Below are 1,142,675 nucleotides of genomic sequence, written 5' to 3' on the forward strand. Positions count from 1 at the left end.
AGTCTTCTCAAATGTCTCCTTGTCAGTGAGGTCTTCACTGACCACTCACACAAAAAAGCCCTGAGGCTACCACCACCCTCCACAGAGGGTAAACAAGTAAAGCTGAATGCCCCTGCCATCACAATCCCCCTAAAGCAGGTCTGCTTCTTTAGCCTAAGGGAAGGTGAGGCATTTCACAAAGATCCAAGTTTATTTTTCTAAATGACCACTTGTTTTGAGCCATTAAAGACAGCCCCTGGCTGTCACTGTTCCCCAAACTGCACCCCGCTCCAGACACTCGGGATTTTCTTCATCTTCATCACTGAGGCTGATGTTTCCCTTGATTCCAGAGGACTTCATCATGTGGTTCCCTAAATTATGTATTCACTCAACAAACAATTACTGAGAGCCTGTCATAAAATAAAATAAAGTAAAATAAAATGTGTCTTTGTACTAAAAAAAAAATTTACTTGTTTATTTGTTTATTTTCACTCTCCCCAATTAGACTGTGAGCTCTGTGTGGGCAAAGATTTCATCTTTTTTGTTATGTCTAGGAGAGTGTCTGGCATCTAGTAAATGCTCAATAAATAATTGCTGAATAAATGAATGAAATTCCTAACTCTTGGACCCATCTCTTTCACTACAATAACTGGTGGCAATTTGTGGGTAACGGTAACTGATCTGTACCAGCTTGAGAAGATTGTACCAGAAGTTGATACTTCAAGGACAAACACCCTCAAAGTAATCATAGGTTCTCTGAATTCACAAGATGCCTCAAGGATGAGCCAAACTAACTCTCTCATTTTAGAAAGGAGGAAGCAGCCCAGAGAGGTAAAACGATGAGCCCAAAGTCACACAGCTTGTCCACCCAGGTCTTCTTATGCCCAATCAGATTCTCTCTCTCAGATTCACCAAGCAAGCTGCCATTGGGGTTAGGACCCTAATCTCTGATGGCATCTGAGACGTTTTCAGAGATCTGCACATCCTCCAGTCTTTGTGGGAAGCCTGGGTCAGTTCTCCAGTTGAGATAGGTTGTCAGGTTAGGAGGGGTGAGGGGCTGAGACCCTTGCTGAACCAGGCAAAAATATCCAGGCACTGAGGCTGTATGCCTGCTCTTCATATCTGCTTGCTAACCCTACCTTACAGCTCACACACCTGGCTGGCTGTGACCACAGGTACCTAGGAAGCTGTCTTCTTGGTATGATTTCTAAGGCTCTTGGAAAGACCCCTTACTCCATAACTGCTTTTCCATAGAGGCTGAAGATCATTTAACAGAATACAAATTCTTCTACAACCATGATGAGAGCAAGGCACCTTCCTTCCTCTGGGAGAAGGAGGAACACACTGACTTGAAGTCACTCAAGGTGATTAGAAGATCACATAGTGATCCTCTAGGACGGGACAGGTAAGCGTGTTACACTGTATAGGGATGGGAAGACGCTTCTCTCCCACTACAAACCTGCTGCTCGCCCCGGGTCCCCAGCGCTCCCTCTCCTGCCTCTCCAGACAGTCTGCTGCTCTGTCTCCCCTCCCCACCTTGGGTACCCAAGACAGGGTGGTGACCCAGGTGACACCTGGCTGTCTCAGAGGAGCCACTTCCCTGGGAAGAGATATCTGGATTTGCAATTAACTATCAGGAAGAAACACATTTATTAAACATTTACATGTGTCCAACATTATGTTGGCTGATTCCACATAGTTTTTCAACCACAGAAGGCAAATGAGATTATTCAAATTAAAAGATGAGAAATCCTAGGCTCAGAACAGTACATAAACTTGAGCTGGTGGACTCAGACCTGGCCAGTCCAGGCAGCTCTGATCCTTAAGCAGAGGGACTGCCTCTTTACCCAACTGACCACAGCGACTGGGTGGTGTCGTGGCCCAGCAGAGCCACTCTATCCTGGACAGTCTCCCAGGCAGTCACCCCAGTGAGCATCCTTCAAGGAGCCGATCTGCAGGCCACAGGGAGGAGCATTGCCAAGAAAATTCTCTGAAGCAAAAGCAATGACCACCCCCAGCTTGTTGCTGTCAGGGTGATGCGTGAGGCCAGCTCAGGGCACTGCAAAACCACCCTCTGATCTGTGGAAGATGCATACTAATGGGTCAGATTACCGGGCCTAAGTTAATTGCTGTTTTAAATCTTCATTATTAAGGAGAAAGCAGTGGGTAGACACTCAGAGATTCTTTTCCCCACGCCAGGAGATGGACATCAGACTCAGTGGGGCTAAGTCCAGCACTAGTGGCCTTGTCCTCTTGCTTCAGCACCACCCGGGCTTCTCTCCCAGGGTAAGGCAAGAAGCTTACTCCTCACTTTTCATGAAAAGAATCTTTTCTATTTCTCTTGATGGCCCTCCCCCTCCCGCTACCTCTTGTATTTTTCAGCTTGGCTCACACTTTATTTTCAGAAATCACTTTTTGTTTCCCAAGGCAACTTGCTGAACACAAATTTGTTGATAAAATAACCCACAAGCACATGATGTTGGTGGTAATTGGGTGCGGAAAACAGCCTCTGCTAATAGTCAGCACTGGGACCTGTGCTGGCCCGCTGGGAAAGGCAGCCTGTTAGAATGTCGGGCCTCTCAGCTCAGGAGTCTAGCCTTGTGAGTTCAATTGCTCCACCAAAGGAAGAAAATCATAAATTTGGAAAAATACAACTTATAGTAGAGACAACCAGGGAAGGATGACTGGAGGACATTGTATGGCAATGAGTAAGGAAGGTCTGGGGTGTAGTAGGAAGTAGTTATGAGAGGATGAGGGACTTAATGAGATCAAAAAGAAAGTCCTTGATGAACTCAACTCAGATTGAAAAGTAATAATAGAATACCCAGGTCAGGTGAATCTATCTGTAAGTCAGCTTGTCTATTTTTCGGGCTCTGTGTAATATTACCTCTAATTCAGCACAATCAGCCAGGATTCCTCTCTATCCTGAGACAGTATTGAGGAGGGGGATCTCCTGGAATCACAAGAAACTATCTGGTCTAATGGTCTAGTTCCTCTTGAGAGAAAATGAAGGCCCATGGAGACGAAGTGATTTGTATGTCATAGAACTATCCTGTGGCAAAGATGGAGCTGGAGACTGGGTTTCTGAACTTTAAGTTTGGATACGTTTAATAAATGCATCCACCTATTCACATACTCATCCATCCATCCTCCATCCACCCACCCATCCACCCATCCACCTACCCATCCAACCATTCTTCTATCCATCCTTCCATCCATCCATCCATCCATTCATCTATCCATCCATCCAACAACCCAAGAATCCTTTCCTAAACTTAAAGAGCTAGAGTTCTAACGTACTCTGAATCAAGATTTATGATTGGATTGTTGTTATTTTATATTTGGCACTAAATTATGTTTATAATCTCCTGACCACTTATTCAATGTGAGCCCAGGGCACCTCCCAAAAGGAACTTCTACCCATAAAAAGATGAATGGATAAATAAAATGTGGTCTATCCATACAATGAAACATTACTTAGGCGTAAAAAGGAATGAAGTTCTGATCCATGTTATAATGTGGGTGAACCTTGAAAACATTATGCTAAGTGAAAGAAGTCAGATATGAAAGATTATATATTGTATGATTCCACTTATATGAAATATTCAGAGTAGGTAAATCCATAGAGATAGAATACACATTGGTCATTGCCAGGGGATAGGGGGAGGAGAGAATGAGGAGGGATTGCTTAATGGGTACAAGATTTTCTTTTGGGGTGATAAAACACATTCTGGAACTTACTGTAGCAGGTGGTTGCACAACATTGTGAATGTACTGAATGCCACTGAAATGTACACTTTAAAATGGTTAATCTTATGTTATGTGAATTTCACCTCTAATTTTTAAAAAAGGACTTTTTATTCCTAGGTTCTGGGCTGGGGTGGGGAGCGGGCACGAGAAGGCAGTACGTCCCCCAGGCTACAAGGAGGAAGCGCTATGTGACCACTTCTGTACCTCACAAACAGGGTCACTGATTTTCCTACAGAAAGGGCACCCTAAAACCAAAAGGGCCTGCCTCTACAGGATCCTGACATCTGTGGGCCCTGTGGCCCAGACCCCAGCAGAGGGATTTGGTGGGCTCTTCCCAGCATGTGCCCAGAGCTCCCATCATAGCCTCACCAGAGGGAAGGCTGCAGTAAGCAGAGCAAGGAGGGGGCCACAGACCCTGAATTTAAAACAGAAATCTGAAATTTAAGACTCTCAACAGCTTTAGTTGCTGTCACTATTTTTAATAGATTTTTATCTCTTATGCATTCAGTTATTATCATTGTCACCAGCACATGGGGGAAATTTCAACGTGCCTGTTAAAAATGTCAAGTTTATTAGACACTCACTCAAAGCTCAGTTAATTTTGTTGTTTTGTTCTCTACTCCCCCCTACTTTTATTTAATTAATTTATTTCTTGGTGCATGTGCATGGCTAATCTAAACATATGGCCAAATTTTCTCCACTGGTTTTAAAATACTTTAATGAATTCTGCAGTGATTTGTAACAGGAATGAGCGCTGATGGGGGGGAGGGGATACCGGTTAACTGCCCAGGATGACACCTGCTGGGCCTGCCCCTGGTGAGAACAATTCTCTCCTCTCCAGTCCATATAAACTGCAAGGCTCTTGGCTTTGAGATTTTGGTTTCCATTTTCTTTTTGTTTGGGGGAATTACTTCCTCTTCCTGACAAATTGTCTCTTCAGAGAGTTCAAATGAGTCATCATTGACCTTGGGCCTCCAGAGAGGCTCTCTGTTTAATATACACACTCATGCTCCTTGGATGGTGACTTCTTCCTCATTGTTTTTCCTGGTACAGGGTTTAAAAAAAATAAAAGCAAAAAAAACACTGAGAGTGAAGAGACTCAAGAACTGCTGTTTTCCTGCTTTGGCTCAGCTGCCAAAGGATGCATTAAATACTTCTGGGTGCCAAAGGATCAGCCAGCTTGTGCAGGCAAGGAAAAAGGTCCAGTGGTCAGCTGTCACACCTGTCACTCCTTCACCAGCCAGGGTCAGAGAGGGCTGGGGGTGCACCAGGCACCTTTCTCAAGAAGCTTTCTAAGCACTTAAGTCCGCCCACTGTAAGGTTGATAGCTCTGATATCTGCCCTGCATCCTGCAAAGGCCATGCAATCCTTAGTGCATTGGTGTGGAATAGTGAACTCCCAAGACAAGCTCCAGGAGGGAGGAAGTCGGTGACTTTAAGATGATTCATCAGATGCCAATTCTCTATTATAGGGTCTCCATGGAAATCACGGTAAATACACTTATTTTATTTTATTTTTAAAGCTTTTTATTTTATATTGTAGTATAGCCAATTAACAATGTTGTGATAGTTTCAGGTGCACAGCAAAGGGACTCAGCCATGCATATACATGTATCCATTCAAACACACTTGTTTTATATTCCATGTCAGGTAATGCTAATGTCTGAAATATTTCAAGTTCTGACTCTGCTATCTATTGTTTATGCTGGATTTCACTCACAGTGCTCTGTTTCCTTGTGTGTTTTATAATTTTTGATGAAAATTTCATGTTCCTTGAAACTTCATCTGGGGAAGTTCTGAAGCCTCAAGTGAAATTACAGTCTTCCAGAGAAAATTTGTGTTGGTATCTGCCAGGCACTTGTGAGCTATACCAAGCCAATGACATTTGAAATTTAAATTTCTGCCTAAAGGTTTGGACCACAGACTCAAATGAATAGTTACGAATCTCAGGGGAGAATTTTTTCCCTCTTATCAACATTAAGTTAAGACTTACAAGTCTCCTTACTTTTCTCTTCTGTATAGTGGGTTTATTTTATTTTTAAATAATTTTTATTTTAAAATAGTTTTATATTTACAGAATAGTTTCAAAAACAATACAGAGAGTTCTCATATACCCTGTACCCATTTTCCCTTTTTGTTAACATATTTGTATGGTAGGGCCATTTGTCAAAATTAATGAACCAATATTGATAGATTATTATTAACTAAAGTTCATGTTTTATTTATATTATCTTAGTTTTTACCTATCGTCCTTTTTCTGTTCTAGGATCTCATCCAGGATACCATATTACATTTAGTCATCAATGTCTCTTTAGCCTCCTTCGTCTGTGATGGTTTCTCAGATTTTCCTTGTTTTCGATGATCTTAACCTTTTTGAAGAGTACTGGTCAGGTATTTTGTAGAATGTTCCTCTATTGGGATTTGTCTGATGTTTTTTTGTTTTTCATGTTCAACCTGGAGTTTGGGGTTTGGGAGAGGAAGACCATGGAATGGTCTTATTTTTCATTCATTCATTCACTTAGGCTATAGCCCTTTGTGGTCTCACTTTTATGCAGTCTTTCTAGGTAGATTGCTCACGGTGGGAGAGCCCTAGGCTGTATCTCCTGATTGCTGAGTCCTCAGCAGCCACCAAGACAGAAGCTTGGAGTCCCCAGGGGGTGGCAGATCTTCTGGCTTAGGCTCTTGCTGCCCTCCCAGGATGGTGACTCTCACTTTGGTTTTGGCCAAAGTGACCCGCAGAATCCTCACTTTTTTAAAACTAGTTCAGCAATTCGCATAGTAAAGTGCTCTTATATAATTTATCCAGGTTTTGATGTTGTTTTCACTGGGAGAGTTATTCAGGAGCTCATACTGCTGGAAGTGGAAGTTGAGAGAAGTCTGATCCTACATGAAGCTTCAGCCTCATCTCTCAGCAATCTCACTTTCCATTTACTCAATGAACTTCTACTGAGCATGTATTAGGGGCCAGCATTTTGTTAGGCACCAGAGAACAATTGATTTACAGCCTCTGTCTTTATGCAGCTGACAGTCTAGCAGGCATGCCGCATGTGCTGGAACAGCACAGTGGAGAAGCCATGGGGACAGCGTGGGTGGAGCACAGAGAGCAAGGCAGAGAATGCCGAGAGAGAAAGAACGCCAGAGCAGTAGGGAGGGATCAGGCCAGGAAAGCCTTGTAGGCCATGCTAGAAATGTGAGATTTGGTCCTAAGAGCACTGGGAAGCCACTGAGGATGTTTGGATCCCAAAGTGTGACAATGACCCAAGGGGCTTTTAAAAAGATCTCTCTGGGTTCTGGAGAGGGTATATTGGACCTCTGGAGAGGGTATATTGGACTTGCCACCTAAATCACCCTTCACTTTCAGACCTGGACATCAGTGGGGGACAAGGGACTCTGGGCTCTCGGAAAAGAAAGAAAACAGCCAGCCATTACATCACCTCTCCTTCTCCCTCCAGGAGGCCTGCCAGGGTGGTCACGTGAGGTGTGTCAGGGTAGGATCTACCTGGGGTGAAATGGTCAAGTGGGGAACACTGAGCCCTACCTCTCCGCTCTGGGGCCCAGGCCCAGGTTTGTTTGTTCTGCTCTTCCTTGGAATCAGGAAGAGATCTAGATGGTTATTTAACCTTGAGGATTAGCTGATTGGAGGGTTTAATCTGCTACCCCTCCCAAGATCACTTCCGTTCAATAGAGCAAACCATCCTAAGGTGAAGTAAACACCAGTGTGGATTCTGAAGGCCTTCTTGTGGAAGAGCATTTGGGATCAGGAGGGCACAGAGGACTGTCTGGGTCTCCTGAGAGTCCCTGGGGTTGAGGACTTCCTACACCTGGAAAGGGGGCTGCCAAGGGTCCTGCCCTCTGACTTCCAGCCCCATCTCCTCCAGACCTACTTCCTGCCTCGAGGACCTCCCAGACTTCCCACCACAGGGAAGTAGCTGCCAGGGGCCCAGCAGCTGCGCTCTGAAATCTACAGCCAACTTTGCATCCAGGCACGTTGCCCACAGGCCGCTCCTGCCCAGGGGCCAAGCCCAGAAGAGATACTGAGGCAGACCCATTGCCAGGAGACAGGTGACACCTTTATCAGTGGCTTCGGCTCAAGGACTCCCCAGTAGCTTTGACAAACCATCCTTAGACTGTTTGGCAGTCCACCTGACCAGGTGGACTCTCTCTCTCTCTCATTCTCTTGAGGTCAGAGTACATCACCATCTGACAGCTCTCCCCAGCTCACTCCACTATCACCATGGCTTTCTTTCATATAGGCATTTTCCCTAACAAAATCCTTCCACCTTTAATCTCAGGAGACCCAGCCTAACACAACACCCCATTCCTTCTCTAGCAATGTCCTGTTAATGCTGTATATCTAAACCCAACCATCTTTAAACACACCTGGGCCACATTCTCCAGTAGCTGGGCCTGATTGAAAGGCTCTGACCAGGTATAACTAGGAGGTAACATCTTCTCTAGTATTTGCAAGGGTCTCAGCCAAAAAACAGATACAGTAGAAGAATGTTTATCCAGCATGTCCAGACCTCAGCTACCTTTGATAAAGAACATTTCAGCAGTTTAGAAATGTTAATTTCTACAGCACACAATGCTCTAAAATCCCAAAGAAAAATAAAACCAAACAAACATATTTTGGCCTATGTTATCTCATTTAAGATGTGATATAAAGTATGATGGGAAATAAAATAATTCGATGGGTGTATGTGCTTTGTCAAACCTATTACGTAATATACACATATGGTATAAGTGGCTGAAACATCATTTGAGAAGAATACCATGCTCCCAGTTGTGAGCCCCCAAGAGGCCTCCTGCTATATGGTTTCTTCCAAGGGAACCAGAGGTTGAATCTAGAAGCAGTTGGAAGGTCGACATGGGTGAGGGGCAGGCTTCTAGGATGGAAGCCAGAGATGGTCTTGGGGAGGGCAGGGCAGTAGGGGGGGTGTAACTGAGCCCAGAGCAGCCCCTAGACACGGAGCTGCAGCCCCAGCCCCTGTTTCTCTGGCCCCCATGCTCTGTGGAGCAGCCTACAGGTGAATAGATGCATCCAGAGGCCAGACAGTAAAGACCGGGGCCAAAGGCCGTCTCTTCCTCAGAGCGCCCGATCTTCCAGCTACAAGTGCTCCAAGCTGCCCCCAGTTCTACCTGGGCCTTGCATGTCAGGGGCCACTCTCTCTTGTTCCGTGGCTCTTTAGATCTGGCTCTTCTCTGATGCTCAACACCTCCTCAAGAGCCAGAACTATGACTGGGCCGTCACTCGGGGCTCAGCACCATGACTCCTGGGGAGCGGCACACAGCACACAGGCGAGCCCAAACCCACACACAATGCAAAATCTCCCTGACAGCTCTCTCTGGGTTTGCACCTGCTGCCATTGGCCCTTGTTCTGCATTTTGGAAACCCAGAGAAAACTTTAATATCATGAATAGAATGTTATTTGGTATTATAAGTTGTATTTCTTTTTTCTTCCAGCTTTGTGTTGTAATATATTGTCTGGTGAATCCTTGGATGTAGATGACATTCAGACCCATTTAGACTAATGAATTGTTGTCTGCAAAGGATACAGTTGCATCTGGTTTAGTGAGTGGGTCCTATCCTAATAGACTCTTAAGATGGACATTTGATTCTTCAGCAGGGAGAATGGTACTGATAGCCTTCCCTTTCTGTTTTTTGCTTTTGCTCCTGGAGGCTTCTTGGCCCTGTACCAAAGCTCAGGAAACTCAGTGATGAAGTCTGGCTTTGGGTAATTGTTGGAAAAGTCTGCCCTCCAGTTAGCACCCCAGCACTTGGGAGGGAATCCTAAGAAAATGTACTCCCTCTCTCTCTCCTGCAACAACCTGGAGATGCAGATGGGTGACGAGCTGCCTATGCTTCTAAATGTTGAGATTCCATCAAGAACTTAAGCACAAGAACCTATTACTTTATGAAACAGGACTTCTCTAAAAAGTTACATATAAATCTGATTGTGCTCAGGAGGAGAGATGGGCAGATTTGGTCAAATTGGATTTTAAATGTATTAGAGGCTCTGAGTATTTGAGAGAACCCTAGGGTGGTGCTTAGAAGAGAGAGGAATCTTATGGAGAGAAAATAACCAACACTGAAAATTCTACTTGGTTCGTTTGCTCATTCATTTAACCACAAAATGAACCTCTGTAGGACACCAACTATGTGCTCAACATTATTCCAGTGACTAGTGAGACAAAGACAAATGAGCCACCTGCTGTATTTTTTAAGGCAGGGAATGTGCTCAAGACACAGTGGAGCCTGAGTCCCAGGACGCCTATATTTATGCCAGGCATGAGCACCCATTTAGAACAGACCAAGGCCCTGCCCTCAAGCTCGATCAGCTTGTCCCCCTGCTAGGTGACAGCCCACCGATAAGTGTCTGAACTGGCAATTCCTGCTCCTGAGGTCTGACGGAGCCGTGTCCCTCTCCTTCTGTTGACTTCACCTTGCCTTTATGATAACAATGACATAAAAAACACATGGAGAAGAAGTACTAGGGAGGCCTTGATGCAAGAGAGACCACCGTGGCATCATTAAGTGGAAAGTTATCTCAAGCACAAGGGGACAGGAAGAGCTCACCTTCTTTTCAAAAGCACAGTCTTTTCTTTCATCCTCTGAAGAGGTTTGTCTCCCTCTTCCTTACCTGCCCCGTCTCCCTATCACCTCTCCACTACTTCTTCCTGCCGCCTCCAACCTGTGGCTCCAGGAAAATCAGGTGTCTCTGAGGTCAACTGTCCAGGGCCATGGAGAAAGCCTATGAAAGTGCTCCTACTGGGAATTACAGCTGGAGGCTGCTTGACATATGTCGGCCTCACAGCTCACGGGAGATAGCTGTGTTAAGCTGTGACAACAGCGCTCCCCGCCACCAGGCAGCAAATGGATTTCGGTTCCCCTTTAATTTCCAACGAACGGCCATGCCTATGCCACATGCATCAGCAGGAGACGATCCTGCCGCATTAACAGCCTTGCTTAATGGCTGCCTTCCTGCTTATCACACCTCGTCCTGATTAAATTGTTATATAAGGAGAAATGTTTTTGCAAGAAATATCTGTCGGGAATTTCAATCAGGTTCCAAGGCCACCATTGCTGAGTCATGGTTCTTTTCTTTTTAGTTAATGAGGTTTTCATAGGCCCTGGCAGGGGTGGCCTTTGGGGAAAAGAACTGATCGGTTTCAGGAGCACAGAGAGAAGGGAAGAATAGAAATGTAAACACCAGTGATCAGGTGGGAGGTTTCCAGGCTTAGCTGGGAGTCTGGGAACAAGTCAGAGGTCCCTCGAACTCTCCTGGCCTTATTCCTGGGTCTGTGAATGAAGTCCCCTTCTCTGTGCTGGGAAGGGGGAGAAATATGTGAGCCATGGGGGGGCCCTGCTCTGCTCACTCTGTGTCCCCTCCAGACTCTTCCCTTCACTGGCCAAGCCAGATGTGGGACGTTCAGAAGGAAGGCAGAGGCCCAGGGTCGGGGAGCCGGGTGCTGTGTGCTTGCAGGCTTTCCAGATCTCCGTAAGCATGTATTCAGCGTTACTAGGCATCGGGTCCTCTTCCAGTTCTTTATGAGTTGTAACCCGTGTAATCCTCACAAGGACCCAATGAGGTCGGCAGCGTCATCTCCACTTTACAGACATGCAGAGGGAGGCAACCAAGGGGTGAAATGAGTTGACCGATTCACATAGCTGAGCAGGGACAGAGCTGGCATTTGCCCCCAGCGGCCTGCTCTGGAGCCACGCCCTGGACCTGCACTGCCGAGTGTCGTGGGCTGGCGAGCGCTTTTGAACACCCACCTACTCAACTGTGTGCTGAGTATGTTACGGGGTATTGGGAGCTGAAGGTGAATAGACGTGGTTCTTGCCTGAAAAGAATTGATGATACAGTTGGCGAAGGAAAACACACCTGCCACGTGGCTCAAAAACAATTAAAAAGGATAACCTTAATAGTCAAGCAAACAAACCAAAAAAAAAAAAAAAAAAAAAGAAACAAACTATACACATATCTGAGTACCTCTGATCTCAGAAAGCAAAAAGCCATGCTCCTCTCCAGGCCGGACTTACAGGGTTTCAAAAGTCTGTTGTTGGACTGTGGCCAGGGAAGGGGTTTGCACCAGCTTTGTGATGAGAAGGGATGCGCAGCTAATCCAGGGTGGCTTCCTGGGTGTGCTGAGTGCCTTGTCAAGCCCTGAAGACACTGATAGATGTGGATGGGCGTAGGAAAGGGAAGCGTTAGCTCGTTGTCATCTCCTTCCAACCTCTCCCAGGAGCCAGGGGAAGCAGCTATAGACCAGGCTCACTGAAGGGAGATCGGCCACGCCTGGTGGAGGCTCCACTGAGAGTGTCAGTGAGAAGGCTGCAGAAGGAGGGGACCCCACCTAACTGCTCACTGGCTGTGATGGGTTATCAAGTTGATGATGTTATATTCTGGCCACATGGAATAGAAGCTGAGCGTTTTGACTCAGTATGAAATGTCCTATGCCTTCAGAAGGGGAAGGGGAGAAAAGAATAAACTTTCTAAGAAACGAATTAACCCACGGACAGTTCATACTGTTATTCTAATCCAGGTATTGGACTTACCCGATATTGGACACCCAGTTTAGAGACAGCCCATCAGGACACAAAGTAGACCAGTTTAATCATCTTTCTTTGGCAGATAATGAAGGTGTTTCATTTTATTTTGGTTTATATCATGTTGGGCTCTCCAGGCCCAGTGAGCAAAGGGCTGGCATCTTGCCAGACAGAAGGGGTGTGTGGGAAATTCGTCTCTGGAAGCAAGGAGGCGTCTCACCACACCTTGGTCATCACGGTATCAAAACTCCGTGGTAAAAAATGTGTTGTAGGAGAGGGGGTGGGAGTGGGTTTACACAATCTTCAAAAGGCAAAGAGAACCTTGGGCTGAAGGGCAGCTCATGGCCTTGGTACCAGTCAGTAAGAAAGGAGATGACTTGCTGTGTCACTGGGTCACAATCTCACTGGGCACAGTGTTTCCTCAGATAGCCTGACTCAACCGTTGAAGCCATTGTAGACTCTGGGAGGTTGCAGCCTCCCGCTGGGGAGGGCAAGTGGCTCTGTCTGTCCTCCAAAAGGGTCCCGAGGTCCAGAGCTCAGGACTGGCCCCGCCATTCTCTCACTCTCCTGGCCCTTGAGCTGGACAGTCCCAGCACCCCACCTCTGCAATGTCTCTTACATACCTCACCACGGAGCCCTGCCAGGTATCTCTGGCCCTCCCGACCTGCTGTCACTTCATAGTACCTCTGCAACCCCAGAGATTGAAGCCTCAGTTTTCTTATCCAACAAATGGGGACAGTAAAACCTATCTCATAGGTTGCTGGGAGGATTCCGTGAGATAGTGCCCAAACTGCTTTGTAGGGAACCCACCACAAGTGCTCAGGATCGGCTGGGCTTTTAAGTAGTGACCGTGGTCATGCCCAATGACATCTGCCTCCCAACTAGATCCCCTTCCTGCAAACTCCCTCATGTCAATGCCTGACTAACCTTCTCAAACCCTCACTTTTGTCATTTGTGCTTAAGTAGCTACAACCCCTACTGAATGCCCATGAGATCAAGTCCAAATTCCCCCGCCTGGCGTCCAATGCTCCCATCCATTGTCCCCACCTCACCTTGCCAGCCTCTTCTCTCACAACCGCACAATTTGGGGCTGTTGCACTTATCAGCCTGGCCTGTTTACTGTTTTCCCCTCACACCAACATATTCTTGAAATTTCAGAGGAAAGCAATTAATGCAGTAGGCTCTGGATTTTTACTGAATACATTGATAATGGTAACGGAAAAAATAGATAACATTTGTATTTGACTTTACATTTAGTAGAATATCTACATACACATATATGTATGTAGATATCTGTATACATACGTATAACTATATACAATTTCACAACTAGGTGAAACGGTGGGTTCAAGTTAACGTTTACCGAGCATCTACCAGGTGCCAGTTACTGTACCAGGCAGAATATGAATCTGAAATAGAAGGACATCAGGTTCCGTGGCAGGTCCAGATGTTTTGGGGGTCAGCACTTCCTCCTGGTACCTGACATCATTTCCCACGCATGAAACCATCTACTGGTCCCGTGGGTTTGGCCAGCCCTGCCTGCTCACACAAAACACAGATGCCAAGACACACACCGTTGCTCACGGAAGCCCAAGTGCACGGAGTTAATGTGGCATAAATTACTCCACCGAGGTGTGTAGCTTCCATGTGTCCTGTGCTATCCAGCCGGATTACAGCTCCTTGAAGCTTTGCATCTATTACCCTTCACAGGCTGCCGGGCAGCTTGTAATGAAACACACGGTTGCTTTCCATTTGCCCTGATTCCTTGGCCCTCGTCCCCTCCGTGGCCATTGGGCTGTGCTCCTTTCAACTCAGGCCCCTCCCTTTGCCCTCCTTTTTAACCACCCCCAGGACTCTGGCTCTTTCATCCTGGCATCACCTGCAGTCATGGTTAGGAGGGAGCTTGGCTTGGTGTCCACAGCATCTGTTTCCACTTGGCAGCACTAGTTCAGAATGGGTAGCTGTCAGGTTCAAGGGGAATTTGCCCAGTAGTCCACGGAGCGGTTCAACCTTTGGCAAGTTGGAGAGAGAGAAAAGACTGAACTACAGTGAACTGGCCTTAATGCAACAGTTCTCTACTCCTAGGTGACTCGCCAGCGTGGGCAGTGGGAGAGTGAAGGCCGCAGCTCCAGCAATTGTGCAGGTGGTTCCCTGGGAGTGCCATGGTGGGAACCACCTGCACAGTACACAGAGGGTCACGACTGCTATGTCAGAGCAAGCTAGAGAACAGAGATGCCCGGCATGGCGCTGGACGGACTCGAGGGTGACCTTGGACCTGTCACCTAACCTCTCTGAGCTTCTGTTGCATCTTCTGTAAAGTTAAAATGACTTCACAAGACTGTTGTGAGGAAATGCATGTGAAAGAGCAGAGCTCAGCACTGAGTACCCAACCATTGCTCAAAAATTTTATTTGTACCTTTGACAATCCTTGCCCTGCCCATATCATGGGATTGTTGGGAGGATTTAAAAAGTGCTTTGTAAATTGCAAAGTGTATACAAACGGGAGATACTGCTGTGTCAGGATGGGGTCTGCAAACTTATTCTGTGAAGGACCAGACAATAAATATTTTAGACTTTGTGGGCCCTGTTGTCTCTGTCACAACTACTCAGCTCTGCCAGTGTAGCGAGAAAGCAGCCACAGACAATAGGTAAAAGTACCAATAAAACTTTATTTATAAAACAGGTAGCAAGTCTGTGTTAGCCTGGGGGCCATAGCTCAGCAGCCCTGTGTTAGAAGATGGGGTGGGGACCAGGCTCCCTTGGGTTATGTGATTGAGGGCTGCTCCTTAACCTCTTTCCTTTGCTGTTCGATGTGGAGCATATGATGTGGATCCACGGAGAATCCCAATCCTCAGGAGTCCCATCTCCCAGCAGGAAACTTGGATCTAGGAAAAGAGCACAAGAGTTACCTTCCACCCACCTCCCCTTGTCTTGTGAGTCTGGGGGAGGGACTCCAGCGTCAAATGGTCCAGTCACTTGTCCCGGCAGGAGTCCATCTGGAGCAGGGCTTGCACGGTCAAATGCCCACAAGCAAAGTGGGTAATAAAAATGAGTGAAGGCTCTGAGTGCCACTCAGTCTATCTTCTGCTTCCCCACTTCTGGTTGAGGTGTGGGATGGAAGTGTTTCTCTGCTATAAGAGAAAACAGCAGAGCAAGCATGATAATAAGTGGCCACTGGCACTCAAGGTCAGAGACCATGGGGAGTGTTGAAAACTCAGGTGAACTGACCAAGTAATGGCCCATGTGAAGGGCTATGGGAACTGCTGCTCAGCTCCCACTAAATGTCGCCATTGAGGAATTGGGGGCCAGTGTTAATGCATCTTCCAGTTTTCAGGACAAGCTGTAAATCCAAATTTTTCTTGCAAAATCTCCCGATTTTGAATATTGAATGCATTAAAACAAACTATAGGCCAAAGAAAACAGATCTGGAACATCTAAGGAGATCATTTTGCACTTCTAAGTTTCTAGATCTGGAGAAATGAAAGCTTTAAGGTCTGCTCTAGAGAATGCAGGGCTGTGCAAGGAAAGGTTTCTGGAGGAGAAGCCTAGACATGTTCTATATCCAGGGTTTCTTAGCCTCAGCATTTGGATATTTTGGGCCAGATAATTCTTTTTTCTTGGGGACTGTCCTGTGTATTTTAGGATGTCTAGCAGCATCCCTGGCCTCTACACACTAATGCCAGTTGCACTTCCCTTCCCAAGTAATAACAACCAAAACTGCACCCAGACTTTTGTCCCCTGAGGGGCAAAATCACCTGGGTTGAAAACCACTCCAGAGATGGAGAGGGGACGGCACTAAGAGGCAGGCCTGCCAAGGGATAGCGCTTCAGCAGGGATTAGTGGGCAAATGTTTCTAAATTAGCAAATTTTAATTTAGACCTAAACCTCCATTATTGCCTGAGGCTCGAGGAAAACTGGTGACCATTTAAAATTAATTGGAACCCGCTGTGAATCAGTGGAGGGTGAAAAGCAGAAAAGGTCCGAATAATGAACTGGGCTGGAGTGATGGGGCAGAGGGGCAGGGAAGGTGGGGCAAGAGCCGGTGACAGAGGGGCGAGGAGCCACGGCCGGCTGGGAACAGGGAGTCCTGCCAGGGAACCCCACGGCCACGCTATGGGGGCAGCAGCAGCCGTGGGCTCAACGCAGGACCCTGAAGGGAGACCAGTGTTCAGGCTTCGAAGGCCTGGGGCCGAAGCCCAACCAAGTGCCATGGGGAACATGACCTGGCAGGGACAGACACAGGTAGAACAAACCCCTGAAAATAGGAAGGGATGGTTCTTGAGGTCGATGGCACTTTCCTAAAGTATTCAAACACCCTGGTGCTGTGCTTTACGGAAACCACTGGAGTGGGTGAATAAATTCTCTCTCCTTAGACTCAGAAAACCATAATAAATGCAGGGGATGCCTCGGACCAAAGACTAAAGGACAAAGTGTCATCAGGGTTAAGCTCTGGCTATAGGCGATGGGGGCCTAAACAACATGGGGGAAGAAGTGCAAGCATTTGAGGGAGAGACCATGCTCTGATGGAGGTGGGAAGGGGTTGAGGGGGCAGGCCTGGAGGCGGAGGCAGGAGTGTCTTTGAGAAGGAGGAAGGGGCTGAGGAGGGTCCCCTGGAGAAAAAGGCGAGGGCGGAGGGAAGTCTTTAGGCAGAGGAGCAGGCGTGGGGAGTCTGAAAGGAAGGGCGGGGCTGGAGGAGGGCATCTCTGTTAGCATGAGCTGTCATCTCAAGACGCCTCTGAATTTTGATCTTAAGTGAGGCCCTAGTAAATCAGGGTTTCCTTGTTTGAGTTTTTTTCGTGGGCACTTGAGGTCAAAAGAATACAGCCTAGTTTGCCAAACTAGAAACGTCCCTGAGATCCTGACTGCGGGCCACCAAGGGCCTCCCAGGGAGAGGGGAGCCGTCTGAGCCCTGGCCGTGTTTCTGGGACCTCAGCAGCCAAAGCTGCCCTCAGAAGCGGGAGATGAAAACCCACATTCCAGCCCTCTAACCAGGCAGGCAATGGTCAGCAGTCCCATTTTATGGATTAAAAAAAATTGAGGTGCTGAGAAGTACTGAGTCACTCAAAGCCACCCAACCAGGAAGTTGCGGGTCTGGAGAGGAGCCCCAGGGTCCCGACTCCTGCTCTAGGCTCCTTTGCACATTTCATGTTGGTTGTTTCAAGAGAATAGTGCCTGTGGATGCAGAGTTAGATGAGAGGAGAGGATCCCAGTTCAGGATTCTCTGTGCGGAGTAGCTTGGACGGTATGGGGGCCCGTGGTCTGCCTGGGACACTTCAGCAGGAGAACACGAGCACAGCTCTGAATCTCAAGACAAGCCCGCACCCCCTGCCACCTGCCCCAGCCTCCAATACTCACTTTCTGGCCTTGTTTGCTTCTGATGAGGTGGGCATGGTCTTCAATAATGCCACGGTGTGGCCGCCACCTAACACAGAGGAGGCCTGTCACCCAAAAATAACCAGAAAAGCAGACAGAGGGAAGCAGATAAGCATTCAAAATAATTTATTTATAGCACAGAGCACGAAGCTGTCAAAGAGACTAGAGGCAAGCGACAGCCACGTCACCCTTTGAGGGGCAACTGGGGGCCTCTCCCATCCCACGGGGCTGCCTCAGAACATGTCTCTAGATCTGGCCTAGTCTGGTGGGTCTGCAGAGAAGTGGAAGACAGGGAGAGGTACCAGGGTGAGGAGGGGAGGGAAGGAGCAGACCCCGTGACCTCAGTGGAGTGTTAGATTTAGAGGGCTTCAGCCGGAGCTTTTAGGGAGGTGCCAAGACCCCTATCACTGGAGGGGTTCGTGCAGAGGCTGGGACCCCATTCTGGTTGTGCTGGTAGAATCCCTGCATGGGCCTGGGAGATTTGAGAGGATCAGTGCTTTCTAACTCCTGGCTATAGTTGAGAAAGACAAATTTTTGCTGCCTTGTGCCCCACTCCTTCTGGGCGGGAGAGGTACCTGTGGCTTGAGTCCTCTTTCTGCCCAATCTTTTCTCCTTAGCTGCACCCCTTGCGTCTCACGGTGTAGAAGTCAGTCTAAAGTCTGGATTAGATACTGTGCACTAGACAACCTCCAAGTCCCCCTCCAACTCTGTCTGAGATTTCAGAATGTTCCAACCTAACACTACAGTCTTTAGAAAAGAAACACCCAAAAATTGCGTTGCATAAACAATTATTTCAAAGAGACAAAGGGATGAGAAGCCAGAGAATTTCAGACTTGTATAACAGAATTATTTCTGCAGGAATTTCAATAAGAAAGGTGCTTTTATAGCTCTAAGTGTGTATTTTCTTAACTGAAAACCAAAAATAATACACTGGCTGATCAAAACTGACAGCACCAAACTTAAACGTCACCGAATCCTGAACAACATGCACAATCTGACCCAAATCAGCAAGATTCTATCTAGACCACCCAAGTGAATGGCAGCCTGGTTGTCAACCACAGAAAGTCAGCAAACGTCTCCAAGGCCGGCAGACTAGCTAGCCGCTGAGACAGAACAGTTCTGCGATTCTGCACTGCTCACCACCGATTCCTTCCCTCACTCAGGATGATTGCTCCCGATGGCAATCAAGGTAAAACCGATAGTGGTTTGTGAAGGCAATTGCAATCCCTCATTCATCAGTCATGTTGCATCCGATTCATTCCATGAAAACTTGTAAAGTGGGAGAGCGCGAACCCTGCAAAGGCTGTGTGTTTATGCCACGGCCTGCCTGCCCACAGGTCGATGTCACGGACTCCCTGTGTGCCTGGAGCCGTGCCAAGGGAAACAACAGACTTTGAAGACAGAGACTTCTCGAGGAGCTGAAATTGCTTTGGGGAGGAAGGATGATTAGGTAACTCTTTTCCCCTGCATTAAAAAATGATTTGTTAGAACCTAGGGGCAGCACAGGAATAAAGATGCAGACGTAGAGAATGGACTTGAGGACATGGGGAGGGGGAAGGGTAAGCTGGGACGAAGTGAGAGAGTGGTAGGGACATATATACACTCTTAAATGTAAAATAGATAGCTAGTGGGAAGCAGCTGCATGGCACAGGGAGATCAGCTCGGTGCCTTGTGACCACCTAGAGGGGTGGGATAGGGAGGGTGGGAGGGAGACGCAAGAGGGAGGAAATATGGGGATATATGTATATATATAGCTGATTCACTTTGTTATACAGCAGAAACTAACACAGCATTGTAAAGCAATTATACTCCAATAAAGATGTTAAAAAAAACCAAAAAACTAGCCCTTCATACAAAAGTGATGTCATTGGTATATTTGAATTCACTTCTTCATATATTAAATAAGAACAAGTAAAAAAAAAAAAAAAGATTTGTCTTGAAATAATTTCAAACTTACTGCAAAGCTGTAAGTACAGTAGAATGAATTCCTGTATCATACACCTTCACCCAGATTCCATCGTTAACGCTTCACTGCATTTGTTCCTGCCCCACTCCCTGATTTATGGTATGCTGATTTATTTGGGTTTATCTATACCCATTCTCACTAGTGTTTTTCCAAATCACTTGAAACTGAGCTGGAGACAGGATGTCCTATTGCTCTTAAATACCTCCTGGGTCCCAAAACCCAGGACATTCTCCACATGACCACCATACAGCCTTGCAAATCAGAAAATCAGCATTGATACAACATCACCACACAGTTCCCAGACTCAATTCCGATTTCCCCGACTGTCCCGACAACGACGGTCCAGGTTGCCATCAAGGAGCAGGCAGTGCATTTGGTTGTCATTTCTCTTCAGTCTCCCCTATCTGGGACAGTTCCTCAGGCTTCCTGGCTTTCATGTCCTTGATGATTTTAAAGTACAGGCTTTACATTCTCTAGGATATCCCACCTAAGTGATTTGATGTTTCTTTCTGGCAGAGTCAGGTCAGGATTTCCCGGCAGGAATATTGCGGAAATGACACCATGCTCTTTTCAGTGCATCACATAGGGGGGCACACGATGTCCATCTGTCTCAAAACTGGTTGACTCTCTGGTCGTGTTGCCAAGTTCTCCACCTTAAAGTCACCATTTTTCCCTTTGCAATTCAATAGTATTACGTATGATGTCAATATTCTGTTCCTCGTTTGACCTCTGCCCACCAGCTATAGCCTCCATTGATGACTCCCGTCTGAATCAAACATTATGGAGGTTGCCAAATGGTGATTTTCTATGTCCGTGATCCCATCCTCACTTATTTGGCATTATACTTCAAAGAGCTTTTCCTTCTCTCTTGTGTGTTTGTTTGTTTGTTTATTATTCATTTATATCTGTGTGGGCTTACAGACTCCTATTTTGCTCAATGGGTTGTATCTCTTACTATTATTAATTGTTTTGATGCTGGAATTGTCCCAGAATTAGCCAGTGGGCTGATTCCTGTGTCCTTTTTATGTGTTCCAATCACTCTTTGAGCATCTCTTCACTCTCTGGCACAAAATATGCTGCAGGATCATCTTGTACTTCTCCTGTCCCAGCCTAGAATCAATAGTTTCTCTAAAGAGTTCTGATTCCTCTTAGTGGTGGACGGTATTTAGACACCACTAAAGATTTGACTATGTGACGTGCTCATTGCTGCTATACACACACACACATACACACACGTCCATAACTATTTGTATATTTGTATATAAAAAAACATGAGTTCATACTCATTCTTCTAATTCCAATCGAAAGCGACAGTTTATTCTAGCCTCCTCCCTTTACATGTTTTTAGTGCCATCTCCAAAAGTGAGAAACCTGGTTCTCATTATTCTTAATATATGCACTTATGCACTCAATCAATTTACTTATTTGCTAAATGGATCCCATCTCCCAAATATGCTGACCATCTCTTGTGCCTGCTACTCACACCCAGCCTACATTATTACTTCACATCCTTGCATACTGAGGGGACACTGCCCAAGGTGCCTCTTCATGGCTGCCCTATCTCTCTGCTTCCACCCTAACCACCATGTGGCAGGCCCACCTCTGACTGTTCTGTGCTGTGAAGGGAAGGGACAAGGATAAAGGAAGGGAAAATGGGAAGGGCTGACTGTGCCTTTAAACTTGTCTAGTACCTGAGCTTGCAGAGCTTTGAAAACTTTACTGTTTACAAAGTCCTTTTATATACATTATGTCACCTAAACCTATTTCATAGATAAGGAGACAAAAAATTGTCTCAAAGGTTAACGACTATGTTGCACAATCTGTAAATGGCTGAACCAAACTAAAACCAGGATCTCTGATTCATTCCACCCCATAACAGAAGAGACCATGACACCAGCATGCTAACCATCAAGTCCTAGAGTGTGTGGCGTTAGTTTGTGTTTGTCACCTCTTCCACTGTATAGATCGTCTGCTTCACTTGTTTTGGTTTTGTTTTTTCATCACACAATCTTGGCATCCATGAGTTGTGCAGAATACTGAATGCAGGTAATGGATGTTAGCATGAAAATCATGAAAGGGAGCCAAGAAAGCTAACTGTAGCAGTAATACCCTAAGGGGATCCCCAGGGAGTTACGCACTTGCACAGTCCCCTCCCCTTGAGTGCGAGCAAGATGTGTGACCTGCTTCTAGCCACTTTAATATGGCAAAGGTGCTGGATGTCACTCCTGAGATTACATCACTACATGTATAAAACTTCATCTTAACAGACTGCAGTGAAGTACTCCTCTGCTGCCCTTGAGGAAGGGAGCCACCATTGTGAGAGGCTGTGAGAGGGCCATATGGCAAGGAACCGTGGGCAGCATCTAGGAGCTGAGAGCCGGCCTCAGATGACAGCCAGAAAGAAAACAGCGACTTCCGTATTACATCTGCAACGCCCTGAAATCTGTCTGTCTCATGAGCTTGGAAGAGGCTCCCAGCTTCAGAAAGGAACACAGCCCAGCTGACACCTTGACTGCATAACAAATTATCACAAACTGAGTGATATATATACACTATCATATGTTACATATATTTGTATACATCACTCAGTTTGTGGTAATTTGTCATGCAGCAATAGAAAACAAATACGCTAACCACTTCTCACTGAATATTAATGACAAGATACAATTAGATACTTTATAGTTTCAGTGGTGAGGTTACGTGGGTTTAGGCATACATTGGTGTATAAACTTGTTCCAAATGTATCTGGTAGATAAGAATAGTTATTTGACCAGATGTGTGTCAAGGTTATCCTGGGGGGAAATCCCCTAGACTTTAGCGTGTAACCACTTAATGGGTGCTTATTATATGTATCCCATTCATTAGGGGGGTAGTATAGTATAGTGGTTAAGAGCATAGATTGTGGAAACAGCCTGGATTTAAATCCCAGCTCAGCTACTTCCTGGTTGTGTTCTGGTTACCTATTGCTACAGAGAAAAGTACCCTAAAATTAATGGCTTCAAATAGCTGCTATTTTATTTGCTTATAATTCTATGGATAAGAATTTGGGAAGGGTTCAGCTTGGTGGTTATTTTCTTCTGGGAAGTAGTGGCTGAGGTTATATACCAAGTAGCTTAGCCAGTAGCTAAGCTGAGTCAGAAGTTCCTAGAAAAATTTACTCGTATGTCTGGCAACTCAGTGCTCCTCCAGGGGTATCTCTTTCTACAGGTGGTGAGCTTGGGTTTCCTCACAGCCTGGTGATCTCAGGGTGGTTGGAATTCTACCAAGGCAGTTGGCTTCCATGAGGGAATGCTCCAAGAGGTCAAAAGTGAGAGCCCCAGATCTCTTAAAGCCTGGCCTCAGAGATTACCATTGCAGCTCATTCTATTGGTCAAAGCCATTCACAGACTTTGGGTAGGGTGGTGGTGGGGAATAGACTCTACCTTTCCATAGGGTGACTGGTAACGAATTTGTAGCCATCTTTAACCCAATACAATTTGGTTAAGCAAATTATTTTTCTCTTTTCCAGAAATAATGAGTATTTACCTCATAAAGTTGTGATAATTAAATGATTTAATATATACAAGTTGCTTATTACAGTGCCTGGACATAATAACTGCTAAATAAGTGATTGTTATTATTACTAGGTTTATACCAAAAGCATAGGCAACAGTAGGAGAAATAGACAAATGGGATGACATCAAACTAAAAAGTCTCTGTGTAACCAAGGAAACAATCAACAGGATGAAAAGACAACCTACAGAATGAGAGAAAGTATTTGCAAACCATATATCTGATAAGGGGTTAGCCTCCCAATTATACAAGGAACTCCTACAACTCGATAGCAAACACAAATAATATGATTAAAAAACGGGCAAAGGACTTTAACAGACATTTCTCTAAAGAAGACATATAAATGCCAACAAATATATGAAAAGATACTCAATGCCATGAATTAGCAGGGAAACGCAAATCAAAACTACAATGTGATATCATCTCACACCTGTTAGGATGGCTATTATTTAAAAAATAAAAGATAACAAGTGTTGGAGGTTGTAGGGAGATTGGAACTCTTGTATACCGTTGATGGCAGTGTAAAATGGTGGAGCAGCTATGAAAAACAGTATGGAGATCCCTCAAAAAATTAAAAATAGAACTACCAGAAGATCCAGCAATCCCACTTCAGTATATATCCAAAAGAACTGAAATCAGGATCTTGAAGAGGTGGCTGCACTCCCCCCGTATCCATTGCAGCGCTATTCACTATAGCAAGACAAGGAAACAACGCAAGTATCCATTGACAAATGGATAGATAAAGAAAATGCGGTGTATACATATGAGGGACTATCATTCAGCCTTAAAAAAAGAAGAAAATCCTGCCTTTTATAACAGCATGGATGAACCTGGAGGACATTATGCTAAGTGAATAAGCTAGTCACAGAGGAACAAATACTGCATGATTTCACTTAGGTAGAGGTATCTAAAATAGTCAGTCATAGAGGAAGAGAATATGATAGTGGTTGCCAGAGGTGGGGGTGGGGATGGAAATGGGGAGTTGTCCAAGGAGTATAAAGTTCCAGTTTTGCTAGCTGAACAAGTTCCAGAGATCTGCTGTGCAACATAGTGCCTGTAATTAACAGTACGGTAACGTGCACTTCAAAATGTGTTAAGAGGATAGATCTCATGTTGAGTGTCCTTACAACAAACAAAAAAAAACAACCAAAGGGACACAGGGAAACTTTGGGAGGTGTTGCTTATGTCTATTACCTTGATTGTGGTGATGGTATCATGGGTGTTTGCATATGTCCAGATTTGTAAAATCATACACATTAAATATGTGCAGGTCTTTGCAAATCAATTATACCTCAACGAAACTGTTAAAAATTGATTTACGTAAAAATGCTATTTCCCAATACATCTTTATCCTTCACAGCCCTCGCTTGGCATGGCACTTTGGATAGCTTGAACTATATGAAGTTGGCTGATATTGGATCACCTCGACATACAAAGATGGTATTTCATATGGCTCAACCTAATAGTATGTGCTCAATAAATGTTTATTGAATGAATGATAAGGACTTGTGTTTTACATTTTTACTTAATCAGTTGAATTGACCAGCCTAGATCTCTCTTTGAAAACCAGACTTAAATATCCAATTCCCTTCTCAACATTTCCTCTTGGGTGTCTAATAGACTTCTCAAAGTTGATGTGCCCAAAATGAAACTCTTACCCCAGTGCCCATCTTGAACTCCTTCCTATTTCATCTCTTCGTCCTCATCTCATTAAATGATATCACTGTTCTGGTAAAAAAAAATATAGAGGTATTCTTTAATTTCTCTCTTTTCCTCACAGCCAGTTCACAAGCAAGTCTTGTTGGGCTTCTTCCAAAGGATTCCTCAGATCTGCCATTGCCAGTTCCACCCTGGTACAAAGCTCCATCATTTCTTACCTGTCTCCCTATTGATTCTTTCGATTCCATTCTTGGTCCTCCAGCTCCTATAGTCTCTTCTACACTCAGAACCCCAGGTGATGTTTAAAAATGAAAACCAGGTCATGACACTGCTCTCCCACGACCTGGTCCTGACCACATCTCCAGCCCCATCTTCTACAGGCTCCCTCTTACCTCCTCAAGTCTTGTCACACTGGCTTCCTGCTGTTCTTTAAACATGCCAGCTCCTTCCCTCTGCAGGACTCTCCTGCCTGGGACACTCTTTCCCCATACAGTGCCATGGCTAATCACTCACTTCATCCATGTCTCTGCTCAGCTCTCAGCTCCCAGAGAGACCCCTCTGACCCTCAATAACCTCCCTGACTACAGTGGGAGGAGACTTGCCTCTGACTTGCTTATCACTCTCCCCTTGGTGTCCAGTACAGTGCCTGGCACGTGGTAGACACTCAATAAAAGATTAATGAATTAATTAATAAATTGCAAATGAATGAGAGACATGGGAAGCTGGGGATGGAGGAAACATTTCAAAAGCTATCAATACATGATTTCCAAATGTGACACATTTTTAACAAGGAAAAAATAGAACCAGCAAGTCCCGTGGCAGTACAGAGGAAGGTGCTCTTGGAAAGCTTCCTGGAAGAGGTGGCATTTAAGATGGTCCCTAAAGGGCCAGGCAGGATTTCTGTAGCCATAAAAGGGCAGGTGAGAAATCGGTAGGTGTGGAGGAATCCCAGAGCTTTGCTGTATGGCCTGAATGCAGTGTGCCCAGTGGAAACCGGGCCAGCAGAGCATCCTGGGGCACCGGCTAAGAAGTGGGGCACTTTGCTCTTTGATCAGTGGAGACCCTCTGAAGAACTATAAATTTAAAAAGGAAACCAGCATTCATTGAGTACTTCCTAAGCAGCTGGCACCAAGCTAGGCAATTTCACGTTTGATAGTCATCTCCTTGCATTATATTAAACAAATGACCCAGAATCACATAAAATAGTGTCTGTGAGAGGTAACTGTAGCAGCAGTGTGCAGCATTGGTTGGTAGGGAGAGGCTTGTAGAAAAGTAGACCAGTCAGGAAGCAAAAAATGATGGGGACTCTACCAGGGAACATTATAAAGGAGGTAGTTAATATACACAATTGATTATATAAATACATTGTGTGTGTCTACACACTTATTTTGATTATCTTTTTCATGTCCACTGACATCCAAGATGAGTAGTTTAGCGAAAGTTTAGAAAATCAAACAGTATAGAAGGCTCTGAGATAAAAGTATTTTTCTCCCTCGGCCCCTCTTACCAGTTCCTCTTCCCAAGCTAAGCACAGTTATCTCTTTCCCATGACTCTGTGATGAGAAGGAAGTGATGATATGGCTGGGACGTGGTGACAGAGAATGGGGCAGGGTGAAGCAGAGTGAAAGATGCCTCTGAGGTTTCCATCTTGAGCGACTTTGGGATGGCGTGCCTTCGTCTGAGCTAGGGAACCCATGGGCAGAGCTGCTCCCCTTGTGTGAGAGTCAGTGAAGGAATGCATTCTGCGCTGCTCATTCTTCTTTCCCTCGGCCTATGGACTCTCACCCTGTAAAGCTGGCATGATCAGAAAAAGGGCCAGTCCTTTCTCCTCACTGTGCCCTGCCGCCACACTCTGTGTCTCGTGAATCAAGATGGCTTGGAATCTAGAGAAGGGACCAAGACCTCCAGGGAGCACGTGCGACCCTGGAGCCCACTCCCAACTCTCCTGCTTCCTGCATTCCTGTCCTATGACAGCAGGAAAGCTGCTGGTAGACAAAAGGACCTCAAAAAAGTGAATGACTATGCCTTATTTCACTTCTTCTGTCTAAAGAAAGGCTCTTACATTAAGAAAGTCATAACTTCTGCCTACCCACAAATACCCCCCCAGCTATCAGCCATAGCCCCACAAATATATACAACTGACCCTTGAACAAAACGGGTTTGAACTGTGCGGGTCCACTTATATGCTAATTTTGTTCAATAAATATTAAAAATAGATGTGTAGAACATCATGTACAAGACTTGTATTGAAGTGGATAGCCTCAGCTTACATAAACATAAGTGAATGATATTTAATATAAATTAACAATGCTAGTTTTCTTACAGTTTTATAACTTTGCTTTCAAAGAATTACATTACCATGCAGTATCTCTCTCTCATGATTGGAGAGACTGAACATCAGCTTATCACAGGTAAGTGGTTTTTTAAAAAAATGATGTAACAATGTTTTCAATACTGTTTTATGAATATGACTGTAATACTGTATGCCATGAAAATTTTATATCTATTCATTCATTAGTGTAGATGCTAGGCTACCATGAAGCAATTTTATCGATCACACTAAAGCAATTATATCTCAGCTTCTTTATTATCAATGCATGAATTGTCTTACCTGTAAATAAATAAGAATTTCTTTTTCACATTCTCTTTTCATTTTTAATGTCTAGTATTAGTAATATGTATAACATCTACAGCATTTTGTGTCATGTGAGATAATATTAATGAGGTACAGATAATTCAGCTTTTTAAACAGATGACGTAAAATTATTGTATCAATAAATACAGTACAGTACTGTAAATGTATTTTCTATTCCTTTCTTTTTTTTAAAAAAAATATTTATTTATTTATTTATGGCTGTGTTGGGTCTTCGTTTCTGTGTGAGGGCTTTCTCTAGTTGTGGCATGTGGGGACCACTCTTCATCGCAGTGCGCGGGCCTCTCACTATTGTGGCCTCTCTTGTTGTGGAGCACAGGCTCCAGACGCGCAGGCTCAGTAATTGTGGCTCACGGGCCCAGCTGCTCCGCGGCATGTGGGATCTTCCCAGACCAGGGCTCAAACCCATGTCCCCTGCATTGGCAGGCAGATTCTCAACCACTGCGTCACCAGGGAAGCCCCCCTTTCTTTTTTTTTAACATCTTTATTGGAGTATAATTGCTTCACAATGTCGTGTCAGTTTCTGCTGTATAACAAAGTGAATCAGCTATACGTATACATATATATCCCCATATCCCCTCCCTCTTGCGTCTCCCTCCCATCCTCCCTATCCAACCCCTCTAGGTGGACACAAAGTGCCAAGGTGATCTCCCTGTGCTATGCGGCTGCTTCCCACCAGCTATTTATTTTACATTTGGTAGTGTACATATGTCCATGCCACTCTCTCACTTCGTGCCATCTTACCCCTCCCTCTCTCCGTGTCCTCAAGTCCATTCTCTACGTCTGCGTCTTTATTCGTGTCCTGCCCCTAGGTTCTTCAGAACCTTTTTTTTTTTTGTAGATTCCATATATATGTGTTAGCATATGGTATTTGTTTTTCTCTTTCTGACTTACTTCACTCTGTATGACAGACTCTAGGTCCATCCACCTCACTACAAATAACTCAGTTTCATTTCCTTTTATGGCTGAGTAATATTCCATTGTATATATGTGCCACATCTTTATGCATTCATCTGTCGTTGAACACTTAGGTTGCTTCCATGTCCTGGCTATTGTAAATAGTGCTGCAATGAACATTGGGGTGCATGTGTCTTTTTGAATTATGGTTTTCTCAGCATATATGCCCAGTAGTGGGATTGCTGGGTCATATGATAGTTCTATTTTTAGTTTTTTAAGGAATCTCCATACTGTTCTCCATAATGGCTGTATCAATTTACATTCCCAACAACAGTGCAAGAGGTTTCCCTTTTCTTCACACCCTCTTCAGCATTTATTGTTTGTAGATTTTTTGACGATGGCCATTCTGACTGGTGTGAGGTGATACCTCACTTTGCTTTTGACTTGCATTTCTCTAATGATTAGTGATGTTGAGCATCCTTTCATGTGTTTGCTGGCAATCTGTATATCTTCTTTGGAGAAATGTCTGTTTAGGTCTTCTGCCCATTTTTGGATTGAGTTGGTTTTTTTTTTTTTTTTGATATTGAGCTGAATGAGCTGCTTGTAAAATTTGGAGATTAATCCTTTGTCAGTTGCTTCATTTGTAAATATTTTCTCCTATTCTGAGGGTTGTCTTTTCATCTTATTTATGATTTCTTTGCTGTGCAAAAGCTTTGAAGTTTCATTAGGTCCCATTTGTTTATTTGTGTTTTTATTTCCATTACTCTAGGAGGTGGGTCAAAAGGATCTTGCTGTGATTTATGTCATAGAGTGTTCTGCCTATGTTTTCCTCTAACACTTTTACAGTGTCTGGCCTTACATTCAGGTCTTTAATCCATTATCAGTTTATTTTTGTGTATGGTGTTAGGAAGTGTTCTAATTTCATTCTTTTACATGTAGCTGTCCAGTTTCCCCAGCCCCACTTAGTGAAGAGGCTGTCTTTTCTCCATTGTATATTCTTGCCTCCTTTATCAAAGATAAGGTGACCATAGGTGCGTGGGTTTATCTCTGGGCTTTCTATCCTGTTCCATTGATCTATATTTCTATTTTTGTGCCAGTACCATACTGTCTTGATTACTGTAGCTTTGTAGTATAGTCTGAAGTCAAGGAGCCAGATTCCTCCAGCTCTGTTTTTCTTTCTCAAGATTGCTTTACCTATTTGGGGTCTTTTGTGTTTCCATACAAATTGTGAAATTTTTTGTTCTAGTTCTGTGAAAAATGCCATTGGTAGTTTGATAGGGATTGCACTGAATTTGTAGATTGCTTTGGGTAGTATAGTCATTTTCACTTTCATTTCAATGTTGATTCTTCCAATCCAAGAACATGATATATCTCTCCATCTGTTGTATCATATTTAATTTCTTTCATCATTGTCTTATAGTTTTCTGCATACAGGTCTTTTGTCTCCTTAGGTAGGTTTATTCCTAGGTATTTTATTCTTTTTGTTGCAATGGTAAATGGGAGTGTTTCCTTAATTTCTCTCTCAGTTTTTTCATCATTAGTGTATAGGAATACAAGACATTTCTGGGCATTGACTTTGTATCCTGCTACTTTACCAAATTCATTGATTAGCTCTACTAGTTTTCTGGTAGCATCTTTAGGATTCTCTATGTATAGTATCATGTCATCTGCAAGCAGTGACAGTTTTACTTCTTCTTTTCCAATTTGCATTCCTTTTATTTCTTTTTCGTCTCTGATTGCTGTGGCTAAAACTACCAAAACTATGTTGAATAATAGTGGTGAGAGTGGACACCTTGTCTTGTTCCTGATCTTAGTGGAAATGCTTTCAGTTTTTCATCATTGAGAATGATGCTGGCTGTAGGTTTGTCATATAAGGCCTTTATTATGTTGAGGTAAGTTCCCTCTAGGCCTGCTTGCTGGAGAGTTTTTATCATAAATGGGTGTTGAATTTTTTCAAAAGCTTTTTCTGCATCTATTGAGATGATCATATGGTTTTTATTCTTCAGTTCATTAATATGGTGTATCACATTGATTGATTTGCATACATTGAAGAATCCTTGCAGTCCTGGGATAAATCCCACTTGATCATGGTGTATGATCCGTTTAATGTGCTGTTGGATTCTGTTTGCTAGTATTTTGTTGAGGAGTTTTGCATCTATGTTCATCAGTGATATTGGTTTGTAATTTTCCTTTTTTTGTGAGATCTTTGTCTGGTTTTGGTATCAGGGTGATGGTGGCCTTGTAGGATGGGTTTGGGAGTGTTCCTCCCTCTGCTATATTTTGGAAGAGTTTGAGAAGGATAGTTGTTAGCTCTTCTCTAAATGTTTGATAGAATTTGCCTCTGAAACCATCTGGTCCTGGGCTTTTGTTTGTTGGAAGATTTTTAATCACAGTTTCAATTTCAGTGCTTGTGATTGGTCTGTTTATATATTCTATTTCTCCCTGATTCAGTCTCGGAAGGTTGTGCTTTTCTAAGAATTTGTCCATTTCTTCCAGGTTGTCCATTTTATTGGCATGTAGTTGCTTGTAGTAATCTCCCATGATCCTTTGTATTTCTGCAGTGTCAGTTGTTACTTCTCCTTTTTCATTTCTAATTCTGTTGATCTGAGTCTTCTCCCTCTTTTTCTTGATGACTCTGGCTAATGGTTTATCAATTTTGTTTATCTCCTCAAAGAACCAGCTTTTAGTTTTATTGATCTGTGCTATTGTTTCCTTCATTTCTTTTTCATTTATTTCTGATTTGATCTTTATAATATCTTTCCTTCTGCTAACTTTGGGGTTTTTTTGTTCTTCTTTCTCTAATTGCTTTAGGTATAAGGTTAGGTTGTTTATTTGAGATGTTTCTTGTTTCTTAAGGTAGGATTGTATTGCTGTAAACTTCCCTCTTAGAATGGCTTTTGCTGCATCCCATAAGTTTTGGGTCAACGTGTTCTCATTGTCATTTGTTTCTAGGTATTTTTTGATTTCTTCTTTGATTTCTTCAGTGATCTCTTGGTTATTTAGTAGCATATTGTTTAGCCTCCATGTGTTTGTATTTTTACATTTTTTTCCCTGTAATTGATATCTAGTCTCATAGTGTTGTGATCAGAAAAGATACTTGATGTGATTTCAATTTTCTTAAATTTACCAAGGCTTGATTTGTGACCCAAGATATGATCTATCCTGGAGAATGTTCCATGAGCATTTGAGATGAAAGTGTATTCTATTTTTTTTTTGGATGGAATGTCCTATAAATATCAATTAAGTCCATCTTGTTTAATGTGTCATTTTTTTTTTGTAATCTTTTTTTTTTAACATCTTTATTGGAGTATAATTGCTTTACAATGGTGTGTTAGTTTCTGCTTTATAACAAAGTGAATCAGCTATACATATACATATGTTCCCATATCTCTTCCCTCTTGCATCTCCCTCCCTCCCACCCTCCCTATCCCACCCCTCTAGGTGGTCAAAAAGCACCGAGCTGATCTCCCTGCTAGTGGGAAGCAGCTGCATAATGTGTCATTTAAAGCTTGTGTTTCCTTATTTATTTTCATTTTGGATGATCTGTCCGTTGGTAAAAGTGGGGTGTTAAAGTCCCCTAGTATTATTGTGTTACTGTTGATTTCCCCTTTTATGGCTGTTAGCATTTGCCTTATGTATTGTATATATCTTGGGTGCAGAAATATTTACAATTGTTATATCTTCCTCTTGGATTGATCCCTTGATCATTATGTAGTGTCCTTCTTTGTCTCTTGTAATAGTCTTTACTTTAAAGTCTATTTTTTCTGATATGAGAATTGCTCTGCCAGGTTTCTTTTGATTTCCATTTCCATGGAATATCTTTTTCCATCCCCTCACTTTCAGTCTGAATGTGTCCCTAGGTCTGGAGTGGGTCTCTTGTAGACAGCATATATACAGGTCTTTTTTTTGTATCCATTCAGCCAGTCTATGTCTTTTTGTTGGAGCATTTAATCCATTTACATTTAAGGTAGTTATCGATATGTATGTTCCTATTATCATTTTCTTAATTGTTTTGGGTTTGTTATTGTAGGTCTTTTCCTATTCTTGTGTTTCCTGCCTAGAGAAGTTCCTTTAGCATTTGTTGTAAAGCTGGTTTGGTGGTGCTGAATTCTCTTAACTTTTGCTTGTCTGTAAAGGTTTTAATTTCTCTGTTGAGTCTGAATGAGATCCTTGCCAGGTAGAGTAATCTTGGTTGTAGGTTTTTCCCTTTCATCACTTTATTTTTTTTTAAATTAATTAATTAATTAATTAATTTTTGGCTGTTTTCGGTCTTCATTGCTGTGCGCGGGCTTTCTCTAGGTGCTGCGAGCAGGGGCTACTCTTTTTTGTGGTGTGCAGGCTTGTCATTGTGGTGGCTTCTTTGTTGCGGAGCACGGGCTCTAGGTGTGCGGGCTTCAGTAGTTGCAGCACGCTGGCTCAGTAGTTGTGGCTTGTGGGCTCTGGAGTGCAGGCTCAGTAGTTGTGGCACACGGACTTAGTTGCTCTGCGGCATGGGGGATCTTCCTGGACCTGGGCTCAAACCCATGTCCCCTGCATTGGCAGGCAGATTCTTAACCACTGCGCCACGAGGGAAGCCCCCTTTCATCACTTTAAATATGTCCTGCCACTCTCTTCTAGCTTGCAGAGCTTCTGCTGAAAGATCAGCTGTTAACCTTATGGAGATTCCCTTGTATGTTACTTGTTGCTTTTCCCTTGTTGCTTTTAATATTTTTTCTTTGTATTTAATTTTTGATAGTTTGATTAATATGTGTCTTGGCATGTTTCTCCTTGGATTTATCGTGTAGGGACTCTCTGTGCTTCCTGGACTTGATTGACTCTTTTGTTCCCATATTAGGGAAGTTTTCAAGTATAATCTCTTCAAATATTTTCTCAGTCCCTTTCTTTTTCTCTTCTTTTTCTGGGACCCCTATAATTCGAATGTTGGTGCATTTAATGTTGTCCCAGAGGTCTCTAAGAGTGTCCTCAATTCTTTTCATTCTTTTTTCTTTTTTCTGCTCTGTGGTAGTTATTTCCACTATTTTATCTTCCAGGCCACTTATCCGTTCTTCTGTCTCAGTTATTCTGCTATTGATTCCTTCTAGAGAATTTTTAATTTCATTTATTGTGTTGTTCATCGTTGTTTGCTGTTTAATTCCTCTAGGTCCTTGGTAAACATTTCTTTTATTTTCTCCATTCTATTTCCAAGATTATGGATCATCTTTACTATCATTACCCTGGATTCTTTTTCAGGTAGACTGCCTCTTCATTTGTTTGGTCTGGTGGGTTTTTATCTTGCTCCTTCATCTGCTGTGTATTTCTGTCTTCTCATTTTGCTTAACTTGCTGTGTTTGGAGTCTCCTTTTTGCAGGCTGCAGGTTCGTAGTTCCCATTGTTTTTGGTGTCTGCCCCCAGTGGGTAAGGTTGGTTCAGTGACTTGTGTTGGCTTCCTGGTGGAGGGGACTGGTGCCTGTGTTCTGGTGGATGAGCCTAGATCTTGTTTTTCTGATGGGCAGGACCGAGTCTGGTGATGTGTTTTGGGGTGTCTGTGAACTTATTGTGATTCTAAGCAGCCTCTCTGCTAATGGGTGGGGTTGTGTTCCTGTCGTGCTAGTTGTTTGGCATGGGGTGTCCAGCACTGAATTTTGCTGGTCGTTGAGTGGAGTTGGGTCTTAGTGTTGAGATGGAGATCTCTGGGAGAGTGCTTGCCAATTGATATTACATGGGGCCGGGAGGTCTCTGGTGGTCCAATGTCTTGAACTTGGCTCTCCCACCTCAGAGGCTCAGGCCTGACACTTAGCCAGAGCACCAAGACCCTGTCAGCCACATGGCTCAGAAGAAAAGGGAGAAAAAAAAGAAAGAAAGAAAACAATAAAATAAAATAAAGTTATTAAAATAAAAAATTAAAAAGGTATTTTAAAAAAAAAGAAGAGAGCAACCAAACCAATAAACAAATCCACCAATGATAACAAGTGCTGAAAACTAAGATAAACATAAAAATCAGAAACTAGTCAGTTGCATACAGCAAACCCCAAGTCTACAGTTGCTCCCACAGTCCACTGCCTCAATTTTGGGATGGTTTGTTGTCTCTTCAGGTATTCCACAGATGCAGGGTACATCAAGTTGACTGTGGAGATTTAATCCGCTGCTCCTGAGCCTACACGGAGAAATTTCCCTTTCTCTTCTTTGTTCGCACAGCTCCTGGGGTTCAGCTTTGGATTTGGCCCTGCCTCCGCCTGTAGGTCACTTGAGGGCATCTGTTCTTTGCTCAAACAGGACAGAGTTAAAGGAGCAGCTGCCTCGGGGGCTCTGGCTCACTCAGGCCAGGGGGAGGGAGGGGTACGGATGCAGGGTGAGCCTGTGGCAGCAGAGGCCAGCGTGACGTTGTAACAGCCTGAGGCACGCCATGTGTTCTCCCGGGGAAGTTGTCCCTGGATCACGGGACCCTGGCAGTAGCGGGCTGCACAGGCTCCCGGGAGGGGTGGTGTGGATAGTGACTTGTGCTTGCACACAGGCTTCTTGGTGGCTCCATCAGCAGCCTTAGCATTTCATGCCCGTCTCTGGGGTCTGCGCTGATAGCCGCGGCTTGCTCCCGTCTCTGGAGCTCGTTTACATGATGCTCTGAATCTCCTCTCCTCGTGCACCCCGAAATAATGGTCTCCTGATTCTTCTGCAGGTCCAGACTTTTTCCCAGACTCCCTCCCAGCTAGCCGTGGCGCACTAGCCCCCGTCAGGCTGTGTTCACGCAGCCAACCCCAGTCCTCTCCCTGCGATCCGACCTCCAAAGCCCGAGTCTCAGCTCCCAGGCCCCGCCAGTCCCGGCGGGTGAGCAGACAAGCCTCTCGGGCTGGTGAGTGCTGGTCGGCACCGATCCTCTGTGCGGGAATCTCTCCATTTTGCCCTCTGCACCCCTGTTGCTGCGCTCTCCTCTGTGGCTCCGAAGCTTCCCCCCGGCCCAACCACCGTCTCCACCAGTGAAGGGCCTACCTAGTGCGTGGAAACCTTTCCTCCTTCACAGCTCCTCCCACTGGTGCGGGTCCCGTCCCTATTCTTTTGTGTCTGTTTTTTCTTTTTTCTTTTGCCCTACCCAGGTACGTGGGGATATTCTTGCCTTTGGGAAGTCTGAGGTCTTCTGCCAGCATTAAGTAGGTGTTCTGTAGGAGTTGTTCCACATGTAGGTGTATTTTTGATGTATTTGTGGGGAGGCAGGTGATTTCCATGTCTTACTCCTCCACCATTTTGAAGGTCCACTCTCTATACCTTTCTTAGTAACATTTTCTTTTCTCTAGCTTACTTTATTGTAAGAATGCAGTATATAGTATATAAAACACACAAAATATGTGTTAATCAATTGTTTATATTATCAGTAGGGCTTCCAGTCAACAGTAGGTTATTAGTAAAGTTTTTGGAGAGTCAAAAGTTATGTGTGGGTTTTCGACTGCACATTGTTGAAGGGTCAGCTGTATTTATAAAATACACACACACACACATTATATTAGTCAGGGTTCTCCAGAGAAACAGAACAAATAGGATGTGTGTGCTTATTTATTTATTTAACATGAGGAATTGGCTCACTCAGTCATGGAGGCTGACAAGTCCCCAGATCTGCAGTCAGCAAGCTGGGACCTAGGGAGTCAATGGTGTAGTTCCAGTTTAAAGGCTGGCAGACTTGAGACCCAAGGAAAGCCAATGCTTCAGTTGGAGTCTGAAGGCAGGAAAAGACTGATGTCCCAGCTTAAACATTCAGGCAGGAAAAGTTTCAACTTACTTGAGGGAGAGTCAGCCTTCTTGGTCTATTCAGGCCTTCAACTGCTTGGATGAGACCTCCCCACATTAGGAGAGCAATCTGCTTTACTCAGTCTACCAATAACATGTTAATCTCATCCAAAAGCACCCTCACAGTCACACCCAGAATTATGTTTAAGTAAATATCTTGGCACCCCATGGCCCAGTCAAACTGACACATAAAATTAACCATCACACATATTCACACACACACACACACACACACACACACGTATGTATGCATTCATATTTGTACTTTCTTTTCACATGGCCCATAGCAGTGGAATGTAAAAACCTTTGGTTTCTTATAGTTCAGCCTGAAATTCTAGTTTGTCTTATGAAAACACTCTCTCATAAACACTGGTAGAATATCTTGTGTTCAGACTGGTTTCAAACTTATACTTTAAATTTTTGTTTTATCAAGGGTTTCATTCTCATCAGGGATCTTAGCATGTTGAGTGGTATTTGCTCAGCTAAGTGTCCTTTTTCCTGATAGCAGTGAGATGCTTAGGGAATTGGAGGACCAAGGGGGACCATCTGTCCAGTAGTGGCGGTTGCTCCACCTTGCCGTCATGATCCCTTTGCCCAGGGATTGAGGATGTGGGCAGCATAATTCATCCAACATGTATTTATTGAGCACCTACTATGTGCCAGACATTGTTCTAGGCACTAAGGGTGCATAAGTGAACAAGACTAGGTCTCTGTCCTTGTGAAGCATGTATTCTAGCTGGGGTGGTGGTGAGGAGGTAACAATAGCAACTTAGACAAATAAATATGTAATGTTTCTAGTGGTGATTGATAGACATAGTCAAAAATGGAGTATAAGGGGGATGGAGAGTAATGGCAGACTGAGGGGAAGCTGATTTTCACAGGTAATCATGCTGATCTTTCTCTGATAGAGAGAGAACTGAAGAAAATGAGCAAGAAAACCATGAGCTCATCCAGGATAAGAGCTTACTAGGCAGAAGGAACAGCAAGTGCAAATGCCCTGAGGCAGAGTAATGCTGGGCATGTCTGAGGATCATCAAACAGATCTATATGGCTGGTATGAAGTGAGAGAGTGGTAGATGTGAGATCAGAGAGATGGTGGAGGATCAGATACATAGAGCCTTGTAAGCCTCGGTTAAAACACAGGGTTCCACGTTGAGTGAGATGGGAAACCATTGGAGAGTTTCAAGCACAGCCTAGACATAACATGATTTGGAGTTTAAAAGGATTACTGTTTGAGGGTACACTGAAGGGCAGCAAGAGTGAGAGCAGGAAGACCAGGTAGGAGGCTATCTCAATGACACAGATGAGAGATGATGGAGGCTTGGAACATGGGGGAGTAGTAACCGGGTGAGAAGTCAGTGAACTGTTGGAAACCAGCTCTCCAGAAAAAGTAAAAAATAAAAGCTCTGATTTTTAGAATTGGCCGATTTCCATGGTGTAACTCTTCCCACCATGGCTGACTTCAGATTACTTATGACTTAACAGCCAGTTAAAAAATTGCATGAATATTTAACAATCAGCTCTCGGCACATCACTATGGGAAGTGGTTGGGTATTTTGAGGGTGGATGTAACAGGGTGGATGATAGATTCAATGTGCGTTGTGAAAAAAAGGGAGAGGTCCAGAATGGCTTCAGGATTTGGGGCCTGAACAACTGGAGGGGTAGAGCTGTTCTTTACGGAGCTGGAGAGGAATACAGGAGATCAGGTTAAAGTAGGAATATCAGGAGATCTGTTTTGGATATGCTATGCTTAGATGCCGTCCAAATAGAGACGTGTAGCAGGCAGAGTCTAGGGGAGAAGTCTGGGCAGCATAGGAAGGGAAATATACTCCCTTTCTTGAAAGGGCTCCCCGTGCCCAGTTTCTGCACAGTGGATTCCTGTCTACAGTGTATGCCTGCACTGGGAACCACCAGGAGCTTTGGTTTGGAGTTTCCAGCTGTGGCTGGGAGTTCTATCAATGGACCACCTGAGAGAGAAGACAGCAAAAGCAGCAAATGCCTCAGTTCAGGGAGTGCCCTGCATGGGGCTAGATACCATGTAAATCAGGGGTCCTCAACCCCTGGGCCACGGACTGGTACCGGTCCTCGGCCTGCTAGGAACCAGGCCACACAGCAGGAGGTGAGCAGTGGGCAAAGCTTCATCTGCCGCTCCCCATCGCTCCCCGTCGCTCCCCATCGCTCCCCGTCACTTGCATTACCACCTGAACCAACCCCCTACATCCGGGGAAAAATTGTCTTCCACGAAACCGGTCCCTGGTGCCAAAAATGTTGGGGACCGCTGATGTAAATGACACTCAGGCCCTGCCCTCACGAAGTTTAGTGTGTATTCGGGGAGATAAAAAAAGAGCAGGATATAAGACATTCTATAAAAGGTCTAGGTTGTGCTGAACCTACTCTTAATTTTTTACACTATTAGAGGGTGAGGAGAGGGAGAGAGAGAGAGACTGTGTAGTCATCTGGACTCAAACTGAGCCCCAAGGGATGGGAAGCATTTTCCCAGGGAGGTGAGGAAAGAGACCCCAGGCTGTGGGTCTATAGGAGCAAAGAAGGCCAGGCCAGTGGAGAATATGCATGCTCAGGGATAATGGTAATAATCATAACAACAACATTAATTGAGCATTAAGAACATCCCGGGCATGTGTTTGTCTAATTACATTACATATATTAAACCATTTAATCCTCAGAATAACTTTAAGAGGTAGATACAATTATCATCCCCATTTTACAGATGAGAAAACTGAAGTATTAAGGTCCTAGTAAGTAATGGAGAGGGAATTCTAATCCAGGCAGACTGACTCCACAGCCCTCGTTCTTAGCCAGTGGGTAAAATGGAAAATGGAGGGGGCCTGGCTGGAGCCCCAAGTTTGGCTGTGCTCGGGGGCCAGATGGGGAGGGAGAGCAGAGGATGCTGTCCAGGGTCCCCAGGGATTCCCCTCAAGGAGATTCATCTTCTCAAATCCATTCTATGACTTTGAGCTCTGAATCATCATTTTTTAAAAACCGCCCATTTTTCAAAAGAAGAAATGAATTTGCTCAGTTTTATTCCTCATTCTTGGATAACATACAGAAGCCACTTAGAGCTTAATATTAACACTGTACATCAATGTCGGCCCTGCTCTAAGTGGCGCACGTCACGGTTCAGCCGTCTGCAAACTCTAAATGTTAGATGAGCTTGATTCTTCCCAGGAGTGGAAGCCAGAAAAGTCAATGAGAAGCCCTTCCCTCTTCAGCTCAGAATTTCTACAAGAGCGTGAGTTTCAGGATTGTCTAGTTGTAGGGATGGCAAAGGACCTATCCCCACCCCTGTCACCCTGTGTGGCCACAAACATTAGTCCTGCAGCCTGGCAAAACCTGTTGCACGACTCGTGTCTCGGCTCATCCTCCAGATGTGCCAGTGCACCCTAGAACTCTCAGTCCGTAAAAGGACGAAGGGGTGGTTTCAAGGATCTTGAGGTCAACTGACATCTCTAGCCAAGCTGCCACTCCCTCCCCGCCCCCCGGCCATGCCACCAATGTTGGCTGCTATACTCCCTCTTCTATCTTGCCCTCCTTTCCTGCTCTTTCCCTGTTGCTCTCTTTCTGACCTTCCAGTGCCTGCTACCTCTGGTCCGTCCCTCTTATCGGTCCAGCTCTTCTTTGTGGCTACTCATTTCCCACTCTGCCCCTACTTTTCTCTGTTTCTGGCACTGCTCTCCCTGGCCTGGAACTGCTTCTTCTCTCTTCTGTTATAGATTTTTTTTTTTAATTGAGGTATAATTTACATACAGTAAAGTACACAGATCTTAATGAACAGCTTGATGCATTTTGATATATGTATACACTTGTGTAACCACCACCCAGATCAAGATATAGAATATCTCCAGCAGCATAGCAGACTTCTCAGGACCTCTTCCATCATTGAATGGGTGACCACTGTTCTGATTCTTGTCACCTTTCTTCAATTTCCTCTAAAAGGAATTGTATAAGATGACGTTTCCAGCTCCTTAACCATGGCACTGCTGAAAGGAGGAAACGTACAAGAGCAGAGCCGGGTGGGAATCCGACTCACGCTGCCTCGTCCTTCTTCTTGGAAGCCCTCAAGAGGGACTTGTGTGTGGAGTTGCCCTGGCCCACACTGGCCTGGCTCATGCTGAGCCAGGAAGGGTGAGTTGGGTTCCTGAGCCTCTAGATACCCACCCCTGGTCCTCTGTGGGCTGGGTACTGCTCCAGGAAAGGTTCTGTTACATCCCTGACAAAGCCCCACGGATCCCTGCCCATCCCAGATGGCCTCAGCTTCCCTTCTATGCCGCCATAGAGTGTTAGGTATGGAAAGCAATCTAAAAGGTCTTCCTTTTTTTTTTTTTCTGTTTTTAAAAATGAGAAATTCAGACCCACAGAGAGGCTCAGCTGGGACTAGAAATCAGGTTTAAACCCGTCCTATGCTCCTTCTCCTACAACATTTACCTCCAAGCTTTGTCACCTAGATTTTTAAGCAGTCTGTTAAGCCCCCTCTTCCTCGACTGGCACTTTCTGCTGATCTCCAGAGTGTATTTCCCACCATGGCCAGCTTAGCTGCTGTAGGTATATAGGTATATAGCTATACCTATTCTCGGGTAGGGCACAGGAATGATAGCTACCCCTAACGAAAAATTTACTTTGCCTTTGTAGGGGAGCAATATTTACCACCCCAAAATGTGTCTCTTTGGCATGCAGATTATTTTGAGCTGTAAACAATCAAGGCTGAAAAGGCTCAAGAAGAACCTTTGATCTTCCTCTTAACTGCCTAAAAGAATTTAGAAAGAGGACAGGTTCCAGAAAGGGAGCTATCACCATAGATAACTATACAATTGACCCTTGAACAACACAGGTTTGAACTGTGTGGGCTCACTTGTATGCAGACTTTTTTCAGTAGTAAACACTACAGTATGACATAATTCATGGTTGGTTGAATTCAAGGATGCGGAACCACTGACACGGAGGAAGCACAGATTGGGGGGGCTGGCTCTAAGTTATATGAGGACTTTCTACCACAAGGAGGATCAGCACCCCTAGCCCCCCTCATTGTTCAAGGGTCTACAGTAGCATGAACTAGGTGTGTAGACAGGGAGGAACGTAGCAAAGTCTGTTGGTTAGAATTCCTCTCTGTGTTCCATTGTCTCTGCAGGGCCCAACAAACATTTATTTACTGAACATTTGGTGTTCCATCCCCACTTGCCTTCCCCATCCTGAAGTCCCAAACCACTAACCCCAGCATCCTTTTTGTCTTTAGCTGAAGATGGTATTTAAGGTGAGGATTTCAGCCATTTTGATTAGTTACTCAGTTTTCCTGGGTCTCTCCCTTGTGTACATGTCATTAAACTTTTGTTTGGTTTTCTCCTGTTAATCCAACTCATATCAATTCAATTCTTAGACCAGCCAGAAGGACCTAGAAGGGCAGAGGAGACTTTCTTCCTCCCAACACCTTCCTATCATTGAAACCTGGAATTCCTTTCCTTAGGACCACATCCTTTGCCCACAGGGAAAGAGCAGGCCCAGAGGCAAACATCCCTGGGAGGGGAAACACAGCCACTTCACACTATTTGTTAGTGATGGCCTTTCATTCACTTCCCACCCCCCCCCCAAAAAAGATGTATAAGGCTTACTATTTGTTGACACAGAATCTTTACTTGGAGTGAGTTTGAAGAGGAGGGGGGGGACAAGCCAGATGGCCCTGGGGTAACATCATGAAAGGGGACAGAGGCACAGGCAGCATCCAAGGAGAGTTGCTCCCAGCTCCCAGAATAGGCCCTTTCCTACAGCCTCCTTCAGACCCGGATGAACAGAATTATTGTCCTAGAGACCTGTAGACCCAGTGATGCACCGTGAGGGCTGAGGTCCGGGGTCTGGGAACAGGCACCCCGCACAGAGCTGCCCTCCACCCAGCACTCCCTCCTCCCATCTGTCCTCTGGGATCTCCTGGTCTGATGGGGAAGATGATCTTGCCACCAAGGAGTGTCCATGTGGGAGTGAGAACTCTCATGCAAGAGTGAGCAACCTTGGGCCATGTCGAGCAGGTGCACACAGCACAAATCAGCAGAGCCCCAAGCGCTCGGGTGTATTAGCTCAAAGGTGCCCAGGCGTGCGCTGGGGCCACAGGGGAGGAAAAGCCTGAAGGAGAGTTTTCTTCCACCCTCATTTGTATTCGAGTCAGGGGCTGGGCTGACAAGCCCGAGGCTAATCCAGCTATCTCCCTCTCGCAGAGAAAGCCTCCAGGGAAAAGCCCTGCCATGGTCCCTGTACGGCTGCTGAGATGAGATCAGGCGTGACCCGCTCCCCCATCTCTCCAGTGGCCTCCCCATTCCTGTCCCACCCCACCTTCACCATCTGGTTCTTCCTGCACAGCATAATCCTAGGCAGAAGTTTTGTCTACCCCGTCATGCCTACTCTGGCGGCCCCCAGCTCCTGCAGGCATCTGCAGGATCATCATTTGTCCCTCGCTGGCTCCTGAGACTAACTCAGTGGGAATAAAAGGTGAAACACCCCCAGTACCTTTGGCTACCCCAGATCCCACGGTGAGGAAGAAGTGGAGCTGAGGCTCAAATCTCCATCTCTGATTCTAAGTCTCAGGATCTTTCCTGGTTGAAGAAGCTGGAGCCCTGGTGAGCAGTCAGGAGTGGGCGGAGGCACTCTGATCTAGGGCTTAGGGGGCCCTGCAAATGCCAGGACACTGCCCTCTGCGGGCCTCAAGGTCATGTACCTGGCTCTGGGTATCATCTTCTCTTTGGCTCCCTTTGGCCTCGCTGTGTTGGGCAGCCAAGCTGATTTAGGGAGGTTAGTGTGTGAAAGGGACTGGAGGTCTGTGGGGGCTGAAGGGAGCTGTGAGAAGAGAGGTTCAAATGTAGATAAAAGTGAGCAAGGGAGAGATGAAGGAGCTCCGCAGGGAGAGGAAATCTGGGGAAGGAGCAGAGGGAGGGGAAAGGAGGATGCCTGGGAAGTTTTGGCATATCACACGCCATGTAATCCCCTCTGTCCCCCATCAAATCTTTGGGGAAAAACTACACTTCTCATCAATGTTTTTGGAGGTGCTTCTGTGGTGTGCATGTGTGTGTGTGTCTGTGTGTGTATAGGACTCATGTAGGGGCCACAGATGAGCAGGGTGGTCAGAGCAGGTCAGCCCAGGGCCATGCAAGTTTCCACGTGAGGCTGTCAGCTTATCCTGTCCCCTGCCATAGTCCTGCCCCACACTCAGCCTCTACCCTCCTCCTGCCCAGGACTTGAGAAGACACCTGCCTGTGATCTTGTCCCTTGGGACAGCATCTGACACACTCCTCTGGAGGTTTCAGGGTGAGATGAGGCCTGGGAAGAAACCACAAAGACGTTGCGAGGCACTTACAAGTACAGATTTTTTTTTTTTTTAACTTTTTTTTTTTTTTTTTAACTTTGGGTTTATTTATTTATTTATTTATGGCTGTGTTGGGTCTTCGTTTCTGTGCGAGGGCTTTCTCTAGTTGCAGCGAGCGGGGGACACTCTTCATCGCAGTGCGCGGGCCTCTCATTATCGCGGCCTCTCTTGTTGCAGAGCACAGGCTCCAGACGCGCAGGCTCAGTAATTGTGGCTCATGGCCCTAGTTGCTCTGCGGCATGTGGGATCTTCCCAGACCAGGGCTCGAACCCATGTCCCCTGCATTGGCAGGCATATTCTCAACCACTGCGCCACCAGGGAAGCCCACAAGTACAGATTTTAAAGGAGAGGCAGGGCGTGCCACAGAGATGTGAAGGGAGGAAGATGGTTGAACGCTCCTGGACTTGGCTTTGCTGATTTCTCATCAGCTTTGAAAGTGGGGTGGAAGAAAAGAGGATTTTCTCCACCCTCCTTTTTCCAATAAGCACTGGAACCACTCAGAGTTTAATCCTTATTGACTCCATCTGCCAGCAGTGGGGGGAGAAAAGGGAGCATTCCATGGGGCCAGGGCTTTAGCTCTCCATCCTCTCGGAGGCTCTGGCCTGCGTCCTCTCCCTCTGCTGCTCTCCTCTTAAACCTGGACTCCAACTGCCCGAGTTAGAGAAAGGAGCGGGAATCAGGCTCCAGGGCCAGGCCCGAGGGGCAGTAAGCTGGAGGGACTCCCAGGTCCTTTTTGTCTTCTCTCCGCCTTGGCCGGAGGCCAGAGAGGAAGCCAGTGGGGATCGACCAACTTGAAAGAAAGCCCTGGAGCTGAGAGCGTCAAACAATGGCGGAAAAAGGAAACCACAGTTTTAATTATTCCCCAAATTAGGGGGTTCCTTTGTACTTTTATGTCTATTCTTAGCTCCAAAAGTTTTTTAAAGTTTTGGACAAAATGCAGAAGTGAGTCAAGGCTCTGTAGAAACTGGGAGACCCGTTTCTACGTGCAGAGAGCTGCCTTGCCGGGGTCATCCTCTTCTGAGAGTGGCCCCAGCCAATGACTGATGGAGTTGGGCAGAAAAGCCCAGCCATTTCAGCCCAGCTGCAGGAGGTCTTATCTTCATGGCTTCCTGTGGGGTCAGCCAAGGAGATCATCAGTATGGTGTGAAGATCGACCTCTCCCTCCGCTGCCTCCTGCTTGCCTCCTCCAACCCCTGGCCCCTTCCACTGCTGTTGATCCCAAGGGCCCTTTTCATTACACATCCCACACACTGAACTCCATCTCCGAGTGTGCTTCCCAGAGAGCCTAACCAGCCACATAAGATCGTCAGGATTTATAATAAGTGCAAGAAAAGAAATAAACAAGGCTGTGTGATAGAGAGTGACCACAGGGGGAACTGAGTGGGGCTGGGGATCTACTGTGAGTAGGACGGCTGGGACGTGTGGATTGACACCAGAGAAGGAACTGCCCTAGTGAAGAGCAGGGGCAAAAGCTTCCAGGTAGAGGAGACAGAGACTCCAGGGTACCAGGTGCGCACCCAGTGTTCCCCTACGTGAGACTGTAGATGGAGGGGTTGTAGAGGGCTCCCCAGTACAGGGGACCTGTTAGTAGAGGCTTGAAGGTGAATCGGTTATTTCTGGACGTAAAAGACGGGGGAAAACATGCTAGTCCAAGAAACAACATAGACAAAGCTGCGGAGGTGAGAAAAGACTCCGTTGTGGCTGGCAGGTGAGATGCATCAGCGGGACTGCAGGAAAATGGGGCTGGAAAAATAGGTTGGATCCAGAGTTCCTGACAGCTACTTCAGTGTGTACGTGTGTGTGTGTGTGTGTGTGTGTGTGCATGTGAACGCGTGCGTGTGTGTATTGAAGGACGTGTTCTGAGACAAAAACAGAGAGCCCTGTTGAGCTGGGATTGAGTGAAGAGAGACTGGAGCCTGGGAGACCTGCTGGAGGGCCCAGCAGGAGTTTTGGTAAAATCCAATGACAGCTCGACTAGACAATGGCATGGGCCATGGAAAAGGAAATAGATTTGAAAAATATTTTGCAGGACTCGGATAGAAGGTGGCTGACTGGGGCTGAGGGGAGAAGTAGAAAATGAACACTGTTTTTTCTGGTTTGAGTGGTGGCTTACCTGATGACTGCCGAGGCCGGAGGCGTGGAAAAGGAAGCAGCTTTGGGTGGCAGAGGGGAGAAAGGGATGGTTAGAGGGGAACTCTGAGCGGTTAGAGGGGAACTCTGAGCAGGAGGGAGGGCTAGAGATAAGACCAGTGCTCCTTCATCTTAGTGACACGTGAGGCAGTGAAGGGAGGTGGGGTCCCTGGAAGAGCTGAGAAGAGAGACGATCATGCAGACCTAGGGCGGGGAGAAGAGGAACCAGCTAAGAAAGTCTGATCCACGGTGGTCAGTAGTGCCACGGGGGAAGCCAGGGGAGGAAAGCCGGGAGAAGGAGGCAGGGACAGTAAAACGCAGCTGCTGCAGAGGGGCAAGTAGCATCGAACAGGAAAGAAAGTGCACTGGAGACAGCAAATAAGAGGTCACTGGTGACCTCAATGACAGTAGTGACAAAACAATAGGCCGGGGACGGGGGAGACAGATTGTAAATAACTGAAGGTTGGATGGAAGGTAAAAAGTAGACATAATAAGATAAATTACTCTTCCGATTGAACATTAATTGAGCAGCTACAAAGTGCTGGAGAATGTGTTAGGTACTTTTTACCCACATAAATTAACCCATCCTCACAATAAGCCTTCAGAGTGAGTAAGATTTTCATCCTCACCATTTTTCTGCTGGAAGAGACAAGCTCAGAGGGGTTAAGAAACTTGTTAAATGTCACTCAGCTCTAACACCTGGTGAAAACTCATTTCTTGACTCTCAGTCTTGTGCTCTTTTCACTGTACCAGGCTACCTTTCCTTTAAGACAAAAGGAAAGGAAGGCCATGAGTTGGTGGCTTGGGAGAAAAGCAGGGTCAAAGAATGGTGTTTTGATTTTTAGGGTGGAAGATATTTAACATGTGAACAGGTTTTTGGGGAGGAGCGAGAGGTGTAGTGACAAAAGAGCAGGAAACTGTTATTATTACTATTACTATTAATATAGCTCTAACTATTACTATTACAGAGGCAGGAGGGAATGGAATCCAGTGCGTGGGGATAAGCCTGGAAAAGAGTCAGGCCCATCCTCCTCCGAACTGGAGGGCAGCGGGAATGTGTGTGGGATAGACAGATGTGCTTTGAGGCCCAAGGGTTGAAATCAGGGGAAGTTTGCTTTTGACGGTCTCGGCCTCCTTAGAGAGGTAGGAGGTGAGGTCTCTTGCTGAGTCCTGGTCAGCAAATGCACTTGTTCAGGACAGGTAACTAACTATTCAGAGTAGCTTAAGCATAAGTGGGGATTTAGTGGGAGGTAAACAGTCCAGGAAAGACAGCTGGGCCTCTTGGGGAGGCTCTCACCATCTCCCCAGGGCCACATGGGGTCCTGTCTCTACTTCTCTCTGTGCACCTGCCTCTCTCTGGCTCTCTCTGCTGCTCCGCAATTGTTTAGCCCTGGAGTCCACCATGGACTAATCAGAGCCTCTGTGTCCTGGCTCCTAATTTTCAGGAGGTGGAATCTAATTGGTTCTCAACTTTGGACAGGTATCCTTGGTCCAATCAGAGGTGGACAGGGCTTGGGATCTCCTGAACCCAGGAAAGTTGCTGGACTCAAAGTGGTAGAGGACGAATGTAGCCATAAAGGGCCCCAGGCTAGAAAGAAGGATTGTCAAAGAAGAAAAGGGTGTTGAAGGTCTAAAGCTGCCAACATGCTCCTTGCCAAAGTACTGCCAAGTAGCCATCCAAGCCAGCTGAAGGTGGAAAACCCTGACTCACAACAGAGCTTGTCAGCATAGACGCGAGGTTTTTCTCTAGCAACTTTCAGAAGATTGGGAGCAGAAGTGGGAAAATCTTGATGCTCCATTGTCTCACAGTTGGAGGGGACTAGGGAGGGGATGGGCAGGAAAGGTAAGATGGCAAGAGAATTGGGGCTGGTGACAGAGTAGCAGGAATGGCCTTACCAGGGCTGGCTAGGGAGATGCTATGGTGGGAGACGGGTGGGCTGGGGAAATAGGGGACAGTCTATGGCCAACATCAGAGAGATGGTGAAGAACAGGTCTGAGGACCACAGGACGTGGGAGAGAGCTCAGCTGGGTTCTACTTATCATCAGGACCCCCGGGGACCTTTCTCCCAGTCTTCACTCTCCATTCTTACTCTCCACTCTGGACAAGAGGCTGATTTACTGGGCTCCCCTCCCTTGCTTTGAGAAGCATTGTTGATACACAACTTGGACCCAATAAAGGATTCCTCCGGGCGCTGAGAGCTATGTAACACAGGGAGGGAGGGACAAGATCATTATCACTTTGGAATATCCTCAGCGGCACAGAGACAATCCATCACCCAGAGAAGCAGTCTCTTCCCTGCCCTCCTCCCATCAAGGGGAGTTGACACGGTTTCCTGTTTGATGTCCTTACCCGCCTTCAGAAGAACAGCTCCAGGCTCCTGACTTTCTCCAACTGGCTGACACCGACCATCCGATCATGTCGCTCAGAGCGTGAGAGGCTGATGAATAGAAAGTTCCCCGGTTGAGGGAAAGTCAGAAGCATGGAGGCTGTAGAGCATGGAGCAGGAGAAGCTGAGAGCAGCTCATGGAGGGAGAGGCCTGCTCTGGGCTCCCGCCTCAGCCTCCAGGCTCCCATGGGAAGCAGCCTGATCCGCAGCAAGAGGAGGGCATTAGGACTGACTGGAAGGGCAAGCACAACCAGCTCGGAAGCCCATTCTCCAGAGATTTTGGAGGCGGGGAAAGGTCTAGACTCTCCTCTAGTAGATTCTAAGTTCCCTGAGGGCAGGGTTTGTGTCTGACACGTGCACCTCTATACCCCTGGCAGGGGAGCAGCGCCTGCCTGACTGGTGCTTAATGTTCACATGGAGCAAATGAATGAAGCATGGTCTCTTGGGCTGTGATGCTCTCAGAGGCAGATCTGCCTCAAAGGCAGGATAATAGACTAAAGGACCTCTGAATCCTCTCCCCATCCTCTGCTTTTGGGCTGAGGACTCTCATCCTGTGCTAGAGACGTGCTTCGGAGGGAAAGGGTCTGTGCTATAGGCTAGGGCCACGGGCTTAGGGCTCCCAAGGTAAAACTCCCTGTCACTGGTCCAGAGTGCTCAACCCAAAGGATACCCTCTTGGGAGGAGTATCTATGGTGAAATTGCCCTTTCTTAGGGTTAAATGAGGAGCAGTAGCCTAAGTCCAACTGGGACAAATTGGGCCTACTTTGGGAAGATGGTCCCTGACTAGGTCAAGGTTCTAGTGTTTTCCATTCATTGACTCATCATACATTCATTCATTTCAAAAATATTACTGAGGAGGTTTCTATGTGCCAAGCACTGTTCAGGGTATCAGAAAAACAATGATGAATACGATACAAAGGGCTCCTTTCCTCAAGGAGCTTTCAGTAAGGTCTTGAGACTTGTTTGGATGCAAAACTAGACACTCGCTCAAAACTACATAAAATGATAAAAGGGAATTTGTTGGAATGATGCAGGTGTAACTTATGCCAGCTAAAGTTAAGTACAACTGAGATCCAGGAAAGGAACTAGGACCTGCAGAATCAGCCCCTAGGGTTGCTCTGGAGGCTCTCAGGATGAATGCGGTCTCTTCTCTCTGTAGCACTGCACACTCTGCTTCAGTACCGCCATGGCAGAAAGTGGTTGCCCCAGCCTTGCCCTTGCAGGATACTCCATTTCCAGAACCCAAAACCAGCCCCTTCAGTCTCAGTCCTAATATTTGGTCCCTTAGGTTCAGTTATCCACCTCTAGTCCAATCAACTATGGCTGGGGAGGCAAAAGACTGGTGGTTCCAAAGGGTAGATGGATTGGGTGTGGATAAAGGGTGTGGGGGGACCCATCTCCCCACTAGATCTCTAATTCAATCTATGTAAGTGGTGGGAGCGACATTGCAGAGACTTGCTCACTCCCCCTGCTCCATCAGAGTGGAAGCCTGGAACCACCTAAACCAGATAAAGACACTGAGAAGGAAGCCCCACCAAAGCAAAATGAGGCCTCTTTCTCCTGCCTGTCAGCCTGGGGAATTGTTCCATAATTAAGGGGAAAAAATGATAAGGGTGTCCTCATACTTCATCCTTATTGCAATTGAATTAACAGCATAACACATCATGTTTTATTATAACTTTATAATAATTACAGTTATTACTGAATTCATGTATGTAGAAAAGGCAGAAATATCATCACTGTATTAATTCATGAGGCCCTTCAGAGGGATTTATTGAGCAATAAGTGAATTCCAACCACTTGGCATGAAGCAGAAGCTTTTCCAAACACAGGACTCTATTAGCTATTGTAAAACTCAAACAGCTCACTTCACATGGGACCAGGCATTCTGCCCCAATTATTGTCTCCTCCTCCAGGCAGTCTGCCCTGATTCAGAGGTTGTATTTAGAACTTCTTTTTCTGAGTTGAACTAACAACCACACTCCCTTAGCATGTCTCAAAGGCTGCAAATGTCAGCCTGAAGGTTGAGATAAACCTTTTCCATTTGCACAGGGCTTTATAGTTTTCCAAATATGATCACAGATATGACCTTTCTGCTTGAAAGGTCAAACAGAAAACTCTTTTGAAAACAGATATATATGGGCATCAGGGTCATCAGTAGACTTTGTCCTTGGTGGCTTTTTTTGCAGTAGGGAGGGTACAGATTGATGTAATGCCAAAGCCCAAGCTATTTTTAAGAAATGAGTAAACCCTTGGCAATGACCACATGCAGTCAAGAGAAGCCTGTGGGCACTTGCTGGTTAAAGCTATAGAAATAAGTGGCAAAGGAGAGGTAGAGCTGGGGTGGTGGAAGGGGATGGTGGTGAGGAGCCTAAAATTTGCTCAGAGGAAAGAAGATTTGGGAGAATTCAGATAACCATCAACCATCAGAAAGTCTCTTTTGTGTCGGTAGAAATGGACTAGTTCTCTGGGCTCAGGAAGAAGGATCAGAGGGGCCAGAGCAGGGATCTAAAAGGAGGAGACTCAGGGCAGATTCTTTTTGCCCCAAGACACAACTTTCTGGTGGGGAGACCAGTCCAGCAGCCAACAGGGCAGCCTCAGTAGTGATGGGCTTCCTGAATTCTGGGAGGCTGGTTCATGAGTCTACTCAACTCATACTTATGTAGTACTTATTATGTAAAGTCAGTGAGGACAACGCAGCCCTCTGGGAGCTCACGGTCAAGGGGGGATGTTGGATGATAAACAAGTAAGCAACAACCCAAAGTGCAGTGACAAGTTGTGAAACAGGCTACAAAAGGAGGGGAAAGGGGGACCATGGAAAGGAAGGGAAGAAAGAAGGAGGGACCTTGATACTGAGTGTCCACCAAGTGCCAGATGGGTTCAGACATCTCACTCTAGCCTGAGGATCCTGAAGGTAGATGCTATTTCCCTCCATTTTTATAGATGAAGAAACCGAGGTTCAGTGAGGTTCAGTGGGTTATCCAAAGTCATTGGGTCAGCACACACTTTTGAATGCTTGCTTTGTAAGTGATCCCACAGGGAATGGAGCCCAGTCTGGCAGATGGAAGCGGATGGAGATGGTGCAGGGCTGTGGAGGACGTTCCCCTGATGGATGGTGTTAGGCTCACGTGGCCACTGAGGTTCCATCAGCCCTGAGATCCCACGCGTGTGTGTGCCTGGGTCAGTTCGATCGCTCATGGACTCAGGATCCCAGTGGTGAGAGAATTTTAAGGTACAGAAGATCAATCACTTATCCAAAGCTGGATTCCCTCTTCAACACCTTTGTGGAGCTGTCATGCAGCCTGCCCGTGAGCACCTTCAGCGATGGGGTCACCTTCCCTGGGCAACCCTCACAGGAGGAAGCCCTTTCTTACATCAGACCCAACTCTCTCTCACCTCTGAACACACGCACCATGCTGGGGCTCTCTCCCACATGGCCCCCTTTCCACAGGCCTTCAAAACCAAAAAGCTCTCTGAATCCAAAAGAATGACTGGACTTTGTTGGTGTAATTTCGGGCCTAAGAAGTCCCTTTCTGGTTTACTCTTCTGAAATTCAAAGATAGAGAAACAGGGAACCCCTCACCTCACCCCACCATTCTGCTGAATGGGATCAGAAGCTGTCCCGTGTCTTCAGAGCCCAACGGACCAGCCAGTCGGAGCAGGAACCATCGGCCCCAGGGTTGTCTGTGTTCCCACAGAGGCTCTTCCCGTTGCCATCATGTCTGCTGGCTACTGGGTTTCATGGTTCTGCCTGGAAGACCCTTCTGACCACAGCCCATTCATCACTAGGCTCTGGGTAATGAGCAGGTGACTGATGGAAGGGGCCCCTTTCACTGTGTGTGGTGCTAGAGAGTGATACCCGCCTCTGACTCCTAAACCCGCTGCACGGCTAAATCTGCTCCTGCTGTAAATCCCTCTGTCAGAACAAGGGAAATGGACCCCACACCAGCTTGGGGCATCAAACTGCAGGTCTGCTAACTCTTTCATGTGACCCCCTCCAAGGCCCTATGATCAGAGTGAAGTGGGAAGAGCCCGAGTACAGGGTCCAGAGATCTGGCTTCTGTTGTCTTCTCTATCATTATCCGCTGTGTGATTTGGGGCAAGTCTCTGCCCTCTCTGAGTCTCAGGTCTTTCATCTTTCAAATGAGGGTCTGGGGCTGTAAATAACCCTTGAAGTGCTTTCCAAGTTCTAACGTGTGATGATTCTAGGGGTATCCCAGGATTATGCACAGATCAGGCTGAAGCTCCAGGCCTGTGTTGCAAAACCAGGGTATCACTCACGCACCAGGAAGAGCTCAGACGTGATGACCTCCAGGCTTCTTCCAGTTCCAGAAGTCTGTAAAGCACTCCCCCAGAGCACTGAGAGACTACCAGAATGCCTGGTCTCTGGGCAGAGACCTGGGTTTCACTCCCCTTGTCTGCAGCACTCAATCCAACAGCGCCAACTTTGCTGGAGGGGCAGGTCAATATAATGGCAGTAGATGGTACCACTGGGGTGCTGGGGTGTTTGCGGATGGGGGTTGTGGTGGTGGTGGTAGAATCAGGGTGATTGGAAATGAGGGAGGGATAATAATAGCAACAATGGCAATAATCGCTAAGTATCTATGACATGTGTGATAATATTTTCCAAACACCCTTCACAGAAGTTTCTTTACTTACAGAGAGCCCAAGCAATTTCTTCCAGATGCTTTGTTTCTTACTCTGGATGCTATTTGCGGAAGTGTGCTCAATGTATGAAAATTCATTCAACTGAATACTTAGGACAGTAGAATTTTCTCTCTCTCTATATATATATTCAACTATATATATATATATATATATATATATATATATATATATTTCTTGGAAAACATTACTTTATTTAATCCTCACAGTTACGTATAATACAGACGCTGTTATCCTCACTTTACAAAGGACGACCTTGAGGCAGGCACAGAACAGTTAAGGAACTTGTCCAAAGCCACACCGTAGGAACTGGCAATGCTGGGCCTATGGTTGAGATCCACTGGCTTCAAAGCTGGTGCTCTCTCCACCATCCCGCCCTGCTCCCCACTGAAGCATGTTCAGGAAGGTGATTCCCCCTCACTCTCAACTGCCCCAAGCCACACTTGCACATGCGCCTGTGCACAAAACCAATCCTAAACCTGAGCTGGAGGGCAGGGGTGGGAGGAGGGTAGAGGGGGAGAGCTGGACGGTTCTAAAGATCAATAAGCACAACCCCGTCCTCAAAGGAGCTTCCGCGTCCCTGAGGAAGGCAGATAGGGCACAATAACAGGAAGCAGAGCGTGCAGGGGACGGGGTCAGGGTCAAGCGCCAGCCTGGCACGGAAGCCACCAGCCTCCGAGTTTTGGATGCTCTGAAGGGAAGCTGCTTCCACAGCCCCCTGGTGGAGGGAGGCCAGATCTGGGGCTTGGTCTCTTTTAACCTCTTTCTGCTCAGGGCTGCTGCCGAAGTGGCCGATGGGCTCTGCCTTCCTGCTCGCATGGCAGGGTGGCGTGACCGGATTAATTCGGCTTTATTAATAGGCGAGCACCTCATGAATTGTAATTAAGCAGATGCGCATCTGGTGGCAGTGCTGGCTGAGGGTGAGAAGAAGTGATTCCAAGAGGCTCTGAGGCACCGTTAAATACGAATTCCCCGGCACGGGATCATCAGGACCCCGTTCGAGAGCCTTTGTTACACAGCCTGCCCTGTTAAACCGGTGCTCCGGTGCCTGAAATCCTGATTTACTCAATAACCACGTCTTGAGCCTACTAGGTGCTCTCCTCTCTGAGTGAGACACATCTGTGGGTGAGAGCGCAGAGGGTAGGACAGCCCATTGTCCAGCTCTCCCAAGAAGCCAGGAGGCAAAAAGGTGCTGTAGGGGAAGGGACCGAAGTCTGGGGGACAATCACATAGAAAGGCTGCTTCTTGAAACAGTGAATGTTGTGCTGCAAACACACACACACAAGCGCACACACTAACCACACCCTCTCTGTCTCTGTCCCTCCCTCTGCCGCCCTCCTCAGCTGAGCAAGGCAAGAGGTCTTTTTGTACCAAGGGGCTACAGGGGCCATGCTGGCAGACAGCCGATGAGGCAGAACAGACACAGTCAAGAGCTGGGCCAAAACCCCACGCAGGGGAGATGGAGAAGACAGGTCACTCAGCAGAGAGAGAGGGCTCTGGAACCAAGTGTTTAGACAGGGGAAGGCATATTTAGCTTATGGGAAAACAGAGTGTGGAATGAAAAAGTGGATGGTGGAAAAAGAGCTGAACAATGAAACCCTGCCCTGTTGCCTGCAGCACTGAGAGCGTGACAGAGGTGGAGATAAACTCTCCTCTGGTCTTTTCTAAACCTATCCTGATTTTCCGTTTGGCCTCAAAGAAATATCCCAGAATCACTCTTTTGCCTTTTGAAATTTTAGGATGTTTTAAATTTACCTCCATTCTGCCCTATTGCGTTTCTCTGTGTACCTGCCACACAGCCTGCCAGATGCGGCCGAGCATGCACTATTCTGTGCACCTCCCATCTGGGCCTTGTTAATGCCATACCTTCATCCTGAAATGCCCTTTCCTCTCTTCCACCAATTCAACCCACTCGTCTACTAAAGCGCAATTCAACTGTAACTCCCTTGGAGAGGCTTTCTCTGAAACCACCAGTCAGAATTAGCTACCCCCAGCTTCTTCTGCTTTCCTGGGCTGTAAAGGGAGAGAATCTGGAGTCAAAGGCATGAATTCAAGTCCCAGCCCTGCTCTCCTTGGCATCAAACCATATAATGGCTCGCAACCTTGTTTTTCTTACCTGCAAAATGGGCAAGATGGTGGCACCTTCCTCCTTGGGGTTTGAAGGTTAAAAGAGATGAGCTTTGTGAAGATGCTTTATGAACTGTTAAATACACGTAAGAGTCTACTCAGTAGTTTGTGTCTGTTGCTTCCTTGTCTGTCTCTTTGATTTGATGGAAAGTCCCAGGTCCTGTTTCTGTGTCCCCAGCGTCTAGTGCACTTAGGTGCTCACTGCTCGTTTGCTGAATGAATTAGTGAATGAAAGAGGTGGAAGATGAAAGCTTCAGGTTAGGTGGCTGGGCCTGTGGTTTCTTTCCACAGGATGTCAGGGGCCTATGTAGCCAAGAAGTCACCCCAGGCAGAGAAAGAGTGAAATGAAACGTTGGGGGTGGCATGAAAGTGTGTGCCAACCTCAAAGGCCAGTGTGTTTTAATTAGTATAATTAATGATGGCACCAACTGGCTCATTACCTGATGGAATTAATGGGGATCATTTGTCTCCCTAAAGCAGCCTTTCCGTGTGGTGGATGTTCTCGGGGAGCTGGGGAGGTAGCGCACATTCTCCACCCTGGGGAAGGATTCCTGAGCCTCCACTGGGCCCTGGCTGTTCTCTGGGAGTCTTCCCCCTGCCTCTCCCTCCTGCCCAGGGGTTTTACCACCATTCCGGAGCCTAGTTTCCCTTCACTTCAGACTAAACAATTGATATCTAAGCACAGATACGTTCGGAGATTTAAAACATAACAGCTGTGGGACCTCTCTCTGCCCTAAGTCTCCCGTTTCTCCCTCATTGTCACATGGCCAAAGGTCACACTGGCCCCAGCTTCAGACTGGGTTGGTCACATCCAAAGGGCCCTCCAGTAGCTCTCTGGGACCCCTTTTAAGAGTCTGTTGCTGCTAAGGCCAACTCAGGATTAAGCTAGAGGCAAAGCAATTAGGCTCAGTGATGTCAGATCCCACTTGGAGACACACAGCTGTCTCTTCCCCTCCAACCTTGATGCCTCAGTTCCAAGCACATCTCCCTTTCCGCTGTAAAGCATTACCTTCTACAGCCAGAATCTGAACTCTACCTTCCTTATCTGGGAACAGAATCAGAGTGCCTGGGCCCAGCTCCTTTCTGAGAAATCCAGAAAATACTATACTGCCTGGAATCCCTCACCTCTGGAGCTCACAGCTGTGTGCAGCCGTTCACAGGGAGATACTGAAACTCTTGACCTCTTCCAGGGAATGTGATGGGCAGATAGGAACAGGGGCCCTGTGGGGAGGCAGGCAAAGTCTGTAAATCACCTACCAAAGCATTCAACTGGCCCTGCATATTTCAAGCCGTAAAAGGGTGGGCCACCCAGGAAGGAATGCCTACCACAGAGCTTGGCCCCAAGGCTGTGGTCCTGAAATTATTCTGGCACATTGCAGGTCACATTTACAGCACAAAACATTGTCCATTCGGATGGGTCTGTGGAGCTACCTTTTAGACTTTTGGATTGTACATGTTGATTTCCATATGAATGTGTTTTGTGTGACATAGTGTGTGCTTTCTGGTACTACACGAGTCTGTGCCATGGGTTCATCTGTGCACAGGGGCCGACAGTCGTTGGGAATGTGTGTGCACCTATGGCTACTGCATGGCTTTCTGTGTTGATGGCTATTTTTGTCTTATTTTGAGCCTATGCGTGTGGCTTTCTGTCTGAGTCTCTGTGTGTGAGTGACTAATGCAAATAGCAAGGGCAAGACATCTGATGAGTCAAGAATAAATCCCCATTTTCCTTTCACTGCATTTTAGAGTTCAGGAGATTGAACACCGATTCAATTCATCCACTAAAGGGATATCACCCCCTATGGAGTACAGTAACATACTATAGTAACATAGTAATATCCACTAATATAACAAAGTAATGTCCACTGGGTACTGTGGAGTATCCACTAATATTCTCTAGTGCCATCATTCTGGAATCCTGGTATATCCCAGCAGCGGTACTGTGATGGCAGAAGTAACCAGGGAGTACACCATGTATGTGCTTACGTTGGGGTTGGGAAGGTTATGTTGTGGTGCTTATTAGAGCAGAAGCTGTCTCTGTGGACCATTTCAGGCATGAACTGCTGAGAGCCTGGGCCCGTAAGGTCCAGAGCAGCTCCAGGAGAAAGCAGAGGCACAGGGCCTATGTATGTGTGTGTTTGTGTGTATGTGTGGGTGTGTGTATGTGTGTTACGATAATCAGGGCCACCGCATTGCCCAACTCCAGGGGCACAATTTGCTGTATCTTCTATGGACTTCTGGGAGGCACCATTCACGCCACATGCAGTGCAAAAGATACCCCCTGGATCTGTGCAACCCAGAGGCCCTGGGAAGGATGGTAGATGCAAGGTTCCTTCCCATCACACCCCTTTCCCAGTCCTGGCATCTCAACTGGCTCAGCTCCCTCCCTGAGCTAATATTGCTGCCCCCCCCACCCCCAGCCCCTTCCTTGTTAGAACTCTTTGAGCAGAAGCTAGGGCAGGAGAGGCCCAGACACATTCCCAATGGCTGGGCTCCCCGTGGTATGGGAGCACAGCCAGAAACCAAGTCTTCTTCCCTTGGAAAGTTGCAGTGACTTGTAAGAAAAAGTCTCTTGTTGCTCAATAGGGAAAGAAATCAGATGGAAAGGAGAGGGAAGAAGTCACCAAAAAAAAAAATTTAAAAACGGATTTTTGCTTTGAAAAGGTCAGCGGTGAAAACCTGCTTCCTTGCCAACACAAAGTGGGTGCTGGTGTTCAGCAGCCTTCTCTCAATCGATACGACACGGATCACCTCATAAAATGGTGTCAAGGCAACAGGGACCGGGGTGAAGGCCACTGGAGGGAGGAGTGCCTGCCACCAGCTCAGCTCCCTCAGAGCAACGTGTAGGCTGAGCCTCTGCTTCCCCAACCTGCCCCCATCCAAGCTCTTCCACTGCCCCTTCAGAGCCAAAGGCCCCCCACTTCTCACTTTCAGGGGCACAGCTCCATGGATAGCCGTCCTTGCTTAATGCTTTGAGTTTGGGAGCATCCTTTCTTGAGCAGCCTGGACCCCTGTAGTCAGGCCACCCACCTCAGTCTCCCAAGACGCAGGCCACTGCTGAGTAGAGTGTAAGTGACACAGTTGGCCCCCAAGAAGAACTGGAACTCCGGGGGAGGGGGGGAATGGGACATTTCACTATTGGTCAATGGAACCACTGGCATGTTGCCTTCTTTCCATAAGACATAGAGGTGGAGCTGAGGGAGGGAGAAGTTGGGGGTGGGGGTAGCCGTGACCTTCATCCCAGCATCCTCTGTGCATATGCTGGGCCTGCACACGGGCCATCTGGTAAACCCTGTGCACCCTCAGAAGATATACAGCTTAGACATCTTCAGCCAGCCTTAGCCATAGGGCACAGGGCAGATGGTCCATGGGCTAGGTGGGTGTGAGGGACAGGAAAGGGAAACAGTGACACTTTCAAAGAATGGAGGATGCTGTTAACATGTCAGTCCAATTATGGTAATGTGCTGGGGTAATTGGCCCTCCAAGGGTGCAGGGGATGCACACGAGTACAGTAATTGCAGGTTCACTTTGCTCTGCATTCTTCATCCTGCTTTGGTGACTAATTATTAGTATTTAGCAAGTGGATATTGTCATCTTCAAAGCAGGTGCAGCTGTGGCTGAGGCACTGGAGCTGGGGCCAGCTAAAGGTCAGCTTCTGCTTGGGGATAATTAATTTGTCTTTTATGGATCTGAAATGTGCTCCAAGCTTGTCTCTTCTATTTTTGCTTCCAAACAAACAAACAAATGAACAAAGGGAAGGGGAATATACTTTGTGGTTATTTCAAGTGCCCTTTCCGTTAAAAGGCCAGAATTGACAAATAGGGGTGAACAAATGGAGGGAGTCAAGTACCTCTTTCCTCTCTAGAGAAAGAGCCAGAAATTGATCCCCTAGGCAAAATCCACATGAATAAGGGAGCCAACTGGTCTGGGGTGACCATCAAGAGGTATGTACTGTCTATAAGCTCTGATATCCTATTTGTTTGTTTGTTTATTATGGCTTATATATAACACTAGGACACTCTGCTCCTAAAAGGATTAATGTTTTGGAAACCCAGAAGGAAAAGGAATAAAAATAGTGAATAGCTATTGAGCACCTTCTGTATGTCAGATGCTCATTTTCCTCATGCATGTAAAATACTTTGTTTCATCTTCACAACAGCCCTAGGAAATGTGTGCTATTATTATCACCATTTTACAGTTGAGAAAGTGAGATTCAGAGAACTTAAGTATGTTACTCCAAGCTAAGTATCATCTGACACCTAATCTCTGGGCTGTCAGATGCCCAACAGAGCCCCTTTACCCAGTGTGGTGTTAGGTTTAGTTCTCTGGCCTCTGCAAGAGTGGCCCTCACTGACTTTGCTTTATGGAGGACCAAGAGCCTAGGCATTTTAATCTGCATCAGCAGAGCTTCTGGTATACCTCAGGAAGCCCAAAGTTCGATTGTGTTATTCCATTGATGTGATACATGGTAGAATTTCATCAGAGACAAAACAGAGATCAGTGTAGTTGGAGATGGAAAGGAAATGATCCATCCCTAAGTCCTTCCTCTTCATTGAGTCTCCTCAACAACCCTGGCCTCAGAGCCCTTTCCCTATTTCAGCTGCCTCATGTCCCACTGAGGCACTGGTTCAGTTAGATTCCCACTCATTTTCATGAGCAATCTTGCATTGCTCTCAAATCGTGTCATATCTATTTGTCTCTCCAACAAGTATCCAAATGTATTTAGGTCAGAGAACTGGTCAAATGTGCTTTTGTGCCTCCTGGGTCACTCGGCTCTGCCCTAGGCACAGGGTAGGTACTCAATAACTCCTGATTGAATCAAATTGAGAGGCAGGGGTGGACAAGGCTCCTCTGATAGTTTGGTTGGCAAAGGAAGATCCCTCTTTTTATCACATTGGTTGGACAAATCGAAGATAATTTAGGAAAGGAAGGTGTGACCCTCTCAGATGCATATATTCTGAATTCGGAAAAGTGTATTAGATACTTTGGGAAATTTCTTTTCTTTTTTTTTGTTAACATCTTTATTGGAGTATAATTGCTTTACACTGTGGTGTTAGTTTCTGCTGTATAACAAAGTGAATTAGCTATACATATACTTATATCCCCATATTCCTTCCCTCTTGCTTTTCTCTCCCACCCTCCTTATCCCACCCCTCTAAGTGGTCACAGTGCACCGAGCTGATCTCCCTGTGCTGTGAGGCTGCTTCCCACTAGCTATCTATTTTACATTTGGCAGTGCATATATGTCCATGCCACTCTCTCACTTCATCCCAGCTTACCCTCCCAACTCTCTGTGTCCTTAAGTCCACTCTCTACATCTGTGTCTTTATTCCTGTCCTGTCCCTAGGTTCAGCAGAACAATTTATTTTCTTTTAGATTCCATATATATATGTTAACATATGGTATTTGTTTTTCTCTTTCTGACTTACTTCACTCTGTATGACAGACTCTAGGTCCATCCACCTTACTACAAATAACTCAATTTTGTTTCTTTTTATGGCTGAGTAATATTCCACTGTATATATGTGCCACATCTTCTTTATCCATTCATCTTTCGATGGACACTTAGGTTGCTTCCATGTCCTGGCTATTGTAAATAGTGCTGCAATGAACATTGTGGTACATGACTCTTTTTGAGTTATGGTTTTCTCAGGGTATATGCCCAGTAGTGGGATTGCTGGGTCGTATGGTAGTTCTATTTTTAGTTTTTTAAGGAACCTCCCTACTGTTCTCCATAGTGGCTGTATCAATTTACATTCTCACCAACAGTGCAAGAGGGTTCCCTTTTCTCCACACCCTCTCCAGCATTTATTGTTTGTAGATTTTTTGATGATGGCCATTCTGACCTGTGTGAGGTGATACCTCACTGTAGTTTTGATTTGCATCTCTCTAATGGTTAATGATGTTGAGCATCCTCTCATGTGTTTGTTGGCAATCTGTATATCTTCTTTGGAGAAATGTGTATTTAGGGCTTCTGCCCATTTGGGGATTGGTTGTTTTGTTTTTTTGATATTGAACTGCATGAGCTAGGAAGGTTCTTATGATTCATTTGCCTTGCAAAATGGAATTCCAATCATATTCTAGGAAGAGGCTGGCAAGATGAAAGAAGCATATAGGAGGACTTGCAGGACATGGGAGTAGGTACTTTAGGAGTTCAGGTTTGTGTCCAGGGTTTGCAGCTATGGCAGGGCAACACAATTTTGTTCTGTGGTTTTGCTGCAGCCTACATATTGATGCAGCCAAATGAATTTCCCTCTTTGCAACCTGACCTCCTTCTTACTGTGAAATGATCTCATTTCAAGGCTAACCACAAGAGGTTTGGCTGGGCACCCGGCATGCCGTGTGCCTGGCATTTGCAAATCTTCATGCAAAGTGCAAAGTTTTTTTTTTTTTTTAAGACAGTAAATAAATCCTGTCCAGAGAAATCTTGGAAAGGTCTGCTCCCCGCCACAAAGTGAAAAGAAAAGCAATCTCTCTCCCCACCCTCACAACCATTATCTGCCAATCTTCTCGAATGTTAAGGCTTAAGTCACTTTTAATTTTAGATCAGGTACAATCTGATTTGGGGCCAAGGTCTTTTTTCACTGTCCTTCAAACTGTATTCAGCTGTGGTGTTTTTCCACCTCTGGCTGCTCTGTTTCAGTTTCTTGAGTGCCAAACACTGAAACCCCACCAAGAATTAGCCCTACTGTCATAATGCAGTGGGACTATACCCTGTAAAGAACATCTCCCTCTTGCCTGTAGCAGGAAGCCCAGCAATTATGAGAGAGAGAGAGAGAGGTGGTTCATCATCTGCCCAGGCTTGGGGGATGCTCATTGCCTCCTTGGCAAAATGTGGCAATGTCCACACCACCGCCCAGGAAAATGACCAACCAGGAGACAGAGTGCCCAGACATTCACGTCACTACTTCCCACTTCTTCTCAGCCTAATCTTTCCGTGCCTCCTTCCCCAATTCCTACTATCACCACAGAAAAGAGCAGCCCCCCTCACAGACTAAGCTGTTCCCTGGTCAGTGCCATCTTGCTCCCAGTCACTAGTCCCATCAGTGGACCATGAGGCATGAAGTGGACACATTCCTTCCAAGCACTGCAAAGGGACTCGGCATGGGGCAGGGGTAGATGCTGATCCCTGGACTTTAGGTTCCACTGGCAGAAACCAAGTGTCCCACTCAGCCTGGTTTGTGAAAACTTAGCTCTGTCTCCCAGGGTGTTATGCTTCCAGCCTGAAACTCCATCCAGGATGAGATGTGCAGACATGGTAGGAGGTGAGACACATAAGACCCAGTTTTCCTAAGCTGACTCTACCTTCCTGTAGACATCAACATTCAACCTACTTGACAGGAGCTCGAGCCTCTGATTTTGTTCCTTCCAGGTCTTCCCCACCTCAGTGGGCGGATCTGATTCTAGACTTTGACCCATTCCACTCTCCTCCATCTGCAGTTATGAGACCAGAACCCAAAATACGTTGATGGAAGGCTCCTGTTCAACAGCATGACCTGGGCACTGTCTTGGCCTCTCACACTGGATGGAGTCTTCTTGACAATAGAATTCTCTCTGGAGAAAAATGCCTAAAAGTTGGGTAAAAACTGCTGAAATGGTTGTAGGAAATCTGATACTCACCAACAATGTGTTCTCTCTGCAAGCCTCTGACGAGGGGAATGTGTCAGGGTGGGAGGAGGAGGGTGAGGAGTTAACAGGGAGAGGATGGAAATGGGAAGAGCTTAATTTGAAGCCATTGGTGGGCCCCTTGGGATCCCAGGCTCTGCAAAGCCTAGCAAAGTGACAAAATATTTATGTTTTTCACTCCCCTTAGCCACAGCCTTTCCTGGGAACATCTGACAAGGTTGCTGGTGAACAGGCATATCCAGTGTGCAGCCAGACAGGCTGCCAAGGTGCTAAGGAGAGCAGCGGAGCAGCTGATGGAAGAAACTTCTCTTACAGATGAAGCACGTTCCTCCCTGCATCCCTGCCTGGCACGACACTGCCTGCAGAAGGGAGGATCTGCCTCTGTAAAGAGAGGAATGTCTCTGGGCTACATTAATGAAATGCCCTGAACCCAGCCTGCATGCTGTTTGGGAGCTGGGGTGGTGTGGGCAGAATGGGATTATAGAGGCAGAACACTTGCTTTCCTAAAAATCTGACCATATTTGGGTTTCGAATCAATGCAATGGAGTCTTTGGAGGAACCTCAGTAACTTGTCTTGTTTCAAAGAGGTGATTTAGGATTCAAGCCACAGGGGACCCTTGCTCCAGTCCTTATTGCAGGCCCACAGCCCTCTCCTCTGGAGACATTGTTGGGAGTGAAACAAGGTGATCGTCCTCAATCCTGACCTTCATTTGAACTGACATGTTATCCCACACAGGCCCCTTTTCCTCTTTTCCCTCATCAAACTTCATTAGATTCAACATAAAGTAGTGGAAAGGGCACCAGAGCAAAAAAAGATGTGGAAAGTTGTGTCTGTTCTAGCCCCTCACAGCTGACTGTAGGCAAGTTGCCCTTCTCTGCTGGATTAGATCTCCATCTCTGTTTCATAGTTCTGTGCTTTCCAAGACTCCATGCCTAAATCTTGATTCCGGGCTCAGCTGTAGTCAATATTCTACCTTCCAAAATATCTTCCAAAAATATCTTCTCTGGCTAGAACTTTGGTTAGGACACCTTACTTGCTAGTGTGGCTCCAAAGTTCTTCCATGGGCCACAAAGTTTTATCCTGAGATTTGCCCCAATGAATCTTTGGGTTCTTCTTTCCTCCTATGCCTTAGTCCACCCCTTCCTTTCTTCTTGGATATGAGTTTCCAAGGTCCCTAAGATACTCTTTACATTCTCTACCTTTTGATTTTTTAAAGGAAAATGTTTCTTCCATGCATTTAACAAGTATTTATTATGTGCGTTTTATACAGTAGGTCATGCAATAGTCAGCTATTATTGCAATAATGCTATGTAAGAAAGTACCCCAAAATATCAGTGGCTCTCAACAAGAAGCATTTGTTTCTCTTGCTCAAAGAGCTAAAGGTTGGCTGGGAAAGCTTTTCTTCAGGGTTCAGGGCTGTGTTCAGGTCTGCTTCAGAGGTCCTTATTCCAGGTCTCGGGAAGAAAAACAACAGCTACATAGGGAAGCTCTCCTCACGACAGGGAAAAGTAGCCCCAAGAAATCAAGCCAAACCACGCAAGCACATTTAAAGCCCCTGGTGAGACATAGTGTACTTTATTTCCACTGACACACCATTAGCCAAAGTGAGTCAGGGCCAAGTTGAAAATTAGTGAGGTATGGAAACATACCCTATTCACAGTTTAGCCATGGCAAGTGCAGGAAAAGAAGGAATAATTGTAAGCAAACAATACAATATAATACAGAACAGTTTCTACTTCCATAAATCTCCCAGTCTAATGTGGGAGACAGATATTAAACATGAAAACAAGTAAATGAGTATATAATAAACTGGGATAAAGGCTCTAAAGAATATGAATAACATGAGGGGTCTACTTTTAGAGTGGGTGGTCTGAGAAGGCCTCTGTGAGGTGGTGGCCTTGAAACTGAGGTGTGAAGGATGAAAAGGAGTCTGTATGCAGAGAGGGCAGAGAGCTCTCCAGCCAGTGGGAGTGGCCTGTGCAAAGGCCCCGAGGAAGCAACCACCTGATGTGGTTGAAAAACTGGAGTTAGATCCAGTGTGGCCGGAGTGGAGGGAAGGAGGAGAAAATAGTGTGAGCTAAGAGTGAAGATGCCTGCAGGGGCCAGACCCCTTGGGGCCCTGACTTGTTACTCCTCTCCCTCAAATCTACCAACTATTGCCTCACCATTTCTTTAAGTTGATCCATGTGGTGAAGTCATTTTATGTTTCACTGAACAAAACCAAAAACAACACAAGACAAAAACCCTTCAGTCTGCATGTTGCAGGGGCTTGTGCTGGGCCTAGATTTGAGTCTGGGGAACTGCTGAAATCTCCTGCCCTGAACAAATGAGGATGGGATGAGTCTCTTGGGAAAATCCTCCCCCTAGGAAGAGAGAGTGGGGCCTGACAGGTGATACCTGACAATGTTATAAGAAGGTACATTTCTGGGGCTTCCCTGGTGGTGCAGTGGTTGAGAATCTGACTGCCAATGCAGGGGACGTGGGTTCAAGCCCTGGTCTGGGAAGATCCCACATGCCGCGGAGCGACTAGGCCCGTGAGCCACAATTGCTGAGCCTGCGCGTCTGGAGCTTATGCTCCGCAACAAGAGAGGCCGCGACAATGAGAGGCCCGCGCACCGCAATGAAGAGTACCCCCGCTTGCCGCAACTAGAGAAAGCCCTTGCACAGAAACGAAGACCCAACACAGCCAAAAATAAATAAATAAATAAATAAAATTTTTTTAAAAAGAAGGTACGTTTCCGAATCCAGCTTTTTAGCTAGCCCTCTAATCTGCCCCTGGCACAAGGGAACTTTTTGGAGTGAAGGAGAAATTCTATATCATAATTAGGGTGGTATCACATAGGTTTGTCATTTGTCAAGACCCTTTGAACTATATACTTAAAATGGTTACATTTTATTGTATGTAAATTATACCTCAGTAAGCAGATTTCAAAGGTTAAAAAAACAAAACAAAAAGGAAATAATATATAGAAAACAAAACAAAGTAAAAATCTGATCCTGGCGCACCTCCATGTTTTCCTGCAGAAATGGCAGAAATAAAAAGAGAAAAAGCTTTCAATGCACTCTTTGATACTAGAGCACAAACAGCTTTGGGGTCTTTTAATAGGAACACCAAAGGGGAGGGGAGACACCCTCCCACCTTGTTACAGGGCACTGGGCCACTTTAAGACCTTGAGGACTCAAGGTGGGGGCCGCCGCAGGGTGGAGGTTGGGGGCACTGCAGAAGGTTGGTGGTCCCATCTGGTAGACGTTACAGGACCTACCGGAGGAGTAGAGATCCCGCCCAGCAGCAGTGACAGCGACATTCAGCAGTATGGCGAGGGGCACGGTGGCAAATGTGGGCCCTGACCCAGAGGCGCCCAGGAGAAACGGCCACACCCATGGCGGTGCTGTCCAGTAGCAGTACAACACCAGACACAAGTGTGAACCAGAGAGATAATGTTAAGTTTTCTAGTAACTACAGTTAAAAAACTAAAACAAACAACAAAAAAAGGTGAAATTAATTTATAGTTAGTTTACAATTTAGTTGTAATTAATTTAACTCTGTATCTCCAAAATATGATAATTTCAACATGTAATCAGTGTGAAAAAGATATTACTGAGATACTTTACACTTTATGTACTAAGTCTTTGAAATGCAGTGTGTATGTTGCGATCAGTGCACCTCAGTTGGAATTGGCTGCGTTTCAAGTGCCCAACAGCCACCTCTGGAAGGCGCTGGTCTATGTGAACAGCAGAGCCTGGGTGACCGCATTAATCGTGAGTGTGTGAGGGCTCTCCCCACCCCACTCCATTCAAGAAGAAAGCCAGCAACTCTGAGAGACTCCAGCAATACCGGGCAGTAGGAAGCCACAGGGGCTGAGGTCCCCCAGTGAGCCTGAGAGAGCCGAGCTGTTTCTTGAAGGAGAGAGCACTTGGACCCACGGGCTTGAGACGCTCTGGGAGCTCAGATTACAAATGTATCTTTAAAAGTCATATTCTGGTATAAGCTTACATTTGTTTTTAACTCTGAGCATCACAAAAAAATCAGTTGCATCTTGCCAATCCTCTTGACCTTTGGGCTTCTGTTTACCTGTAGTATGAATGCTGCACCTGGGGACCTCTTTTTCATTCAAGCCGCCTGTCATTCTTTCTCATTCTGTTTGCTTTTCCCTCCCATCCTAGCCCAACTAGCAGAGTAGACTATTTCAAAGCTTATTTCTGTAATTTGTATTATTAAAAAAATTTGTGTACTCAATCAGTTTCCAACTGTACGTACCCTCCCGTCTCCCTTTAGCCCCTCTCCCTTCACCTTGTCCAGGACCAAGTTTCACCCGGTTGAGAATCACTTGCAAAACCAGAAAGTAGCATTTCACAGCTTAGAGGGGATCCAAACAGTCACTTACTGTCTATTAAATGAGTTACATCTACAAAGCTTTAGAACAATGCCTAGCACAGAATAAGTTCTCAAAAAGTGTTGGCTACTAAGTACTAGTAGTATCTTAGCAAATGAGCAGTTCTGTTCCACAGGTATTTCTTGGGTGCCTGTTCTCTTCCAGGCACTGTTCTAGGGTGCCTGGGAACAAAAGGGAACAAAATAGATCCCTACCCTCAGAGAACTGACATCCTAGCTGGGAAGATAGACAATGAACAATAAACATCACAAATATGTAGATTGCATAGAACATAAGAGGGTGGTGAGTGTTGTGAATAAACAAACCAAGTAGGGCAGGTTAAGGGGGTGGGAAGTACAGGGCAGGGGCAGATGGTGTATCACAAGGAGTCCATTCAAGTCAGTCCCCATAGAGAAAACATGACCTGAGCCAAGGCTTATCGTGTGGAACAGCCAATAGAAAGGCTTTAAAGCTGGGGTGTCTGATGTATTTGAGGGAGAGCAAGTAGGCTGGTGTGGGTGGAGCACAGAGGGTGAGGGCAGAAGTAAAGAGCAATAGAAAAAAATCAGAATTAACAAAGGGAGAAGGGGGTCCATCAGGCTGAGGGATGGGAGCCATTCCAGAGCTTGGGCTGAGGAGTGACAGGACTACATTTCCATCTAAATAGATCACCTTGGCTGCCTTTTTGAGAACAGATTGTAGGGGATGGAGGCAAGGGTAGGAGGAGGGTTACCAGTAAGGACGCTACTGCAGTAATCCAGGCAAGAGATGGTGGTGGCTTGGACCGAGGGCTAGTAGTGGAGCAGCCAGAAGTGGTATCACATACAGACCTGGTCATCAACTCACCAAGTCTGTGTTTCCCAACTCTGACTGTCACTGCCCAACAGGCCCACAGGATGTTTCCCATTGTTTGTACTCTCCTGAGCAATAACTATTAGCCATTGGCATCTAAACCAAGTTGGAGGTGCAGCTTCAAGGAAGTCATCAAGAAAACTTATCGGTTATATTCAAATTACCAGCAAATTTCAAGCAAAGGTATCTGTAATGGAAGTGTTAATGGAGCAAGTAGAAATTTTGGAGGAAAGGGAATCACAGGTTCTCAGCAGAACAATAGCATTAGGCGAGGGAGGAGAGAAGGAGGGGAAGAGGGAGAGGAGAACAGGGGGAGGGGAGGCAGAGAGAGAAAGGCAGGGAGGGGAGAGGGGACGCGAAGAGAGATGGAGAAGGAGGAAGGAGGAAGAGACAGACTAGAGAACAAGAGTCATGTAAGTGCTGCATCAGCCCAGTAGAGGAGTAATCTGCTCACGCCTGAGAAATGTCTTAAGTCAGAAACTTGAATGGACATGGCAATCTTGGACCCAGTCTGGAATTGTGACTGAGAAATAATGAGTCAGGGTGAGCAGAAAGAAAGCTTTTACTCAAGCTTGAGGGAAAGAAATCAGGTTAGATGAAAATACATAGTTAAGCATTAATAAAGGTAATACATTGTACTTAGTTTACTAGTATGTTTTTGAAGTACTAGTTTAAAGTTTAAAAGTTTACTTTTTGGGGCTTCCCTGGTGGTGCAGTGGTTAAGATTCCACCTGCCAATGCAGGGGACACGGGTTCGATCCCTGGTCCAAGGAGATCCCACATGCTGCGGAGCGACTAAGCCCGTGCGCCACAACTATTGAGCCTGCACTCTAGAGCCCGCGAGCCACAACTACTGAGCCCGCGTGCTGCAACTACTGAAGCCCGCACCCCTAGAGCCTTGTGCTCCACATCAAGAGAAGCCACCACAATGAAAGGCCCCCGCTCACCGCAACTAGAGAAAGCCTGCATGCAGCAACGGAGACCCAATGCAGTGAAAAAAAAACAGTTTACTTTTTTTTTTTTTGCTTTTTTTTTTCCTTGTGATGAGAGCTTTTTTTTTTTTTTTTTTTTTTAATTAATTTATTTATTTTTATATTTATGGCTGTGTTGGGTCTTCGTTTCTGTGCCAGGGCTTTCTCCATTTGCGGCAAGTGGGGGCCACTCTTCATCGCGGTGCGCGGGCCTCTCACTATCGCGGCCTCTCTTGTTGCGGAGCACAGGCTCCAGACGCGCGCAGGCTCAGCAATTGTGGCTCACGGGCCTAGTCGCTCCGCGGCATGTGGGATCTTCCCAGACCAGGGCTCGAACCCGTGTGCCCTGCATTGGCAGGCAGATTCTCAACCACTACGTCCACCTGGGAAGCCCAACAGTTTACTTTTTAAGACACTCTCATTTCTTAATGTTATTGTTAAGCTTTTTTAAAAAAGAAGTTTTATTTCAGGGGAGGAAGAAAGAAGCATAATTGTGGCATAGTAGAAGAGCACTTGACGTCACATTTCTGGGTTTTTAGCTACTTTCTGTCATTAATTATTTGTGAGACCTCAGACAAGTCGTTTCTACTCTCCAAGCCTCAGTTTTCTCTTCTGTGAAATGAGACCACAGGATTAAACAGTCTCCTCTGGCTCTAAAATTGTGTGTATTTTTAATTGAGTGGAAAATGCATTCATTTCCCCCTCAGTTAACACCCCTAATGGGCTGCCTGACAGCATGAAGGCTGAGGTCAAGGTCTTAAGCAAAGCATTCCTCCTCATACTGACTGTGGGCAAACAGTCAGAGGGGCTCTTGAGTGCTGGGTTTGCAAACCAAACCCAAAATATGACAATGAGTGGCCCAATCAGAGGCACAAGGAGTCAAACACACACGCTGGCTACCTTTCACAACTCAGGTGAGCCTGGCCGTGGCCCCTCCCTGGAAAGGTGTCCATCTCTCACTTAAATATTCATATAACTATTTGTGAGATCCTACCCTGTGACACCATGAGGAGGCCTCACTGTGTCTTCAAGCTTTAATTGCACATTTTAAATCCCATATCTCTCAATTGTCGACTGTCACTAACAGAGCACACACGTGTGCCAAGCCATGTGCTGCGTGCCAGGACCCAGCTGGGAGCAAAGACTAGTGCAATCCCCGCCTGGTGATACTCACAGTCTCATGGGGAAAGCAGACATTAAACAACAGCTATGAATAATTTATGACAAGATTCTGAGCATGCAAAGTGCTGCAAAAAGAAATACTGGAAATATAGAAGCATTTAGCGAGGAGCCTAATTTAGTCCCCTAGGCTGAAGAAGTGATATTTAAGTTGACCCCTCAAGGATGAGTTGGAGTTAGGTGACAAGAGAGAGGAGTATTCTGGACTGAGGGGCCAGCTGTGACAGAAGGGAACACGTCCCCTGTCTCGGACTATCCCCCCATCCCACCACAGCGTTTACCTGAGGTTCCAGCTGGGATTCAGAGGGATAATAACACTCATTCATTTGCATATTCATTCATTCTTAGCTGTTATGATTCTGTTATATGCTGGGAGGTAGCAATGAACAAGCAGACCCCCTCCAAAAAAAAAAAAAACAACTGCTCTAATGGAACTTATATTATTTAGTGGAGCAGACAGACAAATGTATAAGTAAAATATAATGGTGATAAACATGGAAAAGAAGATATATGGAGTGTCAGTTCTGGGGGTAGAGGTACAATGCTGTATAGGAGGTGGTCAGAGAAGGCTTTAGTGAAAAGGCCTAAAAGAGTAGAGGGGGTGAACCTTATACCAGGGGAAAAGCATTCCTGGCGGAGGGAATAGCAATTGCAAAGGCCTTAAGGTAAGACTGTGTCTAGCAGACCTGAGGAAAAGCAAGGAGGCCAGAACAGCCAGAACAAGGTACCCAAGCAAGGGGATGAGGCCAGAGAGGACATGGGGCCAGGCTTTGCAGGGCCTTGGAGGTCACTGTGAGGATTTGGGCTTTTCCCTGTGTGAGGACTTTAGCAGGGGAGTGACACGATCTGACACACATTTTAGAAGGATCGCTCTGACTGCTGTTGAGAAAAGACTTTAGGGGCTGGTACAATGGGGACCCACTAAGAGACTGGTGGCAGGGACCAGGATAGAGGGACTGAGGTCCTGAGAAGTGTTGGGTTCTGGTTATAGGCTGGAACCAATAAGGTAGAGCCAATAATATTTGATGATGGATTGGATGTGGGGTATAAAAGAAAGAGGGAGCAAAGAGGACACCAAGGTTTTTGATCAGGGTATGTGGCAGAATGGAGCTGCCACTTACCAAGATGGAGAAAAGGTAGAAGCAGCAGTCTTAGCGGGAGAAACCAGGAGTTTGGGGACAGGTGAAGTGTGCGATCTCCGTTAGACATCACTGAGAGTTCAGGGAAGAGGTCTGGAAGGAAAGGAAAACAAGGTAAGAGTTGTCAGATGTTTAGAGCCAGAAGACTAGAGGAGATCACCTACAGAGTGAGGGTAGATTGGAGAAGAGAGGGGTCCCTGGAACCTTCCAACACAGAGGAAGACCCTGCAAAGGAAAACTGTAAAAGAAGCCATGACAAAGTTACCTTGAGTAGGTCAATCGTCGTCCTCTACCCAGCTCTTTCCCCAATCCCGCCCCCCACAACCAGCCTCCTCTACAGTCAGTGCCTGACATGTGGACACACACACATTCACATACACTAAACACAATTTCCTGTCTCATTGCATTCCGTGCCTTTGAGAAGAGCTGGAAGAGTGTGGACCGCCTTTCCCAGCTGTGTGGCATGAGGGTCAGGTTTGGACACAGGCGGGAAAGCTATCTCTCAGGAGGTCAGCACTGTGCACTGCTATTTTCACATCCCTTTCCTATTGTTGATTCTACTGATCACTGATAACACTGCTATGTCCGTGGGAAAATTTCAAAGAGAAGACTTTTCCTATGTAAACTCATAGCAATATGAACTTGAAATATAGTGTTTGATTTCGAAAACCAGAAAAACTATGGAACCCTCACATCAAAAGGACGAGTCATCTTATCCACGCTCCCACCTCTGGGGACACCTGAGCCTAGCCCAGGTGAGCAGGTTGTCGTCTACTCTGTTCTTGGGATCTCAAGGAGGGGTCAAGCAGGAAATCCCTGGTGGCCTTGACCACGTGCCACATCCCGGCCATTGGCCATAGTCATAGCCATCTTCAATTTCATGCAATTCTTCCTTATCTTTCAGCTAAGGTTCTTTTGCTGTGGGTTAAGGACAATTTCGCTTGCCTTGTCCTCTAATAAGAAGAACCTGTTGAATGGTGACTGGCCATTCAGTCATCTTCCCGCTTGGCAGGCTGGCCGTCCACGGTGGGACATTATATAGGACATCACCTGCTCTCTTGTGTCCCGAGGTCCTCAGGGTCCCAGCAACACACATAGTGGGCAGGTTAAAGGGCTACTGGCAGTTTTGTCCTCAGTGGTCTGATTTGCTGATATGGTGACGATTGCCCAAGGCAATAGGCAGTGGGGCCGTTCCTTGAGAAGCTGGGGAGGACTGGGAGGGGGGGTGCCTACCCCACTGTGGAGAAGCCACAGACACACGTGCCCCAGATGAACCCCAGAGGGTGGAGAAGCCAAATAAATACAGTTTATTATTAGATGAAAGTCAGACACAGCAAAAAAGAGCAGCCAGTTTGCTAACAAGGACTCCTCATTCTGAGGTTCTATTAGAGCCCCCATTTTGTATAACCACCATATGTCTATATAAAGCAGGGGATATGGGAAGAAGCGAACAGCCTGCCGGAAGTGTCAATAACCCAATTTGTGGTGTGTTAGAATGTTACACTTGTTTATCGGCATTTAACGAGACAAGACATTGATGTTAACACAGTGGGAGGGGAGTTGCCTGGACCAATAGTATCCCTTGCTGAAAATTAATTTAAACCTTCTTTTCTTTATGCCAGAAATGGTAGAGGTAATTCATTTCCAAAGTGTTGAAATGCCACTGAAAATGAGCTAGGGTAATAGGGAAGAGTCATCAGCAGCTGAACAAAATCCCAATTTAGCTTTCTTTTGGTAACCTCTTATAAATGAGACGCCATGAAATAATATGCTTTATGGCAGGGAAGAAAACAACAGGGGCTATTTAATTTGGGGGACGGGGAGGGTTGCAGGGCTGGAAAGGGAAAGTTTCATAGACAGATTTTTGGAAAGCCATGAGAGCTGCTGTCGCCATCGCCAAGTCCATAGCCACTCTGTGCTGGTGGAAAATTAACAGTTTGTGTTTTGGACCTGTTGGCTTGAAGAGTCCAGGGTCTTGGCAAAACCAACTCTTTTATCAAGGTTCAGTGAAATCAGTGTTCAGATCATTTACGAGATTTCTGCTCCCTGCGCTGGTATCTGGTTGAGGGTGGGCCCGGCATTATTCACCTCTCTGGTTCCCGCTTCCCATTTAGTAGTCACGTGGAACATATGACCTGAAATCATAGTGCTTTCCATTTCCTACCCCTTGCTGTGTATTCCTTCGGCCTCTTTATTTTCCCAGGAAAAATTATCAGATGTGAAAACTACAACTCATGAGGACATAACCTCATGAAATTAATCATTTGGTTCAGTGCAGACTTTGTCTTTCCAATCGTTATGTGCCCACATTCCACCCAGGGGAAGACGGAGAGGGAGTCAGGGGCTTAAGTTACTCTGGGCTGACTAGGTCCTCCTTCAGAGGGTCCCGTATCATCTCATCCATGCCCCAAATCCCAGGCAGAAGGCTCTGAACCCACGCTGAGATAGGGAGAAGGAGACATCTGCAAGAGCTCCAAGGGCCAGAGCAAAATTCTGGCATCTGGCTGGGTTTATGCAGGCCGGGTCACTAGATCCTCTCTATTCAGGTGCTTCGTGACTTCGCAGTTCTTCCCATGAAGAAGTGAAGTATGTTTCCCCACTACTTAACCTTGTCTTTGGCCATGTGGCAATGTGCCAGTTCTGAGCCTAGGTTTTCAGAGGCATTGCATGGTTCTACTGACCTTCAGGCGCTGCTGCCATCTCCACTGGTCCAAGAAGGAGAATGAGAGATACATGTTGCAGAGCTGAATCCCAACTGCCCAGCCAAGTCTGGTCAAGATCAGCTGACTTCAGGCGTCCCACACATCTATGAGCTATACAATCGCTTACTATTGTACACCGCTGAGTTTTGGAATAGTCTTTTATACAGCAATAGCAAATAATACTGTCCCATTAAACCAGAAAAGAGATTCTTATATACAAGTAGACTAATTCCCTGGAGGGAAAGACTGATCTTTACTTGAGGAATTATAACATTGAGAGCATCAGGGTATGTTTCCCAGGCTGATGACCTTCTCGGAGTGGAGGGCCACTGCACAATCACCAAGGCCTCTCTCGGTCTCCCGACCACTAGTCAAAAGCCTCAGCTTCAATGGAGAAGCCCTGGATGTTCCCCATCCCCTTCTAGGGTCCTAGTACCATTTGTCCCATCCTCCCACTATCTCAAAAGAGAGAAACAACCTTCTATCTATTAGGGACCCATTCCAAGCAATAGTTTCAGAACCTCCCTTAGACTCCTAACGACATTCATGATAGGGACAGGCTTCCAGATTAAAACTTCCAGGACCCAAGGGCCAGAGGTATGGGAGATTCCTTGTTTAGGGACAGCAAGCTGCCCAGAGAGCCTCCTTCCATGCCATCCAACCCACTGACCAAGCTGAGAGCTCAAGCCAGCATCCCCACTGGTCCTGGAGAGGTGATATATCTCTGTCAAAGCCTTCACAATGTAAGCACAGGTGCCAGCAGCTCGGATGTGAGCTGTCTGGGGATGAAGTACCTGGATTGTTTATTTTTCTGCTCACGAAAGGCCAGTGATTCTTACGTTTCCACTAAGCAAGGTTGGCATAGAGCACAGAGCCTCATTTTTCCTGCTGTTTATATAAATGGACTTACCCTGCCCAGGCTCCCTGCTGCAAATGTGTGATTAAAGGATTATAAAGGTGATGGAAATAGTAATCACGTCTGTTTTCAGACAGAGCCTTCCCCCAGGGGGTCCTAAATGGCTGTGTTCTTATTCATACCTACAAGGAAAGGGAACCCGGGGGCACTTTCATAGATGGGGCAATAGGCCCCCAGAAAGGGTCAGATAGCAAGTTGCCTCGGGGTTACCCAGCTCATCAGCTTCCAGCTTTGATGCGGGGTGGGGGGCAGGGGGAGGTCTGTCAAAACAGAGTTCAGAGCCTGTGGACAACCACATTACCGGATCACTCAGACTGGGCTTGAAATTGGGACATAGCCATTGTGGGTGAGCAGCTTAGGGGCAAACCTAGCTGTCGGCTACGGGAGGGGGCAGCCCAGCAGGCAGAGGATTATTTGGAAAAGATGCCGTAGGAGCGAGACAGCCATCCTAACTGGTGCTTGGCATCAGAGAGGTCCAGCGGATGGTTTCTAGTTGAACAGAGCACAGCAGAGAGGGCCTAGAAACAGGCGACGTGTGATGGTTCAGGCTGGAAGTGCTGGGATCTCAGCCTTAGGCAGGGCTCTAGGACAGGGCTGGACTCCCAGAGAGGAAGGACCCGGAAGAGCAAGGCAGGGCCCAGGCCCAGAAGACCTAGGGGCGGGGCAGGGTATCATGAGAGGCGAGCCTGGAGCTCAAACTGGGCAGAAGTCCCACCACAGCTGAGTCAAAGGCCGAGCAGCCAGCTCAGTTGGCGCCGAGTCACCAAAACCACTCGTTAAGCTCATTCTGTGGAAATAAAGGTCTGGTTCCAGTGACCAGGGAAAGAGCGTGGATGCTGGGAGGGTGGTGAGGGAGGTGGGACAGCACCTTGAAAGGCCATTCAAGTTCAGGGTCCTGGGGGTCATGCAGACTTTGGACCAATTCCAACCAGAATTTTACCTTCCATATGGAATCACAGCATAGAACCAGTTAGGTGTCAGGACAGAAGACTGAGCAAGTTCTAGCCCAGGCTGCACCACTGCCCCACCCTGGGACGTGAGCTGAGGAGCCTCCCTTGCCTGGCCTCAGTTTCCCCTCCTCCAGCAGAGACTCGCACCTCCCCGACTCCTTCCCTCACAACATTGTGCTGAAGAGCGCATGAAATAGCATATAAAGTCACCGTGGAAAAATAGAATAGTAAGGGGTCGTCAGTATTATTATTAATCTGACATGTGTAGTATCTTCTCTCAAAATCAGATTTCCCAAGGCTGATTAGCCAATTTGAGAACTCGCCAGTCCTTTCACCCCTTTGCCCTAGTCCCGCACTCCCGGATACTTCCTCATCCATCATTCCCCAGCAGAGGTTTTATCAATCTTAGAGCCATAGCACTTCAGAACGGTGGGGAGCTAGGGATCATTTGATGAACCATTATATTTTAGAGATGTGGGCACTAATGCACACCTGGGAGATGTCACCTGCCCCAGGGCCTGTGGTTAGTTAATGGCTGAGCCAGAAAGCACAGTGTCTGGCACACAGTGCGAACTCAGTTTACAGTAGCCTTTATTGTTATCCCAACTATATCATGCTTTCAGTAAGCAATTCATTTGCTACTCATAAATCACTTTGACGAAAAGTTTGGGACGGGAAATAGTGACGGTTGAAGAAGAAGGATGTCATAATTAATATTACTGAGGACGTTTTTAGATTATTTAAGCTCACCTTGAATGCCTCCTCTTCCAGGAAGCCAAAGCTGATCAGGGGCTCTTCCCATGTTCTCATGGTATCTCCTTACATCTTGTCCTTATTTCATATGCCTAAACCAAAAGAGCTTCTTTACTTGTTTCTATCTCCTTCTAGACTGCTGGTTCCTTGAAGGTAGGAACTGTGGCTTTCTCGAAGCTGAATCCACAATGTTTAATGTACAATATGTGAAGTTGTGGATTTTATTATAGTTCAGGAATCTGATGTTTCTTAGATGTTCCTGATTTCTCTGGGCTCATGGGCCCAGAGAGTCTTGGACCAAGAACCAAAAAACCATTGTTCTCATCTCAGTTGTCTTATTTACAATCTATATGACTTTAGTTAAGTCACGTATTCTCTTTAAGCTCCAGTTTTGTCACCTCTAAAAAAAAACGGGCTATCTATGAAAAGCAATTTGTCAATAACTATCAAATTTACAAATGGATAAAGCCTTTGACCAAACAATTCATCTTCTAGAAACTTATCTTAAGATATACTCACATATATCTTACAGATATACTTTCCCACAGGTTATTCATTCCAGCATTATTTTTAAAATTGAAGATTGGAAAGACTTAAATGGGCTTGTAAAATAAATTAATTTATAGAATAGAATACTATGCAGCCACAAAAAGAATGATGTAAGTCTAATATAGACTGATATTAAGTAATCTCCAAAATATATTATTAAATGAAAAAAAATGCTAGGGGCTTAACAGTGTGTAAAGCAAGCTTTCCATTTGTGTAAAGGAGGGAGATTATACATGTGCATTTGCTTGTCTGTGTGTAAAATACCTCTGGTTTTTCAGAGAACCTTTTCTCTGAAGGTTCTTCAGAGAACTGGTGACCATTGGTTGTACCAGGGGAGGAATGTGGATGACTATGGACGGAGGGGAGGGGCTTTCCACTGTATAGACTTTAGGACCTTTTGAATTTTGAACCATGTGAAAATAAATAATAAAATATATTTTTAAAGAATATCAAAAGAATGAAAAATGAATAAAGGTCCCAACCAACTCACGCAACTGTTGTGAGAAGCATATGGTGGTACTCTTGCTCCCAAGCCTGGTTGACCCCTCGCCTCTGAATTTGAAATGGATCTGTTTTCCAACCAAGATCTTGTGCTGATCACGCAAGGCAGATTCACAGCACAGCCTTCCAGTAACATTTAGGTAAAATATTTCTACTCTCCGTTACCAGAACTCTGGTGAGTTATAGAAGGGGCAAGGCTCTCCCAGGAGGGTCTAGGACCAGAGTCTAGGAGCCCCAGCATACCAGGGTCTGAGGTCAGCTGGGCTGCAACTCTCTCCTTCCTATCTCATAGTGAACAAACCCATATGGGCTTTATAGCCTCAACACATACACAGGTTATGGCAACCTGGAGCTCAGGAAGGACCCAGGACATATTGTTTCTGTGGCTAGAAGGGTGTCCTTTGTCTCCTTTATCTTCTTGTTGGCTCTCTTTCTAAGGTTTTATTGCTTTTAGAGTTAGGAGGGAGATTCCACCTGAGGCAAGATAACTGTGAGCTACTGACCAGAACCAGCTGTATTCTGGTAACTGACTCTCTGACTATGATCAGACATATGAAGGACAGTGAAAAGAACCATTGACTCTAAATCCCTTCCCCAGGGACGCCTGGAATAGCACCAATAGCCATTTACATGTTAATCGTGGTCATCAATGCGCAGATCCTCTCTTTAAACTGAAATTTTCCTGGCAAGGGTAATATCTTTGGAAGAATTCACTTAAAAGAACATTCATTCATTGATCCAATGATTCTTGAATGTTTATTCATGCCAGACCTTCTGTCAAGTACCTGGACATATAGGCAAGTAAGATAATCATTGATCTTAATAATAAATATCGCAGCAATGATGATGACGATAATGATAACTGTCTGAGTGCTTATTACATGGCAGGCACTCTTCTAAGCTCTTTGTATGTATTTGCATTGAATTCTTGTAACAAATTTGAGGAAGGTAATGTTGTTATCTCCATTTGTTGGATGAGGAAATGGAAGAGTTAAGTAACTTGTCTGAGATCCCAGAGCAGGTGAGTGAGCTGGCATACAAACTTTCTATCTAATAGACATGTTTCTAAGGAGAGTCAAAAGCTAGGAGTTGAGCTGTCTCCCTGTGGGGTGGAGGGTGGGGAGAGATGATACAGATGAGATACCTGACAATCTTCAGGCTAATTCCTTCCTGGTGATGTTGGGAAGAGCTTAAGGAGAGACTAATCAAAAGATCAGTAAATTCCATGGACACCAGCCAGGGTGACTGGTGACCCCAGTAAACAGAAGAGGCCAGCCTAGGGCAAGGGCCTGGGCTGAATCAAGATCCTCCGGGCTGCACCTCTGCAGAAGTTTTACCTCAAACCAACGTGAGGCCTAGGGCCCAAGCATCCCAGGGACTAAGGGAAATGAGAGATATAAATCTATCTCTGGCAGCAGTGTGGAAGTTGAGAGAGCTAGCGAGGAATGACACCTGATCCAAGGGATCCAGCTACACAAGAAGTCAGCCAGCGTGGGCTGCAAAGTCACAGCAAGATTGGCCTGCAAAATCCTGAACCGTATTCCAAAGTTGAGCTCAGCCATGTGGAGCGACATGGGGAACAGGAGGCCTTGGGGCCTAGCTGAGTGTCCCCGGTCTCTTCCTAAGTGGCTCTGAGGTGGGTTGACTTCCAGGCCAGAGACTCACCCAGCACATTGAATTCAGGCTGGTCTCGGGGCAGGTCTCCGGACTTGCTCCCTTCTCATGCAGATTCAGGATGTGCTACCGGAAGCAGCAGTGGAGAGGGTCCCTGCGTGAAGTGCTCCCTGGCACACAGAACTGAACCCTGAATAATAACTTCATTCACTTTCCAAATTCTCTGCCCGCCCCCCGCCCCCCAAAGGGGAAGCCATGTGCTTACAAGGAAAGCCAGTCTCCCTCCCTCTGGACAGGATCTTCTAGGAGCTGGGAGTCCGGAACCATGGAAGTGGGAAGAGGGTGGACTGCGGCTAAAACAGATTCACCTGTCACCAAGTCTCACCATCAGCACCCGGCCACTCATCTGGGATCTGGGAGCGGAGGGGGAAGACGAGCTGTAGTCTCTTCTTGAGGAAAATGAAGCCTGTTTTTTTCCTCCCTGATTAGCATATTTATTGCGTCCCTCCTATTTGCTCTGCCTGCTCATAATTAAATACTGCCTATGGTGTCTCGTCTATCTTGGTAATATTCTCCTGGACACCGTTGAATGGGATTTTCTTTATGGACTTGCTCCACTGATAGAAAATAAGACTTCAGTTCTGTATGTCCCTTGGCAGGATGGGTCAGCCCCGGGGGGGTGCCTAGCATTGAGGTCAGGAGCCTCCTTGTAGTATCTCAGGGTCTTGGTCTGAGATCTTGGAAGGAAAATGAAAAAAAGCACCAGGTCCTCTTGTCCTCAGAGCAGCCCTCATGGGAGATGACTCTGGGCATAAGGCAGCTGCTGCTGTTCTGCTTAGGAAAGCCTGGGGTCCGGAGGCTGGCAATGACTCTGGAAGGTTAGAAGGGAGGGATGGGGGAGAGGGATGAGGCTTTCTAGGAGGGAGACTAGACTTTGGCCAGGACTCCAAACAAATCCCTGACGCTTGTTCTAATCTCCATACTCCTCTCTGCCTAATTTGTCCCCTTCGTGTGACCCATAGTCTTGGCTACAGTTGTGGTCCCTCAGGCCACCCTCCTCTGTGTCATCATACCCCGAGCCTTCCTTGGCCTGCCCTTCTTTTATCAGCCCTCTAGTTTCCCTCCTCTTCCCCATCCCTGTGTCCTCAGTGACGTCCATCCCGTTTCCAAGGAGTTTCCTGACATTCTCCACTTTTTCCTCCACCTCTGTTCTTTAACCAAAGCTCTGTTTCTCCTCCTGTCCAACTGGGGCCATGATCAAGAGTGGATGCATTTGCATTTGAACCTCCTCAAGCGTAGGTTTATCAATGTAGACCAGAGATTCCATGGTTCTCAAAGTGTGGTCCCCAGACCAGCAGCAGCAATTTGCTTTTCGGGTCCTGTTAGAAATGCAAATTCCCTGGGGCTCAGACCTCAGACCTAGTGAATTAGAAACCCTGTGGGTGGAGCCCAGCGATCCCTGTTTTAACCAGCCCTCCGCCCCACACTCAGGTTTGAGAGCCACAGCTTTCTCTCAGCAGCGTGTTCTCTGAAACCCACGTCATCTGTGTACTTGCCTTCCACCAGCCGTGGACTCCAGGTCACTCCCCCGCCGTCCCGAAGGATACCGCTGCCCTGCCTCTGACCGCGCTCCTGCGAGCTGTGTTGACCTGCTCTCACGTCCCCGCTGCTCTGCGCCTTCTCCCTGAGCAATGTCATCTTCCCTTGCAACTTCAGCTGTCACCTCCGAGCTGATGATTCCCACATGCACATTTCTAATGAGTAGCTCTCTCCCAAGTGCTAGAAATATACTTCCTTTTGCCTATCAGGCATTGACCTTCACTCTACCAAACACCTTACCCACTCATCCCAGACAGAGCTCCTCCAGACTGATGTCTTGGGTTCCTTATTTCAGTCTATTCCCTACCCGACTCTACACACAGAGACGTCTCTGACTCTTCCATTTCCTTTAGCACTTGCCCCTCCCTCCGACACACACCCCCCAACCAATCAGTCACTGGGGCCTACAGGCTCTGCTGCTCCCCCTTCTTGGCTGGGTCTGTCTCCATGGCTAGTTCAACAGCCCAGTTCAGGCTCCACCCCCCACCAGCTCCCACTTCTACCCTCCCTTCTCACTGCTGCCAGAGCTGTTTTGCTAGAACACAAGTCTCACCATGATGGTCCCTCCTGGCCTACAGGATGCAACCTGACTGGGCTTTCCATCATCCGGCTCCTCCTGCTGGGCTCCCTGCTGCTCTCCCAGCTCAGCCTGCACTCCCACCACTAGACGCTGCTCATTTTCACACCTCTGTGCATTTGCTCACGCTCTCGTCTTTGCACGGAATGATTTTCCGTCTCCAGAGCTTCTTCTCACCCTTAAACTTGCAACTCAACGCACCCACCTTGTGTGCACTCTTCCCAGACACCCCTTCCCTCTTCCCCCTGCTCTGGACTCCAGAGCACATTACTCTTGAACTTCTGATAGCTGCACCCTTTGCATTGCTCATTTGTCATCCTCCTTGGACTGTGATCCTTCCCTCAAAAGTCTCTGCTGTGCCTCAGTCAGCATCGTCTTTCCAGTCCAGAGCATGATTCCCGGCACATAGTTGGAGCTACATAAATATTTGTTTTGCTTGCTTGATCCAGCTATTACTTAAAAGACTGAGACCTACAAACACACGATCACACATCATCCACTGTAACCTTTTTGCCCCACTCCCCTATCATCCAAGCAGAGTGGAGGGGTCACAGGCAGGGTCCGTCATTTCCACACACTCCCCAGGCAGCTCTGTGACATTGGTTTCTGCCCTTGTCATTTATCTTCTATGTCAAAATTTCTCCTGCATGAGAATGGTGGAGAAAATGAGCACCATTTACCCCTCAGGTTCCACCTAGGGATGGTCCCATTCTGCTTTCAGCTCAGTCTGATGAACTCCCTCCAGCAGAGAAAGGAGGAAATGAGTATTTCCCACAATCCTGACCTGGCTGGCCATTCTTCTGAAATCTCAGAGTGGTAGCCACATGGAAATGTGCTGTCAGGGGGCATTTCCCGTGACTCTGGATTTTGAGCTACACCCAGAAAGACCCCCATGCCCAGAGACAAGCAGCAGTGCCTAGAATACAGTCAGCGCTCAGGAAGTGTTTGTTGAATGAGTAATAAAAAGCGGAGGAACAGAAGATGCTCTCAGAGTCCTTCCTCCCCCCACCCCCAGGGTTGCCAGCTCCTGCCTTTGCAGCCTGTCTAATTCCAGAGTATTTATGCAGAAATGAGTGAGGTAGCAAAGAGGAAGATGGAGAGAGACTTGAAAAGAACATTTTCCCAAGATTCTCTCCTCCGTTCACCTCTGAGGAGGACCTCTGGATCAGGAAAAACACACAGGTTCCCAGGCCACCAAGCCCTCCTCATTCTTGGCCTCAGCCCTGGGCTCGTGCCCTTCCAGGCTACAGGCAGAAAGAGGTAGACAGACTAGCTTGGAGACAACTTTAAGTGAATTCAATTACCATAGCAACCAAAACCACCAGAATGGAGATTAGGTTCCAGACAGCAGTGATCCAAGCATCCAAGACAGGCAGCAATCCAAAGGCCAGTGCTTGCGAGACCAGGGGCCAGGGTTGGGGGGAAGCGGCACCCCAGCTCATCTACCCAACACCCCCCATTCACCTGCACTTTCTGGGACTCCTCAGAGCTCTAACCTGCCAAGGAGCAGGCATTCATCCCTGCTGGGAGCTGGAGAGACCTGGAAGGGGTGTGTGGTTATAGGAGTGAGCAGGTGCTGGCCTTCTGCAGGCCTCTCACTTCCTACTGTGTCCTTCCACGGTTGGGCAGGGTGCCAGCCGGACGTCTGTACTTCTCCGCAGAGTAAGATTTAAGAGTAGGAGCTCTGGAGTCAGACTATTTGGGTTTAAGTCCCAGCTCAGCTAATGATCTTGAGCAAATTGCTGAACTTTTCTGTGCCTTGTTCTTTTCATCTGATAAATGGGGACGACAGCAGCTGCTCACAGGAATGCTATAAGGACTAAAAAACAAGAATGCTTATGAAGTGTTAGCACAGTGTGTAGCACATATTAAACACCAGGTAAGAGTTTGTTGTCACTGTGTCTTTGCCATTGTTATCAATTTCATGATGATGGTGATGGTGACAACTCCAGTCCCTCCCGGCCCTTGTCTATTTTCTTGCTACGAGCACTTTGCCAGTTCGAGGCACCAGCCTGAGGCAGGGAGAGAAGATTTCCAGGAGGCTGACAAGCTGGGTCATAGTGGTTAGTTCCCTCTTGCTCCAAAAGCCATCAGAAACCCAGAGGGATTGTACGGGCTGCCTGGCAAATGACCAAAGGCCTTGCTCTCTGGGGAATTTATCTGGGCCCATTAGCTGTGGTCAGCCAGTTGCGGTCAGCCTGGAGAATCTCGGTAAGGACAGAACCACAGACGGTCTCATTCACCTACTCATTTTGCCCCAAAGATGTTAAACAAGTCTGTGATCTTTAGCCCAAAAGAAGTGTTGCCTTGCCTGAAGGTGGAACCCTCATCTATAAAGCAGGAATAAAAATAAAGGCCGATTTCAGAGAAATAACAGACCTGTTCACAAATAGCTGAGGGCAGATGTAGGCACTGCCTTTATGCCCCTCACCGCATGTGTGCATGGACTTCATTTCCCATGTGTCCAGAGGGCAGAGATGATCCTCTTCAGTGATGCAAAGAATCTGGGACCCGGCTGGGGAAGGCGTGTCTAGTTCACCTCCAGGGATGTGCCCATTCATTCCACAAGCATTTTTGAGCACTAGTGACGGTCAGACCTCGGGAAGCCAAGATGAATAAGACTCAGGAGTTCAGCTTGGTGGTGAAGAAAGACCTCCAAGAAACATATCAGGAGGTGCTGCTGGACAGGGGAAGTGTGGTGAGGTTGCTCAGGGCAGAGAGGCTGAGCATCAGAGAGGACTGGCATCTGGATTGGGCTGGAAGGAGGAATACATTTCGCCCAGTGGAGAAGGAGGAAGGACTCCGCAGGCAGAGAGAACAGCAGGTGCAAAGAGGGAGTGTGAAAGGGCCTGGTGTGTCTGGGGGAGGTGAGAAGTTGAGGGATGATAAAGCGTACGTGTGTGTGTGTGTGTGTGTGTGTGTGTGTGTGTGTTTTGCGTGCATGCGTGTTAGGAAACCATAAGGGGGTGGAAAGAAGTATGCCAGGAGATGAGACCCAAGAGTTCATCTCTCCTCTTATCTCTCAAGAGATCAGCAGTTCTATCAACCCCTAGATACTGTGGCCTGCTGTGCTGGGCTTCGTTCAGCCTTATTCTGAAAATTAATTCCCCTACAACCAAAGGAGTTGTTGAGCTTCTTTTGGGGAAACCCCAGCCTGTTTCTTAGGGTCTGTATTGCTCGAAGGTCTTCAATGGCCCCAGTTGTCAGCTTCCTCCAGCCCGGCACAAACAGCTCTGTCTGGAAAGGACCCTGAGAGAGAACTCTGACCTCCCTCTCCCTCCAGGAAGGGCTGCACCTACACCCTCAGCCGGTTCTGCTTTGCATTCCCCTGCCCCAGACTGGCACAGTAATCCGGCCAGGCAGCACAGCCTGTTCTGGGACCCTCTTTTGCTGCTCCACATCCAACCAATCAGAGTCCTGATAATTTTTACCTCCAGCATATTTCTCTCATGCCCCCTCTTCTCCATCCATCCACTGCTGCCCTAGCCGAGGCCCTCATCATCTCTCTCCTAGAATACTGTAATTGCCAGCTAATTGGTCCCCCTGCTTCCCACCTGGTCTTCCTTAAATCCATCCTCCACACTGCTAGGCCAGGGTAGATTTTTCTAACATAGATCTGACTGCACCATGCCTCTGCCTGGAGCCCTTCGCTGGCTCCCTGCAGCCTGCCGGATAGAGTCCAGCTTGTTGGCTTGGCTTCCCAGCCTCAGGCTCTGCTTTGTCCTGCCTCTGTCCTCACATTCTAGGCATAACTGAGCTTGTTCACATCCTGGTGTCTTTGCTGCCTGGTGTTTGCTTCTTTCTTTCGGTCATTTGGCTGATTCCTTGTCCTCTTTCCAGACTCAGCTCAGATGTCATCTCCTCCAAAGCATCTTCTCTGACCCCTCAGGCTGGACCAACTGCTTCCCTAGCTCTCCGTGCACATCCCTGTCACACCACGTACTAGCTCTCTCACTAGGCAAGTTTGTGATGCTCATCTCCAGTTCTTCATCTGAGAAATGGGAATAATAATAGACCTATCGCATGAGATTGTTTTGAGAGTTTGTAAATCTAGCTTCTCTTCACCCCTCAGGCTTCAGTGATCCCCACATGAGGTTTAGTAAGCCTAAATGTGAGTGCAGAGCTCACACCCACTGTTCATCTTTCTCTTTAAACCTTGAGCTCTGAGAAGATGGAGAATGTGCCTATTTTGCTCACCACCATATGCCCAGACAGTAATTAGTACGTGTTAGATGAAGTGATCGTGGAGCCTGATTCCTCCAGCTCCGTTTTTCTTTCTCAAGATTGCTTTGGCTATTCGGGGTCTTTTGTGTTTCCACACAAATTGTAAAATCTCTTGTTTTAATTCTGTGAAGAATGCCATTGGTAATTCGATAGGTATTGCATTGAATCCGTAGATGGCTTTGAGTAGTATAGTCATTTTCCAATATTGATTCTTCCAATCCAAGAACATGGTATATCTCTCCATCTCTTTGTGTCATCTTTGATTTCTTTCATCAGTGTCTTATAGTTTTCTGAGTACAGGTCTTTTGCCTCCTTAGGTAGGTTTATTCTTAGGTATTTTATTCTTTTTGTTGCGATGGTAAATGGAATTGTTTCATTAATTTCTCTTTCTGATCTTTTGTTGTTAATGTATAGGAATGTAAGAGATTTCTGTGCATTAATTAATTTTGTATCCTTCAACTTTACCAAATTCATTGATTAGCTCTAGTAGTTTTCTGGTGGCATCTTTAGGATTTTCTATGTATAGTATCATGTCATCTGCAAACAGTGACAGTTTTATTTCTTCTTTTCCAATTTGTATTCCTTTTATTTATTTTTCTTCTGATTGCTGTGGCTAATACTTCCAAAACTATGTTGAATGAGTGGTGAGAGTGGATATGCTTGTCTTGTTCCTGATCTTAGAGGAAATGCATTCAGTTTTTCACCATTGAGAATGATGGTTGCTGTGGGTTTGTTGTATATGGTCTTTATTATGTTGAGGTTGGTTCCCTCTATGCTCATTTTCTGGAGAGTTTTTATCATAAATGGGTGTTGAATTTTGTCAAAAGCTTTTTCTGCATCTATTGAGATGATCATATGGTTTTTATTCTTTAATTTGTTGATATGGTGTATCACATTGATTTCTGTTTATTGAAGAACCCTTGCATTCCTGGGATAAATCCCACTTGATCATGTTGTATGATCCTTTTAATGTGCTGTTGGATTCTGTTTGCTAGTATTTTGTTGAGGATCTTTGCATCTATGTTCATCATTGATATTGGTCTGTCTTTTTTTTTTTTTGTGATATCTTGGTCTGGTTTTGGTATCAGGGTGATGGTGGCCTTGTAGAACGAATTTGTGAGTGTTCCTCCCTTTGCAATTTTTTGGAAGAGTTTGAGAAGGATGGGTGTTAGCTCTTCTCTATATGTTTGATAGAATTTGCCTGTGAAGCCATCTGGTCTTGGACTTTTGTTTGTTGGAAGATTTTTAATTACAGTTTCAAATTCATTACTTGTGATTGGTCTGTTTATATTTTCTAATTCTTCCTGGTTCAGTCTTGGAAAATTGTACCTTTCCAAGAATTTGTCCATTTCTTCCAGGTTGTCCATTTTATTGGCATATAGTTGCTTGTAGTAATCTTTTCTGCTGTGTCAGTTGTCCTTGACTTCAAACTATCTACAAAGCTAGAGTAATCAAGACAGTATGGTACTGGCACAGAAACAGAAATCTAGATCAATTTTAAAGGACAGAAAGCCCAGAGATAAACCCATGCACCTATGGTCACCTAATCTATGACAAAGGAGGCAAGAATATACAATGGAGAAAAGACAACCTCTTCAATAAGTGGTGCTGGAAAACTTGACAGCTGCATGTGAAAGAATGAAATTAGAATGCTTCCTAACACCATACACAAAAATAAACTCAAAATGGATTAAAGACCTAAATGTAAGACCGGACACTATAAAACCCATAGAGGAAAACATAGGAAAAACACTCTTTGACGTAAACCACAGCAAGATCTTTTTTGACCCACCTCCTAGAGTAATGAAAATAAAACCAAAAATAAACAAATAGGACCTAATGAAACTTAAAAGCTTTTGCACAGCAAAGGAAATCATAAATAAGATGAAAAGACAACCCTCAGAATGGGAGAAAATATTTGCAAATGAAGCAAGTGACAAAGGATTAATCTCCAAAATATGCAAGCAGCACATGCAACTCAATATCAAAAAACCAAACAACCCAATCAAAAAATGGGCAGAAGACCTAAATAGACATCTCTCCAAAGAAGATATACAGATGGCCAAGAGGCACATGAAAAGATGTTCAACATCACTAATTATTAGAGAAATGCAAATCAAAACTATAGTGAGGTATCACCTCACACCAGTCACAATGGCCATCATCAAAAAATCTATAAACAATAAATGCTGGAGAGGGTGTGGAGAAAAGAGAACTCTCTTGCACTGTTGGTGGGAATGTAAATTGATACAGCTACTGTAGAGAACAGTATGGAGGTTCCTTAAAAAACTAAAAATGGAACTACCATATGACCCACCAATCCCACTACTGGGATATACCTTAAGAAAACCATAATTCAAAAGGACCCACGTACCCCAATGTTCATTGCAGCACTATTTACAATAGCCAGGACATGGAAACAACCTAAATGTCCAAAGACAGATGAATGGATAAAGAAGATATGGTATATATATACAGTGGAATATTACTCAGCCATAAAAAGGAACGAAATTGGGTCATTTGTAGAGTTGTTGATGGACCTAGAGTCTGTCATAAAGAGTGAAGTAAGTCAGAAAGAGAAAAATAAATATCGTATATTAACGTATCTTTGTGGAATCTAGAAAAATGGTACAGATAAACCTATTTCCAGGGCAAGAATAGAGATGCAGATGTAGAGAATGAACATGTGGACACCGAGGGGAAGGGGAGATGGGACAAACTGGGAGATTAGGATTGACATATATACACTGCCATGTGTAAAATAGATAGCTAGTGGGAACCTGCTATAAAGCACAGGAAGCTCAGCTCGGTGCTCTGTGATGACCCAGATGGGTGGGATGGCGGGGGGAGGAGGGAGGTCCAAGAGGGAGGGGATATATGTATAAATATAGCTGATTCACTTCATTTGTACAGCAGAAACTAACACAACATTGTAAAGCAATTATATTCCAATTAAAAAAAATTGAAGTGATTGTTGAACTCATGTTAGTGGATGAAGACCTATCAGTTCAATTAAAATGTCTGTTGAATGCCAAGCTCTGGGCTAGGGCTCCCCTCTTAATACTTAGGTGGGATGGGGGTGCAGATAAGCACACTCACCCCATGTGTCCTGGGCAAGATTGCACCTTGAGTTGGGAGTTCAACTCAACTCATTAACATTTGACCTGGGTGGAAGGGGAAGTAAAAGGAATTTCCTAGGGAAAACCAGTCCGTAACTCGCATCTCCTCACTTTCCTCAACACCATCCCACCGCTGAAATCAGCACTGTAACCCACTAAGAAGGCTATCCTGTGTTTCCTATTTTGCCCATTTCAAGAATTTGTAGCAAAGAGAGAACCGGCTAATACTGAACCTGGATGGCAAAACTGAGGCAGGCATGCAATGTTGACAGCTTACCACTCTGGGGATTCCAGTCGGTCTGGATGGGAGAAGTGTCCCAGGAAGAAAGGGTATTCACTCTTTGGTCAACAAAGGACAAGGAATTTTGTAATTTTTTAAAGCGTGTGTGTGTGTGTGTGTTTGTTTGTTTTGTTTTGTTTTTTGTTTTTTTTTCACCCTGAGCCCGCCCGTCTCCATTCTTTATGACTCTGGGCAGGATTTAACACATACACTTAAAAAATGGAAGAATAACTTCTTAAATTTGCAGTAAATGTATTGTTCAATAAATTTGATTTACTAGTTACGAGCCATAGAAGAGCCGCTATGGCGATTTATCGTGACGTCTCAGGAGTTGGAGTCCACTGCTTCTATCTGTTCTAATCCCCATAAAAATAATCCAGTGAAGGGAAGACCCACAGTGCATCTTGGCACCAGCTTGGATTGTAACTGCCACACCTTAGTCAGTATATCAGGGTCCCCTTCCAGACGATGAGACCATGACAGGTGGGGGAGGGGTGGGGCATGTCCCATGGATTTAGTGTCATTTGTTCTGAGTCGTTAGTTGGGGTCAAGGAGCAGAGGTTTCCGGGCATTGCAGCTTGTGAGAGATTTATAGGGCTCCCCTTGCCTCCCTGGCGACTCTGCAGAGGAATTAAATGGAGGGAAAACCTGTGCGTGCGTGCGCGCGCTGAGGGAAGGGAAGGACCAAGACATAATTCAGAGGGATTCAGAAGGGTCAGTCTCTCGGGGAAAACCTCTGCAAGACAGTCTCTGCTTTTGATTCCTAAAGCATCACCTTCCTGTTCCCCAGGGAAGACTTGGAAAGGTGGGAGGTTCTATAGCTGGTCGGGGGCGGGGGGGGGGGGGGTGAGGGTGGGGGGAGGGGAGGGTTGGCCAAGGGAGAGAGACGGGGAAGACTGTTCCAGGCTGAGGGGCAGGTAAGGCCTCCAGGGAGAAGTGTTTCCAAGCTTAGCCCTCCACGTAGGCTCAGCTAAGCATAGGTGGGGAAGCAGGATAGAGTTCCCGCGGAAGGAATAGTCTGAGCAAACCCTCTGGGGTTTAGAGAGTTGTCGCACTTCCAAAACAGCGGGAATACAAGTGCAAGGGGTCCAGGAGCAGAAAGTGGAAAAGCAGAAGACACGAGGACTCGACAACAACATCAGACAGATGAAGGTATGTCTGCTTAATTCAGAGGGCAGTGGGGATTCCTAGAAGGATTTCAACCAAAGGGCAACATGTTTGGACTTGTGTTTCGAAAAAAATCACTCTGACGGCTGTGCAGAAAATGGATCGAAGAACTAGCCTCCTTGGTTGGGCTTCCATTTCTGGAAAACTCCCTGCCTATCCTTAGCCTAGGCCAAGAAGCACATCCCTGGGTCGCTTCCTAGTCTCCTGATGTCCGACGCTCAGCAGCGGCACGGGTGTTGGGGTGAGAATGAGATGCTTCCCCAGCTCTCAGAAGACAAGACACAGTCCAATGAGACAGGCAGGGCTCATCCTGTTTGAGGAAGTCAAAGCATGTTACCAGTGAGTACAGGAGGGTCACAGATTTAGCTGGTGGGTTAACTGGGGGAGGCAGGAGCAAACGCCCAAGGTCTGGGTGAGGGGAGAGGCCTGTCATTCCTGAGAAAACCTGATTTCTGGCTAGACCACACTCTGTCCTCTCATGAGCAGCACCCCTAGCTTTTCTGTGGGGGTCTGGGGAGAGATGCATTGTGAAAGCTGGGTCTATCTAAGACCAGAACTTTCTGTGACGATGGAAATCTTCTCTATCTGTACTGTCCAGTGTGGTAGCCATTAGTTACATGTGGCCGTGGAGCACTTGAAATGGGACCAATACAATGAAAAAACAGATTTCTAAATTTTAATTAATTTTAGTTTTAATTTGAATAGCCCCACATGGTTAATGGCTACCATATTAGCACAGATCTACGATGTGAGATCCTTGTAGACACTTCTACCAGACGCTGAGCACGTGAGAGAATTCTTGTAAGCGAGTCTTGTTTCTTGTGTCCGGGGGCAGTGTGGTAGAACTCAGGGCCTTGAATGCTGGCATAGTCAGACTTAGGGTTTAAATCCTATCTGAGCCACTGTATCGGTCAGGGTAGGCTTACTACTTTAACATACAAACCCAAGGTTCAGTGGCTTAACATAATACAAGTTTTTTTTTTTTTCACTCATTTCATAGACAAATTAAGGCTAGGAAGGCTCTCTACTCCACACAGTCATCCAGAGACCCAAGATCCTTCCCTCTTGTGGCTCCACCCTCCTCTAGGTCCTTAACATTCTCTGCATTCAGCCAGTGGGTGGAGAAAGAAAGAGCGCATGTAGGATTGCTCTGGATGTTTTTTATGGGTCTGACTTATACTACCTTGGCCAGAACTTAGTTACACAGCCAAACCTAACTTCAAGGGATCCTGGGAAATGTAAGGTAGCTATGCCTATGAAAAAGAGGAACTGAATTTGATTAGCATTTAGTCAGTCTCTGCCACAGGTACCTACTAGCTGTGTGACCTTAGGCCTTAGTTTTCTTATCTGTAAGATGAGAGTAAAGTAAGAATTGGTGAAGGCAAAATGAAATAATGCATGTGAAAAATGTTAAATCCAGTTGGGATTCATGGCTATAATTCTTGCCTCTCAGTTTGGGTCTCATTTTAGTTATTGGGCAGCAGCTCTGCTGACACCAAAAAGCTTGCACATGGAAGCATCACTGCAAGGCATTTTATGCATGCTCCTTTCTCCCCAAGGAGCAGGTCAGACTTTGGAGAGAATTCAGTAAGCCCTTGTGCTTGTCAAACCCAAGGACTACCCCTCAGACACAGATGCAAGTACTGGCCAAACGATCTTAGCATCATGGGGGTAGGAGGAAGAGATCTTATCCCCTGGAGAGATGGATTTTGATGGCCATAGGAGGGTGCAATTACTGAAATATTTACAGATGGAACTACATGACATCTGGAATTTGCTCCAAAATTATTAAGGAGTGGTGATGAGTAGGGGTATAGATAAAAAGTGATTAGCCTTGAGTTGGTAATTATCAAAGCTAAGTGGTGGGTTCATGGGGGGTATATTATACAATTCTCTCTTCTTTTGTGTATGTCTGAAATTTGTCATAATGAAGAACATTTTAAGGGCCATGAAGATCCTTCTTTAACAGGCTTTGCAGAGAAATCCAGAAACCTCTTATGACCTTGCAGTATGGGGACAGTAGCTGGACTGTGTTTATTTACTTGTTGACTCATCAAAGCAATTAACAGTTTTGCACCTGGGTCTCCCACAAACCCAATGAGGCAGAAACACCCAGCCCCAGCCTTGAGCTCTGAAGAAGAAATGAACTTGAGCCTGAGTATCATAGATATGCAGAGCTGCAAGGGCTTTGGCACTCATGAACTGTGTCTGTTTACCAAGAAGAGGTTGGTATAAAAAACTGGTATACAGATCCCCTCATCAGAACACTTGCAAAGGCTACAGATTTTATTTTCTAGCTGCAAAATTCAGAAACAGCCCACCTGGTTGCTTAGCAACGGCCAGTTTTATGAATGGTCAGTGATTCTGTGGAGTTGGGAAGCCTCCTGTCCCCCCAAAACATACCCCGTTACTTGGATGGAGCCTCAAATCCCACTCACTCTATTTCATGACCTTGGCTTTCATTATCCTGTTAAAATGTGAATACTGTATCTTGGGACAGGATAGTCACTTACACATTAGTTTAAATGATTTATCAGTTCTTGCTGGTGAGGAGGGAATGGAGAGAAATAGACACTTGAAACTCAAGGCTGAAGAAATGGGGGGCCACAGAATGGAAGGAGGAACCAATAGAAAAAAGTGTCTAGAGACAAATTTCTCTGATTTCACACATTTCCTGGGGTCTTGGTATGAAGAATAACCACATGGAAAGAACTTGAGTGACCTGTCTGAACGTCTTCACAAACAAGCACTGGAGAGAGCTGTGCCTTAGACTTAAAAGCTCTAGTTTCAAACATGTGTAAAGTCAATTACAAGATTATGATAACAGCCAATACTTTACTTATAAATGCATATGAAACATGTTATATGAATTATCGAACTCAATCCTCATGAATGCTGTGAGTCAAGATGATCACTATAATCCATTTTACAGGTGAGGTAACTGAGGATCAGAGAAGTAAAGTAGCTTGCCCAAGGTCACACAGCTTGTAAATTAGAGCCAAGATTTGAAGCCAGATCTATCCTGAGCCCATGTTCTCACCTCCACTGTTGTAGGTTTCCTGATGTGGTTTACACACAATTTTATACTTAAAGTTCAGCAAGCTTTGGTCTTGGCATCTCTTTGAGCCAAGCCTAGGTTTTGGCTATCGGGTTTTTTTTTTAACTTATTTATTTATTTATTGGCTGCGTTGGGTCTTCGCTGCTGTGCACAGAGGCTTTCTCTAGTTGCGGCAAGTGGGGGCTACTCTTCGTTGCAGTGCGCGGGCTTCTCATTGCGGTGGCTTCTCTTGTTGCGGAGCATGGGCTCTAGGCACGCGGGCTTCAGTAGCTGTGGTGCATGGGCTTAGTTGCTCTGCGGCATGCGGTATCTTCCCGGACCAGGGATTGAACCTGTGTCCCCTGCACTGGCAGGCGGATTCTTAACCACTGCACCATCAGGGAAGCCCTGGCTAACGGGTTTTTGACAAACCTTCTCGCCGAGTTTTATGGTGAGCACAGTCACAGCTACAGGCAACCCAGGTACATTTCCAACTGATGGTATCTTGGCTGTTCCCAAGGTGGTGATATTCTAGGGATGTGATTGACATTCTTCCAGAAAGGAAAGAAAAGACTTCCCTAAAAACCAGTCTGGTTCAAGAGCAGAACACTGGCCTGGTCTCTGCGGGCAGCATCGACTGAGGTTCTCTTTGTAGATCCGAAAAGGCCTGAGGAGGGGGGCTTTGGGGCTCTTTTCATCCAGGACCAGTCAAAAATCGAACACCCTCATGCTTTCTCTCTGTCCTCATGACAGTGCTTCAGCTCAATCAGATAGAATCTGGAGACTGAGCAGTTGACAAATTTATCTCATCTTCTCAGTTACACACAATCAAGGGAGCCATGGGAATGAAAGTTAAAATAAATTCCTAATGCAAAGTTCTTGAGCATCTGCAATGTGCCAAGCACTGAGCTAGCACATTCAGAGATGGCTAAGATGTGTTCCTTCCTTAAACAGCTTAAAGTCAGAGAGGGAGGCCACCGTGCAAACAACCAAGGTAATAAGATAATAAGAACTATATTTGAAGTATGCAGGAAGGACTGTGGGAGCCCAAATGGGGAATGCTTAGTTCCTCCTGAGGTGTGGAGCTGAAATTTACCAATACGTCTTATGTGAACTTTGGGCTGGGTATTGAAGGTCTGGGGCTGAGTGGACGTTTGCTAGGAAGACAGTAGGAAATAGGAAGTGGTGGAGGGCATTTATGGAAAACAGTACAGCATGTACAAAGGCACGAGAGCATGAAAAGATGTGATTTGGTCAAGTAGCAGAGAAAAGAGCTGCGTGCTGGAAAGCAAAATGAGTGTGAGCAGAAGAAGGTAAGACCAGAAAGGAAGAGCAAGAGATGACAGGATCAGAACAGGGTTTTTTTAGAGGAAACGATCTTTTGCAGAAGGTTGTAGGGGAGTGGTGAAATGAAGCAGAGGGGTGCCTGTGTACAAGGATGGAGATGCACAGTAGATAGTTAGGGGTCAGGGAGAGCTCAGGAAGCAACGGTCAGCACCTGAATGAGCTTGAAACCATGGGCTCCTGCCAACTCTCCAGGGAAATGGGCAGATGGAGATGCAGAGAAGACGAAGGACAGAACTGTGGGAAACATCAGCACACAAGCAAAAGGAGCCACCAGGGAAGAAGAGAACAGTCCCTGCACCTATGATCTGCACCCTCAGCCTCTACCAAACCTCCTCCAAAATGTCATCAGCAAGAAACTGAACAGATGAGTAGTATTTTTTTCCTTCCAGTGCCTGTGTCCCCTTCTCATATTTGCTTTTCTTCTCCCCTCCCTTCCTCTTCCTTCGCCTAGCATCTCCCTCTGAGGGAGGTCCTGATGAGCAGAAGCCCTCCCCGCCGGGCTATGCCCCACCACGATCTGCCTGGGTTGGAGCTGGTCCCCTGGAAGGAATGACTTGTTGAGCCAACTTTGACGACTTCTCATTTGCCATCACTGGTCTAAGCATCTTGGCTAATGCGATGGCCACCCAGGCAACTGCTGGCCTCCCAAATGGGGTTAGTGCCGCAGGGAGTGAGGCTTCCTCCACTCCCTCAGGAAGGACCAGAAGCATCGATGGTTGTAGGAGTTCAGCCATCAGGCCCACCAGTGTTGACAGTACATCCTGGCCTGGCCAAGCTGTGCAATCTGGGCTGATACCCACAGGTGAAGCCCTGGCATTCTGAGACTGGGCGAAACTCCTCAGCATTTATGCCACCACCACCCACCTCACCTTGGAAAACGAGAGAAAGCCAAGGCATCACCAGCCTTTGGCATTCCTCAGGAAGATTTCACCCTGAAGAAAACTCAGAGGGTACAACCCTAGCCTGGACACACTGAGCCCCTACCCCATACCCAACCTACACAGGACACGATGGAAGAGGCCAACAGAGCCAGGTCAAGGGCGTCCTCTTAGGGCAGACCCTCTATCTGACTGAGGGGGCCACTCTGCTCTCAGAAGAGCAAAAATGCAGCAGTCTGGGGAGTGGCAAGAGGGAGGGTTCAGAGCTTCACGCTAGGTGTGCAGCCTGAGATGCATCAAGCACCTTCAGTTTTCCCATCTATAAAATGGCGATAATATCTACGGTACTGGATTACTGGAGAACTAGCAAGGAGTCCAGAATATGGCGGCTCCTCAACTTAAGGCTGATATGTTAAGCCTGATACAATCCAAGGACTTGCAATGCTGCTTTGGATCCCTTGGACAGACTTCCTATGCTTGGTCCTTTAGAACTCCCCCTCCTGTTAGTGGCTTCCTGAATCCCCAGCTGTGGGACCTTGAGGAAGCCACTTAACCTCTCTGTACCTTGATTAGCTGCTCAGGGACTGAGGCAAAATAAACTCTGATGGCCACTGAGTAAATGCTCATATGCCCAGCTGTGGGAATAAGGGGTAGGAGGCAATGGCAGAATCAAAGCCAGAGGACCCTAAGCCCAAGGGAGACTCAGAATGAAGGGCCGCCCCTACTAAGTCCCTCACTGCAGCTCTGCTTTCATAAAGCCTTGCTTTATATAGTTAGGTAAATAAGGGAGGCTGCATCCTTATGAGTATCTAGGGTACTTACTTACTTCTCCAGCATAAAATTTCCCCCCGGGAAATGCCCCATGGGCTTCTGACATGATCCAGCCCCTTCTTTATTCCCATTCCTGTGGTTCTTCCTCTATTCCTCATCAGAGGTCTCCCTGTTTGGGGCTGGGAGTCAACTACCTCAACCAGGTGAACTTGACCCATCCTGGGCTGTGGCCTGGCATCATTATTATTATATGCACAGAGGTGTGTGTCTTCCTGTGTCTGTGTGTCCGGTCCAGCAGTTCTACCTTCCTCTCCAGGCAGATTTCTTGACACTTCCCGTTGGCACCACTCCTGCCTTAAACAGCAACAACAACCAACAGTTATATTGTACTTCCTACGTTCCGGGCACCGTTCTAAGTGCTTTACCCGTGATAATTATTTATCTTCACCTGACCCTATAATGTAGATAGTACTATTTATTGCTATTTTAGAGATGAGGAAATCAAGGCACAGAGAGGTTAAGTAGCTTCCCCAAGATCACACAGCTAGTAAATAACAGAGGCAGGTTCAAACCCAGGCAGTCTGACTTCAAAGTCTGTGTTTTACCTCCAAGATCCACAGCACCCTGAATATAGAAAGCCGGCAACCCTCAGAGGTGCAGTCCCACCCTCCAAATTCCTGCCTCATCATGGGGCAAATTGGTGAAGTAGTCTAGCCACAAGCAGTGAGGGTAGGAGCAACCCTTATGGACACTCTGAGGCACAGCTTCTAAGACCGAGCCTGAGCGGAGCAGCCCTGGGAAATCCCCGAACAGACACACCAGCCCCGGCAAGTCAGCAAACTTGGAGGCTGCGGACTTGGCATTGGGCTACCTCTTACCCCCACGGTGCACACGGTGACAAGCTCTGCAAATAGCGTCCAGAGCCACGGGACTAAAGAAGAATCCTCATGTGTGCACAGCTTGGAAAGGACACACGCAGAGCACAGTCATCCATAGGAGCACCATCTTTAAATAGAAAAGATAGCCTGAAATACACCCTGAGCTCACGTGCGCGCACTCTCTCTCCCTCTCTCTCCCTCTCTCTCCCTCTCTCTCTCTCTCTCTCTCTCTCTCTCCAACACACACACGGCCAGGGCCAGCAGGTTGACTAAACAAATGCCTTAGCTGTACTGGTGGCAAGGGAAGGAATTCTAGTGCCCTGGCAGCTCCTAACTTTCAGTTCCTATTTAAAATATCTGAATTGGGAGCATCGACAAGCTCCCAAATTAGCTTTTTAAATAGAAGCTGAGAGTTAAAGGAAAAGCGGCCGTGTCATGGGGGAAAAGCAATTGAGAATCCTGGCCAGGCCAGGCCAGAGGCAGAGAGGGGAAAGGCGAGGCCAGGCAGTGCTGGAAAGATGCAATGGAGGGCAGGGAGCCCATGGGAGGGCAGTATCTCCAGGCAGTGGTTCCTTCAGCCGCCAGAGTCAAGGGGCCTCCCTTCTGCCCATCACTTGCTCTCTCTCTTATTTTCCAGGTCACCTGGTTGTGAGAAGAGATGGTAAATAAAAACCACACTGGTCTAGACTAGAAATTTAAGTCTTTCATATTTTCCTTCTAGATCTTCTCAACAGAAAGGAGAGTACAGTCTATAGCTACTTTACTTAAATAATGAGATGTGAGCCTGGGAGGAATGGGGCCAGGTGTGTGTGTTGGGGGAGGGGGAGGGGGGGATTCGGAATCAATGCCCTGTCTTCAAACAGGGCTGACCAGGCACAGGAGAGAGCACAATTGTCCCGTAAGTATACCTCTCTGGAGGAGGACGATGCCCCCAATCTAACTGTTCCTGGAAACCTCCAAGCTTTGGGGCAGACTCAGCCCTTGAGCTACCGGCAAGATGCAAAACAAAGATGGGAATGCACAAGAGTTCAAACCTGGGCAGAAATAAAGTACCGGGTTTTAACTCTCCCAATTTGGACATGGGGGTGGAGGGCTGAAGGAAACTGCCCTTCCGTGGACCTGCCCACCCAGAGTCTGGGGAACTCCCAGGGGTCAGAGCAGTAGTGAGAAAATTAGCTCTTCCCCGAGGGATGGGAGGAGGGAGGTGGGAGCAGTGCCAAGGCCTTCCCTGAATTCTTCCCCTGTCTGCCAGGGAGCGGCACTGTTGTTAATCATTATTACTGTATGCAAATCAGTATGCAAATCCCACACCTCTCCGGGACTCCTGGCAAATGCTAATAGAGCCCACGCCCAGCTCTTGAAGGGCCAGTGTACACCTTTTAGAACGACAAGCTGAAGGGGGTTTTGGGGAGAGTGGGTGAATGAGGGGCTCCGAGTCGCCAGGGGCCCACTGGGGATCAGGCCACAGTGACTCACCCCCACCCCTTAATCTAGAAAAGGGCCAAGGGTTCTCACAAGCCAGAAGCCCCGTTTGGACTCGGAGATGTTCTTTCCCAGCCCCCTTCAAGAACACCCTCCCCTTCACCGCACACTTTGCTTTTCCCTCGGTCTCTGTCTTACACCCAGAACTGTGGTCGCTCAAGCCCTGCGTTCCGGTCCCTGCTGAGGCACAGAGCCGCCTCGCCTCCGGAGCGCCAGGCGATTCCGGGTACCCAGGCCGAGATCTCTGGATTCCGGGCACAGGGAAAGCTGGAGCCACGTGGATTGGCAAGGTTCGCGGGGACTGAACCCTCTGCGCACATTGGCAGAGAGTGTAGGAGTCTGGGCCGTATACCACTCTCTCCGGATGCTCCAGGGCTCCATCCGCCCGGCCCTCTGGGCACGTGCCGACTGCCGGCTCCCCATCCTGGGCCAAGGCATCGGGCAGTGGGAATCCATGGGTTTCGGAGAGGGACCGAGGGACTGGGCGGACTTGGGTTGAGAGTTCACGCTCCCAAGACCAGACTTTTGGGTCTGGGTACTGAGTACACGTGGAAGGATAAGAGGGCAAATCCCTACCTTCGGGTCGTGCCCCTAGCGCTCTGGAAGGAAAGCGGCTCTTACATGGGGCAAGGGCATTGTGTGTCCCCCCGAGACCTCTCCAGCCCCGGCCACGGAGCTCAGAGCCGCGGCGAGCCACGAAGCTGGCGCGGTGTCGGGCTCCACCTCCCCAGGTGGCTGGGCTCGGCCGCAAGCAAGTGCTGGTGTCTCGTGGACAGTCGGTGAGAGACACCCAGCTGGGTCCACACACACCCCACGCGCGCACACACTGGAGCTCCCTTCCACCTCTCCCCGGGTCCCCAGCACACACGCCCCCGAGCTCACACTCACGCCTACTCCCCGCTCCGCCCCCACCCCCAGGCCGCGCTCACCTTGCCACGCTCACCCCCGGCCCACCCTCGCGGGCACACGCGCTCACACCCGCGTCGGCACACTCCACCACCTCCAGGCACACCCTAGGATTCCTCCACTGGCCTGGGGAGACGCACCAGGCTCTGCCTCGTCTCCCTGCCCCCCACCCTCGCTCACGCGCGCGCCCCTCTACACACACACACACACACACACACACACACACACACACACCCTCTCACGGGGAGTCACTCCCCCTAGCACGCCCTCGCCCTGGGCACCCTCCCGCGGCGAGCCTCCGGGTCCTCATCTCTCCCTTCGCTGCCTGGCAACCCCGAGCTCTCGAGCCCGGCCTGGAGCCGCTCGGCCGCCGGGAATCGGTAGGGAGACGAGGGCGCAGCCTCACCGCCTCCCCCGGACTCTCCTCTCCGCCCCGCCCGCGCCGCGCCCCCACCACCTCCCCCTTCGGGAGAGGGACCTCGCCAGGCAGCCGGTGGCCCGCCGGGCTCCTCTCCGCGCGGCGCCAGCAGCGGCGGGGGCAGGGCGCGAGCGAGGGAGCCCGCGAGCCCGCGAGCCCGAGAGCGGAGCGGCGAGGCGGGGAGGGAACGCGCTGCCGAGCCGGGGCTGGAGCGGCGGCGGCGGCGGAGGGAGGGCCCCACGGACAGACAGACGCACGAACGGACCGAGCCAGGGAGGGAGCGAGAGAGACTTCGCCGGCGAGGAGGAGCGGCGCGAGCCGCGGCTGCTGGGCGCTTCCCCGCGCTGCTGGGTGCTCGGCGCCTCCGCGGCCCCCGGCTCCCGGCCTCAGCTTCCTCGCGCGCGCGAGGCGCGGGGTGCGGGGCCCGGGGCTCGCTTCGCCGAAGGTAAGAGGGACGCGACCGAGCCTTCAGGAGCCAGGAAGTGCGAGGAGCGCTGCTCCCACGCCTGTTGCTCCGGCTGCCCACGCGGCACCCTCCCACTCCTGCACCCGGGTGGGTGGGCGCTGGGGCGCCGGAAGGATTGGGGGTGGGGCTGGCGCCGTGGGGGAGCAGGCAGCCGGCCCGGGGGCGTCGGTTCCCTTGGGCTGCGGAGCCACCTCAGGGGCAGCTAGGCGCTGTGAGGTTTGGAGGTGGGGTTGTGAACCTCTGCCCTCCTTCCATTGGCCTGCCTTCCCTCGGGGGTGCCAGAGGCAGCGCCACTGGATCCGGCGGCAGGTGGCGACGGATCGCTCTGTCCCCCGCTCCTTGTGAGGGGAGAAGGAGAGAAATGGCTGAGGGTGGAAGCAGGGAGCAGTTTGGGGCGCTTCAGAAAGTTCTCCAGCCGGGCGATCCGGCGGTGTGCCTACCAGAGGCTGGGGGCTCGCACATCTGGTCCTGTCCGACACCGCTTCCACCCTGCGAGCTCGGGGAAGATCTTTGAGTGACACCGTGGGCCAACGCGGCCCGGGGGAGGCCGTTCCGAAAGACTCACTTTGCGAGATGTTTACACTGGGGATGAGGCGCTGAAGGGACTGGGCAGAGAAGTTACCTGGAATCAACTAAATTCCTGCACTTGCTTAGTGTTGACATTTGAATCGAGTCCAAGGTGTTCTGCTTTTATCCTGGGCAGCCGTGATATGTCAGCAACAGGCTGAGGTTCCGGACCTGGAATCTGATAGCCAAGAGAAGGCTCGGTTGTATTTCTTAGGAGAGGGTGCCTGAACTTTCTCGCGATCCTAGGTACAATGCGATCTATTTAAGACCTGGTTGCTATGTGGTGCATGGTGTATTTTGCATGAATGTACAGTGATGGTTAGGTTTGCGCTTTTTTGTACCATTCCTTCAAGGGAACCTGGATATTTAATGTCTGTAGAAAGGGAGCCTGGGCCAGCACGAATTCAGTGCAAAACATGTGTATCTTTCCCCATGTGGACATGTTGGCACAGGGGTGGGAATAGATGTGTTTATTTTTCCTTGTCTCTACTTGAATGCAATAAAATGCAAGTACACAAGGGACCCCCAGAGGAAGAAAGATTAGTGGCTTGTTCCCTTTCGCTGTTGAAGAGGCTGGAGGAAAAATCAAGAGTTCAGGAAAGTGCCCTGGCCAGCCTAGGAGCAGCAGTGCCAGAGAAGAGGAGCTCTGTGTGTGTCCCAGGCCTGTACCCCAAGATCCCCAGCTTGGAACCCTGTCAGTTTCATGCCTGCTTATGCAAACCCTGTGGGCACAGGAGAATGCCCCCTGAGTTGTCAGGACCTTCTCCTCCCCCAGACTGGCCCTATTCTGGGCTGAGCGATGTGTCGTAAAATTGTGGAAAGTAAAAGTTTCCAGAGCCTCTCTACACCCAGCTCTCTGCCGAGGTCACTGAAGGGCAGACCTTGGTGACATGACATTTTTGTTGCCTTGTGCCTGTGCTCAGGTTAGGTGTCGATCCCCAGGACAGGCTGCCTGGTCACTTTGCCCACGTTTGGCCCTCTACCTCCTCCAGAGAAGTTGGTTAACAGGGCTGCCTTTTTACAGCAGACGAATATGTTTCCCTTTTCCAGGATTTTTTTTTTTTTTTTGCCTGTGTCATTTCAGCACTCACCTGTTTTAAATGTCTCTTCCCCATCCTCCCCCCACCCCGATCTTTCCCACTGTCAAACTCTTCTGCCAAAAACAAAAATAGCTTCAGATTTTTCATTTGTAAGGCGTCCACGTCCTAGTAAAACCTTGGCATTTGAGGCCTGTGCAGTGCCATTGGCTGGAAATGGGGCCGCACTGTTGTGCCTGTTGCAGGAATTCATACCCAGGTCGGCTCCAGGAAGTGTTGGTGCCCATCAGGGGGTGAGCGCTGTGGTGATGGCCTTGGAGAAGCCCTGCTTGAGCCGGGTCATGCCGACAGGGTTTGTGTGGAGGGTATGGCTGGTATGGCCGTAGGCATGGTATCTGGTGGGGACACTTTTCCTCCCGTTCAAAACTCACACACACACACACACACACACATACACACTCACACAGAAAGTAGCAATGGGGTAATTCCTCCCTTTTCGGTACCTTTTACCAGGGGAACAGGGCTCGAAGCTCTGGAGACAGCCTAGCTCTTGCCTGGCCTTCTTTTGGAAGATTGTCCTGGATTAATGCATGGCGTCAAAGTTTGGCCTTGGGACCAGAGGCTTTTATGATAGATAGAGAGGGACTGTTCTTCCTACCCCAGCTCTCAATTATTCATCTGAGAGCAGTTGGTAAAATACCCAGGGCCCTTGGAGAAGAGGAGATTGGCACGGGGTGGAGAGCGTAAGGTGATGGGGCTCAGCTTGGTAGAGGAAGGTGGCAGGCAGTGAGATTTGGGAGTCAGGGTGAAACAGCACTGGGCACCACCCTCTCAGGGTGTACAGCTGAATATCTGGCCCAAGCAGGGTGCTGCAGGGTACCTCTTGGCTCAGTGGTCTCTTACTCTTTGCCACTGGAACCCCTCAAGTTCCTGCCTTTCTGAGCTCCATTCTGGGATAAAGCAGGAATGTTAATAGTCAGAGGTCCAGGGCCCAGGGTCTGGAGCCTGGCCTTCTTTACCCTCCAGAGGGGTGGCCAGGGGTTCTGTGGATGAACTGGGCCTTTGATTGCCTTGAGTTCTAAGCAATGCAGGTTGTGTGCCCTTTTCTGGGCACTAGCCTCATCAGGCATTCCCAGAACTGCCCTCTAAAAGGAGGCTCAGACTAACTCTGTCCCCACAGCAACAAACCCAGATGCTCTACTCCCTGCTTTGCAGGGGCGACTGCTATGGAGAGGTCTCAGCGAGACCTGAGCTACAGGCTTGATGTCCTGGATCCAGTAGAATCAAGGATTATTTGAGCTAAAGATCTCCTTGTCACTTTCTTGTCCAGTTATCACATTTGACAGATGAGGGTTGTGAGGCCCGGAGGGTAATGGTGGCTTGCTTCCACAAGTTCAGGAGAGAATTGGAACTGGAGTGCAGGGCATCCAGACCCCATGCTTTCTGCTGCCTGAGGGTGAGGGGAGTATACACCCTGCTCTCTTCCATGGGGACATCAGTATCTGACTAGGTCAAGAAAGCCATGTGGCAGTGAGCTGATCGGTGGCCTATTGGAAAATCGTCAACTCCCATATACATGGAGCACAGTCACCTTGAAGGAGTCTCAGCTCCTTTTCTGAAACTTGTCAGCATAAATGCCCCTGTCATAGGATTTTTGTGGGATTAATTAACTGTTGCTGTAAAAGTGCTTAAACCAGTGCCCACTGCACGGTCAGTGATCAGTAAATGTTGGCTAAATCTGAATTGGAATTATCTTGTCACCAATGTTTAAATTGTAGGCTTGCTTCCCAAACTTCCCTTGCTCCTTAGGAAAGCTAGCTAAGTGTGTGCTTGGGGACTACAAATTCTCCTAGTAACCTAAAGGAAGTACAGGGAGCTATAAGGGTAAATTTCTTGAAGAAAGATATAAAATGCACAGGATGTGTTCCCGAGTCTTCTATCAGCAGCATCAGTGGCATGCGGATTACTCACTGCCGTGGATGAATGATCCCCCTGTTCTTTCCTCAGTTCCCGTAATCAAGAACTCATCAGGCCTGCGCTGTTTTACTCTTCTCTGAGTGGTGACATTTAGAGGAATGTCATTGTCATTCCTGATGCCTACTGTGACACCTGAATCAACCTCCCTTTATGAGGAAACAGAGGGACCTGTGAATATGCTCCTTAGCACGAAGAGGGGGAAACTGAGGCAGAGATTGGCTCCTTGGGAAAACTCCACTGAGAGCCACAGGAAGTCAGAGGCACTTAAATTGGGTTCATTTTATTCAGATCTATCTTCAGAGTTTACTGAGTGTTTGCAGAGAGAATGCCCACCCTTGAAAACCCCTGATAGGCACGGCATGGAGTAAAATCGATGGACTGCAAATGACATCTATATAATCTGGGTTCCCACCTACCATCAGTAGGTTGAGCACTGACTACACTACCTCCTGAGTTGTCATGTAAATGTTGAGGTATCATGGGCTTTACCCTTAAGGAGCTTAGTGTGGGATGGGGAAAGCAGAGAAGAGACATGGCTATACCCTCAAACTCCACGTTGAAACTGCCTGGGTTTAAATCTCTCTGCCTAATTATTACATCCTTTAGCCAGTTATACCTCCTCATACTTCATCTTCCTCACCTGCAAAATGGGGACAACAGTGGTGTCTGCCCCCTAGGGGTGTTGGTGGGGTGGATTGAGGTGGTCCATGTAAGCATGCAGTACTGTGCTGGCTGGCAGTCAGCCCTCAGTAAACATCAGCTACTGTTCTTCTTACAGGAAGACCTTGAGAAGCAGTGTAGCACAGCACCTCAGGGCATGTGGCGTGGGGTCAGACTGCCTGGGGTGGGATCCCCATTCTGCCCCTTTCCAGCTGGCAGACTGCTGAATTTCAGGCTTCTTCCTGGGGTTGCGGTGAGGATTACATGAGATGATCCACAGGAGACAGTGCAGTGCCTGGCATAGAGTCAGTGCTCAATTATTGTTGGCCATGATGATTAATAAGACACTCAGAGAGTGTCTGTAATCCAGGCGAGAGGGTGATAGGTGCTAGGGAAGAGGGGCAAACAAAGTGCCGAGAGCCCAAAGGAGGAGAGAATTTCAGAGTGGGGAGAGGAAGGCGCATCACAGAGAGAGTGAGGCACACGTGGTATTCTAACAGGAGAGCTGGGTGAAGGGGAAGGATATTCCCAACGGAAAGGAAGAGTGCCCACAGACAGAACGCACAAGGGCTGCACATGAGCCCGTCTGTGGTCTAGGATGGGTGCGTGGGACACGGGGCTGGAATGATAAACCAGGATCCGTTTATGGAAATGCCAGAATGCCGCCAAAGAGTTCGGACTTGATTTTGTAGGCTGTGGGGAAATCTTGCTTAACGAGATTACCCTGAGCAGAATGGATTTACTGGGAACAGGAGAAACAGGGTCGGGGAGGGGGGGAGATGAGAGACAAGCAGGCCAGTGGGAAGGAGGCCTGAAGGAAGTGAGGCCTTAATGAGGGCAGTAGAGCTCCTGTCTCATTATGTGGCACCTCTTTGGGTGGAGCGGTGAAGAAGATGGCCAAGGCGACAGGCCCGGGGTTAGGGATGCTGTGAACAAAAGGTGGAGAGCAGCTTTTTTGCAGGGAGGGAGACTCAGCTGACACCTGTCCAGTTTCAGAGGCATCCAGGTGGGAAAGTCCGTGGTGGCTCAGGAATGAGAGGGGGTAGAGATCTGGAAAACCTAGAAGAGTTGGGAGTCAGGAGAAGCAAGCAGAGTTACAAGGAAAGATGAAGATCAAATCCCATTACAAGACTCACCCTCTGCCTCATTTCTTTAAACCAGCTGAATTCCAGAGGGTCCAAATAATTCTGAGTCTGGATTGGTTCTGTGTGATCAGTTTAGGATTTGAGAAAATGAGTGTCAACCCCGAACAATTTCCTGTTGCTGTTACGCGTGTTTCTGTGTCACCACATGTCTCCCCACAGATGGTATACATTTGGGATTGCAGAGTCATTTCACTATCATCTTTAAAAAGCCAGATTTGGGAAGGTAAATCTGTTTCCCAAAGCCAAATATAATTCTCCGCGCCACTGTTCCCTCCATCCACGCAGGTGATGGGGAAGTGTGTACTCAGCGTGGCTCAGAGAGCAGTGAGTGAAGGGCCGAGGTGGCCCAGCCCTGGGGGAATCTCTGAGGGTGGAGAGAGGCCAGGTGAAAGAGGCTGGCTTGGGAAAGAGTATTGTTATATAACCCGAGGGAGTTATGGATGGTGGGCAGATGGAGACGGGAGGCGAGGAGTCTGGAGATGGCAATAAGCGTGGATCAGCTTCCTCTGGGAGGGAGAGGGACAATGCATGGAAGGCAGGTGAACCAAGAATCCAAGAGTCCTTTGCAAGGTGGGGGAGGAACCCCGGCTTCACAGCTTCTGCCACATCTTTCTATTATGGCTCTGAGGGCGTGATTAGACACGAGGTTGCTGGATGTCCCAGAGTAGCCCTCCACCAGAGTCAGCCTTCTCCATGGGACTCGGGGACAGAACTCCACCAAATCCTGGGTCTACTGTGGTCACCTGCCATCTCAGAGAATTGTCCAGACCTGGGCAGCCCCAGCCTCCTCACCCATGAAGAGTGGAAAGAATGTGTTTACCTGATCTCCCTCATCCACATGCCATTCCTGATTACCCTAGTGGGTGAAGAGAGAAATAAAAATTAGCATGTTTATCCCACTTTTAAATTCATTTAATGAGAACTCATTTACCCTCTCCCAATTTAAATTCGTAATAATGCCATAACCTTTCGGAGCTGATTATTACCCACGTCTTCCCAGATCTTTCTGCTAAAGACGCTTTCCCTCCAAATGCTCCTGAGCCCTCTTGGAACTTGACAGTTTGTCAGGCAGTCAACAAATTCTGGTGATCCCACACTGCTGCACGGCCCGGTGGGTGCTAAGTGCTCTCCCGGCGAAGGGAGGGGAAAGAATCAAGTCCCCTCTCTTTGGTGGTGACTTCAGTTCCATTAATTTGCCTTCCAGACTTTTGCTCTTTCACTTACCGATGACCCTTCCCTGTGTCTCATTTCCCACCGGGGGGCCAATCAGGGACTCACTGGTTCTCCGCTCTCTCTTCCTGTCTCCAGGGGTCGCTGAACTAACTCTCAAGCTGGTGTGCGGGGTGGCGGAGCAGTGGCCGCCCAAGAGCTGGAGTCACCATGGCGGCCGGAGTCGCAGCCTGGCTGCCTTTCGCGCGGGCTGCGGCCATTGGGTGGATGCCGGTGGCCAACTGCCCCATGCCCCTCGCCCCCGCAGACAAGAACAAGCGGCAGGATGAACTGATCGTCCTCAACGTGAGCGGGCGGAGGTTCCAGACGTGGCGGACCACGCTGGAGCGCTACCCGGACACACTGCTGGGCAGCACGGAGAAGGAGTTCTTCTTCAACGAGGACACCAAGGAGTACTTCTTCGACCGGGACCCAGAAGTGTTCCGCTGCGTCCTCAACTTCTACCGCACAGGCAAGCTGCACTACCCGCGCTACGAGTGCATCTCCGCCTACGACGACGAGCTGGCTTTCTATGGCATCCTGCCCGAGATCATTGGCGACTGCTGTTACGAGGAGTACAAGGACCGCAAGAGGGAGAACGCCGAGCGGCTCATGGACGACAACGACTCGGAGAACAACCAGGAGTCCATGCCCTCCCTCAGCTTCCGCCAGACCATGTGGCGGGCCTTCGAGAACCCGCACACCAGCACGCTGGCCTTGGTCTTCTACTACGTGACTGGCTTCTTCATTGCCGTGTCGGTCATCACCAACGTGGTGGAGACGGTGCCGTGTGGCACGGTGCCGGGGAGCAAGGAGCTGCCGTGTGGCGAGCGCTACTCGGTGGCTTTCTTTTGTCTGGACACCGCCTGCGTCATGATCTTCACGGTGGAGTACCTCCTCCGGCTGTTCGCGGCGCCCAGCCGCTACCGCTTCATCCGCAGCGTGATGAGTATCATCGACGTGGTGGCCATCATGCCCTACTACATCGGCCTGGTAATGACCAACAATGAGGACGTGTCGGGCGCCTTCGTCACGCTTCGGGTCTTCCGCGTCTTCAGGATCTTCAAGTTCTCCCGCCACTCCCAGGGCTTGCGGATCCTGGGCTACACCCTGAAGAGCTGTGCCTCTGAGCTCGGCTTCCTCCTCTTCTCCCTCACCATGGCCATCATCATCTTTGCCACTGTGATGTTTTATGCTGAGAAGGGCTCCTCCGCCAGCAAGTTCACGAGCATCCCGGCCTCTTTTTGGTACACCATCGTCACCATGACCACACTGGGGTAAGTCCTGCTCTGTTGGACTGGAGAAGGGCGGAGGTTGGATTGACGATGACGCTTTGGATGGTATCAGGATTGGGCAGAGGAGGATGGAGTCGCTTCTCCAAGTTGTAGGAGCAAGGGAAGCCCCTCATCAGAAAAGGAAGGCACATGAATGATTTGCTTGGGGAGGACAGAAGTCTCGGAATTGAGTTTTCTTTTGGGGGGGGGGCATGTATTTTACAAAACACGGAAAATTAAATCACCATTTATTTTTTTCAGCCATGCCTTCTGTGTATGTGTGTGTGGTGAGGGAGAGGTGAGTGGTGATTGCTGCATGCTTATATGCATCTGTGCTTGAAAGGGCTGCCTTGAGGAGAAAAACAGCGTAGCAGGAAGGAAGAAGACAGTGAGAAGTTCAGCGAGTGTTGTCAGGAGGGTACAGATTTCCATTAGCAGAAGACACCTAGAACACTCTTTTTGGATCCTTCCTGCATTTCTCCTTTGTCGTGTATTTGCAGGCTGTTTTCTCTTTTGCCTTACTTTTCTTCTCTGCTGCCACAGATGCTCAAGGGTTCAGTAGCTCTGAACAGACTTTCTCTAAGGGACTCTGAACTTGGGTTTTCTGCAAAGTGGGGCACCTGATTTGTTTTTTCTCACTGAAGGAACAGCAGTCTTGCTTTTTCAGCCTGACTTTGTGATGGAATGATGCGGCCTTCCTGGGCGATTGTGAGATGTTCTGAATGGATCATGTGGTCAGACACAGTGGCAGCAATATCATCAGAGAGAGGGAGAGGCGCTCAGCGAGGTCACAGGTGACTCTGTCTCTTCCATCTCCCCGAGGTCCCCTCTGCAGCTGAGGTCACCAAAATGTATTTGCGGTACTGGGATGTGAAGATTTCCATCAGAGGATGGGGGGTGAGGAAGCAGATTACAATCTTCACCCTAACAGGATTAGGGCCAATGAAGGCAGCTTTACGGAGACGTGTATTTCTTAGGGGTTGCTGCTTCAGCCATTGCAACTCGTTGAGGCTAATGCAGAATCCCTTCACGATTCATATGCTGGGTCTATATTTGCTTAGGCCAGGAAGCGTTATATTGCTGATGGAGAATTCATGAAGCTTTTTATTTGGTGTTTGACAGTTCGGTTCGTGGCGTTCTGGTGATTCAATTTTTTTTTTTCCTGGCTGAAACCCTGTGACACTGGTATCGGTTTTTCCATAGCGCCGCACGTGCTTATTGGGAATGACTGAGCAGGTGATGGGACCTTTTAAAATGATTACATTTGTCATTCTGCCACATGGGAGGGAGTAGCAAGGGGGAGGGCGAGGGGTGTCACTGTCCACGATGGGGGCATTCCATTCACCTCTGTCCATCTGACAGAGTCCACCCTGCCCCTTCCTCCCTTTCCAACACACACGCAGCCTCCAAAGAGCTGCTCCCACCCAGATGGGCAAGAAAGTCTGGTCCTTTGACCTTGCCTCTCTTGGCTCAGCGGGTGGATGTGGCTTCCTGGCACAGTGGAATATTTAGGGATTAAAATGGGCTGGAGAGCTGGCCACGTGTCATGGAGAAGGAAGCACATTTGGTGCTTCTGTGCTAACCTGACCATCCCTTCGCTTTCCTGAAAGGGACCGCTCCCACGGCCAGGACCTCCATGGCTGCGCTCTGACATGGCTCTGACTGTCCAGTGCCCTCAAGTGCCCCTTGGTGGGACTCATGACACCAGAGTGATGCCTCAGGACCACCATGGGGAGAAAACAGGACAGACGGATGGGTGTCAGAGTTCCAGTGGGACCGTTTCAGAGGAGATCAGTGGAAACTTCAGGGACCACCTGCCCGTTACTTTTTATTAGTGTAACAGCCTATGTGTGTCTACTATGTGTCAGCAGTGTCCTGAGCACTTTGCACATGTTATCTCTTCAAGTCTTCGCAATAGCCTTGCAGGGTAGGAAAAATTCTATACAACTCTGAAGATGCAGCAGCCGAGGCTCAGAGAGGTTAAGTGAATACCTGTAGTCACATAGCTGCTAAGGGGCAGTGCTGCTTTGCAAATACCAGTCTGGCTGTCTCCAGGACCCTTTCTCTTCTCATTCCCCCCTCTACTTGTTTCCGTACCATCAGGACCCGTAGGTGGAAATCAGCCCTTCAGAGTTATTTTTTTTATTATGGCCTCAGGGTGTCATAGTCTATTCTAGTCGTATCACTATTGAAGAAAGAAAACATCAGTGCAGTGAGTACTACAGACACCTCACTAGGCACACAGGGAATTTATAAATAAAACATTTCCTTCTGGCCAGTTTAAGTTCTGCCTTGGAAGTTAATGGCTGCTTTCATGGCAAAATCCAGTGTTTTACTGTCATTGGGGAGACCAGTGATTTCCTTTAGCCTTCACTCTGTAGAATCAAGGTCGAGTCCAGTGTCAGGGGGTGGACAGTCATGGCTTCACATTTATTTTTGGGAATGCGGGAGCGGCAAAGCAAGAAGACTCTGCCAGAGAGTGAGACAAAGAGGAAGGGCAGGATACCTGCGTGGGAAGAAGCATGCTCCCCCTGACTGTGGGCACTGTGGACTCCTCACCCTTCCCTTCCCCGTGCATCAAGACGTCTAGCCTCGGCGAGGAAAGACTCACGGGCAAGAACAAGAAAAGAAGCCTTTTAGTTATATCTTCCTTAACCTCAGTTAAGTAACGGGAAAGCAGGCTTTTTCTTCCCCTCCACCCTGGCTGGTGTCGCCCAATGCTGGATTGGGCTGCTTTGACTTTGACCTGAGTTGGCAGTGGGAACCATCACCAGGCTCACTGCTCGGCTATACACAGCCAGTGTTTGGCAAAAAACACTTTTAAATGGATGGGGCAATGCGAATGGGGCTCCTTTTCCATTTGCTTGGTCTGATACGGTTCTCAGTCCCTTCCAGACCCGCCTGTCCTCTCTCTAGGGTGGACCGAAAATTTGTGTCTGCCCCAGCCCTGGCCCCAGCCCTGGCCCCAGGGAGAGAGGACGGCAACCTTCACCCGGTGTGTGGTGCCCCCTGACTGGCGTGCTCTGCTGCATTGTGTGGGTCTTCTTGCCCTTATTGGAGGTCTTACCCACCAGACCCTGGAAACCTTTCCTCTCCTCGGCTGGTTTCTGTCCTGAGCTCATTCACTGGCTAGTTGTAAGCTTGTTCGACCATTCCAGAAAGCCTGTCTTTTGCTTTCTCTTCACTGGCATTTGAGCCCCAAGTGACTGTGCGATACCAAGGGCCAGTGTTCTGCCACGTTCCATGTTCTGTCCGGTTGCTTCCAACAATTCCCAGCAATTCTTCCAGTCTCCAGACCTTCCCCGCCCAAGCCTTCCCTTGCTTCCTATTTCCAGTCTGGAGAGACTGTCTTGAGTTGCTTCGCAGAGCAGGGCTGACTGACTGGCCGAGCGCTGATGTGCCGAGTGAAGGAGTTCGCTCTTCCTGGCTCTGGTTGCCATCTCTGCCTGCTTTCCCAGGATCCGCTGATGAGTTTCAGGTGTCCTCCAGGGAGGGATCTCCTGGGGCCAATTATTCCCATTTATTTAATTTCTCAAAATACCTGAAGCACACAGGACAATAACAGCCCAGCTGCCACCAACGCTTGAGGATGGCTTTCCTTTGCCACCTCCTTTGCTGGTGGGAAAGACACCTGTGCCCAGCCCAGGGTTCCCTTGTGCCCCCTTGACAGCTGAGCTCCCACATTCACCATTAAAGGATTAATTTCTGTGCTCATAATGGATGCTGTAAATAAAATAAATCCTCAATTATCTCAGTTAACAGAGGGAAGGGATAATACAGAACTCCCAATATTAAATAAGACCAGCACATCGAGTTTGGGAATGTATTATATGACACAGACTTTTTCAAAGCAGATTTTCCCTCTTCATTTTATTTGACTTTGCTTGACATCGTCATTGGGCGGACTGCCTGGGCCAGTCCGTGGGTGAAGCTCACGTGGGGCGTGGGGAAGAGGGGAGGAAAGCTTTGTGAGCAAGCATCCGCAGGGCCACGGAGGACCAGCTCCAGGCCTGGATGGGGTGGGGCTGCTCTTGGATATCTTAGGGAGGGGGAGTTCGACCCGGGAAGGGCAGGGAGCAGCGGAGCAGCATCGCTCCTGATGAGGTGGCCCGCTGCTGCCCGGTTGGCTTGGCTATGTAATTGAGACCGGCAGCCTGTCTTCACGCCGTGTCCTGAGATGAGAGAGCTTTTGACAGTGTCCAAAAATCACTTTAACGAAAACAGAATCGATTTTTACTTCTTCCAAGCAAAAGCAGCCTCCAGATGATTTGCATTTCCCTTTAAAGCATAATCCCGGAAGGGTCCTGCCTGAGGTTTCCGGAGACTGGGAGCCGGGCCTTGGAGAGCAGCACAGGCACTCCACAGAATGGGGTACTTGATCAGGCTCCCCCAGTGGAGACAACCAGAGGTGTGGTTTTGTTAACCCTTCAATTCCTGAAATTCTGGCTGCACCATCATTCGCTGCCTCTGGGGGGCCCACCAACCCTCCTCCCACCTTCCAAATGCCTTGGTGTGGGACACTGGCCAAACGGTGGCCACCTTTGACGGTGGTGGGTCCCTGCCCAGGGAGATTTGATCAGAGTGCACTTACTGGGAATAAATGACCTCAGGGTCTTTTCTTGGTTTGACTTTTTTTTTTTTAATTAATTAATTAATTTATTTATTTTTGGCTGTGTTGGGTCTTCGTTTCTGTGCAAGGGCTTTCTCCAGTTGCAGAGAGCGGGGGCCACTCTTCATCGCGGTGCGCGGGCCTCTCACTGTCGCGGCCCCTCCCACTGCGGAGCACAGGCTCCAGACGCGCAGGCTCAGTAGCTGTGGCTCACGGGCCCGACCGCTCCACGGCATGTGGGATCTTCCCAGACCAGGGCACGAACCCATGTCCCCTGCATTGGCAGGCAGATTCCTAACCACTGCGCCACCAGGGAAGCCCGGTTTGACATTTCTTAACCAACAGTTTTCTGGTGCTGAAATTCCTAAGAGTAGAAACCTGCATCCCAACAAGGAATCATTCATTCATTCAACATTTACTGAGTGCCTCCTGTGTACCGGGCAGCATGGTAGGCTCTGAGAATACACAGGCACTATGATGGCATGTCAGCCCTACATAAGGTACAGACAAAATGAATTGAATGAGACTCAGTTCTCTTCCTTTGAACCAAAACAAGAGAGGGTGGGAAGAGCAGTAGACCAAGGTCAGAAAAGAGGCTTTTACTCACACTCCTCCCGTCACCCATAGACTACCCTTCACTCTGCTCTGTGTCTGGCTAACCCCCGTCACCCTTCGAGACAGCCCACATCGTCTCCTCTAGGAGACCTTCCCAGCCCTCCAGGAGCTCCGTGCCCCTCCTCCCGCCTCCCACTGCAGCCCCTGCATACCTCTGTCTTGCCAGTTGCCACATTTTATTAACTTTATTTGTTTATGTGTCTTTCCCCCAGGATATGAGCTCCTCAAGGGCAGGTCTCTATTCCAAAGATCGTGGTATGATCCATGCCTAGCACAGGGTCTGGTATGTATTAGGCCTCCATATATATTTGTTCAGCCAAACAGGTTTGTACCCCAGCTTACCCATCTTCAGTCTTCTCACTTGTTAACCATCTCCTGCCCATTGTGAGAAGCAATGAAAGTGCTATCTGAATGTTGGTTATATGGTCATGTCCGACAGGATATTTGTGGGTGAGTGGAGATGGGGAGACCAAGCAGGGCATTCTCTGGTTCTGACGTCAGCCTAACAGAGTTGGGGCTTTCTTGCAAGGGAAGTTGAAGCCTTTGTCTTTCACTATTGGCTACTTGGCCAGGCTTCCCACTGCAGACTCTGGGGCAAGGAGGAGCACAAAGAGAGCCATAAGTAAGCCCCCCTACCCATGAAGTATCCCTCCATTCGATTATTTATTCAACAGATATTTGAGTAGCTACTAGGCTCTGGGGATACAGCATCAAAGAAAACAACCCCTGATCCAGTAGAGCTTACATTCTAGTGGAGGAAAACAGACAGTAAATAGAAAAATACATACATACATACATACATGTGTCCTATCAGACAGCAATTCATGCTGCAGAGAAAAATAAAGCATGATGTGAGAAATTGGGGGTGCTGAGTGTGAGATGGGGTAGAGCAAGGGAGAGTTGCTATTTTAGATGAGAAGGTTAAGACAGGCCTCTCAGATAAGGTTACATTTGAGCAGAGACCTGAAGGAATGTGGGTTTCTTGGGGAAGAGCATTCCAGGCAGACGGAACAGCAAATGCAAAGGCCATTAGGCAGGAGGGGCCTTGGTGCACTATTCTTGGAAGGGCAAGAAGGCGCTTATGGTCCAGCCCCAAGAGCAGGTAGCGGGAAGCAGCTCATGCAGGGCCCTTATGATCACCTCAAGGACTTGGCCCTTTGCCTTTCACTAATCTGCTTAGAATGGGAAGCCACTGGAGAGTTTTGAGTAGACCTGACTCATGTCTTAAAAGGATCCCTCTGGGTACTGGGTAGTGAATATATTGTATGGGAGAAGCTACCACAATAATCCGGGCAGGAGATGATGGTGGCTGGGATCTAGGGTGGTGGTGACAGTGGAGAGGGGAGAAGGGAGAGATTCCGCATTTATTTGAAGGTAGAGGTCACACGACACACATGCTGGTCCTGCTGTCAGCCTGCCAGCTGAAAGCTTCACCAGCTCCCATGGCAGAGAACTGGCCTGAAGACACATTCCTAAAGACCTCCACCGCTGGGAGAAACATTTCACAAGAAGAGACCTCAAGGGCCTGCAGGATAGCTCCCAGACTCTGGCACAGAACGGACAAGCCCCATAGGCCGAGCTGGATGGCCAGCTGAGAGCAGGGCTGGGCTGAACTGGCAGTCAATGGCAGCATCTGCACCTGATTGAGGTTGTCTTCAACCCAGGCAGCATTTCACTAGCACCTGCCAAGGGCTGGGCACCACCATGCGGGGACGATCTTGGCTCAGAAACTGAAAGGGAGAGGCCAGTCTCAGAGTCAGCAGCTGTGGTAGCTGCCGGCACAGAGGGGCAAGTGGAGGGCTTCAGGGCTACGGAGGAGGGAGAGGTGAATTCCCACGGGTGGGATGTGAGCTTTGACATTCTTCGCACCAGAGTCACCACATTAGATTGCTCTTCTGATCCAACAGTTCAAATTGCTGCGATTTTCGGAAAGGGATTTCCACGCTGATGCCCATTTCACAGCTCTCTTCCGGAATCTCTCAAAATCAATCTCTCTCTCTCTCTGTTTGGTTTTGTTTGGGTTTCCCTCTTTAAACGTACCCATAAACACAAACATGATTCTTCCTGAGGAGCAGCAATTATTCTGCCTGAAAATAGTGTAAATAAAAGGCATCCTGGCCCTCCGTCTCCCCAGGGGAGGGGCAGAACCCCTTGGTAACTACATGGGGATTTTTGTCTCTCTCACCCAGGTGGGAGCACCTGTCCCAGGTCACTCAGGGCTCTTGGCCACATGCCATCATGGCCGGGAGCTACTCCCGGGCAAGGAGAGGAGCAGAGACTTCTCTGTGAGTTCCCCCATGCCCTGTCCTCAGACAGGTGGTCCCCTCCAGGAAGCTGACACTCTAGTCACATCTTAAGTGTTCATCCTTTGTGATGACCAAGTCAGTTTTTCTTTCCTGGGAAGTGGGGACCAGGCCCTTAGCAATCTCTTTTGGAAGGAGTGCATAGTAGTGAATTCAAACCAACTTTGAATGGGGACTTGTTTGTGACGAGGAGGAAGGAGTTACCACAACGCCTTCAAGAACCCATAGTTCTCGGCCAAAAGCCTCATGTACTGTGGCCTCCAGGTCAAGGCCAGTGTTCCTGCCTCTGTCTAGACTGCTTTTCTCAGACCAGAACGTAGGCCTCTTCTCCCCAGCCCCAGCTCTCTCCACCCAGCTCGATGCAAATGATGGGTTGGTGGGAAGGGGCTTGCTGGGGAGGGAAGCTAACTCAGCCTTTGCTGACCATGGCTGGATAGAGGGAGATTGCATCTAGCTCATGTAATCATATTCCGGGTGTCAGGACTCGAATGAGTGTCATTAAACTGAATCAGAAAAATCGTTTTAATATAAGTGCCACCTCACACACAAGCTAGTTGATGGAGAAATGCATGGGGCTGGGGACGCCTCCTTTGTAATGCGATGCCGTAAAATCCCATCACCTTCATTATTTCCCACTGAGCCAACACATCATAATGCCCATGAGCGGCAGAACAGCTTGAATTTAATATACAGAAAGTCCAATCAAACAATAAATGGATGGAACTATATAAAGAAACCATTTTCTGGGAGGCTGGCTCCATTCTCTGGGATTCAGCTCCCTGACACATGAAATGTGCATCAATTTTCCCCAACTAATGCAGCTTCTGAATCACCACATTTGATATTTGTTTGCTTCAGAAAGAGAAGAGGGGAACTTTCCCCCCTACATTATCTAGCTATCAATGCAAAATTGCAAATCTCATTTTCTTTGATTTGCATCCAGTGGTTCCCCGTGGCACAGCAAGGCACCCTCCTATTACCAGCAAGACTGGAAACACAGCCCTCCCTCCATCCCAGAACCTTACTCAGTCCTGGGGGCACTTTTTCATCATCTTTAAACAAAATCCAACTCTGGACCCAAAGTGGGCTGTTAGGGAACTGGGACGTCCCTACCCTTGCAATCATCTGAAAGAAACTGGCCAAACCCCGGGCCATGCTGACAAACCCCAAGTTCCTGTGATGCCCTAATCGTCCAGTCTTGCCTTCAAGGTTGTATAGAGCAGATGTTTCCTTCTGGACCAGATTCCTCCCACTAGCACAGTCCTCTATCTCCCCTTCCATCCCTGTTACCCAGCCAGTTATTGAGAGGCTGTAAACGCAAACAGCAACCTGATCAGCCAAACAATATTAAAAAGGCAAATCAGTTCCTTAAAAATCATACAGTACATGTCAAAGACTGATGGAAATCATGTTTTTATGCTTCTGGTGTGGGATTCTCTCCAACGCTGTTTTTCCAAAGGGATGGATAACTGAGAGTTAACCATAATTACAGGCTTATAGCTGCTGAGAAGTATCATTAGTTTATTTTTACTTCTTCCTGGTCACAAATATTTAAACAGGAGAAAAAAAAAAAAAACCTTAGGAGGATTCAGGTAAACTGAATGATATCAAAACCATGGACAGCATAAATCTCGATTCAGTTCAACAAACATTACTGAGCACCTAGTATCTGTGAAGCACCCTATTAGGCAGTGTTGAGGATACCAAAATAAATGAGACCGAGGGGCACTGTTCCCAAGAAGTTTACAGTATAGCAGGGGATTGGAGTATGTTTCTGAGTGTACAGGAGAGAATGAGGCATGCGTTGAAATGATCAAGAAGTGTTCGGCACAGAAGAAAAGCTTAATGAGTATTTGTTGATGAACAAATGATTGGCTTCATGGAGAGGTGAAGTTTCAGCTGGACTGACAGCAGTGGGCAGAATTTTGTTATGTGGAAATGGGAATTCCAAGTAAATTGCAAAAGGACATGGTGCTTAGGGAGCTTAACTAATGTGCTGGTTTGCTAGTGTTTAGGGTATGTGAGGAGCATGGCTAGAGATAAGCAGGAATAAAAGGTTTGCTGAAGGCACAGAGGATCTAAAATATTAGGCTAAAGGATTTATTTGGTAGGCATTAGGGAACCACTAAAGGCGTCACATTGATTAGGAAGGTTTATCCAGCAGCTGTCTTCTTGATGAATGTTAGAAAGGAGCCCTGGGACAGGGTGCTGTCAGCCAGGAGACGGATCCAGGGAAGAGGTAAAAAAGGCCTGACCTAGGACAATCATGGTGGAAAAGGAGAGAAAGACACCCAGGAGAAGGTGAAGTCCAAAGTAACTCTGGAACCGTAAGACTGGACAAGTAGAAATAAGGAGTTGGCAAACATTTAGGAGGAACAGGTGGGCAGGAGGTCAAGGGCAAGTCAGAGACAATGAGCTTGCCTGTGGGTCTGTGGTGTTTGCAGGTAACCCTGAGTGTCCTTGAAGTGGCCGGCAGGCAGGTGGAAATGTGGGTCTGAGGCTGAGCAGGAAGAAGGGGGCTAAAGCAGCAGGTTTCGAAATCATCAGCTGAAGCAGGAAAAATAGATGAGATTGCCCAGGAAAACATGAAAGGAAGGAAGAGGAGAGGGCCTGGGGAACACTTCCTGCCCCAGGCCCTGCTTCTCTGGCACCTGCCCCCTTTAGGAGTGGTGGTGCCACCTGTGAGCAGCCTTGCCGGTGCCTCCATTCAGCCTCTCTCTTTGGCCCTTTCACAGGGCCAAAGAAGTGAAAGGAAGTTCCCTTTCACACCGGGTTTCTGCTGGAGCTAAAAGGTCATATTGGTTTCCTGAGTAAAACAAGGTTTTCTTTTTAGTCTCCTACCATGATAATTAAATAAACAGCACCGACCCAGGAAATCAAAATTGGTTTACGGGCTTTGCTAAAAAATAATAAGAACAGGATCCTTAACATTGGCACGTGGGTGGGAGATGGGGTCTAAATGGTCACAGACCAACAAACATCCCTTGCCTGGCCAAGGGGGATGCTGACTCCGAGTGGTGCAGCCTCCGTGGGTGACAATGTCTGGCCTTGCAGTGCCAGGCCCCCGGGCGGAGTCTACAGGCACTGCAGACACTGCTTGTCCCACCCATTCCCTCCTTCTTCTTAGAGAGAAACATCAGACGCCCTCCTGGCGTCCCTGGGGGTGCCCTCTGGCCTGCCGCCTCTTGGAGACATCTCTCTTGGGCCCTCGGTAAGCACCCGGGGAAAGCAATGGTTCAGTAATTCAGCAAATTTGCATTGGGCTGTCTTTGTGAGCACGGCATAGTCCTGGTTGCCAGGAGGGGCTACAAAGAAAGAAAGGGGACGAGGACTAAATCCTAGGAGGCGGGCGTTAGGTTCCCTTCCTATATATGAGAAGACTGAGACGTTGAGAGTGTAGGCCACTGGCCCGAGCTCCCACGGTATAGTAGCATTACTAGATTCAAACCAAGGTCTTCTGACTCCTTCGGAGTCCGCTGCTTCATAAGAAGCTTCAGTCTAGTAACAGGGGTGCCTTGTGCGCACACAGAGCTATATTTCTGGGTTCAACAAGGTGAGAGGTATGAGTAAAGGGCAGAAAAGTGTGAGGGAAAGGTGGAGGAGGCAGGAACCAGGGAAGGCTTCTTGGAGGAGGTGGCATTTCAGCTGGTCCTTGGAAGCTTGTAGTGGAAAAGTTCAATGTGTTCCTTCATTTGATCATTTATTGAACAAATATTGTGAGTCTCCACGTGCCAGGCAGTGTGCTGGGGCTGAGGATGTATTCACGAACAAAACAGGCAAATTCTCAGAGGCTGGCATTCTAGTAGGAGCAGCAAACAATAGTCAAATGAATGTATAAAGTGAGAATGAAACGTTGAAGTAAAAACCAGGAAAAAAAGAGATGAGCCTGGTAAGGGGAGAGAGAATGAGGCCATCAGCCTGACCCCAGGGAGAGATGAGGGGTCCCAACACGAGGGTAGAGGAGCAGTGACTCTAGCCTCTCCTGAAGTGAAAGCTCCGTCCACAGTTGATTAGGAGTCGGTGAGAGGCTGGCCCCAGGACAGAAATGATGATTCAAGAGCTGTGTTTGAGTCTCTTTAGGGTTGTTATCCAGAAGGTGAGGAGACGGAAATGAGTAGCAACAGATTCACCTTGACACGTGAGAGACCACTGTCCCTCATCATCAACAACAACAACAATAATCATAGCTAATATTATCAAGCTTTTATGATGTTCCAGGTATGGTGCTAACTGTAAGTCATTTACATGGGCTTCCTCATTTAACCCTCCTGATAACCTCCCCTTAACCACAGGAGAGCGAGATTACTGTTATCTGTGTTCTGTCCCTGAGAAAATCGAAGCCTGCTCTCTGGTGAACGGAGAGGCTGGGTTTCAGACCTGAGCTGCTCTGACCAGCGTCTGCTCTTAACCTATCACTAACCACCCAGATTCCCATCGGAGAGGCGTTCGAGACCTCTCCCTCCCCAGGCTGTGTCTTGGGCAGCGGGAGGAAGACACAGCGTCCCCAACCTCCTAATGTGCCAGCACCAAAGACGCTCGGGCCTGTTGGCAAAGGTCATAAGGGTGAAGAGTGGACACAGGATGGTGACGAAGGAGAGATGAGAGTCGCAGAGATGGGGCCAGCGGGATCGAGGGGATCCAGGCTGGTCTGAACCAACAGAGACAGGAAGAGCGCATGCACGGGCAGGGGGTGAGTTCATCAACAGGCAAGGAGCATACTGGTGGAAAGGAGGGAAGACAAAAAAAGAAGGAGGTGGGAAATTTTAGTGTTGCAGCAGAGTCTGTGCAAAAGAAGAAATATGTAAGGGAGAGGGAAAGTTGTAAATATGCATACTGTGTAAATTTCCTATGTAAATATCTCAGAATAAAAGTCTAAAAGTCTCATGCCACCTCCCTCTCTGTGGAGATTCTGGTCCCTGGTGCCTTTGTTGCCCACGTCCTACGTCTGGAAGTTGGCAGCATTCCCTCTCTCCCACCGCAGACCTTGGGGCATAACTCAGCCTTTCAGCTGGCCGCCTCCGCAGCCCACTAGAGAGATCACAGCTCAGCACAGCAGGGAGCTGGAGTCCAGTCCTCACAGTTTTGGAGTGGAGGGAAGCAGCGCTGTTAGGGGAGCCTGTCAGAACCCGGTGACAGAGCGCAGGCTGCCCTGTCCTCCAGGCCCCTCGCAGTGATCTGTGGCCGGGAGCTGGGGCAGGTGGGGGATCGGGTGAGGAGCCTCCAGGGGCCCATCATCCCTGGGGGGTCATGGGCGCTCCCTCGCCCCCGCCGACCCTGAGGAGTCACAGTACCAGGTGTGACTCTTCCTCTGTCATCTCTGACCCTCCCTCCCCCCTCTGCTGGCTCGTCTGATGTTGTGGTGTTGCACTCCTTCAGCCTTTTTCATGCCTTCTCTGCACCAGAGATGGAGAAGAGCAGTTTGCCATATGTGACCCTACATTTGTTTTTTTTTCTTTTTTCCCCTTCCTCCCCGGCCTGTTTCTCTTCTGCCTCCAGAAGCTGCTAGACGTTTTCCTGAGATTTCTGTACCTGAGGGCTTGCGTCTCTGTCTTCTGAGCCAAAGCCCCCTCCCCTCTCCAGAAGAAGCGTCTCTCCAGGCTGGCAAAAGGCCATTGTGTTGGTTAATAAAACATTTTCCTGCAGCCTGACGGGCAGGCTCTGAGTCTGGGCAGGGCTTAGAGAGAGATGATGAAGAGTTATACCCACCACCAACTCCACATACTGTGTTTGACTTTCTTAATATTTCCATATAAGGTCAGCTTCTCATCTGAGGAGCAGAGGCTGCCGTGTCCAGGCTCTGATTTAGGTGTTTATGCTGGTTCACGTGGGTTAACCGGACCCTTCTGCTGGGATTGGGCTCTATAGAACAATGGGACGACCACTGAGCTAGGAGTCAGGAGATGTGGGTTTTGGGGCCAGCTTCAGCAGGCTGTGTGATCTTGGGCAAGTCACTTCCTCCCTCTGGTCCTCAGCATCCTCTTCTCAATGATGAAGGGTTGGATTTAGTGAGTTCTCACCTCCTAACCAGTTTCACAAGCTGTCAGTCTCTCCCAGATCAAAGGAAAACTGATCGTTAGCCCAGTGGCCTGGGTGATCCACAGCCCGGAGAACCAGCCCCTAGATGCTAGGGCGCTGGGGACCTTCCCATTTCCATTTCTTCATCTCCAAAGAGGGCGAAGTGAAAAGAGTCCTTGGCCAGAGTGACCACCAGAAATGCAAGTCTGCAGAGGGACCTGGGAGCTTCTGCTTGGAGACTCCCCCAGAGGGCTCCAGGGTTCCTGATGAGAAGCACAGGTCCAGGTCAGCAGCCCTCGGCCACACAGCATTGTGTTTAGAGAGAGCAGGGAATCGTGAATTCAGATCCCTGGATAGGCTCGGTAAGCTGAATGAGGGGAAGGTATAAGACATTAACCCTGGGACGTCAGAGAGCTACGTAAGCCCCACGAATCCCAGTTTGCTGTCCCTCTTCAGAGCTGGATTCCCTTCAACAGCCTCCCCAGCAGATGGCAACGAATCTGTCTGAACATTCAGGGATGGGAGTTTACCCTTTTGACTGGTGCGCATTCCGTTTTGGTGAGGGTCAGTGATCGTAACCCTCCTCTGTGTATTAAACCCAAGACTACTTCCTCTATGCCCCAAAATGATGAGGACTTTTGAGAACCCAGAAGATTCTGTTAGGAAATCATTTTGGAAGGCAAGTATAATTATGATCTGGGAAGCCACTAGGGGACTTGGTGGCAAGAAGACCCTGGGCCATCTGTCCTGGCACAGACTTAGGATGGCTCAGGCACAGCCCTGGCAGATCCGAGCCCTTGGGGAGGGCTGGAGGCTTCCTGGATGAGCCAGCTTCTCACCAGCCCCTGGGAGAGCCTGGCAGCATGCGTGGGCAGGTTCTGGGGCAGATAACGTCCCCATCCCTTCTCTGGTCTCCCACCACCCCATCCCTACTGACACTCCACCAGGGGCTGGTTTCCTACGTGCCCCACCCCCATCCCCAACTTCTTTCTTCCCCGTTATCCCGTTGGCCTGTAAATGGTCCTTCCCTTCTCCACTCCCATTATTTTATAATATGAGTTCCCCAGAGGAATGCAGGGGAATCTCAGTATTGCTATTAGCATCCGTGTGGGCAGCATGGCTTACATTACTTTGAGTTATTTGAATGAAACCAACCATTAAATGATCACAGAGGGCTGGGGAGAGGGTGAGCCTGTGGGCTTTCTCCAGCTGTGGGCATCTCACTGGCTGGCTTTCCGACGTGCAGAGAGGATGAGGATGGAAGGGCCGACCGGCGGCAGGGTGCTGGCCCTGAAGGGAAGTTGGGTGGAAATGGACCAGGTTAGTGGGTCTTCTCCTAGGGAGGCTTCCTCACTTCCGTCACCACCATCTGAAAGCATAGGCAGCCCTTGCTCCTTGGAGTTAAGTGCCGTGGTCCCGGTCCCAGCTCCCAGCAGAGTGCCAGGGACACAGAAGGGGCTCAGCTGTCAGGTTCTGGCCCATCGCTGTCCCTTCACGTCCTGCCCGTTCTCTCAGACAGAGTGAGAAGCACCCACACACGTGTGGCTCAAGCAACCTGAAGGACTGGACAGCGAGTCAGATGCAGGGGTTGTGTGTGTCACGGCATGTAGTGAGAGAGGATGTGCTCAAACTTGGGGTGGGGTCTGTAGCTCTGGGACAGTTCCTATCCGGATAGGGCAGAGCCGAGGGGATCATCAGATCTGTTTGACCTGGAGATATCACGGAAGAGATAGAACTTCCAGGAGTGTGTAAATCACGTGAGAAAGTTGGCTTGGAGGGCTGGAAAGGGAAAGCATTCCAGGCAAACAGTGAAAGTTGGAGGAGAGACTCAGAAACAGGCTCTATGCTCATGCTGTGTGTGTGTGTGTGTGTGTGTGTGTGTGTGTGTGTGTATGTGTGTGTGTGAGCGCACTCTTGTGTGCCTGAAAGCCTGCTGGCAGTGAGGGGTGGGGAGGGAGGAGGGCGTTCTCAGTGTAACCCTGGGCCATTGTAGACATGGGGGAACCTCCAGGTCCTCGTTCTCTGTTTGCGTTTGCCATCCAGAATCCCTCCATTTTTACAAAGTTTGCCTGATGAAAGGTGACCCTTTCCCACACATCAGAAGCGTCATCCTGGACCAGGACTGGGGCTTCTGGTCCTTAGATGAGGCCCTCACCCACCCACAGCTTTTCCCCAAAAAGCAACTCTGTACCTGGAGAAATCCAGAGACAATTGATGGAGTTCTTGTCTCAGTGAATTTGACTACCCTGGGGACCTCATATAATAGTGAAGACGTTTGATCATTAACTTTAAAAAATTGTGAAATACATCAAACATGCAAAGAAAAAAAATCTTGTCATCTTTCAAGCAGCATCTATAAAACTTCCTTATGCCCATTGATGTGAGTGCCTCTCATTGGTATGGCAGCATTATTTAATGAAGCTTAAGTTATAAGGGTAACTTTATTTTAAAGGGGGAGGGTTGTGTCTTCACATAGGTATATATATTTTCATTGTAAAAAAAAAGAGTTTAAAATCTTTTTTCTTCATGCTAATTATTTAAAATTAAACCAGAGACCAGAGACCCGTTTGTTTAAAATTAAACCTGAACCAGAGCGAGTCAGCAGTCCTTGGATTTATAGTTCTGTTGACACAGAAATGTGTTGGGGGCAGCGGGGAGCACAAGCCTCCAACTGCAGATGCCAGTTTGAATCCGCTATTGCCCATTTCCTTTATTCATTCAACAAATGTTCCTGTTGTGCTGACCGTGTGTGCCTGTTCTCGGGGTGATGAAAAGCTCACCAGGCATGGTCACCAGGCACAGAAAATGAATCAGACGGACTGCAATGGCACCTATAATTATGCTCCTCGGCAGAGTTAAGGCCCATGCACTTTGGCCGATGGGCGGAAATGTGAAGGAAGCAGCCGTCTTCAGGACTTGGCACGGGGGGTTCCTCTCTCAGTAGTGGCAGTCCCACCCCATCCCAGAGAATCAAGGATGGGGTGGGACTTTTCCCAACTTTGCAAGAGCAAGAGTCCGTCCTGTTCTCAATCCTAGCCTTGTGTCCACCTCCTAATGACAGCTAGAATTTTTTTTAATTTAATTTAATTTATTTTTTTATACATCAGGTTCTCATTAGTTATCCATTTTATACATATTAGTGTACATATGTCAATCCCAATCTCCCAGTTCATCACACCACCATCACCACCCCCCTGCCACTTTCCCCCCTTGGTGTCCATACGTTTGCTCTCTACATCTCTGTGTCAATTTCTGCCCTGAAAACTGGTTCATCTGTACCATTTTTCTAGGTTCCACATATATGTGTTAATATACGATATTTGTTTTTCTCTTTCTGACTTACTTCACTCTGTATGATAGTCTCTAGATCCATCCACGTCTCTACAAATGACCCAATTTCATTCCTTTATGGCTGAGTAATATTTCATTGTATATATGTACCACATCTTCTTTATCTATTTGTCTCTCGATGGGCATTTAGGTTGCTTCCATGTCCTGGCTATTGTAAATAGTGCTACAATTAATATCAGGGTGCATGTTTCTTTTTGAATTATGGTTTTCTCTGGGTACATGCCCAGTAGTGGGATTGCTGGGTCATATGGTAATTCTATTTTTAGTTTTTTAAGGAACCTCCATACTGTTCTCCATAGTGGCTGTATCAATTTACATTCCCACCTACAGTACAAGAGGGTTCCCTTTTCTCCACACCCTCTCCAGCATTTCTTGTTTGTAGATTTTCTGATGATGCCCATTCTAACTGGTGTGAGGTGATAGCTCATTGTAGTTTTGATTTGCATTTCTCTAATAATTAGTGATGTTGAGCAGCTTTTCATGTGCTTCTTGGCCATCTGTATATCTTCTTTGGAGAAATGCCTATTTAGGTCTTCTGCCCATTTTTGGATTGGGTTGTTTGTTTTTTTAATATTGCGCTGCATGAGCTGTTTATATATTTTGGAGATTAATCCTTTGTCCGTTGATTCATTGGCAAATATTTTCTCCCATTCTGAGGGTTGTCTTTTCGTCTTGTTTGTAGTTTCCTTTGCTGTGCAAAAGCTTTTAAGTTTCATTAGGTGCCATTTGTTTATTTTTGTTTTTATTTCCATTTCTCTAGGAGGTAGATCAAAAAAGATCTTGCTGTGATTTATGTCAAAGAGTGTTCTTCCTATGTTTTCATCTAAGAGTTTGATAGTGTCTGGTGTACATTTAGATCTTTAATCCATTTTGAGTTTATTTTTGTGTATGGTGTTAGGGAGTGTTCTAATTTCATTCTTTTACATGTAGCTGTCCCATTTTCCCAGCACCACTTATTGAAGAGACTGTCATTTCTCCATTGTATATCCTTACCTCCTTTGTCATAGATGAGTTGACCATATGTATGTGGGTTTATCTCTGGGCTTTCTATCCAGTTCCATTGATCTCTATTTCTGTTTTTGTGCCAGTACCATATTGTCTTGATTACTGTAGCTTTGTAGTATAGTCTGAAGTCAGGGAGTCTGATTCCTCCAGCTCCGTTTTTATCCCTCAAGACTGCTTTGGCTGTTCAGGGTCTTTTGTGTTTCCATACAAATTTTAAGATTTTTTGTTCTAGTTCCGTAAAAAATGCCATTGGTAATTTGATAGGGATTGCATTGAATCTGTAGATTGCTTTGGGTAGTATAGTCATTTTCACAATATTGTTTCTTCCAATCCAGGAGCATGGTATATCTCTCCATCTGTTTGTATCATCTTTAATTTCTTTCATCAGTGTCTTATAGTTTTCTGCATACAGGTCTTTGGTCTCCCTAGGTAGGCTTATTCCTAGGTATTTTATTCTTTTTGTTGCAGTGGTAAATGGGAGTGTTTCCTTAATTTCTCTTTCAGGTTTTTCATCATTAGTGTATAGGAATGCAAAAGACTTCTGTACATTAATCTTGTATCCTGCAACTTTACCAAATTCATGGATTAGCTCTAGTAGTTTTCTGGTGGCATCTTTAGGATTCTCTATGTATAGTGTCATGTCATCTGCAAACAGTGACAGTTTTACTTCTTCTTTTCCAAGTTGTATTCCTTTTATTTCTTTTTCTTCTCTGATTGCCGTGGCTAGAACTTCCAAAATTATGTTGAATAATAGTAGTGAGAGTGGACATCCTTGTCTTGTTCCTGATCTTAGAGGAAGTGCATTCAGTTCTTCACCATTGAGAATGATATTTGCTGTGGGTTTGTCGTATATGGCCTTTATTTTGTTGAGGTAGTTTCCCTCTCTGCCCACTTTCTGGAAGTTTTTATCATAAATGGGTGTTGAATTTTGTCAAAAGCTTTTTCTGCATCTATTGAGATGATCATATGGTTTTTCTTCTTCAGTTTGTTAATATGGTGTATCACATTGATTGATTTGCATATATTGAAGAATCCTTGCATCCCTGGGATAAATTCCACTTGATCCTGGTGTATGATCCTTTTAATGTGTTGTTGGATTCTGTTTGCTAGTATTTTGTTGAGGACTTTTGCATCTATATTCATGAGGGATATTGGTCTGTAAATTTCTTTTTTTGTAGTATCTTTGTCTGGTTTTGGTATCAGGGTGATGGTGGCCTCATAGAATGAGTTTGGGAGTGTTCCTTCCTCTGCAATTTTTTGGAAGAGTTTGAGAAGGATGGGTGTTAGCTCTTCTCTAAATGTTTGATAGAATTCACCTGTGAAGCCATCTGATCCTGGACTTTTGTTTGTTGGAAGATTTTTAATCACAATTTCAATTTTATTACTTGTGACTGCTCTGTTTATATTTTCTATTTCTTCCTGGTTCAGTCTTGGAAGGTTACACCTTTCTAAGAATTTGTCCATTTCTTCCAGGTTGTCCATTTTAGTTGCATAGAGCTGCTTGTAGTAGTCTCTTAGAATACTTTGTATTTCTGTGGTGTCTGTTGTAACTTCTCCTTTTTCATTTCTAATTTTATTGATTTGAGTTCTCTCCCTCTTTTTCTTGATGAGTCTGGCTAAAGGTTTATCAATTTTGTTTATCTTCTCAAAGAACCAGATTTTAGTTTTATTGATCTTTGCTATTGTTTTCTTTGTTTCTATTTCATTTATTTCTGCTCTGATCTTTATATCTTTCCTTCTACTAACTTTGGGTTTTGTTTGTTCTTCTTTCTCTAGTTCCTTTAGGTGTAAGGTTAGATTGTTTATTTCAGATGTTTGTTGTTTCTTGAGGTAGGATTGTATTGCTATAAACTTCCCTCTTAGAACTGCTTTTGCTGCATCCCATAGGTTTTGGATTGTCGTGTTTTCATTGTCATTTGTCTCTAGGTATTTTTTGATTTCCTCTTTGATTTCTTCAGTGATCTCTTGGTTATTTAGTAATGTATTGCTTAGCCTCCATGTGTTTGTGTTTTTTACGTTTTTTTCCCTGTAATTGATTTCTAATCTCATAGCATTGTGGTCAGAAAAGATGCTTGAGGTGATTTCAATTTTCCTAAATTTACTGAGCCTTGATTTGTGACCCAAGATGTGATCTATCCTGGAGAATGTTCCATGTGCACTTGAGAAGAAAGTGTAATCTGCTGTTTTTGGATGGAATGTCCTATAAATATCAATTAAATCTATCTGGTCTATTGTGTCATTTAAAGCTGGTGTTAATTTTCTGTCTGGATGATCTGTCCATTGGTGTAAGTGAGGTGTCAAAGTCTCCCCTATTATTGTGTTACTGTCGATTTCCTCTTTTATAGCTATTAGCCGTTGCCTTATGTATTGGGGTGCTCCTATGTTGGGTGCATATATATTTATAATTGTTATATCATCTTCCTGGATTGACCCCTTGATCATTATGCAGTGTCCTTCCTTGTCTCTTGTAACATTATTTATTTTAAAGTCTATTTTATCTGATATGAGTATTGCTACTCCAGCTTTCTTTTGATTTCCATTTGCATGGAATATCTTTTTCCATCCCCTCACTTTCAGTCTGTATGTGTCCCTAGGTCTGAAGTGGGTCTGTTGTAGACAGCATATATATGGGTCTTGTTTTTGTATCCATTTAGTGAGCCTGTGTCTTTTGGTTGGAACATTTAGTTCATTCACGTTTAAGGTAATTATCGATATGTATGTTCCTATGACCATTTTCTTAATTGTTTTGGGTTTGTTTTTGTAGGTCCTTTTCTTCTCTTGTGTTTCCCACTTAGAGAAGTTCCTTTAGCATTTGTTGTAGACCTGGTTTGGTGGTGCTGAATTCTCTTAGTTTTTGCTTGTCTGTAAAGCTTTGATTTCTCCATCAAATCTGAATGAGATCCTTGCCTGGTAGAGTAATCTTGGTTGTAGGTTTTTCCCTTTCATCGCTTTCAATATGTCATGCCACTCCCTTCTGACTTGTAGAGTTTCTGCCAAGAAATCAGCTGTTAACCTTATGGGAGTTCCCTTGTATGTTATTTGTCATTTTTCCCTTGCTGCTTTCAATAATTTTTCTTTGTGTTTAATTTTTGCCAATTTGATTACTATGTGTCTCGGCGTGTTTCTCCTTGGATTTATCCTGTATGGGACTCTCTGTGCTTCCTAGACTTAGGTGGCTATTTCCTTTCCCATGTTAGGGAAATTTTCGACTATAATCTCTTCAAATATTTTCTCGAGTCCTTTCTCTCTCTCTTCTCCTTTTGGGACCCCTATAAAGCGAATGTTGTTGCATTTAATGTTGTCCCAGAGGTCTCTTAGGCTGTCTTCATTTCTTTTCATTTTTTTTTTCTTTATTCCGTTTCGCAGCAGTGGATTCCACCATTCTGTCTTCCAGGTCACTTATCCGTTCTTCTGCCTCAGTTATTCTGCTATTGATTCCTTCTAGTGTAGTTTTCATTTCAGTTATTGTATTGTTCATCTCTGTTTGTTTGTTCTTTATTCTTCTAGGTCTTTGTTAATCATTTCTTGCATCTTCTCGATCTTTGCCTCCATTCTTTTTCTGAGGTCCTGGATCATCTTCACTATCATTATTCTGAATTCTTTTTCTGGAAGGTTACCTATCTCCACTTCATTTAGTTGTTTTTCTGGGGTTTTATCTTGTTCCCTCATTTGGTACATAGCCTTCTGCCTTTTCATCTCGTCTATCTTTCTGTGAATGTGGTTTTAGTTCCACAGGCTGCAGGATTGTAGTTCTTCTTGCTTCTGCTGTCTGTCCTCTGGTGGATGAGGCTATCTAAGAGGCTTGTGCAAGTTTCCTGATGGGAGCGACTTGTGGTGGGTAGAGCTGGCTGTTGCTCTGGTGGGCAGAGCTCAGTAAAACTTTAATCCACTTGTCTTTTGATGGTGGTGGCTGGGTTCCCTTCCTGTTGGTTGTTTGGCCTGCGGCAACCCAACATTGGAGCCTACCTGGGCTCTTTGGTGGGGCTAATGGCAGACTCTGGGATGGCTCACACCAAGAAGTACTTCCCAGAACTTCTGCTGCCAGTGTCCTTGCCCTCACAGTGAGACACAGCCAGCCTCCCGAGCCTGCTCTGCAGGAGACCCTCTGACATTAGCAGGTAGGTCTGGTTCAGTCTCCTATGGGGTCACTGCTCCTTCCCCTGGGTCCCGATGCTCACACTACTTTGTGTGTGCCCTCCAAGAGTGTAGTCTCTGTTTCTCCCAGTCCTGTCGAAGTCCTGCAATCAAATCCTGTTAGCCTTCAACGTCTGATTCTCTAGGAATTCCTCCTCCCATTGCCAACGCCCAGGTTGGGAAGCCTGACGTGGGGCTCAGAACCTTCACTCCAGTGGGTGGACTTCTGTGGTATAAGTGTTCTCCAGTTTGTGAGTTACCCACCCAGCAGTTATGGGATTTGATTTTATTGTGATTGCGCCCCTCCTACCATCTCCTTTTGGCTTCTGCTTTGTCTTTGGATGTGGGGTATCTTTTTTGGTGAGTTCCAGTGTCTTCCTGTCGATGATTGTTCAGCAGTTAGCTGTGATCAACAGCTAGAATTTTGACAATATAATCTTCAATTCTGTCTCAGAAAAGACCCTCTCAATTTGTGCCTCCTTCCTTGCTCCAGGTTTTAGATTCTTTTCCTTTAGATCTGTTCTTCCCAGTGTGGTCACCTGGCCATGACTTTGACCTTGCTCCACTGGGGCTGGCCAGGCTGCTTCAGAAAGGAGGTTACTCACCAGGGGCTCTGCTCCCCACAACGTCCCCTGACCACCCTGGGGGCTGAGGACATCTGCACCTGCCTGCGTGCAGGTAACCCATTCTTTCCCACCTGTGTACCGTGGCCCCCAGGCTGGGAAACTCTACTTTAGCGTCCTTAGTTTCACCTCTCTCCACCTGGGGCTGTCGGGGTCCCAGCTGGGCCCGACACCAGCGAGGCCTTTGTGCTCTCAGCATCCCTGTCACCCCCATCAGGCTCAGCTGGCATGATGTTTCCTGGTCTTTGTTGAATGTGTCCCCAGCTCGGCCACTTTCTTAGGGCATGACCAAACAGAAATATGCCTGTGAACCTCAATGTCTTGTTTTGGCAAATGAGGATTGCTGTGAGGTTGAAAATCAATGACATTTATGCAGTACCTAAGTCAGTGCCTGGCATGTGTAAGGGCCCAGTGTTAACCATCACCAGGGCTTGGAGGGGCTCTTCTGCACTTGCTCCTGGGCAGGGATGACCAGATGAACAGAGCTGTCACTGGTAAACAGCGCTTGGCTCGCTCAAGAATACCAGATGGTACGCCAGCAACTCTAGCCAGGGAAACTCAGGGCAGAAGCTGCAGGGAGAATAGAAGTGGGACTGTAGCTGCCCAAGGGTTCGGCTCTGTGGGCACCACTCACACAGGCAAGGAGGGCTCTGTGGACCCCAATGTCTTAGAAACAAGGAAGCTGAGATCACAGCCCCAGTATCGGCCAAGCAGCAGCCAAAGGGGGCCTGGAACCCGGATCACTTTCTTTCCTGGCCGATGCCCTTCCCTTCATGCCATGAGGTCTTTAGTGTCTCCCTCTGACTTCCCTTCAAATACCCATTTCCCTAGATCAGCACCCTAGCAGATTCTTGTCTGGTCTCCATGCCGAGATGCAGAGTTTCAGCATAAGGGAGGGGGAGAGAAGATGCAGAGGAGGTGCCCAAGGCGGCAGCAAGGAGGGAGCTCGGCGACTGCTGGCCGTTGCTGAGGATGCGACAGGCCTTTGCAGAGCAGCCCGTGCCCCCTGCTCTAAGCAGAGTTCAACCCTGACTCTCAGACACCAACGAAACAAAAGAAAGAGCCTCCCCATCAAGGCAGCCTCTGCCCTTCCCTCGCTTGGAGCTGCCTGGAGTGAACGAGGAAATGATTATTTATCAGGGAGTTGGTCAGGAAATTGGACATATTCAACAAAGACCAGGAAACATTGTGCCAGCTGAGTCTGATGGGGGTGACGGGGCGTCTCGGAGTACAATGGCCTCGCTGGCGTCAGTGTTTGCTTTTGGAGGGGCAGCTGAGGACGCCCACTGTGTGTGTGATGAGTGCAGGTGGACAGGCCCTCTGTGGCCAGCCGAGATCCTGGCTGCCGGCCCCTGGCAGGTAGGCCAGGAAGCAGCACAGTAGGCCGGGCTGTAGCCCAGGTCCCCGGGTAGAGCGAGCACCGCCCTCCAAAGCACCTCCCTCCTCCCCAGGACAAGGCACAGAGTCCAGGCTGCCTTATCTGTGCCCCCTCCCCAGGCTCCCAGGCTAACGCCGCATTACTCTGGCAGGAAGGGGGAGGCAAGGCATGACCTGGGGGGCTTCCCTAGAGTGGGAAGCAGGAGTTTGGATGGGGTTCCCCCAATCACTCACTAACCTGCTCCACCGCTGAGGCCCCAGGCTCCCCTCGGGCTCCTCATTAAGAAATAGAGAGATGAGTGCTGATGGGAAAGTGCTCTGGAAACAGTCTGTTCTGTTCTCTCCCCGTCCGTCCCCAGGGATGTAAGCTCGTTCCCATCTTCATATGAGAAGGGGTTTGAGAGCCCGTGTCTCCCCTAGAGTTGAGACAGTTTTGCATACATGACTGTAGCATTGATGCTTCAAGCTTCTCCCCCTGTCTCAGCCTGGGGGGATCAACATAGGATTTCTCCCCCACCCCACCTCTGGCCCCAGGTTTCCCCAAGGATCTTCCAGTGTTTCTACCTGGCAACTTTCTGGGCTAGGGGAGGGAGCCACAGAGGTCCATGTTCTGACCAGTCCTCTGGGGAGGGGAGGAAGCAGTGCGTAGCCTTGGCTGGTCTTTGCCTCCTGTAGTGTCCCCGCGCCATGGAGGATCACCTTTCTCTGTTTGGAAGGTAACTGAGGGCCATGAACTATCCCCTTCAAGGTTGCTAAGTGGGGCTTTTTCAAGCACTCTGAAGATCAGCATCCTTAGCAAGAAAGGATCTTTGGCTTTGGGATATTTTCTTTATTTTCTCTGGGCCCAGATTTTAAGCCCTAAATAGCTATGGACTGCAGGGTACTGGAGGATTTGTTTGGGGTCTGCTGAGAAGCCAGCTCGGGAAGAGAATGCAGGTCCCAGCAGTGGGGCATGGAGGGGTTTGGCCCAAGGTGGGTAAGGGAGACGTTGCTAGGACTGTGAGACCCTTTGACCGCGGGGACCTCACACCCAACCATTTCTACCCCTCAGGGCTCTCAGTGTTCTACTTCGTACCTGCCGCAGAGCACCTGCTAGGGACAGTGTTGGCACAGAAGATGCTCTGGTTCGTTTGTCACAGCTGCTGGTCTCTTGGGTTTACCCACCTTCCCAGCAGTGGGCAGGGAGAGAATACAGATATTCCCACCCCCACTGGCCCCAGGAAGCAGGAGTCAGTAAGTGAAGTTAGCATGTCTGCAGCTCAGTTTTCGGAGGCCCCCTGGGAGCTTCCCACCCTTGTGACCTTTAAGAATGACGGAGGCCCCACCTGCTGAGGGTGGGAAGTGGTGGATGGGGTGAGCCTCCTGGAGCAATGGGAGTCACAGGAAGACCCAGGGTGGCAGGAACGGAGGGCTGTTCACTTTAGGGTGCTCGAGGTGGAGTGTTTAAATACAGAGGGATAACTATCTCTCCCTCTCTGTTTATAGTTGCCTTTTGCTCCTGGAAAGAAATCTTCATCCCTTGGGTAATTATAGCCGAGAAGGTAGAGGGTTTTGTGGAAAGTTTAGAGGGAGCCGGGTGAGCATAGGAAGGTGCTTCTAGAAGCATGGGCCAAGCAGTCCACCACTGGCTGCCTCACCTCGCTTTGATACACGAAAGCAATCACAGCGAATGCAACACATTCTCTATTTAGGCAAGAGGACAGAGTCTAGCTCTTGGAATTTCAGAGCAATCACTCTGCCTCACCGTTATGCAGTCTGGCTTCATCTATGAGTGTGTGTGTGTGTGTGTGTGTGTGTGTGTGTGTGTGAGTGCGTTTCCCTTCCCCTCTATGGATCTGTCATTGGGTGATAAAATAGAACCTGATGAGTGTCATTCTAAAGCAATTACAAGCAAGATGCATAATGGCAGAGCTGGAGAACGCAGCATATTGCCTCGGGCGGCCGCGTGTGAGAACTAATCGGGAGATTTTGTTTCCCTGCCATCACCCTGAAAAACCAGATCAGCTTCATGTTGAGGAAGAGAAGACCATCAAAGTCCCCCACAGCCTGCCAGATGGATGCTGGAGGCTCTGGGGTGGAGATCAAGGGCTGCTGTGAAATGCTGGCCGCCAGGACAGGGCTAGACAGAGGGGGCCTGCCAGCTCCAGAGGGTAGAGAAGAATGGGGAGCATGTTTCTGAGCAACTGAGCAGCCCAAGCCTGGACTGTTTTGGGGAGCACAGAGAGTGCAGGCTAACCGGCAGTGTGTTTTTATTTCATCAGTGCTGATTCTACTCAATGTCTCTGTGCCCTCCCTCCAGCCTCTTCCTGCTCCCCAGTTCCCTGGCAGCTCGCTGCTCTGTTCATACGTCATATTGCTAAGTGAAGCTCGCAGGGCCTCCAGTCTGCTCTGTTTGTTGGTGACCAACTTTTCCCGCTCTTCCCAGGGAACGGCTCTGCTCCTGGGCACTGCCGATTAGGCCCCAGGCTCTCTCCTACTCCAGCCTCAGCTCGGGGCTCTGCAGGGGATTGGAGAGGTTTCTGGAGCAGATTAGCCATGGGACGCTGGCAGGGATGAGCACAGCCTGGTCAGGTTGGATGCCAGTATACAAGATGGATTAGGACCCTCTCTCTGTCACACGCTCAGGATGAAAGTATCTCTCTGCCCCAACCTAGCTACCCCAGCCACGTGTGTGTGTGTGTGCAGGTGCGTACGCATGCGCACGCACCTGCACAACTGGGTATCTCTGTGTGCATGTGTGTTGGGTGGTTTGGGGACAGCCTATCTCCAGGCTGCCAGGTCACTGGGCAGAGCCCCCAGGGACTCAAGGGTCCTTATCCATGTCCCCTGCTAAAACTTGATTCGCAGGACAGTGGGGAGTAGGCAGCCTGCACTGCCCAGGATCTCCCCAGGTTTGTATTCCTGACCTCCACTGAGCGAGTCCTTTTCTTCCTCCTCCCCACTCACTGACATGCCCTAGCAGAAATGGACAAACTTATTTTGTAAAGAGCCAGAAAATAAATATTTTAGGCTTTGTGGGCCATACTTTCTCTGTTCCAGCTGCTCAGCTCTGCTGTTGTAGCACAAAAGCAGCCATAGACAATAGGTAAATGAATGAGCGTGGGTGTGTTCCAATTTTATTTATAAAAACAGGAGATGGAACAGATTTGGTCCAAGAGCTGTGGTTTGCCGTAAAGAGTGGAGGACAGGAGCCTGACACCAGCACTGGCCCTCTGCAGATGCTCTCTTTGGGGGCCTAAGCAACATCTTGCTTTAAAATGAAAACTTAGCATCAGCTCTTCCACGCTCCTTTCCTGGTGCATGTGTGTACATACCCTTTTTGTACTTAGAATTATACTTTATAGAACTGACATGTACACACTGCAATATTTAAAATGGATAACCAACAAGGACCTACTGTATAGCACAGGGAACTCTGCTCAATATTATGTAACAACATAAATGAGAAAAGAATTTGAAAAAGAATAGATACATGTACGTGTATAACTGAATCACTTTGCTGTACACCTGAAACTATCACAACATTGTTAATCAACTGTACTCCAATGTAAAATAAAAAGTAAGAAGAAAAAGAACTGGGAGTTGAAAGGTCATTTCATTCTACCCACTTATTTTATAGATGACCATAGCACTAGTTGGTGGCAGAGGTGGGATCATGCAAATCCTGGCAATTTCAGCCAGACCTTTCCTCTCTACCGTACTGTCTCATCCCCAGACCATTATGTCCGTAGAGTGGGGCAGAGCAAAACAGGGCTAGGCAGCAGCACTGTGTGTGTGTTTAGCAAACCTTGTTGCTTTCTGGGAAGTGACTCTGGTGGGCATCTAGTTGGGGAGAAGGAGAGAGTTCCACTGGCACTTTTTAAAAAAAATTTATTTATTTTATTTATTTTTATTTTTGGTTGTGTTGGGTCTTTGTTGCTGTGCGCAGCCTTTCTCTAGTTGTGGCGAGCAGGGGCTACTCTTCGTTGTGGTGTGCAGGTTTCTCATTGCAGTGGCTTCTCTTGTTGCGGAGCATGGGCTCTAGGCACACGGGCTTCAGTAGTTGCGGCATGCGGGCTCAGTAGTTGTGGCTCGTGGGCTCTAGAGCACAGGCTCAGTAGTTGTGGTGCACGGGCTTAGTTGCTCCGTGGCATGTGGGATCTTCCCGGACCAGGGCTCGAACCCGTGTCCCCTGCATTGGCAGGCAGATTCTTAACCACTGCGCCACCAGGGAAGCCCCACTGGCACTTTTTTCACCACTATATGTTGGTCGGCATCGTAATCAGTTTGCTTTGTTCTGGATGCCTCCCTCCCTCACTATTGTGACCCTTGGATTTGAAGGCCCTAAGCCCCTCTTCTCATCTCCTCTTAGACATTGCATTGAGTACAGAAAAACAAGATTGGTTTTATTTTAAGAAGAGAAGGAGGAAGAGACAACCTAGTTGTGAGTTTATTTTTCCTCTATAGACTTTGAGTGGGACCTTCACTTGTGTGGGCCTCAGTTTCCCTGTTGGTATAATAGGGAGGTGTCCAGGCAGGGCAGAGAGGGCCAGGGATATTGTCCCCATTGCTGAGAGAGGGGAAAGCCCAGGTTCTGAGGGGCCAGGAGGAGACGCCATGTGTCCTGCTCACTGAGTTCTCTGTCTAGGAAGCCAAGTAACCCAGTGAGTCAACCCTGGCTTCAGCTGGAATGGCAGTGGAGGGTGGAGGAGGGTTGAAAAAATGAGCCGAACCCAAGCCTGGTGTCTGGCTGCACCTGCCCTTGAATTTAGGAATGCTGCGTGTCAGGAAGAGAAAAGTGGGACTCGAGAGCCCAGGCCAAGCCTGGAAAGGCTCCCGGAGGATGCTGAGCTCACAGCCCAGACCCTCCAATCAATAGGGCATGGCTATTTATAGCATCAGCTGGAGAGAAACTTAATTATGATCAAAAGGAGCTATTTAATACCGTGCTTGCCGAAGACGCAACCTCTTGTCAGTGGAAATTAATCAGCAGCTGCTGTGGGTTCCTGCCCCCTCGGGCTCCAGAACCGGGGAGGCGCCTGGCAGGAGCTGGGGCACCGGCCGCCCCAGGAGTGCTAATGATATCAGTGCCCTCACAAAGTCATCTAACGTTCAGTGGTCTGCCCCAGGGCTCCAGATGCATGGGGATGAGGGTCCTGGACCCCGGCAGGGTGGGAGAAAAGGTTTGGGGGATGGGGATTCATGACTCAGCTCAGATCCTGCGTCTTGAGGGAGACGTTCCCTGACTAGTCCTGCCCACAAGCATCTCCCTCTTCCCTTTATTCCTGCAACCTTTGCAGTCTGTCCTACACGTGTGGAACTCAGTATGGCCCCTCCTAGCTGGTGGAGGGGAGGGGGCTATAAGCTATAGTTTCCTCATCCGTAAATTAGAGATAATAACAGCACCTTCTTCATAGGGTGATTATGAGGGTTAAGATGAGTTACCACCTGGTGACTCACTTAGAAGAGCCTGGCACAGGGCAAGCACTCCGTAAGTGCTAGTTGCTGTTACTACCACGCTACTACTACGTGTGTGTTAATTACCTTTGTCTCCCTGGCCAGATTGTTTCTCAAGGGCAGAAATGGTTCCTTTATCCTTGAGGTGACCTCCCCCAGTGCCTAGCACAGTGATGGCCATGTAGAGGGTGTTTAATAAACATTGGCTGTTTAGTTCATTTGATTCAAAAGGTAAAGGAATTCATTCTCTCACTGATTCATTCATTCATTTATTCTCAAAACCTTTATTGAGCCTTCACATGTCAGACCTCATACTGGACACTGAAGATGTGAAACCTGTGAAATACAGATGAACTTTCTGTTGAGCCGCTCACTGCCTAGTGAGGGAGACGAGTGTGTAGACGGACCATTGCGACACAGTGTGAGAGTGGTAATAGAAGTATGGCTGAGATCCTGCAGAGGAGATCACAGAGGAGGGGGTGAGTTACGCTTCCACGGATACCGTGGAGGATTCCTGGAGTGGATGGTATTTAGGGAAGGCCCTGGAGGGTCACAACAGGACATGAAGGGAATATAGAGAGTCTAGGTAGAGGGAAGAAAGGCCTGGAGTTGTTGGAAAGCTGGCATTCCAATCATTCAGGAGCATCTTGACCAAGCTGAGGATAACCCCAGGGCCACCGCCAGACACCGCTCTCCAGCTTGACATCAAAGGCAGAACTGCTGGTGTTAAGCTGTGGGAGAGGAGGAGGGTCCATCTCACAAACACTCTATACAAGAACTTTGGCTCAAAGCCTTTGGCTCAAAGGTCAGTTTCCTCCCTAGAGAAACCAAAGGAAATGCCCCCAAAAGATGGGTTTAGATTAGAAATCCAGAAGCGAGGGATGGAATTCTGAAAGAAGGAGCTGGAGATGTCTAGATGTCTAGGTCTCCTGCGTGGGACAATCATTGAAAATTAAAGAAATTCTCACATCTACGAGGACCAGCCCTGCAGGGAACTGTACAGGAGTTAGGACACAGGCTCTGGAGACGGACCGCCTGGGCTGGAATTCCCAGCTCCAGCGCTTGTGAGAATAGCTGGGCCTTGACCAAGTGCGACCCCCGGTGTGATGAGAAAGCAGCTTTACTTTGTCTCCACTGTCCCTGTGAATTTATTCAGTGGAGCTGATTCTTCTGCTGCCCTGGATGAAATCTGGGCCAGATCCCATGACTTTCCAGGTCATGTTTAGGTAACACAAACCGCCTCAGTTCCATCATTACTGTGTCCAGCCCAGTCCGATCATCAACTTTAAAGCCCACCCAGTGACGTCACCTCCCGTCCCCGATCTGAGTTCCGCTGGTAGAAACAGGGTGGTGGATGTGACTGGCTTTTTTCTCTTTCCCTTCTGTAAGTCCAGGTCTGACAGGCTCTCAAAAGCAGGAAAGTTGAGGGGAGTTTCATAAAGGGACTATTTCCAAAGGTGTCGGCAGGGCCTGCAGGTGCCAGGGGAAGGAGAAGTTACCGGAACCAAGAGAAGGAGCCATATGGATAGGGCCACCCGAGGGGAGGGGCACCGGTGAGCAGAGGCAGAGGCACTGGCAACCTCCAGGCTTGTTAGCCCACAGTGCCTCCTGCTGGAAGGCACGGAGCCTGCTGATTCAGTCCACAGACGGCGGCCTCCAGCTGGAGCCAGGAAAGGGTAGACAGTGGGTCTGGGGGGCAGAGGAAACCCCCTCCTGGGTCCTCTCCTTCTCTCTTCCCAGGCTAGGGCAGTTGGAAAGGGAGGTCCAGAGGGCTGGGCATGGAAGTTCTTATGAGTTCTTTGGGTCCAGTAGGTGTGTAAAGCTGACTTTTCTCGCCTGGGGAGCACTTTCAAGATTCTTTGGAGACCCTTGCCCCACCCAGTCACTAGGAAGCACCCTCAGTTCCCCTCTTGTACGTGATGCCCTCTCCCTGATGGGCGCTCAACTCCTTTCTCAACACCGAGTGTTGGGGGCCCCACCACGTCCCTGCGGGGCCCACCGCCCTCTAGGCAGGCTCTCTCCCTGCTGGTGTCCACCCCCGACCACAGGACGTGCTCCTTTGCCTGGAAACCTGGGATACCTGTGAGGCCACTTTCCTTTGCTCCACCGTCCACGCTACCAGTGAGCACGTCCATCACCTTCCCTGTAGATTATTCAGGCATGAATTAGATGCCAGTGTTCCGTGTCTCCCAAGTTCAGAGGACCCACGTAAAACTCCCTGAGAGGTTCCCTTCAAGCCCCTCACTCTTGGCTTGACCTGAACGGGGAGCAGGCAGAGTACACCACCTCCGCTCTTCAGCGCCCCTCTTCCATCTTCAACAGCCCCATTGTTCTTACTCTCCCTGACTCACTGAGGGCCGGGGTGGGTGGACCGCTTGGATCCTGCATGCTCGTCTTGCACTTCACTGGAGATGTGGAGTTTCATCTGAAGCCGAGATTAAAGAAGTCCACCATACTGTTACACCAGATTTGAGTAAGTTAATTAGCCTCTCTGTGCCTCGGTTCCCTCTTGTGTACAGTGGGGATAGGGTACCTTATCAGGTTTCCTAAGGATTTAATGAGCTTGTTCCTATAAAGCATTTCGAATAATGCCTGGAATGTAGTAAGTGCTCAATAAAGTGCTCTTGTTGCTATTGTTATTATTATTTTCTTTTTCATTGGAACATGGCTTAAGGGGAGGATCTCCTTCTAAAAGAAGAAGAGCTGAGGGGAGGGAACCAGACTTCTCTCTCTGTCTCTCTGTCTCTGTGTCCCTGTCTGTCTGTCTGTCTCTCTCCCTCTGGCCTTTCAACCCTCCTGAGGGTGGTTAGGAGGCACTGGTTGCCAAGAGAAGGAGGCAAGCGTGGAAGTTTCTGGGTTCTCTCTTAGCATTAAGCATGGCCTCGGGCAGGCTTCGATCCTGCATTCAGCATCTCCCTCTGGGAAGGAGGGACGTGTGAGTGGGAGAAGCCAAGTGGGATGTTCCCTCCTTTTCCAGCCACCTTGGCTGTGAGGGGAGAAGGAAGGCAAGGAAATGGTAGCCAAGCTCCAGAAACGTCTTACCCTTATCGGGATGCCAGGAGCTGCAAACTCTGATGCGAGATGGTGAAGCATGGGCTCGGGTAGGATGAGCCACCCTGTCGGCCAGCCCCAGGGTTTCCTTCTCCTCTTCTTAGACCCTACACGGGAGAGTGAGAGGCAGAGGAAGGGGGAGAGGACACCCAGGTTTGTGGAAGAGGCTTCAAAGTCAGCCCTGCCCTTGCAAGGGTGGGGTGGGACCCTTTTGAAAGCAGAGATTCCCAGACACACCACAAGCAGCTCCTCCTAAGAGGCTTCAAGAGGGCAGTGATGCCACAGTTCAGGCGGAGAACAGCTCTCTCCTCCTCGCCGTGACTCCTCACCCCTGTGCCCGACTCCCAGAGGCTGGAGACAGTGGCTGTGCCCTGCGGATGGACCAGGCATGCTCCTGGAAGATGCCACGATTCCCAGGGCCGGGGCTGTGGGCCCGGATGCAGGTGTGCCCTGGCCGATTGCAGCACTGGCTTGGCAGAGTTTTGTCAATAATCTCAGTATTTCACTGAGGTCTCTCATGTCTTCCCTGCTGTTCCTGGCTCCTGAAACCTTCTCTCCTCTCTACCAAACCCCCTGCTGTCTTTCTGGAGGCTCTCCTGCTCTTTCATGGGTTTTCTTCGACTCTCCTTGCTGTTGCTTCTTCATCTTCCCTCCCTGCAACTGTGGATGTTCCTGTGGATCTTTTCCCTGGGTCTCTGTTCAAATGTCACCTCCTCAAGAGACCTCCCCAGACTGCCCTGTTGGCAGTGGCCTAATTCCAACCCTGCTTCACCTGTCTCTCAGCACCCATTGTCTCCTGGCACAATTTTCTATATCTATTTGATAATCATCTGGCTCCCCACTTCTCTAGAATGTGTACTCCACAAGGGCAGGAACTTCATTCTCCATTGTACCTTTAGCACCTTGGCCAGTGCCTGGCACATAGTAGGCACTCAATAAATGTTTGTTGAAAGAGTGAAAGAATGAATGTATGAATGCCCTGCTCTCATCCCTTGGACGTTCCCACACACTTAAGGTGGTCAACACAGAGACCGTCTCCACCACACCTCACCCATCCAACCCTCCGCCATACACCTATCTACTCCCCTCCTGATTACACGTGATTCCCAATTTTAAAGAAATCAAGGGCTCCTAGACTGTGTCAGCCATAGAAACTGATGAACAGGAGGCAGAGGTGAGAACTGGGGTGTGGACGAGGTGGTGCACGGGAAAGCGTATGCACCATGGACTCGGACTGATCCCACTTGAGTCCTGGCTGGGCCACTCACCAGCTGTGTGACCTTGGGCGGGTTACTCGGGTTTGTGGTTGTAAACAGCGGGTGTACGCAAAGCATCTGGTACAGTGCCTGCGCATGGTAGGTGGTCAAGAAACATAAGCTGTGACTGTGGGTCTTTACTAAGCTGTAGTGATCGGGCAGGACAGCTATCGCAGGGCATCTTGCCTCCAGGCTAGAGACTTGGGGTCCTCTTTGCCACTTCTTCTCTGCCACCCCTAGAGCTCTCTGTCTTAAAGCCTTGTCACCTCTCCCTTCAAATGGCTGCAAGGATGGGCCCTTCCTCGTGGCCCCTGCAGCCAGCGCCCTCCTCCTCTCCAGCCTGGGACTGCTGCCCTGCTGCCCTCACATGTTCTCTTAAAACTCACCTTCATCTGCCCACTTTTCAAGGCCCTCATTCTGTTCCACTCTTATTTTATTCTCTTCTGCTCCAGCCAGATATCCCTCCATTCAATAACTAATCCATTCAGTGTTTTTAAAGCACCTCCTGGGCATCAGGCATGGAGCTGCGGCTGGGTCCAGGAGAGAGCATGAGGAAATGCCTGTCCTCGGCGGGGGGTTTGCAGTCAGGCGGGGGCTGCAGATGTGCGTGGTGATCCAGGGCATGGATGCGGTCCGGGAGAGAAGGAGGAAGGCAGTGTTGTCAAACAGCGGGCGACCAGCCCATTAGTGGGTCATGAAATTAACTTAGTGGGTCACAACCAGCATTTTTAAAAAAATTAAATAGAGCAGAAGGAAAATATGACAGAATGATATTATGGGATCACAGCCATAATGAGGGGAAAATGTTTCTTTAAAACTTTGTTTCCATTTTATATATTGATACGTGTGCGTGTCTGGTAATGTAAAATATATTTCTTATTTTGGGTCATAGTAAAAATGTTTAGAACTAAACACTAACTTAAGGTATACTGGAGCACCCCTCCTTGGGAATCAGGAAGACCTTTTTGGGGAATGACATCTTAAAAAAACCTGAAATATTAGGAAAAGTTCATCAGAAAAGAAGGGTAGGAGGATAGGAGCCTATTCAAGGCAGAAGGAGTCACGTAAAATTGCCAGGGTGGGAGAAGGAGGGCAGAGAGAGCAAGCAAAAGAACCAAACAGAGAACTAGTCGTTAACTGCCCCACAAATACAAGTATATTCCCACCTCGTGCCTTTCATCTGCTGTCCTCTCCCCTGCCTTCACCAGCCTCCCTTGTCTCCTCTAAAACTGCTTGTTTCTCCTTCCCAGCCCAGCCCAGTGCTCTGGCCCCCAGGACTCTGACCACCCTCTGAGTGGCCTCAGTGCCTCAGTATCCAGCCCTTGATTGCTCTGTGTTTCCTGCATTTCAGTCCAGCTTTAGAATTTACTTTAGAATTTATTTTCACCCACAGGGTCTCCTTTGAGGGGCCCCATGGCCATGTAAGGGCATCAAGACATGTATCGTCTCCACTCTACAGAAGGGAAACTGAGGCACAGGGAGGTCCACTGCTGGTCCAGACTCACCCCGCTGTGCAGGCCCAGACTCACCCCACTGTGAGCGATGGTGACTCCAGTTCTGACTGTCACCAGATTTTCCAGCTTCCCGATGAAAACGTTTTTATTTGTATCAAGTTGGACCTTGAACATGCGATGCTCAGACCGACCCTTCCGCCTGAACATAAACCCCTCTGGGGTGTAGGCTGTGTTTCACACTTGTGCATCTCCCGCAGTGCTAGATGCCCAGAATGAGGCTCAGAAATGCTTGTTGTGATTTTCTGCCTACATTGCAATATGACATTAAGGCCCCAAGGCACAGATCACCGGAATAGCACAAACCCTTCTCCTTTTTGTTTTCTTCTCCACGTGTACTTGCCTTTCTTCTCTGTTTGCTCCTCTCCTCCTCCTCTTGCCTTCCAGAAGCCCTTTCCCTCATCTCTTCCCCCTTTCCCTTCCTCACACCCCACGCTTCCCGTCTCCTGCATGCACAGTAAACCTGGACCGGCCGTAGGGAGGCCCATTCCCAGAGGGGAGAAGTCTGCTTGCTGAGAAAGGAGAGTAAAAAAGACCCTGGTTACAGACTTCCAGCTAATTGGTCTGAGGTTCTTTAAGCCTCTCTGGGGAAATGCCCTGCACAGCTGGGATGGAAACTCTCTCCAACCCTGGGGAAAAAAAATAAAATAAGTAGAAGAACTAGCAGAATAGCCCGACAGGCTATGCAGAGGAGAAGAAATAAATTCTGTCCTTAAGTGTGGGCCAGAGTTCCGTGCCCCTCCCTGGCACCTCCCAGGGCTGCTGCCTCCCTGCCCCTGGGAGGCTGGCTCTCTGCCCTGGTGAATCACAGGCTCGGTGGGGAGTGATCTGTTTGCTGCTAAGCTCTCGTCTGTGCCTGCTTTTCCAGAAGCTGGAGCCATTTACAGATGGGAACAGCACTCATCTCCGGCGTGGGAGCCCCATGCCCAGCACCAGGCCAGTGCCTTGAACTAGATCTTTCTGTAGAGGCTGAGCAGGTGCCCTCAGCCTCTGCCCTCACCTCCCCTCACCTCAGCAGGTGTCTGAGGGCACCTGCTCAGGCACCAGACACGTGGCAGGGGCACAGGCAAGCCCATGGGTACAGCGGGCCTGGTGGGCCGCCTCCGCAGAGCAGGTGGACAAGCCTTGCCTCGTGCTTTCTCGACACCAGGGCACACTGGGCACTTGCTCGATGTGAGTGGAAGGAGTGAGTGGTGGCTGAACAAGGTTCCTTGGAGGTCAGGCCATTACCCTCTGTCTTTCCTCACTTCTCTCTGTCTGCTTACCTGCCTCTCCCATACATACATACACAGTCTCCACTGGAGAAATGTCATCGTATACAAAACAAGAATTGTCATAACAAAATAATACAAGCAAATAAACAAAAAACTAATCAAACAACAAGTATTATTCCAGCCCAGGATTTCACAGGGCCCTGTGATTTCTTAGACATCTGGTCTACCATAGGTCATTTGTCAGCCATTATGAGAATAAGCAGAGTTTTTCCAAACCTAAGTATCCTCCTTGGAAGTCCCAGATAGACAAAGGAAAGCCCCCACTATAAATACCCCTTCTCCCTTTAGCTCTTCTGGTAACACCATTGTCCTGCCAGAGTATTGCCTAAAGAACACATGATCTCATGTGTCTGAAAACTGGGGTTTGAGTCCTGGTCTCACTGATTATTAGCTGTGTGATTTAGGGTGAGCCACTTAACCTCTCTGAGTCTTCATTTCTTCATCTATTAAATGAGAATAACAAAAATACAGTTATCACAGGACTGAAGCAAGAACTGGGATGATGTTGGAGAAAGTGTGTTATAAACTTTAAAGTGTTAGACAGATGTTTTGTTTATGCATTGCTTGTCTCCCCTGCTGGAATGTAAGCTCCATGAGGGCAGGAACCTTGTTTTTTTCACTGCTGAATCCCCAACACCTAGAACAGCTCATGACACATGGCAATCACTCACATGTTGAATGAATTAACAAATGATTCAATGGTTATCCAGAACACAGAAATTGGGCAAGTCATGTCACTTATCTGCAATACAGCCTCAGTGCCTCTAGGAGAAAGGGACTTGTCCTCAATTTCATTGTATCCACAGAGCCTAACAGAGTTCCTGACTCATACAGTCCTATCTTACGTATTTGTTATCGATTGGTTAAGTAAATTATGCATCTGCCAGTAAACAGCTGTCTCCTCGGCCTTGCCTGTCCACTGGGGACCCCGTGATTTGTTTCCCGTGCAGGGTGGGGTGCAGGGACAAAGAACAGCTCTGCCAGGGTGTGGATAAGCCCTTTACAAATACGAAGAGCAGCATAACCTTCTGAATTCTCACTTCTTGTATTTAATAATGATCTACCAGTCTATGGAGGAGTATTACAAGGAAGCTAGATAAGGAGGAAACAGGCACGCGCTAAACCAGAGGGTCCTGGAGACTGGAGGGTGAGTCCCAGCAGGCCTGGACTGGGGACCTCTACCGGTCGTCAAGAAGAGTCTGGCTGCCTTCTTCCATTGAAGGCGAGAAGGATGCAGACAGCATCTCTCCCATCTTGTTTACATGGCAAGTACCACGGAGAGCACCAACCTGCTCCCAGCCCTGGGCTCAGTGCCATGGGATATATGGAATGGTGGCTCTCTGCCCTGTTCAGTTTCTGTCTGGAACACCTTCCCCCTGTCCACCACCTGAACACCACCTCACACCAGGGGTTTGGGAGCCCTTCTGGACCCTCCCCAAGACTCCCCACCGTTTCTCTCTCACACATATACATTACCATTCCCTTCGTCCTTGGTGTCCCCACTGCACTGGGCATGGGTCCACCATCGCCCCCCATAACACTTTGCTGCTATTTGTGTCTGTTCTTTCACTGCTGTGCCTAGAACAGTGCCTGCCACATAGTAGACAATAAATATGTGTTTGAATGAATGAGCAGATTAAAAAGAATAATGCACATAACATTCTTAGCCTAGGATCCAACTTGTGGTAAGCATCCAATCAACATTCATTGTTTACATGATCAAGTTAAGTGAGCCTGGCTTTTGCCCTCTGTGGTCCAGGTGGGCAGAGGGCAGAGGCATTTTTCTCTCACACTTCTGAGCCCCCAGGGCAGATGAGCCGACAGATGCAGGGGCTTGTGAAGAGCATCAGGCCGATGCCAGGCAAGGTGAGCTGATGATTCCTGGTAGTAGGTCGAGGCTCTGGTCAGGACGACCCCCCATCCACATGACCCCTGATGGGCTGACTGATGGAGCTTTTGGGTCCCACCCCGGGGAGCACTTGTCATTGCTAATTGTGTGTCTGAGGAAATCTGCTACCTATGTCAAAGGCAGTTTCTGTTCTGCTGTCAGAACTCAAAGACCATATTCCACTTGCAGGCAGGAAGAGGGTTGCCTAGAGGTCCCCGTTTCCGGAGCTGGGGTTGGGGTCTCCCAGGTTGGCTCCCTCCGGCTCGGGCTGTCAGAGACGGTCTGCCCCTGGCTGCCTGTCATCTGCTGGGGATTATGATGCCATTTGTTCTAATTCTTGTTGACATTTCATTTCACACGCTATTACATGAACCTCTCCAGAAGGGATGGAGAGAAGTTTGCTTTAGCAGGAGAGGAAAAGCGATGTGTACTCTGGTGTTAAACAAGGTCCTGATTTGTTTCCATGCAGAAACCTGAGTGAATCTGGAGCCAGGATCCCAGCCCTTGGGAGCTGGGTTGAGGGTTTGGGCCCAGGTGCATCTCAAGTCATCTTACGTAGAGGTCCTGTGTCACACCACTGTGTGCAGGAGTGGTTGGGACAGAAGGGGCCTTGAAGGGAACCCCACAGACAGCAGGCACCAGGCCTCCTCTCCCCTTCTCCACGCTGACAGTCTTCATCCTTAACCGCTCCCTCTGGTGAGAGGCAGAGCCGACACTCAGCCGAGCTATTTGCTTTCCTGGGCGCCTGTAGTGAGTGAGAAGGGGCGACACATGGTCGGGTGTTATGAGTGAAGTTGGTCAGCATCTGGGCAGCGACTCTGCTCTTCCTTTATCCCAGAAATAGCGGCAGCTGCTGCTCTTCCGAGATAAGTTTGTCAGATGAGGATACCCTTCCCTCCTCCTCCCCCTCCTCCTTCCTGCTTTCTTTGAGAAGTTTTCATTGAGCACATCCTTTGTGCCAGGTACTGTTCTAGAAGCTGAGAACAGCAGTAAACGGGGCAGATGTAATCCCTGCTCTCCTGGGACTTTTCTCAAAGGAGAGAGACATGAAGTATTTGGTTACATCAAGGGTTCAAAGACTTGATCGTAGGATGGAAACACTGAGGCATTGGGGGTGAGGGGACATTAAAAAACCTAATACCTCAGTTCTGATCTCATTGTCCAGGGGGGCAGCTGACCCTCTGAGTATTTCACTCTCCCCAGATAGTTACGATGTACAGCAACTTTGAGAACAATTGAATGACAATGTGGTCAGTGCTATGAAGGAGGATTTGAAGCTGCTTTGAGAGAATAAAATTGTAGGTTGAGATCTTGTGGGGTGGGGGACCATCAGAGCAGGATTTCTTGAAATCATGTTTGGCCTGAGACCAGAGCAGGGCTTCACAAATTTTAATGGGTCTTACAAGAAATCTCCTGAGGATCTTGCTGAAATGCGGACTCTGAATCAGGAGGTCTGGGCAAGGGCCTGAGGTTCTGCTTTTCTGGTAAGCTCCCTGGTGATGCCAATTCTGCATGTCTGGGGGCCACACTTTAAGTAGTCAAGATCTAAAGGCAATTGGGTTGTAGGTGCAGCTGGGAGCCCCTTCAGGCTCTAAGCCCCCTGGGGCTGAGATGTGACCTCATCCACTCACACACAGCACATCTGACCCTGCCCTGGCCTGGGCTTCCTTAACTCTAGGATGCTGTTCAAAGGCAGGGAAAGTGCCAGAGGCCTCCTTGCTCCAGATGCCTGACCAGCACCCCCCCACACCACTCGCCTTACCCCTCTCATTTCCACCTGGAACACTTTCTACTCTGTGACATCATGTGGTGGTTAGAAATGCAGGCTCTATAGCCAGACTGCCTGGGTTTATGTGCCACTCGATCATTACTAGTAGCATGGGCTGGAACAAATTCATCTCTCTTTGCCTCCATTTTGTCATCTGTAAAATGGGGGAATGGAATATTAGATGAATTAATACTCAACACAATTCCTGGCATATACTGAGTCCTTAATAAATCTTGGGTATTATTTTTCGCTACTATTCTCTTCTCCTATCCTTCTCCCCTACTAAACATACACACACACACACACACACACACACACACACACACACACACACACACACACACACTTCTCTTGCCTAAACACCTGACCATCCTGCGTTGGGAAGCTAGTTGGGGAAACGTCCCTGAGCCTGTCCCAGTGCTGCTGTGCTCTTGTCGCTCTGCACGTGTCTGTCTGACTCTTCCCTCCTTCACGCAAGTCCGCTCACATCCCTCCACTGCTCAGAGCCTCATCTCACTTAGAGTAAGCGCCGAAGTCCTTACCTTGGCTGGAGTACTCCACTCTTCTTCTCTGCGGTCGCTGGCGGCGGTATTCTCCATTTCCCGCCTACCTCCCAATTCACCGAGCTTCTGCTGCCTCAGGGCCTTTGTGATTGCTGCTCCCTCTCCCTGAACCGCTCTTCCTCCAGGGGAGCCTCACTTCTTTCAGGTTTCTGCTCAGACACCCACTTTTGTTAGCATCCACAATGAAATGTGCCTCTCTGCCATCGCTTTCTGTCCCCTTCCCTTCGGTGTTCTTTTTCACAGCACTCATCACCGCCTGTCATATAGCTTTATTGATTGTGTAGCTCCCCAACTCTCCAAGGATGCAGGACTTCTCCGCTTTGTTTGCTGTTGCATCTAGCGCCCGGCCTGGCACATAGAAGGTGCCTAATAAACATTTGCTAAATCAATGACTGAAGGTGGGTTCCACGTTCTTACATGAACCAGAATAGCGTCTGGCAGGGAATGGGCATTTAGTACACGTTGAATAAATGAATGAACGAGCATCCTTAGACTCGGCTCTGACCCTGGCCTGAGGCAAATCACTTACCTTCTCTGGGCCTTGCCCTAACTGTCCACGATTCTGTCTTTCTCTGAGACCCCAAGTCAGTGAGGAGACCGTCTGGGCTGCCGCGAAGTGCCCTCATGCGGGGAGGGAGAGAGTGAGTAGAAATGTTGGGAAGGTGGGTTGAGGTCAATCTAAAGGGGTCTTTGAACCCTGGGCTTTGGACTTCAGCTTCATCCCAAAGGCAACGAGGAGCCACTGAAGGTTGCTGAGTAGGAGAGTGGCATGGTCAACTGTGGAACTTCAGAAAGACTGACTCGGCGGGACGAGCAGGCTGGGTGGGGTCAGGGCGGTTACTCTAGACCCCATCCAGCCGTCCAGCCCTCCATTGCAGCTCCTCTGCTGCGCGCACGCACGTGTGTGTCTGTGTGTGTGTGTGTGTGTGTGTGTGTGTGTGTGTGTGTTCAGGCCAGCCCAGGGCATGGAAGACGAGTCTGACTGACCCATTTCCAGGCTGGGAGCCGCACCCCAGGTTTTTGAAGCCAATCCCCTCCTCCTTGACTATTCCTGGGAATAAAGCTGGATCCCTGCCCTGCTGTTGCCTCTTGCCGTGTCCCTCAGATGGTTGCACTGTCACTCCCGTCTCCTGCCTCTAGGCACAGACTGGTTATAATGAAGGAGAAAGTTCCTAAAAGGGATGAGCCCCAGTGTGGAACAGCCAGCCGGCCTGTCCAGGGAGTCCGCTTGAATTCCATTTATACAGCCGACATCCTTTTCAGCCTCCTGTTAAGACCAGCAGTCTCTGTCGGCCAGGCCTGCACCCACCTTCCCCCGGGGAGTCTGGTGACCCCGCGTGGGGCTGGTGGAATAGAAAAGCACAGGGGCTGGTCTGGCTTCAGCAGAGTCAGCGTGGATGCTAATGCTGCCGGAGTAGGGGGCGCCAGAGGTGGCCAGAGGGGTCAGAGGGTCTGCTTCCAGGAAAGGGATGCCCTGAACGTCTGGAAACTCAAGCTCACCGTGGCGGTGATGTACTCGTCCCACCCCTTCTCTCCCCCACACCTGCTCCTTCTCCCTTCTTCCTCACCTCGGCAGATGGCCCAGCACCTGTCCTATCCAGGAAGTAAGCCCAACCTGGGACTTATCCAGACAACTTCTCCCTCCCCCCACACCTAGATCCAGCAACGCCGGCCTGCTCTTCTGCCTTCCCACCAGGTTGACGTGCTTCAGACCCTTATCATCTTTCAGGCAAAGTTATTCCACTAGCCTTCCAGCTGGTCTCCAGTTTCGCCCCCTCCCAGCCATCCCACGATGAGTTAATGAGAACCATTCATTAGCCATTCATTCATTTAGTAAGCATTTATTGAGTGACTCATATGTACCAGGAACAGTGCAAGGCACTGGGTGAAGAGAAAACCCACAGTGTCTAGTCGGGGAGACAGTGACCCCAAATCACAGGATAATTCTATAATTCCAGTTGGAGCTAGAAGCACCATGATGGAAAGGGAAGGAGGGCCGAGAGTGCTGGCGAGGGCTCTAATCTAGTCGAGGCAGGGAGTAGGGAAGGTCTCCTTGAGCAGGTGACACTTGAGCAGACCTTAGGCAGTGGCCAAGTGGTAATGTCACTTGGCAAGGTGGCCGGGGCCTTCCCTTCCTTTCTGGCTGCCTCTTAGCGCTCCAGCCCCAGCTCTTGCCTGCCCTACTGTGTGCCTTGGTGATGCCAAACTAAACGGTCCACCCTCCATTTCCTGGTGCCCAGGGCCTTTGCTCTGGCTGTTCCCTCTACCAAGAATGCCACCCTCACTCTCCTACCCTGGCCACCATGCTCATCCTTCAAGACTCAGACCCCTCCTCCAGGGAGCCCACCTGATCCACCAGTTCAGCATCACGATCACACCTACCTGGTCCTGTTTTTATCTGTTCAGGGGTCTGCTTCCTCCATGGGACTCTTACGCCTCTCTGTGACCCCTTTGCTCCCCAGATATGGGCATGTAACAGCGACTTGCTAAAGACTATGGAGCTGAACAGTCTGAACCGGAAGACAAGCCCAGGCTGCCAGAAAGTGGTCTCCAGTCGAGCCACTCAGGTTCCCAGTCCTCAGCTGACAGCTCCCCCAGGGCACAGCTAGTCTTCAGACTTGGACTCTCCTCATCTCCTTATCAAAATACAAGCCATACAGAGGCAGTCTGTGCATGCGTGCGAGCATGCATGTGTGTGTGTGTGTGTGTATAATCAGCAAATTCACAGAAAGCACAATTTTATTAGGATAAGTTGTTTCCATGTTTCCTGCATGAATTATACAGAGAAGGCCTTTGCTGTGCATTTTGCTATTTTTATAAGACAGTCTTGCAGCGTTTATTTTCCTTTAGCACATTTGTTGGGATAATTAGATAGGGGGCATGTGTGTGTCTGGATGATTGAAAAGTGGACTGGGGGTGTTCCATGCCAAGGACAGGCTCACCGTTCTCCCCGTGGATTGGAATGAGGCTGGGATTCCAGGAGGATATGCTCTCTGGATCTGCAGCCAGGGCTTCTGGACACACCTCTTGCACACATCTGAACGGGCAGTTTGCCCGTTTGCAAAGTTTGCTCAGTTTGCAGCAAAGAGGCAGTTCTGCTCCTGTGCCCAAATTAGATGAGCTAATGCCAGTGAAGGATGGAGCCTAGTGCCTGGCATATGTAAGTGTCCAGCAAAAGACACAGGCTGTCCCAGCCTCGTCATTATCATCATTAGTATTGTTGCCGATGTAATTATTATTTAGTATTTCATTATTATTATCACCAACTGTATCACCAAAATCCTCTGCTCATTGTACCCATCATACTAAAGATTTGCATCTCCCAGGAGGAAAAGGACATGTTTTTCTCTCTCTGAGCAATTACAACCAAATAAGAAGAAGGTATTAAAATGATTTCATTTATGTAGATATCTCTCTACATAAATGAGTGAAAACAGGCAATTCAATTATCTGGGAGTGAGGGAAACAGGTGGTTGCACAAATAATCCAAAAGCCAAAGCTGTGGGCTCTACAATCGACTCAACCATCTATCTGCAGTCAAGCCGTGGAGAGCATGAGATGGGTCGGTTGGACCAGTTTTAAAGGTTTTGGCTGATGATGTATCTGAAGGACCTTGTTATAAGGTGGTTGAATGTATAAAAGGGTCCCATTGACATGGACTCTAGGGATGGCATTTCAATGAAGGTCCTTCTTGTGCACTTGAGAACTGACCTAAAGGCACAGGTCTTGTGTACATGCTCTGTATTAAATACATACTGAACGTATGGATGGATTTGGGTTAAGTCTGGTGACCTTCAGGGCTTCCTGCTTACCTCGATTTGAAGTCAAGAAGAGGTGACCTTTTTCAGCCAGCTGACCTGGATAAATAAACAAAAATAAGAAGAGTAGCTTACAGTTATTGAGTGAAACTCATATACCAAGCATTATGTGTTCTCTACATATTAACTCATTTAATAAACAGTTGCATGAGTTATATACTATTAGAATCTGCATCTTATGGATGAGGAAGCTAAGGTATAGCAGGTTGAGGCACTTGCCCAAGTTCATCAACGTTGATGAACCAAGTTCATCAAAGGTGACCAAACAAGGACACAGACTCTGAGTCCAGAGCCCATGCATCCATCTGCATCCTTGCCTGCAGTGTTCACACACAGGCCCAGGGCAGGCACACACACACACACACACACACACACACACACACACACGTTCATGCACACATGCATGCATACACACACACACACGTGCTCACTTTTTGGCAGATTTACATTCCTTTTTCTTTCTTTCTAAGAATGATATTGGCATTTCCAGATCACACACAAGTCTGGTAGGGTAGCAGGCTGGGATTAATTTACAGACTCCCTGTGGTTTAGACAATTGCGTTCACCAGGTCTGTCCAGGCCTCCCATGCCCGAGGCTGAAGTTCCTTGCTGTGGGCAGGGTCTCCCAGCTCTGGTTTCCCTGATATTGTTGGTCATCAGCTGTCCTGATCCCTTGGCAGCCCATGGCTTTTAAGGAACATAAAATGTGCTTGGGCCAAGCCTTTGACTCAGATGCCCCTCACCAGGCCAGAGATGGATGGAATGGGCTTGGGGACTGGGGAGTCATGCGGGATCAGTGGGAGTCAGCCTTGCAACGCCGGGAAAATAGCCCTCCCTCTTGTGTTCCTCGAGTCACTTCCAAATTGTCCTCTCTCCCCAGCAGTGGCCCAATTACAGGGCTGGAAAGCACTGGTTACTTGGGAAGATAGCTGTGATTATAGCATGTTCTCACCAGGACAAAAGATGATTCCACCTGGGGAAAGTGGTCCAGGGCACCACCACACTGTTCTCACAGCTCCCCAGCCTTGTCGGTCTCTCTGAGTGGCAGGGAGGGGTGTGACCAGAGACGGAGGAACTTTCCACCTACTCTCATCCCACCCAGGGCCACCTGGCCAGTCCGCACCAGCCAGCTTCCAGGACCAGCCAGGGCAGCGTTGACCTCAGAACCTGTTCTCCCTCCTCCCTTTGACGCTGGTGTTGCCAACTCTCCACTGCCGTGGGAGGATATTCTGTAGCCTATTTGGTCCTGACCAGCTCCCCACATGCCCAGGGGAGCATGGTCCAGAATAAAAATTCATCTTAGTAGCTGCCTTCAGAAGTGTATAATCAAAAGGGTAAATCTGCCTGTAAAAATCATACATGCATCATAAACATCAGAGCCAAACAGAAAGAGATTTGGGTGATCCACACCTCTCCAATGACATGATAACTGTCATTGTTGACTGTGTTTTTTGGAACTGGGGCTCCTTAGTCTTGGGTGGTCAGGGCAGCTGCCTCTTGCTATATGGAGGGGAAGTCTAGTAAAAGTTACTAGAGTTCTGTGGGTTTAATCCTGGAAGGCTTCCTGGAGGAGGAGATTTTAAAAAACAAACCAGGATTGGGAAAGCCCATCAGCTTTAAAAGGTGAAACTTGGCCTCCCTGCCTCCTTTCCCACATGCATGTCACTCTTGACTTGATCCTGCTTCCTGGCCTGCCTTTAAAGGTTCATCCCCAGAGCAGCCTCTCCTGACGTCTTAGGAAACACTACTGTAATTTTGTGTATGCTCTTCTGCCAGGATTCAGAGCTCCTGAAAAACAGCTCCCTGAGGCTCCTAACGGAAAGCTCATGTGGAACCCTAGGGGTTCTCCACTCGACTCTGCCCCTACCTCAACCCCCTTTTTGAACTAGCATTTACTGAGCACTTACTATGTGGTTGGTACTGTGCTGGGCAGCGTCTGTGCCCCATATGTCTCCACGATGACTGGCACATCATAGGTGCTCCATGAGTGCTGGCTGGTGATTGGAAGTCATGTAGCCAACGAATAGCTGGGCATGGATTGGAGCCCAGTGCCCGGTGACCCCAGAGCAGCGCTGTGATCTACATCAACACCATCACACCACACTGCACTGTGTTCTTTTTAAATCTCTAGGACACCTGTTTGCAAACTTTTAGCCTGAAATGCCACTCCTGATGGGGACCTCCTGCCGGGCCAACTTTGCGGTGGATGAGTGGAACCAGGAGCATGGCATTGTCACAAAACCAAGAGACCAACATGCGACAACATAGATGAACTTTGAGGATGTGCGCTAAATGAAATAAGTCAGTACCTAAAGTTGTCAGATTCATAGAGACGAAAAGTAGAATGGTGGGCAGTTATTGTTTAATGGATACAGAGTTTCAGTTTTGCAAGAAGAAAAATGTTCTGGAGAATGGATGGTGGTGATGGTTGTACAACCATGTGGATGTACTTAATGCCACTGAGCTGTACACTTAAAAATGGTTAAAATGGTGAAAAAACAAAAACAAACCCGAGACCAAGCCCTGAGCACAAGTGAAGAGGGTGAAGCAGATCAGGAGTTGGTCCTTGCCGTAGACAAAATAATGGCCCAATGATGTCCATGTCCTAATCCCCAGAACCTGTGACTATGTTGCAAAGCGAATTAAGGCAACAGATGGGATTTACAGCAGTTGTTAATCAGCTGACCTTAAGAAAGGGAGAGTGTCCAGGGTTATCCAGGTAGGTCCAAGGTAATAGCAAGGGTCCTTAAAAATGGAAGAGGGAGGCAGAAGAAGAGGCTGGAGGGATGCCATATGAGGACTTACCCTCTGTTGCTGCCTTTGAAGAGGAGGAAGGGACTGTAAGCCAAGGATTTTAGCCCAGCGAGACCCATTTCAGACCTCTTTCCTCCAGAACTGGAAGGTGATACAGTTGTGTTGTTGAATCCAGTGAGTCTCTGCTAATTAGTTACAACAGCAACAGGAAAGGACTGTAGTCTCAGAGCAGCGATTCAGAGCTCAGTGGTCCTGCCACCGCAGTAAGCCTGCCACCGGAAGATCCGTGTCAGGCTGGCCCATTCACAATGCCTGAGAGATGTTCTAGGGGAAGAAGGGAGCCCTTATCCCATGAGGCAGAAGATGGGTCACTGTGACTGCCCCTAACCGTCAAGCCCCGAAACTGTGATAATCATAATAGCAAGCAATTACACAGCCCTGTACCAAGCATTGTCCTCAGCCCTTGTCTCGTACTAACGCGTACACTCCTCATAACTATTACGCGAGGTAGTTACCATTTTACCCCATTTTACAGATGAGGAAACTGAAGTCCAGAGAGGTTAAGTGACTTGTTCAAAGTCACACTGCCTATGAGTGGTATAGCTGGAATTTGAAACTAACCTCTGGAATCTTTGCTTTCAGCTGCTACACTGTGAAAATAATAGGCTCTCCTTTCTGTGAGACCCATTCCTTGAGGAAGAGAGTCTGTATTTAGGAGGAACTCTGTGGGTTTTGGCCGGTGGGGAGGGTCCCTCCACATCCTGTTGGGCTGCTTGTGTATTTGGGGGTGTGTGAAGGCTCTGTGAAGCATTACTAAAGCTCCAGGAGTCAGAGCCAAATGGAAAGTTATCCTCAGAGAAGTGCCCCTCCCTCCTCACCTCTGCTCCCCGTTCCCATCCCCTTTCTTCCCCCCCTTTCTCATCCACCTCTGATAGGTAACCAGCCTAAGTGTCTGTATTCCTTCTGCACCAATGGACAAGATACCTGTGTACCTTCTTCCATCCCTTTCTTCCTTACGTGAGGGGTGGCACACTGTAGATAGTCTTGTGCTTTGCCTTTTTTTTTTTTTTTAAACATCTTTACTGGAGTATAATTGCTTTACAATGGTGTGTTAGTTTCTGCTTTATAACAAAGTGAATCAGCTATACGTACACATATATCCCCATATCTCTTCTCTCTTGCGTCTCCCTCCTACCTTCCCTATCCCACCCCTCTAGGTGGTCACAAAGCACCGAGCTGATCTCCGTGTGCTATGTGGCTGCTTCCCACTAGCTATCTATTTTACATTTGTGCTATTTTACATATATGTCCACACCACTCTCTCACTTCGTCCCAGACTTTTAACTTGGCAGTATGTTCAGGAGGAAGCTGGAAAACTCAGTAACAATATGCTGGGCTCAGCCTCCTTCATCACAAAGACAGGGGTGGGGGTGGGCCCTGGATAAAGAGGCCACTCCCCCCAACACACTCACACTTTGGTTAAAACAAAACAAACCCATAGTGTCACGACCTTTCTTGCCTGGGTGTGTGCCCTGCCGTGGCCCTCTCCCTGACATGTCCAGCATGGCAGGTTTTGCCGGACCTTTGTCATCCTAATAAATGAAGGAAGAGACCTGAATCCTCATGTTGCTGGTGGAGAAATTGAGGTTCAGAGGAGTTTTTGCATCATTTACTCGATCGCATGATGATTCAGCATGGAGTCAAGCCAAGACTCTTAGTTCTTTGTTACACTTGGGCACAGTCAGTGATGCTTTGTAGAGTTCAGTTTACTGGGGGAGGGTGGAGCCTCAGCCGACACCCGAGAACCAGAGGAGGTAGGCCAGGGCCCCAGGGACAGTGTGGGCAGGAGCCTGAAGCCCCTTGCCCAGGTCTGGGGCTGGCAGGTTTCAAGGTTCATCTGCTTGGTCACTGATTCAGTTATCCATGCCACCAGCACTCACCGAGCTGCTGGCACCATGTGCCTTCCTGCAGAGAGACCTGAGTGAACACTTCCCGTCCAAGGATGGAGAATGCCAGTTTAGGTGCCCTGTTAAACAGTGAAGGCCCTCGCCCCTGGTGGGTTTGGGTCCAGCAGTCAGTGGAGTTAGAAAGTGGACAAGACCTTCTTTCAGGGTCCCCTCCAGCCCCAGGAATCATCAACTACTAACACGGGGAGATTTTCTGTTCGTTGTCACCTCGGTTTTCAGGCCTATTTGCTGTGAATCCAAAACCCAAGCCCAACACAACTTACTGTTTAAAAAAAAAAAAAAACACATCAAATCGCATCAAATCACCTCTCTTTGTCCCGCATTCCGGCAGCCTTTCTAAATCTGCCTACCTAATTAGCTTCTTCTCCTAACCCAAAATATGATTAAATCTGTATTAAAAATATCTGTGCAGAGTAGGATCAGACACACCTGAGCATTTTCTAAATTTAGCAAAGGACAATAGGCTCTGGGTTACTTTAATTGGGTGCCGGATTGCTGCAGGAATACATTTTAATTTGGATTTCCAGAGCATTCCTCTCTGTCTCCTGCCTTTAAATTGCGTAGCAGAGGAAGGGGGAGCATAATGGGGCCCGTTCATAACTGCCCTCCTTCCCGACTTATCTCGGAGCTGAATGAACAATGCGTGGCTGGTGGAGGAGGGGACAGGCGGGAAAGGGGTATTCCTGTCTGCTTAGCATGGCTTTGACAGGTAGCCAGGCATAAGCAGGATGGGCCCAGCTCTGCAGAGAGAGGCAGCTGTGGGATGCTAGCAGCATCTTCCTTGTCACCCCGCTTTCCCTGGGAGCCCCCAGTAGTTCCCTCTGCTTTCTGGTGCTGGTGGGAGGAGACGCTTGCTCAGAGCCAAGTGGCCATGCAGTTGGGACAAGCACTAGACATGAACGATTTCAACCAGGACGTGCATCTCCAAGGCACCTGCCAGGTCCTTTGCTGAAAGATGAAATAATGCCACTATGGTGTCATATGATGGCAGCCCGCCTCCCCTCCCCCAGGAGATGCCAAGGCAGGCTTCTTACAGTGGGCTTGAATGACTTCCCTGATTGTACCTATCACCCTCCATTGTTGACGAAAGAAAGAAGCCTGGGAGTCCCAGCATCTGGAAACCACTGGGGTGCAGTCAGTCTTGCTTCGTGAGAGCCCTTTACTGAGGAGATGGGGGGTGGAACCCAGCACGGTGGAGGAGGCCTGGCTGCCCAGGAACCAGAGGTGGGCAAGGTTGGGGGCCGGCTGGCTTCCTCTCAGCGTTCTCTACTCCCTGCTGGAATTCTTACACCAGGTGCTTGCAACTGATTTTCAATTTGCAAAGCAAAACAAATTTGCATTAATCGGAAAAATCCACAGGAAAGACTTTAGATTTTAATGCAGCTGCCGGGAGCCTGTTGGATTCCAAGTTTGCAGGAGGCTCTGTTAACCCTGATGCCATCACAGGCTTGTTATCTCTCCTCTGAAACAGTCCCATCCGCAAGCGGAGCTTTCCTCCCCTGGCCCCAGGCTGTGTGGCCTTTTCCCACACACTGGAAGCCAGGGAGGGAAAGCTGCCACGCCCCACATCCCATAGCCCACTGTGACATTGCTCCCAGGCAGAGTTGTGAAGGGAGCATTATGAGGTCTATGTGGGACTGCCCTGAGCCCTGGGGCCAGGACACTTGGTGGGGGGGGGGGGGCTGTGAGTTAGACTCAGCCCCTCTTCTGAGATGTCATTCCTGGCTGGCCCCTGCCTGCTGCCCGCTCCGCCTGGGGGCTTCCTGCTCCATGTCTGCAGATGGTATCCAGACAGTGAGAACTCATCTTAACCTCAACTTCCACAGGTGCAGTCAGGGTGGTGAATTTGTCCCCAAACCAATTGTGCGATGCCTTCTCTAGCCATACAGGAGTGGACCCCACAGCGCGGTGCCCTGCTTGCGTGCCGCTTCACCACGGCTCCTCTCTGCGGAGGCTGAGCGTTAGGCACTGACGATTCCGTGTGTCTGTGCAAAGGAGAGAAGGCACTTAGCGTGGAGCTGTCCTGGAGACCTTTAAGGGCAGGGAGATCCCAGCCCGCTGAGCCTCAGGGGCAGGAGGTGAGCCTCATTCCGGGGCCCCTTCTCCTTCCAGGGCATCATAGGCCCCTCCCTCTGGGCCATTCATTCAGTTAACAGATATTTTTTAAGCTCCTATGTGACAGGCGCTATTCTAATCATGAACAAAGTACAATAAAGTTCTTACCTTCATGGAGCTTATATTCTAGTGGGGGTTGATAACCTAGAGATACATAAACCAAAAAAAAAAAAAAAAGAATCCATTGTCAGGTGGTTGTCAGAGCTGGATGAAGGAAAGTTAAGTAGAGTTAGAGGGCAGAGCCTGGTAGGCGTCTGGTAGTTTTCCCATGTGGCAGGCAGGAAAGACCCCTTGAGAGGAAGCAGTAATTAGTAGGTAGTGAGGGAGTGAGCCATGCAGGTGTCTGGGAGGAGGAAGCTTCCAGGAGCGGAAGTGCAAGCAGGGCCTCTCTTTGGGCTCCAAATATTTGGCTGTTTGCTTTGGCTTCCTAGCAAAGAAAAATGCAATGCCAGCCTGGCAGCCAGCAGGTTGATGTTAAGAAAGATTATGCTGTGCGTTGACCTAAGAGGGGAGGCTTTGGAATCGGATACACCTAGCCCTGGATCTGTGCACTGACATTGCCAGCTGTGTGACTCTGAGCAGCCCTGGATCTGTGCACTGACATTGCCAGCTGTGTGACTCTGAGCACATCACTTAACCTCTCTGGGCCTCAGAGTCCTTAGCTGGAAAATAGGGAGATCATGATAGTTTCTATCCCAGAGAGGTACTGTGACAATTAAATAGGAAAAGAGATGTAGAGCACTTAGTGTAATAACCAGCCCATTCAGTAACTCGCTAAACGCTATTTGTTGCCTTTGAGGAAAGATAAATGGAGTGAAGGGAGATGCACGTTTAGAAAAGAAAGGATGGAAGGGGAAGAGACCAGGCATCTTCCGAAGGGAACACTTCCTAAAACAGGTCAGCTCTTAAGAATCAGAGCAAACGAACGCTGTTCCTGACCGTGGTGATGACCCAGCGGTGGGGCGTGCATCGCTGCCTGCGTCAGCCCCAAGTGATGAGAGGAATTCAGGGATGCCGGTTCTGTTCCCAGGGCAGCTTCCCCCTAGAGCAGCAGAGGGAAAGCCAAGCGCCGGGAGAACTCTTGTCCAGGTCTAGCCTGGCTGGCCAAGCCACTGACCCACTCTGGCCTCAGTTTTCTCTTTGGGAGAACAAGGGGAGTGGGTTGGCCTCCCAGGTCTCCCCAGGGCTCTCCCTGGACCTTTCCAGGGGACAGGCACCTGTGAGGTGGTAAAAGGGTCAGGCTCTGGACCACGCACGTCTGGTTTTGAACCCAGACCTGCCAGTTCCCAGATATGTGACCTTGAATGTATTACTTGCCTCATCTTTAGAAATAGGAAGACCACCAAGGGGGGAAAACCGCGGTGGGGTGGGGATGGTGGTGTGCTGAATTGGGCGATTGGGATTGACATGTATACACTGATGTGTATAAAATTGATGACGGATAAGAACCTGCAGTACAAACAAACAAACAAACAACAAAAAAAACTAATACTAAACTTTCTTTGGGTAATTTGTATGGAAATATGTTAATATAAATGTTTCAGACATTAAAAAAAAGAATTAAAAAAAAATTCTAATAAATAGAGAAACAAAAGGATCCAATGACTTGAAAAGGAGCTAAAAATCTTATAATTCACTGGTTTTTCGTAGAGAAGGTCACCTCCTACAAAATTGGTAGGTTACAAATTAGCATTTTTTGTATTTTTTATATTAGCATATATGTTTTACAATAAAATATAAGTTGAATAAAAACATATAGAAAGAGGAAAAAAAAAATAGGAAGGCCTTGAAGTTTAAATGATACAATGTGTATCAGGTGCTAACAGTCTGGTGTCTGGCACATAATGGCTCAATAAATTGTAACTGTTACAAGTACTCCTCCTGCTACCCTTGTTATTGTTCTTATGCACCATCACAGAGCAGTGGGACCCACCCTAATGTTTTCCCCGCCCCAACTCACTTTAGGGAACTTTCTGCTATGGGAACCACAAACTGTGGAGATTAGTTGCACGTGAACCATTCGGTACTGACATTAAATAAAATTCAGTGCAAAGTTACCCTGATACATTGTTAATGGTATGTATAATTGTTTCAGAGCTGCACAATAATTAGGCATAAATGGTAAGCTAGGCATGTAAATGAAAATAATTAGTATATGTAACAATTAGGCAAAGAAGGCATTTTTTGTGATGAGCTGGGAGGAGGGAAGATACTAGGGCTGGGGAAGAGGATAGGATGGGGGAAGGATGACCAGGCCCCATCCTTTTATCCCAAATGGGAGGGCTGGTTCCTTTTCAGGTCATATCTGGGCCAAACCCCATCAGCCACCCCTACCTGCCCCAGGTTCCAATATTAGGCTCTGACAAACCACTTAGCCAAGCACTCTTCAAACCCTGGGCTTGTGACAAGCGAAGAAAGAGCACAACTCATTACCCCTGGGAGTTTCTGGGTGCCCAGATGGGAAGGGACTCCTTTCTCTATTAGGAGAGTCAGTGCCTAAAACAATACCTGGCGCTTCCAACACATCTGTTGAATGAATGAATGCGTGCTTAGACATGCCTTTGGGTGAGATGTTTGCAACTGAGAAGTAATGGGAAGAAAGGGAAATTGGGGCTGGGGGAGAAGAGAGGAGGCTAGCAGTGAAACTTTGGGAGGCCCAAGGGCAAAGCGGTTAGGAATGTGGGTTATGAAGCTAAACCTGGTGGGCTTCATGCCCTGTGCAATTAGCTGTCCTGTGCCTTGCTTTTCTGCCCTGTAAACTGGAGACAGACTGTGATACAGATTAAATGAGTTAAAGTAGTTAATACATGTAAAGTGCTCAGCCCAGGGCAGGGTGCACCGTCAGAGCTAAATAAAGCCATTTATTAGCGATTTTTATGTACTTTTCTGTAAATATGGGTGTCTTCCCTGCAACTTAGTGGCAGAGAGGTGGGCAGTTCTGACACATGGGGCCCTTGGAGGAGAGAGGACAGGGAGTTGCACGCCTCGCATTCATCCTTCCCTTCACTGAGCACACATTTATATTACCAAGCACCGCGTGCCAGGCCCTATCCCAGGAGCTAGCAATCCAGCAGGGAACAAGACAGGCAAGGTCCCTGCCCTCTTGGAGCTTACAGTATAGGAGTGGGGGGAGTGGGGGTGGTTCATAAACATGAATAAAATACACAGTGTGTCACTTAGTGCTAAGTGCTATGGAGAGAAATGAGCAGGGCGAGGGATTAAAAAGAGCCGAGTGTGGGCGTTGGAACCAAATTGGCTAAAAGCAGTGGAAAGGCCACGATCTTTATGCATCTGCATAAGTGTGTGTGTGTATGTTTACTATGTGGATTTTCCGTGAGGATGCTTTAAATCCCAGGCCAGCCGGAAGCCTCTTTCTCCCCACCGCCCAGCCTGGGTTTGCTGGGGAATGCGTTATACTGTTCCAGTGTCTTACAGACGGAAAACCAGTGCCAAGTGACCTGCCCAAGGTCGCATAGCTTGTAATTAAGTATTGGGCAGGTCACCTTTGTCAATCTAAGAAAACACATTTGTAAAATGATAATTGTTGACTTTTGGGGAGTGTTTACTGGTGAAAGGCCCTGTGCTAAGTGCGTTATTACATTTTTACTTCCTTTAAGGCAGGTGTTCCTATCCCTTTTGCAGATGGAGAAACTGAGGCCCAGAGAGGTTTCGTCACCTTCCAAAGTTCACACAATTAGAACCCAGGTCTGCTTGCGTCTGACTCCAGAGCCAGACCCTGTCCACCACTAAAACTGCTAGTAAAAAAACCCACTGTGGTCCCCCCAGTGTTAAATGCGGAATTTGAGTGAGTACTATAGTGGGTAAGAACACAGGGTCTAAATTCATACTCCTGGGATTTAAATCCTGGCCCATCCGCTTACTGGCTGTGTGACCTTGAGCAAGCCTTAGAGCCTCTCGGTGCCTCGCCTGTGCAGTAGGGGTAGTAATAGTAACCTGTCATACTGCTGTGTGAGCATTGAATGAGTTAACCCCTGTAAAAGCACTTAGCACTGTGCCCCGCACAGTAAACATGGCATGTGCCAGCTGTTATTATCAAGAAATGTATTCACAACTTCCTGGTGCCCAGCCCCTCCTGCTGGTGGCATAGCCAGCTGACCTGATGGCTGATGACCTCCAGCTGATGGAGTGTGGGGTGAGCCCAGGGGAGGTGTGGCTTAGCTGGGGTTTTCTCTGATGGGGGCCCCTTACACAGGCAGGACCCGGGGCTGCGATCCTGTCTCTGTACTGCGGCTGACAGCACCCCCTCTGGATCTTCTGGGTCCTCTTGCCTCTCCCTCTCAGCACCAGAACATCACTCAGACCCCCGGTTCGAAGCCTGCCACTGTGAAGGGAGAGACAACTTCATCCCCCAGAGAAACCGATCAGCACTGCCAGGGCAGAGACCCTGTTTGCAACTGCTCTTGTTCCGCGTGTCTCAGTATCGGGCATGATGTGGGCACACATTCTGGAGGTGCTGAATGCCAGCCTATGCCAGTGGCAAGGGGCGTGGGCAGCCCTGGAAGGGAGGAGTGAGGCTGGCCAGTGACTTCCTTGCTCCACCCAATTCCCCCACCAGTCGGCCAACTACAGAATCAAGGGGGCATTTGATGTGAGGTCTGAAACATCACCTGAACCTTTCATGCTGGCCCCTGGACATGTGGGGTAGCCCAGGATGTGGAGACAAGATCAGTGAAGGCCTCAGTTTCAAGAGGCTCCACTCATCTCTGTCTCAGACGTGTTCAGGTACCAAGTGCATCTGCGTGTCAGGTCTGGCTCCTCTGCCAGTAGGAGGCAGCGGTCAGGAAGGAGCATGCTGCGGTCCCTCTCCGGGTCATAGCCAGAAGCAATACGTTTTTTTCTCGAGGGAAATTAAAGAGTCAGGTGCAAGGGAGCCTGTGTCTGGAGAGAAGACAGGTCAGCCTGTTATTTCTCAAGTACATCGTGTCCCGAAATAGCCCAGAGCTGTGGCAGCCCCAACTTTTCCTCCTAAACTAAGACGGTCCAAGGGCACCCTTGCCCTGGCCCTCCAGGTTGGCAAAGTCCTCACGGGGAGGCATTTTCTAAGCACAAGGGCCATCGGCTGCTCTGCTGGGATGGCTGGGCCACTGGGCAGCAGCCCCAGAGCTGAGCTTCCAGCCAGAGGCTTGGTTTCCTATGCACATGTTAACAGGCAGAAAAGAAAAACTCTGGTGCTGAAGTGTGAACTGGAAATGCTTTTGAACAATCTGTTCAGGCCTGATTGAACCCTGGTCTCTGCCTCTCTTAAGTGAGTGATCTGCAGAGTCTAACGTTCCCCGAAATCTTCCATGCTCCCTGAGCACCACGTTTATTGCTTTATTATAGCACTTAGCACGCGTTATTGTAATTATTTGTTTATATGTCCATAATCATCTCTTCTAGGCTGTCAGCTCTGCAGAGGGACAGCTTGCATTATTCACCTCTGTTTCTGCAGCCCCACGGTCACTGCCTGGCACTTGGGGCTCGGTGACTATTTGTGGAATGGGAAGGAGGAAGAGAGGGAGGGCGATGGGATGCACAGCCCTCCGTGGTCGGGAGCCACTTCCTGTGACCACTCACCTGCCAAGGGAAGCCTGCTTAGGGCTGTGCTGGTGGTCCTTGCCTACGGGAACGTCCCTTGCCCAAGCGACAGCTCATGAATCCCTCCATGGTTTGAAATCCCAAACCCTGGGCATCTGCCTGGCAGCCTCCCACACCTCTGACCAGCTGCCTCTGGCCAGTGGTGCTCATAGCAGCACTTCTGCCCCCCACTGCCTTCAGGAGGAGCAAAGTAAGAAGGGGGCAGGTACCCACCTGTGCAACAAGCCCTGCATCTCTACTGAGGGGCTTGGCGCTTCCGAGGAGGTATTAAGGCCCCCCACTGGTTTTTCATTGACACAGAAACACATGCCGCCTCCTTCGCTGGAGATACAGAAATATATTTCCAAGATGTTGACCCAGGTGTTATAACGCCGGAGATTAGAATCCTGGAGATGAAAGTGGGAAGGTCACACACACACATACACCACACACACACACACTCGGTCCTCTGAGGCTGGCGCTCACTCCCCTCCCTCCCGCCAGCCCGGGTTGGATCCCAGCTGAGGGCCGACTCTACATCCAGGTCCTGGCCTGGAAGCCTCAGTGGGACGGCCACCTGGAGCTTGTCGGAGGACCAGAGGAAGGCGGTTTGGGTAAGCGGGGCACAGAAAGGAGGAGGAATATGGAACGATCTGGGGGCTCATCCTAGCTTTAAAGGACTCAGCCCTTTATTGTGGAATCAGACGGTGATGCCTGTGCTGGGCCAGGAAGCAGACAGGAAACCACCTTGGAACGCACGCTGGGCGTTTGACGCCGGGCTAGACTTTCATGCACCCTCGTCTACCCCCATGAGCCCACCCTCTCCACTCTACCATGTTGATTCTCGAGACTGGGCCTGGGCCAGAGGTCTAAGGGAGTCCTGGAGAAGATGCCTTGACTCTTGGGATAGTTGAGCTGTAAGGGGCCCTAGAGGCCATACATTCCAACCCCTTATCCTGCTGGTGGGAAACTGAGGTTGAGAGGTCAGGCAATTTGAACGTGGTCACTCAGCTAGTGTGGGCAGAGCCAGGACAGAACCAGGCCTGTTGACTTTTGGTCCAGGGTCCGTTTGGAGTTTGTAGGGATGATCAGATCTGAGTGTGTGTGCCTGGCTTATCCCCAGACATAGGCCTTAAAGGCCAGGCCCATTATTTCTGTTTCTATTTCTTGCAGAGGAGACACTCGATAAACATTGATTGGATACTTTACATCACTATCTCATTGAATCTTCACAACTTCCATATAAAACAGGGATTGTGCTTCTCTATAGATGAGAAATTTGTAGCTCAGAGAGGTCAGGTAACTTGCCTGCAGTCACATAGCTACTAACAGCTAAAAACAGAACTTACAGCCAGATCTGACTTCAGAGCCAAAATATATCTAGCAAATCCTTCCTATATGCCAGATACTGTTCTGAGCCCTTGTATGTTCCAACTTAACTAATGCTCCTAACGACTTATGAGATAAATGCTGTTACGATCCCCCTTTAAAGGCACAGAGAGGTTAAGTGTCTTTGCCAAAGTCACATAGCCAGTAATCTTTCTGACTCAGAAGAACTCACTATTAGTTGTGTTCTACATATACTCAGTAAACATTTGTTGGATGAATGAATAGAAGTACAGGAGTAACTGCCGGGGGATCTTCAGCTATGCTCTTAGCACATGGGGGGCTGGTTCATCAGAAGAATCTCTCCTCTCCCAACCATGACCAGCACCATATCACCTCTCCTCAAAACACAAACTGAAAACCACTTAGCTGTGCTGCAACTGGCTGGAATCTCAATTTTACCTGACCTCAAGGCAGAGACTCAAGGCAGTTCTTCCTTTCCTCCTGCCAATGCCACCCTGCTCATGAATTAAAGATGCTGCCTGTGGCCATGGCTTCATAATGTCATCACCTCCTCTGTGTTCATCTCCAACAAATTAGGGCTGCCTAGACGCCCTCTTGGGCTTCAGGGCAACAAATAGTTGGAGACAGAAATGTCTACAGAGTGAGTTTTTCAGCTGCCTTGTGAACAGAACACCCATGACTGTTGCAGTAACTTAGAATTGTTTTAAATCATTGTTTACCCACAGCACTTTCCTGCTATCATTACCACCCTAAAGCCTTATAGGCATCTATGTTATCTCCCCGGGAGCTCAGAGCACTGGTTTTTCCTATTGATCTTCCTAACAGCTCTGGGAGAGGAGAGGCCAGTATGCTCTTTCAGCTCTTATGTGAGAAGGAAAAGTCAGCTCTGAAAATAAGCAGTAACTCCTCCTATCCAAGGCCTCAGACACATTAGGGGGTTGATGGTGCTGTAGAGGGAAAACATCACTGGGAACAGTTGGGAGACATGTACTCCTCTCAACCTTCGCTCTGCCGTTAACTAGCTGTGTTACCTTGGGCAAGTCACTCACTCTCTCTGGACTTCAGTGTAGTGAGAAGTTAGGACTAAAGTGAGTTCTGAATTAAGATGTGGCAGATGTGGGTGGTTAGGAGCACTTTATTCAGAAACTGGGGCTTGAATTGTAACTGTGCCATCTCCTACCTGTGTGGCCTTGGGCAGCGTTCTACACCTGGCTTATCAAAGCCCAAGTTCAAACCAGGGAAACAGTGGGGGAATTTAATGCAGGGAATTGGTGACCAGGTGATGAAGCGTGAAGAGCCAGACTGGGGGTGGGGAGGTAACCAGAGATTAGCAGGAAGCCACCCCTCTTAGGGGGAGGCTGTGTCACAGGGGGTCCTCCCTCGGCATCACTGAGCAGAAGGTGAAATTATGGTGCCCTGTCTGGAGGGAGACGTCACACACAGCAGAGAAAGAAGAGAGAAATACCCTGACTCTGGCTTCCTCTCACCCTCCAGTTTTCTGCCAGGGCCTCCCTTTGGCTGAATCCAGCTGGAAACCAGTTGGTACAGGAACCCAAGAAATGTAGCTTATGAGGGAATGCAAGGCATGGATCTGAGGACCAAAAGGCGCAGGACCCGCACACTCTCCTTGCCTGAGTTTCTTCACCTGTAAAGTGGCCCATCTCACTGTGCTGTTGGGAGGACTACATGAGATAATGCGTGTAAAGTCCTGGGTGATTTACGTTAACAGTCAGTTGATGAGAACTCTGAATTATCAAGAGTTCATTCCTTTGTAATTGACTAGGTTTGTATGCGTGCGTTGAGTGCTGCACTTCCCATGGGTAGAGGTTGTATTTTCAGAACCAAAGGACAAGGGGATACATGGGGAAAGATCTTTCACTCATTCAACAAACTAAATAACAGAGACTGTGCTAGGCCCAAGGGATACAGAGATGCATAAATAAATAAATAAATAATAAATAAATAAGATCCAGGCATAAACTGTGGGTTAAATGGTAGTTTTTGCAGTCAAATGATTTCTAAAATAATTTTTAAGTCATTTGCAAAATGAAGGGTTTTGTCCAAAGAGCCCCGGACAAGAGCTCATGTTTCCCAGCTCTCCTGTTTATCCTTCTCTTCATTCGTCTCCTTTTAGTCCACACAGCCCCTAACTTCCCTGCCTTATCTGCGCTCTGGCTTAATGAGCCCTGAGCATCAAGGATAAGTTTGTTCTTTCATGAACAGGTCATTCTGTTTGTTCCCTGCAGATCCATTTGTATGCTTTGCGGCCTGCCCCGTGCCCTGGGCTGCATCCCCAGTGCTCCCTTGACATGTGGCATCCAGGTGAGTTACTGCAGGTGGGAGGACAGAGAGGCTGGGGTAGTTCCTCCGCTTCCTCGCTTCTCTGGGCACCACTCCACAATGAGTGCACGTGCCCGGCAGCCCCTCCTCCCTGGCTCAGCTCTCCATGCTTGTCCTCTGTCCCTTGGGCCTGGCAATAGTGACAGCCTCTGGCCATTGCTAGTCCCCCGGTACCTCAGCAGCCCATTTCGGTCCCAGTAATCCTGCCCTCACCCCTGTAAATGGTTTTTTTGTCAGAGCCTCTGGAACCAGGTGAGATGGGGTCTGTTAACTGCCCGGCCCTCACTGAGCTCCTTTGAGCTGCCTGAAGATATGCTGCGGTTTAATGGCAGGTATGAAGGTCTTTATGCCATAGGGCTGGAATACAAAATAGGTCTTAAAAACATTTAAACAATAAAAAATAAAAGCAAATTCCAGGGAAACTTTTTTTAGCTGTAGCCTTGGGCAAGTTACTCAACCCATCTGAGCTTCTTTCTTCAATTGGTTCACAGAGTTAAGAATAAGAATAGTGGGCTTCCCTGGTGGCGTAGTGGTTGAGAAGCTGCCTGCTAATGCAGGGGACACGGGTTCAAGCCCTGGTCTGGGAAGATCCCACATGCCACAGAGCAGTTGGGCCAGTGAGCCACAACTACTGAGCCTGCGCGTCTGGAGCCTGTTCTCTGCAACGAGAGGCCGCGACAGTGTAAGGCCCGCGCACCGCGATGAAGAGTGGCCCCCGCTTGCCGCAACTAGAGAAAGCCCTCGCACAGAAATGAAGACCCAACACAGACAAAAATAAATAAATAAAATTAAAAAAAAAAAAGATAGCATCATGTAATGGCAATTCTATAAATCTGGGTTTAAAGAAAAAAAAAAGAATAAGAATAGTGATAAAAAGATGATAAGAGATAAGACTCCTTACATTGTGGGGTCATTATAGAGGCTGAATGAGAAATAAATGAGACAACTTGTGAACAGCACTTAAGCAGAGTGGCACAGAGCAGGAGCTTAGTCGTGTTCGTTCTCCTTGCTCCTGGGGGCACGGATCCTGTCTTTTCCCTCCTGGAATCCCCACTGCTGGGTATGCCAACACAGAACCTGGCACCAAGTCAGCATCACCAACATGCAGGGTTTGAGGAATGAAGGAGCTTAGATAGGAAGATGCTTTACAGTCTCCTTCCTGGGGCCAGAAGAGAGATGGGGTCAAAGTGAGAAGTGTCTGGACTGTGACCTTTCCCCCAGGGAGGAGCCCCAGGGCAGGAATGCCAGGGCAGCTGCATGTGGTCACAAAGAAGGAAGCGGTCTGCTGCCCGGGAAGGGGTCAGGGCACACACACAGCTGCGGGTGGCAACGGGGTGGACCTTCCGTGTGAGTGCGGCGTGGTAGAGGGCGCAGGTGTACGTGACTGAAGTAGGAGGAGTCCAGCAGAACGCACGAGCCCTGAGCAGGACCCACTCTAGGGGCTCCAGTGGCCCCTCCAGCTCACACTTGGGCTGGGGTGTTCAGCAACCAGAGACTGTTTCAGAAACAGGAGAGGGAAGAGGAGGGAGCGCCCAGCACGGGTAGGCTCAAGTGCTGCCAAGCAAGCTGGTACTGGAATTATTTGCCGTCCATATGCCAATTTGCTTTGTCATTGCCTGGCTATTTTTAGAAGCCACTGGCGTATCTAGGAAACCAGAATCTGTTGACTGTGTTTCTTCGGTGTGGAGAGTGTGATTATTTCCCAGAGATGCTGAAGGAATGTGTGAGGTCGGGCGGTGGGAAGACGACCTCTCCTTGCCCCGCACCCGCCCCCCTGCCCACCCACCCCACCCCAGTCAGGACGCACGTGAGGATCGTGCCCACGCGGCTGCACACACTGCCCTTTCACAGGGTTGTTTTTTGCCCACGGTTGTGAGTCCAGGGTCCAGGTGACCTTTCCCAGATGGCACATCAGCAGGGAGTGGAGGCCTCCGTTTTGGCTCCCAGCTGTCAGGGGCGGTGGGGTCCTCTGCTCCCTCATCCTCCCCAGGGCATCAGCTAGGCACTGGTCCAGTGGCCTGGGGGCAAAGCTGTCCTTGGCTCCCTATTCCCCAGGAGGAGTAGGAAGCAGAGAGGGGGGATGATGGTACAGCACCAACTTGAGCTCCTAACTGGAACCTTGGAATATTCTCCATCGCCCTCCCTCTAGGCTGGCTCCTTCAAGGACAGTGTCATTCATTCAGACACTGCCTAAGGTCCAGAGAAAAGAGTGGCACTTGTTTCAAATCAAGTCCTAACAGTCCAAAGATGCCATCTCAGGAGGGAGAGGGCACCAGCTTGGCTGGGTTAATCCTTTCATAAGACTGTGGTTGAGGGGACTCCAGCGTAGGTTTGACTAGAAGAACTTTAAACTGTGGGACTTTGTATTTGATAATGTGTAAATTTGCCCAGCCTGCTGCAGGGACATCGTCTAATCAGGATTAGGACCACTTTGGTGAGTGACAAAATGAGGCGATTAGAATAAAATCCAAACCTTTACAGTGGCTTTCCAGACCTTATCTGATGAGACCCCTGTCTTCTCTCCTAACCCATCCCCTACCACGCCCCCTTGTCCTCAAGGCTTTAGCCTCTCTGGCCTCTTTCCTGTCCTTGCACATGCCAATCTCATTCTTGCCTCAGGACCTTTGCACTGGTCATTGCTTCTGTTTCCCTCAGATCTTCACAGGACTGCCTCTTCTCATCATTCAGGTCTTGTCCATCATTCAGGCAAATATCATGTCCTTGGAGAGGCCTTCCCTGAACACCACCCAGCTGTGAGCCCACCATCAGCCTCTATTTGGTCCCATTACCCTCTTTTACTTCATTCATAGCACCTATCATTACCTACATTTATCTTATTCATTATTCATATACTCATGTACTGTCTGTCTCCCCCGTCTAGAATGTAAGCATATTGAGGGCAAGGAATCTGTTTTGTTTACTTCTCCCTCCCCTGTGTCTGGAACAGTGCCTGGCACTTAGTGGGGGCTCAAGAGATTTTTGCTGAATGAATTAATGAATGAATGGGGCCTTATGGTCCAATGATACCCTGAGCTCAGGCTCTGAGGCTAGTACTGCTCAACACTAGGTGCTCCCATTTGATTTATCATCTCTGCTACCTTGCACAACTTCCCTTTTCACCCCGCAGCTGCCTCTCCCCTGCAGTGCCTTCTACACACACAGCCACTTAAAATGCAGAAACCATTTTAACATTAGGTGGCAAAATCTTGAGGGTGTAACCCATACACAGAAGAATACTCTCAGGGCTCTGATAAACCTGTTCCCCCCTCGCTAGTTGTGTTTCCCGGTTTGTCATTCACTGCCTGCCGCCTGCAAAAGTACCTCCCATTAGTTCCTTTTGGCAGCAAGGGAGCTTAAGTTTGTTTCTGTTTCGTTTTTGCCTGGGCCCCATTCAGCCCCTCAGTTTCCTAGTAAAATGACTCTTTCTGTCTCCACTCTTCCCTGATCTCAGGAGCAGCTTCCCTCGGCCCCTCCCAGAGTTCCTGTGCTCCCCGCACCCCGCTCTCCAGCACCGTGCAGGCCCCAGCACTTACTGTCATGTATGCAAAGTGTTGCATGTCTGTCCCCCTACCCCGTAAGGCCACGCGCTCTTCAGTGGTGAGGGCTGTGTCTCTTATCTCAGTCTGCCCAACACTGAGTACAGTGTCTGTAAGACCCCAAGAGATGCCAAGGAAACTTCTTCTCTCCCCAAGCCCCATTCCCATCATTCCTTTTACAGCACGCTCTTTGAACCCTATATTTCTCAATTGTTCCAAATCTCTTCCCAGCTCTACTCCCACACTCACCCAAATGACAGTTTACTCAGGTCTTCGTTTTTGTTCTCATCGTCTTCTCAGTTGCTAGCATCGACATCAGCATTTGCACAGCACTTTACAGTTTACAAAGTGGTTTCCTGGTGCATGATAATTTTGTCATATCCAAGCCACTTGTATCGCGTCTGGGCTCCTGTCCGGTCAGAGTCTCTAAGTAAACATTTACTGAGCGCTGATTACATGTCATGATTGGATTGGGGTATTTTTTGAGCCTCCTTGTGAGAACCTGCCAACTGTTCAGAGTAGGACAACCTCACAAAAGCAGGGAAAACTATCCTCAAGGCCCCTCATTCCTGGGGCCTCAGCCCACCATACCGTATTAAGGCCCACTTGCTTCCCGGGCCAGCCTTCTTATAAATGTGCCCACCCAAGTTTGTCAGCATTCAGACCCCCTCTGCAGCCGCAGAAAGCACCCTGTGTGGTGACCTGTCAGGCAGGAAGGAAGGATGGTACTGTGGGAGGTCCAGTGGTCTGGGTCTGTGCTTTCTCCACCTTAGCTCCCTCATCTTTCAGATGAAGAGAATTCACCTGCCCTGTCCCTTCCCAAGGTCATTAAAGGATATATAAGACTTTGTATCCCAGAGGCCTTTATGAAGAGAAATACCAGTAGGAGGGCTCCTTTTTTCCCTCTCCTGCAGGGACCTCCCCAGCCCTCCAGCTGTGTGAGCGTCTGCTGCCTCAGAGGCAAGCAGGCATTTTCTCACAACCCCTCCTCCAACCAGGCTAGACCCGATCACATGGCCTCAGTTCTGCTCTGTCATCGTTTGAATTAACAATAACAGTGAACATTTACTGAGCATTTCTTAGGTGCCAGGAGCTATTCTAAGCACTCTGCATGAATTAACTCAATCATGACAACTTCCCTAGGAAGTGGGTACTTTTATGTAGATGAGCGTGCAGTCTGTGAATAAAGACAGTGTTGCTTCTTCATTTCCAGTCTAGATGCTTTTATGTTTCTTGTTCTTGCCTTATTGTACCAGCTCGGACTTTCAGTACAACGTTGAATGAAATGTTGAATAGAAATGGTGAAAGCAGACATCCTTGCCTTGTTACCAGTCTAAGGACATCCAGTCTTCCACATTAAGACCAGGATCTGGTCTTTTCACCGATAGATATGAGGTTACTATAGGTTTCTTATAGATGCCTTTTTTCCAGTTGAGGACATCTGCTGAGAGTTTTTTAAAAATCGTAAGTTGGTATTATATTATGTTAAAAGTTCTTTATGTATCTATTGAGATGATCATATAGGCTTCCTTTTTGTATATTGATATGGTGAATTATACACTGAAGAGTTTGTGTAGAATTGATATTATTTCTTTCCTAAATGTTTGGTAGAATTTATCAGTGAAGCCATCTGTACCTGAAATTTTATTTGTGGAAATATTTTAAACTAAGAATTCAATTTATTTAATAGACATAAGGCTATTCAGGTTATCTGTTTCTTTTTGAGCAAATTTTGGGAGTTTGATAGTTGATGTCTTTCAAGGAATTTCTCCATTTCATCTAAATTTTTTAATTTTTTGGCATGAAGTCATTTATAATATTATCTTTTTGAAGTGTATACAATCTGTAGTAAAGTTCAATCTTTTGTGCCTGATATTGGTGATTTCTTTTTTTTTTCTTGATCAGAATGATAGTTTTTCAATTATATTCATCTTTGTAAAGAAAGAGCTTTTGGTTTCATTGAATCTATTTTTGTTTTGTTTTGTATTTTGATTTATGTTCTTTTCTTTTTTGTTTCTTTCCTTCTGTTTACTGTAGTTTTAATTGTCTTTTGTTCCCTAGTTTCTTACGTGGAAACTTAGATTACTGATTTGAGACTTTTCTCTTTTTTTTTTAGTATAAACATTTAATGCTATAAATTTTCCTTTAAGCACTGCTTTAGCTACTACATACCACTAGGTTTGGTATGTTGTGTTCATTTTTATTCAGTTTAAAATTTTCTAATTTCCCTTGTGATTTTTTTTCTTTGGCCTATGGGTTATTTAGAAGTGCACTGTTTAATCTCCTAATATTTGAAGATATTTCAGATATCTTTTTTAAAGTTTCTAGTTTAATTCTATTATGGCCAAAGAAAAGACTTTATATGATTTCAATCCATTACAATATACTGAGACTTGTTTTGTGGCCCAGAATATGGTCTATCTTGGTAAGTTATTTATATGCACCTGAAGGCAGTGTATATTGTGCTGTTGTTGGGTGGAGTGTTCTAATTATGCCAGGTCAAGAAGGTTGATGAGATTGAGTGTTTTATATCCCTACTGATTGTGTCTATTTTTTCTATCAATGGCTGAGAAAAGAATGTTTGAACTTCCAATTATAGTTGTGGATTTGTCTATTTCTCCTTTTACATATCAAGGTTTGCTTATATCATATATTTTGAAGCTCTATTAATAGGTGCATATACATTTAGGGTTGTTATATCCTTTTGATGAGTTTACTCCTTTATCATTATAAAGTATCCCTCTTTATCTCTGGTAAGAGTCCTTGTTCTAAAGTCTACTTTGGGTGATGTCATCACCCCAGTTTGTTTTGATCAGTGTTTGCTTGGTATATCTTTTTCTATCCTTTTACCTTTAACCTACCTGTGTCTTTGTATTTAAAGTTTGTTTCTTATAGATAGCATACAATTATGTCTCACTTTTTTATATCCAATATGACAATCTCTGCTTTTTAATCAAAGTTTGTAGATCCTTTTTATTTAATTTAATTATTGATTTGGTTGAATTTAAATCTACTATCTTGCTATTTATTTTCTAATTGTCCCATCAGTACTTGGTTTCTGTTTTCTTCTTTCTCTGCTTTATTATGTATTAATTGAGTATTTTTATGATTCCATTTCATCTCCATTGTTGGCTTACTAGCCATATCTCTGTTTTATTTTTAGTGATTGCTCTATGATTTACAATGTATTTTATTGTAAATATAAATATGTTTTATTGATTTTAACGTATCAAAGTCTATCTTCAAATAATATACCACTTCACGTATAGTGTAAAGAATTTTATGGCTATGTATTCTATTTTCTGATTCTTGTCCTTTGTGATATCATTGCCATACGTTTTATTTCTACATTATATAAACCCCATAATACAGTGAAAAATGTTTGGTCTAAACAGTCAATATTTTTAAAGAGATTTCAAAATGAGTAAAAATGTATTTCAATTTACTCACATATCTACTATTCTCAGTGCTTTTCATTCCCTTGGGCAGATCCAGATTTCCGTCTAGTATCATTTTCTTTTATCCTGGGGAGCTTCCTTTAACATTTCTTATAGGCAGGACTGCTGGCAATGAATTATCTCAGCTTTAATCTGAAAAAGTATTCTGCTTTCATTTTTGAAAGATATTTTTGCTGAATATAGAATTCTAGGTTGACAGTTTTTCCTTTCAGTGCTTACAGCTGTCACTGTCTTCTGGTTTGCATCTTTATGACAAGAGGTCTGCCACTTTGCCTTTGTTCTTCTGTGTATAATGTCCTTTTTCCATTGGCTGCTTTTAGGGTTTTCTCTTTATCACTGGTTTTTAGCAATTTGCTTATGCTGTGCCTTGGTGTAGTATTTTTGTTTGTTTATTGGTTTTTTACATTTACTCTGCTTTGAGTTCAGTGAGCCTCTTGGATCTGTGGGTTTATAGGTTTCATGAGATTTTGAAAATTTTTAACCATTTCTTCAAATATTTTTTCTGTGCTCCCTTTCTTTTTGGAGGGATTCCATTTACACATATGTTAGGTCACTTGATGCTGTCCTATAGGTCACTGATGCTATGTTCATTTTTTTTTCAGTCCTTTTTCTCTCTTTGCTTTATTTTGGATATTTTCTGTTGCTATATCTTCAAATTCACTGACTTTCTGATGTGTCTGGTTGGCTGTTAATCTCATTAATTATATTTTTCATTTCAGTATTGTATGTTTTCATTTCTAGAGCTTTCATTTGGGTCATTTTTATATCTTCCAATTCTATCCTCAACACATTCATATTTTCTTATACATTCCTAAGCATATGTAGTATATTTGTTAGAATAGTTTTAATATTCTTCTATACTATTTCATCCTCTCTGTCATTTCTGAGTCATTTTCTACTGATCAGTTTTTCTCCTGGTTATTGGTCATTTTTTCTGCCTTTTTGGTTGCCTTGGGTTTTTTTGTTTGTTTGTTTAATTCGATGCCAAACATTGTGAACTTTACTTTGTTGGGTGATGATTTTTTTTTCTGTTTGCATTCCTTTAAATAGTGTTGGACTTTGTTCTGGCATAAAGTTTAGTTACTTGGGATCAGTTTGACCCTTCCAAGGCTTGTTTTCTAAGCTCTCTTAGGATGAGTCTGGAGCTCACTACTTTCTGTCAGGATACTAACTGACACCTTGTGCATTTATTATAAGGTCTGTTTACTCTGGCTTATGGGAACATGAACACTACCCAGCCCCATTTAGCTCTGGAAATTGTTTGGCCTGTTTCTTCATGATGGTTCTTTCCCCAGCCTTATGGAGTTTCATTCCTTGCATGTGCAAATTAGTATTTAGCCAAAGATTTAAGAGGATCCTTTTCAGCTCTCCAGAACTCTTTCTGATATTCTGCTCTGAACATTCTAGCTGCCTCAGTCTCCTCGGAGTCTAAGAGGCTGACCTCTGTTTGGGTTCCCATTCCCTGTGCTGCAGCCTAGGAACTGAGTTCAGGCAGTAAGGTGGGGAAATTGTAGCCCTCTCCCCGCCCCCATTTGGTTCCTTTCTCTCAGGGAATCCTGTACTGCTTGTTGTCCAATGTCTGGAATTATTTGCTTCATACATTTTATATGATTTTCTAGTTGTTTAAAACAGGAAGGTAAATCCAGTCGCTGTTACTGTATCATGGCTGGAAGCACAAGTGGCAGTATGTAACTTCATTATGCTTATTTTAAAGATAAGGACTATGGTTACCAAAGGGGAAAGGTGGAGGGAAGGGATAAATTAGGAGTTCGGGATTAACATATACACACTACTATACATAAAATAGATAATCACAGCAAGGACCTACTGTATAGCACAGGAAACTCTACTCAGTGCTCTGTAATAACCAATACGGGAAAAGAATGGATATATGTATATGTATAACCAAATCACTTTGCTGCATACCTGAAACTAACACAACGTTGTAAGTCAGCTATACTCCAATATAAAATAAAAATTAAATTTAAAAAAAGATAAGGAAACTGAGGCACAGAGATATTTAACAACTTGCCCAAGATAACATTATTCTTAGGTGGCAGAGTCCAGATTTGAGTCCTGGTCAGCAGTCTCCACTAAACTATCAGCTCCTTGGGGGTCAAGGACCTTGCCTGTCTTGTTCACTGGTGTGTACTAAGCACCTAGCACAGCACCTGGCACACAGTGTTGGTAACTCAGTAGATGCTGTTAAATAAAATGAATAATTGATTGACCAATCTGGGACTGAATGAAGCATTTCCCAGGAAGGAGAGAGAAGTTACTTTCTCTTATAATATACCCAGGTTGTGTTTATGTAATACCACCTGAATGGGCCATGCTGATGATCATGTCCTGAGGTCTCCAAGCCTCAGTAAATGCTTCTTCACCTACCCTTGCATGCACCTTGCATATACTCCTGTGTGTAAGCAGCAGCTGCTGCTCAAATCTTCTGTCTGCTTTCTGCATTGAAACATATCATTGTAATCATGCACTTTCAAGCCAGAAAGCCAATCTGCATTTTAAAAAAATCAAGTTCCTTTCCCCAGTGGTGGCCATGCACAAGAGTTGGCCTCTTTTTCACTGTTGTGCAGCGTGGAAATCCTGGACAAGTAGGAGTCCATCTTGGTCTGAGTTAGGCCACATAAAGAGAAAAGAAGTTCAGCTGGCATAGCATACCTTCCTCCAAATACCCTATTCCTTACCCTACATTTTTTGGGAAAGTGGAAGAAAGAGAGCCAGAATTCTCTCTCAGTGGTCCCCTTACCCAGACTGTAGGTCTGTTTCGGATGACGGCAGAGCAATCGATTGAAAATTATATGCCCATTTCTACATCCGCATAATTTTGCATATTTATTTTATGGCCAAATAAACTCATTTGGATTATCTCTCTCCCTCTCTCTCCCTCCTGCTTTTGCTTTTGTTGTGTCATAAAAGTCCGGCTCAGCCTGGAAAAATGACCAGTTCTTCTGGTCTTTGTTTCTACAGGGGAAATGGGTTCTTCTCAGAAGACCTCTAGGCTGGCCCTGATCCAACCTCCTAGAATTCACTCTTTTGCTCCATAACCCCAGCACTGGGGCCTGGGTGATGTCCTGGTCAGCTGAGGTCTGTGCCCAGCTGGGGCATATGGAGGAAGCGGAAGGGGCGGGAGATTGTTCGTCAGGAAGTTTTCAAGTGGGCAGGTTGTCGGTCTGCCCTGCAGACGAGTGTCTCCCCGGGGACCGAGCTGCTGTCACTGTGGGTAATTGGATTCCTGCTCCCCGGCAGGACAGGCTCCAGTAACCTTTAGGATTAATTGCTCCAGTCGACCGCAGCTGCCTCCTCCGGCTGGCTGTCTTTGCCAGTCTTGATGAGAAAGCCCCAGGGGCTCAGTGTTGGGCACTGGGCATTGGGACAGGAGTATGAGCTGGAGACTTCTTGATCTGAGGCTTGAGAGGTTTCCTACGAGCCCTAGCAGCGGCACCCTAGCTGTGCTTCACCCTTAAGGCAAGGTCCGTTCCTTGTCATAGACCTTCCCAAGGTGGGGTTAAAGGAACTCTTCAGTTGATGGTGTGAAGTCGACAATCATTCTAAAGAGGAACGCCAAGCTGTCAGCCTCCTCTCTTCCCAGGAGAAAATGACAATGGCTCTCTCCCCCCTAGGGGGCTAAAGCTTCTTTGAAAGGCTCGCCTAGTGAAAAGCTATGGCTGTGGTTCGTGGGTCACTGAAAATTCATCCTGCTGTGCTTATTCACCAGAACCTAGAACCTAAGGTAGAGAGACGGAGACGCTTGCAGTGGCCGCATTTTTGACGGCACTGAGCATCTGTGAGTACTCATAAAAACAATGGCTAACATGTATTGGGTACTTAGCCCTGCATTCCCGCATTTAATCCTCACAACGACTCTGTTTCTCCCCATCTGGTAAAGGAGAAAACAAGGCTGAGAGATGTTAACAGCAGAGAGGCCACACAGCTAGCTGCTCACTGGCAGATCCTTCAAAGCGGTGTGTCTGTTACCGGAGCCAGCGCTTCACCCACTCTCATCTTTGGAGGTCTTGACAATAGGACTTTTCCTTTTCTTTCTGGGGCTGGTGGTGGTGGTTGGCAGTGACCATGGTGTCACTAAGGTTCTGTAATCTTCCACGCACCTTGGCGCAGAAAAGATTTTGCCTCCATGTATTTTTCATACAAACACGGGACAGTTACATTGAAGGGCCTTTTGCTTTTCTCAGTACTGTTCGCTAGTTCTATCTCCCTTCTCACACTGATCAATAATCCATCAATCGGCAAATACACATTAACATGGACGCAACGTGCCTCAGTCGATAGGGAGGGGGTCCAGCACTGTGCCCCATCAATAGGGTCCTCGTACACTAACCTTTTCCCCGCGAGGCTCCCGCGGTTGGCAATGACAGTGTGTCATTATGAGACTTTCCTGGAAAGCCTGATTGGCCAGTCATTTGTTTCCACTGCCACCTCCCCACCCCCAGATGGCAATGGATGTTGCCATGACAACATAATGGGAAGCAATCACGCCTATTGTGGGGCAGGAATGTTGACTTGCATGAAAGAGCATGTGTGGGGCTGGGGAGAAGATAAGAGAAACGTAGACCTGCTTGTGCCCAGGAAAAAAGAAGTTAACTCAGAATTGAGGAGCCTGCCTTCTGAATGTTCAGTCCCCACCTGATGCCTGCGGAAACTTTATTACTTGCCAGGTCACATTATTTGCCTACTGACAGAGTCTTACCCCAAAAAGGCATAGGACCAGTGCTTTAGATTCATTTTGAACCAAAACTTCACCTCAGGGATGAGAAACTCCTTGTTGCTCTAGTTTTTTAAAAAATTCCTTTCTTGTCTTCCCTGCTTCCTTTCCTTTTCTGCACACACAACAGCACAACCTCCAAAAAGCTGGGAAAGCAATGGGTGGCATTTCCATCACATAGGAGAAGAGCTCTGATTTCTTTATTTTTGAGGCAAAAAAAAAAAAAAAAAGTGTTGAATTAAGTTAAAGACTCAAGCGAAACCACTGTCATATCAGAGAGTCACTGGAAGAAGGGAGCAAGCTGAAGTTGGGTGGGCACTGGGGAGCCTGGGCAGGAGGCAGGAAAGAGCAAATGGGGGAGGGGACAGAGGGGACGACGGGAGCTGGACTCAGAGACAGAAGACCTAACTTGGAGTTTCAGTTCTGCTGTGACCATTAGTGTGGTTAAGAGTAAGTGTTCTAGAGTCTAACTCCCAGGTTCCATCCCTGGCTCTGACACTTACCAGCTTACAAGTGTAAACTTGGGCAAGTTAACCTAATACTTCCTTGTGTCAGTCTGGGCTGAAAGAGGATAGATGAGCTAACTAGGGACACGCCATGAGTGGTAGCTGTTAATTTTACTGTGCAATGTGAACAAGTTATCTTACCTCTCTGAGCCTTGATTTACTCATTAGTAAAATGGGAATTATATTTGCCTCACAGGCAAATATTTGTGAGGATTAAATAAGCTAATACGTCAGAGAGTGCCTAGCCGCTGCTTTCCACACATGCAATAGGTGCTAAATAAATGTCAGTCAAACCTTGATCTATTATTCTAAAGGAACAAGACCTTAAAACTCTCAACCATCCATTCTTCTGTCCCATCTCACACAAACATATACCTTTCAAATGCCTGTGGCAGGCAATTCTTCATTTTCTCCTCCTGAATCACCAAATATTTGCAGAGTGCTGAACTGGGCTGGGTGCTGTGGAGAGTTTGAAAGTGCAGAGAGAGCGTCCTGCCTCAAGGTGCTTTACCCTTGAGGGAGGAGATTGTCAAAGGCCGAGGGAAAAGAAACAGTGCAGGTAAGCAAGCCAGTGCCGCGTGCTCTGTGAGCTGCAGCATCCCCTGCACCATGCGCAGTGCACAGCCCATGGTAGGTATTCTATGTGCGGAATAAATGAATGAGCGAATTTTAAGTAGAATGACCATGAAATCCTAAGACAGGCAGTGTGTGCTGGAGACATTACAGAGGGGCAGAATCCAGTGAGTGCTAGAATGGTTAGTGAGGTGGGTAGAGGAGCTAGCATGTGAGCAGGGTGGACAGAACACCTCCGCTTGCTTGTCTTCATCAGGGCCCGGCGTCTGAGCTTTGGGGCCCCAGAGGGCAGGGATCCGAAGCTCTCCCGCCTGCCACTGCCCCCCGGTCCACTGGCCTGCCCTGAGCCCCGCTGGGTGTCGCTTACCCTTGCCGTGCCCATGCATATGTGCACATTGGAGGAATACATGTACTGGTTATCTACTGTGGCAGATCAAAGGACCCCAAAACCTAGCTACTTAGAACAACAAACAGTTATTATCTCACACGCTCTGTGGGCTGAGGATCCAGGTGTGGCTTAGTTGGGTGCCGCTGGCTCCAGGACTCACGGGGTGACAGTCTAGATGTCAGCCAGAGCTGCGGGCATCTGAAGTCTGACTCCGGCGGTTACTGGCCCATCTCAGTCCCTCGCCATGTGGCCTGCCTCTGGACATGGCTGCTGATCTCCCCCAGGACAAATGATCTACGAGATGGAGAGAGCGCAAGATGGACACCACAGTCTTTCTATAATCTTGGAAGTGAGATCCCATCACTTCTGCCACATTCTCTTAGGTAGAAGCAAGTCATGAAGTCTAGCCCATGCACAAAGGAGGTACACAAGGTGTGAATACCAGGAGGCAGGGATCACTGGGGGCCATCTTAAAGGCTGCCAACCATAGGACATAGGATGCTTTTTCTTCTAAGCCCAACAACCAGAAAGGAGAACCCCAGCATGCTGAACCAAAGGGCCTTTTCACATGTGTTTTGTTTGTTACTTTGCACATGCAGAAAGGAGATGCCGTCTTCTAGGTCTTCTGGGTCTGAGAACGACATCTGGGACTTCCCCAGCACACCCCAGTGACAAGTCTCTTCCCTTGTGGAGAAAAGTTTAGTTCATCAGTCTTTACTGACCACTTGTGCCCTATGTGGTGGGTACCATGACAGATGGCTGAACACTAGGGAACAGGAGCCAGTGTGGGGTGGGGGGGTGGAGAGCAGAGAGGGAACGAGGTCAGGGAGGTCACTCCATAGATGAGCCTAATCTGCCCTGAAGGACAGGGAGGTGTTAGCCAGGAGTGGGGAGTGGGGTGTTTCAGTCGGTGGGCCAGTGGAAGCAGGAGTTCAGAGGGAAGAAAGACGTCATGGGTGGGGGGTGGGGCGACAAGCTTTGGGGCTGTTAGAGAGTATGGCAGAGTTGGGGGCACATGGGAAGCTTTGGAAGCACAGCTTCCAACGGCCCAGCAGTTAAGTAGGCAGCTGATTCTCTAGTTCCCTTTGGATCCATCTTGATAGCCTTGGTCAGACCGGGTTAAGGAGTGGATGCCCTGAGCACAGGCAGATCTGGAATAAGGAAGGAAGGAATGATAGCAGGATCCAATGCCCCAAGCCCAACAGCTCGGATTGAGGGGCTGTCCCTGAGCCCGGGGCAGAGCAGAGAAGCAAGGTGCAGGAAGCAGCATCCTGAGAGAGAACCAGGTCAAGGCTGGGGCCACATTCACAAACCAAGTTTGATTCGCTAAGACAGGAAAAGAGTTATGTTTGTTCAGGTTTTTATTTATTTATTTATTTATTTATTTATTTATTTATTTAATTTTTTTTTTTGGCTGTGTTGGGTCTTCGTTTCTGTGCCAGGGCTTTGTCTAGTTGTGGCGAGCGAAGGCCACTCTTCATCGCGGTGCGCGGGCCTTTCACTATCGCAGCCTCTCTTGTTGCAGAGCACAGGCTTCAGACGCGCAGGCTCAGTAATTGTGGCTCACGGGCCTAGTTGCTCCGCAGCATGTGGGATCTTCCCATACCAGGGCTCGAACCCGTGTCCCCTGCATTAGCAGGCAGATTCTCAACCACTGCGCCACCAGGGAAGCCCCTGTTTGGGTTTAAAAAAAAAAAAATACAGTGATATGCCAGGTGTCACAAGCCACAAGCAAATGACCAACCGCCAAATAAGGGATGCCGACACTAAGTCGGGTAAGGTGAGAGAGGCTGAAGCTCCCTCTTCCAGAGCGGTGCTGTGCGCGGGCCTTACTGCACGGCGGGATGCCTGCTGGGTGAGATGCTGTGCCGGGTCCCAGGCAGGGCGAGCAAGACAGGTATTTAGGTGTGCCCACCATCACAGGTGCTGGGCCAGAGGAACTGCGAGGGTGGGCTCCTGAGCCCCACGGGCACTTCAGAGCAGGGACTTCGTGTCTGTCACCACCTGGTTGTCTAGCTTGATAGCTCTTTCTTCAAACTGATGAGTCTAGGAAAGGAAAAGTAGCATCCTCCCCAGGCACGGCCACTTGAGTACGGGACTCCCACGGCCACTTCTGGGCTCACAGCCCCAAGAACACAGAGCTTGGAATGCAGAGACACCGGTTTCTCCTGGTTCTCTACCCATCTAGTAACGACTGCCGACAACTCACACCAGGGCTGTGGGGTCCTCATCTGTAAAACCAAGGGGCCTCAAAAACAGTTCTCTGCTGTTCATTAGCACCGGCCAGGGAGCTTTCTGAAGTGGGTGACGCCCCGGCCTCGCCATGAGTGATTCGAATTGAAGGGCCTGGGCCGAGGCCAGGGCACTACTGTTCCTTTCAACAGACCTGGAATCTGACTCGAGGCTGGGGCTCTTGAAGCTGTGCCAGTTTCCCGTGTGACTCCCAGCGGGCTGTACTCCACAGTCATCTGGGGACTGATTCACGCTCCCTGTGCCTCCTGACGCAGGATCTCTAGGTCAGGGGGAGGCCCAGGAGTCTGCGTTGAAGGATGTCCCCTCGTGTCTCTCATGCTGCGGGCTCACAGGTACCACAGGGTGTCTTTACCTAGCACTGGAGCACGAAAACTCCAGTGTGTCCGTTCTGTCGCTACTGGGAGTCCTTCTGAAAGGCACCCATCCCCTCCGTCCTCGCGTCAAATAGACTTATAGCAATACTTCACAGGGTTGTGATGATCAGTGGAGATGATGGTACGAATGCTACTGCTGTTTTTAGGATTTTCCTGCTGCCTGAGTGTCCTGGGTATGGGTTTCAACGTTGGTGCGTCCTGCTCCGTGTCTCTTTGGGTATAGCCCCCAGCCCCCAGCGCCATGCGGCCACAGATGCTTAATCCGAGGGCATGGATGGGGAGAAGGAAGGCCCGGGCCTGCTCTGGAGCGCACCTGCCTCAGAACTCCACTGAAAGCATGAGACCATGCAGCTTCTAAATCAGTCATTTGGGCTAGTTTAGTATGAAAGGCCCCAACGAGCCGGGACTGATTCATCCATTCTCGGCGTTCTGGGGAGGCATGCGGCAGGGGTCCCTGAGAAGCCGTGGGCTTCCGCCTGGACAATGCTGTCTGCTTCCCCTCCGTCGCCAGCAGGGCAGCCCTCTCCGCAGGTGGCCCGGACAGAAAACCGCCAGCCTATGTGGCCAGGGCAGAGGGACAAGGCCACGAGGTCGGGCCGAGCGTGGGTCCCGAGTCTGCCTTCCACAGCCAAGCCCCGCCCCCCGCCCAGGCTGTGCGAGGTCGCCATGGTGACTTCCTGTCCCCAGTGTGTCCAGGCTCTATCAGAGCCACTGCGCGGCGGCGGCAGGTGCAGATAAGGGTCTCTAAGCAGCGGCGGCTGTCACGCAGCCTGCAGCGGCCAAGCACAGCATCGATTCTCGCCTGTGCCGCTGCCCACAGAGGATGAGGGAGGCTGGGGGAGGAGGGAGCCCTTTCTATATTTAGCTCCCACAGTGGTACCTCCCGGCGGACAGCTTCGAAAGAGGCTGACTTCCAATCCAGCACGGGAAGGTTTAACCTTCCTCAGTTAGGCACACTCTGTGGGGGGCTGTGTTTTGCCCATTGAGAGGGTTTTTAAAAAATAAGTAAAAAGGAAATCAAGAGGGAAGAGAACAACAAAGCTAAGCTGATTTAGAGCAATGAGGGAAACTGCCCCGAAACATCTCCTCTGCCCAGCCATCCACAGCTCCGTCCCCGGACCTACTGGACGTGGAGGGGGGCTGGCCGGGGCAGGCGTTGGAACAGGAGCTTTGGAGAACAGGATTCTTTGGATTGCTGAGCAGTTTGGCCCCTGAGATACTGCCCAGAGCAGAGGCATAGCAATTGAGTATTTGCCCAGGGCCTTAGATCATGACCCTTTGGAGGGGCTCTTGTTTGGGAGGGGGCACAGGAGAGACTTGGGTCATTGGAAATTCCAGTTAATGGCCTGATAACCTGGGGATTTGCTCTAAGCTCCCCCTCTCTCCTCCAAAGCCCTCCAAGATGCATGAAAGGGAGGCAGCACACCGGGGGAGCCAGAGCGCTGACAAATTTTTATTTGCCTGAATTCACCAGGTAATTGCATGTCCCTCACTTTGCTTCGGCTGCTCAGGCCGTGGCCCATTCAGTGGCCTGGATTGAGCTCCCTCAGCCCGGGGCCTTGTAGGGAGATAAGCACAAGAAAGATTGAGGCTCTCTCTGGTCTCCTGAGGTCCCTGAGCCCCCAGGAACACAGGAATGAAAAGGAGACTGGAGAACAGACCCAGAGGACAGAGGCTAGTGCAAATGAGCATAATGTGAACAGGTGCAGGGCCTGTGGGAGGAGCAGTCGGGGGGTCTGGGGAACGGGGACTAAAGGCAGGAGACCCACCTGGCTTGGGCCTTGTGCCTTTCCCAGCCAGTCTTGTGTGGGGAGTATCTCGCCAACCTGGCATCTTCAGGGACGTTAGTGATGCGAGGTGAAGAGTTCCATGCCAAGTTCATTATCATTGTTCAAGTTATTTACAAATGACCCTGCTGCTTAATGAGCAAGTTAAAAGACAGATCAGAAATCGATGGCTTCTTCACTTGGCAGAAGTGAATCTTCACTCTGGAATCTTGGAATCTTCACTCTGTCACTCTGAGCCTTGGAGAGAAGGGCCTTCAGAGGCCTGAACCACAGTTGGCCAGGGATGCACTGAATGGGTGCCGTCTCCAGGCAGCTGGGCTTTAAGTGAGCTGGGATGTTTGGAATATCTTTCCTCCCCCACTACATTCATGTTGAATGTTGCATGGCCCTTCCCTTCCCATCTACTACCTACTCAGCTTTTCCTGCCCTAACTCTTACCTGGTGGTAATAAGTAGGCACCAAGGAAGGCCACAGAAACTAGCACTTCCCTTCTGCTCACCCTGATCTGATGGCCAGCAGACTCCCAGGGACAGTGAACCAGGCTGAGTGTATGTCACAATCCGAAGTCAAAGAGAAAGGGTCCCACCTTCCTCTCCGGACAGCCCAGCCGAGCCCCAAAGCATACTGCGTGGAAGAATTCCTTCTGACCTTCAGGGTCTGTTTCTGAGCTTCTGTAGCCTGTACTTATGTATGTGTATAAGCATTTATACATATATGTGAATATATTTATTATGAATCCTTATTTCTGTATACAAGTAAATATGTATCCTTAACAAATTTATTGAGCACTATGGGGAAGCACTATGCTACTCTCTGAAGTGCGTTGAAAATGAGCAGGGGAATATGTGAAGATTATATGAAAATAATTATATTATCTGCTGAGAGCTAGTATAGTCCAGGCACTGTATTAGGTGCTTGACACCAGTGCCTTTCATTTATGCCTCACGACATCCTTGAAGTGTTAACCCCATCTTGCAGATGAGAAAACTAAGGATCAGAGAGGTTAAACTCACCCAGGGGCACAACACAGGAAAGCAGCTGGCAAACCTCAGGCTTGAGTCCAGAGGATCTGCTGGCCCCCGAGCTCTGAACCACTAGCCATGAATTACACATGGCCCTGCCTTCGGGAGCCATCACCCTGGTGCTCGGTGAGCACAGGCAGGCACATCCACAAACTGCTGTAATTACAAAGCAGGGGAGAGGCGGAGAGGAGTGCAGTCAGCTTGTGTCTGAACAGGAGTGCAATGCTAGGTCCAGGGTCCTGCCCAGGAGCTGTGAAGTTTAGCCACACTTTATTGTCTCCTGTCCATACTTAACCTTTGTCCCGTGGTGCCTTTTCTCCCACCAAATTGTCCTCAGTTGCTGCAGGGCCCCGTCGAAGCGCAGGGCAGGTGCTGTTGGAAACAGGTGTTTTATTAAGTCACTCGCCCCTCATCTGCTCTTTCCTCCACCCCTTTATTCCCTTCACCCTAGATTCATTGACTTGCAGTACAAGGTGCCCACGTATTAGATACCCAGAGGCCCGGGCCCGCTCTGGGACCGGCCTCCACCTCACTGCTAATGTGTGCCCCATGCCTGCCTCAGGGGCACTGGCGAGGCACCGGGAGCAGCGCCACTCCTCCGTCACCTGCTGCACCTGACAGGTGCCACGGGACACCTTAGGCTCCTGAGTAAGGCTAGGCGGGGACTCTGGGAGATTCTGAATCCTCAAGCATCTTTGTGCTTTAGAAACTCAAGCACTGGCCAGGGCATCAGGACACGTGGAATCTTACTCAGCTTTGTCACTGCCTAATGGAGTGGTTTGGGGCCCTTATCTTCTGTGGGGCTCCACCTTCATTTGGATGGTCTCTAAGTTCCCTTACGGTGCTGACACTCTGGGGTTCTCGAAGGGCACAGAACCCCTGGGAACCCGAGGGGTAAGGGCCATAGTGGGAGATGCTGCTCTCAGGGTCCAAATGGGGTGCCTGGATGGAGAGCCTGGTTCTCCAGCCTCCAATCAAGATGAGCTCAGGCTGGGGCTTTGGGGCCCCAGGCAGGAGGTTTGGCCTGGGTCTGCATAAGCATGTCTCCCAAGAAAAAGAAAGCATTCTTCTTAAACCCTTTCCCTGGAAGTATTGGGAATGAGCATCTTCCCCCGTCTCCCCCCACTACACACACACACACACACACACACACACACACACACACACACACACAGAAGTTCTGTGCTCTGGTTTAGCATTTATTGTCCTGACCTATTTCTATTAGATCTCGTTCCCTAGTCTGGGAGCTGCTCCTCTAATTCAGTGTATTTATTTCAGTGTCCCCAGTGCCTAGCTAGGGGCCTGCCGCTGCATAGCAAGTGAGCTATGAATATTTGTGGTAGAAATAAGGTTTGGCCCTGGCCTTTAGAATGCAGTCTGAGTCTTTGGCTCAAGCTGGAATGCAGTTATGCTAATTAGTGTTGATCTTGCCTCTCCAACCAGAAAGTAACTCCTGGATGAGGGGAGCTTGACTTAATTCTGTATCTTGCAAAGGATCTCACCCATTCTGGGCTCAGTATAAACTTGTTAAAATAAATGGGTTGGAATACAACATATCACCCTTTGGACTCCAGGGGCAACTGCTTAGATTCTTTGGGGCATGTCACTGTTTAGCTTTAATTACCTGATTTTATATTAGCTCTGGGAACCAGTCTGACTGAATGATAAGATTTGGCTCCTGGATAATAGCTAACAATAGTAACTACCTTATATCGCATGCTTAATAGGTGACATCGCTGTGATAAATGCTTTACTTCCCTCATCTCATTTAATCCCAATAACAATCCTTCTATATTCATTTATTCATCTATTCGGCCAGTACTTTTTGAACGTTCACTGTTTGCAAGGCACTGGGCATCCAGTGGTGTACAAGATAAACATGGTTTTATTTTCCCCGTTTTACAGATGAGGATATGGATTCAGAGACTCTCAGTGACTTGCCTGCTATCACCAGGCTCATAAGTGGCAAAACGGCGTCTAAATCACCTTTTTCCTTCACTGCGTCAGGGTAATGATGCCCCTGGTGGAAACTCAAGTTTGTAGCCCTTTGCAGGATGGAGGTTGCTGTCTGGTTCCTCTGGGAACTGACATCGCCTTATGCAAATGGACGTTTAGCTGGTAAAAGCACTTGCCAGGAGTCCCTGAAATGCTCTCTGGGGCGGGGAGGGGTGAAGGTGTTGGGGAGATGTCCCGGCACCCTCCTCGGGACACAACATCATCGGGCTTTCAAGGGGACATAAAGAGTTTCTCTTTCCTGCCAGAGGTGACCCAGACAAATGGGAGAAGGCCTGGGGGAGGGAAGTGAAGGCTTGGGTGGGGGGGTCTCTGGGGAGAGACTCAGAGGAGGCATGGGTGAGGTGACCAGAAGCACTGCTGGTGGCCCTCATCATCCCCTGCTCCAGGCCACGCTGGACAGTGTCCCTGGGAGGCATTGCATGGATGTGGTGGTTCCCCCTGGGACTCCTATGGAGGTTGTGAAGGAGTCCCAGCCTCTCTTTCATAAGCACTCCTTCTTCTCCTCATCCTCAGGGCATGCCCACACCTAAGTGCCCACTCACACATACACCCACGTGGGCAGGTGGCTCCCATGGGAGTGTCCAGCTCTTCCAGTTTCTCTGTTCCCTTTTGCCACCACCCTACACTCACACGTGCACATGTGTGCCCACACCCTTCCCAGGTCGGTACAGCTAATGGAGTTCAGTCTCCTGCCATGGTGGACCCACTGTGCCACCCGGTCCTCCCCGACCCCAGTCCCAGCCTCAGGCCAAGAAACAGAACATAAAGGCCTTTTCAAATGGATGTTGGTCAGAAAGTAAGGAAGGGAGGCAAAGGATGGAAGGGAAAGGGGCTAACATTTGCAGAGGGCTTCCTGCAGACTAGACCTTGGCCTTTATCCTCATGCTTTATTTCATCCTCACAAGAAGGGGTACCCCTCTTCTACAGATGGGGCAGGCAGGGCTCAGTGGCATAGTTGTTGGAGCAGTGATAAGCTGGAGATTGGGCCAAGAGCAGGGGAGAGACTGAACAAAGGTTTGATGCTGACCTCTGTGGGGCAAGTCAGCAGCTAGATGCCCTTTGGGATGAGAATGGAGCACTCAGCCCCCAGTGCTGGGAGGCTCGGAGAGGGGAAAAGAGAGCATCCCTGCCACAGCTACCAGGAGGGAGACACTGATTGTGCCACTCCTTCTGGCACCGGTGTGACCACAGAGAAGGGAGAGGCGGAGACGGTGTGGAGCCCCAGGCAAGTCCTGGTGCTCATCCGAGGAGCCAGGGCATCGCTATATCCGGCTGGCGATGGTCCCGCAGCCCCGAGGGTTGGAGGCTGCTGTGGTGGCACGAGGGGGGCTGTGTCTCCTGGGAGGCCTGGAGCACGTCCCTACCCCAGCCTGTGCTTCCTGCTCTCCGCTCCTGTGGCCTCAGCTTGGACCTGCTTCCTCTGCAAAGCTGTCCCCAGCCCCACACTGTGTGACTTCTGCTCTTTCCCTGTCTGTCCCCTTTTGGCCCCTCCCCTGGGACTCTGAGCTCCTGGAGGGCAAGGCCTGTGCTTTGTTTACGGTTAAAGCCCCACACTCAGTAAATAACTAAGTACACAACACATGTACTGTTCACAGTGCCACTCAGTTCTCTTACTGAAAGTCACCTTGTGGCTGTCTCCAGAGGCCCAGTCCTGGCCCTCAGGAAGCTCACAGTCTCCCAGGGTAGCGGGCCACACACTCCGCAACTGCGATCCTGTGTAGCCAATGTCAGACAGCAATCATAATAATAGCCACACTTTTCACGTACTTCCTATGTGCCAGGCACGTGGAGGGGCTGGCCTTGAGCTGTGAGAAAGCCACTGAAGGAGCAATTAACCCTGCTGGTGGATTCAAGGAAGGCTTCTCGGAGCAGGTGGCTGGGCTTTTTAAAATTCATTTTTATTTCCCACCCCAGGGGTATAATCAAGGTAAAGACCAAGAAAATAAGAGTTAAAACAACTAGGGTCCTTCACTGTCTAAGCACTCCACATGGATTAATTTATTCATCCTCACAAACCCCTGAGGAGTGCTATTGTGGATCCTATTTAACAGATGAGGAAACAGAGCCAGGGAGGGTAAAAAAGACGCCTAGGGCCACACGGGGCTGGGATACAAACCCAGGCGGTCCTGTTTCTCGGCTGATCTCCTAAGGATGCCCGAGGACTGATGAGGCTGGGTCCGGAGAGAGATTATGTTTCATGGAAGGAGGGCTGCATCTGGAGATGGGAGACCTCTGATGTCCCAAAGTATTTGGCAGTCTAAGGCATATTTGGAAACAAAAAGTGTTTTCTCCTTTACAGCTCACCTGTATTTATCCATCCTTCATATTCCTTATGGAAATAAAATACTAGGTGCATTTCTCTGTCTTGAGACCTGGTTCTGGGGACCAGGACCCAACGCCCTTTTCACTCCTGTCCCCTCCTCTCCGTATATATACCTAAACCCACAAGCATGCACCTACATCTGACCTCCCTCACCTACATATAGATGACGGACCCAGACACCTACACATGGGCCCATCTGCCTTTGTCCCATCCCAGTGCACACCTCCCAGACCTGCGTGCCCAGCCCCACATGATTCCACATCTGCGGGCCCACCTGTACCTGGCCGCACCCTCTCCCACCCCTCTGCTCCCAGATAGGCCCTCACATTCACATAGGCACGTACACAAGCCACACACCACACACCCACCCGCCTGTACACACATACGTGAGGTCTGTGTGCCCGACTGCCCCACGTGTAGCACCAAGGGACTCCCACCACTACAGAGGAGGAAGCCTCAGAAGCAGGGGCAAAGTCCAAAAGGACATTTGGGACTGACGTCCAGGCACCCTGCCAGGGACTCCGGGTCAGCAGTGTTCTGGGGTGAGGAGAATAAGGAGAGAGCAAATCACCTGTCTAGGCTGTGAGGACCACAAGGGAACAGGCAGCCAGGCCCTAGTGCTGGGGGCTTTGGTGCAGTGGAGCTGTTTGATCGTCACAGCTGAGAAGGTGGAGGTCCAAGGAAACCCCACAAATACCAGATGCTGGCAAGGACTTAATAAAGTCTCCCAGAGTTGGAGGGCTGGTCAAAGAACGAAGAAGGGCCGATGCTGTGCGCATGCCTTCACGCTTTCACTTAACCGGTGTGCATGGAGCCCCTGCTGTGGGCCTGCCAGCGTGCTCGGCTTTGGGGATGAAACAGTAGATGAGACAGACCTGCCCCTCCTCGTGGAGCGTAGTCTGGTCGTAGTAGCAGTGTGGTGATGAGGGTAATAAGAGTAGTTACCAGACCTCACTGTGTGTCAGAATCCTCTTACCACTCACACGTGTTAATGCATCGACGTCCTATAACAACCCATAAGGAAGCTGCTGACAGCATGCCCGCTTTACAGATGGTGAGACTGAGGCACAGAGGGGTTAAGTAACTTGTCCAAGATTTCACAGCTTATAAATGAAAGAGCCAGTACTGGAACCCAGGCAGTCTGAGAGCCCATGCCGGGAGCCAGGGTTTGATGATGATCTCCAGGAGGGAGAAGGGTGCTGCCTCCCATCTGGTGTGACACTTAGAGTTTACAAAGCCGTTTACACATACTTTATTTAGCCCATTGAACCTCTCAGCCGGCCTCTGAGGTGGATCTCCTTACTCCCACTGTACAGATGAGGGAAATGGAGGTCAAATATTTCAGTAATGAGATATTTTCCAGACAGCTAGTAGGTAAGAGGTAGGACTCCAGCCCAGCTGCGTCGGGTCCAGGTGGCACTGTACAGTTTCTGTCAGAATCAGGCCCACTCACCTCCTCATTCCGGTCCTCAGTTTCCCCAAGTGTAAAACAAGGAAGAACGAACACCTGCTGCCCCCTGACGTCCAGGGAATATGTTCGTGTGGTATTAAGTGAACGGAATTAAAAATAAAATAGTAGCTAGAGAGAGTGGAGATCTTCTGGGAACAGGTCCCCTTCTGGTGTCCCTGTCATGGACTTTCCCCACATCCCACTCAGAGGAGGAGTGAGCTCTCGACCACCCCACTGTGCAGGCAAAGCCGCTGGACTCCGGAGTCCCGCAGATCTGGGTTCAAGCTCTGCCCTGACAAGGAGCAGCTACGCTCTTGGAGAAGTCCCTCTGCCTCCTGTCTCCCCCGGGTCCTGGGGGTGGAAGCATCTGTCTCCAGGGCTTTGGTGAGGAGGACCGAGACACGGGAGGCATGTTGCCTGCAGTCAGCACTCACAGCTCGGTGGCAGTCACTTAAAATTATCCTTATTTTTATCTATCGTCCTGGAAGTGCTCAAGCCTGAGGGGATGGCAGCTCTGTTTCCTGAACTCCTTCCTCCTGGCACTTAACCAAGCTGCCTTCGAAGAAATCCTTTTTCAGCCTTGCTGTGACCCCAGGTGGGGGACCAGTCACATCCTCACCCCTGGGGGTTCTCAGCAGGTGCGGGGGCGGGGGAAGGGGGGAGCTGGCAGGTTCTCCTCCCAAGCTTCCTGCCCACCCACCGGCCTGGCCTGCTCCCCATTCAGCCGCCCCCCAAGGAGGACAGCTAGCACATCCTGAGCATATGGAAAAGGGGTTACGCCGCAGCCCCCTGACTCATCGAGCTGCTGAATAATCCAGGAGGGGAGGTGACTGATTTAGGGAACATGCCAATTTGATATCAGGGCCTGATCGCTGGAACGCCGCTCCCCGGGGAAGAGAAAATGAAAAATATGACTAAACTGTCCTCCCACACGGGCTGTCATTAAAACAGTGCTTGGTGTGTCACAGATATTTTTTGCTTCATCTCCAAATAATTTGTTCTTCCAACTTTAAAAAACTTAAAAAATTTTTATTACCCCTTCTCCCACCTCCCCATTTGGTGTGGACTTTGCTCTGTGAGGCCAAGGGAAGGTCAAAGGTGTGTCCTCCCAGCTGCCGTGACCCTCAAAGGAAAGGCAGAGAAGCCCACAGCCAGCCTGGTCCACAGCCCGTCTCACAGCTGAGGCAGAATCCTCCCTCATGCTCCTCTCCCTTTCTCGCCGTCCTCCCATCCCCCCCTTTTTCTTCCTTCTCCTTCTCCCCCCTCCTCCCCCTCCTTCCCTCCTTCCTCCGCCTCTCCCTCCCCCCTTCTTCCTCCTCTCCCTCCCCCCTTTTCCTCCTCTCCCTCCCCCCTTTTCCTCCTCTCCCTCCCCCCTTCTTCTCCCACCTTTCCTTCCTCTCCGCCCCCCCACCAGCTGCTGTGCCTCTTTGTCAAGGAACACATCATGAACTGAGGTCTCCAAGGCCCCCCATGGCCTGTGCAGGCTCAGCTGCTCTGCTGTGTTTTGGAGGAGGAGCTTCTGGGAATTGTTTAGGAGAAAGAAACCCTCAGGAAGTTCGGGCCAGACCAGGCCCAGAGCCCTGCCCTGCAGGCTCAGTCTCAGCCAGAGAGAGTTTCCCTCCCCACACTCTCAGGCCAGGTGGCTCCTGGCCTGGTGACCCCGGGCCAGCCCTTTGCCAGGACCTCCACCAAACCCAGCTGGGAGCTTCCCACGTGGCCACCGTGCCGCCCAGTCTGGTAACATTCATTCCTGCCATCTTTAGCCCCCGGGGAGAGAGTCAGTCAGTGTTTACTACGTGCCAGCTACTGTGCTGGCGTCTGGGGGCAGAGCCATAAATGAGGCCTATTTCCTGCCCCTGCATTCTGGTGATGGGTAGGTAGGTAGAGGGAGGGGAACATACAAAAACGTGTAAACAGGTAAACACACAAATGACTAAGACGACCTCAAACAGAGTGTGGTGGAGGAGATGGAACAGGGTAGGGTGAGGGAGACAGCTTTAGTATCCAGCTGCCCCAGCTGAGGACTGGGGCCCTGAGGCACAGGACGTCGCTCTGCAAAGATCCAGGGAAGAAGCTTCCAGGTGGAAAGCGAACATACAGCCCAGCAAAGGCCAGTATCAGAACAGTCTTGGCATATCTGAGAGGCGGGGGGCAGGCGTATGGCTGGTGGGGGGCAGGCAGTGAACAAGCTGGGCCGTTGGGAGGCAGCCAGCCACCGAGCACGGGCCCTCACTCACCCTAGGCCAAGGGAAGATTTGGAACACATTTTGGGTGTTATGGAAAGCCTTTGGAGGGTTTGAAGCAGTAGGTGATATGATCTGGTTTACGCTTGAAAAGCTAACTCTGACGGGTGTGTGAAGGATGGACTGTGGGCAGCAAGAGGGACCCGGGTGCCGAGTGAGAAGGCTGATGGCAGAGGCCAGTGATGGGGGCTTAGACCTAGCTGGTCTGCCCCGCCCCCTCGCCTGAGCCGCAGGCTCCAAACACCTCACATGTCCAGGTCCTCCCTGTACTTGCCTGCCTGTCACAGCCCTCATCACACTGCACAGTAATTATTTATTTGTCTGCCTGTCTTTGAGCAGGACTGTGAGCCCCCAGAGGGCTGGGGCTGCCTTCTTTCGCCATCTTCCTGTCCTCAGCCAGCTCGGCTACTCACCAAGCATCTGTTGACACAGAACCCCCTCCTTTTCGGCCATCATTTCGGCCAAAAGTCAAGCTGTCCCATCACGTTTGCCGATCTAATGCTCACCACTCACGCTAAGTCCTGAGTAAAACTCACCTCCTCCAGGAAGTCTTCTTTGATTTTAGAGGATACTTTGCCATATCCTCTCAACCTGTGGGCTCCCTGATTCAAATCCATACCTCCCTAGAATGTGGTTTTCAGAAGGCCCTACTGCCTGTTCTGCTTCTCTTCAGTAGTTGGTTCAGTAGATAATTATCATTCAGTCTTGGCTTAAATGTCAGAGACACCTTTCCTGATGACAGTGTAGAGGATCCCCCGCCCACTACCCACTGTTATTCTCTCTGTGGTACTCTATTATCTTTCACTTACATGCTTGTTTATTTATTTATTGTGTAATCTTCCCAAATACAATGTAAGTTCCAGGAAGCAGGACCTGGTCTATCCCGCTCACAGCTGCATCCCAAGTGCCCAGAACAGTGCCTGGCATGTGGTAGGCCCTCGGGAATTCTTTTGTGAGCAAATGACTCCAGAGCTCTTCCTATGTATAAACTGTTGCTATAGGCACCATGGCCCTTCCCTCCAAAGGCAAACCATCTGCCTGAGGTCCTGAGACTCACACCTTGGATGGTAGACTCACAGGTCGGAGCAATGCCCAAGAAATGATACAACAGGTGCTGTCAGGGTGGGAGCAGAGGGGAGTCAGGGGGCCAGGTGAGCTTCATGAAGGCATGAGGGCTGAGACGAGCTTTGGACACTCATTCCCACTGCCAGACCCTTGCTGGTGGGTGTTTCTCCTCCACCTGAAACACTGGACCCCACCCCCTTTGTCCCACTTTGCTGACTCTGGTTCATACTTCCAGTTTGAAGCCCCTTCTCCAGGAAGCTTTTCCTGTCTCACATGCCCAAAGCGGTGGGAGCGTGGACATCCCTCTCTCATAAGGCTTCTCACACAGCTTTGGAATGGCCTTTTATTTCTTAGGCTCCCCCAACATACACCCACACACACCCATGCACATGCACAAGAAAGCTGACTCAGTGTGGGCAAGGCGGGCGTTTGATTCACTTCTGATTCCCTAGAACTTAATACAATTCCCAGAATGTAGTAGATGTTCAGAAAGTATGTGTAAAATAAATGAAGAAGGGAGTTTATTCTCTTCCCTGATGGGTAAGGAGCTCCCGAAATACCGGTACCAATTCATCTGTTTCTTCAGCAAATATTTATGGAGCACTTACTCTGTACCAGGCACTGTTCTAGGCTCTGGAGGTACAACTGTCAACAAGACAGACAAGACTGCCTGCATTCAGGGAGCTTACACACTAGCTGAGGGACAGGCAAAACAGGAGAAGTAACCGAACTAATAAGTTAGGTGGTGACCAATGCGATGGGGAACAGTAAAGCAGAGAAGGGGGCAGGGAGTGTTGGGGATGCGGTACTGAGCAGATTAGTCAGGAATGGTCCCTGAGGAAGTGTCGGTGGGGGTGCCTCCAGGGAGGTGAGGGGTGCCACGTGGAGTTGATGCATTTGGACACTCAGTCCCATCCCTCCTGCAGAACATCCCTCCAGCAAGTCTCCCCTCTTTCTTCTGAATCACTGAATTCTCCTCCCTAATGGACCATTCTCATCGGCATTGACATCCTGTTATTTCTTCCTTCTTAAAAATACCTTCCTTTCCTCCCCCCACCTCCCTGCTAGCAAACCCTCTCCATTTCTTCGCTTCTCTTTGCAGCAAAACTCCCTGAAGGAATGTTCTGATTCATCTCTTCCCATTCTCTTTTTTCTTTTCCTTTTAACTTGATAAACATTCATTGTGCTGCCCCTGTGCCTGGCACTGTACAAACACTAACTGATTTAACCCTCCTAACAGCCCTTTGAAGTAGGTGGTCTCAGGTTAGGAAATGGAGGCAAAGAGAGGTTAAATAATTTGCCTAAAGTCACACAGCCAAAAAGAGGCAGAGCTGGGACTTGAACCCTGGGAGGCTGGGGCCCAGATCTGTGCTCTTAATCACTCTGCTACACACCCCCTGTGTCACATCCCCTGAAACCCACCTCACTCGGGATTTTCAAGCCCCACTCTCTTGAAACTCTTCCTGTCTGGGTCACCCGTGTTGCTAGGTCAACCTCCATGTTGCTAGATCCCATGGTCATTTCTCACCCTTCATCTTTCCTGACGTCTCGAGACAACAGTATTTAGCACAGTTGGTCACTCTTCTCCTTCTCACAGTTTCTTCTCCAGGCTTCTTGGACCCCACCGTCGCCTGGTTCTCCCACCTTGCTTCACTCCCTATCAGTCTCCTTTGCCTGCTTCTCTTCTTCTCCCTAACCTGTGGATTTGGGGGAGCCCACAGCTGGGTCCTTCATCCTTTTCTCCATCTATATTCACTCTCTGGTCGTCTCGTCTAATCTCCTGGCTTTAAAAACTACATGCTAAGGCTCCCGTATTTATAATTCCAGTGCATACCTTTTCCCTAGCTCCAGGCTTATTTATCCACCTGGGTTCTTCACATCTCCACTCAGGTGTATAATAGATAATTCAAATTCAACCTGTCCAACTGAACTGATTTCTTCCCCCCTCCCTCCCCAAACCTGCTCCACCCATGTATCTTTGTTGATGGAAATCTCCATCCTTGCAGGTGCTCAAGCCAAAAGCCTTAGCATCCTCCTTGACTCCTCTGTTTATCTCACACCCCACATTCCATCTGTCAAGAAATCTTGCCGACTCTTCTTCCTTCGAGCCCACACGGGACCTGACCACTTCTCACCATCTCCCCTCCCGCCGTGCCGGCGCATGCCACCATCATCTCTGGATTACGTAATGTCTTCCTAGCTGGTCCCCCACTTGCATCCCTGACCCCTTATCTACTCTCATCCCAGTGGCCAATGCAACCCTTTTAAGACTTAAGTCAGAGCATGTTTTCCTCTGCTCACAATCCTCTGATGGCTTCCCATTTCAACCAGAGGCAAAGCCTTTATGGTATCCTCCAAAAGACCTTCTACGATCCAGTGCCCATAGCCTCTCGGAGTCCATATTGCTCCCCTTCTGGGACCCTCCATACCTGCCATTCTGTTTGCTGTCCCTCAACTTCTCAGGAACACTCCCACCTTAGGACTTTGCCCTTGGCTGTTTCCATCGCCTGAAATGCTCACCCCCCAGGTGCCCTCACAGCCAACTGCCTCAGAGTCCCCTTTTGGATGGAACCTGCCCTGACTCTCCCAGGCTCCCCACTTCCTCTTCCTCTGCTCTGTTTCTTCCTCCATAGAACTTTTCACCTTCTAACATATGCTAAGCTTTACTTATGCAGGTAAACCTCCCCTCACTGCAATGTGAGCTCCAGGGCAGCAGGAATCTTTGCCTTGTTCAGGGATATTCAAAGCCACTAGGACAGAACCTGACAGAACCATGCTCTGTAGACACCTATTCAGTGATGATCTGGATGAAGGCCTTCCAGGCTGGGGACCGATGGTTGCCAGGGGCCTGCTGTGTCCTCCCTCCTGCTAGACCGTCAGTCTGTCCACAGGGCAGACCCACTGGCAAGGCTGCGGCATCTGCCCCACACTTCCGAGCAGACCCCCGTTCCTGTGTGGGGTGACGCTTGTGGCCCTGGTGGAGGAGCAGGGCGCTAAGCACGGCCCAGCAAACTCCAGCACAGTAGACACATTGCCTCCGTTTACCCAGACAGACCTGTTACATGGAGATAAACACACAGCCCTGGTCTAAAGAGTGATAAACTGACCTCTGCACGCCTCCCGCTTCCCTCGCAGACACAACCAGAGAACAGGCCCTTGCCAGCAAGGCTGCTGCCAACCAGTGATGGGAAATGGGGTGCGATGGGACCTGAGACAGCGGATGGGCTTGGGTCCTGCCGCCTGCAGCCCCCAGGGTTCTTCGGTCTGTCTGCTGGTTGCTTCTCTTCTTTCTCTAAATGTGTGTTTGCCCTCTTTCTCTTCTGCTTCTCCCTTGTCCCTTCTCTCTGTAGCCCCTGCACAGGTTTCTGTCTGTGGCTTTGAGTTTCTCTCTATCTGGGTCTCTGCCTCATCGTCTGTGTTTTTCTCTCTGTGTGTCCGTTGCCTCTGTCTCTCTCTAATCTTTGCCCTCCTGCATTCCATCTTTCTTTTGCACAACCTCTCTTTCTGTTTTCCTCTCCATCCGAATCCTCCCCTTCCTCTCCCATCATCATCACCCTCCCCCCATTCTGCTTCTTCTCTTGGCCTCTGGCCTTTGGGGGGCAGTGCTCTGCCTCCTCTCAGCAGGTCCACTGGGAATTCCTGCATCCCTTCCCTCCTAACCCTACACTTAGGATTTCTGTCCATGACCTTGGTATATAATCTGAGCAGAGCCTACGGTCAGTCCCTGACCTCCCAGCTCCTCTGCTTTCTTTGCCAAAGCTCTGGTCTACCTACCAGGGGTGACCTTATCTCAGCTGCACTGCGTTGGCTTGTCTGGTAGCCCACGGCCTTTGCCAGGACCTGAGATTTTTCCCCTTTCACCAGACTTACCCTGCAGTTGGGTATAAGGCACGAGGTTGGTTCTCTGGGAAAGCTCCCTCCAAATTACAAATCCTTCTCTGCAGCTCCTTCCCACTGACCGTGAATTCTCCATCCCTGGCACTCCAAAGTGATTCCTTGTCAGATTTAAGTCCTACCCATCTTTCTCTTTTACAGCCAGCATGTCAGATAACTTTATAAAACTTAGCACCAGCCTCTGGTTTATTTGCTTTGATTCGGCCGATTTTAAATCTGGCTTCCTTGCTGGCTGTTCCTTTTCCCAGCCAGTGAATGTTCACCCCCGCTACTCCATGATAGAGAAATCACAGAGCACTTGAGCGGTCCTTTGTCTTTGGGGGTTTTGTTTCAGTTGGAAATATCAAGTACTTGAAGGCAGCAAGCAGGTCTGGCTGCGCCCCAGATGAGGTTGGGAAGATGTATATTTTTTTCTCTCCTCTCTCCCCTTCCTCTCTAATTCCTTCTCTAGCATGACCACCACTATATTGTGTTCTCTATTTTTGTCATTCTCCCCTTCTGTCTCTGGAGACAGCCTTCCCAACCCTCCTCACACCCACCTTCCAGAGGGTATTTTCATAGAAAGTTGTGGAATACTGCAATGGCCTCATGTCCATAAAGGGGCCTTGTAAAACGGAAAGCGTAATAACTCATGTTTGATAAGTGCTTCCCGGCCTCCTTGCACAGAAGAACCAGCTCTTTTAGTGCCCAGGGAATGTTTCTCCTTGGCTCTTACCTCTGGCTCCTAACTGACATCACCCCCACTAAAAACTCCAATTGCCCCCCCAGACAGATGTGAACAGGAGCCTGCTGGCCTCTCTCCCCGCATGCCTCCCCATCCCTGGCTTTCTCACACGTGCAGAACTTTCTTCTTAGTGGACTGTAGTGCATTAGGCATGGAACAGGGCTCTGCTAAACGCCGCAGGAATCCTCACAGCACCATGCCCCGGCAGTGTTTACATCTCTTTTGAATGCTGGTCGTGATGGACAGCTCACTACCCGTAGGTAGTAGGCTTAGTGGTCAATAATACGTGTGTTGGGGGTCACAGTGATCCACCATCTACTGGTTGTGTCACATGAGGCACATTTACTTAACCTGTCAGTTTTCTCCTTTGTTAAAGTGACAACAAAAAAAATCTTTGTCCGGGTGTTGTGTAATGCAGGGAAAGTGCTTATCACAGGGTGATGCTTTGTACATGCTCAGTAAGCGTTAGCTATTTTATTATTAACTCACAAGGCCCCCTTTGCACGTTCTGAACTGAAATGGCCTCCCAATAAATTGAAGAAGGCCTGGTTCTGCGGTCTGGAGCTACACAAAAGGCACCTAATCCCTCTTGCATGGGATAACCCTTCAAATGTTTGAAGACAGCTTTCATGTTCCTTCTGAATCTTTTCTCCAATTTAGGTATCCTTAGTTTCGTCACCTATTCCTCATATTTATTCATGCTTTCCAGGCCCCTTGCCATTTGGGTCACTGTCCTTTGTACACACTTGTCAATGCTCTTCCAAAAATACACCGTATAGAAGTGAAGGTATGACTACAAATTTGTCCTGACCTGCCAAGGGTGCAAATGGGACTGTATTGCCCTTGACCTGGATGCAGTAAACAGTCAAAACCTTATTAGTGTATGTTGGTGTGTCTCTTTGCTGATTGGTTGACTTGGCGACCTGTGACCAACTAAAAACTCATGATTTTCACATGAACCTCTCAAGCCCGCACTCATCATACTTGCCACATTAACTATTTTTTCTGAATTTTAGAATTTTATTTATTTTTTTATACAGCAGGTTCTTATTAGTTATCCATTTTATACATATTAGTGTATATATGTCAATCCCAATCTCCCAGTTCATCACACCACACCAACCCCCCGCCCTGCCACTGTCCCCCTTTGGTGTCCGTACGTTTGTTCTCTACATATGTGTCTCTATTTCTGCCCTGCAAACCGGTTCACCTGTACCATTTTTCTAGGTTCCACAGATATGCGTTAATATACGATATTTGTTTTTCTCCTTCTGACTTACTTCACTCTGTATGACAGTCTCTAGATCCATCCACGTCTCTACAAATGACCCAATTTCGTTCCTTTTTATAGCTGAGTAATATTCCATTGTATATATGTACCACATCTTCTTTATCCATTCATCTGCCGATGGGCATTTAGGTTGCCCAAATACTAGCAAACAGAATCCAACAACACATTAAAAGGATCATATACCATGATCAAGTGGGATTTATCCCAGGGATGCAAGGATTCTTCAATATATGCAAATCAATGTGATACACCATATTAACAAATTGAAGGAGAAAAACCATATGATCATCTCAATAGATGCAGAAAAAGCTTTTGAAAAAATTCAACACCCATTTATGATAAAAACTCTCCAGAAAGTGGGCATAGAGGGAACCTACCTCAACATAGTAAAGGCCATATAGGACAAACCCACAGCAAACATCATTCTCAATGGTGAAAAACTGAAAGCATTTCCTCTAAGATCAGGAACAAGACAAGGATGTCCACTCTTGCCACTATTACTCAACATAGTTTTGAAAGTCCTAGCCACGGCAATCAGAGAAGAAAAAGAAATATAAGGAATACAAATTGGAAAAGAAGAAGTAAAACTGTCACTGTTTGCAGATGACATGATACTATACATAGAGAATCCTAAAGATGTCACCAGAAAACTACTAGAGCTAATCAATGAATTTGGTAAAGTTGCAGGATACAAAATTAATGCACAGAAATCTCTTGCATTCCTATACGCTAATGATGAAAAACCTGAAAGAGAAATTAAGGAAACACTCCCATTTACCACTGCAACAAAAAGAATAAAATACCTAGGAATAAACCTACCTAGGGAGACCAAAGACCTGTATGCAGAAAACTATAAGACACTGATGAAAGAAATTAAAGATGATACAAACAGATGGAGAGATATACCATGTTCTTGAATTGGAAGAATCAATACTGTGAAAATGACTATACTAGCCACATTAATTTTTGAACTAATGCAGGATGGACATTGTGTCTGTTCACTTGCATTGTATTTATTTTGACCCCTACTGTAGGTTGAAGTTCTATTTTTAATTTCATTATTTGAATAGATAATACACTTCCATATTTAAAAATCAAAAAATATAACAGGGTAAACTGTGAAAAGTTCTTAGGCCACCCCATCTGCCCAAACTTCTTTCTCCCCACATAGATAGTGAGCACATTCTTAGTTTCTTATGTTTCCTTCTGGGGTTTCTTTATGCAGCTACAAGCCAGTACCAATATTGGTTCTTATATTTCACCTGCTTTTTACACAAACAGAAGCATATGGAACACACTGCTCTAAAGCTTGGTTTTTTCACCTGACAATGTCTGGGATCCTTTTGAATCTTCAGTCCTTCATCTGACATAATGTCATATCTACCAGACTTGGGACATCTGTACACAAAGTAAGCATGTCTTTATCCGAGCTGTTGATAGAAATGTGTGGAGCCTGGAAACCTGTCATCATGGACGTGCCCGAAGCTGATGCCCATTCATAAATCAACACTGCCGTGCACAGTCTTCCAGTGGTACAACTAACTAGGCTGATTCTCAACCCATTTTCTTCCTCCTTCTTCTCAAGGAATGTGCACAAATATATCCAATGCCTCACTAAAGAACTGGGTATATAGAAGCTTCCTGATTTATCAGTCTAGAAGAGTGGTTCTTAACTAGGGAAGATTTTTCCCTAGGGGACATGTGGCAATGTCTGGAGACATTCTTGGTTGGCACGACCAAATGTGTGAACTGGGGGAGAAGGGCCTTCTACTGTCATCCAGTGGGTAGAGGCCAGGATGCAGCTAAACATCCTAAAATGGACAGGGCAATCCCCTTCCCCCTACCCACACACACAGCAAAGAATTGTCAGGTCTATATGTCAAAGTTGAGAAACCCTAATCTAGAACGTTACCAAAATTTAAAAAAAAAAAATTTGAAGATTGATTTGACATCTCTTGGTTTTGATAAATCCCTGTTGGTTCTTAATAATCACCACTTTCCAAAAGTTACATTAACATAAATTTATTTTTGGCAAGAGAGAATCCTCTGATTGAACGAAAAGTCGCCTAGACTCTCCAGTCTCATGTAGAGAGTTCCCAGATTTGGGGGACTGCTCCTCTCATGGGCAGGAAGTTCCTCCAGGGATGCCCTGCTCCATGGAGATATCCCAGTGTAGGAGTTTCCTCTCTAGTGATTTCTGTCTGGTTTCCCAGGACTGCTCACGTTCCTAGTGATGACTTCAGTTCTGCCTTCTCACCCTCCATGCCTCTTGCCCCAGCCAGGAATGGTACAGAATCTATGGAAAGTTAGGAAGTCATATGGAAATGTCTTTCCCTCTTTAAATGTGCCCATTTCCCCCTTAGGGAGGTATCAGTGTCCCCAAAAGAACAACTCAAAAACCTTGACAAATGGAAAAATAAATAAATAAAACAATTTCCCACACCTCCTTAGAGGACTAAGTCTAACAAGGATTGAGCTGAGGCATTAACGGTGTTGTTGGTGTCCAGCAGGGCTGCCAGCCAGGAATGATTCATCTCCATATTCACTGAGCTCCTACTGTATCCAAAATGCTGTTAGGGCCCTATCCATTCAGGGATAAAGAAATCATGGACCCAGCTCCTGAAGAACTGATGCCTGTGTAGTGCAAAACAAGAACTTGGAACAGGTCTGCATCCGAATCCCACAGAGATAGTGAGATTGTGTTAATTAGACATAGTCCTTAATGCCTTGAAGTGTCAGTTTCTCCTCTGTAAGAATGGAGATAGCAATAGCTGTCTCATGGTCATGAAAACAAAATGAGAATAAGCATCTGAAATGCCTTGTGCACCTAGTAAGAAGCCAGTATTGTAGTTACTATTAAATACTCTAATATCCTAGTACAGATATGCGACATGCAGAATCTGATAAGCACTAAAAAATGGCAAAAAGGACTGGACACATAAAGGAAGAACCATTGATATCACTGAAAGTGTTGTGAAGAACACTGAACTAGGGACCACTGGAAGACCTGGCTTTGAATCCCTCCTCTGTCACTCAGTAGCTGTGTAAACATGGATGCTTTGCTTCATTTCTCTAAGCTTCTGTTTTTTACTCTAAAAAAATGGATATAATAGGACCTACCTAAACCACTCAGATGCTCGTTGAATCCATGGTTGAGTTTTAACCTAGGAGACTTCTTGAAATAGATGGCATTTCAGCCAAGCCCTGAGGAACGAGGAGGACGTTTGTAAGGGCAAAAAGGACCAAGAGGACCTCTCAGGGTGAGATAAGAGCTGAGCTAAGAAGGGAATCATGAATATTTGTGAAACTCTCCAGGAAGTTAAGAACATAAGCTTGGGGTATCAGACAGACCTTGATCAAGTCATGTAAGCTCTCTAAGCCTCAGTTTCTTCATCTGTAAAAAATAACCTGCAAGGTCGATGTGAGTGCTCAGTGAGTAACATACGAAAACATTTAGCTCAGTGCCAGGCACGTGGTAAGTGTTTAATGGACCATCATTGTTGGACCTGTGACTCGGGGCTTGATCTTGGGGCTGGAATGTCTGGATGGGCCAGTCCTCAAGGGCCTTGTATACCAGGTCAAGGAGGAGGCCAGTTGTTTGGACACCAGGAAGCCATTCCCAGCTTTGGAGAGTGACAGGACAGAGTTTTAGGCTAACTCTGGGCAACGATGTGGAAGGTAGGCTGGCGAGGAGGGTGCGTAGAGGCAGGGAGACCAGTTGGCCCAGAAAGCTGGGCTGCAGTTTACTTTTTCCCATGTCTTTACTTTGGACTCTGGAGCAAGCCCCTGAGATTCAGCAAAGCCCCAGGCTTACAGCTGGGCTGGGCCGAGGTCCTGGGGGGAGTGCAGAGTTCTGGCCCCTCCCCACCGGACACTCTTCCACCGCCCTCACCATTCTCCCTGTGACAGCTGCCGCTCCCACCCCCAGTCCCTGTTTGGAGCAGTGATTAATACAGGTTTAAAATAATCTTTGTCTTCTCCCTTTGTCCGCCCCCAGCACAGCCGCTGCTCTCCTCCCATCCCCCCACCCCTCGCTGGCCACACCTCAGAAACCAGCCTCAGGGCAGCTTCGGCCTGGGGCCCGGCCTGGGCTCCTTCCCACATTGTCATCCCCATGCACACTTCAGACCCAGAGCGGACAACATACCTTCGCTTCCAGGCTCCTCCTTGGCCCTGGACCCCGCAGTGCTCTGCCCCAGCGTTCCGGGATGGGGTACGGAGAGGCCCAGTGAGCTGCAAACCGGATGCAGGAGGCCCTGCCTCACTCCGGTGTGGAATGCTGGTCACTTCTTCCAGGCATGTGTGGAGCTCCCCATGCCTCGATTTCGCCATTGGTCCTCTGGCTTCTTTTCCTTCCCAAAGAACTTCTTTTCTTTCATTTCCTCATTGATGCTTCTAAATTGGGGGCATGGATAATACCATCCCATTAAACCGATGTGGAAAACCAAAGCTCAGAGAGGCTAAGTGGCTTCCCCAAAGGTCAGAGCGGGCTCCAAAGCACACCTCGTCTGTCCTGAAGAGGCCATCCACCTGCCTCGCTCCGAAGCTACCGGGTCTCCATTCCTAGTCCTTCAGTCCGCCAGGGCACCAGTGGCGGTCCTCAGGCTCCTCCTCTCCCTGGAATAAACCTGTAATTAACAGACACTTGCCCCTCGAAGCCAGGCAACTCGAGGCTAGCACAGCGCTTCTGTCTGGCTCCAGCCGTGGAAGTTGAGGCTCAGGGGAAGACATGTGGGCATGGATAAGGCAAAACAGCAGAGAGTGGATTGAAATGGATAAGACTGAAATGTCAAATCGTGGGGTATTATAGTTCAAAGGGATGCAAAGATATCTAGTCTACCTCTCTTATTTTCCAGAGAGGGAAACTGAGGCCCAGAAAGGGGAAGGGGGCACTCGGAGCCACACAGCTGCAGGACGATGGGCTGACCTCTGAGGCCCTGCCCTCTGCCCTGCCGTGGAGGCCACTCTGGACTGCCACTGTATCACCTGAAGTGTAGAGCCTGCCCGCACCGTTTCTCCCCTCTGTGACGTCGGAGGTGATGGCATAAAGAGAATTTGTTTTCCCAGCACAAGTAGCCAGAGTCAGAGGGGGTTAGGAAAGAAAGAAACATGTCAGATGACAGGGAAGCCGACCTGGAGTTAAAACTGAGAAAGCGGAGGAGAGAAGCCACGTGGGGGCAGCTGGTGGGGACTTGAGCCGCCGCAGCCTTGGGCAGGTGCTCACTTGGCTGCCCGGCTGAACTGTGCATCTGAGAACACAAAAGGCACTTTCTCTGCTCTGTCTGGTGGGAGAGCCGATGAGCTCATGCCTGTGCTCAGACAGAGCTGACAAATGCCGGAGTTAATCCCAGATCACTTGCTTAGTATTAAAAAAAAGACAGGATGGAGATGGGGAAATGTGTCACTTTGGGTAGGAAAGGACTATGTTTGATGGTCTGGATGGAGTCAGGCTAAATATTTAATGTTCTTGACAGAGACCTGGAGGGGGCCGTTTCTTTCTCTAAACAGTGACGCGCAGGGCTCTCGGACTGGGAGACAGAGGAGCCGGCAGCTGGAGAGCTGCTTCCAGCTGCCTCTTAGGGGAAAGGCAAGAGAGAGAGGAGGCCAAGTGAAGGATGCAACAGAGGATGTGGGAGTAAAGGACCAGTACAGCCGGAGGCTGAGACCAACCAAGAGCTCCCTTTATTAAAAAAATAACAGTTCTTTACGTTTGGAATACAAACCTGTTGTAATTACCTAGCAGTGGGAAAGCAATTTCCAAGCAGCTTTATTTTCCTGCTCCCCAACCAAATGTGCAACGAAACATCCACCCGGGAATAGCAGGAGCGAAGACACACGGCAGTAACTATGATATTTAAATGTTTACGCAGTAGAAATTTCAATAAGGTTTAAATGAACCATAAGCTGATTTCTCTCTGGATTATTTTTTTTCTCCTCCTCCTTTATTACTTAAGACATTGTGCTCCTACACCGTATTTCTTTGGCACTAGCAAAGAAGTCCCAGCAGGAAACTTCAAAACTTTGTCACCATTCTGAGCACCTCTCTCCCAAACCATTCCCCAGAGGAGATAGGCACCCCTCCATCCACCCAAGACATTAGCTGGGTGAGCCTGAGGCCACAGGGTCTCACCTCAGACCCCAAAGCTGCCCTGGCTAGATTCCACCCAGGCTGGCAAACGCTCTTCGGCCCCCACGTCCTTAGTTGTACCTTCTGCAGTAGTGGTTGCCAATATTTAACCTGGTGAGAAGAGATAAACTTGATCAAGGCCTTGTCTCAAGTATCCCTCTGCTGAGTCTAGGCTGAGCTGGGGTCCTGGCAATGGATAATGTCTAAAATCAGAAAGTTTAGCATCTTCCTATATTACTGTCATATGTATGATTCTTTGAATACTGGGCAAGTTCTAGGCTTAGAGGGGGATACAATGAAGGGTAAATTATTGCACCAACCTATAAACGTCTAATAATAGCTAAAATGTATACAGTGCTACTACAGGCAGCTAATTTACTAAAAGTTACATATACACACCTACATATATATATATATGTATATATTAGTTCATTTAATCCTCACAACAGCCTTGAGTGGTTGCCACTATCATCATCCCAGGTTTCAGATGAGGAAACTGAGGTACAAGGAGCTTAAATAACTCGCCCAGGGTCTCATAGGCGGTAACGTCAGAGCTATGATTGACCCAGAGAATTTAGCTCCAGCATAAGTGGTGACCCTTCACTATACCCTGCCTCGCCAGCATGCCCCCAGATTCACCTGCTTGGGTCTGCATTGCAGAAACATTGACCACTCTTGGAATTAAAGTATTTGAAATCTTCTGGATGAATCAACACTGGAATGAGTGGTGAAGCTTATGGTGGTACCGTCCTCGGAGACCTTGAAGAACTGCAGAGACCACACATCTAGATGAGAGCCCTTCCTTTCGGAGGCAGGAAACTGGAAAAGACAACCCCCTTGAATTCAATCATTGTCTTCCCAAGACAATACTTGCATCTGGACACACAAGGAAGCTTCTCTTTGCAAGGCTGAGATAAAGCATGTTCAAACTCTCACACCACATGGTTCTTTTCAGCCCTGTAGCACATACAGAGCTGGGGAAGAATGAAAAGCTCCGCATATGGACTTTAATTTCAAGCTATGAAAAACAGGCCATATGTAAGAATATTTGGCCAGGGAAGTGCCTTCATGCTAAGTTTCCTATTCAAGGCGGCATTTCAGGGGCCATTAGAGTATCCCCTGGAAGCTGAGAGGCCAGCATGCAAATGCATTGACTCAGAACCCTCCCTCACAGGCAGAAACCCAGCCCACCCCATTCCAAGCCAGGTCCCCACCAATGAATATTTATGGTGCTGGTATAGTCAGGGTTCTCCAGAGAAACAGAACCAATAGGAGATACATATTCCGTATAAGGAACTGGCTTACACAATTATAGAGGCTGAGAAGTCCCAAGACTGCAGCTGATGAGCTGGAGACACAGGAGAGCCGATGTGTAGTTCCAGTATGAGTCCGGAGGCCCAAGGACCAGGGGAGCCAATGGTACAAGTTCAAGTAGTAGAGCTGATGTTTCAGTTGGAGTCCAAAAGCTGAAAAAGACCCATGTGCCAGCTCAAGCCATCAGGCAGGAGTTTCCCCATAATTTGTGGAAGGGTCGACTTTTGCTTCTATTCAGGTCTTCAGCTGATTGGATGAGGGCCACCCAAATCAGGGAGGGCAATGTGCTTTTCTCAGTCTACCAACCACATATTAATCTCAACCAAGGACACCCCACAGACTTACCCAGAAGAGCGTTTGACCAAATATCTGGGCACCCCACGGCCCAGTCAAATCGACACACAAAAGTAGCCATCACAGCACCTCTGCATTCTCTACCCCTTGCCCTCCAACTATTGTTCTAGGAGGCGGGAATGTGGGGAGAGTGCTTAGAACACCCTAGTAGCTCCACTATTGGGGCTGCCCTTTCTTCTGGCCTCCTACATCCGTGGCCTTTGGCAACCAGCTGTGTGGGTTAAAGTACCAATACCTGACAATGAGAGTGGCTCTCTTCACTCCTTACCCCCTTCGTTTCCTCCCAGGACCCCATACGACCAGAGAAATGGAGCAGAGAAGCCAGGGATGGGGAGAGAGGTCCACACATGGGTCCTGTCTTGTCTGTGACCTTGGGCCTCAGACCCAGGCACCCTGGATGGGCAGATGGTAGAGTGGAAGCAGAGTCCCTGTATCTTCCCTTTGCTCAGCATCTGAGCTCATGCCGACTAGCAAGCCTCGTATCTTATTAGGAATAATAAGGCCATATTGTGGCTGGCAGGAGGGAAGCTCATTTCATACTCTTGGAAGTGGGATTCGGCAGAGAGGCATGAAGAGGTTTCACGTACATGCTTCTCTGCCTGCTAGTCTGAAAGCCGGCAGTGGCAACAGGCCAGTGGAGATGAGTACAGACTTCCCTTTCCAGTAACCCAGAGGCGAGGTAGCACTGAGGTTCATGTGGGGGCTTTGGTCCCCGGTATACCTCATCCTCCATCTACCAGCTGGGTGACCTTGGGCAAGTCACTTAACCTTCCCATGCCTCAGCTTCCTCACTTGAAACAAAAAAAAAGAGAATAATAACACCCACTCCATAAGATTGTTTTTGTGAGGATTAGATGAATTCATCTATTTATAGATGAATATATATATGGCTTTAAAAATGCCTGGCTTTTTTGCAGCAACGTGGCTGGCCCTAGAGATTATCATACTAAGTGAAGTAAGTCAGACAGAGAAAGGTAAATATCGTTTGATATCACTTATATGTGGAATCTAAAAAAAAAAAAAATGAAACAAATGAACTTACATACAAAACAAAAACAGACTGACAGATACAGTAAACAAACTTATGGTTACCAAAGATGAAAGGGGGGGAGGGATAAATTAGGAGTTTGGGATTAGCAGATACAAACTACTATATACAAAAGAGGTAAACAAGGACCTACTGTAGAGCACAGGAAACTATATTCAATATCTTGTAATAAACTGTAATGGAAAAGAAGCTGAAAAAGAATGTATGTGTGTGTCTGTGTGTGTGTGTATATATATATATATATATATATATATATATATATATATATGTAATTGAATCACTTTGCTGTACACCAGAAACTAACACAACACTGTCAATCAGCTATACTTCAATTAAAAATAAAGCCTGGCTCTAGGTAGGGCCCCAGTACATGTTAGCTATTATTAATACCCATCAGCCTCCTTTTGCTTCCTGAGATTTGGGGAATCAGTTTTCTCCTAGTGGAATATCCACAGCAAATTTAAAGTTCTAGGCTGGCTCCCTGCACAGCTAAATGTGTGCCCTGGGGGAATGAACTTACTCTAATTCTTAAAGGTCAAGAACTCTTTCCCACTGCTCCACTACACGTCATGAGGCTGAGGGCTTAGTGAGTTAGGCGATAATCCATAAGATCCTCCGTTATCACGCTTCTCTCCTGGTGTGGATAATTGAAGAATGGCTGTGGATCTCTGATACACAAGATAGAACTACATCTGTGTCTTCCTCATGGTTCCCCACTTCCTCCATGCCCCTCCCAGCCCTGAAGCCCTGCATAGTCTTCTTGGCCCTTCCTCAATGGTTATGATCATGTCAGAAGCAAATGATCTAACCCCCTCCTGCAGGCAACTCAGAGTCTTCTCCCTGCTTCCCCATCCCCAGGCTCCACCCCCACTTCTCCAGTGTGTGCACGTAGGTGTACAAGAGCTGAAAGTGTTAGGGACACTGGTTTGATGCAGTTTCAAGCATTTTTTTGGATATAGGCAAAGCTGAGATTTAGGGAAACCTCTTCTCTAGATCTCCACTAGAGATTGGTAATACTCTAAACAAAGACAACTTGTCAGCCGAGCACACTGCCTGGCACATAGTAGGTACTTTTCTAAACGCATTTGAATGAGACAGGATCCCAATCAGTCCATGTAGATGTGGAGCCATCCTACCTGGAGACAGAAAGATGGCAAGGAGCCTTGGGAGCCAGGCTTGCTGGGGGAGTCAGGACCAGGGAATGGCTCTCCTCATCTTTATCTCCTCCCCGACTTCCAGGCAGGACACACAGCTGCAGATCCTCTTCCCTCTTCCTCCCCTTTTCTTGCCTCTTCTGCTTTGGGAAGAGCATGGTCGGAAGAGGGAGAACAAACTCTATCTCTTTCTCTACCCCTAGGTTGTCTGAAAATAGTAACAATTCCAAAAATCACCTCCTTTGACCTCAGAATAAGTCCAGTGGGTGTTCTGGAGCAGATTGAACTCGCTTGGTTTTGTTTTGCTAGAGCTGGTATTAAAATCCACTCAGAGTTCCTGGGGCTCTTCCAGGTAAAATCAGGGCAGGTAGCCTGGAGGCAGAGGTGCCAGATAGGGTGGGGTTGCATCGTGGGATTAAAATTTATCTAAAGAGGGCCTAGGAGATGGATTAGCCACACACTGGGCCAGGGCCAGAGAAGCAGTGTGGAATACTCCATAGGCACTCAGCAAATACACGGTGTGATTGCTTTGGACCTCTGCCCACTCAAGCAGCTTGCCTTGAATCAATTCCATGTAGTGGCTCCTGGAATTATGGAATGTCCTAGCTGAAAATGACCATTTTACAGGTATGGAAACTGAGGCCCAGACTGGTGAAGGGACTTGTCCAAGGGCACAGAACAAGTCAGGGGAAGGACAACTGGTGCACTTGGAAATGTCAGCTTAGTGGATTTAGCTCATGGGCTATCAATTTGACCTAAGGAAGAACCAGACACTTGGGGGCTAGTTTCCCTGCCGGTTGAATAGTGAATTGCCTGAGTCTGTGTGTTCCTGAGCTTTTCCACCACCTCTGGTACCAACATCCTGAACAGAGAAGGCGAACAGCAGACAAGCCCGCCGGCCCTGTTTCTCTGCTCCCTCCATGAGCATCCATCAGCCACAATTTCATGTTGAATGGGGCTGTAAGGAATTTCAAGGCCAAGATGATTACATTTTGTACATTACCCTTCTGCCAGAGAGCTAAAAATACCCTCCTGGTGGTTGCTAAGTGCAGGTCTAATGGTTTTCCTTAGAGGAAAGAATGGGATTCTTGTTTCTCTGAATCTGGAGGCTCCGTGTCCAGGGAATGAAGACATGGAAATTGTTGTAGCTGGTTGTAGAGCATCCCTGAGGGAGGAGAAGCTAGGGCAGCCCCAGAATTCACTGCTCCCTGGTGTCAGGGAGAATCTCCAGGGACTGGTGCTGGCAAAGTTTGTGGATCCCTGGAAGCAATACAGCAGGGGCTGTAGCTTCTGTGGAGAATTCTCCCTGATCTGTGGACTCCCCTCCCCTTGGGGTCTGGCTTTCTGAATTTTCATTCCTGGAAACCTCACTCTTTCACTGGCACAGAATGGCCAGTCCCTAAAGTAGCACCTACAATCTAGATATTTAAAAGGTGAAGGGATATGGAACAGGGTCTTGGGAGCAGCTCACCTGCCTTGCTAGAGACCTGATGATGGATCTAGGGGGTCTCTCACTTGATAAATTAAAAACAGACTTACAAGCATATAGTCACCCCAAGACGGTCCACCTCCTCTCACCTGGCCTAGCACTCCCTCTGACTACAAACATAAACATTCGAATTTTTTTAAGGTTTTTTAAAAAATAAATTTATTTATCTTTGGCTGCGTTGGGTCTTCGTTGCTGCTCAGGGGCTTTCTCTAGTTGCGGCGAGCCGGGGCTACTCTTCATTGAGGTGCACGGGCTTCTCATTGCGGTGGCTTCTCTTGTCGCGGAGCATGGGCTCTAAGCACACGGACTTCAGTAGTTGCAGCACGTGGGCTCAGTAGTTGTGGCGCACGGTCTTAGTTGCTCCGCGGCATGTGGGATCTTCCTGGACCAAGGATCGAACCCGTGTCCCCTGCATTGGCAGGTGGATTTTCAACCACTGCGCCACCACGGAAGCCCTTGAATTTATTTTTTTAACCAATATGTCAGAAGTCCTAAATTCAACTAGGAGGCTTGATCTCCCTTAAGAGGTCCCCTTGGGGACCTGTGCATTATAGCCACATCTCCTGGGACAGCTTCAATGCTTTCCTTTGGAAAGGTATCCAGCCCCAGGTCACTGCAAGCCCACATTGCCCCTCTGGAATCAGAATGTCTCCTCGGGACATTTGGTTCATTCTCTGGAGGCTGTTGCCATGGTTTCATCCTCCTGATTACTTTGGACATTGACATTCACATGAATTTGCCTTTCCTGGCACAGGCTGATGAGTGGCCCTGGGCGGTGGGTGAGGAGTTGGTTGCCTGGCGAGGAAAGCTGTCCTGGAGCAAGATGTTTGAAGCCAGCGTTTCAGCAGCTCGAGAAGGAGAGGCCCTGGGGGCTAGTTAGGTGCTGCTGTGCCGCGTGGCTGTCAGTGGGCGCCTGGCTGAGGGCTGTGTGCTCAGGAGAAGAAAAGGTCCCTGTGTCATTGTTGGGGGGAGGGGTGGTTTCTCATGCTGATTTGGCTCAGGGGAACACTGTCGAATTCACCCCTTGCTTAGGCAATGCTCACAGATGCAAAGTTCACCTTAAACTACTTCCCCAGAGGAAAAAAAAAGGAAGTGGGAAAACAAATCTTTATAAGAACTATAAGATTGTAATTGACTCACTACACTTCGCTCCAGAATACTTTCTGCTGTCACTAAAAATCAGTCCTGCCCTCCCAAGATGGAGATCTGCCCCCTCGGTAGAAGACAGGCACTTTAAAGAATGGGCAAGGAGCTGCAAAGGCAATTCCCCTCCCAGAAAAAGAACTTCCAGAAGTGTCTTAAGTAAGGCAGCAACTCAGTCCCAAGGTGACGGTTTTGAAAGAACAACACACTTGAATGTGTATGTTCTCAGATGTTTGTTAAAACAGCCTGTGGCCTGCAGCTCTTCCTCATTGGTTCACGCTGACGGAGCGGGGAGGGCAGTGGGGTGATTAACTCAAAACGACGATAACCGAAAACTCACTGTTGTTTGACTTCAAATGTGCGGTATGATATATGGACTGTGTACATATCTTACAGCTTGTTTGCCTTCCTAATTATGTTTTGCTTCAAACAATATGGAAATGAGTTGGCTGGCTGTGAGTGCACACCAATTAATGGCTGGGTCAGGCTGCTTAGAAGCTTTTTGGGTGTGTGGAGCAATGACAAAACTCTCAAGGGATTTAACATTTTCTACAGACAACTTGCCCAGTGTGTAATCCACCTGGGTATAATTGAGTGTTGGCTGCAATCAGATTCATTAGTAGCTCAAGAATTAAACCTACCCTCCCATCCCCACCCCCGTCCAGCCATTCTCCATTTTCCCCTGCTCCTGCCAGATATTTCATGAATCTTGACTACCAGAGACTGCCAAGCAGGCAGCTTTGCATCAGTGGCAAGGGGGCTAATCTATATTCTCATGTTAACCATACTTCCCAGTGAATTTCAATAACTTGGAAATGGGCATTTGGCAACTGGGAAAGACAAGACATGGTAGGTGCTCAGAACAAGTCCATAATAAGCATCTGTTTAAAAGAGACCTCTCCAGCCAGATGCCCTGGGCCTGATGGGGGCCCCAGGCTAGGGCTGCAGCTGCACATTAAAATACACTTAGTCTGTCTTCCCAGGTGGAGGGAGCAGCGTTTTTTTCCCTGTAGAATGGATCTAGCCCAAACAGGCAGTTTCTTATTCATAAAGCAGAATTTCCAAGCCAAACTTCCTTCTGCCCACAATCCCCTGCCCCCAAATGGGGCCACTGGTTTAAGATGCTTTCTTCCAGAAGTCTTTACCCAGTGATTGCTGCCACCTGTCATATCATGCATGCCTGCTTTATACGCTACTGGCAGGCCCTCCTTAGGAGAGCATTGCCACCTCTGCCCTGGCTAGGCTTGTGTCTCCTTGAAGACAGGGTCTATTCTTATCTGAGTGCTCTCATCCTTTGCACCCGCAGCCCACCCCCTAACGCACACAGCAGAGGGCAGGGACAGTTCGAGGCAGGGCAAGCTGGGACACTGCACAAGGGGACAGTGCCAGGGGTGGATGGCCCAGGACTGGATCAGCGTTCTTACCTGAAGCTTCATGGGACACTGGGACCCAAAGAGGGATAAGCCAGAGACTATGGGAAAACCAAGCACAGCTTCAAGTCCAAAGGCTCAGAGGCAGGACCAAAATCCAGGCTGCAGAACCAAGAGCTGAGAGTTGGGAAGAGATAGCTTCAGAGGAAGAGCAATGCCTAACACTGCTCCTGGCCCAGAGGAAGTCCAGTCTGTATTTTTTGAATGAATTAATGAAACAGTGAATGGGGAAGAGGATTCAGAATCATCTGATTGCTCCCTGAAACTATAAGAGCATCTCCCCGTATGAAGCTGGTGAGCGTGCTCAGTGGGTCCATGGGAGGGGACAAGCCAATTTTCTGAAGTGTAATTGGTCATAATGTGCTCTCTTGTGGTCTCTTTTCCAAGAATCCCAGCTCAAAGCTCTATAAATGTGTTGTTGATTTATTGCCCAACACTGATTCCTTGTTTCCCATTATCTCTCACCCTCACTTTCTTTAGCTCACCCTAAAATTTTGCTCCCCTATCAATCATAAAAAACAAACACCTTTCCCTCTCAAAAAAGAAGAACAGGACTCCACAGTCTCCTAGAGTTTCTGTCCATAACGTTATAAAAGACTCTTCACACCAGCATTTCCCAAAGTGTGCCTTGTAGAACATCATCCCATAGAATGGTAATGGTAAAAGGTTTATAGGTCAAGTAAATCTAGAAAACATTGGATTTCACAAAACTAAACCAGTTTCTTCAGTGCAGGGCTTCTCAGTCTTTAATATACTCATCTGCATTCCTAAAAGAGGAAATGCCAAATTTACTTAACCTCAGAGCCCTTTTATGCAGTGCTTCTTGCAAGACTGGGGTTCTGCACTTTGGAGATCTACAGTCTTTTCCTTTCTTCTTATTTTCTTCAGTGCCCCGGTTCCCTTGTCTGTAAAGTGGGAGGTAAAAATAGTACTCACCTCATGGAGTAGTTGTGAAGATTAAATGAATTCATTCATGTAAAGTGTTTAGAAAGTGCTTGGCCCTTAGTAAGCATCAAATGCAAGGTTTCGTTGTTTTTACTAGTGTTTATAGGATGACTATTTCTGGCTCTTTGTAATCTAGCTCTTGCTTTCACCACTCTACCCAGCTCCCTCCCCTGATTGTCACTGATCACTTCTCAGCACCACCCCCCACCCCCCCACCCCCACCCCCCCACCGCCTCCCGCCAAGTCCAGTGGCCTTTTCCTGTTCCTCTTCTCCTGGCCTTTGGGAGCATTTGGCGTTCTATTCTCCTTTCCCTAACGCTGCACCCTCCCTCCTTGTGCTTCTTTCCAGCCGCTCTCTACTGTCGCCCTTCTGCTCTTCTGGCCATCGATCCTTCGATTCCTCCTTCCTTCCACTTTACAAACTTAGGTTTTACTCAAGAATGGCTCTTTTTTTGCTCTTTCTCAATACTCTGTCCTTAGGAGATCATGTCCAATTTCAGAGCTTCCTCTGCTAACCTTGGTGAAGGCAGATGGTACTCCAACTGATTTCCCATCCATCCCCACCTTCTCTCCTGAACTCCATGCTGTCCATCTTTTCCAACTATGTGCTGGACCTCTCAGCCTTAATTTCCTCCAAACCCTCAAACTCAGTGTGTTCGGAGCCAAACTCATAGACTGACACCTTTCACATTGGTCTTTCTTTCATGCTCCCTGTTTCTCTTAGTGACACAGTTGTCCTCTTCACCACCCAAGCTTGACTCCTCCCCACCTCTTGCCAGGTCCTACCAAGTGGGTTACCATCTTGCTCTGAATTCCATTTCCTTGCCTGTATTTTCTCTGCCTCTCCTACGATTCACTCCTTCATTATGTCTTCAGTGCCTTGACCATCATGACAACTTCTCAACTGGTGTCTCAATCACAGTCCCTTTTACACTGTGCTTCTAGAATACTCTTCTATGAACTGATTTTCATCATCTCATATCCTGCTTTAAAACATTCAGTTCCTCCCTACTACCGACAGAACAAAGTCGAGATCCAAAGCCTTTTATGATATAGTCTCAGCTCTCTTTCTGATCTTGCTGCCATGACATCTCTTCACAAAACCTTCACTATATAACCTACCAGATTTCTCAACATGCTCACATGTGCCCCGCACTTTCCTCCCCATCTCAGTTGTTACTTCCTTCGTGAAGCCACAGTTACTCCTGCTAGATGGTACCTTTTCTTCTTCTGCTCTCTCCTACTGGAGGTTATATTCCTTCAGGATGGGATCCATATCTGACTCATCTCTGTCTCTCATCCCACATACACTTTGCATAGGATAGTAGCCCAATAGATGTTTGTTAAATGAATGAATAAATTGGTGCATTGATGATTGGATGGATGGTTAAGTGGTTGGATAGAGGCCACCTCTTTCCTCTTTTTGTGTCCTTTTTTTTCTTTCACTAAGTGCAATTCTGTGTACCATCTTACACAAGAGACCCTGTAGCACCATAATCATTGGCTTACACGACTGCCATTCCAAATCTTGGATGTGGTGCCCCTCCCCGCCCCGTCCCCTGATCAAAGCCCTCTTAACAAGGTGCCCTAGCTGAAAGCTCTCCAAGTAGTGAGGCTTTGAATGCCTGATACCCATGTCTTCAAAATGGTACTGACACCAGCTGGCCCTCTAATTAAAACCATAAGCTTTTATTATCCCCAGTCATTTCCTTCAGTGTCAAAGTGGCCATCTCTCCTCTTAATTCCATCTCAGTCTGACTCTGGCAGGATGACATTAGTGCCCAGCATCAGAATGAGGGGAGTCAAAATCAGGCTGGCAGTTCTCAGTCTCTACCATGCCCAGGGTCCCTCAACCAGGATTCCCATAGCTGAGAATCTTCACAGTGAAGCCTGTGACCATGGTCTGCTAGGAATTTGTAAATGTTTGTTTCTGAGAAGTGAATTTAACGTCTGGTAAAAAATATGACATCATGAAAGTGACTTCTGTGATCCTGCCAGCTGGGGTTTGAAATTCCCACAGCTACCAAGAGGCAGGTAAGACACTAGAGGTTAAGAGAACATGCTCTGGAAACAAGCTACAGATCCAAGTACTATCGTAGTCAGGGCCCAGTCAGAAAAAAGTAAGCCACCCTAGGTATTTCAAACAGAGTAGATTTAATACAGAGAGTTGGTGGGAGAGCTGGAAGAACAAAAAGGAAACACTGAAGTGACCCAGAGATAATGAAGGCAAGAAACAGCTGCCATCTCTAGGACTGGGAGGGCAAGAGGGAAGAGTTACCAGAACCTGGAGCTCAGAGGAGCTGGTGTTCAAACCTCTGAGTTGAGGGTGCCCGCTGGCTGCTGCTGGTCCCCAAGGGAGCAATAAAGGCTGGTTCTGAAATACCCAAAAGAGCTAGTGACTGGAGCCAAGAGCCACTGCTAAGGCTACACTAACAGGAGCAGGAAAAATCAGGAAATAAGTCCCCTCCTCCTTTCCTCCTGCTTTCCAGTCTCCTTCTAAACGCCTGCCATCAGTAAGCCTCATAGCAAGCCAGTTATCAAGGGAGGCCATGGAGTCCAGCTTAGAATAGAGAAGAGGAAATGGCTGAAGGTGTAGCAGTAGGTAAATCACTGGCACAACTCTTTGCCAGTTCAGTAACCTTGACCAAATGGCTTATCTTCTCTGTGCTTCAGTTTTCTCATGTTTAAAATGGGAATAACCATCATACCTCCTTCATAGGATCTTTGTGAGGTTTACATAGCTAACACGTAGAAAGCACTTAGAATAGGGCTTAACACATAGCAAGTGCTCAAAATTTTTACCTGTTATTATTCTGCCAGTATGTATCTCAGTTAATCCCTTTGCTTCTCATCCTACTTGCCCCAATAACACATATTATACAGTTATCCTTGATGTTGATTTGATACAAGCACTTTATTTCAGTGCCTGACTCTGTGTGTGTGTGTGTGTGTGTGTGTGTGTGTGTGTATGTTTTCATTCTTTGGGGAGAAAGTTTCAAAAAAAAAAAAAAAAGTACAGACTTCGTCAGATGTGAATTCCAAACCTAAATCCATCAGTTACTGGCTGTAGGTTAATCTCCAGGAATTCCAATTTTCTCATCTCTAAGAGCAGGCTATCACTACCTCCCTGCAGTATTATGACATGATATACGTGGAACTGCCTGGCAAAGGGTCCGGCACACGGTGGATGTTCACTGTGTTGTTTACACTCCTCTCTTCCTTCCTGGCTGAGCACATAAGGCCATACGTTGCTTAGAGCCTTGAGCTTTGAACTCTCTGTTCACTGCCAATGTTGTGTGCAGGCAGACCCTCACAAGAACCATGGGGCAGATTATGGACCAGGGTGAAAGAGATCTAAGAGCTGTCAGGATAAGACTTGACTTTGTAAAATTCAAGGTCTGGTCCCATCTCTGCCTCCTGACCACTCAATGATCCTCATTCATTTTTCATCTTAGCTTCTATTTCTCTGTTTTCAGTCTGTAAACAGGGACTACAACATCCCTGGAAGAATATGTGGACTAGTATACGTAATGTGGCCATAGCCCCAACTCATTCAAGATCCTGTAGTGACACTGCGGATGGAAGAGGGTGAGGTGTGGCTGGGACAAAAGGAGAGAGTTCAGGCTGGTGGACAATTTTGGAATGAAGGTTAGGAGTCCTAAGGGCTGGGCCAGGGGCTCTAGAAATTCTATTTCTGTCTGATCATTCTAACAGCTTGGATATTTCTATGTCTCATGAGCTCACTTTAAAAGGCCTGCACTCTATGAATGCTAAGCAGACTTTTTTGAGAGGAAAGAATATAATAAGGAAAAGGAAAGGGGGAAAGGAGGGTTCTGATTTCAGTCAGGTACAGTGGGTATCCCGGCTGTGCGAGGGCCTTCGGGTGAATGGCTCGCTTATGGGACCAGCATAGGGCTTAAGAGCATGGGCTTTGTGGTCAAGGAATCCTGGGTTTAAATCCTGGCTCCCTGCTTAATATGTTTGACTCTGGAATAAAACCACCTAAGTTCCCTGGCCTCAGTCTCCTCAACTGTAAAGTAGGAATGACCCTCAACGGGTTATTGCAAAGTTTAAATAAAATAATGTGCATTAAGCACTTTAGCAGAATGTTTGGCTTATAGTGAGTGCTCAGTAAATGAGAGCTGTTATTATAATCAGCCACTTAAAATAATAAGAGCGACGACGACTTACAGAGAGCTTCCTGCACCAGGCGCTCTGCTAAGTGCTTTAGGGACCTTACTCATGGAGATCTTGTAACAGCCCAATGAGGTGGATGCTGGGATTGTCCCCATTTGACACACGAGGCTCCGGGGCACAGAACAATGAGCAGCTTCCTCAAGGTTACACAGCTTGTGTTATGTTAGAGCCAGAATTGAAACCGAGGTCTGTCTTTCACCATAGCCTGTGTGCTCTTACCACTAAAACAGTGTCTGTTACAGCGCTAAGGTCTGCACTCTGCTCAGAAGGGTTTTCTTCAAAGTTCCTTACAAAATATCCAGAATTCTCCTATTCACCTTTATCAAGGTGCCTGCAATGCTGTCACTGGCAAATCTGTTCTTTGAGTTTTTTCTAAAGATTTTTCGCTCTTAGAGGTGCATATTACTCCGGCAGAGGGGGAAGTAAGTCTCAAAAACTAATACTTTAGCAAGTTCTGCTTTTCAATATGACAAGAAATAGCATTGCTCAGCTTCTCAGCCACAGTGTGTGTGTGTGTGTGTGTGTGTGTGTGTGTGTGTTTAAAGAAACAAACAAAATTAGAGAAACAACATAGAAAAATAAAATGGTATCCTCTCAATTTTGCCATGAACCTAAAACTGCTCTAAAAGATAAAATCTATTTTAAAATTTTTAAACAAAAATAAAATGGTCTAAAGTATTTTATTCAAAAAATAATTTGCACCCACAAAATGAAGAATTTTTACAGTTGAAAACATAAAAATAATGTCTTTAGAAAACCTCCAAGAAAAGAACCCAAAACTCTTTTGAATAATAGCAACATAATTAGAATGGGTCAGAGCTGCTAGAATCTCTACTATCAAAGAATGTTTTTTGGATACATCATTTCTATGTTATTTTAAAGATACTCATTTACAACAGCACCTAAAATTCCCTAGGACCCTGCCACAGTTAGCACAGACAGGCAGTGTTCTAGTGGGACACATCCTTGACAAAACCCACGTTGGCTCTCTCTCTTTGTGTAACCCTGACCCCTTTGGTTATCACTGAAATGTAACCAGAGACCAGCTCTCTCCCTTCCTCCCTTGCCTTTCTTCAAGGTTCTTATAACAAAGTAAGATATTCTTAATCAGTACCCACTCCCAACTATGGTTTGGTTTGAATAGCTTAAGGCAAGACTTTAGCAGTTCTTTGAATTATTGTGCTAGGAAGTTATTATGTGATTAAATGAGATAATATGTATGAAAGCAAGGGGCAGAGTATCTGGCATACAGTGGGAACTCAATAACAAATTGAGTTTATTGTTCCTGTAATAAGGAATTTGTGTCTATAACAGCTTAAAGTCATAGCATGGTTCACTGGTGTCTACATGTTAGGAACTTAGAATTCAGCACCGTGGCCAAGGACGCTTTAAGATCAAGATGAGGGCACTTTAAGACCAAGAGGGTTGTTGAATTTCTGGCTGTCCCTGACACATCATCACTACCACCCCATATCTGTCTCCTATTTCTCCTACTTCCTGTCCCCTATTTTCTCCCCTTTTCACCACTCCCTATCTGTCTACAATTTCACATTGTGCTTCTATTGCATGTGAGCATTCTCTCTGACCATATTTGTCTCCTACGTCTTTCTCTGCTTTCCCTTCCCTTTTCCCCTCTCCTCCCCACAAACACACAGACAAACATGCACACTATTCTATTACTCCTTGGAAAATCCTTGCCCTTTCTCCTGATGAGCCCTTCTCTGAGGTCAGGGCTGGGGACGACAGTGAGTCATTCTGAAGGTCATGGTTTGGGCAACTGCCTGAACTTGCTGAGTCAGGAGTTCCTCCTGAGATGCCTCCCATGGTCCCGGGAGCTGTCCTAGCGGAGGCGAATGCTGCAGCAGCCAAGGAGGATTTGGGCCTGGGGGAATGGGGAGAGTTAGGCAAATACTTTCAAACTACATGAAAGGAACTCTGGGCACAAGGAAGGTCTCCATTTGTTCATCTTTGCTAAGCCCTTAAAAAGCCAGATAACTGGGTCCTACCATGACAACAGAATTTACATTTTACTGAAATACAAACAAGTGAAAAAGAAAAAAAAAAGAAAGTTGCCCACACCAAACCAGCTTTCTAAGAAAGGAGGATTCCCACCTGTGGTTTCTCCCACTAAAAGACCCTTCCCAAAAGCAACAGGTGGAGAATACCCCACAGAAACTTTGAGGTACCCTCCACTTAGCCCCTAAAGTTGGTTATCTGGGCCTGAAGAAAGTGCTGTTTCTCAGCTCTTATCAGTGAGTCCCGCATGGCATTGAAAGAAGAATGCGTGTCCTCTTCCCCCCCAGTCCAGCCGACTGACACCCACACCCTTCACCACAACTAACTCCCACGCTAGCCATCCTCAGCTTGTCTAAAGTGGGCCTCTTTCTGTAAAGTCCCTTTTTCCTTCGGTTCCTCAGAGCAGTCAAGGTTGTACCCATTCTTCTCATCACCCATGGCTCCAAGTCACCCTAGACTCCATTCTTTCTTCCCTACCTCACCCCTAATTTCAATCATCATCAAATCCCACCAACCTCACCTCCTCAATATCTTCCAAACCAGACTTATCCCCCCCTAGACACACTGCCACTTTTTAGCTAACCCCCTCATCATTTTTCCCCTGGATTATTTTGGTTGTCTTTCAGATGGTCTTCCTGTTTCCTGCCCCATTCACCTTCCAGACCAACCTTCATTATTTATTTCTAAAACATAATTTGGTTCTGTTGCTGCCCTACTTAAAACCCTTTAGATGCCCCCTGCATTGCATGCAGACCAAGTTCAAACTCTTCCTCATGACCCACAAGGGCTTCCCTGAACCCCTTGGGACCTGCCTCTCCAACCTCTTTGCCCACTGCTTGCCCCAGCAACCCTCCAGAGCAATGAATGTCTGTTCTCCAAAGAACCATGTTACATAATGCCTGTGTGTTTGCATATGATGTTATTTCTCCTTGTCCTCCCAGTAGACTCCCATTCATCCTTCAAGACTCAGTTTGAATACCTCCTCCTTGGTGAAGACTTTCTGTTTCCCCAAACTTTCCTTTGTAATCAAATCCACCTTAATGATTGATTTAAATTCTCATCTCCCCCATCTCGACCATGAGCTGGTTTTATCTGTCTCTGTTTCACAAATTATGTCTGTCTGACATATAGTTGCTGAGAAAGCAATATTTGATGAAAGAATGAACTTATAATTAGGCAGTCTGTGTGACCTTGACCATGTCACATAACCTTTCTGAGACTTAATTTTCTTTGTCTATAAAGCAAGGACACAAATGTCTACCTCACAGGGTCATTGTGTGGATTTTATGAAATAAAATGTGTAAAGCACTTAACCCTGCCCAGCCCAGTGTAGCAACTCAATAAATGTAGTTTCCATGTCCTTTCTCTTCTTCTCCTTGTTATAATTCTATTCTAATAAAAATAGGCAAAGGCAAAAGAGAAATCCCAATGCCCAATGCCAAGGTACCTGGCTGAGGATGGTCACCTATTGCCCGTCTAACAGGGACAGTGTCCTCGCACCTCAACCTCTCACATCACCGAAGATTAGCCAGCCCCGGGCAGTGTGTAGTGACGGATCTGGATCAGTTCTAGCATCTGGCAACATCTGAGGACTGACCATGAGCCAGGCATAGCACATTACCTGTAATAACTCATTCAGCTCCGCCATGATCCTGCGAGGGTAAGTTGCTACTGTCCCCATTGTACAGAAGAGGAAACTGAGACAAGTGAGGTTAAGGTCATACAGTTAGCAGTAGAATAAGGATCGATAGACTGCAGAGCCTGTTCTCTGAACTCCTACACACTCCTGTCCAACACTGATTAAAGATGTTGCAAGAGATAATAGCCCCAAATCCACGAAAGAGCAGACCCATTGGTTTCTCAGACTTGGTGAGACAATGCATAGGCTCCCTGTATTAGAATTTAGGGTAAACCCCAGTGGCCTCATTTCTTGATTTCCAGCTTTTCATTGTAAAATTTATCATGATAATTATTAGTTGATATGTCTTCCTAAGAAGGGGAAGGCTCTCCAAATTTCTAAGAGTTTGAGACATTCGCATATGGCCAGTCACCTGTTTTTTATAAATAAAGTTTTATTGGAATGTGGCTACTTGATTTATTTATATATTGTCTGTGGCTGCTTTTGCACTACAGTGGCAGAGCTGAGAGGTTGTGACAGAGGCCTTATGGTCTGCAAGCTTAAAACATTCACCGTCTGGCCCTTTATAGGAAAAGTTTGCCAACCCCTTCAGCTAACAGTACTTTCATCCAACACCCTCTTGTCAAAGCAGGCTGGGAAAACCCCAATGAGTCCAGACACCTGGGCTGCTCCCTTCCCAGCCAGTGCAGTGCACTAAGAGAAGCCCCTTGTTCCCTGCAGGCCCTGAGGAAATACATCATGTCCTTCGGGGAGTCTGTGCAGCCCAGGGTGGGAGCAGACAGGTGCAGTTTATAAGGTACTAGCTTTGTGAACAAGCTTTGGGTTTGATTCCTTCTGCTGGTTTGGGGGTCTCTGGCATGGCTTGAGCCACGGGAGCACAAGTAAAGTGGCAGAGCAGTGCAGTCAAGACAAATATCCTGACCCCACGGAGGCCGCTGGAGGTGGCCAGCTGATGGATGGCAGAGGGAGAATTTCTCAGTTGCCGTCTAATCTGTGTGCCCAGGAAATAAATTGCTCTTGTCACTGGTGTCTGCCCTGGCCCTGCAGGCCCCCCTTCCCTGCAGAGCCTTCTCTGCACCCCACCCTGCTCTGCCAGCCTGGAAATACTGCCTCAGGAAGCGGGGAAGGAGAGGACAGGGGAGGAATGAGAGGCACGAAGTGTTCTGTCCTGTCCCCGAGGCCCCTTCCTGCCACCAGCCTCCCTCCATGAACATGGGGAGGCGTGAGCTGCCTACAGGGAGGGACCCGCTGCGGGCCTGAAGCAACACTTGGGGCCTCGGTTTTCTAATCTGTAAAATGAGTAGGCTTTTAACGTGATCTCAAAAACTCTTTATTCCAAGTTCCTGAGACTGCACTGAGGAGGGAAAGGGATTTTCACAGCTGAAGTCTGGAAGAATCCCAAAATCTAAACATAAAGTGCCTCCGTGTGCCGAAATCTCTGAGCCTGGAGTTACGGCACATCTTCATTGGAACCCGGGGTGCAGACCCTGGTTGTTTTGGGTTATCCAGTGACCCTCAGCAGAACTTCCCCTAGGAAACGTTCCCTCTCTCCTTTTAAAGGAAGCTTTTACGCCCCAAATTCTTTCTCTCTCTTTCCTCCCTGCTCCCTTCTGCCCCTTCACTTCGTACAAAACACCCTCGACTACTGGGTTTACCCCATGAGGCCCTTTGGAAATGGGAGCTGGTGAATTAGGCTCTGCCAGACAGCTCCTGCTTGAAAGAGGGCTTCCCTCGGGATCAATAGGGAGACTTCCTTGCTGGGAGCTAAACCTTCACAGAGCTGTCCCATCAATAATCCAAGAAGACAGGGACAGACTCTGGCTGAAATCTGGGTCCAAAGCCTTCTCTGGGTGGATGGAAGGACTTCTGTCAGCTGACAGCCAACATTTAGTCAAGCCAGGAAGGCTTGATGGAGGAGGTGGTGTGTCGGAATTACCTGAATGAGAAGGAGAGCTCATTGGTCACAGGGCAAGGATGGAGAAGCGGTCACCTCCCTGCTGAGGCAGACATAATCACGGGCTCATCCTGGGAACTAAACCGGATCTGTCACTACGATTTCACAGCTGCAGCTCAGGGATGGGCAGGGCCTGGGGGGAAGTTGCGAGCGTGGGTCATCCATTAGCAGAGTGGATAGGGCTAAATCGAAAGCCAGGGGGCTGGGGGTGGGGAAAGCTAAGAAACCAAGCAGTAGCCATGTTCCAGATCCTCTCCCACCGCCAGAACGCATCTTCCCAAGGGGCTGGATGCACGATGTTGGTGTTTTTATCCCAGGCAGAGCTGTCAGTGGCCCAGTTTTCATTTGCCGCCTAACAAGTATTAATCAAGCACCTAAGCTGTTAGAGGCAAGTCAAACAGTCCTAGGGACAAATCTCAGCTTCAACATTTATTAGTTGTTTGGCCTCAGTTAAGCTACTTATTCTCTCTGAGCTGCTATTTCCTCATCTGTTAAATAGAATTCACAATAGCTACTTAGGGGTTTGTGTGTGGCTTAAATGAGACAAGGTGTGCAAATTATCTTCTCGAGCACTGACACTAAGTAGATGCTCAATAAATTCACTTATTCACCGCATATTTTTTAAATGCCCACCATATTCCAGGCACCATTCTGATAGCTACTGTTGGTCGTACCTAAGATTGTGGAACTTGTGTCAACTCCAGCCGTATCTATAGCAGAATAGCACCAAAGAGGTGGTCTCCGCAGGATTGCCCCTGATTGTCTTTAGGGTGCTTTCCTGGGGAATGCAGAGGCTTCCGCTCCAAAAGGGGTTAGAGGTGGGGAAAGGCTTTCCCACACCTCCTGCCACCCTGGCAGAGCAGGGTCAGGGAGATAGGAGCTCCAAACCCTCATCTCATCAAATAATACCCTCTCCAAGGACTATCATGAACAATAAATTACTTTAGGCATTAAAGCGCTGAGGATAGTTGGTACACGATAAAGGCTTGATAAATATGCATTTGTATTGTTTTCGTAGGGCTCAGCTCTCACGAGCACAAAGGGCTTTGTGGTGGGAGGATCTCCAGGTTCTCCATTTCCACGGAGGAGGGAAATTGTAGCATGCAGCATCTAGGGAAGGCACAAGGCTTCCTAACTGTAGCCTGTAAATTCCCTATTCTGTGGCTTCTGGAAAGCACTTTCCAGCCTCAAACAATGCCCAGAAGTAAAAGAAGGTGAAAATTTCCAAGCAAAATCCTCTCCCTGCTTCCCTTGCCAAGTGGAGCCCAGTGTCCTTCAGCGTCTCCCCCGAGATTCTAGCTGGGCTGGGGAGAGAGTAATACCCCAGACTTGCCAAGCCTCTTGGAGTCATCCTATCCATCTATTTCCTTCCCATCTGCACCAATCCCGAGCCTTCCCTTGACACACTGAGGTCTCCTCTCTTCTCAGATGAGGTAATGCTGAGGCTCAGGTGCCCCGGAGAGCTTCTTACAAGGCGATCAGCACAGGCCGTGCACTGGGAGGGCCTTGGGAGAAGAACTTCAAAAGGGTCAGCACTACAGCTCCTGACCGGAATGTCTCCCCGCAGAAGCCTAGAGTGTAGCTTCAGCTCCTCAGGGTCTTGTAGGTCAGGTGAGGGAGTTTGGATCTTCTAAATGCAATGAGAACCAAGAAACATTTTTTTTTTTTTTTTTTGGTCAGGAGACAGACATAATCAATTTTCCTTATTGAAAGGTCACTCTGACTGCTGTGTAGAGAAAAAAGTGGACATGAGTAGGAGGGAGGAAGGGAGACCATGAGAGGGCTACTGCCCTGGTGGTCACAGAGGGCTACCCTGACAAGGTGACACTTGAGCACAGATCTTAATGAAGTTAGCCAAATGTTTATGTCAGACAGAGGGAGGGGTAAGTGCAAAGGCCCTGAGGCAGGAGTATGCCCAGTTTGATCAAGGACCAGCAGAGGAGCCAGTATGTCTGGAGTAGAACTAGCCAAGGAAGGAGACATTGAGGTCAGAGACTCAATGGAGAACCGGATCATGGTGGGCCTCATGGTAGAGTGATCAACGGTCCCAGTTTGCCCAGGACTGAGGGGTTTCCTGTGATGCGGGACTTTTGGTGCTAAAACCAACAGAACCAACCTATCCATAAGGCACAACAGACACAGTGCCTAGGGCACACCATACTTTTAGGGGCCCATGAAAATGTTTTAATTTTAATTTTTTTAAATCAGGAGAAAAAAAGAATATAACGATAATGAATATATAATAATAAATCCAGCTGAATTGTATTTGTCTTTATATACCAATGTAAAGGATAATTTTTAGTTTTCAATTTTTTTTTTTAATGGAGGAAGAAGCCAAGGTCAAAGCCTATGAAGGCAAAGGGCCCACAGATATCATAAAACAGGACATAAACTAGGACAGTTAGTCATCCTACTTGGGAGGCCTTTGGAGGGACTTTGGCTCAGAGTTGGTTGAACTTACCCCCATTTTACAGAGAAAAAAACTGAGACCTTGAAGGGTCAAGGTAAGGCAGCCCTGAGAAATGATGGTGGGTTGGCCTGGGCAAACAGCAAGGGAGAAAGGATTAGATGGAGTCAAGAAATATTCCAGTGATGGAGTTGACAAGACTTGATGATTGTTTGTATGTGTGTGGTGGGGTGGGGAGGGGTGAGGAGGTGAAGGAGGTGTGACTCTGGTTCACTAACTTGGGCAGCAGCGTGTTCTACGGTCCTTTTTGCTGTCATGAGGACCAGGGCAGCCAGAGTGTGACCCGGGGCAAGTCATGGAGCCCTTCTGATCATCAGTTTCCTTATCTCCAAAACAGGGGTACCAAAAACGATCTCCTGGCATCACTGTAAGAATCAAAAGATTAAAAAAAAATTACCCAAATAAAAGTGCCTGGTGCATAGTAGGTGCTCATAAATATGAACAGAACCGGGGCTTCCCTGGTGGCGCAGTGGTTGAGAATCTGCCTGCCAATGCAGGGGACACGGGTTCGAGCCCTGGTCTGGGAAGATCCCACATGCCGCGGAGCAACTAGGCCTGTGAGCCACAACCACTGAGCCTGCGCGTCTGGAGCCTGTGCTCCGCAACAAGAGAGGCCGTGACAGTGAGAGGCCCGCGCACCGCGATGAAGAGTGGCCCCCGCTCGCCAGAACTAGAGAAAGCCCTCGCACAGAAACGAAGACCCAGCACAGCCATAAATAAATAAGTAAATAAATAAATTAAAATGTATCTCAATAATGCCATGGCATTTAAAAAAAATTAATTTTAAAATATGAACAGAACCTTCCCAAAGGTCCAGTATAATTCTTTCATTCATTTACATATTATTCAGTCACCTAATATTTAGTACTCTTCCCTCAAGAAACTTGTATTCTAGTCGGAGCAACAGAGAGTAAAGAAATGAAAGTCCTAGATTGTCAGGGTGAATATGTGCTGTGAAAAAAAACTGTGTGAGAAGATGGGGAGTCAGGGAGGGGCTCTTTAGATAGGGTGGTCAGAGAAAGCCTTCTAGAAAAGGCACGTGTGGACAAATGAGTTCCCCTGGAGCTGGGGCGGCCCTTCCCCTAAGAGAGGGGTCATGCTCTTGGTACCCTGAATGGAGCAGAGCAGAGAAGGCAGCTGGAGTGCCCCGGAGCCCGGGTCCAAGCAGCTGTCAGAGGTGTAGGTTTGCTGAGGCGGCAACAATTACCACACTGTTCAGCCAGCGGAGGGTTGCCGCATCCCTCCACCCCCCCACCGCAATAAGTGATGGGTATTTACTTTTCCCTGCTGCACGGTTGGCAAAGGAGCTCAGCCAGGAGAGGGGAGGATGGCGGTCCCCGCATCAGCCCACAGGAACACTTCGTCTCACATCTGCACTACCTGGGTGAGCTAAACCGGCCAAGGCACCCAGTGAGCAGGTGAAGAATAGTGCAGTCGGCTCTCTTCTCCTCCTGGGTGCCTCCAGAGACCCCATGGAGACCCAGGGCTGTGCCAGCAGACTGCCTCTGGCCTCTGCTGGGGGCGTGGAGCCCCAGGCAGGGCGGAGCATCTGTAAAACGGGGATGATGGTAATAACAGAAACTGTGCAGGGCTGCTGTGAGACTTACACGGAGTAATGGATGCGGAAAGTGCTTTGTAAACTGTAAGACATTATACAGATGTTCATTTACAGTTTGTAAATGAGTTGATGAGAGTAGGCACAGGATGCTTGCCCAGGAACTAGGTGGAGGCAGAGAAAGTTAAAGAAAGAGGAGTGACCGCAAAGCGCCCCTGGAACTGTGACCGACACAGAAAGACAGTGTGTGAAAGGTACATGAATAAACATGAGACATCCTCTGACTCCTAACTGCCTTAATTGTGCTCCAGTTAACAAGGTAGACAGGCAGCTGCTGGTTTCTCCCAGGCAGGGAGGGCCCTCCCCTCTCTTCCCGCCCTGCCTAGCTGCCCACCCAGAATACTGGGGACCGGAGCCTGCAGGGAGGATCTTCCCTCCCTCCTGTGCCCCAGCCTGGTCCCCTGCCCCTTCCTGCTCACCTCTGTGCACAGCAGCACAGTGCAGTCCCTTGGGGCATGGAGCCAATACTCACAACCAAACAGGGACGGATGCTGCGGCAGGCTCAGTGCTGGCGAGTGTCGCCGTGGAAACTGGCAGGTGGGGCTGGCAGCCGGCTTCCTGGAGCTGACCCCAGGCTGGGCAGAGCCTCGGGATCCACACGTGTGAGGGGGGCCTGCACGGAGGGAGGCTGGGAGAGATGACAGGAAGGAGGCCCGGGAGTGGAGGAGAAGCACAAGTCATCAGGCAACCTTCCGCAGATATTCAGATTCAGTTATGCTTATTGTACACCTACTGTAGGCCCGCACTGTGCTGAGAGTTTTCGCTCACGTTATCCTGTGTAAACCTCACAACAGGCCTGGGTGGTCAGTATTATACTTTACAGATAAGACGCAGACTCGAAGAAGGTAAGTGACTTCACCAAGGTCACACACACAGTTCAAGGTCCTGAGGCTTCTGAGAGCAACTTGTGTGTTCCTTTTCCTGAAACTTCTAAACGCATCTACCCACACCACATCAGTGCCCTCACAGACTCTAAGGTGGGGAAGAGACACCCTCTGCCCTGCCCCTCCTGTTTCTCCTCCTGGGTGGTGTGGAGAGTGAAGAAACATCGCCTTAGTTATTCTTCCTGAGGGGGTGGGACAGCAGTCTCCCTCCATCTGCTTCCATCCTCTCCTCCCTGCTCTCTGCTTCCGGCTGGGTTTGCCAACGGGGAGTCCTGGCAACAGCTTGGAGAGAAGGAGGAGAGTAAAGTGGAGATGTCCTCTGCAGGTCACAACTGAAAGCCAGAGCTCCTCTCAAGGGGGCCCTTTCTACATGCCTCTCTTTCCCGGTGTTGGTACCACTTTCTCCCTTCATCCCTTCAGTTGGTAACAGCCCTGCTTTACTTGCTCTGGCTATACTGTGCTATCCCCCGTGGTTTCGGCAGACCCAGCCCACGCCTCTGTAGGGAGAACCTTTAGCGACCTTCCCGGTCACCCTCATTTGAGCGTGCCATCTATCAGCAGTGGGGGTGTGGAAGGAGGTCAGGAAAGGTCTAAGGTGGGATGTATGGTCCTCCTGGAGCCAGCTGGATAGAAGGATGCTGACCCTGGCTCATTCCACAGGGATACGTACCCCAAAGCTTCCCCAGATTCCAGCAGTCTGGAAGAAGGTCCAGACAGCCTCCTTGATCTTGTATGATCTCTCCTCGGCTCTCCCTCACTTGCCTGGTATGTGATCATTAGCGTAAGACACAGACTCTTTGCTCAAAGAGTATCGTCGAGATGCAGCTCTGGTGTGAAAAGTAATTACAGGCTGGTGATTAGAGTCACCCCTGGGTCTCACTTGCGAGAACATGCCTCTCTGACCCTGGCAGGGTGGGTGAGATTAGTTAGCTTTTGGCTAGCAGGCACCAGGAAGGAGCTCTAACCCTCGGGAGGGAGACCGGTGGACTTGTCCTGATGAGAGGGAGGGAGTGGACTGGGGAGGTCTGGAGGCTGCCCAATCGGACATCCTGGGGCCCCGAAGGATGAGGAGCAGCCCCGGCCTTGGAACCCCAGAACACAGTGGTGGGTGAGGGGGAGGCAGTGGTGGGCTGTATCTCTGGTTCTGAGGTTTCAGTCTGGGTTTGACCTCAGCCTACCTTCCCCCATGGGCCTAAGGACCTCAGCTTCACACAGTGGCCCCCAGAGGTAATGCGAGCGGCCCACCAGGCCAGCATGGACACTCGGCACAGTGGGGTGGGAACCACGGCTATAGGACTGACCCTGCCATGGAGTTGCAAGCACCCAACTCTGCTTATGACATGGTGTTGGGTACATAACAGGCTCCCAGGAAATGTTGGTGGGATTCTCCAGGTGCTTCAGAGCTCAGTCATGGCACAAACTAGGCATTGTGATGTAGTTTCACCCCTTCTCAGACAGGAGGCCAGCATCCGGAGGCCAGGGTCCGAGCACAGCTCAGCAGCTAACTAGCTGGCTAACATAGGCAGTGCTTCTAGAGGCTCGAGGCCTTAATTCCCTATCTGTGAAGTGGAGGAGACACCTACTCTGACATTAACGAGTGGAGGCATTTGCAGATGGGGGAGGCGTTTTCGTCGCCAACAGCAGCTAAGAGCAGGGATATCTGTGTCCCAAGGGAGATCCCTGTATTCTCACCCTTTCACACCCACTCCCCAGAGAACCGGCCTCTGCCCAGTGGCAGAGGTCAGTGTCTCACCCTTTCCATGCCCCTCTGGCCCCTTCTCCTGTCTCTCTCTCTGCCTCTGAGCTCATAAAGCTCCTACCTAAGCACCCCAGACACAGCCTAGGAGGAGATATGGTTGTGGCCGAGTGGAATCTTCCTGATACCTCCACCTTCTCAGGGGGCCTCGAAAACACATCCTCCAGCTAAGGATGCCAGATTTAGCAAATGAAAATAAAGGACTATGCGTAATTATCTTCAGTACAAGTGTGTCCCAAATATCGCATGGGACATACCTATACTAAAAAATTATCTGTGTTTATCTGACATTCACATTTAACTGGGCATCCTGTATTTTATCTGGCAACCCTGCCCCCAGCCAACAAGGTTCCCAAATAGAGTCAGCTTCCTGGTGCCTGCTCTGGCAAGTGGCCATGCTCTGAGCAATACCCCATCCTCAGCTATGAGCCTCTGGGAGCCATAAGCTGTCCTTTCGTGTAGGGGACGTCAGGGGACCTCATGCTCTAACAGACCTCCTATATTTTTTCAGATTCAAAGAACTTTCAAACAATAAGAATCCATTCAACAGATGTTTAGTGAACATCTATCTTGTACCAATTGCTCTCTTGAGCACTGACGTTACCGTGGTGAACAGAAAATAAACAGTCTTATCTCTCATAACCATCATGTCTGGAGCAGGTACCAAATGTCAAGCTCTGTGTTAAGCACTCTGGAAGCTATGTCAGGTAATCCTCACAGAAACTTAAGAGGGTGGTAGTTTACAGATGAGGAAACTGAGGATTATTGAATTTAATCATTTGTTCATTCACCAAATATTTATTGAGCCCCTACTAAGTGTCAGGCACTGTTCTTGGTGCTGGGAATACAACAATGAGCAAAACAGATAAAGCACCCCTGCCCTCATGGAGCTTGCACTCTAGTGGGGAGCAGGGGTAGGGGAGACGGGAATAAACACAATATAAAGTGTAGTATGTGAAAAAGTGGCAAGTGTTATGAGAAAAATACAGCAGAGAATGAGGTAATAGAGTGTCCGTGGTGGGAGCTGTAACTCAAATTCAGGCGGTCAGGAAAGGCCCCGCCAGACACGGACCCATTTGAGCAAAGCCGTGAAGGAAGTGAGGATAATTTAGAAAGAAACGGAGAAGAAATTCATCCCCCGCACCTCCCAGCCCAGAGCACTGATTCTTGCTGCCGGGTTCCTAATCACTATGCGTTCCTGCCCACCAGACCTTGATTGAGGCTTCCTGCCTATCGCTTTCACATACATGATTTCCTTTAATCCCCACATCAGAACAACCCTGAAGGTAAGTTTTATTATCACACTTTTCCAGAGAGGAAAGATGAAATGACTCAAAAAGATGAAATGACTTGCCTGAAGTGTGGATGCTGAGATTCAAGCCTGGTTCTTCCAAGTCCATCACCGAGCAGAATGGCAAGCACTTGGGTCAGGCCGAGCGGATGGCCTTGACAGCTTATTTCACTTCCTAAGCCTCAATTTCCCCATCTGAAAAGTGGGGTTAATATTACCTACCTCATAGCATTGCTGGGAGGATTAGCAGGTAATACATGTTAAGTGTCACACTCAGCACATTCATGCTGTTACGGTCGTCCCAAGAATCATGCCCTACTCATCGAATCCCCCTGGAGGACCCGAGTTAAGCGATGTGTTTCCTAGGATTGGGGAAGGAAAGGATGCCTTGGGAGAGCAGAGGACGCGGAAACGGAGGCAGCGCAGGGCAGGACGCAGGTGGACAGAGAACCACCGCAGGCAAGCCCACCTGTGTGGGAGCGGATGAGCAAACGTTGCTTAAACCTAAGTGGCGCGACTCAGTGATTGTCATCACACTGGTTTGAGGTTATGACTTAACCGATTTTATTTTTCTTTCCGAGGCGCCGGCTCATTTTTTATGCATGCGCAGGAGCTAACTGCGTCCCGGAGAGCGCTCTCCGCCTGCTGGTCTGGAGGTGCGCCGCCCGCCATATGCTCGGCGCGAGCGTAATTAACCCACCGCAGCTGCACTCCCCTCTGTCTGGATTATGGATTCGATTTCAGTTTCACTCGCAGGCAAGAGGCCCGCAGCTCATATCTATTAAAATGATTACCCTAAAGCGAGGTGCTGAGGACAGAGCCCAGCACCAGGCTGGAAGCAGAGGCCGGACGCCCAGTGCGGAGCGAGCGCGGCCCCGTCCTTGCCAGCTCCCAGGAAGGGCTCCCAGCAGCCTCGCCGAGAGCTTTGGGCTGCCCTGCAGGCGTTGAAGCTGTTTTTCTGGCATCTGAAATTTATCGTTCCTGGACTTTCCTTGCTGGTCCAGCCCTCACCCCATCTTCTCCCTGCCAGCCTTCCTCCATCTATGACAGCCACTGACCACTCAGGCTTCCTTTCCAGAAGTGCTTTCAGCACCTGGAACAGGGACTCAGACAGAGTGGGCACCTGATTAATATTGAGCATGAGATAGTTCCAATGGGAAGAGGACAAAGGGATGCTCCGTTAATCCTCCAGGATGGAAACCCGAGCCTGGGCCCACGTTCCCTGGCCTCCACAAAGAGTCACTTATCCAGACGCGACAGCTGTAAAGACTGATGGATCAGGTGCTCTTGGGGACTTAGGGGCAGGGACAAGAGCCAAACCAAGGAACTGGCCATCTTTCTAAACTTCCCTCGCTCTTTACTGCCCTCAGCTAGGAGCAGTGGCTCTTGGCAGGGCTGTCCTGTGAGGGTCCAGAGCCATATCAGTCTCATTCCAGGGTCTCCAGCAAACTGGGAGCCACTCTTGGTTCCACAGCCACAGCCCCCCTCACGGTGGTGATTCACTCTGTATGCAGGCACCGAGCATCCGCAGTGCCAGACGCCCCGCTAGGTGCTGGGAGAGGCAGTATAAAGAAAAATGAGAAACACATTTAAGTCCCCAAGGAGCTCATGTCTAGTGGGGAAGACAGATATGTAAACAAATGGTCGCAATACAGGGGGATAAATACCATAATGCAGGCGTGTTTACAGAGGTTTGAACACAGAGAAGGGAGCGACTAAAATAATGCCAGGAGTCGGTGATGAGATTGTTGAGGTTTTCATTGAGTACAGACGAGTTTGGGGGCAGAACCAGAGCAATAACATTTCCTTTGTTCCAGAGAGGTATGTGTATACTTCTGCACTAAGCATTATGCTGGCTTGTAGAAGATGTATGGTACCTAGACTCAAAGAGCCTGCACTCCAGGAGGGAAGACTCACATTGCATTCATTTACTCAACAAGCATTTACTGAGCACCTACTGTATACCAGAGCCTGTACTAGGCTCAAGATACAAAGATGATTAGACACCGTCGCTATCCTGTTTTAGAGGGAAACAGACAAACAAAATTCCAATTCTGGTGCTCCATAGCTGTGTGATTTCGGGCAAGTCTTTTTTGTGTTTTTTCCCATCAGAACCTCAATTTCCTTATCTGTAAACTGGGGATAAAAGAACCTATTTTTCAAGGCACTATGAAGAATAAATGAAACTTGACGAAACAACAACAACAACAAAATACGTGCTATGCTCCAGATTGGGTATGCAAGGGGGTATGAATTGAAATTTTGTACAGCATAGGTAAAATAATACCCTATTTAATTTTTCCATTATTCATAAATTACCAACAGGGGTGAATTTTTTAAAAATACATTATAAGTCAATGGAATATGTCCATCATGAGAAGATTCTTTTCAAGGTATAGAGACAAAGGGACAATTACTTATGTGGAGTGGAGGGAATAGCAGCTCAGGGAAGACTTTCTAGGAATGGTTATGTACAAGTCGGGTTTTGAAGAGTGATTAGGAGTTTCCAGGTTAAAAGTGGCAGGTTATAAAGTAACAGTAATACAAATGAGAGATAACACAGGCATCCCAACATTGAAGACTAGATGACTATCATGGAGAATAAACCCCATGCAGGCTTCTTTGCATGTGAGAAATACACGCAGTTCAGTCTTTGCGACTGTGGCTTGAGCCTTACATGGATGTGTCATGGGGGCATTTGAACATGGAGCCAGCCTTCTTCTGCCCCCAGAGATGTCACTGGTCATTTTCGCATCCCTGGGCTTCCTATTATTTGAAAACAAACATGGAAAAGTCACCTGGTGCAGTGGCTCCCAGTGGCCAATGAGTGAACCAGCCACGTCAGAATCTGGGCACCCAGGCTGCGACCCAGGGCCTGTGCATTTTAAGCTCCCCAGAGTGGTTGGGATGAGACCCACTGATCACGTCTTCCTCCCTTGGTTATCCTCCCTTTCACAAGGAGGGGTATGTTCCAAGGAGAAGTGATGCCTGTGAACTGGCTGCAAGGGGTCCCGAGATAGTGCTGCAGCCACCAAGGATTCCCGAGGGAGCAGAAGCCCAGGAGATGTGTCCCCAAGCACATTGGGCAGGGGAGAGTGCGGGTTGCTGTCTGTCAGGTTGTTTAGTCACTGATGAAGATGCTATTCTTAGCACTCAGGCAATTTGGGCTTCCCTAATCAGGGAGCAGGGAACAGGCCAACTGAGGGTGCCAGGGGATTTGAAAGTCCATGCAGAGCCTGTTAGGACCGGACCAGGAGAGATGACAGTCTTGGGCAGGGATTGATTGGAGGAGAATCAGATACTTTCCAGCCCCATGAAGAAAAGGACAAGAGGAAAAGGCGCTAAGATTGAGCAAGAAGGAACATGATAAGATGGCCAACGAGTTACAGGGGGGTAACGGGTGGGTTCCCTAGGAGAGAAGGTAGACTCTCGTTGGCCTTCAACAAGGCAAGTGCAATCAGCCAGGAAGTTCTGATGGCAACTACAAACCAGGTCTGATGGAAGATAGGAAGGCCCAGGATGAGGAGACTGGGGCAGGGTCAAGAATCCTGTACTGAGGAGGCTGGAGCACCTGATAGGAAATCTGGTCCCTAAAAGAACAGACAGAGGGACCAAAGAAGGAGCTTAGTCACAGAAGAAATGAGTCCAAGCAAGGAAGCAGGCCACCAAGCTCTGAGGAGAGCCAACAGAGAGCCTCTGGGTTGAGCAGGGCCCAACCAGGCTAAATGGCATCTTCTTATGAATGAGAAAAAGTGCCTCCTCCCACCCACCCCACTTCCCGCAGCTGCAGCACGCAGATGGCTGCCCCTCGGCCATGAGCCGCACAGTGGAACCCATGGCCTTGAGGCTGAGCTCCTAAATGGTTTACCTTGGACTCCTCCACTGCCCCGCCTATAGGGATAGGATAGTTCCCAGAGCTTGGCCTGGACTGCCCTTACAGATGGCACCACGCGCAAGAGGAGAGGGTCTCAGGGGCTCCTCGCCAGGCCTAAAACCAGGGGTTCCTTGCTGAGAAGTGGGGTACCATGAGTCCTCAAGGAGCAGAAGCCCCCCATCAGGGGTGATGGGAGAAAGACAGGCTGGGATGGGGGCCCTGGGCCAGGTGCTCACTGCTCCCCCCGCCACTCCACACACACACACACACACACACACACACACACACACACACTCTGGCAGCTGGAGGCTGCGTGCTGCGTGTGTGCAGCACAGCAGGTGACTCGCCAGCTCACATCCTCAGTCTTCTGCTCGGCCCGCCAAGGGCAGGGGAAGTACGTGTCGAGAGTCATTGAGGAGTTTTTGGTGCTATTGTAGCAAGCGTCCACTTCAGGAGGTTTGCCCCGTCTAGACGGTGTTCTGACCCGATCAATAGGACGTCAGTCTCCGAGGGCCGCCTGCGCCTGGCCAGGAATAGACACAGGCCGGAGCGCAAGTGTGCGTCTGTCCTTCCTACAGCCTCTGCACAGAAGCAGGGAGCCTGGAGAGGTGAGGGTGAGGGGGTGGGCAGGGAGTGGAGAGGGGGGAAGGAGACGGAGCGAGGGGTGCAGACCAGCACTGGAGACTCGACTCAGGGAACAGGAAGGAGCGTGCGGGAGAGCCACGGGCAGCCTCTCCGGACGGGGCAGCCAGCACCTCCTGTGGGGAGTACTTCCTGTGTCCCTGGCATCATTGTACGCGTACACGTGTTTCCCTCATCTCATTCTCACCCTCGCCCCACTAGGTAGGACTCATTAGCCATGTCTTACCGACAGAAGCTGGGGCAAGAGAGGCACAGTAATCCCCCCCGACGTTCTCAGAGCTAAGAAGGAGATGCCAGGCCGGTCCCAGGGCCACACCTGGTGACCGAGCATATGTGGCAGTTTGGGCGCAGGCCTCCTGGGCTGGTGCAGCTCCCAGGGAACGGAAGCCAGGGTTCTTGAAGCCTCTGGGTTGGGTCTGAGAGTGTGTGAGCCTATTTCTCACAGGGAAATACACACACACACACACACACACACACACACACACATCTTCATTGTTGCTGAATTACTGTCTGTGCTCATCTAAGACCCATGGTGTTTTGGGCTGCCTTCCTGCAGCTTTTTCCAAGAAAAGAAGACGGAAATGGTTGAAGGAGTTTTATTTTCTTTTGGCAGGGAGAAGCAGGCAACTCGCAAAGTCCTTACTCTGCGAAGTTTCCACTGGACCACCACTCCCACCCACAGCTGCGCCCCTCTGAGGGCGCCCGGGGCCCCGGGTCAGGAACCCCAGCAGTCTACAGGGCAGACTGCGCCGGCCCGAGCTGTGACCTCGGTGCTGAGACTCAGACAGCTTCTGCCTGCCAAGGACCCGTAGGACGTAGCCCCCTACCCCCGGCGGAGTGTCCTCTGCCAGGAGACGCAGTCACAGAGGACCGGGCTGCTTGAGGCCAGGAGTGCCTGAGTCTGTAACCTGCACCCTCATGCGGCACGTGAGGGGTGTCGGACGGAGCAGGGCAGCTGCTGGCCCCTGGTGCCTCGGCCTCACGGGGCCTGAGGAGGGCATCACGGAAGGGAGGAGGGCTGGCCAAGGACTCTCAAGGCAGAGCAGGGCCGTGGGGACACCACGCCATGCCAGCAGCTCAGTGCATCCGGGGTGAAGCACGTGAGCTTCTCCTCGCCTCTCTCTACCTCCACTTTCCCTCCACGGGCGCTGGGGGGCTTGCCCACAGCTCCAGGACACCCTGCCCTGCTAGAGGGAAGCGAGAGAACTCTCCCACTCGTACCCCTCCCCAACTGCTACGTGCAAACAGTTAAGCCCAGGACAGCCATTAGCTAGTGCTGAAGGGCCTATATTGATTAAGGATAATTATGTTTACTCTTTAGCAGTGTGGGGCCTGGTAGGAATATTTTTTGTTAATTTGCTGCTGCTTAGCTTCAGGAACGGGGACTGATATGCCAACCTCCACCTGGATCACCCACTACACACGCGCACACACACACACACCCACACACATCTTCATTGTTGCTGAATTACTGTCTATGCTCATCTAAGACCCATGGTGTTCTGGGCTGCCTTCCTGCAGCTTTTTCCAAGAAAAGAAGATGGAAATGGTTGAAGGAGTTTTATTTTCTTTTGGCAGTTTTTACCCTGGATGAGAGGCACAGAGGAGCCCAAATTGCAGCAGAACACAAATACACACACAAACACACTTACACACTCTTTTCCTCCCTACTCGGAAGAAATATATTTTTAAAACCTAAATTCTTGGAGGAAAGGAGAGACAGAGGGGTCTCTTCTCTCTGCCTCTGAGATATAAAACCCAAATCCCATGAGAAGATGGCCCCGTGTCGCTCCATCACCAGGTGGAAGGCATCCTTCCCACCTCAGCTCTTCTGGCCCCTTGGCCCCATCTCCCTGACTACACACCTCACCCTTGGTGTTTCCTTTCGGCAGGATCACGCCTTCTCCTGGTCACCTGTAAGCGCGCTCCTCCCTTCCTTCAGGAAACACTTACGGGATTGGGCCAGGCACCTTGCCTGGGCTGAGGATCCAGGGGCCACAGGTCCCACCTCTGCCCTCAGGTGGCTCACAGTCAGTCTAGTGAGGAGAGCACAGGTACCACCTGTGCTGCGGGTTCAGAGAGCCTGGGTACAAACCTGGAGGCCAGCACTTGCCAGACCTGCTTTATTACCTCGGGCGAGGAACTTCTTTAAGACTCAGTTTTCCCGGTTGTAAAATTAAGATGATAACAATACCTACTTCACAAAACCGTTGTGACAGACAGCTCAGGAGATGCCGCAGGTGAAGCGCTCACCCACGCCTGGCACACAGCAAATGCTCAGTAAGCAATAGTAGCCGTGCTCAGTGGGCGCTTACTACGTACGGGGCAGATTTCCTGTGCACTGTCTCCTACAAGCCTCATGAGAGCTTCCTGAGGAGACGGAACTGTGGAGAGGCTCGATAACTTGATAGGGGTCGCGCTGTGAGCTGAGACTCGACCCCCGGCCGTCCGGCTCCCTTGCCCAGATGCTTAACCACTGTGCCACTGTGTTCCTCACCCGACTCCTCACCCCAGGTAACACTGGCTCCCATTCTTTTACCGGCGGCAGCGACAGCAGCAGAGAGTTATGATGGGCGCACGGAGGAAAGCTGCCTTACATAACCTGGAGAGGTGACATCGGGGAAGAGCTCCTGAAGGAGGATAAATGGCCTTTTTCTGGTAGAGGGAACTGTGTGTTCTGAGGCCCAGAGATGAAAGAACACAGTGTGTTCAGAGAACAGAAAATATTTCCATCTAAGTGGATGATAGTTAGGGTGACCATATATTCTAGTTTGCCTGGGACTGTCCCGGTTTACACCTGTTGGCCCAGCTTAATTATAAATAGTCCCTGTTCCCTCTCAGACAACCCCAGTTAGGATGATAAATTACATGGTCACCATAATTCTAGCGTGTGGGTCCTGGAGAACTGAAAACAGGGCTTTGCTAGCCCACACTCAAGGACTCGGATTTTATCCTGAAGGATGTGGAGACCCACTGGGGCCTGAATTATAGGGAACAAGCCCGAGGCCAGCCAGACCTTTAGGATGCAGTGGTCCAGGTAGACAGTGATGTTGGATTAATAAGGAAGTAGAATCCACAGACTTTGGTTACAGAGAGGCCATGGGGTTAGCGGGTAAGGGCATGAACTCTGGCACCAGGCTCTCTGGGTTCAAATCCCAGGTCGGCCACTTATTAACTACACGACCTTGGGTAAATTATTGAATCTCTCCATATCTCACTATCTTTGTCTCTGAATGAAGTATCATAATGGCATCACCTCCCAGGGTGGTTGTGAGCATTACATAGAGTTAATATATAAGGCAGTAGTAAGCAGTAACGAGTCAGGAATGACTCGGTCTCTGGCGTCGGTCACTGGAACAGAAGCATTCCTTGAGCTTGAGAACAAGAGGAGATGCAGCGGGGGAAGACACAGAGGTGGCGAGGCCTGTTTGGGGTATGCTGGGTTTGACGTGTCAGAGGTGAGGAGATACCACGTAGGTAGCTGGGCATGCCACGTCTAGCGTGCAGGGAGGATTTGGGCTGAGGATTCCAACCTTGGCCTCATCCGCACCTCACCAGGAGCGGATGGAGTAGAGACAAGCATCCAGGAAACCCTGCGAGCACCAGCCTTTCAGTTGCTGGCGGAGAGAGGAACCCGGGAAGGATCTGAGGCATGACCAGAAAGGCAGGAGCAAAACCAGGCGAGAGTTACCTCCCAGAAGCCAAGGGAGAATTGAATTTCAACGAAGAGGGAGTTTTCAACAGCGACAGATGCTACAGCGAGGCCGGGCAGTTCAGAGAGGAAGAACGCCTGCTGGATTTAGCTGTGGAGGCCATGGGTGGCCTTGGTGGGCGTGTTTCACCATAGATGGCAAGGATTATAGCGTGAATGGAAGACAAGGATATGGAGGGCACATGTGTGGACCGCTTTTAAGAAGCTGGGCTGCAAAGGAAAGGGACAATGTCACAGCGGGGTGCAGGGTCAGGAGAGGTGTGTTTGTCTTTAGGGAGAAGAGCCTTGAATTCGGGAGAGACCAGTAGAGATGGAGAGGTTGAAGCAGTCGTCAGATAAAGGCATGACTGATGGAACAAAGTCCTTGAGTAGGCAGGAGGGGATGAGGTGCTGGGCGTACCGGCAGGATTAGCTCTGGCAGGAGGAAGGCTGCCTTCTATCGTGAGATGAGGGGAGAGATAAGGATACGGATAACTTACCAGCCGAGTGGGCAGCTGGCACCATTTTCTCTGGGCCATTGGAGGCAAGACCTCCTATGAAGGGAAGAAATGGGGTAAGGAGGCTTGAAGAAAGGGTAATCATGTGAGAAAGCTGTGTGGGGAATGAAACAAGTGTTTCCTGTGGGCAGATAGAGGACAGCTAGGGGCTGGGAGGAGCATTGTTGTTGAGGTGTCCACGTGGATCCTGTGGGCACCTGGGATGATGGCAGGGCTTGGACTGGAGTGAGAGTCGATGCCATGGTTTTCAGTGAGCAGAAAGTTGATAAATGACAGAGACCAACGAAAGGATGGAAGAAATGTGTAGCTAGCATCAAAGAAGCAGGATGCTTTTTTAAAAATTTGACAACAGAAAAGAGAGGAATAATCTCGAAGTGGCATCAGTTACAAGGCAAGGGGTCCCCACCTCCTGGAAAAATGAGCATCTCTTTTCAGAGAGGTCTGCAGGGATATGGTGAACGTGAAGGCAGAATCTGTGCCCAATTTGCCTTCGTCCCATTTTCCTACCCACCTGGCTTAGTTAATAGGTCGTTTAAAAGTGTTGGCCGGTTGAGAGTGAATGAATGAATGAATGCCTGAATGCCTTGCTCCCATCCTGAGAGATGCTTCCCCCTGTGCCCGTGTTTCTCGCTCTGAACGTTGCCTCTTCCTGTCCCTGAGAAGCGCCTGCCCAGCCTATGTGTGCAGGTTGCTCCCCTCTCAGGGGCTATATGGGGGACCGGAAGGTGGAGAAAGGGGAGGAAGGGGTGTTTGCTGTCATTCTCAGAGTCAGCTGTAGTCCCTGAGAGTGTGAGACCTGCCCCACAATCATTTTATGCCAACATGAAATGATTGCTACCTGACCTCCCAGGTAACTCTTGGGTTTTCAGTAACTCTAATACTGCAGTGTGTAGCCAAAGGAGCAGTGGTGACGCGGTGTGGGGAGAAACACAGCATCAAACGTGAGGGGCCTTGGTTTTTTGCAGCCATGGTTCTAGTTTTTCGATGGGACTCATTTTGTCCCCATCGCTGCCTTCTTCCTTGCTTCCCAGCCTGGCACCAATGGCTTGATCAGAGAACCCTGAAATGCAGGGCAGAAGGTGCTTCACTGGCTCCCGAGGGCGAAATGAAGCAAGATGTCACCAAGGCAGGAGGACCACAGCTCATCCAACCCCAGTGGCCACCCAGACTCCCACCGAGGGAGCAGAAACAGACTGGCTTTATTTTTAGCCCCCTTGTGGGCCCCTGAGCCCTGCCCCACTTTCTGAAAGCAGAGGGCTTGGGGCCTACACCATCTGGCCTTAGTCGGGGGGATGGGGCAGGCCGTGCCTTCTCCTGCCACTCATGAGGAAAAGCCCGGGAAACACAGCCCTCTCCGTGTCCACATTTTCCAGGCCAGGAAATCCACACAGTGGGACCTCCAATGGAACTGGAGTCTACTGGCACCACAGTGGGCAGTCCTGTGCCCAGGGCTCTGGCAGGGCCTCCAAGGGCCTTGCTCTGGGAACCCCAAACTCTAGGCACTGTTCTGACTCTGCAGAACAGAACCCTCCCCAGACCCCAGCTAGCATTTTTCTGAGCTCAGCTTGAGCTTCCTGTAGGACTGGGAGCAAATCTGTAACTCGGAGGGTAAAGGACAATGAAAGCAATAGAGAGGCTCCCAGTTGAGCTCAACACAAACAATGTAATAAAGAACGTCCTTTATTCACTCACTCAGCCTCGGGTGGACCACATGCCTGTAAAGATGCTAAGGATGCCAGAAATGAACATAACATAATCTTTGCCCTCAAGATGTGATACTGTTGTTCTCTATCCCATAACTGATCACAGGAGCTGCCAGGATCCAAGGATCAAAAGCAGAGGAGTTGGGCCATGGGGCTGGGAGACCTGGCATTTCTTCTTCCTGAGCTGAATCCCAGGGCTTGCAGTTTCTCCCCACTTTTTCTCTTCTTTGGCAATTCCCCTTGGTTCATTGGGTCTGCCACATGTGCTCAGCCCCTGCATACTACTGAATTGCGAGGACACCTGCCAGACAGACCCGGTCCTACAGATGGAGGCAGCTGTCACTCATCTTGGCAGAGATTTGCGGCTTTAACTGGCTGCTCCATGGAGCCCCTGATGTTACTGTCCAGAGTGAAGACCCTTCGTGGAATCATTTTCTTCTCCTGCTCTCTTGTTGTCCAGGCCTAGGCTGAAATCTTTTTTCCAGACTCAGCTGGGTCTTTTGCAGCCTGAACACCTCTCGATGGCATTTGCTCCCTGGTCAGAGCCTTGCTAGACCTCTGTCCATGGATAATGGTACCCGGTTTCCCACTCTTGGTCCCTAGCATCTGTAGAGTCCCTCCTGCCCCCAAACCTACTCCTCAGAGGGACACTAAAATGGGGCAGCTGAGCCAAAGGACAGGCAGTCATCTGGCCAGGGAGGGCTACTGGGGGCGGGTGGAGGGTCTGGACAGCTGAGGCCTAATTGGAGCTCAGCACTGGCTCACCCTCGCCATGGCACTTCTGCCTGGAGTTCTGCTGAGCCCCGAGTCCCCTGTGAGTGCCCAGCTTAGTGGGAGCAATCTCGAACCCAGGATACCTGGGCCCCTTCCTGGCTGGCATTTGAGACCCAGACTGATGCCTCTGTAGCCTCTCAGGTGCTTCACTTCCCAGCTGCCCTCCCTCTCTCCGGATGTGTTTCCACACCACAAAGCCCCAAGGTGCGCTGGCCTAGACCCAGGGACTGGGAATCAGGAACTGTTGGAAATGGCATATCTGAGCCAAGAGTAATCCCCTGGCTCCCAGGGCATATTGGGCATAACCCACTGCCACCCTGACCATTTTAGGATATACTTCTCCGTTCTTTCTTCTCTCCTAAAGAGAGTCCCAAACAAGCAGACACTGAAATAAGGCTTTAAGGTGAAAGCAGAGGGAGTAAAATGCCCAGAAAGGGCCGAATACCCTGAAGGAAGTCAGGCATGACAGATCCGGACCAGCAAGGGAGCCGACATGCATTGTGCCTGTACGTAAGGGCCTCATTTTGCCACTGGCACCATAGCTGCTTACCGCTGTCTCACTCACGCTTCACATCAGCCCCGTGAGATAAGTATTATCATCCTTGCTATAGAAATGGAGAAACCTCAGAGAATTTAACCTGCCCAAAGTTGCATGGAGAGGAAGTTGAGCAGGCTGATTCTAGAGAAAGAACTTTTCTGGAAGAGGGGCCCAGGAAGCCTCAGGAAGTGGCGGCTGAAGAGTCAGGAGCAAGGAGCTTCTCTGATATCTATGTAGTAACACACAGAGTGGGGGAACGAGTTCACTTGTAGTCTAGAGGCCCTGCAGCCTGTTGGATGGAACTCGTGCCTGGAGTGTAGAGCAAGGTAAGTTGTGACAACACGGGGAGAAGGAAACACTACATGCCAGGAAGGTACCTGCATATCTGAAACCTGTGAGCCAGAGGGGGCAGCCCAGGTGAGAGGATTTCAGTGGGAATAGGCCACTAACTGCCTGCCAGATGCGAACCTGGCACGATTCTCCAATAGCACAGGACAGAAAGAAATAGTGATGGCGCTTCTGACTAATTAGACGACTGCGAATATCATTCTGCTAAAGGCAGAAGAGCTGATAAATTTTTTACTTGACTTGCTAATAATTTTATCCCTTAAAAGGTAGAACAGGCAAATAGGGGAACTGAGTCTAGACTGAACTGCAATCCACAGAAAAGATTTATTTGTTGCTGTGAAGAGTACCGGTTCCCAAGGGACAAGGACTTTGTTCTGTCCCCTCTGTCTAGAACGGTGCCTGGCACATTGTAGTTGAGGAATTATTTGTTTGGTGAACAAAAAGAACAGGGATGGGAACCTGGAGGAGATGGCCACGCCATCTCAGCACGATGGATTCCCGGGGAAGGGAACACTGGCGTTTTCCAGCATAAGCCTGAGGTTTTATAAAGGGCGTGTCTAGGGAGTGCAATGGAGCAGTCAGTTCAGTTCCGTGGCCAGGGACGCCAAAGGGAACACAGCTTAGGATGGTTGGGGAGATTCTAAAAATGGAATGTCTGTATTACAGTCACAAACTATCTCTAAGAAAAAAGAGAGACATCAAAAGCAATGACATACATTTTTGAATGAAGGGATGGATAATAAGTCACTCTGAGAATCTAATGAAAACTATAGACCTTTCTCACAGAAGAAAAAAAAAGAAAACACTTCTATACACCATTTTGTGTATAACTTTAGGAGACGATGGAGACCTCGTGTTAAGATCTACTTATGTAAGATTATTAAATTGATCATTTTGGTGATTTCTAGTTTTTAGCTATTAAAAATATCTCTGTGATGACTATTCTTTAAAACAAAAAAAAAGGTCTAACATACAGGAACCAATGAAAATGCAGAGAATACTTCTGAGGAGTTCTGGCTTGGCAAGAGTGTAGGACACATTGGAAGGTGGGAGGGCTGCATAACAAGGAAGGGTACCAGAGGGCCCTGCACTCTGCAATAGCTGTGTAGGGAAGTCTAAGCTCAGAATAAATCATTTTTAAAAATCTGCTCAATACAAAGACACTTTGGATATTTCTGTAGTTATTGTGCCAAGAGCAAGGGTTCCGGAATCAGACCCACCTCGTTTAAATCTCAGCTTTGTGACCTTGGACAAGCCCTTTAACCTCACCAAGCCTCCATCTCCTTATCTGTAAAGTGGGGGTGATATCTATTCCCAAAGGCTTATGATAACTAATAAATTCGATAATACCCGTTAAGTACTTGGCCTGGTGCCAGGCAGATTTTGTTCAATACATCTTTACCATCATTATTATTATCATTATTCTCTGCTTGTAATGCCCTTGCTCTCCTTTTCTGACTATCAAACCCTTCAATGAAGATTAGCTTTTAGTGGGTTTTGTTATTTTTAAGTAATGCCTGAAGCAGGAAAATGAACAAGATAAAGGACTGCTCCTTGGGGAAGATGATGTCATATTAACTTTGTTGGAAAGAAATACCTCACAAAAGGGAATCGGGCTAGCACGGAAGAGCAGGAAAGAAATACAACACATATGCCTGCGTGACCCCTGGAGAAGAGAGAAAAATAGAACTGCCTACCTCTTGTTTTGCTTCCATCTTCATCACCAAAGGGAACAATTTTTGATCTATGTGTCAGGAAGAGCATCTATCATCCTTAAATCAGGCCAAGACGCCAGACCCGGATGCTCGATGTCCCGGGACTGAAATAATTTGAAGATACAATGGCAGAAACGTTGCTGGCAGTTGTTGAAGAACCACATAGAAGAGAGAAGATGCTCAAAGACTGGGCATAGCTCACTTTTCTAAAATCAAGATTCTAGAAGTTCTGGATTGATCAGCCTGATATCAAACTGATGATATTCGACAAAGATAGCGTGGTAAGTGGGTTGTTTGTGTGCACTGAGAAAAGAAATAGAGACCCAGGAGCCAGCATGGGATTACTATAAATAAATCATGCGAAATTAAAATGATTTTTTAAGTAGGCGTTTTTTCTAGACTATCAGAGGAAGACGATTGTCATATAGTTTGATTTCAGTGAAACATTTAATGAAGTTGCTCCTTATCACATTGAGTATAAAACGGATAATGTGATCTGAACAATAGTGCAATGATATGACTTCAAAAATGTCCCCCCTCAGGACTTGCTGGTGGTCCAGTGGTTAAGTCTCCACACTCCCAATGCAGGGGGCACGGGTTCAATCCCTGGTTGGGGAACTAAGATTCCGCATACTGCAAGGCATGGCCAAAAAACAAAGTCCCCCTACTATGCCAGTTGTTCTCCCCAAGTGTCAAGAGAATCTCTTAAAAAGTGGTCTGTTCAATGTTTGTACAAGTGATCCAGAAATCATGCTAATAGATACATAGATACCACCTACAGGGGAAGTTAAATTACCAGATGGATATGGTACCAGGATCCAAAGAGATCTCCACCACCTGAAATGATGAGCTTACACTGAATAAAATGTAATGGAAAACTAAAAATAGAGTTACCCTATGTTGCAGCAATCCCACTCCTGGGCATATATCTAGAAAAGACAAAAACTCTAGTTCAAAAAGATACATGCACCCCAGTGTTCACAGCAGCACTATTTACATTAACCAAGATGTGGAAGCAGCCTAAAAGTTCATCAACAGATGAATGGGTAAAGAAGATGTGGTGTATATATATACAACAGAATATTACTCAGCCATAAAAAGGATGAAATAATGGCGTTTTCAACAACATGGATGGACTTAGAGATTATTATACTAAGTGAAATAAGTCAGACAAAGGCAAATATCCAATGACATCACTTATATGTGGGATCTAAAAAAAATGATAAAAATGAACTTAATTTACAAAACAGAAATAGACTCACAGACATAGAAAACAAACTTTTGGTTACCAAAGGGGAAGGGGGGAGGGAGGAATAAATTAGGAGTTGGGGATTAATAGATATACACCACTATATATAAAATATATAGGCAACAAGGATTTACTTAGCACAGGGAACTATATTCAATATCTTGTAATAACCTATAATGGAAAAGAATCTGAAAAAGAATATACGTGTGTATATATATATGTGTGTGTATATATTATATATATATATATATATATATATATATATATATATATATAACTGAATCATTTTGCTGTGCACCTGAAACTAACACAACACTGTAAATGAACTATACTTCAATAAAAATAAATAAATAAATGAAAATAAAAGCACAAAAAATGTAATGGAGACATGCAGAAGAATAGCAAGTAGTTTCTGCAGATACTCTGCCTTCAAGGAGGTGGGACATAACTCTCCACTCCTTCAGTGTCGGCTGTGCATGGTGACCTCCTTCCAAAAGTACAGCAGGAAGGGGGTGGGGAAAATAACTTTAACTTTACAGCAGAGAAACCTGGCAAACACTACCTCAACCAGGTGATCAAGGTCAACAGCAACAGCGATAAGTCACGTTGACAGCATGATAGGGTACCTTGACGTGATGTGATGAGAATGACACTTTACCTCTGTGGTCTTCCTCCCAAAAGCCTATAGCCCGAATCTCATTATGAGAAAAATAGTAGGCAAATCCCAATTGAGGGACATTCTACAAAATACCTGGACAGTACTCTTCAAAACTGTCAAGATTGTCAAAAACAAAGGAATTCTAACAAATTTTCATGGTCTAGAGGAGCCTAAGGAGACTTGAGAACTAAATGTAATGTGGTATCCTAGATGGGATCCTAAGTAAAAACTAAGGATATCTGAGTGCAGTGTGGACTTTAGATAATAACATATCAATAATGATTCATTAATCATGGGAATATCTACCATATTAACATGTGAGATGCTAATAATAGAGGAAACTGAATGTGAATATATGGACACTCTCTGTACTAACTTCACCATTTTTCTATAAATCTAAAACTATTCCAAAAATTTTTAAGTTTATTTAAAATACATAGTGGATATGAGTATAAACTCCTGCGTTTAGCATAAAAATGACTTATTATGTAAGTGTGTCTTGGGGGACATCCAAATTAAATACAGCTTATAGGAAAGACGTCTCAGTCTTTTAATGGACCAAATCTCAATGCATGGCACTGGGCAACGTGGTTGTGGAACGAAGAGTAATCCTCTGCTACTCCAACAGCATCCCAGCCTTCAGGTCAGGCATCCTGGCAGGATTCCACTGCTCAGACCACATGAGGAGTCTCAACTTGGAGCCCAGACTTCCTGGGTTCAAGCCCAGGCTCTGCCTAATCTAGTCAAGTCATTTAACCTCTCCAGTTCTTGGTTTCCTCATCTGCAAAGTGGGCAAATAACGGTAACGACCTGATAGAGCCATTGGGTGGCGCAAATCCCCTGGCCCATGATAACTACTTAGGAAGTGGATCTTTATGGGCAAAGGGTCTGATGGGGTCAGCATGGGCCCCACACCTTATTTTTTAGAGTAAGTCCTATTTCAAAGGGGTCTTCAGCATCTCAGAGAATAGCATTAGATGAGGGAGTCATGGGGAACTCATGATGTTTACCTTGGAGAAAAGACTGGATCCAGGAGCTATTGCTTCAATTCAGAGAGAGAGCCAGCAGGTAGAAGTGATAATCTTTGTCATTCATTTACCAAAGCCCTGAGTAAGTCCCAAAGCCTGTCTGGATTTTTGCTTCCTTATCCCCAAAATACAGATAAGGACACCTTTTGGTCAATCTTGCAGGGAGACTGAGAGGATCAATGAGTTAATAAATATGGAAGTACACTGAAAAAAACGAAACTGTTGTTAATAAGCATGTGTTGTTATTAAAACTACCTTGATACCTAGACATTTGTATATTTCCTACTGTGCTGGTTCACAGGGGGTGGGGAAAGCACAAGAAAATGCTGTTTGAAATGTTTCCCTTTTTCAACTGCAGAGCCATCAGGGGCAAATCAAGGACACAGACTTCTCTTCAGGGACAGAGTCTGATGTCATGAGCTCACAGAGAAGCAGGGGCTGGACTTTAGAGAATGCACAGGCTTTGGAAATTTACCCGAATTCTGTGAACCTCAGTGTCCTATTCTGTAAAATGGAGATCAGCGTATGAACCTCACAGGGTTGCTGTGGGATTGCGTGCACGAATGGGTCAGCATAGAGTCAGCATTTAGCCAGTGGTGGCTGCTATGGTAACCTGCCCCTCCAGCAGCTCTGGGGAAGTGGTCGTGTTCTGAGTACCCCATCCATAGGGCCTGTCAGGTGGAATGGTCACTGCCCTTGGAGGATCTGAGTTGTGGGGGGGGTGGGGTCAGTGGGGAAGAGCCAGTCTCATGGGAGCCAAGTCGAGAACAGCAATGGAGTCCACGTCAATGGAGGGCAGACTGAGAATCATAATCTATCCCAGACACTTTAGAACCAATTTTTGTGGCGCTCTGAACAGTCAAGGAGGTTCCAGGTAAAATCAGAGCCCAGAGGGTGTCAGATTACTGGGAAAGAGGGGAATTGGATTGGTGAGAGAGATAGGAAGTCACTACAGAACTACCCAGCAGTAACTATGGATTAGAAAGAAAAAAGGGAGAAGGCAAGAGGCGCAAACAGGCAGTGCCCAGTCTCAGAGGCAGCAGGGTGACAGGAACACAGCAGAGGGAGTATGAGTGACTTGGTCCCTCAGGATTCCTGTTGACTTGTCACATGTCTCAGATGACCAGAAGTCTTGTCCAGCATCCACGCATGTGAATTTCAACACCTTTCAGGGCCTGAAGCCATGCCTTATGCCAAAATTTCCTTATCACCAGAGATTTCTAAAGATGTTACCACACGCCTTTGGAGAAAAACAACAATGTATTAAAAAAATTTTTTTTACACTGCCTGGAGGTACAATAGACAGTGACAGATGGACCTGGATTTACATAAAATGACACAGACACTGATTTTCTGAATATTTTCTGATAAAATCAACAACTAAAATGGATCACCCACACACACAGCCCCCCACCACCGCTCCCAGGAGGGGCCAAACCAAAGATGTGAATGCAGAGTGCCCGAAGGTCAGGAGTTAACCTCCCACCGGGCTTGGCCGATTCCCTGCCAGACCTCCTGCCAGCATGGCCTCCACCTCTGCGGGTTGCTTTGGAGGATGATCAGCCTAGAGTTTCTCCAAAAAACAGCTCTAGCTTAACTCTTAGATGGACTGAGAACCCTCCAAGCCACTGGGATCCAGGTTGCCGTCTGTCCCTCCAAAGTGGTTCGAACCCACTGGATGCAGATGAGTCGAATTATCTGTACTCAGAACAAGGCCTCACATTTTAAGAAAGATATTGACAGACTAAAGCATGTCCACAGTTGGGCAATCTGGCTGGTGGGGGGGCCTGAGCCATGTCCTGCTGGGGAAGTTGAAGGAAGATGCAGAGGGGTCTGCTGGTTGTCTTCAAATACCTGCAGAGTTGTCATATAAAAGATATAATAAACTTCCTCTGTGTATCCTCAGAAAGCAGAATTAGGACCCAGGTATGCAAATTAGAGGGAAGCAGATTTTGGCTCCATCTTGAGAAAGACTCTCTCACGGTTGGGGTCTCTGATAATCTGATTGCATGGAAAAGTCATCAAGTTCTTCCTTGTGGCCAGAGTTCAAAGTCTGGATGGCCTCCCGTCAAGGTTGCTGTTGAGGGGTTCTGCTTTGCCTGAAAGATTGGATGAGAAGATCTCTAAGTTCTTTTCCAAGCTTCAGATTATGTTCTCCGTCAGTAGAGAGAGCAGAAACTGAGGATCATGACAACTTAGCCAGAAAGAACTGAGATGAGTATATAAAGCTGGGGGAAAATCTTTAAGTTTGGTAAGTCTCAAGTTCTGGTTTTAACCTCTTGGGTTTTGTTTTTCAAGCTCTTTCTAACAGAAGGAGCAATAAATTTGAGTCTGAGCTCCAGGACCAGAACTCACTTCTGTTGGGGTATTTAAAGATATCTGCTCCCCATAGGAATGGTCTCTCCAAAGGAATGGTCTCTCCAAGTTCCAGTGGTCATCAGTAGCTACTTTTGTTCCCCAGGCCTTTTCCTCTTTTCTGACTTTCAGGTGGTCACAGAAACAGGGAGAGAGCTGGATGAAGATACCTAAACCCCTCCATGGCTTAAATTCTTGATCTGATCCCATGTGAAATGGCAGAGTAGATAAGTGGAATTAGACCCACCCAAGTGGCCATCTCAAATAACTCAGAGCCTTAGTTCCTATGTTGTCAAGGATGCATCTGTGGGTAACCAGTCTTCTTCCCACTCCTAGCCTGTGTGTCTGGGCCCTTCACCCATACCCTGGACAGTCCATTTCCCTCCTGAAATAAGCCCTGGTCAGTGCCACTTCTTGTTGGGTTTTCTTCACTCTTTCTGTTTCCGCTTAGTCAGATTAGTTTGTTCTTAAAGGTTTTCAGCTACCACTGCTCACCACCACCTTCCCTGAACACCTATGTATATACCATTTATCAGCTCTATATTTGGGGAAATGTTCCCCTGGATTAAGAAACTGATAAAGAAAGTGACATTAAAAGACTCTGTTTTAGACTCCTGGCCTTCGTGTATGGGCAGCAGAAGGCAGAGTAATTATGCCAGAAATCAGCACCACCAACATTTGGACAACGGTCCCCTTAATTTGTTCTCGTCCTCATCCAAAAAATTCTGGCTGGCTTGCTGCTCTTGCCTCAACCTGTCTGAATTTCTTATTTTGAGCATGATTCCTAAGGAACTGAGGACTTGTTACAGGCTTGAGGAATAATTTCAGGCAAGTCACCTTTCCTTTCTGGGCCTCAGGCTCCTTGTCATTGAGGCTTTGACTGCCCCTCTGGGCCACCTTGGGGAAGGCCACTTATTAAGGATGCGTTGGATGCCGGTAAAACAGGTGCAAGTGTTCCAAGCTGCTTGCAAGCAAGGGAAAGGTCTGCACTAATCATCCCAGAGTCTAAAAGGTTTCCAGCATCTGTTAAGATCCAAGTGTAAATTGGGCACCGTAATTGGGCTTTAGTATCTCCAGCAAGTTTGCTTGACACCTCCACGGAGCAGTGGATGGATCAGACCTGGTGTCAAATGGCGAGGCTCTTAATGTGCAAAGCAGAGAAGTGTCAAAACTGGCAAAAAGCGAAGCCTCCATTTCTTCTCAATCTCCATAAAAATGAGTGAATGTGGAAGCTCAGCTGTCACCAGGAACCAGGGACCAAGGCCAATCTGACAACCCTGCCAATGTTTGGTCCTACTGCTTTCCTGGCTCTCTCCCCTCTTGCCTCCCACCTGCCCCTGAAACTTTAATTATTTTCTGGACCCAGTATGATGTCTGTTTGCTGGTGGTGAGCTGGAGGAGGGAAGAGAGATGGCTCCCATAGAAATACAAAAGCCCGTTAGCCTTCACAGCAACCATGGGGAACAGAGTGGCTGTTTTTAGTTATGAAGACATCTTGGGAATGTCTTTACTTGGGACATCTTGGGACATCTTTACTTGTGAGTCTAAATAAAGCAGATCTTGAGAACCCCTCCAAGGTCACCTTTCCTGGCAGTGATCTTGGAAATAGTTATAGCTGCCCTAACCTTTAGGGAAGGGAGATAAGTTTGGAGACATTTTCAGAAAAGAGGAAAAGGGTTCAGAGAGTGGAGAGATATAAAATTATAGAAGAGATGATTGGAGAATTGCATTAATGTTACCTTTGATTGACAAAACCCTCCCTGGAAGCTTTTCTGGAACTTAGAAAGTCTCCGGAAAAAGAACAAAAAAAGAATTGCCAGATCCGAGCTGCATTGTCACTCAGCATCCCAGGCTAGTCTCAGAGTTAAAAGCCTCTTTACGTCTGTGTGTTTTGCACATGCGCATGCTTGAGACTACATTTGCTTGTCATGGGCCCTTGACCATTAGCCAAGGAGGTATAGAGCCTGTGTGCATGAAGGTAGAGCTTGCTGAGTCTGTGCCTTTGGTTCCCTGATACCTCCCGAGGAAGGGGAGACCGGCGGTGTGGGCTTCAGGATAGGAGGTGAGGTTAGAGGGGTGTAGTCACTGTGTTGACAATCCCGGCTCAGTGGGACTCCGTCACCACACCCTGAGCTCTGTGCACAGCTCTGTGCTCATTGTTCTGGGGATATAAAGGGAGGAGACACTCTGTCCCCTGCGCTCCTGGAGATTACAGCCTTGTTGAAGGAAGAACTTTGAGATAGTGCCACTTAATATGCAGTGGTTCCCACCCCTGGCTACAGGGGTCTCCTACAGAGAATTTTAAAAAATACTTATCCCTGGAGCCTGTGAATCAGTATCTCTGGGAGTGGGCTGGACTTATGGTTTTTAATTGCTTCCCAGGTGATCCTCATGGGGCCAGCCTAGCACAGATCTGCCGACACACATTTGGGAACATTGGGACTATGGCAGCCAGTGACATCCTGGAGTAGGTGAGACCTGAGTTGTACCTTGAAGGGAAAGATACAGTGGGCGGCAGGCAATGTACACGATGAGCAAAAATGAGGAAGTATGAGTGAATTGGGGCAAGAGATTTCCACCTGGCATAAGGGAGAAACTTACCCCATCACTTTCCTTCTTCTCTGAGGATGAAAGGGGGAGTTAGCACATCCCACATTAAAAAAAAAAAAAAAAAAAAAGGATTGCAAACCTTGAGGCCAGCAGGGGTGCTGCCTGAATAGATCTACCTCAATTTGTCTGAAGTCCTATTTAATTATAAAATTCATGCAAACCATGTTTACTTTCAACATAAAAAGAGCGTTTTCCCACATCTTCTAGTTTAACAGAGCAGTTCTTAACCTTTCTGATCTCAGAAAAATTACTGAGGACCCTAAATAGCTTTATTTTTGTGAGATGTGTGTGGTATTAGAAATTACAACTGTGGAATTTTCTGAGTATTTAAAAATATGTATTTACTAATTTATTTTAAAATAAATCCATTGCATGTTAATGTAATGTTATAAAAATAACTATATTTTCTAGAATAAAACTAGTGAGAAGAGTAGCGTTATTTTATATTTTTGCAAATCTCTTTAAGGTCTGGCTTAATAGAAAACAGCTGGATTCTCACATCGACATCTGCTTTCAATCTGTTGTTCTGTGTGGTTTTAGCTGAGGTATCTGAAGAAAACCCAGACCTACACAGCAAGGCCATGACTGAGGTGGGACAAGCAAGGCACTTAGGACACAAAATTTAAGGAGGCACCCTCACTCAGGGTCATGCCATCACAGGGTTGGCCCTGAAAACGTGGGCCTCCTTAAATTTGGCATTCTAGGAACTACACTTGCCTCACTTTAGTCCCAGCCCTGTCACACAGATAAGGAGTTGGAAAGGCAAGAAGTATTTTGATAGCCTTGTCAGGTAATGGTGGATATTCTTTTGATACCACACCAGAACACAAGTAGTGGGTTAGTTGCATTGTGGAATCTGAACCGTACAATGTACTTTTCCATACCACGTTGACACTAAAATCTATTGGTCATTCTTGCACTCTGAATGGACCTTTACCCATATTCACTGACTCTTTGAAAGGGTCTCAAGACTCCCAGGGCTCTGCAGACCATACTTTGAAAATTGCTGGCTTCAGAGATGCTCCAGGAACTGCAGGGAGGTGGTCATAGCTGGAACGTAGGCAGATACTAAGAGTCATGCATGAGTACCAGAGGCTTAAGAACCGAGCTAGGGCCAGACCTGAGCAAGGAAGCTGGCTTGTATCTTGAGGGCTCTAAGGAACCATACAAGGTCTTAAGCAGGGGAGTGATGGGATGAGATTTGCATTCTTAGATTCATTTATTCATTTGTTCAACTGATATTTATTGAACTCCTATTGTGTGCCAGGCACTGGGGAAAACAGTGAACAGAGAAGGTTTCTGCCTTCATGGAGCTTATATTCTAGTCGGGAAGCAGAAAATAAATAAATATAAAACCGAGATCCACCCTGCTGGCAATAGAGGATGGTCTGGTAGAGAATTAGACTGAGGGGAGAAGAGTGCAGACAGTTATAATGCTAGTCGGTAGTCGGAAGAGATGATGGGGACCAGGGGAGTGGCAGTAGAGATGGGGGAGGGAGCATTAGCCAGCAGGAGTGGCATTAAGGATGTGCTAAGCCGTGTTTCTGTGGGGAGAGGCTAGGATGGTGCCCCGCGTGCTAACTCAGGGCGTGGGATGCACTGCCCCTGAGATGGTGCATCCACGAGGAGAAGCATTTGGCTTTGGATAATCAGCTCGGTTCGCAGCATGCTGAGTCTGAGGTGCCTGGGAGAGGGGGGTCATTCAGATGGAGATGTCCAGTGAGATGTTGGATTATATGGGTCTGATCTCAGAATGGAGGACTCGATTGGGATTGAGATGTAAGTGTTGTCGCTTATTCCGGTGGTGAACGGATAATGTCACCCAGGGACGGTGCTCAAAGCTAGGAGAGAAGACAGCCAAGGGCCACCAACATATCCACCTGTTCCTGCCACCTGCCTCAAATTTCACGTGTCTCAAGGCAGATATGTCGTCTCCCCACCCCTGAAGACTGTTCTCTTCATTAATGACGCTGATGACCTTGTCATTCTCAGAAGCTCCCTCTTGCTCAGCCCTCACCTACCATGGCTTCATGATCTGCCCGGCTCTCCCTCGCTTACCCTCTGCACCCCTAAATTGCTTCTTTACTCTTCCACTCTGTTCCATCTGGAAAGCCCAATTGCATTGCCCCCTCCCACTCTCATCAGAAGCTTGTCCTACTGGAGAATTCCTACTCATCCTTCAAGACCTGCTCAAGCATCCTCTTTCATTTCAGGTCTTCCCTCCCACTCCACCTCTGACGACACACAACCACATACCATCAGACATAGTTGGTTACCTTCTCCCTTAGTTTCCAATCTGCCTCACCATGGCTGTGTCCTAGTACTCATAACACGGTTGTGCAACTATTTGTTCACATGACTTTCTCCCCACTAAAGTGGAAGCCACATGACAGCAGGAAATATGCTGATTTGTCTTTTTCGCCTTGGTTCCTGGGGTGGTTCCTGAATGAATGCTGAGACCTCAACCTAATGGGTTTAATGCTGAAGAAACACTGCCAAGCACCAGGGCTAGGGAAGTGGTCCACCAGCCAGTGGACCCAGCATCAAGGCCAAAGGGAATACTATCTGGGGTATGAGCAAGGCTGCAGAGGGCTGTAAGCATCACGAAACTGAAGGGCAGCTGGGAGGTAGTGCCTTAGTTCCAGGTGCCTCATTTGTTCAGAGAAAGACCCCAGCAGCGGCTGGTGTGGTGAAGGGGGCTGACAACAGCAAAGAGCAAAGCCAAGTGTCCAGACGAGAGGACGGAAAGCTGAGCAGAGTCTGTGGGTGGGTTCCCTCCAGACCCCAGCCCACCAGGTTTGTGGCGCCCAAGAGATCTCAGGGCTCACCCAGGGGTAACAGTGATGATCTATCCTCTCAGGACAGACCTAGGAACTGGGGATTACTGAGCGTTCTCAGGACCTAAATAAATACCTCCGAGCATTCCAACCAGGGCTTATCCAGGCAGCCTCGGACAGCACCTGAGGCACACAGATGACATTGGTTGCTTGAGGAGATGGTGAGAGAGCTGGCCCAACCAGGATAGAGAGTTCGCATTGTGATTAATAGGAGATGGAGCTGAAGAGTATAAGCGCACCTTTCTTTGTCTATTCAAACAAGAGCAGTAACAAGCTAAAAGCTGAGACAGAAGCCCATAAAGCGAGACAATTATTATGAGACAGCCTCAGGTACATGGAAGGAAAAGCTGGGTCCCATCTTTGTTCACAAAGCCACAGAACATTGTGTGAATGCCAAGCTCTGTAAGGGAAGGAAAAAGCCTTTGTCACATCTTGCTGCCGGCCCCAGACACCCCAGTGAATGTGGCTGGAACCATGGTCACTGGGCTTCCCATGCCGAGATGTGCCCCATCAGGACACGCTGCTTGTGGCAGAGGGGTGGAGGGACGACCCTCAGGCTCCACTCTGCTCCTTTAAAGAAGCTGCTTCCAGTGCCCCTGAGCAGAAGGGGAAGGAGATGGAATAGAACAACCTAGAATCTGCAAATCTTCTATCTTTTTTTAAGATATTTTTGATGTGTACCATTTTTAAAGTCTTTATTGAATTCGTTACAATATTGTTTCTGTTTTATGTTTTGGTTTTTGGGCCGCGAGGCATGTGAGATCTTAGCTCCCCAACCAGGGATCGAACCCATACCCCCTGCATTGGAAGGTGAAGTCTTAACCACTGGACCGCCAGGGAAATCCCTGCAAATCTTATTTCTTACTTGCTCTCTATCCCAGGGCTCTAGAGAAAGAATGGCAAGGTCCCCTGCTGGATTCCGTGGAGCTCCATTTCTTCTTCCTCTGCGCAGCCCTGCCTGATCATCAGGGTGTCCAGAGCAGGAGGGAGGGAGGAGCTAGATTGTACCAGTGCCACCTACCTGGGGAAGAGGGTGGCAGAGGGGAGTGGAGACAATATATAGACTTTGGAGCCATGCAGGCTCTGCCAATTAGAGTTTTGTAATCTCTCTGAGCCTCAGTTTCCTCATATATAAAATGGGTATCATAATAGCTCCAGCTTCATAGGATTGGTATCAGGAGTGCATAAGCAAATGCATGTATAGTTCTTAGCTCGGTGCTTGGCATGTTCTAAGCGCTCACTGCAAGTTAGCTATTGCCACTGTGATTATCTGTCCCCGGCCCTCATTGGGCTTAGGAATCCCAGTACTTGATTTGCAATGTCAGCAGGTATCGAAATTCTGCCTGCTCAGTGTCCTGGGGCCCCTGGGGAGTACTGTGATTCCTGTGCAAGACGGGTTCCTGAAGAGTGAACCTACGGAGGGTCAAGGAGTGCAGTGGGGGTCACAGGATGCAGTGAGCTCTCACTCCGTTTCCTCCCGGCCAGCACAGCCCCTGCTGCCTTCCCTTTCCTCCTGGCGCTTCCCACTTCCTGCCTCGCTTCTCTCCCACTCCACTCAGGGAAATTCACACTGTCATCTGCATGCACGTCTGCTGTCTTAGGAACGCACACTACGTGCACGTCTTCCCGTTCTGCTACACGTTTGGGCAAATTACTCAACTGCTCTGTGCCTTAGTTTTCTCATCTGAAAACTGGCAATAATAATAGGGCCAGCCTCATAGAGTTGTTGGAGATTAAACCAGGTAATTCATGTGAAGCGCTTAGAATAATGATTGGCCTATTTGAAGTGATCATTCAGTGTTAGCTGTCATTATTATTATTATTATAGAAAGTCCATGTCTCCCATGAATAAGGATTTTGCTCTGAGATGCCACTGTCCTACGAAAACTCTGAATGAATTCTTCAGCCTTAGGAACCTTTCAGAAACCATGAATTCATGAACATAATAACCCACCTGTGAGCAACCTTCTGACTCAAACAAGCATTAACAATAGAGTGAAAACCCTGAATCACACCTGAGGGCCTGAGACCCAAATGTCTCTATATGTCCCTAATAAGGGGTGGGGTTGCGGGGGAGGGTTGTGCACGCAGTGGATGAGCGTGCTGGATGACAGCAGACACCATCCTAGACTTTGAAATTAGAAGTAAAGTCATTATGGTCCCATGGCTGCTAAAAGAAAACAGAGCTCACAAGGAGAGAGAGACTCTTAAAATGGAATTAAAACAATAAAAATCACGTATAATTCCAACAACGAAGAAAACAGGTTATCTAAAGAAATCGATGTGGCTACATGAGAAACATCTAATGAACCTAGAGTTTAAAAGTCAAAGTGGGAGGGACTTCCCTGGTGGCACAGTGGCTAAGAGTCCGCCTGCCAGTGCAGGGGACACGGATTCAATCCCTGGTCCAGGAAGATCCCACATGCCACAGAGTGGCCGGACCCGTGTGCCACAACTACTGAGCTTGTGCTCTAGAGCCCGTGAGCCACAACTACTGAGCCTGCGTGCCACAACTACTGAAGCCCACTCACCTAGAGCCCGTGCTCTGCAACAAGAGAAGCCACCGCAATGAGAAGCCTGCGTGCTGCAACAAAGAGTAACCCCGCTTGCCACGAATGGAGAAAGTCTGTGTGCAGCAATGAAGGCCCAAGGCAGCCAACAGTGAATAAATAAATAAACAAATTTATTTTTAAAAAAAAATTAGCTCGCTTTAAAAAAAAAGTCAAACTGGGAAAAATATATTTGCAGCAAATATTGAATAAATGGTTAATATCTTTAACATATAAAGAGCTCACACAAATCAATAATAAAACCCTTAAGGCACAATGGGGATGTGAGCCAAAGATGTGATAATTCACTAAAGAAGAAAGAAAGCCAGCTTTCCAAAAGATGGAAATTCTTCAATCTTACTAGTAATCAAAATGAAAATTCAGACAACAAGATAGCTACTTTTGCCTTGTACATTTGCAAAGATTTCTATTTTTTTAATGAATAACCAAAACTGGTAAGAGGGCAGCAAATAGTCCCATTCGAATATTGCAGGTGGGATATGGTACCCAGGAGAGTCACTCCTTAGATCTATGCTATGGAAATAGCTCTAGTTCAGAAGTCTTGTTATTAATAGTGTTATTTGTACAAGCAAAAATTAGAAGTAATTGAAATGCAACCATGTAGAATGATGTTTATGATGAGTTCATGGTGGTATGGGAAAATGCAGGAGACAAGTTTGCACAGATATTATGTTAACAACTATGATTTTTAAAACAACAGCAACAAAGACTGGTAGAAAACAAAATACTAATGATGGTATCTTTGGGTGCTGGAACAATGGACGATTAGTTCTTTCTGCATTTCTGCTTGGTGATTAGATTTTCCACAATGGCCATGCATTACTTTTAATATGGAAAAAAAAAGAAACATTATTTAAAAGTTCAGAAGGTACAAAAAGACTAGAAGAAAGTTGCATAATTAAAGACAAATCCAACAGACGAGTGCAATCATGTGGCCGATGTCACCTTAGCTTCAGGTGGGTCTGGCTTGTGGGAAGTGCTGTGATCCACTGGAGGAACTGGTACTGTGTTCTCTCAAGAACATGTACACGGCGAGGAAGTGTGTACAGAGTTAACAGGAAAAACTGAGCAAAATGGGCTGTTGTGCTAGAAAATGAAGAGGCTCCTGGACCACAGACCTATGGGTCAAAAAATCCTAAGAGTATTGGGACTTCAGTGGTCCCCAGTGTAGTGTACTGCTTCCCGTTGTGTGGCCCCTGGACCACTGGGGGTCCTCAAAATGACTCTAAATGAAGCTTGAGGCAATTTAGGTGGTATATGGATGCAGAATTATCTTTTTGAGCTTTTTCTTTTCAATTTTCTTTCCATTTTCCAATTATACCAAGGAGAAAGTCCTAGTTTGATGACTTGGATTAGCCTTGTTAGATCAGCATTGCGAATCTCTCTTCCTAACAGAGCATGAGCAAGCTGTGGGCTCCGTACCTTAAGCAGGCAACAGCATCTGGCTGGCATTTAGTAATGCAGGTGGTGTGTGGACAAGGCAGAATGGCCAGGGCAGGAGAAGGAAGAGTGAAGTGTAGTAAACACTTGGGCATCTGGAACATGAGGGGGCAGGAAAGCGGGGCGGCTTGCTGTGAGTCACCCAGCTGGCCAACGGCAGCCCAAGCCTGAACACGCCCCACTTCCCCTACACTCCCACCCCCTTCAGCTAGGAACTCTCCCCCCATGCTCTCCTGCCTCCCAAGGAGCTGTCTCTTCTAGGTCAGTATTTCTCCACTTTCCTCTAAGCAGTAGATTTACCCTGTCTTGTTCTTTGCTGTGATAGTCATTTCTTGTTTGGTTTTGTTATGTTTGTTGTTGAGCTTTATTTTTTCTTCGAGTTGGGGAGGGCATCAGATCATGCTATCAGCACAACTAAAAAAGTTTTTACTTTGCCTCTGCACTTTTCCTAAAAAGCCAGCATCTTCCGCATCCTTCTCTGGGAGCCACGCTGCTCCCCAGTGCTAGGCTTTCTCTATTGACAACTAAAGCAGTCTTTTTCTTTTATTTTCGGTTTTGGTTTTCAAATGTGAATTTGTCCAAGAGTTCCCAGCGTGGCCACATTAGTGGCTTTAGATGCCTCCTGATTGGGATTATTTGTGCTTGTGTAGTCAATTTCCTTTAAGATCTCTGGCCATAGGTTGGTACCTCCCGGTCTTGCCTGGGCTGCTAACTAGCTAAGGGACCTTGTGCGAGTCATTCAGCCTCGCTGACTGGGTAATAACACTGCCCCACTTCGCTGTCAGGGTCGCACAGGAGGACCAAATGAGCTGCTAGTCACGAAGCGCTTTGTAGGGCAAAATGCACCCCCCAATGAAATGCGTTATTCAGCTCCTATTTTTCTTTTGCTTTTCCCATCAAGGAAAATGTTCTTCAGATTGGAAAGCGTAAAACCAGCACCATTAAAAAGAGAACCAAAGCTCGAAATAGGAGCAAAGAGAGAGAGTAGTTCAGTCTTTAAATGAGCTCCATCCCTAGATGCCTTAGAACCATCAGGCGTGATTTGCAGGCTGGGATGATGTGACACGCAGGCCATGTTGTGCTGGTGACCAGAGTAGGTTCAATGGAGGGAGAATAGGAGGGACAGTGGGGACTTCGACCACTGTCACATGTGAGAAACCATTGAAAGAAACTGGGAGATTTAGATAAGAAAAAACCTGAAGGATGACACACACACCACTGCTTGTTTAGAACAGGGATTCCTCTAACAACCTCAGTTACCCTGCCGAGCTCCCCCCACCCCACCGGACACTCTTTGGGACCTTTGAGGGAAGTTCATCACCTCCCCAGCAGCCCCCTTGGCAGTACTGAGGAGAAAGTGGACAGACCATGGAGCAGTAAGACCCCCGACTTCTGTGATTCCACCCACAGCTCAGCCACCGAGTCTGGGTGCAGATTGGGGCTCCACACTTGTAAACCATATGACCTTGTGTCTTGGCTTTCCCATCTATAAAATGGAAATGGTACCTCACTCATAGGCTTGTTATGAAGTTTAGAAAAGATGACATGGAATTCTTAGCACAAAGTGCATTCAAGAGATGTTAGTTCTTTTCCCTTCCCCACTTCTCATATCCCTATTTCTGATTATAAAGAGAATTGCTTCTACAAAAAAATTCAACATAGACTTCCATATGATCCAGCAATTCCATTTCTGGGTATATACTCAAAAGAATTGGAAGCAGGGACTCATACAAATATTTGTACACCCTACTCATAGCAGCATTATTCACAACAGCCGAAAGGTGGAAGCAACCCAAATATCCACCCACAGATGAATGGGTAGACAAAATGCTGTACACACCTACAGTGGAATATTATTCAGCCTTTTTTTTAAATTTAATTTTATTTATACTACAGGTTCTTATTAGTTATCTATTTTATACATATAGACGCCAATCCCAATCTCCCAATTCATCCCACCACACCACCCCGCCCCCACTCTCCCCCCTTGGTGTCCATATGTTTGTTCTCTACATCTGCGTCTCTATTTCTGCCTTGCAAACCGGTTCATCTGTACCATATTTCTAGATTCCACATATATGCGTTAATATACGCTATTTGTTTTGCTCTTTCTGACTCACTTCACTCAGTTTCACAGTCTCTAGGTCCATCCACGTCTCTGCAAATGTCCCAATTTCTTTTCTTTTTATGGCTGAGTAATATTCCATTGTATATATGTACCACATCTTCTCTATCTATTCATCTGTTGATGGGCATTTAGGTTGCTTCCATGACCTGGCTATCGTAAATAGTGCTGCAATGCACATTGGGATGCATGTGTCTTTTTGAATTATGGTTTTCTCTGGTTATATGCCCAGTAGTGGGATTTTTTAGTTTTTTAAGGAACCTCCATACTGTTCTCCATAGTGGCTGTATCAGTTTACATTCCCACCAACAGTACAAGAGGGTTCCCTTTTCTCCACACCCTCTCCAGCATTTCTTGTTTGTAGATTTTCTGATGATGCCCATTCTAACCGGTGTGAGGAGATACCTCGTTGTAGTTTTGGTTTGCATTTCTGTAATAATTAGTGATGTTGAGCAGCTTTTCATGTGCTTCTTGGCCATCTGTATGTCTTCTTTGGAGAAATGTCTATTTAGGTCTTCTGCCCATTTTTTGATTGGGTTGTTTGTTTTTTTGATATTGAGCTGCATGAGCTGTTTATATATTTTGGAGATTAATCCTTTGTTGATTCATTTGCAAATATTTTCTCCCATTCTGAAGGCTTTCTTTTTGTCTTGTTTATAGTTTCCTTTGCTGTGCAAAAGCTTTTAAGTTTCATCAGGTCCCATTTGTTTATTTTTGTTTTAATTTCCATTACTCTAGGAGGTGGGTCAGAAAAGATCTTGCTGTGATTTATGTCAAGGAGTGTTCTTCCTATGTTTTCCTCTAAGTTTTGTAGTATCTGGTCTTACATTTAGGTCTTTAATCCATTTTGAGTTTATTTTTGTGCACAGTGTTAGGGAGTGTTCTAATTTCATTCTTTTACATGTAGCTGTCCAGTTTTACCAGTACCACTTATTGAAGAGACTGTCTTTTCTCCATTGCATATCTTGCCTCCTTTGTCATAGATTAGTTGGCCATAGGTGCATGGGTTTACCTCTGGGCTTTCTATCCTGTTCCACTGATCTATATTTCTGTTTTTATGCCAGTACCATATTGTCTTGATTACTGTAGCTTTGTAGTATAGTCTGAAGTCAGGGAGTCTGATTCCTCCAGCTCTGTTTTTTTCCCTCAAGATTACTTTGGCTATTTGGGGTCTTTTGTGTCTCCATACAAATTTTAAGATTTTTTGTTCTAGTTCCATAAGAAATGCCACTGGTAATTTGATAGAGATTGCATTGAATCTGTAGATTGCTTTGGGTAGTATAGTCATTTTCACAATATTGATTCTTCCAATCCAAGAACATGGTATATCTCTTCATCTGTTTGTGTCACCTTTGATTTCTTTCATCAGTGTCTTATAGTTTTCTGAGTACAGGTCTTTTACCTCCTTAGGTAGGTTTATTCCTAGGTATTTTATTCTTTTTGTTGCAGGGGTGAATGGGATGGTTTCCTTAATTTCTCTTTCTGATCTTTTGTTGTTAGTGTATAGGAATGCAAGGAATTTCTGTGCATTAATTTTGTATCCTGCAACTTTACCAGATTCATTGATTAGCTCTAGTAGTTTTCTGGTGGCATCTTTAGGATTCTGTATTTATAGTATCATATCATTGGCAAACACTGACAGTTTTACTTCTTCTTTTCCAATTTGTATTCCTTTTATTTCTTTTTCTTCCTGATTGCCATGGCTAGGACTTCCAAAACTATGTTGAATAATAGTGGCAAGAGTGGACATCCTCATCCTGTTCCTGATCTTAGAGGAAATGCTTTCAGTTTTCCACCATTGAGAATGATGTTTGCTGCGGGTTTGTCATATATGGCCTTTATTATGTTGAGGTAGGTTCCCTCTCTGCCCACTTTCTGGAGAGTTTTTATTATAAATGGGTGTTGAATTTTGTCAAAAGCTTTTTTGCATCTATTGAGATGATCATATGGTTTTTATTCTTCACTTTGTTAATTTGGTGTATCACATTGGGTAATTTGCATGTATTGAAGAATCCTTGCATCCTTGGGATAAATCCCACTTGATCCTGGTGTAGGATCCTTTTAATGTGTTGTTGGATTCTGTTTGCTAGTATTTTGTTGAGGATTTTTGCATCTATGTTCATCAGTGATATTGGTCTGTAATTTTCTTTTTTTTTTTAGTATCTTTGTCTGGTTTTGATATCAGGATGATGGTGGCCTCATAGAATGAGCCTGGGAGTGTTCCTTCCTCTGCAATTTTTTGGAAGAGTTTGAGAAGAACGGGTGTTAGCTCTTCTCTAAGTGTTTGATAGAAGTCACCTGTGAAGCCATCTGGTCCTGGGCTTTTGTTTTTTGGAAGATTTTTAATCACAGTTTGAATTTCATTACTTGTGATTGGTCTGTTCATATTTTCTATTTCTTCCTGGTTCAGTCTTGGAAGGTTATGCCTTTCTAAGAATTTGTCCATTTCTTCCAGGTTGTCCATTTTATTGGCATAGAGTTGCTTGTAGTAGTCTCTTAGGATGCTTTGTATTTCTGCGGTGTATGTTGTAACTTCTCCTTTTTCATTTCTAATTTTATGGATTTGAGTCCTCTCCCTCTTTTTCTTGACGAGTCTGGCTAATGGTTTGTCAATTTTGTTTATCATCTCAAAGAACCAGCTTTTAGTTTTATGGATCTTTGCTATTGCTTTCTTTGTTTCTATTTCATTTATTTCTGCTCTGATCTTTATGATTTCTTTCCTTCTGCTAACTTTGGGTTTTGTTTGTCTTCTTTCTCTAGTTCCTTCAGGTGTAAGGTTAGATTGTTTATTTGAGACTTTTCTTGTTTCTTGAGGTAGGCTTGTATTGCTATAAACTTCCCTCTTAGAACTGCTTATGCTGCATCCCATAGGTTTTGGATTGTAATGTTTTCATTGTCATTTGTCTCTAGGCAATTTTTGATTTCCTCTTTGATTTCTTCAGTGATCTCTTGGTTATTTAGTAACGTATTGTTTAGCTTCCATGTGGTTGTGTTTTTTATGTTTTTTCCCCTGTAATTTATTTCTAATCTCATAGCATTTTGGTAGGAAAAGATGCTTGATATGATTTCAATTTTCTTAAATTTACTGAAGCTTGATTTGTGACCCAAGATGTGATCTACCCTGGAGAATGTTCCATGTGCACTTGAGAAGAAAGTGTAATCTGCTGTTTTGGCATGGAATGTCCTATAAATATCAGTTAAATCTATCTGATCTATTGTGTCATTTAAAGCTTGTGTTTCCTTATTAATTTGCTGTCTGCATGATCTGTCCATTGGTGTAAGTGAGGTGTTAAAGTCCCCCACTAATATTGTGTTACTGTCGATTTCCTCATTTATAGCTGTTAACATTTGCTTTATGTATTGAGGTGCTCCTATATTGGGTGCATATATATTTATAATTGTTATATCTTCTTGGATTGATCCCTTGATCATTATGTAGTGCCCTTCCTTGTCTCTTGTAACATTCTTTATTTTAAAGCCTATTTTATCTGATATGAATATTGCTACTCCAGCTTTATTTTGGTTTCCATTTGCATGGAATATCTTTTTCCATCCCCTCACTTTCAGTCTGTATGTGTCCCTAGGTCTGAAGTGGGTCTCTTGTAGACAGCATATATATGGGTCTTGTTTTTGTATCCATTCAGCAAGCCTGTGTCTTTTGGTTGGAGCATTTAATCCATTCACATTTAAAGTAATTATCGATATGTATGTTCCTATGACCATCTTCTTAATTGTTTTGGGTTTGTTTTTGTAGGTCTTTTTCTTCTTTTGTGTTTCCCCTTAGAGAAGTTCCTTTCGCATTTGTTGTAGAGCTGTTTTGGTGGTGCTGAATTCTCTTAGCTTTTGCTTGTCTGTAAAGCTTTTGATTTCTCCATTGAATCTGAATGAGATCCTTTCCAGGTAGAGTAATCTTGGTTGTAGGTTCTTCCCTTTCATCACTTTAAGTATGTCTTGCCACTCCCTTCTGGCTTGTAGAGTTTGTGCTGAGAAATCAGCTGTTAACCTTATGGGAGTTTCCTTGTATGTTATTTGCCATTTTTCCCTTGTTGCTTTTAATAAGTTTTCTTTGTCTTTAATTTTTGTCAGTTTGATTACTACGTGTCTTGGCATGTTTCTCCTTGGGTTTATCCTGCCTGGGACTCTCTGCGCTTCCTGGACTTGGGTGGCTATTTCTTTTCCCATGTTAGGGAAGTTTTCAACTATAATCTCTTCAAATATTTTCTCGGGTCCTTTCTCTCTTTCTTCTCCTTCTGAGACCCTTATAATGCGAATGTTGGTGCATTTAATGTTGTTCCAGAGGTCTCTTAGGCTGTCTTCATTTCTTTTCATTCTTTTTTCTTTATTCTGGTCCTCAGCAGTGAATTCCACCATTCTATCTTCCAGGTCACATATCCATTCTTCTGCCTCAGTTATTCTGCTATTGATTCCTTCTAGTGTATTTTTCATTTCAGTTATTGTATTGTTCATCTCTGTTTGTTTGTTCTTTAAATATTCTAGGTGTTTGTTCTTTAATTCTTCTAGGTCTTTATTAAACATTTCTTACATCTTCTCCATCTTTGCCTCCATCCTTTTTCTGAGGTCTTGGATCATCTTCACTATCATTATTCTGAATTCTTTTTCTGGAAGGTTGCCTATCTCCACATCATTTAATTTTTTTTCTGGGATTTTATCTTGTTCCTTCATCTGATACATAGTCCTCTGCGTCTTCATTTTGTCTGTCTTTCTGTGAATGTGATTTTCATTACACAGGCTGCAGAATTGTAATTCTTCTTGCTTCTGCTGTCTGCGGATGAGGCTATCTAAGAGGCTTGTGCAAGTTTCCTGATGGGAGGGACTGGTGGTGGATAGAGCTTGCTGTTACTCTGGTGAGCAGAGCTCAGTAAAACTTTAATCTGCTTGTCTGCTGATGGGTGGGACTGAGTTCCCTCCCTGTTGGTTGTTTGGCTTGAGGCGACCCAGCACTGGAGCCTACCTGGCTCTTTGGTGGGGCTAATGGTGGACTCTGGGAGGGCTCACGCCAAGGAGTACTTCCCAGAACTTCCACTGCCAGTGTCCTTGTCCTCACGGTGAGCCAAAGCCACCCCCCACCTCTGCAGGAGACCCTCCAACACTAGCAGGTAGGTCTGGGTCAGTCTCCTATGGGGTCACTGTTCCTTCCCCCGGGTCCCGATGTGCACACTACTTTGTGTGTGCCCTCCAAGAGTGGAGTCTCTGTTTCCCCCAGTCCTGTCGATGTCCTGCAATCAAATCCCAGTAGCCTTCAAAGTCTGACTCTCTGGGAATTCCTCCTCCCATTGCCGGACCCCCAGGTTAGGAAGCCTGATGTGGGGCTCAGAACCTTCACTCCAGTGGGTAGACTTCTGTGGTATAATTGTTCTCCAGTTTGTGAGTCACCCACCCAGTGGTTATGGGATTTGATTTTATTGTGATTGTGCCCCTCGTACCGTCTCATTGTGGCTTCTCCTTTGTCTTTAGATGTGGGGTATCTTTTTTGGTGAGTTCCAGTGTCTTCCTGTCGATGACTGTTCAGCAGTTAGTTCTATTCAGCCATAAAAAAGAAGGAAATACTGGCACATGCTGCAGTATTGATGAATCTTAAGGACATTATGCCAAATGAAATAAGCCAATCACAGAAGGACCAATACTGTAGGATTCCACTCATATGAGGTACTTAGAGTAGTCAGATTCATAGAGACAGAAAGTGGAATGGTGGTTGCCAGGGGATGGGGGCAGGGGGCAGGGGCAAATGGGGAATTAGTGTTTAATAGACATAAAGTCTCAGTTTGAGAAGAGTAGAAAGTTCTGGAGATGGATGGTGCTTATGGTTGCACAGTATAAATGCATTTAATGCCACTGAACTGTACACACCCAAAAATGGTCAAAATGGTGAATTTTATGTTATTTATATTTTACTCCAATAAGAAAAATGCTTACATAACAACAAAAAATTATGCCTTAATTTTAAGCCATGACACTATTTCAGAAATATTAAAATGTAAAAATCATATAAACCTTAGAATAAAGAGAATATGATTTTTAATACCAAAAAAAAAGAAGAAGAAGATGAAGGAAAAGAAGACACACAAAGAAAGGAGCAGAAATACCATCCATCATGGCACCTTGTCAAGGGCACAGAGAAACGAGGTCTTAGCAGAGGAAATCTCAGAGTGTTGCTTACAATTCCTGAAAAGAATCTGAACTCCCACCACTCACAGTTCCGGAGGGTGGGGTAAACAACACAGGAGATGAAGCCCACTTCCTGCCTTCTGTGACATCAGCACACACGCACCCCTCAGAGCCAGCTGTGCCCACCATCCCCCTTCCGAACAGCAGTGGGGCTACAGGATGCTCCCTGGCCCAGTGACTGCTCCCATTCCCCCACCCAGAAGCCCACTGTCTGCTAATAGAGATCACAGGAGCCCAGAGTGAGGGGGCACCTGGGGTACCTGACCGCCGGCACTGCAGGAGGAGAGGACGCTGGCTGGACTTCCAGTCGGCTTGCCATTGGGTGCCTCCAGGTGTCCTGGGCCCCACAGCCTTCAGGCTGCCCCCTGGAAAACCTGAATCCCAGAATGACCCTGAGGCCCAGGACCAGAGCTGGCCAAGCTGGGCTTCCTGAGCAGACAGGTAACCAGGCCTCCCCGAGTCCTCTCTCCAGCACCACCATGGACCCAGGACATTTTAAATGGCCCATAGATGAGGGCATCAAAGAAACCCATATGCACTTTCAGGCCCTGAGCTGGGCTGACCTCACACTTGGAGACAAGTCACACCAGGTGCCACGTTGCCTAGCTGCTGAGACCCAGAGCTCCTGTCCGGGAGCAGCTCCCCTGCCAGCTAGCTGTAAGGTAACTGACCTCTCCGGACCTCTAACACCCGTCAATGAAATGCTGAATCTGTTCCCAGCCCTGGGACCTCTGCAGACAGAGAGGGGAAATCTCCATTCCACTCCATAGGCCTTCCTGGGCACCTGCCACAGGAAGACAGAATGCCAGTCTAAAAGGACAATGAGGAGGGTAAACAGATCCTGCCCTTGGGGAAGGTATTCATTTCTTAGGGCTGCTGTAACAAAGTACCACCAACTCGGTGCTTAGGACAACAGAAAGGTATTCTCTCGCAGTTCTGGAGGCTGGAAGTCAGAAATCAAGGTGTCAGCAAGCTGTTCCTTTTCAGAGGCTCTGAGGGAGAACCTGCTCCCTACTTCTCTACTGGCTTCTCCAGTTGCTGGCAGTCCTTGACTTGTAGCTGCGTTACTGCAATCTCTGCCTCCATCTTTACATGACCATCTTCCCTCTGTGTGTGTCCACATCTCCCTCTCTTCTTCTAAGGACACCAGTCATTGGATTAAGGACCACTCCAATGGAGTATGTTCCCATCTTAAGTTGATTAAGTTCATCAAGTGGATTACATCCACAAAGACCCTCTTCCAAATAAGGGCATATTCACAGGTTCCAGGGGTTAGGATTTGTATATATTAGGAAGACACAATTCAACCCAGGGAGCTTCCAACAGTAAGAGTGAAACAGTGTAGCAAAAAAGATAGAGCAAAAACTTTAGAGCCAGTTAGAGTTGGTCTTCTTACCCTCCCAGAGCCTCAGTGTACTCAACTGTAAAATGGGATAACAGTATCTACCTTGCAAGATATAACATGTGCAAGGCAACTGGCACATGGTAGGCACTCAGTAAACAGTAACAATATTGTTATAACAATTGTTATCAGTATTATTATTAGCTGAACTGCAGAGACATAGGCAACTGTAGCATAGGAGAGGTTCAAGCAAAATACCCTGGAGGGAGACTAGATCAGACTGTGGGAAACAGGATTAGTTTAATAGAAGAGAGGATATGAAACAGGCCTGGGAAAGATGGCTAGGATTATGGTAGTGCAACCTGCAGGGGAGGGAAATCCAGGAAATAGGAGCTACACAAACAAGCCTTGGAAACAGGAAAGTATAAAGCATGTTTGAAGAAGAGCTCCAAGTTCATTTGGCTGGAACACTGGGAAATGAATGAAGAGTAATGGTAATTAAGGTTGTGAAGGAGCATTTGGACCACAGAACATGAGGAGTTTGCACTTAATTCATAGTCATTGGGGAGCCCATGAATGTTTTCTGGAAGGAGTGAGGCAATTAAACCTGCATTTAAGAAAATTAATCTGGCTGCAGTGTGCAGAATCAGAAAGCCCCGGAGCAGGGAGAGATCAGGGCGGAACCTGGAAGAGATCCCCATGGGAGGTGAGAGCTTTCCTTGTCCTGGCTAAAGGCTGAAGGTGGGTTGTAAAAAATGCCTGGAGACTCAGTCACAGCTTGGAGTGGCCACCTTAGACAGGTCACACACCCACTCTGGTTACCTCATTATGAGCTGGGTGGCCGAGTGAAATAAGCCAGACAGAGAAAGACAAGTCCTGCATGGTATCACTTATAAGTGGAATCTAAAAAGAAAAAAAAACTCAAAGAAACAGAGAGTAGAATGGTGGTTGCCAGGTTGTGGGGTGGGGGAAATAGGGAGAGGTTGGTAAAAGGGTACAAACTTTCAGTTGTAAAGTAAATGAGGTCTGAGGATGGAATATAGAGCATGGTGACTGTAGTTGGTAACACTGTATTGTACGATTGAAATTTGCCGAGAGAGTAGAATTCAAATGTTCTCACTAAAAAAGAAAAGATAAATATATGAGGTAATGAATATGTTAATTAACTAGATGGGGGGAATCCTTTCACAGTGTATATGTATATCAAATCATCATGATATACACTTTAAATATCTTACAATTTTGTCACTTATACCTCAATAAAGCTGAAATTTAAAACAAGGAACAGATAGGGTGGCCAGTGATGGACGTTCTGCGATCTCTAAGACCCTCCCACAGGTCGGGTGCTCTCAGACTAAGAAGACACCAGCAGGGCCTTCAGGTGAGCTGCTTTCACAAGGGCACCTGGAGGTGACAGTGGGGACGGCCTCTGCCCCAGCCCCGTCCCCTCTCCTGCCCTGCTGGGAGACCAGCAGCTTGCCTGATCTCCAGCGGCTATGGGGAGGCCAGAGCCCCATCAGGCTGCTCGAGAGCTGTGAGCCGGCTTAATTGTTGCCCATTAACTTTCACCTCGGTCTTACTTTAGAATTCTGTGAATATTTATGAGTGCGCTCTTGCTTAATGAGGAGGGGAACAGAGACGTTAATGAGCTTCTTTTCCTGGTTGGGCTTGGGGATTTTTTTTTTTGTTTCATATCTCTAATCTGAATTCCAGCTCTGCTGTACCTTTTTTCCTCTTGGATCATCAGAGGTGAGACCTGCGGGACACTTTTCACGGCCACCATCCAGGCAGAATCTAAGCACACGAAGGTGGAGGGTGTGTGTGTGTGTGTGTGTGTGCACACTTGTGAATGTGTGCAAGTGAGAGGCTGTGTGTGCACACGTATGGCCACACATGGGGATGTGTGAGCTCTCCTGGAAGCAAAGAAAGCCTGTCCAGGTTCAAATGGAACCGGAAGTTGCTTCTCCTCTGGAGTTGGGCCTCACAGAGATGAGAGGAAAAATAAGGCAGGGGACTCTTTCCTTGGGTCTTCTTTGCAGGAGCTGAGGTGTGGGGCTGGGCCACCCCCTGGGCCTGGCGTCTCAGGGGCCTGCCCCGGGACCTCCTCAAAATGGGACAGAGCCTGAGGCCTGTGCACCAGCCCGTGCGAGCCTGGAAGGCTCTGCAGAGAGCGAGGCCCAGACCTGCCCTGCAGACCCAGGGGAGGGATCGAGGTGGCTGCTTGGAACAGCCAGCCTGGGGCTTGGAGCTGGAAGGCAAACTTAGGGGGACAATACACATTCTCACCTGCACCCAGGAAGTTTGGAGAACATCAGTCCCATTCCCCTGGGGTCTTAGCCCAGTCTCTAAGGGATGTGAAAAGCCTGGCCATTGCATATTTGATAAATCAGTAGGAGAAAAGCAGAGGAGGCCCCAGAATGGTGAAAACCCCTTCCTGCTAAAACGTCAGGCTGTTTCTCCCTGGCCTTCTGTTGGCCTTTCAGCCGCTGGGGACCCTCCACCTCTCTCTGCCTGAGAAGAAAGATGATGGATAGAGTAGGAGGAAGAAAGTAACCATAACTTCTGATCACTGAAACCCAACCACTCTTAACATTTCTGTATTTTTACGTATGGCTTCCTTTGTTCCCTTTGCCTAGCTTAACGGGCTAACACCCTAGTGTAAGTCATTGGGTCAGTATCAAGTTTGTGCTATGATGAACGATGCTGAGTTGAACATTTTTATGCATTTACTTCTGAATGACACTCAGGTGAAATTATTGGACCAATAGTCTTGGACACTTTTACATCTCTTGATGGATACTGCCAAGTCATTTTCCAAAAGAGTTGTACCGATCAGCGGTATATGAAAGTGCCCATTTCAATGCATCCTCATCAGGACTATTTTCTCATTTGTTTTTTCTAACTTTTGCTAATTTGATGGGCTAAAATGACAGTACTTCCTTGCTGCCTTAATTCACATTTTTTAGTATATAGTGAGGTTGGATATTTTTCTGTGTGCTTATTGACTAGTTGTAGTGTTCACAACATTCAAAAGTTAGGAAAAAACATTGATTTGTGCATGAACTGTGCACGTGGGCATGGGGAATGCACCGTGTGTGTGTGTGTGTGTGTGTGTGTGTGTGTGTGTATGGGAGAGAGAGACTTTGCAGGCTGTACGAGCATCTCGGAGACCAGATGCTTCCATCTGTACGTTTGTAAGTGTGAGTGCATGTAGTTGATGTATGGTTATTTTCACCTTGTATGAGAGAGACAGGGAGGTGAAGAGGGAAGATTGCAAGCTTTGGAATCTTTCAGGCTCAGGTTCAGTGTTACCAAGTGGGTAGTTGTATGAGTTGGGGCCAGTTACTTGGCCTTCTGCTTTTAAGTCTTTGTTTCCTCATCTGTAAAACAGGGCTAATAATTTCTATGATGCAGAATTGTGGACACTAGTACATGAACCAATGAAGGTACAATGGAAGCCCTCCCGCCCAGAGTTCCCCTCATCTGTCCTCAGTTTGGGGTGTAAAGGTGGGCATGTTTGGACGCTGGCGAAGACCCATGAGGTGATAACGTCCTGGGGAACCATGCCAGCCTCTTCTCTGTCCTGCAGTCACTAGCAAAGAGCCCAAGTCACTCTTCAGGTTCTGCAAATGTTTGTGTGGAATGAAGGGATGAACCTCTATATGAGCACATGTGGGGCTTTATTGGAAGAAACAATAGGATCTGAGTTAATTCTACTCCAATCATCCTTCTCTTCCCCAAGTTCTTGAGGGCACACCAGGTCTGGGGGTGGCCCTTTTCAACCTGACATGTTCCATGAATAAGACACATATGCCCGAGAGAGAGGGAGGAGGCTGAGTACTAACAGGAGGGCATGTGGGAAACCCTCCTCAGGGTCGGCGTGGCTGGCAGACAGCTGGAGACGGCACCCAAAGGGTGTCCTCAGGAGAGAGGCTGGAGCACTTGGACTCACCCCCTTCCCGGGGAGGCAGCAGCGGCCAAGTGCAGGTTCTGGGGCCGGGTGCGTGGGTTCATATCCTAGCCCCACCCTGCTGAGCTATGGGGCTGGGACAAGTCATTCAACCTCTCTCTGCCTCAGCTTCTTCATCTATAGAATGGGAGTATGATAATACCTGCCTCATAGACTGTCGTGAGGATTAAGGGAGATCATTCATGAAAACACAGGAAGGTGAGCTGCTATTATTTCCACTATAACCCCAGCCTCCCTTGTTTCCCTTCGCTTTCTCTCCGGGTCCTGGGAGGCGCGGCTGGCAGGAGAGGAGGGGGCTGGGCAGTATTCCAGAGAGGAAGATTTTTCTGTGTGCCAATTCAGGAGAGTCCAGAAATTTCTTCCCACCTTCTGTCAGAACTCTCTGAAGAATGGAGCTTATGAACTGATCAGAATGACTGACCAAAAAGAGAAGAGGAAAGAAGGGGAGGGAAAGAGGGGAAAGGAGGGAAGAGAGGGAACATCATTGTGCTATTTGGTGACTGAAATTTACCAAGGTGCGAAGGGGCTGGTCTGAAAGTCAGCTTGGCCCACAGAGAGCTGGAGGTGGCACACCGAGGGCAGGGCCGTCTCCCTGAATGCAGTCTGGACACCCCACCCCCTCAGACTCTAGTCCCGGTTCTGCCACCAAGGCCCTGAGGGTTCAGATGCATCCCTGGGCCTCAGCGGCCCCTTCTGCCAAAGAGAGAAAATTGATTGTTCCTCTCAGAAGCAGGAGGAAGCTAAACTGACCAAAAGTCTACCCGTTGCTTTGTGTTCTTTGGAATAAAAGCACCACATGAGTCAGGGTACAAATATAGTCAGGTACTACACTATTTGATAAAATACTAGGGCACTGGGCCTTCCTCATATGGCTGAGCAGACACATCCTAGGGACTCAGGCAGAGAAGATACATACGCACGTGGCTTAGACAGCAAAGCCGCGGGCTGCAGAGGTAGATAAACACAAGGGGAAAGTCAGCCAGCATCTTGGCAACTGGGCCTGGGTCCCCTCCACCCGGAGGACATCCAAAGAAACGGGGGCCTGGATGCTAGCATTCGTTCTCTGGCAATACCTCCCAGCTCCCAAAGCAGATCTTTATCCTGGCAATAGGGGTTTCTCTAGTAATAAGTTCTCTGCTCTGAGCATTTGGTAAAGCCAGATTAATCGGAGAGATAAGAAAATAAGAAGATGACAGAAGCACCTCAATTACTCATTACTCAGCTAATCCCTCATGCAGCACCCGCTGTGTGCAGAACTCAGGCTCCATCAAGTCAGACACAATTCTTGTCCTCAAGACATACTCATGTCTTGTTCCCATGGATGTTCATAGTGGAGGTCCAATAAATGTTGTTTTCTCTTATCACAGTGTGGAATCTGCAGTGCTCTCCAGTGTGGAGGTTGCTACCTCCAGGCCCCATTTCGGTTTGTGGGACCTTTATTTTGGAAATTACCCTGCTGCAGCATAATGGATCAGGTGACAGGTCGGGCTCTTCCTCTAGTCAGCACCTTCCCAGGGTGAGCACCATGCTTACTGCTCCATCTTTCTGTGCCCAGCATCTAGACAACGCCTGGCATGAGGCAAGCATGGATAAATGCCTATTCGTGTCACGTGGCTACAGATCTGTCTCAGATAGTGGACTCCCCAAGGGCAGACCCATTTCCTTTGTTTATCTCCGTACTGGAGACCTACCCCAGGGCCCAGCACGTCATCAGTGCTCTTCATTTGATGGGTGACTGGTACATTCAGCAAATTCTGTAAAAGCTCGGCTCACCAGCATGGAGGTGGGGTAGGGCCCCTCAACAGAGGGAGATGACGTGTACCAAGCATTCAGCACAGAGCCTGATAAAGCATAAGCACTCACCAAATACTGTTACTGTTACCTGGAGCAAGAGCAAGTCACCGAATGCCTCTGAGCCTCAGTTTCCTCATCTGTAAAGTGGGAGAGGAATCCCAGCTGCCACAGGATTCTGGTGGGTGAATCCTAACAGGTCCTAGTCAGTGTCAGCTGAACCCATCTGCACCCTTTGACCCAGCTACAGAGCCAGCACCTGGCTGGGGGAGACGCCCCGAACAGAGCCCCCTCACCTGGCACAGGTGTGTGAGACATGGGCCCCTCCGCCCTTGCGGGCTGCTCACCCCAGCTACAGACAGCCGCCCCTGCTGACCCCAGTGACCTGGACAAATACTACCGCTTTGCATTGTGCCATGATGTGAAGACAGTCGAGAGGTTCTGTCCCGGAAGATCAGGTGTCCCAGCGGAGGGAAAAAAGCCATGGCCTCGGCTCTGATGCTCAGCTTCATCGTTGCCATGGCTCCTTTCTGACTCTTCATGTATTTTTTAAAAATACGTAATTTCCTAAAGGGAAACTAAATTGGATTGTGCATTAATTTGAGAGACTGTAGTCTGATACGGCTGGTATCAGGACTGCTGGCTTCTCATCCTTGCTAGGATGCAGAGGGTGGTCTGGGGACCCCCTGGGACCCGGTGTGACCACTTCCCCACACCTACCCCATGCAGAGGGCACTCCCACCTGGCGGGCCTGCAGCTGAGCGTCCCTGCTCTTCTCCAGCTGGATTCCCAGGAGCCTGAGGTTACTTCACCGGACTGGGGGGGCACCCTCTCCTCCCCGCTTCTTCACCTGGGAACCTGAACCAGCTGCCCCTGCCTCCATGGATCTAGATGGCAGGCCCTGTCCTGGTGGGGCCTGAGGGGCAGAAGATGCTGCGAGAACACGTGTCTGAATGCCCTGGAGGCCAAGCCAGAGAAATCCGAAGGATGGGAGTGCAGGCGTGTGTTCCGCAGGGTATCAGGCTCGCCTCCTGCCAGCCTGTGCAGCCAGCGTGTTGCGGGGGGCGGGGGGGGGCGGTTGATTCAGACACTGGTGTGAAGCAGGACCGGGTTTGAGACCTGGTTCCACTGCTTACGAGCTGGGTGACCTCAGTGAAGTTGTTAAATGAGTCCTAGTTTCAACACCTGTGAAATGGGGATGATAAGAAAGCCTACTTCACGGAGCCCTTGTGCAGATTAAAATGTAAAATGTCCAAGGGGAGAAAGTGCTGGCACAGTGCTAGTATACAGTAAGCACTCAATAAATGTGCACTGCTGTTATTTTTGTAGCTGGTCTATTTCATGCAAGGATCCTGCCCCGGCTCACCCTGGAGAAAAGCCACATTGTGGTCTGATGGCTCCTGAACCCAGACCCTCAGCACTTAAGCCCTCTGGCTGCTCCATGTGGGGCAGTGGTGGGTGCCCAGGGACCCCAATGTCACTTCTGCATTTTCCAGAATGCCCGCTGCAGGATGTGCGTAGGGACAAAACCAGCTGAGTAGCTGACCCTAGGGGTGTGAAAACCAGCTCCCCCAGCGCTCCCAGCAGAGCCAGGGAGCCGGTCCTGACATCCTCTGCCCTCCTCTGCCCTCCCCGGCCAGCACAGCCCTGCTTAGGGAGCATTTACCAGGCGCCAGCACTGCAGGAACATCACCATGCCCAGGAATTAGCATCATACCCAGTTGTCAGATGAGGAGACCGAAACTCAAAGAGACTGGCCCAAGTGACACTGCAGGTAACAGCCAGAGCCGTTCCTGCCTGTTCTTAATCACCACGCTGCACTGCACTGCCTCTCAGTCTCTTGGAATCCCTCTGTGCTGGGCCCGGGAGGCAGGCAGCGGGGAGAAAGAAAAAGAGGTGTCCAAGTCCAAATTCTCTAGACCCCAAACTCTCAAGGAAAAATGTCAGTGTTACTCACCTATTCCCGGTGAGTAATGTCTCTCCAGGGGAATTTTAAAATAGAAACTTTAGTCATACCTTAACGGAACCGAATGATTTCTAAAAACAATCAAGCCTTAGTCCTCTGCATCCAAAACTGACTGCTGGGGGCTAATGGAGCGGACAGAGGCACGTCAGTCCCCAAAGAGGATGGTCCTAAGAGTGCATTTGGCTCAGGAGTTTCATTATGGCATTTACCCAGGGACCCAGAAACACATACCCGAACCCTGAGGATCTGTTCACCCTCCCATCCTTCCATCTCCCCTCACTCAGTCAGTCCCCCTTAGCTGAGCCCAGTGCACAGATAAGGCAAAGATGGACACCTCCCAGATAAACCAGGGTTCTTTCATTCAGCATGTTTCCTGAGCACCTATTATATGCCAGGTACAGTCAGGGTTGCCTGGGTCAAGGCAGCAAACAGGAAAAATATATTGGCTCCCGTGTTTGTATAGCATTTTCTGGTTTTGTCCAAAGTCCTTGACGTCTCTTATCCCTTTGATCCTCACCATAACGCTGGCAATGGAACAAGGTGTATAAAACACGTGGCCCTGAATCTAGCACATCGTTGTCCCACTCTGTGAGCATGAATCCTCTTTATTTCCTGTGTACAGGTAACACAAGGGTCACCAAACTTATTGAGCAAAGGAGGAAAAGTAAAGCACAGAGAGGAAGAGGACGTGCTGAAATACAAGTCACAGAACAGTGAGAGAACCAGGACCACTTCCCCCGTGAATTATGCTGTCCAGAGGCCCTCTCTTCTTACGCAACAGTTTTATACAGATAAAATCTGCTTAAATTGAATATTGATTGTGGTGTCAGGAAGGTGTGTGTCAGCCTGCCCGAGGCCCATGCAGGTGCACGCTGGAGGGAGAGCACATACTGAGACCAATTATTTTAGCCCCCGTCATTAGCTTGCTTGCTTTTACAGCTGCCAAACCCCGTCACAGCAAAGACCCCAATTTGTTAGACCCAGGGAGAGTCCCTGCTCTTTGCACACACACACACACACACACAAAAAACCCAGACACAGTCTGGAAAAGATATGGCCAAGTTTCACTATTTTTTTTAAGCTACTCAGTGGAGTGTTCCTTTGCCTTTTCTGTTATTAAATCCTTGGGCTGACAGCCGCAAAGCAGCTCCCAGGGTCCTGGGGGGGTTACCCCAACCTTGCCCTTCACAGAGATGTCTGCAAGAAACATTGGATTTGCTGTTAGCTCTGAGGCTGGAAAGAGGCATTTTTCCACCTTCCTGGGCACAGCTAATTGGCTGTAGATCATCAGTGAGAAGAGAAGGGACAGTTCTCAAACACCTGCTTTCTCTCCAGCCAGGATGGATGCTTGGAGAGAAATTCAGGGCATGTCAGCCTGTGCACAGTGTGGACCATTGGGTGCAGCCTTTGGGCAAAGTGGGTGGATGGAGCCCCAGAGCACAGCTTCTTCCTCTGGCCCCCATGGGTCTCAGGGCAACAAGGAGCTGCTCCTTTCAAGGTATTTGTTTGGTTTCAGCATGAGGGGGCTGCCCTCCCCCAGCAAGGTAAAGCCCATTTTGGACAGAGAACAGGAAGGGACTAAACAGTCACTGAGTCCAGGCACCGAACCCAACCTTGAATCAGAAGTAGGAAATAAAAGCTAAACGGGGGAGCTAAAGACACACCACTCACCCAGTTTATTCAAGATAGAGCCACGAATCAATTCAGGAGGCCCCTCCCATGCTGACCTCTGGGTTATCTCCTGATCCATGATCCAGGGCAGAAAGGCAGACAAGAGCCCAGGCAGCTCACCCATCCTCGATCTCAGTAATATCCTGTCAACACTGGGTGATGCTGAACCAGGAAGCGACTTCTTGCTTGAAATTTCCGGTGCTGCCTTTGGAGCCCAGGAGGGGCTTGAAAAAGCATTTTGGCTGGACCAGATACCAATCAGTGAATAAAGAGAGCCCTAGAGCAGGCTGTGCACAGCAAGGCACCATCTAGAGTGCCTGTGTCTCCCTGGAGCCTATAAACAACCCAAGTGCAGGGCAGGGACCCTGTCTTGATCATTTTTGAGTTCCCAGCACTCAGCCCAGTGCCTGACACACAAAGGCCATCAATCAATATTGTTTTAACTGAGACATGGGCCCTTCTTCCTGGAGAACCCTTGGTCAGTACATGTGTGTGCAGCACACACACACACCCCACACACACACCACATAGAGGAAGTGTGACACAATTTTTTCTAGCTCAAGAAAAATAATTTTCTGCTGTTGAAACAGAACAGGTGAGGCCAAGGCATTGGATTCTGTAGTCCCCTTGGACTATTACTAATGAAAGCACAATGTTTCTCCTTACTCCAGGCACTTCCCTAGCCTCCCACCCCAAGGCCCCTGCATAGCTCCTCCACCAACCTCCCTCAAACCCAGCATAGCCCAGTGGCCAAGCCCCCAAAGCCTCCCTCTTGTCTTTCTCTCCCAGAGACTTTCCAGTCCTGCTGCCTTACGTTACAGCCTGTTGAGGGGGAGACAGGACTTTGGCCCTGCTTCTGCCTCAGTTCTATATGCTTGTGCCTTGAGGTTTGGGGTTATTCAAGGCATCTCTGTCCCTGTTGCTCCGGTGAAGAGCAGCCACTTTAAGTCAACATGCAGGGGGCATCTCTGGAAAGGCCCACTTGTGATTTTCAAAGTTCCCTGAAAGCCAGGGGCTGCAGAACAGAAATATTGCTTGCAGAGTTGACAAGGTCCTCTTTAGGGCTGGTGGTTTTGTTGGTCTTATTAATGGCAACCTATAGCCACTCCCACTCACTGACTTTGCTCATTGGAATTTCCAGAATGAACTTAGACCAGAAGCTATGCTGGAAGAGGAAAGAAGGGCCCAAGAGACCCTGTGCATATTCCCTGTTGACCCTGAACCTGGGAGCATTAATGGCTGCTCTTGAGTCAGCAGGTGCCATGACACAGCATTGATTGGGGAACAGGGTCAGGAAGCAGATCATACTCTGGAATTCAACTGACTCCTTTTCCTTGGAGCAGTACCTCTAATAAGGAAGCCCTTGTATTCATACAGCATCATGGCAAAGAAGCAGAAGAGGTTTGTGGACCAGGAAACATTGGACCAAGGGACATAAGTTTTGGGTGTCACTTAGTTCTTATACTCATTGATCTCAAGAAATGAGTTCTTGTCAATTTGAATAAACAAGTACAAAGATGCTGAGAAAATGCAGAATAATGGGGTGATGGATGTCAGGTCAAATGAATCAGAAAAGGTTTCCTGGAGACCTTCGAGATGGCGAAAGTGTAAGACGTGGAGATCACCTTCCTCCCCACAAATATATCAGAAATACATCTACATGTGGAACAACTCTTACAGAACACCTACTGAACACTGGCAGAAGAACTCAGACTCCCCAAAAGGCAAGAAAATCCCCACGTACCTGGCCGTGTGGCTGACAGGGTCTTGGTGCTCTGGCCAGGGATCAGACCTGTGCCTCTGAGGTGGGAGAGCCAAGTTCAGGACATTAGTCCACCAGAGACCTCCCGGCTCCACATAATATCAAACGGTGAAAGGTCTCCCAGAGATGTCCATCACAACACTAAGACCCAGCTCCACTCAACAACCAGCAAGCTCCAGTGCTGGACACCCTATGCCAAACAACTTGCAAGACAGGAACACAACCCCACCCATTAGCAGAGAGGCTGCCTAAAATCATAATAAGGTCACAGACACCCAAAACACACCACCGGACGTGGTCCTGCCCACCAGAAAGACAAGGTCCAGCCTCATCCACCATAACACAGGCACCAGTCCCCTCCACCAGGAAGCCTACACAACCCACTGAACCAACCATAGCCACTGGGCAGACACCAAAAAAAACAGGAACTACGAACATGCAGCCTGTGAAAAGGAGACCCCAAACACAGTAAGTTAAGCAAAATGAGAAGACAGAGAAACACACAGCAGATGAAGTAGCAAGGTAAAAACCCACCAGACCTAACAAATGAAGAGGAAATAGGCAGTCGACCTGAAGAAGAATTCAGAGTAATGATAGTAAAGATGATCCAAAATCTTGGAAATAAAATGGAGAAAATAAAAGAAAACTTTAACAAGGACCTAGAAGAACTAAAGAGCAAACAAATAATGATGAAGAACACAATAAATGAAATTGAAAATTCTCTAGAAGGAATCAATAGCAGAATAACTGACACAGAAGAATGGATAAGTGACCTGGAAGATAAAATAGTGGAAATAACTACTGCAGAGCAGAATAAAGAAAAAAGAATGAAAAGAATTGAGGACAGTCTCAGAGACCTCTGGGACAGCATTAAATGCACCAACATTCGAATTATAGGGGTCCCAGGAGAAGAAGAGAAAAAGAAAGGGACTGAGGAAATATTTGAAGAGATTATAGTTGAAAACTTCCCTAATATGGGAAAGGAAATAGTCAATCAAGTCCAGGAAGAGCAGAGAGTCCCATACAGGAAATATCCAAGGAGAAACATGCCAAGACACATATTAATCAAACTATCAAAAATTAAATCAAAGAAAAAATATTAAAAGCAATAAGGAAAAAGCAACAAATAACATACAAGGGAATCCCCATAAGGTTAACAGCTGATCTATCAGCAGAAATTCTGCAAGCCAGAAGGGAGTGGCAGGACATATTTAAAGTGATAAAAGGAAAAAACCTACAACCAAGATTACTCTACCCAGCAAGGAACTCATTCAGATTCGATGGAGAAATTAAAATTTTACAGACAAGCAAAAGCTAAGAGAATTCAGCACCACCAAACAAGCTTTACAACAAATGCTAAAGGAACTTCTCTAGGCAGGAAACACAAGAGAAGGAAAAGACCTACAATAACAAACCCAAAACAATTAAGAAAATGGTAATAGGAACATACATATCCATAACTACCTTAAATGTAAATGGATTAAAAGCTCCAACCAAAATACATTGACTGGCTGAATGGATACAAAAACAAGACCCATATATATGTTGTCAACAAGAGACCCACTTCAGACCTAGGGACACATACAGACTGAAAGTGAGGGGATGGAAAAAGATATTCCATGCAAATGGAAATCAAAGGAAATGTGGAGTAGCAATTCTCATATCAGACAGAATAGACTTTGAAATAGACTATTACAAGAGACAAAGAAGGATACTAAATAATGATCAAGGGATCAATCCAAGAAGAAGATATAACAATTGTAAATATTTATGCACCCAACATAGGAGCACCTCAATACATAAGGCAAATGCTAACAGCCATAAACCGGGAAAATGACAGTAAACAATCACAGTAGGGGACTTTAACAGCCCACTTTCACCAATGGACAGCTCATCCAAAATGAAAATAAATAAGGAAACACAAGCTTTAAATGATACATTAAACAAGATGGACTTAATTGATATTTAGAGGATATTCCATCCAAAACCCACAGAATACACTTTCGTCTCAAGTGCTCATGGAATATTCTCCAGGATAGATCACATCTTGGGTCACAAGTCAAGCCTTGGTAAATTTAAGAAAATTGAAATCATATCAAGTATCTTTTCTGACCACAACACTATGAGACTAGATATCAATTACATGAAAAAACACAAACACATGGAGGCTAAACAATACACTACTAAATAACCAAGAGATCACTGAAAAAATCAAAGAGGAAATCAAAAAATACCTAGAAACAATGACAATGAAAACATGACAACCCAAACCTATGGGATGCAGCATAAGCAGTTCTAAAAGGGAAGTTTATAGCAATACAATCCTACCTCAAGAAACAAGAAAAATCTCAAATAAACAACCTAACCTTACACCTAAGGAAGTAGAGAAAGAATAACAAAGAAACCCCAAAGTTAGCAGAAGGAAAGAAATCATAAAGATCAGAGCAGAAAGAAATGAAAAAGAAATTAAGGAAACAATAGCAAAGATCAATAAAACTAAAATCTCATTCTTTGAGAAGGTAAACAAAATTGGTAAACCATTAGCCAGATTCATCAAGAAAAAAAGGGAGAAGACTCAAATCAATAGAATTAGAAATGAAAAAGAATAAGTAACAACTGACACCACAGATATAAAACGAATCATGAGGGATTACTACAAGAAACTCTATGCCAATAAAATGGACAACCTGGAAGTAATGGACAAATTCTCAGAAAAGCACAATCTTCTGAGACTGAACCAGGAAGAAATAAAAAACATAAACAGACCAATCACAAGCACTGAAATTGAAACTGTGATTAAAAATCTTCCAACAAACAAAAGTCCAGGACCAGATGGCTTCACAGGTGAATTCTATCAAACATTTAGAGAAGAGCTAACACCCATCCTTCTCAAATTCTTCCAAAATACAGCAGAGGGAGGAACACTCCCAAACTCATTCTACGAGGCCACCATCACCCTGACACCAAAACAAGACAAAGATGTCACAAAGAAAGAAAACTACAGGCAGATATCACTGATGAACATAGATGCAAAAATCGTCAACAAAATATTAGCAAACAGAATCCAACAGCACATTAAAAGGATCATGCATCAGTATCAAGTGGGGTTTATCCCAGGAATGCAAGGATTCTTCAATATATGCAAATCAATTAATGTGATAAACCATATTAACAAATTGAAGGAGAAAAACCATATGATCATCTCAATAGATGCAGAAAAAGCTTTTGACAAAATTCAACACCCATTTATGATAAAAACCCTCCAGAAAGTAGGCATAGAGGGAACTTACCTCAACATAATAAAGGCCATATATGACAAACCCACAGCCAACATCTTTCTCAATGGTGAAAAACTGAAACAATTTCCTCTAAGATCAGGAGCAAGACAAGGTTGTCCACTCTCACCACTATTATTCAACATAGTTTTGGAAGTCCCAGCTACAGCAATCAGAGAAGAAAAAGAAATAAAAAGAATCCAAATCGGAAAAGAAGTAAACCTGTCACTGTGTGCAGATGACATGATACTATACATAGAGAATCCTAAAGATGCTACCAGAAAACTACTAGAGCTAATCAATGAATTTCATAAAGTAGCAGGATACAAAATTAATGCACAGAAATCTCTTGCATTCCTATACACTAATGATGAAAAATCTGAAAAAGAAATTAAGGAAACACTCCCATTTACCATTGCAACAAGAAGAATAAAATACCTAGGAATAAACCTACCTAAGGAGACAAAAAACCTGTATGCAGAAAACTATAAGATACTGATGAAATAAATTAAAGATGATACAAACAGATGGAGAGATATACCATGTTATTGGATTGGAAGAATCAATATTGTGAAAATGACTATACTACCCAAAGCAATCTACAGATTCAATGCAATCCCTATCAAATTACCAATGGCATTTTTTATGGAACTAGAACAAAAAAATCTTAAAATGTGTATGGAGACACAAAAGACTCCAAATAGCCAAAGCAGTCTTGAGGGGAAAAAACGGAGCTGGAGGAATCAGACTCCCTGACTTCAGACTATACTACAAAGCTGGATTGGAAGAATCACCATTGTGAGAATGATTACACTACCCAAAGCAATCTACAGATTCAATAAAATCCCTATCAAACTACCAATGTCATTTTTCACAGAACTAGAACAAAAAATTTCACAATTTGTATGGAAACACAAAAGACCCTGAATAGCCAAAGCAATCTTGAGGAAGAAAAACGGAGCTGGAGGAATCAGGCTTCCAAACTTCAGACTATACTACAAAGCTACAGTAATCAAGACAGTATGGTACTGGCACAAAAACAGAAACATAGATCAATGAAACAGGATAGAAAGCCCAGAGATAAACCCACGCACATATGGTCACCTTATTTTTGATAAAGGAGGCAAGAATATACAGTGGAGAAAAGACAGCCTCTTCAATAAGTGGGGCTGGGGAAACTGGACAGCTACATGTAAAAGAATGAAATTAGAACACTCGCTAACACCATACAGAAAAATAAACTCAAAATGGATTAAAGACCTAAATGTAAGGCCAGACACTATAAAACTCTTAGGGGAAAACATAGGCAAAACACTCTCTGACATAAATCACAGCAAGATCCTTTTTGACCCACCTGCTAGAGTAATGGAAATAAAAAACAAAAATAAACAAATGGGACCTAATGAAGCAAAAGCTTTTGCACAGCAAAGGAAAACATAAACAAGATGAAAAGACAACCCTCGGAATGGGAGAAAATATTTGCAAATGAAGCAACTGACAAAGTATTAATTTCCAAAATTTACAAGCAGCTCATGCAGCTCAATATCAAAAAACAAACAACCAAATCCAAAAGTGGGCAGAAGACCTAAATAGACATTTCTCCGAAGAAGATGTACAGATTGCCAACAAACACATGAAAGGATGCTCAACATCACTAATCATTAGAGAAATGCAAATCAAAACTACAATGAGGTATCACCTCACATCTGTCAGAATGGCCATCATCAAAAAGTCTACAAACAATAAATGCCGGAGAGGGTGTGGAGAAAAGTGAACCCTCTTGCACTGTTGGTGGGAATGTAAATTGATACAACCACTATGGAGAACAGTATGGAGGTTCCTTAAAAAACTAAAAGTAGAACTACCATACGACCCAGCAATCCCACTACTGGGCATATACCCTGAGAAAACCATAATTCAAAAAGAATCATGTATCACAATGTTCATGGCAGCTCTATTTACAATAGCCAGGACATGGAAGCAACTTAAGTGTCCATCAACAGATGAATGGATAAAGAAGATGTGTCATGGCACATAATATACAATGGAATATTACCCAGCCATAAAAAGAAACAAAATTGAGTTATTTGTAGTGAGGTGAATGGACCTAGAGTCTGTCATACAGAGTGAAGTAAGTCAGAAAGAGAAAAACAAATACCGTATGCTAACACATATATATGGAATCTAAAAAAAAAAAAAAAAAAGGTCATGAAGAACCTAGGGGTAAGATGGGAATAAAGACACAGACCTACTAGAGAATGGACTTGAGGATATGGGGAAGGGGAAGGGTAAGCTGTGACAGTGAGAGAGTGGCATGGACATATATACACTACCAAATGTAAAATAAATAGCTAGTGGGAAGCAGACGCGTAGCACAGGGAGATCAGCTCCGTGCTTTGTGACCACCTAGAGGGGTGGGATAGGGAGGGTGGGAGGGAGACGCAAGAGGGAGGAGATATGGGGATATATGTATATGTATAGCTGATTCACTTTGTTATAAAGCAGAAACTAACACACCATTGTAAAGCAATTATACGCCAATAAAGATGTTTAAAAAAAAAGACAGAAAAGGTTTCCTGAAACAAGAAATATTTTTTAGTACCTGAAAGAGGAAAAGGGATGAAAATAACATTTGTTGAATTCCCACTTTTATATGTGAGGCATTCAACAAGGCACGTGTACTTTCTCATGTGTTTCTATGGGCTACATTCTGGATAGTTCCTTCCAACTTGCAGTGCACTAATTTTCTCTTCAGCTGTGTTTAATATACATGCAAATCCATCCATCAAGTACTTCGTTTTGGTTGTTGTGTTTTTTTTAGTTCTAGAATTTCTATTTGGCTTTCTTCAAAATAACGAGATCACTTTTTAGTTTCCATTCCCTTACAAAATTTTCAGTCTTGCCTTTTATTTCTTTGAATTGTAAGCATAGCTGTCTGAGGGTGATAATTCCAATATTTCAAGCATTTGTGAATCTCTTTGTTATCTGTTGTTTCTTCTAGTTCTCATTCATAGTGTTTTCTTTCCTTGTGTACTTGGTCATCTTTAACTCTATGCTAATCAATGTATTTGAACAGTGTTTGAAGGAATAATCTGAGATTTAGGGTGATAGTATTTTTCCTCCAGAGAGGATTTTAGTTTGCTTAGTGAGCTTTTGCCAGACACCTGGGAATGCTGCCAGTACAGGACTACCTTCATCTGAATTCCTTAGCCAGAATTCAAGGCTGCACATCCATGAGAGGGAATGTTTACTTCCAGTTCATCTTTACCCTGAGGGTGGAGCCCTTCAGGATCCCAACTCCGAGAGAGGTGGAGAGTATTTATTCATGCCTCCCACTCTGGGACGGGGGTGGGAACTGCAAAAATCAGAGATCCTTTATTTTTTTTTTAAAGCCCAGTGTTCTTTTTTTTTTAAAGGAACATTTATTTATTTAGGCTGTGTTGGGTCTTCATTGCTGCGCGCGGGCTTTCTCTAGTTGCGGCGAGCGGGGGCTACTCTTCGTTGTGGTGCACGGGCTTCTCATTGTGGTGGCTTCTCTTGTTGTGGAGCATGGGCTCTAGGCGCGGGCTTCAGTAGTTGTGGCACGTGGGCTCAGTAGTTGTGGCTTGTGGGCTCTAGAGTGCAGGCTAAGTAGTTGTGGCGCACAGGCTTAGTTGCTCCGCAGCATGTGGGATGTTCCCGGGCCAGGGCTCGAACCTGTGTCCCCTGCATTGGCGGGCAGATTCTTAACCACTGCACCACCAGGGAAGTCCCCAGAGATCCTTTTTGTCACTGTTACTTCTGGATTAATTTATTTTTCAAAAGCAAGGGTATACTGGGCTATACCTGTCTGAGCTCTCACTTCGTCAGAGATTATGGCCCAATGATTCTTCATTATGTTGTTACCTCTTTGATGATCCTAAGAAAATGTTGTTGTATTTCATCCAGCTTTTTATTTGTCCTCAGCAGAAGGGTTTATTCAAATTGATTAGCTTTTCATTACTGCAAGTAGATGTCTTTCTCTCATTTTTCCTTACAATGATTCAGCGAGGTGAGTAGATATGAATATTCCCATTTTACAGATGAGAAAGTGAGTGTTAGAAACTTTGCTTAAGTCAGTGGTCCCCAAGTGGAGGACTCGAGGGTTGAATCAAGACTGTTCTAAGCCCAAAGCCCTTTATTTTCCCACTATACCATGCTTAGAAATGGAAAGAGGAGCAGGAAGCTATTTAAACTGTCCGTGAGGGACTTCCATGGTGGTCCAGTGGTTAAGACTTCGCCTTCTAGTGCAGCAGGTGCGGGTTCGATCCCTGGTCAGACTAAGATCCCACATGCCTCACGGCCAACAAACCAAAACATAAAACAGAAGCAATATTGTAACAAATTCAATAAAGACTTAAAAATGGTCCACATCAAAAAAAAAAAATCTTTTAAAGCCACCAAGGGGGTGGTACAATTTGGGAGACTCTGGGACTTCCCTTACTCATCAATGCCCGATATTTCATACTTAGAGATTCTTGTCTCAGAAAGGTGTGTACTCCGGCTAGAGTGTAAATATCCCTGGGGAAATAATAAAATAAAAAAATATATCTTTTAATGAATAAATAAATAAAGTGTCCGTGAAAGGCCTGCGCAAGAAGTCAGAGGAGGGCTTCCCTGGTGGCGCAGTGGTTGAGAATCTGCCTGCCAATGCAGGGCACACGGGTTCGAGCCCTGGCCTGGGAAGATCCCACATGCCGCGGAGCAACTAGGCCCGTGAGCCACAACGACTGAGCCTGCGCGTCTGGAGCCTGTGCTCCGCAACAAGAGAGGCCGCGATAGTGAGAGGCCCGCGCACCGCGATGAAGAGTGGCCCCCGCTTGCCACAACTAGAGAAAGCCCTTGCACAGAAACGAAGACCCAACACAGCCATAAATAAATAAATAAATAAATAAAATTAAAAAAAAAAAAAAAAAAGAAGTCAGAGGAAAATGGGAGACCTGGGCAGTGAGTTTCAGGAGCAGATACATCCACAGAGCGGAGCTTCTGTGTCAAAAGAAAAATTCTCAAAGGCAAAGGGCAGGCCAGGCTGTGCAGGTGCCCTCCACTGGAGCGGGAGTCCCTGTTGAAACAGATGTGCCCCCTCGAGTGGCCCTGATCTTGGGGACACAGATGCTCCCCACTGGCGCTGGAGTGTACAGAGGGCAGGGGAGGGTCCCAGCAGCTGGGAGCCCAGGTTGGAGCAGATGTGCTCCACAGAGCGGAGTGCCCAGTGGGAGCCACGAGATTGCCACTCAGTGGAAGGGCCTGGGAGGAGGGCCAGCCCGGGGCTTTAGGATTCTGCTTAACCTGACGGGAACTACACAGGGCTTGCTAACTCACACTCCCCTCTTCTCTTCCTGCCCTCCTTGTCTTCTTCCTGCCACCGGGAAGCCACCCCGCAGCCCCTCTGGAACACCTTGGTCCCGGACCTCTGAGTTTAGGAAAACATAAACACATTCTGGAATTACTTTTCCACCACAAGCCGGTCGCCGCATCTCTGACTGTGGCAGCAGGGGAATTTTCTTCGGGCACTTTCCCCCAGCCAAGCGAACAGCAGGTTCCAGCCCGCCACATCCCTACCCTCCCGGCTCTGATCTTGCTCTCAAGTAAAGTTTACTTCTTCCCTAAAGTTTAGGGCCTCTGCTGAACCAAGCTCTTTAAAGGGGGTGGCAGGATTGGGGGGGTGAGATTTATGCCCCTCCAGGACTTTCCTTTTTCACTCGGCAATATTTCTCAGCTTAACTGTCACACCATCCACACAGGAGGCTCATGAACACACACAGGTATGTGGGCTCAGTGGGGACCCCACCAGCTGGGAGGGCAGGGAGGAGGGGAGAGGGGACCGAGCCTGGAGCTGGGTGTGCACCCAGGTCGTGGCCGTGAATCTTTGTCGGGACCTGGAAAATGTGCTCCTGCAGTGTCCCCACGTGTCCCCTCTCCAGTGGACTGAGGCTGAGATGTACACCTTCTCCTCTTGCAGACTTTCTAACTCTTTTTCTCCCTGTTGGGGTTGATGCTTCACCAAGATTAATAGTCGATTGAGTCATTTTTAAAGGGGCCCTGTGATGAAGAGAAAGCACATAAATAAGCCCTGCCTGTCAGCTCAGGACGCCCTTTCCTCATGCCACCGGTTCTGCTTGGTAGCCAAGAAGCCCTCTGCCCTTACTTGGATACACCGTCCCCCTGCAGCAGGCTCACCCGCCAGCCAGCCATGTGCACAGGGCCCTGGAGGGGCCAAGGGGGCAGCTCGGTGCAGGGATGTGGGGGAGGGGAGGGCGGGGGAGCTTCTCAGCCTGGACAGCTGTGCCTGATTGTTCTGGGCCCAGCCTTCTCCCCTCGCTGAAAGGTCGTGGTCAAGAGCGTAGGCTCTGGACGGAGACCACCTGGGCTCAAACACTAGCTCGACAGTTTATTACTTATATGATTGGGGATTATTACTCAACCTCTCTGAGCCTTAGTTTCCTAGTCTGCAAAATGGGGATAATCATAGATCCTGTCTCCTGGGGTTGTTGGGAGAATTAAATAGACAAATACTTGAAAATTACTTGGGCCAGTGCCTAGCGCATACTAAGCATTCATACGTGAGAGTTAGTCACGTTACATCACCTTTCCTTGGAGCTGCAGTTGTGTTTCCCGCAGAGGCTGCCGGTGTCATGGAGGCCGCGCGGAGCCGTGGGACTGACCTGGCGTGTTCCCTTCCCCGCACGCAGTAGTCACATCGGGCCCACAGCTCTGGAGGTTAACTGAAGGGCAGAGGGCAGAAATGTTACACAGGAGAGCTCAGAGTACAGAGGCTTGGTTACAACGTAATGTGTGTGGTCACGTGGGAATTTGGGGGCGCCTGGGAGACGGGCCCTGCCAGCCCTGTAGCAACCCCCAAGCCCACCTGCCTTCATCCATTTAGATTTTATTAAATTAGGGGACTTCCCAGGTGGCACAGTGGATAAGACTCCGCGCCCCCAATACAGAGGGCCTGGGTTTGATCCCTGGTCAGGGAACTAGATCCCACATGCATGCTGCAACTAAGAGTTAGCATGCCACAACTAAGGAGCCCGTGAGACACAACTAAGGAGCCCACCTGCCGCAGCTAAGACCCAGTGCAACCAAATAAATAAATAAATAAATATTTAAAAAAAAATTAGATATTGACAACGAGAAGAGTGTGCTGCCAGGGCTGAAGGAAGGCTCTGATTAACAAGGAAACAGGGCCACCCTTGACCAAAGCATCCCCTGTCACCTTGGCAAAAGCCAGAGAGGAGCTGGGAATGGGGTGAGGGTGGAGAAGGATTGAAATGCCATGGACGTGGGGATATGGAAGGAGACCTTGGTCCAAGGGGCAAGGGCCAGGCAGCTCCCCGCACCGACTATTCATTGAGTACTTTCCCATATGCGCAGCCCTATTTTAAGCTCTATAGGATGATACAAAATAGCAAAGGACACAGCCCTGCCCTCAAGAAGCAAGAATCTAGTTGGCAACATGAGCCTCACACAAATGAAACATTAAATTATCAACAAGGGATTTTGCAGGGCTGGTTGTCTTAGGTGAAAAATGAGCAGTGGTTTCAGGCAACTCTGAAAATGAGGGGGTTGAAGTCGATGGTTCTTCTTTTAACTTAGTCGGTTCCCCCCTCTACCCTCAGCTTTTTATTCTGGAAAAGTCCAAGAGTATACAAAAAGGGAGAGAGTGGTAACTGAAACTTCATGCACCTACTTACCTGGCTTTATCTTTTTTCTCCTCACTCGCCCTTTTTTCCTGGAGTATTTTAAAGCACATTCCAGATATGTGTCATCTCACCCATAAATATTTCAGTGTGCATGAAACAGATGGTTTTTAAGGTTTCTTCCATCTCTGACCTGGTGTGAGTGTGTGCGTGCTTGTGAATGTCAGAGGAGTTCTCTGATGGGATGAGGAGGAAGTGATATGTCTATTTGGGGTTTGGTGTATGTGGGGAATGCTCTTTTACACACACACACACACACACACACACAAAACCAGCTGCCCTAAGGACCACCTCTAATCATTTCAAAACTATCTTTACTGATCCTAGCAGATCTCAGCCCAGAAAAGGCTGGCTGGAACAGCTTGGACATGAGGATCCAAAAGAGGTAGAGACTGAAAGAGAATCAGCTGAACGTCCATTTCTCCATAAAAATACGTAACGAACCCCACTACCTGGCAGGCAACGTGCTTACTAAACACTGACGAAGCGGAGGTGACCCAGGCAGGCAAAGCCCCTTCTGTCACCAGCTTACATGGGGGTGTGGGGTTCGGGGGCAGAGAGCAAATGGGCCGGTGTGTACTGTAGGAGTGCTGTTCTGGGGTGTCACACCTCAGAGACCTCTCACAGAAGCGAGCGTAAGGCACAGAGAGAGAGAGGCGAAGGCTCAGAGACCCAGAGATTAAAGATCGAGGCCACAGGGGCCAGGCTCCAGGCCCCTCCAGGCAGGCGTCCGAGGCCAGGTGCCTGACGAGGGCCGTGGCAGCAGCCCCCTCGCTGTTTCCGTCCCCAGCCGGCTTCGGGTGGGGTCAGGTGAGGCAGAGTCCAGCCTGCGGCTCATTTCCACCTTCCAAAGCAAAAGAAACCCTGCAGGGGGATGATCGAGGCTCAGCGAAGAAGAACACACCGAGCTGAACCAGACCAAACCCAGAAGCTCTGAGCCCAGGGCTGGCAGCATGTAAGATGCAGAAGGATGCTTCTGGGTTTTCCATAGCTCAGAGGAAACTGAAATTGTGCTCAGGCCCTGGAGCAGGATTTCAAGTTCCTGAGATGAGCTTAGAGGTAATAGTTAAGTGTCTTGGGGACCCAGGAATTTAGTCCTGGTACAGGCTCAAGGGGAAACCTGCCTAAAGAATGATGACTGAATTTAGTCCACCACCCCTAAAAGTACCTTTGAACAGCCCACCGTGTGTCCGCTATGGCAGAAGTGCTGCAGTAACACAGAAGTAAAACCCTACCTTCAAGATGGTGATGTTAGGTTTGTGAGGCACCTACTATGTGCCCAGCACTGTGCCAGGCCTGCTGTCATGGAGTTTCCCATCTAATGAGTAGAAAGATGTGCAGTTCAGATAAGGCTTAATGGGAGAGAGAGAATGTCTTCTGGCCCTTAAAGGGTGGGGGTGGGTGAGGAGGGGAAGGGAGAACACACAAGATGAGGGAGGGTGGCACTAGACAGTACAGGGTGGAGGGGCGGAGGGTCAGAAAAGACTTGGGAAGGACAGTTGGAATAGACTGGATTTACCCGATGGGCCGTGGAGGGCAGAGCGCTGTGATGAGTAGGGGTGCCTCGTGACCACATACAGGGTCAAGCGGCCAAATCACTCAGCACCTCAATCTGTCCTGGCCTGGGGCTAAGATTCCTCTCAGCACTGAGGTCCTTGCCTCTTGCCCACTCCTTCCCCTGCCACCATGCCTGCCGGAGCTACAGGGGAAAGAATCAGAGGTGTGCTGGCAGACAAGACTGGACCTTCAGAGAAGGTCTGCACAGCCATAAACACTCTGTGCACAGGAATTTGTCTGCTTTTCCGCGAACCCACCCCAGCTTCTGCATTCTAGTGCTGCATCACCTCTGTGGACTTTGACCTCAATGCTCATGCCCTTTGGGAGTCCCATCTGGCGTCTGACCTGGCCGCACCCCCACCTCTGCTGTGCACTTTGTGGCCCTTCCCCCTTCCTCCCAAGGTCAGACCGACTTTCTGCCATAAAGGCCCACCCTGGTGCCAACCAAAGCTTATTGAGCTAGGGGTCCCTTCTGTAGGGGAGACAGCTCACCCCTCCGGAGAAACGCTTGCCAGCCCGGGGTGGCAGAAGGCCGAGAAGCCACCCCGGGGAGAAGGGCTGTTCGATGGCCGGGTGGAGAAGGAGAAGCAGATGGTACAGGCCTGCGGGACAGGGTCTCTGAGGGAGCACCGTGGTTTGACGAGATGCACGTGCTACTCTTTCTTGTCAACCTCTGCTCCCAAGGGTGCAGAGGGAGTAAACAGGGACAAGTCTCTGGGGCGCTGATACTGCGGAGAATGGATGAGCAAGGCCTAATTTCCAGAAGAGCGTGCCCGTCAAGATTGGGGCTAGTACTTTGACTGTGCCAAGGTGACTCCCGGCCCACAGGCGCCCTGAGTCAGGGCACGGGCTCCCCTCCAGGTCTGACGAGGCTCGTCCCCAGAGCTGGGTCCAGTCAGGGCAGGGTGGTGCCTCGACTTCTTCCTTCCAAAGGATAAATGTCCTTGCAGAACACGCTCGGAGCAAGCCCACTCAGAGAGCAGGGAACCACTGACTGGGTATTTAGGAAATGCCACCAGAAATAACCAAATTCCGATTTTCATTTGAATATTTTCCCATTGACAGGAGACCAGTAGTGAACGTGATTACATCTCCTTCCCTGGTTTTTATACGAAGGTGGCTGTCTAGTTATAGCATTGGTTTGCTGTCTGCTTATCCTCCGTATTTTCATCCCTGTTAGTGTCTCTTTCCCGGGAGCCGTGTGAGCTAAAGGGATGGTGTCTTTACAGGAATCAAGCTTCACTCAGCACCGTGATGTGACTACAGCGATCACTTCTTTGGTGACGTGGCTGCTTCAGGCCGCTCCTTGGTCCCTTCTGTCCTCCTACTGGTCATGATAGGAATAGACTCAGCTAGGAGGACTATTTGGACCAAGTGACAACATGGGGGTGCTTAAGGATTAGGTAGAGGAGACGAGGTCTACTCCAGAAGCTGGACTCATTAGGGATAACCAATCGGTTTAAGGCACTATGTTCAGTCATAGTTAATTTTAGCATTTCACTTTTTCAGTTCTAGAAGCTCCATTTGATTCTTTTTCATATCTGCCTGATGGTTCCTGATACTGGTCTATTGTAGTTCATCTTTGTGATTCCATCCTTTATTTTGAAAAAAAAAAATTATTTCCATATGTAACTCTCCTGCATCTAACAATTCCAGTACCTGAAGTTCTTTGGTTGGGGCGGTGGGGGGGGGGGTCTAAATCTACTGTTTGTTTTTTTTCTGTTGACTCTCACTCATAGTTGCTTGCTTCCTTGTGATTTTTTTAAGCAAACTCACATTTACATGATTTTAATCTGTAGGAATCCTGAAGGCCCCAGTTAAAGGTGTTTTCCTCAGGACAGTATTTAAATCGGGTTTGCCCATAAGCTAGGTAGTACTACCATCTTGGGAGCACTTCAGCCCATGTGCTGGGCCTGGCTTCAGTGGAAATCTCGGAGAAAGTTCCTTTTTGCCATTGGGCCAAAGTTCAGTTTCCCAGTGACGGGTCGCAGGTCACCGGGCTGTCGTCGGTACATGCCCTCAGAGCAACAGTGTTCCTCCCTCTGTTTACTGCACCCTCCTGCCAGCTGTGATGTCCCTTGTGGTTTGTTCCTTTTTATTAGGGGTAAATTACATTTCCACTACTTCGAGTGAACTCAACAATGCCTCAAAAAGTGTATTCTATTCAGGATTTAGATGTTTTGCAGCCGAAGGGCTCCCTGATGGTCTGATCCGCTAGGGTCAGCAGTTTCACTGCTAATCTGTTCATAGTTCATCCACTCATTCAGCAAATACCCTGAGTGCCTACCATGTGCCAGGCACGGTTCCGGGTACGGAGGGTACAGCCTCCGCCCTCGTGGAGCCTGCAGTCTGATCCCAGGAGTCAGTCCCGGAGGCCCCTACCGCCCATGGAACACATACCAGAGTTGCTGCTTTCTCTCTTATTCACTCTGAGTATTGAGTCCCAATTGTGCACATTGCAACATGCCAGCCTCCGGGGATGCAGAGGTAGAGAGCCCTGTGCTCAGACTGCACTTTTGCCAATGGCAAAAACAGCCATTTCAAGAGGTATAGCAAGGCATAAAGGAGTAAGGGGTCTGATGGAGATGGAAAGACACAGGAATGAGTGAAACTCGAGAGCCTGAGGGAGGTGACATTTGAACAGCATCTGGAAAGATGGGTAGCTGTTGCCTGGGAAAGAGAAAGAGTTCCCAGGAGAGAGAAGGGCCTGGCTAAAGGCCTGAAGTCAAGGAGGAGCCTGATGCCTCCGGGAGCAGAGATAAGTTCAGTGTGCAGAGTGTAGACAGCAGGAGCAAGGTGGGGTGGGAGCTTGGCTGAGATGTACACAGGGTTTGCCCCATCCTCCAAGCCTGAGTGCCCCCCGGGTCCCTCCCTTCCCTCCACCCTCACACTGAGTCAGTTACCAAGTCCCCCAGGTTCTGCTTCCTAAATGAGCCGTGTCTATCTCCTCTGTCCCATCCCCACTGCCATTGCCTTGGTTCTGGCATTATTATTTCCTGCCTGGACTGGTGCAGTAGCCTCTTAACTGGCTTCCCTTCATCCCCATCCAACCCATCCTCCACTCTGCTTCAGAGTGCTCTTTCAAAGATGAATATTTAATCCTCTTACTTTAGGAGAAAGTTCAGATTCCTCAGATTAACCCAGGAGAAAGTTCATGTGACCACCTCTCCAGCCTAATCGCCTCATCTTCTTCCAGCCAGTAATTCCTTATAGTTCCAGTAATTCCTTATAGTAGGCAAGCCCTACTGCTTTACGGTTCAGGAAACTGCCCTGTGCCACTGCCTCTGGGAGGTCCTCTGACCACCCTCCAGCTTGATTTAGAGGTCCCTCCTTAGTGCTCACACAGGACCCTGTATACAACCTTCCTGTAGTGTAAGGACACTGAACCATCATCATGATTTGCTTGTCTGTCTTCCTTATGAGATCATAAGCTCCTGAAGGGCAAGGGACATGTCTATCTGGCTTTGTATCCCCAGCACCTAACAGAGTGACAGACACAAGGCAGACACCCAGCAGGGGTCTGATGAATCAATCAATCCAGAGGGATGGGATAGAAGCTGTGGGCCCATGCAGGTTGGTGTGTGTGGAGTACACACGATGGGCAGGGCATCCCTCCAGTGATCAGGCCGGCTCTCAACTGATTTATGACCTTGGGCTCTCAGTTTCCTCTTAGGTGAAGTGACTGGTCTGAGTCTGGTTGCTGCCACCATTTTCTGGCTCTGACATTCTGTGCGTCTGAAGATCTGCGACCTCCAGAGAGAGGCTGGTTGAGAGCAGTGGTCCTCAAAGTGTGGTCCCAGATCACCAGCATCAGTGTCACTTAGGAACTTGCTTAGAATGCAGATTCTCAGGTCTTCTCCAGACCTCCACAATCAGAAGTCTGAGGCTGGGGCCTAGCACTCTATGTTTTAACAAGCCTTCCACGCAATTCCAATGCACACTAAAGTTTGAGAAGGCTGGATTAGAAGAACAGCTTTGTCACCCAGCACAATTGCTACTGAGGTGGCAAAATAAGGAGGTTATCGCCACAGACTCCCAGTGGCCAAGAGCCTGCAGCTGTGACCGGCTGTGCCCCTGAGGGCAGGCCAGCCACAGCAAAGTCCTGGAGAGGTCACGCATGCCCCTTGCCCAGGATTCTCTGCTGGCAGAACCCAGAATTCCTCCCTTAGCACCTGAGAGCTTCCCAGCAGGGTGTCTGGGCTCACACCAGTTTGAAAGTGTCTCCATTTTCCTGAAGCTGTTTTCTCCTGTGGACTAGCCAAGCCCTCTGGCTCGTCTCTCTCCTCCTGCAGTAGGGCATGGAAAGACGGTGCTCTGCAGTCAGACAAGCCCAATTTGGAATACTGGCTTGGATTGGCTGATGATCTTAAAGGAATTTTTTTTTTAATTTTTATTTATTTATTCATTCATTTATGGCTGTGTTGGGTCTTCGTTTCTGTGCAAGGGCTTTCTCTAGTTGTGGCAAGCGGGGGCCACTCTTCATCGCGGTGCACGGGCCTTTCACCATCGCAGCCTCTCTTGTTGCGGAGCACAGGCTCCAGACGCGCAGGCTCAGCAATTGTGGCTCACGGGCCTAGTCGCCCCGCGGCATGTGGGATCTTCCCAGACCAGGGCTCGAACCCGTGTCCCCTGCATTGGCAGTCAGATTCTCAACGACTGCGCCACCAGGGAAGCCCATGGCTGATGATCTTGAGCATGTTAACGTCTCTGAACTTCAGTTTCCTCATCTCAGAAAGGGGGCTAATTATACCTCATAAGGCTGTTATGAAGATTGAATGGCACATATTGATGCTAAGTAAAAATAAACTATTACTGAACTGTCACTGTGATTGTTAATAAGTTCCCCTGCTCTGAGCCTCAGCTCTCCTCTCTGGGTCCACCCCCCAAGGTCTTCAGAGGAACCTCAAGGTTCCAAAATGCCAATCCATCCTTTTGGCTCCTGGCTTGCTGCTGGGGCTTACTTTGCAGGTGAGCCCAGGAGAGTGCCTGGCTGTAGGGTGGTGATCAGAGGTGTGGTGGTTTTATTTCGGGAGAGGAAGGACGTGTTGTAGGAAGGAGGAGTAATACGGGGCTTTCATTTCATTTCCCAAGTCCCCCTCCTCCAGAATCAGCAGCGCAGGGGTATGGTTAGGCGGCTGCCCTAGATCCAGACACCTCTAAAGTACCCCCTTGCTCTTTAACCAGACTGCTGCCCACCATGTTGGCTCCTCAGGGACCCTGGCTTTGGGCCGTCGTAACTAGGAGTGTGTGTAGGGACTTTGAAATCTGAGAGGCTTGATCCATGTCCCGGTTCTGCAGCTGGCTGGCCAAGTTACTTAATTACTCTGTGCCTCAGTTTCCTACCTGTAAAATGAAGGTAATCATCGCATCTATTGCTTAGGGTTGCTGGGAGGAACAAAGGAGATCATGTATTTGCAGTACCTGACATGATTTAAGAGCTCAAAAAAAAAAAAAAAAGATTACAGCAGTGCTGCTCTGTGGGAGGGGATTTGGACGTGAAAAGGGGCCGACCAGATATTCCTCACGGGGTGAACTTATCAGCCAGGCTGGTGGCTTTTGTGTCCTCCGGGGTGGTCTCCCATTGTCCTTTGCCCCCGGACAAGAAGGCAGCCACAGGGGTCTGAGAACCTGGAACTGCCGTGGTGCCTAGGCTGCCCTAACTCCCCTCCTCACCCTGACCCCAGCCACGAGGACAGCTCTCATCCTCATCTGCATCTCCAGCACCGGAGGGTCTAGGAGCAGAGGCAGAAGCCAAGTTCAGGGGCATCTCAGTGGAGAAGGTGGGTGTAGAAGTGGGTGTAGCAGTGAGGCGGAGACCCCCTCCCTGCAGAAACTCATCAAGGACGTGCCTCTGTGTCAGAGCTCCCAGCAGCTGGACCCCGAATGGGCGGTGGCCGGGCCTCCAGTAAAGAATGCACTCCCCACCAGCTGGGCAGCCTTACCCCTACCTGAGAGGAAGACAGAATCAGACGGGGTTGGGGGGAGCTTGGCTTGCACTTATCTCTCAGCCCCTGGAGGAGGGAATGAAGGCAGCAATTAATTGTACAAGGCTGGTGGTTTGTGCAGCTTAAGTTCAGATAAAAAGTTTAATTATCCCTAAGCCCTAATACAAATTAATTAGCCTTCCATATTAGGGGGGTGAGCTTCCCTGCTCTTGCCGCAGCCCAGACATCACTGCGGGTTACCGAGGATGTGCTGGGAGAGAAGCAGGGAGTCCCTGAGCCCCACCCAGTCAGGAGCAGACAGCTGGCTCCACGCTGGCCCCAGCTAAGGGCTGCGTGTGAGCCCTAGGTCTGGGCTGAGCACCCCACAGCTCCCCTATGCGTGGCATGTCACCTCCAGGAGAGGCTTTCTTGTCCCTTACGCTTCTCCACCCTCAGAGCCAGGATGGGAGGTGGGGGAGGGGAGTCCCTATTTGCCTGAAACGAGGAAGACAGAAAGGAAATAAGGCTATGGCTTAAAAAATGTTTTTTCTAGGCCACGACATTTTCTGTTTTTTCTTTCCTCACCCCTTTCCTTCCTCAAAATTCCACGGAGAAAATAGGCCACAGAGGCCACGAGGACTTAGAAAATCACTGTCAGCTCCAGCACCTCGGTGTTCCTGCCCAGGTGGGCCCAGGAGGGGCTGTAGGACAAAGGGCACTGCCCATCACAGTCATTACGACCCTAACAGCTGCTGTCTAATGAGCGTTTACCGTGTAACGGGAATTTAGTCTTTGCAAAAACATCACGAAAAGGTATGTTTTCTTCATTAACTCACACATTCGACCAACATTTATTGAAGTGATTTGAGCAAGGGAATGACGTGCTTGGATTTGCACTCTAAGACTATGGTTCTTTGTGAATTAAAGGGAAACAAAAGTGCAAGTGACGTGTCTGGTTAAGGGGCTTTTGCAGAAGTCCAGTCGAGAAACGACGGTGGTCTGGGCCTAGGATTTATTTAATAAACATTTATAATAAGTTTTTAATATGTGCCAGAATTGAGCCTTTCACAAATGGTAACTCATCTGATCCCTCACAACAACTCTGTGATGTAGGTACTATTATTTTATCAGTCCCAGGAAACTGAGGACAAAGAAGTAACTTGCACAAGAGTCACCCAGCTAACAAGTGGTAGAACCAGGACTTGCCCCAGATAGTCTGCTGCCCAGAATCCGCACTCTTAACCGCTATGCTGTACTGCTACCACAGAGTGGGCAGAGATGCTGAGAAGGGGGTGAGCGCCAGCTGACTCCTCTGAGCCCTCTCCCATGGCCACCCTTCCCCATGACCACCCTCTCCCATGACCACCCTCTCCCCTGGAGAAGCAGGATGTGAGGGACAGAGCAGGACAATGGAAACAGACTGACCTGGGTTTTAACCCATTCAGTTCTGCCTCTTACTACTTGAGGACCTTGAACAAGTCACTGTCCTCTCAGGACCGGCTCCTCAGCCCCACTTGACGGGCTTTTGTGAGACCCAGTGATGCCAAAGTTCCTAGCACAGTCTCCAGTACATTGTTCCCTTTCATCCTTCCATTCTCCATCCCCTTTTCTTAGGCCAAACGATCCTGTCCCTTTGATCATTTCCCCTATGAGAGGATTTCCAGACAATTCACCCTCCCACCCTTCCTTCTCTGGACATGACCCAGTTAATCATATCCTATACAATATGTAGTGCCCAGAACTCCACACAGCGGCCTAGAAGTGGTCTGCACCAAGGAGCACAGTTTGAACACCCTCTCCCTTTTTCTGGACAATGTACTCCTAGCAGTCCAGCCTAAGGCGGCATGAGGTCTTTAGCGGCTGCGTTACACTGGTGGCTATGTTAAACTTAATTCCCCCCAGTGATTTTTAACTTGAATAGCTTTTAAGCTGGTCTCTCTCATCAGCTAGACAAGTCATTGATCATTTGAATCAAAATGCTGGTGTTGTCATTTATCTTTGTTAAAATTAATCTGGTTGATTTCACCCACGATTACAACCTGTTAAAAATCCTTTTGACTTCAAAAGACGTCAATTCATAGTAGTGCTGTCATTTAGAGATTTGAAGAGCTTGATTAAAAATAATCAGTCATAACCTCATCATCACCAGCATCATCACCATCATCACCATCATTATCATCATTGTCATTGTCATAGGAACCAAATGGAAGAAGGTTGAACAAAAGCAATAATTTGTTAGTATGCAGAGTCAAAAGAAGGCTTGCACAACCCAAGCCACAGGAAAGCCAAAAGTAAAGCTGGTCATCAGTAAGAATTAGGACAGGAACTCGAACCTCCATCAGATTTCCCTTTTCATCTCTCATCTCTTTCTACCGTCAGCCTGCTCCCTTTCTAACTACAATCTGGCTTTTCCCCATGGCAGAAAGCATGGCTGCCAACAGCTCCAGAGCTTTGTTAGTTGCAGTTTCCACTTCTGTGAAAGAGATTGGGACTTCCCTGGTGGCTCAGTGGTTAAGAATCCACCTGCCAATGCAGGCAACGTGGGTTCGAGCCCTGCTCCGGGAAGATCTCACATGCCACGGAGCAACTAAGCCCATGCACCACAACTTCTGAGCCTGCACTCTAGAGCCCGTGAGCAACAACTACTGAGCTCGCATGCCACAAATACTGAAGCCTGCATGCCTAGAGCCCGTGCTCTGCAACAAGAGAAGCTACCGCAATGAGAAGCCTGTGCACCGCAACGAAGAGTAGACCCCGCTCTCCACAACTAGAGAAAGCCTGCGCCCAGCAACGAAGACCCAATGCAGCCAAAAAATAAATTAACTAAATTAATTAATTTTAAAAAAGAAAGAAAGAAAGAAAGAGATTGATCTGATCTCAAGGGTAAAAATCCAGGGGAGGAGAAAAAAATTGACCGACATCATTAGCCAACAGTGTAAATGCAAATCAAACCCACAAAGAGAAATTCAAAATAGAGTTGCCATATGGTCCTGCAATTCCACTCCTGGGCATATATCTGGAGAAAACTCTAATTCAAAAAGATACATGCACCCCAGTCACTATTCACAATAGCCAAGACATGGAAGCAACCTAAATGTCCATTAACAGATGAATGGGTAAAGAAGATGTGGTATATATATACAATGGAATATTACTCAGCCATAAAAATGAATGAAATAATGCCATTTGCAGCAACACTGATGGACCTAGAAATTATCATATTAAGTGAAGTAAGACAGACAAAGACAAATATCATATGATGTCACTTATATGTAGAATCTAAAAAAAAAATGATACAAAAGAACTTATTAACAAAACAGAAATAGACTCACAGACATAGAAAACAAACTTATGATTACCAAAGGGGATAGTGGAGGTGGGAGGGAGAGAGACAATTTAGGGATTTGGGATTAGATCCATGCTACTATATATAAAATAGATAAACAGCAAGGACCTACTATATAGCACAGGGAACTATATTCAATGTCTTGTAATAACCTTTAAGGGAAAATAATCTGAAAAAGAATATACATATTATATATAATATATATTATATATATAACTGAATCACTTTGCTGTACACCTGAAATTAACACAACATTCTAAATTAACTATACTTCAATTTTTAAACATGTGTTAAAAAAAACCAACACAATGAGATACCATGTCACACCCACTAGGACAGCTAGGATCAAAAGACAAATGGTAACAAGTGTCGGTGAAGATATGGAGAAATTGGAACCCTAATTTATAGCTAGTGGGATTGTAAAGTGACACAGCCACTTTAGAAAACAGTTCACCAGTTCCTCAAACTGGTAAACATAAGAGTTACCACATGAGTCCCAGAGAAATGAAAACATATATCCCCACCAAAACTTGTACACAAATTTTCATAGCAGAGTTTACTCATAATAGCCAAAAAGTAGAAACAATCCAAATGTCTCTCAACTGATGAATGAGTAAACAAAATGTGGTCTATCCATACGATGAGATATTAGTCAGCCGTAAGAAAGGAATGAAGTTCTGATACATGCTACAACATGGGCGAACCTTGAACCCTTAGCACATTATGCTAAGTGAAGGAAGTCAGGCATAAGAGGCCACATACTGTATGATTCCATTTATATTAAATGTCCAAAAGAAGGAAATCCATAGAGACAGAAAGTAGATTAGTGGTTGCCTAGGGCTGAAGGGTGAGGTGTACAATGGTCACTGACTGCTGACGGGTGCTAGGTTTCTACTGGGGGTGATGACAATACTCTAAAATTAGACTCTGGTGATGGTAACACAACTTTGTAAATAAACTAAAAACATTGAATTGTACGATTTAAGTGGATGAATTTTATGGTATTTAAATTGTATCTCCATAAAGCTGTTTAAAAATGAATCCAGGAAAGAACTCATTGACCCAGCTTGAGTCAGATGCCTGTTCTGAATTTACTGCCTGTGACCAGTGGGAGCAGGGGCATCGGGGAAGGCTTGTAAGAATATGGCAGCTCCTCTGAGACCCAGTTCCTCTGGACAGAGTTTATGTCATAATGGGGAGGGGAGGGGTTCAGTTCCTAGGAGGAGGTGGGTTATTAGCAGACAAAACAATCGATGCCTACAACACTGGCTATTTTTATAGAGAATTTACATTTACCCAGATACAGCATCAAGTGGTGCTTCTGAATTATCTCATTAATTATCACAACAACCTTGTAAGTTAGGTTTGTAAAACCCATTTATATTGGTAGAGGCTCAGGTTACATAACTTCCCTAAGGACACTTAACTATTTAGTAAGTAGCGGGCTCGGGTTCAACCCAGATCTGATTCCTCTCTCAATCATTAGGCCACACTGCCTCCTTCTGGCCTTACATGAGTTGTTAAAAAAATTCTGGAATGCACCACTGGAGACCTAACTTTAGATCCCTTCTTTATTTCGTTTGCTCATTTACTCTTTCATTGAAGGAGACCCTTGTAACATGAAAACCAGGAACTTCCTTTGCTGTCCTGGGACCATTGTTGTTTATCTTTGAGAAGGGCCGGAAGACTCCAGATGGCTGTTCGGCCCCTGCCAGCCACACTGCTGTCCCCTCCACATTCCTCCAGCTTGTCCAGGGTACAGAGAACGGGGGCAAGAACACACCTTGCTGCAACGATGATGCAGTAGGTCTGTAGTGGTCTCCTGATCCTCCAGCCAGCTAACCCTCTCAAAACAGGAAATAAGGGTCATCTGGCAAGATGTGTGTTTAGTGAACCAGTGCAGCTTATTTTCCAAGTGTTCGCACGTTGTCTGCTTAATAATCCACTCTCAAATTCTGCCCGCAACTGGATGGCAGAATTGATGGAGGCCAAGCCTGCTGGTCTGTGGTTCCTCAGACCTCCTTTCCTTTTCTTTAAATATATTGATACAGTAGTTTTCCATCTCTAGTCTCCTGGTATTTCTCTGCTGCATCATGATTTCTCAGCCATCATGGGAAGTGGTTCTATAACGCCATCTGCACATTCCTCCTGTCTCCTGGGGTAGGATCCAGGTGGGCCTGTGATGGGAATCCACTGAAGACAGCTGACCACTCACCTGCTCTCCCCTCCCCTACCTTAAGCTCTGGATCTTTGTTTTTCCACATTTGTCCTGGCCTTCCCAAGATAAAGCATGTTCCTCTTGGTGGAGAAGGCAGAGAGCGCAGGGGAGTTGCGTTGTTCAGCTTTCTCTCTGTCATCTGTTTCCAGCAGACCATCTGCCTAGCAGTAGGCACAGCTTTCCTTCCAGTGGATGAAACAACATTCCTGTTGTCCTTAGCATTTTTCACCACCTCAGTCACTGAAATGTAGCCTTCCTGATGCTATTCTTACATACTCCCGCCACGCTTTGTTTTCACCCATGGTCATGTACCCAATGTCCACCTTTCAATCATGTCATCTGAAAACCCCAGCTAACATGATTCACTTCCAGGGCAGCCCCCATTTCTTCATCACTGGGATGATTTGAACTTGGAATAATCAGCTTCTCGGCAACAGAGACCATGGTTTTCAGACTGTCTAGGTAAAAGTAATAGTATTTATTGTTTTAGAGCTGTATATGTCACAATAGGATTATGACCTAGGTTACTCTTATTATCTTCATTTTCAAGACAAAGAAACTGAGGCCTAAAGGTCACACAGTTATTTTAGGGTGGAGCTGGGTGAGTCTTGAATCCATATTGTCCAACTTCAGAAGCCAAATTCTCGACCACTTCACTGGAAGCCACTCCTGAGTATCATGGCAGAGAAGGCAAACCTAGCATCAAAGTTCCCAGAAGGAGCTCTCACAGGCCTTACTGTCAGTGGCATGACTGAGACAGCTTGAGCCAGAACAAAGGGCCTGGACACAAGGAGAAGGAAGATGGTCCTCAAAACAGGAGCCAACTTCATAGGGTGTTGAGAGGCTTAAATGAGATCATTCATCCACTCGCCAAGTATGTGTCAATCACGGCACATCCTCCACAAAGCCCTTAGTGTTAGGAGGTGAGGACTTCATAGCTCTGAAATGGCTCCCCCATCCCTTTCCACAGCCTCTCTGGACCCCAGGACACCTGGGCCCCTCAGGACAAGTGACTTGAAGCCTGACAATATCAGTAGCGACAATATCAGTAGCAACAGTTCCTGGTCACCCTAAGCCAGTTTCTGCTCCAGACACACAGAGGGTGCAGAGACGGGGGAGATGGTGTTTCTGGCTTTGGCCAAAGGAGTCATCACAGCTCTTTTCTTAACTTGGCCTTTAAATTATGTCAATAAAGAAGAGGCTAAACACTTAACCGCTGTGGAGCATATCTTATTGATTGGAGGAGAGAGGCTCTGGCCTGCTTGCCTGGGGCTGGCAGGAGCCAGGGCAGGCTGGTCCCAGGGGGCAGCTGCCAAGGTGTGAGGTTTCTCTGAGCTCTGAGAGTAGCCGGCACTGTCCCAAAGTGGCTTCACGGCTTCAGGGGCTGCGATTTGGAGCTCATGGTCCCCTCTAAGACAGCGTGGCTAGTAGAAAAGAGATGAGAGCAAGAGGTGTGTGTTTTACTCCCAGGCGTAGCCAAACGACAACCCACTTCATGTCTCTGAGCCTCGGTTCCTGCATCTGTACAATGGGGATCGGGGTTCCAAGCTCACAGGGTTCATGGAGCTTCTGTGAGGCAAATGTGTAAAAGTGTTTTGGAAATTATAAATCTCCACATGAATAGAAGGCAGTTTATTATTCATCGTTTTTGTTATCAAAAATGAAATTGTGTTCTTCTTCTGCTTCAAAATCATCCATGGCTCTTCTTTGCACTTGGATGAAACCCACACTCCTCGTCGTGGCCCGCTAGACCTCGCATGGTCTGGCCCCCCACCTGCCACCTCAGTTTCCTCTTGTAGAACCCGCCACCCACCCTGTGCGCCAGCCCCGCTAGCCCTTTCACTGTTCCTAGAACAAGCCGAGCCCCTTCCTACCTCAGGGCCTCCGTCCTTTCTGTTCCCACTGCCTGGCACGCTCTTCCCCAAGGGTGTTGCCTGGCTGGATTCTTTACCTTCAGATCTTAGCTTAAATGTTACCTCCTCCGAGAGGCCTTTCCTGACCACACTCCCCCAACCTGGCACAGCACCCATCTCTGTTCTCTTCATAGAAATAGCCAGAAGTCACAATGTTTTTATATATTCACTTTATGGTCTTCCCCTGGTAGGATGTTGGCTCCGTGAACATAAGGATCTTGTCTATTTTGTTCACTCCCGGGTCGTATCACAGTACCTGGCACACAGTAGGCACGCTAAACAATTGTTGAGTGAAGGAGTGAATGATTGGCAGGGAAGCCTGACTTGTTTCCCAAATGGCCCTTCTTCCTTACACCCATTTCTCTTTCTGTCTCTCAGATATGGAGATATGGTGCCCAAGACGATTGCAGGGAAGATCTTCGGCTCCATCTGTTCCCTGAGCGGTGTCCTTGTCATTGCCCTGCCGGTCCCTGTGATCGTTTCCAACTTCAGCCGGATTTACCACCAGAATCAGAGAGCTGATAAACGCAGGGCTCAGAAGGTAAGCCTCAGACCCGGGAAGGGGGCAGGCAGCACCAGAGAGGGCGCTCTTGGCCTTGTGCCGCCGTCACAAGGAGCTCCTGGGAGAATCGCTGCGCAGATGGCCTCTGGCTTTGGAAGGTAAAGCAGCGCCAGGTGCCTTCCTACCTACCAGCATCCTGCATTCCAGCCCCAGACAGCTGCACAAGGCAGCAAACCGTCAATTATCCACAAGCTGATGTTCTCCCTTTCGGAAGATATTCTGTGCAGTTTCCTTGGGCCCTGGCTCCTCTTCCAAGACCTCAGCCATCAACTCTGGGTAGTGCCCGGACTCTTCCCTTTCCCAGCCAGGAGCTTACTGGGGAACATAATTGCTTTTCAGTACTCTGTGATAGCCTATACAAAACAAAGTGACAAAAATAAATTTGCTAAAAAAAAAATGAATACTCTGAAAGGAGAACATTCTGAGGCCATTGAGTTCAGGGACAAACGGCACAGCGGGCTTTAGTCACTTCATGGTATCGTAGGGTAAGGCATGGAACTGCAGTTGACGGTCAGGAGATTAACCATGGGTCCTGGAAAAGTTTTCAGTGATGTCCAGTGAACACGGCTTAGGAAGGCAGGGCAGGGTGAGCGCCCTCTCACCACAGGATGACGAAAGATGTCTGAAGGCTTTGGTGCCAAGACAGAAGCCTCCTTTCATGACTGGCCGCCACCTTCCACCCAGAACACCTCACCCTCTCAGCCAAATATCATTTCTCTGCATTTTTAGGGCATCTGGCTGGTGAAGGTTCCTGGACCCAGGGGGCAGCTTTTCCTTTTTCTTCTTTTTTTTTTTTTTTTAAGTATGCAGCTTTATTTTTTTCTTTAAATTTTTGAATTTTATTTTATTTATTTTTTTATACAGTAGGTTCTTATTAGTCATCAATGTTATACACATCAGTGTATACATGTCAATCCCAATCTCCCAATTCATCACACCACCACCATCCCCCCCCCAGCCGCTTTCCCCCCTCGGTGTCCATACGTTTGTTCTCTACATCTGTGTCTCAATATCTGCCCTGCAAACTGGTTCATCTGTACCACTTTTCTAGGTTCCACATATATGCGTTAATATACGATATTTGTTTTTCTCTTTCTGACTTACTTCACTCTGTGTGACAGTCTCTAGATCCATCCACGTCTCAACAAATGACCCACTTTCATTCCTTTTTAAGGCTGAGTAATATTCCATTGTATATATGTACCACATCTTCTTTATCCATTCGTCTGTCGATGGGCATTTAGGTTGCTTCCATGACCTGGCTATTGTAAATAGTGCTGCAATGAACATTGGGGTGCACGTGTCTTTTTGAATTATGCTTTTCTCTGGGTATATGCCCAGTAGTGGGATTGCTGAGTCATATGGTAATTTTATTTTTAGTTTTTTGTTTTTTTTTTTTAAATACTTATTTATTTATTTTTGGGTCTCCGTTGCTGCGCACGGGCTCTCTCTAGTTGCGCGAGAGGGGACTACTCTTCGTTGCCGAGTGCGGGCCTCTCATTGAGGTGGCCTCTCTTGCCGCGGAGCACGGGCTCCAGGCAGCGGGCTCAGTAGTTGTGGCACGCAGACTTCGCCACTCCGCGGCATGTGGGATCTTTCTGGACCAGGGCTCGAACCCATGTCTCCTGCATTGGCAGGCGGATTCCCAACCACTGCACCACCAGGGAAGTCCCTATTTTTAGTGTTTTAAGGAACCTCCATACTGTTCTCCATAGTGGCTGTATCAATTTACATTCCCACCAACAGTGCAAGAGATTCCCCTTTTCTCCACACCCTCTCCAGCATTTGTTGTTTGTAGATTTTCTGATGACTCCCATTCTAACTGGTGTGAGGTGGTACCTCATTGTAGTTTTGATTTGCATTTCTCTAATAATTAGTGATGTTGAGCAGCTTTTCATGTGCTTCTTGGCCATCTGTATGTCTTCTTTGGAGAAATGTCTATTTAGGTCTTCTGCCCATTTTTGGATTGGGTTTTTTATTTTTTTAATATTGAGCTGCATGAGCTGTATATATTTTGGAGATTAATCCTTTGTCCATTGATTCATTTGCAAATATTTTCTCCCATTCTGAGGGTTGTCTTTTTGTCTTGTTTATGGTTTCCTTTGCTGTGAAAAAGCTTTTAAGTTTCATCAGGTCCCATTTGTTTATTTTTGTTTTTATTTCCATTAATCTAAGAGGTGGATCAAAACAGATCTTGCTGTGATTTATGTCAAAGAGTGTTCTTCCTATGTTTTCCTCTAAGGGTTTTATAGTGTCCGGTCTTACATTTAGGTCTCTAATCCATTTTGAGTTTATTTTTGTGTATGGTGTTAGGGAGTGTTCTAATTTCATTCTTTTACATGTAGCTGTCCAGTTTTCCCAGCACCACTTATTGAAGAGACTGTCTTTTCTCCATTGTATATCCTTGCCTCCTTTGTCATAGATTAGTTGACCATAGGTGCGTGGGTTTATCTCTGGGCTTTCTATCTTGTTCCGTTCATCTATGTTTCTGTTTTTGTGCCAGTACCATATTGTCTTGATTACTGTAGCTTTGTAGTATAGTCTGAAGTCAGGGAGTCTGATTCCTCCAGCTCCGTTTTTTTCCCTCAAGACTGCTTTGGCTATTCGGGGTCTTTCGTGTCTCCATACAAATTTTAAGATTTTTTCTTCTAGTTCCATAAAAAATGCCATTGGTAATTTGATAGGGATTGCATTGAATCTGTAGATTGCTTTGGGTAATATAGTCATTTTCACAATATTGATTCTTCCAATCCAAGAACATGGTGTATCTCTCCATCTGTTGGTATCAACTTTAATTTCTTTCATCAATGTCTTATAGTTTTCTGCATACAAGTCTTTTGTCTCCTTAGGTAGGTTTATTCCTAGGTATTTTATTCTTCTTGTTGCAATGGTAAATGGGAGTGTTTCCTTAATTTCTCTTTCAGATTTTTCAACATTAGTGTATAAGAATGCAAGAGACTTCTGTGCATTAATTTTGTAATCTGCAACTTTACCAAATTCATGGATTAGCTCTAGTAGTTTTCTGGTATCATCTTTAGGATTCTCTATGTATAGTATCACGTCATCTGCAAAGAATGACAGTTTTACTTCTTCTTTTCCAATTTGTATTCCTTTTATTTCTTTTTCTTCTCTGATTGTCGTGGCTAGGACTTCCAAAACTATGTTGAATAATAGTGGTGAGAGTGGACATCCTTGTCTTGTTCCTGATCTTAGAGGAAATGCTTTCAGTTTTTCACCATTTAGAATGATGTTTCCTGTGGGTTTGTCGTATATGGCCTTTATTATGTTGAGGTAGGTTCCCTCTCTGCCCACTTTCTGGAGAGTTTTTATCATAAATGGGTGTTGAATTTTGTCAAAAGCTTTTTGCATCCATTGAGATGATCATATGGTTTTTATTCTTCACTTTGTTAATTTGGTGTATCACATTGGTTGATTTGCGTATATTGAAGAATCCTTGCATTCCTGGGATAAAGCCCACTTGATCATGGTGTATGATCCTTCTAATGTGTTGTTGGATTCTGTTTGCTAGTATTTTGTTGAGGATTTTTGCATCTATATTCATCAGTGATATTGGTCTGTAATTTTTTTTTTTTGTAGTATCTTTGTCTGGTTTTGGTATCAGGGTGATGGTGGCCTCATAGAATGAGTTTGGGAGTGTTCCTTCCTCTGCAATTTTTTGGAAGAGTTTGAGAAGGATGGTTGTTAGCTGTTCTCTAAATGTTTGATAGAATTCACCTGTGAAGCCATCTGGTCCTGGAATTTTGTTTGTTGGAAGATTTTTAATCACAGTTTCAATTTCATTACTTGTGATTGGTCTGTTCATATTTTCTATTTCTTCCTGGTTCAGTCTTGGAAGGTTATACCTTTCTAAGCATTTATCCATTTCTTCCAGGTTTTCCATTTTATTGGCATAGAGTTGCTTGTAGTAGTCTCTTAGGATGCTTTGTATTTCTGCGGTGTCTGTTGTAACTTCTCCGTTTCCATTTCTAATTTTATGGATTTGAGTCTTCTCCCTCTTTTTCTTGATGAGTCTGGCTAAAGGTTTATCAATTTTGTTTATCTTCTCAAAGAACCAGCATTAGTTTTATTGATCTTTGCTATTGTTTTCTTTGTTTTTATTTCATTTATTTCTGCTCTGATCTTTATGATTTCTTTCCTTCTGTTAACTTTGGGTTCTGTTTGTTCTTCTTTCTCTAGTTCCTTCAGGTGTAAGGTTAGATTGTTTATTTGAGATTTTTCTTGTTTCTTGAGGTAGGCTTGTATAGCTATAAACTTCCCTCTTAGAACTGCTTTTGCTGCATCCTATAGGTTTTGTATCGTCGTGTTTTCATTGTCATTTGTCTCTAGGTATTTTTTGATTTCTTCAGGGATCTCTTGGTTATTTAGTAACGTATTGTTTAGCCTCCATGTGTTTGTCTTTTTTACGTTTTTTTCCCTGTAATTGATTTCTAATCTCATAGTGCTGTGGTCAGAAAAGATGCTTGATATGATTTCAATTTTCTTAAATTTACTGAGGCTTGATTTGTGACCCAAGATGTGATCTATCCTGGAGAATGTTCTGTGTGCACTTGAGAAGAAAGTGTAATCTGCTGTTTTGGGATGGAATGTCCTACAAATATCAATTAAATCTATCTGGTCTATTGTGTCATTTAAAGCTTCTGTTTCCTTATTAATTTTCTGTTTGGATGATCTGTCCATTGGTGTAAGTGAGGTGTTAAAGTCCCCCACTCTTATTGTGTTACTGTCGATTTCCTCTTTTATACCTGTTAGCAGTTGCCTTATGTACTGAGGTGCTCCTATGTTGGGTGCATATATATTTATAATTGTTATAGATTCTTCTTGGATTGATCCCTTGATCATTATGTAGTGTCTTTCCTTGTCTCTTGTAACATTCTTTATTTTAAAGTCTATTTTATCTGATATGAGTATTGTTACTCCAGCTTTATTTTGATTTCCATTTGCATGGAATATCATTTTCCATCCCCTCACTTTCAGTCTGTATGTGTCCCTAGGTCTGAAGTGGGTCTGTTGTAGACAGCCTATATATGGGTCTTGTTTTTGTATCCATTCAGCAAGCCTGTGTCTTTTGGTTGGAGCATTTAATCCATTCACGTTTAAGGTAATTATCAATATGTATGTTCCTATGACCATTTTCTTAATTGTTTTGGGTTTGTTTTTGTAGGTCCTTTTCTTTTCTTGTGGTTCCCACTTAGAGAAGTTCCTTTAGCATTTGTTGTAGAGCTGGCTTGGTGGTGCTGAATTCTCTTAGCTTTCACTTGTCTGCAAAGCTTTTGATTTCTCCATCGAATCTGAATGAGATCCTTACCGGGTAGAGTAATCTTGGTTGTAGTTTCTTCCCTTTCATCACTTTAAGTATATCATGCCACTCCCTTCTGGCTTGTAGAGTTTCTGCTGAGAAATCAGCTGTTAACCTTATGGGAGTTCCCTTGTATGTTATTTGTCGTTTTTCCCTTGCTGCTTTCAATAATTTTTCTTTGTCTTTAATTTTTGCCAATTTGATTACTATGTGTTCGACATGTTTCTCCTTGGGTTTATCCTGTATGGGACACTTTGCACTTCCTAGACTTGGGTGGCTATTTCCTTTCCCATGTTATGGAAATTTTCGACTATAATCTCTTCAAATATTTTCTCTGGTCCTTTCTCTCTCTCTTCTCCTTCTGGGACCCCTATAAAGCAAGTGTTGTTGCATTTAATGTTGTCCCAGAGATCTCTTAGGCTGTCTTTATTTCTTTTCATTCTTTTTTCTTTATTCTGTTCCACAGCAGTGAATTCCACCATTCTGTCTTCCAGGTTACTTATCTGTTCTTCTGCCTCAGTTATTCTGCTATTGATTCCTTCTAGTGTAGTTTTCATTTCAGTTATTGTATTGTTCATCTCTGTTTGTTTGTTCTTTAATTCTTCTAGGTCTTTGTTAAACATTTCTTGCATCTTCTCGATCTTTGCCTCCGTTCTTTTTCCGAGGTCTTGGATCATCTTCACTATCATTATTCTGAATTCTTTTTCTGGAAGGTTGCCTATCTCCACTTCATTTAGTTTTTTTTCTGGGGTTTTATGTTGTTCCTTCATCTGGTACATAGTCCTCTGCCTTTTCATCTTGTCTATCTTTTTGTGAATGTGGTTTTTGTTCCACAGGCTGCAGGATTATAGTTCTTCTTGCTTCTGCTGTCTGCCCTCTTGTGGATGAGGCCATCTAAGAGGCTTGTGCAAGTTTCCTGATGGGAGGGACTGGTGGTGGGTAGAGCTGACTGTTGCTCTGGTGGGCAGAGCTCAGTAAAACTTTAATCTGCTTGACTGCTCATGGGTGGGGCTGTGTTCCCTCCCTGTTGGTTGCTTGGCCCGAGGCAACCCAACACTGGAGCCTACCTGGGCTCTTTGATGGGGCTAATGGCAGACTCTGGGAGGTCTCATGCAAAGGAGTACTTCCCGATACTTCTGCTGCCAGTTTCCTTGTCCCCACGGTGAGCCACATCCACCCCCCGCCTCTGCAGGAGACCCTCCAATAGTAGCTGGTAGGTCTGGTTCAGTCTCCCCTGGGATCACTGCTGCTTCCCCTGGGTCCCGATGTGCACACTACTTTGTGTGTGCCCTCCAAGAGTGGAGTCTCTGTTTCCCCCAGTCTTGTCAAAGTCCTGCAATCAAATCCCACTAGCCTTCAAAGTCTGATTCTGTAGGAATTCCTCCTCCCGTTGCTGGACCCCCAGGTTGGGAAGCCTGACGTTGGGCTCAGAACCTTCACTCCAGTGGGTGGACTTCTGTGGTATAAGTGTTCTCCAGTCTGTGAGTCACCCACCCAGCAGTTATGGGATTTGATTTTACTATGATTGCGCCCCTCCTACCAACTCATTGTGGCTTCTCCTTTGTCTTTGGATGTGGGGTATCTTTTTTGGTGAGTTCCAGTGTCCTCCTGTCGGTGATTGTCCAGCAGCTATTTGTGATTCTGGTGTTCTCGCAAGAGGGAGTGAGAGCACATCCTTCTACTCCGCCATCTTGGTTCAGGGCCCTGCCTTCCTTTCTCTTCTGTTCTGGGCTGAAATACTCCCCCTTCAGCAGGATCTCAACCTCCAGGGGGTACGATCAAAGCCTTTCTGAGTACAATGGACAGGGGGACCTGAAAGAGTCGCTTATGAAGGCCTGAAACATTATGTCCTTATTTTATTCTTTCTTTTATTCATTCATTCCACACACATTTACTGAGCACCAACTATGTGCCAGGCCCTATGCATTGCAGCTGGGTTACTTCCTCACCACATGATCCTCTCTCCTGACCTTCCATTTGCAGGGATAACTCCCAAGTGGCAGGGTTTCCATGACATATCAGAGGAATCCAGGATTTCAGAAAAAATCTGTGTATGCTGACCAAAACAAAGTCTCAAAGTTCATGAAAGTTAGCTCTGAAATGTATAATAATTTACATGTAACAATACTTAATAATATAATATATATATATCACATAGTTATATAATAAATCCAGTTGGTCCCCACTTCCAGCATCTCCCCTTTTGTGTGCCTTTGTCACCTCCTCCTTGCCCTGCTGTCTCCCTCCGCCTGTGTGGAAATGTATTTTGACTTATCTTGACCTGGGTTTTTAATGCTGTCAGCCTGCCTTGGATTGATCTGCTGTCCTCTCCATCCCCTCCAGAACCATTTCCTACCTCTTCACCCAAGGTCAGGGCTTCCCCACCCCCATCCCCTGCTAGCCAGCTCAGAAATAGAAGTCTTATCTCTTTCCCCGTTCAAGTCAGTTGGCAAATGTGAACAATATCTAAATTCATTATGCTGTCCTAAAGAAAGGGGCAGGGAGAAACTGGGATCTCCTTTCCAAATCAAGGAGCCTAAAGCCCTGAAGGGTCAGGGGTCCTATAGCAACCTCAATCTCCCCCTCCCCCCACCCCCCAGCACTGGGCAAGGGCTGACACAGGGTTTGTTTTTGTTTTTGTTTTTTTTTAACATCTTTATTGGAGTATAATTGCTTTACGATGGTGTGTTAGTTTCTGCTGTATAACAAAGTGAATCAGCTATACGTATACATATATCCCCACATCCCCTCTCTCTTGCGTCTCCCTCCCACCCTCTCTATCCCACCCCTCCAGGTGGACACAAGGCACTGAGCTGATCTCCCTGTGCTATGTGGCTGCTTCCCACTAGCTATCTATTTTACATTTGGCAGTGTATATATGTCCATGCCACTCTCTCACTTCATCCCAGCTTACCCTTCCCCCTCCCCGTGTCCTCAAGTCCATTCTCTATGTCTGCGTCTTTATTCCTGTGCTGCCCCTAGGCTCTTCAGAACCTTTTTTTTTTTTTTTTTTTTTTTTTTTTAGATTCTATATATATGTGTTAGCATACGGTATTTGTTTTTCTCTTTCTGACTTACTTCACTCTGGAGAGGGTGTGGAGAAAAGGGAACCCTCTTACACTGTGGGTGGGAATGTAAATTGATACAGCCACTGTGCAGAACAGTATGGAGGTTCCTTAAAAAACTAAAAATAGAACTACCATACAACCCAGCAATCCCACTACTGGGCATATACCCGGAGAAAACCATAATTCAAAAAGAGTCATACACCACAATGTTCATTGCAGCTCTATTTACAATAGCCATGACATGACACAGGGTTTTTGAAGAGCATTGAGGATCCAAGGTATCCTCAGCTCACACACTAGCCCACAAGAGCCCCACTCAAACTGTGCTTCAGCCACTCCTGCACTCCCTTCCCCTCCGGGCTCACACCCTTACCTACTTCTTAGAGCATCTCATCCGCTGTCGTTTTGCCCCCGCAAAGAATACGACAGGGACCATTTCTCTGCAGAACTTTACAAAGCTCATCCTGTGTGATTAAGATCCAGAAGGAATCAGTTTAGGCTTCTTCCTCCCTCTAGCCCCTCAGGATAAGACTCCCTCCCTTCTGCCTCCCTTCTCACCCTCCTCCTTCTCCCTCTTTGCTCTCCCTTGAAATCAGAGTAAATATTTGCAGTGTTTTCACCTCCTCTGGATACTGTCTCTCCTCACGGTAGGCTCAGCTCTGCCTCTTTCACCTTAGGCTTCTTGTGAGAGGAAAAGAAAAAGAACACAGGAATACTGCCTGCTTCCAGCACTGGGTCTGTCACAGCGAGGCAAGGAAGGCAGGTTGGGGAACTTAGTGGGGAATGGAGAGATGGGACAGGAAGGGGGTTAGGGGAGCTGATGACAGTTCTCAGCCCAGACCACATACTCAGGAGCTGTGAAGGTAAGCTCCAGCCCACGTGCCTCAGGTGGAAAGGAAAGGCTCCAAAAGTTGTCATCCTTTCCCATTGTGACTGATTTGCTTGGGATTATTACTGAAATAATTCCATGGCTCTTTGCTACAGAGACTGGGTTTTCTAAGCCAAGTGAACTGGAGATCAAGTAAGGAGGTCTAGCAGTGGACAGAGAGAGGGGAACATTTTTAATGGAAACTTTAATTGGAATAATTGTAGATTCACATGTAGTTATAAAATTTCATATCCAGTGTATGGACATTTCTGCAATCCACCAATCCTATTCAGACTTCCCCAGTTTTACTTATACCCGTGTGTGTGTGTGTGTGTGTGTGAAGTTTTATACAGTTTTATCACCTATGCTGGTTCACATCCCCCATCTCAGTCAAGGTACTGCACAGTTCCAACACCATAAGGGTCCCTCCCACTATATCTTTTATAACCACACCCCCCTCACTCTACCTCTACCCCGTCTGTAACCTCTGGCAACTATTTATCTGTCCTCCCTTTATAAAACATTTTCATGTTTTTTAATGGTATATCAACAGGCTTATACAGTAGGCATCATTTGGAGATTGGCTTTTTCCATTTCATGTAATTCCTGGAGATTCATCCAAGTCCTGTGTATCAATAGTCCATTCCTTTTCCTTTCTGAGCAGTATTCCCTGGTATGGATGCATCCCAGTTATGATTAACAGTTTGCCTGTTGAGGGACATCGGGTTATTATAAATAAAGTTGCTGTTAACAGCCATGTGCAGGTTTTTGTGTGAACATAAGTTTTCATTTCTCTGGGATAAATACCTAAGAGTGCAATTGCCCATGTTCTCTTTTGGCTTTTCCATTTCTCCCTCTTTTTCCTTCTTCTGCCTCTCCCAGGGTAGAGATGTCAATACTCATGGTCCAAGGGCACCTGCCAGCCAGATAGCTAGGAAGTGCTTCATCATGAAACCCTTCTTGGGGCTGACAAAATTCTTGAGCTTATTAGCCTGAACCTGGAACTGTGCCCAGGGTGGCAGAATCCTCCATCCAAACCTCTCCTCCAGCCCTGGAATGTCTACAGCTGTTGAAAATGCAACTTCCTGGGCTTTGCTCATCAAGTTAAAAACTTGTCTGAGTGGAGTTGAAATTCAGGGAAGGAGGAGAGGGGTGTTATGGAAGCAGCACTGGGAGGTTGGAAGACCTGAGCTGAAATCTTGCCCTGGATAAGTCACTTCCTCTCACATCCTCCATTTCCTTGTCTTTAAAATAGCCTAGATGATCCCTACATTCTTCGAACTCTTACACTGTACTCATGTTCATGGAAGAGAAGGAGGCTGACCAGTCTACACAAGGACTGAGCCCATCACAATGACTTAATTAACATGGATTTCTGACCGACTGTGTAGGATCATCTTCTTTCCTGGGCCATCACAAGCCTTGCTTGAGCAAATACTCAGTGCGAAGCTCTGTGCTAGGTGCTGAAGATAAAACTATGCATAAGTCACAGGCTCTGGCCCTCAGGAGCTCAAAGTCAAGCCAAAAGTCCTCACCAAATTACATATGCTGGGTATGGTTCTATAAATACATTGCAAACCTCTTTATCCTATGTGGGAAATGATTAAACAATATAGTGCATTTGTTATGACAATCTGTTGCTTTAATAGCGCCCAGGGTAAGATAAGATTAAAAGGAGTGCCACAGAGGAGAGCAGGAGAATCTTTCATGTCTAGAAAGTAATGAAGACAGACCCCAGATACAAGAATGGTCTGGCTGTAAGTGGTGCAATCAAATTATATAAGGCTAAAATGAGCTTGACACAACTGGATTTCCATATGCAGCTCTCAACACCCAGTACTCACTCAAAGCAATAATAGCCACATCCTCAAATGATGAAGAACTTGCTTGAATGTAGACATTGAGCTGAGGGGAGGGCTGGAGCAGGATCCCCAGGAAGGAGAACTGTCCTGCACTTGGAATGCATGTTCTTTGCTCAGAGAGAAGAGGAATGGTAGGGCTTACTTGCCATCCTTTCTCTCCCTGCTTCCTCTTTTTATTCTCCGTCTAGAGGAGAGTTCTTCCCCAGTTTTACAGGCAGATCTTCTAGGCTCAAGTGCTGCCCTCTTTGCCATATTTAGAAACCAGGGGAGGTCGTTGAATTGTCCCTGCAAGGACACAGTGGTCACAGGGGGACTTCCCAGGGAACAATAGCTATCGTGTGTTCTTTGTGCTTCTGTTGACAGCCTAAATCCAAGTCCTTGGCCTCCTTTTAGCAGATGAGCCAGCCCAGCAGGACACTTGGAGGGGACACTTCCCCATGCTGGGGAGAAGGTGACAAGAAATGAAAATTGCCACAATTTTCCAAGGACTCCTCTGTTCAGAGTCCATGCTGAAGTTAAATGTGGATTTTCCCAGAGGCAGAAGGAAGGACCCCTCTGCCCCAGAATAGGTTTGTGAGGTCTTGTGGGCTCTTCTTCCTGCAGCTGGGTCTAGATACACAAGAGCCCAAACGTGAAGCTGCATTTTTTTTAAGCCAGCAGGAAGCCCTCTACCCATCCCTTCTCCCTCCCTCCCAGAGCCTCTTTCCTCTTAGGCCTCACACTGTGGCTGTGCTGCTGTCATGGTGACACTGATTATGGTTATTAGGAAGGAGAAGAGAAGTCAGCCTGTGCAGTGTGTCCGGCCTCTCCCACTGCCTCTGCAAGCAAGAGAAATGAGCTCGCGTGGTTGAGGTACCATGCGACCCTCGCACAGGATACTGCCGAAGGCTTCCAAGGATGGAGCTGGGAGATTCTCAGTCGCCGCAGCTAAAGCCAGGGTGGTGTATGGAAATGTGCTCCATCCTCTCCTCTCTCACACCCACATTGGGCCCCTTGTCACATGCACGTGCACCTACACTCGTTCCCACAGACATGCACAGCAAAATATACATGTATAGACACATCCGGAAGACAGACATGCAATTGTAAATTCTTCTGTTGATTTACAGGTTACTAAGCACTGGGGATATATCAGTGAACAAAACAAAAACCGCTGCCCTCAAGGAGTTTACATTCCTGTGGGGAAAGAGAGACAGTAGCAAGATAAATATGTAAAACATATACTACCTTAATAATGAATGTTAAGGAAAAAATAGAAAGAGGGGAAGGAGTTGAGGGGCACATATACACACTCCTTGCTTTTCTTATAATTAACTGGTATTTGGGCACCTGCTGTATGCAGGGAATTGCACTGGACCCTAGGAGAGAATCAGGAGAGCTATAATATGGGCTCCTTTAAAGAACTTGCAGTCTGAGATGAGAAATACCCAAGTGCATTCAGTAGAATGGATAAAGGTCATGAAATTTGAGGAAGGAAGGAGGAATTTGATGAGTGATATTCCCCTGGCCAGGATCACACCCAGGCTGGAGAGACAAGTGGAAACCCCTAGGCACTCTGACCATGACCATGCTCACTCTGTACAGGGGGTCACACCCTCTCTGACCCAGTCCCAGGTCTATAAGCAGAGATCCCTGTGGGGGGGAAGAAGCAGCTTCCTCCCCTTCATCAGACATCACCTGGGAACCCAACCTCGCTGGGACAGCCCACTGTTGCTGGCTTGGCCAGGCTCACTGTCTTTTTGTCTCTCAGACTCCCTCACTCTTTTATTCTCTCTGCCAATCACAGAAGGCCCGCCTTGCCAGGATCCGTGTGGCCAAAACTGGGAGCTCCAATGCCTACCTGCACAGCAAGCGCAATGGACTCCTCAATGAGGCGCTGGAGCTGATGGTAGGTGCCTGGGGGACTTGGGGTGGGGAGATGGAGGGGAGGATGGAGGGCATCAGCGCTCCCACCCCAAAGCCCCAAACTTTCCCCAGGTAGCAGCCACTCTCCACATACGTCTTCCATAGCGTTATCATCATCACCCCTAAACCCCCTTTAGCTCAAGGGCTCCCAGCCAAAGGCTAGCATCGTCTAGGGTGGCCCTAAAATTTGGTTCATCCAGATTTTTCCAGTCCCCCCTCCCTTCTGTGGAGAAATGAAGGAGATGGAGGGAAGGAGAGCCACCAGCTTTATACTCAGTGTCTCCTCTTTTCCTCCTAGGGCACCCCAGAAGAAGAGCACATGGGCAAGACCACCTCACTCATCGAGAGCCAGCACCATCACCTGCTGCACTGCCTGGAAAAAACCACTGTGAGTCCCAGCCCAGCGCCACCTCCCTTCTCACCCCTGACCCCTGACCCTTTTCTGAGGTCAGAACTTACAGAGTGAGAACCCTGTCCTCATGTCCTCACCCCAGGCTTCAGAAGTCAAAGTTTGTCCCCTTAGATCCAAAGAGTAGCGATGAGGTCTCTATCAGCCCTCAGGAGGAAGACCCCAAGAAGTGGGGCAAAGTCGCCAGGGTCAGGAGGCCCGCAGCACAGAGGAGGCCATTCCCCCAGTCTTTCCACACACACCCTACATCTGTCCTTACAGCCCATTTCTAAGTTACTGAGGCCTAAGGTCTCTGCCTATCAGTTTCTCAATTCTGATGGGCATCCCTCTTCAAAGCTAGGGCTGAATTTATACTAGATTACTGCAGGACAGCAGAGAAGAATGTCAGCTTTAGTCCTATCCCTGGGGCTAGGTTGATGCAATTTGTGGGTCCCTTTTCTCCTTCCATTCCACTTGGAACAGGAGAGAGTCAATGAACGAGGCAGTGCATATATTTCTCTAGCCAGGGATTTTACCAGGACCACCCCATCTCAGTCACCCTGCAATTCCCAGGGAATTCAGATTCTGAAAGGCTGATTGCTAAAAATGAGTCATGGCTTAGGGTGCCCCAGCTGGAATGTGGAATGATGCTTGTGCCTCACCAACAGACTGAAAGGAAGGGCAGTGGGGTCAACCCTGGAGCCTTGGCAAAAAGTGTTAGGAATAGTAGGGAGGGAGGAGAAGTTAGGCTGGACAACCAAAGAGAGACAAAGAGAAACTCCTTCTTGTTCCTTTCTAGGACCTCCTTCCCCAAAAAGCCTATGGTCAGGGCTCAGCACACTAAGGAAGGAACTTTCTAATTCTCAGTGTTCCATGTCCTGGCCTCCCAGATGTGGGGGAAGTAGATGTTAGGTGACTCTTAGTATGGACAACTGTGGACACTGTGGATGGCAGCTGAACCCAGTGAGGGCTTCCAATGTGGGAAGGTACTCTGAAAACCCTAGTTTCCAGGACTTATCCAATGTTTCTTAGTGTCAAGAACCATATAGGCGTATCTAGAATTTCTCTCAAAGACTCAGAGCTTGCCAAAGAAATAGGCCTGGACCCAACTGCCCTTTCCAAGTTGCATGTGCTGGGTGGAATGTGTAAGTTGAAAGGATATGGGTGAAAATATTTGGGTTTGAAGTGATGGAATGTTGGCATTGAAGGGGTGGAATGCTGAATTTGAAGGAAAGAATGTCAGATTGTGGGGATATTGGGATTAAAGAGATGGAATGCTGGATTTTAGGTGAGGAATGTTGGACTCAAGGGGTGGAATGTTGGGACAAAGGAGGAAGAATGCTGGGAGCAAGGGATGGAATGTCGGACTGGAAGGGTGGAATGCTGGGATTGAGAGATCGAATGTCAAAACTGAGCCTGGGAATGCTGGAATGTACAATCAATGGTGTTTTTATCTTCTGTTGGCATGTTGTCCTGTAGGGGTTGTCCTATCTTGTGGATGATCCCCTGTTATCTGTACGAACCTCCACCATCAAGGTATAACTTTTTAAAATTTCAATTGATGTTTTTCTCTCTGATTCTTCTGAGTCTGTAGAGTCTCCTCTTCTTACCCCCTGGTCTGGCTCTCTGCATGTGCTGTTGATTCTTCTTGGGTTTATCCTACCTCTGCTGTCACACCCAGTACCAGCTCAGGTTTCCAGTTTTTTTGTGTGCCTTTCTGATTCCCTTTTTTGACCTCCCCAGGGGCTTGGAGGGGTGGTGGAACATGGCACCAATGTTGGTACCTTGTAAGTGTCCATGTGCCACATCTGTCTGTGCCACCCGCCCAGCTCTATGGGGACTCCTGGTATTGGCTGTCAGGGCTGGTCTCTCTCTCAACTCTGTTCTCATGCTACTTCTCTTCAGACTTTCTCCTCACTCTGGCAGCCTTGGCCAGACCATTCATGGCATAGATGTTTAGTCACCTTGGCTAAACAGCCATATTTTAGTTATCCTGGGCTCCACTCCACCCCATCCTGGTGGCCTCCATCAGGAGTCTGTTACCATCCCCTTCCCATGCTTACACTTGACTTAGGGAATCCTGTGCCTTTAGGTATATTAAGGAGCCATACCCCATAACCAGGTGGAAAAAAATGAGTAATCAAAAGAAATCATAACCCTGAGTGTGTGACCGCATTGGCCTTCAAGAGCAAAGCTCTCCCAGTACTGTGAATAATCCAGTGCCTTTAAAAACTTATGTCTCACACTTGCCCAGGATCCATAAGGATCTCACCCAGTAAATCCAGAAAAGACAACCCAGCATACCCACTACCCATAGTTAGTGACTCCTTACCTGCCGCTCCCTGCACACACCCCCCACCAGAAGATCCTGTCAAAGCCTGCAAAGTCACTTAAGTCTTTGCTTCTAGCTCTGAGGATGCCACTAAGTCCCTCCATGTCCTCCGTATCCCTTCAGCCAAAGCTGTAGATGAAGTGAATATCACATCATGATTTCACAACCGCAGTCTGCGCCCTCCAGTCTGATGACCAGGGCTGTCAATGGGAATCTCTTCCTTCCTTCATTTGATGCCTGTGGGATATCCCCCATGTCCTGAATGCTTATCTGTGCTCCAGGCAGCTGGGAGCCCTTCTCCCAAGGCCCAGAGCAGAGACAGGCAGCTATACAGAGTACGGGGGCTCATTCCCCTCCTCCTCTTTCCTATCTCCTTCTCCTACCTCTTCTCCCTCTGCCTCCCACAGAACCACGAGTTTATAGATGAACAGATGTTTGAGCAGAACTGCATGGAGAGTTCAATGCAGAACTACCCATCCACCCGGAGTCCCTCACTGTCCAGCCACCCGGGCCTCACGACCACCTGCTGCTCCCGTCGTAGTAAGAAAACCACACACCTGCCCAATTCCAACCTGCCGGCCACCCGCCTGCGCAGCATGCAAGAGCTCAGCACCATCCACATCCAGGGCAGCGAGCAGCCCTCCCTCACTACCAGGTGGGTGGCTCCCATCCCCATCACTCCCTAAGGCCTGAGACGCTCCCTTCACAGAGTGAAAGGCTCTCAGCATTAGGAGACCCCTGGGGGTCCTCAGCCTTCCCTCCCCCTTATCTAATGCATGAGCCCCTCACCTCACCTTCCTCCCCCCACCTTCCTTCTCATCCTTGCAAGTTAACCCAAAGGCCCCTCATATGCTTTGGAGGATACTATAGCAGGTGTAGGCCCAATGTGGGGTTAGATACCAGAAAAAATAAGAACAACAACAACAAAAGTCCATAAATGACTTACCCTAGTGCAAAGAATGGACTGTTTTCTCAAGACAATAATGTTCACAATTGTGAAATAATACGAAATTTCGGCTTATCCCAGGCTGATTTTGAATCACAGACTGACTCTCTACTTATATGTAGGCCACTTCCCACTACCTCCAATGAGTGGCAAGGAATTCAGGGAAACCAAAATCAAATGCCACAAGCGATAGGAAAAAAATCCACTGGAGGGAAAAACGTATACTCTGAATTCCAAAGCCCAGTATACATGACTTTTGCAATTCGGGGTAGTTTAGGAATAATAATCAGAATGGATAATTACAGGCCAGTTACCAAAAGCAGAGATGGAGGGACACCCAAATCACCTCCCGGTTACTGTGAGCTAGACAGGTAGAGAGAGGATCAAGGAAGCTTTGGGACATTAGCAAGACGAACCATCATCAACTCACTTTTTTTTTTATCCCAGTCGTTCCAGCCTTAATTTGAAAGCAGACGACGGACTGAGACCAAACTGCAAAACATCCCAGATCACCACAGCCATCATCAGCATTCCTACTCCCCCAGCGCTAACCCCAGAGGGGGAAGGTCGGCCACCCCCTGCCAGCCCAGGCTCCAACACGAACATTCCTGCCATAGCCAGCAATGTTGTCAAGGTCTCCGCCTTGTAAAACCACTGGACAGAGGGCCAGTGCGGGTAGTGGGAGTGAAGGGGGCTGGCATGTTGGTGGGTGGCCACTGTGACCACTCCCTCCCCCTCCCCCACTATTTCTGCCCACCCTGTTGCACCCCCAACACTGAAACCTGTGCCTGGAAGGAGAAAGAGGCAGCAAAGGGGCACCTGAGGTTCACTGCTGCTAGCGTGGACATAGCCCTGTGCCACTGCATCTCACAGGGGCCAGAGGAAAGGGAGGGCGGGTGGGGTAGGGATGGGACTGTGCGGGCATAAGCTGTGAGCCAGGACAGGGCCCGGAGGGGGGAGCCTCAGACCAAATAACCATTGTTTCTGGAGACCCCAGTGAGGAAAATACAAGACCAAGAGCAGCACAGAGGCCGAGTTGTCACATGCAAAACAGGAAGAAAATATAACACTGTGTATTTAAGCACCTTTTTCAAGGCTCTTAATGGATAATATTTATTCATGGGAAAAGGTGGAAAACAAAAACACCAACGGAGTTTTGTGAAATGTTTTTCTCCATGGACCCAATACCTTTGAACCAAAACAATGCATTTTGTGAGGGGGTTTGTTTTTTTTTTTTTTTTTCTCCTTTTATAGCAAAAGCTTTTAGGCTAAGAAGTCAGTTACTGCTGAGTTCTCTCTCCGTTCCCCCAGGTAGGTGAGGTCGACTGAGCCTGGGCCCCACTGCCCAGCTGACCTGCACAGAGCTGCCACGTGACCACACAGCAACACTCACCCTCTGTCTGCCCCTGTCTCCTTTGTCTCTGTACCTCTCTGCTTCACCCCCTGGCTGTTTTTCTCTGTGTCCAGCCATCTGTCTCCACATGGACCCCAGTGATCCTGAGACATGTTAGTAAAGCCTTCTCCACTGCCAAGCACCTGCAGACTCGTGCCAAGGACGTGAATGCAGTGGTGGAAGAGAAAAGAATAAAGCAAAAATGGGCATTTAGGGATGAGAGAAGTCCACCTTAAAGAACAGAGTGCTTCCCTTGTGGTTGGAACCACTGGTGTTGTTTGAAGTTTCCATTTCTGGGGAAGAAAGGAAATGACCAGATTTATCTCACTGGGATCTTGGAAAAGGAAATAGCCAGCACCTGAGAGGCACAGGCAATGCCACTGTGTGCCAGTGAAGGGAGAACAGAAGAACCCAGGGCTCCCAGCTGCAGTCAGCCCCTGTGGCACCTTGCTCTGTACTCTTCTTTCAGGACCCACCGTAAAGCCCATCCAGAGCTCTGACAAGAGGCCCCATGAGCAGTTTCCCGCAGAGAAGGCAGCGGTACGGGGACCAAGCTTCTGACTTATCTCACACCTGAGGCAACTCCCACGGAGGCTGCAGAAGGTTAAGCCTGTGTGCCTCACGAAGGATGCTCCAAAGCGTGAAATCAAGTAAGAGAATATAGATGATTCTTATCTGGTCTGAATGATGCCTTGAGATCTGAAGAGTCTTCAGGCCTGATGTCCCTGAAGATAACTGAAATGGGGGAGAAGCCTGATCACCTCCCTGCAAGTGAGGAAGTGAATATTATTTTTGGAAAACCTGGACACATTTCTGTGCAAGTGGTTTGCATCCTGATGGGGCTGGGAACAGCATTTCTGGAATCCAATCAATTTTCACTGCTTTTAAGCAGAGCAGGTGGGCCTCGGGGTTAGTGACCAGTCCCTTTCCGCCTTGCCCAGTCTCCAGCTACCCTATTGCAGTCTCTCTAGCCTGGACTCTGAGACACAGGAGCTCCTTGGGAACTCTTTATCCATTCAACAGCTTAGTGGTTAGCTGTTTAATGGTAGGCCAAGAATTTTTCTGCCCACCTCAGCCATCCAGAAGAGTTTCACTAGCTGGGAACCTAATGACACCTTCAATGGGCTCCCTATGACCCCAGCTCTACTGACCCCGTAGAAGGAGAAAGTCAAAGGGTTGTGAGGTGGCACCTAACCAGAATGTGAGCAGAAGCGCAGAGGAGACAGAGTCTTCTCCTCTACTCTATCCTCACTGACCACCGACTGCGTCCCTTCTCTGGGTCTGGCCTCAAGGATTTCCCCCTAACCCGAGAATGGGGTGGTCTGGCCCTCTGAGCTTATGGTGTAAAGTAGGCAGAAAAGCTTTACAATTACAGAGGGATACGTGTGTACACACAAACACACAACAACCTAAACACGCATACTTAATCCCATTCACGTCATCCACATATCTCATCAGGGAAGGCAGAGGACCGGGCTGGACTCCATTTAGAGGGCAGGCAAAGGACTAGAAAAGGAATTTTTCTTTTGGAAGAATGGGTAATGGAACAAAGTTAAACAAGGTTTAAGTTTCTAAGTATATATCATAGGAACCGAATGGGGGTAAAGGATAAAGAGGTAAATAGGAACATGGTTACACACACATACGAACTGCCTGTGTTTAAGAACAGGTCATCACAGAGTTAGAATAATGACTGCTCCAGCCCAGGACCTGTTTGGTAGTGCACCAGGGGAGCTTACTAGTGGTTCCCACAAACATTAATGAAATTAAAAAAAATCATGTCCCAAATAATTTCCCATTTTTTTGACTCTAATGAACTGAATGTTTTGTATTTCTTCAATTTCATTTCCAAATCCCACATTACGCCAGTTCCTAAACCACCATTATTAGACTAACCCCTTCATCTCCATCCCCCAATGTAGCCTTAGCCAAAGATGAGAGACCCAGTTCACACCAGAAAATGGCTCATCTACACAACAGAATAGAGCAAGACTACACTGCTAAAGGGCATTTGTAAGTAAAAAGAAGGTCCAAAGTGTGCCAAATCAGTTGAATGTCTAACTCATTGGCCAGTGACTGAAGAACCAGGATATTACCAGGGTTTTCAGGGGGCAATGGCTTTCTGGTGAAATGACTCGAGCTTTCATAGTTCATGAACCACTTCAGCATAATAGAAGATTTACAAAACTACCTATCCCATTCAATCCTACTCAACATTAGGGAGGGTTAAAAACCAACCAACCAACCAACCAATAAGCTACATTGAAATGAATGGAAACTTGGAAAACATGGAATAGAGTGAATCAGAACTAGAAGAGATTAAAGAATATCTAAGTCATTTTACAGTATAGAAGGCTGAGGCCCAGAGAAATTAAGTGACCTACTCAAGGTCACGCAGTTATTTAATGACAGGACTGGGGCCAGAACCCAAGTCTCTTGTCTATTAGTCTAATGCTTTTCCCTTCACCCACTGCCTCTCAGAGCAACGATGCTTCAGAGAAGACCCATCAGAGATTACTTGCTATAACTAGAGACATAGTCTTATGTGAATGTCAATTATTACTTGGACACAGCCCTTGGAAACCACTGACTGTACTAATACAAACCATACTTTGGAAACCACCATCCACTAGATATAACTAGCTATGGACTATCAATTCTGTCAAAAATAGGTGAGTAAGTGAATAGTCAGGTTTTTTCAGTCAAATGCTGTCTCTCCTCGATGAAGAGTGGGCTAGGACAACATTTTAAAGCATACCTTCTATAGTCCTTTTAATCCTTTCCACAACCTCTGGTGGTAGTAGATCAAGTACCTAAATCCTTGATTCACAGAGAAGAAAACAGGCAGAAAGAAGCTGAGTGACATTCAAGTTCACATGGCAAGTTAGTGGCAGAACTATGTTTGCAATCCAGGGCTTAGACATCTTGTCCCGGGACTTTTTCCTCTACATCATGTTGCATTACTCTGAGGATTGCTTATATATTTTAATATCTGTATTTCAAGGCTGGTGATTAGGGAGAGGAAGCATTATACTCAAAACCACCCTGAACCAGGACCTCCAGAAGCAAACTCTGTACTATTTCCCCTTCATCCCCTCTTTTCATAACTAGTGTCAAGCTCAAGACTAACTGCATAGAATCCTGTTCAAAAGACTAGATAGTCTCAATGATAGTTGAACACATGAGTCTACAGTCATACAGGAGTATAAAGTCAGCAAGTAGAAAAGTGAAATTAAGAAAAATAATTTGAACAGAAATTAAAGTGGATAGTTAATGCTGATCGACAATTAACAAAAAAGTCAACTTGTGGATATGTTGAGGACTTTACCCAGTTTTCAAACTATGATTCCTGCAGTTTGGGATCATGTCACTTGTTAGAATATTGGCAGGGAAAGTACATTGAAAGATGTACCTAGATTTTTTTCCTTATCTTTTTTTTTTTAACTTTGCAGAGGTAGTGGTTGAAATTTATCTCAACCTAGATGTTTAGGTTATTAATGAATTCTAGTGATCCAGGTTCCCTCATTTCAATTACCAGGTAACTACAAGGCAGAAAGATCCTAATGCTGTTAATCTAAGGCAATATTTGTTTCCCTTCTAATCTAGTTGGCATGGTAACCATGACAAACAGGAACCAAAAAGACTTTTATTTTCCCTTTCTGATGTCCTTATGAAATCTCAGCATTTGCAACGCTTTAAAATGATTGAAGGAAAGGCGTTGTTATGACCCATCACCCTCGGAGCCCAAAGAGCATCATGAAGAGCATCATTAGAACTAAGAGAAAGTGGATCAGAAAAAGAAACAGCTTTAAAGGGGTTCCTTTTGAGTCTTGTTTTCTACTCAGAATGTTCTATGTTTTTCTCATCAAGTGTGGGAATGAATTTATCTTAGCAGGTTACTTAACTACACTGGATGATGTCACACTAACCAGTGTAGGGCACTGACCCAAGTCCTGGGGGGCTCCTTGGACCAACAGACTATTTTACAAACCTGGGTGGTGGGAGGGATGGTATATTTTTGATAATCAGACATTCCAATGTAATGTTTTCCTTAGAGGTCACCCTCCCCCATTAATGTTATCGTGAAAAACATCAAGTGTGTTCTTTTCTATTTTCATATAATAAATGGGCTTTGCTTACCAACATCACAATGGCAAAGAAGAAATACTGTACAAAACTGCAGGAAGATAAACATGTGAAAACTTTCTATGGGGAAAAAAAAAAACTCTTGAGTTTCCTGTCGTCTTCTTTTGAAACTGTAGTGCATATGTTAAAATGTATATCATTTACAGTATTGAGTCATGTGCCACTGCTGTACCTGATGTATCCAATATGGATTAAACAAACTATGTGCCGCAAACCCTAACATGATTACGATTGTTTATTTTAATACCAGTTCTCCTGCTATACATTAGAAAATAGGGTAATTTTGCTTTGGGGGAAGTTTTTTTTTTTTTTAGACATCTTTATTGGAGTATAATTGCTTTACGAGGTGTGTTAGTTTCTGCTGTATAACAAGGTGAATCAGCTATACATATACATGTATCCCCGTATCTCCTCCCTCTTGCGTCTCCCTCCCACCCTCCCTATCCCACCCTTCTAAGTGGTCACAAAGCACCGAGCTGATCTCCCTGTGCTATGCGGCTGCTTCCCACTAGCTATCTATTTTACGTTTGGTAGTGTATATATGTCCATGCCACTCTCTCACTTCGTCCCAGCTTACCCTTCCCCCTCCCCGTGTCCTCAAGTCCATTCTCTATGTCTGTCTTTATTCCTGCCCTGCCACTAGGTTTATCACTACCTTTTTTTTTTTAAGATTCCATATATTTGAACAGAGACTTTCTTCCTTGCCAGAAGACTCACAGAATCTCAGAAGGGTACTTAAGGTCTAGTCTCATCTTCCCTTCCCTGCCCTCCCTCAATGCAAGCAATTCCTCTATGACATCTGAGACGGTTCTTGCCTGCTTGTATGCTTTAGTCATGGATGTTCACTAACAGGGAAAGCATTTGATTGCATTTGCCAACAGCTCTATTTTGAGACACAGCCCTGTATTACTGAAAGAAAATATGCTTTTAATCTGCACTGGTTCTGCTGAGAATACACTGAATATACACTCCTTCATCTAAACCAATGTCTCAAACTAAAAACTCAAAATTAAATGCTATACAGGGTATAGCAGAAAGCTTGGAAATCAGATGACAGAGGCCCTTAGGTTCTATCACTTACTTATATGGCTTCACATCAGTCTCTTCTCTCTTGGCTTCAGTTTGTTTCCTCCTCTTAAAAATGAGGGGATTGAGGGCTTCCCTGGCGGCGCAGTGGTTGAGAATCTGCCTGCCAATGCAGGGGACACGGGTTCGAGCCCTGGTCTCGGAAGATCCCACATGCCACGGAGCAACTGGGCCCGTGAGCCACAACTACTGAGCCTGCGCGTCTGGAGCCTGTGCTCCGCAACAAGAGAGGCCACGATAGTGAGAGGCCCGCGCACCGCGATGAAGAGTGGCCCCCGCTTGCCGCAACTGGAGAAAGCCCTCGCACAGAAACGAAGACCCAACACAGCCAAAAATAAATAAATAAATTTAAAAAAAAGAGAGAGAGGATTGGATTAGATATCCTGAAGATCTGTTCTAACCTTAATAATTCTGGTTTAGGTAGTGAGAGCAAAAGGCATTTTCATATTTCACCGTAATGTGGCAAGAACAACGGGGATTCTTTTGATTTCCCCACAACAACCAGATTCCAACAGATGAAAACTGAAATAGAAATGGAAGGTTAAGGCCAATGCGTGATGCCAGAAGGCCCTAGAAGTTGGCTGTGAAATTCATTTCAATCACTAATGTTCATATCCTTATCACCCACTAGGTGTCACTACAGATTCACAGCTCAAATAATCTGGAGCAAAGTAACTGGAAACCAGATGTGGTGAGCAATACGTGCTTTTTCATTAAAAAGCACTAAATGTTAACTGGGATATATGTGCTTGTTCACAGAGGCACAAAACAATAAATATATTCTGCCAAAATAAGAGAATAACCTTGTCATAGAGTTCCAATGTCAGCTATGACTATCAAAAATATAATTTTATCTTTTAAGATTAACATAGGTTTATTTATATTTGGGGGAGAAAAAGAACCCTAAAACTTCAAACTAATCCCTTGTCTCATGAGTTGATGTGTAACTACTATAATTTCTGTTCAATTATTTTTAGTATTCAGGGGCTGAAGTTTACCTTTAAACCTTTTTTTTTTTAAGGTTAGGTTATGTTTAAAAGGTTAGCAATTATTATTGCAATACTTAAGCTACTTTAGAAAATATTACTTTTAATTACCCAAAATAACTTGTATCCTCTAAGTCAGAATTATCCAAAGCAGCAGGTTTCTCAAACATTTCTCCACATGTTAATACTGCTAGGCTAATTTAAGTTAAAGCCTAACTTGAACAGCTGTAATGTGTATTGATTTAGTATTCTAGAATTCAGACATTAAACCAATTCACACTAGCCCTCATCCAAATTAAGTGAAGGTATAAAGGCTCTCTATACTCATAAAAAGATTATTCTTTTCTCTAACTAGAAATTATTTTCTCTTACTAATCATGTATTAGTTAAATCTTAGAACTAGAAGGGACCCTAAAGATCTAGTCCAACTGCCTCCTTTTATTGATGAGAAAATTGGACCCCGAGAGGTTAAATGACTAGTACAAAGTAAAAAATAGGTAGTAACAGAGTCAACCAAGACAATTGCTCCTTCTACTACAAAACAAAACATTCTCAAGTGAATTTGCCTAAAACCTATCTATAGTCCCCAACAGATTAAGGGGATATGCACCTAGAATGACAATTCCAAATTAAAATTCCACACAAACACAGTAACACACAAATGCCAGCAGATTCCTTCCACAGCCACAATAACTACATCCCGTATTTGGGAAGGTAACTGCTGAAATTTTCCTAGCAAATGCTTATGAAAAATGAAACAGATTTTCATGTTATGTATATGCTTACCTCCAGCTTATTTTTCTATTAAAAAAAAAAAAAAGCGATCACAAGACAATCCTAAAAGAGAATCCAATTAATTTCAAGACTAATGGGTACCCTCACCTCTAATTAAGATGCAGGAGTATCCTGATTAAAATCCCCTAGCAATGACAAACTGTGAACTTGGCTATATTGTGGGGGAAAGGGTAGAAAAAAAAAAGAGGGAAGTTCAATTATATAGCAGTGACAAGATCTTATTTAAACATGTAATTAAAGTCTTTTTAATGACATTCTGGACCTAATTATGGATTTGCTATTTGCAGTGTTAATTAATTCACTCTAACTTGGCAATACATGTACAGTACTGATACATGTAAATAAAGCATATCATTGCCCAACCCAAACGACAGGAATCTAAGTTAAACAGTTTAGGGCTGTGTTATGTGAGTGTCAGACAGTAAATGACAATGGCTGTGGATGTTTGCTGACAGCCGTGGGGGAAAGTGTTTATATTGCCTAGACAAGTATGCACACAGGAAAGGAGAGCTTCCCTTCCCTTTTAAAAAGTAAATACATCTCTCTATTCATACTCGGTTCTCTCACCACAAATCCGTTCACAGAGAAGTCTGGGAACCAATCGTATATTCATAAAAGAACTGCTACAGAGAAGAAATTAAAGAATATGTAACTTCCAATTAATTTATCTAAATCATAATTTACAGATACAGCACTTCAGAAAAATGCTAGAAACTTCCCTTAGCCTACCAGCAGAGTAGGGCAGTTCTTAACCTGGGTTCCACAGATGGGCTTCAAAGGGTCTATGAACCCTTTGAAATTACATATACAATTCTTGTTTATAGAATGAGAAATTTTCTGGGACAAATCTATAGCTTTCATCAGATTCATAAAAGGATCCAAAAATCAACAAAGATTAAGAGCTGCTCCTTTTCCTGAGAAACAAAAACAAGACAGCCACTGATGATCCTTAGCTATTTAATGCACATCAAAAACACAGACAGCTTGCACAAGTCTAAAGACAAAAGATATTCAAAAGACGAACAATAAACATGTCAACACACTTGGCTAAGTTTCTATTTTTACTGGTAATAAATATTTTTACTGGAAGCAAACAGCATCAAATCAAGGACCTTCGGGAAAGTCTGAAGCAATGTTTATTCCTTCCTGCCTAAACCTAAAAGGAGAGGGGGCTTTCTGATCTACCATGCTACAAATTTCTACAAGAACACACCTCTATGGAAATATAGCCCAAGACTTATGGAAAGAACTCCACAGCATAAACTTGCATTATTTTTCAAATCTCAACTGTTTTTATTTCTTTTAAGTAAGCAGTGGTATAAGTCTTTTTAAGTGTTTCTTTTTGGAATGGCTTATAGAAAACGGCACCCTGGGACCTTTAGCTCTATGTCCCCCAAATTTTCTTTCAAGAATCTCATCCAGGAAGTTTCTTTAAAGAAGATAATTCACCTGACCTGAATCAGGTTGATTTAGGTCAAAACAATCTGAAAACTAGATGTGTCCCAGTGGAAAGCCTCGAAACTTCTCCAGTTCCTCAAAAATGCCACTATATGCCACTCTACTACAGGTCAAGGAGGATGGCAATCCAAAGGTATCACTTGCTGATATTCCCAGATGGTGTGCCATACAGCCTATAATCACTGGTTGCCACGCATCATTTCTTGTAGATAAATGGTATTCATGTGATAGGCTGCCATCCAATTTGGATGGCTCTGAGCATTCCAATAATACGGCTGAGAAGCAGCAGCATAGTATTCCTGCCACGCCCTGTAGTAAGCCTTCCAGTACTCCTCATAGTCCTGATAGGTATTAGAAAAACTCGGATGTGTTTCCCTATGGTGGTCATACCAAAAATCTTCCTGGGGTTCTGTCTGCAATCGATAGGAAGACCGCCTGGGAAGGTTTCTCCGGCTCTGCTTAGCTCTCTGGTTATGGTTAGCTCCCTCTTTATGCCTTGCCTTTATTTGGATTTCAGGTGATTCCTGATACTCTACTAGACGAGGGGTGTCATTTCCATTCAGAGGTTGTTCCAAAGAGATATGGCCACCCACAGGAATAGATTCCAAGTCTTTCAGCTGAGTATCAGAAGAACCTTCCAAGTATGACTTACTTCCTTTGCTCTGGGAAGAAGTCCTTGAACTGTAAGAATCACTGTCACTCTCAGAGTCTCCAGATTGGCTACTACTTGTCAATATCTGCACTCTCTCTTCAGTAATTCTATTTCTCACAAAACCATTTTGAGGATTCACAGTCTGATCCCCAGGACCTGTGTAGTGTCTGATGATTTCCACAGGTTTCTCTAACCCCTCTTTAATATAGTGTTCATAATCCTCCACCAATTCTGCAAAAGTCAAAGTACATGGCAGATGGGTTTTAAAGGAAGACAGACAAGGAATTTTGGGGAGTGACACAGAAGCTTCTTTGACTTGGTGCTGACTGTTAGTAGAGTTTTCAACAGAGGTCTGAACAGAATTCTTCATTTGCTCTTCCAATTGTACGGCACAGCCCAGTTCTTTTGGTGACATGGCTTTTTCTACAATTCCACACTCTGAGTGGCTTTTCACAGGAAGCTTTTGTTTGGTATTATTTTTTGATTTGACTGATAGTGCAGATACAGAAGTATTTCTAGATGAAGCCATGTGGCTACCATGAGCTTTTTGAGTTTGAAAGGTGCTCTCTATTTTTTGAATTTGTTTTAGGGTCTGTGTAGGTATACTTGCTAAGCCATATGCATGCATGGCAGCTTCAACCTCCACATCCCAATCCAAACATTCTTCCATCAGACCAGGAGGAATAGGATCTACATAAAAGGAATAAAAAAAGTATTAAATTCTCGAGCTGTTCTAGACCAGCATTTTCTGAATGGATTAATAAAGCTTTCCACGGTCAAATAAGAGTAAGCAACAAAATATACTAACACTATACTAAGAAGCTTAATATATTAGTATTTTAAAAGACCTAAGCAAAACTTGCAGTAAAGAAATTTGCCCAAAAATATAAAAGACCCATCCCATACCCCCTCACTCGAAAAGAGCTTATTCTAGGAGTGAGGTGTGCCTCTAGAGCAATTCTCCCATCTTTCCCCGTCTCCCTCTCCCCAACTCCTCCCCATTATCTCACTACTAATAACAGCAAAACAAGATATTGGAAAATGGACTGTACTCCCCAAAGCTTAGCAACTGGGAAATACTACAACTGCAACTCTGTACCGAAGTAAATCTGCCACCCTATATTCTACCAGGGAGAAATCACTGCCCTCAACAGTGGAGGAAAAAAACCTCCAAGGGGAAAAAAGCCAGATGACTGTGAAAAGATCTGTGGTACCACTGGCACTTGTAAGTTTAAAAATATTTGCTGGCTCTAACTCTCTAAATTTCCTATCCCATCCAGGCGTGACAATTTGCTTCCACCTGCACCCAGATCTTTCCAAAGTGTGACCAATTTTCATCTTAGGCAGACTAAGTACACAGAGGCCCTGCTTTACAAAGACCTCACCTGTCTGTTGCTGCTAGTGGTGTTCCATGTATGTGTACCCACTACTCATTCCCTCAGATCTGGATTCTTCAGCTGGGGCTCTTGATCCTTCACTGAAGAGACCCTCTAACTAAACTTGGATTCCTACTAAGGTGACATCCCTTGCTTGCGGAGACCTATCATTCAGGCCACTTTCTCTCCTAATCCTGCTCCAGGCAACTCACCTGAACAGTCTGTTGTCACACAAGTGCCTAGTCCAGTATAGATCTAACACTATAAATGTCATTTTTTCAATTTATTTTTTCCATTATTTATAACTACAAAGATCACCAATAGACTTATACGTAGAGAGAATTAACAAAATATAGTCTTAGAACTGATAGAGAACCTAAAGACCATCTACTCTAAAAACAAATATTTTGTAAATCAGGACATAAGCTTAGAGCAATTTAAAAAATCTGTGAAAATGAGTTATCACAAAGCCAAAACTACTAAAATCCACAGTACTCCCAAACCTGTGCTTCATCTAGCTTTGTAAAAATCACTAAAGGAGTTAAATATAAATTGGTAAAATATTCATTGTTATATTTATTCAATAACTACATAGTCCATCTTCTAAAAGGTCATGTATACACTATATAAGTATACATTTATGTATCTATACAACGTATATATACACACACTAACATGCATACATTAACATATACAGTTGACCTTTGAATAACACGGGTTTGAACTGCGGGTATGAACTGTGCAGGTCCAGTTATACGCAGATTTTTTCCAATACGTACAACAGTACTAAACAATCTGCTGTTGGCTGAATCAGCGGATGCGGAAAGGCAGATATGGAGGGCTGACCATAAGCTATATAGGGATTTATGCTGCGTGGAGGCTCGGCGCCTCTAACCCCCCATTGTTGTTCAAGGGTCAGTTGTATAGCAAATAAACCATATTTCCACCCAGGAGGTTTTTTTTTTTTTTTTAATAAGTTTGTTTATTGATTGATCGATTGATTGATTGGCTGCATTGGGTCTTCGTTGCTGCGCGTGGGCTTTCTCTAGTTGCGGTGAGCGGGGGCTACTCCTCGTTGTGGCGCACAGGCTTCTCATTGCAGTGGCTTCTCTTATTGTGGAGCATGGGCTCTAGGCTCGTGGGCTTCAGTAGTTGTGGCTCATGGGCTCTAGAGCGCAGGCTCATTAGTTGTGGTACATGGGCTTAGTTGCTCTGCGGCACGTGGGATCTTCCGGGACCAGGGATTGAACCCGTGTCCCCTGCACTGGCAGGTGGATTCCTAACCACTGCACCACCAGGGAAGCCCCAAGCTGCTTTTTAAAACTGCTGTCTTGGAAACAATGCATGTTTGAAACTATTAATTATCTCTTGAAAACTTTTTTAGAAACCCTAAAAAACTCCTGGGTGGGGACTTCCAGGAGCCACAACTACTGAGCCCACGTGTCACAACTACTGAAGCCCGCGTGCCTACAGCCCGTGTTCCGTAACAAGAGAAGCCACTGCAATGAGAGGCCCGCGCACCACAACGAAGAGTAGCCCCTGCTCGCTGCAACTAGAGAAAGCCCGCGTGCAGCAACGAAGACCCAACAAAGACCCAACACAGCCAAAAATAAATAAATTAATTAAAAAAAAAAAAAAGCAGCTTGATAAATGATTCATTAAAATCAAAAAAAACCACTTCAACATTTTCAGAATAGTGTTCACATTAAAGATACTATTCCTTCCCCATGGTGACAAAGGAGAATATAGCAAGAATTACCTTCATAGCAACATAAGAGGTAAAATACATCCCTTGATATAAAAGAATAAAATCAAATTGCAGGGCTACAAAGTAAAATATGGAGTTAATACAGTAGGAAAATATTTTTCATTTTTCATGTGTCATTAGTTAGCTTGCAATCTTCTCCCTGCTACTTATTAGCTGTAAGACCTTAGGCAAATATTTAACCTATGCCTCAATATCCTCATCTACAAAAGGTAGATAATAATAGCACATACCTCATGTAATTGTGGTGAGAATTAAATGAGTTAACATATATACTTAGAACAGTATCCAACACATCATAAGTACTCTATGTTAGCTATTATTTTTATTAGGCCTATCATTATTATTTTGACAGCAAAATGAAATAGACAAAATATACCTGGTAAAGGCAGAAGGTTGATCTTACATTTCTGGGCAATTTTCATCACCATATTTTCTTCTTCTCCCCTACAGCAGTAGGTCACTGTCAGTCCCAAAGTACCTAAAGCACAGAAGGAATGTTAAGTAGTAAATCAATTCCAGATAAATGACACTTCAAGTCCACCTGTCACATTATAGCTTCCTCCCCTTAAAGAAAGAACCCAAACTGTTTTCTTTCCTTTTTTTTTACCAAAACGGCCAGCTCTGCCAATCCGATGCATATATGTCTCCCAATCCAATGGTACATCCAGGTTTACAACCAGATTCACGTTCTCAGCATCAATTCCACGGGAAGTCTTGAATTGAAGAAGAGAACAATTGTTTGTTCGCATTAGCCATTGCATGGCACACTATATTATTCAGTGTAACGAAAAGCCAAATTAAGAATAGGAGGATATTTAAGAGCAAGGAGGATATTCAGGAGCAAAGGAAAAGAAAATTCATTTCTAATGACTAATTTCAACAATAAAGATAAAAATATAAAAGACAATTTTAGGAAGAAAGCATATTCCCCAGCACTGGAAAGACAATTATCTTCTGGTATTCTTGTCAGATACACCCACTTAAAATAATAGATGAAATCTGTATATTTGATAACAGAACTTATGTCCAGATGGATTAGTCACCCAAACTGAACAGGAAATTTACCAAATCTGTGGAAACGAGGACTCTGCAATGAAACTGCTTCAGTTTAGCCAGAGCATCAAGACGCTGATTCTGATTCATGTTGCCTAAAAGGACCCAGAAAGAAAGTCATATAAAAACAGGTGAACATACATTTATCAAATCCACAAAAATCAGAAATCATAATTGCCAGTCTTAACACTTTAACAACCAAAGTTAATTCTGCCCTTATATGCAAATCTAGGTTAAGAACTAAAGTCAGGGAAAAAAAAAAAAAAAAAAGACCTAAAATCAGAATCTTCTAAAATATGGTTAGGCAATCAACTCGAAATTAAATTTTAAATGGTGACTAGGCTATGCCTGTAGATATAACATTATATCTACAAAGTGCCATATGAGGTTTAACAATTCTTAGGAAAATAAAATTGCTTTAACCAGCTGTTTACCAATTTGGTGTTGAAGTGTGATCTATCATCCAAATACTGGTCCATGAGAAAACGGCCTCCCCAGTATCTCATGATATACCACGACTAAATGAGCTTATGCTAACAGGTTAAAAACTAAGCTGACATAGCAATCAAAACTCTAAAAAGGATCTCACTTATCAAAAAGTCCTTTAAATCTTTCATTCCTAGGTCAACAGTAATAATTTAGCTTTGTGTCAAAAATGAATCAGTTTTGCCTTCCACAAGACTGTAAAAGTCAATTTAGTTAGCAATTCTTTGCATTTTTTACAATGATTATCTTAAGATAACAAAGACAGACTCTATTTTGTAAAGTTATTAAGTTCTTTGTGGATATAACTCCAGTTTTCTAGTTTTTTAGTATATACCATGTTACTTCTTAAAAAGACAAATCCCAGTGAAAAATAAACCTGAAATTCCTTTTACTCTGAAGACTCAGTGTAACCTCACACTCACAAGACAACTCAGGAAATGGTATCTCTTCCTCCTGACCTTGGAGAAGCTTCAAGTCAGGATACTAAACAAAGATTAAAGTTAAGAGATGAACTTACCTGAAATGCACTCTGCAGGAAAGCCTTTAGAAGAAAGGATATCAGCCAAGTGTTGTGCTCTATCAAAAAGAACACAGAGGGTTATAACTTTACAAATACTGCCCCACACCTATCCTTTTATTTCACAAGTTCCCCAGATGACTTTTTAAGGTACATTACCTGCTGTGTAAATTAGAAAAGACTAAGGCTTGATTAAATGGAATTTTGCTGAACAATTCTTGTAAATGCTGAGTCTTTTCCTCAAAAATCTTATGGGCCAAAGGGTATGAACTGACAACTTTGTAGTACTGCTTCAAACCTACAAAGAAGACTCTTCTGTTAAAATGAACATATTTTCTATAGCAAATATGAAAGCAAAAGCCAACTTAGCAAAGGAAAGCTCCAGAATATCACAAACAAACCCACTAAATATCCAATATCTGTACACACCTATGAGACTCGGATCACTGGAATTTAGTCTTACAAAAGTGGGCTCTCTCATGTACTTTGTCAAAGCATTAGCCAAAAATTCAGGGTAAGTAGCTGACACTGCCAACATCTGTTTACTAGCAGGCAAGGAAGAATAAATCCAACTGCAAAATAGAAGAAAAACACACACACCATGGAAACTATTCAGATGATAATCACCACCTAGAAAAGCAAAAGATAGATACTTTGGGGCACCATTTTAATAGTCAAGTTAGTTATTTTTCTTACTTTATTTGCTCCTGGAAGCTGCCTTCTTCTAAAAGCTTATCTGCTTCATCAAGAATAAAGAGACGTATACTGCCTGGATTCAAGTAGTCAAGTTCTATCAGTTGTTTAATTCTGCCTAAAGTCCAGAAAAAAACATATTCAAATATTCATATGCACCAAATCTGTGCAAATTTCAGCCAATGTTGTTATTCTACTTACAGGTTGAATTGCTGACTTTCCTGACCCAACCCTCATTATTCTTTACACACTAAACCACAAATTAGAAATCTTGAGTTCTGATCTTCCCTAAGTCCATTATTTTTTCCCTCACCTTTCATCACCAATACGTATGGAAAATAAACACTTCCTGTCAAAAGACTTGTAAGGCACTGAATGCTAGATTATGATTCTGAGTGATTCATGACCGAAGGACTAATACGGAAGAAAAGAATAATCCCAATCCATGGCTTAGAAGGGCTTTCTGAAATCATCTCATTCCTCTTCTTCTCAGAAGCCTATCCCATACTTGTTCTTAAACATCCTTAGAAACAGAAATTTCATAAATTCTGTTGGTAATCCAGTCATGTGTTTATATCTCACTAATCTAATGCTCTTCATTTTTAATCCTCAAAATAATTACCATAATTATCAAAGATTGCCATATTCTTATTGTTATATAGAAGTGTTCAGTTACTTAAAAGCCCCAGTTATTAACAGGCATTGATATCTTACCAGGAGAACCAACAGCAATATGACACTTTTTAAGTCTGGTTTTGTCTTGTGATAATGGAGTCCCTCCGATAAACACATGACACTCTAAGCCTTCCATTTTTATTCCAATGGCTGTGATAACAGAATGTATCTGTATAGCAATTTCTCTTGTAGGAGCCAAGATCAAAATCTAAAAAGAAACATAAAATATACCTTTAACAAGTCGGTAGAATAAATACATAAGGCAGGACTCAAAAAGCTTTACAGTGTTTTTTAACCCAGATATGAGTATCTGGGTTAAAAAACACTGTTGAAGAGTCATCATCAGATATACATGACTGAGAACTTGAAATACAGCCTGCTGTAACTACTAAACCACAAAGTAAGACTATGAGGATCATACCTGATTCATCTTTATATCCCCAATGCCTGGCATACTGTTTAAACATAACAAATCTTTGCTGAAGAAATGATCTCCAAACCCAAACCTCCTGTTAATTTGGGTAAGGCCCTCTTAGACCTACTCTGAGAGAACCCAGAAGATGGGAGATCAGTATAATACACTCACTGTAAGTACCACATGCAGTTACCTACAATAGCCAAACACCTCATTACCATGAATCAGGTCAAACGCTAAACCTCACCACAATCTAGTGGGCAAATAAATGAATAAAGAGGGCTGCCCTGGTGGCACAGTGGTTGAGAATCTGCCTGCCAATGCAGGGGACACGGGTTCGAGCCCTGGTCTGGGAGGATCCCACATGCCGCGGAGCAACTGGGCCCGTGAGCCACAACTACTGAGCCTGCGCGTCTGGAGCCTGTGCTCCGCAACAAGAGAGGCCGCGATAGTGAGAGGCCCGCGCACCGCGATGAAGAGTGGCCCCCGCTTGCCGCAACTAGAGAAAGCCCTCGCACAGAAACGAAGACCCAACACAGTCATAAATAAATAAATAAATAAAATTTAAAAAAAAAAGAATAAAGAATCCCTATTTGTATTCTCAAGTAATGACAAAATTGACACACATGGCAGACTTATTTTATTTAACACGCAGTAATAACAGAAATCTCTAAACTTCTAACACTAATAATGTGTATTTGGTCACCAACCACACCAACACCACTCAACAGCCTTAAGGTCTACTTTACTTGTATACTTTTCATATGTCTTAACACAATCATTCACTTCTACCTCTGAGGAGCTACTGGTATTTCATCTGACCTGTAGTAAATCCACATAACGTACCCTCCTTTGGGTCCTCTGAGCTAAACTCACCTGGGTACTTAGGTTTTCAAGAACAAGAGAGTCCAAAGCAATGGTGGAGAATACACAGGTTTTCCCAGTGCCAGACTTAGCTTGAACAATTAAATCTGAGGAGGAAAAAAAAAAAAAAAATTATCATTAGCCAGGACTGACTGAAGAAGCTTAGGTACCAACATGAAATCCCAGAACTAGACCGGTCTCCAGAGATCACATCCTTAACCACTTTCGTTTTTAAGTTAACTCTAAAACAAACATGTGGCCATATCCAGAAACAGGCCTCCTCCCTGAACCTCCACCATTTCTCTTCTTTTTTTGGCTTAGAAAGCAGAAATTTATTTTCTCAAAGTTTTGGAGGCCAGAAATATGAAATCAAGGTATCAGCCGGGCCACATTCCCTCCTAAGGCTCTATGGTACAATCCTTCCTGTCTCTTCCAGCTTCTGACGGCTGAGACATTTCTTGGCTTGGAGCTGTGTAACTCCAATCTCTGCCTCCATTTTCACATGGCTTTCTTCTCTGCCTTTCTCCCTTCTCTTATAAGGACTCTTGCCACTGGATTTAGGGCCTACCCTAATCCAGGCTGATCTCATCTGAGATCTTTCCTGCCGTTTATATTCCCAAACGTAGAACCGCCTGACAGCGTGGAATGGACCTCAACTATCTCCAAATTCAATACTGCGCCTCCGTTTGACAGAGGAGGAAACTGACGCTCGCGTGCGTGCGGCGTCTTGCCCCGGGCCGAGCCCTGCAAGACGGCCGCTCTGGGCCCTTCCCGGCCCTCGCCACGGACTTGGCCGCCGCCGCCCCCTCCTCCGGCCCTTCCGGTCCCTCCAGGGCCCCAGCCCTCACCGAGTCCGCACCGCCCCAGCGGTATGGCCTTGAGCTGCACGGGCGACGGCCGCTCGAAGCCAACCGCCTGCAGCCCCTCCAGCACCGGCCGCGACAGCAGCAGCGACTCGAAGTCCCCCGGCTCCGCCAGCAGCACGTCCCCGGTGCGGGTCCGCGGGCCGCTGATGTCATGAGCCGTCCGCAGACTCCGCACTGGCCGGGGCGCTGGCTCCGGGGCCGCGAACTGCGCGGCCACGCGCTCCGCAGGCATAGTGCTCTCCATAGTCTTTAAGGCCGCCGGGGCTTCAAATGCCGCCGCCATGCTAGCCGCGCCGCCGGATCTCGCGGTACTTGGGGCGAGGCGGAGAGCCTGAGAACAAGAAGAGGAAAAACTTTATTGGCAGTCTTCCTGCGAAGACACTGACACTCCCGGCCTCGAAGAGGAGGGGTAAGGGACGGAAGTCGGAGGCTTAGAAAGACTCGGAAACAGCTATAACAACAAAAAAACGTGGCCTGAGGAAGGCGGGAAAAGGGAGGGGAGGAAAGCTGAGGCTACCGGTGTGTCGCCGCCTACGGCCTGCAGAGGACGCCGCGCGCTCACGGTGGGAGCACTGCCCCGCCCTGCGCCCGCGTTGCCGACCTCACAATGCTGCCTTTGTGAAGAGCCCAGTGCGTCACGCTCCCAGCCTCCTGGCTTCGGCTCGGCGGTCAACTCCTCCGGCTCCCCACCGTGTCCCGCCCCAGCTCGCTGCCTCCTCCTGTGCTCGCAGAGAGCGCCCGAAGTACAGCGAGATTTAGGATTGACCACGTTGCCTGGTATATATCTGTGTGCTTTCATCTCTGCGTTCCCAGCCCCTAGCACAGTACCTGGCACACGCTGAGCTCTGATAAAAGCAAATCGAATTGGAACCAGCAACTGGACTGACAACTCCCACATTAGTATCTACACCTCCGACCTTCCTCTGAACTCCAGACTTGTACATCCATCTCCCTTCTCAGCACCTCCACTTTATGTCTAATAGCTCAAATTTAACGTTTTCTGTGTGTTGCTCCTATCCCTCCCCACCACCATCTCATGGATAACAACAGGCTTTACCACTTTATTTTAGGTCTCTGCTCAAATACCACCTTTTCAAAGAGGACTTTCCTGAACACTCTATCTGAGATAGCTCCCCCATCCTGGCAGCTCCACCGCCTTTCCCATCGCTCTCTATTCCCTTGTTCTGCTTTATTTTTCTTCATGGTACTTATCACTAGATGAAATCATATGTTTATTGTCTGTCTCCCCCACTCTATGAGGACAGGGACCTATTCTCTTTTCTTCTCTGCAGTATCCCTAATCGGAAAAAACAATCTGACACGGAGTAAGTGCTCAATATTTATTGAATAAATGAGCTCCTATAACAAATTCTGAGTCATAACTCCAAATGTAAGTATTTTTGGAACCTAATATTATTCACAATTACAAATCTAAAGATTATATCATAATTCTGGTCGTTATCTCTCACCAGCCTCACACTTCCCTACACACACACACACACACACACACACACACGGTGATGATTCAGATTCCAAAGGAGGTAGGAGGACTTTGGCAAGGTAATCCCACTGGAAAGGGATTCTCAGATGCGTTTCTCTTAGAAATTTACAAAACATTGAGAAAATGTCAACTGTTCATATGAAAGAAGGGGGCCTGTTGGGAGTGGGCAGTAAAGGTTCCAGACTTCCTCTTAGTACCCCACCTCTTTCATCCACCTAATCCCTAAATCCCAAACCTGGGAATTAATTATTCTTGACTCCACCTTCCATAATCCCTCTCCCCTTTCTTTTTTTTGGGGGGGATTTGGATTGACCAGGGATTGAACCCGGGGCCATGGCAGACAGTGAAAGCACCGAGTCCTAACCACTGGACCGCCAGGAAAGTCCCTCCCCTTTCTAACAATTACTTGAGGGCAAGTAATTTTGCTTCCAAATATCTCATCCATATTTCTTCTCCAATCTCCATAGCATCTGTCCTATTTTAGGTCCCTTTTAAGGGTCCTATTTTAGGACCTTTTAGGTCCTAACTGTCACAACAACCTCCTGAATGGTTCCCCTGCCCAAATATTGCAGTTATGTTACTAGGCATAAATTATATTGCTATAGCTAAAAACAAATCAATACAATTTTTTTCCTCAGTAGTTAAAAACTGTAATAATGCTGTTGGTCGTAATTTTTAGTGCCATAAAAATAAGATGTGAAGGTAAGAGACCATTTAATAACCAGGTAAGGTATGAGAGTAACATACGCAGAAACCAGTTGGACTGTTGTCTGCCTGCTGGCCTCCTTCAGGATAAAATCACAATGGGACCCCAGCCTCTTTGTATGCTGTTCTGTCTACTTGGAAAATCTTTCCTCACCTATGTACCTGGAAGCTAGAGGGGGGAAGGATTCCTGTGAATTGAAGAAGTGGGAGTAAAAGGTAGACTCGGAATGGATTTTCAGGTTCAGATGGTCCCAGGCAATGATTTCACAATGGAAGTTTCTGCACCCAGAGGAAAGGAAAATAATGTAAACAAAAACATAGACATAAGGTGCCCCCCCACCGAATGTGAGGATCCGTGGGAATATGTGGAAAGAAGGGAAGGCACTAAGATTTTTATAGCCACTTTTTCTCATTTGATCCTCAAAGCAACGAAGGGTAGGCAACCTTATTATTTGCATTAAATCTGCAAACATCTCTTTATTCATTCTTTCAACAGAAATCTTCTAAACGCCTAATACGAATCAGCCAGATGCTGGAGATACAAAACTGGGACAAAATAAGCAGAGCACTTGCCCTCAAGAAGAAAGATACATGCAAACAGATAGCTCTGACCAAGGAGGAAATATGCAAGTAGCACAAGGTGGTGTAAAATTACATGCAGTACTGACACTTTTCAGGGCCTTAGCTGCTCAAAGTGTGGCTGTCATGTGGGAGAGCGTGAGAACATCTGAAAAATTGAGAAAAACAGCTTTTGGTATTCAGAGACCAATAGCTTTCTTCTCTATGCCCTTCTCTCCCTATCCCAAATCAAAGTGGTTTAAAGCATGCATGGAACTATAAGAAAACCTCCATGCCCAGGTCACTCTTTTCCTAATCCCTGGAGTCTAGCACTTCTGCCAAGATAGCTGAACCAGGAGACAAAGCTCAAGTCCCTTGAAGCACTGGGGGATGATTTTCTGAGCTGATCCTGAAGGATAGATGTGGAGTTCATCAGGCAGCGGGGGTGGAAGGAAAGCTCACCAGGCAGACAAGTTAGAAAGATATTCTGGGCAAAAGGAACAGTTTGTGCAAAGACGTGGAAGCGTGAGGAACCATAGTAGTTACGGTAAGGTATGAGCTTTAGCATGAACGGAGGCAAGTACGGCAGCACTTACCAGGAAACAAGGTTGCAGAGATATATTGGTCCCATAGTATGGAGGACCTTGTCTGCCGCCATAAGGAATATAAAATTAATGTGTTATGCTCGCCCAAAGGAGGATAGTGTTATGTAGCAATAGAGAGAAATACAATTGGAAATATAGACTAGGGCTTGATCAATGACAAAGCTGAGGAGTTTGGATTGTAACTTGCAGGGCGTCGAGCATCATCTCAGTTTGGGATCTAATATGAGGTAGTAACTGCAAGGCCCACTTTATACGCTGCTTCTCACACCTAACAACCCCTGGGTCTTTTGGGTGTTGTCCACTGCTTTCTGATTGTCAGTGCTTAACCTGTGTGCTGCTTAGCCAGCAAACAGTGACTGAGCACGTGTTTCCTAGTTCTCTCTCCCAGGCAAGGGGAACATTCCCTCCTATATTCTTCAGTTCATCTGCTCAGTGGACTAGCGCCATCAATAAACTTTAGTTATATCAAGTTTATTAAGTAACAATATCTGGCCTTCTGGACAGAATTTTTCACGTCCCTGCTCAGTCCTATGCAGCTACCTTTCAACGTGGAGAATAACTATTTTCATATGTGCCCCTTGGCCTATGGGGTGACTATGTCTTCAGTACCTTCTCAAACAGGAATGAGGAGAGGGGAAGAAGCAGCAAAGGCCCAGGTTCCTATACTCTGCGCGGCCACTTCCCACCATGGGGACTTGCTTAGCTGGCTTTCAGTAAAGGACCCCAGGCCATCCTCCCTCTCTCTAGACCAGACTCCCCTCTGCCCAAGGCCCGCGTTGATTAATTGCCCCATTTAATACCACAGCCTCAGTCTTTAGGGAGGAAGGCGTCACGTTTGCTCTTCTTCTGAGAATGGGGCCCAATTCATTCTTGTCCAGGCAGCATAATAAATAACCTGCCCCTGTTGGCAGGGAGTTTATTAGAGACTGATGGGACATTTAACAATAACTGGGGGCCTGTGATTTATTAGGTAGGGAGGTTTGTGGCGTCTCTGAAGACTGGGAATGTGGAATTTAATTGATAAAGCGGCTGTCAGCAGCAATGAGATGCACTCAATAGAATACGCATTTGAGGGCTTCTCTTTGGAGCTGTCAGGAAGGGTTTCTGCTAATCATATGCAGCTCCTGCGGATGGTGGTGTCTGCTGGTTATTTGGGTGAGACACAAATGGCAGGGAGGGGACTCTGAAAGGGGCCCGGGGAAGGGTGCACCTGTCAGTTGCCCGGCCTGATGGAAGAATGTGACACAAATGAGCAAAAGGAAAGATTTCCATCACCCCAAGAGAGGGCTCCCCTTCAAGAGGACTTTGTTTCTCTCCTGTGAGCTGTGCAAGAGAACGAGGTGCCGAGCACCCACTTCCTGGAGAAGGAGGGAAAGGAAAGAGTTAAGTGGCAAGAGAGATTTGTTCTGGAATTCTAAAGTCCCTAAACCTGACCTATCTGCACCAGAGACCCCCCTGCCTGGCTCCCCAGCCACAGACACTCATACACACATCACCCCCCCCCCACACACCACCGTCACCTGCCTCCCCCCAGCACCATAGTTACCCACATCCACACAGCCTCCTCCTGTCACTGCTGCTTTCATGCCGAGAACAGAGCCATAGAGACTCAGATGGATGGAGCCTCACCTTTTTTCTATTGTTGTCTCCCGGCTCTGGAGACCCCAGAATCCAGGCTGAGAAACTGGAAATAAATTCTTGTGGTCTGGAGCGTGCAGAGCATACCGTACCTTACCTCCTCCGCCCGCCCTCCACCCAGTTTCCCGACAGCAAGGGAGCTTGGTTTTATCTCTGAGGCCATCCATGATGGCACAGCTCCGTCCTCAGGCAGCCCTGAGCCTTTCCAGGCAGCTCTGCTCACATTTGCTGCTCCCCTCATCCCTCAGGCGGTTGCTCAGACTTAAAGAAGGCCATGTAAGGCACGAGAGGGGCTTTCTGAGGCCAGTCTGCTTCCCTCCTATGATCCTCCCGCATCTATTCTTAGGTCCCAGGAGACTGATCTGCCTCCGTGTTCCCTCCAGGGAGAGAAAGGGAGGGGGAGGCAAAGCCAGGGAAGAAGAAGTAATTGTCACTGTCTAATCTGAGCCTCAGTGGTGACACTGAGGGACCTCTGAGCAGAATGGATACAGCAACTGGTTTGATTAAATCAAACCTCTCCCGCAACCTTGTTAAATTAAACTGACAGGCCGGGAGCAGATGAGGGAGCACAGAGGGATCATCACCTTGGTGGAGGCAGGGGAGGCCAGGAGCTGGGGCTGGGAGGAAGATCAGATGGTAACAGAGCAGCGGCCTGCCCTTTCCCTTATTTGCCGACTATAGATAGGAGATGAGATTTATGGATGTGAGATGCCTAAGTACCTGTCTGAGCACAGGCTGTGAAAGTGACACAGAGGCAGACTGCCGCCTCTCAGTAGGCTCTGCAAATTCCCTTGGCACTGTCCAATGACAGTGTTCTTGACATTTCAAAGGGCCTTTACACTTTACCTTCACAACAGGCAGGTAGCAGTGAGATTATTTTCCTCACTTTACAGTGAGGAAAGGGGCCTGGGGAAGGGTGCACCTGGCACAGGGGGATTACAGGGCCAACTAGCAGGCAGAGATGGGCAGCAGAGCCAGTCTAAGACCCCCAGGTCTCCCACCTGCCCGTCCTGGCTCACTTCACCTCCAGCTTAAGCCATTTGGCGGAACTTCCCAGGACTTAGTCCCTGGACTGCCATCTCTTCTCCCACCCACCAGAGAAATGTAAACCACACAGTTTGCTTCGTGGGCCATCAGGAAAATGCCAGTTCCCACCTGGCTTGGGGCAGCCCACCTGCAAAGCACACGGCTGGCTTCTAAAGGTCACGAGGCCATTCTAATGTACTCATATCACTCTCCCACCTGCCCAAGCCCTCCCGAGTCATTTCCACTCCACCTAATTACAAGTTAGGGGAGGGGAAGGGGGTGGGTGAGATATTGTTAGCAACACCAGCAAACAGCAATAGGAGACAGATAACACCGATACCCTGCTGGCTTCCTCACCTGTCACCCAGTTCCTCACCTGCCAAAGCTAATTTTCCACTCACCAGTGGGTGAGAGCTCATTTCAGAGTGTGTGAGCCACACACACACTCACACACATGCATGGGTACCCAGTGCCGTTGTGAATAGAGTAATGCCTCACCCAGGATTCCCTTGTTCTCACTTTCCATGCACTCCAATGATTTGTTTATTGACACCTCCACCCTTTTCCAATCTATTTTCCGTAGGGAAGACACTGGGATGGGGAGGCTGGCAAAGACGGTGCATAGTGATTACTGGAGACCCTGTTGACCCCTACCTCCTCCAAGGCACACTCATCACACGCCAATTAATGATCAGAACCTGGGACAGGGAGAACAAAGGACAGAGGGAAGGGGAGAGAGGAGCAGACTTTCAACCACTGCCACCATGAAGGAAGCTGAGAGAGAGAGCCGGCACAAGGTGGTAACATTTGCTTGATGAGGACAAACAACTGGAAACAGCACCCACCAGGGGAGAGTATGTATGGGCCACACCAGACATGGCATTGCCATGCTCTTCCCTCATGGCTTTCATCACCACTCTTGACCTGAAAAAGAGCAGGCAGGCAGATAGGTCGAAGGTACTTGGACAAATATCACCAGCTTCCTGAACTCACCGTTGGTGTTGTGACTGGCCGCACCCAAACCCAACATGTCCAACCCATCGATCTGAAATCATAGAAGAGATCTCTAAGGCAAGGAGTTGGATTCCTCTAGAAACACCTACCAAAGTGTGATGGAGGGGAAAGAGGTCTTGGCGGGGAGTAGGGGAAGGGTGGGAGGGACAGGGGAGGGAAGATCACTGGATCTGAGTTCCTTTGCTGATTCTGCCATTAGCAACCTGGGTGACTTAGGGCAAATCACTTAACATTTCTGGGCTGCACTCTCCTAACTTGTAAAGTCATACGCTTGGGTGTGAAATGTAGACTGTCAGACTTAGAGATCACAGAGGAGCAAACTGAGACACAACGAGGTTAAATTACTTGTTCAAGTCCACATGGTGAGTCCTTGGAGTGACAGAAGGCATGGGTTCTGAAGCCAGAGCCTCTGTGTGAACCGAGGGGAGTTCTGGCTCCTCATCCCCTTCCTCATCTGCGGAACAGAGGCAATAGGAGCCCTGCCTCCGAGGGTCTGGGAAGAACAGATGAGTGCCTGACACAAGGAAAGCCTTCAATAAATGTTAGCTAGCTCTATTTTCAGTGACAGACTGGAGGTTCAGACCCACAGAGCTTGACTTCTAGTCTCTCCATGAGGTCACAATTCCCTGATTATCTGTAAGGTCCTTTACAGCTCCCAAATTCTATGATTCTAAGTCAGAGAGATTAAAATGCAAGTTATTTCCAAAACCCTCCAGGCAGAGACACAAAAGACCATTTGGGGGATTCATTATTCACTCTCCATTGCCTCAGTCACTTTCTATGGATGATGATTCATGAGGAATAATCACAGCAGAGAAAACCTGTCCAAATGCAGGGAGGAGGGAGGGCAGTACAAAACCCAAACTCCTTTGCGTGTTCAGCTCCTGTTCGGCAATGTGCATCTTCATTTGTTAAATGATGGCGGTGTTTCTTGGCCTCATTGCCTCTCCGCTCTGGGAACTGGAGGCTGTCTCTTGGTACAGACTGCTGCTGCTGCGCGTCACTGCCCACCCCACTCACACCCCACAAAACCCCAGGGCTCTGGTCAAGCAGAAGCCCTCACAGAAGCAGCTGTCACCCTCAGCACTGGCTCCCCTCAGGGTCATGATCAGAGAGGGCCGGTGTCTGAAAGGTGTTATAACAGTTCTCTGGCACCTGCAAAAGACCAAGAAGAGACTTAGGAGCCAGCCTGGTGGAAGCAAATATGCACAGGAAGCCAAACCTGAAACTGACCTCTTTTTCTACTTACCCCGTGGCCTCAGTGGGAGAAGCAGGTAGCCTTCTTTCTCTCTTGCTGACAACTCTCCCCCTGGCAGGCTGCCAATGCCTGGTACTTGCTTACAGCTACCAGAAGCTGGTGGAGATGACCAAATAGTGTGTAATAAAATCAGCTTTTGCCCTGAGTTGCAGGCCATGGTGATGTTACGGGGAAGTCAGCGCTGGGCCTCCAGGGAGGCAGATGTGGCAGGATATCCCCAGGGGAGTGCAGGGAGCAAGTCACTTTCCTTCTCAGTGCAGTTTGCATCAACCAGCATTAATGTGCAGAAATTCCATAAGTATATCCCCTAGCTGTGCCCTGACATTCTTCAGGTGTTCTTTGCAGTTGAAAAATACTTGCGTTTCCAGCAAATGTTTGCAAAATGGAAATGTTTACTTCCCAGTAGCAATGAGACCATCGCTTAGGCACCATAAGCACAGGCCCATAGCTGCAGATAATTCCAAATAGGGGTTGGTAGCAGCCCATAGACTAACTGCTCACTCTTCAGACTAGTCTAATTTTGCACTTACAATTCCTCTGAATTGTTCAGGTGAAATAATCCATTCATTCATGAAGTTTTCTCAGACTACTATCCTGCTACTGCTTCCTCCAACACCTTCCTTCTGTCCCTCTCCAAAAAGTTTTAGCACCTGCATAACTGGTCTTGCAGCCCAGGGACTTTGTAAAGAAGTGACGGCTGTGAGTGTGGTATCTAAGATAACACGGTATGCAAGAGTGTTGGCCATTCTGCGGATGGGGAAGTGCTGGGACTCTCCCCTTCAACGGCTCATCATCTCAGTAATCCACATGCCTGCTGCTTTCCGCAGAGGAGGGCAGTAGAAAGAGGTTACCTTGGAAACAGGGAGACTTTATTATAACACCTTTCAGACCCATCTCTTTGGACCTCAGTTGCTCTATCTGAAAGTGAGGAGAATGATACTCTACGTTTGAGGACACCGAAAGCTAATGAGCTTCCTATGACTGAGTCTTTGATTCCACCACCCTGTCAGAAGAGTTTTCCCTTAAACACCAAAGGGAATCTTTCTTTTGGAACCGAGAGGGCTCCCAACATGTAGACCACTTCGTCTCTCTGCTGTCTCTCCTGGTGTTGGGATTGTAAGAAGCAGAGGAGCCCAGGCCTCCGCCTAAGGTGGACAGAGGAAGATATCATGAAAGCTGAGTTAGATTATTCTAAGAAGAGTTAGGCTTCTGTCCAATTCCTCCCCCACCATCCCAGTGTTTCACACCAGACACGCAGTCTCTGCTCAGCACCTCTGGGCCTGCCTGCCAGGAGAGGTCCTCTGCCTGGAGAGAAACAGCTCTGCAGTGATATCTGAACACATTCCAACAGCACGTGTTTATCTCTAGGGTCAGCCTTTCCTGTTGATGCTCGGGAGGTGTGGGGGGAGCGGGGACGGGGATTGGGATAATGGCTGTTGGCAGTCACGGGGGGGGGGGCGGCATGAGGGCAATGGGGACACGGACCCACCCTTGGGAGGGTGATGTTATGATGAGGTTTCCAGACTGTGTGTGGCCACGTATCTCTCTCCTCACATCAGGTTATCAGGATGAGCTCCTCAGATCTTCTGTTGCCAGTGGAGATGAGATGGTCATTGCCTTAGCCAGGGGTGCCTCATCCAGAGCAGGCTAGGACTTGGTGGGTTGGGATGTCCAGGTGGGAACCATAGGATCTGGAGCCAGGAGAATGGCAGTGTTTCCATTGTTTAGTTTAGGATCTGAGTTCCGTTGGGATACAACTGGTTCTGCCTCTCCCTTTGAGCTCAGTCATCGGTGCCAGGACCTTCAGGCTCTGGCAGTAGGGCAGAGGGGACCACCTTCCCTGACTAGACTGGGCAAACCACAAGAGTCTGACACCTTTAGGCACCGTTTCCAGGAGCTGCACCTCAAGAAAAGTACCCACAATACACTTATCCCCACCAGCAAGGGGCAAAGCTGAGATGCTTCTGAGGGTTCCACTCCAGCTCTAGACGGCTTTGAGAAAGTAAGTTCACATCCAATCTCAAGACCTTTGATTTATTCTTTACTTTCAAATGAGGTAATCTCATCTTCCCCCCAGGCTGAGTGTTGCGGGGCAGGAGGGAGGAGGGTGAACCATTTGACTCCTCTTCAGCAAAAGTGAATCATCCCCTAACCCCCACCCCCATCCTCAGCCCAAGAGTATTTATCCCTGTTTATACAACCATGGCAACAGGCTTTATTCTCTACCACTTAAGAAAAAGAAAAGGTGGAAGACAGAGCTATCTCTTCAGAAACCAGGTAAGAGAGATGGCTCCACACACCCTGGTGTAATGTTGGCCTTCTCAGAGGCAGGGGAGCAAGAAAGTTGCAGTGGCCCAGCATCATAAAAGCACTCCAGAGTTTGACAGTAATTGTCCTCCAAAGTCCTGTGGGAACCACACGGTAATAGCACTTCTGACTTGGCTGGGACCTGTCTCTTTCAAGCACTGCACTGAGATTATGGTCATCAGTTTTTTTTTCTTGCCATATCCTTGACCTTAAAAGTGGGTAGAATGCAATCTTTGGCTTTGCTAACAATATATTCTTCATCTCTAAGATGGATTCCCCTTGTCCTGACTACTTCACAGATCATTGTCAAAATAGAGTTTTGTAAGGCATATAAAAGTGTTAAGATTCACATAGGTTTAAACTATAGCAAGGGAAACTGAGGCCAGTAAAAGGAAAGCATCTGTGCAAGGTCATACCGTGTTGTCAATACTCTAGAAGGCCTAATCACCCGGTCCTAAATTCTTGTGAAGACATCAGCCTGCATCTCTGGGAGTTTTAACCATAGCTGCTCTTCTACTAACTTCCAAGAGGATTCCAGTCCTTGAGCTCGCAGGCATGGAGAAAATTAGGCCTGAAACTTGACTCCCAATACTATTTCAACCACACACCCGCAGACTCAGTGCCTCCTATACCCGCCACTGCTGTTGGGTGCTGGACAGCAAAGCACCGGCCCTCCGGGTTGAGGAGCTCTTTTGTGGTGTTTCTCCCCGCATCAAGCTTCCTCCGTGAACTATATGTTAACGGGAAGTCCCAGAGGATTCAACTCAAAAACTGGTTCACCTGGGCTGGAGACCTCAGCCCCATCCTTGGGAATGGCTCCCACTCTGAACTCTCCTCGTGTCCTACCCAAAGGGGCCCCTTGGGGATCTCGATTCACAACTGCCAGGAAGCCGGGGGCCGGGCTCTGCAACGCTGAGTGGACCAGCGGGCCGGACTCGCCACGGGCGGTGGCCGGCCTGGGAGAGCAGCAGGAAATGCATTTTCGGGCTCTCCCAGCGGGCGTTGGAAACGCGGGAGCAGATTCTCAGCTCCATCCCGCGGCCGTCGGCTTTTCTGACCCACGCGGGATCCTGTGCCGCGATCTCGAAGGGAGCGAGGCCACCTGAGTTGGCGAGCGGCCACCGAGACACAGGCTTCGGACTGGGTTCTGACCGACCTGTGTGCCTTTTCCTTTTCTCTATAGCGGCTACCGCTGCCCAGCTTCATCCAAAGGGGGCAGTCAGGGCTAGGCCGAGAGCCCTAGGCAAGATCCACTAAAATTGAGAACCCGGGGCTAAGTGGAGGCCATCCGACTGGACTCTGCAAAGTCTTCATTTCTGAAGACGTTCATTTTTATCCTCCCTCCCTCCTTCGCTCTCACCTCTCCATGGTAAACACAGGTGGCGCTCTTTCCTGACACGGATCGGAATGGCCGAAGTTTCTGCCTTTCTTTGCCCCTTCTCTCGCGTCTTCACGGTTGTCTCATTCGGAGATCCCTAAATTCTGCCTGGGGCAAACTTTCCCTCATTAATTACCTTGAAACAACAAGTCGCTAATTGCGCTAATTACTCTCGGGCCCCGCAACACCGCCCCCGCGCGGGCCAGGCCGTGTTGCAGGGAGCCTGGGCACCGGGTGAGAACCGCAGCCCCGACGCACGCGGAGGCCGGCGTTGGGGGTCCTGGGTTCGGCTGGGAGGAGCGCCCGGGCAGGCCTGCGGCCCCTCTCGGGTCCATCGCCCAGGGCCTGGCTGGAGCTCGCACACCTCCGGGGCATGGGCCGCGTCTGTTGAATAGAATGTTAGCATCTTTAAGTCCTCTCTCCCTCCCCCGACCTTACAGAGAGCTTCGCAAGTGATCAGAGCAAGAATTAGGATAACTGACGCCGCCGGAGTACTGGGGGAGAGAAAGGCCGGCTCCTCCACCCCTGCCCACCCTATTGAAGGTAGCCCCCATCCCATTACCCTATTTTATGTTTTCATGAAGAATCATTACCTGAAATTATGGTGTCTAATTTTTATTTTTTTACCTGTCTGTCTTATCCCCTTCCCTTCCGCCGCCCCTTGTACGTTCTTGAGACCAGAGACCTAGCCTGTCTTATTCAGTAACCGGAGACCTATAACCCTGCAGGGAGTACAGCAGAGCCTCCATTGCTTCGTGTTAAATACGTGAACGGACTGAGCGGCGGCTCCTCCGCTCCAGGGGTGAGGAGTAGACCGGAAGGTGAGGTAGACCCACACTTCCAGAGTCCACTTTTTTTAACACTTCAGAATTCAAAAGAGCTGCCGAGCGGCATTTGGGGTGGAGGGTGTTCCTTTTCTGATCGGAGTTTGGGAAACAGTGTTGACACTGAGGCACTCAGCTTCTTCCGAGACCGCTACCCAGTGCCCATCCGTTAGACGGGGCTCTCTCTGGGGGTCACGTGCTTTGTTGGGGGACGTCGGTACAGTCTGGCGTCACGATACCCGCCGCCACACCGGACAGGACCAGGTAGGAGTCCCCCATGTCAACCCCCCAGGAGCGGAGGCCCTCGCCTGGTGCACACACCCTCTCCAGGGCCCACCCACTGCAGCCCAGCCCGCGCCCCCCGTGCGTTCTTCTCATTGGCTGAAGGCATCCCTCCTGCATTCTCATAGGCTGTCCCACTTTTCCCTCCGCCCCCAGCACGGACTGCGCGCCGCGAGTAGCCGAGAAGCGGCTCCAAGTCCAGACCTGGGAGCAGAGGCTCGGCTCGGCGCTGCGAGAGGCGCGGAGCGCTGGGGCCGGGAGACGGCCGAGCGCGGTTTCGGTGGGACCGGTGTTCTCATCCTGGGACTCTCTCGTGGAGCCGAGCCCGGCCAATAGGCGCATGAGGAAGAAGAGCAGGGAAATGGACTGCTATTTGCGCCGCCTCAAACAGGAGCTGGTAAGAGCGGAGCGGGCGCCAGGGGCTGGGAGGGCTGCTCCGCCACGACGGGTACCTGGCCTCCACCCGGACCCCGGGACCGCGACGCGCGCGGGGCGGAGACCCAGAGAGGAGAGGAGGGCACACGGCGAGCAGGCGGGGGACAGGGCCTGTCCTGAGGGAAAGGGACCCCGAGGAAACTTGGAGCAGTGACTTGTGTGAGAGGGAGGCAGGCACGAACGAGTGAGAGAGACGGAGAGAGCCAAGCAAGCCCAGACCGAAATGTGCCCAGAGACCCGAGGGAGCAAAGAAGGCGCACCCGAGACGCGGTGGGACGCGCGCGCGCCCGCACGGAAAGAGCGGGACGCGGCTGCCGGGCAGCTGGGGCTGCGCGGGGCGCCGGGAGGAGGGTGCGTGGCCCCAACCCTGCCCGGGGCAGGAGGTCGGCCAGGGACTGCTCGCTCGAGGGGAACTGGCACCTCCGGGCACCCCCCACCCCCCTAGCCGTGGCGGCCGGGCTTGGCAGGGCTGGCGCGGCTGCAGGGGCAGGCCCTGCCGGCTGTCTGCCCGGACTTGCCTGCCAGCGGGGAGGGGGCTGGCAGCTGGACCGGCGGGGGCGGGTCCGGCGCGGGAGGACGGGCGCCGCCTGGCAGCTCGCGAGCGGGAGTGCGGAGGCCCAGCCAGATGTCAGGGGTCTGGGCTGGGGGAACGAGGAGGGAGCGTGCAGAGGCCGAGGTGCGGGGGCCAGGAGAAGTGGCACAGTCTGGGGGTCGGGGGGGTTGGGCGGCGGGGCGTGGAAATCGCCCAAGTTGGGAGAGCGGCGCCTGCCGAAACTCTGTTGTGGGAGGCGCATTGCTTTTCACTGACTTAATATCCCTCCCCCTCCCACCTGCCACCTCTCTTGTTCTATCCACCACCAGAATTCAGACAGATATTATGCACGTCCCCCACCTGGGCCGCCACAGCCGTCTCTGTCAACCAGGCTCTCCTGGGGCTTTGCCTCTGCCTCTTTTTGTCCCTTTTAGTTTGTTTCTCTTGGAGTCGACCTCTTTTCGGTCTCACTTTTCTCTCCTCTTTCTTCTTACTTTTCAGGGCCAGGGGCACCCAGGCTGACAACAGCAGACCTGGATCCAAAAAGTGCCAGCCCATGGCTCTCCAGATTCCGTGACAGCCTCTCCCACTCCTGCCTGCAAACTCTCCACTCTTCCCGCTGGGGAGGGAACTTGGCAGCCTTAACGGGGGCCAGCTTGGGGGGAGGGGGAGCTTGTAGCAGCAGGTGTTCTCATTGATGCTTCCTGGTCAAGTGGCCCAGACACTCTTTCTGTCTGTCCCACTCAGGGGCCTGCCTTCTCAGGTCAATGGTCACTTCTCTGGGACTTCCTCCCCAAGCCCTTTTGGTGGTGACACTCAGATGGGAACGTTACCCAGAGGAATGCTTCTTAGATGAGGGACAGAAGAGTCTCCATCATGTCCTTTCCCATACTCATTTTCTCATGCTTTCCATGTCAGTTTGGGATGGCTGGCCCCAGCCCACACATGATTCTGACTTGTCCCATTCACTTGTCCAATACCAGAAAGAAAGGTCAAGGTTACCACAGATAATGTCTGAAGTCCAAGGGCCATGTTGAGAAAAGAATCTAACAGAATCCTCTTTTTTTTGCTTGGAATCTGGGACCACACCACCCACCTCAGGATCTGCCTTAATAGAGGATTTGTGGGTGTTCCTGGCATGGGCTTGAATTTTAAAATCCTACTGATTTGCATTTTTTACAGCACCTTAGGTGGGAGGTGGTGAGGGGGGGAAGACAGTCTGTGGACGCCAGGAGAATAAAAAAGGCAATAGGAATCTGCACGGAGCTGAGCTCCAGGTCTTGATTTGCACGCTCTCCTGCCAAGGACTTGAGCCCCAGTCCCCGGAAGGAGGAAGGGGAGAGGCTGAAGTCACCCAGCTCCCCATTAGCTTTCATTTGGCCCTTTGTCTGAGCAGCTTCAGCCTTTGACTCTCTTGGAGAGGAAGCCAAATGCCTGGCCTGGGGCCCAGAATGACACTCAGATGGGAGAGCTCTGCACCCTCCCTCCACCCATGGTGTTCCGCCCCCTCCCCAGTGCCAGTCTGCCCAGAAAGGAGACAGAGCAGAGTGACAGGCAGAGCTATTAGAGTCTTGTTCACTCCCTGACACCTCAGCCCAGTGCTTAGGTAGCCGAGCCAAATCTCAGTGACTCTGTTTTCCCAATGGAGGGAAGGAGAAAGTGGAGCTGAGTTAGCTCAGGCTCAGCCTTTTGGCTCCTCTAAGGACTTTGGGGTTTGAATTCAACACAGCTTGGTTGTGCCTGGGTTAGGAAGGTGTTGGCTTGTTTATCCCCTGGGTCTGCAATGCGGTGGGAAAGGCTTATAGTCAGTATGTGTCATGAGCTTGAAGTGTGTGTGTGTGTGTGTGTGTGTTCATCCCAGACAGAATCTTCCCTGCCACCCAGGAAGACTGTGTGTTGCTTGGCTTTGCCCTAAGTTAGTGTGTGCCCGGGAATGGCACTCATGTAATACTAGTCAAGTTCTACATTCATTTATGCCGTTAAATTCCCTTCAAGAAGCATACGTCCTACAGACACTGTGGGTTAAAGCTGCTAGAAAAAGAAACATTCAGGAGTTGTGAAATTATCTTTGTCGAGGGTGTTGTGCACTCCTCTCCTGCCTCCTGGTCCTGCCCTTGGCCCAGAAAATCTAGACAAGAAGAGTCTGATCTTGAAAACCAAAGTAGCAGAATTTCCCAATTTCCTGAAGCAGAAAATTTGCATTGTAACAAGTGAGCCCTGGAGGGAGGCTGAGAATTGGGGGATCCTGGCTCAATTAGGTTGATGTCTGGAGAACTGGCCCTTCTCCTCTGTTTGGAAGAGGACAGGGATCTGGTTTCAGGGCTGAAATGTAGCAGGAGAGTAGCAGCAGCTGACACACTTCTTCATAAGGACGAGGGGGTCAGGGCTGCAACTACTCAGTAGGGCATATATCTCTCCCCCCTCCAGCAGCCAAAGAGGGTCCCTGCCTGAACACAGGCCTTGGGACCAGCTGTTCCTTATACACTGCTCCCTTGAGGGCTTCCAACAAATGGGGTAGACATAGGCACACAGAGGAAGCAGATGTAAGATGCTCACAGGGTGTTGCTCATGAGTTCAGATCAGTGTAGAGCAAACAGAGTGCATAAAGGCTGAGTAAAGTACAGCCAGGGTGGGAAGGCTTCCTGGAGGAGGAGGAGGTTGAAGGAACCAGCTCCTTTAATGTCGATCCTAGCTGAGGCATGGTGAAGCAGCAGAGAGACTTCTCTCAGGCTGGGGAAGGTCCTTCTAGAACAACTTGGTGTTCCTAGAAGGCAATTATCTAGCCACTAGTGGCCACAAATTCAGGAGATTCTGGTACATGGAGGAGGACCAGAGCATAAAGGCAAAATAAGGAGGAGATAAGAAGGTGATAGAGGAGATACATTAGGAACAGCCTTCAGCTCTTGGGGCAAAAGAGCAAGTTTCCTGAGGCAGAAAAAAGCTTCTGCAAAGGATCTCATAATGTGGTCTCCCTTGATGTTTAGAGCTAGAGTGAAGAGGACTTTGGCTTCGACAATGTGGGGTGCTGTAGTCAGTGGGAAGAGCATGGAGCACAGGATTTGGGGTCAGGCCAACTTGAACTCAAAACCTGGCTCTGTGTGACCCTGGCAGATTATTTGACGTCTCTGTGCCTTAGCTTTCTCATCTGTAAAATGGGGTTTTAAAATTACCTACTTTATACAGCTACTGTGAAGATTATGTCAAGTGCCTCCTCAGCTGTATGTCCCTAGCACATAACACAGTACCTAATGTGTTGTAAGCACTTGGTAAACTCACAATGATGAACTGATCAGACTGGTGTGCATGTGTCATTTGTTCACAGAACACAGTGAGTTCATACTATGTTTAAAGCACTTTGCCAGGCACTAGTACTGTGGTTACAAATATAAACAGACACTGATCCTGCCTTCAGGGAACTTAGAGTTTAATAGGAGTGATAATAATAACAATATATATTGATGTTAACAGTTATTGATATGTCAGATATCTCAGGTATTATGTCAATTGCCAAAGCAACACTAAGAAGTTGTACTTCCATTATTCCCATTTTATAAATGAGACATGGGGAGGTTAAGTGACTTGGCCAAGGTATAGAGCTGATAAGTGGCAGAGCTACGATTCAAACCCAGCCAGTCTGACTGCAGATCTCACACTCTTAGCCAGTATATGCATGCAAATGTCTTGTACAGAAACGGAGGATACATACTAGATGAGAGGCACACATTCAGTGCCCTGAGAGGGAGGAATTACCTCCAGCTAGGGGATCAGGGAAGGTTTCATGGAAGTGGTAGCATTTGAACCACACCTCGAGGGATAAATAAGGACGGTAACAGGAGAAAAAGAGCATTTCAGGCAGATGATGAAACGACATGACCAAAACGTGCAGAGATGGAAGTAATGGGGGTGTTTGAAGACTGTCTAGAGGGGACATTTGAAGACTCACTGGATTATGGCTAGAACATAGGCTATATGCAGAAAAAGAGTGGGCAACAGTGCCGAAAGAGCTGTTGAGAGCAGAAGGGGTGGGTGGGGTTGAATGCCATGCTAAAGAGTCTGACCTTTTCCATATGCATTGCAGAGCAGCGTGGTTAGAGACGTGCCCTGGGATCTAGGAGGTGGTAGGGGGTGGAGATGGGGGCAGGGAGGGAACTGAGGCAGGAAGATGAGGTAGAAGGTTATTACAAGAGTCCACACAGGAGAGTATGAAGGCCTGAATCACAAAGGAGAAAAAGAAGGTAACTCTTTGAGGTCCCTTGGATGCCCAAGGAACTTGGTTGACTGGCTGCATTGGAGAGGGGCTAAAGCTGGACAGGGGAGAGGTGAGGCTGCGAGGCAAGCTCCCTGCAGGGCCGAGACTGGGCCCCTCTCTCCGTCTGTCTGCCTCTTGCCCAAGCACATGGCCCCCAGTAGATTGTCCAGTGGGGAGAGTGGGCTCATCCATTTCACACTTCCTCCTTTCTTTACCCTCCTCCCTCCTCCGGCTCTTGGCACAGTTTCTACCTTACCTTCCTGTTGAGAGTTCCAGCCAAGAGCAGGGGGCTGTGAAGGTCCCTATTCACGGAGCTGGAGAATGGGCCACTTGGCAAAAGCTGGGCTTTTCCCATTTCCGGCCCTGGACCTCCTTCTAGCTTCCAGAGGGGCTGAAAGGAACTGTGTGGGGATCTTGTGAGTAATGGGGGTGGGGGGAGCGAGGCAGGGCATACTGCCAGGTCCATGGGCAAAACTGGAGCCTGTGTCAAAGGATTCTGACTGAGCTGGGAGAGGGCGTGAGATGGATGGATGGAGGGCACAGCTGTGGGATCAGTCAGGGGCCTAGGAGAGGGCTTGGGAAGGTTGCCGAGGATGCTGGTGTCACATTTTCCCATCCTTACTCCTCCCAAACCACAAAGGGCCCAGCGAGTGCCATGAAGGGGCGCTGTCCATGGGCAGCTCACCACCCCGCGGAGGGCTCAGGGCCAGGATGGTGGGATTTGGCTTCCCAGCAGCATCTTCCCCCTTCAGATGAGTCAGTGAAGAAACACCTTCAGTGGAAGTGAACTGAATCGGGTCTTGGAGTCCCTCCAAGACTTCATGTTCTTCCTCCCTATGTGATGATAATTGCCCTCGCACGTCCCACTGACTATCCTGGTTTCTTCTCACAACAATCCCATGAGGCTGAAGAGTCAGGGATTATGATGACATGGAAAGCTCACTGGCCTGGAGTAAGAGGGCCAGGCATGGGGTCCCAGTCCTGCCACTAACCCGCCTCGGAACCTCAGGCAATAGATCCGTGTTTCCACTGGAGGTGCTCAACATGACATCAGGTGATACTCAGATGAAAAACTTAGTTTTCGATAGATAGATAGATAGGAAGCGTTACCATCTGTTTATGGCAAGTGATATACATTTCGTATAAGTTTCCATATAAATCCATTTATTTATATAAACAGATTTAAGTAGAGTATTATGTAGGAGACTAGGTGATATATAGATATGGTGAAATCATGAAGGAAAGTCTAGGGAAGCGTGTTTAGGAAACACTGAGGGAGAAAACGAACCTCTCAGCTCCCTAGCTTCCTAATCCATTAAGTGGGATTAACTCCAACTGCCTCGTCAGCCTCCCGGAGCAATTGTGGGGATCCGACAAGGTCATGTAGAAGACAGAGCGAGTGCCACACACGTGTGAGCGGTTATCATTTCACAGTCAGAATCCGGAGCACAAAAGGTTGGTGAATCTGCCCCATGGGGAGTGGCCGAGTTAGTCAGCTGGAGTGGGCCAGGTCTCCACAGGACAGCATGGGGCTCTTTACAAACCCTAAGAGGGTGCCCAGTGGGGCGTCCAGCTCTACCACAGGGAGGAAGCCAGGGGCTGGTTTAGACTGCAGTGGGAGAGACTAAAGTTTGCCAGGAAGAAAATTTTTAGAATGAGACATTTGGAGGCCCAGAAGATGCTGGGCGTGGGAGATGAACTGTGGGGTGGTGTGGATGCAAGGAGGGTGGTGAGCCCTTTCTCAGAAGGGATTCGCACAGCCGTCTCTAGGATACGCTTATCACGGGTGTTGTGCTTGGCGGTGGAGCAGGCTAGCTCTGTGCCTGTGTGCACACGTGTGTGTACAAGCGTGTGTGAGTGTGTGTGAGCTGGGGTGGAGAAAGAGGGTAGTGCCTGTTAGAGCCATTCGCACTCAAACTAATCAGAACTAATTAGGCCTTCTTGTGACTTTTCCACCTGAGCCCTGAGGGCAAGTTGGGTGTGACTTGGCGCCGTCCTGAGGCTCTGGGAGGCCAGAGAGGAACTCATCACCTACAGCATGGGATTTAGTGTTCCTTTCTAGCTCGGGATTTTCTCAGATTTGGCGCCTCTCCTTTGTGCCCACCCCACGTTGCTCTCTCTTCTCCCTCTCGGCAAGAGAAACCTTGGGATCTGAGCAGGTCCCACGCTCTGGGGAAGACAGCAGCCTGCCCTCTGGCTCTTTCTCCTTGGGTGACATCACTCCCCCGGGGCTGGGAAAGGCAGCTTGCTTCTCCATCAGGCCCCAGCCGATGCTCCTGCCTCCCCACTCCCTGGCCTCCCTGTTTCCCACACTCGGGCTTCCTTCTTCCATCCTCAGCCCCCTCACGGCTGCCTTCTTGCCCTCCAAGGTCAGCGCTCTGTGGCCGGCTGACCGAATCTGGCTGGACCGTGGGCAGGAGGATGCGAGGCTTCCCTTTCCTTCCTCTGTGCGGGGCCAGGGTGGGAAAAGGGACCAGACGAGACGTTTCTCCTCAGTCAGACCCGACAGGTGAACGGAATCCTATTACTACTGCGTGTTCAGGTTCACTGAGGAAGAAATGTTCTGGAAGTTCTCAGGAAGTCTTAAGATAACAGCCAAAATTCACCTGTAGGCCATGCGTAAACACACATTACCTCGTCTCATCTGTCCAAAGTTGGACCAGGCAGGAACTCTTATTCCCATTTTAAAGAATGGAGAAATTGGAGTTCCCTGGCGGTCTAGTGGTTCGTAGGATGCGGCACGTTCACTGCAGTGGCCCAGATTCAATCCCTGGTGGGGGAGCTAAGATCCCGCAAGCCGTGCAGGGCGGCCAAAAAAAGCAAGAATGGAGAAATTAAAAAACAGAATTTAAATAGCTTGCTCAGATCACACAGCTATTACATGGCAGAGCTGGGATTTGAACCCTGTTCCGTTTGTCTCCAGAGCCCAAGATCTTAACCAGTGCACTATCGGTTTCCATAGGGCTGCAGTTTCAGCTCTTATTTACTTAAACGCGGCCTCTGTTTTATGGGCATCCCTGAATTCATACACACCCACACATTCGTTCTCACTTTAAAAAGGTACAAAATGTTGGCATTATTTCTTAAGGATTTTTCCATACTGGAAGGGATTGAATGGGGTCATTTCATTCCTCCCACCGCCTGTGACCTGGGCTGTGTTTAGCCTTCTGGAAGGAAGCTGGCAAGCTCCGACTCTGTGCCTCTTGGTGAAATGAAACCTTGAGAAACGTTCCTGACCCTTTCTCGCTGGCTGGTGACTTACTGAGGGCAGCAAGCAATTTGGGGCGCTCAGCGGTACTCCGTGTACGTTTTATGGCTATGCAGTAAGTGCAGAGGTGCTAGCCGGGCTCTGGGGCAACACAGTGATGGGCAGATCTCAGTCCCTGCCCCCACGAAGTAGATGCTCAATGAATGTTTCATCAGTGACCCAGCACTTAAAGGCACAGAGGAGCTGTGAGTAGCAGGACGACAGGGAAGAGCGTTTTAAGGATCACAGAAGAGGTTCTGATGGGAGCGTGGGGTGTATATAGGAGTAGATTATGCTTCTGAGTGGCGAGTGACAAGGTCGGAGGTGTGTGTCGGGAAGACTGATTTGGTGGCCTGCAAGGAGGCTTCTGCAGCATTGCAGGGGGGAGAAGGGCAGATGTGCAGCATCTGGGGACAGGAACGGGCAGTGGGGTGGGAAAGCCAAATATGACCCTGAGGTTCCAGGTTGGGGTGAGTGGTATGAGGCAGGGGACAGAAATAGGAGAGTCAGTGCAGCAGTTTGCCGGGAAGGGACCTTGAGGAGTTTGGTCTGGGGCTCAGAGTCTCCTGACTCTGCTCTGGGTCTTCCAGTTGTGGCTGAGCTGCCTCCAAAAGGAAGGGGTCAGGAAGGTAGAAGCCAAAGAGGCCAGAGCAGGGGGCCGTCAGCAAGCGCGGCCACCCCACAGGCTGTGTCTCCTGCTGCTGCTGCCACTCAAATGGAGCATGCTTGCCCAGCAGCCTGGCAAACCCCAGGCTGTCAGGCCCCGAACCACCACTTCTTCTTGCTCTTTCTTGGGGCAGGTGCAGAGTGTGGGCAATCCTACACTCAGCAACGGCTTCCTTGCCCTCAGGGACGGTCAGTCCTCCACTGTCTGTTAGCACTGCTGGCTCAGGAGAGCCTGGGCTGGCCCGTAACCCCCACCAAAGCCCGAGCTGGCAGGGGAGGGTGTGACCCTAAAGCCTGAGAGGGTCAGCTGCCAGCACAGAGCTGCAGAGCCTCTGCGCCTGCCCTCCCAGGCCCTCCACCCCTCCACTCTGTGGGCTTAGCTCTGTGCGTTAGGACAAGGCTGGGAGGTAAGATGATCCCGGTGGGTCTCTGAGGGGCTTAAGAAACAGATGGTCCCCCTGCCTGAGGTTTGCCGTTGTAACATGAGCAGATCTGGGGAGGGAGCTGGCGGAACCAAGGCAGCTTGGGCCCGGGGACGGGAACCTCGTGAATGTTATCAGACGAAGCATCCCCTGCCCAGCCTCCAAACTCGGCCCTCACCCAAGTCAATCTCTTAGCCCCTTCCAGCTGGCACCTGGGACTTGGGCCTTAGACACCCACAGAGGGGCTGGGGAACTGGCCCCCAGTGTCCCCACTCTTGGCTAGGACAGCGGAGCCAGTTGGGCCAAGAAGGCAGGAAGAGCACTGGAGCCAAGTTTGAGAGCAGCTGAGAGGGGACAGGTGTCTGGAAGGGAGAGAAGGGCTGGGCAGAGCTGGGCAGGGTTCTCAGCAAACAGGAGCCTCGTGGCTCCTTATCTGTCTCCTGACCTGCCAGATGTGAACAGCAGTGAAAGGAAACCCCAGGCCTACCCTCCCTTTCTCTTAGGGAATCTGAGCTCCTCCCCTTCCCTAACATCCCTCTCAACCCTCCTCCACTGCCCAGCCATCCTGAGGCAGTGCTTGGTGGTTGGGACTCTAGCATTTGGAGTAAGATGTCCTGTGTTTGAGTCCCAGCGACGTGAGCTGTGTGACCTCAGGCAAGTTACTTCACCCTCACCGTGGTTAACGCATATGTTAACATGAGAATTACAATACCAACCTCCTAGGGTTTACATTGAGATGATGTGCACAGAATACTTAGCTCAACTCCTGTTACACGGTAACTACTCACAAATTGTTACTGTCTTCATCATCCTCATCTCAGGGAGGCTCAGGAGAAGAAGAGGGCACAGACACAAAGGACACACATGGCCACCGGAGCTTTCCATACCGTCAGACTGATCTCAGCGCCACCTCTTACTATCTATGTAATCTTGAGCAAGTTACTTACGTGCCTCAGTTTCCTCATCTGTAAAATAGGAACAATAATACTACCTCATAGAGTAGTTGGGGAGATTAAATATAGATTAATTTATACATATGCATATATGTATACATATATGTAGCTTAGGACGGTGCTTGTCTTAGCAAGTCAGCTGCCATTAATAGTATTTCCTTTATCCAACCATATCCGTGTCAAAATTCCTCCTCTCCCAGCCCTGATCTGCACTGTACTAGGCTGTACAGAGATGAGGTCAGTGGCAGGCTGGAATGACCCTGGAAGTGTGTGTTTGGGGAACAGCCCTTCGCCCTGGCTCACAGGCCCTGTGCTCTCTCCCCTGCAGATGTCCATGAAGGAAGTGGGCGATGGCTTGCAGGATCAGATGAACTGCATGATGGGGGCGCTGCAAGAACTGAAGCTCCTGCAGGTGCAGACAGCACTGGAGCAGCTGGAGATCTCTGGAGGGGGTCCTGCCCCAGGCTGCCCTGAAAGCCCCCGGACACAGCTCGAGCCCCCTCAGTGGGAGGGTGGCAGCGGTCCTGCCAGGCCTGCGGGCTGCTCCCCCTCCAGCCAACCCTCTCTGGGCAGCAGCGCCAAGCTTCCATCGCCTAGGAGTGTGTGTGGGAGGGATCTGGCTCCCCTGCCCAGGACACGGCTGCCAGAGCACCAAAGCTGTGCCCAGCGGGGGCCAGAGCTGGTGGAACCGGATGACTGGACCTCCACGCTGATGTCCCGGGGCCGGAATCGACAGCCTCTGGTGTTAGGTGACAACGTTTTTGCGGACCTGGTGGGCAACTGGCTGGACTTGCCGGAACTGGAGAAGGGTGGGGAGAAGGGTGAGACCCGGGAGGCAGGAGCCCCCAAAGGAGGGAGGGGCCAGCCACGGGAGCTGGGCCGCAGGTTTGCCCTAACAGCAAACATCTTTAGGAAGTTCTTGCGTAGTGTGCGGCCTGACCGTGACCGGCTGCTGAAGGAGAAGCCAGGATGGGTGACACCCACGGCCTCTGAGCCCAGAGCCGGACGCTTGCAGAAGGGCAAGAAGCGGGGCCATTCCAAGGGCTCTGGACATTGCCCCTTCCCAGGTGCCTCGGAGCCCAGACGAGGGGAGAATCCTTCCACCAGCTGCCCCAAGGCCCTGGAATCCTCACCCTCTGGCTTTGATGTTAACACAGCGGTTTGGGTCTGAATCCTAGAGATAGAAATTTGACTGACCCAAAAGGGCCAGGTCCCAGTGCTGGCCCCCTGGGAAAGAGGCCGGGTGATATGGCTTTCAAAAGCCTAACTCCAAGTCCCTTCCGCCGAGAAGGGAGGGAGAAGAAGCAGAGGGTCTGGAGCAGAGCTGACAGGCCTGTAGTTGGGCGAGGCTGTGCTAGGGGCTGGCTGGTGGGGTAGGCGAGAGTTCCTGGACAGAGAGAGAGAGAGAATGTGTGCGTGTGCTGCTTTGGGGCTGGAGGTGACAGCAGGAGAGGGGCAGGGGTAGAAGACCAGGAAATCCTTCCGACATTCCTTCACTGCCCCCAAAGACCTCAGTGTAACATTCTGCATGGATCGGGCACTGGGGCCGCAGGTTCCCCAGAGATGCCGCCAATAAAGACCTTTTTTCTCGTGTCCCCAGCCTCATAACTGTTTGCTTCCTTGGCAAAGTGCTGCTCCAGGCACAGGTAGTAAAGCCTGGCCCTCCTGGGAGTGGGAGCAGAGAGGCAAATTCCCACCCCCTTCTGTTGCCCTTGAGATTTCAGCCCATCCCTGGACCCTGAGAAACGGCTGAATAAGGAGTGGTGTATAAGGAGTGCTTGGGGAAGCCCCAAGCCTTTCCAGAAGCGCAGGAAAGGAAAGCTACTATTTGTATAGCACGTTAAACGTCTGAAAGCCTTTTCATATCCATTATCTATCTCCTTCGTAAATGGGCGAGAAAGGCAGGTATTCTCCCCATTTTCCAGATGAGGAAGCGAGCCTGGATGTGCTCCCTGTCCAAGTACAGGCCGCAGGCAGGGGCTGACTGAAGAACAGATGCCGGGCCCTGGAATCACACACACGCCTTCCCCAACACCCTGTCTCCAGCTCAGAACCTCCACCCAGGGCACAAGAACATGTAAATTCACCAGTGAGGCACAGTGAGCCAAGAAGAAATACGCACTCATTTTAAAATGCCTTTGGCCTCATCTTCCCACCTCATCCAGGACAACCCAGGGTGGAGGGGCAGCAGCTCAGCTCCGGGACCCGTGGCTACACCTAAAGCCGTGCTGGGCACGTGGCCCGGAGAGCAACGCTGCCAGATCCAGGGCCCGCCTGCCTGTCCCTCCCACCCTGGCAGGGAACGCCCACTGGCTGGGAAAAGACAATGTGGGTCCCTGTTTGGGCCGAGCCTGACCAGGAGGGCACTCCCTTTCTCATCCCTCGCCTCCTCCTGGCTGAACTCCCCTCTGCCTGATGGGGAGTGACAGCTGCAATTAGAGGCAAGACGCCTTCCTGCCCTCAGAGCATTTAATACCAAATTGTAGAGGAGAAAATAACAAGAAAGGCTCTTCCTGCATCCTGGACCCCTGGGGGCAGAGATGAAGGGAGGGGGCTTAGAGTGAACAGCCCCACAGCTCTAGCTGGGAAGTGATTAGGGTCACCCTCAAATTCCCATGCAGTCAAATGGTAGATGTGTAGTTCTTGGTGGCAGAAGCTACAAGAGGAAAGGTGCTTAATTTGTGTGTGTGTGTGTGTGTGTGTGTGTGTGTGTGTGTGTGTGTGCGCGCGTGCTGGCTATTTGCCAGGCAGAGTGCACATGTCTTTCAAACTTCAAAATGACCCTAGAAGGTATTGTTAATACCTGGTAATTCAGTGGAGGCTCTTAGGGGTCATATAAGCTGCCCATATGAGGTTACTAGCAAATGAAAGAACCAGGATTTGAAACAGAGGGATGTCTGGCTCCAAAGCCTGTTCTTTCCTCGTGTCTCCCCGGAGTTTACCAACCGAGCTAGCCCTTTCTGGAGGAGGAAGCCCCTGGCCATCCTTCCTGTCTCCCCACAGAAATCTGAAATCCATCCTGGGTGAAGGCCCACTGGCTGTGGCTGCCTTGGGTGGTGGAGGTGATGTGTGTGTGCGCACACGTGTAGAATGTGTGTGTGTGAAGATTCCACCTACTGAATTGCTGAGTCCGGAGAGGAGGGAGCCATGGGCTGCTGGGTGGGGGAGAAGCTATCCAGCAGTTATTCAAGAAGGCACCAGCTCCGAGTCAGGAATGATCCTACAGGAAACCAGGTCACCTCTTGGCCATTCATCTGTGACGCATCAGTTTTGTGGACCTGTCACTGCGATTCAGACCAACTGAACAAACCTTTCTGAACACTTCCCAGTGCCAGGCATCGTGATAGGAACTAAGAACAGAGCAATGACAAGGACCCAGTTCCTGACTCAAGGGGTCCAGTAGGAAGAAAGAAGAAACTCTTAACCCAAAGGTTAGCCAGCAGGGATCCAAGGGAATGAAAACTCACTGTACCTTGGGCCAGAACAAAACAATTAGTGACATATGCTGCCACAAAATTCACAGGTGTTGGGCACTGCCGTCTTCGTGCTCTTATTTCCTTCTTACCGCGTTCTGGAAATGGCTGCTGCTACTCCTATTTCACGTGGAGAGGCTCAGAGAAGTTTAGCAACTTGCCGGGGGTCCCAGTGCCAGAGCTGGGATTGAAATAGTTCCAGCTGACTTGCAGGCTTGCGCTTTTCACACCGCCCCACAAACTGTCCATATTTACTCCAAAGCCAAGTCAAGAGGAACAACAACAAAACCCATCCACCCCGCATTATCCACGCATGGAGAATAAATGGAATGCTGGCTGCCAGTGGCGGAATTTTGCTCGGGTCTTGACAGGGCTGCTGTAGTGCCCCGTCCCGTGCTTTGCTGATGAAAGATTAGGGCCGATTCATCTGTGTCCCCCCACCCCCATTATTTTTCCTTCTCCGTCCCCTTTTGGGCCCCTGCCGTCCCCTTTTGGGCCCCTGCCGGGAAAATGATGGGGACTGTATTTTACTGACGCTGAGGGGAGAGGTGAATGGGAATGCGTGGGGACTAAGTGATACAGGAATGTAAGGGTGGGGAGCCATGTGTGAGGGGAAGTAGTGGAAGGAAGCGGAGAGAAATTGACAGCTTAATGCTGCCCCTGGGGCTCATTTTATGGTTAATTAGGACATGCAAATAAGCTGGAAGCTCATTTAATACCCTCCCTGGCATGGGGTCCACCTCACACCTGGCCCACTTCCCTGGCAGGTACCGGGGTCCCCTGATTGGCTCAGGCATCTGCTCAGGACCCCACCTGCTTCTCTGTGGCCCTGAGACCAGAGTATGTCTGTAGATGATCCCTGGCCACAAGCAGGAGCTAGAAGAGTCCCTGTGGCCGGAGGGCCTGCCTAGTCCCCTTCCTTTCTCTTCCCATCCCTTCAGCCCTGGGACCCCTCTTTCCCAGAGGGTCCCTTTTCCTCATGCACTTCCGCTGCACCACCCCTCAGGTGGAGATCCGAACTCAAACTTGCCCCGAGGACCAGAGACCTGTCTCTGCCACGTGCCCCTGTTCCGCAGAGCCCTGTGGCAAGCGGGGCACCTCCATCTTTCCCGAGTCACAGCAACACTTCCTACAGGGCCTCCATAAAGCAGGAGCACAGCTTGTCTCTCGGCGGGTATCTGGCTTTCAGTGCCCGCCAGGTGCCTTCCCCAGCCAGGGCAGTCACGGCACTTCTGCCGGTACCCGGGCATGGGCACTGGATTCCAGAGTCAAACAGGATAGGAGACCCACTTGCCCGTCACTGTGTAAGCTTGAGTGGGTGGCTTAACCTCCCTGAGCCTCATTGTTCTTGGTGTGAAACGGCGAAAACGCAGGGCTGCTGTGAGATGGGAAGGACATGAGGCACCTCGGGCTCTAGAACCCAGCAGAAGCTCAGCATGTATCAGATGAGCGACCGTCACTTCAGGCGCGGACCAAGTGACCCAGGGCAAAAAACACTGAAAGATCAAAAACAGCTTTCTCAGAGCCTTGGTCTCCTCTTCTGGCCCTATTACCTCACAGAATTGTAACAAGGATCAGAGAAGACAATAAGTGTGAACATGTTTTTGTACATTGTAAAAATATTACCCGGATGGGCTATTTGCCAAACGGCAAACAATTTACACTTTTCCGTGGAAGGATATGTGTGTGCACGTGTGTAGGGGGCTGGGTACAGAGGGGCAGCAGCATAGGCTGAGCTCAGGAATGGTGCCCGAAGACCCCCCACTGCCTGAGGATGTGCTCTAGGGAGCACTTCCACCCCCGCCTGCACCCCGGCGCTCCCTCACAGTAAACCCTCAGGGCCCGCGCATTCCTGGCAAGGACTAGAGAGGTGGACGAGCCAAGTTCTGATGGTTTTGAGGAGTCAGGCCCCCATCTGCGCTGTCTCTGCTCTTTAAGGCCTTCGTTGCTAGTCCCTGCCAGGCCCCCCAGCTCTCCTCCCCTCCCTTCCCCAGCCACCTGTGGGGTTGATGGCCTAAAGGTGCTCGTGGCTGCCCTCAAAGAATCCACTCCCTCTGGACAGGGAGGGAGGGAGCTTCATGAATCCTGCCCGTCATGAGAGGCTCAGGCTGGTGCCCAGGGGAAGGGCGAAGGCCTAGAAGGGCCTAGCAGACCCTGGGGGTACAGAGCAGGGGCACAGGACCTCAGACTGCAGTCACCTCTTTCGTACTATTACTAGGATGTCCCCTGCTTCCCCTTTGCCTCCTCTACCCAACCCTTAAAACAAACAGGATGATGAAACCTCTTTCCTAGGTTCCCTCTGAGGTTGACAGAGGACTTATTTCCTGCTCCTCTCCCTGTGCCCTTCTATCAGTCCTGACACATCCCTCCACCCACCACCTCCCGGCCCCAGAGGTACAGCCCCGAATCCTAGCACGCGCGCACACACACACATGCACGCGAGGGCAGCACAATTCAGTCAGTCTTGCCCATGTCCCTAAAACAAAGTCTACATTCTTGTCCCCCACTGGAGCCCTCCTCTTTCTTCTCGCCCCTCTAAGTGTCCCCACCCCACACTCTCACCCACCTCGCTCTCTGAAAGCATCTTTGTGTTACTGGTCAGAGAGAGGCCTCCAAGGAACAAAGAGGGAGGGAGCCCTTCTCGGGCACCTATTCCTCAACACAGCACTTGGGGCAAAAATAATCTGGCAGGGAGCCATGACTGCACCTCACGCTCCGCCTTTTCCCTGCATCTTGGCCAGGCTGGGCCCTGGGTCGGGGAGGGAGCAGGACCTCTGACTCTCCACCAGGTCTCAGGCCACAGCCGCCGCGCTCCCGCTCCCTGGCTCCCACTCCGCTGAATCCATTCCCTGCACGCCCCTCTGGACCCATCCCTCAAGACAGCCGCCCTGTTCCGGGGACATAGGAATCACTGCCAAAAATGCCCTCCCGCGTGCTCTGCACCTCCGGCAGAAGCCCACCACGACCCAGCTCTGGGCTCTCCGCCCTGCCCCCTAGTTCCTCCCACTGGCCGGGGGGCGGGAGGAGGGTTCAGGCACAGCAGATGCCACCTGGTTTTCGGGGGAGGTGCCCCCATCCAAGGGAAGAATCAGGTTTTGTTTTCCTGTTTCCCCCGCTCTGCACATGTTACTCCCCTGGCTGCTTTCCCTTTCCTCCTGTGCCTCCCCCTCAGGCCCCTTCCTCACCTCCCCCTGCTGACCGGAGGCTGGAGCCCGCAGCTGCAAGGAAATGCTGCCTGGGCTCTGGGAGGACAGAGGAGGTGAAGGAAGTGTCTTGAAGATCCTGTGACTTCATCCTCATTTGGCCTGTCTTCCGTGGGTGTCTGGAGGCCCAGTCCTTCCCAACAGACCCCAGTGGACTTTCTCAGCCTTATTTCTGGGCACTTCCCACCCCCCGACTTGATGCTCCAGGGAGGTGAGCACTTTGATCCAAGCTTGGGGTTTTTATGCCTCTAGGTCTTGGCACTGCTGTTTCCCCACTGCCTCTGACTGGCTGACCTGTTACGCACCTCTCACTCTGCAGTTTAAAGGGCATCTCCTTTGCGAAGCCCTCCCCAGGGGCTTTATCTGTGCCTGTACCCAACCACAGGACTTACTTTGTAAGTCACCCTAGCAACTCCTCTCCCACCACTCCTGTATCTCCAGCACCACGGAGCACAGGGCTCTCGACGTGACCTCCGCTCCTCAGAGAGCCCTCTGCTGAGCCCGGCTCCTGCATCTCCTGCCTTAGGCAAGACCGGCAGTCAAGGCCCCTCAGCTGCCTCCCCAGGCCCACTTCTCACTCCACTCCTCAGTCCACTCCCCAGGAGAGGGGAGCTGGGGCCAACGTCACTTTCAAGAGAGTAAACTCCCCGTCCTGAGCCCCCTCCCCAAGCTGTTGTGTGGTGCCCTCTGTCCCTGGCCTGTTGCTTTGGCGTCTCCACCCTAGCTTTCCAGGCCAATTCTACTGTAACACGGGCTGTCTGAGGAGCCCTGGCCCTCCCCCTCCCCCCCAGCTCCCTGCCCCTGGCACGCTGTCATCCGGCTGCCCAGAGCTCAGGTCCTGCAGATGACCGCAGCCACTTCTCTTCCAGGCCTGCTCAATCCCAGTGGCTCCCTCTTTCCATCCTGGAGGACATCGCTTTTACCCCAGCCTCCAAGTTTTATCCCCTTCTACTTGCTCCCTCTCAACAGGTCGTCCTGACCTGGCTCATCTCCTTGTCCTTTCTGGCAACAACATCTGGCCCCAGACTTACCCTACCGCAGGAGTTTTTCTTAACCTGCTTTGCCAGGGATCCCCGCCCCTGCTGGGGACATCGAGTCTGCTAGATTCTCCTTCCCCCATTGTGACTGTGGAGGGTCAGGGTGGGGCAAGGGGGAAGGAAGTTGAGAGCTGGGGGCTCAGCGCCTTCCCTCCCTCCAGCCCCACTACTGGCCACACTCCAGACATTGTCTCCCAGCAAGGCAGCATGCACATCAGTCGTTTGTGTAGAAGCGGTGGGAAAGGGGAGGGTATCAGGCATAAGAAGTTTTCTAAAAGCAAGAAGCAGCCAACAGAGGTCCCTCCAGATGGTGTTTAAGTACAGCAACTGAAATCCCTGCATAGACTCTGCTCCTCAAGCAGAAGTGCCAAGGCTGGTAACTTCATCCCGGGCGGCCACCAAGTAGTCACTCAAAGCCTCCTACGTGCACTGCCTAGGGACGGGCCTAGGGAGCTTGCTCCTTATCACAGGGAGCACCGGGCAGACTGACTCAAGCAGGTGTTAGAGTCCCTGATCTGAGGTTCCAAGCATCTGTTCAAATAAGTCAATTTATATTCCAGAAAATAAGGGGTTAGGGGCTGTATCAGTGATTTCAAAGGCCCGAAGAATTCCAAAGCTCCTGGTCTTGGCTTTGGGACCCTACAGGGAACATAGGGATCAAATATCTTCTTTAAACTTCTCCATTAAATGTATCCCCTCCCAGGGAAGGCAGGCAGGGCCCAGTGCCTAGTCCCACAATTCCGAGTCCTACTCTCCATAATGGGAAGACTGCATGCTTAGCACCCCTTAACGCCGGTGGCTCCTTCAAACTCCCCAACCCACCCAACTAGAGAGATACTAGTGATGCAAAGGGCAAGGGAGACGGGGGCTACAGAAGTGTGGCTTGTGGCTTTGCTTTCACCCGCAAGGGAAGGCCTGAATGATGGGGTCTTGGTGGGAAAGTTGGCACCTACCCAACAGGAGTGGATTAAGAAAAAGAGCCTTCTTAATCAAAATGGTAGATCCCCAGGGAAAGGAAGGGTCTGAAGGGCCAGAGGGGCTGCTGTCTCCTGCTGTGAAGTAACAGTAAAGAAAGGAAAACTTGGGAGGGTGTGAAGGTCGGAACTAATTACCCACCCTGTAGGTACCTAAGGGTCTGAGGGGAGAATTATGTCAAGTGAAGCAGAGGAATACAGAGCAAAAAAAAAGACTTTTCTCTTCAATCCTCCCTAACATCTTTGAGCGCCAAAGTGTTAATGCTGCTTCCCTTCGAAATGGAGCTTTTGTTTGGGAATGATCACAACTATAAGCCTCAGAGATCATCGTCGTTAGAGAAAGAGGGAAAATGAAGTGCGATATGAAGCCTGGGAAGACCACTAGAATCCGTGGGGAGTAGGCCTTATAACCTCGTAATTGCCAATCCCCTTCACTTCTGAAATCCCCCCATCCCTGTCCTCTCCAAGTCTCACCCAGATGATGCTATGCGCTTGTTATTTGCTTAGCTCAACCTACTAGCTGCTGACTTCTTGTTACAAGGCCTGTCATGATACGGCTCCAGCTTCTTCTCTCCACATAAATACCAACTGAAACTAGATCACTCCTGGTTCCTGTTTTCTGCACTTGCTTCTTCCTGCAATCTGCCTGTAACACCTGTTGAAAATTCCACCCTTTAAAGCCTGGTTCAACTCCCCTCTCTGGAAGCATTTCACATCTCCCAGAACAGAAAGCATCTGTCTCTTCTGTCTCATGCTACTCTGCTTAAAACTTCTTTATGGTACCTTTTATTAGTTCTTTGTAACCTACCAGTTTCTATACCACATACTGTTTGCCTTCTGCCACTATACCCAGCCATGCTCCTATCTGGGTCAGCTTCTTCCCTTACATGCCTCCTCAGTGGACCACTCCTATTAGCACACAAACACGCACTGTTTCATCCAGCTCAACAGGAATCCACGCCTGACATCGCCACTGTCTTTCTTTCCATTTTCTCCTACACCTACTCCAGACACTGTCCCCTACCACTCCACTGACAGCCCATCAAGGTCACCAGTGACCTCCGTGTTCTCCTTTGCTAATTCTTCTTCATCTCCCAACCTCATGACAGGATCCTTGGATCGCTTCTGTCTATACTCGACCCTAGTGATCCTATTCAGCTTCATGCTCTTAAATATTAAATGTAAGTCTCCTGTCCAGACCTCTTCCTCTGAATTCCAGACTCATATCCAACCACCTATTGTACAACTCTAGAATGCGACACACTTCTCACACTTAGTATGTTCATAATCGAACTCCTGACCCCCTCCCTCTTCCCCTTCCAAACCGGCTCCTTCATAATCTTCACTACCTTACTGGCCAAAAATCTTGGAGTCATCTTTGACTCTCTCTCTCACACACACACACACACTCTCTCTCTCACACACACACACACACACACACACACACACACACACACTCTCTCTCTCTCTCCATGTGTCAGCATTTCCTGTTGGCTCCACTTTCATACTTGATTATTCAGTATCCTAACTGGTCTCTGCTTCCATCCTGGGCCCTCTATAGGCTATTCTCAAATAGTATTCCTTATGGTAGGCCGAGTCAGACCATATTTTATCCTCTGCCGAAAGCTCTTTCATGGATTCCACTCAGTAAATGTGGAAGGAAATGTGTCCTCCCCCATCCCACTACCTCTCTGTTATCTCCTGTTACTCTCCTCCTTGCTCCCTCTGCTCCAGCCACATTGGCCTCCTTGCCGATCCTGCAACGCACCAGGCATATGTCCACCTTATGGCATCTGCAGACCCTTCCCACTGCATGGAAGGCTGTGCTTTCCCCCAGGCAGGTGTATGGGCTACATATTTCAAATATTTATGCAAGAGCAACTTCAGTGAAACCTAAACCTGTGACCCACTACCACCACATTCCCTCTGCCCAGCACTCCTGCCCCTTTACACTGCTTAACTCTTCTCCATAGTACTCATCACACACACACACACACACACACACACACACACACACACACAGCTTTTGCCACCTGCCAGAAACTCCACAAGGGAAGCGATGAAGGGATTTTGGTTTGTATTATTCCCTGATATAGCCCCAACATGCAGATCAGCACCTGGCATACAGTAGAGGCACAATAAATATTTGCTGGTAGGTCTGTAAGGATCATGCCTTGTTCTGCTTTGTAAGCCCTACAAGAACTTTTACATGGTTAAAAGTAGGCACAAGAAGTTGCATTTGGTTAAGCTTAAAAAAATGCATTGAAAACAAGAGCTCAAAATAAGAGTCACATCACTGCTTAAAATGGGAAGGTTTATTAAGGTTTTTCCTCAAAACGAACAGCCAAGCCCATGCTTCTTAAGAGAAGCAATTAGCAGGAAATGTATGTCACACCTTGGGCCCAGAACCACAGGAAGCTTCTTAACAAGCCAAAGAACTTGCATCCCCAATTCACTTTTAAAGCTCTTGCTGATGTCTGCAAAACAGAATCCATGTTGCCTCCCAGAAAACAGAACTAGGCACCCAGTTCAAAGTCTCCAGCTGTTCTCAACAAGAATATTTAAGCAAGATATGGCATTAAATAAGTGCACTACACATTCAACACATTCAACAAACCCAAGATGAAGTCAGAGTAAGAAAAATCCATGTTCAATGCAATGTCTATGCTACATTTTTAAGAATAACTTGCATTTTTTTACATTTTTGGGGAATAGAAATGCTAAAAGCTGGGTGGTTAGAATGCCTCAAAGCTCACATTCATTTCCTTCCCGGCAAGATGGGCTCTTTCCAGATCCTGGACATGCACCCAAACCACTCTGCCCTTTTAAGTTTGGAGCTGAGTCAAGAGGGGCTATTTTAACACACATTTAAGTAGCACCTTAAATAAGTACAAGACCCAAATAAAACAAAATAATTTTACAAGTTATTTTCCTCCTCCGAATACCTGACAATTTCTTCACTTTGGTTTCACTACACACATATTTATGAGTGTATTTTACGCCCTCTAACATTCTACTATGATTGCTTACAAAGGAAAATACTGAGGTAATCTTTGTATCTTTCTGTCCCTCAGTCCTGAAAACAAAAATCGGATACATGAACTGACAAATATATGTGTACCTGTGAAGATAATGAGGCAAAATATTTGAAATTGGGCAGGTCCAGAAAATGCAGGATGTTCATATGCGGAGAAAAACAGCATCAGACCAAGTAACCTATTTTAATAAAGTTGGTAATAAAGATCAGTATCTTCCCAAGGATTAACTTTTTCCAAGTACATTCTAACTCCAAAGACGCACACTGTTTCACCAAGGAGTAAAAGGCAGCCAGCTATGATGGCAAAACAAGCTGCCAAATACAGGTTAGTTCAAAGTTGTAGGGGAAGAGAAAAAAACACCAATATCCATCTCTCTCTAAACATTCCTAAGAGAATGTGCCCTGTGGCCACAGTTCAATGAATTACAATGCTATTCATATCTCTGACGAATTTCTTATATCTTCTCTGCCCAATTAAATTGCAAACTCTTGAGGGAAGGCCTTCACACCTCTTTGTGAGGCACACAGTATTTATAGAATAGATGGCTTGAATATATACTTTTAATTCAATGGTAGAAGTGTTAACTGATACTGAAGCTCCCCCTGGTGGAGGGTAAAATTATAGATTATGTATTAACTTAGTTTCTAGAACTAAGATTGTTTGGGGACACTATTAAGCCATTGAAGTTGTTCGTATTCTAGTGGAAAAAAGCAAACTATCGACTGTGACATCAAGCCTCCTTTAAATTAGATATTACTCATATAACCAAAGTTAATATACTTTAAATAGCCATAAATACTAATATGGTGTCAGTTCTTGAATATTCACCATATGAGATTCATATAATAACCTTGAGGATTTTTTGATTTTTCTGCTATAAAAATACATCGTATATTTTCAGGCACCCTCCCCTCTGGAACCAAGACTAAGGACTTCACATAGGGACAATATAAAAAGCACACCTATCTCACTTTCTGACAGGATACCTTTCCACCTTGCTCAGCAATGGCAGACTTCTTTGAGATAGCAATGCATGTCTCTGATTTCAGCTGGTCCTGCTCTGCACACTACTGTGTGCCACAAGGGCATTTTTCTTCACAGTTCTACCTTTATCCCAAGTAGACTGTGTAAGACGTAACAAAGAAATCCAGTACCTGTCATCTTTTCCTACCATGTCCTAAAACAGAGGACATCGAGTTTATGCTACTAGTCAAGCAGACTGTAACTTGGGAGTTATTCTTATTTAAAATAATTCCTACTTAATCTGGAAAATAACGACACAATCTATGTAACAGGTAATATTTAGAAATGTTTGCTCGCTTATGAGATGTTTATCTATGATTTTAAGTCCAAAGGAATGTTTGAGAGGTGAGTTTCAAAGCAGAATGACTTTAGAGGACCTTAAAATATGCTACACTGACCTGGAGAGACTGGCCCTAATGCTTCACTTATTATTATTTTTAAAAATTTATTGCATTTATGAGATTTTTGGCCCCTCAGTCCCAGACATATGTATAACTGAATCAGTAGAAGGTAAGTATTAGATAACTAAGTTTATTAGAAACTTAAAAGAATACAATTTCCAAATTTTTTTTTTTTTACAATATTTTAACATTTTCTCAGGTTGGTCAGAGCTTACATTTGAAATCTGATCTTTAAATTTCAATTTAGTAACTGATGGGGCTGACCACACTCCTAGGAAGTCTCAACAAGGCATGAACACTACTTCACACCTAGTTGCAACGAGACAGCATCTAGATCCCTGAGCAATGATTTAGACTTTCTAGGACTGGTCTCCTCCTCAACATTCAGGGACAAGGCACAGGGTTTCCTAAGCTTGTTTCTTTCCCTCTCTAGCACTTAAGTGGCTAACAAGCTGTTTTGCTCTACCTCTATGGTGTACATAAGTCATATCACCCTAGGTCCATGTCCTACTTAAGCCCCACTTTTTGTAAAATATAGAAAAAAAAAACTGGGAAGGAAAGGAAAAGCACCACTATATAGCCAGCTAAAAATTTAACTTAGCAATCTTTTCCATATGACTACCACTATACTACTTCATATACAGTTGAAGAAAAAGCAACTGACACATCCTTTATATGCTTTTTCACTTTTACCCACTTCTCTTAGATTCTTCGATCTATTATAAAGCAAACTTGAAAATATTTACATAACATTTCATTGGTGGACTTATACTCAACAAATTAACAATGGCAAAATGATTCCCTTGAAATTACAACCTGTGGAAGATTTGAAGTAGTAAAAGTTAAACCCTGATACAGTATTAAACTTATCTTTTTACATATAAAAATAATACACAGTGGGATATTTTATTCAATAAGATACAATCTTTAAGATCAAGAGAGAATATACAAAACTATTGTATGTAGTCTGATGTATTTTACTGTATAATAGGAATAAATATATATAGAACAGAAAGTGCGAGGTCTGTTTGTAGAGAAATCACCATTTACTTAGGGGTTTAAAGCCAAGTGTTCTGCAGGTACCAGCCAGGAAGGAGCTACTGCTGCATTTAAAACAACGTGATCATTATAAAATAAAGGCCTTAAATCTATAAACAATAACAAAAACACACAAACCAAATGAAAATGTACTAAAATTTAATCATCCATAAAAGCTGTAATTTAATCTGACAGTAAAACACAAGAAGCAATATTAGAGTTGGTTTAGTATATTATATATTTTAGCTTTGAAAGCCATAGAAATCAGTTATCCCAGTTTTTTTTCTCTATAAAAGACCCATTTTTCCAAAGCATTATGCACAAACAATTTTAATTAGAATATAATGACAGAATGATATTTCATAATTTTTTAAATATAAAATGAAGTCAATGACTCAAAAAAGTTATCTGCTGCAATGAGTCTGAGGGGAAATTTTCATAATCTATATCATTACAGATATAAAGTATAATGGTTCAACTTTTTAGTGCTTGACAGGGAGGAAACATGATAAAAAGGTCAATATGAAATCATTTGATTATAGTAGCAATATCTAACATTTGAAATGCATCCATGCTCTTTTGTATAATCATATTAGAGTCAAGTATATTTATTTTCACATCTGTTATAACTGCTATTGCAAAGGAGAAATACTATTGTCTTATTTTCCAAGAGATATACACAGAGCAATTCTTTTCTCCAGGGAACTTGTGCAAACCAATATAAGATCTAAATTCTTCACATAATATATAAAACAGGAGAAGCCTCTTCAGATTTATTTTTTGAAGTCTGGAATGCTGGCACTTTCCAATTAGGCAACAGTTCTTCATTCCTGTAATCTAGAACATTGAATAGATACAGATATATATATACTGATATATATGGTTAACCTTTATGTCAGAAGATGATAGTAAATAAGTAGATATCTAACAATACAGAGAGAAATAATGATTTTGGCTGACCATTATTAGATAACTAAATTATATTAAACATATAGTAACAAGGCTATTTTAAACTCCCTTTAAAAATGTTTAAAAAATAGTTTTATTGTACTTAGTGTTTCATATGTATCTGGCAGTCCTGTCAGTAAAGAGGAAAACAGTGATTATTTCATTTCTACCCCATTATCATCTTATTTTTAGAGGTTCCTTTTCCACTAAGGAAACAACTCATGCCTGCATCAACTTCCCAATGGAAATTCTTTATTCAACCATTTTATGATTATTTATATTAGAGTTACCTATTCCAATTCAGGCTAGGACAAGAAGAAATGATACAGAAAGAGCTGATGCCCATTTTCAAGGGCAGAAGACTCAAAGTTAGGTTTACTGCTCAGCAGAAAAGAATTAGGTTCAAGGAGTAATTTCCTGAAGATGAATTTCTTTCCTCAGTTTTCAAAAGTAGGACATATTAGAAAGAGACTAACATGTTTCAGTATGATTTTGCCTAACGGCTAAGGTTAGGTAAGCTGCCCTTAAGGTTCACATACTCTTACTAAAAACATTTATAGTTGCTATTTAAATTTATTCCATATCTCAGTACTTTTTAAATGGGATCAACATGGCACTTCAAGTCTATAATCACAGCAAAATGCTCTGCAAAGTATTCTGATTACTAAGTGACCTATTATTTGGTATTATCAAATATGCACAGAGATCTCAGGTAACATTAAATATATTGTAAGCTGAATTACCTATCAGAGCCTAAGAATTTATGCAACCAGGATGAAAGTCTTATTTCTAGATTTAGGTCAAGATTTCTCTCCTCTAAGGTAAAACTCATAGCAGTACACTGTAGGGTGTACGTGAATGAATTTTCCCAATAGGCCAGGAGATGGCACCTCTTCCTTTAAACATAAGCTAAAAGGACATTTTCTGAGAACTGGAAATTAAACGAGGGTCAGCTAAGATAATGATAAAAATGAGCCAGTCGGGCTTCCCTGGTGGTGCAGTGGTTAAGAATCCGCCTGCCAATGTAGGGGACACGGGTTTGAGCCCTGGTCCGGGAAGATCCCACATGCCGTGGAGCAACAAAGCCCGTGAGCCACAACTACTGAGCCCGCACTCTAGAGCCTGCAAGCCACAACTACTGAGCCCATGTGCCACAACTACTGAAGCCCACGCGCCTAGAGCCCATGCTCCACAACAAGAGAAGCCACTGCAATAAGAAGCCTGCACACCGCAACGAAGAGTAGCCCCCGCTTGCCGCAACTAGAGAAAGCCGTGCACAGCAACAAAGAACCAAAGCAGCCAAAAATAAAAAAAAATTAAAAAAAAAGAGCCAGACAACTAACTATAGAAGAGTTAAATACATTTCAGAACAGGAACTGGAGTTCTCAGTTTTTCTACCTTTGTACCCTTACCTAAACAAACACAAATACCATCAACTTTAACAATAATCATCTTCAAGGAGCTGATGATTTATAGTTACTGACTCAAGATTTCACTAAAAGCCTAAGCAAGCATTTGGCCAGAAGTTGTTTTTCCGAAATCTCACTACCAGAGGCAATCTGTGACCTTTACTCCTTTCTGTCTGTTTTCCCTCTACTTCATTTCAAAAAGGGGTACAATTACTCAGTTGTTTCCCCTAAGAGAGATTCATTCATATCTCTAAGGAAGCACATATTAGTTAATTTGGTGCTCTAGAAGATGTAATCTACTAAACAGACCCAAGAGACTTACAAGAGTTTTAGCACAACCAACTTTCCTCTAAGGGGACCCAGTTTAGTAACAGTCCCATAATTAGCATCAAATTACATCATAAATCCACTCCATGAAAGTATTCTTTTATGGTAATGTTTATAGAGTTGATGAACATAAGTAGAAAATGTTCAGGGGATTTAAATATATAATTAAAGGAAAACAAACAAATGGTCCCACACAGCCTGGTTGCTTACGTGATAGGCAGCTTCAATGTGGCCACTAATTTCTCTCCAATGGGTTCACTTAATGAAAACTTAAGTGGTACTTAAAGTCGACTACTACCTACAGACCTACAGAAGAAACATGTGAAAGAAGTCAACCCACACCTGAGAGGAAATGACTTTTAAAACTACACTGACATACCACCACACATCCAGCAGAATGGCTCAAGTTACAAAGACTGACAATACTAAATTTGGGGAGGATGTGGAACTCGTAAACTGCTAGTTGATGTGTAAACTGGTACAACTACTTGGAAAAATTTCTTAGCAGTATCCACCAAAGCTACCACATATATAGTGTACAGTCTGGCCATTTCATTCACACACACACATACACACACCGAACAGAAATGCATGCACATGTGCATAAAGACTTGTACAAGATGGTGCACAGGAGCTTCATCTACCACAGGGCAGACAGCAGAAGCAAGAAGAACTACAATCCTGAAGCCTGTGGAACAAAAACCACATTCACAGAAAGATAGACAAGATGAATAGGCAGAGGGCTATGTACCAGATGAAGGAATAAGATAAAACCCCAGAAAAACAACTAAATGAAGTGGAGATAGGCAACCTTCCAGAAAAAGAATTCAGAATAATGATAGTGAAGATGATCCAGGACCTCGGAAAAAGAATGGAGGCAAAGATTGAGAAGATGCAAGAAATGTTTAACAAAGACCTAGAAGAATTAAAGAACAAACAAACAGATGGACAATACAATAACTGAAATGACAACTACACTAGAAGGAATCAATAGCAGAATAACTGAGGCAGAAGAATGGATAAGTGACCTGGAAGACAGAATGGTGGAATTCACTGCTGAGAAACAGAATAAAGAAAAAAGAATGAAAAGAAATGAAGACAGCCTAAGAAACCTCTGGGACAACATTAAATGCAACAACATTCACGTTATAGGGGTCCCTGAAGGAGAAGAGAGAGAGAAAGGACCAGAGAAAATATTTGAAGAGATTATAGTCGAAAACTTCCCTAACATGGGAAAGGAAATAGCCAACCAAGTCCAAGAAGCACAGCGACTCCCATATAGGATAAACCCAAGGAGAAACATGTCGAGACACATAGTAATCAAATTGGCAAAAATTAAAGACAAAGAAAAATTATTGAAAGCAGCAAGGGAAAAATGACAAATAACGTATAAGGGAACTCCCATAAGGTTAACAGCTGACTTCTCAGCAGAAACTCTACAAGCCAGAAGGGAGTAGCATGATATACTTAAAGTGATGAAAGGGAAGAACCTACAACCAAGATTAGTCTACCCGGCAAGGATCTCATTCAGATTTGATGGAGAAATCAAAAATTTTACAGAGAAGCAAAAGCTAAGAGAATTCAGCACCACCAAACCAGCTCTACAACAAATGCTAAAGGAACTTCTCTAAGTGGGAAACACAAGAAAAGGACCTACAAAAACAAACCCAAAACAATTAAGAAAATGGTCATAGGAACATACATATCGATAATTACCTTAAACGTGAATGGATTAAACGCTCCAGCCAAAAGACACAGGCTTACTGAATGGATATAAAAACAAGACCCATATATATGCTGTCTACAAGAGACCCACTTCAGACCTAGGGACACATACAGACTGAAAGTGAGGGGATGGGAAAAGATATTCCATGCAAGTGGAAATCGAAAGAAAGATGGAGTAGCAACACTCATTATCAGATAAAATAGACTTTAAAATAAAGAATGTTACAAGAGACAAGGAAGGACACTACATAATGATCAAGGGATCAATCCAAGAAGAATCTATAACAATTATAAATATATATGCACCCAACAGAGCACCTCAATACATAAGGCAACTGCTAACAGGTATAAAAGAGGAAATTGACAGTAACACAATAATAGTGGGGGACTTTAACACCTCACTTACACCAATGGACAGATCATCCAAACAGAAAATTAATAAGGAAACACAAGCTTTAAATGACACAATAGACCAGAGAGATTTAATTGATATTTATAGGACATTCCATCTGAAAACAGCAGATTACACTTTCTTCTCAAGTGCGCACGGAACGTTCTCCAGGGTAGATCACATCTTGGGTCACAAATCAAGCCTCAGTAAATTTAAGAAAATTGAAATCATATCAAGCATCTTTTCTGACCACAATGCTATGAGATTAGAAATCGAATTACAGGGGAAAAAAACATAAAAAACACAAACACATGGAGGCTAAACAATACGTTACTAAATAACCAAGAGATCACTGAAGAAATCAAAGAGGAAATCAAAAAGTACCTAAAGACAAATGATAATGAAAACACGACGATCCAAAACCTATGGGATGCAGCAAAAGCAGTTCTAAGAGGGAAGTTTATAGCTATACAAGCCTACCTCAAGAAACAAGAAAACTCTTAAATAAACAATCTAACCTTACACCTATCTAACCTTACACCTAAAGGAACTAGAGAAAGAAGAACAAACAGAACCCAAAGTTAGCAGAAGGAAAGAAATCATAAAGATCAGAGCAGAAATAAATGAAATAGAAACAAAGAAAACAATAGCAAAGATCAATAAAACTAAAAGCTGGTTCTTTGAGAAGCTAAACAAAATTGATAAACCATTAGCCAGACTCATCAAGAGGGAGAGGACTCAAATCTATAAAATTAGAAATGAAAAAGGAGAAGTTACAACAGACACCACAGAAATACAAAGCATCCTAAGAGACTACTACAAGCAACTCTATGCCAATAAAATGGACAACCTGGAAGAAATGGACAAATTCTTAGAAAGGTATAACCTTCCAAGACTGAGCCAGGGAGAAATAGAAAATATGAACAGACCAATCACAAGTAATGAAATTGAAACTGTGATTAAAAATATTCCAACAAACAAAAGCCCAGGACCAGATGGCTTCACAGGTGAATTCTATCAAACATTAGAGAAGAGCTAACACCCATCCTTCTCAAACTCTTCCAAAAAATTGCAGAGGAAGGCACACTCCCAAACTCATTCTATGAGGCCACCATCACTCTGATACCAAAACCAGACAAAGATACTACAAAAAGAGAAAATTACAGACCAATATCACTGATGAATATAGATGCAAAAATCCTCAACAAAATACTAGCAAACAGAATCCAACAACACATTAAAAGGATCATACTCCATGATCAAGTGAGATTTATCCCAGGAATGCAAGGATTCTTCAATATACGCAAATCAATCAATGTGATACACCATATTAACAAATTGAAGAATAAAAACCATATGATCATCTCAAAAAAAAAAAAAAAGAAAAAAAGAAAAAATAGAAAGTGCACAGGCACCATACTTGTTCCTGAAAAGTACCCAAATGTCCATCAACAGCAGAATACATAAATATATTGCTAGTATAGTCATACAATAAAAATAAACTACTGCTGTATGCAACAAGGATTATTCTCAAAAACATTTTTTTTAATGTATTTTGTTACAGCTACAAGCGTGAGTTACAGCTGTTATCTGTTTTGTTTTTTTTTAATTTTTTTAAAAATTTTATTTATTTTTGGCTGTGTTGGGTCTTCGTTTCTGTGCGAGGGCTTTCTCTAGTTGTGGCAAGCGGGGGCCACTCTTCATCGCGGTGCGCAGGCCTCTCACTATTGCGGCCTCTCTTGTTGTGGAGCACAGGCTCCAGACGCGCAGGCTCAGTAATTGTGGCTCACGGGCCCAGTTGCTCCGCGGCATGTGGGATCTTCCCAGACCAGGGCTCGAACCCGTGTCCCCTGCATTGGCAGGCAGATTCTCAACCACTGCGCCACCAGGGAAGCCCTCAAAAACATTTTTGAGTGAAAGAAGCCACACATAAAATAACACATTAAGTGTTTTTGTTTCTGTTAAGTTCAAAGAGAGGCAAAACTAATCCATTGTGTCAGGAATCAGGGCTGGGATTACATCTGAGGAGGAATGACTATTACTGATATATATGAGTGTGTTCACTTTGAAATATTTCATCAAAAAAAATTTTTTTTTTCAGATAAACCACTGTTCCACTTCAATTCAGCATGAATTTTGGTGTGGCCGTGGAAGGCTTTCTATTCATTCAACCACTATTTTTTGATCACCCATTCTGTACCAGGCACTGGGGATGTACTGGTGAGCAAAACACACATGATCCTTGCCCTCCCTCAGACAGCTTAGAATCTCATGGAGAAAGAGAAAAATTACCCAGTAGATGAACATATCTATAAGTTATGTAAAACATTTACAAATTACAGAAGCCTGGAAATACCCTAAGAGGTGAAATGGGAAGTGGTTAATGTTGGGGAAAGCCCAAAATAAGAGGATGAGAAAGGTATCTGCTCTGCTTTTAGCATCTTACCTGGCTCAGAGCTGCTGCTTATTGTGGGTCTAAAGCAGCAGACATGATTTCTTTTTAGGCTTCTTCTTTTCCACTGGTGTTTTTCTATTTATCTGTCTGACCAGGTCATAAAATATCTAAATAAAAACAAGAAAAAGGTACTTATTCAACCAATATTTGAGACCTTGTTCCACAAAACAATCTTGATTCTGTGAAATATTATTCTGCTCTTGGATCTGTATTTTGCTGCTTTAACAGCAGGTTTCTTAGAAGCCTCAGCTGATTTTCAGTCAGGGTAAAGCACAACTTACCTACTTACAATGAGGGAAATACACTTGCTCTTAGAGATATTCAATAACAAATTAATAAAAAGAATTAGTAGTGAAAAAAATAAGATAGTGAAGTGGAATCTTCGGTGCTTCAAAAACCTAATTATTAAGAGAATAGTTAATGCTTCACTTATATCTTTATACTTGCTTTATTTTTTAAAAACTTCAAACTTACAGAAAAGTTGCAGGTACCAAGAACTTATGTATTTTCTTCACCCATATTCACCAGTTAGTAACATTTTCCCAAATGTACATTTTTCCAAAGAAGAAATGCAGGTGGCCAACAGGCACATAAAAAGATGCTCAACATCGCTCATCATCAGGGAAATGCAAATCAAAACCGCAATGAGATATCACCTCACACCTGTTAGAATGGCAATTATCAAAAAGAACACAAATAACAAATGTTGATGAAGATGTGAAGAAAAGGGAACCCTCCTACACTGTCAGTGGGAATGTAAATTGGTGCAGCCACTGTGGAAAACAGTATGGAGGTTTCTCAAGAAAACTAAAAATAGAGCTACCATATGACCCAGCAATTCCACTCCTGGGTATATATCCAAAAAAACCCCAAAAACACTAATTTGAAAAGATACATGCACCCCATGGGACTTCCCTGGTGGTCCAGTGGGTAACACTCCATGCTCCCAATTCAGGAGGCCTGGGTTCGATCCCTAGTCAGGGAACTAGACCCACATGTGTGCTGCAACTAAGAGGTCTGCATGCCGCAACTAAAAAAAAAGATCCTGAGTGCCACAACTAAGACCTGGCGCAGCCAAGTACGTAAGTAAATAAAGAAGTAAATAAATAAATAAATATTAAAAAAAAAAGATACATGCACCCCAATGTTCATAGCAACATTATTTGCAACTGCCAAGATATGGAAGTGTCCATCAACAGATGAATGGATAAAGACGATGCGGTGTATATATACAATGGAATACTACTACTCTGCTATAAAGAAGAACGAAATTTTGCCATTTGCAGCAACATGGATGGACTTAGAAAGCATTATGCTAAGTGAAATAAGTCAGACAGAGAAAGACAAATATTGTGTGATATCATTTATATGTGCAATCTAAAAAATACAACAAACTAGTGAATATAACAAAAAAGAAGCAGACTCACAAATAGAGAGAACAAACTAGTGGTTACCAGTGGGGAGAGGAAGGGGGGAGGGGCAATATAGGGGTAGGGGTTAAGAGGTACAAACTATTAGGTATAAAATAAGCTACAAGATATACTGTACAACATAGGGAATATAGCCAATATTTTATAATAACTATAAATGGAGTATAACCTTTAAAAATTATGAATCACTACACTGTACACCTATAACATATAATATTGTACAGCAAACCATACTTCAATTAAAAAAATAATGTTCCTAAGATTATTAGCCTAAATTAATTGTTGAAGGGGGGACCACTACCAAATGATTTATCCCAAAGCTATTGATTCATTTATATTCTTTTCTTTCTGGTCTATCCTACCCACTCTCCCATTTTCTTTAAACCATTTAATTCTATTATCTTATTTCTAAGAAAGTTGAAAACATAAGAGTTTATGAACAAAATGGTAGTTTCTGTTTCACAACTCCAAAGCCCTTCAAGAACTTAATATTCATAAGCCATAAACAAAATCTCATTAGTTCCCCAGCCTCAGTGCATAATCTATAAGTGAAAAATAACAAAAGGATAAACTAAAATAGTAAATTAATCAAAACAGCACATTTCTTCATGGTAGCCATGGGTTTCTGGTACAAAACAAAATGGTAACTGGTTTTGTGGTATTACCCTTAAGGATTTCCTTGGCAAACGGTGCCTACCTCACAGCAGCAGTGATGAGGGCAAGTTCGAACTATAGTTATTTGGTTAGATATGCTGAAAGCCCTCAGCCTAGGTTCTTCCTCATCCTTCTGAACTACAGAAAAGTCTAAAGGGAACACAGAATAATTTCTCAATCCCTCTATCATTCCTTAATTGGGATGTTTTGATTCCAATTATTATTCCAGCATCAGCAAAGAACAATTAATTCTTGATTAAGACTGATGTGATTCTGATACAACTATGTACTACTTTCAAAACACAACAAAAATGATGAGTTTTTTTACTTTTTAAAAAGTATTTATTTATTTATTATTTATTTATTTATTTTGGCTGTGCCGGGTCTTAGCTGCGGCACGTGGGATCTTCGTTGCAGCATGCGGGATTTTTTTTTTTTTTTTTTTTTTTAGTTGAGGCATGCGGACTTCTTACTTGCGGCGTGCATGCGGGATCTGGTTCCCCGACCAGGGACCAAACCTGGGCCCCCTGCATTGGGAGCATGCAGTCTTACCCACTGGACCTCCAGGGAAGTCCCAAAAGTTTTTTAAAAAAAATTATATATTATATATTCTCTGATATAGATAGTAGAGAATTAGAGGGCAATTTAGTTAAGCAGGATGTCCCTGTATGATTTCAAACTTGAGTCCAAGAGTTCAATCGTGTGAAAGTATGATCCCTCTATCTTCAGGCACTCAGAAACCACACACATATTTTCAAGGCATTAGCTGTCTGAGGAACTATTAACTACCCCCAAAACTCTGTAGTTGGATTATTAGGCTATCAAGAGAGAAATATTAAAAGAAGGAAATTATTACACTTTCAAGAATTTCTAGCATAAAGTTTGTATGTTTTCCAAAAGAGTAAAGAACCTTAAATAGCTAATGTATTTCATTTTGTTGTATTTTTTTTCTATTTTTGTTTTATAAACCTTCATGTCAATGGTTGATTTCAATGAGGCTACTGTGAAAAAGTACCTCTGCTGCATGGGAAACTGAAACCCAGAGGAGGGAGATTTAGTAGCATGTAAGTTCCCACAAACAGGTAATGCTTGAAAGGCAAGGAATACCTCCTGTCCACTGTGCTCACTGGACCCTGGCCCAACTCAACCTCGGCCGAGCCCTATGGACTTGGTGGTCGGGTACCAGTGAGGATGATCACAGGACAGCAGGAACTAGATCTCTAAGGCCAATCATCCTGCAGATGGTGACCATGCACTACTACTCCCCTAGCCAAGCTCACTGTTTAACCTCATGTGTTTATGTGTTTTACCTCAAAGTTCTCTCTCTCTCTTTTCTTTTTTGGTGGTGGTGGGGGGGAGACTAAACCAAAAATTAACATTTTATGATCAGCCATGTTTTTCAGAATAACATCTATGAAACTGTAATTCCACAACAGAGAAAGTTGAAACTGGAAGCATTTCATACTTCCTTTCATTTACTTGGCAGTGAATTAGAAATAACCGTTGGTGAAGATCTCAGCAGGACTTTGTTCCCCATTAGGATGTAAACTTCTTGAGGGCAAGAGTAGTGTCTGTCTAAATGACTGTTACCCTGGTGCCTAACACAGTGCCAGGCACATAGGCACACAATGAGTATTTGCTGAATAAATAAAATTTATGAATTTCTTATTTTTATGTATTTATTAAAACTGGTTTTACCTGAAAGGCAAGCTTTGACTTATTATTTGTAAAACTTATTTATTTATTTATGGCTGCGTTGGGCCTCCGTTGTGGTGCGCGGGCTTCTCATTCCGGTGGCCTCTCCTTGCTGTGGAGCACGGGCTCTAGGGCGTGGGCTCAGTTGCTCCGCAGCATGTGACATCTTCCCAGACTGGGGCATGAACCCGTGTCCCCTGTATTGGCAGGCGGATTCTTAACCACCTCGCCACCAGTGAAGTCCCGCAAGCTTAAATTTTTTTCGTGCCACACTTTTAAAGTAATTTGGTCATTTAAAAAGTCAGATAATAGTCTACAACCATAATATCAGTCAAGAAAAGGTGGCCAAAAGAACCAAAGGCCAGAGAGGAATAGTAAGCAAAAACACACCAGAGGACTCTGATAACCTAAACCAGTCAAACTCCCATCTATGTTGTAAGTGTGCTGAACTCTGACTGATTACCTGTGATGCTACAAATGGCAAGCACACTGGCAAATGAAGACTTTTGTACTACTGGGAAAGGAAAGAAGCCTACTCTGCTTTTTTTTTTTTTAAGAAAAAAAAAAAGCCTTATGTTAAAATTAACAAAAGCAAAGGAACCTCTTAAGATTTTGCTTGGATGTAGCGGTCGCAGTTGGGGATTGCACTAATCTTTTAGGGATCCAGTAAACTATTGGCCCTTTACATCTAGGCAGGCAAGCTTACCTGTTAAGCATTCCTGTCCCCAGCTATGTTCTCAGGACAGTGGAGTAGTTAAGTCACGGACAAAAAAAGCCTTGTGCACCTGCTGTATCAGGCCTAAAAGACCGAGTGAATTATAGTTCTGTATCCACCCACACTCACACAGATTCTTCCCTTTGAGTCATGCACCAAAGGGAAGCAGGACTCAAAACACCAAATTCCATGATATCTTTCTGTACAACGTAAGTTCATTACAGTAACTACTTTGATTTTTGTATTTTTCTCCTTGACTTTACAACCTTTTTACACACATCTGCATAGGTAATTGTTATAATACAAGGGTGATGTGACAATTTTCACACACCACTTTCTGGCTTATCATTTAGAGGCTTAGCAGGACTTTAAAAAACATATTCTTTAACTTAAACTACCTCTTTGCCAACAAGGTAAATATAAGTGTCCTCATCACAGCCATCAAAGTGATTTCATATAAGAGAAGGAATGTGGTTTCTAGGAATTACTTAGTGTTTTCCATAAATTGATAAAGACTACTTAAAAGAACACCATTTTTTCTTTTTAAAAAAATGTTTTTGGCTGTTAACTTCAAAGAAAGGAAACTAAAAAGGCACTTATTTGTGCTGCCTAGCAGCTGTAGTTTACCTCATTAACGTTGATCTTCGATTTTGCAGAAGATTCTAAAAAGGCACAGTTACACCACTGTCTTGCTAAATTCTGACCCTGTTCTTTGCCAACTACTCGCTCATCTTCCAGGTCACATTTATTACCAACCAAAATCATTGGAACCTGCAGGAAGGAAAAAATCATATAATAAGCCCTAACATACTTGTTACTCAGCCTTTTATAAGTAAGCAACTACCAGCCACCAACTGAAATGTGTTAGTTAGGACTATAATCTTCATCAAGTGCTTAAAAAAAGGTGTATGTATGTGTGTTGGGGGGAAAATGGAGGGGGAAGAGACAGAAAAAATATGGACGAGATTCTACAACATTGGTCTGCTAAATTATTTTAAGACTATAATCCCAAAATTCTCAGGTGGACTAATGCTAATGGCTGAACTCCAAGTAGAAAAATCTGAAGGAAAAGGAACCTCCTGCAATACTCATTGTCTTGGTGTGTTTTAAGTGCCTCATCTCACAGGACCAAAAAATGCCAACAGTAGTGGCAAGACCAACACGTTAATAAGTTTTACTTCTACAACTGACATCTAGATCTGAAGACTAGCTTAAGTGAGATATTAAGGAAAAGTAAGAATAAAAATACAGCCACTGAGTAGCTATGTCTTCATCTACAACTCAATCTTTAGTTTATTACACGGGATAAAGAGATTAACATTACCAGAGTTCAGTGATTTGCATGTAATTGCCTATGAAAAGAGAACTCTCTTAGATGAATTAGTCATGGGAAGAAAGAGAACTATTCATTAGGTTATGGTTGGTCATGAGTCATATGGTGCAAATTCCTCCCGCCTACAGTATTACCCAAAGTTGAGGTCCTAAGCAGGTGCCCATGTTCCCATTAATAATGAGAGAGAACACACAAAAACAGAAAAGAAGGTACAAATGAAATTTTATATCCTAATTTATACAACTTTTGAAAAGGAACTTTCTGTAGCTCAAAACTGAGACAAACGTAAAATATACATTTAATCTTTGCAAAAAAGGCACAACAACGATGCCATTCATCAAATAAGACAAGAATTCTAAAACAGTATATTTTATCACAATAAAAAATTAACATTAAAAAAAGAATTCTAAAACAAAAACAAAATTAAAAAATATAAAAATGCAAGTTAATTAAAATCTTTAACATAATTCAAAGGAAAAAACTAAGTAAAAACTGTACCAACAGAATTTTAGAAATAGGAACATAGCATTACGGTTCTTGATAATGTTCTCTGAACACTGTTTCTGACATAACCACCAACTTTCCAAGCCCAACTGGAGTCCCCCTTCTTCTACCAAGTACTCTTTGATTCTTCTTTCTCCACTGCACTTATGACCCACATAGCACCATGTAGGTCATAAGTGCAGTAGAGAAAGAAGAACTTTACAAACGTGTCCTTCTTTTCTAACCATCTCAGCATATTATCTGTAGGTAAATTTAGAAAGCTGAAAAATGTTTTTGGTCACCAGGGCTCTTAGGCGCATGGTGAATACCCTCTAAATCCTCTACTGATAGAGAAAATGGACACTTTTTATTTGGCCACAGAGAGATGGCAGTATGCTATATATAGAGAGAAATACTTACATCTTCTGTGTCCTTAACCCGTAAAATCTGTTCTCTCAGGTCTTGTAAGTCATTAAACGTGGACTGAGCTGTAATAGAATATACTAGTGCAAACCCTTGGCCATTCTTCATATACAAATCCCTCATCGCTGTAAATTGCTCCTATAATAAAAAATATGCAATTATAAATATGACTTCTTAAATGTATATTGAAACAGTTTAAATCAGAATAATCACAAGTGAGCTACTGAATTTTTTTTTTTTATGTATGTATGTATGTATTTATTTATTATTTTGGCTGCACTGGGTCTTTGTTGTTGCACACGGGCTTTCTTTAGTCGCGAGTGGGGGCTGCTCTTCTTTGCGGTGCACGGGCTTCTCATTGCGGTGGCTTCTCTTGTTGCGGAGCATGGGCTCTAGGCATGCGGGCTTCAGTAGTTGCAGCACGCAGGCTCAGTAGTTGTGGCTCGCGGGCTCTAGAGAGCAGGCTCAGTAGTTGTAGCGCACGGGCTTAGCTGCTCCGCGGCATGTGGGATCTTCCCAGACCAGGGCTCGAACCTATGTCCCCTGCATTGGCAGGTGGATTCTTAACCACTGCGCCACCAGGGAAGCCCTGAATTCCTTATTACATGTTATCATGACAGGAAACATAAGACGTGATACATGGTTTCTGGAAAATTTGAGATGAATGTTCCTGTCCCCTCCGTACATGACTAGAAACAACTATAGAATTAGAAGGGAAATCTTAACCACTTTAATTTGTTTCTGTGTGATTTAGAAAAACTGTATCTAGTTCCTTTTATATACAGATTTTAATTATTTTGGTGCTACAAAAGATGATGTCCAAGGTAGGGTTTTTGGAAAAAAGAAGTCCAAGTACTGAACCCTGAGGCCCTCCAACATTAAGAGGTTGGGGAAATGAAGACAAATCAGGAAAGGAGATTTAGGAGTAACGAATCATACAGGGAGAAAACCAAGCAAGTGCTGTTTCCTAGAAGTCAAATTAATAAAATTTTTACAGATAAGGATAATGATCTACTGAGTCAAAGGTTGCTGAAAAGTCAAGGAAGTTGAGGATATATCCGAGGGATTGATTATGAATGAGAGACCATGGACTTGAAGCTGTGTAAAGAGGGGGTTGAGGATATGAGGGATAATCAAAGATGTTAGATTTAACAGACTGCAGATTACAGTCAGGTTGAAGGGTATGAAAGGAAGTGAGATGGAGAAACAAGAGATGGTTAGTAGAGAGTAGGACACTTGAAAATGAGATTTAAGATGGTATTATGTTACTGGTAATCATATAGTCTAGGGTAAAGACCACGGGCATGAATGACTGAAGCAGGGTAGAGGTCAAGGAACTGAGAGGCCAAGCTACTGGATCATCTATATTACCCGTAAAGATTCTATTTGGATACTAAAATCACCAAGAATTCGGACTAAAGCAGTGTTGGAGAAAGTAAGCAAAAATCCTCAAGGAGTAAGGAGTGATCTAGAACAAGATCAAAGAGCATCAACTACTTTCCAAACGTTATGCAAGGCACTGGGGACAGACAAGTAAACAGAAAATTACAACACAGCATGCTGAGTGCTAGAATGGTAGAAATACAAGATATTTGAGAGCACAAGTGAAAGATCTCTGCAGAAGGGGAAAATTTTCTTAATTTGGACAAGAGGAGGAAGAAACAATGCCCTCACACTTGTGGAGTCTGTGAAAGGAAGAAATAGAAAGTATTTTTTTTTTTAACTGTTGGGGTCTTTGGGAACAAAGAATTATTGCTGATTCAGAAGCTAGGAAATTTGGGGGTTGGGAGAAGTGGCAAGAGGGGGAGATCTCAATTCAGCTGATATAAGAAGGAGTTCCAGTGATCCAAAGCTTCCTGTTGGAATCAAGATCCATTTTCCCACAGAATAGAAAAATATGGTATAATTCGTACTCTAATTGCTCCAGTATGCTTAAGTTTTTTTGATCTGAAGCTTTCTCACCATTTATAAAATTATAGTGGGAATATTTGTGCTGAATTTTAAAACAACTTAAAACATTTAAGAATACCCTCCATTTTAAAGCTAGGAATTGCCTAATAGGTAAAGTCAGTCTATGTATATGGAGAAAAAAAAAAGAAAAGAAAGTCATTTAATGTGTGCATTTTTTGTGGTAGTATAATTGTGGCAGAATAAAACCATCATTAATTAATTAAACAACTAAAAAGGTGATGACAAATGAAGACAATGAAAATAAAAGCAAATACACAGAGCTCATACTATACAAAAGACATTTTGTGCCAAGTGATTTATAATCACTATCTCATTTGATCATTATCAGCACCCTATAATGTACTAAACGTCATTATACTCATTTAAGCATGTGAATAATGAGGCTCAAAATAATCCTAAAGATTTTTGTCAGAACACACGTATCTGTCACCAGTCCCTTGAGATGTTAAAATACTATTAAAAAGCAAAAAAAGTTTTTTAAATAAATGAGTGACCATGGTGTCAAGAGTTAGTCTTGGGGCTTCCCTGGTGGCGCAGTGGTTGAGAATCTGCCTGCCAATGCAGGGGACACGGGTTCGAGCCCTGGTCTGGGAGGATCCCACATGCCGCGGAGCAACTAGGCCCGTGAGCCACAACTACTGAGCCTGTGCGTCTGGAGCCTGTGCTCCACAACAAGAGAGGCCGCGACAGTGAGAGGCCTGCACACCGCGATGAAGAGTGGCCCCCGCTTGCCACAACTAGAGAAAGCCCTCGCACAGAAACGAAGACCCAATACAGCCAAAAATAAATAAATAAATAAATAAAATACAACAAATTAAAAAAAAAAAAAGTCATTTAAACCCAGAGAAATATCTATTTTAACTAAAATTCTGTATTTAAAATACTTTCCTTTTGTTTGTTTGTTTAAAGCACTAAGAGCATAATCCTTACCTCAATACAGGGAAAAGAAACTCAATACACAGATTCTGTAGGTGAACGCAACATACAATTTAATAGTGATATGTGGGCATTAAGTACATCATAGATAGTTTCACGCACATAAGAAAATTTAAGAAGCCCTACATTTAGAGACTTAACGTTCTTAATCAGAACAAATGCTTTTACTCACAGGAATCATTCAGGTGACCAAAAACTGTTCACAAATGAAAATCTGTCCCCCCCGCCAGAAAAAAAAGAGAAAACATCCTTACTGTTCCTGCTGTATCCAGGATTTCAAGCATACACTGTTGGCAGTCTACTTCAACTTGCTGTTAGGGTCGGGGCGGGGGGTGGAGGGGGATGAAAAAGTAACATCAAAATGTCAGTCTGTTTTCCTCCCACCTCTTCACTCAAAGTCCTTATTAACAACTACAAAGCCTTTCTCTAGCAGTTTGCTGTATTGGTGGAGACCAACTTGGTACTACAGTAAAGAACAGGAGGTCTCAAACACATTCTATTAATAATACAGAAGCTAGGACTGTTAATCCTGAGTTTAGATATTTTTCTGACCACTATGAACTCTTGAGTAATGACTCTTGTTATTATTAGAAGCCAATGGTCATATTCTGCAATTTAAGAAAAACTGCAACAAACAGGTATAGTTCTAACAGGGGAAAAAAATGTATAAAGTATGTATATTTATATTATCTTCAAAACAAAGCACAGAAGTATTAAGCAGCTCAAAACACAGCCAATATCTGGTGGTAAAGAAAACTTTGCCAACTTACCAGATTCAAGTTGTCAAAGTTTTACTAAAATATGCCCCAAATTTAATACAAAGGAAATGTTTAATTTAAGAGATAAAGGGAACACAATAACACTGAACCCATATAGTTCTCAAGACTTTAAAAAAAGGTACGTCTTTGGAAAAGCTGTGTGTATAAGGTGAAATTTCATATACTGAATTCTACTTTCCCAGGGCTTTATAGAAGAGAAGGTTGGCCTAAAGAAAGTATCAACTATTAGCTGTAAGGAAAATTTTTAATAAAGAAGGGATTAAGAAAAGTGCTTCAGCATTCAAGGTACAGATCTCTGTTTGTAGTTAAAGCTTTAACCAGCAACTTATTTGGGGGAAATTTCAGTAATGCAACATGGTCTTCTAAAAATAAACCTATTAACCTAAGGACTATTTTAAACTCTGCTTCTGTGTCAGATCAGGAATTGATGAGGAGCACCACAGGTGGATCTACAAACTCACTGTCTACCACTTATGGGGCAAATGTGATAATAACCTGCGCAATCTGTGAATGGGCATGTTCAATGAACAATGAATTCGGTCTGTAGTTTCTCAATATATATCACAATTTTGTTTCCAATTTACAGATAATGAAACTGCTCTGCCAGTAGGCTTGATGAACTTAATTCAGCAAAAGTTATAGCACCATTTAAAGGTAAATTCTAAAACACCTACCAAAATAATCCTTTCTTATTTGTTGAAAGGAAGGTTAATCTTTTTTGGGGGCAGTGGAGTGTATCGTTGGTTACTAGGCTTTCTTACAACACTGTCTCTTCCCCCCCCATAACATACTTGGGAAATAAAATCATGAAAATTCTCCACAATTCTAGCTAGTCTTATAGTTAAATAAAATAGTATTTTTTGTCAAGACCAACTATTACATTTTTTTTTCCTTTTAAATAAGCTTTATTTTTTAGAAAGCAGCTTTTGGTTCACAGCAACACTGAGCAGAAAGTACGGAGTTCCCATACACCCTTTTCCTGCTCCCTGCTAGCCTCCCCGACTATCAGCATCCCGCATCAGAGCGGTACATTTGTGAGAATCAGTGAACCTTCCTGTATCAACACATCATTATCATGCAAAGTCCACAGTTAGCAGTTTTACTCTTGGTGTTACACTTTCTATGGGTTGGGACAAATGTACAATGTCATGTATCCACCCTTATTATACTCTCTTATTATACAGAATCCAACTCTTTAACTTTTTACAGTTTAAAGATGAAATATTTTTAAAGTTATTATACAACTAAACAAAAATAACTTTCAGTTACCGTATAACTTCAAGCATAAAGTGTTCTTAATTTTAGTTCACAAAGAGTAATCAAAAATATACCTATTTATATGCAATTTTTCTACATTAAAAGAATTCCCACCAGGAAAATGTTTACATTAAAGAACAGATTACTAATCAGTAACAGAACATGGAGTTCTCTATAGCTAATAAGCAGTGTTCTACAAAAAGTATTTTGTCTTGGTGAAACTTTTAAAAACAAATACAGAACATCTGTATCATTTCTCAAAACTATTTTCAAAAAAGCAATTCCATGGATCAAGTTTTAAAGTCATAAGAAACTACCTGTAAGCATGTGTATAAAAGTTTCATATTTTACCTTTCTGTAGGAATCTTCTATCGTTGGGTCATATTTTTCAACAAAAATTCCCTGAACAAATTGAACTGTCTAGAAATTTAAAAAAAGCAGACAAAAGTTAAGGACTTAAAAGAAAAATCAGCCCTTCTTAAATGTTACTTAACTTCGCAAAGTGGTAAAGGTTAAATGTAATTATATGAAAACTCTGGGTAAACATGCAAATGTGAAGTGTCATGATTTTTCAATATAAGGATACATTCATAATTAAGAGTACACTTATGAAAGGTGGTCATGTTAAAAACTGTCAGCAATGCTGCTGCTGACATTACACTGTTAAAATAATTATTATATTAAGTTTTAAAATACAATGAAGATACAAATAAGGACATGGATTCTAATTTACTAAAATGTGAAAATTCATCAGTATTAAAACTCCTATTACCCCTCTATGTATCTATAGCAAGCTTTATCTCATACCCTCAAAGGAGAGAGACAAAAGGTTGTAAATTTTAAAAAGTCTTGAAACAGTCTTTCTAATTGTGGGGGAAAACAGAAGAGGGAATTAAAATTTTTCGAGTTTATTAAATTTATAATCACATTCAAATTGCATATTCACCCCAGAAGTAGGTATTTTTCTGATTTGCCAGCTGAGATTCAAACATATGCCTTCCTGATTCCAAAGCCTTACTCTTTGCACAAGGAAACATCACCTACTCATCTTTTTCAGATCATCTACTTTTACCTATACAATTTCTATAAGCAAAGACGGGAAACTAGGTATTTTACCATTCAGTAAATGAAAAGAAGTACAGAAGATGGTTGTGAAATATTTCCTATATAGCTTTAGAACGGGGTCTGGTACATCACTGCCTAAAAGCAAGGGTAAGAATGTGGACTGAGGTCATTCACACTTCAATTAGCCAGAGGAATATTTTATACACTATTTTAGCTTGAATTAAATAGATTAATTTGAATATAGTAAACTTCTTCAACTATCTATAATGGTGGTTCCATTTCCTCAGCTCTCATTTACTCTTCAACCCACCCTAGGATGGTTATGGCATCATCACCTTACTGAAGCTGCTTTTATCACATCCAGCTACTCTGCTACGACTTCTGAGCAGTCAAGTAAAGGTACATTATTTACATTCAAGTACAAGATACATTCTTCTATGCTGGATCCTCCAATCCTACCTACTTTTTAAAGGTTGAGAGGTACTCAGAGCCCAGTCCTGAGTTCTCTTCTCTCTCTAGTCTCTCCCTAGACAACCTCGTTAATTCCTAGGGATTTTTAATTAATTTACTTATTTTAAAAAGGTAATTCATGGACATAGGACAAAATGCAAAAGACACAAAAACATATGTAATGGTAACTAATTCTATTTACCACCTTTTCCAATTCCACTCCCAAGGAAGTAATTGACATGTTATCCGTAGCTTATTGAACCTTGCAAAAATAGCCTCTGTTGTTTTATAATATCTCCCCCCTCATTCTTCCTTTCTTATAAAACACATATGGTACTCTACACTGCTTGGTATCTTTTTCCTCCTAAGTAATACAGCTTAGATATCATTAATTATCAGTATACACAGAGCTGCTGCATTCTTTTTAATGGTTTATAGTATTCTACTCAAAATATGTATTAAAAACCTATTTAGCCCCTACTGGTAGACATTTAGGTTGTTTCCAAACTCTTGCCACTGTAAAGAATGTTGTAATAGACATCCTTGACCATGTCATTTTGTATATGTGAACTTATGTGTGGGATACATTTCCAGAAAGGGACTTGCTGAATTGAAAGTTACATGCATTTAAAATAACAGATACCAAGAGGGAAGAGATATGGGGACATATGTATATGTATAACTGATTCACTTTGTTATAAAGCAGAAACTGACACACCATTGTAAAGCAATTATACTTTAATAAAGATGTTAACAAATAAAAAAATAATAATAATAATAAAATAACAGATACTCGCAAACATTCACCACAGAGGTACTAAATTACACTCCTAACAGTAACGTAATTCCCATGAAATAAATACCATAGATATATTCATGGCAACCCAAATCATACCACAAGTCTCTCTTTTAAGCTATTATCTTGAGGATCTGATTCTTTATTTGATGTATTTACTTGAACATCTCACAAGCACATGACATTTGACATGACTTGATTTTCACTCTCAAATCTGCTCATTCTCCAGTGCTTTCCTTCTACTTCTTTAATGGTCCATTCATAAAATCAGTAGCTCAACTGTGAAATTTGGGAGTCACCCTCGACAGCTCCTTCTCTCCTAGTCCCCATATCAATCTAGCACTAAGTTAATTGTCAATTCTACCTCCTATTTAACTCTCAAAACATCTACTTTTCTCTTCTTCACTGCTAATATAAGCTTCCACAAACAATAATGTGGTGTACTGCATTAACTCCCAACTTGTTTCCCACATCTTCTCTGCCTGTCTTCTAAATTACTCTTTATAGAACAAAGTGCTCTCTTTAAAACATATATCCAGTTCTGTCACCACCACCACCCTCCAAAAACCCTACCCTCAACAGCTTCTCATTGTCATTAGGAATAAATTCCAAGTTCTTACATGGTCTTCAAGTCATGATCTGACCCCTGCTTATCTCTCACCTCATTTCCCTCTACTTTCTTCCCGGTTCACTCCTATCCCAGCAACTGTGACCCTTCTCAGTTGTTCAAATGCTAATTTAGGTTCCCTTGTCATAGGGGTCTCTTAACAATATATACTTTTCTTTCAAAGTATCTCTCTCACAATTATAATCAAGTAGTTCTTTGATTAATTGTGTATTTATTACATCTCCCCCACTATAATGTAAGCTCTGTGAGGGAGACTGTGACTGTTTTTGTTCACTGTTGTAACTTTAGAGTCTGACATTATAGAAGCTCAGTGAACACTTACTAAATAAATACAGCATGTGTACAAAAAAATGACCTTTATTCCACTTAAGTCTGGGATGGGGGTAGGGTAGGACTTACTCCACTGGTACTTGTAATAATCAGTCTCCCACACTAGAATGTAAGTTCCTTAACAATGAAAACAATTTTATTCCTCTTTGAATCACAAACACTAGTGCTTAACATAAAATAGGTAGCCAATAAATATTTGATAAATCAAAGAATGAATGAGCCACCATTATAAAACTACACATTCGTGGTTACTGAATGAGTCCTTGTACCCTGGTAGGCCAGATATTAGGCATATAAAAAATACTGCCACCTTTTCTCTTGAGTGACTAGAAGTTGTAAAGCAAGAAAATATCACCGTTCTTCTTGTATTATATTAATTAATTATAGTTAGGTGGCTAACTTACCAGAGCAGACTTCCCCACGCCTCCTGAACCAAGGACCACTAGCTTGTACTCACGCATGATGTGGTCTTTTTAAATACTGACAATCTGGAAAAAAAAAACAAAAAAAAAAACAAAGATTAATAAACATGCTAAGAATAGCCTAAGAATGTAAAACTGTTACGTGAAATAACATGAGATTTTGTTTTTGTTTTTTCCCTTAAAACTATCAAGAGGAAGACAGAGGCTATACAACAAAACCATGTATATTTTAATATAAATTTATAGGACCACTGCCAGGCATTTTAATTCATTACAGATTATCTTTGACTAGTCATCAGTCATTAGCCTGTTCATGTTACTTTGTATTTGATCAGAAAATAAGATGAATAAAACTAGTAGTTATAACTATAATCACGAGCCCGACTCTTTACGAAGCTATCACTTCAACTTACATACTTTTTTGAAAAGTTCACTCATGAGCTTTAATATAATGAAAATGCTATTTTATTTGCTTAAAATATCATATGTAATTCTATACTGTTTTGCTCATTATTGTATTATTGGTGAACCACATAAACTGTTGCCTCAAATATTATTATGATACAAATGGGAAAATGTAGATGAAATTGTTAAAACTCTGTAGGTAGGTACTGCTGGTTTACTTCATAACGCCCAAATTGCTGGGATGGGGGGGGGGAAGAAATATAAACTTTATTTTTTATCTCCATGATTATCTTAAAAAGATACAAAAGAATTTCCAATGGCCATGATGGTGTAAATAGGAATGAACTTCCCATCCCACAATAAACAGCTAAAACACCAAACAAAATATGTGAAACAACTGTCTGCAGACGTCATTGGACAATAAGCAGTATAGCACTGGGATCTCTGAGAGATGGGAAGGAAATGAAGTGAGACCTACACCTGCCCTGGCTTTCTGCCTAGAGGTACTTTCAGATTGTGATGCAGGGAGAAAAAACTCAAGCAGGGAAGTTACCAGAGAAGTGGGAGTTATGCACAGAAAACTCCAGAAATCTGCACAGGGGTCCACCTGAGTCTGCGGCCAAACACTAAGCCAGGCATGCCGGATGAAACTCCATGAGGTAATAAGGCAAAGAATAAATAGGAATCTGTGAGCTGAGCAATTCCCAGAGTGCTGGGAAATACTGACATTCTGACCAGAAGAGTCTTCTTTGTTGAAAAATAGGCAATTCACTTGAAACCCCAGAATATTCATACTTAGTACAGGAGTAAACAAACCCTAGAGTGAAAAATACTCTACATGCTTCCTAAAAAGGCTTAAAAGTAAGCCTCAAAAGGATTGAGTCAATCTACAGATAACAACTGCCTGTCAGAGCAAGTCCAAGATTTTTTTAAAGAAAAAAAAATTCCACCATTCAACAATATAAAATTTTCAACGTCCACAGCATCCAATAAAAATTAATAGACACGTGAGAAAGAAAGAAAATATGACCTGAAACTACGGTGGAATGAGTCAACTGAAACAGTCCCAGAAGTGAGATAATGGAATTAGCCAATGAGGACTCTAAAACTACTATGATAAATATGCTCAAGGATTTAAGGAAAATATGAGGAGAGAAACAGTAGACATAAAAGAACCAAAATGAACTTCTAGTGTTCAAAAACAGTTTCTGAAATGGAAATATAACCAGATGGGATTAACATTATATTAAATATTGCAGAAGGAAATTTCAGAGGAACTGAGATGAAGACAGAAAAAAGTTGATGAGGAGGAGGGTAAACAGTGGGGAGATGGAAGGGGAGGGAGAGAGAAAAGAAAAGGAAGAAGAAGAATAAAAGAAGAAAGAAGAGGAAAACCACAGCTATCAAGTATATGTGTGTAACTGGAATGGGGCGGGGGGGGTTGAATAATAAAATAAATAATAAAATACTTTCAAAATTTGATAAAAACTATAAATCCACAGATCCAAGAAACTCAATGAGCCCTCTCCTTAGTATAAATACAAAGAAAAGCACAAGGCACAATAATCAAATTCCTGAAAAGCTGTCAAAGAGAGAAAATCTTACAAGAAGCCAAAGGAAAAAGTTTAGCTACAGAGAAACAAAGTTAAGAAAATATGTAGACTTTCTCAAGAAGCTATGCAAGACAGAAGAAAATACATCTTCCAAATGCTTAAAGAAAAATATGGTCAACACAGAATGCTAAATACAATGACTATATCCTTCAAAAATGAAAGTGAAATAATTTTTTTTTTCAGATCCAAAAAAAGAAAGAAAAGCTGGGGGAAGAAAAAAGTTCACCAGCCTGCACTTAAAAAAACCAAAAAAATTCTTCAGGTGGAAGAAAATGATAACAGACGGAAATGTGGATCTACATAAAGAAATGACAATTGGGGCTTCCCTGGTGGCACAGTGGTTAAGAATCCACCTGCCTATGCAGGGGACACAGGTTCAAGCCCTGGTCCAGGAAGATCCCACATGCCGTGAAGCAACTAAGCCCGTGCACCACAACTACTGAGCCTGTGTGCCACAACTACTGAAGGCCGTGTGCCTAGAGCCCGTGCTCTGCAACAAGAGAAGCCACTGCAATGAGAAGTCAGTACACAATGAAGAGTAGCTCCCATGTTCCACAACTAGAGAAAGCCCGTGAGCAGCAACAACCAACGCAGCCATAAATAAATTATTTAATTAATTAATTTAAAAAAAGAAAAAGAAAAAGAAATGACATTACTAAAGAATAAAAAGTACCAGAAATGGTGAGAGTAAATCTACAAGACTTTTTTGGCCTCTTAAAGCAAAAATAACAATGTACCACAGGGTTTACAACATATGTAGAAGTAAAATATATTACAATAACAGCACAAGAAAGGGAAGGGAACTGGAGGTATAATGTTCAAGGTTCTTACGTTATATCTGTAGTAGTATATTATTTGAAGGTAAATAATTATATGTTAAAGATGCATACTGTATATCCTAAAGCAACCACGGGGGTGGTGGGGGATGGGGGAGAAGAGGCATAGCTAATAAGCCAGTAGCTGAGATAAAATGGAATACTAAAAAAAAAAACAAAAATCAACTCATCCACAAAATAGCAGGAAAAATACAAACGAGCAGAAAAGAACAAAGAAAAGATGGGAGAAATACAAAACAAATAGGATAGAATTAAAAGGCAACCACATTATTACATTAAATGTTAAATCATCTATTCTAATATCCAACATTCAAATTCAAAGGCAAGACCTAATTATATGTTGCCCTCAAGAAACAAACAAATACAGGAAAAGTTAAAAGTAACATTTACTGATGACAAAGTCACAGTTGGTGCTTATATTACCACTGTGGTATGTTGCCTGCATTCAAAATAGAAACAAATACTCAATTTCATTTAGAGGTTAGTTAAAAAAAAAAGTATCTTGGGAATTCCCTGGCGGTCCTAGGGTTGGGACTCAGCACTTCCAATGCAGGGGGCACATCCCACAAGCTGTGGGGCCGGGCCAATAAATATAGGGTTGGCCAAAAAGTTCCTTCGGTTTTCAGGTAAAAATAAAAGATACATTTTTCATTTTCATCAAGAACTTTATTGAACAATGAATGTATTCACTGTTTTGTTTCACTACCTTTTGCCATTTTTCAGGCAACTTCGTAATTCCATCTTCCCAAAACTTTTTATCTTTTTGAGCAAAGAACTGTTCCAGGTACCTATTACAGTCTTCCAGGGAATTGAAATTTTTTCCATTAAGAGAATTTTGTAAAGACTGAAATAAATGGAAATGTGAAGGTGCAATGTCTGGTGAATATAGCGGATGAATCATAACTTCCCAGCTAAGCTGTAACAGTTTTTGCCTGGTCATCAGAGAAACATGCGGTCTTGCGTTATCCTGATGGAAGATTATGCGTTTTCTGTTGATTAATTCCGGATGCTTTTTGTCGAGTGCTGCTTTCATTTGATTTAACTGGGAGCGGTTCTTGTGGGAATTAATCCTCTGGCTTTCCGGAAGGAGCTCATAATAGAGGACTCCCTTCCAATCCCACCATATACCCAACATCACCTTCTTTGGATGAAGACCAGCCTTTGGTGTGGTTGGTGGTGGTTCATTTCGCTTGCCCCGCAATCTCTTCTGTTCCACATTATTGTACAGTATCCACTTTTCATCGCCCGTCACAATTTGTTTTAAATAACGGAACGTTTTCGTTACGTTTAAGTAGAGAATCACATGCGGAAAGAAATACTGTCAAGAAGGTTTTTTTCACTCAACTTATGTGGAACCCAAACATCAAAGCGATTAACATAACCAAGCTGGTGCAAATGATTTTTAACACTTGATTTGGATATTTTGAGTATGTTGGCTATCTCTCATGTGTTATAACATTGACTGTTCTCAACTAATGTCTCGATTCGATCGCTATCAACTTCAACTGGCCTACCTGACCATGTAGCATCGTCCAGCGAGAAATCTCCAGCACAAAACTTCACAAACCACTTCCGACACGTTTGATCAGTCACAGCACCTTCTCCCTACACTGCACAAATCTTTTTTTGCGTTTCAGTTGCGTTTTTACCTTTCTTCAAATAATAAAGCATAATATGCCAAAAATGTTGTTTCCCTTCCATCTTCAATATTAAAATGGCTACACAAAAATTCACCAATTTTGATGTCTTTTTTAAAAATGCACGCTGATACGACAGTTGTCACAATACAATCTAACAAAATTGTTTCAAATGAAGTTAAAGACAACTAAGCGCTACTAGAGCCATCTTATGGAAAACAACGAACAAACTTTTTGGCCAACCCAATCAATCACTCAATCAAGATGTATCTCCCCGCCCCCCCAGCTATACAAGTGCTGGGGACCCTAAATTATGAATCCCTACGTATTCTAAGCAGTTAGCACTTTAGGTTACTCTAGTCAGACTGTTCTCAAACTTTTTGGTTTCAGGTCTTCTTTATACTCTGAAGAGCTTTTGTTTATGTGGGTTCTCAGGAATGGATGTTAGATTTTTTTCAAATATTTCTCCTGCATCTATTGATATTACATGGTTTTTCTTTTTCTTCTACCAATATGACCACTCTTACTGCTTCTGTTCAACACTGTACTAAGCTATGTATAGTAGGTTCTAGCCTATGCAAAAGGAAGAAGTGAAACTTTTTTCGTAGATGACATGATCCTGTATGTAGAAAATCCTAAGGAATATACAAAAAAGCTACCAGACTAATAAGTGGCTTCAGGATAAAAGACTGATACAAAAAAAAGCAATTGTATTTCCATATACTGGAAAAGAACTGGAAAATAAATTTTTAAAATACCATTTACAATAGCATCCAATAAGAAATAAATACTTATAAATAAATACAGGATAGCTTTTTAATGGAAGTTACATAAAAGATAAGTGAAAAACTGAAGAGGAACGTTATAGGTGTGTAGGAAAGGGCATGCTAAGCAGAGAAACAGCTTGAGTAAATACTCCAAATTATTAAATACAGAAGATTTAGGGAATACCACATAGCTCAGCATGGGTAAAACACAGGGTTTAAAAGTAAGGTATATGGAAAATGAAGCCGGGTATGGAGACTGGGTTATGCTTGAAAAGGCATTTGCCACATTAAGGAGTTTACTTTTTATCTAGTAAGCAATGAGGAGTAAACAATGATTTCTTTTTGTAAAAGTCAAGTTTTATTACTTTCCTTTTTTTAATATTTGAATTTTATTTTATTTATTTTTTTAAACAGCAGGTTCTTATTAGTTATCTATTTTATACATATTAGTGTATATATGTCAATCCCAATCTCCCAATTCATCATCACAGATGTAGAGAACAAACGTATGGATACCAAGGGGGGAAAGTGGCAGGGGGAGTCGGGTGGTGGTGGTGTGATGAATTGGGAACAATGATTTTTTTTAAAGTTATATATACATATTCTGGAAAGATAACTGATAACAGTATATAAAACAGACTGAAGGAAAGAGAGACTAGAGGGGCAGGGAGAACAGTTCGGAAGCTACTGTAATAGCTCAGGTGGAAAATGACACAGGCCTGTATAGTAGCACTAGGGCTGAAGAGGGGGCAGTGGTTTACTGAAGGTAAAACTGACAAAAGACTCCGTAGCTGACTAGAGGTTATTATTAAGGGGAATGAAGAACAGTCAAGGATAACTCTTAGATATCTACCTTGGGCAAATTAGGTGGCTGGTGGCATACCTCCAATTAAGACTGGAAATATAAAAAGAAGGTTTAAAAAGAAAGTTAATGCTTTCTGCCAAAAATTAAGTGTGAGATTCCTATGGCAAAAGCAGGTAGATATCTGATAGATATATCTGATAGATATTTAAAAATCCAAGTCTGGAAGCTCAGTAGAAACCAATGGGTTGGTACGACTTAGGAGTTGATGTTATAAAAGATGGCAGTAGTTGAAATCATAGCAGATGGCTGTAGTTGAAATCATAGTAGCAGATGAGATCAACCAAAGAGAATGTATTTATTCAGTGGAAACAGAAGAAAGCTAAGAACTGAGCGCTGAGAAACAACCACATTTTACTACATAGATGGACAGGAAACCTGAGGAAAAAGTGAGGCGGGAGAGGTTTGTGCTGGATACTGGTAATCCTATACCTCTATCTGTATCAAATAATTCTTTCATTTCTACGGGGAAAAAAAAGCTGTTAAACACAAGAGCATGTATTTCAACCAGACAGAACCCCATATCTGTAACCCCCTTTCGAGGCCCCCAGTGATTCTTAGTCTGGGGATTGCTGTCATTTTAACGAGATGTGAATTCATCACCTCTCTCCTCCAAAAATGTGTACCTTTCGAGAGGGAATCCTAATATAGTAAGGCTCATTTATGCTCCCCAAATTGCCTCCTAAGGCAATAGAATTTGGGGAAAAGCACTCAGATATTGCCAAATTATTTTGGGTACTCTGTAAGAACAAAATATTTGTCCCCTGTTCCTCAACTCGAGGGGTAAGAGAGTCGACTTCCAAAGTCATGTTTCATACATACTGTATGCATAGAAAATTATTTTCTTTACACCTAACAAGTACCATGGATTATAAATGTATATACATATGCACAAATGCAGATACAAGAGTAATATAGCTCAGATAAGAAAACACATACAAATACCCAATGAGGAATAATGTAGATTAATATTTTCTTTTTAAAGGGGGTTAGTTCTAACTCATTACTGCCAAGTTAGAAAACTATGTTCTTCCAAGCAAATCCCATGCCTTTTTATGGAAATCTCTTGTGCCGTGCACTCCCAACACAGCACCAGAAAATTTCTCACTCTGGTTAAGATTCCCTGACAAATAAGGAGGACAAGAATAAACATTACACTATGTTTACATTTTAAGTCAATCTTGAATCCCTAACACTATGGCCCAAGTTATAACATTTTTTTCACTCTTCGAACTTCAGCAAAACTACTTCTAAATTTCATAAAATAACATAACTTGATTTCCTTGTGATGAAAATAGACCCCAACTTTGTTGTTTCTGTTTTTAAATATTTAAACTACTTAAAAGATGAAATAGTTTCTCCTGCACAACTGAACCTATGCAACAAAATTCACTAAAGGAAATTTAGTTGTGACAAGAAATTTTGGAGAAAAAATTTTTTACATTAAGGAACACTGAAGCTTAACAAGCAGTTATACTGTTGGTTATATTTAAATATTTATAGAAGCTGTGAATATTTTAAATGTGACAACTGACCACAACATGTTGGGGATGGGTGGGGATGGTGGTGAATAAATATGGAAATGATGGTAAGACTTAAGTTTCTAAAATAAAGAACAACATTCCTCATAGTACATTATAACGCAACATCAACTGTGTAACAGAAAATCACATTATCTCATTGAGAGAATATCTTCCTTGATACCTTCTCCTCTTATTCTTCTCAAGATTAGTATTTTGGGGAGAGGATGTATATGGGGATAAAGTGATCAGACATAATGTACTTATAAATGAAGTTTACATATTAGTCTTCACACTCTAAAACCAGGTATACTCAGCCCAATAGCACTTCCTACCCTTTCCCAAATGAAAGAAGGTAAGCTCCTGTAAATAGAAGAGGCCAGTAGGGATTCTCAAAAAAAGCAGACAATTAATCACAGATTTGAGGAAAACAACTTGACAGAGGCAATAAATTCAACAAACAGAAGAACAAAAACCAAAGAAAACAGAGTTAAGAGGGCCTATAAAACGCTGTAAAATAAATGTAATATTCTTAAAGAAACCTGTGAAGTTATTAAATCTACGTAAAAGACACTTTGGAGACCTAGAAAATAAAAATATGAGCATCAAAAAAAATTCAGTAGATGGGCTGAAGAGAAAAATGGATATAGCTGAAAAAACCAGGTTAGTGAACCAATATACTGAACCCACCCAAACAGAGCAGAACAAAAGGATGGGGAGATGGAAAGTGTGAAAGAGGTAAGAAGGATAAATCTCATCCTAAAATACTTCTAGAGAAAAACATATTCCTCTCCCCTTGAATATGGGCAGATTTAATAAAATACAGCAAAAGTGGTGTTGTCTGACTTCTGAAGCTAGAAAGGCTGCCAGAATTTCCTCCTGGATCTTCCTCTTTGCAGCCATGCCTTTGGGCCCAGGCTGTAAGGCTGCCCTGAAGCTGCCACTCTGGAGAGACCACAGAGATGGGACAAAGTTGCTGAAGGAACCCCAGTTGTGAGTCCTCCCGGACCTGTGAATGAAGATGATCCCAGACAGCCACCATTTGACTGCAACACCCACAGGAGAGACCTTAGGCCAGATCTACCTAGCTGAGCCACTCCCTAATTCCATACTCAAGAAACTATGGGCGATAACACAAGGTTACTGTTTTAAGCCACTACATTTTGAATGGTTTGATAACTAAAAACAGAAGGAATAAAGGGAAAAAAGGAAGGAACAAAGAACAGATGGACAAATTGAAAATAATGGATAATCCAAATATCACTAATTACGTTAGTAAATGTTCAATAGGAAAAATTAAAATACAAGACAAAATACATATAGCAGAAGTTGACAGAACTAAAGGAAAAACTAGTCAAATACACAATCATGATTAGATTTTAACATAACTCAGTATCTGATAGAAAAGGAAGATAAAAATCGGTAAGGATATATAGAAGATTTGACCAAATAACAAATCAACTTACTCCAATAGACATATATAGAACACCACACCCAACAACTGCAAATTACACATTTTTCCAAATTGCACATGGATCACTTACTAGAACAGACAATGCTGGGCCATAAATCAGGTTTCAACAAATTTCAAAGGACTGAAAACCATACAAAGCGTACATTCTAACTACAATACAATTAAACTCGGAACCAATACAAAAATATAACTACATAATCTCAAAGTATTTGTAAGTTAAACAACATAATTCTAAATAATACATGGGTCAAAGAAGAAATCAAGATGGAAAGTAAACAATTAGAACTAAATAATAAAAATACATATCAAAAATTACTAGAAAGAGAAAAACAAATACCATATGCTAACACATATATATGGACTCTAAAAAAGAAAAAAAATGGTTCTGAAGAACCTAGGGGCAGGACAGGAATAAAGACACAGATGTAGAGAATGGACTTGAGGATATGGGGAGGGGGAAGGGCAAGCTGTGACAAAGTGAGAGAGTGGCATGGACATATATACACTACCAAATGTAAAACAGATAGCTAGTGGGAAGCAGCCGCATAGCACAGGGAGATCAGCTCTGCTCTGTGACCACCTAGAGGGGTGGGATATGGAGGGTGGGAGGGAGACACAAGAGGGAGGGGATATGGGGATATATTTATACATATAGCTGATTCACTTTGTGATACAGCAGAAACTAACACACCATTGTAAAGCAATTATACTCCAATAAAGATGTTAAAAAAAAAAAAATTACTGGAGTTGGTACTCCAACACAGAAAAGGAAAATGATTCAAGAAACAGAAAGGTGTAAGAACAAGAAATATGCCAAGCAAATAAATCAGTAAAAATTATAGTTATCTAATTATCACTGTAAAATATGTACAAAAATCTGGAAATAAAACTCTGATTATCTCAACCTTTTTGTTTGGGAGGAGATAGGAAGAAAGGCATGATAAAGGTTTTCTCTTCTTGGGAAAAGGATAAAGATACTGAATCTCTCTTTTTCTATACATTAAAAAAATATAAATCTAAACATGTGAAAAATGTAATGTCAACAACTAAATCATATAACTTAAAAATCACTAGAGGAAAAACGAGCAAAGAAAACTTGACCAATTCAACCAGAGTCAGAATATGAAAAATAAACAACAGGAAAGAAAGGTAAAGAAGAGATAATAGGAATAAGACAAAATAGATCAGTAGTCCCAATAAAAAGAAATCTTCCTAAATCCTAATTTTGCAAACCACAAATGATAAAAGCTTATTCTATGAAGACTATGATGACAAACTTAGAAAACAATACATTTAATTTACATGAGCAAATCTTATAACATGTTATATGAATAGCTGGTTTTGTCTTTTCTTGTTTTAAATACTAAAGTCAGTATTTAACAACAGAATGCCTGAACCATAGTAAGTGTTTCTTTTGTGGCAATTCACTCTAAAAACATCTCCAGATATGGTCATCTAACCCTTTGAATTCTATGCTCACAAAACAGTCCATTCCATTTCTGGATAACCTAATTGTTAGAACGTTCTTTACATTGCTGTTTCTTTGTAGTGGCCACTTACTGGGTCTCTGTCTCTGATGCCAAACAGAAAAAAGAGAATTCCTCTTCCAGTCTACGCTCCTTCAAATATTTGAAGACAGTTATTCCACCCGCCATATCTTCTTTTTCAATAAGCAGTCCTATTTCATTTTTCAGATGATAGTTTCAAATTCTGTAATCATTCTGTCTCTTACGCAAAAGCTTTAGGTCTTACACTCTCTTAAACTAAAAGTAATATATGCTAATTAGTACTACTAGCAGGCATTACGAAAAGGCTTATAACAAAAAAGAGCAGTAACTATATCCCCTTAACCTACTTCAAACTTCTAGCTCTTTCTTTGAGTGTTCTCCATACTTCTAAATAAGATATTTATACTCCTATCTCTTGGTTTTTAGTTTTACATATTGCTCTTACGGTAGATGAGAATTTTAGCTCTCTTAAATAACACATAGCAAAGTAATATATTAAGATTACATTTCCTTTTTCGTATAACTTGTGTTTATTCTGGAATTGTCTACCAACATATTTTCCAACCAAACCTGCCAGACAATCTATGAATTTCATTCCCTTCTTCCTACCCCCCACCCCGCAAAAAAATTCCTTCCTGGAGCTTGCTGTAATCTGTACCAGCTGCTCTCCAGGCCCGCAGATGTCTGTCAGCCTAGGACTTTCTTATGTACTGGTGTGCTTCAGAGTGCCTATCCACAGAGGTCACCACTACTATTTCTATTGCTCCTCCAGAAAATACGGCACTTGTCCCCGTAAGTCAACATCTTCTCTAAGCACACTGTTTAAATCAATAGAACAGTGTGAATATGAACTATTGGGCTGGGGCTTCCCTGGTGGCGCAGTGGTTGAGAATCTGCCTGCCAATGCAGGGGACACGAGTTCGAGCCCTGGTCTGGGAAGATCCCACATGACGCGGAGCAACTAGGCCCGTGAGCCACAACTACTGAGCCTGCGCGTCTGGAGCCTGTGCTCCGCAACAAGAGAGGCCGCGATAGTGAGAGGCCCGCGCACCGCGATGAAGAGTGGCCCCCGCTCGCCGCAACTAGAGAAAGCCCTCGCACAGAAACGAAGACCCAACACAGCTAAAAATAAATTAAAAAAAAAAAACTATTGGGCTGGTGACAATATTTTTTTTAAAGAGAAGGAAAGAAAAGAAAACACTAAATTATAGATCATTTTCAGTATTGTGCCATCACTTTTTGGTACAAGTATCCAAAACTTTAAAAAAAAAAAAAACTTTTAAAAGCACAAGGTTTCCACAGTTTCTTAGGTTCTTACATTTCCTTACTAAATGACACTTCCCTACTTCTTTATGTATCAAAAAAGGAACACAAATTCTACCGCTTTAAAAGACCCTGACCCATCAATTATCCCCAAATTTTTACTAAAACCTTCAGTAAATTATGACTGAGGCAGTTATCCCATTCATTGTACCCTTGACATTCTCTAAGAATTCAGGTAAAGGATTAAAATATTTAATCCAACCATCTTACTTTGTCAGGAGTAAAAATTTTTGGCAAATTTGACAAGTGGTCTTGAAAGGTTTATTATACTATTATGATAACTCATGCAATAATCTACCGTTTGAAATTATTCCTTAAAAAAATGTATTAGTGAGTACATTTTTCTTTTATAATAATCTCTGTAGCATCTGTAGTTATATCTCCTTTTTCATACTTATTATTACGGCTTCTCTCTCTCTTTTGATCAATCTTACCAGATTTGTTAACTCTATTAGTCTTTTTCTAAGAATCAACTTCAGCTTTGTTGATCCTTCATTGTTCACTTGTTTTATATTTCTTTATTTCTACTTTTATGTCTATTATTTCCTTCCTTTCTTTATTCTGTCCTGTTTCTAATTTAGATTGAATTCCTGGCTCGTTAATTTTCAGCCTTTCTTCTTTTCCAAAAAATATCTCAGGCCCTCCATCAGGGATCTTTTTCCTTCTACCTAAAGTGTATCTTTCTGAATTTGTCTTAATGATATTCTACTGGAGATAAAAATCTCTGTTTTAATTTTTCTGAAAACTTTATGTACCTACACTCTTGAAAGGTATTTTAGCTTTAATAGTTATTTCTTCTCAGCACACTGTAGTTATTCTTTTCTTCTGGTTTCAAGTTTCAATTTTTCCTTTCAATAAACCAGTCTAATAGTAGATCTTTTGAAGGTAATCTGTCTTCTCCCTCTGGCTATTTATTTATTTATTTATTTATTTTATTCATTTAATTTTTGGCTGTGTTGGGTCTTTGTTGCTGTGCGCAGGCTTTCTCTAGTTGCAGCGAGCGGGGGCTACTCTTCGTTGCGGTGCGCGGGCTTCTCATTGCGCTGCATGGGCTTCTCACTGCGGTGGCTTCTCCTGTTGCAGAGCACGGGCTCTAGGCGCGCGGGCTTCAGTAGTTGTGGCTCGTGGGCTCTAGATCACAGGCTCAGTAGTTGTGGCGCACGGGCTTAGTTGCTCCGCAGCGTGTGGGATCTTCCCTGACCGGGGCTCGAACCCGTGTCCCCTGCATTGGCAGGCGGATTCTTAACCACTGCGCCACCAGAAGCCCATCCCTCTGGCTATTTTTAAGGTCCCTGATTAAATGCAAATTTAACTATGAAGTGTTTAGGTTTAGTTTTTTTCTCTCCTGTTTAGGATCTGACTTCTTGAATTTGTGCCATTTGCAATTTTAGAAATTCTCAATTATAAACTCCTCAAATATTATTTCTACTTGACTTTTCTTCACATCCATATTCTGCTTTGATAACTGTTAGATTTTCTCATGCTCTTTTTGTATTAGTTAAGACTAATACAAGACTAGGCTGATGCAATAAGAGACTCTACAATGGCCTGAACAAAATTCAAGTTTTTTTTTTCTCTCTCACATGACAGTAGAAAGGGACAGTCCAGGGCTGGTTTGGCAGCTTAGCAGTCTGAGAGAGCTAAGCTCTTACATCTTGTTGCTGCTCTGTCATCCTTACAGTATTGCCCTCTTCCACCTAGCTAAAAATAGTTCATCACTGTGTCCACATTCCAGTCTATGGGAAGGAAGAAGGAGGTGGGAAATGGAGTATCTCATTCCTCTTATAGGCATAAACCGTAAGGCTAAAACCTATGCACACATAACTTCCACTTGCATCCAAACTGCTGAAACTTTGACATAGAGTCAAATCTCACTATCAGAAAGCCAGTGAAATGGAAGCTGTAGCTGGACAGCAAAGCATCCAACTAATACAGTTATTGCTTAAAAGGAGAAAGAAATCAAGGAAATCTAGCAATTTCTGCCCCAATTTTCTAATTCTCATTTCTTCTCTTACATGTTGTCCATCTGTGTCTCTTTATTTTGGTTAATTTATTTTTCAGGTCATCTTCCAGTTCATGAATTCTAATCTATTGAATTAAAAAATTTTTATTTATATTTTTCATTTCCAGAAGTTCTTTTATTTTTTGTCAAAGCTATTGGTAATTGTTCACAGTCTCATTCTCTTTCTCACAGCATTATAGTGAAATGTTTAAAAGCCTGAACTTAGGATCCATACTGCCTGACTAGAATCCTGCTCTACCACTTACTAACCTCTGTCTACAACTTTTCCTCCTAAATGCTGAATATTGGGAATGCCTCTATTAAATAGAAGACGGGAGACTATCACATTATTCAAAAGTATTCCTTACTCTGTGCCTTTGAGCAGGACATGTGCTCCATGAGTTGTAAAAAAAAAAAAGCACCTATTCTTTTATAGCAACAGAGTAAATCATCAAAAACTACGTCAAAGCAGACTGCTTTTTATATGTAGTACAATCTACTTAGTAAGATGAATATTCTTTAGCAATCTTTATCATCGCAGGCAAATAAAACATTTGTAAACCATGAAGAAAATTTTATAGGCTGTGACTAATACTTTCTATGTTGACAAAAATATTTTTTTCCTTAAAAGATAAGGCTTACTAAATTAAGTTTACTAATTTATGCTAAGTATATCAATTCTAGAATCCTGATGGATACATTTCCATAAAAAGAGGTATTTATTCTAACTTTATTCCCTTAAGGGCACTGCCACATAAATTATATAATCATAATTTTAAAATTTAAGACTAACACTAAAGCAAGCCATAGCTAATGAAAAAGTATAAATTTAAAATAATTTCTAAAGCAAAACAGCATACCTGTCACAAATTTCTGAAATCTTTATTCTTAAAGACTACGTCACTTCTTATAACCAACTGAAATGCTGAGATCTTTCCTGGAAGGAAAAGTAAAATGATGTGACCAATAGCAACTAACCTCTATATAGCATTTTATCAGGTACAAAGCTCTTTCCTTTATATTTTTTAGTTCACCAAAATCAAAACTGTATATGATTTCCCCCACTATAAAGATAAGGAAACCATCCAAGGTTTAACTTGAGTTAAATGACTTAGGGGCAAAGTAACTAGGCGGCTATACTCAAACCTATCCTGATATTAAATGCCATTCTCTTTCAATGTATTATGCTTTGTTACATAACAATAACAACAATATTAATAGCATACATTTACTGAGAGCTTACCAGATGCCAGGCACTGCTGTGAGAAATCCTCACAAAAATCTTATGAGGTAGGTACTAGTAATTTGCCCAAACCACACATCTAGGAAGAGAATCCACAATTCAAACTTCCGCAGCCTGGTTCCTGAGTTCACACTCTAACACGCTAACTTGCCTCTACTCATATATGTGCATAGAAACTTGAATACACATAGAATATCTTTGGAAGGAAACTGAGGAATGAGGGGACAAGGAAAGAAGGGAGATTTTTCACCATATGCCTTACATACATTTCTTGAAGGTCAGGCAGAGGAAGGGGAGTGGGGTAGGAGTATTACAGACATGGAATTCCATGGAAAAAACGCACAGATTCAAGAGAATGAAAAGTCTAATTAAAAAAAAAAAAACTATTAAAAAAAAGTCTAGGTGGCTTGAGCATTTACAGTGAAAGCTTGGGGGAAAGGAATGAGTACAGATGTGGTTTAAACAGTAAGCAGGCTAGCAAGCTACCAAAGTCCCTGTATGATAGCCAAAGAACTTGAAACTTTCCTATCAGAGGAGGAAAGTCACCTAAGGTTTTTGAATAGATAATTTGAGGGAAAAAAAAAGAAAAAAACCCCACAAACTTTTATGAGAACTGTGGATGTAGGAACAAAGGGAATGAGAAACTGGAGCAGGGAGTCCAGTTAGGAGGGCAAGAAATGAGGCTGGGGCTTGAGACATAGAGAGGGTTAGTCTTAAAATAAGGGACACAGTTCCGCAACTTTGTTGTGAACACCAAGTGAGATAATGCATACATAGCTCTTAGCACAGTGCCTGGCTAAAAAACAACTACTACTACTATCACTGCTTTACTACTGTAACTACAGTGTTACTAGTATCAATATTTTGAGAAGAATTGTGGAAAGGTAATGTAAGACAAGAGTGGATAGTACTGTCAGATTAGGAACCCCAAATCAGGAGGCAGCATAATAAAATTTATTGATTCTGAACCTGATTGAATTGAAGGGTGATCAGTTCTTTAAAAACCGTAAACACATGGGGAGAAGTGGAGACCCAGGAACCCAAACTAACAACCCCTGATCGAAAGGAACCCCTGGCATATCTGGATCCCTGTGTGAGCCTGGGTAAGTTATTTGTTAATATGTAATTTCCTTATTAATGAAACAAAGCTGGATTAAGATACCTCACTGGTTCCTGATAATTAATATAACATATTTTAGGTACCTATAAAATGCTTAAAACATGGGAGAAGTTAAATGCTTTCCCCTCCTAAAGTGAAAACAGAGGATCAACATTTTGGTTTGATGAAAACACTGCCACATTAGAAAACTACTGCTAGGACCCTAGTTTATTAACCTGTTTGCTTTACGAACTTCAAATCTATCTTAGCATGGCCAGATAGTCATGAGTTTCTGATTCTCAAAAACTCTGAAGGTTCCTGTTGCCAGAGATTACTGGCTTTGTGACAAGAAATAATACAGGCATAGACACCTTTGTCTTTAAAATATCCTGTTCAGGACAACCTTAGTCCTAATCAAGTTCTTAATATTTGAGATGAGAGGAGGTCAGAAAACATAATAAGAAAATTATTTAAAGCTTGCTTTCATGAGACAAATCAATTTGATCAGGTCTAAAAATTGGCCATTAAATGAGAATTAAAACTTAATCAGGGATCTTGGATTCTGTGCCTAATGCTAAGAAATATACAAAAAAAATGTGACTATTGATTTATAGAATTTCTAGGATTTATTTTCAAGAAGAATAACACTAGGTGAGAGATTTTTATTTTCTCATAATGGAACTAAATGGAGATTCTATAAATGGGAGATATTAATTTAGCAATTAAGAGTTATGAATTGCTAACCACATATGCTATAAATGGATTTCTTGGTAAGAATCAGTTCCAAACATTCTTTTTTGGATGGCCATCAACCCCCCCAGTAGACTAAGCTATCGTAAGTTTATACCTAGATCACTGCAATAGCCTCTCATCGGGTCCCTGCACATCTAATTCCCTTCAACCCCCCAATCTTTTTTCCATAGTGAAGCTAGAATAATCTTTATAAAAATACATATTTAATCATGATAGTGACCCTCTTCCCAAATCCCTCCAGTTAAGATACTTCAGTGATTTGCCACTACCCTTAAGGATAAAGCCAAACAATGTTAACATGGCCTACAAGAGTCTGCACAGTTTGGTCCCTAATTCCCACTCTAGCTTCATTTCACAATGTTCTTCTCCCTCTCCTTCTCAATGCTCCAGCCAAACTGGCTTTATTCCATTTTCTCCACTGTGCCATGCTCTCTCCTGCCAGACACAGGTCAGTTGGTAAAGTGTTCTGGAGAAAAGTAAAGCAGGAAACGGGGTATAGTGAATTCATAGGGCAGGAAGATTTGTAGTTTGAAACAAAGTGATATTCAAGTAAAGACCTAAAGGCAATGGTAAGAGAACAGAGTCATGCAGACATCTAAAGGAAATCGAAAAGCCTTGAGATGTCTGGTCACTTCTATAAAGAGAAAGGATGGCACGCTAATTGGAGGGAAGTAATGAGATGATTAGTAGGAGGTAAGGTAAGTGATGAAACAGACAGCTTAAAGATGGCTTTTAGGTCATAGTAAGGACTTTGGCTTTTACTTGGTATGAGATGGGAACTCACTGGACAGTTCTGATCAAAGGATGATATGTTCTCACTGAACTTTTAGACAGATCTCTCTAGCTGTTGTGTGGTGAAAGGAAGGAGGAGGTCAAGGGCAGAGGCAGGGAGAACTATTTGAAGGCAAATGAAACCCAAAAGATGGCAATATGGACCAAAGCAGTAGCAGTGGAAGTGGTAAGAACTAGTTATCTTCCCGATATATTTAAAGATAGGGCCAAAAGGAGTGAAGAGTTGGAAGAAAAAAGGCTACTAAATAATAAACAGAAGACAGACGCCAAACAGAGAACATTGAGCAGGATAAATATCAAAAAATCTACACCTGGGCTTCCCTGGTGGCACAGTGGTTGAGCGTCAGCTTGCCAATGCCGGAGACGCGGGTTCGAGCCCTGCTCTGGGAAGATCCCACATGCCGCGGAGCAACTAGATCCGTGAGCCACAACTACTGAGCCTGCGCGTCTGGAGCCTGTGCTCCGCAACAAGAGAGGCCGCGATAGAGAGAGGCCCGCGCACCGCGATGAAGAGCGGCCCCCGCTTGCTGCAACTAGAGAAAGCCCTCACACAGACACGAAGACCCAACACAGCTAAAAAAAATAAATAAATAATAAAAATAAAGGAATTCCTTTAAAAAAAAAAAATCTACACCTAGGAATATATTCAAACTGCAGAAAATCAAAGACAAATATTGAAAGAAGCCGGAGGGGGAAAGAAAACACCGAACTGCTAGAGGAGCAAGAATGAGAATTACCTGAGACTTCTCTTCAGAAATTACACAAAAATAAGAGAATGAAGTGAAATATTTAACTGTTGAAAGAAAAAAACCCACCAAGCTATAATTCTGCAAATCCAGCAAAGTTATCCTTCAAATGACAGAGAAATACAGACTTTCTCAAACAAAAATTCAGTGAAATTTGTTGCCATAGATCTGCTCTGCAAGAAATATTAAAAGAAGCTCTTTAAAAGAAGGGAAATGATTTAAGTCAGAAACTTGGACCTAAATATTAATATATGAAGGTAAAATAAAATGTTTTATTTTTCTTATTCTTAATTGATCTAACATACAACAATTTGAAATAATAGCAATAATGTATTAGATGATTATAGTTTATGGATAAGTACAATGAATGACAGCACATTATAAGGGATTTTAGGAATTGGAAACTGTTATAAAGTACTTGTATTATCTGTGAAGTGGTATAGTGTTATATGACACTGGGCTTGGATTAGTGGTAAATGTATATTTCAAATTCAAGTGCAACCACTAAAACAAAAAAGTATACTTGATATGGTAAAAGAAGAGAAAAAATGAAGTCATATAAAATGCTCAGTTAAAACCAGAAGGTAGCAGAAAAAGCATAGAAGACAAAAAGGAAACAAGGGCAATGAACAGAAAACAGTAACACCTATGGGAGCTATTAATCCAACTACATTAAAAATCACTAGTCAAAAATCAACTCTAAATACACCAATTAAAAGAAAGAGACTGTCAGAGTGGATCAAGAAACGCACTTTGGGGACTTCCCTGGTGGCGCAGTGGTTAAGAATCCGCCTGCCAATGAAGGGGACACGGGTTCGATCCCTGGTCCGGGAAGATCCCACATGCCACAGAGCAACTAAGCCAGTGCGCTACAATTACTGAGCCTGCGCTCTAGAGCCCGGCTCTAGAACAAGAAAACAGATGAACAACAAGGAAAAACCGATGAATCTACCATTATACCCAGAGACTCCAACACCCCTTTATCAGTAATTGATAGAGACAGCAGGCAGAAAATCAGGAAGGACATAGCTGAACTGAACAATACCACCATTCAACTGGATCTAATTGATACTTTTACAATACTTCATGAATAACAACAAAATATATATTATTTTTAAGGGCATATGGAACATTTAAAAAGATAGACCATAATCTGGACTATAAATAAGTCTCAGTAAATTTAAAGAAATTTAAATCATACAAGTATGTTTTCTGATCACACTGGAATCAATAATAGAAAGACATCAAGAAAATCCCCAAGTATCTGGAAACTATAATAACATATCTCTAAATAATCCTTGATTCAAGGAAAAAAATCAAAAGGGAAATTAGTATTTTCAACAGAATGAAAATAAACACACCATATCAAAATTTGTCGAATAAGAACCCACAAATAAACCTTTTCATAAATGGTAAAATGATTTCTGACAAGGGTATTAACACCATTCAATGAGGAAAGGGCAGTCTTTGCAACATATGGTATTGGGAAAACTGGATATTCACATGCAAAAGAATTAAGTTGGACCCTGACCTTATGCTATATACAAAAATTAATTCAAAATGGATCAAAGACATAAACGTAAGAGCAAAACTATAGAACTCTTAGAAGAAAACATAGGGAAAAGTTTCATGACATTGGATTTGGCAATGATTTCTTGGATGTTACATAAAAAGTACAGGCAACAGGGGCTTCCCTGGTGGCGCAGTGGTTGAGAATCTGCCTGCCAATGCAGGAGACACGGGTTCGAGCCCTGGTCAGGGAAGATCCCACATGACGCGGAGCAGCTGGGCCCGTGAGCCACAACTACTGAGCCTGCGCGTCTGGAGCCTGTGCTCCGCAACAAGAGAGGCCGCGATAGTGAGAGGCCTGCGCACCGCGATGAAGAGTGGCCCCCGCTTGCCGCAATTAGAGAAAGCCCTTGCACAGAAACGAAGACCCAACACAGCCAAAAATAAATAAATGTAAATAAATAAATAAATAAAGGAATGCCTTAAAAAAAAAAAACTGTTCATGTAAAAAAAAAAAAAAGTACAGGCAACAAAAGCAAAAATAGATGATTGGACTATATCAAAATTTAAAACGTCTGTGCATCAAAGGACACAACCAATGGTGCAAAATGGCAACAGATGGAATGGGAGAAAATATTTGTAAATCATATATCTGATAAGGGGTTAATATTCAGAATAAAGAACTGCTAAACCTCAACGACAACAAAAAAACCCCAAACAAAATGAGCAAAGGACTTGAATAGACACTTCTCCAAAGAAGATACACGAATGGCCAATAAGCACATGAAAAGATACTCAACATCACTAATCATTAGGGAAATGTAAATCAAAACCACAATGAAATACCACTTTACATCCATTAGGATGGCTATTAACAAAAGAAAACAAAACAAAACAAATTTAGAAACCAGAAAATAACAAGTGTTGGTGAGGATGTGGAAAAATTAGAACCTTTGTGCATTGCTGGTGGGAATGTGGAAAAACGTATGGCAATTCCTCAAAAAAATTAAAAATATGATTACCATATAATCTAGCAATTCCACTTCTGGGTATATACCCAAGAGAGCTGAAAGCAGGGATTCAACCACATATTTGTAGTACACCCATGTTCACAGCAGCATTATTCACAATAGGCCAAAAGTGGAAGCAACCCAAGTGTCCATCAACAGATGAATGGATAAACAAAGTGTAGTATGTACATACAATGGAATACTATTCAGCTTTAAATGGAAATTGTGATACCTGCTACAACAAGCATCAACTTCGAGGACATAGTAAGTGAAATAAGCCAGTCACAAAAGGACAAATACTGTATGATTCCACATTCATGAAGTACCTACAGTAGTTAATAATTAAATTCATACACAGAAAGTGGAATGGTGGTTGCCAGGGGTGGGGAGATTGGGAGTTAGTGTTTAACAGGTATAGAGTTTCAGTTTGGGAAGATGAAAAAAAATTCTGGAGATGGATGGTATTAACAGTTTCACAAAAATGTAAATGTACTTAATGCCACTAAACTGTACACTTAAAAATGGTTACAATGGTAAATTTTGTTATGTGTATTTTATCACAATATTAAAATAATGTAATTCACCATACTAACTTAAAGTAAATCATAGGTAGAGGTGCCAGCAAAGGAAGACCAGACGCAGCAGCCAGTAAGGTAAGGGTAAAACCAAATATGTGGTTTCTTGGAACAAAGAGAAGAAGACATTTCAAAGAAAAGGAAGTGATCAACTGTTAATGCTGCTGACAAGTCAAGTAAGATGAAGACTGAGAACTGACCACTGGAGGTCACTGGAGACTTGATGAACTCATTTCAGTGGAATAACCTAGGGCCAAAAGACTGACCGGATACAAGAAAGACTGAGAGATGACAAACTGGAAATAGTATTAGATGATTTTTTCTGAGGAGTTTACTTAAAGAATAGAAAAATGGGGTGGTCACTAAGACAAGGGAAAGAGGATTTGGGTTCAAAAGGGGTTTTGTTTATACTATTTTCACAGTAGGTAGAAGTTCAGTACATCAAACATTCAAGAGCTACTTAGTAAATCTTTGTCCACAATGAAGTATTCTCAAGACTAGATTTATTGCTTGACACTAGAGGGTACAGGGCTGCAATTTTGAATCCTTCTTCCTTCCACCTCCCAAACATATGATATCTCATCATCTTTTTCCAAGGTCATCGAAATTTTTAATAAAACTCTTTATCAAATAATATTGCAATAAGTGTACAATAATTTAACTATCTTTTTGTTGGATATGTCCAAACATTCTGTTATAATAGATAACCCTGCAATGAATCTATGCATACATTTTTATCCAGAATTATTATTTTTTCTTTGGGTTACATTTTCAGATGGATCATTACTAGATTTAAGGTTAGGAACTTTTTGAAGGTTCTTCATGGAGATTAATAGTTTTATCAATTTACATTCCTATATCAATAATATGTGGGTCTCGGGAATTCCCTGGTAGTCCAATGGTTAGGACTCGGAGCTTCCACTGCAAGGGGTATGGATGGGTTCAATCCCTGGTCAGGGAACTAAGATCCCACACGGTCAAAAAAAAAAAAGAATATGTGGGTCCCATTTTACCACATCCCCAATAACAGAGTTTCAACTTAAATTTGCTTATTACAATTTAAATGTTCTTATTTTGTTAATTGTATCATCAAAGGTATATTACCCTGCTTTAGTTTAAATTTCTTTAACTGATGAGGTTAAACTGTTTTCCAAATACTTATCAGTCACATCTTTTTTCTTTTGCGAACTGCCTATTCTTTTCTCATTTGTTTTGAAAAAAGTTATTATTCCTATCTATCAGTCTAGTATGTTTATTAATTAAGGACAGTCACCCTTTTGATTACTGTAAGTTTTCCCTGCAGGTGTTATTTACTTTTAATTGTTTATTTTATCATATTCAAGTTAATTGTTGTTAATTATGTTAAATCTGTATTTTCCTTTGTCATTTTCCCTTTTCATAATTTGATTTATAACTACTAAGGAGTGGGTATCAGCGGACTGAAGCAAAAGACTGTGTTTAGGGATTAAAGTTCTGTTGTAAGGAAGTTAGAAAGTTTCTTGTGCTATTAATATCTGGTTTATTATCTAGTCTCCATTTAAATGAAGGTTTATAAATGTATGAGCAATACATAAGTAAGTATATAATAAAATCTGGTAAAAGCAACTAGAAAAATGGTACTTGGATTTAGAACACCTGTAATTAGGTGCTGGCTCTACCACTTATCAGCTAGAAGACTCTGGACTTCTTAACCTCATTCAACTCTCATGACCTATAAATAACAGTATTTTTGAGAGCTTACTATGTGCCAAGCATGACTCTAGGAATTTTACTTTTGTCACTTATTTAAATACAACTCTATGATATTATAATTACCACTTTACACAAGAGAAAACATATAACCTAGAGAGGTTAAATAACTTAATCAAAATTCAAACACAATTAGTAAATGGCAGAACCAGGATTTGAATCTAGGCTTTCTGACTCCAGTGCCTCCATCCTGGCTCCTAATCACTCTATTATATGGCCTCTTTCATCTTTAAAATGGGAATGATACCATTTATCTCATAGGTGTGGTGAGAGGATTAAATGAGGCAATACACAAGAATGAATTTTATAGTGCAAAGTGGCAAGCATAAGGAACAGTATTATCAAAGATTTTTGTTCTGAATATCAACAAAAAAATCAGATAGATACTTTGTATGACTTAATAAAACAAAACAAAAAAGATGATGGCAAATTCTTCAACACATATACTGGGAACTAAAATCCTTACAGTAACCTGTTAAAAGTACCATGGAGACAGCCCTTAGGCTCTTGCTTTCTGGCTGGAAAAAAAAAAGTCTGTCTCAGGCTAGAAGAATATACAATTTATTCCATGAAAATGACAGCACAAAGCATGATCCCAAATCAGTTAAATATGCACGTTTAGAAGCCCCATGAAAACAAGAGACTCAGTTTGTCTTTTTCCCTCTTAGTCTAGCCACTTCTTCCTCTTCTGTGTAACACAAATACCTTGGTTTATACCCCTTACGGTGTTATGCCATACCCACTTCCTCTTTTTCTATCCAAATCCTCCAAGCCCTTCAGGGTGCATTTCAAGCCCCAACTTCAAAGACATAGCCATTAACTCATGCCTGCAGCCTTCTTTACCTGACCTCTCATTACTTCTTTTATAAAAACTACTTAGTCTCTGGTTACATTTTCTTTTGTTGAGATATAATTCACATACCATAAAATTTACCATTTTAAAGTATATAATTCAGTGGTTTAAATTACAGTCACAAGGTTGTACAACAATCACCACTATCTACTTCCAGAACATTTTTACCACTCTAAAAAGAAACCTCCATATCCATTAGCAGTCACTTTCCCATTTCCCCCTCCCCCTAGCCTTTGGGCAACCACTAATCTACTTTCTGTCTCTATGGATTTGACTATTCTAGTTATATCTATAAATGAAGTAACAGAATATGTGACCTTTTGTGTCTGGCTTCTTTCACTTATAATGTTTTTCAAGGTTCATCCATGTTGTAACATGTACCAGTACTCCATTTCTTTTTAAGGCTGAATATTACACTATATGGCTATACCACATTTTGTTTATCCATTCAATGGATAGTTGAGTTGTTTCCACTTTTTGGCTATTATGACCAATAATGTTATGAACATATTGCACAAGTTTTCATTGTGAACCTGTTTACAATTCTCTTGGGTGTATACCTAGAAGGGAATTGCTTGGGTCATACGGTAACTCTATGTTTAACTTACTGAGGAACTGCCAACTGTTTTCTACAGTGGCTGTACCATTTTACATTCTCACCACATCCTTGTCAACAGTTGCTATCGCCCGTTTTTTGATTACAACTATTCTAGTCGGTGTGAAATGGTATCTCACTGTGGTTTTGATTTGCATCCCCTAATGTCTCTGGTTATATTTTATTTTATGTGACATATTCCTCTAATTCATAGTCACCAAGCTTCTTCTGTAAAGGGCCAGACAGTAATGTTTTATGCTTTGAGGGCCAGGGATGGTCTATGTTACATATTCTCCTCTGGTTTTTGTTTGTTTTTTAAACAACAAAAGCAAAAGCCATTCTTAGCTTGAGGGCCAAACAAAAATGGGCCTCAGACTATAGTTTGGCAACCTCTACTCAGATTGTTTCATAATTAGCCTGGCCTTCCTTATCAATGTCAACTTCGTTGAAAGCAAAGTAAGGACTACTTTATATTCCTTCACAGTGATATGCACAGAGCCCATAAATACAAAAGCAGAGGTTTTAAAAATACTTGAACTGAACGTCTTGCACAAAGAATGTCCCCAATTAAAAAAATACATATGTACCTTCCCATAGGTATTTACACAATATAAATAAAGCATGCTAGTTTTTAAAATGAGTACTAAAAGTAAAACATAATTTTTCTTTTGAAATTGGGCAGCTTGACTATGAATATCCTAAGAATCAGAGAAAAAAAATTTTATAAATGCCCTTTGAATCAAAATTATATTTAGAGGCAATTAACTTTCTAGCACCAAATGTATTTTAAGGGCATACTTCTGACTCAACTACCTCTAAATCCTAAAGCTACAAATAACATTAAAATTATACTAATATACTATGGCAGAACTTGATATCTGTTCCTCTAACTTGATTACTGGCCAAAAAACAAACAAGCAAACAAACCAAAACAAAACAAAAGGTATATACTTCTGGCAAATGTGAAAATCCGGTAATTTCAACAATTTGAGTTTTACATTCTGGAAACTGTAGGTTGATCACAAAGAAGGAATTGATTCTACATAGAAACTCTTGCACACAGAATGAAAACTAATGTATCAGAGAGCAGACAACTAGCTATTTATCTCTGGAAGTCACTGAACTTCTTCCAAGTCCAGATTTCTCATCTTTAAAAGTAGGAGTGATTCCATCTGTCCTACCTTTTCCACAGAATTGTGATGATCAAATGAGACAAAGTTTATAAAATTTTATAAAAAGCACCCTACAAATAATATGACTCATATATTGTTAGAAGAATTCTAAACCAAAACCAAGTTTTCACTACTAAAATAAGTATAAACAAGAGTTCTCTGGGTCTTTAGAGGTATAACAAGTATTTTTCCTAACGGTCCAAATGACATCAATGAATACTATGGTGATTCTCTTTTTAAAGTCTTTCTAAAAGAAGAATGGAAATCAGCACAAACTGGTCTTACATTCTGAGTGGCACAAAGGTTAACCAAGTGCGTAAAAGCATTCAGACCAGTTCCCCAGGTATTAGGAATCTAAGACAACATTCATTCTTTTGCATCTTTAGCTTATTCTAGCTAAAAGGAATAATGTACTAAATATTCCCTTAAATACCAAGCTGCCTGCTAAAAATTCAATGGGAACCAAACAGTAACCTCAAAGATGAAGCCAGAATCAGCAGTAAAGTTTTGATCAGCAGAAAAGAAGGAATAATAAAGCAATGATAATATATAATATTCCATGCTAAGTACTTTATACAGACCATACCGTTTGATTTTTATGACCATAAAGTAGGGCTACTATTATTACTCATATTATAGCTAAAGAAAGTGAGGCTAAGAAAAATATTTTACCAAAGCTCACAGTAATCTGCATAGCAGGGATTAGAATTCAGACAACCTGACTCTAGTGCTCACATTCTTAACCTGAAGTAAGATAAACTGTGTTTAACAGACTTCATTTTCTATAGCAAAAGCAAACCAAAAACGAAATCCAAGAAAAAGGCAAAACCTCCAAATGTGTACTTGAACTCATTTTCTTTCCATATCCAAGTACTCAAAATTGATAAAAAGTAATGACCGAAAGACCACATAACAAAATAAGGTGATTGGTGAAGGGTTGAGATAACATATCCTACACATACTCATTCTAACATTGGCTTCTAATTTTTTTAAGTTCAAAATTAAGCCTTGTTTCAGTAAGTTTTTTCCCTCAAAATGGCTGAATTCTTTTAAGAAAGCCCATTCCAATGACTTTAAATCTGTAGTCACTGTGGTTGAAAATGCGCTAGATTACTTGCTACAGAGGAAGAGTACATTAAATATTTGAAATTCTGTTGGCAGAAATGATCACCAGGAAATATTTGTAACCCAGGTCCATCCACTTTCCATCAGCATAACCAACTAACTTTACCTCCACTTTCCCTAAGCCCATTTTTACTTCTATGTACATCAATGTAAGGTCTGGTACACAATGAGGCTGCATGTTTGCAGAAACCAATACATTACAAGAGTCTCCTTGCAAATGCAATTCTGATCAAATTTTTTTAAGTTATTAATTCTGATAAACTTTTAAAAAAGTCATATCTGAATGAATTTTATTTTTCTTTTATCTAGAAAACATAGCATGGGGGGGGAAAAAAACCCCCAAATCTTGCACCTGACATCAGTATGTTGAAGGGCAATGATGAAGGGTCACAAACATGGAAATATTTAAGGATATTAAAAGAGCTGCCAAAGAAATAACATTTAATAAAATAACTAAAATTACAAAAACAAAATGTAGGGGTATGGGAACAATCTTTAAATTGTCAAAAAAAGAAATATTCCCATTATATATGATAAAATTTCTAAGCAACCACACACACAAAATACCACAAGTAAACAGAAATTATATCACAGCTGAACAGTGACTTTGCTACATATACCTGAAAATATAATGATTATACAGCAATTTCTATGTAGAATTAGTTCTCGACACTTAGTATACCAGCAATTTTCACTGAACAATAGAATTCTCAATACAGTACAGACTAAAAGACTAATAATGTTATCTACAACATCCGTACACATTCACATTGATAAGGAGAAATTTCTCAGTATCTAGACCTATCTTAATCCTTTGTCATGTATGAAAGTGTCAGAACATATAAGAGTTGTGAAATTTGAAAAATGCTACTTACAAATAAACGACGAAATCACCAACTCCTAACACTGTGTTTGAGTCTAATACTTTTGGACTCACATGATTCTCAAGGGTCTTCAAAAATGAATTACTACAATCTTTTGTTGTTATAGTATAATAAAAAAACAATTTAAATAACTTCATATTAGCTAAAAGATATCAATCAATAAGAAATAAGTACTGAAATTCTCTCTACAAGCATATAAAGGGCTAACTTTGAGGCCTATCTCTGGACTAAGCTTGTTATCTGGGAGAAAGTATTTACAGTCAAATCAAAAACTACCTGAATACGGAGACACCTTAAGTATTACTAAAGCCTTGAGGGGCAGGGTTCAAAGGGAGACACTACAATTAAATATCTATAATTAAATTTTCTAGAAGTTACAATCTTAGATCTAGAGCCCTGTTTCTAACAATGCCTTTTACTGGCTGGAAGCGAATAATTGAAATATTAGCCTGAATCAATCTGTAAGGCACACCAAGCAGAGCAAACCTCAGACTTACTTCACTATCTAGATTGATACAGAAAAAAACAATACTACAATGGTCCATAATGCCACAAATACCTATTATGTTTATCTACTAAACATGAGACAATGAAAGATAAAGGAAGATAAAACCAGTTACCCAAATTTAACAAGGAAAAAATACTATAATCCCATTTCTCAAAGCTTGGTTTGATTAACTTATCAATTATATAGTCCGTAGGTAACAAAAACTGTTGGAAAAAGCCAAACACTTTTCAAAAAAGCAAACTGGTTCTGTGTTGAGAATATGCTCCACTCTAAGGGATGCATTCATTTTTTAATTCCCTAAGTCTACATTTGCTGAAATTTATTTACAAATTGGGCACCAAGCTAAAAAAAAAAAAAAAAAAAGGAAAGAAAAGGAAATATCATGGAGAACTTAAAAGACAGAGAGACACAGGCTGTCTTTCCAAATTAGAAAAAAACACCTCTAGCTCTAACTGGCAGAGCTCCCCTACTAAGTAGGCAGAAGTATACTAGGGGATACAAACAGACAAAAATGAAAAAGTCTGCCAAGTTAATGTTATGAGAGGAAAGAGAAAGAGTAGAAAAAATCTGGTCATTTACTAGGGTTCTGTCAAAACTAGGTGGTGGAGCATACAAAAGGAAACAGAGAGGCTGACTTTTACAAGAATATCTTACTATTAGCACACAAAAATGAAGCAAGAACTATTGTGCAGTCTAAATATGACTCATGAAAAAAGCTACTCATCATTAAGAATTATTGGTAACTGTCTAAATAAATATCCTATTTTTCAATACCTGGCCTGGTATAATCATACGCGTGTGTGCGTGTGTGCGTGTTTTGAGGAAACCCCCACAGCAGTTTTTCCACTTCACTGAAACTTCTGACACTGTGACCCATTCGTCATCTCACAGACTATCATTTTTCCTTCCCTCCTAAACCTGGACTCCAAGAGTGATCATCAGTGTAACCTAATAGTAGCTAAGCACAGACTTTGAACCTAAGTTCCTGGGTTTGAAGTCCAGCTCTGACACTTGCACTGTCATATCAGGCAATGTCTTAACCTCTCTGTGCCTCAGTTTCATCACGGGGAAAACAGTGCCTACTTCACAGGGTTATTCTGAGTAAATGAGTTAGTATCTTTAAAGCAAACTTATAACTGTGCCTAGCACAGAGTAAGGACTCTAGAAGTGTTTGCTCTTTATCATCATCACCATTTTTGTCTGAGTTATTCTTTGCCCAGCACCCTGTGTGTCATGTATTCCTCTTTCCCCCCAAATCAGCCGGTAACATCAACCATGAATGAATCTTAAAATCTCTCTTCATTGCTGGAGAAAATACCATTATGTAAGTGATGTCACTACTACAAATTTCTGATATGAAATCTCACCTGGGCCCTTAGTACCGCATATCAATCCTTTTACCAATCTCTGCTCTACTTCCTCTCTCATTCCCTCCCCTCACTGATAAATTTACCAAGTCCAGTCACTATCATCTTTTCCCCTCAAGTCCCACTCAGTGGATAAAGTTGTCCCTCCTCACATTTAAGGTTATTTTTGCATGTCTAGTATCCCTTCCTCCTCTTTTTGGTTATCCTGACACTCTGTGGGGAAATAACCTGTTTCCCGCACAGCAGTGTTGGTGGGAACGTCAATCAAAGTGTTCCACCCACCACTAGGCAAGGGAGATATCACACCAAGGGATGTTGAGCCAGCCAATTAGGCTGAATTTCTCATGATGCTGAATCTTGAGCAGAATGATGTGAAGATGGAAAATGGTTAGAGTTGATTCATTCTGACTGTGGTACACTACTGAAGACACTGTTCGTTGCTGCTACCTAGGTCCTGACCCCTGCAAACTGTCCTGGTTCTTCTTGGGGTTTCCTGAGGCCTGCATACTTTTTTCTTAGGTAAATTCTGTTATTCAACATCCATCATATAAATATCTTTTTTTCTGCTTAAATTAACCATTTCAGCCATTTGTTCATCCTTTCATTAGAAAAATATTTATTGAACTATGTGATGGTTAGCTGTATGTGTCAACCTGGTTAGGCTATAGTAGCCAGTTATTCAAACAAACACTAATCTAGGTGCTGCTGTGAAGGTATTATGTAACTGTTGTTAACATCAAGTAAAGGAGATTACTAATAATGTGAGGAGGCCTCCTTTAACCAACTGAAAGCCCGTAAGGGCAAAAATGAGGTTTCACTAAAGAAGAAATTCCATCGTGAGAATTTCTGCCAAAGCTTCCAGCTGGTCTGCCCTATAGATTTGGACTTGCCAGCCCCCACAACCATAGAAGCCAATTCCTTGAAATAATCCTCTTTATTTTTACACACACACACAAAATGTATATGTGTATATGTATAATATGTGTGTGCGCACGCACACGTTGTAATCCTACTGGTCTGTTTCTCTGGAGAACCCTGACTAATACAAAAATCTGCTGTATACTGGTGCTGAGAACAAGACAAAGTCTGTTTCTGTTGCTTGCAACCAAAGAAAGCCCAGTACAGTTATATATGTCACTGTTTGAGAAAGAGAGTCCACAAAGATTTCACTGTTTGACACACGTGTTAATAGTTTAAGATCAAAGCTGTGAGTAGAATTTTTAAATTCTAAACCTATTGGCAATAAAACTAATTTTCTAGATTCCTCCAAAGTACAGGGAAATTAAAGAATGATGGCATCCTTAAGAAAGAAAGGGTGTCTAAAACAGCTGTCAGAATGTTCTGGTTCCTTTACTCTAGTTCAGGGATCAGCAAACTATGACCCATAGGCCAAATTCAGTCCACTGCCTGTTTTTGTGTGGCCTATAAACTAAGAATGGTTTTCTTAAATAATTCTTAAATAATTTTTTTTAAATCAAAAGAAAAATAGTACTATGTGATACATGAAAATTATATGAAATTCAAATTTCAGTGTTCATAAATAAAGTGGACACAGCCATGCACATCTGTTTACGTACAGTCTATGGCTGCTTTTGCCCTACAACAGTAGAACTGAATATTGCAACACAGACAACATGACCCTAAAAACCTAAAATATTTATCATCTGTCTCTTTACTGAAAAAAGGTTGCTGACCCCAATCTAGTTTATCAAAGAAAAGCATTAACCTATCTTCAGGACGAATGGGTAACAAAAGGGAGGAAATGTTAGAAAGGAGGATACAAGAACAGGAATAAATGAATTGCAGCTATTATTCTTTGAATCCTCAACATGTATGTACAAAACAGTTTGGAACACTTTACATACATTAATATTTTTAATCCTTACAACATTCTTATGAGGTGGAGACCATGAGGCAGAGAGGGTAAAACAAACCTGCCCAAGTGCAACAGACATAAATTACAGAACCAGGATTACAACCCAGGCTGTTTGCCTCTAGCATCTGTGTGGTTAACCACAACATCACACTGCTTTATCACTCATTTTCTTGTCTATCTAATCTGCACAGCATTAATGATGTTGGTTTTCCTTAAAGTATTACAAACTTTGTAGATGAACCAACAATGGAATAAATGAAGAAGTTTGTGGCAGTGTATTCCTCAGAGAACTTGAGGGATGACAAAGACCTATGCCTATCTTCCTGCTTGAAGATAGAAAACTCAAGAAGATGCCCCACTGGATTCAATCAGTGCCTCCCCCAAACCATACTTGAACTCAGAAGCTCAGGCAAGCTTCTATATGAAGGCTAAGATAAAGCATGTTCTCCTTCCACATGTCTTGCCTCATCATGATCAATTAAATAAGAATCTGGATGGTGGAACTGTGATGTGGATATTTCTTAAAACTCCTCAGTTAATTCTAATATACAGCCAATCCTGGGTTGAGACCTACCACAGTATATTTCTCTCCTTTCAAGGAGAGTGGTGATCAGAAGAAAAGAAGACAGGTGAGGGGAGGGGCAAAGGCAGAGATGGGGAAACTTGACAAACTTATCTTCCAAGAATGGAATTTTCATTTAGTACCACAGCATGCTAGTAAAGTGTATTTCTAGTCTTCATGTCTCAACTCTACATCTAAAAACTTAAAAAAAAAAAAAAAAGCAGGTATAAAAACAAAACTAAATATTTTTACATATACATGTATATATGTTTACACAAGACATTTCTGTAAGATACATAGTAAACTGATAACTATTATTTTTGCCTTATCTGTATTTTTTACTCAATCTGTATTTTTGTCACATGTATTTCTTTTTATAATGTATTACTTGTTTAATTAAAAATAATTAATTTTAAAAAAACAGTATGGCTAAAAGGATGTTCAAAGATTACTTTAATTATACTTTGAATAGCAAAATAATTACATAAAGAGCTAGTAAAAATTACTTGATACTTTCCTAGAAAGCAGTTTACTTTTTGTCAGAGCACAAGACATAAACTCTCCCCAACCTTTATGTGCATCAGAGATGTATATTCTAACAAATCTATTAAAGAATCTTTTCCACCAGATGACTATTACTAACTGAAGTTTTACTGGTACTAATTTATCAGAATACTTAAACATGAGGGGAAATATTTTAAATAATAAAAAATAAAATGGAAATATTTCAAAGTTTTACAAACACAAATGTCTATTATACATTCTAATTTTTATAATCATTTATAATGATCTCACATTATGTTTAGCTAAAATCAAATATCCTCCTTATATGGACAATTCATTTAAATGAATCTGAAGTTTAATATGGCTTCAGGCTTCAGAAAAGAAAGTAGGCAATGGGGGTGGTTAAGACAGTATCCAAGCAATCACACAGGCTCGGCCAAACATCTAAAGTCATAGTGAGTTAATGCTCAAGCATGGCTTGTCATTTGCTTGCTACTGTGAGTCTGAGTAAAAGATTCAGCTTCGTGTACATTCACAAAGTGTTTAAGTTAAAGTTTGCACCAAAGAATAAAATCTCAAACCTGGTTAAACGGTAAGCCTCAAGAGACAAAAATCACATTTGAGATGTCAATTTTTTAAACATAACTCGCAAGAAAGACCATACCACAAGGGAAAATGGTTGGTTTTTCACTTGGCTAGATGAAGAACCATGACCCAAAGCAATGTGAGCCTCTGCAATGAGCCTAAGCTAGCTGTGGTAACAACTCAACTCCAAGAGAGACTACTCTTAGAAAACAGTCCTGTCCGAATTGACTAGGTACTGAATATCATTTATTCTATTTATTATGATTAGTTTTTAACCTGGGTGAACATAGTACTCTCAGGAGAGATTTTTCATTACAAAGGTAAACTAAGTCTTCCAGAACACTAAGAGCATTTGAAAGTCTCACTCAAAAGTGTGTCTTAGGGAGTTCCCTGGCGATCCAGTGGTTAGGACTCCATGCTTTCACTGCCAAGGTCACAGGTTCAATCCCTGGTCCGGGAACTAAGATCTCACAAGCCATGCGGTACAGCCAAAAACAAATAAATAAATACATAAATAAAATTAAAAAACAAAAGTGTGTCTTAAGAAAAAAGTTAGGTCATAGATAGAATCATAGTAAGTAGGGTCAGAATCAACATTTAAAGATTTTAGTAATGGTGTGAGCAGTTAAATTTAAATTTAAAGGAGAAACTGTCTCAGAAAAAAATTAGTGCCTTAAAAAAAAAGCCTAAAAACACTTCTACTTTGAAAACCAAAGTATAGGGGCTTCCCTGGTGGCACAGTGGTTAAGAATCTGCCTGCCAACGCAGGGGACACAGGTTCAAGCCCTGGTCCGGAAAGATCTCACATGCCGTGGAGCAACTAAGCCCGTGCGCCACAACTACTGAGCCCGCGTGCCACAACCACTGAAGCCTGCATGCCTAGAGCCCATGCTCCGCAACAAGAGAAGCCACCGCAATGAGAAGCCCACGTGCCGCAAGGAAGAGTAGCCCCCACTTGCTGCAACTAAAGAAAGCCCGCGCGCAGCAACAAAGACCCAATGCAGCCAAAAATAAATAAATAAAATAAATTTATTAAAAAAAAAAGAAAACCAAAGCATAATTCTTCTGCAATGTTTAATAGATCTATTCTCATATATTTTGAACTTCATGAACTCTAAGCCTCAGAAAAATGTATGAATAACTCTGAAGACAATAATATAAAGGAACTCTGTAAAAATAAGCAGAAACAGCATATTATAAGATATCCAAAATAAGTACATTACCAAAATGTACAAAGAGAGAGAGAATATATCGCCTTTTAAAAGGAATAAAAGTTAGATAGCAGAGAGAGTATATATCCAAGATACTTCAATCAAAAAACCAAAGATTAAAAGGCATACTGGACAGAAATGTTGTGGTTCCAAGTATTTCCATAGAACTCACAGCTCAACAACTTGTCTACTTTGCAACTTAGAAGTACTTTTAGAGTTCTGAATTACTGCCAGGCACTAAAAGTTCTCAAGCCTAAAATGTGAATCCTCAAAAATTTGTATCATTCTTATCTAGTTAAAGTACATATATCAATACTTGTGTTTTAAAAAACAAAGAAACAAAACCTAGCCAAACTTAAACTGTAACTTGTAATCTGAAAAATATACAAAAGCACATCTGCCTACTTAACAGAACTTTTTATATTTCCAGATATACAAGTACAACACTATAAAGTACAGTAATGAAAATCTAGTACCAACATCAGAGTAGGCATGTAAAGGAACGAAAAAGAAGTGAAAGCCTAAAAAGAGACTCAAGCATATAATGCAATTCCAATTCTTAAATGACCAGCAATTCCACCATAAATGGGAATTTATGATACTGAAAAACACAAGCAAACAAAGATGTATGCCAAAAACAAAAAGAAAAATACCCCAGGAAACAAAAGGCCCTCCAATAAAAGAATGGATAAATGTACATCAGTTCAGTAGAACGTTGCTAAAAAGAAATGGGATAAATTACATATAGTGATATGAAAAGATGATCAAAATGCCTTGGGCAAAAAAGCAATTTGCCATAGTTAAAGTTCAGTCTATTATTCTTTTTTAAAAGACAGATAGGGACTTCCCTGGTGGTCTAGTGGTTGGGACTCTGTGCTTCCAATGCAGGGGGCACGGGTTCAATCCCTGGTGGGAGAACTAGGATCCCACATGTGGTGTGGTGCAGCCAAAAATAAATAAATTTTTAAAAATAAAATAAATAAAAAAAAGAGATAGCTACAGGTTTATAAAACTACTTATGTTAGAATATACACAGGAAAAAGCTGGACAAATATTCACATTAATAGTGGCTGTCCTTGGGGAAAGGGACTTTCGATAAGTTATACATATCAAAAATATTAAGATATACAGAATAAAATAATTCTGCTTCTTGGAATTCATCCTAAGGAAATAATTTAGAATGCCTGGAAAAATTCAACTACAATGATATTCATAGCAGAGTTTTTATAATAAAAAATTGAGGGACTTCCCGGGTGGCGCAGTGGTTAAGACTGCACTCTGGATGCAGGGGGCCCAGGTTCGATCCCTGGCCAGGGAACTAGATCCCACATGCCACAACTAAGGAGCCCACGTGCCACAACTAAGGAGCCCTCGAGCCTTAACTAAGGAGCCCACCTGTTGCAACTAAGACCCGGTGCAACCAAAAAAAAAAAAAAAAAATTAAAAACTATAGGGAATAATTTTTTGAAATGATTGCAAATTCACATAACAGAATACACCTATTGATATTATTTATCCATTAGATATATTAAAATATATTCATTTTCACAAAAATTTCACAATATTTTATTTAAAGGGAGCATGAACTATTACGCATCCGATCTCATTTTCTGAAGGAAAATAGATATGCATTGAAAACCACTGGGCAAGAAGTATACCAAAATGTTAACAGACTGGGAGGTACAACTAAGAGTGATTTTTCTTTTAGCTTATTGTATTCATTCTCAACAGGGGCAATATTGCTCCTAAGGGGGTAAAAAAAATCTTAACTCTTTTAGTGTACAAAGCACAGATTAACGTACAATAAATAAACAAATATACAGTATGATACCTGTGGTATTAAAACTTCATTAGGGGGACGATTAGAAAAATATATAAAGACTGGAGTGAGGGGAGCAAGTGATAATGATAAAAAGGCTAAGAAACTGCCTCATTGGTACTCTCATTTTTTCTACAATGAACTTGGTATTACTTGGGTCTGAATAAGTAATATATGCCCATTGAACTACTTAAAAGGGGACATACAACGAAAAGTTAAGACATAACATTAATTTTCATTATTAAATATAAAGTTTATTCCTATAGTCCTAAGGCTTTAAAAATACACTACAGATTAAAAAATAATAAAACTAAAATGAAAACATATTGAGAAAGAAATTAAAAAAGTACTGCATCAGAATTATCTGGGATCCACTGGCAGAGTAAACTACAGATTCCTTGGCCCTACTGCAGATATAATAAAATCAACATATCTATGGATGGGACTAGTAGCTTTTATTAAATGAGGCACACTTATATCATCATACCACTCCACGGAAATATGAAATCGAGACAGATATATATTTTAATCTGGTCTAAAAAATTTTTTAAATTATGTACTTAAGTGATAAAAATAAAAATAACCTAAAAGCCCGGAAATCTAGGAATTCCTGCTAACCTCCTCCCTTTCCTTTAAGGAACCTGGAGATTCAAATTTCTTCACAAACTATCAAACACACCCTATTACCCATTATCTCTACTGGGTACAAGGCACTGTGAAGAATATAAAAGAAATAAGCAAAATTCATAAATTTTGCCACTAAAATAAACTCACTTCAGTTAAATCTGCAAAATCCAGTATTAACTACTGGCCTTCTCAGGGCATCATCCACAAAGAAACACACGTTTTTAATCCCATGATGAAAATTAAACAAGTAGGGAACAAAAGTCACTTTTAGGTAATAATAACTGGGATGCTGTCAGCTACATTCAATTCGCTAGTTAATAAACGTGTTTGGCATGTCAGCCTTGAAATATGCAAGATACAAAATTCTGCCTACCCCAAATTACAAACCTCCCATGTTAAAGACTCTGGGTTTAAAACGTTAAACCACAAATGTCAAGATTTACCGTGTACATAAATAATGAATCTACCTAAGTGTACAGGTAGTAGTCCCACTTAACTAAAAGAGAATACACTGGGTTAGTCAAAATGGATACAAAGGATTAAGACGTTGCTTCCGTCCCTAGTGATCTTCTCCAATTTCTTATAGACATTGATGCCAACTTTTGGTGGTAGTAATAATAACAGCAGCAATGATATTTAAGTGCTTTTTGTACGCCAGGCATACTTATTCAGTCCTCAAACATGTCTTTTTCCATTTTACAGATGAAAACAACTGGGAAATAAAGAGGTGAAGTAACAGCTGGTAGATACTATATACAAACTTCCATAGTGTTTTGCCTGCTGACCACAAATACAGTATCAAATAACCAAATATTCAATGTGAGATTTGGCATATCATTTATATAAATACATTTATATCTTATAATTAAACCATTACCTATAAAACAGTATACAAATGAATGTAACTGAGGCAAACCTGAGTTAGAAGAATCAAACAAAAGTTTTCCAAGTCATCAAATCAATAGTACACTTTTCCCATTTCTCTCACTTGCTACACCAAGAAAACGAACTTAATTTTGCTTGTTTTTGCTTTAAAGTACAGATTTTATCATTATATGTAATTCCATCTCAGGAATGCATTTGTTTAATTCATCTGTAAAGCCTTTAACTCATTTTATCCCCCAAAAATCTTCATCTTTAAAAGCTTTATTAAATTTCATTTCATATTCTATAATGAACTCATCTTAGAACCTTCATTTTCTAATTATAAAATATATGAACAGTGTATAAAATTCAGAAAAAAGTTTAAATTTAAAAAGGAAAATAAAAATCACCTGTAATCCCAACTTCACGATAACAACTTTGATCCTACTGATGTTTCCTTTTTGCCTATATTCTACATATGAATAGAAACTTGTAAAAAATAAGAATTGAAATCATACTATATAAACACTGTTAATCAACTTTTTCTCTCTTAACAATAGAGCATTTCTTTAAATGGTGCAGACAAAAGCAATTATATGATTGATTTTCTACAAAACACTTTGGCTTATAGGACTAAAAAAAAGTTTCTTATACTGTGAAAATTAACCACAAGGTGGAGAGAGGATGGTTGGTCCTTCATATAGAGCCATCTCTCTTTTGCAAGTATTTGAATGCTTTAAAAAAAAAATCATTGAAAAATTTTACTGATTAAATAGGCATTCTCTTTGTACTACTAAAAAACTTCACATGTCCATCTTCAGCACATCAACACACAGAAGACATTAAATACATGGTTATGGAAATGTTATAGCTGCAAAAGATCAAAAATGTGACATAGACACAAGCTCAACACAGTACAGTTGAACCTAAGCAGAGCCAGTTTGGAACACCACAAAGCAATGATTCTTTATATCCAGTGTTAAGGCCTACTGCTTACATACACACACAAGCAGATGGCACTGAGTGGTGACACAATCTCAAGCTTGTTCTATTGATGACAGTAGTACAAGTCTAAAGCATAATGGAAATAAGAGAATGACTACATCACCTAAAACCCTCCTACCCATAGTTTCAACTGTACTTGAGTTATAATGCTGTCATATTTTAAAGTAAAAATTATGACATCTGACTACTAGTGAGAAGTTACCAAACATTTATTTAAAATTCAAAAGAATGTCTTACAATGGAGTTTGTCCCAAGTGTGAAACTCAATATTCAAAAGGCACAGGAACTTTTTTTTAAGTTCCAGACTTATCATCTGGATGTAAAAGACACAACATCAAAATAACCTAATATCTGAAGATCTAAACAAATAAAGGTGGGTCTGAAGACATAAGATTCACCTTCCAACTGACCTGCCCATGGTTTTTCTTAAATTAACCTAATATTCTTAAATAATTAAATTTATAAAAGTGTCACATCAACTTTTAGATATACACATCAACAGGGCAAACTGATACTTGTACTTTATATGAAAAACAATTTTCTGAAGCATGAAAATCTCATGCCAGGGGGTTATGTATGTCATTACTAAACTGATTATATGATTAGAATAAAGAGTAGCAGGATACAACAGTTGAGCATTTGAAAGCTGTCATACAGAAATCTAGCCCCCAAAACCCCAAAAAACAAAAAAAGCACTTTGAGGATACCAAGAACCAAATATCACCTAAAGTTATCTTTTATAGACCCGTCATATTATAACCTTAGTCGCAGACAACTAGAGACAAATTTTAAAATATGTTCCTTCTTCACAAAAACAACGCTCTTCATTCTGTCTAGGTTTATTGTACTTCGAACACAAATCAACAAGACAGATCCCATCCTTCATGAAGTAGTGATACTGCCACAAATGATGAGATTCATCATATCCTGTCTGAAGGTCCCTCTAGGCCACCATATCTAACCTAAAGTGTTTTTTCTACCCTTCAATGTTAATTTATCTCCTTTTAGCCCTCATTTCATCAATTTCATTTCTCTTTTGGTGAAGATAAATTTCTTTTCACAGTCTAGCATAGCAACTTCCATGTGTCAGCCATTTCCTTATGGTAAATCCTGTATTATAATGCCTTCCCTTTCGCAACCTTCCACTAAAATAGTTTCTTTCGATCTCTTGATTATCTGCATCTACTTTCATCTCTTAGGTATCCATTCCTATTAAATATTCATTTAAAAGTACTCTAAACTTAATTTATTAAGATATTAATTCATTTGGGGCCTTCCCTGGTGGCGCAGTGGTTAAGAATCTGCCTGCCAAAGCAGGGAACACAGGTTCGAGCCCTGGTCTGGGAAGATCCCACATGCCGCAGAGCAACTAAGCCCGTGTGCCACAACTACTGAGCCTGCGCTCTAGAGCCCGCGAGCCACAACTACTGAAGCCCGCGTGCCTAGAGCCCGTGCTCCGCAACAAGAGAAGCCACCGCAATGAGAAGCCTGCGCACTGCAATGAAGAGTAGCCCCCGCTCGCCGCAACTAGAGAAAGCCCACATGCAGCAACGAAGACCCAACTCAGCCAAAAAAAAAAAATTAATAAATAAATTTATTTTAAAAAAGATATTAATTCATTTGAAGGATTAGAAACTTTATAAATATGAAGTTTAGAGAGATCTCATACTGCTATTCTGCCTGAGTATTAACACCAGTCAAGGAAAAAAAATCCCCATTATGTATGTTTTTAACCCTACTAACCATTAAATGCCCCAGAATTATCAGTTCATATTTCTGAACAATAAATCACACACTATGGTGTACTAATAGAAAACAGAAATAAACACCCCCCCCCCCACTGAAACAGTTTGAGATTACATAGACAACTAATGTTGGCTGCATAAACATTTTGATTACTGTTGTTCCGCCACCTCATTTCAAAAAACTACAGTAAATTTTTAAACAGTTATAAACAATTTAAGAGATACAAGCAGAACCAAAAAAGGATGATATCTTGAATGTGAATGCAAGGGTCTAAAGCAGATTTCTTTTAAAGCTGAAAACATTATGGACTACTCAGGTAGTTAAAATCTTAGTGAAAATTATACTTTCTGAGTTTCTGGTCTTTATTTCCCTCCTTAGAATTTTTACTGTGTGATTTATTTTAAGTAATTTAAGCTACATGGGGGGAGGAATTTTGCAGAGAAAAAAGATAGGTGAAGTCAATTATTTCTGAAGAGTTTTAGAGACTCATCTAATAGAAGAAAAAGGGTGTGTTGCACTGAAGAAAAGATTAGAGGGATAGAGGCAGTCTTCCGTCATCACCTACTCATTCATTCATTCACTCATTCATTCATTCATGTTTGCATGCAAGCAAAACACAAATATTTACTGATCATTTATTTTGTGCTTTGTACTGCAGTAGTCTTTTCCTCTGAAAGTTTGCAGTCAGCATTACCCTCTACAATTAAGAGTCTGTGGACCTCCCTGGTGGCGCGGTGGTTAAGAATCCACCTGCCAACGTGGGGGACACAGGTTCAAGCCCTCGTCCGAAAGATCCCACACGCCGCAGAGCAACTAAGCCTGTGCGCCACAACTATCGAACCCGCGCGCCACAACTACTGAAGCCTGTGCACTCTAGGGCCTGCGTGCCTCTACTACTGAGCCTGCGTGTTGCAACTACTTAAGCCCGCGCGCCTAGAGCCCATGCTCCGCAACAAGAGAAGCCACCGCAATGAGAAGCCCGCGCACCGCAACGAAGAGTAGCTCCCGCTCACCGCAACTAGAGAAAGCCCGTGCGCAGCAACGAAGACCCGGCACAGCCAAAAATAAATTTAAAAAAAAAAAAGACTTAAAAAAAAAAGTTTGTGAATTTTCATAAATTATATAATTACCATGGGTTTTCATCATCTGCAAAAAATGAACTATACCTATTTCACAGATTTGCTGTGCAGATGAAATGTGATGTAAGGGCTTTACCTTACAACCCAAAAATACTAGTTCCCTTTTCCCTATAAGTCCCTCTAGAGATTGGGACATTTATCTGTGGTTCTCAACCTAACTATGAAAAATCCTTTATTCTCCACAGATTCCATGTCTTTAAAGACTTTTGTCTATCAAATGCACTCACGTTTTATTAATCAGTTATAATGGCTAATTAGAACTCTCAAACTGTCAGACATAAAAACTAATGAAACTCAATGCTGGGTTTCTGAGGTGTAAGCACAATGTTTTATTTCATTAACAGCCTGCGAATCACCACAATGTATGATAATGATAATGTGGTAATTAGCCTCAAAGATTTGAGTCAATATATTATTGGTCAAAGCAAATATACATAATATTTCACCTGTACAAATCTATTGAGAGCAAACACAATTTTCATTAGGCTCTCTGCAACACTAAAAAGAATTCACTCCTATTTCTGCAGACCCCTGGAAAAACATAATTTATGTACCATAAATTAGTGATTTCTATGTCTGGGAAAACTACTGGTTACCCTACAGATTTGTTTTAAGCCAGTATCATCAGTAACACCATCTTCAAATTCAAAAGTTACACATATTTATCCAAAAAGGTAGGTAGTGATATCCTGCATCTTCCCTTTGTATTTATAAGAACAAAATCCAAACCCTTCACCATAGACTTCTGTGATCTGTCCCTTGCCAACTTCATCTACCAGTCTCCCCTCAGCTTACCACAACGGCCTTCTCAATCATGACTAGCTGCTTCCCACTTTAGGGCTTTTGCACCAACTGGCCCTCTTGTCTGGTTCACTCTTCTTGCAGATCGTCACATGTCTGGCTTTTTGTCATTCAGGTGTCAGATTAAATATCATCAGGGAATTTTTCCTCAACACTCATTCTAAACCCTTCCATCACTATCATTTCTTCCTGTTACAGCTTCTTCATAGCATTTGTGACCTCTGAAATTACCTGTTCCCTTGTTTGTTTGTTTACTGTTTCTCTCCACAATCACCAAACCCCACAGGTATAAAGAATTCCAGAGAGCAGTCTATTCACTGCCCTATCTTCAGTTCCTAAAATAGCACCAGGTACCCAATAATCACTCAATAAATATTTGTTGGCTAACTAGCCAAACTGCTTAAGATTATTTTGGGGAAGGACTCTGATTTCTTAGTCAAGAACTTACACTTAGCATTCAAAATTGCTTATTCAAAAGGAGTAAGAAAAAATGTTCTTTCAATGAAAAAAGAGTAAGAAAAATGTACACAATAATCTATTCAACCAGTGGGCTTTATTTTCTTTTATTTCAATCTTTTGGGATAGAAAAATATGAAAGTCTACTCATGTTTCACATACCTCATATGTCGCCTCATGTAAAAATTGAATTAATTTTCTTTTTTTAATTTTAGCTTTATTGAGGTCTAACTGACATTTAAAATTGTGAATTTTCTTATAATAGTATACCATGAGCTGCTAGCCACTCAATCTAATAACTTATTTTTCCTGCCAAGAAGCAAGTAGGCTTCGAAGAATGTAAGAAGTACAGACTGGGAAGGCTATAGCTGACATCATAGTGACAGTGCCAGCATGGCCCAAATCAGGGAAGATTCTGTTCTCAGCTATGCTTGGGGAGAAGGAGGGAAGGGTAAGAGTGATCAGTCCTAGGGAATGAACTGTAGTTCTGATTTCTGTTGATAAACAGGAATATCTTCAAATCAATTCAAATAGACTCAACTGGAATCTCATAGTTTGAGACATTAAATCCCTGTTTTGAATATCTGAGGTCTCTAGTAAATGAAATAACACTCAGTTGACCAGATCTGGGCTTTTGCAGTTTCGCATTAAAAAAACAGTGTTTGTTAAAAAATAACACATATACAATCCTCAATACTATGTGCTACATTTGCTTATTAATTTAAAAATATTTTCAAGGATACTTTTAAAGGGGAGAGATGTGAATAAAAATAATAATAAAGACTTTATTTCTGAGTTTAGAAAATATTTGAAAACTAAAAGAAACATTAAGAAAGGTATAAAACTCAATGGTTTAAAAAATGCAAACACCCTGAACGTATCACAAACCTGTATTTACTTTTTAAAAATTGGGGGTTGCTTCTTTTTTCAACTGGTAACATAAAAGGAAGACAGATAATTCACAGCTCATGTGAGTTTACTTATCAGTCAAAAAGAAATATTAATATAAATCTTTAGGCTAACTTGCTTACATATTATTCAGCCAAGTGGAAAGTACAATTAGCGTGGAGCTAGAACCAGGTACCAGAATGACTAAGAATGGCATTTGCTAACTCATTTTTTTTTTTTTTACTTAAGAAATTAAGAGAGAAGTACTGAAAGTGATATTTTTTCTAAAGAGCACATCCTCAGTTTCCTATTTTTTATTGCTCCATATTTCACTGCCTTCAACATTCTAAGCTGCTTAACAAGAAGTCTATACTTCACTTTTCATCACTTCTGCTCACAAAACTGATGTTTTTAAAGTCCAGTTGCATTCACAAAAGCTGGAAAAACCACACAGAGAAGAATTTCACCTTACAGTGAAGTATTTTAAGATAATACCTTCAGAAATACAATGTCTAAAAAGTGAGATTCCCGGGCTTCCCTGGTGGCGCAGTGGTTGAGACTCTGCCTGCCAATGCAGGGGACACGGGTTCGAGCCCTGGTCTGGGAAGATCCCACATGCCGCGGAGCAACTAGGCCTGTGAGCCACAACTACTGAGCCTGCGCGTCTGGAGCCTGTGCTCCGCAACGAGAGAGGCCGCGATAGTAAGGGGCCCGCGCACAGCGATGAAGCGTGGCCCCCGCTTGCCGCAACTAGAGAAAGCCCTCGCACAGAAACGAAGACCCAACACAGCCAAAAATAAATAAATAAATAAATAAATAAATAAATTTAAAAGTGAGATTCCCTGTTAGCTAAGAACTCAAAATGTTAGATAAGTAAATTTCTACAGGAGACTATACATTTGTCAAAGAAATAGCATAAACATATGATTTTTATTGATGAAAAACAGGAACCTTTTACCCTTCAATTTTAAAAAAGGTAGCAACAACCGAAGTGTACACACTGAGTCTTATCTTCTCTCAGAGGTTACCTAATTCCATGTAACCTATTCAATAGACTCAGACTCTTTCTTTTGAACTTCATCTCGAAACTGGGTATACTTGAAGATCCAGAGATCTTCACAACAGTGACTCCTAGCAACTCCCCCCAAAACCTTCCCTCTTGTTTTCCGTTAAACCCTCAGATCTTGCCTTACCTATGTGTTTAAACCAGTCTCCCTGTCTTCAGTCTCTTTCTTCCTCAATTCATTCTGTACTCTGTAGCTAGATTCATCTTCCAAAAGATGAATGCTCTGATCGGATCATTTTCCTCATATCAAAACTTCTTGTGCTCCCACATAAAGCCTATACTTCTCAACCTAGCATTCAATGACTTCCAAAGTCTAGTCCCAATCAATCTCTATGCCCTTATTGCTATTATTTTCTAATTATACAAGCCTAGGCTTCTGTCAAATCAATCTCCTGTCCTCCAACTTGTCTTGAACTTTCTATCTTGGCTCATGCCATTCCTACCACAAAGAATGTCTACCACTCCCTTCCAGCTGCCACTGCTCAAGGCCCCTTTGCATCTCTGCATTTATTTATGTAAATAAGGACACATGAAAGATATGTCCTGCCCCACCCTACAAAACTGGCCCAAAACTTCCAAACCCAACAACTGCCAGCTTTTATTAAACGCCTACTATGTGCTCAGCAGTCTTAAACAATATTTCTAATCCTCTCAACAATCCTATAAAGTAGGTATTATTATTTATTCTCCTTTTAAAGATGAGAAACCCAAAGCTCAGAAACATCAAATTATATATTTAGTAGGTTACCTTAAATTGTATACTCAATAAGTTGCTTCAAATGATATACTTAGTAAGTGGCAAAGCAAGGATTTGAACACAGGGTGCTTAACTCTACAGCCATTGCTCTAAACACTAAGTTGCATGGTTTTTTTTTTTTTAAAGTCTGAACCACGTGACTATCCCTCTCATCTATCTGAAATAATTTAGTTTTACATTATAGTTCTACTTACTACATACTATAAAATAAGCTTTCTCATGTTTGTTATTTTAGTAAAGGGAGAAGATTAAAATGCTATTTCTTTCCAATATAAGAACAATACTCAAATTGCAATGTCAAGGAATATCTTTTTTGTTACAAAGATTACTTTTACCTAAAATATTTTCAAAGAAAATCATTCCAACCAACTTTTTCAAAGACGACTGCAAATTAATAATCATACACTCTGATGGTTTTACAGATTATTAATAATATGAGGATTTTGTGATTACCACCCAAGAATTGTAACAGATATCTATCAAATTGGCAAAGATTGTAAAAACTGACCTACTCAATGCCATTGAAGGTGCAGTGAGACACACACTCTTATACACAGGGTAACCACCCTCTGATCCAGTTATCCCACTTCTGGGAATCTACCCTAAAGGAAGAAAAAAAAAAACAGAGATGCAGTCAAAGATAAATGTACAAAAATGTTTGCCCCAGTGTTATTTAAAATAGTAGTATTATAAAGATCAACCTAAGAGTCCCACACTAGGAGAACAATACCCTGTTCAGAGAAAAAAGTAGGAGCGAAACTGTATGTATAGAAATATAATTCCAATTTTTTTAAAAATTAAAAGAATCTGTACACGTGAGGAAAGAACTAGAAAAATGTACATTAAAATGTTAGTAGAAATTATCTCTGGGTGATAAGTTTATGGGTAATCTTCAATTTCTTCTTTACATTTATGTTCTTTTCAAAATTTGCCACAATGGAACATGAATTAGTTTAAACAAGAAAAAAATGTTTAAGCAGTTATAACCCCTGAAAATGGTCCTGAACCTAACAAGGGCATATTTCTTGTACTAGAAACTACACTTCCTACTGCAAAGAAAACATCAAATTTGTTTTGTTTCCAGCTTCTATTAGGCTCAGGGGTACTTTCAGATTGTGTAAAGAATGTCATCCAAAACTCAGTAGTACTCATGAAACTGCACAAGGCTCACTATCTAAAAGTCAGCCAATGCTCCAACAGAAAGCACCACAGTTAAACGAACTGTTTTACCGTATGCCTGTTGAGAATAATAAATGTCCAATTAATCCTAACTCAAAACATGCAAAATGGAAAAACCAGAAAAACTATTCTCGTTTTGCAAATTAACTAAATATACTGTTGTTGCCTTATAAGCACATCACAAGTCTGGGAGAAACTTGAAAATAAAGCTGGCAAGCTACCAACAACATTCACTAAAAACGCACACAAATGCATTTTCTCTATATGCATGTTTCTGTTCTATTGGATAGTTAACTTTAGTAGCACAGGTTGATTTTAATCAGTGTAGAAAAAATATTAAGCTGTTCTTCAAAAGAAAAAAAATCCAAAACTTCTCACATTAAACATAGAATTAAAACTGTTAGCTGAACCAGGAAAAAACTTCCCTACAATGTGGCATATATGCAGAAAAGCAATTTGGAAAAAAAAAAAAGGAAAGAAAAGACCTTTGACGGAAGTAAAATAGGCAGTTGAGCAAGCAATTCTTATTTTACTACACTTTAACCAATGGGAAACTGGTTTGCTCTAATACTAAAAAGCTGTTAGAAAATAAGATCACAGAAATAGTTGTTCAGCAACTAAGAGAGAATTAAAATATCACGTAGATTTTACTTAGAAAATGAGTATCATTCTATTTTTACTCAACCATGAAAATACAACATTTATTTAAAAGACATATGTCAGGTTCTGGGAAACAAAATAAATTACTAGACTATATATTACTTAGAGTAGAAACTACAGAGTCACATCTCAGTTTCTGTCAAACTGCCAAACACTGGGTCACCCAAACTTCTGTTCAATGACTGAATCTGAAATCTAATAATCAAGTTATGCAATATTTTCACAGCTAGAATTTAAAAGGTAGTTCAGGGGGCTTCCCTGGTGGCACAGTGGTTAAGAATCCACCTGCCAATGCAGGGGACACGGGTTCAAGCCCTGGTCCGGGAAGATCCCACATGCCACGGAGCAACTAAACCCATGCGCCACAACTACTGAGCCTGCGCTCTAGAGGCCGCGAGCCACAACTACTGAGCCCGCATGCCACAACTACTGAAGACCGGGCGCCTAGAGTCCATGCTCCGCAACAAGAGAAGCCATCACAATGAGAAGCCCGTGCATCGCAACGAAGAGTAGCCCCCGCTCGCCGCATCTAGAAAAATCTCTCCCACAGCAACGAAGACCTGACGCAGCCAAAAATAAATAAATAAATAAATGTATTAAAAATAAATAAATAAATAAAAGGTAGTTCAGGGACTTCCCTGGTGGCTCAGTGGTTAAGAATCCGCTTGCCAATGGAGGGAACACAGGTTCGAGCCCTGGTCCGGGAAGATCCCACATGCCACGGAGCAACTAAGCCCGTGCGCCACAACTACTGAGCCTGCGTTCTAGAGCCCACGAGCCACAACTACTGACCCCGCGTGCCACAGCTACTGAAGCCCCTGTGCCTAGAGCCTGTGATCTGCAACAAGAGAAGCCATCGCAATGAGAAGCCCGCGCACCGCAACGAAGAGCAGCCCCCACTCGCCACAACTAGAGAAAGCCTGCACACAGAAACAAAGACCCAATGCAGCCAAAAATAAATAAATTTAAAAAATAAATTTAAAGAAAGGTAGTGCAGGGACTTCCCTGGTGGTCCAGTAGTTAAGACTGTGAGCTCCCAATGCAGGGGGTCCGGGTTCAATCCCTGGTCAGGGAACTAGATCCCGCATGACGCAACTAAGAGCCGGCATGCTGCAACTAAAAGACCCCGCATGCCGCAACTAAGACCTGGTTCAGCCAAATAAATAAATAAATAAGGTAGTTCAAAAGACATCAGTGATTTGGAATAGATACTGTAAACTACATAAAACCCAAAGATTAGTGTTAAATGTCAGCTGCTGAAATAATTATGTTATGGTTGCTTGCTTAATGTCCTATAAAACAGCCAACTTGTCTAGAACAGAATGATCCTATTTATAAATGAATTTAAAAATATCACTGAAAACAGAGTGAATGAATTTACTCTCCGGATCACACATCTGACAGATCTGAAATGTTCAGTCTGCAATAACAGAGAATTCCTACTACTACTAACTTAGAATCTTACAAGCAGCATTTGGGCTTTGTCCAAAGAAACAGTTGTACCCAGTTCTTTGTGTCTCTCCAACTTTACACTTTTGTCATTGATAACTAAGCCACAGTTCTAGCCTAAGCAAAGTTATTTTTTACAACCAAAATGAGTGAGTACAACACAGCATTGCAAACAACCATGCATGTTATAGGTATACATGTATACTTGTGAATTTAAAGTAAATCAACTCAAGTTTTAATTAATCCAACAGTGTCTTTTATCAGTTATGTGTTTAGTACATTCTTATCCTCATGAGATATAGCCTAATTTAAATATATTCTGAAACCAAACACAGAATTACATATTTAATTCCAAATTTGGTTAGTTTTACCATTCCACACTTTGAACCACTCTCTATCAATGTGAACTAAATAAATACGCTGAAGATAGGAAACTTATCTCTATCTCTAGGAAAACTGGATATGCAAAGAAATCTTTTCCAGATTTATCTAACCTAAATTTATATAGCCTAAGTGAGTCATCAGAACTTAAAAAAAAAAAGCCATTAGTCTAATGATTGAAATTAATTTCATAGAACATATTTAATCCTGATATATTCCACTTATAAAAGTATACTATTTCTTATTTCAACTCCACCTTAATCATCATACACAATTTCCTTTTTTTATTGGTGCATGCCTGTACCTTCTACCTCTAAAAGGCCTATTTTCAAGCAAAAATGACAGAATGGCATAGTCCTCTGTTGAACTGTTTAACTGATCAGAACATCATGGTAAGTTTATAGATTTAAATTTCACACACAGAAAAAAGGGGGAAAAATGGATGTTTCAACTGTCTCAGTAACATAAGAAAGCTTAAATATCTTTATTTTTAACATTAATCATTTCCATAAGATATGAATTTGGCATTAAGTCATGCAGCAGTATATGACATCAGAACGAGGAGAAAATACTTGGCAATATGCCGTAACTCTTTTTAAAACTGATGAGTTCAATTTGAAAGGAACATTAGGAGGAAGTAAGTTTATGTTCACAATTTTAAACTCACCACAACATTAAGATATAAATGCTTTATACAAGATATTTTTATTGACCTTCTAAAATAAGAGAATTTTAGAACTGGGAGCTTAGAGGTTATCCGAGGTTCAATGAACATTTGCTGAGTCCCTAGCATGTGTCAGACACAGTGCTAGGTGCTTGCAGGTAACTCTATTAGTTCAACCCACTCACTTCATAGATATTGGAGTTTCCGCTCATGCCAAATCAGCCATGTAGATGCCCAGTGGTATGATTCTATCAAAACAGACTGGTATCATCCTCCTTTATAATCTAAATAAAATTTCAAAGATGCAGTGCTGACCTTATTTAACAGAAACAACAGACTCTGTGTTTTGAATAACTTATAAAGAATTACAACAATTTAAAAATCCAACTGTGAAAGTCCTCAACTAAGTACTAGCTGCGTAATTTACTGCAAAGAACAAAACATGGGGCTATCAGAGATGTAAGATTCTAAAGACATATAAAACAGAAATTAAACAAATTGCAGATGCCATTTAAAAATCCCTTTGCAAAAAAAAAAGAATTATCAATATGAAAAATTAGGTGCTTGATTGGAATGTCCATTCTATATAAAAGATCATCAACCATATACTAACAAAGTTCTTGAGTAACAGTAAACACTGGCAAGATCTGAAGTTATTTAACTATCAGATTACAAATTACGACAGAATGTAAAACTCCCTGAGGGCAGAGATCCTTTCTAATTCAACTATGTATCCCCAACAGTTAGCACGCTGCTGTTGAATGTTAAAGAGAGAGGTGAGCTAACTAATGAACTCACGTGAGCTACTGGAAAATTCAACCTAACAATCTAAAAGGTCTCTTTTTTATAACTCAAATTCTTTTTTAAGTATTAAATAATAATATTCAATGCAAGTGACACTGCATGAAACTTAAGATCGACAACTGTCACTTTTAACTAGTACAATCTACTCTCTGAAGGAATTAATAGACACACCAAGAAGACAAGTATATTTATATACTTTGATTCAGCAGTACTTCTGGAAATCAATTCCAAGGAAATATTCGAAAAGAAAGAAAATGTTGCATACACAAAAGTGTTCGTTTCATTGTTATTTTCAATAGGGGGAAAAGGAAACTACCTATACGCCCAAGAGCAGGTAGATGGACTATTTTGCAACCACGGAAAAAGTTTTAAAATGAAGATTAACCTCCTAAGGTCTTCCTGCTTCCACTCCCAGCCCCCTCTCCAAGTTGATTTCCACACGGCAGCCAGAACATTTCCCACAAACATTAAGTCAGAACAGGTCTCTCTTCTACTCGAAACCCTCCAGTGGTTTCCCATCTCATTCAAAGTAAAATCCAAAGTTCTGACCATTGCCTAAAAGGCTTTAAAGTGGCCTCGGCTACTTCTCTAACCTCAGGCTCTCTCACTTTCCCTCTTGCTTACTGGCCTTCTCCAAAAGGCCAAGGCAAAGACTGAGCAATCTCTGCACTTAACAGTCCTCTCTGCCTGTAACCTTCTTCCCCAAGAGAGCATATATCCCTCACTCATGTCTTCCCTGACTGCCCTTCCTTGCTACTGTTTCTCTTTATCCTCTTACCCTACTTTACTCTTCTGCATACCTCTTATCATCTGACTTATTCTATATTTATCTGGTTATGGCCCATCTCTCCTGATTAGTATATAAGCTCTATGACAACAAGCACTTTGTTTTATTCACACAATAGGCATTTAAAAAGCACTTGTTAGATTAATACTGAATGTTGATAATTGTTGTACAGTAATTATTAACTACGTGAAAAACCATGCATATAAACAAGCTTGGAAGAGAACAGGAAAAATGATCTATGAACATTTTTTTCAAGTGCTGATCATATTGCTAAGGAGTTTGCACAATAAAAATCATAAGTCAGTCGTGATTATGATTTTAAGCTGTCAAAAGTGACTATAACAATCTTATTTCTTTCAAAGCTGTTTGTTTAAAATTACTAGTTTAAAATTATTGGTAAAAGTTATTAATGAGAACTTTTCCACATAAAATTGTAATAACAATCACTCTTAAATCTTGTTCCCAAAGACCCAAAGTTTAGTCTGTAAGGGCAGACACTGTCATTCCTGAGGTCACACAGAAGGTGAACAAAGGCTCTTGAACAGTTTTAATATGGAACTGAATAATACTCAGGATTCCAGTTTACATTTAAGACAAGCACCCATGGTTGGTTTCAGAGGGTCCCTGAAACTGAATGTGAAATTTTGTGCATAAATGTCTATTACTTCTTTCCTGAGGAGAGAGTCTATATGTATATTTCACTATATTCTCAAAGGTGTCAGTGGCCCAGAAAAGGTTAATAATTACTATTTTGTATATTGGAAGTGAAATGCAATCTTCTAATTTGAGCTACCTCTCAAAAAGATAGATGATATGTAAAACCTAGACACATCTTTGTAATCAAACAATTCATTCAAGAAATACCAAGTGCCTACCATGTGCCCGTGGGCACGGTGTGATCCTCAGTACCTTACACCTAAGTATATTTTGTAGTACATAATTCAAAATGCGGAGTAAACAAGATTCACTGAAACACCAGACTAAAAAGAATTTCAACCAACACAAATATAATTTCAAACAGAAAGTGTTATAGGAAATCATAATAAAGACAGACAGAGGCTCAGGGCCTGATTTAGTTCTTATTATGGCAAAATATCACAGATATCAGTTACATCAAAAGAAAAGAAAAACTACACACACGTGTGCCCACCCCCACACACTCTGACAGGAAACCAAAATAAAGTTTCCAAATCCTGTTTCCAGCAGCATCCCTCTGAGACTGCCCTTTCAGCATGCTTTTGAAGGTAGGGGCCCCACGTTAAAACTAAGAGCTGATCCTTCACTTTTACTGTGATAAAAACAGAAAAAATCATCATCTCACACCCAAGAAGCAAAAAACTGTGGCCACCTGTACGACTGTGACCCAATAACCTCCTGCCCTGTTATTCCCTTCCTTCTTATAGCCACCTCCCTTCAAAGCAGTGACAAAACGATCTTCCCTCCCAAAACGGAATACATTAACTCCTCAACGCTAGTTCTTTTTTCCAAGAGGCCAAAAGGTCCCCTATACTGGTTCTTAGCCCTGTGAGTTGATGTCTTCCTCTCATCTTTCCCCCATAGCAGTAAATTACACAATTTATCCGAAGACACTGTCCTTTAACTTCCTGAACGAGGGGGCAAAAGACACTCCTACCAGTCCCAGTTTGAAGGAAGACAAGAAGAATCACACGGTGACCTCTTCCCTAACAAAATTCAGGGAAGAAACAGAGACCCAAGAAAGGCAACGCTGAAACGGCGAACACATGGCATGCTACGGAAGACGTGGGGGAGAGAGGGCGGGAAAGGAGCTGAGAGGTGGAGTGGGGTGTAGAGATGTCAGCCCTGTGCACTGGGGGAATGAAGGAAGGAACGAGAGACCCCGAACCCTAACAAGTGAACACAGAAAGGACACCCCTCCCGTCTAACCGCACCTCTCCAAGCAGCCGAGGGAGAACAGAAAATTCACCCAACCCTGCAACCCCCTCTACGCGTGCCCCCCAAAGGGTGAGCTAGGTTTGAAAGAAGATCTGACCCTAGTCTGGGGACAAGCAAGAAGAAGAAAAAAGCAGCGATGTCTCATCTTCTACCTCTCTCAGGCAGCGAGGGGCGAGGGCACTGTGTCCGGGGAGATGGCGAGGGAAATGGGCTTGTGCCATGACACCTCGGGGAGTTGGAGGGTGGGGGACACAATGTCCTCTTTCTCTCCCACACCCGGCCCGGGCCCCTCCCGTCCCTCTCCCGCAGGCCCAACCACAGTCGACCGGCTCGGTCCGCGGGCGTGGTTGGCTCTGGCCCCGGGCGGCAGCGGCCGGGCCTCCCCGAGCCCTGGCCCCTCCCGCCGGCCAGGCCCCCGGGCCGCCGCCCCGGACACCGAGGGAACGCGGAGAAGGAAGGGGGAGCCAGGGGACTGACCGGCGACAGGAGCCGCCTCAGCCCGGGCTCGGCCGACCCGCGCCCCCTGCTCCCTCTGGGGCCGGCTCCGGCTCCCCGCCCCTCACTCACCCCCACGGTCCGGCGCCTCCTCCACCTCCTCCTCCTCCTCCTCCCTCCTCTCGGCCGTGGCTCCTGCTCCGGCTCTGCGCGGCGACGGCGGCGGCGGCGGCCTCGAGAGCGGCGGCGGCGGCGCCTCCAGAACGCGCACGCACGCAGCACGCAGGCCCCGCCCCCTAGTTCCGCCCCGCCCCTCCGAGTCTGTGTCGGCGAGGTTTCGGCCCCGCCTTCCCCGCGGCTTTCCGGAGCCCGCTTAAAGGGGCAGCGCTGGAAGGCGGTGGAAGAGCTAAGAACGCAGAGGAAGGAGCGCGGAGTTGCGGCTTTGCCTTGCGCTGGGTGGTGGTGTGGGAGGCTGGAAAGGAAATGAGGAAGGGTCCGAAGATTCAGCAGAATAGAATTTTGGAGGGAATGCAACCATTTGACAAGTACTAATTGAGCATCTAGTAGGTGCTAGGCACTGTCCTAGGTGCAGGGAATAATGCCGTTGGCAAGCAAAGGCCCCGTGGAGCTTGTATTCTAGTGGGAGAGAGGAGATACAACAAAAATTTCGGGAAGTGATGTGGTGTGAAGAAATATAAAGCCAGGAATGGGGTGACTTTATAGATGGCCAGGTATTGCCCCTCAGAGGAGACCTTTGAGCACATACATGTATGATGTGAAGGGATGAGCCTAGCAAATACCTCGGGAGGGGAGGGGTAGGGGGGTCTTTCCAAGCTGAAAGAACATCGGCCATAAACTCAGAAGTGGGAATAGCCTGGCATGTTGCAGGACCAACAAAAGGCCAGTATGGCTGAGTGTAGTCAGTTAGCCAGAGAGCAGTAGTAGTTAGGGTGAGAGAGGTGGGGAAGAGGTCAGATACTATGGAGCCTTATGGGCTGTTAATAAGAGCAAGAGAAAGCCATGGGAGGGTGAGCAGAGGAATGACCGCATCTGATTCACATTTGAAAAAGTTACTCCTGCTAATGTGTGTAAAATACACAACAGGGAAGCACAGATGTCCTCAGGGAGACCAGTAAGGAAGCTGTTTATGGTAGCTTGGACTAGGATGGCAGCAGAGAAGGGGTGAGAAGGGATGTATCGGGATGTATTCAGATACATTTAGATTTGGAATGGATTTGGCAGAGAGTGTGTGAAGGAACAAAAACTCATGAATGATTCTTAGGTTCAGGGCATAAAGGATAGGTTAATGGTGATACTATTTAATGAGATGGGGAAGATTTAAAGAGGAAAAAATCTGAGGTGGGGGAAATCAGGAATTCTGTTTTGCACATGTTACATAAGGTGCTTTTTCTACATGCAAGTGGAGATGTAAAACAGTTGGACGGATATATGAGTCTGAAGATATGAATTTGGGAGTCATAGGCACATAGATGCTTTTTAAAGCCTTAGGTCTACGTAAAATCACTTAGGAGGGAGAGTAGCTAGAGGAGAGGAGGAAGATGAACTTCAACCTTTGGAAATTCTGTAGAAGAGGAGAAGGAGCTACCAGGTAGGAGGAACACCAGGAGAGGGTGGAGTGTTGGAAGATAAGAGAATTGTTTCAGGAAGGTGGGAGTGATCAGTCTTATCAAATACCGTTGAAATAAGTAAGATGAGGACTGAGAGTTTGAACACTGCATTTGACCCGATGAAGGTTGCTGATGTCCTTGATGAAAGCAGTTTCAACGGAGTCATTGGGCAGAAAGTCTGATTAGGGTGTGTGAACAAGAGATGGGAGGTGAGGAAGAGAAAGTGTTTATAGCAAGTCTAAACAGCTCTTGAGGAGCTTTGCTGTAAAGAACAAGGGAGAGGGCTTCCCGGGTGGCGCAGTGGTTGAGAATCTGCCTGCCAATGCAGGAGACACGGGTTCGAGCCCTGGTCTGGGAAGATCCCACATGCCACGGAGCGACTAGGCCCGTGAGCCACAACTGCTGAGCCTGCGCGTCTGGAGCCTGTGCTCCGCAACAAGAGAGGCCGCGATAGTGAGAGGCCCGCGCACCGCGATGAAGAGTGGCCTCCACTTGCCACAACCAGAGAAAGCCCTCGCACAGATACGAAGACCCAACACAGCCATAAATAAATAAATAAAATTAAAAAAAAAAAAAAGAACGAGGGAGAGAGAGGAGTACTTGGGATTAAGGGAAGGTATTTTAAAGATGGGGGATGTTTCCTTATGTTGGTATGCTGGAATGATCCTTTGGAGAGGTAAAGGTGATGACGCAGAAGATAAGAGGAGACAGCTGGAGAAAGCTTGTCCTCCAGTAGGTGAGAAACAATGAGACCTAGCGTAGAAGTGGAGGAGTTGGCCTTGGTTAGGAGCAAGGACAGTATGTTCACACACTCTTTTTGGAGAGAAGGCAAAGTCCGTGGGTGCAAATGCAGGTAGGTCAGGTAGTACATTTGGTGGCCTGTTCAGGCCACTGACGTGCAGGAGGCAGGTGGGAGCTGAAATCCAGCCCCTATTCTGCCAACCAAGTTTGAGGCCAAATCAACCTGGAGGAAGGGGCGCCTTTTCTAATTGCTCCAACTGCAGAGGTGGTACCTTTTAACAAATCCTCCACATTACGCACACGCACACGCCCGTGCATGCACACACACACACAGTCTGTGTGCACCTTTTCCCAGTTTGCACCGAATATTCTTTGTTGTGCGGTTGCCTCAGTGGGTTTGATGAGGTAGATTAGGGCTGTGAGCTTTCTTTTATTCTAAGCAATAGAAAGCTGTGAGTGGGGAGGGGCTGTTGGCTATTTAAGGAGATAGAAGAAGGTGAGAAGGAATTCCCTCAGAGTGGAAGAGTTACTGGAGAAGTGTAGTATGGACAAGGCTGAGGGCCCTCTTGAGTCAGTGGTCCTGTATCTAAAGTGAGCCCACTCAGCAAGGTTGTGTGGTTTTTATCCAGCCACATTCCTTTGCTTGCGGGGTTGAAGGAGAGGTGGATTTGGCCAGGGCTGGGTTTTGCTGATGAAAGTCATTAGAGGGGGAGGGGTACAAGCCAGGGAGTGGTTATAGTGATAAACCTTAGAATCTAAGCTGGGAGGGAAGAGAGGGCAAGTAAAAAAGCGGTGGGGTCAATGGTTTCGTGGTTCTTGTAGGAGAGAAGAGTTCAAGAGGAAGCAAATAAGTGGGAGCAAGGGGACTTTCCAAGGATCGAGCATAGGGAAGGGTGAGTGAGGCGGTTGGGAGAGAGGAAGCGAAGGTATCTGTGAGAAATGAGGATCCAGGCAGGCGCCTAGGAGTTGAGGAAACAGTAGGCTCTTGGGCTCCTGCCTTGTCACAGTTCTTGTGAGCCGCTGATCTGGGGGAGATTGAGGGAGCCACCCTAGCTGGGGAGAAACTGAGCCCAATAGGGGATAAGCCAACTCAATACTGCAGGGAAGGGGAAGTTGGAGGACGGGGAATTGTGTGGCTTTACAAGGCCTGGGAGAGCCCACTCATGCCCTGCTTTACCCACCTGAACATTTGTGTAGATGCTTTGTCCTGCCTGGTGTTTGACAGAAACTAAACGACATCTTTCCTCCTTACTTCCCCTTTCCTGCTCTTGGCACTGTCTTTCTCAGTTACTCATCCACCAAAGCTCGGCCACCTTTAATCCATCTTTCCCATTCCTGTACCCAATTGGTCCTCAAAGTGTATCGATCAGCACCGTCCAACAGAACATTCTGCTGTGATGGTAATGTTCTTTAGCTGTATATTTAATACAGTGGTCACATGTGGCTATCAAGCATTGATTGAGGAACTAGATTTTAAATTTTATTTAACTTTAGGGTATTTAAATTAGATTTAAATAGCCACATGTGGCTGGGGGCTACCATATTGGAGAGACACGTATAGACCTTTCCTACCTAATGTCTCTTCCGTCTGCCCCCTCCTCTCTATCACCATTGCCACTGCCCTAGGTCAGGTACTGATTACCTCTTCTCTAGACTTTTGTTGTTTCCTATTTGGTCTCCTGCTTAGTTGCTTTCCCTTCAATACATTTTGTGTTCTTTCCAGAACCATCTCCCTAAAGCAGTGGCCAGATCACAACTCCACCCTATTTTAAAAATTATTTTCCCTGTCAAATTAGGTAAAACTGCTTAATCTGGCATTTGTCCAGTTATATGTCTCCATTCCCCTTTTCCAGCCTTACCCTGCACTGCCCCTTTACATAACATAGAGTTGGTTCTCAAGCAAAATTGAACTGCTTGCTATAATTTCTACCAACTTTTTACAAAGCAGTCAACGCGTTTGCCTAAATTGTCTTTTTGCTTGGAACAGAGACAATTGCCTCTAGGCCCCAAATTTGTTGAAATTCTTGAAGGCCTGTCTCGCATAGCAGTTTATATCTGGAAACTTTTCTTTTTTGGCAGGATGGGGGTGGGTGCCGCACATGGCATGTGGGATCTTGGTTCCCGGACCAGGGGTCACACCCGCGTCCCCTGCCGTGGAAGTGTGGAGTCTTAACCACTGGACCGACAGGGGAATCCCCCCTGGAAACTTTTCTGATTTTTCATCTCCTCTGAAATACAGTTTCTGTGGGGTTTTTTGTTTGTTTTGTTTTGTTTTGTTTTTGGCTGCGCTGCACGGCTTGTGGAGATCTTAGTTCCCTGACCAGGGATTGAACCTGGACCCCAGCAGAGAAAGCACTGAGTCCTAACCACTGGACCGCCAGGGAATTCCCTACAGTTTCTGTTTTTACCTCACCTGTGGCACTTATATGTTGCCTTGTCATGTATTTTATATATTCATTGCACTTCTGTTACAAAATATTCCTCCTTGCAGATCACTCTGTTCTAATTGTGTTAGTGCCCCTTGCAGTGTCAGTCTTGCACCTTATATATATGAGGTACTCCTCAACTAGCCACTGAATTGAGTCCTACAAGAGCATTTGTTCCTCTCTCTGCCTCTAAGAGTAATATCTCTAACCCTGAAAGAGAATGTCTGTATACCCTGGGAGAAACAAAAAGAAAAAGCAGCAGAAGAAGCCAAAAAGTACTCCTGTTAACAGTTGAGAATTTCTTAAGTTGGAAGGCCAAGTTTGATGCAGAATTCTTGGAAATTAAAAAGAAATGAATGAAAGAGGAAGAACAAGCAGGAAAAAATAAAGTGGGAAACAGCCATTTGAAACAGCGTAATTTTGACACATCTGATATCCAGTTCTTGGAGGGTGCTAGAAACAATGTGGAGGTAGATGATTCTTTTTTTTTTTTTATACATTTTCTTTTTTTTTTTTAATTTTTATTTATTTATTTGTTTATTTATTTATGGCTGTGTTGGGTCTTCGTTTCTGTGCGAGGGCTTTCTCTAGTTGCGGCAAGCGGGGGCCACTCTTCATTGCGGTGCGCGGACCTCTCACTATCGCGGCCTCTCTTGTTGCGGAGCACAGGCTCCAGACGCGCAGGCTCAGTAGTTGTGGCTCACGGGCCCAGTCGCTCTGCGGCATGTGGGATCTTCCCAGACCAGGGCTCGAACCCGTGTCCCCTGCATTGGCAGGCAGATTCTCAACCACTGCGCCACCAGGGAAGCCCTAGATGATTCTTTGTTCCAGGATCTGGAGGAGGATGAGGGGGTCCAGACTACAATCCTGCTGACGCTGAGAGTGACTTGACCAACTGATGGGCTGCCCCCATCCACAGAGAGGTCTGACTGCCACAGCATCTGTGGCTATGCTGAGAGGGTGGTAATTTTCCTTTCTCTTTTTCTAAGAAAAAATCGTTTTCAGGAAAATATTCTTCTGATAGCTTTCATCATTGAACTTAATAAACTGACTTTAAAATGAAAAACAAAAACAAAACTAATATGAGATTCCAATTTTTGAAAAGAAGCAACCTGACTATATTTCTTTTCATGTTACCATTTGCTGAGAGTTTCTTCCAAATGCTTCCCAACTTTTACAGGGTACTTTTACAACTCAGTTCTAGCTCGTAACCCTAGCGAGCAAGGGCATGCTTAGAACTGACAGGACCAGCATAGCTACTCCTAGGGTCAATTTATGGAAAGGACCTTTAAGAAGCGTTCAGATGGTGATACAAATCCATAAAAAGACGTTTCCATCTAATAAATGTTCAGAATATGTATTTTTAGGCCTCGGACTCTTAGAAACCTGTAACCCGAGAATAGAATTACATGTGCCGTGCTCTGCAGTGCCAAATATACTTTTCCTGTTGGTGCAGTGGTTTTAAGGATTTGAAGAGCAGTTATAACATTTTACACAAAAAACATAACTCAGATGTATAGGACCTTAACATCTATTTATTCAGCAAACCTTAACCAAGTGCTTGTTACTTGCCAAGCAGTTATGCTTGTTGCCCGGGATACAAAGACAGGAAAGATATGGTCCCTGGCTTCGAGAAGGACACATGGTAAAACTGACCTGACATTGGTATATAACTTTAAAGTTTTCAGAATGTTTCCACAGTGCCTAATTTAATCCTACCAACAATGTCATTAAGGTAGGTATCAGGCTTATTTTGCACTAGGGAAAACTTGTTCAGGGGGATTACATGAATAGTACAGAAGCACAGAGCTGTTAACTGGCAAGATCTTGAGCTGGAACCCAGATCTTTTGGTGTCAAAACATTGGTTGAATTAGAACGTAAGTTCCCTGAGGACAGGCACTTGATCTGTTTTGTTCATTGCTATATTCCCAGAGCCTAGAAAAGTACCAGGCATACAGTAGGTTCTCAATAAATATTTCAGGAGTGTGTGTGTGTGTGTGTGTGTGTGTGTGTGTGCGCGTGTTGTTGAGAGAGAGTGAGGGGGGGCAGTAGGTGAGGGAGGGAGAGAGAGTATAGCCAACCATCTAAATCATTAGCATATTTGTATCTAATATTTGCATATTAGTTATGTGCTAAGCTGATCTTTTCTATATTAGTGCTGTTCAAAGTGTGGTCCACAGACGGGTTCTGGTCCATAGAATTGTTTAATACCAATTGTTGTAGTTCGTTGGGGCTGCTATAACAAAATATCACAGACTGGGTAGCTTATAAACAACAGAAATGTGTTTCTCACACTTCTGGAGGCTGAAACTGAGATCACAATGCCAGCATGCTCATGTTCTGGTTAGGGCCTTCTTTCTGATTCATAGCAGCATCTTCTTGCTGTGTCCTCACCTGGTGAGAGGGGCTAGGGATCTCTCTGGCATGTGTTTTATAAGGGCACTAATCCCATTCATGAGGACTCTATCCTCATGACATAAGTACCTCCCAGGTGCCCACCTCCTGATACCATCATCTTTGGGAGTTAGGATTTCAACATATGAATGCGGGGGTGGACACAAACATTCAGACTATAGCACCAGTTGACCTTAAGTACAGAAAATGAGAGTAAGCATTTAGAATCTTTTGTGGCTACTTATATTGCTGTGACATACAAGTGAGTGGTCAGTAGACCTGTCTACTTGAGCAGGGCATAGACCAGTGCAGGTGTTGCCCAGCTTGTATAGTGAGTCACATGAGGTATGAGCTGTATAGTAGTCAGACAACATCTAATTTTTTTAACCTTTTGACCCCCTTCACCCATTTCTCTCACCCCCTCCACCTCCCACATCTGGCAATCACCAATCTGTTCTAGATATCTATGAGCTTGTTTGTTTAGATTCCAAGTATGAGATCATACAGTATTTGCCTTTCTCTCACATATTTCACATAGCATAATGCCCTCGAGGTCCATCCACGTGTCACAAATGGCAAGATTTCCTTCTTTTTATAGCTGAATAATATTCCATTTTATATACATACACCAGATTTTCTTTATCGATTCATCCATTGGTGGACCCTTAGGATGCTTCCATGTCTTGGCTATTGTAAATAATGCTGCAACAAACATGGGGGTGCATAAATCTTTTCAAGTTAGTTTTTTCGTTTTCTTTGGATAAATATCAAGAAGTGGAATTGCTGGATCATATGGTAGTTCTATTTTTAATTTTTTGAGGAACCTCCATACCGTTTTCCATAGTGGCTTCACCAATTTATAACCCTACCAACTGTGCACGAGGGTTCCCTTTTCTCCACAACACTTGTTATTTGTTGTCTTTAATAACTATTCTAACAGGTGTGAGGTGATAGCTCATTGTAGTTTTGATTTGCTTAATTACTGATGTTGAACACCTTTTCATGTTTGTGTTGGCCATCTCTATATCTTTGGGAAAATGTCTATTCAGATCTTCTGCTCATTTTTTATTCAGGTTGTTGGTTTTTTGCTATTAAGTTGTTTGAGTTCTTTATATATTTTAGATATTAAGCCCTTACCAGATATATAATTTGCAAATATTTTCTTCCATTCAATGGGTTCCCTTTTTATTTTGTTGAAGGATTGGTTCTTCTATGAATGTTTGGTAGAATTCACCAGTGAAGCCATCTGGTCCTGGACTTTTGTTTGTTGGAGGCTTTTGATTACTGATTTGATTTCATTACTGGTAATTGGTCTGTTCAGATTTTCTGTTTCTTCATGATTCAGTCTTGATAGGTTGCATTTCTAGGAATTTAATCATCTAAATTAATACTAACCACTTTGGCTATTTGCCACCCACCTTCTTTTCCGCCTGGATATTCTTTACTTTTTCAGAAAAAAAGCACTTCATGCCTTTGGAGTGAAAGGGTCAGCAACAGATTGGAAATTTTTTTAAAACTTCTTTTTCACCACAGAAGCTATATCTACCGATCTTATGCTGTGGAGGCATTATTGCTCAGTAATTAAGCATATGGTCTTTGGAGTGAGACTATATAGGTTTATTTTTAAATTTTTTATTATTATCTTTTTTAATGCCTAACTTACTTTTTAATTTTTTTGGCTGCGTTGGGTCTTTGTTGCTGTGTGTGGGCTTTCTCTAGTTGCTGCGAGCGGGAGCTACTCTTTGTTGCTGTGCACGGTTTTCTCATTGCGGTGGCTTCTCTTGTTGCGGAGCACGGGCTCTAGGCGTGCGTGCTTCAGTAGTTGCGGCACGTGGGCTCAGTAGTTGTGGCTCACGGGACCTAGAGCGCACGCTCAGTAGTTGTGGCGCACGGGCTTAGTTGCTCCGAGGCATGTGGGATCTTCCAGGACCAGGGTTCGAATCCATGTCTCCTGCGCTGGCAGGCGGATTCTTAACCACTGCGTCACCAGGGAAGTTCTATATAGGTTTAAATGTAGGTTCAGCCACTTACCAACTGTGCCACCTTGGGCAAACTACTTAACCTCTTTCACCCTCATTGTTCTTTTTTGTGATATCGTACTAATAAAAGTACAAAATATCGTAGGGTTTTGGTAAAAATTTTAGCAATCAGGCATGTAAAATACTGTTTTTAGAACCTGGCACATAATGGCAAAATGTTGGTTTTATGTTATGATAAATATTATCTATCATTATTATTTTATTCTAAGTTCATAAAATTTCATGCTGTTTAAAAGATTTAAAAAATCTTGACTATAGAGGTAATTCTGTAACCATCCAAGCCTGTAAATGGGTGGTCACTTTTCAATTATCCACATTATTGAAAAATAATAAAAATAAGCTAATTCAAAAGTCCTTTATTTTTTTTTAATGCATTGTGTGATCTAGGGACAATATATTTGTCTTCTAAGTGGCCATTAAAAACAGTTTCTATTTCCAAGGAGAACTTTTTTTTTTTTGGCCGCGCAGCCTGTGGGATCTTAGTTCCCTGACCAGGGATCAAAACCGTGCCCCCTGCAGTGGAAGCCTGGAGTCTTAACCACTGGACCGACAGGGAAGTCCCTGCATGATGTACATTAGAGTGGAGAGTACACACACTGATAAACATGAGTGTTTGTTTGGTGGTGTGTAGATTGCCTATTTATATGTTTTATACAACAGACTTTATATGCAAGGTCCCTTTCTGCTAAGCCAGCTCATTCTTTTCCATTTCTTTCTGTGAACATTGTCATTTGGGAGGGAGCAGCTAGTCAACCATGCAGCTCTGAAACTCCAAGAAAGAATCAAAGATTTCTGCAGCAAGGAAGTTGGATAAGGATGAGCACAAGGCAGAAAACTTCTGGCCACTGAAGAGGAAGCTCAATATAGGCAGGAGGCCAGAATGTGCCAACAGTAAGCAAAGTCTTCTCTTATCAGAAGAGAAAAGCTTGCACTTAACTGCCCTATCAAGGATAAGACTGGCCCCAGACCAACCCAGCCTTCAATAAATGGAGGGTAAAGGAATCCAAGAGGGCTTGCTCTAGCTTTGTGGATATGAGTTAACATCATTTCCTATTCTGTAACAAAACTCAAGCATATGTAAACCACAAATTAAGCAACCCACATAGATATAGACATATGTATGCATTTTTAGAAGGCAGAATAGTGTGGTTAGGGTTGCTAGGTTTAGCAAATAAAAATACAAGATGTCCAGTTAAATCTGAATTTCAGATAAACAATGAATATATTTTTAGTATAAATATGTTCTACACAATACTTGGGGTTTGTTTATCTGAAATTCAGATTTCACTTGGCATCCTGTATTTTATCTGGCAATCCTAAGTGTGATTAAACATGTAGGCTCTGGAGTCACACAGTGTGACTTCAAATTCTGACCCTGCCACTGTGTGACCTTAGACATATTAGTTAACCTGTTGGAGCCTCAGTTTCTGCATATGTAAAATGAGGATAGCATTTACCTCATAGAGTTGTTGTGAAGATTGAATAATACACAAAATTTATAATGGTAACTAACATATAGTGAATGCTGAAAAAATACTAGTTGCCTGTATAGGAAAGGTAAATGGTTATTCGCTAACCAAACATCTTCAAAAACCTGACATTATGATTTCAAGTACCTTTTTAAATATTTATTTATTTATTTATTTATTTGTTTGTTTATTTATTTATAGCTGTGCTGGGTCTTTCTTGCTATGCGCGGGCTTTCTCTAGTTGCGGCTAGCAGGGCTACTCATCGTTGCGGTGCGCGGGCGTCTCATTGTGGTGGCTTCTCTTGTTGTGGAGCACAGGCTCTAGGTGCGTAGGCTTCAGTAGTTGTGGCATGTGGGCTCAGTAGTTGTGGCTTGCGGGCTCAGTAGTTGTGGTGCACGGGCTTTGTTGCTCCACGGCATGTGGGATTTTCCTGGACCAGGGCTCGAACCTGTGTCCCCTGCATTGGCAGGCGGATTCCTAACCACTGCTCCACCAGGGAAGTCCTCAAGTACCTTTTAAAAAAAAATTTAGGCAGAGATTTTTTTCCCCCTATTTTCATCCTACTTTCAATTTTGTTTACAACAAATTAATACAACTTTTAGACCCATTATCTATGGTATAAAGGAACACACAACTAGCATCTTACAGTATCATCAGGCTTTCTGTTCCTTCCCTTGATGCATAACGCTTGGACCCAGTCTTGGAGATGTCCTAAGCCCCAAATTTCCAGTGAGAAATTTGTGTAAATCTTTATAAAGTATTACCTGAGTATTTACTAGATGGGCATTTACCCAGACGCCAATGCCAGCTCTAGAATGGGGTTTCATCAGAATGGTACATACTCTTAAGTAACATACAGATGTCCACGCTCTGTATGTTACTTAAGAGCTACTACCTTATACAGAGAGTTCCACTTCTTACACATAGGATTTTATTAGCACAAAGTTAAAAAATCAGACAAGAGAAGACATGGTGAAATGTGAAGAACAGTAGACCTGGAATCCAAAACTCTGGTTCTACCATTCAGCAAAAGCCACCTAATATTTTTAAACATTTGCTTCCTCATTTATGAAATGAAAATATCATTAAAGGGCAAGAATTAAGTTAAATGAGATAATATAATGAACAATACAGTACTGGGAACAAAATAAGTACTTGGTAAATATTTGTTAACATGAATCTGCTTATTCACTAGAAAGAAGACCATATCCCAGAGCAGCCTTACAGAAAGATTAAAGCCTGGGGTATGTGCTACTTTATATGGCTAAGCTAAAACAGTAACTCCTTACTCTGTCCCTGTCTGCTTCTGGATGAGAACCAATCATTTCCAAACAGTGATACAACCTAAGGGGAATTCAAGCAAGTACTCCATCTTTCCCATCTCCAGTGACTTTTATGTTTGTGTGTGTGTGTGTGTGTGTGTGTGTGTGTGTGTGTGTGTGTGTGTGTTTGTGTGTGTTGGTGGCAGGCAGTGGTGAGATAGAGGAAAGGCCAGAAAAGGAGTTGGAAACTTCCTTTCCATTTTCATAATTAGTTGAGCCAGATCCTAAACTTTGTGTATAAAAAACATAACTTTGAGGCCAGAAAGTGGAAAACACACTTCTAGTACATTTAAAATATTAATTTTGAGTTGGGGGAGCAAATCCCAAACTCAAACCAGATTCAGAAATTATGACCTCAGCTTTTCCAGAGTTTATACTGATTAGGCTTGTCACAGATTAACAAGAGGTAGAATGTATTAGGGGGAAAACATAAGAGAAAAAAATAGAATTCATGAGATTACTCAAACTCAGAGAATGAAATTTCCTGTCTTAGTGCTTGCTGCTAATAAATGAGATTCAAGCGAAGGAGTGTAGTGTTTTCTAAGGAGGACTGAAGGGGTGAGTATTAGGGTTTTGCCAAGGGGATTACCAAGGGCGTCAGTTGTTTTGGGCTGGAAGGTCATGGGGAATGCATAGTTTTGCAGGGTAATACAGAGGTGATGGTAAACTAGGGAAATAGAGCTGGTAGTTGTAGAATGAGCCATATATGACTCTTTTGAAAATCAGTTAATTACCATTTACATATTGAGTATCAACTATGTACTCAAGAGCTTAATAAACATTCAGGGGATCCAATGGCACATAAAACAGAGCATCAGCACCCAGTATGCTTAGTTTAGGGGAAAGTAGCCTATGAGCCTAGTGAAACAGAAGAAAAAGATAAATGGAAGGCCCTGGAACCAGAGGGTTAAGAAATCTTGAATGACTAACAATTTGAATTTCAGAAGTAAAGGCTAAATTCTAAAACAAAGAATAGAAATAGATTTCCTACCAAAGAGGAGCACTCTTGACAAAAAATATTCATTAAGCGTCAGGTATGCTGGGGACATGATTAAAGGCCTCAGCCTGGGCTTTGAACTTGGCAAAGGATAGAGGGGAAGCATTTCTCAAGCCCTTCCCTTGTCTCTTGCAGAACCGAGGTGCATGGTATAAAGGAAGAAAAGCCAGGGCATATGCATCACTGGACAGGCACCTGAAATGCATCATAATCTTCCTGCTGGGAGTCGTAGGGTTTCTCACCAACCCCCCCTTCTCCCTTTGAGCCATAATTGCCAAAATGGACAGATTATCACAATTTCAGCCTATGCAACTATCTCACTAATGCTCATTTGCTGACTTTAATGAGTTCCAGAACCAATTTGTGTGAGCTTACAATCAGCTCAGGTTTATCACCAAAAGAAAGCACTGTAAGTCTTGGTAGAGAGATCAGCTTTGCAGAACGCAGATCTACTGATATGAAAATGAATTCAAATGAATTCTTGGGGCATTGTAAGGCATCAAAGTTCCCCAACACCATTAAACACAGAAATGTTAGATGCTGGCTGTCCTGATGAGCTGCCTTTTGTCCAATACCTGTCTTGCAAACTACATTCAAGTATCCTTTTGTTCTCTCTTCAAATTTCACAGCTTCCTCTGCTCTGCCTAAAAAGGAAAACGCACGTCTTCAAGCTGTTACAATAAAACTATTGGCAGCGTGTAAAGTGAGAACAGATCCTTGCCTTAATTTATTGCACCATGCAGATTTATTACACATCAGGGTAATAATAACAATACCTAACAACACTGTGACTTGCTGCCTGATAATCTCCTCCCCTGCTCCAGTAAGAGTGCGGTGGAGGGAGCTTGGAGGGCCCCCATAGACTCCCTGTATGGTGCTAAGTGCTGTCGGGCACACTCTTGGCTCAGCACCAAGAGATGATGTGGTACTAGTGGGCCGCGCAGTGCCAAGATGTAATGCAGAGCTGGTGAGGGGACGCAGTGTTTGGACAGAAAACACTGAAAACCATCTGCCGGGTCTAGAGAGGAGTGCTTCCACAATTGCTCATTGCTGGGGGAATAAACATTCTCCTTCTTACCATAAGAGATTCCTCTACCTGAAGTGTAATGAGAACACAGTCTGAGAATCGTAGAGGTGAGGGAGTCCTGCACAGGGCATTTGACCTGCCTTTAGGCAGCACCACACTTAAAAGAGTCTGGGACCTTCAAAGTGAAATCTGCTCAGAGCTTCTGAGGAGCAACCAACAAAATGCGGGGTTAAAGATAGTCACCCCTCAGGCCCAGGGTCTCCTTCGGGACGCCAGTGTCACTTCCGGGCTGCTTCTCTGTCTCTTCCTTGTGGCTTCTGAGTCCTAGGGTGCCCCATCAGTCTTGGCTGCTTCCAGGGAAACTGCTCTGACGCACGTGGGCACTCAGCTTGCCCATGGCGACAGTGACATCCTCAAAGAAGGCAGCATGCATCAGACGTGCCCTCCTGCTGCTCTGCTCACTCTGGAAGCCTCTCATTAGGGTTTCTAAGTTTTAAGATAATAGGAACTTAATGGGGATTATTTTGATTTTCTCTCACCAGGGCTTTGTATCCAAAGCCCTGCTGCCCGCAGCTGCACTGCTTGAGCAAACTGCATTGTGAGCAAGCAAAAGCCGTGGCCCAGGAGACTGCTGACGTGACCTCAGAAACACACAGTCTAATCTTATTGCCCAATTTTCTTTTCTCTTATGCCAAGAATTTTGCCTGTCATACCATTTGGATTTCTGGCCACCTTGGTGGCCACGTCGGACCCTCCTTGTTCCCCCGACCAAGTTTTAGAGAGAAACATCTTTTACAGATCATCAATGAGCAGTCAATTAATTCTAAGCATTTGGGAGGCTCAGGCTCCTGCTGTTTCTCTCGTCTTTACCATGTTTTATAAAAATTAAGAAATTAGTCTGGCCACAATCCATTACCTGATTGTACTCTAAGACAAAGATTTACCTTCCAAGGGCAGTTTCAAGACTGGAATGATTGGAAAATTATGTATGATTAACCCTCACAGGAATCAAATGACCTCAGTAAATATCTTTTGAGACCATTAGGCCCTGGGGATCCAAAGACATTATCCCTGTCTTCTCTCCAAAGCTTTGGTTTTCTTCTCAATAAACAAACCTAAGTTTTGTTGTTTGTTTTTTAATCGTTAAGTGGCGGTCAGTGGGGGTACATTAGCCCTTGGGGGTTTTCATCCTGCCGAAATGATGGCAAAACACAAAAATGGGCAAACCACCATCCTTAGTGGAACGACTGTGCCCAACAGTTCACAGGGTAGGCTGGCTGGTTTTGGTCATCCCCTTCCTCTGTTGGCTGTTAGCAATTAGGACCACTCAGCAAATCCTGAATCTTGAAAATCACTTCAGTCCTGTGGTTGCTTATTCCTGGCAGGTAAGAAACCATGTCAATCTTCCGTCTGAGGTTCAGTGTAGTATTATGACTACCAACTTGAATTTTGCAGTAGGTCTTCACCTCACAACTAACCCCAAAGCAATCTAACAGTATGGAAACCGGAGAGTCAGAGAGGTTGATGACTCGTAGAAATGGAGAGAAACGTGGCCCTAGGTATGTTCAGACATGCGACAGGCTTAGACGTTTCAAAGAACATTGCTGATCTTTTTTGATGGAGGGCCCAAGAGTATTTTAACTGAACAATTGTTCTGAGGATGGATTTGTAAGACAGGCAATTCACCGTCCAGCCATTTTGTGGGATGGTTGTCAATGGGTTGGCCCAAAGGGAGGAAGAAGGAAAAGGGCACCAAAGAAGGCAAATGATGATGGAAGATGGGAAGTAGGTAGAAACTGTCACATGGTAAACAAATCAAAAAATCAAAATTGTCAGAAAGTGGAGACTCATTTTTATTTATTTTAGTGATGATTATTTTTTTCACTTTTGTTTTGAAGGCTATAAGCTAAACTGTGGACATCCTGGCCACCAGGGATTGATTTCAAGTAGAACCAGCATGTAATAGGGACCCTGGGAAGAATTTGGATCAAAGTGTGGTGGTGAAGGGGGCACATGTAGGAGATGAGAATGAGGCAGAGGGTTCAGCTCCACAAGAAACTGTCTGTCGACTTCACAGGGTGCCTGTGTTACCGACAGCATGTAGGATTGCAGACAGTGTGCAGAAACTCGGCTCAACAGCCCCTGATGTGGCCTGATAGGGCAGTTGCATAGTGGGGCACCAGGCACAGACCTGTTTGCTACCTCTGTCAGCCTGTAGGTGCTGACTTTGCTGATAGAGTCTCCACCGCAGCCCCGGGGGCCTCTTCCCACTTCCTCCTCTTCTGGCTGCTCTTCTGTCAGAGAAGCCAAGGCCCACTCTAGCCTGCTTTGCATCTCTTACATCAGAGGTTTGGGATGGCAAGTTGCACATGATCATTGCAATCTTTTCCTTTTGTGCTCTTGACATTTGAACAGAGAGGCAAAGAGTAAGTGGCCCAGGAGCAAATAAATGTCTACATTTCCAAAATGAGTCTGAAATGAAGCTCATCTGAAAATGTAGGGGGAGGCAAAGATAGCTGTCAGGGCAGAAGCTGAACAGGATCTCATAGACTCTCAATCTTAGAAATTTTACTTGTTTTGTTGGAAAGATAGAAAAAAAAAAAGCTAGATACTAGCCCCTTTGCATGGCATGGTATGAAGAAGAATCTAAAAGATGTTCAACTAGTTTTTAAATTGCAGTCCTGAGCAGTTCAACTGGGAGAAGTGGTTTTGTATTCCAACACAACTCTTCATGCCTCAGACTTGGAAGGAGAAATGTAAAAGTATTTTACAAAGGAAAAAATAAAATAATTGTTACCGAAAAATTTCTACCACGGCAAAAATTAAAGTTCAGTCTACAAGCCAAGGGAACATGCTGTCAAATCTTCACTGCACCCCAGCTGACACCCTACTGCTTGACTCAGCTCTGCCTAATTCTGGCACCTTTCATCTCAGAAAACACAGTAAATATAATTGCTTTTCACAGCATTCTGAAGTCGGTTGAGTCATTCAAACTTATAGTGATGACAACTTGGGCAGTAGGTAGCAATTTTCCTTTGTTGTCATTACCCTTCCCACATGCTGGAAAACTGAGGCATGGAAGGCTTCAAGTTTCTGGACCACATCAGTGGTGTTCCAGGAACCAAACCTTGAGGACTTCCGCCATCTCTAGGAAGTGGCTTTTTGGTTCGGCAGTGGTACTTTCCAATGTCAGCACTTGTGTGTGTCAGCAGCTAAGATGACTCCTGTCCAAGGAGCCCCAGATTCTTGGCCTCTGCTTCATCTTAGAAAAGTTCTCTGGCAGTTGAAGAAAACAGAGTGGGTGGGGAATTACGGCGAGGCCTTGGTGAGTTTGATGGTTGGGTGCTTGAGTGGATGTTAGCAGGGAAGAGAAGGGCTCTGTGACTATGAATTGGTATAACTAGAGGGGATTGGACTGGACACTCAGCTTTGTCCTTAGAACTCGGATAAGAAGCTGGCAGGACTTGCACTACCTCCTCCATTGATAATGAAGCATCTCAATGCTGTGGCCACTTGTCCTGCCCCCTTGGGTGTTGCATACATCCTGTAAACTCTGGAAAGGGGCTATATTGGGATGGATTTGCTTGAGGCCTTATTTGTTTCCACCTTCAGTAGCGATCAACAGGACACTTACTTCTTGGTTGACCGAGGCGGTCTTAGAGTAGCTAGATCGTTCAGTATCAGCTGGACTTTGATCATTGTTCTAAAGTGCTAGAGGAGAAAAATGGGCAATTTCCACTGGGTAGAAAAGATTAGACCAATCTTTTCTTGATGGGTGATTGTTTCTTCCCATCTTCATGATCTCTTGCCTCAAAAAAGTGGGAGAAAAATAAACTGACACATCATTTGATGAATGCCCCCTTCCCACAGAGTAGTCCAACTCTGTATCTCAGCAGGAAAGGGGGAAAGAGGAAGCAGGAACTGACATTTGAGTGCCTTCTTTATACTGGTCACTTTAATTTAATTTAATCCTCCCTCACAAGACCCTACTCTGTAGGTATTATCTTCATTTTTAGAAACAACTCTCTTAGGCTCTCACAGTTAGGAAGCTAGGAGGCCAAAATGGAAGACCCAGGACTTCCTAACTCCACATTCTTTCCATGAGTATTGTTTTCATGCTGAAGTGCCCATTTTGAATGAAGGCTGACTTGATCCTGAACTCAGCCTATAGAAGGAAAAGGACAGTAGTTGGGTACTGTCTTCTTATATAACATGGTTATCAGAACATCCTTAATGATAGGAAGTGTCAGGATGTCAGTCTTGTTTCAAAATCCTGTTTGGCTGAAGGCTGATTCATTGAATGAATACCTTTCTTTCCAGGGTGTGGGGTACAGTTCCTTGCAAAAGGTGATTGGCCTATGGAGGGAGAGACTCTATGACTTTGTTGAAAAATTCAATTAGAGTTTACCCTTAATCACTTGTCAGTAAATTTAAGGATACCTTAAACTAGAAAGACCTTCAAAATCATACTGCTCTTACCCTTGTCATAAAAGCAATTATAGCCAAATTTATTGAGGGCTTATTATGTACCAGGAACTGTTCTTTAGGCTTTATATATGTTATTTAATCCTCCAACAATCCTTTGAGGAAGGTATTATTATTTTCTCCATTTGACAGATGAAAGGCACAGAGAGGTTAAGTAATGTGCCCAAGGTTACACAGGAAAGAAGTGGCACAGCTGGGATTTGAACTTCCAAACCTGGGCAGCTATCAACTACACTTTTTGCTGCTTGTCATCAGGGAAGATTGTACATAGATAAGGGTCGGTTCTGTACTTGGAAAAGAGTCTTTTTTCATTTTCTGTTTCTAGAGGAAAAGCAACCTTCTGCCACATGAAGTGCTAGGTCCCTTTACCCACATTCATGTTAACCTGCTGGAGAAGCCTGCTGAGTTCAGCTCCTCATCCTTCATTGCAGAGCTTGGCTCCTCTTTTTTCTTCTCCTCAGCTGGTCTTCAGCATCTTCCTGATGTGATGGGAGTGAGGGGCAACTGCAGACGAGGATCTACTTTCTCAGCTATGGGTTACCACCCTCTGGTGTGGTCATTGTCCTGGACATCCACAGGCAGTAAAAAGTGGCCGACATCCCACTCCTTGGACATGAAGGATCCCACCATCATCATGGGGCTCAGCAGAGAGAGGTCGGCAGTTTACCCGCACTGAACATTGTGGGTGAGGTTCATGAACGTGTCCTCATGTTGTCTAAATATAAGTACGTGGACCTCACTGCGGAGAGAACAGGTCTTCAAAGAAAGGTCTTGGGGATCCCACCCCTGCTGCTGTGGAGAGGGAGTGAGGGGGACTGCAGCGGCCTCAGCTCTGATTCTGACTCCTGAAACTCATATCCGCCTCCCCTTTCCAGTGTAAACCAGGATTGCAAAATTACTCACTCCACTCAGATGTGTAAAGAAAACACAGTTTCTTTTTTTCTCTAAGTCACTCTGCTATCCCTGTGAGCCTCCACTTGCTGGGTAGCAAGAGGGAAAAAAACTAATTTTAGTTCCATAAGTTTTAAAACTTCATCATTCAACTATTTAAACACTTTCTTTAGGCTTAACTCTGTGTCTTTGGGTTAAGGCTCTGTCTTTCAGATTCTTCTCTCCTGCTTGCTTCTCTGTAAATGGTAGTACTCATGCTTCTGAGACCAGGCCCCTGGCTCCCTCACCACATTGCTATGCCTTCTTAAACATGGTGCCTTAACAAAGGCATTTACAGGAAAGGGAAACAGCTCTCCTGCCCTGGATGTTCTTTTATTCATTCTCTTCAGGCAGAGACCTGGAGAGGAGGGTGAGGAGAGGACAGGGGGACCCGGGCCTGGCGTGCGGCCATCCACTGCATCTCCTTCTAGCATCAGGCTGCACGGGGAGGCCTGCTAACCTTTATCGCAAGCAGAAGAGTATTCTCTTTATACTAAGGGGGAAACTCTAAACTGCTTGGTTCTTGAGCTTCTAAAGAGAATAGATTATCCAATTCGTTTTTTCCAAGCTTGTTGCAAGTGACTGTCCTGACCTGCCTGAGGCATTACACCTCCAGGCAAGGACCCTGGGATGTGGGCTGCAAGAAGAGAGATTTTGAGAGGAATTGAAATACAGTCTTTCCTCAGTAACAACAGGGGATTGGTTCCAGGACCCCCTACGGATACCAAACTCCAGGGATGCTCCAGTCCTGTATATAAAATGGTGTCATGTTTGCGTAAAACCTATGCACCTCCTCCTGTATACTTTAAATCATCTCTAGATTTCTTAACACCTAGTACAATGTAAATGCTATGTAAATAGTTGCCAGGGCTGCAAACTCGTTTTTGCTTTTTGGAACTTTCTGTTTGTTTGGTTTCTTCCTCAGTATTTTCCATCCACGGTTGGTTGTATCCCTGAATGTGGAACCTGTGGATATGGAGGACTTACTGTACTGTGTTTACTGAATATTGTCCCCGTTAAATCAATGTAGGCTTGGGGTGGCTGAAGGGGAGGTGGGATTCTGGAATGTGTTTAAAAGCGCTCCTCAGAGGAGAGGCAGTGTGGTGTAGTGCTTAGATGCATAGCTTCGGGATCCAGACTGGGCTCTTCTATTTCCTTGTGATTTGGACAACTTTTTTTATACGTAAACTCAATTTCTCCATCCTTAAAATGAGATAAGAGTAGTATCCACCTCCTAGAGTGATTACAAAGTTTAAATCTGTTAACATATATAAAGAACTTAAACTTTTGCCCATCTCATAAACACTCAACCAATGTTAGCTATTTGTTTATTTTATTTTATTATTATTTTGCCACGCCACTTGATTTGTGGGATCTTAGTTCCCCGACCAGGGATTGAACCCAGGCCCGCAGTGAAAACACCGAGTCCTAACCACTAGACTGCCAGGGAACTCCCTGATGTTAGCTATTTAGATTCCGAACACATATAACATTGGATTTTAAGCCTTAGAAGCTCCTTATGTATGATATAGGGGGAAAAGCATGGATTTTCAAAATAGACAGCCTAAGTTATATGATGTTGAACAAGTTATACGGCCACCGTGAGGCTGGGTCTGAAGGACGAGGATGACAGTATCATAGGATAGCTGTCAGAATTAAATACTGAAATACTGTGCGTGAAACACTCAGCAAAAAATTAAGCGGATAATTGAGGCTCAACCAATGTTTCTTCCCCTTTCTCCTTAGGTCAGTAACATGCTCTTTTATAATTGTTTACTGTTATATCCTTAACCAGGAATCTTAAGCTTTTATAATTCCCTAACTGGCTAGTACACAGGAGAAGCCCAACAGATTCACTGACAGATGAAAATAAGCCTCCAAATCTGGAGCTCAAGACCCAGAACTTCTCCCTGTCAAGTGCAGCTGGTCAGAGGACAGTTTCTGTCTTCTGCTTTTCAGATCTTATAAGGTAGATATACGTACTTCTCCCTTCTCTTTATTACAGTTTCATTGATGTCCGTTGGAGGCATTTGCATCTGCTTTCCTCATATTGCTCAACCCACACTTGGAGAGGATTGTGTTTGCATAAATACTAGCAGATGAATTTTTTAAATATCACTTTTTCTCTCCTGGCACTCTGTGAGAGAAATGAGCAAATATAAACAGAAGAGTATCAGACTAGAAATATAGCAGATGGGTTCCTACTGGGGATCTGGACTTTCCTGGAGTTTACACATTTGGGAGATACAGGATTATGACAAAAACCACTTGTAATGCTCTTGCTTTTTGTTTCTTGAGCACAATATTAATTGCTTAGTATTAATGCACACTTAATTAAGTGGGCTTAATGTACACTTTCACCCTGACTTTTCCCTTTGGGGAACAAGCCAGATGCTGTAAGCACTCTCTGTAGGAGGGATTCTCTTTGTAAGCCTAGAATAAATCCAACTTGATTGAGGAATCAAGGAGACAAGGAAAAAAAGTTTATCTTCAGTCCACGATGGAAGGGAAGGGGAAAAAAGGAAACACTTCATTTCCCATGTCAAATGGCCTCATGCTTGTGACCAAGAGTTTATTATGGATATTAAAAAATGGAAACAGATTGCACAGGCTTCCTGACCAATCCCGATTTGGGCCACCTCAGTTTAGACTACACATCCTGAGAAACACATCTATATCTGGGGAGTTGATCATGAGCCATCCTTAACTCCAGCCTACACCTTTGGCCCACACTTGATTAGATATTATTTTCATTCATTCATTCAACAAATTTTGTTGAGCATCTATTATTGACTAAGCACTGCATTAAGGGTGGGAATATAGCAATGAAGAAAATAAGTATAGTCCCCTACTTCACAAAATTCAAGTCTAATGGGAAAACAGGCACTTTTCTTATGATAAAGTCATTCTATTACACAGGTATTAAAGAGCACAGTAAATCAATAGTTTCTATTCCGTAATATGTCCCAAGGACTGGCCTTGGAGAAAATGGGAAGTGGAAGCTCCCTGTGGCCTTCTGTTGTCAGAACCTCCATGGGGTCTCTAAGACCACCCCATGAAAGAGCTCCTTATACACTGTTGGACCCCTAGTCTTAGGGTCTCTCAAGAGAATGCTGTGAATGACTTCTGGATCTCAGAGAAAGCCCCACCTTTAATCAATAAATATTAGCTCATTTTTAATTACAAGCATGTTTATCAATAGATAAGCAAGGCTGGACTTCCCTGGTGGCCCAGTGGTTAAGAACCCGCCTGCCAAGGTAGGGGACACAGGTTCGAGCCTTGGTCTGGGAGGATCCCACATGCCACGGAGCAACTACGCCTGTGTGCCACAACTGCTGAGCCTGTGCTCTACAGCCCACGTGCCACAACTGCTGAGCCCGTGAGCCACAACTACTGAAGCCCATGTACCTGGAGCCCGTGCTCCGCAACAAGAGAAGCCACCGCAACGAGAAACCCACGCAACGAAGAGTGGCCCCTGCTCGCCGCAACTGGAGAAAGCCTGTGCACAGCAACAAAGACCCAACGCAGCCAAAAATAAATAAATAAATATTTTTTAAAAAAAAAGATAAGCAAGGCTAAACAAGGGAGGCAGCATGATGTAGGACAAAGACCACAGGCTTTGAAATCAGCCCTGGGTTCTAATCCTGACTCAAACATTTATTAGCCATGTCCCCTTAGGTGGCTTATTTTTCTTTTCTATGGTGTAATGACCTCATATACGAAATAAGGAAAAGAGCACTTGACTCTGGATTGTTGAGTTTCTTAAATGAAATAATTACTAAAAAGTACTTGGCATGAAGCACATTCTCCTCCATTATGCTCAGGAACCGTGTTCTATACGATGCAGGACTTGCCTTTGAAAGAAAACAGCATTTGCGTGAAATGTTTAAAGACAACCATACAACTACGAGCTATTTGGTAAATGATAAATTATACCCATAGCTGACTCTGCCTATCCTGACTAGTGCCAGCTCTTTCTGCTTCTGCTGCCCTAGTTCTGCAGCTCAAAACATATCTCTCCAGCAAGCGACCCAACCAGGGAAGCCCACAAGAAATCAAAATGCTCCACTAGGAAATCAGTAGAAGAAGAAGATGCTTTATAAATGTTTTAAAAGGAGAGCCTCAGCCTTGTCACACAGAGTGTAGCCCCTGTCCTTCATTTTACTATTCTTTTCACTCACTGAAAATATTATCTGTTATCTTCAGGATGCTTGAAAATGTGGGGCTGGAGATGGAACTGTGGGCCACATTTGGCAGGAAATACACAGCTAGATGCCGGTGACATTGCCTTAAGCAATTTCTGTGTCCTTCAGGACTCCTGCACCAGAAATCCATGAGTCTTACAGCTGAAGAGGGGCTAGATCCCCGAAGAAGACTGACTGGCAGCTCCCTCTGATTATCTGTCCTATAGATTCCTCCCAAAGCCCTCGGGTTACCAACTGGGATATTATTATGATTTACCACATGGCTAAGTGATGGGGCTAATGTGAAAATCTCCAAATTTTGTACACTAATTAAATACAGGCATAGTTTAAAAAAACTGGAAGCACGTATAAAGTCCAAAACATAATCTATGGATTATATGTCAACCATTAATAATTATGGTTACATATTTTCCAGGTGATACCAGAAAAAGATATGTTTAGCAAAAAGTAATGTACAAAATTCTATATACAGAATGAGAACAACAGTGTGAAAGAATAGACCAATGCCTATGAAAGGACTGGAAGGAAACACACTAAAAAGTTAACATTCTGAGAGTGGGAACTTATGGCTGGCTTTTTTGTTTCTACTTTTATTTTTATGACAAGCTTAATTGCTTATGTCATCTTAAGAAAATGATACTGTTCATTTTGAAATGAAGACTTCTGAGGCCAAGAATATGGACTTCCCTGAGATGATTTTCACAAATCATTTCCAAAGAAGATTTTTCAGTAATTCACCTGTTGGCGCAGCTGAGGGTGAGTTGAACTGAGCAGAGGCAGCCCTTTTCAGGAACTTAATAGGGATCAGATAGTTTGCCTTGATCAGGTCTTGGGTTCTGGTCTTTCTTCACAGGGGCTGTAATTGTTCTCTTTCTAGCTGTCCAGCCTTGTTAGCGTTAAGTCCTCCACTTCCTCTCAAGATCAAGCTTTGCTCTTCCCAAGTCATGGCATCTGCTTGTGCTCTTCTGCAGGGTGGGGTGGGGGCGGGGTCTGCGGGAGACGAAACCAAAGGCTGAGTCCAGCCCCCAGTGCAGGGTCAAGTGGAGCGGAAAGTGGCTGCAGACTTAACCCAAAGCAGCTTACGTTGTTTTCCTCTCTTTCTAAGGTAGTCCCCAAACTTCCAAACAGCTTGTGAGCAAACCCCGTCATCCTCGTGATCTGAGACAGCCTATCTCAAGGAACATTTTATATATTTTTTTTCTTCAAAAGATTCTCCTGGGGCTTCCTTGGTGGCGCAGTGGTTAAGAATCCACCTGCCAATGCAGGGAACAGCGGTTCGAGCCCTGGTCCGGGAAGATCCCACATGCCGTGGAGCAACTAAGCCCGTGCGCCACAACTACTGAGTCTGCGCTCTAGAGCCCGAGAGCCACAACTACAGAAGCCTGCGCACCTAGAGCCTGTGCTCCGCAACAAGAGAAGCCACCGCAATAAGAAGCCTGCGCACCACAGCGAAGAGTAGCCCCCGCTCACCGCAACCAGAGAAAGCCTGCGCGCATCAAGGAAGCCCAACGCAGCCAAAAATAAAATAAATAAAATTAAAAAAAAAAAAAAAAAGATTCTCCTGGCAGCCATGACACATTAACAGTCCTAGTTGCATCCTAGCCCTTGTCCCTTGCACATGTGGCTTTTCCTTCTGGCTCCTTGTGACAGTTTAAAAGTCTTCGGGAAGGACTGGGGGCTGGCCAGGAAGATCCCCATGAAATCAGACCATTAGACATGTTCCAAGGGCTCAGCTTACTCCATTCCCTTTTTTACTTAGAAAAGTAGAAAAAGTAGGAGTCCTGTCCTAAGCTTCCAGGACACATGCCCTGTGGATTCTAAGCCAAGCTGATCCTGATGGGGCAATGTCCCCGGATCTCTCAGCAGAGTCACAGCCTTAGCTGCCCATAGTGTTCACGCCCAGTGCAGCCTGGAGCCTTGGACTTGAGCTGGCCACCCAGCTCTACTATTATGCTTCAAGATAAGATTTTGGGAAAATGATGCATTCTAAAAAACCCCAACAAACTGAAAAGTACAAAGAAGCAATTTAAATTATGTCTTGGCTCTTGTCACCCAGATAACTTATGACCAGAAAGGGAATGGCCCTGGAGCAATATCACTGGGTCCCTGATTAAGCAGACTTGCAGCAACCTGGACAAAGAGTTCCAAGCCCTAGGACTCAGAACTTGTAAACCAGGGAGGACAGCAGTCAGATGACTTGTCCAGCCTGGTTTTACTAGACAGTCCAGTGTTAGCAGGTCCAGAGGGGGCTGCACTTAGCTTGAGTCAGCCAGGGTGTGACAAGCCACGGTGCCGATCTCACCTTTGCAAGTCAACCAAGTTCCCTGCCCCCTCCACCCACTCAGCTGCTGTCAGCCACCTCAGCCAACTTGTTCATTTTGTTTCTGTTTTTCTCCCTCTCCCTCTCTCTCTGGGAAGCCACCTCTTCTGCTATTTAGCCCCCAACACACCCGCTGATCTTCAGAACTCTGCTGTTGAGTGTGGTGACTCATTTGTTGCTTAGGTATTTTGAGTTCATTACTCTTCAGCCACGTTACCGAGAAGAACCACACAGAGCCAAAACAGAGAAGAGAGGAAATGGGGGTGTGCAGATGGGAGGAGATCAGGCAAAAATCCAAGAGCTGCTATGGAAAAATTCAGCGAGGTGCTGTTGTCAAAACTCGGACTCAGAGAACAAGGCCATTCCAAAAGCAACAACGGGGAGGAAGCAGTGCTTTGATTAAAACTTCATTGAGAGTCCTGGACACACACCCCAGCGCTCTCCCACAGGGAGATGGCGTGTTCAGGAATCCAAAAGAATCGTCATTGCTCTTTGGGAATATTTACGAGCAACCACACCCAAGCTGTGTTGACTTGGCCAAAGCAAGGTGGAAGGGTGCAGTTACAGGACGGCCAAACACCACCTACAAAATACAATGCCCTAAACTTCGTTTCCCACTCCCCAATAACCATGTGCCTTTGGCTCAACAATCTAGATTGGCTTTGTGGACAATATTTGGTGTGGAGTTGCTGCTGTCCTGAATAGACAGACACTGCTTATGTTGTGAACAATGGGAAAATTATATGTGATAGGTCAGCCAGAAAATTCATGAATATATATATTTCAGAGGCTCCCAGAAAGTTGTTGTTTCAAAATTAATTTTCCTGAAATTGTTCCCCCAAGATTGTGCAGTCCATGATGCTTCTTCTTGCACTGTAAGCCTGCCTTGTTCTAGTTCCAATCTCTTTAGTAAGTGTATCGAATTACTGCTTGTGACATTTGCCATCCATTCCTAGTTTGGGACTTGCAAGATTAACATGCTGGGAGATATTCATTCCTTTCTAATTATGTATTCTTTAATTTGACAAATATTTCCTAAATGCCTAACGTTGGAGGCAACTCTTCAGGTCCAGAGCCGGGGAATGAGATGGAGTAATTTCAGAACAGGATTCTGAACTCTGTCTGAGAGAAAGAAGCTGATGAGGATAGAAGGAGGACTGACTCATGACCAATCTCCTGATTATTGAGTTTGGGCTGTTAATTCCTTCTTATGCAGCATGGTATGTTAAATGAGATCATTGTACCTAACAGCTGCTATATGAAAACCATTTTCCTGGAAACAGTAAGAAATTTTAAAAAGGTATATTATGGAAGTCACGTATTGGGATGATGGAGCAGAAAGATAGAAGGATCTAGGTCTCTAATGGCACCATGCCACCATCTTAGCCCAGACAACAACAAATCAGTAATCACATAGACCACATTCTCTGATCTATAAAACAAAACAAAACTTAACTTTAAAACTCACTTTTTAAAAAATTTACTTATTTCCATGAATTAGGAAATCTAAAGATTCTTCTAAAAAACATTGGGAATAAATCATAACTGAATAGGCCAAAGGAAAAAAATCATAACTAAAACCAAATAGTATAGAGAGCTAAATAATAAAATATATTTCAAAACTTATGTGATACAGTAAGAACTGCAGAGAAATTCACAAAAGCTTTAAAATGCTTATTTAGAAAAGAAGAAAAACTAGAAATTAATGAGCCATGTGTCCAACTCAGGACACTGGAAAAAGGGACAACAGAATACACACAAAGAATAAAGATGAAAAGAGCTACTGCAGAGGAGAAATTAATTAAACAGAAAACAAAGTTTCAGTAGAAATGATCAAGAAAACAAAAAGCCAGTGGTTTGAAAAGACTAATAAAATTCACAGATTAAAAAAGAAAATCACTACATATATAGAGAAAATCACTTCATATATATAGAATTTTTAAAAAATAAGAGAATTTTATAAACTTCATGCAACTAAATTTGCAAACTTATATGAAATGGCCAGTTCCCTAGGAAAAGGAACTTACAAAAACTGACTCAAGAAGAAAAAGAAAATCTAATTAGACAGCTATAGCTAATTTTTAAAAGTTGAATTGGTAGTTTACAAATGAAAATGAAAACACAACTATCCAAAACCCATGGGACACAACAAAAGCAGTTCTAAGACAGAATTTTATAGCGATACAAGCTTACCTCAGGAAATAAGACAAATCTCAAATAAATAACCTAACCTTACACTTAAAGGAACTAGAGAAAGAAGAAAAAAGAAACCCAAAAGTTAGTAGAAGGAAAGAAATCATAAAGATGAGAGCAGAAATAAATGAAATAGAGATGAAGAAAACAATAGAAAAGATCAATGAAACCAAAAGCTGGTTCTTTGAAAAAAATAAACAAAATTGATAAACCTTTAGCCAAACTCATCAAGAAAAAAAAGGGAAAGGGCCCAAATCAATAAAATCAGAAATGAAGGAGGCAAAGTTACAACCGACACCACAGAAATACAAAGGATCATAAGAGACTACTACAAGCAACTAAATAAAATGGACAACCTAGAAGAAATGGACAAATTCTTAGAAAGGTGCAATCTCCCAATACTGAACCAGGAAGAAATAGAAAATATGAACAGACCAATTACCAGTAATGAAACTGGATCAATAATTTAAAAGTTTCCAACAAACAAAAATTCAGGACCAGATAGATTCACAGATGAATTCTACCAAACATTTAGAGAAGTGTTAACACCTATCTTTCTGCAACTATTCCAAAAAATTGCAGAGGAAGGAACACTTCTGAATTCCTCCTATGAGGTCACCATCACCCTGATAGCAAAATCAAACAAAGATATCACAAAAAAAGAAAATTATAGGTCAATATCACTGACGAACATAGATGCAAAAATCCTCAACAAAATACTAGCAAACTGAATCCAAAAATATATTTAAAGGATCATAGAACATGATCAAGTGGGATTTATCCCAGTGATGCAAGGATTTTTCAATATCCACAAATCAGTCAATGTGATACACCACATTAACAAACTGAAGAATAAAAACCATACGATTATCTCAATAGATGTAGAAAAAGCTTTTGACAAAATTCAACATTCATTTTTGATAAAAACTCTCCAGAAAGTAGGTATAAGGGAACATGCCTCAACATCATAAAGGCCATATATGACAAACCCACAGCTAACATCATACTCAACAGTGAAAAGCTGAAAGCATTTCCTCTAAGATTAGGGACAAGACAAGGATGCCCATTCTTGCTACTTTTATTCAACATAGTATTGGAAATCCTAGCCACAGCAATGAGAGAAGAAAAAGAAATAAAGGAATCCAAATTGGATTTATTCCTTCTAAAGGAAGAAGTAAATCTGTAACTGTTTGCAGATGCCATGATACTACACACAGAAATATCCTAAAGACACCACCACCAGAAAACTACTAGAGCTCATCAATGAATTCAGTAAAGTTGCAGGATGCAAAATTAATATATAGAAATCTCTTGCATTTCTATACACTAAAGTGAACTATTAGAATGAGAAATTAAGGAAACAATCCCATTTACCATGACATCAAAAAGAATAAAATACCTAGAAATAAACCTACCTAAGGAGGTAAAAGACCTGTACTCAGAAAACTATGAGACACTGATGAAGGAAATTGAAGACGACACAAAGAGATGGAAAGATATACATTGTTCTTGGATTGGAAGAATTAATATTGTTAAAATGACCATACTACCCAAGGCCATCTACAGATTCAATGCAATCCCTATAAAAATACAAATGCCATTTTTCACAGAACTAGAACAAATAATTTTAAAATTTGTATGGAAACACAAAAGACTCTGACTAGCCAAAACAGTCTTGAGAAAGAAGAACAGAGCTGGAGGACTCACGCTCCCTGACTTCAGACTATACTACAAAGCTACAGTAATCAAAACATTATGGTACTGGCACAAAAATGGACACATAGATCAATGCAACAGAATAGAGATCCCAGATATAAACCCATAAACTTATGGTCAATTAATCTATAACAAAGGGGGCAAGAATATACAGTGGAGAAAAGACAGTCTCTTCAATAAGTGGTGTTGGGAAAACTGCACAGCTACATGTAAAAGAATGAAATTAAAACATTCTCTAACATCATACACAAAAATAAACTCAAAATGGATTAAAGATCTAAATGTAAGAGCAGAAACCATAAACCTTCTAGAGGAAAACACAGGCAGAACACTTTTTGGCATAAATTGTAGCAATATTTTTTTGGATCTGTCTCCTAAAGCAAAGGAAATAAAAGCAAAAATAAACAAATGGGACCTAATTAAATTTAAAAGCTTTTGCACAGCAAAGGAAACCATTGACAAGATGAAAAGACAACCTACTGAATGGGAGAAAATATTTGCAAATGATATGAATGATAAGGGGTTAATATCCAACATATATAAAGAGCTCATACAACTCAACATCAAAAAAACAAACAACCTAATTTTAAAAATGGGCGGAAGAACTGAATAGACATTTTTCCAAAGAGGAAATGCAGATGCCCAACAGGCACATGAAAAGATGCTCAGCATCACTAATCTTCAGGGAAATGCAAATCAGAATCACACTGAGATATCACCATACACCTATCAGAAGAGCTCTCATCAAAAAGAACACATATGGGCTTCCCTGGTGGTGCAGTGGTTAAGAACCTGCCTGCCAATGCAGGCGACACGGGTTCGAGCCCTGGTCCGGGAAGATCCCACATGCCGTGGAGCAACTAGGCCCGTGCGCCACAACTGCTGAGCCTGCACTCTAGAGCCCGCGTGTCACAACTACTGAAGCCCGCGTGCCTAGAGCCCATGCTCCACAACAAGAGAAGCCCCCACAATGAGAAGCCCACGCACTGCAACCAAGAGTAGCCCCCTCTCGTCAAAACTAGAGAAAGCCTGCGTGCAGCAATGAAGACCCAATGCAGCCAAAAATAAAAACAAAAAACAAAAACACGAATAACAAATGTTGGTGAAGATGTGGAGAAAAGGGAACCCTTTTATACTGTTGGTCGGAATGTAAATTGGTACAGGTTTGGAGGTTTCTAAAAAAACTAAAAAACTAAAAATAGAACTTCCATATGACCCAGAAATTCCACTCCTGGGTATATATATCTGGAAAAAACAAAAACACTAATTCAAAAATCTACATGCACCCCAATGTTCATAGAAGCATTATTTACAATTGCCAAGGTATGAAAGCAATCTAAGTGTCCATCAACAGATGAATGGATAAAGAAGATGCGGTGTATATATATAGACAATGGAATACTACTCAGCCATAAAAGAAATGAAAATTTGCCATTTGCAGCAACATGGGTAGACTTAGAGGGTATTATGGTAAGTGAACTAAGACAGATAGAGAAAGAAAAATACTATATGATATCACTTATATGTGGAATTTAAAAAATACAAAAAACTAGTGAATATAACAAAAAAGAAGCAGCCTCACAGATATAGAGAACAAGCTAGTGGTTACCAGTTGGGGGAGGGAAGGAGGAAGCGGCAATATATGGGTAGGGAATTAGGAGGTACAAACTATTATATATAAAATAAGGGACTTCCCTGGTGGCACAGTGGTTAAGACTCCACACTCCTAAGGTAGGGGGCCGGGTTCAATCCCTGGTCAGGGAGCTAGGTCATACATGCATGCCACAACTAAGAGTTTGCATGCCACAACTAAGGAGCCCGCCTGTTGCAACTAAGACCCAGAGCAACTAAATAAATAAGTAAATAAATAAAATAAAATAAGCTACAAGGATATATTGTACAACATGAGGAATATAGCCAATATTTTATAATAACTGTAAGTGGAGTATAACCTTTAAAAATTGTGAATTGCTATATTGTACACCTGCAACTTATAAAATATTGTACATCAACTATACTTCATTAAAAGAATTAATTAAAAAAAAGTTGAACTGGTAGTTTAAAATCTATCTACAGAAACAAAACAAAATACACAAGGGCCAGAGGAGTTTGCAGGCAAATTCTGACAAACAGTTAAGAAAAAGAGAACCATAATCTTGCACAATCTATTTCAGAGAACAACAACAAAAAGAAATAATGACTACAAATCATTTTATGAAGCTGACAGAATTTTGATATCAAAACCAGACAAGGATAGATAGGAAAAGAAATTATAGACCAATCCCTCATAAATGCAGAAGTAAAAATCCTAAACAAAATAGTAAAAAATAAAATCCAGCAATGCATTAGAATTAAGATTCATGATCTGTTAGGGTTTATCCCAGAATTCAATACTAGAACGTTAGAAAATTTATCAATATAATTCATTATATTTATATATTACTACATTACTATATGAAAGGAGAAAAAATAATTATCCCAATGTCTGCAGAGAAAATATCTGATAAAATTTAATTCACGGTAAAAATTCTTAGCAAATGCATTATAGAAGGACCTTCCTTAACTTGATAAAGGGTGTCCACCCAAAATTTACAGCAAATAACACATTTAATATACTTAATGATTAATCTTCTAGAAACATTTCTTTTAAAGTCAAGAATAAGACAATGATGCTTATCATCACTACTTCTATTAAATTGAGTACTGAAGGGCCCAGCAAGCAACCATGAGATCAAAAGAAATTAAATGTATAAGGATTTGATAGGAAGAAACAAACTGTTATTCACAATTAATGTGATTATATAAAAAAATTCAAGGCAATCTACAAACTATTAAAATAAAAGAGTTCGGCAAAACCCATAGATACAAAATCAAAATGCAAAAATCAGCTGTATTCTTATATAAGAGAAACAAATAATTAGAAACCGTAATAATAAAAACAACGATGACGTTTCCTAACAGCAAAAAATTAGGAAAAAAAAAAAAAAAAAGAATATAACCAAAGATGTGTAACACAGTTGTGGAAATAGTTATATAACCATATTGGAACACATAAAATAATACCTAAACAACTACTGAGAGGTACTGTATCTTGTGAAAGGAAGACTCAATAAAGATGTCAATTCTTCACAAGGTAATTTAAGTTGAGTGCAATTCCAATCAAAATCTCCAAGTGTTCTGTTGTTTTGCTTTATTTATTTATTTATTTATTTATTTATTTATTTATTTATTTATTGAGTGGCAGTTGATAAGTTCAACCTAAATTCAAAAGGTAGAGCATTCAGAAGACCATACATAGACAACATATTTTCAAAGAAAAACAAGATTGGGAGAATTTGTGCTGCTATATATCAAGTCAATTTAAATCAATAACAATGAAGATAGTGTGAGGTTGACCAGGGAATAGGCAAATAACCAATGAAACAGAATGGAGAGCCCAGAAACTGTGCCAAACACACATGGAAGCTTACTGTATGGCCAATGTGTGGTGTTACAAATCAGTCAAGGCACGGGAGCTAAGATAATTGGTTTCTACATAGAAAAATAAAATAAAATTACACAGTTACCTCAGACCATGAACAAAAATTAATTCTAGGTGGATTAGAATCTTAAATGTCAAAGTCAAACTTAAAATTTTAAGAAAATGTGGAAGAATATTTTTATGACCTTGGGAAACGACATTGTTTTTAAAATAAGATACAAAAAGCACAAATCATAAAGGTACAGACTGATAATTTCATTATATTAAAACTGAAACTTCTTTGTAACAAGAAGACTCAAAGTGAGAAGTCAAGCCAGCAGCTAGCAGCATATATTTATAATGCATAGACCCCCTAAATTAACATTATGAACAATATGCCCCATAAATTATTAAGAATAAGGCAACTCAACAGGGGAAAACGGGCAAGAGATATGAACAGATGCTTCACAAAAAGGAACACTAAAAGTAGTGAATAAACATAAGAAAAAAAAGGTCAAGTGTATTAGTAATCGGAGACCTATTAAAACAATCAGGTATCACTTTATACCTATCAGATTAGTAAAATTAAGAAAAAATGTCTGAGTGTTGGTGAGGATGCGGGAGTTTGTATGCATACAGCTTACTATTTGTACCTTCTGCCCCCACCCAGAATGTAAGTTCCATGAGGGCAGGGACTTCTTTTTGTTCACAGGCATAATCTCCAGTGCCCAAAAGAATGCCTGCACTGCAGGGTGGCGAGGGCAGGAACTGGTAAAGTTGAAGATGCATAAAAACTAATTCTCCATTCATAAGAATGGATTCACAGGAAGGTATCCTACGAAAACTCTTTTACACATGCACAAGAGATCATGTCCAAGTGTTTATCATTTCAAAATGGCAACAAATTGGAAGTAAGAGAATAGATAGATTGTGAAATATTTATGCAATAGAATAATATATACCAGTTAAAATGCGTGATTTAGAACTAAGGTGTATCAGTGTGGTTAGAACATTATATTTTTCTCCGTATTTAAAATATATTTGCTTGAAATATGTCATTAAGAGAATTATACTCTGTCTTTAAGGGGTTGAAAAATGTTGGATAAACAAAAACTTCAATATAAAATGAAATATGAAACTGTATAGTAATTTTTGCTACACAAAAGTTAAAAAAATAAGACTGGATATGGTGAGAGGTACAAAATGATATGAGAGTCCTGAAAGAGGAGAATTAATCTCTCCAAAAAAAAATCAGAGAAGTGTTTATGTATGAAGTTGCACGTAATATTTAATAGTTGGAAATGGAGCAAAGAGGTTCTTGGTGGAGGGAATAAAGGCGCAGAGAGAGGGAATAAAGCACTGGAGAAAAGTGGGGCATTTTCAGGGTATGTTTGGAAGTTCACTTTGACTGGAATATAAGATGAGTACAGAAGAATGGTGAAAGATGGATTGGTATAAAATCTTGGAGAAATTTAAATGCCAAGTGAAAGTGTTGGTTGAGTAAACCTAAACCGCCTAAGGCATACTGTGGTGCCTGGATCTGAGTTTCAAGTACTTAGGCTCCACTTGAATTTCCCTTGGGAGTTCAGCTTAAGATATATTCCTAATGAATTGGGTTTTTTTTTTTTTCCAATTAAAAATTAGAATATCAGCAAGACACCAAAATATTAATAATAACTGTATTAATATACTTATTTAAGAGAATAATACCATTTAGAGAAAGATGCAAGTAAACAAAGATATCTAATTTCATGAAGTGCTTTTTTTCATACTTCTTTCACTGTTATCACTACTTAGCTTATCCACAATTTCTCCTCTGTCTTGAGTACAAAACAACTTTTTAAAATTGAAATATAGTTGATTTACAATGTCGTGTTAATTTCTGCTGTACAGCAAAGTGATTCAGTTATACATATATATACTTTCTTTTTTAAAATATTCTTTTCCATATGGTTTATCATAGAATATTGAATATAGTTCTCTGTGCTATACATTGGGACCTTGTTGTTTATCCATTCCACATATAATAGTTTGCATCTGCTAACCCCAAACTCCCACTCTATCCCTCTCCCACCTACCTCCCTTTAGGCAACCACAAGTCTTTGTCTTTCTGACTTACTTCACTTAGTATGATAATCTCTAGGTCCATCCATGTTGCTGCAAATGGCATTATTTCATTCTTTTTTATGGCTGAGTAGTACTTTACTGTCTATATGTACCACATCTTCTTTATCCATTCATCTTTCAATGGACATTTAAGTTGTTTCCATGGTTTGGCTATTGTGAATAGTGCTGCTATGAACATAGGGGTGCATGTATATTTTAGAATTATAGTTTTGTTTGGATATATGCCCAGGAGTGGGATTGCTGGATGATATGACAGCTCTATTTTTAGTTTTTTGAGGAACCTCCATACTGTAAGACAACTTTTTATTCACTTATTTTTAGACATGAAGGCTCAGTGATTCATTTGTTCATTCATTCATTCTACTAATATTTATAACAGCCTAAGCCAAGTAACACATGGTCCTTATTTTCTTGGAGCATAAATTCTGGGACAAGACTTATATATAAACCAGCAATGACAATAGAGGTGATAGAGGTGTGCACAGGATGTCTTGTAGAACAGAGGAGCAGCAGCTAATCAGGGAGTTAAGGAAGGCTTAGTGGAAGAAGAGATATTCAAGAAGGATGTTCAGCAGTTAGGTAGCTGGACCAAAGAGGAGAGCATAGGAGAGCATCTGAGGAGGAGGCTCAGGGACATGAAACATCCTGTGTGTATAGTTAAGTGTGATCAGAAATAAGAAAGTATTAGGGTATTTAGCTGAATAAGGGCCAGAGATGTAGGCAGGGGCACGTCCAGAAGGATTAGTTGTTAAGGTGTTTTAATTTTGTCTTGAAAGCTCCTGGGGAGCCATCTAAGTAATTTAAGCAGGGAAATAATGTGATCTGATTTGCATTTTCGGAAGATTATTCTGGCAGTCGTGTGGCAGGTAGATTGGAGAACAAGCAGTTAGCCGACCACTATAATGATGCAAATGACAGATGACAAAGGCCTCATTAAAGTAGATGCATTGGAAATGGATCAACAGATGCTAGGATGCAGACTCTAGAAGCCTAAGTAACTGATCAGATGTGCAGATGACGGAGGGACGAGTCCAAGGGGATGGCCCCACTTCTGGCTTGACAACTGTGGGGATGGTGACGCTCATCACTGAGGCAGGAGGAGAAACAGGTTTATGGGAGAAGATGATGAGCTTAATTGAGACCTGTTATCATCAATGTGGAGAGAAGTTTGAGTTGAATGCATTTGGGACAGATTTGGGGCTGAGGGTCATATGTGGAAGTTGAAGCAGTGTATTTGATAGAAGACCACCAAAGAGATTTCGTCAGTAGGTCGGAAGAGCAAGAGGCTGAAGACAGAGACTTCTGCTGTCTGATCAAAGAATAAAACAGAGAAAATATGAAAAAGGAGGAGAGAATGGTGTCATAAAAACCAAAGGGGAAGAAATGTCAAGGAAGGAGATTCCATAGTATTAATGTCTGCAGAGAGGTAAGGTGAGATACCGTTGGCCACATGGCAGTCACTGGTAAGCTTAGAGAACAATTTTATTGGTATAGGAAGGATGTTTGTCAGATTGCAGATTGCAGTAGACTTTCAAGTGACTAGGAGATGAAAGTGCAGACAACAATAATAGGTAGACTTTACAAACTTGGCTTTGAAGGAAAGAGAAAAGGCTAGAGCTAGGAAAGAGGAGTGTGTGGACGAGTAAAAGTTGTTTTTTAAGAGAGAAGAGATTAAAATATTTATATGCTGTCAGGAAAGATGAAGTGAAGGGGAAGCTTAGAATAAATGAGATGAAAGTGATGATTAACAGAGTAAGAGTTTCCTGAGGGGGAGGCAGAGACCAGATGGAGGGATTAGCCTTGAACTAGAGAAGGAGTCACCCTGAAACAGGAGAGAAGGAGGAAAGGGTAGAATAAGTGTTTTTAGTTTTTAGGTTCTGGGGAGGGAGCTCAGGGAGTTCCAACCTGATGGCTTTTAATTTTCTCATAGGATGGAAAGTAAGATGATTTGCTGAAAGTGAAGATCTTGAGGGTTTGGGAAAAACAAAGGAAGGGTGAAAGAGCTGTGGAGAAGAATGACAGATTGAATAGAATAGGTAGAATGTTATAGAATGGTTGAAATACACGGATCAGGAAGAAGAGGACTGGGAGGAGGCTGCTGGAGAGGATAGGAAGGCAAGGTACTGGTATTGAGGAGTCAAGGGCATGTAAGATCACGTGACACGAGTCTTCCACGTGAACATTAGAGTTTCACAGTTTGATAGAGGTGGTAGGAGAAAAAAAAAGAATGTGAACCAGATTCCAAGTCCTAGGTGAAGGTTGGGAGATTCATGATACCAGCCAGCTCTGGTGATTCAGAGCAAAAATTACTATAAATTATCATATTTGGCTTGATATTGAGTATTTGTTTATTTAACATGGTAACAAGGTTTCAACTCCTTAAAGGTAGTATATAACTTTTTTTAAAAAATAAATTTATTTATTTTATTTATTTTTGGCCGCGTTGGGTCTTCGTTGCTGCGTGTGGGCTTTCTCTAGTTGTGGCGAGCAGGGGCTACTCTTTGTCGCGGTGTGCAAGCTTCTCGTTGCAGTGGCTTCTTTTGTTGTGGCGCATGGGATCTAGGTGCATGGGCTTCAGTAGTTGTAGCACATGGGCTCAGTAGTTGTGGCTCACGGGCTCTAGAGCACAGGCTCAGTAGTTGTGGCGCATGGGCTTAGTTGCTCCATGGCATGTGAGATCTTCCCGAACCAGGGCTCGAACCCGTGTCCCCTGCTTTGGCAGGTGGATTCTCAACCACTGCACCACCAGGGAAGCCCAGTATATAGCTCTTTTAATGATGTATTTCAAGCAAATATATTTTAAGTACAGAGAATAATACAGTGGTTGTAGTTTGCCACCAAATAAAAAAAACAATCTGAGAGAAGGCAGTAAGTGAGGTGCCTTTGCAGCATTCCCAATTAGATACTTGTTTGTTCATTCCTCCTTTCATTCCAATCTCTCAACAACCAAACAATATTTATTGAACATTTACTCTGTCCCAGATCCCCATCACTGGGGTGAACAGGACATATCTCAATTCATCAGTTCTGAAAAACACTTTTCCCGCCCTCCTCCCAATTTTTTAATATCTCTGAAATCAATTGGGATACTTCTTACACTGATGTCAGCCAGGCTGTAGCCATGATGTAGTTGTCATGGTCTGCCCAGGCTCAAACTTACTCATAGCTGTTCATGTTGTCAGTACTTCGGTTGAGTTAAGTACACTGTTGGTAATAACATGTTGAGCTTGGTTGCCGTTTAAATTACAAAAAATTACACTTTCATTTGGCATTGAAATGAAAAGTGACTGCATTCGCAGAAGGCATGAAAATAGTGGGACATGAATCTGACATTAGTGAAGCAGATATTTATCATTGTAGAAATTACCACAATTCCATATGTTATTGCAAAAAACAAGAACCAAGTGTTTTATGGGACCCATGAAAGAAAAAATACCCACAAGCAAATAAAACTGTGTTATGTTTTGTTACTGGTATATACACAAAAGAATTGCCTAGAATAAACCAAGCAATACAATTGAAGGCAGGGAGAATTGTTCCATATTTCTAAGTCATGAGAGCCTGGTGTGACAGATTCCTGGTCAAAGGTTATGGTTAAGGCATTGTGTCAGAGTTTAGCTGGCAAGATTTTTTTTTTCTTAGTGAAACACAAAATGATGATGTGTCTTAAATTAAACGTGTCTTAGAATAGATGTCCTAGAACTATCTAAACATTTTGTTTTAGAGAAACAGAATGTCAGACCTATAAGAACCAATTCCCTCCTTTCCAAATGAGGAAACTGAGTCTCAAGAGGTAAGTAGCTGGCCCAGGATTGCACCACACAGCTTGTTAGAGGCAGAGGAAATTTATTTACTACAGGGGATATTATTGAGTCTTCTGGCAAAGGAGCAAGAAAAGATAAAAATTACATAATGGCTTAATGGTCCAGATCTCCATTAAAAACCCTATGATTGCTTTATTTTTTTTTCCCTATTGGAACAAGGATAAACAGGTTTAATAACTACTAATCTTTGACAACATGCTTCTAATTTATGCCCATCATCTGTATCAATTTAATCCCCTTAATCACTGGCCTTGCTGGTTTTATGGTTTAACTATTTCATAGAGCACACAATCTCAGTGTCCCTTTTTCTTTTTGTCAAGAAAATTTCAAGACATATAAGGCAGTTTTAAAGTAGATTTAGATAACAATCTATTATTTGATGTGACATATTTTTTCAGTACCTAAAAAACTAAGTTGCTTACTGTTAGTCCTCCCCTGGAGCTGGGATAGTTAAGGAAAGCAGGTGTCCAAACTTGAAAGGCACAATTAAACCAAGAACAGTGGTGGTATCCATCCTGCCCAACGGATGAAAGTACGGTGGAGTAACTAGAGAGTTATCACTTCCTTCCCCTTCCTTCAGCTCCATGCTGTCGGAGAAGCCAGCTCGTTGTTTACCATCCACAGTTCCTAATATTGGTAAGAAAATATAGTACAGAGTGTGAAAATAAAGATGAAAGTTACTTAACTTTCTAGTTTTGCAGTGGACAACTGCAGACTCTTATGGTGAGAATTTTATGGCCAGCAGTTGGAGTACTTTAACCAAATAAGATTCTCAAAAAAACTTTTTTGTTTGTTTGTTTTGGTTATAATAGCTGCTACTGTTTCTATTCTTACTAAATAATGGCATTCTGGTCACCAGTCACACTAGTCAGTTATAAATTATTCCCTATTTATAAATGAGTCGCTCTAAAGGCATTAGGAGGATGTAGAGACAGTAGGAGAGAGCCTATTCCTCTCTCCTCTCCTCTTTGAGGCTCCTTTTATCTTTAAGAGTTTCCAATGTAGGAAAGATTTGCCCTTTTTTCACAGTAAAATCAATCCATAGTGTATCTTGCTATTCATCCTTCTGATCTTTCTTTTTTTTTTTTATGTATTTGTATACGTATAGTAACACTAACCTTCATTTATCAATTTCCCCCCTCCTTTCCTTTTAATTAATTAATTAATTTATTTTTGGGTGTGTTGGGTCTTCGTTTCTGTGCGAGGGCTTTCTCCAGTTCCAGCGAGCGGGGTCCACTCTTCATCGCGGTGCGCAGGCCTCTCACTGTCGCGGCCTCTCTTGTTGCGGAGCACGGGCTCCAGACGCGCAGGCTCAGTAGTCGTGGCTCACGGGCCTAGCCGCTCTGCGGCATGTGGGATCTTCCCAGACCAGGGCTCGAACCCGTGTCCCCTGCATTGGCAGGCAGACTCTCAACCACTGCGCCACCAGGGAAGCCCTGATCTTTCTTTTTTGTAAATAAACCCTTACAAGTTGTAAGCAGCCAATGGCTGGTTATATTTTTAGAAAACAGAATTAGATTAATTCATTAATGGTGGCTTCGAGTTTTTCCTTATTAGCTCCAGAAAATTCACCCACCTTTGGTCCCTTTTAAACAACTGGAAGGTGGGCATGCATTTGACTTCACGCTCTGAAGCGACATCTGACAGTCATCCACATCTATGTCAAGTTCAAGGGACACGACATTGGATTACTTTTTTCAGAGGGAATGAAAGGAAAGCTTGATCAGTTTGCAAGGCCCACACCACGTGGCTAAGAAGTCAACTACGCTGAGTTTATCTCCTGCATGTTGATGGCTTCCTGAAAAGCATACTTCCTCTCCATCTGCTTCACCACTTTGACTGCTGGGGTCTGAACAAGCAACTAGAAGAACTGATGGAAGTGGGAACGTCCCTGGAGGTCCAGTAGTTAAGACTCCGTGCTTTCAGTGCAGGGGTATGCGTTTGATCCCTGGTTGGGGAATGAAGATCCCGCATGCCGTGAGGCCAATGAATAAATAAATAAAAATCAAAAAAATTAAAAAAAAAATAAAAAGGAACGGATGGAAGTGGATCCAAAGCACTGGACCAAGCTTCCTGATCCTTTCTCTATGCATGTTTTTCTCAGTTAAAATACCAGTTGTGTAAATAACTGCTTATTCAACATTATTATATAAGCATTTTCTTATGTTATGAACACTCTTAAGTATAATTATTAATAGTTGTATAATATCTCACTGTGAATATATCATACATTTTTTTTAAACCTATTCTGTGATTATAGATTTAGGGTGTTTTCAGGTTTTTGCAATTGTAAATAATGCTGCAATAAACATCTTTATGAATTCACCTCTTTCTGTGTGAAATGAGATTCACTTCTTTCAGGCTGGCTAGGTATTTTTTGCTGAAATGGTAATTAGTGAATTAGTGGCCTAAAAGTAAAAAATGTGTTTAAATTGACTATTTAAAGAGGGATTTTTTTTTCTTTTTGTAAGCATGTACATTTACCTATCACCAGTGGACTCATTGTCCCAGAGAATAATTGGGCATGTGTTCAGCAGCCTGGGACAAAAACTGCCCATTTGCCCTTTTCCAGAGCAGGGAAAGACATTGGGGGTGGGTGAGAGAGGGAGAGTTTAGAGGACCAGCAGTGATCTGTGCCTCGAAACCTCTTCTCTGTGACTGGGAAACACAGGAATCTCTGAAAAATACTTTGTGAACATCATTTTTTTCCTGCCTTTCCAATTAAATGATACATTCCATGAAGACGGAGTAAACTCCAGACCTCCACGCACCCTTCATCCCCTTGCCGTCATTACAGGACTATATGACTGTAGGAGCCAGGAACCCAGCACTGCTGGGATCGGGGCCAGTAGACCAGGCTCTGGCCTGGGTGGGAGTAATCCCCTAGCTTGGCATCTAGTAGCTTCAAAGGATAATTTGATCCGAAAGCCCTTAGGTCACACTTTCTAACACAGCTGCTAGAACACACACCCTGTAAACAGGAAATGCCTTAGGAAGTACAACTGAGTACTTATTTTTATTTTTTAAGAAACTATTAAAAAGCCTGAGCAGAGGATGACATTTATCTGGCATTACAGTTAACAAGATGGAGGTGCTCCCTGACAGCCTTGGTTTTACGTTCTGGGCAATTGTGTACCCACTGCTGTTTAACAGGTGCTAAAATTCTCCCAGTTAATCTATAAATCATTTTTCCTTGTAAAATGAGTGTCTAGTCAAGGGATTTGTAAATTGCATAGTTCATTTTTGCTGTCATAGAAAATGAAAAGATTTACTAAACACTAAACCAATATATAGATACCTCTGTGCTTGGAATAAGGAAAATTTAGTACTGGGAAAAAGGAAAACCATGTAAAACAGAGAATGAGGAGTCTCTAGCTGGTTGAATAGCATCAGGAAAGACTAAAATTAAGAACTGCCTACTTCTGAAAATGACTTAGCTGTGTGGTGGCCACACTACTCATCTACCCCTTGTGCCAGTTTTCACCCTTGCCCTGGCTGTGTTCCATTTATTTCAGTCACATGGCCTCACCATCTAGGCTGTTTCACACCACAGGCCCTTTACACATGCTCCACAACACCTGGAATGCTCCTATTCTTCTCTTCTCCTCTCTTTGTTGAAGTCCTGCTCATCCTTGAAGGCTAAGATGTCACTTGACATGTATTACATTACATGAGATAACTTCCAGAAAGCACCTGGCACACAGTAGGTACTCAGTACATGTTAGCTCCCTTTCCCTGTTATTTTCTTCTGGAAGACACTCTCTAGAACATTAAGAGCTGTGTATGGGTAGTCAGATTATAAGTGATTTTTTTTTCTCATGTTCTCTAATTTTTTTCCCATTGAAAAGAAATTTTTTTTGCAACTAAAGAAAAAAGTTTCACTAAAACAAACACTCTTATACAGACAACTGATTATGCCACTTGCTTTTATTGGCTGTTCATTGCTCCTTGGTCAAGTCCAAACCTCTAAGCATGACTTACAAGATGAGCTGTGATTTGGCCTTGACCTAGTTATGTAACCTTATTTCATGCTCTACCAACCCTCCCTTTCCCCCATTACACACTCTGGCAACTCCAAACCTCTTCCAGATCCCTGAACAAGCCAGGCTGTCTCCTGTTTCTGCATAGGGATCTCCCTCCGCTTGGTGGCTGACCCATGCCCTCCATCCTTTCCCTTCCATCCCACCCCTTCCATCCCACATCCATACACAAGTCCACACTTAGACGCTTAGAAGCATATCCTTGGACACCCGACCTATTCTCTTTTCTCAAAACTCCGTTCAAACACATCCTTGCTGAATGCTTTTTCCTTTTTTTCTTTCTTTTTCTCTCCTTTTTTTTTTTTTTTTTTTTAGCATGCATCCTCCTCAGCTTTATTTTATCTGGGTACTGGAGTCATTTTGCCTGCTGGACAAAATTGGTTCCATTTCTTAATTTTCAATAGTGGTTCTGTGCCTTCTTGCTTTTGATAGTTGTTCACATGTCTGTTGAGTTCCACTCAATCAACCTCTCTAGGAGTTCTGATGTGGCTGGTTGGACACTCCAATACCTTCCTTTATTTTTGTTAAAGAGAGAGGATTGGACTTAGACCCTCTTTTCCACAGGGCTGCAACAGATACTGGTGCATAAGCTTGTCCCTGAATGTCCTGGCCAGCTTGATTTCATTCTTGATCAGTGCAGGTTGATAATAAAAAGTGTAATGGGTTCACAAACACAGTTGTGGTGGTGGCGGTTTGTGCAGTGAGCATAAGTCCTTAGTTTGCCCCGGCTCACTCGGACTGTCTGTGGCTTCTGCCGGAGCCCAGGCACATGAACGGCCATGACTCTGGGGCCAATCAGGTGCTTATAAAGGAGAGAGAGCCCAGTTTATTAACAGCCAGATGGAAGAGATGCATATGGCAAGGTGTGGGAAAAGGGCAAGGTGCTTCCATACCCTCTCCAAGGGTGTTACTCTCCCCAAATCTCCACGCATTCACCAACCCGGAAGCTTCTGAACCCTTTTCTTATCTCTTAGGTCTCCAAGCTGAAAGTAAACATGCTCTGCTTCGTTGCTCTTTGCCCATTTAGACATTTGTCAGGGCGCCTAGGATACTTGATTATATTTATTTGTTGACTCCTCTGTTTCCCTCTAAGAGACTGTGTTACTCCTTAAGGGCAAGGACTGTGTCTTTTGTTTGGCTAATAGAAGATGCTTATGTAGATTTTATCTCACTGAAAAGCACTGTAGTAGACTTTAGGATTGGAGGAGAGAAGGGAAGAAAGCCACAGCTCCTACGCCTTTATGGTGCTTGCGATGGTATCATGGAAATGAATGTGATTAAGCGGGGTAAAGAAAGAAGAAATTATAATAAAAGCTAACACTTTAGGTGCTTTATCTCTCACTTAATCCATAATTTACTTGGAAATAAGTACTATTATTTTGTAAATATGAAGAATTGAGACTTTAATGAAGTTAAGTGACTTGACCAAGTAGCTGGTCAACTTCCAAAATCCAAGGTCCTAATCTAAACACAATAATGTACTTGATTCTACAATTTGAATGAAGTCCTCAAAAATCTATTCAGGGGGAAATTGCCATCAGGGGTCATTTTGTCCACTTACCCTACGAGAAACCTTGATTCCTGCAAACGAATACCCAGATGTCAGGTGATTAATCCAAGTTTCCAGGGGCTGAGATCCCTGCTGCTCCTTCTCAATCCCTCCTCCCACCTCCAACTCTAGAAAAACATTAAAAACAGAAGCTTCCTCAAGTTGCTGGATCCACATCTCCTTACCCTAGGGAAACTCCTGGGTCTCAGGGGGACTCAGAAGACAAGGAAAATCTGACCTGTGTGTTGTCAGGTACCTGGAAGGGATTGCTTCTTGGGGCACAGTTAGAGCAATAAGCCCTGATGATGCAGATTTGGGGGCTCTACTAAAGATGTTCATCTTAGGTTACCCAGTAACCCAAGGTTGAGTCTGTTTGTCCTCCTCCCCAGGCCCTCTTCCTAAAGCTCTGGCTGCAGGCTCACGTGGAGACCTACCTCCTGATAGCTTTGTTAATGACTTTAGAGTCTGATTGAGATCAGGTAGCCTCCAAGCTGGCACCAGCACCCATTATACTCTCCAAAGATAAGGAAACCAAACATTAGCTAGCTGGTGGCAAACAGAGCCAGAAATGCACCCACGCCTTCCTCCCCTCACCCCTTCAAAGGAGCAGCAAAATGCCACTCCGGGCCTTATTTGGATAGGGAAATAAAGAACCGAATACGACCTCAGGTGGACTATTTAAGGTGGCTTTAGTCCAGAGAGGTTCTCCTACAGAGAAAGTTTTCATTTCCCCTGGAATCAAGTGCCTTCCTTCCTTCCCCCAAGGATTCTCCAAATAACCTCACCTGCCTGAGCACCTTCACTCTCTGGCCCTGGGTTATACATTCACTTAAATGGTACTGAGAACTCTAATCATTATATGTAGATATAGGATGCAGTTTAGAAAGTATTTTCTACTCCCTTGATGTATTTTGGTTTTAGTCTTGGCTATCCAAATAGTTCATATCCCCTTGTGATCTCGGGTGGCCTCGGCCTGCAGTGGCTTGAAGCAGGATTTCGGTTCCCTGGCCAGAGGTTGAAGTCAGGCCGCAGCAGTGAGCACGCTGAATCCTAGCCACTAGACCAGCGGCCAGTGACAAGGCCCTGCCCTGTCGGCTTTGTAGAAATGAATTCCCACAAAGAGATGGAAAGTAGGGAAACAAGTAAAGTGTTTATTACGAGGAAAAAGGGTACATGTGAATAGACTCACACGGGTGGACTCAGAGAGAGAGAGATGCGCCCTCATGGTAGTTTGAATCACTTATATTGGGCATTTCTCCCAGGTTTCCTTTGGCCAATCATCTTGCTTTGCCTGGTTCTGAGTCCATATTTGGTATATCTCAGGGTCCTCCCATGTGTGTGCATGTCTTAGCCAAGATGGATTCTAGCAAAGAGGTCTATGGGTAGGTTGACATCACTTACTATGGGGTGACGCTCCCTCCCTTTCGACCTCTGAGGAGCCTTTCTGTGCATGTGTAGTCAGGAAGGTCTCTTTGACCTTGAGAATGAGAAATATGTGGTCTCTTTATCTCTTATCTGGGCAGGACTCAGCTCCTCTCTTGCTCTTGTCCCTCCTACAGGGGACAAACTCCAGCTTGGGGCTGGAGCCCCAGGGGCCAGGGGCTCATCTATCTCTTGCCTCACTTGGGACCAAGCAATCTGTTTGTTCAGTGTTGCCTGGTGTGGTCTTCAACCAGCAGGCTGAGAATCACTCCAAGCTTATTAGAAATGCAGACTTGCAGGCCCCACCCTAGACCCACAAGATCCTCAGGTGGTTCACAGGCACCTTAAAGTCTGAGAAGCTCTGGGCTAGAATGTTGTTTACTGACACACAAACTCTTCTGTGATCCCAGCATAGTGGTCATTATGCAGGGCAGGGGCAGTTTTCTATGTCCACCCCCCCCAAGATCCTCCAGTGTGGACAACAATTCTACTGATCCTTTTTGTATGGTTTTCTACATACTATATATTTTTTCAGTGCCCTGCACAGATATTTTTTTTTAAGATTTTTTTAAAAAATTTATTTATTTTTGGCTGTGTTGGATCTTCGGGCTTTCTCTCTAGTTGCGGCAAGCGGGGGCTACTCTTCGTTGCGGTGCACGGGCTTCTCGTTGAGGTGGCTTCTCTTGTTGCGGAGCATGGGCTCTAGGCCTGCGGGCTTCAGTAGTTGTGGTGTGCGGGCTCAGTAGTTGTGGCTTGCGGGCTCTAGAGTGCAGGCTCAGTAGTTGTGGCTCACGGGCTTAGTTGCTCCGTGGCATGAGGGATCTTCCCGGACCAAGGCTCGAACCTGTGTCTCCTGCATTGGCAGGCAGATTCTCAACCACTGTGCCACCAGGGAAGTCCCAGGTATTTTTATTAATAGTAAATAGTAATAAGAACAAGAAATATTACTGAGCATTCATGTGCTAGGTGATTTATGTGTATTATTCTTTTAATCATTATTGTCGCTAGGGTTGCTATAACAAAGTACCATAGACTGGGTGGCTTAAACAACAGAAATTAATTTTTCCACAGTACTGGAGGCTAGAAGTCCAAGATCAAGGTGCCAGCAGGTTTGGTTTCTACTGAGACCTCTCTCCTTGGCTGTCTTCTTACTGTGTCCTCACATGGTCTTTCCTCTGTGTGTGCGTGTCTGGTGTCTCTCTCCGTGTATTCAAACTTCCTCTTCTTATAAATCAGATTAGATTAGGCCCTATCCTAATGGCTTCATTTTAACTTAATTACCTCTTTAAAGACCTTATCTCCAAACAACGTTATGTTCTGAGGTACTGGCAGTTAGGACTTCAATATATGAATTTTGAAGGGATACAATTGAGCTCATAACAACTATAAAGTGGCTAATTATTATCATCCCCATTTTATAGATGAAGAAACAGAGGCTTAAAAAAGTCTATTAACTTGGTTAATGCCACACACCTAGTAATGATAGAGCCAGAACTGGACCTTTTTGTTTACTCATGAGTTTACTCATTTATTTAGCAAATATATATTGAATATCTACTATGTCCTATGTAAGTGATAAGGATACAGAAATCATGGCTCTTGCTCTCATAAACCTTATATTTTTGTGGATTATTTTTTATTCTGGAGTCTCTATGCTTGCCCTCTCAACTGCTATAGAGAATCATTTTTGTGTAACTCCACACCATTATTTATTGCCACATTCAAGAAAATAGTGTAACAACCTTGCAAACAAAACCAGGCTCTGAATCTAGCCTCTGGGACTATATTTGTTTGAGGTCAGTCCTGGCCATTTCCTAGGGTGACAAACTCATCATCACAGTTTGCCTAGAACTTGGACTCTCCTGGTCTTAGCACTGAAAGTCCTGTGTTCCGGGAACTTCAGTCCCAGGCAAACCAACATAGTTGGTCCCCTTAATGTTTCCTCACTTGTGCTTTGACAGGACAGAGGATGAGGAAGGAGCAGACATCACATAAATCGAGCCCAATTTCAGAATCTAAATGGACTAATGGGGCGATGAAACTTCAGCTTCACCCAGGCCTCTCTCTACTGCTGAGGCAGAAATAGTAGGTCAGCCTGTTGCCCCCCTAGATGGGAACTGAATCAGGGGTTAATGGACCATCTCCAGCACCGGCTATTCTTGAAGTAAGCATGAACGCTGTGGGTGAACAAGATATCTCTTGATGTTCCTCAGCTGAGGATTCAGGGATTCCTGAGTTCCAAATATCCAACTGTCCTCCCTTAGATAATCTCAGTTTCAGGTAACAGCAGGTGAGAGACTCTAACCGCGGGGGCACCAAGCAGCCATCTTGGGGAGCACAGAGCCTGCCGTGCTCTGTAACGCTAGAGCCATTGGAATGTGGAGAAAGGAGCAAGGCAGCCAAATCCTACTGCATATTGATGACTTCAGCAGAGCCCTGCTGACCTGCTCTGGTACTTCCCTGGTGCTGCGGCATTTCCACTGCCCACTGTCTCTGAGATGCAGCTTCTGAGAAGCTCCTGCCTGTGGAAATGGCAGGCTTCTCAGCGGCAGAGATGCCAAGTGCACTGTATACCAGCCTTTGCTTTTTGTCATCGTGTTAGCGCTCAAGGCTTCAAAGAAAGGGTCAGGGAATAAGGAATAGTCAGGGAGCCTCATAATTAGTTAAATCTTTGGAAACTCCTAAATAAAAAATTTAGCGTTTTAACAACAACAAAAGTGGCCAAAATGTATGCTGTTTTATCTGTTCTCTCACCAAATTCAAGTTGATGTATGGAACTGGCACCATACATTCTGGCAGAATGGCCTGTCACAAAAACAAGGATCCTCCAGAAACTTTCTGCTTTCAGGGAAAGGGGATTCTTTAGCCATATTTAGTTCTTAATTATGCTTCTTGTACTCCAAGTTAGTCAAGGAGTTAACCGACACGTGTTTCACTAAGAACATGTGTGCAATTGTGGTATAATAAAAAATATATGTTTAGTCTTTGTCTCGGATTCCTGACACAGAGTTCCTAAAACCCTTGGAATTTCCTGATAGGAGCATCTTTTGTTATTTATAAAGAGCCCCTTTTGATCACACCTGAGTTTTTGCTAATGAAGTGACTCAGGGTGGGATGCCTAGACAGCTTCAAGATGGAGGTTGGTCACCAGAAAGACCAAACATTCAGCCTCACCCTCTGACCCTCAGGGAGTGGAGGGGCCTGGAGACGGGTTACAAAAACAAGGGGACCCAGGGAGCTTCCAGGTTGGTGAACACACTGATGAGCTGGGAGGGTGCTGTAGCCAGAAAGGACATAAAACACTCCATGCACCTCCCCACCCCCTACCTCATACTTTGCCTTATGTATTTCTTCCACGTGGCTGTTTCTGAGTATCCCTTATAATAAGCTGGTAAGCAGAGTGTTTTCCTGAATTGTATGTCATTCTAGCCAATTACAGAACCTGAGGGGGGCGGTTGTGGGAGCCCTCAAATTTGCAGTTAGCCAAGCAGAGGTGTGAGTAGCCCCGGCACCTCATTTGTGTCTGGCGTCTGAAGAGGAGACAGATGTGTGGGACATGAACTTCAAGAGTTAGTGTCAGAATTGAATCAAATTGTTGGTGTTGGAGAATTGGAGCACTGATGTGAAGAACTCCCACACCTCTGATGTCTGAAAACATACTTTGCAATGAACATACTGAGTACCAAGGAGGAGACACAAAAATAGTGGATGGTCATTCAGAGCTTACTATCAACTGGGAGTTTGGATGCACATGAAAAAATGCACAATTCAAAGTCATTTTGGAAAGTGCCCAACAAGCGAATGGCTGTGTCTCCTTAATTTGACCTTGAAGTCTCTTTCAACCTCAATATCATTTCAGTTTATAAATATTCTAAGGTGCACAAGCTGTAGGTTTATAAGAAGCAAGAGGTGGTTCCCACCTCCACATGGCCTCAAAGACCCTGGGTTTCAGACCCTGCTTCTGGGAGGGTCTGCCACCTTGACCAGATGAAACGCTGGCATGGCAGCGAGAACTGGGTGCCAGGCATGGTTAGCTCATATAGCATTTGAGTCCCCAAGCCAAAATGAAGTTTAGGTTGGCAAACTTTTGCATGTTCTTTGGGAAATTAAGAAGCTTCCCTGCACCACATGCTCAGGACACAGCACTCAGCAGTTTCTTCCCTGACATTTTATGCTTTGTTTTTATTTTTTTCCAAGTGGAAAGAATACCACAGAGGCTCCTCCTGTAGCTGGGAAAAGACTTTTTATATTTCTTGCTAGTCAGAACCTGCCAGGGAAACCTCTGAATTCCAATACATTTGTGGCTTCAAAAGTGCTAAAAAGCAGGAGACTCTAAGACTTCTGAATACGTAGTACAGTTGCCTGTGCACCCAAGGGTGATTTGAAGACCACTGGGAAGGCTCCCTGGCCAGAAGTACCTCCCCATCTCAGAGAAAGATTCCTTCTTGTGGGACCTGGAAGCATTTCTGTACTCAGAGGCCCTTGAAAGTGATAGAAGTTTAGAATCCTAGAATCCCTGAGGTAGAAGGGAGCTTAGGGATGATTTAGCCCATCCCCATCATTTCACAGTTCAGAGACAGGACTTGATTTTCCTGGGGCCTTGTACCCAGGACAGTGGCCAAGCCAGGCTCTTTCTAAGTATTACCAGGACTCATTCAGCCATATCAGCCTAGCTGCTTCACCCACGAGCAGAGAATCATTTGCTAACTATGAACGTGACCTTTGGGACGATGACTCCAAGGGAGAGTAGGCTGGTGGGACTAAGGTGTCAGGAAGAAGGAGGACCCAAGAAGATAAGGGGACACCAGTCACAGTTCTTGCGTCTCCCCTGGAAATATGGAGGGAGGCCACGAACTGTCCCACTGCTCCTGGCTCTTCTGCCCAGGGGCAGGTGTAGTGAGAAACTGACCGCATTGCGCTGGAGGTTTGTCTTGTCTGCGCAGCTGCCATAACAAAGTACCACAGGCTGAGTGCCTTAAACCACAGAAACATATTTTCTTCAGGTTCTGGAGACTACAAGTCCAAGAACAAGGTGTCAGAAAATTTGGTTTCTAGTGAGGCCTGTGTTCCTGGTTTGCCAGGGACAGAGGCAGGGAGAAAGGAAGGAAGAGAAGGAGAGAGGGAGGGGAAAAAGGAAGGGAGAGAGGGAAAGAGGAGAGAGAGATCTACCTATCTCTTCCTTTTCTTATAAGGATAACAGTCCTATTGGCTCAGGGCCCCACTCTTTTGACCTCATTTAACCTTAATTACCTCCTTAAAGGCCCTGTCTCCAAATACAGTCAAAAGGAGAGGTAGGGCTTCAACATACGAATTTTGAGAGGACACGGTTCAGTCCCCAGCAGGGTTGTCATTTTACCCTGGGGAGGATCTCAAGGTATTAGTAAGCCATTCATCTTGGCCGTGATGAGACTTTTGCAAGAACTGGGTTTGCCATTCCAGGCACTTCTACTTCCAGTGGACAGATTTTTCAGCTTCATGGGACACAAAATATTATGCACCCCCCTGTCAGGAAGCCACCCCAGCCAGCCTGCCCTCAGGTGAGCCAGGGGCTCCTCTTCCCTGCACCCACAGCACCTGCGGAGACAGCCTACGTCTTATCCCATTCATATGTGTGTCCCCAGCACCCTGCTCAGTGCCCTTGACCTTTAACCATTTGATAAATGTTTGAGGGATGAGCAAAATGGTCTCCTAAAACTGTTGGTACCAAGGCAGACATACAGAGAAGCTAATGAAGCTTAAGCATCAGGGCCCCTCATTTGCATGAGGACTTATCTAAGCAATTTCAAAGTCACAATTTGGTATTCTTTTCCTTAAAGAGATTGTTAATCCCACCCTCCCTCCAAAAACAAAACAAAACAAAAACTATATAAATTCTGGCTCCATAAAACCTGGGTATGGCCCTGGGTTGCTGAGGTAGGGTTTGGCTCTCTACTATATTTAACATTTCTTCCCTACCCTGTTTGCCCCTGGAGGGGAGGGATGCACCTCAAATACATTTCTCTTTCCTGAGGCTATTTTTTTTTTTTTAATTTCATTCTTATTTATTTATTTATTTATTTTATTTATTTATTTTTGGCTGTGTTGGGTCTTCGTTGCTGCACGCAGGCTTTCTCTAGTTGCAGGGAGCGGGGACTATTCTTCGTTGTGGTGCGCAGGCTTCTCGTTGTGGTGGCTTCTTTTGTTGTGGAGCACGGGCTCTAGGCACGCAGGCTTCAGTAGTTGTAGCACACAGGCTCAGTAGTTGTGGCTCATGGGCTCTAGAGCACAGGCTCAGTAGTTGTGGCACACAGGCTTAGTTGCTCTGTGGCATGTGGGATCTTCCTGGAGCAGGGCTCGAACCGGTGTCCCCTGCATTGGCAGGCGGATTCTTAACCACTGTGTCACCAGGGAAGCCCCTGAGGCTATTTTTGAGAGATATAATCTTTTCACTAAGCCATCTTTTTATTATTATTATTTAAATTTTTAAATTTTTATTTTAATGCAATTTTTAAAAGTTACACTCCACTTACAGTTATTACAAAAGATTGGCTACATTCCCCATATTGTACCCTTGTAGCCTATCTTACACCCAATAGTTTGTACCTCCCACTCCCCTACCTCTAAATTTCCCCTCCCCTCCCCCTCCCCACTGGTAACCACCAGTTTGTTCTCTATATCTGTGTCTACTAAGCCATCTTTTGATCAAAGGAAACGAAAATAGTGGAGCTGTGTGCCTGGCATCATGTAATACACTGACTTCCAAAAATCATTAATTAAAGACAGAATAATATGCCCAAGCATGATTCCAGGAGAGTTTTCTTCCCACCAACTATTACTCAGAGCCTTTACAGAAAGGGGAAGCACAGCCGCATGGGGCAGCCCTCGCACCCTGAGTTCCTTTAGGAGCTTAGTTGTCTGCCTGGCTTCAGAGGGCAGGATTCCTCACACCCACTCAGTGGAAAGTCTAGCCAACCTGACCTCTCATTACTGTCTCATGTTAGCCCACTTCTCTCTTTGCCTCCAGCGTCACTGCCGTGCTCTCTCGCCTGGTTATTGCACTAACTGGTCTTCCTCCTGCTCTTGCCCTCTTCAATTCATCCTTCATACGACAGCCAGAGAGAACTTTTCAGCAATTCCAGGCTGATCACAGCTCTCATGCTCGAATCCCTTGGTGGCTCCCTATTCTACTCAAGATAAAGCTCGGATTCCGTGGTGTTATATGCAAAGCCCTCAGGACCTGGCTGCTGTTTACCTTTCCCTCCTGTCTCCCCACACCTGGCTGGCATTTCAGGGCTCATCACGTTGAGTTATTTGTAATTCCTGGAAGGTGCCGAGCTCGCTCCACCGTCTGGGCTTTGGCACACACAGCCTGCTCTGCCTAGAGGGTTCCCTCCTACTTTGCCCTGACTCATCTCCTCCACTTTCGGTTTAGATTAGTATTATCCACCGAGATATTACATGAGCCACCTATTTATTTCATTATAAAATTTCTAGGAGCCATGTTTTTAAAAGTAAGGAGCACATGAGCACAACAGCACAACAATATCTTACGTGATGCCATGGCAGAGGAATGTAATCCTACCAAAACCACAAAGTTGTGTTTAATGGAAAAATATTTCACACTGCTTCAGTTTTAAACTCATGAAAATTACAAGTTCTGTTCCTCAGTCATACTAGTCACATTTCAAGTGCTTAATCACCCCTCGTGGCTGGTGACCACCGTACGGACATCACAGGTTTAGTCGTCACTTTCTTGGACGTGCCCAGTCTGCACTGCGTGCCCTCCCAGATGCTACGACAGTATTTTGTGGTTAACCGGATCATAGTGCTTATCACACTGTGATAGAGTTGTCTGCTTACTTGTCTCTGTTTTTCATTAGACTCTAACCTTCTTGACAGTTAGGACTTTGTCTTACACATCTTTGTATTTTCAGCATCGGACAATCCTGGCTAAGATAGTTGCTCAGTTTGTTTGAAGGTGATTGAATACCTGAACAGCAGCAATCTTCTCTGGGCTTTCAAGGCACTACAAAATCTAGTCCCTGACTTGGCGCTCGACTTTGTCTCTTACCACCCTCCCCTCGTTCACCCTGTGGTAGCCACACCAGCTCCTTATCATTCCTTGAATGCTCTGTGTTATGTGCTAACCTCAGGCCCTCAGCACAATGTTCTCTGTGCCTGGAAAGCCCTTCCCCTGGAGAGCCTGTCAACTTTGCTTGCTCCCTCATTGCATTTAGGTACCTCTTTACAGCTGCCTTCCCTGGCCAACATTTTGAAAATAAGCCCCATTCTGCCAGTCATTTTCTACCACTTAACTTTATTTTTCATCATGGTGCCCATTACCACCTGACTCTCCATACTAGAATTAATTATTATTTACTTATAATTGTTTACCTTATATTTACTTATATAATTTACTTATGATTATTAATTACTACTAGAAGACAAGTTTCATGAGAGTAGGCACTTTTCTGTGATGTCCAATGCTGTCTTTCCAGAACCTAGAACTGTCCCTGGCACCTAATAGGTGCTCATTAAGTATTTATTGACTGCAAGAAGGTTAGACCATCTATCATAGGGGAGCTTAGGGAAATGGAAAAGGTAGTAAGCACTCAGAAGCAGAGTTCCAGAAATTTCAGTATTTCTCCCACTTCAAATTTTAAAATATCCGAACGGCTTGAAAGTTACCCAAATTTCAGCTTTTCTTTGACTTATGGTGCAAAAGTTGCTGCAGGAGAAAAAAGGATAATTGTGAGTTTTAGGAGGTAGTCTTCATGAGTAAGTCCAGTTCTCTGTCCCCAGAACAAGGGGAGCCCTGATCCTCTAAAGGCAGAGGGGTTGGAGGGGTGGAATGTAGCTGTCGGAAGCCTCCACGGCAGTTGGTAAGGGACACCATCAGTTGGACTGATGCAGGGACTCCAGCAGGTTGCTTGGGACAGAAAGGGACCAGGTAGGAAAGATCCTGGGAAAAGCAGTCAGACCGACGCTGGGCTGCCGGAGTCCTGAGTGGCAGCGAGTCAGAACAGAAATAAGAGCCGGAGGCAAAGATCTCAGTCTGAGTCTGCATACTGACCACTTTGGAACACGACTCAGTGACGTGGGGCAAGCCACTCAATCAATGCTTTGTCCTCACTTGTGAAAGAGAGGTAATTTGTATTTCACAGGGTTGTTGTGAAGGTGACATGACATGATATATATGAAAGTGCTCTGTAAGCTGAGAAATACAAGGTTTTAGCGCTGTAGGTATTTTCCCATGAGTTTTCTTGTCTGCCCACACTACACATTCAATCACTGAATTTCCTGATTGTGTATAACTCAGGGCTCTTGTAAACTTTTATTTTGTTATAAAATTCAGCCCTTTCCTCTTGAATGTCCCTCAGGGTTTAGAAAAACAAATATCAGTCTGGCTTGGAGAACCACCATAGTTTGTGACTTAAGGAGCTATACTGTGGCATTTCACCAAATACTGTTTTCCATTGATTTCATATGTGAATTTCTTATATCCCCAGATAGACTGTAAGCTGCTTGGTGCTGACAACACAGACTTCAGAGTCATTTACTCTTGGGTTTAAATCTTGGCCTTGCTACTTACTTGCTGTGTAGGACTTTGGGTAGGGTTACTTAATCTGTTAAAGCATTAGTCTTCTCATCCACAATATTGACATTATAATAATATCATTTGTAAAGTGTTTTTGTGAGAATTGAAAGAGATAATGCATCTAAAGTTCTAAACTCGATACCTAGTACCTAGTAAGAGCCTAATCAATATTCTGAACAATAGTTGCCAGCACAACACTTGGCACATACTAGTACTGGGTTTTCTCAAAATACTTTACTGAGAACTGGAAGTGAAGCAAAGAAAGCAAACAATAATTCAAGGCCAGTTTTGGTTTTAATCTGCCAGTCTATCAACAGAAACTGAAAGGGTTATGGCTTCCTGACCCAGGCAGAGGCTTAAACAGTAATATTAAGGCAATTTATTTTCTTGGGTTGACAACTGATAAATCTCACTTGAAATATGACAGTGGGTTTGGGTCGAGGAAGGGGATATTGGCAACATTAGTACTGAGATGTTGATGGAATGGTTGTGGGATATACGTATGAGGCAGCATATTTTCGAGGATATTTTCCAATTGCAAATCATCTGCTCCATTTCCAGACCATGCATCTTGATTTTTGTTCAGAAATTTTGATGGACACAAATGTAGATGTGTTATTATACATCACCAAAAAATGATTAGCATTGTGTTTGTTTGTTTGGCTATTTGTTTAATTTATCCACACAATGAAGAGTTTTTAAACTAATGAGCTCTGTACTAGGTTTTAGGAATCAAAGACAAGGCACAGATTTTAACCTCATATTCTGGTGCAGGAGACAGACACATAAGCCATGGAATTAAAATGCTGTACAAAATTACATGGGGTATATTTTCCACTTATTTCTGTAAATTAAAAAACTAAGGTATACATTTTTATGTAGAATTATTTTTCATCTCAGTTTTTGGAAGACATTATACTTCTCTATTCTGGCTTCCATTGTGGTGTTGAGAAATCAGTTGTCAGTCTCAATATCATTCCTCCGTAGGTGATATCTTTTCGCTTTGACAGGTCTTAACATGTTCTCTTTGTTAATCTGTGGTTTTACTGAAATGTGTCTAGACATGTATTTATTTTACTAGGGATTCACTGTGAGTTCTTAAGCTGAACACTTCTGTCCTTTATCTTTCTGGAAAATTATCAGCCATTAACCTTTTTTTAAGTTTTTAAAAAATTGTGGTAAAATATACATAACAAAATTTACCGTTTTAACCATTTTTAAGTGTACAATTCAGCAGCATTAGGTACATTCATATTGTTGTACCACCATCACCACCATCTGTCTCCAGAACATTTTTTTATCTTCTAAAACTTTAATTCTGTACTCATTAAACACTAACTCTCCCTTACCCCAGTCCCTGGCAATCACCATTTTACTTTCTGTCTCTGTGAATTTGACTACAGTATTCTAGGTACCTTATGTAACTGGAATCAAACAGTATTTGTCCTTTCATGACTGTGTTATTTCACTAAACATAATTTCCTCAAGGTTCATTGGTATTATAGTACGTGTCTTTCCTTTCTAAGACTGAATAATATTTCATGGTATGAATATACCACATTCTGTTTATCCATTCATCCAGGTTAGCTTGTATTTCCATCTTTGGGCTATTGTGAATAATGCTGCTATGAACATGGGTATACCAATATCTGAGTCCCTGCCCTCAATTCTTTTGGCTATATAACCAGAAGTATCATATAATAATTCCATTTTTAATCTTTTGGAACCACCATACTATTTTCCATAGTGACTATATCATATTACATTCCTACCAGCAGTGTACAAAAGTTCCAATTTCTCCACATCCTCATCGATACTTGTTATTTTCTGCCTGGTTTGGTTTGGTTTTGGTTTTCTTTTTTTGATAATAGCCATCTTAGTGGGTGTGAAATAGTTTCTTATTGTGGTTTTGATTTGCATTTCCCTAATGATTAATGATATTGAACATCTTCTCATGTGCTTTTTGATCATTTGTATATCTTCTTTGGAGAAATGTCTATTTGAGCTCTTTGCCCATTTTCTAATTGGGTTTTTTGTTGTTGTTGAGTTGTAGGTTCCTTATCTATTCTAGATATTAATTCCTTATTAAATATATGACTTGCAAATATTTTCTCCCATTCCATGAGTTGCCTTTTTACTCTGTTAGTAGTATCCTTTGATGCACAAAAAGTTTTAAGTTTTGATATAGTGCAATTTTTGTTTCTTTTGTTACCTATGTCTTTTTTTTTTTTTTTTTTTTTTTTGGCTGCAGCTTGTGGGATCTTAGTTCCCCAACCAGGGATCAAACCCTTGCCCCCTGCAATGGAAGCCTAACCCTGGAGTCCTAACCACTGGACTGCCAGGGAATTCCCTGTTACCTATGGTTTTGCTGTCATATCTAAGAAATCATTGCCCAATCCAATGGCATGAAAGTTTTTCCTTATATTTTCTTCTAAGATTTTTATACTTTTAGTGCTTCCATTTAGGTTTTTATCCATTTTAAATTAATTTTTGTATATGGTATAAAACTTCATTTTTTTTTTTTTTTTTGCATGTGAATATCCAGTTTTCCAAACACTATTTGTTGAAAAGACCATTGTCTCTTTAAATATTGCCTCTGCTGTTTTCATTTCTAGTCTCTCTTTTGGAAAGCTAAATAGACAGATTTCTCATCTCATCCTCCATGTTTCTTATTTCTTTTTTTTTTTTTTGAGAGTTCACAATTCACTTTATTTACTTCTTTTTTTTCTTTTTTTTCACACACACACACTGTATTTTATTTTTACAAGAGATAAATAGACTGACACCAAGCATTGTAAATGGATGACCACAACAAAAGCAACAATGATTGCAGTTACCAAACACAAAACACACTCATGCTTAATCTTAGTTTCCTTTATCTTTGTAATATTAATTCTGTTTAATTTCTTCAGCTTTGTTTTTCAACTTACTAATTCTTCTTCTGGGTTAGTCTACTATTTAACCTGTCTACTGAGTTTTAAATTCAATTATTACATTTAAAAAAATTTTTCTAGAAGTTCTATTTTGTTCTTTTCCAAATATGTCTTGTCATTTTTGATAGTCTCTTATTCTTTGCTCATATTTTCAATTAATACTCATACCTTATAAACATACTATACATACTTATTTAATATTCTGTAACCATTAATACTTATATTTAAAATCTTGGCTCGTGACTTTTTCCCTGCATGTTTCTGCTGTCTCTTATGCAGGGAATTTTGTGTACTCATGTATTTTGTGATTTTTGATTGTGAGCTAACATTCTTTGGAGCTTTGTGGGAACTCTTAGAGATCTGAGTGGAGACAATTTGTGTTTGCTTTTACCAGAGGCTAGGGTGCTACCAATCTGGGACCACTTTGAACTAAATTTTTGATTTGGGTTTTTTTGGAACATGAAGGAAATCTGAATTCAGGCCCCAACTTATTTGAGATCTCATATGTGCTTAAAAATTCACAAAGCTGCCTTTGACCCTATACCAAATGCCATGACTGATATATTAATTATGTTTTTTGTTTGTTTGTTTGTTTGTTTTTTTACTATATTCCTTTGAGGGGTATGTGTGTGTCTCTTTTAATTATTTACTTTGTGTATAGTCCTTTGCAACTCTTGAATAAACGTTTGGGTCTCTCCTGTTACTCTTGAACTTATGTGGACTTGAGACTTACTGTGCTGCCTCCAAGTGGCCATTAAAACAAATGCTCTAGATTATCTTGGATCAGCAAATGCTCTAGAACAGTCCCCAGCTTCAGTATTCACCCTCTTCTCTAGATTTGTGCAATGGTTTCATCTTTGACCTTTGAATATTTCCTTTATTTTCTTGCCAAACAGAAGATTTTTGTTATATTTTATCTGGTGGTTTTGAGAGATTCATAGCAAGTCTTTTCAGATATGAAATCCTCTACAGTATTTATACTACACACATCCATAGGTTCTCATAGCTCTAAATTCTGTGATGTCTTTAACTTGATCTTTGGTGTATGCGTTCTTATGTTTTTATTATCTTTGGTGTATGGTGTATGATTTTAATTCTTACAACAGGTTTGTGAGATAAGTATTATTATTATCATCACCATTGCCATTTTAAAGATGAAGAAACTGAGACATAGAAATATTAAGTAATATGCCCAAGGTCACACAGCCAATAAGTGGTAGATATTTGAATCTGGGAACTCTGGCTTCAGTGCACATGCACTTAACCACTCCAATCAATCATATTCAGACTATTCTTTGTGCCCAGCACTCTTCCTTCCTGCTTACAATCAGAATGAGGAAGAACTGCATCCCCATATGGAACTATTAAAAAACAATATAAGATAATGTTATGTGTATGGGTTCTTAATCACTGTACATGTTTTCAGAAAGGGTAATCAATGGGGAAGTTTTCTGCCAGTTTTTGGACTTGAAATAGGTCTTGAGAAATGGATACGTATCAACAAAGTAGGAGAAAAGGGAATGAGGAAGAAATTCCAAAAGGGACAGGGTGGGGGGGGGGGCGGAGATATGCACCCAATGTCAGAAGTAGAAATGAGCATGATAATATATGTCTGAAAACCCTGGCCCATGAAGAAGAAGATCTTAAAGAAGAAATGGGCAATTCAGTTGGATAGGTATAAGGAGCCTGGAAGTCAGATAAAAAAATTTAGGTGTAATAGGTAGAACTCAGGTTTAAGGAAGGCACCTTTGTAATAGCATACTAGATGGAAGTTATCAAAAACCATGATGGGTCTGACATTTTACTCTACCTGAAAGCAAAAAAAGTTAGCCTGTTGCATAGATGCTGGCAGAAGACACAAGGCTCCTGAGCAGAGACAAAGGACTTTATTATTCACGGCATAGCAAGCAGCATGAGTTTCAGTTTCACATCCACCCTCCTTGTTCCTAGAGTCCCACAGAAGTGATGTAGAATGAATGCTCTATGTGCCAGGGGTTTGTATCACAGCTGAAGAACCTCAAGCCTAATGAACTAAATCTTTTATAATGGACTACAAGAACATCTACCTGATTTCTGCCTGGAGGGAGACATCATCTTTATTATACTAGACAATAAACAAACCTGTTCTCTGCTCTAGAGGGAGATATAGTCCAAAAGTAAGGCCACCGGTGCCTCTGCTTGCAAGATGGGAAACAACACGAGAAACCCACAAAAAATTGTTTCCCATCAGAAGGAATCTGAAAAATAGCAACCTGAGTATGAAGTATTTGCAGCATTTTATATAAGCTCTCCATGAGAGCAGGGATTTTACCTGTTGCTATGGACTGAATGTTTGTGTCCGTGTCAAATTCATATGTTGAAGTTCTAATCCCCATGTGATGATATTTAGAGGTGGGACATTTGGGAGGTAATTAGGTCATGAGAGTAGAGTGCTCATGCATGGATTAGTGTCCTTATAAGAAAAGACACCAGAAAGATGATCTCTCTCTCTGCCATGTGAGGATACAGCAAGAAGGAGGCCATCTGAAAACCAGGAAGAAGGCCCTTGACAGACACCGAATCTGCTGACACCTTGATCTTGGGCTTCCCAGTCTCCAGCACTGTGAGAAATAAATGTTTATTATTTAAGCCACCCAATCTATGGTAATTTGTTATAGCAACCCAGGATAAGACACTGACTGTTGTTAGTCTTGTTCACTGTAATAGTCCTACAGATAAGTATATAACAGGCCATCAATAAATATTTGCTGAATGCATTTAGTGTGTAACAATTTTTTAGTGTTTATCACATCCCAGGCCCAGCACTAATCACTTGACAAGTGTTAACTCATTTAATCCTCCTAACAATAGGTTCTTTTATTACCCCATTTTACAGATGGTAAACTTGAGGCACAGAAAGTTTTAATTAACTTACTTCAGGTCATACATGTATGAAGTGGTAGAGATGGGATTCAAACATCAACATGTGATTCCAGAATCTGTGCTTTTAGTTATTATGATAAACTGTCTTTCAATGCTTGCCTGGTGGTGGTGGTAATTGGAAAAAACAGAAAAAAGGGAGTTTTAAAGGAAGAGTGGAATGGCTTTGCTGACTTCCTGGATATAGAGGATGAATAAAAAGGGATGAGTTTTGATCTTAGTGACAAGGGTGGAGTGGGATACTTCAAAAGTCCACCCCTTCATAAAAGCAACTAAAAACCTGGCAAAACTGTCAGAATAAACTTTTTATCAGAACTCTGGAAACCAACCAGATGCTTGCAGCAATTCATGGATTATGTATTCCAGGAAAAAAGCTGGATCTTGGTAAGAACAACAAGCTTTGTGGCATTGTAACTTGCCCTTGTCCCATCTCAGCCCCCCAGGTCAGTGGTGGCCTTGAAAATAACCACCTGTATTCTAGTACCAGTGCCAGAGGGAGTAGAATAAATCTCACTTGGAAATATTTGTCTTTGATTGATTTGTCTGGTCACTCCCTAGAAGACCAGCTCAAAAGGCATATTTTATCTCACTTAATGCAGAAGTTGCCTAGCCTTAAAGCCATTACCTGGGGTCATTTGTTGAAAACACTTGGAGGCAAATGTTTTAGCCTTTGCTGCTAAGGCAATGGATAACAGTTGGGGTAAACAATAGATTAATCAAATACCTTGAAAGAAAGGCTAGGGAATAAGGGCTTTGCAAAGTTCTGACATATTTCTGGAAATCTAGAAGGCCCAGGGCTGTTCCCAAGCTCAAGAAAGGCCAAGAAGTTCCTAAGCTCTGACCTCTAGTTGTCCTGAACAAGCAGGAAGCGAAGGTCAAGGCAGAGTTGTAAATTGCCTGGCTGAGTGTTGAAAGCACGCTACAATAAACACACAGAATCTCTCTGCAAAGACTGGGAGGTTCTGTTGTTGTTGTTGTTGTTCCAGGTGCTTAAGGAAATCTCTGTACAGTCATTAGTTATCCACTAAGTTAACAAATCAGAAATTTCAATGGTTGCATGTGACGAAGAATACAGCCTTTACACAATTGGTTCAGAGAATTCAATTAACAAACAACAGTTACAGCAAGCAGCAACAACAAAGCCTGTGGAGGGAGTAGAATCTGATTTCAGAGTTGCCAAACTGTAATATCCAAAACGTTGAGTTTTCAATAAAAAATTATGAGGCATGAACCAAAACAAGAAATTATGGCCCATTTACGGGAAAAAAAAGCAATCAATAGAAAGTGTTTCTGAGGAAGCCCAGGTATTAGTCTTCCTAGACAAAGACTTAACATTAGCCATTTTAATATGCTTAAAGACTTAAAGGAAACCATATGTAAAATACTAAAGAAGAGCATGAAAACAATGCCTCACCAAATAGAGAATATCAATAAGGAGGTAGAGATTATACAAATAAACCAAACAGAAATTCTGGAGTTGACGAGTACAATAACTTAAATGAAAAAGTCACTAGAGGAGCTTAACAACAGGTCTGAGGAAGCAGAAGAAAGAATCAGCAACTTGAAGATAGGTTAATTGAAATTATACCATGTCGGGAACAGAAAGAGGAAAGAATGAAGAAAAATGGCAGAGCCTAGGAAACTTGTGTGACACCATTAAGTGAACTAAAACATGCATAATGAAAGTTCCTGTAGGAAACGAGAAAAGGGCAGAAAAAAATGATTGAGGAAATAACATCCAAAAATTCCCAGATTTTCTGAAAAATATGAATCTACACCTCCATGGAGTTCAATAAACTCCAAGAAGGAAAAACTCAAAGAGATCCACACCAAGATACCTCATAATCAAACTGTTGAAAGCTCAAGACAGAGAGTCTTGAAAGTGACAAGAAGCAATTCATCACATACAGCTAACTTCTCATCAGAAACCATAGAGGCCAGATGGTGGTGGGGAGATATATTTAAGTGTTGAAGAAAAAAACATGTCAACCAAAAATTCTATATTCAGCAAAAATATCCTTCAGAAATGAAGGAGAAACTAAGATATTCTCAGATAAACAAAAACTGAGAGAGTTTGTTTCTAGCAAACCTACCCTACAAGAGATGCTGAAGGGAATCCTTTAGGCTAAAATGAAAGGATACTAGACAGTAACTCAAATCCATTGGTAATGGTAACTACATAGATAAATATAAAAGATAGTATTAATGGATTTGTGTTTGTAACTCTTCTTTTTTCCTATGATTTAAAAGACAGCTAAAACAATAATTATAAATCTATGTTGATGGGCAAGCAATGTTTAAAGGTATAATTTGTGACAATTACAGAATAAAGGGAGGGAGAAACTGAGCTATATAGCAGCAAAATTCTGTATATTATTAAAATTAAGTTGGTATTAATATGAACTAGATTGCTATAAATTAAGATGTTAATTGTAATTCTCAGGTAAACCACTAAGAAAATAACTGAAAAATATATAGTAATAGAAATTATAGGGAATTAAAATGGTACCCTAGAAAGTAACTATTTAACATAAAAGAAAGTTGTAATGGAGGAATTGAGAAAAATAAAGATAGATGACATAGATGATAACAAAATGGCAGAAGTGAGTCCTTTCCACTGGAAATTACATTAAATATAATTAATTAATTAATGGATTAAACTCTCAATTAACAGAGAGATTGGCAGAATGGACTTTTAAAAAACATGATCCAAGTACATGCTGTCTACAAGGGACTCACTTTAGATTTAAAAACATAAGTAGGGTAAAAAAAAAGAATGGGAAAAGACATTCCACATAAACAGTAATGAAAAGAGAGCTGGCATAGCTATTCAAACATCAGAGAAATATATCAGACTTTAAGACAAAAATTGTCACCAGAAACAAAGAAGGGTATTTTATAACGATAAAGGGATCAACCCCTCAATAAGATATGACAGTTACAAACATGTATGCATCTTACAACAGAACTGACCAAAGCTGACAGAACTGATGGGAGAAATAGACAATTCTATAGTAATAGCTGGAAACTTTAATATCCCACTTTCAATAATGTATAAAACAAATAGACTGAAGTCCATTAAGGATGCAAAAGACTTTACAACACTATAAACCAACTATACCTAGTAGATACCTCTAGAACCCTCTACCTAATAACAGCAGAATAAACATTCTTCTCAAGTGTACATGGAACATTCTCTAGGTTAGAGTATATGCTAGGCCACAAGCAAATTTCAATAGATTTTAAAAGATTGAAATCAGACAAAGTATGTTTTCGTACCACGATAAAGTGAAATTAGAAATCAATAACAGAAGTAAATCTAGAAAATTCACAAATATGTGAAAATACACTCAAATAATCAATGGGTGAAAGAAGAAATCAAAAGGGAGATTAGAAAATACTTTGCGATAAAATGAAAACACAACATAGTAAAACTTATGGGATACAGAGAATGTTGGAAAAATACTCAGAGGGAAATTTATAGTTGTAAACACCTTCATTAAAAAAGAAGAAAGATCTCAAGTCAATAACATAATCTTCCGTACGAAGAAACTAGAGAAGGGCGAACTAAGCCCAAATCAACAAGGAAGGAAATAATAAAGATCAAAATGGAAATAAATGAAATAGAGAATAGAAAAATAATAGAGGAAATCAATAAAACCAAAAGTTGGTATTTTAAAAAGAGCAACAAAATTGCAAACCTTTATCTAGACCAGTGGTCCCCAACATTCTTGGCACCAGGGACCGGTTTCGTGGAAGACAATTTTTCAACGGACTGGGGGGAGAGGGAGATGGTTCAAGCAGTAATGCAAGTGATGGGAGGGATGGTTCAGGCGGTAATGCGAGCGATGGGGAGCTATGGGAGCAGCAGATGAAGATTTGCTTGCTCGCCCGCTGCTCACCTCCTGCTATGTGGCCCAGAGGCTGGAGACCCCTGATCTAGACTGACCAGAAAAATGGGGAGAAGGCTCAAATTACTAAAATCAGGAATGAAAGCGGGCACTCTACCACTGACCTTAGAGAAATGAAAAGAATTATAAGAGAATACTATGAACAATTATATGCCAACAAATCAGAAAACCCAGATGAAATGGACAAATTTCTAGAAACATGTGAACTACCAAAACTGACGGAAGAAGAAATGGAAAATCAGAATAGACCTATAAAAAGTAAAGAAATTGAGTCAATAATCAAAAAACTTCCAATAAAGAAAAACCTGGTACTAGATGGCTTCACTGGTTATTTCTACCAAGTGCTCAAAGAATTAGCACCAATCCTATACAAACACTTCCAAAAAATAAAAAGCAGCAGAGACTTCCTAACTTGCTCAAGAGGACAGTATTACCATGATACCAAAACCAGACAAAGACATCAAAAGAAAAGAAAACTACAGGTCAATATCCCTTATAAACATAGGTGTGAAAATCCTCAATAAAATACTAGCAAACTGAACTCAGCAGCATATAAAGAAATATTGTACATCATGACCAAGTAGAAATTAACCCAGAAATGAAAGATTGGTTTGATATACAAAAATCAATGAAGTAAAAGAAATGATCATTTTAATAGACATAGAAAAAACGTTTGACAATATCCAACGTTTTTTCACAAAAAAAGCAGTCAACAAAATCAGAAATAGAAGGGAAATTCCTCAGTTGGATAAAAGGTACCTATGAAAAATCCACAGGTAACATCAGACGTAATGGTGAAAGACTGAAATCTTTCCCCCTAAAATCAGGAAAAAGACAAAAATGACCACTTTCACTACTCCTACTCAACACTCTATTGGAAGTTCTAGCCAGGGCAATTAGGAAAGAAAAGAAATAGAAGGCGTTGAATTTGGAAAGAGAGAAGTAAAAGTATCTTTATTCACAGATGACATGACTTGGGTACAATTTAAATATTAAAAAACCCTTTAGGTTTTCTTTAGAATACATACACATGCACACACACACTATTAGAACTAGAAAATGAGTTCAGCAAAGTTGAAAGATAAAATTTCTATGCATTAGCAATAAACAATCCAAAAATTAAATTAAAAAAAATTTCATTTACGATACCATCAAAAAGAATAAACTACTTAGGAATAAATTATTGTTAAGATGACATTATTCCACTTAAAACCCATTAGTATGACTACTAGCAAAAAAGAAAACTAACGTAAACTAAAACAAAAAAAACAGAAATTAGGAATCTTTGGGAATCTTCAGCATAGGATATAGTAACTATTGGGAGAATGAAGCCCTCTCCAAGAAAAGGACCCTGTCCTTGCAGATCATAGCCTATGATCTGCCATCTCTTTCTGAGAAGGCCTGGTGCTTTAAAACAAGCAAAACCCCACCAACTTCAAAAATGGCTCACTCTGGGTTGGCAAAACAAATATAAGAATAGGGTAATTCTTTTTTTTTTTTTTTTTTTGGGTAATTCTATCTTTATATGAAGCTTTCCAATTTGCAGTAGGGTTCTTTCCCTCCTCCTCTTCAAGGTAGGGATTGGTCTTTCAAAGAGGGAAATTCACTTTTCATTTCCTCAAAGCATTGACACATCAAGAAGTGATTGCACTAACATTTTGGGGAACACTCTCCATTGTGAGTTTTAAGCAGAAGAGTGATGTTATCCAATTATATTTCTCAGGTCACTTTGGTTGCCGTGTGTTGAATGGATGGGAGACAGTATTCAGGGAGACCAGACATATAGTTTTTCCCTCTGGGCAGTGAATCTCCTCAGAAATGAAATTCATCGATTTTTCTTTCAAAATCAAGTTCTTCTCTGATTGTACACTTCAAAATATATGTACACCTGAGTTCACACAGAATAAATTTAGTTCGATCTTTTTTGGTTCATCAGTAAAAATACCCATAAAAACTCCATTTCACAGTTGGGTTACCAAAGAACTCTTAACCTGTGCTGTGTGTGTGTATTTAGCAGAAATAATTTCTTTAGAATTGTTCTAGATATTATAACCCAACAGGGGAAATCTACAAATAGACTTTTGATTTCAGTTTCCCATCACATTCCAAATTATATATATATATATTTTTTATTTTTTTAAAAATTTATTTATTTAATTAATTTATTTATTTATTTTTGGCTGTGTTGGGTCTTCGTTTCTGTGCAAGGGCTTTCTCTAGTTGCGGCAAGTGGGGGCCACTCTTCATCGCGGTGTGCGGACCTCTCACTATCGCGGCCTCTCTTGTTGCGGAGCACAGGCTCCAGATGCGCAGGCTCAGCAGTTGTGGCTCACGGGCCTAGTCGCCCCGCGGCATGTGGGATCTTCCCAGACCAGGGCTTGAACCCGTGTCCCCTGCATTGGCAGTCAGATTCTCAACGACTGCGCCACCAGGGAAGCCCATGGCTGATGATCTTGAGCATGTTAACTTCTCTGAACTTCGGTTTCCTCATCTCACCACTGCGCCACCAGGGAAGCCCCCCAAATTATATTTTTTATGTTTTCTTTTATCAGGAGGAAACTGAGTTTGTGAAGGAGTAGACATACGAAGTTACTCATCTGGCACTTCAGCAGGGATGGTTGCAGGTCTCCTAGAACAAGTGAAATAAACAGAAATCTGCAAGTAATACTTTGGTAAGATATGGTGGGAGTCAATACTGTGAATCAATGCAGGTCTGTTTAGCTCTTCTGTGTGAGTGTTCAGAGAATTAGGAATTTAAAAGGATGCTCTCAGAGTGCTAGAGATCAGGGAAATTCTTTCTTGTTCTTTCATTATCCATGGTTACTGAAAAAGAAGACCACTCATGATAAATTTTAGATCCAGGAACTGGTCTGGATGTGGTCAAACATGCCCAATATTGTTAAGCTGATCATAAGAGAAATGCTCCCTTCACATTGTAAATCACATATGAAAGGGCATTCATATAACGGTGTTGCATGAAGTCTGCACTTCTTTAAATAAAATTTTCCCACCCTCGGGGGACTGTTCCCAAACTTTACTTCTCCCTTCAAACTCTCTACGCAGCCCTCGACTTCCTTTCTCAGTGACTGTGCCTAGTACTTCATCAGATAAATGGAAGACACCAGGCAGCTTCCTGGGGCTCCTACCTCTCATCCAGCACGGTCCTTTCCACTCCTGTGGAAGGAAGGAGCCGCACAGCCATTTCTCCTGTATCTAACCTCTGCATCGTCCCCAAGTTAAACAGCTATTTAAAGAAGGGGATGCTACAATGTTCATTGCAGCACTATTTACAATAGCCAAGACATGGAAACAACCTAAATGTCCACTGACAGATGAATGGATAAAGAAGTGGTGGTATACACACACACACACACACACACACACACACACAACGGAATACTACTCAGCCATAAAAGAATGAAATAATGCCATTTGCAGAAACATGGATGGACCTAGAGATTATCTTAAGTGAAGTAAGTCAGAAAGAGAAAGACAAATACCATATCATATCACTTATATGTGGAATCTAAAATATGACACAAATGAGCTTATCTATGAAAGAGAAACAGACTCAGACATAGAAAACAATCTTGTGGTTGCAAAGGGCCGGGGGAGGGATGGAGTGGGAGTTTAGGATCAGCAGATGCAAACTATTATATGTAGAATGGATAACAACAAGGTCCTACTGTATAGCACAGGGAACTATATTCAATATCCTGTGATAAACCATAATGGAAAAGAATATGAAAAAGAATGTATATATATATATACCTATATATACACACACATATGTATAATTGAATCACTTTGCTGTACAGCAGAAATTAACACATTATAAATCAACTATACTTCAATAAAATAGATTAAAAAATAATAAAGAAGAAAATGCTAGTAGAATGTCTGTGCTCTGGTGACACAGACCTCGTAAAAATTCACATCTTGCTCCTCCTCTTTAAATGTTTCTTTTGAAGGCACTGGCCATGTTCCTGTCTCTTTCAATTCTGACTTACCAAATTTCTCCAGCTCAGTCAGACCCAGTTTTATTGCAGTCACTCCCAACGTCTTGAGATCCTCCATTTCCTCAGCCTCTTTTCCTGGGGTCTTACGCATCTCAGGCTCTTTTATGGGCCCCTCATCTCCTCGGCTCAGGGCAGCATCCAGTCCTGCAGCTGCTCTACCTCCTCCTGGATCTTCCTTCAACTTTTTTGACTCCTCATTCAGGTAAATATTTAACACCATGACAAAGTGTGCCAACTCCTCCTGAGCCCCCAGATAAGAGACAAAGTGCATGAGCTCCATTGGTGCCTCCTGCTCCTGCACCAACCTTTTGCGCATCCAAACATTACGGCTTCTGCTTCCCTTCCACCTTCCAAAGCTCACGCAAAATGTCCCTATGGTCCACCCTAAAGAGAAACATGCAGGGAAGAGAGTTCTGGGAAATAGTTATTTTAACCAAGTTAACAAAATACAAACACTACAATCACATTCCCAATTATTAAATTTTTAATTAAATTTTTAAAGTTCTAATTAAATTATATTACATTTTAGTTAAATTATTAAAAATTTTACATTATATTACATTTTAGTTAAATTATTTAAATTATTTAATTAAATTATATTGCATTTTAGTTAAGTTATTTAAATTTAATTTAAATTAATTAAATTATACTTTGTTTTTTACTGTGTATGTAGTCTTAAGTAATGGTGCCCTATTCACTAAATTTCTGAAATGGTGCCCTATTCACTAAATTTCTGAAATTTCTGAAATTGGATGTCTTCCTCTCCATCCTCATCACTGGTCACTCATCAAATCTTGCTCATTTCAGGTCTTAAATATATTTCTAATAATGTCTGTTCCTCTATAGCAGTGATCTATCACTTCCCCAGTTCAGGCCTTCCTTATCTTTTGCCTTATTTCTATCACTACCTAACCAATCTCTCTGCCTTTCATTTTGTCCTGCTTAAAGCCATCCTTCTTTCTACAGTTGGAGGAAACTACCTCAAACACAAATCGAACCACATCATGTATTCTCCCATTCACTACTCCAGAGTGTTATATATAATTGGTACTGGAGATTGGGAATATTGTGTAAGCTTATGAGTAACTTTCTTGCTTTCTGGGTTCCTAGGGGTTTTTCTGTGGTAATATTTAAATAACATAAAATTTACTATATTAACCATTTTAAGTAGCAGTTCAGTAGCATTAAATACATTTACATTGTATTTACCTCCAGGAGGTTGTACCTCCTGGCAACCACCATTCTACTTTCCATCTCTATGAATTTGACTGACTACTCTCAATATTTCACATCAGTGAAATCATACAGTATTTGTCCTTTTGTGAATGCCTTAGTTCACTCAGCATAATATCCTCAAGTTTCAGCCATGTTGTAGCATGTATCAGAATTTCCTTTTTTAAAGGCTAAATAATATTCCATTATATTGCGTATGCAGCATTTTTTTTATCCATTTATTTGTTGATGGACATTTGGGTTGCTTCTATCTTCTGGCTGTTGTAAGCAATGCTGCTATGAACATGAGGGTACAAATTTGTTTGAGTCTCTGCTTTCAATTCCTTTGGAGATATACCCAGAAGTGGAACTGCTGGATGATATGGTAATTCTGTTTTTAATCTTTTGAGGAACTGCCATACTGTTTTTCACATTCCCAGCAGCAGTGCACAAGGATTCTAATTTCTCTGTATCCTCACCAACACTTGTCATTTTCTGATTTCTTCATTTGTTTGCTTGTTTTGTTTTGTTTTGGTAGTAGCCATCCTACTGGGTATGAAGCTGTATCTCACTGTGGTTTTGATTTGCATTTCCCTAATGATTAGTGATGTTGAGCCTCCTTTTATGTGTTTATTGACCATTAGTATATCTTTTTGGAGAAATGTCTATTCAACTCAGTTTACCCATTTTTTAATTTGGTTGTTTGTTTTTATGTTGTTGAATTGTAGGATTTCTTTATATATTTATATATAAACCTCTTATCAGCTATATAATTTGCAAAAATTTCTCCAGTTCCGTGGGTTGCCTTTTTACTCTGTTGACAGTGTCCTTTGATGCACAAAAGTTTTAAATTTTGATGTAGTACAATTTAGCCATTTTTTCTTTTATTGCCTATGCTTTTGTGTCATATTCAAGAAATCATTGCCAAATCCAATGTCACGAAACTTTCCCCTATGTTTTCTTCTAAGAGTTTTATTTCTTATGTTTAAATCTTTGGTTCATTTTGAGTTAATTTTTGTTTTATAAGGTAGGGTAAGTGTCCAACTTAATTCTTTTGTATGTGACTATCTAGTTTTTCCCATCACCATTTGCTGAAAATACTGTCCTTTCCTCATTGAATGGTCTCTACAGCTTTTCATTTGACCATATATGTGAGGGTTTATTGCTGGCTCTCCATTCCATCCCATTGATCTATATGTCTGTTTTTATGCCAGTACCACACTGTTTTGATTACTGTAGCTTTGTATTAAGTTTTGAAATCAAGAAGTGTGAAATCTCCAACATTTTAATTTTTTTTTTCAAGATTGCTTTGGCTATTTGGGCTTGTTGTTCCTAGTTTTTTTTTTTTTTAATAAAATGAATGCTAATTTTATTGATAATAAAACATTAAAAGGTAAATTTAAAAAATACTATCCACCCAAACAACTCCCTACATAAGCAAAACAAAACTCACCAGTGGGTATCCCTTATGTACTGAATAAAGTCCAAACTCTTTAGCATGTCGCCCAAGGTTCTCTGTATCCTATCTATCTTCTATAAATCTACTCTCCCTTGTATCACCTCTGTCCCCACCTTGTAGTTCTTTTATAACTACTTAACTAGTGCCTAACTACGTGTACAGCCCATTCTCTTTATGCTTCTGTACTTCTGCTTATACTGTTTCTTCTGCCAAGAACACCCTTCCCTTTTTATGATTGACACCCCCTAATTCTTCCTTTAAGAATATCATCTTATATGTCATCTTCTCCAAGAAGCATTTCCCAAGCCCCCATGTTGGGCTAAGATTCTCTCTTCTGAATTCCAATGCCCCCCACCCCCATCTGGTCTGTGTTGTTTGGTTAAGACATTATATTGTATAGTAATTGTCTATAAGCTCTTCAAGATCAGGGACCAGATCTTCTTCTTTTGTTTAACTTCCAGTGGCTAAACACAATTTTTGGCACATAGATAACATCTGTTAAAATTAATTTAACAGAACCAAAGGGAATTTTGTATCTTCAGGGCAAGGGCCTGCTGCTAAGAGTGGGCTAGCTCTGCCATTGGCAAAGAGAGGCTCAAGTGGGAGAAATCCTCAAGTGTTGGTCTTCAGGATCAGGCTCACTAGGGTGTAGAATATATGGACCCTTGCAGAGGAATATGAGTATCACATGGCTTCTGAATCATAGACTGGGAAAATGCTCCTGCTGCCAGGTCACCATGCAGGGCATCTATTTGAAAAAATATATAAATTTCAGGCCATCCAAAGGCCACTAGGCAAAAGTCCAATTCCTCTGTGGTGTGGTAGTCCTTTCCTGGAGGAATGCCAGAGGTCCTGGGAAGCTTTTTTATTCTCCAGTGCATTTAGAATGAAAAATGTTTTTGTGAAACTTCAGTTCTTTAATTCTTGAGAATGTTTCTCAATATGCATTTCATTGACTGTAGATGTTGCAATTATTTTGTAGACAATATGGTTCTAAACCCAAAGGAGACCCAGTGAACTTGGTTCCTGGGATCAAAAATGGGCCAGTGCATTTAGGACAAAATGTGAAGTAGTAGTAGGTGCTGCCCAGTATGCAGGGTCAGATGCTGGGAGCAGATCGATTCAGCAGCCCCAATGAAACAGAGACATCCTCACTGAGAGCCTCCTTCTCACAGCCTTCTCAGAGTCATTAGTTACACACAGACATGTGGTGCATCTAAACAATGAGCCTGGTAATGGAAAGACCTTGCAATTTCTGTAGACACATGAAGGGTGTTGAGTGATGAACTTCCCAACTCAAATCCTCCTCCTGTATTTGGTAAACTTGAGAGCAAGGAGTTGCTCAGGTACAGCTTGGTTTTCTGCACAGCGTCTTGTCCATAATATGTATTTGATAATGTCTGTAACAAGAGCTAATTCCAGAAGCACAAATTATATTTTCCAGTGAAATTGCTCCAGTTTTCTGCATATCATGAGAAGTGTATTTTTAATGGCTGGTATCATCTATGATATCATCCTAATATGTTCAATTTTCTGACGCAATCATTCTTCTAAAATTTGTGAAAATGCTATATGAGCTGACAAATAGCAAACAAGTCATTGACAATTTTAAATGCTTAGGTATTTAAGGAAAGTATTTAAAGAAAATAGTAAGAGGGCCGTTCTTGTAGTAAAGGCATGGGGATAACATCCTCTTGAATAAACATCCTCTTGAATAAATAAATGGTAATTAAACTGGTTCAATAAAAAAGATCACATCTATTTTCATCCTGGTTATCATAGCTCCCATGTGTCTCATGTTGCTAACTATACTGTTTTAATTTTTTCTTAAAATGTATTAATTCCAGATTAGATATGTCTTCCTTAGGCTTGGTGAAGGGAGATTGTTTCCCTCGGAAATATAATATTTCTATTCCTTAGCATTTACGAGTGAGTTCAGACTCCCTTCTTTCTAATTCTTTAAAATCATGTGTCAAAAGGGAAGCTTCCCTTTGAAAGGAGAACTCTCTGGTGTTCTAGGACAGTTTGCCCTGGGGATAACTTTCAAAGTGCTGCTTGGACTTTGAGTCTCTTTGGCCTAGGTTACCCAAAAAGGGAAGTTTCCCTTTAGCAACAATGCTTTTATGAGCATAGTTTTGTGTCACAATTGCTATTTACATCCTTGCCTGCATCACTGGATGTTGAGCTCTGATGTCAGGTTACCTTCAGGTGCTCAGCAAGTCTTCATTGAGCACCTGCAGAGACTCAGTGCTGTGCTAGGAGCTATTCATTCACTCCATGCAGGACATTTATTGAGCACCTATGCTCTGCTGGACATTGGAATAGGACATCAAAAGGATGGTCTCTGTGTTCCAAGAGCTCAGAGTCCAGGTAAGGAGATAGCCAATGAACAAATAACCGTACAGCAATCTGAGCAGTCTTGTACTAGAGGTGAGTGCCCAGGGAGGTCTAAGAGGGAGTGACTACTGTGATGCTGGGGAAGAGGAACTTTTCAGAGAGTAGATGAAACCTGACCCCAGGCCTTGAAGGATGAGTGAAATTTCACCAGTTAAAGTAAAGAATAGTTAGGTGAGAATAAAGGGGAAATAAATTTGGGTAGATAAAGTGATTGCAGGAAAATCTGAAAACCAAGGGGAAGAATTTGGACCCAAATTGATTGGTAATAAGAAGCAAGCAACTGTAGGCTGAGGAGCAGAAGCACCATGTGACCAGTGACTATTCAAGGAAAATTCATCAGACTTGACCTGTTGCAGACAGAGAGGTTGGCCTGGAGGCAGCCAGGTAGTTCTTGTAAATACCGGTCAATTGGAAGTTGATAAAGCCTGGGATTGAGGTGATAGCAGAAGGAACAGAGAGAAAAATAATGTACCCCAGTGGAAAGGGACAGTGGTTGGCTCATGGTAGGGGATGATAAATGTCTGTTGAGAGAAAGATGGAATATTTACATGAATAATTAATAGCACTTGGTGTACCAAAAAGGAGTGAACACGAGACGTGTCTATGACTCTAAAAATTTGAACCAAAGGGACAAAAAGAATGGTTTATTATTTCATTGACAGGAATGAGAAATATGAGAGATGAAGTGAATTCAAAGAAAAGAAAATGAACTAATCACTATAACTCCTGCAGGGTAGAGTTTTGCTTCCTTCCCCTGAACACAGGACTCAGTATATAACAATTTATCAGTAAGTGTTAATAGGACGTTAATAATGCAAGTAAATGGGGAAATGAGGGCATGGCTTTCAGTGTCTCTGGTGTCCTAAGATGGCTTGTCCTGGGGCTACCTCTCCAAGTGCTGCTCGGGTTGTTAACCTCTTTGGCTTCGGTTTCCTCATCTGCAAAACGGGGAGTTGATTGGTGGCTAGCTAACATCCTTCCAGCGTTAAGAATCAGGGACTGTTCTTTTTGCTGGTATCTTTTTCCTTAAAAAACAACTCAGAAAATGAGCCTCAACTCTTCAGATCCATCCCTTCCCTCTGAAGTGAGCAGAGGAAACTAGTGTACGAGGTACAGAATCTAAAGGGCCTGCGAACTGAAGGGCTATTTCTCACTGTTTGAAGGATCCCATTGCCAAAAATGGAAGTGGTGTTTGGAGTGTTGTTTTTGCCATGTCCCCTGGACTTAAATGGAACTAAATTCTCTTACAAAGATGGAAAGGAGAGGGGAGAAGAGGAGGGGGCCTTCGCTGGGAGCTGGCTGCTAATCTATGCACTGAAGGTCCAAGTTCAAAAATGCTTGCAGGAAAGCTTCAGTTCAATTTTTTTTTTCTCCATACACAATGAAGCTGTTGTGTGTCCAGAAGCTGGGAGAAGGCAGCTGGATTTCTAGAGCTCAACAGCCAGCATCTTTTTTATTCCCCTTTGATGCTCCTCTTTTGGAGATACCCCACAGGACACATTAGCCTGGAGAATAAAATTCTAGTCAGTCCCATGTTGTAAAGTCTAGAAAACAAGAAGCACATCATGAGCAGGAGTTATCAGCTCTCATTAGCGTGAGGCCTCAGTGAATAATGACTTTCAGTAAAGCAAGGAACGTTAAACACTTTCCACTCACCTGAACATTTGCCCTGCCTCTGATGACCATTTTAGGTGGGTAAGTTCCTGCAGTACTGGGTCCTTTTGCTGTGTTAGCTTAATTTTGTAAACTACCCTGTACAGGAATGTGTTGAATAAATGCCCATCTGATTTAAAAAGTCTGGAGGGATTTCTGTGCCTACTGCTTTACGGGATCTAATCAGATGGTCCTTGAAATGGCTCTGACCCTCTCTTTGGGAAACATTTCTAAAATGATAAATTATTTCTTCTGCTAAACCTCTGTGATAGTTTTTCTGTGATTTCTCTTTAAACAGATGAAGCCTAAGGAGATGACACAAAAGGAAACTGGGGTTTAGAGATGGGGGTAGTAGAATACATTTAGATACAATGATAATAATAGTTGACATTCAGAGCTTACCCTGGTGGGGGTATTTTAGGAATTTAATTCATTTAATCCTCAAAGTGACTCTATAGAATAGATATTATTGTCTTTGTCACTTTAAAAAATGAGGAAGCCATGGCATAGAGAGGTTAAATCATGAAGCTGATAGGTAGCTGAGCCATGTGGTCCTTAGAGTGGGGCATTTTACTAATTTCCTGTGAGCAGGGTGTTTCCCTAACTCTCATGCCTCTTGGTTTCCTGACAGCTATGTTGTATTTTCATTCTAGATACAAGTTTTGACTATTCATTTTCTTTATACTCTGGTTCTGCAGCATAAGATGAGCAGAAAGTCATGGGAGAGTCAATAGGGGTGGAGAGGAAGGGAAGAAGTCATGGCATCAAGACCATACACACACACACACACACACACACACACACACATGCACACACACTCACAATAAAATTTATTTATTTTATCCTCACATCACTCATGTGCTCTCAGAGGCTCCTTTCCTGCCAGGTTATACATAGTGTTTCCCTGAGGGCTCAGTCCTTTCCACTCCAGGTCATGGGAAGGGGCGGGAAGGAGATGACTTCCTTTCCAAGGGCCTGCTGGAAAACCATGTTTGGAGAGGCACGCTTGTAAGATTTGATCAATAAGAATAGCAACTGTGGGCTTCCCTGGTGGCACAGTGGTTAAGAATCTGCCTGCCAATGCAAGGGACACAGGTTCGAGCCCTGGCCCGGGAAGATCCCACATGCCGCGGAGCAACTAAGCCTGTGCGCTGCAACTACTGAGCCTGTGCTCTAGAGCCTGCAAGCCACAACTACTGAGCCCACATGCCACAACTACTGAAGCCTGCGTGCCTAGAGCCCATGCTCTGCAACAAGAGAAGCCACGACACTGAGAAGCCCGTGCACCGCAACAAAGAGTAGCCCCCACTCACTGCAACTAGAAGAAGCCCGTGCACAGCAACGAAGACCCAATGCAGCCAAAAAATAAATAAATAAATTTATTTTAAAAAATAATAAAATAAATAAATAAATATTAAATAAAAAAAAAAAAAGAATAGCAACTGTGAAGGACAAACCTCTATGAGTGAGACGGTGCAAACACCAGCTCTCTGAGCATAGAAGGAAATCAGTCCTGCCCTTGAGGAGCTCAGCACTGACAAAAGCAAACCCCAGTTCTGATGTGTCATCCCCCACACCCCAAGACTGTCATCTTGGGACATATTCTGTGGCATGCTATCATGTACTCTATAGTTTCTTGTACTCTGGATTTAAAAACAAGTCCAACTCTTACAACCATAGTGTGGAACGGTGTGCTGTCATTACAATGAATGAGGGTGCATTAACATTGAAAGTTACCCTTGGTGTGTTCATTAGGTGAAATAAGCTTGCAGAACAATATGCATGGTATACTCCCATTTGCGTAACCAAGATAAAAACACATGCATAATAACAATAATAAAAATGCTTATTATACACAAGGCATTATTCAAAGTGCTCTACATTTATTAACTTAATCTTCAGAACAATCCTATAAAATGGATACTAATATTAGCTCAATTTTATATGAAGAAATCAAAGTATGGAGAAGTTAAGTAACTTGCTCAAGGTCACCCAGCTAAGTGGCAAAGTCAGGATTCAAACCCAGGCATCCTGGCCCCAGAGTGTCTACTATTAACCAGTATGCTGTACTTTAAATGCCATGGAAGCAGAGAACAATTCTAGACAAATACACAGCAAACTGTTAACAATGGTTAGCAAAGACATGTGGAAATTTGGGGTTGGATGAGGGACAAGAGAGGACATTTTATTTTTATAATACGCACTGCTGTACTTTGGGGCATTATTCTTAAACTATCTGATTATTTGTTTACAAGTTTAAAAAATCCTTTAAGGGCTGCAGGCAACCATTGAATTTGAAGTAGCCTAGTCAAGAGAAGAGATTTAAGAAAATTCTGTTTTTAGGAGGAGAGAATGGGAACTGGGTTGGGTTTATAGGTAAAAAGGAAAGAGTATGGATATGGCTTAAAGAGAAGGGGGAGAGATGAAGTACCTAGAGCAGTCGAATTCATAGAGACAGAAAGCGTAATGGTGGCTGCCAGGGGCTGGCAGGAGAGGGAATCGGGAGTTGTTTTTTAATGGGTATAGAGTTTCTGTTTTACCAGATGAAGAGCTCTGGAATTGGCTGGTGGTCGTGGTTGCACAGCTACGTGAATGTATTTAACACCGTTGACCTGTGCACTTGAAAATGGTAATGCACTTAAGACGGTAAATTTTATGTTGTGTATTTTACTACAATTAAAAAAAAAAACTGGGGGCTTCCCTGGTGGCGCAGTGGTTGAGAATCTGCCTGCCAATGCAGGAGATACGGGTTCAAGCCCTGGTCTGGGAAGATCCCACATGCCGCGGAGCAACTGGGCCCGTGAGCCACAACTACTGAGCCTGCGCGTCTGGAGCCTGTGCTCCGCAACAAGTGAGGCCGTGATAGTGAGAGGCCCGCGCACCGCGATGAAGAGTGGCCCCCGCTCGCCGCAACTAGGGAAAGCCCTCGCACAGAAACGAAGACCCAACACAGCCAAAAATAAATAATTAAAAAAAAAAAAAAACTGAAGAGAAAAAAAGAGAGAAGAGGGTGAAAGGTGACTGAGGAGCCAGTAGAAGCAACAAAGAAGGGAAAGGAGTGGAAATCAGTGCATGGAAGTATGACAAGGAACTTGGGCATCTAGCCCTGCCAACTTTAATGATCCACACTAAATATAAGGTCTCAGCAGAGGGAAAAACCTGTTTTCTCCATGTACAGAAATGAAATATTTTACACACTTTATAAGTTAACCAATAACTGTCCTTTTGGGGGATGGTCCGGAGGGTCCCGGGAAGAATTCCAAGCATAGTGCAGTTGTCTCCATCCTGAGATCTAGTGTCCTGGTTTAGAGGAAAGTTTGCTGTTTTAAAGCAGGAGTGGGCTCTCAGTCTCTGAAAAATGCAAATGCAGATTGATCCTCCCCTCTACAGAGCAGTTCAGGTAAACGGGGTCACCCAAGACCACACCAGTGTGAGAGGGAAGGGATCAGGTTTCAGCTGCTGGGACACCTTGCTGGCCTGGTGACAGGCCTCTGTGAGGTGGCCCTGTTCCAGCAGACCCCAGCAGCTCCTTTGCCAGGTCTGCTATCAGCTCCACCACCTTTACCCTTGAGCTAGAGCCAAGGTCTCTGGAGGAAGGAGCGTGCTATTGCCTTTCATATCAGGGCCTTCCTGATGCACAGTGGACAGGCAGTGCTCAGCCCTGAGTGGCTCCCAGGGTCTCATGAGTTGGGCGCTGTCATTAGAAAGACTGAGTCTCTGGAAAATGTAGCCTCTAAAGGACTGTCAGTCAGGGCCAAGAAAAATCATCCTCACTTGAGATAATTCTGACAATTTAGAGTTTGGGGAGTACAAAAGAGATTTTCTTAGTTTTTTTTCCCTAGGCTTGGATGGACTTCTACTTAGAGCATGGCATATTTTCATCTTGACTAGTATAAAGAGGTCCCACCTTCCTATTTTCTTCCTGTTTCATCCCCAGATAGCTACCATAACTGTAATTATAGCCATATTTACTGAATGAATATTATATGCCAGGAATCATACTTGTACACTTCTCTCAACAAAATGCTGCAATAGGGAATATTATCACCATTTTACAAGTGGATGAAACTGATCATCAGAGAAGTTAAGAGTCTTATCCAGGACCACTCATTTGTGGCAGAGGTGGGATTTGAACCCAGGTCTGTTCAACTCCAAAGCTGGTAAATTTATACATTAAATGTGTACATTATGCATTATGCTAGATTGCTCTTTCAAGTGCAAATAGAAACTATTTTTTAATCAAGTAGCTCCTTAATAAACAGGTTGCCAGAGCTGCAGCATAAATGCAGTTGTACCTTGCCTGACACCTCAGATTCTCCTCTAACTTACTAGGTATGACTGGCACTTGCATATGGAATCTTTGGAAGCTACATTTACTCAGCTACTAAATACCATGAGGTCCTAGAAGAGGGTTACTGTATCCCAAAAGTTCCTCATTTCTGATGAGGATATAACTCTATCACTAAGGGGGATTTGCTCTGATTGTGTTCAGAGGCCTGTAGAATAAGCCAAGCTGGTGCATCCCTCTCCCATTCCAAGGCCAATGGCTGGCTCTCTGAGCACATCACTGCCCACAGGGGAGGTAGGAACTACTGTCCCAGTACTTTTGGCTAGGTCTCCAAGGAAGAATCATTGATAATCTTTCAGGGCTAACTGGCATCTGAGAGTTGCTTCTCTGCTCATGGTATCTCCTCATGGTGAAGTTGTTCTGGGTGGTTTGTTAGGGCTGGCATTGATTTCCCATTGTCTCCTGTACATGATCTGAATGATTATTTACACTATTTGAATTTAAGTTCTCAATCTTTATACAAGTTACTGAGTGCCTTTACAAAGGCAACTTGGGAGCATTCTGTTAAAGAGGTGATTTTCTAAAGCTGGTTGACCTTTGCATGACTGAACTCTGCAACGGATGGAATTTTCATTATTCATGGAAATGTATCTTCAAAGACAGCATTTTTTACACTTCCCCCACCCCACAACCCATACCAAAAAAAATACATGTTAGACTTTTAATTACAGGCAAGATGAAGTAAAAGGAACCAGATTTAGTTTTCTGCCAGAAATAAGTAATAAACTGAACAAAATATATGAAACAACAATATTTGAACACTGAATATCAAGCTCCCGAGAGAGGGAAAACAAATGAAGTTAGCCCCACAATTACTCCCAGCTTATTTCTGGGAGAGTGTCTGAGTTGCAAAGCAGGGAGGAGAAAGCCAGGCAGAGCGTGGTGATTGAGGAGATAGACGTGGGAGCCTAGGGAGGGCAAGGTGGCTAGAGTCTGCAGAAGAGAGCACGGAACAGGAGAGAGCTTCACAGAGAGAATGCTCTGGAGATCTGCAGAGGGTCTCCCTCTAGTCTTTGGCTGAATATTGGTCAGCACATGCATATGAGGAAACTGCCTAAAGCTGGAGAAAACCACCCAAAAGGAGAGAGGACAGGACCAGAATAGTTCATGTTTCTTCTAGCCAGAGAGGAAATCTTCAAATTAATGGGGTTTTGGTTAGAGTTCTTATAAAGATACTGCCTTGGCATAGGACAAAATTAGTCCTAGACTAAAAGCATCTCTGGTCTTACTGAACAAAGTTTAAAAGCAAGCCTGGAGAGGATAAAGCTGTTTCCAAGTAACTTAACTGTGCTCCAGAACAAAGCTCAAGGAGGATAAAAATATCTAGCACTAACAAGGTAAAATTAACAAGGCCTGGTATACAATCAAAAAATTACCTAGTATGTAAAGAAACAGGAACATGACCAGTAATGAGGTATAAAGTCAAAAGAAACAGACCCAGAAATAACACATATGATAGAATTAGTAGACAAAGTTTAAAATAGTAGTTATAATACATTCTATATGTTCAAGAAGGCTAAGATTGAGCATGTTAAGTAGAGATGTGGAAAATATTAAAAAGACCCAAACAGAATTCTAGTGAGGAAAATGAAAATATCTGATATGAAAAATACACTGGATGAGATTAACAGATTAGACACTGCACTATAAAAGATTAGTAAATCTGAAGGCTTAGCAATAGAAATGATGCCAAATGAAACTGAGAGAAAGGAATTTTAAAAAATCTAAGAACATCAGTAAGCTGTGGTAAAACCTCAAGCAGCCCAATGTACACGTAAATAGAGACCCTGAAGGAGAGAGGAAAGAGGAATGAAGAGTGAAAATGTTTGAAGAAGTAATGGTTGAAAATTTCCAAATTTGATGACTACTATAATGCCATAGGCCCAAGAAGCTTAATGAATCCCATGCAAAAAAACCATGAATAATTACACTAAGAGACAATCAAATTTCTCAAAACCAGAGATAAAGATAAAATCTTAAAAGCTGCCAGAAAGGGAAAAAAAGAAGACACATTACATATTGAGGAACAAAGAATGAAAGAAGACATCATGTCAAGAACAGTGTGAGACACAAGACCATAGAGCAACATCTTCATAATGTGGAAAGAAAAGAAAATCTGTCAAAACCCAGCAAAAAATATTTTCAAAAATAACTTTTGCAGATAATTCAAAAATAGCTTTTCCAGGCATACAAAAACTGAAGGAATTCATTACCAGCAGACCTGCACAAGAAATGTTACAGGGATTTCTACAGGGAGAAGGAGAATGATATGAGATGGAAATCAAAGGAGCAATGAGCACTAGAAATGGTAAATATGTAAGTAAATATACAAGACTTTTTTATTATTAAAAAACTCTTTAAAATAATTGACTTTGGAAAGCAAAAATAATAACAATGTATTGAAAGGTTTATGACATATGTAAAAGTAAAATGTATGGCAATAGCACAAAGTCCGGGAAGGGGTTAACTGGATATATATTGTTTCAAGGTCCTTATAGTATGTGTTAAATTGTATATTATTTGAAGGCAGACTGTATATTGCAAACCTTTTTTATAAAATAATAAAACAAAGAGTTACAGCTAATGAGCTAACAAAGGATATAAAATGGAATCATTAGAATTATAATTTTAATAATTAAAGAGGACAAGGATGCCCCCTTTCATTATTCCATTTCCACCTTGTACTGGAAGTCCTAGCTAATGCAATAAGACAAAAGGAAATAAAAGGTATACAGATTGGGAAGGAAGAAATAAAATTGTCAGTTTTTGAAGATGAAATGATTATCTATGTAAAAAATTCCAAAGAATCAACAAAAAGCTCCTGGAATTAATATACAATTATAGGAAGGTTGCAAGATACAAGGTCAATATACAAAACTCAATTGCTTTCCTATATATTAGTAATAAACAGAATTTGAAATTAAAAACATAATATCATTTACATTAGCACCTTAAAAATATTAAATACTTGAGAGTAAATCTAACAAAATATATACAAGATTTATGTGAGGAAAACTACAAAAACTCTGATGAAAGAAATAAAAAAAAGAACTAAATTAGTGGAAAGATATTTCATGTTCATGAATAGGAAGACTCAGTATTGTCAAGATATCAGTTCTTCCTACTTAGGACTATAGATTCAACATAATCCCAATCAAAATCCCAGCAAGTTTTTTGTCAACATTCTAATTCCAAAGTTTATATGGAAATGCAAAAACCCAGAATAGACAACACGACATTGAAAAAGAAGAGCAAAGTTGGAAGACATACTACCTAACTTACTGTAAAGCTACAGTAATTGAGACAGCATGGTATTAGCAAAAGAGCAGATGAATAGATCAATGGAACAGGGTAGAGAGACCAGAAAAAGACCTACATAAATATAGTCAACTGATCTTTGACAAAGGAGCAAATGCAATACAATAGAGAACGGTCTTTTCAACAAATGGTGCTAGAACAACTGGACACCCACATGCAAAAAGTAAATCTAAACATAGATCATATACCCTTTGCAAAAATTAACTCAAAGTGGCTCATAGACCTAAATGTAAAATGCAAAATTATAAAACTTCCAGAAGATAACATAGGAGGAAATCTAGATGACATTCGGTGTAGTGGATGGCTTTTTAGATTCAATAGCAAAGGCACAATCCATGAAAGAAATAATTCATAAGCTGGACTTGTTAAATTGAAAAGGTTCTGCTCTGCAAAAGACACTGTCAAGAGAATAAGACAAACCACAGACTGGGAGAAAGAACTATTCTGATAAAGTTCTGTTAAAGAACTATTAACAAAAATATACAAAGAACTCAAAACTCAGCAGTAAGAATGAGATTAAAAATGGGCAAAAACACCTCACCAAAGAAAATATGCAGATTTTCAAATAAGTATATGAAAATATGTGCTACATCATATGTCATCAGGGAAATGCAAATTAAAACAACAATGAGGTACCACTACATACCTAACAGAATGGCCAAAATCTAAAACACTGACAACACCAAATGCTGGGAAGGATGTAGAGCAACAGAAATTCTCATTCATTGCTGGTGGGAATGTAAAATGGTACAGTCCCTTTGAAATGCAGTTTGGCAGTTTCTTGTAAAACTAAACATGCTCTTACCCTATGATCCAGCTATTGTGTTCCTTGGTGTTTACCCAGATGAGTTGAAAAACTTATGTATACACAATAACCTACACATGGATTTTTATGGCAGCATTATTCAGATTTGCCAAAACATGGAAGCAACCAAGATGAATTTCAGTAGATGAATGGACAAATAAACTGTGGTACATCCAGATAATGGAATATTATTCAGCACTAAAAATAAATGAGCTATCAAGCTACGAAAAGATAAGGAGGAACCTAAAATGCATATTACTAAGTGAAAGAAGCCAATCTGAAAAGACTACTATAATTCCAACCATATGACATTCTGGAAAAGGCAAAGCTATGGAGACAGTAAAAAGACCAGTGGTTGCCAGGGGTTGGGAGGGGAGCTTAATAGGTGGAACACGAAGGATTTTTAGGGCAGTGAACTATTTTGTATGATACTATAATCGTAGATACATATTGTTATACATTTGTTAAAACCCACTGAATGTACAACACCAAGAGTGAACCCTATTGTAAAGTATGAACTTGGGTGATGATTATGTGTCAATGTAGGTTCTTCAATTATAACAAATTGTAACAATAACAACTACAAAAAACACCCCACACTGTGGTTGTTGATAATGGTGGAGGCTGTATATATGTGGGGCAGGGGATATATGTGAACTCTTTGTACTTCCTGCTCAATTTTGCTGTGAACTTAAAACTGTTCTAAAAAGTAAAGTCTATTTTTAAAAACTTTCTAAAAAATAGTCCAAAAGAAGGCATAAAAAGAGGAAAAAAGGGAATCAAGAACAATGGAACAAATAGAAAACATACAGCAAAATAGTAGATTTAAATCCAACCTTACCAATAATTACATTAAATGTTCATTAAAAGGCAGAGATTGTCAGATTATATACAAAAGCAAGAATGAACTATATATTGCCTCCAAGGAAATCCACTTTAGATATAAAGATAAAACGGATAAAAGTAAAAAGATGGAAAATAATACAACATGGAAACACTAATCAAAGGAAAGCTGAAGAGACTCCATTAATATCAAACAAAGTAGATTTCAGAACAGAGAATATTATTAGGAATAAAGAGAGTTATTTCATAGTGATACAAGGGTCAATTCATCAGGAGGACACAGTAATCCTAAACATTTACGCACTTAATAATAGAACTTCAAAATACATGAAACAAAACTGATAGAACTGAAAGAGGAAATAGACAAATCCACAATTATAGTTGGAATTTTTAACACCCCTCACTCAATAGTTATTAGAATAAATAGAAAGTCAGCCAGTATATAGAAAAACTGAATAACAACCATCAATTAAGTAGGCCTAATTGGCATTTATAGAACTATCCATGCAACAACAATAGAATACATACTCTTTCCAAGTACACATAGAACATTTACCAATAAAACATAAAACAAATCCCAATAAACTCAAAAGAATTTAAATCATACAAACTGTTTTCTGCCCACATGGAATTAAATTAGAAATAAATAATAGAAAGATATTAGGAAAATCTCCAAATATTTAGAAATTAACATACTTCTAAATAATGTATGTCATAGAAGAAATCAAAAGGTAAATTAGAAGGTATATTGAAATAAACAAGAATAAAAATATAACATCAAAATTTGTAGACACAGCTAAAGCAGTGTTCAAAAGGAAATTTATAGAATGAAACACCTCTATTAGAAAAGAAGAAAGGTCTCAAATCAATGACCTCAGCTTCTACCTTAAGAAACTAGAAAAAGAAGAATAAATTAAACCCAAGGCAAGCAGAAGAAAGAAAATAATAAAGATAACAGCAGAAATTGATGAAATAGAAAACAGAAAAATAATCAAGAAAATCAATCAAACAAAAGCTGGTTCTTTAAACATATCAATAAAATTGACAAACCTCTAGTTTGACTAATCAAGAAAAAAGGAGAAGACAAAGTTACAGGGGACATCGCCACAGGTCCCACACACATTAAAAGAATACACGAAATTATTTATAACTTTGCTGATAAATTCAACAATTTAGATGAAATTTTTAAAAATTTTTGAAAGACAAACTACCAAAGCTAAATAAATTTTATTTCGTTAAAAAATCTTCCCATAAAGGAAACTTCAGGGCCAGATGACTTCATGAGAAAATTTTATCAAATATTTAAGGATGAAATATCATCAATTTCATCAAAACTTTTCCAGCAAAATGAAGAGAATAGTTCCTAACTGAGTGTGCAGAACTGGTGCTGTTTTGATACTGAAATCAGACATGCACTACAAGAAACTATAGACCAATAGCCTTCATGAAATTAATAAAAAAAAATTCTTAGTAATTTTAATAAAGTGCATTGAACAATACATGAAATAGATAACATATATGTCCAGTGGGATTTATCCCAGAACCCAATCTATAATTCAAAACCCAATCTGTAATTCATAGGTTAACAGACTAAAAAATAAAAATCTTATCATTATGTCAATAAATGCATAAAAAATATTTGACAAAAAGCTACTATTCCTGATATAAATTCTTAGTAAGATAGGAATAGAAGGGAACTTCCTCTATCTGATATAAGGCAACTATGAAAAACCTACAACAAATATCATATTGGAAGACTAAAGTCTTTCTCCTAAGATCAGAAACAAGGCAAGGATGGTCACTCCCACTATTTCTATCCAACATTGTATTGGAGTTTCCAGCCAGTGGAATAAGGCAAGGAAAAGAAATAAAAGACATTCTGATTGGAAAAGAAGAAGTAAATTGTCTTTATTTGCAGATGACATGACTGTCTATGTAGAAAATCTTATATAAATTCAATATGCAAAAATTAATTGTACTTCTTTATTCTGGTAATGAACAATCAGAAATTTGAATTTAAAAACAATACCATTTGCAACAGCAATAGCAACAAACAATACTTGAGGATAAATTTGATGAAAACTATGTAAAATCTGAACACTGAAAGATACAGAACATTGCTGAAAGAAATTAAAGAAGACTTAATGAAATGAAGAGATACATTGTCTTATACATTGTAAGGTGCTGTGTTGTTGAGATGGCAATTCTCTCCCAAACTGATCTCTCAAATTTTACACCACCTTAATCAAATTCCTGGAGATTTTTTTGAAGAAATTGAAAAGCTGATTTTAAAATGTATATGAAAATTCAAAAGACCCAGACTAGTCAAAACGACTTTGAAAAAGAAGAACAAAGTTGGAGTACTAACACTACTTAATTTCAAGACTGACTATAAAACCACAGCAATCAAGATGGTATGGTATTTGTGTATGAATAGATGAATTGATTGATGGAACAGAATATAGAGTCCAGAAATAGACCCACACATAATGGTCAATTGATTTTCAAGAAAGATGCCAAGGCAACTGAATGGGAAAAGGGCAATCTTTTCAGCAAATGGTGCTGGAACAATTGGATAGCCATATGCAATAAATGACCCTCAACACTTATTAACACCTTATACAAAAACCAACTTGCAATGGATCATAGGGACTTCCCTGATGGTCCAGTGGCTAAGACTTTGCATTCTAATGCAGGGGGTGCGCTTGGGGAGCTAAGATCCCACGTGCCTCACGGACAAAAAAAACAAAACATAAAATGGAAGTGATTTTGTAACAAATTCAATAAAAACCTTAAAAATGTTCCACATCAAAAAAAAAAATCTTAAAAAAGAAGAAGTAGACCATAGACTTGAATATGAGGCTAAAACTATAAAATTTCTAAGAGAAAACCTAGGGGAAAGTCTTAGTGGCCTTGGGCTTGGCAAAGATTTCTTAAATATGATGAAAAAGGAACAAACTATACAACCCAAAATAAGTAAACTAGATATACAAGTAAAAATAAATAATCAAAATTAAATTTTTTGTCCTTCAAAAGACACTGTTAAAACAATGGAATGGTTAGTTAGTCTTTAGAGACTGGGGGAAAATATTTACAGAATATATATCTGACACAGGACTTGTAACTAAAATATACAAAGAACTCTAACAATTCCATAAGAAGATGAGTAATCAAATTAAAAATGGGCAAAATATTTAACAGTCACTTCACTATACACAAATTAAATGAGATACTATTGTATAACCACTAGAATGGCTAAAATTAAATCAACTGACCTTTCTAAGCCCTGGCAAAGATCCATGTAGTGGAACTGGAACTGTCATTCATTACTGGTGGGAGTGTAAAATGGTAAAATCATTTTACAAAATGGTTTGGAAATTTCTGAGGAGGCTAAATATACATCTCCCATATGATTCATTCATTCCATAACCAGGTATTTACCCAAGAAAAACTATGTCCACATAAAAACTTGTATGTAAATGTTCATGGCACTTTTATTTGTAATAGTCCCAAACTGGGAACAATCCAGATGTCCACCAACAGGTGAATGCATAAGCAAATTGTGATAGAGCTACACAAGGAATCCTACTCAGCAATGACAATTAATGAACCACTGATGCACACAGCAACATGCATAAATCTCAAAGTAATTACTCGGATTGAAAAAAGCCAGATAAAAAAGAGTGTGTACTTACTGTATGACCCCGTTTATATAATTTTCTATTGCACAAAGTACAAACTATAGTAACAGAGAGCAGATCAGTAGTTAGGTGGAAGGAGGGATTACCAAAGGGCATGAGGAAAGTTTGGGGAGCAATGGGCATGTTCCCTTGATTGTGGTGATGGTTTCACAGGTGTATACATGTGTAAAAATTTATCAAATTACATACATTAAGTATGTGAAGTTTTTTGCATGTTACTTATACTTCAGTAAGGGTGTAAAACCAAAGGAATTCATTTTTGATTGCTATCCACTGTACACTCAAACATAACTGAAATGAAATTACAATGTGCAATGTAATCTGATATATACATTTCATTCCATTCCATTTAATTGAAAATATACTCTGATCATGATCTACAAAGTTGATTTCATACTTCTATAGTGGATTGAGATCTGTAGTTTGAAAAACACGGCTTTAAAATATGTTTGAAAAATGAATGGCTTGAGTCCAAAACAGTCTCTTACACTGACAAGCCCCTCTGAGTCAGTTTCTATGTCTTGACCACTAACTTTCATCTCCCCTTCTGTTAATGTGGTTGAGAAATTATAGAACCTTAAAGTAAAAGTCCTAATCTTTCAAATTCTTGCATTGGAAACTGAGACTTACACTCCCCCTTTTGCCATGATCTGCCACTGACTTGTTCGGGAGATTGTTGATCTTATGAGCTCATAATGAAAATTCTTCTGTGATGACTCTAGGCAAAAGGAACACTATGGGGGGCTTTTGAGGAACAGTGAGATGGCAGCTACTGACCACACAGTTACTGTGGTTGCCAAGGCTTTTGGACTTTACCAACATGGGTAGCAGCTGCTATTAGTTATCATTTCTCTCATAAAAGAAAGCTAGCAGGCTCTGGCAGTGAACCTACTCTTTGTGATGACTTATTTAGTTTCCTGCAGAATTTACTTTTGGTTTTTGTTTTTGCCCGTGCATGAAGAAGGCCATATGGAAAGTGGTTCCTTGTTTCCTAACATCTAGTACGTTAACAGCGGTAGCTGTCTGTGCACAGCAGGGTTTAGCAAAGAAGAGAAAAAACTAGGAGAGGGGAGCAGAGAATAAAAAGTGATGAAAGAAATCTAAGCTTGGGGTAGTTCAATTCCTGCTGTGAATTAGGTTCCCGTATGCAACTTTATATTCATGTGCCTGGCAGTCTCTCTTCAATTACGCACAGTTTTATGTCACAGGAAGTGGTATAATGTGCAAATTCAGTCCATTTTATGGCCATGAAGATTTTATTTTATTTTTTATTGGAGTATAGTTGATTTACAATGTTGTGTTAGTTTCACGTGTACAGGAAAGTGAATCAGTTGTACATATACATATATCCTCTCTTTTTTCTTTTCCCATATAGGTCATTACAGAGTATTGAGTAGAGTTCCCTGTGGTATACAGTAGGTCCTTATTAGTTATCTATTTTATATATAGTGGTGTGTATATGTCAATCCCATTCTCCCAGTTTATCCCCCCCCCGCTTTCCCCCCAGGTGACCATAAGTTTTTTTTTCTACATCTGTGACTATTTCTGTTTTGTAAATAAGTTCATTTGTACCATATTTTTTAGATTCCACATATAAGCGATATCATATGATATTTGTCTTTCTCTGTCTGACTTACTTCACTCAGTATGACAATATGTCCATGAAGCTTTTAATCAATGAACTTGGAATCAAAAGAAGATGGAACTCAGGCAGAAGTTTGGGTTGTGATTCTGGCCTCAGCATGTTTCTAGAAAGTGGCTGTGGACAAGCTACTGGAAGAGTTGCTATTATTTCCCAAGACCGCAGCCTTTCCCTGGTTCCAGAAGAACCAGTGCAGTAGATGTCCAAACTAAGATCATGGCACACATAGGAGAGACAGGATTGTAAAGAAAAGCTTAAATTTCCAGGTTTGGCAGAGTGGCCTAGGTCTCAGTTGATTTAGCTCCCAAAGTCTAGATCTAGAGTCTGCTCAGAGAAGCAGTAGCCAGAAGTTGTAAGTTCAGAATCTGTAACACTCTCTGGGTTGGGGAATCAGTTTATTGATGCTATTGCCTCTGGGCAAATAGATTTCAGTATCGAGTTCACACCTTCCTTATTTAGAACGAGGAGAGAGCATGACAGAGTGAAAAATACCTGGTTTTGGTGTCAGGCACACCTTGAATCAGATTCTGTCTCTGCTGCCTGCCAGCCTTGTGGCCTTGGGGAAATTGCTTAACCTCTCTGAACTTCAGACTTCCCATTTAGAGCAGTAGCTCTCAACTGGGAGTGATTTAGCATCCCCCGCCCAAGGAACATTTCATAACATCTAGAGACATTTTTGATCATCACGACTCACGGCTTGGGGGTGAGGGGGTGCTATCGGCACTTGGTGGGTAGAGGCCATGGACGCTGCTAAACATCCTACAATGCACAGAGAGCTCCTCACAGTAAAGAATTATGTCGATAGAGCTGAGGTTGGGAAATCCTTGTTGAGAGATAATGTATGCAAGTGTCTGGCATAAAACAGGTGCTGAATCGGTGGTACTATCGTTACCAAACGATCAATTCAGTGTGGTTAATTGAAAACCAGATTCTGGGGATGCAAGGACTGTGCAAGTGTGCCTTAGGTTCTGGAAAAGTCCCCAACAGTGCTACCTGCAGTCCACTCAACAGTTAATGCAGGTGTAGCAAAGAGGTTCCAAGTGGGGGCTCTGGAGCCAGTCTGCTTGGATCCAAATCCTGGCTTTACCACTTACTACATGTGTATTCTTGCTCAAGTCATTTAACCTCAGTCTACTTATCTATAAAATGGGGACAACAGTGATACCTGCCTCACAGAGACGTGTTAAGACACACAAAGGATGGGTCTGCATAGCTTAGCAGCTGCTCAACTCATACTTTCTATTATTACAAGGGGAGTAGTTACGGAGCCAGTGCTGAGAGGGGCACTGATTTTAATCAGAAGCTCTGAACTTTTTTTATATGAACTATGAAGAGGAACACAAACCAAACAGAAATGGATAATTCACACAGCAATAGAAAGTTCATCAACCCGCTAAGGACCCAGTATGTGTTGCTGGGCAAGTTGCCAGGTCTTTATAAATATCATCTCATTGAATCCCCTGGACAATTCTTTGAAATGGCTTTCATTAACCTATTTCAGGCTTATTTTACAGATGTGGAAAGAGGCTCCAAACAAAGTAACTTGCCCAGACTCACACAGCCCTAAGGGGTAGAGCTAGGGTTCTGAATCCAGGTAGGACTCTAGCCTGTGCTTTTGTGGGCTGAAATTCAGAAATGCCCACCTCAGGGTAGATTCCAGGATATAAAATATTCAGCTGGTTGGTGTGTTCTGTGTTTAAGGAAGGGAGGAAAAATGTACAGCCAAGCCCCTGTCTCTAGTACCGGCTGGGATGAGTGGCTTGCGGTATAGGGGGATGAGACAAGGGGAGCAGGACACAAGTGACAGGAGCAGTCCTTGCTCTTGTCCAGTGACAACTACTAAGTCCAGGAACGCCTCCTTGCCTTGCAGAGCAGCGTAAAGCTGCTCATGGAGAACATTTCTTGGTAATGGCCGAGGCTTGGCAGCCTGAAAGAAGGGATGTGGGCCGATAGGTTACTCCCTGTTGGTAGTTTCCGCCACAAGGAGATATTTTCTAGAGGATTCCTGAAATGCCCCTCCTCTCACTAAATGTTTCATGAAGCTAGTGCAGTGTGTTTGTGTGTGTGTGTGTGTGTGTGTGTGTGTGTGTGTGTGTGTCTAGTGAGATGAGACCACAATAGCCTGGGCCTGGGGAGCCGGCAGAACCAGGAAAAGGTCTCTGGTAAAACGGTGGCCTTCCTCTAAACAAACAGCTCTATTTAGATAAGGGTGGAAATGGCACCTAAAAATAGCCAAGAGGCCTGAATGTACCCCAGGACTAATGGTGTTAAAGAGTTGCACCCACCGGAGCTCAGGGCTGGGGCTGTGAAATAGGTGTTTCATGGATCTCTGGCTCTCCTGCGGGTCCCCTTCACCCTGTCGCTATTGGAAGGTATCACAAGCTGCTTGCACCCAGAAAACAGTCTGGGCAGACCTCCAGGTCCCCTGCTTCACTGCACAGACCATGCTGCTTGAGGCCTTGTTGGGAACTCTGGGCCGCACACGCCCAGCACAGGGGAGGAGGAGCCAAGCAGAGGCCACCAGGCCTCAGGGTCATCCTTCGCCCGCGGGTTCCATGGGAGGCTGTGTTCCTCCCCCCGCAGCCATGCTCTCTCAAGTTCGCTAGCCTGGCTGTTTAAATATAGGAGAGGAAACAGCTGCTGGCTGGGCGGAAGTTTCTGAGGAGACAGGGTTTTGGCGGGGGCTTGCTAAGGCTGATAAGGACACAGGCTGTGCTCCCAGATGGGCGTCTGCTGATTTGCTTTGGGCCTTTCTGACACTGCCCTGAGCCACCGCTGTCAGAACTTGGCTCCATGTTCACGACTGACATGGCAAGGAGGGTTGTTTTTCAGCTGATCTTTGTGACTTCCTCTTGGCCCTGGTTCTCGCTCTCCTCTCGCCGACGCCCTGAGAGCACCTTCCTGCTTAGGCCAGCTCGAGCCCAGGTGATGTGTGCAGGGTCGCGGAAGGTGAGGGTGGGCTGTGTGCCAAAGCGCGTGCCAAGGGCGCTGTCCTGGCAGGCAGAGCCCAAGCCCGGCTCGTCTTACAACAGGACAGAGGAATCCCAGCCTCAGGCTCCGCTGACGGGAGCTGGGGAGGGAGACACAGCCCCCAGATCAGTCACCTCGGGGGAATCGTGGAAGCTGCAGTTCCGGGACTCTTGGGGCGTGTAAGTGGGGGGGGGGGGTACCCACGCCCGCCGCAGAGCATGGGTATCACGGCTGGACCTGATCCTAATGGGGGCGTCCCTCTCTGGGCCGGGCTGTGCTGACGAGAGCGGCTCAGGTCTGCGGTGTGCGGGGAACACCCCCTCTCGCGTCCCTTGCTCGCAGACTTCCAGAGGAGCACGTCCGGCCGGGTGTACCACCAGCATCCTCAAATTGTGTGGCGGATGAATCAGCGCCAGAGTTCCACTCCCTCCACCCCCGCGTTAGAGCAGCGGAGCTGAGCTGACGGCGCAGTGACCCCCTGGGGGTGCCTGGGAACCAATACCGCCCCCCACCAAGGCACCCCCCCGAGAGCTCCACCTCCTCGTCCTTGCTTCCCTCCAGTTCTCAGACCTGCGGTTGGGCTCAGCTGCCTGTGAGGACCCGGCCCATCGCCTCAGCGCAGGGCACCTTTAGTTCCTCGCAGGGACCTCCTTCCTTGTCATCTGCTGCGGGGGAGACTGACAGCGTCACCCGCTCCCATGAGGAAGCACACAGCCCCTTCCTCGCACAACATCCAGGGGCTGAAAACTCCTCTCCGCTGGTGTTTCCTTCATCAAATAAGCAGGGCTGCGGACCGGCAGGGGGCAGTTTAGGAAACTGGTGTTTCTTCTTCCAGACCCAGGGAATGAGGCTCAGGCTTACTCGGTGGGAGTCCTGGCTGGGCAGCCTCTGTGACCTAGTCTGTGTCCCACCAGCTGTGCCGGTAGCCAGCCCTTGCGATGCTCAGAAAGGCCTTTCCAGGTTAGAGTCTGGGGTCAAGAACTAGCCCTTCCCTCTAGAGGTTCCCACTTTAGGGGAAAAACAGATCCTGGGGCTGTCTTACTGTTGAATTCCGGATTCGAGCTGCTCACCTCCGGCTCTCATCTGCAGAGACTGGCAAAACCCGCCTCTCAAGGTTGCAACGGTACTGAACGAGCAGCCCGGGGCAGGGGTTGGGCAGATGACTGACCCAGGCGGATGTTGGCTCTACTGTCTACAAGCAGTGCTACCTTGTTGAGTTACATAACCTTTCTTTTCTTTTTTTTTTTTTTTTAAATGTCAATTTCTTATTAATTTATTTATTTTTATATTAAGTTTTGGCTGTGTTGGGTCTTCGTTTCTGTGCGAGGGCTTTCTCTAGTTGTGGCAAGCGGGGGCCACTCTTCATCGCGGTGCGCAGGCCTCTCACTATCGTGACCTCTCTTGTTGTGGAGCACAGGCTCCAGACGCGCAGGCTCAGTAGTTGTGGCTCACGGGCCTAGTTGCTCCGCGGCATGTGGGATCTTCCCAGACCAGGGCTCGAACCCGTGTTCCCTGCATTGGCAGGCAGATTCTCAACCACTGCGCCACCAGGGAAGCCCCTACATAACCTTTCTAAACGCAACTTCCCTACTGCAAAGAGCAGATGTGATGAAAAGGATGTGTTCTGCGATAGAGCCATGGCAGGGATCAAGGGAGAGCGTGTGACAGAGCACTAAGCATTGTGCCAGGCCCGGAGGGCGCCCACAGGAGGGTTAGTGGCTGTCGCTGTATTACTGTGGCTCCTGACACATAGTAGGCGATCTCTACTTGCTATTTTTTCTTTTCCTTCCTCATCCACCTGACTTGGAGGCGGTGTGGTATAGGGTGTGTGTGTGTGGGTGCGTGTGTGCCCACACTGCACACACACTTGCAGCGGGGCAGTGGTGCTGCTGGGTACTAGTTTAGACTTGGCCTCTAACTTACACATCTATTCTGTCTTTGAAGTTTTCTTATCACCTGTGAAATGGGGAGTTTGACCTATTGTTTTCTCAGATCCATTTCAGCTTTAACATAGAATTTAACATTTAAAATGGCATTTATAAAAGGCTATGCATATACTCCGTTCATTTGGTCAAGACGCAGCCGATTTCATCTTTGGAAGCAAAATCGGGGAGGAGTTGTGAGGCCTGCAGCAGTCTTGGGCCATTACACCAAGGCCCCTGTGCCTCTCTGTGGTTCTCTGCTGAGGCTTTGCCCTTTGCCCTCTTCCCTGAGGTTCTTTCATCTTCCTTCGCAAACCCCTCCTCCATCTCCCCCAGTCCCACCCTAGGCAGCAGCTGCCCTTGCCTCCCTGCAGATGTTTCCAGTTCATAGACTGCGTGGAGTTCACGTTGGTCATTTGTTCCATTTGCTCAGAAACAACAGCCAGCATTATTGGCAGGAAAGGGAGAGTGTGCCAACTCCAGAATCACATAAAAAGCTCTAGTCATGGGCACTGGGCGGGGCACGGGGGTGGGGGACAAAGGGGCGTGGGTTGGACTGTCTTGCAGTGACCTAGAGTTCTGTTGCCCCAGCTGAAGTCATGGTCATTAAAGCGAGGTCTAGCCTTCCACTAGGACTGGCCAGAGCAGGCCAGTTGACTCATCTTGGAGGGACAAGGACAGAATGAGATGCTATTTTGGAAGCCGGGAGTGATTGGAGTGGGCTCCACAGCCCGCCTCTGAGCCTAAACCCTTGACCTAAAACAAACTTATTTCTTTGTTGCTTTGAAATCAGGAAAGATTCCAGGGTTAATGAAAGATTGGATGATGTTTGGTGTTAAGGGTTGAGAGCAAGTACAAATAGATGTAATTCAAGTTAAATTGTGGGCCTCATGTGCCCCCAGGTTTGCAATGCAGCTGTTTTGGCAGGAGTTGGCTGTAATATTAAGCAACCTTTACACCCTGCGCAGGAGGGGGCCCTTCCCAGTGGTGAATAGTGTCGAGTGATGTGCCAGGCCCTCCAGAATGAATGACACATGAGAAACGGAAACTATGATTATTGCTTGGGATAATGTGGCTCTTGAGACCGGTGCTGGGAGAGTGTCACCTGTGGCACGTCGGGGGCCAGAGTGGCTCTTAGGGGCCAGTGACCTGGCAGGCAGCATGTCTGGAACTGAGCATCTTCAGATCTGAGCTGCCTTTCCCCAGGCTCACAGAGGAGTCATGGGTGGGACTGTTGGGAACCCACCGAGGTCGCCTGCTTCTGCTTCCCCGGGGAGGCGGGCGCCATCTCCAATGCTGACAAACCACTCAGAACGGGGTAAGCAAGTTCCCCTGGCAACTGCGGACAAGGGAGAGGAAGATGATACTGCCTCCTCCAAATCTCCTTTGGACACTTCCTGTTTCAGAAGCCGGGAGCCCTGCTGGGGGATTTGGACAGGAGTAGAGTCGCTCCACCGAGAAACTGGGAGAGTCAGTGCCGAAGAGACCAGCATCTCGGGAGTCCTTCCTCTTGGATTCCCAAAAAGCCTGTATCTCACGCTTTGGGGAGGGTGGTAGGTGTGAAATGATTTTCTTTTAATTCAATATTTATCAAGCACCTCTTGGGTGGAGCCGTGGGCTGGGCGCTGGAGTGGCCCTGACCGTGCAACAAGGACCCTCCCCTGTGGCACTCACACACTGGCAGAGGGGGAGGTGAGCAAGTTCGTGGGCCAGCTGCCGGGCCCACGTTGCTTCCCTCAGCCCTCGGTCAGCTATCTTTGTCATTTATCAAGGGGGAAATGAAGACACAGAATGAACAGTTTGTCCACCATCATCCATTTAGAAACAGAGTCTAAAGAAGACAGAGGAGCGTGTCTTGCAGCACAGGACTGGGCCTGACAGTGATCTCTCCCCTGCGGCATGTCGGTGAGGGCGGAGCGGGGCGGGCCTGGCACCTGGATGGAGAGGCACGGACGTGCGCGCCGTCAAGCATCTCACCGTAGCTGAACATCCATTAGGCACAGCCGGGGTGCTCCAGGTGTAACTCGTTAGCACCCACTACTGCACCCATCCGCATGGGTTGACAGGCAGACTGGTCAAGGATCAAGTGCAGCCATGAAAGAAGAAAAAATCAACCACAGACTTGGTGGGAGGGTCCTAGGCGCTTTGACTGGGGATTCAGAGAGAGGGGGGACCAGAATGACAAAGGAGCCAGAGAAGCAGAACATGGATAGAGCCCCTCCAGCAAGAGACTGAGAGAATCAACCCTAAGAAAATGCAGGAACTGGGGAGCGCATCGTTATGGATTCCCAGCCATGTGGACTCCCAGCCTTTCTGCTAGCGAAGAACCCTGGCTGCTTGCTCCAGGTTTGACCTTGAACTAGCCACTCTGGGCATCAGATTCCTCTGGTGCTCCCTCCCACCCCAAATCCTCATATTCTGGAAACCCCATACCAAACCCAGTGATCTGGGGCTTCTTAGCCCCATTACATCATGTGTCACACTAAATGGGCTAACCAGGACCAGAAGTGGTTCTGGGTCCTGCAGATAGAGCAGTGACAAGCCAAGTGAGGAAAGGAATAAACTCTGATGAAGAGCTCTGGTTGTGAAAAGGGTAACACAGGAAATAAACAGAGTGAGATGACGGAGAGTGCATGTGTGTGTGTGTGTGTGTGTGTGTGTGTGTGTGTGTGTGTGTGTGTATGTGTAGAGGGCTCCATTTTAGATAAATCACAGAGATGAGAGAATGAAATAGGCTATTGTATATAAAAATGCTGAAACCACAAACTGTAATGTAAATAGCAGACATTCTCCCTGAGGGTGCCTTTGACCAGACCCAAACTTTGACCAGAAAAATGTTGCTCTCTATCTGTACTGGTTTGCAATTGAAGTTAGATGCAGAAAGCTATTTTTGGTGAGGAAGAGGTCTTCCTAGATCCCTCCTGACTCCTCGGTGGACGTAGAGACATATGGTCAGCATTCTTGCAAGGTGAGGAGCAGAGAGACCTGAGAATAATACACCACACATTCAGTGAGAATTTATTGTAGGTCTCCTATGTGCCAGGTACTATTTCAGGCTCTTGGTACTTTTGGGAGAAGGGGAGAGGGAGGGAGATATAAAGATGAATAAGGTATAATTTCTTATGGAGTTTACTTAAGGAGTTTACTAGCTACTGGGGTTTGCTAGCTAGTGAGAGGAGCAGTCATGTAAATAAATAACTACAAAGTGGTGTAATAAGTGCTCAAACAGAGGAATGTGTGAGATGACGTGGGAGTACAGAGGGGGAAGCTGTTGACTCAGCCTGGTAGTAACTTCAATCCTTTGTGGAAGTGGGTGGGGTTACATAAATAAAAATAAGTTCCACCTGGAGAATCATTATATTCTGCTCTATACAGCATCATTCCTAAGGGAGCATTTACTAGATCCTGCCGGATACTGATGCTTCAAGTATTGTATTGAAAGCTTTCCTCAGAGGGTTCACTGAACCCCAGAGCGCATTTCCAGTGTCAACATATTTTTTCTTTTGCCCAAACTGATCATCTAAAATATGATTGTGGATCACTTGTCCGGGGAAAATTCCTCACCTCCAAGTCATGGGAGGACTGACAAGAATCTTTGTTTAAGAACATGGGTTAATCAACCAGCAGACCTGCCTTCAGAATAAACGCTAACGGGCCTTCTAATGTTAGTTCTGTGTGTTCATTATTTACACCTTGCCTACTTCCAAAAAGGATGGGAGCCGTTCATAATAAAAGAACAAGGCACGATGGAATCCCTGACACAACAGGTGCCAAGGGCTGACGCAGGGCCTATAGATGCCGTTGGATACCTCAGCAGAGTGTGGTTACTGAGACAGAACACCAGTGCGGAGCCTCTTGGCTGCCCACACGAAACCAAATTATACAAAGCTCTACCACTAAGCAGTTCAACAAAGCAGGCTAGTTTATTAAGAAAAGCAACTTTTTTTTTTCTTTTTTTTCTGGCACTAAACTCCTCGGAGAAATGTATCCTGAGAAACTTTCTATAGGGAACATAGCAGCAGATAGTATCTTCGGTCATGATGAAATGCAGTACATACTTCCTCTGACAGCTTTCTGTATTTACCTTTAATAAAACGCAGAGAGGCTGAGGTTATCTGGGAACGTGTCTCAGCAGGGAACTAAAGTAATATGGTTCCAGGACGCCATTGTCTCATATGGCCCACTGCAGGAGTTGCACGCAGAGAGTGTGGATGGGGAGGGGACTGGCTGATCTCGAGGCACAGGATATCCCCCTGCTGAGCTGAGCTTTGACAGGTGCTGGAACGCAGACAGTTGGCCCAATAACACACTGCCCCTAGTAGCTGGCCTGACTTCTGAAGCAAGTCTTATCATTTAGGACACTGAAGGATTTCTGCCCAAATGACAATTTGGGTTTTGGCATAATTGATGTGTAACTGTCCTCATGGGGTTCATCGAGAAGAGCCAGGGCTTTGAAGGCAAGACAGACTGGGGTTTGGGCCCAGTTCTGCCATTTACTGGCTGTGTTGCCCAGAGCAAGTCATTCACTGGCTACCATGCCTTAGTTTCCTCATCTGTGAAATGGATCTAATAATACTCACTTGCAGGGTTGCTGTAGACTTGTGAATGATGTGTGTACAACCCCTGGCAGAGTGCCTGGCACAGGTTGCTTGGCATCCAGTCATGCAGCTCTCATGATCATAAACATGAGAGGCCTTGTGGAGTAGGAGGGGAAGACACATATGTCCTCAAAACAGGGGCGTTCCCACCCAATCCCTGCGGGAGTGTCATCACATTTGTTAGGTAGAAGGTAAAAAGTAGGGCCCGGGCCATGGTCCTGCTGGCAACATTTAGCATCAGCAGTTGCTCTATCCGGAGTTCATTCCTACACCTTCTGGTGTTTATAGACAAAGGGCGTGGGGATCGAGAGCAGGGTGTACAGTTGGCCACCCTGGGGACTGTGGAGATACCCAGCATGGGTGGTCAGAAGCCTGGGGCTGTGATGAAGAGGAGGCTGGATTGCGAAGAGACCCAAGGTGGTTTGAGAACTCATGTGCACCAAAAGACAGGAAGCACTCCAGCAAAGGCCGGGAAAATGGACCAGTGGGACCTGTGCCCATAGAAGGGAGAGGACAGGTCAGAGATTGGCAGGCACCGAGGGAGGGCCTGGTGACATAGGCATAGGGAGCGAAACATCCCGGTGGGACCTCCGCGGGGGGTTTCTGTCCCCCCCGCCCCCCGAGTCAAGGAGGCCAGAGATGGCTCCATCTTCACACTGCCTCTGACCAGATGGGCGACCTTGAGTAGATCCCTCTGTCTCTCTGCCTCAGTTTCTTCTGCTGGGAGATGAGACGAATGATACCTACCTTGCGGGGTTGTTGTGTTTACTTACTGACGTGGACCGTGTGAGGAGTTTTGCACGCTATGAAGAACACCAAATATTGTTTTTACTGGAACACTCACGGGTTTGAAAGGAGAAACTGCTTCTCAGCCCCTTGAGTCAAGAGGATGGAATTTGGTACTGCCCAGGAATATTCTTTGGGATTGGATTGAATTTAGGCAGATGGCAATCTCTCTGTGTCTCCCTTCCCCTTAATTCTCTCTTTCCTTTTCTGTGCGATCTGAGGGGGCTGGCTAGGTGGTGCTCCAAGGCTGTGCTGCTAAATTCTCAGGGATTTTCTTGCTCAGCCTGCACCCTGAGTGGCAGTGGAAATGTGCTGCCACCTGGTGGTCACTGCTGCACATAGCGCCCCCACAGGGACACAGGAATAAAAGCCTCTTACCCGCTATGACTCCGGTAGTTGGAGCACCTCCTCACTTCCTAAGTGCCTAGAACCTGGAACAAATAGAGTTAGCTGAACCCTTCTCTGCATTCTCCACTAGAGCTCAGAGGCCTTCTGACACACTCAGTGTGGGTGGAGGGTCTGGTGGGTGGGGCGTAGGTGCCACGAACAGTTCCCCTTGGCTGGGCAGGATTTCCTGTTGCTCAGAGTGAAGGAACCGTGACCTCTCTCCTCCCCCATCACACTGGCTCTAATGAGTCTCTCCTGAACTCAGGCTATAGGGAGTCCCTGGCTCCTTGGTCACAGCTGAAGTCCTAGTAGGAAGCCCCCTGGGGACAGTGGCTCCAGATCAGCCCAGCCTCCTCCCTCTGGCTTGACTGAGAGGCAGAGAAGGAAGGGGGGCTGGCAGAGGGGGAGTGAGAGCAGACCACGGTCCTGGAGTGACTCTGATCACTTGTTCTTTCTAAGCCTCTGCTGCTGGCTAGCAAGCATCAAGTTCTATAAAAATATAAATCTTTGGGGAAGTGGCGATGGGGCCAAGAGGAAGTGAGCAAAATGATTTTGTGCAACTCTGCAGGCAGCAGTCGAGTCAGTGAGAGCCAGCCCCCTGGCAGAAGCCAGCACCTTCCGCCTGCCTGACATCCTGTCTCAGCAGCCACCTGCACCGGTTCTGGGGCTGCAGAGTCCTTTCCTTGGGCCCCTGCTAACACTGCCTCTTGTTGTTACTGCAGGCTGGGTGCTGGGATTTCCCAGGCTTTTCTGAGAAGCTGCAAAGGATCAGATGAACCATCTCTGGCCAGGCTCTTAGGCTACTAAGCAGAAACCCAAGGGCCAGGTTGCGGCCTTGCGGTTGATCTGAGTCCAGTTGCCTCAGCCCACGGTGGCTCCAGGCCAGGGTTTGGGACGCGAGAGGCCTTTCCCTAGGACTCCAGTTGCTTTTTCTCTGATTCAGGCTCATGGTTCCTCCCAGACCCTTCCCTCCTCCAGATTTTCAGGTTTTTTCAGTAGAACCTAAACAGACATGGGCTTTCTTTTAGATGGGAAAATCTGCTGAGCCATGTTTCACTTATAATTTATTTTATTATTAAATTTTTTGTGTGGGGGGCACCTTGGTCCAACAAAAGGTTTTCTTTCTGGTACAGAGCTCCCCTTGGGGCCCAAGCCCTTCTTGAGGTCTGCTCGTACAAGTGTCTCTCTGGTGCCTCCATCTCTTCCTCGCTCAGAGTTGGTGCTGGACCTAGGTTATAATTGTGTTTTGTTCCCATAGTCTTGGTCGCCACTTTCTTTTCCAGACTTGGGTTTAGAACCTCTAGTTGATAATGTGGCAACATCAAATCCAGGGACACCTTGTATTTGTGAAAACCTGTTCACTTGCTTATGCATTTACTGAAGCCAGGAGCCTGGGTTTGAATGCCAGCTCTGCCACTTCCTAGCTCTGCACCCTGGGGGGCAAGTTACTTAACCCTTCTGAGCCTCAACAGTAATGACAGTATCTATTTCATCAGAGAGAATCGAAGGAGATCAGATGTATAAAATGCTCAACACAGCAGCTGGTATAATGGAAAGTGCTTCACAGGTCCTAGCTGATTGGTATTCTATTCCCAGTGCTAAGTTTATGCCCCTGGTTCACTGAGGTTCCTACTCATTCATTTGTCAACATCCTGAGCACCTAGTAGCTGCCAGGCATTGTGGTAGGGGATAGAAATGCAGAAATGAAAAGGGGAGATCTCTGCCTTCCAGGAGCTCAAAGAATAACAGGGGAGGGATTATATAAACCCAGCATGGGACAGGGGCGGGTGGGGTCTGCAAATTTTTCTTCAAGGTTCTGTTTGAGAAGTGTCTAGAAGGAAAAGTGCTTGTTTTCTGGGTGGATGCACAGGAGAAGGGCTTTCCTAGCCAGAAAGGAGCACGTGCGTAGGGGAGAGGAAGTGAAAGAGCTCACTCTGAGCCCCGGGACACGTGGCCCAGTGGCACTTATGGTTTCCTGATGGACCAGGCAACAGGAGACTGCAGGGGCTGGGAGACCCCAACACAGAGAGTCTCCAACGCCATTCCAAGGAGTCTGGACTTGATTGTGGGGGCAACATGGAGGCTGTAGAGGGACTTGCACCTGGGGCTGGGTTAGAGGGCTCAGAGGTGATGAGGGCAGTTCCCTGACTAAGAGTGGCTGTGGACGGGGGATGGGGAAAGGGGACAATTCATCCTGGTTTCTCTGTCCTCTTTCCCTGACTGCCCTTTGGTGTTCGGTCTAGAATGAAAAGGACACTCAGGGCCCCATCTTACGCCAAAATGCTAAGTGGCTGTGAAAGCCTTCCTACTCACCCCTCAGATCAGCCCCCTGAGTATCGATGGGCTCTGTCTACTCAGAAAATATAAAGGAAGGGCTTCCTTTATTCATGGAGAGGAAATGCCCCAGGTTTGTGCAGAGGATTCTGGGAACAATTCCTGGGGAGGGGCTGGGGAGAGGTGGCTGGGTCGGTGGCCCCAAGTGTGTCCCCTGTCTCTCCTTGTTCCTGTGTGTTACGGTCTCACAGGCTACCTTGTCCCCACCACGCTGCCCTTGTGACCGGTCCTGGAGCAAAACCCTTCTACTTAGTTTCTCTAACCCAGATGAGATGGGCTGATTCTGGAAGGACTCACCTGGGTCTTAAAGGAGGGGAAATAGGCTGGAATCTGAAAACATACACCAGTAAGGTTTCCAGCTCCAGCTGTCACTTCCATCCCTAACAGCTCGGCTCACTTCCGGTAGGATGGATCTGTGGTTCAGGGACTTTCCCTGGCCTCCACCTCCTTCTCCCTCCCCCGAGCTTCTGGCCCACAGCTGCACAAGGGCCACAGGCTTTTTTCTTTAAAGGCAGGAACTGTCCACTGTCTGCCCAGCTCCCAGACACAGAGCAGCTGTCTGTGCCCCACTCTGCCATGAGCCCACTCGCTCTGTCCTCGGCCACCCCAGGCGGACCCAGGGTTACCAAACACTCCAGGAAAAATGTTCCTTAGCTACACCATCACCACCGCCAGGCAACACGACTCATCCCTACCCCAGAGGGTCTTTCTCTCACATAAGGTTTTGGTGCTACTAGGTGGCTGAGTGTTGGGAGCCGGGGTACATTGTTGGCAGTGAGTTACCAAGATTCAACAACTGCTTTATAGCGAGAAGGACTTGTTTTGGTTGCACGCAACCTCCTAGAAATCGCTCTCTATGTCTTCCTTCTCCCGAGCAGAGATAAAGAGAGCAGTTGCAGTAAAGACATTTATGAGAGGTCACGTTGGAGGCTGGTGACAACTTTCATGTTCCCAAAGTGCAAGGATGTGGGCACGGCTAACACTGGAAAATGCTGGAGCGACAGAAATGCAGTTGGAGAGGACTGCCTCTTAATGTCTGGGGAGTTGGCTCAGCTCCCTGAGCAAGTCTAGCAGAGATGAGCAAGGTACACCAGACAGACTTGGGATGCGGCAGGGGTGGGGAGTGGGGGGGTAGGGGTGTCGACGGATGGTGCCGAAGCAGAACAACTAAAGAAGACCCTGGCAGGCCCCATGCTGAGGCATCTCGCCAGTGCCCCAGTGAGAGGTGCTTGTTAGTAAACACCAGAACAGCACTCCTGTGATCGTCGAATTTTATTTTTTGGCTCTACAGAGATTGGTGCTTAGAAGTAAGTATTATCAACCCTTCAATCCACAGTGTGGGCTTAGGTCCAACTGTTCCTTTTGCTGTCTCTCTAAATAACCCCTTTTGGGCGGCACTGAGAAACACCTGAACCAGGTGGACTCCAAATAAAAATTGCATTCAAGTGTCTGATTCCCAGGAGTTCCCAGGTGAGCAACTTCAGGGAGAGGGTCTGATTTTCAGATAGATGGCTGTTCCTGCAGGGTAGGGGTGGGGCTTGGGGCCGGAGGGCAGGAGGTATGCTGTGTGATCATGTGTACATGTTGCCCTTTCCCTCCTTTCTGCATGGCTGGTCATCCCGTTGTCCCTCAAACAGATTTGACACAGGCTGGTTGCTAGTGTGAGGGCATGGTGGGTGTGTGGGCTGAGAAGGGAAGATGAGGGTCAGCAGATGTGATGCTTACGGGAGGTGCTGAAGTTTTGCTCATCTGAACAGGGAATCTTAGTTTGTCTCTTTGGCAAAAAATGTTTGATACAAAGGCTGGGTCCAGCTATGCCGCAGCAGAGTCAACTCATGTGACCGAATTCTCAGTCCTTACTGTTATGCGCTGTCTTAGTCCCTTTGGGCTGATATAACTGAATACCAAAGACTAAGTGACTTAGAAACAAGAGAGATTTATTTCCCACAGTTCTGGAGGCTGGGAAGTCCAAGATCAAGGCATTGGTAGAACCTGTGTCTGGTGAGAGCCAACTTCCCGGTACATAGATGGTGGAAGGGGCAAGGGAGCTCTGTGGGGTCTCTCTTATAAGGACACTAATCCCATTCATGAGGGCTCCACCCTCATGACCTAATAACCTCCTAAAGCCCCCACCTCCAACTACTTTGACTTGAGGGTCAGAATTCAACCTATGAGTTTTGGGGGGACACAGTCAGTCTATGGCATGTACTCTTTAGAAAGAGTACATTCTGGCTAAGTTTAGGAGCCTGCCACCAAAGTCTATTTCTTTCTCTTCTGTGTGTTCTGTTTGCCTCCTCATTGCACGATCTTTCTGATAAGCTAGCAGAAAGCCAGAATATTACGTAGTCAGTGTTCCCAGCTCCTCTCTCACCCAGAGTGACATTCTTATCTAGTCCCTGAGTAAATGAATGCTGAGTCTTCTCCATGCCATGAACATGCCCCCACCCAGCCCCCATTCTTTCCATCTTCTTGCTGAGTGTTCCTGGCTCTGTGCTTCCTCTTGGCCTATCTCACTTCCTGAAACACCACTGAAGAACATTGTTTATCTTGATGGAGCTTTAGTAGCCCTCCAGGGGCAGGGGAACTAAGAGCAGCATCATTTTCACTTTCAGCCCACGTAGAACTGTTCTCCAGTCTTCTGGGAGCCCAGGGGTGTACGGCCTGCATTGGGGCTGAAAGTGATGGCCCTGTAATGGACTGTCTCTAAGGAGAGGGGGAGAGGGGGTTCCACCAGAGAAGAGAAGGAATGGGCGAGTTGTGAGTTCTGGATTGTGGCTGCTGCACCTGGACCTCTGGCAAGATGTCTGGCAAGAGCTAGGCTGACTTGTCCACACGGATCTTGTTGGCACACATGTCACCTGGGAGGCTCCACTTGGAAAGCAAGATGCCTGTCAACAGCACTGCCGTGTCCTTGGCCAATGCTACCTACATCACTGTGGAGATTCTCATTGGGCTCTGCGCCATAGTCGGCAATGTGCTGGTCATCTGGGTGGTCAAACTGAACCCCAGCCTGCAGAACACCACCTTCTATTTCATTGTCTCCCTAGCCCTGGCTGACATTGCTGTTGGGGTGCTGGTCATGCCTTTGGCCATTGTCATCAGCCTGGGTGTCACAATCCACTTTTATAGCTGCCTTCTCATGACCTGCCTGCTGCTGATCTTCACCCATGCCTCCATCATGTCCTTGCTAGCCATTGCCGTGGACCGATACCTGCGGGTCAAGCTCACGGTCAGGTAACTTGCTTGGAGAGGGGTGGTGTGGGGCAGTGATAGAGGTGCCTGGGAAATGGGGCTAAAACCTCCAGATCTCACACTTTTTGAGTGGAAACAAATCCAAATTGGCCTCTTAGCTTGAAAGAGGTTCTCTTCACCATTTGGTGTGTGAAGGGTTTAACAACGATGAGGAGAGACTTGGGAACTAGAAACAGAGGAACACTCCAATCCCTCCCCACTGACTACAGGAGTATATGCTCAATACCCTGGAGGGCTAAAGATGATAAAAATTCGATGCATCTTTAATTAGTGAAAAATGCTCTTGACTTTTAGAAATGATAGAAACATACTAGATGATAACATAAGCAGAGAGAAAAGAAGGAGGTAAACTGATGTTTCTCTTCTTTGCAAATGTAGGCTATTTTAAAGTTATTTTAATTTTGCTTCCTCTTCCATGTTGAGAAGGGGACCAAAAAAGTTCTCCATTGCAGAAAGTAGTAACAACTTTTCATGTGACCATGTGAACAGAACAGACTGCCAAATGAAGAAATCTAATTCCCCAGGTGTCCTGAATTACATTGGTATCTTGTTGCTCCTCTCTTCTCTTGGGGAAAGAGCATGGTGAGGGAGCTACAGACAACTTTTGATACAAACGAGCCTGGGTTCAAATCCCAGATCTTGAGGTCTGATCTTGGGCAAGTTATTTAGCTTTCTGCGTCTCAGTTCCCCATCATAGTGTTAAGATGCTCTGAACTCAGATTCACCTCCATTCCATTTTAGCTCCAACACTTTTAGCTTCTACAAGTTGCTTAACTTGTCTGTTTCATTTTTTTCACCTATAAAATGGGGATGATAATTGCACCTTCCCCATAAGATCAAATGAGTTAATACACGTAAAGCTCTTAGAAAAATACCCAGCACACAGTCTGTGCTCAGTAAATGGTAGCTGTAACTACTATGATTTTCACCATTACCATCAATGAAATGGATATTGTCATAAAAATATCTCCAGTTTATCATGAGATTTTATTGAGAGAAAGTCTACTGAGTACATAGCCAGTACTTAACAAAATCTGCTTCCTTCTTATAGCCTGTGTAGAATGTTGCCAGGAAGAATGGTTTAAGGAGAAATGGTGACTTTTGATTGGATGAGTCTTTTAAGGTCCTGGAAGCACTTCAACATGACTTTTGCAACTCCATGAGAGTGGAGTCTAACTCAAACCCCAAGTGTGGTGCAAATAGAGAAGCAGGGGCAGACACAGGTAGGGGGTAAGTGTGGGACAGGCAGAGTCTAATTTATGGACAGCAGCACAACAGCCAAAAAACAAAACAAACAAACAAAAAAACCAGTGCAGAGCACAGCAGGCAAACATGCTTTGAGCAGATTATTTCTCCCCAGGTAAGGCAATCCCAGGAGACTTTGATTGATAACTCTTACCTCCCAGGGACTGAAGAATTCTTGGGCTGGAAATGGAACTGTGAATGGGGTACGCAAGCCCCTGACTCTAGGCAACGTACTCCTGCTGCTTTGGAGGTTGTACTTCTTTAGAAAAGTTCCCAGAGAACTTTGCTGGAGTTTTCTCTAATCATTGTCTGCTCATCTTGTCTTCATATCCAGTAGAGTTTAGCTGAAATCACCATAGAATACCAACACCCTCCAGCTCCAACTCCCCCCACCCATTAGCAATTCCTGCTGTGAACTCACCAACTCTCTTCAATTCAAACAGATACAAGAGGGTCACCACTCAAAGAAGAATATGGTTGGCTCTGGGCCTTTGCTGGCTGGTGTCATTCCTGGTGGGATTGACTCCCATGTTTGGCTGGAACGTGAAACTGAACTCAGAGTACCACAAAAATCTCACCTTCCTTTCCTGCCAATTCCGTTCCGTCATGAGGATGGACTACATGGTCTACTTCAGCTTCTTCACTTGGATTTTCATTCCCCTGGTTGTCATGTGTGCCATCTACCTTGACATCTTCTATGTCATCCGGAACAAACTCAATCAGAACTTTTCTAACTCCAAAGAGACAGGTGCATTTTACGGACGGGAGTTCAAGACAGCCAAGTCTCTGTTTCTGGTTCTTTTCTTGTTTGCTTTGTCCTGGCTGCCTTTATCCGTCATCAATTGTATCATCTACTTTAATGGTGAAGTACCACAGGTTGTGCTGTACTTGGGCATCCTGCTGTCCCATGCTAACTCCATGATGAACCCTATCGTCTATGCTTATAAAATAAAGAAGTTCAAGGAAACCTATCTCTTGATCCTCAAAGCCTATGTGATCTGCCAGCCCTCTAATTCCTTGGACTCAAGCACTGAGCAGACTTCTGAGTAGCTATCCATGAAAGATGACTCTCCGTCCCATTGACCTTCAGATTCAGCATGGACAAACACTTGAGGGCCTATCCACCTGGGCCATGGGCTCTCACATGTTTGATTCCTTCCAGTGATGTGGGAAGCATTTGGCTGGCTGCCTCCAATTGTATCTTCCCTACTACCCTCTTTCTCTAATTCAATTTTTTTCTTGTCCTTCTTTTCTAATTCAATTTTCTGGGTGTCTGACTTGAGGAAAATGTTCTATTGTTACTACTGCCTGTGTTCCTCCTTCCCAAACAGAAGTCATGGAATCTGAAGGATGCCTCATTGACTTACTGACCAAAGGGTCCCAACTGGGCTGGACGTGTACATAATGGTGACTCAGTTCTACTCCATTATGGAATTAAGCAGAGAACCCTGCTCTCAGCAGATGCCTGGAGGATGGATGGAATGCAAGGAGTGAACTGAGTTTAAGAGGGACTTAACTTGCTAGATTCACCTGTAAATGTATTTGAGTAAATAAAAGATAATAACTAATTGTTGTGTAGCTCTTTGCCGAGGGCCAGGGTCACTTGGAGCTTGAAGACCCAGCTGGCTGCTCCTGGCACTCAGCCTGCTTCTACCTGATGCCATGTGGCATGTTTGCCTATGTAAATTCTAGGACCCTCACCCCTGGCCCCAGAACACCCTGCTCCTTTTTCCAGGGCTGATCAGAGCATTTGTCAACTTTATGAACCATTCATCAAGTGTTAGAGAAGAAATAATTCTTAGAGCTGAGTCTTAATCATCTCCTCTGGTATTTTATTATTTAATAGGAATAGCGGGAGTGGGGCAAAAAGAGACACCAGATAGTTATTATTTGTTGAGCACTTTCTATGTACTATTTTGCATGCATTCTCTCTTTTGGTCCTGACAGTCTTTTAGGTACCACCATTATTACCATCTCTATTTTGCAGAAGAGAAAACTGAGGCACAGAGGTTTTAAGTAACTTGTCCACAATCACACAGTTAACAAGTATGAGAGCCAGGATTTCAAGGCAGTCCTGCTTTATGGGAGAACCCAAGATTCTTGCTACCTATCCCTAGACATGCAGAGTGACTTGTAATTTCTACAAAGTCCAAACTCTTAAGTTCACCTTATGTACAATTAACAGAATCATGGGTACAAACTATGATTTGTATACTCAAGGACTGCTGGGTTTTTTGCCTTAACTGCTGTTGCCAATTGGGACACCAGACAGGGATGGCGTTCTAGTCAAGTCATTCGGGCATTGAGTGTGGCTCTGGAAGTTCGAGGTGGCATCTCTGATTGGGCTATCCAAACTTGCAGCTGTGGACTCTCACTCCCAAGACAATAAATATATTAACTTGATGAGAGTAGCAGGATGGGGATTTCAGTTAAACCACATCAAAGAGGATAAGTGTACTGAAAATGTTTTTCTTATTAGTTCTTAGCCAATCTTGAAAGGTTATCCTGACCCTAATCTTAGACCAGAACCTGATAACCCTATTTATCTTGTTAACATTTCACTTCAGGGAAATGTCCTCATGTCTTCTCTTGTCAGCCCAGGAATAATCAACACTATGTGGGATGTTGAAAAACCCGCACATAGCATTTTCTACTAATGCCAAACCGAGTGCGTCACCCCGCCCACCCACTTCCTGACGCCATTCACAATCTTATGTTAGAGGCAGAGGACTGCAACGCACCCCGCCCCCCATTCCTAGGGGTCCCTGGACATGGGAGGGGACTTTTGTCCTGACAAATTCCCCATCAACATTTTGGGGGATCTTTTTTCTTTCAAAAGACAGGCCTCCCCCACCTCCAATTTTTTCGTAATGGTATCCCCTCTTTTGATTTCAGCATTTTCCCCCAAATTAATTTTTGTGTTTAGTTAAAATGCCCCTCCAGGATGAGGCCCTGGGTCTACTCTGGGGCATTGGGTGCTCCTGGCACACTGTTCTGCCCAGGACTCACCTTTGCCCAGTTGGAGACTTGAGGGAAGTGCTGGTTGGTTCTTGGCCTCTAACCCAGTTTCTATAGCAACATTTGGCATGTGCCCTTTTAGGAACCTTGATTTAAAGGGACCGCTTGCCTCACAAGAAAACAGCGGTCTGTCCTGAGTCATTTGGTGTCATCAGACAAGCTGTAGCTCCTGAGTTTCAGAAAAACTTTTTTTTTCTCCCTTTCTCCTCCTCCCCTACTTCGCTCTCTTTTCCTTTCTGACAGTCACTGCTTAGCAAACCCACTGAAGGCTTGTAAGAAGTTGTATTTTGGGGGCTTGGGAGTCAATGAGAATCTCTTGAGCTAAGGGGCTCCACCAGCCCAGAAGAGGCCCTTACAGTGAAATGTCTTTTGGCGTGAACTCAAAAAAGATGAACCAAGACTCACTGGTGGGGAGTTGGGCTGGAAGTGACGAGATCTACCCTGGTTTCAGGTTTAGAGATTAATGTCACTGGAGTTTCCCTGAGTCTGTCTCCTGGCTAGCTCCCTTCAGCTAAACATTGTCAAAGGTGGCTGTTGGGCTTTCATTTTAAAGGAATAAGGTAAAAAGACCACCCAGACAAAACTGAGGTTTGCTTCCTTCTTCCTCCTCCATACAGATTCGCTGGAACAAAGGTAGATGCTGAGTAGCTGGGCTTATTTACTCAATTTTTAAAATCAAATCAACAATAGAAATAAGTGAAGACCAACCAAATGAGAACAAACAAACCCTATTTATTCTGAGCTTTCTATAGCAAAGGAGTCAGCCACTGCCCCTTGCTTTTTGGCAGAGACTTAAAGGCAGGCAGAAGAACGGGATACTTTTATAGTGGAAAAAAGAAGGCTTCAGGGGCACCCTGACTGGAGACCGTTGGCCTGGGGAGGCTGTAGGCAGGCCGATTAGAAGTGGGGCATCCTGTGTGATGGGTTAGGGGGTATATTTGACTTTCTCTGGTTGGTTCCTAGACGGAAGCAGGACAAAAATTAGGGAAGCTGTCAGTTATTCATCAAGTCCTGGCCATTCAGGGCCAATTGTTACAGGGATTATTGTTTGGCTTTCTGGATTGTTACTAGGAATAATGGTCTGACTTCCTATAAGTCTGGTTTATATCAGTCTGGCTTCCTGGGCCAGTTACTATAGATAAGGGGCTGGTTTCCTGGGCTGGTAGTGGACCAGAGTTCTATTTTTATATATGGTCTGGTCATGGTCCGTTTGTATCTTCAGTTTCTTACAACTAAATTCACGTTTTCTAGAGAAACTCTGCCCTTAGATACTATACTGGGTACAATGGGAATGAGAAAAATTAGGCTGCATCTTGCCCCAACCACTCGGATGACTGGCATAATGTAAAATCTCAACTCTAAAGTTCTCTACAGTGTTGCGATATTTTTACTATTGGGGAAGCAGAATTGAGCGATGGAAAGAACAATGTTTTCTTCCAGATTTAGCATCAGCTCATGGCGGCTGTACTAGCTGTGTGAACTTAAATTTAGCAGTTACTTAAACTGAGCCTCAATTTTTCTCATCTGTAAAATGGGAGACTAGTAACACCTGTGTCAAAGTTTTGTTTTGTTTGTTTTTTGCTTTTTACTTTTTATTATGAAAAATTTCAAACACACAAAAGTGGAGAGATTAGAATAACGAAGGTTCATATACCTATTATCCTGCTTTAATAATGATCAACTTACAGCCAACCTTGTTTCATTAATGACCCCACCAACTTGCCTTACCCTGATTATCTTGAAATTTTGCACATCAAATTATTTCATCTGTAAACATTTTAGTTTGTAGTTCTAAAAGATATTTTAAAAACTTGGTTTATCCTTATTACCCATTTACCTTTTTATTTACACATCAAGTAGAGTGAAAATTAATTCTACCCTTAAGAGGGAGCAACAGAATTAATAACACCAGATAATACTCAGAACGCAAATAGACACACCTGTTTAATCTCTGTAACTCTGAGCCTGTCATTTGCTTTAGAATGTTACTTTTTCAGGTCTTGGGCATTTTCCTGATATCTGTGCATAATCTCCTTCTGTCGGTACTTTCTTCAGTTTCACGGTGTGCCATCTCTGAGCAATGCTGAGTGTTTGTTTTACATGCAGCTTTCTCAGCAATAGGGATTACTTAAAAAAAAAAAATAACAGAATAACTGAGGCAGAAGAACAGATAAGTGACCAGGAAGACACAATGGTGGAATTCACTGCTGTGAAACAGAATAAAGAAAAAAGAATGAAAAGAAATGAAGACAGCCTAAGAGACCTCTGGGACAACATTAAACACAACAACATTCGCATTATAGGGGTCCCAGAAGGAGAAGAGAGAGAGAAAGGACCAGAGGAAATATTTGAAGAGATTATAGTTGAAAACTTCCCTAACATGGGAAAGGAAATAGCCACCCAAGTCCAGGAAGCACAGCGACTCCCATACAAGATAAACCCAAGGAGAAACATGCCGAGACACAGAGTAATCAAATTGGCAAAAATTCAAGACAAAGAAAAATTAATTGAAAGCAGCAAGGGAAAAATGACAAATAACGTACAAGGGAACTCCCATAAGGTTAACAGCTGACTTCTCAGCAGAAACTCTACAAGCCAGAAGGGAGTAGCATAATATACTTAAAGTGATGAAAGGGAAGAACCTACAACCAAGATTACTCTACCCGGCAAGGATCTCATTCAGATGCGATGGAGAAATCAAAAGCTTTACAGACAAGCAAAAGCTAAGAGAATTCAGCACCACCAAAACAGCTCTACAACAAATGCTAAAGGAACATCTCTAAGTGGGAGACACAAGAGAAGAAAAGGACCTACAAAAACAAACCCAAAACAATTAAGAAGATGGTCATGGGAACATACATATCGTTAATTACCTTAAATGTGAATGGATTAAATGCTCCAACCAAAAGACACAGGCTTGCTGAATGGATACAAAAACAAGGCCCATATATATGCTGTCTACAACAGACCCAATTCAGACCTAGGGACACATACAGACTGAAAGTGAGGGGATGGAAAAAGATATTCCATGCAAATTGAAATCAAAAGAAAGCTGGAATAGCTATACTCATGTCAGATAAAATAGACTTTAAAATAAAGAATGTTACAAGAGACAAGGAAGGACACTACATAATGATCAAGGGATCAATCCAAGAAGAATCTATAACAATTATAAATATATATGCCCCCAACATAGGAGCACCTCAATACATAAGGCAACTGCTAACAGCTATAAAAGAGAAAATCGACAGTAACACAATAATAGTAGGGGACTTTAACACCTCAATTACACCAATGGACAGATCATCCAAAATGACAATAAATAAGGAAACACAAGCTTTAAATGACACACTAGACCAGATAGATTTAATTGATATTTATAGGACATTCCATCCAAAAACAGCAGATTACACTTTCTTCTCAAGTGTGCACGGAACATTCTCCAGGATAGATCACATCTTGGGTCACAAATCAAGCCTCAGTAAATTTAAGAAAATTGAAATCATATCAAGCATCTTTTCTGACCAGAACGCTATGAGATTAGAAATCAATTACAGGGAAAAAAACATAAAAAACAAAAACACATGGAGGCTAAACAATACGTTACTAAATAACCAAGAGATAACTGAAGAAATCCAAGAGGAAATCAAAAAATACCTAGAGACAAATGACAATGAAAACACGACGATCCAAAACCTATGGGATACAGCAAAAGCTGTTCTAAGAGGGAAGCTTATAGCTATACAAGCTTACCTCAAGAAATAAGAAAAATTTCAAGTAAACAATCTAACCTTACACCTAAAGGAACTAGAGAAAGAAGAACAAACAAAACCCAAAGTTAGCAGAAGGAAAGAAATCATAAAGATCAGAGCAGAAATAAATGAAATAGAAACAAAGAAAGCAATAGCAAAGATCAATAAAAGTAAAAGCTGGTTCTTTGAGAAGATAAACAAAATTGATAAACCATTAGCCAGGCTCATCAAGAAAAACAGGGAGATAACTCAATTCAATAAAATTAGAAATGAAAAAGGAGAAGTCACAACAGACACTGCAGAAATACAAAGCATTCTAAGAGACTACTACAAGCAACTCTATGCCAATAAAATGGACAACCTGGAAGAACTGGACAAATTCTTAGAAAGGTATAACCTTCCACGACCGAACCAGGAAGAAACAGAAAATATGAACAGACCAATCACAAATAATGAAATTGAAACTGTGATTAAAAATCTTCCAACGAACAAAAGTCCAGGATCAGCTGGCTTCACAGGTGAATTCTATCAAACATTTAGAGAAGAGCTAACACCCATCCTTCTCAAACTCTTCCAAAAAATTACAGAGGAAGGAACACTCCAAAACTCATTCTATGAGGCCACCATCACCCTGATACCAAAACCAGACAAAGATACTACAAAAAAAGAAAATTACAGACCAATATCACTGATGGATATACATGCAAAAATCCTCAACAAAATACTAGCAAACAGAATCCAACAACACATTAAAAGGATCATGCACCACGATCAAGTGGGGTTTATCCCAGGGATGCAAGGATTCTTCAATATACACAAATCAATCAATGTGATACACCATAGTAATAAATTGAAGGATAAAAACCATATGATCGACCAGAGCCTCCCATCAAGCCTCTTAGATAGCCTCAACCACCAGAGGGCAGACAGCAGAAGCAAGAAAAACTACAATACTGCAGCCTGTGGACCAAAAACCACAGTTACAGAAAGATAGACAAGATGAAAAGGCAGAGGGCTATGTACCAGATGAAGGAACAAGAAAAAAACCCAGAAAAACAACTAAATGAAGTGGAGATAGGCAACCTTCCAGAGAAAGAATTCAGAATAATGGTAGTGAAGATGATCCAGGACCTTGGAATAAGAATGGAGGCAAAGATTGAGAAGATGCAAGAAATGGTTAACAAAGACCTGGAAGAATTAAAGAACAAACAAACAGAGATGACCAATACAATAACTGAAATGAAAACTACACTAGAAGGAATCAATAGCAGAATAACTGAGGCAGAAGAACGGATAAGTGACCTGGAAGACAGAATGGTGGAATTCACTGCTGCGGGACAGACTAAAGAAAAAAGAATGAAAAGAAATGAAGACAGCCTAAGAGACCTCTGGGACAACATTAAACGCAACAACATTCGCATTATAGGGGTCCCAGAAGGAGAAGAGAGAGAGAAAGGACCAGAGAAAATATTTGAAGAGATTATAGTCGAAAACTTCCCTAACATGGGAAAGGAAATAGCCACCCAAGTCCAGGAAATGCAGAGAGTCCCATACAGGATAAATCCAAGGAGAAACATGCCGAGACACAGAGTAATCAAAGTGGCAAAAATTAAAGACAAAGAAAAATTATTGAAAGCAGCAAGGGAAAAACGACAAATAACATACAAGGGAACTCCCATAAGGTTAACAGCTGATTTCTCAGCAGAAACTCTGCAAGCCAGAGGGAGTGGCATGATATACTTAAAGTGATGAAAGGGAGGAACCTACAACCAAGATTACTCTACCCGGCAAGGATCTCATTTAGATTTGATGGAGAAATCAAAAACTTTAGAGACAAGCAAAAGCTAAGAGAATTCGGCACCACCAAACCAGCTTTACAACAAATGCTAAAGGAACTTCTCTAAGTGGGAAACACAAGAGAAGAAAAGGACCTACAAAAACAAACCCAAAACAATTAAGAAAATGGTCATAGGAACATACATATCGATAATTACCTTAAACGTGAATGGATTAAATGCCCCAACCAAAAGACATAGACTGGCTGAATGGATACAAAAACAAGACCCATATATATGCTGTCTACAAGAGACCCACTTTAGACCTAGTGGCACATACAGACTGAAAGTGAGGGGATGGAAAAAGATATTCCATGCAAATGGAAATCAAAAGAAAGCTGGAGTAGTTATACTCATATCAGATAAAATAGACTTTAAAATAAAGAATGTTACAAGAGACAAGGAAGGACACTACATAATGATCAAGGGATGAATCCAAGAAGAAGATATAACAATTATAAATATAAAAAAAAAAACCATATGATCATCTCAATAGATGCAGAAAAAGCTTTCGACAAAATTCAACACCCATTTATGATAAAAACTCTCCAGAAAGTGGGCATAGAGGGAACCTACCTCAACATAATAAAGGCCATATACGACAAACCCACAGCAAACATCATTCTCAATGGTGAAAAACTGAAAGCATTTCTTCTAAGATCAGGTACAAGACAAGGATGTCCACTCTCACCACTATTATTCAACATAGGTTTGGAAGTCCTAGCCATGGCAATCAGAGAAGAAAAACAAATAAAAGGAATACAAATTGGAAAAGAAGAAGTAAAACTGTCACTGTTTTCAGATGACATGATACTATACATAGAGAATCCTAAAAATGCCAACAGAAAACTACTAGAGCTAATCAATGAATTTGGTAAAGTTGCAGGATACAAAATTAATGTGCAGAAATCTCTTGCATTCCTATACACTAATGATGAAAAATCTGAAAGAGAAATTATGGAAACACTCCCATTTACCATTGCAACAAAATGAATAAAATACCTAGGAATAAACCTACCTAGGGAGACAAAAGACCTGTATGCAGAAAACTATAAGACACTGATGAAAGAAATTAAAGATGATACCAACAGATGGAGAGATATACCGTGTTCTTGGATTGGAAGAATCAATATTGTGAAAATGAGTATACTACCCAAAGCAATCTACAGATTCAATGCAATCCCTATCAAATTACCAATGGCATTTTTTACGGAACTAGAACAAATCATCTTAAAATTTGTATGGAGACACAAAAGACCCCGAATAGCCAAAGCAGTCTTGAGGGAAAAACACAGAGCTGGAGGAATCAGACTCCCTGACTTCAGATTATACTACAAAGCTACAGTAATCAAGACAATATGGTACTGGCACAAAAACAGAAACATAGATCAACGGAACAAGATAGAAAGCCCAGAGTTAAACCCATGCATCTATGGTCAACTAATCTATGACAAAGGAGGCAAAGATATACAATGGAGAAAAGACAGCCTCTTCAATAAGTGTTGCTGGGAAAACTGGACAGCTACATGTAAAAGAATGAAATCAGAACACTCCGTAACACCATACACAAAAATAAACTCAAAATGGATTTGAGACCTAAATATAAGACTGGACACTATAAAACTCTTAGAGAAAAACATAGGAAGAACACTCTTTGACATAAATCACAGCAAGATATTTTTTGATCCACCTCCTAGAGTAATGGAAATAAAAACAAAAATAAACAAATGGGACCTAATGAAACTTCAAAGCTTTTGCACAACAAAGGAAACCATAAAAAGATGAAAAGACAACCCTCAGAATGGGAGAAAATATTTGCAAACGAATCAACAGACAAAGGATTAATCTCCAAAATATATAAACAGCTCATGCAGCTCAATATTAAAGAAACAAACAACCCAATCTAAAAATGGGCAGAAGACCTAAATAAACATTTCTCCAAAGAAGACATACAGATGGCCAAGAAGCACGTGAAAAGCTGTGCAACATCACTAATTATTAGAGAAATGCAAATCAAAACTACAATGAGGTATCACCTCACACCGGTTAGAATGGGCATCATCAGAAAATCTACAAACAACAAATGCTGGAGAGGGTGTGGAGAAATGGGAACCCTCCTGCACCATTGGTGGGAATGTAAATTGATACAGCCACTATGGAGAACAGTATGGAGGTTCCTTAAAAAACTAAAAATAGAATTACCATATGACCCAGCAATCCCACTACTGGGCATATACCCAGAGAAAACCATAATTCAAAAAGACACATGCACCCCAATGTTCATTGCCGCACTATTTACAATAGCCAGGTCATGGAAGCAACCTAAATGTCCATCGACAGACGAATGGTTAAAGAAGTTGTGGTACATTTATACAATGGAATATTACTCAGCCATAAAAAGGAATGAAACTGAGTCATTTGTTGAGACGTGGATGGATCTAGAGACTGTCATACAGAGTGAAGTAAGTCAGAAAGAGAAAAACAAATATCGTATATTAACGCATGTATGTGGAACCTAGAAAAATGGTACAGATGAACCAGTTTGCAGGGCAGAAATTGAGACACAGATGTAGAGGACAAACGTATGGACACCAAAGGGGGAAAACCGCGGTGGGGTGGGGATGGTATTGTTCTGAACTGGGTGATTGGGACTGACATGTGTACACTGATATGTATAAAATTGATGACTAATAAGAGCCTGCAGTATAAACAAACAAACAAACAAACAACTAATACTAAACTTTCTTTGGATTATTTATATGGAAATATGTTAATATAAATGTTTCAGACATTACATGAAAATTCTAAAAATCTTGTATGTTCTGATATAATGTTATAAGTCATAATTCTAGTTATTACTTTAAAATGTATATCTCAGAAATAACTAAAAACAAAATAAAAAGTAAAAAAAAAAAGATATTTAAAAAATTTGGTTTATCCTTATTACCCATTTATGTTTTTATTTACACATCAAATAGAGTGAAAATTAATTCTACCCTTAAGAGGGAGCAACAGAACTAATAACACCAGATAATACTCAGAACGCTAATGGACACATCTGTTTATTCTCTGTAACTCTGCGCCTGTCATTTGCTTTAGGATGTTACTTTTTCATGTCTTGGGCATTTTCCTGATATCTGTGTATAATCTCCTTCTGTTGGTACTTTCTTCGGTTTCATGGTGTGCCATCTCTGAACAATACTGAGTGTTTGTTTTACATTCCACTTTCTCAGCAATAGGAACTATTTAAAAAAAAATAACCACAATGTCAATATTAATTATTGATTGCTATGTAATGAACTACTCCCAAACTTAAAGGCTTAACATGATAATTATTATCTCTTGTGCTTTCTGTGGGTCAGGAATTCAGGAACATCTTGGTTGGGTGGGTCATGCTTGAGGTCTCTCACGAGGTTGCTGGGTCTGTAGTCATCTGGAGGTTTGATGGTGCCAGAGGATTTACTCCCAAGGTGGGTCGTACATGTCTGGCAAGTTGGTCCCTTTCCACATGGGCCTTTGCACAGGTCTGCTTGAGAGTCCTCACAACATGGCATCTGACTTCTGCAAGAAAGAAAGAGCAGTGTGACTTCTGAGGTGGAAGTTGCACACCTTTTATGACCTAGCCTCGGAAGTCATATGCCATCCCTTCTACCATATTTTACTGATCACATGGGCCAGCCCTGATTCAGATTAGGAGGGGATTACACAATGGCATGAATACCAGGAGCCATCTTAGAAACTGGCTATGACAATATCATTATCACATCTGAAAAAAAAGTAACAATAATTTCTTTCTTTAAAAAAAATTTTTAATAGATCTTTATTGGAGTATAATTGTTTCACAATACTGTGTTAGTTTCTGTTGTACACAAAGTGAATCAGCCATATGCATACATATGTCCCCATATCCCCACGTTCTTGAGCCTCCCTCCCATCCTCCCTATCCCATCTCTCTAGGTCATCTCAAAGCACCAAGCCGATCTCCCTGTGCTATGCTGCTGCTCCCCACTAGCTAACTATTTTACATTCGGTAGTATATATATGTCGATGCTACTCTCACTTCGCCCCAGCTTCCCCCTCCTACCCTGTGTCCTCAATTCCATTCTCTATATCTACATCTTTATTCCTGCCCTCCAACTAGGTTCATCGGTACCATTTTTTTATTTTTAGATTCCATATGTATGCGTTAGCATACTGTATTTGTTTTTCTCTTTCTGAGTTACTTCACTCTGTATGACAGACTCTAGGTCCATCCACCTCACTACAAATAACTCAATTTCATTTCTTTTTATTGCTGAGTAATATTCCATTGTATATATGTGCCACATCTTCTTTATCCATTCATCTGTCGATGGATATTTAGGTTGGTTCCATGTCCTGGCTATTGTAAATAGTGCTGCATGAACATTGTGGTACACGTCTCTTTTTGAATGATGGTTTTCTCAGGGTATATGCCCAGTAGTGGGATTGCTGGGTCATATGGTAGTTCTATTTTTAGTTTTTTAAGGAACCTCCATACTGTTTTCCATAGTGGTTGTATCAATTTACATTCCCACCAGCAGTGCAGGAGGGTTCCCTTTTCACCACACCCTTTCCAGCATTTATTGTTTCTAGAGTTTTTGATAATGGCCATTCTGACCTGCGTGAGGTGATACCTCATTGTAGTTTTGATTTGCATTTCTCTAATAATTAGCGATGTTGAGCATCTTTTCATGTGTCTCTTGGCCAACTGTATGTCTTCCTTGGTGAAATGTCTATTTAGGTCTTCCTTCTGCCCATTTTTTAATTGGATTGTTTGTTTTTTTGATATTGAGCTTTATGAGCTGTTTGTATATTTTGGAGATTAATCCTTTGTCTGTGGTTTCATTTGAAAATATTTTCTCCCATTCTGAGGGTTGTCTTTTCGTCTTGTTTATGGTTTCCTTTGCTCTGCAAAAGCTTTGAAGTTTAATTAAGTCCCATTTGTTTATTTTTCTTTTTATTTCTGTTACTCTAGGGCGTGGGTCAAAAAAGATATTGCTGTGGTTTATGTCAAAGAGTGTTTTTCCTATGTTTTCCTCTAAGAGTTTCATAGTGTCTGGTCTTACATTTAGATCTTTAATCCATTTTGAGTTTATTTTTGTGTATGGTGTTAGGTAGTGTTCTAATTTCATTCTTTTACATGTAGCTGTCCAGTTTTCCCAGCACCACTTATTGAAGAGGCTCTCTTTTCTCCATTGTATGTTCTTGCCTCCTTTGTTGTAAATTAGGTGCCCATATGTGCATGGGTTTATCTCTGGGCATTCTAACCTGTTCTATTGATCTATATTTCTGTTTTTGTGCCAGTACCATACTGTCTTGATTACTCTAGCTTTGTGGTATAGTTTGAAGTTGGGGAGCCTGGTTCCTCCAACTCCGTTTTTCTTTCTCAAGATTGCTTTGGCTATTCGGGGTCTTCTGTGTTTCCACACAAATTGTAAAATTTTCTGTTCTAATTCTGTGAAGAATGCCATTGGTAGTTTGATAGGGATTGCATTGAATCTGTTGATTGCTTTGGGTTGTATAGTCATTTTCACAATATTGATTCTTCCAATATGCATGGTATATTTCTCCATCTGTTTATGTCATCTTTGATTTCTTTCATCAGTGTTTTATAGTTTTCTGAGTACAAGTCTTTCACCTTCTTAGGCAGGTTTATTCCTAGGTATTTTATTCTTTTTGTTGCAATGGTAAATGGGAGTGTTTCCTTAATTTCTCTTTTTGATTTTTCATTGTTGGTGTATAGGAATGCCAGAGATTTCAGTGCATTAATTTTGTATCCTACAACCTTACCAAATGCATTGATTAGTTCTAGTAGTTTTCTGTTGGCATCTTTAGGATTTTCTATGTATAGTATCATGTCACCTGGAAACAGTGACAGCTTTGCTTCTTCTTTTCCAATTTGTATTCCTTTTATTTCTTTTTCTTCTCTGATTGCCATGGCTAGGACTCTCAAAACTATGTTTAATGAGAGTGGCGAGAGTGGCTTGCTCCTGATCTTAGTGGAAATGCTTTCAGTTTTTCACCATTGAGTATGATGCTTGCTGTGGGTTTGTCGTATATGGCTTTTATTATGTTGAGGTAGGTTCCCTCTATGCCCATTTTCTGGAGAGTTTTTATCATAAATGGGTGTTGAATTTTGTCAAAAGCTTTTTCTGCATTTATTGAGATGATCATATGGTTTTTATTCCTTAATTTGTTAATGTGGTGTATCGCATTGATTGATTTGCATATATTGAAGAATCGTTGCATCCCTGGGATAAATCCCACTTGATCATGATGTATGATCCTTTTAATGTGTTGTTGGATTCTGTTCGCTAGCATTTTGTTCAGGATTTTTGCATCTATGTTCATCAGTGATATTGGTCTATAATTTTCTCTTTTTTTAGTATCTTTGTCTTTTTTGGTATTAGGGTGATGGTGGCCTTGTAGAATGAGTTTTGGAATGTTCCTTCCTCTGAAATTTTTTGGAAGTGTTTGAGAAGAATGGGTATTAGCTCTTCTCTAAATGTTTGATAGAATTCACCTGTGAAGCCATCTGGTCCTGGACTTTTGTTTGTTGGAAGATTTTAAATTATGGTTTCAATTTCATTACTTGTGATAGGTCTGTTTATGTTCTCTAATTCTTCCTGGTTCAGTCTTGGAAAATTGTACCTTTCCAAGAATCTGTCCATTTCTTCGTGGCTGTCCACTTTATTGGCATATAGTTGTTTGTAGTAGTCTCTTATAATCCTTTGTATTTCTTCAGTGTCAGTTGTGATTTCTCCTTTTTCATTTCCTATTTTACTGATTTACTTCCTCTCCCTTTTTTTCTTGATGAGTCTGGCTAATGGTTTATCAATTTTGTTTATCTTCTCAAAGAAGTAGCTTTTAGTTTTATTGTTCTTTGCTATTGTTTTCTCTGTTTCTATTTCATTTATTTCTGCTCTGATCTTTATGATTTATTTCCTTCTACTGACTTTGAGTTTTCTTTGTTCTTCTTTCTCTAGTTGTTTTAAGTGTAGGGTTAGATAGTTTATTTGAGATTTTTCTTGTTTCTTGAGGTGAGATTGAATTGCTATAAGCTTCCCTCTTAGAACTGCTTTTGCTGTATCCCATACGTTTTGGGTCATCGTGTTTTCACTGTTATTTGTTTCTATGTATTTTTTAATTTCTTTTTTGATTTCTTCAGTGATCTCTTGTTTGTTTAGTAGCACACTGTTTAGCCTCCATGTATTTGGGTTTTTTACAGTTTTTTTCCTGTAAATGATTTCCAATCTCATAGCGTTTTGGTCAGAAAAGATGCGTGATACGATTTCAATTTTCTTAAATTTTCCGAGGCTTGATTTGTGACCAAAAATGTGGTCTATCCTGGAGAATGTTCCATGTGCACTTGAGAAGAATGTGTATTCTGCCAATTTTGGGTGGAATGGTCTATAAATATCAATTAAATCTATCTGGTCTACTGTGACATTTAAAGCTTGTGTTTCCTTATTTATTTTCTGTTTGGATGATCTGTCCATTGGTGTAAGTGGAGAGTTAAAGTCCCCTACTATGATTGTGTTACTGTCGATTTCTCCTTTCATGGTTGTTAGCATTTGCCTTATGTATTGAGGTGCTCCTATGTTGGGTGCATAAACATTTATAATTGTTATATCTTCTTTTGGATTGATCCTTTGATCATTATGTAGTGTCCCTCCTTATCTCTTGTAACAGTCTTTATTTTAAAGTCTATTTTATCTGATACAAGTATTGCTACTTCAGCTTTCTTTTGATTTCCATTTGCCTGGAATATCTTTTTCCATCCCCTCACTTTCAGTCTGTATGTGTCCCTAGGTCTGAAGTGGGTCTCTTGTAGACAGCATATATATGGGTCTTGTTTTTGTATCCATTCAGCCAGTCTGTGTCTTTTGGTTGGGGCATTTAATCCATTTACATTCAAGGTTATTACCAATATATATGTTCCTATTACCATTTTCTTAATTGTTTTGAGGGTTTTTTTGTAGGCCTTTTTCTTCCCTTGTGTTTCCCACTCAGAGAAGTTTCTTCAGCATTTGTTGTAAAGCTGGTTTGGTGGTGCTGAATTCTCTTAGCCTTTGCTTGTCTGAAAAGCTTTTGACTTCTCCATCAAATCTGAATGAGATCCTTGCTGGGTAGAGTAATCTTGGTTGTAGGTTTTTCTCTTTCATCACTTTAAGTATACCCTGCCACTCCCTTCTGGCCTGCAGAGTTTCTGCTGAAAAAGCAGCTGATAATCTTATAGGGATTCCTTTATATGTTATTTTTTGTTTTTCCCTTGCTGTTTTTAATATTTTTTCTTTGAATTTAATTTTTGTTAGTTTGATTAATATGTGTCTTGGTGTGTTTTTCCTAGGATTTATCCTGTATGGGACTGTCTGTGCTTCCTGGACTTGGGTGACTATTTCCTTTCCCATGTTAAGGAAGAGATTATAGAGTTTTCTATAATCCCTTCAAATATTTTCTCAGACACTTTCTTTTTCTCTTCTTCTTCTGGGACACCTATAATTCAAATGTTGGTGCATTTAGTGTTGTCCCAGAGGTCTCTGAGATTGTCTTCAATTCTTTTCATTCTTTTTTCTTTATTCTGCTCCTCAGCAGTTATTTCTACCATTTTATCTTCCAGCTCACTTGTTCGTTCTTCTGCCTCAGTTATTCTGTTATTGATTTCATCTAGTGTATTTTTCATTTCAGTTATTGTGTTGTTCATCTCTGTTTGTTTGTTTTTTAGTTCTTCTACATCTTCGTTAAACATTTCTTGTATTTTCTGAATCCATGCCTCCATTCTATTTCCGAGATTCTGGATCATCTTTACTCTCATTACTCTGCATTCTTTTTCAGGTAGATTGCCTTTTTCCTCTTCATTTATTTGGTTGTAGGTTTTTACCTTACTCCTTAATCTGTGACATATTTTTTTGCCATCTCATTTTTTTTTTTTTTTTTTTTTTAATGAGTGGGATTGTGTTCCTGTTTTACTGGTTGTTTGGCCTGAGGCTTCCAACAGTGGAGTTTCTAGGCTACTGGGTAGAGCTGGGTCTTGGTGCTGAGATGAAGAACTCTGTGAGACCTCACTCCGATGAATATTCCCTGGGGTCTGAGGTTCTCTGTTAGTCCAGTGCTTTAGACTCAGAGCTCCCACCGCAGGAGATTTGGCCCAACCCCCGGGTCATGAACCAAGATCCCATATGCTGCATGGGGTGGCAAAAAATCAAAAAAGAGAACAATAACAAAGTAAAAAATAAAATTAGACTAGGAAACTAACAGATATGTTAGAAAGAATATAAAAATAAAAATATAGATGAATCAACAACTGGAAGGTACATCAGTATCACAATAGTAAAGAAGAGGAGGAGAGAAAAGAAAAAAAAAAGGGGAGGGGAAGGCCTTGGCTGTGGAGGGCGGGGCCTAAGCAAGAGAGAGGTTTGGGTGCTGGGCGGGGCCTATGCCTAGGACCCACAGGGCTGGAAAAGGCCCTGGGGGCTGTGGGGGTGGGGCTTAGGCTCAAGGAACAGAAGGGGCCCAGAAGTGTCCCCCACCCTGGGTCTCAGAGCATGGGGGACCTCACCTGGGAGCCCAGCAGGCTTCCTGGGCTTGAGTGGGTGGGGCAAATGCCCTCCTCTCCTCTCCTGCTCCCCTGGTCCCGGAGGGCCCCTCCTGCCTGTCTCTCCTATTCTCCCCTCAGCCTCCTTCCTATGACCCCAGGACCAATGTGGCCGGAGTGGGGTTGGGGGGCCTTGCAGGGCAGGGGACTGGCCTGGGAGCTCAGCAGCCTCCCTGGGCCTGAGTGGGCCAGGCGATCGTCCTCCGTTCCTCTCCTGCTCCTCCTAGAGAGTCCCTCCCGCCTGCCTCTCCTGATCTCCCCAGCCTCAGGGGCACCGATCCTGTCTGTCTTCCGATTCTCCTCCCCCCTCCGTGCCCCCATGTCCTACTGGTTCACTTGGGGGTTCCTCCTGTCTACTTGGGCATCAGGGTCCCCCACCAGCGGCCAGCAGGTGCCCTAGTTGTGGGGAGAGCCTAACTCAGCATCTTCCCACACCACCATCTTGACTCTGCCCCCCAACAATAATTTCTGAATATCATCAACTATCTAGTCACTGTCTAAATTTTCTCAAGTGTTTCCTTCAGTCAGAATCCAAATAAATTCCATATATTGCAATTTTATCAGTATGTCTCTTAAACCCTTTTAATCTATAGATTCCTGCTTCATTTTTTCCCCGTGCAGTTTAATTGTTGAACTCATAAAGGTTTCATGAGGAATAAATGAGGCAATATAAGCAAAACACCTACCATGATGCAGATAAAACATGTACCATGATGCAGGCCTGCTGCTGGCCCATATGCTGACTTGGTGTGAATTAGAGAAAGGCTCTCTTTCCTCAAGAGAGGACATTATTGAAAACCTGGACAATCACCCACGTCCAGCCCTTGATGAGAAGTGCTAGCTCTGTGATGTGATAAGTAAGCATTCAGCTTAAATTCAACTGAGGGTGGTTCCATAATTCAAACTTTAAAAATCAGTGGCCAGGCCATATGAGTCCCATTAGGTATAAGGGGAAGCTTCTGCTGCATGGACAGATAGCCTTGCTTTGTCCCAGGAAAGCTTTCAAGATGTCTTTAGGCTGCAGCCTGTCTACTGATGCCCAAAAACCCGCACTTTCACCTGCTCACATGCTCTGGATGCCAGGCACATCTGCTTCAGGCTCCACCCTCTAGCCCCGCTCCCTGGATGAGGCTGCAGTGTCCACTCAGAAGGCAGGATAGTTATGAATCTCCTTACTAGTCTTCCTCTCAGCTAAATAGGAATTGGACTTCCAAGAGTGGTGAACAGACAAGAGGCCTGGCCTCATATGATACCTGGACCATTGGCAGAACAGGGCACTGTTGCAGAGACAAATGTGTGCCAGTGATGATGTGTGTGCATGTGCCCTTCTGAGTGTGCCTTGTGTGCCAGAGTGGATTTAACCAGGAGGGGGATCTTCACTGCTGTTCTGGGCTCTACCGGGAAGCCCAGAATTTTCTCATATTACTATATAAGTAAGTTTATGTCCACAAATGGCATCCCTCTGATGAGGTACCCTTGTGCAGTGCACAACCTGGGTACCTATACATAGCAGCACTTCTTGGATTAACTGGTTGGTCCTTCTTTTCCCTGGTCGCTCCAAACAGGATAAAACCATCTTAAACTCAAAGATGTCTGTTTCCTGAAAACAGATCTAGGATTCCTAAGACCCCTGGGTCCATCTGGTCATCCCAGTTGAAGGTTCACTTCCTTCCAGTCATGAGGCTCTTCATTCTGCTCTCCTTGACTGTCTTTTCAGGTAAGAGATGGGGAAGGAACATCTCCAGCCCTCCAAGCTTCCCAGAGACTGTGCATTTTCTTTTCCTTTCCTACCTGGAGTTCTTGCTTATTAGCTCAAACCACTTAAGGAGTTGGATGGGAAAATAAAAGGAGGTGGAAATAGATCTTGTCCAAATTAGTCCTTGTTCTTTGATCTGATGAAGGGGTTGTGGGGGAATTTGAGGCCCTCAGCTAAAATGAGGGCTCTGGATTCTCTCTCTCAGTTTAAGTTCCCCCTTCCTTTCCCCCTTCTCCCCTTAAAAACATTTGTGCTGATATATGAGGATGGGACTTTCCACTTTCTGCCCATGCCTGACCCCGAAGATGAGACTCAGAGGACCGGGCTGGCCCCAGCTCTGCCACTGTCCAGCCTTGTGACCTTTGAGAGTCACTGCACCTCTCTCTGGGTCAGTGTTCAGGCCAGTAAACTGAGTATCACACAATCTTTCTTATGGGGTCCATCTGAGAACAAAATATCATACCATGTCAAATGATATCAAGGATGTGAGCCTGTTTTGTAGGCTGGTCGCACCCACTGTGAGCTACACTTGAGGCAGCATTTGAGGGGGCCCCAGTGCACATCTGGAAGGCTGAGGGAGGAGGAGTGGTGTCTGTTGCCCATCTCGTCTCCTTGGTCAGACACTTCCCCAGCCACCGTCAAGCTGGATGTGAAGTACACGACTTCCTTATTATGCAACATCCTGAGATGACTGATATGACCACACTGGTCTGGTATGGAGGAAACATGAAGCTCTTAGCCCCTGAGGACAGACTGAACGAGACATCTCTGTTTTCAGTCCTATGCATCCATCAGAAGCCTCTAAACCTCCTTACTTTCTTTTTCTATAATTATTTTCTATTTTTTAAAATTTTATTGAAGTATATTTGATTTACAATGTTGTGTAGTTTCAGGTGTACAGCAAAGTGATTCAGTTATTTATATATATATTCTTTTTTCAGGTTTTTTTCCATTATAGATTATTACAAGATACTGAATATAGTTCCCTGTGCTATACAGTAGGTCTTTGTTGTTTAGCTGTTTTATATATAGTAGTGTGTATCTGTTAACCCCAAACTCCTAATTTATTCCTCCCCCTGCCCTTTTCACTTTGGTAACCATAAGTTTGTTTTCTATGTCTGTGAGTTTGTTTCTCTTTCAAACCTCCTTATTTTCTTTTTGAGGATGCCAAGGCGGAGTGGGGGGCTAGGGGCAGAGGATCTACTAACAGTAAGCCTCAGGTTCTTCTACCCTCCCCCCCAAGCAACATGAGAAGCCGCCTAAATTCTTGCAGAGGGGGAGACATATTTTATCCACTCTTAGGCCAGGGAAGAAGTCTTCTCCAGGGTTGCTGTATTAGTTTGCTAGGTCTCCTGAAACAACCACAGACTGTGTGGCTTACACAATAGAAATTTGTTTCCTTTCAGTGATGGAGGCCAGAAGTCCAAGATCAAGGTGTTGGCAGGTTTGGTTTCTCCTGAGGTCTCTCTCCTTGGCTTGCAGAAGGCCGCCTTCTCACTGTGTCCTCACATGGTCATCCCTCTGTTGTCTGTATCCTAATCTCCTTTTTTATTAGGGCACCAGTCAGATTGGATTAGGGCACATTCCAACGACCCCATTTTAAGTTAATTACCTCTTTGAAGGCTCTAAATCCAAATGTAGTCACATTCTAAAGTACTGGGTGGCTAACACGTCAACGTAAAATTTTAGGGGGACACTATTCAGCCCATAACAGTTGCCAACCCCAATGCAGGCAAAAATCAGCCTCCAATGCTTTAATTAATTTTCCTCCAGGGTGCAGAAACTGCAATGTGTTTAAAAGAACAATAGTGTTTGTCTATGTGTGTTTTCACAGATGCTATGGTCATGGACGAAAAGGTCAAGGAAAGCTTTGTGCTGGACACAGTTTCTGCCATCTGCAACTACGATGCCCACTATAAGGACCACCCCAAATACTGGTGCCGAGGCTATTTCCAGGACTATTGCAACATCATTGCCTTCACACCCAACAGCACTGACCGCGTGGCCCTGAGGGACATTGTCACTGTGTCCTGCCTGACCAAGGAGGATACGGGCTGGTACTGGTGCGGCATCCAGCGGGACTTTGTCAGGGATGACATGGATTTTACAGAGCTGGTTATCACTGACAACAGAAGAGCCCTCGCGAACAATTTTTGGTCTGGGAGAGGTAAGAGCCTGTTGGGGGTCCAGCTGGGGGTAACCCACAGCAGTGCATGTTAGCTGGTGTGGTAAATACTCAGAGAGCAACAACTCGGGCTCCCCCTAGGTTCTCTGGGGTAACCTGGCCTCTCCTTCCCTCCATAGTAGGGTAGCTGCTGATGATGCTGACAATTGACTTGGAATTCGGGGAAGAGGAAGGTGCCATTGCCCTGGGGTGCTCTTGGCACCTCTCTCCCCTCACAGCCATCTGGCTGATGGAACTTGGGAGGCTGACAGGTGCGAGAGCATTGCCTTGCAGGTCTAGAATCTTGAAGATTCACTTCTTGAGGAGTGACTGAGGCTGTAAAAAGTGGTCTAAGCACCTAGACAAGCACCCTTAAAAAGTGTCCACTTAGGGGGCTTCCCTGGTGGCGCAGTGGTTGAGAATGTGCCTGCCAATGCAGGGGACACGGGTTCGTGCCCCGGTCCGGGAAGATCCCACATGCCGCGGAGTGGCTAGGCCCGTGAGCCACAACTACTGAGCCTGCGCGTCTGGAGCCTGTGCTCGGCAACGGGAGAGGCCGCGACGGTGAGAGGCCCGCGCACCGCGATGAAGAGTGGCCCCCACTTGCCACAACTGGAGAAGGCCCTCGCGCAGAAACGAAGACCCAACACAGCCAAAAATAAAATTAATTAATTAATTAATTTAAAAAAATAAAATAAAATAAACGTATTATTAAAAAAAAAGTGTCCACTTAAATAATTTCATAATTTACAGGGATAAATATGGTCCAAGAGGTCAGTGTTTTCTTTTAAGGAGTACAGTTTGCACCAAGAGGCTGCCAGAAGGGTGTGGGTGGAGCAGCCTGGAGGGGTGAGTCTGTCTAAGCTAGTGTGTTGCTCCTTTGGGCCAGGCGAAGGCATAGGGTCTCCAGACGCTCCCCAAAATCCTTCTGTCCAATGCTGAAAACCTCTCTCAGGCACACTGCTTATGGAAAGTACTATCTTTCTTTTCTTCTTCTTTTCCTCCTGTGGCTTCTCATTATTTCCATTTCTAGAAGGGATGTCTTTTTCTACTGCAATCCAGAGCACAATGTCAGTAGGAAAACAGAGGACTTAAGGGAAGCTCCGGGGAGCCTCCTCCTGGTGCTAGAGGGCCTTGCTCACACTTGATCAACTGGTTATTTGTTCAGCAAGCATCTTAGTGAATGTGTGATACCCTTCACGCCTACAGTGTTTCTACTTTGTGTGGTTCTGCTTCTACTTAACTGTGTAGTCTGTCCTGAGTTTTAGGCTCAGGATGAGAGAAGTCCCACCTAAGTGTGCTCCTTAGTTTAAATGAAACACAGACACACCCCCCACACCCCAGTCTTATCACAGGTGGCAATTTGGGTGACCATGGTGGCCCTTCTCCCATTGGGTTTTGGTGGCTGTCAGAAGCACGATGTGGCAATTATGTTACCTACTGATCAGTTCCTTAAGGATAGGACTGGCACTCAGCCTGGCACTCTCTAACCACAGGCCATATCTAGTCAACACAGTGCCTTTGTGCAAATCTGAAAAAGATGCCCCTTCCTCCAGGTGCATGGATCCCAGTGGCAAGGTGCATGGTTTGGCAAACAGAGTATATGGGCTGGATTACAGCCCTGCTTGTTCCCTCCGCCTTCTGCCCTGTGCAGGGCACACATAAACAGCTGGACTTGACCCAGCAGTCACCCAGGGCACTAATTCTCTGGAGACTGAGGGAATGACAGGCAGAGGTGCAGAGATGCAGAAAGCAAAGGAAGGGCCTGGGGATGGGCCTTATTTGACTCTCAACAAATCCTTTCTGACACAGACCTATCAGGCAATAAGAACAGAAGCTGCAATTCTTCCAAAGTTGTCCACAAGGCAGATCACTCCAGGTGAGTCATGACTTTAGGAGACAAGCACACTTTGGGCGGGCAGTAACAACACAACTTGACGGTGGGTTTGCACCTGCTCCTTTACAGCAGTGTATTGTTTCTCTTCCTGAACTGTCTTCAGTGTGACTATTTACTTTCCTTCAAAAGAATATAGTTTAGGACTCTTGATCACAAGCAGCAAGAACGCTCTCTGGCTATTTTAGTTAAAGAGGGAAATTCTTCATAAGGAGAGAGCAATGTCTGATGAAATACGAGGGCAGGGATGTGGTAGCCCTGAGAAAGGGTCTGGAACGCCATCAGGATTTATCTCCATCTCTAATCTGCTACGCTTATGTGTGTTTGCTTCCTCTCTCTCCCCACTGCCCTTTTATATTTCGTTTTTGCCATAGGAGAAGATAATCCATTTCTAGCTGCCGAGTTTAATTTTCTCCTGTTCAAGAGACTCGCCAGCCTGAGGCTGCATCCTCCCACTCCCAGTCCCATGTTAGTTCCCGAGGAGGGGGCTGGGCCCAGGTTGGTCAGACACCCACCCCAGGTCCAATCAAGTGTGGTCTGGAGGAGACGGGTGCTCTGAAGGAATCCAGGTTGCCAGGTGCTGCTGGAACTGGGCGAGAGCAGGGGCAGGGAGAGGGGACGGGTCCCAGGAAAGGGGATCCTGAGCAGAGAACCAAAAGATGGTGTCTTCTAAGGGCCATGGATGCTGTCTGTGATTCCTTCCAGGATGACCATTCTCATCATTTGCATGCTGATCACGGGCTTGGGGATCATCTCTATAATCAGTCATTTGTCCAGAAGAAAGAGAGGTCAAATGAGTAGAAGGGGTAGGTAGCAGTTGGGGTGGTGTGGGTGGGAATTGGGGAAAATGAAAGGGGTCAAGGAACAGCTTTCAGATGGGTGAATGTGACCCTCTTCTTTTTGCCTGGACCCCTGGAATCCTGTGCAGCCTGCCCATGGGCTAGGGGCAATTCTGTTTCACAGTGACAAATGCTCCCTGAGAGGTGGCAGAGAGAGCACTGTAGCCCTCATAAGTGGAGGTGTGTGTAGACCAGAGAGGAGGGAGGCTGAGACGTCAGAGGAGCTTCTGGGGCCCCTGGGTAAGCAGGCATAGAAAGGTCTCCTTGAGAAGAAGGGTCAGGAAAGGAAGAGGACAGGCCCAAGGGCCTCAGGCCCAGCCTTGAGCCATGGGAGGAGTGGCCTTTCAGCTTTGTGCCCCCTTCTGCCCTTGGGCGATTGCAGGTAAAGGCCTAGCCAGAAGCCAGAAAAGAAGCCAAGCTTCCTCTGTGATCCCCACACTTCTGGTAAGTTCCCTCCTTGACTCTTCTATCCTGGGCCCTGTGCCCACCACTCCCTGATCTGTAGGGCGCCCTGTTCCTAAATAGAAGAAGGCCACCATGTGGTGAATTGGCTAACCTCTCAAGTGGGCACAGGGTAGAGAGAGCATCACAGACAAGTGCCACTGTTTGTCTACTAGGTTTTTTGTTTTTTTCTTTTTATGCTCAGAAGCCACAGAAATACCCTGGGCAATGGAGAGACTGTAGGCATAATTACAAAACAGACCCCAACCTCCTCTGGGTATGGAAATGTAGAAAACAACATTTTAGAGAATGAGGGAACACAAACAAACCAGAAACACCTGTTAATGAAACACAAGGGTCTACAGCCAGACATATCTGAAATCCAAAGCTAAGGCTGTGAGGTCTCATTCTCTGTCTGTGATAATTTGGCCCTGGGGGCAGAGCGGAAGCCCTAAGAAATCAAAGCAGTGGCTCCCATGGCATTTCTGGTCTTTCGCCTTAAGAGCTGTGGGAACTGTGGAGGTGGGGGAAGCAGACAAAGCAACATCTCGCTTGGTTTTACCCAAGACCCCTCCCTTTGGGACACAATTTGAGTCTAGGTTTTTGCAAAAACCATTGTCACTTCCTTAAGGCATGACCTTGGGAAACTTGTTACTTCTCTGGGCCTGTTTTCTTCTTTATAAATTGAGGACCCCATACTCCCCAGGATTTTTTACTAATTCACTCACTCATTCATTCATTCATTCATTCAATAAACAAGTACCATGCCAGATTCTGGGATACGCAGCTGAGCCAAAGAAATAGCATCTGTCTTCATGGAGCATATAATGTAGAGTGGGAAGTAGGCAAACCATCTCAGACACACACACACACACACACAAACACACGTGAGATCATCAACTAGAGTAAGTACTCTGAAGGAGAGATGCGTGGTGCTATGCAAGTTGAAGCAATGGAACCCAACCCTATTCTTTTTTAGCAAGGAGTTGTACAACTTGGTTTAGCCACGGCCTGCTTCCTCACACTTAGGCAATGGGAATGTGACAGCCGAGATCAGGGGCCTTTATGGGTTCTGAAGGAGTCCAGCTGCATTCACGTCACCAGAGCTTGGTGAGAGGTGAACGCAGGCCCCACGCACCAAGCTTTCCTGCTGACTGACTGATGACCTTTAAAGTCATGACATCTGATTTCCACCCTGAAAACAAACTTTGGTGTTTGGTCTCCATGAAGCACCCATGACAGAGTTTGCCACTTTTGCTGCAGAAACACCCAGCAGAGGTAGGCAACAAATCTCAACTCAATTTTCCTTTTCTGTTTCCAACAAAGTAGATGACTCTTTGAAGCCCCTCTCTCATGTCCTGACTCCAAAGGCAATGGCTCATACTGAACAGATGGGACTGAAGATTTCTTTTATTTAGTTGAAAAATAAAATGATGCTACAATAGAGTCACCATGACAACCGGCCCACATCTTGAGGACTGATTCTGGTCTCAGGCATTCTGAAGGCCCCTCTAACCTTGCCAGCGATCATTTGCAGTTACATAAGAACAGTGGCAGCCAGAGGGGCTGTGCTAGGCCACACCTAAGCAAGGCCACGGTCGGATAACATCTCAAGATCTTAGTTCTCACGCACTCGGCTTGTCGGAAGTGAAGAAGAGGGCCCGATCTTGGTCAGGGGACCAGGAGATCACTTGTGTTGTATTCCTTAGCCAATAAATTTCTGACCCAGTGTTGAATGAACTCCCAAGGTGTGACTAACTTCTCTCAGGATATCACTGGGAGAGTATTTCTGGAAAAGTTTCTTTTAAAGTGTAGTATTCTAATTTACTTCTGAATTGGTATTACATGCTGTTCTACCCAAAGAAAGGGAGAGAGGCTAAATTCTCTTGGCTCAAAGACAGTCCTGTATGGGAAATTGCCACCAGACTGAATGGATACTGCTTCTGATCAGTGAGAAACCAAGGTGTGATAAATTAAGAGAAATATTCATTCACATCAGGAAACACAAATCAATACGGGCGCATCAGCAATTGTGGGTGCAGGTGAGGTGATATTGTCATTAATGGCAGAATTACCCAAACTCTTAGCTCCTACCTGAATGTCTGCACCCTCTCTTCCCATAGAGTGTCTCTCCTGCTCTTTCAGACCCTGGTGGCTCCCCACCACTACCTCTGTTGCTCTCATAAAAACCCTGCTCTTCCAGTCTCTTCTGATAGGGTGCTGGCCAGTCTCTGCACTCAGGACACTCAGTGGCCCTCTGGTCTGAGCAGGGCTGGGAGAGGGTTCTGCACATGCCCTGCACGTGTAGGTCCAGGCTCTCACAAACTCTTCTATGAGCACAGTTCCTTCAGCTTCCACCCTAAACCTTCTCTCCATAGGTAGGGAACTCAAAGCTACTCAGCACCCTGATGGGGAGAGGAGGGAGTGTGGATGTCAGTCCACTCCTGCCATCCTCCGTGTTCCCACACAGCTGGTCCCCCTCCCTCCCAGAGTCTCAGATCAAACAACAACAAAAGTGCTGTCTCTCAAATGCAAATCAAAACTACAATGAGGTATCACCTCACACCGGTCAGAATGGCCATCATCAAAAAATCTACAAACAATAAATGCTGGAGAGGGTGTGGAGAAAAGGGAACCCTCTTGCACTGTTGGTGGGAATGTAAATTGATACAGCCACTATGGAGAACAGTATGGAGGTTCCTTAAAAAACTAAAAATAGAACTACCATACGACCCAGCAATCCCACTACTGGGCATATACCCTGAGAAAACCATCATTCAAAAAGAGTCATGTACCACAATGTTCATGCAGCACTATTTACAATAGCCAGGACATGGAAGTAACCCAAGTGTCCATCGACAGATGAATGGATAAAGAAGATGTGGCACATAATATACAATGGACTATTACTCAGCCATAAAAAGAAACAAAATTGAGTTACTTGTAGTGAGGTGGATGGACCTAGAGTCTGTCATACAGAGTGAAGTAAGTCAGAAAGAGAAAAACAAATACCGTATGCTAACACATATATATGGAATCTAAAAAAAATTTTTTTAAAAAATGATTCTGAAGAACCTAGAGGCAGGACAGGAATAAAGACACAGATGTAGAGAATGGACTTGAGGACATGGGGAGGGAGAAGGGTAAGCTGGGACGAAGTGAGAGAGTGGCATGGACATATATACACTACCAAATGTAAAATAGATAGCTAGTGGGAAGCAGACACATAGCACAGGGAGATCAGCTCGGTGCTTTGTGACCACCTAGAGGGGTGGGATAGGGAGGGTAGGAGGGAAACGCAAGAGGGAGGAGATTTGGGGATATATGTATATGTATAGCTGATTCACTTTGTTATACAGCAGAAACTAACACACGATTGTAAAGCAATTATACTCCAATAAGGATGTTTAAAAAAAAAATAGTGCTGTCTCTCGCCTCAGCCACAAAACAACCCCAATCCTTCCCCTGTGGCCATGTATTGAATTTGCATAAAGAAGCCACTAGCCCACCAGTTCTGCAAATAGCAATCCAGTCCGGGCTGGCCTTGTACACTGGATGTACAAGTGGGCTTGTACATCCCACTACACAAGGCAAGATAGTAGACAGCAATCTTCCACAACAGATGAAGACATCCATAGATGTCTTGGAAGATTTACACTTACCTATCTGGAAAACTATTTCCCCTGAGAATCCTACAGGTTTGCTCTGGTTCCATGATCCAGCATCCACAACCATTTTTCTTCCCATACCAAGCAAAGACTTGTTGAATCTGTGGTCAATTATTTAATTACTCATTTCATCTTCCAGCAAGGCTAGCCACACACCAGTTTTCATGATAAGGAGACAAAAAATCAAGACTTTGTAAATGCAAGGCTGTGCTATTAAAACTGGGAAGCTTCAAGAAAACAGAGGGAGGAGCAATTAATCTGATATTTCACGTATTGTGTGGCCATAGGACGATGTTTATGTCTCCTCTTGTTGCTGCTCATAAGGTACTGGCCCTGAACTGGAAAGCTGATGTGGCTTCTAGCTTCAATGTTGGTAGCATTCCGTGATGTCAGCTCAGAGTTTCAGCTGAAACTGAGAGAGTCCTACCCAAGGATGCACGCCACAGCCAGCCAGGGGAGAAGGCATTCCTGGCGCTCTGCTGACCTTGTGCGGCTGCCTGCACTGTGGGTGGTGATGGGGGCTCCTTTATCAACTCTCTCTTCCTCTGTCTTCCCCTCCATATCCAGCTGTCAGGAATAGCTGCTCCATCTCAGAGTGAACATGCTCTCTCGAACACATCCCCTGGCTTTACCCTTCTAGTTTCTCTGCCACTATACGTACTCTGGGACAGCTTGGTGTGGAGGCAAGATGCAAGGAATTTGAAGTGAGAGGACTTGATCTAAATTTTGTTCTGCCACTTACTAGCTGGGAGACATTGGGTAAATTGTGTCATCTCTTTGCACTTTAATTTCCTTACCTTAATATTCAAAAATATTACTTAATGTTTCTTAAGAGAGATTCGTGGAGGAAGCTTCCTTCCCTGTGGACTGAGCTCCACTGGGGGGACACTCATCAGTGACACCCCAGAGGAGGTGGAGTGGTCTGTCTGATGAGTGAGTCTGGGGGTAGGAACCAGGTGTGCCTACTCTGCCCTTCTTCTTCTTCTTTTTTTTTTTTTGAATTTTATTTCATTTTTTTATACAGCATGTTCTTATTAGTTATCTATTTTATACATATTAGTGTATATATGTCAATCTCAATCTCCCAGTTCATCCCACCACCAACCCGAGCCCCCACGCTTTTGCCCCTTGGTGTCCATAAGTTTGTTCTCTATATCTGGGTCTCTACTTCTGCCTTGCAAACTGCTTCCTCTGTACCATTTTTCTAGATTCCATATATATGCGTGAATATACCATATTTGTTTTTCTCTGACTTACTTCACTCTGTATGACAGTCTCTAGGTCCATCCATGTCTCTGCAAATGACCTAATTTCATTCCTTTGTATGGCTGAGTAATATTGCATTGTGTATATGTACCACATCTTCTTTATCCATTCGTTTGTTGACAGGCATTTAGGTTGCTCCCATGACCTGGCTTGTAAATAGTGCTGCAATGAACACTGGTGTGCATGTGTCTTTTTGAATTATGCTTTTCTCTGGATATACGCCCTGTAGTGGGATTGCTGGGTCATATGGTAATTCTATTTTTAGTTTTTTAAGGAACCTCTATACTGTTCTCCATAGTGGCTGTATCAATTTACATTCCCACCAGCAGTGCAAGAGGGTTCCCTTTTCTCCACACCCTCTCCAGCATTTATTGTTTGTAGATTTTCTGATGATGCCCATTCTAACCGGTGTGAGGTGATACCTCATTGTAGTTTTGATTTGCATTTCTCTAATAATTAGTGATGCTGTGGAGCTTTTCATGTTCCTCTTGGCCATCTGTATGTCTTCTTTGGAGAAATGTCTATTTAGACCTTCTGCCCATTTTTTGATTGGGTTGTTTGGTTTTTTAATATTGAGCTGCATGAGCTGTTCATATATTTTGGAGATTAATCCTTTATCCGTTGATTTGTTTGCAAATATTTTCTCCCATTCTGAGGGTTGTCTTTTCATCTTGTTTAGAGTTTCCTTTGCTGTGCAAAAGCTTTTAAGTTTCATTAGGTCCCAGTTGTTTATTTTTGTTTTTATTTCCATTACTCTAGGAGGTGGATCAAAAAAGATCTTGCTGTGATTCATGTCAAAGAGGGTTCATCCTGGGCTTCCCTGGTGGCACAGTGGTTGAGGGTCTGCCTGCCAATGCAGGGGACATGGGTTTGAGCCCTGGTCTGGGAGGATCCCGCATGCCATGGAGCAACTAGGCCCGTGAGCCACAAATACTGAGCCTGCGCTTCTGGAGCCTGTGCTCCACAACGAGAGAGGCCATGATGGTGAGAGGCCCGTGCACTGTGATGAAGAGTGGTCCCCACTTGCCGCAACTAGAGAAAGCCCTCTCACAGAAACGAAGACCCAGCACAGCCAAAGATAAATGAAGAAATTAATAATTAAAAAAAAAAAAAAAAAAGAAAACCCTGGAAAAATCTTAAAAAAAAAAAAAAAAAGAGGGTTCTTCCTATGTTTTCCTTTAGGAGTTTTATAGTGTCTGGTCTTGTGTTTAGGTCTTTAATTCATTTTGAGTTTATTTTTGTATATGGTATTAGGGAGTGTTCTAATTTCATTCTTTTACATGTGGCTGTCCAGTTTTCCCAGCACCACTTATTGAAGAGGCTGTCTTTTCTCCATTGTATAGCCTTGTCTCCTTTGTCATAGATTAATTGACCATAGATTCGTGGGTTTATCTCTGGGCTTTCTATGCTGTTCCATTGATCTATATTTCTGATTTTGTGCCAGTACCATGTTGTCTTGATTACTGTAGCTTTGTAGTATAGTCTGAAGTCAGGGAGTCTGATTCCTCCAGCTCCGTTTTTTTCCCTCAAGATCGATTTGGCTACTGGCGGTCTTCTGTGAATCCATACAAATTTTAAGATTTTTAAATTCTAGTTCTGTAAAATATGACATTGGTAAATTGATAGGGACAACATTGAATCTGTAGATTGCTTTGGGTAGTATAGTCATTTTCACAATATTGATTCTTACAATCCAAGAACATGGTGTATCTCTCCATCTGTTTGTGTAATTTTTGATTTCTTTCATCAGTGTCTTATAGTTTTCTGAGTACAGGTCTCTTACCTTCTTAGGTAGGTTTATTCCTAGGTATTTTATTCTTTTTGTTGCAATGGTGAATGGGATCGTTTCCTTAATTTCTGTTTCTGATCTTTCGTTGTTAGTGTATAGGAATGCAAGAGATTTCTGTGCATTAATTTTGTATCCTGCAACTTTACCAAATTCATTGATTAGCTCTAGTAGTTTTCTGTTGGCATCTTTAGGATTATCTATATATAGTATCATGTCATCTGCAAACAGTGACAGTTTTACTTCTTCTTTCCAACTTGTATTCCTTTTATTTCTTTTTCTTCTCTGATTGCCGTAGCTAGGACTTCCAAACCTATATTGAATAATAGTGGTGAGAGTGGACATCCTTGTCTTGTTCCTGATCTTAGAGGAAATGCTTTCAGTTTTTCACCATTGAGAATGATGTTTGCTGTGGGTTTGTCATACATGGCCTTTATTATGTTGAGGTAGGTTTCCTCTCTGCCCACTTTCTGAAGAGTTTTTTATCAAAATGGGTGTTGAATTTTGTCAAAAGCTTTTTTTGCATCTATTGAGATGATCATATGGTTTTTATTCTTCAATTTGTTAATATGGTGTATCACATGGATTGATTTGCATATATTGAAGAATCCTTGCATCCCTGCAATAAATCCCACTTGATCATGGAGTATGATCCTTTTAATGTGTTGTTGGATTTTGTTTACTAGTATTTTGTTGAGGATTTTCACATCTATATTCATCAGTGATATTGTTCTGTAATTTTCTCTTTTTGTTGTATCTTTGTCTGGTTTTGGTATCAGGGTGATGGTGGCCTCATAGAATGAGTTTGAGAGTGTTCCTTCCTCTGCAATTTTTTGGAAGAGTTTGAGAAGAATGGGTATTAGCTCTTCTCTAAATGTTTGATAGAATTCACCTTTGAAGCCATCTGGTCCTGGACTTCTGTTTGTTGGAAGATTTTTAATCACAGATTCAATTTCATTACTTGTGATTCGTCTGTTCATGTTTTCTATTTCTTCCTGGCTCAGTCTTGGAATTTGTCCATTTCTTCCAGGTTGTCCATTTTATTGGCATACAGTTGCCTGTAGTAGTCTATTATGATGCTATGTATTTCTGCAGTGTCCGTTGTAACTTCTCCTTTTTCATTTCTAATTTTATTGATTTGAGTCCTCTCCTTTTTCTTGATGAGTCTGGCTAAAGGTTTATCAATTTTGGTTATCTTCTCAAAGAACCAGTTTTAGTTTTACTGATCTTTTCTATTGTTTTCTCTTTTTTAAAATTAATTAATTAATTTATTTATTTTTGGCTGCCTTGGGTCTTCTTTGTTGTGCGCAGGCTTTTCTCTAGCTGTGGTGAGCGGGGGCTACTCTTCGTTGTGGTGCACGGGCTTCTCATTGCGGTGGCTTCTCTTGTTGCGGAGCACAGGCTCTAGGCGTGTAGGCTTCAGTAGTTGTGGCACGTGGGCTCAGGTTGCCTATCTCCACTTCATTTAGTTGTTTTTCTGGGATTTTATCTTTTTCCTTCATCTGGTACATAGCCCTCTGCCTTTTCTTCTTGTCTATCTTCCTGTGAATGTGGTTTTTGTTCCACAGGCTGCAGGATTGTAGTTCTTCTTGCTTCTGCTGTCTGCCCCCTGGTGGATGAGGCTATCTAAGAGGCTTGTGCAAGTTTCCTGATGAGAGGGACTGTTGGTGGGTAGAGCTGGGTGTTGCTCTGGTGTGCAGAGCTCAGTAAAACTTTAGTCAGCTTGTCTGCTGATGGGTGGGGCTGAGTTCCCTCCCTGTTGGTTGTTTGGCCTGAGGCGACCCAGCCCTGGAGGCCACAGGCTCTTTGGTGGCGCTAATGGCGGACTCTGGGAGGGCTCACACCGAGGAGCACTTCCCAGAACCTTTGCTGCCAGTGTCCTTGTCCCCACCGTGAGCCACAGCCACCCCCTGCCTCTGCAGGAGACCCTCCAACACCAGCAAGTAGGTTTGGTGCAGTCTCGTATGGGGTCACTGCTCCCTCCCCGTGGGTCCTGATGTGCACACTACCCTGTGTGTGACCTCCAAGAGTGGAGTCTCTTTTTCCCCCAGTCCTGTCAAAGTCCTGCAATCAAATCCCGCCAGCCTTCAGAGCCCGATTCTCTGGGAATTCCTCCTCCCATTGCTGGACCCCTATGTTGGGAAGCCTGACGTGGGGCTCAGAACCCTCACTCCAGTGGGTGGACTTCTGTGGTATAAGTGTTCTCCAGTTTGTGGGTCACCCACCAAGCGATTATGGTATTTGATTTTATTGTGATTGTGCCCCTCCCACCATTTCACTGTGGCTTCTCCGTTGTCTCTGGATGTGGGGAATCTTTTCCGGTGAGCTCCAGTGTCTTCCTGCCGATGATTGTCCAGCAGTTAGCTGTGATTCCGGTGCTCTTGCAAGAGGGAGTGAGCGCACGTCCTTCTACTCTGCCATCTTGAACCAATCTCCTTCCTCTTCATTTTTAAATCTCATGTGTGCAGCTTTCAAAGAGCACATGGTCTCTTCTGCAACTCCTGGGGGCAGGTGAGCCTCTGTTTGGGTTGCCGGGAAGGACGGGGGCTCGCCATGGTGCATGGAGTTCAGGGTTCTGAAGCCCACTTCTCTGCAGCTATGGTTTATGCTTATATTCGCCTATATTTGTAATAAAGATACTACTTTGTTCTCCATATCCTGAGTCCTCTTATTTCTCAGTTGGTCTAGAATTCAGGTGGGAAATGTGAACACTAGGTATCAGGATCCCTGAAAATCCTCAACAAGGTAAATGAAGAACTTCAAAAGTTACAAAAATGTTTTTAAGGGAAAGCATACCTCCTCCCATCCCTGCCCCTCAGTCCCTCAGTTATCACGTTCCTCTCCCCAGGGACAATTACTAAGATCAGTTAGTGGTGTTTTCTTTTAGAGACAGACTAAATAAGTACAAATACAGGTGCAAACTCAGTAATAGTGTGTAACAGTGTGAACTCAGGTGAGTTGTTTGACCTCTCTGTGCCTCCATTTTTGTATCTAAAATGAGAATAATAATAACTGTAACCTCCTAGTGTTTTGTGGGGATTCCATGACCACACACCAAGCACTCAGAATAGTGATTGGAGTATAACAAGACTCACTAAGTTTTAGTCAGTTTGATGAATGCTGCAATTCAAATTACATAGGTGACTTCCCACATGTTTAAGTAGGGTACATTCTTAGAAATAGAATTAGAAATGTTGTTAGCTGTTGCCAAAATGCTTTTCACAGTAGTTGTGTCAACTCACTCTCCTACCAGTAGTATATGTGTGTCTTAGTTCCCCACAATCTTGCCCAAACGTTTTGTTAGCAAACTTTTTGAATTTTGCTAATCTTATTGATGAAAAATATCATCTAATTGTAGCTCTAATTATGATTTCTCTTAATATGAGTAAAGTTGAGTTTCTCTTCATATGTTTAAAGGCATTTATATTTCCTTTTCTGTGACTAGCCCAACATTATCCATTGTCCTTTTTCTTTTCTATTGAGTTGTTGATTTTTTTCCCTGTTGATTTATAGGAACTCTTAATAGATTAAGAAAATCAGCCCTTTGTCTACAAGATGCTCTGCAAGTATTTTCCCAACATGTCATTTGTCTTTTGTCTTTTGAATGTTACTTTGTAAGTCAAGCTAATTAGTCTTTTCTGGTTTATTGAACAGGTGTCCTTCATTCAAAGTCATGCTCCACTCTGTTGTTTTAAAAGTCCACCCATATTTTCTTCCAGTACTTTTACGATTTAAAAAATTTTTTGACACATCTGGAATTTTGATACAAGGAGTAAGATATAGATCTGACCTTATTCTCATCTACATGGTTACCTAATTGTCTCAACATCATTTATGAATAAACTAATTTCCCCCAAATGATTTGATATGCCATCTTCATCATACTCTGAACTTCCTCATGTATTTTTGGTCTATTTCTGGTCTTTCTATTTTATCCCTTTATTTATTTATTCATGAACCATTAACATGTTTTAATTAGACATTCTTAAGAAAACAGTACTTTTAGTTAGCTGTTAAGGCCAGCCTTCCCATATTTTATTTGCTTATTTTTATGAATTTTCCTGGATTTGCTTTCTTGTTTATTGTTTACATAGGAGAGTTAGAATAATCTTACCTAGTAAAAAATAATCTTATTCATATTTTTACTAAGATCGTCCATGGGGTTATTCATTGGGATTTGGCAGAGGTGGTTAACATTTAGATTAATCTTTAGTTCCCATAGAGTGTTAGGCATATATCATATGCTATAGAATGGAGACGGACATCCACATTTGAATAGTGCTTTAGCCAATAGGGACCTTGTATTTGCGTAGAGCTCTGGGATGTACAGAGTACTTACATATATGATATCTCATTTATTCTTACATTAAGAGATGTGTTATTAGTTCTGTTTTCAAGATGAAGAAATTGAAGTTTCAAAACTTTAACATACTTGCTGCAATGAATGAAGGCAGCTAGTTAGTGGCAGAGTTTGAGACCTGTGCCCCAATCGATCCTGAGTTAGTTCCAGAGTACCATCACCTCCTTAGGCTTTTCTGGTTGTGGATGAGCTCTGCACCTCTGGAGGTGATGGGGAAAGACACACCAATGATGGAGAAAGAGCCAGCATTGCAGAGAGTTTGCTTTTATTTGTAACCCTCTCTAGATTGTTCATTTGGTTGACTTGTCCCAAGTTGATCAATGATGCTGAGGGAATACTCTTTGTGCCCTGAGCTCTGTACCACACACTTGGAAGGGGACAAGGACGGCAGTCTCAGCCCTCAAGGGGCTAATTGGCTGTCTGTCCAAGTGGAAGGGCCAGCAATCTTTTCTCAGGACAGGAAAAAGACTGACCCTTGGTCTTCAAAACTGCTGGCTAGCATTGCCCGATCACACCCAGACAACTCCGACTGTGGTTTCACCCAGGTCGTAGTCCAAAATTTGTTAAAAGGGAAAGTGATGTATGAAGACAATGGAGCTGAGATGAGAGGAACGGTATTCACACCTCACTGGAAAGGCAAGGTGAGTTTGTCACTTTAATTTGAGCATAGACAATGGAGTCCGAGTCTGAAGAATGGTTCATGGTCAGGTGATTGCTCTTTTCTTTCGAGATTTTGAAAGTCATGTTGGCATAGGTAAGTGCCTCCTCTGGGAGTGAAAACTACACAGGAAGAAGGAGGAGGAATGAGTGAGTTCAATTTGGAGGAAGGTGTCTCTTAGAAGCAAGTGACATTTAGAAGCAACTTAAAGAGATCAGAAGAGCCCTTCAAAGAATCACTTGCCCAGTGTCCAGAGAAATAACACTACTCTAGTCGATAGAAGGAAATTCCATTGGCAGCAGGCCTCCATATCCAGGAAACAGCATGGTCGTCTTACCTTGGCTGGAGGAACTGAGTGAGGATCCAGGACCCAGGGACTGGAGCGACCTGCCACAAGTGCCAGGAAGAAGAGGGACAAGTCTCACCAATGGGGCCTGGAGGAATTGGAAGCTTCTTTCTTCAATCTTGGGTGAAGGGTTGGGGTGGGGGGGGAGGTGTTGGAGGTGGGCGGGGTGGAGGGTGGGGAGGGCCAGGAGAGAAGTAAAGGGATTTGAGTCCTCGGTCTGTAGAGAGGGTGGGCTATGCAAATTTTACTCCCTTTTAAAGCTAACTCTATTCTCGAAGACAGAAAAAGAAGGGCTGTTGCAGCTCTTGGAGACTTAGATATTTTCTGTAGCTCTTTATGATGAGGAAGACAAGGGCCATCAGCAGCAGTGTCAGTAGAACCCCACTAAGAAAGGTTAAGACCAAATATTCTCTGCTGTTGTGGCAAAGAAAATGAGCAGATGACCCGTTGGGCTTTTGGAAGTCCTTTCCTAAAGACCAGAGGGTGACCTTTCTCACCTATGGGTAAATCCCTGAAATAGCTTTCACAGTGGTTAGTTAACTTTCAATCTCACCCCCGGGTTTTCAACTTTTGGTTTTGGGGTTCCAGATCCATTTGAGGGCTCAATAAAAGCTGTGGCTCTCTTCCCCCTTAAAAATGTTCACAGGACTGTACACAGCAAATTTTATCTCTAAGCTTAGGGAATTCATGAATCTCTCGAGGCTTGGGGGACCCCAGGTTAAGAAACACACTCTGAAGGTAAAAAACTGATTTAGTTCCTCCTCTGTTTCTCATCCCTTCTCCTCAGACCTCCCTCCCCAAGTCCACAAGGCAAAGCATTCAACACAAAATCAAATGCCATGCGGTATGAGATGAAATGGGTGGGAGGATGCTTGCTTACTCAGGGTGGCCAGAGAAGCAGGGTGCAGAGGTCACTGCCGGGGCTGCCGTGGAGTGGGTGCTTTGTCTGTCTTTGAGAGAACACGAAGGGCATTAGTGCATCTGCCACGTCTCTCTCTAGCTTAAGGGCACAGACATACCCCTTATCCAAGCAACCAGTGGAGACTAACGATAGGGCTACAGCTCCTCAAAAGGAGAGAACATCGTGTACTTTAACGTGAAAACTAGATCAGGAACTTTTAAACAACAATCAGCTACACAAATGAAAGAAGAGCCTAGTATTTCTGTAGCCCCATATGTCCCTTTGATAAAAACATTGCAGGATGCTCCCTTAAAGATTCTAATAAGACCCTAGGGGCAAATGCTTCCTGGGACTTAAGCAGAGAATTTCAAGGCCAGGGGGTAAAGAACCAAAAGTGAAACCCAGAACTAGCATTTCCCAAAGTCCTGGGGAATCTGACCTTCGGAATTGCTGCCTTTTTTTGTTCATTTGTTTTTCAGGGCAGCTATTAACAGTGACTAGCCAAAGGCAGCCTTAGTGAGCTTTCCTAATACTTATGCCACAAATAGAATAGCAGTTAGGGAAGGGAGCCAGAGTCTCGTAAACTACCCAGATGGTCTAATATTGAGCACAGAGACACCCTTTACTCAAATTTGGAGGATCAGATAATTCTTCCTTGTTCCCCTTTTCACTCTTCTTGGCATTAGACCCTGCATCATGGTAAAATCTGATTTTTCCAACTTCGGAAATGTTGTGTCTTTACAGCCCTTCAGCAGTTTCCAGTGATTCCTGTCCCTTTTAACTCAGCAGTGAGACAGGTAATGGGTTCTGTCCTGGACTTACTATTGTTTGGTTCAAGTTTGGAAATATTGCTTCCCATGTTGCTTTCTCCTGAGAATTAAAAAAGGTACCTCTTAGAAAGCTTGGAAAGGAGAGGCAGCAGAGTGGCCAATTCTGAGACTGTGATCTTAAAATTAGAGCCGTAATGTGGGAGAGAGACAAGTGGTGGGTGTGTGTTCTAGTGAGATCAGTGGTCACATACTTTACAGTGTGAGTACTGTAGCTCAACAGGCAGTCCTCAGCTTTGTAGGTTCATAAATTTGATCATATCAGGGCACCAAGAATTGACTGATCGCTCCAGAGCTGACTCATACCAACCAACTCACAGGAAACTGATGTATGAACTAGAATAACATAAGAAACAAGTTGGTATAACCAGTGCATTCTATCAAAATGTATGAGAAAGCCAATTAAAACCATAATTTTGCTTGATAAACATCGAACTGAAGTATGATAGAAGCAGAATGGCTGATTTTAACATTGAGTGCCATCTAGGTCTGATGCATTTGCTTCACTCTTCCCTGGAAGTGCTGGATAAACTGACTAACTTGTTCTTGAAGGTCCTTCCTCTAGGCTGCATCAGACACTTCTATTTTGTTCACACATTATATTTTCGAGTGTGAAAATTCCCTTATCTAAGCTATAGTTCTATTACGTTAAGCTTTCTGTATTTCCCTCATTTATTTATACTAAAAAGTATAAAGTACCTAAAAGCAGAAAAGTAAAATCACTCAAACTTCCACTACCTATTGTTAATATTTTAGTGTATTTCCTTTGTGTTGCACTTCATACATTTTTTTTTAAACCCCACATTTGTTTATTTATTTATTTTTGGCTGTGTTGGGTCTTCGTTTCTGTGTGAGGGCTTTCTCTAGTTGCGGCAAGCGGGGGCCACTCTTCATCGTGGTGCGTGGGCCTCTCACTATCACGGCCTCTCTTGTTGCGGAGCACAGGCTCCAGACGCGCAGGCTCAGTAGTTGTGGCTCACGGGCCTAGTTGCTCTGCGGCATGTGGGATCTTCCCAGACCAGGGCTTGAACCCATGTCCCCTGCATTAGCAGGCAGATTCTCAACCACTGTGCCACCAGGGAAGCCACATGCATTTTTTAAAAGCTAGCTGAGGTACATTTTCATATCTCCTTGTTTCGTTTTTTTTTTTTTACTAAGATTTTTACCATAAACATTTTCCCATCTTACTGAAAATTTCTTTAAGCCTTTTAGTGGTGATAAGTCTTTCTGTTATAGCTATGTACTACAGCTTGCTTTTCCAGTTTCCTGTTTGTTGATAAAAATTATTCCCACTTTTACTTAAACAAAATCAAATAACAAAAAATTTTAGGAGCCCACAGTTTTACTTTATACTTAGGCAAACCGATGATAAGAATTTTTGGCTCTGCTATATCTACTGTATTTTAAGGTAATTTAATTAGGCAATAAATGCCATCAATCATTTGTGTTTAATTGTTCAGCTCTCCAAAGTGAATCAATTTCTAAGTCCTTGGACGTAGAGAGGATTGGGAGAAGGACACCTCATTGCCATGTACCAGTTAGAACAGCAACAGCAACATTATCAAGTGCCTTACAATCAAACTTTTTGAGAGCATGTAATCTAAGATAAAAAGAAAGGTGCCAACAGAGAAATTTGGTGAGGATTCTGAGCCATGAGAATAGAAAGCCCACCATCCGTGGCAGAATCAACAGTGGCAACAATTTTTCTAGCACTTTTTTCGCCTTTTCTAATTTAAAAGTCAACGGTGCTCTTTGTAGAGCACTGTGAAATATTTATATAGTATTTTTAAAATATTGAAATACGTGTTTGCACTAAACATAGTATAAACACATCCTATGAACTTTTACTAGACCATATCACTGGGGAGGTGGAAGAGGGGAGGATCATAGGTTTCCATAAAATCTTAACCTTCCCATGAGTGGCTCTGAATTTACAATCATCCCAAAGAAATGATAGCACAGCCATCTGAAACAAAAGCTCGGTCCCCCACCCTGAAAGACAAAACCATCACATGATGCCACAGGGAAATAGTTACTTACAGAGCCAGGCCAAAAAAAGCAGGAAACACATTCCCTTTGAAAACGACACTCCAAACATTTGATAGAAGTATACATTAAAATAGAAACAGTGCTATATATGTATACTTTTTCACATTTTGTCCGGCATTGGTGAACCTTACTGACTGCCATAAAATCTACCAACTAAATTCAGCCATTCAAATACAACCCTTCCCCCATCAAATAAAGTTAAAAAGAAAAAAGTTACAGAAACCACTATAAACTAGGTAGCATTTTCTTTTGGTGATTATTTCATCTAGATTAAAAGCATGGGGTAAACACGTTTACCTTTTAAGAAAAAGTCTGGTCATAGGATGTCATTGTCTAAGACTGAACTTTTCACTTGCTGCTTCTGTTACCACCCCTATTTTTCAGAATGATGAAATAGTGATTACTGCCACTGCCACTGCCACTGCTACATCAAGCTGTGTGTCGCAAAGATCTTGTCTAAACTCCAGGGCAGACTTCCTCTCTGTGGCCAACACTGTATTTTTTTTTAAATTAATTAATTAATTAATTTTTGGTTGTGTTGGGTCTTCGTTTCTGTGCGAAGGCTTTCTCTAGTTGCGGCGAGCAGGGGCCACTCTACATCGCCGTGTGCGGGCCTCTCACTATCGTGGCCTCTCTTATTGCGGAGCACAGGCTCCAGACGCGCAGGCTCAGTAGTTGTGGCTCACGGGCCCAGTTGCTCCGTGGCATGTGGGATCTTCCCAGACCAGGGCTCGAACCCGTGTCCCCTGCATTGGCAGGCGGATTCTCAACCACTGCACCACCAGGGAAGCCCAACACTGTATTTTTTTAATTCCATAAGCAGAGAGCTGCTTTTGTATCTTTTGACACATGAATGCCAGAACACAGGGAGATAAGTGTATTTCTAATTAAGTATTTATTGAGTATGTAACCACCATGCCAGATATAGTGGGGGTCACAGTGGTGTGACATTATCATTGTCATCAAGCATGTCATAGTCCCATTTATTCTAGCCAGGGAAATGCTATTGATAAAGAAAAACAAAGAGCAAACGGTGTTAAGAGTTAAGTGCGGGCTGGACAGACTTTAAGTGTTTTAAGATTACGGAGATCTCTTCAAAGGGAAGGTGAATCATTTACTTGTAAACATTTATCGGTAAAATAATATTAATAAATATGCTCATTAAATAAACACAGTGGGCCATGCAGTGGGCTAAGTGCTGTGGGTATTTCAGAGAGAAGGCAGAAAAGCTCCTCATGGGGCCTACCGTCTAATTGAGAAGAGCAACGACAAAAAAGAAAACAACAGATTAATCACGGATGTGTTACAGGCCATGAAGGAAAGAAGCAAAGTGTCATGCCAGAGAATAAATGATGGGAGAACATCTTTAGATAAAATGGATGACCAGGGAAGGCCTGTCCAAGGAGCGATATTTACCCTGAGAACCAGAGGATGAGGAAGAGCTGGCGGGGCAAAGAACCTCCTGGGGAAGACAGTTTCAGGCCGAGGGCAGAGCAACTTGCAGGTCTGGAAGAAGGGAAGGGCTGGCAGAGCTGGCAGAATCAGGCAGGACTGTGTGCAGGGAGACTTGGAGGGTGGATGGGGTAGAAGAAAGGGAGTGCGTGAGGAAATGCGCAAGCCCAGGATTGGTTGCTGGGCGTTGAGTGATGGATTTCTGGGATATCAACATGGTTCAAGAGTGGGGCCTTGGTTAAGGGTGAGACATAGAAAATAGTTGCATAGATAGATCTGAGACATATTGTGGAGGTCTTTAAATCCAAGCAAAAAATATATTTTAAGCATTAATGATGAACAACTAAAGGTTTTTGAATTGGGGTATAATATGATATACATGGCCTTTAAGGAAGATTATATCACATCAAATAAGATAAATTGCGGGTAAAGAAAGAGACAAGGAAATAAGCTGGGGGAGTATGGCAATATCTCAGGTATTTAATAAGGGCGGGAGCATCAGGAGTGGGGAGGCATCCACAGGTGTAATGAGATTGGAAGTTCTAAGACTTGGGACCTGGAAACAGGGAATGAAATAGCAGGATGAGTCCATGATTACTCCAAGTGTCTGAATCTCAGTGGCCAAGAGAACTCGTTTGTTCATTCACTCCAAAATCGCTTACTGAACGTTTACTATGTGCCATGTACTGAGTTCTAAGTTCTGAGGACATAATGGTGGGCAAAGAAACAGCCTTTTGTGCAGGATCCCTGGCTGTATATGCCTATGATACAGGGAACCAGGGACAGTTTCCTGGAAGAGAATAAGCCAAAATCTTTTGTGAGCTGGAGTTCCACTAGGCCACGATGGGGGTGGGTGGTGCTGGTGGTGGTAGTAACGATCAAAGGGAAGAGAACATTGAAATTCAAAAGCTCTGTGCAAGAAAGGAGGAAAGGAAGTGCCTCCCCCCCACACTGCCCCACCCCCAAAAAAAGGCTAGTGTGAAAGAGCAAGGAAGTGTGTGAGGTGATGCTGGGGTGCTGGGGGTGGGTATGGAGTATGGTGGGGGTGAAGTTGAAGAACCAGGCGGGGGGCCAGTTCCCTGAGAGCTTTTGTCTTTATGACAAGAGAGGTGGGCTTATCTGCACTGAAGGTATTTAAACAAGGGTGATGTGATCAGACTTGCTTTCTAAACAATCACAAAGACTGGGGGTGGGGGGGTGAGAATAAATTGGAAGGGAGCCAGAATAGATATGACAAGACTGGTTAAGAGATTATTACAGTGATCCAGTTGAGGGATAATAGTAACTTGGACTAGGGTGGTAGGTAGCAATGGAGAGACAAAGAAATGTAAATGAACTTGAGAGATGTTTAGGAGCGTGGTAGAAAAAACAAGGGAGAATAAAAAGTCAAAGACTATGATCAGAGATATCACCAAAGGGCAGAAGGAGGAAGAGGAGCCAGAGAAGGAAACAGCAGTAGTTCCAGACTTTAGAGTGCGGATTAATTAATCAGACATTTACTGAGCACCTACTATGACCCAAACATACTGTTAAGTTCGGGTGTAAGTAAGTGTAATGAAATGTTGTAGATGCTGTGTCAGACATACAGGATGGAGTGGGACTCAAAGAGAAAGGGCTCAGGTTGCACAATAAGGAGGGAGGGTGGGTGTCAAGAAAAGCATCATAGAGAAAATGATGTTTGAGTTGCATCTTGAAAGATGAATCACATTTTGTAGGCAGACAGAGGAAGGAAGCGTATTCCAGGCAGAGGAACAGCATGAGCAAACACATGCTTTGTCATGTTTGTGATGTTCAGGGAAATGCAGGTATTTCACCATCACTGGTGCTACAGGGAATGAGGGTGGGTGGGGATGGGGAATGGAAAGAGAAAGGCTGTAGAAGAAGGACAAGATCACATGGTGGAGGACCCTAAACAAACTTCACCTTAGAGGCAATGGAGAGAGTGCTGAAGGATGTAACATGATTACATTTGGGTTTGGGCAACAGAGTGTAGGAGGGACTGGTGAGGGGCAGTGGGACAGACTGTGGGCAGGGAGTCCTTTAGTATGGCAGAGTTCTAGATGAGAAACAGGGATCATCTGATTAGAGGCACAGGCCGTGGGGTAGGGCAGAAAGGTGATGAATCTAGTCTTTTTCAGTTGTGAGAGGAAGGTAAGGGGGAGAGAGGAGCTCAAGATAACTCCCAGGTTTCTGCCTTGGATTACCAACTGATGGTGAGAATACAGAAGTGGGGTGTAGGATTGGGCATATATAATGAGTTTACTTTTGGACACATTGAGTCTAGGTTGCCTATGGAACATTCAGGTAGAGATGTCAAGAGGGATGTTGGATGCACTGGTTGGGGGCTCATGAAAGAGATCTAGATTTGTGTGGTAGGGAGTACTAGTTCTCACCCCTAACCAGAGCTCCTCTCCTCTTGGCCTCCGAGCCTCACTTGTGGTTTAGTAGTGCCATGTGATCAGCTCTGGCTAATGGACTATGAATGAAAGTGAGGTATTTCCCTTTTAGTTGAAGCATTTAATTGCTTAAGGAAGACCCCCTCTGATCCCTTCCCCTTCAGGGTGATTATGGAGATTTTGTGATGAGAAGGTGAGGTTGCAAGCTCTAAAGCTGAATCACTGTGTCACCATATGGAGGATAGTTTCTCTGGAGGGTCAACTGGACCTGCAGTGCATTCTGTGTGAGCAAGAAATAAACTTTTTCATGTTACACTACTGAGATTTTGGGATAGATTCTTACCTCACTTAACCTAACCTACCCTAATACAACGTGAGGTATAGATTAGGAAGCCATCAGCATACACGTGATAGTATCAATAGAAGCCATGGGGATGGATAAGATCATCCAGGTACAGTCTGTAGAATGAGAAGAAAACATTCCTAGAACTCTGAGGAATACCACTATTTAACAGGGAGGCAGAAAAAGCGGAGTCAGCTAAGGAAATTGCACGGAAACAGTGACAGCAGTAATAGCATACATATGCTACTAGAAGCCAGGGAGGAAAAGAAGGAAGGAAAAGCTGTGGCCAACAGTGCCAGGTGCTGCTGAGAGAGAGGCTGAGTAAGATGAGGACTGGAAAGAGTTGATTGAATTTGGAAATGAAGAGATCCTGATCTCTTTTGCTAAAGCAGCTTGGGGTGTAGTAGTGGTGGGGAGTAAGGTTTCAGTGGGTTAAAGAGTGAATGGAAATCCCTAGACCTACAGCAGATTAGAGCTTTTAAAGAGATCCTCTTGTTAAAGAACACCAACAAATGCTGGATAAAACATTTGAAACACCATAATTTAAAAATGCATGGCTGAACTAGATGTTGGAAATCCTCAAAGATCAGAAAGAGAGAGTTGAGTGAGACCTGGAGCTAAGGTTTGCTCTGGGAATAGCCACCAATTTTTGGTGACCTGAAGATTGGGTCTGAAGGCCTTGTATGAGGTCAGGAAATCAAGTCTAAAGCCTGCACCAAAGTGGGAAATTGGATCGGTCCCCCTGAAAGGGAACCCACAGTGGGTGAATCAGGAAAAATCATGCCAGATGGAAATGGCAGGGATCCTTGCTGTATCAGTTTTCTATTGCAGTATAACAAATTATCACAAACGTAGATGGTTAAAACAGTACACATTTCTTTTCTCACAGTTTCTGTGGGTTAGAGGCTGGGACACAGCTTAATAGGGTTCTCTGTTTCAGGGTCTCACCGGGCTGCAGTTCAGGTATTACCTGGGGCTTTGGTTTCATCAGAGGCTTGACTGGGGGAAAATCCACTTCCCCTATTTGCTGGACAAATAAATTTTCTTGTGGCTGTGTAACTGAGGGCCCTGGCTGTCAGCTAGAGTCTGTCTTCAGGTCCTAGAAGCTGCCTGCAGTTCCCTGCCATGTGGTCCTGTCCACAGGCAGTTCACAACCTGGCAGTTTGATTCTTCGAGGCCAGCAGGAGAGTCTCTCTCCAGCCTGCTAAGATGGAGTCTTAACACAACGTAATGTAGTGATCGGAGTGCAAGTCTAGAATCACGTTATCTTCATCCAAACAAGGTTTCTTTTATTGCTTTTGCCAGCCACCTGGGGGCACCAGCAATCTGGGATAAACTTAGTCCAAGTTCAGGGCTTGAGTTTTTACTAGGTCATCTGTTCACAGCAGGACACTGTTCATTAAGGACTGGTTATTTTTTATCTATTTACTTTTGGCCACGCCCCACGGCTTGTAGGATCTCAGTTCCCCGACCAGGGGTTGAACCCCGGGCCACAGCAGTGAAAGCCCGGAATCCTAACCACTAGGCCACCAGGGAACTCCCAAGGGCTGGTTATTTCTGTCTTCATCCTTATTCCTAGATTGCAGCTGACCGTGTGTATGGTAGTGGTGGTGGTAGGCAGTGGTGGTTTACTAGGGTCTCTATTCTTGATGGGTCCTGGACTCCACTTTTGTTCCTCTAGCCCTGTGAAACGATCAAAAACATGACTAAGTGTCTTAGCCATCTCTTTCAGATGGTCAAATGCTCCCAGGACAAAAATGGTCCTGAGGGCTAACCTCACCTGTCTGAATTTCCACTGTCTCTCAGTTCTTGATCTGATGATTTCTCATGATCTCTTGGTGCTTTAATATTTTTTAAATTAATTTTTATTGGAGTATAGATGATTTACAATGTTGTTAGTTTCTGCTGTACAGCAAAGTGAATCAGTTATACATATACATATACCCACTCTTTTTTAGATTCTATTCCTATATAGGTCATTATGGAGAAGTGAGTAGAGTTCCCTGTGCTATACAGTATGTTATTATCTATTTTATTTTATTCTATTTTTTGGGGGGGGAAGATAATCTTTTTAGTAGACTGTGCTGAAACAATTGGGAATTCATATGAAAAACAAAAAAGCCTTAAACTCTTTATTTCACACCATCTACAAATTATGTAACATATCCTTACCTGTAGGAGCTAAAATTACAAAACTTCTGGGTTAGGCAGATTTTTTTTTTTTTTTAATTTTTATTGCAGTATAGTTGATTTACAGTGTTTTTAGCTTCAGGTGTACAGCAGTGAATCAGTTATACATATACATATAGCCACTCTTTTTAGGTTCTTTTCCCATATAGGCCATTACAAAGTACTGAGTAGAGTTCCCCATGCTATATAGTAGGTTCTTATTAGTTATCTATTTTATATATAGTAGTGTGTATATGTCAATCCCAACCTCCCAATTTATCCCCCCCTCTCCCCCACACTTTCCCCCTGGGTAACCATAAGTTTGTTTTCTGCATCTGTGACTCTATTTCTGTTTTGTAAATAGGTTCATTTGTACCATTTTTTTAGATTCCACATATAAGCGATATCATATGATATTTGTCTTTGTCTGACTTACTTCACTCAGTATGACGATCTCTAGGGCCATCCGGTGCTTTAATATTTTTAAGATACGTTTTATATTTCACCCAGATGTGAAAAATTTCTTCAGTAGGAGAGTTGGTCTGAATTACCTAGTCTACCATTACTGGAAGCAAATGTTACAGCATTTTGCATCTTAATTGCATTTAACCTCAGCAACAAAGTTGCAGGAATCTGACTCTTAATCTTCTCACTCCAACAAACAGAAAACTTACTTTTAAGCCAGGTATGTTTTATAATCTTAATAAAGAATAGAAAGTCTTTAGAATAAATCTTACAAAAAAATGTACAGGATCTTAACAGAAAACATTAAAAATTTTAATGAAAAACACTATGACCCAATAAATGGAAGCATAATCCCTAATTTAATTACTTCCCCTGGTGTCATTTATATTGTCCCTCTATCTCCTGCATTTCCTGGAAACTGGAATTTACATCTTAAGTCCTGAGAGATTCAGGTTAAATACATCTGGCTAGATTACATCACAGGTGATACTGTCTACTTCGTATTTCAGCAGATCAGGAAAGATATCTGGTTATTCCACCATGAATGATGCTAAGAATAACCAGTGAACTAGGTAACTGACCACCTGATGGAATGATCTACAGATTCTTATTAGTTATCATTGATTAGAAATTTTTATGGTCATTACAAAATTTATGACAAAAGTAAAGAATCCAACATTTCCCTTTTATCATTGACAAATGTAATCCATTTCTTTTGCTAATACAAAAATACTTCAAATCAACTGAACTTTTTCATACCATACATTTAAAAAATAACTGTGATACTCTTGAGACTGCACAACCAATTACCATGCAGCCAATTTGTACATACCAAACCACATCCACCACATAGAAATGAATTTCTGGTATTCTGAAGGTAGAGATTTGGGGCTGTAGTCTGGAGTTTCGCCTCTAGGAAACCTGCTCAGCTTATTACCTCCTTCTCATTCCTGACTGGCTTCCTTTTGGGTTGTGATACCATGCTCCTTGGGCACAGGTAAACAAACTCCTCCAGCACATCCTTGTCCAAAAGGAGCAGCATATGCTCTACAGCTGGCTGCAGCAGTAATGTCCAGGTGGCAGAGCATCATGTTGGCTATCCATAGCATGTTGTAAGTGTTGCCGTGAGTACACGATGTGATTCATCCGGCTCCCTGGTTCTGGGGACTATGGGGCACACTGTCAGTCTCTGCTTGGATCTGGTAGCCTTATGAGGAGACCCAGATGAAACTGTTCTCATTCTGAAGTGACTGGCCAGAGGACCTCGACAGCCTCATGCCTAGCCTAGCTGCCTTTGCGAGTGCAAAGAAGCAACTTTGTGGCTTATACATACTGGTGCTAATCTCTTGACTCACCAATTGTAGCTCGGCCTATAACTTCCCAACCCTTCCCTGGGTCATCCTTCAGCTTCTCTAACCTTTGGACCAGGTGTGTGAGGAAAGGCCTGGAGTTTTGCAGGACAATCATACCATGAAGATCTGAGGTAATAAAAATTGACAAGGGTTTCAGTCTGTGCTTGTGATTTCCACTTGTTCCTACCCCCTCCCACTTCACATCTATCTTCCCTTCTTAAATGCCTGCTCCATGCACGTCAAGCTCTTTCATCAGAAACAAAGATTAAGAGCTTACAGAGATTGCTTAACCAGCTCCCACGACAGCATAAAGTCAAATCCCTTACCTATAAACATATATCCTAGTAGTTCTGCTTCTCTGACTGAATGCTGACTGATACAGTTATATACAAGGAAAACGATGAGGTTACTGAGACTACCTAAAATGGTGCTTGTCATTACACTCTCAAAACACCTAAAATCTGTACTGTATCACATATTCTTACTGCCCTTCCAGTAGATATTTAACTCCCTGAGGTAGGAACTTTTTATCTCTGTATGACCAGTGCAGGATTGTGCTTAGCACAGCAATTCTTTGTTTAATGAATAATCTGGAACACCTCTGCTGACTCTATCAAAATCTCCTTTAGGTAACATCTTAATAATGATATCAGTCTGATTTCTATATAAGATGAATACATTAGCCATCAATAAATAAATACTGACTTAAATGATTGTTATATAATTAAAACCTTAGGAAGTCAATGAAAATGGCAATTATCCATATGGTACGTATTTTCAAGTATTTCCTATTGGTTCCTATAGTTCCATAACTATTATGTAAGTTATCCATTTGTTTACAAGTAAATCCTTATACAAATATGGGAGAATTAAATATAGACAAACCAATGGAAGGGCAGAATTTTCTAACTTATCTGCTGGATTCTTCAGAGTGATTTTATGACACATTGAGTGCATAATATTTTCTGTTGACATACTACTAAAATGAAAATAAAGTCAATGATATAATTTGATATACAAGATTTCCTTTAGTTATTTTAAGAATACTGAAAAGTTTTAAATTTCCCATAACCTGTCAGCAAGAAATAGCTTACCACCAATAGTTTTATAAACAATATTATCAGCTCAATGACCCATAATTTTTACCCATATAATAAATGTTGAAATAACATTTCAGAAAATTATGCATCTTGAAAAGCTTTGTTTCAACCGTCACTTTATTGTAAGATGGTTGAATTAATTCAAATTTAAACTATAACTTGACAATTTTTAGTCAGGTACCAAATTTTATTCAAAGCAAACTGCTTATTCAAAAGTGATCACGGAACAACTCAAAATGCAGAGCAAGAAGGATGAGAGAAACATCTTACTGGCCAATAGATTGTTTTAATTCTCTCATTATATGAAACTCAAACTTTTCATTTTTAGGAAAGGGAAACTAACTTCAGTAGAGAGCAATACAGAAAGATTTTGTCACAAACACTAGTTTCCATTTAGTCAGTCAACTGTTTCTAGCTGTCTCAATTGGGACAGATGCATTTACAGAGCTGGTTGTGCTTGAGCCTTCTTTGCAAGCAGCTTTAGATCTGCAATGCACTTGGCAATTGTCTCCTTCTCCTGTGATAAGGAAAGAGAAAGCTGGTTAGACCTTTTCAAATCATGGAAGGGTATAAACACTGTAATTCTAAAGGATACCTCCTATAAGAGATTCCTTGGAATCTCAAGATGGATTACTGGCTTAATATGATAGACTACTAAAAATTATTTAATTATTTAACATAGGGGAGATGCAAAATTTATTTTAAGCAAATGCAGGGAATTTAAAGTCCCCTGGCTCATAGCTTTTATGAGTGAAACCTGTTCAGAAGTTGAAGCTAGATACTCCTGTAACCATGTGCCACTGATGTTAGGTTTTACAGCTAACAGCTGCTTGAAAAAGACCAACCTAACAAACATTAGTAATACAGAAATGTTAAGAAAGAATAAAAATAACTTTTAGTCTCTTTTGTATACTTTAGTCTTTTCAAGTTTCTTAAATAAGTATGTCACTTTTATGTAAAAGACAGTTTATTTTAAAAAACCCAATTCATTAAATGTTGACAGACCCTGTTTTTCTAGTCCTGCATGGTTATGCAGAAAATGACCAGAACTGCCTAAGTATACTATATATCTAGGAAAGAAGAAATCAAGTCAAAAGTAAATAAAGAACATAAAATTTAAAAAGGAAATCACATTTAGGTAAAAAACAGAAAACATTTCTGTTCAAGACCAATGAATTAAGTGGCTGGGAAGAGGAAATGGCATGGAATAGAAACCATGGAATTATTCAGAAAATGGAAGAGGCTAAGAAGTAGACTTGTCCAGCCTCTGTTTTACAGAGAAATGAAATATGTTGCTTGCTATTTCCCAAATGTTGGAACTTGAACATACGTCTGTTCAACGAGTGTCCTCAACAATCTTGCCACTCTTTTTGATCCATGAGGTGAGAGACCCTTTGGTAGCCAAACTTTGAGGAAGGAGGCAACCTACCAAGGCAGTTGCACAGCATCTTCTAGGTTACCATTAACCAGAAAAATGAACCAGGACCACCCCAATGTCTCTAGGCTAAAGACTCCTTACCAGCTATTTCTATCCTATCAGAGATATCAATACAACTCCAGAAGCTTCAAAACATCATGTACCTGCTGCGCAGAGATGCTCTGTACCACGTTCTTCTCCACCCAGTTTATCATGTGCTCTTGTTCCTTTTGACGCATCATATTCTGCACAGAGATGTGATAGTCCAGGCGATTCTTCACCTCCTTGTATACTCTATGCAGCCGTTCCCGGTAACTAACTTCCAAGGCCATGGCAATGTTATTCTGAAGCAAAATTAAGAAATGATGAAAACTGTTTGCACAGTTAAAGGATCACTTCCATTCTGAGGATTCTGCCCATTAGAATACCCATCATTACCTGTATTTTATGCAAAATTCATTTGTTTAATATGAATAGGTAACACATGCATGTGGTAGAAAAATTCTAACAGCATATAGTAAAAATATATTTAAAAGTATATACAGTAAAAAATAAGTCTCTTCCAGCCCCTCCATAGGCTACCATCTTCCTCTATTTCTTGTATTCTCTCCCAGATTTATTTAATAAACAAAACACAGGTATATGTACACACACGAACATCACTTTTACTGATTATGACACAAAGACCCACCTTAATTTTAAAAGTTACATTGGATTCTACTATTTTGGTGTCTCATAATCCATAATTTACTTAAGCTCTATTAATAGATTAGGTTGCTTCTAATTCTTTAACAAATAATGCTGCTGCGTATATTGTATATGTCTTTGCACTTATGTGTGAATACTTGCTGGGTCAAATAATAGCTAATAACTGTTGAGTACCTACTATGTTCTAAATAAACACTGTGTGTCAATTCAATTAAATCTTAAAATCACACCATGGGATAGTTGCTATTATTATATTCATTTTACAGTGAGGAAGAAACTGAGGCAGATGCTAAGGAAGTTGTCCAAGGTTACAGAGCAAATGAACTGTGAAGCCAAGACCTGACTATAAGGAGTCAGGCTACAAAGCCCATGCTCTTAAAGATCCATTTTAACTTGTGATTAACGCTGTCCAAGTCCACAGAAAAGTTGTACTGCTTCATGCTCTCACCAGCAACACAAATGCTTGTTACTCTAAACCCTGACAAATGGTGTTTATAAAACATTTTACTCTCTACTATTCTGATAAGCAGAAAAAAATATCAATTTTAATTGTCATTATCTAAGGAGAAAATTTACATGTTTAGAAGTCATTTACATTTACTTATATCTTTATAAATTGTTCATGTCCTACACCTAGTTTTCTACTGGGATGCTGGTCTATCCTAAGGTAACTACCCTTTTGTGTCACATGGAATGCATGTATTCTTCCTAGTTTGTCTCTTAGCTTTATGGTAATTTCTACATGTAAAACTTAAAAATTTTTAATGAGATCAACTTAATTTTTCCTCTTACATTTTTAAATGTAAATTTCCTCTTAAATTTTTCCTGGATTTTTAAAAATTGAAGTATAACTGACATACAATATTACATTAATTTCAGGTATACAAACACAATGATTCGGTATTTGTATATATTGTGAAATGATCACCACAATGGGTCTAGTTAACATACGTCACCACACAAGTTTCTGCATTTTGTTGTCTATATTAGAAAGGCTTTGCCACTCCAAGGGTACTGTACTGTTTTTCATGTTCTCTTTTTCTACTTTTATGGTCTCATTTCTTATCTAAAGATCTTTAATTCATCTGAAATTTGTTTTGGTATAAGGCAAAAAGTAGGAAAACAACTCTGTATCTACAAAGATACCCGTCTGTCTTTCCCCTTCTAAGATGAAAATGCCACCGATGTAAACTACCTTATGCGTTTAGGTCTATCTCTAGACCCTCTCTCTCAAGTGCTGTGCCAATCTGACTTTCTATTCATGTAGTGTGCCAAGCTATTTAAAGTTCCTTTACAATTTTGAGCTTTAATATTTGGTAGGGCTGTTCATTATTTCTCTTTTTCAGAATACTCCTGAATATTTTTTACTTTTTCTAGTAATAATCAATTTGTTCAAGTCCCAACACCCCCTACCCCTGGTCTATTAGTATTTTCTTTCTAGGAATGTGTAAAATTTAGAGATTAAAGTAGGGAGAATTTGATATCCTTATACTATTGAGTCTAGGTTCTTAGAACCTTATACCTCACAAGCATTTCACATTTTTCAAAGTAAAAAGACTGTACATTTCTAGTTAAGTTTACTCCTAGGCATCTCTTCCTAAATGGTTTATCTTCTTCTCGTATATTTTCTGACTGATATTTGTATATAGAAGGCTACTGATTTTGTTTATTAGATATTAATTTTGTACCCAGATATCTTACTGAATTTGCTTATGGTTTTTTTTTTTTTTTTTTTTTTTATAAATTTATTATTTATTTATTATTTTTAGCTGTGTTGGGTCTTCGTTTCTGTGCAAGGGCTTTCTTTAGTTGCGGCGAGCGGGGGCCACTCTTCATCGCGGTGCGCGGGTCTCTCGCTGTCGCGGCCTCTCTTGTTGCGGAGCACAGGCTCCAGACGCGCAGGCTCAGTAGTTGTGGCTCACGGGCTTAGTTGCTCCGCGGCATGTGGGATCTTCCCAGACCAGGGCTCGAACCCGTGTCCCCTTCATTGGCAGGCAGATTCTCAACCACTGCGCCACCAGGGAAGCCCTGCTTATGGTTTTAAGAGTTATGTTGATTCTCTCAGGTTTCCTAGGTATATAATCAGGTAATCTGTAAGTAAGGATAACTTTATGTTTTCTAATTTTTATACCTCTTATTTCTCTTCTCTAATACCAGCTACTACTGCCAGAATAACACTGAAATAGTAATGGTGACAGGTATATTGTCATCTTCTAGTCTGTAATGAGAATCCTTATAGGTCTGCCTGTTTTATGTAAAGGCTTGAAATATTAATCTCAAGTAGGCCCTTAATACTCCTAGGTACTTTTTTTTTTTTTTTTACTCCATTCATTCTCCTGAAATCTCTAGTATATCTCCTTGACTACTTTCCTTTTCAACAAATGACCTACCTTCCTATTTCACTGAGAAAAAGGAAACAAAGAACTTCACAAACTTCTACCACCACATAAACCACTCTACCTGGACCCATACTCACACACTTTGCCTTCCTTTCTTTAACTATGGCTGAACTGTCTCTGCTCTTGAAGGCAACCCTTCCACCTGTGTATTCTAAACTCTCTGGCCTACTGAAGGACATTGCTCTAGCAAATTCCTCCCTCCTCCCACCCCTTTCTTGCATCAATTTTTCTCTCTCTACTAACTTCTATCAGATGCTAACATGTAATTATACTTTCCATCTTTTAAAAAAATCTCTCTTGATTACTACATCCTACCTTCTGAGCTACTGAGTAATTTCTTTGCCCTATACTGTAAAACTCCTTTACGATTTTGACAGTGGTCTATACTCAGACTCCAATTTCTTTTCTTCCATTTTTTTTCCTTCAACTTACTCAAATAGCCCTTACCAAGCTCACCAACCTCCATGTTGCTAAATCCTATGCCAAATTCTTAGACCCTTACTACTTGACCATAAGTAGGGCAACTACAAATTAAAATAATCCTTGTTTCCCTCAGTTATTTTCCTTCATGTTCCAGTCTTACAGCTGTGCCTCTTGTAAGCTCATGATTCCCTCATCTCCAGTCTGGAATTCTCCCCAGTGATTCCAGACTCATATATCTAATGATCTACCTAACAACTCTATTTGGCTAACTCATTGGCATTTCAAACCAATGCATGTAAGATTGAAGGCTACTTTCAACAAGGCAATCAGTCACCCTTCAAAACACGAGTGAGATCGTATCACTCCTCTGCTTAAAAGATTCAATGACTTTCTCTCTCATTCTGAGTACAAGTCAAAGTTCTCACAGAAGCCTGTAAGACTTTACATGATCTAGCCCTTGGCCAGTCTCTGCCTTGCTTCCTTTTACCTTCCTCCTCAGCCATTCCACTTCAGCTACAGTGGCTTCCTTACTTTTCCTTGTCTATACCAAGCAAGCTTCCAGGATTAGGGCCCTTGCAATTGTTCTTCCCTCTGCCTGGAATACTATTTCCTCAGAAATCCACACAGCCTGCACCATCACTTTGACAGCTCTCTCTTCAAATATCACATTAGAAGCCTTTACAGACTGCCCAAGAAAAATAGTAACTCCCTCCTTCTAAAATCTCTTTTCCTTTAACATAAGTTCATTATTCTACATGTACTTCACACCAGTTGACATTCACATATGCTTAAATTATTTTTCTCCTGTCCTTCTCTCAACCCCTGGCTAGGAAAGAGACCCCAGGAAGGCAGACTTTGTTTTGCTCTCTGCTGTATTCCCAGTACCTTGTCTTGACCAGTGTCCACACATAAAATATACCTATTAAATAAATATTTCATAAATAAATAAAAATTTTAATGACTATCATTTGAATCTTATAAAAAAGCTACATCTTCAAAAGCCAGATTTTGTTTGTGCATACATAGTTTCTATGAGGCAGGAAGCATTTAGATTGTAACCTAAATCTGCACAGAAAGATATTTTAAAAATTTCTGAGGATTTCAAACATTTATGTGCTTAAGAATCTTTCAGGATCCTATTTACAAAAATATAGACTCTTGGATAGCTCCTAACAGAGGTTCTAATCCCACAGGTCTTGGAATGGGTCCAAAAATTTGCATCAAAGATGACTGATGCACATGGTACCATGACTACACTAGGAAATACTGGCCCAGACCCTTAATATTTCAGATACTTATTTTACCTTAGCACCTAATTTTTCATTTCATAGGTGTTTCTATACATAAAATTTTAATATAAGGACATCTCACTTTAAATATCAGGCATAAAGTACTGGGCTCAAAGTAAATAACAACAAAATGCTTGAGCACGTTCCTAAAGTTGTTTTAGAAACTAAATATTTTAGAATCTAATTATGCTTTGATCATGGTAAAAAGCTCTCCTGCCATCTGAATCTGCTTTGTGAATTTGGAATGTAAGGTATCAGATTTTCTTATAGCAAGTATGTTAAGTAAGACTTTCTTATAGCGAGCACGTATGGAATGCACAGCATGTATTTCACCTACTGTATTTTACGGTGAATGCCATTTTTTAATCCGCTATAACTTAATGAATTATTTTCCCTCTGTGTGGATTCAAAATGTGTCCTTTTATACTTTTTACTCTTTCTAGTTTTAGAGTAATAATTCTAGTTATTTTTCTACTTCATAGGTCCACTGAACAGTTAATAGCTGTAACTGCTATTTAGACCCCCAACCAAATATTCTCTTTTCTAAACAAAATATGCTCAACCTATCCAACTATTCCTCATAAGATTCTAATTTTTTGTGTTAAATGCACACAAATGAGTAACTTCACTTGCCTTAGAAAGTTCTGAAACCTACCCTCTGGACATCAAAAAGGTAATGGCGCTTTTGAACCAGTGCCTGCTGTGACTTCTCCAGATCAATTGCATCTTGGATTTGTTTGATGGTAGCCTGTTTCACTTCTTCCAGTTCGGCAATTTTTTGCTGCAGTTATGATATTTACAACAAAGATCAGTGAAAGTACCAAGGGTAATAAAAAAGATTCATTTTATGCTTCTTCGAAGTCATACCCCTCATTTGTGAAAACACCCACACAATAGGGAGTACACAAATCCTTAAAAAGAGTTGCCCAAAATAGCTATGCAGTATCTTGTTGAATGAACAAAACTATGGAAAAGCTGGAGAAAGTTTGGTAGACTTTTAAAACTTGATCTCAAGTTAGTAGTAACATTAACACTTATAATTGAAATCATTATAATTAGATTCATTTCTATATGCTCTGCCCCTATCATTCGTACCAAAAACATCACTTGATGGCTTTGACACAACTACTATGGTCTAAAATGGGAAATAAGGTTTATGGTTCTTACCTCATTGAGTTTATCAGCAAATTCCCCAATAGAGGCACCATATTTTTTAATTACATAGATAAGCACCCCTATTGTTGAAATGGCAGAGAAGGTCTCTGCAGTTATCACATATATTTCTTTGGAGAGTAAATATAAGATAAGCCCAGTTCCGAGCACATAGGGTCCTAAAAGAAGAAAAAGTTATTTTATGATGGATATGCTATGTCTAAAAGGGGAAGACAGAGATACTTCCGCATTTAATTAGTTGAAGGCAAAGTTAATAATGACTTTAAATAATCAGATTCAAAGACAGAACACTAGGTGAGAACCAGTATGGTAGGGTTGCAAGAACAAGGATCTGGACCCATGGAAATCTGACACTGCAACTTATAAAACACTGAGCAATATAGATGAACTCTGAGCTTAGTTTCCTTAACTGTAAAATGGGAATAGTACCTTCTTCATAGGGTTGACGAAATTGAGAAATAATGTATATTAAGTGTCTGGTACAATTGCTCAACAAACAGTAAGTATTTTATAAAGATGTCAGGTTACTACCAGAAGTAATTTGTGCAGCAAAATATACTATTTATTGAGTGGGGACATTGGTCAGAATAAAATTTATCCACTCTTGCCTATTTACTGAATAGGAACCTGACACTGGAAATAAGCAAACGAAACAGATACAACTATGAAGCAGCATGTATGTAAAAGAACTAAATAACAGGATTCTCAATTCCTGTAGCGTCTTATTATAATGCTTCAAATATAGCCACCTTTTTCTTTAACCAGGCCATGAATTCTGAAAGGACACAAACCATACGGTACATTTCTTTAGGATTTTCCTCTATGACTACTAGATGCTAGGTAAGGTCAAAGCAGGTCTTTGGGGAAGCAGTTTACTGTGTTTTTGAGCAATACAGGTACCAAAAGATGTTAGGATGTACTATGAGAATAAAAGGGTTACATTCTCAAATATATTTTACGAGTTTCCCATACAAAGTTTCAACAGTTCATTTTTTAAAAAAATTTGCCTTCAATGTATAAATTTTAAATGTGAATTTAAAAGAAAGGCCTATCATATGTAGCATTTTTATCAGCTATGGAGGTCTGAGGAAATTAATGTTTCTTGCAATTTTAGTTACAAAAATGCTATCTTAGGCCACTCCCTGGAGAGATAAAAAAAAAATCTTTGGTTGTCAATGTTTCATGGTCATAGCAATATTTGGGTACAGCAAGAGAGGCAGTGCGTGTAGCAGAAAGAACACTAAACTTAACTGTAGAACCTGTGTTTAAGTCCAACTCAGTCACTAAAGAGAGAATAAATCTCCGTAAATTCTTTGTTTTCTAGTTCTGGGTAATAAAAATGTCTTCATAGGGCTTCCCTGGTGGCATAGTGGTTGAGAATCCGCCTGCCAATGAAGGGGACACTGGTTCGAGCCCTGGTCTGGGAAGATCCCACATGCCGTGGAGCAACTAAGCCCATGCGCCACAACTACTGAGCCTGTGCTCTAGAGCCCGCGAGCCACAACTACTGAGCCTGTGTGCCTAGAGCCCACGCTCTGCAACAAGAGAAGCCGTTGCAGTGAGAAGCTGGCGCACCGCAGCCAGGAGCAGCCCCCGCTCGCCGCAACTAGAGAAAGCCCGCACGCAGTAACGAAGACCCAATGCAGCCAAAAATAAATAAATAAATTTATTAAAAAAAAAAAAAGTCTTCATAGAACTGTTGTATGGATTAAATAAAGTGAAAGCATATCATATTATAAAAATGTAAGGTTTCAGTACAGTTTATGCCTTTTTATTTATTTATTTTAAATAAAATAATTTATTTATTTATTTATTTGGCTGTGTTGGGTCTTCATTGCTGTGCGTGGGCTTTCTCTAGTTGCGGCACGCAGGCTTCTCACTGCAGTGGCTTCTCTTGTTGCGGAGCAGGGGCTCTAGGTGCGCAGGCTTCAGTAGCTGTGGCTCGCAGGCTCTAGATCACAGGCTCAGTAGTTGTGGTGCACGGGCTTAGTTGCTCCGTGGCATGTGGGATCTTCCCGGACCAGGGCTCAAACCCGTGTCCCCTGCACTGGCAGGTGGATTCTTAACCACTACACCACCAGGGAAGTCCCTATGCCTTTTTAAAAGGAAAAAAAACCTGATAAATATGGTCCAGCTCTTGTTTTCATAATTATACATACAACACATAGTCTCTATTGCCTTACCTGGCTTTATTTTAATACATAGCTCTTTCTATCATTACCTGAAAGTGTATTATACAGTTACTCAATTTTTCTTTTTTTGGCCGCTCTGTGCGGCTTGCAGGATCTTAGTTCCTTGACCAGGGATGGAAGCCGGGCCCCTGCAGTGAAAGCATCGAGTCCTAACCACTGGACCGCCAGAGAATTCCCCAGTTACTCATTTCCTTATTGTCTATCCTACAAAAGAATGTATGTTTCATGATGGCAGGCACTTTAGTTCACCACCGTATGCCTAGAACAGTGCCTAGCATAGAGCAGGCAGTCAATAAATTTGGTGTAACAAGAAATGGAGACAATGGTACAAAATCAAGTTAAAATCCCACACAAATTTATTCCAAAGACAAGTTAAAGCAACCAAATCAATTCTTATATTGAATCACTTCCACACTTTAGTTTTAAAACCAGCTGACTTGATTTTTCTGGTACATGTGGAAGAGGTAAGAGGCCACTAAAAGGCTAGATTAACATAAACCATACCATCTAAACATACTATCAAACATTGGGCAAATGCTCACCTGTTACACCGGTTTTAGGATAAAGGAACTGGAAAAATTCCTCAGGGATCAGCCCAAAACGAACTTTTCCTCCATATTCAGGAAGAGGTGGTACAGGGGCAAGACTTGGCTGCCCTTTGTGAAAGATCCTTGTTGCCTGCAATACCCTACAGGTAGGAATTACACAAATTTAAGGCCTATTCTTTAAAGAGAACACAATGTATGAACAACTGTAGAAAAGAGCAAATAGGGATGAGGACTGAGGCTGTTTCCCACTGTCCTAACAATGGGAACAGAACAGACCAAGAACAGGAAGGTTAGGGTCCCATAATTAGCTGTGTAATAAGGGGAAACAACTTACTTAAAGCTGTATGTAACCTTCTACCCAATACTAGAATCCCTTCTGTTACGTCTCACGTGTCATCTGTCTAGGACTTTATATGTCTATTACTAGCAATGAATTATGAAAGAACATATAGACTCTCCAGCCAGACTATCTGGATTCAAATTTTAATTTACACTTTTGTAGTCTCTGATTTCTCTAAAGTAAATTGGGAACAAAGAATATGACCTTAGAGGGTTGTTGTGAGGATTAACTGAGTTAATAAATGTAAAGTATATAGAATGGTGCTTGGCATATGGTAAAGTTTTATGTAAGTGGTTAGCTATTACATGTCCACTGTGTTGTGAGCTCCCTGATGGCAAGAACGCTGACCTTTTTGAATATTCTCTGTATCGGGGTGCTAAATAACCACTAAGTGAAACATGCTTTTTCAGTGTTGGATAGCTCTAACTATGTTCACCCTTTGAATTGAACTGCTACATACATCCTTGAAACCCCTATCCATTGGTTCTAATATTATTTTTCGATGTAAGATAACACTCATGTATCTGGGTTAAACATCTCAGTTCCTTCACAATCCTGACTGTCCACAAGCAGCAAACTGGTTTTGTTTACAAAAATGAAGTATACAGAACTGAACATAATACTGAACTGAAATACAGCTTGACTAATTCATTCATCCTACAAATATCAATACATATTGAGAACTTGCTATTGTCATTATTGGGCTTGAACCACTGTACTATTATCGTGGATTTGCGAACTGTTCTTGTCTTTAAAGTAGCCTAAGATTGCATTTGTAGCAGTTACAGCATACTGGTACATAGGATTCTGATGAAATAAAATCCTCTAGCCTTTTCATATCTGCTGTCAAGCTAAATCTCCTTCAAATTCTCAGTATGTTTTTGTCCCTCACCTCCCCTCTCTCTTATCGCCTTGCAATGTAAGAGTTTACATTATTTCATTGATTATTGTTCACTGCTTGTCTTTTGAATATTATTTCTGCTTCCCAATATATTGAGTTACCTCACCAAATTTTGAAATCTGAGAATCATGCTCAAGATTCTTTCATTTTAATCAGGGTTTCTAAACCTCAGAACTATTGACATTTTGAACTATTGACAACTCTTTGTTGTGGAAGGCTGTTCTGTGCACTTAGAGTAATTAGGAGTATCCCTGTGGCCTTTGTATACCAGATGCCAGTAGCAGCCCCCCTCCTACCCAGTGGTGACAACCGAAAATGTCTCCAGACATTGCCAAAAGTCCCTCAGAGGGCAAAACTGCCCCAGGTTGAGAACCACTGACTTAAATCAGAGCACTAAAGAACTTGCTTTAGGTGAACACAAATCCTCTCCTTAACTGGCTGTCTCAGTTCAAGCCCTCATCTACTCCTGCCTAAACAAGTAAGCAATCCAAAATCTGTTCTCTTGGCTTCTCCTCAAATACCCCTTGAACCTAGGCCCCTCCCTGCTGCTTTGAAAGTTTCTAAAATGCAAATTTGACTTTAAAACTCTTCAACAGGCTCTCTCCTGCCCACAGAAAACAAACTACTTAATTCAGCTTACGTGATTCAGCACCTGTCAAATTTTATGTCCTCATCTTCCTTCATTCTCCTACTCTCCAGCCATATGGAACTACTTACTGCTTTCAAAAACAAAACAAAACAAAACAAAATCCATACCTCATGCTGCTCCTTCTGCCTGGTATACCTTTCACTTAATGACTGCCAAGACCAACCAGCCTTCAGAACATCGTGAGTATATCCTTTATAAAGGCCTTCCAATCTTGGGTTGACAATTACTCACTCAACAAAACATTTACTGACTTTCTACTTATATCAGGCACCGGGAGTATAACAATAAGCAGACAAAGTCCCAGCCTCTGACATTCTAGTGGGGGTTTGGGAAGTGTGAGTGTATACACAATTTCATACACAATTCACAATACACAATTTCAGACAGTTTTAAGTTCCACGAAGAAAAATAGGTGAAGGAAGGGGCTAAGGAGCAATGGAGTGGGGGAAAGCCTTTTTCGGTAGATCAGATGACATTTGAGCCAATGACCTGGGGAAAAGAGAGAAGAGCAAGTACAAAGATCCTGAGGCAACAATAAGCTTGGCAGTTTTCAGAGGAATAGCAAGAAGGCCAGTAAGGCTAGAGAATGAGCTAAAAAGAGAAGGTAAGAAGGTAAATCAAGAGGTAGGATGGGGTCAACTCATGTTGAACTTTCTGTGTTATCGTAAGTTTGGATTTTATTTCAAGTGGGATGGGCACCTCTAGAGGGCTTTGCAGGGGAAGGGTGGGGGGACTGACATAATCCCTATGGCTACTGTGAGGATGGCGTGTAATGGGACAGGAATATAGATTCAAGGAGACTAGTTAGGAGACAACTGAAATAGTCTAGGTGAAACGTGATGGTGGTTCACACTCCAGTAGTAGTGGTAGTGAAAGAAGTGGTCAGAGTTTGGATATAATCTGAAGAAAGAGCCTTACTGATGTATTAGACATGAAATGTGAAAGAGAAATCAAGGATGTTCCTTGCATTTTGTATATGTATTTATTACCTATATTACAATTATTTGTTTCCTTGTCTATATGGAACCTTTCTTCTCTGAGAAGTTGGAAGCAGCCAATTATAGCCTCACTTTATTGCTTACACAAAAATTACAGATAAACCAAAGCCACTTTTTCAAGCCACAGGATTGCTATCAAATTTTGCAAGATTTAGGACTAAGTCTGGAAGTAAAAAGAGAAATCCCAAAGAAAACTGACATGTTTTATGAAATATCAGTAACACCTTCTAATATTTACTAAGCACATACTATGTACCAAGCACTGTTTTTAGAGTTCCCAGGAATTAATTCCCTTAATTTTCACAGTCCATAATGTACTATTCTCTCTATTTTGCAGATGGGGAAATTAAGGTCCCACAGCTTGTAAGTGGAGGAGCCCGGTGTACCCTCTTTCAGCTTTGGAATCCTCCTCACTGTAAACCACTACTTTACAGCTGCCTCCTCTGGTAGACTGTGCGTGAGGTCCATGAAGGCAGGTACTTAACCTTACTCATTTTTGTATCTTCGGTTATGTGGGTGGCAAGATAAATATTTACTGAAACGACGAATAATTTCTCTGACCTGACAGTAAAAGTTGGAGTCTGGGAGACAGAATAAAAACAAGATGCTTCATTGTTTTATTTAACAAAACTTGTCCTAGGGTATGCAATCTAGTAACCCTGACCAGGGCTGCCGCAGCTCTGCCTAGCTGAAGGTCACAAGGGAGAAGGGCGGGGCTTAGGGGACACCAAAACCAGTTTCTAGTTTAGTAAGAACACATCACTTGTTCTCTTAACCTTTGCTATTAGGTGACACAACGGTGTTCCAGGCAGTTACAGGAGCACACATGTTTGAATGAGACTTGAAGCGTTCCAAAATAACCTAAAGAAAGATAATTACCGGCCTAAAGCTAAGAGCAGATTACCCAGAAGTGAAATAGGTGATAAAACAAAGACAAAAGGGAGTATTACACCCCTTACACTTACCCTGGACCGAGGAGGGCTGCGTTCTTCAGAGAGGGAGCTACAAATACACAAGGCACAGGTTAGCAAGGTCACGGTGAAATCTGGTTTGCCCCTTCCTCGGTCCCCGCGGAGCCCAATCACTAAGGCCATGCGTCCCCCATTCCTATCCCCCGAGACCCCACACTCTCCTTCTGAGCGGCACTAATCAACTCTCCACTCAGGCCCAAATCTCGCCGCGCCTTTCACCCCCTTTCCTCCCACCCGCTCCAAGTAACCCTAGACGCGCTGGTTTGCAATCACTCTGCTAGCCCGGACCAGGGTCTGTACCTCTCACCTGCTGCGGTGGCGGCAGAAAGTACCACCCGGGACAGCATTGTCAAGCAGCGTCCACACAACAGTCTTCGCGCCCCAGTGACCGCTACAAGAGACTGTCAGGGGCAGAAACAAGATGGTCGCTCACAAGTCTCGCGAAAAGAGAACATCGTGCCCTTTTCCATGAACTTCCGGTCGAATTTTTTTTTTTTTTTTTTTTTGTCGATAAGAAGCGCAGAGCATTGAGAGCCTGCGGCAAGAGGTCGCTCGCTGGAAAGCGGAAAGGAATTGTAGAAGCAATTCTCGCGAGATTTAGAGAGGCTGTAGCCTGACCAGAGGGGCGGAGACCTATAGAGGGACCACGTGGTGGCTCGCGGAGCTGAGTCTCCGGCGGGCGTCCAGTTTGGGTCTAGGTTGGAGTTGGAATCGTGGAGATGCGGAAGGAAACCCCGCCCCCGCTAGTGCCCCCGGAGGCCCGGGAGTGGAACCTTCCCCCTAATGCGCCCGCTTGTATGGAGCGGCAGTTGGAGGCTGCGCGGTACCGGTCGGGTGAGCCTAGGTCCTGGGTCTGGGAGTTCCCTCACCCCACCCCGAATGCCCTTTCCCGGGACTAAACCTTCCAGCCTGCCCCCAGCCCCCCGCTTACCCCGCATGCCATCCTCACCCCTGCCTCGCGTCGCTGAGCTCAGTCCCCAGCCGTGCCCGGCGTTCCTGGGCTCCGATCCAGACACGGCCAGCTGGCTGCTGGGCGGTCACCAGGGAGATTAGCCCTTCCACTCCTCACGCGCTGACAGCTTGTATCTCCCTTAGATGGGGCGCTTCTGCTTGGGGCTTCTAGCCTGAGTGGCCGCTGCTGGGCTGGCTCCCTCTGGCTTTTCAAGGACCCTTGTGCCGCCCCCAACGAAGGTTTCTGCTCCGCTGGAGTCCAGACGGAGGCCGGAGTGGCTGACCTCACTTGGGTAGGGGACAGAGGTATCCTAGTGGCTTCCGATTCAGGTGAGTCACTTTCTCCTCAACCTTACAGGTGGGATGGAGGCCAGGGATATAGGTCGGGCTGGGCTCAATTTTTAAAATCCCATACTCAGTGCTTGGGGGAGCTTGAGGGTGTTGGTCCCGAAGGAGAGTAACTGTGTAGGTAGGAAATACCTTTCCCAAGATTCTAAATTGTTTGGTGGAACTTCCTAGCAAAATCCATAACAAAATTAACAAATTAATTGGAACTATTTTTCTTCTCTGTATCCACCCAACCCCAAACCAAGGATAATCTTGATCCTAAAGATGATGCCGAGGCCAATCTGTGCACTTTCCATTTCTTCCCATTTTATTCTTAAATGTCTTTATTCTGCTTTCTTTGCCTTGAATGTCAGACTCAGCAATGGAGGCTTTGACATTAAAAAAAAAAAAGAAATCAGAATATGGACGTTGGCAGACATTGCATGGAAGGATAAAGGTGGGACATTAAAGATTGAGCCTCTCTGGCAATTGAGCTTGAACACTCTATATTCAGGGCAGCTATTTGGGGATTTTCTGTACTTAGTCACTGTACAACATATTTTATGTTATTCAACATATTTTTATGACTGTAAAACATTTATTCAAATTGTTCAACAAATACTTTAGTATTAGTATTTAGTACTAAAATACTTTAGTGTTTAGTATTTTTAGTGTCCAAATAATTGGGAATATTTAATCGTACGGACTGTGTGCTACTCAGATCACTGGGGAGATTTCCTCCTTGTTTCCTGAGAGCTTAGAATCCTAGAAGCGAATTGCTGTCTTGGCATAATCCAAGCTTGTTTCCCTCACCCTCCTCCCCACCCCCAACAGGTGCTGTTGAATTGTGGGAGCTGGATGAGAATGAGACACTAATTGTCAGCAAGTTCTGCAAGTATGAGCACGATGACATCGTGTCTACAGTCAGTGTCCTGAGCTCTGGCACGCAAGCTGTCAGTGGTAGCAAAGACTTCTGGTGGGTCCCTCCTCTCATCGCTCCTGTTTCTGGGCCTCCTTTGGGTGTCTTTAGCATCATATTAGCCTCATTAAATACTGTTTTGGGCTCATTATAAGAACCCAGTGACTAATTATGACATGCCTATAAGGTTTTCTTAGAGATTTTTGCAATCCATTGTAAAAGTAGGCTGTACCAGAAGTCCAGTAGGGAAAGACATAGGACGTTCTTATTTGAACACACGTTTTTATGTAGACAGTGTAGGTCAAATTAAGTCTCTGTTTCCTTTTGCTTCTTAGCATCAAAGTTTGGGACCTTGCTCAGCAGATGATTCTGAACTCATACCGAGGTGAGTGCATGTTCTTTCCTTTTCAGTCCTGGCCTTGGCTGTTTTGTTTTTATTCTCCCCTTTGTGCTCTCTGAACTTTGCTTGCATGTTAGTGATATCAATTCTTTGCTCTCCTGCCTGGTACTGTATGTCTTCCAAAACTACGGTCAGGCTCTAATGTCGATTCTAGCCCTTTTCATAATTTCCCTATTTTTTTTTTTTATTGACAGCCTCACCACCTTCTTGGTCACCTGAGGCTGAAAATCCCAGTCCTCTTCCACTCCTCCTGTTTCCCACTATCAGTTGGTCCCCAAGTTCTTTGGAGTCTTTTTCCATTTCATCAGTGACCTTCCGTTCCATTTCTTATGCTCCCATTTATTTTCAGGCTTTATCTTGTACAGACGGTGGCACTCATCTCATCGTTCTACCTGTAATCTTTAGTCTTTCATTGGTTTCTTGTGGCTTGCAGGTTAAAACCTCATGTTCATGTCCTGGCATTGAAGCCTTTTTACTGTCACTCCTTCAAGCATGCCATGCTATCTAAACCTGATCACAGTAGATCTTTGGCATTCTCCAAGTATAAACCCTGATACTTGTGAATCTTGAACGTTTGAATATTCACCTCCATAAAATCTCATTTTTTTGGTGAGAACCATCACTTTCTATTAATGTTCCTTTTTCTGCTCACTTTCATTAGCAGCACTAGCAGCTGACTTTATTTTGGGAGCCATTCCTCATGAAGATACCAAATCTTAATGAAGATAATTATAAAGCGTTAATGTGTGTGTGGCTAAGAGACGTAGATATGGGTGATCACTGGTTCCCCCAGTGACTAAGTGCCTTTCTCTGCCAGTTCTAACTTCAAAGTGCGTGATTCAGATATGGGCGAAGCAAAATCATAAACTCATGTATCTCCTGGAGCTTCAGGGTCACTTGCAGATAGTTAGACAATAATGTTAAAATGTCAGTGCTCGAAGTCTGCTATACTTGCCTTTTGTTTCCTAGACTTACGGTATGTTTTTCTGGTCAATGCTAAATAACTTTTTCAGCACTTGTTCCTTTCAGCCTTTTTAATTGGTTCTTTGTGTTTATTCTTATTCCCCCCACTGATTCCAAATTCCTTGAGGGCAGAGGAACCACATATTTTTTTCATCTTTTGTACTCCCCCATGTTGTTTGTCCCAAAGCTTTGCTTTTTTCAAGTGAGCAATACATTACTTTTCCTCGTGTTGGCTTTCCATGGATTCTATGGAAGGTAGTTTGAGCCCACACTTCTGTCTCAGGGCAGAGCCACATTCAGACTATCTCAGAAAGTCTGGTTAAATCACTTTGGAGAAGGTGGTTTCCACAGCCTGTAATTAACATTTAGCGGAGACCTTTAACATTTTTAGCATGTAGCCCTAAAAGAATTTTGAAGAACTGTACCCTCTCACACATTTTAAAATTAGTATCTAATTTAAATTTAACTAGTTGCAAAGAAAGTTATATCTGGCCATGTCATTTATTGTACACTTTTATAAAATGTTTGTCAAAATTTTGGATTTGCAGATTAAGCTCATTTAATTTACGTAAAACATCTACCAAATAACCTAACTGCCAAAAACCATATGCACTGTTAAGCCAGTTGGCCAAGTGAGACTTAACTTTCAGTCAGAAAAAGTCTGACTTCATTTTTAAATTCAGATAAGCTTATGAGATGTCCTTATGACAACCACCTGTCATATGTTTCAAAATTCTCATTATTAAAGAGATCAGTCACAGAACCACACTTGTGTTTGTGGTGTGGCTGAGAAAGGCCAGCCTCCTTCACAGAATTTTACTCAGGTGCTCTTTCTTTGTCTCAGGAAAAGCCCCTTTTGTTTCATACCTTAGGGTTTTTATACTCCTGAGCATCATGGTAAGGTTTAGGGTGGGTGAGAGGTGTGTATTTCTTCTACACGTGGGAGAAGGGTGACTGTGAGAGTAGAGGTCAGCACTGCTGGCAGATTATAGGCAGCTTCTCAGTTCAATACGGAAGAAGAACACTGGAGAAATTCCCTTAAAACTCTCAGTGTCCAGAACTCCCTCAGAAGTCTTTGTGTGCTACCTGGAGGCATGTGTGCTACTGCTATTCTAGGATGTCTTTACTGTAAATTCCTCTCCTGTTCTTATTCAGCATTTAATTTATCTTTCATGTCTTTAGTGATTCATTTTCCTCCAAGCCTTTTGAGTTTTTATGATGATATCAACATTTCTTCTTAGGTTTCATCTAATCCAAAAATCTCACAGAATTTGCTGATTTGCATCATGAGCCTAGGCCTATTTCTCACACCCTCCCTCCTACCCCTTCATAATATCTGGTCTGCTTGATAGCAATGCCTGCATCTTCTCTGTCTTATTTCTTGTTCTGTCTCCTTTACAGCTCACTCTGGGCAGGTCACCTGTGTTGCTGCCTCTCCCCACAAGGATTCTGTGTTTCTTTCATGCGGTGAGGTGAGATATAATCTCTTTTTCCCTTCCCACCTCCTAACCGCACTCAGACCCTTTAGACCTAAGTCTAGTGTGGAGGGCTTCTGGCCAGCAGCTGCTTCTTTGGATTGTGAAGCCCTTTTTCTGTTCCTTCTTTTAGGACAATAGAATTTTACTGTGGGATACCCGCTGTCCCAAGCCAGCATCACAGATGGGTGAGTCTGAGAGCCAGTGGTGGGAGGGTGATACTAGGAACCCACGTGGAAGAGGCTTTCCTTGGCCAGAGTCAGAGGCAAAGCTGCCAGATGCCCAGTCCCTGACACAAATGACACAATTGCTTTCTTTCCCACTGAGGCACATTGTGTGCAGTGGGTCCCAAGAAGAAGGGCTGGTTCCTGAAGGGTGGGGGGTAATTTACTTTACATTTCCTGGATGGGCGAACAAAGGGGCCAGAGTTGTTATCTTCATGCTTTGTTTTGAAACTTGCCCGTGACTCACGTCTGGAAAGGGCAGGAGGCTGATGGGTTGATGTAGGTTGTGAGGGTCAAGGATGAGGACAGGACTGCCTTAGCAGGGCTTGGGAAACTGAATAAAGGTGCTCCTGGGATTTCGAGTGACTTCGCCTGAGAAGCTTCGGCTCAGAGCTGGGCTCGGAGTCTTGTTCCAGACCCCTCTTCTCCCCTTTGCAGGCTGCAGTGCCTCTGGCTACCTTCCCGCCTCCCTGGCTTGGCATCCTCAGCAGAGTGAAGTCTTTGTCTTTGGTAAGGCAGCATGTCGAACTGTGTGTTGGCTCTGGGAAGGGGAGGATGAGCGAGAGAGCTGACTCCATAATTCGAGACTTTGGCTGCTCAGTCTCATCAGCACACTTGGGCGCAAGGTGAATTATATTAATGGGGGTGTAGGGAGGTGGGATGATCCCAAAGTGGCTTTAGTTTAGCTTTGGAGAGCATGATGATTGTTGTCCTAGTAGATTTGATTCCTGACTGTTTCCTGTGGCTCTTTTATTCATGGCTAGAAGTCAGTGGGCCGCAAAGCAAGTGGATTGCTACATGGGGAATATGCTTGTATAGTAGGGACAGTTGCATTAACATGGTGATATGGCTGTGTGTATGGTGACATAGTTTATGATAACAATTATGTCATCCATTAATTTAATTTCCACAACCCCCAAATGACCAATTATTCCTACTTTACCAAAGAGGAAACTGATGCTCAGTTTCTCCCCTTGCTCTGTAATGTTTCTCTGTAATGCTCAGAGGGGTTAACTTGTTCAAGATGGAGGACCTAGCATTCAAATCCAGATTTGGCTGAGTCCAAAGCCCATGCTCGTAACTTCTGTGATGTACTCCCTCTTTCCTTCAGGTGATGAGAATGGGACTGTCTCCCTTGTGGACACCAAGAGTGCAGGCTGTGCCCTCAGCTCAGCTGTGCACTCCCAGTGTGTCACTGGGCTGGTGTTCTCCCCGCACAGGTACTGTTCTTTGTCGTCAAGGGCCTGATGGGTATGAATAGGAAGAATGAGGGGGGATGCTTGTGTTGGCGTAGCATTAGCTGATTGGGTAGCTCCTTAAAGCAGGCACTGTTGTAGCTGGGGTTTTGGAATGTGAAAGATCTCAAGACTGTAGTCCATTTTTTGGGTTGTATGGTCTCTGACTGCAAATGGCTAAAATATGGTCTTGTTCCTGCTCAGCACCCAAAATGGTTAATACTGTGGGCTTGTAGGGCTGTGTGGTTGGAAAGCCCGTGTTTCTGGATCATCACTGAAGCTACAGGGAGGGGCTAGATGGGATGGTTAGTTGCCAGGATGGCTGTCCACCCTGACTTTGCTCCATTTTCCTCATCTTTCCTTGGAACTTGCACCTAGACTTGACTGGCCTTAACCCAAAGTGGGGATCAAGCCACCTTCTCTGATCATTTTAGAGTGGGCTTTGGGGACTGCCCAGTCAGGTTTTGTCTTGAGACCTGTGGGCTTTATGTTTCCCAACCCCCTCCTTCTCTCCTAGTGCTCCCTTCCTGGCCTCTGTCAGTGAAGACTGCTCCCTTGCTGTGCTGGACTCAGGCCTTTCTGAGGTGTAAGTGTGACGTGGAACCCTGTGATCAGGAATCAGGGAGGGGAGCAACAGGTGGCGGGGGCCTTTTTCTCTTTGGAAAACTGGGTTGTCTCTTTCAAGGAGACTTGGTGATGGAAGCAGGCCGACAGCTGACCGTCTCCCTGTTCTGGGGGCTGACTCACAACCAGCTCTGTCCCTGCTAGAGGAGGATTGTGGTGGTGGGTGTGATTTCTGAGCCTGGCATTCCAGCTGACTCCCAGAAAGGGACAGTCTACCCTTTTCACACAAAGAACCTCATGTAGGAAATGCAACCTGCTATAGGGTGAAAGGCACCAGACAGAAGATCTGATTGTACTTCCTTCTTTGCCATGAGATGCTGTCTGATACTGGCTCATATCACCACCCTTGGTCTAGCAATCATTTCTTCTATGAAAATAGGTCCCTAGATTGGATGATGAAGTCTTCTGTGGGTAGCTACACCACTATGCTGGTGACTAGGCCATATATATGGTGAAGTGTGCCCTGGGTGTGTTGGATCTCTTCTTTCCATTTCTGCTTTTTCCTCTGTCTCTTACTATGCCCACACTTTTCTTTGTTCTCTTGTAGGTTTAGAAGCCGAGCCCACAGAGACTTTGTGAGAGATGCTACTTGGTCCCCGCTCAATCACTCCCTTCTTACCACAGTGGGCTGGGACCATCAGGTCATCCACCATATCGTGCCCACAGAACCTCTCCCAGAGCCTGGACCTAAGAGTGTTGCTGAGTAGATTGGATTTCAGACAAAAAGCAAATCCCCAATGAGTATCCACTCCCTTTGCCCCTTCCCTCTCAGTTTGTGAGACAACACAGGAGCCTTTTACAGTATGTTGGTACACCAGATCTGTGCAGTTAATAGGCATTGTCTCTCAGCCTGGGGTAGGCTGGATTCTGGGGTCCTGTAGCCAGGGAAGAAAAACTTCCTTGAACATGGATATGTATGTATTTGAGTGTGTATGTAGATAAATAGTTTTTGTTGATGGGGGGAATAAAAAATACATCCCACATCTTTCCCAAGGCCCAATCCCCATTCCCCACCCCCCCAGCACCCGCCCCAAAGTTAACAAAAGATTTTATGCTTCCCATGTAGCTTTGCATGAGGAATTGGCCATGTCTGTATGAGGTATGGGATGTGAGCATCCCTGGATTCTTGGAAGCAGCTCATAGAGATAGGAGCAATTTTATTTTTTTATAGAGCTTAATTCACCTTTGTCATGGGCTGTGCTTCCATTCACATCCAGCCCAGCTCACCTTGAGGAAGAGCCAGGACACTCACCACAGTTTTGCACATCCCTTGTTATTAAACTGAGCCAGAAGTCCAGTTTCTGGCTGAATAAGAAGTTTGGCTGGTACCTGTGTAATGCCCCCACCCCACCCCCGACCCCCATGGAGTTGTGTATATGAGAGATGAGAGTGTATTTCTGCCATAGATGCCATAAAAGAGTTTCAGGATGGAGAGTTTAAAGGCATTTCAGTTAAAAACTGACACAGACTTGCATAGGAATGTCTGCCACTTTTCCACCTGAAAACAGTCTGGGGCCTGACCTTTTTTGCCTCTGGGCCCCTGTCTCTGGATATAGGAAGCCTGAATGCTATTTTGGGGGACTCTGAAAATTTTAAATACGGCATCAGAGAAAGAATCGGAAGTACCGGTCAGTGAAATAAAAAGTTGATTCATTGTTGGCTTGTCTTTTGAAGCGTGTGTGTCATGTGCCGTTAGACATGCCACTATGTGAGCCATCAGGGTATCTCTTATAGCCTATTACTTTTTTGTGTGCTTCCGCAGCCCCCTAGAGTAGCTAGTTGGAACTTAAGGTAAATATTTGGTTACTTGGTTGGTGGCTACTGCCACTTAGAAGTTATGGATCAATTGCTGATTGTATTAAAACTAAATTAAATCAGCTATGTACTTCTGTGCTTTGCAAGTTTCGTTTAGCTAAAATATCATGAAACTGGGGCAGTTTCACGGGCAAAGTATTTGTAAGTAAAGCTGTGTTTCACCCTTGCTGAGCGTGAGCTCTGTTCTCACAATTACCCTGGAGTGAAAACATGGGAATTTGTCGTCATATGATCTAACTGTCAGGTTTGGGGGGAGGTGGAATCGAAGCCCTCACTGTTCGTAAGTGTAACTTCTTGGGAGGTAATAGGATATGTTGGTAGAAACACTTAAGTTCTTCCCAGCGGTAAAAGCTTAAAATTTGTGATCACTTAGAGAAAGTGAGGTAGAGGGTGAGGTGGGTAGGAATTAAATTTTCATGGGCATGTTCCTCATGGACTTAAGAATGATAGAGAGAAAAGTCAGTGAAAGAGATAAGAGTCCAAGGAAATAAATATAATGTGTCAAGGTGGTTAAAATGACATCACAGAAGGAAAACCTACAGTTTGAAGAACCATGTTACTTAATGTAAAAAATATTAGTTTAGATTCAGATAGATCTGTGCTGATGCAAGTAATTCACATCTATTTATGATCATCACCAAGACATTTGCAAATGTAATCGAAGTCACAGTAGGAATGACCCTCACAATTGTGATTGAATGTGTCTATTACAGTGAGAAAAAAAAAGGTGGTTCAAACTAGAAGGTGACCTCAAAATAATCAGAAATGTAGTATCACATGCAGTGTTGTTTACTAGGCTATTGACTTGGGAGTAGTTTCAGTACAGTGAGCACAGATTTGCTGACCACAGGTGGAAATGGGCTCATTTTGTTTTCTTTGTTTAAAACCATACAAGCATATATTTTGCATTTAATCTCACTGGTTCAAATATCCAAATGCTGGAGTAAGTCCATTTCCCTATCCTCATTGTTCTTACTGTGAAGTCCACTAACCTGACCAACTATATTCCACTGCTGATTTCTGGTGCTCAGAACAACAAACACTGAGGTTGGCTCAAGTACTGTTTCGGGTAGCTCCAGACATCAGGCTGGTTCTCCAGGATCTGTCCTGCCCCACAGGACGGTAGGAGGCTGGTCTTTAATTACCAGCTCTATAGGCATTACCTGCTGATCCACAGTGGCATTAAGGCAGCAAAATCACCCAAGCTCTGACTGCTCTGGACTCCCAGCCATGTTTCCTCTGGGCAGCATTATAGAAAGGGCAGGAGATTGGGAGGGTGGGGGTAGGAGGGTCCCTGTAGTTTATTTTTTAATCACTCAGTTACAGAGGGCTCCAAAACTCTCTTGCCACACCTAGACCCAAAAGTAAAGGGCTCTGATTTGTAAAATGCACATTTCTTGTTGCATATGGACAGCCTGAGCAACGTGCTTTCATATTCTTTGTATTTCCGTAGTTGTTTGACTTAACTGTATCTACAAAGTAAAAGAATAGAAAAAAAAAAGGTTTGTTCCAAACTATACTTACATAAGCATTTCTTTCAGTAAGACGTGCATCAAATATTTGTATGCATCCTAGGGAAGTTTTAGGGCACCTAAAGAGAGCCAACATACGTGAAAGAAGCTGAAAGAATTCATATCAAATCACCGTTTGTAGCAACTTTCTTACTGCCAATCTTGGGTCACACTGAAATTTAGAATCACTTGTGCAGGGAACTGATTTTGTTTGGAAAAAGGGTAAGGAAGCTCTAGTCTCTATTTTGATGTAATTAAAATCTCTCAAGAGTGTCAGCAGTCTATATAGCTTGATTTTGGAAAAGTAAAGTAAGCAGACCAGTTTTGAGCCCCAAACACATTTTCTTATGGAGTTCTCCATCAAAAGTGGGCAGTTGTGGAGTTTTTCATCTTCATTACATGGTCGTAGGACTAGTGCAATCCAGAGAGTGAAGGAGGTGCAAAGATCAGGACAGGAAGCGTTAACTCATTTTAAGTTATAGAGGCATGTTAAGATACAGTCACTGATGCTAAAATCTTTTATCATCTGGAGTAAGGTTTAATGTAGTCCTCAACGTATTCTGGAAACTCTCCTTGTCTTGTAAATGATGTTCTGCTTCTTCAGTATATAATAGATCATCAAAATTCAATAGGTCAGTAAGTAAAGGGTTTCACCCCCAAACACCATCCTTTCAACTTTCTGGTGGGAAAGCCAGTGCTACTGGGTGCAAGTTCCTTCAGTGAATGTAGACATTTCATTGTCACTGTGATGTTGGTTGTCAGATTCTGGTATATTTCACTTTGGGAGGCACCATGTTATAAGCATTAGAAACTTCAAACTAAAATTTTCCACTCCAATGGTAACCCTTATCTAGGATCTCAGCTGAAAGGAATGAAGCTTGTTTGAATCAGAAAATGTACTTTACATGTGTAAGTATATCAGCTTCAAATTCTGCCAGATCTTTAACAAGCAGCTTGTCTCTCACAGAAACCCTCTGATTAGGATAGAAACTGGCTGATGTACAGGCCCCTGACCATTATCCAATGTCAATTTGCCTGGCAGAGTTAGTATTAATGCTACCTTTGACCTCGGCACCTGGAGACACAGGCTGGGTGCCCAACACCATTCCTGGGCCCCTGTTGCAGTCTGTACTTGGCAGGGCCAACATGGGCCTTGTTTGTTTTTCTTAAGTTGTTTTTTAAAAAAACTATGGTAAAATATAAAATTTACCATTTTAACCATTTTAAGTGTACAATTCACTGGCATTAAGTACATTCACATTGTGCAACCACCATCCATCATCCCAAGTTGAAACTTTGTACTCATTAAACAATAACTCTCCTTCTCCAGGACCTTGACAACCACCATTCTACTTTCAGGTCTATGAATTTGACTATTCTAGGTACCTCTATGAGTGGAATCGTACAGTGTTTGTGCTATGTGTCTGGCTTATCATTTGATTTCATAAGGCGTTGACTTGCTCCTCAAAGTGTGGTCTGTGCACCAGCAGCATTGGCATCACCTGGAACCTGTTAGAAGGGCAGAATGTTCAGACCTCCTAAATCAGAGTTTATATTTTCACAACTTCCCCAGTGACTCCTGCATGTTAAAGTTTGAGAAGCATTGGCTTTATCTACTGAGAATTCTAGATGGGTCAGGAACCAGGCAGGGAAGTCACCAGCCATTCAAGAGTGAGCAGCTGTGGTGTATCAGAAGCTTTTGGGCCTTGTGGTGTGTGGTAGTGAGCAAGACAGACATGGTCAGCCCATACTTCGGCAGCTTAGTCTAGAGAGAGAGACAGGAAGGAAATAATGTTTTAGTGCTAGCCAAAAGAAATAAAGATTGCTAGACAGAAGGATGATAGCCAGTCATGAAGAAGTGGTAAATCTTCCCTGATGAAGTGACATTTGGATTGAGTCCTAAAGGTTGGATGTGGGTTAGCTGATGCTTGGGGCTGGGGAAGAATTCCAGATGGAAGTGGCAGTGTGAGAGTCCTGCTGTGGAAGGAGCTTAGAGCTTCCTAGAGAAGGAGGGCACTGCAGCTAGGGGTAAATATGGAGGTGGGGGTGCAGGATAAAAGGAGATGAGGTTGGTTGCCGCTGGATGGTGGGTGCCGTGAGCCATGCTGAAGATCTCAAACAGCGAAGTAACGTGTTGGATGTGCTTTTGAAATGGATTCCGTTGATGTGCTTTGGAGGGGAGACTATGGAAGCTTAAAGGGGCCTAGGTTTCGTTTTGTTTTTTTCTTTGACCTAAGCCACCAGGGGGTAGGCAGCTGAACTAGGCTTGGCCATTTGGCTACTTCCATCTAGGACTTAAATCTGGAGGCAGTGCAGCAAAGATTCAAAGAATGGGTATCTGGCAATGACGAGTGACAGCCCAGTGGCGGCATCACCAGTCCCACCAATGGAACTTTCTAACCAGACTTTCCATGGCAGGACCCCGGCAGTCTATTTTTTTTTATAAATAGTCTTTCTTGGATCCTGACTGTGTTTTAAGACTGATTCTTGATACTGAGTTGTATGAGCTGTTTATAAATTTTGGAAATTAACTCCTTATAGGTCATATCATTTGCAAGTATTTTCTCCCATTCAGTAAGATGTCCTTTCATTTTGATGGTTTCCTTTGCTGTGCAAAAAGCTTTGAAGTTTGATTAGGTCCCCTTTGTTTAATTTTGCTTTTATTTATTTTGCCTTAAGAGACAGATCTAAAAAAATATTGTGATTTATGTCAAAGAGTGTTCTGCCTGTGTTCTCTTCTAGGAGTTTTATGGTTTCAAGCCTCACATTTAGGTCTTTAATCCATTTTGAGTTTATTTTTGTATATGGTGTTAGAGAATGTTGTAATTTCATTCTTTTACATGTAGCTGTCCAGTTTTCCCAGCACCACTTATTGAAGAGACTGTCTTTTCTCCATTGTATATTCTTGCCTCCTTTGTCATAGATTAATTGACAATAAGTGTGTAGGTTTATTTCTGGGATCTCTATCCTGTTCCATTGATTAATGTGTCTGTTTTTTGTGCCAATACCATACTGTTTTGATTAACATAGCTTTGTAGTCAAGCTTTGTAGGATGATTGTGCTGAACACCTGAATTAAGGGAGTGTGATACCTCCAGCTTAGTTCTTTTTTCTCAAGGTTGCTTTGGCAATTTGGGGTCATTTGTGGTTCCATATGGATTTTAGGATTACTTGTTTTAGTTCTGTGAAAAATGTCATTGGTATTTCGATAGGTATTGCATTAAATCTGTAGATTGCTTTGGGTAGTATGGACATTTTAACAATGTTAATTCTTCCAATCCAAGAACATGGGATATCGTTCCATTTCTTTGTATCATTTTCAAATTCCTTCGTCAGTGTTTTATAGCTTTCAGAGTATATGTCTTTCACATACCTGGTTAAGTTTATTCCTAGGTATTTTTTTATTCTTGATGTGATTGTAAATGGGATTGTTTCCTTAATTTCTCTTTCTCATAGTTCATTATTACAAACAAAGAACCCAATTAAAAAATGGGCAGAAGGCCTGAATAGACATTTTTACAAAGAAGATATATAGATGGCCAACAGACACGTGAAAGACTGCTCAACATCACTAATCATCAGAGAAATGCGAATCAAAACCACAATGAGATACCACCTCACACCTGTTAGAATGGCTGTCACCAAAAAGTCTACAAATAACAAATGTTGGTGAAGGTGTGGAGGAAAGGGAACCCTAGTACATTGTCGGTGAGATCGTGAATTGATGCAGCCACTATGGAAAACAGTATGCAGGTTTCTCAAAAAACTAAAAATACAACTACCATATGATCCAGCAATTCCACTCCTGGGTATGTATCCGAAGAAAACAAAAACACTAATTTGAGAAGAATCGTGCACCCTAGTGATCATAGCAGCATTATTTACAATAGCCAAGGTATGGAAGCAACTTAAGTGTCCATCAACAGATGAATGGGTAAAGAAGATGTGATGTACATACATACAATGGAATATTATTGGGCCATAAAATGAAATTCTGCCATTTACAACAATGTGGATGGACCTAGAGAGTATTATGCTTAGTGAAATAAATCAGACAGATAAAAATAAATACTCTGTGCTATCACTTATATGTGAAATCTAAAAAATAAAACAAATGAATGTATATAACAAAACAGAAACAGACTTGCAGATACAAAGAACAAACTAGTGGTTACCAGTGCAGAGGAGGAAAGGAGGGAGAGGCGAGATAGGGGTATGGGATTAACAGACACAAAATACTATGTATAAAATAAATAATCAACAGGGGTATATTGTACAGCACAGGGACATATAACCATTCTTTTGTAATAACTTTAAATGGAGTTTATAAAAATAATGAATCACTGTGTTGTACACCTGAAACTAATATAATATTATAAGTCAACTGTACCTCAATTAAAAACAACAGACTGATTCTACAACATGCCCATTGATTCTAAGTTGCCTTACAGGCTTTCCTTTGAATTCCTGTTTTGATTGATTTAGCCAGAGCTGGTGTCTGTTGTTTGCAACCTCACCACGCTGACAATTGCTGTCTTGGTCAGTGGGGAAAATGCTGCATGTTCTGTGAGGTTGGAAGTGAATAGAAGCTGTTGTCAGAGTTACGGGAATCTTCCTGCAAGGTCATCACTGTCATCAGGAATAACAGCCCCTCTTCGTTGATTTCTATGAAGGGTATTTTCTGTCTTGTTCTGACCCTGCTCTGCTGACTCCACCCCCGCCCCCTTCCCCAAGAGTCTTTCTGGGCCCCATCCACTCTCATGTGCCACCAAAGGTTGGGCAGCTGCTCATTACTGTATACTTTAATAACAGTGTAGCAGGTGCAGTTGGCTGTCTAATAACTATTCTCCCTCCTTCCTGCATATTTACCAACAGGACTTTGATTTTGTTCAGGTACGAGTGGCCATGTCCTTTAGAGAAGAAACACATCAAGAACTTGGGTCCTGGATGATTGTGCTGAACGCCTGAATTAAGCAGTGCTGATTAAGCCACCTCTTTTGGATTTCTTTTAATGTGAGTTAATAAGTTTTAATTTTGATTAAATTGCTTCTAGTTGAGTTTTCTGTTGCACCTAACAAATGCAAATAGTTAATAGTGCATTATATTTTTGAGCATTTACCTTTTAAACACTCTATTTAAAGTAATACTTTTAATCATCTGAATACTCTGTAAGATAATTATTACTATTTTTGTTATATTCATTCATTTTTTTGTTTGTTTTTTAGATTCCACATGTAAGTGAAAACATACAGTATTAGTCTTTCCTTATCTCACTTCACTAAGCATAATACCCTCCAGGTCCATCCATGTTGTTGCAGATGGCAACATTTCTTTTTTTTTGATGGCAGAGTAACATTCCATTGTATATATATACCGCATCTTCTTTATCCATTCATCAGTTGATGGACACTTAGGTTGCTTCCAAATCATGGCTATTGTAAATAATGCTGCTATGAACATTGGGGTGCATGTATTTTTGTCAAATTAGTGTTTTCATTTTCTTTAGACACATACCCAGGAGTGGAATTGTTGGATCATATGGTAGTTCTATTTTTAATTTTGTGAACAACCTCCATACTGTTTTTCGTGGCGGCTGTACTAATTTACATTCCCACCAAAAGTGTACTAGGGTTCCCTTTTCTCCATATCCTTGCCAACATTTATTATTGTTGTCTTTTTGGTGATAGCCATTCTGACAGGTGTGAGGTGATATCTCATTGTGGTTTTGATTTGCATTTCCCTGATGATTAGCAATGTTGAGCATCTTTTCACGTGCCTGTTGGCCATCTGTATATCTTCTTTGGAAAAATGTCTATTGAGGTCTTCACCCATTTTTTTAATTGAGTTGTTTGTTTTTTGATATTGAATTGGCTGAATTTTTTGTATATTTTTGAATTTACTCCCTGGTCAGACATATCATTTGCAAATCTCTCTCCCATTCAGTAGGTTGTCTTTTCTGAAACATAATTATTAATATTTTAATGTTATAGGTGGGAAAACAGGCTCATAAAGATTAAGCAACATGATCCAAGATTATATGGTCTGTCAGTCAGGGTCCTAAGGAAAACAGGTGGTACACTCAAATTAAGATAATTTGAGGAGGGTTTATTTACAAAGAGACTAACTACAGAGTTTTGGGAGTGGTGTAGGGGAATCATAGAGCTAGTATAGGAAGCCAGGGCTAGAAGAGTGGAGCTGTTACAGGGAGAGGTTACCTGAAACTGGAAGAAGAGATAGTCAGGTCGAGCAGTCTTCCTTGAGAGGAACAGTGAACCTCGAAGGAGGGTTATGGTCATCTTGATGTGACTTCATAGGGAGTGATCCCTAGGGGAATAAACACCCTGACCTCACTCTCCTTCCTCCCTCTACTCTTCTGTCAGGCAGAGCCCACTGAGCTATTGGATGTAGTCCAAACAGACTAACTTGCAGGGGCAGAGAACAAGGTGGAGAAGGATGGGGAGGTAGAGGGACAATTGGAAAATATCTGTTGTGGTCCAGGCTGTTTGCCCCTTACTGTCCTCTCTTGTCCGAAATGCAGGTCAAATGTCGTGACCTCAACACAAGAGATGCCCAAAGTTCCATCAGCTCTTTATCATCATGGGATGATGTTCATTTGTTCATACTTTCATCTTAAACCTAAACAATCAGCCATCAACAGTGCCCTCATATAAAGTAACAGGAGGGAAATGGGAAGATAAAAACAAGTAATATAAAATATAGCTGTTACAATCCCTGCTTCTATAACTGGACACAATGCCAGTTGCCTCTTTCTAAGCCAGAGTGTGCTCCTTGGCTGTGCTTTTTCTTAGCTCATTCATTCCAAAGGCAGACCATTTAATTGCTGGTTCTGGAGCTACAAAGATAAATCAGTCACATATCCTGACTAAAAGAGCTCACATTGCAATAGATGAAATAGTTATTTAATTTTAAATGTAGGCTAATAAGGGGTAAGTAGATACCTGATCTCTGGTTTGTGATGAAATTAAAAGAACAAGAACAACAATGAAAGCAACTCTGCTTTAACTGGGGTTTTTTTCACCCTTGGGAGTATTAATTATCAATACTGGATAATTCTTTGCTGTGGGAGGCTGTCTTGTGCCTTGTAGGGTATTTAGCACCATCCCTGTCTTCTACCCACTAGGTACTAGTAGCACCCCTGCCTCCATCGTGACAACCAAAAATGTCTCCAGACTTTGCCAAGTGTCCCATGGGGGGCAAATTATTGCCCAATTGAGAACAACTGGCTTAAAAAGTAAAGAAAGAGTCCATTGCATGGATGTGTAGCAACACATTTATATGTCTCCAAATCATGGTTATTTAGTCAGTTGGGATTTCCCTTTTGTTTTGTTTGTTTTTTGTTGTTACAAATAAACCTGCAGTGAACATACTTTCTTTGTTTACTTGGGCAGATATGTCTGCATGGCAAATTTCTAAAAGTGAAGTTGCTGGGTTATAGGATGTGTTTAGGATTGTGATGTTCTCAAAATGACTTCTAAGGAGATTGAATAAATAGTGTTACCTTTACTGCTTTATTAAAATATTCTTTTTCGAATTGCCTCAAGTTTTACACTTAAATAATATCTAAGAAATCATGGGTTTTTTGGATAATTACATTTTCGAACACACATTAAAATAAACACATAAATATTAAAATTTAAAAATCCTAATGCACAACCCAAAATCATCTTTTATATTAAATATTGGGAAACAATGCTCTAGTCTATCTCCTTCACTTTAGAGATGTGGTAAAGCTGTTTCAAGCTTACACTGATCTGGAGTCAACACTCTTTGTGTTCTTATGTTATTCAACCAATTGCTTTTGTTCGAATCATACTTCTCCAATTCTTCCACCTGAGAATCATGAAAAATTTGGTCAAATGCTTTGTTAAACCCACAGCCCTTCACGTCTGTGATCTTGCCTTCATCTAGTTGAGTGTTGTAGAATGTGGAAGAGGTTGTGATGCAGTGGGGATTTCTTCAGCAAGCCAACTAAAAGGTATTGTATGTGCCTTTTGTCATTTCGTGAGAACAGGCTGAGCATTAGGAAGGAGTGTTTTCTAAGTATCTGGGTGGGTGTGTAAAAATACAAAGCAATGGTTGTACTTTTGACAGCAGGAACCCAAGGAGGAGGATTGGGAGCGAACAGTGCGACATGGCACAGTGATTTTCAACCTGACCCTCACTCAGCATTTCACTATTCATCATCTCCTACACACAGAGGCTTAGTTGCCAATTCTTTGGCACAGTCATCCCTGAATGAAGCAGAGGTCACTCCTGGGCATCCATTGTTATATCTTGCCGTTCTTCTCAGCATCATTAGTCACTTTTGAATGGATGGAAGAGGGAGGTCTGGGATCCAACCTTGCCCACTGCAGCAGACTAGGAGCCCAGAACACTGAGCCAGGTGCAGATGAAGGAGGTTCAGTTGGCAGGCAGATTTGGCTCTGTGATGGGTACAGCATGAACAGCTAGTGCCCCTGGCAGGAGTCTGGGTGGAAGGGCGCAAACCTCGTGGGAAATCTTAGTGATGTGGTATCTGGGGAGCAGGAGGTGGGGTGAAGGGAGGCTTAGAAGCAGAGAGAAGCAGGCATTCACATCAGGGTGATCTTAAAAGGCAGGCAGTAAGGCCCCAGGAGCCCGGCAAGAATGAGTCAGGACCCAGGCCCTAGGAACCAACTGTGGTGCCTACAGTTATAAACCAGGAAGAGAAATCAAAGCAGAGACCCAGAAACAAGAATTAGGGCACAAGGGCTAGGACCTGGGAAACAAGTAAGAGCTTGGTCACTAGAGTTAGAAAGCGCACCATGGGTAATCTACCAATGGTGCGAGATGTTGCCAAATCTAATCCAGCACTGCATTTATGAGGCTTAAGTATCTCCTGATTCTGATTAATATTAGCTGAAGGTATGGAGGGTGGCATTGAACATGCAGGTGAGACCTAATGATAGTACAGAGCAGGAATTGGATCTCAAGGTTGTTTGGAAACAAAACTCATGTGATTTCCACTGCACTCATCCAAGAGATAAAAGAGAGGGACACACACTGGCTCTGAGGAGTGTGAGCCACGTGCTCACTAGACTAGAAGCTCCTTGAGCAGAAACTGTCTTCATCACCACATACCTAGGGTGCCTATCAGGGCCTGGCCCGTGCTGAGTGAATATTCATTGAAAACGTAAAGGAAGGCAAAGAGGGCTGAACAAATGGAGATACAGCCTCTGTTGGGTGGGGTATTCTCTGGCTTTCCCAAGTTTCGGTGAAATATCCTTGCCCTAAACATTCTATACCAACTTATTGTTCTTACTGCATGATATCCAAGCAACCTGCTGATACAAATTAAACTTTCCTAGTTTCTTCATATTGGAAATGAAGTGAATTCAACCACTAGCCATTGTTACTTCCCAGTGTCATTTATTATATTGACGTCTGGTTAGCACCTCACTGGCATGTGGATTAGGTCAGCTGTGTAAGTCTCCAAGAGGATGGGCATAGTGGATACACTGAGAACATCCAGTTTCTGGTCCCCCATGATTGAGGTTCACACCCTGAAATATGGGACCTTCTCATGATCTGAGAGCCTCTATAGCAGAAAAGAAAACTGGTAGATCATGAGAACACTGGAGTATAGACCTATGTTATTTATCCTTCATATTATTGTTGTATTTTTAAAAAATTGGCTCTCAGGTGTCCAAAATTGGATTCATTATATTCCTTAGGTTCATGACACCTCTCATGACAGTGTCACCATTGGCTCATATACTGGCTTAAACATTGTTGACTCACACAAAAATTCAGATTTTTGTCTTCTCTTAAGAAATTGAAGAATCCTCTAAAAGATTGGTTCTATTTCACTGCAAGGCAAAAATTAGTGGCTACTCAGAGTTCTGTCCCTGTTCATACCAATCTCTGTTGTCTCCTGACCAAGAGAAGTTGAAGTGTATCTCTGGGCTTGAACTGTTATTCTAATCAAGTGGAGAGTAAACTATTCTCCTGTGTCCACTTCACCGATTTACATTACCTGCCTGTCAGCATTTGAGTTTGAGAACCTTGCTCTGGGAGGAAACTCCTGTGCCATCCCTAATAACTACTACCATTCACTGAGCCCTTACTCTAGGCAAAGCACTGAACTAACAGTTTTTCACACATTATCTCTTTATTCATATAAAACCCTATGAGGTAAGTTCAAGTGTTATCTCTATTTTATAGGTGTAGAAACTGAAGCTCAAAGAGCTAAATAACTGCCCAAAATGATAAAACTTGTAATTTTTGACACTGGGATTCAAACTTTGGCCTGCCTGAGTCCATAGCTTGGCCTTTTTAACTTTACATTACACAGGTTTTCTAACCACTAATCTTATAACATTAGAATTACTGCTGCCCTTCAGTGTTTCTTCCTCATACTCAGTCCACGTGGGGCTGAATTCCAGGAAGAGGGGCTGAGTGCCACCCTGCCCTCGCCAGGGCCCATGGTGGACACCCACTCTGTGCCAGTGTCAGAGGGAGTTGTTGCTTTGTTGGATCTGAGAGCTATAGCTCTGCTGGGCGGGAGGACAGGAGATGCTGGGGTCACTGTGACTCTGGGGCAGCTGCCCATTAATCACTGTCCCTGGTTTTGTGTGTGTTTAGCTGGGCTATCCCAGTGCTGTCCCAGGGTCATATCTGGGGAAGTGCATATAAAGGGGCTCGAGGTCTAAACCTGCAGCTCTCAGACCACGGAGATGGGGAAGCTGTTGCTGTGGGTTGGTGAGTGTGGTGGGTCCCAGCCCGACAATGTCTCTTAGGTCAGGAGGTGCCAGGCTTCATAAGCTCATTGTCTCTCTGGTTCCCGGGAAGCATCCTGCGACTCGGGACCCTGGATTAGGTAGAGGTGGGACAGGACACAGTGAAGGGCCAGAGGGGCTCAGGGAGGTGTGGTCAGAGCAGTGGTTGTGCTCTGGCTGCACATTAAACATTTTTATGCCTGGCTTCCACCTCGGAGCAGTTCATTCAGAATCTCTGGGGGAGGAGCCAGGATATCACTACTTTTAAATTAGCATCCAGGGTTGAGAACCATTGACCTTGAGCTTTTTCTGGGACTTCTAAATGTCATGGTTGTCCCTGTGCAAAGCACGTGTGTATACGTGTGGTGTTTATTGAAGTGGAAAGGAGCTTAGATAGATCTGGCTTCACCTGCTCAGTGTAGAGAAGAGGAAAGAGGGAAGGGTGTGTGTGTCTCCATTTGCTTGAGTTGGTGGGTGCACTCAGAACTGGAGGGTGTGCTGGGACGTGTCACTCCGGGTGTGCCTGTGAATCTGTGTGTGATTCCTCCTTTGTGTCCTGCAGGGCTAATTCTTGTGCTGAAACACCACAATGGTAAGGACACTGTGTGGTCCTCTCCAGAGCCAGGGAGAGTGTCCACCTGAGAAGTGCTCCAGGTCTAGTGCTCCTGCAGCCCCACCCTGCCCTCTCTCCGTGTCAGGGGTCACTGACCCAATGCAGTTCAGCAGAGGATTTTCAGTCACCTGCTGTTTGGCTCACTCTCTGTGCCAGGATCCAGGCTCGAGGATCCATTCTGACCAGGGTTTCACAAGGCATTCTTCCCCCCGCCCCCGGGGACCCCAGCAGTTGGGGGAGGGATCTCCCTTCAGTGTAGCTTTGGGGAGTGAGTGGGGAGGTGTTACAGTGGCCTTGCCTCTTGAGCTGTGTCCACGCTGCTCTGTGGAAGCTGTGCTCCATCCCCACCTTGGTTTCTGCCAACAAATGCCTGCTCTCCCCTGCCAGGTGCTGCCCACAAACTGGTGTGTTATTTCACCAACTGGGCATTTAGTCGGCCCAGCCCTGCTTCGATCCTGCCCCGCGACCTGGACCCCTTTCTCTGCACCCACCTGGTATTTGCCTTTGCCTCAATGAACAACAATCAGATTGTTCCTAAGGATCCCCAGGATGAGAAAATCCTCTACGCAGAGTTCAACAAGCTCAAGGAGAGGTGTGTTCATTTTGGATGTGGGGTTGTATTTTACAAATGGAAGAGAGTTAATCCTTTTCTCCTGTGAGTCGTCAACTTTCCTCTGATCCTTGTGTCCTAGCCTCCTGTCCAGGCCGCTCCAGATCATTCCTGCCTTGGGAGCTCCCCGCTGCTCAGCACTCTGAGCTCGTCCTTGCCTCCTTGCCTTCGTGGCTGCTGTGGCCCCTGCTTGGAATGCCCTCCTCTCCCTTCTCTGCCTGGCATCCCCCAACTCACCCTTCAAGCCCCGTGTTGAGGATGTTAATGCTGTTCAAGCGCTTCAGAGAGGGCTGTGCATCACAAATGCTTCACAAATGCTAGTGTTTCTGTTACCATCTATCAGCTGCAAATGAGTCCCCCAAGGGAAGGGCCAATGTCTGTGTAATCTTTGTACACCAGTGGCTGGGTCAGTGCCCGGCAGAGAGCTGGTGCTCAGTACTCCCTCCCCAGGACTCCTGGGCTCTCCTGCCCAGGGGGTGGTCTGTCGCTGCATGCATGGTTATAGAAGGGTGGGGAAAATCCATGTCACTAGATTACAAGCTCTGGAGAGGAGAGCAGGGAGCTTGTCCTCTGTTCACTGCTGTATCTCAAGCAGCTAAAGCAGTCAGTGGCAAATAATAATTGCTCAGTAAACGTTTGTTGACTAAGAAAGTGAGTGAAGAGGAATTGTAGGCTGCTTTTTCTTTTCCTTTTTATGGGACTGTCATGGGAGTGGGGAGTTTGGGGGGCTTTGGGCAGCCTGGGCGTTCCTGGGTGGGATGACTTGTGTGTGGGCTGCTTGTTCTCCCTCTTTTCCTTCTTCCCTTCTTGGGTTCTGCTGGACTCTGCTCTTTTCTTCCTTAGGTTCCCCCACCCGTCTCCCCCTTTCCGTTCCTGTCCTCCCATCCCCCCTACATGCCACAGTTCCCCAAATGAATGAATGAGAACCGAGCTCACGGACTCTGTCCTGCATCACAGGAACAGGGAGCTGAAAACACTGCTGTCCATCGGGGGCTGGAACTTCGGCACATCGAGGTGAGACTGTGCTGTCAGGTCTTCTCTCTGGGCTGGGGGCGATGTATGGGGGAGGAGCAGGCAGGCCGGAGGTGAGGACAGAGTGGGGGGCCAGCTGGGCCGTGGGGAGACACGCTAGTACCCCGCCGAGTCCTGACCTGGCCCTGAAGTCCAGGGTCCCCCGACCTCTCCTGCATGGTGAGCGAGGGGAGACGAGGCAGGTCCAGGAGGTGGTGAGAAAGGGGCTGCGGGGAAATGGGGGGGAAAATGAGGTGCTCACAGCTGTCCCCTCAACGCTGCATAAGAGGCAGGGCTTCTGCCTCAGGAGGGGAGGAGTCTCGTTAGGACATGGATAAACCCCAAGCCTCCCAGGGCCTGGGTTTCCTCGCTTTATAAATGGAGCCAGTGGTGTCAAGCTGAAAGGATGGGAGGAAAGGAAGTGATATAAACAGGCTGCTCAGCTGAGCCCCTGGGCACCTGGTCTGTGTCCAGTGCACGGTGGCTACTCCTCGTCGCCCTCCACTAGGCAGCGTGGAGGTGACAAACTGCCTTCATGTTCTCTGAAGAAACTTTCCCCCTATTTCATGGCTGAGGCCAAGGGTAGAGAGTCGCCTCCCTTCCCGCCTTAGAGGAAGGAGCTGTAGGAGAGGGACACCTGGAGGCCTGAGAGTGGGGGAATGTGAGGAAGCACCTGGCACAGAACCCAGGAGCAATGCAGGGAGGATGCAGGGAGCTGGGTGAGAACCGGCTCTACCTGACCCCAGGCCTCGCCTCTCCCTGGGCCGCCTCTTCTTGAACATTTGCTGTGTACAGATGGTGCCCAGGGGATTTACATGCATTATCTCATGATTATTTGGGAGAGGTTTACAAAGTGGTTGTTTGTATCGCAAACTTGTAGGAAAAAAGCAAGAGTCAGAAGTTAAGGAACTTGCCGTATTTCACCCAGGTGTCCCTGAGATCACCCAGCTAGCAGGTGGCAAACAGATAATGGAACCAGGCCTGCCTAAGTCTCAATCTGGTTAATTTTCTAATCATTGCACTCAGGACTAGTCCCAAATTGCTTAAAGTTCAATAAATTACAAGCTTTCCAATAGTGTCTTTACTATGGGAGAGAAAACACTAGAAAAAATAGAAAACAATCAAACAGCCAAAAAACAAAAGAGCAAAGAGTCCAGAACTCTTAGTCAGAGCATGGCCCTCTTGGGCCACATTAGCTCAGAGATCTTTCTGGAAATGCTGGCCCTTGGCTCATGTTCCCTCCCCTAATCTGTTCAGGGAGAGAAAGTCAGTGCCAGGACAGGGTGTCAGGACTGAGCTGTTACCCACGAGGACACAGCAGAGAGACAGTGCCCGGCTAGGGGCGGACCATGTTTTCAGAGGCCAAGCTGACCCGAGCCTGTTCTCTCCACCCCAGGCTGTGTGCTTGTTTCCCTCTGGCAGGGGAAGTTGTGGTTTGCAAATCCTCCCTGGAGGCTGAAGTCCCCATTCCTGGGTATTGGAGCCCCGTGCTGGGAGGGACTTTAAGAGGCTCTGAGAGTTTCAAAGACCTGCCTTCCTTTCCTCAGTCACATCCACTGTGCCCTCCACGGGGTGCGAACCAAGGGGTCTTGTAAGGGATGCTGAGGTTGTGGCTGAGGCCAACACTCCTGGCCTCACTCCTGGTCTCCCTGCAGGTTCACCACGATGCTGTCCACATTCGCCAACCGGGAGAAGTTTGTCAATTCAGTGATAGCCCTCCTGAGGACACATGGCTTTGATGGTCTGGACCTCTTCTTCTTGTACCCTGGACTCAGAGGCAGCCCCAGGCATGACCGCTGGACCTTTGTCTTCTTACTTGAAGTAAGGCCAGCCTGGCAGCTCCCGAATGCAGAAATGATTCTACTTTGATCATATCTGGGCTCAGGGCACAGGGGAAGCCTAAGGCCGGGGACAAGGGCAAGACAGCGGTAACAGAAGGTTGTTTACTGCCATCACCTGCAGGTGTTGGACAAAGAGCTGCCTAGCAAGGGCCCTATGGCAGCTCTTTCTGTCACATCCGGGCCTTGGCCCAGCCCTCCAGCCTGAGTGATGCCTTCTCCTTGCAGCTCCTGGGCTCCCTCAGGTGGGCTGTCTGAACTCTGCTCCTGGGCCTGCTGCCAGCCTTCTGTTCAATGACTTACCACATTGGCTCACGTCCACCTTTCTCACGAGCCTGTGGGCAGGGCCTGTGTCTGACTCTCCTGGCTCAAGGGGCTCTGTAAATAAAGGTTTCTTGGATGAGTCTTGTTTTCCCAGACTCTGCTTTGTCTGGTTCTCGCATCTGCCTCTCTTTCTTCCCAGGAGCTCCTGTTTGCTTTCAGGAAGGAGGCGCAGCTCACCATGCGTCCAAGACTGCTGCTTTCTGCTGCTGTCTCTGGGGACCCCCGTGTTATCCAAAAAGCGTATGATGTGCACCTTCTGGGAAGGTGAGTGGGTGCTGCCTTGGTGGACAGGACATTGGAGGGAAGGAGGCATCTCAAGCTCAGAACCCCAGTGGTGCCCAAGCACTGTCCTTGAGCTTTCCAAGTTCCTGCCCTGCTGTGAGTGCACCTTTGGGAGGTGGGCTGATCAGGAGCATGGGTGGGGACAAGGATTATTCCATTATATTCTGGGCTTTGCTTAGGAGATCAGCGGGAGGTGATGTAGTACCAGTCCTCACCACAGCATCTTCTTGGGTAGAGATCTATAGCACCCATCGCTGGGTCTTCTAGGAGAGAATCCAGTGGTCTGGCCTCTGCTGTCCCAGAGTCCCCTTAGACATACACTGGGTGCCAGATGGCTGGTATCATAGAGATGGATTAATTACCAACTACTGACGCTGAAACAAAAATAGGAATGCCCAGTCAGGCCCAGTTTTCAGAGCACAGGTCTTCATGCAAAAGTTACAAAATCAGGCAAAGAGAGCTCCTAACTTTCTGGACAGCTCTGGACTAATTTTCTCAAAGCTCAAGAATCAAGTATTTACAGATGTGATAACTGAGGCAGATGCAGAACACAAGAAATCACATGCAATTTTTGCATGTGATTACACTTAGGGAGAGTGGTTCCACTGTGGCAGGAAAGGTGAGAGACCTAGTGGGGCACAACTGGCTAGTGTTGGTCTTACAGCCAGGCAGGATTGAGTGAGACCACCTTCACCTAGCTGGGTCACCTTAGACAAATTAGATAACGGTCTGAGTTTCAATTTCTTCATTTTAAAATGGAGACAATTGTAGTACTTAGGGCATTGGACAGATTAAAATTAAATTAGATAATCCATGTTAACCTGTACACCTGTGACCTGGTAAGGCTCAATTACACTTTGTCATTTGGAAAGCTTTCTGGAAGAGATGGGTTTCAATTGTTCCTATAATGGTAGAAGGACAGAAGCTTTTTCATGCTGTGGGTCAGAACTGCTTACACATGACGATTTATGCAGACGTCTATTGCACTTGTATCAGCCTGAATGCCTTTGTTTTCTGTTCTGACCCCTGCTCACTCCCTTGGATACTCTCAGCATGGCATAGGTCCTGATGCACCGCTGTCCCTAACCAGCTGTGTGTTCCAGGGGCAGCCTCTCAAGTGGAGGGCACAGCTTGGGCAGTCCCCACAGGCAGAAATGACAGGGAAGTTGGGTGCCCGATGTACAGCTAGTTAGCTAGTCATCACTGTGATGATCGGACTTGGAAATCTAGCTAGCACAATCTTCATATCTCCTCTTCCTGCCCCTTACAGACTACTGGATTTCATCAGCGTCTTGTCTTATGACTTACACGGAAGCTGGGAAAAGTTCACAGGACACAATAGCCCACTGTTCTCTATGCCCAAGGACCCCAAATCTTCGGTAAGAAGAAGAAAGCTCTCATGTGTCCCAGAAATCTGTCCCTGAGCCAGGCCATTGGCTCTTGGTAAGAAGGAGGGGTTTGTATTCTTCCTACCTGTAGGCATATGCCATGAACTACTGGCGAAAGCTTGGGGCAGCACCTGAGAAGCTCCTTATGGGGCTCCCTACCTATGGACGTACTTTTCGCCTCCTCAAAGCCTCTAAGAATGAGTTGTGGGCAGAAGCTGTGGGACCAGCATCTCCAGGGAAGTACACCAAGCAAGCTGGCTTCTTGGCTTATTATGAGGTGACAGGAATGGGGACCTCTGTATATTAGTTAGGGCTCCCACACCCCAGCCCAGCGCAAGAGCAAGGACAGGGAGAAAGGCAAGAGTGAGGGCTAGAGACAGGACAAGGAGGTGGTTTACTGGGGCAAGGGAAACCCACTCTCTGGGATATTCTCTGTTTCTTCTGGGGAAGTTGAGTCCTTTGTTAGGGGTGAGGAACTAGGTGGAGTCTGAATAGATGAGGACAGGTATTTTACCCCTTAGAAGAATCTTAAAAGATATTTAAGTCAATCCTGACTTAATATATGGCCTAAACATAATTAATATTTGCAATATATATATATATATATATAAAATTTTAAACATTTGCCAAGGTAAAAGAATAGTATAATGTCCTCTCACTCTCCCTGATTTCCAAATACCCCTCACCCAGCTTCAATCAATAACCACTCATGGCCAATCTTGTTTCTTCTCTGCTCCCTGAATCGCTCCCTCCCACTACTAGATAATTTTGAAGTAATTCAAGACATCTCCCATCACAGATTCTTTCTCCTCTACCCTAATTCCACTCCCTAATCCCCATCTCAGCAAAGCTTACTGTTGACTGAAGGAAAGTGACATGGACCCAAGGGATGTGAAACAAAAGAGAAGACAGTAAGAGGCACCGAGTATGTGGCTGTAGTACCTGGGAAGGTCTTATGGCGCAGGTGGATCTTGAGCAGATCTTTGAAGCACAGGTAGAGTCCTGATGGGCACGAATGACAAGATGGGAAGGACCTCCTAGGCAGAGAACAGCAGGCACATAGACACAGGTGTGTAGGGGCGCCAGGGAGTGAGCTGTGTCTTTACCTGAGGTAGTAGTGGAGGTGCTGGTGTCTCTCCAATCTCTATTCTGTGCTGGCTGCCTGGAGGTGTTTTCCTGCTAGTCCAATGAAGCATGGTTATGAGTGATAACATAGTTGAAGGAGTGTTCTTGAAGGACATCATGGGTCAAAGAAATTTTGGTAGACTAAACTTTTAATTTAAAAAAAAACACAAAAAAACCTTGCACATTAACTTCTGCAACCCAACATGAACACATCTACGTCTTTGCAGCCTATGGTCTCCAGCTCAGTGATGGGTACCCAGTCCACACTCAGTGCTTCTTTGATTGTAATAACCTAGTTCTCCCTGCCTTCGAGACCTTTATATTTATTATAGATTCGAAAGTTAGTTTGATAACTACCTAGATGGGGCAGTTTATGTTGGTTTTAATGAACAGAGGAGATACTTGTTCATGAAAATTCTTTGAAAAAGATACAGGTTTGGTCCAGAGTCAGGTTTGTTACTGTAGTAGTTTGGTATTGACATTATTTACCAAACCCTGGTTTGGTTACTTAAGGATGTCAGCCACTCCTTGGTTCTCTCTCTGTTTATCCATCACGGATGTCAGAGGAAGGAATGTGTGGTAGTAGGAATTTCGCAGAATAGAGAGAAGGTCCTTTGTGAGTGGCTTCCCCACCCCCTCTTTGGTCTACCTTCTTCTCACTCCCTGGTGAGGGATTCTTGGGTTCTTTATCGTTGCTGGTGCTTCCCTCCATGGCACTTCACAGAACTGACCTGGTGATCTTCTTGGCAGATTTGCTCCTTCATCTGGAGAGCGAAGAAGCGCTGGATTGATGATCAGTATGTCCCATATGCCTACAAGGGGAAGGAGTGGGTTGGCTATGATGATGCCGTCAGCTTCAGTTACAAGGTGAGACCTTGTTCCTTTCTTGCTCCAGCACAGAGTTTCCCTCTGCTTCCATGAGGCCTTTGTCTGTACCGTCTGTGAGTGTGTGTGTGTGTGTGTGTGTGTATGTGAGTGTATGTGTGTGTGTATAACTATAAAACTGGCAGGTTAACTTGTTAGCCTGTAAGTAGAAAAAAATCTCAGAATCTTCAGTTTCAAACTTAACAATTATGGAGTTCATTCTTATTTTACATTTGGGAAAAGTAAAGCCGAGAAGGAGCCAACTGATTTGGCCTTGGAGCTGTTTGGATATGACAGACTGTATCTTTTCCATCAGCCTTACAGAAAACACTCGTAAAGTAATAATAAAACCTGGATTCAAGGCTAAACATCTGCCTTTTAGTTATATCTGAAGTTTAAAAAATCATGGATAAAAGCCTTTATTTTCTTATATGTATAAAGTGTACAATATTATCTGCTCTTCTCCTCCTTTCTAGCATCACTACGGTATAAGGTATGTTGATGTGATTTATAAAAAATAAAGCAATATCTGTCATTTAATATGATGATAATGGTGATTAGCAGGCTGGGGAGCCAGACAGTGTTTAACATTTACTATGTGCAAAGCATTGCTCCAAATATTTTATGTGTAGGAATTTAAAAATTGTTTTTCAAATCGTGGCAAAATATACACAACATAAAAGTCACCATTTAACCCATTTTGTTACAGTTCAGTAGCATTAAGTACATTCACATTGTTGTGTAACTATCACCCTTATCCATCTCAGAACTTTCTTGCCTTCCCAAACTGAAACTCCACACCCATTAAACAACTCCCCATTCCTCCCTTACGCAGCTCCTGCTAATCCCAACTCTACCTTCCATCTCTATGAATTTAACTACTCTAAGTACGTCTATGAGTGGAATCATAGTATTTGTCTTTTTGTAACTGGCTCATTTCACTTAGCATAATGTCTTCCAATACCATCCATGTTGTAACATGTGCATGTAGGAGTTCTTTGGATCCTAAAAATGTTGGAAATGTTATTATCCATTTTTTTTTACACATGAGGCAACTAAGAGACATAGCTTTATGTAACTTTTTTCAAGATCCCATAGCTAATAAGCAGTAGAGGCTAGATTCAAATACAGACTACATGCCTAACCATCCTGCCATATTGCCTTCTGAGAGCCCATCTGTTTCTGCCATTGTACCTAGTACAGTGGGTTGACTGACTACTGCTTTTTCAGGCATTTTTCATAATGAGAGAGCATTTTGGGGGGGCCATGGTGTGGACATTGGACCTGGATGACGTCAAGGGCACTTTCTGTGGCACTGGCCCTTTCCCCCTTGTCTACACATTGAATAATCTCCTGGTGAAGGCTGGTGAGTAGCTATGACCTGGAAGCTGGAGTTGGCAGTTGCACACCCAGCTACTGGTGCATGCCTTCTGTTAGATCTAAAGGCTTTGGTGAGGCAACATGACACTGAAGGAAGACAATAAGCTTTGATGCCACTCTAGTCTGCTTTCTAATCTTGGTTTGAATGCATGCTCTATTTGACCTCTCTGAGCTTTGTTTTCCCCATCTACAAAATGGGAGTAATCCTTATACTCAGCACATGATACAAACTAAATGAGATATGGAATGAAAACATGCTGGCTCATAGTGAACACAATATATGTTAGTTTATGTCTCTATTTCTTTTTCCTGTTTTCATGGGACAAGAGCCAGAAAAGGAAATTAGGTTTCTTTTTGATATCTCTTTGATAGTAGAGACTGCCTTGGCAGTTAGGAGATGGAACCTGGCATGCTAGAGCTGCAACAATCTTGGAGATGGTCTATAACCCTCATTTTGTGAGGAGACTAGGGCTCAGAAAGATAATACAGCCAGTCAGGGGTGGAAATGGGACTCCAACCCAATTCTTTACGAAATGCTGTCTAGAGCAGCTTCCTTGCCCTCAGCCTTGTTCCTGGTGCCTCCCACAATGGGGGACACAAAAGGGTTCTCCTTGAGGATTCCACAAGTAAGAAACAGGCTTTGGGGGCAAGGTCTTGCTCAAGGTGCAAAGGTCAAATCAAGGGCTTAAGCACAGAGAACTGGCAGACTCGCCTTTGGGGTTACTCACCGGAAATGTAGCAGACCCACTGAGTGCCCATGGGTCCCTGGGATCATGTTAACATGATGAGGTAGGGGAGCAAGGTTTCTATGTGTTGAGATTTTATCTATTTCCTCAAGTGGGTGCATTAGGAAATCCTCCAATTCTGGTTTGGGAGCAAGTACTTCAGCCCTGGAGTGGGTCTAGTCCTGCCAGTAATAGGATGGGAAGGAAGGGGTAGGAATTTCATCCTTTTCTGATGATTTCCTCTAGAGTTCAGCTCAACTCCTTCACCAAAATTTTGGCTCTCAACTGCTGTGAATTCTTCAAGAATTGGCCCTGAAAGGCTGACTGTGATCAAGGATTTGACCACTGATTTGGGGATCTTGCCCCCTGGAGGAGAGGCTGTGGCCACGGAGATCCATAGAAAGTCTGAAACTTTGACCACAGTCCCCAGAGGTGGGCTTGTGACCCCTACAAGGGAAACTCTGTCCTTTGGAAAGCACCCTGTAACTCCAGAATGGAAGACTGTGACCCCTGGAGAGGAGACTATGACCTCTGTGGGCCACCAGGCTGTGACCCCTGGAGGGATAACTGTGGCTCCTGTGCATCTTCAGACTGGAGAGAAAATCATGCCCCCAAGAAGGAAGGCTGAAGCCCCTGAGAAGATGACCGTCCCCTCAGGAAAGATGACAGTCACCCCTGCTGGGCAGACTGAGACTCTTGAGAGGCGAATTTGACTTCTGAGGTGGACCCTGACCCCCTGGTGGGTTACTTTGGTCTTCACACAGAAGCTGAAAACTGGATGCTGCTCTCTGGTCCTGTCATCTCGCCCCCAGGATACACTGCTCTTGCTTTTGACAAGCCCTTTGTTCCCACTGATGGAATCATTCCTCTGATGATTCAGTAACCCTTCCAATGAGTCCTCTCTCTCTAGAGAAAGAAAATCCAGAAAACTCTGCTGTGGACCGAGGATCCTTAGATCTGTCGTTGGCAGAAACTGGGGAAAGTCCTTGCCTTTTCTTCTGGGTCCCCTGACAGAAGCTGCCTGTGCCCAGCCATTCATAAACCATTCTTGGGGCAAAGCAGGCCCCAGGCCACACTGAGTTCATCTCTTTTCTGTTGAATAAACTGGAAGCATAAGAATTCATTTGAGTTCTCTGAAGTTCTTTTCTTGAAATGACCTGTGCTAGCCAGTTGTCAGCTTCTCCCTTTCAAGCTCACTTTCCTCTCCTGTTATTTTTGGAAAGAGGGAGTTTGTGTCTAGCCCATGCTGATGTGGATTCCAGTGTCCACTATGCGCTTCCCTCTCTGCCGTGAACAACTGCTGACTTCACTGTTGGTCAGAGCCAGAATCTCCTCTAGGGAAGTTTTCCATACTCCTCAAGGGGGCTGAGAGAAGAAGGAGGGTGTTGTGCCTTCCAATTATATTCCCTACTTTGTAAAGTCTTAGTTGTCTCTGAAAAAACACCCCCACCTATTCTCTTCATAAGAAGTGGTGGAGGGGAAGACAAAAGCAGTCTTTTTTGTGTTACCTGCAAACTTCTCCTAGGTCTCCTCCAGAAACACCAGTTCCTATACTACACACTGCAGTCCTCCTACAGAGTATTTTCCTGGGCATGATTGACCCTCATAGTCAATATAGACACAGGACCAATTTCTAACCCCCCTTTTCTGGGAAACAGTGATGCTAGTGAGTGTCAGATCTACCACCAATGTTACCTTTTCTTTTGGAAGTGCAGCCTCCAAGCCTTTAAGGGTCTCATTAAAATACCTGTGGGAGCAGGCACCTATCATAAATGATTAAAGCAGGTGAAGACTGTATCCACACGTGTGTGGGCACGTGTCCCCGGGACCATGTTGCCACAGCATAAATCCCAAATCAGTTAAGCTGAAAAACCAACCTCAAAACTTAGTGGCTTACAAAACAGCTATTTATTTAGCTTATAATTCTAAACTTTGGTAATTTAGGCTGTGTTCAATTAGGTGTGTGGCTTTTTTTTTGGAAGAATTATTATTTTTAAATTGAAAAACTAGGTGGTTTTTATGGTCTGAACTGGTCTTGGCTGGTCATGGCTGGAATGGCTCAGGCATCTACAGTCAGCTAGTGGGTTGGGTTGGGGTTGGCTTGTTTATCATGGCCTCAGCTGGGCTGACTGAGGTCTCTTTGCATGAGACCTTGCATTCTTCAACTGGCTAGTTTACATGGTTGTGGTCTCATTGTTACTAGAAAGCAAGAGAGAAATCTCCAATAGACAATTAATTTTTAAGTCTCTGCTTGAATTATATTTACTATTGTTCCATTGGCCGAAGCAAGTCAAATGACCAAACCCAGAGTTAGAATGGTAGGGAATTATCCAAGTGGATACAGGGAGGCAAAAATAAATTGGAGGATATTATCGCAATAACCTACCATACAAGCTCAACATCCCTGTGTTTAAGAGAAGCTAAACTTACGGGTGTGTGTGTGTGTGTGTGTCTGCACGTGCTTTGATAGGATGATTGGATCAAAGGGTTCCATGTTCGTATTAAGGTTTGATGGAATAGAGGTGGGTTGGCATTTCATTCTGGACACCGGATTATCTTGTTTCTTCTTCTACTTTTTGTATAAACCCTATGCTCATCTCCTTAAAGGTTAGGGCTTATATATTTAATTGGTCTTTCTTATAGTATAGAAAAGAGATAGAGGTGGAGCTTTTTCCACTAGCTCCTATATGGACAATAAATATTTCTGGTGAATCTTTGTGATTTTTTTTTTCTGTCCCCTTTTCTACATGTGCTTTATTCAAGGGTAATGTGTCTGGCAGTTTCTATTTATCTCTATATTTTAAAAATCTTATAAGCTTCTGGGAACTTATCTTTTAGCTGTAAATTGGTTGGGACTTCCAACTTCATCATCCCTCTCAAAACATAGATCAGTGGGCAGTCAAGGTTCTACCCTGTATTGGTCACAAGTAAAGGGGAAGCGGGGAGTTCAACGTTGATGTCACACATTCTCTTGTGAGCTTGTTCTGAAAGTGAACTCATTCTGCAATGAAACCTGACAAATACTGGTTTTATTCTGGTAGGCCATGGACTCAGGTAAATATTAGGATTTTTATACTATGACGTATATAAAAGTAAGGACAGATATCGGGGGTAAATAGCAGTCTTTGCCATACATCTGCCCTTTTGGCCATTCAAATATCTGTGCAAACCCTTCTTTTATGTTTAGAAACCACTTATTATCTTCCTGGAAATTGACTCCAAAGTCCCTTCAATTACTGCCTGCAGCTCAAAGGCCAAGGTTTTTGGGTGGTACACAGTCCTCGTGATTATGTCCTAAGTTGACCCCCATGGCCTGATAACCTATAAACTACAAGGCAGGTTATTTTCATCTCCCCCAGTAAAAATTCCCTTTGGAAAAATAAAAGAATGGGAAACATTACAAAGTTCATATCCTGTTGACTATGAATTACAAAGACTCCCTCCTTGGCAGGGTGTGAGTTCTTTGGTTAGTTCACCTGCCAGCCCCTAGTTCTCTCTGATAGGAATCTCTTGTCCATTTCAGAGAAGAAGCAGAGTGTGTGGTTAATGTGTGTATCCAGACCAGACTGTGTTTATTCTGATCTTGGCTTTTTTGTGACCTTGGGTAGGTTACTTACCTTCTTCATGCTTCAGTTGCCTTGTTGGTAAATGTGAGGACTCAGTGTGTGAATTAATATGCTTAAAACACTTAGAAGAGAGCCTGGCACATGATATGCATGCCATATTCCTGACTGCTTTCTTGGAGCCTTCTCTTGCCCATTTCCTTCATGACCGCTTCTGAAGTAGGCTTTGGAGAGTCTACACTTCCAATGGGCTGTGCAGTATTTGTAGTTTTTTTTTTTTTTTTAATGTGTACAACATTATTATTTCTACTTCTGTATACACTACAGTGTGCTTACCACCAAAAGTTTAGTTTCCATCCATCACCATATAGCTTGTTTCTTGATGGTGCAGTTTTGGGGGGTGAGGAGTTGTTTTAAGATTTGAAAAATCACAGAATTTTCAGGCTAAGCTAGAGTGCTTTAGAAATACAAATTCCCCAAAGCATGGCAGGGATAGAAATATATGAACAGAATCCAAATTTCAAGTAAGATGATGCTAATAATTGTCAGGCTGAGAAATCACACAACCCAAGAAGATGTGCATTTTCTGTTTTACCCCACTGTACCTGCTCTGGGGTGGTCAGTAGAGCTGATCTCTCTCTCTCTCTCTCCTCTCTCTCTTACACACACACACACACACACACACACACACACACAATTTCTGCTTGCTTTTATTTGCTTTAATTTTGCAGACAATCTTCTTCATCTGATCAAGTCGATTGCTGCTGGAATCCCAAAGTAATGTCTTCCCAGTGGAAGGAATACTTATCTCACATGATAACTCTATGTCAATTGCAAGAAAGACCCTGGTGGCCTCATGAGGGTCATGTGCTAATCCTGGTATCAGTCATTGTTTCTAGGGAATGAGGCTCCAAAATTTTTCTGGGCCTAAATAATGTACCCATCACTGAGACCGGAAGTGAGAGAGGGAGCACTAACAAGGTTTGCCTCTCTTGAAGGAAGTGGAGGTAGGGGAAGGGTGAATTCCTAAGGTAGGAGTTTGGAGCTGACAAAATCTAATATAACTCATGGTATTGTTGTGAATGCTTGTTGAACTATAGTATATAAAACACCTGGTATTTTGCTCTCTCTGACATATTAAGATCAGCTGGAGGTATGGATTTATTTTTTTTGACATTTCTTGAGGATAGAGGCTAACCTAACAGTGAGAAGGAAGAGTTAGAATGTTAGATCTGAACTCAGACCCCATCTCTAGAATCTTGATGGAGCATGCTGTCCTGCAGAGTACAATTCTGCCCCATGCCTTCCCTGGGTCTGGCTCAGTGCCTACAAAAACATGGACCACAAGAAGATTTTTCCTCGGGATACAGCAAGCAGCAATTCAAACCCAGTAAGTCTGGCTCCCGAATTTAGATCAGGTCTTCAAGTTGGGAAAATATTATCCATGACTTTAGCTGAAAGTTTATTGGAAATGACTGAAGGTGGCTACTCATGTCCCTAGACTTAACTGCCATCAATTGGGGACCCCTTTGTGGGAAATAAGGCACTATTTTCTGCTGATTTCCTTTGATGCTCATCCTCAGTTTTTCACTGCAATATAGCTTCCACCTACTCCCAATTTTTCACTAACAAGAAGAGGAACTATAATCTCTGGAGAGGGGAGACTGTGACTTTGGAGAAGAGATTGTACTGATCTCTGCACATAGGATGCCCTCAATAGAGGGCAGATTAACAGTGAGTACTAAAGTTATAGCCTTTCCAGACCTCACTTCCTACCGCCCAGTATCAGTGGTTGGTAAGTACTTCATTAACTTAAGAATTTATAATTGTACCGTAGTAATTTAGACAATAATGAATTAACAACTGAAAAGTTGTACACAAACTCCTAGAATCAGTCTTGAAATATCCACTCTGAGGGGACTAAGTTTCATGATCATACAGTCACTTCATTGTTGGCAGAATAAAACTTCACCCTTGTATCTTCCTCACAAAGCTCAGTTTGCAAGCCCTCAAAAATGGCACCAGTATAATAACCAAAGGACTCAGTGGTAGCAAATACTTAGATAAGCAATACCCCAAAGCCTTCAGTGCCTAATTGCAAGCTTTTCCCTGCTGATTCCCTGAAGGTCAGGGAGCCATAGAACCCAGCACCTCCTTCTAATTCATAGTTTTCTTTGTGCTACCTTTCCAGATGGGTGCCCTCACTCAGACTGGATAACCCTGAACTAAGAAATGGAAGAATTTTTCAGTTCTTGAATGATGCTTCATAAGAATTATAATACCTGCTGAATATGCCCCACCCCAACTCTTTAAACTCTTCATACTTATTGTGATAAGAACAACTGGCCACAACAGTGATCTTTTTATACACATTGTGATCAATTCCTACAGAGATATGGCACATCACACAACTTTACTTAGGTCTGAAAGAACCACAATTGTCAAGGAACAATGTCAGTGCTTGTCTCCTAACAGACCCATTGCCTTGAAGAGAAGATGCCTGTGCAACACTTTTAATGGGGAACAGAAGCCTGAGTAATGTTCCCCTCTTTCCTCTCTTGGGTGGAAAATTCTGAGTAATTATTCTGAATGGAAGCCACTGTGCTATAGGCAGTAGGTTGGTATTTCAGGAACAAAGTTTCTACAAGACTTTAGACAACAGTGAGAGAGATAAGACAATCAAATGATTATCTAAGAGAACTTAGAGGTCACTCTGTGCTTTATAGACATTATTTCACTTGTGCAAAGAACAGAGTCAGAGAGCTTAGGTACTAATATCATACTGCAAAGAAGACTTTCTATGTGCATTAATAGAGACTGGAGTGTGTGGGTTGACAAGAGGCCAGAGACACAGATGTGCAGTGGGAGAATTCTTAGGAACTGCTGGCAAGGAGATGGTTTGGCTAATCTAACATGGATAGGAAGGGCTCACAGGGGCATAACTAGTGAGCAGGCACCAGTTGTGTCTACTTAGGAAAGCAAGCTGTGGATGCTATGTGCTTTAGTCACTTTCTAATTTGAATTTGAAGAGCCACATAAAAGGTTCCTTTCAACATTTCTAAAACCTTTTTTTGTAAATTAGAAATATTGCCACCAGGTGGCAGGAGCATACATAGATACTTTTTTTTTTTTTTTTTTTTTTAATGGAGGCAGGAAGAAAACTGAAGAGTGTGATAAAAGCAATTAGAATACCTTTCTATAAAAATTAAATCAAATATAAATCTCTTTGTCGTTATCATTAAAGTTGATACTTTCTTTCACATTGAAGCAAAGTGAGCTTGCACACAGAGGGCCTAGAGGAGGAGGTCGTGTGGTTAGACAGAAGTTGAGTTCAGACAAACCAGACTTGAAATCTCAGCTCTGCCTTTTATTGACTGTGTGATCCTCGAGAAGCTAAATGAGCCTCATAAAGCTGTTACAATGGTTAGAGGAAATATGTGCTTGGTGTAAAGTTGGTGTTCAGTAAGTGGGAGTTATTGCTATAAGCATATCCTCTGTAGCTCTTAAGTTTCCCTTTAAGAATTTACTTCTATAAAGAAACATTAAATCATACAAGTGAAATTGGCACCTTCTTGGGCTTGTGCATAGGTCAAAAGCTTCAGAGTAGATTCATGACAAAGTTCCAGCCACTTCCCTCTGCCAGCTACAACTTTACTAGGGAATCATTTTGGTAACTGGCCTCTTTCACTAAATGCTTCTGAAAGGCTGTACTTTAAAAAACTATGTATAAATGATATATAGAAGGTATGAAGTGTGTCATTCACTAGATAAAAAAAAAACTTTAATGGCCCCTTTCATGTACAGAATAAAGTCAGTACTGCTTCATATGACATATAGGCATTTTTTAAAAAGGAAAATAGCATGATATTTCAAACTCAGGACCAAGGTATGTGAAGATGAAAAATGTGCTTATCAAAAATACATGGTGAATAATGTATATTTTTACATTTTCCAGTTATAATGCACTTGGTATATTATTGCTTAGCCAACTCATTAAATTTTCACATACTTTTTAAAAAGTGAAGAATTATGGACTAGAAATCAACTACAATTAAAAAACTGGAAGAAACACAATCACATGGAGGCTAAACAATATGCTACTAAACAACCAATGGATCACTGAAAAAATCAAGGAGGAAATCAAAATTGAAAGAGACAAATGAAAACGAAAACATGATTATCCAAAACCTATGGGATGCAGCAAAAGCAGTTCTAGAAAGAACGTTTATAGTGATACAAGTTTACCTCAGGAAACAAGAAAAATCTCAAGTAAACAACCTAACCTCATGCTTAAAGGAACTAGAGAAAGAAGAACAAACAAAACCCAAAGTTAGTAGAAGGAAAGAAATCATAAAGATCGGAACAGAAATAAATGAAATAGAGACTAAAAAATAATAGAAAAGATCAATGAAACCAAAAACTGGTTCTTTGAAAAGATAAACAAAATTGATAAACCTTTAGCCAGACTCATCGAGAAAAAAAGGGAGAGAGCTCAAATCAATAAAATCAGAAATGAAAAAGAAGTTACAATGGACACCACAGAAATACAAAAGATCATAAGAGACTACCTCAAGCAACTATATGCCAATAAAATGGCAACCTGGAAGAAATGGACAAATTCTTAGAAAGGTACAATCTCCCAAGACTGAACCAGGGAGAAATAGAAAATATGAACCAACTAATCACAAGTACTGAAATTGAAACTGTGATTAAAAAACTCCCAACAAACAAAAGTCCGGGACCAGGTGGCTTCACAGGCGAATTATATCAAACATTTAGAGAAGAATTAACACCTATCCTGAAACTATTCCAAAAAATTGCAGAAGAAGGAACACTCCCAAACTCATTCTATGAGACCACCATCACTCTGATACCAAAACCAGACAAAGATACCACAGAAAAAGAAAACTACAGGCTGATATCACTGATGAACATAGACAGAAAAATCCTCAACAATATACTAGCAATCCAAATCCAACAATACATTAAAAGGATCATACACCATGATCAAGTGGGATTTATCCCAGGGATGCAAGTATTTTTCAATACCCACAAATCAATCAGTGTGATACACCACATCAACAAATTGAAGAATAAAAACCATATGATCATCTCAATAGTTGCAGAAAAAGCTTTTGACAAAATTCAACACTCATTTATAATAAAAAATCTCCAGAAAGGGGGCACAGAAGGAATATACCTCAACATAATAAAGACCATATATGACAAACATACAGCTAACGTGATACTCAGTGGTGAACACCTGAAAGCCTTTCCTTTAAGATCAGGAACAAGACAAGAATGTACACTCTTGCCACTTTTATTCAACATAGTTTTGGAACTCTTAGCCAAGGCAACAAGAGAAGAAAAAGAAATAAAAGGAATCCAAATTGGAAAAGAAGAAGTAAAACTGCCACTGTTTGCAGATGACACGATACTATACATAGAAAATCCTAAAGACACCACCTAAGGAGACAAAAAACCTGTACTCTAAAAACTATAAGATGCTGATGAAAGAAATTGAAGATGATGCACACAGATGGAAAGATATACCATGTTCTTGGATTGGAGGAATCAATATGTCAAAATGATTATACTACCCAAGGCCATCTACAGATTCAATGCAATCCCTATCAAATTACCAATGGCATTTTTCACAGAACTAGAACAAAAAAAATTTTAATATTTGTGTGGAGACACAAAAGACCCTGAATAACCAAAGCAATCTTGAGAAAGAAAAGCAGAGCTGGAAGAATCAGGCTCCCTGACTTCAGACTATACTACAAAGCTACAGTAATCAAAACAAGATGGTTCTGGCACAAAAACAGACACATAGATCAATGGAAAGGATAGAGAGCTCAGAAATAGATCCATGCACTTATGGTCAGTTAATGTATGAGAAAGAAGGCAAGATTATACAATGGATAAAAGACAGTCTCTTCAATAAGTGGTGCTGGGAAAACCAGACAGCTACATGTAAAAGAATGAAATTAGAACACTCCCTAACACCATACACAAAAATAAACTCAAAATGGATTAAAGACCTAAATGTAAGACTGGATACTATATAACTCCTAGAGGAAAACATAGACAGAACACTCTTTGACATAAATCATAGCAATATCCTTTTGGATCTGTCTCCTAAAGTAAAGGAAATAAAAACAAAGATAAATTAATGGGAACTAATTAAACTTAAAAGCTTTTGCACAGCAAAGGGAACCACTGACAAAATGAAAAGACAACCTACTGAATGGGAGAAAATATTTGCAAATGATATGACAGATAAGGGGTTCATATCCAACATATTTAAACAGCTCATACAACTCAACATAAAAAAAATGATCAAAAAATGGGCAGAAGGACTGAATACACATCTTTCCACACAGGAAATGCAGATAGCCAAGAGGCACATGAAAATACGCTCAACATTGCTAATTATCAGGGAACTGCAAATCAAGACCACAATGAGATATCACCTCACATCTGTCAGAATGACGATCATTAAAAAGAACCCAAAAAACAAATGTTGGCAAGAAGATGTAGAGAAAAGGGAACCCTTGTACACTGTTGGTGGGAATGTAAATTGATGCAGCCACACTGGAAAACAGAATGGAGATTTCTCAAAAAATTAAAAATAGAACTACCACATGACCCAGCAATTCCACTCCTGGGTATATATCTAAAACGAAAACAAAAACACTAATTTGAAAAGATACATGCACTCCAGTGTTCATAGCAGCATTATTTACAATTGCCAAGATATGGAAGCATCCTAAGTGTCCATCAACAGATGAATGGATAAAGAAGATGTGGTATATATATACCCAATAGAATACTACTCAGCCATAAAAAAGAATAAAATTTTGCCATTTGCAGCAACATGGATGGACTTGGAGGGAATTATGCTATGTGAAATAAGTCAGACAGAGAAAGACAAATACTGTATGATATCACTTACATGTGGAATCTAAAAAATACAACAAACTAGTGGCTATAACAAAAAAGAAGTGGACTCACAATTATAGAGAACAAACTAATGCTTACCAGTTGGGGGTGAGGGAGCAAAAAAGGGGTAGGAGAGTGGAGATACAAACTATTGGCTTAAGGATATATTGTACAACACAGGAAATATAGCCAATATTTCACAATAACTGTAAATGGAAATGTTTAAAAATTACATTAAAAAATTAAAAATATTTTAAAAATTTAAAAAGTAAAGAATTATGGAGAGCAATCAACGAAATACCTTTGAACTACACTTAATATATGCAAAACCCAAAAATTATAAAAATACAAAGCCTATAAATTATATAATCAAGCTGGTCTATAAAGTTAATTAATATAGTCTATCCAATTATAAATAAAAATGTACCTCTAGAATTCTGAAAATAAGCACGTATTTTAGCTGTTTCTCCAGAGGGTCATTTGTTCATTTATTAACAGCAGAGGCAATAACACAATGCTTTAAATAAACATGTATCAATAGGCCTTACAATCATGCTTATATTGGTATCAAGTACCATAGTCCAGTAGTGCCACCCATGGTGCTCTGGTGTGGTGAGGCATGTCGTAAATAATCTGATACAATAATAGTTAAAATACTGAAGGTAGTGACTATGTACTGCTTTAATATAATTGAAGACTCAAGAGTTTTCCTATTTTACCATTATAGTCCTTTTCATTTCAAATGTTTTCTTGAGCAGAATATAATTTTCATAGCTGCAGTTAGCATGATGAGAATTGTGCAGATCCAGTGCAGGTCCTTTGGATGTGTCTTGGCTGGTGAGGAACCATGTTGAGAATTGCCCTTCTGGCTACATTCATTCGTCATAATGCTCTTTGAACTCATCACACAACTTTACTCTTTTATGCTATTGCTCAAGCTTTTCTTCTGCCTCCAATGGCTCTTCCACTTCCCTTACTTCTGCATCTAGCTTCCTGTAGGATTGTTACTCAAATGTTACCTCTTCTGTGAAGCCTTTTTATCCCACCAGGAGCTATCACTTCCTCTCTGCTTGCTTTATGAATACTCTTATTTTCACTCTCATTCATTCAACATCCATTTGAATGCCTAGAGTGATATTCAAGCCACATAGACTCATAATTTGAGTATGTTTCAGTCATTCCAGCAGGAATGCAGAGGTTTACATACAAGGACCATTTCTTAATTATCTTTGTACTCCCAGAGCTTAGTACAGAGGTGAGCACAGAGTAGGCATTCAATAAATTCATGAACTAAAAAACAAAAAGAACATAGTGTGTCATGGACTATGAGAATCATATATGAAGGCTATAGGTGAGACTAATCAAAGCAAGAAGGAGGAAAAGGAGAAGAAGTAGAGAGTACACTGTAAATCTCAAAAAAACACATACCTTCTGGAGCCAAAGAGCAAATTGTTCCATTGTTCTGGCATAAGTTGCCAACAGCCATTTCCCAGTAGACAAGGGTGCCAGGATCCTTTGTCCCCAGTGCATTTTACATTAGTTATCACATCCTAATCTTTAGATTCCATCAGCAAAGCCATTAACTACTTTTAAAATTGGCTACAAAGTGGATATTAAAGCCCGTGCACCACAATGAAGAGTAGGCCCCACTCGCTGCAACTAGAGAAAGCAACGAAGACCCAACGCAGCCATAAATAAATAAATAAATAAAAATAAATTTATAAACAAACAAAAACATACAGCAGTGTTAATTATATTTATCATGTTGTTATATGATATCTTTATCATTATATTACATCCCTAGTACTTATTTATCTTATAACTGAAAGTGTATCTTTCGACCACCTTCATCGAATTCCCCCATCCCCCCACCCCTTACCTCTGGTAACCATAAATCTGACCTCTTTTTCTACGAGTTTTTTATTTGTTCGTTTATTTTTGAAGTATAATTGACCTACAACACTATGTTAGTTCCTGGTGCACAACATAGTGATTTGATATTTCTATATATTACAAAATGACCACCACAATAAATCTAGTTACCATGTTTCACCACACAAAAATATTACATTATTATTGACAATATTCCTCACTCTGTACATTTCATCCCTGTGTCTCATTTATTTTGTAACTAGAAGTTTGTACCTCTTAATCTTCCTTACATTTTTCACTCATTCCCCTATCCCCCTCCCCTCTGGCAACCACCTATTTATTCTCTGTACCTATGACTCTGTTTCTATTTTGTTATGTTTGTTCATTTGTTTTGTTTTATAGATTACACATATAAGTGAAATAATATTATATTTGTCTTTCTCTGACTTATTTCACTTAGCATAATACTCTCTAGGTCCTTCCATGTTGTTGCAAATGGCAAGATTTCATTGTTTTTTATGGCTGAGTAATATTCCATTATATATATAACATATTTTCTTTATTCTTTCATCTATCAGTGGATACTTAGGTTGCTTCCACATCTTGACTATTGTAAATAATGCTGCAATGAACATGGGGTACATATATCTTTTTGAATTAGTGTTATTGTTTTCTTTGGATAAATACCCAGGAGTGGAATTGCTGGATCATATGGAAGTTCTATTTTTAATTTTTTGAAGAGCGTCCATACTGTTTTCTATAGTGGCTGCACCAATTTACATTCCCACCAACAGTGCACAGGGTTCTCTTTTCTCCATATCCTCTCCAACACTTGTTATTTGTTGCCTTTTTTATAATAGGCATTCTGACAGGTGTGAGGTGATATCTCATTGTGATTTTCATTTGCATTTCCCTGATGATTAGTGATGTTGAGCACATTTTCATGTGTCTGTTGACCATCTGTACATCTTCTTGGAAAAAATGTCTATTCAGGTCCTATGCCCATTTTAAAAATCTAGTTGTTTGTTTTTTGATGTTGAGTTCTATGAGTTCTTTGTATATTTTGGATTTTAACTCCTTACCAAATATATGGTTTGCAAATATCTTCTCCTATTTAGTAGGTGGCTCTTTTGTTTTGTTGATAGTTTCCTTTGCTGTGTAAAAGCTTTTCAGTTTAACGTAGTCCTATTTTTTTTGTTTGTTTTTGTTTTTGTTTCCCTTGCCTGAGGAGACATATCTGAATAAATATTGCTAAGAACAATGTCAAACATCATACTGCCTATGTTTTCTTCTAGTAGCTTTATGGTTTCAGGTCTTACATTAAGTCTTTAATCCATTTTGAATTTATTTTTGTATATGGTATGAGAAAGTAGTCCAGTTTGATTCCTTTGCACATAGCTATTTTTCCCAACACCATTAATTGAAGAGCTTGTTTTTTCTCCACTGTATAATCTTGCCTCCTTGTCATAGATTAATTGACCATAAAAGTGTGGGTTTATTTTTGAGTGCTCTATACTGTTCCTTTGATCAATGTGTCTGTTTTTGTGCCAATACCATCAAAACGATTACTGTAGCTTTGTAGTATAGTTTGAAATCAGGGTGCATGATATCTTCAGCTTTGTTGTTCTTTCTCCAGATTGTTTTGGTTATGTGGGGTCTTTTGTGTTTCCACACAAATTTTAGAATTATTTTTTCTAGTTCTTTGAAAAATGCCATTGGTGTTTTGATAGGAATTGCATCGAATCTCTAGATAGCCTTGGGTAGTGTGGTCTTTTTAACAATACTGATTCTTCCAGTCCATGACCTCGGTATATCTTTACATTTGTTTGTGTTGCCTTCAATTTCTTTCATCAGTGTCATACAGTTCTCTGAGTACAGATCTTTTACCTCCTTGGTTAGATTTATTCCTACGTATTTTTTCTTCTTGATGCAATTGTAAATGGAATTGATTCTTAATTTCTCTTTCTGATACTTTGTTGTCAGTGTATAGAAATGCTACAGATTTCTGTATATTAAATTTGTATCCCGCTACTTTACTGAATTTATTTATTGGTTCTAATAGTTTTTTAATGGCATTGTTGGGATTTTCTATATATGGTATCATGTCATCTGTAAACAGGGACAGTTTTAATTTTTCCTTTGCAATTTGGACTCTTTTTATTTATTCTTCTAATATGATTGCTGGGGCTAGGACTTCCAATACTATGCTGAATTAAGATGGTGAGAAGGGGCACCCTTGTCTTGTTCATTTTAGAGGAAAAGCTTTCAGCTTTTCCTGATTGAGTATGATATTGACTGAAGATTTGTCATAAATGGCCTTTATTATGTTGAGGTATGTTCCTTCTATACCCACTTGGTTGAGAGTTTTTAATCATAAATGGATGTTGAATTTTGTCAAAATCTTTTTCTGCATCTATTGAGATGAACATATGATCTTTATTCTTCAATTTGTCAATGTGGTGTATCACGTTGATTTAGTTGCAAATATTGAACCGTACTTGCATTCATGAAATAAATCCCACTTGGTCATAGTGGATGATTCTTTTAATTTATTGTTGGATTTGGTTTGCTAATATTTTGTTGAGGATTTTTGCATCTATGTTCATCAATGATATTGGCCTGTAACTTTCTTTTTTTGTGGCATCTTTGTCTGGTTTAGGATCAGGTGATGCTTGCCGCATAGAATGAGTTGGAAGCATACTTTCAGCTTCAATTTTTAAAAAGAATTTGAGAAGTGTAGGCATTAACTCTTCTTTAAATGGTTGGAAGAATTCACCTGTGAAGCCAACTGGTCCTGGACTTTTGTTTGTTGGAAAATCTTTTTCTTATTCAATTTTCATACAGGTAATTGGTATTTCTTTCTGATTCAGTTTTGGGAGATTGTATGTTTCTAGGAATTTATCCATTTTTTCTAGGTGTGTCCATTTTATTGGTATATAATTGTTTATAGAAATCTCTTATGATCCTTTGTTTTCCTGTGGTGTCAGTAGTAACTTTTCATCTTTTGTTTCTGATTTCATTTATTTAGTTCCTCCCTCCTTTTTTCTTGTTGAATCTGGCTAAAGGTTTATAAATTTTGTTTAACTTTTCAAAGAACCAGCTCTTAGTTTTATTGATCGTTTCTATTGTTTTTTGTCTTTATTTCACTTATTTCTGCTTTTATCTTTATTATTTATTTCCTTCTACTAACTTTGGGTTTGGTTGTTCTTCTTTCTCTAGTTCCTCTAGGTGTAGGGTTAGATTTTTCTTGTTTTCTAAGGTAAGCTCATATTGGTATAAACTTCCCTCTTAGAGATGTTTTTGCTGCATCCCATAGATTTAGGATCATTGTGTTTCTGTTTTCCTTTGTTCTCTAGATAATTTTTGATTTCCTCTTTGATTTCTTCAGTGACCCACTGGTTGTTTAGTAGTATATTGTTTAATCTCTCTGCGTTTGTGTTTTATGCAGTTTTTTTTTTTTCTCATAGGTGATTTCTAGTTTCATTTTGTCGTGGTCAGAAAAGATATTTGATACGATTTCAATCTTAAGTTTATTGAGACTTATTTTATTTTGTGGCCTAGCATGTGATCTATCCTGGAGAATATTCACATGCACTTGAAAAGAATGTGTATTCTTTTTCATATGGATTGAATATCTGTCTATCTATCTATCGACCTACCTACCTATCTCTCTATCTATCTACCTATCTTATATATATATCTATTATGTTCATCTGATCTAATGTGTTGTTTAAGGCCAGCGTTTCCTCATTGAATCTGTCTGGATGATCTTGACATTGATGTAAGTCGGGTGTTACAGTCTCCTTCTATGACTGTGTTACTGTCAATTTCTCCCTTTACATTTGTTAATATTTGCTGTATGTATTTAGGTGCTCCAATGTTGGGTGCATATATATTTATAATTGTTATATCTTCTTCCTGGATTGATCTTCTTATCATTATGTAATGTCCTTCTTTGTTATCATCTTCATTTATTTATTTATTTATTTATTTATTTATTTATTTATTTATTTATTTATTTATTTTTGGCTGTGTTGGGTCTTCGTTTCTGTGCAAGGGCTTTCTCTAGTTGCAGCAAGTGGGGGCCACTCTTCATCGCGGTGCACGGGCCTTTCCCTATCACGGCCTCTCTTGTTGCGGACCACAGGCTCCAGATGCGCAGGCTCAGTAGTTGTGGCTCACGGGCCTAGTTGCTCCGCGGCATGTGGGATCTTCCCAGACCAGGGCTTGAACCCGTGTCGCCTGCATTGGCAGGCAGATTCTCAACCACTGCGCCACCAGGGAAGCCCTCATCTTCATTTAAAGTCTGATATAAGTACGGATACTCCAGCTTTCCTTTCATTTCCATTTGCATGGAATCTTTTTCCATCCCCTCACTTTCATTTTGTATGTGTCTTTAGATCTGAAGTGAGTCTCTTGTAGACCGCATATGTATGGGTCTTGTTTTTGTATCCATTCAGTCACTCTATGTCTTTTGATTAGAGCATTTAGTGCATTTACATTTGAAGAAATTATTGATATGTATGTATTTATTGCCATTTTGTTAATTGTTTTGGGGTTGTTTTTGTACTTCTTGTTCCTTTCTTTTTCTTTTGCTCTCTTCCCTTGTGATTTGATAACTACCTCTAAGTTATGTTTGGATTTCTTTCTTTTTGTGTGTATGTGTATCTATTATAGACCTTCAGATGTTGGATTGTGGTACCAATGGATTTTGGTACCAAAGTAATTTATATATATACATATTATGTAACGTATATATAATATATATAATGTATTTGTAATATATATATAACATCTATGGAAAAACCCAAACGAACTTTTTGGCCAACCATATATATATATTATATATATAAAACAACCCTATATATATAAAACATAAGTAATATATATTATATATAAACATAAGTTATATATCTAAAACAACCCTATATATAATATATATAATACATAAGTAATATATATTCTCTCTATATATGTATACAATTATTTTAAGTTAATGATCTCTTTTTTATTTTTAACTTTTGGCTGCATTGGGTCTTTGTTGCTGTGCGCAGGCTTTCTCTAGTTGTGGCGAGCAGGGGCTACTCTTCATTGCAGTGCTCGAGCTTCTCATTGTGGTGGCTTCTCTTGTTGAGGAGCACAGGCTCTAGGCGTGCAGGCTTCAGTAGTTGCAGTGCATGGGCTCAGTAGTTCTGCTGCACGGCCTCAATAGTTGTGGTTCGTGGACTATAGAGCGTGGGATCAATAGTTGTGGCGCATGGGCTCAGTTGCTCTGTGGCACGTTGGATCTTCCTGCACCAGGGCTCAAACCCATGTCCCCTGCATTGGCAGGTGGATTCTTAACCACTGTGCCATGAGGGAAGTCCCTAAGTTAATGATCTCTTAAGTTTGAATGTTATTCCCTTCACCACTTGTTAGGTATTTTGGGCATTATGTTTTACATCTTTTTGTTTTGTGTATCCCTTAACTATTTATTGCAGATATAGATAATTTTACTACTTTTGTCTTTTAACCTTCCTACTTGCTTTATAAGTAGTTGACCTATTAACTTTACTATAGATTTGCCTCTACCAATGGTATTTTTCTTTTCATAATTTTTATATTTCTTATTGTGGTCTTTTCTTTTCGACTTAGAATAGTCCCTTAAACTTATCTTGTCAATTCAGTTCAGTGGTGCTGAACTCTTTCAGCTTTTGCTTGTCTGTAAAGATCTTTATTTCTCCCTCAAATCTGAGTGATAGCCCTGCCTGGTAGAGTATTCTTGGTTGTAGCTTTCTTGCTTTTATCACTTTAAATATATCATGATACTCCCTTTTGGCCTGCAAAATTTCTGCTGAACAGTCAGCTGACAGTGTTATGAGAGTTCCTGTGTATAAAACTAGTTGCCTTTCCCTTACTGCTTTTAATATGATCTTTTTATGTTTAATTTTTGCCATTTTAATTACAGGGAGTCTTGGTGTACCTTCAAGACCTTCTTTGTGTTGATCTTGTTTAGGACTTGCTGTGCTTCCTAGACCTGGATGTCTGTTTCCTTTTCCAGGTTAGGGAAGTTTTCAGCTATTATCACTTCAAATAAGTTCTCTGCCCTTTTTCTCTTCTCCTTCTGGGACCCCTCAAATGTGAATGTTAGTACGTTTGTTATTGTTTTAGAGGTCTCTTAAACTGCTCTCATTAACAAAATTTTTTTTCCTGTTCAACTTAGTTAATTTCCACCATTCTGTCTTCCAGTTTGCTGATCTGTTCCTCTGTATAACCTAATGTACTGTTGATTCCTTCTAGTGTATTTTTTATTTAAGTTATTATTTCTTCAGCTCTGTTTGGTTCTTCTTTATATTTTCTAACTCAAATTTCTCATGGTGTTTATCCATTCTTCTCCCGAGTTCATTGAGCATTTTTATGATCATTACCTTGAACGCTTTATTGGGTAGATTGCTTATTCCACTTCGCTTAGTTCTTCTTCTGGTGTTTCATCGTGTTCCTTTGTTTGGAATATACTCCTTTGTCCCCCTATTTTGCCGATTTCTCTGTGTTTATTTCAGTTGTGTTTCCTGGTCATAGAGAAGGGACCTTATGTAGGATATGTCCTATGAGGCCCAACAGCACACTTCCCTCTGGTCACCAGAGCTATATAATCTAGGGGTGTCCCCTATGTGGACCGAGTGGGCTCTCCTGTTGTGGCCGGGAAAACTACTGTGGGTGTACTAATAGGCAAGTCTGGTTCCCATCTCGGTTGGCTGCCAGGCCCTGCCTAATGTGGAGGCTGCTGGCTGCTGGTGGGTGGAGCTGGCTGAGGGCTGGGTGTCCTGGGACCAAAGCTAGCTGACTGGTAGCTGCAGCCAAGTCCTTGTGCAGCTGGCTGCAGGGCCTGGGTGTTATGGGTCTAGTGGCAGCCACTGCTGGGTAGTTATGGGTTCTGGGGCAGCTTTATGGGGAGCCTGGGGGAGCCCAGGGCTGGTACTGGTCTGCTGGTGTGTGAGGCTGAGTTCCCACGTGGCTGGCTCCTCAGCCTGTGTGGTTCTGGGACTGGTATCCACTGGCTGGTGGGCAGGTAAGCCCCTGGCACTAATTGGCTAGAGGAAGGACTCCAAAGCCAGTACCAGTGTCCTCATGGTAGAAGCAGCTCTACCAAATGTCTGCTGCTAGTGTCTATGTCCACAGGGGGAGTCCCAGTTCCCTCCTGCCTCTCCAGGAGGCTCACCAAGATCAACAAGTGGGTCAGACCCAGAATCCTTTCAAATTACTGTCTCTGCACTGAGTCTCAGAGTGTGTGAGATTTTGCATGTGTTTTATAAGAGTGGAGTCTCTGCTTCCTACAGTCCTCTGATTCTCCTGTAGGCAAGTCCCACTGGCCTTCAAAGCCAGACATTCTGAGGGCTTGGCTTCCTGGTTACAGGATCCCCAGTCTGGGGAGCTCAATGTGGATCTCGAACCCCTCACTTTTTGGGGGAGAATCTCTACAATTGTGATTATCTTCCTGTTTGTGGGTCACCTTCATGGGTGTGTGAATCTTGACTATACCACATCTCTGCTCCTCCTACCCATCTCATTGTGGTTCCTTCTTTATATTGTTAAATGTGGAAAATCTTTTTAACTAGTTTTCAGGTCATTCTCATCAATAGTTACTCTGTAAATAATGGTAATTTTGGTGTGCTCGTGGGATGAGGTGAGCTCAGACTCAGCGTAGAGCTCCTACTCTGCCATCTTCGTCACTTCCCCAATAGAGCATTTTACTTTTGAGCACTTTTCCTGTTTGAAGTAAGCCCAATAGCTGAATTTGCAATACACTGTTATCAGTAATCATCTGGAGCAGGTTCTTCCCATGCAGAAATGCTACCTCCAGGGAATTAAAAACTGTTATTGCTCTGGGACATCAAAACTACTTGAACCAATGTAATTAGGACATATCTGGAAAGAAAGATGCAAAGCATTATCAATCCAGATGTATGTGGGTTGGTAGTGGTGGATGTAGGTATGTATTTTTCTATGTCATTTCATCAGCGGTCTCTACTAACACATAGTGCATTGATTTTATTGAATTGAGTTGTCTCTGCACTTGAGCCATTCCTTCTTCCTTTTCTGCTGCATTTCTCTAATGGAAGAAATAGATTCTTTTTGTCAAAGGGAAGGGAGTTGCAGGTTAACCCCAATTCACCTCCATCCTCATCCCCTGCCTTGTCAGCCACTGTTCCTGCCTCAGTATCATCTCTATTCGTGTTCTGGCCTTTGACCTCAACTATTTAAAGCAAAGATCTTGAGTTTTAGAGATATAATTTCTGGAAAGTTCTCAATACTGAGATACAACAAAATGCAAGTTATCATGAGTCACCTGAAATTCATCAGCAGGAATCAGCCTGCTGGAACAACATATGAGGTATTGGTAAAGCCAGAGCTAGAAAATTCTATCTGCTTCTGGATTCTAGAAAATAACACCCAACAGAAACTGCTCCACAAGTTAAAGTCTGTTCTGCCTTGACTATCACTGTGGAATGGGGACATGATTTATTAATATGTGACTGTTCCCTCACCATTTACTAGCACCCCTCTGTCTCTACTACACTAAATAAAGATCTTACCTGCCCAATTATCATATCTTCTGTGATAGAGAATTGGAGGACTGGGAAGAGAGGGAGAGAGAGAACACGTCCAGAAAGGTAGGAAGATAGAGGATAGTATTTAGATAGGAAGAGCTGGGGGGTAACATGGAAGTGAGAAGAGGTAGTAACTATGGAGGGTGGAGGTGAAGATAGAGCTCTGTTGGGGAAGATGTTCCAGAGCAATATCCCTGGAGGGGAACGTATGATGGAGATTTTAAGAAATGTTACCTATGCTTACAAATTCTAATTTTTAATGTTCTTCAAGAGATATAAGTAGAGATTGGAATTCCTCTTTAATTATTATTGGCAGCAGTAATGTGCTTTTTTTTTCATTTTTAAAAATTTTACTGAAGTATAGTTGATTTACAATGTTGCATTAATTTCTGCTATACAGCAAAGTGACTCAGTTATACACACACACACACGCACACACACACACACACACACACACACACACACACACACACACACATATATATATATATATATACACATATCCTTTTTCATATTCTTTGCCCTTATGGTTTATCACAGGATACTGAATATAGTTCCCTGTGCTATATAGTAGGACATTGTTGTTTATCCATCTTATATATCACAGTTTGCATCTGCTAATCCCAAACTCCCAATCCATCTGTCCCCCAACCCCTTCTCCACCTTGGCAATCACAAGTCTGTTCTCTATATCTGTGAGTCTGTTTCTGTTTCATAGATAAGTTCATTTGTGTTATATTTTAGATTCCATATATAAGTGATATCACATGGTATTTGTCTTTTTCTTTCTGACTTACTTCACTTAGTATGATAATCTCTAGGTCCATCCATGTTGCTGCAAATGGCATTATTTCATTCTTTTTATGGCTGAGTAATATTTCATTTTGTATATATATACCACATCTTCTTTATCCATTCATCTGTCCATGGACATTTAGGTTGTTTTCATGTCTTGGCTATTGTAAATAGTGCTGCTATGAACATAGCAGTGCATGTATCTTTTCAAGTTATAGTTTTGTCTGGATATATTCCCAGGAGTGGGATTGCTGGATTATATGGCAACTTTATTTTTAGTTTTTTGAGGAACCTCCGTACTGTTCTCCATATGGCTGCACCAATTTACATTCCCACCAACAGTGCAAGAGGGTTCCCTTTTCTCCACACCCTCTCCAGCTAAATTGTCTTCATTTTTTCCCTCAAAATCCAAAGGTAACTCACTAAAGCATAACATAAATATTCCGTAATGTGGCCGATGGAATTTGCTATAGTTTCTGTCCACTGATTCTAAAGTCAGCAAACACTGCTTGGACCCAGAGATGTGCCAGACAGAGGAGAACCCAGAAATAAACATGGCCCTGGTAAAAACTGAATTCATGAAGACAATGGCCACTTGGGATGCTAGCTTATATTTTGGTTACACTTGTTATACTTAAAACAGGTTCTAGACATTTCTTTCTATTTAACTATTCCTCACGATGTCATCTCTGGTCAAATATCACTAATTCATAAGTATTGATCAAAATCTCAGTTTGTGTAAATAAAATTTTCCCTGATCTCTGACATGTTTCTCCCTTTCCTGTGCCTACCGTCCCATTCCCTATGAAGAGGTACAGCGCTTTGTTCTCTGATAATGCATTACACAGTGCATTGGATTTTACCCATTTGCATGTATATCTCTGCAACTAGATTATGATTTCCTAGAGGAAAGAGGTTGTGTTATTTTTCTCTTTAAATCCCCAGATCTTAGGTGTCTTGCAGATAAGTACTTAGCAGACATCTGTTGTACTGCCAAATTAATGATAATACAAGTGAGATAAATGCTGTTACAGTGAATTCTGCCTGAGAGTTTCAGGAAAGAAGAAGGTATCACAGAGGAAATTAACTTTGGGCCTTGAAGTGTGAGTAGGAACTCATCAGGAAGGGAAAATAAAAAGGCATCTCATGCAGAAAAACAGCATAAGAACAACACAGAGGCTTGGAAGAGTTTGTGCCATTGTAGATCAGTGGGGACTCTGAACTGGCTGGAGCACACAGTGCCTGGAAAGGATAGCAGGGAATGAGACTGCCAGGTGGGTTGGATCAGATGGGCAGGGCCTTGCTAAAAGTCTAGACTTTATTATATAATCGATGGGAACCACAATGGGTTTAGGAGAAGAGAGAGAATGATCAGACCTTTGTTTGAGGAAGAGAGTTCTGCTGGCAGGGCCCCTCTGTTTCACAGCCCTCAGTTGGGGTTCCTCAGGTTCCCGTACCTGGTGGAGAAACAACTCCAGAGAGATGCATATTCTTCATTCCTGGTAGAGCTTCTGCCTTAGGACCCTAACCATTTTCCTAGCTCATGGTCATGCCCGAGAAACCTAAACAGAAGTGAAAGACCCCAAAGCCCAGAATTTAGAGCCAACCCAAATCAGGGAGGTCTCAGCTTCCCTCTTTCTTAGTTCCACTGTGACTCTCCACTTTACTATCCAAAAGTCACAGGAACCACAAAAACACCTCCCCACAGTCCTGGTGGCATGTTTTGACCAAGGCCTCCTTCCCTGTCCCTCTCACGGTCAAAGACATGGCAAAAGGATTTTATCTTCTTGAGAAGTTTTGACACATAAAGAGTTCTCTGAACTTGGCCACAGCTGGTGAGGGGTTGACAACACAATAGGCTACCCAGGGACCTCGGGAATGGGACAAGTGTGGAGCTGGATGCAGGCTCTGCAGCTGGATTCTGGTACAATGCCTTGTGCAGCTGTTCTACTGTCACAGGGATAACGAGATCCCTCTCAGCTCAGATCTTACACAGAGTGACGGGCCCCAGGTCTTTGTGTGGGGACTGTAGCAGAGATGGGGAGGATGCTGCTTTGGGCTGGTAAGTAACACAGACCCACTCCCCTCTTCTCCTCTAAATCCAGAGAATCCTCTTCATCAAGGCATCAGAAAGCAGGGATCCAGCCCCTAGCTTCAATACAAAAAGGCTCTGTTCGGATTTTTCTATGTCATTTCTCTCTTGTCCTGGCATGTGCCATCTCATTAAGCCCCTGCTTTGTTAGGCTATGGCTTTCTTTCTCTTTTGCACATGCTCAGGGTCCAGAATGAAAAGAGTGACATCCTCTGTGCATTGATAGAAAGTGCTAAAGCAACAAAGAACTGCATTTCAAAGTCTAATCAGGTGTGTCCCAGAAAGTCATCCATTCCCTGCATGTCTCTGGCTCCCCTGGGTGAAATGATTGTGCCTCAGAGCCACCCCTACGGACATATTGGGTGTTTCTTCCATTTTCTTTCCTCTTTCCTTCTCTCTTTCACCCCATTAATGATGTGCCGCTTTATTCTGTTGCCTAAGTACAAGGAGGAGGCAAGTAGGGAGGGGGAAATATGGCTTCAAGGGAGTAGGAGATATCTGGAATGAGATTGGGAGATCTAGGTCAGGGCAGATTCCTATTCCTATTCTAATCACACCACTCATTCAATCAATAAGTATTTATTAAGAAGTTACTATAGGACAGGTACTGGGCCATTTTTTAACCAAAAAGCAAATCTCAGTATTATCAGACAGTATTTGACTCCTGTTCAATCCCTTGTGTTTTTAGAGCTCTTTCACATTCATTATTTAATTTTATGGCATGAAAACCTAGAGTCGACAAAGGTCACAGTATTACTCCGTCTCTGATAAGGGAGTGAAGGCTTAGTCCAGGGTAGTGAATCTACTTTCTTGAGTGCTTGCCCTGAGCCCAAGCCTAAGCAGGGCCTGCACAATGGTCTCCTAGAGACAGGGCATCTAAGCCAATACACTGCTTCTATAGCTTCCAATCCAAGTCCCATTTCCTCTCTCTCTCCAATATTTTACTTAATAGAATAATTTTTACAACTCCTAGTCTCCTTCATCCATCATCTCTCTCACCACCCATTTCTTGCCCAGTGAGGCCTTCTGTAAAGGAAGAACTAATGCTACCCTCAGTGCTCAGATCCATGACCTGGCAACACCCCACTCCCAAAGAGCCTTGGTAGGCTGTGGTCCATGAGCACCTGAGGATGCTGAACATCACCAGGGGGAACAGCTGATCCAACAGGCTCTGAGGCGTCCTGGGTGTCAGTGAGAATACAGAGCTGTTCAGCTGTTGCCCTCACTGAACATGCACCTGAGTTAAGACAAGAGCAGATAAGCTGGATCTTGGCTTAAGGTCATTGTCGAAAGGTGAGAATCCAGTCCTTTGGAGCCTTGATGAATACGCCAGGTAGATGGGCTAATGGCTTAATTAACACACATTGGGAAAGACCTTCAAGTTGGTGGAAGAGTAAGAGGTGGATATCACCCTCCTTACCACAAATACATCAGAAACACATCTACATGTGGAACAACGCCTACAGAACACCTACTGAATGCGGGCAGAAGACCTCAGACTTCCTAAAAGGCAAGAAACTCCCCACGTACATGGGTAGGCCAAAAGAAAAAACAGAGACAAAAGAATAGGAACGGGACCTGCACCACTGGGAGGGAGCTGTGAAGGAGGAAAAGTTTCCAAGCACTAGGAAGCCCCTTCACTGGCGGACATGGCGGGTGGCTGGGGGGAAGCTTCGGAGCCACGGAGGAAAGTGCAGCGACAGAGGTGCAGAGGGCAAAGTGGAGAGATTCCTGAACAGAGGATCAGTGCCGACCAGCACTCACCAGCCTGAGAGGCTTGTCTGCTCACCCACCAGTGCTTGTGGGGGCTGGGAGCTGAGGCTCTGGCTTCAGAAGTCAGATCCCAGGGAGAGGACTGAGGTTGGCTGTGTGAGGACAGCCTGAAGGGGGCTAGTGCACCACGGCTAGCCGGGAGGGAGTCCGGGAAAAAGTCTGGACCTGCCTAAGAGGCAAGAGACCATTGTTTCGGGGTGCGCGAGGAGAGGGGATTCAGAGCACCGCCTAAACGAGCTTCAGAGACGGACACGAGCTGCGGGTATCAGCACGGACACTAGAGACAGACATGAAACGTTAAGGCTGCTACTGCAGCCACCAAGAAGCCTGTGTGCAAGCACAGGTCACTATCCACACCTCCCCTCCCAGGAGCCTGTGCAGCCTGCCACTGCCAGGGTCTGGTGATCCAGGGACTACTTCCCCAGGAAACACACAGCGCACCTCAGGCTGTTGCAACGTCATGCTGGCCTCTGCTGCCACAGGCTTGCCCCGCATTTCATAACCCTCCCTACCCCCAGCCTGAGTGAGCCATAGCCCCCTAATCAGCTGCTACTTTAACCCATCCTGTCTGAGTGAAGAACAGACGCCCTCAGGTGACCTACATGCAGAGGCAGGGTCAAAGCCAAGGCTGAACCCCAGAAGCTGTGCATACAAAAAAGAGAAAGGGAAATCTCTCCCAGCAGCCTCAGAAGCAGCAGCTTAAATCTCCATAATCAACTTGATGTACCCTGCATCTGTGGAATAGCTGAATAGACGAGTCATCCCAAAATTGAGGCGGTGGACTTTGGGAGCAACGATATATATATATATTATTCCTTTTTCTCTTTTTGTGAGTGTGTATGTGCATGCTTCTTTGTGTGATTTTGTCTGTATAGCTTTGCTTTTACCATTTGTCCTAAGGTTCTGTCTGTCCTTTTTTTTTTTTTTAAGTATAGTTTTTAGTGCTTGTTATCATTGGTGGATTTGTTTCTTGGTTTGGTTGCTCTCTTCTTTCTTTCTTTTTTAAATTACTTTTTAATCTAATTTTTAAAATTTTTAATAACTATTTTTTATTTTAATAACTTTATTTTATTTTTTCATTCTTTCTTCCTTTTTTTCTCCCTTTTCTTATGAGCTGTTTGGCTGACAGTGTCTTGGTGCTCTGGCTGGGTATCAGGCCTGTGCCTCTGAGGTGGGAGACCCAAGTTCAAGACACTGGTCCACCAGAGAACTCCCGGCTCCATCTAATATCAAATGGCGAAGGCTCTCCCAGAGATCTCCATCTCAACGCTAAGTCCCAGCTCCACAAAATAACCAGCAAACTACAGTGCTGGACACCCTATGCCAAACAACTAGCAAGTCAGAAACACAAACCCACTCATTAGCAGAGAGGCCGCCTAAAATCATAAGGTCACAGACATCCCAAAGCACACCACCAGACATGGTCTTGCCCACCAGAAAGACAAGATCTAGCCTCATACACCAGAACACAGGCACTAGTCCCCTCCACCAGGAAACCTACACAACCCACTGAACCAACCTTAGCCACTGTGGGCAGACACTAAAAACAACAGGAACTACGAACATGCAGCCTGCAAAAAAGAGACCCCAAATACAGTAAGTTAACCAAAATGAGAAGACAGAGAAACACACAGAAGATGAAGGAACAAGGTAAAAAGCCACCAGACCAAACATATGAAAAAGAAATAGGCAGTCTACCTGAAAAAGAATTCAGAGTATTGATAGTAAAGATGATCCAAAATCTTGGAAATAGAATGGAGAAAATAAAAGAAACGTTTAACAAGGACCTAGAAGAACTAAAGAGGAAACAAACAATGATGAACAATACAATAAATGAACTTAAAAATTCTCTAGAAGGAATCAGTAGCAGAATAACTGAGGCAGAAGAATGGATAAGTGACCTGGAAGATAAAATAGTGGAAATAACTACTGCAGAGCTGAATAAAGAAAACACAATGAAAAGAATTGACGACGGTCTCAGAGACCTCTGGGAAAACATTAAACTCACCAACGTTTGAATTATAGGGGTCCCAGAAGAAGAAGAGAAAAAGAAAGGGACTGAGAAAATATTTGAAGAGATTATAGTTGAAAACTTCCCTAAGATGGGAAAGGAAATAGTCAATCAAGTTCAGGAAATGCAGAGAGTCCCATACAGGATAAATCCAAGGAGAAACACACCAAGACACATATTAATCAAACAATCAAAAATTAAATACAAACAAAAAATATTAAAAGCAGCAAGGGAAAAACTAGAAATAACATACAAGGGAATTCCCATAAGGCTAACAGCTGATCTTTCAGCAGAAATTCTTCAAGCCAGAAGGGAGTGGCAGGACATATTTAAAGTGATGAAAGGGAAAAACCTACAACCAGGATTACTCTACCCAGCAAGGATCGCATTCAGATTTAATGGAGAAATTAAAACCTTTACAGACAAGCAAAAGCTAAGGGAATACAGCACCACCAAACTTGCTTTACAACAAATGCTAAAGGGACTTCCCTAGGCAGGAAACACAAGAGAAGGAAAACACCTACAATAACAAACCCAAAACAATTAATAAAATGGTAATAGGAACATATATAATGATAATTGCCTTAAATGTAAATGGATTAAATGCTCCAACCAAAAGACATAGACTGGCTGAATGGACACAAAAACAAGACACATACATATGCTGTCTACAAGAGGCCAACTTCAGACCTGGGGACACATACAGACTGAAAGTGAGGGAATGGAAAAAGATATTCCATGCAAATGGAAATCAAAAGAAAGCTGGAGTAGCAATTCTCATATCAGACAAAATAGACTATAAAATAAAGACTATTAAAAGAGACAAAGAAGAAGACTACATAATAATCAAGGATCAATCCAAGAAGAAGATATAACAATTGTAAATATTTATGCTCCCAACATAGGAGCTCCTCAACACATAATGCAAATCCTAACAGCCATAAGAGGGGAAATTAACAGTAACACAATCATAGTAGGCGACTTTAACATCACACTTTCACCAATGGACAGATCATCCAAAATGAAAATAAATAAGGAAACACAAGCTTTAAATGATACATTAAACAAGATGGACTTAATTGATATTTATAGGACATCCCATCCATAAACAAAAGAATACACATTCTTCTCAAGTGCTAATGGAATATTCTCCAGGATAGATCATATCTTTGGTCACAAGTCGAGCCTTGTTAAATTTAAGAGAATTGAAATTGTATCAAGTATCTTTTCCGACCACAATGCTATGAGACTAGATATCAATTACAGGAAAATAATCTGTAAAAAACGCAAACACATGGAGGCTAAACAATACACTACTTAATAACCAAGAGATCACTGAAGAAATCAAAGAGGAAATCAAAAAATACCTAGAAACAAATGACAATGAAAACACAATGACCCAAAACCTATGGGATGCAGCAAAAGTTGCTCTAAGAGGGAAGTTTATAGCAATATTTTCCTACTTCAAGAAAGAAGAAACATCTCAAATAAACAACCGAACCTTACACCTAAAGTAATTAGAGAAAGAAGAAAAAAACTCCAAAGTTAGCAGAAGGAAAGGAATCATAAAGATCAGATCAGAAATAAATGAAAAAGAAATGAAGGAAACAGTAGCAAAGATCAATAAAACTAGAAGCTGGTTCTTTGAGAAGATAAAATTGATAAACCATTAGCCAGACTCATCAAGAAAAAAGGGAGAAGACTCAACTCAATAGAATTAGAAATGAAAAAGGAGAAGTAACAACTGAAACTGCAGAAATACGAAGGATCATGAGAGATTAATACAAGCAACTCTATGCCAATAAAATTGACAACCTGGAAGAAATGGACAAATTCTTAGAAAAGCAAAACCTTCCGAGACTGAACCAGGAAGAAATAGAAAATATAAACAGACCAATCACAGGCACTGAAATTGAGACTGTGATTAAAAATCTTCCAACAAACAAAAGCCTAGGACCAGATGGCTTCATAGGCAACTTCTATCAAACATTTAGAGAAGAGCTAACACCTATCCTTCTCAAACTCTTCCAAAATATAGCAGAGGGGGGAACACTACCAAACTCATTCTACGAGGCCACCATCACCCTGATAACAAAACCAGACATAGATGTCACAAAGAAAGAAAACTACAAGCCAATATCACTGATAAACATAGATGCAAAATGCCTCAACAAAACACTAGCAAACAGAATCCAACAGCACATTAAAAGGATCATACACCATGATCAAGTGAGGTTTATCCCAGGAATGCAAAGATTCTTCAATATACGCAAATTAATCAACGTGATACACCATAGTAACAAATTGAAGGATAAAAACCATATTGATCATCTCAATAGATGCAGAAAACTCTTTCAACAAAATTCAACACCCATTTATGATAAAAACACTCCAGAAGGTAGGCACAGTGGGAACTTACCTCAATATAATAAAGGCCATATATGACAAACCCACAGCCAACATCATCCTCAATGGTGAAAAACTGAAACCATTTCCACTAAGATGAGGAACAAGACAAGGTTACCCACTCTCACCACTATTATTCAACATAGTTTTAGCCAGGGCAATCAGAGAAGAAAAAGAAATAAAAGGAATCCAAATAGGAAAAGAGGACGTAAAACTGTCACTGTTTGCAGATGACATGATAGTATACATAGAGAATCCTAAAGATGCTACCAGAAAACTACTAGAGCTAATCAATGAATTTGGTAAAGTTGCAGGATACAAAATTAATGAACAGAAATCTCTTGCATTCCTATATACTAATGATGAAAAATCTGAAAGAGAAATTAAGGAAACACTTGCATTTACCATTGCAACAAAAAGAATAAAATACGGGCTTCCCTGGTGGCGCAGTGGTTGAGAGTCTGCCTGCCGATGCAGGGGACACGGGTTCGAGCCCTGGTCTGGGAAGATCCCACATGCTGCAGAGCAGCTGGGCCCGTGACCCACAATTACTGAGACTGCGCACCTGGAGCCTGTGCTCCGCAACAGGAGAGGCCGCGATAGTGAGAGGCCCACGCACCGCGATGAAGAGTGGCCCCCACTTGCCGCAACTAGAGAAAGCCCTCGCACAGAAACGAAGACCCAACACAGCCAAAAATAAATAAATAAATAAATTAAAAAAAAAAAAAAGAATCGAGTGCCTCAATAATTATTAAAAAAAAAAAAAGAAAAAAGAATAAAATACCTAGGAATAAACCTATCTAGGGAGACAAAAGACCTGTATACAGAAAACTATAATACACTGATGAAAGTAGTTAAAGATGATACAAAAAGATGGAGAGATATACCATGTTCATGGATTGGAAGAATCAACATTGTGAAAATGACTATACTACCCAAAGCAATCTACAGATTCAATGCAATCCCTATCAAACTACCAATGGCATTTTTCATAGAACTAGAAGAAAAAATTTCACAAATTGTTAGGAAACATAAAAGCCCCCGAATAGCAAAAGCAATCTTGACAAAGAAGAACGGAGCTGGAGGAATCAGGCTCCCAGACTTCAGACTATACTACAAAGCTACAGTAATCAAGACAGTATGGTACAGGCCAAAAACAGAAATATAGATCAATGCAACAGGATAGAAACCCCAGAGATAAACCCACGGACATATGGTCACCTTATCTTTGATAAAGTGGGCAAGAATATACAGTGGGGAAAAGACAGCCTCTTCAATAAGTGGTGCTGGGAAAACTGGACAGCTACATGTAAAAGAATGAAATTAGAACACTCTCTAACACCATACACAAAAATAAACTCAAAATGGATTAAAGACCTAAATGTAAGGCCAGACATTATAAAACTCTTAGAGGAAAACATAGGCAGAACACTCTATGACAAAAATCACAGCAAGATTCTTTTTGACCCACCTCCTAGAGAAATGGAAATAAAAACAAGAATAAACAAATGGGACCTAATGAAACTTCAAAGCTTTTGCACAGCAAAGGAAACCATAAACAAGACTAAAAGACAACCCTCAGAATGGGAGAAAATATTTGCCAATGAAGCAACTGACAAAAGATTAATCTCCAACATTTACAAGCAGCTCATGCAGCTCAATAACAAAAAAACAAACAACCCAATCCAAAAACGGGCAGAAGACTTAAATAGACATTTCTCCAAAGAAGATATACAGATTTCCAGCAAACACATGAAAGAATGCTCAACATCATTAATCATTAGAGAAATGCAAATCAAAACTACAATGTGATATCATCTCACACCAGTCAGAATAGCCATCATCAAAAATCCTACGATCAATAAATACTGGAGAGGGTGTGGAGGAAAGGGAACCCTCTTGTACTGTTGGTGGGAATGTAAATTGATACAGCCACCATGGAGAACATTATGGAGGTTCCTTAGAAAACTAAAAATAGAACTACCATACGACCCAGCAATCCCACTACTGGGCATATACCCTGAGAATACCACCATTCAAAAGTGTCATGTACCACAATATTCATTGCAGCACTATTTACAATAGCCAGGACATGGAAGCAACCTAAGTGTCCATCGAGAGATGAATGGATAAAGAAGATGTGGCACATATATACAATGGAACATTACTCAGCCATAAAAGGTACAAAATTGAGTTTTTTGTAGTGAAGTAGATGGAACTAGAGCCTGTCATACAGAGTGAAGTAAATCAGAGAGAGAAAAGCAAATACCGTATATGCTAACACATATCTATGGAATCTAAAAAAAAAAAAAGTTCTGAAGAACCTAGGGGCAGGACAGGAATAAAGACACAGACATAGAGAATGGACTTGAGGACATGGGGAGGGGGAAGGGTAAGCTGGAACGAAATGAGAGAGTGGCATGGACATATATACACTACCAGATATAAAATAGATAGCTAGTGGAAAGCAGATGCATAGCACAGCGAGATCAGCTCGGTGCTTTGTGACCACCTAGAGGGGTGGGATATGGAGAGTGAGAGGGAGAGGCAAGAGAGAGGAGATATGGTGATATATGTATATGTATAGCTGATTCACTTTGTTATATAGCAGAAACTAACACACCCTTGTAAAGCAATTATACTCCAATAAAGATGTTAAGAAAAAAAAGCAACACACATTTAGTTGATTCTCACTATAATGTCACTTCTGTAATGTTAGATAATGTCATTTCAGTTATCTAATCCTCACAATATATTTTGAAGTGGGTTTTAATCTCCCCATTTCTGTCAGTAAGCAAATTGATATTAGGAGTCGTGTGACAAGGTATCCATCATCCTGCAGCTGGAAGGAGAAGAGCCAGGCTTCAAGCACAGCAGTATCTGCTCAGATCCCATGCTCTTTCCACTCACCACTCACTAGGTGGTGGGGAACCCAGCTCCAGGACCCCCTCCTCCCCAGGGTGGCTTAGGCACATGTTGTGAAGAATAAGATCTGTGCAGGACTCACCAGTAGCTGACTGTTCATTGTTAGTTACCCAGCAGGGCAACAGGTCTGTACCTTCCCCAGGAAGCCCCGAGCTGAGTCATGTATTTCTTTATTGCCTTTTTACAGGTCTGGCTGTGTTGCTGCAGCTGCAGCTTGGTAAGCATCATGAGTGTCTTTCCTTTTGACAGAGGAGTTTCCACCATCGGCAAACTTACATATTTGAAAATCTGAGAGAGCTGGAATCTCCACCTCCTATAAGACACTTAAAATTGTTGCAAAAAAGAACGAGAGAAAGGAAAGAAGGAAGGAAGGAAGAAAAAAAGAGAGCGCTTCCTCAACTCTACCTCCTACACCCCCGTATCCACATTCCTTTGGACTAGAGATGGGAATGAGAGTGCTGAGGATCACGATGACCCTTGTCAGGGTAAGGAATTAAGATAGCAGTACAATGGGTTAGTTTAGAGTGGACCAGTCTTTAACTCCATAGAAATTAGAACTCTTCAGGAAGGGTGGTCCACTTTATCCTGTATTTGCTCTGACTCCATTCCCAGGTCTCTGAGAGGGGAATTTTAGCTTGCAGTCTTACCTCAGCAATCTGAGCCTTTGTCATGTCTTCCTCACATCCCCAGTGTACAGAGCTCATCTATGTCTTCACCACTATGGGGTTGGGGCCCAGGGCAGGCCACCCCAAAACATGCCTCAATGGCATATTGACTATTTTGAATTAAATTTTCTTAAGAAATAGCTGCTGCAAGAGGAACACTTTGACCCTCCTTTCTGTCTCCCTGAAAGAAGGAAATAAATCTCTCATGTGAAAGGGGCACTCCCTGCATCTGGAGGTAGAAGGACACCCTTATCCCCAGAGACAGGGAATGCATGACCAAGAAGTCTGCATAAACAAATTTTGTTACTTCTTCATTAGTCTGCTACCCCAAGGGCTCACCCCTTTGTTTTGTTAAATCTTCACAAGTAAATGTTTCTTTGTTTAAAAATGATATATAAACAGTCTGATTTGGTCACTTCGGGGATCTGATTTCTTTGAAACCTCCATGTTTATGAATTAAATTTCTTTTTTTACTCCTGTTAATCTGTAGTGTGTTAATTTAATTATTAGACCAGCCAAAAGAATTCAAGAGGGGTAAAGGGGAAATTTCCCTTCTCCAAGAATGGTTCAAGATCAAGATGGCTCCCAGTGGAGTGATGATGCCATTTACCCCGGGTTCCAGGCCCTCAAGTAGCAGTGAGTACCTTGTCCTGGAATATCTGGGAGAGTTGTGGGACAGACGCTCTGGGTGGACTTGAAACTCAAAGCTAGTTTTGGGAGCTATCTCCCAACTCAGGGCTAAAGTACGCAATATGGAGAGGGTGGCTCCGGAGGAGACAGGAATGAAAATGACAAGCCACCGTGACACAAATCAAAATGACTTCCCTTTCCTCAGCAGTAATTTTGCATGCTACAATAACTGGCTTCATTGCTCTAATCTTCTCTTTCCCTTTCCTTAACCTTACTTCTGTGAAAATTAATAAAGAGAAACTTCTTTTAAAATGGAATTGAGTAGCCAGAAGGGGGAGTTCTCACACAGTACCCCTCAAGGTCAATAAAAGGAAGGACAGTCGCTTAGAGACCCCAACAGGAAGAATCATCATCCGGAAATAATCATCAGTTACAGGCCTCAACAGGAAAGATGTACTTGTATCTCCTACAGGAAATGGACTACCCCAGCTACTTGGCCTATGAGAAACCATCATCTCTCTGAACTCCCACTTTCCGCCTTTTGGTCAAAACAACCCCTCCCAACTTCCTCCTTTTTACTCTGTAAAATAACTTTCCTTTCCTTTGTTTGTTAGATTTCCTTTGGCTTTTGCTATAGCCTGCATGTCCAAAATTGTAATTCTTTGCTGTTCCTGAATAAACCCATTTTGCTTGAAAAGTAACTGGCTGTTTTATTTTTTAAGTTCACACTTGTAAATTGGAAGGCCCTATAGTGCTCCATCACGTGTCCCTTTGAAGCTACTTAGCTGAAAGCAGTGAGCAAGGGAAAGTCCAGAATTTCCAGAGGAAATTAAAAGGAAAGTAATCTCAGAGACTGACTGAAATTAGCCTCAGTTAAAGAACTTTCTAGGTGAATTACCTTCCTACTGACATCAGGATGAGAGGAGTCAACCCAGTTTGGAAGATCCCCATTTTTTTCTGTTTTCAAATTGGTGAAGCAATTGATAATTTTGTGTGGTGATGTGGTGGTGGTGAGGATAACCTCTAGAGTCTCAGGGGTGCCTTTGGATAAATAGAGTTTATCCAGATCTAGGATAATAGGATGAAGAAAGGCAGAGAACTAGAGAAAGAGAACCAGCATGAGGGGTTACTCTGTGGAAGGAATCTGTCATATGACCTACATATAGTATACGATAAGTTTATTTGCAGTGCTTCCATTTATTTCAATAAGTATTTACTGAGTCCATTATTATGTGCTAAGTACCATGGTAGGTACTAAGGATAAGACAGATGCAAGATATACAAGGAAGAAGGAGCTATAAGAGAAGAGATCTTAATACAATGTCTCCCACTATGTCAACTAGAGCAAAGAAGATAAATAGGGGGATATTGCCAGCCTGGGGAATTCATGAAGGATATTAGATATTGTTGGGATAACCCAAGGATATTCGATATCTGTTAATTAGCATAGAGCCAGAGCCTTTTAAGACACTATAGGAGAGAAAAGGTGAATGAAAGAGTCCCAGGAATCTTTTTGTCTAGTGGAGAAACAAACATGTACACACCCAGCTGAAAACTGCAATGGAGCGCCATGATGGAATACGTAAAATGTCGTCAGAAAATGATGAGAAAGCAATGGTAAATTCTGCTTGGGTGAAGGAGTTAACGGTAGGTAACATTTGAAAAAGGCAGTGAATAATAAGTAGAAGTTTGTCAGAGAAGAATGGGAAGGACATTGTAAGAGAATGGAACTCCACGAGCAAAGGCATAGAAGTGTGAGTGTATAAAACGAGTGTTTGGGTGAACTCTGAGCAATCGAGTAGCTGTAAAACCATATCCTAAAGAGAGGAAAAGAGAAAGAGGGGAGGAAGAGTGATAATGAATATTTTGTGAAGGGAGATGTCATTTTTCTTTCCCTACTGCTGTATTATGATGCCCCTACTGAAGGGATTTGGGAGTTAATGAGAGGACATGGAGTGTGACTGGTAAGTGGCTTCAAGAAGACCCTAAAATAAGTAAGGGACTGTTCATCTGCAAGCACCAAAAGGCCAGGTTAGCTATATTGACTGCCTTATAGGCTCTATAGGAAGATTTTTATGATATCAGACTACCAGGAGCAGATGCTGGAGATGAAGATGGATTGCTCAGGACAGGGCTGCATGGGCTGGTGATGATTCCTCTGATATTTCTTGGAGCTTGGACTAGATCAAATCCATATGAGTGAAAGAAGGAAAGGGAACAGGTGATGGCATCTGAGTACCACTCAAGATCATGCCTTCTCCAGGTTCACCTCCACGGTGGCCAAGGCTGGCAACTGTAAGGTATTCATTGACTCAGTGATCACATACATCTGGCTGGATGAGTTTGATGGCATTGACCTTGACTTTGAGTACCTGGACCCCAGAGCAGGCAAAAATATTCCAGACACTTTGGTCTCAAGCCTTAACTCACTCACATACACACACACGCACAAACACATACACACACACATACCTGGTAAACATACATTCCAGTCCACACAGGGAGTAGTTTCCCCTACCAAATATTGCTATATTTTATATATATAAAATTTTATTTTATATACATTTATATTTATTTATGTATTTATATTTATATTTATATTTGTATTTATATAAATTTATATTTAAATATAAAATTTTATATATTTAACTTAAAATTTGGGTCATGTATGAATACTGTATTTTCCCTAAAATTATTACTAGTATAATCACCAATACTGTCCTATCTTTTCCAACAGGAAATGTTATCAGCTTTTTTTTTTAAACAACTTTATTGGAGTATAATTGCTTTACAATGATGTGTTAGTTTCTGCTTTATAACAAAGTGAATCAGCTATACATATACATATATCCCCATATCTCCTCCCTCTTGCGTCTCCCTCCCACCCCTCTAGGTGGTCACAAAGCACAGAGCTGATCTCCCTGTGCTATGTGGCCGCTTCCTACTAGCTATCTATTTTACATTTGGTAGTATATATAATACAATGGAATATTACTCAGCCATAAAAAGAAACGAAATTGAGTTATTTGTAGTGAGGTGGATGGACCTAGAGTCTGTCATACAGAGTGAAGTAAGTCAGAAAGAGAAAAACAAATACTGTATGCTAACACATATATATGGAATCTAAAAAAAAAAAAAGGTTCTGAAGAACCTAGGGGCAGGACAGGAATAAAGATGCAGACCTACTAGAGAATGGACTTGAGGACACGGGGAGGGGGAAGGGTAAGCTGGGACGAAGTGAGAGAGTGGCATGGACTTATATATACTGCCAAATGTTATCAGCTTTTGAGGCTGAGGCTCAAGCCATCCCTGTCTAATAATCTTGGCAGCCATGTCTGCAGGCAAAGGAACTGTTGTTTTGTGTTATGAAATGGCCAAGATCAGAGCATGAGTCAGGCAGCAGTATCCGAAGGCCTGAACAGCAAGTCTCATTCCAGGGCGAAATTTAAACCTGAGGGACCCATGGAGCTGCAGTCAGACTAAACATAGTCTGTACATCTTTGCCTGTTGTTTGTGGGGTTCCCCTCTCCTTTCTCTTCCTCAAGTCTCTTGCCTGACAGCTGCTGTATGCTAACCACTCTTGTCTCCTGCTTAGGACCTAGAGAGTGTTCCATGTGTCCTACGTGACTTGAGGCTCTCCATGAGCTTGCATGAATGCACGTGGCCCAGCTACTGTACCGATCCAGGGAGATGAAGGCTTGTTGCATCCACTGAAGGCATGCCACTAGTGACAGAAGAAGAGGAGAGTTAGAGAAAGTTCTTTATTCTGAGTGCAATCAAGCCTACTGTCAATGCCTGCCTGAACAGTGATGGGGCAAGCTAGGTGTGTTGATAATTCCTCTGCTTGTATTTTCCCTAGGACTGTTCTGGGAAAATTTTTTTACATTATAGCCTGACACTAGGCATGAAGAGGTGAAAGAGGTCTGGCTCCAGGGTATTCTTCCCAAGACTCCAGCAATAGCTAGTTCATCAGCCCCCTGAGCTATCCACTGCATGAGAAACCAGAGGGGTCTCTGAGGTCATGGAGCATCATTATCCAGAGCTGAAGGAAGCCTATTTGGAATGGACCTGAATGACACACTAGTTCACTGGAGATTTAAAGGAATAGAGAAGTTGTTTTCCTGGAAGAAATTCTGAGATCCAAGTTGACGGATAATCAAAGTGCTTTGCAGAGTGACTGTAGTTAATATAGTGTTACATATTTTTGAAAGTTGTTAAGAGTAGACCTTAAAAGTTCTCATGGGACTTCCCTGGTGGAGCAGTGGTTAAGGATCCGCTTCCAATGCAGGGTACATGGGTTCAAGCTCTGGTCCGGGAAGATCTCACATGCCACAGAGCAACTAAACCTGTGTGTCACAACTACTGAGCCTTCACTCTAGAGCCTGTGAGCCACAACTACTGAAGCCCGTGCACCTAGAGCCCATGCTCCACAACAAAGAGTAGCCCCCACTCACCGCAACTAGAGAGAAAGCCTACACGCAGCAAGGAAGACCCAATACAGCCAAAAGTAAGTAAATAATTAATTTTTTAAAATAATAATAACAGTTTGATAATGATGTATAATAAAGTTAATCTAAAAAAAATTAAAGTTCTCATCACAAGGAAAAAAATTGTAATGATGTAAGGTGATGGATATTAATGAAACTTACTTTGGAAATCATTTCACAATGAATGCAAATATTGAATCATGTTGTATACCTGAAACTAATATAACATTCCATGTCAATTATTTTTAAAAATAAACTGCTGAGTATTTTTTTAATTAGTGAAGCTACCATATGATCCAGCAAAACAGAAAACAAACAAAAAAAGTGGGGTAGGGGAATCATGTACAATTACATCTGAGAGCACAGACTTGTTTTGTTGGTCCTGAATGAAAAGCTAGTGCCAACAGGAAGAAATTACAGGGAATCAATTTGCAGATCAATAAAACAATTAACTTTCTAGGGCCAGTTGTTAGATTGAGAGCCACATCATAATGGTATCAAATGCCTGATTAGGTGGTTATCTCAAAAGTGTACAGCAGGGCTTCCCTTGTGGCGCAGTGGTTGAGAATCTGCCTGCTAATGCAGGGGACACGGGTTCGAGCCCTGGTCTGGGAAAATCCTACATGCCGCGGAGCAACTAAGCCCGTGAGCCACAATTACTGAGCCTGTGCTTCTGGAGCCTGTGCTCCGCAGCAAGAGAGGCCGCGATAATGAGAGGCCCGCGCACCATGATGAAGAGTGGCCCCCACTTGCCGCAACTAGAGAAAGCCCTCGCACAGAAACGAAGACCCAACACAGCCATAAATAAATAAATAAATATCAAAAGTGATTGTTTAAAAAAAAAAAAAGAATGCTGTCCTGAGATCCTTAACTTAATTACATCTGAAAAGATCCTATAAAAAAAAAAGTGTACAGCAAAGGCTAAATGAACCTTTTTAATGCTCTGGTGGGAACTTACATCAAACCAGTGGCTTTTAAACTTTTGAAAAAGCATTGTAACTCCTTCTCAAATGAAATATTTGTCAGAACTCTAATCAGAAAAGAGATAAAAGTGAAGGGATTCTGGTTGACATGGTTCATGCATCCTTGTCCAGGTTTCTAGGATACTGTGGATCACCACTGAAAAACAAAACAGAAACCCACACCAGCAGATAATCCACTGGGTCCCTGAGAAATGTCTCAGCTGCAGACATAGCCATGGCCGTGGTCCCTGTCTCAGCCATCATGACAATGACAGCTTCAGCTGCTGTTCACCCTCCTGTGCCATTTCCCTCCTAGGCTCCTGGGCTTCATCATGTGATGACCTATGATGTTCATGGAGGTTGGGACACTGGCACAGGACAAAACAGCCCCCTGCACCAGGATTCCACTGACCATGGAAATTTTGTCTACTTCAACACTGTAAAGTAGGAGCCATTGGTTAGGACTGGGAAGCAGAAATGGGGAGGAAGGTAGAAAGGAACTGGATTTGAGCCTTAAGCTGAATATTCCCCCAGGAATTTGCCACAAGAATATTGGTGAGATGATGGAGTTCCTGATGAGAAGCTCATCATGCGGATCCCCACGTATGGACAGACCAAACACCTTGCTTCTTCAAATGGTGGGCAGCACCCACCTCAGGACAGTGTCTGTTGGGACCCACACCCAGGAGGCTGGCTTCCGATCTACCATGAGGTAACTCCTCCCAGGAGAGACTGCAGTGGAAACTCTGGTCAGTTAGGGAGTGAGATTAGATAAACTTTGGGTTCCTTTCAATTATAAAATACCTCTTGTTGCATAATTGCTTATGTCTCTCCATATACCCCAATTAGAGATGAAAAACATTCCCCAGGAAGAGATAAATCACCTTGGAAATTGAAGTGGTCTTCCTATGTGTAAGATGACCTTAGTTTGACTTATAGGAGAGGTAAGCTCCTTTTAATAGTAAGAGTTTAAACCCAAGTAAAAATGCAAAGTTTTAAAATCTCTGCTTTTTAATTTTTAGACTAAAAAAGCTTTCGGGGAAATAACTCTTTTGTGAGCTCAGTGTAATACTCAAGCTACTTCTGTTTAATAAGTATGTCTAAGATAACTTATTGGGCACTTACATATGTCAGGCAGTGTGCTGGAAATTGGGAATATAGTTAAGTTAAGACATAGTTTCTGCTCTCATGGAGCTCATAGCCCAAGTGTAGGAAGCAAAAACACAAAGGAATAATTACAATAAAGTGTGATTTGTGCAACAGTAGAATTGTTTGCATGCGAGCATCTAAGAAAAATATTCACCTTTCCTACTGACAGCCCCATCATCATGATTTTGCTCACTTGGGTCCCTCTGATTAGATATGCACATTTTTTTTTTTTTACCTCAAGCCACCATCTCATGGATTAAAGGCCAGAAGCCCCCTTAAGACTACAAAGAAATGCATGGATTTGGTTTGACAATACTGAAAGCTATGAGCATAAGGTTAGTTTCAGCTCGTGAACTTTAAGACTATTTACATTATCTCTGCCCTTGAAAAATTCGCTAAGTGGGAAGAGCCCTAGTTAAGATGAAAAGAAATAACAATTATAGTCACAGCTTTGTTATGGTCTCACTGTGATTTTAAGCCAATAATTCCCATTATTAATCCTGTTTCTTACTTTTTAAAACAAGGCCACTGGATTCAATGATTTCTGAGCTGCCTTTCCTATGTTCTTGTGAGACATAGGAAAGGTAGCTCAGAAATCAATGATTGAGATAGCCTTATACACCAGAGGGCAGACAGCAGAAGCAAGAAGAACTACAATCCTGCAGCCTGTGGAACAAAAACCACATTCACAGAAAGATAGACAAGACGAAAAGGCAGAGGGCTATGTACCAGATGAAGGAACAAGATAAACCCCCAGAAAAACAACTGAATGAAGTGGAGCTAGACAACCTTCTAGAAAAAGAATTCAGAATAATGATAGTGAAGATGATCCAGGACCTGGGAAAGAGAATGGAGGCAAAGATCGAGAAGATGCAAGAAATGTTTAACAAAGACCTAGAAGAATTAAAGAACAAACACCTAGAAGATTTAAAGAACAAACAAACAGAGATGAACAATACAATAACTGAAATGAAAACTACACTAGAAGGAATCAATAGCAGAATAACTGAGGCAGAAGAACAGATAAGTGACCTGGAAGACAGAATGGTGGAATTCACTGCTGCAAAACAGAATAAAGGAAAAAGAATGAAAAGAAATGAAGACAGCATAAGAGACCTCTGGGACAAATTAAATGCAACAACATTTGCATTATAGGGGTCCCAGAAGGAGAAGAGAGAGAGAAAGGACCTGAGAAAATATTTGAAGAGATTATAGTCGAAAACTTCCCGAACATGGGAAAGGAAATAGCCACCCAAGTCAAGGAAGCACAGAGAGTCCCATACAGGATAAACCCAGGGAGAAACATGCCGAGACACATAGTATAGTAATCAAATTGGCAAAACTTAAAGACAATGAAAAATTATTGAAAGCAGCAAGGGAAAAATGACAAATAACATACAAGGGAACACCCATAAGGTTAACAGCTGATTTCTCAGCAGAAACTCTACAAGCCAGAAGTGGGTGGCATGATATACTTAAAGTGATGAAAGGGAAGAACCTACAACCATTACCCAGCAAGGATCTCATTCAGATTCGATGGAGAAATCAAAAGTTTTACAGACAAGTAAAAGCTAAGAGAATTCAGCATCACCAAAACAGCTCTAAACAGCTCTAAAATGCTAAGGGAACTTCTCTAAGTGGGAAACACAAGAGAAGAAAAGGACCTACAAAAACAAACCCAAAACAATTAAGAAAATGGTCATAGGAACATACATATCGATAATTACCTTAAACGTGAATGGATTAAATGCTCCAACCAAAAGACACGGGCTTGCTGAATGGATACAAAAATAAGACCCATATATATGCTGTCTACAAGAGACCCACTTCAGACCTAGGGACACATACAGACTGAAAGTGAGGGGATGGAAAATGATATTCCATGCAAATGGAAATCAAAAGAAAGCTGGAGTAGCAATACTCATATCAGATAAAATAGACTTTAAGATAAAGAATGTTACAAGAGACAAGGAAGGACACTACATAATGATCAAGGGATCAATCCAAGAAGAAGATATAACAATTATAAATATATATGCACCCAACTTGGAGCACCTCAATACATAAGGCAACTGCTAACAGCTATAAAAGAGGAAATTGACAGTAACACAATAATAGTGGGGGACTTTAACACCTCACTTACACCAATGGACAGATTATCCAAAACGAAAATAAATAAGGAAACAGAAGCTTTAAATGACACAATAGACCAGATAGATTTAATTGATATTTATAGGACATTCCATCCAAAAACAACAGATTACACTTTCTTCTCAAGTGCGCATGGAACAGGATAGATCACATCGTGGGTCACAAATCAAGCCTCAGTAAATTTAAGAAAATTAAAATCATATCAAGCCTCTTTTCTGACCACAATGCTGTGAGATTAGAAATCAATTACAGGGAAAAAAACGTAAAAAACACAAACACATGAAAGCTAAACAATACGTTACTAAATAACCAAGAGATCACTGAAGAAATCAAAGAGGAAATGAAAAAATACCTAGAAACAAAAGACAATGAAAACATGATGATCCAAAACCTATGGGATGCAGCAAGAGCAGTTCTAAGAGGGAAGTTTATAGCTATAGAAGCCTACCTCAAGAAACAAGAAAAATCTCAAGTAAACAATCTAACCTTACACCTAAAGGAACTAGAGAAAGAAGAACAAACAGAACCCAAAGTTACCAGAAGGAAAGAAATCATAAAAATCAGAGTAGAAATAAATGAAATAGAAACAAAGGAAACAATAGCAAAGATCAATAAAACTAAAAGCTGGTTCTTTGAGAAGATAAACAAAATTGATAAACAGCTAGCCAGAGTCATCAAGAAAAACAGGGAGAGGACTCAAATCCATAAAATTAGAAATGAAAAAGGAGAAGTTACAACAGACACCGCAAAAATACAAAGCATCCTAAGAGACTACTACAAGGAACTCTGCCACTAAAATGGACAACCTGGAAGAAATGGACAAATTCTTAGTAAGGGATAACCTTCCAAGACTGACCTAGGAAGAAATAGAAAATATGAACAGACCAATCACAAGTAATGAAATTGAAACTGTTATTAAACATCTTCCAACAAACAAAAGTCCAGGACCAGATGGCTTCACAGGTGAATTCTCTCAAACATTTAGAGAAGAGCTAACACCCATCCTTCTCAAACACTTCCAAAAAATTGTGGCGGAAGGAACACTCCCAAACACATTCTATGAGGCCATCATCACCCTGATAGCAAAACCAGACAAAGATACTACAAAAAAAAAAGAAAATTACAGACCAATATCACTGATGAACACAGATGCAAAAATCCTCAACAAAATACTAGCAAACAGAATCCAACAACACATTAAAAGGATCATATACCATGATCAAGTGGGATTTATCCCAGGGATGCAAGGATTCTTCAATATACGCAAAGCAATCAATGTGATGCACCATATTAATAAATTGAAGAATAAAAACCATTTAATCAACTCAATAGATGCAGAAAAACTTTTGACAAAATTCAACACTCATTTATGATAAAAACTCTCCAGAAAGTGGGCATAGAGGGAACCTACCTCAACATAATAAAGGCCATATACGACAAACCCACAGCAAATATCATTCTCAAAGGTGAAAAACTGAAAGCATTTCCTCTTACGATCAGGAACAAGACAAGGATGTCCACTCTCACCACTATTATTCAACATAGGTTTGGAAGTCCTAGCCACGGCAATCAGAGAAGAAAAAGAAATAAAAGGAATACAAATTGGAAAAGAAGAAGTAAAAGTGTCACTGTTTGCAGATGACATGATACTATACATAGAGAATCCTAAAGATGTCACCAGAAAACTACTAGAGCTAATCAATGAATTTGGTAAAGTTGCAGGATACAAAACTAATGCATAGAAATCTCTTGCATCCCTATACACTAATGATGAAAAATCTGAAAGTGAAATTAAGGAAACACTTGCATTTACCATTGCAACAAAAAGAATAAAATACCTAGGAATAAACCTACCTAGGGAGACAAAAGACCTGTATGCAGAAAACTATAAGACACTGATGAAAGAAATTAAAGATGATACCAACAGATGGAGAGATATACCATGTTCTTGGATTGGAAGAATCAATATTGTGAAAATGACTATACTACCCAAAGCAATCTACAGATTCAATGCAATCCCTATCAAATTACCAATGGCAGTTTTTATGGAACTAGAACAAAAAAATCTTAAAATTTGCATGGAGACACAAAAGACCCCGAATAGCAAAAGCCGTCTTGAGGGAATAAAATGGAGTGAGAGGAATTAGACTCCTTCACTTCAGACTATACTACAAAGCTACAGTAATCAAGACAATATGGTACTGGCACAAAAACAGAAACATAGATCAATGGAACAAGATAGAAAGCCGACAGATAAACCCACACACCTATGGTCAACTAATCTATGACAAAGGAGGCAAGGATACACAATGGAGAGAAGACAGTCTCTTCAATAAGTGGTGCTGGAAAAACTGGACAGCTACATGTAAAAGAATGAAATTAGAACACTCCCTAACACCATACACAAAAATGAACTCAAAATGGATTCGAGACCTAAATGTAAGACCGGACACTATAAAATTCTTAGAGGAAAACATAGGAAGAACACTCTTTGACATAAATCTCAGCAATATCTTTTTTGATCCACGTCCTAGAGTAAAGGAAATGAAAACAAAATAAACAAATGGGACCTAATGAAACTTCAAACCTTTTGCACAGCAAAGGAAACAATAAAGAAGACGAAAAGACAACCCTCAGAATGGGAGAAAATATTTGCAAACGAATCAACGGACAAAGGATTTATCTCCAAAATATATAAACAGTTCATGCAGCTCAGTACTAAAGAAACAACGCAATCCAAAAATGGGCGGAAGACCTAAATAGACATTTCTCCAAAGAAGACATACAGATGGCCAAGAAGCACATGAAAAGCTGCTCAACATCACTAATTATTAGAAAAATGCAAATCCAAACTTCAATGAGTGAAGTAAGTCAGGAAGAGAAAAACAAATATCGTATATTAACACATGTATGTGGATCCTAGAAAAATGGTACAGATGAACCGATTAGCAGGGCAGAAGCTGAGACACAGATGTAGAGAACAAGCGTATGGACACCAAGGGGGTGTAAGCCACGGGGGGTGGGGATGGTGGTGTGATGAATTGGGTGATTCGGATTGACATGTATGCACTGATGTGTATAAAATTGATGACTAATAACCTGCTGTATAAAAAAATAAATAAAATAAAATTTAAAAATTAAAAAAGAAATCAATGATTTACATATATGTCAGGATTCATGTTTATGTACTATATATAATTTATATAACACATATATAATATATATAAAATACATGAACATGAATCACTGACATTTACCTTCTTAGACATGTACACAGACACACATATACACTAATACCCAAAAGACCTTTACAAATAAACACGCTAACTTCTGGTTCTTTGTAATCAAATCCAGGGGTTGTGGTAGAGAAGAAATTGAAACTGGAATATTTGTTTTTTCTTCACCAACCCCGACCAACTCTTTTATGTCTAACTGCATGTTCAGCCTTGCCTTTCTATCTCTGTCCTCCCTCCTTTGATAAATTTAGAGAAGAGTAAGCAAAGGTAAGACAAAGGAAGATGAGATTGGCCTGGGGCAGCAGGAAGGAGGTTCTGAGTGTTCATACCCCTTTGTTCATAAGAGAGGAGATAGAATTAAAGCTGCCCAAGAGGAGGAACATTACCCCTTATATTGATGAGCAGGGTAACAAAAGTGCCAAACTTTTGCCATGGCGTGGGTGGGGGGGTCACAGAGGGCCCAATAATTTTGCTGGCATAGCTTTTAAGAAGGAGACAGTAAAGCTAACCATAATCAACCCTATTACCACTAATGCAAGTGTGTGAGAAGTGGGTAGCCTCAGTCTCTCAGACCTTGACGATTCATTGGCGACTAAAAGGGGACTTGATGGTGCCTGTAAGTGCACTTGACAATAAAATCCTGGCCTCAGGACCATGTCTGCATGCTTGGTGGAGGCTGCTGGCACTCCATAAACGTAACTGAAGACAAAGCTCTCTCTGCTTAGAGAGTTCTTTTTTGAGATTATGACAAAATTTATTCTTATTCTATGGAAAGAGAAGGAAATCTACATGTTATTGATTATCTACAATGTGCTAGCTTTTTAATGATATTCCATTTAATTCTTATAATAAGCCTAGAGGCTGGATTACATGAAGAATGCATGATGAATGTATGCTCAACAAATGGAAGTGTTATTATTATGAAATATGTATTATAATTTTCATTTTCTAATAAGGAAATTGATGCTAAGAGAGGTTAATTTACTTTTGGAGGACATATAGTAAATGGTGTACTAGGATTTGGTTTAGAGGTCTGAATAATTCCAAACTTATGCTCTATTCACCACACCTTAACAGACTCCCAGTTTGTAAGAACACTTGTCATTCCAAGAGCCTCTTGTATAGGGTTCTGTTGGCTTCCTCTTTTGGAAAACAATAGAGCTGTATATAACAGGAATTGTGTAAATATGTATACTCTTTAGCCTCCAATTTCAATTCTTGGGTATTTTTGGAAAGACAATATGATCAAAGCATTTATGTATTAAGGTATTTCTCAGAGTCTTGCTTATGATTGTAAAACATCACAAGAATGAATAATGGTATATTAAATTATATTTCATAAACATGAAAAAGTATTTTAAATCATTAAAAATAAGTATAAAGATTAAGCAGAAACATGAGAAATGTTTATGTGTCATCCAAAGTGAAAACAAAGATAAAAAACAGGATAGAGATGTTTTTTATGCTGTGATGGTGACCTTGTAAATAACGATGGTGGGTGCATGAAGACTGTGATTAACATGCAAAAGTGATGAGTTATTTTACAGTGGTATGATGATGTTTTTCTTTATATTTTCTTTTTACAAAGGTATTGCATAATGATTTCAATAATTTTATAATGTTTTAAGAGACTTTGTGCTAGGTTGATAGATGACACTCGTATCACAAATGAAGTTTCTGAAAGCCAGTGGGTTTGATGGATGGTGCCATGGTTTGGGGTCTTGGTTTAGATGACTTCTTGGGAAACTTCTGCAGTGAGGGTTTATACTCTCTGATCTTCAAGCTCAAGTCTCTGCTGGGGCTTTGGACACCAGGTAATTAGAAAAACACCTTGAACCAAAGAAACTATACTTCCATACACATTGGTTCACTTACTGATTCTCTAGGAAACAGAGGCACGAGGCATGATTCCTGCTGTGGGGATTTAAATTTATTTTTGCAGAGAAAAATTAAAAATTCTACCAAGGGTGGCCATATGCTTTACTTCCCAACCTGGGATACTTTTTTTCCCCTTCTCTAAAAACAACTTTATTGAGGTATAGTTTACATACCATGAACTTTACTCATTTTAACAATACAATTTTACAATTTCACTCATATTACGATTCAAAGATTTTTGTAAAATTTACAGCCCTGTCACCACAAATCAATTTTAGAACATTTTCATCATCCTAGAAAGATCTCTCAGGGAACTTTCCTGATGGTCCAGTGGGTAAGACTCCATGCTTCCACTGCAGGGGGCGTGGGTTTGATCCCTGGTCGGGGAACTGAGATCCCACATCCTGCGCAGTGTGGCCAAAAAAAAAAAAAAAAAAAAAAAAAAAATCCCTCAAACAACCCATTTGCAGTCACTCCCCATTCTTGCTCAGCCCCAGGCAACACTAATCTGTTTTCTGTGTCTACACATTTGTCTCTTCAGGATATTCATATGCACGGAATTGTAGTATTCATGTTGTAAATGTATCAGTACTGGGACATTTTTGAGTGAATAATAGTATAACCCTATCGAGTCCACAGAAACATGGGATGGATGGTCATCCCATTTAGAGTAGGCCAGGGCCCATGAACCATTTCACCTAGGCATAGGATATTACAGTTTAAATGATGTACCATGAGAGTCAGTACCTTGAACATCAAGACAACTTATGGTTTCTAACGTTCAATAATTTCTCATCTGAGAATTTGAGATGGGCTTTTGAGGTAAATTACTGAACAAAACCCTAGAAAATATGCACTTTTCCATCTGTCAGTATGTTATATACAAAATTACTGCCTTGCTATGGTGAACTTGAGACTAATTCATTTTGCCCATCAAGAAACAGCTATTGCTGTGTAACTCAGCAAAGAAACTAAATACCAAATATTTCAAGACTATATATTTTTTCCAGTCTATCTAGTGAAAGGAATAAAACTAGCATTCTTTTCACTTTGATCAAAGAATCCTGTAGTAATCTGCAACTCTGCTCTAATCTTTGGTGAAAAGCGTCCTCCTACCTCTAATCTGGCTTGATTTGGCTTTAAGAAGAGAAGACTTTTCTAATTTTGTATGTTTAGGGTATTGATCCCTCTACTATTCTAGTGAAGAGCTCACTTTAGACTTATCTGAATGTGGAATCAGTACGTTGTTTTCTTTCCAGAGATTACCATTGATAAAAAGATGATTCAAATAATAATAAACTAAAAGATCTAGATGAATAAGTTGTAGGGAAACATGAACAAATTGACATAAAAAGAGGTAGAAAAGTTAAACAAACCAATAACCTTGGAAGATGTTGAAAGTGCTATTAAAAATTACCCCCAAAGCTACCAGGCCCAGACAGCCCTCAAACATTTAAGAAAGAATTAAGAACTTCCAAAGCCTAGAAAAATCTTTTCAATTTATTTACATTTCAACTAAACCTGATAGAAATAAAGAATAAGCATATATGTATTGAGCATCTATTATTTCCCAGGATTCTGCTAGGCCCTGGGGATCAGAAGCAAATAAGATATATAAATTTCTTTTCTTCATGGCTTTTCTAATCCATCATAATAAATCATATACCTATATGGGAAAACTCAACATTATAAATTTGTCAATTTTCACATAGTAATTTCAAAATGTATCACAATGTAAAAATCCCAGAGCTGTGTGTGTGTGTTTTTTAATTGGATAAACTGATTATCAGGTTAATCAAGAAAAATACACTAGTGAAAGTGGTCACGAAAATATTTCTTTAAAAATTTGGAATAAGGCTTCCAAATTGCCTTTCAGTGATTCTTGCCTCCTTGTCTTCATGCCCTTGTATCATCCCCTCCCACACTGATAAGACTGGCCTGTGTAACCAATAAGGACACTGTGGATACGTTGGAGTGGGACTTCCGTCATGCTCTTTCTTGGTTCATTTACCCTGGGAGAATCAGCTGATATTCCCCCAGCCCTAAAGAGAGGCCCACAAGGAGGTAATGAGACCTCCTGCCAACAGTCAGCGCCAGCTTGCCAGGCATGTGAGTGAGTCATTTTAGGAATGGATCCTTCAGACGCAGTCAAGCCTTCAGTAACTGCTCCAGTCAACATCTTGACTGCAGCCTGCAGTCCTCAAGAAAGAACCCAATCCAGAACCACTCAGCCAAGCTGCTCCTGAATTATAGACTCTATATGAAATAATACATATTTCTTATTGTTTTAAGTGGCTAAGTTTGGAGATAATTTGTTATACAGCAATAGATAACGAATAGAGTCAGGAATAGCTTGGTTGTTGATATTTGGCCATGAGATTGCCCAACACCAGAACTGTTGAAGAAGAGACATCCATTTATTCAACCAACTTGTATCAAATGCCTAGTCTGTGTCAACTTCCAGGGATCCAAAGATGAACTCGAGAAAACTTAAAGGAGGCTAGATACACTGAAGAAATCCTTGGCTCAACCTGAGGACCTGCTTTAAGGCTAAGGCTGGCAGCTGCCCCTCCACCTGTGCCCACTCTTATCTGCCCGGTTGGCTCAGGCCCAGGTTTGAGGGATGTGGCTGCTGGCAGTGGCAAATCTATGGCCTTGGGACATCAGGTGAGATAAAACAGGCCTTGACCTCTGTAACTCCTGCCTGCCTTGTAGCACTGACTACTCTCCCAGGCACACCTCTCCCTCCTTCCCCCACACCTCTAAACCTCATCTGTTTTTCCTAAGGAGTCAAGCTCTAGCAAAAATAGGGCACAATGTTCCTTATACCCTAATACCACCATCCCTCCAAGAATGAGGAGGAGGGGGTGGAGATACAAGGTCCATGTTTCTCTGGCAGCAGCTGCTTTCTTTCCATCTTTTCCCTGGGCTGGAATAAGGGGGGAGAGCTGGCAGCTGCAGCATCCTATGTCTGCCCCTGTCCTTTCCCTCCAGAACTATGGCAGTAAAATCACTAGGGAACAAGAGGGAGAAGATGAGCAGGGCTAATCCTTCCCTGAACCAGGTTCCTTCCAGGACCCTTGCCACTGGCCTTAAATGGCCCTATAGGAGGAAAATTACATGCCTTAAATGAATACTCAATATCGCAAATAACCACCCCCCCCTGCAATGTGTTTTCCTGGTTCTCGGCTTTTACCTTGGGACCCTCACTCCAGTATTGTGCCCTTAATTCCTTCCCTGGGCTTCCACATCCCCAGGGAGACTTGGCCTCAGTGCTAAGCTAAGGCTTCCAATTGTAAGCAGTTCTTTCAAAGTAGCCAGGCCTGGGCTAGTGAGGGAACTCTCCTGCGATTCTCTTCCCCTTAGATTCTCATGAATCTGGGATGAGATGGGATGGGTGGAGATATGAATGTGACAGCCTCGGGCATCTGTGATCATAAGGTGACAGCTGTGCTGTTCTCAGAATGATAAAAGGGGTCTCCTCTTTACATAAAGACTGTGCCAAGAGGCCGCCCAAGGTGACCAGTGTGTAGGCATGGTGGGAAGGATGCTGCTCTGGGCCTGTGAGTGTCCTACTCTTTTTGCCCTTTTTCCTTCCCACAGGTAATGGGGTGTCTCTGGGAATGGAGAGGAGGGCAGGCTTCTGTTTCAGTGAGGCTTCTACATACCACCCCCCCACCCCAATGCCTTGGGCTCTGAAAGGCCACTGATAAATCCAAAGGCCTTTGGGCCCTTGACATCCTGGAAGTCTCCTGGGTAGCAGCAGGTCCTAACTGGGAAGCCCATTTGAGGACTCCTTGTTTTTGTATTTTGTTTCTTTGTTTGTTTCAGGCTTGGCTCTTCTGCTGCAGGTACAATTAGGTAAGGAGTAACACAGCCTCCTATCCACACTCCAGTTTTCCTGATCATTACTCCTTTTTCCCTCCTTCTTTCCAACTCTGCATTTCCTTCTCCTTTCGTGATGTCAGGACTAGAACCCCAGTGTGGGTTGGGGCCCAGGCTGTTGTGGTCCCAGCATCAGTCAGCATCCCAGACTGATCCTGATCCACTGCCTCCTTAGGCTCCAGCAATGGTTGCCCTTGCCCTGTTGAGATGTCTTCTGGGTCCAAGCCAGCCACATCCCTCACAACTACACGGTCCACTGGGCCATAGCAGCTCTGGTCCTACTGTGGAACTGCACTGCAGAGAAAGAGGAGCCAGAGCGGGTGCTCTACTGAAGCTGGGGCATGCACTGGGGCAGTGGTGGGAAACCGGTCAGAGTCCCAGGCAGTTTCAATCTGCTTCCTCCACCTTGTTTTGAGGATTAGCAAGTGTGTGTACACTCTTCAAGAGTGGAGTCTAGGTTTCTTATAGCTCCTTGCCAGTCCCACTAGTTTTCAAAGCACCTAAGGGGACTTATCCTCCTGGTGTTGGACCCCAGGGCTGGGACTTCCAATATGTGACCCACCAGGGAGGATCTCTGAGCCCACACAATCCTCCTCCTCTTCTGTGTCCCCTCCCAGGGGTGCAGGTCCTGACCTGATCACTTCTCTTCCCTTCCTACCTGATTACATGTGGATCTTTCTTACAGCCTTGGTTGTATAAGAGTCATTCTGCCAGTCTCCAGTTTGTTTTCAGTGAGAATTGCTCCACATGTAGACGTGTTTTTGATATGTTCATGGTGGGAGGTGAGCTCCATGTCCTCTCACTCCGTCATCTTGATCTCCCCTCTGAGGGTGTATAAACATGTGTTTATAGACTATAAAACTGCTGACTATGGCAGAGGAGCTAAATTTTCTAGATATTAAGGCACCTTCAAATACAGGATTCAGAAAATATTTAATAGCATATTCTTTGTGGTGTCAGAAGTGTCTCATTAAATGTATTCACAGGGCTTCCCTGGTGGCGCAGTGGTTGAGAGTCTGCCTGCCAATGCAGGGGACATGGTTTCGAGCCCTGGTCTGGGAGGATCCCACATGCCGCGGAGCAACTAGGCCCGTGAGCCACAATTACTGAGCCTGCGCGTCTGGAGCCTGTGCTCTGCAACAAGAGAGGCCGCGATAGTGAGAGGCCCGCGCACTGCGATGAAGAGTGGCCCCCACTTGCTGCAACTAGAGAAAGCCCTCGCACAGAAACGAAGACCCAACACAGCCATAAATAAATAAATAAATAAATAAATAAAATTAAAAAAAAATGTATTCACAAATTGTAAATCACATCTTAATTTGGGAACAGTAAATATAAAAAACAAACATCATAGAATCAAAGAAATATAGTTATCTAAACCACTGCCCCTGAAAGATCTCACTAAAAAAGAAAATGTACATGTACCTTTGATCTTATGAATAAGTAGAAAAATACTATTCAATGGGTACACCAAAGGAAAAAAAGTTTAAATTAAAAATATTCATCCATTAATTAACATTAACATTTTTGAGTTCATCTTAAATGTAAAAATCCAACAGGGGTTATTATAAAATGAAAATTAAAAATTAATATTAGGATGGTGTGGGGAGGATTCCTGGATCTGTAATGTTAATACAGACAAACTCTCTGCCTAGATTCACCATCATGGTCTCCACAGCTGTCAAAAGCAAAATCTTCATCTGTTCTGTCATTGACTTCCTTCGTCAACATGGATTTGATGGCACTGACTTGGATATAGAATATCCAGGGGATATAGAATATCCCAGGGAATATCCCTCCCACCTGAGGACAAACAGCGATTTACCATCTTGATTAAGGTGGGAATGAAGCACTAGCTCTGTGTCTTCTTGTAGAGAGGCTGGTACCTTAGTAGATTTTCTGTGAGAGTTGCATTTCCTGGAGATAGCAAAGGATGCTGCCCTCGGAAGTACACTAGTGAAGGTGTTTGTGGTTTGCAGGCAACAGAAACAGACTCTAGCTAACTCAAGCCAAAAGAGGATTTATTGAAAGGATACTGGTATCTGAAGGAACCCAAGGAGGACATTCTTGAGTTGAGGAGGTGGAACCATTTGTTATATCATTTGTTCAGTAAGTATTTATTAAGCATCTACTGTGATCCAGACATTGTGCTTTTCACTAGAGATAGAGCAGTGAACAAGACAAGCATGATCCCTGCTCTTGGGGGGTTACAGCATAGTGGAGGATACAGAGGGGGAAAACAAAAAGAAAAGAAAGACAAATAAAATGAAAAAAGAAAAACTCAAATAATTGCAAATGGTGATAACAGCAGTGATAGCAGCAAATTGGATGGTCGGGGCGGGGGGTCTTCTCAGAGGAAGTGATATTTAAGCTGCAATATGAAGAGTTAAAAGGAGCCAGGCATACAAAAGATAGGAAGAAGAATTTTCTAAGGAAGTGGTAACAGCATTAGCAAAGGACTGAAGGCAGGAAAGAGGCATGACTATTAAAAATTGAGAGACTAGAGCTTTAAAAGGGAGAGTGAAGTCACAGCAGGCAAGATAGCTCCTAGGCCCTCTGCCAGGAGTTCCTGGGCTTTTTCTTTAGAATTGTCATTAAATGTGACTTGGATTCAAGGACTGTTAGTGTCCTTGTATCTCTTTGGTCTAAGTTACACCTTGCCAGAACCTATCCCTATATTTCAGGGGTTATTTCCAGAAATAAGGGAATTGCTATAAGCTGGAAAGCAGCCCCAAATGTACATACTATTGGACAGAGATAATGAAGACAACCGCAAAAATTCACCCTTTGTTCTCTCCAGGAAATGCTACAGGCTTTTGAAGAAGAGGCTAAGGAAACAGGATACCCAAGACTACTGATCACAGCAGCTGTATCTGCTGGCAAAGGGACCATTGACACAGGATATGAAATTGCAGAGGTTGGGAAGTGAGTGTGATGAACTTCCCAGGGCCCCCAAATCCTAGAGCAGAGATTCATAAACTTTTTGGTGGAGAGCATCCCAAGTAGTTATGTAAACATAATGTTGAGAAAGCTGGTACCTTCAATTGCCAAAGAAGTTTGGGGAATTAATGGAAAGAGCTGACTCCTTTAAATTGCCACTATGATGGGTGTTGGGGAAAAGAGGAACAAGATTCAAGACCTTGGCAAATCCTTATATGTAATAGAAATTCTCATTAGCAGTTCCTTTTGGAAAAGGTTGTAAAATCAGGAAAACTATTATTGACAAAGCTACTCACTTGTGCTTACCATGGCCCTGGAGATGTGTGTTTCTAAAACACACTCTTCTAACAACATATCCTTCCCTCCCTGGAGACATCAAGGAAGCCACATTAGTGGGGCCATATGGACATCTACTTGACATCATGAATTTCCACCGCTACCATTTCTTGCTCTTAAATTGTCTATAAGAAAATGCTCCCAGGATCTTGATGGCTCAAAATCTCTTGCTCCAGGCTCCTTGATCCCATCAGGGTGATGACCTATGACTTCCATGGTGGCTGGGGCACATGTACAGGACACAACATTTTCCTGCATGTAGGAAACAAGGATGGAGGTGACATGTGTTATTGCAACTGTGTAAGAAAGAAAAGACACAAATCATATGCAGAAGGGAGATGGGGAAGGGATTGGGAGCCTTGGTTTTTGGAAAACAGGGTTTCTCTTTGGGGGACAATTAGCTAGACTTTGTTAATCATATGGAACAAACACTGGTGAAGAATAATGTATGTGTTGCCTTCTGCAGGAATATGCCATGAAGCCCTGGAGAGACAGTGGGGTCCCTTCGGAGAAGCTCATCATGGGTTTCCCCACCTATGGGAGGACTTTCTGGCTCAGCACTTCTGACACCTCAGTCTGTGCCCAGTCTCTGGAGCAGGGTCATCTGGTCCTTACACAGGTGAGGCTGGATTCTGGACTTACTATGAGATAACTAACACAGCTAATTCAGGCTAAAATGCCCTGGGGAAAATTCTTCCACTCTCCAAGTCATCTTGCTACCCTTCTGCTCTTGAGATCCTATATCCATCCCGGCTTTCACAGATCTGACAGCTCTGAGCATAGCAGCCTGTGGAAGGGCAGGTTGATGACTGTGGAATATTTTTCACTTAAAAAAACCAAGCTGAATTTCCTTTTTGGGTTTTGAAGTATACGGCACCATCTTTCCCACAACCCAAAGCAATACTGAATTTTAGTACGTCCATGTAAATAGGTGGAAAAGGATTTCAACAGACTAGCCTGGGGATGGCAAATATTTTGATCTCCCTGCCAATCTGAATTGATTGATTTTACTTAAATTCTATGCTGAAAATCCAGAGAATGATTAGCAGTGTTTGCCAAAGACTAGAGTGTTTGTGGAAGAATGATCTCAGCACATATGGTCATGCTTACCATTTCTCAACCTCTGGGGACAGAATTAGAATTTCACTTGTTTGTAGCCTGTCTTCATAGAAATTTGTGTTCATTTTATGAAACAAAATCACTTTTGAGAGAAATATGTGAAATTAATGTAGATATTTCACAACGTCCCTTTTTCCATCCCCCTCCCATTTCTTACTATTTTTCTCCCATTTAAGTCCTTTCTCTTCCAATACATGACATAATCTGTGACGTGTTCAATGTTGCCTTCTTCATTCCCCACATAGATCTGCATATTCCTAAATAAAGCCACAAATGCCTGGATTGAAAACCAAAAAGTCCTATATGCTTATAAAAACACTGAATGATTTGGTTATTACAATATTGAGAGCTATGGATATAAGGTATGAACAGTGTAAAAAAATTACAATTCTAACTTTGAATCTTAAGCTCATCAGGAGCCCATTTCACTAAGATCTATGGTTTCAAAGTTTTAAATATGCACAAGGTGGGGTAGACACCAGGCAATGTCTAGATAAGTACTTTGAATGTGGTTCCTATGAGGTCTGACCTTGACACACCTAGAGTAACTTGTGAGACTTCAGGGCATCATTAAAACTGGGAGTGGGGGACAGATACAATCCACTAGCCTCCCTGGGGAGTCCTTCTCATACTTCAGCCAGGCCCAAGGAGCCAGTAGATGAGTTTATTTTGATTCCTGCTGTATCCCCAGTGCTTGCCACTACCTGATCCATGGTAGGAACTCAATATGATGATGACTGACAGACTAAATAGATGACGTAATGGGAAAGGGAGATTTTAAATTTATATATATATATATTTATTTATTTGGCTGCGTGGGGTCTTAGTGGTGGCAGGCAGGCTCCTTAGTTGCAGCTCCAGGGCTCCTTAGTTGTAGCTCACCGTCTCCTTAGTTGGAGCACGTGGGCTCCTTAGTTGCGGCTCGCCAGCTCCCTTGTTGTGGCACGTGGGCTCCTCAGTTGTGGCAGGCAAACTCTTAGTTGTGGCATGCATGTGGGATCTAGTTTCCTGACCAGGGATCGAACCCAGGCCCCCTGCATTGGGAGTGCGGAGTCCTATTCACTGTGCCACCAGGGAAGTCCCTGAAAGTGGCGATTTTTGACTCTGTGAGTTTTACATGAATCTGGGAAAGGCAATCAAATCCGGACATTCCCACTCCATGACAGGGAACTCAGACACTTGGAGGAGCTCCTTTTCAGTTACTGTATTCTTCAACTCTGTTTGGTTGTTCTTTATATTTTCTAACTCTTTGTTAAAAACTTCTTGTAACTTCTCACTCTGTGCATCCATTTTTTCCTCAAGTTCTTGGATCATCTTTACAATCATTACTTTGAACTCTTTTTCAGGTAGGTTGGCTCTCTCCACTTCACTTTGCTGTTCCTCTGGGGTTTTATCTTGTTCTTTCATCTGAAACATATTCCTCTGCCATCTCATTTTGTCTAAACTTCTATTTGTATTTTTATGTATGTGGAAGGTTAGTTATATTTCTCAGCCTTGGAGAAGTGGCCCTCTGTAGGGGATGTCTTATGTATCCCAGGAGCACACTCCCCTCTCATATCCCAGGGACCAGGGACCAGCTGGTCCCAGGGTAGGTTCCGAACTGTGTTTGAAGACTCAGTTCCACAGGCTGCAGGACTGTAGTTTCCTTGTTTCTGGTGTCTGCCCCCTGGTGGGTGAGGCTGGTCTAGAGGTTTGTGCAGTCTTCCTGGTGGGAGGGGTCAGTGCCTGCCCACTGGTGGGTGGAGCTGGGAGTCTTGGCCCTCTGGTGGGTAGGGCCATGTCAAGGGGCATGTCTAGAGGTCGCTGTGGGCTCAGAAAGTCTTCTGACAGCCTGTCTGCTGATGGGTGGGGCTATATCCCCATACAGTTTGTTGTTTGGCCTGAGGCGTCCCAGCACTGGAGCCTAGAGGCTGTTGGATGGGGCCAGGTCTTGGTGCTAATGACCCAAGCAAGATGTCAGCCTCCAGCAAGAGTTCATGCAGATGAACACTCCCCAGTATTTTCACCACTGGTGTCTATGTCCCCAGGATGAGCTGCCCCCGCCTCCCCAGGAGAACCTCAAATACCAGCAGGTAGGTCATGCCCAGGCTCCTATGAAGTTACTGCCTTTGCTCTGAGACCTGGTGTGTGTGAGATTTTGTGTGCACCCTTTAAGTGAAGTCTCTGTTTCCCCCAGTCCTGTGGAGCTCCTGCAATTAAGCCCCACTGGCCTTCAAAGCCAAATGCTCTGGGGGCTCTTCTTGATGTCGGACCTGCAGACTGGGAGCCTGATATGCGGTTCAGAACTCTCACACCTGTGGAAGAACTTCTGTGATATTATTCTTCAGTTTGTGGGTCACCCACCCAGGGTGTATGGGATTTGATTATATCATGAGTGTGCCCCTCCTACTGTCTTGTTGTGGTTACTTCTTTATGTCTTTGGATGTAGAATATTTTTCGGTAGTTTCCAGTTTTTTTTATCGATGGTTGTTCAGCAGTTAGTTGTGGTTTTGGTGTGCTTATGAGAAGAGGTGAGCTCAAGGTCCTTCTACTCTGTCATCCTGTCCAGGAATTGGAAGAGCTCCTAAAACATTTATTCTGCCTTAAGAATCCTCTGCATCCAGCAAGTCCAAATACAAGGCCAAGCAAGCCATCCAAATCCTTGATATGTGTAGACCAACAGTCTCCTATCACCAGGGCTAGTGGTAGAAAACATAAAACTCGTGCCTGGGAACTAGAGCTAGAGGGCAGGGACCCACAGATATTTCAGTAAAGTGAAGCCACCCCACTTCAAGGGGGGTTTCAGTAGAGACCCCCTTGACCCATCTACATGTATACACAACAAACCAGCACATGGAGAGAGAGCCCTCTGAACTAGTCTTTATGCTGTTATATAGTAGTTATGAGCCCCTTGCCCCTCCCTGTGCCCCATGCTGGCAGACAGGAGGGCCAGAGCAATGCAGAAGGACAAAAGTAGCTCTGTCCTCAATCCTGGAGAGTCTGTGGTCAGGAGGAGCACGTGAAGGTAGTCACAGCTTTTCAGTTGTAATACAGGCTTAGGTAGGCCACACGGTTCCGATGCTTTCTAAAGTCTTTGTCTGTGGATAGCTGCAATGGAAGAATGTTGTCTAGGTTAATATTAGAATGAGAACCCTCTGCCTCTGGTCTTCTTGGCTGTGCAAAATAGAACTGTATGTTAGAGCTGTTGTGGCCTAGCTGAACCCCAACCCATAGGAGCCTAGCCTTAGTGAGTCTCTCAACATTGCTAAGTACATCTACTCTTTGTCATCTTACTCTAGGATATATCATAGGAATTATTTTCTCTTGGTAAATACTCAAGTATAGCTGGTAAATTTCTTGAAAACAAAGATTGTGTGTTTAATTCTTGAATGTTACCCATAGGCCCTATCACAATTATGTTAATTCATTTGGCATTTAATAAATACTTGTAGAATTAATCCAAAGTTCCACTAGGGGAAAAAAGGGCACCTCTGGAATTATGATAGCTGACACAGATTGAGCATTTAGTATGTTACAAGTACGGTGCTAAATACTTTTCTACAATCTCTCAATCTTCACAACTTTATCAGATTGAGTCTATTATTACATCCATTTTAAAGACAAGCAAACTGAGACTTAGAAAAGTTAGAGGACACACAGCAAGCAAATATGGAATTAGTATTTGAACCCACGCAGTCTGTCCCTGGTATCCATGTTCTTGCCAGAATGATCTACAGCCGCTTGATTAATATTCAAGTGTTGTGATGGAAAGAGCACTGGCTTAGGAGTCACAGCTACAAGCTGCTTAATCCGTCTGAGCTTCAGTTTATTCCTCAAGTATAGAGGATAATTATCTTGGACTACCACAAAAGATTGTTTGAAGCTTAAGTAAGAAAATGTGACTTTTGTTCAGCACACACACCTTTAAAAGTCAAGTGAAATTGTGTAACTCTCCAAAAAGATCCCCATATCCATATACACACAAAATTGTGCAAATAATTTCAGGGGAACAAGGACTTCTTGAAGCTTATTCACAGACTCCTGGTTAAGAATCACTGATACACATGCAAGTATTAAATACAGGGCTCCACAGAAGTCCAATCTTATTACCTCAGCTTTCAGGGTTCTTTTCTGTAGACATGGAACCTGGGCCCAGTCTGGAGATCCAAATTTCATTGGCCAGATGATTTTTTTGGGTGCCTTTATCTCTGGGTTATATGTGCCAGGGCTAGAAATAAAAATATAAAATATTATGTTGAATGAGTTAGTGACCATATACAAACCTCATCAGTACCACATGTGCACCTGAACTAGTCCTCACTCCTTTGGAAAAGGCAACAGACTGATTAGATTTTAATGTCAGGCAAGCATAGTGTTCCTTTGACTGTTAGTGTATTTCTAAATAGGTGTTAGTGTTCAAGATTTCTAGTCTTGACATTCAGTGAGGGTAAAAATCAACCTAGTTTAAAATATTTCTGAACCTCAGTATTCTTAGCTGAGAGACCAAAAGATCCCAGAAATGGTGGATGATAAAAGAGATCTTCCACAGTGATGTTTAAGTTCTGCCCATGATGTGAAATTTCCTGACAATGGGATATTTTACATTGCCTTTGTTCATAACACTTTGTCTTTTGGTGTAGACTCTTTGCTGTGGAAATAACACGTAGAGTGGTCATGGGAATCGAGATTTAACACTTCTACTCCTTTACTGAAACCTTGAGAGAGTTACACTCGCTCTCTGATCCTTGGAATTCTCACCAGTAAAAGAAAGACCTTGACCCTGTGCCCTACAATTCCGCATACTCTGAATGGCTTCCTAAAGCACTTAGAATGCCTTCCTTGGTCTACTAGGCCTATATACTCTAGCCCCTCCTCCTCTGTTCTCATTTCCTCCTTGCCCACTACACTGTAGCCATACTAGCCTTTTTTCTTTTTTCCTCACACCAAATTCTTCCCAATTTACAGCCTTTGTACTTGCAGTTCCTCCTGCCTGGGAAGCTCTAGGCCTAGATCTTCACAGGGCCATTTTAGTCTTATCACTGTGATTTCAGATCAGGTGTCATTTCCATAGAAAGACCTATCTTGACAGTCCTTGCCAAAGTAGATTCCAGCCATCACTCCATATCATATCCTCTTGTTTGGTTTTATTAAGCACATCACTAGGTCACTATACTTCCTGGTGTGCTCATGACAGCCCTAGCTTATGGCTACAGTCTTGGTATAATTATTAATAAGATCCCCTTTCACTCTCAGAAGTGACACACTAGCTAATAAATTATATGGTCACTCTCCTTATTACCACTGATATTTTCTTGTTTATTTGCTTCTCACCTGTCTGGACTCTATAGAGTGTAAGCTCCAAGAAATCAGGAATCTTGCATGGTGGGTTTAGTGCAAAATCTTCAGAACCTACAAGACTGCTTGGCCATTTATAAATATTTATTGAATGAATCACTATCCTCTATAATAATTTTGTAATTCTAGAGACCTGGAAGGCAAGAGGTTGAATCTTTAAAGATAGATAGTTTCTTATTTAGAGGACATAATTGGGATGTAACCCCTTTTTGTACTTCCTTTCCTATTGCTCTTTGTTGAAGTGCACCAGAAAGAGGGGCACTTACCCAGGATAACAAGTGTCCTTAGAGTATGTCCTAAATCGAGGCAACAAGGCATTAAATGGAGCAAAATTTTGTTTGTGTGTTTGCTCCTGAGGACCGACTGTCTGGTACATGCCTGGGTAAGGTGTCATATCCTATTTCCAAGAAAAATTCAATATGTTAGAGGGCAATATATATACATGTAAAGCCTTCTAAGTAGAAAAAACAAAATCATCCTCTCCCTGTTCATGTATCAGCTATGATTTAACCACCTCAAGCTATAGAAATAGGCCTACAATAGGTAGAAAACCAAGATAAGGGTATGGTTCAGCTACCTAAAGGTACCTAATGCTTAGGTTGTAGAAATAAACTTATGGTGGGTAGAGAGCCAAGGTAACTATTGCAGCTACTACCCCCACCATCCCACCATCCCACTCAGAGATTCTTTTACAGCCAGTATCCCTCTCGAGCTTAAGCATCAAGAAAATGTCCAACAAGAGATTAGGAGCCTATACTGAAGACTTGAAGGAATCACACAAAAGGGTGAAGAAGTTGGAATTTGTTTTTTAACTGACAAGATAATATGATGCATCTAAACAAAGCTTCCGGTATTTTAACATCAGGTATCTCAGGACTGAAGCCTTGCCTTTGTACCATTCCTTCTGAGAATTATTTTCCACTCTCCCAGGACACTCACACATACACATTTGCAATGTTAACATCTAAGCTTTTCATATAGGCTTCTTAGTAGCTTTCATCTAAATGACTTTTTTTCTTGAATTTCAGGGCATGTCCTTTAGGTAACCTCTAGCTTTGTTCCCCAATGCAAATACATGCAGCATCATGGATCACACTAAAATCCAAGTACATTCAGCCATTTCTAACCTTGCTGATTGGCTTAAACCTCACAGCTGTTCTGGCTCCAAAACCATATCCTTTTATGCTGGTCGGGATCTTAGAGAGGTTGTATGCCAAGCCATACCTCTTCCGGTAGTATATAAAAAACAAACAAAGAAAAAACACACATAGAGAACATTATAGTTATTAAAACAGAATGAACTTAGAGTATTCCTGAATCTTCTCTGCCAAAGTTGCTCTTTCTTTCTTGATTCCTCTGCATCAAGACCATACAAGCAATTACATAAGTAACCCAGGCAACTCTACAAAAGAACGTGGTTGGATAGGTAGAGTGAATGACATTTCTATGCATTCCAATGAATCCAGTTTTCTAAGGCCCACAGAGCTGAATCTGCTCTCATGCAACTGTCAGTCTGATTATATGATTTCATAAAATGACCTACCAGCACAGCCACAGTCCAGGTTTGGACTAAGGAGAGCTATTGATTCCTTTGTAGGTGGGAATGGTGTGGGAACTATACTGGGGGCCACATAAGGCCAAGGCTTGCATTTGGTGGGGATTCAAAGGGGAGCAATGCAAGCAATGCAATTTCTGATATTGGCCCTGACAGCTGGTTGCAGAGGACCAGGGCACTTTCTCATGTTGGGACCCTGAATGTCACAAATCTCACAGGGCTTTTCTTCCAGGAAACTTAGGTACCCTTAGATAGTCTGGGAACTGAGACCTACTTAAAGGAAAGTGAATACTCACATCTTCTGCTATGTAACATCCAGGCCCTCTGTGGGGCACTCCCCTAAGAGGGAGAAACTTGTTCCCCAACAAGTTTGGGGGGTGGAAGTGAGGAAAGAGCTTCCTCTGTTGACATGTTCCAAAAGAGTAGTTAACCAGCGTCTCTGGAGAGCAAGAAAGAGGAGAAACTCCACATGAGGGAAGGCCCCGTGGTCTAAGTGAGAGCTTGGGGACAGGTGGGGTGTGGGGAGGGGGAGCAGAGACCTGGGCAGACAGAACTCTGAACAAAACCGTGACCAATCCAAGGAGGAGGGTGAACACATTTCCCTCCTTTCCCCCTTGATCTTTCCCAGTCTCCCCACTCTTCTTCCTGCCTCTACTCTTGACTCAGCCCTCCTCACCTGCTTTGTTGAAGAACATTGTGCCAGTGCCACTAGGGTCAGCGTTTGTGTATTGCGTTGCCTAGGAAACAGAGGCTGGCCGGCAACCCCAGCTCTGGTGTTCCTTGAGGGGAGTGGCTCCTAGCACACATGCGCAGCAAGCGGAGCTGCCCCGGAGCCACGTTGGGTGGGAACCTGCCCCTCCAGGGCCAGGAGCCCAGGAGAGTGGGAACTAGCAAAAACAAAGTGACTGTATGTGTACCAAGGATATGAGGGACATAAAAAGGCTGAGGAATTACTTCAGACTGAGGGATATTAACGAAACATGAAAATCTAATGCAACACGTATTCCTGAATGAAATAAGAAAGATGTGTTGTTGTGACAATTGCCAAATTTGAATAGGGTCTGTGGATTTAATGATAGTGTTTACCAATGTTGATTTTCACGTTGGTAGGGGTGTATGGTCATAATGTTTGAGAGAATCTCTGGGAGAGTAACAGTAGAGTTTTTAGGGTGGTTGGGGAATCATATCAGAAAATTTATCTATACGTGGGGCGGAGGTGGGGGCGGGGGGGAAGGGAGAGAGAAGTAACATTTAACGGTAAGAAATAGAACCTAATTTTAAAAATGGGTAAAAATTTGAATGAGCACCTCAGAGAAAAAGAATGTCCAATCTGTACTACCTGTATCTTTCTGTTTCTTCCCATTTTGCTTTCTTTGTTTTGAATGTCAGGCTCAGCAATGGAGACTCTGGAATTTAAAAAAAACATCATTTAGGTGTTGGCAGACATTGCATGGGAGGTAAATGTGGGACATTAAAGGTTGAGCCTCTCTGGCAGTTGAGCTTGAACACTACTTATTCAGGACAGCTATGTGGAGGGTTTTTGAACTTAGCCAGTCACTGAGAAGACACTGAATTATTCAACATATTTTTTACGACTCTGTACGACATTTATTCAAATTGTTCAACAAATATTTATTAGTGTCCAAATAACAGAGAAGATTTAACCATACTGGACTGTGTGCTATACAGATCATTGTGGAGATTCATCTTTGTCTCCTAAGAACTTATTTTACAATGTTTTCTTACTGGAAGCAGGATAATGGATTTTACTAGCCATTCCATCTTTCCCTGTCTTTTTCTAGAAGCTTTCCCCACCTAATTTTCTGGACTGTTAGTAGGACATCAGTAATGCCAGAATAAAGCCAAATGTCTTGAGAGTTAGTTAAACCTTCTAAAGATGCAGACTTTGCTTTTATAGGAATAACTTAATTTGTTAGTTTATTGACAATGGACTACTTGAATCCTAGAAGTGAATTGCTGTCTTGGCATAATCCAAGCTTGTTTTCCTTACCCTCTTCCCCACTTCCAACAGGTGCTGTTGAATTGTGGGAGCTGGATGAGAATTCGACACTCATTGTCAGCAAGTTCTGCAAGTATAAGCATGATGACATCATGTCTACAGTCAGTGCCCTGAGCTCTGGCACACAAGCTGTCAGTGGTAGCAAAGACTTCTGGTGGGTCCCTGTTCCCATCGAGTCTCTAGGCCTCCTTTGTGTGTCTTTAGTGCCATACTGGCCTCATTAAGTAATGTTTTGGACCTATTATAAGAACCCAGTGACTAATTATGACATGTCTATAAGGTTTCCTTAGAGATTTTGCAATCTACTGTAAAAATAGGCTGTATCAGATGTCCAGTAGGCAAAGACATAGGATGTGTCTGTTAAAGGAATTTCTTGTTTGAACACATGTTTTTATGTAGACAGTGTAGGTCAACATTAAGTTTCTGTTTCCTTTTTCTTCTTATCATCAAGGTTTGGGACCTTGCTCAGCAAATGGTTCTGAATTCATACCGAGATGAGTGCATGCTCTTTCCTTTTCAGTCCTAGCCTTGGCTGTTTTGTTTTAGATGGTACTAGGAATCCACTTGGAAGAGGCTTTCCTTGGCCAGAGTCAAAGATGAAGGTGCCAGATGCCCAGTCACTTTGACACAAATGACAAAATTGTTTTCTTCCCACTAAGTTCTGCTGACCCCATTTCATGCAGTGGGTCCCAAGAGGAAGGGCTGGTTCCTGGGTGGGTCATTTACATTTCCTGGATGGGTGAACAAAGGGGCCAGAGTTGTTATCTTCATGCTTTGTTTTGAAACTTGCCCGTGACTCACGTCTGGAAAGGGCAGGAGGCTGATGGGTTGATGTAGGTTGTGAGGGTCAAGGATGAGGACAAGACTGCCTTAGCAGGGCTTGGGAAACTGAATAAAGGTGCTCCTGGGATTTCGAGTGACTTCGCCTGAGAAGCTTCGGCTCAGAGCTGGGCTCGGTGTCTTGTTCCAGACCCCTCTTCTCCCCTTTGCAGGCTGCAGTGCCTCTGGCTACCTTCCCGCCTCCCTGGCTTGGCATCCTCAGCAGAGTGAAGTCTTTGTCTTTGGTAAGGCAGCATGTCGAACTGTGTGTTGACTCTGGGAAGGGGAGGATGAGCGAGAGAGCTGACTCCATAATTTGAGACTCTGGCTGCTCAGTCTCATCAGCACACTTGGACGCAAGGTGAATTATATTCATGGGGGTGCAGGGAGGTGGGATGATCCCAAAGTGGCTTTAGTTTAGCTTTGGAGAACATGATGATTTCTGACCTAGTAGATTTGATTCCTGACTGTTTGCTGTGGCTCTTGTATTCATGGCTAGAAGTCAGTGGGCCGCAAAGCAAGTAGATTGTTACATAGGGAATACTGTTGTATAGTAGAGACAGTTGTGTTAACATGGTGATATGGCTGGGTATATGGTGACATAGTTTGTGATAACAATTATGTCATCCATTAATTTAATTTCCACAACCCCCAAATGACCAATTATTCCTACTTTACCAAAGAGGAAACTGATGCTCAGAGTGGTTAACTTGTTCAAGATGGAGGGCATTCAAATCCAGATCTGGTTGAGTCCAAAGCCCATGCTCGTAACCTCTGTGATGTACTCTCTCTTTCCTTCAGGTAATGAGAATGGGACTGTCTCCCTTGTGGACACCAAGAGTGCAAGCTGTGCCCTCAGCTCAGCTGTGCACTCCCAGTGTGTCACTGGGCTGGTGTTCTCCCCACACAGGTACTGTTCTTTGTCGTCAAGGGCCTCGTGGGTATGAATAGGAAGAATGAGGCGGGGGTGCTTGTGTTGGCGTAGCATTAGCTGATTGGGTAGCTCCTTAAAGCAGGCACTGTTGTAGCTGAGGTTTTGGAATGTGAAAGATCTCTAAAGACTGTAGTCCATTTTTTGGGTTGTATGGTCTCTGACTGCAAATGGCTAAAATATGGTCTTGTTCCTGCTCAACATCCAAAATGGTTAATATTGTGGGCTTGTAGGACTGTGTGGTTGGAAAGCCTGTGTTTCTGGGTTATTGCGAAAGCTACAGGGAGGGACTAGATGGGATGGTTAGTTGCCAGGATGGCTGTCAACCCTGGCTTTCCTCCATTTCCTTTATCTTTCCTTGGAACTTGTACTGTAGACTTGAGTGGTAGCCAGACTTTAACCCAAAGTGGGGATCAGGCCACCTTCTCTGATCATTTTAGAGTGGGCTTTGGGAATTGCCCAGTCAGGTTTTGTCTTGAGACCCATGGGCTTTACCTTTCTCAACCTTCTTCTTCTCTCCTAATGCTCCCTTCCTGGACTCTGTTAGTGAAGACTGCTCACTTGCTGTGCTGGACTCAGGCTTGTCTGAGCTGTAAGTTTGTTGTAGAACCCTGTGATCAGGAATCAGGGAGGGGAGTAGCAGATTGCTGGGTCCTTTTTCTCTTCTGAAAAGTATTGTCTCTTTCAAGGGGACTGGGTGATTGAAGCATGCTAACTGTTGACTGTCTCCCTGTTCTGGGGAGCTGACTCACAACCAGCTCTGTCCCTGGTAGAGGAGGAATGTGGTGGTGGGTGTGAATTCTAAGTCTGATAGTCCAGGGGTCAGTCCTGTCCAGAAGTGTGCTTTCAATGTTGCAGCTGTACCCTGAGTCAGCTCCCCAGAGCCAGCTCTGCCCACCAGTACACCTACAACAGCTGTGGCTTAGCTTCACTTTCAGCCAGCTTGGAGGCTAGTCCCACCTACCAGCACACCCACAACTGTCATAGAACCACCACAACAGGAAGGCCCATGCAGGGTACACCTCTAGAGTGCCTGGCTTTGGTGACCAGCAGTGATTGCTCTCTGGGCCCCATAGGAATTCTTCTACATAAAGCCACTCCTTCAAGACTGGGAGATGTAGCTGATCTATCTAATATATAGAAACAAACAGAGAGTTAGAAAAAATGAGGAGACACAGGAATATGTTCCACTGAAAGAACAAGACTAAACCTCAAAAAAATAATTGAACAAAAAGGAGATATGTAATCTACTGATAAGGAGTTCAAAGTAATGATCATAGAGTAATGATCATAGAGTATGAAAGGGTGAACCCAGTGAGAGTTTCAACAAAGAGATAGAAAATATACAAAAGAACAAATTGGGAAGAATACAATAACTGAAGTAAAAAATACACTAGATGGAATCAACATCAGATTAGATGACAGAGAAGAAGAGATCAGTAATCTGGAAGACATAGCAGTGGAAACCATACAATTGGAACAGCAAAAAGAAAAAATACTTTTTAAAATGAGGAGAGTTTAACAAACTTTGGGGACAACATCACATTGTAGTAACATTCATACTATAGGAGTCTGAGAAGGAAGAGAGAGAGAAAGAGACAGAAAGCTTATTTGAAGAAATAATGTCAGAAAACTTCCCTAACCTGGTGAAGAAAACAGACATCCAAGACCAGGAAGCACAAAGAGTCCCAAGCAAGATGAACTAGAAGAGACCCACACCAAGACATAATTAAAATGTCTAAAAGTTAAAGATAAAATTAATCTTAAAAGAAGCAAGAGAAAATCAACTAGTTACATGCAAGGGAACCCCCATAAGACTATCAGCTGATTTTTCAGCAGAAAGTTTACAGGCCAGAAGGGAGTGGCATGATATATTAAAGGTGCTGAAAGAAAAAAAAAAAAAAGCAAGAATACTCTACCCAGCAAAGTTATCATTCATAACTGAGGGAGAGAAAAGAGTTTCCCAGAGAAGCAACTGTAAAAGAAGTTCATCACCAGTAAATTGGCCCTGTAAGGAATGTTAAGGGACTTCTTCAAATGGAAAAGAAAAGGCCACAACTAGATACAAAAAATTATGAAAGAAAATTCTCACTGATAAATGCAAACATAAAGAAAAAGGCAGTGGATCAACCACCTATAGCTAGTATGAAAGCTAAAGGACAAAAGTAGTAAAATAATCTACATCTAAAATGATTAGTTAGGGGTATGCAAAATAAAAATATGACATCAAAACTATGATACTCCCACAAAAACAGACACATAGATCAATGGACCAGAATAGAGAGCTGAGAAATAAATCCATGCTCATATGATCAATTAAGCTATGACAAAGGAGGCAAGAACACAGAACGGGGGAGAAAAGAGAGTCTCCTCAATAAATAGTGTTAGGAATGTTGCACAGCTATATGTGAAAGAATGAATTGGGCCACACTATCTTATTGCATATACAAAGCTAAATTCAAAATGGTTTTAAACACTTGAATGTAAGAATGTAAGACCTGAAACCATAAAACTCCTAGAAGAAAGCATAGGCAGTCAGATCTTTGACTTAGATCTTAGCAATAATATTTTGGATCAGCCTCCTCCGGCAAGGACAACAAAATGGGGGGTGGGGGAGGAAGAAAGAAAGAGAAAAAAAAGAAAGAAAGAAGAGAAAAGAGAGAAAGAAAGAAAGAAAAATGGAGCTATAGCAAATTAAAAAGCTTTTGCAAGGGGAAAGAAACCAGCAACAAAACAGAAAGGCAACCTGCTGAATGGGAGAAGACACTTGCAAATCATATATTCAATAAGGGGTTAATATCTAGAATAATAAAGCACTCATATAACGTAATATCAAAAAACCCAAACAACTTGATTGAAAATGAACAGAAGGGGCTTCCCTGGTGGCGCAGTGGTTAAGAGTCCGCCTGCCAATGCAGGGGACACGGGTTCGAGCCCTGGTCTGGGAAGATCCCACATGCCGCGGAGCGACTGGGCCCGTGAGCCACAACTGCTGAGCCTGCACGCCTGGAGCCTGTGCTCCGCAACAAGAGAGGCCACGATAGTGAGAGGCCTGCGCACCGTGATGAAGAGTGGCCCCCACTTGCCGCAACTAGAGAAAGCCCTCACACAGAAACGAAGACCCAACACAGCCAAAAATAAATAAATTAATTAATTAAAAAAAAAATGAACAGAAGACTTAAAATACATTTTTCCAAATGTAAATAAATAAATAAATGAATAAGTAAATAAATATGGCCACCAGACACCTGAAAAAATGCTCAACATCACTAATCATCAGGAAAAAGCAAATCAAAACTACAATGAAATAACACCTCACACCTGTCAGAATGACTATTATCAAAAACCAAAACATAAACGGGACAACTACATGTAAAAGAATGAAATCAGAACACTCCCTAACACCATACACAAAAATAAACTCAAAATGGATTAAAGACCGTAATGTAAGGCCAAACTCTTAGAGGAAAACATAGGCAGAACACTCTATGACATAAATCACAGCAAGATCCTTTTTGACCCACCTCCTAGAGAAATGGAAACAAAAACAAAAATAAACAAATGGAACCTAATGAAACTTAAAAGCTTTTGCACAGCAAAGGAAAGCATAAACAAGACGAAAAGACAACCCTCAGAATGGGAGAAAGTATTTGCAAATGAAGCAACTGACAAAGGATTAATCTCCAAAATTTACAAGCAGCTCATGCAGCTCAATATCAAAAAAACAAACAACTCAATCCAAAAATGGGCAGAAGACCTAAACAGACATTTCTCCAAAGAAGATATACAGATTGCCAACAAACACATGAAAAGATGCTCAACATCACTAATCATTAGAGAAATGCAAATCAAAACTACAATGCGATAATACCTCACACTGGTCAGAATGGTCATCATCAAAAATCTACAAACAATAAACGCTGGAGAGGGTGTGGAGAAAAGGGAACCCTCTTGCACTGTTGATGGGAATATAAATTGATACAGCCACTATGGAGAACAGTATGGAGGTTCCTTAAAAAACTAAAAATAGAACTACCATACGACCCAGCAATCCCACTACTGAGCATATACCCTGAGAAAACCATAATTCAAAGAGTCATGTACCACAATGTTCATTGCAGCTCTATTTACAATAGCCAGGACATGGAAGCAACCTAAGTGTCTATCTCCAGATGAATGGATAAAGAAGATGTGGCACATATATACAACGAAATTTTACTCAGTCATAAAAAGAAATGAAATTGAGTTATTTGTAGTGAGGTGGATGGACCTAGAGTCTGTCATACAGAGTGAAGTAAGTCAGAAAGAGAAAAACAGATACTGTATGCTAACACATATATATGGAATCTAAAAAAAAAAAAAAAAGTGGTCATGAAGAACCTAAGGGCAAGACGGGAATAAAGACACAGACCTACTAGAGAATGGACATATATACACTGCCTGTGTTTCAAGACTATTCTACAACATGCCCATTGATTCTAAGTTGCCTTACAGGTTTTCCTTTGAATTCCTGTTTTGATTGATTTAGCCAGAGCTGGTGTCTGTTGTTTGCAACCCCACAACTCCAACAATTACTGTCTTGGTCAGTGGGGAAAATACTGCATGTTCTGTGAGGTTGGAAGTGAATGGAAGCTGTTGTCAGAGTTACGGGAATCTTTCTGCGAAGTCATCATTGTCATCAGGAATAACAGTCCCTCTTCATTGGTTTCTATGAAGGGTATTTTCTGTCTTGTTCTGACCCTGCTCTGCTGACTCCACCCCTGCCCCCTTCCCCAAGAGTCTTTATGGGCCATCCACTCTCATGTGCCACCAAAGGTTGGGCAGCTGCTCATTAACATACACTTTAATAACAGTGTAGCAGGTGCAGTTGGCTGTCTAATAACTATTCTCCCTCCTTCCTCCATATTTACCAACAGGACTTTGATTTTGTTCAGATATGGGTGGCCATGTCCTTTAGAGAAGAAACACATCAAGAACTTGGGTCTTGGATGATTGTGCTGAACACCTGAATTAAGCAGTGCTGATTAAGCCACCTCTTCTGGATTTCTTTTAATGAGTGTTAATACGTTTTCATTTTGATTAAATTGCTTCTAGTTGAGTTTTCTGTTGCACCTAAAAAATGCAAATAGTTAATAGTCATTATATTTTTGAGTACTTACCCTTTAAACGCTCTATTTAAAGTAAGACTTTTAATAATCTGAACACTCAGAAAGATAATTATTAATATTTTAATGTTATAGGTGGGAAAACAGGTTCATAAAGATTAAGCAACATGATCCAAGATTATATGGTCTGTCAGTCAGGGTCCTAAGGAAAACAGATGGTATACTCAAATTAAGATAATTTGAGGAGGGTTCATTTACAAAGAGAGTAATTATGGAGTTTTGGGAGTGGTGTAGGGGAATCATAGAGCTAGTGTAGGAAGCCAGGGCTAGAAGAGTGGAGCTGTTACAGGGAGAGGTTACCTGAAACTAGAAGAAGAGATAGTCAGGTCGAGCAGTCTTCCTTGAGAGAAGCAGTGAACCTCGAAGGAGAGTTATGGTTACCTTGATGTGACTTCACAGGGAGTGATCCCTAGGGGAATAAACTCCCTGACCTCACTCTCCTTCCTCCATCTACTCTTCTGTCAGGCAGAGCCCACTGAGCTATTGGATGTAGTCCAAACAGACTAACTTGCAGAGGCAGAGAGCAAGGTGGAGAAAGATGGGGAGGTAGAGGGATAATTGGAAAATATCGGTGTGGTCCAGCCTGTTTGCCCCCTACTGTCCTCTCTTGTCCGAAATGCAGGTCAAATGTCATGACCTCAACACAAGAGATGCCCAAAGTTCCATCAGCTATTTATCATAATGGGATGATGTTCATTTGTTCATATTTTCACCTTAAACTTAAACAATTAGCCATCAACAGTGTCCTCATATAAAGTAACAGGAGGGAAATGGAAAGATAAAAACAAGTAATATAAAATATAGCTGTTACAATCCCTGCTTCTATAACTGGACACAATGCCAGTTGCCTCTTTCTAAGCCAGAGTGTGCTCCTTGGCTGTGCTTTTTCTTAGCTCATTCATTCCAAAGGCAGACCATTTAATTGCTGGTTCTGGGGCTACAAACATAAATCAATCACTTATCCTCGCTAAAAGAGCTCACTTTGCAATAGTTGAAACAGTTGTTTAATTTTAAATCTAGGCTAATAAGGGGTAAGTAGATACCTGATCTCTGGTTTGTGATGAAATTAAAAGAACAAGAACAACAATGAAAGCAACTCTGCTTTAACTGGGTTTTTTCACCCTTGGGATTATTAATTATCAATACTGGATAATTCTTTGCTGTGGGAGGCTGTCTTGTGCCTTGCAGGGTATTTAGCACCATCCCTGTCTTCTACCCACTAGGTACTAGTAGCACCCCTGCCCCCATCGTGACAAGCAAAAATGTCTCCAGACATTGCCAAGTGTCCCATGGGGGTGATTTATTGCCCAGTAGAAAACCACTGGCTTAAACGGTAAAGAAAGAGGTCATTGCATGGATGTGCAATGACATTTTTATCTGTCTCCAAGTAATGGTCATTTAGTTAGTTGGGAATTCTCTTTTTTGTTGTTGTTACAAATAAACCTGCAGTGAACATACTTTCTTTGTGTATTTGGGCAGATATGTCTGCATGGTAAATTTCTAAAAGTGAAGTTGCTGGGTAATAAGATGCGTTTAGGATTGTGGTGTTCTCAAAATGTCTTCTAAGGAGATTGAATGAATAGTGTTACCTTTACTACTTTATTAAAATATTCTTTTTTGAATTGCCTCAAGTTTTACACTTAAATAATATCTAAGAAATCATGGGGTTTTTGGATAATTACATTTTCTAACACACATTAAAAAATAAGCACATAAATATTAAAATTAAAAAATCCTAATGTACAACCCAAAATTATCTTTTATATTAAATATTGGGAAACAATGCTCTAGTCTATCTCCTTCATTTTAGAGATGTGGTAAAGCTGTTTCAGGTTTACACTGATCTGGAGTCAACACTATTTTCGTTCTTATGTTATTCAACCAATTGCTTTTGTTCGAATCATACTTCTCCAATTCTTCCACATGAGAATCATGAAAAATTTGGTCAAATGCTTTGTTAAGCCCACAGCCCTTCATGTCTGTGATCTTGCCTTCATCTAGTTGAGTGTTGTAGAATGTGGAATAGGTTGTGCTGCAGTGGGGATTTCTTCAGCAAGCCAACTAAAAGGTATTGTATGTGCCTTTTCTCATTTCATGAGAACAGGCTGAGCATTAGGAAGGAGTGTTTTCTACGTATCTGGGTGGGTGTGTAAAAATACAAAGCAACGGTTGTACTTTTGACAGCAGGAACCCAAGGAGGAGGATTGGGAGTGAACAGTGCGACATGGCACAGTGATTTTCAACCTGACCCTCACTCAGCATTTCACTATTCATCATCTCCTACACACAGAGGCTTAGTTGCCAATTCTTTGGCACAGTCATCCCTGAATGAAGCAGAGGTCACTCCTGGGCATCCACTGTTATATCTTGCCGTTCTTCTCAGCATCATTAGTCACTTTTGAATGTATGGAAGAGGGAGGTCTGGGATCTAGCCTTGCCCACTGCAGCAGACTAGGAGCCCAGAACACTGAGCCAGGTGCAGATAAAGGAGGTTCAGTTGCCAGGCAGATTTGGCCCTGTGATGGGTACAGCATGAACAGCTAGTGCCCCTGGAAGGAGTCTGGGTGGAAGGGCGCAAACCTTGTGGGAAATCTCAGTGATGTGGTAGCTGGGGGGCAGGAAGTGGGGTGAAGGGAGGCTCAGAAGCAAAGAGAGACAGGCGTTCACATCAGGGAGGTCTTTAAAGACAGGCAGTATGGCACCAGAAGCCTGGAAAGAATGAGTCAGGACCCAGGCCCTAGGAACCAACTGTGGTGCCTACAATTTATAAACCAGGAGAAATCAAAGCAGAGACCCAGAAACAAGAATTAGGGCACAAGGGCTAGGAACTGGGAAACAAGTAAGAGCTTGGTCATTAGAGTCAGAAAGCGCACCAGGGGTAATCTACCAATGGTGTGAGATGTTGCCAAATCTGATCTAGCGTTGCATTCAGGGACTTAATTATCTCCTGATTCAGGTTAATATTATCTGAAGGTATGGAGGGTGGCATTGAACATGCAGATGGGACCTAATGATAGTGCAGAGCAGGAACTGGATCTCAATCCTGTTTAGAAACAAAACTTATGTGCTTCCCTCTGCACTCATCCAAGAGATACAAGAGAGACACACACACTGGCTCTGGAGGATGTGATCCACGTGCTCACTAGACTAGAAGCTCCTTGAGCAGAAACTGTGTCTTCATCACCACAAACATAGGGTGGCTATCAGGTCCTGGCCCGTGCTCAATGAATAATCATTGAGTACATAAAGGAAGGCAAAGAGGGCTGAAGAAATGGAGCCACAGCCTCTGTTGGATGGGGTATTCCCTCAGGCTTTCCCAAGTTTCAGTGAAATATTCTTGCCTTAAACGTTCTATACCATTGTTTATACTTATTGTTTTTATTCCATGATATGCAGGCAACCTGCTGATACAAATTAAACTTTCCTAGTTTCTTCATATTGGAAATGAAGTGAATTCAACCACTAGCCAATGTTATTTGCCAGTGTCATTTATTATATTGATATCTGGTTAGCACCTCAGTGGCGTGTGGATTAGGTCAGCTGTGTGACTCTCCAAGAGGACGGGCATAGTGGATACACTGAGAACATCCAGTTTCTGGTCCCCCATGATTGAGGTTCACACCCTGAAATATGGGACCTTCTCATGGTCTGAGAGCCTCTGTAGCAGAAAAGAAAGCTGATGGATCATTGGAGTATAGACCTATGTTATTTATCCTTCATAAATTGTTGTATCCTTCATATTATTGCTGTATTATTGTTGTATATTTTAAAAATCCAGGTGTCCAGAATTGGATTCATTATATTCCTTAGGTTCATGACACTTCTCATGACAGTGTCACCATTGGCTCATATACTGGCTCAAACACTGTTGGCTCATACAAAAATTCAGATTTTTGTCTTCTCTTGAGAAATTGAAGAATCCTCCAAAAGATTGGTTCTATTTCACTCCAAGGCAGAAATTAGTGGCTACTCAGAGTGCTGTCCCTGTTCATACCAGTCTCTGCTGTCTCCTGACCAAGAGGCTTCATGTTAGTTGAAGTGTATCACTGAGCTTGAACTGTTATTCTTCCAATTAAGTGGAAAGTGAACTATTCTATTGTGTCCACTACACTGATTTACATTACCTGCCTGTCAGCATTTGAGTTTGAGAACCCTGCTCTCGGGGAAACTCTTATGGTATCACTAATACCTGCTACCATTGACTGAGCCCTTACTATACGCAAAGCACTGAACTAACAGTTTTTCACACATTATCTCTTTTTTTTTTTAACATCTTTATTGGAGTATGATTGCTTTACAATGTTGTGTTAGTTTCTGCTGTATAACAAAGTGAATCAGCTATATGTATGCATATGTCCCCATATCCCCTCCCTCTTGCATCTCCCTCCCACCCTCCTTATCCCACCCCTCTAGGTGGTCACAAAGCACCGAGCTGATCTCCCTGTGCTATGCTGCTGCTTCCCACTAGCTATCTATTTTATATCTGGTAGTGTGTATATGTCAATGCTGGGACGAAGTGACACATTATCTCTTTAATACGTATAAAACCCTATGAGGTAAGTTCAAGTGTTATCTCCGTTTTACAAGTGTGGAACCTGAAGCTCAAAGAGCTAAGTAACTGTCCAAGGTGATAAAACTTCTAATTTTTGACACTAGGATTCAGACTTTGGCCTGCCTGAGTCCATGTCTTGTGCTTTTTAACTTTACATTACACAGCTTTCCTAAACCACTAATCTTAAAACAATAGAATTACTGCTGCCCTTCAGTGTTTCTTCCTCATACTCAGTCCACGTGGGGCTGAATTCCAGGAGGAGGGGCTGAGTACCACCCTGCCCTCGCCAGGGCCCATGGTGGACACCCACTCTGTGCCAGTGTCAGAGGAAGTTGTTGCTTTGTTGGATCTGAGAGCTATAGCTCTGCTGGGCGGGAGGACAGGAGATGCTGGGGTCACTGTGATTCTGGGGCAGCTGCCCATTAATCACTGTCCCTGGTTTTGTGTGTGTTTAGCTGGGCTATCCCAGTGCTGTCCCAGGGTCATACCTGGGGAAGCACATATAAAGGGGTTCCATGTCTAGACCTACAGCTCTCAGAACATGGAGATGGGGAAGCTGCTGCTGTGGGTTGTTGAGTGTGGTGGGTTCCAGCCCTGCAATGTCTCTCAGTCCAGGGGTGCCAGGCTTCATAAGCTTGTTGGTGCCTAAGAAGCATCCTGGGACTCAAGGGCCTGGATTAGGTAGAGGTGAGACAGGACACAGTGAAGGGCCAGAGGGGCCCAGGGAGGAGAGATTAGAGCAGTGGTTGTGCTCTGGCAGCACATGAAACATTTTTATGCCTGACATCCACCTCAGACCAATTCAATCAGAATCTCTGGGGGAGGACCCAAGATAACACGACTTTTATTTTATTTATTTATTTTTTAAAACATCTTTATTGGAGTATAATTGCTTTACAATGGTGTGTTAGTTTCTGCTTTATAACAAAGTGAATCAGCTATACATATACATATGTCCCCATATCTCTTCTCTCTTGCGTCTCCCTCCCTCCCACCCTCCCTATCCCACCCTTCTATGTGGTCACAAAGAACCGAGCTGATCTCCCTGTGCTATGCGGCTGCTTCCCTTTAGCTATCTATTTTACGTTTGATAGTGTATATATGTCTGTGCTACTCTCTCACTTTGTCCCAGCTTACCCTTCCCCCTCCCCGTATCCTCAAGTCCATTCTTTAGTAGGTCTGTGTCTTTATTTCCGTCTTGCCCCTAGGTTCTTCATAACCATTTTTTTTTTTTTAGATGCCATATATATGTGTTGAACAAAAGAGCAAAGAGTCCAGAACTCCTAGTCTGAGCATGGACCTCTTGTGCCATGTTAGCTCAGAGATCTTTCTGGAAGTGCTGGCCCTTGGCTCATGTTCCCTCCCCTAATCTGTTCAGGCAGAGAAAGTCAGTGCCAGGACAGGGTGTCAGGACTGAGCTGTTACCCACGAGGAAATAGCAGAGGGACAGTGCCTGGCCAGGGGCGGACCATGTTTTCAGAGGCCAAGCTGGCCTGGGACTGCTCTCTCCACCCCAGGCTGTGTGCTTGTTTCCATCTGGCAGGGGGAGTTGTGGTTTGCAAATCCTCCCTGGAGCCTGAAGTCCCCGTTCCTGGGTATTGGAGCCCTGTGCTGGGAGGGCCTTTAAGAGGCTCTGAGAGTTTCAAAGACCTGCCTTCCTTTCCTCAGTCACATCCACTGTGCCCTCCACAGGGTGCAAAACAAGGGGTCTTGTAAAGGAGGCTGAGGTTGTGGCTGAGGCCAACACTCCTGGCCTCACCCCTGGTCTCCCTGCAGGTTCACCACGATGCTGTCCACATTCGCCAACCGGGAGAAGTTTGTCAATTCAGTGATAGCCCTCCTGAGGACACATGGCTTTGATGGTCTGGACCTCTTCTTCTTGTACCCTGGACTCAGAGGCAGCCCCAGGCATGACCGCTGGACCTTTGTCTTCTTACTTGAAGTAAGGCTAGCCTGGCAGCTCCCGAATGCAGAAATGATTCTACTTTGATCATATCTGGGCTCAGGGCACAGGGGAAGCCTAAGGCCGGGGACAAGGGCAAGACAGCGGTAACAGAAGGTTGTTTACTGCCATCACCTGCAGGTGTTGGACAAAGAGCTGCCTAGCAAGGGCCCTATGGTGGCTCTTTCTCTCTGTCACATCCGGACCTTGGCCCAGCCCTCCAGCCTGAGTGATGCCTTCTCCTTGCAGCCTCTGGACTCCCTCCGGTGGGCTGTCTGAACTCTGCTCCTGGGCCTGCTGCCAGCCTTCTGTTCAATGACTTACCACATTGGCTCACGTCCGCCTTTCTCACGAGCCTGTGGGCAGGGCCTGTGTCTGACTCTCCTGGCTCAAGGGGCTCCATAAATAAAGGTTTCTTGGATGAGTCTTGTTTTCCCAGACTCTGCTTTGTCTGGTTCTCGCGTCTGCTTGCTTTCAGGAAGGAGGCGCAGCTCACCATGCATCCAAGGCTGCTGCTCTCTGCTGCTGTCTCTGGGGACCCCCATGTCATCCAAAAAGCATATGATGTGCACCTTCTGGGAAGGTGAGTAGGTGCTGCCTTGGTGGACAGGACATTGGAGGGAAGGAGGCATCTCAAGCTCAGAACCCCAGAGATGCCCAAGCACTGTCCTTGAGCTTTCCAAGTTCCTGCCCTGCTGTGAGTGCACCTTTGGGAGGTGGGCTGATCAGGAGCATGGGTGGGGACAAGGATTATTCCATTATATTCTGGGCTTTGCTTAGGAGATCAGCGGGAGGTGATGTAGTACCAGTCCGCACCACAGCATCCTCTTGGGTAGAGATCTATAGCACCCATCGCTGGGTCTCTAGGAGAGAATCCAGTGGTCTGGCCTCTGCTGTCCCAGAGTCCCCTGTAGGCATTCACTGGGTGCCAGATAGCTGGTATCACATAGACAGATTAGTTGCCAACTACTGGCACTGCAACAAAAATAGGAATGCCCAGTCAGGCCCAGTTTTCAGAGCACAGGACACGTCTTCATGCAAATGTTACAAAGCCAGGCAGAGAGTCATAACTCTCTGGACATGCCGGCTCTGCACTAATTTTCCCAAAGCTCAAGAATCAAGTATTTACAGATGTGAAAACTGAGGCAGATGCAGAACACAAGAGCTCTTGGGTGTTCCTCTGCGTGATTACAATTAGGGAGAGTGGTTTCAATGTGGCAGGAAAGGTGAGAACCCAGTGGGGTGAGTTGGCTAGTGTTGGTCTTACAGCCAGGCAGGACTGAGTCCAACTTCACCCAGCTGGGTCCCCTTAGACAAATTAAATAACCATCTGAGTTTCAATTTCTTCATTTTAAAATGGAAACAATTGTGGTACTTAGGGCATTGGCCAGATTAAAATTAAATTAGATAATTCATGTTAACTTCTACACCTGTGACCTGGTAAGGCTCAATTACACTTTGTCATTTGGAAAGCTTTCAGGAAGAGATGGGTTTCAATGGTTCCTTGAATGGTAGAAGGACAGAAGCTCTTTTATGCTGTGGGTCAGAACTGCTTACACATGACGATTTATGCAGACCTCTCTTGCACTTGTATCAGCCTGAATGCCTTTGTTTTCTGTTCTGACCCCTGCTCACTCCCTTGGATACTCTCAGCATGGCATAGGTCCTGATGCACCGCTGTCCCTAACCAGCTGTGTGTTCCAGGGGCAGCCTCTCAAGTGGAGGGCACAGCTTGGGCAGTCCCCACAGGCAGAAATGGCAGGGAAGTTGGGTGTCCAATGTTCAGCTAGTTAGCTAGTTAGTCCTGTGATGATTGGACTTGGAAATCTAGCTAGCACGATCTTCATATTTCCTCTTCCTGCCCCATACAGACACCTGGATTTCATCAGCGTCTTGTCTTATGACTTACATGGAAGCTGGGAAAAGTTCACAGGACACAATAGCCTGCTGTTCTCTATGCCCAAGGACCCCAAATCTTCGGTAAGAAAAAGAAAGCTCTCATGTGTCCCAGAAATCTGTCCCTGAGTCAGGCCATTGGCTCTTGGTAAGTAGGAGGGTTTTGTATTCTTCTTACCTGCAGGCATATGCCATGAACTACTGGTGAAACCTTGGACACCCCCTGAGAAGCTCCTTATGGGGCTGCCCACTTATGGATGTACTTTTTGCCTCCTCAAAGCCTCTAAGAATGAGTTGTGGGCAGAAGCTGTGGGACCAGCATCTCCAGGGAAGTACACCAAGCAAGCTGGCTTCTTGGCTTATTATGAGGTGACAGGAATGGGGACCTCTGTCTGTTAGTTAGGGCTCCCACACCCCAGCCCATGGCAAGAGCAAGGACAGGGAGAAAGGCAAGAGTGAGGGCTAGAGACAGGACAAGGAGGTGGTTTACTGGGGCAAGGGAAACCCACTCTCTGGGATATTCTCTGTTTCTTCAGGGGAAGTTATTTGAGTCATTTGTAAGGGATGAGGGACTGTGTGGAGTCTGAATGGAAGGGGACAGATATTTTACCCCTTAGAAGAATCTTAAATGATATTTAAGTAAATCCTGACTTTCTATAGGCCTATTTAAACATAATTAATATTTGCAATATATAAATGTGTGTATATATATATATATACATATATATAATTTCAAACATTTGCAAAAGTAAAAGAATAGTATAACTTCCTCTCACTCACCCTGATTCACAAACACCCCTCACCCAGCTTCAAGAAATAACCACTCATGGCCAATTTTGTTTCTTCTCTGCTCCTTGACTCCTTCCTTCTCACTAGTAGATTATTTTGAAACAATTCAAAGACTCCCCCATCACAGATTCTTTCTCCTGTAGCTCGATTCCACTCCCTAATCCCCATCTCAACAAAACTTGCTCTTGAATGGAGGAAAGAGACATGGATCTAACAGAATGTGAAACACAAGAGAAGATAGTAAGAGTCACTGAGTGTGTGGCCATAGTACCTGGGAATGTCTTATGGCACAGGTAGAATCCTGATGGGCAGCAATGACAAGATAGGAAGGACCTCTTAGGCAGAGAACAACAGGCACATAGACACAGGTGTGTAAGGGCACCAGAGGGAGAGCTGTATCTTTGCCTGTGGTAGTAGTGGAGGTGTTGGTGTCCCTCCAAAATGCTCTGTGCTGGCTGCCTGGAGATGTTTCCCTGTTAATCCAATGAAGCATGGTTATGAGTGATGACATAGTTGAGGGAGTGTTCTTGAAGGACATTACGGGTCAAAGAGATTTTGATAACACATTTAATGAACCCTCCCAAAAAATCACTTACATATTAACTTCTGCAACCCAAGTTGAACATGTCTATATCTTTACAGCATATGGTCTCCAGCTCAGTGCTGTATACCCAGTCCACATGCAGTGCTTCTTTAATTGTAATAACCTAGTTCTCCCTGCCTTCCAGATCTTTACATTTATTATAGATTCAAAAGTTAGCTTACCTAGATGGGGAACTTTATGTTGGTTTTAATAAGCAGAGGAGATACTTTTTAATGGAAAGTCTTTGAAAAAGATACAGGTTTGGTCCAGAGTCAGGTTTGTTACTGTAGTTTAGTATTGACATTATTTACCACACCCTGGTTTGGTTTCTTAAGGATGTCACCCACTCCTTGGTTCTCTCCCTGTTTTTCCATCACAGATATTAGGGGAAGGAATGTGCAATAGCAGAAATTTTGAAGAATAGAGAGGAGGTCCTTTGTGAGTGGCTGCCCTACCCACTCTTCAGTCCACCTTCTCCTCACTCCCTCGTAAGTGATTCTTGGATTCTTTAACACTGGGGGAGAAATGGTATGTCTGTTGGCGTTTCTCTCCATCGCACGTCACAGAACTGACCTCTGTTCTGATGCTCCTGGCAGATTTGCTCCTTCATCTGGAGAGTGAAGAAGCACTGGATTGATGATCAGTATGTCCCATATGCCTACAAAGGGAAGGAGTGGGTTAGCTATGATGATGCCGTCAGCTACAGTTACAAGGTGAGAACTTGTTCCTTTCTTGCTCCAGCATAGAGTTTCCCTCTGCTTCCATGAGGCCTTTGTCTGTACAGTGTGTGAGTGTGTGTGTGTGTGTATGTGAGTGTATGTGTGTGTGTATAACTATAATACTGGCAGGTTAACTTGTTAGCCTGTAAGTAGAAAAAAATCTCGGAATCTTCATTTTCAAACTTAACAATTATGGGGTTCATTCTTATTTAACGTTTGGGGAAAGTAAATCCCAGAAAGAGCCAACTGATTTGGCCAAGTCATGGAGCTGCTTGGATATGACAGACTGTATCTTTTCCATCAGCCTTACAGAAAACACTCGTAAAGTAATAATAAAACCTTGATTCAAGGCTAAACATCTGCCTTTTAGTCATATCTGAGGTTTAAAAAATCATGGATAAAAGCCTTTATTTTCTTATATGTGTAAAGTGTACAATATTATCTGCTCTTCTCCTCCTTTCTAGCATCACTACGGTATAAGGTATGTTGATGTGATTTTTAAAAAATGAAGCAATATCTATCATTTAATATGATGATAATGGTGATTAGCAGGCTGGGGAGCCAGACAGTATTTAACATTTATGAACATTTACTATGTGCAAAGCATTGCTCCAAATATTTTACATGTAGGAATTAAAAAAATTTTTTTCAAATCGTGGCAAAATATACACAACATAAAAGTCACCATTTAACCCATTTTGTTACAGTTCAGTAGCATTAAGTACATTCACATTGTTGTATAACTATCACCCTTATCCATCTCAGAACTTTCTTGTCTTCCCAAACTGAAACTCCACACCCATTAAACAACTCCCCATTCCTCCCTTACGCAGCTCCTGCTAATCCCAACTCTACCTTCCATCTCTATGAATTTAACTACTCTAAGTACTTCTATGAGTGGAATCATAGTATTTGTATTTTTGTATCTGGCTTATTTCACTTACATAATGTCTTCCAATTCCACCCATGTTGTAACATGTGCATGTAGGAATTCTTTGGATCCTAAAAATGTTGGAAATGTTATTATCCATTTTTTTTTTTTACACATGAGGCAACTAAGAGACATAGCTTTATGTAACTTTTTTCAAGATCCCATAGCTGATAAGCAGTAGAGGCTAGATTCAAATACAGACTACATGCCTAACCATCCTGCCATATTGCCTTCTGAGAGCCCATCTGTTTTTGCCATTGTACCTAGTACAGTGGGTTGACTGACTACTGCTTTTTCAGGCATTTTCCATAAAGAGAGAGCATTTCGGGGGGGGCCATGGTGTGGACATTGGACCTGGATGACGTCAAGGGCACTTTCTGTGGCACTGGCCCTTTCCCCCTTGTCTACACATTGAATAATCTCCTGGTGAAGGCTGTTGAGTAGCTATGACCTGGAAACGGGTTGGCTGTTGCACACCCAGCTACTGGTGCGTGCTTTCTGTTAGATCTAAAGGCTTTGGTGAGGCAACATGACACTGAAAGAGGAGAATAAGCTTTGATGACACGTTAGTCTGCTTTCTAATCTTGGTTTGAATGCATGCTCTATTAGATCTCTCTGAGCTTTTTTTTCTCCATCTACAAAATGGGAGTAATCCTTATACTCAGGACATGATACAAACTAAATGAGATATGGAATGAAAACATGCTGGCTCATAGTGAACACAATATATGTTAGTTTATGTCTCTATTTCTTTTTCCTGTTTTCATGGGACAAGAGCCAGAAAAGGAAATTAGGTTTCTTTTTGATATCTCTTTGATAGTAGAGACTGCCTTGGCAGTTAGGAGATGGAACCTGGCATGCTAGAGCTGCAACAGTCTTGGAGATGGTCTATAACCCTCATTTTGTGAGGAGACTAGGGCTCAGAAAGATAATACATCAAGTCAGAGGTGGAAATGGGAATCCAACCCAATTCTTTACGAAATGCTGTCTAGAGCAGCTTCCTTGCCCTCAGCCTTGTTCCTGGTGCCTCCCACAATGGGGGACACAAAAGGGTTCTCCTTGAGGATTCCACAAGTAAGAAATAGGCTTTGGGGGCAAGGTCTTGCTCAAGGTGCAAAGGTCAAATCAAGGGCTTAAGCACAGAGAACTGGCAGACTCGTCCTTGAGGTTACTCACCAGAAATGTAGCCGACCCACTGAGTGCCCATGGGCCCCTGGGATCATGTTACCATGATGAGGTAGGGGAGCAGGGTTTCTATGTATTGAGATTTTATCTATTTCCTCAAGTGGGTGCATTAGGAAATCCTCCAATTCTGGTTTGGGAGCAAGTACTTCAGCCCTAGAGTGGGTCTAGTCCTGCCAGTAATAGGATGGGAAGGAAGGGGTAGGAATTTCATCCTTTTCTGATGATTTCCTCTAGAGTTCAGCTCAACTCCTTCACCAAAATTTTGGCTCTCAACTGCTGTGAATTCTTCAAGAATTGGCCCTGAAAGCCTGACTGTGATCAAGGATTTGACCACTGATTTGGGGATCTTGCCCCCAGGAGGAGAGACTATGGCCACTGAGACCCACAGAAAGGCTGAAACTAGGACCACAGTCCCCAGAGGTGGGCTTGTGACCCCTACAAGGGAAACTCTGTCCTTTGGAAAGCACCCTGTAACTCCAGAATGGAAGACTGAGACCCCTGGAGAGGAGACCATGACCCCTGTGGGCCACCAGGCTGTGACCCCTGGAGGGTTAACTGTGGCTCCTATGCATCTTCAGACTGGAGAGAAAATCATGCCCCCAAGAAGGAAGGCTGAAGCCCCTGAGAAGATGACCATCCCCTCAGGAAAGATGACAGTCACCCCTGCTGGGCAGACTGAGACATTGAAGAACTTGGTGGTTTTTATGGTCTTAACTGGTCTTGGCTGGTTTTGACTGAAATGGCTCAGGCATCTTCAGTCAGCTAGTGGGTTGGGTTGGGGTGGGCTGGTTTATCATGGTCTCACCTGGGCTGACTGAGGTCTCTTTGCATGAGACCTTGCATTCTTCAACTGACTAGTTTACATGGTTGTGGTCTCATTGTTACTAGAAAGCAAGTGAGAAATCTGCAATAGACAATTAATTTTTAAGTCTCTGCTTGAATCGTGTTTACTATTGTTCCATTGGCCAAAGCAAGTCAAATGACCAAACCCAGAGTTAGAATGGCAGGGAATTATCCAAGTGGATACAGGGAAGCATAAATAAATTGGAGGTTATTACTGTAATAATCTGCTTTACAAACTTAATGTTCTAGTATTTAAGAGAAGCTGAAATTAGGGTGTGTGAGTATGTGTGTGTGTGTGTGTGTGTGTGTGTGTGTGTGTGTGTGTTTCATGGAAGTCTATTGACTTCAAAGCATTGGCTAAACTGTCTGCGGCTGGATATGTCTATGGGTAGTAGTCATGCCCCCTGGACCAGGGTGCTTTGATCCGGCAATTGGATCAAAGGGTTCCATGTTTGTATTAAGGTCTGATGGAATAGAAATGGGTTGACATTTCATTCTGGACACTGGATTGTCAGATTTCTTCTCCTACTTGTTGTATAAATCTTACCTTCATCTCGTTAAAGGTTAGGGATTATATATTTAATTGGTCATTCTTAGCGTACAGAAAAGAGATAGAGGTGTAGCTTTTCCCACCCGTTCCTATATGGACAATAAATATTTCTGATGAATCTTTGTGATTTTTTGTCTGTCCCCTTCTCTACATGTGCTTTATTCAAGGATGATGTGCCTGACAGTTTATATTTATCTATGTATTTTTAAAATCTAATTTATAAGCTTCCTGGAATTTATCTTTTAGCTGTAAATTGGTTGGGACTTCTAACTTCACCATCTCTCTCACAACATAGATCAATGGGCAGTCAAGGTCCTACCCTGGGGACTTCCCTGGTGGTGCAGTGGTTAAGAATCCACCTGCCAATGCAGGAGACACGGGTTCGAGTCCTGGTCCCGGAAGATCCCACATGCTGCGGAGCAACTAAGTCTGTGCGCCACAGCTACTGAGCCTGCGTGCCTAGAGCCCATGCTCTGCAACAAGAGAAGCCACCGCAATGAGAAACCCTCACACCGCAACGAAGAGTAGCCCCTGCTCGCTGCAACTAGAGAAAGCCCACGCACAGTAACAAAGACCCAATGCAGTCAAAAAAATAAATAAAATAAAAAATAAATAAATTTTAAAAAAAAAGGTTCTACCTTATATTGTTCACAAGAGGAGGGGAAGAGAGGAGTTCAATATTGAGGTCACACCTTCTCTTGTGAATTTATTCCGAAAGTGAACTCATTCTGCAATGAAACCTGAGAAGTGTTGGTTTTATTCTGGGGGGCCATGGACCCAGGTAAATATTAGGATTTTTACACTATGAAATATAAATAAGGACAGATATTGGGGGCAAATAGCAGACTTTGCCATACATCTGCCCTTTGGCCATTCAAATATCTGTGCAAACCCTTTGTTCATGTTTAGAAACCACATATTATCTTCCTGGATGATGACTCCAAAGTTTCTTCAGTTACTGCAACCAGCTCAAAGGCCAGGGTTTTTGGGTGGTACACAGTCTTTGTGATTAGGTCCAGATATGACCCCTCCCATGGCCTGATAACTTACAAACTATAAAGCAAATTGTTTTCATCTCTCCCAATAAAAATTCCCTTTGGAAAAATAAAAGAATGGAACATTGCAAAGATCATATCCTGTTGGCTATGAATTACAAAGACTCCCTCCTTGGCAGGGCATGAGTTCCGTAGTTAGTCCACCTGTCAGTCCCTAGTTCTCTCTGAGAAGAATCTCTTGTCCATTTTAGAGAGGAAGTAGAGCATGTGGTTAATGTGTGTATCCAGAAACAGACTGTGTTTCTTCTGATCTTGGCTTTTATGTGACCTTGGATACGTTACTTACTTTCTTCATGTTTCAGTTTCCTTGTTGGTAAATTTGAGAACTAAATGTGTTAATTAATACACTTAAAACACTTAGAAGAGTGCCTGGCACATGATGTGCATCCCATATTCCTGACTGCTTTCTTGGAACCTTTTCTTGCCCATTTTCTCCATGACCACATTTGAAGTAGGCGTTGGAGAGTCTACACTTCCAATGGGCTGTGCAGTTTTTGTAGCTTGTTTTTTTTTTTTTTTAATGTGTACAACATTATATTTCTACTTCTGTATACACTACAGTGTGCTTACCACCAAAATTTTAGTTTTTATCCATCACCATGTAGCTTGCTTCTTGATGGTGCAGTTTTAGGGGTGGCAGGGAGTTGTTTTAGGATTTAAACAATCACAGACTTTTCAGGCTAAGCTAGAGTGCTTTGGAAATACAAATTTCCCAAGGCATGGCAGGCTTTTAGTCAATTTACATCTATACTTGACCCTTGAAAAACATGGAGGTTAAGAGCGCTGACCCCTGTGCAGTTGAAAATCCACATATAACTTTTGATTCCCCCCAAACTTAACTACTAATAGCTTACTGTTGACCAGGAGCCTTACTGATAATATAAACATTGATTAACACATATTTTGTGTATGTATTATATATTGTATTCTTACAATAAAGTAAGCTGGAGAAAAGAAAATGTTATTAAGAACATCATAAGGAAGAAAAGTACATTTTCAGTACTGTACTGCATTTATCAATATTATAAGTTTACATTGTCTGTTTACAAGTTGAATTGTCTGTCAGTTTCTACATTAATATTGTCTTACATGACACAATATACTGTAGATGTTACATGTGTTACTAACACTGGACATCAAAAATGAAAAGATAATGTGAAAAAATTCGTATTTATTTACAGGTATAACAATTTATGCACTGATAAAGAAACAGCAATTTGTTTGCTGTATGTTAGCCTAGTGCTACTGATGTGACCACTTCATGGCCACCTAGCCTATCCACTAAAAAATGAATCATAAATGTAAAATTTTTATGGCATACAGTATTATAGTCATATTCATAATACAGTATTGGAAACATGGTTACATTTTTTTTTAAAGCCACTGAATTGTGATGATAGGTTGATACACAGTCTCTCTTATTGTGAGAGAGAGCGAGAGAGAGGGGTATACTGTATGGTAATGTAATTCCTTGAATGCAAAGTTATGAAACAGTAAGAAAGCTAACACATTATTAATTTATATTAAATATCACTCACCTTATGCCTATGTAAGGATAGGGCTATCCACTTCAATACGAGTCTTGAACACGATGTTCTACATGACGAATATTTAGGCAATGATGATGATGATGATGAAGACACAAAAACATCTCATACAGTTCTTGCCATACAGTTATTAGATTTTTTCACATGAAGACACACATGCATACACCATAGGCAAGCTTATTAACTGTATAGCATGATGATTATTTACTGTTCATTAAGTGAAAGTGGATTGTCAAAAAGGTCTTCATCTTCATCATCTTCATGTTAAGTAAGCTGAGGAGGAGGAGGAAGAGGAGGGGTTGGTCTTGCTGTCTCAGGGGTGGCAGAGGCGGAAGAGGTGGTGGAGGTAGAAGGGGAGGCAGGAGAGACAGACATACTCAATATAACTTTACAGAAATACATAGTAATTTCTGTCTGACTTTTTGCTTTTTCATTTCTCTAAAAATGTTTCTATATGTTACCAATCCTCCTTCCACCATTTGCTTAAATTTCAGTGCCCATATAATAGAAGTGTCCATGTTGTAAAAGAAATCAAAAGCAGTCTTGAGTAAACGGAATAGTTCTGCCAAACTGTCTAATGTCAATTTGTTTACTGGTACTGCTTCTTCTGCATGTTCCTCCTCATTGTCTGGCACTGGTTCGGAAGCACTCATCTCCATCAAGTCATCTTCTGTTAATTCTATTAGCTTCATTGCAGCTCTATTTACAATAGCCAGGACATGGAAACAACCTAAGTGTCCATCAACAGATGAATGGATAAAGAAGATGTGGCACATATATACAATGGAATATTACTCAGCCATAAAAAGAAACGAAATTGAGTTATTTGTTGTGAAATGGATGGACCTAGAGTCTGTCATACAGAGTGAAGTAAGTCAGAAAGAGAAAAACAAATACCGTATGCTAACACATATATATGGAATCTAAAAAAAAAAAAAGGTCATGAAGAACCTAGGGGTAAGATGGGAATAAAGACATAGACCTACTAGAGAATGGACTTGAGGATATGGGGAAGGGGAAGGGTAAGCTGTGACAAAGTGAGAGAGTGACATGGACATATATACACTACCAAATGTAAAATAGATAGCTAGTGGGAAGCAGCCGCATAGAACAGGGAGATCAGCTCGGTGGTCTGTGACCACCTAGAGGGGTGGAATGGGGAGGGTGGGAGGGAGGGAGACGCAAGAGGGAAGAGACATGGGAACATATGTATATGTATAACTGATTCACTTTGTCATAAAGCAGAAACTAACACACCATTGTAAAGCAGTTGTACTCCAATAAAGGTGGTAAAAAAAGAAAAAATTCTATTAGCTCTTGAATTTCTCCAAGATCCATATCTTGAAACCGTTCATCCCCCCTCTTTTTTGCCATATCCATAATATCTTTCATGATTTCCTTGACTGGCTCTGTTGTAAATCCTGTTAAGTCATGCACAACACCTGGACACAGTTTTCTCCAGCAGGAATTTATTGTTTCGGACTTGATGGCTTTCATGGCTTTCTCTGCAACAACACTGATGACATCTTCAATGGTTTAATCCTTCCAGACTTTCATGATGTTCTCTCTATTGGGGGTTCTCTTCCACAGCATTGATAGAGTTTCCATAGAGTACTGTGTGTAATGAGCCTTAAAGGTCCTTATGACCCCATGATCTAGCGGTTGAATGACAGACACTGTGTTTGGAGGCAACTAGATCACTTCAATGTCTTCAGTGTTGAACTTGTGGGCATCTGGGTGGCCAGGGTAATTGTTCAATATCAGAAAAACCTTAAAAGGCAGTCCCCTATTGGCAAAGTACTTCCTGACCTCAGGGACAAAGCACTGATGGAACCAATCCAGAAAAAGTGTTCTCAATGTCCAGGCCTTCTTGTTGTACAAAGACTGGCAGTTGGTGTTTATCGTTTCCCTTCAAGATTCAGGAGTTAGCAGATTTGTAGATAAGAGCAGTCCTGATCATAAATCCAACTGCATTTGCACAAAACAGTAGAGTTAACCTATCCCTTCCTGCTTTAAATTCCAATGCTTGCTCTCCTCCTTACTAATAAATGTCCTTTGTGGAATTATTTTTTTTTCCAGAATAGGGCACTTTTGTCTGCATTAAAAACCTGTTCAGGCTGATATTCTTTCTCCTCAATTATTTTCTTAATGGCATCTTGGAATGAGTCTGTTGCCTCTTGGTTGGCAAAAGCTGCTTCTCCTGTTATCTCGACATTACTCAAGTAAGCCAAGCCTCTTTCTAAAATTATAATCCTTTATTGGCATTAAATTCTCCAGGTTTAGATCCTTCACCTTCCTTTTGTTTTAAGTTGTCATGTAATAACTTCATATTTTCTGGAATTATATTAGAGTTTAGAGGTATGCCTTTCTTTTTTATTGAATATAGTTAATTGACAATGTTGTGTTAGTTTCAAGTGTACAGCAAAGTGATTCATATATATATATATACATATTTTTTTCTTTTTCAGATTCTTTTCGAATACAGGGTATTATAAGATATTGAATATAGTTCCCTGTACTATGCAGTGGGTCCTTTTTGTTTATCTAGAGGTATGCCTTTCTTATATCAGTCCTGCACCCACATAAAAGTTGCATTTTCAATATGAGATAAAAAGGTTATTTCACAAAATGTGTGCATGGTTTTTGTGCCTGCTGGCCTAGCTGCAGAGATGGCTTCACAAATTTCCTTTCTTTTCTTTTCTTTTTTCTTTTCTTTTCTTTCCTTTTCTTTCCCTCTCTCTCTCTCTCTCTCTTTTTTAATGGTTCTTACGCTGGATCATTTATCTTGAAATGGAGGGCAAATGCAGCTGCAGACCTCAATCTTCAGAACACATCAAGCAATTCAAGCTTTTCTTGTAATGTCATGACTTTTCTCTGCTTCTTGGAAGAATTTCCAGCATCACTAGCAGCACTTTGTATGAGTCCCATGGTATTATTCAAAGTTTACAGTATTGCAATAAACACAATGAAAAATACAGGAGAACTGCAAAAGATCACTTTTTACTCAATACAAAATTTACCACAGAGACAACTTCTAATGTGGAGATGATTAGCATTACACAGTATTGTAAGCAAGTACTCACAGCACTTGAGCTCACCACAATAGCAACTGGAGGTGGCTACGAGATTATTACAGTAGTACAGTATGTACTGCAGTTAATTTTATGCAGTTATGATTTAATACTGCATCTTTACATTTGTTTACATTTCTCTTGACTGCGAATGGCACCATATACAGTCTGTGTGTGCATAAGTTTTGATAAATTTTAACTTTCAATGATAGATTTATGTGTGTATTATTTTAGTAAATGATACATATATTTTAAACATTCATGACAGACCTAGTTTTTTTTAGTTTTTTCAATATTTTTAGGCTAGGTGATTCGTCTGTGAGTTTTTTCAAATTGTCACAAATCTCCAAAAAATTTCCAATACATTTATTGAAAAAAATCCGCATATACGTGGACATGTGCAGTTCAAACCTACATTGTTCAAGGTCAACTATAGTTAGTTCCAACTGTGAGTAACCACAGTCAATGATTTCCTCTGGATACAGTTTTAATCCTGGAAATTGTGGTCTTTTGATTTCTTGGCTGTGTACTCTACCTATCTTTCCCCACCCCTTAACTTAAAGGTGACTATCTATAGGTTACTGAAACATAGATTTAATTGAGGAAGTCAACATACTGGATCTGATCTGTGATCCTGGCTTGGGTCCCATTGTCTGGCCAAGAACTTATTTGGGAGATTCTTTTTTTTTTTAAATTTTGATTTCTGAGTTTCCTGGTACCTCCTTTATTTTTATTTTATTTTTTGGGGATTTTTGAATTTTATTTAATTTATTTATGATACAGCAGGAACTTATTAGTTATCCATTTTATACATATTAGTGTATATATGTCAATCCCAATCTCACAATTCATCACACCACCACCCCCCCGCCCACCACTTTCCCCCCTTGGTGTCCATAGGTTTATTCTCTACATCTGTGTCTCTATTTGTGCCTTGCAAACCAGTTCATCTGTACCATTTTTCTAGGTTCAACATATATACGTTAATATATGGTATTTGTTTTTCTCTTTCCGACATATTCACTCTGTATGACAGTCTCTAGATTCATCCATGTCTCTACAAATGACCCACTTTCGTTCCTTCTTATGGCTGAGTAATATTCCATTGTATATATGTACCACGTCTTCTTTACCCATTCGTCTGTTGATGGGCATTTAGGTTGCTTCCATAACCTGGCTATTGTAAGTAGTGTTGCAAAGAACATTGGGGTGCATGTGTCTCTTTGAATTATGGTTTTCTATGGGTATATGCCCAGTAGTGGGATTGCTAGGTCATATGGTAATTCTATTTTTAATTTTTTAAGGAACCTCCATACTGTTCTCCATAGTGGCTGTATCAATTTACATTCCCACCAACAGTGCAAGAGGGTTCCCTTTTCTTCACACCCTCTCCAGAATTTCTTGTTTGTACATTTTCTGATGCTACTTTTTCTAACTGGTATGAAGTGATACCTCATTGTAGTTTTGATTTGCATTTCTCTAATAATTAGTGATGTTGAGTAGTTTTTCATGTGCTTCTTGGCCATCTGTATGTCTTCTTTGGATAAATGTCTATTTAGGTCTTCTGCCCATTTTTGGATTGTTTTTTTAATATTGAGCTGCATGAGCTGTTTATATATTTTGGAGATTAGTCCTTTGTCTGTTGATTCGTTTGCAAATATTTTCTCCCATTCTGAGGGTTGTCTTTTCGTCTTCTTTATTGTTTCCTTTGCTGTGCAAAAGCCTTTAAGTTTCATTAGGTACCAGTTTTTTATTTTTGTTTTTATTCCTGTTACTCTAGGAGGTGGATCAAAAAAGATCTTGCTGTGATTTATGTCAAAGAGTGTTCTTCCTATGTTTTCCTCTAAGAGTTTTATAGTGTCCAGTCTTACATTTAGGTCTCTAATCCATTTTGAGTTTATTTTTGTGTATGGTGTTAGGGAGTATTCTAATTTCATTCTTTTACATGTAGCTGTCCAGTTTTCCCAGCACCACTTATTGAAGAGACTGTCTTTTCTCCATTGTATATCTTTGCCTCCTTTGTCATAGATTAGTTGACCATAGGTGCATGGGTTTATCTCTGGGCTTTCTATCCTGTTCCATTGATCTATATTTCTGTTCTTGTGCCAGTACCATATTGTCTTGATTACTGTAGCTTTGTAGTATAGTGTGAAGTCAGGGAGTCTGATTCCTCCAGCTCCATTTTTTCCCTCAAGACTGCTTTGGCTATTCGGGGTCTTTTGTGTCTCCATACAAATTTTAAGATTTTTTGTTCTAGTTCTGTAAAAAATGCCATTGGTAATTTGATAGGGATTGCATTGAATCTGTAGATTGCTTTGGGTAGTATAGTCATTTTCACAATATTGATCCTTCAAATCCAAGAACATGGTATATCTCTCCATCTGGTTTGTAATATCTTTGATTTTTATCATCAGTGTCTTAGAGTTTCCTGCATACAGTTCTTTTGTCTCCCTAGGTAGGTTAATTCCTAGGTATTTTATTCTTTTAGTTGCAATGGTAATGGAAGTGTTTCCTTAAATTCTCTTTCATCATTAGGGTATAGGAATGCAAGAGATTTCTGTGCATTAATTTTGTATCCTGTAACTTTACCAAATTCATTGATTAACTCTACTAGTTTTCTAGTGGCCTCTTTAGGATTCTCTATGTGTAGTATCATGTCATCTGCAAACAGTGACAGTGTTAATTCTTCTTTTCCAATTTGTATTCCTTTTTTTTCTTTTTCTTCTCTGATTGCCATGGCTAGGACTTCCAAACCTATGTTGAATAAGAGTGGTGAGAGTGGACATCCTTGTCTTGTTCCTGATCTTAGAGGAAAGGCTTTCAGTTTTTCACCATTGAGAATGATGTTGGCTGTGGGTTTGATGTATATGGCCTTTATTATGTTGAGGCAGGTTCCCTCTATGCCCACTTTCTGGAGAGTTTTTATCATAAATGGGTGTTGAACTTTGTCAAAAGTTTTTCTGCATCTATTGAGATGATCATATGGTTTTTATTCTTTAATTTGTTAATATGGTGTATCACATTGATTGATTTGCATATATTGAAGAATCCTTGCATCCCTGGTATAAATCCCACTTGATCATGTTGTATGATCCTTTTAATGTGTTGTTGGATTCTGTTTGCTAGTATTTTGTTGAGGATTTTTCATCTATGTTCATCTGTGATATTCGTCTGTAATTTTCTTTTTTTGTAGTATCTCTGTCTGGTTTTGGTATCAGGGTGATGGTGGCCTCATGGAATGAGTTTGGGAGTGTTCCTTCTTCTGCAATTTTTTGGAAGAGTTTGAGAAGGATGGGTGTTAGCTCTTCTCTAAATGTTTGATAGAATTCACCTGTGAAGCCATCTGGTCCTGGATTTTTGTTTGTTGGAAGATTTTTAATCACAGTTTCAATTTCATTACTTGTGATTGGTCTGTTCATATTTTCTGTTTCTTCCTGGTTCAGTCTTGGAAGGTTATACCTTTCTAAGAATTTGTCCATTTCCTACAGATTGTCCATTTTATTGGCATAGAGTTGCTTGTAGTAGTCTCTTAGGATGCTTTGTATTTCTGCAGTGTCTGCTGTAACTTCTCCTTTTTCATTTTTCATTTTATTGATTTGAGTCCTCTCCCTCTTTTTCTTGATGTCTCTGGCTAGCTGTTTATCAATTTTGTTTATCTTCTCAAACAACCAGCTCTTCGTTTTATTGATCCTTGCTATTGTTTTCTTTGTTTCTATTTCATTTATTTTTGCTCTGATGTTTATGATTTCTTTCCTTCTATTAACTTCGGGTTTTGCTTGTTCTTCTTTCTCTAGTTCCTTTAGGTGTAAGGTTAGCTTGTTTATTTGAGATTTTTCTCGTTTCTTCAGGTAGGCTTGTATTGCTATAAACTTCCCTCTTAAAACTGCTTTTGCTGCAACCCATAGGTTTTGGGACATTGTGTTTTCGTTGTAATTTGTCTCTAGGTATTTTTTTTTATTTCCTCTTTGATTTCTTCAGTGATCTCTTGGTTATTTACTAACGTAGGCTCCATGTGTTTGTGTTTTTTACGTTTTTTTCCCTTTAATTGATTTCTAATCTCATAGCGTTGTGGTCAGAAAAGATGCTTGATATGATTTCAATTTTCTTAAGTTTACTGAGGCTTGATTTGTGACCCAAGATGTGATCTATCCTGGAGAAAGTTCCATGTTCACATGAGAAGAAAGTGTAATCTGCTGTTTTTGGAGGGAATGTCCTTTAAATATTAATTAAGTCCATCTTGTTTAAGGTGTCATTTAAAGCTTGTGTTTCCTTATTCATTTTCTTTTTGGATGATGTGTCCATTGGTGTAAGGGAGGTGTTAAAGTCTCCCACTATTATTGTGTTACTGTCGATTTCCTCTTTTATAGGTGTTAGCAGTTGCCTTATGTATTGAGGTGCTCCTATGTTGGGTGCATAAATATTTACAATTGTTGTATCTTCTTCTAGGATTGATCCCTTGATCATTATGTAGTTTCCTTCTTTGTCTCTTGTAATAGTCTTTATTTTAAAGTCTATTTTATCTGATATGTGTATTGCTACTCCAGCTTTTGATTTCCATTTGCATGGAACACCTTTTTCCATCTCCTCGCTTTCAGTCTGTATGTGTCCCTAGGTCTGAAGTGGGTCTCTTCTAGACAGCATATATATGGGTCTTGTTTTTATATCCATTCAGCGAGCCTGTATCTTTTGGTTGGAGCATTTAATCCATTCATGTTTAAGGTAATTATTGATATGTATGTTCCTATGACCATTTTCTTAATTGTTATGGGTTTGTTTTTGTAGGTCCTTTTCTTCTCTTGTGTTTCCCACTTAGAGAAGTTCCTTTAGCATTTGTTGTAGAGTTGGTTTGGTGGTACTGAATTCTCTTAGTTTTTGCTTGTCTGTAAAGCTTTTGATTTCTCCATCGAATCTGAATGAGATCCTTGCCGGGTAGAGTAATCTTGGTTGTAGGTTCTTCCCTTTCATCACTTTAAGTATATCATGCCACTCCCTTCTGGCTTGTAGAGTTTCTGCTGAGAAATCAGCTGTTAGCCTTATGGGAGTTCCCTTGTATGTTATTTGTCATTTTTCCCTTGCTGCTTTCAATAATTTTTCTTTGTCTTTAATTTTTGTCAGTTTGATTACTATGTGTCTCGGCATGTTTCTCCATGGGTTTATCCTTCCTGGGACTCTCTGCACTTCCTGGACTTGGGTGGCTATTTCCTTTCCCATGTTAGGGAAGTTTTCTACTATAATGTCTTCAAATAATTTCTCAGGTCCTTTGTCTCTCTTCTTCTTCTTCTGGGACCCCTATAATTCTAATGTTGGTGAATTTAATGCTGTTGCAGAAGTCTCTGAGACTGTTCTCATTTCTTTTCATTTTTTCTTTATTCTGCTCCTTGGCAGTGAATTCCACCATTGTGTCTTCCAGGTCACTTATCTGTTTTTCTGCCTCAGCTATTCTGCTATTGATTCTTTCTAGTGTATTTTTCATTTCAGTTATTGTATTGTTCATCTCTGTTTGTTTATTCTTTAATTCTTCTAGGCACTTGTTCTTTAATTCTTCTAGGTCTTTGTTAAACATATTTTGCATCTTCTCGATCTTTGCCTCCATTCTTTTTCCCAGGTCCTGGATCATCTTCACTATCATTATTGTGAATTCTTCTTCTGGAAGGTTGCATATCTCCACTTCATTTAGTTGTTTTTCTGGGGTTTTATCTTATTCCTTCATCTGGTACATAGCCCTCTGCCTTTTCTTGTTTATCTTTCTGTGATTGTGGTTTTTGTTCCACAGGTTGCGGGATTGTAGTTCTTCTTGCTTCTGCTGTCTGCCCTCTGGTGGATGAGGCTATCTAAAATGATTGTGCAAGTTTCCTGATGGGAGGGACTGTTGGTGGGTAGAGCTGACTGTTGCTCTGGTGGGCAGAGCTCAGTAAAACTTTAATCTGCTTGTCTGCTGATGGGTGGGGCTGGGTTCCCTCCCTGTTGGTTGTTTGGCCTGAGGTGACTCAACACTGGAGCCTATCCGGCTAATTGGTGGGGCTAATGGTGCACTCTGGGAGCACTCATGCCAAGGAATACTTCCCAGAACTACTGCTGCCAGTGTCCTTGTCCTCATGGTGAGCCACAGCCTCTCCCTGTCTCTGCAGAAGATTCTCCAATACTAGCAGGTAGGTCGGGTTCAGTCTCTTATGGGGTCACTGCTCCTTTCCCTGGGTCCTGATGTGCACACTATTTTTGTGTGACCTCCAAGAGTGGAGTCTCTGTTTCCCCCAGTCCTGTCGAAGTGCTGCAATCAAACCCCACTAGTCTTCAAAGTCTCATTCTCTAGGAATTCCTCCTCATGCTGTTGGACCCCACATTGGGAAGCCTGACGTGGGGCTCAGAACCTTCACTCCAGTGGGTGGGCTTCTGTGGTATAAGTGTTCTGCAGTTTGTGAGTCACCCACCCAGCAGTTATGGGATTTGATTTTATTGTGATTGTTCTCCTACTGTCTCATTGTGGCTTCTCCTTTGTCTTTGGATGTAAGACATCTTTTTTGGTGAGTTCCAGTGTCTTCCTGTTGATGGTTATTCGGCAGTTAGTTGTGATTCTGGTGCTCTCCAGAGGGACTGAGTGCCCGTCCTTCTACTCTGCCATCTTGAACCAATCCCCAGGACTTCTCAAATGTAGACCAATGACAAGATTTCCAGATGTTTTAACTTAAGGAGCATGAGATAATGTTTATGCACCAAGAACTCTGGACTTGGCATTATCAGCCTGTGCTTAATTCAGATGGTGCCCCTCCTTCTGCTCCCATCCAGGAGGTGGTAGTGATAGTGGTATACTCACAGTAAGCCTGGGTCTGGCAGTAGGTAGAGGCACCCATAGGTTGGAGGAGCCCATGTCAAAGAGGACCAGGAAATTTTGGGGTGGTGTCCCAATGTTGATATCCCCAAAATAGACTGAAAAGAAAGTTTTATCACCCTAATTAAGCAACCAAGCCTTGTCCTAAGGATGGGGAAGAATTTGGCCCACTGGAAGCCATATTTTGCCCAAATGATTTCCTTGGGGAATAAGAGACTTCTCTCTCAAGTTCGTCTTTCCACCTGGAGCCAGTTGATCTCAATATTCTACTTTTGTGTCCCTAATTGAAAACCTTTGACCAGCTGAGACTTAGTCTGGAAATACAATATCCTCTTTTATTTATTTTATTTTATTTTTTTAATTTCCATTTTATTGCTTTCCTTTCCATTATCAATATTCTGAAAGAAAAATTAATAATCATCATAATGTCCAAAAGGTGAACAGGAAAAATATAAACACATGTATAAGTTGCCAGTTCAGAAATTAGGAATTAACTAAACAATGACATGTATTTTTCATAAGAACTCATATATTCATGATCCTGAAAACAGTTGACCATAAATATTCAACACAGAATTTTTTCTCCTCCGTCCTTTGTAAGTTTTGTGTATTTTGTCCAGAGTCCTTAGTCTGACCAAGAAAAAAACAATGATTACTTACCTCTACTTTGGCAAAAATCCTAGGGTATTTTTTTTAAACATCTTTACTGGAGTATAATTGTTTTACAATATTTGTGTGCTAGTTTCTGCTTTATAAAAAAGTGAATCAGTTATACATATACATATGTTCTCATATCTCTTCACTCTTGCATCTCCCTCCTCCCCACCCTCCCTATCCCACCATCTAGGTGGTCACAAAGCACTGGGCTGATCTCCCTGTGCTATGCGACTGCTTCCCACTAGCTATCGATTTTACGTTTGGTAGTGTATATATGTCCATGCCACTCTCTCACTTTGTCCCAGCATACCCTTCCCCCTCCCCATATCCTCAAGTCCATTCTCTAGTAGGTCTGTGTCTTTATTCCCGTCTTGCCCTTAGGTTGTTAATGACCATTTTTTTTTCTTAGCTTCCATATATATGTGTTACCATATGGTATTTGTTTTTCTCTTTCTGACTTACTTCACTCTGTATGACAGACTCTAGGTCCATCCACCTCACTACAAATAACTCAATTTCGTTTCTTTTTATGGCTGAGTAATATTCCATTGTATATATGTGCCACATCTTCTTTATTCATTCATCTGTTGATGAACACTTAGGTTGCTTCCATTTCCTGGCTACTGTAAATAGAGAAGCAATGAATATTTTGGTACATGACTCTTTCTGAAATATGGTTTTCTCAGAGTATATGCCCAGTAGTGAGATTGCTGGATCATATGGTAGTTCTATTTCTAGTTTTTTAAGGAACCTCCATACTGTTCTCCATAGTGGCTGTATCAATTTATGTTCCCACCAACAGTGCAAGAGTGTTCCCTTTTCTCCACACCCTCGCCAGCATTTATTGTTTCTAGATTTTTTGATGATTGCCATTCTGACTGGTGTGAGATGATATCACATTGTACTTTTGACTTGCATTTCTCTAATGATTAGTGATGTTGAGCATTCTTTCATGTGTTTGTTGCCAATCTGTATATCTTCTTTGGAGAAATGTCTATTTAGGTCTTCTGCCCATTTTTGGATTGGGTTGCTTGTGTTTTTGATATTGAGCTGCATGAGCTGCTTGTAAATTTTAGAGATTAATCCTTTGTCAGTTGCTTCATTTGCAAATATTTTCTCTCATTCTGAGGGTTGTCTTTTGGTCTTGTTTATGGTTTCCTTTGCTGTGCAAAAGCTTTTAGTTTTCATTAGGTCCCATTTGTTTATTTTTGTTTTTATTTCCATTTCTCTAGGAGGTGGGTCAAAAAGGATCTTGCTGTGATTTATGTCATAGAGTGTTCTGCCTATGTTTTCCTCTAAGAGTTTGATAGTGTCTGGATTTACATTTAGGTCTTTAATCCATTTTGAGTTTATTTTTGTGTATGGTGTTAAGGAGTTTTCTAATTTCATATGTTTACATGTGTCTGTCCAGTTTTCCCACCACCACTTATTGAAGAGGCTGTCTTTTCTCCACTGTATATTCTTGCCTCCTTTATCAAAGATAAGGTGATGATATGTGCATGGGTTTATTTCTGGGCTTTCTATCCTGTTGCATTGATCTATATTTCTGTTTTTGTGCCAGTACCATATTGTCTCGATTACTGTAGCTTTGTAGTACAGTCTGAAGTCAGGGAGCCTGATTCCTCCACCTCTGTTTTGCTTTCTCAGGATTGCTTTGGCTATTCGGGGTCTTTTTTGTTTCCATACAAATTGTGAAATTTTTGGTTCTAGTTCTGTGAAAAATGCCAATGGTAGTTTGATAGAGATTGCATTGAATCCGTAGATTGCTTTGGGTAGTAGAGTCATTTTCACAATGTTGATTCTTCCAATCCAAGAACATGTATGTCTCTCCATCTATTTATATCATCCTTAATTTTTTTCATCAGTGTCTTATAATTTTCTGAATACAGGTCTTTTGTCTCCTTAGGTAGGTTTATTCCTAGGTATTTTAGTCTTTTTATTGTAATGGTAAATGGGAGTGTTTCCTTTTTTTTTTTTACAAGACAAAGATTTAATGAAAGTTGGTCAGTGGGTATGTATTTATCCGAAGGGCTAAATAGTTAAATAGAAGTAAATGAAGTAAATGTTACATGTCATCATCATCTGATTCGTATTCTTCCTTCAAAGATTCCTTAGCATATTTCTCTGTCTCTTCCATTATATCTTTTGGAACAATTTCATGTCTTCCGTTAGTTATTTCACCAACCCAGCTGAGCTCTAGTTCAAAAGCTTTACCCTTAACTTCATCATGTACTATGTAAATTATTTTTGCAACTTCTTTAACAACATCACGGCAGGTCATTTCTTTCATCTGAAGCTTTTTGATTTCTGTCTTTGCAGTTTGTCTGGCTTTGCCAATGGCACAGGCCCAATAACCATATGAAACACCAGATAGGTCAATCATGTAGAGTTGTGCACCATCATTCACACTGTAAGACCCTAACATGAAACTGAAGCCAAAAGGTCTAACAGCAATGTAGAGTGTATAGGCATGTACATACATGGCCACTCTGTCTGCAAGATGTTTTAGTGGAATGTTATATCCAAAGCTAGATCTAAAGTTGGAAGCCTCTTCTCTCACAATGTCTGCTAAAGAACGAGCACCTGCCAACAAACCTGCTACTGACATTTCTACATGCCGATCAACATTAAAAAGTCATTTGTTAGAACCTTCTTCATAAAGTTTAGAAAGGACTAATTTTTCTACCCCAAAGACAATGCCGTCTATATATCTGATTCCAATAGCTACTATTGTCCACAGCCTTCATAGCATACTCAACTAGAAAAACTCTTCCATCAGGAGAGAATGTAGAGGCTGACAGGTCATACCCGGTGCCAATTGAGCTCATCGTGCTAAAAACCACTGGGACGCCTAGTTCGTCAGGGTCTAAAGCGATCCCCCTACCTGGGAGTGTTTTCTTAATTTCACTTTCAGATTTTTCATCATTAGTGTATAGGAATGCTGTATATTTGTGTGCATTAATTTTGTATCCTGCTACTTTACCAAATTCATTGATTAGCTCTAGTAGTTTTCTGGTAGCATCTTTAGGACTCTCTATGTATAGTATCATGTCATCTGCAAACAGTGACAGCTTTACCTCTTCTTTTCTGATTTGGATTCCTTTTATTTCTTTTTCTTCTCTGATTGCTGTGGCTAACACTTCCAAAACTATGTTGAATAATAGTGGTGAGAGTGGGAAACATTGTCTTGTTCTTGATCTTAGTGGAAATGGTTTCAGTTTTTCACCACTGTGGTTGATGTTGGCTATCGGTTTGTCATATATGACCTTTACTATGTTGAGGTAAGTTCCTTCCATGCCTACTTTCTGGAGGGTTTTTTATCATAAATCGGTGTTGAATTTTGTCCAAAGCTTTCTCTGCGTCTATTGAGATGATCATATGGTTTTTCTCCTTCAATTTATTAATATGGTGCATCACATTGATTGATTTGCGTATATGAAGAATCCTTGCATTCCTGGGATAAACCCCACTTGATCATGGTGTATGATCCTTTTAATGTGCTGTTGGATTCTGTTTGCTAGTATTGTGTTGAGGATTTTTGCATCTATGTTCATCAGTGTTATTGGCCTGTAGTTTTCTTTTTTTGTGATATCTTTGTCTGGTTTTGGTATCAGGATGATGGTGGCCTCGTAGAATGAGTTTGGGAATGATCCTCCCTCTGCTATATTTTGGAACAGTTTGAGAAGGATAGGTGTTTGCTCTTCTCTAAATGTTTGATAGAATTCGCCTGTGAAACCATCTGGTCCTGGGCTTTTCTTTGTTGGAAGATTTTTAATCACAGTTTCAATTTCAGTGCTTGTGATTGGTCTGTTCATATTTTCTATTTCTTTCTGGTTCAGCCTCAGAAGGTTGTGCATTTCTAAGAATTTGTCCATTTCTTCCAGGTTGTCCATTTTATTGACATAGAGTTGCTTGTAGTAATCTCTCATGATCCTATGTATTTCTGCAGTGTCAATTGTTACTTCTCCTTTTTCATTTCTAATTCTATTGATTTGAGTCTTCTACCTTTTTCTCTTGATGAGTCTGGCTAATGGTTTATCAATTTTGTTTATCTTCTTAAAGAACGAGCTTTTAGTTTTATTGATCTTTGCTATCGTTTCCTTCATTTCATTTTCATTTGTTTCTGATCTGACCTTTATGATTTCTTTCCTTCTGCTAACTTTGGGATTTTTTGTTCTTAGTTCTCTAATTGTTTTAGGTGTAAGGTTAGGTTGTTTATTTGAGATGTTTCTTGTTTCTTAAGGTAGGATTGTATTGCTATTAACTTCTCTCTTAGAAATGCTTTTGCTGCATCCCATAGGTTTTGGGTCGTCATGTTTTCATTGTCATTTGTTTCTAGGTATTTTTTTATTTCCTCCTTGATTTCTTCAGAGATCTGTTGGTTATTAAGTAGTGATTTGTGTAGCCTCCATGTGTTTGTATTTTTTACAGATTTTTCCCTGTAATTGATATCTAGTCTCATAGCGTTGTGGTCAGAAAAGATACTTGATATGATTTCAATTCTCTTATATTTAACAAGGCTGGATTTTTGACCCAAGATATGATCTATCCTGGGGAATGTTCCATGAGCACTTGAGAAGAAAGTGTATTCTGCTGTTTTTGGATGGAATGTCCTATAAATATCAATTAAGTCCATCTTGTTTGATGTATCATTTAAAGCTTTTAAGTGTTTCCTTATTTATTTTCATTTTGGATGATCTGTCCATTGGTGAAAGTGGGGTTTTTAGTCCCCTACTCTGATTGTGTTACTGATGATTTCCCCTTTTATGGCTGTTAGCATTTGCCTTATGTATTGAGGTGCTCCTATGTTGGGTGCATAAATATTTACAATTTTTATATCTTCTTCTTGGATCAATCCCTTGATCATTATGTAGTGTCCTTCTTTGTCTCTTGTAATAGTCTTTATTTTATAGTTTATTTTGTCTGATATGAGAATTGCTACTCCAGCTTTCTTTTGATTTCCATTTGCATGGAATATCTTTTTCCATCCCCTCACTTTCAGTCTGTTTGTGTCCCTAAGTCTGAAGTGAGTCTCTTGTAGACAGCATATATACGAGTCTTGTTTTGGATCCATTCAGCCAGTCTGTGTCGTTTGGTTAGCACATTTAATCCATTTACACTTAAGGTAATTATCGATATGTATGTTCCTATTACCATTTTCTTAATTGTTTTAGGTTTGTTACTGTAGGTCTTTTCCTTCTGTTGTATTTCCTGCCTAGAGAAGTTCCTTTAGCATTTGTTTTAAAGCTGGTTTGGTGGTGCTGAATTCTCTTAGCTTTTGCTTGTCTGTAAATGTTTTAATTGCTCCATCAAATCTGAATGAGATCCTTGCTGGGTAGAGTATTCTTGGTTGTAGTTTTTTCTCCTTCATCACTTTAAATATGTCCTGCCACTGCCTTCTGGCTTGCAGAGTTTCTGCTGAAAGGTCAGCTGTTTACCTTATGGGGATTCCCTTGTGTGTTATTTGTTGTTTCTCCCTTGCTGCTTTTAATATTTTTTCTTTGTATTTATTTTTTTGATAGTTTGATTAATATGTTTCTTGGCATGTTTCTCCTTGGGTTTATCCTGTATGGGACTCTCTGTTCTTTCTGGACTTGATTGACTATTTCCTTTCCCATATTAGGGAAGTTTTCATCTATAATCTCTTCAAATATTTCCTCAGTCCCTTTCTTTTTCTCTTCTTCTTCTGGGACCCCTATAATTCGAATTCTGGTGTGTTTAATGTTGTCCCAGAGGTCTCTAAGAGTGTCCTCAATTCTTTTCATTCTTTTTTCTTTATTCTGCTCTGCAATAGTTATTTCCACTATTTTATCTTTCAGGTCACTTATCCGTTCCTCTGCCTCAGTTATTCTGCTATTGATCCCTTCTAGAGAATTTTTAATTTCATTTATTGTGCTGTTCATCACTGTTTGTTTGTTCTTTAGTTCTTCTAGGTCCTGTTAAATGTTTCTTGTATTTTCTCTATACTATTTCCAAGATTTTGGATCATCTTTACTGTCATTATTCTCAATTATTTTACAGGTAGACTGCCTATTTCCTCTTCATTTGTTTCTTCTGGTGCGTTTTTGCCTTGCTCCTTCATCTTCTGTGTGTTTTTCTGTCTTCTCATTTTACTTAACTTACTGTGTTTGGGGTCTCCTTTTCACAGGCTGCAGGTTCATAGTTCCTGTTGTTTTTGATGTCTGCCCCCAGTGGCTATGTTGGTTCAGTGGGTTGTGTAGGCTTCCTGGTGGAGGGGACTAGTCCCTGTGTTCTGGTGGATGAGGCTGGACCTTGTTTTTCTGGTGGGTAGGTGCACGTCTGGTGGTGTGTTTTGGGGTGTCTAGAGCCTTATTATGATTTTAGGCAGCCTCTCTGCTAATGGATGGTGTTGTGTTCCTGTCTTGTTAGTTGTTTGGCCTAGGGTGTCCAGCACTGTAGCTTGCTGCTCGTTGAGTGAAGCTGGGTCTTGGCGTTGAGATGGAGATCTCTGGGAGATTTTTGCTTGTTGATATTTTGTGGAGCTGGGAGGTCTCTTGTAGACCAGTGTCCTGAAGTTGGCTCTCCCACCTCTGAGGCACAGCCCTGATGCCTGGCTGGAGCACTTAGAGTCTTTCATCCTCATGGCTCAGAATAAAAGGGAGAAAAAATAGAAAGGAAGAAGATAAAATAAAATAAAGTTATTAAAATAAAAAATATAAAATAATTATTAAGGAAAAATTTTTAAAAAGTAATAAAAAAAAAAAAAGGACAGACAGAACCCTAGGACAAATGGTAAAAGCTAAGCTATACAGACAAAATCACACACAGAAGCATACACATACACACTCACAAAAAGAGAAAAAGGGAAAAAATATATATATATCTTTTCTCCCAAAGTCCACCTCCCCAGTTTGGGATGATTCGTTGTCTATTCAGGCATTCCACAGATGCAGGGTACATCAAGTTGACTGTGGAGATTTAATCTTCTCTTCCTGTTCCTGAGGCTGCTGGGAGAAATTCGCTTTCTCTTCTTTGTTTGCACAGCTCCCAGGGCTCAGCTTTGGATTTGGACCCGCCTCTGCGTGTAGGTCGCCTGAGGGCGTCTGTTCTTCACTCAGACAGGACGGGGTTAAAGGAGCAGCTGATTCGGGAGCTCTGGCTCACTCAGGCCGGGGGGAGGGAGGGGTAGAATGCGGGGTTAGCCTGCCACGGCAGAGGCTGGTGTGACCTTGCAACAGCCTGAGGTGCACCGTGTGTTCTCCCAATGAAGTTGTCCCTGGATCACGGGACCCTGGCAGTGGTGGGCTGCACAGGCTCCCGCAAGGGGAGGTGTGGATAGTGACCTGTGCTTGCACACAGGCTTCTTGGTGGCTGCAGCAGCAGCCTTAGCGTCTCATGCCCGTCTCTGGGGTCCGTGCTGATAGCCGCGGCTCACACCTGTCTCTGGAGCACCTTTAAGTGGCGCTGTTAATCTCCTCTCCTCGTGCACCAGGAAACAAAGAGGCAAGAAAAAGTCTCTTGCCTCTTTGGCAGCCCCAGACTTTTTCCCGGACTCTCTCCCGGCTAGCTGTGGCACACTAGCCCCCTTCAGGCTGTGTTCATGAAGCCCACCCCAGCCCTCTCCCTGGGATCCAACCGAAGCCTGAGCCTCAGCTCCCAGCCCCCGCCCACCCCGGCGGGTGAGCAGACAAGCCTCTCAGGCTGGTGAGTGCTGGTCGGCACCAATCCTCTGTGCGGGAATCTCTCCACTTTGCCCTCCGCACCCCTGTTGCTGTGCTCTCCTCTGTAGCTCCGAAGCTCCCCACCTCCGCCACCCACAGTCACTGCCTGCGAAGGGGCTTCCTAGTGTGTGGAAACCTTTCCTCCTTCACAGCTCCCTCCCACTGGTGCAGGTCCTATCCCTATTCTTTTGTCTCTGTTTTTTCTTTTTTCTTTTGCCCTACCCAGGTACGTGGGGAGTTTCTTGCCTTTTGGGAGGTTTGAGGTCTTCTGCCAGCGTTCAGTAGGTGTTCTGTGGGAGTTGTTCGACATGTAGATATATTTCTGATGTATTTGTGGAGAGGAAGGTGATCTCCGCGTCTCACTCCTCCGCCATCTTGAAGCTCCTCCCCCAATATCCTCTTTTAAATGTGTTTTCTGCCTTGTAATAAGGTGATACCTCCATGGATTTACCATGCTCTGCCAGAATACCCAAAGATGGAGAAGAATCACTTTTCCCTCTTTTCCCAGTGTCTATCCATGCTCCCACTTCACACACACACTCACACACACACAAACACACATACATATTCTCACACACACTCGTCTCCCCTTCATTTCTAGTGTTAGATACCCCCACTACCGTTCTCCTCTCTCCTGGTCATATACTTGCAAAGAGTTCTTGGAAGTCTAAAGTGAGAGGTAGCATGGAAAGCAAGAAGAAAATTTCACTGAGAGGTAGTTTAAGTTCTAAATGGATTTGTGTCAGCCATGTCATTTACCTGCTTCCAGTTCCTCTATCTGTAAAACGTGGTAGTTGAAATAGGAGATCCCTATAGTGGCTTCCAGCTCTAGACTCTATGTAACATTTCACTAAGGACGGTCCATAGGACACCAGTACGCTGTGATGCCCTGAGCAGATACTGTAGCCTCAAGACCATTCAAATATTTGCTGTGGTCACCTGTGTGTCTTTCCAGAAAAGGGAGATATATAGAGTCTGGAGCCACTGGAGATTTTGTCCAGTGGCTTGCATGTGTTTTCCTTCTTTCCCCTGCAACTCATTGCTAGGACCTCCTTTGGATCTCTCAATCAGCTTGAACATTCCCTCTATGAATCCCTTAACCATATAAATGGGACTTTGGGAAGCAGGAAGGAAAAAGAACTACAATACTATTAGCACCAACTCATAACTCTTTCAGATAGTTTCCATAGGAAAGTGAGACTTAGGTTCTGTAACTAGTCCAAAATCAGAGCTAATAAGAAGTATAAATGAGTATTTAAGAGTGGTTATTAGCCAAGGGTCATGGACACCACCTCCCAATTCACTCACATCCAAGTAGTTGGTGAAGGGCTCATAAGCAACAGCATTATTATTGAAATGATACTTGGCAGCTGGATCAACCTTTGGGTGTTTTTTTAGGAATTCCTCCATTACACCCTGCTCCTCCATCACCTTGCAGATAGACTTTCCTTTCCTCAGCATGATTCTGCAGAGAATATGGTAAACAAAAAGAATGAGCTTCACCTTGTCCCATTACAACAATTCCTTCAATGACCTGACCTGGAGTTTTCAAACCTCTTCAGTACTCTGCTAAAGACGAGCCTCTTATAGGAAATCCTCCCAGATTTTAGCAACTTCTGATCTCCACAGTTACTCCTGCATTCCCAGCATGGAAATACACTATTCCATATATTTGGGTTTTGTACTTATATATTGTTTCCAGAGAAGAAATGTCTGTTTCTTCCCAGACCCTCCTATAAGCTGAGGCAGGGATCGTGTATCCTTCATTCTTAAGCAAAAAATACACCCAACTCACTCCTACACACACACATCCATCCATCCATCCATCCATCCATCCATTTAAGTCTTGGCCCCCAGCAGGTTTTCACTTTATGGTATCAAGAAACAATCTGACTGCCTTTCGAAGAGATGTACAGATGGATTACTTTGCTCTTCTCTGGCTTGTCATTCTCTTTAAAGACTGGAATTCTCAATGAACCTGAATCCCAATACAAACCTTTCCACACCCTCTGAGAGGAGTAGACAAACCAGGACCAAGACAAGAATCTTCATGGTGACAATTTTTCACTGTCCACCAACACACAGGACACGGTGGCAGACCCAAAGGTTAGGATACACAGAAGGAAGTTGAGTCTCTCTCTCATCTCTCTGCACTTTTTTAAAACTTTTATTTTTATTTTTGGCTGCATTGGGTCTTCGTTGCTGTGCACGGGCTTTCTCTAGTTGCGGCAAGTGGGAGCTTCTCTTCATTGCGGTGCACAGGCTTCTCATTGTGGTGGCTTCTTCTGTGGTGGAGCATGGGCTCTAGGCATGTGGCTTCAATAGTTGTGGCACATGGGCTCAGTAGTTGTGGCTTGCAGGCTCTAGAGCACAGGCTCAGTAGTTGTGGATCAAGGACTTAGTTGCTCCACAGCATGTGGGATCTTCCTGGACCAGGGCTTGAACCCGTGTCCCCTGCATTGGCAGGCGGATTCTTAACCACTGCACCACCATGGAAGCCCTCTCCCTGCACATTTAATCTCTAGGCACATGAGCTTTCCTATCTTTGTACCAGCTTGTGTCCCTACACAAGCTAATAATCTGTTTGTTTTTCCCTTTGGCAAGTATCAAGTACTTTAATGTTCATTTTGTAGCCAATTTAAAAGGCAATCAGTGGCTTTGCTGATGGAATATAAATATTAGGATGTGATAACTAACGTAAAATGCACTGGGGACAAAGAATCCTGGTGCCCCTGTCTACACAGAAATGGCTGCTGGCAACTTTTGCCAGAAGAGTAGAACAATTTGCTCTTTGGCTCCAGAAGGCATGTGATTTTTGAGATTTACAATCTACTCTCTACTTCTTCTTTCCCTCTCTCTTCCTCTGATCACTCTCATCTAGCCATCCATATGTGATTATTATAGTCTATGACAATCTGATCTTTATTTTCAAATTATTAGTTCACAAATTAGCCAATATTTATGGAAGGACTACTCAGTGCTCACCTCTGTACTAAGCTCTGGCACACAAAGATAATTAAGAAATTATCCTTGCATGTAAATGTCTGCATTCTTTAAAAAAATTTTTTTATATTGAAGTATAGTTGATTTACAATGTTGCATTAGTTTCAGGTGTACAGCAAATGATTGTTATATGTATTCATATATCTGTTCTTTTTCAAATTCTTTTCACATATAGGTTATTACAGAGTATTGAGTATAGTTCCCTGTGCTACAAGGTAGGTCCTTGTTGATTATCTATTTTGTATATAGTAGTGTGTATGTTAATCCCAACCTCCTAATTTATCCCCCCCATTTTCCTTTTGGTATTGATTCATATTCAAATTATGAGGCAATGTGATTACTCTAGGCATTCAAATGAGCATTGAATGAATGAGAGTGGTAATGAAAATACTGTATTCGATGGCCAAGTGGCACATGAAAAGATGCTCAACATCACTAATTATTAGGGAAATGCAAATCAAAACTATGAGGCATCAACTCACACTGGTCAGAATGGCCATCATAAAAAAATCTACAAACAATAAATCCTGGAGAGGGTGTGGAGAAAAGGGAACCCTCTTGCACTGTTGGTGGGAATGTAAATTGATATAGCCACTATGGAGAACAGTATGGAGGTTCCTTAAAAAAATAAAAATAGAATTACCATATGAAACAGCAATCCCACTACTGGGCATATACCCAGAGAAAAACACAACTCAAAAAGACACATGCATCCCAATATTCGTTGCAGCACTATTTACAATAGCCGGGTCATGGAAACAAGCTAAATGCTCATCGACAGATGAATGGATAAAGAAGATATGGTACATATATACAATGGAATATTACTCAGCCATAAAAAGGAATGAAATTGGGTCATTTGTAGAGACGTGGATGGACCTAGAGACTATCATACAGGGTGAAGTAAGTCAGAAAGAGAAAAACAAATATCATATATTAACGCATATATGTGGAACCTAGAAAAATGGTACAGATGAACTGGTTTGCAAGGCAGAAATAGAGACACGGACGTAGAGAACAAATGTACAGACACCAAGGGGGGAAGGGGGTGGGATGAATTGGGATTGACATATATACACTAATATGTATAAAATAGATAACTAATGAGAACCTGCTGTATTGCACAAGGAACTCTACCTCACCTCACTGTACAGTAGAAGCACAACATTGTAAAACAACTATACCCCAATAAAAGTACCGTATTCATAAAGTAACCCTGTGTGCTACTGTCACCTGATACCAATATTCCTAACTTACAAAAGCAGGTTGCTTCTATGGAATACAAAAAAAAAGTAAGGCAGTGTAGGAATACCAAAGTGTGGCGGCAGGACAAAACAACCAGAAAATAATTAACAAAATGGCAGTAAGTACATTCCTATCAATAATTACTTTAAATGTAAATGGACTAACTGCCTTAATCAAAGACATAGAGTGGAGGAATAGATTAAAAAAAAAGACACATAAAATACTGCCTACAAAAGACTCACTTCAGGTCTAAAGAAACACACTGAAAGTGAAGGGATGGAAAAAGGTATTTCATGTGAATGGAAATGAAAAGAAAGCTGGAGTAGCAGTTCTTATACCAGAGAAAATAGACTTTAAGACTAGCACTCTAGCAAGAGACAAAAAAGGACATTACATAATGATAAAGGACTCAATCCAATAAGAAGACATAATAATTGTAAATATATATGCACTCAACATAAGAGCACCTAAATTTATAAAGGAAATATTAACAACCATAAAGGGAGAAGTTGATAGTAACACAAACATAGTAGAGGACTACTTTGTCTAACACCACACTTACATCAATGGACAAATCATTCAGACAGAATATCAATAAGGAAATACTGGCCTAAAATGACACATTTGAGCAGATGAACTTAGTAGATAAATATAGAACACTTCATTCAAAAGCAGCAGAATACACATTCTTTTCAAGTGTAAATGGAACATTCTCCAGGATAGGTCACATGCTGGCCACAAAACAAGTCTCAATAAATTTGAGAAGATTGAAATCATATCAAGCATCTTTTCTGACCACAGTGGTATGAGACTAGAAATCAACTAAAATAAAAAAATCTGGGCTTCCCTGGTGGCGCAGTGGTTGAGAGTCTGCCTGCCAATGCAGGGCACACGGGTTCGAGCCCTGGTCTGGGAGGATCCCGCGTGCCACAGAGCGGCTGGGCCCGTGAGCCACAATTACTGAGACTGCACGTCTAGAGCCTGTGCTCTGCAACAGGAGAGGCCGCGATGGTGAGAGGCCCGCGCACCGCGATGAAGAGTGGCCCCCACTTGCCACAACTAGAGAAAGCCCTCGCACAGAGATGAAGACCCAACACAGCCAAAAATAAATAAATAAATAAACAAAGTAAACAATGCGTTTAAAAAAATACATTAAAAAAAAAGACAAAAGTTTAAAAAAAAATCTGCAGTACACAAACACATGGAGGCTAAACATTACGCTTTTTTAATTAATTAATTAATTTATTTATTTATTTATTTATTTATGGCTGTGTTGGGTCTTCGTTTCTGTGTGAGGGCTTTCTCCAGTTGCGGCAAGCAGGGGCCACTCTTCATCATGGTGCACGGGCCTCTCACTATCGTGGCCTCTCTTGTTGCGGAGCACAGGCTCCAGACGTGCAGGCTCAGTTATTGTGGCTCACGGGCCTAGTCGCTCCGCGGCATGTGGTATCTTCCCAGACCAGGGCTTGAACCCGTGTCCCCTGCATTGGCAGGCAGATTCTCAACCACTGCGCCACCAGGGAAGCCCTAAACATTATGCTTTTAAACAACCAGTGGTCACTGAAGAAATCAAAAAATACCTGGAGACAAATGAAAATGGAAACACAATGATCCAAAATCTATAGTATGCAGCAAAAGCAGTTCTAAGAGGAGAGTTTATGGTAATACAAGCCTACCTCTAGAAACAAGATGAATCTCAACTAAATAACCTAACTTTACACCTAAGGAACCAGAAAAAGAAGAACAAACAAAACCCAATATTAGTAGAAAGAAATGATAAAGATCAGAGCAGAATAATTGAAATAGCGAAATAAACAAATAGAACTAAAAAAACCAAAAAGCTTTTGCACAGTGAAGGAAACCATCAACAAAACAAAAAGGCCACCTACTAAATGGGAGAAGATATTGCAAATGATATATCTGATAAGGGAGGAATATCCAAAATATACAAAGAACTCTTACAACTCAACATAAAAAAGTTTTTTAAATGGGCAGAGGACTTGAATAAACATTCTTTCCAAAGAAGACATACAGATGGCCAACAGACACATGAAAAGATGCTCACAATCACTAATCTTCAGGGAAATACAAATCAAAACTATAAGGAGATATCATCTTACACCTGTCAGAATGGCTATTATCAAAAAGACAACAAATAACAAGTGTGGGCAAAGATATGGAGAAAGGGAACCCTTGTGCTCTGTTGGTGGGAATGTAAATTGGTATAGCCACTATGGAAAACAGTATGGAGTTTCCTCAAAAGTAAAAATAGTACTGCCATAATATCTAGTAATTCCACTTCTGAGTATTTTTCCAAAAAAAAAAAAAGCACTAATTCAAAAAGTTGTATGCAGCCCTATGTTAATTGCAGCATTATTTACAATAGCCAATATGTGGAAGCAACCTAAGTGTTCATCAATAGATAGATGGATAAAGATGTGGTATATATATATACAATGGAATATTACTCAGCTACAAAAAAAGAATAAAATCTTGCCATTTGTGACAACTTGGTTGGATCTAGAGGGTATTATGCTAAGTAAAATAAGTCAGACAGAGAGAAAGACAAATGCTGTATGATTTTTTAAAAACTTTTTATTGAAGTATAGTTGATATACAGTGCTGTATTAATTACTGCTGTACAGCAAAGTGACTCAGTTATACATGTATATACATGCAGAATGTGTGTGTGTGTGTGTGTGTGTGTGTGTGTATACACACACACATTCTTTTTCATATTCTTTTCCATTATGGTTTATCACAGGATTTTTCTTTTTTTTTTGGTGGAAGATATTTATTTTTTAACTTCTTTATTGGAGTATAATTGCTTTACAATGGTGTGTTAATTTCTGCTTTATAACAAAGTGAATCAGCTATACATATACATATATCCCCATATCTCCTCCCTCTTGCATCTCCCTCCCACCCTCCCTACCACCCCTCTAGGTGGTCACAAAGCATCGAGCTGATCTCTGTTATCACAGGCTATTGAATATAGTTCCCTGTGCTATACAGTAGGACCTTGTTGTTTATCCATCCTATATATACCAGTTTGCATTTGCTAATCCCAAACTCCCAATCCATCTGTTTCCCACCCCAATCCCCCTTGGCAACCACCAATCTATTCTCTATGTCCCTGATTCTGTTTTTGTTTCATAGATAGGTTCATTTGTGTCATATTTTAGATTCTACATATAAGTGATATCATATGGTATTTCTCTTTCTCTTTCTGACTTACTTCACTTTGTATGATAATCTTTAGTTGCATCTAAGTTGCTGCAAATGGCGAAATGCCATATGATTTTACTTATATGTGGAATATAAAAAGCAAAATAAAAGAACAAACATAACAAAAAGAAACAGACACATAGATACAAAGAACAAACTGGTTTCTGTGGAATTGGGGGAATAAGTGAAATAGCTGAGGGAGATAAAGAGGTACAAATTTCGAGTATAAAATAAATGTCACAGTTATAATTTACAGCATAAGGAATATAGTAATAATATTGCAATAACTTTGTATGGTGACAGAAGGTAACTAGACATCATGGTGATCATTTTAGAATGTATAAAAATATCAAATCACTATGTTGTACACCTGAAACTAATACAATATTGTAAGATAATTATACTTCAAAAAAGAAGTGTAGGGGCAGGGAATGTGCAGTTGGCAGTATTCAATAGGGTGATTAGTGTATGCCTTGTTGAAAATATGCCATTTGATAAAAGACTAAAAGATAAGGGCATGCACTATGGGGATATATGGGCGAAGAATGTTCCAGACCAAATGAACAGCCTTGCAAAGGTCTTAAGGCAGAGTATGCCTGGGTGTCAGTGAAGAAGAAGGAGCTGGGCAGAGCTGCAGCACAGTGTGTAAGGGAGAGAGTTGAGAGAGCCCCTTCTAGAGGTCTGGGAAGCCTGACCATGGAAAGTTTTTGCTGGTCATTCTGAAGGCTTTGTCTTTCATTCTGAGTAAAATCAGGAACCACTGTAAAGGAACAACATGATCAGACTTCAGTTTGGGTGCTGGGCTGATAATAGACTGTAGGGGACAAGGATAAAAACAAAGAAGCCAAGATTATCTTAGTAACACAGATGAGAGGTGATGGGGGGTCTCAGGTCAGTGAAGGAGCAGTGGATGTGTCAAGAACTTGTTCAATACAAGCTCTATTTTGAAGGAAATGCCTCTTTCTGGTCCAGAATTCAATCTGGGATCCTACATTGCATTTAGTTGTCATATCTCCTTAGTTTCCTCCAACCTGGGTAGTTCTTGTCTTTCATGGCTTGGACACATTTGAAGAATATGGCCAGTTATTTTGTAGAATGTTTTTCATTTTGGGTTTGTCTGATATTTTCTTATGTTTAAACTCAGGTTATGTATTTTTGGAAAGAAAGTCAGAGGACGGATATTGTGTCCTCCTCAGTGCATCATATCAGGAGTTACATGATGTTGGCATGTCTCATTGCTGGTGATATTAACTTTTTGATCTCTTGTATTATATGCTGTCTGCTGTGTTTCTTGCATTGTAAAGTTACTATTTTCCTTAGTAATTACAAATATCTTGTGGTGAAATACTTTAAGACTATGCGAATATCAAGTTTCTTGTCATACTTTCATCCAAAATTTCTGACATCCATTGATTCTTTCTTGTCTCCAACAATTATTACTGGGTGCTATTTGTCAAATAGTGATTTTTTACTTTCCACTCTTTCTTCTAGATTCATTAACTGACATCTTGTAAGTAACATCTGTCTCTTTTTCCCCATTTGTTTATTTGATTATTCATTGGTAATAGTATTTACTCAGTATTTACTTTATTCTATGGGTCATATTTCATCATTATCATTATTTTGTTACTCAGATTGTTCCAATTTTGGCCACTGGGAACTCCTTCAAGGTGGCTCTTGTGTCCCTCTGACATGACCTCATCATTTTTTAGTACTTCCTTACTTCCTGGAAACATAAGCTGCTCCAGTCTGTTTTTGTATTTTCCCTGCTCCAGCACCCAAATCAGACATTTCTTCAAGATCTCTGGTTCTTTTATTGGAGAACAGGATTTAGAAATCAAGATTTTGGCATTAGATGTACTTATTGCTTCTGTGATGTCATTATTTCTAGGCCCTTTCAGTGGTCAAAGCTAGGAAATATATTTATGTATACATATATTTCGATATCAATTTTATGTATTAACCTATCTATATGTTTTTAAAGCCATAATTTCATACTGATACCTCTGATTTCAACACCACAGTGTTCATTCTAGCCTTTCCCATTTCCCTATTTGTAATTTAATTCTCTGCCAGTGAGAAACCTGGCTTTCATTATCCACAAAATATTTACTTATTTGTTTAGTTCTGGAACACACATCAAATAGTTTCAGAATTGCTAACACATACACCTATAAAAAACAAATTTGCTAACTAGAGTATAGTATTTGTGCATAGTTCTTTTTGTCTTCAGCCTTTAAGTATGTAGGAAAAATCTTACTTTCCAAAGTTAATATGGTTAGTTCTTTTCTTCCTTAATCCCTTCATTGTGGTTATGTTGTTCTATTTTTAAAAAACAGTTAAGTTCATTCGTCACTGTTTGTATTGCAGATTTGAGTTACCCCACCACCACCACCTCTATTATATCCTTGATTTTATTTACTTATTTTTGGGTTATGTGAAACATCATTTATAGTTTTCTAAAAGTCAAAATTACACAAAAGGGGAGCTTCAAGATGGTGGAAGAGTAAGACGTGGAGATCACCTTCCTCCCCACAAATACATCAGAAATACAACTACATGTGGAATAACTCCTACAGAACACCTACTGAACGCTAGGAGAAGAATTCAGACTTCCCAAAAGGCAAGAAACTCCCCACGTACCTGGGTAGGGCAAAAGAAAAAAGAAAAAACAGAGACAAAAGAATAGGGACGGGATCTGCACCAGTGGGAGGGAGCTGTGAAAGAGGAAAGGTTTCCACACACTAGGAAGCCCCTTCGCAGGTGGAGACTGTGGGTGGTGGAGGGGGGGAGCTTCGGAGCCACGGAGGAGAGCGCAGCAAGAGGGGTGCGGAGGGCAAAGTGGAGAGATTCCCGCACAGAGGATGGGTGCTGAACAGCACTCACCAGCCCGAGAGGCTTGTCTGCTCACCCGCCAGGACAGGTAGGGGCTGGGAGCTAAGGCTTGGGCTTCGGAGGTTGGATCCCAGGGAGAGGGCTGGGGTTGGCTGCATGAACACAGCCTGAAGGGGGCTAGTGCGCCACAGCTAGCCAGGGGGGAGTCCAGGAAAAGGTCTGGATCTGCCAAAGAGGCAAGAGACTTTTTCTTGCCTCTTTGTTTCCTGGCACACGAGGAGAGGGGATTAAGAGTGCCACTTAAAGGAGCCCAAGAGACGGGCGTGAGCCGCGGCTATCAGTGTGGACCCCAGAGACAGGCATGAGACGCTAAGGCTGCTGCTGCAGCCACCAAGAAGCCTGTGTGCAAGCACAGGTCACTATCCACACCTCCCCTCGCGGGAGCCTGTGCAGCCCACCACTGCCAGGGTCCCGTGATCCAGGGACAACTTCCTCAGGAGAACACATGGCACACTTCAGGCTGGTGCAATGTCACACCGGCCTCTGCCGCTGCAGGCTCACCACACACTCCGTACCCCTCCCTTTCCCTGGCCTGAGTGAGCCAGAGCCCCCGAAGAAGCTGCTTCTTTAACCCCGTCCTGTCTGAGCAAAGAACAGATGACCTCAGGCGACCTACATGCAGAGGCAGGGCCAAATCCAAAGCTGAATCTCAGGAGCTGTGTGAACAAAGAAGAGAAAGGGAAATCTCTCCCAGCAGCCTCAGGAGCAGCGGATTAAATCTCCACAGTCAACTTGATGTACCCTGCAACTGTGGAATACATGAATAGACAACGAATCAACCCAAATTGAGGAGGTGGACTTTGGGAACAATGATATATATTTTTCCCCTTTTTCTCTTTTTGTGAGTGTGTATGCATATGCTTCTGTGTGTGATTTTGTCTGTATAGCTTTGTTTTTACCATTTGTCCTAGGGTTCTGTCTGTCTGTTTTTTGTTTTGTTATTTTGTATAGTTTTCAGTGCTTGTTATCATTGGTGGATTTGTTTTTTGGTTTGGTTGTTCTCTTGTTTCTTTCTTTCTTTTTTTTTAATTACTTAAAAATTTTTTTAATATTATTTTTTGTTTTTTATTTTAATAACCTTTTTTAAAATTTCTTTCTTTCTTTCTCCTTTCTTTCTTTCTTTTTTTCTCCCTTTTATTCTGAGCCGTTTGGATGACAGGCTCTTGGTGCTCCAGCCAAGCATCACGGCTGTGCATCTGAGGTGGGAGAGCCAAGCTCCGGACATTGGTTCACCAGAGACTTCCCAGCTCCATGTAATATCAAATGGTAAAAATCTCGCAGAGATCTCCATCTCAACGCCAAGACCCAGCTCCACTCAACGACCAGGAAGCTACAGTGCTGGACACCCTATGCCGAACAACTAGCAAGAGAAGAACACAACCCCACCCATTAGCAGAGAAGCTGCCTAAAATCATAATAAGGTCACAGACACCCCAAAACACACCATCAGACATGGTCCTGCCCACCAGAAAGACAAGATCCAGCCTCATACACCAGTACACAGGCACTAGTCCCCTCCACCAGGAATCCTACACAACCCATTGAACCAACCTTAGCCACTGGGGGCAGACACCAAAAACAATGGAAACTATGAACCTGCAGCCTGCGAAAAGGAGACCCCAAACACAGTAAGTTAAGCAAAATGAGAAGACAAGGAAATACAGCAGATGAAGGAGCAAGGTAAAAACCTACCAGACCTAACAAATGAAGAGGAAATAGGCAGTCTACCTGAAAAAGAATTCAGAATAATGACAGTAAAGGTGATCCAAAATCTTGGAAACAGAATGGGGAAAATACAAGAAACGTTTAACAAGGACCTAGAAGAACTAAAGAGGAAACAAACAATGATGGACAATACAATAAATGAACTTAATAATTCTCTAGAAGGAATCAGTAGCAGAATAACTGAGGCAGAAGAATGGATAAGTGACCTGGAAGATAAAATAGTGGAAATAACTACCGCAGAGAAGAATAAAGAAAACACAATGAAAAGAATTGACGACGGTCTCAGAGACTTCTGGGAAAACATTAAACTTACCAACATTTGAATTATAGGGGTCCCAGAAGAAGAAGAGAAAAAGAAAGGGACTGAGAAAATATTTGAAGAGATTATAGTTCAAAATTTCCCTAATATGGGAAAGGAAATAGTCAATCAAGTCCAGGAAGCACAGAGATTCCCATACAGGATATATCCAAGGAGAAACACGCCAAGACAAATAATAATCAAACTATCAAAAATTAAATACAAAGAAAAAATATTAAAAGCAACAAAGGAAAAACAACAAATAACATACAAGGGAATCCCCATAAGTTTAACAACTGGTCTTTCAGCAGAAACTCTGCAAGCCAGAAGGGAGTGGCAGGATATATTTAAAGTGATGAAAGGGAAAAACCTACAACCAAGATTACTCTATACAGCAAGGATCTCATTCAGATTTGATGGAGAATTTAAAATCTTTACAGACAAGCAAAAGCTATGAGAATACAGCACCAGAAAACCAGCTTTACAATAAATGCTAAAGGAACTTCTCTATGCAGGAAACACAAGAGAAGAAACAGACCTAAAATTACAAACCTAAAACAATTAAGAAAATGGTAATAGGAACATACATATCGATAATTACCTTAAATGTAAATGGATTAAATACTCCAACCAAAAGACATAGACTGGCTGAATGGATACAAAAACAAGACCCATATATATGCTGTCTACAAGAGACCCACTTCAGACCTGGGGACACATACAGACTGAAGGTGAGGGGATGGAAAAAGATATTCCATGCAAATGGAAATCAAAAGAAAGCTGGACCAACAATACTCCTATCAGATAAAATAGACTTTAAAATAAAGGCTATTACAAGAGGCAAAGAAGGACACTACATAATGATCAAGGGATCAATCCAAGAAGAAGATATAACAATTATAAATATATATGCACCCAACATAGGAACACCTCAATACATAAGGCAACTGCTAACAGCTATGAAAGAGGAAATCTACAGTAACACAATAATAGTGGGGAACTTTAACACCTCACTTACACCAAAGGACAGATCACACAAACAGAATATGAATAAGGAAACACAAGCTTTAAATGACACAATAGACCAGATAGATTTAATTGATATTAACAGGACACTCCATCCAGAAACAGCGGATTACACTTTCTTCTCAAGTGCACATGGAACATTCTCCAGGATAGATCACATCTTGGGTCACAAATCAAACTTCAGTAAAGTTAAGAAAATTGAAATCATATCAAACATCTTTTCTGACCACAATGTTATGAGATTAGAAATCAATTACAGGGAAAAATACGTAAAAAACACAAACACATGGAGGCTACATTACTAAATAACCAAGAGATCACTGAAGAAATCAAAGAGGAAATCAAAAAATACCTAGAGACAAATTACAATGAAAACGCAATGTCTCAAAACCTATGGGATGCAGCAAAAGCAGTTCTAAGAGGGAAGTTTATAGTAATATAACCCTACCTGAAGAAACGAGAAAAATATCAAATAAAAAATCTAAACTTACACCTAAAGGAACTAGAGAAAGGAGAAGAAACAAATCCCAATGTTAGTAGAAGGGAGGACATCATATAGGTCAGAGAAGAAATAAATGAAATAGAAACAAAGAAAACAATAGCAAAGATCAATAAAATGAAGAGCTGGTTCTTTGAGAAGATAAACAAAATTGATAAACCATTAGCCAGACTCATCAAGAAAAAGAGGGAGAGGACTCAAATCTATAAAATTAGAAATGAAAAAGGAGAAGTTACAACAGACACGGCAGAAATACAAAGCATCATGAGAGATTACTACAAGCAACTCTATGCCAATAAAATGGACAACCTGGAAGAAATGGACAAATTCTTAGAAAGGGATAACCTTCCAAGACTGAACCAGGAAGAAATAGAAAATATGAACAGACCAATGACAAGGAATGAAATTGAAACTGTGATTAAAAATCTTCCAATGAACAAAAGTTCAGGACCAGATGGCTTCACAGCTGAATTCTATCAAATATTTAGAGAAGAGTTAACAACCATCCTTTTCAAACTCTTACAAAAATTTGCAGAGAGAATACTCCCAAACTCATTCTTTGAGACCACCATCACCCTGATACCAAAATGAGACAAAGATATCACACAAAAAAGAAAATTACAGGCCAATGTCACTGATGAACATAAACACAAAAATCCTCAACAAAATACTAGCAAACCAAATCCAACAACACATTAAAAAGATCATACGCCATGATCAAGTGGGATTCACCCCAGAGATGTAAGAATTCTTCAATATATGCAAATCAATCAGTGTGATACACCATATTAACAAATTAAAGAATAAAAACCACATGATCATCTCAATAGATGCAGAAAAACTTTTGACAAAATTCAACACCCATTTATGTTAAAAACTCTCCAGAAAGTGGGCATAGAGGGAACCTACCTCAACATAATAAAGGCCATATACGACAAACCCCCAGCACACATTATTCTCAAAGGTGAAAAACTGAAAGCATTTCCTCTAAGATCAGGAACGAGACAAGGATGTCCACTCTCACCACTATTATTCAACATAGCTTTGGAAGTCCTAGCCATGGCAATCAGAGAAGAAAAAGAAATAAAAGGAATACAAATTGGAAAAGAAGAAGTAAAACTGTCACCGTTTGCAGATGACATGATCCTATACATAGAGAATCCTAAAAATGTCACCAGAAAACTACTAGAGCTAATCAATGAATTTGGTAAAGTTGCAGGATACAAAATTAATGCACAGAAATCTCTTGCATTCCTATATACTAATAATGAAAAATCTGAAAGACAAATTAAGGAAACACTCCCATTTACCATTGCAACAAAAAGAATAAAATACCTAGGAATAGACCTACCTAGGGAGACAAAAGCCCTGCATGCAGAAAACTATAAGACACTGATGAAAGAAATTAAAGATGACATCAACAGATGGAGAAATATACCATGTTCTTGGATTGGACGAATCAATATTGTGAAAATGACTATACTACCCAAAGCAAACTACAGATTCAATGCAGTCCCTATCAAATTACCAATAGCATTTTTACAGAACTAGAACAAATCATCTTAAAATTTGTATGGAGACACAAAAGACCCCGAATAGCCAAAGCAGTCTTGAGGGAAGAAAACGGAGCTGGAGGAATCAGACTCCCTGACTTCAGACTATACTACAAAACTACAGTAATCAAGACAATATGGTACTGGAACAAAAACAGAAACATAGATCAATGGAAGAAGATAGAAAGCCCAGAGATAAACCCACGCACCTATGGTCAACTAATCTATGACAAAGGAGACAAGAATATACAGTGGAGAAAAGACAGCCTCTTCAATAAGTGGTGGTGGGAAAACTGGACAGGTACATGTAAATGTATGAAATTAGAACAGTCCTTAACACCATACACAAAATTAAACTCAAAATGGATTAAAGACTTAAATGTAAGGCCAGACACTATCAAACTCTTAGAGGAAAACATAGGCAGAACACTCAATGACGTAAATCACAGCAAGATCCTTTTTGACCCACCTCCTAGAGAAATTGAAATAAAAGCAAAAATAAACAAATGGGACCTAATGAAACTTAAAATCTTTTGCACAGCAAAGGAAACCATAAACAAGATGAAAAGACAACCCTCAGAATGGGAGAAAATATTTGCAAATGAATCAATGGACAAAGGATTAATCTCCAAAATATATAAACAGCCATGCAGCTCAATGTTAAAGAAACAAACAATGCAATCCAAAAATGGGTGGAAGACCTAAATAGACATTTCTCCAAAGAAGACATACAGATGGCCAAGAAGCACATGAAAAGCTGCTCAACATCACTAATTTTTAGAGAAATGCAAATCAAAACTACAATGAGTTATCACCTCACGCCAGTTAGAATGGACATCATCAGAAAATCTACAAACATCAAATGCTGGAGAGGGTGTGGAGAAAAGGGAACCCTCTTTTATTGTTGGTGGGAATGTAAATTGATACAGCCACTATGGAGAACAGTATGGAGGTTCCTTAAAAAACTAAAAATAGAATTACAATATGACCCAGCAATCTCACTACTGGGTATATACCCAGAGAAAACCATAATTCAAAAAGACACATGCACCCCAATGTTAATTGCAGCACTATTTACAGTAGCCAGGTCATAGAAAGAACCCAAATGCCCATCAACAGACGAATGGATAAAGAAGATGTGGTACATATATACAATGGAATATTACTCAGCCATAAAAAGGAACGAAATTGGGTCATTTGTTGAGACGTGGATGTATCTAGAGACTGTCATACAGAGTGAAGTAAGTCAGAAAGAGAAAAATAAATATCGTATATTAACGTATGTATGTGGAACATAGAAAAATGGTACAGATGAACAGGTTTGCAGGGCAGAAATTGAGACACAGATGTAGAGAACAAACGTATGGACACCGAGTGGGGAAAGCCACGGGGGTGTGGGGGTGGTGGTGTGATGAATTGGGAGATTGGGATTGACATATATACACTAATATGTATAAAATTGATAACTAATAAGAACGTGCTGTATTTTAAAATATATAAAATAAAAGTTTAAAAAAAAAGTCCTAATAGTAGATAGAGAGCAGAAATAGACTGAGGTTTCCATTCCTTTCTACATTGTTCCTTTCCATCCGTTCTTTCCTGTGGGCTGGAATTCCTGGCACTTTTGAAGAGATTTATCCCTCAGGGATGGTGGATTGGAAGGAATTTGGGTAATGTATGTTATCCAAGGGGACAGGCTTTTCTGTGGCTAACACAGTTTGTCTACAGTACAAAGGAAGTGAGGCTAAGGTCCTATCCCAGCCTTGGTCTGATGATCCTAGGCCATCGAGGGTAAGTTGTCTCCAAGTATTTGGAAAGTAATTAATGAGACTAATATTTCATTTTGTCTTTCTACAGCCAATCACAATAAGTTCAACCCCAGCCAGTCCTCCACTTTCAGAAACAATGGGCAAACCTATACACTGTCCTATGATTTTGGAAGCCTGGTTGTGGTCTTGGTATTTGATACCATGACTGTGAGTAATATCCTCATATTACTGTGAGTAATATCCTCTGAGGTTCTGTGGTTTGGCTTTCATTTTCTAGAGCCTTAAGCTATGAGAGAAATCCACAATTACTAATTTGTATGACATTCCCAGAAGCTAGAGTTGGAAAGGATGTCAAAGTTCATCTAATTCAACCTTCCTCCCAGGACAGGCATTGCTTCCACAGCAGTTCTAACTGCAGAAAGCTCTTTACGTGGTGCTAAGGTTGCTATGCCTTTTGACTTTCTTCCCTGGTTTTACTCTGCTGTTCAGAATCAGATAGAATAAATCTGCTCCCTCTTCCACACAATTTCACTTTGGATATTTGAAGACATATCCTTTCACATTTTCCTTATTTCTTTACATCCAACTCCCACAGTTCTCTCTTGTTCTTGCACGTGGATTTTTCAATATAACACCAGTCACTGTTCTTTCCTTGCCCATGGATGTGGAAACTATAACTCCAGAAATCAGCTGCCTCTGCTTCCGTAACAGCCACACTCCTTTTTCCAAGACATATTTGGTTGGGTTATGTTGTTGCCCCTTCACCTTCCACCCTCACACTCATGTTCGAGCTTAGCATGAAAAAAGCCAACTTCCTCTCCTGGGAGAGGTTCTAGATTCCAGACCCTGGGCACCTAAGTCTGGGAAAGATTTGTCCACCTGAATTGTGAAACTCTTCTCTCTGCTCACCCCAGGTTCAGAACATCGTCACTGATAACCAGGAGTTTGGCCTGAGTGAGAGAGTGAACCCAGCTATCCCTTCTACTATTTAGACTTTGATGGGATTCTGGGAATGGCCTACCCCAGCTTGGCGGTGGGAGGTACCCCAACAGTCATGCAGAGCAGGCTGCAGCAGGACCAGCTCACCCAACCCCTCTTCAGCTTCTACTTCTCTCGGTAAGAACCTTTGTCCTGGGAAGGGCTCATCAAATGATGCACTGTGGGGGCTTTGGACAACTCAACGTCAGACAGAGCCTAGGTGAAAAAGTTTCCTGATACAGTGAGTAAAACAATCCATGTATTTCTGAAAATTTGTAATTACATTGTGGGGGGAATTTTATTTTAAACACAGTAGAAGAATTTTTAATTATGACCATAAGCCATATGATGACTCTTTTCTTAAAAAATGCAATATTCCTTCAACATTTGTTTAGTAAATCTAGAGATTGCTGTGTTAGATTTGCACAACTGTAGAGCAATTGAACAAGCCACATGAGCATTTACTAGTAAGAGAACAGAAATGGAATGATAATTATAATAACATCTCTGGCTTTATAAGGTACTCTTGTAGCAATCCCTTCAAATGACATCTCAAAAATCCTGTTATTAGCCCAGGTTTGCCAATGAGGAAATGAAGGCTCAAACAGGTTGTTGATGTTGATCAAGGTCAGTCACTAGTAGGTGTGAAGCCGAGACTCAAGCTTAAATGTCTTGATCAGAAATCCAGTACTTTTCCTACTCCACCTGGCCTCGAACTTTTATGGCAAATTTTACTTCCTGATCTTTTTTCCTAAATATATCAAGCTCAGGGTACCTGATCCAAGGTAGTAAACACAGGAGGCCTAGATCCTCTTCACATTATATAGTTACCAACCTGACCACGATAGGAGCATGCCCATCATGGTACACTTGGTGTCTCTGTCAGGCCCCATTCCAGGTACTCTCAGAGGGGTTTCTTCTTATTCTCACCCTGTCCAGGAAAGGTCTCTCTGGGATACTTCTATAGTTTGTTTTCAGGTGCCTGTCCTCTCCTATATGATGGAGTCTGTGTTTCCAAGTCTCTGACACTTTGGGTGTTTCTCTAAGAATTTTCCTCTCTGTTGTACTTTGAGTCAGGTGGAATCTAAGGAGCAACTCAGAGGACAGCACACCCTTGTTCTGCAGTACCTCTGTGTCTGAGGGAGAGAGGGAAGGCGGGAGGAGAGAGAGGAACTGCCTGACCCATTCATGTGGTGGAACTCATGCTCTTGTACCTTTCTCCCCAGCCAACCAATCTATCAATATGGTGAGAGCTCATCCTGGAAGGTGTGGACACCCAACTCTATTCTGGTCAGATCGTCTGGATCCTTGTCACCCGGGAAATGTACTGGCAGCTTGTTATCCAGGAATAAGTAGAGTGGACAGTTCCAATGGATTATGGACACTTCTAGGATGTTCCTCCAACATGACAATATTCCCCATTCCTCTCATGACACAGATTTCTTAAAGAATCATCAAACCCCCAGGCTGAGGTTGTCCTGGAGCTCAGTAGACTCTGGAGTCTAGCTCTTGACTGAACTTTTTGAACTGGTCCCTGAGCTTTGCCGTGTCAGCAGGTTGGTCATTCCTAGGCCCTGTGACTTCACGTCTTTGTTCTTAGAAGCTTCGTTATCCCATCAACATGATCTTTACCACTTCCATCATCAGTAAGAGTAATGGCTGTTACTATTGATGCATTGATGCTTTCCACATGCCAGATACTGTACTAAATATTTTACATATACTATTGCATATAATTTCCATAACACTATAAGGATGTCAAAACTGTATTTCATTCCATCGATAAAGAAATCAAGGCTCAGATGTTTGTAAATTATCAAAAGTCACACATTTCACAAATTTCAAAATTTGAACCTGAACACAACACATCAGATCCCACTGATCATGAATCCACTGCTTCTACACTCAAAGCCCTCAAGAATTCTCCATCACATGCAAATTTAAGACAAAACGCCTTTTGCCTGTACTCAAGACCATACAGAATCTATCCCCTACCTATCTATACAGCCTTTCCCCTACTCCCTGATCTGAAGCATAGACTTCATCAAGTGCTTGCACCTTGTCATGACTTTCTTGCTTCTTTTGTTAATATCACTTGAAGTGTCCCTCCTCTTCTCCATGCTTATTTGAATTTTAGGCAAACTTCAGAGCCTAGATTAACTCCTATCCCCTCCAAATTTCTCCCGGGGTCCCAGTCCACAGTGATCTCTCACTTTTAATCCAGTAGTATTTACCTGTGCCCCTGTCACAATTTATATGTCCAAATCACTGGGTAAGCACTGGAAAAACAGCCCAATGTGAAGGAGTGGAGAAAGGAAAAACTTGGCATGTCTGGGGACTAGCTTCATGCGCTTGGAATAGAGGTGTCTTTTTCACATGGACCAATTACTCTCACTCTTTAAGCATCACTTCCTTAGAACAACCCTTGTGTGAAACCCCAGAATAGCTCAAGTTTCCTCTTCTCTGAAACATTGCATTTTCTTCACAGCACATATCAGGACTGCAATTACACCTCATATATGTGTGTTTTTGTTAAGTGTCTGGCCTTTCCACTAGGCTGTGGTGTCTGTCTTGCTCACCATTGTATCTCCAAGTGCCTTGCCTCATAGACAGCACCAGGAAACACATGAGAATGAAGAGGAGAGGTAGAGCAGCAGAAAAAGCTGGACAGGGAATGAGGGACTGAATCACATAGGACTTTATGTACCACATTATGGAGTTTATCACCTACTGCCTTATAGTGTTTGTCATGGCATGACATATTGTGTTGTGTCTTTTCAGTTAGAATAAGCTCCTTAAAAACAGAAAGTATGATTTACCCCCTCCTTATATCACCATGATCCCTATAGGAGTGTCTTGCACATAGTAGGTGCTCAACTTGTATATATCAATTAATTTCAAGCCCTGACTGTGTTTGGCACTGTGTGCTGGGCCACACAACGGTAGATTAAAGAAGACAAGACACAGTCTCTGCCTTCCAAGAGCTTCCAGTCAGAGCTGGAGAGGTCACCAGTACAAGACTGAGGCTATTATTCCAATAATCACAAAGGCCCAACACCATTACATGGGTAGATATGTCATAGGGTGGCCTTGCTTCCTGGAAGATGCAGAACATTGGAGCTCCTGGATTGCGGGCGGCGGTGGCGGTGATGAGGGGAGGACAGGGCTCATGGTTGTGGAAGAGGCACCTGACTCTCTTTGTACTGGTGTCCCTCTCAGGTTTGCCATCGGTGACCAGGCCACTGGCTGGTGTTCCCAGGGCTGCCAGGCCATTGTGGATATGGGGACCTTCCTGCTGGCTGTTTCCCAGCAGTACATGACCTCCTTCCTGCAGTCAACAGGAGCCCAGGAAAACAAGAATGGTGATGTGAGTAGCCAGAAGCCAAAGGTTTCTCTGCACATCCATGCAGCCTCAGCCAGGAGCCCAAGTGCCTGAGTTCATGAGAGGGAGGAGGAAGGGTTGTGTGGGGACCTGAACCCCTGGCAGGACAGAACAGGTGGGGACACAGCTTGGCATTTCATGAACCTCCAATGCACGGAAGGGAAAGGGGAGGGAATAATACCAACCCCATCCAGACTGTGAGTGAGGGCTGAATGGTTGTCTGGTGCTGCTAGTTCATTGTAGGTCCTAGGAGCACATTCAGCTTTGTCTGGCCACTGTCATTTGACTGAGTGAAATAGAGTCAGGGCACAATGCCTTTGTACATTCCACTTGGCTTTCTTCCTTCTCTAGAAATGCACCTTTGGGTTTTACTCTGAGGAGCCTCCTGTGCCCACATCTCCACCCCTTGGTACACATATGTAGTTTGCTTTTCCCTGCATGCAAGTGTCTGTGTGTGGATGTGTGTGTGCATGTGATGAGTACATGGACCGGTATACACAAATGTGGATATGAGAGTGTGTTATGAGTATACTTCTACAAATGTGTGCCAATGCCTTTTCTCTGTAATTTGTACTTTCTGAGGTTAGAATTTGGGTTTTGGAAGAGCCTAACTCCTTATGGCCATATCCATACTCCCCAAAACTAAGAGCTGAGGTATGTTTAAGGAGAGGAGTCAAGAAGCAAGAGGGCCAGTCAACATTGTGCCCAGGAGTCAGGCCTGGCCTTCCATGCTCTGAAACAGCCTCTGCTGGAAGGTGGAGAAGAGAGTCTCACAGGAAAGGGGGGGGCTTGGGCCCTTTGTCTGGGCCCCCAGCCCCGGCGTTCTGCAGCATTGCCTCTTCTCTCTCTGTTTGTGGTCAACTGCGACTCCGTGCAGAGCATGCCCACCATCACCTTCATCATCAGTGGGTCCCATTTCCCACTGCCTCCCTCTGCCTATGTCTTCAACATACGTATTCACCCCAGGGTCCCTGGATTGTGTGTTTGGATGGGCCCAAGGCTGGTCTGTGTCCCAGCTCACATCTGGGTTGCTATGGGCAATCACCAGGGGCAGGGCTGAGGGTGAACAAGAAGTCAGGGACCCCCAGGCATCACAGAATATAGGGTGGGGGGCGTTCCCATGGGAAAGGCCTCTGCAGTGCAACTGGTGATGTCCTCATGTCCTCTGTCTCTTCAGAACAATAGTTACTGCATGCTGGGGATTGAGGCCTCTTACCTGCCCTCCTCCAGCGGGGAGCCTCTGTGGATTCTGGGCAATGTCTTCCTCAAGGAGTATTACTCTGTCTTCGATGTGGCCAACAATCATGTGGGCTTTGCCCTCTCCACTTAGACTAGTGCAAGGCAGCTGCCTGCAGCTGCCTGCAACCTCCCCAAGGACTCTGCAATTGCCCTAATGCCTTTGTGGCTGAGGGCAGCATTTTAAACTATCCTGATTCCTTCTGCCCACTAGAGTGTTTTTCTTCCTGAACCTAAGAAATCAGAAATCTCCAAACATTTTTGAGACTCCTTCCAACAAACAATTTAGTAGTTTATCCTAAATTGGAAGTTAGCAACAGCTGTTTGGAGGCTCTTAATCAATGGGAGAGAACAGGAGAGGCAGTATCTGGCTGCATGCAGCATGGGTGTCAAGGACACAGTGGTCTCTACATGATGGTCGTGGTTGGAGGTTTTCACCCCTCCCAGCACTCTCTCTTCCAAAATTATTTTCTCTCAATTCTTAAAAAAGACATGAGCCAGATCAATTGCTGACTGAAGAATTTTGGAGAAGAAAAAAGAATCCTTAGAGAGCATTTCAAAAAGGTGCTTGGAAGGCCAAAATCTGATCAGAACGTAGTGTTATTGTTCATTTGTTTGTTTTTGTAAGGGAGCAACACAGTTGTAATAAATTTAAATATTATGGGACATTTTACAGACTCCATTCATTCCTACCAGTACTTTCAGGCTGCTTCACATATTCACTTTACCTGCACATATTCTCTTCTGAGATAGAGTATTTGAAGACTGGGAAGAGAGACAGGGGAAGAAGGAGAGGGAGAGAGAGGGAAATATCAATAGATTGAAAGAGAGCAGCAGGTCCACAAAGGTAGGAGAAAAGAGAAAAGTATTTAAATAGAGAGCTGCAAGGAAACAGGGAAGTGAGAAGAGGTAGAAGCTATGGAAGGTGGAGGTGAAGTTAGAGATCTGGGGTTTTTTGGGGGAGATGTTCCAGAGCAACATCTCTAGAGAGGAATGTAGGATGGAGATTCTGAGAAATGTTGCCTATGATTACAAATTAGAGTTTTAAAAATATTCCTAAAGAGATATAAAGATTGGAATTATCCTTTAATTACTATTGACAGTCATAATGTGCTCTTTAAATTGAATTCATGAAGACAGTGGCCACATGGGACCCCAGCCTATATTTGGGTTATACTTATAAAAGAGATTTCCATTTAATTATTTCTAATGGGGTCATCACAGGTCAAATGTCATTAATTTATTCATAAACTATTAATCAAAATCTTGGTTTGTGTAAATGAAATTTTCCTTGATCCCTGACATCTTTCTCCCTTTCCTCTGCCTATCCTCCCACTCTCTATGAAGAGGTACAATACTTTGTATCTCTGATAATGCATTACACAGTGCACTGGATTTTACCCATTTACCCAACTAGATTATGATCTCCTAGAGGAAAGAGACTGTGTTATTTTCTCTTTAAATCCCCAGATCTTAGATGTCTCGCAGAAAAGATATACTTAGCAGAAACTTGTACTACTAAATTAATGATATACAATACAAGTGAGATTAATGCTGTTACAGTGAATTCTTCCTGAGAGTGTCAGGAAAGAAGAAGGTATCACAGAGGAAATTGTGTTAACTTTAGACCTTGAAGTATGAGTAGGAACTCATCATGTATGGAAAGTAAAAAGGCATCTCATGCAGAAAAACAACGTAAGAACAACACAGAGGCTTGGAAGAGTTTGTGCCATTGCAGATCAGCAAAGAATCTGAACTGGCTGGAGCACACAGAACCTGGAAAGGATAGCAGGGAATGAGGCTGCCAGGTGGATTGGATCAGATGAGCAGGGCCTTGCTAAAAGTCTGGACTTCATTATCTAATCGATGGGAACCACAATGGGTTTAGAAAAAGAGAGAGAATGATCAGACCTTTGTTTGAGGAAGAGAGGTCTGCTGGCAGGGCCCCTCTGTTCCACAGCCCTCATTTGGGGTTCCTCAGGTTCCCGTACCTGGTGGAGACACAACTCCAGAGAGATGCATATTCTTCATTCCTGGTAGAGCTTCTGCCTTAGGACCCTAGCCATTTTCCTAGCTCATGGTCATGGCCGAGAAACCTAAACAGAAGTGAAAGACTCCTATACCCAGAATTTAGAGCTAACCCAAATCAGGGAGCTCTCAGCTTCCCTCTTTCTTAGTTCCACTGTGACTCTCCTCTTTACTATCCAAAAGTCACAGAACCACAAAAACAGCTCCCCGCAGTCCTGGTGGCCATGTTGACCAAGACCTCCTTCCCTGTCCCTCTCACGGTCAAAGACATGGCAAAAGGATTTTATCTTCTTGAGAAGATTTGATGCATTCTCTGAGCAAGTCCTCTGAAATTGGCCACAGCAGGTGAGGAGTTGACAACACAATAGGCTGTTCTACTGTCACAGAGATAAAGAGGCCCGTCTCAGCTCAGATCTTACACAAAGCAACAGGACGCCAGGTCTTTCTTTGGGGACTGCAGCAGTGATGGAAAGGATGCTGCTTTGGACTGGTAAGTAACACAGACCCAATTCCCTCTTCTCCTCTAAATCCAGAGAATACTCTCCATCAAGCATCAGAAAGCAGGGACCCAGAAGTTTGCTTCCATGTAAAAAGACTTTGTTTGGATTTTTCTATGTCATTTCTCTCTTGTCCTGGCATGTGCCATCCCATTAGGTCCCTGCTTTGTCAGGCTGCTGGCTTTTTCTTTCTCTTATACATGCCCAGGTTCCAGAATAAAAAGAGTGACACCATCTGTACATTGATAGGAAGTGCTAAGTAACAAAGTACTGAATTTCAAAGGCTTAGCAGGTGTGCCCTAGCAAGTCAGGCATTCCCTGAATGCATCTAACCCAAAGCACTGCTTCTGTTGCTTCCAATCCAAATCTCACTGCCTCTCTCTCTGCAATGTCCCACTTAATAGAATGACTTTTACAATGATTCTACTCCTTCATCTATCACCTCTCTCACCACCCATATCTTGCCCAGTGCCACCTTCTGTAGAGGAAGAACTAACGCTACCCTCAGTGCTCAGATCCTTAACCTGGCAACACCCCACTCCCAAAGAGCTTTGGAAGGCTGTGGTCCATGAGCACCTGAGGATGCTGAACACCACCAGTGGTAGCAGCTGATCCAACAGATTCTGGGACATCCTGGGCCTCAGCTAGAATGCAGTTTTTCAGCTCTTGCCCCCACTAAAGATACAGCTGAGCTAAAACAAGAGTAGATAAGCTAGATCTTGGCTTAAGGTCACTGTCGGAAGGTGAGAATCCAGTCCATTGGAGCCTTGATGACTGCGCCAGGTAGATAGGCTACTGGTTTAATTAACACACATTTATTTTATTCTGACTGTACGTTAGGTAATGTCACTTCGGTTATCTCATCTAATCCTCACAATATATTTTGAAGTGGGTTTTAATCTCCCCATTTCTGTCAGTAAGCAAATTGAGGTTAGGTGTTGTGTGACAAGATATCCAGCATCCTGCAGCTGGAAGGAGAAGAGCCAGGCTTCAAGCACAACAGTGTCTGCTCAGAGCCCATGCTCTTTCTACTCACCACTCACTAGGTGGTGGGGAACCCAGATCCAGGACCCCCTCCTCCCCAGGGTGGCTTAGGCACAAGCTGTGAAGAGGAAGATCTGTGCAGGACTCACCAGTAGCTGACTGTTCATTGTTAGTTACCCAGCAGTGCAACAGGTCTGTAGCTTCCCTGGGAAGCCCCGAGCTGAGTCATGGATTTGTTTCTTGTCTTTTTACAGGTCTGGCTGTGTTGCTGCAGCTGCAGCTTGGTGAGCATCATGAGTGTCTTTCCTTTTGACAGAGGAGTTTCCACCATCAGCAGACTTAGACATATTTGAAAATCTGAGAGAACTGGAGTCTCTACCTCCTGTAGGAGACTCAAAATTGTTACAAAAAAATAAATAGAGGAATGAAGGAAGGAAGGAAGGGAGGGAGGGAGGGAGATGCAAGAGGGAGGAGATATAGGGATATATGTATATGTATAGCTGATTCACTTTGTTATAAAGCAGAAACTAACACACCATTGTAAAGCAATTATACTCCAAAAAAGATGTTGAAAAAAAAAAAAAAAACTAGCTCTGAAAATGACCTGAAGACTAGCAAAACAGATTTTCTACAACTAAGGATACAAAGGAAAGGCAACATCAAGACAGGTAAGAGGGGCAGAGATTCAGTCTAGTCAAAACCCCCACCCCCTGTCCAGTGACCACAGGGTCACGAGGTCACCAGACTGGGGAGCCTGATGTGGGGCTCAGACCTTTCTATCATGCTCTTTCTTGGTTCACGTACCCTGAGAGAACCAGCTGACATTCCAGCAGCCCTAAAGAGAGGCCACAAGGGGTACTGAGATCTTCTGCCAACAGCCAGTGCCAGCTTGCCAGCCATGTGAGTGAGTTATTTTAGGAATGAATCCTTCAGACCCAGTCAAGCCTTCAATAACTGCTCTAGTCAACATCTTTTATATATATATATTTTTAAAATATTTATTTATTTATTTGGCTGCGTCGGGTCTTAGTTGCGGCACGCGGGATCTTCATTGCAGCAAGTGGGATCTTTTGCTGCCGCGCATGGGCTCTTCGTTGTGGCACGCGGCTTCTCTCTAGTTGTGGTGCGTGGGCTCCAAAGCGCGCGGGCTCAGTAGTTGCGGTGCACTGGCTTAGTTGCCCTGCAGCATGTGGGATCTTAGTTCCCTGGCCAGGAATCGAACCCACGTCCCCTGTATTGGAAGGCAGATTCTTAACCACTGAACCACCAGGGAAGTCCCCCTGCTCCAGTCAACATCTTGACTGCAACCTGCAGTTCTCATGAGAGAACCCAATCCAGGACCACTCAGCCAAGCTGCTCCTGAGTTATAGACTCTATATGAAATAATACATATTTCTTATTGTTTTAAGTGTCTACGTTTGGGGATAATTTGTTATACAGCAACAGATAATGAATAGAGTCAGGAATAGCTTGGTTGTTGATATTTGACCATGAGATTGCCCAACACCAGAACTGTTGAAGAAGAGACATCCATTTATTCAACCAACTTGTATCAAGTGCCTAGTCTGTGTCAACTTCCAGGGATCCAAAGATGAACTCAAGATGACTTAAAGGAGGCCAGATACACTGAAGAAATTCTTGGCTCAGCCTGGGGACTTGCTTTAAGGCCAAGGCTGACAGCTGCCCCTGCACCTGTGCCCACTCTTATCTGCCGGACTGGCTTAGGCCCAGGTTTGAGTGATGTGGCTGCTGGCAGTGGCAAGTCTATGGCCTTGGGGCATCAGGTGAGATAAAACAGGCCCTAACCTCTGCAACTCCTTGTAGCACTGACTACTCTCCCAGCCACACCTCTCACCCCACCAAAACCCCAATCTCATATGTTTTTCCTAAGGAGTCAAGCTCTAGCAAAAATAGGACACAATGTTCTTTACGCACGTAATGCCACCACTCCTCCCAGAATGAGGAGGAGAGGGCAGAGGTACAAGGTCCATGTTTCTCTGGCAGCAGCTGCTCTCTCCCTATCTCTTCCCTGAGCTGGAATAAGGGGGGAGAGCTGGGAGCTGCAGCATCCTATGTCTGCCCCTGTCCTTCCCCTCCAGCACTGTGGTAGTAAAATCACTAGGGGACAAGGGGGAGAAGATGAGCAGGGCTAATCCTGCCCCTTCCATGAACCAGGTTCCTTCTAGGACCCTTGCCACTGGCCTTAAAAGGAGGGCCTGATCCTGTAGGAAGAAAGTTACATGCCTTAAATGAATGCTTAACATCACAACTAAACCCTCCCACCATGTGTTTTTCTGGCCCTGGGCCTTGTACCTTGGGACCCTGATTCTAACACTGTGCCCTTCATTCCTTCTCTCGGCTTCCACATCCCCTGAGGGACTTGACCTCAGTGCTGAGCTAAGGCTTCCAATTGTAAGCAGTTCTGTCAGAGTAGCCGGGCCTGGGCTGGTGAGGGAACTCTACTGGATTCTCTCCCACTTAGATTCTCATGAATCTGGATGAGATGGGATGGGTGGAGATATGAACGTGACACCCTTGGGCACCTGTGGTCATGAGATGGCAGCTGTGCTGTTCCCATAGTGACAAAAGGGGTCTTCTCCTTATATACGGCTGGGTCAAGAGTCTGCCCAAGGTGGTCAGTGTGTAGGCACAATGGGAAGGATGCTGTTCTGGGCCTGTGAGTCTCCTACTCTTTTTGCCCTTCTTCCTTCCCACAGGTCATGGGGTGTCCCTGGGGATGGGGAGGAGGGCAGGTTTCTGTTTCAGTGAGCCTTGTACATAGGGGATTCCCCCATGCCTCAGGCTGTGGATAGAGGAACTTGGGATCCACGCCTGAGAGTGATGAAATGGGGTCCTGGGGAAATGCCACTGATAAATCCAAAGGCCCTTGATGTCCTGGAAGTCTCCTGAGTACAGCAGGTCCTAACTGGGAAACCCATCTGAGGACGCCTGGTTTTTGTATTTTGTTTCTTTGTTTGTTTCAAGCTTGGCTGTTCTGCTGCAGGTACAACTAGGTAAGGAGTAACACAGCCTCCTATCCACACTCCAATTTTCCTGATAGTTACGCCTCTTTCCCTCCTTTCTTCCAAGTCTGCATTTCCTTCTCCTTTTGCTATGTCAGGACTAAGACCTGTTTTGTGATGTCAGGACTCGGACTAGCCCCAGCCTGTTTTGCTTGATCTCAGAAAGTCAACACTGGGAGGGGACATATAGCTCATCTAATCCAGAATGTCTCATTTTATAGGTGGGAAAACTAAAGCACAGAGAAGGGAAGCGACTTGTCCTTGGTTGTTCAGCACCAGGACTTAACCCAATATTCTAATGCCAAGAATAGTGTCTATTACCTAGTAGTCTATACTCTTCTTTGTGTTGTCTTCTTTTCCCCTCAAATGTCCTCACATTCTTTCTAATAACTAAGCATTGGTCTGTGGATGTGAAATATTACTAAGGCCCAGATATGGGGACTCAGGAGAGGAGAGTGGGAAGAGCGTGAGCTTCAGAGCAAGACTGCCTGGAAATAGTGCATGCACAATAAATATTTGGGGAATAAATGGATGAATGAATTGGTATTCATCTTAATCTTTCAGCCTTGAGTAGTTCTGAGTCTCATCTAAAAATGAGAATGTTTCCCCCATAAGGCCGTATGGGTATTAAAATTTAAGTAAAACAATGCATATAAAACCTCTAAATAAAGCATCAGTCACATCATATGCCATCTACAAAAGGTATTTGTTTTATTGATAATGAACTTGAGTAGTCTTTGAAGTTATGAATAGTACCCAAGGAGCATAATTAACCTCACCACTTGCTGCTATGATGGTGAATTGATTTTATTTTATGTGTTGACTTGAATTGATTTAAAGCTTTCTGAGTCATGAAAGATGCATAGGTCTTGCTGAGATTCTGTTCACAAAAGTGTCATGACTGTTTAGCCAGGTCCTTCATAGGCCTGGGAAAGGAGTGCAGCAGTATCTACCAGGTATCTGTCATGTGAACACTTAGGTAGCCCTTCCCCTTGAAGAGGTCATCAGCAAGTGACACAGACAGTGGAGACTTGCACCACAATGGCTGCTGCTTTCTCTCATAGGCTCAGCCTATAAGATAGTGTGCTACTTTACCAACTGGTCTCAGTATCGACCAGAACCAGCCAAGTTCTTCCCCAAGGATGTGGACCCATGTCTGTGCACACACCTGATATATGCCTTTGCCACCATGAATGACAACAAGATTGCTCCCTATGAATGGAATGATATTGATGTCCTGTATACTCAGTTCCAAACCCTGAAAGACTGGTCAATGGGAATTGAATCCACGGTGAGTGGGAGTCAGCGAGGGATAATGGAGAGCCCAAGTTCAGTCTCCAATTTATTCCCAAATATCATAAGATTCTGAGAGGCAAAGTCCCTTGCAGATAGTTTTTTCCTGAAAAGAATACACAGATTTCTGACACATGTATGGTAAACTATGATGTAAAGACTAACGTGGGCAGATGGAGAGGCGCACTTGCCATGGGGACTTTAGAGCTTGTACTTGGCGGCTGCCTATTTCCCAGAGAGTCAAGAATGAGGATAGCAGAGTTGTTTTTGCAGTACCTGTATCCTGCAAGCTCACAGAGGTCTCACTAAAAAGTGTCTGTTTGTTTCTTTCTGCAGCAACAGAGATCTGGTCACTTTGCTGGCTGTTGGTGGCTGGAATTTTGGCACTCAGAAGTAAGTCTTTCTATGGCCAAAATATGAGGGTGGAGGTGAAAGGAAGAATCCTTCAGGCTGGGGTGGGAAAATGTGATACCAGTGGGTAGGTGAAAACGGATATTCCAGGGGGAAAGAGACTGGTACTTAAGAAGACACTGTCTGCAGGTGGGAAGGGCTGACTGCAGCAGATGTGGAAACATAGAAATAGTATGGAGAAAATGGTGGGCAAACACTCAAAAGAATGTGAAGAATGGTGAGTGAGAAAGAACTGGCGTGGTGATGGAGAAGCACTTGGGTCCTCATGAGAACATGAGCTCTGGGTTGAGTCATAGGCTTTTCTTCCGGGAAGCAGTGAGAAAGGATTGGTAACCTCACAGGCTTTTTGATTCTGAGTTGGAAAAAAGAGATGATGAGGTTAGACTAGATTTGTATGTAAAAAGTTATCCAAGTCAGTGGTAAACTACTTTTTAAATTCTGAAAGTAAGGCCTTCCTATAATTATTTTGAAATTAGAGATCACAAAGTTATTTGACATGAAAAGTAACTTGCCTCTCTCTTCTTCCCTCCAAAATTCTTCAGAGGTAGGCAGCTACTCCTAAAATGCAATGATGGAACAAGTTGCAATGAGTGTTTTTACTCTCAAATAGCCAAGTGAACTTTCTGGCAGTTACCTATCAGGTAACAAGCTAATTCTCACCTTTGGTATTTGATCAATATTTCTTCTGCCTCAAGTCCACTCCACCAATAGAGTTTTTTTCTTATCTTGCTCACAAATCACTTATATAGGAAAATCTTTGCAGGTCAATTCCCATAACTCCAAACAATATGTCCCCCCTCCCTTTTTAGGTAACTCAGTTTGCACTAGTCAGTTTATTTCAATTAAAAAAAAAACTTAATTGCTATTGAATACCTGAACTAAAAGCAAAAAGAAAAGAAAAAAAAGAAGATAAATTAGGGAGGTTTTGATCCAGGTTACAAAGGGTTTACCACAGGCTCGTTATAATCAAGAACTAACCAAGAGGGTTTAAAAATGTGTTTATAGAGTATAAAATTGCTGACTATGACAGACGAACTAATTTTTCTAGATTTCAAGGCAACTTTAAGTACAAGACTCAGTATATTTAATAGCATATCTTTGGGAGTCAGAAGGGCTTCATTAAACGTATTCACATATTATAAATCACATCTTAATTTTAGAAACAGTAAATATAAAAAATGAACATCTTCGGATCAAAGAACTGTGATATCTAAACCACTGCCCCTGAAAGATCTCACTAATAATTTAAGTGCACATGTACCATTGATATTATAAATAAATAGAGAATATTATTGAATGGGTATACTGTAGAAAATAAAGTTTTAATTATAAACACTTATCTACTAATTAACATTAACACTTTGAGTTCACCTTAACTGTAAAAATCCAATGGTGGCTACTATAATATGCATAATAAAAATTGATATCAGAGATGTTGTGGGGATTATTCCTGGATCTGTGATGTTAATACAGACAAACTCTCTGCCTAGATTCACCACCATGGTCTCCACAGCTGCCAAAAGCAAAATCTTCATCTGTTCTGTCATTGACTTCCTTCGTCAATATATATGCTTCATCAATATATATGCTTTTATATATGCTTCGGGTATACAGCATGATAGTTCAACATCTGTATACATTACAGAGTGATCACAGTCATAAGTCTAGTTATTAGCCATCACCATGCAGTTAATGTCCTTCAACCATTTCACCCACCCCACAACCCTCTTCCCCTCTGGTAACCACCAGTTTGTTCACTGTATCTATGACTTTGTTTTTGTTTTATTTTGTTTGTTTGCTGGGTTTTTTCCTCAGATTCCACCTATGATTAAAATAATATGGTATTTGTCTTTCTCCATCTCACTCATTTCACTTAGCATAATACACTCAAGTTCCATCCATGTGATTGCAAATGGCAGAATTTCATTCTTTTTTAAGGCTGAGTAGAATTCCATTTATATATATATACACACACATGTATACCATGTTTTGATCACTTAGGTTGCTTCCATATCTTGGCTATTGTAAATAATGCTTCAGTGAACATAGGGGAACATATTTTTTTTAATTCGTGTTTTCATTTTCTTTGGATAAATACCCGGAAGTGTAATAGCTGGGTCATATGGTAGTTCTATCCTTAATTTTTTGAGTAATCTCCATACTGTTTTCTACAACGCTTGCACCAATTTATAATCCCATCAACAAAGTATGAGGGTTCTCTTTTCTCCACATCCTGTCCAACAGTTGTTATTCCTTGTCTTTTGAATAATAGCCATTTTAACAGTTGTGAGAGGATATTTTATTGTGGTTTTGATTAATGATGTTGAACATCCTTTCATGTGCTTGTGGGACATCTGTATGTCTTCTCTGGAAAAAATATCGATTCAGATCCTCTGCCCATTTTTTATTTGGAGTGTTTGGGGTTTTTTGGTCTTGAATTTTCTGAATTCTTTACATATTTTAGATATTAACCCCTTATCAGATATATGATTTGCAAATATTTTCTCCCATTCAGTAGATTGAATTTTGTTTTGATGATGGTTTTGTTTGTTGTAAAGAAGCTTATTAGTTTAATGTAATTTTGTTTGTATATTTTTGCTTATGTTTCCCTTGCCTTGGAGTCAGATCCCCAAAAATGTCTCTGTGACCAATGTTAATGAGGTTACTACCTAAATTTTCTTCCAAAAATTTCATGGTTTCAAGTCTTGAATTCACATCTTTAATCCATTTTGAGTTATTTTTTGTGTATGGTGTAAGAGAGTAGTCGAGTTTAATTCTTTTGTGTGTGGCCATCCAAGTTTCCCAACACTATTTATTGAAGAAAATGTCTTTTATCATTATATGTTATTTGCTCCTTTGTTATAGATTAATTGTCTACATGCATGGATTTATTTCTGGTGAATCAATTCTTTCCCATTGATCTATGTGTCTATTTTTGTGGTAGTACCATACTGTTTTGATTACTATAGCTTTGTAGTATAGTTTGAAATCAAATCAGGGAGTATGATATGAGAATATAAGGTCTTTTGTGGTCCCATACAAATTTTAGAATATTTGTTCCAATACTGTGAATATGCCATAGGTGTTTTGATAGGGATTGCATTGAATCTATGAAGTGCTTTGGTATGGACTTTTCAACAATATTAATTCTTCCAGTCCACAAGAATGGCTTATACTTTCATGTATTTTCATTGTCTTCAATTTGTTTCATCAATGTCTTATAGTTTTTAGAGTACAAGTCTTTCACCTCCTAGGTTAAATTTATTCCTGGGTATTTTATTCTTTGAGATGCAATTGTAAATGGGATTGTTTTCTTAATTTCTCTTTCTTAGTTAGTTTATTATTATTGTATAGAAATGTAACAGATGTCTGTATATTAATTTTGTATTCTGCGATTTTACTGAATTCATTTATTCTTACTTTTTTTTTGGTGGAGTCTTTAGGGATTTCTATATATAGCATCATGTCGTCTACAGATAGTGACAGTTTATTTCTTCCTTTTCAATTTGAATGTCTTAATTTATTTTTCTTGCCTAATTGCTGTGGCTAGGACTTCCAAACACTATGTTAAGTAGAAGTGGTGAGAATGGGCATCCTTGTATTGCTCGTGATCTTAGAGGAAAAACTTTTAGCTTTTCACTATTGAATATATTGGAGGTAGATTTATCATATATGGCCTTTTTATGTTGAGATACATTCCCTCTATGCCTCCTTTATTGAAAGATTTTATCATAAATGGATCTCAAATTTTGTCAACTGCTTTTTCTACATCTATTGAGATGATCATATGTTTTTTATCCTTCATTTGTTAATGTGATGTATCACCTTGATTGATCTGTAGGTGCTGAACCATGCTTGCATCCCTGGTATAAATCACACTTGATAGTAGCATCTGATCCTTTTATTGTATTGTTGGATTTGGTTTGTTAATATTTTTATTGAGAACTTTTGCATCTATGTTCATCAAGGGTATTGGCCTATAGTTTTTTTGTGTGTGTGGTCCTTGTCTAGATTTGGTATCAGGGCAATTCTGCCTTCGTAAAATGTGTGAAAATTTTCCCTCCTTTTCAATTGAGTTTGAGAAAGATAGGTATTAAATAGCCATGTGGTCCTGAGCTTTTGTTTGTTGGAAGATTTTTGATTACTGTTTCAATCTCCTTAGTAATCAGTCTATTCAGATTTTCCATTTCTTCATAATTCAGTCTTGAAAGATTGTATGTTTCTAGAAATCTATCCATTTCTTCTAGGTTGACCAATTTATTGGCTTACAATTGTTCTTAGTAGTATCTTATTATCCTTTGTATTTCTGTGGTATCAGTTGTAACTTCTCCTCTTTCATTTCTGATTTTATTTACTTGTTCTCTCCCTCTCTCTCTCTCTGTTAGTCTGCCTAATGCCTTATTGATTCTATTACCGTTTCAAAGAAACAGCTCTTAATTTCATTGATCTTTTTGGTTCTTCTTCTAGTTCCTTTTGGTAAAGTTAGATTGTTTACTTGAGATTTTTCTTTTTTCTTGATGTAGGTCTGTTTTACTATGAAGTTCCCTCTCAGAACCACCGTTGCTGCATCTGATGGATTCTGGCATGTCATATTTCTATTCTCATTTGTCTCTTGGTATTTTTTGATTTCTCCTTTAATTTTCTTGATGGTCCATTGGTTATTCATAGCATTGTTGTTTAATCTCCACATTTTGTTGTTTTTCTCATTTTTGTCTCATGATTGATTTCTAGTTTCATATCATTCATTGTGGTTATAGAAGATGCTTTATATAAGTTCAATCTTGAATTTATTGAGACTTGTTTTATGACCTAACACGTGATCTATCATGAAGAACCTTCCATATGAACTTGAAAAAAATGTGTATTTTGCTAGTCTGGATGGAATGTTCTGTATATATCTCTAAAGCTATGTGATCTAATGTGTTAAGTCCACTGTTTTATTCTTGATTTTCTGTCTGGATGATCTGTTATTGATGTAAGAGGGTGATAACACCCCTACTATTACTATTGCTTTAAATTTCTCCCTTTGAGTACGTTAATAATTGCTTTATATATCTTGGTGCTCCTCTGTTGGGTGCATATACATTTACAAATGTTACAGCTTCTTATTGGATTGACCCCTTTGTCATTATGTAATGCCCTTCTTTGTCTTTATTACAGTGTTTATTTTAAAGTCTATTTTCTCTGGTATGAGTTTAGCTACTCTAAATTTCTTTTTAACTTCCTTTTGCATGAAATATTTTTTTCCATCCCTTCACCTCAGTCTACGTGTGTCTTTATTTTTGAAGTGAGTCTCTTGTAGGCAGCATATAGATGGATTTGTTTCTTTATTCATTCAGCCATTCTATGTCTTATGATTGTGAATTTAGTCCATTTACATTTAAAGTTTTTTTTTCATGTAGTTACCATGAAGTTCATATATAACATTCTGTGTAAATATCCCCTTTTAATCTCTCCCACATTTTATACTTTTGCTTACATCTTACTTTATGTAACTCTTAACTGATTATTGTAATTTTAGTTAATTTTATTACATTTGTCTTTTAACCTTCACATTTACTTTATTAGTGATTGATCCACTACTTTTTAAAAAATATATTTACATTTTCAAGTGAGATTTTTGCTTTCATATTTTTAAAAATTATTAATTAGTGCCTTTTTTTCATCTTAAAGAAGTCCCTTAAACATTTCTTATAAGGCCAGTTTAGTGGTGGTGACCTCCTTTAGCTTTTGTTTATCTTGGAAACTCATAATCTCTCCTTCAATTGTGAATGATAACCTTGCTGGGTAGAGAATTCTTTGTTGGAAGTTTTTTCCTTTCAGTACTTTGAATATGTCATGCCACTTCCTACTGGCTTGTAAGGTTTCTGCTGAAAAATCTGCTGATAGCCTTATGGAGTTTCACTTGTATGTAACAAATTGTTTTTCCCTTGCTGCTCTCCTAAAAGCAGCAGATTCTTTTTCCTTAACTTTTGCCATTTTAATTACAATGTGTCTTGGTGCATGTCTCCTTGCGTTCAATTTATTTGAAACTCTCCAAGCTTCCTGGACCTGGATGTCTGTTTCCTTCCCCAGATTAGGAATTCTTCAGCTACTATTTCTTCAAATAAGTTTTTCTGTCCCTTTCTCTTTCTCTTCTACTTCTGGGACCCCTATAATGTGAATGTTATGCTACTTGTTGTTGTACCAAAGGTCCCTTAAAGTATCTTCACTTTTTAAAATTTTTTGTTCAATTTGCTGCTCTGTCTGGATGAGTTCCATTGCTTTGCCTTTTAGCTCACTGATTTGTTTGACTACTATTGTAATCTGTTGTTGAACACATCTAGTGTATTTTTCTGTTCAGTTATAACTTCTGTTTACTTTTTAAAAATATTTTTCTATCTCTTTGTGGATGCTGTCATTGTGTTCTTCCCTTCTACTCCTGAGTTCAGGGAGCATCTTTATGACCATTATGTTGAACTCTTTATCAGGTAGGTTGGTTATCATCATTTCATTTCATTTTTTTTCTGAGATTTTTGTCTTGTTCTTTTGATTGGAACATATTCTTCTGTCTACTCATTTTGCCTAATTCTCTGTGTTTGTTTTGATGTAATAGGTAAATCAGCTACCACTCCCAGTCTTGAAAGACTGGCTTTATATAGGAGATGTCCTGTGGGGTTCAGAAGAACTATCCTAACTGGCCACCAGAGCAATATGCACAAGCCATGTCCCCTATGTGGGCTGCATATGTTTTCCTGTTGTTGTGGGGTCACAGATACTATGACAGCACACTAGTATGCGGGATTGGCCCTGCAAATTGCCTATGGGGTCTCACCATAGTGGCTGCTGGATGCTGGTGGTCAGCAGTAGCCCCTGGAATGCCTGTGGGGCCGAGTCATGGTGGCTGTCAGTTACTAGTGGGTTGGCTGGTCCCAGAATGGCTGTGAGACTCATCCATGGTGGCTGCTGGGTACCTGTGGGCAGAGCTGGCCATATAATGGCTGCAAAGACTATTTTCAGGGCTATCATATGCTGGGGGATAGGACTGGCCCTCAGAACTGCAGTGGGGCTGTGCCCACCAGTGCCCAGCAGGGTTATTTCCTGGATGGCTGTGAGGCACTGCCAAAACACAGAGGTAGGCAGGGCTCTTAGCAGTGTGCACCCACAGATTAGATGGAGATTTCCAATATGGTGCCACCAGTGCCAGTATTAGTAAGGTAGCCTGAGATGGCAAAAATAGCTCCCACTAGGGTCTCAGTCCCCAGGGATCATCCCAGCTGGTCCTTACTCTATAGCAGATGCTTCAGGATTAGAAAGTGTGTCCCTTTCATCTATGGTCCATGCACTTTTCAATCTGGTGATTTTGTGCAGGTTTTTGTGTCAAGAGAGACTGTGTGTGGGCCCTTTAAAAATGAGTTTTCCTTTCCCTGTAGTTCTATGGTTTTCCTGGGAGTATTTCACATTGGTTTTTAAACTCAGTGGTTTGGGGAGGGCAGGGTTTGTATCTCCTGAGAAGGATCTAAGGCTTAGTTTGCCTGATGTGGAACTCGAAACTTTTATTCCTCAGGGAAAATAACTGTACTTTAAAAAAAAATTATTTGAGTATAGTTGATTTACAATGTTGTGTTAGTTTCAGGTAACTGTACCTTTGTTATACTTCGTGATTGTGGATCACTGTGGCTGGAGTGTGGTTTTTCCTTGATGTGACTGTATCTCTGTTTCTTCTACCCATCTCAATGCTGTCCTTTTACCCTTTGTTGTGGAGACTCTATTCATCCAGTTTTCAGGCCCTTTCTGGAGGGAATTTTTCCATATGTAGTAGTAGATTTGTTGTATCCATGGGAGGAGTCAGTTCAGAGTCCTTCTACACTTCCATCTTGAATCCTCTCTTCCAAGAAATTCTTGAATCAAGAAGAAGGAACCTTTCATTATGTCATTCATTCAGTAAGTATTGAGTGCATTCTATGATCCAGACACTGTGCTTCACACTGGATACAGAGCAGTGAGTAAGATAAATGTGATACTTGCTCTTGTAGGAATTACAGCATAGTGGAGGATACAGAGCAAAACAAACAAATAAATGAATAAGTAATTGTCAATCATGATAAGAGCAATGATAGCAGCAAATAAGATGGTCAGGGGAGTCTACTCAAAGAAGCGACATTTGAGCAACAACATGAAGATATAAAAGCAACCAGGAATACAAAGGATAGGAAGAATTTTCTAAGGAAGCGATAAAAGCATTTGCAAAGGCTAGAGGCAGGAAAGAACAAATGCTGAGGATAGAGCTTCAAAAGGGAGAACGAAGTCACAGCAAGGAAGAGAGTTTCTAGATCCTCTGCCAGGAGTTCCTGGTCTTTTTCTCTAGAATTGTCATTAAATGAGACTTAGATTCAAGGACTCTTACTGTTTTTATCTTTGTTCCAAGTTATACCTTACCAGAATCTACCCCTATATTTCAAGGGCTATTTCCAGAAATGGGGAATTGCTATAAGCTGGAAAACATCTCAAGAAGTACTCACCATAGGAAATAGATAATGAAGACAGCCACTAAAATTCACCCTCTCTTCTCTCCAGGAAATTTTACAGGCTTTTGAAGAAGAGGCTAAAGAAAGAGGAAAACCCAGACTGCTGATCACAGCAGCTGTGTCTGCAGGCAAAGGGACCATTGATGCGGGATATGAAATTGCAGAGATTGGAAAGTGAGTGTGAGGAGTCTCTCAGGTTCTCCAAATCCCAGAGCAGAGATACCTAAACGTTTTGGTAGAAAGCATTCCAAGTAGTTGTGTAAACATAATGTTGAGAAAGTTGGTACCATCAATTGCCAACAATGTTTGAAGTGGTTCTGGGATAAGGTGGTGACCCCTTTAAATTGTCACTGTAGTAGGCTTTGGGGGAAAGTGGAACAAGATTCAAGACCTTGGAAAATCTTTATATGTAACAGCTAACCTCATTAACAGTTTCTTTTGAAAAAGGCTATAAAATTTTTTAAAAAGCTATTATTGACAGAACAATAGGAGAGCTATTCACCTGCAACTCCCACGGCCCTAGAGACATGTGTTTCTGAGACACATGCTCTAACTACCATGTTTTCTTACCTTCTGCTCTGGATTTGCCGTTTATTTCAAGAGAGTAAAGGAGACTTTCTATCTAGCCCTATGGAAGTCACAGAGGATAACACCCAGGAAGCCACATTAGTGGGGCCATATGGATATCTACTTGACATCATGAGTTTCCACAGCTACCATTTCTTGCTCTTAAATTGTCCATAAGAAAATGCTCCCAGGATCTTGATGGCTCAAAATCTCTTGCTCCAGGCTTCTTGATTTCATCAGTGTGATGACCTATGACTTCCATCATGGCTGGGACATGAGTACAAGACACAACAGCCCCCTGAGTGTAGGATCCAAGGATCAAGGCAACATATGTTCTTTCAACTGTGTAAAAAGGAAAAGACCCAAATCATATGCAGACGGAAGACAGGGAAGGGATTGGGAGCCTTGGTTGTTGGAAAACAGGGTTTCTCTTTGGGGGACAATTAGCTAGACTTTGTTAATCATATGGAAAAAACACTGGTGAGGAATAATGGCTGTGTTACCTTCTGCAGGAATATGCCATGAAGCCCTGGAGAGACAATGGGGTCCCTTCAGAGAAGCTCATCATGGGGTTCCTCACCTATGGGAGGACTTTCTGGCTCAGCACTTCTGACACCTCAGTCTGTGCCCAGTCTCTGGAGCAGGGTCATCTGGTCCTTACACAGGTGAGGCTGGATTATGGACTTACTATGAGATAACTAACACAGCTAATTCAGGCTAAAATGCCCTGGGGAAAATTCTTCCACTCTCCAAGTCATTTTGTTACTCCTCTGCTCTTGAGATCCTATATCCCAGCTTTCACAGATCTAACAGCTCTGAGCATAGCAGCCTGTGGAAAGGCAGGTTGATGACTGTGGAATACTTTTCACTTAAAAAAACCAAGCTGAATTTCCTTTTTGGGTTTTGAAGTGTATGGGACCATATTTTCTACAGTCCAAAGCTATACTGAATTCTGTTACATCCATGTAAATAGATGGAGAAGGATTTCAGCAGTTTAGCCTAGTGATGGCATATAATTGGATCTTCTTTCCAACCTGAATTGATTGCATGTACTCAAATCTTGTGTTAAAAATTCAGACTGGTAGGTGAATAGTTAGCAGTGTTTGCCAAAGACTCGAGTGTTTGTGGAAGAATGACCTCAGCTCATTTGGTCATGCTTACCATTTCTCAACTAACCTGTGGTTATAGAATTAGAATTTCACTTCTTTGTACCTGGTTTCATATAAATTTGTGTCTTCATTTTATGAAACAAAATCACTTTCTAGAGAAATATGTGAAATTAAAGTAGATATTTCACAATGCCCCCTTTTCCATCTGTCTCCCATTTCTTACTATTTTTCTCCCATTTAAGTCCTTTCTCCTCCAATACATGACATAATCTGTGACATACTCAATGTTTCCTTCTTCACTCCCCCCATAGATCTGCACATTCCTAAGTGAAGTCACAAATGCCTGGATAGAAGACCAAAAAGTTCCATATGCTTATAAAAACCCTGAGTGGGTTGGCTATGACAATATTAAGAGCTATGGATATAAGGTATGAACAGTGTAAAAAATTACAATTCTAGCTTCAAATCCTAAGTGGTTTCAAAGTTTTAAATATGTACAAAGTGGAGTAGACCAACCTCATTATGACTTACCTTTCCACCAAGACAGAGAAAACAATATGATTAAATATAGATTTAATGATACAGTGTACAATATATAGGAGAATACACTGACATATAGTATAATATTCTAATATGTTTAAAATTTATTGCCCAATTTTTGTCCAATATGAATCTATACTAATTCATGTGAAATGGTTATAAGCTAGATCTAAGACCAACATTTTCATGGACAATATGAAAATAATCCTTTACATTTTTACCTAAATGCCTTGCAACCATTATCTTACTTGATTCTACACAATCCAGTGAAGTAAGAAATAGCCTCTCCATTTTACAGATGTGTAAGCTGAGGTTCATAGATTCTGTGACTAATCCAAGGTTACATAGTTGGAGAATGCAAAGGCAGTAACTGAACATGTTATCTGGCTCAGAGTCTAGGCTCTTTCCATCGCACTGCTCTGTCAGTTCATCTTTACAGAATCCTGGTCAGGAGAAAAGTGGTCAACATGGAGGAGAAAGGTGCTGTATGGTGCAGTGGTTAACAGTCTAGACTTTGGTGTCAGATATACCTGGTTCTCAAGTCCTGATCTAGGATTGGGTGAGTTCCCAGAAATCTGTGAAAGAGTAATAATAATAGGATCTACCCAGTAGTTCCTGTGAAGATTAAGCAAGTAATGAATGTTAAAATGTAGCTTAGCTTGGACTACTAGTATTAAATATTAGCTTTGTTTATATTAATACCCAAGAGTTTATTAACTGGAGCAAGAAAACAAAAATAGAACTGAGTTAGACAATCATACCTTGAATTCACAAAGCACATATCCTTTCATAAAAAAAAAAAAAATTCATAGGGTTTCAACCCACTTGCAGTTTTCTCCCTTATATCCCCTTGTCACCCTGTACTCCATTCTTTGTTGTGTAAATGCCATTTGATTCTGGCTACCAAGTGCTCTTTGTGTCTGCAGGTTGACTTTCTCAAGGAGAACAATTTTGGTGGGGCCATAATTTGGGCCATTGATCTGGATGACTTCTTAGGCTCCTTCTGCAATAAGGGCAAATATTCACTCACAATCAAGCTGAAGTCACTCCTGGGCTTGTCCTCAGGTGCATCACTACTAAGTTCACCACATTGTTCTAAAGATGATGTAGGTCAAGCTGCAAGAATGGCAACTGCAGAGGGACAAGAGTGCATGGAGGCAGCCGCAGAGCATCATGTGAAAAAGGGACAGATTTACAGGAAGAGGCTTTTTAGAAATACTTTTTTCAATCAAGAGGCCAGTCTAAGTTCAGTAGCTATGTGGGCAAAGATTTGAATACACCTTATACCCTAGAGATGGGCCTTTCTTCTCAGGAAAATTTTGTCTGGGAGGAAGAATTTGATATCTTGAAAGTGAGTCTGATGCATGTGCTGACATTTTCTCTAAACTAGACAGCTTCCCTGTCAGTGCAGTGCACCATATCATAACTTAGACATAAGCAGGCCAGTTAGCCACTTCCCACCAGCTTTAGTTACAGATTTTTGTCTTTGGGTGCTAGTGGGGAGGGTCGGAGGTAGGTCTTGAAGAAGAGCAGGCACAAAGGCTCACATTGCTGATTGGTCCATGACTCAGCAGTGTGAGGAGAGAAACCCTTGCTCTTCACATGGCTTTGCATGTTCCTTGGTTAAGCATCCCTGGGGTAAGGCTAAAGATGGAGGTAGAGAAGTAGAAGATATGAGGGTTCCGTATGTCTCTACTCTCAGGAAATTGACAGAATAATTGATTTTTTAAATTGTAAAACCTGTTAAGAGATGATTATAAAAAGATGGGCTCAAATTATAGAGTGAGGGAGTAAGAGGTAGCAAATTCTAGTGGTGGAGAGGGTTCTAGTAATAGAGTAAAATGAAATATAAAATGTCTGAATTGCCAGAGGGAGAAAAAGGGGAGAAAAAGCAATGTTGAAAGGAAACAAGCAAAAATAAAGCATAAGAAACAAAACATAACAAGATGATAAAATCTAAGTATAATACTTGCGGCTAACAAGATGACAAAATGCAGATGTATTACTTATGACAGAAATATGGATAAGCCTCCTCTATGAAAACACAAGTATTAATTAGTCCCCCACATAAAATCCTTGGTCAATCACGGTAGGGTTGGGTTCACTTCTCCCTCAGTGGAAATGTAGCATAAGCCCAGGGCTGACATCCTGCTAGGACTCCAATGGCCCTTGTTCTCCCTTCCTGCTTGCTTTGGACATCTGTCCCCTTGTAACATTCTTCCCAACCATAACTTGGAACTCTCACAGGGCTCAAGTTCTTGGAGAACAAAACTGATATAAGAGGAGGTCTATAGTTTTTGCTTCTACATTCAAAAACAGCTTATGATGATGTTCTGAAATGGTCTTTTTGTTCTTTTAGAATGCACTCCACCAGCCACCAAGACCTGGTACAACCCACCAGTGACAACCGGAAATGAAGTTTCCTGTGCCAATATCGGTGGAGACAACCCACCAGTGACACCCGGAAGTGAAGGTTTCTGTGCCAATATCGGTGGAGACAGCAGCAGTGGTGGAGAAGGTGGTGGTGATGGGGGCAGTGGAGGAGATGAAGGTTTCTGTACTGGTAAAGCAGATGGCATTTTTAGCAATCCTAAAGACACCACCAAGTTCCACCAGTGTGTTGGAGGCAAGACCTTCCACTCCCAGTGTGCTCAGGGTCTGGTGTTCCACCAGAACCGCAAGTGTTGTAATTGGCCTTCAATTTAAAATGTTGGAAAAATTCTACTTTGTCACAAATGCTCTTGTGCTGCATGTCAAACTTAATCTTCCAATACTCCATGTAATCTACATATTATATCAATCTATCTGTCAATTTGGAAGCCCTACGTTACTAAAGCAGCATTATAATTAGGTTTTACTCCATTAAGATCTAAAAAAAACTGTAAACCCCTTGAACAAAACCCATATGTAAAATAAATGACACTGTATACTTTATTTTTTTGTATTCATTTGTATTCTTTCTTAAGTACTTGTATATACAATTAAGCATTTCAAGGGACCCTGGAGGTTAACTGAAGCTATAGTAAAATTTTTACTTTTTGTCAAATCAGATTACTATTTTAGAAAGAGGAGTTGCCTTCCCTGGCAAAAGCCTTGAGAGTATGAACCAAAAAACAGTGTGAAAGATGTTCTCTCATCCCTGTCAATATCCTCCAAAGAAGGGGCCCAAGACCCTAAGTCAGAAAAAATAATGAATGCTAAATTACCACCTCTGAAAAAAGCAGCATGTGTGTGGATCCAAAGGAGAAAAGGGAGGGAGGTGTGCTAAAGCGGTGAGAAATGTTAATCTTGATTTATCTCAAGTCATAAAAATACTTCTTGACAAGATAATAGAAATCTTTAAATGATCAGATTAAATGAAGTAAAAGTTTTTAGACTGAGGTATATTTAGCATTATCTCAATATTCTAATTTGATTTCCAGTGGACTTGTCTTTCACCATTTTTCTTCAGAAGATCTTGGCCCCTAAGGAATTAGGCCTTTCAGCATCATACTCCCAGTAGGTTTCAACTCCTAGTGCTTCTTTCATCAGCTAACACTTATCATATGCTGACCCTGAAGAGTACAGCAGGCTACAGCTTTTTGAGGCACTAACAGCATCTCACTCTTTGGTATCCAGACACATGAAGACTTGCCATCGGTCTGATAATTACTAAGAAGGCTAAGTAGGCACGAAAGGACCTTCCCATTAAAAGATAAGGTAGACTATACTTAATGCCCTTTCTGAAGGAACCATACTTGAGTTATTTCAGTTTGTGCTGGAAGGAAAAGGCCTGTCTCCCAGGCCAGTGTCTAGATAAGTACATTGAATGTGGCTGCTATGAGTTCTGACCTTAACACACCTAGAGTAACTTGTAAGGCTTCAGGGCATCATTCAAACTGGGAATGGGGAACAGATCCAATTCACTAGCCTCCCTGGGGAGTCCTTCTCATTCTTCAGTCCAGGCTCAAGAAGCCAGTAGTGAGTTTATTTTGATTCTTGCTGTATCCCCAGTGTTTGCCACTCTGCCTGATGCATGGTAGGAGCTCAATAGGATGATGACTGACAGACTAAATAGATGATGTAATGGGAAAGGGGGGATATTTTGATTCTGTGAGTTTTACACAAATCTGGGAAAGACAATCAAATCAGGACCTCCCCAATCCACGCTGGGGAACTCAGACACTTGGAAGAGCTCCTAAAACCTAAATATTAAATCTGCCTTTAAGTATCCTCTGCATCTAGCAAGCCCAAATACAAGGCCAAACAAGCCATCCAAATCCTTGATATGTATAGACTAACAGTCACCTATCACGAGGGCTAGTGGTAGAAAACATAAAACTCATGCCTGGGAATTAGAGCTAGAGGGCAGGGACCCACAAGTATTTCAGTAAAGTGAAGCCACCCCACTGAACACTCTGTAGGAACCCCCTTGACCCATCTACATGTATACACAACAAACCAGCACATGGAGAGAGAGCCCTCTGAACTAGTCTTTATGCTGTCATATAGTAGTTATGAGCCCCTTGCCCCTCCCTGTGCCCCATGCTGGCAGACAGGTGGGCCAGAGCAATGCAGAAGGACAAGAGCAGCTGTGTCTTCAATCCTGGAGAGTCTGTGGTCAGGAGGAGCACATGAAGGTAGTCACAGCTTTTCAGTTGTAATACAGGCTTAGGTAGGCCACACGGTTCTGATGCTTTCTAAAGTCTTTGTCTGTGGGCAACTGCAATGGAAGAATGTTGTCTAGGTTAATATTAGAATGAGAACCCTCTGCCTCTGGTCTTCCTGGCTGTGCAAAATAGAACTGTATGTTATAGCTGTTGTGGCCTAGCTGAACCCCAACTGCATAGTAACTTAGCCTTAGTGAATCTCTCAACATTACTATGTACATGTACTATTTGTCATCTTACTCTGGTATATATCATTCTAGGAATTATTTTCTACTTGGTAAATTGTCAAGTATGGCTGGTAAACTTCTTGAAAATGAAGATTATGTGTTTAATACTTGAATGTTACCCATAGGCACAATAATGTTAATACGTTTGATGTTTAATAAATATTTGTAGAATTAATCCAAAGTTCCACTAGAGGAAAAAAGGCACCTCTGGAATTATGACAGCTGACATGGATTGAGAGCATTTATTATGTTACAGGTACTGTGCTAAATGCTTCTCTACAATATCTCAATCTTTACAACTTTATCAGATTGAGTCTATTATTATATCTATTTTAAAGATAAGCAAACTGAGGCTTGGAAAAGTTAGAGGACTTGCACAGGATCACAAAGCAAGCAAATATGGAACTAGTATTTGAACCCAGGCAGTCTGTTCCTGAAATCCATGATCTTGACAGAACGATCCATAGCCCCTTGATGATCTAATATGCAAGGGGTGTGATGGAAAGAACACTGGCTTAGGACTCACAAGATCTAGATTCTAGTTGAGCAACTTCTACAAGCCACTTAATTCATCTGAGCCTCAGTTTCCTCCTCAGTCATAGAGGGATAAGTATCTCGGACTACTGTACATTATTTGAGAACTAAATAAGAAAATGTGACTTGTTTGCTCACACGCACATTTAAAAATCAAGTGAAATTGTGTAACTCTCCAAAAAGATCCCCATATGCATATACACACAAAACTGTGCAAGTAATTTCAGGGGAACAAGGATTTCTTGAAGCTTATTCACAGACTCCTGGTTAAGAATCACTGGTATACATGGACGTATTAGGTAAAGGGCTCCATAGAAGTCCAATCCTATTACCTCTGTTCTCAGTGTTCTTTTCTGTAAACATGGAACCTGAGCCCAGTCTGGAGATCCAAATTTCATTGGCCAGGTGACTTTTTTTGGTGGCTTTATCTCTGGGTTGTATGTGGTGGGGCTAGAAACAAAAATACAAAACATCATATGTAATGAGTTAGTGGTCATATATGAATTTCTACCTCTGATCTAGAGTCCTAACTCTTTGGGGAATGGTAGCCAACTGATTAACATAGGATTCCTTTACCTTTTAATGTATTTCTAACTAAGTTTTAGCGTTCAAGATATCTAGTCTTGACAAAGTAAAAATCAACTCTATTTTAAAATATTTCCGGAACTTCAGTATCCTTAGCTGAGAGACCAAAAGTTCCCAGAAATGGTGGGTGATAAAAGACAACTAACACAGTGATACATAAGTACTGCTCATGATATAAAATTGAGGATAAAAGTGCAGTGGTAATTTAAAGTTATCAGTAATCTAGGGACAGCAAAGGAGAACCAGGTGAAATTTCTTGATAATGGGATTATTTAATAATTGCCTTTGTTCATAACACTTTGCCTTTTGGTGTAGACTCTTTGCTGTGGAAATAACACATAGAATGGACAAGGGAATCAATATTCAACATCTCCACTTCCTTACTACAACCTTGAGAAAGTTACACTCACTCTCTGACCCTTGGATTTCTCACCAGTAAAAGAAAGACCTTGACACTGTGCCCTACAATTCCACACATTCTGAAAGGCTTCCTAAAGCACTTATAATGCCTCCCTTGGTCTATTAGGCCTACGTATTCTAGCCCCGCCCCTCCTCCTATATTCTCATTTCCTCCTTGCTCACTGCACTCTCGCCAAACTAATCTTCTTTCTTTTTTCCTCACACCAAATTCCTTCCCAGCTTATAGCGTTTGCACTTGCTATTCCTCCTCTCGGAGAAGCTCTGGGCCCAGATCTTCACAGGGCCAGCTCAGTCTTGTCATTGTGATTTCAGATAGTGTCATTTCCCCAAAAAGACCTATCTTGACAATCCTTGCCAAAGTAGATTCCAGTCCACCACTCTGTATGATATCATCATCCTCTTTGATTTTATTCAGCACATCACCAGATCACCAGACTTCCTGATGCACCCATGACAGCTCTAGTTTATGGCTACCATCTTGGTATAATTGTTAATAAGACACCCTTTCATTCTCAGAAGTGTCACTGTCTGACTAACAAATAATATGGCCACTCTCCTTATTACCATTGATATTTTCTTGTTCATTCGCTTCTCATTGTTTGGACCCTAGAATATAAACTCGAAGAAATCAGGAATCTTGTGTGATGGGTTTAATGCAAAATCTCTGAACCCTACAAATCTGCCTGGCCATTTATAAATATTTATTGAATGAATCACTATACTCTACAATTTTATAATTCTAGAGACCTGGAAGGCAAGAGGTTGAATCTTTAAAGATAGATGATTTCTTATTTAGAGAGCATGGTTGGGATGAAACCCCTTTTTGTACTACCTTTCCTATTGCTATTTGTTGAAGTGCACCAGAAAAAGGGACACATACCCAGGATAACAAGAGTCCTTTGAGTATGTCCTAAATCGAGGCAGCAAAGAATTAAATGGAGCAAAATTGTGTTTGTGTTTTTGCTCTCGAGGACTGAGTGTCTGGTACATGCCTGGGTAAGGTGTCATATCCTGTTTCCAAGAAAAAGACCAATATGTTAGAGGGTGATACATATATATATATATATACACACACACACACACACACACACACACACACACACATGAAAAGTCTTCTAAGTAGAGAAAACAAAATCATCCTTTTCCTGTTCATATATCAGGTATGGTTTAGAAACAAGCCTATAGTAGGTAGAAAACTAAGATAAGGGTATGGTTCAGCTACCTAAATGTACCTAAAGCTTAGGATGTAGAAATAAACCTATGGTGGGTAGAGAGCCAAGGTAACTTATTGCAGCTACTATCCCCACCATCCCACCATCCCACCATCCCACTCAGAGATTCTTCTGGAGCCAGTATCCCTCTCCTTGAGCTTAAGTGTCAAGAAAACGTCCAGCAAGAGATTAGGAACCTATACTGAAGACTTGAAGGCCAATCACGCAAAAGGGTGAAGAAGTTGGATTTTTTTTTTTAACTGACAAGATAATATGATGCATATAAACAAAGCTTCCAGTATTTTAACATCAGGTGTCTCAAGACCGAAGCCCTGCCTTGGTACCATTCATTCTGAGAATTGTTTTCCACTCTCCCAGTATACTCACACACACATTTGCAATGCTAACATCCAAGCTTTTCTGATAGGCTTCTTAGTAGCTTTTACCCAAATGACATTTTTTCTTGAATTTCAGGGCATATTCTTTACATAACCTCCAGCTTTGCTCCCCAGTGCAAATACACAGCGCAACATGGATCACACTAAAATCTAAGCACATTCAGCCATTTCTCACCTTGCTAATTGGCTTAAACCTCACGGCTGTTCTGGCTCCAAAAGCATATCCTTTTATACTGGTTGGGACCTTAGAGAGGTTGTATGCCAAGCCATACCTCTTCCGGTAGTATATAGAAAACAAACAAAGAAAGAAAAAACATACATAGAGAACATTATAGTTATTAAAACAGAATGAACTTAGAGTATTCCTGAATCTTCTCTGCCAAAGTTGCTCTTTCTTTCTTGATTCCTCTGCATCAAGACCATACAAGCAATTACATAAGTAACCCAGGCAACTCTACAAAGGAATGTGGCTGGATAGGTAGAGTGATTGACATTTCTCTACTTCCAGTGAATCCACTCCTCTTAGCCCCACAGAGATGAATCTGCTGTAATGCAACTGTCAGTCTGATTATATGATTTCATAAACTGACCTACCAGCACAGCCACAGTCCAGATTTGGACTAAGGGGAGCTATTGAGTCATTTGACTTTGGAGGTAGGAATGGAGTCTCTTTTGGTGAGGACTATACTGGGGACTGCATGAGGCCAAGGCTTGCGTTTGGTGGGAGGCAAAAAGGGAGCAACTGTCCTTTGATTTCTGATATTGGCCCTGACAGCTAGTTGTAGAATACCAGGGCAATTTCTCATGTTGGGACCCTGAAGGTCACAAATCCCATAGAGTTTTTCTTCCAGGAAACTTGGGTATCCTTAGATACCCTGAGACCCACCTAAGGGAAGGTGAATACTCACATCTTCTGCTATGTAACATCCAGGCCCTCTGTTGGGCGCTCCCCTAAAAGGGAGCAACTTGTTCCCCAACAAGCTTGGGGGACAGGAGTGAGGAAAGACCTTCCTCTGTTAACATGTTCCAAAGAAGTAGTTAACCAGCGGCTCTGAAGATCAAGAAACAGGAGAAACTCCACATGAGGGAAGACCCCTGGTCTAAGTGAGAGCTCGGGGGCAAGTGGGGTGTAGGGAGGAGGGGCAGAGCTCTTAAGAGCAGGCCCAGCTCTTAACAAAAACCAGATCAACTCCATGTAAGGGGGTGAAGCGCATTTTCCCTCCCTTCGCCCTTCTTCTTTCCCAGCCTCCCTACTCTTCCTCTTGCCTCTACTCTTGACTCCTCCATTACAGCCCTCCTTACCTGCTTTATTGAAGCACATCTCAGCAGTGCCACCAGGGCCAGAGTTTGTGTACTACATTGCCTAAGAAACAGAGGCGGGGCTGGGCAGCCCCAGCTGCCAAGCTCCCGGAGAGGAGTGGCTCTGAGCTAGCCTACTCAGCAAGTGGGGAATCCTGCAGAGCCATCCTTGGGGCAGGAACTGCACCTCCAAGGCCAGGAGCCTAGGGGAGTGAGAATTCTGCAGCTGGGCAGGAGGAAGGGGGTTTGCTGCATCTGAAGTTGTAGGCTGAAGAGCTTTGGAAGCTGGGCCACCAGAAATGCACTGTTGAGGAAGCAGGGACCCCCATGTTCAGGATGCCCTGAAATCCAAGCTACTAGGTTCAGGGATGTGGGAAAACACAGCCTCTGCAGTGGTGGCCTATGGGGGTGGGATTCCTGGGAAATGCCCAGAAGAGGGGAGTTGGGGACCTAATGGAGCCCAGATAGATCTGTATTAGGCCTCTCTTAGACACATTTTTCCTTTTCTTCAAGCAATTCCCATCAGGTTACCCCCTTCTACCCCTAAGTGGTGCTTGAGGCTTTAAAAGGTCTGGAGTCCTTAGGGGAACAGTAAGAGTGCAGTGGAATCACAGAAGTGCTTAATAGTTTAAATTTGGGGGCAGTTACTTAAGTCCCAGTTTCCTCATCTCTAAATTGGGAACAATAATTCCTCTTTATAGGGTTGTTGAGAGGATTAAGATAACAGGATTAAAGCAGTTCATTGCCTAGTGCTTGGTAGGTGACAATGCAAGAGATTATTATTACTGAAATAGTATCTAGCTAGCTTAGGAGCACTCCTATCCTAACCCAAGAAGAAATCTCAGAGTGTATGATGATTTCTTTACCTTTGTCCTAGATATTAACACTAACTTGTTATCACCTGATTTTAGGATAACTTTAAGAGTTGTCAGGTGTGAGAGGCAACAGAATGCAGTGTGATTGGTACATTCTATCTTTGGCTTCTAAGGATGATCTTGGGATCCACACATACCCAGGGCTAGCACAGTCTACAGGGATGATTTTATAGCTCTAATATAGGGTTTCCAAAAGAGGTAATACTGAGTCCTAGAGGATATTTTGGAAACTTGTAGAAGTGTTTTGCTTGTTAAAAATTATTTAGGCGATGCTCCTGGTCAATGGGCCAGGGAGGTTGGATACCTGTAGCTCATTGCCCAGTTACACAGTGAATTGTGTCAAGTCGTATATAACATTCAAATGTCTTCCTGGCCTCTACAAAAATAACTGATTGTATCTGACATATATAGCAACATTGAAGAAGGTTTTTTTTTTAAAACCAAATAATGCAGAAAGCCCAGTAATATAGGAGAAGGTCTTATGAGAAACAAAGCTTAATTGGAATAAAAATATGGTCTCAACATTATTGCACAATTTGCTTCAAGCCTCCTTTCTACTCAAAATATAATTACAGTTAAAATTATGGTAAACAAAATGTAAAGAGATATAGTATGAATTTGTTAATTTTCACTTTCTTTGATATTTTAAGGAATATTAATATTATTTTTTTTGTAGGTATCTTTTTTTTAATTTTTATTTTATTTATTCATTTATTTATGGCTATGCTGGGTCCTTGTTTCTGTGCGAGGGCTTTCTCCAGGTGCGGCAAGTGGGGGCCACTCCTCATCACGGTGCACGGGCCTCTCACCATCGTGGCCTCTCTTGTTGCGGAGCACAGGCTCCAGACACGCAGGCTCAGCAATTGTGGCTCACGGGCCCAGCCGCTCCACGGCATGTGGGATCTTCCCAGACCAGGGCCCGAACCCGTGTCCCCTGCATTGGCAGGCAGACTCTCAACCACTACGCCACCAGGGAAGCCCCGGAATATTAATATTTTTAATACCCAGTGTTTTTTGGAAATTAGTGTTTACATTATTAGTGACATGAAATGTGTCTCACAAAGTACTTTGAAATTATGGCAACATATTCCCTCATTGGTAGATTGGTTTGCTTCAAGATAATCCTCCAGGTGATAAGAGATAGAAAAACCAGACTCAATAAAGCATATATATTTCAAGACATCAGAGATATACCAAAGAAGAAAGAACCTGCAGAACCAAGATCCCAGAGAGAGGGGTAGCCCAAAGTGATGAGCCCAGCAGTTGGTGCTGCTATTCCCTTTGAACATTCGCTAATTAAAAAGCCAGCTGACATAAAAAGGAATGAAACTGGGTCATTTGTAGAGACGTGGATGGATTTAGAGACTGTCATACAGAGTGAGGTAAGTCAGAAAGAGAAAAACAAATATCGTATATTAACGCATATATGTGGAACCTAGAAAAATGGTACAGATGAACTGGTTTGCAAGGCAGAAATAGAGACACAGAAGTAGAGAACAAACGTATGGACACCAAGGGGGAATGCGGTGGGATGGGGGGCGGTGGTGGTATGATGAATTGGGAGATTGGGATTGACATATATACACTAATATGTATAAAATAGATAATTAATAAGAACCTGTTGTATAAAAAAAAAATTAAAAGAAAATAATAATAAAAAAGCCAGTGGAGAAGCAGAGGATTTGAGCAGAAATTTGAGCAGATGGTCTCTGAAAGATGGGGAGCAAAAATTAGGCTGACCATGGGAGAGAGGAGACTGGAAAACACCCTGGACTTTTAGATAGGACTCTAAAGAAATACACCTCAGCAATAAAAGTAAATAAGAAATAGAGCAGCTCTCAAAAAATCCTGAAATTCAGCTTTGTATCACCTCAGTCCCCAGTTACATTAAGATGATCTATTTCTACCCTTACCGCATACCAGAAACAAAAATAATTCATCGATTAGCATAACATCATCTGAGCCTCAAATAATTTTTATAATTTTTTTACGCAAAATGTTTGGCATTCAATATAAAACAACCATGCCTACAAAAAAAAAAAAAAAAAAAAAAGTAGGAATAAACCCAAAGGAAATCCAGAGATTAGTATGGACTTTAAGATCAAGTGCGGACTTTAAAATACCTGTACTTGGCTTCAGATTTTAGAAGAAGCCTGAAGATTGCAGCGTGAACATAGGAAGCAAAAGAAAGCAAGGAAATTTGTGATCCTGAAGCAAATTCTTGGTTTCTGAGGTAAGAAGCTAAAAGAAAAAGATAGATTAGACCCTAAAAACAAAACCAATAGAGATCCCAGTGTACTCAGGGAAAGAGAAAATTTCCCCATCAGTCTTTATGTTACTCATATAACACACAACAGGGCCCACCTTCATCCAGACTGATGCAAATTTATCAACTTTTCATTAAAGCCAATCCAGACATAGTACAGTCAAAGATAGACTGTCTATATGTTATGTATATCTCCTGTATTACTAATTGTGGAATGGTAAAATTCAGAAGCTAAGCAGAATTTCAGGTAGCTCCAAGGATTGTCAAGAATCATTGAATCTTTAAATGATGGATTTTTTTGAATGATGATCATGTGCAAAGGAAACTTTGCAGGTGATCACTTAGAACAGAAGAATAGTTAGACAAAGTTTTATATGTAGCCACTTTTGATGAAGATCTTAAAGAATTCAGCAGTTCCTGTCATGTACATTTCTAACCATAGTGATAGCATAAAGAGGATGCCTGATATTTATGGAGACTATCTGTTACAGATTTATGAGATAGTTATCTAATTTTCTCATTTGACTATGTATGAAGCCATTGTAAGAATTATGATTCTAGAGAACCACTTGCTCTGTTGCAGTGGTCTAATTGAATGGGGATAAGTAGATTCAACATTTTGTATAATGTTTTAAGTAGATTTTTGTCTCATTTAAAAATGTATTGGATTTAACAGTAATATATCAATACAGCAAATGGTAAAAGCTGATAATTGTATTTAAGAAACTAAATGAAAAGATGGAGAATTTTAGAAGTAAAAAAAGAATCAAATAAAAATTATAGAAATTAAAAGTGCTATCACCAAAAGTAATAACTGAATGCATGAAGAACAGAAGATTATAAAAGGTGAAAAAAATTAATGAAATGGAAAATAAATCAAAAGAATGTACTCAGACTGAAACTTGGAGAGACAAGGACAGAATATACAGAGGCAGATGAGAAACAATGAAAAGTTCTAACACAGATGTATTTGGAGTTCCACAAGGAATGGAGAGAGAAAGAATGTGGCAGATGCAAGAGTTGAAGAGATAATGGTTAAGAATATTTCCGAACTGATGAAAAACATTGAACCAGAGAATAACAAATGCTACAATCTTAAGCAAGACAAATACAAAGAAAACTTCATTTGGTCATATCATAGTAAAACTGAGGAAAACCTAAAGAGAAAGATTTGAAATTGGCCAGATAAAAAAGGCAGGTTACTTTTAAAGAAGCAACAAGAAGCCTGGAGGGTAACTTTTCAATAGAAAAAAGAGAAGCCAGGAGACAATGGAATGGTATTTTTAAGTGCTAAAGAAATAACAGTGAAAGGATGGAATATATATCCCATACGAAAACTAACAAAAACAAAGTTAATGTATGCGTACCAAGAGTATGAGGGACATAGAAAGGCTGAGGAATTACTTCAGACTGAGGGATACTGATGAACATAATGTAATGCAACATTTATTCCTGGATAGGATCCTGAATGAGATAGGAAAGCTATGTTGTTGGGACAGTTGGCTAATCTGAATAGGGTCTGTGGTTTTAATGATAGTGTTTATCAGTGTTGATTTTCAGATTGGTACGGTTGTATGATCATGATTTATGAGAGAATCTCTGGGAGAGTAACAGTAGAGTCTTTAGGGAGAAGGGGGAATCATTTCAGAAAAAGTATGTATATATGGAAAGAGAGAGAGAGAGAAGTAACATTTAACAATTGAGGAATTTGGGTGAGGGGGATAAGGAAATTCTTTGTACTGTTTTTGCAGCTTTTCTTTAAATTTGAAACTTTCAAAATAATAATTAAAAATATATATCCGGTATCATTATGAGAGTGAGCAACAAAGCCAAGATATGGGAGAAGATATAAGCAAAAAGGCATCTGAACCTGCAATATACAATAAAGTATCCACTACCCATATGTAGCTATTGAGCACTTGAAATGTGGTTAGTCCAAATTGGGATGTATATAAGTGAAAAATGCACACTAGATTTTAAAAACTTAGAATGAAAACAAAGTGTACAAATTATGTCTTTAATAGTGTTGTATTGGTTACATGTTGAACCGATGATATTTAGATATAATTGGTTAAATAAAACATATAATAAAATTAACTTCATATGCTACTTTTTACTCTTTTTAATGTAGCTATTGGAAAGTTTAAAATTAAGCACATTTGTTCAAATTGTATTTCCATTGGATAGTGGTGATCTAGAAGATATAAAGCACTCTTACAGATCAATAAGGAAAAACAACCTAATTTTAAAAATTGGTAAAAAACTTGAATGCGCACCACAGAAGAAAGAACCTCCAAATGACCTGTAAACATATAAAGAGTGCTCAACGTCAGTAGTCAAAAGGAAATGCAAATTAAAATCATAATGACATAGCCACCTGACGGCTAAAACTATAAAGATGGAGAATAGTGCTAACGACGTGAAATAACTGGAAATCTTTAATACACTTTTAGTATAAGGGTAAATTGATACATTCACTTTGGAGAACTGATAGTATTTACTGAAGCTGGACATAGACATCTCTGTGACCTAATAATTTCTACTCCTTGATATCTACTTAGCAGAAATGCATACAGTTGTGTTCCAAAAACATGTATTGATACAAGAACATTGAAAGCAATGTTACCCATAATAGTCCCCAAACTGGAACAAGTGAATGTCCATTAACATTAAAACGGGACCTTCAAGATGGCGGAGGAGTAAGACATGGAGATCACCTTCCTCCCCAAAAATACATCAGAAATACATCGACATGTGGAACAACTCCTACAGAACACCTACTGAATGCTAGCAGAAGACCTCAGACTTCCCCAAAGGCAAGAAACTCCCCACGTACCTGGGTAGGGAAAAGAAAAAAGAAAAAACAGAGACAAAAGAATAGGGACAGGACCTGCACCTCTTGGAGGGAGCTGTGAAGGAGGAAAGGTTTCCACACACTAGGAAGCCCCTTTACTGGCAGAGCCAGGGAGTGGGTGGGGGGGGCAGTGGGAAGCTTCAGAGCCATGGAGGAGAGCACAGCAACAGGGGAGCAGAGGGCAAAGTGGAGAGATTTCCACACAGAGGATCAGTGCTGAACAGCACTCACCAGCCTGAGAGGCTTGTCTGCTCACCTGCCGGGGCGGGTGGGGTCTGGGAGCTGAGGCATGGGCTTCGGAGGTCAGATCTCAGGGAGACGTCTGGGGTTGGCTGCGTGAACACAGACTGAAAGGGACTAGTGCACCACTGCTAGCCGGGAGGGAGTCCGGGAAAGAGTAAAGACCTGCCTGAGAGACAAGAGACCATTGTTTCTGGGTGCACGAGGAGAGGGGATTCAGAGCACTGCCTAAATGAGCTCCAGAGATGGGCACGAGCCACGGCTATCAGCACAGACACCAGAGAAGGGCATGAAACACTAAGGCTGCTGCTGCAGCCACCAAGAAGCCTGTGTGCAAGCACAGGTCACTATCCACACCTCCCCTCCTGGGAGCCTGTGCAGCCCACCACTGCCAGGGTCCTGTGGTCCAGGAACAACTTCCCTGGGAGAACAAATGGCATGCCTCAGACTGTTGCAATGTCACGCCGGCCTCTGTCACTGCAGGCTTGCCCTGCATTCTGTACCCCTCCCTCCCCACTGCCTGAGTGAGCCAGAGCCCCCTAATCAGCCACTACTTTAACCCTGTCCTGTCTGGGCAGGGAAGAGATGCCCTCAGGCAACCTACACACATAGGCAGGGCCAAATCCAAAGCTGAACCCCAGGAGCTGTGCAAACAAAGAACAGAAAGGGAAATTTCTCCCAGCAGCCTCAGGAGCAGCAAATTAAATCTCCAGAGTCAACGTGATGTATCCTGCATCTGTGGAAAACCTGAATAGAAAACGAATCATCCCAATATCAAGGTGGTGGACTTTGGCAGCAACTGTAGACTTGGGGTTTGCTTTCTGCATCTAATTTGTTTCTGGTTTTATGTTTATCTTAGTTTATTATTTAGAGGTTATTATCACTGGTAGAATTGTTTATTGATGTGGTTGCTCTCTTCCTTTATTTTTTTTATATATAAATATTTTTTTCCTCTTTCTCTTTTTGTGAGTGTCTATGTACATGCTTCTTTGTGTGATGTCTGTATAGCTTTCCTTTTACCATTTGTCCTAGGGTTCTGTCTGTCCTTTTTTTTTTTTTTTTTTGTATACTTTTTAGCATTTGTTATCATTGGTGGATTTGGTTTTTTTGGTTTGGTTGCTCTCTTCTTTCTTTCTTTTAAATTACTTTTTAATATTTTTATTTTTAATAATTTTTTTCTTTATGTTAATAACTTTCTTTTCTTTTTTCTTTCTTTCCTTCTTTTTTTTTTCTTTCTTTCTTTCTTTATTTCTTTCTTTCTTTCTTTCTTTCTTTCTTTCTTTCTTTCTTTTTTTCTCCCTTTTCTTCTGAGTCATGTGGCTCACAGGTTCTTGGTGCTCTGGCTAGGTGTCAGGCTTGTGTTTCTACAGTTGGAGAGCCAAGTTCAGGACATTGGTCCACCAGAGATCTCCTGCTCCATGTAATATCATATGGCGAAAGATCTCCCAGAGACCTCCATCTCAATGCTAAGACCCAGCTCCACTCAACGACCAGGAAGCTACAGTGCTGGACACCCCATGCCAAACAACTTTCAAGGCAGGAAAACAACCCCACCCATTAGCAGAGAGGCTGCCTAAAATCATAATAAGGTCACAGACACGCCAAAACACACCACTGGACATGGTCCTGCCCACCAGAAACACAAGATCCAGCCTGATCCACCAGAACACAGGCACCAGTCCACTCCATCAGAAGCCTACCCAACCTACTGAAGCAACCTTAGCCAGTGGGGGCAGACACCAAAAACAACGAGAACTACAAACTTACAGCCTGTGAAAAGGAGACCCCAAACACAGTAAGTTAAGAAAATAGGAGACAGAGAAACACACAGAAGATGAAGGAGCAAGGTAAAATCCCACCAGACCAAACAAATGAAGAGGAAATAGGCAGTCAACCTGAAAAATAATTCAGAGTAATGATAGTAAAAATGATCCACAACTTTGGAAATACAAGGGAGAAAATAAAAGAAACGTTTAACAAGGACCTGGAAGAACTAAAGAGCAAAGAAACAATGATGAACAACACAATAAATGAAATTAAAAATTCTCTAGAAGGGATTAATAGCAGAATAACTGATGTATAAGAACGGATAAGCCACCTGGAAGATAAAACAGTGGAAATAACTACCACAGAACAGAATAAAGAAAAAAGAATGAAAAGAATACAGGACAGAGCAGAAGCAAGAAGAACTACAATCCTGCAGCCTGTGGAACAAAAACCACATTCACAGAAAGACAGACAAGATGAAAAGGTAGAGGGCTATATACCAGATGAAGGAACAAGATAAAACCCCAGAAACACAACTAAATGAAATGGAGATAGGCAACCTTCCAGAAAAAGAATTCAGAATAATGATAGTGAAGATGATCCAGGACCCTGGAAAAAGAATGGAGGCAAAGATCGAGAAGTTGCAAGAAATGTTTAACAAAGACCTAGAAGAATTAAAGAACAAACAAACAGAGATGAACAATACAATAACTGAAATGAAAACAACACTAGAAGGAATCAATAGCAGAATAACTGAGGCAGAAGAATGGATAAGTGACCTGGAAGACAGAATGGTGGAATTCACTGCTACAGAGCAGACTAAAGACTAAAACAGACTAAAGAAAAAAAGAATGAAAAGAAATGAAGACAGCCTAAGAGACCACTGGAACAACATTAAACGCAACAACATTTGCATTATAGGGGTCCCAGAAGGAGAAGAGAGAGAGAAAGGACCAGAGAAAATAGTTGAAGAGCTTATAGTTGAAAAATTCCCTAATATGGGAAAGGAAATAGCCACCCAAGTCCAGGAAGCACAGTGAGTCCCACACAGGATAAACCCAAGGAGAAACACACCGAGACACATAGTAATCAAATTAGCAAAAATTAAAGACAAAGAAAAATTATTGAAAGCAGCAAGGGAAAAACAACAAATAACATACAAGGGAACTCCCATAAGGTTAACAGCTGATTTCTCAGCAGAAACTCTACAAGCCAGAAGGGAGTGGCATGATATACTTAAAGTGATGAAAGGGAAGAACCTACAACCAAGATTACTTTACCAGGCAAGGATCTCATTCAGATTCGATGGAAAAATCAAACTCTTTACAGACAAGCAAAAGCTAAGGGAATTCAGCACCACCAAACCAGCTCTACAACAAATGCTAAAGGAACATGTCTAAGTGGGAAACAGAAGAGAAGAAAAGGACCTACGAAAACAAACCCAAAGCAATTAAGAAAATGGTCAGAGGAACATACATATCGATAATTACCTTAAACGTGAATGGATTAAATGCTCCAACCAAAAGACACAGGTTTGCTGAATGGATACAAAAACAAGACCCATATATATGCTGTCTACAAGAGACCCACTTCAGACCTAGGGACACATACATACTGAAAGTGAAGGGATGGAAAAAGATATTCCATGCAAATGGAAATCAAAAGAAAGCTGGAGTAGCTATACTTATATCAGATAAAATAGATCTTAAAACAAAGAATGTTACAAGAGACAAGGAAGGACACCACATAATGATCAAGGGATCAATCCAAGAAGAATCTATAACAATTATAAATATATATGCACCCAACATAGGAACACCTCAGTACATAAGGCAACTGCTAACAGCTATAAAGGAGGAAATTGACAGTAACACAATAATAGTGGGGGACTTTAACACCTCACTTACACCAATGGACAGATCATCCAAAATGAAAATAAATAAGGAAACAGAAGCTTTAAATGACACAATAGACCAGATAGATTTAATTGATATTTGTAGGACATTCCATCCCAAAACAGCAGATTACACTTTCTTCTCAAGTGCACACAGAACATTCTCCAGGATAGATCACATCTTGGGTCACATATCAAGCCTCAGTAAATTTAAGAAAATTGAAATCATATCAAGCATCTTTTCTGACCACAATGCTATGAGATTAGAAATGAATTACAGGGAAAAAAACATAAAAAACACAAACACATGGAGGCTAAACAATACGTTACTAAATAACCAAGAGATCACTGAAGAAATCAAAGAGGAAATCAAAAAATACCTAGAGACAAATGACAATGAAAACACGATGATCCAAAACCTATGGGATACAGCAAAAGCACTTCTAAGAGAGAAGTTTATAGCTATACAAGCCTACTTCAAGAAAAAAGAAAAATCTCAAGTAAACAATCTAACCTTACACCTAAAGGAACTAGAGAAAGAAGAACAAACAAAACCCAAAGTTAGCAGAAAGAGAGAAATCATAAAGATCAGAACAGAAATAAAGGAAATAGAAACAAAGAAAACAATAGCAAAGATCAATAAAAATAAATGTTGGTTCTTTTAGAAGATAAACAAAATTGATAAACCATTAGCCAGACTCATCAAGAAAAACAGGGAGAGGACACAAATCAATAAAATTAGAAATGAAAAAGGAGAAGTTACAACAGACACTGCAGAAATACAAAGCATCCTAAGACACTACTACAAGCAACTCTATGCCAATAAAATGGACAACCTGGAAGAAATGGACAAATTCTTAGAAAGGTATAACCTTCCAAGACTGACGCAGGAAGAAATAGAAAATATGAACAGACCAATGACAAGGAATGAAATTGAAACTGTGATTAAACATCTTCCAACAAACAAAAGCCCAGGACCAGATGGCTTCACAGGTGAATTCTGTCAAACATTTAGAGAAGAGCTAACACCCATCCTTCTCAAACTCTTCCAAAAAATTGCAGAGGAAGGAAGACTCCCAAACTCATTCTATGAGGCCACCATCACCCTGATATGAAAACCAGACAAAGATACTCCAAAAAAAGAAAATTACAGACCAATGTCACTGATGAATATACATGCAAAAATCCTCAACAAAATACTAGCAAACAGAATCCAACAACACATTAAAAGGATCATACACCACGATCAGGTGGGATTTATCCCAGGGATGCAAGGATTCTTCAATATACACAAATCAATCAATGTGATACACCATAGTAACAAATTGAAGGATAAAAACCATATGATCATCTCAATAGATGCAGAAAAACTTTCAACAAAATTCAACACCCATTTATGATAAAAACACTCCAGAAAGTAAGCATAGAGAGACCTTACCTCAACATAATAAAGGCCGTATATGAAAAACCCACAGCCAACATCTTTCTCAGTGGTGAAAAATTGAAACCATTTCCTATAAGATCAGGAACAAGACAATGTTGTCCATTCTCACCACTATTATTCAACATGGTTTTGGAAGTTTTAGCCACAGCAATCAGAGAAGAAAAAGAAATAAAAGGAATCCAAATCGGATATGAAGAATTAAAGTTATCACTGTTTGCAGATGACATGATACTACACATAGAAAATCCTAAATATGCTACCAGAAAACTGCTAGTGCTAATAAATGAATTTGGTAAAGTAGCAGGATACAAAATTAATGCACAGAAGTCTCTTGCATTCCTATACACTAATGATGAAACATCTGAAAGAGAAATTAAGGAAACACTCCCATTTACCATTGCAACAAAAAGGATAAAATACCTAGGAATAAACCTACCTAAGGAGACAAAAGACTTGTATGCAGAAAACTATGACACTGATGAAAGAAATTAAAGATGATACAAAGAGATAGAGAGATATTCCACGTTCTTGGATCAGAAGAATCAACATTGTGAAAATTACTATACTCCCCAAAGCAGTCTACAGATTCAATGCAATCCCTATTAAACTACCAATGGCATTTTTCACAGAGCTAGAACAAAAAATTTCACAATTTGTATGGAAATACAAAAGACCCCGAATAGCCAAAGCAATCTTGAGAAAGAAAAATGGAGCTGGAGGAATCAGGCTCCTGGACTTCAGAGTATACTATAAAGCTACAATAATCAAGACAGTATGGTACTGGCACAAAAACAGAAATATAGATGAATGGAACAGGATAGAAAGGCAGAGATAAACCCATGTATATATGATCTCCTTATTTTTAATAAAGGAGGCAAGGATATATAATGGAGAAAAGCCAGCCTCTTCATTAAGTAGTGCTGGGAAAACTGGACAGCTACATGTAAAAGGATGAAATTAGAACACTCCCTAACACCTTACACAAAAATAAACTCAAAATGGATTAAAGACTTAAATATAAGGCCAGACACTATAATACTGTTAGAGGAAAACATAGGCAGAACACTCTATGACATAAATCACAGCAAGATCCTTTTTGACCCACCTCCTAGAGAAATGGAAATAAAAACAAAAATAAGCAAATGGGACCTAATGAAACGTAAAAGCTTTTGCACAGCAAAGGAAACCATAAACAAGACAAAAAGACAACCCTCAGAATGGGAGAAAATAATTGCAACTGAAGCAACTGACAAAGGATTAATCTCCAAAATTTACAAGCAGCTCATGCAGCTCAATATCAAAAAAGCAATCCAATCCAAAAATGGGCAGAAGACCTAAATCAACTATTTTCCAAAGAAGACATACAGATTACCAACAAACACATGAAAGGACACTCAACATCACTAATTATTAGAGAAATGCAAATCAAAACTACAATGAAGTATCCCCTCACACCAGTCAGAATTGCCATCATCAAAAAATCTACAAAAAATAAATGCTGGAGAGGGTGTGGAGAAAAGGGAACCCTCTTGCACTGTTGGTGGAATGTAAATTCATACAGCCACTATGGAGAACAGTATGGAAGTTCCTTAAAAAACTAAAAATAGACCTACCATACAACCCAGCAATCCCACTACTGGGCATATACCCTGAGAAAACCATAAATCAAAAAGAGTCATGTACCACAATGTTCATTGCAGCTCTATTTACAATAGCTAAGACATGGAAGCAACCTAAGTGTCCATCAACAGATGAATGGATAAAGAAGATGTGGCACATATATGCAATGGAATATTACTCAGCCATAAAAAGAAACGAAATTGAGTTATTAGTCATGAGGTGGATGGACCTAGAGTCTGTCATACAGAGTGAAGTAAGTCAGAAAGAGAAAAACAAATACCATATGCTAACACATATATATGGAGACTAAAAAAAAAAAAAAATGGTTATGAAGTACCTAGGTGCAGCACAGGAATAAAGATGCAGACGTAGAGAGTGGACTTGAGGACACAGGGAGGGGAAAGGGTAAGCTGGGACAAAGTGAGAGAGTGGCATGGACTTATATATACAACCAAATGTAAAGTAGATAGCTAGTGGGAAGCAACTGCATAACACAGGGAGATCAGCTCAGTGCTTCGTGACCACCTGGAGGGGTGGGATAGGGAGGTTCAGAGGGAGATGCAAGTGAGAGTAGATATGGGGATATATGCATATGTATAGCTGATTCACTTAGTTATAAAGCAGAAACTAACACACCATTGTAAAGCAAATATACTCAATAAAGATGTTAAAAAAATAATAAAAGGGGTTCTATTGAAAAGATTAAAAAAAAGTAAGTCAGAAAGAGAAAAACAAATACCGTATGCTAACACATATATATTAAATTTTAAAAAAATGTTTCTGAAGAACCTAGAGGCAGGATAGGAATAAAGACACAGACGTAGAGAATGAACTTGAGAACTCAGTGCGGGGGAAGAGTAAGCTGGGATGAAGTGAAAGCATGGCCTGGACTTATATACACTACCAAATGTAAAATAGATAGCTATTGGGAAGCAGTTGCATAGCACAGGGAGATCAGCTGGATGCTTTGTGACTGCCTAGAAGGGTGGGATAGGGAGGGTGGGAGGGAGACGCAAGAGGGAGGAGATATGGAGATATATGTATATATATATAGCTGATTCCCTTTTTATAAAGTAGAAATTAACACACCATTGTAAAGCAATTATACTCCAATAAAGATGTTTTAAAAAAAAATTAGAATGGAAGAATAAGTTGTGGTATCCTAGTATAAATGAATACTATACAGCAATGAAAATGAATAAAATCCTGCACATTTAATAATGTAGATTAATCTCACAATGTTAAATGAAATACTTCAGACATGAATATTTACACACTGTATGAGTAAATTTACATAATGTTCAAAAATAGGCAAAGCTCATCTATATGTTAGAAATCAGGATGGGGTACCTTTGTAAAGGAGGGCTGAAGGAGTAACTAAAAGGGAACATGAAGTGTGCTTTTGGAGTGAAAGCAATGTTACAATTTTTTATTAATTGAGGTACTGTTGATTTACAATATAATATTGGTTTAAAATGTACAACATAGATTCAAATTTTTTATAGAGTATACTCCATTTATAGTTATTATAAAATGTTGGCTATATTCCTGTGCTGTATGATATATATTTGTAGCTTATTTATTTTATATATAGTAGCTTGTACATCTTAATCCCCTACCCCTATCTTGCCCCTCTCCACTCCCTCTCCCCACTAGTAACCACTAGTTTGTTCTCTATATCTGTGAGTCTGTTTCTTTTTTGTTAGATTCATTATTTTACTTTATTTTTTAGATTCCACATATAAGTGATGTCATACAGTATTTGTCTGTCTCTGTCTGACTTATCATACTTACCATAATAACCCCCAGCTCCATCCATGTTGTTGCAAATAGCAACAATAATAACAATAGCAGTTGTTATTTTCCATGGTTGAATAGTATTCCATTGTGTGTATGTGTGTATATATATATATATCTCACATCTTCTTTATCCATTCATCTGTTGATGGACACTTAGGTTGCTTCCATACCTTGGCTATTGTAAATAATTCTGCTATGAACATTGGGGTGCATGTATCTCTTCAAATTAGTGTTTTTGTTTTCTTTGGATATATACGCAGAAGTGGAATTACTGGATCATATGGTAGTTCTATTTTTAGTTTTTAAAGGAACTTTCATACTGTTTTCCATAGTGGCTTCACCAATTACACTCCCACCAACAGTGTACAAGGGCTCCCTTTTCTCCATATCCTCACCAACATTTGTTATTTGTGGTCTTTTTGATGACAGTCCTTCTGACAGATGTGAGGTGATCTCTCATTTTGGTTTTCATTTGCAGTTCTCTGATGATTAGCAACATTGAGCATCTCTTCATGTGCCTGTTGGTCATCTACATGTCTTCTTTGGAAAAATATCTCTTCAGGTCTTCTGCCCATTTTCTAATAGGGCTGTTTTTTTGATGTTGAATTGTATGAGCTGTTTATATATGATGGATATTAACCCCTTATTAGTCATATTATTTAGAATATTTTCTCCCATTCAGTAGGTTATCTTTTCATTTTGCTGATGATCTCTTTGCTGTGCAAAAGTTTTTAGATTTCATAAGGTCCCATTTGTTTATTTTTGCTTTTGTTTACTTTACCTTAGGAGACAGAGCCAAAAAAAATTACTACTATTTATGTCAAAGTGTGTTCCACCTTTGCTTTCTTCTAGGAGATTCATGATTTCAGGCTTTACATTTAGGTCTTGAATCCATTTTAAGTTTATTTTTGTACATGGTGTGAAAAATGTTCTAATTTCATTCTTTTACATGTAGCTGTCCAGGTTTTCTCAGCATCACTTATTGAAGAGACTGCCTTTTCTCCATTGTATATTCTTGGGTCCTTTGTCATAGAATAATTGACAATACATGTGTGGGTTTCTTTCTGAGCTCTCTATTCTGTTCCATTGGGCATGTGTCTGTTTTTGTGCCTGACCATACTGTTTTGATCACTGTAGCTTTGTAGTATAGTCTGAAGCCAGGGAGCATGATACCTCCAGCTCTGTTCTTTCCCAAGATTGTTTGGACTATTCAGGGTCTTTTGTGTTTCCATACAAATTTTTAAATTATTTTTTCTAGTTTTGTGAAAATTGCCCTTGGTACTTTGATAGGGATTGCATTGAATCTGTAGATTGCCTTGGGTAGTATGGACATTTTAACAATATTAATTGTTCCAATCCATGAACATGGTGTATCTTTCCATCTGTTTGTTTCATCTTCAATTTCTTTCATCAGTGTCTTATAGTTTTCCAAGTACAGGTCCTTTACGTCCTTTGGTAGGTTTATTCCTAGGTATTTTATTCTTTTTGATATAATTGTTAATGGAATTTTTTCCTTAATTTCTCTTTTTGATAGTTTTCTGTTTGTGTATAGAAATGCAATAGATTTCTGTATATTAATTTTGTATCCTGCAACTTTACCAAATCATTGATGAGCTCTAGTTTTCTGGTGGCATCTTTAGGATTTTCTATGTATAGTATCATGTCATCTGCAAACAGTGAGAGTTTTACTTCTTCTTTTCCAATTTGCATTCCTTTTATTTCTTTTTCTTCTCTGATTGCTGTGGCTAGGACATCCAATATGATGTTGAATAATAGTGGTGAGAGTGGACATCCTTGTCTTTTTCCTGATCTTAGAGGAAATGTTTTCAGCTTTTCACCGTTGAGTATGATATTAGCTGTGGATTTGTCGTATATGGCCTTTATTATGCTAAGATATGTTCTCTCTATGCCCACGTTCTGGAGAGTTTTTATCATAAATGGATGTTGAATTTTGTCAAAAGATTTTTCTGCACCTATTGAGAATATCATATGGTTTTTATTCTTCAGTTTGTTCATGTGGTGTATCACATTGATTGATTCGTGGATACTGAAAAATCCTTGCATCCCTGGGATAAAACCCACTTGATCACAGTGTATGATACCCAGGGGTATCAGTCTTGACTATACTGCAACTCCACCCCTCCTACCCATCTCATTTTAGTTCCTCCTTTATATCTTTAGTTGTAGAAGATCTTTTCTGGTAGGCTCTTTTCTTTTTCATTGATAGGTGTTCTGTAAATTGTTGTAATTTTCATGTGCTCATGAAAGAAGGTGAGCTCAGGGTATTTCTACTCCTCCATCTTGGCTAACTCTCCCTATTTCTTGAACTGGGTACTGCTTAAACCAATGAGTTCACCTTGCATATTTCATTAATCTGTTCAGTTATGATTTGGGCCTTTTTTGGTATGTAAGATAGACCAATAAAATGGCTTATTTTAAAAAATCTGCCACATTAACGTTATTTACTCACTTCTTTACAAGAATAACATAGTCACACCCACTTCACTTTTTTTTTTTTACTTCAATGATTTGTAATTTGTCGAGTATTATCCTTCTTTTAACTAAAGTATTTACCTTCTTCTGTTACCAGAAACCAGTAAGTCTAGAGTGTTACTAATTATCCTAACATTAGTTTTTGTTCTGATGTCCACTTATAACACTGCTCTTTTACTTTCCTAAACTACTTGTATGAAATGACATTTAACCTTCTCTCTTAATTCTAGCCTTACTCATTATTCATTATATGGTGCAAGAGCCTGACTACGTTATTCTTCTAAATTAGTTGTTTCTGAGCGTTTATATATTGCAATACTATTATTTTATTAGGAATTATTTTTCCTCCTTTACAATTATAGCATTATATTGTTTTCTCCTTTACAATTATAGCATTATATTAGTAGGTTATGCTATCTATGAAGGTAATCTTAGGATAATAAAGGGGGAGTTACAAAATAATTTGTTACTCAAAGCAGGACTTGGGTCTAAACAGAATTGAGAACCTCTGATCAAGACAATAGGGATTCTGCTGGAGGATGGATGTGTCTTGAGAAGGGAAACAAAGGAGAGGATAATAGACTTTCTAAATCCCACTTTCCTGACTTTCTTAAATACCACTCTCTTTCATTTGTTGGTAGAAGAACGAACACAGGCTTTGAAGCCCCTCAGAACTGGTTTCTAATAGGTACAGGTCTGTTATTTACTAGCTACATGACCTTGTGGAAGTTACTTAAACCACCTAAGCTTTGGTTCATCTATAAAATAGCACTAATCATTTCTTGCTTCTTAGGGTTGCCATGAGAATTTAGGAGATAACACAGACAAATCTTGCACAGCAAGTGACTAACCTATAATTGACATTGAACAAATATTAATGCACTTCCAATCTACCACCTCCATGCCCAGGGTTATAGCTAACTCCAAGGGTACCTTTGTGAAAATTTTTAAATGGTATCCTTTCATCTGGATGGGTGCCACTCCCAGTCAAGGCTCATGACTTGGTGAGTGGAGCACTGCCTCTATCCCCACGAGTATCAAGGTCCTTCCCCTACCTCTCTCCAATTAGACTCCAATACTGAAGGAATGAGTTTTCATACATGTGCTAGAGTCCAAGAATATGATTACCATGATCAAAGTCCCAAAGGAATGGCTGGGTGATCTGTAGCATAATTTTGTTTCCCTTCATGTTCCTGGGTAGACCAGATGGCATGAACTTTGAAGATCTCTGAGAAGCTCTGGACCAGAACTCTCTATCAAAGTGACTTTTAAAAACCCTGACTCTCTTGTATACTATCTCCATGAGTGACCACTCTTACAAGTGGACTTTAACCAAGAATTTGATGGGTGTAACTCAGACTGGCTGCTAAGCAACAGCACCACCACCCCCACCCCCGCCGAAGTCATTGTGACATTGCTTTCTACAAGGCAACATTATGGTGTAGAGGGAGCCAGAGAAGCCCAACTTTGAAAATAAGCTCTGCTAACTATTAACTTCATAATCTTGGGCAAATTTTCCTCACAATATCTCAATTTCTTCACCTGTAGCACAAGGACAATATTCACCATGTAGGAGATAACCTATATAAAGTCCAATGCTTGGCTTATTCAACTTGTTCATCATTTCCCTTCCTGCCCTCATTGATTTATTCATTCAACAGGTACTTATTAAACTCTTATAATATGTCATGTACTGCTCTAGGCTTTGGGAATATAGCAGTGAACAGAAATCCTTGTTCTCCTAGAGGTTAATTCTAGCAGGGGAGGCAATGAAAATGGTAAATACATAAAATGTATGGGATGTCAGGTATTGATTTTGCCAAGGAAAAACAAAGGAATCACAGACAGGGAAGAAGGGAAAAGGGAGTTTCATGGCCAGGAAGGGGCCCACCGAGAAGGTAGCTTCGAGGAAAGGCCTACAGGAAGTGAGGCAGAAAGTCAAATGGAAATCTTGGGAAAGAGTATTCTAGCTTGTGCAAAAGCCCTGAGGCAGTAACATGCCTGGACTACTGGAGAAACAGCAAAGACACCAAAGTAGTTGAAGTAGAGGTAGTGAGAAGTGTTTTCAACATTTCTTTTAAGGCAGGTTTAGTGATGATGAACTCCCTCAGCTTTTGTTTGTCTAGGAAAGCCTTTATTTCTTCGTTATAATTAAGTATAAATTTGCTGGGCAGAGTATTCTCAGCTGACAGTTTTTAATCTTTCAATATTATGAGTATGTCATCCCACTTTCTCCTGGGCTGTAGAGTTTCTGTTGAGAAATCTACTGAAAGCCTAATGGGGGTTCCTTGTAGGTTACTGTCTTTTTTTTCCCCCTGGCTGCCTTTAAAATTCTTTCTTTGTCATTGACTTTTGACAGTTTTAATATAATGTGTCTTGGAAAAGGTCTTCTTGCACTGAGATAATTATATGTTCTCTTATCTTTGTGAACTTGTATATCCAGTTCCTTCCCAGGCTTGGGAGTTCTAACCTATTATTTCTTTAAATAAACTCTCTGTTCCCTTCTCCCTCTCTTCTCCTTCTGGGATACCCATTAGCCTTATGTTGACTTTCCTAATGGAATTGGATAATTCTCATAGAATTTATTCATTTAAAAAATCTTAGTTCTCTTTTCTCTTCTACCTGAATCATTCGTAGATTTTGAACTTACTAGTTCTCTCTTCCTTATGGTCTGCTTTATTTCCAATGCTTTTAATGCTTTCTTCATCTCATTTATTGAGTTCTTCGCTCCAGAATTTCTGTTTTGTTCTTCTTTAGAGTTTCAGTCTCTTCAGTAAAGCATTCCTTCTGTTCATTAATTTTATTCCTGAGCTCATTGAACTGTCTTTCTGAGTTTTCTTGTAGCTCACTGAGTTCTTTCATGACAGATATTTTCAATTCTCTATCAGTTAGTTCACACGCTTTCATGACTTTAAGTTTGGTTTTCTGAGAATTGCCGTTTTCTTTTTGTGATACCATATTACCATGGTTTTTCATGGTGCTTAATGAGTTGTTCCTCTGCTGGCACTTTTGAAGTAGCAAACACCTTTTTTAATTAGGTAAAACTCTTTTCACTTTGACTTTAACAATTCAACATGTTGGTTGTTAGAGGCCTTTTTTTTTTTTTTTTTCTAGTAGGTAGTGCTATAGCACAAGTTTTCATTTCTCTTACCTGAACTGTCTCTGGCTATATTTGAAAATTGACTTTCCACCCTCCACCACCTCTGCCAGAGGTGTCACTTATGCCCTTGCTGCTTTGCCTCCAGAATCTCTGGTGCCTTGCTGTTGCCAATGTTGCCATTGTTGCCAGGGTCACTGCCAAGGGCATCAGGATGGTGGGCACCTCCACTGGGTCCAGGGATGCCTGGGTGGTGGGCAACACTGCCACAGCAAAGGCAGTGGGAAGGTGGGGTTGGAAGGGGGTCGTGGGTGCCTTTGATGCATCTGGGATTGTCAGATGCAAGAGTGCCAGAGTCCAGGCACCACCAGAACTGGAGGGACTGAGGTCATGGGCCTTGCCACTGCTGATGCCTGGCTCCCTGTGTCTGGGGTACTGCTGCAGTCTGGAGGCCTAATTTGTGTGTGCTGCCTCCCCTATTACTACTGGGTCCTCTGGAACTGTTGGCTCAGTACTGTCATGGCCACGGAGTCCGGATTGCAATTACCACCTCTGCTGTTCTCCCAATTCCACCTCCACTATTTGTTCCAGTCTACGTATCTTCAGATGTACAGATGTGTGGATCTCTCCAGAATCCTAGTGTGTTGGACCAGAGGAACCTTTGTTGAGTTATGAATGTTTTACTCATTGTAGATTGAAGAGGAGAGACCAGCAGACTGTCTCATACTACCATGATATTGACGTCACCCCTGATCTTCTTTTTCCTAACATGCTGTGTTCATTCCACCTCAAGGACTTTGTACTTGCTGCACCTCTGCACTTTTCCTAGATCTCAGAATGACTGGTTCTTCTCTAATATCAAGGCTCATCTCATATGGGATCTCTCCAGAGAGGCATTCCTGGACTGCTCAAACTAAAATAGGTTCCTCCCTTGGTCACTTTCTATCAGTGTTTCACTTTCCTCATTTCTTTTTTTTTTTTTTTTTGCTAATTTATTGCTTAACACTCCCATCAGCAAAATATAATCCCCATAAGGGTAAACTCTTTGTGTTATTCACCACTATGTCTTTAGTACCTAGAACATTATCTGGCACATAATAAATAAACAAGAAATGTTGTGGGCTCATGAATGAATAGTCATTACCCAGAAAGCTGCATGTGCCTCATCATTACCACCAGTGCTGCCATCTACCTTGAGAACACTGACATCTGTGTCAAAGGAGGCAGTAAAACTTAGTAGTTAAGACTGTGAACTCTTTTGGATCTGGCTCTGCAACTTATTAGCTGTGAGATGTTGGGCAGGTTATTCAGTTTCTTGGGTTAATGTTATCTTCCTCACAAAGTTGCTGAGAGAATTAAATAATAAAATACATGTAAAACACTTAAAACGGAGTTTGACATACAATAAGCATGCCAGAAAATAGGAGCCATTATATTCTTATTACTTAGGATTCTTTCAGTTGCAAATAAAAGAAACAAACTTAAGCCAGTTTATGTAGCAAAGAGGAGTTTATTACACAGTTATATGGGTGTTTCACAGAACCCAAAGGCAGAAATGCATCTGGGCCTCAGGAAGGAGCTAGAATGAGGAGTTGGAAAGCTATTGATAAATGTTCTCTCTGCATCTTTCACCGTGGCTTTTCTCCATTGCTCCCCTTTAGTCTTCTTGCTCTGCATCCAGGGCAACTTTCCCTTCTCCTCAGTTTCTCACTACAGATCCTGAGCTTACATATTATAGGCAAAGCCAGTCTCAGGGACTGTTAGCCATTCCTTGTTCTCTGTTGCAGATTCCAAGGGGTGATAATCTGATAAGCCCTCTTGAATCTGATGTCTACACCAGTCAATCAGCCAAGCCAGGGGAGGAGATAATGCAGTAAAACCACAGCTGTTAGTGACCACAGCTATGGTTTCAAGGAAAGGACCTCTGCTTTCACTCCTGAGAAAGCAGACATCCCCAAAGGAGCCCACTGCAAAGACCTTCCCAATGCCGCCAATTCAGGGGAGCTGGACCAGCTCTGGGACCTCAGCAGACATGGAGAGAATGTTCTGGCCTTCTGTTCCTTGAGCATGCCAAACAGGCCTGTGCCCCCAAGTCTCCCAGAATCACTTTGGTTCCCTACTGAGAACAGTCACCAAGATGCAGACCTATCTTCTTCATGTCCTCATCCCATGCCAACACCAAACATTCAGACATTTCCTCCTGACAGCATCCAACCTTCATGCAGATCAACCTAAGCCAGTAGAAGGCTTGTGGGTTTGTTGGTGTCATCACTTCCTCACACACTCCCTTCTGCCACTCCACCCCCATGCACAACCTGTATTTTCACATCTAGAAAGGTCTCCACCCAAATCACTTAAAACCAAGGACACTCATGTTTTGACTGATGGATTTTATTGCAGAACTCTAGGTAGGAGCAAGGTGTGCTAAGCAAAGGAGACTGTTCAGCACACTAGGGAATGGAGACACAGGTCAGGTTTATGGCAGGTTGCAGCACTGACAGCTGGTGTCAAAGACAAGCCCAGCCAGGCAATACTGCTCGTATGTGATTCCATTTGCGCAGTTCACGTAGGCATTTCTGTTATTTGGCACAGGGTAGAGGCCATCGGCTTTGTCGGCACAGTATCCACTACCCACAGAGCTGCCTCCAGAGGTGCTACTGCCACTTCCACTTCCACTCGCACTTTCGGTACTACTGTTGGGCTCACTGGGCTGAGTGGAGGCGGTGCAACCTGAAACAGCATGAAGAGCAGACTAGTGGACCTGGCAGAAGCTCTCAGATTCGCCTAGAGGTGAAGAACTAGCAGACCTGGGGTGAGGTCTGGAGGTGGAGTGCAGTTCACTCTGGGTCCCTGTAACTGAGGAGCTCACAAAATAACTCCATCTTAGGAATTAGGAACATCTATAATTTCAAGCCAGCCCAGTTTTAAATTTTAAAAGTCCTCTCTTATGATGTTAAAATCATTTTTTTAAAATTTTACTGAGCACCCAGTATATGCGAAATGCTTTTCTAGGATCTGGGTATAAGCAGTAAGCAAGTAAGCTGTAAGAGAAAATCTGGACAAAATTTAGGGAATTGGTACTTCCCCTGAATTATAGATTAGAAATATGTCAGTACTGCTTAGGGTTTTTTTGTTCAATCTCCCCAGGCAGGCTGAAGGAGACTTTTAATAAGGGGTTCATAGAAAAATAAATGCTTATATTGAAAGTCAGCCTAATTTCTTGAGGCTTTTCCACAGCTTTAAGAATTAGTAGACCTGGGAAACCCACCCAGTAGGCCTGGTTTCTCATAAGAACATAAAATTCCTGATGTGGACATTCAAGGGTAAGGAAAGAACATAGCACTTCTCTCTCAGGCAGACAAGAACAGTGAGGTAAAATGGGAAGAGACTCCTGGGGCAAAGGGGGAAGATGTTAGGCTGTCTTTTGAGTTGGAAAAGGAGCATTTATACACCATGGGCATCCCCCTGCTGTCACTTACTTGCACTCTTTAAGCCAAGAACATCCTTCAAGGTGTTGGTCAGGGGGAACTTGCCCTGGTTACAGAATGTGCCTGTGAAGTCATCCATGTCAATGGCCCAGATCATGGCACCTCCAAAGTTGTTCTGCTTAAGCCACTCAGCCTGTTTAAGGATAGAGGACACCAGGAGTCATTTTATTTTGGGGAACTCAGGGCTGAGCTCACAGCACATTGGAGGGGCTGACCTTACCTTGATATTAAAGCTCTTGACGTTGTCATAGCCAACCCACTCGTTGCCCTTATAGGCATAGGGCACGTACTGAGGGGCATCCCATGCCTGAGTGGCTCCATTTTTCAGGAAGGTGCAGATCTTTAAAAAATCAAGAGATTCAAATCCTTTAAGTATGATTCCCAAGAAAGAGAAAACATACAATTTCCTCTTTGATTTTTTTTTTCTGTCATGCCTCCAATAGGGGTTTTCCTCAGATTTCTAATTATGGGTTTTTATTTGCAGTAAATAAGATCAAGTTGTTTTTGAAATACTCAGATGTTATCCCTATTCTTAGTGCTTGATTTTGAGAACCCATGTTAGTATGGGAGATACAGTTATTTAATTCCCTTAAGTGCTAATATAAATGACCTTAAGTATGTAGTCTGTTGTTTGAAGGGATGTTGCACACTACAAATGTTCTTCATACTGGATTAGGTAAATGAATAGGTTACTTAAACACCTGAAGCATTTGGAGTAATATCTGTGTTACAGTAGGTAAGTAGTGGACAGATGAACATTCAAGCTTTACATAGATTCTAACCCTAAGGCTACTGTGCAGCACGGGGCATGAAATTCACAGAATTTCAACTGTAAAGCCCAGGCTACCTACCTCATAGTAGGCCAGGAACCCAGCCTGCCTGGTGTAGGGCCCAGCAGGACCAGGACCAGAAGTGGGGGCACCAATGCCATTGTTGGAAGGGTTGCTTAGGATGTAGTTGTGTCCATAGGTAGGGAATCCAACGATGAGCTTCTCAGCTGGGGCCCCATTATTCTTCCAGTAGTCCATGGCATAATCCTGAAAATGTAGCAGGTGAGCTAGAGGCCCACCCAGCTGATGACCCATTGCTTAGTTATGTTAGTCCACTGACCTAACAGGTAAAATTGAATGATGCTAGTAACAGATAGATTAGTTGGTATTTTTTGAAACATTTTGGTGAGGTTATAGTTAATGAAATATGATCAGCCACTTAAGAAGAGAGTTGTCCAAATGAGAATTTTGCAGAATTTATATTTGTTTTGTCTCTGAATCTCCATGTGATTTACAACATCTCTGGTCTGAACCTGCATCTGTGTGGGTACTCACCACATTGAGGTAAGCATTGTTGCCAGTTTCAGTTGGGTATTTGTAGAGGGGGCTGTTCTCTCCAGTGTAGCCGTCCCAGGAGCCATGGAGGTCATAAGTCATGACATGGATGTAGTCTAGGTACCTGAGGTGGGATAAAGAGTTAAAAAGCATTTCCAATTGTTATTTCCCACACCTGTGCAGACAAAAGATACCACTTCCAGTGCCTCTTAAACAAAGTGGCAAAAACAGACTAAGGACAAGTCTACTTTGCAAAACTGATACCTACAGGAGTTTGAGGATAAGGTGAGTCACTCACTGGGACAGCTGAGGAATCTCATAGCCAGACTGGACGTTGAAGATGCCAGCAGCTACTGCAGCAGTGACCAGCAGCCTGGGCTTGTTGGTTTGGATGGCCTCCTGCTCAAAAGCTTCACGCATTTCCTATAGAATAATCAAGTATAGTAGGGCATCTATGAAACTGATTTCAGCTCCTTAAATATTAATAAATATATGTTTGTATAATGCTTTTCTTTTTCAAAGTGCTTTCACATATTTTATCTTTAGTTTCTCAATATCCCTATAAAGTAGACAGAATTGATGGTATTCATTTTATAGTTAATATGCATAGAAGTTAAACAATTTCACCAAAGTCTCACAGCAAGTTAGTATCCAGGTCATGACCTAGTATCCCAGATGACCAGTCAAAGCTCTACTTATATCACTACACTTTGAAGTTATACTTGCTACAGTAACCTGTATCCAGCTTTTAGCAATATAGAGATTTGCTTACCTTTGTCCAGTAAATGAGCTACTTTATAGGACTGACATCCCATCAAATGAAATGCTGAATTGGCCAGTGAGGAAGGTGGTAACAGCCAGGTGATAGGTTCCCGTTCAATGTTAGAGGTTAATCCACCATTATTTTGTGACTCTAATCTTACCCGGAGCACTGGATTCAGTTTTTATAACTGCATTATTAGGGTGTACCAGAGTGTGTTCCAGTGAAGAGTGGGTCTGAAAATTGTTGTATGGGTACTTGTTAAAAGAACTAGGTTATTTAACTGGAAGGAGAAAAATTATAGGCAAGATATAGCTGTCTTCAAATATTGAACCAATATATTGGAAAAGGTGCAGCTTTATTCTATGTTACTTCAGTGGGCAGAGCTAGAACCACTAATTGGAAGTTATTAATTATGACTGGATGCATGTATTGACTAAGAATACAGATGTTCTTTTTGATCTCTAGAGCTGTTCAACAAGTAAGTAGGTTTATTTTTCAACCAGTGAGTTACTTAATATTGAAACTATTGGAGGCTGCCTGACAATCTGCTATACCAGATGGTATAGGAAAAACCCCTGTCTTGGGGGAGAGTAAATCTAAAAGCCATCCTTGGCTTTTCTCACTCCATTCATTTTTCCTTGGTGATCTCTTAATTATTTACCTTTGCTGATGACGTCAATACAGTATATCAAATCAAGTCCTTTGTTCTGAACTCCAGCTTGGTATTCATCCAATATCTATTCATCCGTGTCTATTGGGCAAAACTATAGGATGTCCTACAGATTCCTCTCACTCAGCATGTTCAAAGACAAATTAATGAGTCCTTTTTCTTGCTCCAAATCTATCCTTTTTCCTGTATTTACCATCTTAGTTAACAGGACCACAGTCAAACTAGTTTTCAAGGTCAGAAAACTGGAAGTTCTCTCTTTTTCCACTTCCAATTGGTCTCCAAATCCTATTGATCCTACCCTCCTAATATCTCTTATATACTTCCTTTTTCTGTCCTCACTGTTAGGGTCTTCGTTCAGACCCTCAGCATCTCTTGCTCGATTTATTGCAATAGCCTCCTAACTCTATCCCTGACTCCTTACCTTCTTCTAATTCATCCTCCGTGGTTAAAGCCAGAGTGATCCTTCTAAAACATGAGCTTTGTCATATCTTTCCATTACTTGAAAATCCTTCAGAGTTGCCTTGAATGTAATGTCCAAATTACTTAACATAATATACAAATCCTACATGATCTGATTCTTGTCTCTGGTGCAGCCTCATAATCCATTACTCACATGCCTGCTCACCCATATCTACATGTCTTCATTTGTGCAATCCCATCATCACTTATTGGTTAACACCACTTTCAAGACTAAGCTCTTCTTGATTCTGCCCCAGAGCAGAATTAGGTACCTTCTCTCTGTGCTGCTTTTGCACTCTGAATACCTCTATCATGACATTTACCTAAGTGTACTGTAATTGTTGGTTATTTTTCAGGCTTCCACCTAAGATTGTGCATTCCTTAAAGCCAAGGATTGTGCCTTATTCTTATCTTTAGCCTGACACTTAATGCAGTGTCTGGGATGGTGTAAGGGCTCAGTGATAATAGGCAGTCTAGTATAAAGGTTAGAAGCAATGGGCTCTGTAGTCAGACTACTTGGGTAGTTATGACACCTATTAGTTGTGTGATATTAGGCAAGTTACTTAAACTCACTATATATTAGCTTCCTCATCTGTAAAATAAAGATTATGTTACTTACAGTACCTATATCATAGAGTAGATATGAAGATGAAATGAGTTATGATTTTAAAAACAGCTTGTAGAATTGTGCCTGACAGCAAACATAATAATGTTATTATTATTATTAAATGCTGTTGAATGTAGGCATGATATCTAAGAATCTTTGCAATGTAAAATTTCCAAAATTCTAAATTCCAGTTTGGTTTCACTCTGGAACCACCAGGTTCTCCTTGAAAAGAACAGACTTTGAATTTTCTTGGGCTAAACACTGCCCCCTCCCTCCTCACCTGCACCAGGACAGTGAAGAGATGCTTGTCCTGAGGAGGACTTCCACGAGAGCCAGGGTACTCCCAATCTAAGTCCAGCCCATCAAATCCATACTGACGCAGGAATCTGATGACTGAAGAAATGAAAGTCTTGCGATTCACTGGAGTGGAAACCATGGCAGTGAAACTGAAGGAGATCCAAAGAAGGCAGGGTGAGGCCTTGGTAGTCCCAACACCTTGTAGTGAAGTCAAACTCCTATATTTCTGCCTCAGAGCTTTTCACCAAGACCCACATCCCAGATAAAACTATGTTCCTGGCTTTCTCCTGTGCTTACTTTGTAATCACTACTCTGTCAGCCATGGTACCTCAGTGTTCTCTTTGTTTTGTTATCCACCCCACTCTGATCTTTCTCCCAAATTATACCTGTTGCTTTGAACACCTGTCTACCTTGGCTCACTGTGTTGTCTCTCCAAATAGTCCCTGATGTTCGTATACCCTCAAAAAAGTCTTCTTGTTTATTTGCATGACTTTCTCTTCCCTTCTCCCGGAAGGTAAATAGACAGAAGTGCTATAACACTCTCCTCAGGGGTTGTACTTCTGAAATACTTTGAGAAGAGGTTGTTTTGAAATCTCAGTAACTAAGCTTCTGTGAATGTAGTCCCAGAATATCCATCTAAATGTAAACGTACAAAATAAATGGTGTTCTAATTAATACTGAGATTCTGGTGTAGTGATTTATTTAAGTAGCATATTTGTTTAATGTATATCCTTAATATCCTGTCTTAAGTTGTGAAATCTGAAGGGACATAAGTCACATTGAGCTAACTTGTTTTCCATAACAAATGAACACAAGGCTCTCTCATAGAGGACTTACGGGGCAGTTCCAAAATTCCAGCCTCCAATGGCCAGGAGAGTTTTCAGCTGGCTGTTCCTTTAAAACAAAGGATAGAAAAGAAAAACTTCAAAATCCATGAGTCCCTCAATTTAAAATAACATTGCTTCGGTATTGGGCTTGGTCAGAAACTTTGATGTTGCCTTGATAAAATATTCTGTAGCACAATTTTCCTTCACTACTGAATACTTTATAAAAATTATTTGTGTTATCATTATGAATGCACTCAGAGTTCTTTAGAAAAATCTAAATTAAGGGACCGGGTTTTTTAAAAATAGGAAGGTATTGGCAATTCTTACATTCTACTCTATCAGATGAAATGGTAAATATTGCTTGAACATAATTACTTTCTCAGACTTTATGATAATGAATATAAATCAGTTGGCTTAAAATCATGCACATTTTCTGGAATAGTGGTTCTCAAACACCAGTTTATAAAAGAATGAAGTACAAGACCAGAGTTGGAGGACAGCATTAAAATTCCAGGTTTTTAAACCCTTTCTCAGAGACAGTGATTCAGTTGGATTAGGGATTGAGATTTTTATCAAGTGACTCATGTGATTTTGACGCATGGTCAATGGATCACACTTTGAGAAATCCCACTCTGAAGGGGTTTATTTCTTCTTAGGTATCATAACTCAAATTCTAGTGGTTGCATTCAAGATACTGCCACTACTGAAGGTAACAATGGCCTGTAGCCTTACTTCTCCTGAATGTAACTAACTGAACAAATTAGAAATTAAAAGATACCAGGGCTTTTGTTTGTTTTGTTTCATTTTTACACAAAACAGAACTCTATTAAAATACAGCAAACTCTTCTGATTTCTTGGGCTCTGTTATGTCTAATCTTCGGTATCCTCTGCCTCCTGTTCTCTGATGCAAGTAGCTAAGATGGTTTGCAGTTTCCTGAGTCATAAAAAAGATAATTACAGTGAAAGGAACATACAGAACTATTTTTTAATACTAGCTAGAGCAGGCAACGTGCTATGTTATCTATATCCTCGATACTTAAAGTGTAGCTCCTGGACCAGAAACATCAGCATCATAGGGAAGCTTGTTAGAAATACAGAGTCTTGGTTCCCACCTCAGACTCACTGAACCTGAACTGCAGAGATACCAACTTAGATATCTTCCCATTCTCTTACTTGTTTTTCAGGCTATTGAAAGATTGGTAGAGAGTCACATCATTCCATTCAATGGTGGTGATCTCGTTGTTTCTCATCCCAGCAAAGGCATAAATCAGGTGAGTACAGAGGCAGGGGTCGATGTTGTCAGGCTTGAACCTTCCCAGCCCTGGCCGGTACTGGGACCAGTTGGTGAAGTAGCATATCAGCTGGTAGGCAGAACCTGAGAGTAGTAAGAAGTAAGAAAAATGGCCTGACTTAGGTGTCACTGAAATGTGCTGTAAGTTTTAGCCCTGCTTCTGTTTCCCTCCCTTTGCCTCAGATACCTGATCTCTGTGTAGGGGTGGTTAATAGGAACAATCTTGCAAATGATTTCAAAGCTTCTAACTTGGGAACTAGTCACTGACTTTCAAGTTGGTTATTTTTATCTTTGACAGATTCACTTTGGGATCTTGGTGAAGCCTAGGAATCACTGAAGAAAAAAATGCCCAGTAGTCCTGTGAAGCCCAGTGAATACCAACTTACAACTCTCAGGTGGTCATGCTGAAGAGAATAACAGTGGCAGCCAATACAAAATAACAGGTTCTCCCAACATCAAATCCATCTGTCTGTAAAGAAGACAGTAGCTTTCTTTCCTAGTATAGCTTATCTATCTCTTGATATGCTTTTTAAAAAGTAATATTAGGATATGAAAAAATCACATTTAATACATTAAGCAGACAACTGCATTATGAATAATTTATAAAGATTTTATGTTTATTGTAGGAAAAGATTATGTCAAGGATACAATACAGAGTCCATGACTCACCTAGCTGAGCATTCAGCAGAAGAGCCAGACCTAGAGAGAAAGAAAGCACATGTATTCTGAACCAATTGTCTATATCTTGTAGAATATAATTCTGAGGCCTTGGGTAGCATCCTATGGGTCATAGGTTTTTATAGCCCAAGTGGCACTTAGGGGTTATGCCAAAGAGTAGGTTTTTCAGTGAAGGCACCAATAAATCTGTACTTCCCTTCTCTTAGTCAAAAATGAGCATGGCTATCTCTTCTTCCACCTTCCGTGTCAGTAACAAATGTTATGGAAGACAGAGTTGGAAGTCTACTACCTATGGGAGATCTACGTACTGAAACTACCCAAACTTTACTCTACTCAATGACTACACACCCATCCATGCTTCACCACCCTTAACTGGGATGAATACAGCTTCACACACAAAGCATCCTCTAAATCAATGAATTCAGTATCTCTTCTGGCCTTCGAGTTTTTTTATACCAACTTTAAGAGCCCTTACAGTAGAAGAGAACTAGAAACTGTTAGACAAGACTCCAGATGCTGTTCCCTGGCTTCTACCAGAACACTTTTGACCTGATTGCTTTATAAATTGAGCTAGAGGTTTCATTTGGAAAAGGTTCTGAAGCTATAAAAAGTTTGTAAATCTCAGCTCTAGAGCAACTAATAAACTATGGATACAAATTGGCTCTAAACAATATACTGAATCAACCCCTTTAAATGATTGAATTCTAACTGATATTTTAATAATACATCAGCAACTCAGTAAGACAGTAAGGGATTACAGAGAAATAATTCTGAAAACAGTAGAACAAAGATAACTTGCATAACTCTGTCTCAGTTCCCACTGATTTTCGTCTCTGAAAAAGATACACCAAAAACACAAACATGTAAATTAAAATAATATCAATTAAAATGAGGTGGTGCAGGAAGATGAACAGAGAAATGGGAACAACCCAACAAGGAATGGGAGAGTAAGACAAGCATTGGAAGAAAACTAGCCTTTCTTTTAGGACCATGCTTGTGGCATCAACGAAGGTAGAAATGCTGCCAGAGTCAATTGAGATTAAGAGAATCAGAAGTAGACTTATTTGTGTATGTCTGGATTCTCTTGGAAATTTGAAATGATGAAAGAACAATAGAAAAGCATAGAGGTGTATGTGAAGACTATTTCATGCCTGTCAGATGCAGAGAGAAAAAGAAATCAGTTAAGAATAAGGCTCTATGTCCAATTACAGACTCACCTGTGAGGAGAATAAGCTTTGCCATGGTTGCCACTGACACTGGTCTAGCAGAGTCTGGATTTTCTTTTTATACCATCTGAGCACCAGGTTATCACAAAGGATATCTTCCAAGTGGAAAGCATTTAACCCAGATGTGTATATAGCTAATCAGTAAGTCAACAGATCTCCTCCCCTACAAACATCACTTTGTGTACCTCCAACCTGCACTCCCCTCGCCACCACCTTCTCTGCTCAATAAGGACAAAATGTCATGGTTCCTAACAGGGTGGTAGAGACCATCACCATGAAAAGCACCGGCTTATTAGCTTTTTTGGCAGTTCTCAGGGCTGATAAGCATCTGTTTAAACATTGTGGTTTTCATGAGGTGGACATTTCGTGCCTGGCATCAAAGTACGTCTTTATTGGAAAATAAACAATAAAAACCCTTGGAAGGTATTAGCTGTTCTTAAAACTTTTCTTTCATGGAATTATTCATATATAATTTGTATAATCAGTGCCTAAGGACTTTCATCTTCAGGTGCTGTTTTATGAACATTCTATCCATACCTGTTCTTTGGAATGACCTTAGTCATGATTATACAATAATTTTATCTAGGAACGTATAGTTCCCAAAATGTACCCTCTGAAGGTCAATGAGAACTCTCTAATCCATAGTTCCAAATTACATCCAGAAGATGTTTAAAAATATTTTGTGCTGCTGATGGATAAAGATGATGGAGATGATATTGAAGAGTTTCTTTTAATAGAAATATTTGCAACTTGACCATTTATAGAATTTTTGTTTAAAATTAATTCCAACCCACCTTTCCAAACATTATCCACTACTATTGTCCTACAAAAAAATTCAGCTTCAGCCAAAATGGTCTATTCATTGTCCCCAAACATGTGTTTCATGCCTTTGCTCACACTATCTCTCCACCCTTTGCCTGTAATATCTACCCCAGTATTACAGCTCTTCAAAGTCCAGCTCAGATCCTCTCTTTGAAGCTCAATGATCTCTCCTTCCTCTGAAATACTTTATGTCCTTTAGTACATATTGTCTATTCTTGCTTATATGGTACTGTCTTGTGACAGTAACTGGAAAGCAGTTGGTAGACATATGGGTGCACATCATGGGATGCTGACACCTTAGCAGACTTATTGTAAATATAGACTAATTTTTTATTTTATCTCATTTAGAAACTAAATTGTGTCCATTTACCCAATGATAATTAGGTCCTGGGTGTTTGGTTCCCACTCATAGGACCAGAGAGAAAGTCTGGTAGAAGTGCTGCCAGGGAGATTTTCAGTTATAAAAATAATAATATCAACAAACACTACAAGCACCTACTATATGCCAGAGATTGTTCTTGGTGTTTATATTACGAAGAATTAATTTTTTCTAAGTGATTAAAACCAACTCTAACAAGCACAAATCAGTATATTGGGAGAATATGAGGAAGCTCACAGAATCAAAGATGAGAATATAGGACCTGCTTCTGATTATGACAGAAATCACATTTCTTGGGGGAGCAAAGTGGGAGGAGGGCTTAGGATAAATAAGCTCTAATTTTACTTTTTATCCATGCATCAGTCCATACAAGAATCAAAGTCCTGTGAGAAATAGTCTGATTGTGTAGCTTGGAGCTTGAACCAGTCCCTCACTTAGAGAAAGGACAGGGCATTTGCATTTAAATTTCCATCCGAATTGGCCATAAAAGGAAATTCTAAAAGAATGGAGAGTGAATACTGAGTGACTGAAAAACAATGAATGTTCGTCAGAGGGCTCTACTTCCTTATTTTATTTGGCCTATAAAAAGAATTATTACTGTCACCTCAACTTTGTAGATGAGAAAATTGTCAAACAAATCTTAAGTACCAGGTCTGGGATTCAGTGTCAAGAGCAGGAACATCCAGAATGGAAATCTCCTAATATTTACACTGCATTGCTTCCTTATATTAAATGAAGTGGGCTAGTTGGTGGCCCAGGTTGAACTAGGAAGGACATTTCCATGAGGTACCTAGGAGAATATGGTTGGGACAAAGAGTCAGAATTGTGTCAAATCAAGTGTAAGTCAAAAATATGCAAAAACAAGCAGCAAGGCCAGTAGTCCCAGATTTATCTATTTGGCACTAACAGGTCTAGATGTTGTTTAAATTTAGTAAGATATTTTCTATTGAATTTGGCTCTCCTGGCCCTGTACAAAAGACCTGCAGGTAAAACGTCCCTTCTTAATAGCTCCTTAGTAGCTCCAACTGAGTCCCTGTCAAACTTGCTTTCCATCTGAGCACTTGAGTGCTGGAAAGAATTACCAGCATCATAAGATTTGTAGAATAATAAAGGTTTAAAAGTGTTGGCATTGTGTATCTTTCCATATTGCTCAATTTTTTTTCTGTAAGTCTGTATTATTTAGTCTCTCTCAATTTTATGGTACCATGTACCATATGTATAAGTTTAGATATACATTTTAAAGAAAAGTATTAAAATGAAACCCCTGTCCCACCACCCAGTTTGAATAAGATAATATTATCTTTGAATATTATCCTATATTTTCTTCCCCAGTTAGATGCTTTTCACTCCCCTGGAGTAAGCAACTATTCTGAAATTTGTGCCAACCATTTCCTTGCTTCATTTATAATTTTATCACATAATACATGTGTATCCCTAAATAATATATTAATTAGTTTCACAATAATTTATTACAAGTAGTTTATTATTTAGTTTTAATATATTCATTAGTTTTGACTTCATATAAGTGAAATAATACCATATGTATTCTTCTATTTCTTGCTTGTTAGCTTAGCATTAAGTTTTTGAGATTCATCTAAGTTGTTACAAGTAGAAGCTATTCACTTATTTTCACAGCTCTATGGTATTCATTATATGAACATGCTGCAATTCACTTATCCTTTCTGTATAGAACAACATGTGGTTTTTTTCCAGTTTTCTCCCTACATGCTGCTATAAGCATTCCTGTACCATCTCTTGGTATGCATTTGCAAATTTCTTGTGTTTGCACCTAGGAATAGGGTTGCTGTGTGAAACAACGTATGCATCGTAAAATTTACTATTTATCTGAACGTTTCTTTTCCAAAGTAGTTGTATCAGTTTGCACTATCAACAGCAATTAAGGAGGCAAATTAGACTTTATTGTTTCTTTATTGTTCCTCTAAACAGATGAGGAAACTGAGAATGAGACTTTGCTGAAGTTACACAGTAAAATATGTAGCCAGAACCCAAGCTCAGAGCTTCTGACTCCTAGTCCAGTGTTATATATTTTTTAATTTGTAGTTTGTTTATTTTTTTTGCTGAATTCAGTATTTCTACTAATGCGGCCTAAGACTGTATTATCTCTTGCAGCAACTTTATCACATTTTTGTTTCATATGGAGCCTTTCAGATGAAATGGATTCAAGTCAAATCTTACTCATGTGTACTTGAGAAATTGACTTTTTATAACCCTATGCAAAATTTTATTATACACAGCATTGTGTTTTGTGTCATTTGTTTATAGTCTATGTCTGCTGCTAATAGGTAAGCTCCTGGAGGCAGGTATTATTTTATTCATCTCTACATCTCTAGTGACTAGTACAGTTCTTGGCTTTTCAAGGATTAATCAACAAATGTGTAATGTGTAATGATTTCAATTTAATTTAAATGAAATACAGGAACTGATGATTATCTATTTAATTTTGTCTCATCTCTTGGACCATTGTTCCATCTTATTAATATTTTCTAGAATTACTATTGCCATATACCACATTAAGTTAACTTTTCTGCTTTTTATCATCCAAAGATGAGACTACAAGTGAAGTTGAGGCACGCTATGACTTCTACCCCTCAGAAAGGTGACTTCTTTGCATCTAAGACAAAAATGGTCACAGAGTCCTGGAAAGCTAAGAACGATTGTGTAAATCTTCTGAAGGGTGCAAGTCTCATTTAACTGAGGCCAGTCGAGGAAGATGTTCATTCACAAGGAAGAGTTCCTGATGGGTACACTACATAGAACAGAGACTGTCATGTATATTCAGAGTCAACCAGTCAGCTGTTTTCCTTACTGATGGGCATAAGCATTACATGGAGTTGAATAAAGCCATCATTGGGAGATGTAGTACAAAGGTCAAGAAACAACTGATTAATGACTACAACATTGGTCCCAAGTCAGCTCCAATGATCAGGGAGCCAATACTATCCCAGAAGGAAGAAAATTTCTCCTGCATGGACGACTAGGCCTGGGGATCCAGGGTCCTTCCCTGACAGTTACACTGGCAGATACTGGGTGGTGTAACTCAGTAGAATATTCTAGAAGGATGGTGACATTAGGAGACACTAGAATGGCCACTGGGTCTCCCCGACTGCATCCTATTCTATAGATGGTAGATTTAGTATCATAATGATTAGCAGAGGAGTCCACTACTTTTGAGAGTTGTGTCAAAAACTTGGGACAACCTAAGTGATAATTCTCCTGGGAGGATCTAATGAAAGACAGTGAGAATGCATCACCATCCAGCTGCCATGGTTTCAGATATCTCCTTCCTACCTAGAAAAGCATTTTTTCTTTTTCCATAAATACTTATGGTATTTTACCCATACCTGGGGCCATCACCTAGGTGGGAATCCTGCATCAAAACTTTCCCATTCCCATGGGTCATGCAATAGTTGGAGGATTTCATTTGTACCAGCACCAAGGTAATAATGGCTACTCAGTGTCACAGTAAAGTTTTGGACCCAGAACAGGGTAAAGGTACAGTTGCAGTTGGGTAGACCCTCAACATCCAGGTAGAGATAGCAGTGACCCAGGTTAGTCTCCACCCATCCTTTATCACAGAGTGCAGTCCTGATTTTACAGTTGCCTAGAGTCAATGTTGGGGAAATAAAAAGAGAATGGTGTGGGAAGGGAGACCTGGATTGGGTCCCCAAATTACAGTTGTTCAGCTCCAGAAAACATCCTGTCCTCAGATTCCTAGGTTCCTAACAGATGGCTGAGAGCAGATGGACTGTTTCTGGGATGGTTCTATTCAGGACATTTATAGCATTGGGCAGGCAATCCAGTTAGCCTACCATTTGGAAGTAAACAGCAGGCTTAAGCAATTTGTCTTCAGGCTGACTTCTACACATTCCCTTGACTCTATCCTCTGTGGGTAACAAGAGACGTGAAGTAGCCATCAGATTAGGTTTGGACATTGTCTTAGTTTGCTTGGGCTTCTATAATAAAATACCATAGACTGGGTGACTTAAACAGCAGAAATTTATTTTCTCACAGTTCTGGAAGCTGGAAAGTCCAAGATCAAGTTTCCGACAGGGTTCAGTTTCTAGTGAGAGCTCTCTTCCTGGCTTGCAGACAGCCGCCTTCTGGTTGATTCCTTGAATGGTGGAGAGAAAGAGACATCTCTGGTGTCTCTTCCTCTTTTATAAGGACACAATTTCTATTGGATTAGAGCTCCACCCTTGTGACCTCATTTAACCTTAATTATCTTCTTAAAGGCCCTGTCTCCAATACAGTTACATGGGGCTCAGAGCTTCAACATATGAATTTTGGGGACACAATTCTGCCCATAGCAGACATTGCAACAATAGAACTATCCCTTTAATGCTTGATAATGTGCTTAATAACTCCAATTAGAAAGCAAAAGACTCCAACTCATCAAGTCAGGAGGTGCCAGGGAATTGTTGACTATGACAGTGACCCAGTGCTACCCTCATTTGATCAACCATTTCACAACCAATGTTATAGAAATGGGGTATTATTTTGAATCCCTCACAATCGTGTCCAGTAACACCCCCTTATCCAAAGGGGATACATTCCAAGACCCCCAGAGGATGCCTGAAACTGTAGATAGTACAAAATCCTATATATACTATGTCTTTTTCTTATATTTACATACCTATGATAAAGTTCAATTTATAAATTAGGCACAATGAGATGAATAACATTAATAATAAAATAGAAAAATTATAAAAATACACTGTAATAAAAGTTATGCAAATGTGGTCTCTCTTTCAAGATATCTTACTGTATTGTACTCACACTTCTTGTGATGGTGTGAGATGACAAAATGCCTACATGATAAGCTAAATTCAGGTGAATGATATAGCATTAGGCTACTCTTGACCTTCTGATAATATGTCAGAAGGAGGATCATCTGCTTGGGGTGACCCTGAATCCCAAGCCATGACAATGTCCATGATTGATGTCAGGAGAAGACAGTGTCGATGGTTGGAGATCCTGAGCAGGCCAAAGAGGAATGGCACAAGAGTTCATACGCTGAATGATGCACACTTTAAAACTTATAAATTGTTTATTTCTGGAATTTCTCATTTAATATAATAGTTTTAGACCATGCTTGACCACAGGTAAACTAAACCATATAAAGAGAAACTGCAGATAAGCAGGGACTACTGTATTCTGGATATGCGGTCCCCTATTCTTCTCTACACTTTACTCACGAAGTGATCAGTCCTGTTGCATCCATCCCTTTGACAACAAGTCTCTAGTTTTTTTCCATAAACAAGGATAGGTACCATCATCAATTTCATCATGTTTGAACCCTTTATTTAAAAACCATAATCACATAGACTTCTAAGATATAACATCAGTAGGAATCTACCCAGAAGTTCTGTTGGTTCAGTCAGCCCTACTTGTGATTATCTTCTTCAACTGCTGTGGGTAACTAATCACATAAGTCACATACTACAATTCTGTCCCCTCCTTTGCCCCCATTTAATTGGGGCGTGTAACACCCTAGTATGCTAATTACCCATGCCATTTTGAATTGACCTTGCCAGTCACAGGAAGAGAGTCAGAGGAGTGGCCTATTTGTTTGATCCTACTTGCATATGGCCATATAAGAAATCACTTCACATTTAACCAATCAGAGTTTTCAAGTTGCTATTTCATCAGAGATGCTAATTTAGGCTTCCCACCATCCTCTTTTGAGCAACTTCCTCCAAGATCATTAATAACAACCATCGAATATTAGGCTGGGTGATCTTAACACCCAGTCTCTTTTCATCACTCTGGATCCTTGGGAATTTGGGTGACTAGACCTCGTGACTGCCACAAAAATCTTTGAAGGTAATGGTTCACAATACTCCAGGCAGATTTTTCTAATCTTAAGTCCATTGGTTCACTTCGAGAAGGCCATGATGGATACCCCAAGTCAGATACCCAGCTTCCTACACCAATTGTCAAGCAATTAAGGGTGATTGATCAAGCAGCACACAAACTAGGCTTCCTGGAACTGTTTTTTATTGGAAGAAAACCCAGAGATTAAAGCAATAGCAGGTTAATGATCCTCCTGTGACCATCTTGTTCTCAGGCAGCACACAACAATCAGAGTGCAAATATAAGAAAGAGACCCTGGGCTTTGGATGTTGGGGTTTTTAAGCTTCTTAATTTTTAAAGACCAAAGTCTTCCTAGTGAGATTAGGGTATAGGATCTAATAACAGTATGGTGTTGCAGAACCTTGGCTTTCAGCTCTACCCACTACGTCAGCATTCATTGATTGGGAGATCACTTGACCTTCCCCTGGTGTGATATAACCCTTGGGATTACAGCACTGTTACTTAGTGGAAACTTGGCTGAGGTCCTGATCTACCATATCAGCTCTTTGCCAGGATAGATTTCATTAAATTCTAGGCTACAGCTGGTTTTCAGAGGCAGCAGGCCAAATTTATCTCCAGGAAACCAGCCTGGCATCAGGGCATCAGTTAAGTTAACCCTTACCTGTCAACTGTCTTCCAGGAGAAAATGATAAAGAACCATCATAACCAAAGTGTATCCTAGTTAAGTTATTGAACTTCAAGAATAAATAATTAACTCTTCAGGCAACAGAAGGAACTAGGTATTAAATAATTTAAAAGATATGAGTTGATAAAGGCTCAGTGAGTACCTATTGGCTTCAAACATCCCCATAACTATATTCAATGCCATAACACAATGGAGCAATGCATACCTAAGGCTAAGTTTATCCAGAAGCAGCTCATGTGAGAGTAAATTATGAGCAGGAGTAAAAGATGGAGGAGTGAAACAGGAAGAAGGAGGGCCAATACAAAAGTATGTTATCAAGATGGCTACTGCTAGGGGCAGCTGGATGCTCAGTTCCTTGGGACTGTCTTAGAACTCCTATGGAATGTATGAGTTTTTTAATTAATTAATTTTTTTTAATAGTAGGTCCTTGTAGGTTATCTATTTTAAATATAGCAGTACATACATGTCAATCCCAAACTCCCAATCTATCCCTTTCCACCACCCTTCTCCCCTGGTAACCATAAGTTCTGGAATGTGTTTTTAGATCATCCAAGGAAGAAAGGTGGAGACAACATGTTCCCCTGACCCCCAGGGATGACATTAACTCCTCTGAAGTCTAGGTTGCCCATGCTTCAGTGGAAGCCTGTACCTGAGAAGCTCCAGAGTGGGAAGCAGGAAGTGCAACACACAGGTCTACAACTCCATGAAGGTGACTGAAGCTTATGAAGAACTGGTTGCTGCCCCAGTGGCTGAAGTTGAACGGTAAAGCAGAGAGAATTTGAAATGGTGTTAAAAGTTTTATCTACATCTATAAAGTTTTGAGGAAAAGAAAGTATTAGCCTGTCATATTATACTCTGCCAAGGAAGTTTTCAAGTATAAAGGATATGTGCAGATGTTCTCAAATATGAATGAACTCAAGGACTCTAGCAGCCATGGCACTACTTGAAAAAACTATTCAACTGCAAATCCAGTCAACAACAATAACAAAAAGTAAATGAAAAAGCCATAGGCAAAGAACTAGCTCAATATGCAATGCCAGAGGAAAAAAGGAAGTAAAACTTACAATATTTTGAGGAAAAAAGGTGAGCCAAGACTTTAATGTTCAACAAGCTATTGATTGAGTATAAAAACAACAGTCAGGCTTTCTCGTACATGCAAGGAAATGGAAGACAACAACTGTAAGCCCTCTTGGCAAACAAAAACAAAGAATTAAAGAATCCAGTACTAGAGAAGCTGTAGTATAAGTATGGGTGATGAACATCACATTAATTCAAATATGACTTTAGCTCTACTATAAAAAGATGATATTGCTGGAACAAGAGTCTGCCAACACCAGGAGGGGCTTAGTGCTAAAGCATGGGGTTGGGAGAATGGATCCCAGAAGAGGAGCACTGTTGGCTGTGCAAATACAGCAGAGGGGACAGGAGTGAGGGGATGCATGGCCAGGAATGCCCCTAGAGGAAGCGTGGTCTGCCTGGAAAGCAAGGCGTTATAGTTGAGAGGTACATGTGGGGGCAGGGCCTCCACCACTCTCACATGCCAGCTCCTGCCTCTGCAGGAACTGCGAGGGAATCCCACCAGAGTGAGCACACCACAGTCTGTTGCAAATGCCTGCTGGTCCCCACCGCCGCAGGCAACTCACACACAACCCAATTGTGGCCATCATACCCTTTCACAGCCTGAGTGAGTAAATGTGCCCCAAGCAGCTACTGATTTTGATCACTCTTGCCTGGGCAAGGAATAAACATCTGAGGGTGGCATGCATGCAGAGGTGGGGTCAAAGCCAAAGGTGAGTCCCAGGGGCAGTGCGACTAAGGAAGAGGAACAGAAATCTTTCCATTCAGCTGCACAAGCCACAGACTAAATCCCTGTGATCAGCTTGGTAAATCCTGTGTTTGTGGAATACCTGAACAGACAACAAGTGTTCTCACATTTGAGGCCATCTAGCCTTTGCAACAGTGGACTTTGTGGTCAAGTACATGTGGGAGTCAGACCAGGTCAGAGTCTGAGCTGGCCCCACCGTGCCCACAGCAGGTCCAGAGACCTACATAGAGCTGTTGGAAGGCCTCCTGGGGAAGCAGAGATTGGCTATGGCTCACTGTGGTAGCAAGGACACTGACAGAGAAGTCCCTAGGAAAATATTCTTATTACTATTATTCTTTTTTTGTTTGTTTCATTTTGTTCAGTTGTTGGTGTTGTTCCTTTTATCATTTTTTATCTTCTTTTTTATTTTTATTTTTTCTATTTTTTTAATATATATTTTTTATTTTTCTATTTTTACTTTACATTTTTGTTTCGTGGTTTTTTCTTGTTTTTGTTCTTTGTTTTTTATTCTATTTCTTCTTTATTTTTTGATTGTTTTTATGTGTATATTTTATGTTTTCTTCACTTATGTTGTTTGTTTGCTTTCTGTTTTTATTTTTCATTTTTTGTTTTTGTTAGTTTAGTCCTTATTGACAGTTCTCATTTTTTAATTCTTTTGTTTTTTTTTCTCTTTTTTTTCTTTTTTTTTGTGTATGTATGTGTTGTGTTGTTGTTGCTGCTGTTTGCTGTTGTTTTTGCTATTTGTTTTGGGTTTTGTTTGTCTGTTCCTTTACTTTTCTTTTCTTTTCTTTCTTTTTTCTCTGGCTGCACTGCGTGGCTTGTGGGCTCTTGGTTTCCCAGCCAGTGGTCGGGCCTTGGCCTCTGGAATGGGAGCACCAAGTCCAGGACGCTGGACTACCAGAGAATTCCCAGGCCCAGAGAATATTAATTGGTGTGTGCACTCCCGGAGGTATCCAAATCAACACAAAGACCCAGCCCCACACAGATGCCTGTGGGCTCCAGTGTTGGACACCTCATGACAAACAACCAGCAAGCCAGGAACACAGTGCCACCCATCAGCAGACAGGCTGCCTAAAGTCATACTAAGCTCACAGACACCCCAAAACATGCCACTTGATTTGACCCCATCCTTCAGAGGGAAAAGACTCAGCTCCATCCACCAGAGTGCAGGCACCAGTTCCTAGCACCAGGAAGCCTACACAAGCTCCTGGACTAAACTCACTCACCAGAGGGCAGACAACAGAAGCAAGAGGAACTACTACCCTGCAGCCTTCAGAAAGGAGACAATAAACACAGTAGGTTAGACAAAATGAGATGACAGAGAAATATGTTACAGATGAAGGAGCAAGGTAAAATCCCACAAGACCAAATAAATGAAGAGGAAATAGGAAATCTACCTGAAAAAGAATTCAGAGTAATGATAGTAAAGATGATCCAGGATCTCAGAAATAGAATGGAGGCATGGATCAAGAAGATACAAGAAATGTTTAACAAGGACCTAGAAGAACTAAAAAACAAACAAACAGAGATGAACTACACAATAACTGAAATGAAAAATACACTAGAAGGAATCAATAGCAGAATAACTGAGGCAGAAAAACAGATAAGTGACATGGAATATAGAATAATGGACATAACTGCCGAGGAGCAAAATAAAGAAAAAAGAATGAAAAGAAATGAGAACAGTCTCAGATTCCTCTGGGACAACACTAAATGCACCAACATTCGAATTATAGGGGTCACAGAAGAAGAAGAGAAAGGGAAAGGGCCTGAGAAAATATTTTTTTTTTTTTTTAATTTTATTTATTTATTTATTTATGGCTGTGTTGGGTCTTCGTTTCTATGCGAGGACTTTCTCTAGTTGCGGCAAGTGGGGGCCACTCTTCATCGCGGTGCGCGGGCCTCTCTCTATCGCGGCCTCTCTTGTTGCGGAGCACAGGCTCCAGACGCGCAGGCTCAGTAATTGTGGCTCACGGGCCCAGTCGCTCCGCGGCATGTGGGATCTTCCTAGACCAGGGCTCGAACCCGTGTCCCCTGCATTGGCAGGCAGATTCTCAACCACTGCGCCACCAGGGAAGCCCACTGAGAAAATATTTGAAGAGGTTATAGTTGAAAACTTCCCTAACATGGGAAAGGAAATAGCCACCCAAGTCCAGGAAGCGCAGAGAGTCCCATACAGGATAAACCCAGGAGAAACACACTGAGACACATATTAAACTGACAAAAATTGAATTCAAAGAAAAAATATTAAAAGCAGCAAGAGAAAAAAAATTACAACATACAAAGAAATCCCCATAAGGTTATCAGCTGATTTTTCAGTGGAAACTCTGCGGGCCAGAAGGGAGCTGTAGGATGTACTTAAAGTGATGAAAGAGAAAAACCTGCAACCAAGATTGCTCTAGCCAGCAAGGATCTCATTCAGACCTGATGGAGAAATCAAAAACTTTACACACAAGCAAAAGGTAAGAGAATTCAAAACCACCAAACCAGCTTTACAACAAATACTAAAGGACCTTCTCTAGGAGGGAAAAACAAGAGAAGACAAAGACCTACAAGAACAAACCACAAACAATTAAGAAAATGGTAATAGGAACATACATACTGATAATTACCTTAAATGTAAATGGATTAAGTGCTCCAACCAAAAGACACAGACTAGTTAAATGGATACAAAAACAAGACCTGTATATATGCTGTCTACAAGGGACCCGCTTCAGACCTAGGACCACATACAGACTGAAAATGAGAGGATGGGAAAAGATATTCCATACAAATGGGAATCAAGAGAAAGCTGGAGTAGCAATACTCATATCAGACAAGATACACTTTAAAATAGACTATTACAAGAGACAAGGAAGGCCACTACATTATGATCAAGGGATCATTCCAAGAAGAAGATATAACAATTGTAAATATTTACGCATCCAACATAGGAGCACCTCAGTACATAAGGCAAATGTTAACAGCCATAAAAGGGGTCATCAACAGTAACACAATAATAGTGGGGGACATTAACATCCCACTTTCACCAATTGACAGATCATCCAGACAGAAAATAAGTAAGGAAACACAAGTTTTAAATGACACAATAGACCAAGTAGACTTAATTGATATTTATAGGACATTCCACCCAAAAGTGGCAGAGTACAATATCTTCTCAAATGCTCATGTAACATTCTCCAGGATAGATCACATCTTGGGTAACAAATCAGGACTTGGTAAATTTAAGAAGATTGAAATCATATCAAACATCATTCCAACAATAATGCTGTGAGATTAGAAATCAACTACAGCAAAAAACTGTAAAAAATACAAACACATGGAGGCTAAACAATATGCTACTAAATAACCAAGAGATCACTGAAAAAAATCAAAGAGGAAATCAAAAAATACCAGAAGACGGCAGAAGCAAGAAGAACTACAGTCCTGCAGCCTCTGGAACAGAAACCACATTCACAGAAAGATAGGCAAGATGAAAAGGCAGACGGCTATGTACCAGATGAAGGAACAAGATAAAATCCCAGACACACAACTAAATGAAGTGGAGACAGGCAACTTTCCAGAAAAAGAATTCAGAATAATGATAGTGAAGATGATCCAGGACCTCGGAAAAAGAATGGAGGTAAAGATCGAGAAGATACAAGAAATGTTTAACAAAGACATAGAAGAATTAAAGAACAAACAAACAGAGATGAACAATGCAATAACTGAAATGAAAACTACACTAGAAGGAATCAATAGCAGAGTAACTGAGGCAGAAGAACGGATACGTGACCTGGAAGACAGAATGGTGGAATTCACTGCTGCGAAACAGAATAAAGCAAAAAGAATGAAAAGAAATGAAGACAGCTTAAGAAACCCCTGGGACAACATTAAACACAACAACATTCACATTATAGGGGTCCCAGAAGGAGAAGAGAGAGAGAAAGGACCTGAGAAAATATTTGAAGAGATTATAGTCAAAAACTTCCCTAACATGGGAAAGGAAATAGCCACCTAAGTCCAGGAAGTGCAGAGAGTCCGATACAGGATAAACCCAAGGAGAAACACCGCGAGACACATAGTAATCAAACTGGCAAAAATTAAAGACAAAGAAGAATTATTGAAAGCAGCAAGGGAAAAACGACAAATAACATACAAGGGAACTCCCATAAGGTTAACAGCTGATTTCTCAGCAGAAACTCTACCAGCAGAAGGCATGATATACTTAAAGCGATGAAAGGGAAGAACCTACAACCAAGATTACTCTATCCGGCAAGGATCTCATTCAGATTCGATGGAGAAATCAAACTCTTTACAGACAAGCAAAAGCTAAGAGAATTCAGCACCACCAAACCAGCTCTACAACAAATGCTAAAGGAACATCTCTAAGTGGGAAACACAAGAGAAGAAAAGGACCTACAAAAACAAACCCAAAGCAATTAAGAAAATGGTCATAGGGACATACAAATTGATAATTACCTTAAACGTGAACGGATTAAATGCTCCAACGAAAAGACACAGGCTTGCTGAATGGATACAAAAACAAGGCCCATATATATGCTGTCTACAGGAGACGCACTTCAGACCTAGGGATACATACCGACTGAAAGTGAAGGGATGGAAAAAGGTATTCCATGCAAATGGAAATCAAAAGAAAGCTGGAGTAGCAATACTCATATCAGATAAAATAGACTTTAAAATAAAGAATGTTACAAGAGACAAGGAAGGACACTACACAATGATAAAGGGATCAATCCAAGAAGAAGATATAACAATTATAAATATATATGCACCCAACATAGGAACACCTCAGTACATAAGGCAACTGCTAACAGCTATAAAAGAGGAAATCAACAGTAACACAGTAATAGTGGGGGACGTTAACGCCTCACTTACACCAATGGACAGATCATCCAAAATGAAAATAAATAAGGAAACAGAAGCTTTAAATGACACAATAGACCAGATAGATTTAACTGATATTTATAGGACATTCCATCCAAAAACAGCAGATTACACTTTCTTCTCAAGTGCGCACAGAACATTCTCCAGGATAGATCACATATTGGGTCACATATCAAGCCTCAGTAAATTTAAGAAAATTGAAATCATATCAAGCATCTTTTCTGACCACAGCGCTATGAGATTAGAAGTGAATTACAGGGAAAAAGACGTAAAAAACACAAACAAATGAAGGCTAAACAATATGTTACTAAATAACCACGAGATCACTGAAGAAATCCAAGAGGAAATCAAAAAATACCTAGAGACAAAAGACAATGAAAACATGACGACCCAAAACCTATGGGGCGCAGCAAAAGCAGTTCTAAGAGGGAAGTTTATAGCTATAGAAGATTACCTCAAGAAACAAGGAAAATCTCAAGTAAACAATCTAAACTTACACCTAAAGAAACTAGAGAAAGAAGAACAAACAAAACCCAAAGTTAGCAGAAGGAAAGAAATCATAAAGATCAGAACAGAAATAAAAGAAATAGAAACAAAGAAAACAATAGCAAAGATCAATAAAACTAAAAGCTGGTTCTTTGAGAAGATAAACAAAATTGATAAGCCATTAGCCAGACTCATCAAGAAAAAGAGGGAGAGGACTCAAATCAATAAAATTAGAAATGTAAAAGGAGAAGTTACAACAGAAAGCACAGGAATACAAAGCATCCTAAGAGACTACTACAAGCAACTCTATGCCAATAAAATGGACAACCTGGAAGAAATGGACAAATTCTTAGAAAGGGATAACCTTCCAAGACTGAACCAGGAAGAAATAGAAAATATGAACAGACCAATCACAAGTAATGAAATTGAAACTGTGATTAAAAATCTTCCAACAAACAACAACAAAGTCCAGGACCAGATGGCTTCACAGGTGAATTCTATCAAACATTTGCAGAAGAGCTAACACCCATCCTCCTCAAACTCTTCCAAAAAATTGCAGAGGAAGGAACACTCCCAAGCTTATTCTACGAGGCCACCATCACCGTGATACCAAAACCAGACAAAGATACTACAAAAAAAGAAAATTACAGACCAATATCACTGATGAATATAGATGCAAAAATCCTCAACAAAATACAGGCAAACAGAATCCAACAGCACATTAAAAGGATCATACACCATGATCAAGTGAGATTTATCCCAGGGATGCAAGGATTCTTCAATATATGCAAATCAATCCATGTGATACACCATATTAACAAATTGAAGAATAAAAACCATATGATCATCTCAATAGATGCAGAAAAAGCTTTTGACAAAATTCAACACCAATTTATGATAAAAGCTCTCCAGAAAGTGGGCACAGAGAGAACCTACCTCAACATAATAAAGGCCATATATGACAAACCTGCAGCAAACATCATTCTCAATGGTGAAAAACTGAAAGCATTTCCTCTAAGATCAGGAAGAAGACAAGGGTGTCCACTCTTGCCACTATTATTCAACATAGTTTTGGAAGTCCTAGCCAGGGCAATCAGAGAAGAAAAAGAAATAAAAGGAATACAAATTGGAAAAGAAGAAGTAAAACTGTCACTGTTTGCAGATGACATGATACTATACACAGAGAATCCTAAAGATGCCATCAGAAAACTACTAGAGCTAACCAATGAATTTGGTAAAGTTGCAGGATACAAAATTAAGGCACAGAAATCTCTTGCATTCCTATACACTAATGATGAAAAATCTGAAAGAGAAATTAGGGAAACACTCCCATTTACCATTGCAACAAAAAGAATAAAATACCTAGGAATAAACTTACCTAGGGAGAAAAAAGACCTGTATGCAGAAAACTATAAGACACTGATGAAAGAAATTAAACATGATACAAACAGATGGAGAGATATACAATATTCTTGGAGTGGAAGAATCAATATTGTGAAAATGACTATACTACCCAAAGCAATCTACAGATTCAATGCAATCCCTATCAAATTACCAATGGCATTTTTTACAGAACTAGAACAAAAAATATTAAAATTTGTATGGAGGCAAAAAAGACCCCGAATAGCCAAAGCAGTCTTGAGGGAAAAAAACAGAGCTGGAGGAATCATACTCCCTGACTTCAGACTATACTATAAAGCTACAGTAATCAAGACAATATGCTACTGGCACAAAAACAGAAATATAGATCAATGGAACAGGACAGAAAGCCCAGAGATGAACCCACACACCTATGGTCACTTAATCTATGACAAAGGAGGTAAAAAATATACAATGTAGAAAATACAGCATATTCAATAAGTGGTGCTGGGAAAGCTGGACAGCTACATGTAAAAATGAAATTAGAACACTTCCTAACACCATACACAGAAATAAATGCAAAATGGATTAAAGACATAAATGTAAGGCAAGACACTGTAAAAGTCTTAGAGGAAAACATAGGCAGAACACTCTTGACATAAATCTCTGCAAGATCTTTTTTGACCCACCTCCTAGAGTAATGAAAATAAAAACAAAACTAAACAAATGGGACCTAACTAAACCTAAAAGCTTTTGCACTGCAAAGGAAACCATAAACCACACGAAAAGACAACCCTCAGAATGGGAGAAAATATTTGCAAATGAAGCAACTGACTAAAGATTAATGTCCAAAATATACAAGCAGCTCGTGCAGCTCAATATCAAAAAAACAAACAACCCAATCCAAAAATGGGCAGAAGACCTAAATAGACATTTCTCCCAAGAAGACATACAGACGGCCAACAAACCCATGAGAAGATGCTCAACATCACTAATTATTAGAGAAATTTAAATCAAAACTACAGTGAGGTATCACCTCACACCACTCAGAATGGCCATCATAAAAATGTCTACAAACAATAAATGCTGGAGAGGGTGTGGAGAAAAGGGAACCCTCTTGCACTGCTGGTGGGAATGTAAATTCATACAGCCACTATGGAAAACAGTATGGAGGTTCCTTATAAACTAAAAATAGAACTGCCATATGACCCAGCAATGCCACTACTGGTCATAAAACCAGAGAAAATCATAATCAGAAAGACATGCACCCCAATGTTCATAACAGCACTGTTTACAATAGCCAGGTCATGGAAGCAACCTACATGTCCATCAACAGAGGAATGGATAAGAAGATGTGGTACATATATACAATGGAATATTACTCAGCCATAAAAATGAACAAAATTGGGTCATTTGTAGAGATGTGTATGGACTTTGAGAGCATTATACAGAGTGAAGTAAGTCAGAAAGAGTAAAACAAATATCGTATATTAATGCATATATGTGGAATCTATAAAAATGGTATAGATGATCCTATTTGCAAAGCAGAAATAGAGACACAGATGTAGAGAACAAATGTATGGCTACCAGGGGGGAAGGGGGGAGGGTGGGAGGAACTGGGAGATTGGGATTGACACATATGTACTATTGATGCTATGTAAAAAATAGATAACTAGGGCTTCCCTGGTGGCGCAGTGATTGAGAATCTGCCTGCCAATGCAGGGGACACGGGTTTGAGCCCTGGTCTGGGAAGATCCCACATGCCGCGGAGCAACTAGGCCCGTGAGCCACAATTACTGAGCCTGCGCGTCTGGAGCCTGTGCTCCGCAACAAGAGAGGCCGCGATAATGAGAGGCCCGCGCACCGCGATGAAGAGTGGCCTCACTTGCCGCAACTAGAGAAAGCCCTCGCACAGAAACGAAGACCCAACACAGTCATAAATAAATAAATAAATAAACCCAAAGTTTAAAAAAAAAATAGATAACTAATGAGAACATACTGTATAGCACAGGGAACTCTACTTAATGCACTGTGGTGACCTAAATAGGAAGGAAATCCAAAAATGAGGGGATATATTTATATGTATAGCTGATTCATTTTGCTGTACAGTAGAAACTAACACAATATTGTAAAGCAACTATACTCCAATAAAAATTAATTTTTAAAAGATGACATTAAAATTTTTGATTCTCAAATCAAAGAATACCTTGGCATTTGGTTAGAAGTATCTATAAATTGATATAATCTCATTGATGATATCCTTTTTTCCTACTTCCTTTGTATTTGGAATCCAGCCTAAAAGAGCCCTTAGTGGGGTGTCCAACTAAAGTAGCCAATATGAGTGCTTATCTATCCTCCCTTGCAAATAGCCATGAGCATCCACTAGTGGCCTCAACCACTAGTTAAACAAACCAAGAAGTGTTGACTATTGTTTATATTGTTAAATCTATGGACCAAGAGAAAGTCACCTATTCCCCCCTCTCTCTAGTTTCCAGGAGAATACCTCATAGTAGGCCCAGAACCCAGACTGCCTAGTATAGGACCCAGAGGAGCCAGGGCCATTGGTAGCAGCATGAATTTCATGGTCGCAGGGGTTGCTCAGGATGATGGTGAGTTCATAGGCTGGGAATCCAACTATGAGCTTCTCAGCTGGGGACCCATTGTCCTTCTAGTAGTTCTTGGCATAATCCTGCAATGGCAGGCAGGTTAGCTAGAGGCCTGATCCAGTTGATGGTCTAGTAATTAGGTATTTATTAAGCTTTTTTTGTTACAGTTATACCTGCTGTACAAAGTATTTGCAATGTATTTTAGAGCATCATTGATATATCTCTGTTGAAGTAGTATGTCTCTATCTCAACAAACTTCTTTTAATAAAATACCAATATATAGGCTTTAGATATAACCTTCCCATCAAAAATATATGAGAGAAGGATTAAGGGTTTTTTTTTCATGATTCTTCTGGTATGATCCAGTGGTGAATGGCTGAAATTCTGTATGGCGTACATGTGCAAGAAATTAGAATATTAGAAAATAGACAAAGCAGAAAGGGAACAGAAAGAGGGGAATGGTGGGAGAAACATTCTGTAATTTATGGAAAAATGAGTAATGGTACTTCATTTTCTTTTTTAAAAAAAGCGCTGATTGTTAATCTTGTTTCCTATCTGATAAAATTTTCAGTACAGTATTAATTAGTTGGTGAATTTTTAGTAAGTGGGAACTAGTTAATTAATTGTAACAGCTTAAATTCTCATTTAAGAAAATTACTAAATTTATGATACCTTTTGTCCCTGAATCTCCATGTGATTTACAACATCATCTCTGGTCCAAATTTTGGTATGTGCAGGGACTCACCCCACTGAGGTTGGCATTGCTGTCAGTGTCAGCTGGGTATTTGTAGAGACAGCTGTTCTATCCAGTGTAGCCCTCCCAGGGACCTGAAGGTCATGAGTCATGACATGGATATAGTCCAGTGGGGTAAAGGATTTAAAAACATTTCTGACTGTCATTTTCCACTCTTATGCAGGCAAAAGATAAGACTTCCAAAACCTCCTAAACATGGTCCCTGAACAGCAGGCAGACTAAAGATGAGTGTCTCTTGCACAAATGATACACAGAGGAGGTATAGGGCGTGTTATCACTCACTGGGACAGGTGGGGGAATCTCATAGCCAGACTGGATGTTGGGGATGCCAGCAACTCCTGTGGCAGTGACCATCAGCTTGGGCATGTTGATTTACTTGGCCTTCTGTTCAAAAGCTTCACACATTTCCTATACACGAGTAGAAAAAAGTCTATGAATATCAACTCTAAGTTGACTTCCATTCCTACTTTTTGAATTATGTTAATCTCTCCCATCCTTCATTCTTCAGCATCCTCACTGGAATAGAGTCTCCAGATCCTTCATCTCCAACTGAGATTGTAAGGATTTAGATTTCTATATGGCCTCAGTGATCTTTCATAGGAGACTGGTTGTGTGCTTTCCGGTCAAAATAATATGGAACAGTTCACCTGCACCAGGATAGTGAAGAGATGCTTGTTCTAAGGAGTGCTCCCACAAGAGCCAGGGTACTTCCAAAGTCCAGCTCATCAAACTCATTCTGGCACAGGAATTTAGTGACTGAAGCAATAGAAGTCCAGTGGTTCTCAGGACTGGAAACCATGGCAGTGAAACTAAGAGAGACCCAAAGAAAGCAGTGTGAGAACTTAGTGGTCCCAACACCTTGTAGTAAAATCAACATAGGAAGTCATCTTGGGACTTACCTGGTTGTCCAGTGGGTAAGACTCTGCACTCCCAGTGCAGGGGGCCCAGATTTGATCCATGGTCGGGAAACTAGATCCTGTATGCATGCCGCAACTAAGAGTCCACATGCCACAACTAAGAGTCTGCATGCCACAACTAAGATTCCACATGCCACAGCTAAAAGAACCCAGTGGTCCAGTGGTTAAGACTCTGCCTTGCAATGCAAGGGGTGCAGGTTCAATCCCTGGTCAGGGAACTAAGCCCCCACTTGCCACACAGTGTGGCCAAAAATTTAAAAATAATAATAATAAATAAATAAATAAACAACAACAACAAAAAAGACTCAGTAAGATGACAGATTTGAAAATGCTTTAACAAAGCAGAAGATACCATGTATATGCCTTGCCATGTTATTTTTATTGTTAACATTTTTTTTTGCATTTTTATTTTTTTAATCATTTTTTAAAATTGAAGTATAGTTGGTTTACTATGTTGTGTTAATTTCAGGTGTACAGCAAAGTGATTCAGTTATACATATATATATTCTTTTTCAGATTCTTTTGCATTATATGATCTTACAAGATCTTGAATATATTTCCCTGTGCTATACAGTAGCTCCTTGTTGTTTATCTATTTTATACGTAGTGGTGTGTATATGTTAACTTTTTTTTTTTTTTTTGGCCATGCTGAAGGGCATGTGGCATCTTAGTTCCCAACCAGGGATTGAACCCACGCCCCCTACATTGGAAGCGCGTAGTCTTAACCACTGGACCACCAGGGAAGTCCCTAATATTTATTTTTAAGACCACTAGCTAGTCAGTTTCAGCTTTAGGATTTTTAGATCAATGATCCTAATCCTTTAAACTTGGTTAAGGAATTTCAAACTCTATTTAAAAATTAATTAATATTCTTTGCTTGAAGTAGAAGGACAGAGAGCCGTGCTGAGTTTCTAAATTATGAAGAAACAAAAAAGAACAATAGGGGGGTCCATCCCAAGAGGAATACATACTTATCTCATCTGTCAGCACTGGGAGCAGAGCTTAAAGCAACAGAGAGCAGCTGGAGGAACACATCTGTGAACAGAGCAGCTTTTGTAAAATGTTGCTTCACTTGCAATAGAAAACGTTTCTATCTTTTACTTCTTGAGTTCTTTTAATATTCTCTGTAGACTCCCAACCTACTGATGCTGATAAAGTCTCAGAATTTCTACTGGAAGCTCCTCTCCTCCCACCCACAATACCATTAAAGTGCCATGAGCCATTGGCTTGATGAAGGGAGGGAGACAGCAGGGCAGTAGGATACCTCTCACCAGGGAAGGAACTGTGTCCCTGTACTTTTTGTCAAAAGCAATCAATTCAGGTGATTTGGTTTGAATTTGAAGATAAGAAAGTTTTAAAGAGGCAAAAAACAAGAGGGAGAGAGTGGCTCACAGGCACAGAGTTGTGGTGGTTCCTGACCAGTGAGACGGCTGAGCTGGGTCATTTGCCTCAGTGTAGAGGCTCCCTCATCCAACCTGCCTTTCTTACCCTCTTCCTCCTCTCTCTTGATTTATCAGATTCTCCTTTACCGTGATCGCCTCTAAAGTGAATGGTTTTTGTTTTTTGTTTTTTGTTTTTTTTTTAAAAAGTGAATGTTGATGTTGGTAATGCTAACAAAGCTCAAGCCCATTTAAGAACTCATTATCGACAGTGAAACCATGCTATTTGATTTCACTTTACTAGAAGAAAAGATTGGACTCAAGCCCAGGAACCATATTAATAAGCTCTATTAAGGAATAACTTACATAATTCAAGATGGTTCATGTACAGTGGGCTACAATCTGTTTGGAGAGTGAAGCAACTAATTGGCTATGTCACACACACTCTCTTTGACAGGCGGAAGCATTAACTAACTTTGCTTTTATTTATTGTTTGAATTCATTCATTTATTGTAAGAACAAAGGTCCCTCCTTAAACAAAGGCATAGAGAGGAGTAACCTACTCCGGTTTTTTGCCCTCCAATTCTTACCTATTTTCTTCCTATTCCTTTTCCTGTTCCTAGTCCTCCTACTTTGTCCCAAACATCTACCCCTCAAGTGGCCCTAGCTTGTTTCCACTCTGCTCAAGCTCCCTCCCACTGTGATACTTCCCTGGGTTCAGCCTTCCTCAGCTGCCCCCAGCCTAACCTGCCTCACCACCAGACCCTGAGCCTAAAGGTGCCACTTTCCAGGTGGTTATTTCCCCCAGGCCAGCATCTCTTCCTATTGCCCATATTTCTGTGAATGTTTCCAACATTCTGGTCACCATGGCTCTCACCACAATATCCCTTCTGAATCATCTCTCTACTCTCCACAACCCATTGGTTACTGAGCTCGATAGCACTCCTCTCCTTGGGCCCAGAGGGTCCCCTCTCCTCAGTACCCTCCATTCCACTGTCCACCACCACTGCTCTCAGAGCTTATCATCTGTGACGGTTTACAGACATATCTCAGAGATATTGTGGAATCAGTTCCAGACCACTGTAATAAAGCAAATATTACAATAAAGCAAGTTACACAAATTTTTTGGTTTCCCAGTGCATATAAAAGTTATGTTTACACTATACTGTAGTCTATCAAGTGTGCAATAACATGATGTCTAAAAAAATGTGCATAACATAATTTTAAAATAGTTTATTGCAAAAAAAAAAAAAAAACCTAACCATCATCTGAGCTTTCAGAGAGTCTTAATCTTCTTGCTGGTGGAGGGTCTTGCCGCGATGTTGTTGGCTGCTGACGGGTCAGGGTGGTGGTTGCTGAAGGCTGGGATGGCTGTGGCAATTTCTTAAAGTAAGACAACAATGAAGTTTGCTGCATCAATTGACTCTTCCTTTCATGAATGATTTCTCTGTAGCATGCATTGCTGTTTGATAGCATTTTACACACAGTAGGACTTCTTTCAAAATTGGAGTCAATCCTGTCAAATCCTGCCACTGCTTTATCAACTAAGTTTATGTAATATTCTAAATCCTTTGTTGTCATTTCAAAAACCTTCAAAGCACCTTCACCGAGGGTAGATTCCATCTCAAGAAACCACTTTCCTTGCTCATCCAAAAGAAGCAACTTCTCATCCATTCATGTTTTATCATGAGATTACAGCAATTCAGTCACATCTTCAGGCTCCACTTCTAATTCCAGTTCTCTTGCTATTTCTACAACATCTGCACTTACTTTCTCCACTGAAGTCTTGAACCCCTCAAAGTCATCCATGAGGGTTGAAATCAACTTCTTCTAAACTCCTGTTAATGTTGATATTTTGACCTCTTCCTATGAATCATGAATGTTCTTAATGGCATCTACAAAGTTGAATGCTTTCCAGAAGGTTTTCAATTTACTTTGCTCAAATCCATCAGAGGAATCACTATCTATGGCAGCCATAGCCTTTAAAAATGTATTTTTTGAATAACGAGTTGAAATTACTCCTTGATCCATGGGCTACAGAATGGATGCTGTGTTAGTGGGCATGAAAACAACATTATCAGGAACAAGACAAGGTTGCCCACTCTCACCACTATTATTCAACATAGTTTTGGAAGTTTCTGCCACAGCAATCAGAGAAGAAAAAGAAATAAAAGGAATACAAATTGGAAAAGAAGAAGTAAAGCTGTCACTGTTTGCAGATGACATGATACTATACATAGAGAATCCTAAAGATGCTACCAGAAAACTACTAGAGCTAATCAATGAATTTGGTAAACTAGCAGGATACAAAATGAATGCACAGAAATCTCTTGCATCCCTCTACACTAATGATGAAAAATCTGAAAGTGAAATTAAGAAAACACTCCCATTTACCATTGCAACAAAAAGAATAAAATACCTAGCAATAAACCTACCTAAGGAGACAAAAGACCTATATGCAGAAAATTATAAGACACCGATGAAAGAAATTAAACATGATACAAACAGATGGAGAGATATACCATGTTCTTGGACTGGAAGAATCAACATTGTGAAAAGGACTATACTAACTAAAGCAATCTACAGATTCAATGGAATCCCTTTCAAACTACCACTGGCATTTTCCACAGAACTAGAACAAAAGATTTCACAATTTGTATGGAAACACAAAAGACCCCAAATAGCCAAAGCAATCTTGAGAAAGAAAAATGGAGCTGGAGGAATCAGGCTCCTTGACTTCAGACTATACTACAAAGCTACAGTAATCAAGACAGTATGGTACTGGCCCAAAAACAGAAATATAGATCAATGGAACAGGATAGAAAGCCCAGAGATAAACCCACACACATATGGTCACCTTATCTTTGATAAAGGAAGCAAGAATATACAGTGGAGAAAAGACAGCCTCTTCAATAAATGGTGCTGGGAAAACTGGACAGCTGCATGTAAAAGAATGAAATTAGAACACTCCCAAACACCATACACAAAAATAAACTCAAAATGGATTAAAGACCTAAATGTAAAACCGGACACTATCAAACTCTTAGAAGAAAACATAGGCAGAACACTCTATGATATAAATCACAGCAAGCTCTTTTTTGATCCACCTCCTAGAGAAATGGAAATAAAAATAAAAATAAACAAATGGAACCTAATGAAACTTAAAAGCTTTTGCACAACAAAGGAAACCATAAACAAGATGAAAAGACAACCCTCAGAATGGGAGTAAATATTTGCAAATGAAGCAACTGACAAAGGATTAATCTCCAAAATTTACAAGCAGCTCATGCAGCTCAATATCAAAAAAACAAACAACCCAATCCAAAAATGGGCAGAAGACCTAAATAGACATTTCTCCAAAGAAGATATACAGACAGGGCAATGGGCAGAAGACCTAAATAGACATTTTTCCAAAGAAGATATACAGATGGCCAACAAACACATGAAAAAATGCTCAACATCATTAAGCATTAGAGAAATGCAAATCAAAACTACAATGAGCTATCGTCTCACACCAGTCAGAATGGCCATCATCAAAAAATCTACAAACAATAAATGCTGGAGAGGGTGTGGAGAAAAGGGAACCCTCTTGCACTGTTGGTGGGAATGTAAATTCATACAGCCACTATGGAGAACAGTATGGAGGTTCCTTAAAAAGCTAAAAATAGAACTACCATATGACCCAGAAATCCCACTACTGGCCATATACCCTGAGAAAACTATAATTCAAAAAGAGTCATGTACCACAATGTTCATTGCAACACTATTTACAATAACCAGGACATGAAAGCAACCTAAGTGTTCATCAACAGATGAATGGATAAAGAAGATGTGGCAAATATATACAATGGAATATTACTCAGCCATAAAAAAGGAACGAAATTGAGTTATTTGTAGTGAGGTGGATGGACCTAGAGTCTGTCATACAGAGTGAAGTAAGTCAGAAAGAGAAAAACAAATACCGTATACTAACACATATATATGGAATAAAAAAAAATGGTTCTGATGAACCTAGGGGCAGGACAGGAATAAAGACGCAGATGTAGAGAATGGACTTGAGGACATGGGGAGGGGGAAGGGTAAGCTGAGATGTAGTGAGAGAGTGGCATGGACATATATACACTGCCAAATATAAAATTGATAGCTAGTTGGAAGCAGCTGCATAGCACAGGGAGATCAGCTCGGTGCTTTGTGACCACCTAGAGGGGTGGGATAGGGAGGATGGGAGGGAGATTCAAGAGCGAGGGGATATGGGGATATATGTATACATATAGCTGATTCACTTTGTTATGCAGCAGAAACTAACACACCATTGTAAAGCAGTTATACTCCAATAAAGATGTTAAACAATTTTTTAAAATAAAAAAAAATCACTGATCACAGATTACCATAACAAATACAATAACAATGAAAAAGTTTGAAATATTGGGAGAATTTTTAAAATGTAAGACAGAGACCCAATGTAAAAGAATGTTATTGGAAAAATGGTTCCGATAGACTTGTTCAACACAGAGTTGCCACAAACTTCCAATTTGTAAAAAACGCAGTATCTGCAAAGTGAAATGAAACAAAGTGCAATAAAATAAGGTATAAGTCTTCTGTAGCCTCATTTTCCTTTTAAATGTAGTCTATATATAGCCCCAATTCCCTGGGCCTGAGAGGGGGGCTTTAATGGCTCCTATTGTCTCATAAAGAGAGTCTTTTCTTCTTCACCTGTCAACAAGACTCCACAATCTGGACTGAACTCACATTTCTAGCCTTGCCTCCTGCTTGCCCCTCAGTATACACCTTGGGTATTAAATTATACTCTTCCCCATTATGAGATCCAAACCAGTCTCATCTCTATGCTTTTTCTGAAGCCATTCCCTCTGTCTAGAATTTAGAATATATTCCTCCTGTATCCATTGCCATCATTAAAGGCCCAGCTCAATTGCTTTCTGCCATGATACCTTCCCCAATCATCACAGCTGGAAGTGAGCACCTTCTTCATCTTTGCTCCCTGGCATTTTATTTGCACCTTTCAGATAACTCATTGCTTATTTTATGGACCATTTGGGAAGAAGTGTGGAACTAGTAGAAGGGCCACACAGATTGAGGTTCATATCCTTTCTACCACTTCTTAGATGTGGGAAATTTGGAAAATTCCTTAATCTCAGTTTCCTAGTTTGTAAAAGTGGGACATAAATGCTTACTTTTCAAAGCAGTTCTCAGCATTAAACAAAATATATGTAAAGAATCAAGTGCACAATGAGCACTCCACAAATGATAATTGTCATTATAGAATATTGCACATGTGCCTTATCTTCCTTGCTTGACTTAATGCTCCTTAACAACACCAACCGAACCAATGTTGCTTCCCATGTCACACCTAAAATCTACTTCCTATGCAAAATAGGCCCCATGGATAAACGTTCACTGAATACCAAATGAATTAATTTTAGTACAAGTAACTATTATGCATCTTTTATATACAAGACGTGGCTGGCACAAGGGCATACTTTTGGGTAGGGATGTTCTGATTTCTTTCAAATCACATCCTGTAGAAGGCTGTCCAGACATACCCTCTGTCTTAGTACAAGCACTAGGAAGTGCAGGATGGATTTTAGCTGAGTCTTTTTGCAGTCTGAGGAGGGTTGCTGTAAAACTCGTAGCCGTAAGAATGAGGCACTGAGGTAGTGTGCACACCAGGTACACCTGGATGAAAGGTAAGTATGGTTTCTCTCATCTTGTATTCCAGCCCTCCCAGATCATCATTAGTTCCTACTATGTCTCCTGAGCTATGTTTCAGAATGCTCAAAGCATTCCTCTCCCTTAAAAGTAAAACAGGTGAGCTAGGGAGTTCTAGCAGTGCAGCATGTGAAGCACTTTGCTGGTGCCTGTGGGTCTGGACTCAGTCCTATCTCTGATTTGTTTTGGGTTTCCAATCTGTAGAATGCATTGAGGTCCTGATCCTGTTCTTACTGCCAGATCTTAAGGCTCTCAGGTGAGTTTAAGAAAGTTCACAACCATCTGTGCTAGTTCAGCTGGTTTCTTTGAAAGTCTCCCAACCCTATTGTGGGCTCCTGGAAAGCCCTACATGGCTATTACTATTCCTTTGTTCTGGCCTCTTTTTCAACAGTAAGGACAGACCCCAGCCTATGATTCTAGAGCAGCGGTATGCTGCCCATTCCTCTCAAAGGACAGTAAGGACTGGGATTACAGCAGTGATGGGGGCAGGGTGAGGGAGGAGAGTGAGAGGCAGATACAACACTTAACCCAAGTCCAGGGTGTAATGGATGAGAAAACGTCCTGGACTTGGAAGTCAGGAGAAGTCTAGTGCGAGCTCTACCACTAATAAGCTGAGGGGCTTGGGAAAGTCACTTAATCTCTCTGGCTTCCTATCTCATATATTAGTAGCAAATGATTTCCAAAAGCAGATTAACATGCTATTACTCTCTCTTTCCCCTGTGCCTTCACACCTGATGCTAGAATATCTAACAACACTTTTGAATAGAATAAATGTCCAGATTCTCAAATTTCCTATGTACTCTCTGCTAGAATTTATCTGCCTGAAAACTAGTCTACAGTCTGAAGATTTTCCTTCCTTGCTTCCCTTTTCACAATTGTTATTCTCTTCAATGGGGAGAGAAAACAATATAAATCATGCAGGTCTTAAAAGATTGTAGGTTTAGCTCTTTCTCTTCAGTGAGGCAGCCAATAAGAAGATGTAGAGATGCAGATCTTTGTGAGATCCTGATGGGGTCTTTGCTCTTGAGGTTGAGCCCAGTGACCATGTCAAAGGTGTCAAAGGAACGTCAAAGGCAAAATTGAAGACAAGGAGGGCATCCCACCTAGCCAGCACCTTCCGATTTTCATGGGTAAGCAGCTGGAGGGTGGCTATACTCACTCAGACTATAACATCCAGGAAAAATCCACCCTGAACTTGGTGCTGCACCTATCAGGTGACATTACTGAGGCTTCCTCCCACCAGCTAGACCAGAAATACAACTTCAACAAGATAAGCTGTCCCAAGAGTTTCCCTCACCTGCACCCCTATGCTGTCAAATGTTATAAGCCACACCAACCACATGCACCCGAAGAAGAAGGTCAAATACAGTCTCTCCTGCTCTTCAGGGTCGTATCCCCGTGGCCCTGGGGGTCTCAATAAAGTTTCCCTTTAGTTGACTGGAGCAGTGAGAAAAAAAAAAAAAGGATTGTAGATTTAAACCTAAATATACTAGTACTTACAGTAAAGATAAATGGGCTAAATACTCTAGGCACAAGTCAAAGATTGGCAATCTATTTTCTTGTTTAAAAGCTGCTTAAGTGTATGCTGCTTACAAGATACATACCACAAAGCTACAGCAAGATTGAAGTAAAAGGATGGGAAAAATATACCATGTAAACACTAGCCAAAAGAAAGTTGGTGTAGCTATACTGATATTAGACAAAGCAGATTTTAAGATAAGAAGTATTCCTCAAGATAAAGAAGGGCATTTTGTAATAATAAGGGGTTGATCCAACAAGAAGATATCAAAATTCAAAGTCTCTATAATATGTAAATTGACAAAATTGAAAGGAGAAACAGACAAGTTCAAGATCACAGTGGGAGATTTAAAAGTACCTCTCCACAGTAAGAAGAAAAAGAAAAGTTAGTGTCTAGATCTGAGAAGATGATTAATAAATTTGACCTAATTGACATACATAAAACACTGTATCCACAGTTGCACAATCATTCCTTTCAAGTGCACAAGAAAGAGTGAGGAGGGTAGGGGCCCTTGTTTCCAGAGAGTTCCCATCACTTAAAACACACACAAAGAAGAAATACTCTGATAAAGAGGCAGAATCTAACAGGTGGTACTCATAGGTGTGTACACAGAAATCTGAGAGTGTTGCCATAGTAATGAGCATATGGGAAACCAGGGTAGAGGTATTAAAAGAAGGCATTCTTCCAGTAAAATGTGAGTCACAAGTTGGAAGAAATAAAGGGAGGAGGTACAGTTCCCATCCCTTATAACCTTGTGGACAGATACCGTACTCACAGTAAAAAACCATGGGAATGCACCTGCATTGAACTATTTATTCATTAATGTTCATTTATTTATTTAATAATGACCTAGTGAATGCCTGCATTGTGCCAGATACCATGAGGATCCTGGGCTGTATGCGTAAACAAGACACAGGGCTCACCATCACTGGTACAGATAGGTAAGTAAGTGGAAAATTATGATCTGGTGAATTAAGTGCTACAGGACAAGTTGGTCCAGAGCAACCACTAGAGCCCAACAAAAAGGAGTTCAGCTTGAGGAGTGGGCAGCTATGCACCTGGGGTTAAAGATTCCAGAGAAAATGGTCAGAGGTAGGTGGAAGGACTCAAAAAATGTATTTGGAAAAGATCGTATTGAAAATATCCTGCATTTAGTATTGAGATACAATAAAGACAATGGAGAGACAGGGGGCAACTGAAGCCTAGCAATGTGATAATGCAAAAATTCACCACTAAAGGGCTTCCCTGGTGGCACAGTGGTTGAGAATCTGCCTGCCAATGCAGGGGACACGGGTTCGAGCCCTGGTCTGGGAAGATCCCACATGCCGCGGGGCAACTAGGCCCGTGAGCCACAACTACTGAGCCTGCGCGTCTGGAGCCTGTGCTCCACAACAAGAGAGGCCGCAATAGTGAGAGGCCCGCGCACCGCAATGAAGAGTTGCCCCCGCTTGCCTCAAGTAGAGAAAGCCCTCGCACAGAAACGAAGACCCAACACAGCCAAAAATAAATAAATAAATAAAGAAGCTTTCATTTAAAAAAAAAAAAAAAAAGCAGAAAGCTTTAAAAAAAAAATTCACCACTAAAAAAATAAAATAGCTCTGATCTGCTGATGATATGTGTCTGAGAAAGTGAAAAAAGTGAAGTACAAAATAGTCTGCTTCTGACATTGTGCTGAAATAGGAAATTTTATTATATCAAGTAAAAGTTTATACACTATGTTTGGTTGTACATTATATAAAATAAACAGGAAGGTAGCCTCATAAAAAAAAAAGTATGCTTCTGCACATATCAAAGATAAGAAACCGATCATAATGGATTGTTCTGGAAAATGGGACTACAGGACATGTGTGGACCATTGTAAAAATAGTCACGCTGCTTTTTAGTTCTTTGCATCAGGAGATAGAGATACTTACCCCACTCTTTGCATCTGAGCTGGCCTTGTTATTTGCTTTGATAGAAAGCAGCAAGAGGGATGACATTGTGTGAGTTCCTGGTCTAGTTTTGAAGAAGCTGTGCGGCTTTTGCTCTCACAGTCTTAGGATGCTGAGACTGCCATGTGAGCAGAGTGAGACTGAGGGAGGACAAGAAGCATGGGGCCAGTCACCCTAATGGCCTTAGCCGAGAGCCAGGCGACCCCAGGAGCAGTGTCAGCCAGTTGACTGCCAGCTGACCATAGAGGCATGCTTCAGCCCAGCCAAGACCAGTAGACGGAGTGCCCAGCTCATCCTAGCCCAAATTGCTGATCTACAGAATTGCAAACTAAATTTATTGTTGCTGTTTTTTTTTTAATTTAAATTTTTTAAATTGTGATAGAAAACACACGCTGTAATATTTATCTTCTTAACCATTTTTAAGGGTCCAGTTCAGTAGTGTTTACTATAGTCACATTGTTGTGTAACAGCTCTCTAGAACTTTTTCATCATCCTAAGCTGAAACTCTATACCTACTGAACAACAACTCCCCATTTCCCAGTAAGCACTGTCTACTTTCTGTATCCATGCTTGTGACTACTCTAGATACCTCCTGTAAGTAGAATCATATAGTATTTGTCATTTTGTGATGGGTTTATTTCACTCAGCAAAGTTCATGCATGGCATAGCATGTAAAATTGTCACTATTATAAGCCACCGTATTTGGGGGAGGTTTATCATGCAGCAAAAGTTAATTGATATAAAAAGGGTAGTCTCAAAGGGTCTGATTCATTAAGTCTGGGGTGAAGACTTGAAATCTAGTGAAAATATCAGATATTAGATATTAACTGGAGGAAATAGCAAGAGAAAAGTCTTTGGAGCCAAACCACAAGCCACACAAGAGCTTTAGGGACCAAGGTAAGTCCTGTGAGACTTATCCTCTAGGCCAGTGTTCCCTAAACTGCCCTTCAGAGTTATGTCAGTGAGTGCTGTGTTCATGATAAAAGGAGTTCTTTGGTCGAAGATGTTGGGAAAATGCTGCATCTGAGAAGCATCTCTTGGAAAATCACAATTCTCATGGTATTGAAAACCCCAAGAAGTCCTCCATGCTTCACCTGGCATTTCCCAAATACGTTTAATTCATGAAATTTTTTCCCAAGTTTTCCACATTACTGTCCTACAGAACACACCAAGAAGGGGATACAGTAGACAGTGTTTCCCGAATTATTAAATATGGCATCTTTTTGTCATGCATACTTGATATTTATAGTTTATATATAGTTTTATATGGTATATAGTTTAAGCAACACTGCAGCTGTGTTAAGTAGAAATACATAACTCTAAAATTTTTAACAGCTACATTTAGAAAACCGGTGAAGTTAACTTAATAATATTTTATTTAATCTAATTTATCTATAATAACATTTCATCATGTGACTACTCATTTATACAATTTATATAAAAGTTATTGAGATACTTTACTTTTTTTCCCTTTAGTGAGTCTTCAAAAGCTGGTGTGTATTTCACACTTAAGTATACATTTCAGTTTGGATGAGCCATGTTTCAAGTGCTCAGTAGCCACCTGTGACCGGTGGCTACTGTTCTGGAGAGCCCAGCAGAGAACTCAGATTTGGCTCTTATGTTATAGGCTCCCCAGAGTTTTGCTTTGATTGACTGCATTTTGGACTTAGGCCCTCCCTTTCTTTTGCGGGATAGTATAGGGAGCATCCACCTATAAAATGTGCCTTGTGTGTACTGGGAGGATGTTCATCCTCACTTTATACAGCGTCCTCCTTATGAAAATCCTGCGGAGAAGTCCATTTCTGCTCTTAGAATCTAAACTAGTTGGATTTGTCGTGTTGGTCTGTTCTGATCTTCTGGATATTATATATTGTGTAACTAATTTCTTTTCCTATTTTTTTCCTGGCTACCAGAAATGTAGAATCAAGTTTGTGGCCCACACATAGTATGAATATAGGATACATTTCCCCAATGTGTTTCATTTATTACCAGCTTGCAAAATGCTGGTGTTATTTAGAACATGTTTTGCGAAATGCTGCGGGCTGATGGAACAGCAACCTGTCAGATCCAAATGATAACTCTGATAGCGATGTTTGAAAAAAAAAAAAAAATGGTGATGGAGTGAGGAACTAGAGACAGCAGGACAAGAGTGGAGCAGGTGAGTGTCAACGTGTAGGAATAATGGGCAAGGTCTGGGCACCTGGTCCCACAGACTTGCCTGCCTCCCATCTGGGCTCTCAGAGCTTCCAGCCAGGAGGTTTTAAAGACCCAGGGCGTGGCCCACCTGCTCCTTGTTGCTGGGAATGGTGGTGACCGCGCCTGGCTAGACTGTGGTGGCCCAGGTCGGCTGGTGGGGAGGGAACTCCAGCAGCCAGCGCCAAGCGGCCTTTGGAGTCCAGGCGGCCTGCACTTGAGAGGGTCCTCACTTCCCCGATGATTTTCCCGGGGCAGAACCCAACATGGGATGCTCCTTCCAGCCAAGAATCCAGCCTTGGATTCTGGCCTTGACAGCTCAAGCCAACTCAGGACGCCCCTACAGAGGTTCCGGAAAAAAAAAAAAAAAAATGTCAGTCTTTAGCAACGAGAACTGTGAAGTGCAGGAGGTGTAGATCACTGACACCTCCAGCGCTCTGTCACTTGACCTTCTATTGTCTCCTTCCAGGAACAGGGATGGGGATTTCCTCATTGGGCTCACTCCACCCTGTGGCGTCCCGTCCAGTCCAGCCGTGACAGCAAACCGGCTCTCTTCATCACCCTAAGAGATTTTGGCTCCCCTGCCCTTAACCTCTGCTCTGAGCTCGACAACCCTCGCGAGGGAGGGGGGAGGGGGCGTGGAAGATGGGGGGAGGGGACGCGGGTAGAAGAGGGGACAGAGTGCCGAGGCGCCAGCAAGTGCGCTCGCCGGGGGAAGCGGCTTGGGGTCGCTCTGGCTGGGATCCAGTGCCCCGGCGGGAGGGAAAAGGGGGACGGTCGCTGTCGCGGCCCCGCACGCGGGGCGGATCATTCCGCGAAAGTGATGAGGCTGCTGGTGGCTCCTGGCGAGATGGCTCAAGGACAGCCCCGCGGGGTGGGTCACCACCTGCCAGCATGCTCCAACCACCCCGCTCCCCCTTCGAGGTCCCTGCCCCGCCGGGAGGGCGATCAGTCAGGGGCAGCATGACTCATTTTCCTGGATGGGGTGTGCTGCAGTCAGAGGAGCGGGTCCTAAAACACTGGGTACTGCCCCCTGACCCGCTCTACTTCACTTTCCCCTCAGTTCTGAGTATGATCCGAAGGCTGGAGCCCGGGCTGTAAATGAGGAGTGGCCTCCCGGTGTGGATGGGCCAAAGGGCAGCACGGAGTGTGGGTTAAGATCACGGACACGGAAGCCACACTACCAGTTTTGAAATGCATTTTCCAGCCCTTTGACTTTAGGCCAGTCTCTCAGCCTCTCTGTGCAAGTGTCCTGTAAAGTGGGAATAATCACCATGACTACCACAGGGGGTCCTAATGAAAATCCAGTGAGTTGATGTTTATTAGAGTGCTGAGGACAGGGCTGTTCATAGCGTGCTATATAAATGTTGGTTAAATAAATAAAGCAGCAGGAAGGAACTTGGAGCGAGGACTGGGGGAATATGGAGGGTGACTTCCTTCTTGGCAGAGCCAGGGCAATGAGATAAGGAGCCATGAGGGTGTGTGGACTCTCAGGATAAAGACAGCAATCCAGACACACGTGCGAATGGCTAAAGTGCAAGCCACGGGGGTCACAGGGAGATGGGGGAACCGTGGGCCAGAGATGCTGTAATGGCTCTGAAATACGTCAAATACACAAGAAATTAAGTTCAAGTTTTCTCTTTGTAGTTAGCTTACAAAATGGCTGGGTCAGCACTTTGTGCAAATCTGGGGTCTTCTTTTCTGCGGATGCATGAGGACATTCAGTATATAATGGAATATCTGATCAACAATTCTGAGTCCTTTCACATAATTTATCATCCAAACCCAGACACGTTTGAGTGAAAGGGGCATTAGAAATATGTAATTTTTGAAATGTTTATTTTTTGATTGATGTTATGTTATACAAGTGGACTTACCAAATAGTTGTTAAAATTTTTTTCAAAAATTTATTTTTCTAAAAAGTAAATATATATATGCACAGTAAATCAAAATTTTAAATTCTGAATAATTATTCTTGCTACATATTCACAAATTTCAATCAATGTCTTAGCCATATTTCTAGTAAGGTGTCCCCGGCATTTTTCTGAAGAATAAAGTTTTTTCAATGTGGTTTTACTATTTAAAAATTTTTTTTATAATGTTGCCTGAAATCTTCTTCAAAATTGCTTTTCATGGTTAATCATTTCAAAGATGCTGATACCTTTGGTGTTACTTTGCTAGGGCTGCCATAACAGAACAGAAATTTATTTCCTCACAGTTCTAGAGGCTGGAAATCTGAGATCAAGGTGTCTGCTGGGTTGGCTTCTTCTGAGGTGTCTCTCAGAAAATTATTATTATAGTGAATGTCAACTAACATCTTATGCAATTTATACATTCAGCTCAACTTTCTTGGAAAATGGAAATTCAGTACTTAATCTTTCATTATATAGTCACTTTAATTGTATATAGCTTATTGGTGACAAAAGCATTTACTTGAAAAATAGAAAGGGTTGTCAGACAATAAAATAAGTGGTTGTAGATTTACGCCACACAATAAATGACAAACCCTGTAGCAAGAGCATTCAGACTACTCTTTATAAGTTCAATGGTCCGATTGCTTGGTTTCTATTTCCCTGTTCATATTACACAATTCTAACCTATATTTTCCCACATTTCCCACTGATCCCACCCTTGGTGGCCTGATGACTTTGTGATTCTTGCAGGCCGTGGTTCAGGCCACAGCACAGTGGGTGGCCCACCAAGGAGCAGCAGTGTCAATACCTCCCCCATCAGCCCTGCAGACCAAGAGGAGATAGCTGTCCTTAGCCACTTCCATCCAAGCACACGTCCGTTTCTCAGTGAGCATCTGCAGGCAGTCGCAAGAGGCTATAATTTAAGATTTGTCAGAAAAGAATCAGGAAAAGAGAGATGGGTTATTACCAGTGAACGTTTAGATTTAACCATGTGTTAAAGTAAGAATGCTGTGTACAGACCATGGCAGAAATTAGAAGTAGTATAAAGTAGAGGTGTGTCAAATCCATTTCAGGTAACTTTGATACAACTAGTAAAAAAAAAAAAACCTTTTAATAAGATTCTTAAACCAGTAAAATTGCTAAATGAATGGGAAGCTGAGACAATAGTTAAAAACCAGGACTATCCCAGGAAAACTGAAATGGGTAGAAACCCTGCTCATATTCCAGCTGATGAGATGAGAGGGAAAGAAATTAACTTCTGCTTGTTGTTTGTATTGGTTTTGTCAAAATAGCATAATCTCCAGAACCAGTCTTCCCTGAGCTCCTAAACGAGCTGATTAGTATGGAAGCAATTCCTTGCTTGGTGAGCTGCATGCTTCCTCAGCTTCTTCAGAGCGGGGGCCATACTGTCCTGGAGATGGTAGGAGCGAGACCTCCCACCCCTGCTGTAAGGTGCCTTTTCTTTCCATCTTCTTGGTACCTTCTCTGAGGGAATTGAGGGTACATTCAGGTGTAGTGTGGCAATAAAGATGAAAATGAACTAATATTTTTTTAAGTTAGCTAATTTTGCAATTGTGCCGATGGCCTTTGTTTCTAGCCTCACAGGTGTGGGAGTGGAGTGTGTGGACCATCCTACAGGGGGCCCTCATGCTCTGTCTTCAAACAAGTATGGTTTGCTTGGGCTGTTTAGCCCTGGAGTTGGGAGATGAGTTAACCTGGTAAAGGAAGAGTTCCTGAAGGAGGTGATGCAGTAAATTGTGTTCTGAGTCCAACCACTTTTCTAGGTCCTTCTGCAAGACACTTTGGGGGCATGTTTGTGGGAAAAAACAAAATGAGAGATCAAATCTCCCTTCATCTCTCTTGACCCTAAAGCCTCCCATTTCCTCTCCCCTTCTGCCTCAGGAGGAGCCCAGAACACCAGAACTTCTCACGGAAATGCTCAGAGAGGTCCCAGCCACTACCCATCCTTGTCTCCCGGCCCCAACCTCTGGAGACCTCTGGGAAGCAAGAAGGTAAGACTTCTCTTTTACACACAGGGGAGTATCACGTAGATTTACAAATCAAAGTAGACAACTTGGTAGACTGAGGCAAAACTTCCATTTAATCATCCCTCTCTCCTACAGTCCCCAATGGACCCCACAAGCAGATGGCTTAAGTCCAGTTACAGCAAGAGCAGCTGGTGTCAAAGACCAGGCCTGTCTGACAAGCCTCCTCGTAGGTACGTCCATCCACGCAGTTGTAGAAGGCACACTTGCTGGTGGGGCTGGGATAGAGACCGTTGGACTTTCCGGCACAGAATCCACTCTCGCCAGCGTTGCCGCTCCCGGGAGCCACAGTGTTGGTGGGGTAGCCCACGGTAGAGGTGGGCACTCTGCAACCTGAGAGAGTAAGAAAAGGGCCCCATAGGTTCTGGGGTGGACTACTTTCCCAGCACGAGTGTTGTGTCTGTAGTGTCACTGGGGGTTCCTCATCTTATCTGAACCAGTGGTTAAATGCTCTGGGCCTGAATCAGTGATACCCAAGTTCACAGCCCAGCTCTGCCATGAGCTATGTGACCACAAACAAGTCACTAACTTCTCTGAGCCTCAATTTCCTCCCTTAAATGATGGAATACTAGTACTATCTCTTAGAATTATTACGTAAAGCATTTTCCCATGTGTATGCTATATAAAATAGTAAGTGCTACACAATAATTAGCTCTGTTTTTATTTTATTTTTAAGAGGAAAATAATGTTTATTTATCACCTTTATCACCTAAATGCTTGCCCAAATACTATGTTCCAAAATCCTACGAAGTGGAAGAATTTTAAAGATCATTTTATTCATGTCAGCTAAGGTGAGAACTGAGATTCAAAACCAGTTCTACCTTGAGTTCAGAGCCTGTGCTATGCCTACTACACTGTTGTCTTTCTTTTTTAAACCACTTTATTAGGTATGATTGACATACAAAGTGTTTACATACAACTTGATGGGTTTGGAGATAAGTACACATTGTGATTATCACAATCAATGCCGTAAACATACCCATCACCTCCAAAAGTCTCCTCCTGTCCTCTTTATTTATTATTATTTTTTGTGATAAGAACACAAGATCTACCCTTCTAGCAAATTTTTAAGCATACAGTATAGTATTGTTAACTACAGGCACTATGTTGTACAGTAGATCTCTAGGATTTATCCATGTTGTAAAACTGAAACTTGCACCCTTTGACTGATACCTCCCTGTTTCTCCCTCCCTAGTTTTCATGTTTAAATAGACTAATTACACCTGTCTCCAAGAGCACCTGTGAGGATAACTTGAAATCTGAAAGAACCAGCAGAATTGACATGGTCCAGCAGTCAGCACTGGCTGTCCACATGTCTTCCTGGCCCCTTTTGCTTTCTGCACTTGCCCAGGCCTTTGGGTCTGGAGCAAAACTGTGTGCTGAGACCAGTCGTAATTCTGCTCCTCACTTCAGGGAATGGGCAAGCTGGACCCCTTCAGGGTTCTCTTTCTCTCATCTCTTTCCTCACCACCTAACTTTGCCATCCCTCCCTTGCCTTGTCTTCTCTGCTCCACAAAGTTCCTAAAGGCTGGAGATGGGCAGACGGGGACAGGAACAAGACATTTGTGGTCCTCTCTCTACCCAGGCTCCGGAATGTTCTCCAGGAGCTCCTTGAACAGCTCTACAAGGAAAGCCCTCAGGAACAGGGATAGGCCTTTCTCTCTCACTCAGGGGCTGTCCCCTAGCAGCCACCTGAGTCTCTCTTTCTGGGTCCCAAATGCCAGTTCCCCGTGGACATGCTAGGACAGGTGAAGATCTGAAGGAGGCTTTCTTTGAGGCCAGACTGGGAGGAGCTCTGGATAGTCTTTTCTTCCTCCTTAATGTCTAGTTTGTTACCTCGTGGCTGGTAGGTGTTGCTTCACTACTTACCGGGAGTGGAGACGCTGAGTGCAGACTTGAGGACATGCATGAAAGGGTATTTGCCTTGTCCACAGAAAGTGCCTGTGAAGTCAACCAAGCCAATGTTCCAGGCCATGGACCCCCAACTTGTTCTTCAGCAGCCACTCACCCTGTGGGAGAGAATCAGGGGCACTGTGGGATGTCCTTGCACAAGCGCAGGGAGTGACTCCAGCAGGATGACGGGGAAGGCCATGATCCAGTCATGGAGAGGAGGGAACGGGAGAGTGGCTTTCCCACAGAGACTTTGAGGGACTCATGGACATATTTGTAGACAAGGAGAGATCTTAGGACTACCGAGTCAGGGAGAATGAGTCTCTCCCCTGCTCTCTGTTATCACCAACCACCTTCTGAGAAGGCTTGTCTGAGTTGGAGCTTGGGTGGGTTGTGATGTCAAAAGAGATACAGGGCCCTTCACCTGGCAAGTGTCTGGGCAGAGAGACAGGGCTCCTGATGGGGAGGTATAGGGTGAAGGGCTTTGGGGCTGGTAAATAGTAACCACCCAGATGTGAGCATGTAAAGGCCAGTGGGCAGAAGCCTAATGGCTCCAAGGACCTCTTGCCTCCCGATTTGGGTTCCTCCTGTATGAAGCTACTGTATGCAGGAGAGGAGCAAAGGAGAGGAAGAAACTCTGATCTACACCATGGCCCTCAGGATGGAAAGAGTGCCTAATTCAGGAAGCACGAATCAGAGCGCTGGATCAGGAGCAGAGCAGAGCAGGGAAAGGGGCCAAAAGGGAGTCTCCAGGAGTGGGTGTGGAGGCCGGGGACGGGAAGATGCAGGAGCTGAGGGAAGGAAGGAACCAGCTGCAACAGCCCGGAAGCAGAGAGGCTGTTCCAACAGCTGAGCTCTGCAGCTGGGCCACCAGCTCCCTTGAGACCTCAGGGCCACCCTGGGTCTTGCCTTACCTCTCTTAGGTGTTTTCTTATAATTCAAATGCACTTGGAGGGCAGGTTCCCTACCTCTCCCAACTGTGCAGAAGGAAGGGTGTGGAGGGCCTTACCTTGAGGGTGAAGCTCTTGGGGTTGGCATATCCAATCCACTGATTCCCCTTGTAGGCATAGGGCACCTCCTGGGGAGTTTTCCACACCTTGGTGGCTCCTTTCAAGAAGAAGCAGACCTGGGGCAGGAGGACAAATCACATCTCAGATGCACCTGCCTGTGTTTGGCTCACATCTCCCTCCTCCCTCCCTTTATTTTCTGGAATACACTCCTCTCCCCACCTCTCTTTGCTGGAAATAAGAGCTCATGGTTCCAGTTTCACCCCAGCTCCCCTGCTTTTCCTCTTGTGGGTGACACAGTGGAAAGGGCACTGGCTGGAAAGATGAGACCTGAATCCCAGTCCTGGGTCTGCCAATACCCATCTGTGAGACAAGGGACAGGGCAGCTTCTTTGTGCCTTGTGCCCCAGTTTCCCTTTGAAACGAGTTTTCCTGTTTCTCTTATTTGAAAGAATTTTTGCCACAAAAGAGCCAAGAGCCAACAAGGGGGTGATAACACATAATGTTTAGGGTCTGAGATTCTGGTGCTGGACAACTTTAGTATGAATCTTAGCTCTGCCACTTACAAGTTCTGTGACCTTGAGCAAGTTTCTTAATCCCTCTGTGCCTCTGTGTCTTCTTGTGTAAGAGGGTAAAATCAGCACCTCACTGTTGTGAGGGTTAAATAGGATGATATATAAAAATCACTGAGAACAGAGCCTGGCTATCCATTTGGACTCGGTAAATGTTAACCACTACTAGCATGAAAGATGCACATTTACTCTAAAAGGTTAAAATTTAAGATGTTTTATCAATAGTTCATTCTACCCTTCCCTCCTTACCACATACACTCGGAGCTGGCAACAATGGGGTACCCTGTATTAGAAATCAGAGTATAAATTCTTTCTCTTTGGAAGTATCTATGATCCTTTAGAACAGAAAGTGAATCTCTCTGCTCCTCCGGCCCTCTGGGACAGTACCTCAAAGTAGGCAAGACTGCCAGTCTCCTGAGTGTAGGACCCGGCAGTCCCAGGGCCAGAGGTGGGAGCATCCAGACCATGGCTGGCAGGGTTAGTGAGAGTGAAGGTACTGGCAAAGCCCACCATCAGCTCCTCAGCAGGGGCACCTTGATTCTTCCAGTAGTTCATTGCATAATCCTAGAGGCAAGGTAAGGAACATATTACTGTACTAAAAAGCAGCTGAGGATGTGCCCAGAGGCCTGTGGAATAGCCAACATTTTCTACCCAATTTCCTGGCCACTTCAGATATAGCCTGCAGTCCAGACCATTCCACAGCCCAACCTCACAGAAAGGAAAGGGGTACCCTCCCTTCTGGAACTGGGTGTTAGAGGCAGCCTCAGTCAAGAGGTATAGTACTTAGGTAGCAGGGCCCAGTGTCAACTGGGAACAAAATGTTCCACTATCCTCCTTCCCCTCATACTGGACTTGGCATTTGGGATGGGACTGGAGTTCAGCTATGCATCCTCTTGTTTTCCCAACTTGTGAAATATAGCTGCTCAGAATTGTTTGAGTATGGGGTATGCCCCTGGGAGACTTCTCCATGCCAATTTTTATATCTCTGGTTGCATTCTACACTGAAATCACATCTAGCCAACTTACACAACTACTAATCATTAAGAAGATTTATTATTACAGCTGCCTATGCCATACAAGTTAAGAAGGTAAATCTTATGGGATAGGGAGAAAGTGGAAGGAAGGTGAGGAAGATTAGGGGCAAGACAGATCATGAAATGTGCTCCTAGCATCAATGACAATGATAGTTAAATTATTTTTTCAATGTTTGGGATTATCCCAAGCCACTATTCTGCTTCCTTTGGTGCGAAAGATGAATGGGTACAATTAATCATATGAAAAAGGAAGCAGGCAACATGAACTGGGTTAAAAAAGATCACCATCTTTATCTTGTCCATCAAGCTTCCTCAGCCTCCCTTTTGATCCTTAGCCAGGGATCCCATGACATGCTTTGAAAATATCCATCAGAATTAGCTGTCCCAAATCCTTACTCACCACATTGAAGTATTTGTAGTCTCCCTTGTCATTGGGTCCTGCAAACAGGAGGCTGTCCTCTCCTGTGAAGCCATCCCAGGAGCCCCTGAGGTCATAGGTCATCATGTTGATGAGGTCCATGTACCTTGGATTGTTGGGGGTAGGATACAAGAGAAGAAAAATGATCCAAAGGAAATCATACTCTCCATCCCACTCCCCCTGAAGCTCCTAGTCCCTACTGAATGTGTTGTTTGTAATTACATCATGAGGGAATATGCTTTATTGTTCTTTCTTCCATTCTCTCTCACCTTTATTTGAAAAATTGTTGTATAGAAGGCACACAATCCATAATCAATATCTGGCTGCACTCAGACCTTCAGGTCTTGTAGAAGTTTGAAACTCAACTAACCTTTTCCAAATAGCCTTTTATCACTGAGAATTTTGCCTGGCTTCCCATGTCTCTCTCTCAGGCTTTGGGGTCATCTTATTCTTTTGGGACAGAGCCCTCTCTCTCCAAGGTACCTGTGCATTGGCTAATCTATGGGGCAGGTCTCAGAGTTACTTAGCTCTGAACTTGGGCTCCTGGGCTTGGGTTTTACTTACTTTGACATCACGGGGATCTGGTAGGCAGTTTCAATGGTACCTTTGCCAGCTGACATAGCAGCAGAAATCAACAACCTAGGCTTGTTGCTCTGTGTGGCTTCATGCTCAAAAGCTTCATACATTTCCTGTGAAACAGAGGACACTGAACTCAGGCTGCAAGGACCAATGAACATTTGACGAGGTCATGATTCTTACAAAGAAAGCTGAAAAGTGTTCAGCTTAGAGTTCTTTGCTTCAAAAACTGTTGTTGGGGAGCTTCCCTCGTGGCGCAGTGGTTGAGAATCTGCCTGCCAAGGCAGGGGACACGGGTTCGAGCCCTGGTCTGGGAAGATCGCACATGCCACGGAGCAACTGGGCCCGTGAGCCACAACTACTGAGCCTGCGCGCCTGGAGCCTGTGCTCCGCAACAAGAGAGGCCGCGATAGTGAGAGGCCCGCGCACTGCGGTGAAAAGTGGCCCCCGCTCACCGCAACTAGAGAAAGCTCTCTCACAGAAACGAAGACCCAACAGAGCCAAAAATAAAAATAAATTAAAAACAAAAACAAAAAATACTGTTGTTGGTCTCTGGGAACAACAATGAGTTGTCTCCCCAAAACTTGTACTGAGGGAAATTTGGTGACCCTCTAAGAGTCACAAATAATGTCCAGAGCAGAAAAATAAAAAAAGAAAGCTTATATATGGACAAAAAAAATTGGCTCTTAGCTCTACAGACTATATATGATTAAATCGAACAATTGGAAAAATCAATCATGGAAGAAGAGGAAATAAGAGTAATGATGCAATCATTGGTGCTCAATCAAGCTGCCCAGGGGAGAGGACACTCTGGCCCAACAACTTTATGTCTGGCCCTGGTGGCAGGAGTACCCCTTCGCTGGAGACATCTGCTTCTACTTACCAGAGTGAGGGGCCATTGCACATCTCAGTCTGTAACTAGCTCACCTTGCCCTACATGCTGCCTCCCAAGGAAGGACCTGTTTGAGGACTATTTGACTTCCCATAGCTGTGCTTAGAACATGAATGTTTCAGACTCATTGGCAGATTTCTTACTGTAAAAAAATTAACTTTCATGCACCCCTACACTAGTCTCTATAACTTGGCCCTGCAAGTTTTCCCTGAAAGAAAAATCTGATCTTACACTAAAGAAATCAGGCTTTGAGCCAGAAGAGCTGAGATTCACACCCTCAGGTGTATTAGCCTCTCTCAGACCCCCTCATCATATAGAGGTCTTCTCCCCAGTCCATTGTGGACCAGATCCTATGTTCTTTGGACACAGGGAAGGTGAGTCACCTTCACCAGGACAGTGAAGAGCTGCTTGGTGTCAGCTGGGCTGCCACGGTTGCCAGGATACTCCCAATCAATGTCCAGCCCATGGAAGTTGTACTTCCTCTGAAACCATATGGCTGACTGGATGAAGGTCTGGCGGTTCTCAGCAGTGGCCACCATGTTGGAGAATCTGGAGTCAGCAAGTCATTATGATTTTAGTGGCAGTGATGGGCTTCAACATGGACTCTCTCAAGGGCAGGATTCTATTATGTGGCACTTGGGGCCGGGGTAGGGGTGGGGTGGGGGGACACAGGAGGAAACAATAGTGGCCTAAGTTCCTGGGTCCTCTGTCTTGTCACTTAGCCTCCTATTTGTCCAGATGCATATTCAGTTATTCAGACATTCATTTGACATTTGGTAGTGCTGGAGTATAGTGGTGAATACAATAGAGTTTCTGCCCTGGAGGAGCTCCTATAGAGGAAGGTATAGATAAGTAGATAGGCAGTTAAAATACAGCGTGGTAAGAGCTGTGATAAAGGAAGGACAGACTTCAAAGAGAGCTCTGACCAGAAGGTAATAGGATATCTAAACTGATATCTGAAGCCAGAGGCCACCCACTTCAGAGAATTCAGAGCCCTTGGAGTTTGGAAGAGACTGAGTAATCTGAGAGCGATTCCTCTGTGAATGCAAAGTCTTACCCCTGGGTTCCAAAGTTCCAGCCCCCAACAGATGGCAGGGTTTTCAGTTCCCTGTTGCTGGAGATAGAAAGATTCCAATGTAAATAAAATTCCACAGGCAAGGAGATGTCATCTGCTGGTCAGTCTCTCTACCCTTGTATCCCACACCTGAGCAGCGCCAGGCCTGCCCCATTACCAGTCTCTGATCTCACACTGGGAGCAGAGTTCTCTGTAGGAGCAAAGTACTGCCTTACTCTGGGTACCTCCAGGACACAGTATAAATGCTCATTGAACAGGTTCCTGTTCCTGGCCTTGCCAGTGGGCTGGTGGATCCTGGTTCAACAGGAAGCTTCAGGGGAAGACAAGGCAGGGCATCCTAGGGAGGATGGAAGAACATAAAAGTAGTCCCTTAGCACAGATGGTAGAGGGGCTGGAGCTGCCAGGATACACTAGGCCAGAAAGCTGAAAGTCTGAGACTCTTAAAGGAAAGAACAAGGAATAGAGGCAGTAGAAGTGTCTACCATTTACTGAGTGCCTACCAAATGCCAGGTACTTTACATGCATTGCTTCTGTCACCCTTACAATCCAAATAGTCAGGAACTATTAATCTCATTTTGACCTTTAAGTGATATTCAGAGAGCTTAAGCAATTTGTTCCAGATGACCCAGCTACTAAGGCTAACAGAGCCAGGATTTAAACCTAACTCCTCTATTCCATGGTGTCTCCCAGCAGGCACCCAGGTCCTGTGAGCTTGATCTTAAAACCTACCCACTGGATTCCCAACTGGACCAAAGTGTCAATTAACCTATCTGATAAACTGATCTGGCATTCCTGAGTTCTGCCACTTACTAGTTCTGTGGGCTAGGGAAAGCTTTTAACCACTCTACAGTGCAGTTTCCTCAAGCTTAAAATATTTTTTAAACTTTAACATGCCTACTTCCTAGTGTTTGTTGTGAGGGTTACATAAATAATAAATGAAAAGCACCTAGCATAATGTCTGGCTCACCCAGTTCATTGGTAGTCACCCAATAAATGTGCTAAGTGTTTAATTGGCACGAGAACCATCTCAGGTTAAATTGGCAGCTAGCCCATAGGTTGGTGTGGGTCTGTACTGCAACATGGCAACCTCCAGGGGACTGTATTCACAATGAGTCCCTTGTGGATGGCACCCCATGGGACACATAGCATTCAAGGCGAAGGCTCTGCTGAGAAAATAATCCAGACAAATGACAGCAACCTGCCTCTCCTAGGGAGAATGATGCCAATAGCTCTGCCAATGAGGCATGAGAGTGATTGCAAACAGGACTCAAAGACTAGGCATTCTGGTGTTGGTATCTCTAAGGACTTCTGAAAGACCCATGCGAAAACCTCCAACCCAGCCCAGAGCCCGAGCCCAGAACTCACTAGTGCTTGAGGCCACTGATACTGGCACAGAGGGTCTCATCATTCCACTCAATGGCTGTGATCTGGTTGTTGGTCATGCCAGTGAAAGCAAAGATGATGTGTGTGCAGAGACAAGGTTCCACATTCTCAGGCATGTAGTGGGCAATCCCAGGACAATACTGGCTCCAATTGGTGAAGTAACAGACAGTTTTGGTTGCTGTGCCTGGAATGGCAGGGAAATAAGAGATGGCCCTTGCCCTGACTAATATCCCTTGTCCCCAGGGCACCCTGGTACTCCCCATCCTCACATGGGGCACTTACCCAGCTGCAGCAGGAGGGCCAGCCCTAAAGAAGAAAAGAGATCTCGGTCAGAGGGTAGCAGGGTCATTCTTTCCCTGGCTGACCTGCGACAGCACTCGGCAGTAAATGGAGAAGGAGAGCTGGGGCCTGGTACCCGCTCTGCTCTATAAATCCTTTCCCAACATGGACCCCTACATGATGACTTCAGGGAAAGTAGCTAATGTAGGCATTCGGTGACCTACCTAGAAGCTCAGATGATAGTGAGCAGTTCAGGAACCAGGAACACTTGTTGTTATTCGTTCAACAAACTCATATTAAGTACTGGGTTCTGAAGACAAAAAGAAAAACTAGACAAGCTCCCTGCCCTCAGAGAACTCTGAGCCTGGTGGGGAAGTCAAACCTGTAAGTACAACCAAACCTCAGCTCAATGCAATGAGACAAGTGATAAAATTGAGATATGCACAGGATATTATAGAAAACAAGTCAGGGAAGACTTCTCAAGAGAGGTGACATTTGGACTGGGCTCTCTGTTCTCCCTCTAGGCTCCTTTGGGATTTGTGCTGTCTTATCCCTATCACAGCACGTTTCACCCTGAAAGCACTAATCGTTTATTGGTCTGCCCACTAGACTATGAACTCCCTGAGGGCAGGGACTGTACTTACACCGCTGAATCCCCACTACCCAGCCCAGTGCCTGGCACATGGTCAACTCTCTATCCATATGTGTTGAATGAACAGACTCTAAAGATAAACCAAAGTGGTGGAGAAGGGCAGAGGAGGCACCAGAGGTGGAGAAGGGGAGGGCAGGCAGAGGGCCCCCTCCGGTAGCCGTTCCCTTCACACTGAGGATTAGAACTCACTTTTCCAGAATCAGTTTCACTCTACTTCTCAACTGAAATTATGCTCCTAAATTTTATTTCCATCCAAGCTACCCAGTTGTGCCCAGGATGCTCTGTGCTATCTGACTCAGTGACCATTCTCGTTGGGCTCCTACCCACAGTTGCGGCGTCATCTCTAGGGATGAGTTAGCACTGGAGGAACTGCATTAGCTCTTTGAGGTCTTGTCTGCCTCTCTCCCTGGAACCCTCACACCTATCCCCAAAGTACACATTCAGAAAAACCTCTGCTTCATCCAGTTTTCTGCTAGTTGTTCCTGTTAGTTGATTAATCCTTGGTCAAGTGTATGCACTGAGGTCCCGCTCAGTGGCTGGCAGTGAGGAAGCATCACAGAACATCAGAACTAGAATGGCTAGCCCCAGTCTTCATCACCCTACACGGGGAAGTGGGCTTGTCCTGCTTCACCAGAGTTATCCATTTTCTTTCCCATCTGAAGCCCTTGGGTGATTAGCGGGACCTTCCTTCCTCTTTCTCTCCCTCTCTTCCTTCCTTCCTTCCCCACTAGGTTATGAACCCAAGGAATCCGCAAGAGAGAAAGGGGACAAGGAAGCCTTGGAGCATAGCGAGTGAGGGTGGAGGTAGAATAAATGGAGGAGAAAAAGCAGATACTCTGAAAGCTCAACTGGGCCGCCTGGGACAGACTCACCAGCAAGAATCAGCAATTTCCCCTTTTTGATGGGAAGTGCTCATTGTGAGTTCTAGGGCTGAATGGGCACTCGATAGCTTTTTATAGGGAGCACTGGAGGTCTTCCCACCCCGCACCTGGCTCCCTTCAGCAAGCAAGGCTCCCTTCCTCTGACCCAGGAATAAAGGGGTAGCAGGGGACACGTGGCTCCCATTTATCCTCTGAACCTTATCTGTGTTTTCCTTCTTAGGTAATCAACCCCAAGACACAATGGAGACTCGGTAAGAACAGCCTTGAAAGGTTATTGACTGAAAGTACGTTTAGGAAAATGGTATATCTGGCACAGGTATAAGGCTGGCCTAGGGTTCAAAGTCATTAAAGGTCACAGTAGGCCCTACATGTCCAAAGAGACCATCCGGACTCTAGGGGAGGAGTATGGACAAGGAAAGTGAGGCTGCCATTTGACCAGGATTTATCCCTGGCCAGACAATGGTAGGTAGCCCTGCCCAGCCTCCAACTCCTTGATTCCATTGTAGCAATAGATGTCAGGTAATGGCTACCAGTTTGTGAGGTTTCACCAAGTTTGGAGTGAGAAAGCATCACTTTTCAAACTTGCTTCTGTTTAACTGAAGGTTGCCCGGTTTACAGAGGATGGAGGAAATTCACGGGGCACAGACATTTAAAGTTAGGCTTTGATTCAGACGGGAGAAGCAGCAAGGCCTGGGACAAGGGCCCAGGGAGCCATAAAAATCAGAGCAAAGACAGCAGCAAAAATGTCCGTGGATCGAGACACTGAGAATCACAATGTTTTAGGACCTGCCTCCCTCCCTCCACTCCACTCCCAGGCTAACTGCCCAGACAGAAGGGGATGCACCTACAGGCAGCCCACTATGAGGCCACATCACAGATGTCCAGACCGCGTCTCAGGGTCACTCAGCCCCAGAAGGCAATGAGAGGAGCAAAGGTGTGGTTTTACCTCTGGCATTGACACCAGCCCCAGGACACCCACCGAGTCTGACTAAAATCCCAGTTGGGACGGGTGGCACTGCTGGCGGCACTCCAGGCAACATCTGCTGCTTAGAGACCTGCTAGGTGAGTGTTCAAGGTCTTCTGAAAGGTGCTGACCAGACCCTTGGGAACTTCTAATCCAGACCCATTTAAGGGCAATCCGGGTTCACAGAGAATACAGGAATGGCTCCTACAGACTTCAATATAAGCAGGACGGGCTGCTGGCACTCCCATGGCTGTTATCTACAGTCTCCCCTGATTCTTCCCGGGCCTTTGACTCAGTTGGCCTCTAGTCATTGACTGCCAAGCACTTGAGGCATTAACTAACTGGAATTGGCCCGGTCCTGAAAATAGTAATAACAGCTAACATTCATTCAGCACATGCAATGTGCGAGGTGATTAAGTCATTTAATCCTCAAATCAACCCTTTGAGGCATATTATTGTCATCCCTTTTACAGACTGGGGAAACTGAGAGTTAAGGGAAATTAAGTAAACTGCCTAAGGTCACACTGAGAATAAGTAGAGCTGAGACCCAAGCAGAGACAGCCTGCCTCTGGGACCTGGGTTCTCTTGCTCCACCATCCCTCACCCACACCACCCCATACAACCCACACATACGGCTTCTCTTTGGCAGAGGATTCCTAGCCTTAAAAAGTCTCCTGAAAGGAGTTGTCTTGGGGCGGTGGGGGGGGGGGGGGGGCGGGAGTTGGTGGGCGGGGAGAGGAGGTTGATCAGGGTTCCTCTCCAATCTCAGCTAAACAAAAGGCCCTAATCTCCTTAATCTATTCCTGGATATTTGCAAAGCAAAGGGTTCTCTCCTCACAGCAGGTGTGAGAAAGGAATCCATAGAGTTCGGGGCTTGGAGCCCAAGACATAGACCTTTGATGGACTCTTAGGCTCCATGAGAGGCCAAGGTTACTGTGTTGGACAGCTGTCCATGATAATCAAAGTAACAACAGACACAAATAATGTTTTTGATGTGTCACATACTAGCCTAAATTACAAATATTACCTTACTTACCCCTCATATCTCCGGCAGCAGGCACGCTTATTATCCCCATTTTACAGAGAAGACTGGAGCACAGAGAGGGTAAGTAACTTGGCCAAAGTCACACAGTAAGTTAGTGACAAAGCCAGGATGTGAATCCATGCAGTCTGACTCCTGACTGTGCTCTTAATCATTTCACTCTTCTGCTTCTCAAGAATGCAACAACCTGAGGAAGCAAAGGACTGAGCCAGAGTTAGAAAACAAGAGAGGTGCCCCAAACAATGTATACCTTATAGTAAGAAGATCTGAGCTCTGGGGCAGCATTTAGGGGGCCTTGGGCACAAAGTTCCCCCTAGTCTCCAGCAGCGTTTGCCACCCCTGTTTTTTCGTATGTACATCTGATGTTTTCTCAACCATAAAGGAATAAATCCCCTAGTACTCCCACTCTCACTCACCTTCGGATCATGTAGCCACCTCTAAGCCCCTTCATCTGCAGAAATTCTGGTGCTGAGGCAGGAGATAGATGGGCTCCAGGCTAGGCATTTACAACTAGCCTCCTGTTTACATTTCTTGAGGAAGGAGGCAGGTGGGCTCTAGACTAGATATTTACAACCAGCCTCCTGTTTGCCCTTCGAGATGGAAATAACAACAGGAACAGGGTAAATAGCTGGACTTTGCCTCCTGTGGACACTTTAAGATAACAGTTATGGCAGGGACAGAGAGGGGCTAAACCCTGCTTGAGTAAAAGGTCAAGAGGTCACGTATATCCCATCCTTGGGGCAAGGGAGATACTGCATATGCACAGAAAGTCTCCTTGTTGGTCAAAAAGGAGGGGGCACCACCCCAGAATAGGTGATGCCAAGGCCCCCCATAGGCCTCTGGGCTGGAACCCATCTTGGAAAAAGTAGCGCACACCCGTTGGGGAGGGTCCTAGGACCGGTCAGGTGTGGAAAAATAAACCAGGTAATTGGCCAAAGGTAAACAAAGGCCCGGAAGAACTGCCCTATATAAATGACTTAACCGCCTCTCTACTGCACTCCTCATTAGGGAGGACGCCCACACCCTTTCTCTCCTGGTGTGTATCTTTGCCCTGCTTCTTTCTTAACTAAACAAACTGTTTCTCTGTGGGCTCTCCCACTTGTTGTACTGTGTCTCTAATAATAAACTTTGTACCTGTTTTTACAGTTTTTGCCTCCTTGAGAAATACATTTTTCAGTGGGAGCAAGGGCCAGGGGAATTTTGCTTCTAGCCTCTAGCCCCTGGTGGTCTAGTGGCTAGGATTCCTTGTTTTCATCCAGGTTACCCAGGTTCAATTCCTGGTCAGGGAACTAAGATCTCGCTTCAAGCCACCGTTCACTGCTGTCTCTCCGAGATCAGTGCTGCCACCACTTAGATATATGATCTTACATTCCCTGAGCCCCAGTCAGCTCATCTGCAAATTGGGCTTAAATGCCTCCTTCATAAGCCATGAGGATTAAATATGCAAATGAAAAAAGTGTTGTTCAAAGTTTAGGATAAGGGACTTCCCTGGCGGTACAGTAGTTAAGACTCTGTGCTTCCGCTACAGGGGACACTGGTTCAATCCCTGGTTGGGGAAATAAGATCCCTTATGCCACGCAGCCAAAAAAAAGAGAAAAAAAGAAAGTTTAGGATAAAAATCATTTTTCAATAAGGAAAGGATTGGAAGAGTAGTGGGAGAATGAGGGGAAACACAGTTTATCCTGAAATTAGGGTGTCTGAGCTCAGAAACAGCCTTAGACTTCAATCAGCCTTACTCCCTGCTTCGGGCACCATGCTTTAGAGGAAGAATTGCAAACTTTTCCATAAAGGGCCAGATAGTAATACTTTAGGCTTTGTAGGCCATACTGAATCTGTTGCAACTTCTTGACCCTGCCACTGTAGACAGAAAGCAGCCATAGACAATATGTAAACAAAAATGGGCACAGCTGTGTTCTCATAAAATTTGATTTACAAAAACAAGCAGTGCATTAGATTTTACCCAGTGGCCGCAGTTTGCTACCCCCTGCTTTTGATGGCTCCATTCTTGCCCTCTTCCAGGCTGCACCCCTCACCATGAGGTGAGAAGACTGCAGGGCTAAGGGCACATCCACCTGAAGCCCACATCCCCGCTCTTCTAAACCGTAATCCAGATACCCAGGACTCCTGCCCAAATAGCCCAGACAGCCTGTGCCCACTTTCAGGGCCTGCACAGCCCTTTTTCCTGGTCCCATGATCCTAAGTGTGAACCACAATGCTAGTGTGAACACGCCTGCTAGAGGATGTGTGTGTGTGTGTGTGTGTGTGTGTGTGTGTGTGTGTGTGTGTGTGTTGGGGTGGGGTGGGGTGTAGACGAACCTTGCATGCAAAGTGTGTATGTGAGGTCCTTGCTCTGTGGGCCAGGGATGGAGATGGGAAGAGAAGGGTGTTGCACATGGGCTGGGAACCAAGAGCACAAGCTGCTGCGTGCTGGTGAAGAATTCCGAGGAGTCGGAGAATTCTAAATTCAAACTTGGTCTTTTAGGTCATTGTGAAATCATATTTGTTAAGAATATAAACCATATTTTAATACTTGGCTCATTTAAATATTTAGACATATGATATGCAGGCCTCCATTTGTACCCCAGCCCTGGGTGCCACAAATGGTGAGACAGGACAACCTTATAACAGAAGGTCAAAGATTGCACAGATGAGGCCACACTGACTGGAGCAAATGCTTTTTTTATTGTGCTTCAGGACAACAAGTGAGCAGCTGCAGGAGAACAAAGCCGGGCCCAGTCTGAAGTCTGAGAGAAAGTCAAGGGGTGGCTTGGAGGAGAGACATCTGGAGAGCCTCTTCTAACCTCTGAGAATCTCACTCAGGAATTCCTGCAGAGGAGGAGCAGGCAGCTCCTTGGCTGCTCAGCTATGAGTTAAACCTGGATACAAAAGAAAGACTATTTCAAAGCCCAAGTCAGTAACCTGAGGCCTGAGTCAAGTTACCAAGCCATAGATGTTCAGAGTTGGAAAGCTGCTGCCCAGTCATCTAGTCTAGGAGATTTCAAACTGTTCTGGCCCCCCTTCTCCAGGACAACATGGCCAGTCCTCTCCAGTTGTCTGTCTGCAGTGATTTCCAGTCTCCTGCTCCTCCACTGCAATGGGTGTCAGCACAGCTGGTTGGTCAGCAAAGGCTCTCACCTGCACAAGAGGATATGCGTAGGATTCACCTGGGGAGCCAGGCACCCAGGGATGGAGCAGAGCCAAACCACCTGCCGTTAAGGCAATAATGGGCTTGGTTATCAATGGTGACCATGAGACCTCCTGAATGTCTAAAGTAAGACCAACTGTGGATGTGGAGAGGGAGGGAACTTTACTAACGACTGAGACTGGATTTCTCAGCAGTGAGTGGGGGACATAAAATCAGATTTATTCTGATTTAGAAAATTAAAACAGGCTGATGATTTTGTGGTGGAGTCAATGTTTATGCCCACTCTACATGAAAAGAAAGCCCTTATCTCAGACTGTTCTCAATAAATAGTAACCAAATTATTATTGTTATATTTTAAAAATCTATGGGAAGCCTACCAAAAGGACAGAACCAGCCTAATCAATAAGGAAACAAGGCAGAAGGTCCAAAGGAACATAAGAATGGATCAATCCAAATATGTGAAGATGATCTCCCCCAGTCTCCTGTGTCCCACTCTGCCCAGCTCTCTGCCCACTCCCAGCCTGTCCTGGACTCTGTTATCTTCCTAGGGAGCCAAGGCTTCCCTTGACAGCTTGAACGAGGGGGTAGGAGCCCTGGCTGCAGGATTTGCTGGTAAAGTCATCCATGTCAATGGACCAGATCATGGCCCCTCCCAGGTTTAGATTCTTTAGGAACTGAACCTGAGGGTGGCACAGAAGGGCATACAGAGGTTAGAAGAGACTGTTAAAGGCCCAAGACCCAAGTCAGGTTCAGATGAGGGTTTGAGCTTAGAGTGCAGAAGTAGACTTATAGCTTATGGAGTCATGGATTCCCTGAAGGGAAAGGTTGCTTAGGAAGGCTTATAAAATGAAGAGAGGGCCACCCACTATTAACCACTTCTCATGGAATAACCAACCACACCCTAGGTTCAGTGTTCTTGGAGGCTCTGAAACACTAGAGGCTCCGGGATGAGGAGTAGGAACTAGGAAGCCACTAGCAAGATTTGAATTACAATTGGGTTGTCAATTACGTTGATGCCTTTGTCCTGCTCTAAGCCTGGAAGGCAAACAAAGGTCTTAGCAAGATCTAAGAACTGGTAGGCTCAGAAATTTGGAGTCTCCTAGAGAGGTAATCCATGAGAAGGACGGAAGGGTTTGTCCTGAGTTGATCAACTGGGTGGGTAACTTCTCTATATAGGCACCAATGTCTCCTTTGTTCCCTCTCCCTTCTCCTCCTCCTACCTTCTCTCCACTCCTTGCTTCTCCCCTTATTCTTAATTCTTCCTTGCGTCCTTTCCACCTCTCCCACATGTACCATAGGTGCTCACAGGTGTGGCTTAGAGTCACTATGAGGTTTGAGCCACAGAGGCCACTGGATCCCATGGAAGAATGGAGCCCCAGAGGCTACTTTCCTTCCACACAGACTACTAAGGCATTTGACCTCCCACCCCATTCCCCACCACATGAGTGTTCTGCTGTCCCAGAGCCTCTTGCCTACCTACCTTGGTCTCCACGCTCTCCACGTCATCATAGCTCACCCACTGGTTCCCCTTGACTGCATAGGGAAACTGATGATCCTGGAGCCTCGTGATCTTGGCTCCTTTCAAGAACTGGCAGATCTGGCAGGGGAAGGAGGAACAAGAGGTTCAGTAATGTGTTCTTCTTGAAATTTAGAAATAGAAGGGGCAGGTAAGACACTAGGGTCTTGGGGACAACAGAATCTTCACTCCAGGGATCAATGAGAGAAATGACCAGATACAGCATACAGAATGGATGGTCCAAGGTGAACCTTTGGAAATTGTTTGTGCCAAGTCCTCATCAGGAGGAGCCACAAACAGCTAGAGGGCAGACAGTACTTGAGTTCCACATCAGACCTCAGCACTGACCAGTAAATCTTCCCATTTCTTCATTTGCAAAATGGAAACTATTATAATTATGTCTCCTATACACCTGTCTTACAATATTGTTGTTAGGATCAAATGAACTAACACACGTTAGGAAAGAAACAACTTTGAAAACAGTAAAGTGCTTTATAAATACATAGCGTTACAATGACCATCACCGTCATTCCTCCCACCTTGTAGATTATCCCTGCTTCAATCCCGCTACTCTCCCTCTTCCCTTTCCCCTTCCCAACGTGCCTGTGTTGGGATCCCCACTTTTATCATCAGCTATTTTCTCTTTCTGTTAGCATAAGTAAGAGCTACTAAAAGAGATAAATCTTCAGTGGAAAAAAATGTATTTTAAGGTCACGTAGAAAACTCATTTTGGATCTTGCTTACTTTTTTTAGATTATTTACACTCACGTTTGCCTCAAAGAGGGTAGAGAATGGAAAGTTGAATATTTAAGCAAATACCAGTTTGTCAAAGTTATAATGATCTAGGGTGGTAAACTGAACAATCAAATTAAAGTTTCCATGAAATAGGGGAGTGTGTATCCAGTGGTCCGTACTGAAATCCTACCAGCAGATTCTGAGCACTGACTTCTCTTGTCCCTTATATTAAATGATTCAGTGAGGACTACCATGGTGACCCATGCCCCTTTCCCCTTGCCAACTGAACAAGGTGCCTCAGTCATTCCCCTGTGCGAGAAGAGAGGGAAAATTGAACATTACACTCACTGAGTACCTCAGTGGATGCCAAGTCCCTCAGCATGGGTTTATAGCTTGCCCACGCCAGTGACAAGAGGCTAGACTAGGACTCCAAGGGGAAACCAAGATGTAGGATATTATTCTTTCCTTACCTGATCCAACTCCTTCCCATCCTTCAAGGGCCAGCATGTATCTCTCTTCCCCTCTTATCCATCTTTGAACTCATGACCCTCCACATTGGCCACTTAATCACATCTCATTTTGCAATACCTACATAATTTTATTAACTATTATAGTTATCTTTGGGTTTTTTTAAGTGTTTTTTTTTTTTTTTTTTTTTTTTTGGCCGCACTACACAGCTTGCAGGATCTTAGTTCCCCAACCAGGGATTGAACCTGAGCCCTCAGCAGTGAAAGCGCTGAGTCCTAACCACTGGACTGCCAGGGAATTCCCCATAGTTATCCTGTTTTTAAACTCTTATTTAACTAGTTATATTATGAATGCATTCTACATTCTTTCCACCTTGACAGTAAGCTCTTTGAGACAAGGATGAAGAATTACTTATTTCTAGCTCTCACAGTACCCAGTCTTTGTGATATGGCAGGGTCCCAAGAGTTTCTGTTGGTTGAATTATTGTTTGATTCTTAGTGTTTCCTATACATTAAAAAAAAAGTTTTTTTTTCAGATTGAGGGGCAGAAAGAAATGATGGTCTAATCAACCGAACACCTTTGATTGTTATCTCTGTGATGTTAAGTCTGTCTGCCTTCCGGACAGAATCTGACACATTTGACCACTCCTCTCTTCTTGAAACACCCTCTTCTCTAAGGTCTTTGGCACAGAACAGTATGGGTTCTGCCTACCTTCTGTTGATCTTGCCAGTTTCCTTAATGGGCTCCTCTTCTGCCTATCTCTTAGGTGCAGGAGGTCCTTGGGTTTTGTCACGTCTCACGCTTTGGCTTCAAATACCATCTTTATGCCGATGATTTTAGAATCTACATCTCTAGCACAGACTGACCTCCTGTGATCCAAACCCATATACCTAACCACTCACTTTTTATCTATATGTCCCACAGGCATTTGGATGTCCCACTTGCTCCTCAAACTCAGAATGACCAAAACTGATCTCATGATTGAGACCAATGCCCACTCTGCTCCTTCCTATCCCAACTCAGTAAAAATGGCATTACCATCCACATAGTTGCCCAAGTCAGAAACCTAGGGCAGTCTCCCTTTTCAGTCTCCCATACCTGCTCCACCCATCCCCACTCCTCGCTAGTTCCACCTCCTCTCCAGATGTCAGCTAACGTCACTTCCTCCAGGAAGCATTCCCCGACCCCCTCCCAAGTCAGAGGGAGGAGCTTCTCTTACATGCTCCAATAGTACTCCATACTTCCCTTCCCAGCACTCAGGATGTGATACTTTATTATTGTCAGATTGAAGCTGGAACCCCTACCCAGAGACAGAGGGAAGCTAAAGGCACAGGGTGGATCCAGGTACCTCATGATAAGCCAGGAAGCCTGAAAACTTGGTGATGGGGCCAGCAGCTCCAGGAACAGAGGCAGGGGCCCCCGAGGTGTTTTCTGCAGAGGCCAGTGTAAAGGAACGTCCATACATTGGGATGCCCATGACCACCTTCTCCACAGGCATCCCTTTGTTTATCCAGTATCCCACAGCATATTCCTAGAAAGAGAAGTAGATTGAGGCACAGTGTGTATGGGAAAGAAAGGTGTCAGACCTTTCTGAGCCTCCAGCCCAAATTCACAGAAGTGACTCCTTGATTCCTTTTCTACATCAGTGACTATGGAGGGTCCCACCAGAACCAGAGTGCTTATTCTAATGCACTTAATGCTCTTCAGCACTAAGAGACCAATTCAGCTTTTTCTAATCGTGAAAGAAAACTGAACAATGGGTCACAAAAGAAATCAGGCAAGTGACCTAGAAAACATGAAATCAAAGTTTCACCATCTTTCTTTCCCCTTTGAGTCAATTGCCTATGGAGTTTGTCTACACTATGGCTAGTTGTGTTACTGATGAAGGTGGGCAGGGGGGGGAGGTGGCCATCAGACCCTAGTCTGTGGGGCCTCACAATGACATCAGACCCAAGAGGCTAGGTAAGAGGTCAGAGGCTAGTTGGGGCCTTACTGCCATCCAGAACAGAATAAGGGGTTAGAGAAGATGAGGATATGTCTCCTTTTCCTTAAAGATAATCGATGGAGAGGAAGGAATGAAGGGAACTTGATGTGACACAATCATACGGAGTTCTAGAAAACCCCAGACTAGAAATCAGAATACCCAGCTTTGGACTGACCCATTTTGTAATTTTAAACATGAAGGCCTGGAAGTATGCAACCCAGACAACATTTTCTCTCACCCAATTTTAAGAATACATCTATATATATGTACCACAACAATAAAATTATTTTATTAATGACATTTTTCCCTTGCATTTTTCATTTGCCACCACTTTTCAGGACCTTCACATCAGCATGACCTTGAACAGCCAATTAATTTGCCAGGCTTCCATTTCATCATCTGTGGAGTGAGAGTAATGCTTCCTGACCAGCCAACCTCAAAGGATTATTTTGAAGATCAAATTAATGGGGAATGTGGACAGACACAGGAGAGTACCAAGTCCTGTACATCCATGTGGGCACTAGGAAATGTATCAAAGATGGAGAATTAAGAGAAGACTGGGGTGGCTGACACCTTGGGCCAGAGACAAAGCTTAGGGCGCTTCAAATATGAGGTCCTCTGACATTTTCCTGGTGACATTTTACTGTGCCTGGTCAAAGCATTTTCCCTGTTCTCACCAGATTCCAGGGTTACCTGAGTCCCTCTGGCAACACATCCCCTCCTCAGTTCAAGACAGAAATAACTCTGGACAAGCTGCACTGTCCTCAGCTTGCCCCACAGCCAGTGTCCCACCACACTTCCTCCTTATAACTCACCACATTGTAGTAGGAGCTTGTCCCTCTGTCCAGCTGCTACTTTCTCAGAGGGCTATTGTGGCCAGTGATAAGGGGCTTTTCCCAAGACCCATGGAAGTCAAAGGACAGGAGGTTGATGAAATCCAGTTCTCTAGATTGCCAAAAGCAAAGGAAAAGATTCTGTGATGAGGTGGGAGCAACTACTGTTGACCCTTGAACATTGTGGGTTTGAATTGCACAGTCCACTTATACAAGGGTATTTTTCAACAGTAAATACTGCAGTACTACATGGTCTGTGGTTGGGTGAATCCACAGATGTGGAGGAAACATGGATACAAAGGGCTAACTATAAATTACGTGTGGGTTAACCCTCGCTTTGTTCAAGGGTCAACTGTATACATATTTGTTTAGGGCTTTGGGTGCTGTTAGAAGGATTGAAATAAGCCATAAAGGAAAAGTTCCTGCCCGGATGATGTGGTTAGGATAGTGACCTTCATGCTCTCCCTCTTCCCTTCATCCCTCAGACATACTGGCACGCATCACTTGCATGGGCCAGGCTGGAGGCAGAGAGATGGAGGGCGTGCTCCAATGCACTTACTTTACCAATTCCTTGATCTGATAGCTGTTGTCAATCATATGCCTCCCTGCAGAAACTCCTGCAGTCAAGAGAAGCCTTTCTTTGGTGGATTTTACAAAGTCCTGCTGAAAGGCTTCTGCTAACTCCTATGAAAACAAAAAAATACCCAGAAGAGGTCAATTTTCCCTCCCTGAGGACAGCGCTAAAGTTCTTGCTTGATAGGACATTTCTAGAACAGCATTAGATGGAAAGATCAAATCTTTTCCTCCCATTCCCACATGGGGATTCCTCCTGCCTTGTGGTCAGGAAATCTCCACATTAGACAGGAGGGCAACCAGTCACATTGTACCCAGGAAAAACTATCTGAGTTTCCTCCTAATGGATTCTCTAATCTATCTGATAGAACATCTATGATACTCTTTCAGTGCTCAGGAGATTCTATGGCCCCACAATCTTTTATGTGGGTGTTGCTTTGTTTCAGTGTTGTTTATTGTGTAAAGAGGCTCTGTTCTTTGATGTTGCCCTTGCCCTAAACTAGGACCAAGGGCTTTTCCTTCATCAGTGGGGGCTTCTGGAAGGAAGGGACTGTCTTCAAGCCAGAGCCAATCTCTTCCTTTTTTTCTCCTGGTGTGGCCATGGGTTCCATTTGTTAAGGTACTAAGGGTACCACAGTGTTTGCCTTACATGAATCAGCACAGTGAAACAAGTGTTGTCTTTCAGATCTGGGTAAATCCAGCTATGTCCAGCCCATCAAAGTTATGGTTCCTCAGAAACAGGATTACAGAGTTGATAAATTCCAAGCGTAATGTAGAAGAATCAACCATGCGGTGGAACCTGGGTAGAAGCAATACAGGTGTTTCTTGGAAAGAGGAAGTAATTGCCATTGCACAACATATTTTTCACAGAGATCCTGAAATAGTCTTCCGTTCCCCAATATTTTCTCACCACTTATCTATCCCAACCCCTGTCTCTTTTGGAACAAAAGAGGAGAGGAAGGATTGTTGGGCCAGAAAATTGATTGGATTGGGTAGAGGAAGAGTGGGTTCTCTGCAGACTTTTCTGCAGGGTAATGGAGCTGCCTTTAACAGAGACGCTCCTTGACCAAACTTTAGCCAGACTCCTCTGAACCCTCTTCTCAACTAGACTTTGACATTGGACTTCTGTGCCTATCTTTGCAGAGTGCAGTTTTAGCAAGAATCCTAAGTCATGGACTTGAGGTCACGGGGAGGGGGAAGGGTAAGATGGGACAAAGTGAGAGAGTGGCATGGACATATATGCACTGCCAAATGTGAAATAGATAGCTAGTGGGAAGCAGCCGCATAGCACAGGGAGATCAGCATAGCACAGGGAGATCAGCTCCATGCTTTGTGACCACCTTGGGGGGGGAATAGGGAGGGTGGGAGGGAGACACAAGAGGGAGGGGATATGGGGATATGTGTATACGTACAACTGATTCACTTTGTTATACAGCAGAGACTAACACAACAATGTAAAGCAATTATACTCCAATAAAGATGTTTAAAAAGAGAATCCTAAGTCAGTTTAATGAGACTGCCCCACCCTTGATATCAGATCTTCTTCAATATTTGATCAAATTCCTCCTCCCCCTACCATCCCCCAGGTGATATCTGGTCACCCTGGCCTGCCTTCAGCAAGAGTTCTGTTGAGTCAGTTTAGCAAGAATCTCCCTAGCTCTAATGTTCCCTCTTTTTCCATCCACCAACCCACACCTGCAACCTGTTCCTTGGCTATACATCCCCACTTGCCTCTGCTCTATCTAGAATTGAGCCCAGTACGATACTGAGGTCTCCTTTCCCCTCTTATAATATCTCCTGAATAAAAGCTATTTTTACCTCTTTAATTACTGTCCAGCTCTGGTTTTCTTTAACATCTTACACCCTTGAGAAAGCAGTTTGAAGTGTGGTGGGCTTAGGGTCGGGAGATCTAGGTTCAAGTCCCAGGTCACAGTCCTTTCTAGTGGCCTTTTGTTCACCAACCAGCTCTCTGGTTCCAGTCTGGCCATCTCTAAATGGGGACTGAAGATACTGATCCTGCCTCATCTATCTCAAAGTGATCACATTTTGGCAAGCTTCGTGAAAGCAGAGCTGGACTTCATAGGGACTTCACATTCCCCAAACAATAAACCCAGGCATGAATTAGCAACCCAGATCTCCCAGGCCCTACACAATCTGCTCCCTGACCACCTCTCCAGCCTCCTGGCTTTCTCTGTGAGTGTGTCTCTGTCTCTCACTTTTCCTGACTCTGTTCTCTTGCTCTGTGTTAGTCCCAGGAGACTTCTCTCTGGTCTTGAGCCTGCTGTTTCTCATATATCAGACGTGGGCCACGCAGAAAAGAAAAATGGCCTGGATCCATCTTAAATTCTGCCCAAGGAAGAGCAATATGACCCCAACAGAGAAAGTCTGCTGTTTGGAGGGACATACCTGAAAAGCAGGGACAGATGGGAACCAGTGGCTGGAGGAGAAAGCACAAATTCTCTCAGGAGGGAAAAATGTCAGCTTGAAACATCTGCCAGGCCCTGGAGGCATGAAGCCCTCTTAAGCCCACACCAGTTAAGTGACAACTATCCTATTCCTCTTGCCACTCTTCTCCCTCCCCTGGCTTTGGCTAAAGCTGGTTCAGAAATCAAAACAGCAAGATGGAAAATGAGGGGGCAGAAGAGTAAAGCAAGAAAAGAGAAAAGGAAGGTGGGTTCAAGCAGCATCCCATAGCAGGCTGGGCTGGGGAAGAGGATCAGATTTAACATTCAGTCAAGCTTGGAGTCTTGGTTATCATCTGGGACTGGCTAGTAAACTGAATTGTGTTTGTAACTTATATTGACTGTAGAACTTTTATTACCTGCAAGTCAGAAGAAAAATCCAGGAAGAGGGTAGAACCATCTCCACTGAGCAGCAAACTTAAAGGGACCAGAGCCAAAAGTAAAGTTGCTTTGATGATTCTAACTGGTACGTCCTGCTAGTTCACTGTACCAGCCATACTTGTTCACCTTTTCAGAAATCTAGTGTTATGTCTAAATAGGAGCATAAAATATTCATTTTCTTTACATTTTTCCCACATAATATACCTAGATATCCTTCCAAATCAGTCCCTATCTAACTCAGTCTTTTTACTGGCTTCATTGCATTCCATTGAATGGCTATACCTTCATTTACTTAATCATTTCCTATTGATGAACATTTAGCTTATCCCTAGATACTTTTGTTATTTAAAACAAAGCTAAAATGAACATCCATGAAAATATCTATTCTTTATATGTGTAGGAGTCTACCTCTAGGAGAAATCCCTAGCAGTAGAATTGATAGGTCAAAGGGTATTTGAATTTTTAAATTTTGAAAGTTATTGTAAAACTGCCTTCCAAAGACTTTGCACATCTTTCAACTTTGTTATCTCTGCCAATTTCATAGGTGACAGATGTTACCTCATTGTTTTAATTTGCACTCTTTTAAATGAGTGTTATTGTTTACATTTATGAATCATTTGCATTTCACTGTCAGAGCACTGCGTGCATATTTTTTTTGTCTACTTTTCTATTGGATTTTCCTTTTTATTTGAAAGAACTCTATACCATAAATAAATTAGCCGTGACTTTATATATAAAGTGTATTAGAGCTTTGTCAAATGTGTTGCAAATATATTTTCTTAGTTTTTTTTTTTTTAATTTTGTTTGTGGTGCTTTTGCCCACAATGTTTTTAATTTATATGTAGTTAAAATCAATCTTTTTTTTTTTTAATGAGTTCTGGCTTTGGTATCTTGCTTAAGCAAACAGGCCTTTTAAACCCAAGATTATATTTTTAAAAATTACTTATGTTTTCTTCTAACACTTTGTCATTTATTTTTTACATTTTGATCTTTGACCTATATGGAGTTAATTTTTTCTTTAATGAATGTGGATGGAGCTTTTTTCCCAAATAGTTAGCTACATGCTTTAATATTATTTATTAAAAATTCATCTTTTCTTAACTGATTTGAAATGCCACTTTCAGGTAGCAAACTTACTAGGTAAGTTTCTTTATTCTCTGCCCCTATATTCTGTTCATTGATGAATCTGTGCAGTTTAACATTGTAGCACATCTCATAGACACTTTTGTTTCTGCTTTTTAAAATATATAACATTATATTATGCCACATGCATTTCTTGAGAACATTTTCTTCTGCATGGGTCCACATCTAAAGGGACCCTCTCAGATGAGTTAGATGTGAAATATAGCCCCAAGATAATAAAATAAAATAAAATGTGAACTGGAGTCATTTTTTATCGCTACCAAATCATAGAATATTAAAGCTAACATTCATCATGCCATGTTGTAGAGGGGGAAAGTGTACACCAAAAGCAATAGTTTTAATCTTGGAGGAGTTAATATTGAGTTGACCTTTAAGATACTAATTGACCAATAGGTTAAATGAGTTCTTGAAGCCATCCCTGGATGAAGAGAGGGGGTCAGGATGGAGAAGGATACGACTTGGATCCTGAGAACAGGACAGGATGGAGAAGGATGCTTGGCTTTCCCTTTGGTGCAATCAAAGAATCCAGAGGCCTTGTAATTTCCACGTTTTCCTTAATGATCATGCAGTACTTTTGTGATCAGGAAGAAAACACAATAAATGTCACTTTTTAAAGTGCTTGGATGTGCCCTGGAACAAGATAACACTTTTAAAAATGTATCTGTGAATTAGAGAAGAACTTGGGCTTGGTCATGTTTTTCTGTTGTATTTTATTTCATTTTTACATATAAAAAGCTGTGCATAATTAATATATACAACTTGATGAGTTTGGAGATAAGTATACACCCATGAAACCATCACCACAATCAATGCGTTAAACCTATCCTTCATCTCCAAAAGTTTCCTCCAGCCCTATTATTATTATTATATTGTGATAAGAACACTCAAGATCTATTCTCGTAACAAATTAAGTCTACGATGTTGTTAACTATATATACTGTACAATAGGTCTCTAGTACATACACATCTGTGTAATGAAAACTTTGTACACTTGACTAATACCTTCTTTTTTCCCCCTTCCCCCAGCCCCTGGCAACTACCATTCCAGTCTCTGTTTCTATGAGTTTGACTATTTTAGATTCATTTTATAAGTGGTATCATGCAGAATTTGTTCTTCTGTGTCTGACTTACTTAACTTAGCATAATGTCCTCCAGGTTCATCCATGTTGTCACAAATGGTGGGATTTCCCTTTTATTAAGGCTGAATAATATTTCTTTGTATGTGCAGACCACATTTCTTTACCTATTCATCTGTTGATGAATGTCACTTCCTTGTCTCGGCTATTGTGAATAATATTCCAATGAATATGTGAGTTCAGGATCTTCAAGATCCTGACTTCATTTCCTTTGAATATATATCTAGAAGTGGAATTGCTGGATCATGTGGTAGTTCTATTTTTAACTTTTTGAGGAAACTCCATACTGTTTTCCATAGTGGCTGCATCAATTTGTATTCCCACCAACATTGTACAAGTGGTCCTTTTTCTCCATATCTTCATCAACATTTGTTATCTTTTGGGTTTTGTAATAAAAGCCATCTTAAGTATGAGGTGAGGCATCTCTCTTGGTGCTGTGTAGGCTTGAGAGAGAGGTGACACAGGTAAAATAAAACTGTCCCCCCTACCCTCTTCAATGTGTCTTTTTTTCATTTCTGTGTTCTACCCGGGTTCTGTAATCTCTCACCTGGATTCTGGAGCCCTTATGCAGGTATTTTCATCCATGAATGATTGTCACATCGGTGTTTCTGTGGGGGGATGAGGGCTGAAGCCTTCTATTCCACCATTTTGCTGACTCAGTCATATTTATTAACATTTACCATGGAACTTGATCTGTCAGGAGTTCATTCCTACCTATTCTGATTCTCCATGGCTCCAGAAGCCTACAGAACCTGAGTCAATATGAAAATCACTCAGCTCAGCCCACTGAGAGGGGGTCAAGAAAATGGTGTGGAAAGCTTTAACTTTATTCTGGTTTCTTCAGTGAGGTTTACAAAGCACAGCAGAGAAAAATATTATTATTGTGTATAATATTAACACTATGCATACAAAAGAGTTCAATCTCCTTGCAAATTAAAGTGAGACTTTGGAAAGCATTTTTGTTTGTTTGTTCATCTATTTGTTTAGCAGAAAGCAATATGGAGATCTGAGGATTTATACAGAAAACCAGTGTGCTTGTTTTTTGGGTGAATACAGAGCTTCATAATTTTGAAACTAGGGTAGATCAATTGTTCCCAAGTAGATGTCATTGGACGAGTGCTGAACTAGCTACAGTCAGAGGTAGGTAGCCTGGGAAAAGATAAATTTGAGTTTATTCTAAGATAATCACATTTGCTTAGTTAGAGCTTGGTAAAGTAGGGGACTTACTATAAAAATCAGAATTAGGTTTCAATAGTTTCAGTAGAAAAAGATCTATTAGGACCTTTTCAGTTGCTTATAATTAGTCAAATAAACTAGATTTGACTTATAGAAGATTTTCTGACACAGGGCAACCAAGGTGTGAAAAATAACTAACCATGTCATCACTGGATGTTGGTGCCTCCGTGTTTCCCAGGCTAAAATCTATGCCCAACATAATGTCTGAATTTGTAACTTTTAGCAATTAATTTTATTAGGGTCCTTGAGTTGTAGCCAGTCAGAAATTAAAGTGATTCCAAGGATTATCCTGTCCAGCAACTTTTACACTGAGCTTCGTCGAGTCTGGAGTTCCCTGGGTTCCGACCAAAGGCAGCCTTGTGGGAACAGATGGTTCCAGGCACCCATACCAGCTCCAATTAGAGTAGTTTCATTTTTATGTTTGTATACATGGAGCTTCTCTAAACTTACATTTGAAGAAAGTGTTCTGGAATTTTCAAAACAACAACAAAAATTTTGAAAACTACTTATCAATTTTAATTTCCTCATTTTAGAGAAGAGAAAATCATGGCCCAGAAATGTTTAATTACAGGTCCAAGATCCTACACCTAATTAAAGACAGAACCTGAAATCAAACCCCCAACCTCCTAATTTCAATTTGGTAGCTTTGATATTTCCACAAGATCACATCACCTAATCTAGTTTATCTGACTAACAATTTATTCAGTTTGAACTGAGGTCTTCCCATCCTATAGTGAGTATTTCCTGCCTTGCTAGAAAAGGTAACCCTAGCATTTTGTGAGTGTCCCTGTGAATTGCACACTGGCTTGCATTTCTTTGCACATGTTCATCTCAGTATTTTAATCAGATGGCCAGGCTCATGGACAATATCCTAAAGAAAGTAATTCAGGATTCATCTCTTCTTTCCTGCTATTATGCTTTATTATGTTGGTAGAAGAGATGTATCTTTTTTCTCCCTTTATTTTAATTCTGGAAAATAATAAATTTGCCCCCAAGACTAAAAGAGCAAACATATTTTGGTTTTCATTATCAAAGTCATGACATTTGTGTGCAGACCTTCTGCTTAAACAAGTCTCCTTCCAGGTCCAAGTTGTGAATTCTGTCCCAAGCAGGGTCTTCTGCTCCATTGTCTATTTTGACTCAAAGCTTAAATTAGAGACATTCCTTACTAAATTCATGTTCTCACAAGAGACATTAGTATGTTCTAAACTCAAAGCTCTACTGTGGAAGAGAAGGAGAATATGGGTGGAAGGGTTGAAGCCTGAGCAGGGAGTAAGTTTTGCAGTCACTCACCATCCAACAAGTTCAGCAAACTTTATGCGAAGTCGACACTTTGCAATGAACTTCTAGAGGCCTACAGGGGATGCATGTGATCTGCCTCAAGGAACTTGTACTTATGAAGACAGATTTGTAAATACAGTTGACCCTTGAACGACACAGGTTTGAACTGTATGGGTCCACTTATATGCGAATTTTTTTCAATAAATACATACTACAGTGCTACGTAATCTGTGGTTGAATCTTCAGATGTAAAACCATGGATACAGAGGGCCAATTGTAAGGTTTTATGTAGATTTTTTACTGTGCGGCGGGCTGGCCTCCCTGACCCCCACGTTATTTAAGGGTCAACTATACATCTAAGTATAATACTATGGGAAATGAAGTACAGTAGTCCCTTCTCATCCATAGTTTTGCTTTCCCGGGTTTCATTTTCCATGGTTTCAGTTACCTGTGGTCAAACAGTGTCTGAAAATATTAAATGGAAAATTCCAGAAATAAACAACTCATAAGTTTAAAATTGAGAGCTGTTCTGAGTAGCGTGATAAAATCTTAGGCCATCCCTCTCCAGCCCACCTGGTGTGTGAATCATTACTTTGTTCAGCATATCTGTGTTGTATCCGCTTCCGCCCATTTAGTCACTTAATACCCTTCTTGGATATCAGATCAACTGTCCTGGTATTGAAGGGCTTCTGTGCAAGTAACCCTTATTTTACTTAATAATAGCCCCAAAGTGCAAGAGTAATGATGCTGGCGATTAGGATATTATCTTCCTGTGCCTAACTTATAAACTAAACTTCACAATAGGTATGTCTGTATAGGAAAAAAAAAAAACATAGTATATATAGGGTTCAGTGCTATCCACTGTTTCTGTCATTCGCTGGTGGTCTTGGAACTTATACCCCGTGGGTAAGGGGGGAATGCTGTACATCCTAAACAGAACATCAGCTTTTAAACTGTATAAAAGAAAACCAATTCAAAGTAGATTAATGGAATGTTTATGTCATCTACTTTATAAATATTAATATGATATGGTTCCAGCTTTCCAATAACTTATGTCCTTAGTGGTGGAGACAAATGCATAAATGAATTGTTCCTTTGTACCCAAAACTGAAAATTTGAAAAAAAAATTATAATTGTAGCAAATGTACCCTGCACCAAAACCCTAAAGAATATGAAAGTATATAAGAAAGTATATAAAGCAGAAAATGAAAGTACTTAGTCATTCTCTGAAGAAACCACTGTAACAGTTTAGTATATATCATTCTTTTTTAAATTAATTTTTATTGGAGAATAGTTGATTTACAATGTTGTGTTAGTTTCTGTTGTGCAACAAAGTGAATCAGTTATACATATACATGTATCTACTCTTTTTTAGATTCTTTTCCCATATAGGTCATTACAGAGTATTGAGTAGAGTTCCCTGTGCTATACAATAGGTTCTTAATAGTTATCTGTTTTATAATAGTTATCTGTTTTATATATAATAGTGTGTATATGTCAATCCCAATCTCCCAATTTATCCCTCCCTCTCCTTTTCCCCTCGGTAACCATAAGTTTGTTTCCTACATCTATGACTCTATTTCTGTTTTGTAAATAAGTTCATTTGTTCCATTTTTTTTAGATTCCACATATAAGTGATATCATATGATATTTGTCTTTGTCTGACTTACTTCACTCAGTTTGACAATCCCTAGGTCCATACATGTAGCTGCAAATGGCATTATTTCATTCTTTTTATGGCTGAGTAATATTCCATTGTATATATGTACCACATCTTCTTTATCCATTCATCCCTCAATGGACATTTAGTTTGCTTCCATGTCCTGGTTATTGTAAATAGTGCTGCAATGAACATTGAGGTGCGTGTATCTCTTCAAATTATTGTTTTTGCCAGGTATATGCCTAGGAGTGGGATTTCTGGGTCATATGGTAGTTCTATTTTTAGTTTTTTAAGAAACCTCCATAGTGTTCTCCATAGTGGCTATAAGGTATATCATTCTTAACTCTCCTCTTTCTCTCTCCACACACACAGACACACACACACACACACACACACATATGCACCTACGTGCACTCAACAATTTGTGATAAAGCATCCTTATGTGTCACCAGTGAAGATATATCAATTTATATGCCTTTTTCAACAGCTACAATTACCCACTGATGGATGTTTTAGTTTCCAAATTTCACGATTACAGTAAATACTGCAATGACATGAGTTTGTACCAAAAAAGCATGCATTTACTACTTCTATACTAGTCTTCAAAATGTTCCTCAGTTTATACTCCCTCCAACAATATGTGGAGTGGGCCCATCACCCACATTCTAACAAATAATAGTTATTATCAGTCTTTTATATCTTTTATATTAAGCAATGATGTCTTATATTTAATTTATATTAAAATTAAACATTGAGCAATTATGTTATTTGTTTATTGGCCAATACTATTGCCTGCCCATTCCTACTGGATTGTCCTTCTTTTTGGTATTGCTTTTTAGGAGTTTCCTCTCTATTATATATACATTAATCTTTTCTCTCTCATATTTATTTTATATTTTTCCCATTTTGTTCACTTTATTTTTTTTTTTTTTTTTTTTTTTTTTTTTTTTTTTTAAATTTATTTATTTATTTATGGCTGTGTTGGGTCTTCATTTCTGTGCGAGGGCTTTCTCTAGTTGTGGCAAGCGGGGGCCACTCTTCATCGCGGTGCGCAGGCCCCTCACTGTTGCGGTCTCTCTTGTTGCGGAGCACAGGCTCCAGATGCGCAGGCTCAGTAATTGTGGCCCACAGGCCCAGCCGCTCCGCGGCATGTGGGATCCTCCCAGACCAGGGCCCGAACCTGTGTCCCCTGCATTGGCAGGCAGATTCTCAACCACTGCGCCACCAGGGAAGCCCCTGTTCACTTTATATTTTGTTTATATTTTCTTTGTGCAATTAAAAATATTTTTTTGAAGTCTGATCTGTCAATCTTTATTTATAGCTTCTGCATCTAACCCAGGAAAGAGGACATAGGTGAGACCTGTGTCAGATGCAGGATGAAGGAATAGGTAATAAAATGCACATAGAACAGCAGTGCAAATGGAATGGAGGACTGTGGCTAGAGAATGGCTGCAGTGCCCTGGGAGGAACCGGGCTGGCTTCCTTCAGAAAGCAAGCTTTCGGACAGGATTAGAAAGAGGACATTGGCTTTGCTAGGGTGCAGAGAAGAGTCAGAAACGTGCACTGCAGCCAAATCTCAAGCAAGTCTCCGAGTGGGAGCAAGAGTGACTGAGAGACTTTATGAGCATCATAGGAACTGAGAATCACCAGATGGGGGGAGCGTGAGGATGTCCATTTTGGTTATAAGGCCAGATTTCAATGCCAACTCTGGGTCAGCTTGATTTACAGGGACCCAGGAAGGGAAGATCTAGCTCTGTTTCAAACCCCAGGGAAGACCTGAATCCCTAAAGGTGGAAAAATCTATACTTATTAACCCAAGGTTTGGTCAGAAATAAGCTTTTCAGGGATTTGCTTGAGGAGGAAATTCAGAACTCAGTTCTGCCACAGGAGGAAATAAAAATGAAGGATGTATCAAACTACCAATGGCATTTTTCACAGAAGTAGAACAACAAATTTCACAATTTGCGTGGAAACACAAAATACCCTGAATAGCCAAAGCAATCTTGAGAAAGAAAAACAGCTGGAGGAATCAGGCTTCCAGACTTCAGACTATACTACAAAGCTACAGTAATCAAGACAGTATGGTACTGGCACAAAAACAGAAATATAGATCAATGGAACAGGATAGAAAACCCAAAGATAAACCCATGCACATATGGTCACCTTATTTTTTATAAAGAAGACAAGAATATACAATGGAGAAAAGACAGCCTCTTCAATAAGTGGTGCTGGGAAAACTGGACAGCTACATGTAAAAGAATGAAATTAGAACACTCGCTAACACCATACACAAAAATAAACTCAAAATGGATTAAAGACCTAAATGTAAGGCCAGACACTATCAAACTCTTAGAGGAAAACATAGGCAGAACACTCTATGACATAAATCGCAGCAACATCCTTTCTGACCCACCTCCTAGAGAAATGGAAATAAAAACGAAAATAAACAAATGGGACCTAATGAAACTTAAAAGCTTTTGCACAGCAAAGGAAACCATAAACAAGAGGAAAAAACAACCCTCAGAATGGGAGAAAATAATTGCTAATGAAGTAACTGACAGAAGATTAATCTCCAAAATTTACAAGTAGCTCATGCAGCTCAATATCCAAAAAACAAACAACCCAATCCAAAAATGGGCAGAAGACCTAAATAGACATTTCTCCAAAGAAGATATACAGATGGCCAACAAACACATGAAAGGATGCTCAACATCACTAATCATTAGAGAAATGCAAATCAAAGCTACATTCAAAGCTACAATCACCTCATACTGGTCAGAATGGCCATCATCAAAAAACCTACAATCAATAAATGCTGGAGAGGGTGTGGAGAAAAGGGAACCCTCTTGCACTGTTGGTGGGAATGTAAATGGATGCAGCCACTATGGAGAACAGTATGGAGGTTTCTTAAAAAACTAAAAATAGAACTACCATACGACGACCCAGCAATCTCACTACTGGGCATATACCCTGAAAAAACCATAATTCAAGAATAGTCATGTACCACAATGTTCACTGCAGTACTATTTACAATAGCCAGGACATGGAATCAACCTAAGTGTCCATCAACAGATGAGTGGATAAAGAAGATGTGGCACATATATACAACAGAATTTTACTCAGCCATAAAAAGAAACAAAATTGAGTTATTTGTAGTGAAATGGATGGACCTAGAGTCTGTCCTACAGAGTGAAGTAAGTCAGAAAGAGAAAAACAAATACCGTATGCTAACACATATATATGGAATCTAAAAATTAAAAAAAAAAGGTTATGAAGAACCTAGGGCCAGGACAGGAATAAAGATGCAGATGTAGAGAATGGACTTGAGGTCACGGGGAGGGGGGAAGGGTAAGCTGGGACAAAGTGAGAGAGTGGCGTGGACCTATATATACTACCAAATGTAAAATAGCTAGCTAGTGGGAAGCAGCCACATAGCACAGGGTGATCAGCTTGGTGCTTTGTGACCACCTAAAGGGGCGGGATAGGGAGGGTGGGAGGGAGATGCAAGAGGGAGGAGATATAGGGATATATGTATATGTATAGCTGATTCACTTTGTTATACAGCAGAAACTAACACAACATTGTAAAGCAATTATACTCCAATAAAGATGTTAAAAAAAAAAAGAAGTGGAAAATAAGTGGAATGGGCAATACATATGTTTTTATTGAAAAAAAAAAGTGAAAGATGGCTTTTTATTAGCCAGTGAGGAAAGTGAGGCACTGTCACTGGTCCAGGTAGAATTCTGTGTCCAGGCCCTTGCACTTGGGCTGAACCACCACCAGCCTGGACTGGGAGAGTGCCTTGGCAGCAGGAGGCAAGGCGGAGTAGTGCCCTCTGGTGGTGGTTGGTGGGTGGCTCAACACCTGGGCTTGTGGCCTGAGAAGGTGCTGTGTCCCCCAACCCCTCAAGTCTCTTGCTGGGATAGAGAATGTCTCCCAAAAGCTGGGAGGGTGAATGGGGATAGGAATAGGGATATAGGAATGAGTCCATGACCCAGCTCACTGTGGAAATAGGTATGGACTGGAAAAATGGACGAAGCAGAGGTAGAACGCCAGGGAAGTTAGAAGGGAAAAATGCAGAAAAAGGATAAAGAAATGTTCTGTTCTAAATATGGCAAAATGGGTTTTTCTTGTTTGTCCCAACTTGCACACATTCCTGAGGCTTGGCACCTCCCACCTTGCTTTCTGGGACCTGGTTCAGGCCTACACTTGGTGTAACTGAGGGGGCTTTTGTTAATGTGCCTCAAGTCAGAGGAAGAGACAGGCTCTTTCAGCACGTCAGCCTGGAGACACATGGGATGTGTGCTGAGAGAGGCCCAACTACGGGGCAGGACGCTGGGAGGGAGGCTAAATGAGGCCAAGTGTCCTCATTTAGTGGGAGGGGAGAGAGCAGGTTCAGACAGAGGTATTTGCTCCTTGGTGAGAGGAACTGGCCTGTGACGCACCCAGAGGATCTAAATAGAAAGACTCAGCCCCCCAAAAGAACTACCCACCTCTCTGAGAACCCCTTTTGCTGTTAAACCTGAACTAAAAATGTCTTGCCCGTTCTTCTGGACTTTGTGTGTGAGACGGGACTATGGTAAAGTAGTTTAATCATGGACTGTAGCCCTTCTCCCTTCCGCTAAGTGGAGTGTAAGGTCAGGACTGTTTCTTACAGAAAGAGACTCACAGACATAGAGAACAGACCTGTGGTTGCCAAGGGTGAGGGGGAGTTGGGGATGGAAGGAGTGGGAGTTTGGGGTTAGCAGATACAAACTAGTATATATAGAATGGATAAACAACAAGGTCCTACTGTACAGCACAGGGAACTATATTCAATAGCCTGTGATAAACCATAATGGAAAAGGATATAAAAATGAATGTATATGTATGTATAACTGAATCTCTTTGCTGTACAGCAGAAAGTAACACAACATTGTAAATCAACTCTACTTCGATAATAAATAAATAAAGACTGTTTCTTGCTTCCCTGCTCTCCCCCCACATATTTCTAGGACTTGTGCTTCAAACAGAATAGGATCTCAGTAAGTCATTATTAAATAAACAAGTGTAAGAATAAATGAACAGGTCATTCATCTGTGTCCTTCCAGCCGGCCCCTGTCCACAGTAGGTCCACCACTGTAGTGCATCATTGATAAATGGATGAGTGAATGAGTGACCTCCTGGGGCCCCAAGTGGGTGGTTGCTAAGCTGGAGGGAAGCTGAAAGCTGTTGCATAAAGACTTGCCTAGGTTGAACCACTGGTGGGAACTGGGCTCAAATACAGGATGTGGGCTGAGCGCTTCTCGCCTTCCTAGTTTTGAGGGCGGGGGTGGAGCTCTGAAAGTGCCTCTGATTTGTCAGTGGGCCCCGTGCGGGGAGCTGCCAGATCTGAAGAATTGAAAGTTGGGGGAGGAACGAGGAAAAGAAGGACGTAAGCACCAGCCAGACATGAAAGGAAGCTGTTGTGAGGGGCTCATGCTCTAGAAGTTGGGGCCAGATTCCTGGAGGGGGCCTGAGATAATCATACATCACCTGCCCATGGACCTGCCCCAACGTTTTGCAGACACAGGCCAGGGAAGAGGAAAGTTCTTTAGAGAATAGGGACAATAAGATGACCTCCCGTGTGGGATTGCCTGTGGGGATTAAATTTGATCGCACATGTGAAGCATTTAGTATAGTGCCTGGATCAGAATGTACACTCAGTAAATATCTAATGTTATTTTCCAATATATTCTGGATGTTCATTTCAATTTTCTGTCACACTGGTAAAGAAGGGAGGTGGAGAGTTGTGAGGAGCCAGAACCTGTGTATCGGGGTGACCTTCCTGTGGGGTCATCGCCCACTGCCTGACCTTGAGGCCCTGGCTGCAGGGAACTTGGACTCTATGTAGCTGCCAAAGCCCAGTGGTGGCTTCCTACGTCACAGTTTAGGTAGTCTGGTTACAGATGTGGAGTCAGAGCTTGGGCACAAGTCGTTTATCAGGAATCATCACCTGTGAAAGGAAGGGAGAAGGGGCAGGACAGGGCAGAGGGAGAAGCTGAGTCATGACACAGCCTTGACAAAGCTTCGGCCAACCTGGTCAGGAGCTCTAGAACAAGTGGTGTCTATCTGAGTTGTCCTGCGTCAGACTAAAATACCTGGACCTTTGTCCTCCCACCTAATTTTGTCCCCAGATGTGGGCTACCCTGGTAAGGGCATGACCTTGGGAAACGGGGACATCTGTATCTGAGGCAGACCCTGAAAAACCAACAGCAGGAGGTGTCTGCCAACGCCAGTCCCTTGAATGAATGCTCCTGGAGAAAAGAGGCCTTTTATTTGTGACCCTCAGCCCCTTGGGGCCTGACACACAGAGGCAGATGTTTATTACTCTGCTTATTTTTTGATGAATCCCATTTGCTTAGGCATTGTTATTTTTGGCACAATTTCCTCTACATGGGCTCATCTTGTTGCATGTTGGCATGAAGGGCCTTTGGGGCAAATCTGAAACAGATGTCCAAGTGGAGAGAATCACAAAGCTCAACCCACTGGCTCATGATGGCATGGGTCTCAATCCTTCTAAATGGTCTGTTACATGTGGGCCTGAAAGAACTTTCCCAGCTAGTCTGAAAGAGGGGTTGGGGAGGTGTTGGAGGGGAGCTGGTTGAAGGAGTCAGTATTCCAAATGTTAGAAGACAGGGACTGAGGGGGAGAAAGTGCTCAGAGGAGCTAAGCTGAGGGAAAAATGATATGGCTTGCGCATAAACAGCATGAGAATGTAAAACACCTGGACACTCCTCCTGGTACCAACAACAGCTTTGTCTTAGGCAAATTATCTCCCTGCTCTGAGTTTCATTTCCTCTACCACGTGTAAGTTGTACTTACACTCAACTTCATATCCTAGTAACTAGCACAGAGGCTGAAATGCACTACATATTTAGGAAGGGTTTGTGACCACTTCCAGTTATGACTGAGTAACCCTCGTGCCATAAACTAGAGAACTATTTTAAATGTGTGAAACCATTATTTGCAAGCAGTAGGCAACATGCAGTGCAGGACTGTGAACCCAGATAGAAGGAAAGCAAGTGAGGTGAACCCTACTGCTGCCCCGGATTTCTGCCTTGGGACCATTTCCAGATTGCAGCACAAGGAAGGGGGGCCTATGAAGAGCGTGGTGGTCTCACTGAGCTGAGAGGACAAAGATTGGAGTTGGAAGAGGCTGGGATGTATGGAAATTGTGCAATAGCATCCCAGAGACAAGGGAGCAATACAGAAAAAGAGCTTCAGAAATCTGTGTGGTTCCTCTGAATCTTTGCTGAATGCCAAGCTGTACGTACCAAGGGTGAAACTCCAGAAGAATGGGTGAAGATACATCACGAAGGAAAAAAACACCACTAGAGAGCTGAAAGCTAAACAACCACTCGAGACCATCCCTAACAAAGCCTGAACACAAGTTGCAAAACACTCAAGCCAATCTGCCAGTAAACTGACTGCCTGCCAACAAAATCTACCCATTCAGTGACATAACAGTTACAGTGTTCAGCATCCAATAAAAAATTACTAGATATGCCAAAATACAGGAAGGATGACTAATAACCAGGATGAAAATGTGTAAATAAAAACAGGCCTAGAAAATGGAGATTGACATGCAAAGGCCTTAAAGCAGCTATAATCAGTATATTCAAGGACTTAAAGGGAAACATAAACATAATTGACAACTAAAGAATTTTACTCACCATCCGGCTCTACGATGATTGAGTCATTAGCCACTGAAGTCACTGACCTTCAACACACCCTGAAAGGAGTTTAGGGCAGAGATCAGGAACAGGGCACACTGTGCTCTGGGAAAACGGGCAGAACAGGCCTTCAGAGAGTCAGATATTTTCAGGAGAAAATTTTATGAACCTGGATTCTTGCATCTTTCCATACGTAGAAAAGCACTAATCATAGCTGTTCCTCTTGACTAGTAGCAACCTTCCACCAAGATGTGTGCTTGATTGCATGTACCCCTTCTCTAAAATCACATATATGCTGGCCTCCCCCCTACCTCTTCCAAGAAGTTCCTCAGAGCCATCTGAGACACTGTCTCCAGGGTCATAGTCCTCAGTAAGTCCCCAAATAAGACTGAAACTCACATCTCTCATACTGTGCATTTTTATTTCAGTCAATGTAATGAAGAGAGAGATAGAAACCGTAAAAAATTGTAACCTCAAGAGCTGAAAAAAACAATATTCAAAATGATAAATTCACTGGATGGACATAAAAGTAGATTAGATCCTGAAGAAGAAAATAACAGTGAACTTGAAGGTGGCGTAACAGAAACTATCTAAAACCAGGAGCGAAATCCTGCAGGTGCCCTGTAGGTCATTCTAAGGAGTTTGGCTTCTAAGCTGAGTAACATGGACACCACTGGAGGGTTTTGATGAGAGGAGTGATACCATCTGACTTACATTTTATGGAATCACTTTGGCTGCTGTGTTGAGAATAGACTGAAGAGGCAAAAGAACAGACACAGGTGGTCTGTCAAGAGAATACTACATTATTCTGAGAGAGGATGGTGGCTTAAACCAGGTAGCAGCAGGGGCAGTGGGAAGTGGTTGAAATCTGGGATATATTTTGATAGTAGAGCAGATGGGATTTTTTTCATGCACTGAATTTGGAATCAAGATTGATGTCAAGATGCATATACATTAATGGCTCTCAAGAGCCATTAAATGTTTCTTGAGAGCAAGAACTATATATCAGTTAGGACTGCATTTAGATACATATGACAGAAAACCTAAGGACATAAACAAATGGAGGCTTGTTTCACATAACTGATTAGACCAGGGATGGTCAGCTACTCAAGGTTACCATTAGTATCCCAGGGTCTTGCTATCTTTCTCTTAAACCATACATAACAGATTGTATCTTTGTCCTTTTTCTTGTGCCTCATGGTCCCAAGATGGCTGCTGTACTTCCAGGCATGATGTCAGTATTCCAGGAAAGAAGCAATGGCAAAGGGACAAAAGGGACCCCCAGTTGAGTTTGTCCCTTTTTACCCAAGAAAGCAAAAACTTTCTTGGAAACCCCATCCAGCAAACTTCCCCTCATATCTCGTTGGGTCATGTAGCCAACCTTAGGAGAATGAGATTACTACGTGTGGGCCAGGCAAATTGCAATTCATTCCTTATGACCAGAATAAGAGATCTTCTCTCCCTAAAGTCAAAAGATTTCTACTGGTAACTAAACACATCAAGGTTCTATTGGCAGAGTAGAAGGGGCATGCTGCAGGAAGAATGTTAAGTTGGTGATGGACAATTTCTATCATAGATTGCTTTTTGCAATTTTGTTACAAAACCGCCCCTTCCCCCCAGCCCCCGCCAGTGTTTGGCAGATGTATATAATAAACATGTACTGCTATGACGTTGGCAAGATGGCAGACTGATTTTGGAAGACTTCATTAACAAGCTGATTGAAAGAAAGACACAGGAGGAAGATGGAGGGAAGAAGGGTGGGCATGTTTGGTTTCAGATTGTTTGAAAAATGGCCTGTGAGGAGTATTCCATCCCTGGGGACTTGGGTTAATATGTTTTTCCTGCCAAAAGTTTGAAGCACTGGAGAAATCAGTCATTTTATTTATTTATTTATTTATTTATTTTTGTCTGCATTTGCTCTTGGTTGCAGTGCGCGGGCTTCTCATTGCGGTGGCTTCTCTTGTTGCGGAGCACGGGCTCTAGGCACGCGGGCTTCAGTAACTGTGGCACATAGGCTCAGTAGTTGTGGCTCGCGGGCTCTCTAGAGCACAGGCTCAGAAGCTGTGGCGCCCGAGCTTAGCTGCTCCGCAGCACGTGGATCTTCCCAGACCAGGACTCGAACCCGTGTCCCCTGCATTGGCAGGTGGATTCTTAACCACTGCGCCACCAGAGAAGCCTAAAATCAGTCATTGATTTCTAAATGTAGAAATATCTAAGGATCGTCAATGAATTACAAAGTCATACATGATCTTCAGGGAAAAGTCTGTAGAGATGGCAGGCCAGTTTGGCTCTCTCATTCATTTTAGGTTATCTTGAGGAGCAAGGGAGGCAGGGAAGTGTAGAGTGAAGAACCACCAGAGTAGCCATGAGGAAAAAAAAAAAAAATCAATGTTGTATTAAAGCTGGAGACAGAATTCCTTTTGGAGAAGAATTTTATTGTTGTTGTTAGCATAACACTTACATAGTCGCTCAATTCTGAAAAGTTAGGTCTCAGGATCTGGTTTAGAGAGCAAAAAATGAAACAAAGAAAACAAAATTGCTTTGCAAAATAAAGTAAGAAGAATTTTGAGTTCTGACTGGCTGCACAAGAGGAGAGATAAAGGGATCCTGGGAACTGGGAAGGAAAGGGGAAAAATTAAAATGGATGGGAGATAGTTATGTAAACCTCATAGCCAATGGACTTTATACCCTCTCCCCACACAGCTTGCAAATGGCAGAGCCAGGATTGAAACGCAGAATTCAAAAGGCTGGTGCTCCTTCTACCTGCAGTTTCCTCCAGTCAGCACGAAGGAGTTCAAGTTTGGGCTGGGAAGCGGTTGGTTGGTCATTCACAAACCCACCCACCCTTCCATCTCCATCTATGGAAAGACTTTGAGGTGAAGGCCCACCTCATTCGTGACCTGAAATTTCAGGTGCTCTGGCAGGAAGCCCATAATGACCTTGGGGAACAGACAGTTTCCTCTGGTTAGTGCTGTGGGTGAGGGTTCCACCTCCTTCCCCAGAACAAGCTGGTAAACAACCATAGCCCCTCCTCCTGCCCCCAGGTCTCTTGCCACCAGGACTCTGTTGCTAGGGCAACCGATACTTTCCGTTTCCTGATAAGCAGGGGACTGGTATCTGGGCCCCTATAGAATAAGTACCAATTTGCATTTAGTTTCCTTTGTATATTACAAAAAGGGAAATAAAAGAAAGCAAAAATAAAACAAAGTGCGTTTTAAGCGCACAGCCCCATTCACTATGGGACCCGGATGCTCCCGGGTTCTCACGTACCCACAACCTGACTGCTCAGACCTCACATCCTTCGTGTGGTCCATGAAGGTGCTGAGTACTGGTACCTTCTGCTTCCTCTCAGCTGCAAGAACACTGGTGAGCTCTGTTATACATACCACTGAAGTATAAGGCAAAAATATTAGCTCGGGTATTCCAATTACTCGAAGCATTTTCATAACTAAAATCTCTCTTGGTCCTCACAAGAAGCCAGCAATTTGCACTGGTTGTGGAAACTCCTCTGAGCTCTGAGGGAGTACCTCCTTGGAGCCAGGTTCAAGTTTGTGTGGTTCAATCCACAGCACCCAGCAGCGTGCCTGGGACACAGGAAACACTCAGGAAATGACAGCTGCATGAAGAAATGTTAGAGTGAGATGTAAAGTGAGGAGAGAAGTGGAGAAATGGTGAAGTAGGCTGTGGTTTTTTTCAGCTCTTAGAAAAGCCTGATATAGGCATCCACCGAAGGGGGGGCTGGCCCTTATCCTTGAGTCGATGTGTCATCCCAAGAGCGCAGGCTCCCTGAGGGCACTGAATTTGAGTGGCTGTATTCAGCAGAGTCCAGTTTGGGGACAGGTGTCAATTTGGTATGTATAGCTAAATAGACATGTGGGCACCTGTGTGAGTATATGTATGTGTGCGTACTTACACCTATATGCATCCATCTAGTTAAATATGACCGAGACATAAGACAAAATAATGTTTTCTGCAGGAGCCAAAGGGAAGGAAAGGAGAGCAGTCTCTGAGACCCAAGTGGGCAGCCTTGGTTGTGAGGGGGATGCCAGCCCTGCCCCCGGCCTCTCTACCCGGCCACCTTTCTCTCTTCCCTCCAGGTCCCTGCCCACTGTGACCTTCCCCCTTTCTTCACATACTTGTCTTTCAAAGCCTTTCATCATTTCCTTAGCTTCCACTACAGGATGGCCATGGTCAAGGTTGTTCAGCACAGCTCCTTTCTGAACTGGGCAGGCGTGAGGGGAGAGGAAGAGACCCATGGGAGTGTGGGGCTCATATATTCTTAGATTCTGTTGTTACGGTGAATGTGGACAGCTGGGGGTCAGTGTCATGAATCAGTCAATGAACAAGTATTTACTGATCTCTGTGTTCTAGGGCTGTGCTGCGTGCTCACTGCTTTCTGTGGTATCTGCTCATTAAGGGAAAAAGGGGGGAAAAAATGAAGACAGTTATCCATCAGACCTCTTCATTGGGCTGAAGACAAGGGCTTGGACAGAGCCTGTCCTTAGACAGCCACTAATTAGCTGTATGATGACAAGGCTACACACACACACACACACACACACGCACACATGGCCCAGGAGGCAAGGTACTGGCAGACTCTAAGTTCTCAAGGTGGGGATGTTCCTATTGCTGAGACTGTGCCTGCAGAGGTGGCAGCCCTTGACAGGGCCAGCCTGGGGCATAGGAATGCCTCTGATCCTGTTCCTTCTAACTGGACATTTTACAAGTTTAGGTTCTTTCTGTCAATAAATGCCCAGAATATGGTTAATGAGACAAATGAGACGTAGAGAAACAAAGAGGGTATGGAACAAAGAGATTTCACTGAAGGCAATAAAGGCATTTCATTGAAAACTAGACAAGGAGAAGTTCAAATTAGTCAATCAAAATTCACATGGAAGATATCTCAGTAAAAGTGCTATAAAATGTTACTGTTCAAAATATCAAAAAGGTGATACAAGATGCACTATATTGTAAGAAAAGGTATAGGATTGAAAAGACTTAAGAAGAGTTCAGCTTATTTATGGCTCATCTAGAATGATCTTAGAATTACTGTGTAAGCCCTGTTTAGTTATCCAGAGTCTCAGACCAAACTCTGATTCTGAAATGTCAGTTACTGTAGTCATGGGACTGAGGGTTTTTAAGTTTCCCTTGGTTGGCTGAGAAAAAAATGTAGTTCTGGGAAAATGTACAGATAAACAAGGAGACAATAAATAGATGACTGTGGGATCAGTACTTTTGGTAAATTGTGCTCATTCAGGTAAAGTGACTTATCTTCATGGTGTTGCTCTGGTTACCTTCTGTCTGCTTGCCACATTTAGCAGGTCGATATGTTCGATTTGCAAGACTCATTTACATGTTTTGAAGATTTGCTTGTTGGATTAATATGTCTTCCCTGCCAGAAGTTTGAAGCGTTGGAGAACTCAGTCATTTAAAATTTCTAAATGCAGAAATGTCTAAGGCTCCTCGATGAATTACAAACCCATACATGATCTTCAGGGCCCCTTCTTTCCCCATACAATGGTGAATGGTGGGCTTATTTTCCTAGCATTTCAGTAGAACTGTCTGCCTTATCTCTAGGGGATCATTCACATCTGTGAGGACTTTTAGTAGCTGTGACACCGATAGTGATGAGCCTCTGTCCCAAACAAGAAAAAGCAACAACCATAACAATGAAACCCACGTAGACTTTGGGGAACTCCTCAGTGTGGAGGGTAGGGCAATTTAGGAGCACTGAGCAGACTGGCCTGACTGTAATCACACAGGATATCTGTCTGAGGACATCAGGGAAGGCTTTGAGGGCCAGACCACTTGTCAGCTCCATAGAAGACTCCACAGCAACTGCTGGTGGACTCATTGACAGTGGCTCAAGAACCTGGAGATAACGTTCCCGTCTGAGTGTGAATGAAAGGTTCACTTTACCTTTGCTGTGTGACCTTGCATCTCTGAACCTGTTTCTTCATCTATAAAGCAGAGATAGTAACACCTAGCTCAAAGGATTATTAGTAATGCTGATTTGAAATAATATTTGTAAAATGCTTAGCATCGTTCCTGGAACATATAAAGAGCTCAAACCATGAGAACTGTCTGTTCCTATTAAGTGAATGGCCAAGGAGAACCGGGAAACTCCTAAGTTAAAATCAAGGTGTTAGGACTGTAGTTCCCCTCAGCAGATATGTACTAGCCATGTACTAATGTTGCAGTCATAGCACTGGGAATTTATTCATATTCATTCAACAAATATTTATTAAGTAGATGCTTGTCAAGGACATTGGTTATGCCTATTGGTTGCTCAGAGCCCTGAATAGTGATGAAAGATACTTTCAAATTCTTACTCTTTGTTCTTTTTCTTCTGAATGTATTCTGTATTCAGAGAGGTTTGTTTTTTTGTTTTGTTTTGTTTTTTCATTTTTTTTAACATCTTTATTGGAGTATAATTGCTTTACAATGGTGTATTAGTTTCTGCTTTATAACAAAGTGAATCAGTTATACATATACATATGTTCCCATATCTCTTCCCTCTTGCGTCTCCCTCCCTCCCACCCTCCCTATCCCACCCCTCTAGGTGGTCACAAAGAACCGAGCTGATCTCCCTGTGCTATGCGGCTGCTTCCCACTAGCTATCTATTTTACATTTGGTAGTGTATATATGTCCATGCCACTCTCTCACCCTGTCACATCTTAACCTTCCCCCTCCCCATATCCTCAAGTCCATTCTCTAGTAGGTCTGTGTCTTTATTCCCGTCTTGCCCCTAGGTTCTTCATGACCTTTTTTTTTTTTTTTTCCCCTTAGATTCCATATATATGTGTTAGCATACTGTATTTGTTTTTCTCTTTCTGACTTACTTCACTCTGTATGACAGACTCTAACTCCATCCACCTCACTACAAATAACTCCATTTCATTTCTTTTTATGGCTGAGTAACATTCCATTGTATATATGTGCCACATCTTCTTTATCCATTCATCCGATGATGGACACTTAGGTTGCTTCCATGTCCTGGCTACTGTAAATAGAGCAGCAATGAGTATTTTGGTACATGACTCTTTTTGAATTATGGTTTTCTCAGGGTATATGCCCAGGAGTGGGATTGCTGGGTCGTATAGTAGTTCTATTTTTAGTTTTTTAAGGAACCTCCATACTGTTCTCCATAGTGGCTGTATCAATTTACATTCCCACCAACAGTGCAGGAGTGTTCCCTTTTCTCCACACCCTCTCCAGCATTTATTGTTTCTAGATTTTTTGATGATTGCCATTCTGACCGGTGTCAGATGATATCTCATTGTAGTTTTGATTTGCATTTCTCTAATGATTAATGATGTTGAGCATTCTTTCATGTGTCTGTTGGCAATCTGTATATCTTCTTTGGAGAAATGTCTATTTAGGTCTTCTGCCCATTTTTGGATTGGGTTGTTTGTTTTTTTGCTATTAAGCTGCATGAGCTGCTTGTAAATCTTCAGAGAGGTTTTTAAAATGTAAGTAGATATTGTTAAGTGAAAGAAGCCAATCTGAAAATGCTACTTGCTGTACGATTCCAATTCTATGACATTCTGGAAAAAGGCAAAACTATGGAGACAGTAAAAGGACCAGTGGTTGCCAGGGATTCCAGGGAGGGAAGGAGGCATGAATAGGTGGGAACACAGGGGATTTGAGGGCAGTGAAACTACTCCATATGATACTGTAATGGTGGAGACATGGCATTATACATTTGTCAAAACCCACAGAATTTACAAGACCAAGAGTGAACCCTAATATAAACTATGGAATTTAGTTAATAATAGTGTATCGATATTGGCTCATCAACTTTAACAAATGTACTACATATTGATAATAGGGGAAACTGTGTGTGAGGGTGGGAGTGAAGGATATATGTAGGAATTGTCCATACTTTCCATTCAATTTTTCTATAAACCTAAAATTGCTCTAAAAATTAGTCTATTTTTTTTTTAAGTAAGTAGAATTTTCACAACTCATTTTATCTCCCAGTCCTACCTCCTGGAGATTAGATTTGATTCCACAGCTAGAATGCATGCTTCTCCTTCATGTTTCTGGACTGTCCTGGATTTCTCTTAATCTCAGCACCTCTACGTTATATCTTTCCCACAAGAATGTAAACTCCGCGAGGACAGGGACCATGGCTTATTCATCTTTGTGAGATCATGTCAGTCTTCTCTTCAGACCTCCCAATGCCTTCCCTTACCATGTGCTTTGGGTGCATTAACTCATTTATGCATCCTTAAAGCAACCCTATGAGGTAGGTCAGTCTTATCCCCATCAAATATGAGAAAATCAAATCACAGAGAGGTTAAGAAACTTGTCCAATGTAACAAAGCTAGTAATTGGCAGAGCTGGGATACCAACCCAGGTAGTCTGGCCCCAGAGTCTGCAGTTAAAAGTACCAGAAAACTCCAAAGTGTTTTGAACTGCAGGTTACACACATTTGGGGTGATGAAATCATTTTAGGGTGCTTTAAAAAAGCGTATTTTTTAATGCAATAATAGAACGGAAGATAAAAAGCAGAAATACATTGCATATAGTAGGAGTGGTATTGTTTTGTGAAGCTTGTGTTTTTTGTATATTACCTGTGTGTGTATTGTGTTGAATGCCATGTAAAATGTACTTAGAAAGCTCACCACCTTAATCCGTAGGAAGAGTTAATACCTCGGGTAACAAGAAGCGCAGAGCTGAGGCAGCTCCAGGCTCCTGCCAGCCCAGCTGTACCTGGCTCTGGTCCCCTTACTCTGAGAGCTGTTCTGCCCTGTTCTGCTGCATGTGCTGGTTTCATCTCAGCAGTTTCTGTCATCATATCCAAACTCAGTGATGTCCAGAGGCAGAAAAATACCATCCCTTCTAGAGAAATCTATACCAGAAGTCCCCGGCAGATTCCCCCTTGACTTGGACAGACACCTCCTTACCTTTTACTGGGCCAGAGCTGAGTCACCTGCCCACTACAAATCATTCTCAAGAAAGGAGACTGGGACCGCCATGATCACATCCCACTGATCTGATACACCTCTGATCAAAGACTCATCCAGCAAAGAAAGAGTCAGAATGAGTGTTAAGCAATCTAAATGTTAGCCCCGATAGAACTTGGAAGACCAAAAATGTTTCAAGTAATTTTCTGTCTCCTTAGAGGTGGACTACCCCCCCTAGTCATTCACTCATTTATTCAATGGAGAAATGTTTACTGATTATCTAATGTGTGCCCAGCACTGTGCTAGGCACTGGGGACACAGGGATGAGCAAAAGAGACACAATCCATGCCTCCTGGGGTGATTCTAGAAAGGGAGAGAATAGCTGAACAACTAATTTCAGAAATCCATGTTTAACTATAAATCGTTAAGTGTTTTTAAGAAAACAAAGGAAAGAGTGTGATCTGAGGTTGTAACAGGAGGATCTAATTTAAATGGGGAGGAGGGGGGTCAAGGTTTGGTCAAAATTATCCAAATATAGAGCAGAGACCCTTGTCCAGGAGAGAGGTTTGAGAACTTTGGCTCCAGGATCTCTTTGTGGGAATGTAAAAGGTAGTCTCTGTGGGACGTCCCTGGTGGTCCAGTGGTTAAGACTGCACGGTCCCAATGCGGGGGGCCTGGTTCAATCCCTGGTCAGGGAACTAGATCCCACATGCAGGCCGCAACTAAAGGAGGCGCATGCCACAACTAAGACCCGGCACAGCCAAATAAATAAATAAATGTTAAAAAAAAAAAAAAAAGGTAGTCTTTGTTTCCAGTGCTCAGAGGTCCTTTGCTAATCCTGGCTATTGTTGATTATTCCTAGCAGAGGCGTGGGTCACTGTTCAAGTTGTTTCTCACAGGAGATTAGAAACCAAGACTCCAAGGTGGCTTGAAGGACAGATAGTTGAGCTTCTGTGCACCTCAAGCTGTGAAGAAGAACTGTACAGGACTATGGACAGTGTTATTCTGTACTGAAGGACCCATTCTTTGGAGGTGCTTTGTGGGGTTTCTGGTTGTTGTTGTTCTGATGCTTTGTGCCAAACGACAGGATCACATTCAGGGGCAGGGCTCCCCCCGAATGTAATAAACCTTGCCACTGTAGATCATTCTGGAATATGTGAACACAGAGACAAAGCTAGACTCAAGGGCATTTCCACTGAGGTCAAGTCTGCTGGTCCCTGCAACATGGGGGCAGCCCTAGGGGCAGGCAGAGAAGTGCCAGGACAGGACCCCTCTGTGGACCCCAAGAGCAGTGATACTTCGTTTTTAAGTTCTCTGTTCTGTAATATCCTTTCTTATCAAAGCCGTCAGCAAAATCCTAACACATCTTATTTCCTGACCTCAGCTATCACCATCCTGAATTGGAGATAGGGCTAATGTCCAAGTTGGGCAAAATGGCACTGGGGAGACAAACGCATAACTGAGGAAGGAGGAAGTAATAGTTTGGATCCCTACTATGGGCTCTGATGACAAGCAACTACCAGAATTGGTTTGTGGAACGTGTAAACACTTCTTAAAGGTTGCCCGGAAAGCCCCGGAAAGAGAAGCCTGGTAATAGACAGTACTTCTGTAATGAAAAGAGATGATTTGAGACCACAGTGTTTTGGGCATTAAAGGGATATGTGAAGTTCGGACATTTGGATTACAAATCTATTCTTTCTAGTTTTCACAAGCACCCTGAAAGTGATTTATTTATTTTAGGAGAGTAAGGTATAGCAAATGCTTAACCCAAAGCTGCTGGGCAAGTAAGCATCATCCTGGTGCTAAGTCCATGCACCCAAGGTCATTCTGTTGTGCCATGCTGCCTCCCTGAATAAAACTTATCTGTGGGCTTCCTTTCAAGACCTTCAAGAAAAGAAGGCTGGCTCATTTCCTTCCACTCCACAGTCAGACTCTGGGAGAACAGGCAGAGGGATAGAGAGGGAGGAAGCAAATGTAACAGGGAAGAGCCAAATCTGACTCCAGGTTGGATCCGTTTATTTTACTTTAACCTTTGCTTCCCGTTGCTTTTGTTCAGTGAAAGGATACTGTCTATACGTAATGGCCTGCCTCGGGGAACCCTCCGCCTCTGCCTGAATGTTAAACCAGGGTGCCTTTGTTCAGGGAAACATCCCGACCCTGTCCACCTGTGGATGGCTGCAAGAAAGAAGAAATGAACACATCCCCTTCCCGAGGATGGTCATTCCAGGGGACATTTGCAAAACTATGGCCTTTTTACTTTACTTCCTCATCTCCTCCCCATCTCTGTGCTATAAAAGAAACTGGGATCCAAAGCCGGATAAGACGGTTACTTTGAGACATTAGTCTGCCATCTTCTTGGTCTGCCGGCTTTCCGAATAAAGTCGTATTCTCTGCCTCAACACCTCGTCTCTGATTTATTGGCCTGTCATGTGGCAAGCAGAGCGAGTTTGGACTCAGTAACACAACTACAAGAAGAAAAGGGGGAAAAAAACTTCTCTTCTAGTAGAAACTGAGGCCTCTTATTTTATCCTTTAACTTCCCACTTCCTCATCTACAAATTAATCAACATCTATACACATTTCCCACAAATAAAGCTCTTTTTCCCACTTAAAGCCAGTCTTCTGCCAAAGCCTCCAACTTCTACCTTCTCCCCCCTCTCAGATCTTGTTCCACCTGCCACTCTCTTGTACTCTTCATCTCCTCCCCGCTGGTTCCTGCCCCTACGCCCATAAATATGCTCTCATCTTTCCCATCTTAACCCACCACTTTAAACCCAAATCTCCCTCTAACTATGGACCGATTTTTCCTATTGTTATCCACATTCTCAAAAATGTAGATTTATACTTGCTAACTCCACTTCCTTACATCCCAATAATTTCTCAATTCATTCTCAACTAGCTTATGCCTCCATTCATGTCATCCTAATGTCCTAATGGATACTTTTTTTAAAAAAAACTATTTAGTTTCACATACATAGAAGTACATGTAAGCATACAGTGCAAAGAATGACCACACCTATGTATCTGCCACCAGGTTAAGAAATAGGGCATTGATGGCCCAATATTGTCCTTATATACAAGGATCATGGTGAGAGAGGAGAGAAAATACCGATTATAAAAGTCCTGCGACTTCCTAAGAGTCCTTACTACATCGTGGACAACTCCTTTTTGAATTCCTCTTCTCTGGGAAATGCCTGTTGGCTACCATTTTGTTCTGAGCGCTCTAGTTACCAAAAAAGATAAACTAGAGAAATCAGTAACTTGACTAACAGGACTCTACTCCCTGCCCCCAGATTCAGAAGTTAAGCTTTATTCATGAGAGAATTTCTCATAACACTACCTTGGTTGCCACAGACAGAAAAAGTTGGGTGGAGAAAAATTATTAAGCCCTTCAGCAGTGAAACAAATCGTAATGGGAGCAAGGTTTATATTTCCAACTGGCAAATAACTTCACTATCACAGTATCACCAACTGAAATGGTCGTGGTGAGGCAGAAAACATCAAATAAACGAAGAGAAGACAGGGATAAAAAGAAGCAAGGTAAGGCATGCGAAAGCCACAGCTTGTACCAATGTTGCCCAATTCTTCATTTTCATTGTAATAGTTCATAATCAAAGGTGGACAATACACCATCTAACAGATGTACTGTATATACTTCTAAACACAAAGGCTCATTTTCATTCACACCTAAACTTTAAGAAACATACATCATCATGAAATCCTTTAATAAAAGTGACAGATAAATGAAAGTAAATGGCTTGATGTTTATTAAAGAAAAAAAAAGAAAGAAAGAAATAGGACACTACTAGCACTCCAGAAGCCCTATGGTGTTCTCCCAATCATTACTTCCTCCCTCCTCCCTAACGTAGCATCATCCTGACTTCTCATTCCATATATTAGTTTTGCTTGTTTTTAACTTTACATAAATGGAAACTTACATTATGTCCTCTTTTGTGTCCGACTGTCTTGCTCAACATTATATTTGTATGGTGTAGCCATGCTATTGCATACAGTCATGGTTTATTCATTCCTACTGCTGTATAGTACTCCATTGTGAGAATATGCTGCAACTCAGCCACGTCACTGTCTATGGACGTTTGAGGTTATTTACAGTTTGAGGCTATTTCAAGTAAGATTCGACATGAACAGTCTTGTACATATCTTTTTGCTGTACCTATACACATATTTCTTCATCTGTTTTTACAGGAAGGAAGTAGTTTAGTTAAGGCCACCATAAAATAGGTTGGGAAAATTAAGGCACAATTATGTTCAACCAGTTGGACAAGTTTATCATGAACAACTACTATACTTACACGGAGATGCAGAAGACATGAATGCAGAGCCAAGAGAAGGCACTTGAGAAAGAGAAGTGTCCTCGTGTGTGGAAATTCACAGAGAACAGGGAACAGAAACAGACTGTGTAATTAAGTACAAAATTGCATAGGCCCAGGGTAGAGGCAACTTTTAGAACCTCTGGGCTAAGACTAGACAGTTTAATACCAGGACTGGATTCCTCACTCTTGCTCACCCATAGTCTGTGACAGAAGAGTCACCTGGAGGCCATGCATGGGAGAGGAAGGGGGCTGTAGGTCTGGGGGTCGTTTCTATAGATCCTAGACATATTTCTGCCACAGTGTCTTCTTCCCTCTGCCACCCATACCTGAAACAGAGGCTAAAACCTCTGTGAATGGAGAAATTTCAGATGGACTCCGCACTTCTTCTATCCTTTCCACCCTACAGGTCCTGGGAGGCAGAGGGGAGCCAGGGCAGATCCCCCAGGAGCAAGAGGGGCTTATCAAATGCAAATTTTCATTTCTGACAAAGGAAGCTTGAAATTTGGGAGTGTAAGGAAGCCAATGAAGGTGAGAAGGGCAGAGGAAAAGCTGAATGGCTCTATCGGGATTTGGGATTAGAAGAAGGGGAGTGTGGCTAGCTGCAACTGTCATCATCACTATTGTCATCATTATTATCGTCATCCCTTAAATTTGTATCACATAAGAGTTTACAAAGAGCTTTCTATTCCTGGACTTTCACGTCTCTGCAGGGTGGCAGGGTAGGGATTACTCTCATTCTGCTGAACTGCCCAAGAGCAGGCTGGATGGAAGGCAGGGTCAAGGCCCTAAGCTACATCTCCAGTCCCTCCTCAAGATCCCACAGGGCCCAGGTCCTTTCGTTGGGGGAGTGGAATAGGGAAAAGAGCAACGCAGGGACACGGGCCCCACGGAGAAGGACGAATATAGCAAGAGATCTGGAAATGGCCAGAGGCTAACGCAGTTGCAGGGGGCAAAGTGGAGAGGTTGGAAAGGTGTGCTGATTCTGAAAACTCTTTCTCCTTCTGGGATAAGTCCCCGAGCCACCTGGAAGGTGTACGGATGCCCACCGGGCGGGCACTCCCCGCGCTTGCCGCGGAGGCAGAGGGTGACTTCGTGGCGACCCCGAGCATTTGCGGACGGCGGGGCTCGGAAAGTCAAGCTTCCCGGGGCGCCCCACAGAGGGTGGGAGCCAGGTGGCACCGCCCCTCCCGGACGCGCGTCGAGCGCCCTCTGTCACCCCACGCAGCCCTGCCCGGCGCCCAGGGAAGAGCGGGCCCGCCCAGGTGCGCCGGGGGTTGGGCCGGAGTCCGGAAGGTGTGCCGCCGCGTCCCGGCTCGTCCCCCTCTGCCTCTTCCCCGCGGAAAAGTGAAAGTGTCTGCCAGCCGAGGTCGCGCATTGGGGGGCGGGGCCGGCGCGGACCTGGGAGCGGGCGCCGGGTACTCCAGGGGCCATGGATGGGCTCGGCCGCCGCCTCCGAGCCAGCCTGAGACTGAAGCGCGGCCGTGGGGGTTAGTGCCGGGCCGGGGCGCGCCGGGGCGAGGGCGCGGGCACAGCGGGGGGACCGCGGGCCAGGACAGGAGGTGACGGGGACGAGGGGCCAAGGCAGGGCGGTGCGGAGGGTCGCGATCGATCGGGTAGCAGTCTGAGGGGCATTCCGGGAGTGCTGGGCAGGGGTCAGGTGAGCTGGAGAGAAAGGGCGCAGGCAAAGGTGGAAACGGGCTGGTGGGGAAGGGGTCGGAGGTCAGAGGAGAAGCCACGCCAGCAGGGGCAGAGGGGAGGTCGCCTGCCAAAGGAAACCGTTGTGGGGCCCCAGGGCCACGTGTCCTACCAGCCAGGAAGTTTGTGGGGCAACCGCAGGGTGCCTGTAGCTCCCGGGCCGCGGCGCCCGCCGGGGAGACACAGCCTCAGCCCCCGGCCGCCCGCCTCCCCGCCCCCGGACTCCACTCGTGGGAGCCCGCGACTTTGCCCCGCACACAGCCGCTGGCCACAGCATGCCCTTCCCCTGCGACGTCACCCCCCCTCCCTCCCCCAGGGGCGGCGAGGAGCCCTGGAGAGTGTGGCCTCGAGCAGAGCTGGGTTAGGGCCTGCTCAGCTGCTTCCTTAGAGTGTGCGAACCCGACAAGACAAGCCTCCCTTATCCCTTGGTCACCCATTAGAGAAGGAAGAATGATTCCTCCTGTACAGGGTTGTAGGGATTAAATTAGAAGTCAATATTCGTTTCCTTTCTTCTCAGCAGGGAAGCTGGGCTTTGGAAGGAAGGGAATTAGGAATTCATTCATTCTTTTTTTTCATTCATTCAACAAATATTTATTGCTGCTTACCATTAACCAGTCCGATGGCTGAGCAGTCACAACCCTTAGATACTTTGTCCAGAGGTCCCGCCTTCTGAGAAGAAGGGAACCGATTGGAAAGTAAGCAGGGGTCATACCAAGACAGTCCACCCCTTCTAACATTGGTGGTCAAAAGATTGAGTGAGACCCCCTCTTACTCCAAGCCCGAGAGCTGGGGAGACCTGGGTGGGGGGAAAATCAGTGTTCCTTCTGCCATTACCCCTGTCCCCCACCCCTAGCCCTCGCTGTTCTCCCTGAACACAGGTTTCCAGTATCTATCTGGTCATTCCACCTGTACTGAGGCGGAGAGGTCAGAGACCATGGGTGGGGACAGTTGCCTGGGAGCGTGTGGTGGCAGGAGCAGATGCAGGGTGGGGCTGGTGGCCTCTTTTCTCTGGAGAGCACTGGCTTGGTCTTTCCTGGTCTCCCTCGACCCTCAGAAGCCTGTGTGAATGGAAGGGATCTGCTCCCTGCAGCCCAGAGGAAACATTCTAGTTGTTCCCAAAACAGGGCTGATAACTGTGCCTGATGACAGTGAGGGACTGTAAGATGTGCAGCCAGTATTACATGTCCTGAGGTCTGGCACCTACCGGGCAGGAGAGTGTGCCTTCTTCATCTTCCATACTATCCTCCACCTTTCCCGGGAGTTCCCCCTCCCTCTTTTGCCCTTTTGGCCCCAAGGCAACTGTGTGGTAGGAGGATGTGTGTGTGTGTGTGTGTGTGTGTGTGTGTGTGTGTGTGTGCATGTGTGTGTGTGTGTATACACATGCATGGGTGTAAATCATCCTGGTGAGAGGGTTGGCAGTGGTGGTGGTCCTGGGTCAAGAGCAGCTGAGCTAGAAGAGGAGGGGCCAGCTTTCCAGATCAGGGTTCCAGAAAGTCCCTTCACCTATATTCCAGCTGGTTCTGGGACTTTTGTCAGAGGGCTGTGGGAGGTGCTTCCTGGTGGAGGAACAAGTGTAACCAGACTCCTGACTTCCCTAGAAAGGGTGGCTCCCTCCTAAACTGAAAATTCAGGATAATAATTCCTTTCTAGGGCACTGGGGATTAAATGAGAAGACCCATATTAAACGTGTGTTTTCTCTTCTGTTGATAACCCTCTTTGAGAGGGGGAAGTCTTTTTTCTGGATTTCTTGGTCCTGAGACCCAAAGTCCAGTAACTTCTTTTGTTTGCGATTGTGAGTTTTGCTGTTCTCTTGGCTCTTCTGATAAAGCAGGAAGAAATGGGCTGAAAATGCAACCCAAAGGATTTAGGGAAAGAAATCATTTCCTGAGGTTCTGGAATGCCCAGGGAAAAGATTTTGCTTCTCAAGGTCTTTTGCAAACAGGAGGCATCCACATTTGTAGGATGTTTGGTGTGTACTGCATCCAGAAGGCAGGAGCATGAACATGAAACTCTCATCATTCCCACCCCCAACAGATTCTGTTGTATTCCCCAAATAGTTCCTGAATTACTCTGTGCCTCAGTTTCCCCATCTGTATCAGGAGATGCTTGTTTCTCAGATTGGTGGCGAGGATTGTGCAGCCAGTCTGTGCAGGTTGCAGATAAGGTGTGGTGACAGATCCGAGTGTTCCAGGTCACTGTTCTCACCATTGCAGCGAATGTAACATTCCTTTTTTTTTGGCTGCATTGGGTCTTTGTTGCTGCACGCAGGCTTTCTCTAGTTCCAGGCAAGCGAGCAGGGGCTACTCTTCATTGCGGAGCGCAGGCTTCTCATTGCGGTGGCTTCTCTTGTTGCGGAGCACGGGCTCTAGGCACACGGGCTTCAGTAGTTGTGGTGCACGAGCTTAGTTGCTCCGTGGCATGTGGGATCTTCCCGGACCAGGGCTCGAACCCGTGTCCCCTGCATTGGCAGGTGGATTCTTAACCACTGCGCCACCAGGGAAGTCCCTACAGGGATTGAAACATTCTTATTTCCTGTGATCCGCGATCTCCCCAGGAGTCATGGCTGAGCCACTGAGTACTGGCTTTTACTAGTCCACAGAAGCCAGGTCTGGAGCTATTAAGAGCAAGCAGCTGTGTCCCCTATTTCAGCACCACACTTTCTTCCAGAGGGCTATTAATTATTTGCAGGCGTGGCAGACACTGGCACCAAACCCTTTTGCCTCCTGGCTCCTCTTAGGGGCAGCCTCCTGGCAAAAGTCCTTCTCTCTTACCATGTGCATTTACACACTCAAGGATTTATGTGAGAATCCCAGGTGATTTACTGCTATTCTGTCTCTCTTCCCCAGCCTCCAGACACAGCACCACTGGAGCCCCAGGGCCCAGCTGCTCTGCTCTTAGCTTGTGCAGAACTGTTGACCTGGACAAACCAGGAAAAAAGACTGAGCAGGAGTGGGGGTGGGGTGGAGATCACCCAGATGCTTTCCACTCCATTGAGTGCCCCTCAGGCTACTGATGCAACCACTCCCCTACTGTAGGCCAGGGAGACTGTCCTAAGTCGGTGCTTCCTAGCTGGGAGGAGGGATTCTTTGCTGGAGCCCTGGAACAGGTGCCAGTGAGACAAGCTTGCCTTAGGACATATTGCAGGGGATGAAAGATACACCATTGTAGATCGTGCTGAGATATCAGGAACTCTCCAACCCAGAGATGGACTTTGCTCTTTATTTCACCACCAGGAGAGGAGGCTTTTAGGTTCCTGTTGATATCCAGGAATTCCTCTTGCTAGAACAATTTCTCCACTTAGGTAATGAATGAGGTCAAGTCTATTGATTTTAATCAGGGGAGGCAGGGGCAACCTTCCTGTGAGGAGTTTTTGGTCCCGTGCTCTTGCTTGCAGCCTTGACGTCCTGGAAGTCCCAGAGTGCAGCAGGGGGCCGTCAGAGGTTATCTGCTGCCGTTGACCCAGTTAGGAAGTGAAAGGTTAGGAATCAGTTATGGAGATATAAGATCCCTGTCCTGAGGCTGGCAAGGTCCGTGCTCACAGTCTTATGTTATCAGGCATTCTTCACTGTCAAGGGGTTGTAAATAAACCCATTGCACAACCTTCAGCCCAGAATTAAAAGCCCTTAGCCCAGAAGCAGCTGGGCTCTGGAGGTGTTTGCCTATGACCTTTTCTCTCACCACACCCTGGGGCTCTTGGGAGGAGCTGAGGTCTGAGCTGCAGTGCCAGGATGCTGCCTCTGTCAGTGCGGGCGTTCTGCTGCCTTTCTGGGTCCTATCACACAGCCTTCTTGCTCAACCACTGGGTGCATAGGATGGAAACTGCTCTCCCCTATTTGGAAGACAGCACGTGGCTTGGCTTCATAGAGTTGTGGCTGGAGACTGAAACGGCAGCCGCTTTCTCAGGCTTTCTGTAGCCAGTCTGTTAGAGGAAAGGGAAGCACTCCATGCCTTACAGGCCCAAGAAGATGGAAAGACAAGTGGTAGGCGGGATACTCAGGCGCTTCCGCAACTGGCTGCCTCGACACGGAGCAGGTCTGGACTGGATTAGCTACTTCTTTTTTCCAGGGTGGCCCTCTTCGATGGGGCTGTTTCTTCCTTGAAATACTTCTTTTTCTTCTTTCTTTTATATCTCATCCTCCCCCTGGTTCCCCATGTGACCGGGCCAGGAGGTTTCCCCTGTTGGTTTTTAGAGCCGGTCATGCCCTCTGCGGGGGTTGGTGTGGTCACAGCCACGTGGCCCTTGGTCTGTTCCTATTTCTTGAGTCCAAGTCAACTCGGGGCGTACTGTTTCACTTAGGCAGAGTTTCTGCTACCCTGGGGCCTCGGGCCTCCCAGGTGACCTCCCCAGTATATTTCCTTGGCTTCCGAATCAGTGCTTTCTTTCCTCCTCTTGGCCCCACCGGTGGTTCCAAATCTCCCAGGCAGGCACGGAAACTGCCCAGTTGGCTCTGATCCCATACCGGGACCTGAGGTGCTGGGCGGGCTCCAGGGACCTCGGTGTCGGTATGACGGCCTAGAGGTGCCGAAGATGCTGGAGTCTCACATCCTCCACTCAGGGCCTGGATCAACGAGATACCAGCGGGCCCTGGTGTCTTGGTTTCAGGACCTCCCCAGGATAATCTGGGGGAAGTTGTAAAGGAACCAGAAAGGGCCCAGGAGCACTGTCTACCCAACTTTGCCGGAGGGCAGCACTTCTTTGAATACCTCCTCGTGGTTTCTCTCAAAAAAAAGCCTTCGGTGGATGATTATGAGCCCACAATCACCTACCAGTTCCCCAAGGTAAGGATTGAAGGAAGGGGCAATGGGGGACAGAGGATTCGGGTGTTTGAGAGGCGATGGGCGGGGGGTGCCCTCTCCCCACCCCCAGCCCCCCACCCTGCGGGGGCTCGTCTGGAGCTGCCCTGAGCTCCACTGCTCCTGTTTCCTTCAGGCCCAGCCCTGTTTTCTCTTATCACCCGCAGAATCTAGGTCTGGCCTCTGTAACGAACTGACCTAGGCTCCCTAGCTGGGAAACTAGGCTAGTTCTTCTGCCGTTTGGGGGACCTCCTAGTTCTTCCAAATTCTATGCTCAGCCACCCTTCTCTGTAGAGAAGCTTACCTTCTGCCAGAGGTCCTTGCAGGAATCCCCTCCCTGGGGTGGGTGAGAGGGAAAGGGTGGGGCAGGCACATAGCTGGTGGCCACAGCCCAAGCGTCAGGCTCCTTCTTGTCTGGTCCCGCAGCGGGTGAAGGGGTGGGGTTAGGGCATCTTTCTCATTAACCCTGACAGCGAGGCGACTGAGCTGGCCGCTTCGCTTCTCAGATGCGGTATCTCTCTGACGTGGTCCTCCCAGGAAGCCGGGAGGTCTCTGGGCCTTTCTGTATTCAGCGTGGTCCTGGCCCCCTTCCTGACTATGTAGATCCTTAGGATACTGAAGTCCAACTCAGGTTCATGTAGACTTGGCCCAGGAGGGGCTGTTTCAGCCTTGGGGTTCTTCCAGCCAGACCCAGAACGCAGTCTCTGTGCAGTGATGGGCACAGAGGCATGCTTTGAGTCCCACACCAGTGGAAAAGCTTATTCTCAGACTGCTTTAGAGCCTCCAAAGTAGCCCGCCAGCCCCCAAGCCCTCTCCACCTGCTCCTACCTCCACATCCACCTGTCTCTTTTCCTATTCCTTGTAGCGAGAGAACCTGCTTCGGGGACAACAGGAGGAGGAGGAGCGGCTTCTCGGAGCCATCCCCTTGTTTTGCTTCCCAGATGGGAACGAGTGGGCCCCACTCACTGAGTATCCCAGGTAATCGCTCGGCCCTGGGATGGGGGAATCTGGGATTGGAGGAGAAGGGCGAACCACGTGGTTCCTGCCCCCCCCTCAACTGGATTTCTCACCAGCTTCCTTCCTGATGGGGAGGGGCTGGAGTTGATTCATTTCTAAACATCTTGCCTGGGACACCCTGAGGCAAGAGAGCTCAGGTAACCAGGTTAAGCAGTCCCTTCTAACAGAACGGGGAGGTTCTTTCACTTGTCCTAGGAGCTAGTCACTGTGTTTTGACTGCCTCTGGCAGAAGATGGACTTAGAAGAAGTCCTTTGGCCTCTAAGGAGTCCTTTATATGGCAGAGCCCTTTACACCATGAGTCCTGGAATTTGACTGCCTGAGCTCAAGTTTTGGCTTTACCACTTATGAGTTGAATGACCTTGGATAAGAAACACTCCCTCAGAGTCTCAGTTCCTTTATTTTTAAAGTGGGAATAGTGATTGAACCTACCTCAAAGGGTTGTTTTGAGAACTAAATGTGATGATACATTTAGAGCTTGACACCAATAAGCACTTCAAATACATTACTGATGTTATGATTACTCTCAGGATTAATCAGCAGCTCCCCTTTACCCTCCTTACCCGCCTCAGCCCTGCTCTGATGCTGACTGCCTTCCTGCTTTAGAATGTAGTGAGCAGGGACTTCCCTGGTGGTCCGGTGGTAAAGAATCCGCCTCACAATGAAGGGGACACGGGTTTGATCCCTGGTCAGGGAACTAAGATCCCACATGTCGCAGGGCAACTAAGCCCGAGACACAACTACTGAGCTCGCATGCCTCAACTAGAGCCCACGTGCTCTGGAACCTTCGCACCACAACTACAGAGACCACTCACCCTGGAGCCTGCGTGCCACAGCTAGAGAGAGAAAACCCGAACGCCACAACTAGAGAGAAGCCCTCTCACCACAACGAAGAGCCTGCATGCCGCAACAAAGACCCGATGCAGCCAAAAATAAATATAAATAAATAAATAAATCATAAATAAATCTTAAGGAAAAAAAAGAACCTAGTGAGCAAGTGAAAACCAGGTTTTGTCTGCTCTTCCTCAGGGAGACCTTCTCGTTCGTTCTGACCAACGTGGATGGCAGCAGGAAGATTGGATACTGCAGGCGCCTCTTGGTTTGTGCAGCTCAGAACTGCCCCCTCCTCTCTGCATCCTGTTCTGCTCCACAGCTGGGTTTGCTCAAGCCTCAGTTGCAAAAGCCAAGGCTCCCTGGCAGAGGTGGTTGTAGAGAGAGCACAGCCCAGTACCTGCTGCCATGTTAGTGCCCTGTGCCACCTCACAAGAATGGGGACACACGTCCCTCATCACCCACCCAGGGCACCTTTGCTGCCATGCTTTGGTCTCTACTCTCCCCAGCTCGGGGGGAGGCTTCATTCTAACCTGCTCCCCGCCCTCTCTATCCAGGCCTCGTTGACTTGGCCCCTGCCTCCCACAGCCTGGCCTGGGATTTGGACAACGAGGCTCAGTCCCTGGGCTCTCAAGTCACTTTCATAGCGCTCTCCTCCCTAGCTGTTTCCTCGTCTCTACAACACACTTGCTCCTTCTTTGCTCACCCCTGATAGTGTTGGTGCCGATGCAAGCAGTGTTCGCCCTTGAGCCAACCAGCCCCCTCAAGGCCATTTTCTTTGGATTTCGGTGACCGTTCTGGCCTCCCTGCTGCCTCTCCCATGAGTGGGACCTCTGCACAGCCAGGTCTTTCTCCCTCCAGCCCACCATTCACCATGGATCCCCCAGCCCCAGCCACCAGCCCTGTGCCCCATCAGCCCCAGTTGCATAGAGGCCCTGGGGAGGCTGCAGCACTGAAGGAGCCTGTCCGTCCCTCCCTAGCCCGCCGGCCGTGGTCCTCGCCTCCCCAGGGTGTACTGCATCATCAGCTGCATTGGCTGCTTCGGCTTGTTCTCCAAGGTAGGGGTGGAACGGGATTCCTCGGAGCCTGTTGGGCCTGTTCAGCCTCCAGGTCCGCCTGGCTGCCTGCCCTGCCCGTGCTCCCTGTGCTCCTCCCCCACAGTCGGGGTCAGGCGAGGCACCCTGGGGAGATTCAGGCAGAGAGGTGATTGGGCTTGACTTGGCTTTAGGGAAAAGTAGGAACTGAAGCTAGAAGGCTGTCTCCCCTGCAGAAAGCCCACTGCTCCCCGTCTAGTCAGGTAAGAATGCAGCTGGAGAGGGACATGGGTAGAGCTCCAGGTTAGGAATTGGGAGTTCCAATTCCTCATCTGTCAAATGCATGTAATGATCCCTCACCTTCCTACCTCATGGGTTGGTGTGAGGCTCAGATGACATGATACATGAAGAAGACAGAATTCTAAACAGATATAAAGACAACTATACAGTGGGGCTTGGGGGACTCCCTCTGACTCCTTCCAGGGTAGAGGGGGAAGTTGAGGTGTCCAGGACTTCTGCTGGAGCTAATTTGAGTGCTAGCACACCTGAGTTGGGATCAGAGAGGAGTCCTTCAGAATGGATGCAGCATGTCTTAGTGGCCAGAAAAGGACATCAGTGTGCTCTGCCCCAGGCAGGCCCCTTGAAGGATGAAGGTAATATACTCCATCAGCCTTGGCTTGGGTGGATGGTTCATCTGTGCAGGGTTCTGTGGATGAAGGCCATCCCCGGACCTGGGGAGTCTCTGCTGGAAGTTGGAGGGCAGAGTGGCACCCAAGAGGCCCAGCTTCTAGTCTCCCACTCCATCTAGCACAAATGAACATGGTACCACCAGGGATGACGAGTTTACTCTAGAATGACTTCCTGGGGAAGGTAGCTCATGCTGATGTTAGGAGAAGGAAGGAATACGGATCAGTAGAGAGAAGATGAAAAGAAGGCTAGGAGAAAAGGCAGGTCTTGTGCAGGAGATAAACAGCAGACTGGTTTCTGCCAGGGAGGAAAGAACCAGTTAAGGATTGGCGGGAGCAGCCTCACACATGAGATCTCAGCTACCAGCCTGGGAGCATCCCTTTGAGTCATGTTTCCCGTGGTCCTCTCCCGTACAGATCCTGGATGAAGTGGAAAAGAGGCATCAGATCTCCATGGCAGTCATCTACCCATTCATGCAGGGCCTCCGAGAGGCAGCCTTCCCTGCTCCTGGGAAGACCGTCACCCTCAAGAGCTTCATCCCCGACTCAGGCACTGAGGTGGGTGAGCAAAATGGACAAGACCCTCCCTGACTGGAGGGGGCGTGTTCCTGTGGCACCTCTCGTCACGGTGCTCCCATTCACCAGGTTAACATGCCGAGAAACTGAGCCAGGCAGGCACTGGGGCTTGGCTCGAATTATTGGCGGCAGAGCTGAAAGTCAAGCCCCAATTTTCTGATCCTCCCAACCTGATGCTCACAAGGACCTAGTTACTGTTTAAGCCACCAAGACTTTTATTTATAATAAATAAACCATGTAAGCTGAGGCTCCTGGTACTAGAATGGCCTTTGCCCCCAGCCGCCAGACTGCCACTTTTCCCCATTACCTCACTTACCTTCCTGTGTCTGTCCTATATCTCTACCTTATGGCCTCCACCTGTCTTTTTCTTATCACACATCCCCACCCCTGAGTCCCCACCCATGCCACAGTGGGGATGCTATTGTTTTAAGACACTAAGCAGACAAAGCAGCAAGTAGAACATTGTTTTAAGAATTCCAGTCCTGACCCCTGGTACTCTGGATAATCTGTGTGTCCTCTGCTTCCCCATATCAGAATAAGGGGAGGGGCTAGGCTTGTTCACTTATTCAAAAAATAAGTGTGGCAGGCTAGCTATGTGCCAAGTTATACTATTTTCCAGCTACAAAGCGGTAAATAAAATGAATGTGGTCCCTGACTTCATGGAGCTAAAAGTCTAAAGACTTAAATAAGTAAGCACACACATAAATTAAAAATTGTATGATTGTGATGAAAAGAAAACAGGATGCTACATGGGAAAATGAAGAGAAACACAGATTGACACCTTGCATTAGGTGGCCAATGAAGGCCTCTGAGACATGAAGAGAGAAAATATTGTAAATCAACTATACTTCAATAAAAAACTAATAAGGTAATTTTTTAAAAAAAGAGTGAAACGCAACCCAGGGGAGGGAAGAACCTCCGGCAAGAAAGAGCATGACATGCTCAAGGAACGGGAAGGAGTTGATGTGGGGAAGCGAGGTGAGGCGGGTGGTGAGAGAGGCGGGCCTTGTGGGCCACGCAGTGGATTACATCAGTGTCATCCTCAGAGCGTAGGGAAACCATGGGTGGGTTTTTAGCAGTGGGGAGGCACGGTCAGATGTACTCCTTTGGGGAAGATAGGGTGGAGGCTGGTAGAGACTCAGCTTTCTGGGGTTTGTGTGACTTTTCAGTGTGGTGACTCCCCCTCTCTCTGGTTTCCCCACAGTTCATTTCACTGACGCGGCCCCTGGACTCCCACCTAGAGCATGTGGATTTTAGTTCTCTGTTGCGCTGTCTCAGTTTTGAGCAGATTCTTCAGATCTTTGCCTCTGCAGTGCTGGAGAGAAGAATCATCTTCCTGGCAGAAGGTCTCAGGTTGGTCCAGCCACCGAGCGGGGTCACCCGAACTGACTGGCATCCCTGGGTTCCAAGGAATAGACCGGAGGGTTCTCGAAGGAAATCAGGCTGTAGGACCTGTGTGCTCCCCACCCTCCTGCCACCCTGCCTTGATCTGCACTAAGCCTAGAAAATAGCTGTTGTAATTCCCTGTTTCTGCCTCCAAACTTGATTACTGCCTAAGCCTGAAGGAGGTTTGTGATTTAGCTCTGAGAAGTACATGAAGTATTCCCGTGACAGCCCAGGAGGAGACCAGTTAGGGTGGATGCAGACACGATTCTGCTCTTGAAAGGATGAGGGAGGACAGGGCAGGAAGTCATAGAGTGGTATGGAGGTTAAGCACACTATCCTTAGTGGCAAACACATGTCATTTGTTCATTTATTCACTCATTCAACAAACACTTATTGTGTGTCAACTGTTTACCAGATGCCAAGCATCAGGAAGATACAAATAAGACATGGTCCTAGACCTTAAGGGAATGTAGAATTATCCCCATTTGAAAGCACAGGTATTGAAATCAGCAGGACAACGTTCAAGTTCTTTTCTTCTACCTTTAGCTACATGGAGTTCCTTAGGTTAGGATCTTAACTTCTTGAAGTCATGATCTCCTTATCTGTAAAATGGAGATCTGTAGCTACTTCATAAGGGTGTGGTAAGGCTTTAATGAAGTAATGCACATTAGGTAACTAGCACTCTGCCAGGCACACACTGGTAAGTGCTAGTTGTTTTTCTTAATAATAAGTTCATAGTTGAGTATATCCCTGTGTATAGTTGAAGCAGAATAATATCATGTCTTGGTCTCTACGTCTTAGGGGCTTCACGTCTGAGAAAGACATGGGGAGATGTGTGATAGAATAGAGAAGGGGGAAAAATCGTAAGACAGTAGAAGGTTGACCTATTTATGCCTTGGGATGGAGAAAGCTGCTTATATTGGGCTGACAACCCTGGTTTTATCTTTTAGGGAAGAAGAAGAAAAGGATATTAGGGACCCAAATGTTAGGCCAGAGGGCCAGGTGAATGTCATGGGTTTTAGAGGAAAGGAAGCTTGGGCAGGCAATGGGGGTCTGTGGGTTGAAAATTCTGTAAAAATCAGTGATAACCAAAAAGGCACCAGTTGTAGGCCAATCCTTGTGGGAAGTGGTGTAATCTTTTGCTTTGGAAGTAGCTCTTCCACTCTTGGCCCTGTAGGGAACTGAGAAGTTTCTGTCACAGCTGGAGCTGGGATGCTGGCCTTTTCCCTCTAAGATCAGTGTTTAGGAAGTGAAGGGGACTCTGGCCTGGACATGGGCAAAGGCTGGCAAGACTCATCTCTCAGGCGTTAACTTTCTTCAGGGAGACTCCACCACTCCCCACTTCCTTCCTACACTGAGTGTTTCAGATCTCTGCAGCTCAGGCAGGAAGGGGACTTCCAGTCAGCCTAAGCCTTGGCGAGACTCTCAGAGACTCCATCTTTCTAACTCAGGGAGCGCTAGCTCCATACCAAGAGCTGAAACAAGGTTTCTGCCTCTGTGTTTTGATTGGCTTTGGCTTTGGGGTAATTTGGAGAAATGAAGAGCCATGAAAGTTAGTGAATAGAGAAGACAGAAAGGGGGGTTGTGTGTGTGTGTTGGAGGGGCAAAGGGGGGGGGACTGGGGGGAGCTGGGCCCGAGTTGTGACTTAGGCAACAATTACACAGGGAATGCTTCGTTGGGAAGGGTGGAGGAGCCACTTCTGTGGGACTTTCCGGGTAGGAATTGCTGGTCAGAGGTTCCTGGAATCCAGGAATTTCCCAAGCAAACTCAGGCACCAACCTGGTAACTTGAAATAACCACGAGTGGTCAGAGGGAGCTGTGAGAGTTAAAGACTCAGGATGAGACACAAGGAGGAAATAGGCTTGACCTCTCTGCTGCACCCCAATGTTTACACGTTTGTCTCCTTAACTACACTGAGTTCCTTAAAAGCAGAGCCAGTCTTATGCTTCCTGGTATCTACATCCTTAGCACAGTGGTAAGCGCAGAGAAGGGACTCGAACAGTGAAGCCATTTCTTCTTCCCTCCCCTCTTTAGAGTCACTCCCCCGGCCCACCCCCCACCCCCCACCCTGGAAGTGAGTTGAGAAGACTAACAGGGAAAAGAAGGATCAAAGAGAGGCCCCATCCTTGATGAGAGGAGTCTCAGCCTCTCCCAGTTTCTGTACCTTTCCTCCCAGCTACAAGTAGGCACAAGCTCTGTGACCGGCATGGCTCCCGGACTTGCTTTTACAGGCAGCCTGAGCAGCTGCTGTCAGTGGTGGGCTGTAGGGGTGGGTCCATGGGGGTGGAGGTGCAGGGAGGCCCCTCTGACTCTCCCTCTCTGTGCCCTGTCCCCAGCACACTGTCTCAGTGCATCCATGCTGCTGCGGCGCTGCTCTACCCCTTCAGCTGGGCCCACACCTACATCCCTGTTGTCCCCGAAAGCCTTCTGGCCACTGTCTGCTGCCCCACTCCCTTCATGGTTGGAGTCCAAATGCGCTTTCGGCAGGAGGTTATGGAGAGCCCCATGGAAGAGGTATGACGCCGCGAGAAGAGGGCATGGTTTGGAGCCAGGCAGACCTGGATCCGGATCCCAGCTCTGCTACTAACAGCTGGGTGATTTTGCCGCAAGTTGTTTCACCTCTTTAAGCCTGAGCTTCCTCATCTGTAATATCGGAATGACAATGTTCAGTTCCTAGGGATCCTAGGGGGAAAAGAATCTGCATAAAGTACCTAGCCTGGTGCCTGACATATAGCTGATACTCAATAAGTGTCTGCTCCCTCCTCCTGAATGATTTCCCTGGGCTTAAGGGGCAGCACGTGGCTTATTCAGGGCTCACCCGACTGTCCTAGGCTAGCTAGTCCTAGTGAGCAGGGCCCACCCAGGTGTCCCATTTTTCTTCTGAATGGACGAGCACAGCTGGTCTATACAACAGCTGGTCTATACAACACACACCCCACTGGGGGCTGTTCACAGTGCTTGGAAGTGAACTGACATAGCCTTCCTGCAAACAATGAGTCTTGAAAATGCAGATTTTTTTTTTTGTAGCAAAGGTCATCTTTCTGATTAGCTCAGAGCTCAGTTGGCTAATGAGGATATAGGTCCAAATCCCCTTTGATCTCTGTCAGCTTCTTATTTCTTGGCAGTGCCTCCAGATACACCAGAAAGCTCAGGGGTGAAAATAGGCATTAATAACATAAATCTATCTCCAGTGTTGGAAGAACAACTCAGAACATGTGCTTTGCTTGAGTTGTCAATAGGAACTTTCAAGAGATGGCACGCGATTATAATTTCAAGCCAGAAGAGCTGCTTACGTTTGTCTGCACGGGCTAACCACTGACTCCCTCTGTGTAGACAAAGGGCCTACCAAGGGGAGAGGCAGGGCCTAGAAGTAAGCTATTGAAGGCTTGCAACCCACCCTAGTGGGAGGACTTCCTCCATTTACATAAGAAGTATCTGAGGTCCAGAGAACTCAACTGAGTTATCTGAAGCCACACAGGCAAGGATGGAATCTAGCACAGATAGAACCAAAGCCTGTCTTCCACAGAGTGCTGCTGGGAGGTAAAGAAGCAGGCTCTGTTTCCCTTCCTTGCTTTGCTGGCCGGCTCACCCCTCCTCAGGACTGCTGAATACACATGCCCTTTGAGCCAGTATTTGCCTTGTGACTAACTGGGACAGAGTATCAGCCCCATGTTTGGCGATGACTTAAAATGCCCCATACGCACAAGTTATGAAACTTCCTGATGCTACAGCTCCGTCTCCTCGGAAGCTGTGGCTCTTCCTCCACTGGCCCGGCGGGAAGACACCCGAAGGCTACTCAGACTCCAGCTCCTGCTCTCTAAGAGCCTTGGCCTATTTTATTCCTCTGCAGCTGCTCCGTGAAATGGGCAGGGGGTGAGGAAGGGAGAGGGCTAGGGGCCAGGGAAGGGGAGGGGGATTCCCTGACTCCCCACGTCCGCTCTCTGGAAGGGATCGCTTGACAGACAGTCTTTCCAAGTACTGGAGAGACTTCTGGGAACTTCACAAAAAATTTCTTCACACACTCTTACCTCCCAGCCCCTGAAGTAAACAGCCTGCCCTGAGTGAAGGCATCTGAGCCTATGTATACGAGTGGTTTCAGGCCTGAACTAGTTCAAATTTTCTCCCTTGACGATGGATAATTACAGTGCTTGCTCTGTCTCTTGGCACACTTCCCAGTTCCTCTCTTTCTTTTTATTTGGGAGAAGGGAGCATGCAGGGATCACTCACCCACCTGTCGAGACCAAGGGTCACAAACTGAAAAGAGGGACCCAGCAGGCTTTGGGGGATTATGACAAACTGTTGAGCACAGGCCTTGACTAAAGGGGGCAGCTGTAACTCAGTTCCATCTGTATGTGGATCAGTGTTAGAGCTCCTGAGTTTTCAGGAGAAGCCCCAAATCCAAATTTTATGTGAAATTTTCCAATTTAAATATTGGAAACTAGTTCAATTATTTAAAAATTCTCTGAGGCAAAAAGAAACAGATCTGTCCTCTCTAGTCTGGACTGAAGGCCTCTCAGGCAGTGATGGAGCTGATGCTAGAGCTCGGGTCTCGCAATTTCCAGCCCTGTGCTTGTCCTACCTGCAGCCTATAGACACAGGTTACTGCCTTTCCTTCCCTCTTCCTGTTGACCCTGGGCTCATTTCCTCCTCTTGCTGTTTCCTGCTGGAAGGCCCAAAGCTCTGTGGGAGTTTTAAAAATGGAACTCCAGGTAATTGTACATAAAGTTGTTGTAAGCATTAAAAAAATCAAAAGATGTCCATCCCTGTCCTAAAGATGACCAGAGGGAAGGGAGTTGAAGGAGAGCTGTAGGGAGAAAGATGCGGTCCCAAGGACAGCACAACCTAGGCTTGGAAACTGTTGTTTGTTAGCAGTATCACCTCAGGCGGCTTAGCTTCTTCGGGTCTGTTTCCTCATCTGCAAAACAGGCACAGTACCTGCCGCTACAGGAGCATTGGGAAGATTAAATGAGATAAAATGTGCAAAGCACCATGTGTGCCATGTACTAAATGTTGCCTATATAGAAGCCATTACCATGATCAATGTCTTATTAAGGGAGTGACTGGCTATGATTTACCCATATTGTATATTCCATCTTCCTTAGCTCTCTCCTGTTTCCTGCTTCCTACACCCTCACACCCTTTCCCCAGGAAAGAGGGGGTGGTGAGAAAGGAGAGTATCAGACAGGAAATGAGAATTGAAGGTGCTGATTTTATTGCTACTTGGGCTGAAAGTTACAGCCACAGGCAGAAATGGAGAAAGGGGAAGAGATCAAGGTGTTCTGTGTTTTTTTCAGGTCCTGTTGGTGAATCTTTGTGAAGGAACCTTCTTAATGTCAGTAAGTGTCTGGGTTCAGATCCCCTGCAGACCCACTACCAATTCAATTGCTCTAGTCTCATTGATGTTCCACTTACTTTAACAAACTTTAAGTACTTTTGTTGAGTGAGAACCCATGCTAACAAGATCTCTCCTCTCAAGGAGCCCATGACAAAGACAGATGACTTCACAAGGCAGTCGGTGTTAGTGCCTTTAGGGCAAGGATATAAACCAAGTACCAGAGGGACAGAGAAACTTGCTAGTGTTTCGAGTCAAAGCTTCTGTTTCTTCTCTTCTATGTGGCCAATTATCTGGGGGGGCGGGTAGAGTGGGGTGTAGAATTCATCCCCACCTCACACTCTCTGCCAACACTTCACTCCACACCTCCTCCCTAACTACTTAACCTCTGAGCTGCCTCTGTCGTCTCCTAGGTTGGTGATGAAAAAGACATCCTACCACCCAAACTTCAGGAGGACATCTTAGAATCTCTTGGTCAGGGGATCAAGGGGTCACAGAGTAAGTCCTAGGCTCCTCTTATTTTGGCTTCCTCCTAAGAGCTTGAGGGCATGATTCCCAATAATTCCCTTCCAGAACTAAAACAAATTCACTCAGCAGTCCTGGACTAGTCCCAGAGGCCTTGATTCTAGGGCGAGTATGAGATTTTATTCTTCCTAAGCAATGGTGAATCCATATCTAGTCTCCCATTTTAATCAGTCAATCAGTAGTTATGAACCCTACCTCACCCCTTCTCCAAGAGCTTTCAGCTTGCAATGAAAGCCACTGGAGGTAAGAGTGGGTAGTTTCATCCTTCCACTATCCTGAGATGGTCTCTGTTCCCTGCAGCTTCTGAACAAATCAATGAGCATGTTTCAGGCCCTTTTGTGCAGTTCTTTGTCAAGACTGTGGGCCACTATGCTTCCTACATCAAGCGGGAAGCAAATGGGCAAAGCCACTTCCAAGAACGGGCCTTCTATAAGGCTCTGACCTCCAAGGCCAACCGCCGATTTGTGAAGAAGTTTGTGAAGACACAGCTCTTTTCCCTTTTCATCCAGGAAGCTGAGAAGAGCAAGAACCCTCCTGCAGGTATACAGTGACAGGCCCCTATCAATCCAAGCCCAGAGGGTCACTGCCTCCAAGTCAGGTGTGGCCCTACGATGAAGAGGAGGGGAGGAAAGAGCATTTCTCTCTAGAGGCCCACAAAAATAGCTGTAATCTTACCGAGTGGGGCTGGAAGGAAAGAACCTGAAGCCTAAGAAAATGCCTCCTGAGCTGATACTTTGCAGAAGTTGCTCTGTTCATCAGCCAGCAGGAGGCCATATGCTCTTTGTTTTAGTCTGGAGCTAATTCCTACTAATTATTATTTGTTTTAGGCCCCCTCTGGGGCCAAATCAAATACCTGTACCTCCAAAGGCCTGTGAGGGCTTGGGCATCCTGGCAGGAATGTGGGTGTAGTCAGGGAGCGTGGGCAGCAGAGAGGATATTCCTGACCCTCACTCCGGAGTTCATCTTAAGTCTGCCTGGCCAGATTAGATGTCTCTAACACATGTATCTGAACCCACAGGCTATTTCCAACAGAAAATACTTGAATACGAGGAACGGAAGAAACAGAAGAAACCAAAGGAAAAGACTTTGAAATAAGAGCTGTGGTGAACAGAAGTGACTAGACCTATAGGCCAGTTGTGGACTTTGGCCCCTGCCAGCATGGTAGGATGTGAAGCTCTCAGCCCCCAGAATCCACAGCCTTCTTCCGAGTCCTGGTAACCAGGTCTTGCTTCAAGTTGGTGTCTTGAGTTTGGGATCCCTGGAATCAGCTTTCTCAAGACTTTGGAAGGCTCTGACCTCTGTGCTCACAGAGCTGGGCACAAAGCTGCCTTTCCTGCAGAGGTGACACCGCGCAGGAAACAGTGGTAGAGGTGTTGTAGAGTCTTAGAAGTTGCTGTAACTGCCCTCTCCCAGGAACCTCTCTTACAAAATCCTCAACAGAGAAAGCAGTTGTGGCCCAAAGGCTCAGTTTCTCCACATAAAAGAAGAGGTCTGTGGACATGTGAGGATAAGAATAAAGACGAAAATCTTCTTGTTCTTTGAATGCGTATCTCTGGCTTCCACTATGGAGAGAGAACCAGGAAAACAAGGCAATAGAAGTGAGAATAAACTGTGCTAGAAGTAGAGGACCTGGCAATAGTGCCCAGAACCCTGGGACTGTGTTTGGAGTGGTAGAATTACAGGGGTCAGCAGAGCCTTCTAATAGGAAGGGTGAGGGATACTGGTAAAAGCAGCAACAGCACTGGGGACACGGCAGCAGTTCTTGGTTCTAGTTCGGTGTGCTTTCCAGAATCCTGGGAGGAAAGGCTGCTAGCCAGAGTGAAGCATTTGCAGTTGAGTAACTTGAGGGTAGGAATTTCAGTTGACAGAAGCCAGTGAAGAACACTACATTGTTTCTATCAATAGGCCTGTCTGCCCATCACTTCCAGTTTGGAACTTTCCATTTTAGACATCCTACTTCCAACTTCAATATTTTGAGAAGCCCAGTTCAACTCTTTAGCTAAAGGTAGAGGGATCCCCGCATTGACGTTTTTTCTCTTTGAGAAAAGAGAATCAAAATCTTAGCAGTTGAAACAAGTTTAGTAGTCACCGGGTCCATCTTCCCTGTGTATCTCTACGGACGGTTTCTGTTTAAACACTGTAAGGGATGGGAAACTTTTAGAAGCATCTTGTTTTTCAAAAATTCCATCTTTTTAACGTGTGTATGTGTGGCTCTCAGAGGCCCCTGCATTCTGTTCAAAGAACACAAATGTTGTTGGAGGGTGGGATGGGGACTAAGGTTACCAAATTGAAGTTAAAGCCAATATAATTTTATTTTAGGGTCACAGAGACCTACTGCAGGTGGCACATGTTCTACCGTCCACATGCCACCCCTAACTATGCTGCTACTCTTCACAGCTTCCAAGAGTTATTGCACCTTTTTAGGTAGTTTATGGCAGTGGTTCCTAAGCCTAGTTGTAACTCAAAAGATTTAACAAGGACTGGAATCCTGGGGAGCTTATGAAAATATGAGGCCCCATCTCAAACCTACCAAATATCTCTAGAGATAGGACCTGGGAACCTGTATTTTTAAAAATTCTTCAGATGATTTTGATACCTGGTTAGGTATCAAAATCATATATAATATGATCACAAGAAGAATTAGGACCAGCTGAGGTTTACTATAAACGTACCCTTGATATGATGCGGATGGTTATCGAGAGCTGAAGGAAACACACACCAAATACCTGAACGTCTTCCAGACTTCCTTTACGCTGAAAAAGATTCTAGAATCTCAGTTTGTAGCTTCAGCCCACTAAAACCTAGTGTGGTGCAGGAGAGAACAATGGATTAGGATTCAGAAGATCTGGATTCTAGTCCCCATTTGGAAGAGGAGTAACTGTTGTGACACTGGTATGCCATTTAGCTTCTCCAGACCTCAATTTCCACTGCAGGTAATTAACATTTGCTCTGTCTATCTAATATAATAAGACAAAGATGTAACTTTAGTTAATTACCCCTCCTTCTTTTTCCTTTGTCCTAGCTTGCAACATTTGATCCGCCCTAGCATTTTCCTGTATGTACTTCTCTACCCCAGATGCTGGAGAAGTTGCTAGCAAGCAAAGGCAGTGAGAAACTTCCCCTTCCTTCTACATTCTAGCAAAGAAATGAAAGGTTTCACAGTCATTGCTAATCAAGATTACATGGAATTGATGAAATCATTAAAAGTGTAAGGAAGAGTTCTGGTTGCCAGGCAAGGCAGCACAGATATTGTGTATCCATGATTACAGAAACAGGATATAAATAAAAATCAATAATAAGATACCTCATTTTAGTCAATAGCTTAAACCTTTCCGCTTGTCTCCCTCTTCATTCAAGCAACTGAACTATATACAATGGAAACAGATCTGGTTTATAGTTACTGAGGACACCTGGTTTTCATTTCAAACTGTTGTACAGATACTGAGTAGCCAGAAAAGGAAAGTGCAAATTTTCAGTAATTGCCTAGAGAGGCCCAAGCCTCTCTAATTAAAAATCTGGGGGAAGGGTTTGAGATTCCTAGACCAGGTGACTATTAAACCCCTTTGGACTTTTAAGATTATGATTCTGTTTTCTCAAAGGGAAAAAAAGATTTATAATCTCACGGGTGACAACCACAACCAAAAAAATCTACCAAGAGGGAAAATGAACATAGCACTCCTGTGTTTTAAGTTAAACAGTTTTATACAAAACAGAAAGGTCACAGGACACATAATGATGATGTAGCTGACTGAATTTCCTCATTTATTAAAGAATAGAAATAAATTTTGCTTAAAAATTTTAAAAATGACATTAAAACTTAGTTTATCTTTCCACTGAATAAAACTGAGAAGAAGACTGGCTTTCAGATCATATATTTATTTAAAAAAATAAAATGGATCGACAAAGTTACCACATTATTATGCATGCTAACAGGATTTCCCAAGCCCATGAGATACCATTTCTTGAGCAATAAAAAAAATGACTTCCTCAATAATGTAAAGATAGGAAACCTTTCAATCCAAATTCAAGATCTTTATCACTAGGTTCCACCTCACAAGATATATCTGTGCCACAAGTTGAGCTCCTCAGTAAAGAAAGCTTGAGAAGATACTAAACAAGGACGTCACTAAAAGATGATGATTTGTTAAAATTATAAAGCAACCATCTTTTGGCCTGCAAATATTCTACATTAGAAATCTCCACCACTGGGGATCTGCTCCCCATGACAATTTTACTATGAATCCAGGATAATTACAAACACATGGCATTTTTTTCTTGCATGCTTTCTTGGGCCAACCCTGTTTGACAACATGTACAATTTACGGGATGGAACTTGAAATTCCCATTCTCACACAGGGATAGTTAAGGAGTGTTACCAATAACAAAGAATAAAAGTTATATATAACATTGGTTATTATAAATTATATTTGTTCTTAATCACCCCATTCTCCTTAATATGTTCAGATTCTTTCGGGCAGAAAACATGAGTTTCCTATAACATCAATTACATCATTAATGATGATTAGAATGAGCTGTAGAGACCTTGATTCTGAAGACATGTATGTGCAGGTGAGATGCAATCTGATTGCAAACACTGACACAGTAGCGAATCAAATCAAAGAAAGAGAAGACCTAAAAAAAAAAAGAGAGAGGTACTATTAGATTCTCAGGAATCTGCTTAGGCCATCCCTAAGATTCCTGAAAGCCAAGAGGAGAGGCTTCTTTCTTCTCTTCTTTTGAAATTCACCTTCAATTCCATAAAATTTAATAACTCAATTTCCTCAAAGATTTTTCCTTTACACCAAGGAGCAACAAACTTAGTGAGTATTTTAGGCTTTGTGGACCATATTCTCTTTGTCACAACTGCTCAACTCTGCCACTGTAGCATGAAAGCAGCCACAGACAATACATAAATGAATGGCCATGACTGTGTTCCAATAAAACTATTTACAAAAACTGGCCATTGGCCCACAGGCTGTAGTCTGCCAACTCCTGCTTTACAGTTAGAAATATGGAATTTATGAGCCAGGATGTAGGCAGGACTAATAAGAGTAATACAAAAAAATGACTCAGAGATGAAGCCACGAGGAACTCCCACAAAGTCCCATAAATGTGGTTTTCTAGTATTCTAAATCATTACAATTATATGACCTATATCTCAGGACTGGCCCACTGAAACAAGAAAACAAGTAACCTCCAAATCATGAAATAGAACACGGCACAAAACTTACCAGGGCTATCCAAAGTACAATATATTCATCAATAAAGCTGTTAAAATATTGGTCCAGAAACAAAAGTGCTGGACCTATGAATGCTGTGTCATGCAAATGCATTTCACTTTTAGTCATGTGTGCCACCTATGAATAAAGAGAATCGGTGATGTAGGCAGGCATTTTCATATTAAAGCAATTGTGAGCTACACAGTAAATCAGTATTGTGATCAAATATCAAGTTTCAAGAATTCTTTAGCAATATCTGTTGAATTTTCAAAACTAAAACAACAACACTAAGTGGGTGTGAAAGCTATACACCGAAGGTATATACCATGCCAACTAAGTCCCCCTAAATATGCTTTTCACAAGGAGCCTTGAGCGTACAGAATGAGAATGAAGAATGTGGATAGAAAGAAGAGTCGTAGAGGTTTAAGGAGCTTCTGGTAATCTCAAATTGCAGCTTCACATAAGAGTAAAAATGGCTCCCATACTGATGTCAAGAGATTTTGATTAGAGGACAGCAAACTCTAGAACTGCTTAGGAAGTTATGAAATGAAAACTATGGCCATAAAACCAAAATAAGAGGAAAGTTAAAAAGAAAAAAGACAAAAACTCTGGTGCTTACCACAAGCTTATTGGTGATTTTGGCAGATACAAAACCAAATGTCAATATATAAAGACAGGGATGCTTTTCAAAAAGCTGAACAGCTGATTTCTTGTAGATCATTGCAGCTAATGTAATTACTGATCCAATATGGAGAAAAGGAGAAAGGACACTTGTTCCCTGTACAGAGTAAAGAGAAGTGAGGAGTTAGTGGTATTCTATACCGATTTGCTTGATGGAAGACCGATCAACTTGAACTTCTAAGAACCTCACGGTGTCTGAGAGCCAGCAGTTTTTATAAGTGAATACCAGAACAGCTAAGGAAAAGCAGCAGCATGGATTAGTTAGGCACAAACTGAGGATTTTACTTAAGAGGCCAGACATTTTACAAACCAGATCGCACTTAAAAAAAAAATATATATATATATATGTGTATAAAAGTGTGTGTCTGCATGCACAAAAAATATGCAAATATAAGCATATAAATGTATACATGTGTAATTAAAACTGAGAAGTTTCAGGGTTTTTTTTCTTTAAGACTAAGTGGAAACTCTCAATTAACAATGATTTTAATTAATTCAAATAACAATTCAAATGAAAAACAAAGCGACTACAAAACTAAGTCCTAGCGCAATCACTGGAAATCTTAAGAAATACTTACTGCTATCGTTGATCCATTTTTTCCAACACCACCTGTGAAGATTACACGGAAGTAATTTGTACAGGAAAATATGGTCCCTGCTACAGTACAAAGCGCAGGAAAAATTTTCATTTGAATATTCAGCACTGGAATCTTTAATGGGTAGAGAGAGAAAACAATTAATATATATATAAATCAAAATAAGAAAACAAAGCAAACATTTGATTCATATTCTGATATATTCTCCATTCCTTCTAGTTTAGTAAATACTTAAATTGATGGAAGTTTCTCTAACCTTTCCATTATAAACAATATAAAAAGTCTCAAGAAATGAGAGACTACATAAAAATTAATCTGACTTCTGATACCAACTTTAAAAAAAATAACTGATCCAACTTTATTAGCTCGTGTCATAGCTAAATGAAGTTCACCTAATGCATCCCAGAAATCTGGCAATAATGAACCAGGCTATCTTCTGGCCTTTTAATAAAAGAAGTGTACTTTTCCTTTATCTTTGTGCATTTTTTGAACTCTACTGCTAAATCTGTAATTCGTTACTAATTGTTATGAGAGAAAACATGGAGCATAAAGGACTAGAAATATTTGCAACTAGATTTAAAAAATCTGCAAACTAGAGAATTCCCAATTCCAAACTGTTAGAATACAGGCAGCTAGTAAAAGTAGAGAGCAACTAAGAAGGCATTCATATTCAAGGAGCTTCTGTAATCTCAAACTGTAGCTTCACATAAGAGTAAAAACAGCTCCCATGTTGATGTCAAGAGATTCTGGTTGGAGCAGAGCAAACTCAGGGACAGGACGAAAAATATGTGAAGCACACCCAAGCAGGTACAGCTCTATAATTGTGAATCCAAAACTTTAACATATAAGTTTACTTTTCAGAAGAAGTAAATAATACATTTTTACAGTATACTGAAAATATGAATTGATTTACCTAAAGTAAGGGGGGCTGAGTGCATTGAGATCATGTATCTAACCTTGTGAACACAGTATACCTCATTTAAAATGAAATACACTTGTATAATACTAAATCTTAAAAATCATTTAAGATTTTCTTTCTTTTTGCACATCTCTTTTTAGCTTTTCTGAAGTCTCCAGTTTTGTCCAATATGGACTGAAAAGAAAGGAACAGTAAAATGATATATTCTATTAAGTGAAACAAATGACTCTAGGAATAAGATTCCATAAGCCCACAGTAGTTTAATAGGCAATGAGTTCTTACAATGAAGACATTTTAATCAGGGCTGTCTACACTTTTCAGGGATGCCATCTGCTTACACTTTTAAAATCAAATAAGAATGTGACACTTCCTATCTTTTGTATGTATAAAACCCCAGTAAAATTGATAGATATAAAATTTAATGTTTAGCTACTCTATTTCTTTAAAACTCTCAAGAACTCAGTTTATTTACACAACTCTATGACCTCTTGCAAAACTGCAGTCTAAAAAAAAAGGGAAATCAACTATTCAAATTTCAAGTTGTACTGTGGCAGTGTTTAATTTTCTAAAATGAAATAGGTCAACTTAAAAATTAAGCCCAGAACTTCACGGAGCATCTTAAATTGTCACCTTCCTTCTCTAACTGATCTCCAAACCCTACAGTCCAAATTCAAAGCTTGTTTTCAATAAAGGAGAAAATCAACACCATGGTTGCTTTGAACTCCAAGAGATTTTTTTGCTCCAGTTCAGAAAACTAAGGATATTACAATCTAAGTCTGATGCACCTGGCTGAAATTCAATATTCTGTCTAGTTTCCTTTTCCCTCCAAAGACAAAGGACCTGTCTGGCAAAGGAGGAAATACTACACTCACTTAGATTTCAAAAGAAGCGAAGCATTAATCCATTACAGGGGCATGCCTGTATTAAGGCCAGGGCACTAAACGAGTGCCAACTCTAGTGTAGCAGTAATCTGTGCCACAATTGAACTGCATTGCATCACAACTGTATTTAAAATTTGGTGAAAATGCTTTAGGATCATGGAAATTTTTGCTCTCTGAAAGAACAAAGGATAAACAGCAACATTACAAAAGCCAGGCAAATTAGTAAATGGCTTGGACCCCAAACCAAGTAAGCAAGCTATAGACGTAGGGGCAAAATATCATAAACATTCTTAGGGCCCTCTTCACTTCTGTCATATATGATAGCTACATACACCAAAACATAAGCTCCTGAATGTAGGTTTATGTTTGAATTGATTTTTATATTCTCTCTAGAACCCTGGATATTGTAGGTGCTCAGTATAAACTTATCAAATAGATTAAGATGTTCTCCCTTTCTCTCTCTACGTAGAATGTCTTTTTTGAAATACTATGAAGACACACCTTGCCCCCACATTAAGAAGGAAAAAGGAAGTTAGCTACAAGAAAATCTGAGGCAACGTGAAGGGAAAGCGGAAGTCAGAGGAACTCCAAGTCTCACCAGGTGATCACTTAAAAATCAGCACTGACTCAATCACTTTTAAAAAGTATTAGAAGTATTGCCATTTTCACCTCACACTCAAGATCAAGGAGGGTGGACACACTGTCCTTCCCAATCTTTCTCTTTCTGTCCTCATCCTCCTGGAACATATCCAGGGTGATCAAAGTGCATCCACTCTACAGAAACAGCCAGAAAGCTGTACTAAAAACGCTTTTATCTCAGGCCTACGCAGAATGTCGACAGTCTTTGAGACTGGGAAGAATAAGAACTCCCTTGGGTCACGGTGTCTGCTCTACAGCGAGGGTAAAATCCTCTGGATTCATGCCATAAAATTATGTAGCCAAATAATATCAATCTAATGTAGTTCATTTTTCAGAGATTAAAAAAAATCTTAAATTCTCAGGTGTACCAGATTAAATGGACACAGGTTTTGGTTTAATCGTTTGGATTAATGCAGAGTATCAGTTACTAAGCTGTTAGACTAGTTTTCTTATGAGCATAATAAAATATTCTTACAGGCTTTGTAAATTTCAGCAGAAACAGAAAGTATCATTTTGAGATTAGATACTTCCTTCCAAAGAATGTGGGAATGCCTGTTTATAATGTCTGATTTAGTTAAGTATAAAGCCACTACTTAAGTCTTTTAGTTTAAGAATGAGATACAAATAAATTACACTATATAGCAAGTCTTCAGTTCTACCTACTGAATTCTGAAACTTCACCTGTAGTAACACCCACCATTTGCCTTAACTGGATTCCAGAAGGTGTCTCCTGGTTTAATACACGTTTAATCAACTACTACTTTTCTTTTTTTTAATTTTTATCTTTGGCTGCATTGGGTCTTTGTTGCTGCACGTGGGCTTTCTCTAGTTGTGGCGAGCGGGGGCTACTCTTTGTTGTGGTGTGTGGGCTTCTCATTGCGGTGGCTTCTCTTGTTGTGGACCATAGGCTCTAGGCACGCTGGCTTCAGTAGTTGCAGCACACGGGCTCAGTAGTTGTGGCTTGCGGGCTCTACAGCGCAAGCTCAGTAGTTACGGTGCACGGGCTTAGTTGCTCCGTGGCATGTGGGATCTTCCCGGACCAGGGATCAAACCTGTGTCCCCTGCATTGGCAGGTGGATTCTTAACCACTGCACCACCAGGGAAGTCCTCAGCTACTACTTTTAAAAGAATCAAATGTCAGTGAAAGTACCTGTGAGGGGATTTTATGGGTCCCTTCCAAAGTGATGACATTCTTTTTTTAAAGAGTTATATATATGATAGAAGATAGTTTCAAGACATCCCAAAAGGATATATTCTTTTAGGGAAGCAATACACAAAAAAAGTCTTGTTTTTTGCAATGTGCAAACCATATACTAACTTTTGTGCATGAAAATAATTTCTTTCCATAAAAAATGGGGGAGGAACCCCAAAACACAAACCATGCACGCACAAAAAACCCAACCAACCAAAACCAACAAAAACTAACTACAACCTTTGGTAAAAAAACATCTCTTTGAACTAAAAAAAAAAAAAAAAAAAAAAAAGCAAGAAATGGGTAATCAATAAGCAGTAGATATAAATCACTTACCTTTGCAAAACAGCTGATTTTCTAAAATCAGCTTTAAGAAGACATTTGTACTGTTTTTGTTTGTTTTTACTATAAAGCTGCTTTCTTAAATTTATCAGTAAAAGTCTTTTAATGAGGATTTGGAAGGCAATTTCCATTTTATGGCCTCAACCTCAAAAGAGATAAAAATTTCACAGCTGGGCCCTAGATAAATATCTTCTCTCCATTTTGGCACACAAATAAATCAGAGCACTGCATGTAGTAGTCTTTCCTGAACTAACACAATGCAATTCAAAACAGCATATTCAGCAATGAGCCCACAGGGCCAAGAATAAAGAAAAAAAGAAATACAGTGGTTTGAAGTCAATTATGGGAATCTGTACTGAAATCTGCTCAAAGAACCCAGAGTATTTCTCTAAGCCTCCAAATATCACCAGAGAAGTCAAGTCCTTTCCTTTTATTTTAATGATGGTAACAGTAGAACCAATGATGCTAATAATAAGACAGTGGCCCGTGAATCTCTTTCCCTACTGCAACCTCCATTTCAGTCTTAGATCTGAGAGTTCCTCAGATTACTTTTTTAAAACATATAATAAAAAAGAATGATTATAATATCTTAATTGCCAATAAAGATAAGACAAAATATTTGATCCTTTTAAAAGAAAAAAAATTACATCTGTTATGTACATGTATAGATTGTGTGTATAAATCCTAATAAAGAAAGGTGACAAGTTTACCTGAAGCAAATTTACTACCAGGCACCACCTAAAAATTATGGATAGTGTGTATAGCCTGCACAAATACATAACTGCACTGAAAACAATGCTTTCTGTACCTCCATACTTATACAGATAATTAGGGATATATACCTGATGCTGACTTGATTTTGGATGATTAAGCCAGAAATCCCATTTTTTTTGTTACTGATATGCTGAAACATTAAAGGTAATTTATATGTGTGTAAGATATGCAAAATAATTTTGGAGGGGGAGAGATTTTGGTATAAAACACAAAGCCTATGAAAATAATAATCAATATAGTGAAGAAATTAAAAAAAAATTAAGTGGGAGGTAGGTTTTAGGCTTTATTACCTAGTTTCAGGAAAAGAAAATCTTTTCTTTCCTTCTTCTATGGCCAAATTGTTTAAAACTATTAACTATTTAATAGTTTTATAGCTATTTATAACTGTTAACTATTTAACCTACACAAGAGCAAAAGTAATAACATTCTAGTGAAATCCGAGATCTATAGATACATATGTATACAGTGTGTATCTATAGACCTCAGATTTCACTAGAGACAGTATTGACTTTTAAGACTAATGTGTAAAAAAAGATGTGATTTTGAATGATATTATGTACATGAATGAACAGTTTCAGAATTCTCCTGGTTGACTATGGATTATCTTTATTCCTTCATCTTCTCCCTCCTCACAACGCTATCCTCCCAGCAAAAGGCATTAAACAATTTCTGGTAATAGATACTTCGGGAAGCATGTTAATTACACTTCCTTAAGTATCTAATTTACCATCATAAAGTGAGCTAAGTAAGGGAAAAATCTTGCTCAGTAAATTTCCCTTATACTTTAAAATTAATCTGATTTTTAAGAACTGTGTTTGTTTAGGAGTAGCAAACATGCCCACTGTAAGAGCAGCAACAACTTCTGTTGAGGGCTCATTATTTGATAGCCACTGGTCTGAGTGTTTTACACATACTCATTTAATACACAAAATAATCTTATAAGACAGGTACTACTATCGTTTTCATTTTACAGAGAAGAAAACTAAGCCACAAGAGTTGAATAACAGATCAAGTTCATACAGTAGGCAGTGGAGCCAGGATCAAACTGAGGCAGTCTGGTTCCTGAGACTGTGTTCTTGGCCCCCGTATTATATATATTATATTCGCTCTTTCAGAAGTTTGTGGAACAGAACTTGTGTTTGTAGGGGTGACTGTATTTCAAGTCAAGTTGAAAATCAAGGTCCTGGCTTGTGAAAACAATCCTAAGGCACTGATTTCAATAAGCACTTATTCTGTTCTGGGGCCAGAGTTAATTTACTACCAAAATTTGTTATTCAGCTTTAAGCATATAACGGAGAAACTAGTAGACTCGTGTAGCTCAGAAACAGAATAAAAGATTTGGTTTAATCTTGTCATTGGTTAACTTGATACACTACCTGCTGTTTCCTCAGCTGTAAAATAGGATGACACATAATAATTCTGATAACCTTCAAAAATAACCCTGAAATGGACCTACTGTACAACATAACTCCAAGTAGTAAAATTCACTATGCCCTAAAGAAAAGTTTGTGTCCTATCATTGCTGTGACTTTTTGTTTTCAGAAAGAATAAAATAATTTTACATATCATCCTTTAACTGGATTATACTATATTAGAAAAACACAAGCAAAAGACAACATGCATTACATGGGATACACAATGTGCAGAGTTACCATAGATTGCCAAAAAGGTGGTCCTCCAATCACTGCCAGCAAATGCATGATTATTATGAAGATTTGCACTTCAGTCACATCAATTCTGATTAGGTACAAAAAATCCAAAAAAGCAGAATTACTCAAAACAATTTCAAGTTAATTACTTGCAAGCTTAGCAGCATTCCTCTATCATGCACAATAGAAAAAAATCTCAAATATTGAGGAAAGGGGAAAAGGAGGTGTCAAAAATTTGTTATGAGCAAAATCAAATAAAATCCAGAGTGTTTTAATTTAATTTGATGAATTTCACAGAGCAATAAAAACCCCTCCTTTCTAAAGAAAATTTCTGACTCATTGAAGTTGGGCTGAAACTACAGCTTAACCTTTCTCACCAAAAAAAAAAAAAAAAAAAAAAGAAAAAAAAGTGTGTGTGTATTACATTTTGAATGTCAAGCAGAGGATTGCACTGTACTGCTATATAATATGAGATCTTGAAATAAGTGCTTTGTAGTATCAAATGGAAGAAATGGTGAGCTTTTACTAAAGTAACATAAATCTCTGATACCTTGGCAAAACTTACTGCCCTTTAGATATATTCATTTAATGCCTTCCATGATATGGGTGTGAAAAAAAAATTCACCCAATTCTCAATCAAATTCTTATGCTTATTAGGTCAACTACTCTTAAGACGTCTGGAAAGAAGATACTGAAAGCAGCCAAGAATTAGCTTTGAGGTTGCTGAAAATGATCTTACAGTCAAGAAGAGACGAACCTGGTACAAAAACAGGGCAGTAGAAATTAGAAGCCTGAAAGTCTGAAAAAAGAGTAAGGGCATATTCTGAAGACTGAGGAGCAAAGCAAAAACTGGTGTTCCTTTCCCTCTGTAAACTAGCACTTTTTATAATCTTGAGATTGTCATTCTCAGATTACTGGATCCAAATGCCTTTTAATTTTACTGATTTACCCTACAGATATGCTTGCACAAAATGTCTGTACAAGGTTATTTATTACAGCATTATTAATAGTTGCAAAACTTTAAAAATATCTCTCAATGAGGGAGTAGTTATAGAAATTATGGTACTTCCGTACAATCAACTATTGGGTAGCTTTTAAAAAAAGAGTGGGGTAGCTCTCTAGTGGTGACATGGAAAAATATCAAAGTTATATTAGGTGAAGAAAAATGCTGCAGAATGTGTATATGAACTTATTGCGTAAAAAAAGAAGAAAAATAATATTACATTTTAATTTTTGCCGATAATTACATAACAAATTTCTGGAAAGATACATTACAAACTAAGAACAGTGGGTACCTATTGGAGAGGACAGTGTGGGAACTGGACAGCTGGAGATGAGGATGAGAAGGAGACTATTCACTGCATACCTTTTTTATAATGTTAGTTTTTAAGCAAAGTGAATAATTTATCTATTAAGAAGGTAAACTTAAAAAAAAAGTCAATCTAAGAAAACTGATAGCAACAACAGCAAGGGGGTTCAAATCCCAGAGCAGAATAGAGACCCCATTTCTAAAATTGATACTTCAAGCAGACAATCTATCATGTGAGCTTAAGATATGTAAGTTTTATGCTCATAATAAATAACCAGATTGAAACCAGTCTCTCACAACTAAAAAAAATTATCTTTGATTGCTCAAGAATGCTTTTTAAATAGAAGCATATTAAGCTGCAAACATATAGTGATGTAGTTATCTTGATATACACATTTATTGAAAAAAAAATGGACTGAATTAGGCTAAAAAGAATCTGTAGAGCTGACCTGGTGAGTGATGTTGCCAATAAGGGGAATTACACTCAGTAGCAGACTCAGGAGACTAAGCAGGTGTCAAAGATGATCGACTCTGTCTTGGGTGGAGGAGGGTAGACATCTTACAACATTTTGCTGGATATGTGAAGTAGCCTTTTGGGAGGGGAAGGGCCAGAAGTATAGAATTACAAAATAAAAATGGAGGGAACCTCATGCAATTAATCTTTGTACCTTGGATGAATGTAAGTAAAAGAGATTAGGAAACATGAAAGATCTTTACAAAGCCCAAATTGGGATTCCTGGGAAATTTTTATGGATTAGCCTGTTTGGAAATTTTGGAAGACAGAATTCTGTAAACCGTTCAGATACTATCACTGAATTTAGATCAACAATGTCTTAATGTTAGGAGGGAGAGCCAGGGAAAACTTACTTACCAGTTGGTAATTAGTTAAGAACATTTTTTCCTGTGTGATTATCTGATTTAGCGGAATACTCTGTACTCCAGGATAAAGCCCTCCTGCTCTGAATCATAAGAATTGCCTATCACCACTTCTGGATGCGTGGCTCTAATCTTGACTGTCAATGAAAAAACATGCAGTGTGAGGCCATCCCCAAAGAGAGAAACTAAGCAAGCTAAGTGGGACAGGTGGCAGAAATGATTAACAGTGAACAAGAGTTAATGATTCTGTTTAGAAGAGAAGTGGATACCTGACAGTCCATTTTTCCACCCTTCCACTAAGAAGTCTCTCAATATGGGTTGAATTTACTGTAACACATATTAGGAGGGGGCTCATTTTACGCTTTTTGGCTATGCAGGAAAGACATAATTATCTAGAGGGAGAATATTATATAAGGCAGGAATTTGGCATTTCTGTAGTCACTTGTTATTTTCAAAATAATAACACGGGTGATAATATTTCCAAGTGTTGGAACTATTTCTCTAAAACAAAAACAAAAAAATCAACCTCCACAACTACACCAAAAATAAGCCCTTCAAGGGACAAGGGCTATGTGGTAGAAAACCACCTAAAACACCAGAGTGACTTTTTAAAAAAGACATGGGAAAACAAATCTCTTAACTATAGCATTAGATTTTCACAGCCTAATAGTTTCAGAGGGGGGAAATTAGACGATAATAAACACAATTTTCTATAACCATGAAAGTATTTAAATATCTTGACTGGTATTGCTTAAATAATTTCTTATTTCTACTTTATTTTAGTATAGGTTTTGTCAAAGGACAAAAAGAACTTCCCCAACTGCTGTGTTTAATCCATGAGTACTCTGGTCAGAACACACTTGAATTACTACAACAAGCCAGCAACAAACAACCCACTCTGATGGCTGTCACAGAAGAAAGATGGAGAAAAGCAAACCAGTTGTGGAGATTGAGCTCTCCCATTTTTCTGACAGGGAAGCTGTAAGTGTGGCAGTCCATAGTGAAAATAACCTTCAACACTCATAACAAATCCCTTGGGCCCATCACTCTTTACAACATCCTAATGGTCAACTGATTAAGAGGTAAAGATATCAAGGCGTCCTAAATAAATATGAGTAATTTTAACTTCTGAACAAGAAATAGAAGCTTTCTAGTTGGAGTGAGGATCCTAGGGAGGCTTCATCACCAGAGAAAGACAGCTTAAAAAGTTCCCTGATCAGGACAGTTATTACATGAGAAGTATAGCTTTGAAAAGTGATTAAGGGGTGTAACAACTCCAAACCATCTAAGTTAGCTAACTATAAAGAAAATTTCTATTTTGAATGTCTCATTTTTATTTCTTAGTGTTCAGAGAGATTCCTAACAAATGCATTTGGTTTGAATTCCAACAAGACTCAGCATTAACTGAGGAATGTGAAGGGATTTAACTGACATTCTGTGAGCGTTGATAAGCATGTTAATCGTCATTTCCTAGCATTTTTAATATCAGAAATAAGACAATTTAATCTAGTTTTCATCTACATATGGCACATGCATTTCAAAGATATACTTGCAGTTAATTTGGAAACATAATTTTTTAAATTAAACTATACATAATAAATATAATTTCGTTGTAACTGGGTTGGCTACTAGCTTGGTTTTAACAGAGAATACGCACTAGGGCTAGATTCGCAATGTCACAGAAATTCTGATTTGTACAATTTGACTTGTTAGCTACTATTTTAAAAGAAGCATTTTGCTTAGGAAGTCACTGAAGGGGGCTGGAGTCCTAGTCAAGGATTAGATTGCTGTTAACTACAGATTTGCAATTATTTGTAAATGGATCTGATGTTCTAGGGAACTTATACATAAGCAGAATATGGCACTCATTATATATTTTACCAGGGTGGGTGAAGTACTGGTAGACTGGAATGAAGATTGACCTAGAAATTCAACATACTGCCTTCCAATATTTTACTTCCTACCCTTCATAAGGGGCAAACTGGGCATGACAAGCTTAATGTTAATAACATTAACCATACAGCTGAGTGACAACTATGAGTATTTTAAAGTCAAGTGTTATATACAGAGAAAGTCTAAGCATCTATTTTTGAGATAAGCTGAATTATTTAAAACAGTGTTATCTACCATGAGTGACTATACAGATCTTTAGACTATCTGAGAAGACTAAAACAAAACAACAACCCACCCAGTGACTTTGAATAAGAGAAAAATAGGCAAAAGCTAGAATAGAACAAGTCCTCTAAGAGGAACTAAAGTTTAGGTCTCAAATTTAAGGGGGCAGCCTATCCTTATCACCTTTGGAAACAGAAAAATTAGGAAACAGTCCTCTCACCTCATTTAGTAATAATCTCAAGAGTTAAATAAAGGGATCATGGACATATTCTTCCTCTCAAAATAGCACAATCAATTTTGAAAGAAATCTGGAAATTATTGGGAATTACTAACACAGGTCTTAAAATATAATAATAATGATTATAAACACTATGACAAGCACTGTAGTCAGCACATAACATGTTTTACTCTTTTAATCTTTACAACTATCCTAGGAGGTAGGAAATATTACCACCATTTTATAGATGAGGAAATCTGGTCAGATAGGGTAAGTGACTTTTCAAAGGTTACAGAAATGATAAGTGGCAGAGCCTTGAAAGGAATTAGTGTTGTTCCTACACAGTGCTAAAACTCTTCTAATTTTTAATCTGCTAATCAACTGGGACAAACATTTGTCATACGTTTTTAACTTGTTATCACTAAGATGTCCATACGTTTCAGGATGAAGGTTCTTGCATTCTAACACAGTTTTCCCTAAAATGGCAGAATACCACAGGCAATAGCTAACACAGGAAGTTTAGATGCTAATAAATTAAAATAATTTGGAAACAAATGACAAAGAACAACTCTTTCTGAAGCTTATATTTTCCTCTGACTTTGTAAAGAAAAAAGAAAGTACATCTGACAATTTCATTTCAATCACCAAATCAGTTAAAGCAACACACATTAAAAGCAAAGGAAAATCTCTGCAAGTTAGCAACTGATAAAAGTGAAGACAGTATATCTGAAGAAAAAATGTATTTCCAAAACATTTTTCATGATGTTAAAATGCTTTAGTTCTAGAAACATTTTAATAGGAAGGGCTCTATAAACTGAGGGTACTTTGTTATCATAGACAGACAAGCTGAAGGTAAATAAAAGTCAGTATCCTGACTATTAATTTCATTTAGAAAATTGGTAGAAAAAAACCTTTTGTAAGTTTAATTAATATTAATAAATGAGCTATCAAAAATTATAAATCTAGATAACTGCAGTGAGCATAAAGCTTCAGGTCTTTAGAGGAAGTACCAGAAACAGGTTAAGGGTAAAGGAGTGCTAAAGAATGACACATCCTGAGCTATGCACATTATTCTACTCTAGGTGGGAATCCCACAAATAATTATGCCAATACATTGTAAATGCAATTGAAAGTGGCTTTAGTTTTGCTCCTAAAACATGCCTATAGTACTTTTTAGTATACTCCGTATTCCAAGTTTATTCGAAAAAATGATGTAGGATATCCCTCACTACTGATTTGTCCCCAAAGCCATCATTACTACCATTGAATAACTGGATTTATAATGCTACAAGATACCTTTCAGAAAGAACTGCTATCAGAGACTCACTATTTCTATCATATTATTGAAGCACGTTTGGGTATGGGGACTCAATGCACAAAACCTAACGCAGCCTTGTATTGATAGAATGATCTGTAATATGAACAGTTCCCCAATACTCCCTAAACTGCAAAATTCTTTAAAAAATCTATTTTTCTTGTAAATAAACCTTTTCATACTAAAGTGTGAAGGATTCTGGAAAATTCCACTGGGAAACCATTTCTTAATAAATCTTTTTAAACTTTCAAAAGTCATAAGGCCAAAATTACAATTCTAATATGAAAGAAAAAAAGATATTATTACTTACTCTCTTAGCATTAATTAAGGAAATAGGTATTTACCAAAACAAAACAGAAAAAGGAGGGTATTCAAAGAATAACTACAGTAACATGAAAAGCTAAGAATACTTAGTTTTTAAAGCACAACTAAGAGAGGAAAATAGTAAACAAAACAAATAGAAGTGAGAATAGCTTCTAACATTAAATTTTTTTTTTTTAAACCAAGATCATTTAATAGAAGCAGAAAAACTAGTACCAGGTTTCTTAAAGAATATTAAGAGAATAAACAGAATTTTTCCTACATTACTATAAAGAGTCCTCTCAACTTACCTATCTAAGGAAAACTCTGCTTGCTTTATTTTGTTAAAAACGTAAATACGAAAAAGTTCTGTTTAATGGTGGAAAGGTATTTGTTTCAAAAATATTTCATAGAGCAAAAATGTTACAAGTTACAGTAGGTAAATGGGAGAGAGAATTGTTTTTAGCATCAAATCACCAGAAATATTATATTTCAAAAAATTTTGTTTAATAGGGTGGATTTTTATTGCCCTATTATATATTAAAATTATTTGTTTTCTAATAACCTGTTTGTCTGTGAAATACCACAAGAAGACTTTTGAATTTTTGTTTTTAAATTACTCTGTGCATGACAAAGGTGCTGTCTTTACTGAGTTCATGCCATTGTTCGCTGGACAGCATGAATATTCTAGCAGTTACCGTGAAGTTCCAGAACCAAGGACCCAGGGTTCCTGTGAGAAGCTGGCATATTATAATTATGATCTGGGACTCTGTAACATCGAATCTATGCATAAGGAAACAAACATTTCAAAATAACTTTACTCAGAGCTTTTGCTAAAGAGCCCTACTAAAACAAGGTAGCAAAAATAGATTTAAAATGTAGCATTCTCCTTATAAAGACATCTAAAGATTCAATGAAACAATTTATACAGTACAATTACTATCCTTATGCATACAGGTATACTTCTTACCCAAATCAAAACAGTATAAAAGTTTAAAATTTAAAACTGTAATACACTGAACAAATGACTTATAAATAGGCAGCTGGAAACACTGGAACTAAAAATGCAGTCAATTCTTAATTACCTAGGAATGGTGAATACTACTTGCCAAATAATCACACTGTCTGTGACATAGGTCCCCTCAGTGCCAGAACCTATCCAGACTTCCCTGTGGATAGAAATGCTTCCTAGAAGCCCCAATGGACAGTCATCTATCTATGTGCTTGAAAAACCGCTAATAATCTTATACACTTCACTTCTCCACACCTCATCCTGCTCCTACCTCTGCTATTTCAGTAAAATTACCACATGGATGTGGAAAGGGCAAGAGGGAAAGTGAAAGTATGACTTCTTTTGATATGGCCAAAGCAAAAATCAAATTGGCCATTTCCTTATCCTGTTTCCTGATAACCTCTAGTCTAAGAATCTTATCCTTTTCCTTTCTCTTCCCTTAATTCCCCATCAGCATTATAACTCTCTACTATACTGGATTAGTTTATTAGTCGTAAAAATAGTTAAAACATCCAATTCAATGGTGACAGAAATAGAGGAGCAGTATAGAACAGGCTTCAAATAAAAACTACATAATCAAAATTAAGAACTGAGGAATGCTAATGAGATAGAAAGAGGTCCATGATTTTACCTGATGATCTGAGAGTTCAAACTACAATCTAGGTTTTACATTAATACAAATGCTGTAGTTGTTTTAGGATATTATCTATAATAATTTGATAAAATTTAAATGGGCAGAGTCCAAATGAATGAATCATTGCTGAGGAAAAAAACAAAACAAAACAGTTAAACTAGAAACTAAAAGGAAAATCTCTGGTATTTAATAATTCATGTGATAAATCTTAAACATTTAAAGATAGGCAGATCCTATACAGGAATTCAGTAGGAAACTTCCTAATTCTTTTATTTTTTATTGAAGTATAGCTGATTTACAATGTTGTATTAGTTTCTGGTGTGTAGTAAAGTGATTCAGTTAATAAAATATAATATGTATATATTATAATATGTATATATAAAATAATATAATATGTATATATAGTATGTATATGTTATATAACATACTTTACAAATATATAAGTTATATAATATATATTCTTTTTCATATTCTTTTCCATTATGGTTTATTACAGGATATTGAATATAGTTTCCTGTGCTATACAGTAGGACCTTATTGTTTATCTATTTTATATATAGAAAATTTCCTAATTCTTAATCCACAGAAAGTGGATTACGTATTGGGTTGGCCAAAAAGTTCATTCGGGGTTTTCTATAACATCTTACGGAAAAACTCGAACAAACTTTTTGGCCAACCCAATATAACAGACAACAGTTTTTAATTACTTGGAAGTAGGAGGTCTTTGAATACTTATTCTTTAGAGGTTATTTGGATACGAAGATGAACTGCATTTGTCACACTACTAGTAGTAAATACACAGCCTATTAACTTTTTTCAATTAACTACAGAAAAGAAAAAGCCAGACGTTATTTACTTACATAGGAATAAATGTTGGTGGCAGGCTTTTTAGCTAATGTAAATGTGAAACCCTAGATGCATGAATTGAAAAATGTCATAAAGTGAAGATACTCTGTCTGCTATAACTATAAATAATAAGCACACTAGAAATAATATCTGTAAAAGTAATAGACTCTCAGAAGGAACCTTAGATATCACGTAATCCAAAACTCTTACGTTACAAATTGGGAAACGAGGCCCACAGAAGTCATGGGCCTTGCGCAAGCTGATATACAGATAATCTGGAGATAACACTTGAGGCAAGACACACTGGCCTGAGTTCAATCTCTTATAATTCCTTTCTTTTATTCTCTCCCAAAAAGATAACAAGAGTATTTTTTTTCTGAAACGATAACTTAAGAGTTTTACCTTTCACAGTGTGTAAGATTTTTTAAGACCTATGTTTTACATAAATATAGCCTTATTATAGATTGTTTAGGGTTTCTAAGCATTTAATTTATAAAAATGATTCTATACATACATCTACAAGTTATATATTTAAAACTATCTGGATATAGAGGGTTTAGGTCTTAAGAAATGTGAACTCTTCCATTTAATATAATCCATATACATTAAAAGAATATTTTACAAACGTTTACAAATGAGCTTCAACTCATAATTCTTCTCTTCTTCCACTAACCCAATCCTTCTATGAAGTTCTAGCCTCTAAACCCATATCCCTCCCTCAGTTTTTCATATCCAAGCTAGTAAAAATCCTAAAGGTCTAAGCTGGGTCTGGAAGGTCCCCATGAGCAGTACCCATCTCCATCAGCTGTCTACTTACTCATTCCAGAAGCAATGTCAGGACAGAGGTCTGTCTAGCTGCGACAGGTACTGATATTCTCTGTGCAAGGCAGCTTTTAGCAAATCAAGATTTTAGTGATCAGAACAAAGATATAGCTCATAATTTCAGGGAAGAAGTATCCAAATCACAATGGTTTTTTCACAATACCTGACTGTGAATGAAAATTATTTAGTTATGGATAAATTATTATGCCAATTTTTGTGCAAGTACACTTAAAAACTAAAAATAGGGACATCAGGAGACTAAGAAAAACAAACAAAATTTCTTCTTTGGTAAATATACTATTTTATAAGGTTATTAAACATATAACAACTTGGATTTTTTATATATATATTAAAGAAACCTTGTGATTTTTTTGTCACTCGTGTATAAATATCAAAATAAAACAATTAAAATAAAAATGTTTTAAAATAAAATTCCTAAGATGCCTAAGGCTGCTTTCCCCTAAGGAGGAAGAAAAAGCAAGTGATTTTTAAAAATTTCTTTTCTCAAATTATATTTGAGCATTGACCTTTCCTAATTAAATAAATAAAATTTGGACTTTCTCTTCCACACATATAAACTTTACTTCAATATTTAAGCTACTATACATCTGCCTATTATATCTGCTCTTAAAAAAAAATGTGAAATCTAAAATGGCAGTTTTAAAACTACTTTAGAAATATCTGTATTATTCCATATGTTTCCATTACATTGGTATTCTGATAAATATTTCCTTAAATGTAAAGCACTCGCAGTATATTTCTATGGAGGTTGTAGCTTGCTTTTAATTGTAAAAATAACTAAATTCGGTGTTGCTTTAATATGGATGCAAGATTTCAGAAAATTGTATAGTTTTCCCAAATCAAAACCAATCCCTTAGGGAATTCCTTGGAGGTCCAGCGGTTAAGACTCCATGCTTTCACTGCCAAGGGCACGGGTTCGATCCCTTGTCGGGGAACTAAGATTCTGTAAGCCGCGGCCAATTTTAACAAATAAATAAAGTCAATTTTTAAAAAATCCTTTACAATACAAATATTTAATTTAAATTGAGAAATTAATTCCAACTGGTCTCGATATTTCTAGATATTTTTTCACACCATTATAAGGAAGCACTAGTCTCAGAGGGAGAGTGTGCTCCTAATCTAGTCCCAACTGCCTGATACTCTACTCCTTTGGGTCCTGCATTTTTAGCAGTCTAAGCTCGATAAATCACGCCCCCCCCCTTTCTTCAGGTGTCTTCAATCTCTTTTCTAAGTCAGTTTCTTCTGTATGTTCAAAATTTTCCCATTAAAAATACAAACCCCTTCTTCCTTTGAGCCCATGTTTGCTCCTCTAACTGATGCCTTGCTCCTTCCCATCCCAGCTACACATTTTATAAGTAACCTGTACTAACTGTGTGCTTATTTATTTCGTTCACTTCTGTTCCCTACAGTCTGGCCTCATTTTGAGTCTTGGCAGCACTTAGCACTGTTCTCTTTTGAAATTCATCCCTCTACTGGCTTTTCATTCTGGTATGCCTCCTCCTACTCTGGCTGTTCAATAATTTTCATGGGCTTCTTTCTAGGCTTGCTCTCTATGTTTTCTGCTATTCTCATTCTCTTTGGATGTCTAAAATCCCTCACATACATGTTCTAGATAAAACTATTCCTTTGAATAGGCTCCTCTCCCTGCAGGGCCTTTCTCCACCTTCCATCCAACCACCCAAGGAGGGGAACTGGGAGTCATTCCAGTCTCTGCTCTCTCATTCATTCTCCATAACCAAATACAGACTATGTCCTACAGTTTCTACCTCTTAAGTCTCTCTCCAACCTACCCCTTTCTCTTCGATAGCACTGTCATTGTGCTAGTTCAGATTTCATTGTTCCTCATATTTAATTATGCTGATGCCTCCTAAGGGATCTTCTTACTTCTGTCACAGCCCACTCCAATTCACCCTCCAAACTGTTGCCAGACTGATATTTCCAAAAGGTATTTTTGTCATTTCCCTGCTTTAGGTCCTGCAAAGGTTCTCAATAGATTCAGGATAAAAAGCCCTCAGTTCTTGGCAGGACATAGAAGGCCCTCAATTTTCTGGATCTTCTCCAGCCTTATCTCCTGCCACACCCCTATAAGCATCTTATGATTTAACAATATAGAACTGCTTGCAGTTCTTCAAGTACATATTTCATCAAAGGAATACACGGCAAGGGAAATTTTAAGACCGGCAAAAAGAAAGTTGTGATAGCAAATCACTCCTAAAAACACTGTCTATTTAACTCTTCCCTTGCTTCCACGGTTCATTTTCTTTCCTTCCTTCAGTTCCTACACCATGTAGCTGGTGCTGCTTTACTTGAAAGAAAAAAATAAATTAGGGCTAGATAAGCTTTCAAAATAAGGGTTTGAATTAGGGCAAACCAAGTGATCTTAGAAGTCTATCATAATTTGTGGTTTTTACCTAAAGCAGAAAAAAACTATGAAAACATTACTGAGATAATGTAAAGGCTATGGAAATATTGAGGAAAAAATCTGCATATAATATTTTCGATTACTGCTCTTTTTTAATATCAGATATCTTCAATATTTTCTAAGCATAGATCATTTTATAAACTGCTGATGAATGCACAGGCATACAGTTTTCAACTGGACACTCATGTCCACTATTGTCACTTGAGATGTGCCTTAAACATGTTCTCTAAATCCCTTTATTTTTAAATTCTTCCAAGGCATGTCTTTTAGTTAACCTCCAAAGTATTAATAATTATTCATTTACTGTCATAAGAACATCTTAAATTCTACTTAAATAAGGTTAGCAAAAATCACCTGAAGTGAACTTGTAGGAAACAGCTAAAAATTTCTATGCGTTCTGGCTTTTTCAAGGCCTAGAAAACTAAGTTTATCAGTGATCTAAAATTTTAAAATTCATTAATGATTCGCCTTAATGAGAGATTAGGTTAAGATATTCTCCTATCATTTGACATCAAGATTTTTATTTTGATATTCCATGAAGTTTTCAGAGTCTTTTCTCAAGTTATCTTTTAATCCTACACCGTGAAAAAGTAAAAGACTAACTTGAGCAGTGTAAATAGGATCTGTGATACTTAATTAAACACCAGTTGGTGAATTCCATCCTTAACCTTGTTCCAAGACTGGTTTACTCATTAATATTTACGGAAAAGTACTAATCACCAGGTAGGAACTATTCACTTTGGAGTTTGAAGAAAGTTTCTATTTCGTTTTTTAAATTGTTAGGCATTTTGTTGGCAGTAGTAATCTATATGGTGTGCTCATATCCACTAAATTATCAACAGCTTAGATATTTATAGATTCATAAATAAAACGATGTGAAAAGAATAAAATCTAATTAAGCTATGATATTTAGAGATAAAGAGTTGCTCTTTGCTTTCATAAACTATCTTTTCTTTCCTGAAAATACATTTTCATGTGTCAAAGTAAAACACAGTGTTAAGGTGAATAACAGTGGGGAAAAAGAAAAATGAATTTGAGGGAAATTCAGTGGATATGAGTGAAGGGCCTACTGTTTTTCATGTTACTTTAAAAATATTGGTTGGGAGGTTCTAATATCTCCTTTTAAAAAGTGTGACAGAAGGACACATGACTGAGACTGTTACATAGTAGCTAAAATAATGAGAGTTTTAAACTTCTTTTATTTACTAAACTAGTGATTTAATCAAGTCCTAATACTCAAATACCTATAAGCAACATTCTACATATTTGAAAGAGAAAACAAAATCACCACTAAGTGTTACTTACATTCCAAATCGCAATGTTCCAGAAACATATGTTTGCCAATGTGCACAATAGAACATGAATGTCCCAGCAAAACAACAAAAAAACATCCAGTCAGGGTTTGTCCCTAGTTGCACTGCAATACAAGTTCCAAGAACCACGAAAACTGGAAAAGAAAGATCACAATGAAAACTGAAAAATCTGAATAACAAACATTAACTGAGCTGGAAATGAGTTTACATGAGGCAAAAAGAAAACATGCTGTGAACGTACAATCTTCTCTCAGTTATCTATGCAAACAGGAAAGTAGGATATAATCTTTTACATTATCATTTACCCTGTAATTTCAATCTCTTCTTTCATTACACCACTTAGTGGAACCAAACTTCTTGAAAGCAACTAAAATACTTTAGCATTTTTTGGAGTACAGGCATATCTCATTTTATTACACTTTGCAGATACTATGCTTCCAGATACTGCATTTTTTTTTTTTTTTTTTACCAGTTAAAGGTTTATGGCAACCCTGCATTGAGCAAGTCTATCAGTGCCTTTTTTTTTCCAACAGCATTTGTTCACTTAATATCTCTGTGTCACATTTTGGTAATTCTTAAAATATTTCAAACTTTTTTCATTATTATTATATTTGTCATGATGATTTCTGATCAGTGATCTTTGATGTTACGACTGCAAAAAGATTACAACTTGCTGAAGGCTCAGATGATAGCATTTTTTTAGCAATAAAGTATTTCTTAATTAAGGTATGTACATTGTTTTTTCAGACATAATGCTACTGCACAGTTAACAGACTAAAGTGTAGTGTAAAAATATCTTTTATATACACTGGGAAACCAAAAAAATTTGTGTGTCTCTCTTTATTGCAATATTTATTGCGGTGGTCTGGAACCGAACCCACAGTATCTCTGAGGTATGTCTGTATTCCCCCAACTCTATAGTACCAGTTGGCAGTGAAAAATTACAAAGCAGAAGGTCAAAAAGAAAGAAAAACAAAAGGCCTAGATAATTCACAAAGGGACCTAGTAGCTTTAGATAGATGGTTGTCTTTTCTTATTTAGCAGATTTCATTATGGGTAATATACATTAAAAAAAAAGGATTTCCTATAAAAGTTTGGAACTCAAAATACAATGCAAAAATGACTAACACTTAAAAAACAGAGGACACCTATCATTCTGCTGCCAACTAATTAAATTATAATAGCCTTTCAAGATGCCCAACTAGCCTTTATAAGAGCTTAGCTATTCCTTCCCCTCTACTAAGCAAGCTGCTGTCAGGATACACTGAAACAATGATTTTAATATACACCTACATCTGTGAATCTGAGTTCACAAGGTAAAACCATCAAGGGTTTTTGTTTGCTTCTTTTAAAATATTTTAAATGCTATGCCAAATGACAAGAAACCAATTGAGCTGCTAAATAAAAAGTAAGTGTGTGTGTGTTGTGGGCGGGTGGGAAGTCAGGGTGAGGGGATTTCTTGAAAGGAAGACTAGTTAGAAGCTGTCACTTAATTTCTAAATTTCTTTTTTCCCTCTAAAAAACTACCGAAATATTATTTTTTAAATGGTACAAATAAAGATATACCATGTATAATCTAATTATAGTAACTTATCTATTGCTAGCACCTTAGTGTATTTTTTTCTAGTCTTTTCATCCAAGCCCATTATCACAGTTATACTCCAAATTTACAACGTAATTTTAAATGTCTACATAATATCCATTTAAATATAAAGACTACGAATTTCCTAGTCTCCCATTATTGAACTCTCGTCTATAATTTATGAGATTTTTTTCATGATAACAATTATGCCCTTAGAATTTAAAAACAACAGGTGCCAAAACAATAATATTTAGGGTTAAAAATAACTTAAGTAGAAATTAATTCCTAAATTTCCCAATACCACCAAATAATAAACAAATATTAACCAGATTTATATTTTTTGATAATACTAAAACTTTTAATACAAAAAACCACTTACTCTGATAACTATTATAACACCAGGAACCTCTTATTTATCTTATTATCGCTGTTTATCATATTCTTTTTAACTCTGTTAATCATTAATATTAAAAAATCAACAATACCTGTTGATAGTGAATCACACCCATGATCAAAAAGTTCTCCCAAAGGAGAACTGCTATTGGTTCTTCTTGCCTGTTTCCCATCTATAGCATCCAAAGACTGGTAAATGAAAAGGCCACATGCACAAGCAATATACGCCCACAGAGGTGCCTGTGAAATAAAATAAGAAAAGCAAGAGTAATAAGACATATTAATTACTATTATCTGGCTAATGTATTTTTACTTGCAGATATTTTATCTTCATTCTCCAGAGAAGTTGGAGGCTACAGGAGAGACGATCCAGGTGCTACATAATGAAAAACTTCAGAATTATAAGAGAATTAAAATTCCTTGCTTTGTAGGGGTACTCAAACAGATGCTGGATAACTACTTCACAGGGATAATACAGAAATCCCATGAGAGATTAGGCTAGGTAACTTCTATAAGATTTCTCCTAACATATAGATTCTAAGAATCAATTAATGAATAATCCAGTACAGTTTTTCCTAAATTGTATCTTTCAAGACGCTTATAGATATTACACGAAAAGAAAATTTCCATGCTAAACTCACTTGGGAAACATTGGATTAAACAATGTTAAACAGATTTCTCAACTGCCGGACTTCTTCCAGCCCTTAAGATTGCTAATGCATATTGTGATTATTCACTAATGCATATTGTGCATATTCAAGGGGGATACAACATCCTGCCATTTCCCAAACTTATTTGAGCATGTAACTTATTATTTTTTATAAATTTATTCATTTTTATTTTTTTTATATTTGGCTGTGTTGGGTCTTCGTTGCTGCGGGCGGGCTTTCCCTGGTTGCGGCGAGTGGGGACTGCTCTTTGTTGCGGTGTGCAGGCTTCTCATTGCGGTGGCTTCCCTTGTTGCGGAGCACAGGCTCTAGGCACGCGGGCTTCAGTAGTTGTGGCATGTGGGCTCAGTAGTTGTGGTTTGCAGGCTCTAGAGAGCAGGCTCAGTAGTTGTGGCGCATGGGCTCAGCTGTTCTGTGGCATTTGGGATCTTTCCAGATCAGGGCTCGAACCCATGTCCCCTGCATTGGCAGGCAGATTCTTAACCACTGTGCTACCAGGGAAGTCCCGCACGTAACTTATTTTTAAACACATCTCTTCAATGTTCCATGAAACAACACTAGGAAAATAATGATCTACTTACTAGACAGAGTGCTTATATTATTTTTCAAATATTTATGGTCACATTTTCAAGGAATGGTTTCTCTTTTCCCAGACAGAAACTGAACCACTAATATTGAATTTAAATGTAGTGAATTAAAAAAGGAGAGCTTTGGGACTTCCCTGGTGGTGCAGTGGTAAAGAATCTGCCTGCCAATGCAGGGGACATGGGTTCAAGCCCTGGTTCGGGAAGATCCCACATGCCGCGGAGCAACAACTAAGCCCACGTGCCACAACTACTGAGCCTGCGTTCTAGAGCCCGCGAGCCACAACTACTGAGCCCGCCTGCCACAACTACTGAAGCCTGTGTGCCTAGAGCCTGTACTGCACGACAAGAGAAGCCACTGCAATGAGAAGCCCGTGCACCACAACAAAGAGTAGCCCCCGCTCGCCGCAACTAGAGAAAGCCTGCGTGCAGCAACAGAGACCCAATGCAGCCAAAAACAAATAAAATAAATAAATAAATAAATAAAAAAGAAGAGCTTCTATTTGGTTTGTTCTCTGTAAGAATGTCAGCGTGTTTTGCATCACTTTTTACTATTTTCCCATGCCCAGGCCATGAAAAAATTTTTATAACCACAAGATATTTCTCAGATATTGGTTATCAAGTTAACTGTATTAAATGCTCAGGGCTGCAAATTAAAACTACTCAGAGGGCTTCCCTGGTGGCACAGTGGTTGAGAATCTGCCTGCCAATGCAGGGGACACGGGTTAGAGCCCTGGTCTGGGAAGATCCCACATGCCGCGGAGCGGCTAAGCCCGTTTGCCACAACTACTGAGCCTGCGCGTCTGGAGCCTGTGCTCCGCAACAAGAGAGGCTGCGATAGTGAGAGGCCCGCGCACCGCGATGAAGAGTAGCCCCCGCTTGCCGCAACTAGAGAAAGCCCTTGCACAGAAACGAAGACCCAACACAGCCAAAAATAAATAAATAAATAAATAAATAAATAAAAAGTGAAATTCTTTTAAAAAAACTACTCAGAGCTGCAAAAAATATTCAGTATATTCTGCACTGCAAAGAGGTATCTCTCTGACAGAGGTCTATTTAGATCTCAGTTATTAAAGGTAAAGATCTTCTCTTAGACGTTTTCTTGGAATCTCATATTTTAAAACACTGAGGTTGCTAAAAGGATCATCGTACATACCTCCCCCAGGCTCGAGTTACAAACATGGAAAACAATAACTGTGGTTCTGTAACCATAGTTTACATGCCAGCACACTGGACTAAGTGATTTATCTTATGTGACTAAGAACTCTACCTTCTAGACTTTGAGTCTACTGCTTCTTACTCTTAGAAGAATCCAGTAACTCTCTAGAGCTGCACTGTCCTATACAATGGCCATTAGCCAGCCATCTGTGATTATTTTAGTTTAAATTCATTAAAATTAAATAAAACCAAAAATTCAGTTCCTCAGTTGCTAGGTACAGTTCAAGTGTTCAATATCCAAAAGTATCTATGGCCTCCATATCAGACAACACAGACACAGAACACTACCATCATGATGGAAATTTCTATTGAACAGTACTGCTTTAGGGGACTAGAAAACAAGGAACTTCTTGGGGGTTTTAGGGTTTTAATGGGGAAAAGTGTTACTCTGGAACAGAGACAACTTCAAGTATTAGTATATACATAATCCTAGAAAACAGCAAGACGGTTATTACATATATAAGAGAGAGCAAAGCCTTCTTGTCTTTTCTTTCTTCTGGTGAATCTGTAGAACGCTAAACTAATATTTATATATTTCTTCCTTGTTTCCATTATTTCACAACTCTCATACATGTTTTAAGAAGAAAGCCTTCTCATTCAGGAGCCAGTTTGGTCTCAGCTGGGTTAAGAGCCTGATACACTGAATGTATCAATCAGGAAACTATTACTGTACAGTCATATTCCACCTTGATTCCTCCCAGCAGCATTCTGAAAAGTTCTCTGTGATTCGTGTAGTTCCTATTCTGGAAGTTTCCCCAAAGATTTAACTAATTCTAAGGTTACTCTAATAATTCCAAATCACTTAAGAAGAGAGGCTGAGGAAAAGTATTATAGGGAACATGGTGCCTGGTATACTCTGGGTGTTGAATAAATGACTATTCGTGGCCAAGCTACCCTCCAACGTGCTCTCATTCCCTGACCCCCATCCTGGAACTAGTTTAGGACTTAGAAGGCTTCAACTGGAACCAATCCCGTTCCCTGTTCTTCTGTACCTCTAAGGATGTGCGAGATCTGGACCAGATTCCTCTGGAAGTATATGTCAGGTCCTCAAGTAAGCCACGAGTAAAACAGCTCAAAGAATGTGATAAAGAATCCCAGGACATATTTAAACAATTGTACTGGTGTTTATTTTTAAGGTTATTGATTGATGTAAAGCAAGATAGTTAAGAAAATGAGGGGAAACCAGAAATATATCCATACAATCTGTATAAACTGTACCTGTATAGTAAAAGAGGAATTAAAATAAAGGCATTCAATGGTGAGGGGAAAATAAACATCTGGCAAAAGACAAAAAACAAAAACAAAGTATGTTTTATAGGTAACTGTGACCCTCAATAGCTACTTTAAGAGCTATATGTGGTAACAAATGAATTAATGAAAACAGAAAGGTATAAAGGATTGAATGGTGATAATTTTATCTCAAAAAATCACCTGAAAAAGACTACATTAAAAAAAATTACTTCAAGCTTAAAACAAGACAAGGAATGTTGTGGCCATTATGATTTACATGGTTCAGTCACTTTTAACAGCTTTAGTTGAGGATCACCTTCTATCTTCTTGGTTTACCTGTGGCTGATCATTCTGATTAATACAGGAACAATAAATGTTTTTGATTCTCCTTCATCTACCTAACTACCTTAGTTCACTTTTTGACAAGAACATTTTAAAATCAATTAAACATCAATTTACCCATTCAGATGAAGGGCTCTAGTTTCAGTTTTGGTTTTAAGAAGTGAGTAGAGAAGGTAAAAGAGGGAATAGCAGTGGAGAGACTTATATTTGAGAAGGCCCAGGGAGAGTCTTCGTAAGCAATACCATGCTTCCCTTTTTTTAATGGCAGCCATAGCAGCATACAGAGCAGGAAATACATTATACTGTTTCTTTCTTACACTTCTTTTGCCTTCTTAGAATAAGAGAGATACTCCTGAGGTTATCAGCCACATATGTTTACAGTAAGGGAAAAGGGATATTCAACAACTCTTACTGGAATCAAGAGAATACTTTTGATAAGACTGATTTATAGCTGTGCCATCTTACTACCACAGACTTTCCTCTCTGATCATTTTAAACTTTGCTAAGACTTTATTAGCCATTTTTAAAAAATGGGATAAAACTCTTTTTTAAAGAATTGAGACTTACTGATTTTAAAGGACTATTTTACATGTTAATCTCAACTAACATTAATTTATCTCCTGGGATCAGAGTCCACACTTTGCTTCTGGTTTCTCATAAGCATAGTGTATATAAAGTAGGTTGTAGCTATGAGCTTTATTAACGATATATATGATAGGATACTTTAAAACAGCTGACAAATAGCTGTTCGATTATCTTACCTTTAGTTAAATGACCGAAAAAAATCCCAATTATAGGGTTTCTGGCATGCAATAAATGTTTATATCTGTTATTAAAGAAATTCCTCTTACCTGCTCTGTAGCTGTAGGACAGTAGAAGACTAATAAAACAGTTGTACAGATGTTTATTGACAATCCAATGATCGTGATGAGATTTGGGGCAATCCAGGAGGGAACTCTTCCAACCAACCATTCCCAATACCCTTGCATTAAGGGCTCAAGCAGGGACCGTCCAGCACTCTGATACCTGTGTTCTTCTAGCCGCTTAAGTTGGTGTCTTGACAATGGTGGTGTAGGTAACTGAAACAATTTATTTAATACACACCCTGGAGTACTCATATGCCCGAAGCCCAGAGGGGACTCCGGGTGAGAATCTCCACATCGTCTCCTTGTTGACCGATGCCCACTCATGGATCTTGCCTTTTTTTAATTTAGGGAGTATAATTTATCTTGTTTTATAGGTTTTTGTGGATAGTCTTTACCTGGGGGAAAAAAAAAGATATATTCATCAGCCACTATTTATATCAATGTCAGTAAATTAAAAAAAAAAATCAAACTGGTAATAGAATATTACATATTAAACAGGGATCAGAAAACCAGGGATCTGTTTTTAGCTCTAATTCTTATTGATGATGTAAGCCAAAAGAAGTCATATAACCTCACCTTTAAGTGAAAAATATTAAGAATTTTAATAGCAATATGCTTCCTGTTACCTTATAGTTTATCTGACTTCGAAGCTCATGATCTTCTTGTTTCTATCTCACACTGCTTTCCGTAGTATAAATCGAAAGAAAATCCTAGAAATGACCTAATCATTTCACATATATGGAAACTGAGGTCCAAGGCATACCCAAAGACAGCTAGCAAATTAGTCTTAATAGTGGAGGAATGACTTGAATCAAATGGGTCTTAAACTAGATATTTATTTAATGTGAAGAGCTAATATTTATTGAGCACTTACTATGTACTAAACACTTTAAGCAAGTTTTATATATTAACTCATCTAATCCTCACAACAACCACAGAAGGTAAAGACTATTAATTATCCCTATTTTTACAGAAAATGAAACTAAGGCACAGAGAGGCTAATTAACTTGTCCAAACTCATACAGCTGGTAAGTAAGGTTCAAACAAACACAAGGTTTCTGTTTAAATTAAAAGATAAATCTTATTAGTGGAAAGGGATATAGATGATATTCCAGGAGGGGATAAACAACAATGAAAAAAATTAACTTTAAGAGGACACTATTTATGTGTTAGCAGTGACCTGATAAATTGAAGTAATAAGAAAAAACTGTAACTGCATTAAGTGTGACTGTTCATAAAAAAACTTAAATTTAAATCCCTGAAGTACTTGCACTTGACTTCGAAAAGATCAGAAATAACATAATTATCATAAGTTATTAACCAATGTAAGAAAACAATAAGTTTAACACTTAAAAATCAGTATGGTGATATCAAAGGTTTGAAGTGGTGAGGGCCTAGAGTAGGGTGGTAAAAATGGAAATATGAAAGACAGTCAAATCTATAAGTAATTTCTACTTAGAAGGAAGAATCAAGAGGAGGTACTTAGGAATTAGATATGAGGGGTAAATAAGTAGAAGAAAAAAGAAACCAACAGTCAAAGACTAGTGGCACTACTGTCAAAAAGGAGAGTTTGGAAGGAAAATCAGTTTGTTATTTTGGCTTTTGGCGGGTGTGGGTGAGAGGGCATCTCGGGATGCGAGTAGGAAAGACATACATGCAACTTTTAAGTAGAGATGTTTTAGACAAAATCAAATGACTGGAGTTTGGGTAAGAGATCGAAATTTCAAATTTTCAACTTGGAAGCTAAAGTCTAGTTAAAGACTAGAAAGTAGAAAATTTCTTGAAGGCATTAAGTATGAAGAGAAAAGGAAAAGAATAAAGAACGTTGTGGGAAACTCATGGTTAGTGAGCAGGAAGAGAAGCCATAAAAGGATTAAAAAAGGAAACAAAAAAAGAAAATCTTAATAGAACTAAAAGGGTAGTGGCACTGAACCAACACAGGTGTACTCTGCTCTTCTGGCAGAAAGCTATCCAGAATGCAATATGAAATTCCCGGAAATGCTGCACTGTGGGAACACAGAATGTGATACAGGGTCTAGGACATCTCAACAATGGACCTGGTAGCAAAACATGCCCACGACTTCTCTCTATTCCCAAAAACAACAAATTCCAAAATTTCAATGTCACGAATGATCTAAAGTGGCATCCCAAACCTCAGTCAATCATGTATCTCAATAGTTGGTTTAGAGAACAGTTATTGTAGTCATTAACTGACTTAAATAAATTTTCAAAAATCTCAAAAGAATCATCAGTACCCCAGTTTAACTAACTGAAGTGCTCTGAAATAAAAATATTGTAATAATTTTCAAGCCAAGGCAAATGAAAGCTAATTTCCTACTATTTCAAAGAATTCTTCCACACACCCAACTGTACCAAAAGCAACTGATTAAAACTGTTTTAAAGTAATATTTATACAATGTCAAACAACTGGTTACAAAACCATTTTAGATGAAATGACAGACTGATAACCACCAAAATACTGTACTATAAAGCAGCCAAATTTTCAAAAGTCAAATTGAATGATGTATTTTCATATTTGGTGAGCTATAATCAATCAGCTCTTATGGATTTCCACTTAAAATGGGAATAAAAAGTTTAGCCAACTCAATTTATATTTTATTATTGCAGTGTTCCATTCTCCTATAGTTAAAAAGTGACATATTAAGGATGCTGGCCTGCTTTTGGCACTAAACAGCTACAAGCAACTGATCCTAATGGTTTTAAGTTTGAGCATTTGGCAGGACTATTTGATAAACTGATACTTTCCTTCTAAGTGTTTTCCCCTTCTGACCTAGATTTTTTTTTCCCTTCTATTTCTCTTTTAGAAAAATCTACATTTTGACAAACCTTTCTAGATCTAGTCATTATATAATTCATACATTAAAAAAAAAGAATATTTCAATTTGGAACACTGTCTCCATGAAGCTTATTAGTAACAAGATTTCAAATAAAAATTCAGATACAAGTTGCCACTGACATATAGTTAGCTACTTTGCTTTCAACAGGTAGCCACAGAGGTTGCTGTCACTACCACAGATCCATCTCCACTCTTCCTTCCTCCCATCACCTGAGACCAGGAGGCTATTGCCACGAAAACCATATCAGGAAAAAAGAGGCATTTCTGAATTTCAGCAAGTGAAAACCAAGCATACCAAGGGAGCAGGACAGTGTAGGTTGCTACAATAGAAGAGCAGACTCTATGGAGAGAAAGAGGAAAAGGATGTGGGATGGGAATATGGAAAGGAGGTACAAACATTACAAAAATTATTTTAGCCACTTGAGATTTTTATCCAACGTCAAGCTTATGCGCAAAAGGTTGAGGAGAAAATGTCATTTTTCTACCCACACTATAAGGAACTAAAAAATTAATTCAAGAAATTAAAATTATTGCTGGTTAGCCTAGAAACCTAGCCACCAGTCATAAGTTTTTATGAGCAAATGGATTCCAAGTTTCAAACGCATTCAACCAATATCTGAGTGCAGTAAACAAGACAGACATGGTCCCAGCTCCCATGTCCAATGGGAAAATAACTAAAAGAAGGTAAACAAGCAAATAACATTACACACTGTGATGGGCACTATGGAGAAAACAAGGTATGGAGCCAGGAAATAGTTGAGGGTGCACATTTTATCAGATAAGGTGGTTGAAGACTATGAAGACGAAGCATTTATACCAAATTCAGAGGAAGAGAAGGAGCTGGCCATTCCAAAAGCAAGAGGAAGAACAGTCCAAGAAAGGGAGAACAGGCCCTGACCCAAGAGTGAGCTTATCTTTCTTATTCATACCTCTGGGATCACTATGGCTGGGCAATAGTAAACCATGTGAAAGAGTGGGATAAAATAAAGTTTGAAAAGCTAGACAATGCAGAGGTTTATAGACTTTGGCAAGGAGTTAAGATTTTATTCTGATGTTATAGAAAGCCATCAATTAGCTTGAAAAGATTCCTATAATTTTGTAGCACAGCCTATTTGTTAACTGAGGAAATGTTTTGATAAACTGTAACAGTAAAAGTGAGTATTTTAAACGTTTAAAAATTCTCATCACCTGGAATTCAGTTTATGTTAATACTGATCACTGTCCTATACCTATTGTAACCTTTCCACGAGTAATCAGCAAATTCCCCTCCTCTGCTATAACCCGGCTCAAATGTGATACTCCTTTCATAGCACTTACCACATTTTGAACTTTTTTTGTTAGATGTTGTTGTTTTTTGGTCTTTTCCCCACACTGACACAGACAGTAAGACACAGGAGTGCAGGGGCCATGCATGTATTAATATTCTTTTCCCAGAATCTCAGACCATACCTAATATTAGGTAGGTAATCGGTACTTATTTGTGGAACAATGAACAAATATGGTTCATCTAGTATTTAATGAACACCTAGTTGTTCTAGACCCTTGAGGAAACAGAAGGATTGAAATATGCCATCCATGCTCTCAAGCTCAAAGTAGTGGTGGGGAGTATTGTAAACAGCTAAGTTATACTGTGAACAAACTGTTGTGGGAGTCCAGAGGAGGGGGCACATATGGTCTACCCAAATTCTTCTTTGTGCAGGCACGAATATTTATGTGAAAAGTCCAACAAAGGTACAAAAAATAAAATCAGAGATATTTAATGAATACCTTTACTAAAATTATACAAAATTCGTGGACCTTAAATCTATGATGTAGAACATCCGTGCTTATAGCAGCTGAGGATAATAGCATGCTGCCTACATTATTCCTGTGTTCGGCACTGGGGAACACCTGACAAGTATCACACCTAAAAAGGAATCTCCAACTGCTCAGCAGAGCATAAGGTAAGCTTACACAATATCCAACCTGTAGTGTGAAATTCCAGAATTCCCATCCTCCCATGTCTAAGGGTTCCAAGTTTTGAGCTGTGCTGATTCAGCAGTATGTTTACAGTTCTCTCACAGGAACTGGTGACTACACAGCTCTTTCCACTTTTATGGCACGACTAGAGGAAAATACTAATGGCGAACAATATTTGGGAGGCAGAGCAAATTATAAAAAGCAAGTTAAAAAAAAAACTAATAGGATCACAGGATTACATTCAGCATTATCTAACAAGTGATACATAGAACAAGTTAGCAAAAACAAAAGCCTTTTCAGCAGACTTGGAAGCTAAAACAGTACTGTGTAACACAATTTAGATCTACTGTTTTGCTGAAGTGAAATCTTGCATTCCTTTAAAAAAAAGGAAGCAACTTCCTCCAGAAACAAACAAACAAAGCCAAAGCCTAGCATTTTGTGGATTATTTTCCGATTCCCTTGAAAGAGACAGCGCGACCCTCAAAAAGAACATCACCAGCACTTTAGCCAGCTTAAAGAAGTCTACTGTTGCCTAGAAAACACATTGACTGTGCAATAAAATATAATTGGGGTTATAAAACAAGTTTACAGTTAAATATCAAACATATAATAGTGTTTATAATGTAAATTTTAGGAGACTGGGTGTGGGAGAGGAAGAAGAATGAAGTTATGAAACCACAGTTGTAAATATTCAATAATAATCTATTAACTGGACAACAAATAAAGACACCTCTGTCAGAACAGGTTAATACAAGAGGCATATTTATCTAGCTTATTTCTTTAATGGCAGGGTTGTAAAGACAAGTTGTACAAGGGGCTTCTGACTAGCTTTTGCTCAGCACAAAACGAATATGTAGCAAACTGCTTTTAGAACTTCAATTTCTGGAATTTTACGTGAACGCCAATGGTTCTAAAGTCCTTACGCCCTAAATGCCTTCACCAGTCTTACTTGGGTTGTTAGTCAATTCAACACCTCCACTGAACACATGCCTACTAGTATGAGTAGAAACCGAATCTTTATTTGGTTCACATACAAGACACTAATATTTGTGTAAAGATAATTATGAATTTGCCTACTACCGTAACAAGGATTCATCAATGAACTGAGACTTCAAGCAAAATTATATATTAATACCAATGATGCAAAACGTCAAAACTGACATAAAAACGCCAAGCCCCGAATTGGAGAAAAAACAAGTTAAACGTAAAGATCCCATTCATCCAGTATTCTTGGAACACCGGCAAAGACTAGCAAACCCTCCTGTCCTTTCTCCTTCCAAGAATACTGCTGAAATAAACCCTAGCTGGCAACCTCAGAGCTTGTCAACATATCCTGAAATTTCTAGAAAAGTTGCTGACCAAGAAATGCGGCCCTAGCCACGAATCACCAGCACCGTATTCCAAAGGGAAGGCAAATCCGGCACAGGATGTAATACGTTTGTGGACCTGACAGCACCTGAGCAGGAGGGTGTGGACCTGAGAGCCAAGGTCGGTTCCGCGCGGGCAGCGCCCTCGGCCCGCCCAGTCCGGGCCGCCGAGGTTTTCCCCACCCCGACTCCCAGCACAGCAGCCCCCGGACTCTACCGCTGGCAATGCCCCACATCAATCTCTCCATCCGGGGCCATAGGAGCAGTCGCCCCTCGCCCTTCCCGCAAGCGCGCGCGAGGCAGGACTGCGTTTGCCTCGCGCGAGTCCATACACAGCTATATTCCAATGCCCCACCCCAGAGCTTGCAGCCGTCACTCCAGCCCTCTTGAGAGTCGTGCCCCCGGACATATCCTTCACACCCTGGCCGTTTTCCCAAGACCGAGCCCCGCAGCCTTACCCCGGCCCCCAAACGCACACCCCTGGAAAGACACCTCCGCCTCCAGCCGACTGGGTGACTCTGATCCGCGGCAGCACGTTCACGACACTTTCGCGATTGCCGTAAAGGGATATAGGGTCGGAACAGGCGGCGGCGCGAGCGCGCACCTCCGAGTGGTGAGCGCGCCCCGGGGCCGGCTTAGCTGCTCGGGTGCGCGCCTCGGGGCCCTGCCCCATCTCTGTCCTGCCTGCAGCCTCCGGAGCCTGCAGTCCGTACGGGCAGGGTCATCCAAGCAAGGTAGGCCAAAAGGGGATGAGGACTGGCCCCAGTTCCCACTAAGGGGTGTGTATCAGAGAATGGGATCGGGCGGGTAGGCACGCGGACGCTGCCGGGAGCGCCCCAACCCCGTGGTGGGCGCGCGAGTCGCGTGCCAGCTCGCCCTGCCTCCAAAGATTACAATGTGCGACGCGCGGGAGAGGGACCAGGTGCTGGTTGGAGTCGCGGGCGGGCTGTGAGGGGGCCTTGGGGAGGGGGGCGGGCCGGGAGCGGGTGCAGGCTGGGCTCAAGTCTCCCCTACTCACCTTTATGTCCGGGTTCTTGCTCTCTCTCCCCCCATCTCCCCTCCTCTCCGCGCCCCGTTTGCCCCAAGCCCGACCGAGCTCCGCCTCCCGCATCTTTTCCTGGCACCAAACAACGCGTTAATCCAGCTCTTCGTCCAAGTGCTTCGCGCTTCCGGAAGAAGGCAGTGGTGGGTGTAAATAATTCTTTGGTTTTATTTGTTTTAAGCGGTTACCGAGAACCTTAGCCCCAGTCCCACGAAAAACTGTGGTTGAGTATGCATTCCCTTTGTCCCTCCTGGGCTCAGATTCCTTTTTTGCGGGGGGGGGGGGGGTGAAGGGGGGAGGAAGGTTTGAAATTGACATATGTGGTGACCTTGTGTTTACGCGAAGCTCAAGTCTACGCGGAGTTTTGTCGCGGGGCGACCAATACAGAAAGGTAAATGGCTGGTCCTTTGTATCCTCACAACCGTGCTTACATTAGGATACATTTACAAAACACCACATTTTTCCAGTTCTCCCAAATTTAAATTTGTAAATCAGTACCCAAATGCAGCTCTAATTTGCCGTGCATCATCAGATTCTCCCCGACTTCTCTCCCTGTAACATTTGATCCAACTTGTAAAACAGTTACGTAATTTTCTAGACTATTTAATTTTTAACCGTTACGAGAATATTATATTTGTTAGAAGGCCAAATTAGAGTTCAGAAAAATAACCATTTACTATTATGCTTTGCATTGGGCATGATTCTGTGTACCTAGGGCTTTATTTCTTCACTTGGAATATCCAGAATTTACTTTTTTATTGTTCCTAAGCAGTCACCACTTAGAGGAGACAGCGTAAGGAATTCATCTTTTTACCGGTGGCATTTAAATATTTGTGAAATTCAAAAATTGTAACTGCAGTTCTGATTCATGGATCTTCAAGGAAAGCAGAGATAGGTGAGAGATGCAAGAACATTTTGTTAAACACTTTCACTACTATATGAAGGTTATTCCTGCATATTTTCAAGTATCTTGAAACGTTTCTTAAATTGTTAACCATTAAAATTCTAATTTTGCTTGGCTGGCAGTTAGCCAGCCATGCTTCCAGCTTTCCAGTGTGATAATACATAGGCAATAGTAGTCTTCCTCACCTAGTCGGTGCACTTAAATTTCTCAGTAGTCCTTAGCAAACTGGTAAACTATTTCAAGCCCTGCTTTTACTCTAAATTGTCAGTTTCGATAACTAGAACCCTCAAAGCCTAAGGAGATAGGAATCCAAGATGATTAATATATACAAAGAATGAAGTGTTGTCATTCCCCATCCCTGTGGCTAATTGTGGTTGTACAGAATTGATAAATCACCTTTCATTATTATATTGTATGCTTACTCTGTACTACTCTAAGGAACAGCTACTTTACAAATCAGAATACTGAAACTCAGAGAAGCTAAGTAACTTGCCAGAAATCATACAGCTGGGATGTGATAAAGCTAGGATTTGCACTTAGATAAATCTGATCTTACAGCTGTGTTCTTTCCATTGCATCACAGAGACTAGTCAGTGCTTTATTTGGCTTAATAATAAGCTATCATTCTTTCCTCATTATTGTCTTTCCTTCTGTGGGAAGGAACTCAGTGTTTTTCATTTTATTTTATCCTTTTTGAGATCAGCGAAAGATGTCTGATGTGAGAAAGGATGAGAAAATTGATATCCCAGATTTAAAATATTATTTAATTCCAGATGGTACATCATTATAAAATACACAAGTATCAACTCTTTAAAGAAAAAGAAAAAATGTTAATAATGCTATAGCATAGTGTTCTATCCATGAACAATACTGGTACATTGACTTGAAATTTTACATGTTTTAAAAGCCTGTGGGTCGAAACAACCTCTATTTTCTTTGTATGTGGATTTCAGGATTTACAAAAGGTGCAGGTTTGGGTAGATTTGAAGACTGGTATTTTGTGAACTTGTAAAACAGGTAATTTGTCTTTTACATTCTAAAAGAGGAACAAACATTTATTGACCACCTATGAGAGCATCTTTACATATATTATCTTATTTAGTTCTTGAATAAACCTCTCTGAAGTGGGTATTATTTTAGACCATTTACTAAAAGCTACCGGTATTAGCAATGTGTTTAGGTTCTTTACTTGTGCTATGTCAGTGTAATTCCTGCAATAATTATCCAGCCCAGTCCAATAGAACTTTTCCACGATGATGGAAATGTTCCATATTTTCACCATCCTATATGGTAGCCACTAGACACCTGTGGCTTTTGAGCACTTGAAATGTGTCTAGTACAACTGAGGAACTGAAATTTTAAATTTTATTTTATTTTAATCAATTGAAATTTTAATTTAAATAGCCACATGTGGCTAGTGGTGACTATATTAGACAGTGCAGCTTTTACCAATAATATTATTGCCATTTTTCAAAGGAGAAACTGATTCAGAGAAATTAATGAAGTTTGCCCAAGTTTGCACAATTTTATTTAAAAAACCGTTTTTGAGCAGAAAAATGTTTTAGGACTGTTAATTTGGCAGTGCACATAGAATGGATGGAGGGGAAGAAAAAAATAGGCCAAGAGAATTGAGAATCTGATTTGAGTGTTTACACTGGCAACTAGGAAGAAGAATGGTTCCCAATGACTGAAGGTAGAAATGCTGTCATTTAGTGACAACATGTGAGGGCTTTGGATGAGAGAACCTAAGGTTACTCTGAGGCCTTAGAATCTGGATAGCCTGGAAAAACAGTAGTACGAACAGATCTTCCTCCACTTACAATGGGGTTACATCTCAATAAACCCATTGTACGCTGAAAACATCGTAAGTTGAAAATGCATTTAATACATTTAACCTACGGGAACATGGTAGCTTAGCATAGCCCACCTTAAACGTGCTCAAAACACATTAGTCTACAGTTGGGCAAAATCATCTAATACAAAGCCCATTTTATAATAAGGTGTTGAATATCTCATGTAATTTACTGAATTCTGTACTGAAAGTGAAAAACAGAATGGTTGTCTGGGTACAGAATGGTGGTACGTGTATCGGTTGTTTACCCTTGTGATTTTTGTGTCTGCCTGAGAGCTGCATCTCGCTGTCACAAGAATATTGTACCATATCACTAGCCTGGGAAAAGGTCAAAATTCGAAGTAAGGTTTTGATTGAATGTTTATTGCTTTTGCACCATCATAAAGTGGAAAAGTTCTAAGTTGAACTGTCGTTAAGTCGGGGATCGCCTGTACTGTTAACTGAAATGGAAAAATAATGAACCTTTTTGGGGTTTACGAGGATTTGGTTTGGGTTATTGAGTGATTTTTATGAGCAAGGCCGTCTTCTCTGCTTGGGCAGAGAAGTGAAATCCCTCATCAAGGATTTTATCCACTTCAGACACCCTCCCAAACTTTTATACTATAGAAGATAATGAACTGTAAGAGATGTGCAAATCAAATGTTCTCAGAGGAAAGGGTGTTTATTTCCAGATGCAAAGGGATTAGGGAAGGTTGTGTGTGGAAGATGGTATTTCAGCTCGATTTTGAAGAATAGGAAGGATTTGGACATGAAAAAACAAAGGAAGAGGTCATGTGGGAATTCCCTGGTTGCCTCATGGTTAGAATACCCAGCTTTCACTGCCGTGGCCAGGTTCAATCCCTGGTCGGGGAACTGAGGTCCCCGTGAGCTGTGTGGGGTGGCCAAAAAAAGTAAAATAAAATAAAATAGGCTCTCCCATTCTCCCTAGAGGAAGACAGTGCTTTCCCTCAACTTTGAAATGAACCATCGCCTACTTGTCCCTCCAGTGAAATCCTCCGACATCTATCTCCACCACTCCCACTCTCTTCTCTGACATTATCTCCTACTCTGGAACCTGGCTGGGACCATACCTTCCAACATACCTGAGACTAATGCGACCCATAGAATTCTGGGAGTTGTAGTGGTTTTTTTTTTTTTTTTTTGAAAAAAAGAGGTCATACTTATAGCAATGGGCTGGACAAAATGTTTTGAAAATCCCTTTTACCAAAACACCGACATGCTGAATATATTAGCCTTGTAAATGCATAGCAGTTCACGTAGGAAAGAAACGGAAATTCTCAGGACTAAAAAGTCGAAGAGAGCTGACACCAGAGTAGTAAACCAGTAGTGTGTCTCTTTTGGGGCCTTTGAAATAAAGTACAATCAAAGATAAATGATAGGCTCCCCCTGCTCACCACCCAAGGTAGAGAGATAGAATTCATACCCCTTTGACCTCCCAGATGTACAACTTCCAGAGACACCATTCACATGATATAGTTTGTGTAGATGATGCCTGTGTGTCAGGGGATGACTTTTTCATAAAAAGTAAAATGTAAATATTTCTACTTGAAATTGTACAACTCATGGCCTTGGAGAACCACCTCCCCGCAAATCAGCCAGGACCCTCAAAAATCTATACACTCAATGAAAGGTGAGCTAGGAAAAATACCTCCTTCCTGGCAAAGGGGGATCACAAAGAAATTTGTTCATTTTCACCACAGCTCCAGGTGGGGGAATAAAGATACCACATAAGAACTTGAAACTACAGGGCCTGTCATCACTCAGATTCAGGGTTCAAATTTACTTACCTACATGGTCTAATAAACCTGGAAGCCAAGAAATTAAAAGTCGGCCTAGGTTCGTAATGTGCCAGAGTGCCTGGCAAAAGTAAATACAAACCCTTCCTGGAATGATTCACCCTTAATCTAAGCCTCTTAGAATACTCCCAGTTAAGATCATCCAAACAGGAGCTCATAGTCAAAAACAGGAAAACACATGTACAAGGGCTGGCAGAACCATCAAATACGGAACTAGACTCCTAAAGATTTTAGAATCGAATTTATCAGAAACAAAATAACATTTAAAGAGATGAAAGGAGAAACATGAAAGGTTTTAGAAGTTAATCAAAATTTATTGAAATTGAGAATTATTGTCCCAGAAACTTATGTTGGGGAAAGTCCTATAGGAACTTGGCAAGGAACTGTCATGATTAGCTAAACAGAAGAGTAAAATTGATGGAATGTTAAGGGCTGACAGGAAAAAAAAAAAAACAGAAAAGAAGAGATTATGACAATTCAGACAGGAAATTACTCAAATCAAGTGTATAATGGTGACTTTAGGGATAAAGGAAAAGAAACTTATTTGGCAAGATTTAAATGTACATGTTTAGCAGCAAGTCAGATGATCAGAGTAAATGACGAGTACAAGTCAAAAATGGCTGAGGTTTTATTGTCTGGAAGGTCAGTCTGAGATGAGGAAGCTGAGCACATTGGAGGACTGTGGAGATTAGAATTGTAAGTTTTTACAGAGTCCATGGGAAATACTAAATTTCAGTCCATCACACTATGAAAAAATACTCCTCCAAATACGAAATTATTTTCACATGCATAGGAGTAATTTCTTATAATTTGAAAATATTTCTGTATTTATTTTTTAAATTAAATGCATGAAAATACATTAATATTTTCTAATTCGTATTATTGACCTCTTACTATTTACTAACATTGTCAGTCTGGAATTTAAGGGAGAAAATGGTGATGAGTGGTATGTGTATATGTAGGCCCTTTCAAGTTTATTGAGGAAGATAAAACCAAACAAGCAAGTACCAGTTAGGTGTGATGAATGACCTGGTTGGGAAAGTGAGGCTGCTGTTGGGAACAAAGCAGGTACACTCAGCTGAAGCTAGAAGAGCTGAGACTGGAAAATGTATAGCAGTTAACTGGTGGTAGTGGGGCAGGAGGAGTGACACCATAGTAGTCTAGTCATCCAGGCAAAACAATGTGCATAAAGTTTCAAAGGTGTGCAAGAGGGCATGACCCACTTGACGATCTGAAAGAAGTTTGCTTGGGCAGTATAGCATGGTGATTGGTGTTAGACTGGAACTGCCTGAGTTTGAGTCCTGTCTCTACTGCAGCCCTATGACCTTGGGCAATTCTCTTAACCTCTATAATTCTGTTTTGAGGAGTAAACGATATCATGTATTTAAGGTGTTTAGTAGCCTTGGTGATACAGTAAACACTGTGTTTGCTTTTGTAATGATGATGAAGATGATGATAACTAGGGCAAGGAACTAGGAGCAGACAGAGAACTGGCCAGAGAGGAATACAGAAAGGTTAAGTAGAGATTGGACAATAAAAAGACCTTATAGACATGTCAAGGAGGAAGGACAATTTATAACGGCATAGGGGAGGCACTGAAAGGTTCTTTGGAGGAGAATAAAGTGGTCAGGTTGGTATTTTAGAGTTAGAAGACTCATTCTGATTTTAAAGTCAAGTCTAGGTGGTTATAATAATTATCTGGTCAAGAAATGATGGTGGTTTAAGGAGGGTAGTGGCAGTGAAGATGGAGGGAAGGGGTAGATTTGAGGAAATTTAGGAGGTGGAATAAACAGTCCTTGGTACTTGGTTATGTGTGGAAAGATGGGGGAGAAAGATAGTGTCTAGATATGGCAAGTGGGTGAATGTTGGTTCCATTAACTGAGAAATTGAAGGAGAGCAGGTGTCAGTAGATGGTGTGGGGGCCGATGAGAAGTGAAACAGCTGAGGATGATAAGTACAAGATTGTGGGATGGGATGGCTAAAGTAGAATAGATGAAATACGTGTGAATAATCTTTTCTAATTTGTTTTTCTCTGCTTCAGGAGACCTGTTTGAGATGTGGTGGTTTCAGCAAGGCCTCAGTTTCCTTCCTTCAGCCCTTGTAATTTGGACGGCTGCTGCTTTCATATTTTCATATATCACTGCTATAACACTTCACCATGTTGACCCTGTTTTGCCTTATATTAGGTCAGTGAAATGTATTCTTGTATGGAGAATGGTATGTCTCATTCATTTGTTAACAATGAACCCAACATTTAATTTTAACATTTTAAAATTCAACTTTTATGTTTGATATTACAACAGTGAAAGGAACATAAAAAGGAAGTTGTATTTGGCTCTTTCTATGTGATAGAGAAATGTGGAGACAGAGGGCTAAGGTTCATTTAGTGAATCGTGACACCTCAGCGCCTTGTCTTCCAAATAACTATTTGAGGTCTCAGAAGATAGAATTGGAATTATTCTCCCCTTACCATTAAAAAATGCTAGAGCAACGATAATAATATTAAAAAATAATGGTAATGACAAACATTAATTCATCCACTTACCGTGTACAAGGTAATGTTCTAAGCATTCTTCAGGTCTTAAGTAATTGAATCCTTACAGCCACCCTTTGAGGCAGGAACTATTACCCCCATTTGGTAGAGGAGGAAATAAGGTCCAGGGAGATTGTTTGTCCAAGGGCACATGACTCAGTAATTAATGGAACCAAGATTCAGTTTGACTGGGCCATTTGATTCTAGAGACTGTGCTCTTACTCTTTATGACATGTTGCCTAGATCTTTCTGACACATTAAGTATCTAAATTTATTGATAATAGTTTTGAAATTTCAAAACTACTCGTGATGTAAGTATGGGTACTCAGTTGCATGTGCTATGTCCATAACCCTCTTCTTCCCCCCCCCCCAATTATAAAGGCAATATGTGCTTATTATAACAAATTTTAAGCAGTACTAGAGTGATTATAAAAATAAAAAGTGAAAGACTCTTCCAGCCTCCCTCTAGTTCCTGCCCTTCCAGAGGTGATTAATGGTTTGGTTGATTTCCTGCCAGAGTTTGGTTTGTTTTGTTGTTTGTTGTAGTTGTTTCATTTAGTTATTTGTTTACCTTCTGAAAAATAACCTTTCCAACACAGAAAATAGTGAACTTTTAAAGGATGATAAACCAAAAGGCTAAATTTACCTTTTTTAAATGTCAAGAAGAGGTCAGGGCATTGCCATTACATTTGTTGTTACCACAATGGTATGGTGTAGCACAAAGGACACCAACAAATTGAGTCCACTTTAGGAAGATTTACAAAATCCAAACATATTTTAGAATTTAAGTTTCCAGTTCTAGGAATAATTTTGATAAGTAGTCACCTCTGTTTACGACTCTGCTAGAGGGACATGCAGCTTCAGGAGCCAGTTCATTCTTTGGTAACTCTAGGAGAGCATACATATTCCTGAGAGTCCTTCAGCATTTTTATTTCCCCTTAGGGAACTTGTCTGTTTGAGTTCTTTTTCAGTTTCAGTTCTCTAATGGTACTGCATGTGATTCTCTGATAGATATAACCCCAGGCACTTCCTTTTCTGTCTCTGTCCTTCTACCTTTTAACTTTTTTGCAAATGAACTTAGTATTGTTGCACGGGGAACTTTCTCCAACATTCTAATATATTTAAACTCAATGGTAGTTATTTTTACTTCTCCTAGGCTTATTTTTTTCATCTGAAAAATGATTGAGTTAGACTAGATACTCTGCAGAATTTCTTTCAGTTCATAGACCCTACCTAAAAGGCTTAATTATTAAAGTCCCCAAAGGACATAACCAAATATAAATTTCACTTCAAAGACAATTCACAATTCAAAGACAATTCCACTGCAAGTGTGCTTCAGGTGTTCTCTCAGTTCATGTAGTGAGTGCTCAAGTAGGGTGCATGAGACTAGCCACTGGGGTATAAGAAGAATTTTTTAGAACTTCTATGTATTTTTTATTTCAAAATATTTAAACTTATATTTGGGAATTCCCTGACAGTCTAGTGGTTAGGACTCCACACTCTCTCTGCTGAGGGCCTGAGTTCAATCCCTGGTCAGGGAGCTAAAATCCCACAAGCCACTTGGTGTGGCCAAAAAAAAATAACTATTTAAACTTATATTTAATGTATGTATAATAATATGATAAATAACATATAATGATGATCAGACAATTTTTTTTTGACGGTGTGTGATCAAAATAGTTTGATGACTACTGAGTTGAAGTGCGATGCTGATGGGTGTTTTCATTTATAGGCCAGTTTGTCATTCCGATCCAGAGCGCACTTAGCCAGCCATCTTGGAAGTGCGTGCTGTTATTTACTTATGGGGTAATCCAAAACAGGAGCATCATTTGGAATATGACTGTTAAAATTATGGATTTTTTTTCTGATTATAAGAATAATACATATGCATTATTCTTGAAAACTTGAAAGGTAGAAGGAACAACAACGAAACATAATCCCCACTCCCTGAAGATGATCGAAGAGTAACAAAATCTTTTGTGTCTGAAGAAACATTTTAGAGTGGGAAGGAGCAATCCTTAGAATTCATATTTGATGCTTTACTTTTCCTAAACCTAATCCAAATGTTCGCCAAATCTTATTGATTCCTTAGCGGATATGACTTTCCATTTCTTTTTTATTCCCATTACATTGTCTGAGTTGAGATCCTTCTTACCTCTTTCCTATAGTACTTCAATTTGAGGCTAAAGACTTTGTCTTTTTAATCTTTTCAGTAGTTTGAGAGAAGGAGAAGGAACTAACATTTACTGGGTGTCTCTTGTGTGTCTGCTGCTGTGCTAGACACTTAACATGCACAACCACAGTTTCATTTCCTCATGTTGATCTGATGAGGCTGGGAGGGAATTGATAGCCCCATTTCGCAGATAGGGAACAATCTTAGGTATATAAAAGAATGTTCTCAAGGTTCCCCAGTTAGTAGTAAATGGTGGGCTATTAATCAGGATCTATGCATTTCACCTTGCACTGAAAGACAGGCATGTAACAGACACATTGCAGCACAGCTTGATCTGTGATTTTAATAGAAGTCTGGACTGAAAGCTGTGTGAGTCAGCAAGGCTGTCTTGACTGGAATCTCTAGAAGGGCAGGGGCTTGGTCTCTTGTACTTACCACTGTGTTCCTGTCCCTAAAATGCTGTCTGACAATGCTGGTAGGTGCTTGATAAATATTTTTTAAAATTAATCAGGAAACGATTAGGTGTTAATTGAATTACAGGCAGAGAATAACAGACACCAAAAGAATCATGAAAGGTCCTTTGGTGTTAGGGAATATTCAGGTGAGACAGGTAAACACGCCGCCTGACTGATGTAAGTTAATAACGCAGCCTTAACATGATAAGGATAGCTTTTTTATCAGTTCATAGTGATTTCTATTATGTGAAAAAAAAAATAAGTGATATAAGAAAAAAGTGAACAAGGCAAGTATTGCAAGCTCAAATTATCATGTTCTTATTATAAAATTATGTAAAAGTTGAGCTCATAGATTTATAAAAAGATAAAGGATTTGAAATAACCCCTTTTGCTTCTTATCCCTTAGAAGAAATACATGTGTATACTAAATCTAATATGAGAAATCCTCATGCCTATTTTTTTTTTCTTTCAGTGACACTGGTACAGTAGCTCCAGAAAAATGCTTGTTTGGGGCAATGTTAAATATTGCCGCAGTTTTATGTAAGTAGTGAGAGTGGTTTTAAAAATCAATATTAATAGCTGTATTGCCCTTTTCTTCTTTCAACACTGTTGGGTTATTTATTTTACTTTCTAGTTACAATTGAAGGAATGTTATCACTAAATCATTGATCACAGATATGTTTCTTTTAAAGTAAAAACAATTTCTAGAAATGCTAAATTATGGAAATAAATCTTTTAAAAATACCTATAAGGCTATTTGACTACTATAGAAATAGAAGTTGTAAAGTATAACCAAATATACTTGCTTATAGAAGTTGTAAAGTATAACCAAATATTCCTTGAGGCCCTAAGTGGATTTCTTAAGCAACCAGTAAAGGACAAAGAGCTGTAAACACACTGACCACAGCTGACCCCAACAAAATTCCTTTAAGATAAACACTTCAGAAGTTTGAGAATAGCTGTGGAACCATGTTTTGATTTTTGAGTGATATTCTAATGCCAAAGAAATGGAGTTCTACTACAGTATTTTTACGTTCCTGTTCATTATTTTTTTGAAATTAATTAATTTATTAATTTATTTATTTTTGGCTGCATTAGGTTTTCGTTGCTGCACGTGGGCTTTCTCTAGTTGTGGCTAGTGGGGGCTCCTCTTTGTTGCGTTGCGCGGGCTTCTCACTGCTGTGGCTTCTCTTGTTGCGGAGCCTGGGCTCGAGGCACATGGGCTTCAGTAGCTGTGGCACTCAGGCTCCATAGTTGTGGCACACGGGCTTAGTTGCTCCACGGCATGTGGGATCTTCCCGGACCAGGGATCGAACCCGTGTCCCCTGCATTGGCAGGTGCATTCTTAACCACTGCACCACGAGGGAAGTCCCTGAACCAATTTTTTTATTAATGGTTTACTAAAATAATACTTCCATCAATTGTGATTGTTTTAAATATTTACATTGTTCCATATGATGTTTATTACTTGGTCAGGTCAAACACTGAAGTTAAAAAAATGATTCTTAACCAATAAGGACAGTCAAGTGGTGTTTTTTTTTTCTGTGTAACTGACTGCTATATCTGATTGAGCCAAGTTGTAGTAATTTGAAATAAAATGAAATGGGAGCGAGGCAAATAATCCTTCGGTGTTTTTTGCCTATGTTCATTTTATCCGTATTCTAGAACTAATTACTTTAGACTTTAATGCTAATCATATAGAATATTTTGTGTTTTATGTAAAATTTATTATTAGAGATTTTCAGAAAGCATCAAACTTATCTCTTAAATTTTTCCTAAATTTTTTAAAAATAAATTTATTTATTTATTTTTGGCTGCGTTGGGTCTTCGTTGCTGCGCGTGGGCTTTCTCTAGTTGTGGCGAGCGGAGGCTACTCTGCGTTGCGGTACACGGGCTTCTCATTGCAGTGGCTTCTCTTGCTGCAGAGCATGGGCTCTAGGCACACGGGCTTCAGTAGTTGTGGCATGCGGGCTCAGTAGTTGTGGCTCGTGGGCTCTATGGCACAGGCTCAGTAGTTGTGGCGCACAGGCTTTGTTGCTCCGTGGCATGTGGGATCTTCCCGGACCAGGGCTCCAACCTGTGTCCCCTGCGTTGGCAGGCGGATTCTTAACCACTGTGCCGCCAGGGAGGCCCTTTCCTAAATATTTTTAATATGAGGGCTACGGGAGGCAAACGACTTGCTCAGTCGAGGTAGCAGTAGTTTCACAATGCAACCTTAAAAGTTCTTTAAAATCTACAGCTGTTTTTTTTTGTTTGTTTTTTTATTGTTTTTTCTTCTATCAGATTAGCTTTAAAAGGAAACTCTATGTTTCTGGATAGCAGTGACCTTTGTGAGCTCTTTATTGGCAACTTTATTCCTTAGTTATTTATTACTTTGTTGTTTTTCCGATTATCTCTTCCCAGGCATTGCGACCATTTATGTTCGTTATAAGCAAGTTCATGCTCTGAATCCTGAAGAGAGTCGTATCATCAAATTAAACAAGGCTGGCCTTGTACTTGGATTACTGAGTTGTTTAGGACTTTCTATTGTGGCAAACTTCCAGGTTTGTGTTTTAGCTCAGCACAGGTATTTTTCTGAAGTACATAAAAATACATGCTAGAAAAGAAAACCTGAAAGATTCAGTTACATGCAGTTATTGTTTTTTGCCTTAACAAAATGGAATCCACTGCCTTTAAATTACTTGACCCTCTCAGAAATTAGAAAAATTCATTCTCAGTAATCTCCTGAACAAATACAAATTATTATAACTTTTTAAAGATCCTCGGGACTCTTTACTTACTAGATTCTTTATTGCTACTTAGTTGGAGATTACTCCAAGACCAGAGAGAATTGACATACATTATAAGTGACACAATTACAGACTTAAACTTTTTTATTATGCCTAACAAGTTACACTCATTTACCTATTTTATATTCTTGTTTAGATGTTCCTGTTTATTGCCTGCATCCCTAGGTGCCCAGCCACTTATATGAGGAAGTAAAGGGAAGAGCTATAGCTTTCAGTTTTTTTCTTAGGGAATTCTTTATGTTAAGGTAGCAGTCAGCCTTCAGCAAATATTTGCAAAGTCTCCACGTTCCTTTCTACTGACATTCTTTCAGAGGAGTCTTTGGTAATACCAGCTGCATCCTAAGCATATGGTGCTTTTTTTATTAATCCCTGCAGTCTTTAATGTTTCAGTTTATACATTTGATAACCTGTTTAGACATCTAGTAACTATTCAGACATACAAACACACCCTTATCATACAAATACATGTATAAAGGCATATTCCATCTCTCTTTTTTATTCAAAGTTCTCCATTCCTGTAATGCTTCTGATTGAACGCCCCTATTTTTCAGTTTTTTAGTAATGGTTAATACTAGTAAACTCTATAAGTATAATCCAGGTGGATATTAGGGTAATGCTTGCTGCTATAACAATGTCCAAAATTTCAGTGTCTTAACACAATTGAAGTTTGTTTAATTTTTATTGGAGTATGGTTGCTTTATAACGTTGTGTTAGCCGCCACTGCACAACAAAATAAATCAGCTGTAAACATACAGCACAGTTGAAGTTTATTTCTTACATACATGCATCCAGTGCAGGTATTTTTGGTTGATAGATGGCCTTCCTCCCACAGTGATTTAAGGCCCAGACACTGTCCATATTTGGGCCCTGCAATTCCCTAAAACTCTGTGGTCTTCTGCATCTAGCTGCCTGAAACAGTCAAAGAGAACATGCAAAATTCACTCCTACTTCTTAGAAACTTGGACCTGGCAGTGACTCACATCATTCCACTGACATTCCTTTTTGCTAGATGTAAGAGGGGCTGGGAAATGTAATCTTGCTGGGCATCAGTTCCCAGGGCAACCCTGTACTATGGAAGGGACACAAAAACTTTTGTGGACAACTAGCTAGCTGTCTACCACGAATAGGGTCCTGCCTTCCCTAATCAGTTTGTATAGCTCAGTGTTTTAAAAATGCATTTGGGGGTTTTTAGTATATGGATAGTGATTCTTTGCTCCAGTTATCCCTTGATCAGTTTAACAATATCTCTCATGACTGTATGGTAAAAATGGATTCCAAAGTGACCTCCACATATAACATACTACTTCTGTTAGTAACTGATACTTCTTTACACAGCCCAGTAAATTCCAGTGGCAGTTGCTAATAGCACCCATGCAAACTGCCTTTCTCCCTTTTAGATATTCAGCTATAAAACAGTTTATATTTATGTACATTCTTTGTTTTGTTTTCAGCTTTCATTCTAATTCACATTCATCACAAGGGTCCCATTGACCTTGTAATTTTGAATCAAATTACTTTTTCCTCCTGAAAACATCTGTTTTCATGCAGCTTCGGACCTGTTGAGTGAATGTGCTCTATGTCTTTTACTGATGGATTCATTGCTGGACCCTATTTATAAGCAGACCCTGTAGCATTACCTACATATCAAACAGTTCTCCTTCCTTCCTTTCTAATGTAAACTTTCACTGCTTATTTAAAGTGGTGAGTGCATTGTCTCTTTCTCCTGTCCCCACTTCTCTCTTGCAGAGACAAACTCTAGTTGATTCATATATGGAAAAATTGTACACAAACCAGGTCTATAAATGGTTTACAGTTAGAGAGCTTAACTTGGAAGAGAGGCAAGCACTTTGTTTTAAAGTAGGGACTTGTTGGTTTTATCTCTTAAATATTTCTTGAAAGCATCTGCTTCTCTCCATTTTCATTTCTGTTGTCTCTACCATCTCCTTCTCAACCAGTTTAGATTTCATCACCTCTCCTCTGGATCACTGCCCTAGCCTCCCTAATAGTTCCTCTGCATTCACTGTTACATCCCTTTAATTTGATGCCTCAGCCAAAGTAATCTTTTGGAAATATATGTACACCTCATTCTGTTTCCTTGTACCCCTGCTTAAAGCTCACAGGTCCAAGGTCACATGAAAAGAGATAGAATCAAGAGAGCAAAAAATAATTTGTTAAACTGCCAAACTGCTTAATTAACTCAAAGGTCTTTTGTGATCTGGCTACTGTCTACCTGTCTGGCCTCATTCTACATCATTCCCCCTCCTAATATTGTACATAACACGGGTCTTTCTGTGTTCCTTAAATAAGACCGGTTTACTCTGTTTCATACATTGTTTCTTCTGTTGCACATTCCACAGCCCCAAGCCTAAATAGATGTAGGCAGACTATATTTCCTCAGGGAAGTCTTTTTTGTCAATAGATTTCCTCCTATATATTTCAGGTTTTCTTTCTTTGTGTTATCCAAGCCTCTGGAAACTAATTCTTTGCAGCACTTCTTATAGTCTAATTTTTTATCTATGTGTTTTAGATTTATTTTAAAATTTCTTAGTTGATATATTTCCATTAATTATAGCTCAGTGGTTTTGTTCACTGTTGTATATCCAGCATCTAACATAGTACTTAGCACAAAAACTCTGACTTAAAAAAATACATATTTAATTTCTTTGAAAACAAGTGTGTATAAAAACACGCAGCAAGGGACTTCCCTGGTGATCCAGTGGTTAGGACTCCGCACTTTCACTGCTGAGGGCCCGGGTTCGATCCCTGGTCGGGGAACTAAGATCCCGCAAACTGCACAGCCAAAAGAAAAAAAAAAAAAACATGCAGCAAAACAAATATGTGTCCTCAGTGCCTAGGAATATTTCCCTTCTTAATGTCTGCTGAAATAAAAAGGTACAGCGTGAGGGATGTGAGTTGCAGTTTTATCTGGGGACTTACTGAGGATGATAGCCCGGAGGCAGCCTCTGAGATAGCTCTGAGAGACTGCTCCAAAGAGGTTAAGCGGGGAGGTCAGAATATTTGTGTTATTGGAGAAAGGGTACGTGCTGTCAAACACACATCTCAGTAGAAGGTCGCTGCTAGTCACAAGGCACAGATATCTTAGTTAATGATTTTAGTGCTTTTCTAAGTATGGGAAGATGCAAGAAATTGGGTTCATAAGATTGTCTCCTGAAAACATCTAACTGTCTGAAGGCCTGTTCTGCCAGTTTCCACAGAGCAGAGTGCCTCATTCCTGATCTCTGCCCTGAGCTCCTTTCAGAGTATGTTGAAGGTCAATGACTACCGTGGCTAGTGACTCAATCCTTGTAGGGCCAGATGGCGAGTGACATTCTTTAGTTGGCACTAGGATATTTATCCTCAAGGAAACTTGAAAGGGATAACTAGGCAGAAATCTATGTTAATTTTCTAGGGCTGTCATAACAAAATACTACAATTTGGGTGGCTTAAAAATAACAGAAATCTATTCTCTCAGAGTTCAGGAGGCCAGAAATCTGATATCAAGGTGTTGGTAGGGTTGGTTCCCTTTTGGGGGCTCAGAGGGAGCATCTATTCCATGTCTCTCTCTCAGCTTCTAGTAATTCTTGGCATTTCTTGGCTTGTGGCAGCGTAACTCTATAATTTATGCCTCTATTGTCACATGGCATTCTCCCTTCCTAGAAAATTTATCCTCATGGAGACTTTGGAAGGAATAAAGATTAGTTCTTAAATTTCATTAACTGCTTTTACGTGAAGATTACAGGCCACTGAATACATAGTTTTTAAGTTCTATAGCAAACATTTGCCCCGACCACACATATCTCTGTAATTTCTCTTGTCTTTGTCAAAGAATACATTTTTGTCTTTGTTAAATGATATATTTTTAAAGAAGATAAAATCGTGACTTTTGTACATGTCAAAGATTGTATTTAATTTATTAATGAGAGGAATAGTGGGTACTACAAACCAGTTCAAAAGAGAAATCAAAGTACCACACATTTATAGTCAGATAAGGAATGCTCAAATGAATTTACAGATAGATGCAAAGCTAGCAAAACTGGTCATTATTCACAGAGTGATAGTCAATTGCATTCAATAGGACACAATATGCATTTCTATTCATATGGATTATTTGTGTTATTATGCATTTTCAGTAAGTTAACTTTTGTCTATACACATAATGTCCATCATTGCACAAGTTGTCTCTGCAAAATAGCCTCATCAAAGACAAGTAAAATTCACACTTCTGTAGAACCATTCCCAGAGGCTCTAGTATTCCATTGAAAGAATAATCTCTTGCCCGTTTCAAGATCTTTTGCTGTTTTCCTAGTCTCTAAAATGACAAAATTGAGTGGATTAAGCAGAAGTGCTGGCCAGTTAAAACCAGTTTTATATACCTCTCTTTTGATTATAAAACTATAGTAGTAAATGCTCTCCATTCTTTATTTTTCTTTTTAACTACAGGATTTTGTTGATGGAACTGTGTACTGATCACATGTGGGCATTGATCAGGCTCTATCTGTATTTAGCTTCATCAATATGTGAATGAAAAACGTTGCCTGCCATTTCAGTAAACAAAGGATATTGCAGCCATCAAGCCACTACAGCCACCCCGGCAGTGAGCCCTGAGGAAACTCAGGATGGAGACAAATGGGTGGCCCGCTGCCAAGCCCTCAGCCCCTGCAGCCACCCCTCAACTGTGCACCCTGAGGGGACTCAGGATGGGGCTGGATACTGGCCCTAGACAGCTAAGGTGCTTATCAATGGAATGATTTCACTGAGCCCCGACTCTTGCATCTTCCCAAACATAGAAAAGCGCAAAATTAATTTGAGATACCTGGTTTTCTTTAATTAACAGTAATATTCTTTGTTGCAAAACTCTTATATGTCCTGGCTCCTCCCTTTTGTCTTGAAGCAGTCCCTTAGAGCCATCTGAGAGGCTGCCTCTTGGGCTTGAAGTCTTCAGAAAGTCTGCCAAATAAAATATAATTCTCAACTTTTAGGTTGTGTTTTTTTTCTCTTCAGTCGACAAATATATGTGAAAATATTTTTAAGGAGAAAAATTCACTCATATTCTTGCTCTTAGCCCTAAAATAGTCAATTTCATTTTTGCAGCCTTTATCCATATATCTATATATATAGGTAAATTCACATGAACCAAAAAGATGTTACCATTTTGTATTATGTTTTATGGGTGCTGAATGTTTTTTTTTTCTTTGTTACCCAGAGTGGTAGTAACAATGACTTTTTTTCCCTTCCCGATGCTCATAACTTATTGCCAGTTAAAACACCCCAAACCTTATCGAAGTAGCACTCTCTCTCTCCAAAAGGAAGCCAATGCCATTGGCAAATAAATTGTTACCTTTTATTTCTTTATACTAGAAACTTCTTACACCTTCAGCTAAAAAAGTGGACTCTATGTGAATTAGCACAGTTGATTGTAGAAGGAGGGAACCAACCCCTAACCCAACCTCTCTTCTCCTGTTACCTTTGTCGTACCCTCTTTACCAAGTGCTGCATAGTACCTTCTCAAGCAAATGACATACAGACAGCATCAGTTTAGAAAAGTACAGTTCAACCAAAGGCCTTTGATAGTAGAATTTTTGGAGAACTGCTGTCATCTCTTTTAAACAGGGGCATAGAGAGTAAAAAGTAAAATGTAAATGGATACTGGTAAAAGTAAGGCAAAGGAAAAAAATTAATTAAAAAGTAAAAACAAAGAGTAAAGGAGAAGATAACTACAATTTATGGTAATCCCTCATTGTATAATTTGTCAAAACCAATCTAGCTAGAGACAAGGGGGGATGTTTTAATTTCTTGAGCCTTTAAATTGCATTTAGATTTTAATTAGGTTTAAGTTGAGACTCCCTACCCCCTGCATTCCCAAGCATCCTAGTCCTCTTTAACTTGTTCTACTCTTTCTATAACCCATATCACCATTTAGTATACTATGGAATTTACTTATTTCTAAAGTTTATTATTTAATGTGTAAATGAATAATTACTATCATGTTTTCACTAGTAGCATATGAAGTAATTTGGATTACTGTAATTCTCAGGTTTATGCTGAGTACTGAGGGAAAATTACTTCAGGAAATAATTTGTAGAATCTGCAGAGCTTTTCCACTCAGTGAATGTCCTATTGAAATCGCTGGGCTTGTGCTTTTAAATATTGTGTTGTCGATGCGTTTGGGGTTTCTTTTATTTACTTATTTCTTCCTTTTACTTCTCAGAAAACCACCTTTTTTGCTGTACATGTATGTGGAGCTGTGCTCACCTTTGGCATTGGCTCATTATACATGTTTGTTCAGACTATCCTTTCCTACCAAATGCAGCCCAAAATTCACGGCAAACAAGTCTTCTGGATCAGACTACTGTTGGTTATCTGGTGTGGAGTAAGTGCATTTAGCAGTATCCTTTGCTGTGAAATGTGGCTACACTTGGAATTGAATAACAAAACTTAAGTGAACATTGTTGGCATATTGTAAGTAGGCCTTTTGTGGGTGATATTCTTGGGTTTAGTAAACCCTAAATTAAAGAATTTGAAACATGAAATTCAAATTTTTACATGGGACCTAGTAACTGAGCTAGAAACAAAGATAATGTCTAGCCTAATCATACTTACTTCCAAGATAGGAAGGATGAGTTAGTGCCCTCCTTGAGAACAATTATGCAGCAAAAGCTTATGATAGAACTAATGAATTATTGAGCAAAGAGGGATTGACTATGCATCATAGTAATCTTCTGGGCACATTTTAAATTTTACTACTGCCATGTAACATGAAGTCTTCAAGAAAATGGGTTTGGACCTTGGAAACAAATGTATGTGTAATCCTTTTAGATCTTTAAAGAGATTTTTGTTTTGTTTTGAATTAAACTTACAGGTCTTCCCTGAGATTCTTCCTTGACTTACTTTTTTTACAGTGCTGACTTGTTCATCACTTTTGTACAGTGGCAGTTTTGGCGCTGATATAGTACAGAAACTCCACTGGAATCCTGAGGACAAAGTAAGAACTGAGAGTCTATAAAACTTAGTTTTATAGTAAAGATGACGATTTTGGTTGATTTTGATGTATTTTTCATTTCACTACTAACAATGAAAGGTTTTCAGTAGAAAAATCAGTGATGTATTAGGATTATTTTCTATAAATGATAGAGTTTATGTAGAACCATCCATATTCTCCTGTCACGTTGTGGTCTGTGAACATCTTCAAGATCTGAAGAGAACTGTGATGGCAAAGAGTTTTCTCAGAAATTGACTCCTCTGAAGGTGGATATAGCATGCAATATAGCTGACTGAAATCTTTTATTAGTAGAATACTTGTTTTCTGAATTGAAAAAAATTTCTTTTCCTACTTTTTGTTATCTGGAAGTTTATTATTATGGACTCTGCATTTGGGTTCCAATATAGTGGATATCTGAATGGACATAGAATCTCTGATCCTGAGAAAAAGCGAGGTGGGACATATACTTGAATAGGTAATAAAATGAGTTCATCTGTTTTCACAAACCACTCAGGTGGCATTTTATTTTAAATTATTTTTAAAGAATCAGCCCTAGATGGGACATGTTTGTGAGAATGACTAAATGAAATAATTTACTAGGTTCTCCTAATTAGAATCCATATACTATTTAATGCTCAAAAAATAGCACTAAGTTTATCATGAGCATCGTTTACTTAAACTTTTTTTAGTGGCATTTAATGACTCGTGGCTTTGGGAAAGGTAGTAACTTCTTGGTTGTAGAGTAGAAGTTCTCCTGTCTTAGTTATTCAAATGAAAATTTTATTTGCTGTGGATGAAACTATGACAGATCATTTGGGACTTTTTCTAATGTCTGCCTTTAATTCTAGAGATACGTTAAATAAACCAGGGGTTGATATTCAGAACACAGATTGGTTTATAAATGTTACAGGTTTTTTATTTGAGAAAAATTATAGATCATTTGAATGAAATTTCATAGAATTATTCTTTTTTTGTTGTCACTTAAGGGTTATGTGCTTCACATGATCACTACTGCAGCAGAATGGTCTATGTCACTTTCCTTCTTTGGTTTTTTCCTGACTTATATTCGTGATTTTCAGGTAAGAAAATGTAGAGTTAGATTTATGCAGTCAAACCTCCTTCAGGTGGAATAAGAAAGCTTTCTATAGCAACTCTTGCCTTTTTGAAAATTAACTTCTTAAGCAGTGATGCTAGAAGAGGAACTTCTCAGGTGAATTGTTTCTGTGTTTTGAGAAATAGTGTTTTGTTAGCAAGGTCCAGTCTTGAAAATAGGGTTGTAAAACAACCGAATTTGCAGAAATTCAGAGAATTTTTATCGACTCTGCCTGCATTTACATAGGCCATCCTCAACATTTAGTTTTACCAATTCCTCATAGAAACCAAAGAACACCAAGGAACTTCTGAGGAAAGAAGCTTATTTTTCCCAATTCTGTTGGCACTACAGCAGTACCACAGCTGTCTCTCTCTTGTTACTCATTATAATTGATTTACATTCCTAATCCCAAAAGATATTCCTCAGAAAATATTGAACACGTGATCTGTCTTTAAGGAGCAAACTTCTGTATGTAATGTTCTTTTCTGTTCCAGAAAATTTCTTTACGGGTAGAAGCCACTTTACACGGATTAACCCTCTATGACACTGCTCCTTGCCCTATTAACAATGAACGAACACGGCTACTTTCCAGAGATGTATGATGAAAGGACAAAATATACGTATGGTGATTATGATTCTCAGGGATTGGGGAAATATTCATGAAAGTTACTTATTCTGCTCTGAAATTTTCAACCAGTTAATCAAGGCTGACAGTGACATCAAAGAATCCTGATAATCAAGAGACATGAATTAAGCCATTTGATGTTGTTTTAAAGGACATCTTCAAGAGGACCATGAAAAAACATTTATGCCTATACTTTTTTATCCCAGAAAGTAAAACCAAAGGACTACAAAATTGTAGATTTTTTTCTACTTTTTTAAGAGAAACAACCAGAAGTGCACCAAGCAGTCTGCAAAATTCAGCTTTTCACATTTTTAAAAACATTACAAACCATGTTTTGTTTGGAGCACTTATGTGAGATATGTTTCAGGACCCCAAATAATCAGCAATGCTCAACAGCTTTAAAATTGGGTTTTGAGTAATAGTTTTACCATATTAATACATTTCTTATAGTCTTTATAAAATTTATTTCCTCTGGAATCCAACTTTAAAGGGAAGCAGACCTGAATTCATGTGAGCACTTTTATTGCTTAAGCTTTGCACAAGAGATTCTGTAGATATTGATTTGATTCCTGCCACAAGGTCAGATAGTATGCTAACTGGTCTATACACATGCTTGTGATAGTTTCATGAAGCTTAGTCTCTGATATGAGATTTTAATTACTAATGAATGAGAAAAGTAGCTATAGGTAAATTTACTCCAGTTGCGTTTTGCGTAAAACAATGGTTAGTGTTCCTACACAAGTCTGAGAAGTTTGTGAATAACAGCAAGTATAATTAAAATAAAAGTCACCTCAAACTGCACTCAAGAGTGTCTGAAGATTTTCATTTATAGCAAATTATAATCACTTGAAAAAGTAGCCTTGAACAGGCAAATGGTGAGCCTTTTTTAATGGGATGTGATCTTTGTATTATACAACCCAAATTCTAAAGGACAATATCAGCAATCCAGAAAAACTAGGTACAGAATAATTGTGATACATGCATCTACCAAAATAATTTTCTTTCTGTCTGGTCATGCAAGTGATTGGATGGCTTCTACTTGGATCCCTATCTGTGCAGATAGAGAATGGTTTACAGATCCCAGATAAAATTCAAAAGAAGAAAATGCTCATCTGGAAGGTGCCCAGTGACAAACTGGTTTGCAAAAGAATCTCTGAAGAAGATTAACAAGGTTTATCTTTTTAGAAGAATTGGGTCCATAGCCAGAATAAAAGATGGTTAGAAAAAGTTTAAAGTGTAAGAGGGAGCAATTTAAGGAAAAATGGTTATATGGTGGAAACATAGATCTCAATTAGGAAAAGGTTGCTAGTTATAGGACTCTAAATAATATTTCTGAAGACTTCTGGACTCATAAGAGAGAAAATGGAATAAAATACTGTTTAGCTATATCAAGCAACAGTGAACATGGGAGACATTTCAATAAACATTGATTGAAATCTGGCATCACTAGAAAAAAATTGTCAATACAAACAATAAAACATTTTTATCATGCCTCTGAAAATCATGGTGCAACCACATCTGGGAAACAGCATCTAGTCCTGATTGCTGTCCCTCAAGGAAATGTAATTCCAAGTTGTGAAGGACCATGGTATGGTAAGAGGGAAATTGATAGAATCAAAGTTTATAAGATTATAAATTATGTGTGGGGGAGATGGCACAGGGAAGAACATGGACTTGTACATCCATGCTAGAATATTAGACTTAGAGGTATACTAACAACATTAAATTATTTTAAAACAAAAAATATTACTTGGATAGTATTTTAATTCCATTATTTAACTTTTATCTTTAGAAATAACATGGGCTGAAAATATGAGTAAGTTCAAAAAGGGATTATAAATAAAGAGATTTTTGAATGTGCCTTCATCCTTCATCTTAAGGCTGAATTAGTGGAAGACAATCATATCCTACCTCAAAATATGCCTTGCCAACACTGTCAGATATAGTAGCTTGGATAAACAGATAAGGTAGTTCAATTCAATCAATTTTGTTTTGAATGTTTAGCTTTAAGAATAGGAGGTTTTAAGCTGGCAAAATTAGCATATATTTCCTATGTCCTTGGAGACACAGCAAGACTACATTTCCCTTTTAATTAAGTATAGGCATAAGACCAAATTTTAGACAGTGAAATGTAAATTAATTGGATGTGTTTGCTATTTTCGTATTAAGGTTTTGAAAAACAGGAATGCTCATTCCTAGTTTTTTCTCTTTACACCATTTGTATATTGATGACAACAAGATTTTTAGGAGATGGCAGAATCACACGTAGGAGCTTGAAGTAGTCCACTTTTAATCAGATTTTAGAATACCAAACTAAAGATCTAACATAATTTAAGAACTCTGTTTTTATTTATCCTAATTCCTAAGATTATATTGTATATTTCTAGAATAGTGTCATATTGTAAATGCTCAATGGATTTATGAATGAGAAAGACAACTTTTCTTGTCTCTTGTGCAGTGTTCTGTACAGATTCACTGTGAAATGTGAAGTTGAGTAAATGTTGGATTACTGTCCTTAATCTTGCCTTTTTTCAACCAGCCAGAGTGCTGGTTTTAGAAACAACGTACTCATTTATTAAGAAGACAAGAATGTAGACTAGACCCAAAACAAAGGAAAACTTTCTGAGGCATTATGGGTCTTAACAGTGTAAACAGTTGTATCCTCCAAAAGGCATGGTAATCTGAAATAGAGTTCACCTGAGAGTTCACCTACTCAGAAGGCCTGATCGGAGTATAAAGAGAATACCTCAGAAATTCTAAAATGTGCAGTTGGAATGTAGTACAGAGGGGAATTCCCCATGTTTGGATAGCTGGCAGCTCAACTGAAAAGCACGAAGGTTCCAGTAGAATCTCACCAATGACCAGATCCCAATCCCTGCTGAAAGGAAATCCTGTTCACTTCAAATGTTTCAAGCAAGTAATAAAGTGAATCAAACTAGAGCAACAACAAAGCTCATCTCCACCTCAACTGCAAATCGTATTAACTCAGCCTCCCATTCTATAAACCTGACAAAAAATAGGCATGACCCTTTTGAGTGGCAACTATTTATTTTTATACCTACTGTTCTTTTATAGAAAATATGCAGCAAACAGTAAGAAATTATAAAGACATGCAAAGGAGCAGAAAAATTTCATCCAGACAGGAAATAGTCAATAGAAGCAAACTCAGAGATTGCCCAGATGTTGCAGTTATCAGAGGTAGATAACTATGATAAAAATGCTGAAGGAGCTAATAAAAAGAGTGGAAAACATGCATGAAAAGGAGAATTTCAGCAGGCATGTAGATTTTGAAAAACAAAAAAGAAAATTCTAGAATTGAATATAATATGACTACGCAGAGGAAAGGATTGATAAACTTGAAGATGGCAATTGAAAGTATAAAAACTGGAAATCGGAGAAAAAAATGAAAATAAAAAGAATTGACTATCTGAGTTTTGAAGACAAAATTAAATGGTCTTAATCTTATAATTGTGTTTCAGAAGAAGAGGATAGAATGGTACTGAAGAAATGTTTGAAAGATATTGACTGAGATCTTGTGCAGAATTGATGGAAATTAACAGAAAATCAACAAAATCAAAAGTGAGGTTTTGGAAATTATAAAATTGATAAACACCTAGCAAGACTAATACATTGTGTTGAATAGTATTCCCCCAAAAGTCATGTTCATCCAGAAATTCAGAATGTGACCTTATTTGGAAGTAGGACATTTGCAGATGTAATTAGTTGTGATGAGATCATACTAGATTAGAATGAGCCCCTAAATCCAGTGACTTGTATTTTTATAAGAAGGCTGCATAGAAACAAAGAAACAGAAAAGAAGGCCAGATGAAGACAGAGGCAGAGATTAGAGTTATGCAGCCTGAAACCAAAGAATGCCGAAGATTGCCAGTAACCAGAAACTAGGAAGAGACAAGGAAGGATCCTTCACTACAGCCTCTAGAGGGAGCCTTGATTTTGGATTTCTATCCTCCAGAAATGTGAGAGAATAAATTTCTTTTGTTTCAAGCCACCCTCTTTATGGTGACTTGTCATGACATCCTAGGAGGCTTTAAAAAACTTAAAAATAAAAAAGAAAACACATGACTAATATTGGGAATGAAAAGGACATCACTACATAGCCTATTGACATTAAAGATAAGAAGAGCATGTTATGGACAAGTTTATGCCAATAAATTCAACAACTTATGAAATGGACAAAAGCCTCTTGAACCGTAACTTGTCAAAAGTGATGCAAGTAGAAAAAGAAAATCTAAAAAAGCTCCATATTTATTAAAATTTTGAATTTACAATTACATATCTTTCCCAAAAGAAACTCCAGGCCTTGATTATTTCACTGTTGAATTCTGTCAAATATTTAAGTTACAAATAATATTAAGTTCACAAATTCTTTCAAGAAATAGAGAGTTTTTCAACTTGTTTTATGAAGCCAGCATAACCCTGGTAAAAAACTTGCCAAATATGAGAAAAGAAAAAGATTAATATCTCTCATGAATATAGATGTTAAGAATACTTAATAAAATAGTAGGAAATAGAACTTAGCAATGAAAAAAAAGATAGCATGACTAAGTGGGGTTTATTCCAGCAATATAATTTGCCACATTAACATAAAGGAGAAAAACAGACACAAAAAATTGACAAAATTGAACATTCTTATTAAAAATTTCCAGCAAACTAGAAATAGAATTCCACCACTTGATAAAGTACATCTATGAAAATCTAACAGCTAATAACATAATTAATGGTTTAATATTAAATCCTTTTCACTTAGGATTGGAAAGAAGGCAATCTTTTATTTGACATTGCACTAGAAGCCCTAGTTAATACAAAAAGGCAAGAAAATGATTAAGAGACAAGGAAAAATGGTTGTATATTTGCAAATCCTGTGTAATTTTCAAAACTAATTTTGGACTAATAGTTGAATTTAGAAAGGTCACAGGTTAGAAGTTCAATAATAATGATAAACTGCAGTTCTATATTAACAGTGAACACTTGAAAATTAAAAGAATGCTATCTACAATAGCATAAAAGTCACATACCTCAGAATAAATCTAATGATCGATGTATAAGACCTTTACACTGAATGCTACAAAAGTTGCTGTGAAGAATTTTAAAATCCTGAAACATTTTTGCCGTGTTCATATATCAGAAGACTCAATATAGTTAAGGAGCCCACTCTATTTGTTGGTCTGTGGGTTTAATGTAACCCCTAACAAACTTCCAGCAGGATATTTTGAAGAAATTGACAAGCTGATTATAAAATTTAGAAATTCACAGCATCTAGAATAGTCAAAGCAGTCTTGAAAAGATTGCACGTCTTACACTATCTGAAGATGTATTATAATATTAAAATAAGACAATGTATTTATTGACATAAAGATAGATAAATACACCAGTGGAATGGGATAGAGTCCTAAAATAGGCCAAACATACATAGTCAATTTATTTTCAGCCAGGGTCCAAGAAAATTCAATGAGAAAAAGTCTTCAACAGCTGATGCTCTTACAGCAGAATATCCAAACAATGAGCTGCAACATTTATCTGAGTCCTGTACAGACATAACTGAGGTTCATCACAACCCTATAAGAAAGATCCCAAACCATATAGCTTCTAGATGAAAACCTGGGAGGATATCTTTGTGACATCAGGGGAGGCAAAACTTTCTTAGAAATACCAAAGAAAATGATATTAAGGACTTTTTCAAAATTTAAGATTTCTGTTTATCAAAAGATATTCCTAAGAATCTGAATAGGCAAACCACAGACTGGGTGAACATATTCACAGTATGTATATTTTACAAAGAAGTTGTATACAGAATATATAAAGAACATCAACAAATCAAAAATAAGTCCACGTTCAATTAAGTGTGCAAAGGACAGATAGTTCACAAAATAAAATACACAAATAGACTTGAAAAAGATGTACAACATCAGAGTAATGGAAATAAATGCCACAACCACTACATATTCACTAGTATGGTTATAATAAAAGACTGACAACACCAAATGTTGATAAGACTATGAGAAACTGGACCTTTTGTCTTGCTGATAAACCAGTTTGGAGGATGGTTTGGTAGTTTCTTCTAAAGTTAAACTTACATTTACTCAGTGACCCTGAAAAATCCATTCATAGGAATTTACTTAAGAGAAATAAAAACATGTTCACAAAAAGACTAACAAGAATCTTTCCAGCAATCTTAATAATAGTTCGAGTGTGGCAATAACCTTAGTGACTATCAATATGAAAATGGATAAGTTGAGGTGTATTTATGTAATGGCTTGCTGCTTGACAGTAAAAAGAAATAAGCTACAGATACGCACAACAACACGGATGAATCAGAAAAGCATTGTATTGAGAAAAAGAAGCCACACACACAGACACAAATATATAAAGTATAATTCTATTTATTTGAAGCACGAGAGCAGGCAAAAACTATGGTGACAGAAGTCAGAAAGTGATCCTTATGGGAAAGATTTACTGGAAAGGGGCATAAGAGATTATCATGGGCAGAGTTACATCCCTCCAAAATTTATATGTTGGAAGTTCTAAGTCCTAGCACCCCAGAATATGAATATGTGGAGGGTGTCTTTAAGTAGGTGATTAAGTTAAAATAAGGTCATTAGGGTGTGCCTAATCCAATACAACTGGTGTTCTATAAGAAATTAGAACATAGACATATACAGAGGGAAGGCCATAGGATGGCACAGGAGGAAGACAGACATCCACAAGCCAAAGAGAGGTCTTAGGAGAAACCAACCGTACCAACACCTTGATCTCATACTTCTCGTGTCCAAGACTATGAAAAAATAAATTTGTTTAAGCCGCCTAGTCTGTGGTACTTTGTTATGGCAGCCCTAGCAAACTAATATAATAATTTTACTGAGGATGATGCAGACATTCTCCATCTTGAAGTAGATGTGTGTGATAGGTTTGTACAGTTTTCAGTTCATTATACTGAACACTTAAGATCTACATGCCTTTATTTTATTTTAATTAAGAAAAGATAAAAGAAGAAAATAGAAAAACAATAAATGACAATTAGCTGATGCTTTGGGGAGAAGTCAGTAAAATAGATAAAATTTTAGCTAACCTTTTTAAAAATAAAGCACAAATGTACAAAATGAGAACTATTAAGGAGAAATAGTTGAAAAAGCAAAAATTTTAAGTAATGAGAATACATAAATTTATAGAAATAAATGATATTTTCAGCAGTTCTCAAAAATATATAATTTATCAAAATTGATCTATTTTGAAATAGAAAATTTAAACCAACCAATTTCTGTAGAATAGAGAACCTCAACATTATGTGTTAATTATTTTGATAGAAAAATAAAATAACCAAAATTTTGTGTGAGGTATAACATAGAGACATACACTCCTGTATTAGTTTGCTAAGGCTTCCATAACAAAATACCACAGATTAGGTGGCTTGAACAGCAAATTATTTTCCTAACGATTCTGGAGGCTAGAAGTCCATGATCAAAGTATCAACAGGTTTGGTTTCTTCTGAGTTCTGTCCTTGGCTTCCAGTTAGTTGCCTTCTTGCTGTGTCTCCACACATGTTCTCTATGCATTCACATCAGTGGTGTCTCCTAGTGTGTCCAAATTTCCTGATAAGGAAACCAGTCAGATTAGATTAGGGCCCAAACTAATAGTCTCATTTTAATTAAATCACCTCTTTGAAGGACCTGTATCCCAAAACAGTCATGTTCTGAGGAGCTGGGGATTAGGATTTCATATGAATTTTGAGGATACAGAATTCAGCTCATAACACTCGACTCTTTGGACCCCTGAAAATCATGTTCTCATAGGCAAAATACATTCATCCCCATCACAACTGCCCAAAGTCTTAACCATTCCATCATCAACTCTTAAGTCCCAAGTCTTATCTAAATATCATCTAAATCAGGTGGGCAAGAGTCAAAGTATGATTCATCCTGAGGCAAAATTCTTATCCAGCTGTGAACCTGTGAAATCAGATAATATCTGCTTCCAAAATGCAGTGCTGGAACAGACATAGGATAGACATTTCTATTCCAAAAGGGAGAAATCAGAAGACAGGAGTCATTGGTTCCAAGGGAGTTGAAAACCTAGCAGGGAACATTCCATTAGATTTTTAAGACTAGAGAATAATTTTTTTGTCTCAATGCTCTGTCTTCCAGGCCCACTGGGGAGGTAGTCCAGCCTGAGGCCTTAGGTATCAGCCCTGCCCTTACAACCCTGGGCAGCAGTCTGGCCTACTGAAACCCTGGAGGTGGCTCTGCCATTTGTAATCAAAGAGGAAACAGCCTTGGCACCTGGACCTGTACCCTATGATCCCGTGGTGGCAGTGGCAGCCCTGTACTGATTTCTGAGTTACCTTCAGAGTCATTCTTCCCTTTTCTTGAAGGATAAAACATGTTCACAGATGTACAGTTCTGTCCAATTCTGTAGTATCCCAGAAGTCTGATAGCCTGCCTTCATTTTGTCCCATCTCTGTCCCCCTTAGTCCAAGCTAGCAGTGTTTCTGGGTGTAACCCCATCTCTATTCCTGACTTCTGCTGAGGTAGCTAATTGGATCCATGAATAACACTGGTGCTCTTAGTCCATTTAGGCTGCTACAGAAATACCATAGATAGGGTGGTTTATAAATAACACACATTATTTCTCACAGTTGGAGGCTGGGACATCCAAAATCAAAGTGCCAGCAGTTTGGGTGTCTGGTGAGGACCCTTTTCCTGATTAATAATTGACTGCCCTTTTGCTGTGTCCTCACATGGCAGAAGGGGGAAGGGAGCTCTCTGGGGTGTCTTTTTTACGACACCAATCCCATTATGAAGCCTCCACCCTCATCACCTAATCACCTCCCAAAGGCCCTAACTCCAAATACATCATGTTGGGGATTCAGCATATGAATTTGGGTTGACACAAACCCTCACTCTGTAGCACACCTGTAATCTCTTTTCTCAAATGACTGTTCAGCCGTACCCTTAATGTTCTCTCAAAACGTGCTTGTTTTTTTTTGTTTTGTTTTTTGTTTTTGCAATATGGATGAGCTGAGAATATTCAAAATGATCAAGTTCTGGTTACTTTTTGCTTATCAACTTCATCTTCAATTTATCTCTCTCCTCTCACATTTTACCATAAGCCATAAGGAGGAACCAGCCCACTTCAACACTTTGAGTAGAAATCTCCTCAGGTAAATATCCAAGTTCATCCCTTACAAATTCTACTGTCCACAAAACACTAGAAAACAGTTTAGCCAAGATGTTTGTCACTTTATAACAAGAATCATCTTTTCTCTTCAGTATAATAACATTCCTTATTTCCATCAGAGGTCTCTTCAGAAATACCTTTTTTTATATATATACATTTATTTATTTATTTTTGGCTGTGTTGGGTCTTCGTTGCTTCATGCAGGCTTTTTCTAGTTGCAGCGAGTGGGGGCTACTCTTCATTGCAGTGCACTGTCTTCTCATTGCAGTGGCTTGTCTTGTTGTGGAGCACAGGCTCTAGGCTCACGGGCTTCAGTAGTTGTGGCATGCGGGCTCAGTAGTTGTGCATGGGCTTGCTTGCTCCATGGCATGTGGGATCTTCCCAGCCCAGGGCTCGAACCCATGTCCCCTGCATTGGCAGGTGGATTCTTAACCACTGCACCACCAGGGAAGTCCTTAGAAATACCTTTAATATCCATATTTCTATCAGTAGTCCTTTCAAAGCAATCTAGGCATTTTCTAACAAGAATCTCAAACCTCGTCAAGCTTCCACTCATTAATTAGTTCCAAAGCCACTTTTTGTTTAGATGTTTGTTGTAGAAATACTCCACTTCTTGGTACTAAAATCTGTGTTAGTTTGTTAGGGCTGACATAACAAAATACCACAGACTGAGATCATCCAAAGTATCTTTGACCACAATGGGGTGATGTTAGAAATTAATAACGGAAAATGAAAATTTGCAAATTGGTGGAAATTAAGCAGCATAATTTTTTAAAAATGGGTCTACAAAGAAGTCAACAGGGGAAATTAGAAAACACATAAAGATAAATTTTTAAAAAATTATGGGGCCCAGAAAAAGAAGTGCTAACAGAAATTTATACCTGTGAGTGTTTATACTATAAAATGTAATAAAGTACTCTATTAAAACAAATCAACAATCTAACTTTACAATGTAAAGACTAGAAGAAAAAAAAAACTAAATCCAAAAGTAGCAAAATAAAGGAAATAAGATTTAAGCAGAGCTTAACAAAATAGAAAATAGAAAACCAATAGAGAAAATAAAACAGTTCTTTGGAAAGATCAAAACAAAGTTGACAGATCTTTATCCTAATGGACTGAGAAAAAAAGGGAAAAGATTAAAATTACTAAAATCAGAAATGAAATGGGGACATTACTATTGATTCAGAAACAAAAAGGATTATAAGAGAGTACTATGAGCAATTGTATGCCAACAAATTGGATAACCTAAATGAAATGGACAAATGAACTTATCTGTAAAACAGAAGTAGAGTCACAGATGCAGAAAACAAACTTATGGTTACCAGAAAGTAAGGAGAGGTAGGGATAAATTGAAAGATTGAGATTGACATATACACACTGCCATATATAAAATAGATAACTAATAAGGACCTATTCTATAGCACAGGGAACTCTACTCAATACTCTGTAATGGCCTATATGGGAAAAGAATCTAAAAAAGAGTGGATATATGTATATGTATAACTGATTCAGTTTTCTGTACACCTGAAGTTAACACAGCATTGTAAATCAACTATGCTACAATAAAAATTAAAAAAAAAAAAGAAATGGACGAATTCATAGAAACAAAAATCCTACCAAGACTAAATCATGAAGAAACAAAATCTGGATAGACCTAAAAGTAATAAGTAGATTGAATCAGTAATCAAAAATCTCCCAACAAAGGCAAAGCCCTGGACCTGATGGCTTCACTGGTGAGTTCATCAAACACTTGAAGAACTAACAGCAGTTCTTCTCAGACTTATCAAAAAAATTAAATAGAAGACTATACTTCCTAACTTATTCTATGAGGCCAGCATTCCCCTTATATCAAAGAAAGACAGGCACTACAAGAAAACTATGGGCCAATATCCCTTATGAACATTGATACAGAAATCCTCCACGAAGTACCAGGAAACAGAATTTGGCAGCATATTTAAAGGATTAGACACCATGAGCAAATGGAATTTATTCCTGGGAAGCAAGGATGTTCAACATAAGAAAACTGATCGATGTAATACACAGTATCAACAGGCTGAAAGGGAAAAAGCCCACATGAATATCTCATTTGATTCAGGAAAATCATTTGAAAAAATTCAACACCCCCTTTTTTTTTGAGATTTTTTTGATGTGGACCATTTTTAAAGTCTTTATTGAATTTGTTACAATATTGCTTCTGTTTTATGTTTTGGGTTTTTTGTTTTGTTTCTTTGGCCTCAAGGCATGTGGGATCTTAGATCCCCAACCAGGGATCAAACCCACACCCACTGCATTGGAAAGAGAAATATTAACCACTGGACTGCCAGGGAAGTCCCTCAACACCCTTTCGTGATAAAACCACTCAGCAAACTAGGAGTAGACGGAAGCTACCTTAACATAATAAAAGCCGTTTATGAAAAACTCACAGTGAACATTATACTCATTGGTGAAAGACTACAAGCATTTCCTCTAAGATCAGGAACAACACATCTTAACACATCTATTCAAAATAGTACTGGAAGTTCTAGCAGAGTAATTAGGCAAGATAAAAAATAAAAGGTATCCAAATTGGAAAGGAGAAAGTAAAATTATTGCTTTGAATATTACATGATCTAATGTATAGAAAACCCTAAACATTCCACAAAAACTCAGAACTAATAATTTAGCAAAGGAACAGGGTGCAAACCAACACCTAAAAACCAGTTGCATTTCTAAACACTAACAATGAACAATCTGTAAAGGATACTACAAAAGCAATTCCATTTGAAATTGCATTAAAAAAATATTTAGTAAATAACGTAGCCAAAAAATGAAAGAGTTGTACACTGAAAACTACAAAACATTGCTGAAAGAAATAAAGGAGACATCAATAAATGGAAACACATCCTATAATCCATGGATTGGAAGACTTACTATGCTGAATTGTTGATACCACCCAAAGTGATCTACAGATTCAGTGTAATCCCTATCAAAACGCCAATGACTTCTTTCTTTTTCTTTCTTTTTTTTTTTTTAGAAATAGAAAAACCGATTCTAAAACTAATATGAAATCTCAAGGGACCCTGAAGAGCCAAAACAATCCTTAAAAATAAGAACAAGTCAAAGTCAGAGATTTCAAAGCTTACTACAAAGTGGCAGTAATCCAAAACAGTGCTGTGTTGGCATAAGGACAGACTTACAGACCAATATAACAGAAGAGAGAGCCCAGAAATAAATCCTTATATATATGGTCAAATGATTTTTGACAGGGTGCTAAGACCATTCAATGGGAAAATGTCAGTCTTTTCAATGAATGGTGCTGGGAAAACTGGATATCCCTATATTAAAGAAAAACGTTGGACCCTTAACACCATATCAAAAATTTACAATGTATCAAGAACCTAAATGTAAGACCTAAAACATAAAATTCTTAGAAGAAAACAGGACAAAACCTTCACAGCATTGGATTTGGCAATGATTTCTGGGATGTGACACCAAAGGCACAGGTATCAAAAGAAAAAACAGACCAGTTGGGTTTCTTAAATTTTTTTTCAAAAAAATAATGCATTAGAAGACACTAACAACAGAGTAAAAAGACAATGCACATAATATTAGAAAATACTTGCAGGTCATATATCTGATAAGGGGTTAATATCCAGAATATATATAGAACTCCTAAAACTCAACAACAAAAACCAATAACTCAATTCAAAAATGGGTAAAGGACCTGAATAAACATTTCTCAAAAGAAGAAATATGATATTTTCAATAAACAAGGAAAAAATGCTCAACACCACTAATCATTAGGGAAATTTAAGTGAGATACCACCTCAGACCTATTACAATGGCTACTAACAAAAACAGAAAACAAAATGTGCTGGGACTTCCCTGGCAGTCCAGTGGTTAAGACTCCACACTGCATGACCAAAAAAAAAAAAAAAAAAAAAGAAAGGAAACAAAGTGCTGATAAGGCTGTGGAGAAGTTGGGACCCATGTCATAGATAGCATGACCCATTACTTCATCTCTTTCTTTTATTTTTTAGCCAAACAATATTGCATTGTATAGATATAAGACATTTGTTTATCCATTTATCGCTTGATGGAAATCTATGTTTCCATGTTGGAGCTATTATAAATAATGCTGCTATGAACATTTGAATACAACTTTTTTTGTGGATGTATGTTTTCTTTGTTCGGGTGTACAACTAAGGTATGCTGGTTTATGTGGTAAGCATGTTTAATATATTTAAGGCCTTCCAAAGTTTTTTTTTTCAAAGTAGCTACATTATTTTACAATCCTACTAACAATAAATTAGGATCTTAATTTTTCCACATCCTCCTCAACACTTGTATTATCTGCCTTTTTAAAAAAAATAATTCTAGTGAATGTGAAGTGGTATCCCATTTGCATTTCCCTAATAAGTAGTGATGTATTATATCTTATCATTAGGTTATTGTCCATCTGTATATCTTTTTGGAGAAATGTCTATTTCAATTCTTCGGCCATTTATAGACTGAGTTGTCCTTATTATTGTTGAGCAGTAGAAATCCTTCATATAGTCTAGATACAAGTCCTTTATTAGTTATGTGATTTTTAAATATTTTCACCATTTGGTGGATTATTTTCATTTTCTTAATGGTATTCTTCAACGCACAAAGTCTTCAATTTTTATGAAGTCCATTTTATCTATTTTTTTTCTTTTGTCTCTTATGCTTTTGGTGTCATTTCTTTTTTTTTTTTTAATTTTATTTATTTATGGCTGTGTTGGATCTTCGTTTCTGTGCGAGGGCTTTCTCTAGTTGCGGCAAGCGGGGGCCACTCTTCATCGTGGTGCGCGGGCCTCTCAGTATCGCGGCCTCTCTTGTTTCGGAGCACAGGCTCCAGATGCGCAGGCTCAGTAATTGTGGCTTACGGGCCCATTTGCTCCGCGGCATGTGGGATCTTCCCAGACCAGGGCTCGAACCCGTGTCCCCTGCATTGGCAGGCAGATTCTCAACCACTGCGCCACCAGGGAAGCCCCTTTTGGTGTCATTTCTAAGGAATCAATGCCTTACCCAGTTACAGAGATTGATTTCTAAATTTTCTTCCAAGAATTTTATAATTTTAGCTCTTAAATTTTATCATGCAAAATTAATAATTGTTTTGTATATGATGTGAGGTACAGGTTCAAATTCATTCCTTTGCATGTGAATATCCAGTTGTCTAAGCACCATTTGTTGAAAAGACTACTCTTTCTTCATCAGGTAGTCATGGCTTCCCCATTGTAAATAAGTTTATGATACATGTATGGGTTTATTTCTCTACTTTTAATTCTATTCCCAGTGAGATAGATAGATGACAGATAGATATAGATAGATAGATAGATAGATAGATAGATAGATAGATAGATAGATAGATAGATAATCCCCATATCAGTACCATACTTTCTTGAGTACTGTAGCTGTAGTAAGCTTTAAAATTGAGAAGTGTGAGTCTTCCAACTATGTTCTTTATTTTAAAGATTGTTTTGACTATTCTGGGTCCCTTGCATTTACTTATGAATTTTAGAATCAGATTGTGAATTTCTGCTAACAAACAGTTGGGATTTTGATAAGGACTGTGTTGAATCTGTGTATCAATTTCAGGAGCACTGCCACATTAACAACCCATGAGCATAAGATACATTTCCATTTATTTAGGTTTTGTTTCATTCCTTTGAGCAATGTTTTGAAGTTTTCTGTGCATAAGTCTTGCACTTGTTTTGTTAAATATATTCTTAAGTATTTTTGATGCAATTATAAATGGAACTGTTTTTTTAAATTTCATGTTATGCTATTTATTGCTACTGTATAAAAATACAATTGTTTTTATAAATTTATCCTGTAAAGTTGCTGAACTTATTTATTACTTCTGACAGTTTGTGTGCATTCCTTAAGATTTTTTAAAATTGAAGTATAGTTGATTTACAGTACTGAGTTTCAGTTGTACAGCAAAGTGATTCAATTATATATATAGTTTACAGATTATTTTCCATTATAGGTTATTATAAGATACTGAATATAATTCCCTGTGTTATACAGTAAATCCTTGTTGCTTATCTATTTTATATATAGTTGTTGGTATCTGTTAATCCCATACTCCAAATTAATCCCTCCCCCCCTTTTGCTTCCCCTTTTGTAACATAAGTTTATTTTCTATGTCTGTGAGCCTGCTTCTGTTTTATATATAGATTCATTTGTATTATATTTTAGATTCCACATGTAACTGATATCATACAATATTTGTCTTTCTCTTTCTGGCTTACTTCACTTGTTATGACACTTTCTAAGTCCATCAGTGTTGCTGCAAATGGCAATTTTTCATTCTTTATTATGGCTGAGTAATGTTCCGTTGTAAATAGATAGATACATAAATACCACATTTTCTTAAGGCACTCACCTGTTGATGGGCACATGGGTTGTTTCCATGTCTTGGCTACTGTAAATAGTGCTGCTATGAACATTGGGGTGCATGTATCTTTTTGAGTTAGAGTTTTTGACTTTTCTGAATATATACCCAGGAGTGGGATTGCTGGGTCATATGGTAGCTCTATTTTTAGTTTTTAATGGAACCTCCATACTGTTTTCAATGGTGGCTGCACCAATTTACTTCCCCACCAACAGTTTAGGAGGGTTCCCTTTTCTCCACACCCTCTCCAGCATTTATTATTTGTAGGCGTTTTGATTATAGCCATTCTGACAGTTGTGAGGTGATACCTCATTGTGGTTTTTATTTGCATTTCTCTAATAATTAGTGATGTTGAGCATCTTTTCATGTGCCTGTTGGCCATCTGTATATCTTCTTTCGGAAATGTCTATCTGGGTCGTCTGCCTATTTTTAGATTGGGTTGTTTGTTTTTTCAATATTGAGTTACCTGACCTGTTTGTATATTTTCGATATTAATCCCTTATTGGTCACATCATTTGCAGATGTTTTCTCCCATTCTGTAGGTTGTCTTTTCATTTTATTGATGATTTTCTTTTCTGTGCAAAGGTTTTTAAGTTTAATTAGGTCCCATTTGTTTATTTTTGCTTTTATTTCTTTTGCCTTGGGAAACTGATCTAGGAAAATATTGCTACAATTTATGTCAGAGAATGTTTTGCCTATGTTCTCTTCTAGGAGTTTTATGGAGTCACGTCCTGTATTTAGGTTTTTAAACAATTTTATTTATTTTTGTATATGGTGTGAGGGAGTGTTCTAATTATGACTGATTTAAATGTAGCTGTCCAGCTTTCCCAACACCACTTGTTGAAGAGACTGTTTTTTCTCTACTGTAGATGATTGCATCCTTTGTCATAGATTAATTGACTGTAGGTGTATGGGTTTATATCTGGAATCTCTAATCTGTTCCATTGATCACATGTCTGCTTTTGTGCCAATACCAAGCTGTTTTGATTACTGTAGCTTTGTCATATAGACTGAAGTCCAAAAGGGTTATGCCTCTAGCTTTGTTCTTTTCCCTCGGGATTGCTTTGGCAATGCTGGGTCTTTTGTGGTTCCATATAAATTATGATTATTTGTTCTATGGTCCAGCCAGTGTGGAAAATAGTAGGGAGGCTTCTCCAAAAACTAAAAATAGAACTACCGTATGACCCAGCAATTCTACTCCTGGGTATGTAACCAAAAAAACCAAAAACGCTAATTCAAAAAAATACATGTACCCCAGTGTTCATAGAAGCATTATTTACAATTGCTAAGTCATGGAAACAACCTAAGTGTTCATCAACAGATGTATGGATGAAGAAGATGTAGCATATATATTCAATGGAATACTACTCAGCCATAGAAAAGAACAAAATTTTGCCCTTTGCAGCAACATGGATGAACTTGGAGGGCATCATGCTAAATGAAATGTCAGACACAGAAAGGTAAATACTCTATGATATTGCTTATATGTGGAATCTAAAAAATACAACAAACTAGTAAATATAATATAAAAGAAGCAGACTCACAGATACAGAGAACAAATAGTGGTTACCAGTCATGGGGTAGGGGCAATATAAGGATAGGGGAATGGGAGATACAAATTATTGGGTGTAAGATAGGCTCAAGGATGTATTGTACAACACAGCGACTATAGCCAGTATTTTGTAGTAACTGTAAATGAAAGTAACCTTTAAAAATGGTATTTAAAAAGATTATTTATTCTAGTTCTGTGAAAAATGTCATGGGTATTTTGATAGGGGCTGCATTAAATCTGTAGATTGCTTTGAATAGTATGGCCACTTTTACCTTAGGGTGTTGACAGCCACAGAGCAAAGAGGAGGCTCCACCCCGCATCCAGCACATGCTCGGAATACCACAACACAAATTCCGCCCTCTATCAAGGGAATAATGGTCAGCACACTCTGAGGAAAGATGCAGCTGGCATCCATACCAAAACCAGCCTTCACACCAAAAATATTGGACTCACACACTCTACACAGGGGCACTCCCACATAAAAACACTCCTTCAAGACCACACTAGATAACCATTTTTCCTAAATTCATAGAGAAGGAGAAAGTTACGTAAAATGAAAATGCAGAGGAACTACTCTCAATTAAAAGGACAAGACAAATTCCCTGAAACAAGAAATGATTAAAGAGACCTCACCAGTCTACTAGACCCCAAGTTCAAAAAGGAGGTAATAAAAATGCTAAAGAAATTAAGAAAAATCATCGATAGAAATACAGATCACTGTAACAAGGACCTAGAAACTATAAAGGTGAACCAATCAAAATTACTCAATTCAATTGCTGAGATAAAAAACAATCTAGAAGCAATGAATAGCAGACTAAATGGTGAAAAGAATGAAAAAGTTATCTGGAAGATAAAATAATGGAAATCACCCAATCAGAATAGCAGCCAGAAAGACAAATTATAAAAAAAGAAAGCAACATACAATATCTATGGGATAATATAAAGTGTGCCAACCTACGAATAATAGCGGTTCCAGAAAGAGAAGAGAGAGAAAACAGGATCAAAAATGTATTTAAAGAAATTATGGCTGAAAACTTACTAACCTAAAGGATAAAACAGATATCCACAGATATTCATGTAGAGGAAACAACAGAGGGTCCCAACAAGATGAATCCAAGACATATCATAGTCAAAATGGCAAAATTTAAAGGTAAAGAAGGAGAGATTGTTCAAGATGGCAGAGTAGAAGGACGTGCTCTCACTCCCTCTTGTGAGAGCACCGGAGTCACAGCTAACTGCTGAACAGTCATCAACAGGAGGACACTGGAACTCACCAAAAAGATACCCCACAACCAAAGACAAAGGAGAAGCCACAATGACATGGTAGGAGGGGCGCAATCACAATAAAATCAAATCCCATAACTGCTGGTTGGGTGAGTCACAAACTGGAGAACACTTATACCACAGGAGTCCAGCCACTGGAGTGAAGGTTCTGAGCCCCACGTCAGGCTTCCCAGCCTGGGGGTGTGGCAACAGGAGTAGGAAATCCTAGAGAATCAGACTTTGAAGGCTAGCAGGATTTGATTGCAGGACTTTGACAGGACTGGGGGAAACAGAGACTCCACTCTTGGAGGGCACACACAAAGTAGTGTGTGCATCGGGACCTAGGGAAAGGAGCAGTGACCCCATAGGAGACTGAACCAGACCTACCTGCTAGTGTTGCAGGGTCTCCTGTGGATGCAGGGGGTGGCTGAGTCCCACCGTGAGGATGAGGACATGGGCAGGAGAAGTTCTGGGAAGTACTCCTTGGTGTGAGCCCTCCCAGAGTCCACCATTAGCCCCCCAAAGAGCCCTGGTAGGCTCCAGTGTTGGGTCACCTTGGGCCAAACAACCAACAGGGAGGGAACCCAGCCCCACCCAGCAAAAGACAAGCAGATTAAAGTTTTACTGAGCTCTGCCTGCCAAAGCAACAGCCAGCTCTACCCACCTCCAGTCCCTCCCATCAGGAAACTTGCACAAGCCTCTTAGAAAGCCTCATCCACCAGACAACAGAAGCAAGAAGAACTACAATCCTGCAGCCTATGGAAAAAAACCACATTCACAGAAAGATAGACAAGATGAAAAGGCAGAGGGCTATGTACCAGATGAAGGAACAAGATAAAACCCCAGAAAAACAACTAAATGAAGTGGAGATAGGCAACCTTCCAGAAAAAGAATTCAGAATAATGATAGTGAAGATGATCCAGGACATCGGAAAAAGAATGGAGGCAAAGATTGAGAAGATGCAAGAAATGTTTAACAAAGATCTAAAAGAATTAAAGAACAAACAAACAGAGAAGAAAAATACAATACCGGAAATGAAAAATACAATAGAAAGAATCAATAGCAGAATAACTGAGGCAGAAGAACCGATAAGTAACCTGGAAGATGGAATGGTGGAATTCACTGCTGTATAATAGAAAAAAGAAAAAAGAATGAAAAGAAATGAAGACAGCCTAAGGAACCTCTGGGACAACATTAAATGCAACAATATTTGCAACATAGGGATCCCAGAAGGAGAAGAGAGAGAGAAAGGACCCAAGAAAATATTTGATGAGATTATAGTCAAAAACTTCCCTGACATGGGAAAGGAAATAGCCACCAAAGTCCAGGAAATGCAGAGAGTCCCATACAGGATAAACCCAAGGAGAAACACACTGAGACACATAGTAATCAAATTGGCAAAAATTAAAGACAAAGAAAAATTATTGAAAGCAACAAGGGAAAAACGACAAATAACATACAAGGGAACTCCCATAAGGTTAACAGCTGATTTCTCAGCAGGAACACTACAAGCCACAAGGGAATGGCTTGATATATTTAAAGTGATGAAAGGGAAGAACCTACAACCAAGATTACTTTGCCTCGCAAGGATCTCATTCAGATTCGATGGAGAAATCAAAAGCTTTACAGACAAGCAAAAGCTAAGAGAATTCAGCACCACCAAACCAGCTCTACAGTAAATGCTAAAGGAACTTCTCCAAGTGGGAAACACAAGAGAAGAAAAGGACCTACAAAAACAAATCCATAACAATTAAGAAAATGGTCATAGGAACATACATATTGATAATTACCTTAAATATGAATGGATTAAATGCTCCAACCAAAAGACACAGACTAGTTGAATGGATACAAAAACAAGACCTGTATATATGCTGTCTACAAGAGACCCACTTCAGACCTAGGGACACATATAGACTGAAAGTGAGGGGATGGAAAAAGATATTCCATGCAAATGGAAATCAAAAGAAAGCTGGAGTAGCAATAATCATATGAGATAAAATAGACTTTAAAAACTATTACAAGAGACAAAGAAGGACACTACATAATGATCAGGGGATCAATCCAAGAAGAAGATAAAACAATTGTAAATATTTATGCACCCAACATAGGAGCACCTCAGTACATATGGCAACTGCTAACAGCTATAAAAGAGGAAATCGACAGTAACACAATAATACTGAGGGACTTTAACACCTCACTTACACCAATGGACAGATCATCCAAAATGAAAATGAATAAGGAAACACAAGCTTTAAATGACACAATAAATCAGATAGATTTAATTGATATTTGTAGGACATTCCATCCAGAAACAGCAGATTACACTTTCTTCTCAAGTGTGCACGGAACATTCTCCAGGATAGATCACATCTTGGGTCACAAATGAAGCCTCAGTAAATTTAAGAAAATTTAAATTATATCAAGCATCTTTTCTGACCACAACTCTATCAGATTACAAATCAATTACAGGGGAAAAAACTTAAAAAACACAGACACATGGAGGCTAAACAATACGTTACTAAATAACCAAGAGATCACTGAAGAAATCAAAGAGGTAATCAAAAAATACCTAGAGACAAATGACAATGAAAACACGACAATCCAAAACCTAGGGAATGCAGCAAAAGCAGTTCTAACAGGGAAGTTTGTAGCAATAGAAGCCTACCTCAAGAAACAAGAAAAATCTCAAATAAACAATCTAACCTTACACCTAAAGGAACTAGAGAAAGAACAAACAAAACCCAAAGTTAGAAGAAGGAAAGAAATCATAAAGATCAGAGCAGAAATAAATGAAATAGAAACAAAACAGTAGCAAAGTCAATAAAACTAAAAGCTGGTTCTTTGAGAAGATAAACAAAGTTGATAAACCATTAGCCAGACTCATCAAGAAAAAGAGGGAGAGGACTCAAATCAATAAAATTAGAAATGAAAAAGAAGTTACAACAGACACCACAGAAATACAGAACATCCTAAGAGACCACTACAAGCAACACTATGCCAATAAAATGGACAACCTGGAAGAAATGGACAAATTCTTAGGAGGGTATAACCTTCCAATACTGAACCAGGAAGAAATAGAAAATATGAACAGACCAATCACAAGTAATGAAATTGAAGCTGTGTTTAAAAATCTTCCAACAAACAAAAGTCCAGGACCAGATGGCTTCACAGGTGAATTCTATCAAACATTTAGAGAAGAGCTAACACCCATCCTTCTCAAACTCTTCCAAAAAATTGCATAGGAAGGAACACTCCCAAACTAATTCTACGAGGCCACCATCACCCTGATACCAAAACCAGACAAAGATACTGCAAAAAAAGAAAATTACAGGCCAATGTCACTGATGAATATAGATGCAGAAATCCTCAACAAAATACTAGCAAACAGAATCCAACAACACATTAAAAGGATCATACACCATGATCAGGTGGGATTTATCCCAGGAATGCAAGGATTCTTTAATATATGCAAATCAATCAATGTGATATACCATATTAACAAATTGAAGAATAAAAATCATATGATCATCTCAATAGATGCAGAAAAGTATTTCGACAAAATTTAACACCCATTTATGATAAAAAAAAAAAACTCTCCAGAAAGTGGGCATAGAGGGAACCTACCTCAACATAATAAAGGTCATATATGACAAACCCACAGCAAACATCATTCTCAATGGTGAAAACCTGAAAACATTTCCTCTAAGATCAGGAACAAGACAAGGTTGCCCACTCTCACCACTGTTATTCAACATAATTTTGGAAGCCCTAGCCACGGCAATCAGAGAAGAAAAAGAAATAAAAAGAGTACAAATTGGAAAAGAAGAAGTAAAACTATCACTGTTTGCAGAGGTCATGATACTATGCATAGAGAATCATAAAGATGCCACCAGAAAACTACCTGAGCTAATTAATGAATTTGGTAAAGTTGCAGGTTACAAAATTAATGCCCAGAAAGCTCTTGCATTCCTATACAATAAAGATGAAAAATCTGAAAGAGAAATTAAGAAAACACTCCCATTTACCATTGCAACATAAGAATAAAATGCCTAGGAATAAACCTACCTAGGGAGACAACAGACCTATATGCAGAAAAATATAAGACACTGATGAAAGAAATTAAAGACGATACCAACAGATGGAGAGATATACCATGTTCTTGGATTGGAAGAATCAACATTGTGAAAATGACTATACTACCCAAAGCAATCTACAGATTCAATGCAATCCCTATCAAATTACCAATGGCATTTTTTACGGAACTAGAACAAAAAATCTTAAAATTTGTATGGAGACAGTCTTGAGGGAAAAGGAGTCTTGAGGGAAATATCAAAAATTTCAAATATCAAAAGCAGTCTTGAGGGAAAAAATCAGAGCTGGAGGAATGAGACTCCCTGACTTCAGACTATAGTACAAAGCTACAGTAATCAAGACAATATGGTACTGGCACAAAAACAGAAATATAGATCAATGGAACAGGATAGAAAGCCCAGAGATAAACCCATGCACCTATGGTCAACTAATCTATGACAAAAGAGGCAAGGATATACAATGGAGAAAAGGCAGTCTCTTGAATAAGTCATGCTGGGGAAACTGGAAAGCTACATGTAAAAGAATGAAATTAGAACACTCCCTAACACCATACACAAAAATAAACTCCAAATGGATTAGAGATCTAAATGTAAGACTGGACACTATAAAACTCTTAGAGGAAAACCTAGGAAGAACACTGTTTGACATAAATCACAGAAAGATCTTTTTGATCCACCTCCTACAGTAATGGAAATAAAAACAAAAATAAACAAATGGGACGTAATGAAACTTAAAAGCTGTTGCAAAGCAAACGAAACTACAACCAAAACGAAAAGACAACCCTCAGAATGGGAGAAAATATTTGCAAACGAATCAATGGACAATGGATTAATCTCCAAAATATATAAACAGCTTATGCAGCTCAATATTACAAAAACAAACAATCCAATCCAAAGACGGACAGAAGACCTAAATAGACATTTCTCCAAAGAAGACATACAGATGGCCAAGAAGCACATGAAAAGGTGCTCAACATCACTAATTATTAGAGAAATTCAAATCAAAACTACAATGAGGGGCTTCCCTGGTGGCTCAGTGGTTAAGAATCTGCCTGCCAATGCAGGGAACACGGGTTCGAGCCCTGGTCTGGGAAGATCCCACATGCCACGGAGCAACTAAGCCCGTGAGCCACAACTACTGAGCCTGCATGTCTGGAGCCTGTGCTCCGCAACGGAAGAGGCCGCGACAGTGAGAGGCCCACGCACCGCGATGAGGAGTGGCCCCCGCTCGCCACAGCTGGAGAAAGCCCTCGCACAGAAACGAAGACCCAACACAGCCAAAAATAAAAAAAATAAAAAAAAAAATCTACAATGAGGTATCACCTCACACCAGTTAGAATGGGCATCATCAGAAAATCTACAAACAACAAATGCTGGAGAGGGTGTGGAGAAACGGGAACCCTCCTGCACCGATGGTGGGAATGTAAATTGATACAACACTATGGAGAACAGTATGGAGGTTCCTTAAAAAACTAAAAATAGAATTACCATATGATCCAGCAATCCCACTACTGGGCATATACCCAGAGAAAACCATAATTCAAAAAGACACATGCACCCCAATGCTCATTGCAGCACTATTCACAATAGCCAGGTCATGGAAGCAACCTAAATGCTAAATCGAGAGATGAATGGATAAAGAAGAAGTGGTACATATATACAATGGAATATTACTCAGCCATAAAAAGGAACGAAATTGGGTCATTTGTAGAGACGTGGATGAATCTAGAGACTGTCATACAGAGTGAAGTCAGAAAGAGAAAAACAAATATTGTATATTAACGCATATATGTGGATCCTAGAAAAATGGTACAGATGAACTGGTTTGCAGGACAGAAATTGAGACCCAGATGTAGAGAACAAATGTGTGGACACCAAGGAGGGAAAGTGGCGGGGGTTGTGATGAATTGGGAGATTGGGATTTACATGTATACACTGATGTGCATAAAATGGATAACTAATAAGAACCTGCTGTATAAAAAAATAAATAAAATTAAAAAATTAAAAAAAAATAGAGAATTCTAAAGACAGCAAGAGAATAACAAAGAGTCTATTACAAGGGAACCCCATAAGGTTATCAGCTGATTTCTCTGCAGAAACTTTGCAGGCCAGAAGGGAGAGGTATGATATATTTAAAGTCCTGAAAGGAAAAAATGTACAACCTAGGATATCCTACCCAGCAAAATTTTTATTTATTTATTTATTTATTTATTTATTTATTTATTTATTTATTTTTGGCTGCATTGGGTCTTCTTTTCCTGGGAGTGGGCTTTCTCTAGTTGTGGTTAGCAGGGGCTAGTCTTCGTTGGGTGCATGGGCTTTTCATTGCGGTGGCTTCTCTTTGCAGAGCATGTGCTCTAGGTGCACGGGCTTCAGTAGTTTTGGCACATGGGCTCAGTAGTTGTGGCATGTGGGCTCTATAGTGCAGGCTCAGTAGTTGTCATGCAGGGGCTTAGTTGCTCCATGGCATGTGGGATCTTCCCTGACCAGGGCTCGAACCCATGTCCCCTGCATTGGCAGGCGGATTCTTAACCACTGCACCACCAGAGAAGTCCAAGATTGTAATTTAGAATAGAAGCAGAGATAAAGAATTTCTCAGACAAGCAAAACCTAAAATAATTCCACAATATTAAACCTAACCTAAGAGAAATGTTGAAAGGTCTACCCTAATTGAAAAGAAGCGAGAATCTATAGGAATGGGAAAATTAGAAGTATATTAAAGGGTTGACGTTTACTTAAGGCAGTACATAGAGTAAAAAAACAATAAAAATTTGTAAATGCATTTATAACTGCAATGAACAGCAAAAGGATAAGCATGAAAATGTGAAATAGGACATCAAAATCACATAATGTGGGGGAGGGGAGTATAAAATGTAGATTTTTAAGAATGTATTTGAACTTGTACAACTATCAGTTTAAAGCAAATAGGTATAGTTATGGGTCAACATACTTGAAATCTAGGGTAACCACAAATCAAAAACATACAATAGATTCACAAAAACCAAAAAGAAAGGAACTCAAGCATACTACAGAAGAAAACCATCCAATCACAAAAATAAAAATAAAAATGAAGTAAAGAAGAACCACAAAAACAACTGGAAAACAAGGTTTAAAATGGCAATAAGTACACATCTATTAATAATTACATTATGTCAATGGACTATATGCTCTAATCAAAAGACGAAGAGTGGCAGATTGGATTAAAAAAAAACAAGATCAGTAAAACAGTAGAAACGATCAGTAAAACCAAAAGCTGTTTTTTTGAAATGATAAACAAAGTCAACAAACTTCCAGCCAGGCTCACCAGGAAGAAAAGAGAGAGGATCCAAATAAATAAAATAAGAAATGAAAAACATGAAATAACAACTGGTTCCTTAAGATTTTAAATACAAAATCGTTATTTATGAGCTAAGATAGTATTGCTTCTTCCTGTCCACCTTGGATGACTTTTTTCCCTTTTTTTTTGCCTAATTGCCTCAGCTAGAACCTCTGGTATAATGTAGAATAGAAGTGACAATAGTGGACATCCCTGATAAAGGACATTTCTTCCTTCTGATCTTAGGTGGGAAGAGTTCACCCTTTTACTGTAAGTATGATGTTAGCTGTAAAGTTTTCAGTGATGTGTCTTATCAGGTGGAAAATTTTCCTTCTATTCCTAGTTTGTTGAATATTAACATTTTATGATAGGTTATTGACTTTTATCAAATTCTTTCTCTGTGCCTATTGAGATAATCTTGTAATTTTTATCTTTCATTTTATTGATAATATATATAACATTGAATTTTAGATGTTAGATAGCCTTGAATTCCTGTCATAACTCCCACTTGGTCCTGTTGTTTAAATCTTTATTATGTGTTCTGGATTTCATTTGCTAGTAGTTTGTGTAGATTTTTAATCTATATTCCTAACAGATATTGGTCTGTATTTTTCTTTTCTTGTGAGATCTTTGTTTGACTTTGTTATCAGAGTAAGATTGTCCTCATGGAATAATTTGGGAAGTTTTAACTCTTCTATTTTTCGGAAAAGTTTGTGAAAGATTGATTGTAGTTTTTCAGAAACACTTATTGGACCAATTGGACCTGGGATTTTCTTTGCAAACGTTTTCTAAACTACTAATTCAATCTCTTTACTTGTTACAGGTCAGATTTTCTATTTCTTTATGAGTCAGTTTTGGTAGTTTCTATCTTTCTAGGAACATGGCATGCAGTACATAGTATTTCCTCTTCATATTCTTATTACTAGAGATATCCCTTCTTTTATTCCTATTTTAGTAGCTTGAATCTTCTGTTTTTCTCTGTAAGCTTTGATAAGAGTTTGAATAGGATTGGCCTTAATTCTTCTTTATATGTTTGGCATAATTCACCAGTGAAGCTATCTGCTTTTCTTCTTTGGAAGGTTTTTGATTACTGATTCAATCTCTTGTTATAGATCTAGTGAGATTTTCTATTTCTTCCTGTGTCAGTTTTGGTAATTTTTGTGTTTCTAGGAATTTGTCCATTTCATCTAACGATCTAATTTTTTGGTATGTTATTATTTGTAGTACTCTTTTACAATCTTTTAAATTTCTTTAAGGTTGTTAGTAATGTCTCCACTTTCATTTCTAACTTCAGTTATTTGAATCTTCCTTCTTTTTTTCCTATTCAGTCTAGGTAAACTTTTGTCAATTTTCTTGTTATTTCCAAAGAATCAACTTTTGATTTAATTGATTCTCTTTTGTTTTTCCATTTTATATTTCATTTATATATGTTATATAATCTTTATTATTTCCTTCTTCTATTGGCTTTGGGATAGTTTGCTCCTTTTTCTTTTTCTAGTTCTTTAAGGTGTAAAGTTAGGTTGTTGATTTGAGATCTTTATTTTCAATAGAGGCATTTTCAGATAAAAATTTCCCTCCAAGCAAAACTTTTACTTTATTACATAGGTTTTGGTATGTTTCTTTCATTTTTATTTATCTCAAACTATTTTCTAATCTCCATAGTGATTTGTTTATCCCATTTGTTTTTTGAGTGTGTTTAATTTCCACACAATTCTGAATTTTCCAGTTTTCCTTGTTATTGATGTCTAGGTTCATTTCCATTGTGTTTAGAGAAGACATTTTGTATGATTTTAATTTTTTTAAATTTATTGAGAACTGTTTTATGTCCTAACATGGTCTAATCATTATAATGTTTCATGTGTAGTTGAGAAAAATGTGTACTGATGTTGGATGGAGGTTACTGTATATGTCTGTTAAGTCTAGTTGGTTATAATATTCTTCAAGTCTTCTATTTTCTCACTGATCTGTCTAGATGTTCTATCCATATTTGGAAGTGGTGTATTGAAGTGAAACTGTCTATGTCTCCCTCAATTCTGTCAATATTTTTTCACATATTTTGGAGCTCCATTGTTTGGTACATATATGTTTTTTTTTTCTTGATGTGAATTATCCTGTTATTAATATATAGTGTACCTCTAGCTCTTGTAACAGTTTTTAATTTAAAGTCTATTTATTCTGATATTAGTATAGACACCCAACTCTCTTTTGGCTATTATTTGCATGGAATATTTTTTTTTCATTCTTCCACTTTCAAGATGTTTATCTACAGGTTTAAAGTTAGTCTGTTGAAAGTAGCATATAGTTGGATTTTTTAAATTGGATCTGCCAATCTCTGTCATTTAATTCTGATTTTTATTTAAATTTAAAGTGATTGGGGGGACGGATAGATTGGGAGTTTCATATCGACATATACACACTGCTATATTTAAAATTGATAAACAACAAGGACCTACTGTATAGCACAGGTAACTCTGCTCAATACTCTGTAATAACCTAAATGAGAAAAGAATTTGAAAAAGAGTAGATACATGTATATGTATAACTGAATCACTTTCCTGTACACCTGAAATTAACACAGCATTTTTAATCAACTATACTCCAAAAAAACCTATAATTAAAAACATAAAAATTTTTTTAAATAAATAAATTTAAAGTGATTATTGACAATTAAGGACTTCTGTAATTATACTATTTTTTTCTATATGCTTTATACCTTTTTTCTTTCTCAGTTCTTTCCAATGATGTCTTCTTATGTATCTGACTGATTTTGTGTGTGTGGTGTAGAATTTTAATTCTCTCTTCATTTCCTTTCCTGCATATTTATTTTTCTAGTGGTTACTGTGGGGATTACAGGTAACATACTAAATTTTTTAAAAACTATACTTTAAATTGATACCCACTTAACTTCAAAGTATACATTAATGCTTCACCTATTCAGCTCTATCCCCTCTTTTTGTTTTTTTTTTGGCCACGCAGCATGCGGGATCTTAGTTCCCCGACCAGGGATCGGACTCATGCCCCCTGCGGTATGAGGCCACTGGACTGCCAGGGAAGTCCCTCTATCTTCTCTTTTATGTTTTTGTCAAATTACATCTTTTAACATAGATTTATAATTAATGTTTATGCATTTGTCTTTGAAACATATTGGGTGTGAAAAGAGGATTTACAAACTAGAAAAGCAATAATACTATCTTTTATATTTACCAGTGTAATTACCCTTACTGGTTATCTTTATTTCTTTGAAAGGATTTGAGTTACCACCCATTGTCCTTTCATTTCACCCTGAATGACTCTCTTTCGTGTTTTTTCATAAGTATGCTATTGACAAACTCCTTAGCTTTTGTTTATGTGAGACTATCTTAATTTTTCCTTAATCTCTGAAGGATAGTTTTACTGGTTATAGATTTCTTGGTTGACAGATTTTTATTTTCAGCTTGTTAAATATATCATTCTACTACTTTCTTTTCTACTTGTTTCTGATAAGATATTAGCTGTTAATTTTGTTGAGGATCTATTTACATGATAAGTTGCTTCTCCCTTCCTTCCTGCTTTTAAGATACTTTCGACTTTGTTTTTCAACAGTTTGATTGTTTGATTAAATGTGCCTTGGTGTGAATCTGTTTAAGTTTATCTTGCTTGGAATTTGTTGAGGTTGTTGGATGTGTAGACTCATATATTTTATCATAATTGGTAAGTTTTATCTTTATTTCTTCAAACTTTTTTTTGAAGTAGAGGAAAACTACTTCTTTTTTCTTCTCTTCTTCTGAGACTTCCATAATATGTATGTTCATACACTTGATGTTGCCCCCTAGGTCCCTTAGTCTCTGTTCATTTTTCTTTATTCTCTTTTATTTCTGCTTCTCTGAATGCATAATTTTAACTGCTCTATATTCAAGTTATCAGATTCTTTCTTCTGCCTATTTGAATCTGCTGTTGAATCCCTCTAGAGAATTTTTCATTTTATCTATTATATTTTTTAGCTCCAGAATTTATATTTGGTTACTTTTTAAAATTTCTTTCTTTTCCTTGATACGCCCATAGATTGTTCTGCTGATTTCCTTTAGTTGTGCATTGTTTTATTCACCTCTTTTAGCACATTTAATTAATTTAAAGTCTTTGTGTTAAGTTTAATGTCTAGGCTTCCTGTGGCATGGTTTATGTGAATTTCTTTTTTCCTTTGAATGAACTATACTTTCCTGTTTCTTTGAATGCTTTGTAAAATATTTTTGTTGAGAACTAGACATATTGAATATTGTAATGTGTTGAATCTGGAAACCAGATTCTCCCCCTGCCCAGGGAGTTTTATTGTTGGTTGATGAGGACCAAAATTATTGGGTCTTTAGTGTCTTTTTGAACTATTTTTAAAAGACTGTATTCCTTGTCATGTGTGGTTACTGACATCTCTGTTTCCCTATCTACATGATCAACCAATGACCTGAAAGAGATTTCCTTAAATACTGGATCCAAAGGGAAAATAAAAGAAAATTGTTTCATCACTTTGAATTCTTTAGACACCTGGAAATCAATTCTGACTAAGGAGTTTGAAACGACCAATATCTGTGCTGTTTCTTCAGTGAACTGCCAGTCAGATCAAAATATACAAACTTGATTTTTGGAGGATAAAGTCCTTACTGACCCCCTGGAGTTAAGAAACCCCACCAGGATATGTACCACTATCCCCATGGCTGGCTGCTGCTGGGCTAGGACTGGAGGACAATAACTACTATGTCAAGCATAGAAATTTACCAATATTTACCAGCCTCTTTCTTCTACAAGTATTCCACTGGTCATTGCAAGTTTTCAGCTAGACTCCAGAGTTCCAAAATAGTTGATTTTGACAGTTTTTGTCATCTCTGTAATTGTTTTCCTGGATAGATGGATTCCTGAAGCTTCTTTTTGTACACTTACCATGATATAATCCCTTGTTTTCTACATCTCCATGTCCATTTTTTCTCTATTTTTCTGTTACTGACTTCTCTTAACTGAAAGGGCCCATATTAAATATTTTCTAGTCTACCAGTTTAGTTCTCGTATATTTTTGAGTATTTTTCAGTTACTTTCTTACTGATCACAATGTACATTATAATTAACATTTTAACTTAAACAATTTTAGTTCATATTAGTACCCACTTAATTTCAATCATATACAAACATTTTGCTTCAGTATAGCTATATTATCTCCCCCATGCATTTATGCTACAATTTTCATATATAGTACCTTTATAAGACCATCAGTTTAAGTCCATCAGCACAATTTTATAAGTATTGTTTTATGCAGTTATCTTTTGACTCAAATAGAAGAAAAGAGTTGCAAACCAAAAGATATTTATACTGTGTTTTATATTTACTTATGTATTTACCTTTAGTAGTCCTCTTTATTTCTTTGTGTGCATTTGAGTTACTCTCCAGTGTCCTTTCATTTTGTCCTGGAGGTTTTCTTTTAGCATTTATTATAGGTCTTGCCTGCTAGCGCCATATTATCAGTTCTTGCTTGTCTTGCAACATCTTAATTTCACCTTCATTTTTGAAGGATAGTTTTTCTGGACATAGAGTGCTTGGTTGACAGACTTTTTCTTTCAGCACTTTAAAAATGTCATTTGACTGCCTAATGGCTGTCATGGTATCTGATGAGAAGTCAGCAGGTAATCTAAATGAGGATTCTTCATATAATGTCATTTTTCCTACTGTTTTCAACCTTTTTTGGAAAAAAAACTCTGCCTTTTGACAGTTTGACTTTGATGTATCTAGGTGTTAATCTCTTTTACTTTATCATATTTGAAGTTCATTGAGCTTCTTAGATATGTAGATTAATGTTTCCCTTTAAATTTGGGATGTATTTGACTTTTGGGGATTATTTCTTCAGCCCATTTCTCTTCTCCTTCTGTGACTCCTTTAATGCATGTTGTTGGTGCCCTTGATGGTGTTTCAAAGGTCACTGGGGCTTTGTTTATTTTTCTTCATTCTTATTTTTAATCTCTCAGTTTGGATAATCTCAATTAAGCTATCTTCAAGTTCACTGATTTTTTTTTTCTTACCAGCTCAAATCAGTTGTTGAGCTTCTCTACTGGCTTTTTCATTTCAGTTATTAAACTTCTCTTTCCAGAACTCATATTTGGTCTTTTTAAATGATTTTCCTTTATTGATACTTTTTATATGGTGAGATATTATTTTCATTCTTTTCTTTAATTCTTTAAATATGTTTATTGTTTTGTTTATTGACTATATTTTTGTTTATTGACTATATTTTAATAGATTTTTAAAAATCTTAGTTTAGTAAGTCAAACATCTGAGCTTCCTTGGGTACAGTTACTATTGAATGCTCTGTTTTGTTTTGTATGGGCCATGCTTTCCTTTTTCTTTGCATGCTTTATAATTTTTTTGTTGAAAACTGGTTATTTTATGTACTATATGGAAACTCTGAAAATCAGTCCCATTCCCTTCACTCCCTCATTTCCCAAAGATTGTTGTTTTTTTGCTATTTGATTACTTTCTTGGATCAATCACATAAAGTCTATATCCTTTATTGTGAAAAGCTAATGAAGTGTTTGATTAACATCATACTCAGCTAGTGATTGGTGGAGACTTTCTTAAATGTCTTAAAGCAGATAACTCCTACTCTTTACCAGGAAGCTCTGTGTATATATTACAGTATGTCTTCAATGCAGTTTACAACTCTTAGCTTTTCCTTCCTGCTAGTGCAATAATTCAGTGTTACTATACATGAAAGACTAAGGTCTTTTCATATCTTTCTAAGCATACACACATCCTTCATATGTGTTCTGCCATCTAGACATCTAGGAATAGTAGCCTTTCATTGCCATCTGTGGACATTTGTTTCCGGGATTTTCCTATGTAATTATTTTTGGCCATATTCTTGTTTTGCCCTAACTAGATTTGCTGCAACAGTCAGGCAGCTGCAATGTTAAATAATTGCCAGTAATTGTTTTTTACTAACAACCAAGCTTTTTCTCACTGCATGAATTCTGAGTCAGTTCAAAACCCTGTGAATGAAGCTTTTCCAGAGAGCTTCCATACAGGTCAAACAGTAACAATTCTCTGGTGATGGACTTTTGGGGGCTTCCAAATTCATTCTCCCTTCAGTAACTGCTACACTGTTTTTTCATAGTTACTCTTGTTCTTAGGCCTCTAGTTTTCAAGACTGCCACTGATTTGTGGAGAGGTAGATGGGAATAAAGCATCCTAAGAGCTCACAGTTCTTACTGAGCTTGAATTTATTTTTTTTCTTGAAGAAATGCTCTCCAGATTGTTGTAGGCTTTGATTAATTTCCAGAGTTGTGAAAAAGTTGATGTTAACCTGTTGTCCATTTTCCCAGTGTTCTCTCTCTCTCTTTCTGGTTTTTTTTTTTTCATGGATTTTCAGGAAGTCTTTACTCTATCATTCCAGAAGTGTTTCCAAGATGCTTTTTAGGAACAACATGTTTCTAGTTTTAAAAAGTGAGGTAAAAATATTCTGTCAAAACAAAATTCTTGCCAGCCTCACAATCATGTAAGCCAATTATTTAAATAAATCTCTTTCTCAGGAATCTACATTTTTGGAAGCAGGAGGTGAGGAAATGAGGCCTGATCATCTATCTATCTATCTATCTATCTATCTATCTATCTATCTATCTATCATCTATCTATCTATCTATCTATAGCTATAGATATAGATATATATGTGTGTGTTTGTGTCTATGTCTGTGTATGTACGTACATATATACACAGATACACACAGATGAATGGGTAAAGATATACATATATATGTATAAATGGATAATGATATATATATCTGCATGTGTGTGTATATATATATATATATTTACAGACACACACACGCACGTGCACATGTACATATGTGCAATAGGATATTCAACCAAGAAGAAGAAGGAGGAGGAGGAGGAGGAGGAGGAGGAATTCCTGCCCTTTGCAACATGATGAACCTGGTAGGCTTTATGCTAACTGAATTAAGTCAGAAAGAGAGAGGTAAATACTATATCTTAGCACTTATATGTGAATATGTTTTAAAAAGTCAAACTTACAAATTCAGAGAGTAGAATGGTGGTTGCCAGGAAGGGGGGAATGGGGGGAAATGGGTAGGTTTTGGTCAAGGGGTAGCATCTTTCAGTTATAGGATGAATAATTTCTCAAGATATAATGTGCAGCATGATGACTGTAGTTAATAATACCACATTGTATACTTGAAAATTTGCTAAGAGAGTAGATATTAAGTGTTCTCAGCAACAACAATAAAACGTTAACTATGTGGGGTGATGGATGTTTTAAATTGATTGTGGTAATAGTTTCACAATGAATACGTATATGGAATCATCACATTGTACACTTTAAATATATATAATTTTATTTCTCAGTTTTACCTCAATAAAGCTGTAGGAAAAAATAAATTCTTTGTAGCCAACATTTAGTTGGTACTTTTTTTTTTACTGTCCATTCAGCCTCTCTATTTCTTTTGATTGGGGAGTTTAATCCATTTACGTTTAAAGTGCTTATCTATAGGAAATAATATACTATTGCCATTTTGTTACTTGTTTTATGTTAGTTTTGTAGTACTTTTGTCTGTCATTTCCTCTATTGCTGTCTTCCTTGTTGTTTTGTTGATTTTTTTATATTGATACATTATTTTTCTTTTATTTAAGTTCCATAGTTTTGTTTTTGTGTTCTCTCAGTTACCATGTTGCATAGTTATAACAGTCTAACTTAAGTTAACAACTTAAGTTCAGTTGCATACAAAAAACACTACACTTTAACTTCTCCCCCACTTTATGTTAGTTGTGGTCACAATTTACCTCTGTTCATATTATGTATCTTTAAACATATATGTAGTTATATAGTTATAGTTCTTTTGTCTTTTACTTATATATTTGAATTAAAAGTAATTATCTTTCTAATCACCATTACAGTAATTACATTATTTTAAATTTGTCTTTATTTTTACCATTATTAACAAGTTAGTAATGAGTTACTAATGATAGCATACTTTCCTATGCTATCATGTTGCTGTTCAATATCCTTTCATTTCAACTTTGAGGACTCCCTTTAGCATTTCTTGTAAGGTAGGTGGTGTATTGGCGATGAACTCCATCAGCTTTTGTCTGGGAATTTCTTTAAGTCATCTTCTTTTTTGAAGGAGAGTTTTGCCAGCTATGATATTCTTGGTTGCAGTTATTTTCTTTCACCTCTTTGAATATATCATCCCATTCTCTTCTGGCCTTCAAGGTTTTTTCTGGAAAACCCACTCATAATCTTTTTAAGGGGGTTCCTTGTATGTAATGATTATTGTGTCTCTTGCGGATTTCATATTCCCTCTTTGTCATTGACTTTTTCCAATCAGATTATAATGTATCTTGGTGTGAATTTTTTGTGTGTATTCTTCCATCTCTTTCTGGATGCCCATTTCTTCAGCCATTATTTCTGTGAATAAGCTTTCTGATCTCCCCACCCTTATCTTTCTTGGACTTTGATAATGTGTATATTGGTCCTCCTCCTGGAGTTATTTAAGTCTCATAAGCTTTCATAACTTTTTATTCTTTTTTGTTTTTGTTCCTCTGATTTAATTATTTCCAATAATATGTCTTTGAGTTCACTTCTTCTTAATCCAGTCTGCTGTTGAATGCCTCTAGAGAATCTTTCAGTTAAATTATTGTGTTCTTTAGCTACCCAATTTCTGCTGGAATTTAAAAATATCTTCTGTCTCTTTGTTGAAAATCTTGATTTGTCCATGCATTTTTCTCTTGACCTCGGTGAACATCTTTATGACAGCTATTTTGAATTTTCTGTCAGGTAATTTGTATACCAGTGTTTCATTAGGGTTAGTTTCTGGAGATTTTGTCTTGTTACTTGTTTAGAACATCTGTGACTGATTTTTCATTTTCTTTGACTCTCTGTGTTGATGTCTTCACCTTAAACAAAGCAGGAACCTCTCTCAGTCTTCATGGACTGGCTTGTATGATACTAGAAAGGACGCTCAGCAATCAGCTTACTAGAGATTCTGGGGGCCTCTATCAACACTTTTTCCTCACCAGGTAAAAACAGGCACCTCTGGTTTTTGTCAGGTCACTATGTGGTGAGTCAGGAGGGTGAGCTGCAGTATCTACCAGGCCAAGCTGCTGTTTCTGATGTCTCCCAGACTGGTAGACTGTGGTGGATCTTTCTGAATTCCAAGACTGGCAACACTGAGATCAGTCCTCTATTGATCTTCTTAAGGGAAGATTGGTCATTGTAAACATGACTAATCTTTTATTCTCCAAGGGGAAGCTGATATCTGGGTTGTGCTAAACAGGAGGGTGAGACAATAGTGTCTTTGAGCCCAAACTGTAGTCTCCATTATCCCCTAGACTGCTAAACTGTTACAGAGCCACGTGCCACTCCACGACTGGCAGAACAGAGGTTAGTACTCTGAAGAGCCCCCTCTGAGAAGTTCGGTCATTGTACTCAAGGATCTACTCTTTCCCTCCTCAGAGGGAATCTAAGAGGTGGGCTTCTTTGTCCACTTGCTCTGTGCTGGGAAGGAGAGGTAGTTACAATGTATATGAGTCCAAGTTACCTTCTCTATTCTTCCCAAGGCTGACAGCCTGTGGTGACATCCAAGTTCCAAAGTCTTGGCAGGACGAAGGTCATTCCCTGGTGGAACCCCCTGGGAAATGCTGGGGAGCTATACATGTGAACCAACTTCTTTCCCCCCTGGTAGAAGCTGGGAGTTAAGAGGTCTCCTTCTGATCATATGACAATGTACCAGGGCAAGGACTCCAGGGAGAGGGTGTCCTGAATCTCATTACCAGTTTTGGTGAGTTTGTGTTTACAGTCACATGGAGTGCAGGAGCCTTTCATATAGTTTCTGGATTTCTCACAAAGCAAATTGTCCATGCATTGTTGTTTATTTGATGTGTTGGTGGCGGCAGGGGAGGAATGGTCCAAGACTTCATTTGTAGTTTCCTTTTCTTGTAATGTCTTTGGTTTTGATATTATGGTATTGCTAGCCCCATACAATGAGTTAGGAAGTATTCCTCCTTCTTCTATCTACTGGAATAGATTATAGAGAATTTATATAATTTCTAACTTAAATATTTGGTAGAATTCACTAATAAACACATCTAGGCCTGGTGCTTTCTATGTTGGATGGTAATTAATTATTGATTCAATTTCCTTAATAGATAGAGGCCTATTTGTATTTTCTATTTTTTCTCGTGTGAATTTTCCCAGATTGAGTCTTTCATTTGGTCCATTTCATCTAGGTTATCAAATTTGTGGTCATAGACTTATTCATAGTATTTCTTTATTATACTTTAATGTCCATGGGGTCTGTGGTGACACTTCTATTTCATTTCTGATATTAGTAATTTGTGTTCTCTCTTTTTTTTAGTGGCTAGAAGCTTATCAATTTTATTGATCTTTTCAAAGCACAAACTTTTAGTTTCATTGATTTTTCTCTGTTGAATTCGTTATTTTTTTAAATTAATTTATTTTATTTTATTTATTTTCGGCTGTGCTGGGTCTTCGTTTCTGTGCATGGGCTTTCTCTAGTTGCAGTGAGCAGGGGCTACTCTTCATTGCAGTGCACAGGCTTCTCACTGTGGTGGCTTCTTTTGTTGTGGAGCATGGGCTCTAGGTGTGTGGGCTTCACTAGTTGCGGCACGCTGTCTCAGTAGTTGTGGCTTGTGGGCTCTAGAGCTCAGGCTCAGTAGTTGTGGTGCACGGGCTTAGTTGCTCCATGGCATGTGGCATCTTCCCAGACCAGGGCTCGAACCCGTGTCCCCTGCATTGGCAGGTGGATTCTTAACCACTGCACCACCAGGGAAGCCCTGAATTCTTGTTTTTAATGTCACTGATTTCTACCTTGGACTTTTATTATTTCTTGTCTTCTGTTTACAATCAATTTAAAGTCTTATTCTTTTTCTAGTTTCCTACAGAAGAACCTCACATTATTGATTTTAGATATTTCTTAATATATGCACTCAAAGCTCTCAATTTCCTTCTAAGAGCTACTACTGTAAACTTAATGTTTGCCCTCTCCCTCATCTTCAACAACTCATAGATTAAAGGTTATTCCCAATGTGAGGGTAACTAAGGGTGGGGCATTTGGGAGTTGATTAAGTCACAAGGACAGGGCCCTCATAAATGAGCTTAGTGCCTTTGTAAAAGAGACCGCACAGAGCTCCCTTTCCCCTTCTGCCATGTGAGCACACAGCAAAAAGACAGCCATCTGTGAGCTTAGGATTGGGCCCTCACAAGACAATGAATCAGCTGGTAAATTTATCTTGGACTTCCTAGTCTACAGAACTGTGAGAAATAAATGTTTGTTGTTTATAAGACACTTAATCTGTGGTATTTTGTTATAGCAGCCCGAATGCACTAAGACAACAACTGCTTTTTTTGTTTTTTTAAACATCTTTATTGAACTATAATTGCTTTACAATGTTGTGTTAGTTCCTGCTGTATAACAAAGTGAATCAGCTGTATGTATACAGATAGCCCTATATCCCTTCCCTCTTGCATCTCCCTCCCACCCTCCCTATGCCACCCCTCTAGGTGGTCACAAAGCACCGAGTTGATCTCCCTGTGCTATGCAGATGCTTCCCACTAGCTTTTATTTATTTATTTATTTATTTATTTATTTATTTATTTATTTATGGCTGTGTTGGGTCTTCGTTTCTGCGCGAGGGCTTTCTCTAGTTGTGGCAAGTGGGGGCCACTCTTCATCGCAGTGCGTGGGCCTCTCACTGTTGCGGCCTCTCTTGTTGCGGAGCACAAGCTCCAGACGCGCAGGCTCAGTAATTGTGGCACACGGGCCCAGTTGCTCCATGGCATGTGGGATCTTCCCAGACCAGGGCTCGAACCCGTGTCCCCTGCATTGGCAGGCAGATTCTCAACCACTGTGCCACCTAGGAAGTCCCCCCACTAGCTTTCTATTTTACATTTGTTAGTGTATATATGTCAATGCTACTCTCGCACTTCGTCCCAGCTTACCCTTCCCCCTCCCCGTGTCCTCAATTCCATTCTCTACGTCTGCGTCTTTATTCCTGTCCTGCCCCTAGGTTCTTCAGAACCACTTTTTTTTTTTTAGATTCCATATATATGTGTTAGCATATGGTATTTATTTTTCTCTTTCTGACTTACTTCACTCTGTATGACAGACTCTAGGTCCATCCACCTCACTACAAATAACACTCTGACATAAATCACAGCAAGATCCTTTTTGACCCACTGCCTAGAAAAACGGAAGTAAAAACAAAAATAAATGGGACCTAATGAAACTTAAAAGGTTTTGAACAGCAAAGGAAACCATAAACAAGACGAAAAGACAACCCTCAGAATGGAAGAAAATATTTGCAAATGAAGCAACTGACAAAGGATTAATCTCCAAAATATACAAGCAGCTCATGCAGCTCAATATCAAAAAACACAAATAACCCAATCCAAAAATGGACAAAGGACCTAAATAGACATTTCTCCAAAGAAGATATACAGATTGCCAACAAACACATGAAAGGATGCTCAACATCATTAATCATTAAAGAAATGCAAATCAAAACTACAGTGAGGTATCACCTCACACTGGTCAGAATGGCCATCATCAAAAAATCTACAAACAATAAATGCTGGAGAGGGTGTGGAGAAAAGGGAACCCTCTTGCACGGTTGGTGGGAATGTAAATTGATACAGCCACTATGGAGAACAGTATGGAGGTTCCTTAAAAAACTAAAAATAGAACTACCATATGACCCAGCAATCCCACTACTGGGCATATACCCTGAGAAAACCATAATTCAAAAAGAGTCATGTACCACAGTGTTCACTGCGGCACTATTTACAATAGCCAGGACATGGAAGCAACCTAAGTATCCATCGACAGATGAATGGATAAAGAAGATGTGGCACATATATACAGTGGAATATTACTCAGCCATAAAAAGAAACGAAATTAAGACAACTGCTGTTGCTGAATTCCACAAATTTTGATGAATTGTATTTTCACTTAGTTTAAAAATTTTTTAATTTTTTTTGAAGTTTCTTCTTTAATCCATGTGTTATTTAGAAGTATGTTATCTAATCTCCATATATTTGGGGATTTTATAGCTATCTTCCTGCCAATTGATTTATAGTTTGATTTTATTATGGTCTGGGAGCATACATTGTATAATTTCTATTCTTGTACATTTCTCAAGGTTTATTTTATATCTAAGAATGTGGTCTATCTTGGTGAATGTTCCATGTGAGCTTGAAAAGAATGAGTACTCTGCCTCTGTTGGATTACTAGTCTATTGATGTCAATTATATCCAGTTGATTGATGGTGCTGTTGAGTTCAATTATGTCCATAGTGATTTTCTGCCTGTTGGATCTGACCATTTCTGATATTCAAGTGTGGATTGAATATATTAGTGGATTCATCCATTTCTCCTTGCCATTCTGTTACTTTTTGCCTCACGTATTTTGTTGCCTTGTTGCTAGGCATGTATATGTTTAGGATTGTTGTATCTTCTTGGAAAATTGACTCCTCTATCATTATGTAATGCTGCAGTTTATAACTGATGATTTTCCTTGTTTTGAAACCTGCTCTGTCTGAGGTTGATATAACTGTTACAGCTTTTTTTTGATTAGTGTTATCATGATATATCTTTCTCCTTCTCTTACTTTTCATCTACATGTGTCCTTATGTTTAAACTGGGTTTCTCATAGGTAACATGTAGGTCTTGATTTTTATATTTACTCTGATGCCAAAAATCCAGAAATAGCAAAAGCAAAACTACTAAATCACTAAATTAGTAATTAGTAAGAGTTTATTGTGCATATAGAAACATTTCATGAACTGAGAACTATCAAATTGACAGTGGAGTGAGGCTTAGAGGAATATTGTTAGAAGAAAGCTTAGATTGTGAAAATGCAGAACATGTTTATTCTTTACAATAATTGTTTATAGCATTAAAGTTTTCCTCCTGATAAGGGATTGGTTATAAAGAGTTATTTCTTGCCAATTTTGGAGAACAGCTTAAACCTCATTTATGATTTTCTGAACTATTTACAAGAAGAGGCTCAAGTTAAGTTTCACTAGTTTCACACAGTAAGCTAAATTAAGTGTTGCTTATATAGCTTAATTGGGTTTGTCTACTCAGGAAACTTTCAAGCCTGGTCTTTATTTTATATTTGATTTTAACACCAACAATCTCTATCTTGTAACTGGTATACATAGACCACTGACATTTAAAGCGAATATTGATATAGTTGATTAATATCTACCATATTTGTTACTGTTTTCTATTCATTGCCCTTGACCTTTGTCCACATTTTTATCTTCCATTCTTTTTCTACCCTTTGCAATTTTAATTGAACATTTTATATTATTCCACTTGTCTCCTCTCTTATAATATCAATTATAGTTCTCTTTTTAAATTTAATTTTATGTATTTTTTTATACAGCAGATTCTTATAAGTCATCCATTTAATACAGATCAGTGTATACATGTCAATCCTGATCACCCAATTCATCACAACACCACCCCCACCCCCTGCTGCTTTCCCCCTTAGTGTCCATAAGATGGTTCTCTACATCTGTGTCTCAATTTCTGTCCTGCAAACCGGTTCATCTGTACCATGATTCTAGGTTCCACATACATGCATTAATATACGATATTTGTTTTTCTCTTTCTGACTTACTTCACTCTGTATGACACACTCTAGATCCATCCACATCTCTACAAATGACCCAATTTCGTTCCTTTTTATGGCTGAGTAATATTCCATTGTATATATGTACCACAACTTCTTTATCCATTCATCTGTCAATGGGCATTTAGGTTGCTTCCATGACCTGGCTATTGTGAATAGTGCTGCAATGAACATTGGGGTGCATATGTCTTTTTGAATTATGGTTTTCTCTGGGTATATGCCCAGTAGTGGGATTGCTAGGTCATATGGTAATTCTATTTTTAGTTTTTTAAGAAACCTCCATACTGTTCTCCATAGTGGCTGTATCAATTTACATTCCCACCAACCGTGCAAGAGGGTTCCCTTTTCTCCACATCCTCTCCAGCATTTGTTGCTTGTAGATTTTCTGATGATCCCCACTCTAACTGGTGTGAGGTGATACCTCATTGTAGTTTTGATTTGCATTTCTCTAATAATTAGTGATGTTGAGCAGTTTTTCATGTGCTTCTTGGCCATCTGTATGTCTTCTTTGGAGAAATGTCTATTTAGGTCTTCTGCCCATTTTTGGATTGGGTTGTTTGTTTCTTTAAGATTGAGCTGCATGAGCTGTTTATATATTTTCGAGATTAATCTTTTGTCCATTGATTCATTTGCAAATATTTTCTCCCATTTTAGGGTTGTTGTTTTGTCTTGTTTATGGCTTGCTTTGCTGTGCAAAAGCTTTTAAGTTTCATTACGTCCCATTTGTTTATTTTTGTTTTTATTTCCATTACCCTAGGGGGTGGATCAAAATATATCTTGCTGTGATTTATGTCAAAGAGTGTTCTGCCTATGTTTTCCTCTAAGAGTTTTATAGTGTCCGGTCTTACATTTAGGTCTCGAATCCATTTTGAGTTTATTTTTGTGTATGGTATTAGGGAGTGTTCTAATTTCATTCTTTTACATGTAGCTGTCCAGTTTTCCCAGCAGCACTTATTCAAGAGACTGTCTTTTCTACATTGTATATCCTTGCCTGATTTGTCATAGATTAGTTGACCGTAGGTGCTTGGGTTTATTTCTGGGCTTTCTATCTTTTTCCATTGATCTATGTTTCTGTTTTTGTGCCAGTACCACATTGTCTTGATTACTGTAGCTTTGTAGTATAGTCTGAAGTCAGGGAGTCTGATTCCTCCAGCTCCGTTTTTTTCCCTCAAGACTGCTTTGGCTATTCGGGGTCTTTTGTGTCTCCATACAAATTTTAAGATTTTTTTTTCTAGTTCCGTAAAAAATGCCATTGGTGATAGGGATTGCATTGAATCTGTAGATTGCTTTGGGTAGTATAGTCATTTTCACAATATTGATTCTTCCAATCCAAGAACATGGTATATCTCTCCATCTGTTGGTATCATCTTTAATTTCTTTCATCAGTGTCTTATGGTTTTCTGCATACAGGTCTTTTGTCTCCCTAGTAGGTTTATTCCTAGGTATTTTATTCTTTTTGTTGCAATGGTAAATGAGAGTGTTTCTTTAATTTCTCTTTCAGATTTTTCATCATTAGTGTATCAGCATGCAAGAGATTTCTGGGCATTAATATTGTCTCCTGCAACTTTACCAAATTCATTGATTAGCTCTAGTAGTTTCCTGGTGACATCTTTAGGATTCTCTATGTATAATATCATGTCATCTTCAAACAGTGACAGTTTTATTTCTTCTTTTCCAATGTGTTTTCCTTTTATTTCTTTTTCTTCTTTGATTGCCGTGGCTAGGACTTCCAAACCTATGTTGAATAATAATGGTGAGAGTGGACATCCTTTTCTTGTTCCTGATCTTACATGAAATGCTTTCAGTTTTTCACCATGAAGAATGATGTTTGCTGTGGGTTTGTCATATATGGCCTTTATTATGTTGAGGTTGGTTCCCTCTATGCCCACTTTCTGGAGAGTTTTTTTACCATAAATGGGTGTTGCATTTTGTCAAAAGCTTTCTCTGCATCTACTGAGATGATCATATGGTTTTTATTCTTCAATTTGTTAATACGGTGTATCACATTGATTGATTTGCATATATTGAAGGTCCTTGCATCCCTGGGATAAATCCCACTTGATCATGGTGTATGATCCTTTTAATGTGTTGTTAGATTCTGCTTGCTAGTATTTTGTTAAGGATTTTTGCATCTATATTCATCAGTAATATTGGTCTGTAATTTTCTTTTTTTGCAGTATCTTTGTCTGGTTTTGCTATCAGGGTGATGGTGGCCCCATAGAATGTGTTTGGGAGTGTTCCTTCCTCTGCAATTTTTTGGAAGAGTTTGAGAAGGATGGGTGTTAACTCTTCTGTAAATGTTTGATAGAATTCACCTGTGAAGCCATCTGGTCCTGGACTTTTGTTTGTTGGAAGATTTTTAACTACAGTTTCAATTTCATTACTTATGATTGGTCTATTCATACTTTCTGTTTCTTCCTGGTTCAGTCTTGGGAAGTTATACCTTTCTAAGATTTTGTCCATTCCTTCCAGGTTGTCCATTTTATTAGCATAGAATTGCTTGTAGTAGTCTCTTAGGATGCTTTGTATTTCTGCGGTGTCTCTTGTTCTCCTTTTTCATTTCTAATTTTATTGATTTGAGTCCTCTCCCTCTTTTTCTTGATGAGTCTGGCTAATGGTTTATCAATTTTGTTTATCTTCTCAAAGAACCAGCTTTTAGTTTTATTGATCTTTGCTATTGTTTTCTTTGTTTCTGTTTCATTTATTTCTGCTCTGATCTTTATGATTTCTTTCCTTCTTCTAACTTTGGGTTTTGTTTGTTCTTCTTTCTCTAGTTTCTTTAGGTGTAAGGTTAGATTGTTTACTTGAGATTTTTCCTGTTTCTTTAGGTAGGCTTGTATAGCTATAAACTTCCCTCTTAGAACTGTATTTGCTGCATCCCATAGGTTTTGGATTGTCGTTTTTTCATTGTCATTTGTCTCTAGGTATTGTTTGATTGCCTCTTTGATTTCTTCATTGATCGCTTGGTTATTTAGTAACGTACTGTTTAGGCTCCATGTGTTTGTGTTTTTTAGGTTTTTTTCCCTGTAATGATTTCTAATCTCATAGCGTTGTGGTCAGAAAAGATGCTTGATATGATTTCAATTTTCTTAAATTTACTGAGGCTTGATATGTGACCCAAGATGTGATCTATCTTGGAGAATGTTCTGTGTGCACTTGAGAAGAAAGTGTAATCTGCTGTTTTTGGAGGAATGGCCTATAAATATCAATTAAATCTATCTGTCTATTGTGTCATTTAAAGCTTGTGTTTCCTTATTAATATTCTTTTTGGATGATCTATCCATTAGTGTATGTGAGGTGTTAAAGTCCCCCACTATTATTGTGTCACTGTCGATTTCCTCTTTTATAGCTGTTAGCAGTTGCCTTATGTATTGAGGTGTTCCAATGTTGGGTGCATATATGTTTATAATTGTTATATCTTCTTGGATTGATCCATTGATCACTATGTAGTGTCCTTCCTTGTCTCTTGTAACATTCTTTATTTTAAAGTCTATTTAATCTTATATGACTAATGCTACTGCAGCTTTCTTTTGATTTCCATTTGCGTGGAATATCTTTTTCCATCCCCTCACTTTCAGTCTATATGTGTCACTAGGTCTGAAGTGGGTCTCTTCTAGACAGCATATATATCGGTTTGTTTTTGTATCCATTCAGCAAGCCTGTGTCTCTGGTTGGAGCATTTAAACCATTCACGTTTAAGGTAATTATCAATATGTATGTTCCTATTACCATTTTCTGAATTGTTTTGGGTTTGTTTTTGTAGGTCCTTTGCTTCTCTTGTGTTTCCCACTTAGAGAAGTTCCTTTAGCATTTGTTGTAGAGCTGGTTTGGTGGTGCTGAATTCTCTTAGCTTTTGCTTGTCTGTAAAGCTTTTGATTTCTCCATCGAATCTTAATGAGATCCTTGCTGGGTAGAGTAATCTTGGTTGTAGCTTTTTCCCTTTCATCACTTTAAGTATATCATGACACTCCCTTCTGACTTGTTGATTTTCTGCCAAGAAATCAGCTGTTAACCTTATGGAAGTTCCCTTGTATGTTATTTGTCGTGTTTCCCTTGCTGCTTTCAATAAATTTTCCTTCTCTTTAATTTTTGCCAATTTGATTACTATGTGTCTCGGCATGTTACTCCTTGGGTTTATCCTGTATGGGACTCTCTGTGCTTCCTGGACTTTGGTGGCTATTTCCTTTCCCATGTTAGAGAAGTTTTCAACTATAAACTCTTCAAATATTTTCTTGGGTCCTTTCTCTCTCTCTTCTCCTTCTGGGACCCCTATAATGTGAATGTTGTTCCGTTTAATGTTGTCCCGGAAGTCTCTTAGGCTGTCTTCATTTCTTTTCATTCTTTTTTCTTTATTCTGTTTCTCAGCAGTGAATTCCACCATTCTGTCTTCCAGATAACTTATCCATTCTTCTGCCTCAGTTATTCTGCTATTGATTCCTTCTAGTGTTGTTTTCATTTCAATTATTGTATTGTTCTTCTCTGTTTGTTTTTCTTTAATTCTTCTAGGTCTTTGTTAAACATTTCTTGCATCCTCTCGATCTTTGCCTCCATTTTTTTCCCAAGGTCCTGGATCATCTTCACTATCATTATTCTGAATTCTTTTTCTGGAAGGTTGCCTATCTCCACATCATTTAGTTGTTTTTCTAGGGTTTTTTTTTTAAAGATTTATTGATTGATTGATTGATTGATTGTTTGCTATGTTGGGTCTTCGTTTCTGTGCTAGGGCTTTGTCTAGTTGCGGCAAGCAGGGGCCACTCTTTAGCATGGTGCGTGGGCCTCTCACTATCGTGGCCTCTCTTGTTGCGGAGCACAGGCTCCAGACGTGCAGGCTCAGTAGTTGTGGCTCACAGGCCTAGTTGCTCCGCGGCATGTGGGATCTTCCCAGACCAGGGCTCGAACCCGTGTCCCTTGCATTAGCAGGCAGATTCTCAAACACTGCACCACCAGGAAAGCCCTTTTCTAGGGTTTTATCATGTTCCTTCATCTGGTACATACCCTTCTGCCTTTCGTCTTGTCTATCTTTCTATGAATGTAGTTTTCATTCCACAGGCTGCAGGATTGTAGTCCTTCTTGCTTCTGCTGTCTGCCCTCTCTATAGTTCTCTTTTTAATTTTTTTAGTGATTGCACTAAAGTTGGCAATGTACATTTACAACCAACCCAAATTCATTTTTTTAACATTTTTTTGGAGTGTAATTGCTTTACAATGGTGTGTTCGTTTCTGCTTTATAACAAAGTGAATCAGGTATACATCTACCTATATCCCCATATCTCCTCCCTCTTGCGTCTCCCTCCCACCCTCCCAATCCCACCCCTCTTGGTGGTCACAATGCACTGAGCTGATCTCCCTGTTCTATGCAGCTGCTTCCCACTACCTCTCTATTTTACATTTGGTAATATTTATAAGTCCATGCCACTCTCTCACTTAGTGCCAGCTTACCCTTCCCCCTCCCCGTGTCTTCAAGTCCATTCTCTAGGTCTGCGTTTTTATTCCTATCATTCCCCTAGTTTCTTCACAACCTTTTTTTTTTACATTCCATATATATGTGTTAGCATATGGTATTTGTTTTTCTCTTTCTTACTTACTTCACTCTGTATGACAGACTCTAGCTCCATCCACCTCACTACAAATAATTCAATTTCGTTTCATTTTATATCTGAGTAATATTCCATTGTATATATGTGCCATATCTTCTTTATCCATTCAACTGTCGATAGACACTTAGGTTGCATCCATGTCATGGCTATTATAAATAGAGCTGCAATGAACATTGTGGTACATGAGTCTTTTTGAATTATGGCTTTCTCAGGGTATATGCCCAGTAGTGGGATTCCTGGGTCGTATGGTAGTTCTATTTTTAGTTTTTTAAGGAACCTCCATACTGTTCTCCATAGTGGCTATATTTATTTACATTCCCACCAACAGTGCAAGAGGGTTTCCTTTTCTTCACACCCTCTCCAGCATTTATTGTTTGTAGATTTTTTGATGATGGCCATTCTGACTGGTGTGAGGTGGCACCTCACTGTGGTTTTGATTTGCATTTCTCTAATGATTAGTGATATTGAGAATTCTTTCATGTGTTTGTTGGCAATCTGTATATCTTCTTTGGAGAAATGTGTATTTAGGTCTTCTGCCCATTTTTGGAATGGGTTGTTTGTGTTTTAGATATTGAGTTGCATGAGCTGCTTGTAAATTTTGGAGGTGAATGCTTTGTTAGTTGCTTCATTTGCAAATATTTTCTCCCATTCTGAGGGTTGTCTTTTCATCTTGTTTATGGTTTCTTTTGCTGTGCAAAAGCTTTTAAGTTTCATTAGGTCCCATTTGTTTATATTTGGTTTTATTTCCATTTTTCTAAGAGGTGGGTCAAAAAGTATCTTGCTCTGATTTATGTCATAGAGTGTTCTGCCAATGTTTTCTTCTAAGAGTTTTATTGTGTCTGGCCTTACATTTACGTCTCTAATCCACTTTGAGTTTATTTTTGTGTATAGTGTTAGGGAGTGTTCTAATTTCATTCTTTTACATGTAGGTGTCCAGTTTTCCCAGCACCACTTATTGAAGAGGCTGTCTTTCTCCATTGTATTCTTGCCTCCTTTATCAAAGATACATTGACCATATGTGTGTGGGCTTATCTCTGGGCTTTCTCTCCTGTTCCATTCATTTGTTTCTCTTTTTTTGCCAGTACCATACTGTCTTGAATACTGTAGCTTTGTAGTATAGTTGAAGTCTGGGAGCCTGATTTCTCCAGCTCCTTTTTTCTTTCTACAGATTGCTTTGGCTATTCTGGGTCTTTTATGTTTCCATACAAATTCTGAGATATTTTGTTCTAGTTATGTGGAAAATGCCATTGGTAGTTTGATAGGGATTGCATTGAATCTGTAGAATGCTTTAGGTATTATAGTCATTTTCACAATGTTGATTCTTCCAATTCAAGAACATGGTATATCTCTCCATCTGTTTGTATCATCTTTAATTTCTTTCATCAGTGTCTTATAGTTTTCTGCATACAGGTCTTTTGTCTCCTGAGGTAGGTTTATTCCTAGGTATTTTATTCTTTTTGTTACAATGGTAAATGGAAGTGTTTCCTTAATTTCTCTTTCAGATTTTTCATCATTAGTGTATAGGAATGCAAGAGATTTCTGTGCATTAATTTTGTATCCTGCTACTTTACTGAATTCATTGATTAGCTCTAGTAGTTTTCTGGTAGCATCCTTAGGATTGTCTTTGTATAGTATCATGTCATCCGCCAACAGTTACAGCTTTACTTCTTTTTTTCCAATTTGGATTCCTTTTATTTCTTTTTCTTCTCTGATTGCTGTGCCTAAAACTTCCAAAACTATGTTGAATAATAGTGGTGAGAGTGGGCAACCTTGTCTTGTGCCTGATCTTAGTGGAAATGGTTTCAGTTTTTCACCATTGAGAATGAGGTTGCCTGTGGGTTTGTCATATATGGCCTTTATGATGTTGAGATAAGTTCCTTCAATGCCTACTTTCTGTTGGTTTTTTATCATAAATATGTGTTGAATTTTATTGAAAGCTTTTTCTGCATCTATTGATATGGTCATATGTTTTTTCTCCTTCAATTTGTTAGTATGTTGTATCACATTGATTGCTTTGCGTATATTGAAGAATGCTTGCATTCCTGTGATAAAACCCACTTGATCATAGTGTATGATCCTTTTAATGTGCTGTTGGATTCTGTTTGCTAGTATTTTGTTAAGGATTTTTACATATATGTTCATCAGTGATATTGGCCTGTAGTTTTCTTTCTTTGTGACATCTTTGTCTGGTTTTGGTATCAGGGTGATTTTGGCCTCATAGAATGAGTTTGGGAGTGTCCTTCCCTCTGCTATATTTTGGAAGAGTTTGAGAAGGATAGGTTTTAGCTCTTCTCTAAATCTGTGATAGAATCTGCCTGTGAATCCATCTGGTTCTGGGCTTTTGTTTGTTGGAAGATTTTTAATCACAGTCTCAATTTCAGTGCTTGTGATTGGTCTGTTTATATTTTCTATTTCTTCCTCGTTCAGTCTCTGAAGTTTGTGCTTTTTAAGAATTTGTCCATTTCTTCCAGTTTGTCCATTTTGTTGGCATATAGTTGCTAGTAGTAATCTTTCAGGATCCTTTGTATTTCTGCAGTTTCAGTTGTTACTTCTCCTTTTTCCTTTCTAATTCTACTGATCTGAGTCTTCTCCCTATTTTTCTTGATGAGTCTGGCTAATGGTTTATCAATTTTTTTATTTTCTTAAAGAACCATCTTTTAGTTTCATTGATCTTTGTTATTGTTTTCTTCATTTCTTTTTCATTTCTTTCTGATCTGATCTTTATGATTTCTTTCTTTCTGCTAACTTTGGGGTTTTTTTGTTCTTCTTTCTCTAATTGCTTTAGGTGTAAGGTTATGTTGTTTATTTGAGATGCTTCTTGTTTCCTGAGGTAGGACTGTATTGCTATAAACTTCCCTCTTAGAACTGCTTTTGCTGCATCCCATAGGTTTTGGGTTGTCATGTTTTCAAACCAGCTGAAAATTAATTAATTAATTAATTAATTTTAAAAATCCTGTTTTTAATTCTTTGAGTATATATCCAGACATGGAAGTACTGGTTTATATGGTAATTCTATTTTAAATTTTTGAGAAATTTCAATTGCAGCTGTAATCCATGTTTTTTAAAGGTGTCTTTATTTATTTATTAATTTATTTATTTATTGCCTGTGTTGGTCTTCGTTGCTGTGTGCAGGCTTTCTGTAGTTTTGGCAAGCGGGGATACTCTTCATTGCAGTGTGTGCGCTTCTCATTTCTGTGGCTTGTCTTGTTGTGGAGCACAAGGTCTAGACACACAGGCTTTAGTAATTGTGGCTTGTGGGCTTAGTAGTTGTGTCTCATGGGCTCTAGAGCGCAGGCTCTGTAGTTGTGGTGCACAGGGTTAGTTGCTCTGCGGCATGTGGGATCTTCCTGGACCAGGGCTCGAACCCGTGTTCCCTGCATTGGCAGGTGGTTTCTTAACCACTGCGCTACCAGGGAAGTCCCTGCAATCTATTTTGCATTTAATTTTGTATATGGTGTAAGAAAATGTTCTAATTTTATTCTTCTACATGTTAGCTGTCCACTTTTCCCAGAACCACTTATTGTAGAGGCTGTCTCTCCTCCATTGTATATTCTTGCCACCTTTGTCCTATATTAATTGCCCATAAGTGTGTGGGTTTATTTCTGAGGTCTCTATTCTGTTCCATTAATCTTTGCATCATTGTTTGTGTGCCAGTACTGTACTGTTTTACTGTAGCTTTGTAGTATAGTCTGAAGTCTGGGAGAATGATACCTCCAGGTTTGTTCTTTTCCTCAAGATTCCTTTGGCAAATCGGGGTCTTTTGTGGTTCCATATACATTTTAGGATTATTTGTTCTAGTTCTGAGAAAAACTTCATGGGTATTTTGATAGAGATTCCATTAAGTCTGTAGATTTCTTTGAGTAGTATGGCCATTTTAACAATATTAATTCTTCCAATCCAGAAGCATGGGATATTATTCCACTTCTTGTATCATTTTTAATTTCCTTCATCAATGTTTTATAGTTTTCAGAGTATAGGTCTTTCACCTCTTTTGTTAAGTTTGTTCCTAGGTATTTTATTCTTTTTGATGAGATTTTAAATGGTATTGTTTACTTGCTTTCTCCTTCTTATAGTTCATTATTAGTGTATAGAAAAGCAACAGATTTCTGTATATTAATCTTGTATCCTGAAACTTTACTGAATTGATTTATTTGTTTTAATAGTTTTTTGGTGGAGACTTTAGGGTTTTCTATATATAATATCATGTCATCTGCACATAGTGACAGTTTTACTTCTTCCCTTCCAATTTGGATACTTTTTATTTTTTTTTCTTGTCTAAATGCTGTGGCTAGGACTTCCAAACCTTTGTTGAATAGAAGTTTGGAGAGTGGGTATCCTTGTCTTGTCTCTGATGTTTTTTTTTCTTTTTGGCCCTGCTGTGCGGTATGTGGGATCTTAGTTCCCTGAACATGATGGAACCTGCGCCCCTTGCATTGGAAATGTGAAATCTTAACCACTGGACTGCCAGGGAAGTCCTTTGTCCCTGATTTTAGAGGAAAGGCTTCCAGCTTTTCACCTTTGAATAAGATGTAAACTGTGGGTTTGTCATAAGTAGCCTTTATTATGTTGAGATATATTCTCTCTATACCCACTTTGATGAGAGTTTTTATTATGAATGGATGTTGAATTTTTCTATTGTTTCTTTTGATACCTGTGGCTTTGGTGTCGTATCCCAGAAATCACTGCTAAAGCCAATGCCGTGAAGTTGTTGTCCAGTGTTTTCTTCTAAGAATTTTATGTTTTAGGTCTTTCATTTAGGTCAGTCCTGGATGCATTTTGAGTTAATTTTTATATATGGTGATAGGTAAGGGTCCAACTTCATTTGTTTGCATTGCGTATACTCAGTAGTATTTGTTGAAAATATTGTCTTTTCTTGATTGTATGCTCTTGGTACCATTGTCAAAAATCACTTGACCATTCATATGAGGGTTCATTCCTGGACTCTCTTTTCTATTCTATTGGTCTATATCTTCTTATGCCAATACAACACTGTTTTGATTATTGTAGCTTTGCAATAAGTTTTAAAATCAGGTAGTGTGAGTACTCCAACTTCGTTCTTATTTTTCAGGATTCTTTTAACTATTCAGGATCCCTTGAGATTTCATATGAATTTTAGGATAGGTTTCTCTATTTCTGCAAAAAAACCCAAAAAGTCATTGGAGTTTTGATAGGGATTACACTGAGTCTGTAGATCACTTTGGATAGTATTGACATTTTAACAATAGTAGGTCTTCCAATATATGAACTTAAGATGTGTTTCCATTTATTCATGTTTCCCTTAATTTCTTTCAGCAATATTTTGTAGTTTTTATTGTACAAGTCTTTCACTTCCTTGGCTAATTATTGCTAAGCATTTTGTTACTTTTGATGCCATTTCAAATGAAATTGGTTTTGTAATTTCCTTTTCAGATTGTTCATTGTTACTGTATAGAAATGCAACTGATTTTTGTGTGTTGATTTTTATTGTGCTCCTTTGTTGAATTAATTTATCAATTCTAAGTTGTTTTGTGGTATCTTTAGGATTTTCTATATTTTAGATTATATCATTTGCAGAGATAATTTTACTTTCTCCTTTCCAATGTGGACGATTTTATTTATTTTTCTTGCTTAATTGCTCTGGCTAGAACTTCCAGTACTGTGTTGAATGGAAGTGCCAAAAGTGGGTATCCTTGCTTCGTTTTGATCTTAAGTGAAAAGATTTTAGTCTTTCACCATTTAGTATGATATTTGTTGTGAATTTATTATTTATGGATTTTATTACATTAAGGTAGTTCTCTTCTATTCCTAGTTTGTTGAGTGTTTTCAGCATGAATGTGTGTGTTCAATTCTGTCAAATTATTTTTATGCATCAGTGAGATGATCATGTGTTTTTTCCCCTTCATTCTGTTAATGTGGTGTTTTACATTGATTGATATTCATATGTTGAACCATCCTTGCGTTCCAGGAATAAATTTAATTTGCTTGTGGCATATAATCCTTTTAATTTTTATCTGAATTTGGTTTGCTAGTATTATATTTTGTTGAGAATTTTTGCATCAGTGTTTACAATGGGCATTGGTGAGTAGTTTTCTTATAGTGCTTTTGTCTGGCCCTGGTATCAGGGTAATGCTGGTCTCATAGAGTTAGGGAGTGTTCTGTCTTCAGGTTTTTGGAAACACTTTACTATGACTGTTGTTAAGTCTTTAAATGATTAGTAGGTCTCAACAATGAAGCCATCAAGTCCAGGGTTTTTTCTTGGTCAGTAGGTTTTTCATTTCTGACTTAATCTCCTTAAAAGTTATCAATGTGTTTAGATTTTCCGTTTATTCATGACAGTTTGGGTAGGTTTTATGTTTCTAGAAGTTTGTCCATTTCATCTAGGTTATTCTATTTGTTGCCATGCAATTGCCCATAATATTCTATTATGATACATCTTATTTCTGTGGAATCAGTAGTAATGTTCCCACCTTCTTTTCTGATTTTAGTAATTTGAATCTTTTTTTTTTCAGTCCATCTACCAAAACATTTGTCCTCTTTGGTTGTTGTTATTTTCAAAGAACCAATTTTGGGTTTTGTTTATTATCTCTATTATTTTTCTATTCTCTCTTATGTTTATCTCTGATCTAGCTATTATTTTTTTCTGCTAGCTTTGAGTTTCATTTGTTCTTTTTCTAGTTCCTTAAGTTGTAAAGTTAGGTTGTTATTTTGAGACATTAGTTATTAATATAATTATTTATAGGTATAAAATTTCCCCTTAGGACTGCTTTTACTATGTCACATAAATTTGAGTAGGTGGTGTTTTTGTTTTCATTCATCTCTAATTATTTCTAATTACTCTTCTAATTATGTCTTTGATCCATTTTTAAAAAGAGTGTGTTGTTAAATTTCCACAAATTTGTGAATCAATCAAAACAATTTATGGCCTAACATTTGGTCTATACTTGCTTGAAATGTCCCATATACACTTGAGAATAATGTTTATTCCATTGTTGTTGCATAGTGGGTGTTGTATATGTCTGTTAGATCTAGTTGGTTTGCTGTGTTGCTCAAGTCCTCTATTTTTTGTTTTGTTTTTTAAACTTATCTTCTGTTTGGATTTTCTATCTAATATCAACAGTGAGGTATTGAAATCTCCAAGTAATATTGTACAGCTGTCTATTTTCCCTTCAGTTCTATCTGTTTCTGCTTCATATATTTTGATAGTCTGTTATTAGGTATGTAAATGTTTATAACTGATCTATCTTATTGCTGTATTGACCTTTCATTAATATGTAATATCCTTCTTTATCTCATGTTACCTCTTTTGATTTGAAGTCTATTTGTCTGATATTAGTATATCCACCCCAACAGCTTTGGTTACTCTTTGTATGGAATATCCTTCCTCCTTCAGGATTCTCTTTAGTATTTCTCATAGGGCAAGTCTAATTGTATTGAGCTCCTTAAGCTTTTTTTTTTTGAGAGTTTTTTAATCTCTTCCTTACTTTTGAAAGAGTTTTGCCAGAACTATAATTCTTAGCTGTCAGGGATTTTTTTTTTCTTTTAGTGATTTGGATATATCAGGCTATAGTCTCCAAAGGTTTTGATGAGAAATCTGCTGTTATCTTATTGAAGATCTCTTATATGTAAAGAGTTGCTTTGCTCTTACTGTTTCCTAAGTTCTCTATGTCTTTGGCCTTTGACAAAGAAGCAGAAATAGTTGATTATATTTTTTCTCACTGTCAATCTCATTGAGTTAATTCTGTTTGGAATTTGTTGAGTTTCTTTGATGTTTATATCCATGTGTTTCTTCAAATTTGGAAAAATTGCAGCCATTAGTTCTTCAAACATTTCCCTTTCTCTTCCCTCTTCTGGGACTCCCACATTGCATGTATTGGTCTTCCTCATGGTGTTGCACAGGTACCTTTGGTTTTCTTCACTTTTCTTCAATCTTTTTTTTCCTGCCTCCTCATACTCAATACTTCCCATTGTTTTATCTTCACATTCACTTATTCTTTCTTCTGACTGATTCAATTGGCCTTCAGATTCCACTGTGAGTTTTTTTATATTTATTGTACTTTTCAGCTCTTGAATTACTTTTGGGTTTCTGCTTACGTTTTTTTCCCGTTATTGATATTTTCATGCTCTTATATGATTTATTGACTTTCTTCACACCTTCTTTTAGTTATTTTAACCTTTTTATGATACTTGTTTTTAAATCTTTGTCTAGTATATACACCATGAGGTTGTTTTTTTTTTGCATTTTTACAATGTGTATTTATTTATTTTTTAAAAATCTTTATTAGAGTATAATTGCTTTACAATGGTGTGTTAGTTTCTGCTTTATAACAAAGTGAATCAGCAATACATACACATATATCTCCATATCTCATCCCTCTTGTGTCTCCCTCTCTCCCACCCTCCCTATCCCACCCCGCTAGGTGGTCACAAAGCACCGAGCTGATCTCCCTGTGCTATGCAGCTGCTTCCCACTAGCAATCTATTTTACATCTGGTAGTATATATAAGTCCATGCCACTCTCTCACTTCGTCCCAGCTTACCCTTCCCTCTCCCCATGTCCTCAAGTTCATTCTCTGGTAGGTCTGTGTCTTTATTCCCATTCCTGCCGCTAGGTTCTTCAGAACCAATATATATTTTTTAAGACACCAAGGGGGGAAAACTGTGGCGGGGTGGGGAGGGTGCTGTGCTGAATTGGGTGATTGGGATTGACATGTATACACTGATGTGTATAAAACTGATGCCTAATAAGAACCTGCAGTATAAAAAAACAAACAAACAAAACAACTAATACTAAACTTTCAAAAAAAAAATAAGATTCCATATATGTGTGTTACCATATGGTATTTGTTTTTCTCTTTCTGACTTACTTCATTCCGTATGACAGACTCTACGTCCATCCACCTAACTACAAATAACTCAATTTTGTTATTTTTATGGCTGAATAATAGTCCATTGTATATATGTGCCACATCTTCTTTATCCATTCATCTGTCGATGGGCACTTAGGTTGCTTCCATGTCCTGGCTATTGTAAATAGAGCTGCAATGAACGTTTTGGTACATGACTTTTTTTGAATTATGGTTTTCTCAGGGTATATGCCCAGTAGTGGGATTGCTGGGTCGTATGGTAGTTCTACTTTTAGATTTTTAAGGAACCTCCATACTGTTCTCCATAGTGGCTGTATCAATTTACATTCCCACCAACAGTGCAAGAGTGTTCCCTTTTCTCCACACCCTCTCCAGCATTGATTGTAGATTTTTTGATGATGACCGTTCTGACTGGTCTGAGGTGATAGCTCATTGTAGTTTTGATTTGCATTTCTCTAATGATTAGTGGTGTTGAGCATTCTTTCATGTGTTTGTTGACAATCTTTATATCTTCTTTGCAGAAATGTCTATTTAGGTCTATCTCCCATTTTTGGATTCAGTTGTTTGTGTTTATGATATTGAGCTGCATGAGCTGCTTGTAAATTTTGGAGATTAATCCTTTGTCAGTTGCTTCATTTGCAAATATTTTCTCCCATTCTGAGAGTTGTCTTTTCGTCTTGTTTATGGTTTCCTTTGCTGTTCAAAAGCTTTTAAGTTTCATTAGGTCCCATTTGTTTATTTTTGTTTTTATTTCCATTTCTCTAGGAGCTGGGTCAAAAAGGATCTTGCTGTGATTTATGTCATAGATTGTTCTGCCTATATTTTCCTCTAAGAGTTTGAAAGTGTCTGGCCTTACGTTTAGGTCTTTAATCCATTTTGAGTTTATTTTATTGTATGGTGTTAGGGAGTGTTCTAATTTCATTCTTTTACATGTAGCTGTCCAGTTTTCCCAGCACCACTTATTGAAGAGGCTGTCTTTTCTCCACTGTATATTCTTGCCTCTTCTATCAAAGATAAGGTAACCATATGTGTGCAGGTTTATCTCTGGGCTTTCTATCCTGTTCCATTGATCTATATTTCTGTTTTTGTGCCAGTACCATACTGTCTTGATTACTGTAGCTTTGTAGTATAGTCTGAAGTCTGGGAGCCTGATTCCTCCAACTCCGTTTTTCTTAAGATTGTGTTGGCTATTTGGGGTCTTTTGTGTTTCCATACAAATTGTGAAATTTTTTGTTCTAGTTCTGTGAAAAATGCCATTGGTAGTTTGATAGGGATAGCATTGAACCTATACATTGCTTTGGGTAGTATAGTCATTTTCACAATGTTGATTCTTCCAATCCAAGAACATGGTATATCTCTCCATCTATTTGTATCATCTTTAATTTATTTCATCAGTGTCTTATAATTTTCTGCATACAGGTCTTTTGTCTCCTTAGGTAGGTTTATTCCTAGATATTTTATTCTTTTTGTTACAATGGTAAATGGGAGTGTTTTCTTAATTTCACTTTTAGATTTTTCATCATTAGTGTATAGGAATGCAAGAGATTTCTGTGCATTAATTTTGTATCCTGCTACTTTACCAAATTCATTGGTTAGCTCTAGTAGTTTTCTGGTAGCATCTTTAGGATTCTCTATGTATAGTATCATGTCATCTGCAAACAGTGACCGCTTTACTTCTTTTCCGATTTGGATATCTTTTATTTCTTTTTCTTCTCTGATTGCTGTGACTAAGACTTCCAAAACTATGTAGAATAATCGTGGTGAGAGTGGGCAACCTTGTCTTGTTCCTGATCTTAGTGGAAGTAGTTTCAGTTTTTCACCATTGAGGAAGAACTGTTTGCTGTGGGTTAGTCATATATGGCCTTTATTATGTTGAGGTAAGTTCCTTCTATGCCTACTTTCTGGAGGATTTTAATCATAAATGGGTGTTGAATTTTGTCGAAAGCTTTCTCTGCATCTATTGAGATGATCATATGGTTTTTCTCCTTCAGTTTGTTAATATGGTGTATCATATTGATTGATTTGCGTATATTGAAGAATGCTTGCATTCCTGAGATAAACCCCACCTGAGCATGGTCTATGATCCTTTTAATATGCTGTTGGATTCTGTTTGCTAGTATTTTGTTGAGGATTTTTGCATCTATATTCATCAGTGATATTGGCCTGTAGTTTTCTTTCTTTGTGACATCTTTGTCTGGTTTTGGTATCAGGGTGATGGTGGCCTCGTAGAATGAGTTTGAGAGTGTTCCTCCCTTTGATATATTTTGGAAGTGTTTGAGAGGGATAAGTGTTAGCTCTTCTCTAAATATTTGATAGAATTCGCCTGTGAAGCCACCCCGTCCTGGGCTTTGTTTGTTGGAAGATTTTTAATCACAGTTTCAATTTCAGTGCTTGTGATTGGTCTGTTCATATTTTCTATTTCTTCCCGATTCAGTCTCAAAAAGTTCTGCATTTCTAAGAATTCCTCCATTTCTTCCAGGTTGTCCATTTTAGTGGCATATAGTTGCTTGTAGTAATCTCTCATGATCCTTTGTATATCTGCAGTGTCAGTTGTTATTTCTCCTTTTACATTTTTAATTCTATTGATTTGAGTCTTCTCGCTTTTTTTCTTGATGAGTCTGGCTAATGCTTTATCAATTTTGTTTATCTTCTCAAAGAACCAACTTTTAGTTTTATTAATCTTTGCTATTGTTTCCTTCATTTTTTTTCATTTATTTCTGATCTAATTGTTATGATTCCTTTCCTTTTGCTAACTTTGGGGTTTTTTTGTTCTTCTTTCTCTAATTGCTTTAGGTGTAAGGTTAGGTTGTTTATTTGAGATGTTTCTTGTTTCTTAAGGTAGGATTGTATTGCTATAAACTTCCCTCTTAGAACTGCTTTTGCTGCATCCCATAGGTTTTGGGTCATCTTGTTTTCATTGTCATTTGTTTCTAGATATTTTTTATTTCCTTTTTGATTTCTTCAGTGATCTCTTGGTTACTAAGTAGTGTATTGTTTAGCCTCCATGTGTTTGTATTTTTTACAGATTTTTTCCTTTAATTGATATCTAGTCTCATAGCGTTGTAGTCGGAAAAGATACTTGATACGATTTCAATTTTCTTAAATTTACCAAGGCTTGATTTGTGTCCCAAGATATGATCTATCCTGGAGAAATTCCATGAGCACTTGAGAAGAATGTGTATTCTTTTGTTTATGGATGGGATGTCCTATAAATATCAATTAAGTCCATCTTGTTTAATGTATCATTTAAAGCTTGTGTTTCCTTATTTATTTTCATTTTGGATGATCTGTCCATTGGTGAATGTTGGGTGTTAAAGTCCCCTACGATGATTGTGTTACTGTTGATTTCTCCTTTTATGGCTGTTAGTATTTGCCTTATGTATGGAGGTGCTCCTATGTTAGGTGCATAAATATTTACAATTTTTATATCTTCTTCTTGGATTGATTCCTTGATCGTTATGTAGTGTCCTCCTTTGTCTCTTGTAATAGTCTTTGTTTTAAAGTCTATTTTGTCTGACATGAGAATTGCTACTCCAGCTTTCTTTTGATTTCCATTTGCATGGAATATCTTTTTCCATCCCCTCACTTTCAGCCTGTATGTGTCCCTAGGTCTGAAGTGGGTCTCTTGTAGACAGCATATATGTGGGTCTTGTTTTTGTATCCATTCAAGCAGTCTATGTCTTTTGGTTGGAGCCTTTAATCCATTTACATTTAAGGTAATTATCGATATGTATGTTCCTATTACCATTATCTTAATTGTTTTCCGTTTGTTATTGTAGGTCTTTTCCCTCTCTTATGTTTCCTGTTAAAGAAGTTTCTTTAGCATTTGTTGTAGAGCTGGTTTGGTGGTGCTGAATTCTCTTAGCTTTTCCTTGTCTGTAAAGGTTTTAATTTCTCCATAAAATCTGAATGAGATCCTTGCTGAGTAGAGTAATCTTGTTTGTAGGTTTTTTTTCTTTATCACTTTAAATATATCCTGCCACTCCCTTCTGGCTTGCAGAGTTTCTGCTGAAAGATCAGCTGTTAACCTTATGGGGATTCCCTTGTGTGTCATTCGTTGTTTTTCCCTTGCTGCTTTTAATATTTTTTCTTTGTATTTAATTTTTGATCATTTGATTAATATGTGTCTTGGCGTGTTTCTCCTTAGATTTATACTGTATGGGACTCTCTGTGCTTCCTGGATTTGATTAACTATTTCCTTTCCCATATTAGTGAAGTTTTCATCTATAATCTCTTCAAATATTTCCTCAGTCCCTTTCTTTTTCTCTTCTTCTTCTGGGACCCCTATAATTCGAATCTTGGTGCATTTAATATTGTCCCAGAGGTCTCTGAGACTGTCCTCAATTCTTTTCATTCTTTTTTCTTTATTATGCTCTGCAATAGTTATTTCCACTATTTTATCTTCCAGGTCACTTATCCATTCCTCTGCCTCAGTTATTCTGCTATTGATCCCTTCTAGAGAAGTTTTAATTTCATTTATTGTGTTGTTCATCACGTTTTTTTGCTCTTTAGTTCTTCTAGGTCCTTTTTAAACATTTCTTATATTTTCTCCATTCTATTTCCAAGATTTTGGATCATCTTTACTATCATTATTCTGAATTCTTTTTCAGGTAGACTGCCTATTTCCTCTTCAGGTGTTAGGTCTGGTGGGTTTTTGCCTTGCTCCTTCATCTGCTCTGTGTTTCTCTGTCTTCTCATTTTGCTTAACTTACTGTGGGGTCTCCTTTTTGCAGGCTGCAGGTTCATAGTTCCCATTGTTTTTGGTGTCTGTCCCCAGTGGCTAAGGTTGCTTCAGTGGGTTGTGTAGGCTTCCTGGTGGAGGGGACTAGTGCCTGTGTTCTGGTGGATGAGGCTGGATCTTGTCTTTCTGATGGGCAGGTCCACGTCTGGTGGTGCGTTTTGGGGTGTCTGTGGCCTTATTATGATTTTAGGTAGCCTCTTTGCTAATGGATGGGATTGTGTTCCTGTCTTGCTAGTTGTTTGGCATATGGTGTCCAGCACTGTAGATTGCTGGTCATTGAGTGGAGCTGGAACTTGGTGTTGAGATGGAGATCTCTGTGAGATTTTTGCCATTTGATATTATGTGGAGCTGGGAGGTCTCTTGTGGACCAGTGTCCTGAACTTGGCTTTCCCACCTTAGAGGCACAGCCCTGATGCCTGGCTGGAGCACCAAGAGCCTGTCATCCCCATAGCTCAGAATAAAAGGGAGAAAAAAAAGAAAAAAAAAGAAGATAAAATAAAATAATATAAATAAAGTAAAATAAAATAAAATATTTTTAAATAAAAAGTAATTATTAAAAGAAATTATTTTAAGTAATAAAAAAAAAGAAAAAAAGAAAGAGGAGAGCAACCAAACCAAAAAACAAATCCACCAATGGTAACAAGTACTAAGAACTATACTTAAAAAAAAAAAAAAGAAAAACGGACAGACAGAACCCTAGGACAAATGGTAAAAGCAAATCTATACAGACAGAATCACCGACAGAAGCATACACATACACACTCACAAAAAGAGAAAAAGTGAAAAAATATATATATTTCATTGCTCCCCAAGTCAACCTCCTCAATTTGGGATGATTCATTGTATAGTCAGGTATTCCACAGATACAGGGTACATCAAATTGATTGTGGAGATTTAATTCACTGCTCCTGAGGCTGCTGTGAGAAATTTCCCTTTCTCTTCTTTGTTCTCACGGCTCCTGGTGTTCAGCTTTGGATTTGGACCCACTTCTGCCTGTAGGTCGCCTGAGGGCATCTGTTCTTCACTCAGACAGGACGAGGTTAAAGGAGCAGCTGATTCGGGGGCTCTGGCTCACTCAGGCTGGGGGGAAGGAGGGGTACGGAGTGCAGGGTGAGCCTGTGGCAGCAGAGGCCAGCATGACGTTGCACCAGCCTGAGGTGCGCCGCGTGTTCTCCCAGGGAAGTTGTCCCTGGATGACGGGACCCTGGCAGTGACGGGCTGCACAGGCTCCCAGGAGGGGAGGTGTGGATAGTAACCTGTGCTTGCACACGGGATTCTTGGTGGCTGCAGCAGCAGGCTTAGCGTCTCATGCCTGTCTCTGGGGTCCGTGCTGATAGCCTCGGCTCGCACCCGTCTCTGGAGCTCCTTGAAGTGGCGCTCTTAATCCCCTCTCCTCGCGCACCAGGAAACTAAGAGACAAGAAAAAGTCTCTTGCCTCTTCAGCAGCTCTAGACTTTTTCCCAGACTCCCTCCTGGCTAACTGTGGCACACTAGCCCCTTCAGACTGTGTTCATGCAGCCAACCCAGTCCTCTCCCTGCGATCCGACTGAAACCCGAGCCTCAGCTCCCAACCCCCACCCATCCCGGCGGGTGAGCAGAGAAGCCTCTCGGACTGGTGAGTGCTGGTCGGCACCGATCCTCTGTGTGGGAATCTCTCCACTTTGCCCTCTGCACCCCTGTTGCTGCTGCTCTCCTCCGTGCCTCTGAAGCTTCCCCCCTCTGCCACACAGTCTTTGCCCACGAAGGGGCTTCCTAGTGTGTGGAAACCTTTCCTCCTTCACAGCTCCCTCCCACTGGTGCAGGTCCTGTCCCTTTTCTTTTGTCTCTGTTTTTTCTTTTGCCTTACCCAGGTACGTGGGGAGTTTCTTGCCCTTTGAGAGGTCTGAGGTCTTCTGCCAGCGTTCAGTAGGTGTTCTGTAGGAGTTGTTGCACATGTAGATGTATTTCTGATGTATTTGTGGGGAGGAAGGTGATCTCCACGTCTTACTCTTCCACCATCTTGAAGCTCCTCCCCACCATGAGGTCTTTTTCAGGGACAGTTTCTGTTTGTTTATTTTTTTCCTTTGAATGGGCCATATTTTCCTGCTTCTTTGTATGACTTGTGATTTTTTTGTTGAAAAGCACACATTTGAATCTAATAATATGGTAACTCTAGAAATCAAATTTGCCCCTTTCCCCATGGCTTTTTGGCTTTTGTTTTGCTTTGTTTTTGTTTTTATTGTTGTATTCTGTCTCTGTGCTGAGGATCAGACTGAGTTGCAAAGTTAAGGTCTTTTCTGAGCCTGTGCCTTCCCTTGGACATGCGTGGTGAATTTCTAATTTCGTCCATATATGTGCTTGATTTTAAGTGTCCTAGTTTTCAATGTCTTGCTCCAAAATGGGGGGGGGGGGTTGGGAAGAAAGGGATAGGAATGTGCCAACCTTTAATTCCCCTTTAGTTCAATTCAGCCAGAGAAGGAGGGATTTGCAACAATGGGGGGAGTTGCAACAACAATGACTACCAACTTTTTCTTCACACTTCTGTGATCAGAAACAGCAATCTGTGATCAGAGCACAGATCCCCAGTGTTTAGAGGACAGGGTTCTTTTTGCTCACCTTGGCTCCTGCAAGCTTTGTGCAAGTTCCTCCAGGAACACTTTCACAGCTGTCTTTCACAGGCTGCTAGTTGAATGATGGGTAACTTCGACTGTGTTAAAGATGAAATTAACCATCCATGCAATTTACCATCCAAGACTTCTCTTGGAAATTGAGTCTTCAGTAGACTTCAGAGTACCAAAATAGTTAAATCGGACAGATTCTGCCAAGTGATTGTTGTCTAGGTGGAGACACAGATATATGGTTCTTTCTACTCTGCCATCTTCCTGGAAGCCTCTGAATTTCCTTCATATCGAAGGATAAATTTTTGGGATACAGTATTCCAGGTCGATGGGGTTTTCCTCTCATACTTTAAATATTTTACTCCAATCTCTTCTTGCTTGTAAGGTTTCTGAGGAAAAGTAGATTGTAGTTTTTTTCTGTGGTTTCTTTAGAGATTTTTTTTCTTTATCCTTTTTTCTGCAATTTGAACATGATATGCCTAGGTGTAGGGGTTTTTTGGTTTTATTTTGGCATCAATTCTGTTTTGTGTTTTCTAATCTTACTGGACCTATGGTATGCTGTCTAACATTAATTTGGGGAAATTCTCAGTCATTACTCCTTCAAATATTTCTTCTGTTCCCTTCTCTCTTTCTTTTCCTTTTGGTAATCTTATTATGTGTACCTTTCAGTTTTTGTGGTTTCCCCAATGTTCTTGGACATTCTGTTATTTTTTCCAATCTTTTCTTTTGCTTTTTTTAGTTTTTGGAAGTTTCTGTTGATATATTCTAAATATCAGATAGTCTTACTTCAGCCATGTCTCATCTACTAATGAACCTATCAAAGGCATTTTAAATTTCTGTTACAGTGGTCTTGATTTCAAGCATTTCTTGTTGGTCATTTCTTTGTATGTCGATCTGTATGCTTACATTACCCATTTGTTCTTGCATATTGTATATTTTTCTACTAGAGTCCCTAGCATCATTGTTTCTTTAAATTATTGGTCTGATTATTCCAATATCTCTGCCGTAGCTAAGTCTGCTTTGATGCTCTGTTGCTCCACCTGTTTTTTCTTTCTTTTAGTATGCTTTGTAATTTTTTGTCAAAAAACAGACATAATGTACTAGGTAAAAGAAACCCGAAATAGGCCTTTAGTAATGTGGTGGTAAGATGTGGTGAGAGGGGAAGCGTTCTGTAGTACTATGATTTGGTCTCAGTACTTTAGTGAGCCTGTGCCAACTTTACAAGTGCCTTTGTAAAGCTGTTAACTTTACAAATGCCTCTTAGTTCTTCCCCCACTTAAGTGGAACAGGACGGTTATAGCAGGCTGGAGTTGGGTATTTCTCTTCCGCCATACTGGTTTGTGTATTAACCAGGGTTCTTCAGATAAACAGAACCAATAGGAGATACACACACACATTTATATATAGTGAATTATTTTCAGGAATTGGCTCATATGATATGATTATGGAGGCTGAGAAGTCCCACAATCTTCCATCTGCATGCTGTATATTCGGGATCCAGTAGTGTGTTTCTGGTCCTAGTTCAAAGACCTGAGAACTAAGAACACTAATGGTGTAAGTGCTAGTCCTAAGGCAGGAAGAATCTGATATCCCAGCTCTTTCAGTCAGGCTGAGATAGAGCAAATTCTTCCTTCCTCCATATTTTTTTTCCCTTTTCACCCCTCAAAGAATTGGGTGAAGCCCACTTACATTAGGGATGGAAATCTGCTTTACTCTGTCTACTGATTCAAATGTTATTCTCAACCAGAAACACCCTCACAGAAAATTCCAGAAAAAAAATATTTATGGAAATTTCTGGGCATCCTGGGATGTAGTCAAGTTTACACATAAAAGTAACCATTACAGTTAGGCTCTGAAAAAAACCTGGTAGGTTAGGTTCTGGTAGGATTGTTTCTCTTGAGGACAGACCTTGTTAAGAAGAACAGAATTCTCTAGCATATTTCAAAATGTTACTTTTCCCCAACTCATCCTGGAAACACAAGGGGATTCTTTCTCTACTACTCACCATGTGAACCTCAGAGAGCTCCTGGAGGTAAGACTGTCAAAAGTGTGGGAGACAACCTTATGACTGCCCCAACCCAGCCCAGGATTTTTAGCTCTCAGACTTGTCCACACTAAGTATCTAGCAATTTGTCAAAGTTTAGGTTTTTCTATTCCTGTGCTGGTTCCCACAGAGATTCCTACTCATGGGTTTCTGCTCTAGTAAGTTGTGATGCTCTGTATCTGTGTGTCTATCTCTCCAATTTTGGAGGTGGTGGTTTGCCCTGTGAACCCACTTCTCTGATCGATCTAAGAAGAGTTGTTTAATTTTTAGTTTCAGCTTTTTACTTATCAAAATGTAGTAAAGCCTTCCAATCACCTTACATACCAAACTGAAATTTAACTGACTTTTTTTTTTTAAGATTTTATTGATTGATTGATTGATTGATTGATAGCTATGTTGGGTCTTCGTTTCTGTGCTAGGGCTTTCTGTAGTTGCGGCAAGCGGGGGCCACTCTTCATCGCGGTGCGCGGGCCTCTCACTATCGTGGCCTCTCTTGTTGCGGAGCACAGGCTCCAGACGCGCAGGCTCAGTAGTTGTGGCTCACGGGCCTAGTTGCTCCGCGGCATGTGGGATCCTCCCAGACCAGGGCGCGAACCCGTGTCCCCTGCATTAGCAGGCAGATTCCCAACCACTGCACCACCAGGGAAGCCCCCTTAACTGACTTTTAAATTCTAGCTATCCTTCTGAATGTGAAGTGGTATCTCATTATTTTTTTCATTGTAGTTTAGATTTGCATTTCCCTTGTGACTAATAGTGTCGGGTATCACTTCATGTGCTTATTGGCCATAAGTATATCTTTCTTTCTTTTTTATAAATTTATTTATTTATTTTTGGCTGTGTTGGGTCTTCATTGCTGTGTGTGGGCTTTCTCTAGTTACAGCCCACGGGGGCTGCTCTTCTTTGTGGTGCGTGGGCTTCTCATTGTGGTGGCTTCTCTTGTTGCAGAGCACAGGCTCTAGGTGCTCAGGCTTCAGTAGTTGTGGCACGTGGGCTCAGTAGTTGTGGCTCATGGGCTTAGTTGCTCCACAGCATGTGGGATCTTCCCAGACCAGGGATCAAACCCATGTGCCCTGCATTGGCAGGCAGATTCTTAACCATTGAGCCAGCAGGGAAGTCCCAAGTATATCTTTCTTATGAGAGTTGTCTATTCAAATTATTTTTCCATTAAAAAAATCAGGTTGTCATTCTATTACTGAGTTGGAAGAGTACTTTATATGCTCTAAATATAAATTTATCCTGAGATAAATGATACATAAATATTTTCTCCATTTTATAAGTTGTCTTTTTTACATCCTTGATGGTATTCTTTTATGTACAAAGTTTTTAATTTTAATGAAGCCCAGTTTATCTACTTTTTTATTGTTGCTTGTGCTTTTGGTGTCATATATAAGAATCCTTTGCCAAATCCAAGGTAACAAAGGTTTACTCCTATGTTTTCCTCTAAGAATTTTATAGCTTTTACTTGTACACTTAGGTCTTTACCCATTTTGAGTTAATTTTTGTGTATGATATGAGGAAATAATCCAACTTTATTCCTTTGCATGTGACTCTCCTGTTGCCCAGTACAACTTATTTTAAAAGCATTACTTCCCCCATGAATGGTCTTGGTACCCTCATTAAAAATCTGTTGACTATAGTTGTATGGGGTTATTTCAGGACTCTCACTTCTATTCCATTTTAATCTAGGTATATCCTTGTGCTACTGCTACACTTTTGATTACTATTGCTTTGTAGTAAGTTCTGAAATTAGCAAGGGTAAATTCTCCTATTTTATTCTGCTTTTTCAGGATTGTTTCAACTATTCTTGGTCTCCTGAAATTCCTTATGAATTTTACAATTGGCTTATCAGTTAGCAAAAAAAGCCAGCTGGAATTCTATAGGAATTATGTTAAATCTGCCCATCTGTTTGAGGGCTATTTCCATCTTCACAATATCAAGTTTTTCGGTCCATGAATTTGGGAATGTTTTTTCATTGATTTAGATTGTCTTTAATTTCTTTCTACAATGTTTTGAAGTTTTCAGAGTCTAAGTTTTATAATTCTTTTGTTAAATGTCTTCCTACATATTTATTCATCTTGATGCTATTATGAATTGAAATGTTTTCTTAATTTCATTTTCAGATTGATAATTACAAGTGTATAAAAATCCAATTGAAGAGAAGTCAAAACCAAGATGACAGAGTAGAAGGACCTTAGACTCACCTCCTCTCATGAGCACACCACAAACACAACTAAATGCTGAACAACCATCGATAAAAAAGACTAGACCCTGCCTGAAAAGATATTCTACATCTAAGAACATAAAGAAGAAACCACAACAAGAGGGTAAGAGGGGCACATTCATGATGTAATCAAATCCCATAACCCGTGGTTGGGCAATCCACAAACTGGAGAATAATTATATTGCAGAAGTTCTCCCACAGGAGTGAGAGTTTTAAGCCCCACATCAGGCTCCTTAGCCCAGGGATCTCGCATCAGAGGAAGAAGCCCCCAAGCATTTGGCTTTGAAGGCCAACAAGGCTCCTATTCAGCAGCTCCATAGGACTGGGGGGAAATGAAAACTTCACTCTTGGAGGGAACACACAAGGTCTCATGCATACTGGGACACAGAGCAAAGTGAGTGACTTCTTAGGAACCTGGGCCAAACCTACCTGCTGGTCTCAGAGAGTCTCCTGGGGAAGCATGGTATGACTGTCGCTCTCCCTGGGGACGTGGACACTGATGGTGGAGATTTCAGGGAGTGTTCAGCTAGTTGAACTCTCGAGGAGGCAAACATCTTGCTTGGATCATCAACACCAAGACCTAGTCCTACCCAACAGCCTGTAGGCTCCAGTATTGGGATGCCTCATGCCAAAAAACCAACAGAGCAGGAACACAACCCCACCCATCAGGAGACAGGCTTCTTGAAGACTTCCTGAGCTCACAGCCACCTCTAGACACACCTCTTGACAAAGCCTTGCCCACCAGAGGGCCAAGACCGAGCTCCACCAACCAGCGAGCAGGCACCAGCTCTTCCCAACAGGAGACCTGCACAAGCCTCTAGACCAGCGTTATTCACAAGGTGGCAGGCACCCGAAGCAGGAAAACTACAATCTGGCAGCCTGCAGAACCAAGTCCACAAACACAGAAATTAGACAAACTGAGATGGCAGAGGAATATGTTCCAGATGAAGGAACAAAATAAAAACCCCAGAAGAACAACTAAGTGAAGTGGAGATAGGCAAACTACCAGAGAATGAGTTCAGAGTAATGATCGTAAAGATGATCCAAGATCTCAGAAAAAGGATGGATGCACAGTGCAAGAAGTTACGAGAAATTTTAACAAAGAATTGGAAAATATAAAGAATAACCAGAGTTGAAGAATACAATAACCGAAATGAAAAAAATACACTAGAAGGAATCGATAGCAGAATAAATGTGGCTGAAAAACGGATAAGTGACCTGGAAGCCAGAATGGGGGAAATTACTGCCATGGAACAGAAGAAAGACAAAAGAATGAAAAGAAATGAGGACAGTTTAAGAGACCTCTGGAACAACATTAAACATACCAACATTCACATTATAGAAGTCCCAGAAGGAGAAGAGAGAGAGAAAGGGCCTGAGAAAATTTTGAAGAGATAAGAGCTGAAAACTTCCCTAACATGGGAAACGAAGCAGTCACCCAAGTACAGGAAGAACAGAGAGTCTCAAGCAGGATTAACCCAAGGAGGAACATGTAGAGACACATATTAATCAAATTGACAAAAATTAAAGACAGAGAAAATATTAAAAGCAACAAGAGAAAAGCAACAAATAGCATAAAAGGGAATCCCTGTAAGATTATCAGCTGATTTTTTCAGCAGAAACTATGCAGGCCAGAAGGGAATAACATGATATATTTAAAGTGATGAAAGGAAAACACCTAAAACCAAGAATACTCTACCCAGCAAGGCTCTCATTCATATTTGACAGAGAAATCAAAAGTTTTACAGACAAGCAAAACCTAAAAGAGTTCAGCACCACCAAATCAGTTTTACAACAAATGGTAAAGGAACTTCTCTAGGTGGAAAAGAAAGGGCCACAACTAGAAACAAGAAAATTATGAAATGGCAAAGCTCCCTGGTAAAGGGAAACATACAGTAAAGGGAGGAAATCATCCACACACAAATATGATATCAAAACCAGTAAGTGTGAGAGGTGGAGAGTAGAAATGCAGGATATTTGAAATACATTTGAAATTAAGAGATCATCAGGACTTCCCTGATGGTCCAGTGGTTAAGAATCTGCCTTCCAATGCAAGGGATGTGGGTTTGATCTCTGATTGGGGAACTAAGATCCCACATGCTGCAGGGCAACTAAGGCCATGCACTCTATAGCCTGTATGCCACAACTAGAGAGCCCACATGCTGCAACTACTACTGAGCCCGGGTGCCACAACTAAAGAGAAGCCCACGTGCCACAATGAAAGATCCCACAATGAAGACCTGATGCAGCCAAATAAATAAATAAATATAAAAAAAAGAAACTAAGAGATTGTCACCTTAAAACAATCTTGTATTTATATAGACTGCTATGTCAAAACCTTATGGTTACTGCAAACCCAAAATCCATAATAGATATACACACAAAAAAGAAAAAGGAATCCAAACACAACACTGAAAATAGTTATCAAATCACAAGAGAAGAGAAGAAAAGAGGAAAGGAAGAAAAAAAGACCTACAAAAACAAATCCAAAACAATTAACAAAATGGCGATAAGGACATACATATTGATAATTTCTTAAATGTAAGTGGATTAAATGTTCCAACCAAAAGACATAGACTACTGAATAGATACAAAAACAAGACCTGTATATTAGCTGTTTGCAAGAGACCCACTTCAGATCTAGAGGCACACATAGACTGAAAGTGAGGAGGTGGAAAAAGGTATCCTATGCAAATGAAAATCAAAAGAAAGCTGAAGTAGAAATACTCATATCAGACAAAATAGACTTTAAAATAAAAACTGTTACAAGAAAGGGACTTCCCTGGTGGTGCAGTGGTTCAGACTCCATGCTCCCAATGCTGGGGGCCTGGGTTCAATCCTTGGTCAAGGAACTAGATCCCACATGCATGCTGCAACTAAGAGTTCACATGCCACAACTAAGGAGCCCTCCTGCCACAACTAAGACCCGGCACAACCTAATTAATTAATTAATTAATTAATTAATTAATTAATTAAAAAGACTGTTACAAGAGAGAAAGAACACTAAATAATGATCCAGGGATCAATCCAAGAAGAAGATATAACAATTGTAAATATATATGCACCCAACACAGGAGCACCTCAATATATAAGGCAAATGCTAACAAATATAAAAGTAGGAATTGACAGTAACACAATATTAGTGTGGGACTTTAACACCCCATTTACATCAATGGACAGATCATCCAGAGAGAAAATCAATAAGGAAACACAAGTCTTAAATATCACATTAGACCAGATGAACTTAATTGATCTCTATAGAGAGTTTAATCTGAAAGCCACAGAATACAATTCTTCTCAAGTGCAAATGGAACATTCTTCAGAAAAAATCACATGCTGGGCCACAATGTGAGCCTTGGTAAATTTAAGAAAACTGAAATCATATCAAGCATCTTTTCTGACCACAATGCTATGAGATTAGAAGTCAACTACAAGAAAAAAGAAAAACCTGCAAAAAACACAAATACGTGGAGGCTAAAAAATATGCTACTATACAACCAATGGATCACTGAAGAAATCAAAGAGGAAATCAAAAAATACCTAGAGACAAATGAAAACAAAAACATGACAATTCAAAACCCATGGGATGCAACAAAAGCAATTTTTAGGAGGGAAGTTTATAGTGATACAAGCTTACCTCCAGAAACAAGAAGAATCTCAAATAAACAACCTAACCTTACACCTAACGCAACTAAAGAAAGAAGAACAAGTAAAACCCAAAGTTAGTAAAAGAAAAGAAATCATAAAGATCAGAGCAGAAATAAATGAAATAGAGATGAAGAAAACAATAGAAAAGATCAATTAAACTAAAGGCTGGCTCTTTGAAAAGATAAACAAAATTGATAAACCTTTAGCCAGACTCATCAAGCAAAAGAGGGAGGGGGCTCAAATCAATAAAATTAGAAATGAAAAAGGAGAAGTTACAACCGACACCACAGAAATACAACGGGTTATAAGAGACTACCACAGCAACTATATGCCAATGAAATGGACAACCTAGAAGACATGGACAAATTCTTAGAAAGGTACAATCTCCCAAGACTGAACCAGGAAGAAACAGAAAATATGAGCAGACCAATTATAAGTACTGACACTGAAACTGTGATTAAAAATCTTCCAACAAACAAAAGTGCAGGACCAGATGGCTTCACAGGTGAATTCTATCAAACATTTAGAGAAAAGTCAACACTGATCCTTCTGAAACTCTTCCAAAAAATTGCAGAGGACAGAACACTCCCAAACTCACTCTACGAGGCTACCATCACCTTGATACCCAAACCAGACAAACCAGTTTGTGGTACATGACTCTTTTTGAATTATGGTTTTCTCAGAGTATATGCCCAGTAGTGGGATTGCTTCATCCTATACTACCCAAAACAATCTACAGGTTCAATGCAATCCCTATCAAACTACCACTGGCACTTTTCACAGAACTAGAACAAAAAATTTCACAATTTGTATGGAAACACAAAAGACCCCGAATACCCAAATCAATCTTGAGAAACAAAAACGGAGCTGCAGGAATCAGGCTCCCAGACTATACTACAAAGCTACAGTAATCAAGATAGTATGGTACTGCCACAAAAACAGAAATATGGATCAATGGAACAGGATAGAAAGCCCAGAGATAAACCCACGCACATATGGTCACCTTATCTTTGATAAAGGAGGCAAGAATATAAGTGGAGAAAAGACAGCCTCTTCAATAAGTGGTGCTGGGAAAACTGGACAGCTACATATAAAAGAATGAAATTAGAACACTCCCTAACACCATACACCAAAATAAACTCAAAATGGATTAAAGACCTAAATGTAAGGCCAGACACTATCAAACTCTTAGAGGAAAACATAGGCAGAACACTCTATGACATAAATCACAGCAAGATCCTTTTTGACCCAGCTCCTAGAGAAATGGAAATAAAAACAAAAATAAACAAATGGGACCTAATGAAACTTAAAAGCTTTTGCACAGCAAAGGAAGCCATAAACAAGATGAAAAGACAACCCTCAGAATGGGAGGAAATATTTGCTAATGAAGCAACTGACAAAGGATTAATCTGCAAAATTTACAAGCAGCTCATGCAGCTCAATATCCAAAAAACAAACAACCCAATCCAAAAATAGGCAGACCTAAATAGACATTTCTCCAAAGAAGATATACAGATTGCCAACAAACACATGAAAGAATACTCAACATCATTAATCATTAGAGAAATGCAAATCAAAACTACAATGTGATATCATCTCACACCAGTCAGAATGGCCATCATCAAAATATCTACAAACAATAAATGCTGGAGAGGGTGTGGAGAAAAGGGAACCCTCATACACTGTTGGTGGGAATGTAAATTGATACAGCCACTATGGAGAACAGTATGGAGGTTCCTTAAAAAACTAAAAATAGAACTACCATGCAACAGATTTCTGTGTATTAATTTTGTATCCGGTAACTTTACCAAATTCATTGTTGAGCTTTAGTAGTTTTCTGGTTGCATCGTTAGGATCTTCTATGTATATTTTCATGTCATCTGCAAGCAGTAAGTGAATTAAGTCAGACAGAGAAAGACAAATATCATATGATATCACTTATATGTGGAATCAAAAAAATGATACAAGTGAACTTATTTACAAAAGAGAAACAGACTCACAGACTTAGAGAATGAACTTATGGTTACCAGGGGGAAGGGGTGGGGAGGAGGGATAGATTGGGAGTTTTGGATTGACATGTACACACTGCTATCTTCAAAATAGGTAACCACCAAGGACCTACTGTATAGCATGGGGAACTCTGCTCAATATTCTATAATAACTTAAATGGGAAAAGAATTTGAAAAAGAATAGGTACATGTATATATATACCTGAATCACTTTTCTGTACACCTGAAACTAACACAACATTGTTAATCAACCATACTCCAATATAAAATATTTTTTTAAAAGAATGAAATAATGCCATTTGCAGCAACATGGATAGACCAAGAGATGATCATACTAAGTAGATTAAATTAGACAAGGGAAATGTCATATGATATCATTTATATGTGGAATCTAAAAAAAATGATACAAATGAACTTGTTTACAAAACAGAAACAGACTCACAGATATGGTGAATGATCTTATGGTTACCAAAGGGGAAAGGGGGGGGTGAATTATGAATTTGGGAGTAACATATACACACTACTATATATAAAATAAGTAAACAACAAGGACCTACTTTATAGCACAGGAATCTACACTCAATATTTTGTAATAACCTATATGGGAAAAGAGTCTGAAAAGGAATCTATCTATCTATCTATCTATCTGAAGCTCTTTGCTGTACACCTGAAACTTACACAACATTTTAAATCAACTATACTTCAATAAAAAATAAATAAATGTAACAAAAAATATCTTTCTAACAACAACAGCAAAAATAAATCCAATTCATTTTTGTAATTGATCTTGTATAATGTAACCTTGCTGAATTAATTGACTAGCTCTAATAGTTATTTTAAGCAAATTCCTTTCACTTTTCCATCTGGATTCCTTATATTTCTTTATCCTGTCTAATTTCCTAGCTATTACCTCAATTATAATATAGAAAAAAAGGAGCAAGAGCCATTTATGTAAGTTATCTAATTTGTTGGCATACAATTGTTCATTGTGTTTTTCATAATTCTATTTATTTATGTAAGATCAATAGTAACATCCCCTCTTTCACTTGTGATTCTAATAATTTGAGTGTTCTCCTTTACAGTTTGCCAAACTACATGTTTGTCAATTTTTTTGTTCTTTTAAAAGAACTACCTTTAGATTTTATTAATTTTTCTCTAATGCACTTCTATTCTATCATTAATTGCCACTCTAATCTTATTATTACCTTCCTTTTCCTTGCTTTAGGCTTAGTTTTGCTATTCTTTTTCCAGTGTCTCAAGGTAGAAAGTTAGTCGTTGATTTGGGGTATTGCTTCTTTCATAATGTAGGTATTTACATCTCTAAATTTCTCTCAAAGCACTGCTTTATCTGCATGCCATAACATTTTCTAAGGTTTGTCTTGATTTTCATTAAGCTCAGTATTTTCTGATGTACCCTTTGATTTTTATTTTGAACGATTGATTATTTAGGCATGTAGTTTAATTTCCAGATATGTGTGAGTTTTCTGAATTTTCCCATTATTGATTTCTAATTTTATTCTACTGTGGTTGGAGAATATATTTTATGTTATTTCTAGTCTCTTAAATTTATTGATGTTTACTTCATGGCCTAGCATATGGTCTATATTGGAGAATGTATATTCTATTGTTTCTGGGTGGAATATTCTGTAGAAGTCTGTTACATCTAGCCTGTTTGTAGTTTTGTTTCAGTCTTTTATTACTTTGTTGATATGCTTTCTAGTTCTATTCATATTTTTAAAAAGAAGTGTAGCTGATGTACAATATTATATGTTACAGGTTTACAATGTAGTGATCCATGGTTTTTAAAGGTGATACTCTACTTATAGTTATTATAAAATATTGGCTATATTTGTCATGTTGTACAATGTATCCCTGTAAGTTATTTTATACATAGTAGTTTGTAGCTTTTAATTTCCTACCCATATTGCCCCTCCCCCTTCCCTCTCCCCCCTGATAACCACTAGTTTGTTCTCTATATTTGTGAGTCTGCTTCTTTTTTGTTATATTTACTAGTCCCTTGTATATTTCAGATCCCACATATAAATGATACCATACTGTGTTTGCCTTACTCTTTCTGATTTATTCCACTTAGTATAATGCCCTCTCAGTCCACCCATGTTGCTGCAAATGGCAAAATTTCATTCTTTTTTATGGCTGACCAGTATTCCATTGTAAATATATACCACATCTTCTTTATCCATTCATCTGTTGCTGGACACTAAGGTTGCTTTCATATCTTGACAATTGTAAATAATGCTGCTATGAACATTGGGGTGCATGTGTGTTTTTGGATTAGTGTTTTTGGTTTTTTTGGATATATACCCAGGAGTGAAATTGCTAGGTCCTATGGTACTTCTAAATTTAGTTTTTTGAGAAACCTCCATACTGTTTTCCAAAGTGGCTGCACCAATTTGCTTTCCCACCAACAGTGTACAAAGGTTTCCTTTTCTCCACATTTTAAGCAACATTTGTTATTTGTGTTCTTTTTGATGATAGCTATTCTGACATGTGTGAGGTGATATCTCATTGTGGATTTGATTTGCATTCTCTGATGATTAGCAATGTTGATCATCTTTTCATGTACCTGTTGGCCATCTGCATGTCTTTTTGGAAAAATCTCTATTCATGTCTTCTGCCTAATTTTGAAATGAGTTTTTTTTTTAATATTGAGTTATATGAGCTGTCTATATATTTTGGATATCCACCCCTTAATTGTCATATCATTTGCAAATATTTTCCATTCAGTAGGTTGTCCTTTTGTTTTGTTGATGGTTTCCTTTGCTATGCAAAACTTTTAAGTTTAATTAGGTCCCATTTGTTTATTTTTGCTTTTGTTTACTTTGCTTTAGGAGACAGATTCCAAAAAATGGTGCTACAATTAAGATCAAAGGTTCTTCTGCTTATGTTTTATTCTAGGAGCTTTGTGGTTTCTGGTCTTACATCATGTCTTTACTCCATTTTGAATTTTCTTTTGTATATGGTATTAGAGAATGTTCTAATTTCATTCTTTTACATGTAGCTGTCCAGTTTTCTCAGAGAGTGTCTTTTCTCCATTGTGTATTGAAGAAAGGGTCTTTTCTCCATTGTGTATTCTTGCTTCCTCTGTTGTAGATTAATTGCCCTTAGGTGCATGGGTTTATTTCTGGGCTTTCCATTCTGCTCCATTGATGTATATTTCTGTTTTTGTGCCAGTAACATAGTGTTTTGATTACTGTAGCTTTGTAATATAGTCTGAAGTCAGGGAGCATGATACATCCAGCATGTTTTTTTTCTTTCTCAATATTGTTTTGGCTATTCAGGATCTTTTGTCTTTCCATATAAATTTTTTAATTATTTGTTCTTGTACTGTGAAAAATGCCATTGGTATTTTGATAGGGATTGCGTTGAATCTGTTGATTGCCTTGGGTGGTAAGGTTATTTATTTTTTATTTTTTATTTTTTGGCCACACCACACTGCTTGCAGATCTCAGTTCCCAGACCAGGGATTGAACATGGGCCACGGTAGTGAAAGCACCAAATTCTAACCACTAGACCACCAGGAAACTCCCTTGTATGGTTATTTTAACAATATTAATTCTTCCAATCCATGAACATGATATACCTTTCCATCAGTTTGTGTCATCTTCAATTTCTTTTATCAGTGTCTTATATTTTTCCAAGTAAAGATCTTTTACCTCCTTATGTAGGTTTATTTGTAGATATTTAATTCTTTTTGATGTTAGTGTAAATAAAATTGTTTCCTTAATTTCTCTTTCTGATGGTTTGCTGTTAGTGTATAGAAATGAAACAAATTTCTGTATATTAATTGGGTATCCTTCAACTTAAACAAATTCATTGATGAGGTCTAGTCATTTTTTTGGTGGAATCTTTAGTCTTTTCTATGTATAATATCATGTTATCTATAAACAAAAACAGTTTACTTCTTCCTTTTCAGTTTGGATTTCTTTTATTACTTTTTTTTTGTTTGATTGCTATGGCTATGACTTCGAACACTATGTTGAATAAACGTGGCAATAGTGGGCATCCTTGTCTTGTTTCTGATCTTAGAGGTAATGCTTTCAGCTTTGCACCATTGAGGATGATTCTAGCTGTGAGTTTGTCATAAATGGCCTTCATATGTTGAGTTATATTCCCTCTATGTCAACTTTGATTAGAGTTTTTTAATCATGAATGAATGTTGAATTGTGTCAAGTGCTTTTTCTGCATCTATTTAGATGACCATGTGATCTTTTTTATCCTTTCTTCTGTTTATATGGTGTATCATATTCATTGATTTGCAAATGGTGAACCATCTTGTGTCCCTGGGTTAAATCCAAGTTGATCATGGTATATAGTCCTTTTTATATATTATTGGATTCAGTTTGCTAGTATTTTGTTGAGGATTTTTGCATCTATATTCTTCAAAAATATTGACCTGTAATTTTATTTTTTGGTAGTGTCTTTGTCTGGTTCTGGTATTAGGGTAATGGTGGCCTTGTAGAATAATTTGGGAGTGTTCCATACTCTTCAATTTTTTGAAATAGTTTGAGAAGGATAAATATTAGTTGTTCTTTATATGTTTGTGTTGTTGATTCTGGCTAAAGTTTTATCCATTTTGTTTATCTTTTCAGAGAAGCACCTCTTAGTTTTATTTGTCTTTTCTATACTTTTTTTAGTCTCTATTTCATTTATTTATGCTCTGGTTTTTATTATTATTTTTTTAGTTCTACTAACTTTGCATTTTATTTGTTTTTCTTTGTCTAGTTCTTTTAGGTGAAAGGTTAGGTTGTTTATTTGAGATTTTTCTTGTTTCCTGAAGTATGCTTTTATTGCTGTAAATGTCCCTGTTAGAATTCCTTTTGCTGTGTCCCATAGATTTTGGGTTATTGTGTTTTCATTTTCCTTTGTCTCCAGGTATTTTAAAATTTCTTCTTTGATTTCATCAGTGATTCATTGTTTGTATAGTAGCATATATTTAGCCTCCATGTGTTTGTGTTTTTTTCCACTTTTTTTTTTTTTTTTGTAGCTGATACCTGGTCTTGTAGCACTGTGGTTGGAAAAGATGTTTGATATGATTTCGATTTTCTTAAATTTACTGAAGTTTGTTTTGTGGCCTACCATGTGATCTATCCTGGAGAATGTTGCATGTGCACTTGAAAAGAAAGTGTATTCTGCTGCCTTGGGGTGGAATGTTCTATATATGCATAAGTCTATCTGTTCTAATGTATCATTTAAGGCCTGTGTTTCCTAATTGATTTTCTGTCTGGTTGATATGTCCATTGGTGTAAGTGGGGTGTTAAAGTCCCCCACTGTTATTGTGTTACTGTCTATTTCTCCCTTATGTATTTTAGAATTTGCTTTGTATATTTAGGTGTTCCTGTATTGAGTGCTTGTATGTTAATGAGTGTAATATCCTTTTCTTGAAGTGTTCCCTTTATCATTATATAGTGCCCTTCTCTGTCTTTTGTTATAGCCTTTGTTTTAAAGTCTATTTTTTCTGATATGAATATTGCTACCCCACTTTCTTGTCATTTCCTTTTGCATGAAATATCTTGTCCCATCCCTTTATTGTCAGTCTGTGTGTGTTTTTAGATCTGAAGTGAGTTTCTTGTAGGCACCATATTAAGTGTTTTTTTTTTTAAATCCAATCAGACATGTATGTCTTTTGATTGGAGCATTTAGTCCATTGACATTTAAAGTAATTATTTTTGTAATTAATTAATTTTTATTTTTGGCTGCATTGGGTCTTCATTGCTATGCATGGGCTTTCTCTAGTTGCAGCAAGTGGGGGCTACTCTTCGTTGTGGTGCATGGACTTCTCATTGTGGTGGCTTCTCTTGTTGAGGAGCATGGGCTCTAGGTGCATGGGTCCCAGTAGTTGTGGCTCATGGGCTCTAGAGTGCAGGCTCAGTGGTTGTGGCTTATGGGCTTAGTTGCTCCACAGCATGTGGGATCTTCTCACACCAGGGCTCAAACCTGTGTCCCCTGCATTGGCAGATGGATTCTTAACCACTGCACCAAAAGGGAAGTCCAGTAAAGTAATTATTGATAGTTATGTACTTATTGCCATATTATTACTTGGTTTCCAGTTGTTTTTGTAGTTCTGTCTTCATTTCTTCTTTTTATTTCTTTCCTTGTGGTTTGATGATTTTCTTTAGTAGTATTTTGTGTTCATTTCTTTTTGGTTTTTGCATATCTATTTTAGGCTCTAGATTTGTGGTTACCATGGGGATTATATATGTTGACCAATAATTATCTCTACTTGTTTTAATCTTGTAGTCATTTAAGTTCAAACACATTCAAAAGAGCTATATTTTTTACTCTTCTCCCCACATTTTGTATTTTTCATGTTCTATTTTATATCTTCATGCTTATCTCTTAACTGTTCATTGTAGTTATATTCACTTTTACAATTTTTTTGCTTTATAATGACTTATTTAAGCCATCTTCAATCCTTACTATATATTTTCCTTTTCTAATGGGATTTTCCCTTGCCTATAGATTCTTATTTCTTTACATTTCTAACATTTCTTTTATGGTAGATTTAGTATTGATGAACTCTTTTTGTTTCTGCTTGTCTGAAAAGTTCTTTATCACTCTTAGTATTCTAAATTATAATCTTGCTGAGTAGAGTATCCTATGTTGCAGGGTTTTCCCTTTCAGCACTTTGAATATATAACGCCATTCCCTTCTGGTTTGCAAAGTTTCTGCAGAGGAATCAGCTGATATTCTTATGGGGATTCCCTCTTATGTGACTCTGTTTTTCTCTTGCTTCATTTAGAATTCAATCTTTATCTTTCACTTTTGCCATTTTAATTGTGATATGTCTTGGTGTAGGTCTTCAGATTTGGGAACTTTTTTAGCCCTAATTTCTCCAAATAACTTTTTAAATCCCTTCTCTCTCTCTTCTCCTTCTGGAGCCCTATAATGCAAATGTTGGAATGCTTAATGTTATCCCCAAGATCTCTTATATTGTTTTCATTTTAAAAAATTGTTTTTCTTTCTGCTGTTCTAATTGGGGGATTTCATTATTCTATCTCCACATCATTTTTGTGTTCTGTATTATTTAATCTACTCTTCATTCCTTCTAGTGTGTTTTTCATTTCAGCTATTGAATCATTCACTTCTGATTGGATCTTTTTTTGTATTTTCTAGTTTCTTGTTAAAATATTCAAGTTTTAGATCAATTCTTTCCCCTAATTCAGTTAATATTTTTATTACCAGTGTTTTTAATTATTTATCTGATAAATTGTTTATTTCTATTTCATTTGTTATTTATTCAGGTGTTTCCTCTTGCTTTGTCAAGTGAGAGTAGTTTCTCTGCCTTTGCATTTTACTTAACTTTCTCTGCCTCTATGAATTTAGATGAAACAGTTACCTATTGTGGTTTTGAAATGGTGTTCTTATGTAGGAGCCTCCTGTGCAGACTGAGTGTGCCCATTGCCTCTGGTGGGGGGGCTGGATTTGATGTGGACACCAGTCAAGTCTTTCATCACAGTGCGCTGGTAGCTATCACCTTGGTAGTGAGTGGGGCTGGAGATGGAGTGGCTAGAGCCAATGCTGAGTTGGGACTTCCTTTCTGCTCAGTGGCCATTAGTACCCTGTCAGGAGCAAGGTCTGTTCCCATTACTGGAGCAGAAGCCTTAAGGGTCAGGCTGAAAGTGGCTCTGTCTCATTTAAGTGTTTGTTTTTCCCTCTTCCTGCACTGGGAGGGTAGTGCTAATGCAAGTGGGACCTGTGTGCATACAGAGGTCTGATGCTCTGCCTCTGTAGGCATATGCAAATCTGCTCAGATTCAGCCCATGTTTCTGTATTTTCTCTGGACATGGCCACCCCAGATCTAGTGCCGCACTGTGGTGTGCACTGAGTCAGGCCAAATTATTCAGTTGGCTCGGACTGGGGCACACAATGAGGTGGTTGCGGGAAACTCGGCATCCTCTAAGGCAGACCTCTCTCCATCCTTCTTTGGGTTCAGTACCCCTTTGTCTCTAACCACTGATCACTGTCCCCAGCCTCTTCCATTCCTGCCCTGGTGTGGAACTGCTCTGCAGGGCAGGTGGGCCCATGTGGTTTCTCTGCATTTATCAGGGTGTGGCCTGTGGTGGAGTGGCTGCCATCAGATTTCTAGTCTTCTTCTGGGCACTGCTTGAGTAAGCACCAACAATGGCCACCATTGCCCCAGCCAGGCTACACCCCAGGAATGGGTCACCTCTTCATCCCAAGGGCAATTCTTTTCCCTGGTTCTGGCCACCCCAGATCCAGTTACACACTGTGGGTTAGAATGAGTGGTGCCAGAGCATTCACTTGGTTTGGGCTGGGAAGCATGTTGAGGCAGTGGCTGGAAACCTGGAAACTGCTAGAGTGGACCTCTCTAAGCCCTCCCTTGGGGGCTATCGAGCATGTGCATTCTCCTCATGCAAAGAGTCAAGGTTTCTCTTGTCTTTGTATCTGTCCCAGCATCATCCAGCCAGCCAAAGTGGTTGTATCTTCTTTGTAGGACCACAGGACTAGGATGTCCATTATGTGTCTTGACCTGCTTACTCCCCAGGGTGGGTGTCTGCCCCTGAAATCTCCGTTTTCCTCTGAGTCCCCTCCCAGGGGCATAGGTCCTGACCCAATTGCTTTTCCCCCCTTCCTACACAATTATATGTGTATCTTTCTTACAGCCTTGGTTGTACAGGAGTCCTGCCAGTTTCCAGTTACTTTTCAGTGACAATTTTTCCACAAGTAGATGTATTTTTGATGTGTTTATGGGAAGAGGAGAGCTCCATGTTGTCTTACTCCATCATTTCGATCCTCCCCAAGATGAGCTTATTTTGTAGCTTTCTTCTTGGATCAAAAAGATAAGACCTAATTATATTATGTTTAAAAGAAACACACATTAAGTGTAAGAACTAGGTTGAAAAAAGGATAGAAAAAGATACAACATGAAAGTACTAATTATAGAAGAATCCAATGGGACAATATTATTATAGGGGAAAGTAGATTTCAAGACAAGGAATATTACCAAAGATAAAGACTACATTTTGAAGTGCTAAGGGACATTTATGAAAACATAAAAACACTAAATTTATATGTATTTAATAACATGATTTCAAAATATATGAAGGAAAAATTGACAGAACTAAAAAGACAAAAAGACAAATCCACAATCATAATGTAAGATTTAACACACCTTTGGTAATTAATAGAACAATCATATTAAAAATTAGTAAGAATTTAGAAAATTTCAATTACATTATTATCTAACTCAACCATAATCAATATTTATGGAAGACTATGCCCAACCACTTCAGAATATACATTCTTATCAAGTGTACAAGGGAACTGTCCATATATTAGGCCTTTAAGCAAGTCTGAATACATTTCAAAGGGCTGAAATCACACAGAGTATTCACTTTGCCAAAAGTGAAATTAAGCTAGAAATCAATGAAAAAAAAAGGGCAACTTTTTAAAAAGTATAAATATTTGGAAATTAAGCAACATACTTCAAATAACCAATAGTTCAAAGGAGAATTCACAGTGGAAAATAGAAAATATTTTAAGTTGAAGAATAATAAAAAATATTTCAAAACTTATGGGACACATCTAAAGCAGGGCTTAGAGGGAAATGTAAAGCTTTAGACACATCAGTTATAGGAGAAGAAAAGTTTAAAAATGTATCCTTCCACCTTAAGAGTAGAAAGAAAGAAAATTAAACCTAAGGAAAAATAGAAGAAAGGAAACAACAAAGACAGGAGCAGAAATCAGTGAACAGAAAACAGACACACAATGGAGAAAATAAGAAAAGTTAAAAGTTTGTTTTGAAAACTTTAATAAAATTACTAACCAGCTAGCAAGATTAATTAAGAGGAAAAAGTGAGAGAAACCATAAGTTTTCAATATCTGGAATTTTATTTTTTTTTAAGATTTTTTAAAAATATAGACCATTTTTAAAGTCTTTATTGAATTTGAATTTGTTACAATATTGCTTCTGTTTCTGTTTTGGTTTTTTGGCTGTGAGGCATGTGGGATCTTAGCTCCCCAACCAGGGATCGAACCCTCACCCCCTGCATTGGAAGGCGGAGTCTTAACCACTGGACTGCCAGGGAAGTCCCAATATCTGGAATTTTAAAAGATGACATCTCTAATAGATATTTGCTCTTGAGGGATATGAATTTTTTAAATCAGTCTTATTTTTTCATATCTGATCTGATAGTTGGGGAGCCAGGGAAACTAGCTCCTACCTGGCTGTGTAGACTGCTGTAAGGACAAATGCAAGCTTTACTCCCACAAAAGAGGTATGCTTACAGCTGTCCCACTAGCAGCTGTGGTTCCTATCCTATATCACATTGAATAGACCTCTGTCAAGGAATGGTAGCATCTGCTGTGTCTTGGAAAGACACACTGATAACAACTTAATAAGGCCAAGGGACATTGGGAAAAAGGTGTTACCAAAATTCCCACTATGTGTGGGAGCAGGTAAATCACAGCCAGGCAGCAAAAATCATTCCAACCAAGTCAGCCAGTGCATTTTTATATAGTATGAACCTCTACTGGAGTTTAAATAATGTCCTTTGTTGTCACCTAGTTAAAACTGATGGGAATGCAAAAATTTCTTAAATGATTTCAAGTGACAAACTTTTTAGAAAAATTAAACCAAGAGACTATGGACAAAAACTTATTTTTGAGTTACTGAGATAAGACTGTTTCAGATTGGATAAACCACTAATTTACTGATGGTATATGAAAGAAACATTTTACTGAAAAGAGAAAAATGACACTGTACTGCGTTTGGTTTATTAAATGTTCTGATGTGTTGATATTTGATGTAAACTTACATTTGATCCCTAGGATACAAAGACCTGTGGCATTCTAAAAACTAATTGGCTAAAGAAAAGTCCAATTTGTTAAGGGACAGAAGGAATGTTGAATAAGTCCCACTGAATAATAAAAAATGTGGTGATTATACAATGTATTAATTTGTCTTTTCCTATGTTAAAGGAAATGCTAATGTCATGGGAGATAGAGTATGAATAAAGGGTTAAATTTTTTTCTTTTCTGCATGAAAATTTTATCTTCAGTTTGTTTTCTAGCTCTGGAAATAAATATGGATTTTATGTGTCAACTATGTTACTAGGCAACATTTGCTTCAGTTAAAATGAACCTGATTGGTAAATTGAATCTGGACTTGGAGAGCTATAAATACCTCATGAGAAGCCATATTTTGGGGCATTTCCTTACTGTGAGACTCATAACTGGACAATATCCTTGAGGGAACACTGAAAGTTACATCTGTGGGTTGTGGTAAGCTTCTGAGGAGCATGGGGCTTTTAAGACAGAGAAACTTCCACATTTCACTCAATGTTAATCTCATTTCTTTGAAACTGAGCTCTTATTTGTGGGGTCAGGGAAAGTATATCCAAAGTGGCTATGTGAACTATTACAAAGACTGCTGCAAGGTTTACTTCCAAGAAGAGGAATGCATAGCATGCTGTAGTGCCTGTCTCATAGCCTCTGAGTAGACTAAGGGTGGCCTATAATAGTTTTGTAAGACTGAGTGCTTAGTTAAACCTGAAAAAAAAAAATCTCAATTTGAGAGGTGACATCAGCAAGATGATGGAAGTGGGGATTTCAATGCTTGTCTCCCCCCAAAAAACAACAAATAAACAACTACAAACCAACAAAAACAGCTCTGTAAAAGCTGTGGACTTCAATGAAGGATCAGCAGAAATCCCATGGAGCACAAAAACTTAGGATGGCTGCATAGAAAAGCATAGGTAGTATTTTACCAGTATCATCCCATCTTCCAGTCCAAAGCATCTCAGCACCAAGAGGAATTCCTTGGAGGGATTTTAGGCATGGTGAAGAGGAGAACAGGAAGAGTCCAGCAATCTTTGTCACTGCTGGAACATCTGTAACCTTTGCTACTAAGAACACCCACAGTCTTTAACAACTCTGAATGCAGTTGATATAGCTGCCCAGAGCCCCTGTCACTACATCTCCCCCACTCCCCCAGGGCTGTTTCTGTTTCTGTGCTGAGACCTGCTCACTAGGACATGAGTCACTGCTGCATACCAATTTCCAAGATTTGGATGCCACAGTCTCTTACCATATATGGGACCAGAGCTGCTGCTGTGCTGTGCCCCATCCCCTGGGTCCTGAGTCAGGGCTTTGACCCACCATCAATAGTGCTGCACTGCCACTGCTCTGGGCTCCAACCCTAGGGCCCAAGCTGTGGCTGTGACCGTAGTTTTGCTGCTCTGCACTCAGATACCTGAGGCCTGAGTTATAGTTATGACCTGACATCACCAGAGCTGCACTCCTGGTGCACCCTGTCCCCTAGGTCCAGGCTACCACTGCACCCTGTTATCCCAGGGCCCATGTCACTACTTCATCACCCCCACTCCACTCCCCTGGGGCCCAAGTCACCACAGCCAGCTCTAACTTCACTTCTTTGGATAGCCTCACATGACTGTACCTCAGACACTCATGCCACCACAGCAGCAAATGTGTCTGTGCCCCCAGCTCCAGGCACTATGGTAGTTCTGCATGCTCCTGAGCACAAGACACCATCTTTTCTGCTAATCGGAGTGTCATTGTTCTAGACATGGTGCCAGAAAGGATCTTATTGGCTAGAATTTCCTCTCACAGACAAAAAGAACAGAAGGACCCCAGCAGACTTTGTCACCAAGAACCCCAACATCCCTAGTTACCACTGCCACCAAAGATACCTGCAGCCTTGATCACTAAAGATTCCCACAGTCTTTGCTGACACTGACTACAGGTGACAGAACTTCATGGAGACTATATCACTGTGCCCTTCCCAGAACTGGAGACTGCACCTCATCAATCACTGCCCTTGCAACCACCTGCAGGTTAAAGTCTTTCCTCACTGAAGCCAATCCCAAGGGGCTTGAAGAGGTGATTGCACTCTCAAATGTACAGACATCAGCACAAAGCCACTAGAAACAGAAAAACATAAAGAAACCTGACACCACAAAAGGAACAAAATAATTATCTAGTAACTAACCCAAAAGAAATGGAGATCTACCAGTTACCTGAAAAAACAAAAAACTCAAAAGAATTAACTTAAGAAAGCTCAGGGATTTTCAAGTGAACACAAATAGACAGCTCAATGAACTCAGGAAAACAATACATGAACAAAATGACAAGTTTAACAAAAAGATAGATATCATGAAAACAGAACCAATCAAAAATGCTGGAGCTGAAGAATACAATGAATGCAATGAAAAATGCAAAAAAGAGTTTCAACCACAGACTTGATTAAGCAGAAGAAAGAATCTGTGAACTCGAAGATAAATCTCTAAATTATCCAGTTGGAGAAGAAAATAGAAATAGAAGTGAAAAGGAATGAAGAAAGCCTACAGGATTATGGGACACCATTATGAGAGCAAATATACTCATTAAGGGAGCCCCAGAAGAAGAAGAAAGGAGCAGGAAGCTTATTTAAAGAAGTAATGGCTGAAAACTTTCCAAATCTGGGGAAAGACATGGACATTCAGGTACATGAATCTCAAAGGTCCCCAAACAGACTCACCTCAAAGGGTCTTCATCAAGACACACTATGATAAACTCTCAAAAATCAAAGATAAAGTGAGAATTTTCAAAAGCAGTGAGAGAAAAACGTCTTCATTTACAAGGGATACTCAGTAAAGCTATCAGAAGATTTCCCAGTAGAAACCGTGCAGGCCAGGAGACAGTGGGATGATATATTCAAAGTGTTGAAAGTAAAATAAATGCCAACCAAGAATACCTTGCCTGACTAAGTTGTTCTTCAGAAATAAAAGAAAGAAAAGGCCTTCTTTAGACAAACAAAAGCTGAGGGAGTTCATCACCACCAGAAAAACTAACCCCAAAGATAGCAGAAGGAAGGCTACAACAAAGATTAGAGCTGAAATAAATTAAATAGAAGACAAGGAAAATAGAAAGGATCAATAAAAAAAGGGTTGGCTTAAGAGGTACAAACTACTATGTATAAAATAAATAAAATACATGGATATATTGTACAGCACAGGGAATACAGCCAATATTTTATAATAACTTTAAATGGAGTATAACCTATAAAAATATTGAATCACTGTTGTACACCAGAAGCAAATATATTATTGTAAATCAACTATACTCTAAGGGGAAAAAAAGGTTTTTTTTTTTTTTTAAGATAAAATTGACAAGCATTTACCTAAGCTAAATTAAGAAAAAAAGACTCCATTAAAATTATAAACAAAAGAATAGACATTACAACTTATACCACAGAAATACAAAGGATCATAAGAGATTACTATGAGCAATTGTATGTTAACAAATTAGGTAAAATAGAAGAAATGATAAATTCCTAGAAACATACAACTTTCCAAGACTGAATTAGGGAAAAAAACAGAAAAAGTGAAAAACACTAATAATGAGTAAGGAGATCAAATCAGTGACCAAAAACCTCCCAATAAGGAAAAGTTCAGGATAACTTCACTGGTGAATTTTACAAGTATTTAAAAAATAATTAATTTCAGTACTTCTCAAACTCTTTCAAAAAGTTGAAGAGGAAGAAACACTCCTAAGCTCATTTTACAAGACTAGCATTACCCTGATACCAAAGCCAGAAAAGGACACAAGAAAAGAAAGTTACAGCCTAATACTCCTAATAAACATTGGTGCAAAAATCCTCAACACAATACTAGCAAACCAAACTTGAGTATGTTAAAAGGATCCTACATCATGGTAAAGTGAGGTTTATCCTTGGGTTGCAAAATGGTTTGATATATGCAAATCAATCAATGTGGTATGCCACATTAACAGAATGAAGGATACAAATATAGGATCATTTCAGTCCGTGAAGAAAAGCATTTGACAAAATTCAACAGCCTTTCTGGATGAAAGCTGTCAACATATTAGGGATAGAAGGAACATACCTCAACATAATAAAAGCTGTATATGACAAGCCCACGGCTAACATCAGACTCAACTTGAAAAGATAAAAACTTTTCCTGTAAGCTCAGGAACAAGAGAAAAATGCCTACTCTTGATAATTTTATTCATCATAGTATTAGAAGTCCTAGCCACAGCAATTAGGCAAGAAAAAGAAATAAAAGACATCAAAATCAGAAAGGGAACAGTAAAACTATCTTTATTTGCAAATTATATAATCTTATACATGGAAAACCCTAAAGACTCCAAAAAAACTTTTATAACTAATCAATAAATTCAGGAAAGTTACAGGATACAAAATCAACATATGAAAATCAGTTGAATTTTTATACATGAACAATGAACTATCTCAAAGAGAAATTAAGAAAGCAATACCATTTAAAGTAACATCGAAAACAACAAAACAATTAGGAGTGAATTCAACCAAGGATGTGAAATACCTATACACTGAAAACTATAAGACATTGATGAAAGAAATTGAAGAAGACATAAATAAAAGGAAAGATAGCCTGTGTTCTTGGATTGGAAGTATTTATATTGTTAAAATGTCCGTATTACTCAAAGCAATCTACAGATTCAATAGGATTCTTATCAAAATTCCAATGGCACGGCTTTCCTGGTGGTGCAGTGGTTAAGAATCCACCTGCCAATGCAGGGGACATGGGTTCGAGCCCTGGTCCAGGAAGATCCCACATGCCACGGAGCAACTAAGCCCGTGCACCACAAGTACTGAGCCTGCGCTCTAGAGCCCATGAGCCACAACTACTGAGCCCAAGTGCCACAACTACTGAAGCCCACACACCTAGAGCCCATGCTTTGCAACAAGAGAAGCCACCCAATGAGAAGCCCGTGCACCACAACAAAGAGTAGCCCCCGGCTTGCTGCAACTAGAGAAAAGCCCATGCACAACAACAAAGACCAATGCAGCAAAAATATAAATAAATAAATAAATAAATAAATAAATAAATAAATAAATAAATAAAATAAATTTATTTTTAAAATTCCAATGTCATTTTTCACAGAAGTAAAAAATTCAATCCTAAAATTTGTATGGAACCACTAAGGACTCTGAATAGCCAAAGCAATCTTGAGCAATGAATCCAAAGGAACCCACACTGAGACACATTATTATCAAAATGTTCAAAGACAAAGGCAAAGAGAGAACATTAAAAGCAGCAAGAGTGAAACAACTCATATCTACAAGAAATTCTCAATAAGACTATCAGTCTATTTCCCAGTAGAACCCTTGGAGATCAGAGGGTAATGGGATGCTATATTCAAAGTGCTGAAAGAAAAAATACTGTCAACTGAGAAGTCTATATCTGGCAAAACTGTCCTTCAAAAATAAGGGAGAAATTGACATTTCCAGATAAATAAAAGCTGAGTCAGTTTGTTACCACTAGACCTACCCTGCAAGAAATGCTAAAAGTAATTCTTAAGTTTAAAGTGAACGGAAACTGGACAATAACTCAAAGCTGAAGAAAAAAATTGTTTGGTAAATACATGGGAACTTGTAAATTTCACTATTATTGTAATTTTGGCGTATAACTTCACTTTTTATTTTCCATAGGATTTAAAAGATGTATACATAAGTAATTATTAAACTATGTTATTTGGCACTTAATGTATAAAGATGTAATTTGTGACATCAATAACAGAAAGTGGTGGACAGAAATATGTAGGAGCAGAGTTTTTGTATGCTTTTTTTTTTTTGTATGCTTTTGAAGTTAAATTGGCATAATTTCAAACCAAACCAAAAAGAAGATATGTATAGAAAATACATTAAAAGATTGGGAAAGGAATCAAAATATTTCACTACAAAGAACAGCTAAACACAAAAGGCAGTAATAGAGAAAATGAGGGATAAAAAAGCTATGTTACATAGAAAACAAATAGCAAACTGGCAGAAGTTAAGTCCTTCCTTATAAGTAACTACTTTAAATGTAAATGGATTAAACTCTATAATCAAAAGACAGATATTGGCACAACAGATTTTTTTTAAATGATGCAACTATTTGCTGTTTACAAGAGATTCACTTTAGATCTAATGACACAAATAGGTTGAAAGTAAAAGTATATAAAAATTTATTCCATGCAAATAGTAACCAAAAGTGTGTTGGATGGCTATAATATCAGACAAAATAGATTTTAAAGTCAAAAAAAGATTACAAGAGGTAAAGAAAGACATGGTATATTGATAAAGGCTCAATACAGCAAGAACATATAACAATTATAAACATTTATGCACCTAATAACAGACCTTTAAAATATTTGAAGGGCTTCCCTGGTGGCGCAGTGGTTGAGAGTCTGCCTGCCAATGCAGCGGACATGGGTTTGAGCCCTGGTCTGGGAGGATCCCACATGCCGCGGAGCAGCTGGGCCCGTGAGCCACAATTACTAGGCCTGCGCGTCTGGAGCCTGTGCTCCGCAACAAGAGAGGCCGCGATAGTGAGAGGCCCGTGCACTGTGATGAAGAGTGGCCCCCGCTTGCCACAGCTAGAGAAAGCCCTCACACAGAAACGAAGACCCAACACAGCCATAAATAAATAAATAACTAAATAAATAAAAAAAATTAAAAAAAAAATATTTGAAGCAAAAATTGACATAAATGAAAAGGAAAATAGATAATTCTACAATAATAGTTGAAAACTTCAATACCCCACTTTCAATAATGAATAGATCAACCATACAGAAATAAGTAGGAAAACAACAGATTTGAAAACATCATAAATGGACTAGACTTAACATATATTAAAAGCACTCTACCCAAGAACAGCAGAATATATATCCTTCTCAAGTTCACATAGGACATGCTCCAAGATATACTGTATGCCAGGCCATGAAACAATTCTCAATAGATTTTAAAAAATAGATGCCATACAAATTATTTTCTCCAACCAAACTGGAGCAAAGTTAGAAATCAGTAACAGGAGGAATACTGGAATACCCCAAAATACACAGAAATTAAACAACCCAATCTTAAACAATGAATTGACCAAAAAAGAAATCATGAGGGAAATTAGAAAATATTTAGAGGGAGATGAAATGGAAACACAACATACAAAAAGTTATGGGATACAGCAAAAGCAGTGCTCAGAGGGAAATTTATAGTGGTAAATGTATATAATTACTAGGAAGAAGGATCTTAAATTGATAACCTAACTTTACATCATAAGAAAAAAAAAGATCAAACTAAACCCAAAGCTACCTGAAGAAAGGAAATAATAAACATTAGAGTGGGAATGAACAAAACAAAGAATAGAAAACCAACAGAGAAAGTCAATTGAAACATAAGTTGTTTCTTTGAAAATATCAACAAAATTTACAAACTCTAGCAGGAATGACAAAGAATAAAATAAAGAAGACACAGTTATTAAAATTAGAAACATAAACGGGGACTTTACCAGTGACCTTACAAAGACAAGAAGTTATAAGAGAATACAAGATTAGATACCTAGAAGAAATGAAAAATATTCCTTGAAATATACAAATGATCTAAACTGATTCATGAAGAAATAGAAAATCTGAAAAGACATATAACTAGTAAGGAGATTGAATCCATAATCAAAAGCTTCTAAAGAAAGAAAAATTACAGACTTGAGGGCTTTATCAATCAATTCTACTATATATTTAAAGAATTAACACGAATAACTCTCTAACTCTTGCAAAAAGTGGAAGAGGAAAAACTTCTAATTCATTCTATGGACCAGAATTACTCTGAGAGGAGAATGAGATGATATCACAAAAAAAGAAAATTTAGTATACCCTATGAATATAGATTTCAAAATCCTAAAAAATATTAGCAAACTGAAGTATCACCTCACACCAGTCAGAATTGCCATCATAAAAAAGTCTACAAATAATAAATGTTGGAGAAGGTGTAGAGAAAAGGGAATCCTTGTACACTATTGGTGGGAATGTGAATTGATGCAGCCACTATGGAAAACATTATGGAGGTTCCTTAAAAAACTAAAAATAGAGTTATCATGTTATCTAGCAATTCCACTCCTGGGCATATATCAAGAAAAGATGAAAACTCTAATTTGAAAAAATACATGCACCCCAATGTTCATAGCAGTACTATTTACAATAGCTAAGAAATGGAAGCAACCTAAGTGTCCATCAACAGATGAATGGATAAAGAAGATATGTTGTGTGTGTGTGTATATATAAATATAAATATATATATATATCCATTGCATTGTATATATACAATGGAATATTACTCAGCCATAAAAAAGAATGAAGTATTGCTATTTGCAGCAACATGAATGGACCTAGAGATTATCATACTGAGTGAAGTAAGTCAGACAAAGTCAAATATTATATGATATCACTTATATGTGGAATCTAAAAAAATAACACAAATGAACTCATTTACAAAGCAGAAACAGACCCACAGACATAGAAAACAAACTTATGGTTACCAAAGGGGAAAAGGGAGGAATGATAAATTGGGAGTATAGGATTAACAGATACACACAACTATATATAAAATAGCTAAGCAACAAGGATTTACTGTATAGCACAGGGGACTATATTCAGTATCTTGTAATAACCTATAATGTAAAAGAATCTGAAAATGAATATATATTCATATATATATTCTGAAAATGAATATATATATATATATATACACACACACACAGAATCACTTTGCTGTACACCTGAAACTAATACAATATCATAAATCAACTATACTTTTAAAAAGTTAGCAAATAGAATCTAACAGCATATTAAGAGGATTATTCACCATGAGCAAGTGGGGTTTATTTCAAGAATGCAAGTAGGTTTCAACATAAGAAAATCAGTCAATGTAATATATCACATTAATAGAATAAAAGGGAAAAATACATTTGACCATCTCAATTGATGCAGAAAAGACATTTGACAATATCCAACACCCTTTCATGACAAAAACTCTCAGTAAACTAGGAATAGAGGAAAACTTCCTCAACATGATAAAGGATATTTATGAGAAACTCAATGTCATATCATACTCAGTGGTGAAAGACTGAAAGCTTTCCCTCTAAGATCATGGACTTCTCTGGTGGTCCAGTGGTTGAGATTCCATGCTTCCACTTCAGGGGCATGGTTTCGATCCCTGGTCGGGGAAGCTCCACATGCCACGTGGTGTGGCTAAAAAAAAAAAAAGATCAGGAAGACAACTATGCCCACATTCAGCATCATTATGGAAGTTCTAGCCAGAGCTATATGACAAGAAAAATAAAGGGAATCCAAATTGGAAAGGAAAAGGTAAAACTATATTTATTGGCAGATGACACAATACTGAAAATCTTGGAGAATCTCCAAGAAAGCTACTTAAGCTAAAAATTCACAGAGTACAAGATCAACACAGATAAAGCAGTTGTATTTCTATACACTAGCAATGAACAATCCAAAAAAGAATTTAAGAAAGCAATCCCATTTACAATACAGTAAGTCCCCTACATACAAATGAGTTCCATTCTGAGAGTGCTTTCATAAGTCCAATTTGTACATAAGTCCAACAAAATTAGGCTAGGTACCCAACTAACGCAATCAGCTATATAGTACTGTACTATATTATGTTTATAATACTTTTCACACAAATAATACATAAAAAATAAACACAAAAAATAAAACATTTTTAATCTTACAGTACAGTACCTTGAAAAGTACAGTAGTACAGTACAACAGCTGGCATACAGGGGCTGGCATCAAGTGAACAGGCAAGAAGAGTTACTGACTGGAGGAGGGAAAGGAGTTGGGAGATGGTAGAACTGAAGGACTGTCAGCAATAGGAGATGGAGGGCAAGCTGCAATTTCACTCATGCCTGATGTTGATGGCACAGGTTCTGGTTCCTTGCTGGATTCAACTCTATCTGCTCTCTTGAAAAAGCGATCTAGTGATGTCTGGGTAGCAGCTTTTTTTTTTTTTTTTTTCTCATCATAGATGACACGGTAGCCCTGGATTGCATTCTGAAAGGCTGCTGAAAACTTTGTGTACTGTTCTACGTTTGGGTTCTGTGCCTCCAAAACTAACAGTGCCTCTTCAAATAAAGAAAATCCCCTTGCCATTTCCTGCATCATGAATCTCTTTGGTTCTTAAGTTACTTCTTCTTCCTCTTGTCTCTCTCTCTTCATCCTTTCTCTGGGTCTCCAATTCCATCTTTTCACCTTGCTCCACTTTCTCAATTATTTTCACTTTTGTTCCATCATTATCACTGGGCGCTTCTTAGCAATACCAGCTACATCACCGCTGCTTTTACGCTTGCTTCCAGACATCCTGAGCTTGAAATAAAAATACTGTACTACTGTACTCTATACAGTACTGTACAGTAAAGTACACAAAAGCACAACCACTTATAGAGGACACACACACGTGATAATGTATGCCAGACACGTGAACTAACTTGCATTACTGGACATGCGAACTCAATTCTCATCTTTGAAAATTTGCAACTTGAAGGTTCATATGTAGGGGACTTGCTGTAGCATCTAAAAGAATTAAATGTTTAAGAATAAATCTAACCAAAGAGGTGAAGATTTGTATGCTAAAAACTACAAAACATTGCTGAAAGAAATTAAAGATCTGAAAAAATGGAAAGATTTCCCATATTCATGAATAGGAAGACTCAACACTGTTAAGATAGCAATACTACCCAAAGTAATCTACAGATACAACACAATCCCTATCAAATTCTGAATAGCTATTTTTACAGAAACAGAAAATCCAATATTCAAATTCATATGGAATTATAAGGGTTGCCAAATAATCAAAACAATCTTAAAAAATGATTAAAGTTGGAGGTCTCATAATTCCTGTCTGAAACTTACTGAAAGGATACAGTAATTAAAATAATACAGTACTGGCATAAGGACAGACATTACACCAATGGAATAGAATGGAGATCCCAGAAATAAACATTCACATATTGAGCAGCTGACTTTCAACAACAGTGTCAAGATTATTCAACAGAGAATGGAGAGTTTCTTCAACAAATGGTGCTTGGAAAACTGGATAGCTACATGCAGAAGAATGGAGTTGAACTCATACATTACACCATATACAAAAATTAACTGAAAATGGATCAAGATCTAAACTTAAGAGCTAAAACTATAAAACTGTTATAATAAAATATTGGGAAATTTCTCATGACATTTGACATGACACCAAAAGCGTAAGCAATGAAAGAATAAATAAATAAATTGGACTTCATCAAAATTCTGTGCATTGGAGGATCCTACCAAGAAAGTGTATTGTAAATTTTAAAACCATATTTTCCTGCTGCTCAACATCCCAACAAATAGCCTATGAACACCCTACCCAGATGACCAGATGCACCAGTGTGATAAGGTTGGCCCCTGTCACAAGTTCCCCTTCTTGCCCTCCTCTGACTGTGACCTAGTGACATCCAAACACACCAATAAAATCCCTGGCACATTTTGCTTGTATACTCACCTTGAACTTGATCTCCAATAAAGGCAGTTGCTCACAGGTTCTCTTTCTCCCTCCCTCTCTCTCTCTCTCTCTGTCTCTCTCAGCTCCCCAGTTGCTTGCTGAGTCTGCTCCCTAGGTGCTCCTTCCATGTGACTTTTCAGCATGTGGTGACTTTGTCTCTCTAGGACCTGTGAGTATAATAAACCCTGAGCCTCTCTTGTGCCCCCTCTTGTGGCCACACCTGACTGACCATCACCTAAAAGAACACAGAATAAGTGGCATCATAAAGAGGATGGCTGGGCTTCTCTGTTGGTACAGTGGTTAGGAATCCGCCTGCCAATGCAGGGGACACGGGTTCAAGCCCTGGTCCGGGCAGATCCCACATGCCGCGGAGCAACTAATCCCATGCATCACAACTACTGAGCCTGTGCTCTAGAGCCCGTAAGCCACAACTACTGAAGCCTGTGCGCCTAGAGCCCGTGCTCTGAAACAAGAGAAGCCACTGCAATGAGAAGACCGCAAACTGCAACGAAGAGTAGCCCCCACTCACTGCAACTAGAGAAAGCCTGCACACAACAACGAAGACCCAACGCAGCCAAAACTAAAAAAATAAAATAAATAAATTTGTTTTTTAAAAAATAATAAAACAAATAAATAAGTAAATAAATAAATAAATAAACAGGATGGCCTAGTCACCGGCAGTGAGAAGAGATTTAAGATGCCGCTTGACTGCTCTTAGCTTACTAATTAGCTGGCCCAGTTGGGCTTTACCATCTGGGAAGGCTTGATGTAGTGTTGGTGTCCCTGTGTTCCTCTTTGCACTACAAATTTGCATTGCCTTTTTTGGGTACTGTCGAGTCTCCCCACCCTATATTGTGGGTCTCCTTCTCCTAGAACACCCTGAGATTCCACTTCTAGCCAGCTCTGACTTGTCAATAGAGGGAGAAAGTTTCTCTTAGTGCTTTAATAGACAAACTAGCACAATCGGCTAAAAATATTAGGAAGGTTCCATCAGGATAGAAGGTGAGAATGGAAGGGTGACTTCCCTACTCCTAGTAAAGGCTCACTGGATATCAGATGCAGACTATTAGCTGATTCATGGGCAGACAAAGACGGCATCAGGTCTGGGGAGCTTCCTCATGTTTAAGTTCCTTCCTCGTGTTCATGTTTCTCAAGTTCCTCCCCAATCCTAACCAGTGAAGGAACATCCCCTTCAAGTCAATTCTATCATGGTGCTTGCTAAGGGTTGATGCTGGGGCCACCCCTTCTCTGCTGCATACCTTGCTGCTGTTGCTTTTAATCTCTCTATCCCATGAGGTATGGAAGGCCCTATCCCTGGAGATCAGTAGCTCAGGATCAGATGGCTAGGATGGGAACAGGAGCATTTGATTCTGGCACCTCCCAACATGCTAGAGGAGGTTACCAAATATTCAAGAAACGTAAAACTTCTTTGCATCTCTATTAGTGCTGCTGCATATCAGCATGCCAAGATGCTTCTGCTCCACTCCCAAGGTCTAATAGCTCTTCCCAGGGAAGCCTTGGCTATCATATCTCTCCTAGATGCAGACCCAACCCAGCTGGGACACCCTAGAGAGGGAGGCTGCTGCCTGTGAGGGGGATCATGGGAAGGGAGCATTTAAGGTCTTTCTTGTCACAACCCAGCAGGTCAAGAGCATGGGAAATTGTGAGAAATTAGAAACTGAAATTTGTAATTTGATGAGACTAGAAATTCAAATTATTCTCAAAGATTTTTTTTTCCCAGAGAGATGAAGAGAAGGGAGAAAACTGGTCACTGAGAGTGTTTAATATAGGCTTGGAGCACCTGCCTTGGGCTGCAGAGATTAACCACCATCATTACTAAAGATTCTAAAATGCATAATTTTCTTAGAGATTCTTTGTCTCTTGGAGCTCAATTCTTACAAGATATTTAGGTCTGAAGGTACCCAGGGAGTATAGAGGGCATTCTCAAATCCAGGGAAAGTATGATAAACAGGCCAAAGCTTTTAAGGAGGTTATAGAAGCTTCAGACCCTTCGGTATTCCAAAGCCTTTCCACTGCTGACTTGGATTTTCATGTCTTGGCGGCAAGCTCACCCCTCCTTTGCAATCATTGCTGCTAAGGCAAATGCCCAATGGAAAACTATGGTGGAGGTCTGCATGCTCTTTGCAAAACTGGTATGGTTCAGTGGGTCTATCATTTCTTTGAACATTCAGATAAAGAAGATCCTCAGCACATTTCTAAATCAGAGGCAGCCCCCTTTGACACAGAGTCCGTGGAATAGTTTCTTGCAGGGCACCCCTCCCAGCTACCAGGTGGAGTTGTTTAATCTCATTGGCATTTCCCACACCATATGGGAAACCATGAATGGAATTTATCTTCTGGCTCTCCAGGAGGGCTCAGCCCACCCTGACTCACAAATTCTGATCTGTTAAACTCCACCTCCTGGAGCAACAGGAACCCTGCCCCTCGCCACCACCCCCCACCTAAACCAATTTGCCTGCTATTTGTTTTCTGACTCACTGACTCCCCCTACAGCCTCTGAGCAATCAAACTCTCTCTATTTATTGGCAATTGAATAGGGTGAGCCTCATGAAGTAATTACTAGACAGGTCACCTCCAAATCACAACTAAAGGAGATTGCATTAAAAGGATCTCATCATTTGCCCACATATCTGGTGGCCAAGGGAACCTAAGATGTGTCCAGCCAATACCCAGACCTCTGAAACTGGCAATTGCTGCAAACTCTTCAATAGGGATTTGGCCATTCCCAGGCCACATCCCACCACCTTGGGGTAATTGCCCATATATGACTCTGGTGGTTAATCAGAACTCTAAAAATAAAGAATATTTTCTAGCTTTACCAGATATAGAAACTCAAGTTACCATCATTCCAGGCAACTCACCCAAATTTAAAGGAGGTACCTCTTTTAATCTGCAGGGTAATGTGGGTAAAACCATTCATGGCAAGAACAGATTCCTCTAGATGTCACTATTGGAACAATTCTTTCTTAAACAGCTTTCTTAAACATCTTGGTGGCTCTCTTGGCTTTGAGTTTTCCTATTGTAGGCATAAATGTTATACTGCATGCCAGGTGCAACACTGGAACAAACCGAAGTCCCTGGCCCTACTAGTCAGATTTGCAGTGAGACCCTGTGGGGCTGCTCCTGCCAGTAAAGGTAGTGAACATGACACAAAATCCCATGACAAGACACTGTTGGCCTTCTACCTGTTTGTCAAGATTTACTAAAAGAAGGGAGCGATTATTTCCACTATTTCTCCTTTCAATAGTTCTCTTTGGCCAGTCTTAAAGGCTTCCACCAACTGGTTGTGCTTAACTATTAATTATCGAAATTTCGGTGTTCAGGTTCCACTCATTAAGGCTCCAATACTTAACATAATCAAATTAATTAAAGATATGCAAAGGTCATCTGGCTACTATTTCACTATGGAGTACCTGACCAATATGTTTTATTCAGTGCCTATTGCCAATCAGTCAGTCTCAGTTTGCCTTTGCCATTTATTTATTTATTTATTTGTAAATTTATTTACTTATTTATTTATTTTTGGCTGCATTGGGTCTTCGTTGCTGCGCACGGGCTTTCTCTAGTTGTGTTGAGTGGGGGCTACTCTTCACTGTGGTGCGTGAGCTTCTCATTGTGGTGGCTTCTCTTGTTGTGGAGCACGGGCTCTAGGCGCACAGTCTTCAGTAGTTGTGGCACGTGGGTTCAGTAGTTGTGGCTTGCAGGCTCTAGAGCGCAGGCTCAGTAGTTGTGGTGCACAGGCTTAGTTGCTCCATGGCATGTGGGATCTTCCCAGACCAAGGATGAAACCTGTGTCCCCTGCACTGGCAGGTGGATTCTTAACCACTGCACCACAGGGAAGTCCCTGCCTTTGTCTTTGAAGGAACCCATTATACATTTACCCTGCTGTTCATGGGTTATTTAAACCTAACCATTACCCATGATTTGTGCCTTCAGGACCTGGACATGATTCCCTTCAAGACTTCTCTTTGCTGGCTCTACATAGATAATATCCTGATACAGGGTCCCCTTTAAGGAGAATTTACATGCACTTACACATCATTCCCAAAAACAGGGTTGGACAATAGCTCCACACAAAATCCAAGGCCTGGTGACCTCAGTTTAATTCTTGGACATAATCTGGTCTTCTGATGGTCACCAAATCCCTACTATAGTAAACATCAGCTTTTTTTTTTTAATTTTTTTTTTAATTAATTAATTAATTTATTTATTTTTGGCTGTGTTGGGTCTTCGTTTCTGTGCGAGGGCTTTCTCTAGTTGCGGCGAGAGGGGGCCACTCTTCACTGCAGTGCGCGGGCCTCTCAGTGTCGCGGCCTCTCCCGTTGCTGAGCACAGCCTCCAGACGCGCAGGCTCAGTAGTTGTGGCTCACAGGCCCAGTTGCTCCGCGGCACGTGGGATCTTCCCAGAGCAGGGCTTGAACCCGTGTCCCCTGCACTGGCAGGCAGACTCTCAACCACTGCGCCACCAGGGAAACCCTAAACATCAGCTTTTAAAGCTCAGCCTGCCCCAGATGCCTTGCTAAGCCTGTTAGACCTCTTCATGTCTGGAAACATCACATTCTATGCCTTTCAATTTTAATTCTGCCTATTTACCAGTTCCCTCAGAAGTTGACCGTCTTCCATTGTGGGGAGCACCAGCAAGGGACATGGGAATTAACTCAGCAGACCATACCACAAGCCAGGTCACTGGTTCCCCCAAACTAATTTTGTACTTGAGCCATTGATCACCCCTGACTCTGCTTCCTGGAGACTCTGTGAACTAAGCATGGTCAAAAATGCCCTTAATGGGCTTTTGAAGCTGAAGGCTGCCATCATCCACTGCCTGATACAAACCTTTAGAGAGCCAAATATTAGCTGTCTGCTGGGCACTGATAGATACTGAGGCTCTCACTGTTCCAACCCAGATTTCTATCCTGTCATGGGTGAGAGATTCTTCCCAGGAATTGGCTTGGCATGACCATGGAAACTACTTTGCTTAAGTGGAAAAGGAACCTTCAGTAATTGTTTAAACCTTACAAACAGGGTCTTTCTAAGTTACAGGAGTATGTGGCTTCCCCCATGCTCAGCACCTTGCCCATGGACCTGGAGACAGCGATGGTGTCCCCATTGCCTCATCCTCTGGCAAAATGGGGAGCCCCTTGTGACCAAATGTCTGACACGGAAAGGAAGTTGGTGTTCACTGATGGCAGCACCACCAATGTATGCAATGCTGTCCACTGGAGTGCTACAACCTATCATCCGGCCTCAAGTGACTAGGGATGATATCCTTGGGCCTGCCCAGCTTACACTACAGGATGCCCTTTGCTAGGTAGATTCCCTATGTCTGGATTTTTATTGCTTCATGAGTGGTTGCAAACGGCCTTGTGGTCTGATCAGGCCAATAGCAGAAAGATGATCTCCCAGCACTCCTGAGGCTGGCACCCCAAAGCCTACATACATACATACCACATGTGCATACCTACATACCACTCCCATTAACACCTCTGCTCCCTGTCTCCACTCACTTATATTATATCAACTACCACACCACCCTGGCTGCAAATCAAAACCTCTAACTCATATGTACAGGCCACTGAAGTTTCAGTCATGACACAAGACCTTTAAAACTGTTGGGCCTGCCACTAAGTCCCTCTAGAGATGGGACCCCACCTTAACGTCCTCCTCAGCAACACCATGCTAGACTAAGTTCTATCATGACTTCCAAGGAAAGCCCATATTCACTTAAACACACCTGCCTTCATTCCTAACTCTACTCACCTGGGACAGCTGCACATGATAGTCAAGTCATCCCCACAGTCTTACCAATTTTACTGAGGAGTCAACTGCACTTGGCCACTTCCCCATGCTGAGGCTTTTACCCTTCTTATGATAACATCCTCAAGGATACATTGTGCTCTAAGTAATGGCACCTTCCAGTTACATTGTGGTCCAAACTCACAGGCATAGCACCTTATGTATTTTTTCTTTGCCAACTTTCCCACAGGTTTTTCCTAATGAAACCATACCCGAGTGTGCAATGATTACATAGGGGATTCCTCTATTTCCTTGTCCACTGGGTACCTCCTTGTTTCTATCAACCCAAGGACACCAGGCAAAATGGGCTATATTTATGCCTATCTTAATAGCACTTGCCATAGCTATAGGATCTGCCAGAATTGGCATCAGAACAGCAGTCTTTGTCAAAAAAAATCAAATTATAACTGCAAACCAGGACCTTTCAGTTGACTTTTCAGTAATATTAAAAGGCTGGTCAAAACATTATCCCTTTTACAACTAGTCCATTAGTCTCTAGCCCAGGTGGTAATGGATAACAGACTGGCTCTTGTCTTTTTACTAGCCAGGGAAGGAGGGGTTTGTGCCATTCAGGATACCTCCTGTGGTATGAATAAATCTGGACAGGTACAGACCAAGCTATGAGGAATGGCCAAGAGGTAAATATCTTTTGTAATATAACCAACATCTTCCAACAGATTTCCTTAATCCAGAGGTGCCTGGATTTCTCCCACAAAGTATGGTGCCTGGATGTGAACTGGGTACCAAACCTTCATAATATGCCTAATAGAACTCTTCCTAGTTGTCACCTTTATCAAAATTTGCCTTCAGTGGCTAAGTCAAGCTGTTCCATTCACCTTTTTTTCTTTTTTTTTTAAAATTTTTATTATTTATTTATTATTTATTTTTGGCTGTGTTGGGTCTTCGTTTCTGTGCGAGGGCTTTCTCTAGTTGTGGCAAGCGGGGGCCACTCTTCATCGCGGTGCGCGGGCCTCTCACTATCGCGGCCTCTCTTGTTGCGGAGCACAGGCTCCAGACGCGCAGGCTCAGTAGTTGTGGCTCACGGGCCCAGTTGCTCCGTGGCATGTGGGATCTTCCCAGACCAGGGCTCGAACCCGTGTCCCCTGCATTGGCAGGCAGATTCTCAACCACTGCGCCACCAGGGAAGCCCTCCATTCACCTTTAACATCTCCAGAAGCCAGGGGGCAAGCATTACCCCTTCTGATTCCCAATTAGAATTGTCAGTGACATTGAGCCCCACAGGGTCAACTGTATTGTAAATTTTATTTTTTTAATTAATTAATTTTATTTATTTATTTTTGGCTGCATTGGGTCTTCATTGTTGCACTCGGGCTTTCTCTAGTTGCGGCGAGCAGGGGCTACTCTTGGCTGCAGCGTGCGGGCTTCTAATCGCGGTGGCTTCTCTTGTTGCGGAGCATGAGCTCTAGGCGTGCGGGCTTCAGTAGATGTGGCACGTGGGCTCAGTAGTTGTGGCTCGCGGGGTCTAGAGCACAGGCTCAGTAGCTGTGGTGCACAGGTTTAGTTGCTCCGTGGCATGTGAGATCTTCCCGGAACAGGGCTTGAACCAGTGTCCCCTGCACTGACAGGCGGATTCTTAACCACTGTACCACCAGGGAAGCCTCAACTGTATTGTAAATTTTAAAACTTCATTTTTTCCTGCTGCCTCAATATCTCCACCAATAGGCTCTGAGCACCCTGCCCAGGTGAGCAAATATGATAGGGTTGGACCTTGCCACAAGTTCCCCTTCTTCTATCTGTCACCTACTGACATTGAAACACACCAATGAAATCCCCTGGCACTTTTTGCTTGTGTACTCCACCCTAACCCCCGATAAAAGCACTTGCTCACAGGTTCTCTCTCTCTCTGTTTCCTCCCTATCTTCTTGTTGAGTCCTCTCCCTCAGCACTTCTCCCTCTGACCTCTTAGCATGTTGTGCCTCTGCCTCTTTAGGACCTATGAGTATAGCAAACTTCGTTTCCCTGAGTCTCTCCTGTGTTCCCTCTTGTTGCTGCACCTGACTCACCATCACCTAAAAGAATATGGAACAGGAAACTGGTTTAAGATTTTGGTGGAGGAAGCCCTGAATTCACCTATTCCCACAGACATAAGAAATTTAGAGCTACATGTGGAATAATTATCCTCTGAAAAGGACCTGAGAACTAGATGAACAGCATATCCACAACAAAAGATAAAAGAGATGCATCAAAATGGGTAGGAGAGGCAGAGACTTGGTCTTGCCCAGGACCCAACCCCTGGCATAGTATTACGATTGGGGAAGAATTCCCAAAATACAAAATATTCTGGAGAGAAGTGAAGGGACTGTGCCCTACCATAGACATGAACCCCAACTCGTGGATCTGGCACCAGAAAGACAACCCCCCCAAATATCTGTCTTTGAAAATTAACAGGATTTAATTAAGTCTAGGAACTACTAAATGGTTCATGTGCAGACCCACTCATCCTGAGATCTAGTGCAAAAACAACAGTCTAAGAACCACCTAGATCATAAGTGAGGGAGACCTACTTGCTAATCCTAAAGCAGCTGCCAGAGAGACAGGAACTTGCCGTGACACAGAAGCACAACTGCAAACCATTTTTGTGCCCTCTCTGTAACCTACTACCACCTGTGGGTGTGCTCTGCACCCCACCGACCCCACACAACAGCTACCCCTCAATCAGGACAGGCAAGCACATGGTGCCCTACCATATCTGAGCAGCAGCTGCATGCAACCAGGCTGGGCAAGTGTCCTGAGTCCCATCACCCTACACAGCAGCCACACCACAGCCAGGTGAAGGCCCCAAGCCCTGCCCTTCCCATGCACCGGCCATGCCACAACTGGGCCAAGGGAATGCCTTGAGCCCTGTTGACCCTATGCTGTATCTATGCCACAGCTGTACCAGGTGAACACATCACACCCCACCCTCCCTGTGCAGTAGCTGCAGCCCTGCCATAGTTGGCAGGGGAACACAGCCTGCATAAGAAATGCCTCTTGAGCATCTGGCTCTGGAGGCCAGAGGAGACTGTGCTTCTGGGCTCCATGGATCATCTCCTACACAAAACCACTCCTTCAAGACTGGGAGAGGTAGCTGTTTTGCCTAATATATATAGACAAACACAGAGAGTCAGGAAAAATAAGAAGACAAAGGAGTATGTTCCAAACCAAAGAACAAGACAGATCCCCAGCAAAGGACCTTAATAAAAGAAGATAGGTGTGGGGGGGTGATAAATTGGGAGATTGAGATTGACATATACACACTGCTATATATAAAATAGGTAACTAATAAGGACCTACTGTATAGCACAGGGAACCCTACTCAGTACTCTGTAATGACCTATATGGGAAAATAATCTTAAAAAAGAGTGGATATATGTATATCTATAACTGATTCACTTTGCTGTACAGCAGAAAGCAACACAACATTATAAATCAACTATACTACAATAAAATTTTTTAAAAATAATGAAAATAAAAACTAAACTTTTAAAAAAGAGATAAGCAACCTATCTGATAAAGAGTTCAAAGTAATGGTCATAAAGATGCTCACTGATCTCAGGAGAAAAAGGGATGAAAAAAGTGAGAACTTAAACAAAGAAATTAAAACAATAAGAAAGTACCAAACAAAGCTTATAATAATTGAAAAATACACTGGGGGTTTCGACAGCAGAATGGATGAAGTAGGAGCACAAATCAGTTAACTGGATGACAAAGCAATAGATCTCACCCAGACAGAGCAGCAATATTAAAGAATTTTTTAAAGTGAGGACAACTTAGGGGATCCCTGGGACAACATCAAACAGAATAACATTTGTATCATAGGGGTCCCAGGAGGATAAGAGCGAGAGAGAGAAAGGGGCAGAAAAATTATTTGAATAAATTATGGATGAAAAGTTCCCTAATCTGGGAAAAGAGAGAGACATCCATATTCAAGAAGCCCAGAGAGTTCCAAATAAGATGAACCAAAGAGAATCACACCAAGGCACATTATAATTAAGATGGTAAAAGTTAAGGATAAAGACAGAATTTTAAAAGCAGCTAGAGAAAAAAACAATGTATTACATACAAGGGAAACCCCATGAGGCTATCAGCAGATTTTTCAGTAGATATTCTACAGGCCAGAGAGGAGTGCTGCATTCCTCTCTGGATATATTCAAAGTGCTGAAAGAAAAAAAAATCCAGCCCAGAATTCTCTACCCAGTAAGGTTATCATTCAGAATTGAAGGAGAGATTAAGAGTTTTCCAGACAGACAAAAGCTAAAAGAGTTCATCACCACTCAACCAGCCTTACAAGAAATGTTAAAAAGACTTCTCTAAGTTGAAAAGAAGATACACTAATTAACAATAAGAAAACATACAAAAGTAATATTCTCACTGGAAAAAGTCAATAAAAAGTAAAAGTAGTGGATCAATCACTTATAAAGCAAGTATGAAGGTCAAAAGATAAAAGTAGTAAAATTAAAATTGTAATAATTAGTTTAAGGTATGCATAAAATAAAAATATGTAAAATATGTCATCAAAATATAAAATCTGGGTGGAAGAGTAAAAATGTAAAGCTTTTGGAATGTGTTCAAATATAAAATGCTATCAAAATTTTTTAAATATTGTATGCATAGGATGTTATTTATGAAACACTTGGTAACCACAAAGAAAAAACTTACAGTAAATACACAAAAGAAAATGAGAAAGGAATCTAAACATAACACCAAAGAAAGTGATCAAACCACAAGGAAGAGAGAAAGAGAAGAAAGGAACAGAGAGGAACTACATAAACAGCTGGAAAATAATGAACAGAATGGCAATAAGTACATGCCTATCAATAATTACTTTAAATGCAAATGAACTAAATTTGCTAATCAAAAGACATAAAGTGGCTGAATGGATTATAAAAATAAGACCCATCTATATTCTGCCTACAAGAGACTCACCACAGAAGTCAGGACACACACAGACTGTGAAAGGCAGGAAAAAGATATTCCATGCAAATGGAAATGTAAAGAAACCTGGAATAGTTATATCAGACAAAATAGGCTTTAAAACAAAGACCATAATAAAAGACAAAGAAGGGCACTAAGTAATGGTAAAGAGGCCAATAAAGCAAAAAATATATAATATTTATAAATATATATGTACCCAATGTAGGATCACCAAAAGATATAAAGTAAATATTAATGGACCAAAAAGAAATAAAATAGTAGTAGGGGACTTTAAACACCCCACTAACGGTAATGGATAGATCATCCAGACAAAAAAATCCATAAGGAAATACCAGCCTTAAGTGACACATTAGACCAAATGAAGTTAATAGACCTATACATAATTCCATCCAAAGCCATCAGAATACATATTCTTCTCAAGAACACACAGAACATTCTTCAGAATAGATCATATGTTGGGCCACAAAACAAGTCTCCATAAATTCAAGAAAACTGAAATCACACTAAGTATCTTCTCTGACCACAATGATATAAAAATAGAAGTCAGTTACAATGAGAAATATGGAAAAACCACAAAAATATGGAGATTAAATGACATGCTACTGAACAACCAATATCAAAAAAATCAATGAAGAAAATTTAAAATACCTTAAGACACATGAAAACAGAAATACTACATACCACAATGAAAGAGGTTGTAGAAGAAAGGAAATAATAAAGATGAGAGCAGAAATAGATGAAATAGAGACTAAAAAGACAATGGAAAACATTAAAGAAACTAAGAGCTGGTTCTTTGAAAAGATAAACAAAATAACAAACCTTTGGCTAGACAAAGCAAGAAAAAAAGAGAAGGCTCAAATAAATAAAATCAGAAATGAAAGGAGAAATTACAACTGATACCACAGGAATAAAAAGTATCATAAGAAATTACAACAAACAATTATACACCAAGAAATTGCACAACCTGAATAAATGGACAAGTTCCTAGGAACAAAATCTTCCAAGACTGAATCATAAAGAAATAGAGAACCTGATAGACTGGTTACTAGTAAGGAGATCAAATCAGTAATTAAAAATACCCCCCAAAACAAAAGTCCAGGACCAGATGGCTTCACTGGTGAATTCTTCCAAATACTCAAAACATCCTTCTCAAACTCTTCCAAACAATTGATGAGAAGGGATAAATTCCAAACATATATTATGAGGCCAGTGTTAGCCTGATACCAAAACCAAACAAGGATACTATAAAAAAAAGAAACTTACAGGCCAATATCCTTGATGAACATACATGCAGAAATCCTCCACAAAATATTAGGAAACTGAATTAAACAATACATTAAAAGGACCATAAGTCATGATCAAGTGGGATTTATTCCAAGGACACAAAGATGCCTTAACATTCACAAATAAATCAACATGATACACCATGTTAACAAAATGGAGAATAAAAATCAAATGATCATCTCAATAGATGCAGAAAAATCATTCTATAAAATTCAACATCATTTATGATAAAAACTCTCAGCTAAATGCATATACCTCAACATAATAAAGCTATGTATGACAAACCCACAGCTAACATCATACTCAATGGTAAAAAGCTGAAAGCATTTCCTCTAAGATCAGGAACAAAACAAGGATGCTCACACTGGCTACTTTTATTCAACATAGTATTAGAAGTCCTAATCACAGCAATTAGTCAAGGAAAAGAAATAAAAGACATCTAAATCAGAAAGAAACAAGTAAAACTGTCTCTATTTGTAGACATGATACTATATATAGAAAACCCTAAAGATTCCACAAAAACACGGTTAAAACTAGTAAATTCAGTAAATTTGCAGGTTACAAAATCAATATACATAAACCTGTGATGTTTCTATACATTATCAACAAACTATCAGAAAGAGAAATTAATAAAACAATCCCATTTACAATTGCACCAAAAAAGAATGAAATACCTAGAAATAAATTTAACCAAGGAAGAGAAGACCCATAGACTGAAAACTATAAGATACTGATGAAAGAAACTGAAGAAGACATGAAAAATGGAAAGATATTCTGTGCCCATGGATTGGAAGAATTAATACTGTGAAAATATCCATACTACCCAAAGAGATCTACAGATACAATGAAATCCCTATCTAAATTCCAATGGCATATTTCATAGAACTAGAACAAATTTTTCTAAAATTCATATGAAAACACAAAAGACCCTGAATAGCCAAAACAATCTTGAGGCAAAAAACCCCCAAAAAACACACAGCTGATGGTACCACACTGCCTGATTTCAAAGTATACTACAAATCTATAGTAATCAAAAGAGTATGGTACTGGCACAAAAACAGACACATAGATCAACAGAACAGAAATACACCCACACATATATAGACAATTAATCTATGACAAAGGAGCAAAGAACATACAATAGGGAAAGGACAATTTCTTCAATAAATGGTGTTGGGAAAACTCCACAGCTGCATACAAGAGAATGGAACTAGACCACTAGCTTACACCATACACAACAATTAACTTGAAGTGGATTGACGACTTGAATGTAAGCCCAGAAACCATATAATTCCGAGAAGAAAATATAGGTGGTAAGCTCACTGGCATCAGTCTTAGCAATGTTTTTGTGGATCTGACCCCAAAGGCAAGGGAAACAAAAACAGAAATAAACAAATGGGATTACATCAAATTAAAAAACTTTTACAAAGTGAAGGAAACCATCAACAATACAAAAAGGTCACCTACTGAATGGGAGAAGATATTTGCAAACAATATATCTGATAAGAGGTTAATGTTCAAAATATAAAAAGAACTCATACAGCTCAACATCAAAACAAACAAACAACCCAATTATAAAATAGACAGAGGACCTGAATAGGCATTTTTCCAAAGAAGACATACAGATGGCCAACAGGCACATGAAAAGACGCTCAACATCACTAATCATCAGGGAAACACAAAGCAAAACCACAATGAGATTTCACCTCACACTCATTAGAATGGCTATTATCAAAAAGACTACAAGTAAGTATTGGAGAGGTTGTGGAGAAAAGGTAACGCTCATATGCTGTTGGTGGGAATATAAAATGGTACAGCCACTTTGGAAAATGGTGTGGCGATTCCTCAAAAAAATGAGAAATAGAACTACCATATAATCCAGCAGTTCCACTTCTGGGTATTTATCCAAAGAATATGAAAACACTAATTTAAAAAGATATATGCACCCTTATGTTTATCACAGTATTATTTACTATAGCCAAGACATGGAAACCACCTAAGTGTTCATCAATGAATGAATGGATAAAGAAGATGGGGTGTATATATACAATGGAATACTACTCAGCCATCAAAAAGAGTGAAATCCCACCATTTGTGACAACATGAATGGACCTTAAGGGTGTTATGCTAAGTAAAGTAAGTCAGAGGGAGAAAGGCAGATACCATATGATCACTAACACTTGGAATCTGAAAAACAAAACATAAAAACAAAATAAACAAAAAGAATAAACTAAAATTCACAGATACAGAGCACAAATTAGTGTTTATCAGAGAGGAAGAGCATTTGGGCAAAATGGGTGAAGGGAGTCAAGAGTATGGTGATGGATGGTAACTAGACTTGTGGTGATGATCACTGTTATGTATGCAGATGTTAAACTATCATGCTGTACACCTGAAAGTTATATAATAAAAAATGGTCAAAATGGTAAGTTTTATGACATGTGTATATAGCCACAATAATAACACTTAAAAATAAAAATAAAATGATACAGAACAAAAACTTAAAAGGCAACTTACTCAATGGAAGAAAATATTGGTAAGTCATCTATCTATTAAGGGACTGATATCCAGAATATATAAAAAACTCCTAGAGCTCAATTTTTTAAAACCCAATTCAAAAATGGGCAAAGGACTTGAATAGACATTTGTCCAAAGAAGTTATACAAATGATTGATAAACACATGAAAAGATGTTCAGCATCCTTAATCATTAGGGAAATGAAAATAATAACCACAATGAGATACCATTTAACACACGTGAAGGTGACTATAATATAAAAAAATTGGAATGTAACAAGTGTTGGCCAGGATGTGCAGTAATTGTAACCCACATACATTTCTGGTGATAGTGTAAAATCATGTATCTGCTGTTAAAAACAAGTTAGATATTCCTCAAAAAGTTAAATTTAAAATTACCAGAGAAATGAAAACAGGGGTTCAAACAAAAAGTTATACATAAATGTTCATAGCAGCATTATTCGCAATAGCCAAAAAGTGAAAACAACCCAGATGTCCATCAACAGAAGAGGGCATAAACAAAATGTGGTCTATCCATTCAATAGAACATTATTCAGCCATAAAAAGAAATGAAGTACTGATACATGCTACAATGGATATGAACTTAGAAAACATTATGCTATGTAAAAGAAGCCAGACACAAAAGGTAATATATTATGATTGCATTCATATGAAATATCCAAAATAGGTAAATCCATAGAGGCATGGATTAGTGATTGTCAGGAGCTCAGGTGAGGGGGAATGAAAGGTGACTGCTAATGAGCATGGGTTTCTTTTGGGATCATAAAAATGTTTTGGAACTAGATAGAGGTAATGTTGCACAATATTGTGAATGTACTAAATGACACTGAATTGTACACTTTAAATGGTTAATTTATGTTACATAAATTTCACCTCAATTAAAAAATAGCCAAAAAAGTAACATTCCTAGAAATACACCTAACAAAGATGTGCAAGATCTTTAAGAAGAGAATTGTAAAATTTTATAACAACATATCAAAGACAATATGAGTAAATAAAGATATATAACATTTTTCATGAGTAGAAATACATAACACCATAACAATGCAAATACTCCACAAACTATAGATTCAGTGAAATTCTGATTTAAAACCAAAGTTTTAAAATGAAATTTGTAAAACAAATCTAAAATTCAATTCACACAAGGTACATACTGTGACCAAAATAGAATTGAGAAACCAATAATAGAAAGATACCTGGAAAAATCTCCAAATAATTGAAAACTAAATAGTACAATTCTAAATTACCCATTGGTGAAAGAAGAAATCAAAAGGGAAATTGGAAGGTATTCAAAAAATTTTTTAATTGAAGTACAGTTGATTTACAATGTTGTATTAGTTTCAGGTGTACAGTAAAGTGACTCAGTTCTGTGTTATATATATTCTTTTCCAAATTTTTTTCCATTATAGGCTAATACAAGATATTGAATATAGTTTCCTGTGCTATACAGTAGGTCCTTGGAGTCTATCTATTTTATAGATAGAAGTGTGTATCTGTTGATCCCAAACTCCTAATTTATCCCTCACCACCCTTTCCTCCTTGGTAACCATAAGTTTATTTTCTGTGTCTGTGAGTCTATTTCTGTTCTGTAAATAAGTTCATGTGTATCATTTTTTCAATTCCACATATGAGTAATATCCTATGGTATTCGTTTCTCTTTCTAACTGACTTCATTTAGTATGATCATCTCTAGGCCCATCCATGTTGCTATAAATGGCATTATTTCATTCTTTTTTATGGCTGAGTAATGTTCTCTCAGATAGATAGATAGATAGATGATAGATAGATAGATAGATAGATAGATAGATAGATAGATAGATAGATAGATAGATATAGGTATAGATATAGATATATGTATTCTTTTTCATATTCTTTTCCATTATGGTTTATTACAGGGTATTGAATATAGTTCACTGTACTATACAGTAGGACCTTGTTTATCTATTTTATATCTAGTAGTTTGTATCTGCTAATCCCAAACTCTTAATTTATCCCTCCCCCCCTTCCCCTTTGGTAATCATAGGTTTGTTTTCTATGTCTGTGAGTCTGTCTCTGTTTTGTAAAAAGTACATTTGTATCATATTTTAGATTCCACATATAAGTGACATCATATGATTTTTTTCTTTCTCTTTCTTAATTCATTTAGTATGATAATCTCTAGGTCCATCCATGTTACTGCAAATGGCATTATTTCATATTTTTTATGGCAGAGTAGTATTCCATTGTATACATACCACATCTTCTTTATCCATTCATCTGTTGATGGACATTTAGGTAGTTTTCATGTCTTGCCTATTGTAAATAACGCTGCAATGAACATTGGGGTGCATGTATCTTTTCAAATTAGAGTTTTCTCTGTTTATGTGCCCAAGAGTGGGATTGCTGGATCATATGGCAAATCTATTTTTAGTTTTTTAAGGAGCTTCCATACTGGTTTACATAGTGGTTGTGTCAATTCACATTCCCACCAACAATATAAGAGGGTTCCCTTTTCTCCACACCCTCTCTGGCATTTATTGTTTGTAGACATTTTTATGATGGCCATTCTGACTGGTGTGAGGTAATATGTCATTGTAGTTCTGATTTGTGTTTCTCTAATAATTAGTGATATTGAGCATCTTTTCACATGCTTGTTGGCCATCTGTCTATCTTTTAGGAGAAATGTCTATTTAGGTCTTCTGCCCATTTTTTGATTGGATTGTTTGGTTTTTTGGATATTAAGTTGTATAAGCTGTTTGTACACTTTGGAAATTAATCCCTTGTTGGTAACATCATTTGTAAATATCTTCTACCAGTTCATAGGTTATCTTTTTGTTTTGTTTATGGTTTCCTTTTCTGTGCAAAGCTTTTAAGTTTAATTAGGTCCCATTTGTTTATTTTTGTCTTTATTTCTATTACTCAAGGAGATAGATCCAAAAAACGTTGCTGTGATTTATGTCAAAGAGTGTTCTGCCTATATTTTCCTCTAGGAGTTTTAAGAGTATCCAGTCTTACGTTTAGGTCTTTAATCTATTTTGAGTTTATTTTTATATGTGGTGTTAGAGAATATTCTCATTTCATTCTTTTACATGTAGCCGTTCAGTTTTTCCAGCACCACTTATTGGAGACACTGTCTTTTCTTCATTGCATATTCTTGCCTCCTTTGTCATATATTAATTAATCATAAGTGTGTGGGTTTATTTCTGGGCTTTCTATCCTGTTGCATTGATCTACATGTCAGTTTTGTGCCAGTACCTTACTGTGTTCATTTTTTTTTTACATCTTTATTGGAGTATAATTGCTTTACAATGGTGTGTTAGTTTCTGCTTTATAACAAAGTGAATCAGTTGTACATATACATATGTTCCCATATCTCTTCCCTCTTGCATCTCCCTCCCTCCCACCCTCCCTATTCCACCCCTCTAGGTGGTCACAAAGCACAAAGCTGATCTCCCTGTGCTATGCGGCTGCTTCCCACTAGCTAGCCGTTTTACATTTGGTAGTGTATATATGTCCATGCCACTCTCCCACTTTGTCACAGCTTACCCTTCCCCCTCCCCATATCCTCAAGTCCATTCTCTAGTAGGTCTGTGTCTGTATTCCTGTCTTGCCACTAGGTTCTTCCTGACTTTTTTTCCCCCCCTAGATTCCATATATATGTGTTAGCATACTGTAATTGTTTTTCTCTTTCTGACTTACTTTACTCTGTATGGCAGACTCTAGGTCCATCCACCTCACTACAAATAACTCAATTTCCTTTCTTTTTATGGCTGAGTAATATTCCATTGTATATATGTGCCACATCTTCTTTATTCATTCATCCAATGATGGACACTTAGGTTGCTTCCATGTCCTGGCTATTGTAAATAGAGCTGCAATGAACATTTTTGTACATGATTCTTTTTGAATTATGGTTTTCTCAGGGTATATGCCCAGTAGTGGGATTGCTGGGTCGTATGGTAGTTCTATTTTTAGTTTTTTAAGGAACCTCCATACTGTTCTCCATAGTGGCTGTATCAATTTACATTCCCACCAATAGTGCAAGCGTGTTCCCTTTTCTCCACACCCTCTCCAGGATTTATTGTTTCTAGATTTTTTGATGATGACCATTCTGACTGGTGTGAGATGATATCTCATTGTAGTTTTGATTTGCATTTCTCTAATGAACTACCACTGGCATTTTTCACAGAACTAGAACAAAAAATTTCACAATTTGTATGGAAACACAAAAGACCGAATAGCTAAAGCAATCTTGAGAACGAAAAATGGAGCTGGAAGAATCAGGCTCCCTGACTTCAAACTATACTACAAAGCTACAGTAATCAAGACAGTATGGTATTGCCACAAAAACAGAAACATAGATCAATGGAACAGGATAGAAAGCCCAGAGATAAACCTGCACACATATGGTCACCTTATCTTTGATAAAAGAGGCAAGCATATACAGTGGAGAAAAGACAGCCTCTTCAATAAGTGGTGCTGGGAAAACTGGACAGGTACATGTAAAAGTATGAAATTAGAACACTTCCTAACACCATACACAAAAATAAACTCAAAATGGATTAAAGACCTAAATGTAAGGCCAGACACTATCAAACTCTTAGAGGAAAACATAGGCAGAACACTCTATGACATAAATTACAGCAAGATCCTTTTTGACCCATCTCCTAGAGAAATGGAAATAAAAACAAAAATAAACAAATGAGACCTAATGAAACTTAAAAGCTTTTGCACAGCAAAGGAAACCATAAACAAGATGAAAAGACAACCCTCAGAATGGGAGAAAATATTTGCAAATGAAGCAACTGACAAAGGATTAATCTCCAAAATTTACAAGCAACTCATGCAGCTCAATGACAAAAAAACAAACAACCCAATCCAAAAATGGGCAGAAGACCTAAATAGACATTTCTCCAAAGAAGATATACAGATTGCCAACAAACACATGAAAGAATGCTCAACATCATTAATCATTAGAGAAATATGTTCATTTTTTAATTTTTTAAAACTAATTTTTATTGGAGTATAGTTGATTTACAATGTTGTGTTAGTTTCTGCTGTACAGCAACGTGAATCAGTTGTACATATACATATATCCACTCTTTTTCAACACTGTTTTTTTTTTTTACTGTGGCTTTGTAGTATATTCTGAAGTCAGGAAGCTTGATTCCTCCAGCTCTGTTGTTCTTTCTCAAGATTCTTTTGGCTATTCAGGGTCTTTTGTTTTTCTATACAAATTTTAAAATGTTTTGTTCTAGTTTTGTGCAATATGCCATTGGAACTTTGATAGGGATTGCATTGAAACTGTAGATTGCTTTGGATAGTATGGTAATTTTAAGAATATTGATTCTTCCAATCCAAGAACACGGTATATCTCTCTATCTGTTTGTGTCATCTTCAATTTCTTTCATCAGTGTCTTACAGTTTTCTGAGTACAGTTCTTTGTCTCCTTAGGTAGGTTTATTCCTAGGTATTTTATTCTTTCTGATGCGAGGGTAAATTGAATTGTTTCTTTAATTTCTCTTTCTGATAGTTCATTGTTAGTGTATAGAAATGCAACAGATTTCTGTATACTAATTTTGTATCCAACAAATTTACTCAATTCATTGATGAGCTTTAGTAGTTTTCTGGTAGCATCTGTAGGATTTTCTATGTATAACATCATGTCATCTGCAAACGGTGACAGTTTTACTTCTTCTTTTCCAATTTGGATTCCTTTTATTTATTTTTCTTCTCTGTTTGCTGTGGCTAGGACTCCAAGACTATGTTGAATAAAAGTGGTGAGAGTGAGCATCCTTGTCTTGCTCCTTATCTTAGAGGGAATGCTTTCAGCTTTCACTGTTAAGTATGATGTTAGCTGTGGGTTTGTCATATATGGCCTTTATTATATTGAAGTATGTCCCCTCTATGCCCACTTTCTGGAAAGTTTTTATCATACATGGATATGGAATTTTATTGAAAGATATTCCTGCATCTGTTGAGGTGATCATATGGTTTTTATTCTTCAGTTTGTTAATGTGGTGTATCATATTGTTTGATTTGTGACTATTGAAAAATCCTTGCATCCTAGGGATAAATCCCATTTGATCATAGTGTATCATCCTTCTACTGTGTTTTTGAAGTTGGTTTGCTAGTTATTTTGTTGAGGATTTTTGTATTTATGTTCATCAGTGATATTGGCCAGTTATTCTTTTTTTGTGGTATCTTTGTTTGGTGTTGGTGTCAGGGTGATGGTGGTCTCATAGAATGCTTTCAGAAGTGTTCCTTCCTCTGCAATTTTTTGGAATAGTTTCAGAAGGATAGGTGTCAACTCTTCTCTAAATGTTTGGTAGAACTCACCTGTGAAGGCATCTTGTCCTGGACTTTTGTTTGTTGAGAGATTTTAAATTACTGACTCAATTTCAGTATTTGTAATTGGTTTGTTCATATTCTCTATTTCTTCCTGGTTCAGTCTTGGGAGATTGTACCTTTCTAAGAATGTGTCCATATTTTCTAGGTTGTCCATTTTATTGGCATATTGTTGCTCATAGTAGTCTCTTATGATTCTTTGTATTTCTGTGGTGTTGGTTGTAACTTCTCCTTTTTCATTTCTAATTTTATTGATTTGTGACCTCTCCCTTTTTTCTTGATGTGTCTGACTAAAGGTTATCAATTTTTTTAAAAAAACTTTTCAAAGAACCAGCTATGAATTTCATTGATCTTTTAAATATAAAAAAAATTTTTTTTAGTCTCTATTTCATTTCTTTCTTCTCTGATCTTTATGATTTCTTTCCTTCTACTAAGTTTGGGTTCTGTTTGTTCTTCTTTCTGTAGTTGTTTTAGGTGTAAAGTTAGGTTGTTTATTTGAGATTTTTCTTGTTTCCTGATGTAAGTTTGTATCACTATAAACATTCCTCTTAGAACTGCTTTTGCTGTGTCCCATAGGTTGTGAATTATGTGATTTCGTTTTCATTTGTCTCTAGGTATTTTTTTTACTTCCTCTTTGACTTGTTCAGTGACCCATTGGTTGTTTAGTAGCATATTGTTTAGCCTCCATGTGTTTGCAGTATTTTTTTCTTATATTTGAATTCTAATCTCATAGCCTTGTGGTTGGAAAAGATGCTTGATACGAGTTCAGCTATCTTAAGTTCACCAAGCCTTGCTTTGTAGCCCCACATGTGATCTATCCTGGAGAATGTCCATTTGCACTTGAAAAGAATGTTTATTCTGCTGCTTTTGGACAGAATACTCTATAAATATAAAGTAAGTCCATCTGGTCTAATGTGTCATTTAAGGCTTGTTTTTCCTTACTAATTTTCTGTCTGGATCATCTGTCCATTGATGTAAGTGGGGTGTTAAAGTCCCCCACTATGATTGTGTTAATGTCAGTTTCTCCTTTTGTGCCCGTTAGCATTTGCCTTACACATTGAGATGCTCCTATGTTGGGTGCATATGTATTTACAATTGTTATATCTTCTTCTTTGATTGATCCCTTGATCATCATGTAGTGTCCTTCTTTGTGTCTTATAATAGTTTTTATTTTAAATGCTATTTTTATCTGATATAAGTATTGCTACTCTTGCTTTCTTTTAGAAAGTATTTTTAACCAAGTGGGTAAAAAATCACAGCATGTCAAAATTAATATGATACTCTTAGAATATATTGTAGGAGAAAATCTAAGTGACCTTGGGTTTGTTGATGACTTCTTAGATACAACACTAAAAGCGTGATTCAGAAAAGAAAAAGAAAATGATATGTTGGACTTCACTAAAATTAAAAACATCTGCTCTACAAAAGACATTGTTAATAGAATGCAAAGACAAGCCACAGACTGGGAGATAATCTTTGCAAAACACACATCAGATGAAGGACAAGGATCCAAAGTATACAAAGAACTCTTAAAATTCAACAAAAAGGGCTTCCCTGGTGGCGCAGTGGTTGAGAATCTGCCTGCCAATGCAGGGGACACG

At 42.4% G+C, this 1,142,675-nt stretch overlaps 21 protein-coding genes, 2 long non-coding RNA genes and 4 pseudogenes across 54 annotated transcripts; 14 read left to right on the forward strand and 13 right to left on the reverse strand.

The window, feature by feature from the left end:
• Nucleotides 1-90,185: 90,185 nt before the first annotated feature.
• On the reverse strand, nucleotides 90,186-100,537 carry LOC309640191 (uncharacterized protein; the record flags this gene model as incomplete). The annotated part of the gene is made up of 4 exons (XM_082418661.1): nucleotides 90,186-96,279; nucleotides 96,804-99,209; nucleotides 99,517-100,254; nucleotides 100,516-100,537. The coding sequence occupies 3 exons, from the start codon at nucleotides 100,535-100,537 to the stop codon at nucleotides 98,095-98,097; spliced, it is 1,875 nt and encodes a 624-aa protein (XP_082274787.1). The 3' UTR covers nucleotides 90,186-96,279; nucleotides 96,804-98,094.
• On the forward strand, nucleotides 99,259-328,557 carry KCND3 (potassium voltage-gated channel subfamily D member 3). Of its 3 annotated transcripts, none has more exons than XM_082431665.1 (8): nucleotides 99,260-100,054; nucleotides 106,770-107,947; nucleotides 310,801-310,963; nucleotides 323,886-323,987; nucleotides 324,303-324,392; nucleotides 325,872-325,928; nucleotides 327,132-327,379; nucleotides 328,118-328,557. In XM_082431665.1, the coding sequence occupies exons 2-8, from the start codon at nucleotides 106,842-106,844 to the stop codon at nucleotides 328,317-328,319; spliced, it is 1,968 nt and encodes a 655-aa protein (XP_082287791.1). In that variant the 5' UTR covers nucleotides 99,260-100,054; nucleotides 106,770-106,841; the 3' UTR covers nucleotides 328,320-328,557. The 3 variants fall into 3 exon arrangements, with proteins under 3 accessions (XP_082287793.1, XP_082287791.1, XP_082287792.1); XM_082431666.1 differs by lacking the exon at nucleotides 99,260-100,054 and adding an exon at nucleotides 100,177-100,888; XM_082431667.1 differs by lacking the exon at nucleotides 325,872-325,928 and having other exon boundaries at nucleotides 99,259-100,054.
• On the reverse strand, nucleotides 315,118-768,066 carry LOC309645959 (proteasome subunit alpha type-3 pseudogene; annotated as a pseudogene). The gene is made up of 2 exons (XR_014268651.1): nucleotides 763,205-768,066; nucleotides 315,118-316,948 (listed from the first exon to the last, which is right to left on the reverse strand). The product of XR_014268651.1 is annotated as a proteasome subunit alpha type-3 pseudogene (transcript).
• On the reverse strand, nucleotides 328,892-347,277 carry DDX20 (DEAD-box helicase 20). The gene is made up of 11 exons (XM_082431651.1): nucleotides 346,882-347,277; nucleotides 346,046-346,140; nucleotides 344,794-344,962; nucleotides 344,083-344,197; nucleotides 343,816-343,958; nucleotides 343,546-343,684; nucleotides 343,387-343,445; nucleotides 342,396-342,478; nucleotides 341,938-342,043; nucleotides 341,707-341,808; nucleotides 328,892-338,876 (listed from the first exon to the last, which is right to left on the reverse strand). Exons 1-11 carry the CDS (start codon nucleotides 347,180-347,182, stop codon nucleotides 337,714-337,716), a joined length of 2,475 nt encoding a protein of 824 aa, XP_082287777.1. The 5' UTR covers nucleotides 347,183-347,277; the 3' UTR covers nucleotides 328,892-337,713.
• On the forward strand, nucleotides 359,367-372,094 carry INKA2 (inka box actin regulator 2). The gene is made up of 3 exons (XM_082431747.1): nucleotides 359,367-359,710; nucleotides 360,152-360,392; nucleotides 370,828-372,094. Exons 2-3 carry the CDS (start codon nucleotides 360,336-360,338, stop codon nucleotides 371,668-371,670), a joined length of 900 nt encoding a protein of 299 aa, XP_082287873.1. The 5' UTR covers nucleotides 359,367-359,710; nucleotides 360,152-360,335; the 3' UTR covers nucleotides 371,671-372,094.
• On the reverse strand, nucleotides 384,829-461,679 carry RAP1A (RAP1A, member of RAS oncogene family). Of its 3 annotated transcripts, none has more exons than XM_082431789.1 (8): nucleotides 461,547-461,679; nucleotides 407,291-407,374; nucleotides 403,969-404,037; nucleotides 401,836-401,892; nucleotides 398,672-398,812; nucleotides 397,063-397,206; nucleotides 391,933-392,048; nucleotides 384,829-385,523 (listed from the first exon to the last, which is right to left on the reverse strand). In XM_082431789.1, the coding sequence occupies exons 2-7, from the start codon at nucleotides 407,345-407,347 to the stop codon at nucleotides 391,962-391,964; spliced, it is 555 nt and encodes a 184-aa protein (XP_082287915.1). In that variant the 5' UTR covers nucleotides 407,348-407,374; nucleotides 461,547-461,679; the 3' UTR covers nucleotides 384,829-385,523; nucleotides 391,933-391,961. The 3 variants fall into 3 exon arrangements, with proteins under 3 accessions (XP_082287915.1, XP_082287916.1, XP_082287917.1); XM_082431790.1 differs by lacking the exon at nucleotides 461,547-461,679 and adding an exon at nucleotides 453,650-453,714; XM_082431791.1 differs by lacking the exon at nucleotides 461,547-461,679 and adding an exon at nucleotides 422,116-422,154.
• LOC309656139 (thioredoxin pseudogene) lies at nucleotides 501,843-506,485 on the reverse strand (annotated as a pseudogene). The gene is made up of 2 exons: nucleotides 506,321-506,485; nucleotides 501,843-502,568 (listed from the first exon to the last, which is right to left on the reverse strand). The product of its transcript is annotated as a thioredoxin pseudogene (transcript).
• ADORA3 (adenosine A3 receptor) lies at nucleotides 562,659-571,529 on the forward strand. Its single transcript, XM_082431737.1, has 2 exons — nucleotides 562,659-568,698; nucleotides 570,405-571,529. The coding sequence occupies exons 1-2, from the start codon at nucleotides 568,316-568,318 to the stop codon at nucleotides 571,009-571,011; spliced, it is 990 nt and encodes a 329-aa protein (XP_082287863.1). The 5' UTR covers nucleotides 562,659-568,315; the 3' UTR covers nucleotides 571,012-571,529.
• On the forward strand, nucleotides 580,001-599,331 carry TMIGD3 (transmembrane and immunoglobulin domain containing 3; the record flags this gene model as incomplete). The annotated part of the gene is made up of 7 exons (XM_082452418.1): nucleotides 580,001-589,899; nucleotides 591,773-592,105; nucleotides 593,915-593,981; nucleotides 594,702-594,802; nucleotides 595,218-595,279; nucleotides 596,256-596,386; nucleotides 599,232-599,331. Exons 1-7 carry the CDS (start codon nucleotides 589,860-589,862, stop codon nucleotides 599,329-599,331), a joined length of 834 nt encoding a protein of 277 aa, XP_082308544.1. The 5' UTR covers nucleotides 580,001-589,859.
• Nucleotides 604,182-617,963, reverse strand: LOC309656255 (transmembrane protein C1orf162; the record flags this gene model as incomplete). The annotated part of the gene is made up of 4 exons (XM_082452544.1): nucleotides 604,182-607,136; nucleotides 607,352-607,401; nucleotides 607,641-607,857; nucleotides 617,934-617,963. The coding sequence occupies 4 exons, from the start codon at nucleotides 617,961-617,963 to the stop codon at nucleotides 606,975-606,977; spliced, it is 459 nt and encodes a 152-aa protein (XP_082308670.1). The 3' UTR covers nucleotides 604,182-606,974.
• Nucleotides 618,253-634,899, reverse strand: ATP5PB (ATP synthase peripheral stalk-membrane subunit b). The gene is made up of 7 exons (XM_082431748.1): nucleotides 634,730-634,899; nucleotides 634,417-634,453; nucleotides 630,558-630,703; nucleotides 627,818-627,981; nucleotides 627,306-627,431; nucleotides 621,996-622,175; nucleotides 618,253-620,931 (listed from the first exon to the last, which is right to left on the reverse strand). The coding sequence occupies exons 1-7, from the start codon at nucleotides 634,767-634,769 to the stop codon at nucleotides 620,854-620,856; spliced, it is 771 nt and encodes a 256-aa protein (XP_082287874.1). The 5' UTR covers nucleotides 634,770-634,899; the 3' UTR covers nucleotides 618,253-620,853.
• Nucleotides 634,978-649,187, forward strand: WDR77 (WD repeat domain 77). Of its 2 annotated transcripts, XM_082431715.1 has the most exons (10): nucleotides 634,978-635,256; nucleotides 635,518-635,703; nucleotides 636,535-636,676; nucleotides 636,955-637,004; nucleotides 639,384-639,454; nucleotides 639,591-639,645; nucleotides 640,120-640,191; nucleotides 640,793-640,901; nucleotides 641,434-641,502; nucleotides 642,088-649,187. In XM_082431715.1, exons 1-10 carry the CDS (start codon nucleotides 635,142-635,144, stop codon nucleotides 642,245-642,247), a joined length of 1,029 nt encoding a protein of 342 aa, XP_082287841.1. In that variant the 5' UTR covers nucleotides 634,978-635,141; the 3' UTR covers nucleotides 642,248-649,187. The 2 variants fall into 2 exon arrangements, with proteins under 2 accessions (XP_082287841.1, XP_082287842.1); XM_082431716.1 differs by lacking the exon at nucleotides 641,434-641,502.
• On the forward strand, nucleotides 646,704-666,778 carry LOC309656326 (oviduct-specific glycoprotein-like; the record flags this gene model as incomplete). Its single annotated transcript, XM_082452629.1, has 14 exons — nucleotides 646,704-646,727; nucleotides 649,351-649,436; nucleotides 649,854-649,878; nucleotides 652,795-652,861; nucleotides 656,185-656,214; nucleotides 656,623-656,827; nucleotides 657,803-657,859; nucleotides 659,512-659,677; nucleotides 660,158-660,282; nucleotides 661,571-661,679; nucleotides 661,780-661,965; nucleotides 663,564-663,680; nucleotides 664,908-665,043; nucleotides 666,029-666,778. 14 exons carry the CDS (start codon nucleotides 646,704-646,706, stop codon nucleotides 666,493-666,495), a joined length of 1,800 nt encoding a protein of 599 aa, XP_082308755.1. The 3' UTR covers nucleotides 666,496-666,778.
• LOC309645962 (acidic mammalian chitinase-like) lies at nucleotides 719,086-721,745 on the forward strand (annotated as a pseudogene). The gene is made up of 4 exons: nucleotides 719,086-719,632; nucleotides 720,595-720,719; nucleotides 721,247-721,370; nucleotides 721,537-721,745. The product of its transcript is annotated as an acidic mammalian chitinase-like (transcript).
• LOC309645931 (ciliary microtubule-associated protein 3-like) lies at nucleotides 724,997-730,228 on the reverse strand. 2 transcript variants are annotated; one of them, XM_082431756.1, is made up of 6 exons: nucleotides 729,755-730,228; nucleotides 729,375-729,517; nucleotides 728,651-728,749; nucleotides 727,790-727,920; nucleotides 726,279-726,396; nucleotides 724,997-725,276 (listed from the first exon to the last, which is right to left on the reverse strand). In XM_082431756.1, exons 1-6 carry the CDS (start codon nucleotides 729,771-729,773, stop codon nucleotides 725,208-725,210), a joined length of 579 nt encoding a protein of 192 aa, XP_082287882.1. In that variant the 5' UTR covers nucleotides 729,774-730,228; the 3' UTR covers nucleotides 724,997-725,207. The 2 variants fall into 2 exon arrangements, with proteins under 2 accessions (XP_082287882.1, XP_082287881.1); XM_082431755.1 differs by lacking the exon at nucleotides 724,997-725,276 and having other exon boundaries at nucleotides 726,079-726,396.
• Nucleotides 730,500-734,300, forward strand: LOC309664056. The gene is made up of 2 exons (XR_014265557.1): nucleotides 730,500-732,162; nucleotides 732,719-734,300. It is a non-coding gene; the product is annotated as an uncharacterized lncRNA (long non-coding RNA).
• Nucleotides 744,352-751,744, forward strand: OVGP1 (oviductal glycoprotein 1; the record flags this gene model as incomplete). Its single annotated transcript, XM_082452747.1, is given in 7 exon segments — nucleotides 744,352-744,507; nucleotides 744,649-744,773; nucleotides 744,947-745,090; nucleotides 746,379-746,487; nucleotides 746,588-746,606; nucleotides 746,609-746,772; nucleotides 748,372-751,744. Coding segments are annotated over 7 exon segments (867 nt in total). The 3' UTR covers nucleotides 748,522-751,744.
• Nucleotides 768,067-780,851: 12,785 nt separating the features above from the next.
• LOC309656406 (pepsin B-like) lies at nucleotides 780,852-803,304 on the forward strand (the record flags this gene model as incomplete). The annotated part of the gene is given in 9 exon segments (XM_082452892.1): nucleotides 780,852-780,962; nucleotides 790,095-790,289; nucleotides 790,997-791,038; nucleotides 791,041-791,198; nucleotides 792,287-792,306; nucleotides 792,309-792,408; nucleotides 794,280-794,427; nucleotides 795,293-795,391; nucleotides 795,620-803,304. Coding segments are annotated over 9 exon segments (1,026 nt in total). The 3' UTR covers nucleotides 795,773-803,304.
• On the forward strand, nucleotides 803,226-817,469 carry LOC309656474 (acidic mammalian chitinase-like; the record flags this gene model as incomplete). Its single annotated transcript, XM_082452976.1, has 6 exons — nucleotides 803,226-803,573; nucleotides 803,840-803,896; nucleotides 812,471-812,595; nucleotides 813,211-813,292; nucleotides 813,501-813,653; nucleotides 814,409-817,469. Coding segments are annotated over 6 exons (888 nt in total), but the record flags the coding sequence as incomplete, so codon positions are not given.
• Nucleotides 817,470-817,550: 81 nt separating this feature from the next.
• Nucleotides 817,551-823,982, reverse strand: LOC309645942 (ciliary microtubule-associated protein 3-like; annotated as a pseudogene). Its single transcript, XR_014268662.1, has 6 exons — nucleotides 823,964-823,982; nucleotides 823,570-823,712; nucleotides 822,837-822,935; nucleotides 821,933-822,063; nucleotides 820,380-820,497; nucleotides 817,551-819,339 (listed from the first exon to the last, which is right to left on the reverse strand). The product of XR_014268662.1 is annotated as a ciliary microtubule-associated protein 3-like (transcript).
• Nucleotides 823,983-824,018: 36 nt separating this feature from the next.
• LOC309645965 lies at nucleotides 824,019-829,186 on the forward strand. The gene is made up of 2 exons (XR_014255146.1): nucleotides 824,019-826,217; nucleotides 826,975-829,186. It is a non-coding gene; the product is annotated as an uncharacterized lncRNA (long non-coding RNA).
• A 17,499-nt stretch (nucleotides 829,187-846,685) lies between these two features.
• On the reverse strand, nucleotides 846,686-856,172 carry LOC309645884 (acidic mammalian chitinase-like). The gene is made up of 11 exons (XM_082431705.1): nucleotides 855,933-856,172; nucleotides 854,707-854,736; nucleotides 853,920-854,121; nucleotides 852,757-852,813; nucleotides 851,903-852,068; nucleotides 849,422-849,546; nucleotides 849,124-849,247; nucleotides 848,650-848,835; nucleotides 848,019-848,138; nucleotides 847,790-847,931; nucleotides 846,686-847,040 (listed from the first exon to the last, which is right to left on the reverse strand). Exons 1-11 carry the CDS (start codon nucleotides 855,955-855,957, stop codon nucleotides 846,787-846,789), a joined length of 1,431 nt encoding a protein of 476 aa, XP_082287831.1. The 5' UTR covers nucleotides 855,958-856,172; the 3' UTR covers nucleotides 846,686-846,786.
• Nucleotides 856,173-893,236: 37,064 nt separating this feature from the next.
• On the reverse strand, nucleotides 893,237-905,476 carry LOC309648917 (acidic mammalian chitinase-like). Its single transcript, XM_082438205.1, is given in 10 exon segments — nucleotides 893,237-893,536; nucleotides 895,073-895,185; nucleotides 895,187-895,212; nucleotides 896,103-896,219; nucleotides 897,059-897,235; nucleotides 898,106-898,229; nucleotides 898,688-898,812; nucleotides 899,975-900,140; nucleotides 900,649-900,705; nucleotides 902,032-905,476. Coding segments are annotated over 10 exon segments (1,413 nt in total). The 5' UTR covers nucleotides 902,313-905,476; the 3' UTR covers nucleotides 893,237-893,309.
• A 3,440-nt stretch (nucleotides 905,477-908,916) lies between these two features.
• Nucleotides 908,917-916,495, reverse strand: CHI3L2 (chitinase 3 like 2). Its single transcript, XM_082438323.1, is given in 8 exon segments — nucleotides 908,917-909,692; nucleotides 910,493-910,609; nucleotides 913,080-913,262; nucleotides 914,531-914,566; nucleotides 914,570-914,660; nucleotides 915,108-915,232; nucleotides 915,771-915,826; nucleotides 915,829-916,495. Coding segments are annotated over 8 exon segments (894 nt in total). The 5' UTR covers nucleotides 915,971-916,495; the 3' UTR covers nucleotides 908,917-909,548.
• A 29,888-nt stretch (nucleotides 916,496-946,383) lies between these two features.
• DENND2D (DENN domain containing 2D) lies at nucleotides 946,384-973,682 on the forward strand. Of its 15 annotated transcripts, XR_014255564.1 has the most exons (13): nucleotides 946,384-946,847; nucleotides 951,612-951,834; nucleotides 952,715-952,827; nucleotides 953,894-953,963; nucleotides 954,676-954,753; nucleotides 955,833-955,973; nucleotides 957,196-957,344; nucleotides 959,715-959,892; nucleotides 962,673-962,714; nucleotides 963,124-963,208; nucleotides 963,536-963,775; nucleotides 964,254-964,396; nucleotides 966,258-966,963. XR_014255564.1 is itself a non-coding variant. In XM_082433301.1 (12 exons), the coding sequence occupies exons 1-12, from the start codon at nucleotides 946,399-946,401 to the stop codon at nucleotides 964,328-964,330; spliced, it is 1,845 nt and encodes a 614-aa protein (XP_082289427.1). In that variant the 5' UTR covers nucleotides 946,384-946,398; the 3' UTR covers nucleotides 964,331-964,778. The 15 variants fall into 15 exon arrangements, 14 of the variants coding, with proteins under 14 accessions (XP_082289427.1, XP_082289439.1, XP_082289438.1 ...); XM_082433301.1 differs by lacking the exon at nucleotides 966,258-966,963 and having other exon boundaries at nucleotides 964,254-964,778; XM_082433305.1 differs by lacking the exon at nucleotides 966,258-966,963 and having other exon boundaries at nucleotides 946,654-946,847; nucleotides 951,659-951,834; nucleotides 964,254-964,778.
• On the reverse strand, nucleotides 967,092-1,003,504 carry CEPT1 (choline/ethanolamine phosphotransferase 1). 5 transcript variants are annotated; one of them, XM_082435955.1, is made up of 9 exons: nucleotides 1,003,414-1,003,504; nucleotides 996,198-996,607; nucleotides 991,397-991,544; nucleotides 989,322-989,463; nucleotides 976,131-976,215; nucleotides 969,714-969,845; nucleotides 969,074-969,232; nucleotides 968,467-968,592; nucleotides 967,092-967,867 (listed from the first exon to the last, which is right to left on the reverse strand). In XM_082435955.1, the coding sequence occupies exons 2-9, from the start codon at nucleotides 996,534-996,536 to the stop codon at nucleotides 967,748-967,750; spliced, it is 1,251 nt and encodes a 416-aa protein (XP_082292081.1). In that variant the 5' UTR covers nucleotides 996,537-996,607; nucleotides 1,003,414-1,003,504; the 3' UTR covers nucleotides 967,092-967,747. The 5 variants fall into 5 exon arrangements, with proteins under 5 accessions (XP_082292081.1, XP_082292080.1, XP_082292084.1 ...); XM_082435954.1 differs by lacking the exon at nucleotides 1,003,414-1,003,504 and adding an exon at nucleotides 1,002,854-1,002,969; XM_082435958.1 differs by lacking the exons at nucleotides 976,131-976,215; nucleotides 1,003,414-1,003,504 and adding exons at nucleotides 982,958-983,042; nucleotides 1,002,854-1,002,969.
• On the forward strand, nucleotides 1,002,949-1,035,415 carry DRAM2 (DNA damage regulated autophagy modulator 2). 4 transcript variants are annotated; one of them, XM_082436578.1, is made up of 9 exons: nucleotides 1,003,478-1,003,580; nucleotides 1,004,210-1,004,332; nucleotides 1,010,031-1,010,175; nucleotides 1,013,623-1,013,690; nucleotides 1,015,554-1,015,693; nucleotides 1,022,148-1,022,325; nucleotides 1,022,839-1,022,921; nucleotides 1,023,905-1,023,997; nucleotides 1,024,506-1,035,415. In XM_082436578.1, exons 3-9 carry the CDS (start codon nucleotides 1,010,045-1,010,047, stop codon nucleotides 1,024,611-1,024,613), a joined length of 801 nt encoding a protein of 266 aa, XP_082292704.1. In that variant the 5' UTR covers nucleotides 1,003,478-1,003,580; nucleotides 1,004,210-1,004,332; nucleotides 1,010,031-1,010,044; the 3' UTR covers nucleotides 1,024,614-1,035,415. The 4 variants fall into 4 exon arrangements, with proteins under 4 accessions (XP_082292705.1, XP_082292702.1, XP_082292704.1 ...); XM_082436577.1 differs by having other exon boundaries at nucleotides 1,003,483-1,003,580; nucleotides 1,004,207-1,004,332; XM_082436579.1 differs by lacking the exons at nucleotides 1,003,478-1,003,580; nucleotides 1,004,210-1,004,332 and adding an exon at nucleotides 1,002,949-1,003,129.
• Nucleotides 1,035,416-1,142,675: the final 107,260 nt, after the last annotated feature.

This window comes from Balaenoptera physalus (assembly GCF_965194825.1).
Source record: "Balaenoptera physalus genome assembly, chromosome: 1".
Taxonomy (NCBI): Eukaryota; Metazoa; Chordata; class Mammalia; order Artiodactyla; family Balaenopteridae; genus Balaenoptera; species Balaenoptera physalus.

Bases quoted from the DNA above. Each gene is read 5' to 3' on its own strand.
- LOC309645884 (XM_082431705.1), bottom strand. From the start codon at position 855,957: ATGGCAAAGCTTATTCTCCTCACAG. The intron at 848,836-849,123 runs GTGAGTACCCAC...CTACATTTTCAG, and splicing joins ACAATGCTTACCTCAATGTG to GATTATGCCATGGACTACTG. The intron at 847,041-847,789 runs GTAAGTGACAGC...ATGCTGTTTCAG, and splicing joins TCTTGGCTTAAAGAGTGCAA to GTTGCACCGCCTCCACTCAG.
- ATP5PB (XM_082431748.1), bottom strand. From the start codon at position 634,769: ATGCTGTCCCGGGTGGTACTTTCTGCCGCCACCGCAGCAG. The intron at 627,432-627,817 runs GTAAGAACCATA...TCATAACTGCAG, and splicing joins TTGCTGATAAACTCAATGAG to CAAAAAATTGCCGAACTGGA. The intron at 620,932-621,995 runs GTACATGATGTT...TCCTTATCACAG, and splicing joins AGAGCATCTCTGCGCAGCAG to GAGAAGGAGACAATTGCCAA.
- WDR77 (XM_082431715.1), top strand. From the start codon at position 635,142: ATGCGGAAGGAAACCCCGCCCCCGCTAGTGCCCCCGGAGGCCCGGGAG. The intron at 639,455-639,590 runs GTGAGATATAAT...TCCTTCTTTTAG, and splicing joins TGTTTCTTTCATGCGGTGAG to GACAATAGAATTTTACTGTG. The intron at 640,192-640,792 runs GTAAGGCAGCAT...TCTTTCCTTCAG, and splicing joins GAGTGAAGTCTTTGTCTTTG to GTGATGAGAATGGGACTGTC.
- KCND3 (XM_082431665.1), top strand. From the start codon at position 106,842: ATGGCGGCCGGAGTCGCAGCCTGGCTGCCTTTCGCGCGGGCTGCGGCC. The intron at 310,964-323,885 runs GTAAGCCTCAGA...TGCCAATCACAG, and splicing joins ATAAACGCAGGGCTCAGAAG to AAGGCCCGCCTTGCCAGGAT. The intron at 323,988-324,302 runs GTAGGTGCCTGG...TTTTCCTCCTAG, and splicing joins ATGAGGCGCTGGAGCTGATG to GGCACCCCAGAAGAAGAGCA.
- CEPT1 (XM_082435955.1), bottom strand. From the start codon at position 996,536: ATGAGTGGGCATCGGTCAACAAGGAGACGATGTGGAGATTCTCACCCG. The intron at 991,545-996,197 runs GTAAGAGGAATT...TTTATTTCACAG, and splicing joins GTCCTACAGCTACAGAGCAG to GCACCTCTGTGGGCGTATAT. The intron at 976,216-989,321 runs GTAAGTAACACT...GTACCTAATCAG, and splicing joins GGAACATTGCGATTTGGAAT to AATTGATGTGACTGAAGTGC.
- RAP1A (XM_082431789.1), bottom strand. From the start codon at position 407,347: ATGCGTGAGTACAAGCTAGTGGTCCTTGGTTCAGGAGGCGTGGGGAAG. The intron at 397,207-398,671 runs GTAAGTATTTCT...TCCTTCCTGCAG, and splicing joins GGGTTAAGGACACAGAAGAT to GTTCCAATGATTTTGGTTGG. The intron at 392,049-397,062 runs GTAAACTACAGC...GTTTTTATTTAG, and splicing joins CGAAGATCAACGTTAATGAG to ATATTTTATGACCTGGTCAG.
- INKA2 (XM_082431747.1), top strand. From the start codon at position 360,336: ATGAGGAAGAAGAGCAGGGAAATGGACTGCTATTTGCGCCGCCTCAAA. The intron at 360,393-370,827 runs GTAAGAGCGGAG...TCTCCCCTGCAG, and splicing joins GCCGCCTCAAACAGGAGCTG to ATGTCCATGAAGGAAGTGGG.
- DRAM2 (XM_082436579.1), top strand. From the start codon at position 1,010,045: ATGTGGTGGTTTCAGCAAGGCCTCAGTTTCCTTCCTTCAGCCCTTGTA. The intron at 1,022,326-1,022,838 runs GTATCCTTTGCT...CTTTTTTTACAG, and splicing joins TGGAGTAAGTGCATTTAGCA to TGCTGACTTGTTCATCACTT. The intron at 1,022,922-1,023,904 runs GTAAGAACTGAG...TTGTCACTTAAG, and splicing joins ACTGGAATCCTGAGGACAAA to GGTTATGTGCTTCACATGAT.
- ADORA3 (XM_082431737.1), top strand. From the start codon at position 568,316: ATGTCACCTGGGAGGCTCCACTTGGAAAGCAAGATGCCTGTCAACAGC. The intron at 568,699-570,404 runs GTAACTTGCTTG...CAATTCAAACAG, and splicing joins CGGGTCAAGCTCACGGTCAG to ATACAAGAGGGTCACCACTC.
- DDX20 (XM_082431651.1), bottom strand. From the start codon at position 347,182: ATGGCGGCGGCATTTGAAGCCCCGGCGGCCTTAAAGACTATGGAGAGC. The intron at 346,141-346,881 runs GTGAGGGCTGGG...TTTCCTCCTCAG, and splicing joins GCTGGGGCGGTGCGGACTCG to ATTTAATTGTTCAAGCTAAG. The intron at 343,446-343,545 runs GTAATGTACCTT...TCTTTTTGATAG, and splicing joins TTTTCTAATTTACACAGCAG to AGCACAACACTTGGCTGATA.
- LOC309645931 (XM_082431755.1), bottom strand. The intron at 728,750-729,374 runs GTGAGTATTCAC...TACTACCGGAAG, and splicing joins GATGTTACATAGCAGAAGAT to AGGTATGGCTTGGCATACAA. The intron at 727,921-728,650 runs GTTAGAAATGGC...TCTTGGAAATAG, and splicing joins GGTTTAAGCCAATCAGCAAG to GATATGACACCTTACCCAGG.
- DENND2D (XM_082433301.1), top strand. From the start codon at position 946,399: ATGCCCACCGGGCGGGCACTCCCCGCGCTTGCCGCGGAGGCAGAGGGT. The intron at 957,345-959,714 runs GTTGGTCCAGCC...CCCTGTCCCCAG, and splicing joins TTCCTGGCAGAAGGTCTCAG to CACACTGTCTCAGTGCATCC. The intron at 963,209-963,535 runs GTAAGTCCTAGG...TGTTCCCTGCAG, and splicing joins GGGGATCAAGGGGTCACAGA to CTTCTGAACAAATCAATGAG.